A 1,153,433-nucleotide genomic window follows, 5' to 3' on the forward strand; every position below is an offset into this window, starting at 1 on the left:
AATTGGTCATGGCATCAGAGGATCAGATTGCAACTGATGTCATACTTGACCCCTGTTGGTGAGAGTGATCATTAATCCTGACTTGGAGGATGAATAAGCATGCAAAGGTATTGAAACATAATTATAAGGCAGGTGACTATCATACAATTGAAAACCAGCTTGCAGCAGTACAATGGATGAAAGAATGTGAAGGAAGTGGAGGGGTCATGAGTGTATGGGGATACTTAAGAAAAAGTTATTGACAACAATAGCAGATTATATACCTCTAGTGAAGAAGAGAAAGAGGAATTGCAGAAAAGAAAAAAAAATTATGGAAGACGTAAGAGAGAATTGGAGGACATTTGCATGAGAAATATAGAGCTCACACTAGGAAAGTGACTAGTATTGTAAGAAGAGAAAAATTAGAACATGAAAGGAAACTGGAATTGCAAAGAATTTTTTTTGCTATGTGGCGAGTAGGAGGAAAAATGATAGGGGAAGGATTACCTTGCTGGATGGAGATGGAAATTGGGTAACCAAAGCAGATGACATAGTTGAGGGTATTTAATGATCACTTTATTAGTATGTTCCATACTGGTACAGTAGGCTGGCTGCACTATTCCTAGTAGGATGAGTGATGAACCCCCCCCCCCACCCCCCCCCCCCCCCACCCCCCCCCCCCCCCACCCCCCCCCCCCCCCACCCCCCCCCCCCCCCACCCCCCCCCCCCCCCACCCCCCCCCCCCCCCACCCCCCCCCCCCCCCACCCCCCCCCCCCCCCACCCCCCCCCCCCCCCACCCCCCCCCCCCCCCACCCCCCCCCCCCCCCACCCCCCCCCCCCCCCACCCCCCCCCCCCCCCACCCCCCCCCCCCCCCACCCCCCCCCCCCCCCACCCCCCCCCCCCCCCACCCCCCCCCCCCCCCACCCCCCCCCCCCCCCACCCCCCCCCCCCCCCACCCCCCCCCCCCCCCACCCCCCCCCCCCCCCACCCCCCCCCCCCCCCACCCCCCCCCCCCCCCACCCCCCCCCCCCCCCACCCCCCCCCCCCCCCACCCCCCCCCCCCCCCACCCCCCCCCCCCCCCACCCCCCCCCCCCCCCACCCCCCCCCCCCCCCACCCCCCCCCCCCCCCACCCCCCCCAGATCACAATCCTAAGATGAAATACAGAGGTCCGAGCAGGCCAACGGACTGCAGCAAGACGAAAAAAAAACTCCTCTAGATTCTCAAGACCGCTTTTATATGATTCAGAAGCTACTTGTTTTTAGGGTCGGAGACCCCCAAATCTTCTGTAAATAACTGATGTTACTGTTGTCTTGACCTTCAGATTTGGCGGCAACAATATCTACAATTTCTAGGTGACTTGAAAGTTGTTTACTTTCAAGTCGCCAACATAATTTTGTCTAATCCCCTTAACTTAAGGCAGAATTACCTTTAACATTCTGTTACATCAAATCAACATAATGCACAATTTTAACCTTTACAATATTATTTGTCAACAATTTCTATATCATTCTTTTTGTTAGTTAGCTTTACAAGTTTACACTTCTTCTTTAAAATACAATAATTTACAATTTTGTTCTTTTCACATGATTTATGACCTCTGTAAAAATCAATGTTGGAGTAAAATTTTATTCAAAATTAAGTGGTTATTGAATATCAACTTAATATAGTTTATATAGTTTTCTGTATTCGGCATGAAACTCTTAGATTAGATTTCCTATCTTTGAGTTTCTTATTCGGCTAAGAAATAATGTGGTATTCAATATCCACTTAATTTTGAATAAAATTTTACTTTGCCGAAGTGAAGCCTGTTGGCTCTTATTTCAGTAATTGTATTTGTGCACCTTTTGGCAACTCGTACAGTAAAGAAATAAGTTCTGACTATTGAAACCTTAGTATTACATCTGGGTAGTGACCATCTCTCATAATGTAGAACAATAATACATCTCCTAGGAGCTGTGTTTTACATTATGGGAAAATACTAAGGAACAGTGATCGTAACTTACTCCACCTTTACTACGAGTTGCCCTTGCATTGTACTACCAGGTATTGGCATACGCTTGGACTCGCCAAACTTTATATAGTTTTCTATATTCGACATGAAACTCTTAGATTAGATTTCCTATCTTTGAGTTTCTTATTCGGCTAAGAAATAATGTGGTATTCAATATTCACTTAATTTTGAATAAAATATATCGTCATATTTTTAAAATACATTTTCTTCATATATTCTGCAGTATTATGGCATATATTTTATAAACTGTGTTTACTAATTCTCAGCTATTTGTTTCCTTTTTTTAAAAAAACTGGGAATCACAGTTTTATTATTCTTATTATCTGAGACCTCCAGGGGTCAAGGACTCATCGAGGGAGGCTATAAATCTCCCAAACCAGCAATACCTTCCCTTAAATTTATTCACACTGGATGCCCTCCCTTCCCCTAAGGAGTAAGAGCCTGCTCTCTGGGAGAAAAACCTAGCTCTTACCCCTTTCTTGACTGCAAATAAATTTAACTTCTATGGATGCCCCCATGTTCTCTCCCCACCTTCCATATAACGAAAATTTCATCAGTTGATATCTTATAACTATGGTGGCCAAATTGCAGCTCGCGAGCCACATGTGGCTCTTTTTAAGTTTTATTGTGACTCAACTAACAAATAAAAATATTTATAACTTTTCTTAATTTTCTATTGTTTTTAATTTAATTTTTCAATTAACTACATTGCTGTTCGGCAATGTAGTTATATTTATATTACCTTGTCAGAAAATTTAAAAAGATATAAAAGAATCAACTGACATTACAGACCAACCACAATTAGCAATTTTTATTCGTTTCGTTCTTGAGGATGGAGTGATGCGAGAAGAATTATTAGATTTAATAGCATTGAAAGATAGTACTCGTGGCATTGATATTAAGGAAGCTTTTGATGTTTACCTTAAAAATCTTCCAAAAAGTAAATTTGTGGCTCTTAACAATTTCTGGTAGGTAACTATGGCTCTTGCTGCAATAACTCTGGCCACCCCTGTCTTATAACACTCATTATTGTTCCGGTCACTATGTTTTACCAGTGTTATATATTTTGTTTAGTAATGCTAGAGATCTTTTATTAAATTTATTTCTTGCATATATTATCAGTTCTATGAGAATTTTATCTGGTAATTTATCATTTCTGTTAATGCTTCATTTAATCCTTGTAATATGTTATTTGGGAGAGTATTATCAGTTTTATTTCAAGTGATAATCCTGATTATTTCTTGCCTATATTGAATATTGAATGATATATTTAATCCCTCTATATGTTAAATGAATAAATTATAGGAATTTCAATTTGCCTCATTTATTGCATTATGTATCTGATTATGTACCCACCTACAGGCATGAAGTGAAACAATTATAAAAACTCAGCCTGTCAAATTTGTGGTAATCTATTTAACAGAAAAACAAACATGTTTTCAATACCCAAATTGAAAAAGGAACAAGAAATGTACCAGTAGATATAGCAGATCTGATCCGCATTCAAAATGCAGCATTACTATTAAATTGGAAATTACCACCAAAAAATCTACAAAAAAACAGAATTCACAGCTTTTAATAAACTCAAATCAGACAAAAACATAGTCATAATAAAAGCAGACAAAGGCAATGCAACAGTGATTTTAAACTCAGAAGATTATAACAACAAAATGAAAACCTTCTTGAAGATTCCAATACCTACACAGCATTAGACAGAGACCCCACTTGGCAAACTTGCAACAAAACCAATGAACTTATCAAGAATATACCAAATTGGTCTGAGGAACTCAAAAGAAATCTATAATCCAAACAACACCCACTAGTGCCTAGAATATATGGAGTCCCTAAAATTCATAAAAAAGATATATCACTAAGACCGATAGTGGACGGAAGGACTCTCCTACCTCAAATCTGGCAAAACACCATTGTTCATTAAGAACAGCACAGACTTCATAGAAAAAGTAAAAGATATATACATACATCCTTCAGACGTAGTAGCGAGTTTAGATGTAATCAGCCTTTTCACAAAGATTCCAAGAAATGAAACAGTAAACATCCTAGAAAATCTCTTCCCACCGGACATTGTACAGCTCTACAAACATTGCATAAAAAATCGTTATTCCTTTTCCATAACAAACTCCGGAAACAAAAAGGACTAGCAATCAGTTCACCCCTTTCACCAGCTCTAGCAAACCTCTACATGGAAAATTTTGAAAATAATGCTTTACAAAACTGGCACAAAAAACCAAAAATATGGCTCTGCTATGTGGACGATATCTTCATCATTTGGCCAAGGACAGCACTAGAACTCACTACATTTCAAGACTATCTTAATAACATACATCCTAACATAAAATTCACTCTGGAACTAGTAGAAAATAAAAAAACTTCCTTTCCTAGACATCCTTATAGAAATTAATAAAAGAAAAAACTAATTATCGTTCTCCATCTATAGAAAACCAACAAACACAGTAAGATTTCTGCACGCTACTTCACATCACCACCCCAAGCAAAAAAATAGGCCTAATAAAAACCTTAAGGGATAAAGCATACAACATCCCCAGTACAGAAGGAAAATGGAAAGAAGAAACACAATACTTAACACAGATCTCACAACTGAATGGTTTCAATACTAAGTTAATTAAGAAAATTTTCAATACAGCACCTACAAGAAACTTAAAATAAACAAGATTTCAAGAACGCAGTCACCCTTCCTTATATTAAGAATGTAACAGATAAATTAGCCAAACTTCTCTACAAATACAACATAAAAGTGACTTTCCTGCCACTTGAAAAAATATCAAAATCTCTTCATCCTCCAAAACCTCCACATCACCCAATGAAAAAACCAGGGGTTTATAATATTCACTGTTCGTGTGGCATCTGCTATGTGTGAGCCAGACGGGGAGATCAGGAGAAATCTGCATGCGCGAACATCAAAAGGACGTACAAAATAAGAAAGAACATAAATCGGGATTGGCATTTCACACAACCTCTACCGGTCATGATGTACTCTGGGATAGAACAAACATGTTCTATATAGATAATTGTTTCACAAGATAATTGAAAGAGGCAGCAAATATGATTAAAATTCCTACGTAATGCAACAAAAACCAAGGTTTGATTTTAAATCAAGTTTGGTCATCGTTTATTAAAAATTTACCGATTTCAGACCTCGGACAGAGTGAGAGTGAACCACCGAACTCGACAACAAATAGCATTGTCTCCAACTAACACGCATTAACGGTTGTATAGATCTGTTATTTGGTTTTTTAACAAACTGTTTAGATGTTCATAATACCAACAAATGAACTAATTTTCGTAATTTCTAGTAGTTTGTGCTTTAAACATTTAGTCTCTTTACCCCTGAAGATGTTAGTCTGACGACTAACGAAACTTGTCGAGTGTTATTTTTAGTACTTGTTTAGTTTTAAAAACAGTTTTCTTTATTAAACATGTGGTCACAAAACCGAATAATTATATTTAACAAACATGCTTTGTTCTGTTATTATTTTTATAGCACACTTAAAGATAATTCCACTGAATACATATCTATTGTATTTCAGAAGCTAAATGAAGTATTCCCCACTGCAGAAAAACTTAAAGCCATCTTACAAGAGCGATATACCACAGAATATGAATCATGGTTGGAAGAAAAGGTAATTGTTGATTATGCTGCTTCTGTATACTGATATGAAATTTAACCTTTAGTCCACCTATATTTGTTCGTATAGAATTATTAAATTTTTTAGCAGTTATTTGTTAAACAGATGGTTCTGCTGATATGACTAATTTCACTGATATCCATTGGTTGAATGCGAATTATTTAACTATAAATTTAAAATTGGTGCTTTTGTAATGTAGTCAGTAGTGATGACATGCTTAAAAAGAACTGTTTGAATTCATGTAGGATGCAAGAAGCATTTATAAATGGCTTTCACCTGAAGGTGAATTAACTGGTTTTATGTGGAGGTGCAGAATTTTCTTCTTGCAACTCAACACACACTGTAAATATATGGGAGAATACACTCATGCATTAACAGCTAGATTTATGGATTAATTGACATATTACTAAGATTAGGTTTGTGAGAAGCCAAGTTACTTGGTTATAAATGCCATTGGGCATAATATTTAAAGGAAGATTTCATGTTTCCTGAGCAGTTAGCAGTTTATTTTTTCCCGTAATTATTTTTTAGATGTCAGACAGTTTTCATTGCATCATATGGTCATTTTATATATAGCACACTAATTTTCATCTCAGTGTGCTATGTATGAAATTTGTTACTGTGGAAAGAAGTTCTGAAGTTTTAAGTTTACATTCCAGAGCAAAGTTCCCAACTCTTTCCCACAAGCAGTATTCATTTTTGTAGGTTTTGACATTTCATTGGTGGGATTTCTATAAAAATAAATATTTTGGAACTTTGTGTTATTATAGAGGACCATGCCATGCCTTAAATTATTTATTTATATTTTCCTGAAATGTCATCTTTTCCTTATGTTAGAATTGTAATCAAGTAACTTGACTTTATTTTCATGGTACATAGCATTCTAGTCATCATCCTCTTCAGATTTCTGATATGTACTCAAGGAATTCTATGATTGTACTATATGAAAGTTTACATTATTACTAACTTCCTCACAAACATTTTCCTACAAATTTAGTATATTATCTGTCAGAACTTCAGTATTGTCAGGTCTTATGTTTCAGTCATCTGAAGCACCTCTAACTGCATCAATCCATCTAGGACTTGGTCTTCCTCCGGGTTCTTTTCCTGCAGTTCTGGCATCAAAAAACTGTTTTGCTAATCTTTCCCGTTATGTTAAAGTGACATTATCAGCTGAGAATAGCTCTGCTCATCCATTCCTAATGCTAACATGCTTTCCTAAAATCTATTCGTTCCATATCATCTTGCTGTTGATTGTTGTCATTTGGTTTTTGCAGAGTTAAGTTTTGTAGATCTGAAAATGGCATATGGCAAATTACCAGTACTAAAGCTATTTAAAATGCTACAATTATATGTTATAAATCGGATGTTATATCAAGTCAGCAATTACAGTTGATATACAAAAAGTTATAAAGAAATACATGTCTTAGACTTAAATACTTACACAGCTAATATCTGTAGAAAAACATAAAATTTATTAAGAGCTCCTGTGTATTTCATCCAGTGTAACACGAACATCACCAGGTAGAGAAGAGAAGATCACTTAACTGCATTCAAATGTAAATCACATGATATGAGTCATGTAACATATACATGAGCCTCCATAGCTCAGTCGGTGTAGACAAAGCCCTTTGGTCAGAAAGACTTGGGTTCGATTCCCATCTATGATGTGATGAACCTTTATCTAGTCTCTTTCGACTAAAGGTGAGTTAGCCGGTCTCATACGGAGGTAGAGGATTTTTTCACCCGGAAACTCAGGTTTCTCATCCCTCAGAACTGGCATACCAGCCTCATGAATGCACACGGATGACAGTTGAATGCCTATGACAATGTGTGGAAGAGATGAGGTTCTCACCACATGTCATTATGCCCATAGTTAACCATGAGTCGCATCATGGTAGTCGACCTCCTAGATAGGAAACGACACATGAATGGGAACATATGCATTCTGGCTCATGTCTCAGTTATAGCTGAACTGACAGAAGAATATGCAGTTAGTGCATACTTCTGTCAATTCATACATTCAAAGGAACAGGTTGAATAGTTACTGTAACCAAAAAGTAAATAATGTTTACACACACACACACACACACACACACAATTTATTCTACACACAAAAGGCCGAGGAGCCTATAGCAAACAGTTGTGGTGTCAGGAATATGATAATCTGTTGATATTCTTCTTGAACTGTTGAAGATTGTAGTCCTTTGCAAATGCTTCATGAGGAGACTGTTCCACAGAATTGAGGTGGAGGGAATGAAAGATAACTGGGAGTAGCAGGTTCAGTGAGTATGCAGTTTAACTATAAAAGAATGTTGAACAGCTGTAGCACAAGTTCCTGTAGATCTGGCAGGAATATGAGGCACAATGGATACTAGTTCTGCTGAACAGTAGCCATGGAAATATCTGTAGAAGAGACACAATGCAAAAATTGATCTTCTATGGGGTAGTGGAGGAGAAGAGAGTCTGTAAGAGAAGTGTTATTTATCAACCGGACTGCCCTTTTCCAAACAGCATCAAGAATTTTTAGGGAGGTCTTAGGTGCACCACACCATACATGAAAGCAGTATTCCAATGTTTATTGGATTTTTGATTTGTACAGAGTGAGTAATTGTTCAGCAGAGAAGTACCATCTTGACTGTAAAAGGGGTTCCAAGTTTTATGCAAGCTTTTGATGCTATAGAAGTGATATGATTGTACCAGGAAACCTCACAAACCATTCCAGTTTCTTTCTAAATAGACATTCTGTTTCTTCCCCCTTTTTTATAGGTATTTTCATACACTGGTCATCATCCTTACAGATTTCACTTCCAAATTTGTACCAACCTCTCCTCTTATTTCATTCTATATTCCTCTGTTCTTTGGAACAGCCTTTCCCATAACATTTACCCCAATCTCCAGCTCTTTGAGAAACATATTAACAGATTCCATCTTTGTCCATGTACAGAGTTGACCCTTGAACAACTCGGGGATTAGGGGCATTGACCCCCCCCCACACACACACACGCGCGCGCAGTCGAAAATCCGCGTATAACTTTTGACTTCCCAAAAATTTAACTACTAATAGCATACTGTTGACTGGCATAAACAATTAACATATATTTTGTATATTATGTGTATTACATACTATATTCTTACAATAAAGTAAGTTTGAGAAAAGAAAATGTTATTAAGAAAATCATAATGAAGAGAAAATACATTTACAGTACTGTACTGTATTTATCCATACTGTAAGTTTACATCATATGTTTACAAGACGAATTGTCTGTCAGTTCCTTCATCAACATTGTCTTATATGATAAGATATGATATGATAATACGTATAACATTATAGATGTTATACGTATTACTAACACTAGACATCAAAAATGAAAAGATAATGTGAAAAAGAAATTCATATTTATTTACAGGTATAACAATTCATTTATTGATAATGAAGAAGCAGCAATATAATTGCTTTATGATAGCTTAGTGTAATTGATACAATTGCTTCATGGTAGCCTAGCCTATGTACTAATCAATGAATTGTTATAAAATTTTTAATGCATACAGAATTACAGTCATATTCCTAATGGGAAAACATTGTAACATTTAAAAAAAAAAAAAAAAACCACTTACATGTGATGATAGGCTAATATGCAGTTTATCCAATAATGAGAGAGAGGTATACTATACAGTATTGTACAGTACTCTTTGAAAGCAAAGTTATAAAACAATAAGAAAGCATTAATTTTCTATTAAATGTCACTCATCTTATGTCTATGTAAGGATAGGCTATCCTTACATAGGCATACGACGGCATAGATCTTATGACACTTCCATACAAGTCTTGCACACAATGTTCTACACGATGAATACTTAGGCAATGATGACACAAAAACATCTCATAGAGTTCATGTCATACAGTTATTAGATTTTCACACGAAGACACTTGCACACCTGCACAACAAATCAGTTTATTAACTGTACAGCTTGATTATTTACTATTCATTAAGTGGATCATCATAAGGGTCTTCTTTACGTTGTCGTCTTTACGTTGAATAGGAAGAGGAGAGGTTGGTCTTGCTGTCTCAGGGGTGCAGAGGCAAAAGGAGGTGGAAAAGGAGGCATGCACACTTGGTGTAACTTTATGGGAATACATCATCTTTTTTTTTTTTTTTTTTTTTTGCTGTTTCATTTCTCTAAAAATGTTTGTATACTGTACCAATCCTTCTTCCACCGCTTGCTTTAGTTTCAATGCCCATGTCGTAAAAGAAATCAAAAGCAGTCTTGAATAATCAGTACCTTTCTGCCAAATTGTCTAATGTCAATTTTTTCTGGCACTGCTGCTTCTACATCGTCTTCTTCCTCATTGTCTGGCACTGATTTGGAAGCACTCATCTCCATGAAGTCGTTTTCTGTTAATTCCTCTGGTGTGGTGTCTGTTAACTCTTGAATTTCTCCAAGATTCATATCTTGAAACCCTACAACCCCATCTTTTTTGCCATATCCACAATCTCTTTCATTATTTCTTTGATTGGCTCTGTCATAAATCCTGTGAAGTCATGCACAACATCTGGACAGTTTTCTCCAGCAGGAACTTATTGTTTCAGTCTTGATGGCTTTTACAACTTTATCTATAACAACAATGGCATCTAACTCGTCTGCTGGCTCTTGGTCGACAGAAGCTGCTTTGCCTGTTATCTTGACATTTTTTAAGCCAAACTTTCTAAAATTATCAGCTCATGAAAGAAAAAGAAAGGAAATTCATGAAGCTGTCACTACAGCTATGCCAGCAAGCACAAAAAGTGTGAGGTTTTTGCACTTGCTGGCATAACTGCAGTGATAGCTTCATGAATTTCCTTTTCTTTTTTTTTTCTAATGGTCCTTATGCTGGATTCTTTTATCTTGAAATGGCTGGCAACCACAGCTGCAGACCTCAATCTATTGTACGTATCAACCAAATCAAACTTTTTTTGTTATGTCATGACTTTTATTTCCTTCTTGGGAGCACTTCCAGCATCACTAGTGGCACTTTGTATGAGTCCCATGGTGTTATTCAGAGTATATGATATTGCAATAAACATGATGAAAAATATGCAAGAACCACAAGAGATCACTTTTTACTGCAATACGCAATTTACTGGAGAGACGAACTGCTCATGCAGAGATGATAGCATCACACACCATTTTAAGCAGATACTTGCAACACTTGAGTTCACCACAATAGCATCGGGAGGTGGCTACGAAATTGTTACAGTAATACATTATGTAATACAATTAATTTTATGCAGTTATGATTTAATACTGCATCTTTAATGTTTTTTTACATTTCTATCAACTGTGAACGGTGCCATATACGGTCTGTAAGTGTTTGCGTAAGCTTAAGTTTTAATAAAATAACCTTTTATAATAAATTTATGTATACTTTATGATAGTAAATGATAAAATAGGCTAATATCTACATAATTTTATGCATTCATGACATACCTAACATTTTCTTAATTTTTTCTATATTTCTAGGCTATGGTGTTCATCAAGGAATTTTTTAAATTGTTGGAATAAAAAAAAAAAAAAATCAGCTAACGCCTTTTTATTCCCGTATATACGGGAGTAGGCGAGGCCATTTAGCCCTATCTAACTTTTGGAGACTGAGTGGGCAGTTCAATCTCCACTGGTACCCAATCAGAGACAGATGGCCCAAGGCTATCACTAATTAAGCGGTACGCAGTGAAGAGAGACGGCTCAAATGTGCCGCCATCTCGTGGTCTCTAACCCTAACACAATATATTTAATGTCTGAAATAATGTGGGTTCTACGGTCGATTTTCTTGAGTTTACAGGACGAAAAACCCGAGTTTCCGGGAGGAAAAACCTGCTTGCCCGTGCCAGAGATCGACTAACTCGGGAACCGGTCGAAAAAAGGCTTAGAAAAATTTCCTCTAGTCGCCGACTAGACTCGAAACCAAGACTTCCTTTGTGCGGCCTAGCGCGATGGTGTGTAAACGCCACATCCACTGAGCTACACAGGCTCATTAAAATTGTTGCAAATCTCCAAAAATTTTTTAAATATATTTATTATAAAAAAAAAATCAGTGTATAAGTGACTGGTGCAGTTCAAACCAGTGTTGTTCAAGGGTGAACTAGTGCTGTTTTTATAGATTTTTATTTTATTTTATTGGGCATCTGCTTTTTGCAGATGACCTCCAGCAGACCCTGGATAGGTTTGTAGCTGTTTGTGCAGACGCCAGAATGAAGATCAGTGTGGCCAAAACTGAAACATTTGTGGTCTCGAGACAACCATCCCAGTGCACTCTACATGTAAGTGGAGTCCCAATGAGGCAAGTGGAGAAGTTTAAATACCTTGGGTCCATATTCACGAATGATGGAAAGTGGGACGTAGAGCTAGATACTCGAATTGGCTCAGCAAGCTCAATATTGCGGGAGCTTGGCCATTCGGTAGTATTGAAGCAGGAGTTAAGCATTTCTAAGCCAGAAGGCAAAGCTGGCTGTCTTCAATACAGTCTATGTCCCCATCCTCACCCATGGTCATGAGAGTTGGGTAATGACCGAAAGAATGTGGACACGAATCTAAGTGGCTGAAATGAGGTTTCTTCAAGGGGTTGTGGGCTGACACGACCCCACAGAGTCAGAAGCTCTGCAATTCAGGAAACCCTCAATACTCAACCACTGCTTCTCCATGTTGAGAGGCATTCTGACCAGGTGCCCATACCAACATAACACAGGTGCTCCCTCAGCAGGCCCTCTTTGTCAAGCCAGAGGGTGGGAGACCATGTGGAAGGCCAAGGACTCGCTGGATAGATTATATCCAAAACCTTGAGTGGACACATTTGGGAATCCCACCAGAACACCTAAGCTTGGTGGCGGAGGATCGTGACCATTGGAAGTTCCTCTTGCAGCTGCTGCCCCCACAACCCAATTAGGAAAGGTGGGCCTTGAAGATGTATGTATGTTATTTTATATGTATATCAAGATCTATAGTCAGCCTGGTTTGTATCCTTAACCCTTGCTGAGTTGAGTTCACTTCTACCTCTGCAAATCTACAACTTGTAAATAAATTTGCAGGTAATGAGGCATGGAAGCAGATAACTGCCACCATTTTGCATTTCTAACCCTAACCCTAACTGATATTGTCTGATGTACAAGTTCTGCATTTGTTTTTTTCTGAGTTGCAGGGCTAAAATCCCAGGTTTCTGGTAGGCAAACCCTGCTTGTCTGAACCAAAGATTTACTAACGCAGGAACTGGGTGTAAAAAAAGATGTGACTAGAAAAAGTTCCTCTATTCAACATCTAAAATAAATGCGTGTGTTTTTGTTTTAAGGTGTTCATGCTGTGCATTTGTTTGCATGTGATTTGCTTTTTGTGGGAACTTGGTTTACTATATGTTGTTTCTTCTGCTTTGGGCGGAGAATTTTCAGTTTTCCATATATGTGGCATGTAAAATTAGTATTGTGAACTGTTTTAATAATATAGAAAATCTCAGATGCAGTTCGAATTTCAAGTTATTTATTTATATATATATATATATCAGTGGCGTCACATGCCCATTTCAGTTGGGTGTGCTGTCATGTGGGTTATGCAACCCACGCTACAAATTTCACGTCAATTTGACCGTATGCATGGGCATGTGTCCGCAGAAAATTTTCCAGAGGAGGGGGGGAGGGCAAAGCTTGGAGACAAATAATTACATCAATAAATTTTTATAATTATTGATTTAATTAAATAATTACATCAATAAACGTATTTTAGCATTTTTTGATGTAATTATTTGTTGATGTAAACTATAAATACATTATTTTCATTTTACATTGATTTTAATGATTTTTAATTCTTGGGAAAAAAGTATTCAGAATTAATACAGTTTTTAGCACAATTTGATATATAAAATAATTGACCAGCATATTTTATTAAAAATCAACTAATTAATTCATCCCAAAATCCTAAATTAAATTATTTCAGTTTAAAAGCAAAAAAATCATAAAACTAACAGGTAAAATAATATTAAATTACATACACTTAACTTTTAAAAATGTATTTTTCTGTTTAAATTTGTTTCACTATAAATTTACAATTCATACTTCACTCAGTGACTCACTAGACACAGAGGGAAAATGAACTGGTCTCTGTTCACAACAGTAATGAACATTTTTTTTTCACAAATCAGAAAAAGATGAACCAAAAACAGGAACACGTGTTCTATGGCTACCCCGCCGTGGGCCAAAACAGGCTTAAAATCCCATAATAAAATTTTAAGACAGACAAAGCATCCCAGGGTCGAGGGTGTACAATTACATATCTCAATCACTTTTACGATTATAATTTGTGGAATTTTTTACTCGATCCCAGGGAGAAGCGCCCCCCCCCCCCCCAATCTGCAGATGCCCATGACCGTGTGATTGCATTTTTATCGATGTATGAAAGTTTTGAGAGTGTATAATGCATCAGCGCTCATCTTAATTGGTCCGGTGCAATTAATTGCAGAATAACTTTGAATACTTCTGCTTAGAGTGGGAGAACAATCTGTTTGTTTTAGGATTTATTAGAAAACAACAATGAAGGAGAATACTATATTTGGTTGATATATTTGAAATACTCAAAGATGAAAATATGTGAACCATCATTTATAAGACGTGAGAATAGGAAATGAAAGGAAAGAATAAGCGAGTAGAAATACTTTCATTAATTGCAAACAAATTATTAATAATTATCATTTGTGATATGTGTGTTCTATAAGTTGCCGGATGGAGCAAATAGCACGATCCTATAAAGTCTAAACATGAATAAGTGAATTTATGATGGCATAATTTAAAAAAAAAGTATGAAGAGAGAGAGAGAGTATTGCAGGAATAAATATGGTTTGATGGAGCAGCAAATCATCTTGTAAAATTTGTTGCTTATGTTATGTATATTTTGCTCCGTTTTCCAAGAATTTTATTTTGTTTACTGAGACAGTATACATAACATCCGATCATTATCGGAATTATCCACACTTTCGGGAATCCCACATTCATTAGTTGTTGTTTTTTCTTTTATTTAGTATCCTAAATAAAACAAGTAAAATAATATTAAATTACATACACTTACCTTATCAATCTCACATATGCTGGTATTTTGTTGTAGATCAACAATGTCTTTTAATACACAGAATATTCATTTTTATTCAGGAATAGATATTTTTTTACTGTCTGTTGTTTCTGAAGACTAGAATAAAAAATGTCTCTATAGCGTTAAAAAACTTTGCAACCTCAACAGATGCTATACTGCACAAGCAAAAGAAAGAAAAAAAAATTAGCATTTTTCTCCTAACATCCACTTTCAAATTTTCAGTTCCAGAAAACATGTGTAACAGCTGTTTGTAATACAGCCATCAGATACAGAAAGCACTCAACTCATGACAAGTGACAACATTCAATTGGATTGGTTGACACAATAACCAATTACAGCCACTAGGTGCTGGGTGAGCTCAAAATGTTAGCTCATCCAGCCTCGCCTTCTCAGCAGTTTAAAAATACTAAAACGCTAAGAATTTGACCCGCTGCACCCTCTTCACATCTTTTCAAAGGGCTCAAAGGTGTATGCATTTTGAAATCACACCCGGGCTATTAACGCGAATGTGACGCAATGTTTACATGTCGAAAAGTGCCCTCTTCATGAAGCACTAATGCTTTATTATTATGTTCAATTTTAGGAATCGCACGAAGTCTGCAAACAATTGGGAAAAATCTTCAACGGGAATAAATGCAAAAATATAATATCGGTGATACTGATATTTCGTGGATGAGCACTGCACACCTAGCACACCCAGTATATTCACCCCTGATATATATATATATATATATATATGTTTTTACACACACACACGCGCGTGCGCGCGTATATATTCATCTTTATTTCCTTTACATAAATCATTTGATTTTTGCATCCAGTCACTGCTTTATAAACAGCAGTTACTATGCATTTTCTGCAAATGAAAATTTGAAAAAAAAAGGATGGAAGTTTTTTCATTTGGCTATGCTACCAATTACATGTTTGGTTTAATCCTTTATCCAAGTGCAAGCAAACAAAGTTATTGTGATATGACTTTTGCATTACTTCCACCTTAGTATCACCACCTCTGGGTCTAGCTCCCACTTACAAGACCTCAATAAAGGTCAAAACCGGTCTGGGTGGTGATCCTTTCCATAATGTATAGCATTATACATACCCATAAGGATATGTGCTTTGCATTATGGGATACTAAGACAAGCGATCAGAACTTATACCACCTTTACCACGAGTTGCCCCAGTCCTGAAAATATTTCAGGCGCAAACTTTGTTTTCTTTCACTTGGATAAAGGATTAAACCAAATATGTAATTGGTTGAAAAAAGAATGTTAAGATTGTGTTTAGTTAGATACTGTGTTTGGTGCCACAGTAAAACTTGTTTTGCCTGCATGTTTGCACTATTCCGTTTGTGAGAGGGGGGAGATGTTTTTCATTATGTATGATCAATTTCATTCCACTTGCCTCTAATTACACTAATTGTCACTAAATATAATACATAGTGTAAATGTCTCTGTACTGTATTTAATAATGGAATAAAATTCTTGTCCACTCTGCACCTTCACCTGGTGTGTCCTGTTAGTAATCATCCACAGGGTGCTGAACAGACGAGGATGGACTGGCAATTTGGGATATAGCTGACAAAACTGTACTCTCTGTTCACTTAAAACAGAAATCATATGATGAGATTTCATGCTGGCTGGGATGCAACTGGTTAAACAAGGCTTCTTCTGTTTTTGAAAGGAAACCAGCGTTAACAGTGAAAAGTCAGCTACTGGAACACAACATCTGAAGAATCGAAGAGTGGGACTGCTAACATAGGGAGCATCACATCAACACTTCCACCTCTTGGAGTGATTGATGTTCTTTGCTTTGTCTGTATCACACATTGATACAGATTGATACACATTGATTATTCTCTGAGTGTACTTTGCGATGGATGGATCCTATCGACCATTATTAAGCTATATAATTGCATCTAAAGAATTTCAGATGTCACTGATCCCCAGTCTGTACATGGAGGTAAATGAACCATCTTTACTGGTTTGACATCAACAGCTGTCCTTGTTTTATATATATATATATATATTTTTTTTTTTTTTTTTTTTTTTTAATGGAAAACCCATCCATGAGAGGTTGGTCAAGCTATAGTATGCTAATAACATGGATGGGCAATAAGGAACTTATTCACATTTGATTTGAAAAGCTGTGGGTTGTATTCCTTGGGAAAAACGTGGTGGAAGACTTCCAGAGGACTGTTCCAGAGAAGAGGAGAAATTTATTCCTTGGATTTGGAGTTGAACAGTGTTGATTAGTTGCTGCACACATTTGGGCAGATTTGCAAGAGGTTGTGGGGAATTATTGATGCCAATTTTGTCAGCAGCCATAGAAGTTTTATAGGTGATTCAGGCTGCAGAGACTGAATGTCTATGTGAAAGTGAGCGGAGTGTATTAGTAAGAGGGTCGTCAATCAATCTAAATGCTCTTTTCTGTAAAGAATCCAGTATTTTCAGTGAGCTTTTAGGGGCACCACCCCAAATATGAGAGCAGTGTTCAATGGTTTGACAGATTTGTATAGAGTTAGAAGCTGTTTTTAGTTAAAGTATTGCCTTGAGCAAAAGAGAGAGCCTAATTTTTGGATACAGAGGAGGCAATATTTGTGATATGTTTGTGTCAAGAGAGATTTGAGATTAGAGATATCCTGAGGAGGTGAATCTCATCTTGAATAGAGATTTGAGTATCGTATCGTAATGGGTGAGATTGGAAGAACAAGGGTTAGGTTAGGGTATATGCTACACAAATAAAATCCCTGCTGACTAAGTTTTGTGTGATCAGAATGTGGTGGCATTTATATACACCACCTTGTAGCTTTTGTTTCTGCAGGCTACCCAAACATTCCATCCCTCCTGTTGTCTACCAGTAGCTCTTTCAGGCATGTAGAAGGGAATACTCTGATTTTGTGTCTGTCTTCGCAGATGGTTCAAAATTAGGCAGCCTAGTGGGCCTCATGTACTCTCTTCCTTGAGAGCATAATATCTGCTCAGATCTGAATAGAATGTGATGACTTCACTGCTTAGCTGTATGTGATAAAGCTTACTTTATACTACAGCTGGGGGGGGCACTGAAAAGTTCTGTAAACACTTAGGACAAAACTGATATGTTTCTCAGAGGGTTGCAAAGATGCGGTAGCATCATAAGAAGTGTATAATACTTCATGGGGAATATGTAAAATAATGTAGTATAAGTTACATGGTTCTACCTCAATTCCTTCATGGTGATTATCACAACTTTTCCACACACCCTCGTACAAGGGTTGTATAACTGCAATGCTACCAAAGATGCATTACATGTACTCACACAAAGTTCTCTACAGGCAGTAAGATATCTAGAGCTACAGAAACATCCAGGGCTCTCTCAAATCCAGCATATACTTTCTGTTACAGAAGCCACACTTGGATGTGTGCTTCTGTTGGATTCCAAACCACATTAGAATTAACAGAAATGTGGCTGTAGTTTCTGCAACTAGGTTAGCTCATTTCTCAAGTATGCATCACCTGCCAGTCCTATACACATTACCAGTAGATCATCAGACACAAACTTTTATCCCAGTAGTAGTTATCATGAAATAGAGAGACCAATAATAAGCTCCATCAAATCAAACCTTAAAAAATTATGTACATATTAGTTTTATTAGTTTAACTTAGGGTGTATATGCCTTTAACACCTAGCTTTGTATGAATATATTTATGAATTTTTCTTCACTTTTATACTCCTTTTACATTTATTTCTGTATATCTTTTACATTTGTTTGCATATGCTAGTGTTTATACATGTTTTTGCTGCTTATTTATTACCTTGTGTACTGGCACAATATGACCATAGTGTCCTTGCAACATTAAACCCAAAACAAACAAAACCTGTTGGATTTCTATTTGGGATATGGATTAATCATTTCTTATCTATGTTCCAGCATAAATGTTCACAAATTCATATAAAGAGAAGATATAAGAAAAATCTCATTGACTCTGTTGTTGTTGATAGTGATATTTTCATGCTAGTTAAGGATACAAGACTATACAGATGATTTGAAATCAGAAGTGATCAGTTTTAAGTAGGATAAAAATGAATATCACATTGAAAAGGACAATAGGTAAGAAAGTGTTAAAAAAAAGAAAGTTGAACAGCTTTTACAGGTTAACTGTAGAGTCAACTATACAAGCATTATTCAAGAAAAAATGAAGCAGTTTGAATACAAGAAGAACAAAGCCTTGGAGCCTCAGAGAAAACTCTGAAGAAAACATTAATTGATTTAACTAGGAGGCATGTGATGAAGTTATCTACAAGGATAGAAAAATAAGAGCACCATGGTAGACAAGAATTTAAAGTGTTGGAAAAGAAGAAAGCATACTGAAAGTTCTTAGTAAATAAGTCTGCACATGTCCTGAAAGAATATATAGAAAAATGTGAGAGAGTTAACTATGTGTAAAAGTAGCAAAACAAAAGTCATGGGAAGACTTTGGTAAGAATTTAGAAGATAAATAATCAGGAAGATGGTAAAATGTTTTGGAGGGTATTGAAAAGCTTAGAAATGGAGAAAAGAGTACTTTCCTCATTTCTAAGTAATGGAGTAATTACTTTGACAGACTCTTAAATGAAACAATCAGCTCAACATATTGTCAATGAGGAATGCAAACAGAGTACATATCAGTAGAAAAAGCTGTCAAAAGTCTGCAATGTGGAAAGGCAGCTGGAGTAAATGGAGTCATTCAAAATGCTGAAATATGGAGGTGCAACATTTTTGCATTGGATACACCACATAATTCAGAAGGCTGAATTCCCGATGATGGAAGTAGAGCTCTTGCACTTTCCATTTATAAAAAGGAGAATAAAACGTATTTGTATGTGAGAATTACAGAGGAATTTTTCTGCTGAGTGTTCTTGCTAAGATTTATTATGCAAGCACACTTAAAAAGAGGCTAAGAAAAATTGTGGAACAGAAATTTGGAGAAGTTCAAGCTGGGGTCAGGCCAAAACAGAGGTTGTCAAGATCAGATTTTAAATTTATGATAAATAGTTGAGAAATTGTGACAATATAACAGTGATCTGATGTAAGTTTTGTAGATCTGGAAATCTGGAAAAAGCATATGACATGTCTAGTGAAAAGCTTTTCAAAACACTGCAGTTATATGGAAATGAAACATCATACAGACCAGTACATAGTCTATATTTAAGTTGTATAGAATTGAAAGAAATACAGGAAGATGGTTTGATGTAAAATCAAGTGTAAAAAAAAAAAGAAAAGAAAAAAGTCTATACAATCTCCACTCTTATTCATCATCTGTATGGAATTGCATTACGAAATATAGTGGCATTAAAACTGAAAATCGCAGGTACTAAACTTAGCTCTTTGCTTTTTGCAGATGATGATGCACTCCTAAAGAAATCCAGTGCAAGTCTCCAGGATTCTTTAACTAAGCTGAATAATAGCTGTAACAAATTACCAAAAAAAAAAAAAAAAATCGGCAATAAAAAGACCAAAACAATGAAAATAGGACACAGTAGAAAACTTCAACTGCTTCCTAAATAGAGAACCTATAGAACAAGTAAAATATTTCAGTTATTTTAACAGGCAGATAAATCTAGTGATGATCAAAAATTATTGATGTATATATGATTATGAGAAAAAAAGTGTACTCTAATCATTAGCGAATAAAAGAAAATTCTTAGAAAACAAAATATAAATAAAAAATGGAAGTGAATACACATAACCACTGAACAAATTGCACCGGATGATTTGCATTTGCTGCTTCATCAAACCATATGTATTCCTGCCACACCTAAATAAATTACCTGATCAAATTATTATTTCACTGAATAAGCCCTTTCCAAAGTACAAACAGTGTTTTTGGACCCACTGTTTGTTATTCATTATTTTTATTTTTGAAAAGTGAAAGCTATTCTTCGTTTTCAAACAAATTGCGTTCGCTCCCTTCATAAGTTTTTTAATTATGTCTGATCGTGTGTAATTTGCCCTACTTCAGATCAAATTCTACATAAAATTACATATGCTGGACACACAACATACGCTACAACTATAATTGCCAGTCATTCTGTTGTTTCACGTATTTACACGTTTTAGTATTTTTAAATATACCCGTGAACAGGGCTCCAGAATTCCACTCACACGCTCACCACAGGCAATTGATCAGAGACAAGTGGCGAGTGAACATTCAGCCTCTTTCTAAATGCATTCGAAATATATTATTTTCTTTGCATAATTTACATTTTTTTTTTTTCCATTTTAAAACATCATCTAATTCTCTGTCAAGTATTGATCATGTAGCTGTCAATGAATTTATTATGGCAATTTTATTTCCAGAGAGTTGGAAATGAAACTTCTGGATTTGAAATCCTTAATTTTAACACTACAGTGTTCCCTTTTAAAGAATTAAAAACACTTGTAATTTTAATTGCTAGTTTACTCTAAAAAGCCATATTTTAAGGTACGGAATTTAATTTTTCTTTCTATATGAAAGACCACAAAAAAAAAAAAACTAATTAAAAAACAACCTGCCATATCTTCTTTCCCCAACAGTTATCATTGTCATAGCACAATTGATAACTGTTAAACATTTTTCTTTCTATGTGAAAGACTTCGTAAATAGCTGCTTTGAGTTCCGGAAATCAACTAATTTCTCTCACAGCAGTATTGTAGTATTCTTTTCACTCCATGCATGCTCCACCGGATGTAACACTTCCGGTTTTCATTTCAGTTAAGAATTGAGAAAAATGAGCTGCCATTACTTGTTATAATTATGGTGCTTTACTTGAAAACAGTAAATCTTGCACATGAGAAAACACATAGGTTTTAATTGCAAAACAAGTAAGTTTTTCATATCCTGAATACATTTAAATTAAATTATAGTTTTCATTTCCAACAAATATATTTTAATGAAATCAAATCATTCATTTAGTTCAATATTAAATTTACATATATATACGGTATGCACAGCATATATGTACTAGACAATCTGTTATTTTAAAAAAATGTATTTTTATCACAGTATAATTTCATTAACAAAATAAACTGGTAAAACACAAAAATTAAAATTGGCACAATCCAATTATATACTATACATCTATCCATCTTATTCCTCCAATATCTTTTAAAAGTATGCAGTTCTAATATAGTAATTGTTCTGAGATTTTTTCATAGCTTACAACATGAATTAGCTTAGTGTAATTAATTGCTAGAAAATGTTTCATAGCAATTTTTTTAAATACTCTTATTTAATGAATACAATTATCTTGCAAAGACTAGTCAAAAACTGGATCATGTGACTGAGTGCATTGTGAAAAGTGAATCTGACTCCACATTGAGTGCTATGAATGTTCTTGTTTTCATGAATTTTATTATTTGTCTTTCGGATAATTTATAAGTTCAGTCTTCATCATAAACGATAAATAAAAGAAAACACAAACTAAATTGTGATGAGCTATGTTGTGGCTCTTAATTGCTTAAATTTTGACTGAATTTATATAAATTATCTGAAAGACAAATAATAAAATTAATGAAAACAAGAACATTGGTAGCACTCGATATGGAGTCAGATTCACTTTTCACAATGCACTCGGTCACATGATCTGGTCTTTGACTAGTCTCTGCAAGATAATTGTATTCATTAAATAACAATATTTAAAAAAATAAATAAAATAAATAAAAATAAAAATTATGAAAAATTTTCTAGCAATTAATTGTCATCATAACATTTATATAAAGTAGACCAATATCTTGGGCAAGTAAAATTTTGTGGCTAGTAGATTTAAGCTATATTTCTGGAGCCCTGCCAGTGAAATATAGAATTCTCCTCAATTATTGGTTGGTTTCTAATACATCCTGAAACATACATATTCTTCCTCTACTCCCCTCCTCTCCTTACCAAGCAGATTTGGTTATGATTGAAGATTGTTACAATATGTGATATGCAATACAAGAGAAAACATCTCATTGCTGGCCAAAAACCAGTCCCATGAACACACACACACAGATCTACAGTCATAAAATACATGCTTACTCCCTCATTAGGAGGGCTCAACCCATCCTAAAGGATGGGGGAGGAAAGGGCAAAACCCCATATGAAATAAATAAATTGCTGTTCAAGGATATCCAAGAAGTTCCTTTCTCTTGATGTGAATGTGTTAAAGACAATACCATGTGCAAAATGTTACAAACCTGTAGTTAGTACCATGGATTTGGTACTAATGGTTAAATGGCTTATGGTTAAATAATCCAGAAATGCTGCTGTCAAACAGCAGTACCTTTTTAGTTATGCAGTGTAGTTGTTACTGGAAAAAAAAAAAGTGCAGCATCTTCTAATCAAGCTTAATTTTCTAATAATAGAAAAGACAAGAACAAGAACAACAACTTGAAAGGCAGAGATTACTAGAGGAAGCAGCAAAAAAGCAAAAAGAAGAAGAGGAAAGAAGAAGGTTTGAACAAGAGAAGCAATGGAGACTTGCCCAAGAAAGAGAAAAGCAGAAACAGTTTGGTGGAGATAATAATTTGGAATCAGATATTTTCTTTCCCATACCTGGAGCTCATATTGGTTCCTTACCAGCTGTTCAACAAGGTGGAGTTTCAGAAAATTCATCTGATCAAGTTTCAGCACATAATTCTTCCCTTAAAAAAACATTTGGAGGTGCTCAGCAAGAGTGAGTACTGTGTTTCACTTTAAATTCGCTAGATTTTGTAGATAATATTAAGTAATATAAATGCAATAGATTTTTTTTGAAAATTTATTTTTTTATATCAGTTACAGTTGTTTATTTAATTATATAATGAATTTTGTGTTCAATACTATAGCTACACCTTTTCCCTGATTGTCATTGCCTGAATATAACATTTTGTATTTATTGCTCAGAAAAATCTCACCAGATTTTGTCTTTTTTTGTTTCAGTCACCCCTATTATGTCGATTGAACTTATCCAGTTCCTCAGCTAACTTCATTTCTTTGCCATTCAGGCTTCTTATATTGATAATACAAATGTTGAACTCTGGTGATGGGTTGGGGTGTTTTTGGATTTGTTCCAGTAACTGTGTTTTCGCTGTTCGCCTTGGTTCCCTTGCAAAAACAACGCCGACGTCCTAGCTGGCATGAAATTCTGTCATGTTGTACCATCATTTTATATTTTGGTGTAAGCCAGTAAGAATACAATTTGGTCGGCTAAATCCCGTATTGCCAGCCATTCTTGTTCATTCAGTATCCAGGTAGATACCTAATAGGGTGCACCACGAGAAGGTGAGGATTGGACATGAGGTGTGAAGCCCTGGTTGTTCTCCACATTCCTTTAAAGCGATGTGGAGGTCTCCTCTTTGTTATACAGCTTTCAGGAATTTGATGCTGATGATGATTTTGTTGAGCAACTCATTTGCAGTTTTATTGAAGAATGATTTTTATATTCAAACATAAATCATAATTGAACCCAAATACATAAATGTGATATTTGATTTTTGTGTTCCAAGACAAATTTTGATGGATAATAAAACTTTCTTCTTCATGCTTTTTTCATCTACTATTGGATATTGGCCTCCCCAATAAATTTCCAGTTAATTTTTGTCCTTAGCTAATGTCCATCATTTCATGTCAAAGTTTTGTAAATCATTTCTCCATGTTGTTCTTTGATGACCTTTCCTTTTCTTGGTATCTACACATTTCTTGGTATCTACACTTCAAAATCTTATTTTGAAGAAAATCTTATTTTCTTCAAAAAAGATTAAGGATTACAAATAAATATTTACATTTATATGAACTATACTTTCATATAAACTAACCCGATAAACTGGCCTCATCTTTAGTTGCTTCATTCATAAAATCATGCAAACCAAATCATTTCAATTTATTATTTTGAAATTCATCATCATGCCTATGGAGGATTTAGGCCTAAAGTGGCCTGTTCTGGCTTAGGACAACCTGGTTTTCTTTTTCATAATGGCTTGTAATTTAAGGCTTGTTTTGGTAATCTTTATGTTTTCATTCTTTCAAAGTGTTCCATCCATTTGCGTTTATAATTTTAAATTTTTTCTATTACTGATTCCTGGTTTAGTTCTTTCATGCCGGCCTGGTTGGCCGAGTGGTTAGCATATCCACTCTCTAGCGAAAAGGCTGCGGATTCGAATCCCTCTATGGGCATGGATGTCTGCGATTATCTGTGAAAATACTAGTGGTGGTGGTAGATGAGATTGGTGTAGATGATGAAAGTAGTTGCGGTTCGTTGTGGTGGGTGGAGTTGGAGAGTGCCCTCCCTCGATGAGTCTTTGGACTCCCTGGAGGTGTCACGTAATAATAATAATAATAATAATAAAATAGTTTCTTTATTTCTTTTCTGATCAAATAAAGTATACTTTGTAGTTTTTCTCATAAACCTCATTTTAGCTGTTATTAATCTTTGTTTGTTTGTCTTTTTGTTTTATTGTCCAGATTTCACTTCCATACTATAGGATTGGTAGGGCTGATGTATTGTATACTTTTAGTCTGGTGTTTTTGTACTAAGTTTGGTTTAAATATGGAGTTAATTACACCTGTTATTTTTAAATATTTTGCAATTTTTAGGTTTATATCTTTTTTCATTTTTATATGTAATCATACATCCTAGGTAGTTAAATGAATTCACCTGTTCTAAAATCTTGTTATCTATTACTATTTTAGTTCTTACTAGATCTTATCCTTTAAAGTCCATGATTTTTGATTTTTCTGTTGATATTATCATACCATAATCTTTGGCTATCTCATTTAAATTTAAAATACCTTTCTGTAAGTTATCTTCAGAATTTGTAATTATTATTTGGTCATCAGCAAAAAGGAGAATGTTTAAGTTCACTGTAGGAGAAAATTTAATACCTTGATGGAAATTTTTTTTCCATTTTATTATTATTTCATTTAGATAAATATTAAAGAGTTGGTGAAAGGGGACATCCTTGTCGGACTCCTTGGTTTATCTCTCTCGTATATGATAGCTCATGATTTAATCTTATTCGTATTTGATTATTTTCATATATACTTATGATATCTTTTAGAATATTATTTGGTATTTCTCTTTCTTTTAATATGCTAAATAAAATGCTTCTTTTAACTTTGTCAGATGCGTTTTCAAAGTCAATAAATGTAATTTGTACAATAAAGAGCCAAGAGGCTATTTTTTTCGGTGACATAAATTAAGTTAAGGGGATAATAAATCCCTGATTATTTTAAAGCCAAATAAGAAACTCAAATATTGAAATCTAAGAGTTTCATGCCGAAGAACGTTCGGCAAGTCCAAGCGTAAGTCAACATCTGGTAGTATAATACTAGGGCAACTCGGAGCAAAGGTGGAGCAAGCTTCGATCAGTGTCCTTAATATTTTCTCATAATGCAAAACGCAGCTCCTAGGAGATGTATTACTGTTTTACATTATGAGTGAAGGTACCCAGACCGGTTCGTATAGTAAAGTACATAAGTTCTGTTCACTTAAACCTTGGTATTATCCAGGTCTACCTACTCACTGATGAGACCTCAATAAAGGTTGGACCCGGTCTTTAAAATAATAAGGGATTTATTATCCCCTTAACTTAAATGTAATTTGTGTTTCTAAATTGTATGCTCTTCTTTTCTCTATTATTAATTTTAGGTAGAAGAACAGTTCTATACGTGATCGTCCTTTTCTAAATCCATTCTGTACTTCTGAAATAAAGTTTTCAGAATATTTTATTAGTTTGTTATTTAAAATTCTACTATTATTTTGTAACAGGAATTTAGTAAACTTATACTCTATAGTTTTTAGGGTCATCTCTACTAGATAGGGATCACAATTGCTTTTTTCCATTATATTGGAGAGTTGCTAGTTGAATAGATTTTATTTAAAAATAATAGGAGTCTTTCTTTGAACCTTGTTCCTGCATATTTATACAATTCTGAGTCTAACTTATCTTCTCCAGGTGATTTTCCATTTCTTGTTTCTTTCAGGGCTGATTTCTAATTCTCCTTTTATTTCCTTTTCATTAAATGTTTGCCAGTTATCTTTTTTAAAATATTTATCTGTCCACAATTCTGTATAGAAATTTAGAAATTCTTCTAATTTCAGTTCAGTGTTTAATTTTATGTTTTCTTTAATATCTGTACTTAAGTGTTTCAAAATCATATATACATTGGGTCTTATTTTATATAAGTCATGTTCTAAATTAGAAACAAATTTGTTCCATGATTCTTTGTTTTTTTCTGACTTCTCTTTTAGCTATGGCTCTTATTCTTTTATACTCTATTTCATCTTCTAATCTTTTACTGCTTATGATATTTTGGAACACACTTTTAGCATCCATACTGATATCATTGTCGCTAGGTGTCGCACGGATTAGATCGTCGGCTTGTCGAGAGCTCCTGAAAAGATCAGTATTATTTTGTGTTAACATTAGATATTTTACCAGAATTTTAAGTAGTATTGTTTGCTTTTTGTTTCTTGGTGTGTCTGTGCAATTTTTGCGTGTTTTCTGTTATTTTAACTATTATTTTTAAGAAAAGATAGCGTACACATGGCACCGATAAAGAAAAAAATGGCGGCCAGGTCGCCATGCTTGCTTAAGAGTTTTGATGTAAAAGAATTTATGCAATGTGCTGTCTGTGAGATGTATGCCTTGCGAAGAGCGGTAGGAGTCTGGTTAGAAAGTGATAGTGGAGTTAATATGTGTAGAAAGTGTAAAGAGAATGAGGACTTCAAGCGTGTTTCGTGTATCGAGACTGATATCGTTAACGGTAGTCAGAATGCAGAAAATGGCGGTGTACTAGAGAATTGCGTGGTAGTGCCAGATATGTGTGAGAGCGTCGCTGAAAGTGTAAATGAAGGTAGAAACACCGAAGGAATGGATGATTTGATCGATAATGAAAATGGTGAGATAAATGCGAGTAGCGAAATTGCCCGTTTAAATGGCGCGATACACAGAGCCAAACGACAACTGGAGCGTATGCAAAAATGTGTGTTGAACGTACCGACAAATAACCGGCGGAAGCCTGTGACGGCAAACAATAGAATGTACGTAAACGTCAATAAAATGAAGGAGCGAGTGCTGTATGGGGATTCGCTATTAAGAGGCGTAATAATTGAGAGTTTAACGAAGTCGTACCAGCCGGGTGCGAACATAAAGGACGTCAGCGAATCTATTCGACTGCAAAAACAGAGGGTGAAAGAGATGATAATAGTGGCAGGAACGAATGATTTGAAAGAGGACAAAATGGAAATGATAGAGGATGTGAGGGAGTTGTTTGAGGTAGCAAAAGAGAAGAGTGAGAGAGTTAGGATGGTGAGTATCTTACCGCGGTATGACAGCGAAGTGTTTAGAAGGAGGGCCATAATTGCCAATGACTTTATGCGTGGGTTATGCATGGAGAGTGGTGTGGAATTTGTGGATGTGTGGAATGAGTTCGATGGGCGAAAGGACTTATATAAGATGGATGGGTTACATTTGAATGGAGTTGGTGTACGGAGACTTGAAAGAGTGTTGATGAATGATGTGGAAGTGGATGTACAGACTCAGGGAAACTAGATTTATTAAGAGGGGGGGAGCAGATATGCAGACTTTAGGGGGGGGGGGGCAGTTAAGTGTATGAATGAGTATATTATGCCCGGGCGAGTACGACGGACAACAAATCAGAATGGGATAATTAGTATAAGGAATCAAAGTAGGGATGGGACAAATGGGCTTCTGCGATTCATGTACACTAATGCCAGGAGTATTAGGAACAAGAAGGAAGAGTTTTTGGCCATGGTTGGCACTTCCAGGCCACAGGTTGTCGGTATTAGTGAAACATGGCTGACAGAAGATGATAAAGCTAGTGGGATTGAATGCGATGGGTATAGCGTGTTCAGGAGTGACAGGGTGAATAAAAAGGGGGGAGGAGTGTTATTGATGATAGCTGATGAGCTTCAGCCAAGGAGTATAGAAGTTGAACTGCAGGATGGGGAAAAAAGCACATTTGAGGCTGTTTGGTGTGAGATACAATCTAGCAGAACAAAATATACAATTGGGTGCTGCTATAGACCGGGTGATGGAGCGGATGGTGGGAATAGTATGCATAAGCAAATAGAAGAAATGAATGGAAGGAGGGTAATTATTATGGGTGATTTCAATTATGGTAACATTGACTGGAAAGAGGAGAGGGCACATGGGAAGAAGGAATTGGATTTTATGCAATTATTAAGGGACAACTATCTACGGCAACATGTATTGGAAAATACCAGGGGGCAGAGAGTGCTGGACCTAGTAATTGCAACTGAGAATGTGGCTGTAACGAACATGACCATGTTGCCACCAATTGGTGAGAGTGACCATAAGGTCATGACTTGGGAGGTGGCTAAAGGAGTCGAATTTACAATTAAGACAGGGTATATGTGGAATTATCGGGCTGGTAAGTACGACAAGCTTAGGTGTGTGCTTGGCTCAATGCCATGGCATGTAAAACTGCAAGGGCTGGATGTTGATGGTGCATGGGAGGTGGTCAAGAACTGTTTGCAGGAGGCAATGGTTGACTGTATACCAAGAGTCCAAATAATAAATCAGGTAGGGGTTAAATGGATAAATAACACTATTAAGCTTGAGCTGCAAAAAAAGAAACAATTGTGGAGGGAATTTAAGGAGAAGGGTGACCATCAGGTGCATGAACAGTATAAAGCTCAGGCCAGGATGGTAACAAGGGTGGTAAGAAAAGCAAAAGCAGATTACGAAAGGAAATTGGCCATGCAGGCTAAAGAGAATCCCAAACAGTTTTTTCAATATGTTGCAAGTAAAAGGAAAAATGCTCATGGTAGAATGATCTTAAAAAATGCTGAGGGTAGGGAGGTAACTGAATCAGTCGATGTTGTGGAATTACTGAGCGAGCACTTTGCAAGAGTATATCATCCAGGTGGTGGCCTTGCGGAAATGGAGGAACCAACAGCTTATACTGGAATTGTGATGAATGAGGTAGAGGTAACTAGTCTATTACAGAACCTCAATGTCAATACATCTGTGGGATTGGATGGTATACCAGCTCGTGTCGTACGTGAAGCGGCAAAAGAATTGTCAGTGCCCTTGACCATTATGTTTAATTTGAGCCTCAGGACTGGGTCAGTCCCAAGGGGGTGGAAAGAGGGGAAAATAGTTCCACTGCACAAAGGTGGTTCCAAGGCTGCTGTTGAAAATTACCGGCCAATCAGCATAACAGGAATCATTATCAAGGTCTTAGAGAAAATAGTCAAGAGGAAAATACAAGATTGGATAGAAGAAAATGGGATACTGTATCGGGGACAGCATGGTTTTGTGAAGGGTAGGTCATGCCTCAGTAACTTGCTCACGTATTATAACACAGTGACGGCTGAACTGGATAAGGGTAATGGGTTTACAGTGATTCTGCTGGACCTTGCTAAGGCCTTTGACAGGATACCACATGGAATTCTAATCAGTAAATTGCAGCATATGGGAATGGACATAGGGTTGGTGAGATGGATAGGAGGGTGGTTGACGGAGAGATATCAGAGAGTGGTTTACTCAGGAGTAGAGTCCACAAGACGGCCTGTGACTAGTGGTGTACCACAAGGATCTGTTCTTGGACCACTGCTGTTTAATTTGTTCATAAATGATATAGGAAAGGATCTGAGAGGAACAGTTCATTTGTTTGCGGATGATGCAAAGTTGGGTAGGGCAATAGTGAATGCAGATGACGTCAAAATTTTGCAGGATGATTTGGATAGATTGGAGGTCTGGGCTAGGGAGAATGGATGTCAATTTAATGTGGCAAAATGTAAGGTTATGCATTTTGGGGTGAAAAGATGGGAGGCAGTTTACTGCATTGGTGGAACCGTGCTCCAGGAAATTGATGAGGCACGAGATTTAGGAGTGTTGGTGGATAAGGAATTGAAATTTAGGGGACACATTGCAAAAGTGGCCAAATCAGCTCATCAAATCACTTGGTTGCTGAAGAATACGTTGACAAGCAGAGACAAGCAGGTTATTGTTCCTCTGTATCGAGCCTTGATAAGACCTCATCTCGACTACTGTGCTCAGATTTGGTCACCTAGGTTTCTTCTTGATGGGGAGGAGGTGGAGAGGATCCAGAGGCGAGTGACCAAGATGATAGCAGGTCTGTGGAATGAACCGTATGAGAACAGGTTGAGGATTTGTGGGTTGCAAAAATTGGTTGATAGGCGGAGGAGGGGAGATATGATTGAGACATTCAAATTACTGAAGGGTTTCTATAAAATTAATTCAGAAGATATTTTTGAGAACAGGGCTGGTTGTGGGAGGACTAGGGGACATCCATGGAAACTGGGCAAAAGTGTGGTTAGTAAAGGTGTTAGAGCTGGGTTCTTTACTTTTAGAGTAGTGAATGAGTGGAATGCGCTCCCTGAGTCTGTGGTGGATGCTGTGACAGTGAATGAGTTTAAGGCGAGGTATGATAGATACTGTATGAATGTCGAATAGTTGTGATGAAAATGATTTGGGGCCTCCCTCGATGAGTCTAATGACTCCCTGGAGTTGCCCGTAATAATAGTAATAATAATAATAATAATCATATGCTTCTTTTTTCAATTTGATTATTTCTTTGATTGTATCATCCCATATCTTCAGTTTTTTTTTATTGAATTATATGGTCTTTCCTAAGCTTTCATTTGCTGCTGTATTTATTATCATTTTTATATTAAGTCTATTTCTTCACATTGTTTTATTTTTTCTAAATATTGGTTAATTCTTTGTTCATATAGCCATTGTACATTTAATAATCTAGTTTTATAGACAACCATTTGAAATTTTCTTTCTGTTGTTATTTGTAGCCATTTATGTGGTAATCTTGATTTTATTTTAACGAGGAAGTGGTCACTACTTATTTTGCATCCTCTGTGAACTCTAACATCTGAAGAGAACTTTCTAAAGAGATGTTTTTTCATTTAAGATTAAATAATCTAATATTGATTTACATCCTCTTGCTGCCCGACTATATTTATGTATGTCTTTATGTTTATGGAAAGAATTCATTATTTTAAGGTTATTATAAACTACAAAGTCTATCAATTTTTTACCATTCCTTTTCAGAGTATGTTCTCCATATATTCCTATATTATTAATTTTCGTGTTTCCAATTCTTGTATTTAAGTCTCTTGCTAATATTACATAATCATTTTTATTTATTTTATTATATGTGTTTTGTAATTGGTTATAACATTGAATATTATCCTGTTCTCTTCCTTCATCTGGGACATATAAATCAGTTATTGTTTAATAACCTCTATCTATTTTTATTCTAGCTTCGATTTTGAAATTGGACACCGATTTTACATCACTTTATTTGAAGCTGACTCCCAGTCAAGAAATTAATTTTGAAGGTTTTGTTTTAATTCTAGCTACTTCTTATTTTTCCTAATCCCTGTTACCTAAATAAGTCATTACAACATATTTCATTCCACAAGTTGAAAAATCAAAATATTTCAAATGGGTTTTGCATTTAAATAACTTTTATGCCTAAGTATGTTGCACTGATTCCAAAAATGATATCCATTTTATATAAGAGGAGTCTCACATGAGGATTTCTCACAAACCAGAAAAATATATAAGAGATATTATATGGGATCCCCTTTCGAGTCATCAGAATTCATGGAGAACCGGCCTACCGGTCTGGAACTTGGGGAGTTGGGCACCAGGAGGGTGGAACCCCCTTTCGAGTCATCAGAATTCAAGGAGAACCGGCCTACCATCCAGAACTCTGGGGGGGGGACCTTTCGAGTCATTAGAATTCAAGGAGAACCGGCCTACCAGTCTGGAGCTCTGGGGGCAGGGGGGGGCGAGTGGTGCCAGGGGAAGAGCCCCCTTTTGAAGACTTGACATTCGGGGGCTACCCTAGGTGCCAGGGGAGAAGAAACCCCCCTTTCGAGTCATCAGAATTCAAGGAGAACCAGCCTACCAGTCTGGAACTCGGTGGGGAGCGTCGTAGGCATCGGGGGTGGGGGTATCCCGCTAGTATTGCTATAAGATCGTAAAACATATGCATTAATTGATAGAGAGTGAGTGAGTGCAACAAGTCAACTAAACAAACAACTTAACTCTGTATTGAATAATGTATTTTCATTTCATCCAGATATGGCTCAAAAACTAAAAATTCATTGTGCAAGACCACTTTGGAATTTAAGGTTTACCTAAGTTACATAAACCAAAATATCTTCTTCGACCACTCATTTATTGCATAGGTAGCCCTACATACAAAATTTCAAAGTTTAAAATCTCCATTAACTGGCCATTATTTTTTCTTATATTAAAAATACAAATGACTTTATATCAAAAATTAAAATATTTATTAAAAATTGCTGTGTTATTCACTCTTAAAAACTGTGTAAAACTATATTTATACAGTTGAAAATAGTTAATTTAGATGGATTAATTACAAAAGTTTCGACTCGTATCATGGATCATTGCCTGGTGTAAACAGTTTTAATTCAAAAATTTAAACAACAATGAAGGTTTATGGAAAATGGAATCTCTCCTTGTATGCAGTTGAGAGACAGCCAGGTAAAAATCAATACTATTAGGATTAATTTGCCTGCTTATGATTATAAATAAAAATAATAATTAAGCAGTATAGTTCGTAATAATAATTTTCCAGATTTTTGGCATAGAGAGTCCATCATTAAGGTTGAGATTTGGGTGATGCTGAAGGACTTCGGAACTTTCTTTAAAGAAACACTCATATTTATGGGAACACGTGTTCCCATAAATATGGGTGTCTCTTTGTATGTAGTAATATGGCTTCATAGTACTACATATATTTAGTAATATGGCATCATTCCAAGGATCCTGTGGCTAGTATTAGTAATTGTATGTTCTACAAGACTTGATTTGTTCCATTTCTTGGAGGAAATGTAAACTTGGTGTTCATAAAGGCATATAGAAACGCATTGCCCTGTTTGTCCAAAGTACAATAACTGTCAGTTGCATGCAGCTGCAAAAATATATAAAGACATTTCCAAAGTACTTTGGCATAGCCCGAATCTCAACCTTAATGATGGACTCTCTATGCCAAAAATCTAGGAAATTATTAAGAACTACTGTTCATATTAATTATATAAGTTTTTTTTTTATAATTGCATGCATGCACACTTCAACAGCTCCTAATAGTATTGCTTTTTACCTGTCTTGCAACTGCATATAAGGATAGATTCCATTCTCCATATATCTTCATTGTTTAATTTTTTTATTTCAAGCTGTTTTACATTGACGATGATCCACACGTAAATCAAAATATTTGTAATTAATCCATCTTAATTAAATATTTTCAACTGTATCTACCTGTTACTTATTAAGAATCAAAAATTAAAGATTTGGGACTTCACAGATTTTCTAGTAAGCTTTGACATAGCTTTCCTTTTTCAGTTGACAAACTGAAATTTTTATGATGTAAGTTTCCATTGAATATTTCAGCTGGAATGCTAAAATATCCAGAATTCATTGACAAATCTGAGGTATTACAATGGGCTCTCCAATATCTCCCATCATTGCTAACTTCTTTGCTAAATTTAGAACAACTGGAAGAAAAAATTTCAGTGTTTAATCCAAAACCTTCAATATAGCTTTGACTGTTTGGAATAATTCACTCGAACAACTAGAAGTCTTCTCAAAAAATCATTAACCTTTATCAAGAATCAAATTTACAATGCAGTTGAATCAGATGGATTTAACTTATAATGAGCATTATAAGATTTCTTGAATGAAGGAGAATGAAGTTAATATCATCATTTGAAACAATGGCTGACATTTGAGATTAATGAGTGAAGGTTACTAACGTATAGTAGGAAAAGTATGGGTAAGAGCACAGAGCCTTAGAATACTTAGTATTGAAAGGAATCTAATGAGAGGGAAATGATCCACCATGACATCAAATGAATGATGAGAGAGGAAACTGACAATCCAATCACAAAAGACAGTAGGAAGAACACAAGATGAATGCCTTGTAATAAGGTTTCAGTGCCAGACTTGGTCATTTGCCTTGGGAATATCAAGCGTAATGAATCTCCAGACTTTTCTGTAGCTCTTGTCCAAAATTTTGTAATCTTAGCGAGGAGGACTGCTATATGTAGAATGGGAGTTATAGAATCCACTTTGATGATCACTAATTAACTGACAGGACTCTAGGTAGTGAAGAAGCCGACTAATGACTTCCATTCTTTTCAAGAGTATTAAGAAGTGAAGACAGTAGAATGATAATTTGATGGTTGAATTTAATCTCTTTTTAGGAACAGGCTTGATAATGGCTTGCTTCCATGCTGTTAGGTAGATGCCAGATGAGTATGTCAATTTGTATAGGTGATAGAGGATGGGTGTTAATTCTGGAGTGCAAGTTTATGGGTGGAGGAATATGATCTGGATCATTGTACTTAGTACTATGAAAATTGAAGATTTTTTTGACATCCTTGCAGCAAAAGATCAGAGGAAGCTTTGTCATCTGCATAAGAGATGGAGGAAAAAAAAACTGATGCTAAGAGGTTTGTCTTATCTTTAGGTGATATCAGAGAGAGAGAGAGCAGGGTGAGGGACAGAAAGAGTAGAAGTTATGCTTAATAGCCTTAGCAAGTGACCAGAAGACTCACTGCCATTTGAGTGAAGAGGCAGGCTTGACTAAATTATCAAAATCAGTTTGTATTTTTATATTTTTCTTATTGTTGTTTCAGGCTGTAGTGTAGACTAAGAGGTTATTCAAAATTAAGTGGATATTGAATACCACATTATTTCTTAGCTGAATAAGAAACTCAAAGATAGGAAATCTAATCTAAGAGTTTCATGCTGAATATAGAAAACTATAAAGTTCAGCAAGTCCAAGCATAATGAAGACTAGTGCAATGAAGACTGTTGGCTCTTATTTCATTAATAAACTAAGAGGTTTTTCATTTGACCCATTTGAATATATGAATTTTTATCTTGGACTGTTTTGATGCTCATAGCAGAACAGGAGTTGGGTGTTTTTAGAGGAGTGGTGAATGAAGGCTCCCATATCAGCATCAAACCAAAATAAGCATGAGATGATTTATTCAGCTACCATGGATCCTTGAAAAGAGAAAATAGTTTTCATTCAAATTAAGCTGGCTCTCATTCAAATAGAAGGATGTGGACACCTTCAAAATTAGGCAATGAGACTTGTTTATGTCCATGGTCCCATTGATGGTTGTGTTAGTGATTAGGGAAGATGCAGAGTTTTTTGAAGTCACTATCTTCCAGTGACTTAGTAAAAGGGGTGGGGGAGGGAGTTCATGCTGGAGACCTAAACAACATTAGTAAAGAAATCCTGGATAGAGGAGTTGTTTACTAATTGTTATTGGGATAGAATTTTAGGGATGTAGTATTTTGGAGGATAGAGTGAACTGGATGGTGAATTGGATATTACTGATCATAGTTGGTCAGCTGCCACTAAAAACAGCAGAAGTTCAGTAAGAAATCAGAGAGACAGAAGGCAGTGCATTTATAGTCAGTTGCTGCTAATGGCTAGGGAATGTAAAGAACAGTATACATATATAGATGTTTTAGAATAATTTGAACAAAAGGACAATGCTAATAATGATTAAGTATCTGATAGATTTCTTCTTGATGGATAATGATTATCAATGATGGGATAATTATATGAATGTGGGTAATCATTACTAAATACCATGTTTTAACATAAAAGCATACATGAATTCACTTGAAGAGATCAAACATAGAACAAGAAGCTTATGGATTATATTATTATTAATAATGTGGTCTGTGATCTGGCCTGCTTGCCAAGTTGTTAGCATATCGACTCCAACTAATGAGCAGCAGGTTCAAATCCCACCATGGACACGGAAGTGTGTGATTGTCTTTAGGGGAGTTGAATTTCATCAGTCATGAGACCACTGCCTCATTTATTGGATGCCTGAAGTTGTATGAAAAAGTTCCATATTTGGTCTCTAAGGTACAGTTTACGGATTAAATATATGGGCTCCTTCATGTATAAAGTAAATAAAATTACAACAAAAAATATATAAAACTAATAAAAATAGACAAAAATAATCCTTACCTCACCCATGGTTCTAATGTAGTATAGGTCTACAACCATTCGTGGGCAGGACTCATGAAAAGATACAACAGTGTACAGAGAATTTGAAATAGTAACTGTCCCTTATTGAATAGAAATAATGGATAGTCCATTAAAAAGAAAAATATGCAATTATGTGAACTGTAGGCTCAAATGTGAAAATATTATTGTGAAAAAAAATGAGTTTGATAACAAGAATCAAATCTTAGAGACTCATTTGCACATTATAGAAAAGAAAAGAAAGATAAAGGTAGCCAGAAAAGTATGTGGTCTTCAAATAGAAAAAAAAAAAAAATTAGAAAATCATGATAAATTGTAAAGATGATATTAAAAACTGAAGTGAAGCATATTATAGATGTCTTCAGCTGCACGAAGTTAATGAAGTAGTCACTAAAATTCTGAAATCATGTGAAAAGTTCTAGGTTAATAAGTTAGCATGTGCTCTTTGAAGGACACAAAAATATTATTATGAAAAAAATGAGTTTGATAACAAGAATCAAATCTCAGAGACTGATTTGCACATTATGAAAAAAAGAAAACAAAGTTTGCACATTATGAAAAAAGAAAAGAAAGATAAAAGCTGAAAGATAATTTCAAATTGGACAACGAGGCTGGGTTGTCCAATTTGTGGGAAGAATTCATTTTAAAAAATGGCATGTGCACTTGTTAACACTGTTTTGTTGTATCTTCATTCATTCATTCATTTGTTTACTTGCTTACTCTCTCTGTATATGCATATTACAGTACTGCTCTTGCTGATAAGCATTTAATGAGATTTGGAATCTAATAAAATTTTATACTTAAATTAGTTTTTTTTTCCATAGGATAATTTAAACTCGAGTTTGGGTGGTGTGATCCTTGGATAAGTTTCATGTTTGTTTATTATGATTTTCTTCATTATTTTTTTTGTAGAGATTTAGCATGTTATTTGAAATGGAATTTAAATAATAGAACGAAAATTATTAATAAAATTATTTTATTAATATTGTTTTTATTTTTTTAGTACGAGCATTCCCACCATTCCATTTGTTGACCGAAGTACTAAACCTCGTTCTGTACTGAGTCCAGGACCAGATACAGACCATGTTCATGGATTAAGGACAATATCTGTGCCAACTGGTTTAATGGGAAGCTTTCTAAGATTAGCTCAGCCAAATACTGACAAGAATATTGAAACCTGTGGAATTTTATCAGGGAAATTGGTTAGTATATACTGTGTATATATCTTATGGGCTAAGTGCTAATTGTACTTATCTAAAGTTTGAAAAAAGAGAGAGAGAGAGAGAAAGAAAAATGATTAAGTATGCATGAACTTTTATTTTATTTTGAGACTTTTATTTTATGTAATCATTAAAAAAAAATAAACCAATTATCTTAAATATTAATTAATTATTATTTTCTATCATTTCCTAGCGCGCGACAACTATGTATTTTAATAGGTCATCCACCGAATGTTTGTTACTTGTATTCCATTCCTATAACTCTTTGTAACACTGAAGATGTACTATTAATTTTAGTATGAAATATCTGTATCTTATTAATTAAAAGTTATTACTGTGGTCTTATGTGTTCCTTTAATAATTATTAAGTATAATTATACTATGCCACAGGTACCTCTAAAAATAAGAATCATCATCCTTCACGGGAAAGAATTTACTAAGCAAACAGGAAAACTTGGAAAACTATCTGTTTTACAAGGTAAACTTCCAGCACGGATTGCCTTCCTCAAAAAATGTCGTGACACGAAAGTTATTCCTACATTTGCTAGGTTTAAAGAAACAATTTGGTCTCCTGGAGCTCACTCTATTTACATTCGTGCAAGTTTCTCCTTAATTCGTAACCAACTTCATACTGCCAAAAAAGAATTAGCTTCTAATATTAAGTCTATTTCGGATCTCGAAGAAGAAATTTCAACTGTTCTTAATGATGAATTACTAGATATTGTTCTTCGTTTATCAAAACAATCTTTAACCCATTCTTACGAAAGAAATTTTCACAGACTTATGCAAAAATATAATTCTTTATATCACAAGTAAAAGAAAAACTTAACCTCTGACATCACTTCTACTAATAAATGGATTATTAACATTTCCGATCGCCCTTTATCTGATGCCGAAACCAGTGCTTTAGCAAAAGGCTTTGATTTTGCAGTTATTCCTACACACATTCCATATCTTGATTTTTTTTTTACATAATATAGAACGCAATCTGTCTGGACTTTCTAGTGACAATGCTAATAAACTTCATTTTGAAGTTGCGACTTCGTTATTTAAAAGCAAATTACCTCCATGCAATTTATCAAATGCTGAAATCAAAGGGCTAACTTCTTTAAGAAGAGATAATAACATATCTATTTCTAAGACCGCTAAAGGAAAAGCTATTGTAATCATGAATAAGATTGACTATGAGACAAAAGTATCCAGTCTTTTAGAAGATACCTCTACCTACAAAGAGATCACGCATAATCCTACAAATTCACAAATTAAACAATTAAATAAATTACTTGATGAGATTATCAGTTGGGACCCAAATTACATGGATAAATTACGCACCTACTTTGGAAGAACTCCCCGTCTGTATGGTCTCCCGAAAATCCATAAAGAAGGCTATCCAATACGACCTATCGTGAATTGCATTGATTCTCCTACCTATCGAATTGCAAAAGTCTTGTCACGTTCTTTAAGTGCTCTCACTGGACATTCAAGATCCTATATAAAAAATTCAACAGATTTCCTTGAAAAAAATCAAGAATATAAAAATTATTTAAATTAAGGGGATATTAAATCCCACATTGTTTTAAAACTGAATAAGAAACTCAAAGATTGGAATCGGAGAGTTTTATGCCGAACATAGTAAACTATAAAGTATCGGCGACCACTAGCATGAGCTAATGCAAGTGACCCTAGTACGTAGTACAATACCAGAGCACTCGCAGCAAAGTTGGTAAAGTTCTGATCGCTATTCTTAGGTATTTTCCATAATGTAAAAACACATTTCCTAGGAAATGTATGCTGTTATTACATTATGGTGGGAGGTCACTACCCAGACCGCCTTTTTTGAGGCTTCATCAATGAGTAGCCACCATAATGTAATAACAGCATACATTTCCTAGGAAATGTGTTTTTACATTATGGAAAATACCTAAGAATAGCGATCAGAACTTTACCGACTTTGCTGCGAGTTCTCCTGTATTGTACTACGTACTAGGGTCACTTGCATTAGCTCATGCTAGTGGTCGCCGATACTTTATAGTTTACTATGTTCGGCATAAAACTCTCCGATTCCAATCTTTGAGGTTCTTATTCGGTTTTAAAACAATGTGGGATTTAATATCCCCTTAATTTAAATAATGTTTATATCGCCGAAATGAAGCTTATTAGCTCTTTATATTTAAGAGTATAAAAATTAAAGAGTGAGTTGCTAGTCAGTTTCGACATTGTGTCTCTGTTTGCCGATATTCCATTAACCGACACAGTCAAATTATTATATGAAGATTACCCTCCAGATATCGCAAAGATTTTCGAATTTGTTATCCATTCAGGTTATTTTAGTTGGAAAAACAAGATCTACAAACAAGTTGAAGGTACTGCCATGGGTAGCCCTCTGTCTCCACCTTTGGCTAAGTATTTTTTGAAACAATTCGAAAAAGAAAATTCTGGTACCTTATCTACAAGCGTCTTTTGAAAGCCCACGTTTATTGGTAGATACATTCATAAAAAATCTGCTCACCACACATCTCAAAAATTTGGCATTCTTAAATCTCTAATTAATAGAGCACATAAAGTTTGCTCTTCTCCAGAAATCTTACAACAAGAACTTTCAATCATTAAAAAGTTAATGGAATCGAATAATTACCACCCTAATCAAATCCAACAGATAATCGAATCTTATGTTCCCATACCTAAGGTTTCTTCAACAGTCCGCAGAGTTCCAACTCCTCTACATTCCAGTCCCAGAACCTATAGGTAGAATTTTAAAAAAGTACCAATTGATTCCCACGTATATTATTCCTATCAACAAAATTTCTTCCTTATTGCCTTCTACAAAAGATAAACTGTCATCTCTATCTTTGGCTGGTGTTTACCAAATACCATGTGAATGCAATGTTTCTTATTTTGGACAAACTGGCCGTTCTGTGGAAAAAAGAATTAAAGAGCATCAATATTATATTGAATACAACAAACCTCAGAAGTCTGGTCTAGCACAACACAGTATTAACACTACCCATAATATCCAGTGGGATAAAGCTATTCTCCTCCATAGATGCAGGTTCAAATATGAACGCCTTTTTAAAGAAAGTTTTAAAGAAGCTATTTTACACCGACCGAATTTAAATCGAAATGATTGTCTCTCTCTCTCTCTCTCTCTCTCTCTCTCTCTCTCTCTCGAAGATCTGGGAGACTTTTATTTTATGTAATCATTTAAAAAAAAATGGGGGGGAAGCTAATTACCTTAAATATTAATTAATTATTATTTTCTATCATTTCCTAGCGTGCGACAACTATGTATTTTAATAGGTGATCCACCGAATGTTCATTACTTCCTACTTCTATTCCATTCCTAAAACTGTTTATAACACTGAAGATGCACTATTAGTTTTAGTATGAAATATCTGTACCTTATTTTACTGTGGTCTTACATGTTCCTTTAATAATAATTAAGTATACGTTTCTTATTTTTTAGTCCCAGAATAAATTCACTGTTACTCATTTGCTGGTACCAAAACAAACTGGCACCTCAGATTCCTGTACTACAGACAATGAAGAAGATATCTTTAACTACCAAGATAAACATGACCTTATCACGTTAGGATGGATTCATGTAAATATCAACTTTTGTTTTCTTTGCTATTTAAATTGTAAAAATCTTTATATTTTATCTTTACAAACGAGTATGGCAAACTAAGTCTGGTAACTCAGTTTAGCATGCTTATACCATTTGAAAAATCAAATTAATTACATCTGGAAATGCTTGTTCTAATAAAATTAGAACAGATTTGATATGATAGTTACAGAATTCAGATCAGAAATGATAGTTACTTCTCATCCGAGAACTCTGTAACTATCATAAAATTACAATATTGTTTATTTAAAAGTTTCTGAATCATAAATACTGCTAATAAATCCATGTAAATGTGAGCAATAGTAAAGTCATTTGATTGTTTTGGACAAATAAGCTAATTTGGACAAACTTGCATGCATTGCCATTCATTATTCATCATACAAGTGATTCCTGCATAGACTACTACACTCACTCTTAGTCACCTGCATGTGCAGTACAAATATATGGAGTGACTGAATTTTTAAACAAGTGATTTTCATGCTTTCTTCAGTATTTTTGCATCATCAGCAAGAAACTACTTCTATTAATCATAACGTAAGTTCTACTTATTATTATGAATTACAGTTATAGGAATTGATGTGAATGTAAAATATGGTTGGACATTAATAAGCTACAAATGAGGTTCTTTAAAAAAGACATTTTTGATGAGCAAAGAATTGTCAGTAATTTGCAAAACATGCTTGAATCTGTTACATAGGTATCAAAACATATCGATAAAGACAGCAGATCCCGTATCCTTAACTTCAGCCTATTTGTCGTAAAAAAAATTACAAAAATGTAATTTTTTTTAGCATTTTTGAACAAGACAGTAAGCATGAGACAGTTGGAATTTCTCATCTGAAGTGATAAATAAGTTAGTGCAATAAAGATGTGAAAATCAAAATACACCATAACGTGTCAGTTAAACAGAAGATAAATATGCTCGTATAGTACTGGTTATGTTTTGCTGTGAAAGTTATTTAGCCACAAGCTTCTTAATTTTGAAAGAGTTGCACAACTAAAAGATTCATTTGTCTGTGCATCAGCTAGTGTACTTAGAGTAGAGATCTTTAGACTTTACTGGCAAATTGCCCAGATGGTTTTGTAAAACTTGTTATTTACACACACACACACACACACACACACACAAAAAAAAAACAGATTTATGTCTTCTATCACATTAAATCATAAATCATTATTTTCTTAAATTATATAGAAAATATAGAAGAGCATGAACTGAAAATACAGTTGTACATAAATTATAATTAGCTCTCTTCCATTCTCTGGACCATTTCAAATAGCTTTATGGTTGATTTGGAGATTCATAGTCTGAATTTGAGTTATGCAATTATTTTTTCAGCAGTGTTATTGAATGCATCATCATCAAATTCCTGCCATGTACCCACAAGGGGTGTACAGGATATGATAGTACTACATGAAAAAATTATATCATTACTAACTTCCTATCTACAATTTTCCTCCAAATCAGTCTGTTACTTGTCAAGACTCCAACATTATCAGATCTTATATTTCTATCGTCTAAGGCACTTTGTACTTTATCAATCCACCTATATCTGGGTCTTCCTCTGGGTCGTTTTCCTGCCAACCTGGCAGAGAACACTTGTTTTGCTAATCTTTCCTCGCCCATTCTGTTTAGGTGACCATGCCACCTGAGATTAGCTCTGCTAACACATTCCTGGATGCTGACAATGTCAAGTTCTTTCCTAATATCCTCATTTTTAATATGATATTGCCATTGATGCCATCTGTTCATGCCTCTAATCTTTCTCAGGACTCTCATATTGAATGTTCCAGTCATAAATTGAATGAATGTTATTGAATGCTCCAGTCATAAATGTAGGTTCTAGAAAGAAAGAACTTTTCTTGAGTTTAGAAAGTTAATGCTTGACCTTTTCAGTAAACTGTTACATTAGCTTTTCATGAGTATGTATCAGAGCTGGATAACTGAAGGGGACCACCACTAGATAGTTTGAAAGGCATGTGGAAAACCAAACAGATTTTGACATGGTGATGGACAAAATGGTGATTTTGTCCATCACCATTAGTAAGTATCCACATGGATACTTAAAGAATGAGGATGGATAAGCTTTAGACAATTGATTTATAAAAACTTAGACAGGATATGAAAAATAAATGAATCAATGAATCAATTAATAAATAATAATAAATTTGCATAGCCAAACTAATGGTTTATGTGTAGCTGTGTTGAATGCTAGTTCATAAGGATCAACTTCATCCTCTTGAACGTCTTAGGGTGTAAAAGCTCCTTATGCTGCCTTCAGTTCAGCCTGCTTTGGACCATACTTGTAGATTAATATCCAATTAATAATTAATATCCTTGAAGAATACAAAAATTGCATCTATGTGAAGGAATATCCAGGGTATCGTCTGTCAGTCCATACCCTGGATATTCCTTCACACAGGATTAAATGGAACAAGACATTTTGCTACACAGAGGTTGCTATACATCTGAGAGACTTTTTTAGTATCAGCTATGAAGCACTTCCCCCAATCTCAACAAATGGCTGCATTAATTTGCCAAAGATCTGGGAGACAGTCATTCTGAGACCAAATTTAGCTTGACCTCTCCAAATTAACTTTATGGCTATATAGTTCCAGAGGGCACTTTGTTAAGGCATTAGTTATTTTCAGTTACAGTTCACTTGAATTGTTTCTACAACTATCCATTTGAATGTTGGGTGTGCTCACCATAGTCGTAATTATACTCTGACAATGCTGGCTAGAAAACCAGTAAAATATTAGTATTTAAATTAATTATAATACCAGATAAAAACTCACGTAATATATTTTATTAACGTAGAATTTTTGCTCAAGTATCATAGGCATCTTCAATACAAGAACACACATAAAAGCAATTGAATATTAACAGACAATTCTAAAAAATGCCGCCTAAATAGCTAATGTAAGATAACTAAAAAGGTCAGTAAATTTCTTAACTCAGTATTTCCTTATTGAAATAAAAAATATTAGTATGTTTAGTAAATTATATTTTTTCCCCTCTTGGTGTTGTTTATATCCTAAGTCTTTCTGTACATATAGGAAACAGTCTTGCTGCATAAAGATTATCTGTTAAATCCTAAGATATACTTATATGTTTAAAAAGAAAGCTGTTTACTGTGTTCATTATTCCAGCATTTACCTATGGAAGTGAGACATGGTTAATGGCTAAAAAACAGAAGAAGACAGGTTGCTTGTGGCCCAAAAACTCTTGTAGAGAAGAGTGTTCCATCTGACAAAACCCACAGAATTAAAAATGATAGGATTGGAGAGGTGACTGGAGTAGAGAATATTGAAGTATTGTTAAGCATGTAAATGGAGATGGAATGGCCATATTAGTCGATTTAGCAGATGAGCTGGACAAAATTAACTGCTGAGTGCATAGAGAGAAAAAAAGATTGTCAGATGATGAAAAAAAAGTTTTTCACCATCAAAGAAGAAATGGGTCACTACCTCTAGAGTAAGTGATCCATAATATTGCATTCTTAATATTCTGTTTTCAGTATTTTCAGTCCCCAGTAGTAGTTCTCTCCACTGTGAATGTTAATGTTGGATATTTTTATCACTCATAAATTTGCATAAAAACCTTTACTATAATTATTTTACATAATAAATGTAGCTTTTCAACTGCACAGCAATAGTGAAAAAAAAAAACTGTTGAATCATATTGTGTGTTAAAATTATTTTGTAAAGATGTAAATTATTCTGTCATCAGTTAAGGACAGTAATCATTCAATTGGTGTTATGTATTTCTTCTATAGACTCATCCTTCACAGACAGCTTTTATGTCAAGTGTAGACTTACATACCCATTGTTCATACCAGTTAATGTTACCTGAAGCAGTTGCAATTGTCTGTTCACCCAAATATGATGAGTAAGTGAATTCACTCTTTATCATAGCTATTTCATAATATTGTATGTATGAGTTTTTTTAATTGTTACTAGAGCACCTTAAATTCTTACAAATATATTTTTTACTCTTGTTGGAAGTTTTTTCCCCACTTGGTTAGACTATAATAAATTTAGTTTAATCCTTTATCCAAGTGTAAGCAAACAAAGTTTGTTTGCACCTGAAGTATCTTCAGGACTGAGGCAACTCATGGTAAAGGTGGACCAAGCTCTCTCATCACTACTTGTCTTAGTATCTCCCATAATGCAAAGTACGTCTCTTTGCGGACATGTATAACGCTATGCATTAAGGGAAAGCCAACTACCCAGACCGGTTTCGACCTTTATTGAGGTCTCGTCGGTGGGAGCCTTGCATTATGGGAGATACTAAGACAAGTAGTGATGAGAGCTTGGTCCACCTTTAGCATGAGTTGCCTCAGTCCTAAAGATACTTCAGGTGCAAACTTTGTTTGCTTACATTTGGATAAAGGATTAAACTAAATTTATTATATTTTTTACTCATTTTACCCATTAAAAACAACTACATAAATATCTTTGTAATATTTCTGTATTCCGGATTGCTTTCATTTCCACAAATGATGTATAGGGCTATTCAGAAGTACCCTTTATGTAGTAATGACTGGAGGAGTGCCAATTATATAATAATAATATGGACAGATTTGAATGAGGATGTTAATACTAAATTTAAGATGCTTTATGACTGATTTCCAGTTAACAACTCTTCCAAATTAGTTTAGTTGTTAGGTCTCTGCTTTGATCAGCTTTCATATTTCAGTCTGTAAATCACTCTTAACTGCATCAACCCTACCTATATTTTTGTCTTCTTCTGTTGGTCTTTTTTCTGCCATTTTATTTTCATACACTTGTTTTGCTAATCTTTTATTTCAGCTTGTTTTTTAAGCAATCACACCATCTTAGAATATTCTGTTTATATGTTCTTGAATATTAATAATATCAATTATTTTTACTGCTATTTTGCCTGTTTTTGTTTAGGAATTCCCCTTTTTTAATGTCATTGGCTTTTTTACTCGAAAATTCTTAGGGCACTGCAGATGTATTATGCTACATATATTAGAGACAAATATATGTAGCATAATAGAAGAAAATTCACACATGCCTTTTCTTGGATGTTGTTGCCTGTCTTCTTTCTGTGATGTGCATACCTCTGCTGTTATGGTGTTAAAAGGGAAGTGTGTGTGTGGGTGGGGGGTTTAGGCAATGCGGGAGAATTCATTTGAAAAAAAAAAACGTTTTTTTTTTTTTTATATAATATATACATATATTATTTTTAAGGGTGGGCAGAGCGCTTTTTTGTAGGGGGTAGGAAAGAGATGAAAGAGGGTGCTTAAAATATAAACTTTTTGGGGGGAGTTATGGGGAAAAGGGGGCCGGGGAGAGGGTTAACGGGGTGCAAGCCGTTTTGATGTGTGTTGTCGTCTGAACTCGTGGAGGAGGTGGATGCTATGTCATGTCAGCTTGGTGTTTCTGCCTTTGAAGTTGCTTGTGTTATCACCTATTGGTCGGAGTTGTGGCCTCATTTTTATGTTATGGAGCTTCCAACACGCGGAGATTATGTAGGGTTGGTGGACGTTGATTGATTTCTCATCACATTTTATGGCTATTGTTTCCGATATTCTAAGCATTGTTTCATTGTCTTGCTGTCTATTATGATGGCCTTGTCGATTTGTGGGGTTAGTTTCTATTCAAGTGCATGAACTGCTATTTCTGTTTTCCCTGTACTAGTACAGGTTTATGCTCTCTTCCTGTTTGGACTCTCAAATGGCCTGTCTTTTCAAATCGATGAACCACGCATTGCACTGCATTTGGTCTCATTAGGCTTTTTGCAATGTTTTTAGACATTTTAACTTGCAAAGTGCTGCTGTTGCTGCAGCATTTTCCCCATTCCTATAGAAACACTTTGCAAGCAAGGCACTTTCAGGCAAAGTGAGACCCATTGCATAAGTTAAATGAGTGTAGAGTCAGTCTCACTCCTTTGTTTATTCCACCTTATAGCTCACTCGTGTATGCAAAATTCAAATCTTTTCTTGCTCACAGTGCCATATTTCCTCTATCAGTCATTTTTGAACTTTTGATTGTCAAAATCTCTTCCCCATGATCTGGTTAGGATATACCCACCAAGTTTGTGAGTATTTTGTCTACTGGTTCTGTCTAAAGATTGTTCTGAATAGAGGTACTTTAATATGAAATGCCCTATATGTAATAAGAGAGCTAATGACACACACACACACACACTTGAGAGACTCTTGAAATGGTATCACGGCATAAAAAATTACATGGGAAGGGGTATTAGTAGAATATGGAAAATAGTCAGGCTGTTTGAACGAAGTGGTAGCAGACTGAATACCGAGAATCAGGAGGATAAATCAATCATCACGAATATGATTGATTTATCCTCCTGATTATGATAGTACTACATGAAAAAGTTACACCATTCTAACTTCCGATCAACAATTTTCCTCCAAATTAATCTGTTATCTGTCAAGATTTCAATGTTATCAGATCTTATATTTCTGTCTTTTAAGGCACTTTTTACTGTATCAATCCATCTACATCTTGGTTTTCCTCTTTCTTTTTTCTGCCAAAGAACACTTGTTTTGCTAATCTTTTCTCTCTCATTTTATTTTAATAACCATACTTGACCACCTGAGATTAGCTCTACATTCCTGAATGCTAACAATGGCAAGTTCTTTCCTAATATCAGTGCCATCTTAACAGTATTGTAGGCCCCTGGGCAAAGCAATGCAATGGGGCCCCTACTCACCCACCTACAGGAATAAAAATGTAAACGTTCAATAAAATTAATCCTATAGATTTATTGATACTTTTAACAAAATCAATGTTTAAACATAAAAAACATGCTGTAAAGCGAGGATTAATCAACACAAAATTTTGTGTTGATTAATCTGCAGAGAATTGATTTATAATTGGCTTAAAGTCAATGGTCTTCAGGATGTCATTTTCCATGCACATGAGTGAAAGCCAGTTCAAATGCTGCTGCCGTTGTGCTGTAAAGCTGAGTCTTTGGTCACTTAAGTTTCAATCTTGAAAATGGACGTTTCCCTGTACTGTTGGTCACCATCATGCACATGAACCCTCTGAGTGCAATTTCAACATTGGGAAACACAGATTGCAAGTTCTCCTAAACTATTTTTCTATATAACGCAGGGAGAGACTCACAATTTTCATCAAGAACCATGTAGTGTTGGAGATGCTTGCATTCATCTAGAAGGTCTCCATAATCAAAGTCTTTGTGATACACATTTGCCAGATGTTCACGCTTTTTGTTTAGTTCATCAGAACCAGTTGTTTTCAATTCACTGAAGAAGGAAAATAGATTTCCAATCCATAAATAAGCTTCTGCATGTTTTGTCAGGTCAGAGTTCAGAGAGTCCAGGGAGGAATGCTTCTATCTTGAACTTTTCACTTTTGTTTAGAAGTATCTCTTCTTCTGATTCATCACATCCAGTAAGGCATACACTTTGCTTTCATTCACATCGCTATAATCCTAATCTGAACATCTACTCCTGGCCTTCAGTTCATATTCACTAAATTTGTTTCTAATTTCCTGAAGATGCATTTTCAGTGACTCAAGAAGATTCATGGCAACAAGTATGTCCACATCTTTTGACTGCAGGACCGTACTTGTTTTGTTCACTTTTTCAAGAATGTCATTCCAAAGAATTGTCAGAAATAACGTTTCCACATTCTCCATTTTCTTGCTCAATCCTTTTGCCTCTCGCTTTGCGTTCAATTCCTAGTCAGTATTAGCTGATACAGAATCTAGTGTATGTTTAATTTTTTCAAAATATGATGACCATCTCATGTCAGACAGACACTTGACCACAACATGATCTTTTCCTGATGATGATGATGCCAGAACATTCCATCGATATATAGAAGCTGAAAAAAAGGAATACAGATGCTGATCAAAGTCAAAGAATTTTACAATCTGTAGGCAACACTCTTTCGCTTTTACTTCTACCAAGTTGAGGCTGTGTCCAGCACAGGGAACATAGACGGTGAACTCATTCAGTTGACGGATCCGTGCTTGCAATTCAGTATAGCATCCAGACATATTTGAGGCATTTCTGACTGACCACAGCAGTTTGATAGTGGAATTTTGTTCTCATTCAGGAAATTCACAACAGTGTCTGCTAGATTCTTTGCTCCATGAGACAAGATGGGGATGATCTTGATGAAATACTCCACAGGCTCACATCCTCGAATGTACTGGACAGTAAATGTCAGTTGATCAATGTGTGAGATGTCTGGAGTGGAATCCACGCTTATTGAATAATACTCTTTCATTTTTTCCAGAATTGCATAAAAAACATGTTGTCCTATTAATTGAATAAATTCCTCGCAAACGTTTCCCAATAGATATGATGGATTCCATCATTTCCATACAGTTTGAAATGCTCTTCCAAAAAAAGGTCAGATTCACTCAACAGCTCTAGAATACCTAAAAGTTTCCATTTTTTGTTGACCCAATAGTTTGATTCTCTCCACAAAATACTAAACCCCTGGAGGCAAGAAAGCAAATGACAGAAGCCACACGTGTCAACACTTTATGCCAGTACTCCTGCTCTGAGTGATGATGTTTGATTAATAAAGAATCAATACATCTCATTTCTTTATGCCAAATCAAAATGTCATCATGCACTTGCGATGCTCTTCTCCATTTTCATGTTCTACAATAAGATTGCTGTGTTTCCAGTCATTGAATCCTGATGTAGCAAAGCAGTACAAATGACCTTGGGATGGTGAATAGGGTAGCCATTTGCATTTAAACACTTTCTTTGATAAATGCCTTGTCCGAGTTATCTCTCCTCTGGCCCTGTCATGCACTTGGTGTGAGTGAGTTTGAAAGGTTGCAATCATGATTCTGACATGATGTCAGCCCACTATGAATCCAGTAATCCACTGTATTAGTATTCTTAATGTCCCATAGCCCAGGATCTGTGAATGTCCTCAGCAGCAGGAACAGGTAATGGTATGTCTGGAACTGGATGATTTGATGCAGAAGTTGATGTACGTGGCGATGCTGTATTTGGAGGAGCAGTACTAGTAGTTGACATTGCACCGGGATTGAACCAAGATGTTAACTTTGAAAGTTTGCTCATTTTCTCTATCTCTTCTGTGCTCCACTCATAAAAGTACACTTCATTTCTGCTCAAAGGGTTATCCACCTGGGAAATTTTTTTTTTTAATTTTATTTATAGTATGAAAAGTATTTAATTATTGACATTTTGTGCACCATCTCCAGTTCTCTTTCTTAGCTCAGTGTTCCAGCGAGAGGTCGAGTAATTTACACACTCTGCCAAGAGTGTGTAAATCACTCTCATGAACTCATTGATCTCTCATGAACAATATGGCAGCATGGGGCCCATGGGCAACTACCAGTGTGCCCATGCCTTAAGATGGCCCTGCCTAATATCCTAATTTTTAATGTGATACTGCCATTGATGCCATCTGTTCACTCCACTAATCTTTCTCAGAACTCTTATATCAGAGGTCTCCAGTCTTTGATCAAGTGTTTTTTTTTCTAACCCAGCTCTCAGATTCATAAGTTAAAATTGGTTTGAACACTGTCTTATATACAAATAATTTAGCATTTTGACTAATTTCTTTCTTATTTCATATAAATTTATTCAGCTGACTTCCTACCATACCAACTTTACTAATTCTGTTGTCTATTTCCATATTCAATTTGCCATCTTCACTAAAATTTATGTCTAAATAGCTGAAATGTTTTACTTGTTCTTTAGGTATATACCCTCATGAGGGTATATACCTAATATTGTATATTATATAATATTATATATAATATTGCATAATATTATACAATATTATATTATAATTACAATAGTACTACATGAATAAATTACACCATTACTAACTTCTGATCAATAGTTTTCCTCCAAATTAATCTGTTATCTGCTGGAGCTGAAAAAGAAAAAAAAAATGTGGAGGGAATTTAAGAGAAAGTGATCAGCAAACTCATGATCAGTATAAAGTACATGCTATAAGGTGAAGTATAGTAAGGAAGGTAAAATCAGCATACAAGAAGAAATTGTTGAGAGAGCTAAGTGTAATTAATCCCAAAGAATTTTTTTTTTCAGTATGTTGCAAGTAAATATAAAAATCACTGTTTACTGATGGTAGTGAGGTGACTGAAGCATACAAAGCAGTTGGATTACTGGCAATTGTTTTGAAAGTATATCTTCCAGGTGGAGATAAAGCACTAACTGATGTGACAAATAAAGCTGATGTGGAAACAGAAGTAGACGAAGTAGAGTTGAAGTATGTAGGATTGTAAAATCTCATGATATGTAACTATGTAACTTATCATGTTTGCATTTACATATTTTTTCCAAGGAGATTGCACTTAAAGAAATGTCAAATTTTGTCTGTAATAATCTTGTATTTGTAATAAATTAACCATGAGCCTTTGTTAAAATAATGTGGCACATGGTATCATTATGTAATGCTGTTAACTCATGTCTAATTAGTAAGTCTAATTCTAAGAATAGTGAAGAATTCTAAGAATTGCCATATATGGCAATTTCAAAAGATGCGCAAAGTATGACGTCATCATGGTCAGATGTCAATATGTGGCCATATATGGAAGTTTTGAGAGATGTGTGCATGCGTACAGTGGAGATCCGAGCCTGTATAAGTCAAGACGTTGAGCAGGACTGGGTTAAGGTTCTCAACTTTCTCTTACCTGGGTCCACTGCCACATGAGGTGCATTGTCGGTAATCGAAAGAGAAGCATTGTAGGTCTTAGAGTTTTCACCTTCTCTTATGTGAGGTCTGCTGTCAGCAATTGAAAGAGAAGCATCGTAGGCTTCTGAGTTTTCTACCTGGATCTGCCTCCATGTGAGGTCCGGTGTCAGGAATCGAAAGGAAAGAGCTGCACATTGCCACCATGTTAAGGGTCCTATGAGGCATGGAATAATCAATGACTCAGACAAAGAAGAAATTTGGTGAGAAATCAAGAAGCCAGCAGAAAGAGAGGAAGACAAGAAGGAGCACTCATGTGTAAACAAATGATTCATGTAAAAGGCAGTACTGAATGAGAGTTGTATGTACTTATGCATGTAATAATTCTGAACAAGAATGTACATAAAATGTGTCTGTTTATGGGTACAATAAGATAATGTATGTTGATGTTGAATTAAGTTTACTCAAGGTATGCTTTATTGTCGGTTTGTGAATATTTGACTATCAGGGATATTCTAGATTATGAAATAGCTTTAGAGGAAGAAATTAGAACTAAGTTTGAATTAGAAAGAATTGAAAATAACAAAGAATTGTAAGGCAATTGCGTGTGTGTACATATATATATGTGTTAACGTGAATCAAACTGTAAATATTCCTTTTTAATTTAATTAAATGGTTTGTGAACAATGCATTGGACTGATTCTGTCAATTTGCACAATCCTGAAAATTTCGAACCTGCATTAGATGAAGTTTAAGTGATCAGTAATTAAGCCACTACTAATTTAAGGTAAGGATTAATATGAGCAAGGAATACAAACATTTAACATATATATATATATATATATATATATATATATATGTTAACGTGAATCAAACTGTAAATATTCCTTTTAATTTAATTAAATGGTTTGTGAACAATACATTGGACTGATTCTGTCAATGTGCACAATCCTGAAAATTTCGAACCTGCATTAGATAAAGTTTAAGTGATCAGTAATTAAGCCACTACTAATTTAAGGTAAGGATTAATATGAGCAAGGAATACAAACAATATCTGTTTTATCTTTAGTTTAAAATCTTATAATCTCGCACTCAATACAGTCTAACTCGCACAGTCGTAATACAAATAAATTTGTTAGACTATAGAGCATGAGAAATAAGATCTAGTAGAAATAAATAAATGGCAGCAGTCGATCATTCATGAAGTTTTAAGTAAAAGACAACAAAGACAAAGAAGAGGTGAGAAGCACATAATAGAATTACAGAACATTTATAACAGGATATTACATAACTTTGATGTGAATACAGCTATGAGATCATATGGGATATCAGTTTGTATATTATATGTGAGGGGGTGTAGTGCCTTTGCTCAGATTGTTTGATTCTCAGTTCTGGTGGGGGACCCAAAGAAGTGGAAACAGGGAAAAATAGTCCATTGTATAAAGCATGCTTCAAGACAGGTAGAAAATGATCAACTGATCAGCATCTCAGAAATGAGTTAATAGGAATATGATAAAATATGGAGGTAGCATTATTTGTAAACAATATTTCACGCATCAGTAATCGACTTATTTTTTATAATAGCACTTGAGTTAGATAGGGGAATGGCTACACAATAATACTTCTGGACTTTGCAGAGGCATTTTACAAGATACAACATGGAACCCTGTTACATAAATTGGAACAAATAGGTTTGGGTATAAAGCTTGTGACCAGTGGATTTCCCCAGAGATCATTTCCAATATTATTCATGTACAAGTTAAATAGCAGTGGCTTGAATACAGAACACATGAATAATATTGGAAATGATCTTGAGGGGGGAATCTTTAGTTTTGCTGATGATTTAAAACTGAATAGTGCACTAGTTAATAAGGATAATGTAAACAATCTTGCAGGAACAGTGACAACACGAGCAATGGATAATGACTATCATTTTAATGTGGCAGAGTGTAAAGCTATGCATTTTAGGATATGTATTGTTAAATCACTTAAGGAATTGAACAACATAGATACGAATATAAATTAATATACACTTTAATAAATATTTCCGATATTTCGGCAACGTCACGTTGCCATCTTCAAAAGGAACTTACAAAAAAAGGCACGCGCACGTAGGCACTACAACACAGTAACTGAGATGAAGCTATTGTTCTCCTAAAAGTCCTGATGGTGCCCTCTAGTGGGCTAAGTAGGTGTTCTTGGCTGTTGGGCTGAAGGTCTGCTGATGTAAGCCTCTCAAATTTGGGGCAGTCGCATACAACCAAATTTGTTGAGGTTTGGAGAGTTTCTTAGGGCTGAAACTGATTCCATAAATAGTCTTTCAAATTTGTATTTGCTACAGTGTATTACTGTAGCTTTCTTCCACCGTATTCTGTGGCATGTATCCAGAGGATAGTCTGCAAGACCAGAATGGCTGTACTTGTGAAAACAGATGTAGTCCCTGTGTTCAGAAATTCTGATATTCGCTGTCCTGCCTGTTTGGCCAAAGTAAGACAGTTTACAGCTGCAAGGGACCTGGTATATACCAGGTAGGTCTAGGGGAAGAGGTTGGTCTTTAGTGGAGCAGACAAGGGATGCCAATTTTCTGTATGGCCTGTAACAGGAGGTCAGGTCATGTTTTTTTAAGATTTTGGTAATTTTTTCCAAGGTGCCTCTGGTGATGGATTTAGAGTAATCCTTGTGGATGGGAGGGGGCTGTGGTTTGTAGGTTTTAATATATTTTTTTTGGGGGGGGGGGTAGCCATTGGCTGAGAAAGTGTTGAGGATGCGATTTAGTTCAGTGTTTAGGACCATGTCGTTAGAACAGATTAGTTTAGCTCTGTTGTATAGTGTTTTCACCACTCTGTATTGTTGTGAGGGGGGGGGGGGGGAATTGTTGGTGAATGTATCTGCCTTCATGGGTGGGTTTTCTATAACCTGAGAAAACAAAGGTTCCATCAGGCTGGTGGGTGACTAGTGTGTCTAGGAAAGGGAGGCTGTTGTTTTCCTCTTTTTCCAGGGTGAACTTGATTCTGGGGTAAGAAGGAGAGAAGTGTTTCAGAGCCATGTGGCCAAATAGCGAACACATCATCAACGTAGCAAAGCCATATGGTTGGTTTTTGTGGGGCAGAGGCCAAGGCTTTTTCTTCAAAGGTCTCCATAAAGAAATTGGCCAAGGGTGGGGAGAGTGGTGAACCCATGGCTGTCCCCTCTATTTGTTTGTAGAATTTTCCCTGCCAAATGAAATAGCCTGAGTTCATTGTGAACTGAAATAGGGCTGAGATATCGGCAGAAAATTTAGCTTGGATTAGCTCTAAAGTTTTCTTGAGTGGGACATTTGTGAATAAGGAGGAGATGTCAAAGCTGACCATTATGTCGGTATGTTGGAGCGTAAGGTTTTCTATACTAGCTTTGAAGTGGGCTGAGTTTTTTATGTGTGATGGTGTGTTGCCAGTATAGTGTGTGAGCTCTTTGGCTAAATGCTTAGCTAATTTGTATGTGGGGGGGGGGTATCAATGCCATCCACTATGGCATTGATTCCCCGTAATGGCACATTTTCTTTATGTATTTTTGGGAGTCCGTAAATACGGGGGGGGGGGGGGGTATAGAGTTAAACGGCTTTAATCTGTTGGTAACTTCTACAGGCCAAGAAGTGACTTTCTTAAGGAGCCTGTGAAGTTTTCTAATTTGTGAGTTGGTGGGATTGTATTTGATAGGGAGGTAAGTAGCCCAATATAATAAAAGAGCATTAAGCTTACCTTTGTAGTACTTTTGGTTAAGTACTACAGTTGCATTTCTCTTATCCGCTTTGGTGATAACTAATTCTTTATTATTCCTCATTTCCTGCAGAGCTTTATATTCCTTGTTAGATACGTTGGGCTTTGGTGGTCTTGCTTTGGAAAGGACCAAGCTACATCCAGTCTTACACTGTTGGCGATTTGATGTGGAAGGTGGCAGATTCCATGTTTGATCTGGATCATAATATCCTCACTAGGTATTTTTCTGGGAGCAATGCCAAAGTTGTGGCCACATGAAAGCACGTTGCGTGCTTCAGGGTGACTGAAGAAAGGTTGATTACGGTGTTGGTAGGAAGTTTTGGATTGACGGTAGAGTTCTTTTTTAATTTTTCGAATTTTTTCATCTGTCGGCCTCATTTTATTTTATTTTTTCAAATTCTTTGTCTGCAGCGGTACACGAGACGTCATGTAAAATTGACCAAAGCTCGTGATTTAAAGTGCACAAAAGCTCTTCTTTGAAGGCACGAATAGCTTCGTTAATATCTGCTAAGAGAAACCGCATGGCAGTGATTTGTTCGCGTAGCTGGTGCAGTTATATATATATGAAGAGCTTTTTGTGAAACAAAATGGTGCTTGAATTTTACATAGTTCAGGATTACCTGATTATCCCAGCAGTGTTTTAGGAAAGTTAGACGATTTAATTGTCTAGACAACTTCATTTTACTGTATTGGTGAGCCTTCCTTGCGATAGCATCTCCGTGGACGATGTTAATTCTCATAGACAGGCTTATACGTTGGTTATGCATTGTTAAATCACTTAAGGAAATCGAACAACGTAGATACGAATATAAATTAAATTACACTTTAATAAATATTTTGACAACATCACGTTGCCATCTTCAAAGGAAATTACAAAAAAAGGCACATGCACATAGGTACTACAACACAGTAAATCCGTTTTCACAAGTACAGCCATTCTGGTCTTGCAAACCATGCTCTGGATACACGCCACAGAATACAGTGGAAGAAAGCTACAGTAATACACTGTAGCAAATACAAATTCAAAAGACTATTTATGGAATCAGCCTCAGCCCTAAGAAACTCTCCAAACCTCAACAAATTTGGTTGTATGCGACTGCCCCAAATTTGGGAGGCTTACATCAGCAGACCTTCAGCCCAATGGCCAAAAACACCTACTTAGCCCACTAGAGGGCACCATCAGGACTTTTAGGAGAACAATAGCTTCATCTCTTCATTCTCAATTACTGTGTTGTAGTGCCTACGTGCACGTGCCTTTTTTTATAAGTTCCTTTTGAAGATGGCAACGTGACGTTGCCGAAATATTGGAAATATTTATTAAAGTGTAATTTAATTTATATTCGTATCTATGTTGTTCAATTCCTTAAGCATGTTACGTATAATTCCTTATACGTTGCTTATGCACTTAACAGTGCATAAGCAACGTATAAGCCTGTCTATGAGAATTTTGGGATATGAAAAGATTGCCAGCTGTGTACTATATTGAGAGAACTGAAATGCAGGAAAGTAATGAGGCTAGATATTTGTGAGTGCTGCTTCTGGATTGTAAGTTAAAGTTCAGAGGTATATTGCAAAAATGAATAAATGATCCACTTTTGCAATATAAAATAGAGATAAGGAGACTTTGATCCAGCTCTATCTGGACAGTTTGCACAGATCGGTTACCTGGATTTCACAAGAATGTGGAAGTGGAGAGGATCCAGGGGTAGCTGACCAAGATAGTGGCTGGTCTATGGAATCCTCTTTATAAGGATAGTTTGAAGATTTTTTAAGTTACAGAAATTGGTTGATAGGTGAAGAGAGGGGGGGGGGGGAGTATGATAAGACATATAAGTTGCTTAAAGGATTCAAAATTAAGTGGATATTTGAATAATTTTACTTCGCCGAAGTGAAGCCTGTTGGCTCTTATTTCAGTAATTGCTTAAAGGATTTTATAAGATTGACATGGAAGAAATTTTTCAGTACATAACAAGTGTAGGGAAAACTAAGAAACTCTTCCTCGAAAATTGAGTATGAGTGTTTGTTAGCATGCTGCTTTGGAGAGTGTGAATGTGTGAAATGGGTTCCCAGTCAATTGAGAAATGCTTTATCATTGGATGAATCCAAAGTGGAGGTGTCTATTTATTAATAATTGCAATAAGCTATTGCAGAATAATTTTAAAAATGAAGAGATTGGAAAAGAACTTGGAATCATTAGCATTCAAGAATGTATGAGCAGAGCCTCTAAGTGGTAAGTTACTTAAACAGAATGAAAGAGGAAAGGTTGATAGCATGCTTGACTCCATGATGTCAAGAAGACTCACATCTAAATGGATTAACATAGTTAGTAGTTCTTATAAAACCAAAATGTGAGATCTGACAGTATTGACATCCTGACAAATAACAAATTAATTTGGAGAAAAATTGTTGATAGGAAGCTAGTAATAATGTAAACTTAATCATGTACAGTGACTTTTTAATTCACATGAGGGTTATGTTCCAGAACATCACGAGTAATATAAATAATTGACAAAAAATTAGATAATGTACTCTTACTCAGACTTGCTGTTTACTCAGACAGAGTATGTTTAATGCATATCATGTTCTCACTCATTCACTAGAACTACAACAATACTCACTAGCCATAACAGTAATAATAAGCATAGCAAAGAAAATAAAAAGATAATGCACTTCCAATAGATGACCAATTGACAATCTTCAAAAAAAAAAAAAAAAAAAAAAAACTTAAAGGAAATGGCAGTTTGACTCTCATGGCATTTTCTTTAAATATGATTGCTGCACATTATTTTAAATTTGCAGAATTTAAACACAAAAATTAAAGAGGTCACTGTACTGTCATAATATCCTGTGACATCCCCCCCCCCCCCATTGAAGATATACTTCCAATAGATGATCCAGAACACACACAGAACTAGATACAGAATAATAATTTGTCAAAGGATGCAAATTCTCAAACCAGTGCATTGAATGCAAGAAACTTAAAGTTGGATGTAAATTTTGCCTTTCAGCAATGTATTATGAACTAAAAAAATTCATATGCATTTCCATATAGCTGAGGCATTAATATGACTCAAGTAAAATATATTTCAGCTAAATTTTATCTCATATTTTATATAAGAATAATTGCTTTTAATTTTATTTTGAATACCATTTTAGAATCATCGAGATATATCAGTATACAATATATTACATAATACTGTGTTGATATTGCATATAATGGATTTATTTTATAGGACAGGTATGTTTACCTTGACACCTGATTTTGGTCTAGATTATATTGCTAACTGCCATCAAACTGGATTTCATCCACATATGAAAGAACCTCCACTATATGAGGTATGATATACTTAAATAAAGTTAATTAGATTTTATAAGCTTATTCTTGCACATAAAAAAAAATAACTTTCTCTTAAGTTATTAAGAGAAAGTTATTTATTATATATAATAAGTTAAATTACTGTTATTGTTTAATCTTTAAAGGTACCTGTGGCATAACTACACCTTCTGTCCAAAAAGAAACCGAACTTTTCGAAAATGGAAGAAACTAGTTGCGCCACCTGTTGTATCTTTTTGTTGTCGAAAGCAGCAACTTTCATTAGTGTTGTGTCAACTGTTTATGACATTTGTTTCATTAGAAGCCAAGTTATAGCCAAGAGTGACTGTGTGTTTTGACAAATGGTCGGAAAATGAGTTTCAAACAGAGAGCTGCGATTGACTTTTGTGTTAAACTTGGTAAAGGTTTTATCAAAACGCATCAAATGCTTCAAAAAACATAGTGATGAATGCTTATCCCATACTCAAGTTTACAATTGGTTTAAGCGATTTCAAAGTGGTCGTGAGACGCTTGAGGATGACAAAAAGACGGGCCATCCAAATACTGGACTGAGTGAAGTTAACATTCAAAAAGTGTGTGATTTCATCAAAGAAAATCTAAAATCGTCTGTGAGATTGATTGAAGATGAACTGGGGATTCCAAAATCAACTGTGCAACATTTTGACCGAGAGTTTGGGTTTTCATAAATTGAATTTGCGATTTGTTCTCCACAAGTTGACCGACAACCAAAAAATGTCTCGAATTGAACACTGCAAGGACCTCATTAAAACCGCTCATAAGGACTCAAACTTGCTTGAAATGATTGTTACTGGTGACAAAACATGGTGTTTTGAGTATAAGCCCGAAACAAAGTGCTGAGTAGAGACCACCAGAAGAGTGGCATCTAAAAAAAAGTCGCTTCGAAAAGTCAAAAGTAAAGACAACTGATTAGTTTGTACGATTCCAAAGGCATTATCCACAAAGAATTCATTCTGCCTGGCCAAACAGTTAATGGTTAGTTTTATCTCGAAGTTTTGAAGCATTTGATAGCGAGAATTCGTCGTGTATGGCATGAATATCACGATCCAGGCAGCTGGTCACTTTTGCATGATAATGCACCATCTCATCATTCGAACATTGTGATACAGTTTTTGAGCAAAATCCAAGTTTGTGTGTTGGATCACTCGACATATTCATTTGATGTAGCACCCTGTGACTTCTTTCTCTTTCCCCGACTTCATTTGCCAATGAAAGGAAAGCGATACGACACCATTGAAAACGTGCAATTGGCAGTAACCACGGCCCTCGAGTATCCCAAAAACTGATATAAAAAAAAAACTCATTTAATGAATTAATTGACCGTGCCAAATGCTGTATCGAAGCTGAGGGAGAGTATATTGATTGAAATAAATTATTTGAATAATTATAATTGGCCTGTGTTTTATTTTCTATGAAAAGTTTGGTTTCTTTTTGGACAGAGGGTGTATAAATGATAAATTACGTGATGATCACAGTAATTAACTTTAATGAAATTAACAGTACATCATCAGTGTAGACAAGCAATTCAAAGGAATGGAATACAAAGTACATAACAGTTGGTGGATTACCAATTAAAACTGTTGCCATGTGCTAGAAATTAATATTAATAAAATGACAATGTGAAGTGTAACTGAAGAACATAAAGAACCTCTACATTGTGGATATAAAACAAGGCAAGGATGGCATGATGCAGTCGATTCTCACTATAGCAACACCATCATAACAAACTGCTCACTATAACAAATGCTAAAAAAAAAAAAAAAAGTCCTGAGTCCTAACCACATTCCTCATAGTCACATATCATTCTAGTTGATGAAATTCACTGTAAATTCACTGTTCACTATATCAACTATTTTTGTTGTCCCTACCAGTTTGCTATAGTGAGAGTTGCAATGTCCTTCAGTTGGAAAGACTTCAGTTCAATTCCTGTTAATGGTGCAGGGAACTTTTAAAGGGCTTTTCAATTAAAGGTGAGTTGGCAAGTCTAGAAATTAAGAAAAATTGGTTGGAGAACATGCAATTAATAGATGTACTATGCTGTCAATTTTTTTTTTCTTTTAATAACAAAAGGTCCATAAGCCATAAACACAGAAATCATAAGAATAAATCAACCATTATTATTATTATGGGCGACTCCAGTGAGTCCTTAGACTCATCGAGGGAGGCCCTAAACATCATGTCCACACAACTATACGACATTCTCACAGTATCTATCATACCTTGCCTTGAATTTGCTCACCGTCATAGCATCCACAACAGACTCTGGCAGCTTATTCCACTCATTTACCACTCTAAAAGTAAAGAACCCAGCTCTAACACCCTTGCTAACCACACTCTTGCCCAGCTTCCATAGGTGACCCCTAGTTCTCCCACCACCAGTCCTGATCTCAAAAATATCCTCTGAATTAATCCTATAGAAACCCTTTAGCAATTTGAATGTCTCAATCATATCTCCCCTTTTCCACCTATTCACTAATTTCTGCAACCCACAAATCTTCAACCTGTTCTCATAAGGTTCATTCCATAGACCTGCTATCATCTTGGTCACTCACCTCTGGATCCTCTCCACCTCCTTCCCATCAAGAAGAAACCTAGGTGATCAAATCAGGACACAGTAGTCGAGATGAGGTCTTATCAAGGCTCGGTACAGTGGTACAATAACTTGCTTGTCTCTGCTCATCAAAAATTATAATTTTTGACGAGCAGATTTACTCGATTAAAAATATGAATCCTCTGCCGCTGCACAGAAATCATTATTTCCTGAATCGTACTCTTATAGTGTACATATTACTTACTGTAAGTCCACCACAGGATTTCTTTACTAGTTTCACATCAACATTTTCTCCATATTGTTTGAGCTGCTAAGGAATTTTATTGATGCAGTAGTTTATCAACATGGAAGCTTATGTTATAGCCATGATTATTGGCATTAATGAGAACTAGCTTTCACAACCAAATATATAATTAAAATAATTATAAAAATGAAGGAAAACTCATGTAAAAAACTTTATTAACATAAATTTTCACCCAAGTGTCATAGGCCTTATCAGTACAAGATTTAATTAATGGCAATTAAACAGAATCAGACAATTCTTAAAAAAGTGCCACCTAAGTAGCTAATGTAAGATAACTGAAAAAAGGTCAATATTCTAAAGTGTTCTCGATGGAATCGGTTTCTCTAATTAAGAGGACTAAAGATTTTTTTTAGCTTGTTAAACAACTCTTCAATGTGAAAATCTTCTCACCTGTGAAGAGGATATCTCCATGCCTGTTGTTGATGTACTGCCAGAGAAGTGCCTTTGATTTTATCTCCTTCTGCCTAAGTTGAGGTGTAGGAAGTGTCCAGTAGAATGATAATGGGCTCTCACCCCAGGTCATCATTTAGTACACATGACATCATTCTCTGTGCAAAATGTTCATCTCTTGCAACATCACTTTCTGCATTCTCACAGCATTACTGCAGAGGTGCCTTCACATCCCTCACAAACTGTTGCATCCTAATGCAGCATCGTCAATTTGTTCTTTGGTAGTCAGATATGTCTTCTGTATCATTATAATGGTCAATAGGCCAATATGCAAACATCCTACTGATCCTGGGTGTTGTTGAAAATAACAGGTGGCTGCATTCTAACTTTGTGAAGTGCTATTACAACTATATGGTTCTTGTAATCTTTCCACTGCATGTATAGCCAGACAACTCTCTCTCTCTACTGATAAACATGTGAATGTTAGCTGTGCACACAGCGCCACGAACAGAACCTGGCTCGTGCAATTCTGTGGGTGACTCGATGATGATGCAGAAGTTGTAAAGTATTTATGACAAGACTGTCTATATGGATGCTTTTGAGCAACATGCTCCAGATTCCTTTACTTTAAAACCCCAAGTGTGGCATATGTACGTTGACAATTTTGTTATCTGGTCCCATGGCTACCAGACATTAGTTGCTTTCCTTGGCTATCTAAGCAAACAACACAAATGCATACAATTGAAATTGAAAGTCAGAACACACTTTCTTGTCTAGATATACTTGTCACATATCTTCTTTCTGGAAGTGTTTCCTTCACTGTTTACCATAACCCTACACATACTGGCCAATATATACACCCAACACAAAAACTAGGTGTCATTAACACATAAAACAGGGCTTTAAAGATTTGCTCCAATGAGCAAGCACTTGAACATTAATTAAAATTATCAGCAATACCTTCCTAAGAAATGGCCACAGCAAAAATACTTCAACAAAATTTTGCAAAAAAATAAAAATAAACTAGATTATAATAAAACTGTAGCCATTCCATACATTAAAAGGATATCAGATAAAATAAATAGAAATACAGACTTAATGCCATCTTTAAACCACCTGTAAAATTAAAGAACTCATTCAACTCCTCCAAGGATCCACTTCCTCCACTGACCCACCCAGGAGTATACTCTATTCATTGCATCTGTAATTTGCCTTATATGGGTGAAACAGAATGCACAATCCCTATCCAAAAAAAAAAAAAAAAAAAAAAAGGAACATAAACAGCACATTTAATCCAATAACTATGATAAATATGACCTTTCTGATCATGCCATGAATACCATACGTAGAATTGACTGAATGTTCTTTACATCACACTAAAATGTGGTATGAGCACAAATTTAAAGAGGCCTGTGAAATTCTTATCAACCATCCTAGTCTTAACAATAATGGTGGTCTAAAAAATGCCAAGAAAGTGAATGGCACATATTCTGCCCACATAATCTTTTGTTCTAAGAGTTAATTATAATTAAAGCTGTAGTAATCTAGGATCTTAGCTTTAATATATCAAACACTTATGTTAAGTTATTGTTCAGGCCACTAATATTGCTGTATTAAAAGTACTAATATGAATTTGTTCTCTGACGATGTTATAAATATGATATAGTTTTGAGATACTGTTTGAAATATAACATAGCTTGTCTTTGTATGTGAAGATTAAAACATTGGGAAAATTAACACAGTTGGAGTCTCCATAATTTAACGAAATTATTGCTAATCACCATGATCATCATCAATTTCCTGATATGTACCTCAAGGGGTGTTCAGGTTACTGTGACAGCACTACATGATTAAGTTTACGTTATTAATCTCCTATCAACAATTTTCCTCCAAATCAATCTATTACTTGTGAGCACTCCAATATTGTCATATCTAACATTTCATGCTTCTAAGGCACTTCAGACTTAATCAATCCACCTAGACCTTGGTCTTCCTTTCCTGCCATCTTGGCATCAAACAACTATTTTGGCAACCTTTCCTCACCCCATTCTAATTAAGTGGCCATACCACCTTGGGTTAGCTCTGCTGACACATTCTTGAAAATGCTAATGACGTCAAGTTCTTCTGAAGATATTGAAGAAGAAGTTCCCTTATTCTTCGGTATCTTCATTTTTAATATTTGTGCCATTGATGTCATTGGTTTGCTCCCCTAATTTTTCTCAAAGCCCTCATATCTGTGGTCTCTAGTCTTTGATGCAGTGCTTTATTTCTAACCCAACTCTGAGATCCATAACTTAAAACTGGTTCGCCATGCTGATCACCTTGTAACATTTAAAGGAAAGGACTGTTGTTTAATTATTTCTCTGTTTAGTATTCATTCCATTAAATTTAATTATGAAAAACCCAATTAATGCTATGATAAGACAATGATGAGAATTGTTAATTGCAAATCTGGTGAGTTTGCAACAAATCAGTAGCTTAGTTCAGTTAGTACAAGACTGCTTTTTTAACTGCAAAGGGCTATGATTTTAAATGCTGCAGGAATGTCCATAAATGCCTACTCTGGATAAACTTGTATAGTTACTTGAATTAATATGGCTTGCTTTTTGAAGTGGTAGGCGTGAAGTAAACATGCACTCTCCATCCACTGCTGATAGATATAATTAAAACCCACAGAGTAAATGCCAAAGTATTTCAGATAGAAAATTCTGCGATAAAACTATTTATAGATATGTATACAAGGTATAATTTCAAAATTATTTTTATTTTTCAACATAATCTCCCTTAAGAGTAATACATTTATTCCAGCGATGCTCCCGTGCCATTATCCCGTCCCTGTAGTGGTTCTCAGTAAGATCTGCAAAATACCCCTCTATAGCTGCAATCATCTCTTGATTCAAAGAAAAATGCTAACCAGCAAGGAAGAGTTTTAGTTTTGGGAAGAGATAGAAGTTAGAGGGAGCCAAATCTGGAATATAGGATGAATGTTCCAACAGTTCATAGTGCAGATCCCTTTCCCATGCACCTACCCACCTTTGTGGGTAGGTGCATTGTCCTAATGAAAGATGATTTTTTTGTCTAGTCTGGTTAAAAAGATCGGAATAATATTCCCCGGTTATTGTTTTACCCTTTTCAAGATAATTAATAAACTTTAGCATCCCAAAACACTGATGCCATGACCTTTCCTGCTGATGGAACTGACTTTGTCTTCTTTGGCACTGATTCAATCGGATTCTGTCTACTGTTTGGATTCTGGTGTGCAATGGTGAATCCAAGTCTCATCCATAGTAATAAATCGACACACAAAATCAGTTTTATTCTTGTTAAAATGCTCCAAGCACTGTTCAGAGATTTTCATGTGAGTATTTTTGATCTGTTGTGAGCAAGCGTGGCACCCATCTTGTGCAAAGCTTTTTCATTTGCAATTCTTCATGCAAAATATATCCTACAAGTTCTTTTGAAATGCCTATAGTCTCAGCAATTTCACGCACTTTGACTCGCCGGTCATCCAATCGTGCACTTGATCAATGATTTCTGGTGGTGTTACACTTTTTGGACGTCCTTCATGTGGATCATCTTCAATGCTGGTACGGCCTTGTTTAAACTCGGCAGCCCATTTCTTAATTGTTGAAAACGAAGGAGAAGAGTGCCCATAAACGTTTATGAACTTCGAATGAATGTCTTTTGGTATTAAACCTTCTTTTACAAAGAATTTTATAACCGCATGATACTCAATTTTATCCATTTCAAGGGATACAGACAACACTTTTGCTTCAGACAGCTGTATAAAATAAACTACTTGGTAGAATGACTTGCAATTTCACATGGATGCTTACGACAGACATACCATGTCATGTCATATCCCCATGTGTCCTGAGGGCACAGAGGTCTGACATACGTCAGTTTACAGGTCGAAGTTAACCCTGTGAGAATGGCCATCTCTCAACAGAGTACCAGAAGCATCGAACGATTGATACCCTTCCAACTACTAACCGCTCTAAGACTTGCTTAACTTTTTCCTTGAGCCATTAGTGGCAGAGACTCTAGCAATCGAACAACCTTTGCTGGCTGACAGATGTACCAACTTAGGAAAAAATCTTACTGATAGTGTTGCCATTTGTGGTCGAGGCCGAGAACTTTCAGACCATCCTCGTATATATAATTGCCAAAATTAGCTTGTGCTGATGATCTGATTCTGTTGCCAAAGTCATATGAGAATCAACTATTTAGACTTATATGATGGTTTGAACTTATTGTGAGATTTAATAGAATCAATATAGCAGATATAAATAATTAAATACTAGATTTGGGAAACTTCAATTCTTAGTCCTCCCATCCAACAGTTAACGCTAGCCAACAGTACCCATAGAGGGTACACCTCATAGGACTTTAGGCTTTCAGTCTAAGTCTTCCATTTATTGTTTTGTTCATTTTTATATGTGTTTTTTGCAATGTTAATATCGTTTCCTTGATGATATCTCAGTGACTGAGATGAAATATAGGACTGATTAAACTAGTTTAATTATTTATATGTGTTATATTCATTCCATTAAACTTTACAATTAGGAATATAAAAATTAGAGTAAGAAAAAACTATCATTATAGTTAAAATAAAGAACATGAAATTAAGCATCATCATCAAATTCCTGCCATGTACCCCCAATGGGTGTACAGGATATGATAGTACTACATAAAAAAAATTACATCATTACTAACTTCCTATCTACAATTTTCCTCCAAATCAGTCTGTTACTTGTCAAGACTCCAACATTATCAGATCTTATATTTCTATTGTCTAAGGCACTTTGTACCGTATCAATCCACCTATATCTTGGTCTTCCTCTGGGTCGTTTTGCTGCCAACCTGGCAGAGAAAACTTGTTTTGCTAATCTTTCTTCGCCCATTCTGTTTAAGTGACCATACCACCTGAGATTAGCTCTGCTAATGCATTCCTGGATGTTGACAATGTCAAGTTCTTTCCTAATATCCTTGTTTTTAATATGATATTGCCATTGATGCCATCTGTTCACACCTATAATCTTTCTCAGAAGGTTCATATCTGCGGTCTCTAGTCTTTTGGTCAAGTGTTTTACTTCTGACCCAGCTCTCAGATCCATAAGTTAAAACTGGTTTGAACACTGTCTTGTATACAGCTAATTTAGTGTTCCGACTAATTTCTCTCTTATTCCATATGAATTTATTCAATTGACTTCCTACCATACCAGCTTTGCTGATTCTGTTGTCAATTTCTATATTTAATTTACCATCTTCAGTAAAAATCGTGCCTAAGTAGCTGAAATGTTTCACTTGTTCCACAGGTTCTCCATTCACAACACAGTTGACATTTTCAATGATTCTGCCTATTTTCATTGTCTTTGTATTTTTATTGCTGGCCTTCATACCATATCTATTACAACAGCTATTCAATTTAGTCAGAGAATCTTGCAGACTTGTAGCGGATTTATTTAGAAGTATAACATCATCCACATAAAGCAAAGAGCTGACATTAACATCTCCAATTTTGATATCATGTTTAATACCACTTTCCTTCATAATGTGATCCATATAGATAATGAATAACAGAGGGGATAATGTACATCCTTGTCTCATGCCAGATTTAACATTAAACCATCTTCTTGTATTTCCTTCAATTCTAACTGCTGACTTACAACTCAAATAAAGACTAAATATTGCTTGATATAATGCCCCATTGACACCATATAACTGTAGCTTATTGAATAGCTTCTCTCTTCGCACTTTGTCATATGCCTTTTCCAAATCGACAAAACGTAAATACAGATCTCTGTTATGTTCCCATGCTTTCTGGACTATTTGTCATAAATTGAAGATCTGATCCTGACAGCCTCTATTTGGCCTGAATGCAGCTTATTCTTCACCAAGCTTTTCTTCCACAATTCTTCTCAACCGTTTCTCAAGAATACTTGTATAGATCTTTTTATATATGGATATTATGAGAGCTCTACTCCAATCATCGAGAATTCGTCCCTCTGTCCAGGCTTTCTGAACTATGCAGTGCAGCCACTGTAAGACTCTCATACCACCATACTTCAGCATTTCTGGTCGAATATCATCTACTCCTGCTGCCTTTCCACATTTCAAGCCTTTGATGGCTTTTTCTGCTTCAAGTATGGATATGTATTCTTGACTGCATGCCTGGTCAGTGTTTTTTACCACTGTGCTGTCATCACTGCTTGTTTCATTTAGCAGTTTTTTGAAGTAATTACTCCATACTTCAAGGATATCTTTTTCTCCCGTTTTCATGTCACCTTTATCATCTCTAACTCCTTTTACAGCACTCTTTCCTCCATTCCTAAGCTTCTTCAACAACCTCCAGAATATTTTACCACCTTCTTGATATTTATTTTCTATATTCTTGCCAAAGTCCTCCCATGACTTTTGTTTAGCTAGTTTTGCACAGTGTTTAGCATTCTTGCATTTGTCTCTGTATTCTCTAAGAGCACAAGCTGACTTATTTGACAGGAACTTTTGATTTGCTTTCTTCTTTTCCTTCACTGCCTCTTTAACTTCCTTTGTCCACCAGGGAGTTCTGATTTTTTTATCCTTGCAGACAACCTCACCACATGCCTCTCTGGCAGAATCAATCAATGTTTTCTTCAGAGTTTTCCACTTAATCTCGAAGGTTTGATTCCTGTTCTCAAACTCTTTCATTTTTTCTTCAATAATCTTTGTGTATTTTAGTCTACAGTTCACATCTGAGAGCTGCTCAACTTTTATTCGCTTTAAAACTTTCTTACGTGTTATTCTTTTCAATATGAAATTCAATTTTATCCTGCTCAAGACTAAATAGTGATCACTTCCAATTTCAAATCCTCTGTACACTCTGGTGTCCTGCACCAGGGAGAAAACATCACTATCAACAATAACATAGTGAGTGAGACTTTTCTTATTCCTAGCCTCTTCTCTCCATGTGAATTTGTGCACATTTTTATGTTGGAACATGGTGTTAGTAATAACCAGTCCATGTCCTGAGCAGAAATCCAACAGATATTTGCCATTATTATTAGCTTTGCTCTTTTCTCCAAATTTTCCCAAAATATTTTTGTATGTCTGACAATCATTTCCTACTCTGCTATTTAGATCCCCAACAAGGACCAACTTTTCCTTTTTCATTGTGTCAGTTGCTTTTTCTAAAGCCTCAAAAAATTCCTCCACTTCTACCTTAGTAGAACCTTCTGTGGGACCATAAGCATAAATAAGTCTCATTGTCCAGTTCCCCATTCTCATATTTGCCCACATCACTCTACTTGAGACTGACTGCCATTCAAGAAGATTAGCCTCGTATTTTGTGTTGAATACTATGGCTACGCCTTCTTTTCCTTGATTGTCATTGCCTGAATATAACATTTTGTATTTATTGCTCAGAAAGATCTCACCAGTTTTTGTCTTTTTTGTTTCAGTCACCCCTGTTATGTCGATCTGTTACTTATCTAATTCCTCAGCTAGCTCCATTTCTTTGCCATTCAGGCTTCTTATGTTGATAGTACCAATCTTTAACTCTGGTGATGTTGAGTTGGGGTTTGTTTTCAGATTTGTTCCAGTAGCTGACTTTTCGCTGTTCACCCTGGTTCCCTGGCGAAAACAACGGGGGCTTTGTTTAACCGGGCGACGCCCCAGCCGTCATGAAATTTTGTCATGTCGTGCCATCATTTGTGATTTAAGCTTCAGGATAAAAATTTTAGAACAAATAGTAAATTGTAAATATTTAATATCAATTATAATAAAAAAAAAAAAAAAAAGGAAGCCTTTCAAAGGAAGAAGAAAGCATTTCATCAGAAAGAAGACCGTATAACTAAACTTTCTTAAGCAAAAATGAAATTAGTAAGAAAATGCAATGGCAGTTTATCAATGAATTTATATTCCCATTTCGATCATTCAAGTCCACAGCCAGAGGTTGGTTTGCAAATATGCTCAAATCCCACTGTTGACTTGTGAATGCCTTAAGGTGACAAATGAATTTCTTCACCTGATGTGAAACCACCATCCCATTATTAGAAGCTTTGAAGCTACTTGAAAAAAAATTTCTTGTTTGGTCTGTAGAGAAGGGTTTCCAGATTATCTGATCTTTAGTCTTCCCATGGTATGAATACTAAGTTTACAACCTTTCTTGGGTAGCACATTAAAAAGTTTAAGTTAAATCATTAATTCACTCAACACAGTTTAAATGGTTTGGATACAAATAATGAGAGATACCTAAAGAAAGCCTGACAAGCAGACAAGTAGAATAAACAACTCGTAGAAAGATATATGCAGATATGAGAAGCATGTTACTGAAACATGGGGGGAGGTGGGAATAGAACATTGTCAAATTGCTTGCTAGATTTCAGAAATTGCATCTCCATTGTGTTTCTTATTATATACTATCAGGTCAAAGATGATTGACTAAGTTAATTTACAAATAAGAATGGAATTTGAAAGATCTATATACAGTTTTTTGTATTTGCTGTCCTTGGATAGCTGAACTTTAATACTGCGCTTCTTGTGGTTCCAAATATGCCCTGATGGGATTTTTCATAAGATTTTTGGGAATTATTGTTTGTTTTTAATGTGAAGCCCACTCATGGAAAGTTGTAAATGTATGACTAGATAGCTAATGACTAAATATTATTATTATTATTATGGCGTCAGTAGACTCATCGCAGGAGACCCAAACTATCAAAACAATATCTATCATACCTCTTCTTGAATTCATTTACAGACAAAGAACTCACAAACCGAGTCAGACAATGCATTCCACTCATTCACCAAGCAAAAAATTCTAGTTCTCACACCCTTGTTAACCACACTTTTCCTTACTTTCCAGAGATCACCTCTTGTTCTTCCATCACTATCAAACAGCTGAAATATTTCCCCTGCATCAATCTTATAAAATTCTTTTAATAATTTAAATGTTTCTATCACATCCCTTCTTCTCTGCAATCCACAAGCACTCAATCTATCAATCTAGGGAGCATTTTTTACATCACTCACCAACTTAGTCACTCTCCTCTGAACCCTCTCCACAACCTCCTCATCTCCAAGGAATCCAGGTGACCAGACCTGAGCACAGTAATCCAAATGTGGAAGTATCAACATCTTATAAAGGGGAATAATAACTTCTTTATCTCTGGATGTTAGTGTGTTCTTCAATAACCAAGTAATTCTATGTGCAATCTTGGACACCTTAGCATTGTGCGCTCCGAACTTCATCTCCCCATCCACCAACACCCCCCCCCTCAGTCCCCAGTCTCATCAATCTCTTGGAGTACCGTTCCATCAATGTGGTACACAGCTGGTAATCTTTTAATCCCAAAATGCATAACTTTACACTTTTCCACATTAAACTGGCATCCATTACCTTTTGTCCATTTTGCCAGCTTATTTAAATCATCCTGCAAACTCTCAACATCAGCTTAATTTTTTTGTTGTGCTACCCAACTTTGCATCATCAGCAAACAACTGAATATCTCCCTTCAGCCATTTCCTATATCATTTGTGTACAAATTAAACAACAACGGCCCAAGCACAGAGCCCTGAGGCACACCACTGGTCACCTGCCTCAACCTGGACTCTGCTCCTCCATACACTACCTTCTGGTATCTCTCAATGAGCCATTCTCTTATCCTTATCACCAGTTTAGTATCCATCCCCATCTGCTCCAATTTGCACAACAGTATTCCATGGGGTATCCTGTCAAAAGCCTTTCGCAAAATCCAGAAGTATCACTGTGTAGCCTTGTCCAACACAGATGTCATTCTATTATAAAAAATTAATAAATTGCTAAGGCAAGATTGACCTTTAACAAAACCATGTTGGCCCCTATAGACTATCATATTCAAACTTAAGTTTGAACTCTTTGAGGCTTTGACAATTCATTTGCACATTCATGCAACACCCGAGCTGATATTCCATCTAAACCTACAGCAGTGTTTGCATTTAAATTCTGCAATATACTAAGTACCTCTGATTGATTAACTTCAATTCTCACATTAGTTATTGCTACAGGTATGGAGATATCCTCAATTGGGTGATAGACTTTTGAAATGTGATCACTCAGTAACTCTACTATTACATCTGAATTGGTCACCTCAATACCATCAGCACCCACTAAGATTATCTTTTCTAAGTCATTCTTCCTTTTACTTGTCACATAACAAAAGAACTCTTTCGGATTACCCTTGATCTCCTTGGCTAAGGTCTTCTCATAATCTGATTTAGCTTTTCTTACAATGCTGGTGACCTTCATAGCTTGAGCCTTGTACTGCTCATGGGTGTACTGATCGCCTTTCTCCTTGTAAATTCTACAAAGCCTAATGCTACTACTCATCCATCTAATGTCTACCTTGTTTGTCTTCCTGACCATGGGAATGCATTCTGATATTGCCTTCCTCAGATACCTGCTGATTATATTCCATGCACTGCCAACATCATTCCCCCTGCAATATGTTCTGCCATGGGATGGCTGTAAGCTTCACTCTGAAGCTTGTTATAATTACCTAACCTGTAGTTCCATATATACCCCTGTATACCTACCCCTTCTTAAGGAGAAATCCACAAATTTTGCAACCTCCCAAGTAAACACCACATGATCGCACTCACCAGTTAGTAACAAGGATACCTTACTTATGCATATGTCCTCTGAACCTATGACCAGATCCAACACTCTCACACCACGAGTCCCTTCAGTTATTTCTGTTTCAAGTAATTATCTCTTAGAAGGTGTATGAATTCCATTTCCTTTTTGCCATGCGATATTTCCTCCTCCTAGTTGATATCACCATAATTAAAATTCCCCATAATAATCACTAACCCTGCACTCATTGCAATAATTTGCTGATGCATGAATTCAATATCACCTGTATCCCCTGGCCTATAGCAGCGACCAGCTGTATATTTGGTTGTGTTGGTCACTATTTCACACCAGACCACTACAAATGAACTATCATTCGCATGTCTGTCCTCTTGATATACTACTTTCTTTGGCTATAACTTATCAGCTATCAACAACAGTACTCCTCCCTGAAAATACTGTACCCATCACATTCAATTTCAGTAAACCACATCTTCTGCTGACAGCCAAGTTTCACTAATGCCTACAACTTTTTGTGGAAATTGCACCGACTAATGCCAAAAATTCTTCCCCTCTTATTTTGAATGCTTCTTGCATTAGTATACAAAAATTGTAGATTGCCTTTAGTTCTTGTACCAGCTTTAGAACTGATATACAATACGTTCTACTAATTTCAGTAGTCCCATGCCGATTTTTATCCATTCTATTCTTCAAATTATTCTGCAAAAAAGATCAACAAATATACATTCACTGCATAAGTTTCTCCCTCTTACACTTAGCCCTTTTCAATTTTAGTTTCCCTGCCCAATTACTTCAACTTGTTCGGAAAACAGTAACTTCTTCAAACGCTTATGACCTTCCATGTTCAGATGCAACCTATCTCTTGCATACAGCTGCCTTTTGCCTTCAAACACACTCCAGACATCAACAAATTCCAGACCTCTTTTTTTGCACATTCTTGCAATCATATCATTCATTATCATTGTTCGTCTACTTAACTCATAATTGTCAAAACGAGGCAGCACACACACTATCCCCTCTTTGACACTTTTCTTCTTCATGATATCTAACAATGTTCTTAAATATTTTGCTACCCGATTAATACTACCACTCAGGTCATTTGTACCTACCATAACTATCATCTTTTCTGCATCATGCCCTCTTTTTATTGCTAAAGTCACTCTCTCTCTCTCTCTCACTTTTGTTGCACCAGACAAGCACTCCTCAGGCATACTGCTCTCCATACCCTTAATCATTGAATCACCATATATTATACCACTCATAACTTCATTCAAACCAAAACAAACGTCACTCAAGGCCTCATTTTCTACACTATTCAGCATTACTTTCCCAGTTTCATTACTTTCCCTCAATACTACTTTACCTACTCCCTCACTTTCACAACATCTCATTTCTTCTAGACCTCTTGTGCTTTCATTCTGATGACTCCAAATCACTTCCATACTATTCCTTACTTCATCATTCACAAAGTCTCTTTCTTACTTAAACCTAAAATAAAGTAATCTCCATAGTCCTAATTTCTCTATTCAGCACATTTAACTCAGTCTTAATATCCTGTTACAGGAGATGAGGGTCTCTTTTCATTTTCACGAACTCCTGCCAAGCTCTTCTGCTATGGTCCCGTCATTTGCTTCCATTCCTAATCGCTCTAATCTATCTAGACACTTTTCACATACATTAACATTTCATTCTTCTCGTTTATCCAAACGGATTACAGATCTTTCACATTTTTCGGTGCATACATATAGCAGTTTCCGCAATGCATCCACTGCGAAAAATCCAAGGCAGAGTTAGACTTTTGTACGGAAGTCCTCCGTGCTTGACATACGTTTCTTTATGGACACCATCTTTAGATGCCGACATAGTGAAACAAACAAGTAGTGAAAACACAATATAAACAACAAAGTTTCAACAATAACACCACTGAAGGACACTTGTATCCAACTGAAGCAGAGTTGCAGCACAATTTGAGACAAAAAGCCTCACTATAATTTAATTTAAAAACACTTTTTCTAGCATAGCTCAAAATGATCGCTACATTCACTTGTGACACTAGCGCCACCAATCCAAAGCACGCAGCCGGTAGGATAATATCTATTCATAAACCCTACTCTGCAGACCAAACATGGAACTTTTCCAGTTACTTCAGGTTCAGTAAGCAGAATGGTGCTCTCACACTGATTGATAAAATTCTTTCCTTCATGTTTACACAGTGATCAGAATACATCATGAAAAGTATGTAAACAACTACTGTGTTAGAGTAAAACTTTAGTTTAATATAAACCAAAATAAACAGTTGACGTTTTGACCTTCACATTAAGGTCATCATCTGGAGTATACACATATATACAAAGAAACAAGCTGCACTACAATCTACATGGTATGCTAAAGTTACTGATCAATAGTTAAAACTATTGGCCTGACCTCTGGTGGAAAAAAAAATATTACTGTCTATTAGGTTATAAAATTAAATTAAGCTGGAGAACAACATATTCACTCACTCACACACACATACACAAATTACTTATATAAGTATATATATAAATTACAACAAACTGTGGTATGGATAGTGGCTGATAAAAGCCAAAAATTTGCTGGAAAACTAAGTGGGCTGAATGTGTGCCATCCAAATTCTTAGGATTTTTATGCCTCCATTATTGTTAAGATTAAGGTGGTTAATTAAAATTTCACAGGCTTCTTTAAATTTGCGTTCATACCAGGTTTTTGTATGATGTAAAGAACAAGTACTTTTCCAATCAGTTTGGTGTAGGGTGTCAAGAGCATGATCTGAGAGGCCTGTTTCACCAAAATTAGGTGGTTTAAAAGTGGCATTAAGATTATAATGGTGTAGGATTCTATTAATTTTTTCTGATAACCCTTTAATGTATGGGATAGCTATGGTTTTACTGTAATCTATATTATTTTTAGATTAATAATAAGCTGAAATTTTACGAGGAACTTTTATCGATAGTATTTTTGCTATAGCCATTATTTATAAATGTATTGCTAATAATTTTTAATTCTTGTTTAAGAGCTTGTTCATTACAGCAAATTGTTATAGCTCTGTATTTGAGGATGTTAATGACTCCAATTTTTTTGTGAAGGGTGGTGATATGAGTTAGCATGTATATATTGGCTTGTATGCTTGCAGTAAACAGTGAAGGATAGACTACCTGAGGGAAGACTTGCATCCAGGAAAGGGAGCGAATACCGATTTTCAATTTCAGTAGTAAAATTGTATGTGCTCATGTTTTTTGTTCAGGTGGCTAAAGAATGTGTTTAACGTTTTTGGTGGCCATGTAGCCAAATAATGAAAACATTGTTAATGTATCCAAGCCAAACTGTAGGTTTCAGAGTAAAGGAATCAAGAGCATGTTGTTCAAAAGCTTCCATATAAAAGTTAGCAATTGGGGGGGGGGGGATAGTGGTGAGCCCATGGCCATACCTTCTTTTTGTAGGTCTTTGTATGTTTTAGCAGGATTCAAACCTGCACTGTTCATTTGGAGAATGGGCAACCTATCCAATCATCAGACAACTAAGAAAGTAGATTTTGTAAATGATTTTATGGTCCTTTGTGTCACCATTTATCAGAGACAAGAAGTGATATGAAAAATCATGTTTGGTCTCAAGAGCAGACTTTGGTTTATCTGTTGTGTTAATGTTTTGCTGGTTCCCAGCTTTTTATAGTTGGAAGTATAATTTAAAAAAAAAAAAAAAAAATACAAAACAAGCAAAAGAGTAAAACTGATAACCTCTGACAAGGAGTTTTTTTTTTTTTTTTTTTTAAATAAATGTTTGTAATTTAATCAAGGGGTAAACCATGAGCTGTGTTTATTGTCTAATAGTTGATAACTAATTGTATTTTTTCCTTTTGTTGTCTAAGATTTTATAGAAGTTTTTCTAAATTTTTTTTCTTTATTCTCTACACAGGAATGCAGTCATTTAATATTGGATGATGATGCAATGGTAACTGTTGTAGATCTCAGGAAGTGAAGAATATTTGTATGAGTTAAATAGCAAACAGTGCAGCTTATGAGTTCCCTGTGGCTGAGAGAGCACGTGCCTCTTATTATTTTGTGACGAAGTATTTGTAATAGAGAATTATGTATATATATATACTATAGAAAAATTAATATATGACATTTCTGATGAGAATATATATATATATATACACACACATACACATTTGCATATTTACTGTTTACACTCACTATTGCCAACTTGTTGTTTAAGTGAAATTCTAATTCTGCTTGTAAATCTAACATTATTGTTGTCATTGCATCTTTCCAGACTTTAAAAAAAGTATATATATTTATTTTTTACATGTTTTACATTGGCATACACTTAAAGCAGTAACAGCTTAACTGTGTAAATACATTAGAAATTTATTTGTACCAGATACCTAAATATATGTATGTATACTTTTGAAATTATTTTTTAGCAGACTGCTTGCCTAGCTATCTTCATCATATACTGGTTAATGAAGGCTTTTCTTTGCTTGTTTTTAATCCCTATGGAAGAAGGAGGGAGTGGGCAAATAACATAGCCTTTACGCTACTTATTCAATATATATATATAATGCATTTTAATTTTATTTCTTTTCTGTGATTTGATAATTTATTTAGAAGCTTGGGAATTTCTTGTTATTATAAATAACATGAGTAAGATGAAATAAAAACTATTTATGCAAAGATAAAATGCATTATTTTAATTATGGATGAGCTTTTATCCAAATAAAAGTCATTATTAAGGCATAATTAGTGAAAAGACTCTAAATGTCAGCTTTCTTTTACCTCATTAACTTTAACCTTATTCTACTGTAACTTCACTAAATTAACCTCAAGTTTACTTGATATTAAATTTAAGATTTTTTTTTAATGCATCTCACCACTCCCTAATGGCATATTGTCATATTTTGCCTTATTACATATATTCTTTGATAATGTCATTTATCTTGAACCAAATATCATCCTAAATTACCAGTCAATTATTATTTCTTTTTCAGTTAATTTTATAATAATAACCTGAATAACAGTTGCTGATTTAAATACTTGTTTTCCAGTATTATCAATTTTTTTTGTTTTTATACTGCTTTGTTATTTTTCATAAAATATTAACTACTTGAAATATCAAGTTTTAGATTGTGATTTTCTGATTTTCTTTTTTTACTAGCAGTTGCTATAAGAGCACTCATTCTCTGATTATTAGCATAATTAAAATACCAGCATATCACAGTTACTGAATACTGCATGTACTGCCTGCTCTAACAATCATTGTCGAGAATCATTTTTTATCGTATTTATTTCTTGCATTTGTTTTCCATAATTGTTCATATTTAACATGATTATTAAATGTGTTTTGACTGGTAGGATATAACTTATGACAAATTTTCTAGTAGAAGGGGAAAAAACAATATTTTATGACATGAAATCTGTATAATCAAGCCGATTTGAATAATTTAATGTCTTTCCAGTGAGGGATACATCATTGTTTTGTACCCCCACCTTCTATACTGTTTTGTAGTTAGTGGATATAAGTATTCTGTATTATATTTAGTATTAATTTTTAAGCTAAAAATCTGTGTAGTAGCTTTTAAAAGATTAATTTTGGGCTCACCTTGGTATTTAAAATTTCTATGTTTTTGGATATATTTTCAATGGAATAAGTGCAGTTATGTGTTAAAGTTCAGTATGCTGTAAGCCATGCTCATATTAGGGAATGTATTTAAACTCAGGTTCTAATGACAGTTTTGCAATGTGGTTTTTAAAATACACGAATATATAGACATATATTTTGTAGTCTTTTTGATCTGCCCACTTACTCTCATGTGAATACAAGAGAGAATGGGAACGTATAGATATTAGAGATGACTTTATTTCCTCTTTTGTACCATATTTAATAATGACAAAGATTTTGTTAAAATGTGGCCTTTTTAATTGTTGTTCAAGCAACAGTTTGATTGAAAAGACTTGAAAGTTAATATATAATATAAAGGATCTTTTACTATATGAAAAATACAGATAATATTGATGGTGTTTTTTTCCCATGCCATCAATAATTGTAAAGGCAAAATGTAATATAGGCTTAACTTGTGAAATTCTTGTTTCAGGATTGTTTATTGTATCATTTCAATTGCACTTTTCAACAAATCCTTTTAGTAAGGTGGCACTTTATTTTTTAAAGTTTAAAATGTTCTGCTTCTTATTTTTAATTTTTGTTGCTAATAATAAAATCAACTACATTATCTTGAGTTACCAGATTGAGAGAGAGAGTGGCAATAAAATATCTGTAGTGCAAAAAAGAGAGAAAGCTCAATTACTCGACTTGAAGAAAGAATTCAGTTAAGTTGATATTAGTGTTTTTCTCTGAAATAACATTTATAGTAAGGTCAGAAATACTTTTTGTGATATATTTCATCAGCATCCTACTTTCTTTTGAATATTTCTTATCACTTCTACTATATATTTAAATATTCACATTTTGTTTTACTTGGTAGTATATTTTTAATTCTTTAAGAGTCCATTAGAAGTTGTGTTTGCTTTTTTATGTTAAAGAAACTACTGAAAATGTTTTGGTTATGAGGAGGTTTGTTTTACATTATGTAAATGTGTGATGTGTTGCTGTATATATTGGTATGCACTTTGTTCTTTATAATTTATTAAGTGAGATATTTATCTACTTTAAATGTTCTGTATAAAAGTTATGTTAAATAGTTGTGTTCATACAAGCAAACAAGTCAGTAATAATAGCTTTACTGATCAGAAATATATTGTAATATGCATAGTAACTGGCCAGAGAGAGAGAGAGCATATTCCATGTACAGTTTTTTTTTTTTTTTTAACCTAAAATCCTTTTACTGATGTAAGTTGAATCTTTGACTGATTCACATTGACCAGTAGAAAATGTTATGCAGTTAAATGCATATTGGAATATGGCATATGTTTTATTTGTTAATATTATCAGTTCTATTGTAGTCATTCAGTTGGCTGGTTTCACAAGATCTCTGTATTAAATAAAAAAAAAGCTTTACTTCTCCATATGTAGTACTATTTTTTAATGATTAGATAGTAGATTGAATAGAATTTTCTGCTTTTATAAGAGCAGAAAATGATGTTTCTTGTCTGACTTTGCTCTAAATTGTCAAACATCAAACCTAAACTATGTTGATAAATTTTAGTGAAAATCCCAAATTTCATCAAAATTCATTTGTTTAAAGTAGCTGTTAAATGGATGGATTTTAATGAAATTGAAGTTCAGTGGATTAGACATTAAAATATCAAATTTTGTTAAAGTAAATGGCATAATAAATAATATATTTATGCCATCTTAAACCTCAAACCTCAGTTTGTATCTGATATACAGAAACACACCATAATCCGACTGTAGAATGTTCTATCTAAACCAACTTTATTATAAAGAAGTGGAACATGGGCCATAAAAAAGAATGAAAAACAGATTCAAATAGCAGAAATGAAAATTCTCAGAAAAAGCTGGATAGATACCAGAAAACAAATGAATAAATTTTACAATTCCTAAATATAAAGCCAATTAATGACATAAGTAAATATAAACAAAAATGGTTACAACATCTGAATCGAATGGACAATAGCAGTCTGCCAAAAATACTATACAAATATATTATAAATGGGAAAAGAAGAATTGGAAGACCAAGAAAGCAATGGTATGAGACTGGAACAAGCTTGGAATAAAATCCATGAAGAAGAAAATCAATGGATTATTTTACTATATATGTAATCATAGCTTGTGCAGCATTTTCCTATAGTGCTCCATGAAAGATCCCATTTTTTTATTTTATATAGAGTAAAATCTCATTTTATGAACTTAATTCGTTCTAGAAGGCTGTTCATATAACAAAGTTTGCAATGTGAAACTATTTTTACCATAGTAATTAATGTAAAATAAATTAATCTGTTCCACATGAAAAATTTTCACCTATTATCATAATTAAAATTTAGTTAAAACGAGTTCCATTTTCCCATGTAGCTATAAGTTCTTTCTTGAGTTCAATAGTCAACCAAAACTGACGTGAACGATCAACAGCTGTGGAGATAATGCCGGCTCATGTGAGCATCAGTGTGTTCATACAACGAACAACGTTCGCCAATCGGTACAATTATTTTTCAATGGAAAAGTTCGTAAAATGAATTGTTTGTAATCGGAGGCGTTCGTATAAGGAGGTTTTACTTATATATGGGGAGAGGTGTGCTAAAAATTCCATGAAGAAATGTTAAAATCAGATATGCATATCCTTCCAAATTATTTTTTATATACAGGCGGCTCTCAATATTTGATGAGTTTATCTATTTGACCGTTTTACATCATAACACCACATGTTGTTATGATGTACCCACCATAATTTAAAAGATCATTTTAACCTATTTAACCATGAGAAGTGATCAAATGTGCAGAAACAAAAATCTCTAGAATACAATACAATACATTAGGCGAATCAGTGTGTAATTGGAAACAAGCAGTAGGTTAGTCAATGAATTAATAAACTGGACAATCTAAAGTTGCATTAATTGGTATTTTTGACTTGTAGAAACAGTATTAATTCTTGCTATAGCAAACACGTAGGGACCACAAAATAGTTTGTCATAGTGGATGGTTTGCTGTAGTGAATTTCTTTTACAGTTGTGTACCACTATAACAATGAGAAGTCTAGACTTTTTCATTATATAATGGTATTTGCTATACCAAGAAGTGACTATAGATAAGGAACTTTTTTAATTTAATTTTAATGTGTCATTAAAGTTTATCAGCACTGGCAAAATTTTCTTTTAATAATTTCTCATAACTTAGAGGCTATTTATTGGATGTCAAAAATAGTTTTGGAAAGAGTTCCATGTTGCAGATTTCTTTCTAGAAAGCTTTCTGATCAGTACATAGCTCACTTATGCAAATGTACTATATGCCGACAGCCCTTTAGTGAGTTAGACTCACATAACATAAATAAAAAAATAAGAGGTAAATATTTCTTTTATGAGTCAGGTGTGTATCCTCTTATTATAGACATAACCATATGGGGAGGGGGGGGGGAGTTCACTAAACTGTAACTGTTTGATAATTAGCAACCCCTTCAAGGAATAAATCCCAGAAGGAAGGAAAGTAAATTGCAAAGAAATTTCTTTTTATCTTTATTTTTACCCATACATGAACAAACAAAAAAATTTGCATGTGAAAGATCTTCAGTATATAGAGGCTGTCAGCTTTACATTAAGTTGCTTTATTATCCTGCAAGATACCTTCCCATACTTCGTTCTTATTATCACCATGGATCTAGCTTCTACTCATGAGACATCAGTAAAGATCAAAACCTAGTTTGGATAGTTCTTTCCTATAATGCATAGATGTCTTATGCATTAATGGAAGAATATTACAGGAAGAATCACTATCCAAACTATGAGAAGAAAGATACTAGGAAAACTTTACTGCTTCTATATATATAAGTAATCTAATAATTATATTTCATGTGCAAGCTTTTGTTTGCTCATGCTTAAGTAAATTAAGAATGAAAACAATATAATTTCTTATAATTTATTAATAGATTGACCAAGTGGTTAGCATATCAAATACTGTTGCATAAATCAGAATTATGGGATTGGATTATGAAATATTGGCATGGATAAGAGGATGTCTGACTGACATATCAAAAAGTGGTATATGAGTAGGCTGCCCATACGTACCGTTTTTTTTTTTTTTTTTCATATTTCCCAGCCGTCCCGTCGTTTTAATAATGTCACTTTTGTCTTGTTTTTAATAAAAATTATAAATATACTTTAGTATTAGTCATTCATAACCTATAATCATATATCAATATCATGGATATCAGTAATTTATATAACCATGGAGTCGCATTGTTCCATACTAAATATCAAATCTGCAGTATTTATTCAGAGAAAATAAATATGTGTTGGCAACACTTTCGCCTCTGTTCTGCTGCTGTCGACTGTTTATCAATTGAGACTGAAAATTTTTTTTTTGCAGTGAAAGTATACAAATACTTTGTGACTTTGCAGGAAACAATTATGCAAAATTGTTAGGGCATGGAAATACAAGATTTTTGTCCTTGGGGCCATCAATTGACAGAATTTTAAGCATGTTTGATGGGTTTCGTTCTTATTTTCTTTCTCAAGAAAAATGCCCTGTTATGTTGCGAAAATTGTTTTTGAAATTGTAGTTGTCATTTGTGTTCCAAACATACATTTGCTTAATTGAAAAAGATATTTCAGCTGCAGAAGTAGCTATGAACATTGAAAATCTTGTAAACAATTTAAAGTCCAAAAAGAGTGAAGTGTTTGTAACTACTGATGTCAAAAATTAACTGAAAATGTTAGTAGATTCAGGAGAAATTAATGAGGCTGTTTTTTGAGGTTGTTGATAATTTCTATGAAACCAGCTTAGAATATGTCAACAAGTGGAAATGCAGTTTAGGAAACACTGAAGTTCAAGTGGGTGTTACTAAGGAAGACACCTTAGAACGAGGAACTCATCATATGCACAGAAACAGAATAAACTCGTGTATTCGATCAGTGGATCCTCATAAAATCTATAATTGTGAGGCAGTTGGATACATGGAATAAAGGAAACATTCCTGTATCTGATAGATGGGTACAGATTTTTTCTGAAATGAGCGAAAAACGCCCAGACTTTCAAGAATTATAATATTGTAGAGTTTATTCTTTGCCTTCCAGGACGTACAGCATCTGTTGAGAGAATATTTTCTGTTATGAACAGGGTCAAAGGAGATGTCTAGATTAAGTGTTGAAACAATGAGGGCTATGTTAGTTGTAAGACAAAATTGTGTTATGGAGTGCGAGAAGTTTTATGATAGGGCGTTGAAAGACCGAAATTTGCTGCGTAAGATCACTTCATCAGAGAAATATTCATAGTACAATCGTGGCGAAATATAGTCCCCCTTTATGTCTACCTAAATTTTTTGTATGGCTTCTGTCACTGTTTATGTAATAAAACTATTTTATCATCTTTTTCATGAATACAGAATATTACATAACCCTGTCCCGTTTTTGTCTCAAGGAAATATGGTCAGCCTATATATGAGGGATGTGCATCTACAAGATTTAAGGTAACCAGTGGTTTACCACAAGGATCAGTTCTTGTTCCATTGTTATTCAGTCTTTACATTAATGACATTGGGAAGAATTTAATAGATGTACAACTATTTGCTGATATGCAGTACTTGCAGAATGGTTTGAATAGGCTGAAATTGTGGTTATATGAAAATGGCTGTTAGTTCAATGTTAGTAAATGCAATCATTTACTTTGGTGAGATTAGATATCCAATGTTGGTGGGATTATGCTTGAAGAAACTGATCAGGCTAGAGATCTTGGAGTTTTAATAGATAGGAAGTTCAAGGGCCATATAGCAATGATTGCAAATACAACTCAGAATGAAAGGAATGCTAAAACAAACCTAACACATAAGCTATTTCAGATTTCTATAAAAGTCGTTATGGAGTAAGGAAGTTATTTTGCCTCTTTATTTATAAGACTTGTGTGCAGATCTGCTCTGCTGGTTTGTTTCTGTGGTGATTCTGATACAGTGGAAAGAATGCAGAGTGTGTGTGTGTGTCTAATATCAGAGTTGTAAAAGATTATGAAGACAGACTGAGAATTTGTATACCTTAGACACTGGTAAATAGGAGGAAGAGTGGTGGTACAATTGAGACACAAACTTTTGAAAGGGTCATACAGGATATCAATAGATGGAATTTTTAATTTTATGAAGGGTGGGGAAAGGACAAGAAGGCATCCGTGGAAGTTGAGAATGCCATCAACAAGAGGATGACAAGTAGATTTTTCTCTTATAGAGTGGTGTATGATTGGAATGGATTGCATTTGGATGTTATGTGTGTGTGTGTGCAAATAGTTTACATGAATTCAAGAACAGTTATGACAGCTGGTGCAGATAGTATGTGGCCTCCCCGGTGAGTCTCTGTTAATCATATCTACTTTCTTTCTGACCAACAAGCTATGGATTTGAATCCTTCCATGAGCATGGATGTTTGTGATTTTCTTTTAGGTAGGAGATAAATTTCATTACCTGTTGCAAAGCTGCTACCCTGCTCAATGGAAACACGGAGTGGCTTTAAAAAAAGTTGCTGATGATGACAATGCAAAGATAAGACAAATTAGAAATAGTTCATCAAAGACTAGGACCACAGAAACGAAAGACAGAAAAATTAAGGGTGTGAACGTGTAGCATCAGGGACATAACTATATTAAAAAGTATTATATATTAGTAACTTGTTAGCATTCGAGAATGTGTATATATATATATATATATAGAGAGAGAGAGAGAGAGAGAAAGGAGAGGAAAGATTAGAAAAATCGATTTTTGAAGACGGGAAAAAGACTTGGAGATCAAGTTATAGGCGGATATTGATTCATTTAGTAGTAGTAGAAGAAGACATCTCTAAAATCAGAGAACATTGGATACCTGACCAAAGAGAAAGGGGGAAAAGGTTAATTTTGAAGAAAATGGTTTATTCCTGAATGAGCTCAGCTTTCCACCGATTTCCAAAAGGAAGTTAAAGAAGCTACACCTATTCCTTTAGGATAAATAACAGGCGTCCCGAAGATTTTTATTTAAAATTCTTTAGCACTCACTATTTGCTGTACCTCATCCAAATTTCCATTGAAAATACACAAATAATTAAAACTCAAGGCTGTCGTTTTAAAATGGCTTCTCCCCACTCATATGGTTTATGCATAGTGTTCATTATGATCTGAAAAATTGCCATAGCGATAGCTGATTTGTGTTTTTCAGATCATTAAAGGTACTTTTTTTGAATTTCTAAAAACTAAAACAAAGACAGAGGAAAGAACACTTTATTTGTTAACTGTACAAATTAAAATAGTAACATCGGTTTATGAAACAAAATAACGCATTAAATCAAATCTTTTAGGAAAAAGAACGTTGCGTGTTGGGTATATATTTTAAAAGTTATTTCAGATTTCTATAAATGAGTCATTAGGGGATACAAGCGCCATTTACGCTCGAGAAACGTAGACGGACATAGCTAAGGATACTGTTCTAATCTTCTTTCCTGGAACGTAGCGCTGAAAAAAAAAAGCTTGTAATCACCAATTCCTGCAGGGCCTATATCGGCAGTATTGTGGTTTCAGTAAACCCTTTCCACTTTGATGCTTTCTCATTTGTGCATCGACGCACTTCACGATTATGCATTTCATTTTAGTAATACACTTTTATTATTAGCTTCTCTTCCCCTCGCCTCCCCCAATTTCCTTACATAGAGTGGGAAATAATGGACAATCGATATATTGACTGCATAATTTTCCCGTGTTAGGTAAGTTGTGTCCATAGATCTTAGTTTATTTCGTGCTTTGGAAAAAGCTTTACTGGAAATTAAAATTTAATTTAACTTACTACAATTATATAACGAAAATGTTTTTTTTTTTTTTTTTTCGTCATATGTGCTGGCATCTACCGGGAAAAAATGTTTACTTAACCAGCAAACGAACGTTCAGGCTGGTATGTATCTTTATAGCAATTATTAATAAAATTAATTTCACGAACATCTAAAAGTAAGAACATCTAGGGTTTTTTTTTTTTTTTTATATAAGGGGATGAGAATAGGTAGGTATTTAGAGATAAATACAAGTATAAAGGAAATTATACGTCTTTACTTACACATTCTGGTTTTTAGATATTGTAAAATAAGTTTGTAAAATATTTATTTATGTATTAATGCGTCTCCCACTCACAGAAGGTTGAAAAACCTATAGCGCATTATTATCGTGGGTGGACTAAGGATTTTTTTGGTAAATAGTTACAAGCACGGCTGTAGGAATCGCACAGTGCGGAAGTTGAAATAGGCTTCATGGAAAATGTGGAGAGGTAAATGCAGTAAGATAATGTGCAATTAGTTCCGTATTTTTATTTTTTTTACAATGGGATAAAGATAGGTACTAGGTAGGTATTTAGAGATAAATACAAGCATAAAGGAAATTACACATTCTGGTTTTTAACTGATCAAAAACAGCAAGAATTTTGCGATTTTACTGTCAATTTTGGAAAAAGCCGTGCTCGTAACTATAAGCCGATTTTTTAATATATAATTTCATCTTTTTTTTAATTCTTTATTTGTTTTTTTACATAGTCCCGGAATCTTGCTCGAGAGACCAAACATGAAACTCTTATTTTTCAAGCCCCTTCAGGCCTCCAGTAAGCAGGGCAGTGGGCTCATACTGGCGATGAAATTTAGCTTCCACCTAAAGGCAATCACAAACATAAGCAGCAGGTACGGATTGCGCAGCACGTGGTTGAAGAGACCAGTTAGCTGATCGCATATATGGGTAATAGTAGAATAACTTTTGACAACTGAAGATTTTCATTCCTCAAGCCAACCTAACAATCTCTCAATCTTCGGCCATCGAGGCGAACAGTAGACTTTTAAGACTGCTTCAGTGGCAATGCTAAGGGTAATCCAAGGAATCAGAGGCTTAGTTTGAAGGTTGAGAGAGATAGGAGATCCCAATCTAGTTAACATTGAGAACCTGGATTTACGGACTGAGATTCAAGTAAAAAAAAGTTGAAACTTGAATATGAAGGCGTTTTGCAATTGAATCCATATATGATACTGGGAGGCTGATGGGGGATACGCATCAGAATTAGCATATCTCCCTTTCATCTAACAACCAGTCCAACCAGGGGTAAGGTAATCCGGAAGCTATTGCAATAGAAATGGAACGTGGCCTTCTCCATAAGCTACTTCAAGTCATCAATAAGCAGGTGGAGATATTACACCAATTATTGACTTCATTATACTTTATTATATATTGGGAAGAAAATTTTCTGGAAATTATTATTATTATTATTATTATTCCTGATACCTCCAAGGAGTCCGAAGACACATCGCGGGAGGACATCTTCAACTCTCTCTACACCTTACCTCTACTACGAATCAACGCCATCTACCGCCCACCTCCAACACCACCACAACTAGTAATTTTTGTCTGTAAATTGCGTGTGTTCTGAAGGGCCGATTTGTATGTATGCGGGATGAAAAACCCGAGTTTCCGGGAGAAAAAACCCTGCTATCTCCGTATGAGATCGGCTAACTCACCATCGATTGAAATCGACCAGATAAAGATTCCTCCCGTCGCGACGAGAATCGAACTTAGGCCTATTCCAATCGAAGGGCGCAATGTACCGTCGTTCTTCCAATTGCGCTACGGAGGCGCTTATGTAACTATAAATTTTTTTTATACCTAATAATGTATATCGAGATGTAGTTCAAGCCCGTTTTGTATTCGGATGAAGGGAAACTTGGTATACAAATATACTTTAGTGATCTCGAAAGGAAAATTAGACAATCGGATTAGTTGCCAAAATTTTATAAGCCATTTCACAGCGCGTGCAGTCGCACATGATTTAAAAATAAATAAATAAACGAAACTAGTGCAGTAACGTTTTCTAAAAATAATATGCATATTTAAAAGTATTGTGATTTAGCCTTAATTACTCGTCTTCTCTTTAAAAAAAAAAAGTAAAAATAAAAGAAGTGAACCGTGAGCGTTGTTTGTGCTTTTATGTTGGGATGTCATTTCAACCGTACTTGATTGTTTAAAACATGCTTGCGAGGGCATCTAATCAAGTTACAGTTCATAAATTTAACAGCCGCACACTCTATTATTTATGGCGATGAAAATTTAATTGAAATGTCTTGATATTTTTGGTCGGTATGACATCTTGTTTGACGTATTATAATAAAATCATTTTATACTATTTTTTTTAAACAAAGCCATTAATTATGATGTAATTTGCATTTTTTTAAAAGTATAACTTCTGGATTGATTTCATTAGTTTTATCTCACTAGATGGCATCACAGCTTTTCCTAACAAATTCACTTATATACCTTCAGCTACTAAACGAGTTGCTGATACAATAGTTTTTAGTATGATAAAAACTTAAAGAACCAGTCACAAAAATTCATCGAATAATTGTCCATCATAATGCCTATCATACTGTACCCTAATGCGGTAATGTTAGAGTTTTTGAGGCCCTAGACTGAGTTAAAGCTCCTTACTTCAGTCATCTTCCCCTTCTTGAATGTGAACCAGAGTTAATATCTTTACTTAAATCTGGCCTTGGTTGGTATTCGCCATCTCCTCTGACAATACATTCCACTCTCCCTTCGCTCTCTGTGCAAAAAATCTGCTTCTCATTTCCTTATGCAACCTTCAAGGACTGTTTCTTGTTGTCAGACCACTTGTTCTTCTGTAAACAAGAAACGCATCTCGATCAGCCGTTCTGCATGGCCGAATGGTTAGCATAGCCGCTCTCCAAACAACAGGATGGGATGTGGATTCGTATTCCGCAGTGGGAATGAATGTTGGTGATTGTCTTTAGGTGAGAGATCACTGCCTAGGCCCCCACGCTGTTTGGAGGCCTAATGTAGCTGAAAAAAGTTCCACGTTTGGGTTCTAGCGCAGGGTTCCCAGACTATGTAAAAAATAAGTAAAAATGCAAACATTTATGCTGCGCACAACTTTTTGAATGGGTGTGGCCTAAAATAAATAAATACTTTTTTTTATTATGTAGCAAGGTCTCAAGATACCGACGCTATTACTTTCACTCCATCTATGTGACCCTGTTATACTTCTGCAGCCACTTTAATTATTATTATTATTATTATTATCATCATTATTATTACGTGACATCTCCAGAGAGCCTAAGAACTCATCGTGGGAGGGCATACTACTCTTCTTCGCTAAATACATCTCATCCGCTCCATTACTACTTAATTCTCTAACTACTACTACCATCACCAACAATATTATTTTTTGTCTATAAATTGCGTGCGTTCTGAAGGCCGATTTGTCTGTACGCAGGATGAAAAACCCGAGTTTCCGGGAGAAAAAACCCTGCTACCCCCGTATGCTAACTCACAAGCCTCTGAATTTTCTTTATATTTCTTCTACCTCCCGATTGCTTAATATGTGACTAAATTTACGCACATACACATGTAGCTAGATCGTTGCTTACAAGAAGTTTACCACCTTCTTAATTGCATCTTATTAGTACCCTTTTTCATTTTTCCGGCAATCTTTTGTTCGGAAGTGTTTTACTTTTTAAATTGCCCCCTGGATTCAGAGTTGTTGAACTCTTAACGTATAATAATAATAATAATAATGAACTCCAGTTATCTGAAACTTCGAGTTGGAGAGAGTTTTAATTTAGATCTAAATAGACTAAATACTAAATAGATGCGACTAAACTCAAATACGTTAAAGAGGATTTTTCTGATAGCTTTCTGCCGAAAGATTGGAGTAGGCATGCAGTGAACTGTTCTTGATATAGTTGGAGGTGATGTGCCGTGGTCATTTTTACAAGAATTGGAGAGGAACATTGTCAAGATGTCGACCTTATCTTCATGGGTGATGACGCTACTATGTAATATCTACATGTGTTATACAAGAATACAGCCATCTAGGTGTGAAAGGTGGCAGTATCCAATTAACTTTAGCTTGACGGAATCAAAAGGCTCGACGGCCTATTGAGATGGATGAAAGTTTCTGCATTTCACTCTTCCAAAGTCTGATTTTGAATTTTTTTAAAAAAAATTTACAGATGTTGCGGTCAGTAATGTAGACTGAGTTCGAAACTGGGGCCACTTTTTATCTTGCCACAGTTAATTTATACTCTCCAAGTAATTATGGATATCTTTTACATGATATTATCTTCTTTTGGAAATTATGAATCTTCAAATGACCCTAACTACTGCTCAATTCTAATTTCAGTTCCGTACTCATCGTATTCCAAAACTCTTGCCTGAACATGTCAGTGTCCTCTCTGCAGTTACACATATTCCTCTTTCTGAATGATCGAGTACATGCCGAACCATTCTTACATTACGTTCACTTACTTATCGACTGGACTTGGTCCGTTATTATATTCTTCCAGCAGCAATTGAAGCGTTATTTTTGAAAAGCGATAATTTTGGAAGGCATCAAGAAATACTTAAAAAAAAAATAAACCCTTTAATACTTCTCTTCCCCAGTAGCAGTAAGCAAAATGTTTTAATCCATAACTTTCAGAAATCAATGGGCAACGAGTGAAGACAAAGGGTCTGCAACGAGTCTCCACCCCTTGTCTTCACTAGTAGTTGAGTTCATAGCTGTCGATGCTTTAGATTTATGGGTAACGAGAGTACGGTAGATCATGTCGTGGTCATCTCGGTATCCATCTCATGTTCCTAATCCTATGATTATTATTGACACGGGGTGACATAATCGTGAAGATGTATCGATTTTTCTGAGTTTTCCCGGAGGGTAGAGAGAGAGTTGGGAGAACCTATTTGTTTGCATCCGAGGTCGACTAACTTGGCTGAAGGGGGAGTGGGGGAGGAGGAGCCTTGAAAAAGTTCTACTAGTTGACAACTAGAAACAAACTCGCAAAAGCCTCCTTCTAGGGGATTTCGGCCTTATGGAAATGAAAACATTTCGCACCTTCTCAAGAAAACTTACACAAATAAAAAAAGTGTAATTTCACAGAGGCATTACCCCTCACAGTTTCAAAAACAAATTTTATGGGATTATCAGATTCTTATCAGAAGACTACTCGTTTATTACGGATGTAAGCCATAACCTTCCATTATTACTTTATTTTATTATTTTCATAATGTCACATGTACATGTTATTTATTTTAACTTTTCACTAACGACATTCGTTTCGAAATTTGAATAACTCAGGATTTCGAAACAGCTGCCTGGCCAGTTAAACCTTCATCAAAGCACTAATAAAAGGGAAAAATTTACAGGCTCCTGGATGGAGTTCGTGTCTTTTAAGTAGTGTAATACAAGGTACCTCCAGTGCCAAGGGCTTTATTTTCATAAGCTCTCTAATCGAATTTGTAACTTTTTGAATTCAGTGATTTGAATTGAATTGATGATATCCATAATATTCCTTATTTCTTCGATTCATTTTAATTTTCTACGATATTATAATTTAAAAAATATGTTTCTCTTTTGTCATTTAACTGAAAATTGACAAACAATGGTATTTTAAAATTCACAATTTTATTTTGTTCTGATTTCTTGAAGGGAATAAAAATCCAGAGGAGACTGGTCTTCCTTTCTGCATCCTCCATAGCATAACCGAACCCAACTTTTTCTCCAGAAACTCGAGTTTTGCTAGAACACCGTGTTTTTACTTCCCATATTGCCATTAAACTAATGAAATCCATTTATTATTATTTTTTTTAAATTCCATGTGCCAATTCCTTCATCTTTTCATCAATGCATCGCTATTCAACTCCCTAAACCGTTCTCTCGCCTATTCAAAAACACACCCATTTACTCTCAAGATATGTACTGCATACTTCCTGATTCGGAACTTTGAGTGAGCAGAACTCCTCCACTATAATTAAACAAATTCAAACGTTTTTTTTTTTTAAATCTTCCCTGATATCGTGATGCGAATTATTATTATGTGACACCTCCATGGAGTCCAAGGACTCATCGCCCTGAGGGCGTTCTGTACTACACCACCTGCCTTTTATATAACTACTTAATCCAACATCTACACAGTATTATCAGAATATCATTTTCAATTAATTATGTTTCACAAGTGCGAAATATTTTTGGGTAAACTGAATCAGTGAATAAGTTATCACTAACCCGTTATGCACTAGCTAATCTCTCTCCTCCCAACAGCAACCGGTATTTCCAACCACAAAAAAGTATCCGATCCTACCTTGTTCTGAACGACTTCCTCCATATAATTTTAAGATATATAGCAGACACATTTTAAACTATGTCTTTTTCCAACTTTAAATTATATTAGTTAGTCTGCGGGGTCTAAAAAAATTCAAATTCAAATGCTAAAAATATCTGGTGGTATAATTCTCTCTCATGGTAAAACATCGAATTTTTCCACAACTACGTGTGTGCATACTTGCATATGGGTGTGCTAAACTATGTTATTTTTTCCCCTTCTTTTCGTGCATACGCAGGCGGGTCTCTGAGAAACACCCCCAATTAATAAGTCGCTTTTGTCAGCCTTAAAGAGACCGCATTTCTTTAATAAATCACAGATGCTGAAACCTCCTTGCTTGTAGAAAGTCTTGAAGGATATTTATGTCTCCGCTCGTCCATTTTCACACCCGTAGTCCGCCAAGCATCAACATGACAAGTAACTCGACACGCGGGACTAAGTGTTGAGAGGTTTGGCAGGGTCAGGTTAAAGTGGTATTTGTATGAAAGCATGCGGAAAGCTGTGACTGTGAAATTACTAACGACCTTCATGATGGCCGCTTCAAACGGTTTCAAGTGGGTACTTCAATGGTCGTCAGGTGTCTGCATGGGTGTTGCGTCCACCCTTCGTTTTAAAACAAACACTTTTCTTTTCGAAATTGAATAATTTCAAAAGTTCTCTTGAATTAAATTCAAATTTGAATTGTTCTTTTTGTTGTTGTGTATCTGTATTTTGCTTCGCTGGGAACAATACACGCGAATTCCCTGGTTAGAATAGAAAACGCCTTTATGAAAAGAAAAAATATATATATAAATAATTATCTAATTAGTCATGTACAGACGCTCCCAAAATTTTTTCTTGGGATGGGCTTAATGTGTGCGTGTCTGTGTTGAAATCCGAGAAAAAATGCGTGAGTTCAAAGCACTTGACAGACCACTGGAAAACTAGTATATTAAAGCAATCGATGGTTTTTTCTTCTTCCCTATTTTTTTAGGAATGGGTTGAGCCTGAATCTTAGTGGGACGCAAGATTTTTGTTTTTATGTTCAATTGAACGCTTGTATTCCAGCACCATATCAGAATATTCCTCTGGAGATCAAGTTTGCTTTGTCGTTCAACATTCTTGGGATTTGATCTTTTTCGAGATGAAATCCCAACCAAAGTACAACTAACTTTTCTGGGGAAAAAAAAAAATGAATTATCCGCTTTAAAGTTTACATATCCAATATTTTGTAATCAATATTTCTGTGGTAAATGATTTTCTACGCCGATGTGAGACTGCCACTTTGCTCCCTGTCTTTGATTTCGAGAAGTCCACATGCGCGATGCCTTATGTTGCTATTCAGTGTGTTTTGATGATATTTTCCCCCAATGATGTAGAAACCGAAAATTCTGCCCCTTCTTCTTCCTCTGAAGCTGCGTGGGTTTCCTGGAGAAACAGTAAATCGATGCTTCTATAGGACAGAAAGCTGGAGGAGTAGCTGCACTTCGTTCTGCTAATACTGTATCTTCGATATTTAATTAATGAACAAATTCGGAAAGAATTGCCAAACGTTTTGGTCGGATAGTCTTCAAAAGGATGGTGCGCTAGTCTTTTGGAACTGCGTGATGACAGCCAGGAGATCCTTGGATAGACTGACAACCAGTTTTCGCTTAGCTCATCTGGCGTTACCCAGGGTGCACCACGAGGAAGAGTCAGAATATTTTATTATGTTTTTTTGTATGGCATGAGTCAAGAACTGAACAAAACCACTTTTATTTATTGAAGGCCTAAATGTGGTTTGAATAAATAAAGTTTCATTGTATGTATTAAGATTTTGAAGAACACCATATAGTATTGTTCGTACCATAATTGTTTCTGTGATTCGATTCATCAATTCTTCTTCTCAGTGTGTGTGTGTGTGTGTGTGTGTGTGTGTGTGTGTGTGTGTGTGTGTGTGTGTGTGTGTGTGTGTGTGTGTGTGTGTGTGTGCGCGAGAGAGAGAGCACGCTAATTTTTGTGAACTCTTGCATAAGAAATGTGGCCTGCATTTGTTTTCATTTGTATGACTTTTGATAGTGTCGTCCCTAACTATAATACGAGTAGTGAAAATTTTCTTGGTTTGCAGGTGTCACTGTATTAATAATCGGATATTTTCACTCTCTATGAAATAAGATCACGTGTTTGTGATACACAATCTGGATTCAAAATCCGTTTTAGGAGGAAGACCATTATATATATTTTGACATTTTAAGTTTAAAAATAAAAACTACGTCAATATGAAGCGAACAAAATCTTTTATTTAAATCTTGAGGAACATGTATATGCTCACTTCTTTGGAATGATTTGCCTTATCTATTTAAAAAACATCGTTATTTGTCAAGCAAGATTAACACTATTGCATCACATTTAAGAGAAACTGCCATAGTAGTAATTTGATGTATTTTTTACTACGAAACGTTAAGTACTAAGAATCTTTGAAAGAGAAAGTTTAATTAAACTCTAAGTTCGCATTAAAATGAAGCAAGGCATCGATACGCGTTGTGACGTTGTGACGAGAGCAGTGGCTGCTCGTGGCTTGAAAACGTGGGGAGTGCTGCAACTTTCGAAATATCCAAACACGTATACACTGTAAGTACAGTGTAAGTACAGTGTATACGTGTTTGAATAAAATATCAAAATTATGGTAAAAATTTTAAAAAAATTAAACAAAAAAATATTGTTTATTATCGATAAAATTATACAGTTTGGTATAATACAAAATTACTTAAAAATAAAATCCATTCCTTTAATTGTAATTAAAGGAATGGATTTACAATTTTTAGACATTACAATTGTCCAAAAAATAAAAGTGCCGCATTACGCTAATAGCTCGCATCTCACTATGAGTGCATATGCTTGCGCGCGTAGCAATATGACACTGTGGTAAACACAGTGCTGCTAGCGCCCTCCTAAGTGCTACAAGATGGATTTTTATTATTTTTTATACAAAATAATAGAATTGTATAGGATTGTTGATGATAAAAATAAATATTACAAGCAAATATAAAGTAATTAATTTATATATTGATATATCGAGAAAAATTGGGGGTGCTGCAGTTCCGCAGTGCCTATGTCCGAGTCTCCCCCTGGACGAGAGGATTCTTTATATGGGCTTTTTCAACTAAAGCTGAGTTAGCTGCTCTCATACGGATATAGTAGAGTTTTCATCATGCATACGGGAAAATCAGCTAGAACGTCACATGCTATTTATAGAAAAAAAAAAAAAAACATACTATTAGTAGGCGGTAAGTAGATGGCGTTGTGTTGCAGATGCTCTATTAAGTAGTGTTGACAGTGGGTTGCGTGGAATGGATTAACCTTCGGAGGTGTCACGTAATAATAACACAAATAACAGATTTGCAACGTACTGTAAATGAGATTGCCTTAAAATATAAATACATAGTCAAGGTCAGAGAAGTAAAAAAAAAATGTTAGTGACCAGCTGAAAATTAAACTCTTAGCAATTAACAGCCAATAATAGATCTTCCTTATTGCACCTTTAGGAATGCCACTGTTTGATGGGTGGTTTTTGTGTTGTCTACTGACGTGCATGCTACTTTAGCACCACTTCCTGACATCTCACTTGTTATACTCGTACCATTATGTTGACACGTGATATTTTTCACCAAAAACATGTTGCAGGCACACAAGCCAGCAATACGTCTAGGAATGTCAAGCCAAGTTTGGCTTGATATTAACTGTGCAATTCTCTTGATTGCATAGCTAACTAATGCAAGTATTGTTAATAATTTCATAGACAGTGCTTTCATCCATGAGAAGGGTAAGCGTATTGCATGAGAATCCCATAAATAAATAAATGTTTAAGTGCTTTTTAAAAAAAATAAATTCTGTTGAATGAGTTGCTAAAATCGTCTAATTTGAGAACATTTGCTTTACGAGTTCAAATTTAGAACTGCAGTCAGAGAAGTCCGAAAAGATTATCGGTCAAACTCAGTACTTCAAGGAAACTATGGTAGACACCATATTATAGCTTAGCAAGTTTAACAAAAGCTTTAGAAATGTTCCACGTGAAATGGCATCAGTACAACCTGTGTCTGAATGCCTTGCCATTCTTGGACCAACTTTATGCAACGAATTCATGGTGTTTGGGACAATTGCCAAAACAACTAAGTCCGTTGAGAGCAATGCATTATATCTGTTAATTGTCGGTATTCTCATGGTCCATTGCCTTTTTTTTGCATGATGAGGCCACCTACTAGCCTCCAGTTGAAAAGCCCTTGCAAATGTTCATCACGTCCTAGATGACATTTGAACCAGAGGGCATCGTGAATACCGACGTCTTACTTGCCATAAAAATACCTTTTTCTTTATATGGCCTAAGAAAGGTTCTAAACTTATAGTGCATATATACCGTGGGTAGAGTAAGCGTTAGATTATCCAGATAATCCACTCTTTTACAGAACATGTAGAATTTTATGCTACTTTAGACCTTCAGTAAGCAGAATAGAATATGGATATCAGAATAAATGGGAAAAAATTGAATCAAGTAAAGACATGTAAATATCTAGGAAGTGTTATTAGCAGTGATGGAAGATTAAAAGTGACATAAAAACAAGAATAGCGATGGGAAGAGACGCGTTTAATAGAAAATGGAATTTATTCAGAAGTAAAATGAATAGAAACCTAAAGAAAAGACTAATAAAATGTTGTGTGGAGTGTTGCTCTCTATGCATCTAAAACTTGGACATTGACGAAAGAAGAAATTAAGATTTTGGAAAGCTTTGAGATGTGGATTTGGAGAAGAATGGAAAAAATGAAATGGACAGATAAAATAACTAATGAAGAGGTCTTTAAAAAAGTAGAAGAAGAAGTCTGTTAAGGAGGATAAAAAGAAGCAAGGGAAACTGGATCGGAAATATTCTACGAGGGAATGGAATCATCAGAGATGCCATCGAAGGAAATATAGACGGAAAAAGACCCAGAGGAAGAGTAAGGAAAACAATGCTAGATGACATGCTCAACGGAGACACAACCTTGAAAGAGAAGGCTCAGAACAGAAGAGAGCGGAAGGAAAGTTTCTGCTACTAAAAGAAGAACCTGCTCAATTGCAGAAGAAGAAGAAGCAGAATAGAGGTTTCACTCCTTCGCGAAATTCATCATTCACATAAAGATATTGACAAAGAGATTCTCAGGCCTGCAGTGGAATTTGAACACGGTCGGCCAACCAGACTTCCTTATCGTATAATCAAAATCCTGTGTGATCTGGGCTGAAGTATTAAAAATACTGCTTCTAGAGTATTTGCCGTGTAATGCTACTGGATATTATTTTATTTGGTTCTCCACGTTGAGACGAATTTATGTACAATGTATTGTAGCATGACACGTAGTAATCCAGATGTCTGATCGAGAGTAAACAATTTTTAAAAAATGCCTAAAAAGTAATGAAAAAAAAGTAACTGATGTTAGAATATTACGTATTTTTTATTTCTTTCGTTCTCCACTCTGGAAAAGGTTTGAAAACTACGCGGAGGCTGGCGAAAGGTGATGTTTCAGAAGCGAGACCAGGTTTTTTTGTCCCACAGTGAACCGTGGCCTTGTCAAAAGCGAACTAAGCGTCAAACCGGAGAAGAAAGAAGGCCTTAGAAGATGCGTAAAAGAAAATAAAGAAAGAATCACAAAGAATTTCGCGCAAGTTCCATCGATTGCGAGTATGCGCTGAATGGGATGATGGGAAAAACAGCATGCCCCAGTTAGTCTATTGTTATTGAACGAAGATAATAGTTCGTGCTTTGAAAGATTTATGTAACACACCTGAAGGATACAGATAACTTAGAAAATCTCGTGCGACGAAGTTCTTCCGTCCTACTGATGAAACCAAACTGTTCGTTTTGTGTTTGTGAATAGCTGGGAATTTTATGTTCCGTACACATGTTCCGATATCCTGTGTTAGTGGACTCAACGAGAAGATAAGGACCCATTGAATGAATAGAAAGAAAGTGGGAAATAGGTGAGTACTGAATTACTATGAATGCCACGTTGGAAGTCTATGAATACTAATGAAGCAATAACACTGACGAAAGCATAAAAAGGGGGACAAAGACAGAGGGAAGTGAAAGTATAATCAGTTGATTTTTTTTTCTGTTATAGTAATTAGTAAGTGGTGAACACTAACAAATAAGTATGGAAATTACGAAAATGTAGGTTTCGTGATAACATTCCTGTACGGTGATATCATTCATTATCACAATGATTGAACCTGGAGGTATTCTTTGGCTATGGACTGATTTAATAATGACTGCAAAACAGCCGAATATTTTCTCTTATATTTCTTAAAAACAAATAAACGTCTACATGTTTCATTAACTATTACTAATTGGCATCTTCAGGAGATTGAAATTCTTTTGTTTTTTGTCTGTTGTTGAAAATGATATCGTTGTACCCACAGGAATCATTTGGTATCGAAAGTGCCCATTTTTAGAATAACTTTCAATTGGTTACTAGCATAACGAAGGTCTACATGGGTGTATAAGAGACTTCCAAATAGGTCCTGGTTCCTGTTCAAATCCAACCAGAAGTGGTCCTCTACATACGTCATGCAAAGTGAATAGCCAATCCGATTCACAGTATTCTATAAATATATGATAAATAAAGCCAACCATCTTTCCTTCTGTATTACGTATTTCAAACCTTCTTTCGGTTTGACCAATGAATGTTCTTTTCTAAGGTTTTTAGTTATTTCTTATTGACATCGTAATCTTCTTCAACTATGTACTCACTTATTGCAACACATAATTCTGTTTCGCTTGGCTAATTTCGTCACTGGCTGCATGGCCATGTGGATGTGGCATTTTGCAATGCTAGTCCGACCGAACAAAGGCCGTTATGGGTTCGATTCTAGTTGCTGACTAAAGGAACGTTTTCGAAGCCTTTCTTAACCCTGTTCCCGAGTTAGTCGATCTGTGACACTGGCAAACACTCTCCCCCCCCCTCTCTTAGAAACGCGGTTTTTAATCTCGCATTTGAAAAATACTTTGCCACCTTACAGGATCTCGTTTATTCTGAGGACTCTTCCTCCATATGAGGATGTGATGAAAAGTTGTCATAATTACCATGAAGGAATTGAGTTAGAACCATATAACTTACACATTATTCTACATACTCCCTACGAAGTGTTATACGCTGCTGCATCATTTGCAATTCTTTGAGAAAAAAAAGTCTTTCCCTTGCTGCACAAACCAGTCCTCATCACCTCTGGTAAATTTTGTTCCTTTCAAGTGTTTCTTTAAATCTGGGAATAGGAAATAGTCCGATGGGGCCAGGTCTGACGAATAGGGTGGGTAAAGCAACATTGAAAGCTCAAGTTGTGAATTGTAACATATATAAATAAACTGCTGTTGTAACAGTTTCACCTTTTTTGCGGTACTCGGTAAGGATTACACCATCCATATCCCAAAAGACAATGGCTAGAACCTTCCCTACTGACTTTTGAGTTCAGAATTTCTTTGGCCATGGAAAACTTTTGTGTCTTCACTCCATTGATTGTTGCTTGGTTTCTGGGTCAGAGTGATGAAGCCATGTTCAATCCAAACATTTTCATCTGATTTCTCAAAATGACCCCAAATCCCTTTGGGATGACAGCACACGTTCTCTCTCTTTTGGTCGGCGTTGAAATATTCAAATTCTTGATACTTCTAAAACCAATGCGTCAATGAAAAGTATTTAAAGTACTTCTTTTGTACAAATTTGAAAATAAAAATTTATTAATATAGCAATTTTGCTTGTGTATATTTGAAGAGCAGGACAAGCATTACAAATGATCAACAATACTTACACTTGAAACAGGGAAGTATTTTTTTTTTAATATTTCGTATTTTTGAGTACAATTTTGAAGTATAATTCTTTCTTTCTTTCTTTTTTTTTTTTCAGTCTTGGAAGAGAAAGACGTATTTTTATGTTATTAATTATTTATCATTTATAAATCAAAAATAAATCATTTCAATCTAAATAAAACAGCAAAATTATTATTCAACTTAAAATTGATAGATTGTAAAAAATGAGGCTTATCTAAGAAAAAACTATTTAATAAAGAATAAAAGGCGATTGGGTGGTATGTGAAAAATACCTTAACGATGTATTGATTTCAAAGCCGTAAGTTTCTTCCTAGTTCCAAACCATTTTTTCTGTGTTTATTTGTATATTTTATTTATTAGTGAGTCTATCTTTAGCTCTTTACGTATTTCTGGTTTTTATTTTAATTTAATTAAATTTATTTATTTTTGTCCCAGGGTGTATTAATTCTTAACGTAGGAATTGCATTTCTTCAGTTCTTTCCGATTCTTCTAGGTCTTTTTCGTGCTGTAGTTTTTATAGTTCATATTTCACTTCAATGTAGTACCGAAGGTCTTTCCAGAACCTTACAAACTGTTATTCTTGCGTACTTCTGAACTTGGTTAGAAAATATTATTATTTTTGTTATCAGCTGCAGGGGGGGGCTCGTGCATAGCCACTGCGGAACTGCAGCACCCCCAATTTTTTTTCGATATATAAATATATTTATTAATATATTTATATTTGCTTGTAATATTTAATTTTATCATCAACAATCCTATGCAATTCTCTTATTTTGTATAAAAAATAATAAAAATCCATCTTGTAGCACTTAGGAGGGCGCTAGCAGCACTGTGTTTACCACCGAGTCATATTGCTACGCACGCAAGCATATGTACGTCATAGTGAGATGCGAGCTATTAGCGTAACGCGGCACTGTCCGTCACGCAGTTCCACTGTTGTTTATATGCAGTTTGCGCCAGTAGTAGAGTGTTCGTGGTGCTTATCGTGTTTACTCCGTCTCTTTAAATATTTGAACATTACAATTAAAGGATTTAATTGTAATGTCCAAAAATTGTAAATCCATCCCTTTAATTACAATCAAAGGAATGGATTTTATTTCTAAGTAATTTTGAATTATACTAAACCGTATAATTTTATCGATAATAAACAATATTTTTTCATGTTTATTTTTTTTTTAATTTTTACCATAATTTTGATATTTAGTGAATATAGTGAAAGTACGAGTAGAGTACTATTTGCACTGTGAAAAGTATGGTTATCAGAAAGTAAATACTTTAAAGAATGATTGTTTTTATTGAATAAATGAAAGATCGAACTTCTCCGTATACCTTAACTCGAAAATTTTTTTCCTTTAGCCACATATCGGTAGACAACTGATGCCATCATCTACTGCCACCATCGGCACTGCGTTCAACACAGACCGCTGACGTTTTTCACTAAGTTTTCCTCAGTTCCCGCATAAATAGCAATGGCCAGTGTAGGAGTCGATGCCCACTTACAACAAACGCACGGGAAACAACAGGTTGCTGCACGTATAGGATTTTGTGGACCGCAAAAATCATTGTCGTGTGTTTATCGATTGCTGTTCTTTAGCTCTTCACACAACAAGAGTTTGTAGTTAAGCCCTTGGTGAAGGTAAGTCATCGTACCCTCCGGTTACATTTGGAATGTTTTTTTTTTCTTTCTTTCCTTCTCAAATAGAATGTTGCTCACTAGCAGGTTAACATTTGTCATGATGGGTGAAAACATAATTTGATTACTAACTCAGTAATTCCAGTGAAGATTGGGTGGATAAGTATAATCTACATTCCAAATTTATGCAATGATTGAATTTTATAAAAATAATATATTTGTGCTTCCAACTGAATTTTCTTAAAAAATGAATTTATATGAACTTTAATTTGGGTGGAACTCAAAAGCGTTTTGGTTAGAGAAAAAAGAAAGCCCTGCAGTTGTAACATCAAATAAATTAAATGTTAATTTTAAAACGACAGATTCTACACGGAACTGCAGTAGATGGTTAAGTGATTGATTTTCATTTCCAGTATCCAGAATAAAATTATGTTTGGTCTCCCGATCAGGATTTACCACTAATCGAATGGTAGCTTTATTCCCTCACGGAAGTCAATTTTCAATCCTTCCTTCAACCTTTGCCTAAAAAGGCTTCTACTCGCAGCGGTGCTTGTAAAATTTCATTGGATAAGTGTCTCTTCTTCCCTGTTTCCAATAAAATTTCCAAAATAAAACACCATTCACTATTTCAAATGAACTACTCCTTTTACCAAATCAGTTTATAACTTAATAGAATCATAACAAGAATAGTAGCTCTGTTGGGCTATGAAAACATCGCGATGTTTGCGCTGCGGTTTTGTAAAGACCTGGTTTAAAATCCTGTCATACAAGGATCTTCATAACGACTTTTCAAATAAAGGTAAGCCGTCGTCATCTGGAAAGATCGGAGGGAGTTTCAACTTCATACACGCAGACATGCACTTAACAGACACTACCATCATAACCTCAGTTTCAGCCATAATTCCAAACAGTCCAATATGTTCCAAAAAGGACAGATTAGATTGTAAGTGTTCGAACTCCCTTTGCATATCCGCTCTCCAACCAACAGGCTGCTGGTTCGAATCCCGCTGTGGACGTGGATTTTAGTGATTGTCTTTAGGTGGGAGATGAATCCCACTCACGGTGCCAATGTGCTACAGGCTGACTACACCTTTTGCGGGTGACAGCCACATAAAATTTTAATAATATGTGTATTGAACCTAGTATCTAATGAAAACGGTAGTTGGGCCACAATGGATTAAACTGTATTTGCTTCTTTATATCCCCCCTTAAGGGAGTAATACAAGCCCGCAAATTCCTTTACATTACCTGAAATTAATTTTGAGAAATAATTTAGAGGAAGATGCTACGAGTTTACAGTGCATGTTCAATCTCCATTGCCCACGATAATCTGTGACTTGATGAAATAATTGGAACAATTTTTCGTCTAATGAGGAAGGGGATCACTTCTCACCAAAAAATTCATCGATTCGTTCATTCCAATAGATTTTATGCTTTCAATAGAAAGCATTAAGCTAGTATAACAATATCATTTTTAATCACCTTGCATAATTTAGTTACTAACACTTGATCTATTTCTTCCAAATTGAAATGCTACATATTTTAGTAACCACTCCAAATACCAGATTTTATTGGAATCCATGACAAAGGCTCGGGTATTATATCTTGTTTTATATAACAACTGATGGAAAGAAAGTGATTCTAATAAGCTTAACTTGTTATCATTATTATTATTATGAGAGACCTCCAGGGAGGTCAGAGACTCGTCGAGGGAGGCCCCATACTACACGCACCAGCTATCATACTTATTCTTGAATTCATTCACACTGCTTGCACTCACAACTTCCAATGGCAACCCATTACAATCACGCATCACCTATGAGAAAAAATTGTAGCCCTCACACCCTTCTTGACAGCCCTCATTCTCAGCAGTCTATAAATTGAAAAATTCCATCAAATGAAATCCTCTATGACCCTTTCAGAAGTTTTTTTAAGTCTCAAACATATCACACCTTTTTCTCCCGTTTGCTAGTGTCTGCAGTCTACAAATTCTCAATCTGTCTTCATAATCAGTATTCCACACTCCCGATATCATTTTTGACACTCTCCTTTGTACTCTCTCCAATATATCAGAATCACAACGGAAACCAGACCTGCGCGCAATAGTCCAAGTGAGGTCTTATCAAGGCCTTGTAAAGAGGCAAAATGACATCCTTATCTTTACATGTGAACGTTTGTTTCAGCATTGCAATTATCTTTTGAGTTGTATTTGCAATCTTTGCCACATGGCCCCTGAACTTCAACTTCTTATCTACCAACACTCCAAGATCCCTAGCCTCATCAGTTTCTTCTAGCCAAATCCCACTAATATAATACGACACTGGATATGTAATCACACCAGAGTGAATGACTTTACATTTACTGACATTGAACTGACACCCATTTTCCCATGCCCACAATTCCAGTTTATTCGAATCATTCTGCAAGGACTGCATATCAGCAGCATTCCTGATTACCCTACCTATCTTTGCATCATCAGCAAATAACTGTATGTCGCTTGTCAAATCCTTCCCAATATCATTAATGTATAGATTGATAGATTGGATAACAGTAGACCAAGCACTGATCCTTGTGGCACACTACTAGTTACTTTAAATCTTGCAGATTCACATCCCCCGTTTACCACTTATCGATATCTAGCAGTCAGCCATCCTCTTATCCATGCTTATATTGTATACCCCAAACCCATTTTCTCCAATTTATGCAGCAGTCTGTCATGTTGTATTCTGTCAAAAGCCTTAGCAAAATCCAAAAGTATCATGGTGTATCCATTTCCCCTTTTTTAGTTCAATGGTAATATTGTTATAGAATGTGAGCAAGTTGCTAAAATATGACCTCCCCTTAGTAAACCCATGTTGTTCATTGCAAAGTAGAGATTCACTGTCAAACCATTTCTGAATGCGAGCCCTAACCAATTTTTCCAAAATCTTCACCATCACTCCTGAGATACTAATTGGTCGATAGTTGGATACATTGGTCTTTGCACCATCCTTGTGCAATGGAATTACCATACATCCCTTCCATTCCTGCGAAATCTTCCCTGTTCTGAGACTCAAATTAAACATCCTGGTCAAAGGAATGATCAATTCAGCTGATCACTCTTTTAGCACACGTACTGATATCCCATTAGTCCCTGTTGCTGAATTCTTATTAAATGTGTGCAACAGCTCTAATACCTCATCCTCATACACCTGAGTTTCTTTATTCGGTGAAGAGTAGCACTGAGCTCAATGTTGCGTACACTAGGTTGATAGCTTTTAACAAAATGGGCACTCATTAACTGAACAACCGCTTCTGCATCAGTAACCCTCAAGCCATCTGCATTTAGAAGAGTTACTCTTTCATATTCATTCTTTCTTTTACTTGCGGCATATCGATAAAATTTTTGTGGGTTGTCTTTAGCACGCAGAGCCAGTTTCTTTTCATAATCAGACTTTGCTTTCCGTACAACAGTTGTGACTGTTCCAGCCTGCTGCTTATAACTTTCATAACAGACGTCATCCTTATGCACACGGTACTCCTTCCACATCGTGCTTTTCTTACGAATCTCTTCCTTAATAAGATTATACATTCATTTGACTCCACTCTATTTATTCTTCGTACTCTCGGGACACATTCTGATATCGCATCATTTAAGTATTGCTTAAATGTTTATTATAAACAAACCATCAATATTTTTAGAAGATCATTAGCTTGTTTAATGTTGCCTTCATAAGATAGTAGGCAATTAAATATTTTTTGGGACCAAATAGCTATAGTGTTTATGGACCCTTTATTTTCGTACTTTTGGGATTACATAATTCATGCCCACTTTTCTGAGAAAATAAGCATCTTGTCATATGTCAAAGTGGTCAAGATACTTAAGAGGAAGTATTTCTGTCTCATATATGGAGTTCATCACCTGAGGCACTCATTCCACCAGCCTCGTTGGCCTATTGATTAACATATCGACTTTCAAAACACAGGCTGTGGATTCGAGTCCTACCGTGAGCATGGATGATGTGCTTATCTTTATATGGAGTGAATTTCATCGCCTAGTGTGAGACCATTTCCCCGCTTATTGGGAGCCCGACATGGCTTTGAAAAAAGTTCCATATTAGGCCGCTAGAGCAGGGTTTCTGGATTATGCAAAAAAAAAATCAATAAAAATACAAAGATATATTAAAATAATAAAAAAAAATAGAAAAAATCCTTTTCTATTTTTTTTTATTATTTTACCAGCTACGTAAATTTTACCACCTTGTATACTTGGGTACTATGTGATGTCCACTTTTAATCCTAAATATCTTATAGCATTCACGTTTTCGCTAATTTTACAATTTGAATTATGTAGGAATATGTGCTTGAAAACTTGCTTTACCAATAAGAATAGATTTCTCAGGTGAAAAATATCTATCTATATATTTTTTAGCATTATTATTACAGTGGAACCAGTTTGTCATTATTTTCAGATATGCATTGACCATACTTCTCATTTCCCTTACAGAATGCACAGTGAAGATCAACACAGTATCATTTGCGAATGTGTTTATTTTGCTTTGCGAGTTTATGCAATGGTAGTAGCGGTTCTGTGTAGTGGGTGGATTCATGTGGAACGAAGAGGTGGAGAAAGAGTCCCGATGAGCCCTTGGACTCCTTGGAGGTGTCACGTAATAATAATAATTTTCACGCACAAGAGGCTGTTAACCTATAGTACAGAGGTATCAGGAAGTAGATACTGCGGAAACTCATCTCTAGCGACCAGACATGAAATTTTTTACAAGCCACTTCAGGCATCCAGTAAACAGAAGTAGTCATCTTGTGACGTAAATTGCCTCATTCAAATTTACAATCTGTTGGTTACTGAGCGAATACATTAGCCACTTGACTAACCAATCCGGCAGTATATTTTAATTGATAATTGTAGGTTATAGAAATCATCGACGTAGGTCACAAACCAAACTGGTTCAAAGCACAGAACTCGGAGAAAACTCAGTAATTGAGCTGAAGTAAATTGCTATAACTTTTGCTTATTTTTACTGTTTGCCATCTAGATGCTAAGTAGCTTTTGAACCAATCAAAAAAAAATCACCTCTAATTCCCGCAGTTTCCAGGTTTATGTGTCTGGGAATCAATTGCAATATTCAGCAGTGCATGTTCCTTACGTCGTTTTTATCTGAATTCAAATCGATTCAATCTTTTTTTATGTTTTACTAATTTCTCTAATATTTTAGAGAAAACCGGGAGAAGGGGAAATGGTTCCATAATTTTTAAGATCTTTTTCATCCTTTTTTATGAACTGGTATCATCGCAGCTTTCTTTAATTCTGTTGGAGAAGTGCCAGTCATAAGCGATAAGATAAAAATAGAAACTAAAGGATCTAATAAATATATTTGACGCTCTCGCACGGTGATGACAGTTATGTCATCGTTGGTTCGGAGTCGGAGAATTTTTATGCCTCATTATAATATTTTTGATTTCATTCTCGCAAGTAAGGAAAAAGTATTTGGAGCTCTCGTTTCTTTGAGAAGTGCAATTCACTAATTGGTAAGAAGCCCTATTGACAAGTTTTTATTGACTGCTACGAAGTATTCATTCAATTTATCTGGTAGAGTTTTTTTGCCATTTAAATCCACATGATTGCTGGTATCATATCGGAAGTCTGGCACTTTTACCCACTCTTAGTTATTGTAATTTCATTTTTGGGGTTACTTCGGCACTTAAAAAAACTTCTTTATCATAATTTATCATAATTGTCTGTTTTTTTTTCCTTATTTCAGTTTATAAATTACTCGATTCGTAGAATATTTGAAGCTGTTCATGTGGTATTCATTGTGAGGATTTTTTGTGTTTTTTTATACATCTTATCTCTCCGTTTTGTGTTGTTTACACTTCTTGTATTGGCTTCATCAGCTCTGTTGCGATAAGTACATTTTAAATTACAATTTATAGTACAATTTAAATAAAAGTAAATAAAATACTTTTATTTTGTTTACTTTTTTCTGATATGCCTTTAAATAATCTTTCACGCAAAATTTGCATCGTTCATTATTGTTATTTTTATCACGTGACACCTCCAAGAAGTCCAACGACTCATCGCGAAGGTAAAATAAATTGATACTCCAAGTACCAAATACAGGCAGTATATTTTAATTGATAATTGTAGGTTATAGGTATCATCGACGTAGGTCACAAACCAAACTGGTTCAAAGCACAGAACTCTGAGGAAACTCAGTATTTGACTGAAGTAAATTGCTATAACTTTGCTTATTTTTACTGTTTAAAGTGTTAAGTACTTGGAGTATCCTTCCATCTTGGAGAAAGATTTATTTTCAAATCTTTCTTAAATATCAAGATTATTTTCAGTGTATTGAGATACATGCGCTTGTTCGATACCCAATTATATTTATATTATTGTGGCGAACTTACTTTAATGTTTTTTTTCCCTCTTGTTATTCTGATTGGCCTGTCCTGGAATTTATTTTATTTTACTTTATTATTATTTATTTTTTGGGAACCAGCTTTTTCTCAAATTGTGAAGATGGGATAAGGATAGGGAAGAATATTTGTTCACAGTATTTCATGTAATGCATCCTATGCTTAATAGATGGCGCTGCTGCAATGTTCGTTCAACTTTTGTTTCCCTGTATCTCGCTCCAGCTGTTGCACTATTTTGTGGTAGCAGGACGTCCGCGTGGGGCGCCCTCACAGTAGCAGAGGGAGCTTTACGGTTGAGTGCAGCGAGCGTACTTCACTTTGGTTTTCCGCTATGGGTCGGGAAGATGGGTGTTCGCGGAGAGGTGCCGCGGGCCGGCGCGTGCAACGGGGCCTTTGCTCATGACTTGGAATAGCCACGGAATAGTCGTGTCTTTGTCTAACTAGAAGCTTTGTCGCTTTTCTTTCTATTTTTTTTTTTTTTATCTCGGAGTATTTTTCCCTTCGTGCAATGGATGACACGCGGCTCAAGATTATCGAGGAGTCCTCGCTAGGGACAAAGCGAAATTCGAGGTTCGGGGAAACTCCGCATGCCGAAAAAAACTCGCTGTCGAAAAGCACTTCTTGTGTAAGCGGTTCGAACATCGTCCTGTGGCTGTTGTGTGGTGTGTCTTTAGTGCTGGTGGCGGTGTGCGGACTACGAATCTTCCACCTGGAGGACCGCTTGCTCCATTTAGAGAACAGATGTCAGCAGATGGAACACAGGATACCCGAGACGTTTCTAGAAGACTGGGAAAGCCGATTAGAGGCCATGGTGAACGAGGTGAGTTCTTTTCACGTGTTATCCCAACTCGTTGGGGATTAGTAAGAGGCGAGCTAGTTTCGGGGCCAGAATTTAGATACTGATCATCCTCTTCCTTAAGTTTGAAGTCAAGATGATAAGTCGGAAGGCTTTGGTCTTGTAATTAGGGTAAAGATCATGAAGCATTTAAAATAATTGGCTGAACTTTGTTATGTTTTCAAAAACCACATGAAATAGTTAACAATAAATTACGAAAAAGTCAAACCAGTCTTAAAATCGGCTTTATTTGGTCCATGCTACAAGACAGTCGCAGTCGAGTATGACTTTAGATTAGTTTGTAATCACATCCTTATGAGCTGCAGTAAAGTAAAGAGAAAGAAGATCAATATTGTAAGATTTTGCTAATGTACTAATTTTGCATTAATGAACTATAAATCGCTCGCCGCGTGTGCTTAAAACTTTCATTAGTGTAAACATGATCTACGAGAGTTTCGAAATATTTGGCAAGAACAAAAATATGTACGCGATATATATATATATATATATATATAATAATTTGATTTTATCTCCTGTTACTAGCTGTAATCATCAATACAGCTTACTAGCGCAATATTATGTCAAGAATAATGAATTATTATTAATGAATTATATTATTAAAGACTGAAGACGAATTGCAGAAAGCAATCTATAACTTAAATAATATTATACAACAATATGGCCTGGAAATATCGACGGAGAAAACTAAAGTCGTGGCTTTTCATGGAGATAACCCTGTCAGAAGTAAAATAGTATAATTGAGCAAGTGAATAATTTCAAATACCTAGGCTATAAACTAACTTACTTAAATGAAATAGATATTGATTTTAAGATGACAAACTTTATAAAAATCACTGGAATAATTAACAGAACCTTTAAACCTAACTCCGTCCAGAAACACACGAGACTCAGATTCTACAGAACAATAGCGAAACCCAATGGAAGTGAGATCTGGACCTTCGGAGATATACAGAGAATTTAGGCAGCAGAAATGAAATTCCTTAGAAAAATAGAAAAAAATTAACCCTATTAGATAAAAAAAAATACTGAAATAATTAAAAATCTTAAAATTAATTCAATAACAGACTCAATGATTAAATATACGAAAAACTGGCTAGACCATCTAACAAGAATGCAGAGAGAAAGATTAGCAAAAAAGATCTTAACATATAATCGTAGAGGAACAAGAAATAGGGGTCGACCAAGAAAAAGATGGACCGAGTCCGGAACAGGCCACTTGGCCTAGAACCTGGATAATAATAACAAGAAGATAATGAATTATTTTTGATAGATCCAGTTGTAAAACTGGATCTATCATTGATGCCCTCCCCAAGGCAACCAATGATTCAGTTTGTCACATTTCCATTTGGCAGAATAAGCACATAAAAACCTACAAGTTAATATCGTATTACAGTTCCCACAACACCAGTATGTCCAAGATATAACATGGTTTTTTTCTTTTAATCTCTGAACTCTTTTACGGTTATAAGTCTCCGATGATTCTTTTTTTTTTTTTAATTAATTAACTATTTTGTTTTCAACAAACTTTTGTAATGAAAACTTTTCCTGTGTGGATTTAATTCTGATAATCTTTAGTTTCTGGCTTGTAGGAAATATAAACTCTCCCACGCGTGTAATTTTAGTGTATTTGCGCCTACTAAGATATCTCTTCGGAAGTCGATAGAAAAAGAGACTCTCTCTTTAGCATTCTTATCTCCAGGGGCCCTTTTCTGTTCTCAAGGTATTGTTCTTAATCCTTTATGTCCTAAGATGGCGAAGATCATCTCCTTGAGGTGTGCTTGTGTTTCTCCTGCCACATTGCAGATAAACGTCGAACGCTGCCAAGTTCCACCCCCACACGTCATAAAGCAAACCACCCCTAGCTATAAAAGTTGAAGATTTGCTGTCAGAGAGTACATTAAAAACAGCATTAAAATTCTCATGCCTGCGTTATCTCGACTCTCCTACACGCGTTCTTAATATGTGCTCTTACATAGACGTTTTCGCACTAGTGGCGACCTCTGGAACATTAATTTGTGTAAAGTGACGTGTCAGCTCATAAATGCAAATTGTACACTGTAAGTCGAACGAAGGATATCGCCCCCCCCCACCCCTTCTCTCCCCTCCGAGACTTCTGAAAGAAGTGAGTGACACTCCGATAACATACGCCTTGAAACACCCTCTTAAATGATTCAATAAAAATGCTTTGGTGGGAGAATTAAATGCAGTGAAGTGTAAATTTATTTCTCTTTAAAGAATCAAAGAAACCTGCACACCCAGTTGGATCGTATTTCAAAATTTAACGCCCTCACCACTTTACTACTGACCTCTTTAATTAAGGTATTAATAAAACATTTCGTAAAATTAATCTCAAAGCTATTTTTAGTTTATTTCACTTACTGGTTATTAATTCATCGATTGCTGAGCACCGTGACATCTGGCGGCGAAAAAAAAATCACAATTTTATGCAAGAGAGAATTGGTAAAAATTATCCGAAATGTTGGAAATATTGCAAGTAATTTGCATAATAGACTTGTGATTCATAACGACATCATAACTTTTAAACTATTGGCTTTCTTTCATATTTTCTCGCATATTGATTTGTGACCAAACTCTAACGTTCTGCTATAGAAATCTCGGCTTAGAATCTCTTACGAAACCAACATAGCACATGAATACGAAATTAATTGAAAAGATGCTTGATGATATCTTGATGAATATTAACGATTTTATAATGATCTTATAATTCATAGAAAGAGAGAGAGAAGGTTTCTGAACACGATAACATTTAATTTCATAAAGAGAAAAATAAAAGGTCATAAAAAGCTAATTTTCTCTTAATTGCCTTTTATAAGCTCATTGCTACTGAAAAGCAACTTAGTAATAGAGCCATAACGTGTCGAAATTTGAATGGTTTCAAGTTTTATTTTAAAGATAAGAAGGTTGATGACTCTCTGTACGCGAGAAGAAATAATTATGACATATAATTGGCAGAATTAAGGTTTCACTAACATCCCAAAGATTTAATTTTAATTTAACAAAAGGATGATTGATAGATATTTGTTTGTATGCATTTGAAGAAATGTCCGATAATCTGCCTTTTGTATTTTCTTAAATGAACAGATGGCATATTATAAGGCGAATTTTCAATTAATGATATTAACCTCCTGTACGTTGTCATCGGTGATTAAGCCTAACTTTACGCTTCACAAAGTTTAACGTCGTCTGCTAATTATATGACAGAAGTTTTGATTGGTGGAACAGACGGTATGATTAAAATGCTAATTTCTAATTCCAAATGACTTCCAGAACAAATTATTATTCAACTCTGTTTTTTTATTTATTTATTATTATTATTATTATTATTACTACTATTATAAATAATTTATCTTAAGCTTATCAAAGTTCAAAAACAGATTCTTAAGCTTTATATTTATATGTATACAGGAAAGCGCCTTCAAATGACACAACTCTTAGTATATTGAATGCGAAAATTATTTTCATGCACAATTAGAGGAGTTTAATTGTTCAGGTCACGCCACTAATTGGGCCACCTTTCATCTGATAGCACTTAAAGGACGCCTGTGCGCTTCAGGATATTTGCATCGAACGCGTGATAATAATAATGGTCTCTGTGTGTGTGTGGGGGGGGGGGGGGTTGGAGCGTTATCTTTTGTTAGTCGGTCTTGCAAAGAGAACGGGAAAAAAAACGAATAAATAAATCTCTTAGTTATGCAACCGTTGTTACTGTTTTTCTTATTATTTATTTACAGCGTCCGTTCTCTAATTAAAAATAGCAAAACAAACGATTTGAAGCCTTCCTTTCATTACCTTATCTACATATGGCCTTTATCATGTAAATATTTGCCATTCCTTTCCTCCCGAAAAACCAGTCCAGAGGACCATTTGACACCCCTCAAGTACATCTGCTCAGCATTGAATAGCACCCCTTTTTCCGAAATCGGTCACCGAGGTCATTATATCGGTGACATGTCCAACGAGATCCCTTGGGTGGGTCGTAGACACGATATTAGTTAGTGGCGACACCTCACATTAAAGAGAACCGCTCGCAATAAAGAACGCTCTGTGGACTGTTTTAGCCCATGCGCCGTGTCGTACGCGGACACAGCCCTGAGCGGGAAGTGGGTCAAGTAAAAATGACGGGTACACAGCGTTGTCAACATGCGAGAAACATCGGGTACTGCTGACAACCCCAGCGAAACTTGAACAATAGGTGAGTCAACAATCAAGATGGGGGGGCGGATTTTCCTTCTCCCCTCCTATTATGAACTCTATGGTAATTACGTACTGTGTTAATTCATACTGTGGATCGGGTATTTCATCATAATTAAATATGAATGGAATCCCGAATGGTCAGCATGTTAACCTAGTTCGCTTCTACTCAAATATCTATTTTGTACTCCTTGAATTCATACCGAGGCAACAAAGAACTGTTCGTTACATTAAGCTAGCTTTACAGTCCGCTGTGCTTACTCCCTATTCAAATCATTGAGCGCCGAAATATCAGCATATATCTTCTTGGCTCCACTAAAAGATCTGTGACATCTTTAGAGACTTTTTCTTTCATATAAAGAATTAAATACGCTACTCCTGGTTGTCCGAGCAGTTAGCATATCCGCTTTTCAACCTACAGACTGATTTTTATCGTCCGGTGTGAAACCACCGACCTGCTTATCAAAATACCAGAAAGATATAAAATTAATAAAAATCGAATAAAATCTTTTAGCTCATCCAAAGTACTAATGTACTGCAGGTTTGCAGTCTTTCGTGATGCAGGAGTTACATTTAAAAAAAAAATAATAATAATAATAAACAAAAGAAAACGACGCTAGACCGAAGAGTTCGGCTATGACTGCCACTGGTTCCTCTTTTGTTTGCTTTAATTGTCTGCCAAACTTCAAGATTAGTAGGCAGATTTTCTTTTTTAAATTGTAATTATTATTATTATTTGTTTTGTTTTAATAAAAGCTTCAAATGACATCTGTAACACATTGATTTTTCTGCAAGCGCATTCTGGGCTTTGTTGAAGGAGAATGGTCCGCCAGACTTCATCTACTCTATTGGATGAAGATAGACGGGGGTACGGATATCGGGTTTTTTAGGGGGAAGGAGGGTGGAAGCGTTTGTGTTACTGAAAAATCAGGGTTTTTTCCCTTCTGAATTTTTAATGGGAGATTTCTGGATATACATTTGGAATGACTATGTAATGTTTAATTTTAGGCTCGGATTTGGATTGTTGTGGTCCCTAAGCTGTAACTTTAATGAGGCCCCTTCTGCTGGGAAAATTTCTGGTTATCTGTGTCTAGGCGGAGCCCCTTGTAATGCAAGACCCTAAGCTATAGCTTGACTAGCTTCTGCATAAATCCAGCCCTGTTTAATTCTAATTTCAGCCCATTTAATTTTGCATATAATATGCAGTAGAAGACCAAGGATCTTTGTAGTTCTAAGTTTACCAAGAAAAAGAAAGCTCAGGGGCAAGTTTTGGTAGGAGGTGGGAGACCTAGGTGCTAGTGTGGAGTGTAGGTCTCAGAATTTATATCAATAAATTAAAATATAAAAAAAAAAACAGTATTTTTATTGCAGTTTATTGTAGAATCTTTTTACTGACAACATTTTTAATGAATGTATTAAACAAGCTATTGAAAAACGGGTTATTAGAAAGTTATTCCTTAGAATTTTTATGTGATAATGTCTGTGACTATAGATGTTTAAAAAAACTTATTGATTAAGTTCTTGCGAACCTATTAAGGTGTTATTTATTTTTATTTTTATTTTTTTTCAAGTGCCAAGGCTCCTATTGCTCGTCGCATGCGCCTGCGCAATAGATAATCCTGACAAGACTTGGTGCGTTGACTGAATGTGAATCACTTTATATTCTGTACCTAACTATCTCGACGCCTTTTTCTTTTAAAACTAAACTTTTAAAAATGGGCGTATTTTCTATAAATTTTTATAAAGTGTCTCACTTTTTTTTAAAAAAAAAACTGATTATTTATAATTGACGTTTTCAATTAATTTTTATATATCGGCACTTTTTAATTAATTTTTTTGTAAATAGGCATTTTTTTAAAATCACAGTTTTGTAAATTAGAGCTTTTTTTTTTAATTGCCACCTAGAGCGAATGCCTTAACGTGACATCTCAAGTGCAAGCGATAGCTGTGCCTTATTTGTTGGTAGTTCTTCATACTATGGACAAACTAGTAGATGAATAAAAATCGGAATGAAAAAGTCTACAAAAGTGTTACATCCGCTTTTTCCCCCCACGAAAATAGTATCCTACAATGCCATGTGAACAAACGACAGAATAATATTAAAATAAATATAGGTATTGGAATAAATATGTATGCAAATATAAATTAAAAGAATGAAAATTTTTAAGGAACCCATTAACTTTGTAAAGTAAGGTTACGAAGCAAGCGTATTATATCTGTAAACTTTATTAATATGACATGAAAGGCCACTTAAGACCGTCAAAATTTGAGTTCTCTCTCTCTCTCTCTCTTTCATTTGCCATTACTGTAGCGAGATGAAAAAATCTTGCTATCTCTTCAATAAACAGGCTTACCCATCTCTAGATAAAAACAAACCTTTACAAAAGTCTTCTTCTACTACAATAGGATTTTAAGTCAGATCTTGCTAGCTAAAGGCATCATCGCTACCGACTGCGCCACGGAGGCACTTTGAGTTCGAGAATTTCCTTGCGTAATCCACAAATTATATTTATAACAAACTTTAAAAAAAAAAATGGCGTACATAAAATTGGTTTCATTGTGTGGCTGTTAAAACATTTGAAATATTTCCCTTAGTGAAAAAAGAAGCGATTGTTTGGGGGATGTTTTATTAATCCCCCCCCCCTGCCTTAGACATTTTTTCTTTTTATTGTACACCTGTGCATGCCGTGATCTTGTCCCTTCTTTACTTATTTTTTGTTCTTAGATGTATCGTGGTAGTTTTTTTGTTGAACCACATATCTCAGAATGTCGGCCACTTTGACCGTGGTGGAGTTGATTTGTTAATTATAGTTCCATTAACAGGCTTGGAGAGAAAAACTCGAGTGCCAACGACCTCCTCGATCTGGGAAAGAATTTTAAACTCTCTCTCTTTCTTTATGTAGAGTACCGGTGTGGGGAGGAGAAGGGTGGCATGTCATTAGAACTAGGGTTGCAATCGATCACTAATAACATATGCATTGTTTACCAAGGCAGAGCGAAGTGCTAAAACCAGCCACCAACCATTTGCATATCTGCATACACAAACAGAATAGGCGTCCGTGACGTATGGGAAACTAAAGTGTATTTTGTTATTCAAAATAGGAATAACTAAGATGCAAAGAATTTGCAGTTTGTTTCCGTCAGAAGTTGTGTTTTTTTGTAAACTTTTTTTTTTTCAAAAAAAAAAAAAAAATACGGACTTGTTTACTGAAGTTTCGTTTTTCGCCACACTTAGTACGATTAAAGCGCAAGTTACCGATAACTTGGCATCAGCCAGCCATATTTTATTGACAAATTTCACATTATTTTCTTCCATTGTAGAAGTCTGACTTTGTTCTTTGTTCCAAGGGAATATGAAGCACAGAAAGCTGTCGAAATTGAGAGACAGAGGAAATAAGCAAAACAGGAGAAACCAAATAGGATCCAAAGCATTTGGTTATGCGGGAGTGTGACCCTGCATAAGAAGCGGTAAATAGTTGCCACTCAGATGAATGTCGAAAACCCCTTTTGGAAACGAGATGAAGGAGATTAGAAGCACGATGCTCGTTGCATAGCGCTCGATTGAATGTTTTCAAAAGGTCAAAGGTAACCATTGGGTTCTTCATCTCCCTCAGCTGGGGGATAATCGGAATGTCATAGTTGTGTCTGTCAATAATTGTAAGTGCCTAAAGGTTAGGAACGAATTCTCTCTCTCTTTCCATCTACGAAGAATTAAAACTCATCCCTCCCCCAAAGAGGGGTGGCAGATTTTTGCTGACGAAGCACGGATTATTATCACGCGATTTGTATTAGGAATGATATCAGGGTCTATAAACAGGAAACTATAATTAAGTATGAGAGGATGCAAGCATGCATGTCATGAACGTGAAATGTGGTCAATACATCAAGTAACAGCTGATTGCTACTCCCAAGGCTTCTGAAGACATCAAATGTGTTTTGTTGATTAAACCATTGCACATGGTTTTTAATATCTGACAGGTTGCGTATGTAGACAGACCAGTCTTGTTTATGCCAGTTTTCAATCCAAAACTATCAGTAAAAACTTTTGTCAAGATGACATTACATTTTAGCTTAGATTATTTGGATTTATAAGACCACAGCCTGTTATAGAAGGCCGGTTTGTCTTTTTTTATTTTTATTTTATTTATTTATTTTTGCAGAAGTTGACATCCACTTTTCCTCAGGGGATGGAGGAGTGGGTCTCTCTCGGTTTTTGACGATCACGTTAGAAAATTCCACTGTCTCTTCTATTTCGAGTGGTATAGACGTAAATAACGGTGAATCATTAGCAGGGGCGGCTCGTGCATAGGCACTAGGGAACCACAGCACTCCCAATGTTTCTCGATATATCAATATATTTATTAATTTATTTATATTTGCTTGTAATGTTTAATTTTATCATCAACAATCCTATACAATTCTCTTATTTTGTATAAAAAATAATAAAAATCCATCTTGTAGCACTTAGGAGGGCGCTAGCAGCACTGTGTTTACCACAGTGTCATACTACTAAGCACGCAAGCATATGCACATCATAGTGAGATACGAGCTATTAGCGTAATGCGGCACTGTCCGTCGCGCAGTTCCACTGTTGTTTATATGCAGTTTGCGCCAGTAGTAGAATGTTCGTAGTGCTTATCGTGTTTACTCCGTCTCTTTAAATATTTGGACATTACAATTAAAGACATAACATTTGTTATAGTTTTTATTTTAGAACATTATTGGGGTTATGATAATGGATTTTATTTTTAAGTAATTTTGAATTATACTAAACTGTATAATTTTATCGATAATAAACAATATTTTTTCATGTTTATTTTTTTTTAAATTTTTACCATAATTTTGATATTTTATCCAAACACGTATACACTGTACTTAGAGTGTGTATGTATATTTCGAAATTTGCAGCATCCCCACGATTTCAAGCCACGAGCCGCCACTGATCATTAGTAAACTTCGGTCAGTGAACGAATAATTGTGTTACTTATTTCCAGTTGCCATACTTCGACCTTGTTTCGAAGTGTCCTACCAGAGGAGTATGCGCCATATTTGAGTTTCTTATTTTTTTTTAGAAAAAATGTGGCTCGCTGTTTGATTTTTTTTTTTTTTCATAACATTCTCAAATAGAGGAGTGTTGATGTCTAAAGTCTCCTATAAAGATACATAGGTGTTAGTTCTTAGTCCCAACACATGAAATACTTGCCTCAGAGCCCTTCAAGGAAAATTGATCTTGAAAAAAAGAATGTATCAGCGAATGAACAACAGTATACCTAGGGAAGATGGTGGTAAGGCTTCGACATAATTTTAAAGTATGCATGAACAGTATGCACGCTATGTGTGTGTGTGTGCCATTCATGTTGCCCTAACGTTAGGATACTGTAAGCGAAGAATTAAAAATTAAAAATAAAATAAGTCAGCTGGTCGCATTACGAAGGGAATAAGGTCGTTTTTATTTAATTTCGCAAATATTTGTCCAACTAAGGATGTCTTTCAAGTATAATTGTGTATGAAGTAATAATCTGCTTTTAATTGAGATATTTCACCATAAAATAGGTATTGTAATGAAATGAAAAAAAAAAAAAATATATATATATATATATACGTGGGCTGTTCAATAATAAGACTAATTTTACTGTGGCGAAACCACTCATCACAATATTAATTTCTGTGGAATAAAGAAATTTGCTGTCTGTATTAACAAAAAGGTTAATAAATGACGTATACGGGCTGATGTGCCAGAGTGTCACGTGACTAAACGCAAGTGCTCATCGGCGCGCCTACGAGGTGCGACCAGTCTTCGAAATGGAAGCGTCCTTGGAACAGCGTTATGCAATTAAATTTTGTGTGCGTTTGCAAAAATCGGCATCGGACACTTTTAACATGATACGCAAAGCTTTCCACGATGAAGCAATGTCGAGGGCAAGTGTTTTTCGCTGGCATAAAACTTTTAAGGAAGGAAGGCAAAATGTGGAAGATCTTGAACGTGAGGGAAGACCTTCAACGTCCATCACAGAGACAATGATCAACACAGCAGCGATTATCATCAAGCACGTCAAAAGGAAGCGTCCATTGCTGAAGAATGGCTTCTTATTGCACCACGATAATGCAAGGCCACGTATTGCTGGTTGTGTAGCGGACGTTTTGCAGAAGAACAACACAGATATCCTACCACACCCTCCATACAGTCCTGATCTCGCACCGTGCGATTTCTGGCTGTTTCCTCAGCTCAAGAAACCACAGAGAGGCCGCCATTTCGAAAGCAACAAAGCATGTGTAAAAGATGCGGAGGCGGTTTTGAAAGAACTCTCAAAAAACGGACTCTCACATGTGTTTAAGAAGTGGACGCAACGTTGGGACAAATGCATTGCGTCTCACGGTAGTTACTTCGAAAAAGACCATGTAAATGATGACGATTAAAAGTAATCTTTTCTGTATAAATATAGTCTTATTACTTATTGAACAGCCTACGTATATATAATAATAACTTTATTTTTACGCGTAAAAATTTCTGATGTGATTGAAATAGTAGAAAATATTCGGGATGTTGTAATGAATAATCCCTTGGACGTTGAGGGAAAGCAGAAATTTTCAGCCCAAATTCGCTATACCATTTGATAACGCTTCAGGAATTCGTGATATTTCCCCCAACAGTTTCAAAATGGTGTTTTTACAAACATTCATATAACTGTACTGTTTATAACTTTATACGGTTCGTGGTTTATTTTCTGAATTTTGCAACCTGGTTTCCACTTTCCGGTTTTCAACGCAGATAGACGATCTCGAAACATTTATAGGTTACTGTTTTGTCACTTCCGGAATGACATCGGTGATATTTGCTCGATCGAGGAAGGTTTGGTGAGTGCTGTAAATGTGCCCCCTACCGTTCAGTTATATCGAGATACCAGTAGTGATGGAAGCACCTTCCTACTGCTCTCCTAACACTTATAATGCTGGTATCTTCTGTCTTGTGGAATTTGTTAACACCTTTTCTATTTTGATTTTCATTTTCAACCAAAAGATGAGTCACATGATTTTTCCTCGATCATATGTGAGTAAAAAAAGGTACGAAATACACTGATTCATATTATAACTATCTAGTATACTGAGTATATTACGATGTAATAAAAATATAGTATTTCGAAGCTATGCTTATTCATACGAATTGCATTTTTGTAATTATTTGGAAGTCTTTGAAATTATTTTAATTTTTTTTTTTTTAAACACAGATGAGCAACGCTCAGCTCATGTCTGGATTTTAAATACCTTCCTTTGCATATTAATTTATTATTAGTTTTATACATGAATAATTTCTTAACACAATTCTTAATTTTTTGAAGCACTGTCATTAGAAAATCCATTCTCTGCTTCCACTTTTTATTACGTTAATTCTTATTGGAAAAATTGCTTCGCTATCTGCCAGAGTTTTTATGATTTTCATGCACGCAATTTTGATGGATAGTCGGATAGCTAATAATCAATATATGAACATTAGGTGTGTTGCTTTGTTCCCTGGAGGGCTGACATCATATAAACAATTCTTAAAAGCACAAAATGGAATATTGCATCGAATACTCCACTCATTTGGTAAGCATTAGAATATTCTTAGAAAAATATGAATTGTGATAAATCGCATGTGTCGAAATCGAGGAATTGATATACTTAATAGTAGTGTGGGAATCTGTTTTTTAAGTTTGACAGATCTCTGTATATTTGATACGGCGCTACAAAATTGTGTATATCATCAAAGTCATCGGTGATTGTTTTATTATTTTTTTTTTTTCTGTACCGACTCCTAGTTTCACAAATATTTCAAAACACATCGTGTGCATTAACCTTTTTGTATGGTATTTAGTAAACAAAATTTTCTTTACTTATTTCACTAAGTAAAAAACAATATTAAATAATTTAACCCAATGTTTCGTCTACAGTAACCGAGGAATATTCAAGGTTAACGATAACCGACATAAACAAAGCATAGTTGAATAAGAGCAAGAAATTTCAAGCAAGTATTCAAATATTCTATTTCCTTGGATGCAGTCAAAATTTTTTTATTATTTCATTTTACTACGGCATTCTCCCAAATTGGCATTTTTTTTACGTTCATTTTTATCTGAATTACGAATGTTCTCTAGCGCATAAACTGATTCCCAGAATAACCTTTCATTTTTGAAGGGGAGGCGTTTTAGGGTAAGTAATTGTTTTGTTCCATTTTACTGCGTGAAGGGTATTGGACACATCTGCAAGTCCACTTTTATCGTATGGCTTCCCGTATTGACTCTCATAAGAGCGACGTCTATCTGTTGTCTGTAACAGGAGCGTACAGGATAAGGGAGCTGACATTGCCAATGTCAGAACCCTTATTATGACAGCCTGGTATATTTACAACTAAAAGAACACCAAAATTAGAGACTTATGAATCAATACGGTGAAAGTGGACTTGCTGAATATGTGATTGATACTTTCATGCAGTGAGATGAACAAAAATCTCACCTTTTGAAGCACAGAAGACTTTGCTTCTGAAAATGTGATTATGCTTTGCATAACACTTAATTCAAATTACTTGGAATTAAAAAATATCTGCCAGATATTTAGAAAACCGTCATCCACAGTCAAAATTAAAAAAAAAAAAAAAAAGAAAAGAAAAGAAAGTAACGGACACCTTTGACTGCACCCAGAGGATGTGGTCTGCATATTTGATGAGTTGCATATTTTTTTTTAATTCGATTATGCTTTTGTTGTGATAAGCATTGAAAATTGCTTATATGGTATCGTATTCAGTTGTTTACACCTTCACAGTCCTGACTTGGCCTCCTGGTGAGTTTTGCTTGTTTCAACACTTGAGTGAATAGTTTGCATGATTTACTTGAATCTAATAATTCTAATTCGAGACGAATTGCTCGAGGACCAACTTCACTCTTTGACAGGTTGTAAGTCATAAAGCCCAGGTAGATTTAAGTGCACTAAGTTACCTGGGTTTCTACTTCCTTTTCCATGAGTTGTTCCTACCTACTGAAAAATTCTCATATCGGAGGCCAATAAATGAAGTGATAAAATTCCTGAACGAGATCCTTAAAGGTGAATATGCAATTCCTCTGCTAGCAAATTATCTTCCGACATTCCAAACAAGGCGAAGTTAAGTCCTTTGCACCCATGAGAAAGGCCACAGCCACTCACTCACTCCGATATGTTTGTGTATTCATCAACTACCTGTCAAGTCTAATTAGCTCCCCATCACACTTAGCCCCTCCCACTTGTACCTTAACCCGATGGAGGTTTGCCAGCACGACCTCAGACAGCATTTCGTTACAGGTTATTCGCTCTCTACCGTTACATCTTCTTTCACTCTGCTCGTTCGATTAGGAATTTCCTGCAAGGTCGCGTCTCTGTGTGTGTATGTGGGCTTAACCTTTCGAAATATCATTTCCACATCCAACCTGCATACGAGTCTTTTAGTAATCGACGCGAGACCAAGTTCCTTGATTAAGTTTAAGAGGTTTCATTTTCCTATTAAATTAAAAGTTATGAAAGGGAAAAAAAATAAATGGGTTCAGTTGCATGGAATTACGGATTAATTTTAGAAAAGTAATTATTCTGTTTTCTTTTAATCTCCTAAATCACCATCGAATTAATTGAAGTCGCAACTTATGAAGTTCAAATGATCAACTTCCTAAGGGACGATAGCGTCCGTGTGCCACACGTTAGCGTGATTTTCCTTCTTTCCGAGCGAGCTTATACTTCGGTTAACTTGGTGTATATTTGGATTGAGGACAAAGCTTGCTAACGAATGACAAACACGGGGATTGAATGTTTAGATCTTCCGAGAAGCTCAAGTTTCTTTGTTTTCTTTCTCAACTCTCCACGTATGATTAACGTTGCTATGGTTACGAGCTATTGTCTTCGAAAAAAAAAAAACAGCTGACCGCGATCTTCCACCTTTAGAAGATTTCAAGCACCCTCGAGGCTTCGTAGGTTTCTCGAAGCTAAAAAAGAAAACTTATTGTGAAAGAGTAGAAACACGAGACTCTTTAAAACCCTCTTGAGACCTCCTCAGAAATTAGAGTCTCGGGGAAATGCCAACCAGGTAAAGTTTCAACCTTCATTAACATGCTCAGCAGTCACCAGAGGAAACGGAAATCTGCGGTTAATTCCGTAAATACAAGGTTAGTCTGCTGAAAGCAATTTTCCCACTACGAGATCGGGCTGATAGATAGCACGCTTTTGAAGTGAAAATACAACTCCCACGCGGTATAAACGCAATCAAAAGTTCTCACTACTCGCATAAGAGAATTTGATACACTGCCTGCCATAAGTGTTGGACATCGCGGGTTCTACTTTTAGTTTGACTTGTAATAACGATGGTGGGGGGGGGGGTTAACACCCTTTTCACACAGTGACAGCTGTTAGTGAGAAGGAACCATTCAGCTTTGATCGTTGTAATTGCAGAGGAAAATTGGACGCTTGGGAAATCTGATTTCTGTCTTGCATTTTGTCATGTTGTTAATATACACAAGGTGTGGCTGAAAAATAATTACTTTGAGAAACTATTCGTTTTTTCCAAATATGTTTTCTTTGTTTCATTTCGGCAAAATTTCTAGAATTCATTCGGTGCCAAGAGATGTCTTTTTTTTTTTTTTAATGTTTGCCGAAGCTTTCTGCATGGATTTCTAATAAACTCCTCCCCTTTCATTGACGCTTTCTAACTCCGACATTAATTATGAGATCCTTTAATTATTTTTTCCTACTTCACTTACCCGAGTAGGAAATGTGTGAATTTTCAGACTCAGAGATAGCGATTTACATTTTTGTATTCATATATAAATAGATGATGGATTTTCACTTGGCCTATAGATGAGATTTTTTTGATGATACATGATGGCTGCGTATTCCTTATCTAAATAAAGAGCGGATAAAATTTTTCTATTTTGAATTAGCCAGATTTCTTACTTGTTTATTATTTGTAGGTTCGATTCTCTTCACTGGCGAGAGGAACTGTTTTTCCTAGGGTTTTTTTTTTTTTTTCAATTGGTTCCCGAGTTCGTCGACCTTTGACACAGCAAATAGGATTTTTCGCTTTCAGAAATTCTAGTTTTTAACTGCAACTCCAGAAAATGGACTACAACTCGCACTATTTCAGATGATAATATACACCTGTTCGAGTTTAGTATCGCGAGTTGGCAAAAGTTGTCTCCGTACTTTGTTCCCTAATTGAATTGAGGGAGGAGTATTCTGATCGTGGAGGAATAAGGCGCGAACTTCAATGAGATCAGACGTGTTATTTTTAGATTGAGCTTGATTAGATTTTATACAAGGTTTTTCGGGCAACTCACATTGCACTGGCTCTAACACAGTCTGAAACCTACTGTCTCCCCCTCTGCATGAAAAATGCACGAGGTCTGATGGCCGCGTAGGCCCCCACCCGCAACGAGGACCAGTGGTGGATGAATGGTACTTTAGGTTGGTTTCCGCACTTTGACGGAGTGAGTTCTTGACACTCCTTTACCCTGTTTTTAGGGCATTTAAACTATAATATATTGTTTTGCTGGTAGACACCTGTGTGTGTCTACGGGATTTGCCAATGGACCCTCAAAAGTCTACAGGATTATCTATAATTTGCTCGGGACACCGGAGTAATCTTTATTGTTTCTCTATCTGTGTCTTTACACATTTTTCACTAATTACTAGTGGCCATATTTGAGGAGGTATACAAGGAGTTCCTCAAACTGGGAAAGCTACTGAGTGACAACTGGCTGGGAAAAGTTAAGCTTTTTGATATATCCCCCCCCCTCCCTTAGCAGTCATAGATGACATAAGTAACGAATTCATTACACAGACGCAATCAGACTTTGTACACTCCCCAAATCTAGAAGATGCTATATTCCAAGACAGCATCTGTCAGACCTTGGAAACACATGCAGAATTCCAGACGGTCAAAAAGAAGAGAAAAATCTCTACCACCACAGAAGAACTCAAAACAACAGAGATGGAATCAGTCAATGTACCTAAAGATAAAGGTACCACCACTCATCTTAAGGGATAAAGAAAAATGGATTCCTGTCTCATCAGTCCTCAGGGAACAAAACATCACATTCCCATAGGCCAAAAACTCCAATGAAGGAGTTAAAATTCAACCTGCACATTCACAGACTATAGACAAATGACTAGATTTATGAACAATACAAATCTCTCATACCACACATTCGCTTTACCCAGCGAAAAGAACCTGAAGGTGGTTCTTCGTGGGGTTGCCGAAGGTATGAAGATGTGATCACCGACCTCTCTAGATAGGGCTTGTCCCCAGTTAAAGTGAGCAGGATGCTCAGGTCAGATAAAAGACCAATGCTTTTGGTGGTGGTGGAAATCAGCAATACACTAAAGCAAATCTCTGAACTGATTGTATGCGGACTCAAAATATCAACTGAGCCGCTCAGGAAGAAAGCATCAGCAGGACAATGTCATAGGTGTCAAAGATTCGGGCACACCCGAAAATTATGTAAAGCAGCCTACAAGTGCTTGAAAGGACATCAGACCAACACCTGCACCAAGCCACGATGTACGCCTGCCTGCTGTGCTAACTGCAGTGGACCTCACCCTACCAGCTACAAGGGGATGCCTTTTCAATCCAAAAAATCGAGGGTCAGCAAGAGTCAATCTTGCTCCTCTTCGCAACGACACCATAAGCAACCAAGTAGGTCGCCTCCCCAGTCCGAAACACCTCACCTTCAACCACACAGGAAGGAACACGATCCAAAACCACGACCAAAACATATGCCGAGACTGCACGAACTGAGATTCCTACATCTCTCGAGCAAGCAAGCTCCAACCTAACATCAGTTTTAACTGCTTCGCTTGCCACCATGCTGCAGGAATTCAGCAAAACAAGCCCTTCACCATCTTCGAGAAAGAGATTCCTGCAAGGCACTCAAACCATTACAACAGCCATCTGTCATGAGCAAAAAATTCAAACCAAAGTCATTCATGATAGTAGCATGGAACGCAAATGGATTGATAAACAAGGTCCTGGAACTTCAAGAATTTGCGACTCGTCTCAGTGCTGATATCATCTTGATTGGTGAAACACACCTAAGACCAGCTAATAACCCAAAAATCCGTGGCTGCGCTATGTACAGAAATGACAGACTTGGCACAAGAGGTGGAGGCACAGCCATATATATCAAGAGTTACCTAAATCATAATACAATACTCAACCCCAAACCGTAAACCCGGAGGTGACTGGCGTGGAGGTGCATACCAGCAACGGTGGCAGTCTCACGATCTATGCTACTTATAATCCTCCGAGCATTCCTCTGCTGACAACAGATCTGGACTTTATACTTGGATCAAATGACTCCATAATAATAGCAGGAGATCTCAATTCAAAACACAGTTTGGTACAGCTGTTCAATTAACACCAAAGGCCACACACTATTCAACTATGCAATACTCAACTCTGCTATTGTGGCTGGACCTACCGAGCCCACCCACTTCAGCCCATCAGGCAGCTCGGATGTGCTAGATATCGTTATTTTTAAAAATATGACCCTGTTGTGTTAAGTCCCATAGTGCTTAATCTGGGTTCATGAGATCAATTCTCTACCCTGCACACATTCATACCATGGAACAATTTAGCCACGGTTCTTCCGAATTATGGTCTGGTGCCCGACATCAGTAAAAAGAAAGACATGGACTCAGCAGTAAATAACTTAACCATCCAAATTCAGAAAGCAATAGAATCAGTCAGACAAACCACTGTCTTCCACCCAAGCAACCATATCCCAGAGGAAATCATGGACTTAATTAAAGCAAAAAACAGAGCCAGAAAGAGATTGCATAATACAAGAGCCCCCCCCCCCAAGACAACTGAACAACAGTACTGAACAACCTAAACAGACAAGTTCGTGAAGCTCTTCAAAAACACAAAAACCATCAATGGGAAGCCAAATTGGCTAACATCAATGCTGAAGATCACTCCATCTGGAAATTCTTAAGAGCTATCTGCACCAAAAGCAACTCATACCCTCTATACAAACCAAGAAAGGGACAGCTCACAAAGATGAGGAGAAAGCTGAAACATAATAGATAACCTTGAATCACAGTGCAATCCATCTTATGCAGATCTAAATAGTAACCTTGTATACAAGATTCACCGTCATGTTAGGACAACTTTTCGACAGCATATTTCTATTGATATTTCAGATATATCATATTGATATTTCAGAACATATCACTGTCACTACTCCGGCAGAAATAATAAATATCTTAACTCATCTGAACAGTAAAAAGTCTCCAGGACCGGATGGCATAACCAACCGAATAATAAAACTGCTTCCAAGAAAGGGTATAGTCCATCTCGTCAACATTACCAATGCCATTTTTAGATACCAGCATTTTCTCACTGCTTGGAAGACAGCCACCATCATGCCATTGAAGAAGCTGGGGGAAAACTCTCAACTCCTCGAAAGCTACAGACCTATCAGCTTGTTGTCCAGCCTCGGAAAGGTGACAGAGAAAGTGGTCCTCACAAGGCTTCAAGCAGAAACAGATAACTTAGGAATTTTTCCCAACGAGCAGTTTGGCTTCGCAAGGGCCATAGCACAGTTCAACAAATACCGGCTAGTGGAGATCATCACAAAAGAATATAAATAGAAACTCCATACAGCTGCCATCTTCATCGATGCTGAGAAGGCATTCGACAAAGTATGGCATCAAGGCCTTGACAAACTCATAAAATTTAACTCGCTAATCAAGTTAACAAAAATAATCCACTCATACATGAAAGACAGATATATGCAGGTCAGGGTCGACGAAACGATTTCGTCCAGATGCAGGGTCTTGCCAGGCATACCTCAGGGCTCTCTTCTGGCTCCTCTCCTATTCTCACTCTACGTAGCAGACATCCCTCTGAACTCGAGAACAACATTCACTGCAATATATGCAGATGATACTGCATTAATTGCAGTATCACCTACCATTAATGCAGTTCTGAGCCCAATCATGAGGAACTTAAGTGTAGAGGACATAGGAGAGGATAGCTTAATTATGAGTGAGGAGGATTTGAGGAAATAAATAACCTTGATATTGGCAACTAGAAGACTTCAAAGCAGTATACACATGTAAAAATATTTATGTAGCTCCAAAAAGTCTAAATATTTTTACATAAATTTTACTAAGGTCAAGCCCAGTAAGAATTGTAACTTATACATTGATGTTTATTTAAATGTAAATAATCCCAATGGGAATTGTATATGCTCTCTGCCAAATAAGGGAATATTCTAGAAGGTGTAGTATTAAGGTAATACCTTGTCACTAGTAAACAGTATATTTTTAGCTCTTTGTAAAGACGTCAAATTTTGTGTTCTACATGGAAACGCTCAAGGTCAGTGCTAGGTGGACCGACAAAAGCTTCAAACGAATGTCCGCTGCCAGAACGAATAGGATTTAGGGAGTGTTAGAGAAAAACAAAGGAAGGGTCAGTCTGGGAAAAGGATCAAGGGATTTCACCGAAATGTTCAGGGGTCACACATCTCCATGCAAGGATTCGCAAGTGACCGAATAAAAGGTGTTGGCGAAAAGATGGCAACATCGGTTCCAGGAGTTCCTCATCAGTGATCCAGAGGTCGTTGGTCAGTCATCAAGAAATTGTCGGCAGTTATCCGTCAGATGTACGTCATCAGGATCGCAACTTCAGGAGAAATCATGCCAGTGATCTAAAAGAAAGACGACGAGGAGCCGATCCGCCAGGCAAAGTAGATATTTGATGACGAATCTTCACCGGGAGCTGTTAACCAGAGGGAAGAAATTGCTCCGTTAGTCCAACACCTATGCAAGCATTCCGCAAGCCGATAATCTTCGTCCAAAGTGCGGCGCGTACAACATCGAAGCGTCAGTAAATCTATCACTGGCGTAAAGAGGGAGAGAAAAATCTGACACGGAAGAAAAGGGAACAGAAGTCCAGTTCGAAGCCAAGTGCACAGTGGGTAGCAGCTATAAAGTGAGTTGACCCGTTTGTTCAATTTTCTTGAGCTTTTAAGAGAACTTATTAGTGGACTGTAAAGTAGAGGCTGATCTAAATAGGCATATTTAACAGTTGAAGATTATAAAGTAATTAATTATCAGGAATTTGTAGTTGAGATAAGTCATAGTGTAACTGTTTGTTGAAACTTACCTATAGAATATTCCCAGCATAGAAAGGAAGGAGCAATTGTGTGTAAAAGATATTTGTGTGTGTTCGATGAATAAAAGTTAACAAATAAGTAATAAGTACCATTGCTCAGTATAAATGATTTATGTTATATTAAGAAAATTAGTTAAATATGTAATATGATTTGTGTGAGTAAAATGCAGGAACTTAACTAATTTATTTATGCAGATTTGAATTGATGTTTTTTTCTACTACTGCAAATGCAGTGTAAATTTGTCTTATGTGAATTAAATTTTGTTGTTTAAATATTAAATAAGTGTCACCTGATTCTTAATTATTTGATGCACTGTTCTGAAAAAAAAAAATTAGAGCCTATTAGCGGGAACCCAGGAGAAAGGATAGATAGTAGACCACGACTGCAGATACTAATTAAATTAGGGATATTCTGAAGGTAAATGGAAAACTACTGGACGCATGTTACACTTCTTGTTAGTAGAAAACGAACATCAGTGGCGCAGCTTTTAATCAAATAAATTTTCTGGTGTTCGAAGGCAGTTTAGCGTAAGGAGATATTAATAATATACCAAAGCGTGATAAGGAAGAATTAGAAGTACATAACAAAAGTTGCATTAAACACATACAGAGATAGGATAAGTATATAAGAAAAATAAATAAAACTATATAAAAAAAATAAATAGACCCCCCCGTTTACAATTGCAGCAGCCGGTAGAATAATAAATAAATAGAATAAGAACTCCCCCCCCCCATTTACACACATACTAGAAAAATGGCTAGCAGACTGAAGGATCCAAGTAAACCTCCCCGAAAAGTGCTCAGCCATACTGTTTACTAGAAAGAAAATCCATAGCATGGAGGACATTCATCTTTTGGGAACTAAGATTCTATGGTAGACTGAAGTCAAATATTTCGGAGTGATACTTGATAAAAAAGACTCCAATTCAGCAATCATATAAGACACATTTCCTCAAAGACATCCAAAGTAATTGCACAGCTCTACCCTGTGATCAACAGAAAAAGCAAACTGGACACACAAACGAAGTTAATAATTTAGAAGATGGTAATAATACCGGTCATCACTTACGCACCGCCCACATGGAGCCACACCGCGAATACAAACATTCAAAATTACAGAGATTACAGAACAAGTGTCTGAGGATGATTTTAGAAGCCCCTTGGTTTATTAGAAACTCACAGATCCATAGAGAAGTCAACATTCCTTACATCTCCTCCCTTCTCCTAGATTTGGCTGAGAAGTTCTTCACCAAGACAAGCAACCACCCAAACCCATTGATCAAGGAAGCTTCGGAATATGATGAAGCGGAAAGCTACAAATATAAAAGGCCCAAGTCAATCGTACGTCTAGCTGAACACAGCTAATTTCACTGCCCTCACTGGGCGAGCTCATAAACACTCCATTCAAAGGTCTTTCTTTACAGACAAAGGGGAATATGAAAAGCATTTTTGCTTCACCCAACTTACCAAAACGTTATTCGCTAATTCATTTGAAATCATCGATAGTCATGGGCCCAGATATTACTGATGGAGATTGGTTGCCTACCAGTCTTCCAAAAGTTGATTAGGACTGAAGGATCTCTGTTTGCGCTTTCGAAGAAAATGTATAAAATTATTTTTTATTTTATTCAGTATTTTCAGCAGTCATGTGGATTGTTGTTTAATCTATCCACCATTCTCTTATAGACTTTCTCAAAGTTAATGTTTTTTTGTTTTTTTTGTCTTTCTATGAATAAATCTTCTAATGCACCAAAGGACTGTAAACTCTTTAGTCTTAAATTTTGGAAATCGCTAAGCAGCCGGACTCCACCATTTGCCATTGCTCGAAGTTCAGTGTATTTCTACAGCGTGCTAGACGAAAGGGCGACAAGAATATGGCGGGTACCTTCCTCCATCTCGTATTCCTAACCGAAACTGCCATTACTTTATGAATATCGCGTGTGTTATTTGGTCTGTTTCTATATGAATAAAAAAAAGCGAGAACAAGTTCCTTGAATAGAGAACTGGAATTTAATGTCTGGTTTTTCCTGCCAACGCGTCCTAGCACTTACCACAAGGATACACTTTATCTCTGGATTTAAGATGAATGTTAGACGATGCGTCCACGTCACCATCACGTCAGGAAATTACATTATCACGAACGAAATACTCCAGCCATCCAAGCTCAGTGCTAGATGCTTACCAGTGCTCCTAAACGTACTTCGTCCAACTAACGTCACAATTTCGTTTTCATTTTTCCCCAGTTCATGAGAAGTACGATGCTAGAGCAAATCATTCATTTATTATGCGATTATATCTTATGCGAGTCGAAACATGTAAGCCACCTAACGAGATCATCCTCACAAGACTTTATAGTCAAGCCTCATGCACTTCTTAAACACACGAATGCCTTCATCTCCCGTAACGTCGGTGGAACGATGTCGTCATCCAATAAAGTAGAGCCTCTGGTTAGTGATCCACTGTCATTCACAGAGCTACACCGGTCTACTACACTTTGAACTCTGTTAAATGACCCTTTCCGACATTTTCCTTAGGCAGTAGCATGACTAACTGAGAGACTTGGAAGTGCACCTGTTTACACACTTCATTTTCACCAACGATAACCTTAAGCTATACAGGTGTATCCCTATGATACGAAGACAGACCATCTTATTAAGACAGAGAGACGGGGATTGGTATCATAGGGATACCAATCCCCCTTCTATCCCCAAGACTACAATACCCGCCATTGTTGTTCAACCAAACTAACACGGGTTTGGCCGTAATCATTTATCTACTGCTGGTAAATAACCTTCCACCATTTCCATTATAGTCGTGCTAAAAAGTAGCAAATTACCCAGCATGACGTTGATTGGGATTTGTTGTTTTAAAGCTTTGTTACTCTCTTACAACCCCTACCTGGAGGTTGTATCGTCACGTATCGTTGTAGGCCTATTTCTCTTTCGTTGCTGTGCAACATTAAAACTAATATCTGTTTTGTCTCCTGCAGGCGCCGCTGAAAACGTACGTGATCAATTAAAATCTCTTGTGAATAAAAAGACAAGCAGACGTGTCGGCAATTTTAAGGAAGTGCAAAGCATTTACTGTATTCATTTCTAATGTGGGTTGGGCCACGAGTCGCACACACACTTGTAATGCAAATTACACCGTAATGAGGCGTTGAAGTTGATTTAAGTCTTTTCTCACCTCGTAAGGAGAACGAAAATGTCACTGGGAATACCCGTCAGCAAACACACCAAACGAACGAAGCCAGCAAAGCTGTAATTAGGGTTTCGACCAAATACGTCTCCTGTATCGTATCGTGTGGTTCGAGGCTAAACTATCACGATCACGAATTACCTCCCAGAAGGCTACGAAGATCACGTGATCAAGGTCTGTCTGCCGTTTCGACCACCCTTTCGTGTGACCTTCCGCAGCAGGTGTGCCTCCTCGGATGCATCTCGGGGCAGGCATGACTCGCAAAGTTCAAATTTAAATTACAAATATTTTTCTTCGTGCTTAATTTTCAGTGCTGCCACCTAGACGCATGTTTATTAATTATCAGATTTTTCACTCTCTTCCCATGAGGCACCAGCAAGTTGAATTAATCGAGCGAAAATGGCCTAACGCCAGTACGAACCCAGGCAGCGGTTGAAACAGACCATTCTTTTGTTCTCAAAACTGCATTACATTCCAATCCCAGGTGGCACTTTGATGGAAAACTGCGCTCTCAAAATCATATAAATATCTCTATTGGGATTAATAAACTGTCACGTTTCACCACGCCCTCTATCGATCACAAAAGTTCTTTTGACGTCTGGCTTTTTTTTTTTTTTTTTTCTGCAAGAAATCGAATCCGGAAGTTGCTCCATTTTTGGGTCTATTTTTCATTGGATTCTTTTGTCAAAAAAAAAAGAAAAAAAGGAGAGAATGTAACGATTGAACGTACTGTTCGTCTTGCAAGCAGGAAGGAAGCAGATGATGTAATAATAGTGTGGTTGGCCAAGAGCGGCTAACAATAAGCTTCATCCAGGACCTTAGACGGATTGTCACCATTAGCGACTGGTCGAGTGCCGACATCAACTAACTCAATAATAAAGAGAGCATACAGACTATCACTTAAAGGCATTTACTGGAAGGGGGTGACTCCCTTGCACTTTTCTTCCTGTCTCCATTATCGCGAGGCACTTCATCTCTCTGTCTATCACATCAGCGAGTTCTGGGAGGGTCTGAGAACGAAGGCGGTTTATGGAAGTGTCCGGCGTAGATCGAACGATGGCGCTACGTAGCTGCGAATGATCGACACTAGATAAACACAGTAAACGACACTGGGATCGAGAATGAAATAAAGGCCACGCACTTCTTATCTGCCATCCCGAGGCTATCTTGAATTTCTCTTTCACTTTTTTTCAAAAACTATTGGAGTTTTCTTTCATAGACGAGTAATTACAGATCAAGGGGAAAATGTAACACCTTCCTCCCCCTCATTCGGAAAGTTTTGAAGATCATCTAGATAAGAACTTGTCTGTTTCTCAACTACTTCTTTAGTTCCTATCGCAAGGGTTAATTTCCAACTTATACACTGCGTTACCAAAATATCCGAAAGTTGAGAAGGTAAAATCCATAATTTATCTCATTCTCATGAAAATAATGTATTTATTTATATATTTATTTTAATGTCACTGCTCGTAAAATGGCAAAAGATATATTGAGATAATTAAAAAAAAAAAAAACGGAATCGGATGAATATGACTTCCCTAAAATTTGGAAGAATTTATCTGAAATTTTGTATATCAAATTCGTACCGATTTAATGCCACGTCTGCTGTTTAGTTCTAAACTGTATTGTTGCTACACACCACACAAATATTTATATACAAAATTTTTTGACCTGCTAATGGTAGATTGACTGTACAATATACCTGTCACAAGCAGCCTATTTATTTTACGGTAAGAGGATTTATATTTTATAAAGAAAAATGAATATTTATATGAAACGCCTTACTTAGCTCATTCTGACTATCATTATTTCCGTTACTTAACAGTCTTAAAAAGTATAAACACACTTTTTATTTATTTTCTTTTTACAGCGAGTACTTATTTGGTCACTTGTAGCCTGTAATCATTGACTGGGGAGCGATTTTTACGGTTGGAAGGAGACACATGAATCACAGACTCATTTGAATCCTACTGAGAATCTTTGAATGTAACTTTTATTACAGGTGGAAAGTTCACTTCTCTCATGACTGAAGTTTATAGAATGTAGCCATCATTTACTCATTTTCCAATCGTATCTGATAAGATCCACGAGGAAATGCCATTCAATTAGATACACTCCGAAGCTGTGGGAAGACAGCTTGCAGTATTATGCATTCCTATTCAGGTTATTTACCAGAGAGAGAAGGCCTGATTAAAAAACAACAGGTGCTTAATAAACCCAAGGATTTATTTTAACTTAAATCATTCATGTATGTATATTAAATCAATGCTTTGAACTCTAAAGACCCGAAGAGCAGTTACAATCCGCACATTAATATCGACTATGATTCCAGCAGACGGTAAATTGTGTTCTTTAATGGTATGAATTCCAAGTGCTAGAACTCTGGACTCTACTAAGTTAAAAAAAAAATCTAGCTAGTCTACTAGAAGGGGGAAAAAACAGGAGGGACATGGGTAATACTGTAATAATTCTAAATATAACCCTCTCAACGTGTTTCATGCATTTCACATACCCAAAGAGATTGTTAATGTTCCCTGACTGTGAACTGGATCTTAACACCATTAAAACGTGTCTTACTTAACAAGCTGCAACTACTTGAAATAGTGCTGAAGCCAAGCCTTTTAAATTCTCTTTACACAGCGTAATCAATTCCAAAGACATCACACAGACGTTCTACAAATGAAGTTATCGTGGTAGTATTTAGTTGTGCCTTGTTTTTATATTTATATTCTCAATTGTATACGAAAGATGTTTACAAATGTGTTTTTCTAATAAAAGTTTAACGGTAATATTAGCGTGTAATTGCTATTTACAATAAATAAAAATGAGGTAATTTATTACAGCGACTGGACCGACACCTGAAGGGTAGAAGGAGTAAGAGAGATATCGCGGCAGCTGAATGTATCTGTCCTCCAGGTAAGATTTTTTGCAACTAGCTTTGTGAAGCTTTTATTGGTCTGTATTTTATTTTTATTGTCGATCAACAATGGCTACGTTGTACACCTCACTCCTTAGCAGGACCAGATCCTTTCCTTTACCCCATCTTCATCCCTACGATAGTTTTTATCATATTGAACTGGTTTTATTGCCCTCTGGGGACACAATAGAGAACTTGATGAACAAGCAAACCCAACGCTATTTGTTCAGTAATTTTGCTAACAGCAGAGCTGGGGAAACTGGGGGGGGGGGAACTGTGTTCAAAGAGTTTCACCCCTCCCCTCCGATCCCTCGAGCATGCCCCACATTTGTGGGAGTGTATCGGTACGAAGGTGTGGTCGCACTTGTGCCGAAAGTTAACACAACATCAATCAAAGGGGAGGGGTTAGCGTACTTGCTTGGCCGGAATACGAAGGGGGAGGATGTCGGTTATTTCCTGGAGTGCGACAGACAGAAAACAGCGACGCATTCACACAAGACGAAAAATCGAGAAGTAAAATATTTCGTTTACGATTAAACAGAAAAGAATAAATAATAAAATGGAAGTTCGCATCTGTTTGAACATTTCGTTTGTCTCTTGTGCATTGAAAAAACGATCTTCGGGGTAGCGCGACTTCACTAAAAGCTTCGAAACAAAATTTCAGCTCTCTCTGTTGGAGTTGCGCAGTCTCTTTAAGGTCGTCAAGTGTTTTCGGCACTTAGGGGAAGCTATCAAACCCCTTGGACGTTTGCACACTTCGGTTATCGGCTTGGTTGAGCTTGTGTGGTCATTAGCTGTTGCTTGATATTCGCCGAGGCTTTTCAAGGAAGCGATCAGAAATATCAAGAAGAAATTGAGCTCAGAAACGCGCATTACCAACATGTTCTTATTATTTAATAAGACTATTTCCTTGGGAAATCCCGGCGAAAGGCGGGATCATTGTAAAACTCTCACGTCTCGAGAGGAACATTTCACCGCGCTTCTAAAATACGGGAGCTTAAAAATCGAAGAGTAAAGGACACCGAACGCTGGGGTGGATCTCAAGGGGGGGAAGAAAGATAAGAGGTGGGAGGGAACCCCTAAAAGCTTACCTTGTTAGTCTCTTTTTTTTTTTATGCTGTTGTTTATACTGTAGAGGCGAGCCTACAAAATCGTTAATGTTGGGGCCGATCCATTTATCTGCGAATACTTCCCCCCTCAGACAAATGCGATTTCTGTTTGAAATATTGATTTGGGACTGGCCCACCCCTCCACTCACGTCAATGTTTGTGGATTCGTATCGGAAGAGACTGCAGGGCGCTTAAAACCCAAAGAAGGAGAAGAATATTTGATTAGGGGGATGTTCGGAAGAAAAAGAAATTCGGCATTCTTCCTCCGTTTCGAAACCTGTGTTTAAACAAGCGGCGTGTAAGCCTAAACCTCTAGTCCCAAGTTAACAGACTAATTAAGCCGAGTGAACAGCGAGCTCTAACAATCGCATCGGAAGTTGGAAATTAATTTTAAGCCTCTTCTAAAATGGCAGCTTTCATTTCTCTATGCCAAAGTTTTCTCACATAGTAAACTCCCATTTTAATTTGCAGTGCGAATTTCTTTTGTTGGTTTTCTAAGACAGTTTATATTAATGCGAACTGTTAATTTTGTTGTGGGTAATGTCAACATCGTAACCTCTAAAAGCATCTTTTTTATATTTTTATTTATTTATTTTTTTCGCTAGTCATCTACGGACCCGAGTGTGGTTCTGTATTATATCTGTGAACACTGTCTCATTAATTATGCACCTCTTTGAAATCAGTATTAAAAGTGACTGCGAAAACAGTAGAAAGATCAATAAATCACTGTTCGTGGGATATAAGAACAACCACTCGCTACCAAACACGACACCAGGGGACGTTTTGTATTTTTAAGCTGCTTGCAAATATTATTAAATTACCGCTGTACAATCAAATTCATCGTCTGGTATCGGACATTTCGTTTCTTCTTGTCGTCAATTAAACTACACTGCTACTAACCATATTTACTTCTTGGTTTCAATTAAATATTTAGATGTTAGCATTTCACAAAGTTTGTTTTTAAACTTCCAAGCAGTTGTCGCTGGAAACTGGTACTTATATCAAAGAAGTTTCTACTGAGAAAAGTTGCTTTTTTTTTTTAGGTTCTGCTTTATACCTTTAATTCCCTATGGTACAAAGAGGTATATTTTTAAAGTTTTTTTTTTTATATATAAATATCTGAACTTTTTATGTTTGAAATTTATACATATATTTGTAGTATTAATAATTTTAGATTACTTTAGTAAAAGCTGAGAATGTTTTGATACGCATTTAAATGAAATAAATAGCGACAAAAATACTGTTATTTCAATAATATAACGTTTCAGCCAGCAATGCTGTACCTCCTTGATGTATACCCGCACCATAAGACTCCGCGAGGACCTCGAAACTTTCTTGCAATGTTGCTAACCTTGGCGAATTCTTTTAGAGGCAAGAAGGAAAATTTTCCGAAGTTTCTCCCCTTTTTTTTTTTTTTTTTTTTTTTTTTTTTGTTGTTGTTGTTGTTGGAGACACCTTTTCAGTTAAATTAAAGTGCTGTGTAGAACAGAGTTTGAAGAATTTATTTTAGCAGTGATTTGAGAATTCCAGTTCATAAATGCAATTACTTCTGGCATATTCACGAATAAAAATAAATTGTTTTAAAAATCAGTTTATTAATCAGCTTAAATAATTTACGAAGCTTCTTCTACAAAGAACATTCAAAACAATAAAACAAGGATAGAGCAGTCTAGACTAAACGAAGAGCTACTTAAAAACTATTCATTTATAAGGAATTTTAAGAGATCATGCTCTTATTTTTTTGAAAAAATATTGCATTTAATGAGTGCATTAAAATACATATTGCATTTAAAAATTAGCAAAAAAAAAAAAGTATCGAATTTTCAAGAATCAAATAAATATCTTTGCCAACAACATACTAATGAAAGATTTTTTTTTTTAATTATTATTATTATTACGAGAAGTGTGTCTCTGAAAGCATTCCACGTGGCAATTGTCTTTACAAAATTAAAATAAATTCTAATATAAAAATAATGGCATAAGAGCTATAGAAATATTTAAAAATAGCCATGGACTGCCCTTTCCTGTTTACAATAAAACAATGTTATAATAATTTTATAATAAATTATAAAATTAGTATTAATAAATATTCGATTATTAAATAATTTAATTTTTCATTTAAAAGTTAATAATTTTAAAAACCTTACATTTACTGACGTCTCAATTTCGTTTAATTTTATTTTAATACACAGTCGAAAATCTTACTTGGAGTTAATTTCAAATATTTGTATGTTTTAAATTCCCTTCTCCCGTCTTAAATGCGGTTATGAAATTATTCTTCATTTTGATTAACACGCAGCTAGTTTTTATTCCAAGCGAACTGTCATAGTGCTTAACTAAATATATAATACTTCTCGATTTATTTATCGACAAAAGGTGTCGCTGTTATACTGCAAGTCACTATAAATTCGTGGAGTTCGTCTGCCAGTTTGATATGTTTAGAATTCATAAATGTATAGTAATCTATAATCATTGTGATATTTTACTTTAATACCAATTTATAGAAATTATTATTTATAATTTCTATTGATGCTATTTATAACATACAATATATTATAATATAAAATTCTAATATGGATTAGATGAAAGGAAAAATTGTTTAAGTTCAAATTTTGTTACAGAAAATGTAGAAAATAATGTCAACTTATTATATTTCAGTATATATTTTCATTATGTAAGATGCCACTTATAAAATTATTTTAAATGACTTTTTATGCAGTCAAGGGGTCTCCAGTTCCACTGTAACGAACCTACTGGAATTGGCTTTAGAAGCTGATTATAATTTTCAAATCTGTCGAGTTGATCCGTGAGTGTCCGTGTTCTAGACCAAGAGTTTTTTTTTTTTCCCTCAATTGTGGAAGCTGAAAACAGCTTAAAGGCTTGTTTCTGTAACCATCTTTGTTGTAATATCGAAATAACATAAAAAAGGACGCAGAAAAAGGAACAAATGGATAAATATGACAAAAAAAAATACAATGAAAAAAAAAAAACGAGTTAAGTGAGTCACTGAGTTTGCGCGCAATGTGAGTACTGTTCATGATTTTTGTGTATTTTCCAGCTTCATGGACCGCTGATTTCGATGAGCAACAAAAGCGCTACTGAAGAAAATGAAGAAAGAGCCGTGTTTGCTGATCATACGAGGACAGTTGCATGCACTTGGTTGATACGAAGAAGGATGAAGGCTCTGCTTATATCAATGACAGGTCTCGGAACAGGAACGAGCAGATGGGATGGTGTATTCGCGCGTGCTCCATGTGTGCCTTTACACGTACATAGAGTGTGTGTCTTCCTCCGCCTCCCGGATTCATTTCTGACCCGCACAAAGGGGCAGTAATCTTCATTCACTGGGAGCTCTGACACGGAAGTAAGAGAACCTATTTGGGTGTGCACACGGCGAACGCGCGATCCACGAAAGAAGCACCAGAATAGATTTACCCGAGCCTCACTCCGGGTTTAGAGAGTAATACGAAGCTGCTACAATAAAAAAGAACGTGGCGGCGCTCGAGGTGAAAGAGTGTTGCACCCCGTGAGACGAAAGGTCCTCGGTGGACATTTGCTAAAAGCTTTTCTTCTTTATGAGAGAAATATTTTCACGCAAACTCCAAATGAGTGGCAGCAAAATCCCGAGCATTTTCGCCACGTCTGTTTCGCTTGCCACCAAAGAGAACGTAAACAGGTGTGAATTTTGTGTGTGCAAACTGCGCTTGTTTATGGACAAAGTATTTATTTGGTATCGGAGCATAAGAGACCCCACGCGAAAGGTAAAGCCTTGGATCAGGTCCCTACTGCTTCGAAACGAAGGTACGCCCAGGATTGCACAGTCTTGAATTTTTCATCGCCTCCGAACCGAACTTTTTATGCTTTAAAAAAAAAAAAAAAAGTGTATTACTCTGACAGAACCGATAAAAATTGGGACGTATGGAGTTTATCCTGGTTTGAAGATAAATGTAGTTTCGGGTCCCAAACTACCGGGAATGTGATGTTATGCCATAAGAGTAGTTTGGGATGTCTACGACAAAAGAGTACGTGAAAGCAATAAATATATAACGCACCTGGCTTTGTTTGGGGGGGGGGGGAAGCATTTTTCGATATACCATGCAAATAGCAGAATACGCTTCACGGTCTAGAATGTAGGGTAGAGGAAGGAACCTAATACCAGAGAAGAATTAGAGACTGGAAAGAAAGAAAATAATAATCACTAGCATTGTATTTAAGCAACTGCAATTAATTTTTGAAAATTCCAGTGAAAGAACGTATAAAGATTAGCGATAGAAAGACATCAATGAAGAATAAGAAACAAGTTTAGCGAGTAGTAAATTGAATGAATACAATGTGATTGTATGGCGATGTTTGTTGTTTTTTTCTTGTGTTACGAAAGTGACTCAAGTATACACTTGAGTCACTTTCTTAACACAACATGTCTTTTCTATACATACCATAGAGTATGTATAGAAAAGATATGTATCAGAAACTGAATATCTCGGAGGAAAATAGCACACTCAACCTGACACCATTTCCAATTACGAAATCAATAAATTCAATGCCAAAACACTGAGTTTATTGATCGCTAATTAGGCGGCAGGCGTTGAGGAAGTATAGTAGCCAACTGCTAAGAGATTTTCTCATTGAGTATTTGAATAGTCCTGTGATGGAAACAATAACACTATCCCAATTCAAAGACTTCTTCCCTTTTGTTAGCATATATCCCTTTTAAGGATTTTCAATATCTGAAGGCTAATTATTAGCTCTCAAGTGTTATTAGAATCAGGGGCGGCTCGTGCATAGGCACTGCGGAACTGCAGCACCCCAATTTTTCTCGATATATATAAATATATTTATTAATTTATATTTGCTTGTAATATTTAATTTTATCATCAACAATCCCATGCAATTCTCTTATTTTATATAAAAAAAATAATAAATATCCAACTTGTGGCACTGTGTTTATCACAGTGCTACGCGCGCAAGCATATGCGAGTTATTATCGTAATGCGACACTGCCCGTCGCGCAGTTCCACTGTTGTTTATATGCAGTTTGCGCCAGTAGTAGAGTATTCGTAGTGCTTACCGTGTTTACTCCGTCTCTTTAAATATTTGGACATCACAATTAAAGGATTTAATTGTAATGTCCAAAAATTGTAAATCCATTCCTCTAATTACAATTAAAGGAATGGATTTTATTTTTAAGTAATTTTGAATTATACTAATAAACTGTATAATTTTATCGATAATAAACAATATTTTTTCCATGTTGAATTTTTTTTTATCAATTTTTACCATAATTTTGATATTTTATCCAAACACATGTACACTGTACTTACAGCGTGTATATTTATATTTCGAAACTTGTAGCACCCCACGATTTCAAGCCACGAGCCGCCACTGATTAAAATAGAAGAGCATGCAACACATGTTTATGACATGTTGTGAAGATGCGTAGGATTTTTTGCTATCCCGATTGTATGAACTATTCATTTTGTATGGAACGCTCCCAATGGCATAGTTCTGGATCATACTGGTGGACCTGTCATTACAAAACTAGCTTCCAGCATCAACCAATGCGTTATGTATGAATTATTGGAAAGTTTTAATTTTATTTACCCCCTTCCCCCATTTTTCTGTTTTTATTTCTCAATACCTATTTGGTTAAAAAGCATTTCGATTTAACACTGCAGATTGTTGTGTATCACCAAGTAGAATGTCCTACGTTGTCACAGTCACTTGTTTTTTCTTCCACGTGCTTTTTGTAAAAAAAAAAAAACCTGTTTCTATAAGTTTTTTCCCTTTAGATGTTTTAATGTCTGTTTTATGCATGTTCTTTTGCTGATTTTTTGCTTGAAAAAAGTTGAAAAGTTCTTTACCACATCTCTTATAGATTATGAAAATTCACTTCGATCTTATGTTAAGCATGCGCAGTACTTTTCTCCAACCTAAGCTCCTAAAAAAAAAAAAAAAAGTATTGATTGCCTTGGTGATCATTTTTTTTTTTTTTTTTAACCATTTAGCAAGCCTTCTTTACAGGTTTAAAAATACTTCTTGATTTGATGGTAGAATCAAGTGAATTTCCTTGCCTTTGTCATTAAGCATTAAAAACCGTCAGTACTAGCACGGAACCAAATCATCTCAGAGATTCTCCTCAAAGAACTTCAGACACACGTAGTTTTGAAAGCGAATAGAACTATTTTGCCATCCTGGACGGCCGAGTGGATACCGTATCTTATAGTCCGTTCTCAACAAAGAAGATACGGTATCCACTTCACATGGAAGATAGTGAAGTCGTAGATGAGTTTTATTCATCGGTGTGAAACCACTCCATTATTTGGAGGCCTAAGTGACTTGTTAAAAATGAATCCCGCATTTGATTTCTAGAGCATTCATCCATTGGTCTACTCCCAGTACTAATATACTATAGAGCAGGGTTTCTCAAACTTTTTCTACGACTGAACACGCCACAAATCCTGAAATTTTCACGGAACACCTTGGTTATTTTGTAATGTATTAATTAATAATTAATTGGTAATTTAGCTGATTTTTTTATTATTAATTAATAATTGATAATTAAACCATCATTAAATTGTGCTGATTTTCATTGTCATATCCTATTCTAATCACCAAATATATTTATAATATAAAGTACTTACGAGTGAATGCAGACTTTTTCACCTGTCTGCTGGTAGTTTTCCCCTCCTTTTGTACATCCTGGAGATCTTTGTAGGCTTGAGGTGAATGACTCACTATCTGTTCCGTCACAAACACCTTCAATAAGAGATTTCTTAATACCAAAATTAGACAAAGTGCCTTGTCTCTTATTCATATTACAATTTAAATCTGTAGTCCTATTACTTTTTTAAAACAATCACGGCACTCCGGTTTCAGAACAAGCACTTACACGCTGCAGTACGAACTTGCGAAGAAAGTATTCAGTATTAATAGATTTGAGAACCGGATACAGACTACCTGGATCTTCAATTTCAGTGAAAAAAAATTTCTTTATACTTTCTTGCTGATTGGTTCACTGACATTTGCAACACAGATGTTATTTCGTTCAGTTTTGAGAATACGCCGCCCATTATTTTAATCGACTTGCAGGTAATTTTTATGAGTGGTCATAAACAGCGGTATTCTCTTTCCCGATTGTTGAAAGATTTTCGGTGTGCGAAAATTAACGATAATTCATGAATATTTCCATGTTTAAAAATATGCCGCTTAGTCACTGATATTTGCTACACAGATGTCATTTCATTCAGTTTTGAGAACAGAGGATATGCCACCATTGTTATAATTCGCTTGCAGGCAATTTTTATGGGTACACGACAACTGGGCGACGGAATCAAAGATCAAATATGCAATTCTATTCTGTTGATCTATTACCAGGTAAATTTAAATAATTTTTTTTGAGAAATGTGTTAAAAGAACGGTATATACATAAAATTTGAAAAATCTCACTTATAATTAAGTTTATTTTTATTGTGTAGAATTACGAATTGTATTGAAGTTATATTGAAATTTCCCATACAAAAGAAAAAAAAAAAAGAGTCAGCTAGTTAATAAATATTTATATTATATATTTTCGTTTATATCATATCAAAATTTGTAGGATCGTTTAAGAAAGAGATGGTTAAAGAGAGTAGTCTGAAAATGATTTAAAAATGAAAAGGTATAATTGCACAGTATTAAAATAAAGAAAAAATATAGCTTTGTTTTAATTCATTTATTAATATTATTTTGTAATTAACAAACATATTTACAAATGTTATATATATATATATATATATATATATATATATATACACATATACATATATACACACACACACACACACAATAAAACAAAAAAGTATATGAAATTCAAGACAAGTTTTTTGAATTTATTAATTCCTATTATAGTTATATGCAATACCACGTAAATATTCTATTATATTTTCCCTATCGCAATTAATAACTTTTTTCAAAATTCTTTGGTCAGCTTCATCGTAACGTCTACGTTTGTGCTCATGTTGAAAACCTGCTACTGCTCTTTCATAATCAACATCATATGTTTTTTAAATTTTTTGTAGTCCATTTATAAAAATCCATAAATTTGGATGACTTGCGCTGCTGCTAAAGCTCAATTGCAGTTTTCGATGACAGGCTTCCGCAAAATTATGTCCTATCGCTTCCATTTATTGTTCTTTGGTACACAGACCAAACGTTTGAGGGAAAAATCGGTGGAGCCCTGGTTCTGTTATTCCTTAGACGACCTATGTATGTGTTCGTAAACCATTCTAAAATTGGTTCAAATTCATTGGATAAATGATTCTCAAGTTCAGAAATAGCGTAAATAATATCTTGTTCTGGAACGAAAGCAAGCGAAGTGATCATGTTTGAATTGAAAGCGAATTGCGCATCAGAATTATATCTGGTTCAAAGACTGCATGAAGCTAAATGTTTAAGATTTTGTAAGAGATGAAAAAAGCAACCATTTATGTTAGCTTGTGGAAATACTATACGTAACGCTTGATGAATGGCAATTTCAAAATCAACATTTATATTTTCGGGATCTAGTAATGGCCACATTTCGTGTATCATACACAAAATTATTTTATATGTTTCAAGAGTCTTATTAGGTAATAAACAATATAAAACTGGGAAAACAGGACCTCCATCCTTTCTAGCCAAAATAACAAAAAGTTGAGCAAAAAAGAGGGGGAGAAAGTAAAAATGTGCCATCCATAAATAATCCATTCATGTTTTGGCTCCACACTGCATGGCTTTCACGACCAACAATTAATATTCTCATGGTATCGACCTGTTCTTATCCAGAATCAGCCAATCAAAAACGTTCAAACTGTGATGGACTGAATTCATAATTTAAGTATTCTTCAGGAATAATTGTTTTTCCTTATAATCAGGATTAATTGAGGCTTTTAATTTTTTTAATTTTCTTCTTTGAATATTTCTGCACAGACTGCTAGGATTTGGAAGCATTCCTTCCACCGCACAAGAAACATTTTGTAGAACTTGAGTTCTGATTTGTGATGGGTTGCTCATTGTCGTATCCGCTAATTTTTTGGCTGTTGTACTAACTTCTTGCGTTATTACTCTGGCCACATTTCGAACTACTACATGTGTGTTCCTGTTTTTCAGAAATTAGTGATCCATCACCGACACTTGTCCAGACCTTTGCATCCTTTGTTTTTATTTTCACATCGCCAAAATTGAATTGAACCTTTCTTATCAATCTTGTCTTTAACATAAAGATACCCATTCCAAGCATATTTTTCCTTGTCTCTTTGACTTAATATTCTTGAATTATCCATTTTTGAAGAATAGAAATATAAACATAAAAAAAAAAAGTTTTCGCTATTGATATAATTAAGAATTTTTTCGGTACTATTTGAAAAATAGTGCTGAAAAAATTCTTAATTATATCAATAGTGAAATATTTCTATACAATTATACTTAGCAATTTGTTTCATTTGAGAGATAATCAAGAGTTTGAAATTTATTTAAATTACTTTAAATGTCACGTATACAATTTAGTATACGATTAAGATTATAAATTTTGCATACATACCTTTTTATTTACTGAAACTTGTTCTTTGCACGTGGTAACTGTAACGTTGACACAAATATCGGAAACGATGTAATAAACAAACTAGTCTTACTGTTTGATAGAAGTCAAAATATCTTGCGAATGCGTATTAAACTAAATATCCGCACACAAAACGCCCAAATGATAAATTGCCAAACAAGACACCTTACGCAGTGAAGTCAGAAATACTTCTTCAGACAATAAAAATAAACGTAATTATAAGCGAGATTTTTCAAATTTTATGTTCATACCGTAATTCTATGGGAAATTTCAATATTCTACACAATAAAAATAAACTTAATTATAAGCAAGATTTTTTTTTTGTTTGTTTTTGTTTATACCGTTCTTTTAACTCATTTTTATCTGGTAATAGATCAACAGAATACAATTGCATATGTCAGCTTTTATTCCTAGCCCAATTGTCCGTGTTCCATTTTTATGACCATTCATAAACAGCGGTATTCCCTTTCCCAAATGTTGAAAGGTTTCGATGTGTGACAATTAACGATACACAGAAGTTATTAGGCGTTCTGGGTCTGAGCTTTTCGACATATTCACTAATATTATTCTCCTCAGAATATTTCCACTATAAAATATTTATTCGTGAAAAAGGCTTAGAAAACTAAAATGACAAATTCCAGAACTTCTCGCGGAACACAGTTTGAGAAACCCTGCAATAGTTTCCAGGCTTTTTAAGGGTGGGATTATCAGTAAAAAATGACACGTATCCCCGAGTTCTTTAATTGCCTTAGGAGAATAAAATATCAAAGAACTCCTCATTGTCTATTCGACAACTTCGAGCATCACCGGAGACTGTTCCATTTCGCAGATCTTCACCTTTTTTGCAGAAGAAAGTGCCAGAGGTGGACCGCAACATCTAGTTTCTTTCCGCCTTCTCTAACTAACCCACCCCTTGTCTAGCGTTTGCTGACGGTGCCTCCGTGGTCGTGTCGGGTTCACGTGGAACAAAACCTACAATTGACCTCTGTGTATGCCTAACGGCATTAGATCTCGGTGCAGGTTCTTATACAGGGTCAGATACACGTCCTTGAAAGAAACTCGCCCACCAAGTACTGGGGGGGAAAGGGGGGGGATAGATTTAAAGCTTTGTCCGTCACTGTTTATTTAAGAGCCCTCTAGCGGTGTAGCTGGACGTTGATGCTTCTAGAATGCTTGATGTTAATTCATACGGCAGACGTTTGTCTCGCTCTGCCACGAAAAATATAAAATAACTAAATAAACTACCACGTGATCAGTCCCTTCATTGCTAGAAAGTCAAGAGTTTCACAGTTAAAAATCTAATTAAATTTCGATTTAATATCAAATTCGAATTGAAAATCCCGTTTTTCTCGTCGGCTATTATTTTTGACGAGAAGCTGCGAGAATATACAATTACCTACCTACAAAGAGAAACGTTTTCGTAGTTTCCCCTCCCATTTTGGTGACGATGACCTATCCATGCGTTCCATAACCACTTCCGCAGTTTCCTTCCACACGGGAAGTCGTTTAGTGGCGTTCATTTTAGGAGGGAAGTTCGTAGCGTGATAGACTGTGCGATAACAGCGACATCTACACTCTGTTCGTCCACAGGGTACCAATCCATATTCACATCGCCTACTGCAATGTACGTGAAGTTAATCTTGCCCTTTCAACAAAAACCTTTTTATTGTTTCGTTTTACTTCATCTATTTCAGATTTTATTTTCTCAGTTAGATAAAGAATAGAGGTCATTAATTCTGTCTTTTTTTTTTTTTTCAATGTTCAGTATAAGATTGAAAAGCAGCCATCTTTAAAGCATTTAAACGAGTTCTTTGCATGTTTATATTGATGATATTATTCTTTTTCACACTTATCCGATGCGTATTCAGTGTTCCGATGAAAGGCTTAAATACAACGTTAAGTTAATCACATGACAGCAGAGAGACAGATTGCACCAAAAGTAGCTCCATGACCAAGCCATTTGCTTCACTTACTTCTAGAGCAATTTTCCCATTAACTCTGATTGGCTCCTGTGGGAAATGTATTTGACCGTATTTTAGCGTCTTCCTGTGAGCTCACACTCCAATGGAACCTCGCATGCTCCCGTCAACTGGTAGCATGATCACGTGTGTATGTGCAGAGTAAACATGAGGATGGGGTAACAAACCAGCTGTTTCAGAAGCGGTCCTTAGGGGATTTCGTTATTCAAATAGGAACTCCGTACTGTGAATATTCCAAGAATGGTTGACTTAGTTGGGGGAGAGCAGCCCCACTTCTCCTCTACATGAATCCATAAAGAAGGATCGTTCGTAGTCCGATAAGAAACCCTTTTTATGTAGTCCACTGGCGATTTCCCGCCTCATGTGCGAACAAGGTGGCGGGAGGGTCGCTGTCTGTGTGTGAGTGTACGTCTGTTTGTTGAACGTTCAACTGACAGGTAATTTTCACATGACACGTTTCATGGGGTGTGTTGCATTGTCGTTAACTTGTCACTTTTTTTGAACACGTTCGTTATCACCGTTAGCGGAGGTACCTGCGTTTCGGGACGCGTCATAAAAAAAAAAAAAAAAGGAGGTCACGAGATGTAGGAGTTGGTGCAGAATTTTGATTCGATATTATGTAGTGCCAGAGAATTTCAGTCGCTCATTATATCACCCCTCGGAGACACCGTTGTCCATTTGGTGTGTGTGCTCTTGACAAAAGGTCGTAGCAAAGGTTATGATTACGTGCACCGAAGGTTGAAAGGAATTTGATTACCTTTCGGTCCACATTTGAGAAAAAGATTTTTTTTTTTTAGAAAAGTTTTTCTCGCTTTTGCTGTAAAAGATTTCGTTGACGATTGAAATCCGAGACCGAAGAGGTTGCAGCAGCACGGAGAGGCATAAGTCGAGATGGAAGAAGTTCTGTGCGAAATGCGCTAATCGGTCCATTGACACAATGCCAGCTGAAAGGGGGATTGGGGGGGGGGAGGTGAGGATTGCTGCCGGCGACGCGAGCAGAGTGCTACCTGTGACGACCAAATAACACGGTAGTTTGCCTTTAAGCCGAGAACGTGTTCGACAGCAACCCATTGTGTCGCAGTTAAGAGTGACATGAATGACGGCCGTGTTCGGAGGTGACGGGGGAGGTTAAATATAGAGCTTCGTTGCAGAAAATGGATGTGCCGCTCTCCCTGATCTGTGAGCGAGACGCTGTTCCAGGATGTGTACGTAAATATAGGCAAGGATGAAGGGGAAACGGGATGGTGGAGAAAGCTCAGAATGGAACGGCACACGCGATAATGAAAAGACGGCTGAGTGGCGCTCCAGAAACACCAACATTTCAACAGCAAATCCCTCAGATTAGCCACAAAGCAACGACGGGACATTAATCGGTACAATTCTCTTTTTTCTCGAGCACACACACAGCAGCGCACTGCCAGAAAGTCGGGGCGACGGTGGGGTCCTTACGAAAAACTTCACCGTGCAACATTTGGCACTGATTGCATGTGACAGTCGACTGCGGACGTTCCGAACATGATGACAGTGATTTCGACATCGCACCACTTCCTTCTCACATATAAAAAAAGAGAGAAAACGGTAAAAAAAAAAAAAAACCTTCCTGATCAGCAGGTTTCGAATTCACATGGGTATTAACTGAATCCAGTAGCATCTCAGCTAATAAATTAAACTTAACTGGGTCTAGTAATGGAATGGTTAACGGTGGTTAGTAATAAATTACATCACTTGAAGATCTTTATGCGCCTCTCTCAGTAAAACACGTTTTAACCGTTCCAACAAACTGGACTTTTATAATGTGGTTTTCTTGCTCTATTTTAGTATCCGCTGGTTTCGAGTTAAGCATAAATGCAGAGGCAAAATAATAAGAAGATCTCGTAACAAAGTTAGTAATTCCTTATTGGCTGCTAACGGTTTTAATTGTATGTGGTTAGACGTGAACAGAGAATGCCAAAATTGTCTTGCTCTCACGTCCATTTATGTAACCCTTTGTTTTCGATTCAGTTATTTTGCCCCTCAGCTGGTTTAGGGTTCGTCAACAAAGCTTGTGTTGCTTTGAGAGAAGTTCCTAACAGTATAACAGCTAGTTTAGTTGTTCCCCCCCCCCCCGAGGACATACGCTCTGATTTGCATGTTTGCCGGTTTTCGTGTAATTTCGCGTAAACTAGCAAATCGAATGCGGGCCCAGAAACATAAATAAAATTAAGAAAATAAAAGAGTTGAAATAAAGATAACTACGAAATGTTTATACTTATTTATTATTATTTTTTTAGTTTTTATTGCATGTTTTTGATAAATCTTCACTGGATCTCAAGCTGCCTTTGCGAATTCTTCGACTGACACTTGGGAAAAAAATTCTGAACTCGACAGATGCTATTTTTGGAAACGTTTTATGCACATATAAAAGGGGAAAAAAAATCTTAATTTACAGTGGGCAGAAAGCAATTTACGACATGTTTTGTAATTTCAAGCAGTACTTTAAACTCTTCCATTCGTTTTTTCTTTTTTTTTTTTTTGTGAGGGTTCTGCAGACAAATCGGTTCATTATGCTTTTAATTGGGTTTCGCTGTTATGTTTTCTTTAATCAACACTCGTCTATTACCAGTCCTGAAAAACGAAACGATCCTCATTAGACGAACAGATATGCAAAGTGTAAATAGCGTTTCTTTGGCGAATTGTGGATGCAAAGTCGTTTAAGTTATATTTAAAAGCGGTAATGAGTTTTCAGTTTAAAAAAAAAACAGCTTATAATAATAACGATAGAAATGTACCCTGTGGGAATATTCCAACGCAAAACACCAGTTTCGAAATTAAATGAATTTTTTTTTTTTTTTTTAAGTTTAAATATTTCGAGCACGGGTTTGCTTACAGCAAAGTATGATGAGTAGAAATCAGTTGTTGCCATGGTGATAAGTCAAATTTGGCCAGAATGTCTAACGCATATCACTTCTTTATTCAATGTGTAATTAGAAAGGTTTGTGTGGCCCCTGCTCAGACAAAAATGCACTTGGGATTAGCTTTTAACTCGTTGGTAAATATATCAAACGATTATAGAAATATTCTTAATATCTGTTGAAAGTGTTTTACCTTGGGCGTGAAATACGTTAAACATACCAAGAAATTTTATACTTGGTTTTAATCCTTTTCCCAAGTAAGCAAAACAAAGTTTTGCGTGAAATATATTCACGTCTGAGCTACTTGTATATAGAGGCTAATGACTTCATATCGTTTTAACCTTAGTATGTATCCCAAAATGCAAAGCAACCCCCCCCCCTTTTCAGGCGTGTATAATGCAATGAATTATACACGCCTGAAATAGGAAGATTCACTACCCAGACCGGTTTCGACCTTCATTGAGGTTTCTTCAGTGGGAACCAGACCCGGGAGAGATACCAAGGTGGAAATAATACAGAATGTGAGTTATATATGACTTCTGCATTGTTTCAACCTTGGTATCTCTCCCGGGTCTGGCTCCCACTGAAGAGACCTCAATAAAGGTCGAAACCGGTCTGGGTAGTGAACTCTTCCAATTATGCATTGCATTATATACGCCTGAAAGGGGAGGGTGTGCTTTGCATTATGAGATAATACTAAGGTTAAAGGATGTGTAGTCATTAGCCTTTATATGCAAGTAGCTCAGACGTGAATATATTTCACGCGCAAAACTTTGTTTTGCTTACTTGAAGAAAGGATTAAAAGCAAGTATAAAATTGCTTGGTATGTTTAACATATTCTTAATCTATAAGTCCGGGTAAGTGACGTAAGATTTGAAGAATGAAGGCGTTATAATTTGCTGGGGATTTTCTTGCATCCAATTTGTGCTCCAAATCTCTGCATTTCTGTCATTTTGGTGAAAGAGTATCTGTCGAATGCTAAAGTACAGGAGCTACACAACGAAGCAGGTCGCGAATAGCTCAATGTACAATACTTTGTATTAATATCATTCCTCATTGTTAGTTAATGGTCTTCCGCATTCTTCCCATAAAACGAGACTCAATCAATGAAGCAAATCGATAGATAGCATATATGCAGCGCACCTTATGATACAGGTATTCATGTCACCAGGACTGATGGCAACAAGTTATTACGTTTCAAACCCGCTACTATCCGGTTTATTTTGTGTGTGTATGTGCCCGCGCACTCACATGGAGTGTAATATGAACTCTGAGACAATCTTAAAGGCAGCTTTTTGTTGCTTGGAAAAGTGAGGTGAGGTAGAAGGACTTTTTACCTTTTTTTCAAATCACAATTATGCCTTCAAGGTCTTCTTCTTTTTTTTTTTTTCTCTCAAACACGCCGCCACATGGTATTGTGTGACAAAAGGCACTGCACCGGTCTTTCTCTTCTACTCTCTTTTTTTTTTTTTTTTTTTTTTTTTGTTGACCAGGATTTCCACTAAAAAAGTAATTTCCTTGCGCGCGCGTATCTTCCAAGCTCCTTTCTCCTCACTGTTGAACCTCTGGAATTGGATTGGAACTTTGGGTTACCTAATGTAACATGGTTTAACTAGTTTTTGTCTAAAAACGTGAGATTTTACTGTGTGATATTTCTATCAATAGTCAATTAATTTTACTTTTAAAACAAATGTAAAATAAAATTTGATTTTCCAGATCATCAGCATCGTTTTTAAATTAGAATTTTTCGATAAAATTTAGCCTTTTAATCCATCATGATCCAATTCAACGCGACAGTTTTGAAAGAGATAGCGTCATGCAACCATTTGCAAGCAGCTTTCTAAAAGAAGTAAAAATAAATAAATAAATATAAAAAAATTACATTTTTTTATATTTATTGAGAAAAATTGAGAAAAAAAAAACACGAAAGAAGTAAATCAGTAATCCACACTCTAGCTAAACATGGTTACGGACAAATGCAGCCTTACTACACACACACCAGGAATGTTGCTGTGTGTGTGTGTGTGTGTACATGTGGTGGCGGGGGAGGATAAACCCTCATTGTTCGCGTACTCTTTAAGTTTCTTGCACTTCTTGTTAAAAGCTTATAGAAAAATTCCATTCGATTTTTAGATAATGTAATGTTTATAATCCTAACTGGCATCAGAGTTTTCCCTGATAAACAAATAAGCCAATGAAGTATGTTGACATATTCATACCTGTCAACTGTGTGTATGTTTTCCTGCTTCTGTGGAGGATAAACTGTATGCATTTTCCATATGGGGAACGCTTCTATTCTTTAGACCAGGCTTAGTTTTGCTTGTTAAAAGCATAAATTAAATACAGAAATCCTCGTAACGTCTTTTTATTCCCTAAAATGGGATATGTGGAGCTCTTTCAGTCCTAACTTTTGGATATATGTCGTTAAAAACAGCTTGTGGCAAGAGCCACACGCTGCCGCCATCTTGTGATCCTAAACCCTGACGCTTGCATTTTTGTCTAAAATAGCATAAGTTCTATTGTAGAGTTTTCTGAGATGAGGGGGTTTAAAACCCGAGTTTCCGAAAGGAAAAACAACCTACTTCCGTCAAATATTTTTAGAATCTTTCATTGAAGGAATTACGTTCACTTGGTTGGATTTGAACACGGGCATTTACAACCAACTTTTTCACGAAGACAATGAAGACAACTTTTTTCACAAAATGAGTGAGTATTGAGGCACAAACTAGAGCTAAGTATGTTATTTTTGCCTTACATTTACAGACTGTTTATCTGGTTTGCGAGACGAAAACTATTCTTTCTGATAGATAAACAACCTCCTACCTTACTTTGGGATCAGCTAAACTAAACTTTAGTTTGTAAGCTCATAAAATGCTCCTCTCATCTTGCCAACTAAAAAGTACATTTGCCATCATTCTTCCAACTATGCCACAAAATGTCTCACGTTCATAATTGAAATAAATGCATGCGATGCATTGGGGTTTGTTTTGAATAATAAATGAACAGGGGCATCTTCCCTAATAACAGAGTATTTGAATGTTTATATTGTAATGGTGGCTTTTCACCTCTAACATCAACAAGGGCTCGTGTTTCCAACAATCGGTGGAATGTCTTCGTTTCAAAAGGGCAACTTCGGTTGTTGCAACCATCGTATTGCATCACACACACACACACAAACGATCATTAAATTGTAATTACTATCAGCGAGCTTTCTGTTCTGCTACGATGTCATGTTTTATGGAAAGACACGCTGTTATCAATCATTCACTCATACCGGAAGCATAATTAAGGAATAATTAGCCAGCCAAAGAAGAAACACAGCTACTGTAAGAACGGCACATGCGAAACTGCTGAAATAGTAATGATCTCTGCAATATTCACTACTTCGATGTGTTCACCGCGGGATAGCTATTCAGAAGAGACAGATCAACTACCCGTACGGTACATCTTCCACAAGGTTATAATGGAGTTCGCTGAATGCAATCTTTTTTTTTTTTCCCTTTTTCATTTTAGTCGTAACAAGGCTATGGTGACAGGTCTTTCATATTTTAAAGTTGTTTTTTTTTATATATAACGTTATAGCTATCAAATTATATTTTATGTATGAAATTGAGTAATAAATAACGCAAAACAATCATGTTTTTATTTATTACAAGTCCTTATCTAATTATTTATGACTTATTTAACTTTTCTGTGGTAATAATTAATGTTATTCTTTTAATTGATGGTGCATGGCTGTTTGATTGACTACGCTTTTGATAGGCATAAACAGTTTCGATTTTGGCGATTTATCTGAGATGATTAAACAAAAATCTAGCATGAAATATTCTTAAGGAGTAGCATTCATTTGATCATTTAAATCTTTGGACTCAAATGGCTGGAGAAAAGTTAAAAAAAGATTTGATTCCTACAATCCCAAAAAGCTTCAATTTTATTCGCATAGTGCACCAAGCTGAGAATCTGTGAGTAAGTGGAATAAAAAGTAGTCTGATGTTACCAAATTTCTACTATATGGATGTAAAGTTGTTGAGTCGTGCCAGCATTGTACAACCATGTCATTTACTTGCGCTAATCCGAAACTTCCTTGATGATGAAGTTAGCAACTGATGCCAATAACTGTGGCTTGTCATATGTGTTTTCTGACCATCATTCGCGTCCTTTCAACTGCTTGGAATGGACAAGTGTAACATTTATCTCTTCTTCTGAAACTTGAGACAATGTCGATTTGGATTTGCCATTATTATGTTTAGGACTTACGCTCAAAGCTCAAACTTTATTTGCAATATCCATTAATAAACACACAGCCTGATTGTTATAGTTAGCATATTTTGTTGAGTAATTTTCGTTACACTTCTGGTTTGAGCACAATATTCCGTGCTCATGGTCAAATCGACCCCATAGGTTTCCTTCCTTCCAGTGCTGTACACTCCCCTGATTGGATGTTCACTGTTTTCAGGACGTCCAGCTGTAGAACCTTCAACCAGTTTGCATTAACTTGCTGTAACGATTCCGAACGTTTCCTTCTCGATGTGATGCCTACTAATCGGATGTACGGTGGACGCACGAGAAAATTTGAACTCCGGTGTCGTCTGCTCACTCACCTAACCAAACCTTAAAAAAAAAAGTTAGATATCGTGCAGCAATCTCTTCTCAGCCAGTTACTGTCGCCTGCCCGCCCGCCTGCAGAGATGACCTTTAGGCCGACCTTGAAAATTTCTGGTCGTTCATTTTCAGTTGCAACTACAGTAGATAGTTCTAGTGGGCATATCGGGGAGGTGCACAGCTATTCTATCCGACCACGAAGGACACACGCACACACACACACAGCATCAATAATCGCAGGGGCTTTTAGATTTCGATCTTTCATCATCACTCAAAGTTGCTTTAAAAACATTTCGCCATCCCAGTGTGGTTTATACTGATCATTCCATAGATTTCTCTTTGTGATTATGTGAGTTTTCTCTCAATGTGTACTGACAGAGACCAGTTAATTGTATACAGAAAATAACTGCATGGCAAATGCATTTTCTCCGGCTTGTATCCACCCAATTTTTTTTTTTTTTTTCCAGCGAACGCCATTGCCACTATATACGGAAAGCAGCGATTTGTATCGTGCAAAATTCTTCAGTTTTTATGAAGATTGAAAGTTTCACTTCATACGCTTCTCGCAGTTTTACAATAAAGGAGGTTGTATTGAACCATGCATTCCTTCCTTGGTGCATTCGTGTCATTTCGAAACCCTCCTTTTGTTTTTCTTTTTTGTTCTTTTTTTTTTTTCCTCCTTTTTTTTATGCAAGTTCCAAATTTCGAAACTTTCTGCGCCATTTTACTGTGTTTCCTTTCTTTAGTTATTTTCACTCTGTTGTATCCCGCAAGTCGTTTCTAGGAACATGCATTTCGGTCTCATGCAGGAAATGCATCGTACTCTGTCATGAGCTAAACATAAACACGTTGGTGGATGAAAAAAAAAAAAAAAAAAAAAAAAAAACGGTCCTTTTCGATCAATGTCAAGCGGCAGCTGGAAGAAGTTCTTGTCGGGAGAAAAGCAATCGTGATTCTTTTCGACCTTTTTGTATGCCCTACTTCGAGATCGACCCTTAACGTTGAAATAGAACCTTTAATGACACTACTATTAATGATAGATCGCCAGATTATAATGTATCAGTCTTGTATGCATTGTGCCCATAACGAGATTATTTTTCTCCTTCGGCTGAAATGCTTCTGTTTGGTTTCGTGTGAGTGATATTTGATACACGCGTGTTCCAGATTGTGTATGAAAAGAAAATTCAGCCCTCAGGATTTTGTGATCATCACTAGCTGATTTGCATGTTTGTTAACTCCAAGTTTGAAACTACGTAAACCTGTCAGAGATCAGCTTATTCAACCTCAACTGAGAGAGATCTAAACTTCTACTCGAATCATTCATGGGATTAACATTTGACGACATGTCAGAAGTTTCCTGATTAAGCTCAATCAGTGTGTGCAATATCCCAATGTAATCAAGGCGAAATTCGTGTTCTTAAAGATAATAAATGTTATTATTATTATTATGTATCCTCTTCCAGGACGTCGAAGAACTCATCGAGAGAGCCAGTTCAGTCGCTCATACTTAAATACCTATCATAGCTCTCTTTGAACACATTTACCAAAGATGCATTAACAATATCTAACGATAGCCCATTACACACACACACACACACACGCCATGAAAAGAATCTGACCTTCCACTTGCTTCCTAGCCACACCCTTAGTCAGTTCCCAGGTATGACTCCTAGTTCTGCCTGCACCACCCATGGGCTGCAGTATCTCACTTACATTTATCATGTGAGTACCCTTTACTGACTTGTATGTTAATACAGTATCTCCTCTCATCTGTATATCTCCTCCTACTTTGAAGAGTACATTCCTTCAATCTGTCCTCATATGCGTAGTTCGTTCCATAAACTAGTTATCATCGTAGTCACCCATCTCTAGGTCTTTTCAAGCTTGGAAATTTTAGCCTCAGTTTCTAGGAATCGAGACTCGCCGTTCATCATCGCCACAATTTAGTGCCTTTCTTCGATGTGCTAGAAAAGATGATTTTCATACAAAATATGAAACTTTCTGCGTTTGTGCTTCACGTTGTCCTGACAACAGGGTTAATTACTATCCTTTCCTCCCCTCTATCTCTTGTATATTACACGTTTAAGGGAATTCAGGTATCCGTTGTCTGTTTTTTTTTTTTTTTTTAATTCGGAAACAGAAATCTAAAATATTCTCCATACGACGGAGATAGATGCGTTAACTTGCGCGTGGGTTGTAGCAATGCTTCTTGACTTGCTAAAGTCTATTAGCAGTAGCACTGAAGGGGGAAAGTAGGAGAGGAAGATGGGGGAACAGGAGGAGTTCTGTGAACGGGGTTTCACGGTCATGTGAATTGTCACATACCATGCTGCCTTGACTGAGTAGCAGACCACCCCCTCGGCTCCCGTTTTGTACGCATTCCTCAAGATATTTTGTTGGAGGGAAATCTAATCCCGGTGTCTATTTATGTATTCTACAGACTTTTCTTTTATTATTTTTTTTACGAAATTCATAACTGTCACGTGTCCCAAGCACACGCTTGTAAGAGCAATCCCACCAATTTCCTGCTACTGTAATGAATGAAACCGGTCCTAGCTGTCCGTCGGCCGACGTATTTATTTAGTTTCATGATGGTAATCTATCTAATCGATTTATCCTGACATTGTTTTTGACATACTCCATGCAGTCGCACGTAAAGCTGAGGGTATGGAATGAGTCCCAGTCATGGGACTCTGAACCTGACAAAACGCGGAAGAAACCGATCGCTAGGAAGGATCAATAGCGTGTATTCATCTTACCTAGCACGCAATAAACTGCTGGAATCTCCGCGGAGATATTAGGAATAATATAAAGTTGAGTAGCTAAGGAGAAACTGATGATGAAAATCTTTGATGTTTTTCTGAGAGGTAAAATTTGTGCGGTGGTCATGCAGATTGTTCTTGGGGAACAGAAGACTAAATTGTGATGAAAGAAAAAGAGGCGGAAGTGCGGACTACATTCGGTAAAATAGAGTATCTAGAAGGGCCATTACTGACTAGATGCCTGCGATGTTGAAATACTAAACGCTACCCCAGATGTGCTCGCTAACGAGAGAAACAAGAAAAAATTGCCTTTTCTGACTTGTTTTCACCATAAGTAAGGCAGAAGTTCATTCTTTCCCATTATGAGGAAGCGATCAGAAATGGGACTCCGTCAATGTGACCAGGTGAATAAATAACCCATCAGGAAAGGCCGTTTTTTGCATTATTATCATCATTCTTGTTGAAAAGAATTGCGTGGAACTTAAACTGAATCTGAGAACGACATGAACAGGAGATAACAAGTGTAATGGGAATTCTCTGAGTTGAGTTCCATTTTAATTTGTTCGTGATAGGTTACAAAGCATTTTAACAGTCAAATTTTCCTTCTTCTGGATTACAAAATAATATTTTATTATTATTTATTTATTATTATTTTAATAATATGTTATTATTATTTTGACCGGCTTTAATCGATTTCTTCTTTTATATAGAAAAGGTTAAATATCAAACCGCTAGTTATTATTGATGAGCGTGTTAATGTTTGCTAACAGTCAATTATTAAGTATTCAGTGGTGACGTACGTCATAAAAATATATATTTAAATAACGAGAGGTCGCTAGTGAAGTCGTTACCTTGACAACACATACCAGAGCACTGTTAAGGAAGCGCGCTTCAACATTTTTTTTTTTCTTTTTAACTCCTGAATTAATACGTTGCGGTTATCACAGTATTGACTCTGTGAACAACGAAGACTTGGGAATGATTTGAATATAAGTTTATTTTGTGTGGCAAGAGGTTGGAAGTATCTTGAGGAAGGCGTTAATATGACACAACTTTATTGTGTAGACTGCCGTCGTCTGGGTAAACAGACATACAATGTTTTCGTGCCGAACTTCCTGACGCCTAGAGGCATTTAAATAATAAACTGGCAACACAGAGATGGGAAAAAGAACGAAAAAAAAAAAAAAAAAACTAGCAGAAATTAAACGTACTGCAATTCTGTTGACGCATGACCTGTCAGCACATCATCCCTACGGATATCAGTTAAGAGAGTAGTACAACTTAATTTCTTTTCAGGACTCTTAGGCGAATTAATTATTAATAATATATCGGTATGTATAAAAAATACTTTCATTATATTTTCATTTGTTACTTAAATATATTTAGCAGCATTTAATAGAATATACCGCACGCGCCCCTAAAGGGGAAAAAAAAAAGTTTTATTCGCGGTTTTGATTCCTCGGAATCTTTTACAGTGTCTAATGTTTGCGGTGCTGTAAAGTTGTTTGTCACGTGACCTGGGACACCTTCGAATGATATGTTAAAAATGGCTGCCAAAAGTAGAGAGTGAATGTATGGAAATTTCACCGTGAAAGTGCGCATGCGCACTCAACTCAGTTTGTGCTGCGACTGGAGAACTGTGAAATAGGAACACGCAAATTTGGTAATTACGTCATGGGGGGTTTAATTATTTTAAGAATAGAAGTAATAATAATTGCGATTGCATATTTTAGTATAAAATTTTGGCAATCATATGTGTAACCTAAGAGCAACAGCTCATCCAGGTTACGATATGCGTCAAGTTACAAAACGTTATGTAATACATTATCATTATATATATTTTAGGCCCTTATGTCTACTAAGGAAAGCATCTTGTTTCATATATACCTATTCTTTGTCGTTTTTTATGAATAATAGTACCCTATAGACGTATAAATATCTAAGGGATAGTATGTTTAGTATGGTGTATTTATTACACGTTGCAGTATCCTTATATTTGTTTCTAGTTAAGATTTTAATTACTTTATGCTGAGTCGAGACTAAAGGTTTCAGCGTAGTGCGATAGATTCCTCCACAACTTAATATACCATATTGTAGTGTGCTTTGAATCCAGACAGAATATAATATTTTTAGCATATTTAAATTTAAGAATCTGTTTAGGTAGTAAATCCGTACTTTATTTACATCGGTAATATGCGGTTTCCAGTTTAAATCACTATTAATTTTTAATCCCAAGTAAGTTATTACACTGACTTTTTCCCCACAATTGCAATTTGAATTTATCCTGCAATTCGAATCATGCAAAATTAATTGTGCAGTGAAGTTCATTTTGCCAGTTGTATTTCGCAAGTTAAAATTTACGTATTTAGTTTTTGAGACATTCAGACTGAGTTTGTTTGACTGGAACGAATTTGTTACTTTTAAAAGATCAGTATTCACGATGGTTTGCATTTGTTTGGCTGTGTCTGTAGAGAAAATGAGTACTGTATCATCTGCAAAAGTATTTATTTTACTGTTTAGTTTAAGACTGCAGTTGATATAAATATTAAATGAAAGTGGTCATAAGTTTGGGATAGTTGTGGATGCGTGAAATATTTTGAGCACATATTCATGCCCAATTTTATTATAGAACAAATAAAGGCCTTTCAAATGAGAATTGCTTAACTACTAGAACCTCTCTTTTCTCTAAAATAGTTCATTAAAATGGACTGTTCGCTGTTTTTCTTACGAAATCTTAAGCCTTTCTCTCTCCCTCACATTCCTGCTGGATCTCCAGCTGTTTGCCGGTGGCCGTGAGCGATGCTACTCATTATGGACAAACCTGTGCAAGTTTGACAGCCTCATCGCCTATTCCGGAGCTTGCCACTGGGATCAATTAGAGGAACGAGAGACTATCATTAGGGACGATCGGTGCACTGACAACCAGCTGGAGGTGGGTTAGAAGTTGGGTCTTTGTGAAGGAATTTCCGAGGACGTTGTGCTGTTGAATACAATAGATGAGCATATAATGACTTCTACTTCGGATGCCCAGAGATTCCTGTCGCTGATACACAGGAACTAAATGCTTTCATCGTTTAACCTTTTTAGTTGACGGATTCGGCGGCCGAGAAGATAATGGGGCGGGGTAAATGCCTTTGGGTGCCTTACTTGGGCCGGATATATACAAAATAAGTTTTTATTATTATTCAGCGGGTGCGTCATTCGCAGCAAGCCACTTAGAACTGGTAAGGAATTATGTAGAAGCTTTCGTGTGTGCGCAGAAAGCGTGAAATAAGGTCACGAACCATCCCCCTACTTCTGCTCACCTTCTGGGCGATTTGTTACCTTTTTTTTTAAGTTCGTCTGTGATGTAAATGAAGGCAGCACTCAATACGCGTTGCCCTTCTCCGTGCATCTGAAAGGATTTTGCTTAAAAAAAAAAAAAAAGTCAACATACTCGTATATATGAACATCATCCTACACTGAAGTAGTCCACTAATCGTAGAGTTCGTGAACATAGAAAAGTAAACAGATAAGCGTGTTGCCGACAATAGTTTATAACATGTGCAGTCTTATCCAATACTTCGATTCTCCGTCACCGATCTTGATATTGCATGTTCCGCTCAGTGCATTCTTCTCTTCCTCCCCCCGTCTCCCCTCCCCCCCATAGACGATGTTGTTATCTCGAGAGTTTGGAAGTGGGGAGGGGAAAACGCGGAGATTTTCTGGGAGGGAAGAAAGACATTCTTCCGCCACAGCAGACTCGATCGTTGTGACCAGGGTCGTCATCAATCATTGACGCTGGCTACTAGTGCCCGGACAAAAGGCGGTATTCTTCTACAGCACCCTTTCGTAACTACCCCGCTCTCTGTCGTCCTGCGATGACTTCAGCGGTTGAAGCAGACGTAATGAACTCCTTGGTCTCCCCAGACCAGAAGGGATTGTTGAACGGGGGGTTAGAGGGGGGAGAGAAGACGGGAGAACACGATAACTCTGTAAGGAATGTCGATGAAAATAAGATGGACGACTCTTCCTGCATGAGAAGTGCGGACAGGTGGGGAATGCCCACAAGTAAACACGCTCACGGTTTTTACCAAAGTCTTAATCTTCATAATTATACCCGATGCACCTCCATATCATCAGTACCGATTAATCTACAAGGACTGCTGGCGCCCTCTGTTGTAACCGTTGATTTTTATCTAAATTATTCATCAAAGTATACGCAGCTCATAACAGTAGTTACCACCAGCGCCCTCACTCTGTCACTTGCCGATTACGTTCGCGGTTGGTTTAACTACAGGATTAAATTCGTGTTTTTCGTTATAAAGTGTTTGCCGTCTTCGGAAACTGACGATCTTAAAGGGACGTAGCTACATGATAGGCATTGATATTCGGTACACCCACTGTCATCAGAACAGCAACGAGTGAGCGATGGTTTTAGCGAGCGAACAAAAGAGCACGCGCTTTCGAGATCATTTGTCTAATCGCTCGGCAGATGTGCCAGCACACTGCACTTCCCCCCCCCCTACGTTAGTAAGGGAGGGAGGGAAATTAAACATCGGTGAGGTGTACGAGTTCCGTAGCCTTTAAAGGAGCTGAAAAGATAACACAGGTGTAAAAACTGACAGGGGGGGGGGGGAGAATCTCTGTGGGACACCAGGCACACGACCCACAGAACATTGGGCGTAGGAGGGCTCCGTTACTAACCGGATATTATCTCCATAGGCAACAATAACCTTTCGTTGTCGGCTCTTTATATGGGCGACAAGATGTCGTGAAGCGAGGGTCTTGATGAATCCCACCTAAAATATTTTGCAACCTTGAACTCATGAGGTTCGGAGTGAATTTGGAAACACCGATGCTTCCATTAATCCCATGGAAGGTATCCCTGATTGTCCGTGTCGTCTCTTTATAGCCTTATTTGCAATTAGAGGGTGTTGCAAAACATTTGTTTATTGTTTGTGGTATTATCAGTCAAACATATAAGTTAATAAAAGGCACTCTGTTACGTCTAGCAGTTGCTTATATTTCTAGGCCATTGTTTGTTGCTGACTATTGTCTTTGTATTTTAGTCGTAGGAAAAACCGTAGTTTTCCAGAGGAAGCATCTCTCTGTCAGGGGGGGGGGGATGTGGATGTTGAATATCCTGTTTTGTTCCCCAAACCACCGTGAGACGTGCTTCCTATCAACTGCGCCGAAAAAGAGTATTAAGGGTAGACTTCCGTCCTTTGCACAATATAAAAGATTTAATGAATTGCCCACTAAACTCTTCTAATGGACTCGATGATCGAAGCCTTCCATCTGTTTCTCGAGCATGTATTTAATCCCACAGTCAAGGGTACGCTGTTTGCAGCCAGTTCTTTGTAATGAGATACTTAAACGTTCTTTGAATGATGACCTGATTAAACTAACGACTGTTGGCTACGATTGATGACCGAAATCCTCGTAATAACCAGAAACCTTTTCGTTGAAGGATTTTATCGACCTGAATCCCAATTTCGTACACTGCTAAAATAGTATACGCATGCCAAGCGAACCTCGAGAAGGATGGGTACGCTAAGAAAACGGCCACCTATAGAACATCGTTAAGAGAAAAGGGGCTGGCCAGTAAATCATTAGCCTATGGCTGCAACGAAGCTAATCGCTGGCTTGCTAATGGGTTGCCACTGTCTCTTAGCAGTTATGCAAATGCAGTCCTTTCAAACAGACACGCCACGAGTTGCTCTCTCTCTCCATCACATTCTGGAAATTGCTGGTTGATTATAGGCATTACTATTTCATTTATAATACCCCACTCGAGAGCTAGTGGCGATTCCTGGTTATTTTGCTAATTATATAATTGGATAACCCACTCAAAAGTACATTTGCTGCATATCCGGCCAGCTAATTGATGGTTTCGCTATGGAAATTGTACTTCTCGATATTAGCCATCAGTTAATAGTTGCGATACTGACACCATAGCTAATGACAATCCTTGTCAGTCCACTTATTATGGCATATTTTAGTCACATGTTTCATTGATGTGTGCTCTTGCTTAGGTTGCATTACTGATGTGTTTCATTAATCACACTAAAGATTTTATTCGCGGAAACTATTGGGGATTATTTGAAAAAAAAATGCCCGGAAGCTATCAGGTGATCATAACTAGGAACATTCCCAGGACGCTCGTGTGTGTGTGTGTAATCAGAGAGATTTATTGAGATAGGTATGTTGATCCCAGCATATTTTTGAAGCGACGCATTCGGAGGAAATGTTTACTAGTGTGGTCTTTACGTATAAAGCCAGTGTTACTTGATTATCCTGGGATTACTGTAAGCAGTGTTCTTATGATTTGATTTGTATGGTTTGAACCAACAGCTGATTTTAGGTGGTGAAGTGTGAAGCTTCAATGGAACGTGAGAGATTTGAAGTGGACCTCCAGAGCAGCGAAGGTAGGAAGAGGGAAGGTTAATATAAATTTCATTTCTCCCTTCTCACGATGTTTATATTGAGGAAGCTTTCATTTAAGTTTATATTTTGTGTAGTTAGGTTAGTTTACTACAAATTAAAATACAAATTATGTCTGTTAATTACAAAATAATATTAATAAATGAATTAAAAACTGTATTTTTTCTTTATTTAATATTGTGCAATTATACCTTTTTCATTTTTAAATCATTTTCGGACCACTCTTTTTAACCATCTCTTTCTTAAGTGATCCTACAAATTTTGATATACGATATAAACGAAAATATATAATTAATTATATGAAGAGCCAAAGGCTTCAATTCGGCGACATAAATTTATTTAAGTTTAGGGATATTACATCCCCTATTGTTTCATAGCCGAATAAGAAACTCAGAGTTTCATGCCGAATATAGAAACTATATAAAGTTCGGCGAGTCCAAGCGTAAGCAAATACCTGGATTGTGTTACAACTGACCCTTTAGGGAGTGCAACATTGAGGCAACTCGTGGTAAGGGTGGAGCAAGCTCCGATCACTATTTGGGTTTCACATTATGGGGAAATATCAAGAATAGTGATCGGAACTTGCTCCACCCTTACCATGAGTTGCTTCAGTGTTGCACTCCCTAAAGAGTCAGTTGTAACACTATCCAGGTATTTGCTTACGCTTGGACTCGCCGAACTTTATATAAACTTAATTATAAGCGAGATTTTTCGAATTTTATGTATATACCGTTCTTTTAACTCATTTCTCAAAAAAAAAAAAAATATATATATATATATATATATATATTATTTAAATTTACCCGGTAATAGATCAACAGAATAGAATTGCATATTTGATCTTTTATTTCGTCGCCCAGTTGTCGCGTACCCTTGTAATTTTCCTTACGTTCACCATCTTTATCATTAGCACTTACGCGTTTCATTTATTTCAATTAGTACAGCCGTATATCGCATGAATCTTATTAATAGAGGTCTAAATGTACACGATTATATAACAAGTATGTACAATGAATTGTGAATTAGTATAAATTAATGAAGTTTAATATATTTTAGTGTAAATTAATATCTTACTAATACAGCGACCGCGCTATTTGTATGTTTTTGGGTATCAGTGCTTAATTAAATTGATAATACTGTAATACATCTAATATACAGTGAATTTTATGAATTAACAGTAGCCTGTAAGTCTTCAAGTGGTATTGTGGCTGACGGTGCCAAAAAAGTCTACAATGACATTTGCACAAACTAAAGATGACACAACTCTATGAAAGCAACCAAAGGAGTGTGTGGATTTAAAGCGAAAGCATATTAATTAAAAAAATTTGGATAACATAATTAAATATACCAAAAATTTGTAAGTGTAATTTATAGATTTTCTGCTAACTCCTCCCCTGATTTATAGTATGTATTTGAGTGGGGAAACCATGTCCTCGATTTATGCGAGAGTCTCAGGAATGCTTGTCGCTTAACAGAGGAGTCGCTTTACTAGGATCTCAAAAACTGTTGTACAGTAATTATGGGCTCAGGTGTCCCATAATTCCGAACCTGGTTTTGAATCTAATAAACGGGTTAGAAACAATAAAGCATCATTATACCCTGATTTCCCGTATCAATGGCACATGTTGCACAAATGTCTTCAGTTCCTTCTATGGCAAGGCCTGCGTATTTGATCAACTCCTCCCCAAACGTGGAACAGAACACTAGACTATGTATTATTTGACTATCTTCTAAATGATAATTTAAATTCGAACTTCATCTACTAAGGAGTGGGTTTGGAATATGAAAGCGAGGGTGCTCAAATACGTAAGCTTTACCATAAAATGAATGTAACAACAAACATCACCTCTCTGAATTGTTCAACCAGTATCGACGACCTTTTTGTTTGAAAGACGCATTCGAGTCTCGTCTGGGACTTGAGGAACCTTTAAAAATACTTATTCACTCATGGCCATTTATCTGGTCAGATGCAGGGTTTCAGCCTTTGGCTCGATATACAGGAAAACCTTGCTTAACGCGAATTCAATCTGCGCGATTGAATGAAATGATACTATTACCCGCTTTAAGCGAGTGATTAATCAGTTAACGCTTTTTTTTTTTTTTTTTTTTTTTTTTTTTTTTTTTTTTTACGCTACGCGAAATTTTTTTGTCTCCAATGTGCAGCGAGCGGAAAAGCTGGAAGTCATTAAAAGATATGAAAGTGGCGCTGGTAATACAATTATTATGTTGGACTATTAAATAAGAGCAAAGAATACAAAGTATTCTTTGCTCTTATTTAATAAAGAACAAGGAAAAGTTGCTACTGCTTCTTTAAGCAGCCGATCACCAGAAATAGAAGCCACTTAAATGACCGAGTTATTCAAAAAACCGAGTTTTTAAATGACTTTATTAGTTATAATTGAGGATTATAACTAATAAAGAATACCTCTTAGTACAGGAAATATTCAAGCTCTCTATATTTTTACCTTATTGAAAGAGACAAAATTTCAAGAGGAATGTGAAAGCTGTACTGCGAGTTTAGGATGGTTTGACCGTTTTAAAAATCGAAATGGACGAAATGCGTAACGTAAGAATAAGTGGGAAATCTGCTAGTCCTGATAAAGATTCTGCAGCCATGTTCCTGAAGGATTGCAAAGGATAATGCAGGAGGGTGATTATGACCATCGGCAAATATTCAGCGTATGCCAACAAAAACTTTCCTAACTGAAACATCTCAACCAGGATTCAAAGTATCTAAAGATCGTCTTACGCTTTTATTACGAGTAGGAGGCAAAGCAGAAGGCGACTTTAAACTCAGGGCCTAATGTCAGTTTATCGTGCGCAAAATCCAAGATCTAACATTATTGAAGAAATCAGCACAATTTGGGAAAGAACTTGGATTTAATGAACTGGATAATGAAGATGTGAGAAACGTGCTCGATTCCCATTCAGAACAGTTAAGGGAGAATGATCTCCTTCAAATAGAAGAACAGCGTGATATCAAGAAGTACGAACAACAAGAGAATGTTACGACTAAGAAGCTAACTGCAAAAGAACTTGAGGTAGTTTTCAATCACATTGAGCATGCTAATGCAATTTTGTTTGATGCTGATCCTAATATAGAACGAAGCTTCGAAGTCCACCGAAATCTTGATAAAGCGATCGCCAGCTATCGCAAATTGCATGACAAGATGAAAAAGTCGAGCACGATTCAAACATCTTTACTCAATTTTTTTTTGTAAAAAGTATCTCAATCAAATGTTTAGACTAAATAAAAATTGACGCAATTGATTTTTTATTAACTTTGATGATTTTTATCCTCTAATATAGCTTATACAGTAATTTTTTTCCAAATTTACGCTAACCGATGGATGAATTATAATTCTTCCTATTGTTTATTGTATTCGCTTAGCGCGCAATAATTGATGAATTAATTATTCGTGTTAAGCGAGGTTTTCTTGTAAACAATCAGCCATCTCCTCTCAAGTGCGCTCCTGTATCTTTTGTACTGAGGCTTCCTACCCTCCCTACTCTAGTGTGCAGCGTCTGTCACTTTGGTTTTAAGCCTTGTTCCATGCAGCAGGTGTTTCTTAGATTTCTAAGTCTCGTCAACAGTCTCGCAAATCGAAAGAAGCATCCTCACTGTGATATTGCTCTTCCTACACTTTTGATAATACTTAGCGCTGTTTGAACCAAACCAGATGGTAATTCTTTAGCAGCATCTCGAGCAACAAGGTCTCCTCCTCATCTTCTGCGCTGCAAGAGAGAAAGAGAGCGCGCTTGTGTTTCCCTTTATGCCGGGAGTAGTTCTCTCCACAAGGATGCATCCGTGTTGATAGCACTTATTCTACGGCCGTTTCATAAACCATCACCTAGCGAAGTGTTTCTCAGCACCAGATGGCGCGGATCAGGAAAGATTTAACTGTTGAATCTCGCCATAAATCTTATTCGAATTCGCCGCTACTATTTTTAGGGTGATTTATCTGCCTGCCAAATAAATGCGAGATTTCCCCCCAAACAACGCTTCGCATGTCCCCATAAAATTCATGAAAATGCACCCGTTATCTCCGATGTTAGAAACGGTAGTTTGGTATTCTCAATCTTGTAAAAGAACCGAGTTAAATTCCCGGTTAAAGTGATCTTCGTAGACTTATATGTGGCGTCATACCAGACACGAGTTGTCGGTTATCATAGCACTTTAGAAACGCGCACAATCATGTTTTTGTACAACAATGTGCGCATGCTGCTTCCTAGTAAAGTATCACTCGCCTCTGATGATAAAGCAGCGATGTTAGAGACGGCAGTGTCAAGTTTTAGAGGACGGGTATCAGGCGCCATCGCTTTGCAGTTTAATAAAGTGAAAATCTCCACGTGTACATGAAAACAGAGCTTGGAATAGTAACCCGTTCTCTTAGTCGTCTGTTTCGTTCTTTTAATCTCTACATCAGTTTTTTTTTTTTTTTTTTTAACCTTTGCTAATCTTTCATACTTCTTGCACAAAACTAGGGGATTCGTATTTGTAATCAATGGGATGTCTGTTCTCAGGTCAATTAAACTGTGTTCCAACTATTTGGAATGCTACACATTCACAAGAAAAGCTACTTGGTATCATCCCACACCGAGCAGCTCTTTTTGGGGAGTTTAATCATTTTTAAAAAGGGCTATTTTAAGAAAGGAAAACCCTTAAAGATAATTTGACGTAGAGACCATCATAAGTTTATTAGAAAATAGGCTGAGGGACTGGGGAGTGACAGAGAGGCGTTTAGTGATGTGTAATACGACGGAAAGAGAGTGGTCTCATTGCTGTTACGATCGGCTTCTAGCACACTAGCAATATGTGCTAGTGTGGAAATGGCGTATACATCCGTAGCACTAGAACACCCTCGAAACTTCAAAGAGCTCGCAGTATTCAGACAATAATATATAGCGTTATGGGTAGCAACCACCAGATTATGGTACTTGTCTGCTCTACTCTCTCTCCCCTGATACCTGTAATCATTTACAGTCTTAGGCCAGGTATTAGCGACAGGGAAAGTTGTGATTGGCTGTTATAAATTTATTTTATTTATCTGTCTGAATATTTTTTATGTTGTTATAATGATCAATATACAAAATAGTGTTCTTATAAATAATTTGTATAAAATGCTTTCGTTAACTTTCCTTTTCAAGAACATATGTGTGTCAAAATGAACACAACTGTAAATTAAACTGATTGAAAAATGCCTGTTTTATATATATATATATATATATATATATATATATATATATATATATATATATATATATATATTTGTGTATTATGAAAAATTTAACATAACATAATGGCATCACTTTCACCCTGTAGTCTGAAGAGTCATCGCGGGAGGAGGTTGAGCACTGAAAGATTACAATAACTATCATATCTTGCCAGGAACGCATTCAATGTTGGAGCACTCACCACCCACTCTGGCAATGCATTCCGCTCATTAACCACCAGTTAAGCCAAAAAAAAAAAAAATAAAAAATCTCCTTTTTACTTCCTTAGTTACATGATCTTTGCACAGTTTTAAGGGATGGCCTGTCGTTTTCGCGTCATCCATTATCCTATGCAAGAATTTCCTCGTATTCTGTTTGGTAAGCTCTTCTGATATAATATCATTTCGTAAATTGAGTTTTTTTTTTTTTTTTGGAAGCTGTTAAAAAACGAAATATAATTAACATACAAACCCAACTATCCGTTACATTTTAATTAAAAACTTGGAAATTATATGAAAAAATTAAAATGAAAACGTTTTCTTTGACAACCTGTTCTAAAAAAAAAGCAAACCCTATCTATGGCGAACACTGCCCAAACTTTCATTCACTTGCATTTTCTACCATATGAGGAAAAAAAAAATCGTTTTTTTCTGAATAAAGTTCTTCGGTTATTTTCGTAGTTGCTTGAGGATCAGAGGTGGTCCGCACATATTTGCATGGTAAAAGTCACAGAACTTTCTCACTCTTCTGATGGTGTCGCCGGTATGTACCACCCAATAACGAGTTCTACAGTTGACCATGACGTGCGTCAATTTATATTCTATTGAGTACACGTGACCATAAAGTAGGCTCAAAATTTGGCGGCGGTGAAAATTGAGTGACAGTTTGTGGGTTTGTTGCTTTATTCCCTTTATTACTCGTTGCTTACGGGCGGCTTAAAATTGCATTTGTCTCAACATGGGGGGGGGGGTTAGGAGGCTGTAGGTGCAATTGTTGTTATTGGTATTTAGGATTACTATTAAAATTTGTCATTTAATAGTAATTTCAGAGCATTAACGAGAACATGTCAACAGTTATACACACTTAAATTCCAACTCAACGTTGTATTTTCATGATTTATTCATAACTAAGAATTGACTTTTATATTCTTATAACCGGATATGAAACTTTTGTAAGTTTATTCTTTTGTGTTCAATCTTAGAAAATATTCATTTCAAATTTCAATCTGGTACTTTAATAAGACACGAATTCTATTTTAACAGAAAATAAATTACCCGTGAAGTGTAAACGAATTCTTGGCATCTTAGTGTTATTGAGAACTGACTTGTAGACCTTAAAAGGTTGTTGATGCTACACAGGAGAATGCGATCCATTCTCATTTGTTGTGTGACACTTGAACCATGTATCGCATACGTAATCAGACTTAGTAAAAGTTGGAACAGTCCAGTTGATTTTCTGATGGTAGACAGTGGTTGGATTTCAAAGTAGATGTGCTGTGGACACTGTCAGTGCTAGGTTATTTTGCGCCCTAGGCAAAGTTTGCAAGTGCACCCCTTATTTCATAAACTAAAATGTTTCTAATTGACATTAAACAAAATAAAATTGTCTTTCAGGTTAAATTAATAGATGAATTTAATTTAATTTTGATATTTCGTAAAGTATGAATAAAGCATAGCTTGAAGGTTTGCGCCCCTTCATGGCTTACGCCCTAGGCGGTTGCTTAGTTTGCCTAAATGGTAGCGCCGGCCCTGGTTATGGACATTTATTGTGTCGAACTGCTTCCTTAACCAGGTCACCTTGTGCGGAGATCTCTCACATGTTACTGTGCATGCGTAGTATGTTTTAGAAGAAACGATGCACTTGTCCTATAATTTATTATTTGAGATAAAGAACTAACTTTGATGTCTCAAGTGCTTTCTACCCCCCCCCCCCATTCGTTTTTGTGGTTTTACTCGCCTACCACGTCTTCCCAAAAAAGGACTTCATAAACAGACTGCTAATTGAAGGAGCAAAAGGAGCTATTAGTAACGACCAAAGAGCTGTCAGACTCGGGAGCAAATGCCCTCTAGATAGCACCGAAACGTCACAGACTTATTAAGCAATAATAAATTAATTTCTGGAGCGTTAATTGCAGCACGCCATCGGTCCTATCGATGCGGCTACTGACAAGGAAGTTCGATGTGGTGTAAATGGCGTTCATTAGTGTCAAGGTTGATCACGTGCTTCCACTGCTTGGATTTTTAGGGATGAAAATTAATCCCGTCCTCAAGCTTATAAGCCGCCCTGGATACGACCTGCAGGTCATTAAATACGGTTAAATATTTTCGGAAGGTTAGTCGCAAAGCCCACGAGATATGGGAGGGGATGATTTACACATTTTTCAATCCCTTGAAATATTTTTTTATGTTTTAAAAAACTTTTTATCGCTGTTGTAATCACAATACCTCTGCGTTAGTTCACCTTGTAACGAAAACACCCAACTATCGGGTTCTTTATTTCCTAGTGGTTTTCTTTACGAAATTCCATTAACGAAGACTGGGTCCACAAATTTAATTTGGGGAATAAAAATTCGAACGCTGATTTTTTTTTTTTTTTTTTTTTTTTTTTTTTTTTTGCAACGCAAATTATTTTTCGTTTAAGGTGATGAGTTGGAACTTCATTTATGGACTAAAGAGAAAGATTCACCGAGTAACAGAGGGTATTACAAATATGTAATGCTGTGTTTGGCCCAGGTGCAATCATGAATGACTCCAGTTTTGCTTCGAAATCTCCTTAGCAACGAAGCGCGAACTTGAGTGCTGACAGACAAAACACTGAAGAATTCATGGATGCTCTGTCGTATGTCAGCACTCAGCACGTTGGTTTTGTTTTCCGACATGGAAAGCCACCCTATCCTGTTATCATCGTTAAGTCTCTCTCATTTGAAACGCTTAAGCCACGTGGAAGCACAGATCCCCATTTTGGTCATCACTTCTTTTTGTACTGTTTTCAGCTACGTCATAGCCTTTCTCCTAAGCAAATAATTTCACTCAAGAACATGCGAGGGCTGTTATAGACCGCCGAGGTTTACTTTTTTGTTCTTTCCTTTTTTTTTTCCTGTTTCTCTATCCATTCTGCCTTAATTTGGGACAATCTTTCTTCGATATCGTTCCAACTGTGTAAAAATTGTTTTATAATTTACACTGAATAAATTCTTCCGAATCTTCGACTCATTCAAGGAATGTTCAATTAGCAAAGCCACCACGGTTCGAGTTCCGTCTGCAACTGAAGCATTTTTTTTTCATGCAATTCAAACTTAAGTTAACTGGATGTATTTTTTCCCCTTGCCAAAGAGGCATTTGTGGTTAACAATAGAAGCAGACTGACATTTAATTAACAAGTTTCTTCAATTATTAAACTTAATTTTGTATATTACTGTTCGTGCGCCTCCTGGCGGAGTGTTTCATCATCAGCTGTTTAAGAAAGATACTCGGAAGAAGATAGTTGTTCGGCGATAATTTTAAATAACCAACATCATAGTTCAGATTTATTTGAACTATTTACCTACTAAATTTCAGTTTTCTTTTGTTCCTCAAAGGGTCTGTAAGTTTTTAATTTTATTGTCAAATGCTGAGATTTTTCTTTAAGTATCTTGCATGCTTTCATTCATGAGCAGAAATATGGATTTGTTTGCTGCCCTGTTTAAGCTTGCTCAAATGATCAAACATGTTGATGATGAAGATGACATTATCATGTCAGAGAATTTCAACCCTTTCAATCCACAGAAAGTAGGCTTTGTAGACTGGAACAAAATGAACGGAATACAGACCTCATTATCCACTTGATCATGCACAAATATTTAAAATACGAAAGGAGAAACTCTTAAAAAAAATCAGAATGTAAATAGTGATAGAGGCATCATATAGAACATCGTAGACATTCACTGCAAAGAAGTTTGCAGGGTGTCTAACGTATTTTACTTCCAGTCGCGAATTCATCGAGTGAAGTTTGCTAATTGAGCACCCGGCCGATGGCATATAATCACACTCCCCGAAGCCCATCCAATAGTGAGCTACAAGATAATGAGGTCATGTATTCATTCCTGCATCTCGCGTATTCATTTCTCTTGTTAAGACCCTCACAACGATCTTAGGAAGGAGGGAGATGTTGATTAAGTGCGTGTTCATCAGAGAAGATAATGACTTGTGTGTGAGGCTCTTTCTCACTTCGATAAAATGTTTCGCGTGACGTTATCAGCACATCTCGTCCAACACCTACGATACGAGTAGCCCCCCCCCCCCTTGCCCTCTAGTCACAGTTTGAAAGAGACCCACGAATAGCGAGAATTAAGAGGGGAGAGAAACCAAGAGGACTGGGAAATGGGGAAGCTGTTGATATATAACAGATCACCTTGATCGAGGGATGACGCCATGAAAGATGAGATATTTTTAATCTGCTGCTGATCCGGAGGTTCGGGACAGGGTAATTACACGTGGTAAATTTAAATCGCCTGTCACCGAGCAGATGGAACTGATAAAAAACAGAAATATGGCAAGGATGAGCAGGGACGATGTTTTGCTTTCTTTACGATGTGCTCTATCCTTGGGGAGTCTTCAATATTTAGAAAGAGGCATTTCACGGACGACCTTACATGAACGAAGAGGCATCCTGTTCTTTTGTTAATGCAGTGCAAATTAAGTTGTGGTCGGTGATCTATTTTGAGAAATGTTAGCCTTCATTCTTCCTTCATATCCAAGGGGAAAAAAATACGAAAGAACTGATCTTAGAAAATACTTTACGTTATTCCACCTCGTCGCCCCTTATATTATGCAAATTGAATCCATTAAAGTTCCCTTCCGATTACATCTCACAATGAATCTACCACCAGGATTGATGACGAAGTTTTCAGGTAAAAAAAAGAACGGTTTATTCATTTCAGGTATTCCTGCTAAGTGTGTGAACATCTTAAGACCCTCTGATATTTACACTAGCATGCACAATCGCATCGTTTCTAATGAGCTTGGTAAGTAACGCCCAAGAACGCACTTTATCACGTGATTTTTCTCCTCACTGTCCAGGATAAATGAAAACATTATGAGTGAAAAGCGGAGATGTTTTGTTTCTACCTTGTTTAGCGCGGTTGGATCCTCACTATTCTGATAACGTCGTAGATAAAGAGATTCATCCCTTGTGTTCCATGGCACAGAAGAGTAATTCTTTAGTGCTGGGAATGAAGTATATTTAAACTGCATTACGTTTTATCATAGTACAGAATCAACTTTACATATAATGATAAAACAGTCAACGAAAAATTTGCACTTTTAAATATGCTTTCAGAAACTTTCATTATTTATCTGAAAAATGCGTATTTTTAAAATATTTTTAAAATTTTTTAGTTTTAGTGAACTAGATAGTTTTTTCTTTCTGTTCAATTTAAATAAAAATTCATTAAAATGCGAAACGACTGTATTTAATAAACAAAGTTCCCGTATGTTTGTCTGCTACTTATCAGTTTCACTGAACCAGAGCGTATGCTAAAAACTTGTTTTTCAAAGCAATTTATGTGAAAATCAATTATATGACGTCATACGTTAATAATCGTTTGAACTATTTGTTTCCATGGAAATTTAGCCATGTTCTCAGAAGCTATGACGTACCTAGAAATTAAAGTGTAATTGTCGTCACGAAAGTTATAAATACTCTTTAACTGAGGGGGAAAATAAAAAAAGAAAAAAAATAGCGTTGCTGAATAATATTAGGAATGCGGAAATCTCTTCTTTGAGCTTTTTGTTTCTTAAAATTGAGTTATTGCGACTTTTGATAATTTTAAGTCATCATAAGAAACAATTCGGCTTCAAGATGTCAGGAAAATTGGTGATTTATTTTAAGCGCATTATTTGTTATCTCTTTCTCTCTCTGTATTACTACGCAATTTTGTTATTAAGGCTACTGTTATCTGACATCGGTAATATCATAGGGGGGGGGGGATATTCCATTACCTCGGTGACTCCCGCTTGTTAGCTCCGAGTTCCTAAATTGCCGTCTGCGATTTTCTATCCTAACTACTCAAAAATGGGTTTATCTTGACATTCAGTTTTCTTGAAGGTGAATGAATGCGAGTGGTGTGCGCTTTGTGTGAGGTCTCATCTGTTGCCGGAGGCTAAAAGGTGTGGTGGAAGGAACTTCAGAGGAAAAAAAAAAAAAAAAAGGCAATAAATATGAAAGTTTCATTTAGTCGAATAATGAGGGAATTTATCTGGATTTTCGAAGCCCATTAGAGGCTTCGAAATGCATGTAGCAACAACAGCTATCATTTTACATTTCAATTGGAAATTAATCGAATGTTTTTCTTTTTATTCGTATTGCTAAACAAAAAATAAACAGATAAATACAAATGCAATCTAGAGATATTGAAGGCAAATATTTTTTTTTCTTTCTTCTTTCCCAGCTCAAGTTTTACGCTAATAGTGATCGTTTGTCATTTAGTAGAAATAAAATAAAATAAAAAAACTACTATTAATGCATTCAGTATTTATCTAAAATACGAGTGTATGAGATAATAACAATACGGATACCTATACATATAAATCCCTTAGTAATGATGAGCAGAGTCTGAGAGCGTTCCCATAAGGAAGATAAACGTAAGCTGCCGAATCTCTTGAGATTTAATGCCTCGCAACTTTTTTCTTTTCTTTTTCTTTCTTTCTTTTTTTGTGTGAAGTCATTTCAGAAATATGCTCTTGTAGAGTACTTTTTGGTTTTATTCCTGAGAACCTCCGTCTTGTTCCGAAGTGGTGGCGTGTTCTGCAAGGCCAGACTGCTCAGGTTATGATATTTGATGTAATTTTTATGCTCTTCACTGCGAACAACGCTTATATATAAGTAATCTGGGGATAACTATAAAGTCTCAGGGAATTAGGGAGAAGCTTGTCTTTGATGAAAGCAAATAAGAAATTTTGCTGACAGGACGAAATGCTACTTGAATGCTACTCCAGAAAAATTCGCAGATCCGTTCAGATCGACCTTTGACATAGGGAATAAAAGTACGATTAATTTCTTCTTGAAAAGAATAAGAGGTGTCCTTTAACTACTGATGGTTTTGTTGATAAAGAACTCATTGAAATTATTAACTAAGAACGGAGATTTCGTGGGATGTAATCGATAATGTGATCGGGCTTCGGCAGCACAAGATGCGCGGCGATAAATCAAGGTTTTTAATAGTCAAGTTTTAGACAAGGATGATTGTGAAGCTGTGCATAGATGTAGTCCTCTATAATATATATATATATATATATATATATATTTTTTTTTTTTTCTTAATAGATAGAAAATTGAAGTTCTCCATCAGATTAGCCAAGAATCAAAGATCGGTAATCGAAGTTTTTCCTTGATTGGAAATGGTCCACATAGCGAAGATATCATCAACATTCATCTGCGATATTCTTCTAAAACCTCATAAAAATACGATAATTTGGAAGAATATCGTTCATTGTGCGCATGCGCTGTGCTTTACTGTGGCCTTATAATAGCAGGAATATAATCACATTAAAGTTACTGAACTATGTTTTCAATATTATTCAAGTAACGTTTATCCTGTCCGCAAAATTTTCTTTTTAATTTCTTTAGCCAAAAGAAAGCCTTCTCACTTTGGACTTTCCAGTTGATCTACCAGATTCGTTACTCATTTAGTTTATCTTCAATGCCGAAGATTCACCGCGAAGAACATAAAAATTACACCAAGCATTATGAACCTGAACAGTCTGGCCTTGCTGACCAATGCTCTGAACACGATCAAACCAGACAGTCCCGTACACTTTGTACAGGTTTACAAAGAATGTTGCGAGACATTAAGTCGCCATAATCTGAATAGATTCGAGGACTTACGTTTATCACACCTATCCTAGCCCCTACATGTCTACTAAAGCAGTTAATTATCTAAGAGATGTCGCTTATGATGGCTTCGGTGGCTAATGCTGGCATCAGATCAGTTAATGAGGATGTAAACAAATTTATTATGAATGAAAAAGTTAAAAATAAACTATTAAGCGTCACACCAATATAACTTCTCGTATTACGCTAGAGTTAAGGAATGGTGAGCAGTTCGCTCCCCTTCCAAAATCACGCCGCTATTTCGATGTCATTTTACGGAGGTGCTTACACAGCGTTCAAATGCTATGTAATAGAATAGTCCGCTTCTTATTGTAACGACTTTAATGACGTGACAGATCGAACTGTGTCCGCTGTACAAAATTAAAGTTTAATAAGATTTTAATAAAGATTCCCAATACTAAACTTTATCGAAAAGCTGTCAATATATCAAGATACACCAAGGACGATTTAACATTTGTCATTCGGTTGGGTTGAATTCTTCCTCGTTTCTAGGCTGAATTTTAACCTAACTTGTCACTGAAGGTAAATTAGGTAGTATCATAAGGAGGTGACAGGAATTTCATCTCCCGAAAACTTGGGCAAAACAGACAAACTGGGCATTTCGTACCTTTTAGTTGATTCGGTCGATTCCACACCAAGCCGAATGGATTCAGGTTGCTAGATTCGGCATGTTTATAACATTCGAGGTATTATTCATTGATCTACAATGATCATAAAAGAGAAGTTAATTTTCCGACGTGTAATAATAACTCACCTCACAATACGGATTGATTACCCTATTATCGTAATGTATTCTCCTTTTTGTGACAGCCGCACAAGTGTCGAAGGATCTCGTATCTGTGGGCGTACTATGTACTGTTATATGAAATTTATTCATTAATCTTAGATGTATTAATGTTTGAGTATTATATGAAAGGAATTACAAACTTATTCTCATATATGTGTCACAAGAGAGCGTATGATTATTTTGCACTAAAACATTCGGTGAGTTAATTATCTTCCGCTGTGGCTAACTTTTCTGTTTCACTGTAGACTGCTTTTCATTAAGCCTTCTTGTTTATAACAAAGTGTCCTGTATTTTTGGAGCGCAGTGTAGTAGCAGTTCGAACTGAAATTAGTGGAATCAACGAACCCATTTAAAGACTTTATTTAGAGTCATTCAATCGATAAAGAAAAAGTCGTGAACTTAGTTTTCTATTTTTTTAAAAAAAATCTCTCCTTGCTTCTTTGTATGGAAAAAAATTCAGAAAATTTTCAAAAAGGTTTTCGACTTAATGGAAAGAGAAAAAAAATAAATTGTAAATTTAGCCGAGCTGATGACATAAAAATAGCTTCCGCTCTGAAGCTACGTCATTAGGATAAGTCAGAGCTAATGAAATCTTCGAGAAACGTTTTTGGGCTAAGACTAAAGTACCATCATTATGATAGGTTGGTGAAGAAAACGGTGACGCTCAGCTGTGGCTTGCAACTAAGAAATGTGTTCATACAACTTACGATTGGAGAATAATGGACACAAACCTGAAGTCTCCAAACAGCTAAGAAAGTTTGGCCTACATCACAATTATTGAAAAAAAAAAAAAAAAAAAGTGCCTTAGGTAAGGGAGATCGAAGTTGGCACAAAAGTATTCAAATAAACAAAAGTATTCAAATAAACATCCGTTTATTTGAATCCAATCCTTTGTTGATCGAAAAATATGTAGAATATTCCCATGAGGACAAAATTGGTTGCATTCTACAGTTTAATGGAGTTCCTTCTTTTGTTGCCAATGTGTGTGTGCGTGCGCGCGCATGCACTTCTATATGTTTTTTTGTCCGATTTATGATTTTTCTCCTTTTTTTTCGGACTCTGACTTGCTGTTTGCTTCTTCCCGCAAGACGACCCTATCGTAACACAAACTTCAAAACTCGAGCCTCTTCAGGTGCTAGTTAAAATCGTAAAACATCCTTCTAAAGTATGGGCACATGATGTTGCTATGGCAACGAACGAGAAGTTTATTTTCGTCAGAGGATAAAAGGAGTTGTTTAGTTGGAGAAGAAACATTTTTATCCTGTAGTTGAAAGACTTTCAGAGAATTGGGTTTCGCAATAGAGTTGGTAGAGATTGTAAATGGAAAAGGAAGGTCAGTTTCCTTTCTTTATACTTGCTTATTTATTTATTTTTCGTTTCCCAAATGATTCCCTGACTCTGTTTGTGTGGTGCACTTCGGACATAACCCCGCTGTCCCATTGGACCTTTTACTTTCAGGTTTTCCATCGCTTCGTTAATTGCTTATTCTGCAATACTTCATCAATTACCAAGATGACCGATTAATCATTCCTGGTAGCACGTCACAAGGTAAACTACAAAACGATTAATCCAAGAGGAGACAAAAGGGCTAATGTGGGTCCACCGTCTGCGAAGAATATTCGCATACTCCTACCAAGTACCTTCAGAAACGTCTAACAAATCAAGACCCGAGTTACTAAAATGTTCGATGACGTCATTACAGGTAGCAAAGTCTGTCTGGGTGGTTGCCTCTGAAAGAAAAGATGGGACGGCGACTGTACGATGAGCTCGTCTTCAAGTCCCGGCATGACCCTGAGAGGTCAGATCGTGGAACATTTATCTAGGACAGTCCGGGGGTGAAGAGGAAAACACTCCTCGCTTAAAAATAGAATATGGAAGAGAGGCTCTTTTTTTCAAGCGTAGCGTTTGGTTCTCCGGTGATTCTGTAGTTGGTGTACGAGAGTTAAACACGGTTTGCTCCTTTCGATGGCTTCAGTGATCCACGTGGCTGTAAAGCGGGGTCACATGGGCTACGAATACACTTAATTACCTTCTGTAGCTGCAAGGAGACGGAACCTAACGAGATAAGAAAGTCGGCCTTTCGAAGGATGGCGGGAAGTTTTTCGCTAATTATCCTGTTAATGACACCCCGAAGGGAAAAGAGATTCCTTTCAAGTCTCTTCTGGCAGATAAATTTGATGAAAACTCTGAAGGAAGAGGAAGTTCAAAAGATCAGGGAGAGGAAAATAAACAAATTCATTCATCGGAGTTATTCTTGATAATCTGCTGATGCTCGTTCAAAGGTTCTTGAAAAGATGCTTGACCGTAATCCCATGAAGTGTTTGCACGACTAAGCGGAAATTATGATGTCAGATGGTAGGAAAACAAAAACTACAAAATGCTTGATGTTTGTCCGTATTTAAACATCCACTCGAGCGAAAAGCGGCCATCAGCTTACACCGGTGAACGTTCAAAGCCACATGGAAATTCGTCACGATGATCTCGGCAGGGTGTGGCCCCAAACTGCTGGAAAACAAGGCGTATCCTGTGAGAAAAATCCTTCCTCCCCACAGGCAACTATTACAATTGCTAATGGCCATTCTGGGAAACAAGAAATGGAAGAAGAGAACACACAATGGCAACTTTATGACTTTCATTACAACGGCAACCGTCTACTTATTATCTGGTCGAACTCCTTTCCACACTCATTATTGCTACCTGAGTAGTCTGTGATTAAGCAGTGATTTAAAGTAGCTGCGAAAAGCTGAGGATAAAGGAACATTAAGAAAGATATAGTGGATAGGGGGAAAAAAGGATAATAACAACACCCGAGCGGTCTGTGGTTAATTAATGTTATGATACGCGAGATAAAAGAGTAAGGAAAGTTATTTTAAAATAATTATTTCTTCAACGCTTGAAAAACACAAATTTCCCATCTTTGGAAAATTGGATAGAAAGAACATTGAGGTGTCTTACTCTTCTCGCTTTCCTATTCTATAGGTTTAGTCGTCCCCAAAAAATAAAGGTTATTTTATATACGGAGTCAAGTTATTTTGATACGCGCGTGCGATGATGGAATGTCTCGATTATGCTAAGGTGAATGCTGCTTGTCCGTCATCCCTTCTCAACGAAGGATGCCTTTTCATCGGAAGGGACCCACGGTACGTTTTATGTACCGTGGGTGAGCTGTGGTACAGACCTTATCCACTTTGCCAAGTAGTCAAGAGAGATTGTTCTGTTAAAAAAACAATAAAAAACATTACATTAAATGAATATTAATATGAAAATACAGAAAACTTTTATTTTATTGGTTTGCTAACGTATTTTCGTTTGAATGATTTGCGTTCTTGATTTTTTTTTTTTTTTTTTTTTTCGCATTGAGCCTATGCCTCGTTTTATTTCTACACAGGGCACTTAGCATTAAGAAAAATATAAAATAAACAGAATGAAGAATAAGTTTTTAATTAAAATATCTCTTCTTTCTGTAATGGGAATGTTAACATAATACCGTATTATAAATACCATCAACCGACGATGTATGCAGAGTACTGAGAAGATCTTTCCTTAAAAGATTTTTTTTTCTTGTTTGTGTGTTTAGTTTTTTTTTTTTTTTTTTTTTTTTTTTTTGGAAGTCTAAACTTGCCTGAAGGATTGCATTGCGATCAGCGGTTCTGTTTAATAAACAGCTCGCTATTAAGTGATTTTTAGGATTATTTTAAAACACACATACAAAGTAAATAAACGTAAAAAAAAAAAACAAGGAACGAATGTAAAACAAACAGCGCGAATCTAGACCATGTTTTTCCGTATTTGCATTAACTTAATTCCAGATATGTTTTCCTATACCTATTAGGGTTTCTTCCAGTTATTTTCTTCCATAAAATATCAAAAAGAAAATGAATCGCGAGCGAACTTATTGGCTCAAGGAGATAAATTTAGCTCTGAAAAACACTCGAGTCAATTGGTGACAATTGTACACTGATGATAATAATAAAATCATCAGAGGGCGAGATTCTAATGTCTTCTAAATAAACGAAATATCAAGTTATTTCAGAAACTAAAAAAAAAAAAAACGATATCTATGAAAAGACAGATGCACAAAGAAATTCTAAATAGGATATGACGCAATGTTCCCAAATGTACCAGACATAACTGAAATGATCTCAAAATTTCTACTCATACTAATTCATTTAATCGAGTTTGAAATATCAAGGTGACTCTAATTTTTCTCCAAGGAAGTGTGGTTAATATTGAACTCACGAGACGTTTGACAGTTGATTGCGATATGTGTAACTGTCTTATTTCTTCTGTACAGGTGAGAAGTAGGTGAGGTGCGAAATGCCATCTAGCGGTGTTGTTTGGTTGGTTTTTTTCGTGTGTTGCCTAACTCTAAGGTCAAAACTCGTGATAGGTTCACGGACAGATATCAGCTACAGGAGATGACAGCTTACTGCAATTATTAAGTATACTTTTAGCGCAAGGAGCGTGTAAGACCGAGGCAGAGGCACGGCCCTCACAGTAATTTGCGTGTTTTAGCTGCATGCAGCTCCCTATTATCTAAAAGAAGGATCCTGTTCTGTACTTGCCTTAAATAGATAGAAAAATAACGACCTTTGCTCCTAAAAGCAAGGTTTCTTGGCGCTGCGAAGTATTCTAAAGTTTAGAATAACACAGAGAAGTATTAACTTGATTATTGTAAGTTTTATCTTTATTCTCGTAGATTTCCGACATCACGTGTTTCCATGCTATTATTGTGCCTGAACTAAAGTGTAGATCAATTCTGTTCTCGTTGACATGAAACTAATCCACATGGGCTGAGCATTTTGTAACTGGAAGTCACGTTTCTATCCCCCCCCCCTGTTCTCTCAAGCTAATGAAATCCGTTGTCTGTCAATCTGAAGTTTCCTTCTCTCTCGCCGACTTTTAAAACCTCTACCACCGGTCTCATTACTAAGTAAAAATATTCCTATTGATGTTGACGTCCTTTTTTTTTTTTTTTTTTGTTCTCCAATTTGAATAGATTTCTACAACAAGACTTTCACTGAAAGAATTTTTTTAAAAAAAGAAGCAAACTACGTGTCTCTAATAAGGCTAAAAGCTCATGGCAGTCTTTTTACTTGTTGACAGCAACATTCACAACTTACAGAAATGACGACGAAGTCAGTTTTTGATCTTCCTTTTGTCTCCATGGGCATCCGTTCAAAATTAGAAGTGCAACTGGAGTTTTGATTCATTTCGAAGAAATACTTACAGTTAAATTTTAATAGACCTTAATTCAAATATTTGTTTCTGTACTAATTATATCCCTTCGTGTATGAAATATGGAGGTTTATCCAATAAAATTTAGTTCTTATTTTTTTTTTTTGCTTACTTCGTTTAATTACCATATGTAGTTGGTTTCCTGACTGAGACTTTCCCCTCGTCCCTATGGGAAATTCCATTCCCCCCTCCTCCTACTCGAAAGGCAAAGATAAGAATCGATAGGCACGATACAGTTACGCTTTAGCATTGGCTATGAGAGATGCTCTAGAGGTCGCTTTACTACTAGTTTGAAAAATCATTCCCTTTGCATCAAAATATATAAATAAAAAATCTCTAGAATTAGAGAATCATTAGGGATGATCACACATTACGCTTAATGTATTAAATAATAATAACAACATAATAATTATTATTATTACGTGACACCTCCAGGGAGTCCAAAGACTCATCGAGGGAGGGCATCTACTCTACAGCTCTCTGTCTTCACCAACTACAAATATAACAACAACAACACTGTACATTGAATTACGATCAATGTTAAATGCATCTTGACTACAACTTAACAGTCAAGCACTTCTTTATGATCAAATGCAACACTACTTTTTATGTCCCATCTTCGGACACTAGTTTACCATTATAAAAAATGAAAGGTAATATCCAAATCACTAATACTAGATAATCACATTTCGATACATCACTTTCCAGATTCTTGAAGCATGCTTTGGAAGAATTCTCAAGAGACACAGAGAGATGAATGTGGTTATTGGAGCCCAACGATGTATTGTAATCAACATAGCAGAACCGTTATACAACCAACTCAATTCAATTATCTCAAATCAGATTAAATATCAAAAACCTGACCCAGCCATCATAAATATTCTTAGTAACGACCCCAAAGTGTCATTTACATCGAAAACTTCCCAGTCTGCGTACCCAAGAGACCAATAAAGGACATTGCAGGACCGAACCACCAATTAAAACATCAATACGCTAGAGACTCGTGATGTCTGTCTCTTCCGAGGCAAGCTATGGAACCGAATCAATCATAGACGTAATTGTAGATTTTCGACTTCAGATGCGAACTGAATTATTGATCTCCTTTATAATGGCCTCTACTATAGTAAGTTTCATGGCCCGTCCTAATATTAGACTTTCCTCAGCTTAACGAAGGTCCCCTCGGTGTTGAGGAGAAATAATCACATGGTAGTCTTCGGATATGCCATGTGATTAGCCTTAATTAACAGAAGAGAATAGACAAATTCAAACTTCCTAATGAATGGGCAACGTCTTAAGATTTCGTTACCGGTCATCTTTTATCAGGTAATCGAGGTCCTGTTTGGATAGCTAACCTTTTGTAGTGCCTAATATTTATATGGATTTGTTGGCTCATGATTTTCAAATGATTTTTTGTAATAATTTAATTTATCGATAATAAATGGTTTTGCCTGAGTACTTTTTTTAAAAATATTTTGTTCATATATTTAACATACGAGGGTGGTCTGAATAGTTCTCGGCCTCGACCATAGATGGCAACACTATCGGCAAGATTTTTTTTTCTAAGTTGGTACATCTGTCATAAGCATTTACAGGGTGTTCGGGATAAATTTGACAGTTTCGTAAGGAAAAAGAAAATCTTCTTTGTATCTATTAAATTTAATGAATTGACAAAAAAACATTACAGGCAGAGTTAATTACAATACTATCAACAAGATTTACTCAAAATAACCACCATTAGCATCGATCACAGCTTCAATTCTGCTTCGGAACCTCGAACAAGCTGATGCTACAGTCTCCCTGGGAAGGGCCGCAAAAACTGTTTTAATTTTATCCATTAACTGGGCTTTTGTATTACTGGAAGTGCGATTGGTGTCTTTTTCAACTGCGCCCCATACAAAATAATCCATGGGGTTAAGGTCTGGGGAGTTTGGAGGCCAAACATTTGGACTGGTGAAGTCGTAGAAATTTTCAGACAACCATTTTTGACTTTTCCCAGAGGTGTGGCAAGGGGCCGAATCCTGCTGCCATACATACGGCCTACCATTGGCTACCCTTGTTATCCAGGGCTTGACTACAGTTAGCAACTCCACGAACAAAGCCCGAATTCCAATGCCAGGGTTCTTCAACACCTGTTCCTGCAGATTTGCGAGGAATTCTGCTGTACGAACGCAACCAGATCATCTGCTAGGGATCTTTCTTCTTGCTACATCCTCGTAGTCACCATTGCAAGTCTCTAGTTCATGCCTGATTGTTTTTACTGTATTCAGGGAGCATTGGGCAGCAGTCGTAATATCCTTATTTTGATGGCGGGCACGAATCATCATGATACAAGTTATTCTCTTCCATGATTCAGGTGGGTTCCAGCTATCCATCCTTTCTGACATCTTGTATATGAATGAAGAAGGGTCCAAACTTTTAAATGAAGAGAAGTGTGTGTTAATACATGTAACTTACGGAAAAATATAATTAATTATAAATATGTCAAATTTATCCCGAACACCCTGTATGTGAAATTGCAAACCATTCTATCAAGTAGTTTTTCTATACAGCTGCCTGAAGCAAAAGCGTTTTGTATCCCTTGAAATGGATAAAATTGAGTATCGTGCGGTATAAAATTCTTCGTAAAAGAAGGTTTAACGCCAAAAGAAATTCATTTGAAGTTCATAAACGTTTATGGGCACTCTTTTCCTTCGTTTTCGATAATTAAGAAATGGGCTGCCAAGTTTAAACGTAGCCGTAACTTCCTTGATGATGATCTAAAAAGTGTAACAACACCAGAAATCATTGATCAAGTGCACGATATGGTATTGGATGACCTTCGAGTCAAAGTGTGTGAAATTGCTGAGACTATGGGCATTTCAAAAGAACGTATAGGACATATTTTGTATGAAGATTTGCATATGAAAAGGCTTTGCGCAAGATGAGTGCCATGCTTGCTCACAGCAGATCAAAAACGCACTCACATGAAAATCTCTGAACAGCGTTTGGAGCGTTTTAACAAGAAGAAAACTGATTTTGTGCGTCGATGTATTACTATGGATGACACTTGGATTCACCATTACACACCAGAATCCAAACAGCAGTCAAAACAATGGACAGAAGCAGGTTGTTCAGCGCCAAAGAAGACAAAGTCAGTTCCATCAGCAGGAAAGGTCATGGCATCAGCGTTTTGAGATGATAAAGTCATTTTGTTTATTAATTATCTTGGAAAGGGTAAAACAATAGCCGGGGAATATTATTCCGATCTTTTAACCAGACTAGACGAAATAATTCGTGAGAAAAGACCCGGTTTGCAGAAGAAAAAAATCATCCTTCATCAATACAATGCACCTGCTCACAAAGGTGTTTTGACAATGGGAAATTAAGGGATCTGCACTATGAATTGGTGGAACATCCACCCTATTCCCTAGATTTGGCTCCCTCTGACTTCTATCTCTTCGCAAAAATAAAACTCTTCCTCTCTGGTCAGTGTTTTTCTTCGAATCAAGAGGTGATTGCAGCTGTAGAGGGCATTTTGCAGATCTTACTCAAAACCACTACAGGGACGGAATAATGGCGCTGGAGCATCGCTGGAATAAATGTATTAGTCTTAAGGGAGATTATGTTGAAAAATAAAAATAATTTTGAAATTATAAATTCGTTTTTTCATTGTTAGGGCGAGAACTTTTCAGACCACCCTCGTAAGTGTCGTATTCCACACTGTTTTAAAAGCGTGCAGTGTGTTCACTGAAAGCCGTTGTTAACCTTCACGAAAAAGTTGTTCTGTTATAGCTGAAACTTAATCGCAGTAATTTGCGCATAATTAGGTAAATTTCACGCGCAGCTGATATCACTGTAATGTCATCCGACATTACAAAAGAGGTTTCCGTATTTGCTTCTTTGATGTTCAGATGTTGCGAACGCAATATTATCTTACATCGAAACCCATCTACCAAAATGAGTACCATTCTGTGGCGCTCGCTTGTACAATACAAAAATAACATTTATAAATAAATATTCATTTATTTCTAAGCGAGCAATGAGTAGAAACAAAAAAAAAGCATAAGGAAGCACCGAGGTTTTATCTTCCTACATCATTTTGTATGCAAGATCTCATTTCGTGTTCTCGTGATAATTTTTAAAGTCTGGATTCGGTTGCTGCATTTGATTATAGCCTACACACGTTTGTAAATGTTCATCCCTCTTTTATGAGTTTTGCTTTTGTGTTTCCGAGCGAAAATTTTCTTTCTGAGATTATAGTTCCTTCTCTGATGTAAATTACCTTTTAATTCTTTCTGCTGTGTTGTTCATTTGTGGTAGATGACACCGTTGTTTCGAGAACCATGCAAAACCTATTTAAGATGATTAAGAAAAAGGAATTTGAACCATTAATTCCTTAAGATGAGGGCAGTGGAATGAGGATGGTGGTATAGAATTCTCTCGTGTGCTGTGTCGGAAAATTAAATCGAAATTTGATCTCTTGCTTATTCTAACACATTATATTCTTCGTTATTAATGTCGCCAATTCAAAGAAATGAAAAATGTCGTTGGGAGGGTGAAAATGCGAAGGATTGAGCACGCGCAATGGATTAACCTGTCGTTTTATTAACTTTCCCCTTACGAAAATCCCTCGCACAAATATCGTATGTAAATGTGAATTTTTCTCATCTCTTTTTTGCCATGTATTTCAATACGTAACCGAAAAATTAGGAATAATTCTTTGTTATTTCTAGACATTTCTTGCCGGGTATTGTATGTGCATGGGACTGCAGGAGCTGCTTTAGATGCATGATGAGAAATAGGCTTTCATCTTGCTTGCATAGCCCTGAGATAGTTTCTACATCACTGACGATATAGCTGACTTCCCTCTGGGCAAGACAGATGCCTTATGGTGGATAAGAGCATTGCTATTCATATCGACTCGCTTTGTCATCGCAAAGCACAGAGGAAGTCTGACATCTATATATACACTGCGTTGCAAAAGTTTTAATCACACAATAAAAAAAGAAAAAAAATCGGTTTTATAAATTGTACAGTAATGCGATTTTTGTTATAGATTACTAGTGGCACCCTCTACATTTGAAAAAAAAAAGTATTACGGTTTATTTAGAGCTTATTAAGATCCATTCTCCTTAGTATTTTCTATCTTTGCGTTTTTTTTTTTTTTTTTTGCAAGATTGTTTGCTAGCCAGTGGAGCAAATAAATATATTAATTGCATGAACAATAAGAAAAAAAGTTGTAAAAATTATAGACTACTTTTGTCGGTGTATCTTTTTTTCTCTCTCTTTGTTCCCCAAGGGGGAGGTTGTACATCTCGAAGGAGAAGCGCGCCTTCTCCTCGAAACGTAGATCAAAATGACAGTAATATCATACCTAGAGATGATCTTCTATGTAATGACTTTTTAATAACTTGTTCGATACAAAACAGCTTTGCAAACGAACTCGTCTTTCCCCCCCGCGTCTTCCCCCATTTCCTTTTGTCTTATGATATCAAAGAGATTCTGAATTGAGGCTCCCTCTGGATTTAAACGCGGACACTAAAGCGAGAATCTGTTAGCTGTGACGTCAGTAAAAAAAAAAATGGAGTTGATTGTTAAAGCAGTCTTGACGCATAACGTTCGCAGGTCATTATTACCCCGCTGGCTGTCAATATGTCCATGCTGCATTATCAGAGGTAAGCAGACACATTTATCCCTAAATCTTGGGTCATTTGTTGTAACAGCTGCAACCCAAACGAAGTCATTCGACTCCTTTACCAACTGCTGCCATGATTGCGCAGATATGTTTCAACATTTCCTTGTGTATGTACTTAAGCAACTTTTAATGACCTCACTGGTTCGCACAACATATATGGTCATTAGCACAGCGCGCAGACTCGTTTAACAAACACGTGCGAGTCTACTCATTGTTACTTTTACTGAGCAGCGAACCTGTAACCATAGAAACCAATGAGATGGGCAGGTAATTTTTCACTTTAGTTGTGTAGGCTCATGTACGAGTTCGTTTTTTTTTTTTTTTTTTCTCCCGCAAACGACGTTGCCGAAAAGTTGTTTTTTTTTCTTTTTCTTTCATTTTTTTGTAACTTTCTAAGAAGTATGTTCTTTTAGAGTTTATTTTTCTTTAACACTTAAAATATTAATTTTTGGTGCACGGAAAACATAAATACTTCTAGTAGCAAGTGCTGCCACCTACTGGTAACTTTGAAAATAGAGTATAATTTGTGAGGTACGATAATAGGGACACGGACAGTCGTCATTTTAATCTGTTAAACTGACCACTGTCCTTTAAACGTATACAAACAGCGACGCCGACACAAGAGAACCTTACTTAGCATTTCATAAAGTTTATCAGACATCGTACAGCATTCAACATTCTTATGTTTACAAGAATCGAGCCAGAGGAAAAGATTTTCTTTAAATATTTTTCGTAAATTGTCCAGAACGAAAAGGTGAGGTAGAAGCAGCCACAAGACATCTTAAGTTGCCTGGAGCGGGTGTGCGTAAATACGAATTATTTGTTTGGACAGCTCAACTATTCTGCAAGGAGCTTATCTGCTAGCACACTTTTCTTGCTTACATGGGGGAGTAAGCAAATATCTCTTCTGTTTATTTTCTTCCTTTGCTAGTTGGTCCAGAGAGTAAGACATTAAAATGAGTGCATGAAAGGACTGGGTATTACTGTATGAAGCTGGAGGTGCGTGCTAATTCGACACATTTGTAAATACGTGCTATCTTGAGAATACAAGGTTGTGTTGCTGTACAGAGAGGATAGTTAATGGAGGTGAGCTATCTGCAGAGAGAGAGAGAGTAAAAAAAAAAAAAACCCGAATAAATAGAATGTGTTCGTGTGTAGGTGCGTGCAGACAAAAATGGATAAACAGAATGTGAGGGAGAAATACATAAAGCTGACAATGATAGCGATAAGACAAGTCATAAATAAACAGAAAATATTTTCTCTAATCAGAGAGATAAATGAAGCAGATGGAAGGAGAGAAGAGAATTATAACTTAAGTAGTTGTGGGCCTAGTTGGCCAAGTGGTTAATGTATCCGCTGTCCATCCAGGAGGCTGCGAGTTCAATTCTGCCGTGGGCTGGAGTGTTTGTCTTTAGGACGGAAGTGAATTTTATAGCTCTGATTATTGGAGGCGTGAAGTGACTTGAAAAGGTCCACGTTTGTGTCTACAAGCGTGTCCGGATTATGTAATAACCTAGAAAAAATATTTAAAAAAAAATAGAAAAAAAAATCCTTAGTTCACCCGCGGCAAATATGTACCTGTAGGTTCACAAGAAATCTTTCTTATGTGGGGGCCACATAAAAAAAATAGATATGAATTGATAGAGAGAAAGCATATTATAGGAGAGAGAGAGAGAGATCATAACTTTAAGTCAACTGTTTTAGTTCTTCGCCCAGAAGCCATTGACCTTGAATGTAGACGATTGAATCCCCATCTGTGGCAGACCTTCTGATTCAAAGAGATGATTTGAAATTAAAATAATTATTCAATAATTATATTAATTAAATTTGCAGTAAAATATTTAAGCGGAAACTGGAGTTCAAAATAATAATTTGGAGCGTAATTTCGAAACGTTTGGTGAAAATTAAAAAAAAAAAGAACTCGCGTATTCCCAGGAAAGAGTCGACTACAGCGTTTACCACAGAGGCTTGCTGTTTATACTTCTAGAATCGGACGTGTTATTAAACGCACGCAATATACCAGTTGATAAATATCCAGAACCGACTTGATTGCCAGTAACCCGGTATGCGACAATTTTATTAACGTTGTTCGAGTGTTGTGTCACTGGAAGATTGTCGACTCGTTTTGCCGCTAATGATTTGATTCTAGCGAAATACAATCTGAGCTGGCGATGTTAACCGGAAACTGAATTACAAGCTGGAAACGAACTGTTTCATTGGCCTCTGCTCTGTCCACTGGCTACCTAACAGTTCAATTGTGCCATTGCGGAAACCTAAAATTCAATCGCTGCTGGACTCTCCAACGACAATGGAAATTCCGGCGCTGCAGTCGGAAGCATTTAGCGAAAACGTTTCAAACACCGGAATACAACTTCGGAACTGCTGCAGTGTTTATCGCATTGCAACAATCAGAGCGGGTGTTGCGGAACTATTGAACTTGACCTATTCCAGAAGTAAAGGGACCCTCGACACCGGTTAATAGAACTTGGTGGAAACAAAATTCTCCCCGGAAGTGAGACGACGTCGACAGCGAAGCGTTTACGTACTCGGTATTTCTGTAACGAAAACATCATCGTTGTCCTCGCCCCCAAGGGAAGTTTTCCGGTGTTCTTTCTTGCTCCTATTGAATCGCGTGCATTTTTTAAATGACAGACAGAGCCATCTGTGGAGAACATGCAATAGGACACTCGAAAACACAATTGAAACTCCCGTAACATTTCAGATTTCTACACGAAAACGAGAATATAAATAATTATCTGCATTTCCCAGTAGGGGGCAGCACTGAATACGCAAACGGAATTCCGTCTCTTTAGCTAAAACTTTCTTTCCTTCCTTAATTCCACGAATCCTTAAATTTTTAGATAAGAAACGTCTTTAATTAGATTAGTTGTACGGGGGATTTTTTTTGCCCCAAAGGACAGTCACCTTCTTGTAGCAGATCGAATTAGCTGATTCAGTTGTGTGTAATTAAATCAAGGCTATGGTGGGCCATATTAAGCCACTTAGCTTAATTATAATTTTCTTGTCAGCGATATTTCCCTCCAACTCTCGGGTCCCCGTCCGTGCCTGTTTTTTGGACTACTGACTGATAATGTCGCTATTCGGAAAACGTGCAAGCCTTAATTGGAGGCTCATAGCATGTCACTGCTTGTTTACTGACATATTTCTTTATTGTTCGCGTTCACTCGAAGAAGTCTATTGGATGCAGCTGCATTCAGTTTCCCCGTTTTTCTTGTTCATCGGCGATTTGCTCGCTCGGGAAGACACGAGTAGATTGCCCACTTTTTTCTGGTACGCAGAACGCACTGATGGAGCAATTGTGGTGGGCGAAGTTAGCGAGAAAATTAAGGAAGAGGTCTGGAAGACTGTAGATAATACGGCCCGCTAATTTCCTCACTTGCCGGTTTAGAAACCTGAGCAGATCGATGGAGTGTGTTCCTAACTGCTAGTGTAAGTGATGGTGTGTTGTCCACTCGTTCTTCCTTGTGCTAATATATCCGAAGCAGCTGTAACCACGTTGCCTTACAAGAGAGAGTGTTGTATTGCATTGCGCCGACTTGTTTCTTTTTCTTAAGAACGCCATTTACTTTCTTTGATGACTTCTTTGTGCCAACAACAAATATAATATCGAGGCAGTTAAGATCGTCAGGTGTCTGTGTATTATGTATCAGTTGTATGCGCTCTCAGGCTGCTTTGTTTGGTAGGAAGAACAGCCAGAGGTTGCCGAGAATAAACATCCTTACCGCCCATCCCTAAGTCTGGCTATCGTCTTGCTGGAAAAACACATAGAAATAGTCCTTTGGAAAATGGTGTGACTGCTCTTTTCTTACTTTCTTATCCCACAAATAGTATATTTAAACAAAGTAGAATAAATATTTATTATTTCTAACACCAAAAAGCGACTGGCAAAATCTCACACCGAAAGGACACGTTTTAAACGCTGACGCCGGCGAACCAGTAGCAGAGACAGCATAATTAAACCTAATTTGTCATTTTCCATGTCGAATCCATGCTCTTGACTGGATTCGAATCGCAGCCTTTTAATTAGAGGGTGGCCAACCAGTTTGGCATTATACAAGGTGTCCCAAAATTCACGCAAGATTTAAATTTAGCGCCATTTGTGCGGTAAAGTGTTGCCAACGAGAAAAAAAAGACAGCGTGACAGCTGACAGTTCAGGGTTATTAAAAATGACCACACGCAGCGAAAAGAGTTCGTGGAATGGATTATGGAACAACAACAACAAGTGGATGCTTATTTATCGAACAAAACCATCTTCAGCGATGAGGCTCATTTTCATCTTGATGGCTTCGTTAATCGACAAAATTGTCGCATTTGGGGTTCAGAAAATCCACGAGTGATTGTTGAGAAACAAATGCATCCGCAACGTGTCACTGTTTGGTGCGAATTTTGGACTGGAGGCATCATCGGTCCATTCTTCTTCGAAAATGCGGCTGGTAAGGCAATAACAGTTAATGGTGCTCGCTATCGCGACATGATAATCCAGTTTTTTGTGCCTAAATTGCAAGATATGGATGTGGACGACATGTGGTTTCAACAAGACGGTGCCACATGCCATACAGCCCGAGAAACAATTCAATTACTGCATGAGTCATTTCCTGGTCGTGTAATTTCCCGTTTTGGTGATCAGAATTGGCCGCCCAGATCATGTGACTTAACGCCGTTGGACTTTTTTCTTGGGGGTTTAAGTCTAAGGTTTATGCCAACAAGCCCACGACCACCCACGCCTTGAAGGAGGAAATTGAGCGCCGTATCAACGAAATTCAGCCACATTTATGCAAAACGGTCATGGAAAATTTCGACAAAAGAGTGCGTATGTGCCAGCAAAGCCGTGGAGGCCATTTACCCGATATGCTATTCCACGCATAACCCCATACTGTATACTTTATGAATCAATAAGAAATTACAATTTTTAATTAAAAACCTGTGTTTTCTATCAAAATTACTTCTTGCGTGAATTTTGGGACACCCTGTATTTGGATATTCGCATCAGATGAAATGAGTTCAGCAATAGGGAAGATTTTTCTCTATTCTGAAGGACTTTCCCGTCTCCTGACAGAAGCAGGCAGTTCCCCCAATAGCTACCCGAGCAGTAGCTTCTTTTATGTGCCATAATTTCCCCGAGTGGAAAAATCTGCGTTTGCATTAAATGAAAGTTTTTCATTCCATGCAAAACTTTCTCTCGCTGTTGCTTGATTATAAAATAAGGACCTTTAATTTTATTCTGCATATAACGTCTCAGCATATGCAGTACTTGACAACTTTGCATGTGCATCATTCTTGTGTTCCAAGTCTCGTTTAGACAAAAAAAAAAAAAAAAAAAAAAAAAAAACATTTGTTTTTGTTCCATAAACGCTAAAATTTCTTTTTGTTTACATTTGATCCGACTACACGCTCGTGGTTATAATATCCCATTTTATGCTTTTAATATTATATTTGTTTCCGACATTAGTAGTTTGTATTGTGTTCGAATATAAAACTTGGTGTTAAACTCGTGAATTCACCAAAAGGGGGGGGGGAAGAGAGACATGTACTCCAATTATACATGGTTTTAGAAAAGGCGTCCTTTCGACAGCCAGGAAAACGATATCACAATAGGACTGCCTGTTGTAATATCGTTTCAGTACAGTGAAGGGGTATAAAGTAGAGGAGTTGAAGCATGTTGACAAACAAACTGTTCGTTATTATTATTATCATCATTAAGTAGTTTGTGTGTTAGTTATCAAGACTCAGAGCAGGAATTCGAGCATTCTCCCACAGTTTCAGACCAAAAACTAGCTAGAGGGAAGCAGAAGAAAGGTAGAAAGATGGAACATGTTTACTCTACTTCTACTCTCCATCCTCTACTAAAAAAAAAAAAAAAAAAAAAAAAAAAAACGAAGTTCTAAACTCAAGGGACAGTTTTAATCAATGGAAAATGTTATTACAGCCAAAGACGGAATTAATAAAATCCTGTTTTCTTAATATATATAATTTTTATTTTTTTTATCAAAAATTGTTATCCATTCTTTCTACTAAGAACCTGTGTCGATATGTCTATTTTTCATCGTTTCATACATTCTGGGATTTTTCTCTTTGAGAAAACCTCATTCTATGTGACAGTGGCGCACCCAGAGGGGGGGGGGACAGGGGCCCTGCTTCCCAAAGTAAAAGGAAGAAATACTAGAAATTCAAAAAAATCTTTTCCTAATTAAAATTCATTTTTTCTTCATTTATGTTATGTGGTGTCTTCTATTTCTATTCTACTTATGAATTAGCGATCATTGCAGATGCTCAATCATAGGTCGTATGCAATGCGTAGTGTGTATTCTCAAATCGTCTACTCAACTCGCCCCCCCCCCCCCAAGATTAAATTCTGAGTGCGCTATTGCTGTGTGAAACTACTTCTATTCTATATCCCCGTCTGGACGAGTTACGTGCTATTTATGATATGCCTTTGGTATGATTCACGACAAGAAAGATAAACCAAGGAGTCCGACAGGGATGTCCCCTTTCAGCAACTCTTTTTAATATTTACCTAAATGGAATAAAAATTTCCATCAAACTTTCTCCTACTGTGAACTTAAACCCTCTCCTTTTTGCCGACGACCAAATAATAATTACAAATTCTGAAGATAACTTACAGAAAGCTATTTTAAATCTAAATGAGATATCCAAAGATTATGGTATGATAATATCAACGGAAAAATCAAAAACGATGGCCTTTAAAGGACAAGATCCAGCAAGAACTAAAATAGTAATAGATAACAAGATCTTAGAACAGGTGAATTCATTTAACTACCTAGGATGTACGATAACATATGAAAAAGAAAAAGATATAAACGTAAAAATCGCAAAATATTTAAAAATAACAGGAGTAATTAACTCTATATTTAAACCAAACCTAGTTCAAAAACAAACCAGGCTAAAAGTATACAATACATTAGCCCTACCAGTCTTGTTGTATGGAAGCGAAATTTGGACAATAAATCAAAAAGACAAACAAAGATTAACAACAGCAGAAATGAAGTTTATGAGAAAAACTGCAAAGTATACCCTATTTGATCACAAAAGAAATGAAGAAATTATGAAAGAATTAAACCAAGAACTAGTAATAGAAAATATTAAAAAATATAAACATAAATGGATGGAACACGTTCAAAGAATGAAAACAGAAAGATTACCAAAACAAGCCTTAAAGTACAAGCCATTAGGAAAAAGAAAACCAGGACATCCTCTTAAAAGATTCAACGATGACTTTTAAGGCAGGAACAGGCCGTGCTGGACCTAAATCCTTGATATGCATGATGATGATGATTCATATATTCAGTCTTTTGATAGCTGTGAACAAAAGTGCATTAATTAGAAGTGGGTCGCGTGCTGTCGTGTGGCTTATGCAACCCGCGCTACAAAATTCACTTTGACCATATGATTGCATTTTTATCGATGTATGAAGGTTTTAAGAGTGCATATCGCATCAGTGCTTATCTCAATTGGTCCAATAATGCAATTAATTGTAGGATAACTTTGAGTACTTTAATTTATCAATTAATATAATTTTAAATATGGAAAGCATAAAGGTCAAATGAACAACAGCTATGCTTCATGCTCGCCGTTTATGCGAGAGACACAAAGGGTTTACGTTTCATGGTGAGTTTAGATTATCATTGGCAAATACTAGAGTGAGACACGGATGGTTTGAATGTTGATACGATTTTTAAATACAACCATATAATACGTAGAGAAATCGGAAAAACTAATCACTTGCGAAATTATCGTTTTTCCGGAATGAATCAAAGAAAGGCTGAAACAATTTGTTTTACTTTTGAGCCCTTTGACAACCTCATTCGACTATAATCATACAATCCGCGAGAGCTCTGATAAAAAAAAGCATTCCATAGATTGTCAACACTGTTTCCCATTGTAAATATGGGCAAAAGAGTTATAAATTATTTACAGAAAATTATATATTAAAAACTTGTCTACGAGTATATCGGTATCCTGAACACGCAATTCACACTTGATGCGTGCGAAACAGATGAAACTCAGAAAACCCAAACAGCAACTCATGACAACGTTCCATTGGATTGGTTGACACAATAGCCAATCACAGGCACTGATTTCTAGGCGCTATTGTCTCAGCGCACACCCTGCCTCGATTCCTGGGTGGTTTCAAACCACTGGAACGCTAAGAATTTGACCCGCCGTACCTTCTGTACGTCTGTTCAAAGGGCTCCAAAGTGTTCGTATTTGTGACCGCACACCCGGGCTATTAACGCGAACCTGATGTAGTGTTTACGTGTCGAAAAGTGTCCTCTTCATGAAGCATTAGCATATTGTGTTTACTTTTAGGAATCACGCGAAGCCAGGAAACCATTAGGGGAGTCTTTAACAGGAATAAATGCAAAAATATTAGATCGGTGACATTGCTATTCCGAGGGTGTGCACCTCACACCTAGCACACCCTGAATATACGCCCCTAGTATTTAGGCGATTTGACTAACGATGGGATAAAAAAAATTTTTTTTTTTTTAGGAAAATTTCGTAATAATGTATAAGCACCTATTGGGATGTGTATTTTTGATTAAGTTTTCTATTTGGGATAATTTCTGAATTGTGTTATACCATTTCGGGTTATAGCTCAATAATTAATTCATTATGTTTTGTAACTCATACACCGGGATATTAAGAAGCAGGATAATGATGGCTGCCATTCTCCTTACTTATGTAATAAGTACGAGAATGGCAGGAGACCAAAGTCAAGCGTAGAAATATATTACGAATTTCGCATCATTCCTCGCTTGTGTTTTTTTTTTATTAATTTTTCATGAATTAGTCTTTTTTTATGTCTTGCCCAGAAACATGCACCACTTCACAGTCCAAGATGACAGCGCAGCGAGCCCCACAGTTCATTTTGAGTTTTTCTTTTGTTCTGTTGTCATTTCGCATGCAATGTGCCCCTCTTTGAGCTCTCCCTGGTGAATTACGTCTGTTTACATTTCTGAGAAGTTTACAACGGTTACTAAAGTAAACCTAAATTTTTGTTACAAAATAATTACAATCTCGCGAACACGAAGTTTCATTTTTTGATTTTATTTTGATATCTTTCTACGCTGTTTGTGTGTCATGTTCCCTTTCACATATCTGCTTATGATGTGGATGGCAAGTCCGAGTTTAAATTAACGCTGTGTTCTGACGCACCTAATCTTGATGTGTTTTCCTATGTACCAACAGTAGATAGCGTCATCATTTCGAGCCATCACTCTGCACCAGCCAATTAAGATAGGAGAACACATCGGAATGGAACCCAGCACCTCCTTGCTCTATCTGAACCTCCTAACACCCTCCTCCCTCCCTCCTGACTTATGGCCCAAGTGACTATCATGATCCTATTCTAGGATATTTCAAGGCCTCTCTGAGTCGTTTTCATACGAATTCTTTTAAAATTCCTTTTACCAGCTGGTCGAAATTTGCACGATCGTAGATAAGCCGGCAGGTCAGGTCAGCTCCTATCACATCATTAGCAAATGGTTGAAGCCACTGTCGAACATAAAAGGAGACATTCCGCCTGCTTATCCAAAGCATCCTATAGCTTCAATCCACTTCTCCAATCTCCCCTCACATGAATTGTGAAAAGAGAACCAAAAAAGGAGAAACCATAACTTAGTTAATCGAGTGTTTTTTTTTTTTTTAATATAAATTGCCGATTTTTTTTTTTTTTTATTTAAAAACTAAGAAATGAAGTAGCGTGCCATTTCTCTTCTCCGAAAATGTTAATTGGCACGCTATGGTCCGTGCTTCGTTCTTGTTTCCAAAATTAATACAACGCTCTCTCCAACCCAATTCTGTTTCGCTGATTGCCTTTTTTTTGATTAAAAGCTCCAGTCCATAATCGGAGCTCTTAGTCTTTTTTTCAGGTAAACATTTGTCCTCGTTATCAAATCCGTCCGTCTGTTGGGCTATTTTCGTGATTTAACACGCGAAGATATTGTAACGGCAAAAAAAAAAAAAAAAAAAAAAAAAGAATCGTGTTTCATTGTCTGGTGATTTTATTATGTAACCTACTTACGCGCTATCGCTCCGTAATGTCTGTGAAAACGAGCGTTTAAACAATGGAAAAATGAATAAATAAAAAAAGAAAGAAAAATCTCGCTGAACAGCAATTGTGTCACGGCAATGATACTTGTCACAAGTCGCATAGATATTTATTTTTACTAGGAATCCAGTTTCTGCTTTGCTCGTAGAAAATTTAATATTATAACCGGGGGATGCTATACACCATTGAAACAAAGAAGGAATAGAAATAAATGATCACGCGCAACTTTTTAATATTAACAACAAAGACCAATTCTCCACTCAGCGAAACATTTTATCCGCGTGCTATTTTCAGTTGAAAATGTCACAAACACCGAAAATTGTTCAACCAAATCACTATTTAAATTTTTTTTAAAAAATATGTATTCAACGCACCACATGTTTTTGCCGTTTCACAGTTAATGGTAATGATTTCTAAGTTTTAATTTAAATTTATATGAATCTATATAATTCTAAGTATAAATTTATTCGTAATTATAATAAGTCATTTGACTTCTTAAAATTTTAAACAATCATTTTCTTTTTTAATTAATTATAAATATCACTCCAACACCATTTCAACGTCTTCATGCTACCACCTGGATATAAAATCCAGTCGTAATTCCTTACACAGTGCGAGCGAGCTAAATAGTTTACGTAAGCTTATATTGGCAAGCACAGTGAGAAAGAGAAATAGACACCAGCGCTGCTTCTGCTCATGTAGGAATCTAAATTGACACGAGATGTTGTTATGTGTCTCGTAGTTCATATTTCCCAAATCTTGGGAATGACGTCATTATACATGATTTAATTTCTTAAATTATAAGTGCAATGAACAGAGCAAAGCATCATATGTCAGTCAGTCAGTCCTTTTCCTAATGGATGTTTATTACGCAGGATTTTGAACTCATGAAGTTTGCTCGGATATTGATTCTTAATAAGAGGATCAATAAAACTGTGCTCTGAATATGGACTGATGGAGAAGGAGGATGCTGCAAATTGGGGTATTGTCTTACTGGAAAATTTCCGCTTGTCGTTTGGCGATTAATGTACACTGACTTGCCAATTTATTAAGGTTGTAAACTAATATGTGAGCCGTCTTTAGCGTAATAAGACGTAGCAGAGGATCCACAGCAATCCCACCCTTTGTTTTCTTCTGAGTTTGTTTTCTGAAATGGATCCAATTCATAAAGCCCGTTAAAGAAGCCTAATTATGGGAAAGTAGTATCATCTGTAATGTTTCCCACTTCACAGTGTTCCTTTGTTCACGTTTTATTTATAGGGGTACTCATCATGAGTCAGAATATTGTGAATTCTGAAATATTACGATTTTCGTTCTCCCCGTTTTTTTATAGGACATGTCATACAACGTATTATTGATTGGAAATGCATTAACGAATACAGTTAGCTGAATATATTTATTTTCATTTTTAGGAACTTTCACTGCTTGAGCTGCTGTCAGAAGAGAAAATCATTTAATCATCGAAAATAAATAAATTATTCAACGTCTTTTATTTTCCAAATAGAGTAAGCGGACCTCCTTTAGCCCTAACTAACTTTTTTGAAGACAAATGGCAACCAATTTCCATTCTTCAGACTTTCACTGATAGTGAGCACAAACTATCAATGAATCAACGCGTTTCGGGGAAGAGAGAGAGAGAGAGAGGGATGCTGTCATCTCGTGCTCCTAAAGCATACCATTCGTATTACTGTCTGTAATGGAGTGGACAACAGAACAAGACTGACAACCAACGTGGACACTCACCGAAGCTTTTTTTTCTTTCTATTTAAGTTCTCATTTCTGCTGACTTCGAAATAAACTCTATTCGCGGTAACTAATGATTGGGCAGGTCATATTTTGCCTTTGCAGTTTAGTCTCTGTTGGATCCGTTAAGGTCACTTTAAAAAAATATTGTGGTTTAACTGCGATGGAAAAATATTTTTTCATCGTTATTATTAAAACTGCAGAAAGAGCGGGGGGGGGGGGCATTTTGGATGTACGGTATGAGAATTCTTTATCACAAATCTCAGTTATTTTGAAGCTCATTCCCTATCTCACTCTTCTTCCTTTTTGTTAACATGTGAAACTGAATAACTTATCCCGACTAAGATTGACCTAGTTGGCTGAGTGGGTTTGAATCCTACTGTGGGCATGGACGTTTGTGGAGGCTTTAGGTGGGAGATGGGTTGCATTTCCTAGCTTCAGCCCACGACCTTGCTTATTGCAGGCTTGAAGTGACTCCAAAATGTCCCATATTTGGTCTCTAAAGCAGGATAAGCTCAAGTCCACCACCTTGCTTATTGGAGGGTTGCAGTGGCTCCAAAAAGTTCCATGTTGGCTTTCAGAGCTTAATTCCCAAATCATCTAAACCCTAGCCCACCCATGGCATTTACATAAAAAATACTTGATTGATTCTTCATTTTTAAAAATGGAGGATGTTTCGACTGATGCTTTATCATTAAACTGGTAAAACCAACTCGACACTGTTGGCCCACCCATTACGTTATTATCGGATGTTAATCCGATAATAACGTAATGGGTGGGCTAAAAGTAATGACTCATCGGAAAAAGAAATCAATGCTCACCAGGTGAACGTGGGGGCCCATGCGACGTGTCCACCACGCCCAATCCATCGAGCCTCAAAGGGCCTGTCCAAATACTGACGCACAGAAATGCCAAAATGGACTGGAGCCCGTCGTGTCGGAATCACATCTGCCGACGCACAGTCATTGGAACATTGTTCAGTAAATCCGGCAGAACTTCTTCCAGGAATGTCCGATACTTCTGGGAGTCCAGTCGGGGTGGTAATAGGTATGGGCCGACTAAACAGTCAGCGACGATACCTGCCCATACATTAATGGCGAAGCGTTGTTGTGCAGCATGTGATCGAACAGCGTGTGGGTTCTCATGGGCCCACACATGAGCATTGTGGCGATTGAAAACCCTTCGCGGGTAAATGAAGCTTCGTCCCTGAACAAAACACAAGTTGGAAAATCCAGGTCTACGGCACTTTTCTGCAGAAACCACTGCCCGAATTCCACACTTCGAGGATAATCTTCGGTCATCAGTAACTGGACCTGTTGCAGATGAAATGGATGCAAGGACTCAGAGTGCAAAACGCAATACACTGAATCGAGATACTCCTATAGCAGAGGCAATGGTACGTGTGCTTGTCTCTGGATTATTGTCCATGGCATGCAACACCTCCTCTTCCTGGCGGGATTTCGCGTCGATCGTGGCCGCCCGCTATCATGCCTACGATCCATGAATGGTCCATAGTCGCACAAATTCTGATGCAAATGCGCAAACATTTGGTGATGCGGTACACGTCTGTTTGGGTACCTTTCGCGATACATTCGTACAGCGGCTCGTCCATTACCGACAGCCAACCCGTAAACGAGGTGCATGTCTGCTATCTTAGCGTTCGTAAAACGACGCATGTTCTTCTTACGACGTCAAAAGCTTGAATGAGGAAGCCCCCAATTGCTCACCTGGAGGGCTGGCGAACAGCGTCACCTATTACTTTCGGGTATCGTTTAAAACCACCCTGTATATATATATATATATATATATATATATATATATATATATATATAACAAGTACAAAAGACAGTTTGGCTACTGTCTTTTGTACTTGTTCTGTTAATGCAATTTTAAGTCTGTGTAATTCTTTATATATTTCTTTGATTGGGATACCTGAAGATGTTGATCAATTCAACGAAACTAGTAAAGTATCTTTTCAAATAAACCATGTCATCTCTTTATCTCTCGGTATCAGTCATTTAAACCTTTTAATATACATACCAAGCTAAAAAACTTTCTACATCTTTCTCTCATCCAGAGTTTTATTAAGAAGGTCAAGCACCTTTTATTTACTTGTATATGACTTCTGCATTACTTCAACCTTGGTATCTGTCCTGAGTCTGGCTCCCACCGAAGATAAAGGTCGAAACCGGTCTGGGTAGTGGCCCTTCCCATTATGTATTGCATTATACACGCCTGAAAGGGGATGTGCTTTGCATTATGGGATACATACTAAGGCAAGTGATATGAAGTTATTAGCCCCTATGTGCAAGAGCTCAGACGTGAATATATTTCGCGCGCAAAACTTTGCTTTGCTTACTTAGGATTAAAACCAAGTATATGAAATTTCTTGGTATCTTTAACATATATATATATTCATATATATATAGAATATGCATTTAATAATTCTAATTCTCGATCTTCAATCAAGTTATGTTTCTGGCTTGGCTAGCTGTGTGGGTAGTTCTTTCGCTCTTCATCCGAGGTCGTGCGTTCGAATCTCACTGTGGGCTTTTCGATATTTTTAATCTTCTAGTGTGAGTCGTGCGTATTGGAGGATTTAAGTGGCTCGAAAAAGTTCTGTGTTTGGTCTCTAAATTAGATTCTAGATTATGAAACTCTTGGTCCACCCACAGTTCTAATGTTTGATAGATTTACATCGTTTTGTGGTAGGATTCGCGTTAAAAAAAAAAAAAATTCTTGAGTCCACCTATAGTGGACACCATTTCGTCTTTCTTCACAAGTAATTCGCATTTAACACTCCTGCGAATGTTTTCGAAGTTAGTTTTATGTTTGTATTAGCGGACATCAAAAGAGTATTCTTGATGCATTCGCTGGTTCGTTTGGGTACTTATTGCAAATCAAAAAAAAAAAAAAAGTTAAACTCTTTTAAACTTCGGAGACAACAAAATTAATTAATACGTTCTGTTTTATCACGTGATCCAAGTAGTGCCTCGAAGCCTTCTCCTTCCGCTACTAATTTCACCTGAAGCACATCGAATAACATCCCACCAAGTTTTTACGTTTTATTCGAAGCCAGTTTTTATCTTGTGTTCTTTTGGCTCTTATTTTCCACTCCTGTGCCGCGCACAAAAAAAAAAAAAAAAAAAAAAAAAGCAAAACCCATCATTTTTTTTCCCGGTCCAAACTCAGCAAATCATTTAGCTTTTCTCTGATTAAGATACTTTTTCTTTATTGATTTTGCTCGTGCTATGTCAACTCCTATTTTCTTGGAAGTGCCCTTTTTTGTGTGTTTACCAAGTGTATCACTTTCAAGTTCTCCACTTTACAGGGTGAAAAAAAAAACGTCCCGATTTTCGTGCAGATCCTTTCTCATTACCTCTATGACTGCTGCTTTCAAGACATTTCTGTCGGCGACGTTTATCTAAGCAACGTTTTCATTAAAATAACTGACGAAGTCCTGAAATGAAAGGTGATTTGTTTATTACGTTGTCACTTCTTATTCCCATTTTACGGTAAATTCTCCAATAGACGTTGATTATTTTAACACCTTACTTGCTAATCGTTCAATATATTCCTTCTCAAGTGTTTCGCATACTTCGTAATGAGGAGAATAGCAATAGGAAATGGATAATTTTCTGTATTCCGGGCTCTTCAATTTTCGTATAAAAGTACAGCGAAGTAACAACCTTATAAAAATGTAAATCCATCAAAGATGGCGCTTTTGAAAGAATATAAAAATTTTCATTACCGTTAAAGCTCATCGGCGTGTAAAGAATAGGTAACGCTTCTAATTGTACAACGAAAGCCTAAGGGTTTAGCCACTGTTCACTTAATACCGTAACAAAGTCTCTCAAAATTAGCGACGTTAGCTCACAATTAGGTTGAAAGAAAAATGCAACGAGTTATAAAAACGCTGCTTTGGATAGGATAAAAACGGCCAAAAATATATTAATGTTTAATAGATTTTATCTCCCTAAAGACTTTTTTCCTGTGCTCAACCAACACTACCATTTTCTCTTCTCATTATTACGTTTTTTGAAAGTAATTTCCTTTTGTAAGCCTTCTTTAAGGCCATCATCGTCCCGAAGCACGAAGTTGAGGTTCATGTTACCTTGAATTAGCGATGGGAACGACACACAAGACAGATGAAAGAATGAAAAGAAGAAACACGCTGAATTTTGTGGTTCCTCGTGGGCTTTCATTTATAAAAATCATCTAAATCCTCGGAAGCAATTTTTCTTACCCGTCATAAATAACTCATCACCGTAAACTAATGGACGCAGGAAACAGGACACTATTAACTTAATCTGGTGTCGGGTTGTGTGTTGCAAGATTTATTAAGGATGTCCTTGTGCACTTCGAACTTGTCTCCTCGCTAAAGACCTCCTTGTACGGATAAATGGACTCCTAAAAGAACTCTGCTTTATCTCAAAGCAGTGAGAAATGAGAAACATTCATTCAGCTTTTGTTACCGGCTTTAAAAAATGAAAAAAATATTTTAATATCCGAATAATTAAAATGTCATCCTTTAAAGAATTCATAGTTTTAAATGTTCCGTTTTTTTTTTTTTAAAGAAAGACAATTAATTATGCAACTTGGAATCGTTATATAAAAAACAAGACTTTAAAACGATTTCCGAGGTTGGAAATTATAAGTCAATGATTTAAATTTAAGTTAAAATAAAATTAAAGTTATATAATAATAAAATTTAATTATTTTATTTATTTATTTAATAAAATACAATTTAAATTTATGCAATTTCTACTGCATTAATTTAAATTTGCTGCAAAATTTGTTAGTGGTAGCTGTAAATTTGTATGCGGGTCAGAGAGACAGACAAGAACAGGCATTCTTTTTCTATAGGCTGTATGCAGCATCTGCTGTGTGTATAAACACGGCTTTGTACCCAATAAGAAAGAAATCCGAATCCGGACTTCGTATTGTTTATTAATTGAATTTTTTTTTTTTTTTTAATGTTTTTGTTTCTAGAGGGAAGTATGGGATGAAGTTTGTCTTGACATACTTAGTTGACAAATCTGGTGGTGACATCGGGTCGAAGCACCTCTGGCAGTTTACTAATAGTGCCATAGCTGGAAGACCACCCCGTGTTTTGCGTCACCAGAAAAATGCCTCGGATCTGGTGAATGGTATTCGGCTCGCCGAATGATAAATAGATCGGTGACAACCGGGATCCATCGGCACAAGCAGGAAGCTCGCGACGTTTGTTATTTGGTGGAATACAGCAATGTGGGTAATCTTGGCAGTGGGAGGTTACATAGGAGATGGAGTTTCCTATCGCCATCTATCTCTCGGACTGGCGACAAGCTTCAAATATGTGCGAATGGGAATGCTGAATATCAGTTCGCGATTTGAAACTACTGAGCGCTTATATAAATCTTCCTCCCGCCATCCATAGCGACTCGGAAAGAGGAGAATGCCGGGAAGGCATCCAATCACCCGTGGAAATTAGAGAAGCTCTAATTGGTGTTGTGAAGTAGGTTAATAGAGGTGTAGACGGATAGCGGCAATGATGCGATACAGCTGGCCTGCTATCTCCAATGTCAACGTCCAACACAGATATTTGGGGACGTGTTTCTACGCCTCCCCATTTGTCCCCGTCTTTGTAAACCGCACTGTTAATTGGCGACATCAAAGCTAATATGGCGTAGCCTCAAATCTCGCAGCAAAATTCGCAGTTACCCTCGATGCTTGTTGACAGGGCGAATAAAAAGCGAACAGCGACACACAGTTATTTACGGCGTTTCATTTTCTGTTTCCCCTCCCACAAAGACTGCAAGGAAAAGTTCTCCCCCCCCCCCCCTTCTAATCCCCGCTGTCTGTAAGGAGTCCCAAGCGCGAAGGTAGTGTGTTCGTGTAAAAGGTTGCAGTAATTTCTATATTAATTGCATATCTCCCGGGCGGATTCGGTGTCGTTATTGACACAGAGCGGTACGGGGAAGATAATTAGCGCGTGCCTCCAGTGTTCGGGGCAGTACGAACGGTCATCAATAACCCAAAATTGCACGGTTTGTCGTCTTCCTCAAACTACGCGGGAGTGGGGATTTTTAATGGGTGTGGTCCGTTTGGGCCCCCTGGAGGTTCCGATGGGGAAGGAGAAAGTAACAAGACTTTGAGGGGAAGTCTGCTTGGATTTTGTAGATTTGGTCTTCGGCGCTCGAGGAGGTAAGAAAATAAACTCACTTCATCTGGGATATATATATATATCCACTTCATTAAGAACAAGAATATGCACAGCTTCGGCGAACTGATCACTGATCTATGGAGATCTTATAACAGAAGACTACACATTAATGTTTGTAAATCTAGTAAGGGATGAGATTCCTAAATCAGTTTTAAAATTACTTTACCATAAGAAAAATATAACATTACTTCAAACTCCACAAATATATGACCTCTATAAAAAAACATTTCCCATTTTCGAGTAGTGCTTTATTTTTCTGCCAACAGTCGAATTTCCATAAAATCGGATCTAGTTTTGGTTGCGCAATTTCCAAATGTGGTTAGCAAGCTTAAAAATAAATTTCGCTAATAGTCAAATCGTAACGCATAGATATGAGAGAGAAATGGTTTTAATCAGAACACACGCCAGACTTGGGAGTAATAACCCTGGCTTTTAGAACGAAAAACGTAGTAAGTTGAAATTCAGTGGAAACCAGTTCCACATCTAACGTAGTAAAATTAGGATGTGTTCGATTGAAATGCTAATATGATGGATGATGTTTACTGAGACGAGCTGTCTGATCTTTTAAAGATATCTCTCGGAGGTGCGACCACATCATACGACAACTCCTGACGTGGCCAAGTCGATTTATGCGAATCTCCCCCGCTTTTATTGGTATGGAGTATGTACGTTTGAACACGAGTGTTTGGAGATCAGTGAAGTCAAATGCATTGCATACGGATACAGGAACCGAAAGCATTTTCTGAAGAGATGCTCAGAATAAACTGAGGTTTGTGCATCTACGTAGCGCAGTTGAGACATTTGTCCTACAGTTGGATTTAAATCCTGATTTTAATCTGGCCTAACACGTGATTCTCAATGCTGTTCCTCACCTGTCTTGCTTCCCAGATCTCGCACTCTGCAACTTGCGTTTATTTCATAAACGTAGACATTATTAGAAGGGGGATAGCATAAAACAACAGACAAATGCACGTGTCTTAGAGGTAGTTTAAAAAAAGTAGAATTGGGTATTCTTGATCGCATATCAGATGTATATGTCTGCGTATTGAAAATTCTTGGAGTTATAAGGGTAAAGGTATTGTGCAATGAAATAGCTGCATCCAGTTCAGTTGAAAGTTTTTTTTTTTTGTCCCAGTTTATTTTTAATCCCAAAAGTTCTGCAAAGGATTTAGTCTACTGAAGCGATCAATTGCTGGAGCTGATTAGCATAGACCTCAGACGCGTAATCGCAACTTTTAGATTATGTATTCAGGTTAAGTGGAGAAACACGAGATCCTTCATCAACAAGTTGAAGTCATTTTTGTCCGGTAAGAAGTGTTTTATGCTCTACTCCACTCAGTCTGAATACGTGATATAAATATAAAACACTGAAGTGATTTTTCTCCCTAAAAAAAGAGTTTTGCATAATAGCCTTAGATGCTACGATAAGGTTACATATACACAGGGTGGTTCAAAATTCCACGTACAAACTTTGAGGGGAAGTAGAGTAAATCAAAAATCAACCCTATTCAAATAGGAAAGCATGACCGGAAACGCCACCGGAAGGTACTAACAGGGACACAAAAATACAGAAATAACACAAGGCAGTAAGTAGTGTAAAAAACTTTATTAGGCGTAACTGAACAGTTCAATAGTAGATGGATACATAATAGGATAAACGAGGTGCATGTCTGCCATCTCAGCGTTCGTAAAACGACGCATGTTCTTCGTACGACATCGAAAGCTTGAATGAAAGCCCCAGTTGCTCACCTGGAGCGCTGGCGACAGCGCCACCTATCACTTTCGGGTGGAGTTTCCGGTCATGCTCTCCTATGTGAATAGGGTTGATTTTGATGTTCTCTACGTCCCCTCAAAGTTTGTACGTGGAATTTCGAACCACCCTGTGTGTGTGTGTGTGTGTGTGTGTGTGTGTGTGTGTGTGTGTGTGTGTGTGTGTGTATATATATTTTTTTTTTTGTTGCTGAAAAGTTGTAATGTAGTTACAGAATATATGGTTATCTGTCCTCTAACTCGGAGAACTACCTTTCTTTCATATTATCGATTTTTTATTTCATTGTACGGAAATATTACTTTTAGCTGGTCCTTTATTAATCTTTAGTAGTCCTTTGAGTACATACCTTCTTGTTTGATTGCTTCAGCCACGATGTATTTCTCTGTCTTTCCTTTTTTGTATATGGCAAATATGAAGATAGCTTTAGATTGCAATTTTGGTTACGGGAATGTTACATTATTTTTTGAAAATATTTATTTATTTATTAATAAATAAATATATAAAACATCGCATAAATATTTATTTATGCGATGTTTTAATCTTGTTTTGTGGTTTTCCCGACACTTTCTCGTTTTCAGGCAGTCTAACCTTAATAATGTAATTCAGTAACATATGAAAAAAATGTTTCTTTCTTAAGTCTTATTTCGTTTTGTGTTATCGTATTGGATATTCTTTATCTCTGTGGTCTAGCTCAATGTTACCTCCCAGATTCGTTGAGGAGGACCATGAACAGAAAATAAACAGTACTATCTGTCTTCTGATTATTTTGCCAAGTTATTTATCCAATTTCATAAGTTCCTTTGACTTGTCATGGGAAAATGTGTACATTTGGATGAAGTAAGGAATCTTGTCTTATTTCGTTAACATTTGAAATCTAAGTAGATCCGTTTGTGTTTGGTGAATGTAACCCTCTTTCGCACTGACAACTTCCTGGCTGTTATATTTCGTATGGCTTTATTTGAATCTGAAGGGTCATATTATATTTCAGTCAAAGAGGACTTCGCAACTTCAGAAAGCTCTTGCTATAACTACCTTACGTCAAAGTAAGTACCCTGTCAGATTGACAGCGGCTCATGCAGACTATCGAGACAGTCGTCTTGGCGTATAGTAGCAAACGTTGTCGGATAGTTTAAAGCACGCAGACTGCAGATGAAAAGCGCTGCAACGTATAAGGTGCCTGCTATTAGTCATACATAAACAGGCGTGCAAAAGCAACGTGGAAGTGGCTAACTATCTCACATTTAATATGCAAATTCCAATCTATAAACTGTCGCACAACTGAAAAACCTTGATTTAACTTGAAGAATGTCGTATGTGATGAATCTGGAACAGGCAGAGGATAGCAGAATCTTGAAATAGAGTATCTCATTTGTCAAATGACATGGTCTATTAAGGATACCACAGTACTTAAAAGGGAGGGAAAAACCTGATATAGCGACTTTTCCAGCCTTAGAGATTCCATAATGTCATTGTTATTATTATCACACGTGCACCAAGGTGTTCACCAAGGTCATATTGCATTTTTTTTTTTTTTTCCGGATAACAGAATGGCGCTGTCATGGTAACGAGTGAAACCACACTGGAAAAGTTATTCGAGGTATTAATGCAGGTTTAGCCACAGACAATTTTATAAAATAAATAAAGAAGTTGCATACGACTGTGAGTAGCTTTACAGTGGATTAAACTTTCCTGGATTTTACAAAAATTCTGTTGGAAAACAGAGGCACACGCTTTTGGCCAATTTACAAGATTGCTTATAATTCAACGAAGTTTGGGTGCATGAAAAGTAATCCCACAACAAATTCTGGCAGATTATTAACGCCAAGTTAATTATTTTCGAAAATTAACGCATTTCTACGTAGCTTTTCCCTGCTCATTCTTCTGTGGAAATTCGCTCAGGAAGTAACATCTGTTATCTGATAGATGACCTTTACGGTCACGGAATCTTTTATGGATTATCCTCTCTCTGTCTGTCTGTTTGTAATCTTCTCAAGTGGTCGCCAATTTCGAAATCATCTTCAAATTGATTAAATTTCCGAATATTGCAATAACTAAAGTCAGTAGACTGTTTACAGTCTTCGATCATTGCTTGAAGAATTACACGAAAAATAAACCGAACAAATTCTTAAAAACTAAGTTGAGGTTTGGAAGTAATTTCGCTTTTCAGAACGATTTTTATTTCCTGTCTTCATAATCTTAAATATTGTTAAGAACGCACAGATTGTGTCCTGCTCCTTTATGTTTCCGAATAAATGCCTACAGTGCATATTTGAATTATCTTTTACTATCTTCGTTCGTGTAAGAATTCGTTTCAAGTGCTGTTTGCATTGGATCTTATCTCACTTTATTTATGCAATAATAAACTGAAGATTTTACCCAGGAATCGGATCGTTATTTCAATCTTTTTAAACATTCGACAAACAAATTGATAATTATAATAATTTTTTTGCGTTTATCTCTAACGTTGTTCTGATTGTATACAGAAAAAACAAAACACGAATACCGATTTTTCCGTTTGACTTACTTTTCATAGGAATACTTCACTATTTTGGATAAAATACCTCCACTAAAAGACAGATATTTAATAAATGAAAACGGAAAGCGTTTTTTTTTTTTGTATATTTTGATTTGGTCTGGTAGTTTTTGTCTTTGGGGAAATCATCTTGAAAAGTTTACCAAAGCGCTCTCACACTGAACATATCCTAAAGAGAAATATCCCATAAGTGATATCAAGAATCACAGTTGAAGAATTCAGTCTTCGGATGTGCAGAAACGTCTGGAAGGCAAGGGCTTTCAGCTACACGAATCAAAGTCTCGTTTAGAACTATACAACGAGAAGTTTATGTGTAGTCTGTGTACGTTTTGTTTACTATTGAGTTATCTTAGCAAGTACGTACTTTGTGTGTGTGTGTGCAGTAGACATGAGAATTGGGCACACAAGTCTCCAATTTTCTTTACGGCTCTTTTTCCATTGCAAGTTTACATCCGTTTTGCTTGTTCGCTGTATAATTAGATAGCATTTTACGTTCTTGTTGGGCTATACAAAATTAATAACGTCGCCTTACACGTTTTTTTGCGAAGTGCAGATAACAGCGTTTATATATAAGTTATTCACGGCACCCTCGTTGTAATCGAATGTCTGGCTGTACTTGCCATAAAACGTCAGTTCAGTGTTCAGTGAATTGGTCTAAAAACAGAGGTAGACAACCTGTTTTATTGCAGAGTGATTATCTTGGAGCTCGAGGGACTAACTTCTCATTTTATGGGCACTTTTCAAGTAAGTATTGAAAATTGCGAAACATTATTTGGGTCGTCTGTGCATATTAACTGATTCTAGTTGATTGATTTTTTAAATTAAAATTTGGTAATTCGGATACTTAGCAATATCTCTTGTGTTATTTTTAGGGGAAACTATACGAGATTATATCTTACAAATGTAATTAAAAATGGCTATGGTTGCAGTGATTGTGGATGGCATTACTCAGTGTGAGACTCACTTTTGTTTTTAATTCGTTCTCAAAATATCTGTTAGCTGAGTCATGTCTAGCCATCCGCATACAACTCAAGAACAAACGACTCTATTTGTAGAATTAATATTTGAAAGTGAGTGAAACTTGTTTACCAGTTAATTTTTGTAAACTGCCATTCACTGATCTGGGTGGTAGTCTGTATTCTAATTTATTCAAAATTCTCTAGTGATATGAGAACTATCATGAAACCACAACAGACAGACATGACGAGGTAGATAAGTGGATTATCTTGAAAGGCTAACATTTTTAGAATTCCTTTTTGATCCCCCCCCCCCCCAGTTTGTACAATGAAAATATTCCCCACTCAGTCATTTCACTTCCAACAACATATCGATTTATTACTAAAATTTTACACAAGCTGTCATACAGGCATCTGCTTTTGAAGTTATGCAGTATCTTAAATGAATCCAATTACTCCACTTCAATATAATTCTCTGTTAGTTTAGATTTTGCGTACACAATTTTGAAGTTTTCTCGACGTTGATATCGTTTTAAAAGAAATTTTTTCTCACTTCTCGTAATTCTTCTTAATTCAAGATGTCTTACATTTTTCTTGACAAATATCATTATTGGGAATTTCTATATCCATATTTTTTAAATGAGCTGAGACGATTTAGACATCATAGCTAAAAAAAAAAAAAGGATTTCGACAAAAAAAAAAAAGATTCCTTATGGGGGGGGGGGGTCAGAGTCACTGAACCAGTTGTCAAATTGTAAATTCACTTCGCTAAAATTTCCAGAGAATTTTAGTTAGAATGGAGCATTATTAAGTTTTTTTTTTTTTTAAAAAAAAACTAGTTGAGTGGTTGCTCTTTTCAAGTAATTTTTTGTCTGAAGCTTTTGATGTAATAACTGAATAAATTTGCAGACGAAGTTTATTTTGGCTGCAGTTTTAAATTTTCTTCTTTAATCACATGAGTCAAGTCATCTAAAAACGTCATTTTTTTTTTTTTTTTTAGAAATAACAACGATATCTTGTTTTGCGTGAGAAAGAACATGTGGATATTTTTTCCCTCACGATTCCTAAAAAAAAAGCCTTTATAAAACTTCGGAAGTTGATTTTTATATTGGAATCCTTTCCTTCAAAAATATAATAAAGATATAAAAGAATGATTGAATTTGATTACCAATACGATCCTGGAGAATCACTAGAAAAAACGTTTACGATTCCTCAAGTGCGTGTCAGTAGCACTCTTGTATAAAATATTGGGGCGTTTATTATCGTAGTAATTGAATTGTAGGCTTGAAAAAGTCCGATAATCTAGAAACTGAACTTGTATGAATGCTGATCAGCAGCCGTAGGTTGGAGGCTGCTTCAACAGAACAGGAAATGCTTAGAAAAAAATCACAAAAAGAACGTCTATAGGAAAGAGATTGAAGTGAGTCCGAGAGAGGTTTTCAGTTCCGTCATAGCTTTTCTTTCCGACTATGTCAAACATTTTTATAGCAGTTTTTTGTGTATCCCCCCATCAAACGTGAGAACAGTATTCTAAGGTTCCATGGGGTTTGGATTCATACCGTAATAGCAGTTATATAGCTGCGAATCTCGAAGAAGAGGATGATATCGAGTTTTTTGGATGTTGAGGAAGCTAAGGATGTAACGTGTTTATGTCAATAGAGGAAATAGAGGAAAGTGTATCGCCAGGGCCGTCGCCAGATTAGATCGCTTCCTGAGGCAAACAATTAAATATCGTCCCTGATGGATTATAAGACAAAAATATAAGAAAATCTCCAATTGCTATTTTGTTTTTATTACAAAAGAAACATTAATGCAAAACAATTACACAATAATATTAATTAAATGTTTGCTCTACGGGGATATCGCACAATAAAACTGTTTATAAGCTCTTCTAAATTTAAATTATAAGCTATGTTTGCTTCTATCGATATAGCTGCTACACAAACCAATCTTTCTTGGGTCATTGCTGTTCGCAAATAAATTTTAATCCGTTTAAGCTTGGAAAAACTTCTTTCCGCACTTGCTACGCTAAAAGGAATTGTTAGCGTAGAGACTGCGCCTACCGCAATATGGCTGAACGAGCGCCCTCATTAAGACGGGCCGTGAAGCAGGCTGCCTCTAGGCTACACCCTGTCGACGGTACTGTGTATCGCTGTCCGATCTGATGTCTGGATAATTTAGCATATGCTTTAAGAGCATGGTTAGGAGATCAGTGTTTATTTGTGGGAATACTGAATGACGTCAATAAGCACGCCGTTACGAAAAGCGCTTTAATTATTGCATTATATCATTTTCCATGCTTGTTTTTCTATTATTTATGGGCTCCATCATCCTCATCATACAAGTATTTGCATTGTATTCGACGCTAAACCCAGTTATCTCTTAGCAAGTATTTTGTAGCATTGTATGCCACAAAGTGACTTCTTGCATCATAAATTGCACAGAAGCCAAGAAGTATTTTGTGGCAAAAAATGCCACAAAATACTTAGCTGTTCTTTACGGAGTATACCATTTTCTACGGAAATCGAATATGCATTGGACATCTCAAAGGAAAAGAGAAACACGCATCACTATATCTCATAGCGAAATATTAAGTTTTCTTCAGAGCCTCGACCATTTTCCATAGGTTGAAAATGATTTTGACCCACAATAATGAGGCCATCTCCAAGTTTGGTTGTTCGAATTACAAGATGAACCTCGGAAAATTTTAAACTGTTATGAAGAAGACATGGTGGAGAAATTTTCTTTTTCCACACACAGAATGTTTATCACCAATTATCCGGCTTTTTGACATCCTTTCGTCGATATTAGTAATAGTTAATCGGTTATATTTTACAGACAAAGATGTAAGAAATAAACCCCCATGATATCCATTTATAGTTATTATACGCTTCTAAAGCATCACTTCCATAAAATAATTTTGTTGGACTCACTTTTCGTAGGACTACTTTTCGTAGCTCAGTCGGTATTGATTGGTTGGAAAGATCTGAGTTCAAATTTCGACTGAGACGCGGAGAATCTTCAGGCTTTTCAAGCGAAGGTAAGTGAGCCGGTCTCATATGAAGGTAGAAGAATTTTTCATCCCTAAGAAGAGGCTAACTGACCAGAACACACACACACGAGACAATTCAGATAGCATTAACTGCTCTATCGCAAGTAAGTTTATAAGAAGCCAAGTTCCTTCGCCTGACAGGTTATCGAGCCTAACACGAAAAGAGAAAATGGAATGGAAAGAAAGTGCATTTTTCGTGTTCTATTTTATCTTCCTATATATATAATTACGATATATATAGTCCTGTTCGATTAGTAGTTTGGCTTCTTAAAAAAATAAAATAATTAGGGCAGTTAATTCAACCCTCTCATTTGCTCTGTCTCAATGCGTGTATTCTGTGGTTGGTGATGGTCTGTTTTTTCTAGAGTAAAATTCCAAGTTTCTCAGACAGGTCAGGGGAGAAGGAGGGTTGCCGTCTCCTTCTGAGACGTACAATTCATCTTCATGTGACAGTCCATGTAAACGTTCCTTGCATGTTAAACTAAATTCCAACCGAGTTTTTTAACCAAAGAGCATCCGTAAAGCAGTCATAGCAACGATTGCTTTATGGAACCACTGTCTGTGCAAATCAAGCATAAATATTTGAATAATAAATAACGAGCGTCACTTTTCATCAATCGTCAATTGGATTTGTTGCAGAAACGACATCCATCTTTCTAGCCAAGTCTCTTCATTGTTCTGTGCCATTGCCCACAACATTTGGACTTTCCCCCTCGGGACATTTTTCACTCTATTGTCTTGCACATACGTCTTCTCCGCCTCGAATACGTGTTATTGATGAAGTCAGGGATGGCACGAGATTAATTAATAGTCAAAAAGCCATTTTGCAGGAGAGTAATTATATATACATTGAGAAAAACCAAATTCATTAACCAATATATAATTAGGCTATGAGAAATCCCTGCTGTAGTATTACATCAGAACTGGTTGGAGTTTATAGTTGAGTATTTAGATTATGTCTGACAAGTGCGTGTATTCACCAGACTTTTTTTCTTTCTTTCTTTCCCATCGTAGACGAGAAAGACTCGTAGTTTCGCATGGAAAGGATTTAGATCTTTGCGTCTGAAGCCCTCGTGACATCACTACGCCACATTTCTTCGGATTTCTGGCGACTTGTTTAACAAGATATTATCTATCATTCTGGTTACCCTCCCTGTGTTTCTCTCTTCCTCTCTTGAGAGAGCAACCAATTTGCAAGCCAGTGTAACTAACTTGGTTAATACGTGATGAGAAACTACGATCATGTTGGGTTACGTTTTTATAAACAGTTTCAAAATTCTCAAAAATAAATAAATAAAATAAAAATAGAAAGTAAACATCATCCGAGCTTGGCTATGTCTCACTCGAAGACTGGGAGAATTCTTTATTTATATTTATTTTATTTATATTATATATATATATATATATATATATATATATATATATATATAATGGACACAGATGCTTAACATAACATTTTCGTGTATTTGTTTACAAATTAATAACTGAAATTACTTTGATTGTTTATGCGCATGATAGAAATATTAGTACATATAATGAAGAATATCTCACATTGAAAATAAATTTAAAGTTTATCTGCAAATACTTATTCCCAATCGAAATACGCACAAGCAAGCCTGCTTTAGAATTGCGCTTAAAAAAAAAAGAAAAAAACTTGAGCAAAAAAAAAAAAAAAAAAGTGCTAAACGTGTAGAGAGCAAACAAACCAGTCGACAGGCATACAAGGGTTAAAATATCGCCCAGTCGTTAGGTAAAGGATAGATGTATGCACTTCTGCTTCAGGTAAAAATAGTTTGATGTGCGTGTTTCTCTCACTTAGACCGTCTGCACGTCGCGTGACAGACGGGAAACAAAAATATCTACGTTCTGGGTGGTCGGTGGACGGGGGGGAGGGAGGAGAAGGCATAAAATGGAGGGAAACGTTGACAAGTCCAACCAAGCTGTTACGGGGGGTTTGATATTCGGAGGAAAAATGCCAATACACATGTTGGGAGTATTTAGTGTGTTTCGAACCGTAACAGGTGTTACGAAACCGTCGTGCGCAGTTACAATTGAAGGAATGCGTTGTTTATGCCATTTAGACATTTCTAGATTTTTTTTTCTATTTTTACAAAGAGAAACCGCTAATTATATTTCGGCCATCGCTAGGATTTTATTTTTATTTTTATTTTTTTATACTGATTTTTAGATTTGCGTTCCTAAAATGATGTTCTCTGGGCAGACAGTTTTAAAACCTTGTTTGAAACACACACACACACACACGCGAAATTTTAAGCTAGGTTAAGTAGACCTTTTTTTTTTTTTTCGTTACTAAAGTACTTGTTTATTTGGTTCTAATAATTTACGGCAGCTTCTTGAAACATTAATGCAAAAACAACTTTCAAGAAAAAGAACAAAAACTTCGTCTGGCTGTCATGGCGAGAAAGAACATTACGGACTGACTCAGTAACTTGCTTGGCGAGGAGAAAGATTTTCCTAGATAGTAAGAGAAATATGCTTTTGCTTTCTATCCAAATGGAATTAGGTTTCACCAGTGGTGGGTTTAGCATGCACGCAGTCTAAACACCACACAATGCATTGCTCCGAGATCAAAAGCCGAGTTCATAACATGAAAATTTAGTATATTACTATCTTTTTTTTACTGTATGTCTCTCTTCCACGAGCAGCAAGAAGAAATAAATAAATATGTCTCATTATTATTTATTTATTATTTTTACTCATTTTGCTAAGCGCAGGGGAGCCCCCTTCCCTTAAGCACCCACTATTTCCTCTTGAATGGGAGATTTACCTTTTAGTTTTGGAGTATATTTCGTTACTTAGAGAATAAATTTTTTATATATACATGTGCTGTTAATGTCATTACCTTTTAAAAAAGAATTTTAAATCGAAGCCATCTTCTAATTAATTCCTATTATCTAGTTTAATACGAAATGCATTCTTATGTATTAGAGTCATTGTGATTTATTTAATAATAGTAATAATAATAAATTATCACGATCATAAATGGTGAAAAATACTAGTCTATAAAACAAGTATAAATTTTTAAAAAACCATTTGTATGCAAATATTTTAAAGAAATTTTATTTTCCATTACGTGCATTTAATCTGTTTTTAATCCTTAGCTACTATTTCTTTATACTAGTGTTTCTTAAACTTCTGTGAGAATTTTTTTTTCGTAGACTCCCCCCCCCCCATGAAAAATTTCATAAAAATTATTGGAAAGGAATTAGAACAATAAATTGTTATCTGCAAAACATTTAAACCAAGGAAACATATGATGCAAAATATTACGAATAATAAATTAATATAACTGTTCTGTTGTCAATTTAACAAAAAAAAAATAAATAAATAAAAATAGTATCTTCCGCCTTTATGATATTGCAACCAAACAATGATCGTGATAATTTATTATTATTATTAAATAATAATAGGAGCTCAACTTCGTAAAAGAAAATGTTCGAATTTTATTTAGTTTTTTATCATTTTTTTACTACACACACACACACGTTTAGCAATATTGATAAACATTATTTCCTGTTGAACAAGCATAGAAAATATGTGGTGATCTTTTATCTAGTGATCTTTCCACCTCGTAGTGAATCAACCGAATAGCACTTAATTCAGAATCTTACTTTTGTATGTAGCATTCCTACAACAAGGTTTAATTTATAGGGCACACTTTCAAGCTTTCTTGTTTGGGTCTCGAAATATTTGCTTATCCAGTACTAAATAAACCATCTTGTATGTTGACCGATCCTGCTTCTCTTTTATTTGTCATGTCCTCAAGCCAGCAGTGGCTGTTAAAAAGATTCGGGAAGTATGCCATACACGAAAGAAGTACCTGAAAGGGAAGAAGGGAGGTGTTGTTCAAATATGTACACAAAAGGGCCACAGTTTCAATCTTAAATAATGTTCGCTTAGCAAATAAAACCAAGACGGATATTGGCTTCATGAATCTCCACACCAGGATCATCCAGTGTGGGAGACATGCGACTTGATAGTGACAATGAAAAAAAAAAAAACACGTTTAAATTTATTACAACCCCCCACCCCTTCTGAATAGTTTTTTTTTTTTTATATATAGTTTTGTTAAGCTGGGAATTTGCTTTGCCAGGCACGTTTTGGTTATGGCAATTTTTCTAGAACAATACCCAAAGAAAGAATAACGTTATCCCTGTTTTGTAACTCCAAAAGGATAGTTATTTCATATAAAATATTATAAATATCGAGTATGAATTTCAAAATGAAATTTCGTGTGGATATTCTCGGTTGCAACTTACCTGCATCCTCCACTGAGCACATTTATGCTACAACGCGTTGGATATCTTCAGCAGATACCACAATATGCACGGACATATGCTTGCTTGGGGATAATGAACACCCTTCCATTCATCTGTGAACATATAGAAATGATTAATGACAGCATGTATTATCAGTGCATGGCAGACACACGATAAGATATTCAGCAACCAAACCTCAATTGCTCTTTTACGCTACGTGTGATTCCTAACAACGTTTTAGAATGCTTATGCTAATCCTTCAAAACCCTTTTGATTCATTGGAACACCAAATGTCTTGAATTTCACGTAAAGGAAATCGGGAATTATTCTTTACTGAAAATAAAATAAAAAATAAAAAAATCTAACGAATGTTATCGAGCAGCCGAAATCTTCCATTACTGTTTTCTTTATGGGCTATATATCTCGATTTTATCTATAGCTTCAGAAACGGTTCAGTAAAGAATTATGAGATTGTGGTGGACTGAAGAATTGTGTGTGTATATATATATATATATTTTTTTTTTTTTTTATTCTTTTTCTTTTTCCTTTTTTTTTTTTTATAGCTAACTGAAAAAAAAAATGTTACAAATTATCTTGGTAAATTAATATTAAATTTTATAATGATAATAAAGTATGACAGAATGATTACGAAATGGAAATAAATACATGAATGAATAAATAAATAAATATATTTGTTAATGCTTAAAATAGTATACCTTGCTAAAGTAAAATTCCGTTTAGCTGTGCTTCTGACGTTTTCATAACAGCTTACGTCTGCTCACTTATGAAGTAGCTCGTGCAGAAGATAAAAAAAAAAAAAACAATGTATATTTTGCATTAGATGGAATTATTTTAATGGAAGATTTATATTGAAAACTATGTTTGTAAATTAATATTAATATTATAAATATTAATTAATATTTTAAAAAATTAATATTAATTACCGAAATGCAATAGTGCTGACGTCATAATCATACTGTTAGTTGGAAAATGGTTCTCGTTATGCAACATATAAATTTATTTTTACATGAAATAGGATTCATATAAAGGAACATTTATTTACTGTCTGCACCATTTGGCTATTAACGATCTATATTTTTTTTATGTTTGTTTACTTCTTATTATAAATATGTCACAGTAAGTACGCATTTATTTGAAAAGAAATTTTGTAATGAAGAACTCATAGAATTAACAAATTCCTGGAAGAAATTCATTATTTCGTCCATAGTCGTGAAATAAATAACTTAAAATTTATGATTCCAGAAGAATTAGACCGGGGGGGGGGTTATGATTATCTAAATAGAAAAACTTTTTCCGATTTTTCTTTGCATTCCAAATGTAATAATATCACTACACATCATTGCGTTTCTTGTAGGAAAAAAAAAAAAGTAGTTAATTAGTAGTTAATCCCTTATTAGATCGAGATTAAGTTTTCTATGGATTTTTTATTGTTTCCTCTTACTTTGTGTTTTTTGGTAGCTTATGAAATGTAAGTATTACACACGAACTAAATTTTTTCCGCTGCATCGAAACAAACGATAGTAGACAGTAAAAAAAAATCTATAAAGGATTATAAATTTCTTCTTAGATTATATTCTGATCTTTTGCCATTTATTTATTTATTTATTTTTTTAGACACAGACAGTAATTTATTATTATTACTAAGACCGAAGACTTTACTGTATGTTATTAAAATAATATTTTAACATTTAACCCCCCCCATTACTTTTAAACGATTTATTTCAGTCACACGAAGTTTGCGGATTGCATCTATCACAACAGTTTTGATATGGAATTCTCGTTACTGATTTCAAGCAATTAATTTTGCGGTAGATCTGCTATATTATTTTGTCACTTGCAGGCTTATCGAGGTGTGGTGGCAGTACGCTATCTGATCACACAAAAAACATTGGCAAAGATAAAGGTACTGCGGGGAGGAAAAAAAAAAAACAGGAGAGATTTCCTTTTCACTGTAGCCAACTTGATAAGACAAATCTAGCGAATTGGGAGTGTTTGATGTTGTCAAAGGAAGTTGTGTTTACTTCCGGTTCTCGAAGCAGCCAGAACGATTTCTTAGATAAGAGTGCCTTAAAATTGAAATATTATCAAATGGGGTGATCTGGCATGTCGCTAAAGTGATTGTATATTGCTTCCACCCTTAGGTCGCGAGCGTCTTACACATCGCGGTAGGATGCCGATCAGAAACAATAAATTGAATAACTCATCAATAAAAATACATTAGCACTTCCGACGTCTTGGAAATAAAAACGAAAGCGTTATTTATTTTAGAAATGAATAATTTTTATCCGTTGAAATCCTTTACCGACGGCACGTGGGTTAGCTGTGAGACAATGTAGTTAACCGCTTGGAGATGCCATCGCAGATTCCCCCCGCCTACCTTTCTCACACCTTGTAGTTGAGAAAGGACTTCAATTCCAAGTACACACTGGAGACAAACGTCTTGGGAAGATGAACACCTGGTCCTTGTGAAAAATAGCATGGCAGACCGCACTGATTAAATCTAGTCGGTCGTGAGGCCGCTCTTTCTTCGCCTGTCTGGTACATCTCATCGGGTGATTTATATAGCAAAGGTGTGTGTGTCACATGCGGAGTATACTGTGACACGAGAGGTGTTGATGGTTGCTATGGTGTTGTAAGGCAACTGGCTTAATGAACAGCGACGAGTGATATTAAAAAAAAAAAAAAAGAAGTCTAATATACGATGGAAATGAGTTGGTTACACGAGATTTTGACCCCCCCCCTCTTCCAGCTTAATTTCTCAAACAGTTTTCTTTACCGCACTAACTTATGACGTCTCATCACAGTGAATTCAGGAACCCATAGAGTTAAAATGGCCACAAATACAAACAACTGTAAAAGAAATTTCATTTCTGTCGTATGTATTCTTCAGTGAATCTGTTTTGCTTCCTACTTATAGAAGACTTCTGCACGCGTAGAAAACAAAGTTAATAAAGAAAGCGTAAAGGATTAGTAAGGGGGACAATCATTATAGAGTTATGTAGGATTCTGATTATTTTAAATTATGAAACGTATGTCTAGATATAATTTAAAATCATCGGAATCCTAAATAAACATTAAAATATTAGCATGGTTATCACCATGCTAATATTTTAATGTTTCTTTATTAGTTTTGTTTTTTACGCCTGAAGAAGTTTTATAAGTAAGACGAAACATCGTGTCTTGGAATAAACTAATTATTTCTCTGCAATTCCTATTTACTGCTTTATAAACTGTCATAGATTTATCCTCGTACCGGAAAAGTGTGACATTCAAATCTGTGTATTGCGAATATTGTAGGGATCTAAGTAATTGAGAAATCCCTCTTTTCTTAAGTAATCAACGTAATTTATTGCACGCCACATGCCTGCATCTTAAGTGCTCAGGAGAAAGTGAAACTAAACAGCTGACCCTTGACTGGCTTTATGCAATACGTAAAAAGATTTAGAAGACTTCATACAATGCAAGTGGACATTTTAATTGAAAGTTATATTTAACGTTTCTCTGTGTAATGAACAAAGTACGCGACCAAATGTACAGTTGTTCCCAAATCTTTTCAAATGCACTCCAACAGTATGCTTATCTCATAATCTGACATTTAAAAAAAAAAAAAAAACTTTTCTATTAATAGAAAGAAACGGATTCTAGAAATAGAATATCAGCAGACTCTTGACAGGTTTATAAACACATTTGAAACGCGAATTCTGATGGAACTTAGAATTCGATGTAACGAAGTGACTGAGAAATATTTAAGTGCCGCACATAAGCACTTAAACATTTGTCAAGGTGCAAATTTATCTGTTTTAAGAGCTTCCGTAGCTCAGTCGGTTTCGACGAAGCCCTTTACTAACAAAAACTTGGGTTCGATTCCCGTCTATGATGTGAGGAACGTTTATCTGGTCTCTTTCAACTAAAGGTGAGTTAGTTGGTAGGGGTTTTTCCACCGGGAAGCTCGGGTTTTCGTCCCTCACAACAGGCAAACCAGCCCACGAACACACACATCTACAGACATAGAATGCAATACTTTGGAATAGAAGGAACAACTTAAATTCAGTCCAGTCATCAGAGGAAACATTTTAGCTCATTAAAAGCTGTGATTTATTCCTAAGCAATAAATGAGGCGTCAATTTGCACGTTCGTGTGTTTCACAATGATGATAGTATGAATGACAGACTCGTATTTGATAAAATATCAATTTGATTTGAATTCCACTTCTCACTGTATTGTAAAAACTATACAGACTTGCAGCAAAGTGTTTATTATCACAAAACTCACGATTTGGACCACGATTGCAGATGATATTTCTGCTAAACATCCTTCCACAAATATTAGATGTATTTCTCCCTCCACCAGTACTGTAGTTATTTCCTGTAGAGACGTCGGAATTATTATTATCGCGCTGAAAACTTCTCTATCGTAGCATGTAGATCAGACCGCTATCTTGACCATTCTAACTTTTGCGCTCTCATTTTTTCCCACCATCGAATATTTTGAGAAAACAAAAGGTATCATTATCATGTTGAATACTCAACTGTGTAAGTTGTGTAGCAAAGTCAGGCGACCACAGCCTAGGTAACACCGAACTATCCAGAATAGCAATATGATTTGGTGTTCATTTTTAGGGAACCGAACCCATGAAGAGCATCCCTACAACATAATGCCATAAAACTATGCTTAAACAGATGTGAACGTTCTCCTGGCAGTCGCTATGCGCTGATTTGAAGAGTACATCTTCATTTGTCACTATGTAATCGAAAGTTTTCGAAACAATCTGCTGTCCGGTTACGACGAGCTCTGCACCACACATCCAATCCAGGCGTTGCTTGGCGTGTATGCAGTAGCCCCTTTTTGTGAACTTATTTTGAGCTGTGGAGTTTTAGAAGTAGTGTTTGGTACAAACCTAAACATTCTAAGATTAAGAAATAATAATAATAATAATCGTGGTTAAGAGAATCTACTGATGTTTAGTCCTTGTCAATATTCTTCTTTTTTAATTTCTCATCAGTCATGTGGTCTGTCCGATCCTTCCTTTTCCTCACACCATTTCTAACTTTTAATGACGCAAGCTGCAGTTGATTTTGGATGGTCACATTGTGTTGCCGTCCTACTCACTGATCGATGACTGACAATGCAGCCGATGATAACCTCATTGGAAGTTAATTATAAACCTTGTCCCATTTACCCTACCACTACAGCCATTCGGTGTAATTCTTTCTCTTTATACTTGCTGTATCAAATGGTTTGCATTGTAAACAGCATTTATGAGAAAAGTGAGACTGTCTTCGCATAATTTTTGCAACCTAGTTTATACGAGCAATATTGTCACAGCTTGTAACTGTAATCGTAATTATTGAAGTATGTATGGCGCATGATTGCTTGCTTGATAGAAATACCTGTATTTCTCTATTAGGGCTTTGCTTAAATTGTCTTCCTCGTAGTACTCTAGAACGCACAGCGTTAGGTTACACTGAATGACTTCGCAAAATGAAGCAACCTACACTCTCCTCCATCAAGGCAGCATTGGTAAATCAGTTGTCCTACATTTCTAATAGTGAAATTCGACGCAAATTCTTACTCTTTCTCAATCTCTATTCTCTCACTCAGTGCCATGTCCCAATTCTGCTATCGACCATCGATGTTTTCGCCGATTAAAAGTCAACCCACGAGCGAATGACATTCTTATCATCTACCATCGTTGATTGACTTCGTTCCCACCTGATTCTTAACTACTTAACCTCGTGCAAAGACCTTGGATTCGCCCAAATATCTGGAACAGCGCAAATGCATTGCATTCAAACTCCAGGTTCATTAAAACTAAAAGTAACTCGGTACTTCTTCGCCATTAATCAGCCGCTTGTGCGAATGCTTCACGTTCGTGCATACAAATATTCGAAATCAGTGTTCATATACAGCCTCCTTTGCCGGCTAACCAGTTTACCGACATCGGGATCGAACTCATATTTCTCAACTCTTTTATCACCTACGTCTATGTATTGCATCGATTTTTCACAGTTCGTAAGGCTTACTTTATTATCATTCTGCACGCAACCATTTCGTATCGAGTCTATAAATCATCTGTACGTATACCTCCGTTAATAGAGGTCTCACTTGTCTGCGGAAACTGCTTGCAAAGGAATGCAATCATAAACAGTGCGCATTAACGGTTATGCTCATACACCACTGATATATCGTCATTTCAGGCAAATAACGCTTTGTATGGTAGAAATAAATATCCAGTACCTGATTTAGATAGATGCATTCGAATGCTGTAAAAATAGAGAACTAATTTGGTATCTGAAAATATAGTATGTAGGCTTAGCTAAGCCTAACTTCCCACAGAACGGTGTAAATAATATTACCGGTGAAGGGTGGAATGCAGCTATCAACGAGAATTCAAGTGGGATTTTTATCAGCATAATAAGCTACCTTTAGTGAAAAGATGATGATTAGAGAGAATGTTACGATGTCTATCATTGTCACTCCAGTTAGGGAGTTACTTTAGGTGTCCGTAGTTGCGATAAAAGCCCACATAAATGTCAAGGTCTATGGTCTGGATGGACATTAGCAGACATTAAAATTACTTCAAACGTACAGTGTTATCTTTACGACGTCGTAAAAAAAAAAGTCGATCCTGAGCTACATCGACAGTCAAATGACTCTGAATATCTGAGAAGGCGAAGAAAAAAAGAAAAAGAAAAAGTAGGTAACTTCCGCATTTGTGAGCCAAGCACGTTGCTTGCGGGTTTGAGACCCTCCTTTTCAATGTACCGAAAAAAAAACATCGGAAGACGTTTTGAAATTTATGTACACTTTACAGTTGTCTGCAAATGATTTGTTTGGCTACAAGCGTTCACTCCGAAGTCGCAAAATTCATTCTTGCATCGTAGCAAAAGGAACTGAGCCCCCTCTTCCCGACTACAGCAACACAGGATCGACGTTTCTGCAAGTAAGGCACATTGCACTCCTTATCGGTGTACCAATAACAGTAGACATGAATTAACAATGTGCAAATGCTACGCTACTGGGTTTATTTTATCCATGGAGGACTTTCTCCTTGTTTTGTAGATAATAAACGAACCAAGTTAATCCGATCAGGCAAGAGAGAGAGAGAGACTGTCTTAAGGTATAATCCTCGAAGCCCATCAACTGACTTTTTTGAAGTGTGGCATGTAGGTATTCTTTGCTTTCTTAATCTCTTAAATAAGATCGGACATATAAATAGAAAGCTAAATAGATAAACATAGTTAGATTTCTTTTTTTTCCCCTGTCAGTCTGTTCTGTTGCTTCAACATCCCTCCATTGCATAGACAGATAGATCAACGAAGAGAGAAAGAAAGAAGAATAAGTTTTGTGGGTATTTTAATCATTAAATACAAGTAAATGCTTAACTAAACATCTAGCGATACAAAGCTAGCCGCAAAGGCTTATGACGCTAGAAGAAAAGAATAAGGAAGTAAAGAAGAGAACGAAGAGATGTGTTACTTTAAAAGACTAACGCGCCAACACGAAGGCCAGTTTCAAAAGAATAGAAAAAGCGATTCCATTTTTATTGATAAGGCTGCAACGAGATTCGTGTGTGGAGATAAGCAAAGCCTTCTCTCTGTGTGTGTAGCTTGCAGAAAGCATCACGCACTAAGCCTTCCTTGAGGACATTTCTTACTTGCCTTCATCCCTTGGAAGCGAGTGCAGCTAAAAGAAAAGAGAGGGCCCTGTTAAACGGATCTGCTAACTAGATTGTGAAAGAACTTAGCCGAGCGTGTTCTGCGAAAACTAGTGGAAGAGATAGGTGAAGGAAATCTAGAATCAATAACTTCGATACCAAAGAATCTTGCAGGGGTTCCTTGTTCTTTTTCTTGCTGACCTTCAGTCTCTTTTTATCATTTCCGTTGTTGTTCCTTTCGTTCTTTTATGAAAAGTGCCAAACTGATTGATTCCTTCACGAAGATTATGGTGCGTATTTAAAAGTGGAGATGAGATGGATATGAATTGCTTTAAGAATTCACGTATTCTGTAGAAGCGCTTTGTACAATACAATCTCATCGGACAGTGTTCACAGAAAAGTCAAATATCGATCGATTCAAGTCTTCCTACAGGTATTTAAAATCTGGATGAACAGAGAATGATAGTACTATTCAGTGTGTTAAAGACGTTTACGTTGTCAATGTGATTTCCAAATGTCAACGATAGAAACGTTAATTTTATTTTCATTATCCAAGAAAAATGAATTGCATTTTTCAGGTCGCTCTCCCTCTGTTATATGTGCAGATATTTCAGCATTTTTAACAAATTAAATTTATGACATCACACGTTGGTTTATTTTTCTGTTAATCTTACCTACGAAACGTTGTATCAAAACCAGTCATTGTGGACGAACTAAGGATGAAATAATCTGGGATCCGCACTATACATATCAAACAGAGAACTATTTTCTAGGTTACTTCAGATCTCTAATAAGCTGTGTGATGGTCTCACGATAGGCGACGAACTTCTCACTCTTTCATGCTGTTCAGGATTTTCAAACCATTATGCACTCACAGACATTCACCAACGTCCATACCCACAGTGAAATTCGAACTCCATGTTAAGCTGAGACACTATTCAGTCTGTGACGCAAATGTATGATAAAAGCATAAATAGCATGACTTTTCTTCCAGGAGTCACTAAACGAATATGCTGGATTTAATGCCAGGCAAAGAACGCATTTCTATTGCTTTTTTTTTTCTCAACTGTTTTTGGCATTTCGTTTCGCTTCATTTAAAGAATTCATTCATTTGAAAAGAGAGATTTGAATGTTGTTATTTGTATCAGTAACATCAAAAAAGGTTTTCTTTCTTTTCGCAGTTGTATTGGTTTTTACTCCCAAAATGAATAAACTTGCGCACTCAGTAGTTGATTCGTTCTGTGCATAGTTTATTATAAATGAACTGTGATAACTTCAGATGGCGTTGCAATATTATTTATTTATTTATTTTGGAAGATTCATTCTTTATGAGTCATTTTTCGTTAGTTGTACAGATCACATGGGAATAAAGTTGAATTTCTGAACTATTCATTTCTAGAATGGGAACGCACGACACACACACTCTCTTTCTAAATCAAATTTCCTGTGGGATATGCCTAAATAAAATCTCCAATTACATACTTTGCAGCGAAATATGATCTACGTTGTTTGCAACGTCTGTGTGGTATTTATTCGTGAATGTCATTTGTAATTTGTTAGACGACAAAATTATCGCAGATCGCTATTTTCTAAAATTTAACCACTTCCAGTGGCGCACCCAGAGGGGGGGGAAGGGGTCGGGCACCCCCAAAAGAAAAGGAAAAAACACTAGAAAAATTTCCAAAAATCTTTTCCTAATTAAAATTCATTTTTTTTATTTATGTTGTGTGCTACTTATGAATTAGCGATCACTGCAGATGCTCAGTTATAGGTCGTATGCGATGTGTAGTGTGTATTCGCAAAACGTCTCCTCAACTCGCCCCCCCCCCCCCCCCCAAAGGTTAAATCCTGAGCGCTCGGCCCCCTCCAAGATTAAATCCTGAGTGCGCCACTGACCACTTCTGATTAATAAAAATCATCAGAGAACTAAATATTATCAGTCCTAAAATAATAAACATCGCTTTTGCTATTCTAAACTTTCACGCAGTGGGAATTTGTCAAAACATCATGATTTGAGAAACTTGCTGCTGGAAAGCAAGCCTAAGCAAATTACGTAAATGTAATTAGTCTTTACTGTTATAGATTTCGAAATACGTAAAGCATTAACTTTTGTGTGTTCTATAATATTCTTATTATTGTCTTAAAAATCTGTTAATTTATTAATGCTTGTAGAGAGGGGGCGCTCCGAAAATGCTGGTGATTATATGGATGCGTCCATTATTGCTTTGAAATTTAAGATACATCGGTAGTGCATTCAATGCTTGGAAAATTATTAGCTCTGGAGAAGTGTAGGATAGAAATATTGCTTGGGGTATTTCCTTTTGGAACTTTAAGGTGATATTGGTTTCCATTTCATACAACGTTCATCTACTCTCAAATTGCAAGCAATTCGTTGTAATGCAAACATCTTTCCTTCAGTCGACATTTTGATTATCGATGTTTTGACCCGCACCCAATCACTTTCCTTCTTTCCAAGTTTAGCTTCGGCATAACTACTTTCTCCCCCGTGCCAATCGATGCTATTACCCCTCCCCCCCCCCTCCTTCCAAAGTCCCTAGGCGATTCATCAGCTGATGTGATATGCATGGGATGTTGACATCTTCAAATCACTTCGTGTCATCTTTATTTTATTGACGAAATCAACCCACCCCCTTTCTCCCATGTGTTTCGTATTCACGACATGAATTCATACCAAAAAAAAAAAAAGGAAAGAAATTCCGCCCTCTCTGTTAGCAAGGAAAACATACAAATGCTACCCCAAGAACAGAAATGGAAATCGATTATTAGCCAGCCGGGGGTTGTGTGAGGATTATGTTCGTATTGGGGAAATTACGTTATGGAAAATAAAATAAATTCGTTTTGCCTCAAGTTAGGAATTCGAGTATATACTTTCAAGAAATATGCACGTATGCAGATAAACGTAACTTCCAATTTATTACCACCGTACAGGTTTATTTGCTTCTCGATTCTTTTCACTTCAAAATTTACAAAGTCTTCCTTCATTATAAATATTAGATCGCGAACACGAATCTTTTCCATTAGCAATCGCTGATTTATCAATATTCTAACGAAACTGGAGAGATCACTTAATAAATAAATGTCCACACACACACACACGTGTTACTAAGCTGAACTGAAGTTGTGTAGATGCACAAATGTGTCCTCCGAAATAAACAGTGACTGCACGTAGTATCTTTGTCTAAACGAGTGAAAACCGGTTTGAACTTGGCTAGAATAGCACTAAATGTTTGCTATGAACTTCTACCTTTCAACTTCTTAATACAAAACAATCGACCACTAAGCACGCGGTCTTGGGCAACCCGAAGAAACTAATACTTCCTTATCTTCTCCGACTGGTAACCACTTGGTTTCGTCTCCCTGATCGTCATGCTCGTGCCGTTACGTGACCCTAGCAGATCCGTACGCCTTCCTCATCTCGAATTATGACCATTGACCCCTTTAATAAAAGCCAGTGCCCTGGAGCATTTTTTTCCTTGCCCTTGCCTGGGAGAGTTTAGAAAAGCCATTACGTCGAAGGGTACGCATCGTTCGTGGTCGTTACTGTATTCGTCGCTGTCGTAAAACTAGCTTAGACATCAAGTAAGCTGCTGGCAAGGCTGTGTTTGAACTTTCCCCTTTCCCTACTCATCGGGCTGCAAAAGAAAGAATAGCAGCTCGTCAAAAAAAAAAAAAAAAAAAAAGTTAAAACTAAAATTATACTCGACAATCTGCTATTTAAGGATTGTAGTGTCTACAAAAACTTCTATTTAGTGAGCAAAATAATACATTGAATTCTTATATTACCTGTAAAATAATGTTTGAATTGTTTTGTTTCAATTTTCTAACCAAATAACTGAATTAGGGACTGTGGCGGGTAACTCACACAAAATGATTCTTGTCCGAATCTTGGATTAGAGCTATTAAAGATGATTAGTACTTAACTTTTATATAAAGCGTATAGTTTCTAATGTTATATTTTCTCAAAATCATCGCCATCATGCCTATCAAGGATTTAGGCCTTAGAAGCCATCGTTGAATCGTTTAAGAGGACGTCCTGGTTTCCTTTTTCCTAATGGCTTGTACTTTAAGGCTTGTTTTGGTAATCTTTCTGTTTTCATTCTTTGAACGTATTCCATCCATTTATGTTTATATTTTTTAATTTTTTCAATTACTGGTTCTTGGTTTAATTCTTTCATAATATCTTCGTTTCTTTTGTGATCAAATAGGGTATACTTTGCAGTTTTTCTCATAAACTTCGTTTCTGCTGTTATTAATTTTTGTTTGTCTTTTTGTTTTATTGTCCAGATTTCGCTTCCATACATTAAGACTGGTAGGGCTAATGTATCGTATACTTTTATTCTGGTTTGTTTTTGAACTAGGTTTGGTTTAAATATAGAGTTAATTACACCTGCTATTTTTAAACATTTGCAATTTTTACATTTATGTTTTTCATTTTCATATGTGATCATACATCCTAGGTAGTTAAATGAATTCACCTGTTCTAAGATCTTGTTATCTATTACTATTTTAGTTCTTGATGGATCTTGTCCTTTAATGGCCATAGGTTTTGATTTTTCTGTTGATATTAAAAATTAACAGCCTATTTTTCTACCCGCTGCAGGGTGAAGGCCTCTCCCATTGCGGGAGTTTTGGGTTTAGTACTCCCATGGTGATCCAGGCCATACTGGGAGAGTACAATCACAAACATCCATACCTACGAGGGATTCGAACCCGCAGCCTCTTGGCTGAAGAGCGGATGCGCTAACCACTGGGCCAACCAGGCCGGTGTTGGTCATTCCATAATCTTTGGCTATCTCATTTAAATTTAAAATACCTTTCTGTAAGTTAATTTCAAAATTTGTAATTATTATTTCGTCATCTGCAAAAAAGGAGATCAAAATCCTTTTTAATAAAAAATAAATAATTTGTTTTATTAAAAAAAAGAGAGATATTTCAACGCTACTTAAGTTTATTATATTTGTATTTAATTGTTATTAAATTAACGGACTCCATGAGATACTCATGGAGCCCAAGAATAGAAGTATCATATGAGATGGGAAGATTTCAATTTAATATTTTCACATTTTCTCACGTTTAAACTTTTAAAATATATTTTAAAAAAAAACAGACACGATTACCACGTATTTTTCTCAAATTAACTTCGCGTATACTATTATTCTTTCTGTATTAATAATCAGATCTGTATATATTATATTGTATTATAAATAAATAATAATAATAATACTGTTTCCTTACATGCGTTGTTATCCATTTTACGTTATTGCCCTTATTCACATGAATTAATGTTTATAGTATTAATGTCATTTTTTAAATTTTGAGTTGATATTTTCTGAAAAATTTCCTCGAAAATGAATTATTATTATAAAAAAATAAAATAGAAATAAATCAGCTAACGCCTTTTATTCCCTTATAGGGAGTAGGCGAGGTCTTTATACCCTATCTGGCTTTTGGAGACTGAGTGGGCAGTTCAATCTCCAGAGTCTAATTATTATTATGATTTGAGAAATATTCTAAATTTCGAAAGGTAACATTAAAATCAGGATGCTGTTATGCTATTGTAAAAAAAAAAAAAAAAACTTAGGTGGCGCTAACTGCGCATCCTATATTGAATTCTTCGCAGGAAGTCTGCAGTCATCTTTGGTAAACAAATCCAAGAGCGGAAAGAGTACCACGGATCACGTGATGCTGTCCATGTGGTCTTTTCAGATAAAAGATTTCAATTACCATAAAAGTGGGAAATATAAACTTTAATGAGTTGGGTGATTGGAGAAAGCGTTGTCGTTTTGCACGCACGCATTAACGGCAAACATTATTTTCACAACGATACATTTCCCAGGCGCCCATTTAAAAAATTGAGAAAAGCAGTACATTACAGAGAATAGAGATTGTTTTAGGTGTCGCTTCAGTCCTAAAACGAAATAAACATTTAAAACTGCAGCCTAAAAAACGACTAATCAGTGTTGCTCACGTGGATATTATTTTTATTTTGGTAAAAGACTGCAGCGTTTTAATGCATATAGTAGGAAGCTTTATCTGACCTTGGCTTTCAGGAGGGTTTTGAAATCCCCATTTATTTTTAATGTCCATCATAAAAATGATTGATTGCATTTTTTCGCTTTAGCACACTGTAAAGCTACATTGTCTTGTACTTGGTTGGAAACATAATATTAAAATGTACCGTTCCACTTTACCTTACCAATAACAACCAATATTAGTTTATATTATAAATCAATATAACATGTGTTAGGAACGGACTGCAATATTTTAAAACCTCATTAATTTTTAAATAGTGATCATTTTTATTAGTATACTCTTTAAACTTCCGATATCCAGTTGATTTTTCTCTTCGGTAATTTCATTTAACACAAATAGGATGGCTCATTTATGATAGTAGGATTCCCTTACAGCAGAAATTAAATATCTCAGAAAAACAGCTGGATATACCAAGTGGGACCATAAAACAAATGAAGAAATTTTACAATCCCTGAATATAAAACCAGTTAATTACTACATAAGACAGTATAAACAAAAATGGATAGAACATTTAAATCGAATGGACAACAGCAGACTACCAAAAATATTATACAGATACAAAATAAGTGGGAAAAGAAGAATCGGAAGACCAAGAAAGAGATGGCATGAGACTGGAACAGGCCACATGGCCTAAATTCCATGTTAGGAAAAGAAGAAGATGATTATTATTATTATTAGCATATTCTAATCATGCTTATGAATAATAATCAATTTTATATAATAATAATATATAATAAAACCACATCTAATTTACAGACAGATGATCCTTTTTTGACTTTAATGTGCATACGAGGGAAAAATTCTCCACTCCAAAGAGCTCAGAGAAAATTGGAGAAAGAATAGAAGTATCATATGAGATGGGAAGATTTCAATTTAATATTTTCACATTTTCTCTTGTTTAAACTCTTAAAATATATTTAAAAAAAAAACAGACACGATTACCACATGTTTTTCTCAAATTAACTTCGCGCATACTATTATTCTTTCGGTATTAATTATCATATCCGTAAATAGTGAACTTTGAACCGTGGTGTCATTTTCTACGGGGATGAAATAATAGAAGTCGAAGCGCTAAAACTAGACGTCAAATGACAATATAGCTAGACGGTAATTTCATGTCGCTAATCATAGGTGGAAGGTGAAAAAAATACGTTCACTTGAAGACAATCACCGTAATTGGGTTGTACTCAGAAAGTGATCAAGGAACTAATTACACTGATGGGTGATATTTAGCACACCGAAGAGGGGAAAAAATATGCATTTAGGGATGCAGTTTCAACAAGCTAAGTCTGCGAATCTCATGTGTAATACTTTAATTTATATAAAGAAAAAATACTTTGAAACTTAGATGATAGATAGGTTAAGACAACAGGCTGGATGTGCAAGGATATCTGCACTGACCGCATGTTAAAGTCAACTTGAAGATGTGGGATGATGGATTTGGTCCTGAATTCCTTGGTATGAACATCCACCAGCTTCGTTGGCTAAGTGGATGGTAGCCTCTGATGGACTCTAGATTTGAATCGTGATTGTGGCTTAGATGTTTGTGGGCAGGGGCGAATTCTCCATGCTTGCTATGCTTGCTGCGTAAGCTCATTAATTATGAAAGAATTAATATTTATTTGTTAATTTATAAGCATTCCATTTAGGCTTTTATTTTTGTAGACAGAAGAGGTCTTAAGCTTGCGCGGCAATAATTGAGCTTGCGTTGTGTATCGAAGGCCGATGCTTGCTCGTATAGTCAAAGCTACCTTGGCTTGCTCGGTTGTATTAGCTTCCACGTCCTCGCTGCAGCACTGTGATTTCATGCGCGCGCATAGCAATTTCCGCTCCCTTCACGTCGTCTTAAACACAGGCCATATGCAGTCAAAGTAGCACTAGCCAGTGAGCTTCAGTCAGCCTTTACAAGTGTGCGTGTTGCTTGGGAAAATTAAGTTACAACCAACTTTTTATGACGATGTTATTGACCAGTTCATAAAGAAGATTAAATGTACATAAATTTCTAAATATATAGTTTTAAATGGTCAGTAATTCATTATTCCGCTAATCAGACTTCAGTCACACCTCTTACTTCCTGAATGATAACAAGAGCGAGCATGAATTTCAAGACCAGCATTCGTCCCTGTTTCTGGGTCTTCAGGTGGTGGTTAACTCTTATTTTCATATAGCATCTGCAACCACGAGAAAGTGTTAGTGGCGGGTGTTGCACCAGGGACTATCATAAAAAAAAAAGAAGTAGGGCTTGATTATTACACACGGCAATGAAAGAATGATTACGATATGAATGCAAATCTGTTTATATAAATAAGAAAGATATTATAAGTGATAAGTCACATTACATTAGTTAAAATCGAACCCGAGTTCATGTTGCACATTTTTCTTGTTCATGTGAATTTTACGCTTCTTCACTTTAATATTGAGAAAGAACTGCTACCAGTGTGTTTATGCGTGTGCGCGCACGATCTTGTGAAAAGTGACTTCATTTTTTAAGGACTTGAGTTTCGGATGATTTCTTGGGAAATGCAGAGTTCGTAAAACCGCACCAACAGCAGTTCGCTGAAGTTTGCTTTCATCTGCCGTTAGATTTTTTCCCCCATCTGAAGTCTTTCCAAAACAGCTGCTTTCAGTCAAGCTTTAATTTTATTATTTTTCTTCGAGAACCTGGTGTTTGACAGTTCAGTTGCCGCGACACTTTAAATGGATTTGTGAGATGCCTCGAGAACAGGTCGCCAAATCCGTTTTGTCCTAAGCAGACCAACAAAAAATGAAAAAAATCAGAGTTTAATATTTTGACATTTTAAGCACGTTACCTTATGTATGAATGAAAGATTTTCAAAAGTCATTCGAATAGTATTTTTTACTACAATAGTAAGAATAACTTGTCTATATTGCTATAAGATATCAATGATTGCACCCATGAGGCTATTGCATTGTATGTACTCTCCGCTTCTCATTGATCCATCGTTGATTGTATGGTGTGTGTGTGTTTTCCTATATATACAACACAAAGCACTATTGGCTGATGGTTGCGTGATAAATAATAAATATACGAGGACTACTCTTTTATATATATATACACGAACCACTGGGTAATTCAAAATATGGTGATTTTTATGGTACTTTCTCCCATATTACTCTTATAAATTGACAACTTATAGGGAGCAAATTAGTTAGGAAAATGGGCGTTCGATTACTGTGTCCACAAATGACAGGGTGGTTCTCGTGCGGATTTTCAACAGTGAACTACCATTTATCCTCTCAACCGGCGAAACGATTTCAGTGAATATTTCATCCATTTGAAGCTGAACTAGCCAAGCTTTTTATGCCAGTCCCGTACCTGATTATTCCGGACTGAATGATTAGCGTATCCGCTCTCTGACCTGTGGAAAATCCCTAGCGAGCATAGACGTATTATGATTGTATTTTCGTGGTAGATGATTTTCCTCGTTCGGTGTGAGACTACTATCCTGCTTATTGGAGTCTTGAAGGGGCTTGAAAAAGTTTCATGTAATACAAAAAATATATAAAAACTAATAAAATAGGAAAAAAAAAAAACCCTTAGCCCATCCACAGTACTAACTTACTATAATCTGATAACCTTTAGGTGAAAGTCATAAAAAACGGATTGAATAAGTTCTTTCCACCTAAGGTCTTTCCTCTCAAAGGGTTTTATGCACTGCAATCTGTTGGCTTTTTTATTTGAATTACAGATAAATGATAAATTTAGTTTACAATACAATTATAAATCACGTGTAATTATGTGGGAATAATTAAAATAGGTTGGAAGTTTTTTTCACTTGGTTAGACTATAATAAATTTAGTTTAATCCTCAGTCCTGAAGATACTTCAGGCGCAAACTTTGTTTGCTTACACTTGGATAAAGGATTTAATTAAATTTATTATAATAAAAATAGGTTTTGAAATGTAATATTTATTTGATCGTACTGATGCTGAGTTAAATGTATTATACATGGGTAATGAGTTTATTCTTATATGAATTTTGAAGTGTTGGATAACTGCGCAAATAAATATTCAGTTTTCTTTTGAAACTGTGTTACTTATACATGTGTGATAGTATGCTTTTTACGATGCAGTCCATAGTACTAATTAATATTACCAATATATCTTGAAAGAACGAAGCTTAACAAACCATTCTTTGAAAGCGATGATTATATTGACATCGCAGTGTTTTTGGAGCAGCTCGTGGTTTCAAAAAAAAAAAAAAATATATATATATATATATATATATTTTTTTTTTTTTTTTTTAATGACCAAATAACATACATGACAGTGCTCTCAGGCATGTCACAACTTTCATTTCTAACTTTGGTTTATTATTTATTATTTACACGGGGAGGTAACATATTGCTGCAAAAATGCGCGGGCATGAAAGGGGAAAAAACATTATCAATTAATGTGAAAAGAAACAAACAAACAAAAAAAACTATAAGCGATGGACGAATAGATTTTCAAACAAGATAAAGATCCACGGATTGCTTCAACTTTAAAGCCACTGTTTTTAGTGACTCAGCATTTACCATCAGGAAAAAAAAAAATCTGAGATCATCTCTTGATGAAGAACTCAACAGGCTAGCTTCCAACTAATTTTACGGAAAAACATGAAAAAAAATCCATGAATCAGAGTGTCAGTATGCGACCTTAATTTTGTGTTTCGAATTTCAGATGTTAACTACAAAGGAATGTAATCACAGGAACGCAGTTGAGCTCATGCGGCGGAAAGAAAGTCATGCTCTCTGACATGTCGCACCACGCTTTTCTGTCGAGATAAGAAAGCAAAAATTTGGAAGAAATCATCCACACCACCTCAAGATATTAAAATAACTCTGGTAATAAAAATAACGTCAGTTTCTCTCTACATATAGCATCTAGCTGAATTCATGGCTCACCCCTTTAAAAAAAAAAAAGGAAGGATAGAAAAGCATCTCTTAGGACAAAGAAAGGCGTCGACAGTCCGCTCCAGCGTACTGAGCACTGCGAACAAGTAATTCTTCTTGCACAGATAAGATAAGATTTCATCGAGTGATACAAGTGATACAAAGTATTTCATTCAACAGGAGAAAACACGCGCCGCTTTGAAACAGATGGCCAATCGGGCAGAACAAGTCCTGGCACCGAATCACTTCTCTCTCTCTCTCTCTTTCTCTCAAGAGATCAACACGGAGTAAGATCTGTTGTGTCAGCAGATAACGCGGCAGTCATCTGTCTTGATTTCACTACTGATTCAAGCACTCAAAGTGGTGACAAATGGATATTGGGCTTCAATCAGTGCAGCGCACAGAAAAACAATACACTTCCTATTCCTCTGTGTCCATTCACCATTTGTCAAAAAAGAAAAAAAAAACGCACACACACTTGGCTGCAATAAACGCAAAGTACTTTACCGGAGTCATTAAGCCATACGTGGGATCATTAGTCCGAAATAACAGTCGTACAAACGTCATGAAAGCCATAGAAATTACTCATTAAAAATTCCAACCTATCAATGAGATGGTTCTTCTGGGCAATGTGGTAGACTCCGACTGCTTGACTAATTAGAATTTCGTGCACTTACAGACGTCACCATTTAATTGTTTATTCATAGAGGGAGTGCAATTAGTAATCTTCTTGTTCTCCGCACTTACAAGTTAATGCAACATCCTAATTTCTCGCAATCAATAGCCCAATTGCTCCCTGATGTTGCAGTGCATTTCGCCAAGTCTCAGAGCAACTGTTTTAACTCGGAATACAACAGCTCAGGGATATTTAATTAAGTTCCCTTTGTCAAAACCATCATCCTGGGGATGATTTTCATTTAGATCTTTATCTTATTTCTGTTCACCGCATGCCTTGTTTATTTGTCCCATTGATGTCATTCCATCGGAGATCTTAATCACAGCCATCAATTTACAATCGTGGCATCTGTTTGCAGAATTGTACGAATCCTACTATTGTTTCGACATATTCGGGCGATCGTTATTTTGATATTTTTATATTTTAATCCGTCTATTCACTTGTGGATGAATTTACAATGGATAATTAACGATGTTATGAGATTGGCATCACTGCCTTCGTACAATGGTTTGGTGTTATCTGGTGGATTGGAAAGATAATATCCTTTACCTTTGTTAGTCTTTTTTGTGATGCCATGAATGATAGAAAAGAAGGAAGAAACGTATGAATGAAGAGGAAACTAAAGTTAGACCTTGTAAGAAACAGCGATTGGTCATCGTTCTTGCTTAATATATTTAGAAAAGGGTTAGAGTAGTAGACACCTGTTTAGCCGAAGAGTAACCTTGGACATATCTGGAGACCAGCAACAGTGGAAAGTAATCATTTGGATGATAGAGAGTACAGAATTAATGAGAGAGAGAGAGACAGCGGAAGCTATTAACCTAGGTGTCTTTGCTGAGCCAAGGATTTTTAAAGCGATCTTGAGAGCAGGACATTTCTGCAAATGTAGCGTATTTGGTGCCATCAGGATTGCTCAAGAGAAATAATGCTTTTCCCAAAGGGTACTGTTTTTTTCTTGATTTTTTTTTTGTTTGTACTGCAACACTAATGCATATGACCCATTTATATTAAGAAAGAATAGCGAAGAATCAACATCAAACAAAGAAGAAAAACATGGATCTCTGTACGAATTGCATTTCTACAAATGTGTTATCGAAGGAAAGCTAATATTTGGTGAAGGCATTTTTATTCATTAGCACTTTGTCTCTGCATGCATCACACGATAACTTTCTTTCGTTCCTCCATTTTATTTGCTTATTTTTTTAACTCCAAGTATGCAGTCTAGCTGGATAAGAATCCTTTGCCTTATACCAAGAGTCTAATGACAGAAGTTTCGATGACTTATTATTCAAGGATTACAGGATTACCCTCTTCTTGGGTTGCTCAGTATCTATCCCTTCTGATGATCACTAAGCTGTATAACTTCTAACGATCATCAAAGGGATAGATTTCCCCAAGGATTGTTGTGTTATTCCAGGTAAGTGATGTTCCAACTCTGGCTTTCATAACCTCTTCGAATTGTTTGCTGGTAGTAATTTCTTTGTTTAAAGTGCAATTGCTTTAGACAGTGTTTAAGTGCTGCCATCTTTTATCGGAAAATGATATTAACAATAACTTCCTGTATCGTGAAGGTCACTAACTTTTCATACTTGTTAATTGGAATTAAATATATTAAAGCTCTGTTCTATCCGTCCCTCCATGATGTATAAGCAAGTTAATAACAATGAGAATATCTGAATTTCAGTATAAAGCAAATGGTTTACTATAGCCGTCTGTTTCATGTCACGTGATGTGCTTCTTCTTGTCTCCCCACCCCGTCTGCCATTATGAACTTCTTTGTGTTTTTCCAAACACGTCTGTCTAGCCGGCTGATTATCACTGCCTTGATCATTCCATGTCTCAGCCATATTTTTAGCAGCAGGACTTTTACAGATAAATTCCTAGTAGCTCACAATTCTGCAAATGCTGCTCCTCCCAGTTTCTTAAACCGGTGTTGTTTGTTGTCTGGCGTTCCACAACGATGACATTCTTTGTTTCTTTATTTAACCGCTCTGTCAATTTGCTCATTGTTCTTTCCTCGTCTTCAACAACCATTCCGAATATGCGTTGAGTTTGACTGAGACAACTTTCGAAGTCGCTTCCGCTGTATCCCATTGGATAAACATTTCTAATTTGGAGGACCATAGGTGGCGCTACTATCGACATCGTACCAACCGATCGATATTGTTCGTTCCACCCCATTTCGTCCGTTGTGATGAAAATCTTAATTGTAACGATATTACCAAAACAAGCGATGGATATTCGACCCTGATTAAATTTAATTTTTAATATCTGTTGTCGTCCTCTCAACCCCCTTCGCCCTTAACGGGATAATACATCCTATCGGAAAAATGTATCGGTATCACCCAACAGTCACTGCAATTTAGGGATGTACGAAGATGAAGCTTAACGAGATAAGCAAGACTTTTGATATAAACAATGGCTATCGGGGGATCTTTATTGGCTTAGGAAGTAGGGGAGAAAGAACGAAAAAAAAAAGATTCCAAGCGCTGGCAAATTTGGGGCTGCATCCATCTATTTGAGGTAATTATGGAGACATCGATTGTGAGTGAATTTTTATGATGTTGGGTCCTATCTCATTGCGGCTACCTACAAAGCCAAATCGATCTGTAATCTGTCGTGTGTAATACAACGTTCTCCCTCAGAGATTAGCCAGGAACTTGCATCTCGTCCCGCTTTTGTTTTATGGTACGTTTTTTTACCCGCTCTCTCGTAATGTAGTAAGTTGGAGAGTCTTCCGTATTTTGTGTTGCAAGCAAATATAGTGGTGAAATTTTTCTACTCTGATGACTAAATTTCGTTCAACAAGTGACCAAATTGCCAAAATGAAACCTGTGTTGAAACGCATATTATTATTATTATTACATGGTATCTCCAAGAAGTCCAAGGACTCATATAATTTAAACATGAGTATAATTTGATATAATTTGAATTTTTTTTTAATAAAAACGCATAAATGGCTAATTAGATTGTTGCCATAGGTTATCTTTACAAAAATTATGGAAGCAAATTCGGTTTTGGTTTAAAAGGGTACATTATGATATAGAAGACCAACGTTTCTTTATAAAGGTTTGGCATAAAATCCCTTTATTGTAAAATTACAGCCATATTTGTGTATTACCTTCTATTCTCTACACTCTGACTCGGGTTCGTATATTTTTACACGTTTTTATTTTTAAGGCTGAATACCATAAAAGTAGACGATAAAGTCTTCTTTTACGACTTATTCCATCGATTTGCTTTCCACCACTGGGAAATGTTCTCTTTGTCAATTCCCCAATTGAATTATCACGTGGTGTTCAACCTGGAGTTCAAAGTGGTCGTATCATATGCGATCGCCCGTGCATCTTCCTTAGTGTACTGTTCATGATACGTCAACTGGAAGTGTCTAAAATTGATTCCAAATTCTTTTCATGCAGTTATAGAATGAACTAAGTTTGCGACGTGTTCAGTACATCCTGTGATTGAAACTTTCCTCAAAGAATAATTAAGTTATTGATCAGAATTAAACATTTCTGGCTCGCTACATTTCAGACATATTATCTTTGTCTTTTTATCGTTGATTTTCATGCCAAGTCTGTTACAGCAGTTATTTAATTAGCTAGAAAATCCAGCAGAGGTTGTACTGGATTTATTCAAGCGTATAACATCATTGCATAAAGTAAAGAGCTGACATCAACATCTCCAATTCTGATATCAGGTTTAATACCACTTTCTTTCATAATGTGATCCATACAGTTGATAAATGATGGTGGAAATAATGTATACCCTTGTCTTACACCTGATTTAACATCAAACCATCTTGTACCCTCCTTCACTAACACTGCTGAATTACAACTTAAACATAGACTATATATTGCTAAATATAATGTTCCATATTTATCCCATATAACTAAAAATTTGAAAATCTGTTCCCTGGGCAGCTGCTCATATGCCTTTTCCAGATCTACAAAATTTAAGTACAGATCCTTGTTTTATTAATTTTATTTCCTTTTTTTTTATTATTATAGATGTGAACTATAAGAGTTCCACTCCAGATTATCAGGAATTCGATCTTCTGAACTATGCAGAAAAATTTTATACCTCCATACTTGGGCATTTCTAGTCGAATATCATCTACTCCAGCTGCCTTTCCACATTTCAGATTTTGGGTGGCTTTGTCTACTTCAAGTACTGATTTATATTCCTGATTGCATTCCCGTTGAGTGTTTTCTGTCACTGTGCTGCCACCACTTGTTTCACTTAGAAATCTTTCACAGCAATGATTCCACATAGAATATCTTTATTATCTTCTGTTTTCAGTCATCTTTTCATGTCTGATTATTTTCACCGCGCTCTTTGGGAACTTTTCCATGATTACCTTCTTAAATATTAGATATTTATTTGAAAACAAAACAAACGAGAATACATTCTTTAAAAAAAAGCGTGCAATTTCAGTACAAGCACTGTGTTGACACATTTTTCTGTAAAAATTGCTACTAATATAACACAATAAAAATTAGTTTTTTAAAGAAAAGACATGATCAATGCAGAAATTAATCACTATTAAATAACAAATAAGCTGATCTATTATATAAGCAGTGTAACTTAAATACAAAAAAAAAAAAAAAAAAAAAAAAGGCTGTGCCATAATGCATAAAGACACGAAATTCCACACATTATGTGCACATACAGTTATCATTTCGCACAATTCTATTTTTACTGAAGGAACGGCACCATAGTAACCGTTGCCAAGCAATATAAAATGTAAATATATTTAAGTCAATGAGAACAGTTGCTGTTGCTGTGTTAGATACTATTTAAAAAAAAAACAAAAAAACTATTTCAAACCGATATCCGTTTATGTGTGTGTGTGTGTGTGTGTGTGTGTGTGTTCATTTATCAGTTTTTTTTTTTTTTTTCTCTTGTCAAATATCAGTTCTAATCATGCAGTTCATGTTTTCGCATTCCTATCTTTAGAATGCACTGTCTTGCTTTAGTTACTGGGATGACAAAGGTAATTAGCACGAATTAACAACTGCTGCAAAAGTCTACAGGTGTTGTGGGTCGTTAAGATGCAAGCAGACTTTTTTTCTTAAAAGTCTGAGTGAACGTCTCCCCCTTCTTTCGCAATAAAAAAAAAAAAAAAAAACATTTTACATCTTTACCTCGTAAAGTTTTATAACACTTATAATCCCGTTGGAATCTCAGTTGTATGAACCTCTTGCTTCAGTACAGCCGACAAAGGGCTGGTAGGCTATTTTAGTAAGACCTCGCATTGGCCGCAACTGTTTACGGTGGCGACAGCCGTTTCTTTTGCTTAACTACACGCCCCTAGTATTTTATTTTATTTTCATTTTTTTATTTCTTTTCGTGTTCAGGGGCACAAGAATTTCTCACCTAATTCGTTATAAAGATCTACTTAATATTGAGCCTTTTTGTAATTTTAGCTATGTTACATTCATTCCATAAACAAAACAGCGGAAAGAACATGGAAACAATTGGCAGACGACACGAGTATCCATGTTGCAGAATCGAGCGCCCTCATTTCATAGTTTGTTGTTGCTATGGAAACACTTATGTCGCTCTCCTTGTATTGTCCGTTAACACGTTTATAGCAGAGCTTTCGTTAGTTCTTTTCCACTTGTGAATGCTTGATTTTTTTAAAAAAATTATTATTATTCTACTTGTGTGTGTCTTTCATTACCTTTTAATAAAAGTAACAAAAGCTGCAGTACGTGATGGTAATTGATACTAGTGTGTGCAATATTCAAGGTATGTCATGTTTTCGTTGAAATTTATTCACGTTTCGTCTACCGGAATGACAAACTAGATTACTTTACTGGTGTTCAAACTTGGACAAGTTTGTTGCTGCTAATAAAGATTTCATCGTGTCAGTTACATTAATATGTTATACGGGGGGGAAGGGGAATGTCTTTGGAGGGGGGGAATAGAGTTTTATTTTGCTTCTATACAATTATCTTTTGCTAATGTAATTCTTTCTCATTCTGATTTCGGTCAGAACAAGAGAGTAAAAAGTGTGTTGCTTTGTCCTTAGTTTTAATCTTCCTACGCAGTTGCTCCTATATAATCAATCGCCAGCAACTATTAGTAAACACTGCACGAACATTTCTCCCCCCGAGCTGTTGCCATATTTCTCGTTGCCAACTTTGAAACAAAGCGACATCTACGTTCCAAAAAAAAAAAAAAAAAAGAAAAGAAAAGAAAAGAAAAAGAAAAGTTCATCCCCTTTCTTGTTTTCTGTCGAAACCGTGGGGGTGTCAGATTGCCTCTCCCAAGTTTCCAGACTCATAATGATGCTGTTGACGTGCATTGATGGAGGAACAGTAACAGTCGTAAGCTTTGTTTGTGGTATTTTACGAAGTGTCATCTGCTTCCAACAGTTTATCGCATTCCTGAAGATCTCGTCGTTACACTGATATGTTATTTTATGATCACCTTCCGAAAGCATGTTCCTCCCATTAAAAAAAATAAAATAAAATAAAGAAAACATTGGGCGTGGTGGAACTAAAACCTGTTTGAAACACACACTTGTGTTTTGTTGATTTACTTTTTACAGTTCTGCTACGACATCCATACCCTTTATATTTCTAATACCCAAGTTCCTTTTACTCTGTAGAAGCGATTATTTTCATTATTATTTTTTCCTATATATATATATATATATACACTTTTTAAATATATATATATTTAAATTGTATTTTGTGCAACAGATAACACTTTTCCATTTTAAAGTGTCACTATGTAAAACTTTGGCCATCATCTGCTATAAATATAAATATCTTCATTCCCCCCCCCCTGAATAATACGATATTTAGTTAGGCGCCATCTATTGACGTAATAAATAAATATAAATTAACATTCTACTCATATGGATACAAACTTCATATAAGAAATTATATAAGCAATGAATGATGATTGCTAGCAGATGAGACATGTTCAGACTCCCTCGCGGTATAAACATATGTTTAGTTTCCTGCATCAGTGCCGTTTGTATTAGGCATTTTTATATTTAACACATTTATTTAATAAATATATTTGTCCGTTATTAAATACAACACTAAGTGTTTGTGAAATGATTTTACTGTAATTTTAAATTATTTCTAATTTAAATACTATCATTCATTGCGATATTTTTTAGAAAAAATATTTGAGTTATTTCTAGATATTTGTATATACGCAGATTCTAAATGTGTAATGAAAATACAGCAAAACGGTTTATTTAGTGCTGCAGATAACACTCCCCCCCCCCCCATTTTAAAGTGTCACTATATAATTAAACTTTAACCACTATCTGCTACAGCTATTATTATTATTATTATTTAAACTAGAAATGCTTGTGACGTTCTAGTAGAAAGAACATATGAAATAATTTTCGATTTAATAGGAATATCTATGAGAACATTTATTATTAATATTACTAGCAAACACCTCCTATACTAAAGTAACTCCTTATATAAATTTCAAACGCAATATATATATATGTATCTGGTCGGAATATATCGATGATGAAGTTTTGAAAATGAAAATGTGAGATAGTTACGGAATCTAAGACTCTAAACAGAACATCGCAATAATACACTTTTACCGAAAACGAACAAAGCCTTTATACTGCAGACTCGCGCAGGTATTTCATTCTTCTTCTTCTGCAGCTTCTCCCACTTAAGAGGGGTCATAAATACCTCACGCAGGTATTTCATTAAATTTTATAATATTTATAATATATTTTTTGCATAGTTTTTAAATGGATAAGGAATTAAACAGGAGCGGCTAGTGCACTACGGAACTGCAGCACCCCCAATTTTTCTCGATATATAAATATATTTATTAATTTATTTATATTTGCTTGTAATATTTATTTTTATAATGAACAATCCTATACAATTTTCTTATTTTGTATAAAAAATAATAAAAATCTTGTAGCACTAAAGAGGGCGAAGGACGCTAGCAGCACTATGTTTACTAGTGTCATATTGCTACGCGCGCAAGTACATGCACATCATAGTGAGATGCGAGCTATTATCGTAATGCGACACTGTCCGTTGCGCAGTTCCACTGTTGTTTATATGCAGTTTGCGGCAGTAGTAGAGTGTTCGTAGTGCTTATCGTGTTTACTCCGTCTCTTTAAATATTTGGACATTACAATTAAAATATTTAATTGTAATGTCGAAAAATTGTAAATCCATTCCTCTAATTACAATTAAAGGAATGGATTTTATTTTAAAGTAATTTTGAATTATACTAAACCGTATAATTTTATCGATAATAAACAATATTTTTTTCATGAAACAAAACAAGAAGAATACATTTTATTTAAAAATAATTTTGAATTATACCAAACTGTATAATTTTATCGATAATAAGCCATATTTTTTAATGTTTAATTTTTTTTTTAAATTTTTACCATAATTTTGATCCAAACACGTATACACTGTACTTACAGTGTGTAAGTATATTTCGAAAGTTGCAACACCCACCACGATTTGAAGCGACGAGCCGCCACTGGAATTAAAAATGGAATATTATATCGAAAGCAGTTTTAAATTCTTCATCTATTCTGCATGAAAACTGTATTTCGAATTATATTCAAAAGTTACACTTTAAGTTCAGTTTCGGGATTATTATTAATTTATTCAGGGAAGTTAATCATAATCATACAGTGACTAAATCGTCAGTTTTTTTTTTCCTTATGTGTTTTTTAGGAAAAAAAAAAGTTCTGAATATTTTCTAGTAAGCTCACTAACTTCTTAGCTGAGACCCTTCGAGAAACGTTAAAATTTGGCTTTAATATATCAGTTACAAACAACTTGCATCACTAGTTGTTTGTAACTGATGCAGTGGTTTTGCAGATGAAATAAATGGCGACCGCAGTCTATCTATTGTATAATGTTGCTTTCACGCAGTTCAAATTTTATTTCCCAATAAATTAGAAAAAAAAAAAAAAATCTAACAAATAGAAGCTGCATAAAAAGCAAGTGAATTTTCTTGCAAGTTTTGAATCATTCGTATGAACTTTTATTGGTATATGAGAGATGTTGGTTGACATTAAGCAATCCAGTAAGCCACAGACAATTCAGCTTGTTTTTCTTTTTTCAGAGTTGCTTCGTTTATTTAGGAAAAATTCATAATGTGGACTGACTCATTTGCCGTACAGACCGAAGTTTAGGTTTTTAACGTGCCAATATGTTATTTTCTATCAGAAATGCTTTTCTTCCGTGTCGGGTACTAATTAAACAGTTTTGGTGTTTGCTAAACGCCCGTAACTAGTCTAAACGAAGGGAAATGTGCTCATTTTTCAAGAAACTTTCATTTCCGTTTTGCCATGTTTATATTATGCTAATAAAAATTGTGCACCAAATTGAAGTTAGTGAGAGTGGCAGTAAAAAAAAAAAAAAAGAGCCTGAAGTCGTTACTATTAAATTGTTATTATTATTTTATTTTTTTACGATATTTTTATTTCGAAACATGAAATTATTTCACGCTTTATCAGTAAATGACTCGACAGTTTAGGGAGAAACTTTCAATAAGAAATTCGGATTTGGTGAATATTATTTAGGGCATTTATCAGCATTTCAGAGCATGCAGTTAATTAATTAAAAATATTTATTACTTAAAAACACTTACTCAGGAATAAATATATACTTTAGTTATAGTATCTGAAATGCATGGATCCTCGTTATGCTATTGTATATCCCTATATAAAGTAGTGAAAACTGGTATGGAGTAAAGCGCCCTCTCGTATCATATTATTATATGTGACGTTCTCTGAAGGCGTCACGTATAAAAATCATCATCAAATTCCGTGTACCCTCAAGGGTATACGGCAGGAATTTGATGATAGGAATCGTAGATAGGAAGTTAGTAATGGTCTAAATTTTTCATGTAGTACTATCGTATCCTGTCTACGATTTTCCTCCAAATCAGTCAGTTAATTGTCAAGACTCCAACACTATCAGATCTTATATTTCTATCGTCTAAGGCACTTTTTACTGTATCAATCCACCTATATCTTGGTCTTCCTCTGGGTCGTTTTCCTGCCAACTTGGCAGAGAACACTTGTTTTGCTAATCTTTCCTCGCCCATTCTGTTCAAGTGACCATACCACCTGAGATTAGCTCTGCTAACGCATTCCTGGATGTTGACAATGTCAAGTTCTTTCCTAATATCCTCATTTTTAATATGATATTGCCATTGATGCCATCTGTTCACACCACTAATCTTTCTCAGGACTCTCATATCTGCAGTCTCTAGTCTTTGGTCAAGTGTTTTACTTCTGACCCAGCTCTCAGATCCATAAGTTAAAACCGGTTTGAACACTGTCTTGTATACAGCTAATTTAGTGTTCCGACTAATTTCTCTCTTATTCCATATGAATTTATTCATTGACTTCCTACCATACCAGCTTTGTTGATTCTGTTGTCTATTTCCGTATTTAATTTACCATCTTCACTAAAAATCATGCCTAAGTAGCTGAAATGTTTTACTTGTTCCACAGGTTCTCCATTCACAATGCAGTTGATATTTTCATTTGCTTCTGCCTATTTTCATTGTCTTTGTCTTTTTATTGCTGACCTTTATACCATATCTATTACAACAGCTATTCAATTTAGTCAGAGAATCTTGCAGACTTGTAGCGGATTTATTTAGAAGTATAACATCATCCGCATAAAGCAAAGAGCTGACATTAACATCTCCAATTTTGATATCATGTTTAATACCACTTTCCTTCATAATGTGATCCATATAGATAATGAATAACAGAGGGGATAATGTACATCCTTGTCTCACCCCAGATTTAACATTAAACCATCTTCCTGTTCTTCCTTCAATTCTAACTGCTGACTTGCAACTCAAATAAAGACTAAGTATTGCTTGATATAATGCCCCATTGACACCATATAACTGCAGCGTATTGAATAGCTTCTCTCTTGGCACTTTGTCATATGCCTTTTCCAAATCGACATAACTTAAATACAGATCTCTGTTATATTCCCATGCTTTCTCGACTATTTGTCGTAAAGTGAAGATCTGATCCCGACAGCCTCTATTTGGCCTAAATCCAGCTTGTTCTTCACCAAGCTTTTCTTCCACAGTTCTCCTCAGCCGTTTCTCAAGTATACTTGCATAGATCTTGCCAGGAACACTCAGTAGGGAAATACCTCTGTAATTCTCACATTCAGTTTTATTTCCTTTTTTATATATGGGTACTATGAGAGCTCTATTCCAATCATCGGGAATTCGTCCCTCTGTCCAGGCTTTCTGAACTATGCAGTGCAGCCACTGTAAGACTCTTATACCACCATACTTCAGCATTTCTGGTCGAATATCATCTACTCCTGCTGCCTTTTCACATTTCAAGCCTTTGATGGCTTTTTCTACTTCGAGTATGGATATGTATTCCTGACTGCATGCCTAGTCAGTGTTTTTTACCACTATGCTGTCATCACTACTTGTTTCATTTAGCAGTTTTTCAAAGTAATTACTCCATACTTCAAGGAGGATATCTTTTTTCTCCCGTTTTCATGTCACCTTTATCATCTCTAACTCCTTTTACAGCACTTTTTCCTCCATTCCTAAGCTTCTTCAACAACCTCCAAAATATCTTACCACCTTCTTGATATTTATTTTCTATATTCTTGACTATCCTCAAAAGTCCTCCCATGACTTTTGTTTAGCTAGTTTTACACAGTGTTTAGCATTCTTGCATTTGTCACTGTATTCTCTAAGAGCACAAGCTGATTTATTTGACAGGAACTTTTGATATGCTTTCTTCTTTTCCTTCACCGTCTCTTTAACTTCCTGTGTCCACCATGGAGTTCTGATTTTTTTATCCTTGCAGACAACCTCACCACATGCCTCTCTGGCAGAATCAATCAATGTTTTCTTCAGAGTTTGCCACTGAATCTCCAAGGTTTGATTCCTGTTCTCAAACTCTTTCTTTTTTTTTTCAATAATCTTTGTGTATTTTAGTCTACAGTTCACATCTGAGAGCTGCTCAACTTTTATTCGCTTTAAAACTTTCTTACATGTTATTCTTTTCGATATGAAATTCAATTTTATCCTGCTCAAGACTAAATAGTGATCACTTCCAATTTCAAATCCTCTGTACACTCTGGTGTCCTGCACCAGGGAGAAAACATCACTATCAACAATAACATAGTCAATGAGACTTTTCTTATTCCTTGCCTCTTCTCTCCATGTGAATTTGTGCACATTTTTATGTTGGAACATGGTGTTAGTAATAACCAGTCCATGTCCTGAGCAGAAATCCAACAAGTATTTGCCATTATGATTAGCTTTGCTCTTTTCTCCAAATTTTCCCAAAATATTTTTGTATGTCTCACAATCATTTCCTACTCTGCTATTTAGATTCCCAACAAGGACCAACTTTTCCTTTTTCATTGTGTCAGTTGCTTTTTCTAAAGCCTCAAAAAATTCCTCCACTTCTACCTTAATAGAACCTTCTGTGGGACCATAGGCACAAATAAGTCTCATTGTTTAGTTCCCCATTCTCATATTTGCCCACATTACTCTACTTGAGACTGACTGCCATTCAAGAAGATTAGCCTCGTATTTTGTGTTGAATACTTTGTATTTATTGCTCAGAAAGATCTCACCAGTTTTTGTCTTTTTTGTTTCAGTATTCATTAGCGTATCCAACACGAGATGAAAATATTACGCTTCTAGTTGACTGGCCCGTATTAATCGAGCGTTTGTGAATTTTCTTTCCCCCCTCACGAAATCCAACTAAAATGATCTCAAATAGGACAGTTTTTTTTTTTTTTTTTACATCATTTCTACACATTAGAGGTTGCAGAATCTATGGCACATTAGGACAGTGAATCGGCATGCTAGAAGCTTTAATTCCGCTAACATTAATTAGGATAATGAATGTTCCGTGGCAACGAGATCCCTTAAATCACTGCGTTAACTGGAATCATGGAACACTGCAGGCAAGACGGCTTCGATGCTAAATGTGTTCTGATCCGTATGCTGATATTCTTCTCTACATTCCCGTAATGCAACAGATCATCGCATTCAATTTGAGATCCATTTAGATACTTCTCACCTTTATTTCGTTTTCTCACGCAGCTCCTCTTTTACCGAGCCAGGCAAGCATGTGGGGGGAATCACAGGGGAGAAGTTAAAGACACCCCGACTCACTTTGCCCCGGAGAACTTCCACGCAATATTTCTTCTACTATTAGTGACCATTGTCGGTGCCATTTCCTTATTCTATTCAGGGCGGCTCGGACTAAACTCCCACCGGACTGAAATATTCGATAATCGTTACCCTCTAATCACAACGGCGCGGGGTTTGGATTGAGCAGACTGACGCTTTCGTGTCGATGATGCAAAATATCATTCGATTTTCGGTTTCGTTGTCATAGCAACCGGACATTCATCCGTCATCTGGGTTCGAGACTATGGAAAGAAGATTAAGGCACAAAAAAGAGAAGAAGTACTCCAATGACCTCTGCTGGATTCCCAGTTTGTCGCCAAATCTTATTAAGTAGATAAAAGTTTGCCTCTTAATTCCTTGCACGGATTTCTATACAGAATAGCGTTGCCAATGATTGATACTTTGCCCACGCACAGGAAAGGGCAGGGCCAAGGAGGGTCCCGAGGAAATAGAATGAAACAATTAATCGGGTTCTTATTAGCGGGCCGAAATCATTACTAACGATTGCCTTATCGGCGAATTAGTGCAAAAATATTGCCTTGTTAAGGAGTGCGGCTCAACTGGGAGCTCTCTCGAGACAAAGATGAGATTCTGATAATGGTGTCATGCTGGAGTGTTATTAATGAGCACGTGAGGAGGTTGTTTTGTTGTTGTAAAGCTACGTGGAATTATAAGTATCTTACTCGCGTCATTGCTTGCACTCTCGAGCGAACTGTTTCGTAAACACTGCCGAAGAAATGGGTTATAAAATAACGACTATCGTACAAGACAGGGCATAACCCTACAGCAGCAGTTTTTTTTTTTTTTTTTGAAAACTCCCTCTTGGTGAGTGACCCTTAAAACACGTGCACTGTCGGAATGCGTTTGTCTGAGCATGCGTGTTTACTAAATTATAAACGTGATGGTGTTTGTAAAGATCTCGTTCTACGCTATCATCCTGCATTGCTCTCTCTCTCTGAGATTCAGTTTGGATAGCGATGGGATTGTGATAGCTATTCGGACTTTCAATAATAAACCGCTGTGGATTGATCTACGTTTGAATTTCCGCTCTGCCACCTTTGCGATTAAGAGATAGTGAATAAATGACACAGATATGCTGAACAGAACTCGTATGTCGTTCTATTGATTTAATAGCCAGTTTTGTAATTGTATTCTGTAATTCGCTACAGATATTCCGACTTAGTCCTTAAATTATTTAACGTTTTTTTTTTGTTTTTTTTATGCTGGAGGAGGGACCCCCCCCCCCCCAAAGTTAATTAATCTATTGTAGGTTGAACAACCTCTCGTAGATAAGGCTACATAAAAAAAATATATACACCGCCTTGTTCACAGATGGAGAAAGGGCATTGGTGGATACACTGGGGGGAGGGAATAGTAACAGTAGTCCCTCTCGTTAAATACTAGTTTTGAATAATAATATAGATTAAAATTTTGGTAAAAAATCTTAGCAGGATAGCTGGCAAATACTTATAAATTCTCTCTCTCAAAACTAAAGTATGCATCCGCAACGAAAATAAAGGGGTAAACTTAATTCTGAAAAACAATTTTTGAGCGAATTCTGTAGTCCATTCAAGATATGTATGTCATGACGTCACTCGTTCAGACTTTTAGGGAATGAAATTTTAATTAAAAAAATAATAAATACTATAATTTCTTCACCCGTAACTTACTTTTGGAAATAGGTAGTCGGTTTTTATCTCACTTGAGTTCAGGGTTACTGATATTTTAAAAGTTGAGTATAAAGTAATATATTAAATAAATTATAATAAGACAAACATTTTAATTTACATTATAATTAAATATTTATAATACAAATTATTCTTAATGGTTCAAATTATTCTTTGTTGTCCAACTGACTTTTTTGTTTTTCTCCGACTTCTGATAGTGTGAAGGATTGAAGGATTATATCTCTCTTTCCCTCTGAATTTATTGTTGGTCGTACTGCAGTTTGCAAGCAGGCCTGATTGGCCGAGTGGTTAGCGTATCCACTCTTCATCCAAAAGGTTGCAGGTCCGAATCTCGTCTAAAGCATGGGTGTTTGTGATCGTCTTTCACATTAATTCATGAAAGTATATATACGCTCTCCCAAGATGGAATGGGTCTCCATGGGAGAAGTGGACCCAACCCTCCCAAAAATGGATGAGGCTTTCACCCAGCAGTGGGGAGAAACTACAGGCTGAACAGCATCATCTTGCTACAGTTTGCAAATAGTTTTATTTCCAATTCTTTGGCGAGTTATCTTTTCTTTCTGTTTTCACGGTATGCGAAGCGAATAACACTTAGTACCAAGAAGATAATAAGTCGCTCATGTTGAAAAGCTTTTATTTAAGGTTTTTGCCTCTTTCTGTTTGCTGCTTTAAACACCATCATGCATTCATCTTTTTAAGCTTTAATAACTTCCAAACTTTCCTTTATGAAGCCAATTTGGACAAAAGTGTTCGGTCTGAATTTAATAGAATTTTTGGAGAAGCTTTTTCTAACTTTAATTCTGAAATTACTTTCGAAATTTGCTCTTTGGGAAAAGATTTCAACTTGCATCCGTTGATGTTGCCTTTCTTGCTTTTTTTAATAAACAAGCTAAGTGAATTCGAATTGTTAATATCGCAAATGGGAAGGATGTCCTTGATTTTTATGCCTATCAGATATACTTCATTTCGAAAGGAAATTTCTTTTCAAGGACATTTTTGATGATTGGCTCAATTTAGAAATAATTTCGATTTTCACCTCTTTTAAGAGCTTTGATTTAGTGCCTCGCCTTTCATCTGTTTTTTAGCTCTGACTTTGAACCATTCGCAAATTGAAAGAGGAGGTTTCTTCCAAGAAATCTCGACATTTATTTCAGTTATGAATCTTGGAGAATTTGGACCCATTTACAAGCGCCAGGGACGGTCAACATGGCGACATAGTTAGGGATCCGTTCTAAGTATGGAATTTCGGTTAAAGTGCTTTACTTTTTTGCTAAGGATCTGACATCATCATCAGGAGATGTTCCTTTGACCACTCACAAATCTAAAGAACATGCATCTCAAATAAGCGAGTTCATATTTATTTTACCTATCCTATCCCTCTCGTCCGTCCTAGGACGGGTTGAGTCGCTTCCTAATGAGGGGTTACTGGCGTATTAATGCAACCGGTTCGCCACTACTCTGCTGCATCCCCTAAGGGCAATATTCATTACGGGATGAAAAATCTCAGATAAACCGGAGAGAAAAACCCTGCTGCCCACGCCCAAGACCGGCTAACTTGGCTATGGCTGAGGAAGATCCTTCAGCTCCTCACGTCGTCGACGGCAATCGAACCTAGGACACTCCTTTCCCAGGCATATGATTGCGAAGCGCATAGCCACTCGGCTAACCGCGCGGACTTATTTTACCTACCGAAATGAAATTACAATTACATCCACTTCTTTCAGTCCGTGGTGATATTTCCCAAGTAAAATCGATGCTTTGAGTTCATTGGTATTATGGTCAAAGAAAGGAAATCTACGAAGCCGGTGTTTATTAATTGTTTAATGGGTTTGTCCATTTTGCTGAATTAAAAAAAATCCCTTTTCTTATGAGACCGACTAGCTGATTGACCGACTGATTTAACTGAAAAGCCCTGATAAAAGTTCTTCGTACAGGATCCGAACCCGGGTCTTTATCTATACCGACTGAGCTACGAAAGCTCTTATCATTTAATAATTTATCGACCTTTTAATGTCTACTGTAACGTTCTTTAAATATTCTTCAACATTGTTCATTCTTTCTCTTGTGGCTCTTCCAAATGCCATTGTGATAACGAGCACAGTTTTAATGACAGCTCAAAGAGACAAACGGCTTACAAACAAATCGCTCCGAACGTGCACTTTGAAAAGCCTTTACAAACTCCCCAGATAATCAATAATCCGTTAATAATGAATGATTAGCATTCTCAGGTGTTGTCGGCAACAAATCTATTCTGTAAAACACCCATTCTCACCATCTGTTGGGAAACAGAAGATACAATCGTCTTACGTTAATTGGATGAGTTAAATTTAAATTTAATATTTTTAGAATGTGATTCGGAAGCGATCTGTTTGGTAATTGCTTGGGTTTTCCGAATACAACAAAGCAAAAAAAAAAAAAAAAAAATGAAAGACGCTTTTTGTATAATTAACGGCTCCATAAGTAGGATTACGTTGGCTGCATTGTTTGTGGAAATGTGCGCTGACACACTGGCGAAGACTTTCTTCGATGCCCAAGGGCTGTCGCACAATCGGCTTACTTAGATTACGAAATACAAGAACGTGATGGAACGAGAGAGTCCACTACATGGCTTTACCGTAGTCAAGATAATAATATTTGTTTGGGGAAACAAAAAAGAAGAAGAATGGTTGGTGTTAGTCGTATGGGTAGATTGTTTCCTTTTTTTTTATTCTTCGTTTTCTTTCTTTCTTTTTTTCTTGTCTTTTTTTATGACATTCCGAACGCTGTTTGTCATTGAGTGCTAATGCATTGCTGAAATCGGCTGCGAAAAGAGATTAGAGCTGGTTCCTTAGTCACATAGCTACTCAAACTTTATTTATAAAAAAAAATATAATAAAAAAAACCCCGAAAGTTTTTGTGTTTGACGTGGAATTCTTAGTAAATATGAGATACAAATTCATATGGACCAAGCTACAGAAAAAAAAAGAATTTGGCATATACTTCGAAACCGGTTTTGGGAATGTAATGGTTTAGTTGCTTGCACCACCTTTGCCACGAGTTATCTTCCTACGTGCGTACTACAGTAAAATTGAAAGACGATCAAAGCAAAGACTGTATTTTGCATTTTTAATAGAGTCGTTGAGCTACACGGGCGCCTGTGTAGCTAAGTGGAGATGGTATGCGCCTACCACGGCGTTAAATCGCCCGAAGATAGAACCTCGTAAGTTCGATTCTAGTCGCCAACTAGAGGAACTTTTACTAATCCTTTTTTCGACCGATTCCCGAGTTAATCGAAATCTGGCACGGGAAAGCGTGTTTTTCGTCCAGTAAACTCAAGAAAATCGATCGTAGAGCCCACACTATTTTCCGACAGCAAACATAGTGTGTTAGGATTAGGGACCATGAGATGGCGGCACTTGTCAGTCGCCTCTCTTCACCGAACGCCATGATATTAGTGATAGTCTTGGGCTAGCTATCTCTGATTGGCTACTGATGGAGATTGAACTGCCCTTCAGTCTCCAGAAAGTTAGGTAGCGTTAAAACCCTCGCCTACTCCCTATATGGGAATAAAAAGGCGTCAGCTGATTTTTTCCCCCTTCATAGTTTCGTTAACTTAGATAGCCGTTATGTATCTGTTTGTAACCAATCAGTAATTAGATAGAAGTCCTTTGATCAGTTGCCTGATCCAAGATTCTTCCGACGGAAAATGAGCCACAAAATGGTATTCGCCTCTTATACATAAAACAGCCCAAGCGGATTTTTATTTTGTCATTTTAAAGAATTTTTTGTATTGCATGTATCTGAAAGCCCCATCCCAATTGAGGGTCAAGCTTGGCCTTTTATTGTACCGTCATAGAAAGTTTTCTTACAAAAACAGAATAATTGTGTTAACGACTTCAGGAACTCCTAGTAAATCTGTTACATATTATTATTATTAATTCCTAATATATACTACAATCAAAGACAAATTACCGTTTCTTTATCTTAGCATTTTATTATTATTATTACTTGACACCTCAAAGGAGTCCAAGGATACATCGTGGGAGGACACTCTACTCTACATTACACACATCTCAGTGTTTTCTCCACTACTAACAGCGCCATCTACCGCACACCACCACCAACAGTATTTTTGGTCTGTAAAGTTCGTGTGTTCTCATGGCCGATTTGTCTGTACACGGACTGAAAATCCCAAGTTTCCGGGGGAAAAAATCTTGTTACCTTCGTCTGAGATCGGTTAACTCACCTTCAATTGAAAAAAGTCCATGCGAAGATTCCTCTCGTCACGACGAGAATCGAGCTCAGGTTTTTTTTTGCAACCAAAGGGCGTAACGTTCCGCTGTTCTTCCAATTGCGCTACTGAGGCGCTTATGTTATTGTATTTTTTTCATTGTGGTGGGTGTTCCTCCGTTACTTATCTGTTGCTAAAGCTGTTACTCTACTTTATTTCGATGGATGCCGGTTCGAATTCGGAGCGGGGGAGATGGAACTTGTCTTAGGTGGTTCAAACTCTCATGCGCTACATATATGCATGAGCTGTTCTCTTTTAAAATCTATTTTTATGTATACTCACGCAAATGTGGGTTTCTTGAAAAGTCTTTTTTGCGAGTGATACAAATTAGTCCCCTTTGAAATACCTTCTAAGTCTCCCGTCACTTGGGAAATTTATTTTCCCAAGTGACGGGAGAGGATCAAGAGAACATGAAGATGCTATGAACATGTAACGTGATTAGGCCAGGTACAAATAATCAACAAATGGCACAAGTGTGTGTGTGTGTGTGTGTGTGTGTGTGTCGAAGTGTGTGGCCTCATACACTGTCTAAACCTGACTAGTGCTCATGATGAGAAATCTTTTATATAAAATATTTAACAGTCATGGCAGATTGTGAAAGCGTTGAAGTATTTCGACATTTCCCCACGGTTCGTCGTGTTGATTTTATTGTTAGACTCGAAATGCTGTTCATTCTTAACATCATTTTCAAGCTTTCCCAGATGTCCAACATACTTCGACCCACTTGAAAACAGTTGCACGAACTGAACATCCTCACGTGCACATTTTGAAAATATCGAATTGTGCGTTTGAACACAATATGCCGAAAACAATAAAAATGCGCGGAAATGAGTGAAGACAATAATAATAATAGTAATAATATTGAAAGATGCAGTAACATTTTGTAATTGTATCACTTAAGCGACCACGACCTTCCAAGTATGCTTGGGTTTCGTAACCATAACTACGGGATAAGGTGGTTAGTCCTATCCCTGTAATATTCTTTGTCTGTAAATTGCGTATATTCATAAGGCTGGTTACAGGAAGAAAACCCGGAGTTTCCAGGAGAAAAAAACCTCCACCTCCGTATGAAACCGACTAACTCATCTTCAGTTGAAAAGCCCTGATAAAAGTTTCTTGTGTCCTAAACAGAATTCGAACCCGGATCTTTCCAACCAAGCGCTATCTCTACACAAACTGAGCTACGGAAGCCCTCCTTTACTCTCTCTCACATTTACTATAGACAGTTTATTGTCATTTGTAAAATTTCTTTATCGTTTTGTTACTGACATGTCCTGGTTAAAATTCAAATTGAGACAATTATTATTATTATTGAGAGAGACCTCCAGGGAGTCAGGGACTCATCGAGGGAGGCCGCATACTACACACACCAGCTATCATACTTATTCTTGAATTCATACACGCTGTTTGCACTCATAACTTCTAATGGCAATCCATTCCAATCACGCACTCTATGAGAGAAAAATCTAGCCCTCACCACCTTCTTAGCGGCCTTCATGCTCAGCTTCCAAGAATGTCCTATCACCACCCTCCATAATTTGAAAAAGTCCATCAATTGAAAATCATATGACCCTTTCAGAAGTTTGTAAGTCTCAATCATTTCACCCCTCTTTCTCCTGTTTGCTAGTATCTGCAGTCTACAAATTCTCAATCTGTGAGACGATGCTTGAACAAGGGTCCCAAAATGCCAAATTTCAACAAACTCAGTCTAGCCACAGCGAAGTTTTTATATGTATAGACTCGAATAAGTGCTTGATGCATTTTGCAACTTCCATCTACGAAGCATTCTTATCTTTTACTGTAAGAGGAAACAAAACTCGGAACCCTCTGTTCAAAACACAATCCTACCACCCACATTCAGTCATGAACAACAAACAAAAATGAAATCTTGAATAATCACGTGACGTACGTAATTTATTGGTACGGGGCAGTATAAATACACGAGGATCCTCTTTAAATATTGGTTAAGTAAAAGAAAACCGAGTGTGCATGTGGGGGTACCAGTTATTCTTAGCAGGAATATGTTTTGAATAATCTACCTCGTTGCTTGTCGTGTGTGATTCATTTTAGTACTCCGACTAAAAACACTACTCTTAGTGTCGGTTGAATTATAGTTACGCTGTAAAATCATAGTTTATGCAGTCTACTCCAGTTGAATGGCCTCGCTAAGAATAGTTGGAGAGAGAGCGTTCCTATAGCGATCGTACTATCTTGTAAGCAATATCCGCTATTCACCAGGTTCAAACAAAGGCTTCAAAGAGCGCATGTAAATGGTTTCCCGTGCTCACATTGTCCTCGCTGACAACATTCTTGCAGGCACAGATGAACCCCGACGTCGTAGCTTGTTCGACGCTAAATTAACACCTCTTTCAAGTAGGTACTAGAAGATTCATTTGCAAAAGCTGTCGGTCGAAAGAAAACCCACATTGTCGTACATTAGCTGATCAAACAGCAACTGATCGGAACATTGATTACCATCCATTAATCTCTCTAGAATGTTCGCTGGGCTTTTGATGCTTTTAGAAAAGTTTTCCGTTCCTAGATGGCGCTCCGGAACATTAATCCCATATTTCAAGTGTTTGAATGCCAAACCTTACACGTTTAGGTTGCCACTAAGACACTCTATCTTTTGTAGAGGAGAATACCGACTCGTATGACGTAACAAATCAGTCAGGCCGCTCTTTAGCGAGTGTAGCCAGAGGGACAGCTTTATCGTGGACATATTGCAACAGCCGTCGAGGCGACCGGAGATCCGTACGCAGATAAGTTTGACCGAACGAGGAAACTGAAAGCCCGAGGTATGTGGAATGCGTCTGTAAACACGCACAGACTTCTGAGGAGGTGTTGTTGGCTTCAAAGCAAACATTGCCGACACCGCTCGCTAGTCAGTTGCTCGCATGGAAGCTTAACAAAAGTGGTTCATTTTGGTGGTACGAAGGTGCCATCATTGAGCAGTTAAATACAAGATACATCGCAAGGCATTATATTACCCTTCACATCTTTCATAACTATAATACTTCGATGGATAAAGAAACATTTAAAAAATCTTGCCAAGCTTAAAAAAAGCGTGTAATATTTTTGAAACGAAATGAAAGAAACAATCTTAACTCCTCAACGGTCCGACTAAATAAATTGTGTTGGTGCTGCCATCTAGTAGTTACAAATAAAATGAATTGGTTATTAACAAAGTCAATCTTTACCTTTCATTAAGTTTCATTTTATATATTGCGTTTTTTTATTTGGGCGCAAAAAAAAAAAAGTAAAATCACATAGCAGTTAAATTAGATTTACGAAGTATTTACAACCTTCGGTACGAGGAGGTGCCGAATTTAAAACTATGAGGGGAATATCGCATGTCCTTTAATTACTTTGACTATTTCGTTTTAATCTGACAGACTGCCATCAAGCACACAACAACATATGCTCGAATCCATTCTAGAATACTAACTTTTATAAGGTCATTTTTTTTAAATTGAAGGTAAGTTAGCCAGTCTCATACGGAGATGGCAGAGTTTTCCATCCAGGAAACTAGTTTTCATCTCGCAAAGCAGACTAACCGACCGCAGAACATACACTCTTTAACATTCATCATACGCTGGCCTCATAGCCTTTGTTTTGACCATAATTCTGAACAACACAACTTATAAGGACTTTTCATCTGGCGGTTGATTGATTGATCTGTGATCGGCAGATGTGTTTGGATGACAGATTATTTTCACCTTCCGGTGTGAGACCACACACTACTAATTTGGTGTTTCGAGCAGCATTTATATCTTTAACTTTTTTACGCTACTGTAGGTCGCCTGGCTTTCGTGGATAGGATTGACATAACACACACACACACACACACACACACACACACACACACACACACACACACACACACACACACACACACACACTTATATCCGCAAAGTCACTCTAATAGCAGTGATTTGAAACTCCTTCTGAATTGAACTTTTTATTCAGACGAAGTTTCTTTCTTTTTTTTTTTTTTTTTCTTCAAGTGAACCCGACAAGAACTTTGGTTGTTATTCAGGTCAACAACGTAGATAAGTGCAAAAAAAAAAAAAAAAAAAAAAAAAAAAAAAAGGAAAATCTGATCCTTATACGCCACTACTGAATTCTTTTATCATTACGTTTATAAAAATAAATAATTCAGATCAGATTATTATTTTTTATTTATTTATATATTAAGTAACTAAGAAGGCTAATTTTATCTTAAATGTTTCGAAGCCCTAAGTAGATTTTTTTTTTTGTTTTCAACCGGAGTTCCAAATAAGAAAGGGCAATGAACCTTTAGTACCTTGACTGCCCAGTTAAGTGTTATTTTAACTGAAGGCTTCGAGTACTTTTGAAATACTTTAAAGTCTTCCGAAAATTTATTGTTTGGACTACTTCGATATTCCATTAGAATTGAATAGCATAAATCTTCATCTGCATCGGGTACAATAGCCTATGCAAGAGAACTTTGAAATCCATTTGGAGTGAAATATGAGTAGGAGAGCTACTTACACGAAAGACTCATGAATGATGGATTCAAGAATACCGGCAGTCACCTTTTGGTGTCCGAATCTACTTTAAATTTCTTTTTTCTTTTTTTCTTTTATTTTGCGAAACCATAACTCCACACTGACCCATACCAAACGAATACATTAAAAATATTTTAACATTGCGATTCCAATGCTTTGCATTGTCAGTGTACTTTTACGAATTGCCATAAAACTGTCTTCGAACAGTGATGTGTCAACTTAAAGATGTCAAGAAGATTACCGACATTAGAGTGCTCATTTTCGACTTAATCGACTATGGAAGACGGAGCCTAAACTCCATCTCCGAGCGATTTTATTGTTATGCGGCTAAGCAGTTCTCTTATTAATCTTCGGATGGGTACTTCGTTTAGGTGTTCAACCGCGGGAAGGATCAATGAAGATTTAATGAGGAATAAACGAGACTTAGGGAAATTCGCCACCTGTCGACGCCGGCTGTGACGTGCGAAAGAGGCATTCTTGACAGGGAACTAATCAAGCAAATGAATTGTGGTTAGCATCCCAATTCGCCACTTAGCGTTTAGAAGAGCGCTTCTTTTTTAATAAATCCAAAACGTCTCGAGCGTGAAGAATTTTAAGAACAAGATACGAAAATTATTTGGCGTGTTTGAGATTTTTATTGGAGTACTTCACACAGCGGAAACTGTCTTTGGATAATAGATGAGCGAACGAGTTTACCGATAAACATATTGGAAGCGAAGGACGCATTTTTATTAGCTGTTTTGAAATACCCAAACTTTGATGTTAAAGGTGTGACTACCTCGCTTTACTAGAGAATTCGTATCTTTGAAGATAGGTCGAACTTTTCCCAGCCACACATGCATCCATTGCCATATCTCTTATTGTGGTCGCTTAGATACGAACTTGACAACCATCAGTAGCTTGCAATGCTCGCAACTTCCTTTTGAATGGTGAATGTCTAGCACGTGCCATTTTCTCACAAGCTGTCACATCAGTAAACTGACAGCACACTTTTTTTTTTAACCTCTGTTTCCCCCCTCAACTGCTCCAAGTGCGATATAGTGTCCCGTCAAAGTGGCTGTTATGGGTCGATTGCCACGGACCTTACTTGAGGGGAGAAAGCTCACAATGACACCGAAGTTTGGGACTTGAAGTGAGCCATTCTATTATTATGGGAAAATAACTATATAAAAGATAGAGGGGAGAGGCGCACTCTACTTCGAACTGCATTAACAATATGTCTCCCTGCAAATCTGGTCACTAGCGCCATCTAGAAGTGCTAATTTGAATTTTTTTAAAATTACAATTTTTTTTCCCCCAAATAAAAATAAAGGATTGTAGAGATTAAATCATATATATATATATATATATATATATATATATATATTTTTTTTTTTTTTAAATTTTAGTAAGTGATAGCTGTAGTAATGTAGCATTTTTTTATTTATTCTGTGGAAAATGGAATATCCCCCCCCCCTCTCTTGCATACATATAATTTACAATTGTTTGAGATTGTCTACGGGTCAGATGGGGTCACTTTATAGTGAGCTTTAGCCTTAATGAAAAAAAAAATATATAGAGATTATTAAAATATAAATTGATTTTCATAAAATATAGTTCGTGGAGAGCTTTACTAAAATTTATAAAATTTTAGAAAAATAAAATTTTAGTAAAAACATTTTAGTAAAATTTATAAAATTTTAGTAAATAAGTAAATATATAATATTTATTTATATATAATTATAATTAATAAATATAAATAAATATAGATGTAATGCAAAGCATATATAATATAATAAACATAATCTATTTTATTTTTAATTATTTTATAAATTATAATTTATTTATAACATATAAAATAACCCAGGTTTTTTGCGACCAAAGGGCTTCGCCTATACCGACCAAGCTATGGAGACTCCTTGCGTTTATGGCAAATACAAACTATAAAATAAGTTAACGTTTTATGCAACAAAAGTAGAATAAATTGGATTAGTTATTTATTTGATTGAATCTAATCCAGTAGTGTTAGCTGAGCATTTGGTCAAATTGAGAGAAAAGAGATTAGCTGAATTGGCAATAGAATAATTGCCAATGGATATTTAAATAACCCAGAATAAACCCGTGATCTTAGTGGGATTCCCATTTTGGCACCAAAAATGTAAGTCCAGAAAATAAAATAAAATAAAATAAAAGATATAGCAAACACAATTTCATCTTTCTGGTTTGCGCACCATTAGTTTACACACATATTCAGTAATTTTTGTTTTGGTGTGCTACTGACATCTGGTGGACAACGGCGAAACTTATTTTGACAACTTGTCCATTTAATATAGGTAAAGAACGACTTTGCATTATGTCTACTCCACAATATTTACACTCTATACAGAATTGCATGGTTAAACACCCATTTGTTACTATTCACAAACATAAGTTCCTCCGTCATTTGTCCTCCTGTCCGCCAGTATGATGAAAAACAAAAGCGGTCTGTCCCTCCCGATACCTTTTAGCAAACGCCAAAAAGTTTCCTACCGTGATGTAGGGTGGAATGATGGAGGGGGGGGAGAAGAAAGTCCTTACATCGAACTGCCATTAGCTGCGAACGTAGAGCAGAGAGCGGTCTTTCTTGTGTCTCGCTTTACGGTGAGCTGTCAGAAACAGACGGGGCGAAGAATGCCGGAGTATTTGGCATCTGCCAGCCACCACAGATGCGTGACTTATGGTTATAATTCATTGCAGCTAGCGTGATTTTCCCTAGCCGGTCTCTAAACTTCGCTTTTTTTTTTTTTATATGATTACTTATTGACAATTTCTGTGATATCAACATGAAGTAAGAAAAGCAATTAGTGTCCCGGATGCTTGTCAACGTTGCACGCTTCAAAAAGAATTTTCGTCTTAAAAAAATTCAGATTCCTCCAAACGTATTCGTCAATAATTTTAATTCTAAAATAATCATATAGGGATTAAATACTTCTGATGAATTTTGCATGATTTCTTTTACCGAAGTGTCACGCTTTTATATCACCTTAAAGCATCCCCACCAATAATTTTTTTTTTTTCAGTACTAAGTATAATTTTTCATAGCAGCGATTATTTTAAAATTGAAGTTACAGAAATAAATAATCAAATACAAATAAGATTAAATCACGAGCTATCATATACGAGAGAGATAATCTAAGGGGTCCGACAGGGATGTCCCCTCTCAGCAACTCTTTTTAATGTTTACTTAAATGAAATAATAATAAAATGGAATAAAAATTTACATCAAGGAATTAAACCTTCTCCTACAGTGAACTTAAACACTCTCCGTTTTGCCGATGACCAAATAATAATTACAAATTCTGAAGATGACTTACAGAAAGCTATTTTAGATCTAAATGAGATATCCAAAGATTACGGTATGATAACATCAATAGAAAAATCAAAACCTATGGCCATTAAGGACAAGATCCAGCAAGAACTAAAATAGTAATAGATAACAAGATCTTAGAACAGGTGAATTCATTTAACTACCTAGGATCTATGATCACATATGAAAATGAAAAACATATAAATGTAAAAATTGCAAATGTTTAAAAATAACAGGTGTAATTAACTTTATATTTAAACCAAACCTAGTTCAAAAACAAACCAGACTAAAAGTACACAATACATTAGCCCTACCAGTCTTAATCTATGGAAGCGAAATCTGGACAATAAAACAAAAAGACAAACAAAAATTAACAACAGCAGAAATGAAGTTTATGAGAAAAACTGCAAAATATACCCTATTTGATCACAAAAGAAACGAAGAAATTATGAAAGAATTAAACCAAGAACCAGTAATAGAAAAAATTTAAAAATATAAACATAAATGGATGGAACACGTTCAAAACAAGCCTTAAAGTACAAGCCATTAGGAAAAAGAAAACCAGGACGTCCCCATAAAAGATTCAACGATGACTTATAAGGCCGGAACAGGCCATGATAGGTCTAAATCCTTGATAGGCATGATGATGATGAGGAATAAATAGCTTTCGACATCTATAAATGTTATTTACAGTATTTTAATTTAAAAAAAGTTTATTTCGAATCTGTTTAATTTATATGAGTAATTTATTAAATTATTTACTAATTAAGTAAATTAATAACATAAAAATAAAGAAATCTATTGTTTTTTCATTTTCAAAGTAAATAGGTGGCGCCCTTTTAGAAATTGTTAAGCTGACGTCGGAGTACGCTATCGTCTGTGTGCTGGATGACAGCAAGCGGACGTCATCTCGTATTCGTAACTCTACCTAAATATTATATGTAAATATCACGGGTATGTATCCTAGGATCGATTATGAGTTGAGACAATAAATATTTCTTGGAAGTCTTTATCGGGAGTCTGGATAAAGGCCTAGAAAAATTTCTTCTACTGTCAGTTGCTCCAATCTTATCGAATCGCACATATAAGTCATTCTTTGCTCATTTAGCGCTACACGTCTCTACGAGATTAGACTAGCATCGTACAGTTAATTTTAAGTGATTATTTTAATTTATTTAGCGTAAAATATTATTATTATCATCAGATCTCCATGTAGTCTAGTGACTTATTGTTGAAAGTCCCACTATACTATTTCAGCTCTTCTGAAATGTCTTCGGGAAGACGATTTTTAGAGGTATTTTGGTTTTGTTGGGATAAAATTGACTTTATTATTATTATTATTATTACTACTATTACGACACTCCCCAGCCGACAACTACTTAATCTTCCATATCTGCTGTCCATAAAAAAGTATTTCAGCCTGTTAATTCATGCGTTATTTGCCTGACGTTCCTGTATATTTATTTATATCTTTATGCTCTATTGAGATATATTTTAAGTGCATTTTTACAGCTGTTTTTCTGTAGAATCCTTATATATATATATATATATATATATATACAGGGTGTTCGGGATAAATTTGACAGTTTCGTAAGGAAAAAGAAAATCTTCTTTGTATCTATTAAATTTAATGAATTGACAAAAAAACATTACAGGCAGAGTTAATTACAATACTATCAACAAGATTTACTCAAAATAACCACCATTAGCATCGATCACAGCTTCAATTCTGCTTCGGAACCTCGAACAAGCTGATGCTACAGTCTCCCTGGGAAGGGCCGCAAAAACTGTTTTAATTTTATCCATTAACTGGGCTTTTGTATTACTGGAAGTGCGATTGGTGTCTTTTTCAACTGCGCCCCATACAAAATAATCCATGGGGTTAAGGTCTGGGGAGTTTGGAGGCCAAACATTTGGACTGGTGAAGTCGTAGAAATTTTCAGACAACCATTTTTGACTTTTCCCAGAGGTGTGGCAAGGGGCCGAATCCTGCTGCCATACATACGGCCTACCATTGGCTACCCTTGTTATCCAGGGCTTGACTACAGTTAGCAACTCCACGAACAAAGCCCGAATTCCAATGCCAGGGTTCTTCAACACCTGTTCCTGCAGATTTGCGAGGAATTCTGCTGTACGAACGCAATCAGATCGTCTGCTAGGGATCTTTCTTCTTGCTACATCCTCGTAGTCACCATTGCAAGTCTCTAGTTCATGCCTGATTGTTTTTACTGTATTCAGGGAGCATTGGGCAGCAGTCGTAATATCCTTATTTTGATGGCGGGCACGAATCATCATGATACAAGTTATTCTCTTCCATGATTCAGGTGGGTTCCAGCTATCCATCCTTTCTGACATCTTGTATATGAATGAAGAAGGGTCCAAACTTTTAAATGAAGAGAAGTGTGTGTTAATACATGTAACTTACGGAAAAATATAATTAATTATAAATATGTCAAATTTATCCCGAACACCCTGTATATATATATATTTATGTGTGTGTGTGTGTGTGTGTGTGTGTGTGTACTAGCTTTATTGATTAAAATATTCTCTGTTCGACAGAAAAACCGAGTTGTAACTTTATACAAAATCACGTGACACATTAATCGATATGCATTTTTTTTTCTTCTTCAAAGTTTGCATTTCAGCCATTTGCTGGTGATTATCATTCAAAACAGAACATGGGGAATTTATAATTATATAATTACGGTAACTGTTTTATAATAATGAATGCTTTCAAAGAAAACGATAATTAGCACTAGTTAAAACGGCCAAGTTTTCAAGTTCGGAAAATTATAACTTTAAATAAACTCATTAATTACTCTAATTGGAAATATTTTGTATTAACTATCAGAAATTATATATACATAAACTACCATAATGAAATGGGGACATATTTGCGTCAAAAAATATTAAAATTGCCAAGAAAGAAATATGGAATCAGCAGTAAGGAAAATAACGCATTACTGGAATAATTCGCAAGTTTAAATATTTCTTAAAACGAACCATAATTGTGATGAAATCAAAACTCTACAGTCGACGAAGCTTCCGCTTTTAATTAGAATGTAGATTTACATATTGATAGCACTTTTGTGTGCACTGAGGTTGTTACTTTTTTTCCATTTTAAATCAGACTGATTCACACAAAGAGATAGCTACAGTAACAAGAGAGAAACGAATTATTTCAATGATGTTACTCTAAATGGCTATTTAGCGGGTTTCGTGCTAATGGCTCACCTTAGTTTCTCCTGCTATTGAAAGACGCGTGCTGCACTTAACTCTTAGTTAATGGATACCGTTCAAGAAAAGTGTAGACACATTTCCCTTTGTATCGTTTCAGTTTCACACGAGTGTGAACGTCCAATCAATCATTTAGGTAATGGAGCGTTGGGTTTCTAAAGACCCATTCTTTAATGGGCACAACACTCCGGGGAAATTTCATTTTGTGTTCCCGTAGTGTGGAAGTCCCCTAGGTGGGCATCATTTGATAACGCAGCACTTGGGATTTATCCTGCGTAATGATAACTTGTGTACGTACTTCACCTCTAGTGTTATCTGATGCTACATCCCATTAACCACCCCACATATGAAGGTTACAGTCTCCGGATTGCTGGAACTTGGTGAAGTAGCCCGGACTTGGTGGAGTTTGGGGAACAGATACAGCGGAGCACGTGTAATTTGGGGAGAAAATGGAATCGAGGGGACAATAGAATAAGGGAGAAAAAAAAATAGAGTATAAAGACGGGGCTGCTGACAAATGAGAAGCCAGATCAGCAATGAAACACTGTACTTAATTACATGCCATTTCAGAGTAATGCATAAAGGGAAGAGATGGAGGAGGAGGAGGAGGGATGAACAGCTGCACAAAAATATGTCATCATAGCCATACATCATTTCTTCAAGCTGTTAAATCCTATTAATGTCGTTCTAATTAATCTTATTAATTTTTGTTATAATTTTAAGAGCTTTTGTGTTGTTCCTCTTAAATATGCAAATTTCTGAAGCCACAATTCTGCCATCTAGTGACCACGAACAGAACTAACGGAATCTTTGAGATTCGCTCTTTCATCCTTAGCGCTGTTTGTTAATAGCGATAATAGATTTTTCCTTTCGCTGCGAAGGTGATTAATAGTGCAAAGATTAATTGACTTCGAATCATGCTGACATTCCGGACGGAGATAAATTATCAGCAATATCCTGGTTTTAGCGTTTGGTGGAATAACAATCCAGTAGAAAATAGTGGGCTGTTGATGGGAAGACTGATGACAAAGCTGGCTGTGGTTTTGTCATAAATGGATGCTTAAGAATTTCATCTCTCATTATATTTTCTATTTTCTCTCATAATGCATGCCAGTTAAGGTAGATTTATGACAGATGGGCAAAACAGTATATTATAAACATTCATTTTATATTATGAATAGAGGTCGACCAGGTTCGAAAAAGTTAAGCAGTATATGGCCAAATTTCCTGTATTGTTCAGAGAATTTCAGATGAATACTAGAGTAGCAAGTAAAAATGGCAATTTTAAAAACAATTTCCGAGTGATAAATTATCTCGGTGGACTTCAGATAGCCTTATCGTATTGCTGTGTACATCATGGTCTTTTTTTATTTTTAATGAAAGGCAAAAAATATCGAATTAATTGATACGACATGAACAAAAGAAAACCACAGCCTATAAAATAATAGTTAAGTTTTTCAATTCCTTTCCTCTTTTCCCATTCTTTTCAACCATTACTCTAGTAGCTAGCTCCATCCACCAATGCACTAAGCTACATCAAACGTAGATTAGCTTCTCCGAGTTCAAATACTTGAACAACAGGATAGAACTGTGCGCGTCACTGACTTCTTTTTTCTTTCCTTTCATGCGAGATTCTTCGAAAGACGAACACACACACACACACACTAATTAGTGTTTTGGTATCAGATTTCGTATTGTTCGTTTTCTTCAGTGTTAGTTTGTCATCGATCTCAAACTCTCTTCTTCGACAAGCTGTAATTGGAGTGTCTACACTTCGCTGTGTGGCCAGGAAAACAGTTGGGATGGTAGTTTTATTTCCTTCTTCTTCTTCTTTTTTTTTTTTTTAAACTTTAACATGATATCGATACGCGATTAACTTCATTTATCACAACAGCGAAACTAATTCTAGATTTTATATAAGTATTGAATAACATCGAAATCCAGCCCATGTGTCCTAATGACTATTGCACTGAAGACTGTTTGAGAAGTTACAATTTTTCTTGGAGGGTCGCACTTTGTTTCTTTCTTTTTTCCCCAGGAAGAATTGTTGTTCAAGTATTTCTAAAAATATTCGTTATTAATGGATTTATTTTTAAATTAAACTGCCCACTCAGTCTCCAAAAGTTAGATAGGGCTAAAACAGCCTCGCCTACTCGCTATAATGGAATAAAAGGATTTAGCTTTCTATTTTTTTTAAAAATAAAACAACTGCATTATGAGAAATAATTATTATAAAACTTTTTTAAAGAAAAACTACAAAATAAAGGCATCTTTAGGTTTCATTTTTCCGTTTTTTATTTATGAAATATTTGATTTCGGTTTAGTCTCTTATATCTTGATTCTCGTGACATATTCTTTGTGAAGCTTTTGTTTAATTCATTAGTAATATAATAATTAAACACGAGAGATAAGACGCAAATTTAAAAATTAAGAAATTAAAGAATGTGCCACTTACCTTCATCATCATCATTAGTGTTCTGTCTCTTGACAGGTCCAATGGTGTACCTCAGCAGATTCTCTTCCTCCAATTTCCTCTGTCTCTTGCTTCCTCCTTCATTTCCTGATATCTTCTTGTTCCCATTATATAATCAAGCATCGTTAGTCGTCTTCTTCCTCTTGGTCACTTTCCTTCAATTTTCCCTTCTATCATTCTTTTCAGTAGGCTGTCTCCTCTTAATACATGTCCTATCCAGTTATGCTTTCTTCTTCTTATGGTCTTCAGTAAATTCCCTTCTTCTTCAACTCTTTGTAATACTTCTTCATTGGTGATTTTTTCAGTCCACTTTATTTTCTCCATTCTTCTCCATAACCACATTTCAAATGCCTCCAACATTTTAGCTTCTTTCTTTCTAATTGTCCATGTTTCTGACCCATATAAGGTCATACTCCAAATATAGCACTTAATAAGCCTTTTCTTTAGATTTTTATTCATTTTATTAATAAACAAATTTTTTTGCTATAAAAGGCTTATTTTCCTTTGTTAATTCTTTCTTTTATTTCCATGTCACATTTTCCATTTTCTTGTATTATACTACTAAGGTATTTGTATTGTCTCACTTGCTCTACACTTTCTCTGTTCATCATCACCTTGATACTTCCTGATTTCCTGGAGACTCTCATCACTTTTGTTTTCTTTGAGTTAATTTTCATACCATATCTCTTGCATATATTTTCAAATTTTTGCATTAGGTGCTGTAGTTCATCTTCGGTATTAGCTAATATTGCTTGATCATCTGCAAATCTAATATTTTGTATTGTTCTTCCTCCAATAGTGATTCCTCATTCCTCTTCATAAAATGCTTCTTTTATCATTTCTTCTGCAAATATATTGAAGAGCGTCGGTGACAGGCAGCATCCCTGTCTTACACCTCTGCCAATCACACATTTTTTTAGTTTTTCCTACTTTTGTCTTTATTATGGCCGTCTGGTTCACATATAATTCAGCTATTAACTTTCGGTCTCTCCAATCTAAACCTATTTTGCGTAATATTTCCATCAGATTTTTCTATTTCACCATGTCAAATGCTTTTTCAAGGTCGATGAAACAAATATAAACGTCTTTATTTACTTCTATATTCCTTTCGCATATGGTCCTCATCCAATTGCATCTCTGGTTCCTCTGTCTTTTCTAAATCCAAATTGATCATTCCCCAGAAAATACTCCACTCTATTATACAATCTTTGATTTAATATTCTTAGCAGTACTTTGGAGGCATGTGAGAGTATGCTTATAGTTCTGTAGTCACTGCACTTAGCAGGATTGCTTTTCTTCTCAATTGGTATAAGAATACTCTCTGTGAAATCTTTAGGCCATACTCCTGTTTTGTAAATGAGGTTGCAGAGTTTCCATGTTTCTGTTATACCTTTGTTCTCCAGTTGTTTTAGGATTTCACTAGGTATTCCATTCACTCCTTCCATCTTTCCACTTTTTAATTCCTTAATTGCTGTTTCTACTTCTCTCTTTAGTATTTCAGGACCTCTTTCTTCTGTTGAGATTTCATTTTGCTCTTCCAATTCAATTTTTGTTGGTCTTTCATTTTTTGCATAAAGTTCTTCGATGTATTCCTCCCATCTTTCACCATGTATTTTAATATCATTAATCAGTTTTCCTTTCTTATCTTCTAATGGCAGATTTCTTATTTTTTTAATATTTGTAATTTCTTTTGCTTTTTCAAACATTTTATCATATCGCCCCCTTTTTTTCCCATTTCTTCAATTTCTTTACATTCTATTTTTAACCATTCCTCTCTTGCTTTATCAGTTTCTCTTCTCAGTTCATTATTTATACTTTGTATTTTCTTCTTCCCTCTTCAGTGTTTACATTTTTTCCATCTTCTTCTTTCTTCCATTTTTCTTATCATTTCATTTGTAATCCATGGCTTTTTAATTCTTTTCCCTTCCACAAAACTTATCTCTTCAGCAGCTGTTTCATATATCAAGTTTTTCAGTTGATTCCATTTTGCATTAACATCCATAGTTTCTTCAGATATATTCTCTTTGTTCCTTATTTTATTTTCTAGTTCTTCTCTGAATTTCCTACCTGCATCTCCTTGGAGTTTTTCTAGGTTCCACCTTTTCTTGCTTTTACCTTTGTTTATTTTCTTATATCGTATTCTTAATTCCATAACAAGCAAATTATGGTCTGAGTCAATATCAGCTCCTCTCCTGAAATTACAAATTGAAAGAAGAAAAACCTGGAATGCCTTTTTTACCACCAGTTACTGTTCGAAACAAACCCGTAATTTCTTCGTTATATAATTTAATCCTTAGTTATTACAATTTCGATTTCTTTTCCCCTCTGTCTATTCTGCTCAAACAAATGTCATATTACAGGAATGGAAATTGCAGGAATAAATGAGATGATTCATTAAAATAAGTAATGCCCACCTGCAAATATTTAAATGCTTTTTAAGGTAAACAAATATCCTTTAATTTCTTAATTTAAATTTTATATTCCTAATGAGTTAAACACAGCTCAAATTATTTAAGCACATCGCTGTTAGTATGCGATCGCACCATAATAGTTAAGGATTTAGTTTTCAACACACTGGCTTTCGTATTGTCATTCTATAAGAACTTACTGAAGAGCTGAGCTGACTGATTTCTAAAAAAAGTGAGATATCCCTAGTGTTTAATCAGTGGAAAAATAACCCACTGTTATTTAACCCGCTGAGCACTGAGATTTCCGTCGTCTGAGAAGGCTTGTACGGACAAACAGAACTTTCTGTGTGCAGCAGTTGACTGAAGCATTTAATGAAAGCTATTCCGACCCATATCTCACGGAACTATGAATTGAAGGGAACTGAAGAGGAACGGAAAATCTTTTCATCTTCAATATCATCGGTTAACTGATTTGTAGATCGGCACCAGACCCATCGAAAATTATAAATACAACTGATAAGCCATTAGTCTATAGCATACGTTATCCTATCAGTTCCTTTAAGTGGTAGTCGAATTTTTGTCTCCTTTTGTGAAACCATCATCCTGCTTACTGAAGTCCTGAAGTGGTTCGTAAAAGTACTATGTTTGATCTCTACAGGATAGTTTCTGGATTATCTAGCCTTTATTTCATCCACTGAACTAAATGTGCAACTGGCTTACAACCTTTTGGAAGTGGGATTCATGTTGGAAAAACAATAATATAATACTGTACTTAATTTATCACTCTCCTCTCCAAATCAGTGCCTTTCAGTAATGAGTCCATGTGTGCTGCTTTTAACACAGGGTTCTAAATGAAGTTATACCAGAACTTTGTATCTCGAGATGCAAGGCTTTGGTGTAACAAATTTTGTAATATGATAAAATACCCCTGGAAGTTTTCTAAAATCGCATTATTACGCCCTGATCAATTTCCATATCCTGCAATTTAAATTTAATTTGAGAATTATCTCCTACATATAGAGCCTTACACTTTGATATACAAAATTTTACCAACCCGCTATTCATTATTTCAGTCTGTTGAACTCCTTTTCTATAATTTCACTTCCTTCTCAGTCTTGGATTCATCTGCAGACTTGGATGAGAAACCTGCAACACCACAACCGATCTCATTAACGAAAAGAAGAAGAAACAGTACTGGTTCGAAAACAAATCTTTGATGACACCATCATTCTCATTTCAGAAAATGACCATTTCTTAGATCTTAGATCTTATTTCTTAGAGTCCTTTACCTAATTAGATATACACATAAATGTACACCTTTTCTCGTACTCCGCAAGCGTTACATTTTTAGGTTTGCAGGATATTGTACTGAATTCTTTAATATCTAAATATATGATATAAAAACATACCCTGCGTCTAACTCCTAGTTCACAACGTTAACGGAGTAGATTCGACAGGTAAAGCAACAGCGTCTGGGCGACACGTGTAAAAGGTGTTTGTCCTCTTAATCGGATTTCCGGGATGTATTTTTTTTCTTTCTCCCGAGTTAATGGCATTTACCTGTTGCTTCATGTTTCATGCCTTTGTCTCCCTCGAGTTAATTCCTTTTCGACTCAATACTAGTGTCAAAAACATTTGTAGGTGTCTTGTGCTTTTGGACTTGACAAGTATTGACTGTCAAGTCCAAAAGCAATTTTCTTATCCGGAGTAAGCTGAATTTAATTCTGACAAGATTTTCCTTTCCATTCACAAAATATTTGTATTTTGCAAAATTATTTCATTTCGTATATATAGAATTAAAAGTAGTCTCCATCATAGTTGTAATTCTAGAGTGGGAGGTAAGAATTCGACATGTGCTTCTTAGAGGTAGAGTGAGAAATGAAAGCGGAAATGGGTACTTAGAAGGGATCTAGTTCGTTAGTCACACGGATTATTCCTCTGGTTGTTGGTTTTTCCCCCAGTGTCAATCTAAAGTTTATTTCGCAATAGTTATGTGATAGGAGATTAAGATCAGTCACCCAGAGATAGTCCAGTGCTCTTACTTTTGTCATGTTCCTTTTACATTACGTTTCAAGGAAATAAAAAAAAAAACTAAAAGACTTTTATGAAGTTATACACGTCTTTTTTTTTTTTTTTTCAAGCTTTTAAAAAAAGGAACGTATGTATAAAAAAATGCAAGAAACAGGAGTTTGTAATTTTGCAATTTTTCGTTTATGGACAATGCATTTACTGTCCAAATAAAATATCAGTATTTCGAAGAATAAACTAGAACAGAAAGTAACATAATGATTTAATTGTAGAAACAAGCACAGCATGTTTTTATGAGAAGAACGGCCCACAAAGAAACGCTAAGCATTTGTCAAGTTCTCACATGAGCTTGCACAGTTAACTTTCCAGTGGGATTACCACAAAAATGAAGAAATTTCAAACACGAAGTATGTGTGTGCTTCAAAATTTTTTTAAGATGGTTCCTAACACATGAGAACTTATCGTCTTAATTTGGTGTTTCAGTTAAATTAATACCATAATATTAGTGTGTGAGGCTATTCTTAAAGTAGGAATATGCATTTTGTCACTAGCATATGTGATTTTTTTTTTTTTTTCCTACCGAAATTTCTGTGACGATTTTCAGTTAAATATACAGTAGTTGTTATTTCAGATTTCGCATTTAATCACGATCGGTGTTTATATGGAGATTCCATTATTAGAGGTGTGGTGAATGAGAAGATGCACAAGGTTTGTTTTCCTGGTGGTAGAATGGAGAGAGTGATTGAAGCGTTGGACATGAGGAGTAAGAGAGCACAAGAGTTGGTGGTTGTAGTAGGAACAAATGATTTGGATGGGAACAAGGAAAATGCCAGATTGGATATAAGGAGATTATTAAGGATAGTAAAAGATAACAGTGTGGTAGGAAAGGTAGTCAGTGTGTTGCCAAGGTATGATAGTGATGAATTGAGGAGGCGGGCAAAGATTATGAATGATATGTTAGCGCAGTTATGTGAGGAGAATGGAGTGCATTTTGTGAATGTGTGGGAGGAATTTGAGGGACGGATGGAATTGTATAAAGAAGATGGGCTGCATTTAAATGGTTTTGGTGTGAGTCTGCTGGAGAGATTGTTACTGGCAGGAGAAGTAATGACTGTAATGAATATATCTGAGGTGGTGGGAAGTGATATGAAAGAGCAAAAAAGTAAGGTAGGGAGAGGTAGTTGTTCAGTTGCAAATGGGGAAGTGAGTATTATGAATGAAGTAAATGAGAGAGTGGAGGTACAATACGAACAGGGAAACGGGGGGAGTCAGGGTGGACGGGGAGAAACTTTATGAAACATGCGGGTGTTGAATTTAGAAGTGAATGTGTAAGCGGACAAACACAAATTGAGATGGCCTGGGATGGGTGGAAAGAGTTTAGGTGTGAAGAAAGTTGTAGAATTGGTGGTAATATAGAGGAAGTGACAGGAGAAGGTATTGAAGAGTTACATCGCAGGAGTGATGTTCTTAGGACTTGTAGAAGCAGTAATGATTTATTATGTTTATTCACTAATGCTAGAAGTATTCGAAATAAGGGGAACGAAATTGTTGCTTTGCTCGAGTCTGTTCGCTCCAAAATTGTTGGTATAAGTGAGACATGGTTAGATGACGATGACATCCTGACAGGAATAGAGATGAACGGATATGATATTTTTCGTGAAGATAGACAGGGAAGAAAGGGAGGAGGAGTACTGTTAATGGTAGCAGATGAGTTGTGCCCATCTAAGGTGGAATTGCAAGGTGCAAATTGTGGTCACGGTTTTGAGGCCGTATGGTGTGAGGTAGAAGTTAACAGGAGGAAATATTTAGTTGGGTGTTGCTATAGACCTGGTAATATGGAAGGTAATGAGGAGGAAATGTATAGGCAAATTGGCCTAGCTAGCAAGAAACGAGTTATCATTATGGGCGACTTTAATTATGGTGATATAGATTGGAAGCAAGAGACTGCATCTGGGGGTAAAGAAAATGAATTTTTGGAGTTTTTGAAAGATAATTACCTTAGGCAGTACGTAACGGAGGGTACACGAGGATCAAGAGTATTGGATTTGATCATCTCATCAGATGATGTTATTATAAATGAGGTGTCAAATCTTCCACCAGTTGGTGAGAGTGACCACGAGGTGATCACGTGCAGGGTGACCAGTCATTCGAGGGCGTCTGTTAGAAAGGGATATATGTGGAATTATAAGACTGGTAATTACGAAAAGCTCAGGAAACAGTTTGCGATAATAAATTGGAAAGAAGAACTGGATGGAAAGGATATCAATGCTGCTTGGGCCATACTCAAGAACTATTTGGTGGAGGCAATATCAGAGTGTATTCCGAGGGTCAAGAGGGTAAACAGAGTGGGTGTAAAATGGATGAATCAAGAGATAAGGTATGCAATATGGAAGAAGAAGATATTATGGAAGAAACACAAAATGAGTATATATAACAACCAGTTGCATGAGAAGTACAAAGAGCAGGCGAGGAAGGTGACTAGCTTGGTAAGGGTAGCAAAAATGCAGTATGAGCAGCAGTTAGGTAAAGCGGCCAAAAAAAATCCTAAGGAGTTTTTTCGATATGTCGCCAGTAGAAGAAAGAATGATTATGGTAGAATGGGATTGATTGGTGAAAACGGAGGAATGATAACCGCTGCGGAGAATATAGTTGAGATATTTAATGAGCAATTTCTAAAGGTATTTCACTCTTGCGAATGTGACATCATGCAGAACTTGAAAGTTGTGGGAGAAGAGGAGGAGGAAGAACTGTTAGTAAGTGAACAGGAGGTATATGAGGAATTGAATAGACTTGATGTAAATAAGGCTGTGGGACTTGATGCTATTTCACCACGTGTCTTGAGGGAATGTGCCAGAGAGTTAACAACAGCTTTTGTATATCTTTTCAACATGAGTCTCTCACTGGGTCAAGTTCCAAAAGAGTGGAAAGAAGGTAAAATTGTTCCAATTCATAAGGGAGGTGATAAGAGTAAGGCTTTGAATTATAGACCAGTCTGTGTGTCTGGAGTTGTGGTCAAGGTATTAGAGAAGTTAGTTAGGAATAAAGTTCAGAATTGGGTTGACAACAAAAAAATACTCTTTGGTGGCCAGCATGGATTTACTAAAGGAAAATCATGCTTTAGCAACCTGCTTACTTTTTATAATAAAGTGACAAATGCGTTGGATAAGGGTATTGCATATACAGTAGTATATTTAGATTTTGCAAAGGCGTTTGATAAATTGCCACATGACAAGCTGGTAATTAAATTGGAACGGATGGGGCTGAACAGTAGATTGGTTCACTGGATTGGAGATTGGTTGTCTGATAGGTATCAGCGAGTTGTCTATGGAGGAGCGATATCGCAGAAGAGGAAAGTTACTAGTGGTGTACCTCAAGGGTCTGTTTTGGGTCCATTGCTGTTTAATTTGTATGTAAATGATATCTGGAGAGGTCTGAATGGCGATGTGCAGTTGTTTGCAGATGATGCAAAGTTGGGCAGAGCTATCAGGAGTAGTGTGGATGCTGTAGCTTTGCAAGAGGACTTGAATACACTGTCTGAATGGGTAAATAAGTGGGGATGTCAATTCAATGTCTCAAAGTGTAAGGTTTTGAAATTTGGGAAGCAGAGATGGGATGTAAAGTACACAATCGGTGCGAATATCTTGGAAGAGGTAGAGGAAATGAGAGATCTGGGAGTGATTGTAGACAAGGACCTAAAATTTCGGGGACATGTTGCTAAAATAGTGAAGACAACACAGCGGATAATGGGAATGATGCGGAGGACATTGACTTCTAGAAGTAAGGATGTTATGGTTCCTTTGTATAAGGCTTTGATCAGGCCACATATGGATTACTGTGCACAGATCTGGTCACCTGGTTTTCAAAAAGATGAAATTGCGTTAGAAAAAGTTCAGAGGCGATTGACTAAGGTGGTTTCTGGTCTCTGGAATGTAGAGTATGAAGACAGATTGACAAAATGCAATTTGCAGAAATTGGTGGATAGAAGGAAGAGGGGGGGATATGATTGAGACATATAAGCTGTTGAGTGGTTATTACCAGATTAACGTCGGGGAGGTTTTGCACAGAATGGGTGAGGATAGCAGGAGAACAAGAGGTCATTCCTGGAAGCTGTATAAGGAGGGTGTGAGCAAGGGAGTGAGGAGCAGGTTTTTTGCATGTAGAGTGGTGAGTGATTGGAATGCTTTGCCCGAGAGTGTGGTGTGTGCAGAGACAGTGAATATATTTAAGGCACAGTATGATAAACTGTGTATAACAGTGGACCTCCCACGATGAGTCTTTGACTCCATGGAGGTTTTTGTAATAATAATAATAATAATAATAATATATGCACACAGCTTCCTTCAAAAAAAAAAAAAAGTATTCGAGTTTATTCTTTTTTTATTTCATCTTTTTTTTTTTTTCGATTAAATAAATATTATTTTGTTTAGAAAGTACATTATCGTTTGGTTTTAACTGTCAAAAACAGCGTAAGTTATTTGTCTGTTCTCTTTTCGTCTGCGAAATATGTTCGTTTGCCTTGAGGCTCAAATAAAGCAAAGGGTAGACAGCTTGCCTCCTTGTATCAACAGCAATTTAAAATACTACCCAAAACTGACAACGAAATTTCAACGAAGAATGCAAAAACAGTGATAGAAGCACAAATTGCAAAACTGAAATTCCAAGTAAGCTCGCTAGAACACTTTAAAGGGGATAATTATCTATTTAAGCAGAACTGATTCTATTGGAATATTAATATTAACTGAAAAGTTTTATATCATTGCTTTGACGATGATTATTTGACTCCAGAAGTGAAATTTGTAACAATAGTAATAATAAGTAATAATAATACTAAGGCCTTGTTAAGTTTAACATACGATGATTACTTGTTTGCAATTACACGTTGAATTAAGAACAGATTATGAACATGATTTGCTAAAATCATTTCTTGTGAAGCTATTCTTCTTCCTATTAGGCCTATCGTTTCAAACACGAAAATGTCAATTTTCCCTTATTATTATTATTATTATTATTATTATTATTATTATTATTATTATTATTATTTTATGTGATAATGGTTGTATTTTAACTGCTTTAAAAATCGATTGAATGTTGCTCTTGGCAATAAATATTATTTGATATAAGATTTAAATGGAATCAAGTGACTATTGCAACCAAGAATGATAGCTCTTCAGTGCTCTGTTGTAGTTTGAGTGGCGTTTTTTTTTTTTTTTTCATCTACGTAGACCTATATCTATAATTAAAAATTCAAATCGTCTTCCCTCATTTCCTCCTGAACAACTGACTCCCAATATCATGGTGCCCTATGATTTTACCAAATTTAATAAAAGTTACTAAAGATTTATTTGTTAAACTTTTCAATATGACATAGATGTGATAAACGCCATAAGATTAGTTGGATCAAGTTAAATGGATATCGTATGTATATGAATGCTTTCCCTTTAAGTACGAAACGAAAACTTTTAAAAACACGTGCAGGAATAACACGTACAGTATACATAGAGAGCTTGCGCAATGATTCAGCATCAAATAGATGATAAACGAAGTGAGAGAGAGAGAACTTAGAAAGGCATATCCTCCAAAAAAGAAAAAAAAGATTCCCGTGTGAAGTACGAAGCGATGAAAGACAGACTTTAGCTATTGAAGAAATGCACGTTTTTGTAGTGCATGAGTTAAGTGTTGATGCGATGACTACACACCCACGTGAGATCTCTGTAGGCGGTATGATTAACGATGTACTAATTTTGTCGTATCATGTCGTCACCTCGAGCGGCATTCCAGCTTTGGTCTCATAACATCCGTTAAATTCTAAACATCTTTGAACAAGGATGATTCTCGCTTTCTCATTTTTGTGGTTTTGCATTTCCTGTCAATTTTTTATTATTATTATTTATTTTTTAATCTAGCTGTCTCTCCCCCCCCCTTTTTTTACCCCTTTATTTTCATCCACGCCGGTTAGGTTAATTTGAATTGCTAGAAATATCATTTGCTTGAAAGAGCCAGTTTAGTTCGTATTTCAAAACATAAACATGGTAACCATGACAACATTTCTGCTTAGAAGGGAAACATTTGAGATAACATGACGTTCTACTTTCTTTCGGTAGTATTAAGTCAATACTGTAATCACTTAATTACACAATCTGCGTTCTTGATGTGATGAAAAGCTTCAATCTGCTATATCAGCAAAGTCAACTAATTCTCGACTGCAGTTGAATGTCAGGCTTGATCAGAGACTTACTGAAAAGAACCGCAACGGGTGTCATGTAAAATATAAATAATAATTCCGACTTGTTTATTTGTAAAATAGCCATGTTATGCGGTGTTGGCTAGTTTAAAAAAAGTAATATGAATAGTAGAAATAATGCATTTTAAATATTAATATGCTGTTTTTTTTTTCGTTTTTTTTATGACTCATAAATGTGCAAACATTATACTTTGACTGGAAAGGAAAGCATGCAGTATAATAGAAAAGCAATGTACTGACTGAAAAAATGAATATAGTTGTAAAACGAAACACGTTTACAAGAGACTGCAGACGATTGAATTTGAAAGTATATATAGATCGACGACATTTAAAGTCTGTGCGGAATAAATAGTTTGTCTTCAGTATAATTCTCGCTTCATAAGTTAATTTATTGAAGTCCAGAAAGTTAACGAGCTAATTTATTTCAGGAGGAACTTCAAAGAATAATTGACAGACTCATTAATATCACTAACACATATGTATGTAGATGCCTAATCTTTTCTGTTTCTTAAGTCGATTCAAAATTTGTTGACGAATGCAAATTGCATTTTTTATTCTTCCTTCACCAATTTTATTAACTCTTATTAAAATTTATTTAATCTTTTGTATTTGTATTTAAAGTGTGTTGTATTGCAAGGAGAAATTGTAATTAGACCAAAAAAAAAAATCCTAAAATCATTTGCTATCCGATTTGTGTGTGTGTGTGTGTGTGTGTTGGACGTCCATCCAGAGTCCGACACTGGATGGACTTTTTTTCGTTTGTTGAAAATTTATCGCCTCTATAGAGGCGATAAATTTTCAACAAACGAAAAAAAGCTAAAATATTAAAGTACATAGGCCTTTGTCATTAATAGTAATAATAAAGCTTTCTCGAGTAGTGCCATAACCTGTTGAGCGAATAAAGGGTCATTTTATTTGTAATTATTAATGGTCCATTTTCAACTGCTTCGTTTTATCAATATACTTCACAAGTGTTTGCATTTCTGATGGGCTTTTATTATTATTATTTTATTTTAAAGAAGATGATATTAGATTGTTAACTAAGACAGTCTCTCTCTCTATAATTCGTATAACTTTTTTGATAGTAGGAAGCTTTCAACTCAGATAATTTCTTTAGTTTTTGTAGAAATTCAAAACGTTTTGAATGTGAGTCTGACATTTGAATTTTTTCAATTGTTGGATTATTTAAAGTCCGACAATTGAAAAATTGAAAAATTGAAAAAATTGAAAAAAACCCACCATTAATGGGCAGCTGGCTATCAGACATTATTTCACCGCCAGCTAGACAGGCAATATTTTATTGTCTGTCAAGCTATCATTCTCTCCCGTATCCCTTCAGTCCACCGTGCACCCACTTGTCTGTGTAATCTATTTATCCTCCGTCCATCCTTCAGTTTGTTGGTCCATCAAGTCATTTGTCCGTTACTCCCTCCTCTCTGTGTCAGTTTCCATACCCCCCTCCCACTTCCTTCCGGATATCCATCCATCCTCTCTCTCTCTCTCTCTCTCTCTCTCTCTCTCTCTCTCTCTGTGTGTGTGTGTGTGCGTGCGCGCAAGTTGAGTTTGCTACTTATTCGTCATTTGAATGCAGTTTCCTGAAATAGCCAGCAAAGGTTGTCGATTGATAGAGCCTCTGCTACTAATGCAAAAAGTTAAGCAAGCTTGAGCGCGGTTAGTAGTTGGAAGAGGTCAAATCGTTCGATGCTGTTGGCACACTCTCCCTCGATGAGTCTTGGACTCCCTGGAGGTGTCTAATAATAATATATATTGATCCTTTCATTGTTCTGATGCAATCGATACTAAATGGGCATCAGGATCCTGTATGTTAATATTTTAATATTACCCTTCAATCTCTCTAGCTGTTGCTGTGAAAATACAATGAGAAATATGAAACAGAAATGCTTTGTTATTTGATAGTAAGTAATAATTATTTACTTCGCATGTTCGATTTCATTTATTTATTTATTCATATAGTAGAAGTGAAGAGTTTGAACGCAATAATGAAAGGTTAGAACTGGTGTTTACAATTTTTTCACTTCATCCACTGTTTTCGTTTACATCCACTGTCCTGTAAGACACTTTTTTTTTTTTTTTTTTTTGGACAAGATAAAATTTCTTTTTTTTAGTGAACTCTATAAAAATGTCTCTTAGTAAGGGAATACCGTGAGTAGACATATAAATACAAAATTAATGACGGAAAATCTCACGTAAAAAGATATTTTAATAGTATAATTTTCGCCCGTGTGTCATAGGCATCTTCAGTACATTTTAAGCTCAAATTAAACAATAACTGACCATTTCAAAAAGCGCTACCTAAATAGCTAGTGTAAGATAACTAAAAAGGTCAATAAAATTTCCTAACAAAAAAACAACAAAAAAAACCTATATATACAATAAAAAGTTAGGAAAGATTAGCTGATTTGTAAAGTACTATCTCCCATAAAGGGGATAGACGTAAACCATCGGATCTGTTTAAGTTAGGAGAGTGGAGTAAAGTTTCATGTTTCTTTATAAAGCCGTTCTATGAGGAACCGACTTTTGTGAAGGACTCTTGTCTTTTTTCCAATGAATTCTATGTCTGGTTAAGATGGCATGTTCTGCAAGTCCAGCCTGTTCAGGTTTAAGGTACTGAATATAAGACTGTTGTTCTTCTAGTCGAATAGAGGCAGATCTTCCTGTTTGTCCGAAATAAGATAATCCACAATAGCAAAGAGCAAGGAATCTAGTAGACACCTGGATAATTAAGATGTGGAAGCTTGTCCTTAGGAGAAGTGAGAAAGGTGAACATTTTTCTGACCGGTCGGAAGGCAATAAAAATATTCAGTGGTTTTAAAACTTTTGCTATACGTTCACTATAGCAAACTATAGTTGAGATTTTCCGTCATTAATTTTGTATCTATAAAAATGTACCGTTAAGGATCACTACGCTTTTTGATACTACTGCCATGACCCATTCGGAAGAACAACATACGTCATCATCAATATTATATTGATAATGATAATAATAATAACCCCGGAAACTCTGGTGTTTCATTCCGTAAATTATGCAGACTGATCAGAAGTGCATGTGCAATTAACAGCTATAAGGCGCTGATATCAGTCTTAGATGCTTCGACCGTATTTACAAACAACAACACTGTTTTTTTCTTATTATTTTTAGTTGTACATAGCTGCTAAACATAACTTCGGTGTTCTTTAGGTTTATGTGTTATATACTGTATATATATATATTATTTCTAAATGTTGTTATCCTAAATGAATGCTCCGTTTATAGCAATCGTGATGGATTGAGATACAAAGAATTTTAATTGGTTTTTCTGTATCGCAATAAATTCTGTGAATAAAAAATCGTTTGAGATATTTCCAGCGTTAGATAGTTTCGACTATCGAGATTTGTTGTCTGCGTTTAAGATGAATAAATCCACGGAAATGCAATCGCCCGGAGTGACGTTTTTCTTTTCCCCCAGTGCGTATTTCTCGTAGGTAATCTGAAAATATTAGATATCGAACGAAGCATTTCATGATCATATCGCTCGCAATTTATTGTCGTCTCCTTTTATCTCCGAGTTGGCGCGTGTGTTTAAGAATTGCATCCCAATGACAAGCCGTCAGGCTTTCTGCTAACCCATCACCTTACGATGACCCGAATGGTGGCTGTTAAAAACGACACGAAACAAGTTTTTTTTTTCCTGTCACGGACAGAGACAGGAACTGTCTCGAGCCCATCTTTTAGGAGTAGTTTGTTTCTGACAGTATCGTTTCTCGTCGACGTGTGCACCGTGTCCCGTAACTGTAGCAGTTGAATGGTCGATTATCAGAAGACGAGATCGTGTGACGGGTAAATCTATAGCTCAATTTAAGAAGTTTTACTTTCTGACATTAGTCTGTTCGCTTCGGCATAAAATACCAAGGGGTGTTCAACAAGTAACGGGTCTTTGAACAACGGACGATAAAAATAAATGCATCGATCACAAACGAGAGTTAGTACTTCAAAAAGGAGTGGTCCATTTAATACTTAGCGAGAACTCTGTTGGACATCACTTATGTTCAACATGGTAGAGATTCTTACAAAGCAGGCCACACGAGATTTTAGCCAGTTTTGCAGCTGAAAAAGGATATTAAACAGAAGGTAGAGACACGCCTTGATCATTTCCAACTCATTTCGAATTCTGTTCTCATTTTATATTTCTTTCTTTTACTTTTTTTTTTTTTAATTTTTTTTTTTTACTTCTGTGATTGAATTTATGGGATCACTATTTTTTTATTGCTTTGGAAATCGGATGAATGGATTCTTAATGCATCTAATGTTTTATAGGTCCACCAGGTAAAAGAGGCAAGAGAGGACGAAAAGGAGAACCAGGAGACGCTGGGCCACCGGTAATTTGAGTTGTTTTCTTTTTGTTACTTCAAAATAGTTAAAATAATTCAAATCTTTATGAGTGTTCCTTGTGTGAAATTATTATTATTATCACCATTATGATTCTGTGATATTTATCTTGTGGTTAAATTTATGAAACCATATAGAATTCGAGTTTAAAACTGAATTTAGAAGTGAGCTGTATAAGCGTATTTCATTGAAATAAAGAATCGCTACTTGCGAATTTGGCATATGTAATTAGAGTTGCCAGCAGGCTGCCCGGTAAAAAAAAAATCGGGAGATTATTATTATACTTATTTCGTATTTCTCGATATTATTATTTTTTGAAGTAAATATGTAATCATGTGTGTTGTAAATATGTAATCATAATTTTAATAATAAAGAAAAGGATTGAATTTAAAAAAAGATGTAATCAGTTACAGCATGTATCATATGTAATCAAATGTATGTATGCAATGTATGTATCACATGTAATTTAAATATGCAATCATAATTTTAATTAAAAAAATTATTATGTGACACCTCCAGGAAGTCCAAAGACTCATTGTGGGAGGGCACTGTACTCTACTTTGCTAAATATATCTCACCATCTCCACTACTACTTAATTCTCTTACTACAACACTACTACCATCAATATCATCTGCTACCCATCATCACCAACAACAGTATTTTTTGTCTGGAAGAAAAAACTCTGCAACCGTCATATGAGATTGGCTAACTCACCTTCAATTGAAGATTAAAAGATAGCGAAGATTAAATCTAATCCTGAAGAAACTGCTCTACATGTTATAAAAAAATTCTTTATTAATTGGTGGTGGGTGATAAATGGCATTGGTGTAATTTGTGGAGTCAGTGAATTGTGTACAGTAGAGTGGAATGCCTTCTCTCGATGAATTCTTGGAAGGGCAACATAATAGTAATAAAATAAGTTATCCAATACGATCATGTTACATCATGAAGTTCAATACAAAATCCAAAACCTTACATTGACATGTTGATGCTAGCCCTCTCAGCCATTAGGTTTTTTATTTATTTTTTATTTTTATGTAAATACTGAAGGAAACTATGACAGAAGTAACCATTATTGTTAATTTAATAACACTGCTTGTTTCATCCTTGTATGAGAGGAGGAGTAAATGGGCAGTGCAAATATTATTATTATTATTATATTTATCACACCTCGTCTTAAATTGGTTCAATGTTTGTGCACTTACTATCTCACTTGGCAATTAATTCCACTTGCCAACTACTCTCTATGCAAAAAAAGTCATGCCACATTCTCTTATGCACCACACCTTTATATAACTTCCAAGAATGACCTCTTGTCTCTATCCCTTTCCCTCCTTCAGCTCAGTGCAAAAATACCCTGAGTATCTATTTGTTAAGCAATTTATATATCTCAATCATATAAATTGAGACATATTGACTCTCTTCCACCTATTGACTAGCGTCTGTAATTTACATTCTCTCAACCCATCTTCATAATCAGTATTCCACAATCCTGATATTGCTTTTGTTATTTGTCTCTGAACTTTTTCCACTTGCTTCTCACCTAGGAACACAGGTGACCAAATCGATGTTCAGTAGTCCAGATGTGCTCTAATCGAAGCCTTGTACAGCAGAATGACCACATCCTTATCTCTATTTGTCGATGTTCTTCTTAGCTTACAGGCATTTATTTGTGCTATTTTTATTATTTTTGCAATATGTCCCTTGAACTTCAATTGTTTATCCACCAATATCCTGAGATCACACACTCCCTCCACCTCCTGTAATACAATGTCTGCAATATAGAGAAGATTTTGACACTATAAAGAAATGGATACCAATATAAAGGAGAAAAGATAGAGAAGCACTGCTGCAAGCATTACAGATATACTAATTATCATTAAGGATTACATTTATTCTAAACCGCAGTGTTCATATTGTTGTTGCTCTTGTTGTGCTCGAGTACTTACTCTTACTCAGTAGTTTGATCATAGACTAGTGATGGTCTGAGAGATTACAGCTAAGGTTTGTATTAATTAATATGGCAAGGATTTAGCACAGTTTCTTAAAGATTGTAACATCTTTCTTTTCCTTAAGTCTCATGATAACATTGGTATTCAAGATCTCTGAGGCATTCCGTCTGACTTTGTATCTTATAGACTGTCATCATTCAGGTTTGCACTGAATTTCCCATAAATTATGTTCATGGCATGTTCTTCTATACATTGTTGTTCTATGCATTTAAGTTTTTTGTTTGCCCATAATACCAGACATTGCAATCACAGAGCACTAGAGTCGCCAGAGAATGTGGTGGGGAATTTGAGCTGTGCTGAAAAAAGTGTTTTTTTTAATCGGTGAATAGTGTGACTTCTGTTGAGATTTGTGCTAGTTGTTTTTCTGTATAGTTGTTTTTGGAGTTAGTTGCTGTCGCTATATTGTGTATTTTGGTTACTGAGAAGACAGGATCGGAATTTGATGCATAACGGTGGAAGAGAAGATGAAGTTAACATAAGTTTTCATTATTTAGTTTTATTTTATTTATATTTAGTATACTTAAATGTTTTGTTTGTATTTTGTTTGTACTTTCACTTATATAGTTATACCTATAGTTATACTCCCTTATACTTATTTAACGTTTAGTTGTAATAGTTCCTCGACACTCTTTTGAATAATGGCGGCAGCGGCAGCTAATGCAAATGGTGAATCACCAAGTCCACCGCCATTTAATGACTCCATTTTGCGTGATATAATATGGGATTTTGTAGCATGCAGGACTTGTGGAATGTATGCATCTCAGCGGTTGTATATGTGTGACAGGTGAGAGAGAGAAGGGGAAATACGTATATGCGCAAAATGCAGGCAATGGGGGGAAGTTGGTAAGTTAGAGATGACTATAACTGACCTCGTTGAGTCAGAGGCGGGAGATTCTCCACATAGAGAGATGAGTGGTAATATGGAGGGCGAGAATAGCGAGAGAAATATGAATAAAATAATGACAGTGGGGAGTATCGAAAGGTTGAATGATTGTGAAGTTTTCGGAGATGGTCTCAACTGGGAGGATGAATTCCAAATAAGAGTGGCTGACTTGCAGAGAGAAATAGATAAGTTGAAAGAGCAGGTGGAATGTTCTAGGGAATGAGACGAGAAGTGTGAAAGATGAGATTAGGCAAATGGAAGAGATGAATGCAAGGTGAATCAGAGTAGGAGTGAGAGAGAGTTATGGGAATGGTAGAAGAGGAGAGAATAGGAACAGTAGAAGAAGAGAGGGAATGAGAGAGAGATATGGGAATGATAGAAGAAGAGACACTAGGAACAGTGGAAGAGAGGGAATGAGAGAGAGTTATGTGAATGATAGAAGAGGAGAGAATGGAAACAGTAGGAGAGAGTGAATGAGAAGAATGTGAGAGAGCACTGGAACCAGGAATAGAGTGATGTCAGGAAGGCAGGTAATGGGAACACAGAGAGAAAGTGTTAGAGGAGAGAGTGAGGGATGCATGGGAGCAGCAATCGAGGAACAGGGTAGTAAGAGGTGTAATGTATGGGGACTCAATGATCTGTTGTGTACAAGATAGGATGTGTGAGGAGTGTTTGCCTTGAGGAACGATAGAAAGTGTGGCTATGACAATTAAGAGGGATAGATGAGATGATTATAATGGTAGGAACAAATGACTTGAGAGGTAATGAAAATTGGGCAGCAAGAGATATGAGATTCTTGCTTGAAGTTGTACGAAAGAAGGTGCAGAGAGGAAATATAGTGTGCGTGTTGCCTAGGTATGATAATGACAAGCTGAGAAGAAGAGCAGTAATATTGAATAACATAATAGCTAGATAACATAATAACATAATAATGTGTCAGAAGAGAGGATTGGAATATGTCGATGCTTGGAGGGCATTTGAGGACAGAGTGGAATTGTATGCGAGAGACCACTTGCATTTGATTGAGGAAGGACATAGGCATCTGGAGAGGTCGCTGTTCTGAACGAGTCGGTGTGTCAGTGTAGGGTAAAATAGAATGCCCAAGGTGGATGGTAGCAGGGGTGGCCTCTTGTGGGAATGGGTACTTGGGAGAAGGGGGATGACATCAGGTAATGCTGAGTCCAGTGGAGTCTAGAGGAGATAATGCTGGGTATAGAAACAGTGGCATTTTTATGCTTTATACTAATGCCAAGAGTATCCGGAATAAAGGAGAGTAATTAGTGGTGCTGATAGCATCAGCTTGGCCAAAAATTATTGAGATCACTGAGAAGTGGTTGACAGAAGAGGATATAATAACAGGAATAGAAGTAGCAGGATACAGCATTTTTCAGCAGGATAGGAAGGGAAAGTGTGGTGGTGGTGGTGGAGTACTACTTATGATAAGTGATGACTTATGTCTTCTAAGAGGGAGGCTTCGGAAGGCAGTGACACTAATGATTTTGAAAGCATATGGTGTGAGGTAGAGGTGGGCAAGAAAGGATATTTAGTGGGGGTGTTGCTACAAACCAAGCAACACAGAAGGTGGGGACCAGTAGATCTTTAGACAGTTGAGCTTGGCAAGTGCAAGAAGAATGATTGTTATGAGAGATTTTAACTACAGCAGTATAAATTGGGGAGAGGAAGATGCATGTAGCAATAAGGGAATGGAATTTCTAGAATTCTTGAGGGACAAATGTCTTAGGCCACATCTAATAGAGGGAAAAAGAGGTTCAAGAGTTTTGGATTTGGTCATAGCATCAGAAGAGTTGATAATAACTGAGATGACATCTCTCACACCAGTTGGAGAGAGTGACCATATGGTTTTGACTTCGAAGATGAATAGACATGCAGCAATATCAAAGAGATTGGAGCGTATGTGGAATTATAAGGCAGGTGATTATAATAGTTTTAGACATCAACTTGGGGAAGTTTCATGGAGGGAGGAATTGGAAGGCCGGGATATCATTAGTACTTGGGAAATTGTGAAGGAATATTTGTTAGCAGCAATAGTAAGCTGTATTCTACGAGTGAAGAAGAGGACACAATTTCGTATAAAGTTGATAACAAACAATATTAAACAGGAACTGCATGTGAAAAAGAGGCTATGGAAGAGATATAAGGAGACAGGTGAAGAGCAGATGCATGATGAATATAAGACAGGCCAGGAGAGTGACTAGTATGGTAAGGAAGGCAAAACTGGAATATGATTGGCCCTAAGATCCAAAGAAAATAATATTGAATTTTTTAGCTATGTGGCCAGTAGGAGGATAAATGATTGTGGAAGAATGACATTGTGGGATAAAAATGGGAATAGACTGATGCAGAGGACATATTGGAATTGATCAATGAACACTTTAATGGTGTATTTCATCCCGGAGGATTAAATTTTAATACTATACTAGAGGGATAGGGCAGGTTTGAGGTTCAGGAGGAGAGTGTGTTACAAATACTGAGTACTCTGGATGTCAGTAAAGCTGTGAGACTGGATGGTATTTCACTACGAGTTTTCAGAGAATGTGCTAAAGATCTGACAGCTCCTTTGACCTGGCTTTTTAATGAAAGTCTGGCTATGGGAAAGGTGCCCATTGAACGGAAGGAAAGTAAGTCTACTACTGCCCATTGCATAAGGGCAGTAGCAGAATGGAAGTGTCTAATTATAGGTCAGTTTGTGTATGGTCAGTAGTTGTTAAGATCTTGGAGAAATTAGTGAGGGACTGTATACAACATTAGGCAGATGAGAGTAATGTTAACTGTGAGAGTCAACATGGATTTGTGAAGGGGCACTCTTGTTTTAGTAATATGCTAGACTTTTATAATAGAGTTACAAGAGCAGTAGACGAGGGAAAGGCATATACTGCCATTTTCTTGGATTTAGCGAAGGCATTTGATAGGGTGCCACATGATAAGCTGATATTTAAGTTGCAGCACATGGGTTTGGATGTCAGTTTGGTCAATTGGATTCAGGATTGGCTGTCCGATAGGTATCAGAGAGTTGTGTATGGTGGGGCAATTTCAAGGAAGCAGATGGTTACAAGGGGCTTCCATAGTGCTCAGCATTCGGACATATATTATTTAACCTTTATATTAATGACATTGTCAGTGGATTGCAGGGGGATATTCAGTTGTTTGCAAATGATGCGAAGCTGGGAAGGGTTATTAGTAATAGTGCAGATGTGGTAGCCCTGCAAGAGGAGTTGAATAAGCCAGACAGATGGGCAAATGAATGGAGGTGTTGGTTTAATGCAGCAAAATGTCTTAAGGATTGGGACACATCAATGGGATGCTGCATACTCTATTGGAAGAGCTATACTGGAAGAAGTAGGGTAGACAAGAGATCTGGGGTTGATGATTGATAGAAACCTGAAATTCAGGGGACATATTGCAAAGGTGGTGAGATAAAAGAGTTATCATTTCCATTGTATAAGAGCCTGATCAGACCACACTTAGACTATTGTTCTCAGATTTTTTCCCCATGATTTGAAGGGGATAAATTAACTGTGGAAAGGGTACAAAAGTGGATAACAAAGATGGTTTCAGGACTGTACAATGTTAGTTATGAGGATCGGCTGAGGGAATGTGGACTGCATAGTTTGGTGGATAGAAGAAGGAGAGGTGATATGATTGAGACTTTTAAGCTATTGAGAAGTGGTTACAGGGTTGACACTGGGGAGTTCTTTCGCTTGGTTGAACAGCGGGAAGGAGAGATGACAAGGGGCCATCTCTGGAAGTTACGAAAGGAAACTGTGAGCAAGAGGGTGAGGAGTGGTTTCTTTGCATGGAGGGTGGTTGAACCTTGGAATTCATTGCCTGATAGAGTGGTGAGAGCAAGAATGGTCAATGAGTTTGACCAATGAGACAATGAGACAAAGTCTATCATACGAGTCAAGGACTGGTATGATAGACTTTGTGTTTCCTAGGGGGGACCTCCCATGATGAGTTTTGACTCCACAGAGGCCTAAATAATAATAAAAATAAAATAATAATAATACAGTATCTGGATGTGTGTATTTTTTTTCACCAACATTTTTTTTTTTTTTTTGTAGTGGAGGGAGCGAGCAGGATTCAGCATCATACGTATAGTTCTACTAGCAGTGTAAAATGTAGTTCTGATTTTCGAATTCTTTTGTTTAGTTATATCAGAGCTGATTTGTTCTGATAGTTCTTTAACACATTCTTCTGGAATGTGTTATTGGATTTATTTTGGTTTTAATTCAATATGATTGATATGGTCAGATCTGCATATCCTCTTGAAAATGTTATCATTCTTAAGTAAAGTAGTCATAATTTAACTCTGTTTTCATCTTCATTATTGTAATTTTCATTTTGTTCATTATGTTTCTGGATGCATATCTTTCTGATGAAGTTTCCTTGTTTGTGGAAATGTATTAGATCTGAGATTTGAGCATATTCTCTTCCCCGGCGAAGTGACATGTGGCAAAACCACTCTGATTCACATAAATGTATGTAAAGGACTGTATTTCTTGTTGAATAATTTGAAACATTTTTTTCTTGTTTCTTTATAATTAAAACAGTAACTTTTCTGGGTCACTTTTGACAACATAACCTTTTATTATAGGACATAGTTTTAACAGCCCTTCAGAACATAAAGCACACCATATCTGCTTGACTTTAGGTTAGAGTGGGGGGGGGGGGACAAAATCTGTGTATTTTTTGTTCAAACATATACTGAATACAGTTTCTTAATTAACTCATTCTCAGGGACATAAATCATCCAAATTTACAATGCTACTCTGTTTAAAAAAAAATACCTAATTATTAATTTTAAGAATGTAAATTGTATTCTTATTTTCCAGGGACCTGCAGGACCTCCAGGAAAACCTGGATTTCCGGTAAATATGTTCTTTGGAATAAGAAAATCTAATTTTATAATCTACAAGAATACATTTGAGTTAATTATTTTTTGATATATGTAAATTACCAACCTTATTTTGCACAAATAATTATTTTTAATTATGTAATTAATTAATAAAATTGTTTTCTTTTGATGGGAACCATCATAGGTAACTTCTATGACATTAGGCCTTTTGAAAAAAGAACATCGTTAGAACATTACTGTATGGTAATAATGTACTATCTTCTTCTACTTCTTTTTCTTCAACCTTCTGGGTCTGTCCACTGCTGGACGAAGGTCTCCCTCATGATTTTCCAGATCACTCGTTTTCTGCCTCCTCCATCCATCTCACTCCTGCAATTTTTTCCAGTTCATCCCTCCACCTTCTTCTCGGTCTTCCTCTTTGTCATGCTCCATCCATTGGTCTCCACTCTGTTGTTTTTCTCCATCTCCTGTCACTGCATCTGGCAATATGGCCAGCCCATCTCCACTTAGCCTGTTTAATGTATTTTACAATATCCATGACACCTGTTTGAGATCTTATCCAGGTATTTGTCTTCCTATCTCTTAATGTTATTTTTAGCATACTTCTTTCTATGCGATGTTGTGTTGTTCTCAGCTTTTTGTTTAGGACTTCTGTTAAAGTCCATGTTTCTCTTCCATATGTTAGGACAGGAAGTATACACTGGTCGAAAGCTTTCCTTTTTAGACTCATAGGGATGTCACTTCTGAACATGTCTCTCATTTTCTCATAAGCCATCCAAGGTGAATTCTTCGTTCAATCTCTTTTCTTTGGCACGCCTCAAAGGATAACAATTGGCCCAAATATACATATGAAGTAACTTGTTCTATTTCATGATTTTCAACTTCGATAGTTCTATGGTTTATTCAGCTTCATTTAGCTGATTTAGCCTTTCTTCCAGATCTTCAAGATTATCTGCTATCAGGACAATATCATCTGCAAATTTCAGATGATGCAGCCTTTCTCCATTTATGTTTATTCCTTTTGTTTCCCAAGCAAGGCTTCTAAAGACTTCTTCTAGTGCAGCTGTAAATAATTTGGGAGATATGGTGTCGCCTTGCCGGATGCCTTTTTGTATTGGGAACTTTTCACTATTTTTATATAATTTAATTACAGAAGTTGCATTATTATAAATATGTTTTAGTGTTTCAATATATGGTTTCTCAGTTCCTTGGGTTTCAAGAGCTTTTAGTGTTGCAGATGTTTTAACTGACTCAATTGCTGTTTCATAGTCTATATAGGCCAGACATATTCAGTTGATTTTTCAATGAACTGTCTTAATGTATGAATATGGTCCAAAGTATTATAATTCTTCCTAAATCCAGCTTGTTAATTAATTAATTAACAAGCTGGATTTAGGATATTCTAACAGATTAATTAACATATGTTAATTAATCTGTTAGAACATTGGTGTGTGTTAATTATGTGCTATGGTGTATGAAATTACCATATGCTATTTATTCATAACTACTTCATAACTTCATAAATTAAATATGTCAAAAAAATTATATTCTTTGTTTAATTCCTTATCCAAGCAAACAAACTCTGCACGTGAAGTACCTTCATAACTAGGCTACTTGTACGCGGGTGGTCTGAAAAGTTCTCGGCCAACTTAGAAAAAAAACTTGTCGATAGTGTTGCCATGTATGGTAACACTATCGGCAAGTTTTTTTTCTAAGTTCGTACATCTGTCATAAGCATCCATGTGAAATTGCAAGTCATTCTATCAAATAGTTTGTTTTTATACAGCTGTCTGAAGCAAAGGTATTGTCTGTATCCCTTGAAATGGATAAAATTGAGTATCGTGCGGTTATAAAATTCTTCTTAAAAGAAGGTTTAACACCAGAAGAAATTCATTTGAAGATCATAAAAGTTTATAGGCACTCTTCTCCTTCATTTCACAGCCTTGAAGATGATCCACGTGAACACCAGAAATCATTGATGAAGTGCATGATATAGATGACCGGCGAGTCAAAGTGCATGAAATTGCTGAGACTATTGACATTTCAAAAGAATGTGTAGTATATATTTTGCATGGAGAATTGCAAATGAAAGAGCTTTGCACAAGATGGGGTGCCTCCAGAGGCGTAGCTAGGGAGGGGCGGTCTGCCCCAGGAGGCACTTTGAACCTTTTTGAATTTTTGCAGTTAATTCTAAAATACAGTCTCGAGAACTCATTTCCAAATATTGTAATACTACTGTGAATTTTCATCTCAATTGCTGTAAGCGTTTCTAGTTGTGAGAGGAGTTTTTCTAAATAAAATAGATTAAGAACTACGTACATTATTATGAAATAGACTTCGCCAATGTTATCGACGATTTTGCTAACAGAAAAGCAAGAAAAATAACATTTTAGAATGTTGAAATTAATGTTTTACTTCAAAAATAAACATAGTGTTTTAATTTATTTCCCTATATGCCATTAGGAAAAAGAAAACCAGGACGTCCTCTTAAACGATTCAACGATGACTTATAAGGCCAGAACAGGCCATGCTAGGCCTAAATCCTTGATACATATTATGATGATGATGATACGTCATTTTGACTTTTTGTATGTATTGAGAGGGGCAGCAAACTCAGGGACTGCCCTGGGCGGCACAAGCTCTAGCTACACCACTGGGTGCCGCACTTCCTCACAGCAGATCAAAAACGCACTCACATGAAAATTTCTGAACAGTGCTTGGAACGTTTTAACAAGAATAGAACTGATTTTGTGTGTCAATTTATTACTATAGATGAGACAGACTTGAATTCACCATTACATACCAGAATCCAAACAGTAGTCAAAATAGTGGACAGAATCTGGTTGTTCAGGGCCAAAGAAGACAAAGTCGGTTCCATCAGCAGGAAAGGTCATGGCGTCGGTGTTTTGGGATGTTAAAGGCATTTTGTTTATTAATTATCTTGAAAAGGGTAAAACAACAACTGAGGAATATTATTGCGATAGACTAGATGAACAAATTCGTGAGAAAAGACCTGGTTTGCAGAAGAAACAAATCATCTTTCATCAGGACAATGCACCTGCCCACAAAGGTGTTTTGGCAATGGGAAAATTAAGAGATCTGCACTATGAAATGTTGGAACATCCACCTTATTCCCCAGATTTGGCTCCCTCTGACTTCTATCCCTTCCCAAAACTAAAACTCTTCCTCGTTGGTCCATGTTTTTCTTCAAATCAAGATGTGATTGCAGCTGTATTTTGCAGATCTTACTGAGAATCCAGGGATGGGATAATGGCACTGGAGCATTGTTGGAATAAATGTATTAGTCTTAAGGGAGATTATGTTAAAAAATAAAAATAATTTTGAAATTATAAATTCATTTTTTCATTGTTAGGCCGAGAACTTTTCAGACCTTCCACTTATATAGAGGCTAATTACTTCACATGAATTACTTTATTATCTCATAATGCAAAGCACCCCTCCTCCCCTTACAGACATATATAATGCTTTGCATTATGGGAAGTCACCAGCCTCTATATACAAGTAGTCTCCTGTCTTGAAGAAACTTTATATATAAACTTTGTTTGCTTACATTTGGATAAAGGATTAAACCAAGGATATAATTTCTTGGCATCTTTGATTTATACTTTAACCAAGTGAAAAAACTCTCAACATCTGTCTCTGCATCTAGAGTATTTTAATAATAATATGATACATCTTTCCACCACTTGTATATGGGAAATATAAAACTCCTGCATTACTTCAAACTTGGTATCTCTTCTGGGTCTAGCTTCTATTGATGATGCTTGATAACATACATCTTTGTGCTTGCTTTCGTCTTGGGGAGTAAAGTGGTTCTGCTTGGTGGTGGTAGTGGGGGAGGCTGTCATTGAGTGGAGTCATCCAGGTTGGGAGGTGATAAGCTTGGTGGTGATCCCTTGCAATCGCTCAGTGAGAGCAGTTCTGCTTCATGGTAAGGTGAACCTGTCACTAAGTGGAACTGCGCAACTCTGAGTAATGAGTTAAATGATGCTTTGGGTGATCTGAGGGATTGCCCGAATTTTTGGAGAAAGCCTGCATCTGAACAGTAATAATGTTTTTCTTTGTGTTTGCTTGCTTCCTGGGGAGTAGAGAGGCTCTGTTCAGTGGCAGTTTCTGCCTGTCCTGGAGTGATTCAGGTTGTTAGATCATACTTTGGGGTATTAATGTTACTTAATTCTTAATGTATCTTATAACTACATTCTCTGTGGTCAGGGATTGTAGGTTTTCCCTGGGTAACAAACCCTAACAAATTTATATTTATACTGCGCCAGTTAGATGTATTATACCTTAGATATGTTCAGGGACTCTCAAAAATGTTGCAGTCATGGCCCCTTCTCTTTCTTATTTGGTTATATCTTTCTTTCCCCCCTTAATCACGGTTCGTAGTTTAGTGAGTGGCAAATGTCGGGCTCAAACACAGATTTAATACCAGGATTTCAAATGAGAAAACATAAAGTTTTATTTTACACTAATAAAATTACATTAGGTGATCTGAGGGATTGTCCGAGTTTTTGGAGAAAGTTATTAAAGCCTGCAATTGAACAGTAATAATGTTTTTCTTTGTGTTTGCTTACTTCCTGGGGAGTAGAGAGGCTCTGCTCAGTGGCAGGTTTCTGCCTATCCTGGAGTGATTCAGGTCATAAGTGATGAGTTTGGTAGTGATCCTTCAGGGTCACTTAGTGAGATTTGGAGTGATCTTGTAGATCCCTTAGAGGTTTTGGAGAGGTATCCCCCCCCCACACACACTTTAACATACCTCAATAAAGATTGAAACCAGTCTGTGTAGTGGCCCTTCCCATAATACATAGCATTATGGGAATGGCCATAAGATGGTGTGCTATATGGGATGCTAAAGCTATTGATGTGAAGTCATTAGTCTCTATATACAAGTTGCTCAGTCGCGAAGATATTTCATGGGCAAGCTTTGTTTGCTTACACTTAAATAAAGGATTAAACCAAGATTATAATTTCTCAGTATCTTTGATTTATAGTTTAACCAAGTGAAAAACCTTTCATCATAGCTTCATATGCAAGTGAATAAGCCATTCTCATATGGAGGTGGCTGGATTTTTGCTACCAGAAAATCAGATTCTTCATTTTGGAGAACAACACATGCAATTAATGGATATCGTATACTGGCCACTAGCCTTACAGCTGTAGTTTCCTCAGCCATAATTCCGAATAACGAAAATTCCAACAATTTTCTGCCTAGCCATGCATAGGCAAAAAATTGAAGAGTTAAAAAAAAAAGTTGAGAACACTGGATTTCAGAAAAACTTTTGATGAAAAAGCAGTAAGCTTCTTCCCTTTCCTTTTGGTGATCTTTCGTAAATACATGAGTGGAGCGTGGTCATTAACACACCTAATTGCTTTTTTTTTAACATTCTGAGTCAAGGATTTATGCATTTTACGGGCACCATCCCAATTATGAGAACACGATTGAATAATTAGTTGTTAAGATCTTGGAGAAAGTAGTGAGGGGCCGTATACAGCATTGGGCAGATGAGGGTAATGTTATCTGTGAGAGTCAACATGGATTTATGAAGGGGTGCTCTTGTTTTAGCAATATGCTAGCCTTTTATAATAAAGTTACAAGAACATTAGATGAGGGAAAGGCACATACTGCAATTTTCTTAGACTTAGCAAAGGCATTTGACAGGGCGCCACATGATAAGCTGATATTTAAGTTGCAGCACATGGGTCTAGATGTCAGATTGGTCAACTGGGTTCAGGATTGGCTGTCTGATAGGTATCAGAGAGTTGTGTATAGTGGAGCAGTTTCAAGGAGGCAGAGGGTTACAAGTGTGGTCCCACAGGGCTCAGTACTAGGACCTATATTATTTAATCTTTATATCAATGACATTGCCAGTGGATTGCAAGGGGATATTCAGTTGTTTGCGGATGATGCGAAGCTGGGAAGGATTATTAGTAATAGTGCAGATGTGGTAGCCCTGCAAGAGGATTTGAATAAGCTAGATAGATGGGCAAATGAAAGGGATGCCAGTTTAATGCAGCAAAATGTAAGGTCTTGAGGTTTGGGAAACATTTTCTATGGGAGGAGTTATATTGGACTAAGTAGGGGAGACAAAAGATCTGGGGTTGATGATTGATAGAAACCTGAAATTTAGGGGACATATTGCAAAGGTGGTGAAGGTAACACAGAGGATTGCTGCAATTATGAGAAGGACACTGAGTTGCAGAGATAAAAGGGTTATCATTCCGTTGTATAAGTCTCTGATCAGACCATACTTAGACTATTGTTCTTAGATCTGGTCCCCAGGATTTGAAGGGGATAAATTAGCTGTGGAAAGGATACAAAGACGGATGACAAAGATGGTTTCAGGACTGTACAAGGATAGTTATGAGGATCGGCTGAGGGAATGTGGACTGCATAGTTTGGTGGATAGAAGAAGGAGAGGTGATATGATTGAGACTTTTAAACTGTCGAGAGGTGGTTACAGGGCTGACACTGGGGAGTTCTTTTGCTTGGGTTGAACAGTGGGAAGGAGTGATGACAAGAGGCTATCCCTGGAAGTTACAAAAGGAAACTGTGAGCAAGAGGGTGAGGAGTGGTTTCTTTGCATGGAGGGTGGTTGAACCGTGGAATGCATTGCCTGATGGAGTGGTGAGAGTGAGAACGGTCAATGAGTTTAAGGAGTGGTATGATAGACTTTGTGTTTCTTAGGGAGGACCTCCCCTCGATGAATCTTGACAGACCTCCGACAATGAGTCTTTTGACTCCATGGAGGCCTGAATAATAATAATAATAATAATAATAATTAGACAGATTTGTATTTATACAGAGTTAATAGTTGTTCATTGGTAAAGTAGCACTTTCTTGGATGCTATGGATGCAGTACCTGTTTATGTTTATACCAATAAAAATTTGGGGGTTAGAGTTATCCAGAGAATAGAAATTTCATTTTGTTTGCAGATTCATGTGTTAAAGATGTTCTTCTTTTAAATGTGTTAAAGTTAGACTGGAAGAAAATAGTTCATTGTTGAGAGAAAATTGATTGCTTGCAAATTCAGAATTCACTTTTGCAATTACTATAACAAGGTTGTCAGAACTCCACAGAAGAATAATTTGTAGATAACATTTAGGTTACAGAAGTATGTATTATAGTGGTTTTGGTGAATTGTGTTGTGCAAAGTTTGTCTAATGAGAAAGGGATGTGTGTGTTGTCCAGTTGACTACAAATCTGAATTGTAGTTCAGGTTTGCAGTCAACTGGATTACATCATTGATATATATTATATACATATACACACACACACACACACACACACACACACTGAAGGAACAGTAGGTTAATGAACAAAGCCTCATGAGACTCCAGCATTAGTTGGTAATTTTTTAAAGGGCATGATGCAGAAAAGATTATAGTCATGGTGGGTACAAATGACCTGAGTGGTAGTATTAATCGGGTAGCAAAAAATTTAAGAATATTGTTAGATATCGTGAAGAAGAAAAGTGTCAAAGGGAGGATAGTGTGTGTGCTGCCTCGTTTTGACAATTATGAGTTAAGTAGACAAGCGATGATAATGAATGATATGATTGCAAGAATGTGCAAAAAAAGAGGTCTGTAATTTGTTGATGTCTGGAGTGTGTTTGAAGGCAAAAAACAGCTGTATGCAAGAGATGGGTTGCATCTGAACATGGAAGGTCATAAGCATTTGAGGAAGTTACTGTTTTCTGAACAAGTTGAAGTAATTGGACAGGAAACTAAAATTGAAAAGGTTGAGTGTAAGAGGGAGAAACTTGTGCAGTGAATGTATATTTGTTGATCTTTTTTCGCAGAATAATTTGAAGAATAGAGTGGATAACAATCGGCATGGGACTACTGAAATTAGTAGAATGTATATTAGTTCTAAAGCTGGTACAAGAACTAAAAGGAATCTGCAATTTTTGTATACTAATGCAAGAAGCATTCGAAATAAGAGGGAAGAATTTTTGGCATTAGTTGGTTCAATTTCCACCAAAAGTTGTAGGCATTAGTGAAACTTGGTTGTCAGCAGAAGATGTGGTTACTGGAATTGAATGTGATGAGTACAGTATTTTCAGGAAGGATAGAGAACATATAATGGGGGGAGGAGTACTGTTGATGATAGCTGATGAGTTGCAGCCAAAGAAAGTAGTATATCAAGAGGATAGACATGTGAATGATAATTCATTTGAGGATGTCTGGTGTGAAATAGTGGTCAATGCAACCAAATATAAGTTGGTTGCTGCTATAGGCCGGGGTTGATATCGAATTAATGCATCAGCAAATTAGTGCAATGAGTGCAGGGTTAGTGATTATTATGGGAGATTTTAATTATGGTGATATCACTAGGAGGAGGAAATATCATGTGGCAAAAAGGAAATGGAATTCATACACCTAAGAGATAATTACTTGAAACAGCACATAACTGAAGGGATTTGTGGTGTGAGAGTGTTGGATTTGGTCATAGGTTCAGAGGACACATACATAAGTAAGGTGTCCTTGTTACCTTGAATTGGTGAGAGCGATCGTGCGGTATTGACTTGGGAGGGTGCAAAATTTGTGGATTTCTCTCTTAAGAAGGGGTATATACGGAACTACAGGTTAGGTAATTATAATAAACTTCGGAGTGAGCTTACAGCCATCCCATGGCAGAACATATTGCAGGGGAAAGATGTTAGCAGTGCATGGGATATAGTCAGCAGGTACCTGAGGAAGACAATATCAGAACATATTCCCATGGTTAGGAAGACAAACAAGGTAGACATTAGATGGATGAGTAGTAGTATCAGGCTTGATCTGCAAAAAAAAATATTATGAAGAATTTACAAGGAGAAAGGTGATCAAGTACACTCATGAGCAGTACAAGGCTCAAGCTAGGAAGATTACCAGCATAGTAAGGAAAGCTAAATCTGATTATGAGAAGACCTTAGCAAGGAGATCAAGGGTAATCCGAAAGAGTTCTTTCGCTATATGACAAGTAAAAGGAAGAATGACTTTGGAAGGATAATCATAGTGGGTGCTGATGGTATTGAGATGATCAATTCAGATGTAATAGTAGAGTTACTGAGTGATCACTTTTCAAAAGTCTATCACCCAAGTGAGGATATCTCTATAGCAATAACTAATGTGAGAATTGAAGTTAATAAATCAGAGGTACTTAGTATATTGCAGAATTTAAATGCAAACACTGCTGTAGTTTAGATGGAATATCAGCTCGGGTGTTGCGTGAATGTGCAAAGGAATTGTCATACTCTTACTTGGTTATTTAACTTAAGTTTGAACTCTGGTATGGTCCCTAGTTAGTGGAAGGAAGGCAGAGTGGTTCCTTTGCATAAAGGTGGCTCTAAGACTGAAATAGTTAATTACAGACCAATCACCATCTCGGGAGTGGTGGTAAAAGTATTGGAAAAGTTGGTTAAGGCCAGAATTCAAGAATGGGTGGATCAGAATATGATACTCTATAGGGGCCAACATGATTTTGTTAAAGGTCTATCCTGCCTTAGCAATTTATTAACTTTTTATAATAGAATGACATCTGAGTTGGACAAGGGAAATGGCTACACAGTGATACTTCTGGATTTTGCTAAGGCTTTTGACAGGATACCCCATGGAATAATACTGTTGTGCAAATTAGAGCTGATGGGGATGGATACTAAACTGGTGATATGGATAAGAGAATGGCTCAGGGAGAGATACCAGAAAGTGGTGTATGGGCAGAGTCTAGGATGAGGCAAGTGACCAGTGGTGTGCCTCAGGGCTCTGTGCTTGGGCCATTATTGCTTAATTTGTACATAAATGATATAGGAAATGGCTTGAAGGGAGATATTCAGTTGTTTGCTGATGATGCAAAGTTGGGTAGCGCAATCAAAAATCAAGCTGATGTTAAGAGTTTGCAGGATGATTTAAATAAGCTGGCAAAATGGGCAAAAGGTAATGGATGTCTGTTCAATGTGGAAAAGTGTAAAGTTATGCATTTTGGGATTAAAAGATTACCAGCTATGTACCATGCTGATGGAACAGTACTCAAAGAGATTGATGAGGCTAGGGACTTTAGGGTGTTGGTGAATAGGGAGATGAAGTTCAGCGGGTACATTGCTAAGGTGTCCAAGATTGCACATAGGATTATTGGTTAATGAAGAACACACTAACATGCAGGGGCATAATAGCTGGAGGTGGGGGCAGAGAGGGTGGTCTGCCCTGGGAGGCACTTTGAACCTTTTTGAACTTTTTACTTAATTCTAAAATACAGTCTTGAGAACTCAGTTCCAAATATTGTAGTACTACTGCAAATTTTCCTCACAATTGCTGTAAGTGTTGTTATTTGTGAGAGGAGTTTTTCTAAATTAAAATTGATTTAAAATTACCTACATTACTATGAAATAGACTTCGCCAATTTCATTGACGATTTTGCTAACAGAAAAAAAAACATTTTAAAATGTTGGAATTAAAGTTTTACTTAAAAAATAAACATAGTATTTTAACTTATTTCCGTATATGTCGTTTTGACTTTTTGTATATTTTTGATGTGTATATTTTTGAGAGGGTGGCAAACTCAGGGACCGCCCCAGGCAGCAAACGCTCTAGCTACACCACCGCTAACATGCAGAGATAAAGAGGTTATTATTCCTCTTTGTAAGGTGTTGATACTTCCACATTTGGATTACTGTGCTCAAGTCTGGTCACCTGGATTCCTTGGAGATGAGGAGGTTGTGGAGAGGGTTCAGAGGAGAGTGATTCTTGTGGATTGGTTGGTTGATAGGCAGAGAAGAGGGGATATGATAGAAACATTTAAATTACTAAAAGGTTTTTATAAGATTGCAGAGGAAATATTTCAGCTGTGATAGTGATGGAAGAACAAGAGCTCATCCCTGGAAATTAAGGAAAAGTGTGGTTAACAAGGGTGTGAGAACTAGATTTTTTGCTTGGAGGGTGGTGAATGAGTGGAATGCATTGCCTGGCTCAGTTGTGAATTCTTCATCTGTAAATGAATTCAAGAAGAGGTATGATAGATATTGTTTTGATAGTTTGGGTCTCCCGTGATGAATCTACTGACTCCATGGAGATACCCATAATAATAATTTTGATGAAGAACTATCTGCCATTACACAGTGTGCAACCAGGCAGAAAGCTTGCAACCCAATTACAGAATTGAAATTAATTGAGAGGTTTTCAGGTAGAATTTGGTTATTAATGGATATCTCCATCACTTTAATTAAAGAATTGTAGAAGAGCAATAGGGAAGAAATTGGATAGTATAGATTTGTAGAACTTCTCAGGAATATCTGGAATATGAACAAATTTCTAACCTGCAGAGTGTCTTTATAGAGGAATCATGTGGATTGTGAACATTTACCCTTCAAACAGAATGACCTTGAGTATGAAACCTGAATGAATGTATTGAATTTAAGTGCTTTTCCTTCCTGCTCAGACTTTCATCCTGAAAATCACACAAACCCGCTAGATGTATACATGCATTTAACAGACATAATATACTGGCCTCATAGCATTAGTCATCATGTGTCCTAGGAGAAAGTGAAATAGGAGAGGGTGATAAAAAGATGGCATGAAACTGTAGTCAACTGTAGAATAAAAATCTTCAGAACTAACCAGATACCACTGGTCCTGAACACAAAAATGTCATTGAGATTAGATGTGATATTCAGTTTGGTCAAGATTATTATGATCTCTTTGCTGGTGAATAGTCGAAGGAGGCATTGAATGTTGTGCATTGGTTTGGAATGGTGATGATAGGAAGAACATTTACTGAGACCGACCATCTGTGTTATATATCATGAAAATTATGGAAACAAGTACTGCATTAGACTAAAACTTTAGTTTAATATAAACCAAAATAAACACTTGACGTTTCGACCTTCACATTAAGGTCTGGAGTATATACATATATACAAAGAAACAAGCTGCACTATAATCTACGTGGTATGCTTAAGTTTTTTTTTTCACCAGAGGTCAGGCCAGTAGTTTTAATGGTTGATCATTAAAACTATCGATCAGTAACTTTGATCAGTGATCAGTAACTTTAGCATACCATGTAGATTGTAGTGCAGCTTGTTTCTTTGTTTATATGTGTATACTCCAGATGACGACCTTAATGTGAATGTCAAAACATCAATTAAACTAAAGTTTTGCTCTAATGCAGTAGTTGTTTCCATAATTTTCATGATGTATTCTGATCATCATGTAAGCGTGAAGGAAAGGAGCATCTGTATTATAATTTGAGAGGTAAGAAGTTAGGAGATGAATTTTTTCTGGGAAACAATGCAATCAAGCCATCCAAGTGAAAACCAGATAGAAGCAAAGTTGAACAAAAGTTGGAACCATGGCAAGGCACCAGAAAGCACCATGGCAAGGCACATGACTGCCGTATTTATTTATTTATTTGTTTTTATGTGACTCTCAGCCATGAAAGGTTGTAAACGTAGAGTACATTAGTATTGTGGGTGAGCCAAGAATTTTTTTTTTATATATTTTATTAATTTATCTATATATATTTTTCTGTTTTTATTCATGTTTTTTTTTTTTTTTAATCTGGTCTAGAACCCTGCTGTAGAGACCATATATTTCAAGTCACTTCAGGCCTCCAATTAGAAGGTCAGTGGTCTGAACTGGGTAATGAAATTCCTCTGCCACCTGAAGATGATCACATGCATCCATGCTCAAGGTTGAATTCAAACCCACAGCTTGTGTTGGTTGGAGAGCAGATATGTTAACTATTTGCAAGATTCCTGCCTTTAGCTCTTTTAAAATTAGTTTTCAATTTGTATTGGTGATATAAATGTATCACTTAAATTATTCTTATAGATAGAGAAGGATTATGGAGATTTTGATGAAACAGAATTGTGATATGTTTGTTTCTTCACTTGTATAGTCTGAGATGAACATTTAAACTGGTAAGGGGACTGAATTTTTCCCTTTTCCATACACATATAAGAATCATTTCAATGATTAATTTATTGCAAATGTTAACATAATCTGAAAACAATAATCCAACGAAGAGAATGAATCAGAGATGCTATATAGAATATCCTACTTCACATTGTTGTAATGCCAGTAAAGAAGTGAATGCGAGCAGTATTCCATAATGCAAAGCACACATCCTTTGAGATGTGATAATTCTATACATCATGGAAGGGCTACAACTCAGGTTGATTGACCTTAATTGAGGTCTTATCAATGGGGGCTAGATCCAAGAAAAATACCAAAGTGCAGTTAATACAGAAATCACGTTTCCCATATACAAGTAGTAAAAAAAGTTAAAAAGTTGAGGGCCTCTTCTGATCTAGCACTGAGTCTTAAGCAACCCTGCATGCATTTGAAAGTCTCAGAATTTGAAAACACACACACACACACACACACCACGATCCTGGATGACTTATCTTTCTTTCATGATCCTTCATTTCAGTGAATAGTTCTTTTTATTTTTGATCTCCACTGCAGTACATCATATAAATAATGCATTTATAATTTAAATATAAAATACACATAATAAATATTTGTCATTAGTTTAGTGTAGTGAAATAATGTCTTTTGATTTTCTTATACTTTTTTCCCAGGGTGCTATTGGCATTGATGGACCAAAGGGTGATCCAGTAAGTAGTTTTCTCTAGAAAAAAATCTCTTAAGATGCAATCTGATGAATTATCTTCAAGAATAATCAAATTGTCAAAATTTATCATTTTTCCTAATTGCTGTTTTAAACAAAGATATTATAATCAAAAAAAAGATTTTATGCTAGTATTCTAGTGTTTAACTTGGTGCATTAATATGCCAATATATGATCATTAAGGATGTGGACATTATATATATAAAAAAAGCATATAGTGTATTCAGAATGTCAAGTATAAACGGAGTTATTGGTTGATTGTGTAAACCGTAATGAACCTAAACCACTATGCATAAAAAGAAAATAAGAAAGTCTGGAGATGAGATATCGGCACTCTGGAAAGTTGATTATTAGGATAAGTTGAAAGAATGTAAATTGCCAAATTTGTTGCTAGGAAGAGAGAATTGGTATGATAGGGTGTTTAAGTTGGTGAAGGGTATTCACACAGTTGATAGATAGGGAAAGAATTAATCTCTGTCTGGAAATTATGTAACATCGTGATGAACAAGAAATGTTGATTACATTTTTTACATGGAAAATGGTGGAATGCATTACTGGAGGGAATTATGTAGAGAGTTTGAATGAGCAATTCTTTGGATGTTCCTCCTGAAGAAAACAAATATCATTCAGAAGAAACCAAATAGCAGTCAAATAAATCAGAAAATCTCTCTCTCTCTCTCACTTTTTTTTTTTTCTTGCAGAAAAACAAAAATCCTTGTTAGGATCTTGGTTCTCGAAATTGGTCAGGATTGGATTTGACATATTGAGGGTGCTGACAAGTCTATCCCTTATCAGAACTTCAGTATTGTCAAATCTTATATTTCTCTCTTCAAGGAACTTCAGACTGCATCAATCCACCTAGCTCTTGTTTTCCTCTGCATTTTCCTGCCATCTTGCTATCAAATGATGATGGCGATGATGGAATGCTTCACAAATCCTGAAATTTCCACGGAACACCTTGGTTATTTTGTAATGTATTAATCAATAATTAATTGTTAATTTAGCTGATTTTTTATTATTAATTAGTAATTGATTATTAATTAATTAAACATAAATTAAACATAAACATCATTAAATTAATTTGTGCTGATTTTCATTGACATATACCATTCTGATCACCAAAAATTCATAATATTATTATAAGTACTTACGAGTGACTGCAGACTTTTTCTCTTGTGTGCTGGTAGTTTTCCCCTCCTTTTGTACATCCTGGAGATCGCTTTGTAGGCTGATGGTGGATGACTCACTATCTGTTACATCACAAACACCTTCAATAAGAGATTTCTTAATACCAAAATTAAACAAGTTCTCTTGTCTATTATTCATATTAAAATTTAAATCTGCAGGCCTATTACTTTTAAAAAATCATGGCACTACGGTTTCGAAACTTTCACCCTACAATACGAACTTGCGAAGAAAGTATTCAGTATTACTAGATTTGAGAACCGGATACAGACTACCTTGATATTCAATTTTAGTGGAAAAATTTTTGTTAAACTTCCTTGCTGATTGGTCACTAACATTTGCAACACAGATGTTATTATTTATTTCAGTTTTGAGAACAGAGGATGCACCGCTCGTTGTAATCGGCTTGCAGGTAATTTTTAATGTCGGTCATAAACAGTGGTATTGTCTTTCCCGATTGTTGAAAGATTTCGATGTGTGAAAAGCAATGATAATTCATGAATATTTTCATGTTTAAAAATATGCTGCTTGGTCACTAACATTTGCTACACAGATGTCATTTCCTTCAGTTTTGAAAACAGAGGATATGCCGCCCATTGTTATAATCCACTTGCAGACAATTTTTATGACTGGTCATAAACAGCGGTACTCCTTTTCTCAAATGTTGAAAGGTTTTGATGTGTGAAAATTAACGATACACAGATGTTATTATGCGTTCTGGATCTGAGCTTTTCGACATATTCATGAATATTATTCTCCTCAGAATATTTCCACTATAAAATATTTATTCATGAAAAATGCTTAGAAAACTAAAATGACAAATTCCAGGAAAACTTCTCATGGAATACTTATTCACCTTCCTTCACTTAACAAATAGCAAGTTTGTTTTGTTATTTTTTGTTTTTTTTTGTTAAGTGACCATACCACTTTTTATTATCTTTGCTCATGCATTCTTGAATGCTAACAATGTTAAGTTTCTTCCTAATGACTTTGTTTTTTATTAGTGATTCTTCCGTTGATGTCATCTGTTTTCATTTTTCTATTTTTCAGAACTTGTACATCTGTTGTTTCCAGTCTTTGATCAAATGCTTTATTTCTAACCAAACACTCAGATCATCAGTAAGTTAAAATCGGTTTGACCACTGTCTTTTATGCTGTTAGTTTAGTGTTTCTAATTTCTCTCTTTTGCTATACACATTTATTCAGCTGGTTTCCCATCATACCACCTTTGCTTATTTTGTTATTCATTTCCATATTTAATTTGGCAGTCTGCACTAAAAATCATGCTTAAATAATACAAATATTTCACTTGTTTTATAGGTTCTCCATTGAGAATGCAGTTGAAGTTTTCTGTGTTCCTGCCTGTTTTCATAGTTTTGGACTTTTAATGCTGATTTTCATGTCACATTTGTTACAGCAGTCATTTAATTTAGTTAGCATATTCTACAAGCATGTACTGCATTTATTTAAAGAGTATAACATTTTATGCATAAAGAGCTAAGATTAACACCTCAAATTTTGATATCACACTTATTGCTTGCTATTTTCTTTCATACTGTGATCCATGTAAATGATGAATAACAGCAGAGGTAGTGGGAACTCCTTTCTCACACCTGATTTAACATGAAACCATCTTCTTGTACCTCTTTCAATTATAACAGGTCACTTACAACTTAAAAATAGAGTATGTATTGTTCTTTTTTTAAGGTTCAATTTATGCCAAATATTAGTAGTGTTCTGGATGGATTTGCCATGTCATAAGTTTTTACCAAATTTGCAAAATTTAATTACAGATCCTTGTTATATTCTCAGGATTTCTGAACTATTTGTTGTAAAATGAAAATCTGATGCTGATAATCTCTGTTTGACCTGACCTCAGCTTGTTCTTCAAGTTTCTCTTCCACCAGTTTTCTCAGCCTCTTTTTATTATTATTATTATTATTATTATTATTACGGGTATCTCCATGGAGTCAGTAGACTCATCGCGGGAGACCCAAACTAGCAAAACAATATCTGTCATATCTCTTCTTGAATTCATTTACAGATGAAGAGCTCACAACAAAGTCAGGCAATGAATTCCACTCATTCACCACCCTCCAGGCAAAAAACCTTGTTCTGACACCTTTGTTAACCACTCTCTTCTTTAATTTCCAGAGATGACCTCTTGTTCTTGATTCACTATCACACAGCTGAAACATTTCCCCTGCATCAATCCTATAAAAACCTTTTAGTAATTTGAATGTTTCTATCATATCCCCTCTTCTTCGCCTATCAGCCAATCTCTGCAATCCACAAGCTCTCAATCTATCAATGTAGGGAGCATTTTTTATATCACTCACCAACTTGGTCACTCTTCTCTGAACCCTCTCCACAGTCTCCTCATCTCCAAGGAATCCAGGTGACCAGACCTGAGCACAGTAATCCAAATGTGGAAGTATCAATGCTTTATAAAGGGGAATAATAACCTCTTTATCTCTGGATGTCAGTGTGTTCCTCAACAACCAAGTAATCCTATGTGCAATCTTGGACACCTTAGCAATGTGTCCTCTGAACTTCATCTCCTTATCTACCAATACCCCTAAGTCCCTAGCCTCATCAATCTCTTGGAGTACCTTTCCATCTATGTAGTACACAGCTGGTAATCTTTTAATCCCAAAATGCAAGACTTTACACTTTTCCACATTGAACCGACATCCATTTTCTTTTGCCCATTTTACCAGCTTATTTAAATCCTCCTGCAAACTTTCAACATCAGCTTGATTTTTTATTGCACTACACAACTTTGCATCATCAGCAAACAACTGAATATCTCGCTTTAAGCCGTTTCCTATATCATTTATATACAAATTAAACAACATTGGCCCAAGTACAGAGCCCTGAGGCACACCACTGGTCACCTGCCTCATTCTGGACTCGGCTCCTCCATACACCACCTTATGGTATCTCTCCCTGAGCCATTCTCCTATCCATATCACCAATTTAATATCCATTCCCATCTGCTCCAATTTGCGTAACAGTGTTCTATGGGGTATCCTGTCAAAAGCCTTAGCAAAATCCAGAAGTACCACTGTGTAGCCAGTTCCTTTGTCCAACTCTGATGTTATTCTATTATGGATAGTTAATAGATTGCTAAGGCAGGATCTACCTTTAACAAAACCATGTTGGCCTCTATAGAGTATCATATCCTGATCCACCCATTCTTGAATTTTGTCTTTAACCAACTTTTCCAATACTTTTACCACTACTGAGATGGTGATTGGTCTGTAATTCAATACTGCAGTTTTAGAGCCACCCTTATGCAAAGGAACCACTTTGCCTAACTTCCACTCCCTAGGGACCATACCAGAGTTCAAACTTAAATTAAATATCCAGGTAAGAGGGGTTGACAATTCATTTGCACATTCACGCAACACCCGAGCTGATATTCCATCTAAGCCTACCGCAGTGTTTGCATTTAAGTTTCGCAATATATTTAATACCTCTGATTCTTTAGCTTCAATTCTCACATTAGGTATTGCTATAGGTATAGAGATATTTTCACTTGGGTGATAGACTTTTGAGAAGTGATCACTCAGTAACTCGACTATTACATCTGATTTTGTCACCTCAATACCATCAGCACCCACTAAGGTTATCCTTCCGAAGTCATTCTTCCTCTTACTTGCCACATAGCGGAAGAACTCTTTGGGATTACCCTTGATCTCTTTGGCTAAGGTCTTCTCATAATCTGATTTAGCTTTTCTTACTATGCTGGTAACCTTCCTAGCTTGAGCCTTGTACTGCTCATGGGTGTCCTGATCGCCCTTCTCCTTGTAAATTCTCCATAACATTTTCTTTTTTTGTAGTTCAAGCTTGATACTACTGCTCATCCATCTAATGCCTGCCTTGTTTGACCTCCTGACCATGGGGACACAATCTGATATTGCTTTCCTCAGATACCCACTGATTTTATCCCAAGCACTGCTAACATCTTTCCCTTGCAATATGTTCTGCCATGGGATGGCTGCAAGCTCACTCCGAAGCTTGTTATAATTGCCTAACCTGTAGTTTCGTACATACCCCTTCTTAATAGAAAAATCCACAGATTTTGCAACCTCCCAAGTCAATACCACATGATCGCTTTCACCAACTGGAGGTAACGAGGTCACCTTACTTATGCATATAACCTCTGAACCAATAACCAGGTCCAACACTCTCACACCACGTGTCCCTTCAGTTACGTGCTGTTTCAAGTAATTATCTCGTAGCAGATGTATGAACTCCATTTCCTTTTTGCTACGTGATATTTCCTCCTTCCAATTGATATCACCATAATTAAAATCCCCCATAATAATCACTAAGCCTTCACTCATTGCACTAAGTTGCTGATGCATGAATTCAATATCTCCCCCTGTACTCCCTGGCCTATAGCAGCATCCAACTGTATATTTGGTTGCGTTGGTCACTATTTCGCACCAGACTGCCTCAAAATATTTGTAAATCTTCAATAATAATAGTATTTTCAAGTTGCACGGGAGATATCACGAAGTATAGGCATAAAATTATTTTTAATTTATTATTCATATTATAAAATGTATTATTTAAATAATTAAAACTATGGGACATGTGCCATGTAAGTATGGTCAACCTTTTATGGGCCACCAAAAATGCATGTTTGGGCCGCATTTGGCCCACCAACCCCTGCTCTGAGCTATTTTACCAACTTTTGCAGTATATGCTTATGTGTTACCTGGAATACATAGTAGAGAAATCCCTCTCTTATTTTCATATTCTATTTGCAGGAGCTTCTGAGAAAGACATTATGAAAGAGATATACCCTCAACAGCATGAGAAATATAAGGTGCAGGCTAGGAAGATGATGAGTGTAATAAGGAAAAAGAAATTGACATATGAAAAGAGATTGGCTGAAGCAGTAATTAAGCTGGTAGTTGCTAGCAGTAGGGATGGATATGTAAGGCTGACTTTAGTTGCTGAAGATATAGTGGAAATGTTCTTTTGATAGCATATTTCATATAGGGGGAGGGGAGTTAAGAGTGGAAAGAGGACAGAAGATTGACAGTTCAAGAATGGGAAGTATTTAGAATATTAAATAACCTTGATGCTAATAAGACTGTGGGTTTGGATTGGATATCACCATATATACTACAGGAATGTGCAAAAGAGCTGGCAATGCCCTTGGTTGCTTAACAGAAGTCTGGCAACAGGAACAATCAGAAGAGGGAAAAATAGTTCTAGTGCATGATGGAGCATCTTTTTTAGGAACATTCATGCTCTGCAGTATCATACTATGGGCCAGTATATATATATATATATATATATATATATATATATATATATCAGATGTAGTGCTGAAGGTGTTAGAGAGGCTGGTTAGAGACAGAATACAAACCTGGATTGAAGAGAATGGAAATCTTTTGAGAGAGAGAGAGAGAGCAGCGTTGTTTTGTTATAGCATGCATTAGTGACTTAATTACATTTTATAGTAGGATGATGAGTGTATTGGACAGAGGAGATGCCTATACCATGATTTATCTAGATTTTAATAAAGCATTTGATCGAGTACTTCATGATAAACTCCTATTAAAATTGAGCAGGATGGGAATGGATAGTCATTTGTTAGCTTGATTACAGGGATGGTTGACTGATAGTAGCCAACAAGTTGTATATGAAGGTGCAGTTCTCAAAAAAGTAAGGTGACAAGTGGGGTACCATAGGGTTCTATTTTGGAACCACTGTTGTTTAATTTATGTATCAATGATATAGTTCACAGTGTGTAAGGAGATATTCAATTGTTTGCAGATGATGCTAAATTAGGAAGAGCAATGTCACAAAGTTCTAATGTTATTGTTATGGGATGATTTGAATAGGCTGGTGTTTCAGGCTGAAAAATAAGGATGTCATTTCAATGTTTCTAAATGTAAAGTTATGCAGTTGGCCAGAGTGAAGGAGCTTTGCTTCAGGAAGTGGAAGAGGTATGGGATCTGGGGATCTTGGTGGATAGGGAGCTGAAATTCAGCAGCCATATTGTAAATGTTGTAAGGGTTACCTAAAAATTTACTGCTAGGCATCATTTGAATTTCTCTGGACAGATCTGATCACCTAGCTATAGATGACTAGTGTGATAAGGAAACATTGGAGAATGCAGAGGCAAATAGCTAAGACTGTATTAGGACTCTGGAAAAAAAAATAAATTGAATAATAACTTAAATCCATTTCTTGAGATTATGTATATATAATGTACATTTTGTTTTCAGATAAATTAAACTTCCTCAACAAAACATAAATTGATACTCATAAGTACATTGTAATCACATTTTTTTTTATTCATTTGATTTATATTACCATTTCAAAATGTTCTTTTAATAATGATTGCTAATTAGTTTACATAATAGATGATGATGCATTTATTATTATTATTCAGGCCTCCATGGAGTCAAAAGACTCATCGTAGGAGGTTCTTTCTAAGAAACACAAGTCTGTCAAGACTCATCGAGGGAGGTCCATCCTAGGAAACACAAAGTCTGTCAAGACTCATCGAGGGAAGTCCCTCCTAGGAAACACAAAGTCTATCATACCACTCCTTAAATGCATTGACCGTTTTCGCTCTCACCACTCCATCAGGCAATGCATTCCATGGTTCAACCACCCTCCACGCAAAGAAACCACTCCTCACCCTCTTGCTCACAGTTTCCTTTCGTAACTTCCAGGGATGGCCTCCTGTCATCACTCCTTCCTGCTGTTCAACCAAGCGAAAGAACTCCTCAGTGTCAACCCTGTAACCACCTCTCGACAGTTTAAAAGTCTCAATCATATCACCTCTTCTTCTTCTATCCACCAAACTATGCGGTCCACATTCCCTCAGCCGATCCTCATAACTAACATTGTACAGTCCTGATACCATCTTTGTTATCCGCCTTTGTACCCTTTCCACAGTTAATTTATCCCCTTCAATATTGTTCTTAGATCTGGGGACCAGATCTAAGAACAATAGTCTTATACAATGTTCTTAGACCAGATCTAAGAACATTGTATAAGATCAGAGACTGTCTTATACAATGGAATGATAACCATTTTATCTCTGCAGGTCAGTGTCCTTCTCATTATAGCAGCAATCCTCTGTGTTACCTTCACTACCTTTGTAATATGTCCCCTAAATTTCAGGTTTCTATCAATCATCAAACCCAGATCTCTTGTCTCTCCTACTTCCTCTAATTTAACTCCTCCCATAGAGTATGCAGCATCATATCGATGTGTCCCAAACCTCAAGACCTTACATTTTGCTGCATTAAACTGATACCCCCATTTTGCCCATCTATCTCGCTCATTCAAATCCTCTTGCAGAGCTACCACATCTGCACTATTACTGATAATCCTTCCCAGCTTCCATCATCCGCAAACAACCGAATATCCCCTTGCAATCCATGGACAATGTCATTGATATAAAGGGTAAACAATATAGGTCCCAGTACTGACCCCTGTGGAACCCCACTTGTAATTTTTTGCCTCTTTGATATTGCTCCACCATACACAACTCTCTGATACCTATCGGACAGCCAATCCTGAATCCAGTTGACCAATGTGACCAATTTTTTTAGGAACATTCACACTTAATACTGGGATAGCATCTCCTATAGATTTCAGAAGCATAGCATTTCATTTTTGTATATTCCCAATGATGACACGAGAATTTTGCAGGAATACTACATATGAAGATAAACTCTCTCTCTTAACTGTGGGTAGCAAAATGAGTGGATCAGTGCAACTGATTGCTTGGTCAACATATCCTAATAAATAGGACTTCTAATCAGACAATTGAACAAGTTCTGGAACAGAAAAGCCTTATTTTCCTAGAGCTACTTTTTGTATGAAGAACTTTAGCTAATGTATATCCTGCTGGAAGTTGCCATCACATGACAGTAAGTAACGGAGTTATCTGGGTTCACCAGGAATCAATAGTGATACACATTGGCTGTTGTTCAAAAAAAATTTTTTTTTGTGTTTCACAGAAAAGAAAACTGATAATTCTTGTTACATATTGCTACTTTGTGGAAGGATTGTGGAAGTTTTATATATAATCATACGAAGATAAATAAAATAGTCAACAGGAAAAGATGTGAATACTATCCATTATATGATTGTATTCAGAATTCAATCAGTCTAGTCTTTACACATAGGATTCTGTGGAAAAAAAACAAAAAGCTATGCTCTATCACAGTAAATTCAGAAAAGAAAGACTGTTTTTGGAATCTGCAGCTGTCCTCAGAAGTCAATCGAATTTAAATAAATATGGATGCAAGAAACTTCCCAAAATTTGAGAAAAATTAATTCTCAGGAATCCCAATTTACAACCAAGGCTTCTACAAATGCCCATATAGGGCACATCACCCAGTAGGACTTTAGTGTTATATTCACATGTTTTACTTAGTACTGTATTGTCTTTTTGTGTATGTGTCACAAGTGTTAGTTTGTACTCCTTGAAGATGTCTCAGCGACTGAGATGAAATACTGGAAGAATTAAAATAATTTTTAATCCTTTCTCAGTACTGTTAATACTTCATTAAACCTCCAACATGATGTCCTCCCAGCATTTAAACCTTAATACACTAATAGTGACATATTCCTGTCACTGTTGTTGTAGTTTTCTGTTTGTTGATAACAGAAACCATAATGCTGTTCAAACAACCAAGGATATGATGTATAGAGCCACCTTTGCATAAAGGTGGCTCCAAAACAGAGGTAGCAAACTACAGACCAATTAATATATTGGGATGGTTGTTCAAGTATTGGAAAAGTTGGTGAAAAGTAAAATACAACAGTGGGTGGATACTCTATAGTGAGAAGCATGGCTTTGTAAAGGGTAGGTCCTGTCTCAGTAACTTATTCACATTTTATAATAAAGTGACAGCACAATTGGATAAAGGTAATGGTTATACCATGATACTGCTTGACTTTGCCAAGGCATTTGACAGAATACCACATAGAAAACTATTACAAAAAATGGAGAGGATGGGATGGATATGAGGCTAGTAGCATGGATAGGGGGATGTCTGACAGACAGACACTAGAGAGTAGTATATGGTGGAATGAAGTCTAAGAGAATGAGGTGACTAGTGGTACCTCAGGGTTTGGTACTAGGGCACTACTCTTTAATTTTATATCAATGACATAGTGAAAGATTTAAGAGGGGATATTCTGTTGTTTGCTGATAATGCAAAACTGAGGAGAGCAATAGTTGATAAAGGTAATGTATCCTGCAGGATGATTTAAATAAATTGGCATTGTGGGCAAGGAATAATGATTGTCAATTTAATGTTGCAAAATGTAAGGTTATGCACTTTGGGTTGAAAAGGTTGCATATGGGGTATCATATTGATAGTATTGGTTTGCAGGAAATTGACGAGGCTAGGGACTTTAAAATAATGGTGGACAAAGAGTTAAAGTTCAGAGGGTATATTGCAAAAGTTCGTAAAATAGCTCAATGAATTACTTGGATGTTGGAAAGCACACTAACAGGTAAAGATAAGGAAGTTATTATCCCTCTTTATAAGGCTATGTTTCGCCACATCTTGACTACCTCACAGATTTGGTTACTTGGGTTTCTTGGAGACCAGGAGGTGGTTGAAAAGATTCAGAGACAAGTGACCAAGATAGTGAAACACAGACAGGTCTGTGGAATACTCGTTACGAGGATAGGTTGAAGGTTTGTGGGTTATAAAGTTTAGTTGATAAGCAGAAAATAAGGGACATGATAGAAATTTTTAAGATATTAAAGGGTTTTATAAAATTGATGCAAGTGAAATTTTTCAATATATGACAACTAGTCAAATAGTGAGAGAACTAGGGGCCATCTGTGGAAGTTGTGTAAGAGTGCGGTTAGTAGGGGTGTGCGGATCAGATTTTTTGCATGGAGAGTTGTGAGTGAGTGGAATGGATTGCTAGAATTGGTTGTGAGTTCCCTGACAATGAATGGATTCAAGGAGAGGTATGATAGGATTTGTGTGTATGATGGTTGATTTGGGTCTCTTGCAATGAGTCTTCAGAACCTGTGGAGATGCTGTAACTAATAATAATAGTGCTGCATGATATGTTGCTGAATGGAGTTTTGCTGAGATATAATTTTGTAATTTGAATTTCTAGAAGAAAATTGTATTTTCTTCAACTGCAAACTTTGCCTCCCCTTTCCTTTAATTTTGGCCATCTATTGCTTTCTGATGACATGTAATTTTTCAAGGATTGTTTCTTTGCTTTTTTCTTGTAAACAATGTTTTTTGTTTGTGGAAAATTAATAAATTGACACCAAGTCCTGCACAAATGGAATGGTAGAGAAAACTTCCACATTTTTTTTCTTTCTTGAAACTGTAGTGTTTCCTTAACTATATTTATAATATATTTTCAAAAATTCAGATACTCGTGTCCATTTTTTAAAAAAAATTTATTTTATTTTATTTTTGCAATATCAATGCAACACATGAGAATTACCAACACCTGTAACATGATGGTGGATGCAAGTGATTACAGAGAGAAAGGAATTTATGTTTCTTGAAGAGTTGGGATTATATTCATTGGGAAAAATGGTATGGGGACAACCATTTCAAAGGACACAGGTATATGGAAAGAAACACTATTATACAATCTGTTGCTTTTATTGATAAAATAACATCGTAGCAAGACTATGTAATTTTTCTAACACTTCATGTAGTAGAGTTACTGATTGGTCCAGTTAAATGGGATTGTGTCCCAAACAAAACAAATTCTTGTTATATTCTCATTTTGTTTTTGTTCTTCCAAACCTTCTTCTAGTGTTTAATTTGTGTATTTTTTTAATGTGATTCCTACTCACAAAAGGTTATAAGCCTATGTACATTACTATGAGTGGGATAAGGACTTTTTGTTTATTTTTTTATTCATTTTATAATTTTTTTCCTATTTTTATTTACATACACTTTATTACATTAAACTGTTAGAGCCATTTTATGTAAAGTGGTGAGGGAATTGTCAGTGCCCTTGACCATATTGTTTAATCTAAGTCTCAGCTCAGGGTTAGTCCCGAGGGGGATGGAAAGAGAAGAAAATAGTTCCATTGCATAAAGGAGGCTCCAAGACAGATGTTGCAAATTACCAACTGATCAGCATATCAGGAGTTGTTGTCCAAGTATTGGAGAAGTTGGTCAAGAGCAAAATACAGGAATGGATAGATAGAAATGGGATACTGTATGGGGAGGCAGCATGGTTTTGTGAAAGGTAGGTCATGCCTCAGTAACTTTCTCATGTTTTATAATGCAGTGGCAGCTGAGTTGGATAAAGGTAATGGAGTTTACACTGATACTGCTGGACTTTGCAAAGGCTTTTGACAGGATACCACGTGGAATTCTAATCAGTCAACTGCAGCACATGGGGATGGATACAGAGTTGGTGAGATGGATAGGAGGGTGGTTGATGGAGATATATCAGAGAGTAGTTCATTCAGGAGTAGAGTCCAAAAGAAGGCCTGTGACTAATAGAGTGCCACAGGGATCTGTTTTTTGGACTGTTAGTGTTTAATTTGTTCATTAATTAAATAGGAAAGGATATGAGAGGAACTGTTCAGTTATTTGCCAATGATTCAAAATTGGGTAGAGCAATAGTTAATACAAATGATGTCAAAATTTGCAGGATGATTTGAATAGATTGGCAGACTGGGTAAAGGAGAATGGATGTCAGTTTAATGTGGCAAAGTGTAAGGTTATGCATTTTGGGGTGAAAAGATTACCGGCTGTATACCACATTGGTGGAACTGTACTCCAGGATATTGATGAAACCAGAGACTTGGGAGCGTTAGTGGATAGGGAGTTAAAGTTTAGGGGACACATAGCAAAAGTGGCTAAAACAGTTCATCAGATGATCACTTGGTTACAGAAGAATACTTTGACGAGTAGAGACAAGCAGGTTATTGTTCCCCTATATCGAGCCTTGATAAGAACCCATCTTGACTACTGTGCACAGATCTGGGCACCAGGGTTTCTTGGTGATGAGGAGGGGGTGGAGTGGATCCAGAGGTTAATGACTAAGGTGGTAGCAGGTCTATAGAATGATGAACTTTATGAGAAAAGGTTGAAGATTTCTGCATTACAGAAATTGGTTGATAGGTGGAAAAGGTGATATGATTGAGAGATACAAATTACTGAGGGGTTTTTACAAGATTAATTCAGAGGAAACTTTTCAGAACAGGTGTGTCAGTGAGAGAACTAGGGGCCATCTATGAAAACTGAGTAAGAGTGTAGTTAGCAAGGGTTTTTTGCTTGGAGAGCGGTGAATGAGTGGAATAAGTTGCCAGAGTCTGTAGTGGGTGCCATGTCTATGAATGAGTTCAAAGCAAAGCATGATAGATACTGCACAAATGTTGGATAGTTCTTGACATAGTTTAGGGCTTCCCTCGATGAGTCTAAGGACTCCTTGGAGTTTCCCGTAATAATAATTCTCCTTTCCCCATAATCCCAGTCTATTGAAATCATCTTGCATAGTCTGTTGCTCTGCCCATTTTCGTATCATCAGCAAACGGCTCAATATTTTCGTTTAGATCATTTCTTATATCATTAATGTACAAATTAAACAGTAGTGACCTGAGTTGAAAGCCATGTTGCACACTGCTACTCACATGCTTTCTCCTGGACTCTACCCTTTCATAAACTTCTCTCTGATATCCATTAGCTACCTGCTTATCCACATCGCCAGCTTCACATTCATATTCATTTGCCTCAGTCTGTGTAATGGAGTTGTATTACAACATAGAGCCCTGTCAAATGCCTTTGCAAAATCCAGCAGTGTCATGTGTAGCCATTCCCTTTATCCAACTCAATTGTCAATTTATTATAAAAAGTGAGTAAATTACTGATACATGACCTACCCTCAACAGAATCTTGCTGCTTCCTATACTACATTATGTTCATAACCACCCATTCCCGAGTTTTCCTCTTAACAGTATGAGTTTTTACTTTATTTTCATACACTATTTCTCAACATAATCTCCTTTTTTTTAAATACATTTTCTCTGCTGCATAACAAGCTGCTATCTCTAAAAACTCTTCAAGTTGTTTTTTTTGGAATAATTTTCTCATCTGTTTTGACCTATTCATCGCTTTCAAAATGGATACTCTTGATATTATCTTAAATATAAGAAATAGCCCAAAGTCTGATGTTGCAAGTCCAGGCTGTTCCTCAACTTCAAATACAATCTCTTCGATTGCTGTTGAAGTAAATGAAGTTGTGGAACATCCTCACTATAGCCTAGACCTGGCTTCAATGGACTTCCAGTTATTTCCTAAATCAAAGACAAATATTATTTTGAAAATGGTGAACATATTGAAGAGATGAGAAAATGGTTCTGAAAACAACCTGAAAGGTTTTGCTATGACAACTTTGAAAAACTTGTTATGTGGTGGAGAAAATATGTTGAAAGGAAGGAAGATTATGTTCAGAAAGTGTATGAAAATAAAGTAGCAGCTTTGAAAACTTGTGCTTTTGTTTTTGTTCATTTTACTGGCATATGTCTTTTTGAGTACAGTGCTATGACAATGGAGGCATTACTTTTGCAATATCACTCTTAAGATAATAAAATGAAGTTTTTACAGATGTTCTATGAGGAAAGTATAAAGTAGTAAAACAGGTATAAATTGTATGTGCTTGTATTTTTATGTTTCTAATTTTTTTTCATTTCTTATTTGTGGCTCTTTTCTAATGTTGCATTTGCTATATCTAATCCATGGATGTGATATGATATATATATATATATATATATGATAACATTATGTAATCTAATATATTATGTTAATAGAAAGCTAAATTGAAATAAACTGATGTGGTTATACTATTATAAATCCCATAAAATTTATTGACTTTTGCACAATAACTTTCCTTATTGTTTTAAACATTATTTCATTTTTATTGAATTTATGATGTGTCTAATATTTTTGCTTTTTCTTTTAGGGTGATAAGGGTGACAAAGGAGTTAAGGTATAGTTCTGTGTTTGTATTCATGCACGTAATATATCCTTAAATGCATTATTTTTTTCTTTTGGTCTAATAAACTAAGTCAGTTTTAATAATTTGTTTACTATCTTGTTTTTCATTTCTAGGGAGAAACAAATGTTGACTTATTTACCACTACAAAGGTAAGTAGCAAAAGTAAACATTAACAGAAATACAAAGTTTAATGTTACCTCTGTGATAATATATCGTGAAGAAGGCAGATACCGTTTAAAATGCTCTGTCATACCAGATTATGATAAACAATTAACAAGATACATATTTTACTCCATATATAAAACATGTCAAACCCTTCACTGTTATTTAATTTATTATTCTCATCATATTAAAAAATACTTTTAATTAATCACTTTCTCTGTACATTAATAACAGTTTTACTGACCTTGATTACCTAAATTGATTACAAGTTGTGATATATTCTTAGAAACATATCATAAGAAGCTTAGATTTAATTTTTTGTACTTGAAATAGTATAAATCTGTAATTGTATAATTCAGGATTTTTCAATACTGTAAAATCTTTTTTCGGGCATTATTAAGTGCATTAACCCACTTATCTTGGTGTGGGTCTTTTTCCTATCCTCCTGGCATCAAATAATCAAGAGAATTAGAGGTAGTTGTGAGGAGAAATTATCTAAGTGGACATAAGGAGCCTGTGAGGGCAAATATCAGGAGGTTATCGAGAAGAGTGAAAGAAAACAATGTAGTACCTTTCCGAGGTATGACAATTAGTTGAGACAGAGAGCCAAAATCATGAATAGTATGCTAGCAGACGTGTGAGAAGAAGGGAGTACAGTTTGGTATGGCATGTATTTGATGGAAGAATGGAATAATACAGTCATGATGGGTTGCATCTGAATAGCTTTGGAGTGAGTGCACAGGAAAAAGTGTTGCTAGATGGAAGTACAGTGTGTGTGATGCATGCAAGAGATCAGAAGCAAGAGATGAAGTGAAAAATCAGGAGAGTGGTATTGAAGAGACAGAAGTGCTTGGCAGTGGTAGTGTGAGAGATGAAGAGAGAGAGAACAGGAATGCAGGAGGAATAGGGAAATGTGGGGGGGGGGATGGGTGAACAGGGAGACATGGTATATAGAGAGAGTGGGGTTGAAAGTGGCAGTGAATGTGTATATGAAGATGGAGTATATTTTGATATGCATGATGAAGTTGAGATTGAGCAGATATATGTGGTAAATAGTGATAAAGGTGATTGGGAAAGGGCAGGTGTGGTAGGGAAATCACAGCCAACAAATGGTTTGGATAAGACTGGTTATAGATCTAAAAATGAACTACTGTTTTTTTTTTACAAATGACAAAAGTATCAGAAATAAGGTGAATTGGTTTCACTGATTGAGTTTATTTGCCCCAAAATCATTGGAAAAAGTGAAACATGGTTAAATGAAGATGATATCCTAATGGGAATAGAAATGGAAGGATACAGTATTTTTTGCAAGGATAGAAAGGACAAGAAGGGAGGAGGAATAATGTCCACATAAGGTAGACATGAAAGAGGGAAATAGTGGCAATGGTTATGAGGCAGTATGGTGTAATGTGGAGTTCGACAGGAAGACATATTTAGTTGGATGTTGCTGTAGGCCAAGGAATGTGGAGAGTGGTGATGAAGAAATGTAAAAACAACTTGGATTAGTGAACCAAGGAAAAGTAATTATTATGGGTGATTTTAATTATGGCAGTATAAATTGGAATGAAGAGATAGCATTTGGGAATAAGGATAATGAATTTCTTAAGTTCTTGAGAGAAAACTATCTCAGGTAGCATGTACAGGAGGGTACACTAGGATCGACAGTTTTAGATCTGATCATTTCATTAGAGAATGTACTAGTGAGTGGAGTTTCACACTTTCCTCCATTTTGTGAGAGTTATCACGAAGTGATTACCTGGGTTGTGGCTTGCCTTATGCAGACTTCTGTGAGGAAAGGATATATGTGGAATTTTAAGGCTCGTGATTATGACAAACTTAGGAAACAACTTGGAGCTATAGCATGGAATGAGGAATTCAGCAGTAAGGAAATAAATGCTGCTTTAGAACTGACAAAGAAATACATAACAGCATCAATGTGTAAATGTATTCTGAAGGCTAAAAGGCTGAATAAGGTATGTGTAAAATGGATGGATGAGGGGGCTTAAGCATGAAATCTGGAAGAATAAGGTATTTTGGAGACAGTACAAGATGACTAATGGTAATAATCAGTTATATGACAAGTATAAAGAACAAGCTAGGAGAGTGACTCAGTTAGTAAGGAAAACAAAAGTGCATTATGAGCAGAAATCGGCAGATCAGGTGAAGAAAAACCCTTGACAGTTTTTTAGATTATGTGCAAGTAGAAGGAAGAATGGTCATGGTAAGATGCCGTTAATGGATGAAAATGGTAGAATGGTAACTGTTGCAGAAAACATTGTTGAGGTATTCAGTGATCAATTTATAACGGTGTTTCACTCCAATCAGGGTGGAATCATGAGGAACTTAAGTGTAGAGGACATATGAGAGGATGACTTAATTGTGAGTGAGCAGGAGATATTTGAGGAAATAAATAATCTATCTTGATGTCAATAAGGCAATAGCATTTGATGACATGTCACCATGTGTCTTAAGGGAATGTTCCAGGGAATTGGCAGTTACATTGGCCTGCCCGTTTAATAAGAGTCTTACAACAGCACAGGTTCCAAGGGAGTGGAAGGAGTGTAAAATTGTTTCACTGCATAAAGGTGGTGATAAGGCTGTAGCTTCAAATTATAGGCCAATCTGTATATCTGGAGTTGTGGTGAGGGTACTGGAGAGATTGGTGAGAAGTAGGATACAGAAATGGGTTGATAACAGCTGTATTCTCTGCGGTTATCAGCATGGGTTTGTTAAAGGGACAGCATGTTTTACTAACTTATTTATGTACTATAACAAGATGACAAATAACTTGGACAGGGAAAATGCATATACATTGGTTTACTTTGATTTTGCAAAAGCTTTTGATAGACTGCCACACAACAAGCTGCTAATCAAATCAAATAAAAATTAATTAATTAATGAAATCAAATAAAAATTGATTTACTCCCCAATGTTAGGTTTCTTTCTAATTTGTTCATTTTTAATATGACCCCATTGATACCATCTTACTATCTGTTTACTTCATTTTTCTCAGAATTATCATATCTGTGGTCTTGACTCAACTATTTCTTTCTACTCCTCAGATTTGTAATTTAATAATAGGTATCTCCATAGAGTCGGAAGATTCACGAATGGGAGATTTGTTATTTACACGATACATATCATACCTCTCCTTAAAATCATTCACTGACGAAACACCACAACTATCTCTGCAACCCATTCCACCTACTCACTATCCTCCAAGCAAAAAATCTAGTCCTATACCCTTGCTAACCACACTTTTACACAATTTTCGTGGAAGACTTCTTATTCTCTCTCTTCCTGCCATTTACCAAAAAAAAGATTTTTCAATGTTGGAAAAACAGAGATACTGTTGATTGAAGAAGCAGAAATTTGAGTTCTTATTAGAAAAAGTAGGTGTGATTTTGGAAATGGAAATAAGACCACATATATTTTTAAAGCAAACCTGGAAAATTTTGGAAGCTCCACCCACTCCACTCTAGTGAACCTGAAGTGGTTCACTTCAGGTTCACTAGATATTCACTAGAGGAGCAGTAACTTCTCTATCTCTGCTTGTTAGTGTGTTCTTCATCAATTGTGCAATTTGATGTGCTGTTTTTTACTATCGCAATATGACCTCTAAACTTCAACTCCCTGTCTACAATCAGCCCCAAGTTCCTGGCCTCATCAGTTTCCTGCATTTCATTTCCATTAATATAGTACATGGCTTGTGATCTCTTCTTCCCAAAGTGCATTTGGTAAATGGCTACCTTTAAACAGGTAGCCATTTACCATACTGCTGGTCTATTTTAGTCTTCTTGCAGATTCTCTGCATCACCTTTATTTACCATCGCTCTCCTCATTAGTTTGATCAGCAAATAACTGACTATTTCCTGTGATATAATTTTATTATTATTATTATTATTATTATTACCCCAAGACCTCATGGAATCAAAGGAGGTCCTTTTATCACACACACACACAGCTCATCATACCGTGCCTTGAACACATTCAAACTCCTTGCAGACACCACACTCTCAGGCAAGGCATTCCAATCATTCACAACTATGCACGAAAAAAAACCTATCCCTCACTCCTCTACTCACACCCTCTTATACAGTTTCCAGGGATGACCTCTGGTTCTCCCCCGATCTCCCACTATTTTCTGTAGAACTTCTCCAGCATTGATCTTATAACAACCCCTTACCAACTTGTAGGTCTCTATCATATCTCCCCTCTTCCTCCTGTCTTATATTTGTCTGTCTTATCTTTCCTATATTAGTGTGATGTACAAAATCATTTCCTATATGATGTACAAAAAACAACAGAGCACCAAGTACAGTCCTATGGCACGCCATGGGTCATGCCTTTTCATGGACTCAACTCCTCTATAAATCACTCTTTGATCTCTGTCCATCAGCCACCCTCAAATCCAAATCACCAGATTCATATCTATTCCTATTTGCTCCAATTTCTGCAACAGCATTCTATGTAGAATCCTGTCAAATGCCTTTGCAAAGTCTAGCAATATCATTGAGTAGCCATTTCCCTTATCCAACTCCATTGTCGTTTTATTATAAAAAGAAAGTAAATTACTAAGGCAAGACCTACCCTTCACTAAACCATGTTGTCCCTTATAGAGTATCATATTACTATCCACCCAATCCTGAATTCTGTCTTTCACCAATATCTCCATTACCTTAACCAACACTCTTGATATGCCGATTGGCCTATAATTTTCTACTAACATCTTTTAGCCTCCTTTACCCAGTGGGACTATTTTGTACTCTGTCCACTCCACTGGCACCTTCCTGGTACTGAGGCTTAAATTAAACAGCTTGGTCAGTGGAGCTGATAATTCCCTTACAGGTTTTTGTAATACATAGGCTGATATGCCATCTAATCCCTTGGCTGTGTTTGCATTGAGGTTCTGCAATATTTTAAGCACTTCCATTTCTTCAACCTCTATTTTCCCATCAATCAATCTCACATCCAGCATTGCAACATCATCACTTAGATGGTACATCCTTGCAGAATACTCACTCAGTAACTCAGCTATTTGGTTTGCTTTTGTTATCTCTCCACCATCAGCACTTTTTAAAGTCATTCCTCCTCTTACTTGCCACATAGCAAAAAAACTGTTTAGGATTTCTTTTGGCCTCATCAGCTAGCTATTTCTTATAATTAGCTTTGGCCTTTCTTACCATACAGGTCGCCCTTCTTGACTGTGCTTTATACTGCTCAAGGGCATGCTGATTGCCTTTTTCTTTTTAATCCCTCCACAACTTCTTTGTATGCAACACCTGCTTGATGAAGCTATTCATCCATCTATTCTGATACTGCTTTCTTCAGACACTCCTTAACCACCTTCCATGCACCACAAACATCTCTCCCACTCCAAATTCTTATGCAATGACACTGCTAAAAGCTGACTTCTCAGCTTGTCATAATCACCTGTATATATAGGTGATTTTTATAAGGGATGTATGTGTAATTCCACATATATCCTTTCCTAACAGAAAATTTTGCATGTCTAGCAACCTTCCAGGTCATGGCTATATGATCACTTCCCCCAAGCAGAAGCAGTGTAGCTAGATTGGTTACTCTTTAGTTCTCTGATGCTGTGATCAGATCTAATACTCTCAAACCTTTTGTCCATTATGTGCTGCTTTGGATAACCGTCTCTCAGCAACTGTATAAATTCCATTTCCTCATCATCATCATCATCATCATCAAATTCCTGCCATGTACCCTCAAGGGGTGTACAGGATATGACAGTACTACATGAAAAAATTACATCATTACTAACTTCCTATCTACAATTTTCCTCCAAATCAGTCTGTTACTTGTCAAGACTCCAACATTATCAGATCTTATATTTCTATCGTCTAAGGCACTTTGTACCGTATCAATCCACCTATATCTTGGTCTTCCTCTGGGTCGTTTTCCTGCCAACCTGGCAGAGAACACTTGTTTTGCTAATCTTTCCTCTCCCATTCTATTTAAGTGACCATACCATCTGAGATTAGCTCTGCTAACGCATTCCTGGATGCTGACAATGTCAAGTTCTTTCCTAATATCCTCATTTTTAATATGATATTGCCATTGATGCCATCTGTTCACGCCTCTAATCTTTCTCAGGACTCTCATATCTGCGGTCTCTAGTCTTTGGTCAAGTGTTTTACTTCTGACCCAGCTCTCAGATCCATAAGTTAAAATTAGTTTGAACACAGTTTTGTATACAGCTAATTTAGTGTTCCGACTAATTTCTTTCTTATTCCATATGAATTTATTCAATTGACTTCCCACGATACCAGCTTTGCTGATTCTGTTGTCTATTTCTATATTTAGTTTACCATCTTCAGTAAAAATTGTGCCCAAGTAGCTAAAATGTTTTACTTGTTCCACAGGTTCTCCATTCACAACACAGTTGACATTTTCAATGATTCTGCCTATTTTCATTGTCTTTGTCTTTTTATTGCTAACCTTCATACCATATCTATTACAACAGCTATTCAATTTAGTCAGAGAATCTTGCAGACTTGTAGCGGATTTATTTACAAGTATAACATCATCCGCATAAAGCAAAGAGCTGACATTAACATCTCCAATTTTGATATCAGGTTTAATACCACATTCCTTCATAATGTGATCCATATAGATAATGAATAACAGAGGGGATAATGTACATCCTTGTCTCACACCAGATTTAACATTAAACCATCTTCCTGTACTTCCTTCAATTCTAACTGCTGACTCACAACTCAAATACAGACTAAGTATTGCTTGATATAATGCCCCATTGACACCATATAACTGCAGCGTATTGAATAGCTTCTCTCTTGGCACCTTGTCATATGCCTTTTCCAAATCAACAAAACTTAAATACAGATCTTTGTTATATTCCCATGCTTTCTCGACTATTTGTCGTAAAGTGAAGATCTGATCCTGACAGCCTCTATTTGGCCTGAATCCAGCTTGTTCTTCACCAAGCTTTTCTTCCACAATTCTTCTCAACCGTTTCTCAAGTATACTTGCATAGATCTTGCCAGGAACACTCAGTAGGGAAATACCTCTGTAATTCTCACATTCAGTTTTATTTCCCTTTTTATATATGGGTACTATGAGAGCTCTACTCCAATCATCAGGAATTCGTCCCTCTGTCCAGGCTTTCTGAACTATGCAGTGCAGCCACTGTAAGACTCTTATACCACCATACTTCAGCATTTCTGGTCGAATATCATCTACTCCTGCTGCCTTTCCACATTTCAAGCCTTTGATGGCTTTTTCTACTTCAAGTATGGATATGTATTCCTGACTGCATGCCTGGTCAGTGTTTTTTATCACTGTGCTGTCATCACTGCTTGTTTCATTTAGCAGTTTTTCAAAGTAATTACTCCATACTTCAAGGATATCTTTTTCTCCTGTTTTCATTTCACCTTTATCATCTCTAATTCCTTTTACAGCACTCTTTCCTCCATTCCTAAGCTTCTTCAACAACCTCCAGAATATTTTGCCACCTTCTTGATATTTATTTTCTATATTCTTGCCAAAGTCCTCCCATGACTTTTGTTTAGCTAGTTTTACACACTGTTTAGCTTTCTTACATTTGTCTCTGTATTCTGTAAGAGTAAAATCTGACTTATTTGCCAGGAACTTTTGATATGCTTTCTTCTTTTCCTTCACTGCCTCTTTAACTTCCTGTGTCCACCAGGGAGTTCTGATTTTTTATCTTTGCACACAACCTCACCACATGCCTCTCTGGCAGAATCAATCAATGTTTCCTTCAGAGTTTGCCACTGAATCTCCAAGGTTTGATTCCTGTTCTCAAACTCTTTCATTTTCTTTTCAATAATATTTCTGTATTTTAGTCTACAGTTTACATCTGAGAGCTGCTCAACTTTTATTCGCTTTAAAACTTTCTTACATGTTATTCTTTTCAATATGAAATTGAATTTTATCCTGCTCAAGACTAAATAGTGATCACTTCCAATTTCAAATCCTCTGTACACTCTGGTGTCCTGCACCAGGGAGAAAACATCACTATCAACAATAACATAGTCAATGAGACTTTTCTTATTCCTAGCCTCTTCTCTCCATGTGAATTTGTGCACATTTTTATGTTGGAACATGGTGTTAGTAATAACCAGTCCATGTCCTGAGCAGAAATCCAACAGATATTTGCCATTATTATTAGCTTTGCTCTTTTCTCCAAATTTTCCCAAAATATTTTTGTATGTCTCACAATCATTTCCTACTCTACTATTTAGATCCCCAACAAGGACCAACTTTTCCTTTTTCATTGTGTCAGTTGCTTTTTCTAAAGCCTCAAAAAATTCCTCCACTTCTACCTTAGAGCCTTCTGTGGGACCATAGGCACAAATAAGTCTCATTGTCCAGTTCCCCATTCGGATATTTGCCCACATTACTCTACTTGAGACTGACTGCCATTCAAGAAGATTAGCCTCGTATTTTGTGTTGAATACTATGGCTACTCCTTCTTTTCCTTGATTGTTATTGCCTGAATATAACATTTTGTATTTATTGCTCAGAAAGATCTCACCAGTTTTGGTCTTTTTTGTTTCAGTCACCCCTATTATGTCGATCTGGTACTTATCTAATTCCTCAGCTAACTCCATTTCTTTGCCATTCAGGCTTCTTACGTTGATAGTACCGATCTTTAACTCTGGTGATGTTGAGTTGGGGTTTGTTTTCAGATTTGTTCCAGTAGCTGACTTTTCGCTGTTCGCCCTGGTTCCCTGGCAAAAACAACGGGGGCCTTGTTTAACCGGGCGACGCCCCAGCCGGCATGAAATTTTGTCATGTTGTACCATCATTTTTTATTTTGGTTTAACCAATAAGAATACAATTTGGTCGGCTAAATCCCAAATTGCCAGCCCATCCTCGTTCGTTCAGTATCAAAGTAGATACCCAACAGGGTGCACCACGAGAAGGTGAGGATTGGACATTAGGTCAGAAGCCCTGGTCGGTTCTCCGCATTCCTTTAAAGGCTATGTGGAGGTCTCCTCTCAGTTATACAGCTTTGACCCTTAAGCACCCCATTCCTCCTAAATATATTAATTTAAACATTTTTGTTTTATACTGGTAGTTTGGTGCTTTAGCTAATTTCTTTCTTATTCCATAAGAATGTATTCAATTGACTCCCAACCTCACCATCTTGCTTATTCTGTTGTCAATTTTCATGTTTAATTTGCTATCTTCATTAAAATTGTGCATATTTATGCATAATTTTTCAGCTATTAAGCTAATATATTTTTGTTTTCTATGGCTACTCCTTTCCTAACAGAAAAAACCTATTCCATAGGGTTTTTATAATCTTTTTATTTCTGAAATTTTCATGCCAGATTTATTACAGCAGTTATTCAATTTAGGAAGCATCCTGTACTGGATTTATTCAGGAGTATTGGTTTAGGGAAAACAGATTTATTTACTGCATTTATTTATTTATTTATTTAAAGTCCTCTGCTGGATTTATTTGGGAATATTATCTGCATAAAGTAAAGAACTCTGTTGTGTTATAAATAAAAGCTAAGCTTTGTGGTTTAAGAAGCTATCCCTTTTTTTATTACCAACCAGTAATCATTAAGTTAATGTGTTCTTTATTAATTTAAAATTTAAATTTGAAAGCATAAGAAATAGACATATCTGAATAATATGAAAATCAGATTGATGAAATTGTTAAAAAAAACGAGCCCAAAATTATTGTGAAAATCAAATATGTATGTAATGATGTGCCAAAAGGTAGATTTAAAACATAAGACAAATTTTGGAAGGCAATGGATTTGAAGATTATAAAATTTAAAATTATGAGGTAAACACAAAAAAACAAAAAATAGTAAAGAAAACCAACCAGCATAATGATGGTGACGGTGTGTTGCCTGTTTTGCAAACCACATTGCAAGCTGATAACTAGTTTTCTTATCTTTTATTTGATGACAATCCACCAAAACAGCTAGCATGCCATCATAATGCTGGTTGGTTTTCTTTACTATTTATTTATTATTTTTTTATTAAACACAGGAATAATTTAAAATTTTATAATCTTTAAATGCATTGGCTTTCAAAATTTGTTTTATTTTTTTTATATGATATTTATCTTTTTATATATTGTTACTTATTTATTTGATTTTCACTTTCTATGTTGTTTTCTTATATATTTTTTGGCTCATTTTTAAGAATTTCATCTAAATATCACCATCAACCTGATTTGCATATTATCTAGGTATATCAGATTTATAATTTTTGGAAATTTAATTTTAAGATACCAGTAGCATGTTAGAGCAACCTCCGTAGCTCAGTCAATATAGACAAAGCCCATTGGTCGGAAAGACCCGAGTTCGATTCCCGTCCAAGATATGAGTAACTTTTATCTGGTCTCTTTCAATGAAAGGTGAGTTAGCCAGTCTCATACAGAAGTAGGGGGTTTTTTCACCTGAAAACTTGGTTTTTTTTTGTCCCCCAGAACAGGCAAACTGGTCCTGTACACATATGGATTACAGTCATGAATATGTAACATTTTCCATATCCCTATCCCAAGCCCAGATAAAATGGGGGGGGGGGGGGAGCAGTGGTGAACTACCCTGTAAAAAATCTCACCAGGAACACTTTGTGGGCAATGCCTACAAAGTCACCTAGGGCCTGAAATAACTGAAAGGGAAAAAACACCACCAGCATGTTAGAGAGTGAAAAGAACATGAAGTATGTGTTTATGGATTTGACCTTGTGCAGTGTAGCAGAGGGAGATGTTTTGTCTGATGGGGATGATTGTGCAAGTGAATGTTGGGGAAAGCAGGATGTGTGGAGATGGAAGCATGAAGACTGCTGCAATTGAGGAGGACATTGATCATGAAAGATAAAAGAGTGATGGCTCTGTTGTATAAACCTTTGATCAGACCACATCTGGGTTTCTGTGCTATTATCTGGTGACTGGAATTTCAAGAGAATGAAATAACCTTGGAGAGGATGCAGAGATGGATAACATAAATAATATCAGAACTGTACGATATCAGTTAGAAGGATAGACTGAGGATATGTGAACTACAGAGTTTGGTAGATAGGAAGAGAGGATATAATTTAGACATTTAAGCTGTTGAAAGGTTATTATCAAATTGACACTAGGGATATTTTTCATATGATAGAATGAGGGGAAGGAGCAAACACAAGGGGGGGGGTGCATCCCAGAAAGTTGCAAAAGGAAGTAGTGAGTATAGGTTTATTATGTGGAGAGTGGTAGAAACATGGAATGCATTGCCCGAGGAAGTGATACAGTGCAAACAGTGGATAAGTTCAAGGAGTGGCATGATAGACTTTGTGTTATTTAGTGTTGACATCTCATGATGAGTCTTATGATTCCATGGTGGTTAGGAAAATAATAAGAAGAATTGATAAATAACACATTAATTTAATGCTTCCTGTTTGGTAAAAACAGGAGCTACCTGTGTTTTTTATTATTATTATTATTATTATTATTATTACGGGCAACTCCAGGGAGTCATTAGACTCATCGAGGGAGGCCCCAAATCATTTTCATCACAACTATTCGACATTCATACAGTATCTATCATACCTCGCCTTAAACTCATTCACTGTCACAGCATCCACCACAGACTCAGGGAGCGCATTCCACTCATTCACTACTCTAAAAGTAAAGAACCCAGCTCTAACACCTTTACTAACCACACTTTTGCCCAGTTTCCATGGATGTCCCCTAGTCCTCCCACAACCAGCCCTGTTCTCAAAAATATCTTCTGAATTAATTTTATAGAAACCCTTCAGTAATTTGAATGTCTCAATCATATCTCCCCTCCTTCGCCTATCCACCAATTTTTGCAACCCACAAATCCTCAACCTGTTCTCATACGGTTCATTCCACAGACCTGCTATCATCTTGGTCACTCGCCTCTGGATCCTCTCCACCTCCTCCCCATCAAGAAGAAACCTAGGTGACCAAATCTGAGCACAGTAGTCGAGATGAGGTCTTATCAAGGCTCGATACAGAGGAACAATAACCTGCTTGTCTCTGCTTGTCAACGTATTCTTCAGCAACCAAGTGATTTGATGAGCTGATTTGGCCACTTTTGCAATGTGTCCCCTAAATTTCAATTCCTTATCCACCAACACTCCTAAATCTCGTGCCTCATCAATTTCCTGGAGCACGGTTCCACCAATGCAGTAAACTGCCTCCCATCTTTTCACCCCAAAATGCATAACCTTACATTTTGCCACATTAAATTGACATCCATTCTCCCTAGCCCACACCTCCAATCTATCCAAATCATCCTGCAAAATTTTGACGTCATCTGCATTCACTATTGCCCTACCCAACTTCGCATCATCCGCAAACAAATGAACTGTTCCTCTCAGATCCTTTCCTATATCATTTATGAACAAATTAAACAGCAGTGGTCCAAGAACAGATCCTTGTGGTACACCACTAGTCACAGGCCGTCTAGTGGACTCTACTCCTGAGTAAACCACTCTCTGATATCTCTCCGTCAACCACCCTCCTATCCATCTCACCAACCCTATGTCCATTCCCATATGCTGCAATTTACTGATTAGAATTCCATGTGGTATCCTGTCAAAGGCCTTAGCAAGGTCCAGCAGAATCACTGTAAACCCATTACCCTTATCCAGTTCAGCCGTCACTGTGTTATAATACGTGAGCAAGTTACTGAGGCATGACCTACCCTTCACAAAACCATGCTGTCCCCGATACAGTATCCCATTTTCTTCTATCCAATCTTGTATTTTCCTCTTGACTATTTTCTCTAAGACCTTGATAATGATTCCTGTTATGCTGATTGGCCGGTAATTTTCAACAGCAGCCTTGGAACCACCTTTGTGCAGTGGAACTATTTTCCCCTCTTTCCACCCCCTTGGGACTGACCCAGTCCTGAGGCTCAAATTAAACATAATGGTCAAGGGCACTGACAATTCTTTGGCCGCTTCACGTACGACACGAGCTGGTATACCATCCAATCCCACAGATGTATTGACATTGAGGTTCTGTAATAGACTAGTTACCTCTACCTCATTCATCACAATTCCAGTATAAGCTGTTGGTTCCTCCATTTCCGCAAAGCCACCACCTGGATGATATACTCTTGCAAAGTGCTCGCTCAGTAATTCCACAACATCGACTGATTCAGTTACCTCCCTACCCTCAGCATTTTTTAAGATCATTCTACCATGAGCATTTTTCCTTTTACTTGCAACATATTGAAAAAACTGTTTGGGATTCTCTTTAGCCTGCATGGCCAATTTCCTTTCGTAATCTGCTTTTGCTTTTCTTACCACCCTTGTTACCATCCTGGCCTGAGCTTTATACTGTTCATGCACCTGATGGTCACCCTTCTCCTTAAATTCCTCATTTATTTTTATAATCTTACAAATTGAGATCCCATACAACTCATGTTTCAGAATATTTCCAAGGCAGTTGAATATTTCTGATTTTGATATCAGATTTAATGCCATTTTCCTTCAAAATGTGATCCATAAAGATGATGAATAACATCGGCATGACTATGCACCCTTGTCTTGTCAGCATGCACTCTTGCCTGAATCTTTCCCAACTACTTCCACATTCCCAAGAAACCCAGGTTACTAAATCTGTGAGCAGTAGACCAGATGTGACTGATCAAAGTGCTGTGAAGCTTCATATCCATTCCTGTTTGCTTCAGCATCCTGTCAGATGTCTCTGTAAAGTGCAGTAGTGTCATAGTATAGCTATTTCCTTTAACCAACTCTGCAATTTCTATATTATAAAAGGTGAGTAAATTAACAAGGCAAGACCTATCCTTCATAAAGCCCTACTCTGCCCCTTCCTTACCACCCATAGATCATTATATACCTGTCCACTGATTCCTGAATTCTACTCTTACTAGCACCACTACCACCCCTGAGATAATGATTGATCTATAATTTGCTACCACACACTATATATTTTGATGCTTTGTTGTTGATATGAATAGAAAGTTTGAATTGCCTTGCTTCTCATGCCAAGAAATTTTGTTGAGCTGTTTTTTGCCTTCTTTATAACATGAAACTATTTTAATCTCTTTCCACATCCTTGGAACCTTAGCTGAACTTCAAGTAAATAGCGTTGTCAGAGACACTGCTAATTCCAAACTTTTAAGTTTGTCATTCTCTGAAATGCGAAAGGAGGCACATCCGATCTATATATATGCTGTTGACAATATTATAAAAATAGGTTCATATAAATGTTAGATTCTCATTATCTTTTTTTTGCTTTTTTTTCATCCATCAGATGTTATCAGGCTCTTTTTAGAACATGAACATTTAGAAAATGAACAGAAAATCTTTAAGACGTGATCATACTTTTTTCTAAAATTTATGAAATGTTTTTATTCCTTCCATTCCTTTATTGAATTCTTTTGTAAAATTTTATACTAAGAAGGTTAATTTGTTTATCCTTTTGTACTGTAGCTGTACAATATTTCTGAATTTAGCATATGCTTATTATAGAAATCATAGGAGGAACTGACACTTATAGTGGTTGAGATTAATGCTGTGTTATTGATGTGAGTAGAAAGTTGGAATTGTATTGGCTCTCATGCCAAGAAATTTTGTGTGAGTTTTTTTTTAAGAATGAGCTATTTTTTTTAAATAGAATTATTTGAAACTATACTGGCCAAATATAATCTGACATAACTGTGGGATTGGTGAATTTTTACACTGTGGTGGTAGTGTGTGGGTGGTCCACTCCAGCATACACAGCTTTTATCATATTTCTCTTTAAATTCTTTTATCAATAATGTACTCATTGCACCTTCGATAGAGTATTATTCTGTTCTTTCTCATCCCTCATTCCTTTGATGATCGTGCTCTAGATTAAAGGTGCCAAAAAATTATATTCTTGGTTTCATCCTTTATCCAAGTGTAAGCAAACAAAGTTTGTATGTGAAGTCACTTCACTACCGAGCTACTTATATATAGAGGCTAATGACTTCATGTCAATTGCCTTAGTACCCTCGATAGAGTATTATTCTGTTCTTTCACTGCATCCCTCATTCCTTTGCTGATCGTGCTCTAGATTAAAGATGCCAAAAAATTATATTCTTGGTTTCATCCTTTATCCAAGTGTAAGCAAACGAAGTTTGTACGTGAAGTCACTTCACTACTGAGCTACTTATGTATAGAGGCTAATGACTTCATGTCAATTGCCTTAGTACCATAATGCAACACACACATATCCTTGTAGACATGTATAATGCTATGTAGGGAGAGTCACTACCCAAACTGGTTTTGACCTTTATTATTATTCCTGACACCTTCAAGGAGTCCGAAGACTCATTGCGGGAGGACACCTACAGCTGTCTCAACCACTACACCGAACCTCTACTACGAATCATCTCCATCAACGCCATCTACCGTCACCACAACTAGTATATTTTGTCTGTAAATTGCGTGTGTTCTGACTGGCCGATATGTCTGTATGCAGGATGAAAAACCCGAGTTTCTGGGAGAAAAAACCCTGTTACCTCCATATGAGATCGGCTAACTCACCTTTGATTGAAATCGTGCAGATAAAGATTCCTCCCGTCGCGATGAGAATTGAACTTAGGCCTATTCCAATCGAAGGGCGCAATGTACTGTCGTTCTTCCAATTGCGCTACGGAGGCACTTAACTATTAACTATTTCTTAACTATTGAGGTCTCATCAGTGGGAGCCAGACACATAAGTGATACCAAGGTTGAAGTGATGTAGAAGTCATATTTCTATATATAAGTAGTCAAAAGGTGTCACACCTTATTACTAAAAGACTCTGGAATGAGAAATAGATGTTGAAAGTTTTTTCACATGGTTATACGTGAAAATTAAAATAAATTAAATCTATAAATTATATTTATATTTATAAATTATAAATATAATTAATAAATAATAAAAATAATAAATAATATAACATCTATAAATTAAAGATGCCAAGAAATTATATTTTTGGTTTCATCCTTTATCCAAGCATAAGCAAAACAAAGTTTGCAAATGAAGTAAATTCATGATTGGATTACTTGTATATAGAAGCTAATGATTTGACATCAATTGCCTTAGTATCTCATAATGCAAAGCACATATCCTTACAGACAAGTATAATGCAGTGCATTATGGAAAAAGTTAATGGAGATACTAAGGCAATTGATATGAAGTCAATAGCCTCTATATACAAGTATCCCAGTCATGAAGTTACTTAACTTGCAAACATTGTTTTGTTTACACTTGGATAATGGATGAAACCAAGAATATAATTTCTTGTCATCTTTAATTTATAGTATAACCAAGTGAAAAAAACTTTCAGTACTTTTCTTATTTCTTGTATCTTCTCTCCAAGTGAACTTATGCACATCTTTATGTTGGAACATGGTGTTGGCAATGACTAGTCCATATCCTGAGCAGAAATCCATCAGATACTTACCATTATTATTAGCCTTCTCTTTTCTCCAAATTTTCCTAAAACATTTCTATATGACTGGTGTGATTAATTTTCTACTCTGCTGTTTAGATCTCCAACAAGTACCACTTTTCCTAAATGCTTAATTTTCTTAAATTCCATCCAGTAAGAGTGGAGTTGTTACAATACATAATTTTGAACGCATTTTTGTGAAGATTATATAGCAATTTCAGATATCAAAATTTGATAAAATCAGTTCATCCAAATGTTAGAATAACTCATGATGAAGGACGGAATGAAACATATCTATTAAATACTTATGCGTTTTGTGACCAACTGCACCTAAATAAGCAGAAGTTTAAAAAAAATCAAGAAAAAACATGGTGTCTAGAGTGTTACAATGAAAGGTTCCAAGCAAAGTTGTAAATTAAAAAGTTACAATCAGCATAATTGTAATTAGGTGCTTTAATTTTTAATTGGGTGCTTTAATTCTTACACCCACCTTATTTAACCTTCTCACCCTCGGAATACATTTAGACATTGCATCTACTAGATAGTTTTTGAAAATCCCCCAAGCTGCATTGATTTCTTTTCCGGCTAACTCCTCATTCCATGCTACACCTGCAAGCTGTCTCCTGAGCTCTTCATAATCACCCCCCCCCCCTTGTAGTTCCACATATATCCTTTTCTCACAGAGATCCTTGCACTGCTGGCAACCACCCATGTAATCACCTGGGTGGTTGCCAGCAATGCAATGTGTAAATAAAGCTGTGGGACTTCATAATATGTCACCATGTATTCTGAAGGAATGTGCCAGAGAGTTGACACCTGCCTTGACATATTTTTTTAATACGGGTCTTGCACTTGGTCAAGTTCCTAAAGAGTGTAAGGAGGGCAAGATTGTGACACTTCATAAAGGAGGTGATCGAACTCAAGCATCAAACTATAGGCCTATCTCTGTGTCAGATGTTGTGGTTAAGTTGTTGGAGAAGCTTGTGAGAACTAGGATCCAGAGTTGGGTTGACAACAATGGTATAATCTTTGATGGACAGCATGGATTTGCTAAAGGGAGGTCATGTTTTAGTAATCTACTTACTTATTACAATAAAGTGACTGCTTCCTTGGACAGAGGAAAAGGATACACAGTAATATACTTGGATTTTGCAAAAGCTTTTGATAGAGTACCTCATGATAATTGACAGTCAAACTAGAGCAGATGGGGTTGGATATTAGATTAGTGCATTGGATTGGAGACTGGCTATCTGATAGGTATCAACAAGTTGTGTATGGGGGTGCGATATCCAGGAAAAGGAAAGTCGCTAATGGAGTGCCTCATTGGTCTGTTTTAGGGCCATTACTGTTTAACTTGTATATTAATGATATTGGTGAAGATTTGGATGGAGATATTCAGTTGTTTGCAGATGATGCAAAGTTGGGACGAACCATAAAGAGTAGTGAAGATGTTGTGGCTTTGCAAGAAGACTTGAATAAATTGAGTGCTTGGGCAAGCAAATTGGGATGAGAGTTCAATGTTGCAAAATGTAAGGTTTTAAAATTTGGAAAACAAAGATGGGATGCAGAATTTATGCTTGGTGAGAATATATTGTTGGAGGTAGAGGAAATAAGAAATCTGGGGGTGATAGTGGATAAGATCTAAAATTTAGGGGACACATCGCCAAAATTGTGAAGACAACACAAAGACTTCTGGGAATGATGCGAAGGACACTGACGTGTAGAAGTAGGGAGATTCTTGTTCCATTGTATAAGGCTTTGATTAGGCCACATATGGACTATTGTGCTCAGATTTGGTCACCGGGTTTTCAGAAGGATGAAGAGATGTTTGAAAGGGTCAAAAGGCGACTGACTAAGGTAGTTTCTGACCTCTGGAATGTTGAGTATGAGGAAAGATTGAGAAGATGTAATTTGCAGAGTCTGGTGGAGAGAAGGAAGAGGGGAGATATGATAGAGACCTACAAGTTGGTAAGGGGTTGTTATAAGATCAATGGTGGAGAAGTTCTACAGAGAATAGTGGGAGATCAGTGAAGAACCAGAGGTCATCCCTGGAAACTGTATAAAGAGGGTGTGAGTAGGGGAGTGAGAGGCAGGTTTTTTTCGTGCAGAGTTGTGAATGATTGGAATGCCTTGCCTGAGATTGTGGTGTCTGCAAGGAATTTGAGTCTGTTTAAGACATGGTATGATGAGATGTGTGTGTGATAAAAGGACCTCCCAGATGAGTCTTTGACTCCATGAGGTCTTGGGTAATAATAATAATAATAATAATAATAATAATTGGTTGCATAAGATGCTGATGGAAATGATGTTTTAGCTACTGTGATGTGGAGTATGACAAATTCATTCAGTATGTAGCAAACAGATCCTCTAACTGGTGGATCTATTAGTAGGTTGGTTATACCATCCATCCAACAAGAATAAAATCCATTGAATGGTGGAAATTATCTAGGAGTTTAAATGTATTAAGCCCTCAGACTGGCAGAAACTATCTAGGAGTAAACTAACAAAGATAAGGGTTGAAATTTGGCACACCAATCAGAGCAAGGTTGAGTGATACTAAGCACTGAGTACTGAGTGATACTAGGCACAGTCAAGTAGTAGATGAGTTTCACTGCCAAGCATGATACTACCACTTTTCTTACAGTAAGCTTGAAGTGGCTAAAAAACCACATTTGGTCTCTAGATTATAGATTTACATTTTCATCATCATTTCATCACCATCAGCACACAATATAAGTAATGTTTTTAAGGTTACATCGGACATTATCTACAGATCCAACAACATTTTTGCTTTTCAAGGGTATAGTAGCTTTGAAGAATAATTATTCTTCTGATTGACCACAAGACAGGATACCAGACCAGCCTAATAGTAACACTTTAGGAGGCTTCCAGATCAGCTAGCAAATAATCTGGCTGCTGTTATTTTGCCAGGTGTGCCTGGACAGAGTCTATAGAAGGCTAAGCAAAGAATCCATTATCACATATTCCATGTCCCTCACAATTTCAGCACAATTTATATAACAACAAAGACAAATAGATTCCATGGAGGTGGGTGGAGCTTCCAAAATTTTCCAGATTTGCTTTAAAAATATACCTATGTAGTCTTATTTCCATTTCCAAAATCACACCTACTTTTTCTAATAAGAACTCAAATTTCTGCCTATTCGATCAACAGTATCTCTGTTTTTCCAATTAGATTCTTTGACTCTTTTCATCTCAAAGGTGATAGATGTACATATGTATGCTCTGATATATATGTACAATTTTTAGTGACCATGACAAATAACAGTAATAGTAAATCTGGTATGGTAGGAAGTCAGCTGAATAAATTTATATGAAATAAGAGAGAAATTAGTCAAAACACTAAACTAGCTGTATACAAGACAGTGTTCAAACCAGTTGTAACTTATGGATCTGAGAGCTGGGTTAAAAATAAAACACTTCATGAAAGACTGGAGACTACAAAAGTTCTGAGAAAGATTAGTAGAGTGAACAGTTGGCATCAATAGCAGTATCATATTAAAAATGAGGATATTAGGAAAGAACTTGCCATCCTGAACTTGTCATTCAGGAATGTGTTAGCAGAGCTAATAACAAATAGTATGGTCACTTAAAAAAGGATGGGAGAGGAAAGATAAGTAAAAACAAGTGTTCTTTCCCAGGTTGGCAGGAAAAACCCAGAGGAAGACCAAGATGCAAGTGAACTGATACAGTAAAAAGTGCCTTAGAAGACAGGAATATAAGATCTGATAATGTTGAAGTGTTGACAGATAACAGATTAATTTGGAGGGAAATTGTTGATCAGAAGTTAGTAATGGTGTAACTTTTTCATGTAGTACTATCATAACCTTCCCCCCCCCAAGGATGCATACCAGGAATTTGATAATGACAGAAGAAAGAATAGAGATTGTACTTATGTACAATCTCTATTCAATTCCAAACATCCTGACAAGCCTCCAACTGATTGTAGAACTCTTGGTAAATTATTTGTTTGTTTCATATTTCCGATTCCTGAATTGGATGAAATCCCATTGGTAGAATGAGCAGTGATGTTATTTCAGCAAGATGGGGCTCTGTCACATTTTTCAGTTAACATCTGGAAGTTTTTGTAAGCCATTTCCAGGGAAATGGATTGGATTGGATGACATAGGCCTATTGAATGGCAACTACCAGATGATCACATTAGAATTTATGAACATCAGAGAAAATATTACTATATACTTAGGAATGTTAAAAGGCCACGTGTCAAATGAATAAGGAATCACTTAGAAGAAAATGGCAACTAATTCGAACATTTAACTTAATTTATATAATAAATTGTCTATGGGACCTGACTTTTAGTACACCATGTATATAATATAACGTATATCATCATTAAATTCCTAAAGAGGTAAACAGAATAATATATGTAATGTTAGTACTATCACTAACTTCCAATCAACAATTTGCTACTGCCAGGATCCCAGTATTGTCATATTTTATATTCTGATCTTCTAAGACACTTCTAACTCTGTCAATCCACTTAGATCTTGGTCTTCCTTTAGGTCTTTTTCTTGCCATCATGGCAACAAATGCATGGTTTCCTGATGTTTCCTTTCCATTCTGTTTAAGTGACTATACTACCCGAGATTTGATCTGATCGCACTGAATGAAATTCCTTCCTAAATCTATATTTTGAATATGATTGTGTTACTAATGCCATCTGTTCACTCCTATTTTTTTTTCTCTCAGAACTCTCTTATCTATGGTCTCTAATTATTTTTCATATTGTGACAAATATTTCTCTTATCCCAAATAAATTTATTCAATTGACTCCCTCCCATTCAGCTTTGATTATTCTGTTGTTTTTCATATTTAATTTGCAACTTCATTAAAAGTATGCCTGAATAGCTGAACTGTTTTACATATTCCATAGGTTCTCCAATCAGAAAGCAGCTCAAGTTTTCTATGTTCCTGCCTATTTTCATAGTATCGGTTTTTTATTGCTGATTTTCATGCTTTAAGTTTGTTACAGCAGTTATTCAATTAGGCAATCCTACAGATTTGTACCAGATTTCTTTAAGAATATAACATCATCTTCACTTAACATCTCCAATTTTGATATCAAGTTAGGTGTTCTACTTTTCTTTATAATGTGATCTATAAAGATAGCAAATAAGAGTGGAGATAGTGAGCATCCATTTGTCCTACCTGATTTCACATCAGACCAATTTCCAGTACATGATTCAATTCTAAGTGCTGATTATCTGCTGACCCAGAGGAAGACCAAGTGGAATAGCTAATTGAATAAATTTATATGATAAAAGAGAAAAATTAGCTAAAGCACTAATCTAGCAATATGCAAGATAGTGTTCAAACCAATTTTTATTTATAGACCTGAGATTTGGGTAAGCAACAAAGCAGTTGATCAAAGACTTAGAGACAACAGGTATGGACATTTTGAGAAAAACTGAATAAATGATACCAATTGCAGAATCATATTAAATATGATGATGTGACAGATATGGGAAAGGAACTTGGCATTATTAGTATTCAAGAATACTAACAATGTCAAAATCCTTTTTTGTGAGTAAAGCTAATCTAAGGTGTTTCTAAATCACTTAGGGAATTGAAACAACGTAGATCCGAATATAAATTAAATTATACTTTAATAAATATTTCCTATATTTCGGCAATGTCACATTGCCATTTTCAAAAGGAACTTACAAAAAGGAACTTTTCTGAGAATGAAGATATGAAGCTATCGTTCTCCTAGAAGTCCTGATGGTGCCCTCTGGCGGGATAAGTAGGCGTTCTTGGCCGTTGGGCTGAAGGTCTGCTGATGTATGCTTCCCAAATTTGGGGCAGTTGCATACAACCAAATTTATTGAGGTTTGGAGAGTTTCTTAGGGCAGAGGCTGATTCCATAAATAGTCTTTCGAATTTGTATTTGCTCCGGTGTATTACTGTAGCTTTCTTCCACCGTATTCCGTGGCGGGTATCCAGAGCATGGTCTGCAAGACCAGAATGGCTGTACTTGTAAAACCTGATGTAGTCCTTGTGTTTAGAAATTCTGATATTCGCTGTCCTGCCTGTTTGGCCAAAGTATGACAGTTTACAACTGCAAGGGACCTGGTATACACCAGGTAGGTCTAGAGGAAGTGGTTGGTCTTTGGTGGAGCGGATAAGGGATGCCAATTTTCTGTAAGGCCTGTAACAGGAGGTGAGGTCATGTTTTTTTAGAATTTTGGTAATTTTTTCCGAGGTGCCTCGGATGTTGGGAATGGTGATGGATTTAGAGTAATCTTTTTTGTGGAGGGGGGGAGGGAGGCTGTGGTTTGTAGGTTTTAATATTTTATGGATTTTTTTGGGGGGTAGCCATTGGCTGAGAAAGTGTTGAGGATGTGATTTAGTTCAGTGTTAAGGGCCATGTCGTTAGAACAGATTAGTTTAGCCCTGTTGTATAGTGTTTTCACCACTCCATATTGTTGTGAGGGGGGGGGGGATTGTTGGTGAATGTATCTGCCTGTATGGGTGGGTTTTCTATAAACCGAGAAAACCAAGGTTCCATCAGGATGGCGGGTGACTAGTGTGTCTAGGAAAGGGAGGCAGTTGTTTTCCTCTTTTTCCAGGGTGAACTTGATTCTGGCGTGTTGGTTGTTTAAGTGTGTAAGGAAGGAGAGGAGTGTTTCAGAGCCATGTGGCCAAATAGCGAACACATCATCAACGTAGCGAAGCCATATGGTTGGTTTTTGTGGGGCAGAGGCTAAGGCTTTTTCCTCAAAGGTCTCCATAAAGAAATTGGCCAAGGGTGGGGAGAGTGGTGAACCCATGGCTGTCCCCTCTATTTGTTTGTAGAATTTAGGGGACCGCCATGGGTTCACCACTCTCCCCACCCTTGGACAATTTCTTTATGGAGACCTTTGAGGAAAAAGCCTTAGCCTCTGCCCCACAAAAACCAACCATATGGCTTCGCTACGTTGATGATGTGTTCGCTATTTGGCCACATGGCTCTGAAACACTCCTCTCCTTCCTTACACACTTAAACAACCAACACGCCAGAATCAAGTTCACCCTGGAAAAAGAGGAAAACAACTGCCTCCCTTTCCTAGACACACTAGTCACCCGCCATCCTGATGGAACCTTGGTTTTCTCAGTTTATAGAAAACCCACCCATACAGGCAGATACATTCACCAACAATCCCCCCCCCCTCACAACAATATGGAGTGGTGAAAACACTATACAACAGGGCTAAACTAATCTGTTCTAACGACATGGCCCTTAACACTGAACTAAATCACATCCTCAACACTTTCTCAGCCAATGGCTACCCCCCCCAAAAAAATCCATAAAATATTAAAACCTACAAACCACAGCCTCCCTCCCCCCCTCCACAAAAAAGATTACTCTAAATCCATCACCATTCCCAACATCCGAGGCACCTCGGAAAAAATTACCAAAATTCTAAAAAAACATGACCTCACCTCCTGTTACAGGCCTTACAGAAAATTGGCATCCCTTATCCGCTCCACCAAAGACCAACCACTTCCTCTAGACCTACCTGGTGTATACCAGGTCCCTTGCAGTTGTAAACTGTCATACTTTGGCCAAACAGGCAGGACAGCGAATATCAGAATTTCTGAACACAAGGACTACATCAGGTTTTACAAGTACAGCCATTCTGGTCTTGCAGACCATGCTCTGGATACCCGCCACGGAATACGGTGGAAGAAAGCTACAGTAATACACCGGAGCAAATACAAATTCGAAAGACTATTTATGGAATCAGCCTCTACCCTAAGAAACTCTCCAAACCTCAATAAATTTGGTTGTATGCGACTGCCCCAAATTTGGGAGGCATACATCAGCAGACCTTCAGCCCAACGGCCAAGAACGCCTACTTATCCCGCCAGAGGGCACCATCAGGACTTCTAGGAGAACGATAGCTTCATATCTTCATTCTCAGTTACTGTATTGTTAGTGCCTGTGTGCACCTGCCTTTTTGTAAGTTCCTTTTGAAAATGGCAATGTGACATTGCCGAAATATCGGAAATATTTATTAAAGTATAATTTAATTTATATTCGGATCTACGTTGTTTCAATTCCCTAAGTGATTTAGAAATGCATAACCAACGTATAAGCCTGTCTACGATAATCTAAGGTGGTATGGTCACTTGAACAGAATGGAAGAAGGAAAGGTTAGCAAAAGAAGTATTTGATGCCAAGGTGGCAGGAAAAGACTCAGTAGAAGATGAAGATCTGGATGAGAACAAGAATGGTCAATGAGTTCAAGGGGTGGTATGATAGTAGACTTTGTTTCTTAGGAAGGACCTCCCACCTTAGATTAGCTTTACTCACAAAAAAGGATTTTGACATTGTTAGCATTCTTGAATACTAACAATATCAAGCTCCTTTCCCATATCTGTCACATCATCATATCCAAACTGTCATTGACAGTATTTGTTTCTATATTAAAAAAACTTTCAACTTTCTAGTATTTGTTTCTGCTGCATATCTTAAATGTTTCAATAAATATCTGCTATTAGAATACTGGCTTATTCTTTTGTGGGAACCCTGTGCGTGTGTGTATGTGTAGTACTGTCACCATCTAGAGTCATGAGCATCATCATTGCTACTGTCTTATGTTCTGTGCTTGCTAGCATTTCCTTATTCACCTACTTCATTTATATACATTTATATAAATTGATCATATTATCAATGATCTATGAAGGGAAGAGGGTATATCCTGAAGAATGCCAACTCTGATATAACATCTCTTCAGTGAAATTTCAATTAGATTTATATGCAAAGGAGAATGTCATTCAGCATTGCCACAAGTAAGGTTTCTCATTTTAATTTGAACAGAATGCATACCATGTTACTGGTAGACTTGAATTTTTTATATATATATATATATATATATATATATATATATATATATATATATATATATATATTGTTTTCGAGGACACTGAAGCAGCAAGGAAGGAATCTATATGTGTTTATGGACAGAGAGTTTAATTTCACCGAACATACTACAAGAGGTGGTAAGAGACACGAAGATTGCAGATCACGTTTTTTTTTTTGTAATAAAACCTCATGATCTGACCATATCTAGGCACCCAGTTTAGCAGTCTGGGCTTGGGGAGAGATGTGAAAATAATGGAGAATGTGCAAAGCCACAAACTATGGAATTTTGACTAAAGAGACAGATTAAGAGAATATACGAGTAGGTTACGGAGTTTATCATTAAGCAGAAAAGGGAGATATAGAAGCATATTAGGGGACAAAAGGATATTGTGAGATAAGATACGGGAGAGGATTTCCAATGCATTTAAGAGCAGAGAAAACAAGTTGAACAGCAGCATGATCATCTGTTGAAAGATTATTCTCTTGGTTATACTATAGATTAAAGATGCCAAGAAATTATATTCTTGGTTTCATCCTTTATCCAAGTGTAAGCAAATAAAGTTTGCATGAAGTCACTTCATGACTGGGATACTTATATATAGAGGCTAATGGCGTCACATCAATTGTCTTAGTATCCCATAATGCAATACACATATCCTTGCAGACATGTATAATGCTATGCATTATGGGAAAAGACCGGTTTCGACATTTATTGAGGTCTCGTCAGTGGGAGCCAGACCCAGAAATGATACCAAGATTGAAGTAATGCAGAGGTCATATTTCCATATATAAGTAGCCAAAAGGCATCACATTTATTATTAAAATACTCTGGATTAAAGATAGATTGTGAAAGTTTTTTCACTTGGTTATACTATAGATTAAAAATGCCAAGAAATTATATTCTTGCTTTCATCCTTTATCTAAGTATAAGCAAACACAGTTTGTGTGTGAGGTCGCTATACGACTCGCTACTTATATATATTAGAGACTAATGACTTCACATCGATTGCCTTAGGCCTTAGTATCCAATAATATGAAGTAATTAGCCTCTATATATAAGTAACTCAGTCTTGAAGTGACTTCACATGCAAACTTTGTTTGCTTTTACTTGGTTAAAGGATCAAACCAAGAATATAATTTCTTGCATTTTATTTGGCAAGAAGAACACAAGTCTTATATTCAATACCTTGAGCCTGAACAATCTGAACTTGTAAATAATGCTATCAACACTAGACATAGAGTTCATTGGAACAAGACAAGAGTCCTTCACAAAAGTCAGTATCTCATGGAACGGCTTTATAAAGAAACATGTGAAACTTTACTTCATTCTTCTAACTTAAACAGATCCGATGATCTATGTCTATCCCCTTTGTGGGAGATAGTACTTTTTAAATCAGTTAATTTTTGCTAACTTTATTTTTATTTAATTGTATATATATATATATATATGTTTATTAATTTAATTTAAATGACTTAACACCGAGATAATAAATAATAAGGTTTAATGAGGACACTACTAGTTTTGTTGGTAATCCAACTTCTTCACGTGTCAAAGTACAAAGAAATATACAAAATAATCCGACAGAAACATTACATAATAACACAACAACAGATCTACTAAAAAAAAGTTTAAAGTACAGTTTAAATTGGAGTCCACGCTACAGCTGGAACTGTAGCATGGAATCCAGTTTAAACTGTACCACAGTTTTTAGTGGATCTGTTGTTGTTATTATGTAATGTTTCTGTCAGATTATTTTGTATATTTCTTTGTACTTTGACACGTGAAGAAGTTGGATTACCAACGAAACTAGTAGTGTCCTCATTAAACCTTATTATTTATTATCTTGGTGTTAAGTCATTTAAATTAAATTAATAAACATGTCGTTAAACCGAGTAAATCTGCATATGAATATATATACGGGGGGGGGGGTCCTCGACCTACGTCGTTCTCGACATGCATCGTTTCGACTTTACGGCAGTAATCCCATAAATAATTTTAAAATTAAATTTCGACTTGAAGCAGCGCGACGTAAAATTCAAACGTTGCGGGCGAACTTGTTTGTGAGCGTGGCAGAAGAATACACCTTTACACGGCATTTGTTTGGGAGAGGTGGTGTCCCTTTGGTCCAAGCATACACTCTTTGGGTACCGTGTGTTTTGTTTACATCTGCTCTCTCACTTTTGTGACTTTTTTTACCCTTCAATATGGCTCCCAAATGTAAGGCAGACTCTTCTGATGGCAGTGTGTCGAAGAAAAGGAAAACCATTACATTAGAAGTGAAATTAGACATTATTAAAAGGGCAAAAAAGGGAGAAATGGCAACGAACATCGGCTGTGCATTGAACTATATACTATATTGAACCTATGTATACGTATGACTTTAGGGTGTTTTAGGTTAGGCAAGTAACTTAGGCTAGTAACTTAGGTTATGCAAGTAACTTGCATCGAAAATCAAAAGTCGGTCCGTAGGAACGGATCTCTGATGTAACTTGAGGACCTCCCCCCTGTGTGTATGTGTGTGTGTGTGTGCGTGTGTATGTATGTATATATATATATTATTATTGAAATTAGGATTTACTCGGGATGTATACATTTATAAAAATAAATTTAACTGACTAGAACCCGAGAAAGTATAACAAAAACCTTTAATACATCACGACTAGTTTCATCGGTGCTCCGACTTCTTCAGGTGAGAAATAAAAAACATAAGATATAAAAATAACAAGGTAAAAAACATGGACTTTCCAGCTTAATAGAAAGCAGAATAATAACAGTCATATTTGAATAGGTGACCGCGTGCTACCGTTGGCATGAGTTGAATGTGTGCGACAGCTAATTTTAGAGCGCCAGTACTGGATCACTGCGCTGTGGGAATCAGGCAAATTGTAGCTTAGATTGTTGTTCAAATGTGAAGCATCCAGAACTATTTCTTTTGATTCGATAATTCTTCTTTCGAATTCATCCTTGCATATATATAAATTAGTAGTGCGTTCCCAGTCAACTTGATGTGGCTGTTCTTCAAGGTTAGAGTTTGCCGAGAAGAGGACATGACTGGAAAGGCCGCTCGCTCGTGTTCTACTGTAAGAGATGTCGCGTCTATGTTCCTCAAGACGAAGTGAAACAGATTTATCTGTCTGGCCAAAATAAGGTTGACCACAGCCACACAAAACTTTATAAACACCAGGAAAATGCAGTTGGTTGTGTTTTGGTTTTGGTCGACTCAGAAAAGAACAAAGTTTTGGCAGAGTAGTATAGTCGATCTTTATGTTAGGCCGCCAACATATTGTAAACTGGACTCAAACTTTTAACATCCATGTGTGCTATGATGAACTCGAAAGAAAGATTGTCGAATCCAAGGAAATTTCTCTGGATTCCTCTCATATCAACAACAGCTTGAGTTACAATCTCTCTGATGCACACGTTGCTTCTGTTCAGTACTGGCGCACTTGCAATAGCGCGTAGTATACGTTTGTTTGGAACTCATACTCGCATTTGTTTTTCAAACATGCTACTGTCTTTTTATACTTGTTCTGTTATTACAATTTTAAGTCTCTGTAATTTTTTTATATATTTCTTTGATTGTGATACCTGAGGATGTTGATCTATTCAACGAAACTAGTAAACTAGTAGTATCTTTTTAAATATATTTGTCATCTTTTTATCTCTCGGTAACAGTCATTAAAACTTTTTCATAATATTCCGAGTAAAAATGAATTCGCATATATATATATATATATATATATATATGCGTTCAGGAACATTGACTTGGTTGTTTTGATACATTTTTATAAAGAGATTTAATGACTAAAACCAAGAATAATTGTAAGGCTTTAATGATATAAAACACTACTAGTTTCGGCTTTTGACAGCCTTCTTCAGGTGTCTTCTAAAAATAGGAAACAGCAATAAAAACACTGAAGTTTAAAACTGAGAAGCACAGGAAAATTGCAGTACATAATTGAGATGAAAAAACGTTGTATTTACATTTAAGTTGTTCTCTCAAACGTGACATTGTTTGTTGAGTGCATGCTTGCAGACTCTCGTGAATGGCAGTACTGAACAACAGCAGAGTGGCTATCAAGGATGTTGTAGCTCAAATTGTTATTTAAATGTTCACGATTAAGGGTGATTTCTCTGGACTCCACAATTTTTCTTTCAAACTCATCATGGCAACGAAAGATGTTTTTGGATCTATCCCAGCAGACTTGAATGACCCTGGTGTTCATCATCAGGATTGTTCGAGAAAAGAACATGACTAGACAAGGCACTGGAATGTGTTCTTTTGTAAGAGATGTCGCTCTTGTGTTCCTCCATACGTAATTCAATAGATTTATTTGTTTGACCAAAATAAGGGATATTACAATCACACCATATCTTATATATGTCAGGATATTTCAGATTATGATGATGAGGCTTTGGATGGCTTATTAGCGATTGTTTTTTTGGAAGTGTAGTGAATAAGGTCCTGATGTTGTACTTCTTAAGAACTTTAGCTATATATATATATATATATATTTTTTTAAATTAGTTAGGAAATTTAATGACCTGTTTTAGTTACATTATATTAGCTATTTAGGTGGTTTCTTTTGGAATCGGCTGTTATTGTTTGATTAGCTTTTTACATGTGCTGTGAAGATGCCTATGATACATAGGCAAAAATTATACTAATATAATAAAATTTTATGTGAGTTTATTCCAATGTTATAATTTATCGAAACAAATATTGAAAATTGAAGCAAATGTTGAAACAAATATAACTTATTGAAACAACTATTTAAAGATTTAACAGGGTTGGAGAGTAGGAGTTCTTATTCTATGCCCCCCCCCCCTCCTTGGGTCATTTTGCAATATCCAAAGTGATGCAGAAGGGAGAATCTTGACAATAGACTGGAAATACTGTGGATGTATAATAAGGTTTCTAAATGTTTATGTTCCACCCAGTGGAACAGTTAGACAAAAATTCTTCCAGGAATTGCTGCTCTATTTATATGGTGCCCACTACATCATAGCAGCTGGAGACTGGAATTGTATTGAAAAACCCCACGTTAGACAAAATAGGAGGAACACTAGGAGTGGAAAGTGGGATATGCACAGCTAAAAACATGTCTCGACAATGCTCAACTAGTAGACATATGGAGGATTTGCAATCCTAATCTCCAGGCTTACACGCATGAATCAAGGTATTGGTACCTGTTTTGAACGAATTTATATCTCTTCTTCCATTATAAATAGAATAATTCAGATAAAACATCTTGACATCAACATGTCAGATCATAATACAGTTCTCATTAAATTTTGCTGCATAGAACAAGTTGAGATCAGTTCTGGACCATGGAGACTTCCACTAAATTTTCTGTTGATTTTTTCAACCAAATTCTAAACCCTCTGTTCAAACTGGAATAATGTTACCTGAAATTGGAATATGTGGTTAAAATTCAAACGAGCAGTAAAACAGAATATGATTGAAAGGGGAAAGGAACAGGCTTTCCTCAAAAGAAAAAAGTTGAAAGACCTGTATAAAGAGAGAACTGGTTCGTTGCACAAACCAATACAATGGTATAGAATGCAGCAACATCATTAGAAACATTAACATAGAGATAGAAGTGGAAAGGCAGAAACAAGTAGAAGAAAGAAATTTTAAAATAAGAATACAGCAGCACTTAGTGGATAGCCCTTCAGCTGTGTCTTCAATAGACAATTCACTAAATTCTGTGAAGAAAGGACTATCACTCAAATCTGAATAATGGTGAAGACATGTCTGCTACTCAAGACATCCTTGACTCCTTTCAAAAACACTACAAAAATCTGTTTGAAGAGAATAGTACTGTGGGAAATTATAACTCTTGGAACATTAATAGCTTTCCTGTTCATATCCAAGATGAGCTTGACAGACCCATTACAGCATCTCAAGTTACCACAGCCTATAAAGAATGCCAGACAAGAAAATTTCCAGATGGTTAGTTGCAATTTGGAGTTTATCTTCGAATTTGAAATTAGTACTTGATCATCTGCTAAAGTATTGTATTTAGCTGTTTATTATTTTTTAGTTTAATTCCATCTTTAACAGTTGTTTACCATTCTTTTAGGATTCTGTTTATATAAAATGTTGAATAGGATTGGGGATAAGCCACAACCTTGTCTTACTCCTTTATTTATAGTTACAGCTTCTGATAATGTTCCATCTGCAAATTTTTGTTTCTCTGTATAGACTTTTTATTGCTTTAATTAATTTAGGAGGTATTTTATCGTCTTGTAATATTTTCCAGAGTAGATTTCTGTTCAAGTTATCATATGCCTTTTTGTAGTCAATAAATAGAAGAAAAGTGGGCAGGTTAAATTATTTTCTTTTTTCTATGATCTGTTGCATTGTGAAAGAGGCATCTGTGCATCCTCTCCCTCTTCTAAAGCCACACTGTTCTTCTTCTAAATAATTTTCTGTATATTTAATTAGTCTGTTCTTTAAGATGTTTGAATATAGTTTAGATGCTATTATTAAGAGAGTAATGCCTCTGTAATTTCCGCATTTGCGCTTGGGACCTTTTTTTGTGAATATTTATTACTATTCCAGTTTCCCATTCTTTTTGGATCTTTTGATATTTCCAGATATTATTGAAGAGTTTAAGTAGGTTTTCTTTTAAGCTATTGTCTGCATATTTAAAGAGCTCAACACATATTCTATCCAGGCCTGGGCTTTTTCTTGAGTTTTTTAATTCTTTTTCTAATTCTTCCATTACTATTTCTTCTGTACTGTCCTGTATATTGATATCTTCAGTTTTGTAATTGTTTTGTATTTCTTGTTTTTCATTCCACAATATTTTATAGTGTTCTATCCAATCCTCTTTGGAAATTAGATTATTTTGAATTGGTCATTTTCTGCTGTTTGTAGTTGCCTGAAAATTTTAAAACCTGTTCTTTTGTGGTCCAGTGATATCCTGCTCTAATGATTTAACATATTTACTCCAATCTTCTCTGAATATACTTCTGGAAAGCTTTCTGACTTCAGCCCGTAATTTCTTATATTGTATATAGTCAGCAGTGTTTTTACTTTGCAGATAGATTTTAAAAGCCTGTTTTATCCTTTCGATTAATTCATTTAAGTCATCATTCCAAGTTCTGAGCCATTTTTTGTTTTTCCTTGATTTGTATCCTAAACTTTCTTCTGCTGCTTTTAGTATGGTTTCTTTTATATTTTTCCACTCAGTTACAATATTGTTTGTGGTTGGTTTTATTTTATCTCTTATTCTGCTTTTATATAAATTTCTAATACTCTTCTGTTCTAGGAGGTGAATTTTAAACTGTTTATTAGATGTTGATTCATTGTCTTTTTTTTCTTTTGAAGTATGTGGTTCTTTTTATGAATTCAAATCTGCTTTTAACTAACATGTGATCACTATCAATTTCTCTCCCTCTATAAACCCTTGTATCCATGATATTATTATTTAGTTTGGTGTTAATAATAATGTAATCTATTATTGATTTTGTTCCTCTTGCTTCCCATGTATACTTATATATATTTTTATGCCTGAAGAAAGTCTTGCTGATTTTTAGATTGTTAAATATGCAAAAGTCTCTCAATAAAATTCCATTGTTATTGATTACTGATTCTCACTTCGATCCAATGCATCCTGTTATTGGGTTACTTCCCACTCTAGCTTTGAAATCTCCCATCAAGATTGTTGCTTCATTTTTATTCATCATCATCATCATCATCATCAAACTCCTGCCATGCACCCTCAAGGGGTGTACAGGATATGACAGTACTACATGAAAAAATTACATCATTACTAACTTCCTATTTACAATCATCCTCCAAATCAGTCTGTTACTTGTCAAGACTCCAACATTATCAGATCTTATATTTCTATCGTCTAAGGCACTTTGTACCTTATCAATCCACCTGTATCTTGGTCTTCCTCTGGGTCGTTTTCCTGCCAACCTGGCAGAGAACACTTGTTTTGCCAATCTTTCCTCTCCCATTCTATTTAAGTGACCATACCACCTGAGATTAGCTCTGCTAACGCATCCCTGGATGTTGACAATGTCAAGTTCTTTCCTAATATCCTCGTTTTTAATATGATATTGCCATAGATGCCATCTGTTCACGCCTATAATCTTTCTCAGGACTCTCATATCTGTAGTCTGTAGTCTTTTGGTCAAGTGTTTTACTTCTGACCCAGCTCTCAGATCCATAAGTTAAAACTGGTTTGAACACTTTCTTTTATACAGCTAATTTAGTGTTCCGACTAATTTCTCTCTTATTCCATATGAATTTATTCAATTGACTTCCTACCATACCAGCTTTGCTGATTCTGTTGTCTATTTCTATATTTAATTTAACAACTTCAGTAAAAATCGTGCCTAAGTAGCTGAAATGTTTTACTTGTTCCACAGGTTCTCCATTCACAACACAGTTGACATTTTCAATAATTCTGCCTATGTGAACTGTAGACTAAAATACACAAAGATTATTGAAAAGAAAATGAAAGGCGTTGAGAACAGGAATCAAACCTTGGAGATTCAGTGGCAAACTCTGAAGAAAACATTGATTGATTCTGCCAGAGAGGCATGTGGTGAGGTTGTGTGCAAGGATAAAAAAATCAGAACTCCCTGGTGGACACAGGAAGTTAAAGAGGCAGTGAAGGAAAAGAAGAAAGCATATCAAAAGTTCCTGGCAAATAAGTCAGCTTTTACTCTTACAGAATACAGAGACATATGTAAGAAAACTAAACAGTGTGTAAAACTAGCTAAACAAAAGTCATGGGAGGACTTTGGCAAGAATATAGAAAATAAATATCAAGAAGGTGGCAAAATATTCTGGAGGTTGTTGAAGAAGCTTAGGAATGGAGGAAAGAGTGCTGTAAAAGGAGTTAGAGATGATAAAGGCGACATGAAAACAGGAGAAAAAGATATCCTTGAAGTATGTAGTAATTACTTTGAAAAACTGCTAAATGAAACAAGCAGTGATGACAGCACAGTGATAAAAAACACTGACCAGGCATGCAGTCAGGAATACATATCCATACTTGAAGTAGAAAAAGCCATCAAAGGCTTGAAATGTGGAAATGCAGCAGGAGTAGATGATATTCGACCAGAAATGCTGAAGTATGGTGGTATAAAAGTCTTACAGTGGCTGCACTGCATAGTTCAGAAAGCCTGGACAGAGGGACGAATTCCCGATGATTGGAGTAGAGCTCTCATAGTACCCATATATAAAAAGGGAAATAAAACTGAATGTGAGAATTACAGAGGTATTTCCCTACTGAGTGTTCCTGGCAAGATCTATGCAAGTATACTTGAGAAACGGTTGAGAAGAATTGTGGAAGAAAAGCATGGTGAAGAACAAGCTGGATTCAGGCCAAATAGAGGCTGTCAGGATCAGATCTTCACTTTACGATTAAAGTGAAGATTAAAGTCGAGAAAGCATGGGAATACAACAAACATCTGTATTTAAGTTTTGTTGATTTGGAAAAGGCATATGACAAGGTGCCAAGAGAGAAGCTATTCAATACGCTGCAGTTATATGGTGTCGATGGGGCATTATATCAAGCAATACTTAGTCTTTATTTGAGTTGTAAGTCAGCAGTTAGAATTGAAAGAAGTACAGGAAGATGGTTTAATGTTAAATCTGGTGTGAGACAAGGATGTACATTATCCCCTCTGTCATTAATTATCTATATGGATCACATTATGAAGGAATGTGGTATTAAACCTGATATCAAAATTGGAGATGTTAATGTCAGCTCTTTGCTTTATGCGGATGATGTTATACTTCTAAATAAATCCGCTACAAGTCTGCAAGATTCTCTGACTAAATTGAATAGCTGTTGTAATAGATATGGTATGAAGGTCAGCAATAAAAAGACAATCATCATCATCATCATCATCATGATGATTGTGATGAGAGCTGCTCAACTTTTATTTGCTTTAAAACTTTCTTACATGTTATTCTTTTCAATATGAAATTCAATTTTATCCTGCTCAAGACTAAATAGTGATCACTTCCAATTTCAAATCCTCTGTACACTCTGATATCCTGCACCAGGGAGAAAACATCACTATCAACAATAACTTGGTCAATGAGACTTTTCTTATTCCTAGCCGCTTCTCTCCATGTGAATTTGTGCACATTTTTATGTTGGAACATGGTGTTAGTAATAACCAGTCCATGTCCTGAGCAGAAATCCAACAGATATTTGCCATTATTATTAGCTTTGCTCTTTTCTCCAAATTTTCCCAAAATATTTTTGTATGTCTCACAATCATTTCCTACTCTGCTATTTAGATCCCCAACAAGGACCAACTTTTCCTTTTTCATTGTGTCAGTTGCTTTTTCTAAAGCCTCAAAAAATTCCTCCACTTCTACCTTAGGTAGAGCCTTCTGTGGGACCATAGGCACAAATAAGTCTCATTGTCCAGTTCCCCATTTTCATATTTGCCCACATTACTCTACTTGAGACTGACTCCCATTCAAGAAGATTAGTCTCGTATTTTGTGTTGAATACTATGGCTACTCCTTCTTTTCCTTGATTGTCATTGCCTGAATATAACATTTTGTATTTATTGCTCAGAAAGATCTCACCAGTTTTGGTCTTTTTTGTTTCAGTCACCCCTATTATGTCGATCTGGTACTTATCTAATTCCTCAACTAGCCACATTTCTTTGCCATTCAGGCTTCTTACGTTGATAGTACCGATCTTTAACTGTGGTGATGTTGAGTTGGGGTTTGTTTTCAGATTTGTTCCAGTAGCTGACTTTTCGCTGTTCGATCTGGTTCCCTGGCAAAAACAACAGGGGCCCTGTTTAACCGGGCGACGCCCCAGCTGGCATGAAATTTTGTCATGTTGTACCATCATTTTTTATTTTGGTTTAACCAATAAGAATACAATTTGGTCGGCTAAATCCCAAATTGCCAGTCCATCCTCGTTCATTCAGTATCAAAGTAGATACCCAACAGGGTGCACCACGAGAAGGTGAGGATTGGACATTAGGTCAGAAGCCCTGGTCGGTTCTCCGCATTCCTTTAAAGGCTATGTGGAGGTCTCCTCTCAGTTATACAGCTTTGACCCTTAAGCATCCCCTTCATTTTTATTTGTTTCATCAATACATTCCTGAAGTTTTCCGTAAAATTCTTCTGTCTCTTCCTCTTTTCCATCTACTGGTGCATAAATTCTGAAAATATTGAATGTTTGATTCATAATTTTCATTCTAACTTTGATTATTCTGTCTGATACCCAAATATAATCTAAAATTTTGTTTTTCCATTTTTTATTAATCCAAATTGCAACCCCAGATGAAGCCCATTTGTCTTCTGAAACTCTCCAGAAAAGATCATGACATAATCTTCCAGAATTTGAAATCCCTTCTTTTTCTTTTTTGTCTCAGTTATTGCTGCTATATCAATGCTTCTATTTTTTAGTTCTCTGTTTAGCTCATCAACATTGTGTGCGATTACATGGACATTCCAAGTAGCTATTTTTAATTTTTCAAATAGAAGTCCCTGTCCATTAGCCCGGTCAATTTGATTAAATCCATCCTATTTTTCTTCTTCAGAGCTTTGCGAGTAATTTGAAATTTTCCCCGGATAGGCTACCAACCTTTCGCAAGACAAGTTTGGTGGTGGGGGCTGCCACCTTAAGACCTCCGAACTTGCCTTTTGGGAGGGAAAGCAGACTCCCACTGCGTGAGATGGAAAAAAAAAAATAGTTTAATAGGAAAGATTCATCCCTAGCCTTTGACTACTCTAATAGCATTGGGTGGGGGGGGGAGAAAGGGGAACAACAAGGGAAAAAAAAGGAAATAAGAGTAGGGACCAGTCTACAGATGTATATTACATGAAGTAAGGCACAGTCCGGCGTCAGGTATCTTGGGTTTACCACTCCTGTATTCACTAAAGTGAGCCCTTGAGGGCTCCCATTCTAGTTATACTGTTTATTTCTTTTCTCTCATCATGAGGCATACCAAGTGAATTTGTAGCAAGCCATGTCATCCTCATTCCAAAACCTAATAGCAGCTGGAGACCTGTTTCTCTATCTAATACCGACTACAAGATATTTTTCCGCATTATTAATAACAGGCTCCAAGTAGGAACGAGATATATAATTAAAAGCTTATAGGTGTATGGAGTTCCAGGATGAGCAGTAGAAATTAATCTGTTTCTGCTGTTTGATCTATTCCGCATAGTTAATATGAAAAAGCAGCTAATGGCAACGCTACCAATAGACCTTACTCAAGTATGTGATAATGTCTGGCATACCTTTCTGTTCCACATCCTCCAGCAAATTGGTGTGGGTAAAAAGCTGCTATCAATTATTAAAGGAGCCTATGCAAATTCAACTACCCATCTCCTAGTTGATGAGTTACTATCAGACTCAGTCAAAATTCAAAAAGGAGTCAAGCAAGGTCCAACCCTTAGTCCATTGCTCTTTGCATTGGTTCTTGAACCTTTCTTATAGGAAGTCGACAATACCCCTTCTGTGTGAGGAATAACAGTTCCTTAAAATAAGGTATTAGCATATGCTGATGATGTGGTACTTTGAAAGATAATGATTCGATATACATCTTTTTTGGTATTTTGAAAAAATTCAGCAAAATCAGTGGATTAATTGCTAATGCAGACAAGTCAAAATTAAAAGTTTTTGGAAAGTGGAACTAACCCCCCTAAGAGTAAACCCTTCAGTATACTTGGAATTCCCTTCTCCACCTACCCAATATTACCAGTTCAAGAACTTATATACAAGCTAGAAGACTGGAAAATTGGGCCACTTTCCTTTTCTTCTAAATCATAGGCTCAAAACTATAATCTTCCCTGCTCAGTCATGCATAATAAATATTACAGATATCACAGAAGCTGAAGAAAAGCAATTATATAGTAAGCCTTTGTAATTTTTTTTGGTCCAGCTGATACCAAGGAGTTATAAAGAAATTTCTTCAAATATCAAAGTAGCATGGAGGATTTGGGCTTCCACTCTTAATATTCTGCTTTTTAAGCAATACAGCTTTAAAAATCCATAAAATGTTGCAGCCCTTCTCTGGTACTACCTGGGTTTTCATCTTCCCCTGTTTGGAGTAAATGATTATAAAGGTCCAAAGAGATTTTCTGAATACTACAACATCCTTTGTTTAACTCTAAGATTGCTACAACATTCTGGCATTGACATTCTTTCTATTAAAAAAAGTAAAATTTGGTATAAAGAAAGCTTTAATCTCGTTTTGCCCCAAACTTCCGCAGTTAGGTACTGACAATGCTTTGTTTCATAACTTATTGAAGTTCCAAGGATACCCTAACAGGAGGGATCTTGCTTGGAGAATTGCATATGGCCATCTTGCAGTCAATACGATCAAATGGAGGTACTTTAACATTGGAGATCCATCTGTTACCGATTGGAAACAATAGAACATGCATTCTACAGCTGCCCTCTTGCCCTGCATATTTGGAACAGATTATGTAATGTGTTGGGCATTCCATTACTTACAACAGAACAGGTTCTTTTTTTTTTGGAGTATCCACCCCTGTCAATAATGGGAAGAGAATTTGATTTTATAATTAATGAATTAAAATTCCATTTATGGAAGGTTACAACGAAACATGGATTTGAAAACCAGCAATATGACATACAAATGCTTTATAATATTATATTGTGGAAATTTTATTATTCAGTCAGACGATTTATGCATTTAGAAAGAAGCATTCTAGGAGATATAAAATTTTTGCATATGTGGTGTAGACTAACCACATTATTCACCAGGGGGAGATAAAATTCTATCTATTTTTTACTATGAGAGGCTTTTTAAATGGTTCCATTCTCTTAGTTCAATGTTATCTTATGGTCATTTGCAGGGATGACTGGAGAGCAATCCCAGGCAGAGAAGGCTAACCACCTGGGTATCAGTCATCTTTGTGCTTCAGTTTTAATTGGTCTTTTGGTTGTTCATCTGCATAAGATTGGTGATAAAGGAAAACTGATAGCTTATCTTTGGCTGTATGATGATATAAAAGAGCTGAGGCTTTTCTCTATCTCTCTGTCTTTTCTTTCTCCTAACACTATCAGGCTCTCTTGCACTCCTGTACTAACTACTCTAGGCCTATGATAAACACCCCTTTACTTTTTCACCTTAATAAAGGTCAAAACCAGTGTGGGTAGTGGCCCTTCCCATAATGCATAGCATTATACTTGTCTGTAAGGATATATGCTTTGCATTATGAGATACTAAGGTAATTCATTGAATGTCTTTTACCAGAGTGCATAAAATACTATGAAATTCAGAGGTGGTGGTGTGATGGTATGGTCCTCTTTTTCCTGGTTTGTCCTCAGACCTCTGTGGCATCACGAACATTGCTTCCTACTTTGTTACATTTCTGTGGAACTGGCCATTGTCTCTTTCAGCAAGACAATGCAGTGTGTCATGAAGTTGTTGCTGAAACTGTGTGGTTTGTGGAAATGAATGTCACCACACTTGACTGGCCTCTACAGAGTCATGATCTCAACCCTGTTGAATATCTGTGGGATGAACTGGAATGTTGGGTCAGGTCAAAGGACTTCTGCACCACAACAGTCCTGGACCTCATTACATGCCTACAGGAAGAATGGTCTAAAATTCCCATTTATCACTATCGTATGCTTGTAGAAAGTATGCTCCATAGGATTGTTGCAGTCATCGTGGTGAAAGGAGGTCCTACATCTTGTTAGGTGGGTGCCATGGTTGTTTGTTCCTCCCACTATGGTGTTCGTTGACATTCTTTCCTAGCAATGTACATTGGGATAGCAAACATTGAGGAATGTGTATCATTAACTATCCTCTGAAATATTGTATGCACAGCATATATTGGGAGACAAGATTACAAATGATATATTTTTTTGATCAAAACTGCATGTTTCGCAAATTTTAATGTCATTTCTCTACACTTCAACTTCATAGCAGAATGAGTCAGCTTTGGGACTTCGTAAAATCACATATCTTGTCTATTGCATAATAACAAATGAACAACAAGACTAAAATGTACTTCACAGAATCTCTTGAAATACACAATACCAGTTAATAGAAAGCAAATGCTAAATTACTTAGGTGCAAAACCAGGTATGGCACTTGGAGGTTATATCTGCCTGTTCCTGCTTTTTATGGTAATGCACATATGAATGAAGCTATTTCATTGAACAGTGACAGTGGTACGTGCAGGTGTTATGTAATGTAATATTCCATCTGCATGCCTTTGTAGAGTCTACTGCAACTCATTGTAATTCAGCACTGTTGACTTCTGCTGAATGAAAGACATTTTCATAAGCAGACTATTGAATGGGACCATATGAGTGTCATTTTATTCAGTGCCTGCAATTGCTAAAATCACATACTTTTGCCTGAAGGCAAGTTTTAGCATTGTTGAGTATAATTAAAAGGTTTTTAATTGTTTTCTAATATGTTATTATCACTTTCCTAAAAAAATTAAAAACTAGTTTGACTGAAACCAGTAGACAAATAAATTTGAATATACACAATGAAGATTGCAACATATTTTAGGTATTATTGATTGCACAATAATGAAGAATTTTGAATGACATTTGTTTTTCTTTTAACAAAGTATTTCATGTAATTTATTTAGAAATGATTGTATTTATTGGAGCAAAATATCCTGTGATTTGATAATTATTTATATAAATTACTCTGGAAATTAAACAAAGATTGTTTCAATGTGTAATTTTTTAGATATGCAGAAAGTTAAATTAGCTGTCTCCATAATGTAAAGTACATCAATCCTTGAAACATTTGAATTTGAAATTTTTCTTTTTGCTTGAAATTTGATGATTTATTTTGTTTTGGCCAATGATTCTCAAAAAGGATTGTTTTTTACCTTGTGTTTGGAGACAACATGTTTGATTTCTGTCTTTTTTCTTCTGTGTATATTTTGTATATGTGTTTAATCCTTTGTTAACGTCCGCCACCCTTTCAGGGAGTAAAACGATCGGTCACAACTCTACGTGGGGGAACCCTAGGATTTGCTGAAGTCATCACCATGAAGGTCAGTTGGGCACATTTTGGAATCCACTCTCCCTGTTGTGACTTGTCCTCACCTGGCCACTGTGGTGTCTGCCAGGATCTACTAACCCTCCCGTCTAGTGTGTGTGTATATATAGAGATGGCTATAGAGCCTTTAGTTCTGTGGCTGGGTGCTGCCTTTTTCTCTCTCTCCCTTGTCCCAGTAGGGGAGGTGTGTTTGTCTGACTCAAGTTAGTGTTTCTGCGTGAGGTACTAACACCTAATTTTCTGTTTCAGGATTTTGCTTCTCTATTTTTTCCCTCAGCCTAACCATATGCTGCACTGTTCCTTTAGTTCCAGATTCGGTTCACTAATAGCTACTTGGTTATTATTATTATAATTGGATTTATTGTGCACAATTTTGCTTTGTTAAAACATTGTGTTTTAGTCAGTTATCTTTGTTTTTGTGCACTTTAATAGCTTGTTTATATTTAAACATGAATGTATGTGTACATGTGCACATTTGTAAGCATTGTTTATGTATGCAAGTAACTGTGGGTTAGTTGCTTATGTGTGTTTGTAAGTAGGCGTGCCTTTTTCCATCCCTCTAAAATTAGCTAATAAATAAGTTTTTGGTAACATGATGATGATACTTTATATGGGCAGCAAATTGTGTTAGAATTTAACCTTGCTTAAAATGCTAAAATCTGTAAATATTTTGTTAATGTCATATGCTAGTTACAGTTCTTCTATAATGTAGTTTGGAGGAATGGTGCAACAAGCAATCTTTGGTTAGAATAGCACTGAGTTTGATTCTCATCAACATGAGGAAAATTTCCCTAGAATTAAAAAAAAAAGGTGAAAATATACAGTCAATTCAGACAAGAATATTGGAGGTGTGCAATGAGCATGCTACACATGCTCTGAATATAAGGTAGGAGTAGTCTAAGGAATATGATTGGATAGGAGTAGTCTTAAGAATAGGGCTGTTTGGAAGATCCAAGGAATAAGGTTAATTAGGAGGAGTAGCCTAAGGAATAGGGGACCTGGATCTCTCCTAGGAGTTGCTTATCTATTACTGAAATAGTTAGTGGTGAGACTATCAGAAACTTTATCTAGGAGCAAAGGGAAGAAAATTGGGAAATTACAGAATGTAAATTGAAGTCTACAATAAGAAGGTACTCACCTTTGGGGATTGATTCGACTATGCTTTATGACTATTATTCCCCCCCCCCCCCCCTCACACACAATAACGAACAAATCAATCATGTATCTATTGAAGGAAAAACATCTTTATCTCTTAATGGGTTATATGTCTTTCTCAAACAATAGCTTGTATTTCTGATTACCAACATAAAAATATATGAAGGATTTAGTAGAATACCAGATTTTCTTCATTAAATGGAAAGAGACTTGGTAATGATCATTGTTCCTCTCCTAGAAGTGACGAAATAATTGTAATAGATTTACATTGAATATTTTATTTGAAATGGGTAGAATTTATTAAGTTTCACATAAATGTTATGAATAGACTTCTTGTAGTCAGGCATTTATCAGTATCACAGAGCAGTTTATCTCTTTGACATATATAGCATATGCAACCTTAACGGTCAGAAGGGAACAGTAATAATTATTATCCTAAGCTAAGACCCCATGTAGTCACAGACTCATTTGGGGGATCCCTTTTGTCACACACACACACACACACACACACACACACACACACACACACACACACACACACACACACACACACACACACCTCATCACGTTGCTTAAACACATTCAAATTCTTTGCAGACAACATGCTCTCAGGCAATCATTCACAACTCTCCATGCAAAACACCTGCTTCTCACTCCTTTGCTCGCACCATCCTTATACAGCTTCTAGAAATTACCTTTTATTATCCCTTAATCTCCCACTATTTTATGAAAAAACTGCTTCAATGTTAATTCTATAATACCCCCTTACTAACTTATACATCTTTATAATATCATTCCCTCTTCCTCCTATCCAGTAGACTCTGCAAATTGTATTGTCTCAACTTACCTTTCTTCATATTCACCATTCCATAGATCAGAAACTATTTTGGTCAATTGCCTCTGAACATCTCTTCATCCTTTTGAAAACCAGGTCACCAAATCTGTGCACAATAGTCCATATGTAGCCTAATCAGAACCTTATACAATGGAACCAGAATTTCTTTACTTCTGCAAGTCAGTGTCCTCCACATCATTCTCAGAATTCATTGTGTTGTCTTCACAATTTTGGCAATATCCTCTAAATTTCAGATCCTTATCCCCCCCCAAGATCTCTCATTTCCATCACCTCCAACAATATATCCCCACCAAGAGCAAATTCTACATCCCATCTTTGTTTTTCAAATTTTAAAACCTTGCATTTCACAGCATTGAACTGGCATCTCCACTTCCATGGCCATTCACTCAGTCTATTCAAGTCTTCTTGTAAAACCACAATATTTGCTCTCCTCCTCATAGTTTGTCCCAACTTTGCATCATCTGCAAACAACCGTATATTCCCATTCAAATCTTCTCCAATATCATTAACATACAGGTTAAAAGCAATGGCCCTAAAACAGACCCCCTGAGGCACACTACTAGTGACTTTTCTCTTTTGGATATTGCTTCCCCATACACAACTTGTTGATACCTATTAGACATCCAGTTTCCAATCTAATGCTGTCTAATATCCAACCCCATGCACTCTTGTTTGACTACATGCAGTAATCTATCAAAAGCCTTTGCAAAGTTTAAGTATACTACTGTGTATCTATTTCCCACATCCAATGCTGCTGCTGTCATCTTATTGTAATAAGTAGATTACTAAAATATGACCTCTCTTTAGCAAATCTGTGCTATCCATCAAAGATAATACCATTGTTGCCAACCCAATTCTGGATCCTGATTCTCACCAGTTTTTCCAACACTTTAAACCACAACACCTGACACACAGATTGGCCTATAATTTGATGCTTGAATTCTGTCACCTCCTTTATGAGGCAGTACAATCTTGCTTTCCTTCCACTCCTTTGGAACTTGACTTAATATTAAACTCATATTAAACAAATATGTTAAGGCAGATAGATGTTAAGTCCCTGGCACATTCCTTCAAAATACGTGGTGATATATCATTAAGTCCCGCAGCCTTATTAACATCAAGTTTGCTCGATTCCACATATACTTCTTGCTAACTCACAGTCATTCTCTCCTCCTCCTCATCCATTGCTCTCAAACTCTCCATGATGTCACATTTACAAGGATGAAAGACCTTTATGAACTACTCATTAAATATCTTAACTATATCCTTGGTGCAGGAATCTTTTTTGTTTTGATTTGGTTTGAAAGAGATGTATTAGCACACTAAAAAAATCACTGGTCATCAAATTTATGAATGTTTATCATATTCCAGAATTTGATTTATTATTGGAGAAATTTTTAAAAGTTCATCAGAAAATCAAAGCCCAGCATGTTCAGTATATCTTTCACAAAATAGACAGATGGTGACTATCTGTTGCATCAAGTACAGCTATGCTATTAGTCATGCTATGCAATCTCTTACTTTTTTTTAAAAATATAACTTTAAGGTAGTTGAGAAAGCACGAAATATAACAAGATCTAGAAAAGATATGTGGGAAAGTGCCCAGAGAAACATGACTAAAAAACATGTCCCATACCATTATATGGGACAGAGCAATACATAGTCCATATTTAATTTATAAACTGATGATTAGAATTGAAGATGGGAGAGTACAGTAAAAATCAAGTATGAGACAAGAGTGCACACTATCTCTGCTTGGAAGAAAATTAGCATTAAAACCTGATATCCGAATTGAAGATATTCAAGTCAGAAATCAGAGGTATTTAATATATTGCAAAATTTAAATGCAAACACTGCTGTAGGTTTAGATGGAATATCAGCTCAGGTGTTGCATGAATGTGCAAAGGAATTGTCAATGCCTCTTACTTGGTTATTTAACTTAAGTTTGAACTTTGGTATGGTCCCTAGGGAGTGGAAGGAAGGCAAAGTAGTTCCTTTGCATAAAGGTGGCTCTAAAACTGTGGTAGTTAATTACTGACCAATCACCATCTCGGGAGTGGTGGTAAAAGTATCGGAAAGTTGGTTAAAGAGAAAATTCAAGAATGGGTGGATCAGGATATGATACTCTATAGGGGTCAACATGGTTTTGTTAAAGGTAGATCCTGCCTTAGCAATTTATTAACTTTTTATAATAGAATGACACCTGAGTTGGGCAAAGGAAATGGCTACACAGTGGTACTTCTGGATTTTGTTAAGGCTTTTGACAGGATACCCCATGGAACACTGTTATGCAAATTGGAGCAGATGGGAATGGACACCAAACTGGTGATATGGATAGGAGAATGGCTCAGGGAGAGATACCAGAAGGTGGTGTACGGAGGAGCAGAGTTCAGGATGAAGCAGGTGACCAGTGGTGTGCCTCAGGGCTCTGTGCTTGGGCCATTATTGTTTAATTTGTACATAAATGATATAGGAAATGGCTTGAGGGGGAGATATTCAGTTGTTTGCTGATGATGCAAAGTTGGGTAGCACAATAAAAAAAATCAAGCTGATGTTGAGAGTTTGCAGAATGATTTAAATAAGCTGGCAAAATGGGCAAAGGGTAATGGATGTCAGTTCAACGTGGAAAAGTGTAAGTTATGCATTTTGGGATTAAAAGATTACCGGCTGTGTGCTACATTGATGGAATGGTGCTCCAGGAGATTGATGAGGCTAGGGACTTAGGGGTGTTGGTGGATAGGGAGATGAATTTCAGGGGACACATTGCTAAGGTGTCCAAGATTACATATAGGATTACGTGGTTATTAAGGAACACACTAACATCCAGAGATAAAGAGGTTATTATTCCCCTTTATAAAGCGTTGATACTTCCACATTTGGATTACTGTGCTCAGGTCTGGTCACCTGGATTCCTTGGAGATGAGGAGGTTGTGGAGAGGGTTCAGAGGAGAGTGACTAGGTTGGTGAGCGATGTAAAAAATGCTCCCTACATTGATAGATTGAGAGCTTGTGGATTGCAGAGGTTGGTTGATAGGCAGAGAAGAGGGGATATGATAGAGACATTTAAATTACTAAAAGGTTTTTATAAGATTGATGCAGGGTAAATGTTTCAGCTGTGTGATAGTGATGGAAGAACAAGAAGTCATGCCTGGAAATTAAAGAAAAGTGTGGTTAACAAGGGTGTGAGAACAAGGTTTTTCTCTTGGAGGGTGGTGAATGAGTGGAATTCATTGCCAGACTCAGTTGTGAGTTCTTCGTTTGTAAATGAATTCAAGAAGAGATATGATAGATATTATTTTGCTAGTTTGGGTCTCCTCTGATGAGTCTACTGACTCCATTGAGATACCTGTAATAATAATAATAAAGTCAGATGATGTTAGAATCCTGAATCCAGTACAAGACTTCAGAATTCTTTAATTAAACCGAATAACTACTGTAACAAATTTTTGCATGAAAATCAGCAGTAAAACTGGCAGATTGTTAAACTAGGTGATATGGAAAATATGACCTGTATTCTCAATGAAATAGGTTTTCCATTTACTAAAAATTGTGCCATGAAAGTATGGCTAATGAATGTGACATGTTGAAGTTAAGTCTGCAAGATTATTAATTTTGTGTGTTATTATTCTTTTAACTTTGGGTAATTATAATTGGGCTCATTCATGTTGCTGTTTTTTTTTTTTAATTCAAAGAGGTTTTCCAGCACAGAATTGGAGTTCTGATGTTGTTATTTTGTTAATATATTATATGTATTAACAAATGAACTTCTATAAATATAATAAGAGGATGTAACTATAAGTAAACTGAGATAAAATGTTTAATTTTGAGAGTAAACAGGAGACTACTGCAGAATTCAATTGAACATGAAGGGGTAAACTGAGATAAAATGTTTAATTTTGAGAGTAAACAGGAGACTACTGCAGAATTCAATTGAACATGAAGGGGTACCCTGAGATTCACATACCTCTTAATATGAATTTTGTGATACAGATATTAGTTTAACTATAGGAGTGATTGGATGATAGGTAGTGAATGCTACACAATATGTTTCACTTGCTGTCCATTATTTTATTATTATTATTATTATTATTATTTTTATTCAGGCCTCCATGGAGTCAAAAGACTCTTCATGAGAGGTCCTTCTTAGGAAACACAAAGTCTATCATACCACTCCTTGAACTCATTGACCGTTCTTGCTCTAACCACTTTCTCAGGCAATGCATTACATGGTTCAACCACCCTCCATGCAAAGAAACCACTCCTCACCCTCTTGCTCATAGCTTCCTTTCGTAACTTCTAGGGATGGCCCCTTGTCTTCGCTCCTTCCTGCTGTTACACCAAGTGAAAGAACTTCCCAATGTCTACCCTGTAACTGCTTCTCAACAGTTTAAAACAGTTTTTTTCACCCACTATCATTAAAGTAGGTGGACTCAGACTGTGGCTGTGGGGTTGGTTTTCCTTCATTGATCTCGTGTTCCCCTCACAAAAATAAAACTGACCCTGAACACTTTTTGTAATAGTTATGTATATATTGAGATTTGATGGTGTCGAAGTTGGAGAATTAAGTAGTGGTGGAGAGGATGAGATGTATTTAGCGAAGTAGAGTAGTGTTCCCCTCCCACGATGAGTCCTTGAACTTCCTGGAGGTGTCGTATAATAATAATAATAATAATAAAGAAATGGAGCTAGCTGAGGAATTAGATAACTACCAGATTGACATAATAGGGGTGACTGAAACAAAAAAGACCAAAACTGGTGAGATCTTTCTGAGCAATAAATACAAAATGTTATATTCAGGCAATGACAATCAAGGAAAAGAAGGAGTAGCCATAGTATTCAACACAAAATACGAGGCTAATCTTCTTGAATGGCAGTCAGTCTCAAGTAGAGTAATGTGGACAAATATGAGAATGGGGAACCGGACAATGAGACTTATTTGTGCCTATGGTCCCACAGAAGGTTCTACTAAGGTAGAAGTGGAGAAATTTTTTGAGGCTTTAGAGAAAGCAACTGACACAATGAAAAAGGAAAAGTTGGTCCTTGTTGGGGATCTAAATAGCAGAGTAGGAAATGATTGTGAGACATACAAAAATATTTTGGGAAAATTTGGAGAAAAGAGCAAAGCTAATAATAATGGCAAATATCTGTTGGATTTCTGCTCAGGACATGGACTGGTTATTACTAACACCATGTTCCAACATAAAAATATGCACAAATTCACATGGAGAGAAGAGGCAAGGAATAAGAAAAGTCTCATTGACTATGTTATTGTTGATAGTGATGTTTTCTCCCTGGTGCAGGACACCAGAGTGTACAGAGGATTTGAAATTGGAAGTGATCACTATTTAGTCTTGAGCAGGATAAAATTGAATTTCATATTGAAAAGAATAACATGTAAGAAAGTTTTAAAGCTAATAAAAGTTGAGCAGCTCTCAGATATGAACTGTAGATTAAAATACACAAATATTATTCAAGAAAAAATGAAAGAGTTTGAGAACAGGAATCAAACCTTGGAGATTCAGTGGCAAACTCTGAAGAAAACATTGATTGATTCTGCCAGAGAGGCATGTGGTGAGGTTGTGTGAATGGATAAAAAAATCAGAACTCCCTGGTGGACACAGGAAGTTAAAGAGGCAGTGAAGGAAAAGAAGAAAGCATACCAAAAATTCCTGTCAAATAAGTCAGCTTGTGCGCTTAGAGAATATACAGACAAATGCAAGAATGCTAAACAGTGTGTAAAACTAGCTAAACAAAAGTAATGGGAGGACTTTGGCAAGAATATTATTATTATTATTATTATTATTACGGGCAACTCCAGGGAGTCATTAGACTCATCGAGGGAGGCCCCAAATCATTTTCATCACAACTATTCGACATTCATACAGTATCTATCATACCTCGCCTTAAACTCATTCACTGTCACAGCATCCATCACAGACTCAGGGAGCGCATTCCACTCATTCACTACTCTAAAAGTAAAGAACCCAGCTCTAACACCTTTACTAACCACACTTTTGCCCAGTTTCCATGGATGTCCCCTAGTCCTCCCACAACCAGCCCTGTTCTCAAAAATATCTTCTGAATTAATTTTATAGAAACCCTTCAGTAATTTGAATGTCTCAATCATATCTCCCCTCCTCCGCCTATCAACCAATTTTTGCAACCCACAAATCCTCAACCTGTTCTCATACGGTTCATTCCACAGACCTGCTATCATCTTGGTCACTCGCCTCTGGATCCTCTCCACCTCCTCCCCATCAAGAAGAAACCTAGGTGACCAAATCTGAGCACAGTAGTCGAGATGAGGTCTTATCAAGGCTCGATACAGAGGAACAATAACCTGCTTGTCTCTGCTTGTCAACGTATTCTTCAGTAACCAAGTGATTTGATGAGCTGATTTGGCCACTTTTGCAATGTGTCCCCTAAATTTCAATTCCTTATCCACCAACACTCCTAAATCTCGTGCCTCATCAATTTCCTGGAGCACGGTTCCACCAATGCAGTAAACTGCCTCATATCTTTTCACCCCAAAATGCATAACCTTACATTTTGCCACATTAAATTGACATCCATTCTCCCTAGCCCAGACCTCCAATCTATCCAAATCATCCTGCAAAATTTTGACGTCATCTGCATTCACTATTGCCCTACCCAACTTCGCATCATCCGCAAACAAATGAACTGTTCCTCTCAGATCCTTTCCTATATCATTTATGAACAAATTAAACAGCAGTGGTCCAAGAACAGATCCTTGTGGTAACTAGTCACAGGCCGTCCATTCCCATATGCTGCAATTTACTGATTAGAATTCCATGTGGTATCCTGTCAAAGGCCTTAGCAAGGTCCAGCAGAATCACTGTAAACCCATTACCCTTATCCAGTTCAGCCGTCACTATGTTATAATACGTGAGCAAGTTACTGAGGCATGACCTACCCTTCACAAAACCATGCTGTCCCCGATACAGTATCCCATTTTCTTCTATCCAATCTTGTATTTTCCTCTTGACTATTTTCTCTAAGACCTTGATAATGATTCCTGTTATGCTGATTGGCCGGTAATTTTCAACAGCAGCCTTGGAACCACCTTTGTGCAGTGGAACTATTTTCCCCTCTTTCCACCCCCTTGGGACTGACCCAGTCCTGAGGCTCAAATTAAACATAATGGTCAAGGGCACTGACAATTCTTTGGCCGCTTCATGTACGACACGAGCTGGTATACCATCCAATCCCATAGACGTATTGACATTGAGGTTCTGTAATAGACTAGTTACCTCTACCTCATTCATCACAATTCCAGTATAAGCTGTTGGTTCCTCCATTTCCGCAAAGCCACCACCTGGATGATATACTCTTGCAAAGTGCTCGCTCAGTAATTCCACAACATCGACTGATTCAGTTACCTCCCTACCCTCAGCATTTTTTAAGATCATTCTACCATGAGCATTTTTCCTTTTACTTGCAACATATTGAAAAAACTGTTTGGGATTCTCTTTAGCCTGCATGGCCAATTTCCTTTCGTAATCTGCTTTTGCTTTTCTTACCACCCTTGTTACCATCCTGGCCTGAGCTTTATACTGTTCATGCACCTGATGGTCACCCTTCTCCTTAAATTCCCTCCACAATTGTTTCTTTTTTTGCATCTCAAGCTTAATAGTGTTATTCATCCATTTAACCCCTACCTGATTTATTATTCGGACTCTTGGTATACAGTCAACCATTGCCTCCTGCAAACAGTTCTTAACCACCTCCCATGCACCATCAACATCCAGCCCTTGCAGTTTTACATGCCATGGCATTGAGCCAAGCACACACCTAAGCTTGTCATACTTACCAGCCCGGTAATTCCACATATACCCTGTCTTAATTGTAAATTCGACTTCTTTAGCCACCTCCCAAGTCATGACCTTATGGTCACTCTCACCAATTGGTGGCAACATGGTCATGTTCGTTACAGCTACATTCTCAGTTGCAATTACTAGGTCCAGCATTCTCTGCCCCCTGGTATTTTCCAATACATGTTGCCGTAGATAGTTGTCCCTTAATAACTGCATAAAATCCAATTCCTTCCTCCCATGTGCCCTCTCCTCTTTCCAGTCACTGTTACCATAATTGAAATCACCCATAATAATTACCCTCCTTCCATTCATTTCTTCTATTTGCTTATGCATACTATTCCCACCATCCACTCCATCACCCGGTCTATAGCAGCACCCAATTGTATATTTTGTTCTGCTAGATTGTATCTCACACCAAACAGCCTCAAATGTGCTTTTTTCCCCATCCTGCAGTTCAACTTCTATACTCCTTGGCTGAAGCTCATCAGCTATCATCAATAACACTCCTCCCCCCTTTTTATTCACCCTGTCACTCCTGAACACGCTATACCCATCGCATTCAATCCCACTAGCTTTATCATCTTCTGTCAGCCATGTTTCACTAATACCGACAACCTGTGGCCTGGAAGTGCCAACCATGGCCAAAAACTCTTCCTTCTTGTTCCTAATACTCCTGGCATTAGTGTACATGAATCGCAGAAGCCCATTTGTCCCATCCCTACTTTGATTCCTTATACTAATTATCCCATTCTGATTTGTTGTCCGTCGTACTCGCCCGGGCATAATATACTCATTCATACACTTAACTGCCCCCCCTAAAGTCTGCATATCTACTCCCCCCCCTCTTAATAATTCTAGTTTCCCTGAGTCTGTACATCCACTTCCACATCATTCATCAACACTCTTTCAAGTCTCCGTACACCAATTCCATTCAAATGTAACCCATCCATCTTATATAAGTCCTTTCGCCCATCGAACTCATTCCACACATCCACAAATTCCACACCACTCTCCATGCATAACCCACGCATAAAGTCATTGGCAATTATGGCCCTCCTTCTAAACACTTCGCTGTCATACCGCGGTAAGATACTCACCATCCTAACTCTCTCACTCTTCTCTTTTGCTACCTCAAACAACTCCCTCACATCCTCTATCATTTCCATTTTGTCCTCTTTCAAATCATTCGTTCCTGCCACTATTATCATCTCTTTCACCCTCTGTTTTTGCAGTCGAATAGATTCGCTGACGTCCTTTATGTTCGCACCCGGCTGGTACGACTTCGTTAAACTCTCAATTATTACGCCTCTTAATAGCGAATCCCCATACAGCACTCGCTCCTTCATTTTATTGACGTTTACGTACATTCTATTATTTGCCGTCACAGACTTCCGCCGGTTATTTGTCGGTACGTTCAACACACATTTTTGCATACGCTCCAGTTGTCATTTGGCTCTGTGTATCGCGCCATTTAAACGGGCAATTTCGCTACTCGCATTTATCTCACCATTTTCATTATCGATCAAATCATCCATTCCTTCGGTGTTTCTACCTTCATTTACACTTTCAGCGACGCTCTCACACATATCTGGCACTACCACGCAATTCTCTAGTACACCGCCATTTTCTACATTCTGACTACCGTTAACGATATCAGTCTCGATACACGAAACACGCTTGAAGTCCTCATTCTCTTTACACTTTCTACACATATTAACTCCACTATCACTTTCTAACCAGACTCCTACCGCTCTTCGCAAGGCATACATCTTACAGACAGCACATTGCATAAATTCTTTTACATCAAAACTCTTAAGCAAGCATGGCGACCTGGCCGCCATTTTTTTCTTTATCGGTGCCATGTGTACGCTATCTTTTCTTAAAAATAATAATTAAAATAACTGAAAACACGCAAAATTGCACAGACACACCAAGAAACAAAAAGCAAACAATACTACTTAAAATTCTGGTAAAATATCTAATGTTAACACAAAATAATACTGATCTTTTCAGGAGCTCTTGACAAGCCGACGATCTAATCTGTGCGACACCAAGCGACCCGTTATGCGAGACCAATATAGAAAATAAATATCAAGAAGGTGGCAAAATGTTCTGGAGGTTGTTGAAGAAGCTTAAGAATGGAGGAAAGAGTGCAATAAAAGGAATTAGAGAAGATAAAGGTGACATGAAAACAGGAGAAAAAGATATCCTTGAAGTATGGAGTAATTACTTTGAAAAACTGCTAAATGAAACAAGCAGTGATGATAGCACAGTGGTAAAAAACACTGACCTGGCATGCAGTCAGGAAAAGACTGCATGCCAGGTCAGTGTTTTTTGAAGTAGAAAAGACTGCATGCCAGGTCTTTTCTACTTCAAGTACATATCCATACTTGAAGTAGAAAAAGCCATCAAAGGCTTGAAATGTGGAAAGGCAGCAGGAGTAGATGATATTCGACCAGAAATGCTGAAGTATGGTGGTATAAGAGTCTTACAGTGGCTGCACTGCATAGTTCAGAAAGCCTGGACAGAGGGACGAATTCCCGATGATTGGAGTAGAGCTCTCATAGTACCCATATATAAAAAGGGAAATAAAACTGAATGTGAGAATTACAGAGGTGTTTCCCTACGGAGTGTTCCTGGCAAGATCTATGCAAGTATACTTGAGAAACGGTTGAGAAGAATTGTGGAAGAAAAGCTTGGTGAAGAACAAGCTGGATTCAGGCCAAATAGAGGCTGTCAGGATCAGATCTTCACTTTATGACAAATAGTCGAGAAAGCATGGGAATATAACAAAGATCTGTATTTAAGTTTTGTCGATCTGGAAAAGGCATATGACAAGGTGCCAAGAGAGAAGCTAAACAATACGCTGCAGTTATATGGTGTCAGTGGGGCATTATATCAAGCAATACTTAGTCTTTATTTGAGTTGTAAGTCAGCAGTTAGAATTGAAGGAAGTACAGGAAGATGGTTTAATGTTAAATCTGGTGTGAGACAAGGATGTACATTATCCCCTCTGTTATTCATTATCTATATGGATCACATTATGAAGGAAAGTGGTATTAAACATGATATCAAAATTGGAGATGTTAATGTCAGCTCTTTGCTTTATGCGGATGATGTTATACTTCTAAATAAATCCGCTACAAGTCTGCAAGATTCTCTGACTAAATTGAATAGCTGTTGTAATAGATATGGTATGAAGGTCAGCAATAAAAAGACAAAGACAATGAAAATAGGCAGAATCATTGAAAATGTCAACTGTGTTGTGAATGGAGAACCTGTGGAACAAGTAAAACATTTCAGCTATTTAGGCACGATTTTTACCGAAGATGGTAAATTAAATATAAAAATAGACAACAGAATAAGCAAAGCTGGTATGGTGGGAAGTCAATTGAATAAATTCATATGGAATAAGAGAGAAATTAGTCAGAACACTAAATTAGCTGTATACAAGACAGTGTTCAAACCAGTTTTAACTTATGGATCTGAGAGTTGGGTCAGAAGTAAAACACTTGACCAAAGACTAGAGACCACAGATATGAGAGTCCTGAGAAAGATTTATAGGCGTAAACAGATGGCATCAATGGCAGTATCATATTAAAATCGAGGATATTAGGAAAGAACTTGACATTGTCAGCATCCTGGAATGCGTTAGCAGAGCTAATCTCAGGTGGTATGGTCACTTAAACAGAATGGGCGAAGAAAGATTTGCAAAACAAGTGTTCTCTGCCAGGTTGGCAGCAAAACGACCCAGAGGAAGACCAAGATATAGGTGGATTGATACGGTACAAAGTTCTTTAGATGATAGAAATATAATATCTGATAATGTTGGAGTGTTGACAAGTAACAGACTGATTTGGAGGAAAATTGTAGATAGGAAATTAATAATGATGTAATTTTTTCATGTAGTACTATCATATCCTTTACACCCCTTGAGGGTACATGGCAGGAATTTGATGATGATGATGATGATAATAATATAATATGAATTTTGGTATTTGTAAAGTTCATGTCATTACCACACTAGACGGACTTATGTTTCCTACTGAAAGACTAGTAATCATAATTATAACAACATGACACACCTGAAAACAAAGTTTACTTATGTATTTTCCAGCAGATAATTTCTTTTATTGCTGAATTGTCTAATCTTGTAAATATTATCATATATATTTATATACATTAGTTCACATAATATGCAGCCTCCTAACAACTGATCTTCCAGACTACTGATTTCTCGATTTGGGTTAATTACTTATAGATTTTAGGTATAGTGCTATGGTTGCACCAGGAATACAATCAACATTGCTACTGTCTGTTTTTGTGCTATTAAAACAAATTAAATACATCTAATAGATAGAATCTACTGTTTTTTTTTCTACAAAAGGTGCAGTAAAATCCACTGTAGAACTTACTGCAGTTTGAATTCTGCATAAAGCATAGATAGATACTGGTAAAAGCCTCTTTAGCTCTCTACACTTAAAAAGATAAGGACCTATATCTTTTTAGATAAAAGACACACACACACACACACACACAGATTTATTTGGATAAGTCTCTGTATTACTCAGAATTAATTAATTTTGCCAATAAGATCAACTTCCAGTCATTGTAATGTAACATAAATTACTGATATTGTGTGAATTATATAGTCTTAATATATGTATATATAAAAATATAAACATGAATATGGATGTAAAGGTTGGAATGCATACATATAAATGTAAATATGAATATTGATAAAAAAATATAAATATAAATGTTAATCAGTACTTAGAAGCTACATGTTCTAAGTAAATTTATATTTATATTTATTTCCTACATGCCCCAATGCATACAATGCACGTATCTTCAAGACTGGGGAAACTCATGCTAAAGGTTGTATAAGTTCTCATCACTTTCTTTACTATCTCCCATAATGCAAAGCACATCTCCTTGCGGACATGTATACTACTATGCATTAAGGGAAGGGCCACTACCCAGACTGGTTTGGACCTTTATTGAGGTCTCATCAGTGGGAGCCAGACCCATTGGTGTTGATACCAAGGTGGAAGTAATGGAGAAGTCATATTTACCTATATGAGTTGCCAAAAGATGTCTCACCTTATTATTAAATTACTCTGGATTTAGAGAAAGATGTTGGAAGTTTTTTCACTTTGTTAGACTATAAATTATATATTTAGTTTAATCCTTTAATTTATAGTCTAACCAAGTGAAAATAATTCCAACATCTTTTTTCTAATCCAGAGTAATTTAATAAATAAGGTAAGACACATTTTGGCAAATCGTATAGGTAAATATGACTTCTCTATTACTTCCATCTTGGTATCAACATCATTAGGTCTGGCTCCCACTGATGAGACCTCAATAAAGGTTGAAACCAGTCTGGGTAGTGGCCTTTCCCTTAATGCATAGCATTATACATGTCTGCAAGGAGCTGTGCTTTGCATTATGGGAGATACTAAGGCAAGTGATGAGAACTTATACCATCTTTACCACGAGTTGCCCCAGTCCTGAAGATACTTCAGGTGCAAAACTTTGTTTGCTTACACTTGGATAAAGGATTATGCATTAAATATATAATGCATACAATAGGATTACTACTAGGAGGTAATATATACATTGAGGGGGAAAAAACACTTTAGTGTGATTAATTTGTAATTTTTTTTTTTTTTGAGAGATAGAGAGTCTTCTAGTTTTTTTGTTTTTTTTTAATGGCAAATTGTATGACCTAATTATAGCAGAGAAACTGTAAGGGTATGCTGTCTATTGTGGCAAACCAAAACATATTGCATGCTGCTCTAATCATGTACTACAAATCTTTTTTCCTAAGATTATTTAATGTTGTTTCTAATTAAAAATAGTAGGAAGTCATCAGACAGATGTGGAAGGCAGTTTATTTGAAGCAATGTGGTGTGAATAGAGTAGGACAAAATATGCAGTTGCTTGCTTCTGTTAGCATGATGAATGCACATGCAGTAATTATTATGAGAGACAAATTAAAAGGCAGAAAGATTACACGTAAGAAGAAAATGGAATTTATTCATCTACTAAGAGATAATTTCTTGAATTAGCATGCAATGGAGTGGACTTAGTTTGAGAGTATTATCCATAACCAAGGTTTCCAGCCATATTTCCTACAACTGGGTAAAGTGTCCATGCAGTCTTCACTTGAGAGATTGCCAGGCATGTGGAATTTTCATTTAAGAAAGGCTATATGTGGAACTGTAGGACAGGTAATTATGACAAACTTAGGAGGCAGCTTGAAGCAGTACTATACCATTACAATTTGCAAAGGAAGGATGGAAGGATGGACACTTTCAAAGTGGTCACCCAGTAACTCAACTATTTTGTCTGCTTCTATCACCTCACTACATTTATTACTTAAAGTTATTCTTCCTTTTACTTGCCACACAGTGAATGAACTGTTTAGGATTTCTTTTGACCTTCAGCTAATTGCTTCTCATAATATGGCTTCGCCTTCCTTTCTTACTATGCTGGACACCTTTCTTGCCTGTGAATTGTATTGCTTATGAATTTGTTGATCCCCTTTCTCCTATATACCCTTCAAAACATTCACTTTTTCTGCCACTTCTGCATAATGATACTACTCATCTATCTAGCTCCTGCATGATTTATCATTTTGACATTGGGAATACATCTTATTGCTTTCTTCAGGGTGTGTGTGTGTGTCTAAGGAATAATTACCCGAGACAGCATGGGATGGAATGTACTAGGAGTTTGAAAGTGCTAGATCTAATAATTGCATCAGAGAATTTGTCTATAACCAATATGACAACATTGCTACTAATTGGTGAGAGTGATCATATGGTTTTGACCTGGGAGGTATGCTAAATGTATGGAATTTTGAGTAAGAGAGGGAGTATATGTGGAATTACAAGGCTGATAAGTATGATAAGCTTAGGAGATTGCTTGGATCAATACCATGGCATGTGAAATTGCAAGGGCTGGATGTTGATAGTGCATGGGAAGTGATAAAGGAGTGAAGTAATAGCAGGACTGCATACCTAGAGTCAGGAGAATAAATCATGTGGGAGTAAAATGGATGAATACTATCATTAAGCTGGAGTTACAAAAATTTGTGGAGAGAATTCAAGGTGAAAAGTAACCAGCAGGCATATGAGCAATACAAAGCACAGAAGGGTAACTAGTGTGGTAAGAATGGAAATTAGCAGTATAGGCCAAAGATAATCCCTAAAAGTTCTTTTGGTATGTTGCTATTAAAGGAAAAAAGTTTATGGCAGAAGGATTTTAATGAATGCCAATGGTAGGGAATGCTGATAGTGAATACAGATGATGTTAAAATTTTGCAGGATGATTTGAATAGACTGTCAGACTGGGCAAAGGAGAATTGATGTCAGTTTGAATGTGGCAAAGTGTAAAGTTATGCATTTTAAGGTGAAAGATTGCCAGTTGGTGCCATATTGATGAAACTGTACTCCAGGAAATTGATGAAGCCAGGGATTTGTGGGGGGGGGGGTTGTTAGTGGATAGGAAGTTAAAGTTTAGAGGGCATATTGCAAAAATAACTAGAGCAGCTCATTGGATTACTTGGTTACTGAAGAATACCTGACTAGCAGAGACAAGCAGGTTATTATACCACTTTATAGAGCCTTGATAAGACCCCATCTTGACTACTACTACATGCAGATCTAGTGGGTTTCTTGGGAATGAGCAGGTAGAGAGGATCCAGAGGCAAGTGACCAACATAGTATCAGGTCTGTGTAATGAACCTTAGGATAAGTTGAAGATTTGTGGTTTACAGAAATTGGTTGACAGGTGAAAAAGGGGTGATATGATTAAGATATTCAAATTACTGAAAGGTTTCTACAAGATTAATACAAAGGAAAGTTTTCAGAACAGGTCTGGTGGTGGGAGAACTAGGACCATCCTTTGAAACTGAGCAAGAATGCAGTTAGCACTCTTGGTGTTCAGGAAAATATTTTTTGCTTGGAGAGTGGTGAATATATATATAGTGGTGAATAGATACTACGAGAATGCCAGATAGTGCTTGACATGAAAGTTTAGAACCTCCCTCAATGAGTCCTAAGAGCTCCATGGAGTAGCCAATAATAATAATAATAATAATATGTATATTTTAATGATAGTAGTATAAAATTAATCTATCCATAACATTTGTGGATTATACTATGATATAGTTGTTGCCCCTAGTATACGAGGCAACAACTCGTATGTAGTAGTATGTGCTTTGTATTGCTGCTGATCATGGGCTAGACAAATATCCTGCATTTTGATTTCTTTGGTACTCTGCCTTTTTGTTAATTACATCACTTTTTTTTCTTTTTTTTTTATTCTCTTAGTTCTGGTGAGGTCCCAAGAGAGTGGAAGGATGGCAAAATAGTTTTAGTGCATAAAGAATGCTCCATCAATACAGGTGATGAATTATAGACCAATAAGTGTCTTTGAAGTGGTAAATAAAGGTACTAGAGAAGTCAGTCAGAAAAAATTCAGGAATGGGTGGATGAGAATATGATATTCTGCAGAAGACAACATAGCTTTGGAAAGTGCAGGTTATGCCTCTCAGTACTAATTTTTTTTTATAAATGAGTGACAATTGAGTTGGATAACGGGAATGGCTATACAATTATACTGCTGGATTTTGCAATGTCATTTGTTAGGATACTACATAGGAAATTGAAAAAAATGGAGGTGAATACGAAGCTGGTGATATGAATACAAGGGTGATTGACAGACAGATACCAAAATATGGATGGGCAGAATCCAGGAGAGAGCAGGCAACTACCATATGCTGCACAGATCTGTCCTTGGACTACTGTATTTAATTTGTACGTCAGTGATCACCAGATATTATTTGAAGAGAATCATTTCTGATGATGCAAAATTGAGTAGTGCAGTAGTTAATCATGGCAATGTATAAAACTGGTAGAATGATTTAAATAAGTCGACAGTATGGACAAAAGATAATGAATACCACTTAATGTTAAAAAAATGTAAAGTTAAGCATTTTGGGATGAAAAGATTATTGGTTTTATACTACTATGATAGAATGCGATAGAACTGTGCCCAAGAAATTGATGATGCTGGATATTTTTTGGGTTTTGGTATATACGGAGTTGAACTTTAGAGGGCATATTGCAAAAGTGGACAAGGTAGCTTATAGGATTACTTGATTATTGAAGAACTTATTAACCAGCAGAGATGAGGAAACTATCATTCTCCTTTATAAATCTTTGATATATCACATCTGGATTATTGTGCAGATATGGTCATCTGCATTTCTTGATGATGAGGAACTAGTGAAGAGGATTCAGAGACAAGTGACCAAGATGGTGAGTGGTCTCTGGAATGCTCCTTCCAAGGATAGATTGAAGATTTCTGGGTTGATATATTTTAAGATGCTAAGAGTTTTTATAGGATTGATACAGAGGAAATAGAGAAAGTTTCTCAGAACTTGGCTGGAGGAGACAGAACAAGGGATCATTCCTGGAAATTGAGTGAGACTGTGGTTAGGAAGGGCCTCAGGACTAGATTTTTTTCTTGGAGAGTGGTGAATTTGTAAGTATTTTGATGGTGAATGCATTCAAGTAGAGATATAGGTATTGTGTCAGTAGCGGGAGCGGCTTGTGCATAGGCGCTGCAGAACTGCAGCATCCCCAATTTTTCTCAATATATAAATATATTTATTAATTTATTTATATTTGCTTGTAATATTTAATTTTATCATCAACAATCCTATACAATTCTCTTATTTTATATAAAAAATAATAAAAATCCACCTTGTAGCACTTAGGAGGGTGAAGGACTCTAACAGCACTGTCTTTACCACAGTGTCATATTGCTATGTGCGCAAGCATATGCACATCATAGTGAGATGCGAGCTATTAGCGTAATGCGGCATTGTCTGTCGCACAGTTTCACTGTTGTTTATATGCAGTTTGCACCAGTATGTAGAGTGTTCGTAGTGCTTATCATGTTTACTCCATCTCTTTAAATATTTGGGCATTACAATTAAAGGATTTAATTGTAATGTCCAAAATTATAAATCCATTCCTTTAATTACAATTAAAGGAATGGATTTTATTTTTAAGTAATTTTGAATTATACCAAACTGTATAATTTTATCGATAATAAACAATATTTTTTCATGTTTATTTTTTTTTTTAAATTTTTACCATCATTTTGATATTACACTGTACTTACAGTGTGTATGTATATTTTGAAAGTTGCAGCACCCCCACAATTTCAAGCCACGAGCCCCCACTGGTCAGTAGTCTAGATCCCCACAATGAATCTTTCGACATCATTGAAATTCCCGTGCAATAATAATAATAAGAAGAAAAGAACTTAGATTTTTCTGAAACTAAAATTTCACATTGCTCCTAATGTCAGATAATACAAAAATAATAGAGCTTAATAGGTAATAGAGCTACTCATATCTCTGACCAGAGGCAAAGTTAAAAGACTAATATAAAATTTTAGATTAATACTGAAAAGTAATTTTGAAAGACATACCTGGTTGTATAATTTTGGAAGGCAAGGATGACAAAATATTTGGAGGCAAGCTTGTTTGAGCCAAAAACATGCAGTAAGAGAATGGTGGTGATGATGATGCATCCAAAGAAAATGATGAATCAAATAGACTATAAATTTTGAAAACTGAAACATATTTTAAAACCAAAAATAGGAACAAAAACTAGTTACATATATGCAAAACCAGAAGCATGATGGTAGTGCTGATTTAATGAGAATCATCATCACATGATAAGTACTGCAAAACTAAAACTGACTATTAGCCAATTTTGTGCTGTTTATGATCTGATAACATTCACTGCCAGTATTACCATTATGCTACTTTATATATTTCACTAGTTTTTGCTCCTTTTTAGTCTTTAATTCTTGGTTTTAAAATTTTTTTAGTTTTCAAAATTTCCTTTTCAAAATTTATAATCCATTTAATTTATCATTTTACTTGTTCATTGGTTTCTTATTTATGCATCAATATCATTCTCTTACTACATATTCTCAGCTCAGTCAAGTTTGGCTCCAAATATTTTGTTATCCTTACCTTCTAAAATTATACAAAAACAGATATATCTTTTAAAATTACTCTTCAGTATTCATTAAAATTTTATGTTAGTCTTTTAACTTAGCCTCTGGTGAGAGATATAAGGTAGCTCCATTATCTGCTAAGCTTTGCTATTTTTGTATTAATAATGATAATGATAATATTTTACTGGCATATCTTGTATAAACTGTTTGTGTGTGTATATATATATATGTATATGTATATATATATATGTGTTTGGGCTTGGCATGACACAGATTGTCTCCTTCAGTACTCTCCCATGTGCAAATTGTTTTGTACTTCTGGTTTTTCCATCTATCAGGCACATGATGAATCATTACATATGCTTTCTAGAGAAACCAAAATTTATGTTAGAAGAGGGAAAAGACTTTGTTTTCTATGTATATTTCACTGATAAAGAGAAATTCTATAATTATATTTTTACATTTCTAAACGTTTAGGTATACCACAAAGACAGTTCATAAATATTAGAATTTTACATGAAAATTCTAGGAAAAAAATTTGAAATTGGCATGACATACATATTTCCAAATATCTAAAAATGTGCCCTGTCTGAAGCAGAAGGGGCATATTACAAAGTGAAGCAAGCTACAGCTAGATGGACAACGCATACAAAACAGCCTGGCATGTGTGTGTTATACATGTGTTAACATGATCTGGCTTTAGTGACATAAACATATTTCCCATGTCTGGCAAAGTTTATATTCAACTATATATATATATATATATATATATATATCTAATTTTGCATTTTGCTGCCTACATAAAGATATCTCATATGATTTGGTTTAGCAGTTTTAATCTTTGTGTGAATGTTTATGTTATTTTATAGATGTAAATGGGTGTGTGTGCCTATATATCCTTGTGTATTTGTCTCTATACATGTGTGTCAATAAATGTTACTTGTTTTCTGTGTTTCATGTATCAGTGGCTGTTGCTATCAATGTTCTTGTGTAACCCTTTAACATACTAACTAATTCATTGTTTGTTAGCTTATCAACTTGACCTTGGTTATAATGCTTTCCCAGTAACCTGCATTTAGCTTGCCTTTGTTACAGGGCCTTGCCAGTTTGGGTATAACTGTCTCACCAGGTGACTTGCTACTTCTCAAAGTAAGTTTTATTGCTACACAAGTATCTCTTTATGTTCTTACTATTGCATATCAATTAAAAGAAATATCATTTGCCTTATTGGATTCACTGAAAGATTTTTTTTTGGGGGGGGGAGGATTTTTTTAGATATCAAAGTAATTTAAAGATTAGGAGTTGGTAAATGCTCAAATCTAGATTGTTCACTTTCATTAGTGAAAATAATGGAGGCTCTGGAAACATATTTTTATTTTTTAGCAGTGTGAGAAAATTTTAGATGTCTTTAGAATTGCTTTTAATGTGAATAATAAAAATTAAGATTTAGTCCTGTGCTTTTACCAAAAAAAAAATTCTATGTTGCCCAGATGAAATGAACTTAATCACTTTGGTGAAAAATAATTCCACTGTAGCTAACTTATATGCTTAACTATATGTATTTATTTGTTTTCAACTGTGATTTTACAGATAACATATTTAAATAGTATAATAATGAATGAATAGTGAAGTTTTAAATAGCTCTGATTAAGCACTATTTAAAATGGATTAGTTTTAAATAGATATAGGTGTGTGTGAGATTATAATTTTTATATCGTATCCCAGAAGATGTCTCTGTGACAAAGATGAAATATTGGAAGCATTAAACTGTGTTAAATTATTTCATTGTTCCATTTTCATTCCATTAAACCCAATTATCCATATACTGTCATCAGCAAAACTGCATTGGGTTTAATGTCAATGAGAGAAGTTTGTTTATGTATATGAGGAAGAGGGTGGGTAAAATAACAGAGCCCTAAGGAACACCTGCATTACTAGGAAAATCTGATATGAGAACATGCTCCACCATTACACATACCACTTGAGAAGAAACTGGTTATCCAGTTACAAAGAGTGGAAGGCAGACCAAAGATGACAATTTGCTGAGAAAGTCCTCTGTGCCAGACCTTATGAAATGCCTTGGAAATATAAAGTCCAATAGAACAGGGTTTTGCAAACCTTTCCATGGCACATATGTAGAGGTAAGTGATGTATAGTGAGAAGATCTACTTTGTATTTTGAATAGTAGAATCCATACTGGTAGTAACTAATTATCTGGTAATTCTTCGGGTAATGAAGAAGCTGTTGATGATCTTCTCCATTACTTAGAAAGCACACAGAGAAAATAGGTTAATAGTTTGGTGACAGACCTTTCTTTCTTGTCTTTTTTTTTTTTTTTTTTTTTGAATGGGCTCAATATGATCTTGCATCCATGTTGTGAATGGATACCAGCTGAATATAACAGGATGTAGAAATGATAAAGGACAGGTGTTAGTTTTCAGGATGCACATCTTAAGTACAATTATGGCAATACCATAATTCAGGACAAGAATCGTTTTTGGTATGTAGAGTGATGAAGATTCTTTTGATGTCTTTCCAGCAGATGCTATAGGAGGCATGTGGTGTGTTGTTCTTAAGTTGGAGGTGATTTTCATGATTAGTGCAAGAGTTGAAAGAGGAATGATGCTACAAATTCAGCTTTGTATTTGGTGCTGTTAAAATATTGTTATTTGCTAGAAAGATGTTCAAAGCCTTTGCAAAGGGACCAGAAGGCATAACTGCCATTTGTACAAGTGGTGAGTTTTCTGTATTTAGCTCTTCATTCCATTCCACTAACAAATTTGACTTCTAGAGTCAAATTTGTTAGTGGTTGTTTTGTAATTGTTATGGACTTCAGTGGTAGGTATTCCATTAGAGATAAAATTTGTACAAAATCATGGACTGATCTATAGAGAGGAAAGCTGACTTCAACAGCATACCTGAAAGGAACTAGTTAGGAGATGTAATCAGAAAGCTCATAAGCAGTTCATAGTGCAGGCATGAAAAGTGACTAACATGATCAGGAAGAAAGAATTAGAGTATGAGAGAAAATTAACTGAGCAAGAAAAGAAAATCATAAAGCTCTTTTAATATGTGATGATTAAAAGAAAGAATGGTTATGAAAAAATGCAAGAAAATTGGTAGTGTTTCTAAACAGACTATTTAATTGTAGTCGCAGCACTAAGAGAGTGGAGAGAATTAAAGGTAGTTTCTTTATATATATATATATACAGTCATCCCTCGACTTACGGGGTTCCGTTCCATCCGATAGGACGTAAGTCGGTTTGGACATAAGTCGATACATTAAATCAACAGAGTTATAGGGGTTAGGGACATAACAGATAAGTATATGTCATTTTAATTTTTAAACCTTATTATAAAACTGTACTGTGCGTTCCTGCCACTATAAAACAGGAGAATAATCACCCAAATCTTTCTCCACAATCACATCATCATTCCTTCCTTCCCTATGTGAAGGACCAGGCTGTGGCTCTTCTGGTGTAATCTTTTTTTTTTTTTTGTTGAAAATGTCCAATGTGCTTTGTTTATTATCTTCTTCTTTTCATCATAAATTTGTTTATAGCAAGCAAATGCATTATGTACTTTCCTTTCTACTAAAATAAGTAGTGTTCAACATTGGTCCATGTTTTCAACCATTTTGAGAACATCGCTAACTGCAGAGAACATTTCTACAAGATCCTTCACTGTGAATTGTTTAGTTACCTCTTCTTGTTTCTGTTTTCCCTCTTCCTTTTCTCTTTCTTCCTCTTCTGCAACATGTTGTTCCTCCAGTTCATCCAATTGTTCGACCAATTGGGCAAACATCCAATTGTTCGACCAATTCTTCATGGGTCAACTCTATAGGGGCACTTTCTATGAGTTGAACTATGTCGTCATCATTCACTTTGAGATTCAGATTGTTTGCTAGGCCCACTATTTCTTCATTCAATTTATTCAAGGTCTTAATTTTTTTCAAAACTTCCAAAATCTTGCACAAACCTTTTTAATGTCTTTTTCCATATGCTACTCATACATTGAGAGGTCACTTCATCCCAAGCCACATCAATATTTTTAATAGCATGATAAATATGGAATACTTTCCAGAATTGCATGAGAATCTGATCGTTTCCTTCATTAACAGAAATGGCTTGTGAAAAAGTTCTCTGTAGATAATAAACCTTAAACATTACAAGAATTCTCTGATCCATCTGTTGGATCAGTGAAGTAGTGTTTGGAGGGAGAAACATGACCTTGAACTTGGTGAAGATCACCGACATAAGATGGATGACCTAGAGCATTAACTAGAATTAATAAAATATTAAATTCTATATTTTTTTCCCACAATAGCTTTTCATTTCACTCGCATAACAGTTGATTAAGGCATCAGCAAACAATTTTTGAGTCATCCACGATTTCTTATATCTCTGCTAATGAACTGGAAGAGTATGCTTCCTAATGTTTTTGAATGCTCGTGGATTCTCACTGTGCCATATCACAAATGGTTGCAGTTTATACAGACACATTACCCACTAACAGAATCATAACACGGTCTTCAAGAGCTTTGTAACCAGGCATAGATTTTAGCTTTTTGTGGATGAATATCTGCTTGGGCATTGTTTTTTTCAAAACAAGGAGGTCTCATCCATATTAAATATTTGCTGTGGCAAATAATTTTCTTCCGTAAAAATTTTACCCAATTTCTCCACAAACTCCTTGGCAGCCTTCATATTGGAACTTGCATATTTACCATACATTTTCACATTATATAGTGCAAAACGCTGCTTGAATCTCATAAACCAACCGGAAAAAGCGTTGAATTCGTAGTCGTAATCGGGTCCTTCTTTCTCCTTCAACATGTTGAAGAGACTTAGTGGTTATGGTCATAGTGCTAACAGGTATGTGCTTTTGGTTCAGGTCCTCTATGCATGATGGAAGTAGCTTTTCCAATCACTGATAGGACCTTGTCATTGATTCGTCACTTATCATTGAACTTGCAACTTTGTTTCAAGATCAACTGCTCATCTCTTTTTCTGTGATTCTTTACTAGGTTTTTTAATTGGGCATGTAGGGCCATGCTGCACAAAATATCATGAAATATTTAACAATAAATACACAATTAACCTGTTTTTCAAACACAAAATCAACAGAGGAACTGTTGAAGCCAAGTGCCGACTGCCAAAGGAGATTGCTGCTGAATGCTCTGTTGCCACTGCATTGTTGCTAAATAATAGAAACCTTTATGCTTTACACTCGCTTGCATCTTGTTCAAAAGTATAGCCAAAAATGTTATTTATTCCTTATATATATATATATAAGGAATAAGATTCCTTATATATATGTGGTTTTCAGATTCTAAATTATAGAATGTTGGTATCTCAGGATAGTGGAAATATTGGTTAACACCTCAGTTAACCTCCATGATTAAATGTGATTTTATCACTTATTTTTAGGGAATGCCCTAAGAAACTGACAGAGCCATTAACCTTGATGTGTAATGATTCTTGCAACTGATCATATCTGGAGGAAGAGGGGAAAAGGATAAAATAGTGCCATGGTGCTGAAATGAAGAAATGAAACTAGGGATCACTTTGCATCTATTCAGAAGTAGCTAGCATTTTGCAGAAGTGGTTGACTGTCCAATAGATTGCTGTAGTGGTGAGAAAGACATTGACCAGTAGAGATAGGGATTTTTATTGTTATTTATCTTAATAAACATGTGGTCCAATTACCGGAATCTTTCTTATGAACTGCTAACCCACAGAAACCTATTCTTAGGAAAGAGATAGAGATTTTAGGATATGGTAGTTTCATTGTACAGAGCCTTGTTCATATCACATCTGAACTACTGTGCATAGATCCGATAATTCTAGTTTCAAGGGAATGAGGAAACTTTAGAAAGGATGCAAAAATGACTAACAAAGATAATATCAAGATTTTGGAATGCTGGCTCTGAAAATAGATTGAAAAAGTGTAATCTTAATCTACTCGACAGATGGTAGGTGTTGCACTGATATGATTGTCGGCTTGTCGAGAGCTCCTGAAAAGATTAGTAATATTTTATTTTTTCATTGGCAATTTTACTAGAATTTTAAGTAGTATTGTTTGCTTTTTGTTTCTTGGTGTGTCTGTGCGATTTTTGTGTGTTTTCTGTGTTATTTTAATTATTATTTTTAAGATAAGATAGTGTACATATGGCACCGATAAAAAAAAAAAAAAAAAAAAAAAAAAAAAATGGCAGTCAGGTCGCCATGTTTGTTTAAGAGTTTTGATATAAAAGAGTTTCTGCAATGTGCTGTCTGTGAGATATATGCTTTGCGAAGAGCGCTGGGAGTCTTGTTAGATGGTGATAGTGGAGTTAATATGCGCAGAAAGTGTAAGGAGAATGAGGACCTCAAGCGTGTTTCGGCTGGCGAGAGTGATATCGTTCATGATAGTCAGAATATAGAAATTAGCGATGTGATAAGGAATTGCGAGGTAGTACCAGATAGGGGTGAGAGTGTCGTTGAAAGTGTAAATGAAGGTAGAAATATAGAACGAATGGATGATAATGAAATTGATAATGAAAATGGTGAGATAGATGCAAGTAGTGAAATCGCTCGGTTGAGCAGAGCAATACACAGAGCAAAGCGACAACTGGAGCGTATGGAAAAATGTGTGCTGAACCTACCGACTAATAAACAGCAAAAGTCTGTTACGAAAAATAATAGAATGTTCGTAAATGTAAATAAAATGAAGGAGCAAGTGCTGTATGGAGATTTGCTATTAAGAGGTGTGATAGTTGAGAGTTTGACGAAATCGTACCAGCCGGGTGCGAACATAAAGGACGTCAGCGAATCTATTCGAGTGCAAAAACAGAAGGTGAAAGAGATAATAATCGTAGCAGGAACAAATGATTTTGAAAGAGGACAAAATGGAAATGATAGAGGATGTGAGGGAATTACTTGAGGTAGCAAAAGAGAAGAGTGAGTGAGTTAGGATGGTGAGTATTTTGCTGCGGTATGACAGTGAAGTGTTTAGGAGGGCCATAATTGCCAATGACTTTATGCGTGGGTTATGCATGGAGAGTGGTGTGGAATTTGTGGATGTGTAGAGTGAGTTCGATGATCGAAAAGATTTATATAAGATGGATGGGTTACATTTGAATGGATTTAGTGTACAGAGGCTTGAAAAAGTGTTGATGAATGAAGTTGAGTGTATGAATGAGTATAATATGCCCGAGCGAGTACGAAGGACAACAGATCAGAATGGGATAGTTAGTATAAGGCATCAAAATAGGGATGGGACTAATGGGCTTCTGCAATTCATGTACGCTAATGCAAGGAGTATTAGGAACAAGAAGGAAGAGTTTTTGGCCTTGGTTGGCACTTCCAGGCCACACGTTGTTGGTATTAGTGAAACATGGCTGACAGAAGATGATAAAGCTAGTGGGATTGAATGTGACGGGTATAGCGTGTTCAGGAGTGACAGGGAGAAAAAAAAGGGGGGGGGGGAGGAGTGTTATTGATGATAGCTAATGAGTTGCAGCCAAGGAGTATAGAAGTTGAACTGCAGGATAGAGAAAAGAGCACATTTGAGGCTATTTGGTGTGAGATAGAGTCTAGCAGAACAAAATATACAATTGGGTGCTGCTATAGACCAGGTGATGGAATAGATGGTGGGGATAGTATGCATAGGCAAATAGAAGTAATGAGCTGAAGGAGGGTAATTATTATGGGTGATTTCAATTATGGTAACATTGACTGGAAAGAGGAGAGGGCACATGGGAGGAAGGAAGTGGATTTTATGCGGTTATTAAGGGACAACTATCTGCGACAGCATGTAGTGGAAAATACTCGGGGGCAGAGAGTGCTTGACCTAGTAATTGCATCTGAGAATGTGGCTCTAACGAACATGACCATGTTGCCACCAATTGGTGAGAGTGATCATAAGGTCATGACTTGGGAGGTGGCTAAAGGAGCGGAATTTACAATTAAGACAGGGTTCATGTGGAATTACCGTGCTGGTAACTACGACAAGCTTAGGAGTGTGCTTAGCTCAGTGCCATGGCATGTAAAACTCAAGGACTGGATGTTGATAGTGCATGGGATGTGGTTAAGAAGTGTTTGCAGGAGGCAATGGTTGACTGTATACCAAAAGTACGAATAATAAATCAAGTAGGGGTTAAATGGATGAATAACACTATTAAGCTTGAGCTGCAAAAAAAGAAACAATTGTGGAGGGAATTTAAGGAGGAAGGTGACCAGCAGGTGCAGGAACAGTATAAAGCTCAGGCCAGGATGGTAATAAGGGTGGTAAGAAAAGCAAAAGCAGGCTATGAAAGAAAATTGGCCATGCAGGCTAAAGAGAATCTCAAACAGTTTTTTCAATATGTTACAAGTAAAAGAAAAAATGTTCATGGCAGAATGATTTTAAAAAATGCTGAGGGTATTGAGGTAACCGAATCAGTCGATATAGTGGAATTACTGAGCGAGCACTTTGCAAGAGTATATCATCCAGGTGGTGACATTGCAGGAATGGAAGAACCAACAGCTTATACTGGAATTGAGATGAATGAAGTAGAGCTAAATAGTCTATTACAGAACCTCAATGTCAATACATCTGTGGGATTGGATGGTATACCAGCTCATGTTGTATGTGAAGTGGCTAAGGAATTGTCAGTGCCCTTGCCCATTTTGTTTAATCTGAGCCTCGGATCTGGGTTAGTCCCAAGGGAGTGGAAAGAGGGGAAAATAATTCCGCTGCATAAAGGTGGTTCCAAGGCTGCTGTTGAAAATTACCGGCCATTCAGCATAACAGGAATCATTATCAAGGTCTTGGAGAAAATAGTCAAGAGGAAAATACAAGATTGGATAGATGAAAATGGGATATTGTATCGGGGACAGCATGGTTTTGTGAAGGGTAGGTCATGCCTCAGTAACTTGTTCACATATTATAACACAGTGACGGCTGAACTGGATAAGGGTAATGGGTTTATAGTGATTCTACTGGACCTTGCCAAGGCCTTTGGCAGGATACCACATGGAATTCTAATCAGTAAATTGCAGCATATGGGGATGGATATAGGGTTGGTGAGATGGATAGGAGGGTGGTTGACGGAGAGATATCAGAGAGTGGTTTATTCTGGAGTAGAGTCCACAAGACGGCCTGTGACTAGTGGTGTGCCACAAGGATCTGTTCTTGGACCACTGCTGTTTAATTTGTTCATTAATGATATAGGAAGGGATCTGAGAGGAACAGTTCATTTGTTTGCAGATGATGCAAAGTTGGTTAGGGCAATAGTGAATGCAGATGATGTCAAAATTTGGAGGATGATTTGGATAGATTGGAGGTCTGGCCTAAGGAGAATGGCTGTCAATTTAATGTGGCAAAATGTAAGGTTATACATTTTGGGGTGAAAAGATTAGCAGCAGTTTACTACATTGGTGGAACTGTACTCCAGGTAATTGATGAGGCACGAGATTTAGGAGTGTTGGTGGATAAGGAGTTGAAGTTTAGGGGGTACATTGCAAAAGTGGCCAAATCAGTTCATCAAATCACTTGGTTGCTGAAGAATACGTTGACAAGCAGGTTATTATTCCTCTGTATCGAGCCTTGATAAGACCCCATCTCGACTACTGTGTCCAGATTTGGTCACCAAGAAATTGGTTGATAGGCGGAGGAGGGGAGATATGATTGAGACATTTAAATGACTGAAGGGTTTCTATAAAATTAATTCAGAAGATATTTTTGAGAACAGGGCTGGTTGTGGGAGGACTAGGGGACATCCATGGAAACTGGGCAAAAGTGTGGTTAGTAAGGGTGTTTGAGCTGGGTTCTTTACTTTTAGAGTGGTGAATGAGCAGAATGGGCTGCCAGAGTGTGTTGTGGATGCTGTGACAGTGAATGAGTTTAAGGCGAGGTATGATAGATACTGTATGAATGTCGAATAGTTGTGATCAACATGATTTGGGGCCTTCCTTGATGAGTCTAAGGGCTCCCTGGAGTTGCCTGTAATAATAATAATCTATAAAAAAATGCAAATAGATAATGAGAGATTTTCCAAAGAGTGTAGGCATTTTCCAAATAGTCAGCTCTGGGTGTGCAAAGAAAAGATGAAGAAGGCTTTTTTTTGCATGGCACCTCGTACATGAAATACATTACCTGAGAGGATGAGGAGTGTGCAGACAGCAAATGATTTGAAAGTGTGTCATGATCAACTTTATAGGGCTTAGAGCAGATATTCTGCAATGAATCTCTTGGCACCATGGAGGTCCATTGATGATAATAATCATGATAATAGTAAATAATCATGCCATTATCCAACCTAGCAGTATAGTATACTAAATACCCTGACACATGCAGTTGAGACTGCTTGATCCAGTGGCAAAACTCTTACCACTAAACTCCATTAACTACACCACACTTTTTCTAGCTGGTGGCTACAACTCCTGTAAAAATAGATAAAATATTGCATGCATCACAATTTCCTTACATGGTATTCAAGATTATATCAAAATTATTTTAGATCCTCTGTATCTGGGATATATCTGAATATTTTATGCTAGACAGCCGAATTACTACATAATAAGTATAATCTTCGTACCTCTTTTATACCACATATGAAGTTATTCTTATCCATATTCCCAAGATTCAATCCTAGTTAATCTCGATGTAGCCCTCTAAAAGGATGCCAGTTAGGACATTGCAATTGGATCGTTGTTTACACCTATTGTTTGTAATGCTCATATGCATTGTTGGAAAATCTTAATAAGTTTTGCCACAATGATGAAATATGGGAAGGTAATTCTATCAGTTTAATTAATTCTATACATCTGCTTTATTCCTTTAAGATCAGAGATTAATGGTAATTCTAGTCCAGCTTTTATGGATATTGTGCATGTGTATCAGCTTCATATGTTTGTACTATGTTAATTATTTTAGGGTATTTCATTGTAATTTTTATGATTTTCTTCCTAGTGTCATAGGTTTTCAAGTCTTAGTTCCTTTTTAGATTAAGACATGATTTGACTATTTCATTTAACTCCTTGGAAAGTTAACTGTTTAACTTTATGAGTAATATGGTCTGGTGACTGTTTGCCAATTATGGTATAAGGTGATTTGGTTATTCTTGCTCCTGGAATTGCTAAGTAGAAACTTTCAAATATTTCAGTGTGCTGTTTGTATACTACTGATAGCGACCTTAGGAACTGGCTATGAGAAGCTATAAGGTATATGAAATGTTATCAAAAATTTCTCACACTGGAAATAAGAGATGCATATGACTTGCTAGATGTTATTGTGTTGTTTTGTTATGAGTTTGTTTGAGTATCATCATTATAGCTTGCAGGATCTGTGCAATATATAGAAAAGAGGCAAATATTAGGAGAATTGGAAGTGAAAGAATCAGAGGTGTATCAGATGTTGGTTGGGTTGGATGTTAATAAGGCTGTGGGAATGGATGACATATCACCATGTATTCTTAAGGAATGTGCACCACAGTTGGCTATGCCCTTGACCTGGTTATTTAATGAAAGTTTTGCAGTGGGTAGGGTTCCTAAGGAGTGGAAAGAAGGCAAAATAGTACCACTCCACAAGTATGGTTCTAAGACAGAAGTCTCCAACTATAGGTGAGTCTGTATAACTGCAGTTGTGGTCAAGATGTTAGAGAGATTAGTAACATGTTGGATACAGGATTGGGTTTAAAGGGTAGGTCCTCCTGTTTTAGTAATTTACTTGCATTTTATGCTAAGGTAACAAGTGTTTTAGATAAGGGAGAATCATATACAGTGATATTCTTGGACTTTGCAAAAGCGTTTCATAGATTACCACATGATACATTGGCATACAAGCTGCAGAAGATGGGAATAGATAGTATATTAGTTAGATGGATCAGAGATTGGTTCTCTGAACGATACCAACAGGTTGTATATGATGGAGCAGTGTCTCAAAATGGATATTGTGGGCCCAAGAACATGGGCTCAAAATATGCCCAGGAACAGAATCCTGGCAATCATTAGCATGCCCCAGGGTTCTGTTCTTGGACCCCACTGCTGTTTAACTTGTTTGTAAACGATATATCATGTGAACTGACTGGGGATCTTCAGTTGTTTGCTGATGATGCAAACTTGGGAAGAATTATAAGTAGCACTATTGATGTCAATTCCCTTCAGGAAGATTTGAATATACTTTTTACTTGGACAAAGGAAGCGGGTTGTAGTTTTAATATCAATAAGTGCAAGGTGTTGCATTTTGGAGTGCAGAAATATAAGGCTGTGTACTATATCGATGGTGCCGTACTGCAGGAAGTAGATGAGATTAGAGATTTGGGATTGATGATTGACAGTAGGCTGAAGTTTAGAGAGCATATTGCTATTGTTGCGAAGGCTGCACATCGTAGTGCTGCTATGATAAGACGTACTCTAACATATATGGATAAGGAAGTGGTTGTGCTACTGTGTAAGGCACTGGTCAGACTACACTTGGACTATTGTGCTCAGATCTGGTCACCTAGTTTTCAATGTGATGTGGAGACATTGGAGAGGGTCCAGAGATGAGTATTAAGACAGTGTTGGGACTTTGGAGTGCTGGCTATGGAGAGAGGTTGAAGAAATATGGATTGCAGAGTTTGGTGGATAGGAGGAAAAGAGGTGATATGATAAGATACATTTATATTAGTGAGAGGAGTTTATCAGATTAATTCAGAGAGGGAAGGGATTATAAAAAAAAAGTAGATGGTGAGAGAGGAAGAGGTGAGAGGTGATCCCTGGAAGTTATGTAAAAGTGTGGTGAAGAGGAGTAGATTTTTTACATGGAGAACTGTCAGCGAATGGAACACATTACCAGAACGTGTTGTTAATGTAAGGAGGGTTAAGGATTTTAAGATTCTATATGATAAATATGTTGTCAGTTGAATGAATTTCCCATGATGAGTCTACTCACTTCATGGAGGGTGTAATAATAATAATAAGAATTAATTGCTTTATTTATTTTATATGTAATATTCCAAACGGATGTAAAAACAAAGAGGCTTGAATCAATTTGCCTTTTAAGCTTGGTAAAGCTGTTTGCCTTATGATGTCAGAAATCTTTGGAATGTGAAATTTGCTGACAAAGTGACAGATAGAACTGGCTGCTCTACCACACCATGATTTACAGCAATTTTCTGTCAGGAACATGATTTTAGTCTTGCGCAATCTTTACTCGTAGATATGGCTTCCTGTAATTTATTTTTATCCACCAAGCTGAAATTTCAACTTCCGAGCAGAAAATTGAGTATTTGTTTTCAGATATCCAAATTTAATAATAAATAATATGAAATAAGTGATCTTGGAGTGATGGTGGGTAAAGACCTGAAATTTAGAGGACATATTGCTAAAATTGTGAAGACAACACAATGAATTCTGGGAATGATGCAGAGGACACTGATGTAGAATTAAGGAAGCTACGTATAATGCTCTGAATTGGCCACATACGGACTACTGTGAACAGATTTGGTCACTTGGTTTTCAAAAGGATGAAGAGATGTTGGAAAGAGTTCACAAGCTATTAACTAAGGTAGTTTCTGATCTCTGAAATGTTGAATATTAAGAAAGGTTGTGAAGATGCAATTTACAGAGTATAGTGGATAGGAGGAAGAAGTGTAATATGATAGAAATGTACAAGTTAGTAAGGAGTTGTTATAAAATTAACTTTGAATAGGTTTTACATAAAATGGTGTGAGATTGGGGGAGAACAAGAGCTCATCCCTGAAAGCTGTATAAGGAGGGGGGGTGAGCAAGAGAGAATGAGAAGCAGCTTTATTGAATAAAGGAACTAATCTAAGAAGTTCCTTTATTGAAAAGGAACTTCTTAGATTAGTCTGTGACTCCATGGGGTCTTGGGATAATAATAATAATTCTGTACATCCTTCACAATTCTAGCACTTTGAATCCTTAAAATATGTTGTTCTTCCTGCTAAGAAACTTTCCTAGAAAATGTGATACCAGAAGAATGCAGTAACTTCTTTATTACACAGAAATGGAGAGGTCAAGGATGAATGTAATGCAAAAACATGGAAAAAGTGTAGGATTTCCAGGAATTCAAATTTCTTTCTTTCTTTCTTTTTCTTTTTTTTAAAGCACATCTATATAAATACATTCTGTTACAACAAGTGTACTTTCTCTCTGTAATTCCACATGAGTGAGTTCATTGACAAATTTCCCTACTTGTTTTTATAAGTGCTTTTATGATAGAAATCTTGATCATTTCAAAATAGAGAGGATGATCGGTTAACAAACATAATCTGTTCAAAGACGATGTTCACTATCCAAATTGTTCGTTAACTGTTCATGGATTTACCATAGATTTTTATGGGAATTTGATTAATTCATTCTGGAGACCCAAAAAAATAAATAAAAAATTATATAATTTCTTACTACATTTATTTATAATAACAATAATACATACAGACACAGTCTTGCATTTTCATCAGTCATGTTTTTTTTCCCATTTGTGGGGTGTTAAAAAAATCTGTCCAATGTCAATTGCTTTTCTCTCTTCTTCAGGATTTTTCGGAAGTGATTAATAGCATTGTCGTTGTAGAGATCCCCAAGCCTATTGACCTCAACCTGGTTTGGGTGCCATTCTAAGACCGTTGTTCTGACATCCTCCTGCTTCTTTAAAAGATCTTTAATAGCAGATGTCGGCATTGGTCCTCTTTTGTCTTCCTCTTTTTCAGAAGAAAACACATCTCGTTGAGTTTCTTAGTGTTCTTCATTCAAGAGTTCTTGGAGTTCTTCTGTCGTCAGATCATTTTCATGTTCCATTATGAGCTCTTCAATATCATCTTCATTCACCTCCAATTCCAGATATCTCTAGCAGTTGTCACAATTTAATCCATAATTTCAGGGACATCATCTCCGTCTCCCTGAATGCAGGATGGATACAGCTTTCGCCAAGCAGAATTCAACTGTCGTTGAGTGACCTCTGACCACGCCTTTTGAATGAACCGGATAGCTTCAAGAATATCAAATTATTCAAAACGTTTTTAACATCATTGTTGAGGAGAACTGGCATGCTTCAAAACACTGACGAAACTGCACGCAAGTATACAATTTCTTGAAACCCGCAATACCTCCTGATCGATTGACTGAATCAACGAAGTGGTATTTGGAGGCAGACACTGAACTGTCAGCCAGGGAAAGTCTTCCAGCAAGTTATCTTCAAGGTCTTTTGGGTGTCCTGGTGCATTGTCCAATAGCAACAGTGCTTTCAATGGCAATTCATTAGTCTGAAGGTAACCCTTGATGCTTGGGCACAAACTTTAAACAGCCATTCTTTGAAAAGAACCTGTGCGACCCCCATGCCCTTTCATTCGATCTCTACATCACTGGCAGTCTTTCTTTAATTATGGAATTTTTGTTGAATGCTCTAGGGTTCTCAGAATGATAGACAAAAAGCAGTTTAAACTTTATATCACCACTAGTGTTAGCTCCCAAAAGTAACGTCGACTGGTCTTTTATGGGTTTATGCCCAGGAATATTTTTCTCATCTTTCGTCATGCAGGTACGGTTCGGCATGCGCTTCCAAAATAGACCAGTTTCATCACAATTGAAAATTTGTTGTGGACAATATCCTTCTTTTTTAATGAATTCTTGAAATTTGAGACAAAACTTCTAAGCTTCTTCTTTATCTGCACTAGCAGACTCACCGTGCATTACCACATGTTTAATGCCAGATCTCCTAAACTTTGCAAACCATCCAGTGGTAGCCTTGAATTCTCTCTCCTCATGTGACGAATGTGGAGTTTGTTTCTTCAGTTCTTCAAAAAAAATTTCTCTAGACTTCTCTTGAATGATAGTCATACTAATTATATCTCTTTTCATTTCCCTTTCTTTTATCCAAACTAAAAGCAATCTCTCCACTTTTTCATGGATGGCACATCTTTGTTTCTCAGATGTGATTTTCATTACTTCTTTAGCTGCTTGAGTCTTCTTGATTATAACTTTCTTGGCTAAGATTGTGTCTACTGTAGACATGTTCAAGCCATACTGCCTAGCAACATCAGACATCTTCTGCCCACTCTCTACCTTGGCTATTATCTCTTGCTTGGTTTCTGTGGTGAGCACAGTTCTTGACACTCCACTCTTTTTAGGCCCCATAATATTATCAGTTTTTTTTTAAATAAAAAGTTCAGAAAAGCACTTAAAAAATTCAGAGAACAGAAATCAACTAGCACACAAAAAGGTTATGTATACAACTGTCAAATTCTCGTTCCAGAAACCATTCATAGATGGCAATAAAATGCAGTTCTACAAATCTTACACACAGCGTCGCTTCTTCTTGTGTTTGCTCTGTGAGGTGTTCGTTATCACAACATGTGTTTGTTGTCTGAACATAAAAATCTTTCGCGAAAGTGTTCTTTGTCCGATTTGTTCGCAGTCCTAACTATTCATTAACCGATCACCCACTGTACTAAAATTAAAAAATTAAACTTATTAGAGATAGTTGCTGGACAATTATGTCTTTTATTTTTTTCTTTATATATATATATATATATGTATGTATGTCTGTATTTATATTTGGCGTGATTACCATTTCTTTTAAGAATGTAGAAGAGAACTGATTTGACTATGCATATTTAATGTAAAAGGGCTTGCTATGTATTTTGATCTCAGTGGCATTTAATCTAGTTTCTGCTAAACTATTTGGATAATTCAGATAATATACTTTGCATATCTTTGATTTGATTTTTCTTATTTGTATTAATTTTTATTTCATTTCCATTTTATTTTGTAATACTTTTTTTTATTTCAGTGTTTATAATATTTTTATTTCAATTTTATTAATTTGTATTGCTTTTAATTTGTATTTTTGTATACAGTTTCACTGTAACTATTTTATGATGTTAGGACTGTATTTTGAAATTACTGATCTCTTTTAGTTCTTTATTTTGTATTATGTTCTGAAGGACAAAAAGTAAATATAATACATTTACGAACAGGAGCTTAGTTCTTAGGATTTTGCTTCAGGAGCCTAGCTTTTTTTTTTTGTTTTGTTTTAAGAGAAAGAACTCTTTTCCCTTGACTAAGTCTTATACTTCAATAAGTTTAGTTTAATCCTTTATCCAAGTATAAGCAAACAACATTTGAGCCTGAAATATCTTTAGGACTGGGGAAGCTCATGGTAAAGGTGGACTAAGCTCTCATCACTTGTTTTAGAGTATCTCCCATAATGCAAAGCACATCTCCTTGCTTACTTACATTAAGGGAAAGGCCACTACCCAGACCGGTTTCGACCTTTATTGCGGTCTCGTCAGTAAGAGCCAGACCCAGAGGTGATGATACTGAGGTGGAAGTAATGGAGAAGTCATATTTACCTATATGAGATGCCAAAAGATGTCTCACCTTATTATTAAATTACTCTGGATTTAGAGAAAGATGTTGGAAGGTTTTTTCCCCCACTTGGTTAGACTATAATAAATTTACTTTTAATCCTTTCTAGGTCTGGCCCCCCACTGACGAGACCTTAATAAAGGTCGAAACCTGTCTGGGTAGTGGCCCTTCCCTTAATGCATAGCATTATACATGTCCGCAAGGGGATGTGCTTTGCATTATGGAGATACTACGACAAGTGATGAGAGCTTACTCCACCTTTACCACGAGTTGCCTCAGTCCTGAAGATACTTCAGCTGCAAACTTTGTTTGCTTATACTTGGATAAAGGATTAAACTAAATTTATTATAGTCTAACCAAGTGGGGGGGGGGACTTCCAAAACGTAAATCTTATACTTATTGAGTTTATTTTTTTAAGGGTGAAGCAGGAGATTCTGGTCCACCTGGACCACCAGGACCTCCTGGTCCAACTGGATTACCTGGATTTGATGGTCGAGTCGGGCTTCCAGGAGAACCGGTATGTTTGTTTTCTATTTTTTTAAAATAAATAAATAAATGTGTGTGTGTGTGTGTGTGTGTGTGTTAAAAATACATGCATACATAAAGTTTCTACCAAGGAATACCAGTATTTTAATTGCACATACTTAAAAGTATGTAAAATTAAGCATTAACAAATATTGTGAATGATATCTTAAGGCTTTTAATTTTTTAATTTTATTTTGAGTGAACAAGCTCATTTTGAGCTACCTTTTTGACTTGGCACGCTCAACTGTTGCCATCTATAGGTTAGCATTTTTTTGTATGTATAACATGCATCCCAACCTTGCCTATTAAATTTAATGACCTTGCATTTTGTGATATTAAACTGATAGCTCCACTCACTTGCTCACTCACATTTCTGGTTGAATATCATCTATTCCGCTTGTTTCCACATTTCAGGTTTTTGATAGCTTTTTTTTTTTCCTACCAGTAATACTGATATATACTCTTGATTTCATTCCACAGCTGTTTTGGCATGGCTTGTTTCATTTAACAGTCTTTCAGAGTAATTGCCAGCCTGGTTGGCCGAGTGGTTAGCATATCTGCTCTCCAGCCAAAAGGCTGTGGGTTCGAATCATACCGTGGGCATGGATGTTTGTGATTGTCTGTGAAAATGGTGGTGATCGGCGGTAGATGGTGCTGGTGTAGATGATGAAGTTAGTTGCGGTTAGTAGAGTGGTGGAGATGGAGAGCTGTAGAGTAGGTGTCCTCCCTCGATGAGTCTTTGAACTCCCTGGAGGTGTTATGTAATAATAATAATAATAATAATAATAATAATTACTCCAGGCATCTAGAATATCTTTATCTTCAGTTTTCATGTCACTTTTATTATTTCAGATTCCTTTTGCAGTACTTTTTCCTCTAGTTCTAAGCTTTTTTTCTAAATAGCCTCAGATTTTGCCATTTTCTGAGTTGGTTTAGATCAGGGGTGTCAAACTAGCGGCCCATGGGTCGCATGCAGTTTGCAAAGCAATTTCTTGCAGCCTGCAATGCCTCGAGGAAAGATTTTAAAAAAGATGGTTGCTTTTTATAATAAAACAGAAATACCATATTTACTCGAATATAACTCACCCTCATGTATGACTCGCACCCCTGGTTTTACTTTATGAAAAAAGAAATGAAAAAGTTTCACATATACATTGTACATGGAAAAAAAGTTTAAACACTTTAATGTCGGGGTGATAACTTGCACCCCCCCCGTAAACAACATGTCCTCCCCATCTGCCACTATACTGCAGATGCAAGTAAAACAAGTACTTTTATTGTCACAGAATAAAGTACAGAGACATTCGCTTTGCTGTCTGTGCAATATATTTCTCAACAAATAGCGCAATTAGAGACAACCTGGATAAAAATGATACTAACTAATGAATTGCATGTCCCCTCCCACATTAGCCATGCTGTTTGGACTCAAGCAAAACCATATGTTGCACTGGCAAACACAGTATCTAAAAATCTAATTAAAAACTATTGTTTTTAGTTAGATGTGTGAGACCGCCTGCCAGCTCAAACGCAAAGCAGCAATAAAATTGTAAACATGTTAAAACTAAGACATATATAGTGAATGTTGTTATGACAGTTTCAGGTATTATGGAATTCGGTTGAAGAGAATTAGCATTTCAACTCAGAAATTGTTGGCTTGCCCTTCTCTTTTGGTCTCACAATCTTTTGTTAATACTGCACCAATCATATGCATGTCTTCATAGCTGCTCTATCTCTACTGGCCTACCATTGCTGTCTATTTCAAACTCTGCTTTTACTTCTCATTAGTCATTCGTGGTTGTTCATTATGTATCTCAAGTCTTGTAAATAACTTGTAATTTTTACTTGCAATAATGGGAAAGAAGATGACATTATATTTGGGTAGATGACTTTGACAGTGCACACAAGGAAACCGCTCTCGAGGCCAGAAGTAGCGATAGCGAATAGGAGATTCTTAGTAAGTCATCCCCATTTTCAGTTTTTTCCTGAAAACTTTAGTTTCCAAAAATCCCTGCATATATCTTGCACCATGATTTTTTAGCTTTAATTTTAGAAAAAAAGTGCAAGTTATATTCAAGTAAATACGGTATCGACTTCTCCCTTCAACTTTTTCATATTTTCTACATTTCAAACTGTAGGAAATTTCTTTCACACTTCCCAAATTTTTACTCTTGCACTTTCTCTCTTTACATTCTAATTGTATCACATTTATTGTTGATCTTGCATCAGCGAAAAACTAATTTTGTCATGCACTCAAGAACACCTCAAATCATAGAATTGCTATACAATATTGTGTCTTTGCTTTCCCTCTTCCATGTTCTCCTTTCTTTTCCTCTCAACTCTTTTTTGTTTCTCTTTTTTTTGCTGTATAGTCACCAGATATTTCTTTAGTTATTCAAATTCATACTTTGCCCTGCAAAAGATTCTGTATGATTGTACTGTTATTCTCATCATTGTGACCTCCATTATCCTCATCCATTACTCTTTCATGTTATACCTTTTTTCTCCTGACTCATACTCTTATCTTTTGTATTTTGTTCTCCTTCATTTACTATTGCAATTGCATTCCTTTCCATGTTTGTTCTAACCCTCATATTTTTGTACTTTTTCTAACAAACATTCACTACGTTGCTGTTTCACATTTGACATGACTTACACTTCCTGCATTTTTTTTTGAAACACTTGCACCACTTATCATCACTCTTGCTTTCTATCCACAAAACCTGTCCTCTTTGATAATACATTGAATACATTGCATGTGTGCATGCACGCACGCACACACACAATCTCAGGTTTCTTATATTAAATTCTCTGAACAGTTAATATAATAATTAAGCTTCAAAAATAACTTGAATGCTGCACACTTACAACTATCCTAAAACTAAATCTAATATAAATTACAGTATTGCTAATTATAAAACAAAATATATATTTCCATTTTCCTTTCTTTACATGCAACTCCATTCCTATAATATTTTTCCTTGTATTCCCTTGATATATGGGGAGGAGACGGAAAAAAAAATTATCACTTGTAAAATTTATCTTAACAGCAAAAGCTAAGGGCATGAAATCTAGTATATAGGTTTTATTTTTATTTTTATTATTATATTTTCTTTACCTCCATGGAGTCATAAGAAGGTGATCGAACTCAAGCATCAAACTATAGGCCTATCTGTGTATCAGGTGTTGTAGTTAAGTTGTTGGAGAAGCTTGTGAGAACTAGGATCCAGAGTTGGGTTGACAACAATGGTATTTTCTTTGATGGACAGCATGGATTTGCTAAAGGGAGGTCATGTTTTAATAATCTACTTACTTATTACAATAAAGTGACTGCTTCCTTGGACAGAGAAGAAGGATACACAGTAATATACTTGGATTTCGCAAAGGCTTTTGATAGAGTACCTCATTATAAGTTGACAGTCAAACTAGAGCAGATAGGGGTTGGATATTAGATTAGTGCATTGGATTGGAGACTTGCTATCTGATAGATATCAACAAGTTGTGTATGGGGGTGTGATATCCAGGAAGAGGAAAGTCACTAGTGGAGTACCTCAGGGGTCTGTTTTAGGGCCATTGCTGTTTAACTTGTATATTAATGATATTGACAAAGATTTGGATGGAGATATCCAGTTGTTTACAGATGATGCAAAGTTGGGATGAACCATAAAGTGTGGTGAAGATGTTGTGGCCTTATAAGAAGACTTGAATAAATTGAGTGATTGGGCACTTAAATGGGGATGTGAGTTCAATGTTGCAAAATGTAAGGTTTTAAAATTTGGAAAACAAAGATGGGATGCAGAATTTATGCTTGGTGAGAATATATTGTTGGAGGTAGAGGAAATAAGAGATCTGGGAGTGATAGTGGATAAGATCTAAAATTTAGGGGACACATTGCCAAAATTGTGAAGACAACACAAAGGCTTCTGGGAATGATGCGGAGGACACTGATGTGTAGAAGTAGGGAGATTCTTGTTCCATTGTATAAGGCTTTGATTAGGCCACCCATGGACTTCTGAAAACCCAGTGCCCAGATTTGGTCACTGGGTTTTCAGAAGGATGAAGAGATGTTGGAAAGGGTCCAAAGGCGACTGACTAAGGTAGTTTCTAACCTCTGGAATGTCGAGTATGAGGAAAGATTGAGAAGATGCAATTTGCAGAGTCTGGTGGACAGGAGGAAGTGGGGAGATATGATAGAGACCTACAAGTTGGTAAGGGGTTGTTATAGGATCAATGATGGAGAAGTTCTACAGAGAATTGTGGGAGATCAGGGGAGAACCAACAGTCATCCCTGGAAACTATATAAAGAGGGTGTGAGTAGGGGAGTGAGGGGCAGGATTTTTTTTCATGCAGAGTTGTGAATGATTGGAATGCCTTGTCTGAGAGTGTGGTGTCTGCAAGGAGTTTGAGTGTGTTTAAAACATGGTATGATGAGATGTGTGTGTGTGATAAAAGGACCTCCCAGATGAATCTTTGACTCCATGAGGTCTTGGGATAATAATAATAATAATGATAATAAGACTCATTGTGGACTGTTAACACTAGCCAATACAAAGTCTGTCATTCATCCATCATTTGTACTTTAACACCACCCTCTCAGTCAATGTATTCCATGCTCCTACCACTCTCCATGCAAAAACTCACTTACCCTTTTATTCACTACTCTCTTTTGTAACTTCCAGGAATGGCCTATTGCCCTTTTTCTTTTCCCTTATTTTACCATGTGAAAAATCTCCTCCATGTTAATATGATAATAACCCTTCAACAGCTTAACTGTTTCAATCATATCCCCCTTGTCTTCTATTTTGTCTTTCATTCACCAATCTATTCAGTATCTGCATGCCTTTAGTCTATCCTCTTAATCACTATTGTACAGTCCTGATGTCATTTTTGTGATCTGTCTTGGCACCCTTACCAAGGTTATTTCATCCCCTTCAAATCCTGGTGACCAGATCTGAGCATAGAAATTCAGATGCAGTCTGATCAAAGCATTATACAATGGGACCACCAAACTATCCCTCATGGTCAGTGTTTTCAATATTGTACCAGTTCTCTCACCCCAAGATCCCTTGCTTCATCCACTTTTTCCAGTTTAACTTCACCAAATGAGTATGAAGCATCTCATCTGTGGATCCCAAATTTTAAAATTGTAAATTTAGTTGCATTAAACTGATATCCCCATTCATTTTCTCACCATTCCAGTTTTTTCAAACCCTCATTCATTTGTCCAACTTTACAGTTTATTCAAATCGTCTTGAAGAACCAGAACATTAGCACTATTATTAATAACCAAACAAAGCATCACATCATCTGTAAACAACTGAGCACCTCCTTGTAGTCCTCTGACAATATTCATTGACATAAAGATTGAACAGTAATGGACACTATCTCTTTATTCTAGTCCACATTTCATTATTAAAATAATCCACTGGCAATCATCCATCTCCTCTTATTCCTTAAAACAATTTGCCTGTGCATTTCTTTGTCATCACCTTTCACATTTCCAGAATTACAACAACATTCTACTAGTATCCTATATACTTTTATACCCTCTAAACTATTTCATTCCTGTACCTGTAGTTGCGCTTGGACAAATGAACTTACTGTAAATATGAAACAAATTATTCTCTTTCTTTTTTATACTCTTGGCATTATAAAAAAGCATTATAACCAATTTTCTGAGTTTTGGCCTTTGTACAATTTTTGTAAGTATGAATTAATAGAAATATGTTTAGCTTTTTATTGCACAAATATAAATAACATCACTAAGGACTCGTAGAACAGACCATCCAGATAACAACTTCACTGGTTATTCATTATTGTCTGTCTACTTATTAAGCTCCAGTGCTGAATGCAAACATGAATGATACTGACACACTGATCCTCCTGATGATTAAATATGGACATTGCCAAGGACTTTTCATATTTTTGAAATACAAAGAAATCTGAGATAGGACTGTAATATGTACTTCATCATTATCATCATTATCATCATCATCAAATTCCTGCCATGTACCCTCAAGGGGTGTACAGGATATGACAGTACTACATGAAAAAATTACATCATTACTAACTTCCTATCTACAATTTTCCTCTAAATCAGTCTGTTACTTGTCAAGACTCCAACATTATCAGATCTTATATTTCTATCGTCTAAGGCACTTTGTACAGTATCAATCCACCTATATCTTGGTCTTCCTCTGGGTCATTTTCCTGCCAACTTGGCAGAGAACACTTGTTTTGCTAATCTTTCCTCTCCCATTCTATTTAAGTGACCATACCACCTGAGATTAGCTCTGCTAACGCATTCCTGGATGCTGACAATGTCAAGTTCTTTCCTAATATCCTCGTTTTTAATATGATATTGCCATTGATGCCATCTGTTCATGCCACTAATCTTTCTCAGGACTCTCATATCTGCGGTCTCTAGTCTTTGGTCAAGTGTTTTACTTCTGACCCAGCTCTCAGATCCATAAGTTAAAACTGGTTTGAACACTGTCTTGTATACAGCTAATTTAGTGTTCTGACTAATTTCTCTCTTATTCCATATGAATTTATTCAATTGACTTCCCACCATACCAGCTTTGCTGATTCTGTTGTCTATTTCTATATTTAATTTACCATCTTCAGTAAAAATCGTGCCTAAGTAGCTGAAATGTTGTACTTGTTCCACAGGTTCTCCATTCACAACACAGTTGACATTTTCAGTGATTCTGCCTATTTTCATTGTCTTTGTCTTTTTATTGCTGACCTTCATACCATATCTATTACAACAGCTATTCAATTTAGTCAGAGAATCTTGCAGACTTGTAGCGGATTTATTTAGAAGTATAACATCATCCGCATAAAGCAAAGAGCTGACATTAACATTTCCAATTTTGATATCAGGTTTAATACCACATTCCTTCATAATGTGATCCATATAGATAATGAATAACAGAGGGGATAATGTACATCCTTGTCTCACACCAGATTTAACATTAAACCATCTTCCTGTACTTCCTTCAATTCTAACTGCTGACTTACAACTCAAATAAAGACTAAGTATCGCTTGATATAATGCCCCATCGACACCATATAACTGCAGCGTATTGAATAGCTTCTCTCTTGGCACCTTGTCATATGCCTTTTCCAAATCGACAAAACTTAAATACAGATCTTTGTTATATTCCCATGCTTTCTCGACTATTTGTCGTAAAGTGAAGATCTGATCCTGACAGCCTCTATTTGGCCTGAATCCAGCTTGTTCTTCACCAAGCTTTTCTTCCACAATTCTTCTCAACCGTTTCTCAAGTATACTTGCATAGATCTTGCCAGGAACACTCAGTAGGGAAATACCTCTGTAATTCTCACATTCAGTTTTATTTCCCTTTTTATATATGGGTGCTATGAGAGCTCTACTCCAATCATCGGGAATTCGTCCCTCTGTCCAGGCTTTCTGAACTATGCAGTGCAGCCACTGTAAGACTTTTATACTACCATACTTCAGCATTTCTGGTCGAATATCATCTACTCCTGCTGCCTTTCCACATTTCAAGCCTTTGATGGCTTTTTCTACTTCAAGTATGGATATGTATTCCTGACTGCATGCCAGGTGTGTTTTTTACCACTATGCTGTCATCACTGCTTGTTTCATTTAGCAGTTTTTCAAAGTAATTACTCCATACTTCAAGGATATCTTTTTCTCCTGTTTTCATGTCACCTTTATCATCTCTAACGCCTTTTACAGCACTCTTTCCTCCATTCCTAAGCATCTTCAACAACCTCCAGAACATTTTGCCACCTTCTTGATATTTATTTTCTATATTCTTGCCAAAGTCCTCCCATGACTTTTGTTTAGCCAGTTTTACACAGTGTTTAGCTTTCTTACATTTGTGTCTGTATTCTCTAAGAGCACAAGCTGACTTGTTTGCCAGGAACTTTTGATATGCTTTCTTCTTTTCCTTCACTGCCTCTTTAACTTCCTGTGTCCACCAGGGAGTTCTGATTTTTTTATCCTTGCACACAACCTCACCACATGCCTCTCTGGCAGAATCAATCAATGTTTTCTTCAGAGTTTGCCACTGAATCTCCAAGGTTTGATTCCTGTTCTCATACGGAGGTAGCAGGGTTTTTTCTCCCGGAAACTCGGGTTTTTCATCCTGCATACATACAAATCGGCCCTTCAGAACACACGCAATTTACAGACAAAAAAAATTACTAGTTGTGGTGGTGTTGGAGGTGGGTGGTAGATGGCGTTGATTCGTAGTAGAGGTAAGGTGTAGAGACAGTTGAAGATGTCCTCCCGCTATGAGTCTTCGGACTCCTTGGAGGTATCAGGAATAATAATAATAATAATAATAATTTTCTTTTCAATAATCTTTCTGTATTTTAGTCTACAGTTCACATCTGAGAGCTGCTCAACTTTTATTCGCTTTAAAACTTTCTTACGTGTTATTCTTTTCAATATGAAATTCAATTTTATCCTGCTCAAGACTAAATAGTGATCACTTCCAATTTCAAATCTCCTGTACACTGTGGTGTCTTGCACCAGGGAGAAAACATCACTATCAACAATAACATAGTCAATGAGACTTTTCTTATTCCTAGCCTCTTCTCTCCATGTGAATTTGTGCACATTTTTATGTTGGAACATGGTGTTAGTAATAACCAGTCCATGTCCTGAGCAGAAATCCAACAGATATTTGCCATTATTATTAGCTTTGCTCTTTTCTCCAAATTTTCCCAAAATATTTTTGTATGTCTCACAATCATTTCCTACTCTGCTATTTAGATCCCCAACAAGGACCAACTTTTCATTTTTCATTGTGTCAGTTGCTTTTTCTAAAGCCTCAAAAAATTCCTCCACTTCTACCTTAGTAGAACCTTCTGTGGGACCATAGGCACAAATAAGTCTCATTGTCCAGTTCCCCGTTCTCATATTTGCCCACATTACTCTACTTGAGACTGACTGCCATTCAAGAAGATTAGCCTCGTATTTTGTGTTGAATACTATGGCTACTCCTTCTTTTCTTTGATTGTCATTGCCTGAATATAACATTTTGTATTTATTGCTCAGAAAGATCTCACCAGTTTTGGTCTTTTTTGTTTCAGTCACCCCTATTATGTCGATCTGGTACTTATCTAATTCCTCAGCTAGCTCCATTTCTTTGCCATTCAGGCTTCTTACGTTGATAGTACCGATCTTTAACTCTGGTGATGTTGAGTTGGGGTTTGTTTTCAGATTTGTTCCAGTTGCTAACTTTTCGCTGTTCGCCCTGGTTCCCTGGCGAAAACAACGGGGGCCTTGTTTAACCGGGCGACGCCCCAGCTGGCATGAAATTTTGTTATGTTGTACCATCATTTTTTTATTTTGGTTTAACCAATAAGAATACAATTTGGTCGGTTAAATCCCAAATTGCCAGTCCATCCTCGTTCGTTCATTATCCAAGTAGATACCCAACAGGGTGCACCACGAGAAGGTCATGATTGGACATTAGGTCAGAAGCCCTGGTTCAGGGCTTCTGAAGTCAGAAGCTCAGAATGCGGTTCTCCGCATTCCTTTAAAGGCTATGTGGAGGTCTCCTCTCAGTTATACAGCTTTGACCCTTAAGCACCCCGTAATATGTACTTTATTATTTAAAATTATGAATAAGAACTTGGGCTTATTGACAGGTCATGAAAGACATCCCTAGGCCAATCCTAGGATGGCATGCCACCTGCAGTTCAGCAGTTAGATGATGCTGATTTAGATATGATTTAAAACAAAGTAATTTAAAATTACATTTTTAGGAACTATTTAGTAGATTTTCAATTTCTTTGAAAGTGGAAAGTTTCAAATGTGTCAAATTGGAGCATAGTTTGTGTGCCAATGATTAAAATAATGGTGCCTGGTCAGATGTGGCCCAACAGTTTTATTTTAGCCTATGAGAATATATTAAGAGATTAGTTTACAAAAAAAACATCTATATTGTGCGGTCACACTAAAGGTTATGAATTGCATGTTTACACATCTTCTACAGCTGAAATGTGTATTACTTCTGTTTTGATTTCTGATTACTATATCAACATATGTTTGCAAACAAGCTTTTTCCTCCCATGAATTTAACTCATCTAACAGTAAAAGTAGGATTTTCATGATTTTCTTTGCTTTTTTTTTTATTATTAATAACAAGAGTTTATTATTAATAAACTGACAAAACTAAGTAGTGATACCTTTGTAACCTCAGTATTAAAAAAAAATGTGAATATTCATTTCTAAACAACTCATTGATAGTAAGTATTCTTTGTATTACAATAGTTGTAAGTATAGTTACTGTAGTTAATTCTAACATTTTTAATAAAATTTTTAATGAAGCCCAAAAAAAATTTTTTTTTTATATATGTGAGCATTTTATTTCCATTTTTTTTCTTCAGATGGCATAGTCCATCCTTACCAGATCTTGGATATGGATGATCCTGCCTATAATAATTTATTATTATTGTTATTATTATTATGTGATCCCTCCAGGGAGTCCAAAGACTCATCGAGGGAGGGCACCTACTCTACAGCTCTCTGTCTCAACCACTAAATTCATCAATTACAATGAACCACAACTACCATCATTTACTCCAACGCCATCTACCACCCACCACCACTAGTTTTGAAATCATAACCTTTAAAGTTGCATTTTGTATTTCTTCTCTATCTTAAATAAGCAGATATTTTATATTCATATTATGTATATTTCTGTTAAACATCTTAAGACATATATAATTTTTATTTTTATTTTTTATTTTTTTTCTATATCTTAATCGATGAAGGGTCCTCCAGGAGAAACCGGACCCCCAGGACCTGCTGGACCAGTGGTAAGTAAGGATTTCATTTCACAGAGTTGAAATTGTTAAGGGCACAAAAATTATTTTGAATATCATCATCAACAGCATTACTCTCAACAGATATACTGCACATTATGCTTCATCATAATTAATATTTTTGATGAGTACTATCCTATCAACAACTTCCTTCCAAATTGGATTATTACTCTGTTAACGAAGATTTAGCCAGGATCAAAGCAGGATGATTCTGTCTTTTAGAATGGCAAATTAAAAAACTAAAATTTTTCCCTTCTGCAGCACATTAAGATTATTTGTTACAATTATGCCAAAACATATGTTTTCCTAAGTATTGTTCATTATTCGCTTTAAAAAAAGTATCTTATATAATGAATATAAACAGCCAAAATTGAAGCACTTGCAACAATAATTCATTAGCATTTTGAATGAACTTAATGCATATAATGTCTTGTAAAAATTGATTTTTGGTAGACCGAAGTATAAAGTGATCAATCAGGTTCCATTTGATATGTATGTCCAGAAAGGAAATTCCTCTTGACAATTCCTGATTCCTTTTCTAGTGTAAATTAATTTGTAGGTGTAAACTGTTGATTTTTTAAAGCAATGAATGGTGTCTGGCTCTGTGTGTGCTTCCAAATTGCAAGAACATCTAATTTCTATAAAATAATCAACAATTCAAATCCACAAATTAAATTTTGCTTTGCTTTCTTACTTTTTTTTTCTCTGTTCTTTCAGAGTACATGATAACTTACTTATCATATGCCTTACTTAGATATGCCTTCTTCTTTTCTACAACTGCTTCTTAACTTCTTGAGCCCATCATGGAGTTTTGATTCTTCTATCCATTTAACAACTTCACCACATGTCTCTCTGGCTGAAGTAATTAACATTTTCTTTGAAGTCTGCCACTGATTCACTGAGTCTCCAAAGATTGGTTCTTTTTTTCAAACTTTTTTTTTTTTTTAAATAATGTTTGTATATTTTAGTTTATAGTAAGTGGTTTTCCAATCCCCTGTACTCTCTCTTGTGTCCTGAATCTGTGAAATATTGCTGTCAACATAGCAATGACTTTTCTTATTTCTTTTGTCTCCATAAGAATTTGGGCATATCTTTATGTTGGAAGGTGGTGTCAGTAATTACTAGTATGTGTCCTCAACAGAAATCCAGTAGGTACTTACCATTATTATTATTTGTTCTTTTCTCCAACTTAATATTTCTCTCAACACAAAATATTTCTATATTTCTCTTTTCTGGTATTCATTTCCTACTTTGTTGATCTTCAACAAAGACCTACTTTTCCTTTATGTCAGCTACCCTCTTTGATGACTCAAAAAACTCCTCTAGTGAAACTTTCTGTGGTACCATTAGGCACAAATAAATCTCATTGTCTGTCATGTTGATGTTTGCCCACATTGATATTGCTTATCATTCAAGATTATCCTCATGTTCAGTGTTTAATACTGTAGTTATAGCTACTGTCTGGCCACAGATGATAGATCCCTCAACACTTCTGTGCTTGGCAGAAGAAGGCAAATCCATTCCGATAATAGGGTAATGGATGGGTTCTCGCAACTGTGGGCAGACTATACTCCTTCCTTTCTTGATGTTTATTATTGTCTGAATATAAATGCATCTTATTTGTTATTCAGAAGAATGTCACCTGTTTTTGTCTTCTTTATTTCATTAACATCAGTTATGCCAATGTGATACTTCTTTTCCATAAGATATCTCTTATGATGGTGCCTGTCTTGAATAGATAGGCTGATGATGACTTAGATATCGATGTGCTATATTTATAACCTCATATACTGTTCTGCATGATTTCTCAAATTTTTCTAAATTCTGTTGAAAACAAACAAAATTAAAAAAGCATTGTTAATTTTTTTCCCTTTTCCATTATTTTAGGGACCTATGGGAAAAGATGGTCTCCCAGGACCAAAGGTAAAATAGTTTCTTAATCAATTCTAAAGTATTATATATGTATTGTTTATTGTTGATTTGATTTAAGAATTTTTTAGAATATTCTTTTTTTATATGCAATTCTATGTGTCATCTGATGATTACTTCCTTATAAATTTTTCTCTTTTATTTTCCTTTTCAGTCATTGCTTATGTGCCTCTGGTGTTATCATTTTTTAAAACAATAAGTTTTTTTCTATTCCTTCACAATTTGTTGCCTTTGTCCTTTCAGTTATTATTATATAATATTTCTATTATTTTCTATTTCTGTTATTAAATGACACCTCCAGGGAGTCCAAGGACTCGTTGAGGGAGGGCACTGCTCTGCAACTCTCTCCATCTCCACCGCTCAGTCCGCCCATTACAACAAACTGCAATGAACCATCATCATCTACACCACCACTAGTATTTTCAATGATGCCCACAGTGTGATTTGAACCTCTGCAGCCTTTTGGCTAGAGAGCAGATACACTGACCACTTGGCCAACCAGGCCAGCTCTCTCTCTCCATATAATGGAGAGAGAGAGAGAGAGAGAGAGAGTGAAATCCTTTGTCCTTTCTGCTCATTTACCTATTGCATTATACTTCTTAAATTCATTCACAGGTAATCACTTAACACATTCACTTCCTGTTCCATTTGCTAAGAGAATAATTGATGAAAATTGCTGATGTTCTTTGCTCACCCCATTTTTATTGTTTCTAGGAATAACACCTGTTCGTGCTGTTAGCCGAGTGGTTACGCGCTCTGCAACCATATGCCTGGGAAAAGAGTGTCCTGCTTTCGGTTCTCATTGCTAATGTGAGGAGCTAAGGATCTTTCTCAGACATAGCCAAGTTAGTTGGTCTTGGGCGTGGACTGCAGGGTTTTTCTCCCCAGTTTATCTGGAGTTTTTCCTCCTGCAAAACAGGCAAAGTGTTTTTAAGAACACAAAGCTTCACAGACAATTACACATGGTTGAGCTTGGGGGTAACGACCCCACCTCGTAGTAAGTTATGAAACCCAAAAATGGGAGGCCAAGGCTCTACATGGGGGCTGTAGTGCCGAAGAAGAAGAAGGAATAACACCTTGTTTCCCTCCCCCTTCTTTCCATTTTATTACAACCTATAAAAAACTGAAAGATTTTAGTCAATATCCATTTCATAAAATCCTTTTACCACATTCCCTTAATGTGTCCAATCCTTGAGACTAGATTTGCACAGAGGCATTGTAACATTGCCTTTAGTGTTCTAAAGGATGCCAAAGCTTTCTTATCCTAACACTGATTCAACTTACTTTATTCTTCCTTATCTTACACTGCATATGAATAAGGAATACCTTGGCAATGTGGCTCTTGTATTTTCATTCTCTTCAACTGTCACTCTGCTGGCCTGGTTGGCCAAATGTTTAGTGTATCCACTCTCTAATGAACAGGTTGCAGGTTCAAATCTTGCCATGGGCATGGATATTCATGATTGTCTTCAGGTGGGAGATAAATTTCATTACCCTATCTTGCTGCCTAAAGTGGCTTGAAAAAGTTCCATATTTTGGTGTCTCTAGAGTAGGGTTTTGGGAGCAGGTAAAAAAAATGAATGAAAATATAGAAAATTTACAAGAAGTTAATAAAAATAGAAAAAGAAATCCTTAGCTCACCCATAGTACTAATGCACAACCTTTCTTGGGTGGGAGTTACATAAAAAAAAAAAATAAAAAACCTCCAAGATTTTTAGATAAATTAATTATTTCTTGGGCAAAATCCCATCAGTGCAGTATGTTCTCAGGATTTCATTAACACCCAAATCTAATACTACATTTAAGAACATTGAACAGGCATCAATTATCATTTGTTCATGGTAACAGTCTAGCTAACAGACTATCACCCCTGCCTAACTAAACATCATCAGCAAGCAATTGAATATCTCCTTTCCGGCATATCCCAATATCTAATAAACATATCAAGCAGTAATGGTTGCAGGTCAGAACTCTGTGGTACTCTGCTGAATCTCTTTGACCATATACTAAACAATAGACTATATCAGGGGTCGCCAAACTTCTTTGACCATCGACCCTTCAAGAGTTTCTTGACTTTTTATTGACTCCCTCTATTTTACTATTACGTAATTATAATAGGACAAGCAAAAAAGATGCTTATGTGAGTTTTTAGATTGTTTATTTTATAGTTACAGTGTTTATTGTATGTATAATATAGTATATATTATTATATTACTATTACTACTATTATTACTATCACTAGTAATATCACTGGTATTGCTAGTGATATTAATATACTGGTATTAATAAACTACTGGTATTAATATCACTGGTATTACTACCAGCCCTGCTCAACTCTTCAACATAGAGAAGTTTAGTTCGTGAATGAATAAAACGATTGAATTATAATATGTATGTTGATGAATTTTAGAACATTAACGCTCACTTGTATGTCGATGCACAAAAATGAGACTGGGATCGAATACGTGTACGTATAAGTAAATATGCAAACGCGCACATGTTGCAATCTCGCTCCCACTGCGCTGGAACTACAGACATCCGTTTATTGGTAAATACTTCATTTTGGCCTACTTGATTGCCCTCCGTAACTATTTTCATGACCTTGCTCCATCTTACAGGTCCTAGTCACGTCACTGTTCCCACGATTCACTCTTAATTGCATTGTCATTCAGGATGGAGGTAATCCAAGTTAATTGAATTAAATATTACCCGTACAATGATGTCTTATATTTTTCTATCGACCCCTGAGCCCGAATCGACCCCTAACAATGTTATATCGACCACTGGCGACCACTGGATTATATAATAATTCCATCATACAGTTTTTGGTGACTGTTGATAAGTCACCACTTATCCATGCCAATGGTTTATTTTCCATCCCAATCTGCTTCACTTTCTACTGTAACCTTTCAGACTATATTATGTTGAATATCTTAATAATCCAGTAATATCATGATTACTAACTACTAGACTCATGACAACAAGTCATCTGATTGTTTTTATTGCCAAAATGATTCAAAATAATAATAATAATAATAATCTCTCTCTCTCTCTCTCACTGGTTGGGAGTTAATGTAATATAAGTATTTAAGATCTTTATTAAAATTTATCAAGCCATTTTAATTTGGGTTTTGTTTAGAAGGACCAGTTTAATGCAAAATTTTGGAAAAACAGAATTATGTTCACAAGGCAGTTGTGATAATGAATGATGTCAATACACAAGACTGGAGTTATGAAACACAATTTATGATTGGTTACGATCATTTCCTTATTCTCTTAATAATTGTGTAACGATACTTCTTTTATAGGGAGAGAAGGGAGACAGAGGCTTTATGGGTGCTCCTGGACTTCCTGGCAATAAAGGATATACTGGTTTAAATGGAGAACCTGGACTGCAAGGACTGCCTGTGAGACTGTGGTTATATTAATTTTTTTAAATATTTTTTATAGCTTGCCTAGAAGGTTCTTGCTGGAGATTCTCACTAACCTGCTGTCTCTTTCTTTTCTCCTCAGCATAGTGCTGTCTAATACTGCAGTTGGCATTGTCTATAAGTTTTTATGGAATGAAAGAAACAAAATGTTTGTATACAGGTCAAAAAAACAAAAAAACTAACTATTTTACAAGGTTTGCTTTTTTTGTATTGTGAGTGTGGTTTGTGTGGTAACAACTAAACACTTTTATTATTTATTTTTAACAGGAAGAAGCTACTAACAGCCCTTAAGTTTTATTTCTAGGAGTGGCAAATTCTTTTGTCAGATTATCTGGAATTCTCTAATCTACTAATTTATATGTTAATGAAAACTTAGTATTTTTGTATATAAAAAGAAAAAAAAGGCTTGCATACAAATTGAACTAAATATAGAGAGCAAACAGATGACATAATAATAAAAATTAGTAATGGAATGACATTTACATAAGGAAAACTTATTTATTGCTAATTGCAGGAGGATAGCTACATCTACAACTGTTAGAATTCAAATAATAATTATTAATTCATAAAACACAGAAATGAGCGTTACATAGGATGATCTCCCAAAATTATTAAGGTGTAAGATAGTCTTGTTGAGGCTCAGTCTGTGGATATAGCCTTCACAACTTTTTTTGTATAATCCTTCAAGCAAAAAATAACTTCTGTGTAAGACTTTAGTTTTATGCCAGTAAATTCAATCCATAGTGGATAAGGCATGGCTGGTTAAACCAAAGTTATCTGACTTGTGAATTCTGGAACATTATTGTAAGTAATAACACACCTTAATCTTGTGTTTCATTAATTAATAATTATTTATTCTTTGAATTGTAATAGTTGTAAGTGGAGCTTTCCTCCTGCAAATGATAGCATATATTGTTACTCATGTTTGTATTTTTGCATTTTACGTGTTCTTCTAATTTGTTTATTTCTTTACTTTTGATGTGGTGCATTATGATCTTTGTTGTCCTTGCACCAATAAATCATAAATCCACCAATGAACAAACCAACCAATGTTTTCATCTGTATGCATTGATGAGGCTAGGAAACCTAACCAAAAATTCTGCAAGAAATAAATAATAATTTTTCCTTACATAAGTGTCATTCCTTTACTAATTTTTGTTATTAGGCTTATATAAAGTGAAAACATGCTATTTGTTATAAAGAAGTAAGATCTTATGATTTATTTATGTAAAGCATTATATAAAATAGTGGTTGATTATTATTTTTCTACCCACATTTAAGATACTAGATGGAGATGGCATTATTTTTCCTTACAAATAGGCAAACCCCATTCTGAGAACACATGCAAACAACTGACACTTTCTTGATCTTTTTGATCCATTGTTATTCAATCTGTACAGGGTCATTCGAAGTGAGACCATTGGGGGTGGGGGAACTGAAGTTGCGTGATTTTTGATTTTGATGAAGCAAGTACAGGAAAACCTCGCTTAACTCAATTAATTAATCCATCAATTAATGTGCATTAAGCGAATATACTAAACAATAGGAATCATTATAATTCATCCATCAGTTAGCATAAATTTGGAGAAAAAAAATTTACAGTATAAACTATATTAGAGGATAAAATCATCACAGTTAATAAAAATCAATTGCTTAAATTTTTATTTAATGTCTACACATTTGATTGAGCTACTTTTTTACAAAAAAAATTAAGTAAAGATGTTTGAATCGTACTTGACTTTTTCATCGTGTCATGCAATTTGCGATAGCTTTATCGAGAATTCGGCAGACTTCGAAGCTTCGCTCCATATCAAGATCAGCATTAAACAAAATTTCATTAGCATACTCAATATGATTGAAAACTACCTCAAGTTCTTTTGCAGTTAGCTTCATAGTCGTAACATTCTCTTCTTGTTTGCACTCTTTATCATCTTCTTCATATGCACGCCGTTCTTATAGCTGAAGGAGATCATTCTCGCTTAACTGTTCTGAATGGGAATTGAGCAAGTTTCTCACATCTTCATTATTCAGTTCATTAAATCCATGTTCTTTTCCAATTGTGCTGATTTCTTCAATAATGTTAGACCTTGGATTTTGCACACGATAAACATAGGCTTGAGTTTACAGTTGCCTTCTGCATTGCCTCCTAATAAAAGCATAAGATGATCTGTAAATACTTTGTATCCTGGTTGAGATACTTCAGTTTTAGGTAGGAAAGTTTTTGTTGGCATACACTTCCAGAAGAGGCCAATTTTGTCGACATTGAATATTTGATGATCATCATAATCATCCTCCTGAATTATGCTTTGCAATTCTTCAGGAAACTTGGCTTCAGATTCCCCTGTTATTCTTACGTTATGCAGTTCAGCTCAATTTTTAAAACAGTCAAACCTTCCTAAACTCAGTACAGCTTTCACATTCCTCTTGAAATTTGATATCTTTCAATGAGGTAAAAATATTGAGAGCTGTTTGCCTGAATATTCCCTGTACTAAGAATATTCTTTTTTTGTTATAATCCTCAATCCAGAGTGATAGAAGATGCTCCATCTCAATCATTAAATGGCTTCTATTTTGGTTGATCTGCATGCTTAAAGAAGCAGTAGCAACTTTTCCTTGTTCTTTGTATTCTTTGCTCTTATTTAATATATTCCGAACTGTAGACTCGCTGTATCCCAGGTCTTGCACAATCATTGTATTACTGGTGCCACTTTCATGTCTCTAATGACTTCCAAATTTTCCGCTTGATGCAGATTGACGACAAAACATTTTGCGTAACATAAAATTTCGCATAATATAAAAAAATCACATTAACTGATTAATCACTAGCTTACAGTGGGAAATAGTATAATTTCACTCGATTGTGCTAACTGATTAAAGCGCATATCGAATTCGTGCAAGGTTTCCCTGTATTTTGTCACTCTATTCTTTATATGGAAGAATTTTTTAAATTATTTTTTTTAGATTTTTTTTTCTTGCATCCTTTTAATTATGGTGGCCATTTTTATTTTGCATCATCATCATCAATCATTTTCTGTCCAATGCTGGACAAAGCCCCCCCCCCCCCCCCAAAAATCCTCCATTCATTCCTATTTTGAGCCTTTCTATGCCACTGAATTCCTGCCATCTTTTTAATCTCATCCAACCATCTCTTTGGCTTCTTGTAGCTCTATCTCTTGTTCCTATTCATATTCTGCATATCCAAGTTTTTTCAAGATGGCAGCTCTTCTTTGTATTTTGAGTGCTCATTTTCTCCCATTTGCCCCAGGTTGAATCCACAACTCTGACTTTTTGTGTTTCATTTATATGTGTAGGGAAATAAGTATGTCCAAAATCACCTTAATTGAGGCATGTTTTCTATGATAAAAAATTGTTTATTTGCAAAAAAATTACAAACGATTGACTTTGAAACTCAAAAAAAGCCATGTGAGGAACCAAATAAATATTTGAAATTTTTGAGAGATACTCTTCATAGGTGACTATAAAGTAAAATTGGTCCCATTCTGTTATTTTTATACTTTCAGCTTAGACAATCTTTTTGAAAATGAAAAACCGGCAATTTTTTTTGTTGCATCTTTCAGTGTATTTAGTATATACACTTATGAGAACAATTTTTTTTAGGAATATAGGTGTACAATGCAACAATAGTACAGATACGGTGCTTTTGAGGTGATACAATACAGTAGGTGCAAAAGAGTTGCGTTAAGGATAATGCCAGAATTGTGGAATATAGATTATGAGGATAGATTGAGAATGTATGGACTATAGACACTGGCAGAAAGAGGGGTGATATGAAAACTTTTGAAAGGATCATATAATATACTGGTAGATGGAATATTTTCATTTTATGGGAGATGAGGAGAGAGTATCTTTGGAAGTTAAGAATGAATGTAGTCAAGAAAGGAGTGAAAGCTAGATTTTTTTCTCTCTTAGAACAGTGTGCGATAAATGATGTACCTTTTGGGGTCATGCATGCAGCATGAACAAGTTCAAGAAAAGGTGTGAGTGATGTGTAGCCTTCTGTGATGAGTCCCTGACCCCTTGGAGATCTCTAATAATAATAATATACTCTTTCTTAATCAATCTTAATTAAACTTCTATCATGATTTGTTACCTTCTGAGTCATTATCATCTTGACCAAGCATAACAGTCACTTCATCTATAGAAAGATTCTCAGATGCTATTACTAGATTTAATATTCTTGCAACTTCTCTCATATGGTGTTAAAGGCAGTTCTCCACAGTAACTATAGATTCTTTACCCTTGTAAAGAATGGCTATATATATGTGTGTGTGTGTGTGTGTGTGTGTGTGTGTGAAAAGTTTTTTACGTTGGGTATAATATATGTTAAAGATATCAAGTAATTTTATAACCCTGGTTTTAATCCTTTTTCCCAATTAAGCAAACAGACAAATAAGTCAAGTTTGCGCCTGAACATGGTTCAAGACTTATGGTGGTGGTGCAACACCAAGGCAACTCGTGGTAAAGATAGATTAAGTTCTGATCACTTTCCTTAGTATTTCCCATTAATGTAAAACACATCTCCTAGGAGATGTATGATGTTATACATTATGGGTGGGGGTCACTACCCAGACCAGTTTCAACCTTTCTTGAGGTCTCATCAGTGAGTAGGCAGAACTTACTCATTGATGAGACCTCAATGAGTAGGCAGATCCTGAAATGCCAAGGTTTAAGTAATACAGAGCTTATCAATTTTACCTATGCAAGTTGCCACAAAGTGCTTTGTTCTTATTAAGAATCTCCGGATGAGAGAAAGATGTGAAAAGTTTTTTACCTCGGGTATAACGTATGTTAAAGATACCAAGTAATTTTATAACCTTGTTTTAATCCTTTTTCCCAAGTAAGTAAAAACCTTTTCACATCTTTCTCTCATCCGGAGATTCTTAATAAGGTCAAAGTACCTTGTGGCAACTTGCATAGGTAAAATTGATAAGCTCTATATTACTTAAGCCTTGGCATTTCAGGGTCTGATTACTCACTGATGAGACCTCAATAAAGGTTGAAACCTGTCTGGGTAGTGACCCTCACCGATAATGTATAACATCATAATAAATTTAGTTTAATCCTTTATCCAAGTGTGAGCAAACAAAGTTTGCTCCTGAAAGTATCTTCAGGACTGGGGTAAGGTGATACAACACCAGGGCAACTCGTTGCAAAGGTGGAGCAAGCTACCAACACTCCTGTCTCAGTATCTCCTATAATGCAAAACACATCTCCTTGCGGATATGTCTAATGTTATGCATTAAGGGAAAGGCCACTACCCAGACTAGTTTCGACCTTTATTGAGGTCTCTTCAGTGGGAGCCAGGCCCAAGCTGAGATACCAGGCAGAAGCATTCGCAGGTCATCTCCACCTATCGGAGTTGCCAAATGGTGTGCCACCCATTTTTAATAAATTACTCTGGATTTAGAGAAAGATGTTGAAAGTTTATTGAAGAGACCTCAATAAAGGTCGAAACTAGTCTGGGTAGTGGCCCTTCCCTCAATGCATAACATTAGACATATCCGCAAGGAGATGTGTTTTGCATTATAGGAGATACTGAGACAGGAGTGTTGGTAGCTTGCTCCACCTTTGCAACGAGTTGCCCTGGTGTTGTATCACCTTACCCCAGTCCTGAAGATACTTTCAGGCGCAAACTTTGTTTGCTCACAGTTGGATGAAGGATTAAACTAAATTTATTATACTCTAACCAAGTGAAAAATAAACTTTCAATGTATATCACCTGGTGTTGTATCACCTTACCCCAGTCCTGAAGATACTTTCAGGCGCAAACTTTGTTTGCTCACAGTTGGATAAAGGATTAAACTAAATTTATTATACTCTAACCAAGTGAAAAATAAACTTTCAATGTATAACATCATACATCTCCTAGGAGATGTGTTTTACATTTATGGGAAATACTAAGGAAAGTGATCAGAACTTAATCCATCTTTACCACGAGTTGCCTTGGTGTTGCACCACCACCATAAGTCTTTCTTGACTTATGGTGGTGGTACAAGTAAGTAAAACTGACAAGTAAGTCTTTCTTGACTTACTTGTCTGTTTGCTTACTTGGGAAAAAGGATTAAAACCAAGGTTATAAAATTACTTGGTATCTTTAACACACACACACACACACACACACACACACACACACATATATATACATTGTGAAAAGAGTTGAATGACTCAAACTTGACTTACTTGTCTGTTTGTTTACTTGGGAAAAAGGATTAAAACCAAGGTTATAAAATTACTTGGTATCTTTAACACACACACACACACACACACATATACATATACATTGTGAAAAGAGTTGAATGATGCAAACTTGACTTACTTGTCTGTTTGCTTACTTGGGAAAAAGTTTTGAAACCAAGGTTATAAAATTACTTGGTATCTTTAAAATATACATATATATATATATTGTGAAAAGAGTTGAATGACTTAAACTGAGTGTTAGGTAAAAGGGGGTTTAATAGTAAAACACGACTAGTTTCGCCATATTACAGCCTTCATCGGGTGACATTATAAAAGAAAAAACACTGAAGGTTAAAAAAACTATGAACAACATCGAGAGTCTCTATACATAATTAGTATGAAAACGTTGTAGTTGTATTTAAAGCTGTTCTTTTGTTGCATTGTTAGGAGAGTGCGTGCTTGCAGCATCACGTGAACGCCAGTACATGTTTACAGCTGAATGACTATCTGGGAGGTTGTAGCTCAAGTTATTATTTACATGTTCAGGGGTGAGGATGATTTCCCTAGATTCTATGATTTTTTCTTCAATTCACTTCAATACTGCATGCATCTTTGCTCAATTCCATCACTTAACTTGCAGCATCAACCTCACTGACATTCACATGTATGTTTACTTGCCTTTCATTGTTTAACTCTCTGCTATCATACTGCATACTCTCCCCACACTTTGAACACAATCACATTAGTTTCACTCTGCTTATAGAGTGAAATATTCATATGTCATACTTGCGGAAGGGTAAAGGTATCAGAGATTAGCTCCTTTACCTTAGACAGATAATAGAAAAATATAAAGAATATTTGACTTTTGACTTTGAAAGCTTTTGATTGTGTTTAGCATTGGAAACTGTGGAAAGTAATGAAAAGAATGGGTTTTCCTCAACACACTATCAGGTTGATAGCTAACTTGTACAGGGAACAAGAAGCCATGGTAAGAACAGGTGTTGAATTAACTGATTGCTTTCAGGTTGGAAAGCGAGTTAGGCACGGATGTTTACTTTCTCCTCACTTGTTTAGTATTTATGCCGAGGACATCATGCATGTCGCATTGGATGAACTCAAGACAGGAATTAGAGTAGGTGATAGATTGATTAGTAGAAATATGTACACGTTTACACAAGAATAATGTTTAATTTGCCATTAATTTTTTTTTTTTTTGTAAATTTCCTATGTTAGTCTAATGTTATTTAAGATTATTATATGAATTTCTGAATTAATATCTTTAATTATGACTTTAAAAATGTTTACTCTTCTAATACTTAGCGATATAACATCATGCGGCTCGTTCTATGTGTGAATGATCAATTGTTCGTATTCCACCTTGTTTTTTAAAACTATTCCTATGTAGCCACTGAAGATGGTCTGTAATATTCAGACCGAAATATTTGGCAAATTAAACATTATTCTTGTGTAAACATGTATATATTTCTAATCATTATGTCAGAAGTATCGTTAAAAAATCAGATTGATTAGTATCTGAGGTATGCTGATGATAGTGTACTCCTTTGTAATGACAAGGAAGAACTAGGATAAATTCTTGACAAAATTAATGAGATCAGTAAAAACAGAGGACTTCAGCTCAATCCTAGCAAGACAAAGATTATGGTTTTCAAAGGAAATAGGGAAACTCCTGAGGAACAACTGTACCTTAATGGAGAAAGAATTGAGGAAGAATTCAGCAAGTTCGAGTACCTGGAATCCATTATTAATGTGAAGAATTGCTGTTCAGAAGATGTCAGAAGAAGGTTAGGAGTGGCTAAAACAACAGTCAGAAATGTGTCTAAAATCTGGAAGGATGGATCTATCTACATAGGAATAAATGAGAAGTTGAACAGTTAGTTTTGGCTCATCAGATTAAACATTTTATGATTCCTATTTTTTGACAAGGATGATGAACAGATTCTTTGAGAATATAACGACCTGTGAAAGTTGGTTTGAACAACCTGTGAAAGTTCGAAAGTTGAGGATTTTGAATGCAGCTGTTTTTCCAACAGCGACTTATGGATGTGAGACTTTGAACCTAAATAAGTCTCTGATAGGAGAAGGATAGCTTCTTTTTAGATGTGGTGTTACAGAAGGCTGTTGAGGATATCATATATTGAAAGGCAGACACACAGATGGGTGCTAGAAAGGATCAGCAGAACTTTAAGGCTCCTTAAGGATATTGATAGAAGAAAGCTGAAGTACTTTGGACACATTGAAAGGAGGGAAGGTGGGCTTCTCAAAACATTAATAGATGGTAAAGTTTCTGTGAAAAGAGGAAGGGGTAGACCATCAATGAGATGGATAGATAGTGTGTCTGGAGTGTCTGATCTTCAGAGAGGTGAAGCCTCCAGAAAAGCATACAATAGGACCACATGGTGAGGACTGGTGTGGCACATCACCAAGCACATACAGCATCTGTTGATGTCCAATGAACAGATGGATGAATGTGCTTGTGCTCAGATATATACTCTTCAGCAATGTGTCTGGATGATGACATATAGAGCATTAGTATTGTTATTAATGTGATGAAATAAATAATAAATCAGTAATTTTTAATGTGGTGCTCATGTTCATAAAATGCACAAACTATAAAATTACTGATAATAAATTAAATTCAATAATATGACTAAGTATATCATACTTGACAAGAAATTATAGTCTTGTTTTAATTCTATACTGAAGCATACACATGAAGTATCTTCATGACTAGTCTACTTATATATAGAGGCTGTGCAGTAACAATCAAATGTATAAGTAAATTAGCAAGCAAATACAAAAAGGGTGATCATTATCAGTGGTTTTAATTATGGCAACATAGAGGGCATATTGCAAGTGTTGCAAAGACTGCACATCATAGTACTGTTATGATAAGAAGTACACTACATGTAGGGATAAAGAGGTGGTTGTGCTACTGTATAAAGCACTTGTTAGACCACATGTGGACTATTGTGCTCATATTTGTTGATCATCTGGTTTTCATTGCGACATGGAAACATTAGGGAGGGTTCAGAGTTGAGTGAATAAGGCAATATCAAGCTCTGGAATGTTGGCTATGGAAAGAGATTGAAGGAACATGGATTGCATACTTTGGTGGATATTAGGAAAAGAGGTGATATGATAACATTTTTTGATATTTGACATTTTTATGACAACATTATTTGCTGGCCTGGTTGGCCAAGTGGCTAGCATTCCCGCTCTCCAAACAACAGTCTGCGAGTTCGAATTCCGCTGTGGGCAGGAATGTTTGGGATTATCTTTAGGTGGGAGATGAATGTGTCACTGCCTAGTGTGAGACCCCCCCGCCATTATTGGAGGCCTAAAGTGACTTGAAAAAAAAAGTTCCATCTATGGTCTCTAGAGCAGGGTTTCCAGACTATGTAAAAGATAAATGAAAAATATAAAAAAATATATAGAATTGATACAAATAGAAAAAAAAAATCCCTATCCCACCCATGGAAATGTAGGTTTACAAATAATCTTTCATCAGTGGAAGCAACATAAAAAAAATTAGGTTAGTGAAGAGATTTTATCAGTTAATCCAGAGGGGATTACAAAAAGAGTAGAAGGCAGGAGGGGAAAGAATCAGAGACCATCCCTGGAAGTTATGTAAAAGTGTGATCAAAAGGGCTGTGAAGAGTAGATCTGTTATATGGGGAATTTTTGGTAAATGGAACATATTACCGGAATTTGTTGTTAATGCAGGTGGTGTTTAAGGGTTTTAAGATTCAGTATGATAAATATGTTAGTTGAATGAACCACTCACTACAAGTCTGCTGACTCCAAAGAGGATATAATAATGCCGGCCTGGTTGGCCGAGTGGTTAGCGTATCCGCTCTACAGCCAAAAGGTTGCGGGTTCAAATCCCGCTGTGGGCATAGATGTTTGTGATTTCTGTGAAAATACTAGTGGTGGTGGTGGGTGGTAGATCGCATTGGTGTAGATGATTATTATTATTATTATTTCGGGCAACTCCAAGGAATCGACAGACTCATCGAGGGAGGCCCTAACATCATATCAAGAACAACTATTCGACATTCACACAGTATCTATCATACCTCGCCTTGAACTCATTCACGGTCATAGCACCCACAACAGACTCTGGCAGCTTATTCCACTCATTCACCACTCTCTAAGTAAAAAACCTAGCTCTAACACCCCTGCTAACCACATTCTTGCCCAGCTTCCATGTATGGCCCCTAGTCCTCCCACTACCAGTCCTATTCTCAAAAATATCTTCTGGATTAAACTTATAGAAACCCTTCAGTAATTTGAATGTCTCAATCATATCACCCCTTTTCCGCCTATCAACCAATTTTTGCAACCCACAAATCTTCAACCTGTTCTCATAAGGTTCATTCCACAGACCTGCTATCATCTTGGTCACTCGTCTCTGGATCCTGTCCACCTCCTCCCCATCAAGAAGAAACCCTGGCGTCCATATCTGGGCACAGTAGTCTATATGGGGTCTTATCAAGGCTCGATATAGAGGAACAATAACTTGTTCGTCTCTGCTTGTTAAAGTATTTTTCAGCAACCAAGTGATTTGATGAGCTGATTTAGCCACTTTTGCAATGTGCCCCCTAAACTTCAACTCCCTATCCACCAACACTCCCAAATCCCTGGCCTCATCAATCTCCTGGAGTACGGTTCCACCAATGCGATATATTGCTGGTAATCTTTTCACTCCAAAATGCATAACCTTACACTTTGCCACATTAAATTGACATCCATTTTCCCTAGCCCAGTCCTCCAAACTATCCAAATCATCCTGCAAAATTTTGACATCCTGTGCACTCACAATTGCTCTACCCAACTCTGCATCATCAGCAATTAGTGAACACTTCCTCTCAGATCCTTTCCCATACCATTAATGAACAAATTGAAAAGTAGTGGTCCAAGAACAGAATCCTGCGGCACACCACTAGTCACAAGCTGTCTTTTGGACTCTACTCCAGAATAAACCACTCTCTGATATCTCTCCGTCAACCACCCTCCTATCCATCTCACTAACCCTATATCCATCCCCATATGCTGCAATTTACTGATTAGAATTCCATGTGGTATCCTGCCAAAGGCCTTAGCAAGGTCCAGTAGAATTACTGTAAACCCATTACCCTTATCCAGTTCAGTCGTCACTGTGTTATAAAACATGAGCAAGTTACTGAGGCATGACCTACCCTTCACAAAACCATGTTGTCCCCCATACAGTATCCCATTTTCATCTATCCAATCCTGTATTCTTCTCTTGACTAATTCCTCCAAGACTTTGACAACAATTCCTGATATTCTAATCAGTCGGTAATTTACAACAGCAGTCTTGGAACCTCCTTTATGCAGTGGAACTATTTTCCCTGCTTTCCACCCCTCGGGACTAACCCAGACCCGAGACTGAAATTAAACAAATTGGTCAAGGGTACTGACAATTCTTTAGCCGCTTCACGTACGACACGAGCTGGTATACCATCCAATCCCACAGATGTATTGAGATTGAGGTTTTGCAATAGACTACTCACCTCCACTTCATTCATCACAATTCCCGTATAATCTATTGGTTCATTCATTTCCGCAATGTCACCACCTGGAAGATATATTCTTGCAAAGTGCTCGCTCAGTAATTCAACTATATCAACTGATTCGGTTACCTCCCTACCATTGACATTCTTTAAAATCATTCTGCCATATACATTTTTTCTTTTACTTGCAACATATTGAAAAAACTGTTTAGGATTCTTTAGCCTTCATGGCCAATGTTCTTTTGTAATCCTTTTTTTCTTTTCTTACCACATGTGTTACCCTTCTGACTTGCGTTTTATACTGTTCACGTGCCTGCCGGTCACCTTTCTCCTTAAATTCCCTCCATAGTTGTTTCTTTTTTTGCAGTTCAAGCTTAATGGTGTTATTCATCCATTTAACCCCTACTTGATTTATTATTCACTCTACATATACAGTCAGCCATTTCTTCATGCAAACACTTCTTTACTGCCTCCCATGCACTATCAATGTCTAGCACTTGCAGTTGTACATGCCATGGCACTGAACCAATCAATCTCCTAAGCTTGTCATACTTACCAGCCCGATAATTCCACATGTATCCTGTCTTAATTGTAAATTCCACACCTTTAGCCACCTCCCAAGTCAAGACCCTATGATCACTCTCACCAATTGGTGGCAACGTGGTCATATTCGTTACAGCCAAATTCTCAGATGCAATTACCAGGTCAAGCACTCTCTGACCCCTAGTATTTTCCATTACATGCTGTCGCAGTTAGTTATCCATTAATAACCGCATAAAATCCAATTCCTTCCTCCCATGTATCCTCTCCTCCTTCCAATCAATGTTACCATAGTTGAAATCTCCCATAATAATTACCCTCTTTCCACTCATTTCTTCTATTTGCTTATGCATACTATCTCCACCATCTATTCCATCACCTGGTCTATAGCAGCACCCAACTGTATATTTTGTTCTGCTAGTCTCAATCTCACACCAAATAGCTTCAAATGTGCTCTTTTCTCTATCCTGCAGTTCTACTTCTATTCTTCTTGGCTGTAGCTCATCAGCTATCATCAGTAACACTCCTTCCCCCTTTTTTTCTTCCTGTCACTCCTGAACACACCATACCCCTCACATTCAATCCCACTAGCTTTATCATCTTCTGTCAGCCATGTTTCACTAATACCAACAACCTGTGGCCTGGAAGTGCCAATCATGGCCAAAAACTCTTCCTTCTTGTTCCTAATACTCCTGGCATTAGCATACATGAATTGCAGAAGCCCATTAGTCCCATCCCTATTTTGATGCCTTATACTAACTATCCCATTCTGATCTGTTGTCCTTCGTACTCGCTCAAGCATATTATACTCATTCATACACTCAGCTGTCTCCCTAAAATATGCATATCTACTCCCCCCCCTTAATAACTCTAGTTTTCCTGATTCTGCACATTCACTTCCACTACATTCGACAACACCTTTTCAAGTCTCCATACACCAAATCCATTCAAATGTAAACCATCCATTTTATATAAATCCTTTCGCCCATCGAACTCATTGCACACATCCACAAATTCCACACCACTCATCAAACATAATTCACTCATAAAGTCATTAGCAATTATGGCCCTCCTTCTATACTCTTCACTGTCATACCGCGTCAACAGACTCGCCATCCTAACTCTCTCACTTTTCTCTTTTGCTACCTCAAGCAATTCCTTCACATCCTCACTCATAGCCTTTTTGTTTCCTTTCAAATCATTTGTACCTGCCACCGCTATCAATTCTTTCACCCACTACTTTTGCATTCTAATTGACTCGCTTACATTCTTAACGTTCGCACCGGGTTGGTGTGATTTTGTTAAACTCCCAACTAACACACCTCTTATTAAGGAATCTCCATACAACACATGCTCTTTCATTTTGTTTACACTCACTATCATACCCTTATTTTTTCTATCATACTTTTGCCGATTATTAGTCGGTACGCTTGGTAAACATTTTTGCCAATGCTCCAGCTGCTGATTTGCCCTATGTATCGCTCCACGTAATAAAGTGATCTCACTCATTGTGTCAGTGTCATCATATTTATTCTCTGATGATTCATTCAATCATTCTGTATGTTTACCTTCATTTTCACTTTCAATGCCACTCTCACAGCTATCAGGTACTACCTCGCAAATATCACCATTCATACCTCGAATATCACTGTTATCTAGATTCTCGCTTTCATCAACGATATCACTCACACTACCTGAAGCATTCTTTAAATCCTCACATTCTTTACACTTTTTGCACACATTCACTCCACTATCGTTGTTTAACTAAACTCCAACCGCTCTCCTCAATACATACATTTCTCAAACGGTACACTGAATCAAATCCTTTAAGTTAAGATTTTTAGACAAATATGGCGACCTGGACGCCATCTTTGTATTCCTCTTTATGGGAGCCATGTGCAGTGATAACCGTATCTATCAATTTACTATTAAAATACTCAAAAAACACACAAAAATCACCCAGACTCGCTAAAATACTAAAAGTAAACAATACTATGTAAATTCATCAATTTTTAATCAAAATATCACTTATCTGCTTAGGAGCTATCCACAAACACGACATATCACATAGCCCTCTAGTCCAAATGATGATTGTAGTTGCGGTTCGTTGTAGTTGGTGAATTGAGTGGTGTAGACAGAGTTGTAGAGTAGGTGACCTTTCTCGATGAGTCATATCCAATGACTCATCGAGGAAGTGTCATGTAATAATAATAATAATAGTAAAGAAAATGAATAATGAATTTCTCAAGTTTTTGAGGTACAAATGCCTTAGGCAGTATGCATCAGAGGCAGTGGTGTAGCTAGAGCTTTTGCCACCCCTCTCAACACACACCAGAAATACTACAAAAAAGTCAAAACCACATATAGGGAAATAAATTAAAACACTATGTTTATTTTTGAAGTAAAACTTTAACATTCTAAAATGTTAGTTTTCTTGCTATTCTGCTAGCAAAATCGTCGATGACAATGGCGAAGTCTACTTCATAGTAACCTAGGTAATTCTTAATCTATTTTATTTAGAAGCCTCGTCTCACAACTAGCAACACTTACAGCATTTGTGAGGAAAATTCACAATAGTATTACAATATTTGGAAATGAGTTCTCGAGACTGTATTTTAGAATTAACTGCAAAAGTTCAAATGGTTCAAAGTGCCCCCTGGGACAGACCCCCCCCCCCCTTAGCTACGCCACTGATCAGAGGGCATGTGAGGATCTAGGTGCATGGATTTCACTCTTTGTTGGGTGGAAATGGTAACCACTTCATAGAATAGTTGAGATATCAATGAGCAGTACATAAAGGTATTTCATTCTTTCACAAATGTGACATTATGCAGAGCTTGAGTGCAGAGGATTATTTTATTTATTTAGCATATGGCTCACACATGAAAAGTTACATTACATTAATCCTTAATATATATGGACATAGTAATAGACATATGTATAATAATAAGACATAATAGAGTCATAAAAGAGACACTCAAGGATAGGCTACAACTGAATGTCTAGGTTGATTATCCAATCGACTGCACTTGGTGTAGCATGGATGAAGTCTGACAGGCTTCCACTGTATGCACCTTAGACACATTCTGCTGTAATATGATTAATTGTCTGGCAGGGTGATCCACAGTCGCACTTGGGTGAGGCAATCATACCCCATTTGTAAAGGTGGTCTGCACATCTGTCATGGTTGGGGCAGATTCGGTTAAGGGCAGACCAAGTTTTCTGAGTTAGGTCAAAACCTGAAGGTATCTGTGTTGGGTCCACTAATTCATGGAAGAATTAGTTGAAGTGTTACACCAGGACTCTTTCCAATTTCTCCTTCATGTTGATATTTGTCTCTGCAAGATTTTTTGCTGTTAAAATTGGAGGTTGCCTTGACTTTGGCCTGTTTATTTCTAGGAGTGGGATGTATTCGTGCAGAGGAAAATCTCTTAGACAACACAATGTTTTTCACACCATTCCTTGAACTCATCACTGTTTATTTACTTCTGCTTGCAACTTATATTAACTTTAATTTATTTTTGTCTCTTTAAAACTTTCTGAAGGGAGGTTTTGATTATTTATTTTCAAATTTAATGATAAAATAAGATGTTTTCTATCTTTACCATGAGATTTTAATGTACTATTGTGAGAAAGATGAGATATTTGTTTATTTGACAAAAATCAAACGAATATTATTATTACTACCCCAAGACCTCATGGAGTGAAAGATTCATCTGGAAGGTCCTTTTATCACACATACAGCTCATCATACCCTGTCTTAAACACACTCAAACTCCCTGCAGATACCACACCCTCAGGCAAGGCATTCCAATCATTTACAACAGTGCATGAAAAAACCTTCTTCTCACTCACCTACTCACATCCTCTTTATACAGTTTCCAAGGATGACTTCTGGTTCTCTCTCCCCCCCCGATGATCTCTCACTATTTTCTGTAGAACTTCTCCAGCATTGATCCTATAACAACCCCTTACTAACTTGTAGGTCTCTATCATGTCCCCCCCCCTCCTTCTGTCCACCAGACTCTGCAAATTACATCTTCTCAATCTTTCCTCATACTCGACATTCCAGAGGTTAGAAACTACCTTAATCAGTCGCCTTTGGACCCTTTCCAACATCTCTTCATCCTTCTGAAAACCAGTGACCAAATCTGGGCACAATAGTCCATGTGTAACCTAATCAAAGCCTTATACAACAGAACAAGAATCTCCCTACTTCTACACATCAGTGTCCTGCACATCATTTCCAGAAGCCTTTGTGTTGTCTTCACAATTTTGGCTATGTGTCCCCTAAATTTCAGATCCTTATCCACTATCATCCCCAGATCTCTTATTTCCTCCATCTCCAACAATATATCCTCACCAAACATAAATTCTGCATCCCATCTTTGTTTTCCAAATTTTAAAACCTTACATTTTGCAACATTGAACTCACATCCCCATTCCCATGCCCAGTCACTCAATTTGTTCAAGTCTTCTTGTAAGGCCACAACATCTTCTCTTCTCTTTGTGGTTCCTCACAACTTTGCATCATCTGCAAACAACTGAATATATCTATCCAAATCTTCACCAATATCATTAATATACAGGTTAAACAGTAATGGCCCTAAAAAAGACCCCTGAGGCACTACACTAATGACACCTTCCCTTTTCCTGGATATCGCCCCCCCACACACACACACAACTTGTTGATACCTGTCAGATAGCAAGTCTCCAATCCAATGCACTAATCTAATATCCAACTCTGTCTGCTCTAGTTTGACTGTCAACTTATCATGAGGTAATCTATCAAAAGCCTTTGCAAAATCCAAGTATATTACTGTGTATCCTTCTCCTCTGTCCAAGGAAGCAGTCACTTTATTGTAATAAGTAAGTAGATTATTAAAACATGACCTCCCTTTAGCAAATCCATGCTGTCCATCAAAGAAAATACCATTGTTGTCAACCCAATTCTTGATCCTAGTTCTCACAAGCTTGTCTAACAACTTAACTACAACACCTGACACACAGATAGGCCTATAGTTTGTTGCTTGAGTTCTATCACCTCCTTTATGAACTGAGACAATCTTGCCCTCCTCTCACTCCTTAGGAACTTGACTGAGTGCAAGACTCGTATTAAAAAAATATGTCAAGGCCGCCGTCAACTCCCTGGCACATTCCTCCAGAATACGTGACGATATATTATCAAGTCCAACAGCATTATTAACATCTAGTTTGCTCAACTCCCCATACACCTCTTGCTCACTTACAGTCAGTCTCTCCTCCCCATCAACTTCTCTCAATCTCTCTCTCTCTCCATGAAGTCACATTCACAAGATTGAAAGACCTTTATGAACTGCTCATTAAGTATCTCCACCACACATTCTGCAACAGCTGCCTTTATACCATTTTCTCCAATCAATGTCATCCTTCCATAATTATTCTTTCTTTTGCTGGCTACATATCGAAAGAACTCCTTAGCATTCGTTTTGGCTTCATTAGCTAACTGCTGTTCATACCTCACTTTCGCTACCCTCACCAACCAAGTCATCCTCCTTGCCTGGTCTTTGTAAACTTCGTGGAATTGGTTATTTCCACTTTTCTTATGCTGCTTCCATAATGCCCTTTTTCTCTGTATTGCATGCTTAATCTCTTTATTCATCCATCTTACACCTACCTTATTTAACCTTCTCACCCTTGGAATACATTTAGACATTGCATCTACTAGATAGTTTTTGAAAATCTCCCAAGCTGCACTGATTTCTTTTCTAGCTAACTCCTCATTCCATGCTACACCTGCAAGCTGTTTCCTGAGCTCTTCATAATCAACCCCCCCCCCTTGTAGTTCCACATATACCCTTTTCTCACAGAGGTCCTCACACTGCTGGCAACCACCGTAATCAATCACTTCATGGTCACTCTCACCAATTGGTGGATGATTTGACACCTCATTTATAATTACATCCTCTGATGAGATGACCAAATCCAATACCCTCAGTCCTTGCTTGCCCTCTGTTACATACTGTCTGAGGTAGTTATCCCTCAAAAACTCAAGAAACTCATTTTCTTTACTTGCAGTTGCTATCTCATCATTCTAATCTATATTGCCATAATTAAAATCGTCCATAATGATCACCCAAATATAATACAACACTCACTCCCTTTTGCTGGGAATTGACATTCTTATTTTGTTTTAGGGTGATAAAGGAGACAAAGGTGATAGAGGACTTACAACAACTCTTGATGGTAATGCTTTCCCTACAGGATTTATTGAAGGACCTCCTGGACCACCTGGGCCACCTGGACCTGCAGGACCTCCTGGCAGGAAGGTAAGGTTTTGGAAATTCATTCATTTATTTATTTATTTATTTTTTGTTGAAGTTCTGTATTTAATATAGAACAAAATCAAATTCATTATTTAAGCATATCTATATATCTGTTTTGATTTATGACTATCTAATAGAATTAATTATATATTTCACAGATAATTTCCTTTCTTTTCCTGTACCATACTCTAATAATGATTTGAACTAGTTTCATGTTTTAGGCCATATACCTTTTCTACAGATACATAATAAAGCTATAGAAATACCTTTAATCCACTCAGTATGTTTTTGAGAGCATTTTGTATGCAACAGCCAATTTGTATATGCTTTTTGTAAAGAAACGAGTATCTCAAAAGAAACCTGAAACTTACTATCTTAGTTTGGAACCGAAAGAATTTTCAGTATAGGAGAGCCTGTATATACAAAAATAAGTTGATTAACTTTTCCACTTTTCTAGACATATACTTCATTGCTTGTGATAATATATCAGGTATGATGGACTATTCTTTTCTTTCATCATCATAATCAAAGCTCAACAATGTGCTCACACAAGCTGAGTAGATTTTGCCATCTGTAGAGTAGGGAAAACTGGACAACACAGAATATTTTTTATTTAAGAAAAAAAAATTCTATATAAAATCTTTTTAACTTAAAAAAAAAAAGCTTTTTTTTTAAGAAAGAATGACAAACAATGCTGCCATAACATCCTCTTTGTTGGATATGGCATATTACTGTCACATTGTGCAGCATTCTTGTCTACCATAATTAAAGATAATTATGCTGTCTCACTTTTTGGTAAAAAAAATGGGGGGGAGGACTGGGTGAATACATTTTTTGCATGGTGTATATTTTTGCATAATTTGTTGAGCCCTGATCATGACGACTATTCTATGTATCATGTCTCATAATAATGTGTCCATGTTGGACAGATTACTGTGACACATAACTTGAAAAAACTTGTAAATCACATGATATGAGTCAAGAATCATTTTGATTGTATTATAATTACTTAACTTTTGTATAATGAATAATTTCTCCTTTGAAGCATAGTTTTGCTAGAATCAGAATTTGCATTAATTTGTTTAAAATTTTTGAAAAAAACTGCTTTAATAATAATAAAAAAATCTTGCTAAGTTTTATTCGCTGTTCATGCATTTAACCAAACCTGATGTCTTCAGTACAGAAAAGTACATTTATGCCAAACTGGACATAAATTTCAGACTGTCAAAATACTTGCAAGATGTTTTGACAACAACCAACAACCTTCATCACTGTTAAAAAACTTGTAAGATTGGCCAAAAACCATACAAGAGAAACATCTTGTATCAAAAGAAATCAGCAGACTGGGATTAAAAAAACAACAACATAACTTGCATGTAGTCATAACATGCCTGTAGCAATATGAATATACTGCTAGCTTTGATGGTGCATTAGATGAAGTATATCTGCTGACATCTCTTGCTTGATATTACAAACAATTTAACACTTCCTAAACTTACAGATTTTTTTTTTAATGGGAAGAATAAGATTAACACAAAAAATATCATTTCATCCTTCTCTTCTGTATAAAAAAGGTGGAGGCTACTAAGAACAACATCTTTTCAGTTCAGTCTGTTAGCAAGTTATTTAAATTTCTGAAGGAGTTTGGTTGGTTTAGCTATTACTATCCATTTCCCTCGTGGTCTTGCTGGAGGTATCTTTTCTATTCTTTTGTTTTTGAGTATTTGTGGAATCCTTTCAGTAGGACATTCCTTCCACAAGTTCACACCCCTGTTTTTCTTTGATTCTTGCTATTATTGGAATTTGGTAGTTTTTTTTTTTTTTTTTTTGGATTTTCTCATTGAATTTCATCCCAGTCCATACTTTGCACCATAAAACTCTGTGAGAAGTAGCATTGAGCTATAATACAGGGTGGTCATAAATTAACTTTCCCTCTTTGGAGGTGTATCTGTAGCTAAAACTAATACATGCAATGAGACCACATTTTATATTGAAACTTTTGAAGGCATGGGGAGATGAATTCCTCCAAAAATGATTTAGTACCAAAAGTCGTCAATAGGGGAAATTTTGGTGCTGGCAGAGCGAAAACAGTCAAATATTTGCAGTAAATATTTGACTTGCATGTCTTGAAAGAGAACATAAAATGGGCTGTTATGAACATTCAATCCGACTCCTTATGCTCAGCTGTAGAGCATGTCGCACACCGGATGCAATTTGTTGTACACAAGAAAGGTCAGCACATTGACAATCGTGTATGTGGTCCAGGGGACCCTGATTCTGATGAATAAAACATTATTTCCAGTGAGTTCAATCACTACATTCATTTCTGTGTTTCTCACAAGTTGTTGTTTTAGTTTAATTATTATTGTTCTTATTATCATTGTAATGCACCACATATCCAGCTGGAATGAGTGACGCGGCTGTCGCTTACACCGTCGAAATGTTATTATTCCATTTTATCTGCCTTTAATGTAATTATCCGCTTGTATTTAGCTCTGCCAGCACCAAAATTTCCACTATCCGCGACTTTTGGTACTGAATCTTTTTTTTTCGCGGAATTCATCTCCCCATGCCTTCAAAAGTCTCAATATAAAATTTGGTCTCATTCCATTTATTGGTTTTAGCTACAGATGCCTCCAAAGAGAGAAAGTTATTTTATGGCCACCCTGTACTTTGATTTTAAGTTCTTCAGAGAGATGCATATTTTTCCAAATATTTTTGTTTGTCATAGTAAAATTGAACTTTTAATTTATTTTCTTTCAAATGCTGTTTACCCATGGAATATCCATTCTTGCTTCCTATGACTAGCTATGCATTTCCATTATTAAAATGAAATACATAGGTCAGTCCTATTGCAGTAAAGATTTACTATGGAACTAGAGGGAGAAAGAGAGAGAGAGAGAGAGAGAGAGAGAAAAAAAAAATTAGCTACCATTTCTAGATAATGGTAACAAAAACTGGGAATGTAGAGAAAGCTGATCTCTTCAGACAGCTGTAACTGAATGGATGTAATAAAAGAAAAAACACACAAACTACTTTTGGTTTTATTAATAATAGAAGTTTTGTTAATATACAAGCATGTTTCTATTAAGATCTTTTAAGAATATCACTTAAATATAGCATTCAGATTGGTTCAGAAACTGCAGTCTATCCAAGGAACTCTAGCCCTGTGATACCTGGTGTATATAAAAAAAGGATATTCATGCAGAAAAATGTGTAGAATCTTTGTGCCTGTATTGGACAGACCTAGACAGTCTTAGAAATCCAATATTCTTCTTCTTTTTATTTATATAGGTACTGCATGGAGTCAAAAGATTCATTGTGGGAGAGCCACACTACAGTAGTCTTATACACAGGTTCACTTTCTGTGGTTTTAGTTACCCGTGGTCAACCCCAGTCCGAAAATATTAAATGGAAAATTCCAGAAATAATTCATAAGTTTTAAATTGTGTGGCGTTCTGAGTAGCATGATGAAATCTCACACTGTCTCACTCCATCCCACCCAGGATGTGAATCATTCTTTTGTCCAGCATATCCACAACACTGTACTGTATATGCTATCTGCCTACTAGTCACTTATTAGCCATCCTGGTTATCAGATCAATTGCCATGGTATCGCAGGGCTTCTGTTCAAGTAACTCTAATTTTACTTAATAATGGCCCTAAAGTGCAAAGGTAGTGATGCTGGTAATTCAGATGTGCCAAAAAGAAGTTGTAAAGTGCTTCCTTTAAGGGGAAAAGGTGAAAGTGTTTGATTTCATAAGGAAAGAAAAAAAAATCATATCCTGAGGTTGCTAAAATTCCATTCACATTTACGTAACATTTATTACAGTATATTGTTATAATTGTTCTATTTTATTATTAGTTATTGTTATGAATCTCTTACTGTACCTAATTTATAAATTAAACTTTATCATAGGTATGTATGTATAGGAAAAAAACATAGTATATATAGGGTTCGATATTATTGGGAGTTCCAGGTATCTACTGGGGGTCTTGTAACATATCCTCGTGGAAAGGGGGGGGCTACTGTATCTATTAACACAATACCTATCATACATCTTAAACTTATTCACTGTTGGGGCACTCACAACTACCTCTGAAAATTTATCCCACTCATTCACCACTCTCTAAGTAAAGAACCTAGTCTGCACAACCTTACTAACCACACTCATAGACAAGATACCCCTTGTTTTCCTCTTACTCCCCATGTATTGAAAAATTTCTTTTGTGTCAATCTTATAGAATCCTTTAGTAACTTATAAGTTTCCATCATATTCCCTAAACTCTGCAACCTGCACACTTTCAATTTATCCTCATAGGAACATTCCACAAACCTGCTGTGAACTTAGTCACTCATCACTGAATCCTCTCCACGACCTCTCGGCCCATTAGAAATGCAGGTAACCAAATCTGTGCACAATAATCAACACATGGTCGAATCATAGTCTTATAAAGAGGGATAATAACCTCCTTATCTTTACTTGTCAGTGTGTTCTTCAACATCCAAGTAATTTCCTGACTATTTTGCTAGCTCTTGCAATATGTCTCGTGGAAAGGCTTAGACGTTGGTTATGCATTTTTTACTAAATAATTTAAGGAAATTACAACGGCAACTAGGATATACATTAAAATAAATTTTAATATACTTCAATATTTCGACAACGTCACGTTGCATTTTCAAGAAACTTAAGAACAGGACATGTGCATGCAGGCACAACAAACAGTAAGTGAGGAAGAAGGGAGAAATAGGCGAGATTTCTTTAGGAGAAATAATAGCTTCCTGCTTCTTCCTCACTTACTGTTTGTTGTGCCTGCGTGCACGTGTCTTGTTCTTAAGTTTCTTGAAAATGGCAACATGACGTTGCCGAAATATTGAAGTATATTAAAATTTATTTTAATGTATATCCTAGTTGATGTTGTAATTTTCTTGCAATATGTATGCTGAATTTCAAATCTCTACCCACCATCAACCTCAGATCTCTAGCTTTATCAATTTCCTGTAATCTTGTACCATCAATATGATACGAAGTATATAATTCTTTCATCCCAAAGTGCATTAGCTTACATTTTACAACATTAAATTGACAACCATTGTCCTTTGTCCCCACTGTCAATTTATTTAACTCATCCTGCAAGATATCTCAATCACCTTTATCCACTATTGACCTCTCCAGTTTTGCATCATCAGCAAACAACTGAATATCCCCCCCCCTCTCAAATCTTTCACTATGATGAAATATTTTTATCATTAATGTATAAATTAAAGAGTAGTGATCCTAGCACAGAGTCCTGTAGTACTCCGTCACCCTCGTTCACTTTGATTCCACTCCACTGTACACCATCCTCTGATGTCTGTCTATCAGCAACCCCCCCCCCTCTCTATCCATGCTACCAACCTCATATCCATTCCCATTTGCTCCAAATTATGTAATAATTTTCCATGTCAATTTTTCTGGAATGTTAATTTAATTTTCTGTCAAATGCCTTTGCAAAGTCCAGTAGTATCATAGTATAGCCATTTTCTTTATCCAATTCCTCTGTCACCTTATTATAAAATGTTAATAAATTACTGAGGCAGGAAAAAGCTTTTATAAAGCCATGCTGTTCCTATAGAGTATCGTATTCCTATCCATCTGTTTTACTTTTAACCAACTTTTCCAATACTTTAACCACCATTCCAGAGATACTGACTGGTTCTGTAATTTGCTACTTCTGTTTTGGAGCCATCTTTATGTAATGGAACTGTTTTATCCTCTTTCCACTCCTCGGAACTTGCCAGATTCTGCAAATGTACATTGTAGACCAAACAAGTCTGATTGGGTAACGATTCCCCCCCCCCCCTTTTTTTTTTAAGGGAAAATTTATTTATTTAATCCTTACTTGAGTTCCTTTTTCTTGAATAAAGGAAAGCATTACTAATCATCAATATAGTTTTAAGTAATTAATTGACATTTTATTTATTTCTCCAAACTGATGATGATAATGTGCTGTTGATAATAAGGAGAATCGTTTTTCATCTAAGACTGTTAAACCTAACTAGCTTGAAAAAGATCTGGAAAATTACTCTCATAGGTGAGCAAAGGAATGGAGAGCATATTTGTTTTGCTTGAAGAGTGTTGGGTGAATAGAATATTTAGTTGTAAAACAGGGGTGGGTTTTTGGAACACTGTATGATATGCTCTGTGATAGAATGCGTCTTAATTAGAAGAAACACACGTATAAACCACAGTGAAAATTATTTAATTGTAAATATTTTTTTTTTTTTTTTTTTTTTGTACTACTTGAGCACGTTATGCACGTTTTCATGAGATTCTATTGTAATCATGCGCCCTAACTGTATGTTATTCCTAATTTTGTTTAAATACTGTACTGATGATGTCCTAAGATACTTAGGATGAAATATTTACAATTAAATAATTTTCACTGTGGTTTATACGTGTGTTTCTTCTAATTATGAACGCACCACAGGTTTCTTTATTTAAAAAAAAATAGAATGTGTCTTGCAACTAGTTTGTGCAATTTTCTAATAATGATAAGAAGAAAAGAAGAAAATTATAGCTAGAATGTGAATCTAGATTTTCTTTCCTGACCAGGTGTCAATGATGAAACTACCACACAGGTGTGTAGTTGAATTCTTGATAAAACTTTAAAATGGTATATATATCCTGAAAGAAGCATAGCAGATATTATGTAGTATGACATAATTAGTATTTCATCCCTACTTTCTTTCCTATCATCAGCTTTCTTCCAAATTAATCTATTATTTCTTAGGTCTCTGATTTGATCAGCTTTTATATTTTGAACTTCTAAAGCACTCTTATCATCTTATCCCAACAGTGAAATGTGCAGAAGAATCTTCAGAGGAGCAGACCTCTATAAACAACCCGGGCTCAGCTGGCTCTGGCTGTCAGTATCCGGTTAGGGCCCCTACCTAGGGTTACAGGGAAAAATAAAGGATTCAATCCTCTGGCAAAGGGAAGCAGCTTTGTCAGTACTGACACAAGGTTGAAGTCTCATGATGACGGTAAAGCTTCTGATTAGAAAATTGCAGATGGCAATACAGTTTATTGTGTATGTCTGTAATACTGCAGAGCAGAAAGCAAATGGAGAAACTACTGCTCTATTCTCTCTCTATACTAACCACCATGCCGAGCAAATCTACACAAATGGTCCCAAGTTACCGGCGTCCCTTAAATGGGACAGGGGTGCAAAGAATCCCCTGGCTCAACATGGTGTGCTCAGTAAAACTAGGAACTTGGAATGTCAGAACCTTGTATGAAGCAGGTAAGCTAAGAAATGCTATCCAAGAAATGAAAAGACTTGAAATTGGAATTTTAGGAATGAGTGAAGTTAGGTGGCCAGGATCAGGCAAAACTCAAGTCAATGACATGACAATGTATCACTCTGGAAGTTGTGAAAACAACCATCAAAACGGAGTTGGAATAATAATAAACAAAGAGATCAATAAGTCACTGTTGAGCTTCATCCCTTACTCAGATAGGATGATGTTATTAAAACTGAAAGGACAACTACTAGATGTTAATCTTATACAAGTCTATGCCCCTACTGCTGACAAGAGTGATACCGAGATTGAAGAATTTTATGATCAATTAAAAGAACTAATGAAAAATACAAAAAAGCATGATATTAACATAGTCATGGGTGATTTCAATGCTAAAGTTGGGAAAGGTAGAAGTGGAGATGTAGTTGGCGAACATGGACTGGGCACAAGAAATGAGAGAGGTGACTGTCTTTTTCAATGACTGCCAGGAAGAGGAGCTAATAATCACAAACGCATGGTTTAAGCTACCACCTCGAAGATTGTATACTTGGCGATCACCACAGGATAATAATGGGAATATAGTCAGAAACCAAATTGATTACTTACTAATTAATCAACGATTTTGAAGTTCTATAAAGAGTACAAAAACCTATCCTAGTGCAGATATTGCTTCTGATCATAACCTACTGGTGGCAGAGTTACAACTTAGACTGAAAGCTATGCTTAAGAAACATCAACAAAAAAGGTTTGATTTGGAAAAATTAAAAAACACAGAGATAAGAAGCAAATTGAGTCAAGATCTGAATCAAGAGCTAGCACTTATCAAGAATGATGACATCATGAGGGTTGATGAATCGTGGGACAAATTGAAATCTGTCTTCATAGAGAAATGTACCAATACCTTATGTCCTAATAGAGCAGTAAAAAAGAAAGATTGGATGACTGATGAAATTCTTTCTCTCGTGGATCAACGCAGATCATATAAAAATCATAATCCAACAAAATATACAGAGGTTCAGAAAATTATTAAATACAAGATCAAAAAAGCAAAAGAAATCTGGATGAATGAAAAATGTAACGAAATAGAAATTCTACAGGAAAAACATGACAATTTTAATCTACACATAAAGATGAAAGAGACCTCAGGTATATATAAGAAAAAACAATTCTGTATCCTTCGAAACAAAAAGGGAGAAATTATATCCAAAAAGGATGACAAAATACAAGAATGGGTGAAATATATAGAAGAACTCTTTACTGATGACAGACAGAACCCATAAAATACTTATGAACATATGGAAGTTCCATGCATTCTAAAATCAGAGGTAGAATGTGCATTGAACTCAGCTAAAAATGGTAAAGCCCTAGGACCAGATAGAATACCGGCAGAAATAGTAAGGTTATTAGAAGGTGACAACATTAACATATTAGTAAAGCTATTTAATAAGATCTACGATACAGGCATAGTCCCTCAGGACTGGTTACAGTCGACCTTCATCATGCTACCTAAAAAAGTAAATGCGAAAACTTGTAATGACTATAGAATGATCAGCCTAATGAGTCACGTTCTCAAAATGTTTCTGAAAATAATTCAAAAAAGAATATACAGAAAATGTGAAGACACCATCAGTGATACCCAATTCGGCTTTAGAAAAGGCTTGGGAACAAGAGAGGCCCTTTTCTGTTCTCAGATCTTATTTCAAAAATGTATTGACCAAAACAAGGTAATATTCATTTGCTTCATCAACTTCGAGAAAGCATTTGACAAAGTCCAACATGCTAAAATGATTGTACTATTAAAGAGAATTGGATTAGATGGTAAAGACATCAGGATCATTGAAAACTTATATTGGAACCAAAAGGCATCTGTTCAAGTTGATGACATTATTACAGACTCCATTAGCATCAAACGAGGAGTAGGGCAAGGATGTGTGCTGTCACCTCTTCTTTTTAACATCTACTCAGAAGCCATATTTCAAAAAGTCTTGGAAGGAAGAAAGGAAGGGATTAGTGTAAATGGTGAAATCATCAGTAACATCTGATATGCCGATGATACAGCTCTTCTGGCTGACAATATTCAGGATCTTCAAAATCTTTTGGAGCTAATAAATGCAGAGAGTGAAAAAATGGGATTAAAAATAAATATCACCAAAACTAAATTCATGGTCATAAGTAAGAAACCAATTCTTAAATACTTAATTTAAAGCACTTTCTTTAAATAGGAAACAAATAGAAAGAGTGACAAAGTTTAAATATCTCAGATGCTGGTTAAATGAAGATTGCAATCCAGAAATGGAAATAAAAGTTAGAATTGAAATGGCAAGAAAAAATTTTCTCTTGATGAGATCAACACTGTGTAACCGCAGTTTAAACTAAGAGCTTAGAGTACGCATGGTTAAATGCTATGTATGGTCTGTACTGCTGTACGGTGCAGAAACTTGGACCTTGAAGACAACATCAATAAAAAGACTTGCCTTTGAGATGTGGTTATAAGACGAATGTTAAAAATCCCATGGACAGCAAAAACGTCCAATCGGGAAGTACCGAAACAAATGGGGAAATCATGTGAACTTTTAGATACCATAAAAAGAAGGAAAACTGCATATCTTGGTCACCTACTTCGTAATGAAAAATATAAGATACTTCAATTGATTATAAAAGGGAAGATAAATGGAAGAAGAGGACAAGGAAGACGAAGAAAATCTTGGCTGGCAGATATCAGACAGTGGACTGGTATGAACTCTGAGAGACTGCTCAGAATAGCTGAGAATCGCTCAAAATTTGCCAAGGTGGTCGCCGACCTCCGATAGGAGATGGCACTCAAAGAAAAAGAAGAAGAAAGCACTCCTAACTTTATCAATCACCTTTATCTTGGTTATCCTCTAGGTGCTATTTTTGCTTCAAACACTTCTGTTAATCTTTCAGATACCACTTCTGTTAATCTTTCAGATACCACTTCTGTTAATCTTTCAGATACCATTCTGATCTTAATTAGAATGACCACATCATTTTGGATTAGTTTTGCTTACACACTCATGAATATTAATAATGTGAAGTTTTTCCCTAATGTCTTTATTTTTAATATAGTTCTACCATTGATTATATCTGCTCACGCTCCTAACTTTCCTCAGAATCTCAGTTTTTAATCAACTGTTTTTTTTATAATCCAATCATGTGAATAAAATTATTAAAATTATTAAAATTATTACTATTATTCAGGTTCCTTATGTAGTCATAAGAATCATCGTGAAAGGCCATCTTTCATGATGAGTCAACCTAAAGTTTTTTCACACCACTACTTAAACTCATTCACTGTCTGCACCCTTGGCATCCTCTCAGACAATGAATTTTTAACCATTCTCTATGCAGAAAAAGTACTTCTTATCCTTTTATTCACCACCTACTTTCATAACTTCCAGGGATGGTCCATTACATGTCATAGGTTTATTGGTTTGGTATAGTGTTGGATGCAGAATATAATCTCGAAAGTGACAAAATTGAATAGGCTAGTTGATACGAGGTGTAATGGTAGTTGGGAATAAAAGGCGGAAGATTTTAGCATTGGTTAGTGTAGCTGCACCAAATGAGTTTGTACGACAGCAGAAGTAATTTTAAAAACACCTGCTGTTTTTAAAAAAAACATAGAAAGAATACATTAGCCACAGTAAATAACTTTAATAAAATAAAATGATTAAAGTGCTAATGAGCAGATGATGTAGTTACATAAATAAAATTTCAGTGTGTGGTATTTTCAGAGATGATAGAGAGAGAGAGAGAGAGAGAATAAGGGAAGAGTACTGCTGATGGTACCAGATAAATTGCAATGATAAGAGAGTAGGAGATCAGGAGGGCATAGATATGAATGGTAATTCATTTGAGGCAGTCTTATCAAATAAAGGCCAGCAGGATAAAATATACAGTTGGTGGATGTGCCATGGAGTACAATAACCAATGTGAAGACATGCATCAGTAAATTAGCACAGCGAGTACAGGTCAAGTAATTAGTATGGAACCTTCAACTACAGGGACATACAGTAGATTGAAAGGAGGAAAGACACACAGTGGGAAGGAAATGGAATTTATTTATCTATTTAGAGATAATTACTTAAAAAAGCATGTGATAGAGGGGACTCAGGGTGCTGTTCTAGTTATGGGATCAGAAGATCTGTCTGTAGCCAAGGTAGCCACATAGCCTAAAATTGGAGAGAGTGATCATGTAATCTTGACCTAAGAGATTGCTAAAAGTAAATTTTTATTTAAGAATGGGTAAATGTGGAACTACAGGGCAGGTGATTATGACAAGCTTAGGAGGAAACTTAAAGCACTATCATGGCATAAGAATCTGCATGGGGAAATGGTCAAGGAGTATCTGAAGAAAGCAATATATCAGACTGTATAGCCAAGATCAGAAGGATTAATCCAGTAGGAGTTAAATGGAGGGTATATTAGGAGAAGACAAAATCAGATTATGTGAACAATTTGGCCAAGCACACCGACTGGTTCATTGAGTTATTTTCTAAGTGAAAGTAAAGGGGAAAATGACTATGGAAGGACAACATTAATGAGTGCTGATGGTAGTAAGATGACAGAAGTAGACAAAAGAGTTGAGTTACTGAGTAACCACTTTGCAAAGATCTATTACCCAATTGAGGATATTTCTGTGACAGGAGCTGATATGAGAATGGAGGTTGATGATTTGGAAGTATGTAGGATGTATTGCAGAATCTCAATATAAATATTTTTACATTTGGAACACACTCTCCTCCTGCACCTCTAAACCTCGAACCTGTCCTATCCCTCTAGTATTAAAATTTACTCCTCCAGGATGAAATACTCCAATAAAGTGTTCATTGAACAATTCCACTACGTCCTCTGCATCAGTCACTCAATTCCCATTTTTATCCCACAATGTCATTCTTCCACAATCATTTCTCCTTCTATGGCCACATAGCTAAAAAATTCCCTAGAATTTTCTTTGGATCTTAGGGCCAATCTCTTCTCATATTCCAGTTTTACCTTTTACCATACTAGTCACTCTCCTGGCCTGTGTCTTATATTCTTCATGCATCTGCTCTTCACCTGTCTCCTTATGTCTCTTCCATAACCTCTTTTCACGTGCAGTTCCTGTTTAATATTGTTTGTCATCCACTTTACACCAAATTGTGTGTTCTTCTTCACTGTGGAATACAGCTTACTATTGCTGCTAACAAATATTCCTTCACAATTTCCCAAGCACTAATGATATCTTGGCCTTCCAATTCCTCCCTCCATGAAACTTTCCCAAGTTGATATCTAAGACTATTATAATCACCTGCCTTAAAATTCCACATACGTTCCTGTCTCTTTGATACTCCTGCATGTCTATTCATCTTCAAAGTCAAAACCACATGGTCACTCTCTCTCCAATTGGTGGGAGAGATGTCATTATTATTATTACTATTATTATTACTGGAATCTATTCACTCCATGGAGTCATTAGATTCATCGTGGGAGACCCAAGTCATCTCAGTTATTATCAACTCTTCTGATGCTATAACCAAATCCAAGACTCTTGAACCTCTTGTTCCCTCTATTACATGTTGCCTAAGACATTTGTTCCTCAAGAATTCTAGAAATTCCATTCCCTTATTACTACATGCATTTTCCCCTTCTCAACTTATACTGCTGTAGTTAAAATCTCCCATAGCAATCATTCTTCTTGCACTTGCCAAGCTCAACTGTCTAAACATCTCTTGGTCCCCACCCTCTGTGCTCCTTATTTTGTAACAACACCCCACTGACCTTCCCTCCCTTTCATAATCCCATCTGGATTAATCTGATAAAATCCCATCACTAACTTAATCATCTCTATCATATCACCTTTTTTTCTCCTATCCACGGAACCCTGCAATCCACATTTCTTCAACCTCTCTCCATAGCGAGCATTCCAGAGTCCTAATATTGTCTTAGTCATTTTTCTCTGGACTCTCTCCACATCACATTTGGTCACCTGGTTTTCACCATACATCATATACAGCGCCACAGCCACCTCCTTATCTCTTCATGTTAGAGTACTTCGTATCATGCTTTACTTATAAAGCATCGTGTGGATGTATGCTTTATATAGAAAGGAAATGATCTACCATCTCCTTAAAGGTTCCTACTACTTTCTTCTAAATAATTAATTATAATTAATTAATCTGGGTTATGTTAAAGTTATTACTGCAATATTATTATTATTATTATTATTATTCAGGCCTCCATGGAGTCAAAAGACTCATCGTGGGAGGTTCTTTCTAAGAAACACAAAGTCTATCAAGAATCATCGAGAGGAGTTCCCCCCCCCCAAAAAAAAAACACAGAGTCTATCATACCACTCCTTAAACTCATTGACCATTCTCGCTCTCACCACTCACTCAGGCAATGCTTTCCATGGTTCAACCACCCTCCATGCAAAGAAACTACTCCTCACTCTCTTGCTCACAGTTTCCTTTCGTAACTTCCAGGGATGGCCTCTTGTCATCACTCCTTCCTACTGTTCAACCAAGCGAAAGAACTCCCCAGTGTCAACCCTGCAACCACTTCTCAACAGTTTAAAAGTCTCAATCATATCACCTCTCCTTCTTCTAGCTACCAAACTCTGCAGTCCACATTCCCTCAGCTGATCCTCACTAATATTAACTAACATTATACAGTCCTGAAACCATCTTTGTTATCTGCTGCTGTACCCTTTACACAGTTAATTTATCCCCTTCAAATCCTGGGTACCGAATTTGAGAACAATAGTCCAAGTGTGGTCTGATCAGGGTCTTATACAACGGAATGATAACTGTTTTATCTCTGCAGGTCATTGTCCTTCATTATTGCAGCAATCCTCTGTGTTACCTTCACCACCTTTGCGATATGTCCCCTAAATTTCAGGTTTCTATCAATCATCAACCCCAGATCTCCTGTCTTCCCTACTTCCTCCATTATAACTCCTCCCATAGAGTATGCAGTGTTTCATCGATGTTTCCCAAACCTCAAGACCTTACATTTTGCTGCATTAAACCGACACTCCCCTTCATTTGCCCATCTATCTAGCTTATTCAAATCCTCTTGCAGGACTGCTGCACCTGCATTATTACTAATAATCCTTCCCAGCTTTGCATCATCTGCAAACAACTGAATATCCCCTTGCAATCAACTGACAATGTCATTGATATAAAGGTCAAACAATATAGGTCCCAGTACTGAGCCCTGTGGGACCCCACTTGTAACCCTCTGCTTCCTTGAAACTGCCCCACCATACACAACTCTCTGATACCTATCGGACAGCCAATCCTGAATCCAGTTGACCAATCTGACATCCAGACCCATGTGCTGCAACTTAAATATCAGCTTATCATGTGGCACCCTGTCAAATGCCTTTGCTAAGTCTAAGAAAATGGCAGTATATGCCTTTCCCTCATCTAATGCTCTTGTAACTTTATCATAAAAGGCTAGCATATTGCTAAAACAAGAGTGTCCCTTCACAAATCCATGTTGACTCTCACAGATAACATTACCCTCATCTGAGCAATGCTGTATACGGTCCTTCACTACTTTCTCCAAGATCTTACTAACTACTGATGACACACAAACTGGTCTATAATTTGACACTTCCAGTCTGCTACCGCTCTTATGCAATGGCACTATCTTACCTTCCTTCTATTCCATGGGCACCTATCCAGCAGCCAGACTTTCATTGAAAAGCCAGGTCAAAGGCACTGTCAATTCCCTAGCACATTCTCTCAAAACTCGTGGTGAAATACCATCCAGTCCCAAAGCTTTAGTGGCATCCAGAGTACTCAGTATTTGAAACACACTCTCCTCCTGTACCTCTAAATCTTCAACCTGCCCTATCCCTCTAGCATTAAAACTGACTCCTTCAGGATGAAATACTCCAATAAAGTGTTCATTGAACAATTCTACTATGTCCTCTGCATCAGTCACTCTATTCCCATTTTTATCCCACAATATCATTCTTCCACAGTCATTTCTCCTCCTACTGGCCACATATCTAAAAAATTCCCTAGGATTTTCTTTGGATCTTAGGGATAATCTCCTCTCATATTCCAGTTTCGTCTTCCTTACCATACTAGTCACTCTTCTGGTCTGTGTCTTATACTCTTCATGCATCTTCTCTTCTCCTGTCTTCTTATATCTCTTCCACAGCCACTTTTTCGCATGCAGTTACTGTTTAATATTGTTTGTCATCCACTTTACTCCAAATTGTGTCCTCTTGTTCACTCGTAGTATACAACTTACCATTGCTGCTAACAAACATTCTTTCATAATTTCCCACACATTAATGATATCCCGGCCTTCCAATTCCTCCTTCCATGAAACTTCCCCAAGTTGACGTCTTAGACTATTATAATCACCTGCCTTATAATTCCACATAAGTTCCTGTCTCTTTGATACCCCTGCATGTCTATTCATTTTCCAAGTCAAAACTATATGGTCACTCTCTCCAACTGGTGTGAGAGATGTCATCTCAGTTATTATCAACTCTTCTGATGCTATAACCAAATCCAAAACTCTTGAACCTCTTGTTCCCTCTATTACATGTTGGCTAAGACATTTGTTCCTCAAGAATTCTAGAAATTCCATTCCCTTATTGCTACATGCATCTTCCTCTCCCCAGTTTATACTACTGTAGTTAAAATCTACCATAACAATCATTCTTCTTGCACTTGCCAAACTCAACTGTCTAAACATTTCCTTGTCCCCACCCTCTGTACTCCTGGGTCTGTAGCAACACCCCACTAAATATCCTGTCTTGCTCACCTCTACCTCACACCATATGCTATTATTATTATTATTGAAATGAATGCTGTTTTTCTGCATATGTGTTGTTTGAAGTTTACCAGATTAAATAGCTCTTACAAAATAACATCTTATAACCTTGCTGATAAATATTGACTTAAAATTACTAACAAACACTACATTTAAAAGTTAAAAGCACACTAATTTGTAAGATTTGTGTGGGGAATTCATAATATAGAGTTGTTTCTGAGCATGCATTACATGTTATAAATATAATAGTGGTAGTCTATAATTTGGTTATGATGAGTGCTGATTATGTATAACAATGAAAGAAAAGATTAAAGTGTTATTATTTGTTTAAAAATTGAACAGATATACATATATTGCATTGTTTTTGTGTCCCTTAAACCAGATATCTTTTTATTATCATTCTATTAACTTTACAGCAATAGCTAATATGTTATGTATGGGGAAATGAATGCTGTTTTTCTGCATATGTGTTGTTTGAAGTTTACCAGATTAACTAGCTCTTACAAAATAACATCGTACAATCTTGCTGATAAATATTGACTTAAAATTACTAACAAACACTACATTTAAAAGTTAAAAGCACACTAATTTGTATGATTTGTGTGGGGAATTCATAATATAGAGTTGTTTCTGAGCATGCATTACATGTGATCAACTCGAGAATTATTCTTAGTTGACTTCATGACAAAATCTTAAATAATCGAAATTCTTAAGTAAAAAGTTTTTCCTTCATGCTTTACTTAATTTTCTTATGTTTTTGCTATTTCTGATATTAGTTTCCATATTCTGATATTAGTTTTAAATTCTGATATTAGTTTTCTTATACAAAGAAACTAGAAAATTGTCTACTGGATATGAATGAGATCGAAGAATAACTGTTTTTCCCTATGCGTCATTATTATACATTATGCTGTATCTTCTAATGAAGCAGCACATCAATCATCTTCTCAAAATGTAAAATCTTACACTTAGCAACATTGAGCTGAAGTCCTCAAATTCACAGCATTTCTCTCTCTCTCACTCTCTTAATAACTTTGCATCTATAACAAACAACTAAATTCTCAATATTCAGATATTCCAAAACATAAGTTTCATGTTGCTCCCAGTATAAGGGGATATCAATTTAATGCAACTAAACATAAAGTCTCGAAATTTGGGATCTAATGATGAGAGATTGCATTCTCTTTTGGTAGATCTATAGCAGAAGAAGTGGCAGAGGCCAGGGATGATGGTCAATGGAAATTTTTAAGTTTAGGGAACATATTACAAAGGTAGTGAAGGTAACTCAGATGATTGCTGCAATATTAAGAAGGACTTGACCAGTAGAAATCCGAATGGTGATTCCATTGTATATAGCCCTGATCAGGCCGCATCTGGATTATTGTATCAAGATCTGGTCACTGGGCTTTTAAGAGGATAAATTAACTTCAGAACAAAATTAATATCAGGAGTTATGAAGATAGACTGAGGGCATGTATACTACAGAAGTTTGCAGATAGAAGACCAAGGGGTAACATGATTGAAACATTTAAACTGTTGAGCAGTATTTACAGAATTGAAACTGGGGAGATTTTTCATATAGTGGAATAAGGGGAAGGAACAAGGACAAGAGGTTATCTGTGGAAGTTAAGAAAGGAGGTAGTGAGTAGTAGGATGAGAAGAGGTTCTCCACACTAAGCTACCCAGTACTCCACTCATAAGCACTCCTTCGATTCCTCCTTCCTGACTCTTCTTCATTGCTCTTACTTGCTCAGATTCATTCTCTGCATTCATTGTGCTCCTTTTCAGCAGCAGCCTCTTCAGATGACTCATGCCAGTACCACTCAAATGCAGTTCATCTTATACAGTTCCATTCGTCTCTCAAACAAATCCCACTCATCCCCTTTCTCTTCACACATTTTTGCTGACATAAAATTCATGATCTTTGCTCTTCATCTCAACTCATCACTGTCATATCTAGGCATCACACTGACTACCTTTCCTATTATACTACTATATTATTATTCTCAACAATATCCTGAAATCCAGTGAAATCATCTAGCTGAGTCATTAATTCATTTCTGCTACCACTACTAACTGTTTTGCTCACTTACTTCTCATATCTAATACTTCAACCACTCTGCTTATTCTACCTCCAGGAAAACAAACCTTTTCATCCTCTCACTCATAGACACCTGTAATAATCAAATCTCCAGACAACATGACTTGTGAGGCATTCATTACTTCTTTCATAGGGCCATCATTTATTCCAATTTTCTTCATTCTTCACTACAATTCTCTTCATTTTGCTGTGTTTGCACTTCATCTCTTACCTCATCTTCATCAACTCTGCTTTCAAATCTTGCATTTTTTTATTTGCTATCATTCACTCTTGCTATCCTATTATGAGTCACCCATGGTTTTATGTCTTCAGCCCTGCTCACTATCTGACTGTTAATTATAATCCATTTTTCACCATGATTCTTGAAAGATTTCTAATGATCAGTTGCACTCTTTTCTTTACTACCTATGTGAAAAAGACAAAAAACAGAAACACACTATGTGTAACATAGCAGTCAGAATGACCTATGTTTTGGTTTTACTTAGCAGTATGAAAAAACAAATTCACTATATTTGTCTTAGGAGGATTTGCTTTGTTAGTCCAAAATTCAATTATTGGTACTGCTGTTTCATTGGATTCTTCTCATACACATAGTCACTCATTTCATTGTTTGTGATCGAAGTGAGAACTTGAAGCATGTTACTGACAAGTTAATATTAGAAGTGAAGCAGACTCCTTCTCTATGTACAATTATAGAATAGTAACAATGATACCAGCTCTAAGGATATTAAACAAACACACACAAAAAAAAATCCACAAAGTTTAAATAGAGAGCTTAACCTATGGTAAGATGTTACATGTCTTATTACAATTTCAAAAATAATTTGTGGTTATTGTGATTGGAAACCATGTGATTTTAAGTCGTAAGTCTTTGAAAATAGAAATATATGAAATAAATAAATACTGAAAGCAGTTACTCAAAATCACATTTATTTCTCCAATTATAAATTTAAATCAGAAATCCTCCTTTTCCTTAGAAATTTTATTTCTATATAATTTCTTGTGCATAGGGTTTTTCATACTTTAATTCTTTAATTATTAACTATATCATTGAAAATCAGAAAGTGGAAGGTGGATCTTTTTGAAAATGCTTGTATACATTCTCAAAACAACTCTATAATTTCTCAGTATGTGAGGAAATTAATACAAATCAAAGGACAGTGAAATTACTAATCACTAACTTTTCCTAACTTGGTTAGGGTGATGTTGGAATACCAGGTCCTCCTGGTGAGCATGGAGAGAAAGGCGATAAGGGCGAGAGAGGACGAAGAGGCAAGAGGGTACGAAGAACAATCTGTTATTAAAGAATTTTTTTTTGTTCTTATTTCTTGCAGTAGGTTATCATTTTTAGGTTTATGCTTATTGTATTTAACTTTGGGTTGTGGCGTTTCTTTTAATGAAATGGATGAGTATTATTATATCTACCAATATATATGAGAATAAAAAGATGTTTAAAGATTTATTTGTTAGGAATGATGTTTGAGTGTGCTGTATGAATGATTACCTTTTTTTTTTGCTGTCACTTCATGCATGCTCTGATCTCATTTCCATCTCCTGCTTTTTTTTTTCTTTGCTTCTTTTCTGTATTATGTTGTATGGTTTTAAAATCTTAATTTGCTTTATACAATATTTTGCTTTATTTGGGTATGTTTAAAATGTTAGTTTCAGTACTACATGTAATGGGAATATATAATTGTATTAATCAATGTAACTGTGTTAATATAACTTCATTTTTTATATAAATGGCATGATTTTTAAGATTTCAACTTAATGTTATATAACTTCTCATTAATAAATATTTTAGTATAAACGGGCTCCCATCATTATATTAGATTTATATAGTATAGTATTTTAATTATTGAACTCTAATCTGAAATTATATTTTGATTTCAGCATAACTTGTTTATTATATCAATTTTAGCATGATAGTAGTTTATTTAAAACAACAAATATTATGGATATCAGAGCTGGAAAATAAATTATCTTCTGAATCACTTAAAATACTTTAAAACTGAGCAGATTTGGATGTAGTAGTACTTAGCTGGATTACTTCCTCCTAAAAATTCCAGGTGCTTCTGCTCATTCAAGATGTGAGGGAACATAGACTAGGGGACATATTTTGGTATATTTATCTGAATCATTTCCAGTTTGACTTTTAAAGTGATGTATTCTAAAAGCACTAGCACTTTGCTTATAACTAAAGTTATTCCCAGTTGAAGTGCATTACTTAAAGACATCTAAGAATTTATTGGTATTTAGGTAACTCAGATTTATTCACATAAAGAATTATGTGAACAAATCTCCCAAAGCTATTAAGCAGGTTGTCATTTTACCTAACAATTATAAACTTTACTGTGATCAAATTATCACTTATCAAATGTCTAACTGACCAGTTATCTGGCATATTTAGGTAGGTTATCTTCTAAGTTACTGTTTAATTCAGATTTGCTTAGTAATTTAATTAGGTATGAATTGATGTATATGTATATATATATATATATATATATATATGACATAAGCCTTATTAATTGCCTTTAAATTCTGTGAACACTAACAGCACTGTAAAATGTATTCTTATATATCTACTTGAAGAAGATTTCATAAGTCCAAAGTTTATAAATTTTAGGAAGTTTATTTTAGGCAGACTAATTTTTAATTTTACGAAGACTAGTCATTCTTATTCTGAAATGTTATTTTACATAGGCTTTCACTCTTATATGTGGAAAGTTGTCTCTCAGTAATTAATAAACTGGAAGACTATGAATATGTATTAATAATTTTGTATATTTTTTTATTTATCTGAACTTCAATTTATCTGAACCTCAATTTATCTGATACTGCTAATGCTGGTCATCTATGCACACACCTCTGTGGAGCTTTTTTAACATTAACTAACAAATCTTGCTTTCTTAAACACTGACACCTTACAGTATTCATCTACTGCCTTCTTAACTTCCAAATGTTCTGCCTGTTGTTAGCATGTTGGACAAGATATCAAGAGAAAGGTAAGTATGTATCTCTTTAATTTTTCCTTTGCTCTTTGTTTAGTTATTGGACTAAAATTAATTACTTGAATGTAAATTAGGACAACTTTGAATGAATTAGTTATTAGATTGTTATATAAATACAAATATCAACATATAGGGACACACAGATTCTTCCATATTCAACTTTTGATTGTGATATGAATAACTGTCAAGCATTGGGAAACAAATAAGGGCTATATAATGTTGGTTCTAGTTATGAAGGTGGAAATTCATATCTGGATTTTTTTTTTTTCTTACTTAGATGAAAAGTTGTCCTAATTTAGATGAAGAAAAAAAAAAAGAATAGTATGAGATATTTAAAATAAAAAAATTCTGTGTCATCGTTTTTTCACCCTTTGAAGAGGACCCATGTCAGAAGTGAACAAGTTTGACTCTTTACGACTATATTTATTATTACAATTGTCATTAAACACACACACACGCACGCACGCACGCACGCACACACACACACACACACACACACACACACACACACACACACACACACACACACACACACACACACACACAGAGTATGATGATCTGATAGTGCTGAAAATGTTGTTTTGCTTTTTCATTTTATATTAGCAGGCATACGAGCGAGTGAGAGTAAGGTTTTTTTAAAATCCTGTTAAAATTACATTTAAGGATTTACAACAGAACAGCTGGTGATCTTTTCTTTTGTGGTATATATATATATATATATATATGTATATAATATTGTGTTGATTCCATACATGAGAAATAGATGAACCCTTAGTAAATCAGTTACATGCATGAAGTACACTGGTGTCCAAAACCTAAGGATGAACAGTATTTCTGAATGTTACAACCAAAAATTCAGATGAATCAGCTTGTGACAATTTATGTAACTGACAATTTTGAGTAGAAAGCAGGTACACATTCAAATTTTTGAATCACATGCAAAGGGTAATGCGATAGCACTCAGTAGGACAAAAGGCTGCACTAAGTGAACTGTGGTTGGAGTTCTTTTCATGAAGGAATAAAATTGCAAACTTGGATGTTTTGTAATGTCTCAAAGACATCATTTAGATGATTTCACGAAGAAGAAGAATGCGAAAGCTTGAAGAAGGCTGCAGAATTACTGATATTACCAGAGAGTTTGAAATATAACATAGTGTTGTATCCAGGCTGTGGGAAGCATTTCAAACCAATGGAATGTGTTAGAGACATTTGCTAAGAGATAGCTCCCGCTCCACCACAGAGTGTGAAGTCATATTTTTGGTTATAACAGCAAAATGTAATCGATGTACCATGGCAGGTCAGCTTGTACAGTGGCTCCATTCAAGCACATGTACATAGATATCTTGACAAACTGTGGCAGGACATCTGTGACAAGTAGGCATATAAGGCCATAGGCCTGTAGTCTGTGTCCATTTATCCACAGCTTATCATAGAGCATATTTTCAGTGGTGTTTTATCCATAAAAATTGGACACAACTCCAATGGTTTAATGTACTCTTTACAGATGAGAGTCATTTTTAGTTTTTCCTCTGATTCTAGACAACACTCGATCTAGTGTGAAAGTGGTACTGCTTGCCATTGCAAGAACGTTCTTGAAAGGGATAGATACGACAGTACTGGGATCATGGTTTGGGGAGGCATTATACTTAATGGACTCACCGAGCTACAAATACTGAAAAAAGGGACTATGATTGGTGAACAATATTGCAGTGAAGTTCTTGAACATCATGTTTGATTAATAATGAATGTTTATTTTCTTGATCATCTAACTAGAGTAATTATTTGGACAATGGATCAAGCGTTAACTAATAAATATTTATTAAACCTACTAGTTTCACCAAACTTTAGCTGTTGTCATCTTCAGGGTACAAGCACTTAGTTAAAAAAGATTACACAAATATAAATAACTGTAAAATTCTAATGATTATAGTTGCAAACTGAAATAGCATTGAACGTGAGTGATACACGTATCGCGTGTACATGATTAACTAGTTGTTGCTAAGGAACGTTCTGTAGGTTGGTTGCCTTGAAGTTCATTTCCTGTGCATTAAATGATCTAATTAGGGTTTTCCATATCTCTGGGAGTATTAAACCTTGGGAGTATTAAACCTTCCTGTTAAGGTTATCAACAGAGCGAGCGACTGTAGCTGCTTCTTTAAACATTCGGGAGTGGTAGTCTTCTTCTATGTAAGGGGAACAGCTTTTATCCCACTCAATGACATGGTTAGTTATAGAAAAATGAGATGACAGGCCTGATATGTCTTGCCTGTTGTTTTTGACGTAACCAATGTGCTCCTTCTGTCTAATTTCAAGGCTTCTTGATGTCTGCCCGATGTAACTTGAACCACATGAGCATGGAATATTGTAAACTCCAGCATATTTATAGAAAGGATGGTTATCTTTTGGAGTTGTTTTTTTGGATGGTTATCTTAGTAGTTTACGAATTGTTTCTATAGGTTTGAATGTCACTCTTATTTTGTGTGGTTTGAGGAGATTAGTGAGCTTGTTGGAGATGCTACTCACATACGGAATTGCGATAGTTTTGATATATTGAGTATCTTCTCGCTCTCTTTGTGGTGGTTCAGAGAAAAGGATTTTGTTGACGAGTCTTCATGGGTAGCCGTTCAAGTAAAGATTATTAGATATCAAGAGTTTATTTTTCGTTTGGTTAGACTATAATAAGTTTAGTTTAATCCTTTATCCAAGTGTGAGCAAACAAAGTTTGCGCCTGAAAGTATCTTCAGGACTGGGGTAAGGTGGTGCAACACCAGGCAACTCATTGCAAAGGTGGAGAAAGCTCTCATTACTCCTATCTCAGTATCTCCCATAATGCAAAGCACATCTCCTTGCAGATATGTGTAATGCTATGCATTAAGGCAAGGGCCACTACCCATACCTGTTTCGACCTTTATTGAGGTCTCGTCAGTGGGAGCCTGGCCCAGTAGTGGAGATACAAAGGCAGAAGCAATGAGAAGTCATCCTAACCTATAGGATAGCATTACACATATCTGCAAGGAGATGTGCTTTGCATTATGGGAGATACTGAGATAGGAGTGATGAGAACTTTCTCCACCTTTGCAACGAGTTGCCTGGTGTTGCACTACCTTACCCCAGTCCTGAAGATACTTTCAGGTGCAAACTTTGTTTGCTCACACTTGGATAAAGGATTAAACTAAACTTATTATTATTAGATATCAATGTTAACTCGTCTTGAAGGTCCTTATTATCTGTTGTGGTGCGGACAGCTCTTTTCTTTAACATGTGTTTAATCATGTACATGCGACACGTGTATCACTCACGTTCAATGCTATTCCAGTTTGCAACTATAATCGTATGAATTTTACAGTTATTCATATTTGTGTAATGTTTTTTAACCTAAGTGCTTGTACCCTGAAGATGACAACAGCTAAAGTTTGGTGAAACTAGTAGGTTTAATAAATATTTATTAGTTAACACTTGATCCATTGTCCAAATAATTAATCATGTTTGATTGTTCCATGGTGCTGTAAGTGAAGAATTAATTATGGAGGACATCATCACACACTGCATCATACATGAGCAGTGGAGATACTTTTGGAGACTGAGGATATTAATTGAATCGAGTGGCCAGCATGCTCCCCAGATCTCAACTCCATAGAACATTTTTAGAATGCAAAATAGGGAGATGCATAGCTGCTCAAAATTCCTCTCCAGGAAACAAATAAGGCCTTATCCTTGCTCTGAAGGGGAAGTGGGCCAGTTTGCCTCAGGAACTCCTGAATCACTTGGTGCTAAGCATGGTACGATGTTGTGAGAGCTGCATTGCACTTGGTGGGTAGATATATTTCATACTGAAATGTCTCTCTGCATAGTTTTTTCGGTAAGCGCTGTATGTTAATTTCTTAACTATATCCTTAGTAAATTTGTAACTTTTGCCAAAAATGTACTGCAATTTATGAAATTTGTATGAAATTTATAACATTTTTTGTGTAGTATAATTTATTAGTATGCTGGCAATAAATTTGTCCACAGTCATGAAATTTTTTTCACATACAGGTAAAAATGTAGTTCATTCTTAGCGTTTGGACTCCAGTATATATTTGTATTATATTTAAATTTATATTTTAACTAACATTATAATGCTTATGAACACATTAAGACAGTTGATATATAATAACTCTTTTTAATTATGCTGATGTTAATGTGCTCATATCAGCATAGAGGTTACTAATGATCAGGATTGAGGACTTTATTTTATAACAAAAGAAATCAGATCTCTGGTTTTATATTTTATTACTCAATGCATTCATAATTTTAAATGAAATAATAGGCTTGAAAGAAGAACACTTCATTTGGAATTTCCTATTTTGAAATCAACTAAACTGAATATTTCAACTAAGAAATTTTATCCTGTTGGCTACTTTACATTTAATGAATTTTTTGCTCTGTTCCTCATACTCTAAGTTTAAATTTTGGGCAGTGGGGGAGGGAATCTGCATATTATAATCTGTAGACTGATGTGCTCGCTTTTTTTTTTTTTTTTGAATAAACAAGCTGTAATACCATAAAATAAATAAGTAAACAAGTGATGGGTTTAGACCTGCCTCATATGAAAAAAGATGTGGCCTGTAAATTTATATTTAATTGATAGTTATTTCAGTTACAGAGACATCTTCAGGAATATGATATTAAAATCTTAATTTTAAATACAATTGTGTTCCTGACGATGTCTCTGTGGCAGAAATGAAATATTGAAACAATTAAATCTGTTGTTTTATTATTTCTCTTTGTGCTGTAGTTATTTCATTAAATTTATTGAGTGTAAACCAGCTTTTTTTTCTTTTTCTTTTCTTTCTTTTAACCCTTTTTATAGCCACTTCTGGCTATAGGTATCTCTCAATTATCTCCATCTGTTTCTATCCTGAGCTTGTTGATGCCAAAGAGTTCCAATTGTATTTCTTATATCATCTGACCATCTTCTTTCAATGCTTCCAGCTGATTTTTTACCTTCATATGGCCGCTAGTCCAGTAAAACTTTTGTTCATCTATTGTTCTTGAGTCTTGCTATGTGTCCTGCTCATTTTTTCTTTCAAAGTATGTTTTCTCCAATATCAAAAAATTCTGTTTTAGCTTTTATTTCAGCACCTAAGCTTAAATACAAATCTACAAATCATATTCATCATGCTGTCACAATGAAGCCATTGAAATATTCTATTCCATAGAACTATTTGCTGGTTGGCTGAGTGGTTAGTGTATCCGCTCTCCAGCCAAAAGGCTGCGGGTTCGAATCCTGCCGTGGGCATGGATGTTTGTGATTGTCTGTGAAAGCACTAGTGGTGGTAGTCGGCAGTAGATGGCGTTGGTGTTAGATGATGAAGGTTGGTGGAGTAGTGAGACATAGAGTTGATGCCCTCCCTAGATGAGTCTTTGGACTCCCTGGAGGTGTGATATAATTGTTATTATTTTTAGTTCATAAACTTAGTTTGTTAGTCGTTTGCACAGTTTCTTTATGCAAGTTCAGTGATATTGATTTTTTTTTTTTTTGTTGTTGTTCATTTTACCTTGTGCAGTGTACCTGATGAATTGTTAGTGTAATTTGCTCTCTCTCTCTCTCTGTCTCTCTCTCTCTCTCAGTTGAGATAATATTTCCATTTTTGGTCTATCTTATACCTTCTTGAATTTTACTAATAATTGTTTTACTTAACATTTTAATCAGAGAAGAAATAAATACATATAATTTTTATACTCACTTATTTAGGGAATATAACTGAATTAAAGTACAGATTTGTTTATGTACATTTAATGTGAATTAGTGATGTAGAGTACTATAAAATATAGTAATATAGAATTAGTGGAATGTGTGCATTATTAATTTAATTTTGTTAATTTTTTTGGTTTTACTGCTAAAAATTATATAACTGTGGGATTTGATATAGATTTACAATGAATGAATTACAAGAAAAGCTGTCTAAAAGGCTAATATGTGTGTTGCCAAAAAACACTGCTGTGGTTTTTTTTTAACCAACTGAGATAAATGGCAGATCTAAATACTTGGCATTAAATGTAATGTAATATAGTTTATTTTATAAATCTTTATAAATATAATTTATTTTGAAGCAGTGATAAAATTACCTGAAGCTGTGATTAAAAAACACCAGCCTGGTTGGCCAGGTGGTTAGCATATCTGCTCTCCAGCCAAAAGACTGTGGGTTTGAATCCCGCTGTGGGTATGGATGTTTGTGATTGTCTGTGAAAATATTAGTGGTAGTGGGCAGTAGATGGCATTGCTGTAGATGATGTGGTTTGCTGTAGTTGTTGGAGAGAGATAGAGTAGGTGCCATCCCTCAATGAGTCTTTGGACTCCTTGGAGATGTCACGTAATAATAATAATAATAACTACTTCTACTTAATTTTGACTCCTAAAGACATAATTTTTAGTCTTTAGCAGTATATATCTCTCTCTCTCTGTATGTATATATATTTATAGATATATACAGGCAAATCGACCATGAAAACACATGTTATTTACAGACAAAAGTACTGTTGTTTGTGGTGATGGGCAGTAGATGGCATTGATGGTAGTAGTATTATTGTGTAGTTGAAGAATTAGGTAGTGGAGAGATGGTGAGATGTGTGGAGTGGAGTGGAATGCCTTTCTGCCATGAGTCCTTGGAAGTGTCATGTAATAATAATAATAATAATATATCAAATTAATGGTAAGGCTATAGAAAATATAAGAAAATAGTATGGAATGTCATTCAAGATTAAAAAAACCTATAATTTTATTATAAAGTAGAAAGGTTATGAATCTGTAATTAATCATCTAATACTTATATTTAAAAAGGCAAAGCAGTTAATCCAGTTCATGCTTTAGATATATTATCTACATAGTTTGCTAATGTAATGTGCAGAAAATTTCAATATCACTTCATGATATTCACATGTATTATCATAATAGCAGTCCAGAGGATTTCTGCAATACTGCAAAGGATATTGCAGTATTTCTGGTCTAGGTGGCTGAGTGGTCAGCGTATCTGCTCTCCAGCCGAAAGGCTGCAGGTTCGAATCCTGCCTTGGGCATGGATGTTTATGATTGTCTGTGAATCTACTGCTCATTATCACCACTAGTATTTTCACAGACAATCATAAACATCCCTGCCCAAGTCAGGATTCGAACCTGCAGCCTTTTAGCTGGAGAGCAGATATGCTGACCACTCGGCCACCTAGACCAGAAATACTGCAATATCCTTTGCAGTATTGCAGAAATCCTCTGGACTGCTATTACGATAATACATATGAATATCATGCAGTGATTTTGAAATTTTCTGCACATTACATTAGCAAACTATGTAGATAATATATCTAAAGCATGCAATCATTATCTACACTAACGCCAGTGTTAGTGTAGATAATGATTGCAGTTGCGGTTTGTTGTAGTTGGTGAATTGTGAGTGGTGGAGACCGACAGCTGTGGAGTAGGTGCCCTCCCATGATGAGTCTTTGGACTCCCTGGAGGTGTCATGTAATAATAAATAATAATAATATTGGCTAGCAGATAATAAAAAGGGTGACAGTTCCATTGTATAAAGCTTTTACCAGACCACAGCTAGATTATTATGGTTAAATCTGGTTACCAGGATTTAACCATAATATAATTTGAAGAGGATGACCTTTGATTTGAAGATGCTATCTGGTAACCTTTGAGAGGATACTAGATAGCAGAATTGATATCAGGACTGAACAATATTTGTTTTGAGGATAGACCAAGGGCATGTGATCTGCAGTTTAGCAGATATAAGGCAAATTATATGATTAAGACATTCAAGCTGTTGAGAAGTATTTATTGAATTGACAACAGTAAGGAAATTTTCCATAAACAATGGAAAAGGACAAGGACAGAAGCCATCCTTGGAAGCTGTGAAATAAGTAGTGATAAGAGGGTAAGAAGTATCTTTTCTACATGGAGAGTGGGTCTTGAAATGCATTGCCTGAGAGAGAGTGGTTGAGAGTGCAGATGATGAATGAATTTAAGGAGTTGTACAATAGATTTTATGTTCCTGTAATGAGTCTTGTGATTCAATGGAGCCCCTGAGTAATAATAATAATAATACTCATTGAGAGTTCTTTAGACATACTGAGGTTTGGATGAGAATAATTTCATTTCACTTTTAATTTTAGTTTCAAGAATTTAAAATTGAAAACAGGTTTTAACCCCTATAGAGCTCATGAATCTGTTATCCATCCAGAACCACAGTAATTATGTGACAATCTGTCAAAGGCCTGTGCAAATTGGGAATGCAAATCCATCCTGATGATTCTATTCCTCAGTAATTGTTTCAACAGATACACAAACCAATATGTAATGTGAAGTCCTGTTTAGTACCGCTTTTCTCCTGCAGCATTATTTTTTACAGTTTTTAAATCATGTTCTAAAGCGACTAGAGAAATGGCTGGTAAATGACATGGTAGAGATGAGAAAGAAAGGAGAGTGGGAAAGAATATGAGAGGAAGCGTATGGAACCTCTGCTCCAAGAGCATGTTTTCTTGGAGCAGAGGTTAAAGATATTAACAGTGCTAAAATGAAATAGTGCTGGAGTGAAAGAGTTGATAATTTTCACAGGTACAAATGATATGAGAGGGGAAAAGTATGGAAAGATGAGGATATGAAAGAGTTACTTGAAAGAAGACAGAAAGAAAAGTGAGAGAGAGAGAGAGTAAATATTCTAAGTCTGTTGCTACATTATGATAGAACTAAATTATTGGAAAGAATGTCATGATTGCAAATGAGCCATTGTATAAGTTATTATTATTATTATTACACCCTCCATGGAGTAGTCGGCAGACTCATCGTGGGAGGTTCATTCAACTGACAGTGTGCAAAAAAAAAAAAAAAAAAAATCATTTGTAGATGTATGGAATGAATTTTATTATTATTATTATTATTCAGGCCTCCATAGAATCAAAAGCCTCATCATGGGAGGTCCTTCCTAGGAAACACTGTCTATCATATCACTTCTTGAACTCATTGACTGTTCTTGCTTGCACCTGCATCATCTGCATACAACTGAATATCCCCCCCCCCCCCCTGCAATCCATTGACACTGCTATTGATATAAAATGTCATTGATATGAATTTGATGGATAAAAAGATGAAGTGTGACTTGCACAAGAGATATACAGTTATATTGGTGCATAATCTTGCTATCATATATTTTTCTAGACTGTGCATAGATGGCATCTGAGTAATGATGTATGTGGAACATTTACCATTACATTGTGACATGGAGAATGATGTTCTCTGCATAGTTGACATGTCTCAGAGTCTTCTTTTACTGCCTGTTCCCCACTCTTTAACTTTAAACACCAGTGTGATAAGAACATCAAATAATTAGCGTGTCACTGCAGCCAGAAAAAAACAAAAACAAAACTTTGCTTTACCTAAGAACATCTGTTTTATGTCTCCTTCACCACCATTTGACTAGACCTCAAATTGTAGCTAAATCAACCACAGTTTACTGTCCAGATTACACTTGTATATTTGTACTATCTGACATCTTGAGCCAAATCTTGAATTGCTTCTTTTTTTTACTATTTCTGGCTTAAGATTTCCTTCCTTCCTTTCTTCCTTCTCATTCATGTGCAGGCTTTATCTCTTACATAATTCTGAAAATCTCTCAGATCTCTTTGGCTTCTTATCCTTGAAGCTTGAATTGCAGTTCAACTATCCAAACAGTGAAATAATCTGCCTTGATGATTTCACTGTCCACAACTCCAAATGGCCTTTTCTCCAATTCCACTTATCAAGACGGAAGAGATACCATTCAAAATTCATAATCAGTTTGATCCATTATCTTCTTTGTTATTGGTTCTATTTATGTTACATTTTGGCCATTAGATATATATTTCTACATTCACATATTTGTTCTTCATCCCTCAACATATTCTCACTATACATTTTTGGCTCAATCAAGTTCAGCACCAAATGCTCATTATCCATGAAAAATGTTTTTTTCGACCACTATATATTATACACACTATATTTCAAACACTATATAGAGACCACAAGATCTCTCATCACATCAGAGTTCAACTTCGCAGCCAATTATAGGATGCACCTGCTTAAGAATGACTTGACCAAGTGCTAACATCCACGCTCTATGCATTTGTGTAATGGTTTCTATGAATTTAATATTTTTTCATCTTTCAGTTATGTATTTATTCCTAACTTAAGCTCATTTTTGTTTTTAAGTTGTTATGTGTAGATTTATCTGGCCCAGAAGAAGCCACCAGTTAACATGGCGAAACTAGTAGACTAATAGGTTGTATCAAAAATCTCCAACCTATTAAACCCAATTTTTTTATCATCTTATCATCCATATCATCTAAAAATACTCACATAAGTATGTCATTTTAATTCTCATCTAATATAATTTATAAAAAAAATTATATTATTCAAAACTAAATCTAGACCTAGGTTGGAAAATAGGAACAGCTTTGTTACCAAATAAGTTTGGCTATCCCAGTTCATTATTTTCTATTAGGAGCTACATGAAATAATTTCAAAAACTCTCAAAATTTGCTGTAACACTGTTCTAAATTAAAGCATGCATCTACCAAAATAACAGACAGCCTCTTTGCTCACTTAACATTCTTGATCATTTCTTAACCATTTTTCCCTTCCAAATTTATTATAGACTTCTGTTTGCTCTCTCTCTCTCACCCCCTCTCTTTAAAAACTAAGACCATTATCTTGTGAAGAATGCCCTACAGAATGCCCTTTGCTCAGCCACTCGCAACCTTATATTCGCAACCTATAGTCCTTTGGAACTATAATAGTAACAAGTGGTATGACCTCCAGGGTTTTTACTCCTCTTCTACTTAGTTAAATTACTATTTCCACTCTTCTAGTCCAAAAATTCTGAATTAGTTATGGAAATTATTAACGTAGGGATTAAAGGCCATCATTTCACTGAAATGAAGGCCTTTTATCTCTTCATTTCAACAACTATACAAACCATGGTTTAAAAACAAGTGTTCCAACACAGTCTAAGAGGGGAAAAAAATCAGTATATTGCAAATGGGAAACAAAACCTACATTCTTAGCATAAAATGAAGCCCACAACAATTGTAAAACAATCAACTGCAAATCTTAATATGACTTGCACAAAACTAAATGCAGAGAACTCTCTCCTTTTGCAGAAATGGCATTGATTCACAAAGGCTGTTAAGTGCAACTTCTGTTTACTACATGAGTATCCAACTCTCCTCTCCTCTCTCTCTCTCTCTCTCTCTCTCTCTCTCTCATTAGATGGCAATGCCTAATGACAAAGCTTAAGTTCCTGATATCATTCTTTTTTTCCAAGTCCTGCACTGATAACCCAAGGCAAAAACACCACCAACAATACCTGAAACAATGTACCACTCACACATACATACACAGTTCCTGTGGTCTTTTTTCAGAAATATATGACATTATTCATAACTTATTTTAACAATATTAACAACACCAAACAAACTGTTTTATAAAAAAGGATGTTTATTAAATGTCTTATCTTTTACTCTGAATTTCAAATCAGCATCTTCAGAGCACAAAGCAGCATGTTATAGTTTACATGCAACAATGAGTAAGTGAAACAATTCAAATTGTAATGGACAAAAGATCTAAAGTCCTTATTTGTGTCCCTCTAATCTTGTAAAAAAAGAAGTATTGCAGCTATGTTGGAGTTGATCTAAAGATAACAGTCTCCATATTGTTGGAAAATTAATGCAACCATACTTGTTTAGGTTAGGAGAATTTTTCATGGGCAATGGCTGCCTCAAAAAATAATCTTTATGATCTGTAACAACTTCTAAGTAGCATATATCGGTTTTCTTCCATCTAATCCTGTGTGAAGAGGTGTCCAAAGCATGGTCTGCCAGTCTTGACTTGCCATAATAATGGTAGCGAATGTATTTTTTATGTTCTCCAAGGCAGATGTTAACAGATCTTCCTGTCTGCCCATAGTAGGCCAAGTCACAAGGAACTTCATACACTCCAGGATATGCTATTGGATGAAGTTTATCCTTAGGAGAGTGGATCAGAGTTGCCAAGTTGGAGCCTGTGTGGCTCAATAGAAGTGGCGTTTGCGCTCTACGGTGCTTGACCGCACGAAGAAAGGATTTGGTGGTTCAAATCTAGTTGCCGACTAGAGGAAATTTTTGGTAAATGTGGCAGTTGTGTTTAGCTAGTCTAGAAAACGTGTTTTTAAAGTTAAATATAGTGTGACTTTTTGTCTCAAATTGTGCTGCAGTTGTGCATCGGTTAGATACAAGTGTCCTTCAGTGGTGTTATTGTTTGGAACTGTGTTGTATATATTGTGTTTTAACTGCCGTTTGTTTCACTATTTCAATGTGTAAAGATGGCGTCCAACAAGAAATGTACGTCAGCGGCGCACAGGACTTCTACTTCTACACGAAAGGCTGGCTCAGCATTAGATTTTTCGCAATGGATGCGTAGCGGAAACTGCTACATGTATGCGCCGAAAAATGTGAAGGATCTGTGGTTGGTCGGGCTAAATGAGAAGAACGAAAATGTCAACGTAGGTGAGAAGTGTCGGATAGGCTGGAGCATTTAGGAATGGAAGCTGACATTGGGACCGTAGCGGAAAAACTTCGGCGGGAGTTTATGAAAATGAAAAATGACCTTCATCTTCTTCATGAAGAAGTGGAAGTGCTCGGTAAGGAGATACTGGAAGTTAAAGCTGAATTTAATGTGTTAAACAGAGAAATTAGGATTATAGAGATTACTTTAGCTGAAGTAACTAGAACAGGATTACATATGGGTGAGTCTTTGGTGAATGATGCAGTAATAAATAGTATGGGAGTGATTGGGAGTCAACAAAATAAAACCACAAGTGGCCTAGAAGAAACGAGCTGTAGTGAGAGTGGGGGGGGGGGTAAGTAATAGAGCGTTGAGTAATGAAGCTGGGAGAGACATGCTGAATAGCGTAGAGAATGAGTCCATGAGTGTGGACTTGAATGAAGTCAAGAGTTGTAAGATATATGGTGATTCTATGATTAAGGGTATGCAGAGTGGTATGCATGAGGAGTGCTTGGCTGATGGGACAATAGAAAGAGTGGCATTAGCAATAAAGAGAGGGCATGAAGCAGACAAGATGATAGTTATGGTGGGTATGAATGACCTGAGAGGTAGTATAAATCAGGTAGGAAGAGATTTAAGAACATTATTAGATATTGTGAAGAGGAAAAGTGTCAATGGGAGGATAGTGTGTGTGCTGCCTTGTTTTGACAATTACGAGTTAAGTAGACGAGCAATGATAATGAATGATATGATTGCAAGAATGTGCAAAAAAAGAGGTCTGGAATTTGTTGATGTTTGGAGTGTGTTTGAAGGAAAAAGGCAGTTATATGCTAGAGATGGACTGCATCTTAACATGGAAGGACATAAGCGATTGAAGAAGTTATTGTTTTCTGAACAAGTTGAAGTTATTGGGCAGGGAAACTAATATTCAAAAGATTGAGTGTAAGAGAGAGAAACTTGAGCACTGATTGTATATTTATTGATCCTTATATGCAGAATAAATTGCAGAAGAGAGGGGATAAAAATCGGCATAGGACTACGGAAGTTAGTGACTTATATATCAGTTCTAAAGCCGGTACAAGATCTAGAGGGAATCTGCAATTTTTGTATACCAATGCTAGAAGCATTCGAAATAAGAGAGAAGAATTTTTGGCATTAGTCAGTGAAATCTCACCAAAAGTTGTAGGCATTAGTGAAACTTGGCTGTCAGCAGAAGATGTGGTCACTGGAATTGAATGCGATGGGTACAGTATTTTCAGGGAGGATAGAGAAGATAGAACAGGAGGAGGAGTACTGTTGATGATAGCTGATGTGTTGCAGCCAAAGAAAGTAGTATATCAAGATGTTAGACATGTGAATGAGAGTTCATTTGAGGCGGTCTGGTGCAAAATAGTGACCAATGCAACCAAATATACAGTTGGATACTGCTATAGACCAGGGAGTATAGGGGGGGGGGATATTGAATTCATGCATCAGCAAATTAGTGCAGTGAGTTAAGGCTTAGTGATTATTATGGGGGATTTTAATTATGGTGATATCAATTGGAAGGAGGAAATATCACGTAGCAAAAAGGAAATGGAGTTCATACATCTTCTACGAGATAAGAGGGGAGTGATGTGGAAGAGCAGGAGCGTAAGACAGGAGAGATTGAAGGAGTGGAAATGAATGTGGAAGTGAGTGGTATGAGTATAGAAAATGAGAGAATGGGTGTGCAAGAGGAGCAGGGAAACGGGGAGGCTCAGGGTGGACAGGGATACACAGCGTGAGAAAGGTGGATGCTCCAAGAGGAGGTGAGAGCATGTGTAGGCAGGAAAGTAATGGGATGATCAGGGATCAAAAGGAAACAGATGGAATTGCAAAGGGTTCTAAAATGAAGAAGCAGAAAGGGAAATGGCCCCAGTCCAGCATGGAGAGATCACATCGAGTGAGTGGTATCAGTGGAACTAGCTGTAGATCCAGAAATGAGTTGTTGTGTTTGTATACCAATGCTAGAAGTATAAGAAACAAGGCGGATGAAATGGTTGCACTAATTGCGTCTGTGCACCCAGAGATTGTCGGAATAAGTGAGACATGGTTAGATGAGGATGACATCTTACCATGTCTCATGGAGGGGGAGTGCTATTGATGATAGAGAAAGAATTATGTCCATACAAGGTAGAGATGCAAGAGGGAAATGGGGCCAGTGGTTTTGAGGCAGTATGGTGTGAGATAGAGGTGAATAGAATCAAATACTTGGTGGGATGTTGTTATAGACCTGGTAATGTGGATGGTGGTGATAGTGAAATGTATAGTCAAATAAGCCAAGCAAATAAGAAAAGGGTGATCATTATGGGTGATTTTAATTATGGCAATATAGACTGGAATGAAGAGATAGCAACTGGAAGTAAAGAAAATGAGTTTCTTGAGTTTTTGAGGGATAACTACCTCAGACAGTATGTAACAGAGGTCACAAGAGGATTAAGGGTCTTGGATTTGGTCATCTCATCGGAGGATGTAATTATCAATGAGGTATCAAATCATCCACCAATTGGTGAAAGTGACCATGAGGTGATTACTTGGGTGGTTGCCAGCAGTGCAAGGATCCCTGTGAAAAAAGGGTATAAGTGGAACTACAAGGGGGGTGATTATGAAGAGCTCAGGAGACAGCTTGCAGGTGTAGCATGGAATGAGGAGTTAGCTGGAAAAGAGATCAATGCAGCTTGGGGGATTTTCAAAAAATATTTAGTGGATGCAATGTCTAAATGTATACCACGGGTGAGAAGGTTAAATAAGGTAGGTGTGAGATGGATGAATAAAGAGATTAAGCATGCAATACAGAGAAAAAGGTCATTGTGGAGGCAGCATAAGAGAAGTGGAAGTAACCAATTTCATGAGGTCTACAAAGACCAGGCAAGGAGGGTGACTTGGTTGGTGAGAGTAGCTAAAGAGAGGTATGAACAGCAGTCAGCTAATGAAGCTAAAAAGAATCCTAGGGAGTTATTTCGATATGTAGCCAGCAAAAGAAAGAATGATTATGGAAGGATGACATTGATTGGAGGAAATGGTATAAAGACAGCTGTTGCAGAATGTGTGGTGGAGATACTTAATGAGCAGTTCATAAAGATTTTTCAATCTTGTGAATGTGACTTCATGGAGAGATTAAGAGCAGTTGATGATGGGGAGGAGAGACTGACTGTAAGTGAGCAAGAGGTGTTTGGGGAGTTGAGTAAACTAGATGTAAATAAGGCTGTGGGACTTGATAATATATCACTGCGTATTCTGAAGGAATGTGCCAGAGAGTTGACACCTGCCTTGACATATTTTTTTAATACGAGTCTTGCACTTGGTCAAGTCCCTAAAGAGTGTAAGGAGGGCAAGATTGTGCCACTTCATAAAGGAGGTGATCGAACTCAAGCATCAAACTATAGGCCTATCTGTGAGTCAGGTGTTGTGGTTAAGTTGTTGGAGAAGCTTGTGAGAACTAGGATCCAGAGTTGGGTTGACATCAATGGTATAATCTTTGATGGACAGCATGGATTTGCTAAAGGGAGGTCGTGTTTTAGTAATCTACTTACTTATTACAATAAAGTGACTGCTTCCTTGGACAGAGGAGAAGGATACACAGTAATATACTTGGATTTCGCAAAAGCTTTTGATAGAGTACCTCATGATAAGTTGACAGTCAAACTAGAGCAGATGGGGTTGGATATTAGATTAATGCATTGGATTGGAGACTGGCTATCTGATAGGTATTAACAAGTTGTGTATGGGGGTGCGATATCCAGGAAAAGTAAAGTCGCTAATGGAGTGCCTCATTGGTCTGTTTTAGGGCCATTACTGTTTAACTTGTATATTAATGATATTGGCGAAGATTTGTATGGAGATATTCAGTTGTTTGCAGATGATGCAAAGTTGGGACGAACCATAAAGAGTAGTGAAGATGTTGTGGCCTTGCAAGAAGACTTGAATAAATTGAGTGATTGGGCACTTAAATGGGGATGTGAGTTCAATGTTGCAAAATGTAAGGTTTTAAAATTTGGAAAACAAAGATGGGATGCAGAATTTATGCTTGGTGAGAATATATTGTTGGAAGTAGAGGAAATAAGAGATCTGGGAGTGATAGTGGATAAGTATCTAAAATTTAGGGGACACATCGCCAAAATTGTGAAGACAACACAAAGACTTCTGGGAATGATGAGGAGGACACTGACGTGTAGAAGTAGGGAGATTCTTGTTCCATTGTATAAGGCTTTGATTAGGCCACACATGGACTATTGTGCCCAGATTTGGTCACCTGGTTTTCAGAAGGATGAAGAGATGTTGGAAAGGGTCCAAAGGCGACTGACTAAGGTAGTTTCTGACCTCTGGAATGTCGAGTATGAGGAAAGATTGAAAAGATGTAATTTGCAGAGTCTAGTGGAGAGAAGGAAGAGGGGAGATATGATAGAGACCTACAAGTTGGTAAGGGGTTGTTATAGGATCAATGGTGGAGAAGTTCTACAGAGAATAGTGGGAGATCAGGGGAGAACCAGAGGTCATCCCTGGAAACTGTATAAAGAGGGTGTGAGTAGGGGAGTGAGAGGCAGGTTTTTTTCGTGCAGAGTTGTGAATGATTGGAATGCCTTGCCTGAGAGTGTGGTGTCTGCAAGGAGTTTGAATGTGTTTGACCTCCTAGATGAGTCTTTGACTCCATGAGGTCTTGTTTAATAATAATAATAATAATAATAATAATAATAATAATAATAATAATTACTTGAAACAGCACATAACTGAAGGGACACGTGGTGTGAGAGTGTTGGACCTGGTTATTGGTTCAGAGATTATATGCATAAGTAAGGTGTCCTCGTTACCTCCAATTGGTGAAAGTGATCATGTGGTATTGACTTGGGAGGTTGCAAAATCTGTGGATTTTTCTGTTAAGAAGGGTATATATATGGAACTACAGGTTAGGCAATTATAACAAGCTTCGGAGTGAGCTTGCAGCCATCCCATGGCAGAACATATTAGATGTTAGCAGTGCTTGGGATAAGATCAGCGGGTATCTGAGGAAAGCAATATCAGATTGTGTCGCCATGGTCAGGAGGTCAAACAAGGCAGGCATTAGATGGATGAGCAGTAGTATCAAGCTTGATCTGCAAAAAAAGAAAATGTTATGGAGAATTTACAAGGATAAAGGTGATCAGGACACCCATGAGCAGTACAAGGCTGAAGCTAGGAAGGTTTCCAGCCTAGTAAGAAAAGCTAAATCAGATTATGAGAAGACCTTAGCCAAAGAGATCAAGGGTAATCCCAAAGAGTTCTTCAGCTATGTGGCAAGTAAGAGGAAGAATGACTTCGGAAGGATAACTTTAGTGGGTGGTGATGTATTGAGGTGACAAAATCAGATGTAATAGTCGAGTTACTGAGTGATCACTTTTCAAAAGTCTATCACCCAAGTGAGGATATCTCTATACCTGTAGCAATACCTAATGTGAGAATTGAAGCTAAAGAATCAGAGGTATTAAATATATTGCAAAATTTAAATGCAAACACTGCTGTAGGCTTAGATGGAATATCAGCTCGGGTGTTGCATGAATGTGCAAATGAATTGTCAACCCCTCTTACTTGAATATTTAATTTAAGTTTGAACTCTGGTGGTCCCTAGGGAGTGGAAGTTAGGCAAAGTGGTTCCTTTGCATAAGAGTGGCTCTAAAACTGCGGCATTTAATTACAGACCAATCACCATCTCAGGAGTAGTGGTAAAAGTATTGGAAAAGTTGGTTAAAGACAAAATTCAAGAATGGGTGGATCAGGATATGATACTCTATAGAGGCCAACATGGTTTTGTTAAAGGTAGATCCTGCCTTAGCAATCTATTAACTGTTCATAATAGAATAACATCTGAGTTGGACAAAGGAACTGGCTACACAGTGGTACTTCTGGATTTTGCTAAGGCTTTTGACAGGATAACCATAGAACACTGTTGCGCAAATTGGAGCAGATGGGAATGGATATTAAATTATGTATATTATTTCTGGGAAAACTCCCATGTTACTCCTCTTAATAAACTGTTATAATTACGACTATTTTGCCTGCTTCAGTTTAGGAGTGCCCCTGTTTAAATGTCATTGGCTATTTACTCACGGATTCTTAGGGCATTGTAGATGTAAATTTACCAAAAAGTATATGTAGCATAAGGAAGAGAAATTTACACATACCTTTTTCTGCGTGTTGTGGCTTTTCTTCTTTATGCGATGTCCGAAAACTACTGAGTGTGTGGAGGGGGGGTAGGCAATTTGGGAGAATTAAATTAGAAAAAACTCGTTTTTTTTTTTTTTTTTTCCCAGTAATATATATATAAACATATATATTATATTACTATATTATATAGGGTGGGGGAAAGGTGAAAGGGTTGATTTTTTATATAGGGAGTGGGAAGGGGAAAGGTGGTTGACGGGGTGTGGTCCGTTTCGACTATTCTCGGTCGTTATCTGAACACATTGGGAAAGTGGATGCTATGTCAGGTCGGGTAGGTGCTTCTGTTTTAGAAGTGTTAGTGTTATTGCCTATTGGTCGGGGTTGTGACCTCAATTTTATGTTGTGAAGCTTCCAAACCTCGGAGATTATGTAGGGCCTGTGTACGTTGATAGAGTTCGCGTCACATTTTATGGCTATTGTTTCCGATATTCTGTATCGGAACCAAGCTGTAGACAAACAAGACAATGAAACAATGCTAAGAATATCAGAAACAATAGCCATAAAATGTGACGATGATGATTATTTATGTAGATCCTGTGTGTGTGTGTGTGTATGTTTTGGCTTTCTGTAAATGGAAAAAGATAGTGATCCATTTGAAAGGTGGATGACTAATGTGTCAAGAAAAGGCAAATTATTAGATTCTTTTTCTACTGCAAAGTGAATTTTGGGATGTTGGCTGTTTAGATAGGTGACAGAAGCATTCAAAGTATTTTGTCCATGGGAGCCAAATGGCAAACACATCATCAACAAAGCAGAATCACACTAGGGTCTTGTACAGCAGTGAACAAATTAATCCGAACAAGCTGAATTTTCATCAAGTTTTTGTTTCAGTTAACAATAATTTTTGATTTTGGTTTCAGTTTTACTATTTTCGGTTTTGGTTTTACTTCACTATTTTGGTTGAGTGCTGTGTGTTTTAACTGTCTCAATGATTTATTAATAGTGTTGTGCAATTTTAATAATGTAAACAAGCTGACTTATAGTGTTTTATTCATTTTGTATAGCTATAAAATGGATACATCTAAAAGAAAGCATTCAAAAATATGTACTCTTTCTCAGCACACATCCATGACTCAAAGACAAATTGTCAATGAATGTGGTGTTGGTTTGGGTACTGTTAATGCAATTTAAAGAGGTTTAGGGAGACAGGTACTTTTTTTCCTGATGGAAAAGAAAAATGTGGGTGAAAAAGGATAACTACACTTATCAAAATCGTTTACTAGTTAGGAAAAGCAAAAGGAATCTAAGATTATCTGTTGTAGACTTAAATAGAGACTTGGCAGCTAGTGGGATTAATGTTTCAAACATGACTGTCCGTCGAAGATTGTTGGAAGCAGGAGGACTGCCCACAGACCAAAAGAAACAGCTGTTGATGAAGGCTATGAAGGAAAAGAGGCTCCATTGGACAAAAGTGTACAAAGATTGGACTGTTGAGAAGTGGAAAAAGGTCATATTCTCAGATGAGAGCCATTTCTTTGTCCAAGGAAAGTGAGTACCCTATTTGCAAATCAGCAGCTGGGAAGACTTCTTCTGCCCACCTTCAGTGAGCTCCTAAACATCCAGCTAAAAAAAGTTCTGTGGTTGTTTTACACATGATGGTTTAGGATCACTTGTGCCTGTTTACTGGAGGATGAAATGACTAATACATAAAAATATTGGAGAAAAGAGTGTTCCCACAGAAAGACAAAAACTCATCTTCCATAAGGATCTCACTCCATTCCACACTTCAAAAAAAGTGAAAGAGTTCCTCAAAAATCACAACATCCAATTGCTTCAGTGGCTAGGTAACTTTCCTGACATTAACCCAATAAACAATTTGTGGGCCATAGTGAAAAAGAAAAAAGAGACTTCGAAAATCGAATTGTTATACAAAGGATAACTTAATATAATCCATTATAAAAGTATGGTTTTGTGATGCAGAAATAACAAAAATGTGGTTATACCAATGAATGTTAAAAATCCCATGGACAGCAAAAATGTTCATTCAAGAAGTACTGGAACACATGGGGAAATCAAATGAACTTTTAGATACCATAAAAAGAAGAAAAACTGCATATTTTGGTCGCCTACTTCGTAATGAAAAATATAAAATACTTCAATTGATTATAAAAGGGAAGATAAATGGAAGAAGAGGACAAAGAAGATGAAGAAAATCTTGGCTGGCAGACATCAGGCAGTAAACTGGCATGAGTTCTAGGGACTGTTCAGAGTGGCTGAGGATCTCTCAAAATTTGCCAAGGTGGTTGCTGACCACCAATAGGAGATGGCACTCGAAGAAGAAGAGTTCTACATTGTTAGAGTCAGTCTCTAAGCAAATTAATGAACTTATTAGGAATAAAGGAGCAGATATAAATTATTAGATAAAGTTAGAGTTTAATTTTTGTACTTATTTTCTTTAAAATTTGTGTCCGGATTAATTTGTTCACTGTTATATATAGCTGAATTGTATGTAGGTATTAGTTATGACAAAATCTTGATAGAGTAAGGGTGATATAGAGAGGTTCTGTTTTTAAGCACCATTTTTAAACTGAGAGCGGAAGGGGGGGGGGGGCTGCTGTTAGAACCAGAACAGATTCTGCCACTCCAGATCCAGTTTGATCTCCATATCTGCATCACCCACCTCGAGACACATACCATGGAAAGGTTTGGAAAACTTTGTGCTATTACAATTGACATTTCCTAGCCCTTCATAGCCTCTTGCATAGAGGCTGGTCACTGAAGGCCTGTTGACCTCAGACCACAAGATGGGATGTAGACCATCTTGTGATCTACCTCCTAACCTCTATAATTAGGTAGTCAGCATTGTCATGGATATTTTGATACGTTGGAAAAAGAGCCTTAAGGCGCTCCTGCATTGGTAGCAGTATTGAAGAGAAAAAGCCTGCAGTGAACAACAAATCGATAGTTTTGCTGATGATGGTAGGAGCAAACAACTTCCCTTGTGTGTGTGTGTGTGTGTGTGTTTTGTACAGAGAATACCGGTTTGCAGTTTATATTGCAAAATGTAGCAGGGTTAGGAGGTAGCAGGGTTTTTTTGTTTTTTCTCCCAGAAACTCAGGTTTTTCATCTCACATACAGACTAATCGGCCCTTCAGAACACATGCAATTTACAGACAAAAAAATACTAGTTGTGGTGGTGGTGGAGGTGGGCGGTAGATGGAGATGATTCTTAGTAGAAGTTCGGTGTAGTGGTTGAGACAGTTGTAGGTGTCCTCCCGCGATTAGTCTTCGGACTCCTTGGAAGTGTCAGGAATAATAATAATAATAATGTAAAGTTACATATGTGATGGTGAACAGAGAGAGTTGAAGTTGATGGGATATATTTCAAATATGCACAAAGTAATACAGAGAATTATTTTGATTTAACAAATACACTAATAGGGATAAGAAGGTTATTAACTGTTTTTAAGGTTTTGATATGGTGCACTGCTTTTTTTTTGTCAAATGATAGGTGCTGGTACACATTCTTTTCTAGCAAGAAAAGGTGAAAATTAAAATGACATATGTCACATGTCACTGTTAATAACAGTGTTGGTATGCCATACCGTTGCTCACTGTCTCCCCCCCCCCTCCCCAAAGCATTATGGGAGATACTGAGACAAGGAGTGATGAGAGCTTGATCCACCTTTGCTATGAGTTGCCAAGGGATGTACCACCTTACCTCAGTCCTGAAGATATTTTCAGGCACAAACTTTGTTTGCTTATACTTGGATAAAAGGATTAAACTAAATTTATTATAGTCTAACCAAGTGCAAAATAAACTTCCAAGATGTTTCCTCTCAGAAAGTTGAAATTTACCTCTTAGAAAATAACAATCTGGCTGGGGGAAAAGTAGCTCATAGGCTTAGTTATCTATGTACTTATTTTATTTATTTATATTTTTTTATGATGATGATTCCACTAATAATAGGTCATAATAGGCAATGCCAGCAAAGGTTGATCGATTGGTAAAGCCTCTGCTACTAATGGCTTGCAAAACGTTAAGCAAGTTTGAGCACGGTTTGTAGTTGGAAGTGGATCAATAATTCTGTTGGCACACTCTCTCTCGATGAGTCTTTGGACTTCCTGGAGGTGTCATATAATAATAATAATAAATATGTAGTAAATTAGTACCATGTTTCAAACCCTGCTCTAGATATAAAATATGGTCCTTTTCAAGCCACTTCAGACCTGTAATAAACAGAGTAATGGTCTCACACAACAGATGATGCAAATCACCTGCTTAATATACCTACATATTTATTTAATTTATATCCAAGTGCAAAAACTTTCCAATTGCCATTATTTCTTTATTTCTATAGATATAGCTTCATATGTAAGTAGGGTGGATTTCAGTCCTGTTATTGAATCCTCGCTTAACTTGCATATGCTGCTTCAGCTTGTATGATTGGCAAATTTTGAAACTTCAGAATAATTACCAGTGGAAACTAATAGTATTGATAATAAAAACATTTTATCATTCTTTTGTAGGCTATAGTTGCTGCTGCCAATATAAATATTATTACCTTTGCCAGGTAATTTATAATTATATTATTGCCTTAATGGGTTTTATAATAAATAGCCTAATTGCTTTATGAATTTTCAAGGTTATTCTATTCGTCGGTGTAATATAATACTGAAAAAAAAAGTAGGATATTTTGAGAAAACTGTTTCAACTGATGCAGTTTAATAGAATATTTTACTTTTTGAACTTCTTATGTTACTGGATAATTTTTAATTTTTGACATTTTGCAAAGTTTTAGAAGAAACAGTATTGTTATAACTGTTATTATGACCTGGAATTCACTGATTTATTGTAGAGCTTACTTCAGTATATATGTACAAATATATATATATACATCAAGCCTTGCTTGAAAAGAATTTAAATCAGCATCCCCTCCAGTAATACATTTCATTTTCTTATTATTTTGTGAAGTCAGGAAAGTATATCATTTTCTCTTCCTATGATTCTTTACCAACTTCTATGAATATCATATTGCCATTTTGCATAACAAACAATGCAGCATGCCCTTTGAATGTATCTCATATATTTTGAAATCTTTCTTTCTGACCTACAAATAAGCTGTTACAAATACATTTTCATACTAGATTTGTGCCATACCAGATATTAGATTTGTGCCTCATCTTTGTAACACGCTCTGCATCTCGTCATTCCAAAGTGATTAATACAATCTGTAATTTTGAACTTGTTGATTATTAAACATTCTACTACTACTACTACCACTATTATAACTGTCCCCTCCCCCCATTCTAGATATGTAGTTTTTGCAATATTTATGAATTAAGATTAATCTCAGTTACATTTTGCATTGTTTGTTTTGTATTCATATGTATGCATATGCACGTTGATGCAGGTGCGTATCTATCTGAATTAATGTTTAGTCTTTTCAGACAGTTTTTACTGGCCAAGCAATGGCAACAGAACACTATCATGCCTGGTACATCTCATGTTTTGAGCTGTTGGTTAGGTTTGATGCAGTTAGATATTGGAATAACTAGAATTTGTCAATACATTTTTCATTTATATTGGACAGTTTAAAGTGTATTCACTGAATGGATTGATTTTGTTTAAATTAGTGTGAGAGATGAGATCCTCATTGAAATTTATTCAAACATGATTTTGAGACAATGTATCAGTCAGTCAGACAATTCATCCTCTTTACTTAGCAACTTAAAATAGTTTTTTACTCACTTTTATTGTATATGGAAAATAACACTACCTGTTTGGGCACATTTGTATTAGAACTTAACGATTAACTATAAACTATCAAATGAAGTAGCATATCCAGCAGTTTAATTATTCTCCTATAATTTTAAAGGATAGGAATGAGATTTCTAATTCAGTGTATAGTATATCATATAGTATATATAGTATATGATATTATATATACTATATATATATATACTATATATAGATTCACCAGGCATATTTACTAGTTTAATAACTATTAAGCTCTTATAAGAATCCAAGTAATGTTCCTTTTATTCCCCTTTGCCCACAGGGGAACCGCGGACGCCAGGGTAAAGCAGCATCACCTAGTATACCTGGAGAACCTGGCAGAAAAGGTGACAGAGGGTACCCTGGTGATAAAGGGGAGAAGGGTGAAAAGGGACATATAGGTGCGCGTGGTTTACAGGTGAGCGGCGATTTTACCTTTATTCTTAAATTTACATCTGGACCATAAAGGTATATTGCGAATGATGAATGATAGTGTACTGCATCCACTTTCAGGTTTTTTTGATTTACTCCTGAAAAAAATACGTTGGCCATGATTGATCACTTTCTCATTAGCCCATGCACTAGGTAACTCTGTTGTCACTTTTTTTTTATATGATTTGTTTGCTAATGGTATACACTTTTAAATTTTCTCACAGAGAAATTTCATAATTTTTTTGTACACTGAAAAACAATAATGCTTGGATATAATGAGATATAAATAGAACACAAAAATTGATATTATATATATATGAGGAAGTGTTTTTTGTTTTTACTACACATTTTCCACATTTTCTCATCTTCATTATTACCACACTCTTGTGTATTGCCATTTGTCATATAGTGGAATTTTGTTTCGAAAACTAATAAGTTACATAACTTTGTGCTAATATGGTTTTGAATTTTTCATTAGTTTTAAGTATTTTTGATTTGAAATGGTTGTGGATACTAAATTATCAATGAATCAACTTTTCTGCCAATTTTAAATTTATTAGTTGGTTCTTTCTAGTTGAAATCTAGATGATTGTTTTCCCCACTTAAATGAACAAAGAATAACATATTTTGTTGATATTGCACCACTTGAATTATGAATAATTCTTTTGAGTGCAAAATCCTTTGTAATATTAAGGAACTGATTATGGAAAACATCTGACCTAGGGAAATTTATGAGATGATATCTACAGGAAGTAATAGATAGTCAGCATGACCAATAATAATCTTTATATTGCTTCCTAAATGAGCCATCCTTTATAAATTGAGTGGATCCACTCTCTGAATAGTTTTAGGAACAGTTTGAAAGATTTAAGTTCAGCTAATAGAATTATAACAGTTAAGACAACAATATCATTGGTATAAACAATATGTATCATATTGTTTTTACCGAAATCTGAATTTTACATTCAGATTTCATTAAAAGACACTGATGGGGTGGATGGATAGCAATTGTTTGTTTGAAACATATGCAATATTGTCTATGAAAATAACGGTGTGTGTGTGGGGGGGGGAGGAATAATGTCTAGGGTTGCTACTGTTCATATTCGATAATATTTTATGCAGACTGACAAGGAATATTCACTTGTTTGCTGATGATGATGCCCGAGTGGAATTGTCATTATAATGTGTTACTTAGGGAAAAAATTTGCATATTAAAGTGGAGATGTGTTATTCTATGTCATGCTGGCAGAATCTGGGAATGAGATTTGGAATCTGGTGGTGTTGGTTATCAGAGACCTGAAATTCAAGTGCAACACTACAAGAGATTATTATTATTATTGTATGGGCACCTCTATATCCACACTATCCACACAATCTATCATACCTCTCCTTGAACCCATTAACAGACAGAGACCACTCACAACTTACTCTGGCAACCCATTCTACTCATTCACAACTTTCCAAGTAAAAAATCTAGTCCTCACACCCCCTACTAACCACACCTTTATTCAACTTCCAGGGATGACCCCTTGTTCTGACCCCTATAGCCAAGTGCTGAAACATTTCCCCTGCATCAATTCTATAAAACCCTTTAAGTAACTTAAATGTTTCTATCATATCACCTCTTTTTCTCTTATCAACTAACTTTTGCTATCCACACACTCTCAATCTATCTTCATGGGGAACATTCCACAGACCACTCACCATCCTGGCCACTCACTTCTGAATCTTATCTCCAATGAATCTGAATCTGAATCTCCAATGCGAACTTATCCTCAAGAAAACCAGGAGATCACAGTAATCCAGATGTGGTGTATCAAGGCCTTATAAAGAGGAATAGCAACTTCCTTATCCCTACTTATGGGCTAACTTAGCAACTTTAGCAATATGTCCTCTAAACTTTAACTCTATCGCAGATGTGAAGATCACCCATTGTATTTCTGCTATGATAGGAACATTAACAACGCCATTTAAGAACTCTAATATAAGCAATATCATAAGGGACATGTGACATGCAGTACTTGCGGCATGTATGCGTCTCGGGAATTGGATATGTGGCTTGTGAAAGAGAGCGGAGAGCGTATGGGCGCAAAATGCAGGCAGTGGGAGGAAATAAGTGCATTAGAAATATCAATATCCAACCTTGTTGCTCCAGGAACTGGGAATGAATGTAGAAAGACAAGTAGTGTGATAGGAGAGAATGAAAAAATATATATATATGAATGAGAAAATAATAGTTGATAGTGTGGAAGGCATGAGTGTCTGTGAAAGTTTAGGAGATGGTTTTGTTTGGGAGAGTGAATTTAGATTAAGAGTGACTGACCTGCAGAGGGAGATAGATGAGCTGAAAGAGGAGGTGGAATGTCTTGTGAATGAGAGCAGAAGTATGAAAGATAAGATTAGGAGAATGGAAGAGATAAATGCAAGCCGAATCAGAGTAGGGGAGAGAGAGAATTTTGGAAGTGTTAGAAGAGGAGAGAAAGGAAACAGTAGAAGAGAGGGAATGAGTGAGAGGTATGGGGGTGCTAGAAGAGGAGAGAATGGAAACAGTAGGAGAGAGAGGTATGTATGGGAATGCTAGAAGAGAGAATAGCAGTAGAGGAGAGGGAATGAGAGAGACCTATGGTAATGAAAGAAGAGGAGAGAATGGAAACAATAGGAGAGAGGGAATGGTAAGAGGTATAATGTATGGCGACTCAATGATCCATGGTGTTCAAGATAGGATGCGCGAGGAGTGTTTGCCAGGAGGAACAATAGAAAGGGTGGCTATGGCAATTAAGAGAGGTGAAAGGGTGGATGAGATGATTGTGATGGTAGGAACAAATGACTTGAGTAGTAATGTAAGTCGGGCAGCGAGAGATATGAGATTTTTGCTTGAGGCTGTACAGAAGAAGACAGAGAGAGGAAAAATAGTGTGCGTGTTGCCTAGGTATGATAATGACGAGCTGAGCAGAAGAGCAGCAATATTGAATGACATAATAGCTAGAATGTGTGACAAGAGAGGACTGGTATATGTGGATGCTTGGAGTGCATTTGAGGAAAGAGAGGAATTGTATGCGAGAGACCGTTTACATTTGAATGAGGAAGGATGTAGGCATCTGGAGAGATTGCTGTTCTGAACGAGTCAGTGTGTCCCAGGGAAGATGATAGCAGGGGCGGCCTCTTGTGGGAATGGATACTTGGGAGAAGGGAGACGACATCAGGTAACACTGAGCCCAGTGGAGAATAGAGGGGATAATGCTGGGTATAGAAACAATGGCATTTATATGCTTTATACTAATGCCAGGAGTATCCGGAATAAGGGAGAGGAATTGGTGGCGCAGATAGCATCAGCCTGGCCAAACATTATTGGGATCACTGAGATGTGGTTGACAGAAGAGGATATAATAACAGGAATAGAAGTTGCTGGGTACAGCATTTTTTGGCAGGATAGGAGGGGAAAGCGTGGTGGTGGTGGTGGTGGGGTACTGTTTATGATAAGTGACGACTTATGTCCTCTAAGAGTGGAGGCTTTGGAAGGCAGTGAGACAAATGATTTTGAGAGCACATGGTGTGAGGTAGAGGTAGGCAAGACAGGATATTTAGTGGGGTGTTACTACAGACCCAGGAGCACAGAGGATGGAGACCAGGAGATGTTTAGATAGTTAAGTTTGGCAAGTGCAAGAAGAATGATTGTTATGGGAGATTTTAACTACAGTAGTATAAATTGGAGAGAGAAAGATGCATGTAGCAATAAGGGAATGGAATTTCTAGAATTCTTGAGGGACAAATGTCTTAGGCAACATGTAACAGAGGGAACAAGAGGTTCAAGAGTTTTGGATTTGGTTATTGCATCAGAAGAGTTGATAATAACTGAGATGACATCTCTCACACCAGTTGGAGAGAGTGACCATGTGGTTTTGACTTAGAAAATGAATAGACATGCAGGAGTATCAAAGAGACAGGAACTTATGTGGAATTATAAGGCAGGTGATTATAATAGTCTAAGATGTCAACTTGGGGAAGTTTCATGGAAGGAGGAATTGGAAGGCCAGGATATCATTAATGTGTGGGAAATTATGAAAGAATATTTGTTAGCAGCAATGGTAAGTTGTATACCATGAGTGAGGAAGAGGACACAATTTGGAGTAAAGTGGATGACAAACAATATTAAACAGGAATTGCATGTGAAAAAGAGGCTATGGAAGAGATATAAGGAGACAGGAGAAGAGAAGATGCATGAAGAGTATAAGACACAGACCAGAAGAGTGACTAGTATGGTAAGGAAGACGAAACTGGAATATGAGAGGAGATTATCCCTAAGATCCAAAGAAAATCCTAGGGAATTTTTTAGATATGTGGCCAGTAGGAGGAGAAATGACTGTGGAAGAATGATATTGTGGGATAAAAATGGGAATAGAGTGACTGATGCAGAGGACATAGTAGAATTGTTCAATGAACACTTTATTGGAGTATTTCATCCTGAAGGAGTCAGTTTTAATGCTAGAGGGATAGGGCAGGTTGAAGATTTAGAGGTACAGAAGGAGAGTGTGTTTCAAATACTGAGTACTCTGGATGCCACTAAAGCTTTGGGACTGGATGGTATTTCACCACGAGTTTTGAGAGAATGTGCTAGGGAACTGACAGTGCCTTTAACCTGGCTTTACGATGAAAGTCTGGCTGCGGGAAAGGTGCCCAGGGAATGGAAGGAAGGTAAGATAGTGCCATTGCATAAGGGTGGTAACAAACTGGAAGTGTCTAATTATAGGCCAGTTTGTGTGTCATCAGTAGTTGTTAAGATCTTGGAGAAAGTAGTGAGGGACCGTATACAGCATTGGGCAGATGAGGGTAATGTTATCTGTGAGAGTCAACATGGATTTGTGAAGGGGCATTCTTGTTTTAGCAGTATGATATCCTCTTATAATGAAGTTACAAGAACATTATACGAGGGAAAGGCATATACTGCAATTTTCTTAGACTTAGCGAAGACATTTGAAAGGGTGCCACATAATAAGCTGATATTTAAGTTGCAGCACATGGGTCTGGATGACAGATTGGTCAACTGGATTCAGGATTGGCTGTCTGATAGGTATCAGAGAGTTGTGTATGGTGGAGTAGTTTCAAGGAGGCAAGGGTTACAAGTGGGGTTCCACAGGGCTCAGTACTAGGACCTATATTGTTTAACCTTTATATCAATGACATTGCTAAAAGATTGCAAGGGGATATTCAGTTGTTTGTGGATGATGCGAAGCTGGGAAGGATTATTAGTAATAGTGCAGATGTGATTATTAGTAATAATGCAGATGTGGTAGCCCTGCAAGAGGATTTGAATAAGGTAGATAGATGGGTAAATGAATGAGGATGTCAGTATAATGCAGCAAAATGTAAGGTCTTGAGGTTTGGGAAACATCGATGGGATGCTGCTTACTCTGTGGGAGGAGTTATGCTCGAGGAAGTAGGGGAGATAAGAGATCTGGGGTTAATGATTGATAGAAACCTGAAATTTATGGGACATATTGCAAAGGTGGTGAAGGTAACACAGAGGATTGCTGCAATTATGAGAAGGACACTGACCTGCAGAAATAAAAGGGTTATCATTCCGTTGTATAAGTCTCTGATCAGACCACAGTTAGATTATTGTTCTCAGATTTTGGTCCCCAGGATTTGAAGGGGATAAATTAACTGTTGGAAGGGTACAGAGACGGATGACAAAGATGGTTTCAGGACTGTACAATTTTGGTTATGAGGATCAGCTGAGGGAATGTGGACTGCAGAGTTTGATGGATAGAAGAAGGAGAGGTGATATGATTGAGACTTTTAAACTGTTGAGAGGTGGTTGCAGGGTTGACACTGGGGGAGTTCTTTTGCTTGGTTGAACAGCAGGAAATTAGTGATGACAAGAGGCCATCCCTGGAAGTTACGAAAGGAAACTGTTTGCAAGATGGTGAGGAGTGGTTTCTTTGCATGGAGGGTGGTTGAACCGTGCAATGCATTGCCTGATGGAGTGGTGAGAGCGAGAACGGTCAATGAGTTTAAGGAGTGGTATGATAGACTTTGTGTTTCTTAGGGGGAACCTCCCCTCGATGAGTCTTGACAGACTTTATGTTCTCAGGAAGGAACTCCCATGATGAGTCTTTTGACTCCATGGAGACCTGAATAATAATAATAATAATAAAAAGTCAAGATAAAGTAGTTTGCCACTAATTGCAACTTTGATCAGGTTTCCATTGTGATGATGGAATGTTGGATAAAATTCTGAGATGAATAACTAAGGAAGTATCAAGATGTTGAGGAAGCTCTGCAATTTAAACTTCCTCAAGGTAGTATTAGCATTACTTCCAAGTCTCCATAGAGTCTGAAACTCATAATGGAAGGCTGAACACTCACATAACAATAACTATCACACCTTGCTTTGAAGGTATTTAGCACTGGGGCACTCATCATCTTCCTCAGCAACACATTCTACTCAATTACTACCTGCTATGCAAAACATCTCCTTTTAATTTCCTTATTTGCATGAAATTTGTACAGTTTCCAGGATGACTCACCAGTTTATACAGCTCAATCATATCACTTCGCCTCCTCCCACTCTGCAGACCGTATTTCCTTAATCTGCCCTTATACTCAACATTCCAGAGTCCTGAGACTCTTAGTTATTTGCCTCTGCACTCTCTCCAATATTTTCCTATTACCAATACAGGGTGTTCGGGATAAATTTGACAGTTTCGTAAGGAAAAAGAAAATCTTCTTTGTATCTATTAAATTTAATGAATTGACAAAAAAACATTACAGGCAGAGTTAATTACAATACTATCAACAAGATTTACTCAAAATAACCACCATTAGCATCGATCACAGCTTCAATTCTGCTTCGGAACCTCGAACAAGCTGATGCTACAGTCTCCCTGGGAAGGGCCGCAAAAACTGTTTTAATTTTATCCATTAACTGGGCTTTTGTATTACTGGAAGTGCGATTGGTGTCTTTTTCAACTGCGCCCCATACAAAATAAACCATGGGGTTAAGGTCTGGGGAATTTGGAGGCCAAACATTTGGACTGGTGAAGTCGTAGAAATTTTCAGACAACCATTTTTGACTTTTCCCAGAGGTGTGGCAAGGGGCCGAATCCTGCTGCCATACATACGGCCTACCATTGGCTACCCTTGTTATCCAGGGCTTGACTACAGTTAGCAACTCCACGAACAAAGCCCGAATTCCAATGCCAGGGTTCTTCAACACCTGTTCCTGCAGATTTGCAAGGAATTCTGCTGTACGAACGCAATCAGATCGTCTGCTAGGGATCTTTCTTCTTGCTACATCCTCGTAGTCACCATTGCAAGTCTCTAGTTCATGCCTGATTGTTTTTACTGTATTCAGGGAGCATTGGGCAGCAGTCGTAATATCCTTATTTTGATGGCGGGCACGAATCATCATGATACAAGTTATTCTCTTCCATGATTCAGGTGGGTTCCAGCTATCCATCCTTTCTGACATCTTGTATATGAATGAAGAAGGGTCCAAACTTTTAAATGAAGAGAAGTGTGTGTTAATACATGTAACTTACGGAAAAATATAATTAATTATAAATATGTCAAATTTATCCCGAACACCCTGTATAGCCAGGTTTTTTTAAAAAAAATTTTTTTTTATTATATGTTGGGCCCATATACAAGAGGTTGGCTGGTCAACCTATAGTATGTTAGTACCGTATATGGGTGGTGGGTTGGGAAAGGAGAAACTTGTTTACATTTGACTTAAATGCCTGTATGTTGTATTCCTTGGGAAATATGTCAGGGGAAGACTATTCCACAGTACTGCAGTAGTAGGGATGAATGAGGAGGAAAAGAAACTTGTTCTGTGGGTGGCAGCTGTATGTATTCCAATGGGCTTAGTACAGAGCGGAGGAATTATTGATGCTGTTTCAGATGAACATTTCCCATGGAAATATTTATAGAATATACAGATTGCAGAGACCAAGCATCTATGTGAAAGTGAGGGGAGCGAGTTGGTGAGAGATGGGTCATTTATTAATCTAATTGCTCTCCTCTGTATTGAGTCAAGCATTTTAAGGGAGCTTTTAGGGGCCCCCACTCCAGATATGAGAGCAGTATTCGATAGCTGGGTAGATTTGTGACTTGTATAATGTTAACAGCTGTTTAGAGGTGAAGTAGTGTCTTGAGCAAAAGAGAAAATCCAGTTTTTGGAAGATGAGGATGCAATGGTTGTGATGTGTTTATGCCAGGAGAGGCTTGATGTCAGGGTAATCCCGAGAGAGAAATTTCATCTTGTCTGGGAATTTGAGTGTTATCGAAAACAATGCTGGGGGAAAATGGTTCTTTTTTGTGAGAAATAAGACAGAACTGGGTTTTACTAGCATTGAAGTTGACGAGGTTATCTGAGCCCCATTGTGGGATGGCTTGGAAATCAAATTGCTATTACCAATATAGCCAGGTTTTTATTTATTTATTTTTTTATTTATTATGTTGGGCCCATATACTAGAGGTTGGCTAGTCAACCTATAGTACATTAGTACCGTATATGGGTGGTGGGTTGGGAAAGGAGAAACTTATTTACATTTGACATAAATGCCTGTATGTTGTATTCCTTGGGAAATATGGCACAGGTAATCAAATCTGTGCATAGAAATCAAAATGAGGCCTAATTGTGTCTCATAATTGTGAATTATCACCTCTATATCCATACTTGTGAGGGTTCTATGCATTATGTCAAAAATTTTCTGAGTAACTCTTACGAGTTTTGGTAATGTGTCCCCTGATGTTCAATTCCCTATCCAACAACATTCCCATCTAGCCTCTTCCACCTCCTGAAGCAAAATTCCTCCATTATGATACACCTCGTTCCATTTTTTTCTGGTCAAAGTGCATAACTTTACACACCTAGCAACATTGAAGTGGTATTCCTATTCTTTAGCCCAAAGCACCAACCTATTCAAAATCTCTTGCAACATCACATCACATCATACTTCCTAACATTGCTTTTTCTAATTTAGCATCATCAGCAAACATATGAATATCTCTTATCACATCATGAATTATGTCATTGATATATAAATTAAACAATAGTGGTCTCAGAACAGAATCCTTTGATATCCCACTTGTGATGACCTTCCTTTTTGGGCTACTGCACCACCATAATAGACAGTGTGTTGCCTCCTATCAGTTAACCATTCCTATAACTAAGCTACCAACTGACTGTTCCCCCCCCCCCACCACTCAGTCTTATCCTGCTCAATTTCAACAGTGGTTTATCATGTGGTACTACTCTATCAAATTCCAGATAAATCTGTATAAGCATCTCTTCTGTCCAATACACTAGTCACCCTATTATAAAATGTAACCAAGTTATTAAAGCAAGACTTCCAACAAACCCATGTTACTGTTTCAAAAGATTTCTATTCTCATCAATTCAGGTTTGTTTTCTGTCTTCTAATAAACCTCTCTAACATTTTCACCACTGCACTTGTTATAACTGGCCTATAGTTGGACACCACTGATGGAGTCTCTCTTATGCAGGGGCACTATTTTTCCTGCTTTTTACTCTTCTTGTAATATTCTTGCTGCCAGACTTCTGCTAAACATCCAAGTCAAGTACATTGCCAGCTCTTTCACACTTACATATATTATGGGAATGTGTGAAAGAGCTGGGCAGTGTACTTGACTTGGATGTTCAGCAGAAGTCTGGCTACAGAATTGGATATTCCATCCAATTCTGTAGCCTTATTAACATCAAGGTCACCTAGGTTTCTTAGGGACCAGAAGGTGGTAGAAAAGATTCAGAGACAAGTGAACTAAGCTGGTGACAGGTCTGTGGAATTCTCTCTATGATAGTTTAAAGGTTTGTGGGCTACATAGTTTAGTTGATAGGCAGGCAAGAGGACATCATAGAAACTTTTTAAGATATTAAAGTGGATTTATAAAATTGATGCACAAATATTTTTTCAATTTGTGACAAGTAGTCTGAGAATTCAGGGCATAAATTAAAGATGCCAAGAAATTATACTCTTGGTTTCATCCTTTATCCAAGTATAAGCAAACAAAGTTTGTGCATGAAGTTACTTCATGCACAAACTTTGTTTGCTTACATTTGGATAAAGGATGAAACCAAGAATATAATGTCTTGGCATCTTTATAATATCACAAAGTGGAAAAACTTTCAACATCTATCTCTCTCTCTAATCCAGAGTATTTTAATAATAAGATGTTTCACCTTTACTTCATTACTTCAACCTTCACCTGGGTCTGGCTCCCACTGATTAGACCTCAATAAAGGTCGAAACCAATCTGAGTAGTTTTCCCTTCCCATAATGCATAGCATTATACATGTCTCTAAGGATATGTACTTTGCATTATGGGGTACTAAAGCAATTGATGTGAAGCATTAGCCTCTATATACGAGTTGCCCTGTCATGAAGTTTTTTTATTATTACGTGACACCTCCAGGGAGTCCAAGGACTCATTGTGGGAGGGCACACTACTCTACTTTGCTAAATATCTCTCATCCTCTCCACTACTACTTAATTCTTCAACTATGACACTACTATCATCAACGGTATCTATAACCCATCACCAATAACAGTATTTTTTGTGTCTGTAAATTGCATGTGTTCTGAAGACCGATTTGTCTGTACGCAGGATGAAAAATCCGAGTTTCCGGGATAAAAAACCCTGCTACCACCGTATGAGATCAGCTAACTCACCTTCAATTGAAAAAGCCCATTTAAGGGTTCCCCTCATCACTTCATGCACAAACTTTGTTTGCTTACACTTGGATAAAGGATGAAACCAAAAATATAATTTCTTGACATCTTTAATTTATAATATAACTAAGTGGAAAAACTTTCAAAGGGCCATCTGTGGAAGTTGAGTAAGAGTATGGTTAGTAGGGATGTGCAGACCAAATATTTTGTATGGGGAGTGGTGAATAAGTGGAATGGATTGACAGGATTAGTTTTGGGTTCTCTGACAGTGAATGAGTTTAAAAAGAGGCATGATAGGCTTTGTGTGAATGATAGTTAGTTTGGGTTTCCCATGATGAGTCTCCAGAATCCATGGAGATACCATATAATAATAATAATAATAATAAAAAAGATTACTAATATTCTAAATACTTCCCATTCTCGAACTGTCAGTCTTTTATCCTCTTTCCTATTATTATTCAACACTATTGTTGAATTTAGTTATTATGGAATTGACCATATATAGTTAGAAAAATATACTATTTTATTCATCCTTAAGTTTAATAGCTGTGACAGCCATGATCAGTAAATCAAGTATTATCTTGGTGTGTAATTGTTCTATAAAGGTGGCTGTTGCAGTCATGAAACATGAGCAGAAATTATCCCAACACAATAATTAATAATTATATATTTATTTATATATATGTATATCTGTGTGTGTGTGTGTGTGTATTATTACATATTGCATCTGGATTTTCCTGGATTAATTTTCTCCATTATACTACTCTTCGATGTCTGTCCATCAGCTGCCCTCATCACTAGCTTCATATCCATTCCCATCCAGATAGAAATTTCGCAATTTGGTGAAACTAACTGTGAACACCAAAAGCTAGAATTTCAGGAATAATTATGTTTTATTGCTTATTTTACTGCAATTGCATTTTTGCTGCTATAGTCGTAATCATACTGCAGTATCATCAGGACCACATTCTCCATATTCATTATACCTGCAATATCTATACTGTAATTCTTATAATTCTTATTATGGCTTAAGTCATGTAGATAGCAAAGGTTTCCAATTTAATTTTCAATATATGATTTATTGCAGTATGTTTTGAATATATCAGAGCATTCATCTTCAGATGAGAATTAATTTTATTGGGCATCTCCATGAGTCAGACTCATTGCAGAAAGACCAGCACTAACCATTCTTTATACAGTACCTCATATTTCTCCTTGAACTCATTCATTGATAGAGCACTCATAACTGCATCTGGCTACTTATTCCCCTATTTGCCATCCTCCAAGAAAAAAATCTAGTCCCGACCCCCCCCCCCTAAGTTTTAATCTCTTACATTCTCTGTAATATTGATATTTTCTCTCTCTCTCTCTCAATTCTATGGATAATTTTGCTTGTTTTAAGTACATTGTGTTTCACATGAGCAGGTGATAATAGCATCATCTATATGCTTCTGTGCTTTTCTATATGAATTGAACTTCATGTTTGATAAGCAAAGCAGTGTTCTTTTTGGACTGTTATCACCAATAACTAAGTTGTTATTGGTCATAAATTTTTGATTTTTGCTTGCCATCTTAATTTTCAAATATTCTGTATCAGGAAATCTATGCTGTCTTGCATCTGAATATTGTGAGTATATCAGATGCCTAAAATTAAATTTAATATCTTTATTTTTTACACTGTTTAAACAATAATAAAATTCTCCAGAAAAAATAAAAATCGTGTGTATACACACGTATTTAGACATACACGTATGTCTAAGTACATATTAGCCTAATACAAAAAGACCACAGAAATGAGGAACAGTAATGCTCATTAGCAGTAAAAGAAGCAATAAAACATGTTTATACCTAGAAAAGCATTGATTCTATAACATGGATCATGAAGTCAGAAGAAACATTATTTCTTTGATTAACAAAAATGTTTTTATGGGTCCTGTACAGTTATAAATTACTTTATGATATTGTAAGTTAGTAACTGATTAGCCTGGTTGACTGAGTAGTTAGCATATCCACTCTCGGACCAACAGGCTGTGGGTTGAAATGCCACAAATGGCATGGATGTTCATGATTGTCTTTAGATGGGAGATAAATTTCACTGCCTCGTGTGGGATAGAAGACACTCAGAAGAATCGAAATACACTGAATAAATTATTTAAAAGTTGCAGTAACTGTTATCTCTGAATGGACAGTTCCTGTGCTAGATAATATTGTGAATTAGAATATTTTGAATTAGAATATCAGTGAGAATTTTTATGAGATTTATATTCATTTGAAAAGAATTTCCTAAATGAAGAGGAGAAAGTGAAGAGAAAAATGAATACAGGAAGGAGGCTCTGTGGAGAATAACTTATCTTCACTCTATAATAGTTTGGCCTGGGGATAAATGGAAGTAAAGGAACTTGTTCACACATTCCTTGTGGTTTAGGTTCCAAATCAAAATAGGATTTGAGTGCTCTTATCTTCTATCTATCTATCTATCTCATAATCAATGCACATTACAGTAAATGTAACTACACTTCCATTTTCCCCAGGTTTGACATTACAGAATGAATGAATAGAAGGTGTTCTCTTCTTCAACCAATCCTCTCTCCCTTTTATTCTACTTTTCCTTCTGTTCATTCTTCTTCCCCCTTTTTTTGATCTTCTTTCCAGAAATCCTTTCTAAATTTATATAAATCTCATCATTCTTTCCAGTATCCCAGTTTTGTCAGCTAGTATTATTAATCACCCAATCCAAGTCAAGACACCTTTATAGCTTTCTGTCCTCTTTGTTAATGCTTTATTATAGTACAAACTTATTGCTGTGAACAGATATTCTAACTTCTGGTATGCTAAATGGAAGTTTATTGAAAATGCAAGAATTTAAACTGCTTAAAATTCACCATAGATTTGTAATATGTTCACAAGATCTATTAAGGGGAGGGGGAGGTCTCGAAAGTTTTGATAAACACCTAGAACAAAAATGATATTAAAGCAACTGATGAGTCTCAGACTCTATGGTGGTCAGATGTTAATAATAATAGTAATAATAATATAACCACAAGAAAGAACATATGAAGATATAAGAATATAAGAACACAACTTATCTTCATAACTCTGCTACTAGTTTGTTCATTCTTCTGTTTATATCAGTTGCTTTAATATCATTTTTGTTCTAGGTGTTTATCAGAACTTTCCAGACCCCCACCCATCCCTTGTACATGTTTAAAGTATTCAAATTTACAGAAGGTACATTTTTTCATTTAAAAAAAAATCTATATCTATATATACATATGTTGTCGTTTTCTTTTACATAGGGTGACAATGGCCCTCCAGGTCTGCCTGGGATTTCTGGTGGTGATGGTAAAGCTGGCCCTCAAGGTCCTCCAGGACTTCCAGTATGTATAAATTTCCATTTAGTATATTTTAAAGTGCTAGACCTAACTTTGTCAGGTTTGCTACTTGAGGCATTTGTTGTGTTTGCTGCCATATAAAATATTATTATGAGTAGTGTCATCTGACCTCCATGGAGTTAGAGACTCATCGTGGGAAGTACACACTATTGCACATAATGCTCATCCAACCATGCCATAAACTGATTCACTATATCTACATTCACAACACACTCAGGCAATGTTCTAGTCACCAACCACTCTCATTGCAAAGAACCTTTTCCTCACTTCTCTGCTCACACCCTCCTTATACAGTTTCCAGCAATGGCCTCTTGTTCCCATTCTATGAAAAATCTCTTCCATGTCAACCTGATAACAACCCTTGACTAGCTGGTATGTCTCTATCATATCCCCTCCCCCATCCTCTTCACGAGGCTTTGCAACTTATATTCTCTCAATCTGCCCTCGTACTCCACATTCCAAACACCACTGACACCTTTGTCAATCTTTTTTGAACCCTTTCCAACATATCCTCGTCACCATGAAACCGATTGATCTATGTGAGGCCTGATCAAGGCTTTATACAATAAAATCATAACCTCTCTATTTCTGCATGTCAGGGTCCTCCACATCATTGCCATCATCCAATGTGATGTCTTCACAACTTGTGTAATGTCTCCCCTGAATTGTAGGTCCTTGTCCACCATCCCTCCTAGATCTCTCATCTCCTCTACTTCCTTTAAAGTTTCCCCACCACGTGTATACTTTGCACCTGATCATTGCTTACCAAATCTCAAAAGCTTATACTTTTCAACACTGAACTGATAGTTCTGCTTACCTGCCCATTCATGCAATCTTTTCAGGTCCTCTTGTAAGGCTATAACATCCACTTTACTCTGCATTACTCTCCCCAATTTTGCATCATCTGCAAACAGTTGCATATCACTAGTTCAACCTACCCCAATATCATTAAAAACAAACTGAACAACAGTGGTCCCAAAACTGACCTCTGTGGCAGACCACTAATGACCTTCCTCTTTTGGAAAATTGCACATTTTGAAAAACCAGGTTTTAGTTAAGGAATGGAAGGTCAGAGTACGGTGGGGAATGTATGTTTCCATGCCAGTGAGGATTACTTTGGTTATAAGTTCGGTGCATGTTGGTAGGTCGGAAGTAATAGTCCAACCATGGGAATGAGGCATAGAAGTTGCAGAGGCTGTCCCACTTGCCACTGTTATAATGTCAAACTATTCTTGTATGGGAGTGGCTGTGTAAGCGTTGTTGCATGGGGGAGGAGATGAGCACTAGGTTGTGGTCAGAATTGCCTAGGGGCCCTCTACATTCACTGTGTATTTGGAAGGGTCATTGGTCAGGAAGAGATCTATGGTATTTGGAGAGTGGTTCGGGTTATCAGGTATTGTGGTTGGCATGTGAACAAGTTGTGTAAGGTAGTGATGGCAAATATTTCAGTATCTCTGCCTACAAGATCTGCAGCTCAAGGAGGAAAGCTAGTTGGTGTCGTGGACATTAAAATCTCCTAGGAGGATGATTTTGCTGTTGGGAAAGTGGGACTGGAGAAAATCAATTTTTAAGGAGAGGAAATTAAAGAGCTCAGAGTGGTTCGTTTCATTAAGGAAGCTATAGAGACAGCATATGAATTTGATTGAGTTGGGAAGGGATTTCTTTCATCCAAAGAAGGTCAAAGTTGGGCGATTCTAGGTAGGGTGCTCTCTGGCAAGGTATGTCGAAGTGGATGTATAGATGCCATCCTTGGGTCAAAAGGGGTTAAAGGGTGTGGTTGTGAGATTTGAGTTTTTGCCAGAAAGAGTAGGTGGGTTTGATTTACTGAAGGTGGTAGTGGACACTATTGTTGTTGCTTTAGGCCAGGGAGTTCCATGGGAATCTGGAAGACATGCATCTCAAAATTAGTACAATGAGTACAGGTCAAGCGATTATGATGGGGGGGGGGGACTTCAACTATGGAGATATAGACTGGAAGGAAGAAAGATCACATGGCAGGACGGAAATAGAATTTATACACCTGCTAAGAGATAATTACTTAAGGCAGCATGTGATGGAGGGGACTAGGGGTGGGAGAGTATGGGACCTGGTCATAGGAGCAGACGAGCTATCCATAACCAAACTGACCTCATTTCCTTCAATCGGTGAAAGTGACCATGAAGTCTTGACTTAGGAGATTGTAAAACATGAGAAATATTTTATCAAGAAGGGGTATATATAGAACTACAAGGCAGGTGATTATGATAAGCTTTGGAAGAAGCTTAAATCTGTGCCATGGCATAGAACACTGCAGGGTAAAGATGTTAGTGGTGCATGGGAGAGAGTTAAGGTCATCTAGAGGAAGCAGTGTTAAATTGTATACCTAAAGTAAGGAGGGTTAATCAGGTAGGAGTTAGATGGATGAGTAATATCATTAAACACGAGCTGCAGAAGAAGAAAAAGCTGTGGAGGATATATATAAAGAGAAAGGTGACCAGCATACTCATGAACAGGACAAGGCTCAGGCAAGGAAGGTGACCAGCATTGCACGGAAGGCAAAATCAGATTATAAGAAGAATCTGGCTGAGCAAGCCAAAGGAAATCCCAAAGAATTTCTTTGTTTGTGGCAAGTTAGAGTAAAAATGGCTATGGAAGATTAACCTTAGTAAGTAATGATGGTCATGAGGTGACAGAAGCTGATAAAATAGTCGAGTTACTGAGTGACCACTTTTCAAGGGTATATCATCCTAGTAAGGTTACTGCTTTAACATATGTGATAGATACTAATGTGGGAAGAGAGATGGATGAATTGGAGGTTCTTAGGATATTGTAGAATCTCAGTGTAAGATTTTTGCAAGAATGTGCAAGGAAACTGATAATGCTTCTGACTAGGCTCTTTAAGTTTCAGCTCTGGCAGAGTTCCAAGGAAGTGGAAAGAGGGCAAAATGATTCCTTTGCATAAGGGAGGTTGTAACACTGCTGTAGAAAATTATAGATCAATCATTATCTCAGATGTCGTGGTAAAAGTCCTGCAAAAATTGGTCAAAAAGAGAATTTTTTTGGCTTTGTGAAGTGTTGGACACGGTATGATGAGATGTGTGTGTAATAAAAGGACCTCTCAGATGAGTCTTTGACTCCATGAGGTCTTGGGGTAATAATAATAATAGAGTACCAGCAGAGATGGATAAAGGAAATGGCTGTATGGTGATTCTTTTCCAGATTTTGTGAAGACATTTGACAGAATACCACATGGAACTGTGTTGGGCAAATCAGACCAAATGGTGATGGATATGACACTAGTTAAGTGGATAAGACAGCAGCTGATGGACAGATATTAAAAAGTGTGAAATGAAGTGGCAGAATCGATGGGGAAAAACAGGTGACTAGTGGTGTGCCACAAGGTTCAGTGCTGGGAACATTGCTGTTTAATTTGTACATAAATAATATGAGAGATAACTTGAAGGGAAATATTCAGTTGTTGTTGTTTGCTGATAATGCAAAATTAGATAGAGTAATAGTGAATCAAGACCTTGTGGATAGCTTGCAGGACAATTTAAATAGGCTCTCAGTATTGGCAAAAGATAATGGGTATCAGTATAATGTGGAGAAATGTAAAGTTATGCATTTTGGAATAAACAGATTACAAGCTGTGTATCACATTGATGGCACTGTACTCCATGAAATAGAGGAAGCTAGAGATTTAGGGGTGGTAGTAGACAGAGAGTTAAAGTTTAGAGGACATATTTCTAAGGTTGCTAAAGTAGCAAATAAGATTACTTGGCTATTGAAGAACAGGCTAACAATTAGAGATAAGGGAGTTGTTATTCTTCTTTATAAGACTTTGATGCATTCACATCTGGATTACTGTGCTCAAGTCAGGTCTCCTGGGTTTCTTGGGGATGTGGAAGCGGTGGAGAAGATTCAGAGGCGATTGACCAAGATGGTGAGTGGTCTGTGGAATTCTCCCTATGAAGATAGATTGAAGGTTTGTGGATTGCAGAAGTTGGTTGGTTGGAGAAATAGGCGGGGGGGGGGATATAATAGAAACATTCAAGTTGCTTAAAGGTTTTTATAAGATTCATGCAGCAGAAATATTTCAGAACTTGGCTGGAGAGGTTAGAACAATGGGTCATCTCTAGAAACTGAATAAAGGTGTGGTTAGTAGGGTGTGAGGACTAGATTTTTTGCTTAAAGAATTGTGAATGAGTGAAATGAGTTGCCAGAGTCAGTTGTGAGTGCTTTGTCCATTAATAGGTTCAAGGAGAGGTATGGTAGATTGTTTGGTTAGTTTGAGTCTCGTGCAGTGAGTCTTCGGACTCCATGGAGGTGGCCATACTATAATAATAATAATAAATAGTAAGTGAAATACAGAAAACAGTAATAGGAAATGATTTATATTTAGTTTCAAGCAGGATAAAGTTAAATATCATGTTGAAAAGAAAAGTATGCAAAGAAGTTTTATAAAGAATCAAAGTCGAGCAGCTTCTAAAGGTGAACTCTAGACTTAATTACACAAGTTTTATTTAAAAAAAATTAATGAGTTTGAAAACAAGAAACAATCCTTAATTATTCAGTGGATGCCTCTGATGAAAATATTGATTCATCCAGAGAGGCATTTGAGGTTGTCTGCAAGAACAGAAAAAGCAGAACTCCACGGTGGACTCGGGAAGTCAAAGCAATCATGGAAAAGAAGAAAGTATATAGAAAGTTCCTGGCAAGTAAGAACATAGAAGATAAATATCAGGAGGGTGCCAAATCACATATTTTTATTGTTAAGAGAGACCTCCAGGGAGTGAGGGACTCATTGAGAGAGAGAGAGACCACATATCACCTGCACTAACTGTCATTCCTTTTCTTGAATCTATTCACACAACCCACACTCACAACTTCCCAAAGTAATCCATTCCAATCATGCACACTATTCTACAAGAGAAAAGGAATGACAGTTAGTGCAGGTGATATGTGGTGTCTCTCTCAATGAGTCTAGCTCTAACCCCACCTCCCATGTTTCACTACTCTCCCCCCCCCCCCATAAAGTGAAAAATTCCATTTAATACTGTATGACCCTTTCAGAAGTTTGTAAGTCTCAATCATATTATTCCCCCTTTTTCCTGTTTGCTAGGATCTGCAGTCCCACAAATGCTCAACTGGTTTCATAATTTGTACTTTACAATCCCGTATCATCTTTAATACGCTACCTTGCTCTCTCTCTCTCTCTTTTCTTACCCCCCCTTTCCTCCACTGTATCTGTCATCACAGAAACCAGGAGACAAGACCTATTTACAATAGTCCAAATGAGGTCTTATCAAGGCCTTATGAAGAAGCAAAATGACTCATTTATCCTACATGTTAAGGTTTATTTCAGAATTGCCATTATTCTCTGAGTTGTATTTGCAATCTTTGTCATGGCCCTTGAACTTCAACTTCCCATCTGCTAAAACTTCAAGATCCTTAGCATGATCATTTTCCTCTAGCATAATCCAAACAATAAATATAATATGACATTAGATATCTCATTACACCAAAGTGCATATATAAGCTTGCATTTACTAACATTGAACTGACACATTTTTTTACATGCTCACAATTTGAGCCTATTCAAATCATTCTGCAAGTACGAGGGTGGTCTGAAAAGTTATCGGCCTTGACCATAGATGGCAACACTATCTGCAAGATTTTTTTTCAAAGTTGGTACATCTCTCATAAGCATCCATGTGAAATTGCAAGGTGTTCTATCAAGTAGTCTGAAGCAAAAGTGTTGTCTGTATTCCTTGAAATGGATAAAATTGATTATTGTGTGGTTATAAAATTCTTTGTAAAAGAATGTTTAACACCAAAAGAAATTCATTCGAAGTTCATAAAAGTTTATGTTCACTCTTCTCCTTCATTTTTTGACAATTAATAAATGAGCTTCCGAGTTTAAATGTGGCCGTACTAGCCTTGAAGATAATCCATGTGAAGGACGTCCAAAAAGTGTGACAACACCAGAAATCATTGATCAAGTGCACAATATGTTATTGGATGACCGGTGAGTCAAAGTGCATGAAGTTGCTGAGACTATAGGCATATCAAAAGAACGTGCAGGATATATTTTGCATTAAGAATTGCATATGAAAAAGCTTTGCGCAGGATGGGTGCGCTCTTGCTCTCAGCAGATCAAAAACGCACCCGCATGAAAATCTCTGAACTGTGCTTGGAGCATTTTAACAAGAATAAAACTGATTTATTGCATCGATTTATTATTATGGATGAAACTTGGATTCATCATTACACATCAGAATCCAAACAGCAGTCAAAACAGTGGACAGAAGCTGGTTGTTCAGTACAAAAGAAGACGGAGTCAGTTCCATCAGCAGGAAAGGTCATGGAATCGGTTTTGGGATGCAAAAGGCATTTTGTTTATTAATTATCTTGAAAAGAGTAAAACAATAATCGGGGAATATTATTCCGATCTTTTAAGCAGACTAGATGAAAAATTTGTGAGAAAAGACCCTGTTTGCAGAAGAAAAAAATCATCTTTCATCAGGACAATGCACCTGCCCACAAAGGTGTTTTGGCAATGGGAAAATTAAGAGAGCTGTGCTATGAATTGTTGGAACATCCACCCTATTCCCCAGATTTGGCTCCCTCTGACTTCTATCTCTTACCAAAACTGAAACTCTTCCTTGCTGGTCAGCGTGTTTCTTCAAATCAAGAGTGATTGTAGCCATAGAAGGGTATTTTGCAGATCTTACTGAGAACCACTACAGGTGACGTTATAATGGTGCTGGAGCATCGCTGGAATAAATGTATTAGTCTTAATGGAAATTATATTGAAAAATAAAAATAATTTTGAAATTATAAATTCGTTTTTTCATTGTCAGGCCGAGAACTTTTTGGACCACTCTCGTATTACATATCAGCTGAATTCCTGATTACTCTGCCTATGATACAGTTGAAATACAGCTGTATCTCAATGAGCTGTATCCCAAATCCTTCCCAATGTCATTAATATAAAGATTAAATTACAATGGGTCAACAACTAATCCCTGTAGTATGCCATTGGTCACTTTACATCTTGCAGACTCCCATCCCCCACGTATGGCTTTTTGATATCTGTCAGTCAGCCAAACTCTTATTATTATTATTAAAAGAGACCTTCAGAGAGTCAGGGACTCATCAAGGGAAGTCACATACTATACGCACTAGCTATCATACTTATTCTTGAATTCATTGACACTGGGTGCACTCACAACATCCAATGGCAATCCATTTTAATCACACACTATCAGTTCCATTGACAGGGTGTAGCATAGAGGCAGCCAGTCTCATGGCACAGCTTAATAAGGGCCCTCGGTCAGTCATATTGTGGCAGGTGCAGTCGCTACGCTAACAATTCCTGTTAGTGTAGCAAGTGTGGAAAGAAGTTTTTCCAAGCTTAAACTGATTAAAAATTATTTGTGAACAGCAATGACCCAAGAAAGATTGGTTGGTCTAGCAACTATATCGAAAGAGGTGGACATGGCATATAATTTAAATTTAGAAGAGCTTATAAATAGTTTTATTCTGCGATATCCCTGTAGGGCACACTTATAAATAATATTATTATGCAATCGTTTTGCATTAATGTTTCTCTTGTAATAAAAAAAAAATAGCAATTGGAGATTTTCTTATATTTTTTTCTTATAATCCATCAGGTGCGATATTTAATTGTTTGCCTCAGGGTTCAATCTAATCTGGAGACGGCCCCGCACACTACCCTATGAGAGTAAAACCTAGCCCTCACCTACTTCTTACTCTTCTCACCCACAGCATTCATTTTTAACTTCTAAGGATGCCCTCTTGTCCTTCCCCCACCATCCATAAATTGAAAAATGTCATCAATCGAAATCCTGTATGACCCTTTTAGAAGTTTGTAAGTCTCAATCACATCACTCCTCTTTGTCCTGTTTGCTAGTGGTTGCAGTCTACAAATTCTCAACTTGTTTTCATAATCAGTATTCCACAATCCAGATATCATTTGTAACACTCTCCTTTGCACTCTCTCCACTATATCAGATGACTCACATGACTCAGCCATCTTACTATTCATTATCTTTGCTCTCTTTCTCAAAATAAGGAATAAGAGTGATATGGGGAAAGTGGTTTGTGTGTTGCCCAGATACAATAACAGTGAGTTATTCTATCTGGACAAACCGCTTTCCCCATATCACTCTTATTCCTTATTTTCTGCAGCAACTTCCTCAAGTCTCCTGGAAACTTGGGTTTTTCATCCTGCATACAGACAAATCAGCCTTCAGAACACACACAATTTACAGACAGAAAATACTGTTGTTGGTGATGATTGGCGATAGATGGCATTGATGCTATTAGTGTCATAGTTGGAGAATTAAGTAGTAGTGGAGAGGATGAGATGTCATGTGCCCTCCCACAATGAGTCCTTGGACTCCCTGGAGGTGTCACGTAATAATAATAATAATAATATTAATGTCTCTATCGAGGTGCTTAAGGGTCAAAGCTGTATAACTGAGAGGAGACCTCCACATAGCCTTTAAAGAAATGTGGAGAACTGACCAGGGCTTCTGACCTAATTTCCAATCCTCACCTTCTCGTGGTGCACCCTGTTGGGTATCTACTTGGATACTGAATGAACGAGGATGGGCTGGCAATTTGGGATTTAGCCGACCAAATTGTATTCTTATTGGTTAAACCAAAATAAAAAATGATGGTACAACATGACAAAATTTCATGCCAGCTGGGGCGTCGCCCAGTTAAACAAGGGCCCCCGTTGTTTTTGCCAGGGAACCAGGGCAAACAGCGAAAAGTCAGCTACTGAAACAAATCTGAAAACAAACCCCAACTCAACATCACCAGAGTTAAAGATCGGTACTATCAACGTAAGAAGTCTGAATGGCAAACAAATGGAGCTAGCTGAGGAATTAGATAAGTACCAGATCGACATAATAGGGGTGACTGAAACAAAAAAGACCAAAACTGGTGAGATCTTTCTGAGCAATAAATACAAAATGTTATATTCAGGCAATGACAATCAAGGAAAAGAAGGAGTAGCCATAGTACAACACAAAATACGAGGCTAATCTTCTTGAATGGCAGTCAGTCTCAAGTAGAGTAATGTGGGCAAATATGAGAATGGGGAACTGGACAATGAGACTTATTTGTGCCTATGATCCCACAGAAGGTTCTACTAAGGTAGAAGTGGAGGAATTTTTTGAGCTTTAGAAAAAGCAACTGACACAATGAAAAAGGAAAAGTTGGTCCTTGTTGGGGATCTAAATAGCAGAGTAGGAAATGATTGTGAGACATACAAAAATATTTTGGGAAAATTTGGAGAAAAGAGTAAAGCTAATAATAATGGCAAATATCTGTTGGATTTCTGCTCAGGACATGGACTGGTTATTACTAACACCATGTTCCAACATAAAAATGTGCAAAAATTCACATGGAGAGAAAAGGCAAGGAATAAGAAAAGTCTCATTGACTATGTTATTGTTGATTGTGATGTTTTCTCCCTGGTGCAGGACACCAGAGTGTATAGAGGATTTGAAATTGGAAGTGATCACTATTTAGTCTTGAGCAGCATAAAATTGAATTTCATATTGAAAAGAATAGCATGTAAAAAAGTTATAAAGCGAATGAAAGTTGAGCAGCTCTCAGATGTGAACTGTAGACTAAAATATACAAAGATTATTGAAGAAAAAATGAAAAAGTTTGAGAACAGGAATCAAATCTTGGAGATTCAGTGGCAAACTCTGAAGAAAACATTGACTGATTCTGCCAGAGAGGCATGTGGTGAGGTTGTCTGCAAGGATAAAAAAATCAGAACTCCCTGGTGGACACAGGAAGTTAAAGAGACAGTGAAGGAAAAGAAGAAAGCACATCAAAAGTTCCTGTCAAATAAGTCAGCTTGTGCTCTTAGAGAATATAGAGACAAATGCAAGAATGCTAAACACTGTGTAAAACTAGCTAAACAAAAGTCATGGGAGGACTTTGGCAAGAATGTAGAAAATAAATATCAAGAAGGTGGCAAAATATTCTGGAGGTTGTTGAAGAAGCTTAGGAATGGAGGAAAGAGTGCTGTAAAAGGAGTTAGAGATGATAAAGGTGACATGAAAACTGGAGAAAAAGATATCCTTGAAGTATGGAGTAATTACTTTGAAAAACTGCTAAATGAAACAAGCAGTGATGACAGCACAGTGGTAAAAAACACTGACCAGTCATGCAGTCAGGAATGCATATCCATACTTGAAGTAGAAAAAGCCATCAAAGGCTTGAAATGTGGAAAGGCAGCAGGAGTAGATGATATTCGACCAGAAATGCTGAAGTATGGTGGTATAAGAGTCTCACAGTGGCTGCACTGCATAGTTCAGAAAGCCTGGACAGAGGGACGAATTCCCGATGATTGGAGTAGAGCTCTCATAGTACCCATATATAAAAAGGGAAATAAAACTTTATGTGAGAATTGCAGAGGTATTTCCCTACTGAGTGTTCCTGGCAAGATCTATGCAAGTGTACTTGAGAAACGGTTGAGAAGAATTGTGGAAGAAAAGCTTGGTGAAGAACAAGCTGGATTCAGGCCAAACAGAGGCTGTCAGGATCAGATCTTCATTTTACGACAATAGTCAAGAAATCATGGGAATATAACAAAGATCTGCATTTAAATTTTGTCGATTTGAAAAACCATATGACAAGGTGCCAAGAGAGAAGCTATTCAATACGCTACAGTTATATGGTGTCAATGCAGCATTATTTCAAGCAATACTTAGTCTTTATTTGAGTTGTAAGTCAGCAGTTAGAATTGAAGGAAGTACAGGAAGAGGGTCTAATGTTAAATCTGGTGTGAGACAAGGATGTACATTATACCCTCTGTTATTTATTATCTATATGGATCATATTATGAAGGAAAGTGGTATTAAACATAATATCATAATTGGAGATGTTAATGTCAGCTCTTTGCTTTATGCGGATGATGTTATACTTCTAAATAAATCCGCTGCATTGAATAGCTGTTGTAATAGATATGGTATGAAGGTCAGCAATAAAAAGACAAAGACATTGAAAATAGGCAGAATCATTGAAAATGTCAACTGTGTTGTGAATGGAGAACCTATGGAACAAGTGAAACATTTCAGCTACTTAGGCACGATTTTTAGTGAAGATGGTAAATTAAATATAGAAATAGACAACAGAATTAGCAAAGCTGGTATAGTAGGAAGTCAACTGAATAAATTCATATGGAATAAGAGAGAAATTACTCGGAACACTAAATTAGCTGTATACAAGACAGTGTTCAAACCAGTTTTAACTTATGGATCTGAGAGCTGGGTCAGAAGTAAAACACTTGACCAAAGACTAGAAACCGCAGATATGAGAGTTCTGAGAAAGATTATAGGTGTGAATAGATGGCATCAATGGCAGTATCATATTAAAAATGAGGATATTAGGAAAGAACTTGACATTGTCAGCATCCAGGAATGCGTTAGCAGAGCTAATCTCAGGTGGTATGGTCACTTAAATAGAATGGGAGAGGAAAGATTAGCAAAACAAGTGTTCTCTGCCAAGTTGGCAGGAAAACGACCCAGAGGAATACCAAGATATAGGTGGATTGATACTGTACAAAGTGCCTTAGACAATAGAAATATAAAATCTGATAATGTTGGAGTCTTGACAAGTAACAGACTGATTTGGAGGAAAATTGTAGATAGGAAGTTAGTAATGATATAATTTTTTCATGTAGTACTATCATATCCTGTACACCCCTTGTGGGTACATGGCAGGAATTTGATGATGATGATGATAATGTCTCTATCCACATTCTTTTTTCACTTTACATGGAAGAAAGGAATGATCATCAGAGTTGGTGGTAGCTGCAGGTACAATGTCTTGGATGGTGAAAAAAAGAATGTGGATAGATAGATAGCAATCATTTTGATAAGACATTTTGATTGATAAGACATGCAAAGCAACCATTATGTAAGACATGTTTTCCAGGTGGAAAACATGTCTTATGTACTCTTTTATTCACCACACCTCTGACTGAGTCCCCATATAACACTACATGGTTATCCTGTATCAGCTGTAATATTGTACAATCCCACCTCTCGCACATGCTTGGTAACATCTTCAATAACATTCTCCTCTTGCTCTAATTCCTCAAAGTTGTGCATAAATGCTGGAAGAAGTTTTCGCCATGCTCCTTTTAAACTCTTTGCTGACACGTCGTTCCAAGCTGCCTCGATGTTGTTAATGCCCTTTAAAATATCGAATGACCGCCAATAGTCTTGAATACTTTTTCCTGAAGTGTCTAAGACTTTTACCATTTCCATAAATGTTATACTGAGGTAATAGGCTTTGAAGATTGATATAATCCCCTGATCCATTGGTTGCGAAAGCGATGTTGTGTTTTGGGGCATGTAAACAACCTTGACATCCAATGGTGTTCTTACTTCAGCAAGTTTTGAGGATGTCAAGGGGCATTATCCAAGAGAAGCAATGGCTCGAGTGGCAAATCATTTTCTTTACAGAAGCGAAGCACGGTAGGACAAAAATAATTTGTGTACCAATCTATAAAAACGTCTTGTGTAACCCAAGCTTTCTTGTTCCATTTCCAATAGACTGGCAGCATGGCTTTTAGACTCTTGAAGGCATAGTGTCTGTGAATGGTACACCAACATTGGTTTAAGCTTCAAAGTTCTGGAGACGTTTGCACCCAACAAAACCATAAGTCTATCTTTTGCAGCTTTAAAACCTGAAGCGGAACGTTCTTCACAGAAAATGAAGGTGCGTGATGGCAATATTTTCCAGTAGAGCCCAGTCTCATCAACATTAAAAATGAGATCAGGCAGATAACTTCTTTGTTCTACACAGTCTTGAAATTCTTTAGGAAAAGCAGTCGCTGCCGCAACATCTGCACTTGCCGCCTCACCACTTAATTTGACACTGTGGCACTTACTTCAAGACTTAAATCTCATGAACCAACCTTTGCTTCCTAAAAAGTTTCTTCGCCTCCATCTGTCTTTTTAAGATCCTCAGAAATTGTTTTTGCTTTCTCAGTTATAACAGCCTGCATCAGAGAAATGTTTTTCTGATTCAAGTCATGCACCCATTATGATAATAATTTTTCCTTTTCATGGAGTTTGCCTCTGCTATAATGTACATGTTTTGCATTTAGTGCTGCCGTATATTGTGGCACAGACTGTTTTATTCTATCTGCATTTTTTCATAATTGTAGTAACAGTTGATGGAGGTAAGTTCATACTTCTACAGACATTAGCACGTGTCTGCCCATCTTCCATTCTTTGAATCACCTCCATCTTCTTTTCAAGTGTGATTGATTTCCGCGCCTTCTTAACACCAAGTTCTGCTAATTTTTCTGCACTTCTATTATCAGACGTGGTATGTAATTATGTACTTTATCAATTTAAATACGTATGTACATAAAAAAAATTAAATAGAACAATTAAGTAGAGTCAACATTAAAACTAGGTTTGATACATATACATCATAGTAGCTCGGTAAACACTCAAACACTAGAGTGCCTGCTAGTGTCGTTTCTCAGTCAACCACGCTACAGTAAGAAAGCACTCACAGGCAACCACCATTATTGTGAATCGGCGTAAATTGAACTGGCTTAAACCGAGGGCTGCCTGTATAGAGTATTTACCAATATATAATTCAGATTAAGTACATGTATATAAACATATATAAATTATAATAAGAATGCTGCATTTTTTGCAGTTTCACTAATGTATTTATAATGCTATATTTACAATAGATAAAAAAGATTTTTTTTAATGTAATAATGAAATATTTTTTTAGAGTAATGGATTATGTTGATTTCTAAAATGTTTACACAATTACAATAATCATCTTTAGTGACATTCCAACTTGTAATTTTTACAAAATTCAGCACTTAGTTCTGCATATGTGATTTTTTTTTCTACATTGCATTTGAATTAAAATTTTGATAATAATACTTTTTTGCATCTATATTTACAACACGTGTTCTTCTAATATTAACAATGAAGATTGCATGGAATTTTTGAATAATGGATAATAATAATATTTTCAGATAATGTCTCAGATAAATTACATACATATATTCAATACAGAATACGAGGAAAATATCTTATTTAAATTGCATGAATAATGATATTAACAATGTGTTTTACATCTTTTTTCACATTCATATTTACAATGATTCCTTTAAATTTACAGTGATTCATTTTTTTTTTATTATTATTAAGTCAATTATAATATTTACTTGTTTCTTTGGGTGGCTTCTTCCTCGCAGCTGTGCAGAGCTTATCTGAATAATGTTATCAGTATCTTCATTATTGTTATACACTTTACTGACTGTTTTGTTACATAATCTGCAGTCTTTGATTATGAGGATTACGTGTAGATGAATGAGGTGAATTAATCCCACCTACTTCGAAGCTTGGGTTAGCTTTTATGAAGAGAGTGGGATTAGCCTTCACTATTTACGTTGTTGTTACTGTTTATGGATGGGATGTAGGCATTGGATGCTGGTGATTTGTGATGTGTATATTAATTTTGTTGGTATATTTTCCAGAGTTCGTGTTTTAATGTTCTGTAGTTATCTATGTGTTTTAAATTCCTTGGTAAGTTGTTGAGTAGCGTGGGTATTTGATGCGATCTCACAAAAGAACCGTATGAGTTGTTGAAGGGTGTAGAGATGTAGAGAGTTGTTGTATGTCTTGTTATACAATATGTGTCTCTGTTGTTTCGATAGGCGATGTTGAAGTAATTCCTTATTAATGTTATGTAGTGTTTCAGATTTTTTATGCTCAGGATTCTGTGTATGACCATGTGCTGGTCGGATATTGGTTGTTGTGTGTAAGGTGTCCAAATCACTGTTGACACAATTTTCCTATGTAATATTTCTAATTTTGTTAGGTGGCTGTTTGATGTGTTTGCATAGATTGTTATACCGTATCTGAATAGGGATTCACAGATACTGTGATATAGGAGTTTTTTTATGTTAGATGGAATAATATGTTTTACTTGGAAGAGTTTTACTGTGATGATCCAGAGTTTGGTATGTAGGTATTCTATATGTTTTGTCCATTTAAGGTGGCAATCTATGTAGAGACCAAGGTATTTTGCATGTGTTACAGGTGTGATTTCGGAACATTGGCAGTTTTTTTTGTTGTTAATGCAGCGGTATGTGTGACAGTGTATCGATAGTGGTGCAGAGCACATGATTCTTGGGTTATGTATTATCAACATCTGTGTTTTGGTGCCATTGATTATAATTGCGTTTTGGTAGAAGTATGTTGTGATTTCATTTAAGTCTTGTTGTGTTTTGGAGAGAGAGCCGTGTTGATGTCTGTGTGGATTGCTAGTAGTGCAGTGTCATCTGCATACTGAAATATTTGACTTCTTATGGCCATGTTATGAATATTGTTAATGTGTATGTTGAATAGAGTGGGTGATAATATGGCACCTTGAGAGACACTGTGTTTTATTTGTATACCCTGGCTGTGACATACCTATTTTTGGTACTTGTGTTCTGTTTGAGAGGTAGTTCCTGAACCATGTATGCAGTGTTCCTCTTATACCTATTGAGTATAGTTTGGTGAGTAGTATGTCATGTTCAAGTGTATCAAATGCTTTGGTTAAGTCAAGCAGTATAAGGATGGCATACTTGTGTTTATCGGGAGCTTTATTTATTGCATGGCAATGTCTTCTAATAATGTGACGGTGCTTTTTGTTTTCTGAAAGCCGTATTGGTTTTGTGAAATGATGTTGTACTTCTGTAAATAGTTCTGTAGTCTGGTGTGTGTTATTTTTTCTAGAATTTTTTGAAATGACTGGTAGGGTAGCTATTGGTCATAGTTCTGAGTATCGTTTCTTTTACTGTGTTTGTAAATTGGCGTAATTATTGCAGTTTTTAGTTGTTGTGGAATAGTGCCAGTGTCGAATATTATGTTCATGAGTCTCAAAAGTATTGGATTTATTTATTCAAAGTGTGTTACAAGGTCTGTGAGTCTTATTTTGTCTATTCCTGGAGTGGTCTTTGGTTTTAGTTGTAAGCGTGCTTCTTTCAGTTCCTGTTTTGTTATGGGTGGAAAATACATTTGTTTTTTGACTTTGTGTCGGTAGTTTTTTGCTGATTGTTGGTAGATTTTTTTTTTTTTTTTTTTGAATTGTGTGATATTGTTTGTGAATGCATGGTTGAATGAGTCTGCTAGTTCCTCTTGGTTTGTGTCCTGACTGAAACTTTTTGCAATAAAATCCTGTGCTGAAGTTTTCTTTTTTCGAATTACTAATTCGTTGAGTGTAGCCCATGTTTGCTTCATGTTGTCGCTATATTTCATGAATTTTTGGAAGTAGTAGTGTCTTTTTGTTCTACGAATATTTGTTGTTAGTTGTTTTTGTATAAAGTTTGTAAATGTGTTACTAGGTGACTTTTTTAGTTTTTTCCATAGATTTTCTTTTACAGTAATGCTATTTAGTATGTTGGCATTTATCCATGGATTATTGTCTGTTTGTTGTCTCGTTTGTGTAGGCTTTGTTGCTTTTTTGTATATTTCTGTGAACTTTATAGTTGGAAATTCTCATATAATGTTACAGGTTAAGGAGATAATAAATCCCTCATTATTTTAAAGCTGGATACGAAACTTGGAGATCGAAATCTATCTATCGAAATCTAAGGGTTTCATGCCGAAGAACTATTGGCATTAGTTCTTCGGCATGAAACTCTTAGATTTCGATAGATTTCGATCTCTGAGTTTCGTATCTGGTTTTAAATAATGAGGGATTTATTATCCCCTTAACTTAATTTACGCTGCCGGAAAAATAGCCTCTTGGCTCTTTATCATAATAATGTTACAGGATCATTTATTTTAAGTAGGCAATTTCAGTTTGTATTTTTTACGTGGTTATTGACAATGCTCTTTAATATGGTTGACTTTTGTGGTGGTGGGAGGGAGAGGTAACGTAATAAAACGAAGTTGAGACACAGTAGTAATTGACAATTTTGATGTTAATTACTGATGATGTATATGTATGGATGGGAGCCCGTATGTTGATATGATCAATGCATAGATGGCACATAATAACACACCTCCCAGTTATCTAGCTTTGACTCTGTAACAACTCTGAGATAAAACATCACCAAAAAATTTAATTTAATTATAGAATGGAATGCAAACACTTGCATTGACAAAGTCAACATGAACAATAATAATAATAATAATAATAATAATTATTATTATTATTATTACATATTAATAATAGTAATTATTAATACATCATTTGTTTATCATTTCTTTTAACATTTATGCATAATGTTGGATTCATTAATTAAGTTATACCATATAATCTAAAATTTTCTAAATTCCCATTCCATTCTAAGGGACATCCTGGACCTAAAGGTGATAAAGGATCATCTGGAGAAATGGGACCACCTGGATTAATGGGACTACCTGGACTTCCAGGGCCACCGGTAGGTAGCGTTATATTATTATTATCTTTATTATCATTATCCTAAGACCTCCACGGAGTCAAAGACTCATCTAGGAGGTGCCTTAAACACATTCAAATTCTCTGCAGACACCATATTCTCAAGCAATGCATTCCAGTCATTCACAACTCTCCATGCAAAAAAACCTGCTTCTCACTTCCTGCTCACACCCTCCTTATACAGTTTCCAGGGATGATCTTTTGTTCTTCCCCAACTCTCACCATTTTATGAAAAACCTCTTGAATGTTAATCCTATAACTATTTCTCACTTGTACATTTCTCTCTCCTGTCCACATATGGCCTAATCAAAGTCTTATACAATATTATTTAACACTTAAGGGGAAATGTGTAAATCAGAGTTTCATGTTTTAAGCTAAGTAAAGACCAGAAAATGTAATTTGCTTTAAGTATTGATGCTGACTTTTTGATGGCAAGTTTTTGGCTTTCTATGATTAAATTTGTTTCAGTTGTGTTTTATTTTGAAATGTAACTTGTTTATTTATTGATGTTGACTTTGTCGATGCAAGTGTTTGCATTCCATTCTATAATTAAATTAAATTTTTTGGTGATGTTTTATCTCAGAGTTGCTACAGAGTCAAAGCTTGATAACTGGGAGGTGTTGTTGTTATTATGTGCCATCTGGTGGTCTACAACTCTTAGTGATCATGTGAACGAAGATGTTCCATCCATACTCGAACTCTTGTCCTTTCTTTCAGCAATTGTGAGTTCAAGTTGGTAAGTTCTTGCATGTTATCCATCCAAATCTTTTGTGGTCTTCCACTTCTTTGCATTCCCTCAATCTCCTCCAACATAACTGCCTTTTCCAATGATTCATCTGCTCACAAATTATGTCTAAAGCATCGACCTTTGTTTAGAGATTATCGCCTCCAAGGAGCAACTTCTGCATAGCCTTTTAAAGAATAAGGAGAGCTACTGGGGTTTCTGACCTATGGAGTGTTCTGTTTAGTAGGTGTCCTGAATACTGAATGCATGAGGATGGATGGGTTGGCAAATTTGGGACTTAGCTGACCAAACTGTATTATTTATTGGCTTCAACTAAAATAAAATATTACAACATAATGAAATTTCATCCTTGCTCATTTAAACAAAGCCTCCACTGGTTTTGTGAGGAAAACAGGTGAATATCGAAAAGTCAACTACTGAAACAATTTTATACTCATCATCAGCATGGAGGTATAAAAGTTTTGTGGTGGTTATACTACATGGTTCAGAGGGCCTGGTTAAAAAAGTTGAATTCCTGATGATTGGAATAGAGCACCCATAGTTCCCTTCTATAAAAAGGGGAATAAATCTTAATGTGAGAATTACAAAGGAATGTCTCTACTAAATATTTCAGGTAAGATTTATATAAGCATACTTGAGAACAAGCTGAGAAAAATTGCGGAAGAGAAACTTGGAGGAGAACAAGTTGGGTTCGAGCCAAAGAGAGGTTGTCAAAATTAGATTTTCACTTTATGACAAATAGTGGAAAAATTATGGAAATATAATAAGGTTCTTGAGGATTTGTACTTAAGTTTTGTAGATCTGGAAAAAAAAAAACATACAAGAATATGTCCAGAGAAACACAAACTTTTCAAAACACTACAGAGCAATACATGGTCTGTGTTTAAGTTGTGAGTCAGCTGTTAGAATTGAAGGAAATACAGGAAGATGGTTTGATGTTGAAGTCAGGTATAAGACAAAGGTACACACTAATTTCACTCATTCATTCTCTATATGGATCATATTATGAAAGGAATTGGAATTAAACTTGATATTAGAATCAGATATATTAAACTTAGCTCTTTGCTTTATGCAGACAATGTTGTATTCCTAAACACATCCAGTACCCAGTGCTAGTCTCCAGGATTCCCTCAATAAACTGAATAACAGCTGTAACCAATTTGGCATGAAAATCTGCAGTAAAAAGAACAAACCAGCAGTATACAGACTGATCAATGAGTGTTCAGTTATCACTTTGAAATTGAGTTAGAAATAAAGCATTTTATTGAAGATTAGAGACCATCAGATATGATAGTTCTGAGAAAAATTTAGGACCTCAACAGATGACATCAATGGGAAAATCATATTAAAAATAAAGATATTAGAAAGGAACTTGACATTGTTGGCATTCAAAATGTGTATGGTTACTTAAGCAGAATGGAAGAGGAAAGGTTAGCAAAACAGGTGTTTGATGCCACGATGGCTGGTAAAAGACACAGATGAAGACCAAGGTTTAGATGGATTGATTCAGTCAGAAGTGCATTAGAAGACCAAAATGTGAGATGTGATAATATTGGAGTGGTGAACATTAATAGACATTGGAGAAAAATTGTTTATAGAAAATTAATAATAATGTAAATTTAATCATGTAGTACTGTCACAGTAGCGTATATACACCTGTTGAGAGTATCTATCGGGAAATTTATTATAATAATAATAATGCTATTCAGGTAATACTGATCAGAGAATGGATGGAGCAGCTATAGTGTTCAACACAAAACATGAAGACAAGCCTATGAATTTTAAAGAAGTTACAAGTAGAGTGATATGAGTACATTTTAAAATTGAAAATTCGACAGTGAATGATTTGTACCTCAACAAGGTTCTGCTAAGGAAGAAATGGAAGAATTTTTCAAGTCATTAGAGAAGGGAGCTGATATGTAGAAAATTAAAAATTGGTAGTTAACACCATCTTCCAACAACAACAAGCAAATTCACATGGAGAGAAAATACAAGAAATAATAAAAATCTCATTGACTATGTTATAGTTGATAGTGATATTTTCATAGTGTTTCAGGATACAAGAATATACAGAGGATTTGAAATTGAAAATGAACACCATTTGGTTTAGAACAGGATAAAAATGATTATGTCCAGTTTTCCAGTGAATTGAAAACAAAAATTCTTCTTATTATTATTATTATATAGTATCTCCATAGTCTGGAGACTCATCATGGAAGACTCAATCTAACTATTATACACACAAAAGCCTATCATACCTCTCCTTAAAATCATTTATTGTCAGGGAACTCAACTAATTCTGACAATTCATTCTTCTCATTGACCACTCTCCATGCAACAAATCTAGTGCACACAGACTTACTAACTACACTCTTACACAACTTCCATAGATGATCCCCTAGTTCTCTGACTGTTACTGTTTGTTATATATTGAAAAATTACTTTTACATCAATTTTATAAAACTCCTTTAATATCTTATGGTTTCTATCATGTTCCCCTCTTTACTTATCAACTAAATTTGTAACCCCCCCCCCCCCCACACACACACCTTCAACCTATCTTCATAGGGAGCATTCCACAGACGATTCGCCACCTTAGTTACTCGTATCGGAATCTTTACCACCTCCTGATTCCTAAGAAACCAATGTGACTAAATTTGTTCACAGGTCAAGATACAGCCTAATCATAGCCTTATAAAGAAGGATAATAACTTTATACATATTTTACAACATTCAAGTAATCATAGAGCTATTTTACCAAATTTTGCAGTATGCCCTCTGAACTTCAACGCTCTGTCCACCATTATTGGCACGTCCCTGGTGTCATCAATTTCCAGCAGTCCAGTAAAATCAATATGATACTCCGTATGTAACCATTTCAGCTCAAAATGTATAAGCTTACATTTTGCAACATTACATTACAATCATCATTATTATTACCCAAGACCCAATGGAGTCAAAGACTCATCTGGGAGGTCCTTTTATCACACACACATCTCATCATACCGTGTCTTAAACACACTCAAATTCCTTGCAGACACCAGAATCTCAGGCAAGGCATTCCAATCATTCACAACTCTGCACGAAAAAAACCTGCCTCTCACTCCCCTACTCACACACTCTTTATACAGTTTCCAGGGATGACTGCTGGTTCTCTCCTGATCTCCCACTATTTTTTGTAGAACCTCTCCAACATTGATCTTATAACAACCCCTTGCTAACTTGTAGGTCTCTATCATATCTCCCTTCTTTCTCCTGTCCACCAGACTCTGCAAATTATGTCTTCTCAATCTTTCCTCATACTCGTCATTCCAGAGGTTAGAAATTACTTTGGTCAGTCGCCTCTGAACCCTTTCCAACATCTCTTCGTCCTTCTGAAAACCAGGTGACCAAATATGGGCACAATAGTCCATGTGTGGCCTAATTACAATGGAACCTCCCTACTTCTACAAGTCAGTGTCCTCCACATCATTTCCTGAAGCCTTTGTGTTGTCTTCACAATTTTCACTATGTTCCCCCTAAATTTCAGGTCCTTATCCACTATCATCCCCAGATCTCTTATTTCTTCCACCTCCGACAATATATCCTCACCAAGCATAAATTCTGCATCCCAGCTTTGTTTTCCAAATTTTAAAACCTTACATTTTGCAACATTGAACTCACATCCCATTTCCATGCCCAATCACTTAATTTATTCAAGTTTTCTTGTAAGGCCACCACATCTTCTCTACTCCTCATGGTTCGTCACAACTTTGCATCATCTGCAAACAACTGAATATATCTATCCAAATCTTCACCAATATCATTAATATACAAGTTATACAGTAATGGCCCTAAAACAGACCCCAGGCACTCCACTAGTGACTTTCCTTTTCCTGGATATTGCTCCTCCATACATAACTTGTTCATACCTGTAAGATAGCCAGTCTCCAATCCAATGCACTAATCTAATATCCAACCCCATCCACTCTGGTTTGACTATCAATTTATCATGCGGTAATCTATCAAAAGCCTTTGTGAAATCTAAATATATTACTATGTATCCTTCTCCTCTGTCCAAGGAAGCAGCCACCTTATTGTAATAAGTAAGTAGCCCTCCCTTTAGCAAATCAATGCTAAAGGGAGGTCATCAAAGATAATACCGTTGTTGTCAACCCAAGTTTAACTTGTATATTAATAAGTAAGTAGATTACTAAAACATGCCCTCCCTTTAACAAATCAATGCTAAAGGGAGGTCATCAAAGATAATACCATTGTTGTCAACCCAATTCTGGATCCTAGTTCTCACAAGCTTCTCCAACAACTTAATCACAACACCTGACACACAGATAGGCCTATAGTTTCATGCTTGAATTCGATCACCTCCTTTATGAAGTGGCACAATCTTGTCCTCCTTCCACTCTTTAGGAATTTGACCAAGTGCAAGACTCGGTATTAAAAAAATATATCAAGGCTGGCATCAGCTCCCTGGCACATTCCTTCAGAATATGTGGTGATATATTATCAATTCCCACAGCCTTATTAACATCTAGTTTGCTCAACTCTCCATACACCTCTTGCTCACTTACAGTCAGTCTCTCCTTCCCATCATCAACTGCTCTCAATCTCTCTCTCCATGAAGTCACATTCACAAGATTGAAAGACCTTTATGAACTGCTCATTAAATATCTCCACCATACCTTCCACAACAGCTGTCTTTATACCATTTTCTCCAATCAATGTCATCCTTCCATAATCATTCTTTTTTTTGCTGGCTATATATTGAAAGAACTCCTTAGGATTTTTTTTGGCTTCATTAGCTAACTACTATTCATACCTCACTTTAGCTACCCTCACCAACCAAGTCACCTGCCTTACCTGGTCTTTGTAATCGTCATGGAATTGGTTATTTCCACTTCTCTTATGCTGTCTCCATAATGCCCTTTTTCTCTGTATCACATGCTTAATCTCTTTATTCTTCCATTTCACACCTACCTTATTTAACCTTCTCACCCTTGGAATACTTTTAGACATTGCATCTACTAGATGGTTTTTGAAAATCCCCCAAGCTGCATTGATCTCTTTTCCGGCTAACTTCTTATTCCATGCTATACCTGCGAGCTGTCTTCTGAGCTCTTCATAATCATCCCCCCCCCCCCCCCATCTTGTAGTTCCACATATACCCTTTTCTCACAGAGGTCCTCATACTGCTGGCAACCACACAATACCAATTTATTCAAATCATCATGCAGGATCTCTATCTACATCACCTTTATTAACTATTGCTTTTCCCAATTTTACATCATCAACAAACAACTGAATATTCCCCCTTAAATCTTTCCCTTTATATCATTGATGTACACATTAAAGAGTAGCAGACTTAGTACAGAACTCTGAGGTACTACAATAGTCATTCTCATTCTCCTAGATTCCACTCCACCATATACTGCTCTCTGGTGTCTGTCTTTCACCATCCCCTCTTCCCCCATCCATCATGCTACTAGCTTCATATCCATTCCCATTTGCTACACATATTACAATTTTTGTAATGGTTTTCCATGTGGTATTCTGTCAGATGCCTTTGCAAAGTATATCAGTAACATGTTGTAGTCATTTTCTTTAACCAATTCTGCTGTCAATTTATTATAAAATGTGAATAAATTACTAGACAGTACCTACTCTTTGCAAAGCGGAGCTTCCCACTATAGAGTATCATATCCCTATTTACCTAATTTTGGATTTTACCTTTAACTATCATCATCATCATCAAATTTCTGCCATACAGGATATGATAGTACTACATGAAAAATTTACATCATTACTAACTTCCTATCTACAATTTTTCCAAATCAGTCTGTTACTTGTCAAGACTCTAACATTATGAGATCTTATATTTCTATCGTCTAAGGTACTTTGTACCATATCAATCCACCTATATATTGGTCTTCCTTTGGGTCGTTTTGCTGCCAACCTGACAGAGAACACTTGGTTTGCTAATCTTTCCTCCCCCATTCTGTTTAAGTGACCATACAGCCTGAGATTAGCTCTGCTAACGCATTCCTGGATGCTGACAATGTCAAGTTCTTTCCTAATATTCTTTTTTTAATATGGTATTGCCATTGATGCCATCCGTTCACGCCTCTAATCTTTCTCAGGACTCTCATAGCCGTGGTCTCTAGTCTTTGGTCAAGTGTGTTATTCTGACCCAGCTCTCAGATCCATAAGTTAAAACTGGTTTGAACACTGTCTTGTACACAGCTAATTTAGTGTTCCGACTAATTTCTCTCTTATTCCATATGAATTTATTCAATTGACTTCGTATCATACTAGCATTGTTGATTTTGTTATCTATTTCCATATTTAATTTACCATCTTCACTAAAAATCGTGCCTAAGTAGCTGAAATGTGTTACTCTACAGGTTCCACAGGTTCTCCGTTCACAACGCAGTTGACATTTTCAACGATTCTGCCTATTTTCATTGTCTTTGTATTACTGACCTTCATACCATATCTATTACAACAGTTATTAAATTTAGTCAGGGAATCTTGAAGACTTGTAGCAGATTTATTTAGAAAGTATAACATCATCCGCATAAAGCAAAGAGCTGACATTAACATCTTCAATTTTGATATCATGTTTAATACCACTTTCCTTCATAATGTGATCCATATAGATAATGAATAACAGAGGGGATAATGTACATCCTTGTCTCACACCAGATTTAACATTAAACCATCTTCCTGTACTTCCTTCAATTCTAACTGCTGACTTACAACTCAAATAAAGACTCAAATAAAGACTTGCTTGAAATAATGCCGCATTGACACCATATAACTGTAGCGTATTGAATAGCTTCTCTCTTGGCACCTTGTCATATGCCTTTTCCAAATTGACAAAACTTAAATACAGATCTTTGTTATATTCCCATGATTTCTCGACTATTTGTAAAGTGAAGATCTGATCCTGACAGCCTCTAGTTGGCCTGAATCCAGCTTGTTCTTCACCAAGCTTTTCTTCCACAATTCTTCTCAACCGTTTCTCAAGTACACTTGCATAGATCTTTCCAGGAACACTCAGTAGGGAAATACCTCTGTAATTCTCACTTCTCACATTCAGTTTTATTTCCCTTTTTATATATGGGTACTATGAGAGCTCTATTCCAATCATCGGAAATTCGTCCCTCTGTCCATGCTTTCTGACTATGCAGTGCAGCCACTGTGAGACTCTTATACCACCATACTTCAGCATTTCTGGTCGAATATCATCTACTCCTGCTGCCTTTCCACATTTCAAGCCTTTGATGGCTTTTTCTACTTCAAGTATGGATATGTATTCCTGACTGCATGCCTGGTCAGTGTTTTTACCACTGTGCTGTCATCACTGCTTGTTTCATTTAGCAGTTTTTCAAAGTAATTACTCCATACTTCAAGGATATCTTTTTCTCCTGTTTTCATATCACCTTTATCATCTCTAACTCCTTTTACAGCACTCTTTCCTCCATTCCTAAGTTTCTTCAACAACCTCCAGAATATTTTGCCACCTTCTTGATATTTATTTTCTACATTCTTGCCAAAGTCCTCCCATGACTTTTGTTTAGCTAGTTTTACACAGTGTTTAGCATTCTTGCATTTGTCTCTATATTGTCTAAGAGCACAAGCTGACTTATTTGACAGGAACTTTTGATGTGCTTTCTTCTTTTCCTTCACTGTCTCTTTAACTTCCTGTGTCCACCAGGGAGTTCTGATTTTTTTATCCTTGCAGACAACCTCACCACATGCCTCTCTGGCAGAATCAGTCAATGTTTTCTTCAGAGTTTGCCACTGAATCTCCAAGGTTTGATTCCTGTTCTCAAACTCTTTTATTTTTTCTTCAATAATCTTTGTGTATTTTTGTCTACAGTTCACATCTGAGAGCTGCTCAACTTTTATTCGCTTTCAAACTTTCTTACATGTTATTCTTTTCAATATGAAATTCAATTTTATCCTGCTCAAGACTAAATAGTGATCACTTCCAATTTCAAATCCTCTGTACACTCTGGTGTCTTGCACCAGGGAGAAAACATCACTATCAACAATAACACAGTCAATGAGACTTTTCTTATTCCTAGCCTCTTCTCTCCATGTGAATTTGTGCACATTTTTATGTTGGAACATGGTGTTAGTAATAACCAGTCAATGTCCTGAGCAGAAATCCAACAGATATTTGCCATTATTATTAGCTTTACTCTTTTCTCCAAATTTTCCCAAAATATTTTTGTATGTCTCACAATCATTTCCTACTCTGCTATTTAGATCTCCAACAAGGATCAACTTTTCCTTTTTTATTGTGTCAGTTGCTTTTTCTAAAGCCTCAAAAAATTCCTCCACTTCTATCTTAGTAGAACCTTCTGTGGGACCATAGGCACAAATAAGTCTCATTGTCCAGTTCCCCATTCTCATATTTGCCCACATTACTCTACTTGAGACTGATTGCCATTCAAGAAGATTAGCCTCGTATTTTGTGTTGTACTATGGCTACTCCTTCTTTTCCTTGATTGTCATTGCCTGAATATAACATTTTGTATTTATTGCTCAGAAAGATCTCACCAGTTTTGGTCTCTCCCCTATTATGTCGATCTGGTACTTATCTAATTCCTCAGCTAGCTCTATTTCTTTGCCATTTAGGCTTCTTACATTGATACTTCTTACATTGATATATCCATAACCAAGGTAGATATTCTTCCCCCAATTGGGAGAGTAACCATGCAGTCTTGTTCTGGAAAGTTGCTAAACATGTGGAATTCTCTGTCAAAAAAAAAGGTTTATGTTGAACTATAAAGCTGGTAATTATAACAGCTGTAGGAACATCTTGGAGCAGTGCCATAGTTTAAGAAAAAGGAAAGAATATCAGTAGTTCATGGGAAGTGGTCAGAGATTGTTTGAGAGAAGCAGTATCAGACTGCATACCCAAAGTCGGAGGATAAACCAAGGGAGTGATTAAATGGATGAGTAGAGATGTAAAGCAAGAGCTGAAAAAAAAAAGAAAGAAAGAAACAATATGGGGAGAATATAAAGAAAAAGATGATCGCATATTCATGAGCAGTACAAAGTGCAAGCAAGAAGGGCCAAATCAGATTATGAAAGAAAATTATCTAAGAAGGCCAAAGTAAATCTAAAGGTGTAGGTGCAGGTGGAGATTTTGCAGTTGCTGATGTGACAGAGATACATGTCAGAACTGAAGGTTACATGCTCTGTCTCATATTAATATCTGGATTAATGGCAATTGGTAAGGCTAGGGAGTTGTGGATAATAATAATAATAATTATTATTATTATAATCAGACTTCCATGGAGTTAAGAGACTCATTGTGGGAGGTCTCACTCTCTCGCACGCACAGCTCATCATACTTTGACTTAAATGCATTCGCTGTCTCTGTGCTCACTACACTTTCAGGCAATTCATTTCAATCACCCACCACTCTCCATGCAAAAATCTAACACCCTCCTTTTAAAGCTTCTAATCATGGCCTCTTCTTCTCTTCCTGTCTCCTGACATTCTGTGAAAAATCTCATGCACATTAATCTGGTAATTGCCTTTTACCAACTTATATGTCTTGTTCATGTCCCCCCCCCCCGTTCTATCCACTAGGCTCTGCAATATACCTTCTCTCAATCTGTCCTCATACTCCACATTCCAGATACCAGAAACTAACTTATTCAGTCATCTCTGAACCTTCTCCAACAACTCTTCATCCTTTTGAAAACCAGGTGACCAAATCTGTGCACAGTAACCCGTATGTGCCCTTATCAAAGCCTTATACAATTATTATTATTATTATTATTACGGGTGACTCCAGGGAGTCCTTAGACTCATCGAGGGAGGCCCTAAACATCACGTCCACACAACTATATGACATTTACAGGATCTATCATACCTTGCCTTGAATTTACTCACCGTCATAGCACCCAGAACAGACTCGGGCAGCTTATTCCATTCATTTACCACTCTAAAAGTAAAGAACCCAGCTCTAACACCCCTGCTAACCACACTCTTGCCCAGCTTCCATAGGTATCCCCTAGTTCTCCCACCACCAGTCCTGATCTCAAAAATATCCTCTGAATTAATCCTATAGAAACCCTTTAGCAATTTGAATGTCTCAATCATATCTCCCCTTTTCTGCCTATCAACTAATTTCTGCAACCCACAAATCTTCAACCTGTTCTCATATGGTTCATTCCATAGACCTGCTGTCATTGTAGTCACTCGCCTCTGGATCCTCTCCACCTCCTCCCCATCAAGAAGGAACCTAGGTGACCAAATCTGGGCACAGTAGTTGAGATGAGATCTTATCAAGGCTCGGTACAGAGGAACAATAACTTGCTTGTCTCTGCTTTTCAAGGTATTTTTCAACAACCAAGTGAGTTGATGAGCTGATATAGCTACTTTTGCATTGTGGCCCCTAAACTTCATCTCTCTATCCACCAATACTCCCAAGTCCCTGGCCTCATCAATCTCCTGGAGTACAGTTCCACCAATGTGGTATACTGCTGCTAATTTTTTCACCCCAAAATGCATAACCTTACATTTTGGCACATTAAATTGACATCCATTCTTGTTAGCCCAGAACTCCAATCTATCCAAGTCGTCCTGCAAGATTTTGACATCTTCTGCATTCACTATCGCCCTACCAAACTTTGCATCATCAGCGAACAAATGAACTGTTCCTCTTAGATTCTTCCCTATATCGTTAATGAACAAATTAAACAGCAGTGGTCCAAGAACAGAACCCTGCGGCACACCACTAGTCACAGGCCGTCTTTTGTTTGGACTCTACTCCTGAATAAACTACTCTTTGATATCTCTCCATCAACTACCCACCTATCTATCTCACCAACTCTATATTCATTCCCATGTGTTGTAGTTTACGGATTAGAATTCCATGTGGTATCTTGCCAAACACCTTTGCCAGGTCCAGCAGTATCACTGTAAACCCATTACTCTTATCCAGTTCAGCCGTCACCTTGTTATAAAACTTGAGCACGTTACTGAGGTATGATCTACCCTTCACAAAGCCATGCTGTCCCCCGTACAGTATCTCATTTTCATCAATCCATTCCTGTATTTTTCCCTTGACTACTTTCTCCAAGACCTTGACAACGACTCCTGATATGCTGATCGGTCGGTAATTTGCAACCATAGTCTTGGACCCTCCTTTATGCAGTGGAACTATTTTCCCCTTTTTCCACACCTTCGGGACTAAACCAGACCCGAGACTCAGATTAAACAACATGGTCAAGGGCACTGATAATTCTTTAGCCGCTTCACGCAAGACCCATGCCGGTATACTATCCAATCCCACAGATGTATTCACATTAAGGTTCTGTAATAGACTACTCACCTCCACTTCATTCATCACAATTCCCTTATAAACTAATGGTTCCTTCATTTTTTCAATGTCACCACCTGGATGATATACTTTTGCAAAGTGCTTGCTCAGTAACTCCACTATATCGACTGATTCAGTGACCTCCTTACCATCGTCATTCCTTAAAATCAATTTGCCGTGTACAGTTTTTTCTTGCTTGCAGCATATTGAAAAAACTGTTTGGGATTCTCTTTAGCTTGTATAGCTAGTTTTCTTTCATAATTCGCTTTTGCTTTTTTTACCACACTCATTACCCTTCTGGCCTGCACTTTATACCGTTCGTGTGTCTGCAGGTCACCTCTTTCTTTAAATTCCCTCCACAGTTGTTTCTTTTTTTGCAGCTCAAGCTTAATGGTGTTATTTATCCATTTAACCCCTACTTGTTTTACTATTTGGACCAATATACAATGGAATAATGACATCATTCTACGTGTCAATGTTCTTCACATCATTCTCATAATCTGTTGTGTTGCCCCTCACAATAGTGGACAGAGAGTTGAAGTTCATAGTGCATATTGCAAAGGATTGTAAAATAGTTCAAGGAATTACTTGGATGTTGATTTGGCTGCAACTTGATTACTGTGCACAGATTTGGTCACCTGTAGTTCTTGAGTAAAAAGGTAGTAGAGAGAATTCAGAGATGAGTGAGTAAGCTAGTGACAGGATTGTGGGATGCTCCCTGTGAGGATAGATTGAAGGTGTGTGGATTACAAAGTTTAACTGATAGGTCAAAAAGAGGGGACATAATAGAAACTTAATAAGGTATTAAAGGGGTTTTATAAAATTGATGTAAACAAATATTTCAATATATAACAAATAGAGAAGTAGGAGTCATCTTTGGAAGTTGTGTATGAGTGCTCAGACTAGATTTTTTGCTCTGGAGGGTGGTGAATTAGTGAAATGGAGATTGCCAGAATTAGTTGTGACAAACCATTCCAATGGCTGGATAATAAACTGATATGATCCATTGGTATTATTGGTATTTATTATTAATTGGGAATGAATAATAAATTGGTAGTTTGAATATAAGATTGGTGACAAATATGGATAAGTGAGTTATATGTAAGAAGCAATTAGTTGAAATTGGGTGACAGGTAGGCTACAACAATATATGTACTTGGATCAATGTACTCCTGAAGAGAGATATTAAGTTTGTGAATGATGCAGATTTGAGTACTTTCACTGTAGAGAAGTCTGATGTGATTTCCTCTTCAGGAGTATTCAAATTAGTAGATGAGTGGGGATGTACGTTCTATGTTTCCAAATGTAAGGTTTTTCATGTTGGCCAGAGGGAATGGAATGCAGGCTACTGTTTCGATGCAGTTCAAGAGGTGAAGGAGATGAGATATATGGACATGAAGATGAAGAAGAAATTGAAGCTTATGTTGTTAGTGTTTTGAGGACTGCACAGAAGCCTGAAGAAAACTGGATGGATTTAGTTACAGAGGATATGGTGAGGTTGTCTGTAAGGAGACAGAAAAATTAGAATTCCATGGTGGACTCACAAAGTTAAAGAGGCAGTCAAGGGAAAGAAGAAAACATATAAGAAGTAAATCAGCTTGTGCTCTTAGGGAATACAGAGAAAAATGTAAGAAAGGAAACCACTGTGTAAAAACTAGGTAAACAAAAGTCATGGAGAAGACTTTGGTGAGAACATAGAAAATAAATATAGGAAGGTGACAAAATATTCTTGAGGCTATAGAAAAAGCTTAGAAATGGAGACAAAACTACTGTAAAAGGAATCAGAGATGATAAAGGTGACACGAAAACTGAAGATAAAGATATTCTAGATGCCTAGAGTAATTACTTTGAAAGACTGCTAAATGAAACAAGCAGTGTCAGCCAGATGGTAGAAACTCCCAGCAGGAATGCAGTCAAGAATACATATCCATATTTGAAGTGGAAAAAGTCATGAAAAACCTGAAACATGAAGAAACAGCTGGAGTTGATGAAATTTGGCCCGAAATGCTCAAATATGGAAGTATAAAAGTTTTACAAACTGACTATATTGCATAATTCAAAAGGCCTGGTCAGAGAGTTGAATTCCAGAGATGCAGAACAAAGCTCTCATAGTACCCATTTATAAAGAAGGTAAATAAAACTGATTGTGAGAATTACAGAGGAATTTCCCTACTGAGTGTTCCTGATAAGATGTGTGCAAGTATACTTGAGAAATGGCTAAGAAAAATTGTGGAAGGGAAGTTTGGTGAAGAACAAGTTGGATTTGAAATTTTCACTTTAAGACAAATAGTTGAGAAATTTTGGAATACAAGGATTTGTATTTAAGTTTTGTTCATCATGAAAAGGCATATGATAAGGTGCCAAGAGGAAAGCTCTTCAAAATGCTACAGCTATGTGGTGCAAATGAGACATTATATCAAGCAATACATAGTCTCTATTTAAGCTGTAAGTCAGCAGTTAAAATTAAGGAGGTACAGGAAGTAGTATGAAGTAAAATCAGGTGTGCAAAAGGGTACACAAATATAAGTTTATAAATTAAGAATTATAAACACGTTAACACAAGAATATTTTAACTTTTGCCAAATATTTCAGTCTGAAACTAACAGACTATCCTCAGTGGCTTGATAGGAACAGTTTTTACAAGGTGGAATACAAACAATTGACCCTTCAAAAGTAGAATGAGCTGTGTGATGTTACATTGCTAAGCATTAAAGATAGGTAAATTTCATCGAAGTGATGAATAAATTATAGGTATTAATTCACAATTTCATATAACAATCTTAATTTATAAATTCAATTAAAGATAACATTAGACTAATGTAAGAATTAAAGGTCTCAATTAAAAAATAATAATTTTTTTAGTGTGTTATCCGGATTAAACTTGCCCATATTTTTGACAAGGATATACAGTCATTTCAATTCAAGTTAGGGCATTGAAGTAAGGCCTCAGCACTCTCTTTGAATAGGTGTTCAAATTTATAGCGCTATCTGTGTAGAAGGCGAGTCTTGGACCAGAAAATGTTGTGGCTTGTCTCTATCCCATGCTGCGCCAATCCAGACTCATCGGATTTGTTGTGAAGAATGTATGATTGATGTTCTTGTATTCTTTTTTTTTTCTATAGAGCATCCGGTTTGTCCAAAATACGACAGATTGCAGTTGCAAGGAACTAGATATACACCAGGCAGAGACATAGTTGAGCATTTATCTTTAGAAGAGGGGGGGAAATAGATAGATATTTTGTTAATAGGGATATAAGTGGCTGTTAAATCATATTTCTTCAGAATTCTTGAAATTGGTTCTGAAATTCCGGAAATATATGGATTCTAACTCAACATACTGGTTCTTTGTTGTTCTGGATTGGATTGTAGGAATCAAAAAGATGTTGTGTAGTTTTTTCGGAGAAGCCATTTAATTTCATGTGTTATTTGATAGTTCAAAGTTCTTTCTGTAATTCATGGGGAGTTGAGCAATTAGTCCTAGCTCTTCGAACTAGAACTAATTCTAGTTCGAATTAGACATTTTATGATTCCTGTTTTTTGATAAGGATGATGGGCAGATTGTTTGAGAATGTAACGTCCAGTAAAAGTGGGTTTTCTGTAAACTGTTGTCAGAATACCTGAAGATGAGCAGATGAGGAGGATGTCTAAAAAGGATAACGTGTTGTCTTTTTCAATCTCCATGGTAAACTTAATATGAGGATGTAAGGAATTGATTTTGGCTAAAAAGGAAGGTAAGGAATCTCTGTTGTGAGGCCACACTGAAAAGATGTCGTCTATATCTAACGCAAAAGGATGGTTTAAGGAATCTTTTTAGGGACTATAGCAAAATCATGTCCTTTTCAGAGGATAAGTGTTTCACTACTCGTTAAAGGGTGACCGGACACATCGACAACCCAATTATCTGGAACATGGAAAGGCTTGATTTGTCTAGAAACAAGGACATCGAATTTGCAGTTTAGATGTCGATTCTGTTTTCTATATATGAACAGTGTATAGAGCATTTAGCCACATTAAGGACTATGTTGGAAAGTTGTGAGTCTTAGTTTGCAGTGATAAAGGTACTGAGATCAGCAACTTGACAAATGTTGATAGCAAGATCATGTTTAGCTGCTCTGAGTTGATTATGGATTAAAGCTAAGCTGGTGTTCCTGTAGATTTTTTGAACTCCCAGAGATTTGATGGTTTCTTTTATCTTAGCGAAGTTAGGAATAATCTGATTATCATGGCATTTTTTCAGAAAAATGATCCTTGCTCATAACTTACTTTGTATTACAGATAGTCTACCTATTTTATCATTTTTTTTGGTAAAGTTTTCCCCATGTCGGAATAGAATTCTATTCTTGACAGACACTTGTGACATTAAATTAAGAATTATGAACACATTAACACAAGAATATTCTAATGTTTGCCAAATATTTCAGTCTGAAACTAACAGACTATCCTCAGTGGCTTGATAGGAACAGTTTTGTGGAATACAAACAATTGATCATTCAAAAGTAGAATGAGCCATGTGATGTTACATTGCTAAGCATTTAAGAGAGGTAAATTTCATCGAAGTGATGAATAAATTATTGGTATTAATTCACAATTTCATATAACAATCTTAATTTATAAATTCAATTAAAGATAACATTAGACTAATGTAAGAATTAAAGGTGTTAATTAAAAAAAATTTTTTTTTTAATGTGTTATCCGGATTAAACTTTCCCATATATTTGACAAGGATATACAGTCATTTCGATTCAAGTTAGGGCATTGAACTAAGGCCTCAGCACTCTCTTTGAATAGGCATTCGAATTTATAGCAACATTTATGTAGAAGGCGAGTCTTGGACCAGAGAATGTTGTGGCTTGTCCCTATCCCATGCTGCGCCAATCCAGACTCATCGGATTCATTGTGAAGAATGTATGGTTATGTTCTTGTATTCTTTTTTCTATAGAGCATCCTCCAAAATACGACAGATTGCAGTTATAAGGAACTTGATATACACCAGGCAGAGACATAGTTGAATGTTTATCTTTAGAAGAGGGGGAAATAGGTGGAGATATTTTGTTAATAGGGATATAAATGGCTATTAAATCATATTTCTTCAAAATTCTTGAATTGGTTCTGAAATCCCGGAAATATATGGAATTGGAACACGATGTATTGATTTTTTTGTTGTTCTGGATTGGATTGTAGGAATCGAACAGATGTTGTGTAGTTTTTTCAGAGAAGCCATTTAATTTCATGTGATGTTTGATAGCTGAAACTTCTTTCTATAATTCATGGGGAGTTGAGCAATTAGTCCTGCTCGTTGAATTGTAGCCAAATATTTAGTGAAATTATTGAAATCACATATAGGCAAATCACACTCTTTTTTGAAAAACTCTTCAGATTTCTTAAATAAATTAAAAAATATCTCATCACAACCTACTGATCTTATGGTGAGCTTCGATGTAGAATCTCTATATACTAATGTACTTCTCCAAGAGACTTTACAATCACTTGCTGACATCTTCCCACAAGATATCATAAAATTATGCGAATTTGTGATGTACTCTGGTTGTTTTTTGTGTTAAAACAAATTCTACATCCAAGTGGAAGGAACGGCCATGGGAAGTCCACTTTCACCTGCTTTAGCCAACTTTTATTTGGAACATCTAGAAGATGTCCTGTTTTCATCTATATTTCCTCAACCATCCTTTCGGGTTAGATATATAGACATCTTTTCATTGTGGCCTCACAACAGAGATTCCTTAACATCCTTTTTAGCCAAAATCAATTCCTTACATCCTCGTATTAAGTTTACCATGGAGATTGAAAAAGACAACAAGTTATCCTTTTTAGACATCCTCCTCATCCGCTCACCTTCAGGTATTCTGACAACAACAGTTTACAGAAACCCACTTTTATTGGACATTACATTCTCAAACAATCTGCCTATCATCCTTATCAAAAAACAGGAATCATGAAATGTTTAATTTGATATGCTAGAACCAATTGCTCAACTCCCCATGAATTACAGAAAGAACTTTCAACTATCAAACATCACATGAAGTTAAATGGCTTCTCTGAAAAAACTACACACCATCTGTTCGATTCCTACGATCCAATCCAGAACAACAAAGAATCAATACATTGAGTTCCAATTCCATATATTCTCAGGATTTCAGGACCAATTTCAAATATTCTGAAGAAATATGATTTAACATTCACTTATATCCCTCTAAACAAAATATCCACCTATTTCCCCTCTTCTAAAGATAAACGTTCAACTATGTGCTAGAACCAATTTGCCTGGTGTATACAAGTTTCTTGTAATGCAGTCTGTCGTATTTTGGACAAACCGGACGTTCTATAGAAAAAAGAATACAAGAACATCGGTCATACATTCTTCATAACAAATCTGATAAGTCTAGATTGGTGCAGCATGGGATAGAGACAAGCCACAACATTCTCTGGTCCAAGACTCGCCTTCTACACAGATGTTGCTATAAATTCGAATGCCTATTCAAAGAGAGTGCTGAGGCCTTACTTCAATGCTCTAATTTGAATCGAAATGACTGTATATCCATGTATCAAAGTATGGGAAAGTTTAATCCAGATAACACGCTAAAAAAAAATTTTTTTTTTTTTTAAATGAAACCTTTAATTCTTACATTTGTCTAATGTTATCTTTTATCTTTAATTGAATTTATAAATTAAGATTGTTATATGAAATTGTGAATTAATACCTATGATTTATTCATCACTCTGATGAAATTTACCTCTCTTTAATGCTTAGCAATGTAACATCATGTGACTCGTTCTATTTTTGAATGATCAATTGTTTGTATTCTACCTTGTAAAAACTGTTCTTATCAAGCCACTGAGGATAGTCTGTTAGTTTCAGACTGAAATATTTGGCAAACATTAAAATATTCTTGTGTTAACTTGTTTATAATTCTTAATTCCTTATCTATATGGATCACATCATGAAGGAAAGTAGTATTACATCTGATATTAAAATTAGTGATGTTGATTTTAGCTCTTTACTTTTTGCAGATGATGTTATACTTCTGAATAAATCCACATAACTTTGCAAGAGTCCCTGACAAAATTGAATAACTGTTGTAATAAATTTAATATGAAAATCAGCAATAAAAAGACGATGAAAATAGGAAGAAACATTGAAAACATCAAAGGTATCCTGAATGATGAACCTATAGAACAAGTAAAACATTTCAGCTAGTTAGGCATGATTTTTGGTGAAGACGGTAAATTCAATATAGAAATAGACAACAGAATTAGTAAAGCTGGTATGGTAGGAAGTCAGCTGAATAAATTTATATGGAATAAGCAAGAAATTAGTTAAGGCACTAAATTAGTTGTATACAAGACAGTGTTCATGCCAATTTTAACTTATGGATCCAAGATCTGGGTTAGAAATAAAACACTTAATCAAAGAATAGAGAACTCTGAAATGAGAGTTCTGAGAAAGATTAGTGGAGTGAATAGATGGCATCAATAACAGTATCAATCAAAAATGAGGATAGGAAAGAACTCACCATCTTAACATTCAGGAATGTGTTAGTTAGGAAAATTATTGATTGATAGTTAGTAATGTGTAACATTTTCATGCAGTACTATCATAATTATCATGTACACCTCGAGGGTGCATATCAGGAATTTCATGATGATGATGAATTTTGGTTTTTAATTTTTAATTATGTATAAATTATTTTTATTTTTAATTTTTAAACTATTTGAAAATCAATTATGATTTTTTTTTTTTTTAAATTATGCAGTGTTTCAAAGGATTCAAAAGACAGAACAACAGACATGAAAAAAGGGAAAAGTTGATTCTTGTTGATCAAAACAGCAGAGTAGAAAATGAATGCCAGACATTTAGAAATAATGTGGAAGAATTTAGGATTATTATTATTATTATTCTGGCATTTTACAGGCACCTCCATTAAATCCGAAGACTCATCGAGGAAGACCCAGTCTATTCCCAAAATTTATCATACCTCTCCTTGAACCCATTAACAGATGAACCACGCAAGCAATGAGTGGAATGGGTTGACTCAGGCAACCCATTCCACTTATTCACCACTCTCCAAGCAAAAAATGTAGTCCTCACACCCATATTGACCACACCTTTATTCAACTTCCATGGATACCTCCCATCTAAACATTTCCCCTGCATTTATCCTATAAAATTCTTAAGTAACTTAAATGTTTCTATCATATCCCCTCTTTTTCTCCTATCAACCAATTGCTGCAATCCACACACCTTCATCCATTCTCACGGAACATTCCACAGGCCACTTGTCACTTGCCTCTGAATCCTCCCCACTGCTTCCTCTTCTTCAAGAAACCCAGCAGACCAGACTTGAGCACAGTAATCCAGATGTGGGCATATAAAGACCTTATAAAGAGGAATTACAACTTTCTTATCTCTTCTTGTTAATGTGTTCTTCACTAGCTAAGTAATGTTTCCTTTCAGGTTATTTTCTATATCATTTATGTACAAATTACACAGCAATGGTCTCAGCGTTGAACCTTGTGGCACACCACTAATCTCCTGTTTTCACCTCGATTCTGCTCCTTCATACTACTTTTTGATATCTATCCAGCAGATCCACTTAACCAGTGTGATATCTATCCCCATTTGTTCTAATTTGCATAACAGAGTTCAGTGTGGCATTCTATCAATTGCCACAGCAAAATCATCGTGTAGCCATTTCCTTTATCCAACTCAGCTGTTGCTCTATTATAAAAAGTTAGTAAATTACTAAGGCATGACTGACTCTTCACAAAACCACATTGGTCCTCATACAGTATCACATTTTTGTCTACCCATTCTTGAATTCTCTTTTTTACCAATTTTTCTATTACTTTTACCACCATGCCTGAGATACTGATTTGTCTATAATTTGCTACTGTAGTCTTAGAACTTTCCTTATGCAAAGGAATAATTTTGCTCTCTTTCCATTCCCTTGGAACTCTACCAGAGCTGAGACTTAAATTAAACAGCTTAGTCAAAGGCATTGCCAGTTCCCTTGCACATTCTTGCAAAACCCTAGCTGATATCCCATCTAATCCTGCAGCTGTATTTACATTGATATTCTGCAATATCCTAAGAACCCCCAATTCATCCACCTCCATTCCCATATTAGTGCCTGTCACATATGTTAAAGCAATAACCTTACTAGGATGATATATCCTTGCAAAGTAGTTACTCAGTAACTGACTATTTTATCTGCTTCTGTCTCCTCATGACCATCATCACTTGTTAAGATTAATCTTCCCTAGTCATTCTTCCTCTTACTTGCCACATAGCGAAAGAACTCTTTGGGATTTCCTTTGGCCTGCTCATCTAAATTCTTTTGATAATCTGATTTTGCCTTCCTTGTCATGCTTCTTCCTTGTTACTGTTCATGAGTTTGCTGGTCACCTTTTCCTTTATATACTCTCCACAGCATTTTCTTCTTCTGCAGCTCATGCTTAATGATAGTACTCATCTATCTAACTCCTACCTGATTAACCCTCCTTATCCTAGGTATACAATTTGATACTGCTTCCTCTAGATGACCCTCAACTATATCCCATGCATTGCTAACATCCTTACCCTGCAGTGTTTTATGCTGTGGTACAGATTTAAGCTTTTTCCTAAGCATGTCATAATCACCTGCCTTGTAGTTCCATAAATACCCCTTCTTGATAGAATATTCTTCATGTTTTACAATCTCCTAAGTCAAGATCGCATGGTAACTTTCACCAATTGGAGGTAATGTTGTTACCTTGGTTATGGATAGCTCTTCTGATCCTATGACAAGGTACAATACTCTCCCACTCCTAGTCCCCTCCATCACATGCTGCCTTAAGTAATTATTTCTCAGTAGGTATAAATTCTATTTCCTTTCTGCCATTGATCTTTCTTCCTTGCAGTCTATATCTCCATAGTTGAAGTCCCCCCATAATAATCACTCGATGTACTCTGTACTAATTTGGCGATGCATGTCTTCCAGATCATATATGGATCTCCCTGGCCTATAGCAGCATATTTTGTCTTATTGGTCTTAATCTCACATCAGATTGCTTCAAATGAACAACCACCCTCCCACCTGTCTCCTATTCTTCTTGGTTGCAATTCATCTACTATCATCAGCACTACTTCTTTCCCCATCCTATCTTCCCTGAAAATACTAAACCCTTCACATTCAATCCCTGTAACTACATCATCATCATCAGTTAGCTAAGTTCCACTGATGCCTATAACTTTTGGCGAAGTTGCACTCACCAATGCCAAAGTATCCCCCCCCTCTTGTTCCTGATACTTCTGGCATTAGTATATAGAAATGGCAACATCCCTTTATTCCCTCACCCACCTTTACTTTCTGAATTGACTACCCTATTCAATATTTTTGCTTGAGAGACTAGATTCCTCACTTGGGCATTCTCACACTCACTCACCTTATGGGTGCTTTCACACAAACTCACTTGCTTCCACCTTAATTGCTGTCAAATTCAGTTTCCCTGAATTTGCATGTCAGCATGCTTTGTGAACAAAGCTCTCTGCAGTCACCTAGCACCAAAACCATTCAGATGCAGTCCATTTGTCTGCATTGTACAAATCCTACTTTCCATCAAACAGCGACCACAGATCCACAAATTCTACATCATTCTTTTTGCACAATCTATGTATATACTCATTGGCTATCAACGCTCTCCTCCTCCTCCTCAGTTTACCTCCATCATAGATTGGTAGTAGACCTACCATCTTCACCTTCTCCCTCTTCAGTTTTGTCTCTTATAACAATCCTTTACAACCTCCCTCATAGAATACTTCTCACCTCTCAAATCATTGGTCCCAACCAAGACAATAATTTCCTTCGACTTACCTTTTTGCATCAGGATGGCATGGCTAATATCGTGCATTTTTGCTCCTGGGAAACACGATTTTGTCATACTTTCCTTAAGTACGCCCCCTGATTATTAAGTCTCCATACATACATAATTTTCTCCTTACCTTGTTTTCTTGTTTGTTCAGTTGGTCTTTATTATTCTTTCGGATCACTTGCTTCTTTCTTTTTTCAGTCCTGCTTAGCTCTTGCCACTTCTGCAGTTTTTCAATTTTGTACTTTGTCCTATGAAGGATAACATTTAAGCGCACTATTTCTTTATTGATATTCATTTTGTTTTTCTCTATTTCCATGGCCACGTGTTCGACATTATTAACATCATTTTCCATCTCATCATCGGTATTTTTGCATTCTCGTCACCTAACAGACACTCACTTTTAAAATACTTAATGCATGCTCTCTATCCAGTTTTAATTTTCTTCTACTTGTTCTTTAATTTCCTTGATGCATACATTTTGCATACACTGCTCTGAATAATATCCCGCAAATTCAAATCGCTGGACAACGTGGTCTTTGCCACCTTTGTTCGTCATGCTGTTGCCATGATGACAATATCGCAACAAATATTACAATAAAAATGTTATACATATACTAATACTCTAAAACATAAAAATTTACACTAATACACTATAATACTCAAATTTTCTGATGAATAAACCCAACAAAACAGATAAAAATTGCTAATTTCATACGAGCGCCAAATTACACGACCACTTGCATTTTGAAACCGAAAAGCCAAAGGACAAAACATAATAATGGCAATTGCCTACTAGATTTCAGACTGAGATGTGAACTAGTCATTACTAACATCAAAGCAATGACAAAAAAGTTTATAACATATTTTATTGCTAATAAAATATCCAGAACAAATAGTCTCTGTAGCTCACTTGGAAGGGCAATGGCATATCGTGCCCTTCAAATGGAAATGACCTAAATCTTATCAAATGAGAGCAATGTTTATCCTGGTTTTTTAAATTGAAGGTGAGTTAGCCAACCTCATATGGAGATAGCAGGGTTTTTTTCTCTTGGAAATTCGGGTTTTCATCCCACATACAGACAAACTGGCTAAGACAACAACATAATTTACAGACAAAAAATACTATTGGTGGTTGTTACTGGTAGATGTAATTATTTTTGTGTGCAAATAGTAGTAATGTCATTGCATAGTTGGAAGATTAAGTAGGGAAGACAGTGAGTTTTGGGTAGTGAAGTAGTATGCCCTCCCACGATGATTCCTTGAATTCCTTGGAGGTATCACATAGTACACTGGTGTTCAAAAGCTAAGGACGAACTATATTTTTACCTGTATATGAAAACATTTTAATAATTATAGCTATATGTGGACATAAATTTCTGGCATACTAATAACTTATGTTACAGAAGAAATGTGTTATAAATTCCATACAAATTAAATTGCAATTCTTTTTGGCAAAAGGTAGAAATTTCCTAATAAGAAAATTAAGAAATGAATGTACAGTGCTTATAGAAAACTATGTAGAGAGACATTTCAGTATGGAATATGTCCACCCCGAACTGCGATGCAGTTCTCACAATGTCTTACCATGCTTAGCACCAAATGATTTAGGAGTTCTTGAGGTAAACTGGCCCACTTCTCCTTCTTTTTCTTCTTCAGAGCAAGGATAAGGTCTTGTTTGTTTTCTGAAAGAGAATTATGAGCAACAATGCTTCTACCTATTTCATCTCAAACATGTTCTATGGGGTTGAGATCTGGGAAAAGTGCTGGTCACTCGATTCAATTAATATCTTATTAATTGAATCCCTTGGTCTCCAGAAGTATCTCCACTACTCGTGTATGATTTGGTGTGGCATTGTCATCCATAAAAATTAATTCTTCACCTACAGCTCCATGGAACAAATGAACATTACAGTATTAAGTTGTTACAACATTCGGCCTGGTTGGCTGAGTGGATAGCGTATCCACTCTCCAGCCAAAAGGCTGCAGGTTCGAATCCCTTCATGGGCATGGATGTTTGTGATTGTCTGTGAAAATACCAGTGGTAGTTCAGTGGTAGATGGTGTTGGTGTAGTTGCAGTCAGTTGGTGAATAAATGGTGGAGACGGAGTTGTAGAGCAGATGCCCTCCCTTGATGAGTCCTTTGACTCCTTGGAGGTGTCAAATAATAATAATAATATTGTTCACCAGTTATAGTCCCTTTTTCCAGCACTTGTAGCTCAGTGTGTTCATTAAGCATAATGCCTCCCCACACTATGACCCTAGCACTGTCATATATCCCTTTCAAGAACATTCTTGTGATGGTAAACAGTACCACTTTCATGCCAGATCAAGTGTTGTCTAGAATCAGAGGAAAGGCTAAAACGATGCTCATCTGTAAAGCGTACATTACCCATTGTGTCTTGTCAAAGTTTTATGAATACAACACCACTGAAAACATGATCTATGATGATCTGTGGATAAAGGGATGCAGCCTTTGGGCATATAATGCTATTTGTTATATACATCTTGCCCCAGTCTGCTGAGATATTTGCATAGCTTGCTTGAATGGAGCTGACTTGCAAGCTGACCTGCCATGGTGCATTGATTACGTTTTGCTGTTATAACCAAAATTCAGTCTTCATGCTCTGCGATAGAGCAAGGACAACCTCTTAGCAAACATCTGGAACACATTCCATTGGTTTGAAATGCTGCTCAGAGCATGGATACAATGCTATGTGAGATTCCAAACTCTCTGGCAATATCAGTAATTCTGTGGCCTTCTTGAAACTGTCCAATAATTCTCAAAGATATCAAGATGATGTCTTTGCGACATTACAAGACATCCAAGTTTGCAACTTTATTCCTTCAAACAGAGTTTGCCTTTTATCCTGTTTAGTGCTCTCACATGACCCCTTTGTGCATGATTTAAAATTTGATTGTATACCTACTTTCTACTTGAAATTGTTAGTTATACAAATTGCCACAAGCTGATTCATCTGAATTTGTAGTTGTAAATTGTAATCTTCAGAAATAGTGTTCGTTCGTAGGTTTTGAACACCAGTGTATTAGTAATGACATATCAATACTTGGGATTAGAAAAATTCATTAAAATTGGAAATGTGAAAAGGCAGCTGGAGTAAATCATATTCATCCTGAAATGCTGAAATATGGATATATAAAAGTTTCCCTGCAGTCATATAACATTTGGATCCTCTGATAAAGTATTTTGTCAGAGGGTCTAGTCTCAGATAATTAGAGTGAAGCTGTCCTCATACTAAGTTAATAAAATAAATAAATAAATAAACAGTGTGAGATTTAAAGAGGAATTTCCTTACTCTTAATGTTCTAGGAAATTTACGAAGGTGTTTGAGAGAAACTTGCAATAAAATAGTTGAAGAGGAAATAAGAGAACCAGTGAATTTAGGCCAAATAGAGCTACTATTGATGTCTGCATTATCATCATCATTCAATTCCTGATCTTTATCCTTTGAGGGTTGGGTTTACAGGATATTATGATAGTACTAGATGAAATGTTTACATCATTACTATCATCTTAGCAACAATTTTCCTACAAATTAATGTTATATCTGTTAGGATTCTAATACTGCCAGGTCTTACATTTCATTCTTCTAAGTCCCACCATAAACCATATCAAACCACCTCAACCTTGGTCATATTCCTCCCATCCTAGTTTCAGTTTTGTTCATTTTCATCTCCTGTTTTGTTCAAGTAGCAATTAACAGTACTCTCAAAAATTAATCTACTCACATATTCTTAAATGCCAAAAATGTGAAATTCTTTCTTACTGTCTTGCTTTTTAATATGATTTTGTTCCATTTTCTCTCTTTTCTACTTTATCTCAGAACTGTCACGCTTGTCATCTTTAGCCTTTGATCAGCTGTTTTATTTCTAACTCAGCTTTTAACACATAAATTAATATTGGTTTGAAATAAATCATAATGTAATTCTTTAATAGCCTTATTTCAACAAAGCCATATATCACTTCATCTCACAAATTAAAATCAAAAGAAAGTAAGAAAGTAGTTTGCTGTTTTTATTTATTTGGTTAAAAAAATCTCTGTAAGATTAGTTATTTACCAATTACCCTTTTACAAGGGTGGTCTGAAAAGTTCTCTACCTTGACCATAGATGGCAGCACTATCAGGAAGATTTTTTTTTCAAAATGGTACATCTGTCATAAGCATCCATGTGAAATTGCAAGTTATTCTATCAAGTAGTTTGTTTTATACAGCTGTCTGAAGCAAAAGTGTTGTCTGTATCCCTTGAAAAGATAAAATTGAGTATTGTGCAGTTATAAAATTCTTTGTAAAAGGTTTAACGGCAAGAAATTCATTCGAAGTTCATAAAAGTTTATGGGCGCTTTTTTCCTTCATTTTTGACAATTAAGAAATGGGCTACCGAGTTTAAACATGGCCATACGGCCATGTTTAAACTCGGTAAACTTCAGCCTTGAAGATGATCCACGTGAAGGACGTCCAAAAAGTGTAACAACACCAGAAATCGTTGATCAAGTGCACGATATGGTATTGGATGACCGGCGAGTCAAAGTACATGAAATTGCTGAGACTGTAGGCATTTCAAAAGAACATGCGAGATATATTTTGCATGAAGAATTGCAAATGAAAAAGCTTTGCGCAAGATGTGTGCCGCACAGCAGATCAAAAATGCACTCATATGATGAAAATCTGTGAACAGTGCTTGGAGCATTTTAACAAGAATAGAACTGATTTTTTGCATCGATTTATTACTATGGATGAGACTTGGATTCACCATTACACACCAGAATCCAAACAGCAGTCAAAACAGTGGACAGAAGCCGGTTGTTCAGTGCCAAAGAAGACAAAGTCGGTTCCATCAGCAGGAAAGGTCATGGCATCGGTGTTTTGGGATGCTAATAAACATTTTGTATATTCATTATCTTGAAAAGGGTAAAACAATAACCAGGGAATATTATTCCGATCTTTTAACCACACTAGGTGAAAAAATTCTGGAGAAAAGTCCCAGTTTGCAGGAGAAAAAAATCATCTTTCATCAAGACAATGCACCTGCCCACAAAGGTATTTTGGTAATGGGAAAATTAAGGGATCTGCATTATAAATTGTTGGAACATCCACCCTATTCCCCAGATTTGGTTCTCTCTCTGACTTCTATCTCCTCCCAAAACTAAAACTCTTTGTTTTCGAAGAAAAACGCTGAGTTTTTCTTTGAATCAAGAGGTGATTGCAGCTGTAGAGGGGTATTTTGCAGATTTTACTGAGAACCACTACAGGGATGGGATAATAGTGTTGGAACATCGCTGAAATAAATGTATTAGTCTTAAGGGAGATTATGTTGAAAAATAAAAATAATTTAGAAATTATAAATTCGTTTTTTTCATCGTTAGGCCGAGAACTTTTCAGACCGCCCTTGTACCATTATTTGTTCATCATATCACCGAACACATTGGAGCAGTATATTGCATAAATTTAAAAATGATAGTTTCATCTTATTTAGTTATATATTCAAAATGTACTTGATTAAATCCTGTGCAACTGAGAACTGATTAAGGATTTTTGTCCCTAATGAATGGTAATTGTGTAAATTCTCATAATATTTGATTCAAACAAAATTCTCAATTTGGTGTACTGTTAGAAAAAAAATCTTGCTACTCAGTTAACTTTTGTTTTCCACATAGGGTAGAATGGGAAGCAAAGGAGAAAGGGGAGAGAAAGGTGATGTGGTGTGTATTTTTTTTATTTCAGTTACAAAATACATTTTCATTTAATTTATTTTCATAATGTAATTTTTATCTACAGATGATTGAATAATTTTTTTAGAACATCTCTTATTCATTAATTATTCACAATTATATATGTCATAGTAGCTGATCAGAAATATCCAAAGAAGATTATTTTTATAGTAGGAAAGTAAAGCATACAAGTTACAGTATTTGTTATTTTCAGCAACCTGTAATCCTCCTGACTGTATGCCGCTTCAATAGTTATCTATTGGTCAGTGCATCTCTCTCTCTCTGCGAGTGGTGTGTAGTTATTGTGCTGCTTCCAGTTCTATCTTCATGAAAACTTGAAATCTGTGACATCTTGAAACTTGTTTGTCAGGTTAAAGAGTTCCATACACACCATGCTGGGATGCTTTTTCAACTTCATGAAGCAGTGCTGGGACCCAAATATGGTGATCAAAATGGGTGGGGAAGGAGCCACAGGGACATGGTTGCCAATGGGTGTGATTAAGAATTTATCAGTGCTGTATACCATCGGTATACAGCATTGATAAATTCATTACATCGATGCAGAATCCAAGTACCAGAAGACCATTTGCAAAATTTGTTTCTGATAAACTGTATCTTGAAGGAATTGGAGATTGGTTTTGCATATGGTCCAATTCATGATCTGGACCAGGGAAAGAAATTTTGCAGAGACCCTTCACATCAAATAAGGTAATCAAATTGACTTGGTTTGATGCACACTGATTGCTATTGCACCTTCAATATATCAATTTCAGAATGCAATAGAGGTAAAAATATACTTGCATGTTAGATCATTTCATTCTTGCCTGAGTCAAACTATCACTTTCCTTTTGTAGTGAGTAGCTGGAGATGTTGCCACACGCCCTTATAGTTGCCATTTCAGTACCATTTGGTAGTCTTCCTACAAAAAATTCTGTCCTTTGATATTTTCAGTCAATCTTTTAATTTAATATTTTAATTTGGTTACTTCAGATATGATGATAAAACTTTATTGTTCAATTACTTCTTTCTTTCTTTAAGATATTCTACAAAAGCTGTATAAAGACTAAGTTTTTTCTTGTTCCTTTTTTTTTTTTTTCCAAAATCATTAGTCTATGAATTTATACCAAATGTTGTGGCTGTCTTTCATAACAACAAGCATAAGGATTAGTGATAGCATTTTATAAAATGCCTTTTGTAAAGTATAAAGTTCAGTCAAATAAAGGTTGAAACACTTAATACCACAACAAATTCCTAATATGCAGTTGGAAAACTTTATTATGCAGTTATACATTTTAATTTCTAAAATTGTGTATTATGCAGTACACAGATATGAGCATAAATGTGAGAGTGCCTTTTTTTCCTTTATCCTTTCTCATCAAAGAGTTCTGAAGCATGTTTTGTTTGGCTAGTAGAAGCAAGAAAAGCCAAATATTTTTTATTTGGAATTTTTTAGCTATGTGGCCAGTAGGAGGAGAAATGACTGTGGAAGAATGACATTGTGGGATAAAAATGGGAATAGGGTGACTGATGCAGAAGACATAGTGGGATAAAAATGGGAATAGAGTGACTGATGCAGAAGACATAGTGGAATTGTTCAATGAACACTTTTTTGGAGTATTTCATCTTGGAGGAGTCAATTTGAATACTAGAGGGATAGAGCAGGTTCGAGGTTTAGAGGTGCAGGAGGAGAGTGTGTTCCACATACTGAGTACTCTGGATGTTAGTAAAGCTGTGGTACTGGATGGTATTTCACCACGAGTTTTAAGAGAATGTGCTAAGGAACTGACAGTGCCCTTGACCTGGCTTTTCAATGAAAGTCTGGCTGCAGGAAAGGTGCCCATGAATGGAAGGAAGGTAAGATAGTGCCATTGCATAAGGGCAGTAGCAGACTGGAAGTGTCTAATTATAGGCCAGTTTGTGTGTCATCAGTAGTTAGTAAGATCTTGGAGAAAGTAGTGAGGGACCGTATACAGCATTGTGCAGATGAGGGTAATGTTATCTGTGGGAGTCAACATGGATTTGTGAAGGGGCGCTCTTGTTTTAACAATATGCTAGCCTTTTATGATAAAGTTACAAGAGCATTAGATGAGGGAAAGGCATATACTGCCATTTTCCTAGACTCAGCAAAGGCATTTGACAGGGTGCCACATGATAAGCTGATATTCAAGTTGCAGCACATGGGTCTGGATGACAGATTGGTCAACTGGATTCAGGATTGGCTGTCTGATAGGTATCAGAGATTTGTGTGTGGTGGAGCAATATCAAAGAGGCAGAAGGTTATAAGTGGAGTTCCACAGGTCTCAGTACTGGGACCTATATTGTTTAACCTTTATATCAATGACATTGTCCATGAATTTCAAGAGGATATTCAGTTGTTTGCGGATGATGCGAAGCTGTGAAGGGTTATTAGTAATAGTTCAGATGTGGTAGCCCTGCAAGAGGATTTGAATAAGCTAGATAGATGGGCAAATAAATGGGTGTGCCTGTTTAATGCAGCAAAATGTAAGGTCTTGAGGTTTGGGACACATCGATGGGACGCTACATACTCTATGAGAGGAGCTAAACTGGAGATAGTAGGAGAGAATTGATGATTGATAGAAACCTGAAATTTAGGTTACATATTGCAAAGGTAGTGAAGGTAACACAGAGGATTGCTACAATAATGAGAAGGACACTGACCTGCAGAGATGAAATGGTTATCATTCCGTTGTATAAGAGTCTGATCAGACCACACATTCTTGTCCTTATTTAGGTTGCTAAACATTTGGAATTTTCAATGTTTTTCCACTTGGTTATATTATAAATTAAAGATGCCAAGAAATTATATTCTTGGTTTAATTCTTTATCCAAGTGTAAGCAAACAAAGTTGTGCGTGTGAAGTAACTTAATGACTGGGCAACTCCTATATATAGAGGCTTCACATCACTTGCCTTATTGCAAAGTCTCTATTATTATATTATATCTATTATACAAGTTGCCCAGTTGTGAAGTTACTTCACATGCAAACTTTGGTTTGTTACACTTGGATAAAGGATTAAACCAAGAATATAATTTCTTGTCATCTTTCATTTATTTGAAATTTTCAGTTACTAAGTTTAAGTTAATACATGTGGATTATAGAGCCAGTATTTATGACAAACTTAGGAGGTGACTTGAAGCAGTACCATGTCATGAGGAACTGCAAGGGAATTTAGCAAGGATGTTAGCAGTAGAAAGAAATGGTCAAGGAATGTTTAAGGAAAGTTTAAAGGAAACCATGTGAAAGTTAAATGGATAAGTAATATCATTAAGCAGAATCTACAAGAACAAAAAATTGATGCAGAGGAAATATAAAGAGAAAAATGATTAGTAGGCTCATGAGCAGTACAACACACAGGAAAGAAGGGTTTCTAGATTTTTTTTTTCTTCTTCTTCTCAGGTGAATCAATCCAATGATTGATTGGTGGTGGTAGCGTTACTTCATGATATCCTATTCCGTGTTCTCCTTTTTATTTCTTTATAACTTTTAGCTTTAGTTTTTATTGTTGTTTCTATTCTTCGTCTGCCTGTTGGCTTCTTCCCTTCTGCAGTCCCATCCAATATTTCTGTAAGCAGTCCTTCAGGTGGCATCCAGTTAGGCTTTTTCTTTTCTTTTATTGATATGGTTCATTAGTACATATACATCATGAAAATGATGGAAACAACTACCACATTAGAGTAAAACTTTAGTTTATAATAAAAACCAAAATAAACACTCAATGTTTCGACCTCCACATTAAGGTCATCATCTGGAGTATACACATATATATACAAAGAAACAAGCTGCACTATCTACATGGTATGCTAAAGTTACTGATCAACTGTTAAAACTATTGGCCTGACCTCTGGTGGGAAAAAACCTTACTACATCAAAGCTAGAGTCCTGTTATTATTATTATCTATTAGGTTACAAAATTAAAGTAAGCTAGAGAGCAATATGTTCACACAAAAAAATTACTTATATAAATATACATATAAATTATAGCAAACCAGTAGGGACAGTGGCCAATAAAAGCTGAAAAATTGCTTCGAGTCCTAAAGTTAGAGTTTGCTGGAAAACTAAGTGGGCCAAAGCAAAGTGAAAGTGTGGATGAGATGATTGTGATGGCGGGCACGAATGGCTTGAGAGGCAGTGTAAATTGGGTGGAAAGAGATTCGAGATTCATGCTTGAGGTTGTACAAAAGAAAATGCAGAGAGAGATAAGATTGTGTGTGTTATCCTGGTATGATAATGACGAGCTGAGCAGAAGAGCAGTAATAATGAATAGCATAGAAGACAGGATTGGAATATATGGATGCTTCGAGGATATTTGAGAACATAAAGGAGCTGTATGCAAGAGACCACTTGCATTTGAATGAAGAAGGATATAGCATCTGGAGAGATTGCTGTTTTCTGAATGAGTTGGTGTGTCAATGCAGGGAAACTAGAATTCCCAAGGTGGATGGTAGCAGGGGTGGCCTCTTGTGGGAATGGGTGTTTGGGGGAAGGGGAACGACATCAGGTAACACTGAGTGCAGTGGATTCTGGAGGAGATAACGATAAGTATAAAAGCAGTGACATTTTTATGCTTTATACTAATGCCAGGAGTATCTGGAATAAAGGAGATGAATTGGTGGCATTGATATCATCAGCCTGACCAAAGATTATTGGGATCTCTGAGACATAGTTGACAGAAGATGATATAATAACAGGTTACAGCATTTTTTGGCAGGATAGGAAGGAAAAACACAGTGGTGGAGTACTGCTTATGATAAGATGACTTATGTCCTCTAAGAGTGGGGGCTTTGGAAAGCAGTGACATTAATGGTTTTGAAAGCATATGGTGTGAGGTAGAGGTGGGCAAGACAGAATATTTAGCGGGATATTGCCAATGGAAATTTTAACAAAGGGCTCACATCGTTGAGCAAAAAAAAAAAAAAAACTTATTTCACACCAAACCTTTTATTAATACAGCTTGTTCACAAATTCCAATCAAAAAGGACAATCAACCTCTAAAGTCTATCATTTTTCAACAAATATTTCATGATCTAAACATGAAATATTTGCACACAATCAACTGTGTTAATTTATCTTACATATTTTATTATTTCATATTTAATATGTAATAATATTTAATATTATTACATATTTAAATATTTTTTGATTATCAAAATATAATAAGAATGAAATCTTTTTACCATACAATTGGCTACCAGAAGGGAGAAGGGTAAAGATAGCGCATGTGCTTATTTTATTTTCAAACTTGGGTGCATTCGTTATAGAGTTGAAACAATAATTTCAAATAATCTATACACTGCCGAATAGACTAATTTTTGTTAGGTTATCGTATGAGTTTGTCACTTAAAATGTTTCAAAAAAAAATAATTTTTTTTTGAAAAAATAAAAAAGTAAACAAAAAGAATAAGGGACTCGAAAATTTGAGAAAAATTTAACAAAGGGCTCGCGCAAGCCTCTTATAGCTCACCACTGGATGTTGTTACAAGCCAAGGAGCACAGAGGGTTGGGAGCAGGAGATGTTTAGGCAGTTGAGCTTGGTAAGTGCAAGAAGAATGATTGTTGTATAAGTTGGGAAGAGGAAAATGCATGTAGTAATAAGGGAATGGAATTTCTGGAATTCTTGAAGGACAGATGTCTTAGGCAACATGGAATAGATGGAACAAAGAGGTTCAAGAGTTTTGTATTTGGTCATAGCATCAGAAGAGCTGATAATAACTGAGATGACATCTCTCCTCCTGTTGGAGGGAGTGACCATCTGGTAGTTTTGACTTAGAAGATGAATAGACATGCAGGAGTATCAAAGAGATGAGAACATATGTGGAATTATAAGGCAGGTGATTATAATAGTCTTAGATATCAACTTGGGGCAGTTCCATGGAGAGCAGAATTTGAAGGTCGGATATCATTAGTGCTTGGGAAATTGTGAAGGAATATTTGTTGACAGCAATAGTAAGCTGTATTCCAAGAGTGAAGAAGAGGACACAGTTTTGGGTAAAGTGGATAACAAACGATATTAAACAGGAACTGCAGGTGAAAAAGAGGTTATGGAAGAGATATAAGGAAATGGATGGAGATCAAATGAATGAAGAATATGACTCGGGTCAGGGGAGTGACTAATATGGTGAGGAAGGCAAAACTGGAATATGAGAAGAGATTGGCACTGAGATCCAAAATAAATCCTAGGGAATTTTTTAGCTATATGGCCAGTAGGAGGAAAAATGATTGTGGAAGAATGGCATTGTGGGATAAAAATGGGAATAGAGTGAGTGATGCAGAAGACATAGTGGAGTTGTGCATATTGGAGTATTTCATCCTGGAGAAGTATGTTTAAGTACTAGAGGAATAGGGCAAGTTCGAGGTTTAGAGGTACAAGAGGAGAGTGTGTTCCAAATACTGAGTACCCTGGATGTCAGTAAAGCTGTGGGACTGGATGGTATTTCACCGCGAGTTTTGAGAGAATGTGCTAAAGAACTGACCGCTCCATTGACCTGGATTTTCAATGAAAGTCTAGCTGCGGGAAAGGTACCCAAGGAAGGAAGGGAAGGAAGGTAAGATAGTGCCATTGCATAAGGGCAGTAGCAGACTGGATGTGTTTAACTGTAGGCCAGTTTGTGTTTCATCAGTAGTTGTAAAGATATTGGAGATATTAGTGAAGGACCACATACAGTGTTGGGCAGATGAGGGTAATGTGATGAGATTCAACATATATTTGTTATTTGTTGATAAAAAACTGAAATTCGGGGAACATACTGCAAAGATGGTGAAAGTAACCCAGAGGATTGCTTTCATAATATGATTGCCTTTTATAATAAAGTGACAAGAACAGTTGAGGAAGGAAAGGCATATACTGTCATTTTTTGGATTTTGCAAAGGCATTTGACAGGGTGCCACATGATAAGCTGATATTTAAGTTGCAGCACATGGGTTAGATGTCGGGTTAGTCAACTGGATTCAGGATTGGCTGTCTGATAGGTATCAGAGAGTTGTGGATGGTGGGGGGTAGTATCAAAGAGGCAGAAGGTTACAAGTGGGGTCCCACAGGGCTCAGTACTGGAACATGTATTGTTTAACCTTTATATCAATGACATTGTCAATGGATTGCAGGGGGATATTTAGTTGTTTGCAGATGATGTGAAGCTGGGAAGGGTTGTTAGCAATAGTGGAGATGTGGCACTCCTGCAAGAGGATTTGAATAAACTAGACAGATGGGCGAATGAATGGGATTGTCTTTATAATGCAGCAAAATGTAAGGGCTTGAGGTTTGGACACATCGATGGGATGCTGCATACTCTATTGGAGGAGCTACACTGGAGGAAGTAGGGAGGGGGGGACAAGAGATCTGGGGTTGATGATTGATAGAAATCTGAAATTCAGGGGGCATATTGCAATGGTTGTGAAGGTAACACAAAATATTGCTGCAATACTGAGAAGGATGCTCTTTCAAGAATAAAAGAGTTATCGTTCCATTGTATAAGACCCTGATCAGACCACACTTAGACTATTGTTCTCAAATTCGGTCCCCAGGATTTGAAGGGGATAAATTAACTGTGGAAAGGGTACAGCAGCAGATAACAAAGATGGTTTCAGGACTGTATAATGTTAGTTAATGTTAGTGAGGATCGGCTGAGGGAATGTGGACTGCAGAGTTTGGTAGCTAGAAGAAGGAGAGGTGATATGATTGAGACTTTTAAACTGTTGAGAGGTAGTTACATGTTGACACTGGGGAAATTCAGGGAACATATTGCAAAGGTGGTGAGGATAACCCAGAGGATTGTTGCAATACTGAGAAGGACAATGACCAGCAGAGATAAAAGAGTTGTGATTCCATTGTATAAAGCACTAATTAGACACATCTGGACAACTGTGCTAATATTTGGTTCTCAAAGATTTAAAGGTGATAAATTAACATTGGAAAGAGCGCAGAGACAGATAAAGATATCTGGACTGTACAATGTTAGCTATGAGGACAGACTGAGGGAATATGGATTGCAAAGTTTGGTAGATAGAAGAAGGAGAGGTGATATGATCGAGACATTTAAACTGCTGAGAGGTAGTTACAGGGTTGACACTGGGGAGTTCTTTCACTTGGTGGAACAGTGGGAGGGAGCGATGACATGGGACCATCCCTGGAAGTTGCGAGCAAGAGGGTGAGGAGTGGTTTTTTTGCATGGAGGGTAGTTGAACTGGAATGCATTGCCTGACAGAGTGGTGAGGACAACGGTCAGTGAGTTCAAGGAGTGGTGTGATAGACTTTGTGTTTCCTAGGAAGAACCTCCCATGATGATTTTTTTGATTCCATGGAGGCTTGAATAATAATAATAAAACTTTTGTTAAAAATATTGTCATAGTAGGTGATATTAAACTTATTGTTTGATGATTTTCATACTTGTCTGCGTTATTTATTTTAGGAATGGGAATGACAGAGCATTGCGTAATGTCTTGTGTAATGTCTTTGGGAGTGATTATAGTTTCATGTATATCCCTTATATAATAGGTATGGCTTAGTTATATTTCCTGAATATTTTATTAATTATGAGAAAATATTATCAACACCTGGTGCCTTATTAGAAGACAGTTCATGTAGCACCCATTCAAATTCATCTTGTAATATGGTTGGGACCATTTCTTCTGCATCAAGCCTTGTTTCATCTTCTATGGCTTGCCTTGTCGAGATCTTTACTTTTATAGAGTTCTTCTAAGTATTTCTTTCATCTTTCAGAAAGTTCTTCTTTATCTATAAGAATGCTCCCATGTTTATTTTTGATCATCAGGCTGCTTGTTTTGTTTTGCTGGCTCATTCCTTTTATAATGTTATATGCTTTATTGATTCTTCCAATCTTGGTTAAATCTTCTCTTTCTTTGCACTTTCTGTATACCATTGTTGTTTTGCTTCTTGCATATTTTGCAGAGTTCTAAAACATTCTAAATCTAACAGATTTAGAATGTCTGTTAGATTCTAAATCTGTTAGATTTGGAATATCTTAGAACTCCTATGCAGTCACTGGCTGCCTTGATGATGTGTCCTTGAAATGGGTCCACTTTCCATCTGTTTTTTTATTTATGCTCTCCCCAGTTTATTGCTTTCATCTTTCATTAGTTTTCTGTTTACAGATTCCATGGTTTACGTCTATTTTCAGGTTCTCTATATTCCATTTGGGCCTTTACCTTGATTTTGGCAGCATTTTGAATTGCATTTCAATAAAATCAAATTGTGGTTCCTGTCTGCTCAGTTCTAGGGTAACTTTTACCTAATTTTACTAATTTTTAAATATATATCTTGTCATAATATAATCTATTTGATACTTACCTATATCCCCTGGCATTTTCTACCTATAACTTCTTCTTTTTTTTTTTTTGGTACTTCAAACCAGGCATTAGTAATTATCAGATTAAATTGATGGCAAAATTCTAGAAGCCTGTCACCTCTCTCATTTTGGTATCCATATTTTGAAGTCCATATCTTCTCATCTCTCTACCATCTTTTGCTTCTTCAAGGATTGTTTGAATCACCCATGATGAGATTGTCTTCACTTTTGGTGAATTTTATCAAATACTCAATTTCTGCATATACTCTTTCAACTTTTTCATTTGTGGTCACTGGTAGGTATGTACACTTGTATTATTATTATTATTATATTTGTTAAAGTTTTACTATTATCAGTCTGCTGCAATATTTTTCTGAGTTGACTACTCTTTTCCATATTGTGACTCCATTTTTTGCTGTCATATCACATGAATAAATGATTCTGTAGTCACCACTTCAAAAGTTTCCAGTTTCACTCCATCTCCATCTCACTAATTCCAACTATGACTATTTTTAATCTATCCATTTCTCTTTAGATTTTCTAACTTTTCAATTTGTAGAAGGGTTTTCATATTCCAGTCCCAATGAGTGTACAAGGATTTTGTTAGCATTTTATTATCTCTTAGAACTTCCTTCCATACCTTACTAGGGAAAAATAGAACAAGGTGGTATCCCGATGCCTTTCTTGTTCAGCAATAACCTTCTAAAGAGGTTCTGTATGCTAGCTGTTTCTCATTCTTCATGATCGTCTGCCTACCATGATATAATTCACTCCATGATTTCGCATGTTGGTGACAAATTTTTTCATTGGCTTATTCTTTTCTCCCCTTCAACATGAATTGACTCTTCTTGGCATTGTGCAAGCCAGGGTTCTCACATCTATGGTCAGACTATCTCTATATCCCAAAGTGTAACACCTTCCATTTATTAATATTAAAACTGCAACTCCACTCATTTACCCAAGCTAAAAATTTATTCAAATCTTCCTGTGAGAATTAAGATTGTCACTACTCCTGATAATTCTACCTAACTTTGCATCATCAGCAAACATTTAAAGATCCCCAGTCAAGCAATCCACATGAAATATCATTAAACAAACAAGTTAAACAGTAGGGGCCCAAGAACAGAACCTTGAGGCACACCACTAGTCGCCTTCTTTTTCTGAGACCTGGCTCCATCATACACAACTTACTGGCATCATTCAGAGAGCCAATCTTTGGTCCATCTAACCAATACCCTGATCAGATTACTACCTATTTCTATCCTCTGTAGCTTGTACACCATCTGTGAAATGCTTTTGGAAAGTCCAAGAATATCACTGTATATGATTCTCCCTTATCCAACACATTCATCACCTTATCATAAAACATAAGCAGATTGCTAAAAAAAAGACCTGCTCTTCAAAAACCCATGCTGACCATCATAGAGAATCTTATGTCGATCAACCCAATCCTGTGTTCTTTTTGTAACCAATTTTTCCGATACTTTGATCACAACTGCAGATGTACAGACTAGTCTGTAATTGGACTCTTCTGTCAAACACATGTTTGTGGAGAGGTATTATTTTGCATTCTTTCCCTTCCATAGAAACCTTCCCCACTGCAAGACTTTCATTAAATAACCAGGACAAGGGCATCACTAACTCTTTTGCACATTCTTTAAAAATATCTGGTGATATGTCATCCACATTATTATTATAAATCAATTCATTGAACTTGCAATTACATTTATATTGGTGCTGAATATTTCAGTTTACATAATGGATAGTTTTCATTCTTATTTCTGTCCATTTCACTCATCAAAAAATCAAACATAATATAGGAAAACTATGGTCATTGTTCCTTTCATAAAATAATCAGATTTTTCTTTTTTTATATCATTTACAGAAGGAAATTCAAAATTCCATGATATGACATTTATCATATGTTTTCAAAGTCTTTGATACCTCACAAGGTTTGGAAATGTAGAATTTGCATAGAGCTTCACAATCCTTATTTTAATTTATCCAAATATAAAATGGAATAAAATAAAAATAAGCCTTGCTGATCTTTTATGATTAATGAGCTGAAAAAAAAAAACTTTTCTTTCTTGGGGTTAATCTTCTTAATAGAAGTAACATATGTGAAATCATCAAAAATTCTTAGAAAAAAATTATTATTATTATTATTATTATTACGGGCACTCCAAGGAGTCCTTAGACTCGTCAAGGGAGGCCCTAAACATGACGTCCAGAACAACTATTCAGCATCCACACAGTATCTATCAAACTTTGCCTTGAACTCATTCACAGTCATGGCACCCACAACAGACATTGGCAGCTTTTTCCACTCATTCACCACTCTCCAAGCAAAAAACCTAGTTCTAACACCCTTGCTAACCACACTGTTGTCCAGTTTCCATGGATGGCTCCTAGTTCTCCCACCACCGGACCTGTTCTGAAAAATTTCCTCTCAATTAATCTTGTAAAAATCCTTCAGTAATTTGAATATCTCAATCATATCACCCCTTTTCCACCTATCAGCCAATTTCTGCAACCCACAGATCTTCAACCTGTTCTCATAAGGTTCATTCCATAGACCAGTTATCATCTTGCTCACTCGCCTCTAGATCCTCTTTACCTCCTCCCCATCAAGAAGAAACCCTGGCACCCAGATCTGGGCAAATGAATGATTTTTTTTTATGCAGGTTGAAATATAATTATCTACATCTTTAGAAGTAATTATCATCATCTTAACACACTCCAACTCAACATCACCAGAGTTCAAGATCGATACTATCAGCATAAGAAGTTTGAAAGGCAAAGAAATGGAGCTAGCTGTGGAATTGGATAAGTACCAAATCGACAAAATAGGGATAACTGAAACAGAAAAGACAAAAATTGGTGAGATCTTTCTAAGCAATAAAAACAAAATGTTATATTCAGACAATGACAATCAAATAAAAGAAGGAGTAGTCATAGTATTCAACACTAGATACAAGGCTAATCTTCTTGAATGGTAGGCAATTTCAAGTAGTAATGTGGGTAAATATCAGAATGGGGAACTAGACAATGAGACTTATTTGTGCCTGTAGACCCACAGAAGGTTCTACTAAGGGAGAAGAGAAGTGAAGGAATTTTCTGAAGCTTTAGAGAAAGCAACTGACACACAAAAATGAAAAGTTGGTCCATGTTGGATATCTAATTAGCAGAGTAGGAAATGATTGCCAGACATACAAAAATATTTTGGGAAAATTTGGAGAAAAGAGCAAAAAACTAATAATAATGGCAAATACCTGTTGGATTTCTGCTCAGGACATTGACTGGTTATTACTAACACCATGTTCCAACATAAAAATGTGCACAAATTCACATTTTTATGAGAGAAGAGGCAAGGAATAAGATAAGTCTCATTGACTATGTTATTGTTGATAGTGATGTTTTCTCCCTGGTGCAGGACACTAGAGTGTACAAAGGATTTGAAATTGGACGTGATTACCATTTAGTCTTGAGCCGGGTAAAATTGAATTTTATATTGAAAAGAGGAACGTGTAAGAAAGTATTATAGCAAACAACAGTTGAGCAGCTTTCTGATGTGAACTGTAGACTAAAATACACAAACATTATTGAAGAAAAAATGAAAGTTTGAGAACAGGAACCAACCTTGGAGATTCAATGGCAAGCCCTAAAGAAAACATTGATTGATTCAGCCAGAGAAGTATGTGGTGAGGTTATCTGCAAGAATAGAAAAATCAAAACTCCATGGTGGACACAGAAAGTTAAAGAGGCAGTGAAGGAAAAGAAGAAAGCTAGCTAAACAAAAGTAATGGGAAGACTTTGGTAAGAACATAAGAGAATAAATATCAAGAAGGTGGCAAGATATTCTGGAGGTTGTTGAAGAAGCTCAGGAATGGAGGAAAGAGTGTTGTAAAAGGAATTAGAGATGATAAAGGTAACATGAAAACAGGAGAAAACGATATCCTTGAAGTATGTAGTAATTACTTTGAAAAATTGCTAATGAAACAATCAGTGACAACGCAGTGGTAAAAAAAAAACACTGACCAGGCATGCAATCAGGAATATATATCCATACTTGAAGTAGAAAAAGCCATTAAAAGCCTGAAATGTGGAAAGGCAGTGGAGTAGATGATATTCGACCAGAAATGCTCAAGTATGGAGGTATAAAAGTCTTACAGTGGCTGCACTGTGTAGTTCAGAAGGCCTGGACAGAGAGACGAATTCCAGATGATTGGAGTAGAGCTCTCATAGTACCCATATATAACAAGGAAAATAAAACTGAATGTGAGAATTACAAAAGTATTTTCCTGTTCCATAAGATTTATGCAAGTATTCTTGAGAAAAATAAACGGTTGAGAAGGATTGTGGAAGAGAAGCCTGGCGAAGAACAAGCTTGATTCAGGCCAAATAGAGGCTGTCAAGATCAGATTTTCACTTTATGACAAATACTTGAGAGATTGTGGGAATATAACAAAGATCTGTATTTAAGTTTTGTAGATCTGGAAAAGGCATATGACAAGGTGCCAAGAGAGAGACGCTATTCAAAACACAAGACAGTCGAAACGTCGAGTGTCTATTTTGGTTTATATTAAACTAAAGTTTTACTCTATGGTAGTTGTTTCCATAATTTGCATAATAATAATAATTATTATTATTATTACATGACAGCTCCAAGGAGTCCAAAGACTCATCAAGGGAGGGCACCAACTCCACAACTCTCTGTCTCCACCACTCAATCCACCAACTATACAAACGGCATCTACCCACTGACCACCACTAGTATTTTCACAGACAATCACAAACATTGATGCCCACAGCAGAATTCCAACCCGCAGCCTTTTGGCTGGAGAATGGATACGCTAACCACTCAGCCAACCAAGCTGGGTACTCTGATCATCATGTAAGCATGAAGGAAAAGAGTCATGTGATTGTAGCCAGTATAAATTGGAGCAATATGATGCTCCAAAATCATTGCAACCGTGTCCAGGTGAAATGGCTGTGATGAGGGAACTAACAGAATTTGAAAGAGGTATTGTGATAGGATGCCATGTTGCAGGCCTATCTGTTTGGCAAGTTGTTGACATATTAGGCCATCTGAGGTCAACAATCAATGGTATCATACTGAGATGGAAACACAGGGAGTCAACTGAAAATGCTACCTGCAGTAGATGACCCACCACACTCACGGAAGATGACTGTAGGGTGCTACAAAGGACAATATGCAAAAACCGCCATTTGTTGGCCAGCACACATTGAATGTGGAGTTTTTGGCATTGACTGGAACATAAATCCGCATATAAATATTCAGAACCAATGCTCACAACATGGGTTTCCATAGTAGTTTCCACTGTATGCAAGCACCACAGTGTACTTGAACTAACATGCAGCATCTTCTTCAGTGCGCTTCTTCAGAGTGTACTGTGGGACGTGGAAACTTGGAAAGCTGTGATTTGGAGCAACGAATCATGCTACACCTTCTACCAAGCAGATGGATGGGTATGACGGATGCTGGTGAATGTCTCCTACTAGAGTGTGTAACCCCAACTATGACATTAGGGGTGGTGATGTGATGATATGGTCCTGTGTTTCCTGGCTTGTCCTCGGACCTCTGTTTGTGGTGCCACAAACATTGAACTCCAAGATGTAGGTATCTAAACATTCTGGACAATGCAATATGTCCTACTTTATGGCATTTCTATAGACGTGACCATTGTCTCTTTTAGCAAGACATTGCACCTTGTCATAAGGCTGTTGCTGTAATTGGATAGTTTGTGGATATCAGCATCATCACGCTTGACTGGTCTGCACAGAGTCCTGATCCCAACCCTATTGAACATCTGTGGGATGAACTGGAGTGTCGAGTGAGGTCAAGGGATGTCTGCCTCACAACAGTCCAGGATCCTCATTACATGCCTACTGGAAGAATGATCCATAATTTCCCATTGATTGCTATCATACATTTGTGGAAAGTATTCCCCATTGGATTGCTGCAGTCATCACAGCAAAAGGAGGTCCAACATACTTATTAAGGTGGGCACCATAGCTGTTTATTCCTCACACACTATGGTGTCCATTGACTTCTTTCCAAGCAGTTTACTTCTGAATACCAATCCTATATTGATGTCAATAAACACCATAAGTCTAGCCTTGCAGAACATGGAACTAATAACACTAGTAATTAATAATCCTTTGGGATAATGCTAAGCATCTGATAAATATAAATATATTTTTAAAAGAAAGTGCTGAAGTTCTTCGTCATTGTCCAAATTTCATTCTCAGTGATGGACTTTTTATGTCTGTGATCCTATATATGGGCTTTCAAGTCCATATATAGGATCCTATGAGTAAATAAATATGAAATTTTGTATGAATATGAATATGAAATAAATATGAAATATAAATATGAAAGTTTATGCTTGGTGAGAATATATTGTCGGAAGTAGCAGAAATAAGAGATCTGGGGGTGATAGTGGATAAGGATCTAAAATTTAGGGGAGACACAGCCAAAATTGTGAAGACAACAGAAAGACTTCTGGGAATGATGCGGAGGACACTGACGTGTAGAAGTAGGGAGATTCTTGTTCCATTGTATAAGGCTTTGATTAGGCCACACATGGACTATTGTGCCCAGATTTGGTCACCTGGTTTTCAGAAGGATGAAGAGATGTTGGAAAGGGTCCAAAGGCGACTGACTAAGGTAGTTTCTGGTCTCTGGAATGTCGAGTATGAGGAAAGATTGAAAAGATGTAATTTGCAGAGTCTAGTGGAGAGAAGGAAGAGGGGAGATATGATAGAGACCTGCAAGTTGGTAAGGGGTTGTTATAGGATCAATGGTGGAGAAGTTCTACAGAGAATAGTGGGAGATCAGGGGAGAACTAGAGGTCATCCCTGGAAACTGTATAAAGAGGGTGTGAGTAGGGGAGTGAGAGGCAGGTTTTTTTCGTGCAGAGTTGTGAATGATTGGAATGCCTTGCCTGAGAGTGTGGTGTCTGCAAGGAGTTTGAGTGTTTAAGACACAGTATGATGAGATGTGTGTGTGATAAAAAGACCTCCCAGATGAGTCTTTGACTCCATGAGGTCTTGGGTAATAATAATAATAATAATAATATTTAACCTGATGCTCTCATAACTACACATGAAATGATACCACTTTGTGTGTGCTTACTTTGTTGTTTTTGTATTTTCTATTATTCATCCATTAACACTGATGATGGTTTATGATATATAAACTGAAATATTTGTATCTAATGTATTCTTTCAATTACACTTTACTTAGAAGAGAGTATGACCTTAGAATCACAGATTCTAAGGCATACTCTCTTTGCAAATAAGCTATAGTTAATCAATGTTATAAAGTTATAAAAATAAAATTCGGGCAGTAATAAACTCATTATGCTGCAATGTTGAACTGAAAATGTGATAGTCTGATCATTACATTCACATTAATTTTGAAAAATTAGAAAATCTTCAGAGGAAAAGATATGGTAGGTATACAGTTATCGGTCTAAGAAATTGGCATTAGCACATTCATGTCAGAGTAATCAGAAATCAGAAAAGAGGGGGGGGGGACTCGCATCATGATGAGTTTTTCAGTTGTAACGAAATCTGTGTATGGGTGTGTGGGAATGATGTGTTTGTTTTAGGATATATTAGAAAACCATAATTGAAGAGAATACTGTATTTGGGTAATATATTTGCATTACTAAAAAGTAGAAATATATGAACCAACATTAATGAGCCATGTGAGAATGGCAGTTATAAGGGTGAGAGAACTGGTGTGAATAGAAATAGTTGTGATATATGTGCATCCAATCCAATATAACTTACTGTGGTAGAATGAATTACGTGTGATCTTGTAAATTCTAGACATGCATGTTTGCTTTTATGATGGACATAATTTAAAAAAAAAAAAACTTATCAAGAGAGGGAAAGAGATGATGATCATCATCATCAAATTCCTGATATATACTCTCAAGCAGTGTACAGGATATGATAGTACTACATGAAAAATTACATCGTTACTATCTTCCTATTTTCCTCCAAATCAGTCTGTTACCTGTCAAGACTACAACATTATCAGATCTGATATTTCTGTCTTCTAAGGCATTTTTTACTGTATCAATCCACCTACATCTTGGTCTTCCTCTGGGTCTTTTTCCTGTCAACCTGGCAGGGAACACTTGTTTCGCTAATCTTTCGTCTCCCATTCTGTTTAAGTGACCATACTGCCTGAGATTAGCGCTGCTTACGCATTCCTGGATTCTGACAATGTCAAGTGTTTTCCTAATATCCTCATTTTTAATATGATATTGCCATTGATGCCATCTGTTCACACCCCTAATCTTTCTCAGGACTCTCATATCCGTGGTCAAGTGTTTCACTTCTAACCCAGCTCTCAGATCCATATGTTAAAATTGGTTTGAACACTGTCTTGTATACCACTAATTTAGTATTTTGGCTAATTTCTCTCTTATTCCATATAAATTTATTCAGTTCACTTCCTACCATACCAGCTTTGTGGATTCTGTTCTCTATTTCTATATTAAATTTACCATCTTCACTAAAAATCGTGACTAAGCAGCTGAAGTGTTTTACTTGTCCTATAGGTTCTCCATTCACAATGCAGTTGATATTTTCAATTTTTCTGCCTATTTTCATTATCTTTGTCTTTTTAATGCTGACCTTCATACCATATCTATTACAACAGTTATTCACTTTAGTCAGGGAATCTTGCAGACTTGTAGCAGATTTATTTAGAAGTATAACATCATCCACATAAAGCAAAGAGCTGACATTAACATCTCCAATTTTGATATCAGGTTTAATACCACTTTCCTTCATAATGTGATCCATATAGATAATGAATAATAGAGAGGATGATGTCTCACACCAGATTTAACATTAAACCACCTTCCTGTACTTCCTTCAACTCTAACTGCCGACCAACTCAAATAAAGACTAAGTATTGCTTGTATAATGCCCCATTGACACCATATAACTGTGGCATTTTGAATAGCTTCTCTCTTGGAACCTTGTCATATGCCTTTTACAAATCTACAAAACTTAAGTACAGCTCTTTGCTATATTCCCATGATTTCTCAAGTATTTGTCGTAAAGTGAAAATCTGATCCTGACAACCTCTATTTGGCCTGAATCAAGCTTGTTCTTCACCAAGCTTCTCTTCCACAATCCTTCTCAACCGTTTCTCAAGTATACTTGCATAAATCTTACCAGAAACACTCAGCACTGAAATACTTCTGTAATTCTCACATTCAGTTTTATTTCCCTTTTTATATATGGGTACTATGAGAGCTTACTCCAATTATCTGCAATTCCTCCCCATGTCCAAGCCTTCTGAACTATGCAGTGCAACCACTGTAAGACTTTTATACCTCCATACGTGAGCATTTCTGGTCGAATATCATCTCTCTCTTGCTGCCTTTCCACATTTCAGGCTTTTGATGGCTTTTTCTACTTCAAGTATGGATATGTATTCCTGGCTACATGCGTGGTCAGTGTTTTTTTTACCACTGTGCTGTCATCACTGCTTGTTTCATTTAGCAATTTTTCGAAGTGATTACTCCATACTTCAAGGATATCTTTTTCTCCTGTTTTCATGTTACCTTTATCATCTCTAATTCCTTTTACAGCATTCTTTCCTCCTTTTCTGAGCTTCTTCAACAACCTCCAGAATATCTTGCCACCTTCTTGATATTTATATTCTATGTTCCAAAGTCCTCTCATGACTTTTGTTTCTCTAGTTTTACACAGTGTTTAGTTTTCTTACATTTGTCTCTGTATTCTCTAAGAGCACAAGCTGACTTATTTACCAGGAAATTTTGATATGCTTTCTTCTTTTCTTTCCCTGCCTCATGTCCACCATGGAGTTCTGATTTTTCTGTCCTTACAGACAACCTCACCACATGCAACTCTGAAGAAAACACTGATTGATTTGGCTGAATCAATCAGTGTTTTCTTCAGGGCTTGCCACTCAATCTCCAAGGTTTGGTTCTGTTCTCAAACTCTTTCATTTTTTCTTCAATCATGTATTTTAGTCTACAGTTCAAATCCGAGAGCTGCTTAACTTTTATTCGCTTTAAAACTTTCTTACATGTTCTTCTTTTCAATATGAAAGTCATTTTTATCCTGCTCAAGATCATTTCCAATTTCAAATCCTCTGTACACTCTGGTATCCTTCACCAGTAGGAAAACATCACTATCAACAATAACTTTTCTTATTCCTTGTCTCTTCTTTCCATGTGAATTTGTGCACACTTTTATGTTGGAACATGGTGTTAGTAATAACCAGTCCATGTCCTGAGCAGAAATCCAACAGGTATTGCCATTATTATTAGCTTTGCTCTTTTCTCCAAATTTTCCCAATATATTTTTGTAAGTCTGACAATCATTTCCTATTCTGCTATTTAGATCCCTAACAAAGACCAACTTTTCCTTTTTCATTGTGTCAGTTGCTTTCTCTAAAGCCTCAAAAAATTCCTCCACTTCTATCTTAGTAGAACCTTCTGTTGGACCATAGGCAGAAATAAGTCTCATTATCCCGTTCCCCATTCTCATATTTGCCCACATCACTCTACTTGAGACTGCCTGCCATTCAAGAAGATTAGCCTCGTATTTTGTGTTGAATACTATGGCTAGTCCTTCTTTTCCTTGATTGTTATTGCCTGAATATAACATTTTGTATTTTCCAGTTCCCCATTCTCATATTTGCCCACATCACTCTACTTGAGACTGCCTGTCATTCAAGAAGATTAGCCTCGTATTTAGTGTTGAATACTATGGCTACATCTTCTTTTTCTTGATTGTTATTGCCTGAATATAACATTTTGTATTTTCCAGTTCCCCATTCTCATATTTGCCCACATCACTCTACTTGAGACGGCATGCCATTCAAGAAGATTAGCCTCGTATTTAGTGTTGAGTACTATGGCTACTCCTTCTTTTCCTTGATTGTTATTGCCTGAATATAACATTTTGTATTTATTGTTCAGAAAGATCTCACCAGTTTTTGCCTTTTTTGTTTCAGTCACTCCTATTATGTTGATGTGGCACTTATCCAATTCCTCAGCTAGCTCCATTTCTTTTGCTATTCAGGCTTCTTATGTTGATAGTACCGATCTTGAACTCTGGTGAGGTTGAGTTGGGGTGGGTTTTAGTATTTGTTCCAGTAGCTGACTTTTCACTGTTTGCCCTGGTTCCCTGGCGAAAACAACGGGGGCCTTAAACGGGCGATGCCCCAGCCAGCATGAAATTCTGTCATGTTGTACCATCATTTTTTATTTTGGTTTAACCAATAAGAATACAATTTGGTCGGCTAAATCCCAAATTGTCAGTCCATCCTTATTCATTCAGTATCCAGCTAGATACCTAACAGGGTGCACCACGAGAAGGTGGGATTGGACATTAGGTCAGAAGCTTGATCTCGGTCCTCCTCATTCCTTTAAAGGCTATGTGGAGGTCTCCTCTCAGTTATATAGCTTTGACCATTAAATACCCCGAGGGAAAGAGATTTGTTTGGAAAATATAAATAACTAACCAATAATAAACAGACGCTGTGTACATTTAGTAACTCATTGAATAACTGAGGAATCAACATCTTTCATGAGGGAGGTAACAGGACTCAAGCATCAGATCAAGTCAATGTGTGTGTCACATGCTGTGGTTAAAGTGTTGGAGAGGATAGTGAGAACCAGGATCCAGAATTTTGTTGATGAAGTGGTATTCTTTTTGATGAACAGCTCATCAAAAAGAATTGACCTTCCTTTAGCAAATCTGTGATTTGCTAAAGGAAGGTCATGTTTTAGTAATCTGCTTACTTAATTATAATAAGGTGACAGTTGCATTGGACAAGGGAGATGGATACACAGTAGTATACTCAGATTTTGCAAATGCTTTTGATAGATTACCACATGATATGTTGATAGTCAAACTGAAGTGGATGGGGTTGGATATAAAACTAGTGCATCAGTTTGGAGATTAGCTATCTGATAGATGTCAGCAAAGGTTGTGTATGAAAGAGAAATATCCTAGAAGAGGAAAGTCACCATGGTGTGCTTCACGTGTCTGTTTTAGGGCCAATGCTGTTTATCCTGTATATTAATGATATTGGGGAAGATATGAACGGGGATATTCAGTTTGTTATAGATAATGCAAAGTTGGCAAGAACTATGAAGAGTAGAGCAGATGTTGTGGTCTTACAAGACTTGAATAGACTGAGTGAATTGGCACAGGAGTAGGGATAGCAGTTCAATGTTTCGAAATATAAGGTATTAAAATTTGGAAAACAAAGATGGGATATAGAATTTATACTTAGTGGAGATATGCTGTTGGTGCTGGAGAAAATAAGGTGCATCATTCACAGAATTAATTGCGTTATCCTCACAATTTTCACAATATATCCTCTAAATTTCAGATCCTTATCCACCATCATCCCAATGAATTCTGGGAATGATGCAGAAGACACTGACGTAGAAGTAAGGAGATTCTGGTTCCATTGTATAAGGCTCTATTAGGCCACATATAGACTACTGTGTGCACAGATTTAGTCATCTGTTTTACAAAAGGATGAAATAGATATTGGAAAGGGTCCAGAGGCAATCGACTAAGGTAGTTTCTGGTCTCTGAAATGTTGAGTATGAAGAAAGCTTGAGAAGATGCAGTTTACAGAGTCTAGTAGATAGGAGGAAAGGAGTGATATGATAGAGATGTACAAATTAGTAAGGGGTTGTTATAGGATTAACAGAAGAGATTTTTCATAAAATGGTGGGAGATGGGAAAGAACAAGAAGTCATTCCTGAAAACTGTATAAGGAGGGTGTGATCATGGGAGTGAGAAGCAGGTTTTTTGGATGGAGAGTTGTGAATTATTGGAATGTGGTGTATGCAGAGAATTTAAATGTATTTAAGGCATCGTATGATGAACCGTGTGTATAAACAGAGGGACCTTCCATGATGAGCCTTTGGAATAATAATATATACAGGGAAGAGCTAATCTAATTAATGAACTAATAGTGAATATTTTGCGAGTATATTAACCACTGCCTGATTGATTTCTTTTAATTCTAAGAATAAACACTTATAAATACCTTTACCTAATCGCAATTTATCTTTATAAGTTTTCCTATAAGTATTTTTATATATCCATTGTATTAGTGCCATAGACATTTAAAATGAATTTTCTATTTGTAATTGACTAGCTTAAAACATTTATGAAATTCAATTAATTTTCACAACTCACTACTGCTAAATTTTTTTAATGAGATTTCTGATGTATTCCACATATGTATTTTAAGATTTTTTTCCCCCAAATAGTTTCCACTCAGATACCGAAAGCAGGTGAGCTGCTGTATTTCATTTCCATTCTTATTTAATATCAAATTTTATAAAATTTATTTAATGATCTATAGAATTATTTTGATGCAGACAATTTAATTTCCTATATAAGCCTCTTACAGTTTAGCTAAAGTGATTAAAGATTTTGTATGTTCTCATTAACAATGAGATAATGTGATGTCCTGCTTGTACATATAGCTGAACAGAGTTTCAGATTATATAAACAAAGACATAAATAAAAACCTTTGTTCACACAGTACTAATGTACTGTAAGTTTACAATCATCATTATAACAATCTCTGTATAGATCAGCTTGAGTGTGGTATCCTCTACAACATATTATTATTATTACTATTATTCGTGACACCTGCGAGGAGTCCGAAGACTCATCGCAAGAGGACACCTACTATTATACACCTACTGAACCTCTACTACTAATCATCTCCATCTACCGTCATCCTCCACCACCACAACTAGTATTTTTTTTTTTGTCTGTAAATTGCATGTGTTTTGAAGGGCTGATTTGTCTGTATGAGGGATGAAAAACCTGAGTAAATGTCTGATGAAAAATTCCAGGAGAAAAAACCCTCTACCTCCGTATGAGATCGGCTAACTCACCTTCAATTGAAAACCGTCCACATAAAGATTCCTCCCGTCGCAACGAGAATTGAACTTAGGCCTATTCCAATCGAAGGTCGTAATGTACCGTCATTCTTCCAGTTGTGCTACGTAGGTGCTTAATATGTTGTGAATATGTTGTAGAGGGATACCACTACAACATATGTAAACCTTTCAAATCAAACTGAAAGCTTTATTAGATACACATATTCACAAAAATAATAATTTTTGTTATTGCAAATATTTCGACCAGAAACTAATCGTTCATCAGTGTATCAGCATAGTCACAAGGTGAAACTAGAACAAAGAATGTTAATCCTATTTAGCTTTGTCTGTTAATGGGTTCAAGAAGAGGTATGATAGATTGTATCTATGAGTCTTCAGATTCCATGGAGGTGCACGTATAATAATAATAATAATTGATTTACAGTACTTGACTTCATTTCTTTATTTATGAAATCCCTTCAAGGTTGTTCTTTGAAATTTTAGAATGCTATAGCTATCAACTGCATGAACTTTATTATTATTATTATTATTCGTGACACCTCCAAGGAGTCCGAAGACTCATCGCGGGAGGACATCTACTATAGATGTCCTCCTGCGATGAGTCTTCGCAGGAGGACTGTAGTTGTTGTTCCTCCCGCGTAGAGGAGGACTGTTCGGTGTAGTTGTGGAGACAACTGTCTCCACAACTACACCGAACCTCTGCTACCAATCGGCTCCATCAACAGCATCTACTGCCCACTACCACCACCACAACTAGTATTTTTTATCTGTAAATTGCGTGTGTTCTGAAGGGGCGATTTGTCTGTATGCGGGATGAAAAATCTGAGCTTCCGGGAGAAAAAATCCTGCTACCTCCGTATGAGATCGGCTAACTCACCTTCGATTGAAAAAATCCATATAAAGATTCCTCCCAACATGACGAGACTCGAACTTAGGCTTTTTCCAATTGAAGAGCATGATGTACCGTCGTTCTTCCAATTGCGTTATCATGCAGTTCATCAAGAAGATCATACACCTAGTCAAATCAAAATTCCACAAGCATTGCAGTTGTAGTAATATATGAAGGTGCTTTAAGAAATTACTAGATTTCCTAATGATTCTTGTGTTAATCTTTTCTTAATGCTGAATGCTAATTAGATTCATCCTTTGGAAATGCTATTACTGATTTCAGACTTAAGTGTTTAATTCAGTATAAATAACTCTATCTTAAATTAAAGATGTCAAGAAATTATATTCTTGACATCTTTAATTTAAGATGTCAAGAATATAATTTTATTCTTGACATCTTAAATAAACTGTATAAAGAGGGTGTGAGACTACTCACACCCTCTTTATGCAGTTTCCAGGGATGACCTCTGGTTCTCCCCTGATCTCCCACTATTCTCTGTAGAACTTCTCTACCATTGATCCTATAACAACCCCTTACCAAAAGAGTTCATATCACTTGCCTCGGTATTCCATAATGCAAAGCACATATTCTTAGACATGTAGAATAGTATGCATTATGAAAAGGGTTGCTACTCAGAGCAGTTTCAACCTTTCTTGAGTTGAAATAGTAAAGGGGTGCTCATCATAGGCCTAGAGTAGTCTTAAGGTTTCATAATTGGGAGCCAGACTAAGAAGTGATACCAAGTCCTTATCCTTATAAGGACTGGCTTAAAGGGGCGAAGCAAGAATGCTTTTCATCTTCCCCGTTATCTGTAGAGGACAGTGTAGGGATAAGGTGTTATTGAGCTATTAAAGCTCTGATCATGGCAGGAGGGTAACAGCAATGGCCGAGCCTCAGTTAGAACTTCATTAGCACAGCATTGCCATCCATTACCCTCCAAGGGTATTGGATGATCACAAAACCAGTGATACCAAGGTTGAAGTAAAGCAGAAGTCATATTTCCATATACAAGTAGCTAAAAGGTGTCCGATCTTATTACTAAAATACTCTGGACTAGAGATAGATGTTGAAAGTTTTTCGACTTGCTTATACTATAAATTAAAGATGCCAAGAAATTATGTTCTTGGTTTAATTCTTTATCAAGCGTAAGCAAACAAAGTTTGTACATGAAGTAACTTTAAAACTTGACAACTCGTATATAGAGGCTAATGACTTCACATCATTTACCACAACTCCAGATATATATTGGCCTATAATCTGTAGCCACAGCCTTATCACCACCACCTTTATGCCGTGGAACACTTTTACCTTCTTTCCGCTCCCTTGAAAGCTGTGGCAGTAGTGTTGTAGGACTATAATTAAATAGGCATGCCAGTGTTACTGCCAATTCCCAGGAACATTCCCTTAAGACACATGGTGATATGTCATCAAATCCTATCACCTTATTGACATCATGGTTATTTATTTCCTCAAATATCTCCTGCTCACTCACAATTAAGTCATCCTCTCCTGTCCTCTACACTCGAGTTCCTCATGATTCCATGAGGATGAAACACCTTTATAAATTGATCACTGAATACCTCAATAGTGTCTTCTGCAGCAGTTACCATTCTATAATTTTCATTCATTAACATTATCTTACCATAATCATTCTTCCTTCTACTTGCTACTATCTAAAAAACTCTCTAGGATTTTTCTTTGCCTGATTTACCAATTTCTACTCATACTGCACTTTTGTTATCCTTACTAAGTGAGTTACTCTCCTGGCTTGTTCATTATACTCTTCATGTAACTGATTATTACCATTATTCATCTTGTACTGCCTCCAAAGTGCCTTTTCCTTCAGATTTCATGCTTAAGCCCCTCATTCATCCATTTTATTATAACAACATCAATGTGTGAATGTATTCTGAAGGCAAAAAGGCTGACCTTATTCAGCCTTTTTGCCTTCGGAATACATTCACACATTGATGTTGTTATGTATTTCTTTGTCAGTTCCCATGCAGCATTTATTTCCTTACTGCTCAACTCCTCATTCCATGCTATAGCTTCAAGGTGTCTTCTAAGCATGTCATAATCACCAGCCTTGTACTTCCACATATATCCTTTCATCACAGAAGTTTGAATATGGCTTGCCACAACCTAGCTGATCACTACATGATCACTCTCGCCAACTGGAAGAAAGAGTGAAACCCCACTCACAATAAAATCCTTTGATGAAATGATCAGATCTAAAACTCTCGATCTTTGCATGCCCTCATTTATGTGCTTCCTGAGATAGCTATCTCTCAAGAACCCTAGAAATTAATTTCCCAAATTCTGTCTCTTCATTCCAATCTATACTGCCATAATAATTACCTTTCCTTTGTTCACTAATCCAAGTTGTTTACACATTTCTTCATCACCACCCTCCACATCCCTGGCCTATAGCAACATCCAACTGAATATGTCTTCCTGTCAGCCTCCATCTAACACCACATTGCCTGATAGCCATTGTCACTATTTTTCTCTTTCATGTCTATCTTATTAAGTATATAACCAGATATTTCAATGTGAAACTTACAGATCATCCTCAGTTAACTTTCAGAAAAAAAAAAAAAGTAGAATAACAAATTCAAAATTCAAAAGAAATATGAGTTACATGCTAGAGTGGTATATTACACTAGATATAACATTGATACATATGTATGATTAAAAAATAAAAGAAAAAAAAAAACATTACTGTTTGATATCAGATTTTTCTAAATTTTAGGTATGGAAACCTAGTTACTCCTGTTATAGTTAGGATGATGTAGTAGCACATTGGCACACACACACACACACATATATATATATATATATATATATTTATGAATAATACATGATATGATGGATATTCTTTGGGATGAAGAAATTCTGCTGCTCCATTTCTAGTTTAAGATCATTTGGGTTGGAGCAGATGACATGCATTCTATTAAGAAAAATTTTGTTGATGCTTGTTTTTTGAAATAGATGGTGTTCCAAGTCTTGTTGTATATATCAGCCTGTGATATATACAAGATTAGATTTACAATATACTGAAGTTGCTAGTATATCAAACAGAGGGCAGGTTAGGAGGATTTCAGGAATGCTAATTTTATATCCTTCACTCTATACTAATGCTTCACCTGGCTGAAACCTTTCAGTTGTTGTCACATGTACTTCCTCCAGGCATAGTGAAACTATTTAATTTTGTCAACCATTCAGGGTGCCACTTTATTTGTAAAAACAAAATTTAAAATAGGACAAAAGTATCACCTCACCATGGGTGAGTCCTCTGTCCCTTTACATAGCAAATTACTAGCTGAAGCATCTAGAAGACTTTATGTATTTGTATGACACTCACTGTGGAGAAAGAAAAGGATGGAATGAAAGTGTATCATAAACCTCAAAAAGTATCATCTGAACTCTTCTTAACAGAGCATACATTGTCTGTTTCAACCTTTATGATCTTAAAATAGAACCTGATACTATCCAAATTATGCAGTGGAATGACTTTATCTCAAAAATGATACAGTGTATTATAAATGCATGCAAGTCTGTCTGTTTTTAGGAACTCCGGTTTTGTACATAGTCCTTCATGCCTTATATTGTTGGAATCTCTTAACCAATTTCAAGTATCCTAAAAATAAATGCCAACTTTTTTTCTTATCAATAAACTTTCTGCCATGTCTTTCATGAAGGATAAACATTCTCCTCTTTCCCTCCCAGGTGTTTATAGGTTTCTTATAATTATATTCTCTCATACTTTGGACAAGCAGGATTTGGTTGAGAAGAGACTGCAAGAACATCACTCTTACATTGTCTATAAAAAAATATTAAAGGTATGGCCTACTGGAGCATGGAGTCGACATGCACTACAGTATCCATGCCATTTCAAATTTGAGCTTCTAAAGCACTACTACTACTACTACATCACCCAAACTAACAAGAATGACAGTGTTTTCTTCCTTATAATTTGGGAAAGTCTGATATGTATTAATTGTAAACAATCACTGTTTTAATCATATATATATGTATCACTATCAATATTATATTATTATTATTATTATTATTATTATTATTATTATTATTATACGGGCACCTCCATGGAGTCTGAAGACTCATTGCTGGAGATTCAATTTCCCTTGTTCTGGTCCCTTTAGCCAAATGCTGAAACATATCCCCTGCACATATCCTATAAAACCTTTTAAGCAACTTAAATATTTCTATCATATCCCCTCTTTTTCTCCTATCAACCAACTTTTGCAATCCACACACCTTCAATCTATCCTCACAGGACACATTCCACAGGCCACTCATCATCTTGGTCACTCTCCTGTGATTCCTCTCCACCGCTTACACATCCCAAGAATCCCATGGGACCAGACTTGAGCACAGTAGTCCAGATGTGAGCATATTAAGGCCTTGTAAAGAGGAATTACAACTTCCTTATCCCTACTTGTATCTACTATGCTATACCACTCTAGCACTGAGCTGTTCTTTTGAAATCCATTGTTGTTATTCTATCTATTTGAATTGTCAGTTCATTCAGGAGGATCTGTAAGTATCTGATAAAAAATTTTGATATATACTTAGCAATAAACTTTCTCTATAACGATTATAGTTGCAAACTGAAATGGTATTTCAGTTTGCAACTATAATCGTTAGAATTTTACAGTTTTCATATTTGTGTAATGTTTTTTAACCTAAGTGAGTGTCACCAAACTTTAGCTGTTGGCATCTTCAGGGTACAAGCATTTAGGTTAAAAAACATTACACAAATATGAAAACTGTAAAATTCTAACGATTATAGTTGCAAACTGAAATACCATTGAACGTGAGTGATACACGTATCGCGTGTACATGATTAACTAGTTTGCTAAGGAATGTTCTGTAGGTCGCCTTGAAGTTCATTTCCTGTGTGTTAAGATATCTAATTAGGGTTTTCCATATCTCTGGGAGTATTAAATCTTGGTTCCTGTTAAGGTTATCAACAGAGTGAGCGACTGTAGCTGCTTCTTTAAACATTCGGGAGTGGTAGTCTTCTTCTGTGTAAGGGGAACAGCTTTTATCCCACTCAATGACATGGTTAGTTATAGAAAAATGAGATGACAGGCCTGATATGTCTTGTCTGTTGTTTTTGACGTAACCAATGTGCTCCTTCTGTCTAATTTCAAGGCTTCTTGATGTCTGCTCGATGTAACTTGAACCACATAAGCATGGAATATTGTAAACTCCAGCATATTTATAGAAAGGATGGCTGTCTTTTGGAAATCTCAGTAGTTTACGAATTGTTTCTATAGGTTTGAATGTCACTCTTATTTTATGTGGTTTGAGGAGATTAGCGAGCTTGTTGGAGATGCCACTCACATACGGAATTGCGATAGTTTTGATATATTGAGTATCCTCTTGCTCTCTTTGTGGTTCAGAGAAAAGGAGTTTGTTGATGAGTCTTCATGGGTAGCCGTTCAAGTAAAGATTATTAGATCTCAATGTTAACTCATCTTGAAGGTCCTTATTATCTGTTGTGATGCGGACAGCTCTTTTCTTTAACATGTGTACTACGTAGATAGCGACCTGTATTCGTAGTTTTCCTGTAAACTGATAGGTTTATAATGGTCATTAATTTACTTCTTAATTAAAATATCTAAGAAAGGTAGTTGTTTTGTTATACTAGGGTGGTCTGAAAAGTTCTCGGCCTAACAATGAAAAAATGAATTTATAATTCCAAAATTATTTTAATTTTCAACATAATCTCCCTTAAGACTAATACATTTATTATCCCATCTCTGTAGTGGTTCTCAGTAAGATCTGCAAATTAACTCTCTACAGCTGCAATCACCTGTTCATTCAAAGAAAAATGCCGACCAGCGAGGAAGAGTTTTAGTTTTGGGAAGAGATAGAAGTCAGAGAGAGCCAAATCTGGGGAATAGGGTGGATGTTCCAAAAATCCATAGTACAGATCCCATAATTTTCCCATTGCCAAAACACCTTTGTGGGCAGCTGCATTGTCCTGATGAAAGATGATTTTTTTTTTTTTTCTACAAACCGGGTCTTTTCTCACGAAATTTTTCATCTAGTCTGGTTAAAAGATCAGAACAATATTCCCCGGTTATTGTTTTACCCTTTCAAGATAATAAAAAAATTTCCCTTCTTTGGCACTGAACGACCGGCTTCTGTCCACTGTTTTGACTGCTGTTTTGATTCTGGTATGTAATGGTGAATCCAAGTCTCATCCATAGTAAAAAATTGAGACACAAAATCAGTTTTATTCTTGTTAAAACACTCCAAGCACTGTTCAGAGATTTTCATGCAAGTGCATTTTTGATCTGCTGTGAGCAAGCATGGCACCTTTCTTGCGCAAAGCTTTTTCATTTGCAATTCTTATGTAAAATATATGTAAAATATAATGTAATGTAAAAATATATCCTACACATTCTTTTAAAATGCCTATAGTCTCACAATTTCACAGACTTTGACTCGCTGGTCATCCAATACCATATCATGCACTTGATCAGATTTCTGGTATTGTTACACTTTTTGGATGTCCTTCACGTGGATCATCTTCAAGACTGGAACAGCCATGTTTAAATTTGGCATCCCATTTGTTAATTGTCGAAAACAAAGCAGAAGAGTGCCCATAAGCTTTTATGAACTTTGAATGAATTTCTTTTGCCATTAAACCTTCTTTTACAAAGAATTTTATAACCATACAATACTCAATTTTATTCATTTTCAAGGGATACAGACAACACTTTTGGTTCAGACAGCTGTATGAAACAAACTACTTGATAGAATGACTTGCAATTTCACATGGATTCTTATGGCAGATGTACCAACTTTGAAAAAAAAAATCTTGCCAGTAGTGTTATCATCTATGGTCGAGGCCGAGAACTTTTCAGACCATCCTCGTAGATCCAGGAATGAGCTGTTATGTTTATTTACAAATGCTAGAAATATCAGAAACAAGAGAAATTAATTGGTTGCATTGATTGAGTTCGTTCATCCAAAAATTGTTTGCATAAGTGAAACATGGTTGGATGAGGATGACATCCTGACAGGAATAGAGATGGAAGTGTATGGTGTATTTTGTGAAGATAGAAAGAGTTAAAAAGGAGGTGGAGTGCTATGGATGATAGAAAAAGAGTTATGTCCATGCAAGGGAGAAATAGTGGTTGTGGTTTTGAGGCAGTATGGTGTAAGATAGAGGTGAATATAATGAAATACTTTGTTGGATGTTGCTATAAACCCTAGTAGTGTATAGGATAGTGATCTAGGGTGATGATTGATAGAAAACTGCAATTCAGGGAGCATATTGCAAAATTGATGAAGGTAACCCAGAGGATTGCTGCAATACTGAGAAGGACGCTGACCTGCAGAGATAAAAGAGTTATCATTCCGTTGTATAAGACCCTGATCAGACCACATTGATCAGGTCAGGACTGTACAATATCAGTTCTGAGGATCGACTGAGAGAATGTGGACTGCAGAGTTTGGTGGATAGAAGAAGTTGAGGTGATATGATCGAGACTTTTAAACTGTTGAGAAGCAGTTACAGGGTAGACATTGGGGAGTTCTTTCACTTGGTGGAACAGCAGGAAGGAGCGATGAGAAGGGGCCATCCCTGAAAGTTACAAAAGGAAACTGTGAGCAAGAGGGTGAGGAGTGGTTTCTTTGCATGGAGGGTGGTTGAACTCTAGAATGCATTGCTTGAGAGAGTGGTTAGAGCAAGAACTGTCAATGAGTTCAAGGAATGGTATGATAAACTTTGTGTTTCCCACGAACGACCTCCCACAATGAGTCTTTTGACTCTATGGAGGCCTGGATAATAATAATAATAATGATTACATTGGGTCAAGTTCCAGTGAAGTGGAAGGAAGGCAAGATTCTACCTCTTGATAAAGGAGGTGATAGAATTCAAGCATCAAATTATAGGCAAAACTGTGTGTCAGGTGTTGTTTTAAATTTTTTAGACTGGCGAGAATAAGGATTCAAAATTGGGTTGACAGCAGTGGTATTATCTTTGATAGACCACACCGATTTGCTAAAGGAAGGTGATGTTTTAGTAATCTACTTACTTACTTATTACAATAAAGTGACAGCAGCATTTGATGTGGGCGATGGATACACAGTAGAATACTTAAGACTTTGCAAAGGCTTTTGATAGCTTACTATGTAATAAGTTGATAGGCAGACTTGAGTGTAAATTAAAGATACCAAGAAATTATATACTTGGTTTAATCCTTTATCAACTTCCTGATAAGCGGTGCATGTGAATAAGTTTCGTTAAACTTGTGCTCCCGAATTTTATCGTAATTGCAAGTTTTTTTTTTTGTGCAAAATAACCAGTAAACAGAATATAGAGGGTACTAAGGAGTCAGCTCCTTCTACACAACTTGTAAGTACCCATAGTCCTTCATATCAGTTATTTTTCAATTAAAAAAACAGATGTGAAAGTCCCCGATATGGGAGAGGAAGATGCATGTAGCAATAAGGGAATGGAATTTCTAGAATTCTTGAGGGACAAATGTCTTAGGCATAGAGGAAACAAGAGGTTCAAGAGTTTTGGATTCGGTTATAGCATCAGAAGAATTGATAATAACTGAGATGACATCTTTCCCACCAGTTGGAGAGAGTGACCATATGGTTTTGACTTGGAAAATGAATAGACATGCAGGAGTATCAAAAAGAAGGGAACGTATGTGGAATTATAAGGCAGGTGATTATAATAGTCTAAGACGTCAACTTGGGGAAGTTTCATGGAGGGAGGAATTGGAAGGCCAGGATATCATTAGTGCATGGGAAATTATGAAAGAATATTTGTTAACAGCAATGGTAAGTTGTATACCACTTACCATTGCATATACCACATACCTCTTGTTCACTCAATGGTAATTGAGTGAACAAGAGGACACAATTTGGAGTAAAGTGGATGACAAACAATATTAAACAGGAATTGCATGTGAAAAAGAGGCTATGGAAGAGATATAAGGAAACAGGTGAAGAGCAGATGCATTAAGAGTATAAGACACAGGCCAGAAGATAGTATGGTAAGGAAGACGAAACTGGAATATGAGAGGAGATTGGCCCTAAGATCCAAAGAAAATCCTAGGGAATTTTTTAGATATCTGGCCAGTAGGAGGAGAAATGACTGTGGAAGAATGATATTGTGGGATAAAAATGGGAATAGAGTGACTGATGCAGAGGACATAGTGGATTCGTTCAGTGAACACTTTATTGGAGTATTTCATCCTGGAGGAGTCAGTTTTAATGCTAAGAGGGATTGGGCAGGTTCGAGGTTTTGAGGTACAGGAGAAGAGTGTGTTTCAAATACTGAGTAATCTGGATGTCAGTAAAGCTGTGGGACCGGATGGTATTTCACCACGAGTTTTGAAAGAATGTGCTAGGGAACTGACAGTGCCTTTGACCTGGCTTTTCAATGAAAGCCTGGCTGTGGGAAAGGTGCCCATGGAATGGAAGGAAGGTAAGATAGTGGCATTGCATAAGGGCGGTAGCAGATTGGAAGTGTCTAATTATAGACCAGTTTGTGTGTCATCAGTAGTTAGTAAGATCTTGGAGAAAGTAGTGAGGGACTGTATACAGCATTGGGCAGATGAGGGTAATGTCATCTGTGAGAGTCAACATGGATTTGTGAAGGGGAGCTCTTGTTTTAGCAATATGCTAGTCTTTTATGATAAAGTTACAAAAACATTAGATGTGGGAAAGGCATATACTGCCATTTTCTTAGACTTAGCGAAGGCATTTGACAGGGTGCCACATGATAAGCTGATATTTAAGTTGCAGCACATGGGTCTGGATGTCAGATTGGTCAGCTGGATTCAGGATTGACTGTCTGATAGGTATCAGAGAGTTGTGTATGGTGGAGCAATATCAAAGAGGCAGAAGGTTATAAGTGGGGTTCCACTGGGCTCAGTACTGGGACCTATATTGTTTAACCTTTATATCAATGACATTGTCTGTGGATTGCAAGGGGATATTCAGTTGTTTGCGGATGATGTGAAGCTGCATAGGGTTATTAGTAATAGTGCAGATGTGGTAGCCCTGCAAGAGGATTTGAATAAGCTAGATAGATGGGCAAATAAATGGGTGTGCCTGTTTAATGCAGCAAATGTAAGGTCTCGAGGTTTGGGAAACATCGATGGGACACTGCATACTCTATGGGAGGAGTTATACTGGAGGAAGTAGGGGAGACAAGAGATCTGGGGTTGATGGTTGATAGGAACCTGAAATTTAGGGAACATATTGCAAAGGTGGTGAAGGTAACACAGTTGCCCCCAATTGCATGTACATGCTTGACCTGACTTAACATTTGACCAAATGGAACAAAGACGCCAACTCCAAAGTCATCTAGAAGAAAAACACCAAAATGGAGACAACAGCTGGATCATAGACTACAAACAAACCAAACTAGTGCAAAAACCAAGTGATGCCACTAGTAGCCACCAAGGAAACCAGTATGCTGGCCCTGCATAGGAAACGTGCAAGACTCTTGCAGTCAAAGCCATGCCCCATAGATCCTTGCATATCCACTACACCAATATCCATGGTCTCAACTCCAACCTTAAGAGCATTCACTATCATCTACAGTCCACCAAACCTGACCTACTCTTCTTAACTGAAACTCAAATTTCAATTTCCCCTGGCACCATTCATCTCAATTATCCAAACTCTTCACTATTTAACTCCTTTCGACCCAAGGGTGGCGTGTGCACAATATATCTGCTCTGACACACCCTGCCAGAGAGCACCTAACCTAGAATTGCCCAACTTTGACCTTCTTTGGCTAAAAGTATCCCTCCCCCACTCAGTAAAATTCATCTGCTGTCTCTATCGCTCTCCAAATACCACCAACCACTCCGAGCTCTTTAATTTCCTCTCCTCAAATTTTCCTCCAGTCCCATTATCCTAATAGAGAAATTATCCTCCTAGGTGATTTTAATGTCCATAACACCAACTGACTTTCCTCTTCCAGTTGTACAGGTCCTGCAGGCAGAGAAGCCGAAATATTTGCAAAAATTGTTAAAAATTATAAACTGTGCTATGGAAACCTATGCTATGATAAATTCTGTTTAATCCTTTATCCCAGTGAGAGCAAACAAAGTTTGCACCTGAAAATTTCTTCAGGACTGAATATAGTGTTGTACTATCTTACATGGGTAAGTAGTACAACACTATATTCAGTCCTAAAGATATTTTCAGGCACAAACTTTGTTTGCTCTCACTGGAATAAAGGATTAAACTAAATTTATCATAGTCTAACCTAGTGAAAAATAAACTTTCGGAAACCTATGCTGTTCAAAACCCCACTATACAAGGTTGATGTATATACTGCTAATGTTCAGCATATACGGAAGCAGGATAGCTCTTAAACTGTTATGTATTTCTTGAATATTTATTCAAGTAAAATACACCTTAATGAATAATTTATAAGTCTATTTTATTGATATATATATATATATATATATATATCAATTTTGTTTCGTACAAGGATGTGACAGTTAATGAAGATGAAATCATGGCTAGCTTCGACATAATTTCCTTGTTCACTAATATCCCAACAGATGAAGTCATAACATTACTCAAAGACAAGTTATCCAAAAAAATGTTAGCCTTACTTACCCATTGCATCAAGTCCGGTTACTTTAGATTCCAAGATACTATATACAAGCAAAATAATGGTCTGGTGATGGGTAATCCTTTAACCCCTTTTCTTGCAAATATTTACTTGGAGGATTTTGAAGCCAAGGCTATCTCTTCCTTTGCTTTAACACCTAAAGTTTGGAAACGTTTTTTGTGGATGACATTTTCCTCATTTGGACCATGGACATGATTCCCTAATGGATTTCCTGGAACACCTCAGTCGTCGACATCCAAGTATAAAGTTCACAGCAGAGCTTGAAACTGATAGTTCCCTGCCTTTTCTAGATGTAAAACTGACCCACTCTTCTGGAAAACTTAAAATTTCAATCTATAGAAAGCCTACACATACCAACAGATATCTTCATAGTCAGTCCCATCACTCCCCTCCCTGAAAACTTGGAATAATTTCTACCTTGGGACATAGAGCTTGCTCTCTTCTTGATGACCCAAATGAACTTCAAAAAGAAATCAACTATCTCAAAACTACTTTCGTACTTAATGGATATTCTAAAAGAATTATTGAAAAATTCCTTCTTAATCCTCCTAGTCATCACACAGAAAAAATAAATACATTTAAAGGCAATATATCTATTCCTTACATAAGTTCAGTTTTATCAAAATTAGCCAAGGTTCAAAGAAAATACAATATCAGAACTTTGTTCACTCCACTTCCAAAAATCCGCTCCTTAATAAGCCACCCAAAACCTTGTCATCATCATCTTAAATATCCTAGTGTGTACAAAATATGGTGTGATTGTGATATTCCTTATTTTGGCCAGATGGACAAATCTATTGAATTACGTATGGAGGAACACATGAGGGACATTGCTTACAGGAGACAGCGAGCCAGTGCCTTATCAAGCCATATCCTTTTCTCGGCTGATCCTAATGATGAAACCCCAAGTCATACAGTCTGCTGGGACAGATCTACTAACATCTTTCATTGCCATGATGAATTGGAGAGAAAAATCGTAGAATCTAGGGAAATCATGCTCAACCCTGAACATCTAAATAATAACTTGAGCTACAACCTCCCAGATAGTCATTCAGCTGTAATCATGTACTGGCGTTCACGTGATGCTGCAAGCACGTACTCTCCCAACAATGCAACAAACGAAAGAACAGCTTTAAATACAACTACAACGTTTTCATGCTAATTATGTATAGAGACTCTCTATGTTATTCATAGTTTTTTTAACCTTCAGTGTTTAGTATTTTTTCTTTTCTTTTATAATGTCACCTGATGAAGGCTGTTATAAGCCAAAACTAGTCGTGTTTTACTATTAAACTCCCTTTTTTTACCTAACTCTCGGTTTAAGTCATTCAACTCTATTTTACAATATGTATTTCAACCTGAGTCAATGAATCGTCATACATACATATATATATATATATATATATATATATATATATATATATATATATATATATATATATATATATATATATATATATATATATATATCACTGTGAAATACTTATAATATAAAAGTAGACATGAATCAAATTTAATGATTTAGAGCAATGTATGTGAATGATGTTATTACCATTGTTTATATTACAGTAGAGCCATTCCAAAACTGAAAATAAATTACATTATTATTACTATTATTATCATTAATTATTTTATTATTATCATCCTAAGACCCCATGGAGTCGCAGAATTATCTAGTGGGTCCCTTTTGCCATACAGACCGCTCATCACACCATGCCTTAAACACGTTTGAATTATCTGCAGACACCATGCTTTCAGGCAATGCATTCCAATCATTCACAACTCTCCATGCAAAAATCCTGTTTCTCATTTCCTTATTCACACTCTCCTTATACAGCTTCTGGAGTTGACCTTTTGTTCTTCCCCAATCTCCCACCATTTTATGAAAAACCTCTTCAATGTTAATCCTATAACAATCACTTACCAATTTGTATGTCTCTATCATCTCATATCATCCCTCTTCCTGCTATCCACTAGACTCTGCAAACTGCATCATCACAACCTTTCTTCATATTCAACATTCCAGAGATCAGAAACTATATCTGATTAGGCCACAATAGTCCATATGTGGCCTAATCAGAGTCTTATATAGGGAAACCAGAATCTCCTTACTTCTGCAATTCCTCTGCATCATTGCCAGAATTCATTTGTTGTCCTCACAATTTTGGTAATATGTCCTCTAAATTTTAGATTCTTATCCACCATCACCAAGATGTCTTATTTCCTACACTTCCAACAATATATTCCCACCAAGAGTAAATTCTACATCCTATCTTTGTTTTCTAAATTTTAAAACCTTACATTTTGCAACATTGAACTGATATCCCTCTTCCCATGCCTATTCACTCAGTCTGTTCAAGTCTTCTTGTAAGGCCACAACATCTGCTCAACTGTAATTCCCATTCAGATATTTCCCAATATCACTAACATATAGGTTAAACAGCAATGGCTTTAAAACAGACCCCCTGAGGCACACTACTATTGACTTTCCTCTTCTGGGATATTGCTCCCCCATACACAACTTGTTGATACTTATCAGATAGGCCAATCTCCAATCCAATTCTTTTTCTTCTTCTTCTTCTTCAGCTGTTCCCATTTCTATATGGGAGTTGCTGTTTCTGAGTCTTCTCCACTGGTTTTTATTGTAGACTGCATCTTTGTCCAAGTCTTTCTCCTTCAGATCTTCCTCTACATTATCTTTCGACATCTTTGAGTCTTTTTCTTCCTCCTTGAATTACCATCACCATGATACTTTGTCCATCATATTTTTCATTCTTTTTCTGCCTCATTATATGTCCATACCATCTTAATCATGCTTCTTGTATTTTGTTTGTAATTGCAGTCACCTTTACAGTACCTCTGATGTGTTCATTCCTCACCTGGTCATTCCTTGCTACTACACAGCTATCAAAGCATCTTCATTTCTGTAGTACTAATCTTGCTTTCATTGGACTTCATAGTCAGTGTCTCCAATCCATATAACATTGTAGGGCTCACTACTGTTCTGTATATTTTTCCTTTCAATTTCACTTGAACTTTTCTATCACACAAAATTCCTGACATTTCTTTCGACTTCTTCCATCCTGCCTGAATTCTGTTATTGACTTCCCTTTCTACTTCACCTTTAGTATCCACAACTGAACCCAGATATTTGAATTTATCTACTTTCTTGATGACCACTCCATTCAGCACAAAATTTTCTTCAGTGTCAACATTTTGACCACACACCTTTGGAGATATTTTTCATTGCTTTACTCTGATCTTTAACCAACCTGTAAACCTTCTTCTGCCCTTCAGTCGTTTCTAATTCATCATACAAATTTTTATATGCCTTTGCTTTTGCTTGTGTCACTGCTTTTCTTGCTTTTCTTCATTTTTTCTCTATAAGTTCGCAATCTTCATTCCTCTGAGAGGCATCCCAAACTTTCCTTGCTGCTTTCTTCCTTTGTATTGCTGCTTGTACATTTTCTTCCCTCCACCAGCTTTCCTTGTTTTCTTTTATCTTGCCTGATGTTTCTCCCAGTATCTACTTGCCACATTTCCTGATTGTGCCTGCACTGTGTTGCGACCATTGCTGGACATCAATGAAATCTTTTTTATCTCCTTAAGTACATCTCTTTAAATCTGTTCTTCACTACTTCCTCCTTTAGTTTAAATCACTTTATCCTGCACTCATTGTGCTCTTGTTATTTTCACTCTTTTGAGATGCAAGTCCATGCAAAGTAGTCAATGTTGTGGAGTGATGTGGTCTCTAAGAATTATCTCACAGTTCCTCACTTCCTTGAAATGTGTTCTTCTTCACATCAGATAGTCAATTTGAGTTCTTCTGTTCTTCTGTTACTCCTCCACTCTTGTATGCGATCAGATGTTCTGCTCCCTTGATGAAGACAGTATTCACTAGAGCCATTTCAAATGTAACTGCAAAATCTATTATTCTTAACTCTTCCTGATTCGCTTTACGTATCCAATGAGCTCCATATATTCTCTCACACTGTTCATTTTTCTTTCTACATGTCCATTCAGATCACCCCCAATAATCACATGTTCCTCCTCCTTCAATCCTTGCATCACTCCATCCATTTGTGTCCAGAATGCATCCTTTTCTTCACTTGTATATCCAACCTGTGGGGCACACACACTAATCAAATTAACTATATAAGCTTCATAGTTTAATTTCAGACACATAATTCCATCATTTCTATGAATTACTTCCATAACACAGTCTTTCATTTCTTTACACAATATAATTCCCATTCCATTTCTTCCCATCTCTGATGCTCTACTTTAGAATAGCTTGTAACTATCTCCCAGTTCTTTTGCTCTGTTACCTCACCACCTAGTTTGTTGCACACACACACACACACACACACACACACACACACACACACACACACACACACACACACACACACACACACACACACACACACACAACAACACAACCACTCTAGTCTGATGTTGGAAACTTTCCCACTTGGTTATACTATAAATTAAAGATACCAAGAAATTATATACTTATTTAATCTGTTATCCAAGTGTAAGCAAACAAGTTTGCACCTGAACTATTTTTAGGACAGGCAACTCGTATATAGAAGCTTATGACTTTACATCACTTGCTTTAGTATCCCATAATGCAAAGCACATATCCTTATGGGTATGTATAATGCTATGCATTACAGGAAGGGTCACTACTAAGACCAGTTTTGACCTTTATTGAGGTCTCATCAGTGGGAGCCATACCCAGAGGTGATACCAAGATTAAAGTAATGCAGATGTCATATTTTCATATATTTAATTCATCGTTATCATTTAATAATAAGGTATGACACCTTTTGGCAACTTGTATATGAAAATATGACTTCTGCATTACTTTAATCTTGGTATCACCTCTGGGTCTGGCTCCCACTGATGAGACCTCAATAAAGGTCGAAACCGGTCTGGGTAATGACTCTTCCCATAATGCATAGAATTATGTGTTTTGCATTATGGGATACTAAGACAGGTGATGTGAACTCATAAGCTTCTATATACAAGTTAAAATAGTTCAGGTGCAAACTTGTTTGCTTACACTTTTTTTTTTTTTTTTTTTTTTTAATGTTGGGCCAATATGTGAGAGGTTGGCTGGTCAACCTATAGTACTTTAGTACCATATATGGGTAGTGGGATGGGAAAGGAGGAACTTGTTAACATTCAATTTGAAAGCCTGTATATTGTATTCCTTGGGAAATACCTCAGGGGGAGGACTGTTCCAGAGTACAGCAGTAGCAGGGATGAAGGAGGAGCAAAAGAAACTTATGTGGGTTTCAAGGTGTACTGTGAAGGGATGTTGGGAGGTGGCTGTACATGTTCCAGTGAGTTTAGTACAGAGTGGGGAATTATTGATGTTGTTTCAGATGAGCAGTTTCCATGAAAATATTTGTAGAATATACAAATTGCAGAGACTAAACATCTATGTGAAAGTGGGGGGGGGGGGGATGAGTCAGTAAGAGATGGATCATTTATCAGTCTAATTGCTCTCCTCTGTATTGAGTCAAGCATTTTGAGGGAGATTTTAGAGACCCCACCCCAAGAGCAGTATTCAATAGCCAGGTGGATTTGTGATTTGTATAAGGTTAACAGCTGTTTTGAAGTGAAGTAACGTCTTGAGCGAAAGAGAAATCCTAGTTTTTTGGAAGCTGAGGATGCAACGGTTGTGATGTGTTTATGCCAGGAGAGGTCTGATATCATGGTAATTCTGAGAAGAGAGATTACGTCTTGTCTGGAGATTTGAGTGTTATCAAAAATAATACTGGGGGAAAATGGTTATTTTTTGTGAGAAATAAGACAGAACTGGGTTTTACTGGCATTAAAGTTGATGAGGTTATCTGAGCCCCATCGGGGGATGTTTTTGGAGATCTGCATTAAGGGAAGTTGTGGCTGATGTTCTGTGGGTTGAAGTGAGTTGTGTAGGGAAAGGTTTATCAAATGAAAGGGAGGAGTGCAATGTGCTGTCATCTGCAAAACTGTGTATTGGGTTGGAAGTCAACTGAAGTAGGTCATTGATGTATGGGTCAGTGAGAGAATTGAACCTCCCCAGCATTAGTTGGATAGTGGGAGGATAGGGAGCCATCTACCATTACACATAGTGTTCATCCAGACAGGAAGCTGGCAATCCATCTGTAGACGTCCTGAGACAGTCCAAATGATGGAAGTTTGCTTAGTAAGCCTTTGTGCCAGACCCGGTCAAAGGCTTTAGAGATATCGAGTGCAACTACTTGGGATTTGCCAAATTTTTTCATGGTATATGTCCAGAGATGGGTGATATATGAGAGCAGGTCACCTGTTGATCGGAATTAGCAGAATCCATACTGATGATGAAAATTTCTTGGATTTGAAACTTTGGATTTTGACAGCATGCATAAATGCATTGACTCACATTCAAATGACCTAGTTGATGAAAATAGTGGAGATGGATCAACAACTTTTATATAAAGAGGATAAATGCATGCTTTACTGAAGCACCTACAAAAGAATTCTCATTAAATAATTTTTTCTTCTTGTTTTACTTTTGTTAGAAGAATAGATGATGCTTCTGATTTTCTTATAAACATTGATCCTAACATTGAATAAAGTATTAAAATTCTTCATGCAGAGAAAAAGGATTAGAAAATATGTACATTGTACAAAGTGTGTACATTGTTTAAATACAATTTTTCCAAATAAAACCCATGTTCAATTCTTTAATCCCTTTTTTCTGTGCATTAATTAGTATTTGTGGTGAGTTTGTACCGAACAAATGATGCATAATGATTTTTTTTTTTTCACCAGTATTAATTATCTGTTTGGAATGCCATAACACACTATAATAAGGTTTTTAACAGTGCAATTTTGCAGGGCACAGATCTTTTTCGGCACCTCTTAACCATGCTATGCAAGATCTGTATGTATATATATCATACTTTTGGCATGCATCAGCAGTTTCATCAAAAATAACATTTGCTTTTTATCCAAACTAATATTTAATAGGTGATTAAATGGGTATTTAGATCTTAAAATTGAGATTTCAAAAGTATTGTCAGTTTATTATAGACACACTTAGAATGCAAATGCATTCTAAGTTAGTGTCAAGACTTCAGTGGAAAAATTAGTTAGAATATTCATTTGTAGCCAGTTTTCTCCCTTCCCTTCCCTTCTCTCTCTCTCTCTCTCTCTCTCTCTCTCTCTCTCTCTCTCTCTATCTATATATATATATATATATATATATATATATATATAGAGAGAGAGAGAGAGAGAGAGATTTTCCCACCATTAACAACTTGATGTGGACGTTATTTCCCATGATTTGCGTTTTTTTCTCGGGTGGCAACACTGAATTTCCAATCGATTTCCTCTCATTCAGAACGATTTCTGCGTGACACCATTTGGGAACAGAAATGTCACAATATTGTGTATAATCAAGTGTGTGGAGAAAGTGATAGTGCAGGGGAAACTGCAAACCAGTGGAAACATGAACTAAAGACTATTATTCAGGACTATGAACTGAAAAATATTTTCAATGTTGATGAAACTGGGCTCTTTTATATAAAATTCTGCCAAGTAAAACATTGTGTTTTAAAGGAGAGAAGTGTCATGGTGGAAAACTCAGCAAGCAGAGGGTAACTGTTTTGCTCATGGTCAATGCTGATGGATCAGAAAAATTACCTCCATTGGTAATTGGTAAATTAAAAAAGCCAAGGTATTTTAAGAACGTGAAAAATCTGCCTATTAAGTATGATGCCAACAGCACAGCATGGATGACTAGCAGCATCTTCACATCCACCATGCATGCTCTGGATGCTAAAATGGGGGCAAATCACCACAAAATACTACTACTGCTAGACAAGTGTCCTGCACACCCTGAAGATCTGCAGCTCAGAAACATTAGAATAGTGTTCTTTCCCCCTAATTGTACAAGTGAGCTTCAGCAATTAGATCTGGGAATCACCCATGCATTTAAATGGAAATATAGAAAAATGGTTGTTGAAAAAGCTGTATTTATGCATGATAATGATATGGACCTGAAACAAATGACCATATCAATCTTTGATACATTATGTGTGGCCAAAGCATGGTTGCATGTTACTCCTGAAACCACATCCAACTGTTTCTGAAAGGCAGGAGTTACATTTGTGGAAGAGGAGGAACAACTATAGGAGGAAGAAGAAGATATGTCAGAGTCCAACAACTGGTATGTGATGGATGAGTCTTCCTCATTTAAAGACTATGTTGATGTTGATGTGATCACATCAGTGGTACCAAGTGTAGAAGACGTCCTTTCCAACCACCTTGGTGAGGAAGAAGTAGTTGAAGAAGACTGTGATCAAGAACCTACCGTCCCTATTAGTAAAGAAGCAATGGAAGCTATCTTTGAGGCGGTATATTGCAAGTGCATCAGGAGACGATGGGGCATTTAATGCCTTATATACTGTGGAGAGGCAGGTGGAACTTATAAGAGTGCAGAAAAAGCAAAAACAATCAACAATTAAATATTTTTTAAATAGATAAATGTAAGTAATTGTAAATTCATTTATTTTCAGTTATTAAATTTTGTAATCTAGTATGTAGAGCAGTAAGTCATCTTTTAGCCTTTTTTTAATGTTTTTTACATTTCCTGCTATTGACATTTTCCTGCTATTTACACTTTTTTCCATCAGTCCCCTTGAAAGTGTAAAAAAGGGGTTTTACTGTATATATATTTCTTGAGTTATTATTTTTATTATTATTGACACCAGACTTCCATGCATGGAGTCACTGGAGCAAACACTTACACACAAAGCCTATCAAACTGCTTTCAACTCATTGAATGTATCTACATTTACCACAATGTCATTTTTACCCCTTCTCTCATTCTCTGAAAAATTTCTTCCACATTATTATTTAGGTATCTCCATGGAGTACAGAGACTCATTGCAGGAGACCTAAATCAACCATCATACACACACAAATCCTATCTTACTTTTTCTTGAATCCATTCACTGTCAGGGAACTCATAACCAATTCTGACAATCGATTCTATTCACTCACCACTCTCTGCCTAAAACATCTGGTCCACACACCCCTACCAACCACACTGTTACACAACTTCCACAGATGGCCCCTAGTTCTGTATTTGTCATATATTGGAAAATTTCACTTGCATCAATTTTATAAAATCCCTTTAATATCTTAAAAGTTTCTATCATGTCCCCTCTTATCTGCCTATCAACTAAACTTTATAAACCACAAACCTTCAACCTATTCTCATAAGGAGTATTTCACAGACCTGTCACCATCTTGGTCGCTCATCTCAGTGACCTGTCTACTACATCCTGGTCCTCAAGAAATCCAGGTGACCAAATCTGTGTGCAGTAGTCAAGATGTAGCCAAATCACAGACTTATAAAAAGCGATAATAACTTTCTTATCTTTACTTGTTAACATGTTTTTCAACATCCAAGTAATTTGTTGAGCTATTTTACCAACTTGTCCACCATTATCCCCAAGTCCCTAGCCTCATCAATTTCCTGCAAACCAGTACCACAATATGATACACCATATGCAACCTTTTCAACCCGAAGTGCATAGCCTTACATTTTGCAACATTAAATTGACAATCGTTATCCTTTGCCCACAATGCCAATTTATTTAAATCTATATCACCTTTATAAATTATTGCTCTCCCTAATTTCGCATCATCAGCAAACAACTGAATATTCCCTCTTAAATCTTTCCCTATGTCATTTATATACAAATTAGAGTAGTGGCCCTAGTACCAAATCCTGAGGTACTCCACTAGTCATCACATTCTCCTACACTCCACTCCATCATATACTTGTGTAAATCTTTGGTCAGACCACATCTGGATTTCTGTGCTCAGATCTGGTCACCGAGATTTGAAGGGGATGAGGAGAGGGTACAGAGGCGGATAACAAAAATGATATCAGGACTGTACAACATTGATCATGAGGGTAGACTGAGAATGAGGGAAAGGAAAACAAGGCCATCCCTGGAAGTTGCAAAAGGTCACCTTTTGCAACTTCCTGAAAATGATAGACTTTGTGTTCACTAATGTTGACCTCCCACAATGAGTCTTGTTACTCCATGGGTGTCAGGGAAATAATAATAATAATAATGGTTCTCTTTTACATTAATGTCAAAGAGATCTTTTATGAAGCGGATGGTGAACAAACAAGTTACCATTCCTAGAAGTTATATAAGTAGGATATAAGTACATGAGTAGTAGAATTTGAATTTTGCTTCAAAATTTCTCAGTGAGTAGAATACATTGGTTAGAAATGAAGTATAAGTCACAGTTTGACAATAATTGTGTTTGAGAGCTGAGGACCTTGCCTCCATGGAATCAAATTATTAATTTTCACTCTATGGAGGTGTTGTAATGATAATAATACTAATGTGGTTCAGGTAATCATTAAACTTTCCCCCAAATGAAAAAAATGGGCTACCTCTATCACTGAAATAGGTATGATAAAGAGAGTGAAGAGTTATCAAAATTGAGTTCTTTTCTTACTTATTCAAAGTTTCCTTTTAGTTTCTGATTAGATGTTCTGATTCATACTTATTCTGAAATAAGTATGAAATTTCTTTGTAACTGTGAACCAAAATGGGGTTCAAAAAAACTGAGCGCTTATTCATTAGATTGATTAAAGCTTTCTAAAACAGTGAATCATGGCTAATTGTTCTTTATGAAAACTACTGACAAATGCATACCAAAATATGACACAGAAATATATTCTTAAATAAATTAAATAAATCTAATCTTTAAAGGTACCTGTGGCATAACTATAAATAACAAATTACACGATAACCATAACCACAGTAATTAACTTTAATGAAATGAAAGTACTGATATTTCGTACTGAAAATAACAGTACATAATCAGTGCATAGAAACAAGCATAATGGGAATACAAGGTACATACAATATTCGGTTTTACCAATAAGCTACTGGATGAAGTTGTTAGTTGGGATCAAAATAATTTGGATAAATTATGCATTCATTTTGGAAGAACTCCTCGTTTATATGGGCTCTCAAAAATTCATTAAGTATGTTATCCAGTAAGACCCAACACCCATCATGAATTGTATTGACTCTCCCACCTATAGAATTGCTAAATTTCTTTCACATTTATTAACTACCCATGTTGGACGATCCTGATCATTCATCAAGAATTCCACACATTTTCTTGAAAAAAGCAAGGACATTCAAATACAAAAGTCAGATTTATTAGTCAGCTTTGACGTTGTTTCCCTCTTTACCAACATTCCGTTATATGACACTGTTAATTTACTATATGATGATTACCCTCCTGATATTGCGAGAATTTTTGAATTTGTTATAGAATCAGGATATTTCAGCTGGAAAAACAAGATCTATAGGTTGAAGGCACTGCCATGGGTAGCCGTCCGTCTCCACCTTTGGCAAACTATTTTTTGAACCATCTGGAAGATAACTTGTTTTCATCCGCAGCCCTCTCGTTTGTTTTGATATGTCGTTAATGTTTTTGCTGTTTGGCCTCATTCTGAAAATGAACTTATCACTTTCCTACAACATATCAATAGTCTTCATCCGTGCATTCAATTCACCATGGAAAAAGAAAAGGCTGGTAGTTTACCATTATTGGACATCCTTCTTACTTGCACAGCCTCTGGTAATTTGTCAATCAGTATTTATTGAAAACCTATCTTTACTGGCAGATACAGTCACCAAAAGTCTGCTCATCACACCTCTTAAAAAAATTGGTGTTATCAAGTTTTTAATTAATAAAGTACATAATGTATGCTCCTCTCCCTCGAGCTTACAACAAGAACTTCTCACTATCAAAATTTTAATGGAATTTAATGGTTACAACCCTCATCAATTCCAGCAGATAATTGACTCCTATGTTCCACCAACTAAGGATTCTTCAACAGACCTCAGGGTTCCAATCCCTTATATTTCTGGTATCTCTGAACCTATTGGTAGAATTTTGAAGAAGTATGACATTATTCCCACAACAAAATTTTCTATCAACAAAATTTCTCATCTGTTACCACCTACAAAAGATAAACTGTCACCTATCATTAGCTGATGTTTACCAGATAGATACCTTGTGAATGTAATTTAATATACTTTGGGCAGACAAGCTGTTCTGTGGAAAAAAGAATTAATGAACATCAATATTATATTGAATATATGAAACCCTCAAAAGTCTGGTGTGGCACAACATAGTATTGAAACTAAACACAGTATCAAGTGGAATGAAGCTCGTCTTCTCCATAGAAGCAGTTTTAAATACAACGCTTTTCAAAGAAAGTTCTGAATCACTTTTACGTTATCTCTCTCCTAAAAGTTTGTGAGATTCTCATTTTATATAAACATCAAAAATACTTTTAATATTATTTATTAATATATTAATTTCTAGCATGCTGCAACCATTTTTAATTGATAAACTGATTGTTATATGTACCTTGTATTATTTACTTGTTTCTACACATTGATGATGTACTCTGAGTTTCAGTATGAAATATCTATACTTTCATTCCTAATCCTAATCCTGATGGCCTTTTCTCTTTGAGAAGATTTCACCTGATTACTAGGGAGATGTGACACAAGGTGGGTTCCTGTTGCCTTCCTTGCCGTATGCATTTATGACTGTAGCCATGTGTGTTCATGGGACCAGTTTGCCTGTTTTGAGGGATGAAAAACTCGAGAAAAACCCTCCATCTCTGTATGAGACCAGTTAACTCACCTTTAGTCTAAAGAGACCAGATAAAGGTTCCTCATATCATCGACGGGAATCGAACCCAGGTCTTTCTGACCAGTGCTTTGTGTATGCTGACTGAGCTACGGAGGCTCACTTTTATTTTATTAAAGTTAATTACTGTGGTTATCGTGTAATTTGTTGTTTAAATAAATTAAAGTTGCAAAGAAATTTTAGTCTTGTTTAATCCTTTATCCAAGCATAAGCAAACAAAGTTACATATTAATTGCTTAGTATTTCCACAATGCAAAGCACACATCCTTTCAATTGTGTGAATAAGGGTCCTTAACTCAGTCTGGTTTCGACTTTTATTGTATTCTCATTAGTGAGATCCAGACTCAGAGGAGGCACCAATGTTGAAGTAATGAAGAAGTCACATATTTCCCATTGACAAGTAGGTATATTTCCTATAAACAAGAATATAATTTCGTGGCAACTTTAATTTAACTTATAATCAAGTGAAAAAGCTTTCTAGATTCTTAAATAATGTTTTTTCTAATCATGGATCTGTTACACATCCATTAGATTTTTGCATTAAAAGATTTTTTTTTTTCATATTGTAATTTATTATAACAGTTTTTTTTTTTATTTATGCTTACTATTTATACATATTTTTTGCATTTTTGTTTTTTTAGGGTGACAGTAATTTTGATGGAATAAATGATGCAGTAAGTAGTGTTAAAATGTTTTGTTTATGGTATTGAAAGGAAGTCATTTATTTTAATTGTATACCTTTTAGGCACATTCTTCTTATATAAATAAAAATAAATATTTAATAGTGTCATTATAGTTAATAATAGGTGGACTACGAGATTGTGGTAGATATAAAATTCAACCTAACATTGTGTTAGATTACATTACACTACTTTATCAATAAATGAAAAAGGGATTTTCATTTATTGATAAATTAATTATGCTATGTTCTTCAACTTACTAGTTTTATCCAAGAACACTGCATAATAATGCATTATATTATTTAATTTCCTAAAGCTTCTCTTTAAATGGATGTTCTCTTATTCTGCTCAAAGAGAAAGAAAATGTTTGGCTAATCATTAATTTTTAAATGGAATGATGCTGCATTAGATGTTGCCATTTTTCCAACAGAATGAGAGAGAGAGATGGAAACATGGGAGGGCAACAGTTTTGCCAAACAACATTGGCAAGGAACTGGATGGCTCGATAGCCATTGAACAAGAGGCAAGTTTAATGCATTTGGCCTTCACAAACTTAGCTTTAGATTTGTTAATGATTTATTTTCAAATTGTTACAGACTGTAGTGTAAGCTAAGTGAGAGGTTGTGATCTTTAGCTTCAGCCATTGAGTAATTCTGAATTTTAAGCTTGAACTGCTTTGGCACATTTGTTGGAAAACCATGGATTAGATAAGTGCTGGGAATTTTTGAGTGGAATGGAGAAGAAAGGCACTCTTCTCAGCAAGAATAATTTCAATTATTAGATCAGAGTATGAAAGCAATAATCAGGTCATTAAAAAGAGATATAATATCCTGAAGATCTTTCCAATTGGCATCATTGTGGTGTCATTGGATATGAGGCTGAAGGAAGATGATCTGTAGTAAAAGAAGCATTATTATTATTATTATTATTATTATTATTACGGGCAGCTCCAAGGAGTCCTTAGACTCATCGACAGAGGCCCAACATCATGTCAAGAACAACTATTCAACATTCACACAGTATCTATCATACATAGCTCCAAGGAGTCCTTAGACTCATCGAGGGAGGTCCAACATCATGTCAAGAACAACTATTCAACATTCACACAGTATCTATCATAGCAGCAATGGTAAGTTGTATACCACGAGTGAACAAGAGGACACAATTTGGAGTAAAGTGGATGACAAACAATATTAAACAGGAATTGCATGTGAAAAAGAGGCTGTGGAAGAGATATAAGGAGACAGGTGAAGAGAAGATGCATGAAGAGTATAAGACACAGGCCAGAAGAGTGACTAGTATGGTAAGGAAGACGAAACTAGAATATGAGAGGAGATTAGCCCTAAGATCCAAAGAAAATCCTAGGGAATTTTTTTTGATATGTGGCCAGTAGGAGGAGAAATGACTGTGGAAGAATGATATTGTGGGATAAAAATGGGAATAGAGTGACTGATGCAGAGGACATAATAGAATTGTTCAATGAACACTTTATTAGATTATTTCATCCTGGAGGAGTCAGTTTTAATGCTAGAGGGATAGGGCAGGTTCGAGGTTTAGAGGTACAGAAGGGAGTGTGTTTCAAATACTGAGTACTCTGGATGTCAGTAAAGCTGTAGGACTGGAAGGTAGTTCACCACGAGTTTTGAGAGAATGTGCTAGGGAACTCACAGTGCCTTTGACCTGGCTTTTCAATGAAAGTCTGACTGCAGGAAAAGTGCCCATGGAATGGAAGGAAGGTAAGATAGTGGCATTGCATAAGGATGGTAGCAGACTGGAAGAGTTTAATTATAGGCCAGTTTGCATGTCATCAGTAGTTGTTAAGATCTTGGAGAAAGTAGTGAGGAACCGTATACAGCATTGGGCAGATGAGGGTGGTGTTATCCAGGAGAGTCAACATGGATTTGTGAATGGGGGCGCTCTTGTTTTAGTAATATGCTAGCCTTTTATAATAAAGTTACAAGAGCAGTAGATGAGGGAAAGGCATATACTGCCATTTTCCTAGACTCAGCAAAGGCATTTGATGGGGTGCCACATGATAAGCTGATATTCAAGTTGCAGCACATGGGTCTGGATGTCAGGTTGATCAACTGGATTCAGGATTGGCTGTCTGATAGTTATCAGAGAGTTGTGTATGGTGGGGCAGGTTCAAGGAAGCAGAGGGTTACAAGTGGGGTCCCACAGGGCTCAGTACTGGGACCTATATTGTTTGACCTTTATATCAATGATATTGTCCATGGATTGCAAGGGGATATTCAGTTGTTTGCAGATGATGTGAAGCTGCGAAGGGTTATTAGTAATAGTGCAGATGTGGTAGTCCTGCAAGAGGATTTGAATAAGCTAGATAGATGGGCAAATGAATGGGGGTGTCAATTTAATGCAGCAAATTGTAAGGTCTTGAGGTTTAGGACACATCGATGGGACGCTGCATACTCTATGGGAGGAGTTAAACTGGAGGAAGTAGGGGAGACAAGAGATCTGGAGTTGATGATTGATAGAAACCTGAAATTCAGGGGACATATTGCAAAGGTGGTGAACGCAACACCGAGGATTGCTGCAATAATGAGAAGGACACTGACCTGCAGAGATAAAATGGTTATCATTCCATTCTATAAGACTCTGATCAGACCACACTTAGACTATTGTTCTCAGATCTGGTCCTCAAGATTTCAAGGGGATAAATTAACTATGGAAAGGGTGCAATGTCAGGACTGTACAATGATAGTTATGTGGATCGGCTGAGGGAGTGCGGACTGCAGAGTTTGGTGGATAGAAGAAGGAGGAGAGGTGATGTGATTGAGACTTTTAAATTGTTGAGAGGTGGTTACAGGGTTGACGCTGGAGAGTTCTTTTGCTTTTTGAACATTGCTTGAGTTGTAAGTCAGCAGATAGAATTGAACGAAGTACAGGAAGATGGTTTAATGTTAAATCTGGTGTGAGACAAGTATGTACGTTATCCCCTCTGTTATTCATTATCTATATGGATCACATTATGAAGGAAAGTGGTATTAAACATGATATCAGAATTGGTGATGTTAATGTCAGCTCTTTGCTTTATGCGGACAATGTTATACTTCTAAATAAATCCGTTACAAGTTGGCAAGATAACCTGACTAAATTAAATAACTGTTGTAATAAATTTGGTATGAAGGGCAGCATTAAAAAGACAAAGACAATGAAAATAAGTAGAATTCGTTGAAAATGTCAACTGTGTTGTGAACGCGGAACCGGTGTGAACAAGTAAAACATTTCAGCTACTTAGGCACATTTTTAGTGAAGATGGTAAATTAAATATAAATCGACTTCTTACAATATCAACAAAGCTGGTATTGTAAGAAGTCGATTGAATAAATTCATGGAATAAGAGAGAAATTAGTTGGAATACTAAATTAGCTATACAAGACAGTGTTCAAACCAGTTTTAACTTATGGATCTGAGAGCTGGGTCAGAAGTAAAACATTTGACCAAAGACTAGAGACCACAGATATGAGAGGCCTGAGAAAGATTAGAGGCATGAACAGATGCCATCAATGGCAATATCATAAATTTAGTTTAATCCTTTATCCAAGTGTGTGCAAACAAAGTTTGCACCTGAAAGTATCTTCAGGACTGGGGTAAAAGGTGGAGCAAGGTACCAACATTCCTATCTCAGTATCTCCCATAATGCAAAACACATCTCCTTGCGGATATGTATAATGTTATGCATTAAGGAGAGGGCCACTACCCAGACTAGTTTCGACCTTTATTGAGGTCTCTTCAGTGGGAGCAGGCCCAAGTGGAGATACCAGGCAGAAGCATTAGTGAGGTCATCTCCTCCTATAGGAGCTGCCAAACGGTGTGCCACCTTTTTATTAAATTACTCTGGATTTAGAGAAAGATGTTGAAAGCTTTTTTTTCACTTGGTCAGACTATAATGAATTTAGTTTAATCCTTTATCCAAGTGTGTGCAAACAAAGTTTGCGGCTGAAAGTATCTTCAGGACTGGGGTAAAGTGGCCTGGCTCCCACTGAAGAGACCTCACTAACGGTCGAATCTAGTCTGGGTAGTAGCCCTTCCCTTAATGCATAACATTGTATATATCCGCAAGGAGATGTGTTTTGCATTATTGGAGATATTGAGATAGGAGTGTTGGTATCTTGCTCCACCTTTGCAAGGAGTTGCCCGGTGCTGTACCACTTTACCCCAGTCCTGAAGATACTTTCAGACGCAAACTTTGTTTGCACACACACACTTGGATAAAGGATTAAATTAAATTTATTATATTCTGACCATGTGAAAAATAAACTTTCAATGGCAATATCATAGTAAAAACGAGGATATTAGGAAAGAACTTGACATTGTCAGCATCCAGGAATGCGTTAGCAGAGCTAATCTCAGGTAGTATGGTCACTTAAACAGAATGGGCTTGGAAAGATTAGCAAAACAAGTGTTCTCTGGCAGATTAGCAGGAAAACGACCCAGAGGAAGACCAAGATATAGGTGGATTGATACTGTACAAAGTGCCTTAGACAATAGAAATATAAGATCTGATAATGTTGGAGTCTTGACAAGTAACAGACTGATTTGGAGGAAAATTGTAGATAGGAAGTTAGTAATGATGTAAATTTTTCATGTAGTGCTATCATATCCTGTACATCCCTTGAGGGTACCAGGAATTTGATGATGATGATGGTGTATAAACAATTATTTGCAGTTATATGATATAATTTATATTTCTGTACCTCTTTTTAACAAGTTGACTGCCACCAATTTATAACAGAATGCTTCCCCCCACCCAGATACTTTTTTTTTTTTTGAGAAAATTGCAGATTTGGTGTTCTAAAATTATTTTGTCTCTAGAGCTAATAAAATAAATTTTACTCATGCTTAAAAGCATTAAACAATATTTTTCTTCATATCAATGATTTTGATGTTAAATTTTTTGAGGATAAATTCAGAAATAAATTCTTACAAATAAACCTGCTTTCATTGAAAAATTGAGTAAAAGTCAAGATTCAAATTGGCAAAAATATGTAATATTTATTTGCAAGAAATAACACTGCAATTTAGACAATATCCTGGTTGACCAGGACTACTTCATTGTTCATATATAGTGTTCATGCATTCTCCCTCCTTAGCACAAAGTTAACATCTCTTTCTCATAATTTGTTTTTACCTGGTGTGGCTTCACATTTTACAAGACTGTGCAGTTGTGGTGCTTGATTTCATCCAGGATATTCTTCATTCATAGGAGGTAAAAGTTGTTTTATTATGTTAATTTTATAATCAAATAATGTCATAGCACCTCCAGAATATTTATTGAATAAATAATATCTGTTCAAGAAAATCATTTTGACAGAATGAATGAAAAGTTTTTGGGCCAGTGAATTTTTTTCTTTCTGACAGATAATAAAATGATATTTGGTCTTTTCATTCATTTCCTGATATAAACTTGTTATAATTCACATCTGTCAGCAGTTTACACTGCCAGTTGTGAATAGCAGAAATAGAATAGTCTGTTCTATTTCTACAATTCTATTTTCAAATTTTTACATCTTTCCACTTACCTTATCTTTCCACTTGCCTATCATCATTCTGTAAGCTTATCTGGAAACTGTTTCTCCTTTTTTAAGTTTTTATTCTTAATTTTTTTGAAGTATTCTTTCTGTCTATTCTTAATGTTCCAGTTACAGCAAGTTTCTTTTTCCAAGAATATTTTTATTATTATTGTTACCCAAGACCCCATGGAGTCAAAGACTCATCTAGGAGGTCCTTTTATCAAACTCACAGCTCATCATACTGTGCTTTAAACACACTCAAATTCTCTGCAGACACCAGACTCTCAGGCAAGGCATTCCAATCATTCACAACTCTGCATGAAAAAAACCTGCCTCTCACTCCCCTACTCACACCCTCCTTATACAACTTCCAGGGATGACACCTGGTCAGTGGCACACCCAGAAGGGGGGGGGGGGACAGGGACCCCCCCTCTGGGTGCACCACTGACCAGAGAAGAAAAAGGAAAAAATCACTAGAAAATTTTCCAGTGATTTTTTCTAGTGATTTTTCTAGTGATTTCCTTTTTCTGAAGAAAAAGGAAAAAATCACTAGAAAATTTTCCAAAAATCTTTCCTTAAATAAAATTAATTTTTTAAAAAATTTATGTTGCGTCTTGTCTTCTATTTCCACAGTATTGTACTTATGAATTAGCGATCATTGCAGATGTTCAGTCATAGGTCGTATGCGGTGCCTAGTGTGTATTCTCAAATCGTCTACTCAACTCAGGCCCCCTCTAAGATTAAATCCTGAGTGCGTTACTGCCTCTGGTTCTCCCCTGATCACCCACTATTTTCTGTAGAACCTCTCCAGCATTGATCCTATAACAATCCCTTAATAACTTGTAGGTTTCTGTCATATCTATCCTCCTGTCCACCAGAATCTGCAAGTTGCATCTTCTCAATCTTTCCTCATACTCGACATTCCAGAGGTTAGAAACTACCTTAATCAGTCATAGTGGCACCAGCAAATAATTAACGTTAAATTTGTGCTCCTGCATTTTATCGTAACTGCAAGTGTTTTTTGTACAAAATAAACAATAAATGGAAAAGTAACAGAAGGTGCTAAACAGGTGACTACTACAGTACATCTTGTAAGTACCCATAGTCCATTAAATCTGCTATATTTTACAACTAAAAAACAGCCACGTGAAAGCGCTATGCCTACCGTCTAAAATAAAGATGGCGGTAACAAAAGCCAACAATGGAAGACTACCTCGAGTCCCATCAGCGTAGCGTCGCCGATCACCAACAAACCGAATGACATTACGAAATGCTGCAGCTGTGAAACCGAAGTCAAAGAAGGGAAAAAAGGTACATTGTGCGATTTCTGCTGCAACTGGATACATATTTCTTGCACGAAAATAAATAAATCGGTGCACAAGCTTTTCACCGATCTAAACCAGCCCTACTTTTGTACGATGTGCCTCCCTTCCATAAAACAGATACTAAACCTAGGAAAAAGAGTCGCAGACCTTGAGCAGCAGCTTAATATCGTGATCGATACCTTCTCCTCCAAAATCAGAAAGTTGGAAACTAAATTTAAGACGCTCAACGATCAGCGCCCGACCACAAGTGTGTATGTGCCTGCTAACGAACTTTGTGAACTAATGACATCATTGGTACACGAGTTGCTCAAGGCCAAAAATAGGAAACTCAATGCTGTTATCCTGAACTTTCCGACAGAAAATGGTAAATCCCTAAAAGAAGACATTGGCAAACTTGCAGGAGAATGCAATTTCGATCCCAGAAAACATCGTCAAATGACATCGTATCGGACCCATAAACAAAAGAAAGGACGGAACGAACTATCCATGTCTCGTGAAAGTGACCTGCAACTCACCAGTAAACACAACCAAATTTATAACAGCAATAAACAAGAAGCTAAAGGACACTTGCCCCCAGGTGCCCATATGTGCTCGACCTGATTTAATCTTTACCCAGAGAGAACAAAGATGCCAACTCTGAAAACAACTAGAAAAAAAACACCAAAATGGAGACAACAGTTGGGTAATAGACTACAAACAAACAATCCAAACTAGTACAAAAACCTAGTGATGCCAGTAACCACCAAGAACACCAGTCTGCAGGCACTGCATAGGAAATGTGCAGGACCCTTAAGGTCAACTCTATGCCTCACAGAACCTTGCATATCCACTTCACCAACATCCATGGCCTCAACTCTAACCTTAACAGCATCCACTACCACCTGCAGTCCACCAAACCCCACCTACTCTTTTTAACCGAAACCCAAATCTCCCTTTCCCCTAGCACTATTCATCTCAACCTTCCTAACTATACACTATTTAACTCCTTTCGACCCAAGGGTAGCGTCTGTGCATTTATATTTGCTCTGACATACCCTGCCAGAGAACAACTAGTTTGGAATCGCCTGACTTCGACCTTCTTTGGCTGAAGATATCCCTCCCCCACTCAGTCAAATTCATCTGCTGTCTCTATCGCTCTTTTAATACCACTAATCACTCAGAGCTCTTTCATTTCCTTTCCTTAAAAGTTGATTTTCTCCAGTCCCACTCCCCAAATAGTGAAATCATCCTCCTGGGTGATTTCAATGTCCATAACACCAATTGGCTTTCCTCTTCCAGTCATACAGATCCTGCAGACAGAGATGCTGAAACATTTGCAGTCACTAATGACCTCACACAAATTGTTCAAAAACCGACCAGAATACCAGATAACCCAAACCACTTTCCCCAAATACCCAAGATCTCTTCCTTACTAATGACCTCTCCAAATATGCAGTGAATGTAGCAAGCCCCCTTGCTACATTGTTGTCAGAATTTGGGGAATTCTGACAACAGTGCTCATCTCCTCCCCATACAACAATGCCTACACAATCACTCTCACACAAGAGTAGTTTGGCATTATAATAGTGCCAAATGGGACAGTCTCCGAGACTACTATGCTTCATTCCCATGTTTCCGGACTATTGTTTCCGGTCTTCCAGTCCAGAGATATGCACCGAACGCATCACCAAAGTGATCCTCGCTGGCATGAAAGCATATATTCCCCACACTACTCAGACCTGCCATCCCCTAACTAAACCCTGGTTCTCCAACAAAATGTGCCAAGGCTGTGCAAATGAAAAATCAGGCATACCACAACTGGCTGAAATCAAGAACCCCATCCTCATTCAGTGCCTACACTGAAGACCGAAACAAATGCAAGAAAACTATCAATACTTCCAAAACAGATTTTGAATGGGCACAAAGCAGGAAGCTTGCAGCCTGTCCAAATGGCAGCCATGCCTTTTGGTCCTTTGCCAAGGCAATTGACCGTAACTTTTACCCAACACTATTCCCACCTCTATCATACCCAGATGGCTCATTTGCAACATCACCCATAGAAAAAGCTACCCTCCTGGCATCACACTTTGCTTCCAATGCACACATAACTGTCAATGGCAAATGCCCTCCAGTTATTCCAACTGCCCAACATACAATGTCCCCTATATCCTTTTGCCAAAAAGACATCACAAACCTGCTGTCCAAATTAGACACAAAAAAAATCTCCTGGCCCAGACGAAATTCCTCCAATTATCCTGAAGGTCCATGCATCTGAACTGACTCCTATCCTATGTCACCTGTACACACACTCTTACTCCACTGGATATCCCAAAACTTGGAAACGGGCCTATATTCAACTCATTCCTAAAAAGGGTGACAAATCACTGCCATCTAGCTACTGCCCTATCTCACTCACTTCACCGTTACTTTAGATAGGAAATGGAGAAAATCATCAACTCTCAACTCCTAATCTACCTTGAAGGTACCCGGCTATTAAGCGACCACCAGTATGGATTCTGCCAAAGCCATTCTACAGGAGATCTACTCTCGTACATCATCCATCTCTGGACAAACGCTATGAAGAAATTCGGCGAATCCCAAGTAGTTGCACTTGATATCTCCAAAGCCTTTGACCGAGTCTGGCACAAAGGCTTACTAGGCAAACTCCCATCATTTGGACTGCCTCAGGACTTCTGCAGATGGATTGCCAGAGCTTCCTGTCTGGACACACCCTTTGTGTGATGGTAGATGGCTCCCTATCCTCTCACCATTCAACTAATGCCTGGATCCCTCAAGGCTCAGTTCTCTCACCGACCTTCTTCCTTCTATATATCAATGACCTACTTCAGTTGACCTCTAACCCAATATACAGTTTTGCAGATGATAGCACACTACATTCCTCTCTTTCATTTGACAAACCCTACCCTACACAACTCACTTCAACCCACAGAACATCAACCACCACTGCCCTTAATTCCGACCTCCAAGCCATTCTCCGACGGGGCTCAGACAACCTTGTCAACTTTAACGCTAGTAAAACCCAGTTCTGTCTTATTTCTCACAAAAAAGAACCATTTTCCCCCAGCATTGTTTTTGATAACACTCAAATTCACAGACAAGACGAAATTTCTCTTCTCGGAATTACCTTGACATCAAGCCTCTCCTGGCATAAACACATCACAACCATTGCATCCTCAGCTTCCAAAAAACTAGGTTTTCTCTTTTGCTCAAGACGCTGCTTCACCTCTAAACAGCTGTTAACACTATATGTCACAAATCCGCCTAGTTCTCGAATACTGCTCTCACATCTGGAGTGGGGCTCCAAAAAGCTCCCTCAATATGCTTGACTCAATACAGAGGAGAGCAGTTAGACTAATAAATGACCCATCCCTCACCAACTCGCTCCCCCCACTTTCACATAGACGCTTGGTCTCTGCAATCTGTATATTCTATAAATACTTTCACGGGAAAGGTTCATCTGAAACAGCATCAATAATTCTCCCACCCTGTACTAAGCCCCATTGGAACATGTACAGCTACCACCCAACATCCTTTTACAGTATACCTCAAAACCCACAGAACAAGTTTCTTCCCCTCCTCATTCATCCCTGCTACTGCAGTACTGTGGAAGAGTCTTCCCCCTGACGTATTTCCAAGGAATACAATATACAAGCATTCAAATCAAATGTAAACAAGTTTCTCCTTTCACAACCCATCACCTATATACGGTAATAACGTACTATAGGTTGACCAGCCAACCTCCTGTATATGGGCCCAACATAAAAAAAAAGAAAAAAAGTCTCCTCTGGACTCTCTCCAACATCTCTTCATCCTTCTGAAAACCAGGTGACCAAATCTGGGCACAGTAGTTCATATGTGGCCTAATCAAAGCCTTGTACAATGGAATAAGAATCTCCCTACTTCTACAAGTCAGTGTCCTCCACATCAAAACTATTATAATAGCTGTCCATATAAAACCACCTTTTGCAAATGTTCTCTGCCTCCAAAATCATCCAACATGCCAGTATAATCTGCAAATTTTTCGATTAGTCCTTTGGGAGTCATCAACATATAAAGTTTAATTCCATATTTATTATTATTATTATTATTATTATTATTATTATTCAGGCCTCCAAGGAGTCAAAAGACTCATCGAGGGAGGTCCTTCCTAAGACATAAAGTCTGTCAAGACTCATCGAGGGGAGGTCCCCCCCTGAGAAACACAAAGTCTATCATACCACTCTTTAAACTCACTGACCGTTCTCGCTCCCACCACTCCATCAGGCAATGCATTCCACGGCTCAACCACCCTCCACACAAAGAAACCACTCCTTACCCTCTTGCTCACAGTTTCCTTTCGTAACTTCCAGGGATGGCCTCTTGTCATCACTCCTTCCCGCTGATCAACCAAGCAAAAGAACTCCCCAATGTCAACCCTGTAACCACCTCTCAACAGTTTAAAAGTCTCAATCATATCACCTCTCCTTCTTCTATCCACCAAACTCTGCAGTCCACATTCTCTCAGCCGATCCTCATAACTATCCTTGTACAGTCCTGAAACCATCTTTGTCATCTGTCTTTGTATCCTTTCCACAGTTAATTTATCCCCTTCAAATCCTGGGGACCAAATCTGAGAACAATAGTCCAAGTGTGGTCTGATCAGAGACTTATACAATGATAACCCTCTTATCTCTGCAGGTCAGTGTCCTTCTCATAATAGCAGCAATCCTCTGTGTTACCTTCACCACCTTTGCAATATGTCACCTAAACTTCATGTTTCTATCAATCATCAACCCCAGATCTCTTGTCTCCCCTACTTCCTCCAGTATAACTCCTCCCATAGAGTATGCAGCATCCCATCGATGTTTCCCAAACCTCAAGACCTTACATTTTGCTGCATTAAACTGACACTCCCATTCATTTACCCATCTGTCTAGCTTATTTAAATCCTCTTGCAGGGCTACCACATCTACACTATTACTAATAATCCTTCCCAGCTTCGCATCATCCGCAAACAACTGAATATCCCCCTGCAATCCACTGGTTATGTCATTGATATAAGGTTAAACAATATAGGTCCTAGTACTGAGCCCTGTGGGACCCCACTTGTAACCCTCTGCCTCCTGGAAACTGCTCCACCATACACAACTCTCTGATACCTATCAGACAGCCAATCCTGAATCCAGTTGACCAATCTGTCATCCAGACCCATGTGCTGCAACTTAAATATGAGCTTATCATGTGGCACCCTGTCAAATGCCTTTGCCAAGTCTAAGAAAATTGCAGTATATGCCTTTCCCTCATCTAATGTTCTTGTAACTTTATTATAAAGGACTAGCATATTGCTAAAACAAGAGCGTCCTTTCACAAATCCATGTTGATTCTCACAGATAACATTACCCTCATCTGCCCAATGCTGTACACGGTCCCTCACTACTTTCTCCAAGATCTTAACAACTACTGATGACACACAGACTGGCCTATAATTAGACACTTCCAATCTGTTACCACCCTTATGCAATGGCACTATCTTACCTTCCTTCCATTCCCTGGGCACCTTTGCCAAAGCCAGACTTTCATTGTAAAGCCACGTTAAAGGTACTGTCAATTCCTTAGCACATTCTCTCAAAACTTGTGGCAAAATACCATCCAGTCCCACAGCTTTACTGACATCCAGAGTACTCAGTATCTGAAACACACTCTCCTCCTGTACCTCCAGACCTCGTACCAGTCCTATCCCTCTAGCATTAAAACTGACTCCTCTAGGATGAAATACTCCAATAAAGTGTTCATTGAACAATTCCACTATGTCCTCTGCATCAGTCACTCTATTCCCATTTTTATCCCACAATATCATTCTTCCACAGTCATTTCTCCTCCTACTGGCCACATATCTAAAAAATTCCCTAGGATTTTCTTTGGATCTTAGGGATAATCTCCTCCCATATTCCAGTTTCGCTTTCCTTACCACACTAGTCACTCTTCTGGCCTGTGTCTTATATTCCTCATGCATCTCTTCACCTGTCTCCTTATATCTCTTCCATAGCCTCTTTTTCGCATGCAATTCCTGTTTAATATTGTTTGTCATCCATTTTATTCCAAATTGCGTCCTCTTCTTCACTCGTGGTATACAACTTACCATTGCTGATAACAAATATTCTTTCACAATTTCCCTCGCACTGGTGATATCCCGGCCTTCCAATTCCTCCATCCATGAAACCTCCCGAAGTTGACGTCTAAGACTATTATAATCACCTGCCTTATAATTCCAGATAAGTTCCCGTCTCTTTGATACTCCTGCATGTCTATTCATTTTCCAAGTCAACACCATATGGTCACTCTCTCCAACTGGTGGGAGAGACGTCAACTCAGTTATTATCAACTCTTCTGATGCTATAACCAAATCCAAAATTTTTGAACCTCTTGTTCGCTCTGTTACATGTTGCCTAAGACATTTGTCCCTCAAGAATTCTAGAAATTCCATTCCCCTATTGCTACATGCATCTTCCTCTCTCCAATTTATACTACTGAAGTTAAAATCTCCCATAACAATCATTCTTCTTGCACTTGCCAAACTTAGCTGTCTAAACATCTCCTGGTCCCCATCCTCTGTGCTCCTGGGTCTGTAGCAACACCCCACTAAATATCCTGTCTTGCCTACCTCTACCTCACACCATACGCTCTCAAAATCATTTGTCTCACTTCCTTCCAAATTCTCCACTCTTAGAGGACATAGGTCATCACTTATCATAAGCAGCACCCCACCACCACGCTTTCCCCTCCTATCCTGACGAAAAATGCTATACCCAGCGACTTCTATTCCTGTTGTTATATCCCCTTCTGTCACCCATGTCTCAGTGATCGCAATAATATTTGGCCAGGCTGATGCTATCTGCACCACCAATTCCTCTCCCTTATTCCAGATACTCCTGGCATTAGTATACAGCATATAAATGCCATTGTTTCTATACCCAGCATTATCCCTTCTAGACTCCACTGGGCTCAGTGTTACCTGACATTGTCTCCCTTCTCCCAAGTATCCATTCCCACAAGAGGCTACCCCTGCTATCATCCTCCCTGGGACACACTGACTCGTTCAGAACAGCAATCTCTCCAAATGCCTACGTCCTTCCTCATTCAAATGTAAACGGTCTCTCGCATACAACTCCTCTCTTTCCTCAAACGCACTCCAAGCATCCACATATACCAGTCCTCTCTTGTCACACATTCTCGCTATTATGCCATTCAATATCACCGCTCTTCTGCTCAGCTCATCATTATCATACCTAGGCAACACACACACTATTTTTCCTCTCTCTGTCTTCCGTACAGTCTCAAGCAAAAATCTCATATCTCTCACTGCCCGACTTACATTACCACTCAAGTCATTCGTTCCTACCATCACAATCATCTCATCCACCCTTTCACCTCTCTTAATTGCCATAGCCACCCTTTCTATTGTTCCTCCTGGCAAACACTCCTCACGCATCCTATCTTGAACACCACGGATCATTGTGTCGCCATACTTTATACCTCTTACCATTCCCTCGCTCCTATTGTTTTTCTATCTGACTGTTTTTCTATCCATTGTCCTCAGAATCTGAGACCAAGTTTAAATCACTATCAGAGTTCTCTAATATCTTCAATAATTTGTCAATAGTATAGTAGTTTTTCCTATACTTATATATTTATTTGCAATATTGATTGGAATGAAGAGATAGCATCAGGGAATAAGGAAAATCAATTTCTTGGGGAACAGTCCCAGGTAGTATCTAACAGAGAGCACAGGAGGGTTAAAAGTCTTAGATCTAGTTATATCATCAGAAGATGTGATTGTGAATGGAGTGTCTAATCTTCCCCTGGTTGATGAGAGTGACCATGAAGTGATCACCTGGGTTGCAGCCATGAAAACTTCTATAAAAAAGGGATATATGTGGAACTATAAGGCTGGTGATTATGGAAAGCTAACAGGCAAGTGAGAGCTGTTGAGTGGGAAGAATTTAGACACTGCATGGGTATTGATCAAGAGCTATTTAATAGCAGCAATGTCTCAATATATTCCAAAGGTTTGAAAAGGCTAAAGAGGGTAGGAATAAAATGGATGAAGAAGTGTGAAATCTAGAAATAGACGACACCGTGGAGGCAACACAAGATGAATGTTGGTTTGTACCCTTTGCACAGTTAATTTATCCCCTTCAAATCCTGGGAACCAAATCTGAGAACAATAGTCTAAGTGTGGTCTGATCAGGGCCTTATACAACGGAATGATAACTCTTTTATCTCTGCAGGTCAGCGTCCTTGTCATTATTGCAGCAATCCTCTGTGTTACCTTCAAAACCTTTGCAATATGTTCCCTGAGTTTCAGATTTCTATCAGTCATCAACCCCAGATCTCTTGTCTCCCCTACTTCCTCCAGTATAGCTCCTCCAATTGAGTATGCAGCATCCCATCGATGCGTCCAAAACCTCAAGCCCTTACATTTTGCTACATTAAACAGGCACCCCCATTCATTTTCCCAGCTGTCTAGCTTATTCAAATCCTCTTGCAGGACTACCACATCTGCACTATTACTAATAACCTTCCCAGATTCTCATCATCCGCAAACAACTGAATATCCCCCTGCAATCCACTGACAATGTCATTGATATAAAGCTTGAACAATATAGGTCATAGGACCCCACTTGTAACTCTCTGCCTCCTTGAAACTGCCCCACCATACACAATTCTCTGATACCTATCAGACAGCCAATCCTGAATCCAGTTTACCAACCTGACATCCAAACCTATGTGCTGCAACTTAAATATCAGCTTATCATGTGACAGCCTGTCAAACTCCTTCACTAAATCCAAGAAACTGGCAGTATATGCCTTTCCCTCATCTACTGCTCTTGTAACTTTATTATAAAAGGCTAGTATATTACTAAAACAAGAGCGCCCCTTCACAAATCCATATTGATTCTCACAGATAATATTACCCTCATCTGCCCAATGTTGTATACTGTCCCTAACTAATTTCTCCGAGATCTTAACAACTACCGATGACACACAAACTGGTCTATAATTAGACACTTCCATTCTGCTACTGCCATCCTTCCATTCTCTGGGCACCTTTCCTGTAGCCAGACTGTCATTGAATAGCCAGGTGTTAGATCTTGAATAAGGACCTTTTCGTCAAAAGGATCATTCATTCAAGATTTAACAAGAATACAATAATAATCAAGAAATACTTGTACTGTTAGTAAAGAAACAAATTGTTAATAGAGAATATAATTGAATTAACTTCAACTGAAGTACAAAAAAAAAGGAGGAATTTGTCTGTCTAGATAGAAATATTGTTGTTTGAAAACACTAGTAAGAAAAAATACTTTATGCAAAATGTATGTCAATGCAAACAAAGGTCCAAAGGTTGTGTATGTGAGTTACCCATGATAAGCGTAATGCCCGAAGTGAAGGCATTTGTGAAAAGCAAATTGAACTTGCGTTCCCCGAAAAGAGCGCTCTTGAAGAGAAGAGTTGTGACTAAACAACTTAAGGACCAATAGGAAGGCCCCATGAGAAAACTTCTGCAACGAAAAAGAGGGTGCAACAAAGGATAATAAAATGCGGGTTCACACGGGTTTCAACCCCCATTTTTTCTGTTTCTGTTTTTTTTCGGACCCACGATTCTGACCAGCGGAAGGGAATTCTATGACTTCGGATGGCAAGTTTTTCCCCGTTGCTGACTGGCGAGTATCGGGCGAGCTGTATGCAAGATGACGGCATCCACCAACTCGGGCCATCGGTAGAAGTGCTATGGAATGAGACAACGAAACGTTCCTCCAGGGAGATGGGCAGTCTGACAATAGTGACCAGTGAGATGAGCATTTGCCCAGCAGAGTGCAGAAAATGGTTGTATGAGACGAGCGAAGTGACCTCCACGTGGACGCAACCCACTGAAGCAGTAAAGTATCTAACAGTAAAGGACAGACAAAAGGGACATGGTAACCTCATGCAGCAGTAGTAATGTACAGAATTCTCTTATTTTATTAACAATTAGCATTATAGGAAAAGGGTGAATCAATTTCTAGTTGGAAGAAAATGGACAATTGCCTAGATAACTTTTTGAATGACTTATATGCATTGTAACTTGTTAGCTCCATTGGACTGGTAATCGGAGGACTTAAGTTCTTCTGTGAGACCTAATTAATGTGGTGGGGTCTGTGTTAGCTTTTGAAGTTAAAATTGTAAACTTGTATTTTCCCATGCTAAGTGTTTTAATTGACCAGAGGATATGAGTTATATGTTCATTAACTAGAATGTTCATTAATGATTGTCAGTTGATTTAGTATAGGTATTGTGATAAGCTTTTGATATGTTTAAACCTAATTGTAAACTCATTAGATCTTTAATAAATATGTTTTAGTATGTAAGCCTGAGTTTTGCTTGAGCATGAGACTAATTTACCACTCATAAAAGTTTGAACCTATGCATAAGGGGAAGGTATAGAATAATTAGAAAGGATAGGGCCATGACTGCAACTGAGATCTCTACAGATGCTATATATATTTAACAAATTTAGGTAGCTGTTAGAACTCTGGGAAAGTTTCTCTGATCAAGAATTCTTCTGTCCTAGGATTCTGACTGGCACAGCTGGAACAAACAAATTTGTCAGAATTCGAAAAGGAGATTGCCCTAGAGAGATAATAGACTGGAGATCTCATTCTTAGATGGCACAAGAGGGGATAATAGTAACATAGATTTAAAGAAAAAGCACGACATAACACAGGTCAACGGAGCTGTCAGTTCTTTAGCACATTCTCTCAAAACTCGTGGTGAAATACCATCTGGTCCCACAGCTTTACTGACATCCAAAGTACTCAGTATTTGTAACATGCTCTCCTCCTGCACCTCTAAACCTCAAACCTGCCCTATCCCTCTAGTATTAAAATTTACTCCTCCAGGATGAAATACACCAATAAAGTGTTCATTGAACAATTCCACTATGTCCTCTGCATCAGTCACTCTATTCCCATTTTTATCCCACAATGCCATTCTTCCACAATCACTTCTCCTCCTACTGGCCACATAGCTAAAAAGTTCCCTAGGATATTCTTTGGATCTTAGAACCAATCTCTTCTCATATTCCAGTTTCGCCTTCCTTACCATACTAGTCATTCTCCTAGCCTGTGTCTTATATTCTTCATGCATTTGCTCTTCACCTGTTTCCTTATATCTCTTCCATAGCCTCTTTTTCACATGCAGTTCCTGTTTAATATTGTTTGTCATGCACTTTACACCAAATTGTGTCCTCTTCTTCACTTTTGGAATACAGCTTACTATTGCTGTTAACAAATATTCCTTCACAATTTCCCAAGCACTAATGATATAACGGCCTTCCAATTCCTCCCTCCATGAAACTTCCCCAAGTTGATGTCTAAGAATATTATAATAGGAGCCTGTGTAGCTCAGTGGATGTGGCGTTTGCAAACCATGGCACTTGACTGCATGAAAGAAGACTCTTGGTTTCGAATCTAGTAGGCGACTAGAAGAAATTTTTCTTCTGGGAATGATGAGGAGGACACTGACGTGTAGAAGTAGGGAGATTCTTGTTCCATTGTATAAGGCTTTGATTAGGCCACACATGGACTATTGTGCCCAGATTTGGTCACCTGGTTTTCAGAAGGATGAAGAGATGTTGGAAAGGGTCCAAAGGCGACTGACTAAGGTAGTTTCTGACCTCTGGAATGTCGAGTATGAGGAAAGATTGAAAAGATGTAATTTGCAGAGTCTAGTGGAGAGAAGGAAGAGGGGAGATATGATAGAGACCTATAAGTTGGTAAGGGGTTGTTATAGGATCAATGGTGGAGAAGTTCTACAGAGAATAGTGGGAGATCAGGGGAGAACCAGAGGTCATCCCTGGAAACTGTATAAAGAGTGTGTGAGTAGGGGAGTGAGAGGCAGGTTTTTTTCATGCAGAGTTGTGAATGATTGGAATGCCTTGCCTGAGAGTGTGGTGTCTGCAAGGAGTTTGAATGTGTTTAAGACCCGGTATGATGAGATGTGTGTGAGATAAAAGGACCTCCTAGATGAGGTCCTTTTATTTGACTCCATGAGGTCTTGTTTAATAATAATAATAATAATAATAATCACGTGCCTTATAATTCCACATATATTCCGGTCTCGTTGATACTCCTGCATGTCTATTTAACTTCCAAGTCAAAACCACATGGTCACTCTCTCCAACTGGTGGGAGAGATGTCATCTCAGTTAATTTCAACTCTTCTGATGCTATCACCAAATCCAAAAATCTTGAACCTCTTGTTTCCTCTATTACATGTTGCCTAAGACATTTGTCCCTGAAGAATTCTAGAAATTCCATTCCCCTATTGCTACATGCATCTGCCCCTCCCCAATTTATACTACTGTAGTTAAAATCTCCCATAATAATCATTCTTCTTGCACTTGCTAAGCTCAACTGTCTAAACATCTCCTGGTCCCCACCCTCTGTGCTCCTTGGTTTGTAGTAACACCCCACTAAATATCCCATCTTGCTCATCTCTACCTCACACCATATGCTTTTAAAATCATTAGTGTCACTGCCTTCCAAATCCTCCACTCTTAGAGGACATAAGTCATCACTTATCGTAAGCAGTACTCCATCATCATGCTTTCTCTTCCTGTCCTGCCGAAAAATGCTGTACCCTGCTACTTCTATTTCTGTTATTATAACCTCTTCTATGACTCTTCTGGCTGACAAAAAATAAGAAAATCAACTACTACCAAACTGCCTATAGAACCTGTCATTCGACAACAGATCAATTATTCCATTTCTGCCAAACAATAATAGACTCATTTCAGGAAAAACCAACAAAAAAGACAACTGCCATATTCCTTGATATGACTGCTGCTTTTGAACGTGTTTGGATCAAAAAATTAATACAAACAGTACATGATATTGGAATTAGAGGAAACGCTTTAATCTGGATTGCTGATTTCATCAGAGGAAGAAAGATCAAAGTCAGAATCAATGCAGCAATATCAAAAGAGCAGAGAAACTGGGCTGGTGTTCCCCAGGACTCAGTACTCAGTCCCTTACTATTCCTTCTATATGTCATAACATTCATCCCTACCTTACAAAAGACACAAAAGTAACTTGCTATGCAGATGATATAGCCATCTGGCACACTAGTGCTAAAATCAAAGAATCAGAGAAGATTCTAAACAATTCCATGAGAGGATTAGAAAAATGGTCAGATGAACTTAAACTCAAAATCAACCCAGACAAAACAAAACTAAGCACCTTTAGTACAGATAGGAAAAGTAGACATTCCTACAATCCCAAAGTCAAGATCAACAACAAGCTAATTGAAAAAGTCACAAATCCAAAATACCTTGGTATTACGCTTCATCAGGAATTACATTTTGCACAACACATCTTTAACACTTCCAACAGAACTCTAATACTGAAAAGGCTTTGTGGAACAAATTGGGGTGCAAAGCCAAAAATCCTCAAAACTACTTACACTACACTAATAATGCCAATAATGGAATATGCAGCGCCTATCTGGTCACCTTCAGCTTCATCAGTAAAGAAAAAATTAGACAAAATACAAGCAAAATTATCCAAGATTATCATTGGTGCAGTCTCATCCACTAACAACATCAGAGCCCAACAGGAATGTGGGCTTGATTTGCTGGAGGACACGAAAATTTGCCACCATAAAATTCATAAATAATATCAGAAGCTACCAAAGCGATCATATCTCCCTAAAAACTTATGAACATTGGAATCAAAAATGCAGACTTCACAGATCATCAACTTTGCAATATGATGACACTATCAGGAAAGAAATAGGTCTTGATCAGCTAAATGCCCACATAAACAAAGAACCTCTATTTTCCAGTCTTTTACCTTCAAATACCTCCATAAATCTAAACCTTATCAACTCTGTACAAAAAAAAGAACCAAAAGAAATGCTCAAAGAAAAAAGCCTAAATACTATCAACCTGCTTTCATCCTCCAAACAGGTTATTTGTTATAACAATGGATCGTCAGACACCAATATGATTAATGGAGGCACTGGTGTTCTCATTCTACTCCCAAAAGGTGAAAAACTTTCAATAAAAGTTGGATCTGGGAGAATCGCTTCCAATTTTACCAGCGAACTCCACGCAATAAATAAAGCACTTGAAGCCTACTTAAAACTATCATCATCTCAACAATCTGAAGGAATTATAATTTACAGTGACTCATGATCAGCTATGGAGGCAATCAAAAATGGCAATACCAAGCTCACACAAGACATCCATAAACTCTTAAATCAACTAAAGTGTTTAGGAAAAAGTTGCATTTTACAATGGATTCCTGTTTGTGTAGGCATTGATTACAATGAAGCAGCTGATAAATTAGCAAAAGAGGCCAGAGAAACTCAACCAAGAAACTCGCATGATAACTCTTGCTGATGCCAATGCGCCTAGCAAAAGCTAAACTAATTCCACTGAAATCAGTGATACAACATCAAATTCCCGAAATCAGTGTTGACAGAAAGACCTCCACCACGATAACAAGACTACGAACAGGACATTATAGAGGAATGAAGATCAATACAGATGATACGAGAACATATAGAAACTGCAACAACTGCCCCAATACTAAACTGACATCCACTTACATCTTTACCTGTCCAGCAATTACAGCAGCTTTGCAAGAAATAGATCCTAATCCTGAACAACAGCTCTATACAAACAAAATCATCGACATAGCCAAAGCAGTACAAGGAACACACGGAAACATCTAAGACTCTTCAAAAGACAAGACAACAACATAACCTCTTCTGTCAACCACGTCTCAGCAATCCCAATAATCTTTGGCTAGGCTAATGCTATCAGCGCAACCAATTCCTTTCCTTTATTCCGGATACTCCTGGCATTAGTATAGAGCATAAAAATGCCACTGTTTCTATACCCAGCATTATCCCCCTCTAGACTTCACTGGACTCAGAGTTACCTGATGTCGTCCCCCTTCTCCCAAGTACCCATTCCCACAAGAGGCCATCCCTGCTACCATCCACCTTGGGCATTCTAGTTTTCCTGCATTGACTCGTTCAAAATAGAAATCTCTCCAGATGCCTATGCCCTTCCTCATTCAAATACAAATGGTCTCTTGCAACAATTTCTCTCTGTCCTCAAACGCCCTCCAAGCATCCACATATTCCAATCCTCTTTCTTCTGACGCATTCTAGCTATTATGTTGTTCAATATTACTGCTCTTCTGCTCAGCTCGTCACTATCATACCTAGGCCACATGCACACTATCTTTCCTCTCTGCGTCTTCTTTCATACTATCTCAAGCAAGAATCTCATATCTCTCGCTGCCCAATTTACATTACCTCTCAAGCCATTTGTTCCTACCATCACAATCATCTCATCCACCCTTTCACCCCTCTTAATTTCCATAGCCACACTTTCTATCGTTCCTCCAGGCAAACACTCCTCATGCATCCTATCTTGCACACCACGGATCATTGAGTCACCACACATTACACTTCTTATCACTGTGTTCCTCGATTGCTCCCATGCATCTCTCACGCTCTCTCCTCTAACACTTTCTCTCTGTGTTCCCCTACTTACCTGCCTTCCTGACATCCCTGGTTCCAGTGCTCCCTCGCATTCATCTCATTCCCTCTGTTACTGTTTCCATTCTCTCCTCTTCTATCATTTCCATGACTCTCTCTCATTCCCTCTCTTCCACTGTTCCTATTCTCTCCTCTTCTATCATTCCCATACCTCTCTCTGTTATCCTATTATCCTATTTTCAATTATCCTATTCTCTCCTCTTCTATCGTTCACATAACGCTCTCTCATTTCCTCTTTTCTGCTGTTCCGATTCTCTCCTCTTCTATCATTGCCATACCTCTCTCTCATTCCCTCTCTTCTGCTGTTTCTATACTCTCCTCTTCTATCATTCCCAAACCTCTCTCTCTCTCTCTCATTCCCTCTCTCCTACTGCTTCTATATTCTCCTCTTCTATCTTCCCAAACCTCTCTCTCTCTCTCATTCCCTCTCTCCTACTGCTTCTATTCTCTCCTCTTCTATCATTTCCAAAATTTTCTCTCACTCCTACTCTGATTCACTTTGCATACATCTCTTCCATTCTTCTAATCTCATCTTTCAACCATCTTGTACAAGACATTCCACCTCCTCTTTCAGCTCATCTATCCCTCTCTGCAAGTTAGTCGCTCTTACTTGCCATTTACCTAATCAAAACCATCTCCGTAAACTTCACAGTCATTCAAGCCTTCCACTCCCGACTCTTATTTTCTCATTCATACTTCGCTTGTCATTCTCTCCTACCACACTACTCGTCTCCCGCTCATCATTCTCTCCTATCACACTACACGTCTCCCGCTTGTCATTCTCTCCTATCACACTGCCCGTCTCCTGACATTCATTTCCCATCCCTGAAGCAACTAGGTCGGTTATCGAAATATGTAATTCATTGATTTCCTCCCACTGCCTGCATTTTACGCACACATGCACTCCCCCTTCTCTCATCCCCCACATATCCAACTTCCGGGAAGCATATATGACACAAACACTTCATGCCACAAAGTCCTTTATTATGTTACGTAGCTTCTCTCTTCTTGTGACCATCCTCACTCATTAAGGTTAATCTTCCATATTCATTCTTCCTCTTACTTGCCACATAATGAGAGAACTCTTTGGGATTTCCTTTAGCCTGCTCAGCTAAATTATTCTCATAATCTGGTTTTGCCTTCCTTGTCATGCTGGTCACTTTTCTTGCCTGAGCCTTGTACTGTTCATGAGTTTGCTGGTCATATTTCTCTTTATGTACCCTCCACAGTATTTTCTTCTTCTGCAGCTTGAGCATGATAATATTACTCATCCATCTAACTCCTACCCAATTAACCCTCCTTACCCTAAGTATACAATTTAATATTGCTTCCTCTAGATGACCCTTAACTATATCCCATGCACTACTGACATCCTTACCTTGCAGTGTTTTATGCCATGGCACAGATTTAAGCTTCTTCCTAAGCTTGTCATAATCACCTGCCTTGTAGTTCCACATATACCCCTTCTTGATAGAATATTCATGATGTACAATCTTCCAAGTCAACACCGCATGGTCACTTTCACCAATCGAAGGCAATGGTATTTACCTTGGTTATTATTATTATTATTATTACGGGCAGCTCCAAGGAGTCCTTAGACTCATCGAGGGAGGCCCAACATCATGTCAAGAACAACTATTCGCCATTCACACAGTATCTATAATACTTCACCTTGAACTCATTTACAGTCATGGTACCCACAACAGACTCTGGCAGCTTATTCCACTCATTTACCACTCTCCAAGTAATAAACCTAGCTCTAACATGCTTGCTAACCACACTCTTACTAAGCTTCCATGGATGGCCCCTAGTCCTCCCACTACCAGTCCTATTCTCAAAAATATCTTCTGAATTAATCTTATAGAAACCCTTCAGTAATTTGAATGTCTCAATCATATCACCCCTTTTCTGCCTATCAACCAATTTCTGCAGCCCACAAATCTTCAACCTGTTCTCATAAGGTTCATTCCATAGTCCTGCTATTATCTTGATCACTCGTCTCTGGATCCTCTCCACCTCCTTCCCATCGAGAAGAAACCCTGGTGCCCATATCTGGGCACAGTAGTCTAGATGGGGTCTTATCAAGGCTCGATACATAGGAACAATAACCTGTTTGTCTCTGCTCGTTAAAGTGTTTTTCAGCAACCAAGTGATTTGATGAGCTGATTTTGTCACTTTTGCGATGTGTCCCCTAAACTTCAACTCCTTATCCACCAACACTCCCAAATCCCTAGTTTCGTCAATCTCCTGGAGTATAGTTCCACCAATGTGATATACTGCTGTTAATCTTTTCACCCCAAAATGCAAAACCTTACATTTTTCCACATTAAATTGACATCCATTCTCTTTAGCCCAGTCATCCAAACTATCCAAATCATCCTGCAAAATTTTGACATCCTGAGCATTCAATATTGCTCTACCCAACTTTGCATCATTTACAAACAGATGCACAGTTCCTCTCAGATCCTTTCCTATATCATTAATGAACAAACTAAATAGTAGTGGTCCAAGAACAGAACTCTGCAGCACACCACTAGTCACTGGCCGTCTTTTGGACTCTACTCCTGAATAAACCACTCTCTGATATCTCTCCATCAACCACCCTCCTATCAATCTCACCAACCCTATATCCATTCTCATATGCTGCAGTTTACTGATTAGAATTCCATGTGGTATCCTATCAAAGGCTTTAGCAAAGTCCAGTAGAATCACTGTAAACCTGTTACCCTTATCCAGTTCAGCTGTCACTGTGTTATAGAACGTGAGCAAGTTACTGAGGCATGATCTACCCTTCACAAAACCATGCTGTCCCCCATACAGTATCCCATTTTCATCTATCCAATCTTATTTTCCTTATATTGACTATTTTCTCCAAGACCTTGACAACAATTCCTGATATGCTGATCAGCCGGTAATTTTCAACAGCAGTCTTGGAACCTCCTTTATGCAGTGGAACTTCCCCTCTTTCCATCCCCTTGGGACTAACCCAGACCTGAGACTCAAATTAAACAAAATGGTCAAAGGCACTGACAATTCTTTAGCTGCTTCTCGTACGACATGAGCTGGTATACCATCCAATTCCGCAGATGAATTGACATTGAGGTTTGGTTATGGTAAATACTTCTGAACCTATGACCAGGTACAATACTCTCCCACCCATAGTCCCCTTCATAACATGCTGCCTTAAGTAATTATCTCTCGGCAGATGTATAAATTTTATTTCCTTTCTGCCATGTGATTTTTCTTCCTTCCTGTCTATATCTCCATAGTTGAAGTCCCCCATAATAATCACTCAACCTATACTCATTGTACTAATTTGGTTGATGCATATCTTCCAGTTCATCTGTAGATCTCCCTTGTCTATAGCAACAACCAACTGTATATTTTATCTTACTGGCCTTAATCTCACACTAGACTGCTTCAAATGAACAGCAGCCCTCCCGCCTATCTCCTATTCTTTTTGGCTGCAATTCATCTGCTGTCATCAGCAGGACACGTAAAAATTTAGTAAATATTATGCTTGCCAAGAAATTATATTCTTGGTTTATTCTTTATCCAGGTGTAAGCAAACAAAGTCTGCATGTGAAGTATACACAACTTGTTGTATATAAAGGCTGATGACCACATTAATTGCTTTGCATAAAGGATAAACCAGAAATGTAATTTCTTGGCAAGTTTAATTTAGTTTGCGACCAAGTGAAAAATTTTCTATATCTATATCTAATAAAGAGAATTTTAATAATGAGGTGATACATCTTTTTTCTACTTGTATTTGGGGAATATATGAGTTCTGCATTAATTTAACCTTGGTATGTGGACGAATAGACTCAATACTGTGAATGGTGGTTGGTGATACTTGTTGCTATAGAGTAGTTAATAGTTAAGATGAGATGATATATAGAGGTAAACGTTCTATGCTGTATATAATGGCTGGGACTTCCAAATGATATATTTAGAGGCAAGCTTTCTTCCTTTTGTCTATTTTTGTGATTACACATTGCCTAGCTGGTAGACTCTTGCGTGAGTCTGAGGGATTTGTCAATAGACCACCCTCCTAGATCGTCAGGAATAAGACATCGGAATCATCCCTCATTGTACACAAGGATGGAGAATGTAAAAGATATCAAGGATGCCATTCAACAGTTAAACAAAGATATGTCACTTGACATTCTCAAATTCATCCTAAAGAAATTTGAAACAGATTATCCTGGTTGCTTGAATCTCTTCACTCAAGTAAATGACACTGAAGATGATGATTTGGACATCGAAGAGGACATTACACCTGTTCCACCTACAAAGACTCTCCGACAGTTTGATTGTTCACAGGAGGAACAATCTAATAAAAGACGCAGAACATCGGAAGGTGAAATGACTCACCTTCCGATGTTCTGCGTCTTTTATTAGATGATGTAACAACTCACCAAAATCAGATCACCCAAGATAGAAAAGAAAAGGTCCCTCTAGTTATCCTTCGAGATAAAGATAAATGGCCCTCAGTCTCAAGATCCCTAGGAGAACAAAATATCAATTTCTCCTGGGCAAGAAATACTGAAGAGGGTGTAAAGATTCACCCTACCACTTTCACAGATTATTGCATGATGACGAAAATGCTGGACAACTCTAAATTGCCCTTCCACACCTTTGCGCTAGCAAGCAAGAAGAACTTAAAAGTAGTTCTAAGAGGAGTGGCTGATTGCATCACAACTGATGAGATCACAGCTGGCCTCATCAATTAATGATTGACCCCAATCAAAGTCACTAGAATGTTGAGGTCAGATAAAACACCAATGCCACTGGTGTTTGTCGAAATCTCCAACACACAAAAAAGAATCTATGAAGTTACCAACATTTGTAAGCTTAAAATTACAACCGAACCTCTAAGGAAGAAGGCATCGGCAGGGCAGTGCCACAGATGCCAGAGGTTCGGGCATGTCCAAAAACTGTGCAGAGCTGCCTACAGATGCCTAAAATGCAGTGAGGGTCACCAAACTAGCACCAAGCCCAGATCCACACCTGCCTGCTGTGCCAATTGTAGAGGACCACATCCCTCTAATTACAAGGGATGCCTTTTGCATCCAAAAAACCGTGGATCAACGAGAACTAACCACGCTCCTCCAAGCAATGACACAAACAACAAAACAGGTCGCCCTCCAGATCATAATACCTCACATTCGGCAACACAGGAAGGCACTCGACCTTCATCCATGTCCAATTCATATGCGGAAGCGGTAAGAACCCAGACTCCTTCATCGCAAGAACGAACAAGCTCTAATTTCACATCAGCTTTAACCTCGTCACTTGCAACAATGCTGCATGAATTCAGCAAAGCAAGCACCTCACCATCTTCCAGAAAGAGATTCTATCTAGAAACCCAATCCATAATAACAGCTCTCTGTAATGTTTAAAAAATTTAAACCCAATTCACTCATGATAACAACGTGGAATGCCAATGGCTTAACAAATAAAATTCTCGAGATGCAAGAATTCGCAAAAAGATACAATCCAGACATAATATTGATCAGTGAATCCCACCTCAGACCATCAAACAACTCAAAACTAAGAGGTTATATTTTTTATAGGACAGACAGACTTAACTCTAGTGGAAGCAGCACAGCTATTTTTATTAAAAATTATTTAAGCCACAACTTGCTGACCAACCCCCCAAACTCTAAACCTTGAGGCGACAGGTGTGGAGGTGCACACTAATAATGCAGGCAAACTCAAAATCTACGCAGCGTACAATCCTCCCAGCATTCCACTATTGACAGCAGACTTAGACTCCATCCTCGGCTCCACGAATTCCATTATTATAGCAGGAGACCTAAACTCCAAACATACGGCCTGGTTCAGTTTGTCAATCAACTCCAAAGGCCATACCATATTCAACTACACGTTACTCAACTCATCAATAGTAGCTGGACCCACTGAGCCCACCCACTACAGCCCATCAGGAAGTTCTGATGTATTAGACATAGTTATCCTCAGAAACATCAAATATCAATATCAGCTGGAGACATCAGAAGAGCTTAACTCAGATCATAATCCCATCCTGCTTAGGTTAGGACTTCAAGATCACTCTCTCCCCCATCATTCTTTCTTACCACGGGACAAGCTCTCTAAGGTTCTCCCAGTCCACATCGGTCCACCCCCTGTCATTCGTAAAAAGGAAGAAATAGACCAAGCTGTAAGCAATTTAACTAGGCAAATCAACACAGCAATAGCATCAGTCACTCAAACCACTGTCTTCCATGTTCCCAACTGGATCCCAGAAGAGATAATGGACCTGATTAAGGCCAAAAATAAAGCCAGAAAGCGATATCACAACACCAGAGCCCCGCAGGACAAAACAACCTGAACAGACAGGTTCGAGAAGCTCTCCAGATGCACAGGAATTCTAAATGGGAATCCAAACTCAGGGAAATCAACCCAGAAGATAACTCCATGTGGAAATTTGTAAAACCTCTTCGTACCAAAAGACAACCACTTCCCCCTTTGAAGACCAATCTTGGAATTGCACACTCAGATGAAGAAAAAGTAGAAGCTCTAATTGACAATCTGGAAAATCATTGCAGCCCATCTTACGTAAACTTAAATATCAATCTTATTTACAAAGTTCATTGTAAAGTTAGAAATGCACTAAGACAGCCTAAGGATGATTCAGAAACCATCACCCAACATCTCCAACAGAAATAATAAATATTATTTCCCATCTGAAGAATAAAAAGGCCCCCGGCCCTGACAGCATTACCAATAGAATAATAAAGCTACTCTCAGGGAAAGCCATAATTCATCTAGTTAATATTACCAGTTCCATTTTAAGATTCCAGTACTTTCCCACAGATTGGAAAATCACAGACATTATACCTCTTAAAAAGCCTGGTAATAACCCACATCTTCCCCAAAGCTACAGGCCCATCAGTCTTCTTTCCTGTCTTGGCAAATTAATAGAAAAGGTCATCCTATCAAGACTACAATCAGCAGTGGACAAACAGAAAATAATCCCAAATGAGCAATTTGGGTTTCGCAAAGTTCACAACACGGTACAACAAATTCATCGACTAACAGAACATATTACTCATGGTTTTAACGGGCACCTTCACACTGCTGCTGTATTTTTGGATGTTGATAAGGGCATCAAGGCCTTATCTTCAAACTAATTGAAAACAATATCCCAATTATTTTGAAAGTTTATTTTTCACTTGGTTAGACTATAATAAATTTAGTTTAATCCTTTATCCAAGTGTGAGTAAACGATGTTTGTGCCTGAAAGTATCTTCAGGACTGGGGTAAGGTGGTACAACACCGGGCAACTTGTTGCAAAGGTGGAGCAAGCGTACATCACTCCTATCTCAGTATCTCCCATAATGCAAAACACATCTCCTTGCGGATATGTATGATGTTATGCATTAAGGGGAGGGCCACTACCAGACTAGTTTCAACCTTTGTTGAGGTCTCTTCAGTGGGAGCCAGGCTTGAGTGGAGATACCAGGCAGAAGCATTAGCAAGGTCATCTCTACCTATAGGAGTTACCAAATGGTGTGCCACCTTTTTATTAAATTACTCTGGATTTAGAGAAAGATGTTGAAAGTTTATTTTTCACTTGGTTAGACTATAATAAATTTAGTTTAATCCTTTATCCAAGTGTGAGCAAATGAAGGTTGAGCCTGAAAGTATCTTCAGGACTGGAGTAAGGTGGTACAACACCGGGCAACTCGTTGCAAAGGTGGAGCAAGCTCACAACACTCCTATCTCAGTATCTCCCATAATGCAAAACACATCTCCTTGCGGATATATATAATGTACATGTATAACTCCTATAGGTAGAGATGACCTTGCTAATGCTTCTGCCTGGTATCTCCACTTGGGCCTGGCTCAGACTGAAGAGACCTTAATAAAGGTTGAAACTAGTCTGGGTAGTGGCCCTCCCCTTAATGCATAACATTATACATATCCGCAAGGAGATGTGTTTTGTATTATGGGAGATACCGAGATAGGAGTGTTGTGAGCTTGCTCCACCTTTGCAACGAGTTGCCCGGTGTTGTACCACCTTACTCCAGTCCTGAAGATACTTTCAGGCTCAACCTTCATTTGCTCACACTTGGATAAAGGATTAAACTAAATTTATTATATTAATATCCCAATTGAACTAATGAAACTCATATATTCATATATTGATGAAAGATACATGCAAGTAAAACTCAATGGAATTGTGTCATCAAGGTGCAAAATTCTGGCGGGAGTACCTCAGGGTTCTCTTCTGGCCCCAATACTTTTCACAATTTACATGGCAGATATTCTTCTCAATTCAAGAACAGCTACTACGGCCCTTTATGCTGACGACACCGCTATTCTAGCTAGATCGCTCAGCCCTTGCCTAGCAATCACTAGTCTCCAAGGAAGTATCAATGAGCTAGCAAACTGGTTCACTAACTGGAGGATTCAAGTGAACCCCCTCAAAAGCTCAGCCATGTTGTTTTCAAGAAGAAAGATCTGCATTAAAGAAGACATCCTGCTCTCTGGTCATAAGATCCCATGGCAATCAGAGACCAAATATCTTGGGGTATTAATGGATAAGAAACTCCTTTTTAACAAGCACATCAATCTCATTGGCTCCAAATCTTCCAAAGTAATAGCACAGCTCTGCCCATTGATCAACCGCAAGAACAAATTGAACCTACATAATAAATTGCTTCTTTACCGGATGGTAATACATCCAGTCATTACCTATGCCTCACCAGCATGGAGTCACACTTCAAGTTCAAACATTTTGAAATTGCAGAGAATCCAAAGCAAATGCCTTAGGATGATCCTGATTCACATTCACAGATTCACCGAGAAACCGGCATTCCATACATTTCCTCCTTTCTTCGTAATCTTGCAGAAAAATTCTTCATGAAGTCAGGTTCACATTCAAACCCACTAATCGTACAAGCTGTCAATTACAATGAGATTGATTTACTACAAACACAAAAGACCGAAGGCTATTCTTCTCTCAACTGATCATAGCTAACTAACACAACTGTCCTCAGAGGGCGAGCTTAACTGCTCACAAACCTCCCATTCCCAACCAGCTCTCATTACAGATAAAGGGGGATATGAAAAGCACTAGTGCTTCACCCATCCTGTCAGTAATGTTAATGGTAACCTTGGTATGTGTCAAAAGATAACTGACACTGAGTTTAATTGTTTGTGATAATGTTAAGTAGTTAAACCAACTAATTTTGCCATATATGCCAGTAGCGTCTTCTGAGTTAGGAAGAACAAAAAAATACAAGAAGGGGTATACATGAACCATTACATAACTTAAACCAAACATGTAGGAAGCATTATACAAAAGTAAAAAAAACAGAAACGTGGAGCATGAAAGCTGGCACAGGTCAGTCATTGTTAAGTAGGTATGCGTGATAGTTGACAGAAATGTTAGTCTGATGTGTGGAAAGATCTAATAAGTGACTTCCAAATATCACATAAAATCATTCCCTGGTTTCTGTTGAGTGTACCTTGTAAGTGGATAACCATCGTAGACTCTTTGATGTTGCAGCCATCGAAGTTGTCCTCTATGTAAACTGGGACTCTGTAGCAAATGTCAGGAATTTGTTGTGGAACATGGAGCTCTTGTCCCATTCAGTATTGTAGTGAGTGTGGAGAAGTGAAAATCTAGACCCGACCTGTCTTCTCTGTTGTTATTAACATCTCCAATATGCTCTTTTTGTCTAATTTCCAAACTTCTAGATGTTTGTCCTATGTCAGCAAGACCACAAGAGCATGGAATATTGTAAACTCCAGGATGTTTGTTGAAAGGGTTGTGGTCCTTAGGTGAACATAATAGACCTTGTATAGTCACAATTGCCTTGAATGCCACTCTTATGTCATAAGATTTCAGGAGATTGGTGATTTTGAAAAAACCTAACAATATAAGGGATGTCAGGAAATTGTTGTGGAGCAGGAGAAAAGAATAGTATACTTTGTACCATTTTCTTAGAATATCCATTGCTCACCAACAGTTGGAGAGGAGAATGTAATTCTTCTCTTAGTTTTTTCTCCTGTAACGGAGATTGCCCTTTTTTTTTCAGTGTATGTATAATATCTAATTTTTGTGATATGTGGTGAAATGAAGAGAAATATTGATAACGACCTGTATGAGTGGGCATGTGGTACATGCTAAAAGAGAGAGAGAGAGAGAGGCCTTCTTCTGCTTTTTTCAAAATTAAAATATCTAGGAAAAGTAATTTTCCTTCATTTTCAAGTTCTAAAGTGAATTTAATTTTATGATGGAAGGAGTTAATAGATGAAAGAAAATCATGTAACTCAGCCGGACTGTGTTTCCAGATTATAAATATGTCAGCTACGTAATTTGTAGAGAGCAGGAAATCTTTTTCAAAGTTTTCCATAAATAAGTCAGCACATGGAGGAGATAGAGGGTTTCTCATTGCAAGGCCAGATAGTTGTTTGTAGATTTTACCATTCCATCGGAAATAATTGGAGTTGAGACAATGTCTAAATAGTTGAGAGATGTCAGGAGGGGACAGATCATCTACAGGTGTCATAACTTCATCTACAAGAGTATTTGTAAACAAAATACAATATCTAGACTAGCTAGAATGTCCATTGGTAAGATAGAAATTTTTCCTAGTTTGTCTACAAAATGTTGCAAGTTTTTGATGAAGGAGTCCATATGTCTGATGTGGTCCTTTCAAAGATTAGCCAGATGTTTTGACAACAAAAGATTTGAAAGATTTTAACAATCTTTCAACGTAATTACCAAGTCAGTTTTTATATGGCATTGAAAACTCAAAACTAAATGAATCTCTGATTACTTTTACAAAACTCTTTCTCCATTTCTAAACTTTTTCAATATTTTGCCACCTTCCTGATATTTATACTGTATGTTGTTATATTCCTGCGATGAGTCTACTGACTCCATGGAGGTACCGGTAATAATAATAATAATAATAATAATTTATATTGTATAGTCTTCCTATGACTTTTGCTTATCTACTTTTATCCACTGCACTTACATTTTTCTCTATATTCTCTCAGCATATGCCAACTTATTTTTTAATTATTTTTTTATCTTGGGCTTATACATAAGAGGTTGGTTAGTCAACCTGTAGTACGTTAATACCATGTGACTTTCCAATTTCTGCACGTGCTTTCTTCCTTTTCTATTATGACTGTCTCTTTAACTTCCTGATTCCACCATGGAGTTTTAATTTCTCTATCCTGTCACTATCGCTGGCTGAGGTTTGAAAGATCTGATTTTAAAGTTCATCTAAGTTTGAAGAATATAAGGATTTTCACATATAGTAAAGGTGAGTTTCCAATTTCATATGGAGGTAATGAAGTTTTTCTCTTGGAAACTTCAGTTGATCCTCTTGAAAAAATAAAAAGGCAAAGCCGGAGCACACAATTAACTGATAAAAAATTATGTTTGCAGTGTAAATTAGCTATTATAGAGTGGACCTGTGTAAAAAAAAAAGCTTACATTTTGACAGCTGTTCATTTTGATTTTATCTTGATTTTTTGCATTTTAATTGATACCATGAAGAAAATAAACAAGAAAAGAAGATATTTATTTAGTTATTAGGTGTTTTTTTATTATTATATTTAATTATATTTAATTTAATTTTATATTATATTAATTATATTTAATTATCAGTTTGTTTGTGCATCTTCAGAGCACAAACAAACCATTTGCTATATGCAAATGGAACAATTAGTTAATAGTGGGAATGGTTTAAAATTGTAACAGATAACACAAAGAATTAAACTCCTAATCTATTGTTGGATAATGAGAAATTTTATAAGTATTATTTCTTCCTTAAAATGAGTATTGCTTAAATTTTTGGCAGACTAATATTGTATATGATATGATTTGATAAAGTCTTATCCTCCTTCAAGACATATTTAGATTATTCATATTTAAAGTGTGTCCTGGTTATTTGACATGGAAAGGAAAAATATATGAGGTCTCACCTTTCTCCCCTTTAGTCAGCACTAGAGAACAAAGAACTCAACATGGCCACTTTCAAAACAGTGGTTTGGCTGCACTAAATGATGTGTTTGCTGGTTAGATGGTCCAGACACACTTTACACATTTTTAGTGCACTATCTAAAAATGCTTCACAATAGAGAAAGAATCCAATAACTTTCTTTCCTTTCCAGTCACATTCATCACAAACTTTTTCAATGGTTCGTTATCTTTTCTATTTATAAAAAGCCAACACATACTGGAAGATATTTACACAAACAATCACACCATCATCCTGCCTAGCCTAACAGCATCGTCATTGTCAGTAGTGCTAACAAGTATTTAAGTGCTCATAACCTTTCAAGTATTATTGGATTTCGCAACCATAATTCCAATATAAGGTGCTTACCAGCCTATTGACTGAGTGGTTAGCATATCTGCTCTCCAGCCAAGAGACTGCAGGTTCGAATCCCACCTAGGGCATGGATGTTTGTGATTGTCTTTCACTTTCATGCATTTATCCAGTCATATATATATATATATATATATATATATATATATATATATATATATACACTCTCTCAAGATGGAGTGGATCACCATGGGTGAAGTAGATCCATCAGAAGTTTAAAAAAAAAAAAAAAAAGACCCTACACTGAGTGGACATAATGCTGGAAGAAGAAGAAGAATTCCAATATAAAGTGCTTAGCCCTATGCTTATAAGTATTCTTTGTAAGTAAATTGCTTGTGTTCTCCTGACTAATTTACCTGATTGCAGGATGAAAATCCCAAGTTTCTAGAAGAAAAAACCCTACCATCTCCACATGAGATTCACTAACTCACCTTCTGTCGAAATGCTTTAATAAAAGTTCTCTGATGGGATTTAAACCTAGTCTTTTCAACCAAAGGGCTTCATCTATACTGACTGAGCTACAGAGGCTAACAATATGGTATCCTAAAATTGCTAAAATATGGAACTAGGACTATCTGTTCCAATGATACTGATCTTATCACAGAACTTGCTTACTTTAAATATACACTTTAAATATGAATAATCTGAATCACACAAAATTTATAGCCAAATAAATAGAACTTCTAAAAATAGATAAAATACTAAATGCACTTCTATCCCCCTCCCATAATACATGAAGCCATAGTGAAACTATTACTATCCCATATATTCAGAACATTTCATATCCAGAGTGCTTAATAAATATAAGCTCCACACCTCATTCAAACCATATATTCAATTAGCAACCCTTATCTGTTCACCTAAGGGCAAACTCTCCTTTATCACATCCAGGAGCATATGAAAAACATAAGAAATATATTTACTACCACCACATCATGGCAAGTCAGGACTAGACAACCATGCATTGGACATTCCTTCTTATAGGATTGGATGGTAAAAAAACTAGAGTACTAGATAGAAGTTGGAGAGACTGTTTTTGAAGTCAGCTGTGGCTATGAAAAAGTCCCCAAACCTCAACAAGTGTGGCTGTATCACTTTGTCAAAAATCTGAGACACAGTCATTTTAAGATTTAATAAATACTTGTAAAACTTCTCTTTATGCAACAATAGATTGGCCAAAATTAGGACTTTAGTTCTTTGTATTGTCATTACAATTTTAAACTGTTCACACTATTAACTAATAGTTGCTGTTTGCATACTCTGACATACTTGTGATTTCTATTGCATTGTCATAATACCTTTTTCTCATTGACACCAAACAGATCTAAACCCAGAAATGGGATAACAGATAGCTGTCTTCTCTGCTTATTGTGAATTGGTGTATCATATTTGGAATCTAAATATAAAAACAACAAAAAAAAGTATCAATTATAAATTATAAATATACAGCTCCTATTGATCATCGCATTGACACGTGTAATTTTTTGTAATGTAATAATTACTTACTATTATTGCACTATTAAATTACTATTAAATTTGATATTTTTATGAAACCTTTTAATAATTCAAGAACATGTGGTCATTTTTTTTTCTATATTTATGCACATTTTATTATCAGCTTTTCTTTTCTTTTCTCTCCCCATGGTTTTGAATGATACGACTCCCAATCACTCCTTTTTTGTTTCTAATCTTGTTCTCTGTGCTTAAAAGGAATGGACATGAGTAACTTGTACTATAATTTTAAAATTCTTGTTTAGATTCTGTTATGATGCTTCTCTGAATAAACAGCTCTCCAGCAAAAATACCCTCCCAGCATTGTGCCAGACTAATTTACAAACTTATCAGTACAGTGATGGAAAACAGAAATAGCTTAGAAGAATCATTTGTTAATAGCATTATACCCTGTACTACACTCATTAACCAAAATTTAGAAAACTTTTTTCATTCTTTTATATGCAGGTTTTTCTCCTTTTTAAATAATTATCTGTATAGTTTGAACACATCTGTTTCCTTCAAATATATTTACTTAAGTGAAAAATTCTAATGATATCATCTGGGTATTAATGTTTTCTTTTGTTACAGTTTAGAGGCCCTCCAGGACCACCAGGATTATTGGTAGGTAACATTTTTGTCCTTCTTTATGAAGTGCAAATTTTACTATTAGAATTCCTAGATGAGTCTTTGATTCCATGGGGTCTTAGGGTAATGATAATAATGTAAAACTTTCTTTCATCTCTTATTCCACTGGTATATATCCTGCAGTATGGAAATTTGCTCATATTCAACCTATCTCTAAAAAAGGGAGACAAATTAATACCTTCAAACTACCATCCAATTTCATTTACTCCAGTTCTTTCCAAACTAATGGAAAGAGCTATCAACATTCAACTACTATGCTATCTTGAAGACTCTCATCTAATAAGTGACTACCAGTATGTATGGGTTCCATCACTGTCAGTCAGCAGGTGATCTAGTTACTTATGTCACCCACATCTAGACAAATACCATGGAAGAGTTTGGCGAGTCCCAAGTGATATCTCCAAGGCCTTTGACAGGGTCTGACACAAAAGCCTGTTAAGTTCGAGGATGATCTGAAATGTTCTTGGCCTAACAATGAAAAAATGAATTTATAATTTGAAAATTATTTTTATTTTTCAACATAATCTCCCTGAAGACTAATACATTTATTCCAGCGATGCTCAGCGCCATTATCCTGTCCCTGTAGTGGTTCTCAGTAAGATCTGCAAAATACCCCTCTACTGCTGCAATCACCTCTTGATTCAAAGAAAAATGCTGACCAGTAAAGAAGAGTTTTAGTTTTGGGAAGAGATAGAAGTCAGAGTGAGCCAAATCTGGGGAATAAGATGGATGTTCCAACAATTCATAGTGCAGATCCCTTAATTTCCCACTGCCAAAACACCTTTGTGGGCAGGTGCATTGTCCTGATGAAAGATGATTTTTTCTGCAAACCGGGTCTTTTCTCACAAATTTTTTCATCCAGTCTGGTTAAAAGATCAGAATAACATTTCCTGGTTATTGTTTTACCATTTTCAAGATAATTAATATACAAAATGCCTTTATCATCCCAAAACACCGATGCCATGACCTTTCCAGCTGATGGAACCGACTTTGTCTTCTTTGGCATGAACAACCTACTTCTGTCTACTGTTTTGACTGCTGTTTGGATTCTGGTATGCAATGGTGAATCCAAGTCTCATCCATAGTAATAAATTAACGCACAAAATCAGTTTTATTCTTGTTAAAATGCTTGGAGCATTTTAACAAGAATAAAACTGTTCAGAGATTTTCATGCGAGTGCGTTTTTGATTTGCTGTGAGCAAGTGTGGCACCCCATCTTGCGCAAAGCTTTTTCATTTACAATTCTTCATGCAAAATGTATCAAACACTTTCTTTTGAAATGCCTATAGTCTCAGCAATTTCATGCACTTTGACTCACTGGCCATCCAATACCATCCATGCACTTGATCAGTGATTTCTGGTGTTACACTTTTTGAACGTCCTTTTCGTGTTAAAACATTTCTTAGTTTATTCAGGACACAACAATACTCAATTTTTTCCATTTCAAGGGATACAGACAACACTTTTGCTTCAGACAGCTGTATAAAACAAACTACTTGATAGAATGACTTGCAATTTCACATGGATGCTTATGATAGATGTACCAACTTAGAAAAAAAAAATCTTGCCGATAGTGTTGCCATCTATTGTCGAGGCCGAGAACTTTTCAGACCACCCTCATAAACTTCCATCATTTGGTCCACCCTTTGACTGACTTTTGCAGTTCGACTGACAACTTTCTGACTGGATGCTCATTTTGGGTGATGGTGGATGGTTGTCTTCTAAGTATACAACTAATGCAAGCAAAACATGACTCTGTCTAATATCACACAAAAAAAAAAAACCCTTCTCTTCCAGCCTTGCTTTTGATAACACCCAAATCCCCATGCATGATGAGATTTATCTTCTTGGGATAACACTATCTTCAGATCTCTCTTGACACAAACTTATTACAAATATTGCCTCTGCCTCCAAAAAGTTAGGTTTTATTTTTTGCTCAAAGCATTACTTTAACTCAGAACAACTCCTAACTTTATGCAAATCATGAATCCATCCAGTTATTGAATATTGCTCCCATATTTGGGGGTGATGCCCCAAGAGCTCCCTAAAGATGCTTGACTCAGTACAGAAATGGACATTTGGACTGATCAATGATCCCGCACTCACTGAAACATTTCACTCACCTTCACACTCTGTTTCTGCTGCTTGCATCTTCTACAAATACTTTTACAGCTACTGTTCATCAGAATTAGCACAATAATACCCCAACTCTGAGTCAAATCAGTTCAAATACATGTAGTAACTAACCAACACTCCCTCACAGTGCATCTCCAAACTCATAGAACAAATTCCTCTTCCTCCTCTTCATTCCTTCCACTGCTACCATATAACAGTCTGCCATCTTATGTGTTTTCCAAGGAATACAATCTACAACTTTTCAAGATAAATGTGAATAATTTCCCAAAGGTTGGTCGATTGGTAGAGCCTCTGCTACTAATGGCTCAGTTAAGTAAGTTTGAGCGCAGTTAGTAATTGGAAGGGGACTAATCGTTCGATGCTGTTGGCACACTCTCCCTCGATGAGTCTTTGGACTCCCTGGAGGTGTCAAATAATAATAATAATAATAATAAATCTACAGTATTAGTCTACTATAGGCTGACCAACCTATCATGTATAGGTTCCCCATAAAAAAAATTTTTTTTTTTAAATCTGAAATTTAATGTTTAAAATTTGGATATACAAAAGAATTTTAAATTACTGAATGACTAATTTTCATATTTTTATCATCACTATCATATGGCATTTACCTGTGTACCAACAAAAAAAGTGTACCAACCAGATATGGTATATTTTTTATGATTTAGCACAATATGCATGTGTGTGTGTGTGTGTGTGTGTGTGTGATGACCAGTTTCTAGTCAGCTTTCTTGAACACTGGTGTATTATTTATCAGGTCTCTGAATTCATCAACTCTTATTTTTCTGATCTTTTAAAGCATTCCTAATATCTACTTACCAACACATCTATATCTTGACCTTTCTGTGGGTATTTTATCTGCCATTTTTGCTTCAAATAGTTGTTTTCTTTTCATCTCCAGTTCTGTTTAAGTAACCATATATTGTAGGTTGACTCAGCTTAGACATTCTTGAATATTAATGATGTTAAGTTTTTTCTGATGTTGTTAATGCAATGCTGCTATTGATTTTGCATTCCGAATTTCTTAAAGGCATTTGATAGGGTACCACATGAAAAGTTGATATTGGATTAGAAATTGTCTGTCAAATAGATATCAGAGAGTTCTACATGGGGGGGGTATCACTGGTAATATCAAGAAAAAGGAAGATTATAAGTGGAGTTCCACAGGAATCACTACTGGGACCTTTAATAATACTGTCAGTAATACTGTCACTGGGTTGCAGGGAGATATTCAGTTGTTTGCAGATGATATGAAACTTGGGAAGGTTATTAATAAATATTGCCAATGATCAAGCCCTTCAAAAGGATTTGAATAAGCTGAACAAATGAATAGGAATGTTAGTTTAATGCAGTTAAATGTAAAGTCTTGAAATTTTGGATCTAATGATAGGAGGCTGCATACTGTATTGGTAAATCGATACTAGAGGAAATAAAGAAGACAAGGAATCATGGGGTGATAGTTAATAAAAATTTTAAGTTTAGTTTAAGTTTAGGGGACATATTACAAAGGTGGTGAGAGGTAACTTAGAGAATTGCTGCAATACTAAGAACAACTTTGTCCAGCTGAGATAAAAGAATGGTGATTCCATTGAATCAAGTCTTGATCAGGCCATATCTGGATTATAGTGTTCAGATCTGGTCACTAAGATATGAAGAGGATAAAATAATCTTGGAATGAAATGAATGAAAAAGTGAATTCAACAAAATATATAGTTGATTGCTGCTGTAGAATGTAGAGGAAGGAGCAAAAGGAGATAAATGAGATGTGTCAGCAAATTAAATTCAGTGAACACAGTGCAAGTAATCATTATAGAGAACTTAGACTATGGAGAACATTGGATTAGAAGGAGGAAAGGAAATGGAATTTATTCAGCTACTGAGAGATAATTATCTAAAACAGTATTTAATGAAAGGCACCCAGAGAGTATTAGATTTGGTGATGGCAGAGAATCTGTCCACAGGCAGGTACTGTAATCATAATGTGATTGCATAACAACCTCTCGTGTATGGGCTCAACATAAAAAAAAAAATGCAACATAATTGCTTTGCCTTTGCTTTGCCTTCACATAACTCTTCTTAATGAAATTCACATGCCATGCATGTGAATTTCATTAAGAAGCGTTATGTGTGTAACTACAAAGCTAGTGATATGACAAACTCAGGAAGCAGCAGTTTCTTATGCAATGGCATAAGAAACTTCTGAGAAGGATGTCATTGATGTATAGAAAATAGTCAAATGGCATGTCAGAAAAGGGGCATTAGATTGCATACCAAGGAGGGGAAACCAGGTGGAAGTTAAATGGATGAGTATCATCATCATCATTATTATTATTATACGGGCACCTCCATGGAGTCCGAAGACTCATCAGGAGACCCAATCTATCCACAAATCTCTCATACCTCTCCTTGAATCCATTAACAGACAAAGCACTCACAACTGACTGTGGCAACCCATTCCACTCATTCAACACTCTCCAAGCAAAAAAAATCTAGTCCTCACACCCACTACTGACCACACCTTTATTCAACTTCCAGGAATGACCCCTTGTTCTGGTCACTCTAGCCAAGTGCTGAAACATTTCACTTGCATCTATCCTATAAAATCCATTAAACAACTTAAATGTTTCTATCATATCCCCTCTTTATCTCAAAAAATCTCCTCTTTGCTCCCAGAAAATACGATTTTGTTATACTTTCGTTAAGTACTCCCCTGATTATTGAGTCTCATACATAATTTTCTCCTTAACTTGTTTTTCTTGTTTGTTCAGTCGATCTTTATTATTCTGTTGGATCTCTTGCTTCTTTCTTTTTTCAGCCCTGATTAACTCTTGCCCCTTCTGCAGTTTTTTTAATTTCACGCATTAAACATAACCTGCAAAAAAGAAAATGTTGTGCATGGTATACAAGGAGATTGGTGATCAGCATGCATATACACAGTACAGAATTCAGGCAAGAAGGGTGATTAGTATGTTGTGAAAGGCAAAATCAGATTATGAGAGGAAATTACCAGATCAGCTAAACAGTTCTTTTGCTATGTGGTGAGTAAAAAGGAAGAATAACGATGGAGGAGTAATTTTAATCAATGCTAATGGTAGAGAGGTTACAGGAGTAGAAGAAATGGTTGAATTACTGACTGAACATTTTGCAAGTGTATATATCATTCAAATGGAGATAATGCAGTGATTGATTGAACAAGTAGTACAATATGAGAATAAAAGTAGATGTTTAGGATATTAAGAAATCTTATTTTCAAAACAGCTATGGGATTGGATGAGATAACAGCCCTGTGTTTTGTGGGAAAGTAGAAAAATGACGATGCCTCTAACTAGTCTATTTTTTTTTGTCTCATTACTAGAAGAATTAGTTCCATAAGAGAATAGAAAGAGGGCAAGATAGTTCCATTACATAAATGAGGCTCAAGGACAGAGGTAGCAAATTATACATTATTATTATTATTATTATTATTCAGGCCTCCATGGAGTCAAAAGACTCATCATTGGGTACTTCTTAGGAAACACAAAGTCCATCATACCACTCCTTGAACTCATTGACTGTTCTTGCTCTATCCACTCTCTCAAACAATGCATTCCATGGTTCAATCACCTTACACACAAAGAAACCACTCCTCACCCTCTTGCTCACAGCTTCCTTTCGAAACTTCCAGGGATGGACCCTTGTCATCACTCCTTCCCACCATTCCACCAAGCGAAGAACTCCCAATGTCTACCCTGTAACTGCCTCTCAACAGTTTAAAAGTTTCAATCATATCACCTCTCCTTCTTCTATCTACCAAACTCTGTAGAACATTTCCTCAGTCAATCCTCATAAATAACTGACATTGTACAGCCCTGAAACCATCTTTGTTATCCACCTCTGTACCCTTTCCACAGTTAATTTATCCCCTTCAAATCCTGGGGACCAAATCTCAGAACAATAGTCTTTAAGTGTGATCTGATCATGGTCTTATATAATGGAACGATAACTCTTTTATCTCTGCAGGTCAGCGTTCTTGTCATTATTGCAGCAATCCTCTGTTGTTACCTTCACAACCTTTGCAATATGTCCCCTGAATTTTAGGTTTCTATCAATCATCAACCCCCAGATCTCTTGTCTCCCCTACTTCCTCCAGTATAGCTCCTCCAATTGAGTATGCAGCATCCCATCAATGTGTCCCAAACCTCAAGACCTTACATTTTGCTCCATTAAACCGACACCCCATCCATCCGTCTAGTTTATTCAAATCCTCTTGCAGGGCTGCCACATCTGCACTATTACTGATAACCCTTCCCATCTTCACATCATCCACAAAAACAACTGAATATCCCCTTGCAATTCAATGAATCTATTTGACTAACCCAATATTTGACTAACCCATGTGCTGCAACTTAAATATCAGCTTATCATGTGACACCCTGTCAAATGCCTTTCCAAAATCCAAAAAAATGGCAGTATATGCCTTTCCTTCATCAACTGCTCTTGTCACTTTGTTATAAAAGGCAATCATATTACTAAAGCAAGAGTGCCCCCTTAACAAATCCATGTTGACTCTCACAGGTAAAATTACCCTCATCTGCCCAATGCTGTATGTGGTCCCTCACTAATTTCTCCAAGAGCTTTACAACTACTGATGAAACACAAACTGGCCTACAGTTAGACACATCCAGTCTGCTACCTCCCTTTTGCAATGACACTATCTTACCTTTCTTCCATTCCTTGGGTACTTTTCCCGCAGCCAGTCTTTTATTGAAGAGCCAGGTCAACGGAGCTGTCAGTTCTTTAGCACATGCCCTCAAAACCCATGGTGAAATACCATCCAGTCCCACAGCTTTACTGATATCCAGAGTACTGAGTATTTGGAACACACTCTCCTCTTGCCTGTAAATCCTGAACCTGCCCTATCCCTCTAGTATTAAAACCTTCCCCAGGATGAAATACTCTAATAAAGTGCTCATTGAATAACTGCACTATGTTCTCTGCATCAGTCACTCTATTCCCATTTTTATTCCACAATGTCATTCTTCCACAATCATTTCTCCTCCTACTGGCCACATAGCTAAAAAATTCCCCAGGATTTTCTTTGGATCTTAATGCCAATCTCTTCTCATATTCCAGTTTTGCCTTCCTCACCATATTAGTCACTCCCCTGGCCCGAGTCTTATATTCTTCATTCATCTGATCTCCATCCATTTCCTTATATCTCTTCCATAATCTCTTTTTCACTTGCAGTTCCTGTTTAATATCGTTTGTTATCCACTTTACCACAAACTGTCTCCTCTTTTTTTTCACTCTTGGAATACAGCTTACTATTGCCGTCAACAAACATTCCTTCACAATTTCCCAAGCACCAATGATGTCCGACCTTCCAATTCTGCTCTCCATGGAACTGCCCCAAGTTGATATCTAAGACTATTATAATCACCTGCCTTATAATTCCACATAAGTTCCTGTCTCTTTGATACTGCTGCATGTCTATTCATCTTCCAAATCAAAACCACATGGTCATTCTCTCCAACTGGTGGGAGAGATGTCATCTCACCTATTATCAGCTCTTCTGATGCTATGATCAAATCCAAAACTCTTGAACCTCTTGGTCTCTCTCTATTACATGTTGCCTAAGACATCTGTCTCTCAAGAATCCTCATAGACCAGTTTATCTCAGGAGAGCTGGTAAAAAAAAAAATTGTTGGGAAGGCTGTCATTAATGCATAGGAACTGGTCAAGTGGTATGTTAGGAAAGCAGCATTAGATTGCCTACCAAAGGTCAGGAGGGAGAAATTAAGTGGAAGCTAACTGAATGAGTATCATCATTAAACATAACTTGCAAAAAAGAAAATGTTATGGATGGTATATAAGGAGAAAGATGATCAGCATGTATATACACAGTACAAAACACAGTTGAGGAGGGTGGCTAGCTCTGAAAGGTGGAGAGAAGATGCATGAAGAATATAAGATACAGGCCATGAGACTGGCTAGTGTGATAAGGAAGGCAAAACAGGAATATGAAAAGAGATTGGCCCTGAGATTCAAAGAAAATCCTAAGATGTTCTTTCATTATGTGGCCAGTAGAAGAATTAATGATTGTGAAAGAATGATATTGTTGGTTAAAAATGGGAGAAGAATGGCTGGTGCAAAGGACATAGTGAAGTTGTTCAATGAACATATTATTGGAGTATTTCATCCTGGAGAAGTAGGTTTCAGAATTAGAGGGATGGTCAGATTCGAGGTTTAGAGGTGCAAGAAGAGAGTGTGTTTCAAATACTTAGTAATCTGAATTGTCAATAACGCAATGGGACCGGATGGGATTTTGCCATGGTTTTTGAGAGAATGTGCTAAAGAACTGACAACTCTATTGACCTGGCTTTTTAATGCGTGTCTGGCCATGGAAAAGGTGCCCAAGGAGTGGAAGGCGGTTAAGATAGTGCCATTGCATAAGGATCTAAGTAGAATCTAAGTGTCAAACTATAGACACGTTTGTATTTCATCAGTAGTAATTAAGATTTTGAAGAAATTAGTGAGGGATCATTTACAGTATTGGGCAGATGGGGTAATGTTATCTTTGAGAATGAGCACATGGACTTGTTAAGGGGGTGCTCTGGTAATCTGATTGCTTTTTATAATAAAGTAACAAGAGCAGCTGATAACGGAAAGGCATAATCTGCCTTTTTTGATTTCACAAAGGCATTTGACAGGGTGCCACATGATAAGTTGATATTTACATTACAACACATGGGTTTAGACAAGGCATGGGCAACCTTTCCTAGTTCGGGGGCCAAATTATCATTCTGTATCCGAGTCAAGGGCCGGACCAAATTATTAAATAAAATAAATTAATATTAAATGAATTAAAACAAGTTGCTACTTCATATTTCATTTATTTATAATATAATGCTTTGGTATATAGCGCTACATAAATTTTATAATATAATGGACAACATAATTTAATGTGAAGATTGGCCTTGTACTTCAACTACGAAAATATGGTTGAAAGAGGATGACATCCTGACAGGAATAGAGATGGAAGGGTATGATGTGTTTCGTGAGGATAGAAGGGACAAAAAGGGATGGGCAGTTCTATTGATGATAGAGAAAGAGTTATGTCCATACAAAGTAGAGATGCAAGACAGGAATAGTGCCAGTGGTTTTGAGGCAGCATGGTTGAGATAGAGGTGAATGGAATCAAATACTTGGTGGGATGTTGTTATAGACCAGGTAATGTGGATGGTGGTGATAATGAAATGTACAATCAAATTAGCCAAGTAAATAAGAAAAGGGTGATCATTATGGGTGATTTTAATTATGGCAATATAGACTGGAATGATGAGATAGCAACTGGAAGTAAAGAAAATGAGTTTCTTGAGTTTTTGAGGGATAACTACCTCAGGCAGTATGTAACAGAGAGCACATGAGAATTAAGGGTCTTGGATTTGGTCATCTCATCAGAGGATGTAATTATAAATGAGGTGTCAAATCATCCACCAATTGGTGAGAGTTACCATGAGGTGATTACCTGGGTGGTTGGCAGCAGTGCGAGGACCCCTGTGAGAAAAGAGTATATGTGGAACTACAAGGGGGGGTGATTATCAAGAGCTCAGGAGACAGTTTGTCCGTGTAGCGTGGAATGAGGAGTTAGCAGAAAAAGAGATGAATGCAGCTTGGGGGATTTTCAAAAACTATCTAGTAGATGCATTGTCTAAATGTATTCCAAGGGTGAGATGGTTAAATGAGGTAGGTGTGAGATGGATGAATAAAGAGATTAAGCATGCGATACAGAGAAAAAGGGCATTGTGGAGGCAGCATAAGAGAAGTGGAAATAACCAATTTCATGAGGTCTACAAAGACCAGGCAAGGAGGGTGACTTGGTTAGTGAGAGTAGCTAAAGAGAGGTATGAACAGCAGTTAGCTAATGAAGCCAAAAAGAATCCTAGGGAGTTCTTTCGATATGTAGCCAGCAAAAGAAAGAATGATTATGGAAAGATGAAATTGATTGGAGAAAATGGTATAATGGCAGCTGTTGCAGAATGTGTGGTGGAGATACTTAATGAACAGTTCATAAAGATCTTTCAATCTTGTGAATGTGACTTCATGGAGAGATTGAGAGCAGTTGATGATGATGGGGAGGAGAGACTGACTGTAAGTGAGCAAGAGGTGTTTGGGGAGTTGAGTAAACTAGATGTAAATAAAGCTGTGGAACTTGATAATATATCACCGAGTATTCTGAAGGAATGTGCCAGGGAGTTGACACCTGCCTTGACATATTTTTTTATTACGAGCCTTGCACTTGATCAAGTTCCTAAGGAGTGGAAGGAGGGCAAGATTGTGCCACTACATAAAGGAGGTGATCAAACTCAAGCATCAAACTATACACCTATCTGTGTGTCAGGTGTTGTGGTTAAGTTGTTGGGGAAGCTTGTGAGAACTAGGATCCAGAGTTGGGTTGACAACAATGGTATTGTCTTGGATGGACAGCATGAATTTGCTAAAGGGAGGTCATGTTTTAGTAATCTACTTACTTATTACTATAAAGTGACTGCTTCCTTGGACAGAGGAGAAGGATACACAGTAATATACTTGAATTTCGCAAAGGCTTTTGGTAGAGTACCTCATAATAAGTTGACAGTCAAACTAGAGCAGATGGGGTTGGTTATTAGATTAGTGCATTGGATTGGAGACTGGCTATCTGATAGGTATCAACAAGTTGTGTATGGGGGTGCAATATCCAGGAAAAGGAAAGTCACTAGTGGAGTGCCTGAGGGGTCTGTTTTAGGACCATTACTGTTTAACTTGTATATTAATGATATTGGCGAAGATTTGTATGGAGATATTCAGTTGTTTGCAGATGATGCAAAGTTGGGACGAACCATAAAGAGTAGTGAAGATGTTGTGGTTTTACAAGAAGACTTGAATAAATTGAGTGATTGGGCACGGAAATGGGGATGTGATTTCAATGTTGCAAAATGTAAAGTTTTAAAATTTGGAAAACAAAGATGGGATGCAGAATTTATGCTTGGTGAGAATATATTGTTGGAGGTAGAGGAAATAAGAGATCTGGGGGTGATAGTGGATAAGGATCTGAAATTTAGGCACACATCACCAAAATTGTGAAGACAACACAAAGGCTTCTGGGAATGATGCGGAGGACACTAACGTGTAGAAGTAGGGAGATTCTTGTTCCGTTGTATAAATCTTTGATTAGGCAACACATGGACTAGTGTGCCCAGATTTGGTCACCGGATTTTCAGAGGGATGAAGAGATGTTGGAAAGGGTCCAAAGGTGACTAAGGTAGTTTCTGACCTCTGGAATGTCGAGTATGAGGAAAGATTGAGAAGATGTAATTTGCAGAGTCTGGTGGACAGGAGGAAGATGGGAGATATGATAGAGACCTACAAGTTGGTAAGGGGGGTTGTTATAGGATCAATGGTGGAGAAGTTATACAGAGAATAGTGGCAGATCAGGGGAGAATCAGAGGTCATCCCTGGTAACTGTATAAAGAGGATGTGAGTAGGAGAGTGAGAGGCAGGTTTTTTTTGTGCAGAGTTGTGAATGATTGGAATGCCTTGCCTGAGAGTGTGGTGTCTGCAAGGAGTTTGAGTGTGTTTAAGACACGGTATGGTGAGATGTGTGTGTTTGTGTGTGTGTGTGTGTGTGTGTGTGTGTGTGTGTGTGTGTGTGTGTGTGTGTGTGTGTGTGATAGAAGTACCTCCCAGATGAGTCTTTGACTCCATGAGGTCTTGGGGTAATAATAATAATAATAATAATATTGACGTTAATATTACTTAAGGATAATCGCATAGAATTTTCTAGGTTTTCGTCCGTTATTCTTGTCCGAATTTTTGATTTATTGTATTTCATCCTCGAAAGAAACTGTTCACCAATATATGTGCTGCCGAAAAGACAAATGATTTTTCTTGAATAGGCACGTAAATTTGTATATTTTTCTTCCACCAAATAAAATTTATAAGAATCCATGAAAGCAATGTTGTTAAATTGTGATTTTAGCACTAAATCCGCCTGAAGCTCAATAAGTTCCATCTGTAAGTTTTCTGGCACATTATTTACATCAGCATCCATCAGATGAGCAAGTATAGCGAATGTGGAGTCTTTGTTTTTGAAGTCGGCAAACCTTGTATCAAATTGCTCTATTAGTGCCTTCAGTTATCTCCATAACAATTATAAGGGATATTTTTATGAGTTGCTAGAGTAGGAAAATGATAACAATTTTTAGCTCTTATCTGACTTTCCAACAATCTTAATTTATTACAAAAAGCTTTGACATGTGCATGCAGTTCATGAACCAGTTGTCCTTGTTTTTGCAATTTAAGATTCAGTTCGTTTAGATATCCGGTGACATCTACAAGGAATGCTAAATCACACACCCACTCATCATCTTTTACTTGGTTAATTGTGTTTCCTTTTATGTCCATAAAATCTGCAATATTTTGTCTCAGATCATAAAATCGTTTTAACATATTACCTTTACTCAACCACCTCACTTCACAATAATAAGACACATCTTCATAATTCAAAAATAGGTCTGCCAAATACTCCTTAAATTGGCGGTGATTAAGTGTATGTGACTTAATAAAGTTAATACTGGCTACTACAACTTCCATAACATTTGTGAATTTAATCGATTTTGCACACAGATTTTGTTGGTGGATAACACAGTGAAAATTTGTTAAATTTTCCGGATGGATCTGTAATTCTATTGCTCTTTCATGAACTATTCCAATAAATCCCTTCTGTGCACCAACTATTGCAGGGATCAGTGCATATGCCAGATAATGAACTTCATTTAATCCCAAATCTCTCGAAGACTGTGTTGACTGTTTCGAATATATCTTCACCGATAGTTGTTCCTTTTAATGGCCGAAGCGCCAATAATTCTTCTGTGATGTTGAAATCCGCATCAACTCCTCGAATAAATATTACTAGTTGTGCTGTATCGGAAGCATCGGTGCTGTCATCCAAAGCAATTGAAAATGCTTCCAATCTAGCAATCTTCTCTTTTAAACTTTTTTTGATATCATCAGCCATAATTTCTATCCGTCGGACAACAGTACATCTCGACAAACGAATATTCTTGAAGTCTTTTTTCTTTTCAGGATATAATATATGTGCAACATCCAGTAGACATTCTTTGATAAATTCTCCTTTACCAAATGACTTAGAATGGTTAGCGATTTTTTCGCTTACCACAAAGCTGGCTTTGACAATGCTGTGGTGCCACGTTCTTTGCTTGTTGAACATTTGCTGCTGGGTATTCAAGTTCTTCTTCAACTTCTGTATTTCATCTTTTCGTAGTTGTCCATCAATTTTTGGGTGATCCGCATGTCTCGAAGTAAAGGTCTCTTCAAGTTGTATTCTTTGTTGACGGATACAGATTCATTGCACAGCAAACATACAGTCAAACCTTTATTCAGAATAAAATAATCCTCCGTCCAGTTGTCTTGAAATTGACGATTTTCTGCATTTACTTTTTTTTTTTTTTTTGCAATAACCCCTGAATTTGTCCCAAATTTATAAGCGATATTCAGAACTGTCAAACAAAACTGTCTTCTACACTGTAGGCACTGAACAGAACACAACATCAATGTAGGCACTGAACAGAACACAACATCAATGCAGGCACTGAACAGAACATAACATCAATGCAGGCACCGTACAAAGCATAACACCAACGCAAGTACTGAACTGACATGTTGTAACACGTTCACACACGCCGCTAGTCAAAGTGAGAAAGAGACCTTGGTTGGAGAAAACATAGTGTGTGTTGTGCAAGTCATATGACGTCAGCTTAATGTGAGTTAGTAGAACACACCATGTTTTCTCCCACCATGAATCAGACAAACTTTGCTGAAATAGGGCCGGATCAAAAGAAGTAGAGGTCTGGGAGTTGCCCATTTTTGGTTTAGAGGCTAGGTTAGTGAATTGGATTCAGGATTAGCTGTCTGATAGATATCAAAGAGTTGTGTATGCAGGAGCAGTATCAAGGAAGCAGAAGGTTATTACAAGCATGGTCCCACAAGGCTTAGTACTGGGACCTGTATTGTTTAACCTTTAATCAATGACATTGTGAATGATTTGCCAGGGAATTCTTAGTTGTTTGCAGATGATGTGAAGGTAGGAAGCGTTATTAGGAATAGTGCAGATATGGTGTAGCCCTTCAAGAGGATTTGCATAAGCTGGCCAGGTGGGTAGATGAATGGGTGAATCAGTTTTTAGTTAATCTAAATGTAAAATCTTGAATTTTGAGATACATTGATGAGGCTGCATACTCTGTTGGAGGAATTATACTGAAGGAAATGGGAGAGGCAAGGGATCTTGAGGTAATGATTGACAGAAATCTAAAATTCAGGGAACATGTTGCAAAGGTGATGAAGGTAACCCTGAAGATTGCTGCAATACTGAGGACACTGACGAGCAAAGATAAACGTTGTCATTCCATTGTATAATGCCCTGATCAGACCACACCTGGTTTGTTGTGCTCAAATTTGGTCCCCAGGGATAAATTAACCTTGGAAAGCATACAGAGTGGATAACAAAGATGATATTAAGACTGTACAATGTTAGTTAAGAGAATAGATTGAGTGAATGTGGAGTGCAAAGTTTGGTAGATATCAGAAGAAGAGGTGGTATGATTGAGACATTTAAACTGCTGAGAGGTAGTTACAGGGTTGACACTGGGAAGTTCTTTCATTTGTTTTAATGGAGCAAGGACAAGGGGCCATTTCTGGAAATTGCAAAAGGAAATCATGAGGTGGAGGGTGAGGAGTGGTTTCTTTGCATGGAAGGTGGTTGAACTGTGAACTGCATTGCCTGATAGGATGGTGAGAGCAAAAATAGTGAATGAGTTCAAGGAGTAGTATGAGAGACTTTGTGTTTTCTAGGTCAGGGTCTCCCATGATGAGTTTTGTGGCTCCATAGAGGTCCTGTATCATAATAATAATAATATCTTGTGTTTAAGTTTATATATTCATTATTGCTCATATTATTATATTTAAAAAGAAGAGCACAAAATAATTCATATAATGACAAAATTAAATTATTATTTCCAGTGTTTTGCCAAAATCAAATTGGCATCTTTAAGGAACAATATGCAAATAAGATATGTGAATGCATACACTGCATAAGTAAGTGAGACTGAATTACTAAAGTCTCACTTCCACATGTATTGTCTGCATTCATTATCTGCATATTGTTCTCTGAACATGCCAGTTTTCTTTCAGCAACACACACAAATTGATAATTAAATTATTTTATTATCATCTACTTGTTATCCCCTTTCTAAAGAATATTATGATTATATGGACACCTCCATGGAGTCTGAAACATTCATTGCAGGAGACCCAATCTCTCCAATGCAATCCATTATACCTCTCCTTGAACCCATTAACAGAAAAAGCACTCACAACTGTCTGTGGCAATCCATTACACTCATTCACCAGTCTCCAAGCAAAAATCTAGTCCTCATACCCCTATTGACCACACCTTTATTCAACTTCCAGGGATGACCACTTGTTTTGCTCACTCTAGCCAAGTGCTGAAACATTTCCCCTGCATCAGTCCTATAAAACCCTTTAAGCAACTTAAATGTTTCTATCATATTCCCCGTTTATCCTATCAACTGACTTCTGCAATCCAGACACCTTTAATCTATCCTCTTAGGGAACATATCACTCACCATCTTGGTCACTTGTCTCTGAATCCTCTCCACTGCTTTCTCATCACCAAGAAACCCAGAGGACCAGACTATTGACCACAGTAATCCAGATGCCACCAAGGCTTTATAAAGAGGAATTGCAACTTCCTTATTTTTACTTGTTAATGTGTTCTTCATACCTTAGTAATATGTCCTCTAAACTTTAACTCGCTCTTCTGTCACCACGTGTAAATCTCTAGCTTCATCTGTTTCCTGGAGTACAGTACCATCAATATGATACACAGCTTGTAATCTATTTTCCCAAAATGCATAACTTTACATTTCTCGACATTATACTGATACCTATTATCTTTGGCCAATACTGACAGCCTATTTAAATTGTCCTGCAAAACTCTCCACATCACCTTGATTGACTATTATCAGTGGCTTTAACAGGCACTTAAGTGCCCATAGCCTTCCAAGTATCCTTCGACTTCCCAACCATAGTATGAGGATAAGGCGGTTACTCCTATGCCTCCAAGTATTCTTTCTGTAATTGTGTGTGTTCTACTGGCCAGTTTGTCTGTTTTGAGGGATGAAAAACCTGTTTCCAGGAGAATAAACCCTCTACCTCCGTATGAGACTGGCTAACTCACCTTTACTCGAAAGAGACCAGATAAAGGTTCCTCACATCACTGACGGAAATTGAACCCAGATCTTTCTGACCAAAGAGCTTCATCTATACTGACTGAGCTATGCAGGCTCAGTCAGTATTGACTATTACTCTACCTAATTTTGCATCATCAGCAAAGAACTGAATCTTTTCTTTCAGGTTATTTATAATATCATTTATGTACAAATTAAACAGCAATGGTCCCAACTCTGAACCTTGTAACACACCACTAGTCACTTGTTTTCACCTCGATTCTGCCCCTCCATATACCACTTTTTGCTTTCTGTCCAGCATCCCCCCTCTTGTCCACTTAACCAATGTCATATCCATCCCCATTTGTTCTAATTTGTAACAGAGTTCCATGGGATATTCTATCAAATGCATTTGCAAAATCCAGCAAAATCATCGTGTAGCCATTTCCTTTATCCAACTCAGCTGTTACTGTATTATAAAAAGTTAGTAAATTACTAAGCTTGACAACCCTTCACAAACCCATGTTGACCCTCATACAGTATCATATTTTATCTACCCATGCTTGAATTCTCTTTTTTACCAATTTTTCTAGTACTTTTATTACCACACTTGAGATACTGATTGGTCTATAATTTGCTACTGCGGTCTTAGAACCTCCCTTATGCAAAAGAATTATTTTGCCCTCATTTCCACTCCCTTGTAACTCTACCAGAATTGAGACTTAAATTAAAGAGCCTAGTCAAAAGTGTTGCCAGTTCCCTTGCACATTCTCTACAATATATATACATGAAACACAAGGTAGAAGTATTATTTATTAGATATACTGCCATATATTTCAGTCTAAAATTAACAGAATAAAATATATGGCATTATATATAATAAATAATCCTTTTACCATGTGTTTTCTTGTATATATATTGTATAGAACTATAGCACAAGTTTCTCTAAAAACAAGAATTGCACATTCTCGCAAAACCCTGGCTGATATCCCATCTAATCCCACAGCTGTATTTACATTGAGATTCTGCAATATCCTACGAACCTCCAATTCATCCAGCTCCGTTCCCACATTAGTGTCTGTCACATAGGTTAAATCAGTAACCTCACTAGGATGATATACCCTTGCAAAGTGGTCACTCAGTAATTCAACTATTTTATCCGCTTCCGTCTCCTCATAACCATCATCACTCATTAAGGTTAATCTTCCATAGTCATTCTTCCTCTTACTTTCCACATAATAAAATAATTCTTTGGGATTTCCTTTGGCCTACTTTGCTAGATTCTTCTCATAATCTGTACTGTACTGTACTGTTCATAAGTTTGCTGGTTACCTTTCTCTTATATACCCTCCACAGCATTTTCTTATTCTGCAGCTCATGCTTAATGATATTACTCATCCATCTACTGTAGGTTGAGTAAAAAATAAGCAGTTTCTGTAATTAATATATTAACTGGTTTAGCACATGTGCTAAGAGCTAGATTGTTTAAACAGTCAATACTATATTTGGCATATGTAAAAAGAAACAAGAACATACTTTGCCAGGAACAATGTTTCTAGCCTTGTTGGCCAAATAGCATATTATTATTATTATTATTATTATTATTATTACCCAAGACCCCATGGATTCAAAAACTCATCTAGGAGGTCCTTTTATAAGACCTTATTATAATGATAGAAGACCCTATATCATGAAAGCAGAAAAGTCGGTCTAAAAATAAACAGAGAAAAAACTAAAATCGTGTTTAATCATTTTGTAACACCAAAAAACATAATAATAGAAAACAATTTCATGGTAAGAGTCTCTTCATATACATACTTAAGTCATGTCATTGATCTAAACTGTGGACTCCAAAAGGAAATAATTAGGAGAGTTCAACTTGCCTGGAGTGCATTCAGAAAATTGAAAAGCATTTTTCAAAATAATGATGTCCCACTCTGTTTAAAATGGAAGACATTTAACCAGTGTATACTTCTAGCCTTCACATATGGTTGTGAAACTTGGTCTCTAACAAAAGCACTGGCAAATAAACTAGCAACAACTCAAAGAAAAATGGAGAGGTTGATGCTAGGCATCACATTAAAAGATAAGAAGTGAAACACCTGGATAAGAAGCCAGACTCATATCACTGACATCATTCTTCACCATAAGCAACTAAAATGGAAATGGGCCGGACATCTATCCAGAAGAAAAGGTGAGCGATGGACCACCATACTAATGAACTGGATTCCAAAAGAAGGGAAACGAGGCCAAGGACATCCTAAAAGAAGGTGGAGTGATGAATCATCAAATTTTGTTGAGGAAAATTGGTCAACCATTGCCAAGAACAGAGAAAGGTGGAAAGAACTGGAGGAGGCTTTCATCCAGCAGTGGACAGAAAATGGCTGAAAAGAAGAAGATTGTAGGTGAGATTTACATTTTTTTTTTTTTTTAAAAAAAAACAGTGATATTTTGGTAAAATCATATCTTGTTTTGCTCTTGATGATGTAATTGTGTAGAGCCACATTGCATACTGTGTGCCATGCATGCTGAGGAGCCTAACTGCAAAATCAATAACTTAACAAAGCTCTTCCCTTCTTTATATATTGATTTATATTTCTGTCTATCCAATTCTGAATTCTAATCTTACTGAGCTTCTTCTCCAAAACATTGTCCATTACTCCAGAAATGGATAATCATAGCATTTCTGTTTTGGCACTACTCATGAATTGCATAGTCTTACTTTTCATTGCATATTCATGTACTGCTTTATTGTTATCACAGTACTCCATTCCCATTAAACAAATAGATGAGAAAAAGTGCTGTTATTGCTCCATACATTTATTCCCTTAAGATGTGGCATGTTTTATCTAATTTTATGTCTTATTAAAAGGTTTTCTACATCCCAGACAGGATTTGAACCAAATGAGTTGTGGAAGCTCTTATAAATTTTTATTTTTATTTTTGAACCATTTATTTTTCATGTAATTCAGGTGTATTCTGAGTAGTAAATTTTACTTTTACCTTCTTTTGATTCCTTACATCAATTATTTCAAAAGTTAAGTCAATTATTATTATGTTTTCTCTCTCTCTCTCTCACACACACACACAGTGATTGGCCTCACTGCATCTGATATTGCATTTTTCCTCTTTCTCAATAAGTATAATTCTTCTGCATTTTCAAGGATTAAAGCAACTATTTTGTAATTTATCTTTTCTTGAAACATGTTATGTGCACTGCAATTTAATTTCATCATCATCAATACTGATATATACTCTCAACAGGTGTTCAGGCTATTATGACAGCACTACCTGATTGAGTTTACATTATTAATAATCTCCTATCAACAATTTTCCTCTGAATTAATCCATTACTTGTCAGCACTCCAATATTGGCATATCTAACATTTTGTTTTTCTAAGTCCCTTCTGACTGAATCAATCCATCTAGACCTTCCTCTGGGTCTCTCTCTCGGTATCTTGGCATCAGTACCACCTTAGATTAGCTCTGCTCATACATTCTTGGATTCTAACAATGTCAAGTTCCTTTCTAATATCTTCATTTTAATATGATTCTGCCATTGATGCCATCTGTTCACTCCCCTATTTTTTCTCAAAACTCTCATATCTGAGGGCTAGTCTTTGATTAAGTGCTTTATTTCTAACCTGACTCTCAGATCCATAACTTAAAATTGGCTATATTATTATTATTATCTGAGACCTCCAAGATTTCAAGGACTCATTGAGGGAGGCCATCCTCACCAGCTGTCATACTTTCTCTTAAATTCATACTCACTAGATGTGCTCACCATTTCAATAGGCAAACTGTAAAAAAAATCTGGCTCTTACCTTTCTTAACCATGCAGAAACTTCACTTTTGTGGATGCCTCATATTCTCTCCCCATCTTTCATATAACAAAAAAATTTCATCAGATGATATTCCATAGCACCCATTCATGAGTTTATATACCTCTGTCATATTACCCCCCTCTCTCTCTCTCCTGTGTTCTAGGATCTGCAGTATACATATTTTCAATCCCTCTCTCTCCTCATAATCTACATTCCATAATACCAATATAATCTTTGTAACTCTTCTTTGCATCCTTTTCTACAGTTTCTTTATCCTCTCCTCCCCCCCAATCATAGGAGAGCAAATCTTTGCACATCCAGGTGCTGTCTTATCAAGGCCTTCAAAAGAGGCAAAATAACATCATTATCTCTGGTGTGGTCATTGGGATATTGGAAAGGCTGGTAGGAATGCAGAAGTAGATAGACAGCACTAGGATTCTCTAGCAAGAACAGCATAGTTTTGTTAAAGGTAGGTTTAACAATCTTTAGCAATCTGCACATATTCTATAATTCACAATACTTCTAAATTTTGCCAAAGCATTTGACAGGTTCCACACTGGAGGTTATTATACAAACTCAAAGAAATGGGAATGCAAAATGCATTTGTGTTATAGATTGGAGAGTCACTGACTGACAGGTATCAGAATGTGATGTTTGGTGATACATCTCAAGGTTCATTTCAACATTGCAATTATCCTCTGAGTTGTATTTGCAATTTTTTATATGTGACTTTTGAACTTCAAATTCTTGTCCACCATAATGCTAAAATCCCTATCCTCATCAGTTTCTTGTGGCATAATGCTGCTAATATAATATGCTGCTGTTGGAAATCTCACTACACCAAAGGGCATTAAAGAAAAAAGAAAATAAGACAAGCCTTATAAACCCGAGCTATAGAAGCTCATCCAGAGCAAAATTTTACAAGCACATGCCCAAAGTAGGATTCAAACCTATGACTTGCTAGTTGGAGAGCAGGTGTGCTATCCACTCAGCCATCCAGGCTGACTTTACACTTCTTTACATTGAACTGATAGCCATTATCATTGTGTCCACTGTTCCAACATATTCAAATCATTCTCTAAGTGCTGGATATAGTAACCTCCCTGATTTCCTAGCTTTGCATCATCAGCAAAAAATCGAACATCTGTCAGATCCTTCCCAATATCATTAATGTATATATATTGAACAACAGTTGTCCAAGGATTGATCTCTGGGTACATTACTGCTCACCTTAAATCTGACAGAACATAACTCCTATATGCACTTTCTAATACTACCAGTCCTTTCTAATTCTAATACGTACCAGTCCTATCCCTCTAATGCTAGAGGGATAGGACTGGTACGAGGTCTGGAGGTACAGGAGGAGAGTGTGTTTCAGATACTGAGTACTCTGGATGTCAGTAAAGCTGTGGGATTGGATGGTATTTCGCCACGAATTTTGAGAGAATGTGCTAGGGAATTGACAGTACCTTTAACGTGGCTTTTCAATGAAAGTCTGGCTTTGGCAAAGGTGCCCAGGGAATGGAAGGAAGGTAAGATAGTGCCATTGCATAAGGGTGGTAACAGACTGGAAGTGTCTAATTATAGGCCAGTCTGTGTGTCATCAGTAGTTGTTAAGATCTTGTAGAAAGTAGTGAGGGACCGTGTACAACATTGGGCAGATGAGGGTAATGTTATCTGTGAAAATCAACATGGATTTGTGAAAGGACGCTCTTGTTTTAGCAATATGCTAGCCTTTTATAATAAAGTTACAAGAACATTAGATGAGGGAAAGGCATATACTGCAATTTTCTTAGACTTGGCGAAGGCATTTGACAGGGTGCCACATGATAAACTGATATTTAAGTTGCAGCACATGGGTCTGGATGTCAGATTGGTCAACTGGATTCAGGATTGGCTGTCTGATAGGTATCAGAGAGTTGTGTATGGTGGAGCAGTTTCCAAGAGGCAGAGGGTTACAAGTGGGGTCCCACAGGGCTCAGTACTAGGACCTATATTATTTAACCTTTATATCAATGACATAGTCAGTGGATTGCAGGGGGATATTCAGTTGTTTGCAGATGATGCGAAGCTGGGAAGGATTATTAGTAATAGTGCAGATGTGGTAGCCCTGCAAGAGGATTTAAATAAGCTAGATAGATGGGCAAATGAATGGGGGTGTCAGTTTAATGCAGCAAAATGTAAGGTCTTGAGGTTTGGGAAACATCGATGGGATGCTGCATACTCTATGGGAGGAGTTATACTGGAGGAAGTAGGGGAGACAAGAGATCTGGGGTTGATGATTGATAGAAACCTGAAGTTTAGGGGACATATTGCAAAGGTGGTGAAGGTAACACAGAGGATTGCTGCTATTATGAGGACACTGACCTTCAGAGATAAGAGGGTTATCATTCCGTTGTATAAGTCTCTGATCAGACCACACTTGGACTATTGTTCTCAGATTTGGTCCCCAGGATTTGAAGGGGATAAATTAACTGTGGAAAGGATACAAAGACGGATGACAAAGATGGTTTCAGGACTGTACAAGGATAGTTATGAGGATCGGCTGAGAGAATGTGGACTGCAGAGTTTGGTGGATAGAAGAAGGAGAGGTGATATGATTGAGACTTTTAAACTGTTGAGAGGTGGTTACAGGGTTGACACTGGGGAGTTCTTTCGCTTGGTTGATCAGCGGGAAGGAGTGATGACAAGAGGCCATCCCTGGAAGTTACGAAAGGAAACTGTGAGCAAGAGGGTAAGGAGTGGTTTCTTTGTGTGGAGGGTGGTTGAGCCGTGGAATGCATTGCCTGATGGAGTGGTGGGAGCGAGAACGGTCAGTGAGTTTAAAGAGTGGTATGATAGACTTTGTGTTTCTCAGGGGGGGACCTCCCCTCAGTGAGTCTTGACAGACTTTATGTCTTAGGAAGGACCTCCCTCGATGAGTCTTTTGACTCCTTGGAGGCCTGAATAATAATAATAATAATAATAATAATAATACCTGTTCATTAGCCACCTACTTATCCAAGTAATGTATATTCTAATCCCATATTCTCCAGTTTATATAACAGCCTTACATGTGGTATGCTATCAGATGATTTAACTAAGTCCGATAGTATATCATAGTGTTTCCATTCCTTTTATCCAACTCAGCTGCTACTGAGTTGAATAAATGATCCAACTCAGTTGGATATGTTGGATATGAGTTGCTACTCCTGCTAACATCAAATTGACAGCCATTATAATTTGTCTACTGTTCTAGCTCATTCAAATCATTCTGTTAAGTACTGGCTATCACTTTCACTCTAGGGATACATGCATATACTGCTTTATTTAAGCATTTTTTTGAAAGACTCTCATGCATTGCTGCTATCTTTCCAGGGCATTAACTGTGATACAATGAGACCAAAATTAGCATTCTCCTAATTTGGCATAATTTCCATATAGTAAACTAACCTCCCAGGAACGTGCAGCATGATCACTGTCACCAACTGGTGGTAAAATAGTGATATTCTTAACCAAGACCCCTCCTGACTATGATCCAATCTAACACTCTTTGACCTTGAGTTCCTTCTTTCTCTTGCTGCTTGAAGAAGTTATCTTTCAACAATTCAATAAATACTCCTTCATTCTTATCACATTTCTTTTCTACCCAATCAGTATTTGGATGATTTAAGTTACCCACAATGATTACTAGTTTAGTACCATTGGAGTAATTTGACTGCATTTCATCATCTCCAGCAGCTGAACCACCAGGTCTGTAACAATGCTCACCATTTATTTCATCTTGTTAGCTCCATTCCATACCAGACAGCCCACACTCACTGCTACATGGGATTATTATCATTTCATCAGTTTTTACCCTAACTGGACTCAAATGATCTACATTATTAGTTATATTCTTCCCACCACCATCTCTTATCTGTTCTGTCCTTAAAATGCTATACCCTTTACACTTGATCCCAGTTATAACATCAGACTCTTATAGCCAGGTTTTTCATTAATGGCAACAATCTTAGGCCATAACATATTCACCAAAGCAATGAACTCAACCATTTTGTTCCTGATGATCCTGGTATTTGTGTATAGATATAATAAATTACTATCTGGCTTTTTCTTATACTTAAATCTATAGTCTGCTTGGCCCAGTTGGACAACTTTCTCTTTTCCCTCCCTTGATGCTACTCTCAAAAGGTTACAACCAAAGCATACATTTCCATCCCTTGCATGCTTTCTCATCCTCCAGTATATCTCCACCATAGTTGAAATTACCCACAACCATCCTTCTGGTATTCTGAAAGTTAATCTTCCATAGTTCATAGTGCATGCCCTTTAGATGATTCTGAAGGGGCACCTATGTATTTTGTTCCATAAACCTTCACTTCATGCCAAACAATCTGACAGCTATTGGAGTTGAAATGGGAGGAGGAGAGCCTGACTATGAGTGAACAAGAGATATATGGGGAATTGAGCACACCTGATGTTAATAACGCTGTGGGACTTAGTTGGAAAATAAGTCACATTTCTTCACCATGTGTTCTGAGGAAATGTGCTAGGCAGTTCATCTAATCAGTCTTGGTCAAGTTCCGAAGGAATGGAAAGAAGGCAAGATTTTACCACTTCATAATGGAGGTGACAGAACTCAAGCTTCAAATTAGAGGCCAATATCTAGTTTAAGTATTTTGGTTAAGGTGTTGGAGAGATTCGTGTGAGAATCAGGATCCAGAATTGGATTGAGAACAGTTGCATTATCTTTGATGGATAGCACGAATTTGCTAAACGAAGGTCATGTTTCAGTAATCTGCTTACTATTACAAATAAGGTAACAGCTACATTGGACAGTGGAGATGGATACATAGTAGTATACTTGGATTTTAGAAAGGTTTTTGATAGATTGCCACCATGAGTTGATAGTTAAACTAGAATGAATATGGTTGGATATTAGATTAGCATTGGATTTGGAGGATTGCTGTCTGATAAGTATCAGCAAGTTGTGTATGGGGGGGGGGGGGGGCGGAGATAATATCCCAGAAGAGGAAAGTTACTAGTGGTGTGCCTCAAGGGTCTGTTTTAGGGCCATTGCTATTTAAGCTATATGTTAATGATATCTGGGAAGGTTTGAATGGGGATTTCAGTTGTTTGCAGATTATATAAAGTTGAGAAGTAAACCAAATGTGGCTTTACAAAAACACTTGAATAGACTGAGTGAATGAAAACAGGAGTGAGTTACCAGTTCAGTGTTGCAAAGTGTAAGGTTTTAAAATTGAAAGCAAAGATGGATATAGAGTATACACTTGGTGGAGATGTATTGGAGGAGGTGGAGGAAAATAGATCTGTGTGGATAGGGATCTAAAATTTAGAAGACACATGTTTAACATTTTGAGAACAACACAATGAATTCTGGCAATGGTGTCAGAGGACACTGACTTCTAGAAGTAAGCAGATTCTGGTTCCATTGTAAAAGGCCTTGATCAGGTCACATATGGACTACTGTGCACAGATTTGGTCACCTGGTTTTCAAAAAGATGTATTGGAAAAGGTCCATAGGCATTTTAATAATATGGTTTCTGGAATGTTGAGTATGTCGAGTAAGTACGAAAGCTTGAGAAGATGCAATTTAAAGAGCCTAGTGGATAGGAGGAGTAAGGAGCAATATGATAGAGATGTATAAGTTGGTAAGGAGTTCTTATCAGAATAATGTTGAAGATGTTTTTTTATAGAAGGAAGGGTGGGAGATGAGGAGAGAACAAGAGGTCATCACCAGAAGCTGGGTAAGGATGGTGTCAGCAAAGGATTAATGAACAGTTTTTTTTTGCATGGAGAGTGGTGAATGATTGGAATGTATTACCTGAGAGTGTGATGTCTTCAGAGAATGTTAATATATTTATGGCACAGTACAATGAACAGTGTTTGGCATGGGCCTCCCACAATGAGTCTGACTCAGTTAGGGTCTGGAGATAATAATAATCATTAACCAACCTCTAATAATGTAATCTCCATACATTGCTATTCTTGAGTCATTTGATAGCTCTTGTTCTCTTCTTTCCTTCATTCTATTCTTTAAATACTTTCATTCCTTTCCATCAAACATCTGATATAACTTCGTGTATTCCTTGTTTCACATTTCATTCTGAACAACTCATTTTTAAATCTTGCATTCTGACAGTTGCACTCTCTGTCAATCTTCGAGTCTCACTCCGTCTTGTTTTGCCATTCTTTTCTTCCATTTTGTCATTCCTACTTTCTTTTGCTTCCATATGTATGGCATATGTTTGCGGGAAGAACGAAATTATACAGGCATGATGGGTTGCATTTAAATGGCTTTGGAGTGAATGTGCTGGAGAAAGTGTTGCTGGATGAAAGTATAGTGTGTGGAAGTACAGTGTGTGATGCGTGCCAGAGATCAGAAGGAAGAGATGAAGAGAAAAATCAGGAGAGTGGTACTCAAGAGACAGCAGTGCTAGAGGTGAGAGAGGAAGAGAGAATGGGAATACAAGAGGAACAGGGAAGCAGGGGGAGCTCGGGTGGACAGGAAGACATGGCATAGAGAGAGTGAGTGTTGGGGGTGGCGGTGAATGTGTGTGTGTGTGTGAAGATGGAGTGTATTGCGGTGTGGATGGAGAGGTGGAGACTGGGGAGGTATATGTGATAAGTGGTGATAAAGGTGATTTGGCAGATGTGGTGGGGAGATCACAAACAACATATGGCTTGGATAGGACTGGCTATAGACCTAAAAATGAACTGTTGTGTTTATTTACAAATGCCAGAAGTATCAGAAATAAAGGAGATGAAATTGTTTCAGTGATTGAATTTATTCTCCCCCAAATCATTGGAATAAGTGAAACATGGTTGAATGAAGATGATATCGTAACAGGAATAGAAATGGAAGGGTGCAGTATTTTTTGTGCAGATAGAAAGGGCAGGAAGGGAGGGGGAGTGCTGCTGATGATAGCAGGGGAATTAAGTCTACATAGGGTAGACATGAAAGGAGAAAATAGTGGCAATAGTTATGAGGCAGTGTGGTAATGTGGAGGTTGAGAGGAAGACATATTTAGTTGGATGTTGCTATAGGCCTGGGAATGTGGAAGGTGGTGATGAAGAAATGTATAAACAACTTGGAACAAAGGAAGGGTAATTATTATGGGTGATTTTAATTATGGTAGTATAGACTGGAATGAAGAGATAGCATTTGGGAATAAGGAAAGTGAATTTCTTGAGTTCTTGAGAGATAACTATCTCAGGCACCATGTAAAAAAAGGCACGCGAGGATCAAGAGTTCTAGATCTCATCATTTCATCAGAGGATGTAATGGTTAGAGGGGTTTCACATTTTCCTCCATTTGGTGAAAGTGATCATGAAGTAATCACCTGTGTTGTGGCTAGTCATATGCAGGCTTTTGTGAGGAAAGGATATATGTGGAATTATAAGGCTGGTGATTATGACAAGCTTAGGAGACAACTTGGAGCTATAACATGGAACGAAGAGTTGAGCGGTAAGGAAATAAATGCTGCATGGGAACTTACAAAGAAATACATAACAGCATCAATGTACGAATGTATCTCAAAGGCCGAAAGGCTGAATAAGGTTGGTGTAAAATGGATCAATGTGGAGCTTAAGCATGAAATCTGGAAAAAGAAAGTCCTTTGGAGTAAGTACAAGATGAATAACAGTAATCAATCACATGAAGAATATAAAGAACAAGCCAGGAGAGTGACTCAGTTAGTAAGGAAAACAAAAGTTGAGTATGAGCAGAAATCGGCAAATCAGTCTAAGAAAAACCCTAGAAAGTTTTTTAGATATGTGATCATGGAAAAATGAAGTTAAGGGATGAAAGTGGTAGAATGGTAACTGCTGCAGAAGACATTGTTGAGTTATTCAGTGATCAATTTATAAGTGTGTTTCATCCTGATCAGGGTGGAATCATAACTTAAGTGTAGAGGACATAGGAGAGGATAGCTTCATTGTGAGTGAGCAGGAGGTATTTCAGGAAATAAATAACCTTGATGTTAATAAGGCGATAGGATTTGATGAAATATCACCTTGCATCTTAAGGGAATGTTCCAGGGAACTGGCAGTAGCATTGGCATGCCTGTTTAACAAGAGTTTTGCAACAGTACAGGTTCCAAGAGAGTGGAAGGAGAGTAAAATTGTTTCACTGCATAAAGGCAGTAGCTTCAAATTATAGGTCGATCTGTATATCTGGAGTTGTGGTGAAGGTCCTGGAGAGATTGGTGAGAAGTAGGATACAGAAATGGGTTGATAACAGCGGTATTCTCTGTGGTTATCAGCATGGGTTTGTTAATGGGAAATCATGTTTCACTAACTTACGTATATACTATAACAAGATGACAAATACCTTGGACAGAGGAGATGCATATACAGTGGTGTACTTGGATTTTGCAAAGGCTTTTGATAGGCTGCCACATGACAAGCCGTTAATTAAATTGAAGGAGATGGGATTGGATAACAGACTTCTGTGTTGGATCAGTGACTGGCTGTCAGATAGGTATCAGAAAGTTGTATATGGGGGTGCAGTATCTTGAAAGAGAAAGGTCACCAGTGGTGTTCCACAGGGGTCAGTTTTGGGGCCATTGTTGTTCAATTTGTATGTTAATGATATTGAGTTTGGTTTAACTAGCGATATCCAGCAGTTTGCAGATGATGCAAAACTGGGGAGAGCAATGTACAGTCAGGCTGATGTTAATGCCTTACAAGAGGATTTGAAGAGATTGCATGAATGGGCAGGTAAGTGGAACTATCGGTTCAATGTTGCCAAGTGTAAGGTTTTGAGATTTGGTAAGCAACGATGGGATGCCAAGTATACACTTGGTGGGGAAACTTTAACAGAAGTAGAGGAGATGAGAGATCTAGGAGTGATGGTGGACAAGGACCTGAAATTCAGGTGTCACATTGCACAAGTTGTGAAGACATCACATCGAATAATGGCAATGATGCGGAGAACCCTGACATGCAGAAATAGAGAGGTTATGATTCCATTGTATAAGGCCTTGATCAGGCCTCATATGGATTATTGTGCAACAGATTTGGTTGCCAGATTTTCATGGTGACGAGGATATGTTGGAAAGGGTACAGAGAAGATTCACAAAGGTGGTCAGTGGTCTTTGGAATGTGGAGTATGAGAACAGATTGAGGGAATGTAAGTTGCAGAGCCTCGTGAATAGGAGGAAGGGGGGATTTGATTGAGACATATAAACTGGTCAGGGGTTGTTATCAGGTAGACATGGAAGAGATTTTTCATAGAAGTGGAGAAGGAAGTAGAACAAGAGGCCATTGCTGGAGGCTGTATAAAGAGGGTGTGAGCAAAGGAGTGAGAAGCAGGTTCTTTGCATGGAGAGTGGTTGGTGAGTGGAATGCATTGCCTGAGTATGTTGTGGATGTGGACACATTGAATCAGTTTAAGACGCGGTTGGATGAGCATTGTATGCAATAGTGAGTACCTCCCACGATGAGTCTCTGACTCCATGGAGGTCGGTTGTTGATAATAATAATAATATCACTAACTTTTGTTTCTTCATTTGTATGTTCTTCCACTCGCACAGTCTCACTTGCTTTCATTCCATTATTCATACAGTCTTTTGCACTATATTTATGCTAGCATTCATTCTTTCTGTCTGTTTTGTTGATACTCATAGTCCAACAAAAGAATGCACTTTCTACAAATTTACCTTCTCTCATCTTCTGTTCAGTCTCTTCACAAATACCTCTCTCACATTTTGGCATGCATACATGTTGCACTCACAACATCAAACCATTCTTGATAAACCAAAGTCATTAATAACATTTGATCTTCACTCTGCATGGCATGCAGGTATTGTTCATATACCACCATTTTGTTTTGTTCAATGCAAGTTGCAAAATTCAGTAAAAAAAAAGTCAGTAACAACCCCTCAAAGCCCAACAATCACACAGTTACACTAAGCTATCAAAAATAGCTTATTATAATTGTGTGGCTGACAGACAACAGAGAGTAGTATATGATGGAGTGGAATCTAGGAGAATGGTGATGATTAGTGGAGTACCTCAGAGTTTGGTGCTAGGACTACTATTTAATTTGCATATCAATGACATAGGGAAAGATTTAAGAGGGGATATTCAGTTGTTTGCTGATGATGCAAAACCTGGGAGAGCAATAGTTAATAAAGGTGATGTAGAGATCCTGTAAGATGATTTAAATAAACTGGCATTATGGATAAAGGATAATAATTGCCAATTTAATGTTGCCAAATGTAAGGTTATGCACTTCGGGTTGAAAAGGTTGCATATAGTGTATATCATGTATATTGATGGTATTGAATTGCTGGAAATTGATAAGCCTAGGGACTTGGGGATAAATGATGGGCAAAGAATTGAAGTTCAGAGGGCACATTGCAGAAGTTGGTAAAATAGCTCAAAGGATTACTTGGAAATTGAAAAACACTAACAAGTAAGGATAAGGAAGTTATTAACCCTCTTTATAATGCTATGATTTGGCCACACTATTTCGCACAGATTTGATCACCTGGGTTTCTTGGGGAACCAGGATTTAGTTGACAGGTTTCTGAGAAGAGTGTCCAAGATGGTGACATGTGGAATACTTCCTACAAGGATAGGTTGAAGGTTTGTGGGTTACAAAGTTTAGTTGATAGCAGATAAGAGAAAACATGATAGAAATGTTTAAGATATTAAAGGGGTTTTATAAAATTGATGCAAGTGAAATATTTCAATATATGACAAATAGTCAAAGAACTAGGTGGCCTTCCATGAAAGTTGTGTAAGCGTATGGTTAGGAGGGGTGTGCAGACCAAATTTTTTGCTTGAAGAGTGGTGAGAATGGAATGGATTGCCAGAATCGGTTGTGAGTTCCCTGACAGTGAATGGATTCAAGGAGAGGTATGAGAGGATTTGTGTGTATAATGGTTAAATTGTTTAATCCTGTTTAGTTTAAATGTAATATATTTTTTTATTTAGATAATGGTTAAATTGAGATGATGGTGGTACTGTAGTTTATCTGTACCAATGCCAGAAGTATTCAAAATAAGGGTGAGGAGTTTTTGGCATTGGTTAGTTCAACATTGCCAAAAGTTATAGGCATTAGTGAGACTTGGTTGAAGATGACACAGTCATAGGGGGAGAGAGAGAGAGAGAATGCAAGAAATATAGTATTTTTAAAGAGGTCAAAGGGAAAGAATGGAAGAAGGAGGGATTTTGCTAAAGATAACAGAAAAATGGAAGCCAGAAAAAAAGTAGTACATCAAGAGGACAGGTATAGAGAGGGGAGTTTATTTCAGACTATATAGTGTGAGATAGATCCCAACAGGATGAAATATATCAGTTAACACCTTTTTATTTGCTCATAGGAAGTAGACGATTCCCTTTTAGCACTATCTATATTTTGGAGACTCAGGGGAGGGGGAAGTTTAGTCTCCACAGGTATCCAGTCAGAGGTAGCTGCTCCAAGACCATCGCTAATTATAAGAGGATCCAATGAAGAGATGGCTGACAAGTATTGCCATGTCTTGGTCCCTAACCATAACACAATATGTCATTGTCTGAAATAGTCTGGGTTCTACAGTCGATTTTCTTGAGTTTATGGGGTGAAAAACCCAAGTTGCCAGGAGGAAAAAACCTGCTTGCCTGTACCAAAAATTGACTAACTCAGGAACTGATCAAAGAAAGGCATAGATAAAGTTCCTGTGTGAAATATATATAGCAGTTGGCTGCTGTAATAGACCATGAAATATAAGGCAGAATGTGGGTGGCATGTACTGCCAATTTTGCACATTAAGTGTAGGTTGAGAAATTATTATGGGGGTGAATCGACTATCCAGACACAGACAGGAAGGAGGAATGGTCACAGAGATAGAGAGAAGAAAATGGAAATTCTATAATGGAATTCTTAAAAGTTAATTGCCTCAGACAATATGTAATGGAGGGGGACTCGAGGTTCAAGAGTGCTGGATCTGGTCAAAACATCAGAAAGCTTAGCAATAACCAATGTAGTCACACTTTCTCCACTTGAAAAAATGAGCATGTGCTCTTGACCTGGGAGATTGCCAGACATTCAACATTTTCTGTTCAGAAGGGGTATATGTGGAATTACAAAGCAGGTGATTATGATAAACTGGGGAGTCAATGCCCAGGGTGAATTTGGATGGGAGAGATGTTAGCAGTACTTGGAAGATGATCAAAGGGTATTTGAAGAAAGAAGTGTCAGACTGTATACCTATAGTCAGGATGATAAAATGGTTAAGAGTTCAATGCATGAACAGCATTAATAAGCAAAAGTTGTAGAAAAGAAAAAGTTGCTGAAGGAATGGTGATCAGCAAGACTGTGAGCATTAGGCACAGGCAAGAAGGGTGGCCTATGTGCAAGGAAGGCCAAAGCAAATTATGAGAGGAAGTCAGCTGATGAGGTCAAAAGAAATTCTTTCGTTATGTAGCAGTGAAGAATGACTATGGATGGATGACTTTAATGAGTGCTAATGGTATGGAGATAACACATTACCAATAATAAGGAGATCATTATTTCCTTTTATGATGCTTTAATAAGACTATATCTAGAATACTATGCTCAGATCTGGTCACCTGGATTCTGTAGGGATGAAGAGGATCCAGATTCAAGTCACCAAGATATGTCTATGGAATATTTTCCATAGACATATCATGTCTATGGAAAATATCTATGTCTATGGAATATTTTTATGAGAATAAGAAGCATTTCATAGACCTGCCACAATAGAATGAACATAGATTGATCACCAATGGAAATTGTATGAGAGTGTAGTTAGCAAGGATGTTGGGACTAGATTTTTTGTTTGGAGGATAGTGAAAGGGTAAAATGGGTTGCCATAGATAGTTTTATTATTATTATTATTATTCGTGACACCTCCAAGGAGTCCAAAGACTCATTGCGGGAGGACACCCACTATACAACTGGCTCCACCACTACACCGAACCTCTACTACCAGTCATCTCCATCAACACCATCTACCGCCCACCACCACAAGTATTTTTTTGTCTGTAAATTGTGTGTGTGTTCTGAAGGGCCGATTTGTCTGTATGCAGGATAAAAAACCCGAGTTTATGGGAGAAAAAACCCTGCTACCTCCATATGAGATCGGCTAACTCACCTTCGATTGAAAAAGTCCACATAAAGATTCCTCCCGTCATGACAAGAATCGAACTTACGCCTATTCCAATCAAAGGGTGCAATGTACCATCTTTCTTCCAATTGCGCTACGGAGGCACTGTAGTGTTAAGTTCTTCATTGGTGAATGAATTCAAGGAGAGTATAGTATGGCATTGTGTGACTAATAATTAGAGTGGGTTTCCCATGATGAGTCTTTGACTCCATGGAAATGTCTAAGAAATAATATCAATACTAATAATAATGTTTTTATAAGTTTATCTTCACTCAAACAACAACATGCAACATCCATCTTAACAAGCATGGTGTCAAAATGTATTCTAAGTAAAAGCAGTCATGCTGTGATAACTTTCAGACTGTAAATACTATGTTACTATAAATGAATAAATGTTATAACTGAGTGTTTGGCATTATCACTTTATTCTGCTTTATTTCTCACCATTTATTCGGTTTTTCAAAATATTTGGATTCAAGGTTATTCTTGAAATTATTATTTCGAATTGGAGGTTATGCTGAATATTTGGTTGCGGGATTATTTGGTTTCTCTTAGCTTTAAAACTTGCTTTGCAGAACATAACTCTGCTAATTTCCTGACTAATCTCTGCCGCAGGTGGAGATTAATCAAGTCTACTGACAAATGGGTTGATGGACGAATGCCGATGATGACCATCTTTAAATTAGGATATAGGACTGCACCTGCTAACGGAGGTGATTGATGGCCAAGTATACTTTTTTTACTGCTTTTGAAATATGTCAAAGATAAAATTAAAAAGATTCATAAAGCTATCAGACTATATTTAAAACATATATAAAATTTTATATTATACTGTATTTTATAATTTAAAATAATATATTAATAAAACAAAATGTAATACAATCAGGAAATCAACAAAAATACCAAGTTTTTAAACCAGTTTTAAAGTACCAGTATACTAAAACTTTCCGTGACTATAGAAAAATATGGTCAAAATTTTTTAAATTGCTAGGTCTAAAATATGTATTTGTTATGTATTTTCCTATGTTACTTTCTTTGAAAGAATTGCCCATTGCGTAGCTCAGCCCATTTGTCTCCTCTTTTCCAACTTTGCCATGCAGTTCCCATATCCTTTTCATATTCATTACTAATTTGACTTGAATTAATGGTCTTAAATAATATATATTTATTTATTTTTTTAATAAAATACTAACAATAAAACAAGAAAATGTTTTTATGAAGTTGCCAACTCAGAAACTAAACCACCTGGAAAAAGATTGTATGGAATGTATATTGTTGCCAGCTTTTTGTTGACTGAGTGAATAGACTTCCTGTGAGCTGTGGGTTTGAATCTCACCATGGACATGGATGTTTTTGTAAATGTCTTTAGGTGGTAGATGATTTTCATTACTCAGTAAGATATCATTACCCTGCTTTATTGCAGCCCTGAAGTTTAACAAACACTTCCACATTTGGTGTCTTTTTAGACACAGAGTTTCCATATTATATTACTCTTGGTCCACCAGTATTAACATATGCTGCAGGTTAACAACCTTTCATAGGTGGGATTCACATAAATAAATAAATAAATAAATAAATATATATATATATATATATATGGTGTAGGGGAATAATGAATAATTGCATGACATCCAACTTTTCTGGACAAACAGTAAATCAAACTTCAACAGAATATTCAAGATAACTAGATAACACCAAGCTAAAAGAAATCTTCGATTGCTATACATCCAAAAGGATAATGAATGAATATGTAGAATGATTCATTGATAAAAGACTGCAGTCAACAAACCACTTTTGAATATATATTGGAATTGCTGTATTTAAACCTTTAGTGTGTCCACACATATATATGTGAGGACCCGATGAGTTTTTGGACTCCTTGGAGGTGTCATGTAATAATAATAATAATAATAATATATTTATGGTTTTCATATGGAACTAATGAGAGTACATGCATATACAGTATTTATGGATTTTGTTGGTGGATTCAGGGGAGAGTATGCATGTATATTTACTGACTTCTGCTTTCATTAAAGTGCATGGTTTAGTTAACAAATTGCCACTTGAAACTCAACAAATAGGCATGTTTCAAGTTTTTCATTATATTTGCATGTGACTAGACTTTTCAAGGATTTAGATAATATGGCAACTTTGAAAATTATTATGTCATGTTGTTACCATTTTTTTAATAGCCATTGTGAATTAAGTGGTAAAAGAAGAAAGAAAATATGAAGGATTGTGGAAAAAGTGACAAAATTAAATATTATGAAAAAATTGAGAAGATATGGAAAATTCAAGTATCATGACTTCAAATGCACAATAATTTTAACAGAATTTTAAATAACATTGAATTATAAAGTTGATGTATGGGGATTGAAATTTTTAAAAGTATTCCCAATGAAGAAATTGTTACTGATATTATTACATAAAAAAATGAGATCAGTATTTTTACCATTGTAGATAATATTTATCCACAACCAAACCTGCAAAATGGTGTGAGTCAATTGGAGAGATTGCTGCTGAAGGGAGAGCAATGGATGCAGAGAATGAATCTGAGCAAGTGAGTAGTGATGTGAAAGGGTGGAAGAGTAATGAAAGAGAGATTGAAGTGGTAGTTATGAATGAAGAAGTGGGTAGCATGTGTATAGAGAATGAGAGAACACGTGTACAAGACAAACAGGGAAATGGGGAGACTCAGGGTAGACAGGGGAACATAGCGTGAAAGTTGATGCACAAAGAGGATCTGAATGTGTCTGTAGACAAAAAGGGAAGGGGTGACCTGGGATGTACGGAAAACAGTTTGATTTCAAGATGGATCTGAGATGAGTAAAGAGAAAAATAAATGGATCAAAGAAAGTATGGAGAAGTCACATCTAATAAGTGGTATCAGTGAAACTTGTTACAGATCCAGGAATGAGCTGTTATGTTTGTATAACATAAATATATATTTGTATACGAATATTTCTATAGAATATGCAAACTTATATTTGTATACGAATGCTAGAAGTATCAGAAACAAAGGAAATGAAATGGTTGCATTGATAAAGTTTGTTCACCCAAAAATTGTTGGAATGTGTGAGACATAGTTGGACGAGGATTACATCCTAACAGGAATAGAGATGGAAGGTATGATGTATTTCTTTAAGATAGCAAGTGTAAAAATGGAGATGGAGTGCTATTGATGATAGAAAAAGAGTTATGTCCATACAAGGGGGAAATAGTAGTAATGGTTTTGAGGCAGGGGGAAATAGTAGTAATGGTTTTGAGGCAGTATGTGTGAGATAGAGGTGAAGAGAATGAAACACATCATTGGATGTTTCTCTAGACTTGGGAATGTGGAGGGTAGTGACTCAAATTGTAGCAAATTAGCCAAGCAAATGGGAAAACAGTGATCATTATGAGTAATTTTAATTATGACAATATAGATGAATGACGAGATAGCAACTGAAAGTATAGGAAATGAGTTTCTTCAGTTTTTGAGGGACATCTACCTCAGGCAGTATGTAAAAGAGGACACACCAGGATTGAGGATCTTATACTTGGTGATCTCATCAGAGGATGTTATTATAAATGAGGTGTCAAATCGCTCTCTAGAGTTGGTGGGAGTGACCATGAAGTAATTACCTGTTGGTTGCCAGCCATGTGAGGACTTCTGTGAGGAAAGGGTATATGTGGAACTACAAGGCTTGCGATTTTGATAAGCTCAGGAGACTGCTTGCAGTTGTAGCATGAAATCAGGTGCTGGGTGGAAAGGTGGTCTGTGCTACTTGGGTGATATTCAAGAACTATCTAGTAGAAGCAATGTCTAAATGTATTCCAAACGCAAGAAGGTTAAATGTGGTAGGTGTGAAATGGATCATTATATCAAGCAATACTTAGTCTTTATATGAGTTGTAAGTCAGCAGTTAGAATTGAAGGAAGTACAGGAAGATGGTTTAATATTAAATCTGGTGTCAGACAGGGATGTACATTATCCCCTCTCTTATTCATTATCTATATGAATCACATTATGAAGGAAAGTGGTATTAAACCTGATATCAAAATTGGAGATGTTAACGTTAGCTCTTTGCTTTATGCGGACGATGTTATACTTCTCAATAAATCTGCTACAAGCCTGTAAGATTCCCTGACAAATTGAATAACTGTTGTAATAGATATGGTATGAAGGTCAGCAATAACAAGACAAAGACAGTGAAAATAGGCAGAATCATTGAAAATGTCAACTGCATTGTGAATGGAGAACCTATAGAACAAGTAAAACATTTGAGCTACTTAGGCACGATTTTTAGTGAAGATGGTAAATTAAATATGGAATAAGAGAGAAATTAGTCAGAACACTAAATTATCTATATACAAGACAGTGTTCAAACCAGTTTTAACTTATGGATCTGAGAGCTGGGTCAGAAGTAAAACACTTGACCAAAGACTAGAGACCGCAGATATAAGAGTCTTGAGAAAGATTAGGGGTGTGAACAGATGGCATCAATGGCAATATTAAAAATATTAAAAATGAGGATATTAGGAAAGAACTTGACATTGTCAGCATCCAGGAATGCGTTAGCAGAGCTAATCTCAGGTGGTATGGTCATTTAAACAGAATGGGCAAGAAAAGAAGTGTTCTTGGCAGGGTTGGCAGGGGAAGACCAAGATATAGGTTTATTGATACGATACAAAGTGCCTTAGACGATAGAAATATAAGATCTGATAATGTTGGAGTCTTGACAAGTAACAGACTGATTTGGAGGAAAATTGTAGATAGGAAGTTAGTAATGATGTAAATTTTTCATGTAGTACTATCATATCCTTTACATCCCCTTGAGGGTACATGGCAGGAATTTGATGATGATGATGTGAAATGGATGAATGAAGAAATTAAGCATGCAATACAGAGAAAAAAGGAATTATGGAAACAACATAAGAGGAGTGGTAATAGTCAATTTCATGAGGAATACAAAGAACAGCGTTAGATCTTGAATGAGGACTCTTTCAACAAAAGAATCATTCATTCAAGATTTAACAAGAAACACAATTCTGAGCTAGAAATACTTGTACTATTAGTTAAGAAAGCAAAATATAAAAGAAAACCTGTTAGAAGTACCTTAGAAAGAAGTAAAGTAGCTAACTAGCTGCCTATGATGACATAACGCCCGAAGTGAAAGCGTTCGTGGAAGGCGAGCTGATCTCGTGTTCGGTGAAAAGAGCGCTCTTCAAGGAGCAGAAGTGTGATGGAACCACATAGGGCGAATAGGAGAGCGCAATGAGAGATCCTCCGATACGGAAAGAGGGCACTACAAAGAAGAATAAAAAGCAAATTCACGTTGTTTTTGATCCCCTTTTTTCTGTTCCTGTTTCTTGTGTGGACAAGCAGAGTGCTGACCGATCGACAGTGCCAGAAGTAATCTCCTTCCCGGTTGCTAGCTGAAGGAGTCGGGTATGCTATACGTGAGGTGCCGTAAACATCGACTAGGACCATTGGTAAGAGTTTACCGATGTGAGACAGCGGAAAATCCCCCTCTGAAGGATGGCCGAGATGATGACAGCGATCCGGTAGACGAGCATTTGTACGGCAAAGTGCAAGGAATGACCATATGTGTTGATCAGCGTAACCTCGATGTGGAAGCGACTCGATAAAGCAGAAAGACATATGACTACAAAGGACGGACGAAAGAAGCACAATATCCTCTCAGGACAGGACACTGGTAATGTACAGAAATTTCCTTATTCATGTAACAATTAGCATTGGAGCAAAGAGAGAAGAACAGATTTCTAATTGAAAGGAAAGAGAACTTTTAAGTGACTTTTGTGCTCATTAACGTGTTAATCATATTGGACTAGTAGTCTGAAAACCTGAGAGTATGCAACACTCAGTTGAATGTGAATTGATCTTTGTTAGCGAGCTTTACTTAGAATTTTGAACTAGTGTTTTATGATGAATGTGTACTTATTTAACTTAGAGATGTAAATAGAGTATTTGACAATTAGAATGTTCCTTATTGCTTAGCTAGTGAATTACAATTTGATTTTGACATACCTTTGATGTGTGGAAGTTTATTTGTATGAAATTTGATATTTAATAAACATATTTTTCTATGGAAGCCTGAGTTTGTCTGAGCATGAGCCTGATTTTACCACTCGCTAAAGTTCGAACCTGTGAATAAGGGGAAATTAAAGAACGTTTAGAAAGTTTTAGGCCAAGACTGCAATGTTGAAATTTCTATAGGCACTTAATACTTTAACAAGATTAGGTAATACTTGAACTCTGGGAAGGTTTCTTTGTACAAGAATTCTTCTGCACCAGGACTCTGGCTGGCGCAGCTATATCAAACAAATTTTGTCAGAGTTTGAAAGGAGAAGTGACCCCAGAGAGATAGGTTAGAGATTTCAAGCTTGGTAGGTACGACAGGGATTAGGATAGAGAAATAAACGAAAAGTAATGATGTAACAACAGGCAAGGAGGATGACTCGGTTGGTACAGGTAGAAAAAGTTCAGCATCAGCAGCAGTTAGCTAATGAAGCCAATAAAATCCTAGGGAGCTCTTTCAGTATGTAGCCAGCAAAAATAAGAATGATTATGGTAGAATGGCACTCATTGGAGAAAATGGTATAAGGACAACTGCTGTGTAGGTTGAGATATTTAATGACCAGTTCATAAAGGTCTTTCATCCTTTTGAATATGACATCATGGAGAGTTTGAGAGCAGTGGATGAAGAGGAGCAGAGACTAACTGTGAGTGAGGAAGAGGTATATGGGTAATTAATCAAATTTGATATTAATAATTGAATGTAAGTAATTTAGTCAATCTGGCCTTGCAGACCATGTTTTTAATACAACCCACAGGATCTGCTGGAGAAAAACCACATGCAAAATATATCCTACATGTTCTTTTGAAATGCCTATAGTCTCAGCAATTTCACGCAATTTGATTCGCCGGTCATCCAATACCATATTGTGCACCTGATCAACGATTTCTGGTGTTCTTACACTTTTTGGATGTCCTTCACATGAATCATCTTCAAGGCTGGTACGACCAAGTTTAAACTCAGCAGTCTATTTCTTAATTGTCGAAAATGAAGGAGAAGAATGCCCATAAACTTTTATGAACTTCTAATGAATTTCTTTTGGCATTAAACCTTCTTTTTACAAAGAATTTTATAATTGCACTATACTCAATTGTATCCATTTGAAGGGATACAGACAAACTTTTGCTTCAGACAGCTATATAAAACAAACTACTTGATAGAATGACTTGCAATTTCACATGGATGCTTATGACAGATGTACCAACTTAGAAAATAAAAATCTTGCTGATAGTGTTGCCATCTATGGTCAAGGCTGAGAACTTTTCAGACCACCCTCGTATAAAGCTCTGATTAGGTCACATATGGACTACCGTGCACATATTTGGTAACCTAGTCTTCAAATGGATGAAGAGATGTTGTAGAGGGGTCCAGAGGTGATTGACCAAAATAGTTTCTGATCTATAGAATGTTGAATATAAAGAAAGGTTGAGATGATGCAGTTGGCAAAGTCTAGTTCATAGGAGGAAGAGGGGTGATATTATAGACATGTAGAAGTTAGTAAGAAGTTGTAATAAGATTAATGTTGAAGTGGTTTTTCATAAAATGGTGAGAGATGGAGGGGGGGAGAACAAGAGGCATTCCTGGGCACTCTATAAGGAGGGTGTGAGCAATGGAATGAGAAGCAGGGTTTTTTCATGCAGAGTTTTGAATGATTGGAATGCATTGGCTGAGAGCATGGTGTTTGCAGAGAATTTGAATGTGTTTAAGGTATGGTATGATGATCTGTGTGTGTGCATTATAAAAAGGGACTTACTAGATGGAGTCTGTGACTCTGTGGGGTTTTAGGATAATATAAAGTTTATAAAGAAAAGCTAGAAAGGTGACATGATAATAATAATGCTGAAGTGTAGTATGTCTAGAAATTTGCCAATCAATGGGGGGGGGAATCACTGAGTTCTTTCATTGTGTGTATAGTAGATTATGAGGTGATTTATATGATCTGATGAAAATTATAGGTTTATCATTTTCAGATGCATGGGTTTACTTATGATTTAAAGCTTCAGTCTTATCATCCTTTGAAACAAGGTGCAATATTACCATCTTTCAACTTCTTTGGGGCTTATCCTGTTAAAATACAGAGCGATTATCATGTTATCTGTCTAGATTTTCTATATAATTTTCTTATTGTTAATAAGACAATACGATTCAGTGGCATCACTCCATGTTTTAAGTGGGTAAGCCCAAAAGAATTGAAGGAGGATAAAATTATACTGTTTTCAAAGAAGTTGATAATATTGAGGATTTGAATTATAAGTCAAGCTATGAATCTGGAGTTGATGTTAAGGCATTGGAAAAATTAATAAGAGCTGGTATTGAGTATTTGGATTGATAACATTGGGATTCTCTGTGATTGTCACATGAGTATGTTTAATGGACGTCATGTTTTATTAATTTACTTACATATTACAAGAGGATGCTAATGCATCAAGCAAGGGAGCTGCTTGTACAGTAGTATATTTATACTTTGTTAATGCCAGTCATAGGTTGTCACATGAAAAACTGCAATAAAATTAGGATGTATGAAGTTATATAATAGATTGGTGAGATAGATAGGATATTGGCTGTCTGACAGGTTTAGCTACTTTTAAGGACTGCTTTGCTTTCTTTCATTTTTCTCTTTATTCTCAGAGCTCATTCTTACTTATAAGAACTTTTGGCATGCTTTTTCTTTTTTTCTATGACTTCTCCTTTATCTTCTTGAAACCATGGAATTCTGATTTTTCTATACTTACAGTTAACCTCCTACATGTTTTTCTTTCCAAATCAATGTTTTCTTCACTGTCTACTGAATCTCCAAGGTTTGATTATTATTATTATTACGGGTATCTCCATGGAGTCAGTAGACTCATCATGGGAGACCCAAACTAGCAAAACAATATCTGTCATATCTCTTCTTGAATTCATTTAGAGATGAAGAGCTCACAACTAAGTCAGGCAACGAATTCCACTCATTCACCACCCTCCAGGCAAAAAACCTTGTTCTGACACCCTTGTTAACCACACTCTTCTTTAATTTCCAGGGATGACCTCTTGTTCTTCCATCACTGTCACATAGCTGAAATATTTCCCCTGCATCAATCCTATAAAAACCTTTCAGTAATTTAAATGTTTCGATCATATCCCATCTTCTCTGCCTATCAACCAACCTCTGCAATCTACAAGCTCTCAATCTATCAATGTAGGGAGCATTTTTTACATCACTCACCAACTTGGTCACTCTTCTCTGAACCCTCTCCACTGTCTCCTCATCTCCAAGGAATCCAGGTGATCAGACCTGAGCACAGTAATCCAAATGTGGAAGTATCAACGCTTTATAAAGGGGAATAATAACCTCTTTATCTCTGGATGTCAGTGTGTTCCTCCACAACCAAGTAATCTTATGTGCAATCTTGGACACCTTAGCAATGTGTCCTCTGAACTTCATCTCCCTATCTACCAACACCCCTAAGTCCCTAGCCTCATCAATCTCTTGGAGTACTGTTCCATCAATGTAGTACACAGCTGGTAATCTTTTAATCCCAAAATGCATGACTTTACATTTTTCCACATTGAACTGACATCCATTATATTTTGCCCATTCCACCAGCTTATTTAAATCATCCTGCAAACTTTCAACATCGGCTTGATTTTTTATTGCGCTACCCAACTTTGCATCAACAGCAAACAACTGAATATCTCCCTTTTAAGCCATTTCTTATATCATTTATATACAAATTAAACAACAATGGCCCAAGCACAGAGCCCTGAGGCACACCACTGGTCACCTGCCTCATCCTGGACTCGGCTCCTCCATACACCACATTCTGGTATCTCTCCCTGAGCCATTCTCCTATCCATATCACCAATTTAATATCCATTCCATCTGCTTCAATTTGCGTAACAGTGTTCCATGAGGTATCCTGTCAAAAGCCTTAGCAAAATCCAGGATTACCACCGTGTAGCCAGTTTCTTTGTCCAACTCAGATGTCATTCAATTATGAAAAGTTAATAGATTGCTAAGGCAGGATCTACCTTTAACAAAACCATGTTGGCCTCTATAGAGTATCATATCCTGATCCACCCATTCTTGAATTTTGTCTTTAACCAACTTTTCCAATACTTTTACTACTACTCCTGAGATGGTGATTGGTCTGTAATTAACTACCGCAGTTTTACAGTCACCCTTTTGCAAAGGAACCACTTTGCCTAACTTCTACTCCCTAGGGACCATACCAGAGTTCAAACTTAAAATAAATATCCAAGTAAGAGGGGTTGACAGTTCATTTGCACATTCATGCAACGCCCGAGCTGATATTCTATCTAAGCCTACAGCAGTGTTTGCATTTAAATTTTGCAATATATTAAATACCTCTGATTTCTTAGCTTCAATTCTCACATTAGTTATTGCTATAGGTACAGAGATATCCTCACTTGGGTGATAGACTTTTGAAAAGTGATCACTCAGTAACTCGACTATTACATCCGATTTTGTCACCTCAATACCATCACCACCCACTAAAGTTATCCTTCCGAAGTCATTCTTCCTCTTACTTGCCCCATAGCGGAAGAACTCTTTGGGATTACCCTTGATCTCTTTGGCTAAGGTCTTCTCATAATCTGATTTAGCTTTTCTTACTATGCTGGTAACCTTCCTAGCTTGAGCCTTGTACTGCTCATGTGTGTACTGATCGTCTTTCTCCTTGTAAATTCTCCATAACATTTTCTTTTTTTGCAGATCAAGCTTGATACTACTGCTCATCCATCTAACGCCTGCCTTGTTTGACTTCCTGACCATGGGGACACAATCTGATATTGCTTTCCTAAGATACCTGCTGATTTTATCCCATGCACTGCTAACATCTTTCCCCTGCAATATGTTCTGCCATGGGATGGCTGCAAGCTCACTCCGAAGCTTGTTATAATTGCCTAACCTGTAGTTCCGTATATACCCCTTCTTAACAGAAAAATCCACAGATTTTGCAACTTCCCAAATCAATACCACATGATCGCTTTCACCAATTGGAGGTAACGAGGACACCTTACTTATGCATATAACCTCTGAACCAATAACAAGGTCCAACTCTCACACCATGTGTCCCTTCAGTTATGTGCTGTTTCAAGTAATTATCTCGTAGAAGATGTGTGAACTCCATTTCCTTTTTGCTACGTGATATTTCCTCCTTCCAATTGATATCACCATAATTAAAATCCCCATAATATCACTAACCCTGCACTCATTGCACTAATTTGCTGATGCATGAATTCAGTATCTCCCCCCTGTACTCCCTGGCCTATAGCAGCATCCAACTGTATATTTGGTTGCATTGGTCACTATTTCGCACCAGACCACCTCAAATGAACTCTCATTCACATGTCTAACATCTTGATATACTACTTTCTTTGGCTGCAACACATCAGCTATCATCAACAGTACTCCTCCTCCTGTTCTATCTTCTCTATCCTCCCTGAAAATACTGTACCCATCACATTCAATTCCAGTGACCACATCTTTTACTGACAGCCAAGTTTCACTAATGCCTACAACTTTTGGTGAGATTACACTGACTAATGCCAAAAATTCTTCTCTCTTATTTTGAATGCTTCTTGCATTGGTATACAAAAATTGCAGATTCCCTCTAGATCTTGTACCGGCTTTAAAACTGACATATAAGTCACTAATTTCAGTAGTCCTATGCCGATTTTTATCCCCTCTCTTCTGCAATTTATTCTGCGAATAAGGATCAATAAATATACAATCAGTGCTAAAGTTTCTCTCTCTTACACTCAACCCTTTCATTAGTTTCCCTGCCCAATTACTTCGACTTTTTCAGAAAACAGTAACTTCTTCAATCACTTATGTCCTTCCATGTTCAGATGCAGTCCATCTCTAGCATACAACTGTCTTTTTCCTTCAAACACACTCCAAACATGAACATATTCCAGACCTCTTTTTTTGCACATTCTTGCAATCATATCATTCATTATCATTGCTCATCTACTTAACTCGTAATTGTCAAAATGAGGCGGCACACACACTATCCTCCCATTGACACTTTTCCTCTTCACAATATCTAACAATTATCTTAAATCTTTTCCTGCCCTATTTATACCACCACTCAGGTCATTTGTACCCACCATAACTATCATCTTGTCTGCTTCATGCCCTCTCTTTATTGCTAAAGCCACTCTTTCTGTTGTCCCGCCAGCCAAGCACTCCTCATGCATACCACTCTCCATACCCTTAATCATAGAATCACCATATATCTTACCACTCTTAACTTCATTCAAGTCTACACAAGTTCGTCACTCATGGACTCATTTTCTATGCTATTCAGCATGACTCTCCCAGTTTCATTACTCAACGCTCTATTACTTACCCCCCCCCACACACTCTCACGACATCTCGTTTCTTCTAGGCCACTTGTGGTTTTATTTTGTTGACTCCCAATCACTCCCATACTATTTATTACTGCATCATTCACCAAAGACTCACCCATACATAATCCTGTTCTAGTTACTTCAGCTAAAGTAATCTCTATAGTCCTAATTTCTTTGTTTAACACATTAAACTCAGTTTTAACTTCCAATATCTCCTTATCAAGCACTTCCAATTCCTCATGCAGAAGATGAAGGTCATTTTTCATTTTCGTGAGCTCCCGCCGAAGTTCTTCCGCTACAGTCCCAATGTCAGCTTCCATTCCTAAACGCTCCAGCCTATCCCGACACTTCTCACATATGTCGACATTTTCGTTCTTCTCATTTAGCGAGACCGACCACAGATCCTTCACATTCTTCGGCGCATACATATATCAGTTTCTGCAACGCATCCATTGCGAAAAATCTAACGCTGAGCCAGCCTTTCGTGTAGAAGTAGAAGTTCTGTGTGCCGCTGACATACGTTTCTTGTTGGACCCCATCTTTACACATTGAAGTAGTGAAACAAACGGCAGCGAAAACGCAATATATACAACACAGTTCGAAACAATAACACCACTGAAGGACACTTGTATCTAACCGATGCACAACTGCAGCACAATTTGAGACAAAAAGCCACATTATATTTAAATTTAAAAACACATTTTCTAGACTAACTAAACACGACCGCCACATTCACCAAGGACACTAGCGCCACCCAATCATCAATCTCTTGGAGTACTGTTCCATCAATGTAGTACACAGCTGGTAATCTTTTAATCCCAAAATGCATGACTTTACACTTTTCTGATTTTTTTTTTTCAAGTTCCTTCATTGAACTATAGAATCAAGTGGCTAATAACACACTTGATTCTATAGTTCACCTCTGAAAGATACTCAACTGGGATGTTTTTAAAATTTTCTTATATAATTTTATTTTTCTTATATATTTTTGTTTTCAATATGATGCTCATTTTTATCCTTCTCAAAAGTAAATAGTGATCACTTCTTATTTCAAATTCTCTGTGCACTCTTGTGTCTCAAACTAACATGACAATATCCACTATCAACAATAACAAATCAATGACACTTATTTCTTGTGCGTTCTTTCCATGTGAATTTTGCTAATGTTGGAACGTGGTGTTGGTGATGACTGGTTCATGTTGAAGAAAACAAGACATCTATCAGGTGTCTTGTCCCAACACATTGCTATATGGATGATATTCATTTCCTATTCTGTTGTTTAGATCTCCAGCAAGGACCAATTTTTCCTTTTTCTTTGTGCTATCTTCCTTCTATGATGCCTAAAAAAATTCTTCCACTTCTTCCTTAGAACCCTTAACCCTTCTATAGGAACAAATAAGTCTCATTGTTTATTTCACCATTTAATGTTGCCTACATCACTCTACTGAAATTGCCTACTATTGAAGTAGATTATCTTCATGCAGATTATCTTCACGCCGGCCTGGTTGGCCGAGTGGTCAGCGTATCCACTCTCCAGCCAAAAGGCTGCGGGTTCGAATCCTGCCGTGGGCATGGATCTTTGTGATTGTCTGTGAAAGCACTACTGGTGGTAGTCGGCGGTAGATGGCATTGATGTTAGATGATGACGGTTGGTGGAGTAGTGAGACAAAGAGTTGTAGAGTTGATGCTCTCCCTCGATGAGTCTTTGGACTCCCTGGAGGTGTGATGTAATAATAATAATAATAATGTTTAAAGTTGAATACTATAGTTACTGCTTCCTTTCTTCATCATTGCCTAAATGTAGCATCTTGTAATTGTTATTTAGAAGGGTCTCACCTATTTTTATCTGCTTTGATAAATAAGGCCCATACTGTTTCCTTTAGTAACTCCAGTAATGTCGATATGTTATTTCTTTAATTCTTCTACCAGCACCATTTCTTATGTTGATTGTACTTTCCTTGAATTCTGCTGATTTTGAGCTTGAATTTGTTTCAGTAGCTGAGTTTTCACTGTTTGCCTGGTTTACTAAAGGAAACAGTATGGGCCTTATTTAGTTGGATTATGTCCCAGCCTGTGTCAACACCTCATCTTGTTGTGAATTGTAACATTTCGAAATTTGAAAAGCATAGATGATTGAGTTAGAGTATACCATCCCTGCCTTCTGCCATCTTTTTGTGGTGGTAATATCTTAAAGGACTTGGAAAAAATAAAGGATCTGAGGATAATGATGGATAATGACCTGAAATTTAATGACCTCATTGCTAGAAGTCCTAAACATCACAACCATAACTTTTACAAATATAAACAGAAGCGCAGTCTTGCAATCTTCATAGACAAATATTAACAGTAAAATAGACTGTATCGAGGAGCTCAGTGACTTTCAACATGGCACTATCATAGGATGCCACCTTTGTAACAACTCAGTTCAGTAAATTTCTACCCAACTGCAGCTTCCTTGATCAAGTGTAAGTGATGATATTGTGAAGTTTAAATCACTAAGAGCAACAACAGCGCAATTGCAACTTGGTAGGCCACAAAAAATCACAGTACTTGAGTATGTGGCATGAAAAAATTACCTACCCTTGGTTGAAACACTTGCTACTGAGTTCTGAAATGCTTCTGCATGCAATGCCAGCACAACAAATGTTTGTTGGGAGCTGAAGAACAGACCTGACATCAGAAAAGATAATGTCAAGTATTGAGCAGCAGAAACACATTGCCTGGGATGAATTGCACTTCGCCATCTGAAGTCTGAAGGACAAGTCTAGGTTTGACAAATGCCAGGAGAACACTACCTGCTCAAATGTGTTGTTCCAACAGTGAAGTTTGATGGAGGATGCATTGTGATCTGCGACTGTTTTTCATGGTTCATGCTGGACTCCCTAGTTCCAATGAAAGGGAATTAATAATTCTGTGCTTTCAACTTTATGGTAACAGTTCAGTGAAGGCTCTTTCCTGTATCAACACAACAATGCCTCCATCCACAAAGTGAGTCTGTGTAGAAATAGTTGGATGAGATAGATGTTGAAGAATTTAACTGGCCTGCATCCGATCCCTAATCAAAACCCCACTTGATATCTGTGGAATAAATTGGAACATCAGTTGCAAGCTAGGCCAAATAACCCAACATCAGTAACCAACTTTGCTAATGCTCTTCTGGAAGAATGAAAAGAATTACCACAGCAATGTACCAAAATTTAGTGGAAAGCCTTCCCAGAAGATTGAAGGCTGTTATGGCAGCAGAGGGTGGATGAATTCCATATTAAGGCCTTTCATATTAGAGTGAGAGGTGGGATGAGCAGGCATCCAGATAATTTTTATCAGATAGTGTAGCTACATATAGGTTGCTTGTGCACAGATTTGATCACCAAGTTTTCAAGTAGATAAGGATATATAAAATTCACCTATCACAGAATCCAGCCTGGTTAGCTTAGTGGATGAAATACCCCTGTCTAGCCAATAGTCTGTGGGTTCAGATCTCACATACGACATGGATTTTTCTAAAATATCTGCTCTAGGTGAGCTTATATGGCTCCTTGAGGTTACAAGGCTTGTCTATCCAAAAAAAAAAAAAAAAAAGTGACCAAAGCAGTGCAGGGTCTCTGAAATTTGGGTATGAGGACTGATTGAGGGAATACCATTTGCTGAGCCTAGCATATAGGAAGAGGAGGAGGAGGAGAATTGGCATGATTGAGACATATAAATTACTAAAGAGTTGTTACCAGATTAATGTAGAAGAGATTTTTATAAAATGAAGAGGCTACCCATAGAAACTGTACAAGGCAGATGTGAATAAAGAAGTAAGGAGCAAGGAACATATAATAAGTAGCAAGAAACTCATAATAAGTCTCTCTTTGATTCCATGGAGGTGTGATGATAAAGATGATGATATTTATTTTTCCAGGAAACTCATTTTTGTGAACAAAGTGAAGATAACATCTGTGAAAGCTCAATGTTACCATGTTGAGCAAAAATTATTATTATTATTATTATGGAAATGGAAAAGCTTGGAATTAAATCTTTGCCAATCTTCCTTAAAATCTCCCAACTTACTTTAGATATGCCTGATGATGTTTTGACCTCTGGCCATATGGGATAAACAGTAGCTCATTCCATACATTCATGTACAATTGGAAATTTATTTACTTTTTTTCTTTTTCATCTGTTGTTTCTAGATTTATAACCTGTTAAACATATTTACTTCTAACAGAACTTAGAAATATGATAAATGCACATTTTATTCATTATGCTAATCTTGGATGTTCGTTTCTGGTGAAAATACATGTGATACATATCTTTCATATATGTATCACATGTTGGACAAAATGTCATATGTATATTAATTTAATATATGTGAGCACACGTGAATTTCATATTTAGCAATTGTTTTTACAATTGATGGTTAGAGTTCAATATAAATCAGTGTCATCTTTAGCAAGCATTATGTTACCGTGGTAGCTAATGATCAGGAAGTGTTTAAAAACACTCTCAGAAAATTAGTTTAAATTCATTAGAATTAAAATCAAATGAATGTACTGTACTATACTCTATTGGGAGTAATGGAAGTATCTGTTGAATGTAGATTGTCTAATGAGTGAGAATTGTATATGTAACATTACACTGGTATCACTTCTAAATCTTGTAAACATTTATTTTTGAATATAGATTCTGCACAGGAGAAGTTCTTTAATACATGAGGTGCTACAAAACTCTCTGCTAGAGTAGTTATGAATAGTACAAAAAAAATATATCATCTTGAAATTTCTTCAGTCATTTTCTTAGATTTATTCTGTTGAAGATATATTAAAATGTTGCTGTCATCTTAAGTTTCAAAAAATTTAAAAAGCTTATACTTGAAGAAACACAGGAGATTTTTTTACATTCTCTTTATATAAATTCAACACTTTTACAGTTAACTATATATACAAAACACTATTGTTGTGAATTATAGCATAAATACACAATAACAGTGTTTGTTGTTACCAAATTACCAAGTCTCAATCAAAGTCCTGTAACAAGAATGCCAAACTAAAGAAAATTCGCTATACAACTTTTCCTTTGGTATTTGATATGGAGGGTACAAGACTGTGGAAGTGACAGAGAGTGAAATTGCTGACATGCAGGATTTGAAGAATGAGTTGTTCGGAATGAGAAATGAAACAAGGAATAATGTTTGGAAATGAGGAATAATACCATCTAATAATGGTATTAGATGTTTAGTGAGAAGGAATTGAAAGAGTGCAAAAGGATAGAAAGAATAGATAGGGAAAAAAGAGGTGACACTACTCAAGAATAGTGATGTATGGAGATTCCAGTATTAGAGGTGTGGTTAATGAGAGAATCCACAAGGTCTGCTTTCAAGGAGGGAAAAAATGAGATAGATAGTTCCAGCAAGGCAGTTAGTGGTGATTGTAGGAACAAATTATTTGGTTGGACATAAGGAAAATGTAAGGACAGATATCAGGAGGTTGTTAAGGAGAATGAAATATAACAGTTTGGCAAGAAAGGATGTCATTGTGTTGCCAAAGTATGAGAGTGATGAATTGAGATTGAGAACAAGAATCATGAATTGTGTGCTGGCAGAGCTGTGTGAAGAAAAGGGAGTGCAGTTTGTAAATCTGTGGCATTTATTTGAGGGAAAAATGGATTTGTACAAACATGATGGGTTGCATTTGAATGAGTTTGGCATGAGTCAACTGGAGAGACTATTGCTAGAAGAAAATGCAATGAGTGATGTGAGCAAGAGATCAGATGAAGTAAGAGGTGAAGTGAAAGATCATGAAAGTTAATAGATGAGATTGAAGTGCATGTTAATGGGAAACTGTAGTAGTCTCTCCTATCCAAAGACATAAGGACAGTAGATGTTGTAGTAGTTAATGCATGTATGTTGATGATCAGCATAAACATGAGGTGTCCATAGTTCTGAGGAGATATATGAGTCAAGTGGGGATAAAAACAATTGGGAATGGGTACAGGTGGGGAAATCACATCCAACAGGTGGCATGGATAGGGCTGGTTATAAACTTAAAATGAACTGTTACATTTATTATTATTATTATTTGTCACCTCCACGGAGTCCAAAGACTCATTGAGGGAGGGCATCTACTCTACAACTCTGTCTCCACCACTCACAATCCACCAACTGACTGCAACTACACCAACATCATCTATCACCAACCACCACCACCACTAGTATTTCCACGGACAATCACAAACATCCATGTCCACGGCGGGATTTGAACCTGCAGCTTTTGGCTGGGGAGTGAATACGCTAACCATTCGGCCAATGCAAGAATCATCATCAGGAATAAGATGAAATGGTTTCACTGATTGATGATATTGCCCCAAAAAAATGTTGGAATAAGTGACACATGGTTGAATGAGGATGATATCCTGACAGGAATAGAAGGTACAGTGTTATTTGTGAGGATAGAAGAAACAAGAAGGGAGATAGGGGGGAGTATTGCTGATGATGCCCACATAAGTTGGGCATAATTCCCAAGCAAGAGAGAAATAGTGACAGTGGTTTTGACACAGTATGGCATTAGGTAGAGATTGATAGGAAGAGATATGTAGTTGGATGTTGCTAGGCCAGGGAATTCAGATTGTGGTGATGAAGAGTGTGTGTGTCTGTGTGTGTGTATATATATATATATATATATATATATATATAAGCAACTTGGCTAGTGAACAAGAGGAGGGTGGTCATTATGGGTGATTTTAATTATGGTGGTATAGATTGGAATGAAGAGATAGCATTTGGGAATAGAGAACAAGATGAATTTCTCAAGTTCTTGAGAGAGTTGACTATCTCAGGTAGTGTGCAAAGGAGGGTACATGAGGATTGAGAGAGTTTTAGATCTGATCATTTCATCAGGGATGTAGTAGTGAGTGGGGTTTTGAACTTCTCTCCAGTTGGTGAGAGTGATCATGATGTGATCACCTGGGTTGTAGCTACCGATATGAAGACTTCTGTGAGGGAAGGATATATGTGGAAGTACAAGGCTGATCATTATGACAAGCCTAGGAGAGCCCTTGAGGCTATAGCAAGGAATGAAGAGTTATGTGGGAAGGAGATATTAAATGCTGCTTGTGACTGACAAAGAGATATTTAACAACATCAATCTGTAAATGTATTCCAAAACAACATTAATCTGTAAATGTATTTCACACCTGAATAAGATAGGTGTGAAATGGATGAATGAAGGGAAGCATGAAATCTGGAAGACGCTGTGGAAGCAGCGCAAGATAAATAATTGTAATACTCAGTTGCATGAAGAGTATAAAGAGCAAGCCAGGAAAGTGACAGTTGGTAAGGGCAGAAATTAGCAAATATGCAGCATGTAGAAAGAAGAATGATTATGACAAGATGATATTAATGGATGAAAATGGTAGATTGGTAACTGCTGCAGAGGATATATTTGAGGTATTTAATGAGCAATTCATCAGGATGCTTCATTCTCATCAGGGTGAAATCCTGTACACTTGTGTACAGGAAAAGGGAGATGGTGGCCTGCTAGTGAATAAGCTAAAGGTATACGAGGAGTTAAGTAAGCTTGATGTCAATAAAGCAATAGGGCTTGATGGTATATCATCACATGTCTTAAGGAAATGTTCCAGGTTGTTATCAACCTAGGCTTACTGTTTAATAAGAGTCTTGTAATAGCATAAGTCCAAAGGAATGGAAGGAAGAAAAATTTTTTCCAGTTCACAAAGCTGGTGATAAGATTAAAGCTACAAATGATATTTGGCAAAGTTCAGAGGTCACGTTGCACAATTTGTGGAGTCATCACTTCAGATTATGGCAATGATGTGAAGAACCTTAATGTGCAGAAATAAGGAGATTATACTTCCCTCGTATAAGGTGTTGATCAGGCCTCATATGAATTATTGGGCACACATTTGGTCACCTGGTTTTTATAGTGATGATGATATATTAAACAGGTCCAGAGAAGATTAACAAAGTTCGTAACTGGTCTTTGAAATGTTTGGTATAAGGAGCACATTCTTTTCATAGAGAGTGGTTAGGAGTGGAGTGCATTGACTGATAGTGTAGTGAATGTGGACATATTGAATGAGTTTAAAGCACAATTTGATTAGCTTTGTGTGTAATAGTATGTGCTTCCCATGATGGATCTTTTGACTCCATGGAGGTCTGATGTTAATAATAATCTTTGAATTTGTTTTTGGGAGGGTTGACTGCATATGACTGCTCACTTTCACTGAGGATAGTTATAAAACTTTAGCAGACTTTCTTACTAAAAGTGAAATGTGCAATCAATCCAGTAATATTGATTTCATTGTGGTATAGTTATGGATGCTAACAAATGTCTTTAAGACTCTCTCTCTTAAATCCATAGTCAATATCCTGTATTTTTTTTGTTTGTTTGTTTGTTACTTCTTAGTTCTCTCTGTTTATCTTCTCCATTTATTCTAATTTTTTCCCTTTTTCCTTTTTTTTTCTTAAATCCAAGAAATCAGTTAGTCACCTTTTTTATCTTCTAATTTCTATAGTGATCTTGTTCACCTCATTCTCTCAATCTATCTCAGTCCACTTTGGATAGGAGAGACATATGCAAAGTGTACATTGTATTCTTATTCAAATGCCATTTAACCCACTTTAATCATGTTGTCTCTTAATCCATTAATGCTTGCAAATTGTGGTTAATGAATTATATTTTCAGGGTGCTCCTGGGCCACAAGGACCTCCAGGAATTAAAGGAGACAGAGGGATGGATGGACAAAAAGGAGAGCATGTGAGTAATATCTAAGTTTCTATTTAGACTTGAGCAAAATTTGAATGTGACTTGTCACATTCTAAAGAGTCAAGTATTAACAAGGATGCATGCATTTTTTCATGCTAAAAGTATAACAGAAACAGAAAAAAGAAACTGTCAATCAGTATCATGTTAACTTCTTAAAATTATAAAATATTTTCTTCCACAAATTATTTTGTCTTGTGAGATAAATGCTTGTATAACAAGTGCTACAACTTCCATATGTTCTAGTTGCCACTCTACTTGGCTGAATAGATTTTTCCACTCTTATGTTGCAAGTTTTTTGTTTTTTTTTTTTGCTGGAAATGATAACAAACTGGACTTGATACGAAATTATATTTTGAAGTCATCAAGAGGATGGCTCACATAAAAAGAAAGGTGATTCCTGTTGGAGATTTAAACAGCAGAGTATGAAATGAATACTACATACAGAAATTATTATTATTATTATTCAGGACTCCATGGAGTCAAAAGACTCATCGTGGGAGGTCCTCCCTAAGAAACACAAAGTCTACCAAGACTCATCGAGGGGAGGTCCCCCCCCCCAAGAAACACAAAGTCTATCATACCACTCCTTGAACTCATTGACCGTTCTCGCTCTCACCACTCCATCAGGCAATGCATTCCATGGTTCAACCACCCTCCATGCAAAGAAACCACTCCTCACCCTCTTGCTCACAGTTTCCTTTCGTAACTTCCAGGGATGACCTCTTGTCATCACTCCTTCCTGCTGTTCAACCAAGCGAAAGAACTCCCCAGTGTCAACCTTGTTACCACCTCTCAACAGTTTAAAAGTCTCAATCATATCACCTTCTTCTCCTTCTTCTATCCACCAAACTCTGCAGTCCACATTCCCTCAGCCGATCCTCATAACTATCATTGTACAGTCCTGAAACCATCTTTGTCATCTGCCTTTGTACCCTTTCCACAGTTAATTTATCCCCTTCAAATCCTGGGGACCAAATCTGAGAACAATAGTCCAAGTGTGGTCTGATCAGGGTCTTATACAACGGAATGATAACTGTTTTATCTCTGCAGGTCAGTGTCCTTCTCATTATTGCAGCAATCCTCTGTGTTACCTTCACCACCTTTGCAATATATCCCCTAAATTTCAGGTTTCTATCAATCATCAACCCCAGATCTCTTGTCTCCCCTACTTCCTCCAGTATAACTCCTCCCATAGAGTATGCAGTATCCCATCGATGTTTCCCAAACCTCAAGACCTTACATTTTGCTGCATTAAACTGATATCCCCATTCATTAGCCCATCTATCTAGCTTATTCAAATCCTCTTGCAGGGCTACCACATCTGTACTATTACTAATAATCCTTCCCAGCTTTGCATCATCTGCAAAACTGAATATCCCCTTGCAATCCACTGACAATGTCATTGATATAAAGGTTAAACAATATAGGTCCCAGTACTGAGCCCTGTGGGAACCCACTTGTAACCCTCTGCTTCCTTGAAACTGCACCACAATACACAACTCTCTGATACCTATTGGACAGCTAATCTTGAATCCAGTTGACCAATCTGGCATCCAGACCCATGTGCTGCAACTTGAATATCAGCTTATCATGTGACACCCTGTCAAATGCCTTTGCTAAGTCTAAGAAAATGGCAGTATATGCCTTTCTCTCATCTAATGCTCTTGTAACTTTATCATAACAGGCTAGCATATTGTTAAAACAATAGCGCCCCTTCACAAATCCATGTTGACTCTCACAGATAACATTACCCTCATCTGCCCAATGCTGTATATGGTCCTTCACTACTTTCTCCAAGATCTTACTAACTACTGATGACACACAAACCGGTCTAAATTAGACACTTCCAGTCTGCTACCGCCCTTATGCAATGGCGCTATCTTACCTTCCTTCCATTCCATGGGCACTTTTCCAGCAGCCAGACTTTCATTGAAAAGCTAGGTCAAAGCACATTCTCTCAAAACTCGTGGTGAAATACCATCCAGTCCCACAGCTTTACTGGCATCCAGAGTACTGGATGCGAAATGTGTTGAGAAAAATTGGTGAAAAGAGTAAATCTAATCATAATGGTAATATCTGCTGGATTTCTTTTCAGGATATTGCCAGTCATTACTAATACTGTGTTTGAACATAAAAAGATGTGCACAAATTCACATGGAGTGAATTTGTGCACTCACTCACAAGAAATAAAAAAAGACATTATGTTATAACATTATGTTATGTTATAACTAGTATGAAGATATTAATTCAAATATCTTCATACTAGTTCAAGAGGGGATTTGCTTCCTTGTTCTATGGTTTCATGATTAAGTGTTATCTGTATATCTTCTGAGTGTCTTCCACGTTTTGTTATCTCTCTTTTACTCGAATTTATAATCATATAATAATGGGGATTCATTGTATTCAGAATTTTAACGGTATTCAGAGTGAGCTAATTCACACACAGTGTGATTATGGGGGAAAGGAGTGTTGCAGTTTATGTATACTAATGCCCAAAGTATTCGGAATAAGTATGATGAATTTTTGTCATTACTTAGTTCTACTTGGCCAAAAATTATAGAAATTAGTGAGACTTGGTTTACTAAGAATGATTTGGTCATAGACAGCGCCAGGCCAAGCAAATTTGTGAGTGTGGGCAAGATTTTTTTTTTCCGCCCTTCGGTCGAAATTGTATATGTATATATAAAAATTATATATATATAATGAATAAATAAATAATACTAATAAATAATTTAAAATATTTTTGTTTATTATATAATGAGTACATAATTTTAACACAATTCATAAATACTACATAAATCACTTTAAATATGACAAAACAAATATGAAAAAATCTAAATCAAGAATTAACAGTTTTAATTATTTTAAAAAAAGAAACCTTTCTAGCCTTAATTTTGGCAAAAGACTTGACTACTTCTTCTAGATCTAATGTCTCAGCTAAGGCACTTTCAATAGATAAACTGGCTAAGCCATCTAATCTCTCTTGGGACATTGTGGACCTCAAATAATTTTTAATAAGTCTTAATTTAGAAAAACTGCTCTGCACTTGCAACTGTAGTTGGGATTGTTAAAAGAATTCGTAGTGATGTGTACACATTAGGAAAAAGACTTATGCAGTTATTTGCACAAATATAATTTAATACTTCTTTGGGAGAATAATTATTTGATATCCTCCACGACAATATCTTTAATTCATCTAATAAATCTATTGCTGAAATATCTTTTTGATCACCATCAGACAGAACAGTTTCTAAGTCGAAACAAGCTTTTTTTATGTATCATTATCAAATTTTAAGTTAGCAATATTTCATATTTATTTAGCTGTTCAAATCTCTCAGTAATTGATGTTATTGCTGAATCAAGAATTACATTTAAAAAATTAATTTGAAACTGTCGCTGTTGAGTTCGTGTGCTGTCGTTAGTTGGGAAATCAGCATTTAACCCAATATTTAGAGCAAAGTTATGCTTAACTTTCAAAAAATTATTTTCGCTTCTGTATGACGTCAAGAATTTTTTCGTGACATCTAATGATTTCAAGGCTTCCATTCTGTATGACGTCAAGAATTTTTTCGTGACATCTAATGATTTCAAGGCTTCCATAATATTGCAAGAGATATTTTGCAATTGTTTGCTAGATGCATTGACTTCAGTTAAAATGTCATACCAAACAAATGTGCCAAATATAAAACTTGAAAGAATTAATTTTTTTTGCTAACGAACTAGCTTCCAATTTTGTTTTAATGCCTTGTTGCCCAATTAAGCTGTCATCTTCTGTGATGAAAATTAAAGCTTCATGTATTTCTTTTACTTGATTTCATATTGTTTTACAGCTTCAACGTGACTTTCCCATCTCATCGTACATAAAAGTTTTAAAGTAAAATTTTGGATGTGGTTTAGAAGAACTTCCCATCATGACTTGATGAAGAAAAGAAATTATTGATTGACTGAATAATGTCAAAAAATAAAACTGTATCTACATTGCAGCTTGCTGCATTGCTCAATACCAAGTTCAAGGAATGCGTACAACACGGAACAAAAAATACTCTAGGATTTTTGTTCCTTAAAAGTGCTTGTACCCCTGCATTCTTCCCTTCATATTTGACCCGTTGTCATATCCCTGACCACAGATATTTTGAATATTTAAGTTTTTTTCTTCTAATAATTTTAAAATTACTTCAGTCATACCACTTCCTGTTGTATTATTAATTTTAATAAAACTAGAAATCTTTCCTCTATTTGTATAATATCTTGGGTTTCATTTTTTTCTTTTATAGAAACATATCTTACAATTAAGGACATTTGCTACTGCCGTGAAATATCAGTGGTGCAATCAACAATTATTGAAAAATACTTAGCATTCATTATTTTAGATACAAATTTTTTTTTAATTTCATTACTCAATATATTAATGATTTCGTTTTGTATATATATTCTTAAATAATGAACATCAATTTCATTGTTTTTTATGCTTTCTACATGTTTTTTAATATGCAGTCAAATTCGGCGAATAATTCAATCAGTTTCAAAAATTTTCCATTATTATTTGTATATAGAGTATCTGAACTTCCTCTGAACGCAATGTTTTCTTTTGCAAGAAATTTAATAACCGATATTATGCATTTTAAAACATGCATCCAGTTCCCTTGTTCTTTTTTGAGTAATTTAGCTGATGGTGATCAATTGTAGTTTCATTTTTTAAACACTTTTCCAAATCAATCCATTTTTCAAAATTATTAAAATGTTCTTCAGATTTTTCGCGGTGCTGAAGAAGTTGGGACATATGTTTCCAATCGTTATTTCCTTCCGAAATTAAGTTCATAGTTCGAATATTAGAAAATAATTTGTAGCAGAAACAAAATACTACATTTTTTGAACTTGAGTAAATTAACCAAGATCTTTTAATGGTTTCTCCGTTACTCAAAATCCTATTATAATGCGATACATGAAAACTTCTATTATTATGTTCATCGCGAGGAAAAAAAAGTCTCTTGATTCAGCAGGAGGACCTCATTTTACTAATTTATCAATTATTGAATTGGACAAGTTTGGCCATAAAGCTGGATCGTCAAAAAGCTCATAATTTATTGTTGAGGTATTTGTATTTGAAGTCGAAGCTATTGGATGTTTCTCAAGAGCCTGATTATTATCTAAACACAAATTCTAATTTTCAGACTCATTGTCAGGGGGGGATTCCACAGGAACATTGCTTTCACTGACTCTTGTTTCTGATAATTTTAAAAATTTCCGCAATTGATTTTCTTGCCGAGCTCGAATAACTTCTCGTTCTGCTCGTCTTTTTCTGTATTGATCACGAGAAAGGGTTTTCGTCTTGTTTCTCTGGTCTGCCATTTTTGTCTGTTTCTGAAATCATAAAAAACTTTATTTATTTTTCATAAAGTATGGGCCCAAAACAAAGTAAAAAATTTAGAATTGAATCATCATTTGCCAAGTCTAGCCCCTTTACAAAATAATTTTTATCCGATTTTACTGCATTAAGAAAACAAATAAATCAGCAAAATAAAATTAAAAATTACCTTGTTTAATATTAACGTATTGTTGGATTTCTGCTCAGGACATGGACTGGTTATTACTAACACCATGTTCCAGCATAAAAATGTGCACAAATTCACATGGAGAGAAGAGGCAAGGAATAAGAAAAGTCTCATTGACTGTGTTATTGTTGATAGTGATGTTTTCTCCCTGGTGCAAGACACCAGAGTGTACAGAGGATTTGAAATTGGAAGTGATCACTATTTAGTCCTGAGCAGGATAAAATTGAATTTCATATTGAAAAGAATAACATGTAAGAAAGTTTTAAAGCGAATAAAAGTTGAGCAGCTCTCAGATGTGAATTGTAGACTAAAATACACAAAGATTATTGAAGAAAAAATGAAAGAGTTTGAGAACAGGAACCAAACCTTGGAGATTCAGTGGCAAGCCTTGAAGAAAGCCCTGATTGATTCAGCTAGAGAGGCATGTGGTGAAGTTGTCTGCAAGGATAGAAAAATTAGAACTCCATGGTGGACACAGGAAGTTAAAGAGGCAGTGAAGGAGAAGAAGAAAGCCTATCAAAAGTTCCTGGGAAATAAGTCAGCTTGTGCTCTTAGAGAATACAGAGCCAAATGCAAGAATGCTAAACACTGTGTAAAACTAGCTAAACAAAAGTCATGGGAGGACTTTGGCAAGAATATAGAAAATAAATATCAAGAAGGTGGCAAAATATTCTGGAGGTTGTTGAAGAAGCTTAGGAATGGAGGAAAGAGTGCTGTAAAAGGAGTTAGAGATGATAAAGGTGACATGAAAATGGTAGAAAAAGATATCCTTGAAGTATGGAGTAATTACTTTGAAAAACTGCTAAATGAAACAAGCAGTGATGACAGCACAGTGGTAAAAAAACACTGACCAGGCATGCAGCCAGGAATACATATCCATACTTGAAGTAGAAAAAGCCATCAGAGGCTTGAAATGTGGAAAGGCAGCAGGAGTAGATGATATTCGACCAGAAATGCTGAAGTATGGTGGTATAAAAGTCTTACAGTGGCTGCACTGCATAGTTCAGAAAGCCTGCTCAGAGGGACGAATTCCTGATGATTGGAGTAGAGCTCTCATAGTACCCATATATAAAAAGGGAAATAAAACTGAATGTGAGAATTACAGAGGTATTTCCCTACTGAGTGTTCCTGGTAAGATCTATGCAAGTATACTTGAGAAACGGTTGAGAAGAATTGTGGAAGAAAAGCTTGGTGAAGAACAAGCTGGATTCAGGCCAAATAGAGGCTGTCAGGATCAGATCTTCACTTTACGACAAATAGTTGAGAAATCATGGGAATATAACAAAGATCTGTATTTAAGTTTTGTCGATCTGGTAAAGGCATATGACAAGGTGCCAAGAGAGAAGCTATTCAATACGTTACAGTTATATGGTATCAATGGGGCATTATATCAAGCAATACTTAGTTTTTATTTGAGTTGTAAGTCAGCAGTTAGAATTGAAGGAAGTACAGGAAGATGGTTTAATGTTAAATCTGGTGTGAGACAAGGATGTACATTATCCCCTCTGTTATTCATTATCTATATGGATCACATTATGAAGGAAAGTGGTATTAAATATGATATCAAATTTGGAGATGTTAATTCAGCTCTTCGCTTTATGCAGATTATGTTATACTTCTAAATAAATCTGCTACAAGTCTGCAAGATTCCCTGACTAAATTGAATAACTGTTGTAGTAGATATGGTATGAAGGTCAGCAATAAAAAGACAAAGACAATGAAAATAGGCAGAATCATTGAAAATGTCAACGATTCTGCCTATTTGTGTTGTGAATGGAGAGCCTGTGGAACAAGTAAAACATTTCAGCTACTTAGGCACGATTTTTAGTGAAGATGGTAAATTAATTTACCTGTACTAAATTAGCTGTATCCAAGACAGTGTTCAAACCTGTTTTAACTTATGGATCTGAGAGCTGGGTCAGAAGTAAAATACTTGACCAAAGACTAGAGACCGCAGATATGAGAGTCATGAGAAAGATTATAGGCCTGAACAGATGGCATCAATGGCAATATCATATTAAAAACGAGGATATTAGGAAAGAACTTGCCACTGTCAGCATCCAGGAATGTGTTAGCAGAGCTAATCTCAGGTGGTATGGTCACTTATACAGAATGGGAGAGGAAAGATTAGCAAAATAAGTGTTCTCTGCCAGGTTGGCAGGAAAACGACCCAGAGGAAGACCAAGATATAGGTGGATTGATACGGTACGAAGTGCTTTAGACAATAGAAATATAAAATCTGATAATGTTGGAGTTTTGACAAGTAACAGACTGATTTGGAGGAAAATTGTGGATAGGAAGTTAGTAATGATGTTTTTTTTTTTTTTTTTTCATGTAGTACTATCATATCCTGTACACTCTTTGAGGGTACATCGCAGGAATTTGATGATGATGATGATGAATATTAACGTAAAACTCAATATAGTAGTCAACGAGCACAAATTCAAATATATGCAAGAGTTCGTAAAATAACAAGTTAAACACAACACGGCTATAGCTACAAAGAAAATGAAATGAATAATTTATTTAAAAAATCATTACTAAGTAAATCACATATTTAACTACAAACTTACCTTCATAAATACGAGGTAACAAAATTCATTCAGCAAGCTAATAATATAATACACATTAATACAGGGAGAGCGAACTGGCATATAAGAAAACTTTGCGGATATGTGAAAGATTTATAATAATTATTATTATTATTATAAAAACCTTCATGGAGTCGAAGACTCATTGTGGGAGGTTTACTATTATACATATAGCTTATCATACCAGGCCTTAAATATATTTACTGTCTCTGTGCTGACCACACTCTCGAGCAATGCATTCCAATCACTCACCACTCTCCATGCAAAAAACCTGCTCCTGACTCCCTTTGTATGAGCAAGGTGAGCACACCTTGCACACACAAATTCCAAATCTCCTTATATCGCTTGTTGCTTTCTTTACTTGCTCTTTCTTTTCTCTTTTCGTTTTGAGAAAAGTAGCTCCCGATAATTTTTTCTCTCAAATTACTGATCTAAATGACAATAAATATCCTATTGATAAATTATTCTATTTCTATTATTTATTAATTTTGAGTTAATTTATTATTTTAAGAGTTTTAAAACAATTAAATCTTATTTTAAAAACTCGATTTAAAACAGTTGCCATGTACAGATTTTTACTATAAATAATTAATTTATGCAATAATTTGAAAATGTGATAATTAAAGGTTAACTATAATTACTGAGGGCAATGTAAGATGTAAAGTATGCTGCCATGAGCGATTTTGGCATTTTAGCAAAATGCGCCTCTCATTAATATGTTTATAATTTATAAACTATTATCTTCTAAAATTTTATTTGTCTATCAAAAATCAAAAATCAGTACACAATTAAAAACAAAGTCAAAAATTGTCCAAAGTCACTTAAACACAGAATACACAATACACTCAATATGTTTCACATTCAAAATTGAAATTATTATTATTATTATTATTCATTTCTCCATGGAGTCAAAAGACTCATCGTGGGAGGTCCTTCGTAAGAAACACAAAGTCTATCAAGACTCATTGAGGGGAGGTTTCCCCCCCCCCCCCCCCCAAGAAACACAGTCTATCATACTACTCCTTAAATTCATTGACCACTTTCAACATTCCATCAGGCAATGCATTCCATGGTTCAACCACCCTCCATGCATAGAAACCACTCCGCACCCTCTTGCTCACAGTTTTCTTTCCTAACTTCCAGGGATGGCCTCTTTCTTGTCATCACTCCTTCCCGCTGTTCAACCAAGTGAAAGAACTCCCCATTGTCAACCCTGTAACAACCTGTCAACAGTTTATGATGCTGAAAAAAATGTAAGTGCATATTATGCTGTTTTGTCTATCCAAATTTGAAGCAATTTAAGAAAACGAACAGCGTAATATACACCTATGTTTCAGACTAAATATTTTGATAGATCAGTGTTTCTGAAACTTCAGATATCCATGTACCCATTCTTTAATTTTCATTATTACCAAGTACCTTATCAAAATAATAATAATAAATAAAAATATATTTCATTGTAAATGTCTGTTTTATTTGAATTTAGATATACATTTAAACAAAAAAAAGATTTATTTTTAATAGAAGAAAATTTATAAAGATACTATACATTTTTACTTAATATAAATAATTTATCGTCAATGAGAGGAGTGAAATTGCTTATTTCTATATCTGCTATATTGCTCTCTTTTGTGCGTTTTATAAAAATTATTTAACGAATGATCCATACTCAAGAATTTGAAAGCTAAAAAAATTACCATATTTACTCTAATATAACTCGCACTTTTTTCCCAAAATTAAAGCTAAAAAATCGTGGTGCGAGATATATGCGGGGATTTTCGTAAACTAAAGTTTTCAGGAAAAAAAAATGAAAATGGGTATGATTTACCAAGATGCTTCTATTCTCCATCACTTCTTCTGTCCTCAAGAGCAGTTCCTTGTGTGCAACGTCAAAATTATCTACCTAAATAGAGACATCTTCTTTCCCATTATGTCAAGCAAAAATTACCAGTAATTTAAGACTTGAGATACGTAATGAACAATCCTTGCCAAATTACTAATGAGAAGTGAAAGATGTGCACGATTGTGCCAATAGTGAAAAAGCAGCTATTAAGAAGTGCATATGATTAGTGCAGTATTACAAAAAGCAACAATTGAATGAAAATGCTAATTCTCTTAAACCGATTTCCATAATATCTGAAATATATTCACTATATATTTCTTAGCTTTAACACGTTCATGTTGGGGTAGTGTCAAGCAAAACCTTATGTTGCATCTGCAACGTGTGGTTTTGCTTGGGTCTATATAGCAGTTTCTTTTGGAGGGGAGATGTAATTCATTAGTTAGTGTTTATATTCCCAGTTGTCTGTAATTGTGCTATTTGTTGAGAAATATATTACACAGTCTGCAGATATCTGTGAACCTTATTCAGTGACATAATAAAAGTAATTGTTTTTCGTGTTTCTGCAATATAGTTGCTGTTGTGGAGGGCATATTGTTTAATGCAGAGAGCAAGGAGAATTCATGCATAATATAATTTAATATATACATATATATATATATATATATATATATATATATATATATATATATAAAAACTATATAAACTTTTATAGTCTATATATATATAGACTATAAAAGTTTATGAGATTCACATCGTATGATACTTTATGGGTTGTTTCCTTCAGTATCTAATAAGTGGGTTCTAAAATGTTTAGTTTTAGTATGTATGACTATAATTTTTTATTAATAAAATATAATAAGCACATATTTAACTGTCAATGAGAAATGGCACCTTTTTTTTATTTAGTAAACTAAATGCTGTATTTTTGTAAAATATTGTTGCTGTAATACGGTTGAACGAGTGCCCTTATTAATACTCAGGAGCTGGCAGCGGTAATTTTGCAGCATATGACGCAGTATATCTGAGAGATACATTCATTACTAGCATGTGCTAAAATGCAAAAAACATAAAGAAAAAACACTGCAAATATAATACATGATGGTACAAGTTAAGTGAATATTGAATCCAACATTATTTCGTGCTGAATATATAGAAACTAAAAGTTTCGGTGGATGCAAGCATAAGTAGTGCCTTATGGGCAACTCGTAGTAAAGGTTGAGCAAGACCCAGACCACTTTCCTTAGTATTTTCCATAAATGTAAAACACATCTTCTAGAGCAGTGCTTCCCAAAATTATGGATGTAGAGGTCCCCCCTTTGGAAAAATTAAAATATTTCACAGACCCCCCCCCCCCAGCGAAAAAAAATCGTAATACAGACATATATTATTATAATATTTATTGTATTTATATTCAATTCAGTTTATATTCAAGATTTTGCGTTTGTAAGCTTTTTTTGTGCTTCTTATCAATACCTTTGAAATGAAACTTGTATGAATAAGCATATATTTACTAATATTCATTAAGCGCCGAAAATACGCAGGAAGCAAAATTTGTGAACGAACACCAATGTGTGATTTTTTTCATTAAAATATAAAAAAGAACTACTTAGTCTTAAAACATTTAAAATTCGTTTTCATTCTTTCACGGATCCCTCAACAAAACTTGCTGTATTTTGTAACCACGGTCGCCTTGGAGACTGCAGCCCACAGTTTGGGAAACGCTGTTCTAGAGGACATGTATGATAAATAAGCCTTTGGCTCTCTATTTCAGTAATACATGATGGTATATTTATTTTCAGTTACAATTTAGAAATTATTGAAACAAAAGAAATATAAAGAATAAAAATTTTTGTTACAAAATAACGCAAACATTGATAATGAAAGAAAATAAAACTAAACAAATGCATTTAACATTAATTAATCAGAATCTTCAATAGTTGGATTTAAAAAACTGTCATAACAGTCATCACAAACAATATTGCTATGCTGAAAGCATAATACTTTTTACAATGCTTGCAAAAATATTTTGATAAGCGACTCGTTTTAGATGCATAGCACATAAAACATCTTTTTGTTTTTCTGTTTGTTGAGTGACCGTATCTATGTCGTCATTAGAATTTCCTTCAAATTGTGTCTGAAATTGATGAAGTTTCAGATGTAAAGGCCTATTCACACCTGTAGAGATTTCTGAACACCTTTTTATTTGTTCTGACACAAAATCCATTACGAGATTCTAATAAGGGGTGCTTAAGGGTCAAAGCTGTATAACTGAGAGGAGACCTCCACATAGCCTTTAAAGGAATGCGGAGAACCGACCAGGGCTTCTGACCTAATGTCCAATCCTCACCTTCTCGTGGTGCACCCTGTTGGGTATCTACTTTGATACTGAACGAACGAGGATGGGCTGGCAATTTGGGATTTAGCCGACCAAATTGTATTCTTATTGGTTAAACCAAAATAAAAAATGATGGTACAACATGACAAAATTTCATGCCGGCTGGGGCGTCGCCCGGTTAAACAAGGCCCCCGTTGTTTTTGCCAGGGAACCAGGGCGAACAACGAAAAGTCAGCTACTGGAACAAATCTGAAAACAAACCCCAACTCAACATCACCAGAGTTAATGATCGGTACTATCAACGTAAGAAGCCTGAATGGCAAAGAAATGGAGCTAGCTGAGGAATTAGATAAGTACCAGATCGACATAATAGGGGTGACTGAAACAAAAAAGACCAAAACTGGTGAGATCTTTCTAAGCAATAAATACAAAATGTTATATTCAGGCAATGACAATCAAGGAAAAGAAGGAGTAGCCATAGTATTCAACACAAAATACGAGGCTAATCTTCTTGAATGGCAGTCAGTCTCAAGTAGAGTAATGTGGGCAAATATGAGAATGGGGAACTGGACAATGAGACTTATTTGTGCCTATGGTCCCACAGAAGGTTCTACTAAGGTAGAAGTGGAGGAATTTTTTGACGCTCTAGAAAAAGCAACTGACACAATGAAAAAGGAAAAGTTGGTCCTTGTTGGGGATCTAAATAGCAGAGTAGGAAATTATTGCAAGACATACAAAAATATTTTGGGAAAATTTGGAGAAAAGAGCAAAGCTAATAATAATGGCAAATATCTGTTGGATTTCTGCTCAGGACATGGACTGGTTATTACTAACACCATGTTCCAACATAAAAATGTGCACAAATTCACATGGAGAGAAGAGGCTAGGAATAAGAAAAGTCTCATTGACTATGTTATTGTTGATAGTGATATCTTCTCCCTGGTGCAGGACACCAGAGTGTACACAGGATTTGAAATTGGAAGTGATCACTATTTAGTCTTGAGCAGGATAAAATTAAATTTCATATTGAAAAGAATAACATGTAAGAAAGTTTTAAAGCAAATAAAAGTTGAGCAGCTCTCAGATGTGAACTGTAGACTAAAATACAGAAAGATTATTGAAAAGAAAATGAAAGAGTTTGAGAACAGGAATCAAATCTTGGAGATTCAGTGGCAAACTCTGAAGAAAACATTGATTGATTCTGCCAGAGAGGCATATGGTGAGGTTGTGTGCAAGGATAAAAAAATCAGAACTCCCTGGTGGACACAGGAAGTTAAAGAGGCAGTGAAGGAAAAGAAGAAAGCATATCAAAAAGTTCCTGGCAAATAAGTCAGCTTTTACTCTTACAGAATACAGAGGCAAATGTAAGAAAGCTAAACAGTGTGTAAAACTAGCTAAACAAAAGTCATGGGAGGACTTTGGCAAGAATATAGAAAATAAATATCAAGAAGGTGGCAAAATATTCTGGAGGTTGTTGAAGAAGCTTAGGAATGGAGGAAAGAGTGCTGTAAAAGGAGTTAGAGATGATAAAGGTGGCATGAAAACAGGAGAAAAAGATATCCTTGAAGTATGGAGTAATTACTTTGAAAAACTGCTAAATCAAACAAGCAGTGATGACAGCACAGTGATAAAAAACACTGACCAGGCATGCAGTCAGGAATACATATCCATACTTGAAGTAGAAAAAGCCATCAAAGGCTTGAAATGTGGAAAGGCAGCAGGAGTAGATGATATTCGACCAGAAATGCTGAAGTATGGTGGTATAAAAGTCTTACAGTGGCTGCACTGCATAGTTCAGAAAGCCTGGACAGAGGGACGAATTCCCGATGATTGGAGTAGAGCTCTCATAGTACCCATATATAAAAAGGGAAATAAAACTGAATGTGAGAATTACAGAGGTATTTCCCTACTGAGTGTTCCTGGCAAGATCTATGCCAGTATACTTGAGAAACGGTTGAGAAGAATTGTGGAAGAAAAGCTTGGTGAAGAACAAGCTGGATTCAGGCCAAATAGAGGCTGTCAGGATCAGATCTTCACTTTACGACAAATAGTCGAGAAAGCATGGGAATATAACAAAGATCTGTATTTAAGTTTTGTCGATTTGGAAAAGGCATATGACAAGGTGCCAAGAGAGAAGCTATTCAATACGCTGCAGTTATATGGTGTCAATGGGATATTATATCAAGCAATACTTAGTCTTTATTTGAGTTGTAAGTCAGCAGTTAGAATTGAAGGAAGTACAGGAAGATGGTTTAATGTTAAATCTGGTGTGAGACAAGGATGTACATTATCCCCTCTGTTATTCATTATCTATATGGATCACATTATGAAGGAAAGTGGTATTAAACCTGATATCAAAATTGGAGATGTTAATGTCAGCTCTTTGCTTTATGCGGATGATGTTATACTTCTAAATAAATCCGCTACAAGTCTGCAAGATTCTCTGACTAAATTGAATAGCTGTTGTAATAGATATGGTATGAAGGTCAGCAATAAAAAGACAAAGACAATGAAAATAGGCAGAATCATTGAAAATGTCAACTGTGTTGTGAATGGAGAACCTGTGGAACAAGTAAAACATTTCAGCTACTTAGGCACAATTTTTACTGAAGATGGTAAATTAAATATAGAAATAGACAACAGAATCAGCAAAGCTGGTATGGTGGGAAGTCAATTGAATAAATTCATATGGAATAAGAGAGAAATTAGTCGGAACACTAAATTAGCTGTATACAAGACAGTGTTCAAACCAGTTTTAACTTATGGATCTGAGAGCTGGGTCAGAAGTAAAACACTTGACCAAAGACTAGAGACCGCAGATATGAGAGTCCTGAGAAAGATTAGAGGCGTGAACAGATGGCATCAATGGCAATATCATATTAAAAATGAGGATATTAGGAAAGAACTTGACATTGTCAGCATCCAGGAATGCATTAGCAGAGCTAATCTCAGGTGGTATGGTCACCTAAACAGAATGGGCGAGGAAAGATTAGCAAAACAAATGTTCTCTGCCAGGTTGGCAGCAAAACGACACAGAGGAAGACCAAGATATAGGTGGATTGATACGGTACAAAGTGCCTTAGACGATAGAAATATAAAATCTGATAATGTTGGAGTCTTGACAAGTAACAGACTGATTTGGAGGAAAATTGTAGATAGAAAGTTAGTAATGATGTAATTTTTTCATGTAGTACTGTCGTATCCTGTACACCCCTTGAGGGTACATAGCAGGAATTTGATGATGATGATGATTTCTAATAAATATTCTGCACCGTATTTTCACATTGTTGTTCAGCATATGAATAATCTGACCATTTATATTTATGACCTATACTGATATCAGAGCTTGCGGTATCTCTCAGATACAATTTACTATCAAATATAACAAACCTTTAAAAAAAAACGTGTTCAACCAAACTGATAGCAAAAAAAAAAAAAAAGTTCAGAATATCACTCGTAACATATGCACGCACAGCTAGTCATGACCTTCAACCTACACAATAAAATATCTATGTCAATTAGCAAGTATCCGTCAGATCTGCCAGGACCTCCGCTGGGTCAAATATCACAAATCTTTGCATAACACATGTTAAACCAAACTGACAGCAACAAAAGTTCAAAATAGCACTCGTAATATACTCACGCGCAGCTACTCATGACCTTCAACCTATACAATAGATAGGTTAAAGAATATTCATGTGAACAATTAGCATGTATCTGTCAGATCAGATGCGAGCGCCCGAGTGTTCAGCAGAGCCATGAGGCAGGGTGCCTCTATACTACACCCTGTCGACAGTACTGATCCCAGGGATTGTCAAAATAAAAATAATTATTTGATAATCCCTGGGACCTGGACCGTCGACAGGGTGAATAAAATATAATAATTATTTTCATAAATATGTATATATAAATTTAATATTTTTTTAAAATTTTTTCTGCCTCCAGTATAATTGTAACATAAACTCTAAGTGTTCCACCCTTTTACTTTTCCGCCTGCGGCATTCTCCCATTCTGCCCCTGCCTCGCGCAGGGCCTGGTCATAGAGATTGTTAAAGCCAAAAATGGTAGAAGTGCCATTGAACTACCCGCTACAAGGTATGTAGCATATAGTTCATTTGAGGCTGTTTGGTGTGAAATAGAAATCAACAGGATGAAATATGTAATTGGTTGCTGCTATAATCCAGGGGTTATAAGTGAGAATTTAGATGGTATGCATTGGCAAATTAGTAAGATGAGTGGAGGACGTGTAATTATTATGGGGAATTTTAACTATGGGGACATAGATTGGGAAAAGGAATGGTCTCAAGGAACAAAGGAATTGGAATTTATACAATTGTTAAGAGATAACTACCTGAGACAGCATGTAAGGGAAGGGACAAGAGATTTGAAAGTGTTAGATCTGGTCATAGCATGGGAGAATATATCAGTAATTTAGATACGTCTCCACTTGGGGAAAGTAATCATGTGATCTTGACATGGGAGATTGTATTATGTGCTGAATATTCTGTTAAGAAGGGTTATATGTGGAATTACAAGACTGGTGATTATGACAAGCTGAGAAGTCAGCTTTCAGAAGTGCTGTGGCATGAGAATTTAAAGGGGAGAGATGTTGATGGTGCATGTGAGATCATCAAGGAGTATTTAATGAAAGCTGTATCTGACTATATTCCCAGAGTCAGGAGGAGGAATCAGGTAGGAGTAAGATGGATGAATAATATTATTAAGCGAGAGTTGAAGATAAAGAAAAGCTGTGGTGGAAGTATAAAGAAAAAGGTGATGAGCATTCTCATGAGCAGTACAAGGTACAAGCAAGAAGGGTAACCTGTATGGTAAAGAAGGCCAAAGCTAATTATGAGAGGAAGCTAGCTGATGAGTCCAAAAAAAAAAAATCCTAAGGAGTTCTTTCACTATGTGGCAAGTAAAAGGAAGAATAACTTTGGAAGGATGACTTAAAAAAGTGTTGATGGTAAGAAAATTACAGAAGCTAATGAAATAGTTGAGTTGCTTAGTGATCATTTTGCAAAAGTGTACCATCTTGGTTGTGATATTGCAGTGCTGAATGTGTCATTGACTGGTGAGAGTTTAGTGATAGAAGAATTTGAGGTGCTTAGTATATTACAGAACCTTAATGCTAACACTGCCATTGGATTAGATGGCATATCAGCCCATGTTTTAAGGGAATGTGCAAGAGAATTAGCACCTCCTCTAACTTGGCTGTTTAATTTAAGCCTCAGTTCTGGTAAAGTTCCAATTGAGTGGAAAGAGGGGAAAATTATTCCACTGCATAAGGGTGCTCAAGAACTGAGGTAGTAAATTATAGACCAATCAGTATATCAGGAGTAGTGGTTAAGGTTTTGGAGAAATTGATAAAAATTAGAATTCAGGACTGGGTGGACAGCAATATGATACTTTGAAAGGGGCAGCATGGTTTTGTGAAGGGTTGATCTTGCCTTAGTTATTTGCTCACTTTCTATAATGAAGTAACAGTGGAGTTGGATAAAGGAAATCCTTATTCAGTGATCCTGCTGGACTTTGCAAAGGCATTTGACAAGATTCTGCATGGGACTCTGTTGCATAAATTGGAGCAAATGGATATGAATCTGAGGTTAGTGATTTAGATTAGAGGGTGGCTAGTGGATAGATATCAAAGAGTGGTTTATGGTGGAGCAGAGTCCAGTAGGAGGAAGGTGACTAGTGATGTGCCTTAGGGTTCAGTGCTTGGTCCTCTATTATTTAATTTGTACATTTGATATTGGGAATACTTTGAAAGGAAATATCCACTTGTTTGTTGATGATGCAAAACTGGGAAGAGCGATAGTCAATTCAGATGATGAGGGTATCTTACAGGATGACTTAAATAGACTGATGGTTTGGGCTAAACTAAATGGCTTCCAGTTTAACGTGGCCAAGTGTAAGGTGATGCACTTCGGAAGGATGAGATCACATGCTGTTTACTATATTAATGGAACTGAACTGCAAGAAGTTGATGAGACTTGGGGGGGGGGGTATTGTGGACAGAGAACTTAAGTTTCGAGTTCATATTGCAAGGGTTGCCAAAACTTCACATCAAATTACATGGTTATTGAAGAACACAGTGACAAACAGGGATAAGGAACTGATTGTCCCACTTTATAAAGCATTAATAAGACCTCATTTGGACTGTTATGTGCAGATCTGGTTACTTGGATTTCTTGGTGATGAGGAAATGGTGGAGAGGATTCAGAGGCAGGTTATGAAAATTGTTGCAGGCCTGTGGGATGTCTCCTACGAGGATAGATTGAAGGGCTTCAAAAACTAGTTGATAGACATAGGAGAGGAGATATGATAGAGGTATAAATTATTAAAAGGATTTTATAGGATGGACACTGATAACTTTTTTAAGACCAGTGCAGGAAGGGAGAGAACGAGTGGTCATCCCTGGAGATTGTGTACGAGTGTGGTTAACAACGGTGTTAGGACTAGATTTTTTGCTTGGAAGATTATAAATGGGTGGAATGCATTGCCAGCGATGGTTGTGAATTCTTCATCTGTGACTGAGTTTAAGGAGAAGTATGACAATGTTGGGTCTCCCATGATGAGTCTTTTGACTCCACTTATAATAATAATAATATAATTTCTGCAGGTTTCTTGTAATTTTGCAAGCTGGTATTAGAGATTGATTTCTCTATTATAATTACTGCATATATAATTAAAAGAAACACACGTATTAACCACAGTGAAAATTGTTTAATGTAAATATTTCATCCTAAGTATCTTAGGACATCATCAGTACAGTAGTTTAAACAATAGTAGGAATAACATACAGTTAGGGCGCATGATTACAATAGAATCTCATTAAACGTGCGTAATGTGTTACAGAAAAACTAATAATAATTATTTTACACAAAAAATTAGTTTTTTTTTAAATTTTTTAAATTTTTTTATTTTACTTCTGTAACATGTTATGCACGTTTAATGAGATTCTATCGTAATCATGCGCCCTAACTGTATGTTATTCCAATATTGTTTAAACTACTGTACTGATGATGTCCTAAGATACTTATGATGAAATATTTACATTAAACAATTTTCACTGTGGTTAATACGTGTGTTTCTTTTAATTATGATCTCACCACAAGTTTCGTTATTTAAAAAAATTAAAAAATTAAAAAAAAATACTGCATATATGATATGTATGATCGGTCTCCCAGTGACTTTTACTCCTTTTGTTGAAGACATTGCTTCTTTAATGAGTTCTTGGATGAAAATGTGAAAAAGGCATGGAGAGGGTGAGCATCATTGCATAACTCTTCATTCGATTTCAAATTTTTTAGTTGTGATATTTTTATATTGAACTACTGCACTTGTATTCTGATAGTAGTTTGAAACAAATCTTCGTATTTCAAAATCTGTGTTTTTTTGCTATTTGAATAAGCTTTTCTCTATTGACAGAATCAATTTTCTCTCCTTGTCCCATGCAATTTTGGCCTGACTATGAAAAGTAAAGATATGGTAAATTGTTGCCCTGTTTTTTCTAAAGCCAACTATTAGCTGTTTGTAAATGTTATTTAGATGATTTGTATTATTTTTACAAAGAATTTGTAAGAGTAGCAAAGAAGAGATTGGTCTATAATTGTTACATTTTTGTTTGAACATCACCTTTTTTTACATATAGGTAAGATGCTTATTTTCTAATAATTTAGGATAGTACCAGTGAAAAGAATATTATTGAAAAGTTTGATTAGTTGTTTAATTAGATCAGTCTACCACTGTTATAGAGCTCTGTAGACCATCGGTTTAATACACATATGTGTATTAAACCGATGGTCTTATAATCAAAATAAGTTTTTGTGTTTATTACAGTATATAAAGACCAAATATGAATAGTATAAATAGACTTCTGTACATTTGTCTGCATTATCACTCAGCTAATTTATTTTAGCAATTTGGCACATCCTGTCTAGCTAGTTTTGTAGGCTTATGTAATATATTCTATTTTGGTCATTATATACTTTAGTCAGTTGTTCTTTAGCCTGTTGTTTTTTGCTCCTATAATCTCATTATCTCAGGTGTTATCCAGTGATTATTTGGTTTTATTGTTTTTTCTAAATATCTGTCAGCTGAGCTAGTTATAATATTTTTCAGAAAGTTCCATTCATTTTCAACATTAACTTCTTCCTTGTTTCGTCTTTCCTTTGTCAACTGATCTCATTTCGATAAGCTGTTTTAACAGTATCGAAGTGGAATTTTTCCAGATTTGGTTTCAATTGCTTTACTTTGTTTCTTTTTTTGTGAAATTTTAATCAGATCTTGACAGATAAAAGTTCATGATCTGTATCTGGTTCAGCACTATGAAGGTTTGACATTTGAAACAGAAAATTTTACAATTTTGCAAATTAGGAAGTAATCTATGCAGTCTTTAGTATTTGAGTCTGGTGAGGTCCAGTTGTATTTGTGGGCGGCAGGTCTATGCTAAAATATGATGTTTGCAACTCATGGTGTAAGAGATCATTTTCTCTACAGAAATCAAGCAGCTACTCTCCTCTCTCATTTTTTGTGTCTATTCTAAATTTACCCATTACATCATGCATGTCTTCTGTTGGCCAACTTTAGCATTAAAATAGCCCATAATTATTAGCAGATTTTTTTTTTTTTTTGTATGTTCTCTAAATTTCCTCTTGTAGTTGTTGATAGAAATAAATATGATCTTCTGGATGCGAAGAATCAGGTGCTCTTCCTTCTATATATCAATAACCTTCTTCAGCTAGATACTTATGATTTGCATAAGAGGGTGGTAGATAGACTGATATTAAAGAATGGTGTATGTAGTGGTGGATTTACCTGTGATGGCACTTGATGATGCTTGATAAAGGAAATAGCTTCTGAGTGATATTGCTGAACTTTGACCTTGAAGACATTTGACAATGTTCCACATGATACTTTGTTGCACAAATTGGAGCAAATGGGGGATGGATATGAAGCTGAAGATTTGCATAAGAGGGTGGCTGATGGAGTAATATCAAAGAATGAAGTGTACAGTGGAGGATTTAGCTATGGTTGCACCTGTATGCAAGGGGGGGCCCCCCCGAATGTAAGGAGCCCTAAAGACTTATGACTTGCAAAAAAATGAAAAAATAAAACATCAAAAACAATTAGAAGAAATTTTAAAATTGAATGTTTAAAGAAATTTATTATTGCCATTAATAGTTTACAATTCAATCAATATAGTTCAAAATTTCTTATTGAAATTTTAAACCATAAAATACTATAGATTTTTATTTAATCTTATATTAATTCATCTGATGAATACACAAAGATTTTATTGCCCTTTTGGAAGTGTGTAAAAATACTGCCAAGAGGATGGATGGTAGTGAGCAAACATTGCGACTTCATGGACAAAATTCTTGCCTATAGACTTGAACATTGTCTGTGCATGTGTTCTGTATACATGCTCAGTGTTCATGCACAAGTGTTTATAATACTATTATTATTGCACACACACACACACACGCGCGCGCGCGCACACACACACACACGCACGCGCGCGCGCACACACACACACACACACACACACACACACACACACACACACACACACACACACACACAGAGAGAGAGAGAGAGTTCATCATATCATGCCTCTACCTCCTCACTCACCTAATTCTTGGGTAATGCATTCCAATCATTCATCACTCTCCATGCAAAAAACCAGCTTCTCCCCCCCCCCCCTTATTCACATCTTCCTTATACAGCTTCTACAAATGATCTCTTGTTTTCTTCCCCCCTCCCCCCATCTTCCCAGATTCTTTCTAAGACCTCTACCACATTAATATGATAATAATCCCTTAGCAACTTATATGTCTCAATCATATCCTCTGCCTCTTCCTCCTATCCACCCAGTCTCTGCAAATTGCATTTCTCAAATCTGTCTTCATACTTAATATTCCAGAGACCAGAAACCACCTTAGTTAATCATCTCCAGACCATTTCCAATATCTATTCACCCTTTTGAAAACTAGGTGACAAGATATGTGTACAGTAATCCATAAGTGGCTTTATCAAAGCCTTATACAACAGAAGCATAACATTCTTGCTTCTACACGTTAGTATTCTACACATCGTTGCCACCTTACTTAATTAATTCATCATACTGTCTTCAGAATTTTAGGTCCTTGTCTACAATCATTCCTAAATTTCTTATCTTCTCATCTCCTCTAAGATATTTCTGCCAATTTTATACTCTGCATCCCATCTTTGCTTCCTAAATTTCAAAACCTTCCACTTTGCCACATTGAATTGGTAACCTCACTCCCTTTCCCATCAGCCAGTGCATTCAAGTCTCTTGAAAAGCGACAGCATCTGATCTAATCCTCATAATTCTCCTCAACTTTGCATCATCATCAAGTTAAACAGCATTGATCCCAAACAAACCCTTGGGGAACATCACTAGTTACTCCCATATTCTCAGTAACACTCCTCTATAGACAGCATACAACCCATCAGTTAGCCAATCTTCATTCTGTTGCACTAATCTACTATCTAACCAATCCGTTCCAGTTTAATCACCAGCTTGTCATGTGGCAATCTGTCAAAGGCCTTTGCAAAATCTAAATATACCACTGTGTATGTGTCACCTTTATCACAGAGGCATAGCTAGGGAGGGGCGGAGGGGGTGGTCCGCCCCTGGCGGCACTTGAACCTTTTTGAACTTTTACACTTAATTCTAAAATACAGTCTCAAGAACTCATGTCCCTTGAGATAATCATGTCCAAGACCCTTGATTCACATGTACCCTTTGTTACATAGTGCAGTATGAAAAAAGTGTTTTCTGTGCACTGTTTGAACAACCTAACTATGTTTGGCAGAAAAAGCAAAGAAGATCTGCTCTCTCTCATCTCTAGGGGGCATTATTGAACAGACTAATAACATCTAAACTAGCTAAAAGATCTGAAGGTTTTATATTTAAATCCTTTACCCTTTCAATAAAACGCAAGCTATTCTTTACCCATGATTCTATCTTTCCTATGTGTAGAGCTACCAGTCTTGACAGATACTTTACAAAGTTTGAAGTCGGTGGAATCTCTCCCATTGACATTAGGACATAATGGAACATCATGTTTGTGGATTTTTGGTGGTCCATAAATTCTTTGAACTAAATGCTGTTTCAGTGTTAAATCTGTTTTCAATTTATCTGGCGAATTCAGTAACTGTTTAAATTAAGTCATTAGTTATGCCACATAGGATCCCAGTCCAAGGCTGCACAGGTATCAATCTCTCAACCTCTCAACAGTTTAAAAGTCTCAATCATATTACCTCTCCTTCTTCTATCCACCAAACTCTGCAGTCCACATTCCCTCAGCCGATCCTCATAACTAACATTGTACAGTCCTGAAACTGTCTTTGTTACCCACCTCTGTACCCTTTCCACAGTTAATTTATCCCCTTCAAATCCTGGGGACCAAATCTGAGAACAATAGTCTAAGTGTGGTCTGATCAGAGTCTTATACAACGGAATGATAACTGTTTTATCTCTGCAGGTCAGCATCCTTGTCATTATTGCAGCAATCCTTTGTGTTACCTTCACAACCTTTGCAATATGTCCCTTGAATTTCAGGTTTTTATCAATCATACCCCAGATCTCTTGTCTCCCCTACTTCTTCCAGTATATCTCCTCCAATAGAGTATGCAGCATCCCATCGATGTGTCCCAAACCTCAAGATCTTACATTTTGCTGCATTAAACCATCTTCTAGTAGGATGTTCATTTTTCTTTTGTATTTCTTTTTCCTTTATCTGCTTTGACTACCGTGATGTTTTTGTTGTGTCATAATTCTTGAGAGCCATTAATTCTGATTTGGGAATATTTCTGAGTAACATAACAGAAGTTTGAATGTGGATAAGGTATATAGAATCTCTTAGATGATGCAATCCCTTATTGACATACACTATAATGTCCACTCTTCGGATTCTCTGGAGATAAGGCGAAATTAAAACGTCTCACTAAAAGGTTCTTTTCCATACATGATACAACTTTAGAAGACAGATTAATTACGACTTTTGAGGCCTAGATGTCTTTAACATGTTTCCTGCTAAAGCCAGTTGAATTTGTTGTTTAGATTATATTTCTTTCTATTGAAAACAGATAAAGCTTTATTAGATGTAAGTCTCTACAGTGTCCCACAATTCTACCAGTATCAATTTCATGATAACAATTTCTTCTGACAAGCTTTTTACCGTGGTGCTCCGTCTCACGGAGCACCCCGACTGCAATGCAGTTGAAACGTTGAGAAGCGAACGTGGTGACACCGTGTTCATTGCATTCGATGATTCCCAGATGAGTCTTTGACTCCATGAGGTCTTGGGGTAATAATAATAATAATAATGATCAATTTTGAAAGCTCCAATCTAGTGGCTTAGATCTTTTATACAAAAAATTCAACTGTCTTCATTGGAAAAAAGAAAAGCTGAGAGGCATTCAGACCGCTTAAAAGTTGTAATTAATCTGTCTTCTAAAGTTTTTTCTCATATAGAAACGAACCTTTTATCAAGAGATTTTAATTTTGCCTTATCTTCAGAGAATATCTGAAAAGTGGACATTATAACACACGTTGAGAAGGGATAATGCCATCTTCCAAGAGATTCTCCAGTAACATAAACTTATCCACATTCAAACTGTGGCTATGGCTACTTATTGGTTGGCAGCGGACTACACCCCCTGTCCAAAAAGAAACCGAATTTTTCGAAAATAGAAGAAACTAGTGGCGCCACCTGTTGTATCTCTTTTGTTGTCGAAAGCGGCAACTTTCATTAGTGTTGTGTCAACTGTTTATGACATTTTTTTCCTTAGAAGCTGGGTTATAGTGCCAAGAGTGACAGATGAGATGTGTTTTGATGAATTGGCAGAAAATGAGTTTCAAACAGAGAGCTACGATTGACTTTTGTGTTAAACTTGGTAAAAGTTTTACCGAAACGCATCAAATGCTTCAAAAAACATATGGTGATGAATGCTTATCCCTTACTCGAGTTTATCAGTGGTTTAAGCGATTTCAAAGTAGTCGTGAGATGCTTGAGGATGATGAAAAAAGCTGGGCCATCTCCAAAAACTGGACTGAGTGAAGTTAACATCCAAAAAGTGCATGATTTCATCAAAGAAAACCTGAAATCGTCCGTGAGATTGATTGAAGATGAATTGGGGATTCCAAAATTTAACTGTGCACAGCATTTTGACCGAGAGTTTGAGCCTTAGTAAACTGAATTCGCGATTTGTTCCCCACAAATTGACCGACAACCAAAAAATGTATTGAATTGAACACTGCAAGGACGTCATTAAAACCGCTCGTAAGGACTCAAACTTCCTTGAAACGATCGTTACTGGTGATGAAATCTGGTATGAGCTCGAAACAAAGCGCAGAGTGCTGAATGGAGACCACCAGAAGAGAGGCATCTGAAAAAAAGTAGCTTGGAGAAGTCAAAGGTAAAGACAATGCTGATTTGCTTCTACAATTCCCATTATCCACAAAGAATTCATTTCGTCTGCCCAAACAGTCAATGGTGAGTTTTATCTCAAAGTTTTGAAGCGATTGATAGCAAGAATTCTTCACATATGCCATGAATATCATGAAGCAGGCAGCTGGTCACTTTTGCATGATAATGCACCATCTCATCATTCGAACATTGTGAGACAGTTTTTGAGCAAAAACCAAGTTTTTTGTTGGCTCACATGCCGTATTCACCTGATTTAGCACCCTGTGACTTCTTTCTCTTCCCCTGACTTCATTTGCCGATGAAAGGAAAGCAATACAACACTATTGAACTTGTTCAAGCGGCAGTAACCACGATCCTCAACAATATCCCAAAAACCAATATAAAAAAACTCATTTAACAAATTAATTGACCATGCCAAACACTGTATCGAAGCTGAGGGAGAGTATATTGAGAAATAAATTATATGAATAATTATAATTGGCCCGTGTTTTATTTTCTATCAAAAGTTTGGTTTCTTTTTGGACAGAGGGTGTATAAAGGTTAGAGGGTGCACTGCAAATGTGGCAAATAGGGTGGTCTGAAAAGTTCTTGGCCTCAACCATAGATGGCAACACTATCAACAAGATTTTTTTTCTAAGTTGGTACAGCTGTCATAAGCATCCATGTGAAATTGCAAGTCATTCTATCAAGTAGTTTGTTTTATAGTGTTGTCAGAAGCAAAAGTGTTGTCTGTATCCATTGAAATGGATAAAATTGAGTATTGTGTGGTTATTAAATTCTTTGTAAGAAGGTTTAACGCCAAAAGAAATTCATCCGAAGTTCATAAAAGTTTATGGGCATTCTTCTCCTTCATTTTCGACAATTATGAAATGGGCTGCAGAGTTTAAACGTAGCTGTACCAGCCTTGAAGATGATCCATGTGAAGGACATCCAAAAAGTGTAACAACACCAGAAATCACTGATCAAGTGTACGATATGGTATTGGATGAACGGCGAGTCAAAGTGTGTGAAATTGCTGAGACTATAGGCATTTCAAAAGAATTATTATTATTATTATTATTGTTCCGGGAAACTCCAAGGAGTCGACAGACTCATCGAGGGAGGCTGTTCAATAGTTCAATAGTTGTTCCAGAACAGATGTCTGGAACAACTATTGAACATTCACAGAGTATCTATCATTTCTTGCCTTGAACTCATTCACGGTCGTAGCACCCACAACAGACTCTGGAAGCTTATTCCACTCATTCACCACTCTCCTAGTAAAAAACCTAGCTCTAACACCCTTGTCAACCACGCTCTTGCCCAGCTTCCATGCATGGCCCCTAGTCCTCCCACCACCAGTCATATTTTCAAAAATATCTTCTGGATCAATCTTATAAAAACCCTTCAGTAATTTGAATGTCTCAATCATACACCCCTCCTTCGCCTATCGTCCAATTTCTGCAACCCACAAATCTTCAACCTATTCTCATAAGGTTCATTCCACAGACCTGCTATCATCTTGGTCACTCGTCTCTGGACCCTCTCCACTTCCTCCCCATCACGAAGAAACCCTGGTGCCCATAACTGGGCACAGAAGTCCAGATGGGGTCTTATCAAGGCTCGATACAGAGGAACAACAACTTGTTTGTCTCTGCATGTTAAAGTATTTCTCAGAAGCCAAGTGATTTGGTGAGCTGTTTTAGTCACTTTTGCAATGTGCCCCCTAAACTTCAACTCCCTATCCACCAGCACTCCCAAATCCCTGGCCTCATCAATCTCCTGGAGTACGGTTCCACCAATGCGATATACTGCTGCTATTCTTTTCACCCCAAAGTGCATAACCTTACACTTTGTCACATTAAACTGACATCCATTTTTCCTAGCCCAGTCCTCCAAACTATCCAAATCATCATGTAAAATTTTGACATCCTGTGCACTCACAATTGCTCTACCCAACTTTGCATCATCAGCAAACAAGTGAACGCTTCCTCTCAAATCCTTTCCAATATCATTGATGAACAAATTGAAAAGCAGTGGTCCAAGAACACAGCCGTGCGGCACTCCACTAGCCACAAGATGTCTTTTTGACTCCACTCCTGAATAAACCACTCTCTGGTATCTCTCCTTCAACCACCCTCCTATCCACCTCACCAAACCTATATCCATCCCCATCTACTCCAGTTTACTGATTAGGGTTCCATGTGGTATCCTATCAAAGGCCTTGGCAAGGTCCAGTAGTATCACTGTAAACCCACTACCCCTCTCCAGTTCAGTTGTCACTGTGTTATAAAACGTGAGCAAGTTACTGAGGCATGATCTACCCTTCACAAAACCATTGTCCCCCATACAATATCCCATTTTCATCTATCCAATCCTGTATTCTTTTCTTGACTAATTACTCTAAGACCTTGACAATGATTCCTGATATGCCAATCGGTCGGTAATTTACAACAGCAGTCTTTGAACCACCTTTATGCAGTGGAACTATTTTCCCCTCCTTCCACCCGCTCGGGACTAACCCAGACCCGAGACTCAAGTTAAACAAAATGGTCAAGGGTACTGACAATTCTTTAGCTGCTTCTCGTACTATATGAGCTGGTATACCATCCAATCCCACAGATGTATTGACATTGAGGTTATGCAATAGACTACTCACCTCCTCTTCATTCACCACAATTCCCGTATAATCTACTGGTTTATTCGTTTCTGCAATGTCACCACCTGGATGATATATTCTTGCAAAGTGCTCACTCAGTAATTCAACTACTTCAACTGATTCAGTTACCTCCCTACCATCGGCATTCTTTAAAATCATTCTGCCATGTACATTTTTCCTTTTACTTGAGTCTCGGGTTTGAGTCTTTGCTTTTTTTGCAGCTCAAGCTTAATGGTGTTATTCATCCATTTAACCCCTACTTGATTTATTATTCGGACTCTAGGTATACAGTCAGCCATTGCTTCATGCAAGCACTTCTTAACTACCTCCCATGCACTATCAACTTCTAGTCCTTGCAGTTGTACATGCCATGGCACTGAGCCAATCAAACTCCTAAGCTTGTCATACTTTCCAGCCCGATAATTCCACATGTACCCTGTCTTAATTGAAAATTCTACACCTTTAGCCACCTCCCAAGTCAAGACCCTATGATCACTCTCACCGATTGGTGGCAATGTGGTCATATTTGTTACAGCCAAATCCTCAGATGTAATTACTAGGTCAAGCACTCTCTGACCCCTAGTATTTTCCATTACATGCTGTCGCAGATAGTTATCCCTTAATAACCGCATAAAATCCAATTCCTTCCTCCCGTGTGTCCTCTCCTCACTCCAATCAATGCGACCATAGTTGAAATCTCCCATAATAATCACCCTCCTTCCACTCATTTCTTCTATTTGCTTGTGCATACTGTCACCACCATCTTTTCCATCATCTGGTCTATAGCAGCACCCAATTGTATATTTAGTTCTACTAGCCACAATCTCACTCCAAATGGCCTCAAATGTGCTCTTTTCTCTATCCTGCAATTCAACTTCTATTCTCCTTGGCTGTAGCTCATTAGCTATCATCAACAATACTCCTCCCCCCATTTTATTCTCTCTGTCATTCCTGAACACACTATACCCATCACATTCATTCCCACTAGCTATATCATCTACAGTCAGCCATGTTTCACTAATACCAATAACCTGTGGCCTGGAAGTGCCAACCATGGCCAAAAACTCTTCCTTCTTGTTCCTAATACTCCTAGTATTAGTGTACATGAATTTAAGACCCCCATTAGCCCCAACCCTACCTTGATGCCTTATATTAACCATCCCACTCTGGTTTGTTGTCTTTATTTGCTCTAGCATATTATGTTGAAAATTTATTTATCACTAGGTTAGACTATAATAGATTTAGTTTAATCCTTTATCCCAGTGAGAGCAAACAAAGTTTGCGCCTGAAAATATCTTCAGGACTAAATATATAGTGTTGTACTATCTTATCCAGTAAGTAGTGCAACACCAAGGCAACTCGTGGCAAAGGTGGAGCAAGCTACCAGGCACTTCTAACCCAGTATCTCCCATAATGCAAAACACATTTCCTATGTGGATATGTATACTGTTAATAATAATAATTTGTGAGTTCAACGTATCTCATCATTGGCCTGTGGAGTAAGATAGGCTGAGATTCAGCAGATAGTAGGAGAGGGAATAAAGATAGAGTGCATAGTGGTAGAGTAGATGAATGAGGCCTCAGCTGACCTGTTTTAGCTGTTGACCCCCCAGGGGTGCTTCTAAAACGGTCGTTGATTTTTCACTTTTAAAAAGGAAAAATCCTGAAAAGGAAAAAAAAGGAGAGACTAGGCAAACTTAACAAGTGTAAATAAATCTAAAGACTATGTGGAAGACAATTCTATAGAGGAATGAGTTTGCCGAGCAAACCCAGAACAGTATAACCAGGAAAAGAAGGGAGATGACCTGGCCCGGAAGACCCCGCCCTGAAAAGGGCTTGGGACCACCTCGATGTTGGCCTTCGCAGTCCGGGTTTGTTCAGGTCAACCCCAACCTGGGGACAGAAAAACTTTCAACTGTGAAAGGACTAGACCTACCTGTGGGTTAAACGCTGATCAGGAAGGAAGATCGGGATAGCGTCAACACCTACAACTTGAAGGTGTTATAGGTGCAGACACAGCCGGATTCCCCCCTGTATGATCTGGCAGATGGTTGGTGGATCACACCATCTCCTCAGGAACCGCTCTTCTCCCTGTAAGTACCTTTCCTGCTCCAGGAAGCGGCGGAGGTAGGCTGAGAGACAGTTCTTAACACGGAGATAGATGCGATCCCCCTCGTTAAGAAGGTGTTTTTTCCTGGTTTTCCAAATGTGGTGCTTAATCACATTTATTAGGAAAATCAGGTGTTTCTTGTTTTTGGTTACTGGGGGAGGAAACTGTAGAAATACTATTTCGGGGAATGTGAGCGCTGGGATCGCAAGCACCTCAGCCAGTCTGTGCCAAACACGCTGTGCTGGCGGGCAGTGAAAGAAGAGGTGCCCTACGGTTTCTATCGCACCGCAGACGTCGCAGAAGGGGTTGCATGGTCGCGGGTTGTAAACTGATTTTACGAGTTTCACCGGGAGTCTGCCGTAGGCGATTCTCCAGGCTAAGTCCCGGTGAAATGGTTGCCCCCAGCTGTTTTTTATGTTGGTGAACAGCACCTCTTCGTTTGTGCCCAGATCGGGTTTTTCCCAGTCAAAGCTGTCAAAAATTTTCCAGTACAGCTTGTTTGGGCTGAGCTGAAGCACTCGAACTCCATCCGTTGCCAATTTTTTAAAAAGTTTACATATTGTGTAGTACCACTCAGGCACCGTCTCTGCACATGGTCCGGCGTGGCCAGTAATCCCGAAGTAGGGTAGGAAAAATCCTAAGAAGTATTTCATCAGATTGCCGGAAGGGTGATTTGATGCCAGTGCTTTCCGTATGGTCTGAGCAGCGTTGGTTAGGTGGTAGTATTTGAGGATTGGCAGGGCGAATCCCCCTTGTGTGGGGGGAAGATGGAGAAATGCCCTGCGCACCTCGTGTTTCCTGTTGTTCCAGAAAAAATTAGTGATATGTTTGTGAATGGCGTTGTCTTGTGTGTCTGTTATGTTTGTGAGGTTAATGGTGTGCAGTAACATTGGTTTTAGGACTGTTTTGATAACTGTTGCTCTACCTTCGAATGATAGGTAGTTGGGACTGAAGGGTTTTAGTTTTTCGCAACACATGTCTATTAAGTGTTGTGTTTGCAACACTGGGGTCTCTAGGAAGGGAATTCCTAGTATTGTTAATGGGCCGGTTGTGGGTTTCAGACCATACGGAAAACTGGCAGGGTCGAATTTCCCATAAATTTTGATTCTTGTTTTTTCTGGGTTGGTGTGAAGACCACTGAGCACGCTGAACTCTCGCAGTATGCCGAAGAAGATGTAAATCGATTCGGAATCCCTAAGGGTTCCGACAGTGTCATCGGCATATGCGACAGTTTTGCTCTGTTTGGAGCCTAAGGGTAGCGGTATTCCTCTTACTGCGCGCGTCTCATCAATTTTTTTTAGAAGAGGCTCTAGTACTAAAGAGAAAAGAAGGGGGCTAAGGGGGCAGCCTTGCCGAACCCCTCTGCGTATGGGAATGGGTTCTGAAAGAAACCCATTAATCGCAATGTGCGTTGTTGTTTTACTATACATGCTTTTGATTGCTTCCCTTACGCAGGCCACCACTCCGACTTTCTCTAGGATATAGTGCAGGAAGTTGTGCTTTGCACTATCGAACGCTTTATCTAAGTCTACTGATACGAGTGCAAGTGGGAGTTCCTTATTCGTCACAAAGCGAAGAAGGTCTCTTATCAGGAAGAGGTTGAGCGCCATCGATCTTCCCGGAACTCCGTATACTTGAGTGCTGGTTAGCACATTCCCAATGCCCAACTTCAGACGGTTACAAATTACTCTTGCGAATAATTTGTAGTCTGTGTTGGTCAAGGAAATGGGCCTCCAGCTACCCATGCTATTTAGGTCTCTCCCTTTCTTGGGGATGAAAATTGTGTACCCGCTAACGAAGTCAGCAGGCACGTCACCAGTGAATAGGAAGCTGTTGAACTTCTATGGGAATGGGAAATGGGTTTTGCATTATGGGAGATACTGGGTTAGAAGTGCCTGGTAGCTTGCTCCACCTTTGCCACGAGTTGCCTTGGTGTTGCACTACTTACTGGATAAGATAGTACAACACTATATATTTAGTCCTGAAGATATTTTCAGGCGCAAACTTTGTTTGCTCTCACTGGGATAAAGGATTAAACTAAATCTATTATAGTCTAACCTAGTGATAAATAAATTTTCAACATCTTTCTCTAAATCCAGAGTAATTTTTAAAAAAGGTGATAAACCTTTTGGCAACTCCCATAGGCACAGATGACTTGCTACTGCTTCTGCCTGGTATCTCCAGCTCTGGGCCTGGCTCCCACTGAAGAGACCTCAATAAAGGTCGAAACTAGTCTGGGTAGATGGCCAATCCCTTTAATGCATAACAGTATACATATCCACATAGGAAATGTGTTTTGCATTATGGGAGATACTGGGTTAGAAGTGCCTGGTAGCTTGCTCCACCTTTGCCACGAGTTGCCTTGGTGTTGCACTACTTACTGGATAAGATAGTACAACACTATATATTTAGTCCTGAAGATATTTTCAGGCGCAAACTTTGTTTGCTCTCACTGGGATAAAGGATTAAACTAAATCTATTCTAGCATATATTCTAGCATATTATATTCATTCTTACATTCAATTGCCTTCCTAAGGACTGTATATCTACTCCCCCCCCTTAACAAATCTAGTTTCCCTGAAATTGCACATCCACTACATTCAGCAACACTTTCTCAAGTTTTCTTACACCGTAACCATTCAAATGCAAGCCATCCATCTTATATAGATCCTTTCGCCCATCAAACTCACTCCACACGTCCACAAATTCCACACCACTCGTCATACATAACCCACGCATAAAGTCATTCGCAATTATGGCCTTCCTTTTAAACATTTCACTGTCATACCGTGGCAAAAGACTAATCATTCTAACTCTCTCACTCTTTTCTTTTGCTACCTCAAACAATTCATTCAGGTCTTCTATCATTTCCATTTTATCTCCTTTCAAATCATTCGTACCTGCCACAACAATCATTTCTTTCACCTTTTCCTTTTGTTCTCTAATAGACTCAGTTACATCCTTTATGGTCGCACCAGGTTGGTACGATTTTGTCAAATCCTCTACTAACACACCTCGTACTAACGAGTCTCCATACAGCACTCTATCCTTCATTTTGTTCATGTTCACATTCATACGCCTATTTTTCCTGCCATACCTTTTATTATTGGTTAGTTCATTCAGTCGACTTTTGTTCATGCACTCTAGCTGCTGTTTTGCCCTTTCTATCGCACCATTCAACAACGCGATCTCACTCAGTGCATCTATCTCATCTTTTTTATTCTCTGAGAAACCATTAATACTATCATTCACACTTTCTACATTCACACTCTCATAATTCTCATGTACAACCACAATTCTCATGTTTTGCATGAAGTATTGCAAATAAAAATGCTTTTGTGCAAGGTGGCACAAAACTTTCTCACAGCAGATCAAAAACACACTCACATGAAAACTTCTGAACAGTGCTTGGAGCATTTTAACAAGAATAAAACTGATTTTGTTCATCAATTTATTACTATGGATGAGACTTGGATTCACCATTACACATCAGAATCCAAACAGCAGTCAAAACAGTGGACAGAAGCTGGTTATTCAGCTCCAAAGAAGACAATATTGGTTCTATCAGATTCTGCAAAGTCCAAAGGGATTGCAATGGTAATAAATAATAATAATTTGATAGGGCTGCATTAATTTTAATTATTCTAATTGTGAGCAGTTTCTAATTTAAGTTTATATATTTAGCACTAGTCTCTTTTTTTTTTAATTTTTTTACTTTTCAGACATTGAAATGTTTTATACATGTAATCAAAGAATATCACTTTTTTTTTAAGGGTGAAAAGGGGGAAAAAGGTGAGCAAGGACCTATAGGACTTCCAGTAAGTACTATTATGCTTCAGCTGATTTAATATGTTTTAACTGGAAATGTTTCACAGTTGACAGAGGAAAACAAGATATTCTTTCCTTCATGGTTACACAGTGATCAGAATTCATCATAAAATTTATAGAAACAACTACTGTGTTAGATAAAACTTCAGTTTAATATAAACTAAAATAAAAACTCAACATTTCGACCTTCACATTAAGGGCATCATCTGGAGTATATACACGTATATACATAGAAACAAGCTGCACTACAATCTGCATACAAACTACATTTTTTCCCACCAAAGGCTTGACCTTTGGTGGGAAAAAAAACTTACTACATCAATGCTATAGTCCTGTTATTATCTATATCAATGATGGCGAACCTATGACACGAGAGTCAGCACTGACACACTTGAGGGTTTTGGGTGACACACCTTGGTTGTTGAAAAATATTGGTATTCTGATGACAGAACTGTGATAAAGCATGAAAGTTCGCTCTCAGTTAAGGCGAAGATAGGTTTCGGTTCATTGAAAGAATTATATTTTGTAGTTAGCTTATTTCTATTTTATTTTGCAACTGGCCTATAAACAACAAGCGTTTTAAGTGTACGTTTTCTTTCTTAATCATTATAATTTCTGCATAGTCATATGATATTATAAAAACTTATGAAAATTATTATCGATGTTATACGATACAAACTTATAAATACATGCTTTATATATTATAAACTTAAAGTTTTCATTGACTTCTGTGTGAAATTTGTTCATGCATGCATTCCAAGTCTCTCGACTGAGTAATACAAGTTGTGAACATATTTAAAACCACTTTAACAGAAAATATAATTCGCAGCATTAAATATTGAATTTATCTGAGTAAATAATGAAAACATTTTTATAGTTGCAATAAATTCAATAAATTTTGTTAAATAATGCAAATAGTAACAACTTACGATGACGTCGCACTAAATACTACTAAATAGCTGCTATTTAGTAGCATGATAGAGCAGCACTTCCCAAATGGGACGCAGCCCCCTTGGGGGGGGGGGGACGTAGGTTTTGTTGAGGGGGGGGGTGAAATAATGAAAACAAATTTAAAATGTTTTAAGACTAAGTAGATTTTTTTTATTTTAAAAGAAACATATTTAACTTTTATTATTTATTATTTCTTTTTTGTTTTTTTTTTATATTTTAATGGAAAAATTCACACATTGGAGTTGGTTCACAAACTTTGCTTCCTGCGTATTTCGGCACTTAATGAATATTAGTAAATATTGCTTATTCATATGTTTCATTTCAAAGCAGTGGTTAATTGTATTTACTTCGAATGCTCTCTAGGGAAGCTCCAAATCTTCCTGTCCCTTTCATCACACGTTCGTAATCAGGGACTGTTGATATTGACTTTATATACATATCAAAACTCGTTTTATATTATCACTATCATCCGAGCTAGTTTTCTGTTACCAATAAAAGTTTCGCATATACTTCACACATGAAAGAAAGGCTTAAACAAGTTCATGTGGGGAGATAGTAACTCGCTTGCAGTGGTAAACAACACACCCTCCCTAGCAGCCACTATATTGCAGAGGCAATAAAAACAAGTACTTTTATTATGCCAGTGAATAAGGTATGAGCAGTCTGTGTAATATATTTCTCAACAAATAGTGCAATTAAAGACAACTGGGATAAAAACTCACTAATTAATGAATCACATGTCCCCTCATACAGAAACTATGCTATATAGACTGAAACAAAACCATATGTTGCATGGGCAAACACAGTATCTAACTAAAAACTATTGTTATTAATTAGATGTGTGTGAGTTCGATTTGCCAAGGCAGCAATAAAATTCAACCGAACGTGTTAAAATTGTAAACGTGTTAAAATTCGTAAAAGTGTTAAAACTAAGTAATATATATATAATGAATGTTATGGCAGTTTGACATATGGAATTCGGTTAAAGAGAGTTAGCATTTCAACTCAATTGTCAGCTATGCTTTTATCTTTTGGTTGTGCGATCTTTTGTTAATACCGCACCAATCATATGCATTTCTTAATAACCTGTCATTGCGTTTCTGTTTCGCGTTAGGCTTAATTACCGTAAAGGGAGAAAAGGCACAAAAGAGAAAAATGTTCCTGGTCCGGGGATTCCCCTTATTCAGGTAATATTCACTAATTTCATGTTGTTAGTCTGTGGTGTGCCAGTATCGGTAAGTGGTGCTATTATTTGATCTATTCTATGTTAAAAAATTTAACCCTGAGATGGATAAGTGGCTGATAAAAAAAAATCAAAAAAAAATCCCACGAACAATCAGAAGCAGAAACAGACTCAAAAAAAAGGACAGTATTTCATATTTTACCAGAACAGCCTGCATTGTCTTCATAACCAAACGGTAAGAGGTATGTTTTGTATTGAATATAAATCCAATAAATATTATAATATATATCTCTATTACGATTTTTTTTCGAGGGGGGCCGTGAAATATTTTAATTTTTGCAAAGGTGGCCCTGAGATCCAGAAGTTTGGGAAGCACTGTGATAGAGTAAAACGTAACAAGGTTGCTAGGAACATACCGGTAATAAATCTGACAACCCTGCTGAAAGAAGTAGTGATAGTCTTGCATGGTCTGCCACTTAAGTAATTTGAATTGCTGGTGTATAATTCATTTCCAGTAATTGTTAGTTCTTATTAATTATTACTGCTTAATTACCGCTGTATATAATTGTGCTCTTTTTTAATTTGTGAACCCTTTTACAATTGCAGCTAGCACTAATAAAAAACTAAAATTATCACAGAAAGGAAGTAGAAGAAATTTCCAAGATGCCTGGACTGAAGAATATGGTGTTATTGATAGAGACAATAAAGTTCTCTGTAAATTGTGTGGTGAGCTATCTGTGAGTAGAACTTGGAATGTAAGAAGACATCTTGAAACTAAACACAAATGGCTCCTAAAAAAAAACTTTTGAAGAATGCAAAGAATACATATCGCAACATCTAAAACTGGCAGAATCACAATCAGGAACTTTAATTAAATATGTTTCAGGACCTTCAAATTTAGTAGCCTCAAGTTACAGTATTTCACATACTATTGTTGAACATGGGAAACCACTCCACTTAGTGATGGTGATTATATTAAAGAAGCTTTCATAAAGTGTGCATCATTTTTATTTGAGGACTTTCATAATAAGGAAGCTATTGTAAAGCGCATGAAAGAGTTACCATTAAGTAGGAATACTATTAAAGACAGAGTTATATCAGTGAATGCTAGTATAGAAAATCAAATACAACAAGACTTGAACTCTTGCCATTGTTTTTCCATTTGGCTCGACAAAACTACAGACATTATGTCATCAGCTCGATTGGCTGATTGGCTATTATTGCAAGGTATGTTCATGGTGATTCTATGCACGAGGAATTGATAAAGTTAGAAAATTTACCTCAAAACACGACAGGTAAAGACATATGCGACTGCGTTGTTAAAGTGTTCCATGAGAAACAGATAGATTTATCGAAAATATTTTCGATTACAACTGATGGTGCACCTAATATGGTTGGCCATAATGTCGGTTTTATCAAACAATTTACAGAATATGTGGCCATCTCCTGGTTTGTTTCCATTGTATACATCAGGAGACACTGTGTGCGAAATCAGTCTTAAAGGATTTGGATGATGTGATGAGAATTGTGACAAAGATAACTAATTTTATTGCTGCCAGGGCTTTAAACAAACAAGAATTTAATTCTCTTTTAAGCGAAGTTGAATCAGTGTACAATGGTCTATTAATGTACAATAATATTCAATGGTTGAGTCGTGGCCAAGTACTTGAACGGTTTGTTGAATGTTTAAATGAAATTAAATTATATTTAAATACGAAGGGCATGGAGCATGAATTTTCTCAGTTGAATGATTCTGCTCGGCTCAGTAAGCTGATGTTTTTCACAGATTTTTCATTGCACCTGAATGAACTTAATATACAATTGCAAGGTTTTGGAAAATCTGTCGATGCTATGTTTGGCACGATCAAGAGCTTTGAGAATAAACTCAAAATATTTCAACGTGATTTAGAAAGTAACAATTTTAAGTATTTCCCAAGAGTGAAAATTTTTTTTAACAAAACCAGCCCTAAAAATCGTGAACAACATATCAACCAATCTATCGAAGTTCTAAAGTCAGTAACTGAGCAGTATTCTTCTAGATTTGAGCAATTTCGAATGTTGGAACAAACAATCCAATTCATAAAGTCCTGATGAAACAGAATTCGTGGATCTTAAATTAGATAGCTCTGAGTGGTTGGATTTAAAAGATCTAGAAATGCAACTAGCCGACTTCCAGTGCAATCCTATCTGGAAAAGAAAGTTTATTGCTCTTAGAAATGAATTAGAAGAACTTGAATAGGAACGTCTGCATGATACCGAATGTAAAAATTCACAATGTGAAATTCTAAGCATGTGGAATAAATAGCCTTCCCGAAAACTTTCATGCTCTTAAAATCTTTGCTAAAGCTCTTCTAATAATTTTCTCTTCTACATACTCTTGTGAAACTCTATTTTCTGCCTTAAATAATATCAAATCAAAAGGGAGAAATAGATTGAGCAATAATTTGAGTGCTGCCTGTGTAGCATTAAAATGTACGCACTATAGCCCTTCTATAAAGCAACTTTCTACCAAAACTCAGCAACAGAAAAGTCATTAAATGTAATGTAAGTTTGTAATTTCAGTTTATTAAATTAATTGTATAATATGAATTCATAGATTTTATATCAATGTCCTATTAAATAAATAGCCTAATATGATATGTATAAGTCACCATCTATGATTATGTAGTTAAATTTATAATGCATGTATGCAAGTGGCACATCAACAACGTCAATATTTAAAAAAAAAGATGTTTGACACACCTGGGTAAAAAGGTTCGCCATCACTGATCTATATGGTTACAAAAATAAATTAAACTAGAGAGCAACATGTTAACACAAAGTTACTCATAAAAGTATACATATAAATTAAAACAAAACAGTATGGATGGTGACCAATAAAAGCTGAAATAATTGCTTAGAGTCCTAAGTCAGGGTTTGCTGGAAAACTTGAAGAACTAAGTGGGATGAACGAGTGCCATCCAAATTCTTTCTATTCTTATGCCACCATTATTGTTAAGATTAGGATGGTTAATCAAACTTTTGTTTATATTATTTTTATTATATTTTTTGGTTTATATTAAACTGAAGTTTTACTCTAACATGGTAATTGTTTCCATAATTTTTATGATGAAAATGGATATTCATGGAAGAATTGTTTTATAATGCACAGAGGGAAACAAATAGATATTTATGGAGGTGCAAATTATGGTAGTGAATCCATTTACATGACAACTGTTTTGAATTTTGTTTATAACAAAAAAAGTTTATTTTTTGTTATAAACAAAAAATAAATACATCATGAAGGTTATTTTCTTGATCATAAATTAGTAAATAATAATATTTGGTTAACCGATCAAGTGTTGATCAATTTTATTATTAACTGAACCAACTAGTTTCGCCACACTTATCTGTTGGCATCTTCAGGGCACTTACATATAGGTTTAAACACTCTCATAATTATGCGTAACTGCAAAACTGACAAGAATAAAAACTGACTAGAATAATTACAAATAAAATAGTATCGAACGTGAGTGAAACACGCATTGCGTGTACAAGATCAGCTAGCTGTTGCTGAGGAACTTTCTGTAGTTTGTATTAAAGTTCATTTCTTCGTTTTTAAGGTTCTGATTAGGGTTTTCCATATCTCTGGGAGTATTAGGCCTTGATTTCTGTTAAGGTTCACAGTAGAACGGGCGACTGTGGCTGCTTCTTTGAAAATTCTTGAATGGTAATCTTCCTCTAAGTAAGGGGAACAGCTTTTGTCCCACTCGATGACATGGTTAGTTGTGGAGAAATGAGACGATAGGCCAGAAATGTCCTGTCTGTTGTTTTTTTGACATAGCCAATGTGCTCCTTTTGCCTGATTTCGAGGCTTCTCGAAGTCTGTCCGATGTAATTAGAGCCACATGAGCATGGAATATTATAAACTCCAGCATATTTATAGAAAGGATGGTTGTCTTTTGGAGATCTTAGTAGTTTACGAATAGATTCTATAGGTTTAAATGTTACTCTTATTTTGTGTTGTTTGAGGAGATTGGCGAGCTTGTTGGACAGGTCGCTACCTACATTTTAACTCCTCTCACCACATATCACATAAACTCAGCATTATACACATGTTAAAGAAAAGAGCTATTTGCATCACAACGGACAACAAGACCCTTCAAGATGAGTTAAAATTTATTTCCAACAATCTGTACTTGAACGGCTATCCAAGAAGACTAGTCAATAAAATCCTTTTCTCTGAACCACCACAAAGAGAACAAGAAGAGATTCAATATATAAAAACGATTGCAATTCCATTTGTAAGTGGCATCTCCAACAAGCTCGCCAATCTCCTCAAACAACACAAAATAAGAGTAACATTTAAACCTATAGAATCTATTCGTAAACTACTAAGATCTCCAAAAGACAACCATCCTTTCTATAAATATGCTGGAGTTTATAATATTCCATGCTCATGTGGCTCTAATTACATCGGACAGACTTCGAGAAGCCTCGAAATCAGGCAAAAGGAGCACATTGGCTATGTCAAAAAAACAACAGACAGGACATTTCTGGCCTATCGTCTCATTTCTCCACAACTAACCATGTCATCGAGTGGGACAAAAGCTGTTCCCCTTACTTAGAGGAAGATTACCATTCAAGAATTTTCAAAGAAGCAGCCACAGTCGCCCGTTCTACTGTGAACCTTAACAGAAATCAAGGCCTAATACTCCCAGAGATATGGAAAACCCTAATCAGAACCTTAAAAACGGAAGAAATGAACTTTAATACAAACTACAGAAAGTTCCTCAGCAACAGCTAGCTGATCTTGTACACGCGATACGTGTTTCACTCACATTCGATACTATTTTATTTGTAATTATTCTAGTCAGTTTTTATTCTTGTCAGTTTTGCAGTTACGCATAATTATGAGAGTGTTTAAACCTATATGTAAGTGCCCTGAAGATGCCAACAGATAAGTGTGGCGAAACTAGTTGGTTCAGTTAATAATAAAATTGATCAACACTTGATCGGTTAACCAAATATTATTATTTACTAAAAAATAAATACTTTTTTATTGTTTATTTATGCTCAGAACACAGATGTATAAAATTATAATTGTTTGAATTTAATCAAATATGAATCTAACAGTTGAAGTAATGAAACAAAGAGAATTAAACATACAAACTTATTTCATAGAATAAAAGCCAAAAGGCTATTTTTCTGGCAACCTTAATAATAATAAAGGGGATACAAATCCTTTGATGTTTATCTGCCAGTAAGCGAAACTCTAAGAACTAGGACTAAGATCTATGAGTTTCATACCGAAAAACTATCGGCAAATCCAAGTGTAAGTAACCACTTGGTAGTACAACACCAAGGTAACTCGTATCAAAGGTGGAGCAAGCTCCCTCACTACCCTTGATATTTTCTCATAATGTAAAAACACAGCCCCTAGGGATGTAATACTGTAATTACATTATGAGGAGAGGTCACTACCCAGACCGGTTTCAACCTTTTTTGAGGTCTCATCAGTGAGCAGGTAGAGGGAGCTTGCTCCACCTTTGATACGAGTTGCCTTGGTGTTGTACTACCAAGTGGTTACTTACACTTGGATTTGCCGATAGTTTTTCGGTATGAAACTCATAGATTTTAGTCCTAGTTCTTAGAGTTTTGCTTACTGGCAGATAACATCAAAGGATTTGTATCCCCTTTGTTATTATTAAGGTTGCCAGAAAAATAGCCTTTTGGCTTTTATTCTATGTTATAATATACAGGCACACCTTTAAGGCATTCGTATAGTGAAGGTATGTAAGTTCTTTTCACTTAAACCTTGTTATCTTCCAGGTCTACCTACTCACTGATGAGACCTCAAAAAAGGTTGAAACTGATCTGGGGAGTGACCTCTCTCCTCATAATGTAATTACAGTATTACATCCCCTAGGGGCTGTGTTTTTACATTATGAGAAAATATCAAGGATAGTGATGGAACTTGCTCCACCTTTGATATGAGTTGCCTTGGTGTTGTACTACCAAGTGGTTACTTACACTTGGATTTGCCGATAGTTTTTCAGTATGAAACTCATAGATCTTACCTAGTTCTTAGAGTTTCACTTACTGGCAGATAAACATCAAAGGATTTGTATCCCCTTTATTATTAATACAAACTTATTGTTTTAATACTGACCATATTGTAATGCATACAAACATCTTACATTCTTTGCCTACCAGTTTCGCTAGCAAACTGTCTAGCTTTTGGCGTTGACAGAAAAGCATAAAAAAACTAGTAAATGCAAATTGAAATGAACATAAAAAACGTTGTAAACAATCTAGTTGCTAATTTTACACATTCGCGTGACTGAGAGGACTTATTGTTCTTATTCATTATCATGCATGCGTGTTTGTTGTAAATGCGTAATGTGATTACTGGCTAGCTGTAGTTCAGATGGATTTAGAGAGAGGATCAGGTTTTTCCACGAACTGTTCAGAATAGTACCCTGATTTCTGTTGAGGTTTCCGCCAGTTATTAACACTATTGTGGATTCCTTGAATAAACGATGTCTGTAGTCGTCATCCAAATATGGCATGGAGCTGTTTTGCCACTCTATCGTGTGGTTAGACGTACAGAAATGATGTGCTAAGCCGGAAGAAATACTTCTGTTGTGGTTTACATCACCAACATGTTCTTTTTGTCTAATCTCTAAACTCCGTGAAGTTTGTCCGATGTAGGCAAGACCACTGGAGCAAGGAATGTAATATACTCCTGGATATTTGTAGAATGGCACCTTATCTTTTGGGGATCCTAAAACCTGTCTGATGCTGCTGGTTTGTTTGAAGATCACTCCGATGTTGTAGGCTCTTAGTATTCTGGCTATTTGATAAGAAATTGACCTGATGAAAGGGATCACTACAGTAGAAATGTGCTGGGAGCTTGATTCTTCTTGTCTGGGGTTGTCACCGTATAGATATTTTTTGATGATGTTCGAAACAAAGAGAAATTGAAACTTATATTTATTTATTGAATTGAAAATAATGTCCCCCCCTAAGAGAAACTAACTGTAGTTCATTTTAAGTTGTTATTATCACTATTATACAAAGTATTCCTTTATTATCATTATTAGCAAAGTATTACTTTTCTTCCTGTTATCTGGTTACATATACATAACTAAATAAGTATAGATATGATCAGAGGAGATCATAAAGAAAGATTTTTACACCTTACAGCATGCTATTGTTAAGAGAAGGGAGAGAGAGAGATATGCCTTTGATTCTTATATCAAATTGCTGTAAATATATTTCTGTAAGAATACAGCTATATTATTTTCATTTATGTCTCTAAGTGTACCCAAGGTAAAGCTGCTCTGACAAAGCAGTTTTTTTGTTATTTATTAAATAATAACAATAAATCATATTACTATTATTAATAGAACTCTGTGAATTCAGTAGATTCATTGTAGGAGGCCTCACCCATTCAACTTGTAACACATCTGTCATAATGTACACTATCTACCAATAATTGTCTGGAGACTTTAGCAATTTACAATTGATATCAGCAGGCGAACCCTAATATCTGGTATGTCCACCTTTGGCTTTGATCAACCTCCTGCAAACCTTGAGGGAGGCTTTCCACTAATGTGCAGCAGACATTAGGTGGAATTTGTCTCCATTCTTCCAAATCAGCCTTGGGTTCAACGACAGATCGAGGATGTGCTGCTCTGGACCTCAGTTGCCACTCCAATTTGTCCCACAGGTGTTCAGTGGGGTTGAAGTCAGGACTCTGCACAGGCCAGGGCAGTCATTTAACACCCATCTTTTCATACCATTCCATAACAGCTGCAGCTTTGTGACATGGGGCATTGTCATCTTGATAGTAACACAGGTTCGTTCCATAAAAATTCCAAAGTGTAGGCAGCACCTTATTATCCAGAATATCAAGGTATTTAACCGCCTTCATGGAACCACGGACAGCAACCAGTGGTCCCACTCCAAACCAGCTGAATGCGTCCCATACCATTACTCCTCCACCACCAATACTGTGGGTACAACACACTGTGGTAACAAGCATTTACCAGACTGCTCCACACCCACACCCTGCCATCAGACTGGAAACAGGTGAACCTTGATTCATCGCTTCAGAGTGTCATTTTCCACTGGCCAATTGTCCAGTTTATCCATTCTTTGCATCAGGCAAGATGAGCCGCCTTGTTCATTGTTTTGATGTTCGGCTTGTGTGCCACTGCTCTTTCATGGAAACCAAGTAAATGGAATTCTTTTTGTACAGTATTAGTGCTTACCATGGTGTTACGTGCTCTGGAACTCATCACAGATGGTCTGTGCAGATTTTAGCCAGTTTTTGCATGCCACCCATTTTAACACTCTCCTGTCCCTGTCAGTCATTTTCAGCAGCTGCCCAGGGCATTTTCCTGCACTAGTGATACCAGAATGTCTCTATTTGTTAATCACATGAACCGTTGATTTTGGATGCTCCAATTGAGCAGCAATGACAGTAATGCCACCAATGTGATAGCCCAAAATGACACCTGTCTCGAAGTCGCTGAGTTCACGTCGTGTTGTCATACCACTTGTATTCAACTGCTATGATGAAATACTGCTTCCTACTATCTGTACACTGTTTTTATGTTATTGACAATCTGGAATGTTACATAACTTCAAATAACAGGGGTGTCTGGACAATTATTGGTAGATAGTGTATATTAATATCATTATTCCTCTTCATATTCACTACACATTCTAGCAATGCATTCCACTCACTCACCACTCTACATATAAAAGACCTACTAACTTCTTTTTGACATCCTTTATACAACTTTATGGGATGGCCTCTTATTCTTATTCTTCTTTTTCTTATATATATGTATATATATATATATATCTGTCTATCTGTCTATCTATTATTTTTGCTCCCTGAATCCATTCATATTAATCTCGTAAAACTCCACTGCCACACTGTTATATCACCTCTTTGCCTGTACGGTAAGCTCTACAATGCACATTTCCACAACTTTCCTCATAGCCAACGTTTCAGTCCTTATATTACCTTAGTTACTAATTATATATTTGGCTTAATCCTTTATCCAAGTGTGAGCAAACAAAGTTTGTGCGTGAAATATTTTCAGGACTGGGGCAACTTGTGGCAAAGGTGGGATAAGTTCTCATCACTTGCCTTAGCATCTCCCATAATACAAAGCACATATCCTTATGGGTATGTATAATGCTATGCGTTATGGAAAGGGTCACTACCCAGACCGGTTTCCACCTTTATTGAGGTATCATCAGTGGGAGCTAGACCCAGAGGTGGTGATACTAAAATGGAAGTGATTGAGAAGTCATATTTCCATATGCTAGTTACCAAAAGGTCTCACACCTTATTATTAAAATTCTCTGGATTAGAGATAGTTGATGGAAGTGTTTTTCACTTGGCTGTGTTACCAAGTATATATTTGGCTTAATCCTTTATCCAAGTGTAAGCAAACAAAGTTTGTGCCTGAAATATTTTCAGGACTGGGGAAACTCGTGGCAAAAGTGGGATAAGTTCTCATCACTTGCCTTGCATTATACATACCCATAAGGATCCCACCTTTACCAGTCCTGCAAATATATAATTGGTAACACAGGAAAGTGAAAAATGCTTCCATTACCTTAGTTACTTCTCTACCTAATCCAGTTTCCTCATCCCATTAGAAACCATTTGACTAAATTTGCACATGATAGTCCAGATATTCTGATCACGTCTTTATACAGTAGTAGAGCAATTTCCTAGTCTCAATGTAGCCTGATAAATGCTTGTACAATTATATCCTTATCTTTGCTTGTCATTATCACAGCAATATACTAAGTGATCTTCAAAACTGCTGTAATATACCGAAGAATTTCATGTTTCTATTATCTATTGTCCTGAAATCCCAAATCTTTCACCTACTGGAGTGTAGTTCCACAAATACATTATTTGTGGAACTACATTCTATAGCCTTTCACTTAATGATCAGCACAGTGCTGAACTCATTCTTCGTACTGAAGCTTTCCATGCCATAAACAAAATTACAACAACAAACACTACTGAAAAACATTTCTATCCAGGATGAAAAAACTGAAGCAATAATCCAAAAAAATTATACTGATTTAATATAATTGTAGCATTTTGAAACACTTTTCAGTTGGCATCTTGTCACGTTCCTTTTCTGTATCTACAAAACTAAATATAGATTATTTTTTTATTACTATGATTTTTCAACTTCTGATCCTGACAACCCTCTTTTTGGCTTGAACCCAGCTCTTTCCCAAGTTTCTCTTAACCTTTTCTCAAGTATGCTTGCATAAATCTTACATGCAAGATCAGTGAAGAAATTCTCAATAATTCTCATATTCAGTTTTTTTCCCCTTATAGATGAGAACCATGAGAGCTCTGCTGTCACCCAGAATTAAAACTTTTGACCAAACCTGAATAATTCAGTGTAGCCATTGAAAAATTTTTATACTTCCATATTTGAATATTACTGATTGAATATCATTTACTCAAGCTGTTTTTTCCACATTGCATGTATGTTTTATGTCTTTTTCTACTTTAAGGATCAATAGGTAAAACTGACTGCATTCCTTTTGAATTTTTTCCACCACATTTCAGTCACTGTTTATCTCATTTAATAATTTTTGAAAGTAATTACTCTGGACATCAAAATATCTTTATCATCAATTTTTATATCACATTTTTAATGTATGATTCCTTTTACAGTATGCTTTCCTCCATTTCTAAGCTTTTTTTCAATGAGCCTCCAGAACATTTTGCCACCATCTTGATATTTATTTTCTGCATTCTTAAGTCTTCCCATGAGTTTCGTTTAGTAATTTTTACACACAGCATAACTCTCTAACATTTTTCTCTCTATCTGATGATTTAATTCTAGGAGCTTTCGATGCGGTAACAGGGACAAATGACTTGAATAGTAAACACATCAGATTGGATATCAGGAGGTTGTTGAGATGGATAAAAGATAACAGTGTGATAAGAAAGGTAGTCAGTGTGTTGCCTAGGTATGGCAGTGATAAAATGAGGCAGAGAGTGAAGATTGTGAATGATATCTTAGCGGAAATGTGTGAAGAGAAAGGAGTGCAGTTTGTTAATGTGTGTAATGAGTTTGAAGGACGAATTGAACTCTATAAGAATAATGGACTGCACTTGAGTGAATTTGGTGTGAGTCACTTGGAGATACTGCTGCTGGAAGGTAGAGAAATGAGTGCAGAGAATGAATCTGATCAAATAAGAAGTGATGTGAAAGAGAGGGAGAATATGACTGAAGTGGTTATGAATGAATATGTCACGGAAATACCGTGAGACATGAATTCAAAATTATAATAACGGAATGACTCATAAATTATTATTTAATAGTAAAATTTTCGCCTGTGTATTGCAGGCATCTTCAGTAGATTTATAAAGCTAATTGAACAATAACTGACAATTCCAAAGGGAATTCTCAGTTATTGTTCAATTAACCTAAGTAAGATAACTAAAAAGATCAATAAATTTCTTAACTAAAAAAAAAATATATATATATATATATATATATATATATATATATATACTGCCCCACCTGATGCCTACTGCGCTCCCCCGAGTTCCGGACTGGTAGGCCAGTTCTTGAATTCTGAAGACTTGAAAGGGGATTCTGCCCACCTGGTGCTTATGGCACCCAACCCTCTGAGTTCTGGACTGGTAGGCCAGTTCTCCTTGAATTCTGATGACTCGAATTTTGAAAACTCAAAAGGGAGGGTTCCACTCCCCTGGCACCTATGGTGCCCAACCACCTGAGTTCCGAACTGGTAGGCCAGTTCTCCTTGAATTCTGATGACTCGAATTTTGAAGACTCGACACTCAGGGTAACCCCTTAGTTTCAAAACGTTTCATATAACTTGATTATAGAGTAGATATATACAATAAAAAGTTAGGAAAGATTAGCTGATTTATAAAGTACTATCTCCCATAAAGGGGATAGACATAAACCATTGGAAAAATGTGAAACTTTACTTCACTCTCCTAACTTAAACAGATCTGATGGTTTACATCTATCCCCTTTATGGGAGATAGTACTTTATAAATCAGCTAATCATTCCTAACTTTTTATTGTATATTATATATATATATATATATATATATATATATATATATATTTTTTTTTTTAAATTTTTTTTTTAGTTAGGAAATTTATTGACCTTTTTCGTTATCTTACATTAGCTACGTAGGTGGCGCCCTTTGGAAATTGTCAGTTATTGTTCAATTAGCTTTATAAATATACTGAAGATGCCTGCGATATACAGGCAAAAAGTTTACTATTAAATAATAATTTACGTGAGTTATTTGGTTATGGATGAAGAAGTGAGTAGCATGAGTATAGAGAATGAGAGAACAAGCATGCAAGACAAACAGGGAAACAGGGAGGCTCAGGGGACAGGGGAACACAGAGTGAGAAAGATTGCTCCAAGAGGATGTGAATGCGTGTGTAGACAAAAAGGGAAGGGGATGACTTGGGCTCAAAGGGAAAACAGTTGGATTTGAAGAAGGTTCTAAGAGGAATAAGGATAAAAAGAAATGGCTTGAGTTAAGCATGGAGAAGTCACATCAAATAAATGATATCAGTGAAACTTGCTATAGATTTAGGAAAGAGCTGCTATTTGTATAGTAAATTGCCTCTGGATGTTTTCCAATATCTCCTCCATTCTTTTGAAAACTAGAAAACCAAATCTGTGCACATTAATCCATATATGGACTAATCAAAGCTTATACAATGGAATCATAACATCCTTACTTTTATATGTCAGTATTCTCTGCATGACTGTCATATTCTGTCTCTTGTCCTCACAATTTTAGCAATGTGTTTCCAAAATATTAGATCCTTATCCACTATTCCTTGGATCTTTCATCTCTAAAATGTCCCTGCTAACTATATACTATGCAGCCCATATATGGACTAATCAAAGCTTATACAATAGAATCATAACATCCTTACTTTTATATGTCAGTATTCTTTGCATGATGTCATATTCTGTCTCTTGTCCTCACAATTTCAGCAATGTGTTTCCAAAATATTAGATCCTTATCCACTATTCCTTGGATCTTTCATTCTCCTCTAAAATGTCCCCACTAACTGTATACTATGCATAACTGGTAATTAGTTTACGGAATTAACAACACAAATGAAGTATATTAATTAAAGGTAACTTTAATGAATCACTTCTATATTTCGGCAACGTCACATTGCCATCTTTAGGAACATAAAGATATGGTATGTGCACTCAGGAACTAACACAAAGCAAATGAGGAAGAAAGCAAAAAACTAATATTGTTCCTAAAGTCCTAATGGTGCCCTCTCGCAGGTTAATTTGGTAGTCTTGGCAGTTGGGCTGAAGTTCTCATAATGAAAGTCTCCCAAATTTGGGGCAGTTTCATGCACCCAAATTTGTTGAGGTTAGGAATGTTTTTTAGAGCTGCTGAAGATTCTTTGAATAATCTTTCGTATTTAAACTTGCTGCGATGAATTATTTTTGTTTTCTTCCAATGAATTTTATGGTGGGTATCTAAGGCATGGTCTGCCAGCCCAGAGCGGCTGTATTGGTGAAACCAGATGTAGTCTTGGTGTTCTGAAATCCTGATATTTGTTGTTCTGCCTGTTTGGCCAAAGTAGGACAATTTGCAGCTGCAAGGGACCTGGTATACACCAGGTAGGTCTAGGGGAAGTGGTTGGTCTTTGGTAGAGCAGATAAGGGATGCCAACTTTTTATATGGTCTGTAACAGGAAGTAAGGTCATATTTTTTGAGGATATTGGTTATTTTCTCAGAGGTGCCCTGGATGTAGGGGATGGTGATAGACTTGGTGTAATCTTTATTGTGGAGGGGGGGAGGGGGGTTGTGGTGTACAGGTTTTAGTATTTTTTGGATTTTTTTGGGGTTATAGCCATTGGCTAAGAAAGTGTTGAGGATGTGGTTTAGTTCATTAGTCAGGGCCTTGTCATCTGAGCAGATTAATTTTGCCCTGTTATATAGTGTTTTTATCACCCCATATTGTTGTGAGGGGGGGGGGGATTGCTGGTGAATGTATCGGCCAGTATGGGTGGGTTTTCTGTAAACAGAGAAAACCAAAGATCCATTAAGCTGGCAGGTGATTAAAGTGTCTAGGAAGGGGAGGGTGTTGTTTTCCTCTTTTTCTAAGGTGAACTGGACTCTGGGGTGTTGGTTGTTTAAGTGTGTTAGGAAGGAGTGGAGTGTGTCTGAGCCATGTGGCCAAATAGCAAACATATCATCCACATAACGAAGCCAAATAGTGGGTTTTTGTGGGGCGGAGTTTAAGGCTTTCTCTTCAAATGTCTCCATAAAGAAATTGGCCAAGGGTGGGGAAAGTGGTGAACCCATGGCTGTCCCCTCTATCTGTTTGTAGAACTTTCCTTGCCAAACGAAATAGCCTGAGTTCATTGTGAACTGAAATAGGACTGAGATATCGGGTGGAAACTTGGCTTGGATGAGCTCAAGGGTTTCTTCGAGTGGGATAAGCCAAGTTTCCACCTGATATCTCAGCCCTATTTCAGTTCACAATGAACTCAGGCTATTTCGTTTGGCAAGGAAAGTTCTACAAACAGATAGAAGGGACAGCCATGGGTTCACCACTTTCCCCACCCTTGGCCAATTTCTTTATGGAGACATTTGAAGAGAAAGCCTTAAACTCCGCCCCACAAAAAACACTATTTGGCTTCATTATGTGGATGATGTGTTTGCTATTTGGCCACATGGCTCAGACACACTCCACTCCTTCCTAACACACTTAAACAACCAACACCCCAGAGTCCAGTTCACCTTAGAAAAAGAGGAAAACAATACCCTCCCCTTCCTAGACACTTTAATCACCCGCCAGCTTAATGGATCTTTGGTTTTCTCTGTTTACAGAAAACCCACCCATACTGGCCGATACATTCACCAGCAATCCCCCCCCCCAAAAAAAAACAATATGGAGTGATAAAAACACTATATAACAGGGCAAAATTAATCTGCTCAGATGACAAGGCCCTGACTAATGAACTAAACCACATCCTCAACACTTTCTTAGCCAATGGCTATAACCCCAAAAAAATCCAAAAAATACTAAAACCTGTAAACCACAACCCCCTCCCCCCCCCCTCCACAATAAAGATTACACCAAGTCTATCACCATCCCCTACATCCAGGGCACCTCTGAGAAAATAACCAATATCCTCAAAAAATATGACCTTACTTCCTGTTACAGACCATATAAAAAGTTGGCATCCCTTATCCGCTCTACCAAAGACCAACCACTTCCCCTAGACCTACCTGGTGTATACCAGGTCCCTTGCAGCTGCAAATTGTCCTACTTTGGCCAAACAGACAAAACAACAAATATCAGGATTTCAGAACACCAAGACTACATCCGGTTTCACCAATACAGCCGCTCTGGGCTGGCAGACCATGCCTTAGATACCCACCATAAAATTCGTTGGAAGAAAACAAAATAATTCATCGCAGCAAGTTTAAATACGAAAGATTATTCAAAGAATCTTCAGCAGCTCTAAAAAACATTCCTAACCTCAACAAATTTGGGTGCATGAAACTGCCCCAAATTTGGGAGACTTTCATTATGAGAACTTCAGCCCAACTGCCAAGACTACCAAATTACCCCGCAAGAGGGCACCATTAGGACTTTAGGAACAATATTAGTTTTTTGCTTTCTTCCTCATTTGCTTTGTGTTAGTTCCTGAGTGCACATACCATATCTTTATGTTCCTGAAGATGGCAATGTGACGTTGCCGAAATATAGAAGTGATTCATTAAAGTTACCTTTAATTAATATACTTCATTTGTGTTGTTAATTCCGTAAACTAATTACCAGTTATGTCTAACCAACGTATAAGCCTTGCTACTGTATAGTATGCAGCCCATCTTTGCTTCCCAACTTTCAAAACCTTATACTTTGAACCAGTAAACCCATTCACTTCCCCTTCTTTCATTCCACTTAAGTTCTCTTGCAAAGAGAACTTAAGTTCTCTTGCAAAGCTATATATGCTTTATTACTCATATTTTTTCTCAATTTTGCATCATCTGCAAGCAGCTGTATATCACCATTCAAGCATTTCCCAATATCATCAATATATAAGTTAAATATCAGTGACCCACAAAACATACCCTTAGTGCACACTACTGGTGACTTTCTTTCTGGAATATCATTTCCCTATACACAACTTGCTAATAGTCATCAGACAGCCAATCTCCAATCCAGCACACTAATCTACTATCTAACCCCATCCGTTTTGTTTTAATTACCAGCTTGTCATGTGGCAATCTGTTAAAGTCCTTTGCAAAATCTAAATATACTGCAGCGTATTCATCTCCCTTATCCAATACATTTGTCATCTTGTTATAATAAGTAAATAAACTGCTAAAACACAATCTCACTTTAGCAGATCCATGCTGACCATCAAAGAGGATTTTGCTGTAATTCTGAATCTTGGTTCTCATTAACTTCCCTAACACTTGAACCACAATTCCAGACATACAGATTTTCCTATAATTAGAGGCTTTAATCTTATCACTTCCTTTATGAAGCAAAACAATTTTGTCTTCTTTCTTCTCCTTTGGAATTTTGTTGCATGTTTTTGTGCACGCTATGACTCTGAACTCTGTTAACTGATGTGAAAATAATACTAAAGTTAAGTCTCATCTCTTGCTCTCTTAATATAGTTTGACTTCCCTATTTTCTGGAAACATAGAAAATGCACATAATAGTGAAAAAATACAGATGTTAAATGAAATTAATGCAATAACATAAGGTAAATTTTTAGTCTTCACATAATGAACTATCCATCTTCATTTTAAAAATTACACCATATCAGAATTTCTTGGGTTCAGTTTTTCTTTTATATGTTATTCATATTTATGTGTTATTCTTATAGAGAAAGCATTACTTAAATAATAATTCTTCAATACAGCACAATTTCATACATTTCAGGGGCCTGTGGGTGTCCGAGGTGTACCAGGAAGGCCAGGTGCTGATGGTAAATCTGGTATAATGGTAAATCATCTGAATATGTAGCTGACATAACCAGATTATTACAAAATAACTTTAATTCTAGTGATATTAGTTCATATTGGAAATTTTAAATATTAAATCTCATAGAAAATTAAGTAATGTAAACTTTGAACTTTTCTTATTTATGAAATATCTATTTTCAGAAACATACATACTAAAAATATGGAATCATATTGTGTAATGTCAGTCATGCAATAAATAATCCAATCAGAGGCAAGTGGCTATCTTAGTTATGGATAGCTCTTCTGATCCTATGACTGTGTCCAATACGCTCACATCCCGAGTCCCCTCCATCACATGCTGCCTCAAGTAATTATCTCTCAGTAGATGTATAAATTTCATGTCCTTCCTGCCACGTGATCTTTCTTCCTTCCAATGTATATCTCCATAGTAGAAGTACCCCATATAATCACTTGACCTGCACTCATTGTACTAATTTGCTGATGCATTTCTTCCAGATAATCCCTAGAACCTTTTGACCTATAGCAGCAACAAACCATATTATTTTGTCTTATTAGCCTTGATTTCACACTAGACTGCTTCAAATGAACAGCCACCCTCCCACCTATGTCCTATTCTTTTTGGCTGTAATTCATCTGCTATCCTAAGCAGCACCCCTTCCTTGAAAACACTAAACCCTTCATATTCTTTCCCTATAAAGATCATGTGCTGAGTTCTCACTAATGCCTATAACTTTAAGCAAGGTTGCACTAACCAGTGCCAAAAACTCCTCCCTCTTGTTCCTGATACTTCTGGCATTAGTATATAGAAACTGAAGCATCCCTTTAGGCCCCAACCACTTTTGCTTCCTGAAATGACTACTATAGTCAATATTTGTGGAGAGAATGGATTCTGAACTTGGTCGATCTCATACTCACTTGCCCCATCATGAATAGCTTTACACACACGTTCACCTGCATCACTCTAATTGCTTAAGTTTTCCTAAATTTGTGTTCAGTATGCCCAGTGAACAAAGTTCAGTATTCCTGCAAACATTCGGATGGGTTTATGAGTATATGGTACAATGAGAGCTTCTCATTAACAGAACCACATGTGTGCTAATTAGCATTCATCTTCTGATATGAAGCCTCAGATGAATTCAAAAATATAATAACGGAATAACTCAAGTAAATTATTATTTAATATAATTTTCGCCTGTGTATCGCAGGCATCTTCAGTACATTTATAAAGCTAATTGAACAATAACTGACAATTGCAAAGGGCACCACCTAAGTAGCTAATGTAAGATAACGAAAAAGGTCAATAAATTTCCTAACTAAAAAAATAAATAAATAAATATACAATAAAAAGTTAGGAAAGATTAGCTGATTTATAAAGTACTTTTTAGCGGATTTATAAAGCTGATTTATAGATAGTTTATGTCTATCTCCCATAAAGGGGATAGACATAAACCATCGAATCTGTTTAAATTAGGAAAGTGAAGTAGAACTTCACATGTTTCTTTATAAAGACGTTCACAAAAGTCGGTTCCATGATGAACCGACTTTTGTGAAGGAATCTTATCTTGTTCCAATGAACTCTATGTCTAGTGATGATGGCATGTTCTGCAAGTCCAGACTGTTCAGGTTCAATGTATTGAATATAAGACTGGTGTTCTTCTAGCTGAATAGAGGCAGATCTTCCTGTTTGTCCGAAATAAGATAATTCACAAGAGCAAGGAATCTAGTAGACACCTGAATAACTAAGATGTGGGAGCTTGTCCTTTTGAGAAGTGAGAAAGGTGGAGATTTTTCTAACTTAAACAAATCCGATGGTTTACGTCTATATCCTTTATGGGAGATAGTACTTTATAAATCAGCTAATCTTTCCTAACTTTTTATTGTGTATATATATATATTTTTTTTTAGTTAGGAAATTTATTGACTTTTTTTAGTTATCTTACATCAGCTATTTAGGCGGCACCCTCTGGATTTGTCAGTTATTGTTCAATTAGCTTTATAAATGTACTGAAGATTCCTGCGATACACAGGTGAAAATTATATTAAATAATAATTTATGTGAGTTATTATTATTTTATTATTATTATTTGACACTTCCAGGGAGTCCATAGACTCATCAAGGGAATGCACCTGCCATTATTATATTTTTGAATTCATATGTCTGTTCATGGTATTTCCTTATTAAAAACAAATGAAGCCTCAGATGTCAGTCTGGAATGTGTGGTGGGTAATCTAAGACAGTGAAACCAAGGCAGTGAATCTCTGCAGCCATTCATATGCTTCTGAGAGGCTATTCATTGTCATGTCAGAGGAAATTCTGCCATGAGGACTCTTCAAATCCATGCCTTCAGTTTTTATTTCAGTGTAGTACTCAGAATTTAATGCCAGTGCCAGGAAGCATGAATTCTGAATACAGTAAACTATTCACATCCCAGAAATAACTTTTAGGAATGTGAGTGATGTATGATCCCAATAATAACTTTCATTTTGCTAATGAATGTCAATCAATAGAATGTTTTCTGTAGTCAGAACTTCATGTTTCATCTCCATACCAGCATCATCTCACATTTGCCATTTTCCTTAACAGTTATTTTCAGAGATAACAAGTTTAAGAAGTTCATCATATCCTTTTAGTGGTATTAACTCATAATATCTAAGAACAAATTAAGCTATCATCAGATATGGTCATATTGGCCCTTTACGGGTAACTTTTGTCCAACTGCAAAAATAAGATTATTTATGTGAATTGCAAGGAAAGAGTATATGGGAAATTAATGGCTGATGAGAAGGATTATAAGAAGCACAGGAGACAGCTTGCAGCTGTAGCATGGAATGAGGAGTTGAGTAGAAAGGGGATCGATGCTGCTTGAATGATATTCAAGAACTATCTGGTAGAAGCAATGTCTAAATGTATGTTGAAGGTAGGCGTGAATGAAGAGATTAAGCATGCAATAGAGAAAAAGGCATTATGGAGGCAACAATCAATAATACCTGGTAATAATCAATGATAATCAATTCCATATGGAATGCAAAGAACAGGCAGTGGAGGGTGACTCAGTTGGTAAGAGTTGCAAAAGTTCTCTCCTTCTTAACACACTTAAACAACCAACACCCCAGAATCAAATTCACTCTGAAAAAAGAGGAAAACAACAGCCTCCCTTTCCTAGACACACTAGTCACCTGCCAGCCTAATGGATCCTTGGTTTTCTCAGTTTACAGAAAACCCACCCATACAGGCAGATACATTCACCAACAATCCCCCCCCCCCTCACAACAATATGGAGTAGTGAAAACACTATACAACAGGGCTAAACTAATCTGTTCAAACAACTTGGCCCTAAACACTGAACTAAATCGCATCCTCAACACTTTCTCAGCCAATGGCTACCCCCCCAAAAAATCCAAAAAATATTAGAACCTACAAACCACAGATCCCCCCCCACACACAACAAGGATTACTCTAAATCCATCACCATTCCCTACATCCGAGGCACCTCGGAAAAGATTACCAAAATCTTAAAAAAGCATGACCTGACCTCCTGTTACAAACCTTACAGAAAATTGGCATCCCTTATCCGCTCCACTAAAGACCAACCACTTCCCCTAGACCTACCTGGTGTTTACCAGGTCCCTTGCAGTTGTAAACTGTCTTACTTTGGCCAAACAGGCAGGACAGCGAATATCAGAATTTCGGAACACAAGGACTACATCCGTTTTCACAAATACAGTCATTCTGGGCTTGCGGACCATGCTCTGGAGACACGCCACAGAATACGGTGGAAGAAAGCTACAGTGATACACCGTAGCAAATACAAATTTGAAAGACTCTTTATGGAATCAGCCTCAGCCCTAAGAAATTCTCCAAACCTCAACAAATTTGGTCGTATGCGACTGCCCCAAATTTGGGAGGCCTACATCTGCAGACCTTCAGCCCAACGGCCAAGAACACCTACTTAGCCCGCTAGAGGGCACCATCAGGACTGTTAGGAGAACAATAGCTTCATCTCTTCATTCCCAGTTTCTGTGTTGTAGTGCCTACGTGCACATAACTTTTTTGTAAGTTCCTTTAGAAAATGGCAACGTGACGTTGCCGAAATATCGGAAAATATTTAATAAAGTTTAATTTAATTTATATCCTTAACTACGTTGTTCTATTCCTTAAGTGTTTTAATTAAGATAAAAGAGTTATCATTCCGTTGTATAAGACCCTGATCAGACCACACTTAGACTATTGTTCTCAGATTTGGTCCCCAGGATTTGAAGGGGATAAATTGACTTTGGAAAGGGTACAGAGGCGGATAACTAAGATGGTTTCAGGACTGTACAATATGAGTTATGAGGGTTGACTGAGGGAGTGTGGACTGCAGAGTTTGGTGGATAGAAGGAGAGGTGATATGATCGAGACTTTTAAACTGTTGAGAGGCAGTTACAGGGTAGACATTGGAGAGTTCTTTCACTTGGTGGAACGGCGTGAAGGAGCGATGACAAGGGGCCATCCCTGGAAGTTATGAAAGGAAGCTGTGCGCAAGAGGGTGAGGTTTCTTTGCATGGAGGGTGGTTGAACCTTGGAATGCATTGCTTGAGAGAGTGGTTGGAGCGGGAACGGTCAGTGAATTCAAGAAGTGGTATGATAAGCTTTGTGTTTCCTAAAAACGATCTCCTACGATGAGTCTTTTTGACTCCATGGAGGCCTGGATGATAATAATAATAATAATAATAATAGCGTGGATTTACTAAAGGGAGATCATGCTTTAGTAATATACTTACTTAATTTTTACAATAAGGTCACGGCTTCATTGGACAAAGGAGAGGGATACACAGTAGTATACTTAGATATTGCAAAGGATTTTGATAGATTACCACATGATAAGTTGATAGTTAAACTAGAGTGGATGGGGTTGGATATTAGATTAGTGCATTGAATCAGAGATTGGCTATCTGATAGGTATCAACAAGCTGTGTATGGGGGAGCAATATCCAAGAAGAGGAAAATAACTAGTGTCACAGAATTTAATTGGAAGATGATTTCTTTGCTCAGTTCAAAATCAGTATGCTGCATAATATACAAATCCAATTTCACACCTGAAGTAGTGTGAAAAAGGCTACTCCGAGTTATCTCATCTAGGTTCCTTGATTATATTATCCTATTCCCACTCACAGTGCTGATGCACTTGTGTGCTGCCATTTGTGAATATGATTCACATTAAGAAAGAAAAAATAGTTGAATCACAAAGTGATCACTTTGGAAAGATGTATTATTCAGATGGAGAAAATGAGTGACTAATGTGAATCGACCCAATATAAGAATAGAGGTAGATGAACTAGAGATCCATATAATGTTAAAAACTCTCTTATCACAACATACCTTACCCTCTTTCCACGAAAGATTTCATTTAAAGATTTCAAGCCAGAGATTGCATATTATAGACTGGTCAGTATCCCAGGAGTGGTGCTTTAGGTATTAGAAAAGTTGTTTATGATAAAAATTCAGAATAGGTGGGCAGGAATGGAATACACTATGGGATGGAAGATGCACAGCTTTGTGAAGGATAGATACTTAGTAATTTACTCACTTTCTAGAAAGTGACATGTTTTATATAAAGGAAATGCCCTCTTCATGATATTTTGCAAAGGCATTTGACAGGATATTGGATAGAAATCTATTACTTGTATTGGAGCAAACAGGAATAGATATGAAACTGATATGTATAAGAGTATGACTGATGGGCAGACATCAAACAGTAGCTACAGTAAAGCAGGGACCAGTAGCATGTCACATGTCTCTCTACTTGGACCCTGTTTACTTTGTTATTATTCCTGGTATCATTAACATCGGTGATATCCAAAATGATTTGAGGGGAAATCCATGTTGGGTGATGGCAAACAAACTGAGTATTTGCATCATCAGCAAATCAGTATCATTGTACAAGAAGGAATGACTTGAATGGTATAGAAGGCAGTATCAGATGGTGAACATATGATCTCAAATGTTGAGATCCTGCGGAATGATTAAAATAGACCGAAAGTGTGGACAATGGTTGTCAGTTTAGTGTAGCATTTTAATTTTACAAATCTTGTAGTGCTCAAGTATTAGAATCCTCAAGATCCACCACAGCTAGTGGCTTGAACTCCAATCTTTTAGCTATATCTCAATGGAGCAAGTACACCCTTGTAGACTTCAGTGCCACCAAAGCTCAGTCCTGTCTCATCTCTTGCAAGAAGCAGTGCTCTTGCAAGAGATGAGACATGACTAGTGGCTTGAACTCCAATCTTTTAGCTAGATCTCAATGGAGCAAGTACACCCTTGTAGACTTCAGTGCCACCAAAGCTCAGTCCTGTCTCATCTCTTGCAAGAAGCAGCTCACCATCCCTCTTACCTTGAATAATACCCAGATATTCACACACAATACCTCCAACCTTTTCTGGTATAAACACATTTCAACTATAGCTTCTGCAGCTGTCAAAAAACTTGGTATATTTCACACAAAACACTACTTCACACCTTCACAGTTGCTAACTCTATACAAATTCAAAATCCAGCCAGCCATGGAATATTGCTCCCATATTTGGGTGGTGTACTGAAATCATTTCTAAAATTGCTTGTTCTCTACAGAAGAGGGAAACAAAGTTAATTAATGATCTCTCCCTCTCTCTCTCACACACAAACATTCCTCAACTCAAGCATCAAATTATAGGCCTATCTGTGTGTCAGGCATTGTGGTTAAGTTGTTGGAGAAGCTTGTGAGAACTAGGATCCAGAGTTAGGTTGACTACAATGGTATTATCTTTGATGGACAGCATGGATTTGCTAAAGGGAGATCATGTTTTAGTAATCGATTTACTTATTATAATAAAGTGACTGCTTCCTTGGACAGAGGAGAAGGATACACAGTAATATACTTGGATTTCGCAAAGGCTTTTGATAAAGTACCTCATGATAAGTTCACAGTCAAACTAGAGCAGATGGGGTTGGATATTAGATTAGTGCATTGGATTGGAGACTGACTATCTGATAGGTATTAACAAGTTGTGTATGGGAGAGCGATATCCAGGAAAAGGAAAGTCACTAGTGGAGTGCCTCAGGGGGTCTGTTTTAGGTCCATTGCTGTTTAACTTGTATGTTAATGATGTTGGTGAAGATTTGGATGGAGATATTCAGTTGTTTGCAGATGATGCAAAGTTGGGATGAGCCATGAAGAGTACTGAAGATGTAGTGGCCTTACAAGAAGACTTGAATAAATTGAGTGATTGGGCACGGAAATGGGGATGTGATTTCAATGTTGCAAAATGTAAGGTTTTAAAATTTGGAAAACAAAGATAGGATGCAGAATTTATGCTTGGTGAGGATATATTGTTTGAGGTGGAGGAAATAAGAGATCTGGGGGTGATAGTGGATAAGGATATAAAATTTAGGGGACACATAGCCAAAATTATGAAGACAACACAAAGGCTTCTGGGAATGATGCAGAGGATACTGACATGTAGAAGTAGGGAGATTCTTGTTCCGTTGTATAAGGCTTTGATTAGGCCACACATGGACTATTGTGCCCAGATTTGGTCACCCGGTTTTCAGAAGGATGAAGAGATGATGGAGAGGGTCCAAAGGCGACTGACTAAGGTAATTTCTGACCTCTGGAATGTTGAGTATGAGGAAAGATTGAGAAGATATAATTTGCAGAGTATGGTGGACAGGAGGAAGAGAGGAGATATGATAGAGACCTACAAGTTGGTAAGGGGTTGTTATAGGATCAGTGTTGGAGTAGTTCTACAGAAAATAGTGGGAGATCAGGGGGAGAACCATAGGTCATCCCTGGAAACTGTATAAAGAGGGTGTGAGTAGGGGAGTGAGAGGCAGGTTTTTTTCATGGAGAGTTGTAAATGATTGGAATGCCTTGCCTGAGAGTGTGTCTGCAAGGATGTTTGAGACACGGTATGATGAGCTATGTGTGTGATAAAAGGCCCTCCCAGATGAGTCTTTGACTCCATGAGGTCTTGGGGGTAATAATAACTCTCTTCCAAAATCATTAGAACAAGAGCCACTATTAACCAATGCCCTTTTAGAGTGCATCTTGAAACTAACCAAACCAACTTCACTGTCTCCTGTTTCATTCTCTACTTCTGTTCTTTGGAACATTCTCCCTACTCTGCTTTCCTCAAAGAATATAACCTTCAGCTTGTTATTATTATTATTATTATTATTATTATGGGTATCTCCATGGAGTCAGTAGACTCATCGCAGGAGACCCAAAACATCAAAACAATATCTGTGATATCTCTTCTTGAATTCATTTACAGATGAAGAACTCACAACTGAATAACTCACAACTTTTTAAACAAAATGTGAACAGATTCCTCCTTTCTTCTTATCCTCTTGCCCACACATGGCACTAATCTGCTATAGATCTTGTAACCTTTTGTGTATGGGTCAGATATAAAAAAAAAAAGCATCATGTAAAGTATGCACTTTGGGATAAAATGTTATTGCTACTGATGGATTAGGACTGCAAGAAAGGATTTGGGGATGACGGTGGACAGGGAGTTGAAGTACACAAGACATTGCAAAATAGCATAAGGGATCACTTAGTTGATAGTGATCCTTCAACCAAAGAAGGATAACTTTCTTACCTGAGTTGTTGGCACCTGAGTTTCTTGGGATGACGAAGCAATGGAGAGGATCCAGAGACAAGTGATCAAGATGGTCACAGGTTTGTGGAATGCTTCCTGTGAGAGTAGACTGAAGGATTGGGGGGGTTTACAAAATTTGTGTGATAGGTGGAAAAAGAGGGGATATGATAAATATAAATAAATAAATAAATATATATATGTACTATATGTGTGTTTGTGTGTGATAGAACCATTTAATGTAAACTTGTGAAAGGAGTTTTATGACATATGCATAAGAAATTTTTGGATAAATGACAAGAGAAGGAGAACATAGGGTGACTTCTGGAAGTTGTGTAAAATTATGTTTAGCAAAGGCATTAGGACTCAATTTTTCTTGAAGAGTGTCAAATGAATGGAATGGGTTGCCAGAGACAGTCATGAATGCTTTGTCAGTGACAGGCAGGACATGAATAATGGTTTTATCTGAAGATATAATGCTAACCATTATATCTTCAGACTCCATAGAGATGCTCATGTATTGTTATTACTAATAATAATAAAGGCATTTTTTTATGAGGATCCTCCTCATGCAAGGTAAAGCTATTGCACATCAGTGGCGAATTCTCCCTGCTTGCTATGCTTGCTGCACAAGCTCATTAATTGAGAAAGAAGTAATATTTATTTGTTAATAAATGCATGCATTTATAAGCATTCCATTTAGGCTTTTATTTTTGTAGACAGAAGACGTTTTAAGCTTGCGTAGCAATAATTGAGCTTTGCGTTGTGTACCGAAGGCTGACGCTAGTCAAGCTACCTTGGCTTGCTCAGTTGTGGGAGCATCCAGATCCTCGCTTCAGCACTGTGATTTCATGTGTGCGCATAGTCATTTCCGCTCCTTCCACGTCATCTCACCCTGTTGCTTAAACACAGGCCATATGCAGTCAAAGTAGCTCTAGCCAGTGAGCTTCAGCCAGCCTTTACAAGTGTGCATGTTGCTTGGGAAAATTAAGTTACAACAACCAACTTTTTATGATGATGTTATTGACCAGCTCATAAAGAAGAACTGCAGGGTAGAATTTGTATTCAAGTAGCTAAATTGAAAAAGATAAAATATCATTTGTAAAATAAATGTTGTATTTGTATGATTAAATGTACATAAATTTCTAAATACAGGTAACCCTCGTATAACACGGTACTTATACAATGCGGTTTCGATATAATGCGATCTAAGATTGTAGTAACCCTTGTTGAATACTGTACTTATACAACACGGTTCCGATAAAAACCTGGTCTACAAATTGTAGTAATCCTTTATCTTTTCATATGTTTTTCACCATGCGACTTAAAAATCAAATTTTATCTTCGTTAAATTTGTGTCTGCTTGTATCCCGCATGTAATTATAAGTAGCAAATTTATATTAGGGGAAATACCCTTTAGCACGCATGTACCTCAATTGTTTACTGTATAAAATGTTTATTGTTGAAAATTGTCCTTGTTTCTGCCAGGAAAGTGCATTAAAAATCAAAGTGTGTTCATCTCAAGCTGAGCACTTTATTTTCTGGTGAGTTACATACAATATGTAATGCTTGCTTTTTTTTCTGTAAAAAATTATTTTTATAGTAATGGCCACAAACTGCAACGAAAGGGAAAAACCAACATTGAAAACAAAATTAATTTCTCTCGAAGAAAAATATTCAAAATTTTGGATCACTTGAAAAATGGAGAAAAACCAGGAATTTTTGCAGGGACTTAATTTAAATGAATCAACAATTCGAACAATCAAACAAAATGAACATAAAATCCGAGAAAGTGTTTATTGCTGGGTCAACAATAAGTGCAAAGCATGTTGCTCGTGTACATGATATTCTAATGGAAAAATGGAGAAATCTGTAATGAATTCGATAGAAGATTTCACCTCAAAAGAAAATTCCTATGGATGGAAATTTTATTAAACAAAAAACTCTTACAGACCAGGTGTTCAATACGGATGAATCCAGGTTATATTGGAAAAAGTGCAAAAACGCACCTATATTTCGAAAAATGAAAGATCAGCTCCTAGATTCAAAATTTCCAAAGATAGAATTCCTCTACTGTTTTGTAGTAATGCATCAGGTGATTACATGACAAAACCAGTGTTTATTAACCAATCCTCAAATCCTCGTGCTATGAAAGATTAAAATATGCACTATTTTATTTTGCCTGAAACATTTATGCATGATGTGTAATGAAGTTTAAGTACAATTTGTAATTTTTATACTTTTATACTATGTATTTGTTTCATAGTTTATGTTTTCTTAACTTACATGAATTACCTGAATTAAATAAAAATATATTTTTGTTGGATATGTCATTGTTGTTTATATAATTTAAAAAAAAAAAAAAACATTTTTTTTTTACATAACCCTACTTTTTCTATGTGATCTGAGACTCGCATAACGCAATTTATATAACACGGCATTTCTGTGGAACCTAACATCCGCATTATACGAGGGTTACCTGTACATAGTTTTAAATGGTCAGTAATTCATTATTCCGCTAATTAGACTTCAATCGCATCTCTCATTCCCTGAATGATAACAAGAGCAAGCGTGAATTTCAAGACCAGCATTCGCCCCTGTTGCATATGTAGGGCACTTTGGGCAGACTAAGTGTTAGATAATCTGAAAATGTCATTGTAGAAAGCAAACATGGAACCTTTCAACCATTTAGGTCTGCAATACATAGAGTGATAGTATCTCACATAGCTTTAGGTAGTAAATGAATTTCATCATCTACATGGCTTGAAAAATGTACTTGTCTGTTCATTCATGACAAGTGAGAATTTTTAGTTCTGAATAGAAAAAAAAAATTAAATCAGTTTAGTGGCCAGTTTTATTTATGCAGTGCCAATTCTGGTTTCATGTTTTACGTCATAAATGGAATTTTGTATGTTACCTTACTCATTGCATCTAGTGGAGAATGCTGGTATTATAATTGCCTGTTTTGTTCATTATCACTGATTTTATCATAATGGAATATGCAGGGCCGTTGCCAGATTAGATCGCATCTGAGGCAAACAATTAAATATTGCCGCTGATGGATTATAAGACAAAAATATAAGAAAATCTCCAATTTCTATTTTGTTTTTATTACAAGAGAAACATTAATGTAAAACGATTACATAATAATATTAAATAAATGATGTTTGCTCTACGGGGATATCGCACAATAAAAACGGTTTAAATACTCTTCTAAATTTAAATTATATGCTATGTCTGCCTTTTTCGATATAGTTGCTAGACCAACCAATCTTTCTTGGGTCATTGCTGTTCACAAATAATTTTTAATCTTTTTAAACTTGGAAAAACTTCTTTCCACACTTGCTACACTGACAGGAATTGTTAGCATAGCGCCTGCGCCTGCTGCCATATGGCTGAACGAGCGCCCTTATTAAGCCGTGCCATGAGGCAGACTGCCTCTATGCTACACCCTGTCAATGGTACTGGGAATACGACAATGAGGGAACAGGATTTGCATAGATCTATTTTACCTATAGAGAGTGCTCAGTCATACTGCAAAGTAATCAATTAATTGTCACATGGCAACCTAAAATGGATATGCAGCAGACAATGGTAATTAGCCATTTTCTTACTCATTGATGGAATATGCAAAATTTGACTGTAACAATGTATGTTAAAACTTAGAAAATTGACAAAGTAGTGGTTACTTTCCAAAAAATATTTCTTTATATTGATTCTAATCTAAATGCTTTTCGATTGTTTTCTGCGTTGTTGCCATGTCATATGACATCGCTGGCCCATCCATCTGATAATGTTTCAGAGCCACTCAGAATTCAGAAACTTTTTTTTTAAATAGAGTTTTTATGATACTGACTGTTTCCAATGTTTGTATATAATGGCAGAGAAAAATGGTTTAATTTTTTTTTCCATGAAAGTGATTTACAAGATATAAGTCTTAGAAGCAAAATCATAGTGAAAAATAATATCATTAAATAAAAATGAATAATAATAATAATAAATGGTTATGTATCACTTATAAAATGCATTTATTTTTTTCTTCACAGACTGGTAAACACACAAATAAGTAGTTAACATATCTGCAAAGTAATCAATTAATTGCTCTTCAATGCTGGTAGTTATACATAGTTAAAACTAACTATTATAGTTCAGTTTTGATTGACAAATACAGGATCATTTTCAATCCATTCCTATATTAGTAAGTCTTTGTTATAGGCAAGCAGGATTTTTTTTTTCTTTGGGGAAAACTTAGGTTTCCACTCCACATCTCAGCAAAATGTTTGACTTGTGAGTTGGAAACTATATATTAGGTGAGTGTGGTAGGATACATTTATGACTAACATCTGGCTATTGATATATCTGCCTGACTGAAGAGTCAGCACAAACCTTTTCAAGCCCTGATCATCTACCACCTAACAACATTCCCAAACATTCATTGCAGTGGGATTCAAACCCCATGATCTACTCACACAACTAGACTGGTTGATTGCTTAACTTAAAATAATTATGCACCTTTGTAAACAATATGAAACAATTTTTCAAATCTTTTTTAGTATTATTTATCAGTGCATTTCAAGTGGTTTTTTTTTGGATAATTTAAATATTTTAAATATCTAGTTGTAGAACTGAATTTGTCTTTGCTGCCATGCAGTAACTTCACAATACTAGACTGGTTCAGTTTAGTATTGTGAAGGCAAATTCAGTTCTAAAACTGGATCCAAATCATAGTCACATGTTTATGCCTTGTAAGCTTATGCTAATGCTGTGGTTAGTTTTAACTATGTATAACTACCAGCATTGAAGGGAAGATACGTTAATTACTTATTATTTGTTTTCTTTCGGAAAATTTGGGTTTCCACTCCACATCGCAGAAAAATGTTCGAGTTGTGGGTTGGAAACTATATCAAATACTAATACTATAAAGATTAGGAATACAAGATGATGAAGGTTGTCTGGTATATTCTCATCACCTATAAGTGTACAAATTTGTCAGCCATGAGCTAAACTATGTCTAAGGGTAGAGACTGGCTTTCTGGGAATTTCTAAAAGTTAAGGCTTAAAGAATTCTGCTACCCTTTGGGAAATGAAAAAGCTGTTGGCAGATTTATTTTAATTTATATATAAAAAAAAAATGAAGTTTTCTAATAAAAGGAGAATCTCCCTTAACTTTCTGTTAGCCTGTTTATTTGATAGTCATGAGCTGACCATGGATATCCAAAAATTAGGGATTAAAGAATTCTGCTTACTATCTTTGTGGCATGAAAAATGTGTTGGAGAAGTGATTTATTTTATTTTATATGAAATAAAAGTTAATTGGCTTATAGCTCTAGAGGAATCCTGCAATGTGATAATTGTTCTGCTTTGATTTCATAGGATTTATTGATTGACTGATTTTATTTTTTATATGAAAGAAAATTTACTGACAAAAGGAAGATCTTTCCTTAACTTTCATATTTCCCAATTTAGGGACACAAAACACACATGTTGAAACGATTATTTTACTTATTATTAATAAAATTTATTATTAATGTTATCATTTATAGAAACAATAAACAGATGAAAATTAATTAAATCACAAGAGATAAAGAAAATAACTAAATACTATGAGGAAAAGAGTTTTAATGATTTGAATTGTAGCCAATTAGTTGAAATAGGCAAAAATGCAGTGAATAATGGAATGCATCTTAAGCCTCTCCATTTTCTTAATGGAAAACTAATAGAGCTATTTTTCATTGTGAAAGATTGGAAAATCTGGAAAATTTAGAGATGATGTTCATGTTCTCTTTTATATATCTACATTGAAAATTCAAGTTTCTTCCTATGAAGATGGTGGAGGGAACATTGTATTAATTTTTTATTTCATGAAAAGAGTTAACCAGATTTCACAGAACTTTGATTGCAAAGGATTGCAGTAATGGATATAGAAGAGTGTTGGGGGGGGGGGGGAGCAGTAGAAGATTATATGTAATCATGTATTTAATTGGAAATTAATCTGAAAACAGGTACATTTGGCTGCATACAGAGATGGGTATTATTATGAATAGCATGAAAGCAGTAAGAGTAGTATGGAAAGAAATTGGGTGGAAAGAGTGGCACGCTACAACATTGGATCATGATCATTATTTCCTAGAATACCAAAACTGTATAGAGCATACATATATTGGGAGCAGAAAGGCACAGTGAAAGATTAAAACTTTGGACTGTGCAGAAGACAAAACTGGAAGGTTAGCAATAAACTTGTTTTTGTATTCAAGTATTCCTTTATTTTCTGTTTTCTGATATAGAATATAATATTACAAAATGTGAGATTAAATACCATTTTGAGATCAATGACAATGAAGTGTAAAGCAACACAAGACAATCAAAAACCAAAAAAAAAAAAAAAAAACAGAGAGAGAGAGAGAAAGGGATAAAAATAAGGTAAAATTTGATTAATTAAATTAGGTGATACATAAATTTAATATGTGAGAATAAATAAAAATCCAACTAAAATAATAATTTTACTTAAAAGGTAAAAAAATAATAAAAAAATAAATATTAAAACATCAGAAATGCATATATATTGGGTTGTCAAATATATATTGTTGCGCTACTACCGTGCAATGCTATTGCGCAGTTGAAAGGCAACATTTCACATAATTTTTCAGTGAATTTTCGTTCAGCCTACTTCAGTTGTGTGTGTGTAACATATTTTTAGAAATGGAAGAAAATAACTTACATTACCAGCATATTTTGCTTTTTTATTTCAAAAAAGGCAAACGAGCTGTGGAGGCCCATAAAAAAATATGCAGCGTATATGGGGATGGTGCCTTAACAGAACGTGTGTGCCAAAAGTGCTTTGTCAAATTCCGTTCTGGAGATTTTGACGTCAGTGACGCGCCGGTTGCCCAACTAAGGTTGATTTGAGTGTTGTGAAGGATATTGTCGACAAAAATCCTTCACAAACAGTGCAGGAGATTGCTGCAGTACTGAACATATCCCGTACAGGCATTGAAAACCATTTGCACAAGCTGGGATATGTTTCAAAAACTCAATGTTTGGGTGCCGCATGAATTGACTGAGGCCAACATGACTGCTCACATGTCCATCTGTGATTCGCTGCGACGTCGCCAAGAAAAAACCCATTTTTGAAGTGGATGATTACAGGAGATCAAAAATGAGTCGTGTTCGATAAGGTGTTACATAAAAGATCATGGGGCACGAGCAAACCACCGCAAACAACCTTGAAAGCAGGATTGCACCCAAAGAAGATCATGCTCTCTGTGTGGGGATTATAAAGGTGTTGTCCACTACGAGGTGTTACCGTCAGGCAGAACAATTGATTCAAGAATGGAGTTGTTTTTCACCACAACAATGCCAGACCCCACACATCATTAACAACTCGAAATCAATTGTTATGTCTTGGCTAGGATGTTTTGCCGCATTCTCTGTATTCACTGGACCTGGCACCTTCCGATTACCACTTATTCTGATCATTGCAGAATTCTCTGAATGGAAAAACCTTCGCTAATGAGGAGGCTGTCAAAGACACCTGGATCAGTTTTTTGCCAGTAAACCTCAGTTTTATTAATGTGGCATAATGAAGTTGGTGGACAGATGGCAAGAGGTCATTGATAAAGAGGGTCAATATATAACTGACCAGTATGTATTATATATATTAAATAAAATGTGTTTCATTCCACTCTGAAAAACCGAATGAACTTATTTGCCAACCCAATATATATTTAACGGAAGCAAAATAAAATTATTATTAGATGAAAAATTTTTTTTGTCTTTACAATTTTTTTCTTAAATTTAGCTTCTCATTTTATCTTCATTCTTCATGGATTAGTTTAATCACTGATTATTTAGTTAGGAATATTTATTTCATTTAATTAATAATTTTTATATTGTCTCATTATTGACATCCGTTATTCAAAACAACTGTGTAAGCTCAAGCAGTTATTAACTTTTCTAGAAGAGGTCGTATATATACACACATTTTTGCCTTATTCAGGCATGAAAAGAGAACATTTCTTTTAGTATTAATATTTGTAGCATTTTTTTCAGGTCTCCACGGAGTGAGGATACATCATTGAACATCTTTACTCTTGCAGACTAGTTAGCACCTATCAAACAATGCTTTAAACATGTGCTTGCCAGATCATGACACTAAATATAAATAAAGAATTGTGACTGAATGTAAATAAAAGCATATAAATGGAAACTATATTAAAATTTATAGTTACCAATATTTGTGTACTTGATTTTCATGTATTTAGGCTTAGGTGTTGGCTAAAGATGTTCAGGTATCATAAAGTAAAATCAGCACAATGAAAGAAGGCAATTGATGTGAAGTCGTCATCCTCTGTGTACAAGTACCTTACTCGTTAAGATACTTCACAAGCAAACGTTGTTTGCTTACACTTAGATAAAGGGTTAAACAAGAATAACAAGAATATAATTTCTTTGCAAGTTGAATTTAATTTGTGACCAAGTGAAAAAATTTCTACCTCTATCGCAGATCCTGAGTATTTTAATAATAAGGTGATACATATTCTTACTACTTGTACATGGGAAATATATGACTTCTGCATTAATTCAACCTTCGTATCTTTCTAGGTCCAGCTCCCACTCATGAAACCTCAATAAAGATCAGAATTAGTCTGAGTAGTGTCCAAACCATAATGCTCAGCATTACACACATCCAAAAGGAAGTGTGCCTTGCATTATGGAATACTAAGGCAATTGATGAGAAGTCATCTGCCTCTATAACAAGTATCCTAGTTTTGAAGATACTTCATTTGTAAACTTTGTTTACCCACACTTGGATAAAGGATTAAACAAGAATATAATTTCTTGGCAAGTTTAATTTAATTGAAATAAACATAAGTTTAATGGTTCCTGTATTTTTCCCTGTCACAGAAACATCACTAAAAAAATTGGAAGATATTAGGATATAAGCTAACCATCCTAAGAGGATTTCCATCTATGCACACTGGTAGGCAGCCTTAGCTGTTGAGCAGGTCTAAGAATTACTGTTCCTCAAATCTAAGCAAGTGTCACACAACCATATTTATTAATTAAGATTTTATTGGTTTTTAAATCTGCTGCTGATTCAAGAAAAAAAAAGTTTTTCCATTTGATTCTCTGACAGGTGTATAAGTAGTGGTCAGCTAGACCTGACTGACCATAATTATGGCAGCATATATATACTTTTATCTGTGTTCTTCAGATGCTGACATAATAGGAAAGGATGCAAGAACAGAGCACCTGGTATACACCCTAGAAACAAGAGGCTGTTGACCTTTAGGAGAGTGGATAAGGGCAACTAGCTTCCAGTAGGGATGGAAAGAAGTAAAGAGATTATTTCTTTAATGCTAAAATAGCTGAAAATTAGTTTTAGCTGCTTTTTCTGTAATTTGTATGTTGACAAGGATGTGAGATGCAGGTGAGAAAAGTAAGCTCTTACTTTTATCAGCATTTCCTAGCCACTGGATAGGAAAGTGTGATGAATAAAGGAGAATTCAATTGTGAGAGAAGTCAGGTTAAAACAGAGGCTTGTGACTCTGTTATCTAAGGTTTTTATGATATTGTTGTGAGTGGGGGGGGGCTAATAGGAAAGTTTGTGAATGTATCTACTTGTGTAAGTAAATTTCCTATATACAGAATATGCTTGGAAAGACAAGTGATTAAAGCATCTAGAAAAGATACTCTTGTTATTTTCTTTTATTTTTTATTTTTATGGTGAACTGGATTTTGGAGTGCCAACTGTTGAAGTAGAGAAAGAACAAGTCTACTATATTTGAGCTATGTGGCCAAATGGAAACAAATCATCAGTGCATCTTTACCAGAGAGGTTTGAAAACTGCAGTATCAAGATAACGTTTTTTGAAATGCTCCATATAGGAACTGGCTGAGGATGAGGGGGGGAGGAGGCTCAGTCTGGGATATACGATGTTCTTCCAAGTGAGAGTAACCAGCATGGATACAAAATTGAAAAAGTAAGCAATATTTGGGGGTGGGGATCTCAGAAAGGAAGGTATTGGTGAATAAAAAAGTGATGCCAAAATTATCCATAATATCAGTACTGCTGAAACTGAATTCTGGATAAATCCTATAATGTGAAGGGTTTAGTCGGTGCCGTCTCCGGATTAAATCACGCCCTGAGGCAAACAATTAAATATCGCCTCTGATGGATTATAAGACAAAAATATAAGAAAATCTCCAATTGCTATTTTGTTCTTACAAGAGAAACATTTTCTTTTGGATTTTGCTAAGGCTTTTGACAGAATACAGCATGTAGACTGGTGTATAAATTTGAGAAAATGGGTTTGGGTTAAACAATATTAGCATGGAGAAAGAGGATGGCTAACTGACAGATATCAAAAAATGGTATACAGGGGCTCTGATTCTGCAAGGTTTAAGGGTAGTGATGGGGTAGTGACGACTCAAACTGTAGGGCTGGCTGCCACTACAGTGAGACATTGTCTGATATAGCCCAGTGTTGCTTCCGCACCCATGGGGTCTGCGTGCAGAGGCATGATGCTGTGGTCTCCATTCTGAACAACTGCTTTAAGAACAAAGGCTGGGAAACCGCAGTGGAACCGCATTATAGGACCTCTGCAGGTTTGTGTAAGCCAGACTTGGTGATTAAAAGAGATGGTGATGTTTGGGTAGTCGATGCCCAGGTGGTGGGAACAGGGTACCCACTAGCCTATAGCCATAATAATAAGGTAAACTATTATAAGAATAACCAAGATCTAGTTAGTAAGATACGGGAAGAGCATGGTGCAACTCCGAGGTTTACCAGCGCCACTATCTCTTTACATGGCGTATAGAGTTCAGATAGTTATAAAGACTTAAAACAGCTTGGGCTTATGCAGAAGAATATAAAAGTTCTTTCCTTGAGGGCCCTACAGTTCACACTGGTAGCATGGCGTTGCCACCAGAGAATAACTACAATGATAACTAGAACAGGCATGCATAGGGTAAAACACTTGTAAAGGCTTAGGCCTATATCAAGTTGGGACGTGATGTAGGGGTAGTACTGCCCATAACCAGTACAAAGATTAATAAAAAAATAAATAAATAAATAAAAATAACAAGTGATGTACCACAAGGATCAGTGCTTGGTCCACTATTATTCAATCTGTACATTAATGATATTGGGAAGGATTTGACAAGTGACATACAGCTATTTGCTGATGATGTAAAGATAGGTAGGGTAATCAGGAATGCTGCTGATATGCAGTATTTGCAGAATGATTTGAATAGGCTGGAATTTGTGGGCATGGGGAAATGGGCGTCAGTTCAATGTCAGTAAATGTAAAGGCATGCATTTCGGCGTGATTAGATATCCAATGTCGTATTATATTGGTGAGATTAGGCTAGAAGAAACTGATGAGACTAGGGATCTTGGAGTGTTAATAGATAGTAAGTTGAAGTTTAGGGGCCATGTGGCAACGGTTGCAAATACAACTCAAAAGATAATTGCAATGCTGAAACAAACGTTCACATGTAAAGATAAGGACTAAGGATAAGGATAATTTTGCCTCTTTACAAGGCCTTGATAAGACCTCACTTGGACTATTGTGTGCAGGTCTGGTCTCCTGATTTCTGTTGCGATTCTGATATACTGGAGAGAGTACAAAGGAGAGTGTTAAAAATATCAGGATTGCGGTGTACTGATTATGAAGACAAATTGAGAATTTGTAAAACTGCAGACACTAGCAAACAGGAGAAAGAGGGGTGATATGATTGAGACTTACAAACTTCTGAAAAGGTTATACAGGATTTCAATTGATGGAATTTTTCAACTTATAGAGGGTGGGGAAAGAATGAGAGGGCATCCTTGGAAGCTGAGAATGAAGGCTGCCAAGACGGGTGTGAGGGGTAGATTTTTCTCTCAGAGGGTGGTGTGTGATTGGAATGGCCTGCCTTTGAATGTTGTGAGTGCAAGCAGTGTGAATGAATTCAAGAATAGGTGTGATAGCTGGTGTATGTGTGTGTAGGTATATGGCCTTCCTCGATGAGTCATTGACTCCCTGGAGGTCTCTCTTAATAATAATAATAATAAAACTGTTTATAAGCTCTTCTAAATTTAAGTTATAAACTATGTCCACCTATATTGATATAGTTGCTACACCAACCAATCTTTCTTGGGTCATTGCTGTTCTTTTAATCAGTTTAAGCTTAGAAAAACTTCTTTCTGCACTTGCTACGCTAATGGGAATTGTTAGTGTAGCGACGGCACCTACCGCAATATGGCTGAATGAGCGCCTTTATTAACCCATTTCCTGCCAGATTTTTTTTTTAAATTATGTTCTTGAATGAAGTAATCTTTTTTGTACGTAAACAAACATGGGATATCTAATTTTATAATATAGAAAGTAAAAAATATGATTTCTATTGATTTTAAAAAAAATCCTCACTTGGGGATCACGGTACATGATGTAAATAATTATATCATTATTTTGCCATTGAACAACAACACAGTCTACGTGTAACCCGACATCACACTTTGCACATTGTTTCCTAACATTTTTCTTACAGACTGCACATTTTCTTTGTTTTCCATCTAATGTTCTCTCTAAATAATGCCCTGCAGGATTTTTTCTCACGTCTTCTGGTACACGCTTCTGTGAATTCACACTGTAGGATGGCCTTCCACTATTTTTGGGATCAGATTGAGAGTGTACAATTCCTATATTTATGTCTTCTTCTTCTGACCAATACATCTGCTCTTGGGATAGAGAGTGATATCCAGTTAAAAATAATATTCCCAAGAATTTCTTGAAGCAGTCTACTGAGAATGTAAATTGGTGACGATTATTTTGAGCTGCATAAGATATACTGTTGTACAATACGATCCACTGGATTATCTGTAAAGAACATTTCAAAAGTTTTTCTACTGGGGTTTTATCTTTTACTCTTCCTATCATGTTTATTTTACATTGCTTGCATTCTTCTTCACCATCAGTAGAAATATTGAATGATGCTCTTTCTCGACTCCAATCCGATATGGGTTTTTCCTTTTTAGGTTTCTTATTTCTTGGAACTACACTCTCTTCAATACATCTTGCGCCATGAATTTCTATTGAACCTGGAATGTCATTTGGAACTGTATCTTCAAGAATATTGTCATCTATATCTTCCAAATCTGAAACATCATCCACTCTATCCGGTAGTAGTTCCACTATATCAATAGTATCATCAAGATCTTCATCATCTGTCAAATCAAGTTCATTGTCCCAATATTCTTCAAGTTCTCTTAGTGTTAAAAACTTTTTTCTACTCATGATTATGCTGAAAAATAAATTGAATAGCTATAAAAATATTCTTAAGAGTAATAATTGTCATAGAAGTAATAAAAAATCACAATCTCGATATTCATAAGATAATATTTGATATAAGTCGAAATGGTAAATCATTTTACATTCCACTAGCCGTGGGCCCCAAATGGGGATCATCATATTTTTCAGCTTATCAAGTAATGAAATTTGAAACTTGCTCAGTTTTCATAGTATGTTATTCAGAACACATATGCACATAACCTCCATAATGGAAAATGATTTATTTTGACATAAAATATGAGATTTTCAATTATTGAATAGGCATATGTGAAAAAAGCGGCAAAACTTTGAATCAATATCATTTATTATACATATTTTTTAATCAAACGAAAAACTTTCACTACATACATTGAGAGCAGACTTTGATGTACACACATAACCTTAAAAATACCCAAAAAGTTTAAAATTAGTGGTGCCAACATAAAAAATATTGCTGATCCCCCAAATGGGGATCATGGAAGTTAATGGGTTAAGCTGTTGCATGAGGCAGGCTGCCTCTATGCCACACCCTGTCGACAGTACTGGGTTTAGTAATTTCTGGCAGGATAGAAAAAAAAAAAAGAATGGGGAAAGGGGTATTGTTGATAAACTGTAGCCAAAGAGAATAGGAGTTCATGGTGGTCAGTGAAAATAATGCATTTGAGGCCATCTTGTGTGAGATAGAAGCCAACAGCACAAGATACACAGTTGGTTGCTACTGTAGACCAGTGGATGTGAAGGGTGATGCAAATAGTATATATCAGTAAATGAGCTCAATGGGTGGAGAGTGAGTAATTATTATGGGGGGACTTCAACTATGGGAATGTATATTGGAAGGAGGAAAGAACATGTGAGAGGAAGAAAATAGAATTTATGCATTTACTACTAAGGAATAATTACCTGATGCAGCATGCAATGGAATGTAACAGGGTTTGAGAGCTAGATCTAGTAACTGCATCAGAGAATTTGTCTGTAACCAAGATGACCATATTGTCACCAATTAAAGAGAGTGATTGTGTTGTGTAGACCTGAAGGTGGCTAAATGTTTGGAATTTTCAGTTAAGAGTGGGTATATATGAAATTATAGGAATGATAAGTATGAAAAACTCAGGAGATTGTTAGGAGCAATGCCATTTCATGAGAAACTGGAAGGATTGGATGTTGATAGTGCATGGGAGGTGGAGTGTTTGAGGGAAGTAATAGCAAATTGCATGCCTAGAGTCAGAGGATAAATCAAGTAGAAGTTAAATGGACAACTACTATCATTAAGCAGGAGAGAAAAAAAAAAAGGAGAGAAAAATTTGCAAGAGAATTCAAAAGAAAGGTGACCAGCAGGCGCACGAGCAGCACAGAGCATAGGCGTAAAGGCTGACTAGTGCTTGTGCTTAAAGGCACAATCAGAGTGTGAGAGGAAATTAACAGTGCTATGGAATTGGAGTTCCTTTGACTGCATTGTGTAATTTAAGTCTTAAGTCTGGGTTGTCCTATGGGGGATGGAAAGAGGGAGAAATAATTTGATTGCATAAAGGAGGCTCCAAGATTGAGGTTAGTGTTCTCTTCTAAGCTGTTGGAAGTTTTTTTTTTTCCCCCACTTGGTTAGACTATAATAAATTTAGTTTAAACCTTTATCCAAGTGTAAGCAAACAAAGTTTGCACCTGAAGTATCTTCAGGACTGAGGCAACTCGTGGTAAAGGTGGACCAAGATCTCATCAGTACTTGTCTTAGTATCTCCCATAATGCAAAGCACATCTCCTTGCAGACATGTATAATGCTATGCATTAAGGGAAGAGCCACTACCCAGACCAGTTTCGACCTTTATTGAGGTCTCATCAGCGGGAGCCAGACCCACAGGTGGTGATACTAAGGTGGAAGCAATGGAGAAGTCATATTTACCTATACAAGTTGCCAAAAGGTGTCTCATCTTATTATTAAATTACTCTGGATTTAGAGAAAGTTGTTGGAATTTTTTTTTCTACTTGGTTAGACTATAATAAATTTAGTTTAATCCTTTATCCAAGTGTAAGCAACTCATGGTAAAGGTGGACCACCTCTGGGTTTGGCTCCCACTGATGAGAGCTTGGTCCACCTTTACCACGAGTTGCCTCAGTCCTGAAGATACTTCAGGCACAAACTTTGTTTGCTCTCACTTGGATAAAGGATTAAACTAAATTTATAATAGTCTAACCAAGTGGAAAAAAACTTCCAACATCTTTCTCTAAATCCAGAGTAATTTAATAATAAGGTGAGACACCTTTTGGCAACTTGTATAGGTAAATATGACTTCTCCATTGCTTCCACCTTAGTATCACCATTTCTGGGTCTGGCTCCCACTGACGAAACCTCAATAAAGGTCAAAACCGGTGGAAGCTTGGGTGATGAATGGCAATGCTATAGCCCATGAAGTTTTAACTGAGGCTCGGCTGTTGCTGTCACCCAGGTCTTGAAGTTAACTGAGGCACGGCTGTTGCTGTTACCCCTCAGAGATGACATATGAGCAAATGAGCGGCTCTTCTTGGTGGTGGGGTGAGCATGTTACTGAGAGGAACAACACTGAGTTTTTGGAGTTTGACCTTTACTTGAACATTCAATAAAGGTCGAAATCGGTCTGGGTAGTGGCCCTTCCCTTAATGCATAGCATTATACATGTCTGCAAGGAGATGTACTTTGCATTATGGGAGATACTAAGACAAGTAGTGACGAGAACTTGGTCCACCTTTACCACGAGTTGCCTCAGTCCTGAAGATACTTCAGGCGCAAACTTTGTTTGCTTACACTTGGATAAAGGATTAAACTATCTCCTCTAAGCTATGCACACCTGTCAAAAAAATGGGAGTGCACGCGCTATAACTGTGTACACATAATTTTTGCTTTCAGAATTTCTATCTTACAGTCAATAATTTTTGAACATACTATAAAAACAAATTATGTAATAAATCATACATCACTTATTTCATTTAATAATTTTGCCATTGTCTCCATTGCAATATTACCCTAACCCATTCCAACTTTATTATTATTACATGACACCTCCAGGGAGTCCAAAGACTCATTGAGGGAGGGCACCTATTCTCCAACTCTCTGTCTCTACCAACTACAACAAACCACAACTACCATCATCATCTACGCCAATGCCATCTGCTGCCAAACACCATCACTAGTATTTTCACAGACAATCACAAACATCCATGCCCAGGGTGGGATTTGAACCTGCAGTCTTTTGGCTGGAGAGCCAATATGCTAACCGCTCATCCAACAGGTTGGCTTAATTTAATATGCTCTAATTAGTTACATTTAGCTTGTGCTGTGTGGAGAACTGATGCTAATCTCAAACAAGTTGCAGAGGCATATTTGTTTAGAGTGTCTAGTGTCTAGACAGTATAGCAGTGGTGGCTGGTGAAATTTTAAATGTGGGTGCTGCCTATACAAAATTTTAAAAAAAATTATTTTTTTTTTCCTAATTAGTAACCAATTTATTAATAAATAAATCTGTAGATTTATTTATTAATAAATTGGTTACTGATTAGGAAAAAATATTATTTTTATTTTTATTTTGTATAGGCAGCACCCCCACTTAAAATTTCACCGGCCGCCACTGCAGTATAGTCACTTGAACTTGTGCAAACAGTGATGAATTTTTATAGCTATGCAGATTTGCATTAATTAATTTAGTGCTCACAATTTTACAGGTTATAGCTAGATGAAAAAAAAGATAACATTAATATGAAAAATATTACATTAATGCATACATTGAGCCTGAGATTAAACTTACACAAAATTTTTTTCATATGCACATGAGCTGACAAAAATTAGAAGGAATATTGACTGAGGTAGCAAATTATTGACTGATCAGCATCTCAGAAATGGTGGTGAATGTATCAGATAAGTTGGTTAAGAGAAAATTCCATGATCGGGATATATGTGGAGGAGTAACATAGTTTTGTGAAGGGCAGCTCATGCTTCAATAATGTATTTACATTTTATAATATAGTGATAGCTGAGTTGAATAAAGGTAATGGTTATATAGTGATACGGACTTTGCAAAGGCTTTTGACAGGTTACCACATGGAATTCCAATACATAAATTGCAGTGAATGGAGATGGACAAGCTTGTGATGTGGATAAGAGGGTGGTTGATGGAGAGATATTAGAGAGTAGTTTATTCAGGAGTAGAGCCCAGTAGCAGGCCTCTGACTGGTGATGAGTTGCAGAGCTCATTACTAGGGCCACTATTATTTAATTTGTACATTAATGATCTGAGAGGAAATATTCAGTTATTTGCCATTGATTCAAAATTGGGTAGAGTAGTAATCATTAAAGATTATGTTAAAATTTTGCAGGATGATTTAAATGGACTGGTAGTATGGACAAAGGAGAAGAATATCAGTTTTAATATAACAAAGTGTAAGGTTATGCATTTCAGGGTGAAAAGATTACCAATTATGTGTACCATATTGATGGAACTGTACCCCAAGAAATTGATGAAGTCACAGATTTGAGGATGTTTGTGGATAGGGATTGTTGAAGTTTAGAGGACATATTGCAAAAGTGGCTAAAACAACTCATTGGATTACTTGGTTTGAAGTATGGTCTTATGCAGAATGCACCTTATGATTAAAGATTTATGGGTTACAGAAATTGGTTGATAGGCAGAAAATGTAGTGATATGATTAAAACATACAAATCGCTAAAAGAGTTTTACAGAATTACTACAGAGGAAATTTTAATTTTCACAACAGGTCTGGAGGTAGAAGAACTAGGGCCATCCTTAGAATTTGAGCAAGAGTGTGAAGACTAGAGTTTTTACTTGGAGAGTGGTGGATGACAGAAAAAGTTGCTAGTCTGTTGTGGGTGCCATGTCTGAATGAATCCAAAGCAAAGTATAATAGATATTGTTTGTGTGTGTGAATATCGGATAGTATTTGGCATAAAGTTTAGAGCCTTCCCTCGATGAGTCTGTGCACTCCATGGAGTTGCCATGTAATAATAATAACAATGATGATGATTATGATATAAGATGGAGTATGGCCAGATGGGAAGAGGGATTAAGGAATTAGCTAGTTATTTGGCTAGTTTAAAAGCGGGAGACTGAGTAGCATACCATGGGATAGACAGAGAAATTGACTTCATGAAACTTGGATAAACTGTATATTGAGGGGAGGGGGTAACATTTTAAGAAATCTTTTTTGATGTTTTCTCTTGGGAATTAGTTGGAGGGGAATGATATCTAAACGTTTTCAGAAGAAAACATTAAAAAGACTTCTTAAAAGATTATAATAATAAAGTTACACTAAACACAGTTAATTAACTTAACTACATATTAGAAATTCTTTTATTTAATACAATGGTTTTATAGACATGCGACTTCCAATATCAATCCTCTTCAATTCCCTGCACACTGGAAGTGCTGTTTGTTTGTATAAAACTTCTCAGACGACTGATCTCATCCTGACAGACTGTCTTAGGACCATAGTTGTGCCGCTTAGACAAGCAATGTAGGTTTTTTCCCACTGATTAAACATCTGGGATATCTCATGTTTTGAGAAACCAGTCAGCTCTGATGTTTTTGAAATTGTTGTTCCAGCCGGATGGGCACCAACAGTAAGCCCTTTATGGAACTCAAAAAAATCCTTTGTTTTTCCATTTGTGATCAACGTTGTTGACGATTACTGACCAGCAGCATTCGTAAATAGTTGCTTAGAGCACATGGTGACACACATAACCAAGCATTATGCATATACGCTTCATAAGTGACGTTTATGTACATCTGCATAAAAGTTTCCAATTCAGTGTCTGATATGTGTAAGACTGATTAAATTGCAGATATTTTCAGTTCATGTATCATGAACCATTATCAATGTATTACATTTGGAAATTAAATAACAATGCGGGTGTATGCAGAATGGAATATCTCCTTATATGCAGTTGTGAGACAACCAAGCAAAAACATACTATTAAGATCAAATGAAGTGAGTGTGATTTTTTTTTAAAAATTAATAATAATAACATAATGTTAAATTATAGTTCTTAATAATAATTTCTCAGAGTTTTGGCATGGAAAGTCCATTATTAAGGTTGAGATTAATGTGATATAGAAAGATGCTGTAACTTTCTTCAAAGAGATGCTCGTATTTATGGGAACATATGTGTAGTAATTTGGTGACATTCCAAAGGATCTTGTGGCCTGGTATTAGTTGTGGCTAGACCCAGTTTGTTGCATTTTTGTGGTGGTAATGCAGGATTGATGATCAGAAATCTGTATAGAAATAGAAACAGATCAGCCTGTTTGTCTGAAGTAGAATAACTGGCAGTTGCATGGGACTGAATATATCTTTGTTTAATATTTAATTCCCAACCGTAATACACTGATGATGATGGTTCATGATATGTGAATGGAAATATCTGTAGTTTAATCAGTCTTAATTAAATTAATCAGTTGTGTTTACATGTAACATTATTAATGTAATAACAGTACTGCTTAAAAGATGTTATTTCTTGGCCCCCTGAATTAAATAAAAAATAATAATAAAAAAAACCCTCAAATCTTTTAGTCCCCTCTCCTCCTCTCTCTCTCTCTCCCTCCCTAGATATACAGATTAGTTCCATGGTAGATACTACTTCCTTGCTGACTATAAATTATCCATACTTCATCCTATATAAAAAATCCCATCCACTTCAAATCTTTAATTCAGAATTTAATTTGAACCAGTATTGTTATCATTTTGATGCATATTTTCGCCAATCTCTCCTTTTCTACCTTAACTTTACTTAACCCCCCCCCCCCAAGACATTACTAGTCTCTTCAATCCATGCTGGTTACTTCACTTCAAAGGACATCATATACAAACTTATAGAGGATACAGTGATGCCCCCCCCCCCCCAAGCAAGCCATTTTTCTGTATAGAGCATTTCGAAAACATGCCCTTGATACTGCATTTTTCAAATCTCCTATCTGGTTAAGATACAGTATATTTGATGCTATAAAGCATAGTCTTTTCCATTTGATTTTCTGTAAGGTGTCCAAGGAATGGTCAGCTAGATCTGACTGAATATAACTGTGACAGCAGATGTATTTCTTATCTTCATCACGTTTATGTTGGAAAATCTTTCAGTTTGCCCATAATAGGACAGGTTGTGCAAAAACAAGGCACCTTGTACACACTTGAAATGGAAAGGATAGGTAATTGACCTTTAGGAGAGTGGATAAGGGCAGCTAGCTTAAAATAAGGATGGAAAGCAGCAAAAAGATTATTCCTCCTCCACCACAACAGTCAGTACCCCAGTTCACTATAGAAAAAGAAAATAACAATAGTCTGTATTTTCTAGATCTCTGTTTACAGAAAACTTACTCACACAAGTAGATGCATTCACAAACTTTCCCATAATTTCCCTTCACAACAATATACCATCATAAAAATCCTATAAATTCAAAATGCCAAGAAATTATATTCTTGGTGTAACCCTTTATCCAAGTGTAAACAAACAAACTTCATGCACAAACTTTGTTTGCTTACACTTGAATAAAGGATTAAACCAGGAATATAATCTCTTGGCATTTTTAATTTATATTATAACCAAGTGAAAAAAACTTTCAAAAAGCCCTAGTTAATAGAGCCACATCACCAACCTCTGTTTCAACTAGACTTCTCTCACAGGTGACTTCTCCTTTATTCATCATACCTTTCTATCTAATGACTGCAATGTCAATAAAATGAACAGATTTCACTTTTCCCTCCCTGCATCATACATCCTATCCAATATATCAAATTACAATAATAAGTTTAGTTTAATCCTTTATCCAAGTGTGAGCAAATAAAGTTTGCACATGAAAGTATCTTCAAGACTGGGGTAAGGTAGTACAACACCAGGCAACTTGTTGCAAAGATGGAGCAAGCTTACATCACTCCTATCTCAGTATCTCCTATAATGCAAAACACATCTCCTTGCAGATATGTATAATTATGCATTAAGGGAAGGGCCACTACCCAGATTAGTTTCGACCTTTATTGAGGTCTCTTCAGTGGGAGCCAGATGTGGAGATACCAGGCAGAAGCAATAGCAAGGTCATCTCTACCTATAGGAGTTGCCAAAAGGTGCGCCACCTTTTTTATTAAATTACTCTGGATTTAGAGAAAGATGTTGAAAGTTTATTTTTCACTTGGTTAGACTATAATAAGTTTAGTTTAATTTTTTATCCAAGTGTGAGCAAACAAAGTTTGCGCCTGAAAGTATCTTCAGGACTGGGGTAAGGTAGTACAACACCACGCAACTCGTTGCAAAGTGGAGCAAGCTTACATCTCTCTTATCTCAGTATCTTCCATAATGCAAAACACATCTCCTTGCGGATATGTATAATGTAGAGATGACCTTGCTATTGCTTCTGCCTGGTATCTCCACATCTGGGCCTGGCTCCCACTGAAGAGACCTCAATAAAGGTAGAAATTAGTCTGGGTAGTGGCCCTTCTCTTAATGGATAACATTATACATATCCGCAAGGAGATGCGTTTTGCATTATGGGAGATACTGAGATGATAGTGATGTAAGCTTGCTCCACCTTTGCAACGAGTTGCCTGGTGTTGTACTACCTTACCCCAGTCCTGAAGATACTTTCAGGCGCAAACTTTGTTTGCTCACACTTGTATAAAGGATTAAACTAAACTTATTATAGTCTAACCAAGTGAAAAATAAACTTCCTATATAAAATTACAGTTATGTTGGAAAGGGTATAAGAAAAAAAAATAGCTTCTCTGAAGAAGTAATCTCTTTACTGCTTTCCATCCCTATTTGAAGCTAGCCGTTTTTATCCATTTTCCTAAAGGTTAACTATCTCCCTCTCTTTATTCAAGGCACCTTGTATTCCAAGTGTATAAGATACCCTGTTCTTTCACAAGTTGTCTTATTATAATCGAACTGGAAAATTTGCCAACATCCATCATGATGAAGACAAGAAATATATCTGTTGTCACAGTTATGGTCAGTCAGAGATAGCTGGCCAGTCCTTGGACACCTTTCAGAGAATCAAATGAAAAAAGATTATGCTTCATAGCATCAAATACACACATGATGCACTTTCTGGAATCTGCAGCTGTGGAATCTTTCTGGAATCTCAAATATTAGGAAATTTCCTAATATTTGAGAAACAGTATTTTGTAGGACTTTTCTTACAGCCTAATATCTACCACTTATTTTTTGTGTTAATTTCTTGCATCATTGTAATTTTCATATTGTATCTCTGATTATGTTTCTGTGACAAGTATGAAATAATGGAACCATTAAGCCTGTGTTTGATTCTTTCTTTGTGTCTTTTTCACTCCATTAAACCTCAACATGTGTGTACTTAATTTATATTTGGAAAATATATGTTCTAATAAGCAGTGATAATCGTTGTTGAATTGTGTGCAATAATATACCTTTCTTATGCAGATTACGCTGTTCTTACTAACATTTCCTGGCTGGAGATTAACCTACTAACCTGGTTCTGGATATGGCAGTTGACAGCCTTGGTGTTCCTTCAGATAGCATTAATCCTTCAAGAAAATTTTATTAGTAACTGGTGATGGGAGCCTGTTGCAATAATATGTCTTCTTAATGATTGTACTGTTTTAACCTAGTTTTTATCATGAAAACCTAATCACGCTACAAGTGTTTTATAAAAGTGTATACCTAATTAATTTGATTTAAATATTGAACAAGATAACTTGAAATTACAAAGGTATATTTCCTTTCAGATGTACTGTTATTGCTAACATTTTCTGATCAGAGGTGAGACGTTAAAACAATTCATACAGTACTAATATTGGATAGGGACAAGTAGGATCTACTATTCACATCAAACTTAACTTTAATAGAGGATCTCATTTGAAAGTATTAAGATGCATAATAATAGAAAGAGTCAGTCATCTTTCAGATTTAACACCAGACTCTACTGGTCCCATGTCAAACCTGAAATGTATTGAATAAACAAGTAAAGTTCTTAGCCATCTTTTATTGACTTCAAAAGAAGTTAACTTTAAATGAAATCCCTTGTTCAGTTCCATTTCAATATATATTAACAAAATATGTATATAACACAAAATTGTGCTGCAGAAGCTTTATGTGTCAGTGGTGTATAGGATTTTCCACTTGCTTGAGAGGGAGAGAAAAAAAAAGTTGTAAGTCAAGAAAATCCACACTTTTGGAGTAGCTGCAATGCTGCAATAAGCATGATGATGGAACGGAACATTTGAAGAAAAGGAACTAAGTGGCCAAGGGTGAACAAAAGAAAATATACCTCATTATAATAAATCACTGCATATAATATTTACTCCTGATCGTGTTCCTTCTGGATGCATTCTACAACTGGTCTAAATCTCTTGTTATCTCATTTAATAATTTTTCATATCAGTTACTTCAACATCCAGAATATCATTTTCTTCAGTTTTATATCATCTTTGAGTCCTTGACTGTATCTTTCAGCTGTTTCTAAGTTTTCTTGGTAACCTCCAAAACATTTTGTCACCTTCATTTTTTTTATGTACAATATTCTTTCCAAAATTATCCCTTGACTTTTGTTTAGCTACTTTTACATATCTTGGCTTCCTCACATTTTTCTCTCTATAAAAATATATGCTGACTTTTTATGCAAGCCAGAACCTTTTTATGTGGGTTCTTCTTGTCATAGACTCCTTCTTTAACTCCCCATTTTTAGCATGGACTTTTAATTTCCCTGCTTCTGCAAACAACTTCATCACTTGCTTCCCTTGCTGCTATGATAAAAATCGAATAGGATTGTTGTTATAGGTGATCCATTTAGCTGATCAGATATCAGTTAAATGGATGATCAGCAAACTTAGAAGCAGTGTGCATCAGATGTTTGAGTTTAAGATGTATCCTTAGAAAAGTAACAAGAATAAGTAAGATAAGGAAAAAAAAGCATAATACAAAAGGATATCAGCCAAAGGGAAATTGAGGCAATTCTTCTACTATCATATGGTGATAGTGGAAGAATTATGTGGAAGAAATATAGATGGTGATACTAGCAAAGTGATCGTTATAGAGATTGTAATGAACTTATTAGATGAACAGTTTGCCATTATATTTTGCACTGGTGTGAATGATGCTATGCAATGCCCAGAAGGAAGCAAATACATTTCTAAATAGAAATTAACAAACCAGAGGAATATAAGGCATTAAATAGGCTAATTGTTAATAAGGCTATGGGAAGTTGGATGATATATCAATAAATATTTTTAGGGCATGTGCAAAAGAGTTGACTATGCCTTTAATATAGTTGTTTAATGAAGAGCTTGCAGTAGAGAGGTTCCAAAAAAGAGTGAAGTCAATAAAAAATAGTGCTACTGCACAAAGTTGCTAATACAACTGATTCCTATTATAAGCCAGTCTATAATTTGCAAAAGCGTTTGATAGATTATTATTATTATTATTATTCAGGCCTCCAAGGAGTCAAAAGACTCATCGAGGGAGGTCCTTCCTAAGACATAAAGTCTGTCAAGACTCACTGAGGGGAGGTCCCCCCCTGAGAAACACAAAGTCTATCATACCACTCTTTAAACTCACTGACCGTTCTCGCTCCCACCACTCCATCAGGCAATGCATTCCACGGCTCAACCACCCTCCACACAAAGAAACCACTCCTTACCCTCTTGCTCACAGTTTCCTTTCGTAACTTCCAGGGATGGCCTCTTGTCATCACTCCTTCCCGCTGATCAACCAAGCGAAAGAACTCCCCAGTGTCAACCCTGTAACCACCTCTCAACAGTTTAAAAGTCTCAATCATATCACCTCTCCTTCTTCTATCCATCAAACTCTGCAGTCCACATTCTCTCAGCCGATCCTCATAACTATCCTTGTACAGTCCTGAAACCATCTTTGTCATCCGTCTTTGTATCCTTTCTACAGTTAATTTATCCCCTTCAAATCCTGGGGACCAAATCTGAGAACAATAGTCCAAGTGTGGTCTGATCAGAGACTTATACAATGGAATGATAACCCTCTTATCTCTGCAGGTCAGTGCCCTTCTCATAATAGCAGCAATCCTCTGTGTTACCTTCACCACCTTTGCAATATGTCCCCTAAACTTCAGGTTTCTATCAATCATCAACCCCAGATCTCTTGTCTCCCCTACTTCCTCCAGTATAACTCCTCCCATAGAGTATGCAGCATCCCATCGATGTTTCCCAAACCTCAAGACCTTACATTTTGCTGCATTAAACTGACACCCCCATTCATTTTCCCATCTATCTAGCTTATTTAAATCCTCTTGCAGGGCTACCACATCTGCACTATTACTAATAATCCTTCCCAGCTTCGCATCATCTGCAAACAACTGAATATCCCCCTGCAATCCACTGGCTATGTCATTGATATAAAGGTTAAACAATATAGGTCCTAGTACTGAGCCCTGTGGGACCCCACTTGTAACCCTCTGCCTCCTGGAAACTGCTCCACCATACACAACTCTCTGATACCTATCAGACAGCCAATCCTGAATCCAGTTGACCAATCTGACATCCAGACCCATGTGCTGCAACTTAAATATCAGCTTATCATGTGGCACCCTGTCAAATGCCTTTGCCAAGTCTAAGAAAATTGCAGTATATGCCTTTCCCTCATCTAATGTTCTTGTAACTTTATTATAAAAGACTAGCATATTGCTAAAACAAGAGCGTCCTTTCACAAATCCATGTTGATTCTCACAGATAACATTACCCTCATCTGCCCAATGCTGTACACGGTCCCTCACTACTTTCTCCAAGATCTTAACAACTACTGATGACACACAGACTGGCCTATAATTAGACACTTCCAATCTGTTACCACCCTTATGCAATGGCTATCTTATCTATCTTATCACTATCTTACCTTCCTTCCATTCCCTGGGCACCTTTGCCAAAGCCAGACTTTCATTGTAAAGCCACGTTAAAGGTACTGTCAATTCCTTAGCACATTCTCTCAAAACTTGTGGCAAAATACCATCCAGTCCCACAGCTTTACTGACATCCAGAGTACTCAGTATCTGAAACACACTCTCCTCCTGTACCTCCAGACCTCGTACCAGTCCTATCCCTCTAGCATTAAAACTGACTCCTCTAGGATGAAATACTCCAATAAAGTGTTCATTGAATAATTCCACTATGTCCTCTGCATCAGTCACTCTATTCCCATTTTTATCCCACAATATCATTCTTCCACAGTCATTTCTCCTCCTACTGGCCACATAGCTAAAAAATTTCCTAGGATTTTCTTTGGATCTTAGGGCCAATCTCCTCTCATATTCCAGTTTCGCTTTCCTTACCACACTAGTCACTCTTCTGGCCTGTGTCTTATATTCTTCATGCATCTCTTCACCTATCTCCTTATATCTCTTCCATAGCCTCTTTTTCACATGCAATTCCTGTTTAATATTGTTTGTCATCCACTTTACTCCAAATTGCGTCCTCTTCTTCACTCGTGGTATACAACTTACCATTGCTGATAACAAATATTCTTTCACAATTTCCCACGCACTGGTGATATCCCGGCCTTCCAATTCCTCCCTCCATGAAACTTCCCGAAGTTGACGTCTAAGACTATTATAATCACCTGCCTTATAATTCCACATAAGTTCCCGTCTCTTTGATACTCCTGCATGTCTATTCATTTTCCAAGTCAACACCATATGGTCACTCTCTCCAACTGGTGGGAGAGACGTCAACTCAGTTATTATCAACTCTTCTGATGCTATAACCAAATCCAAAATTTTTGAACCTCTTGTTCCCCCTGTTACATGTTGCCTAAGACATTTGTCCCTCAAGAATTCTAGAAATTCCATTCCCCTATTGCTACATGCATCTTCCTCTCTCCAATTTATACTACTGAAATTAAAATCTCCCATAACAATCATTCTTCTTGCACTTGCCAAACTTAGCTGTCTAAACATCTCCTGGTCCCCATCCTCTGTGCTCCTGGGTCTGTAGCAACACCCCACTAAATATCCTGTCTTGCCTACCTCTACCTCACACCATACGCTCTCAAAATCATTTGTCTCACTTCCTTCCAAATTCTCCACTCTTAGAGGACATAGGTCATCACTTATCATAAGCAGTACCCCACCACCACGCTTTCCCCTCCTATCCTGACGAAAAATGCTATACCCAGCGACTTCTATTCCTGTTGTTATATCCCCTTCTGTCAACCACGTCTCAGTGATCGCAATAATTTTTGGCCAGGCTGATGCTATCTGCGCCACCAATTCCTCTCCCTTATTCCGGATACTCCTGGCATTAGTATACAGCATATAAATGCCATTGTTTCTATACCCAGCATTATCCCCTCTATTCTCCACTGGGCTCAGTGTTACCTGACATTGTCTCCCTTCTCCCAAGTATCGATTCCCACAAGAGGCCACCCCTGCTATCATCCTCCCTGGGACACACTGACTCGTTCAGAACAGCAATCTCTTCAGATGCCTACGTCCTTCCTCATTCAAATGTAAACGGTCTCTCGCATACAACTCCTCTCTTTCCTCAAACGCACTCCAAGCATCCACATATACCAGTCCTCTCTTGTCACACATTCTCACTATTATGTTATTCAATATCACCGCTCTTCTGCTCAGCTCATCATTATCATACCTAGGCAACACGCACACTATTTTTCCTCTCTCTGTCTTCTTCCGTACAGTCTCAAGCAAAAATCTCATATCTCTCGCTGCCCGACTTACATTACCACTCAAGTCATTCGTTCCTACCATCACAATCATCTCATCCACCCTTTCACCTCTCTTAATTGCCATAGCCACCCTTTCTATTGTTCCTCCTGGCAAACACTCCTCACGCATCCTATCTTGAACACCACGGATCATTGAGTCGCCATACATTATACCTCTTACCATTTCCTCGCTCCTATTGTTTTCATTCTCTCCTCTTCTTTCATTCCCATACCTCTCTCTTCTACTGTTTCCATTCTCTCCTCTTCTAGCACTCCCATACATCTCTCTCATTCCCTCTCTCCTACTGTTTCCATTTTCTCCACTTCTAGCACTTCCATATCCCTCTCTCATTCTGTCTCTCCTACTACTGTTTCCATCCGCTCGTCTACTAGCATTCCCATACCTCTCTCTCATTCCATCTCTCCTACCGTTTCCATTCTCTCCTCTTCTAGCAGTTCCATATCTCTCTCTCATTCCGTCTCTCCTACTGTTTCCATCCTCTCGTCTGCTAGCAGTCCCATACCTCTCTCTCATTCCCTCTCTTCTACTGTTTCCATTCTCTCCTCTTCTAGCACCCCCATACCTCTCACTCATACTCCCTAAATTCTCTCTCTCTCCTACTCTGATTCGCCTTGCATTTATCTCTTCCATTCTCCTAATCTTATCTTTCATACTTCTGCTCTCATTCACAAGACATTCCACCTCCTCTTTCAACTCATCTATCTCCCTCTGCAGGTCAGTCACTCTTAATCTAAATTCACTCTCCCAAACAAAACCATCTCCTAAACTTCCACAGTTACTCACACCTTCCACACTATCAACTATTATTTTCTCATTCTCTCCTATCATACTACTTGTCTTCCTACATTCATTCCCCGTTCCTGGAGCAACAAAGTCGGATATCGATATATCTAATGTACTTATTTCCTCCAACTGCCTGCATTTTGTGCACATACGCTCTCCACTCTCTTTAACAAGCCACATATGTAATTCCCGAGACGCATACATGCCGCAAGTACTGCATGCCACAAAGTCCCTTATGATATTGCTAATAATTGAGTTCTTAAATGGCGGAGGACTTGGCGTTACGCCACTTGCGACTGCTGCTGAATCCACCATCATTCCTTACTGCTGAGTAGCGTAATCTTTAATAATTATTCAATTAATAAATAAGAGGAAAAAAAAGTACAAACATCAGAACATTTAAGTACTAAATATAATTAAATAAAATGAAATATAACTAAATACAGTAACTTAGCTTCGTTTTGTCTTCCACCGTTACGCGTTCGATTCCGACGGTACCAAAATATATTATATCGCGACAGCAACTAACTTCCAAAAAACAACCACTGAAGTACACTCGTATTCAGAGAAACAATTTAGCACTCAAAAACGTAGAAAAACGGGGGAAAAAGCGGACTATTCACCGATTAAAAATCACTTTCTTCTGCACAGCTCAAATTCACCGCCACGTGCTACCATGATAAGTTGGTCTACAAGTTGCAGAGGATGGGAATATATAGTATATTGGTTACATGGATCACAGATTATCTCTCTGAACAATACTAGCAGGTTGTGTATGATGGAGCAGTGCTCAAAACATGAGGATAACCAGTGGCATGCCTCTGCTGTTCAACCTGTTTGTAAATGAATATATCTTGTGGACTGAGTGGGAATCTTCAGTTGTTTGCTGATGATGATGCAAAGTTGGGAAGAATTATAAGTAGCACTGCTGATGTTAATTCCTTTCAGGAAGATTTGAATAGACTATTTGAACTATTTGAAGAAGTGGGGTTGTAGTTTTAATATCAATAAGTCCAATGTGTTGTATTTTGGAGTGTAGAAATATAAGGCTGTGTACTATTGCAGTACGGCACCACTGGTATAGTGCACAGCCTTATATTTCTACACAGTGGATGAGATTAGAGATTTGGAAGTGATGGTTGATAGTAGACTGAAGTTTAGAGGGCATATTGCCAGTATTACAAAGACTACACATTCAGCAACCAAGGAATGGTTGTGCCACTGTATAAAGAGCACTGGTCAGACCACTTGGACTATTGTGCTCAAATCTAGTCACCTGGTTTTCAATATGATGTGGAGATGGTTGAAAAAATGTATATTGCAGAGTGTGATGGATAGGAGGAAAAGAGGTGATATGATAGAGACATTTAAGTTAGTGAGAGGATTTTATTGGATTAATCCAGATGAGATTATAAAAAGAGTAGAAGACAAGAGGGGAAAAAATCAGAGGTCATCCCTGGAAGTTAAGAGTGTGGTGAAGAGGGATGTGAGGAGTAGATTTGTTTTATGGAGAATTGTCAGTGAATGGAATGCATTACCAAAATGTGTTCTTTATACAAAGAGTGTTAAGGATTTTAAGAGTCAGTATAATAAATATGTTGTCAGTTGAATGAACCTTGCACGATGAGTCTGCCAACTCCATGGAGGGCGCAGTAATAATAATAATTGCAGTTGTAGATGACTTATGCCTGGTTCGCAAGTTAGTATATCAATTGAGGGAGATAATAATGGTTAACATCAGGTAGATAGGAAATTACTTGTCTGAAAGATACCAATGTTTTGGCTAGTGGAAAGAGGAGGCCAACATCTCAACAAAAGAAAGGTAACCAATATGCACCATGGTTAATGATCTCGTGGATCATTAATGTTGAACTTCTTTGTTAATATAATGATTCTTCATGGATTGAGTGTTATTCAATTGTATGCTGAAACAACTGAAGGAATGATGCTGATATCAAGTCTTTTCAGAAAGATTTAGCCTATCTCTAAGTAGCCCATAAAATCAAAGAGCACATTGCAAGAATTGCAGAGACTGCACTGTGCATTGCATTATTATTATTATTATTATTACAGGGAATTCTAAGGAGTCCTTAGACTCATCAAGGGAGGCTCTAACATCATGTCAAGAACAACTATTCAACATTCACACAGTATCTATATTTGCCTTGAACTCATTTACAGTCATGGCACCCATAACAAACTCTGGCAGCTTATTCCACTCATTCACCACTCTCCAAGTAAAAAAACCTAGCTCTAACACCCTTGCTAACCACACTCTTGCCCAGCTTCCACGGATGGCCCCTAGTCCTCCACCACCAGTCCTATTCTCAAAAATATCTTCTGAATTAATCTTATAGAAACCTTTCAGTAATTTGAATGTCTCAATCATATCGCCTCTTTCCCGCCTATCAACCAATTTCTGCAACCCACAAATCTTCAACCTATTCTCATAAGGTTCGTTCCATAGACCTGTCATCTTGGTCACTCGTCACTGGATTCTCTCCACCTCCTCCCCATCAAGAAGAAACCCTGGCACCCAAATCTGGGCACAGCAGTCTAGATGGGGTCCTATCAAGGCTCAATACAGAGGAACAATAACCTGTTTGTCTCTGCTCGTCAAAGTATTTTTCAGCAACCAAGTGATTTGATGAGCTGATTTAGCCACTTTTGCGATGTGCCCCTAAACTTCAACTCGCTATCCACCAAGACTCCCAAATCCCTTGCCTCGTCAATCTCCTGGAGTACAGTTCCACCAATGTGGTATACTACTGCTAATCTTTTCACCCCAAAATGCATAACCTTACATTTTGTTACATTAAACTGACATCCATTCTCTTTAGCCCAGAACTCCAATCTATCCAAGTCTTCCTGCAAGATTTTGACATCTTCTGCATTCACTATTGACCTACCTAACTTTGCATCATCATCAGCGAACAAATGAACTGTTCCTCTTAGATCCTTCCCTATATCGTTAATGAACAAATTAAACAGCAGTGGTTCAATAACAGAACCTTCGGCACACCACTAGTCACAGGCCGCCTTTAGGACTCTTCTCCTTAATAAACCACTCTCTGATATCTCTCCATCAGCCACCCTCCTATCCATCTCACCAACCCTATATCCATCCCCATATGCTGCAGTTTACTGATTAGAATTCCATGTGGTATCCTGTCAAAGGCCTTAGCAAGGTCCAGTAGAATCACTGTAAAGCCGTTACCTTTATCCAGTTCATCCATCACCGTGTTATAAAATGTGAGAAAGTTACTGAGGCATGATCTACCCTTCACAAAACCATGCTGTCCCCCATACAGTATCCCATTTTCATCTATCCATTCCTGTATTTTCCTCTTGACTATTTTCTCCAAGACCTTGACAACAATTCTTGATATGCTGATCAGCCGGTAATTTACAACAGCAGTCTTGGAATTTTTTTTATGCAATGGAACTATTTTCCCTTCTTTCCGTTCCCTCGGGACTAATTATCATAATGAGAACAAGCAGAGATAAAGAGGTGGCTATATTAGTGTACAAAACCTTGATTAGCCTATGCATGGATTCGTGTGTGTAAATTTGGTCAGCAAATTTCTATTGTGATACAGAAACCTTGGAGAGGATCCAGAGATGAATAACTCAAGCAATATATGTACTTGGGAACATTGCTTATGTAGAGAGGTTAGTGGAAAATAAATTGCAAAGTTGTTTAATACATAGATAGGTAGAAAAGAGACAATATGGTCTCTACCATATAGTCTCTTTTAAATTGGAGAGAGGAGCTTACCAGATTAATAAGGAAGGAATTATACATGCAGTGTCAGACAAAGGCCTTCACTGAAAGCTGTATGTGAGTATGGGAATAAGGGGGGTGGGAAGTAAGTTTTAGATCGACAGGAGACTGGAATACATTGCCTGAAATTATCCTTATTAAATTCTCATGAGGACATTAAAAAAAAAAAAATTAAGATACAACTTTACCAGGATAATTTCTGGTGGAATTGCAGACTGTTTAGGCTAAACAAGTGTTTGAAATGCAACCAAGATTTCTATAAATGGAACTTCCAATCAGAAAAGTGACTTTTTCTTCTGAGAAGAGAAAAACTAATTGCTGATAATTATAGTCAGTATCATTAACAGATCTCAATGTGTTTCTCATCATGGAAGATCCTCCCTAACTATCATACCTTACATAGAACTTCTGCATTTTTGCACTAATCACAACTACAGTAATTCATTCTACATTCAACCCTCTCTAAATAAAAATCTACTTACGCAAACAAAACATTCTCTCTCAATCACATTTATACAACTTCTTCATTTGGACTTTAGCCAAATGAAGTGATTTTTCCTTTCCCTATGAATGAGCTATTAATTTGGCAAAATTCATTCATTCCTATGTTCACTGGAGATCCACAGATGCTGTATGGTCACTCCGATGCTCTGTGATGTGCCACACCAGGCCTTGCCATGTAGTCCTGTTGTATGCTTTTCTGGAGGCTTAAACTCTCTGAAGATCAGTCACTCCACACACACACACACACACACACACACCATCCATCCATCCATCCATCCATCTCATTGACCTCAGGAACTTTACCTTCTATTACTGTTCTGAGAAGGCCTCCTTCCATCCTTTCAATGTGTTCAAAATTTTTATCTTTCTTTTGTCAATATACTTAAGGAGCCTTAAAGTTTTACTGATCTTTTCTAACACCCATTCATTTGCATTTGTATGCCTTTCAGTATATGATATCCTCAACAGCCTTCTGTAACATCACATCTTAAAAGCAGGCTGACTTCTGTAGGTTCCAAGTCTCACATCCATAAGTCACTGTTGGAAAAACAACTGCATCCAAAATCCTCAACTTTGTTCCCATGGGAATTAGATCCATCCTTCCAGATTTTAGGATTTTAGACAAGTCTCTGACTGTTGTTTTAGCCATTCCTAATCTTCTGAACAGCAATTATTCACATTAATAATGGATCCCAGGTACTCAAACTTGCTGACTTCCTCAATTCTTCTCCATCAAGGTACTCTTGTTTTTCAAGAGCTTTCCTGTTTGTATTTCCTTTTAGTTAATTAATTCAAGGTATGCATAATTCACGTCTTAGGAACAAGTCAGCATGGGAACTGATAGTGTTTTGAAGACAGTGAAGCAGAAGAGTGTGAGAGGAATAGTTGTCTGTTGGCAAGGTACAATAGCAGAGAACTGAAGAGAAGGGTAATAATTATAAATGGCATGATTGTTAGGATGTGTAAAAAGAGATGCCTTGATTATGTGGATGTATGAGAAAAAAAATTTGAATATAGGAGATAGTTTGCATTTGAGAGACAGCAGCAGAGTGAACTTGGGTAGATTGCTGTTGAGAGAAGAATGTATGTGTGCGTGCGGCCGTGCGTGTGTGTGTGTTCAGGTACACTTAAACAGCGGGCTATGAGTGTAAGTTACCAGTATAGATAGCTTATGTGATGAATGTGGTCACATAAACTTCAAGGATGGCCTCATTGGAAGCAGTTAAGTAAATGTTTTCTGGAATGATAGTGTAAGGAATTTTGGAAAGCAAGAGAGGACCAGATGTGTCACTATGTCATTGACAGAGAATGATGTACTAATGGAAATAGAATATAAATATAACAGACATAGATCTTTGAGAAGAGAGAAAGGATAAACAAGTGTATGTGATATTACTAATGAGCTTAGAAGAGGTATCCCCTCCAGATGGAATTTCAAGGAAGTATTGATAATGACTTTGAAGCCATTTAGTGTGAGGCTGAGGTGAGCAGGAATTTTAGGTATGTAATGGTGTGTTGCTGTAGCCCAGGAAATGCAAAGGCATAAGATTCAGCAATGTTCAGGCAAATGAGACTGGTGAGTGACATGCAGGTGATAATAATGGTGTATTTTAACTAAAAGTAGAATAGGACACTTGTGAACAAAAAATTTTTCTTGAGCTGCTTAGTTAATTACTTTATGCAATACATGCAGGCAAGAATAGGACATGAGTGTTGAATTTAATAATAACATCTCATATGGTGATAATGTTCGTGTGGTTAGCCTAGTGGCTATGCGCTTTGTGACCATATGCCTGGGGAAGGAGTGTCCTAGGTTCATTTCTCGTCGACGATGTGAGGAGCTTAAAGATCTTTCTCAGTCATAGCCAAGTTAGCCGGTCTTGGGCATGGACAGCAGGATTTTTTTCCACCAGTTTATCTGGAGTTTTTCATCCCATAAGCAAGCAAACCGGCCCCTTGAACACACAGGCTACAGTCATAGGATATAGTATGGCAAGGAAGGCAACAGGAAACCTCCTTACTCATAATCATTTCCCTAGCTGGTGGCATATATAGCTACCCCCAAACAGCTGTAAAGCTAAATACTATCAATCAATCAATGGTGATAATAGATGAAGTCACTATGCTACCAGTTCTAGTAGCAAGGCTTATACGTTGGTCATACATAACTGGTAATTAGTTTACGGAATTAACAACGCATATAAAGTATATTAATTAAAGGTAACTTTAATGAATAACTTCTATATTTCGGCAACGTCACGTTGCCATCTTCAGGAACATAAAGATATGGTATGTGCACGCAGGCACTAACAGAAGCAAATGAGGAAGAAAGCAAGAAACTAATATTGTTCCTAAAGTCCTAATGGTGCCCCCTGGCGGGCTAATTTGGTTGTCTTGGCAGTTGGGCTGAAGTTCTTGTAATGTAAGTCTCCCAAATTTGGGGTAGTTTCATGCACCCAAATTTGTTGAGGTTAGGAACGTTTTTTAGAGCTGCTGAAGATTCCTTGAATAATCTTTCGTATTTAAACTTGTTCCTAAAGTCCAAGTTTAAATATGTTTAAATAAACTTGTTCCTAAACTTGGACTTTAGGAACAAGTTTAAATACGAAAGATTATTCAAGGAATCTTCAGCAGCTCTAAAAAACGTTCCTAACCTCAACAAATTTGGGTGCATGAAACTACCCCAAATTTGGGAGACTTACATTACAAGAACTTCAGCCCAACTGCCAAGACAACCAAATTAGCCCACCAGGGGGCACCATTAGGACTTTAGGAACAATATTAGTTTCTTGCTTTCTTCCTCATTTGCTTTTGTTAGTGCCTGCGTGCACATACCATATCTTTATGTTCCTGAAGATGGCAACGTGACGTTGCCGAAATATAGAAGTTATTCATTAAAGTTACCTTTAATTAATATACTTTATATGCGTTGTTAATTCCGTAAACTAATTACCAGTTATGCTACCAGTTGGTGAGAGTTATCTTGTGATTTTGACATGGGAAATAGCTAGGCAGGTACAATCTTCACAGAACAAAGATATGTAGAATTAACAGATTATAAACAGCAGTTAAAATTGAAGGATGCATTGGAAGATGATTTGATGTAAAATCAGATGTAAGATAAGGGTGCACACTATTCCCCACAATCCTATTCATCATCTATATAGATTACATTATGATCACATTGTAACATTAAAACTGATAGCAAAACAAGTATGTTAAATTCATCTCTTTACTTTATGCAGTAATCTACTTATCATTATCATTGGTATTTTCTTCAAAATTGCCTTTGCCATGCTTTCAATATGTTCCTTGTTCCTGCCAGTCATAGATTACCTAACTCTCATATTGCATCTGCTACTAGAGCACAAACTTGCCAAGAGAATACACCACATTCTAAAGCATAAAACTTTTCACCAATAATCATCAAGATTCAGTTGTTTGCATTATTAACAAATAATTGAGAATAGAACATTGCAGTACTTTTTTTTCTTTCTTTTATGAGATACTACTCTGTCATGAACAACTTCTAATCTATTTGTCATAATCAGGACAAGGACTAATCATTACTAATAACATGTCTGATAAAGATGTGCACAACATCAGAGGGAGAGAAGAGAGGACATGAGAAATAAGAAGAGTCTTATTGGCTGTGCTATTGCTGATAATATTTTATGCTGATTCACAATGCATGGTGATTTTGAGCAGGATTAAAATGAATATCATATTAAAAACAGGAATATGTAAGAAAGTTTTAAAGAGAATCAAAGTTGAGTAACTCTCAGAGATGAACTGTAAATTATTATTATTATCCTAAGACCTATGGAGTCAAAGGCTCGTCTAGGTCCTTTTGTCATACACACAGCTCACACCTTATACACTCTCAAATTCTCTGCAGACACTACACTCTCAGGCAAGGCATTCCATCATTCACAACTCACCATGCAAAAAAACCTGCTTCTCACTCCTTTCTTTACACCCTCCTTATACTGGAGGACAGGGGAGAACAAGACGTCAAGGATGACGTCTTGTTCTCCCCTGATCTCCCACCATTTAATGAAAAATCTCTTCACTATTTTCCTATAACAACCCCTTACCAGTTGGTGAGAGTTATCTTGTGATTTGAGATGATCATCTCTCTCTCTCTCTCTCTCTCTCTATCATATCACCCCATCTTCCTCCTATTTGCTAGACTGCAAATTTCATTGTTTCAACCTTTGTTCATATTCAACATTCCAGAGATCAGAAACTATTTTGGTCAATCTTCTCTGGAGCTTCTCCAACATCTCTTCATCCTTTTGAAACCCAGGTGACCAAATCTGTGCACTGTAGCCCATATAATGACCTAATTAAGGCCTTATACAATGGAACAAGAATCTCCTTACTTCTACAAGTCAGTATCCTCTGCATGATTGCCAGAATTCATTGGGTTGTCCTCACAATTTTGGCAATGTGTCCTCTAAATTTTATATCCTTTCCACCATCACTCTAAGATCTCTTATTTCCTCCACCTCCAACAAAGCATGATTTCTTCCCATCTTTGTTTCCCAAATTTTAAAGCCTTACATTTTGCAACATTGAAATGGCATCCCCATTCTCGTGCCCATTCGCTCAATCTATTCAAGTCTTCCTGTAAGGCCAGAACATCTTCTCTACTCCTCACAGTTCAATTTTGCATCATCTGCAAACAAACGAATATACCCATCCAAATTGTCACTAATATCATTAACATACAGGTTAAACAGCAATGGCCATAAAATAAAACAGACCCCTGAGGCACACCACTAGTGACTTTCCTCTTCTGGGATATGGCTCCCCCATACACAACTTGCTGTTGTGTATGGGAGAGCAACAGATAGCCAATATCCAATCTAATGCACTAGTCTAATATCCAATTCCATACCCTCTGGATTGACTATCAACTTATCATGCGGTAATCTATGAGATGCCTTTGCAAAATCTAAATATATTACTGTATATCCATCTCCTTTGTCCAATGAAGCTGTCACCCTATTGTAATAAGTACGTAGATTACTAAAACAAGTCCTCCCTTTTGAAAATTGGTGTTGTCCATCAAAGATAATACCATTGTTGTCAACCCATTTCTGGATCCTGATTCTCACCAGCCTCTAAAAAACTTTAACCACAACACCTGACACACAGATTTGCCTATAATTTGATGCTTGAATTCTATCATCTCCTTTATAAAGTGGTAGAATCTTGCCTTCCTTCCACTCCTTTGGAACTTGACCCAATGTTAGATTCATATTAAACAACTGGCACATTTCTTCAAAATACATGGTGATATATTATCTCACAGTCTTATTGACATCGAGTTTGCTCAATTCCCCATATACCTCTTACTCACTTACAGTCATTCTCTCCTCCTCATCAATTTAAGACAAAATGGCAAACTCTGGAAGGAAAAAAAAAAAAAAAAAAAAAAGATTGATTCAGCCAGAGAGGCATGTGGTGAGGTTCTTTGCAAGGATAGAAAATTCCAAACTTCATAGTGGATTCAAGAAGTTAAAGATGCAGTCATTAAAAAGAAGAAATGATATCAAATGTTTCTGGTAAGTGTGTCAGTAGGTATACCCTGAATACAGTAGGAGAAAAAAATTGGTAAAAGTTATAGAAGATAAGTATCACAAAAATAGAAAAATGCTTGGGAGACTATTGAAAAGCTTAGATATTGAGCAAAGAGCATTGTAAAAGGAATACTCCATATCTAGGCCTTTCAGCGATTAAAGTTTACTAAATGAGATAAGCAGTGACAGAGCAATATTCAAGAGGAATGCAGTCAGCAGTACATATCACTACTTGAAGTAAAAAAAAAAAAAAAGCCATTAGGAACCTAAAATGTAGAAAGCAGCTGGAGTAGATTATTATTATTATTATTCTGGCCTCCATGGAGTCAAAAGACTCATCGTGGGAGGTCCTAAGAAACACAAAGTCTATCAAGACTCATCGAGGGGAGGCCCCCCCCCCCTAAGAAACACAAAGTCTATCATACCACTCCATCAGGCAATGCATTCCATGGTTCAACCACCCTCCATGCAAAGAAACCACTCCTCACCCTCTTGCTCACAGTTTCCTTTCGTAACTTCCAGGGATGGCCTCTTGTCATCACTCCTTCCCGCTGTTCAACCAAATGAAAGAACTCCCCAGTGTCAACCCTGTAACCTCCCCTGAAATGGTGGTTACAGAGTTGATATGGAAGTAGAAAGTTTTACAGAAATTGTACTGCATAATTGAAGTTACAGTGGGGTAGTTCCCTAAAAAAAAAAAAAAAAAATAAAATAAATAAATAAAAAAAAAACTGAATGTGAGAATTACAGAGGAATTTCACTACTGAGCATTTCAGGTAAGATTTATGCAGGAATACTTGGGAGAGGTTAAGAAAAATTGTGGAAAAGAAACTTGGGGAAGACAAGCTGGATACAGACCAAATAGGGTTGTCAAGATCAGATTTTGTTTAAGACAAATGGTCAAAAAAATAACCATGTCATATATGTCAAAGATGCAGAAGGACAGCCACTGCAAAAACCAGCAGACACCCTTCAATGATGGCATGATTATTTTAATGCAGTATGTAACAAAGAGTACCTACCTCCACCAGTTCCCACTGCTGACCCTGTTCTTGGGGAAATACCACATATCACACCCACAGAGGTTGCATATGCCATCCGTGGTATGAATAACCACAAGGTGACCAGGTGTGATGATATCCCCCATAGAAGCCTGGTAAAAATTAAGACAATGAGCGGTGGAGTGTTTGACAGGTTTGTTCAATAAATGCAGCAAGGAAAACGAGATTCCATCTGACTGGCAGACTAGCACTACATACCCATTTGGAAAGGCAAAAGTGATATCACTGTTTGCACTAACTGCCACCCCATTCGTCTCCTCTGCCACACCATGAAAATTTTTGAATGCATAATCAATGCTTGTTTAAGAGACATTATTACTATATCACTAAATCAGTGTGGCTTTGTAAAAGGTTGTGGAACAACAGATGCAATTCATGCCATCTCTACTAATGGAAAGACACAGAGAAAAAAAGTAAGATGGCCTTCCTGGACCTGGAGAAGGCATTCGATTGGGTCCCATACAAACTGATTTGGTATGCTCTATGCACCTATGCTTCCCTGAAGCCTATATATGTTGGGTGCAGTTCCTCTACACTAACACCACTAGCTCCATATGCTGTGCTGCTGGTGTCACCAAGCCATTTAACGTTCAGGTAGGCATCCACCAAGGATCTGCCCTATCGGCACTTCTGTTTATCCTGTTCATGGACACAATGATAGTAGACCTGCAGTAACCTCACTCGTGGACCCTACTGTATGCCAACGATGTCCTGTTGGCCCACTTAAATTACTGGTCAACCAGTGGAAAACACGACTTAACCTTACAAAAACTGAATATTTAAAATGTGGCACTCAAGCAGATGGCACAATTCTGGTCAGTGGTACTGAACTTACTAAGACATTAACTTTCAGTACCTTGGATCCCGTGTGACATCCGATAGTAGTACCCTCTTAGATCTTAGATGCCAGAACATGCATTAATGCTGCCTGGCTGAAATGGCAGCAGGTCACTGGAGTCCTTTGTGATAAAAAAATAACCCAGTCTCTCAAATCCAAGATCTACTGCAATGTCAACCAACCAGTTGCACTTTATGGAGCAGAGTCTGGCATGTAACAAAACAGCATGAACAGGCACTACATGTCATGGAGATGCAGATGCTTCGATGGACACTGAGATACACATAACTAGACCATATTACAAATGATGACATCTGGAAAACTTTTGGTGTTGTTGCCCCAAACCCAGAGAAGATGAGGGAAGCATGGCTATGATGGTATGGGCATGTGGCCAGTGCCGACAAGAAATCTGTTACAGGCAGGCAGGCCCTTACACTTAGCCCAGATAGCCAACAACCTAAAGGATACCTGAAAAAGCGATAGATGGACACCCTTAGGAATTTTAGGAGTACCATTATACCTATGGAATGACTGGACATTTTGAAGTAATTTTTCCTATGATTTCCTTAGGCCAGTTAAAATGATCCTTATTAGGGGTGCTTAAGGTTCAAAGCTGTATAACTGAGAGGAGACCTCCACATAGCCTTTAAAGGAATGTGGAGAACTGACCAGGGCTTCTGACCTAATGTCCAATCCTCACCTTCTTGTGGTGCACCCTGTTGGGTATCTACCTGGATACTGAACGAACGAGGATGGGCTGGCAATTTGGGATTTAGCTGACCAAATTGTATTCTTGTTGGCTTAAACCAATATAGAAAATGATGGTACAACATGACAAAATTTTATGCCAGCTGGGGCATTGCCCGGTTAAATGAGGCCCCTGTTGTTTTTGCCAGGGAATCAGGGCGAACAGCGAAAAGTCAGCTACTGGAACAAATCTGAAAGCACACCAACTCAACATCACCACAGTTAAAGATCGGTACTATCAACATAAGAAGCCTGAATGGCAAAGAAATGGAGTTAGCTGAGGAATTAGATAGTACCGATCTTTAACTGTGGTGATGTTGAAGGTTCAAAGTGACTGAAACAAAAAAGACAAAAACTGGTGAGATCTTTCTAAGCAATAAATAAAAAATATTATATTCAGGCAATGACAATCAAGGAAAAGAAGGGGTAGCCATAGTATTCAACACTAAATACGAGGCTAATCTTCTTGAATGGCAGACAGTCTCAAGTAGAGTGATGTGGGCAAATATTAGAATGGGGAACTGGACAACGAGACTTATTTGTTCCTATGGTCCCACAGAAGGCTCTACTAAGGTAGAAGTGGAAGAATTTTTTGAGGCTCTAGAGAAAGCTACTGACACAATGAAAAAGGAATAGTTGGTCCTTGTTGGGGATCTAAATAGCAGAGTAGGAAGTGATTGTCAGACACACAAAAATGTTTTGGGAAAATTTGGAGAAAAGAGCAAAGCTAATAATAATGGCAAATACTTGTTGGATTTCTGCTCAGGACATGGGCTGGTTATTACTAACACCATGTTCCAACATAAAAATGTGCACAAATTCACATGGAGAGAAGAGGCAAGGAATAAGAAAAGTCAATGAGACTTTTCTTATTCCTTGCCTCTTCTTATTCTTATTTATCTTATTCCTATGTTATTGTTGATAGTGATGTTTTCTCCCTGGTGTAGGACACCAGAGTGTACAGAGGATTTGAAATTGGAAGCGATCACTATTTAGTCTTGAACAGGATAAAATTGAATTTCATATTAAAAAGAATGACATGTAAGAAAGTTTTAAAGCGAATAAAAGTTGAGCAGCTCTCAGATGTGAACTGTAGACTAAAATACACAAAGATCATTGAAGAAAAAATGAAAGAGTTTGAGAACAAGAACGAAACCTTGGAGATTCAGTGGCAAACCTTGAAGAAAACCCTGATTGATTCAGCTAGAGAGGCATGTGGTGAGGTTGTCTGCACAGATAGAAAAATCAGAACTCCATAGTGTACACAAGAAGTTAAAGAGGCAGTGAAGGAAAAGAAGAAAGCATATCAAAAGTTCCTGGCAAATAAATCAGCTTGTGCTCTTAGAGAATACAGAGACAAATGTAACAAAGCTAAACGGTGTGTAAAACTAGCTAAAAAAAGTCGTGGGAGGACTTTGGCAAGAACATAGAAAATAAATATCAATAAGGTGGTAAGATACTCTGGATGTGGTTGAAGAAGCTTAGAAATAGAGGAAAGAGTGCTGTAAAAGGACTTAGAGATGATAAAGGTAACATAAAAACGGGAGAAAAAGATATCCTTGAAGTATGGAGTAATTACTTCGAAAAATTGCTAAACGAAACAAGCAATGAAAGCCCAGTGGGAAAAAACACTCAACAGTCCTACAGTCAGGAATACATATCCATACTTGAAGTAGAAAAAGTCATGAAAGTCCTGAAATGTGGAAAGGCAGCAGGAGTAGATGATATTCGACCAGGGCCAGATTTAGACTTGCTGAGGCCCTAAGCTATACAAAACCCAGAGGCCCCCTACTGTTTTAAATTACATCAGCTGGTCTCAGAAAAATTTAAAATCACATGGTATGTGATTTTAAATTTTTCTTAAATAATAAAATAAACGAATACTTTAAAATAATAAAGTATGCGTTTACAAAATCACAGAAATAATTATAGAATTAAAGGGTTTTAAAAACGACAAATAAGGCTCAAAAAAAAAAAAAAAGACAAAATATCTCAATCACTTTTACAATGCACCAAAATTATTTTAATGTTATATTTTGTATATTTAAAATTATTTAGAAATTATCAGCGTGATATGTCTTACTTCGTTTGAGTGATTTTTCTACGAATATTTTTTTATCAATTTTTATATTTTTTTGTTTTTTTATTTGAGGCCCCAGCACATTGCGAGGCCGTAATCTGTAGCCTTTTTAGCTTATACGTAAATCCGGCCCTGTATTCGACCAGAAATGCTGAAGCATGGTGGTATAAAAGTCTTACAGTGGCTGCACTGCATAGTTCAGACGGCCTGGACAGAGGAATGAATTCCTGATGATTGGTGTGGAGCTCTAATAGTACCCATATATAAAAAGGGAAATAAAACTGAATGTGAGAATTACAGAGGTATTTACCTACTGAGTGTTCCAGGCAAGATTTATGCCAGTATACTTGAGAAACGATTGAGAAAAATTGTGGAAGAAAAGCTTGGTGAAGAACAAGCTGGATTCAGGCCAAATAGAGGCTGTCAGGATCAGATCTTCACTGTACAACAAATAGTTGAGAAAGCATGGGAATATAACAAAGATCTGTATTTAAGTTTTGTAGATCTGGAAAAGGCATACGACAAGGTGCCAAGAGAGAAGCTATTCAATACACTACAGTTATATGATGTCAATGGTGCATTATATCAAGCAATACTTAGTCTTTATTTGAGTTGCAAGTCAGCAGTTAGAATTGAAGGAAGAACAGGAAGATGGTTTAATGTTAAATCTGGTGTGAGACAAGGATGTACATTATCCCCTCTGTTATTCATTATTTATATGGATCATATTATGAAGGAAAGTGGTATTAAACCTGATATCAAAATTGGAAATGCTAATGTCAGCTCTTTGCTTTATGTGGACGATGTTATACTTCTAAATAAATCCGCTACAAGTCTGCAAGATTCGCTGACCAAATTAAATAACTGTTGTAATAGATATGGTATGAAGGTCAGCAATAAAAAGACAATGAAAATAGGTAGAATCGTTGAAAATGTCAACTGTGTTTTGAATGGGGAACCTGTGGAACAAGTAAAACATTTCAGCTACTTAGGCACGATTTTTAGTGAAGATGGTAAATTAAATATAGAAATAGACAACAGAATCAGCAAAGCTGGTATGGTGGGAAGTCAATTGAATAAATTCATATGGAATAAGAGAGAAATTAGTCGGAACACTAAATTAGCTGTATACAAGACAGTGTTCAAACCAGTTTTAACTTATGGATCTGAGAGCTGGGTCAGAAGTAAAACACTTGACCAAAGACTAGAGACCGCAGATATGAGAGTCCTGAGAAAGATTAGAGGCGTGAACAGATGGCATCAATGGCAATATCATATTAAAAACGAGGATATTAGGAAAACAACTTGACATTGTCAGCATCGAGGAATGTGTTAGCAGAGCTAATCTCAGGTGGTATGGTCACTTGAACAGAACGGGCAAAGAAAGATTAGCAAAAGAAGTATTCTCTGCCAGGTTGGCAGGAAAATGACCCAGAGGAACACCAAGATATAGGTGGACTGATACGGTACAAAGTGCCTTAGATGAAATATAAGATCTGATAAGGGTGGAGTCTTGAGAAGTAACAGACTGATTTGGAGGAAAATTGTAGATAGGAAGTTATTAATAATGTAAATTTTTCATCTAGTACTATCATATCCTGTACGCCCCTTGAGGGTACGTGTCAGGAATTTGATGATGATGATGATAAATCATTTGTTTTATTATGAGAACTCCATGTGTGGGGTCATTCTCCAGTTGTCTATAAGTATTAGTATCATTAAGAAGATCATTCATCTTATTCTGTATATGTTCAGTTCAAAATTAAGAACATTTTCTTTATCAGCTTTTAAAACTAAGATGTAATTTTTATTATTCATCAGGGCCTTCAATTCCACTGTGGAGATATTTTTTAGCAGAGGGGGTGGATTGATTAAAACAATTGCTGTTCTAATATATAGTTGAGTGAACAAATTTTTCTTGATGTTTACTATTCATGGTTTATACTGGATATGCCATAATGAATAACTCACACCATGGTGGAAACCTCAATTCAATTATGCATACTCATGATCTTTCATTCACAATTTTCAAAATTATGTATTAAGCAAAAAAAAAAAAATTCTAAACAGGCTTAAGTTCCTTAAAATGTGCAGAAATAATGAAGTTATTCCCAATTTTCTAAAGATAAAAATTCATTTTAGAACCAAGAGGTACAATCTGATTTACGAAAAAAAAGCATCAGCACTACTTGCATGAAACAATTTCTAGCATGAGGCTAGTACTGTAGGAAATAGGCATCAGTCTATGTTATTCCATGTGAATGATAATCATATTGTGAATGATAATCATATGAGCTTTTGTCTGTTGTATATTTCTGTCTTCTAGAGCACTTCTGAATTCATCAGCCCACTGATCTTGGTCTTCCTCTGGGACTTTTTCCTGCCATTTAGCATCAAACACCTGTTTTGCTAACCTTTCCTATCCCATTCTGTTCCTCTCAAGTCAGCTTTGCTAACATTGTCCTAATATCTTCATTTTTAATATTATTCTGCCATTTATGCTGTCTATTCACTCTTTTAATTCTCAGAGCTTTCTTATCTGTGGTCTCTAGTCTTTAATCAACTGCATTATTTTCTAACCTGACTTTCATTCACATTTATTTATTATTATTATTATTTATTATTATTATTACGGGTATCTCCATGGAGTCAGTAGACTCATCGCGGGAGACCCAAACTAGCAAAACAATATCTGTCATATCTCTTCTTGAATTCATTTACAGACGAAGAGCTCACAACTAAGTCAGGCAATGAATTCCACTCATTCACCACCCTCCAGGCAAAAAACCTTGTTCTGACATAAGTTTAATTTGGTTTGAACTCTATCTTGTAGACTGTTATAATAGCCTTTTTAAGGATGTTACAATGTGTAATTATGTATTAGAAAAATTTTGATTAATGCTTCTGTTTCAGCAAAGTCAGTTGCCATAATCATGAAACTATATACAGAATCATGTCTCCTAGTCAGCAAGAATGGGTGTTGACTGTTGGGCTGATGTTATTAGGATGAGTGCTTTCCAAATTTGAGGCAGTTTCATACATCCAAATATGTTGCAGTTTGGATAGTTTCTTAAGGCTGAGGCAGATTCCAGGATATGGGATTTTAATCATTTTTGATTTTGGTGTGGATTATAGTCATTGGCTAAGAGGGCTTTTGTGAATGTGGTGATGAAGTATTTAGATTTGCTATGGTGAGACCTTTTTTCCAGTGTATTCCATTTGGGATATCCAAAGTGTGCTCAGCAAATCCTGAGTTGCCATAATGGCCTTTGGGAGAACAGATAAGGGAAGTCAATTTTTTACAATGGTCTCTGTAACCACTTACATGTGTTTTAGGATTTTTTTCTAGTTTTTCAAACATTCCCTGGATATGATGGATGGTGATAGATTAATATTTTCTTTTTATTTTGGTGTGGATTGTTACCATTGACTAAGAATGTTTTTGTGAATGTGGTGAAGTTCATTGGGGGAGGACATAATTATTGGAACAAATCAATTTTGCTCTCTTATATTATATGTGTATATAATAGAGCAACCTTATGATCTCATACAACAGTATGAGATCTAAAGGTTTTTATGATCTCATACTATATAGGAGGGAGGATCGTGTGATTGTTGGTGAATTTATCCTGTTTGTGTGGGTGGGTTTTCTGTTAATCGATAATGCCAGGATTCACCACGTTGTTGTTGTCTAATCAAGGGAAGAAGTTAAAAAGAAGTTAAGAGCATCTGAGCTGTGTGGCCAAATTGAGAGATTGTCCACATATTGGGTCTATGTGGGACAGAGTTTAAGGCTTTCCTCCTTTTCAAAGGTCTCCATGAAATAGTTGGGGGGGAGAGAAAGCAGACAGAAAGGAGAGAACACGAGAGTTCATGGCTATCTTCTCTTTTATTTTTTATAGAATTTTCCTTACCAAATGATATAGTCTTTCATGGTTAACTGAAAAAATTCAGCTTGGATAAGTGTCATTAAGTGGATAGAAAGGAGACATTGAATTTAATCAATTTGTAGTATGTGTTGGAAAGTGAGTTTTTTTTATACTGGGCTTAAAGTGGGCAGAGTTGTTTATGTATGAAGAGGTGTTGCCAGTATACTGGGACTAGGTGTTAGTACTTTGACTAAATGTTAGATTGATTTGTATGTCAGTGAATCAAGGTACCTCTAGGTCTGGCTCCCACTGATGAGACATCAATAAAGGTCAAAACCGGTCTCGGTTGTGACCCTTCCCATAATGCATAGCATTATACATGTTTGTAAGGATATATGCTTTGCATTATGGGATACTAGGGCAAGGGATGTGAAGTCATTAGCTTCTATATACGAGTTGCCCAGTCCTGAAAATACTTCAGCGCAAACTTTATTTGCTTACACTTGGATAAAAGATTAAACCAAAAATATAATTTAAGGTACCTTGCAGTTGTCAGGGCATTCAACATCAGAATCATCAAGTACACGGATTATGTCTGGTTCCTTCACTATGACCAATCAGGGCTTGCTGACCACACTTTGAATCCCTGCCACAGCCTAGAAAGAAGGCCACTTTACTTCACCATAGTAAATATAAATATGAGAGACTATTCTCGAAGTCTTATCAGAGGATACCAATAGGTGGAATTTTTCATTTCATGGGGGATGGAGAGAGAGAGAGAGAGAGAGGACATCCATGGAGGTTGAGAATGAATACAGTGGAGTGAGAGCTAGATTTTTCTCTCATGGGGCGGTGCATGATTGGAATGGATTGCTTGAAGTTTGTGTGATTGAATTCAAGAAAAAAGGTATGATAGCTAGTGTGCGTGTTCTTCCTTGATGATTCCCTGAAGGTCTCTCCAGAGACTTGTTATTAAATATTTTATTATTATTAAAAGATTAATAACATATTTGGAAATAATAATAATAATCATAATATCATCATCTTTGGTCAACAGCATTTAACTTAGGCCAATATTTTTGGACAAACTGACAGTCCATGTCAAAATTCACTACTTTTATTTCTTTTAGTTTGGCATGAATTCAACATTCTTAGCTACAGAATCTCTGTCTAATTTGCTAAATTAAATAATGTAAACAATGTTTTTTATTTTGTTTAAGAAACATGTGGTTAAGTTGCTTTCTATTAAGGTCTGAGAGATTGTTAAGAGTGATATCTGCACTGTAATCAAAATATTATGATTCTGATATTTGTGAATAAATATAGTGACCTGTTTTGAGACTGATAAATAAGCAGAATCCACAATAACTTCTTTTGTTTCTTTTTTTCCCACATCCATAATCATTTTCATTCTGTCATTGATAATCTTTAGGCTTGCATTCGCTCCTGTCTCTTACCACTCACTGTAATCTCTACTCTTTGTTTCACTTTTTTAATACTAGGCACCTCTGCAACACAGTTGGAAGAATAACTATGCCTTATAGTTGTCGAAAAAACCTGAGTGTGAATCCTGTTTAGAATGTGAGGAATCTTTTGTAAAGGTAGTGAATTCACTACCCTTACAAATTCACTGTGAATTCACTACCATAATGTATAAACTCATTTTCAATTAAGAAAATAAGATCATAACATTATGGTAGTGAATTCATGCTAGGATTTTCCCTCCTGAAAAACTACTGCAAAACAAGCAAAAGTGGGCTAAGGATATATACACACAATTAACAGACACTCACTTCATAGCTTTAGCTTTTTTATTATTATTATTATTATTATTATTACGGGTATCTCCATGGAGTCAGTAGACTCATCGCGGGAGACCCAAACTAGCAAAACAATATCTGTCATATCTCTTCTTGAATTCATTTACAGACGAAGAGCTCACAACTAAGTCAGGCAATGAATTCCACTCATTCACCACCCTCCAGGCAAAAAACCTTGTTCTGACACCTTTGTTAACCACACTCTTCTTTAATTTCCACAGATGACCTCTTGTTCTTCCATCACTATCACACAGCTGAAACATTTCCCCTGCATCAATCCTATAAAAACCTTTTAGTAATTTGAATGTTTCTATCATATCCCCTCTTCTTCGCCTATCAACCAATCTCTGCAATCCACAAGCTCTCAATCTATCAATGTAGGGAGCATTTTTTATATCACTCACCAACTTGGTCACTCTTCTCTGAACCCTCTCCACAGCCTCCTCATCTCCCAGGAATTCAGGTGACCAGACCTGAGCACAGTAATCCAAATGTGGAAGTATCAATGCTTTATAAAGGGGAATAATAACCTCTTTATCTCTGGATGTCAGTGTGTTCTTCAACAACCAAGTAATCCTATGTGCAATCTTGGACACCTTAGCAATGTGTCCTCTGAACTTCATCTCCCTATCTACCAATAGCCCTAAGTCCCTAGCCTCATCAATCTCTTGGAGTACCTTTCCATCGATGTAGTACACAGCTGGTAATCTTTTAATCCCAAAATGCATGACTTTACACTTTTCCACATTGAACTGACATCCATTTTCTTTTGCCCATTTTACCAGCTTATTTAAATCCTCCTGCAAACTTTCAACATCAGCTTGATTTTTTATTGCACTACACAACTTTGCATCATCAGCAAACAACTGAATATCTCCCTTTAAGCCATTTCCTATATCATTTATATACAAATTAAACAACATTGGCTCAAGCACAGAGCCCTGAGGCACACCACTGGTCACCTGCTTCATTCTGGACTCGGCTCCTCCATACACCACCTTATGGTATCTCTCCCTGAGCCATTCTCCTATCCATATCACCAATTTAATATCCATTCCCATCTGCTCCAATTTGCGTAACAGTGTTCTATGGGGTATCCTGTCAAAAGCCTTAGCAAAATCCAGAAGCACCACTGTGTAGCCAGTTCCTTTGTCCAACTCGGATGTTATCCTATTATGAATAGTTAATAGATTGCTAAGGCAGGATCTACCTTTAACAAAACCATGTTGGCCTCTATAGAGTATCGTATCCTGATCCACCCATTTTTGAATCTTTAGTGTAATTACACAAATGATTACTTTGGCATGATGGCAGTGCATTGGGCTGCTCAGCAGCTTTATCACAACTTACTTTTCCATAGTAATTATAATGACTGGACATTTATGTTATTATACTGCAAAATTTCAAGTGTGATATCTGCACTGTAACAGCCTGTTATGGACCTTATTAGCCAAAAGACATATTGGTCTTTTGACTCCATAGGTTTGTAATAATAATAATACTCTAATGATGATAATACATTAGAATCCCATTGGAAATAGAATATTTTATTTCTGATTTCCTAATTCTGTTTGTATTTATCATATTTAGATTAAGATTAATTATCCTTTAGTATTAAGCAGTGAATGTTTATTAAGTGAACAATAATTTGGTCATTGTATATATTTTTATAGTCATTGTGTTTTTCAAGTCATCGTCTTATTTTAACTATATGTTATACTGCTATGGATGTGAAGAAGGGTTTGTAAAAGTGTAATTTGATATTTACAATGCAGTGTACTTTGTGTATGTATTCTTTATATAAAATAATCTAGAGTATCATTTCAATTTAGGGTCCTCCTGGATTGGATGGAATGAAGGTGAGCATGCATTACATAAACAATGTATAAAGAATGTGTTGTGTTTGTTTATTACAAACAATGTTGTAAACTTATCACATAATGTAGTTACTCAGATTATGCAAATCTAAAGAAAAAAAAGAAAATTTGTTATTAGTTTTTATATTTTGATTACTGAAAGAAATTATTGCTTAGCAAGAAATTAATTTTTTGTGTTAGTAGATATATAGTATGTATATATTCCATACAAGAAACGTGTCTTACTTTATAATAAGTATTGAGGATATTGACTAAGACACAATTATTATTATGTGACACCTCTAAGGACTTGCTATGGAGAACACTTCACACAACACAATACAACCCACCATTCACACTACTTAATCCTCTGCCTATACACCATTCCATCTGCAACTCACTAATAGTGAATTTATGTAGTCCCAAAGATGCATATGTCAGCAGTATGAATATCTTACACATGCATATACATAGTGATTTTGTTATGTAATGATATATTAATAAGAAGATATAGCACAAATGAATAAAGCAATTAAAATTTTTTTTTTGAAGAAAAAACACAAAAAATGCAAATACCTTACACTAACTACATTTCAAGTGCCTATTTGTGATACTTGTGATTGTGATATTTCATATTTCTTTGCTACTTCATTTTGTGACAACTTATTAGCCAAGCCCTTGGAAACAGCACATGTTCTAAGAGTTCATGTCCTTCTGTTTTTTTTGTTTTTGTGATAGCACTAAGTAAAATAAAATTTTTAAAATATGTTTTACCTTAGGCACTCAGTGTTCTCAATTCAAAGTGCAACTAACTGTATGGTAGGAAGGGTAGTTTGTGTGCTGCCCAGGTATGACAGTGATGACATGTGGGACGAGTTTGAGAGACAAATGGAGTGTAAGAGTGATGGACTGAATCTGAATGGTTTTGGAGTGAGTCATTTTGGAAGGTTGCTGCTGCAGCGAAGTGTAACGAGTGATGCAAACAAGATATTAGTGGAAGTCAAAAATGATGTTAATGAGCAGGAGAGCGGACTAGGTGAGACTGATGTGGTTGTGAATGGAAAAGAGAATGTGACAACAGGAAAGCAAGTTGGACAAGAAAATGGATGAGCCAGGGAGGTGAGCTACATATGGGCATTCATGAATGATGAATGCCCACATGGGGATGGTCAAGGAATGAAATGTCCAGGGATACATTAGGGGGGGGAGGGATTGTTCAGTCTGAGTGGCTGTGTGGGGCAAAAGAAGAGCAGACAGGAACAGGTAAGGAGAAATCATAGACAGGGGACAGCATAAGTATGACTAGCTATAGACCAAGAAAATAATTTTGGGATTTATTTTCTTGGTCTATAGACCAATAATAATCAGAATTATTATTTTAATAATTGTCAAAATAATAGTTGTAATAAGTGAAACATGGTTGGATGAAAATGACATCTTGATGGGAATAGAAATGGAGGAATATGATGTTTTTGTGAAGATAAGAAAGACAAGAAGGGAGGGGGAAGTGCTGCTGATGATAGTAGAGGAATTATGTCCATGTAAGGTTGAGATACAAGGAGAAAAAAGTAGCAGTATTTTTGAAGCAGTAAGGGAATGTAGAAGATGGAGACAGAGAAATGTATAGGCAACTTGGCTTAGTGAGCAAGCAAAGGGTGGTCATTATGGGTGATTTCAACTATGGCAATATTGATTGGAATGAAGAGATAGCATCAGGGAATAAGGAGAACAAATATGAATTTCTTGAGTTCTTAAGGGACAACAATCTTAGGCAGTACATAACTGAGGGCACATGAGGGTTAGTAGTCTGAGATCTGGTTATATCATCATAGGATGTGATTGTGAATGGGATGTCTAATCTTCCCCTGGTTGGAGAGAGTGACCAAGAAGTGATCACATGGGTTGCAGCTAGACACATGAAAACTTCTATAAAGAAGGGATATATGTGGAACTACCAGGCTGGGGATTATGGAAAGCTTAGGAGACACCTGGGAGCTATAGCATGGAAAAAGGAGGTGAGTGGGAAGATATAGACACTGTGTGGATATTGATCAAGAACTATTTAAAAGCAGCAATGTCTGAGTGTATTCCAAAGGTGAAAAGGCTAAACAAGGTAGGAGTAAAATGGATGAATGAGAGAATAAGCATGAAATCTGAAAGAAGAAGGCAATCTGGGGTCTGCATAAGATGAATGTTGGTAATGATCAGTTGCATGAGGAGTACGAGGCTAGGAAGGTGACTTGATTGGAAAGGGCAGCAAAAATGGAGTATGAGAAGAAATTAGCGAATCAAACTAAGAAAAATTCTAGTAAGTTCTTTTGATATGTGTCAAGTAGAAAGAAAAATGACTATGGTTACCAATAGCAGATTGGTAAGCAGTGCAGAGGATATAGTTGAAGTATTCAATGATTGTTTATCAGTGTATTTCATCCTCATGAAGGAAACATCAGGAGAAGCTGGAGTGTTGAGGATATGGTGGAGAAGGGACTGGTAGTGAATGAGCAGGAAGTATATGAAGAAATAAGTAAACTTGATGTTAATAAGGCAATAGGGTTCCACGGTACAGTATATCACCATGTATCTTGAGGGAGTGCCCTATGGAATCAATGGCACCTTTGAGCCAACTATTTAGCTTGAGTCTTGCAACAGGGCGAGTCCCAAAGAAATAGAAGGTGGGAAAAATTATTCCACACAAAGGGGAGAAATAAGACTAAGCTACAAATTATAGGCCAATCTGTGTGTTCTGGATTGTTGTGGTATTAGAGAAGTTGGCAAGGTCTAGGATTCAGAAGAGGATTGATAATAGCAGTGGTCTTTATGATGGTCAGCATGGGTTTGTTAGTGGGGAGGTCATGTTTCAGCAATCTGCTAACATATTACAGCATGGTGACAAACTCACTCAATAAAGAAGATGCACATACATGGTTTACTTGGATTTTTCAAAGGCTTTTGATAGACTGCCACATGACAAGATGGTAGCCAGACCTGAAACAGATGGAATTAGTTGACAGACTAATTCCATCTGTTAACAGACTAGTAAGTTGTATAGCTGTCAGACATAGGTTGTATATGGAGGAATGGTATCCCAAAAAGAGGAATGTCACTAGTGGAGTGCTACAGGGATCTTTTTTTTTGCAACCATTATTGTTTAACTTGTATGTTATAACATTGGGACTGGCTTAACTGGAGATGTGCAGCTGTTTGCCAATGATTCAAAGTTGGGAAGAGCTATGAAAAATAGAGCAGACATCGTGGCCTTGCAGGAAAAGCTGAATAGATTTTGTGAGTGGGCAAATGATTGACGCTACCAGTTTAATGATAGCTTTAACCAAATTTCATAACCTTGCACTTTGCAAGATTATGAAATTTGAGTACAATTAATGGAGAAATTTTGAAGGAGGTGGAGGAGATGAGAGATCTGGGAGTGATTGTGGACAGAGACTTGAATTTTAGGGATCACATTGCTGAAATATAAGAATATCCCAATGGCTTGTTTTATTTTTATGTTGCTCCCACCAATGAAGGGTTATGTGTGAATATTTAGTACATTTTGTACCTTGGGCAGGTATTTTTAGTATCCTATAATGCTACGCACATATCCTTATGGACACGTATAATGCTATGCAATATGGGAAGGACCACTACCCAGACTGCTTTCAACTTTTATTGAGGTCTCGTCAGTGGGAACCAGACCCGGAAGTGATACCAAAGTTGAAGTAATGCAGGGCAATACTAACGAAATTAATGTGAAGTCATTAACCTCTATATACAAGATACAAGTAGTATAGTTGTACTTTCTACAAATATAATTGAATTATGTAAACTTTATGAACTGAATATAGGTTTATTACATACAAACAATATTCATACAATGAAAGAGATCATGTAATAATATAATATTTGAACTGTTTATGTAATTCAAATATAATTATTGGGTTTATTGTCTATTTCCCTGTATGAATATTATTTATATGCAATGTAGAAATGTATTTATAAGAGCTGATATTTTCCAAATATAAATAAATGTTTTATGTTGTATTAGTAATAATAAAAAAGAAAAATCATGATGAAAAGTATTTTATCCTAACCCAGTATTATTTCAAAATAGGCTCATTTACTAATATTCTTAACAACAAACTCATGAAGAGACACTGTCTTAAATTAGTTTTTATTGGAAATTTTAAACCTTTTTTTTGTATGTCACTTCTACCTATATTCTATCTACAGAAGGGTTACAACTCTTTGTAGGTATTGCATTATTTCAGTGGATTGGCTATGAATTAAATTATTGGCTAATTGAATAGTAGTATGCCCACTCTCTAACGAACAGACTGTGGATTCCAATTATTCAAATCTACTATGAGCATAGATGTTTGGGAATATCTTTAGATGGAGAGGAATTTCTTCCTGTCTTTCTTTCTTAATCCTCCCATCTTCTACCTATTACAGTGTCAAGGTATGTATTCTTATAACCGCAACCGTACTCGAGGATAAGGTGGTTAGCCCTCTGTCTCCTGGTGTGTCCTATGTCTGTAGATGCATGTGTTTGCGGAGCTGGTTTGCCTGTTCTGGAGGATGAAAAAACTGAGTTTCCAGGTGAAAAACCCCCTTACCTCCATATGAGACTGGCTAATTCACCTTTAATTAAAGAGACCAGATAAAGGTTCTTCATGTCACTGATGGGAATTGAACCCAGGTCTTTCTGAGCAATCAGAAAGACCTTCCCATTGTGTCCTATGGGAAGCAATCCCACAGGACACAATTTCCACAAGCAATGATAGTGATCAGTGGGAAGTTTGGACCATTCTTCCTGTAAGCATGTAATGAAGTCCTGGACTGTTGTGGGGCAGATGTCCCTTGACCTCACCCAACCTCCAGTTCATCCCATGGTTGTTCAATAGGATTGGCTTCTGTGGAGGCCAGTCAAGTGTAGTGACATGCACGACCATAAACCATGCAGTTACAGCAGCACCCTTATGACACAGTGCACTGTCCTGATGAAAGAGACAATGGTCACTTCCATAGAAATGCCATAAAGTAGGAAGCATTGCATTGTCCAGAATGTTCAGATACTTCTCAGAGTTCAGTGTTCGTGACACTACAAACAAACAGAAGTTCAAGGCCAAACCACGAAAAACAGGATCACATTGCCACCTCCAAATTTCATAGTTGGGGTTACACACTTTGGTAAGAGACATTTACTGGGCATCTACCACACCCACTTCATCCATCTTCTTGCTTACCACTAGATAGGACTTTACAGACACTTACATGTTTCATTAAGTATTGTGTTGTCTTTATGTGTTTGTGTTACAATTATTATTTGTGCTCCCTGAAGATGTCTCAGTGACTGAGATGAAATACTGAAAGTATTAAAATTAGTTTTTAATCCTTTCCTAGTGTTGTCAAAACTCCATTAAACCTCCAACATGATGCACTGTATACTCTTATAGGTCCTGTAATCTTTTACATGTGTGGGTCATCATCAAAAAAAAAAAAAAAAGTCACTGGATGTGACAGTTAATTTTTAATTGAATGAAGAGCATTTAATGTTTTAGTAATTTAGTTAAGTAATTTAGCTATAGGAATTTTTTTTTTTTCATATATCATCAGAAATATTTCCCCTCTTGGGAAATTCTGTGTTTTTTAAAATTTTTTATTTTAATGGAAGTACATCTGTGCTGTCCGAAACTAAACTGTGATTCACATGTTACAAATAAATATTAACTGGAATATTTGCATGCTTCAGGGTGAAAGAGGTGAAACAGGAAAAAAAGGAGAAAAAGGGGAACCAGGACTTCCAGTAAGTGAAACTTTGTCCTATTAATGTTATAATGTAATAATGTCAACTGCAGTTTTCTTACTACAAAGAAAATATTTTTATATCTTGAAATAAATACTTCCTATATGTTGCTCTTTAATGGAATAATTACAGCAGACATCTGCCATAGTTGTGATGGATGTCCCCTCTGCCACAACTATGGTCAGTCAGGTCTAGCAGCTGACCATGCCTTGGATACTTTGTACAGAATTGGATGGAAGAAAACCATTATGCTCCATTGCAACAAACACAAACTTGAATAACTCTTTGATCAGTCAGGTCTAGCAGCTGGCCATGCCTTGGATACTTTGTATAGAATCAGATGGAAAAACCATTATGTTCCATCGCAACAAACACAAACTTGAAAGACTCTTTTTAGAATCAGCAGCAGACTTAAAAAAATCCAGTCTAATCTTAATAAATATGGTGCATTAAAGTTCGCAAGATTTGGGAAACTTTAATTCTTAGGCCTCCTGCCCAACATCTTAGACTAACCAATAGCACCCATAGAGGGTGCCCCCTCATAGGACTTTAGTCTTAATTTATTCTAATCTCATTTCTTCCACTTATTGTTTGTTGGGAATATCTTTAGGTGGAGAGGAATTTCTTTCTTTTTAATTCTCCCATCTTCTACCGATTACAGTGTCAAGGTATGTATTCTTATAACTGCAACCCACAGGTAGGGTTACAAGACTACATACTATAGATAGGGTTTTAAGATAGTCTGTTTAGATCTCAAAGTCCATACCTTATGTAACATGAAAATTTACAGATCTACATGTATGTTATTCTGAAGCACCCTTCATTATTTACAGTGGTAATTTAAGAGAATAGTGCTGATTTTAAATGAACTTTCTGAAACTAGAAGCAAATGAAGTCAAATGTTTTTGCATGTGTTATTAAAATTTTAACATTCCTGATGATGACTCTGTGACTGAGATGAAATACTGAAATGATTAAACCTGTTTGTAATAGATTTCACGGTTTGATATGAACACAGATGATTAAGAAAATAACAATTTATTAACTTAAAAGCTAATATTTTGCTGGTATTATATCCAGCATCTTCAGAGCACACAACACAAAGTTTGTTACAAATGCAAAACAACCACAATCCAGTGTAACAATGGGGCTAGTAAAAGTAATTGCAGCATGCAACACAAGACTAAAGTCCTAATATGGTGCATTTATAATTATTTAAGTTAATAAATAGTTATTTTCTTAATCATCTGTGTTCATATCAAACTGTGAAATCTATTACAAAAATGTCTGATGAACACATAAGCCTATCCACGTGATTAAACCTGTTGTTTAATTATTTCTCTTTATGCTGTAATTATTCCATTAAAGTGCAACATGAATGTAAACCAGTATTAAATACCTGTTTAATATATCCTATACTTTAAAGTGTTTGAGGTTATATAAGAAAGTTATAATAATAATAACAGTCTGACTAGTAATGCATAGAAAGATTCTTTCCTTTCTTTTCTGACTTCATCAAGCATTAGTCAACAAAAAATACACTGCATACAATAAAACCTCAGTGTAATATATAGGGTTTTAAGATAGTCTGTTTAGATCTCAAAGTCCATACCATATGTATATATGAAAATTTACAGGCCTACATGTATGTTATTCTGAAGCACCCTTCATTATTTACAGCAGTAATTTAAGAGGAAGTGCTGATTTTAGATGAACTTTCTGAAACTAGAAGCAAATTGAAGTCAAATGGATCTAGATTTGATACTCTGCTTGAATAAAATTTACTGTAGCGAGAGGAACAAGTTTAAAAAAAATAATAAATGCTATATATTAGGATATTCGAGGATAAAGGATAGCAGCAATTCCATCTCTTTCTCTCTTATAGGCTTCAAATATTTTTAATATGATTGAATCTGTCATATCTGTCATTAGATCATGACACAATAAATAAAATTTATCACTGGATCATATCTGTCTCTGACCTTCAAAAGTTTTTTTTTTCTTTCCTCTATCAGACCATGCCTTGGATACCTAACACAGAATCTGATGGAAGAAAACCATTATGCTCCAAACTTAGCTGTTGTTCAAGCTAGCTAACTGGATAACAGTGTGATAATCTTTAGCATCAGAATCTTTAAAATCATCTAACAAAATATGTTTCTTCCCAGAAGTCGAAAAATTAGTTTCTTCCCAGAAGTCGAAAAATTAGTTTCTTCCTAGCAGTTGAAAATTTTGTCTAAGCAGTTGAAAAAAAAAAAGTCTGTATTAACCTCTAACCATGCAGTTGTGCCAAATCAAAAATAACAAATTTAATGTAGTCCTTGATAATACAGACTGTTTTCTATCTTCGCTTCTCACTCACTTCGGCGAATTAAATTATTCTGCTAAGAAATAATGTGGTATTCAATATCCACTTAATTTTAAATAATTTTACTTCACCAAAGTGAAGCCTGTTGGCTCTTATTTTCAGTAATTGTATTTGTGCACCTTTTAGCAACTCATATAGTAAAGAAATAAGCTTTGACTATTGAAACCTTAATATTACATCTAGGTCTACCTACTAGTTTCGTCTAAACCAAGACTTCATCAGGTGTGATATAAACATATAAATACCAGTAACCAATCTATAGGAATTGTTTTTTTTAAATATAGAATAATGTATCTAACACTGAAAAGAATAAATGCTAGAGTTTTAAATAGAAGAATGAACTCTGACTATATTATTATGTACATGCACACATATAAGGTCTCGAGAGAGCCAATATTGAATGGTGGAGCTGTGATATAGTCAGAGTTCATTCTTCTATTTAAACTCTACCATTTATTCTTTTCAGTGTTAGATACGCTACTCCTCGGTTCTAGTCATTAAAAATTTTTTAAATATGATATCAAACCGGGTAAATCTTCAATTAAACACACACACATATATATATAACTAAAATCTTGTACAAATTTATCCCAATGTAACCACCGCCCTAAGGATATATTCTTAATGATTCCTGTTAGCATTGCAAGTGTGGAAAGACGTTTTTCCAAGCTTAAACTGATTAAAAATTATTCGCTAACCACAATGACCCAAGAAGGATTGGTTGGTCTAGCAACTATATCGATAGAGGCAGACATAGCTTATAATTTAAATTTAGAAGAGCTTATAAACAGTTTTATTGTGTGATATCCTCGTGGAGCAAACATTTAATTAATATTATTAATTAATTGTTTTGCATTGTTTCTCTTGTAATAAAAACAAAATAGCAATTGGAGATTTTCTTATATTTTTGTCTTATAATCCATCAGGGAAGATATTTAATTGTTTGCCTCAGGGAGCAATCAAATCTGGCAGCAGCCCTGTTGATACTAATTCCCTTCAGGAAGATTTTGGAGATTGAATAGGCCTCGCCTACTCCCTGTAAGGGAATAAAAGGCATTAGTCTGTGTTGCTCAGATAGGAGCCTGTAGCTCAGTGGATGTGGTGTTGCACACCACACGCGCTTGACCGAAGCACACTTCGTGCGCTCCGGTCAAGCACGCTTGGTGTGCAAAACGCCACATTCACTGATGTGTGCAAAAACCTCATCAGTTTTTGCACACTGATGAGGTTTTTGCAACATCAGTTTTTGCACTCGTTAGTGTGCAAAAACTGATGTGTGCAAAATGCAGCATCCATTGGTGTGCAAAGCTTGCGTGGTGTGCAAAAACCCGCTTGCCCATGTCAGAGATCGACCAACTCGGGAACCAGTCAAAAAAAGGCTTAGAAAAATTTCTTCTAGTCGCCGACTAGAAGAAATTTTTCTAAGCCTTTTTTTGACTGGTTCCCAAGTTAGTTGATTTCTGGCAGTGGCAGATTAAGGATAGTTGGGGCCCCTAGGCAAATTATATTTGGGATCCCCCCCAAAAAAATAATAATGAAAAAATAACAGTTAGGTGGCAAATAAATGAAATTTTGTACTTCTGAATTTTTTGAACTTCTGGATTTTTCTGCCTGTTAAAGGGTTAAAGGATGATAAATAATAAAACTTTTTATTTTTTTTATCAGTTTTTTTAACAATTTTACAAAGTTTTTTTTTTTACTTGCACTACACACAAATATTGAAAACACGAAAAGTCACACAAAAAAGTTATTTTTGAAACAAACACCTCACTCTTACACGATTCAATAACAAATGAAGTTAAGGAGCAACCAGGCGAAACTTATTATCTTGGCAATGCAATTAGTTTTTGTGACCTCGAAGCTGTCAACAGCACCGTGTGCCGACATTGGTAATGCGGTTTAATTTAAAGTGTAGATAGAATGCACTGTTCAAAATATGAAGTCAACTAGCGCGGACATTGGTATTGCGGCATTATTTAAAGCGTAGATAGTGCGCACTGTTCAAAATACGTATTCAATCGTAATAATTGTTTTGAAAAAATTTTTGCTTAAAATAATCAAGATTTTTATGATGTTTACTGAAAACATTAATCTATTTTAAAACACTATAGGGAAATGTCTTGGCTTGGGGCCCCCAGGCACGTGCCTCATTGCCTTAATGGGTAATCTGCCACTGATGACAAGGGGCCATCCCTGTAAGTTACGAAAGGAAACTGTGAGAAAGAGGGTGAGGAGTGGTTTCTTTGCATGGAGGGTAGTTGAACCATGGAATACATTGCCTGATAGAGTAGTGAGAGCGAGAACAGTCAATGAGTTTGAGGAGTGGTATGATAGACTTTGTGTTTCCTAGGAGGGACCTCTCTCGATGAGTCTTGATAGACTTTGTGTTTTTTAGGAAGGACCTCCCATGATGAGTCTTTTAAAAGAGGTATACCGTGAGTAGACATATCAATACAAAATTAATAACAGAAAACACTCACATACAAAATTATTTAATAGTATAATTTTCACCTGTGTGTCACAGGCATCTTCAGTACATTAAGCTCAAATTAAACAATAACCGACAATTCCAAAAAGCGCCGTCTAAGTAGCTGGTGTAAGATAACTAAAAAGGTCAATAACTTTCCTAAAAAAAATAAATAAATAAATAAAAAAAATAATAATAATAATAAAAAAAAATCAATACAATAAAAAGTTAGGAAAGATTAGCTGAATTAGCAGTCTTTTGACTGAATAATAATAATAATAATAATTTTTGCCTGAGTATCACAGGCATCTTCAGTCCATGTAAAAAAGTTAATTGAACAATAACTGACAAATCCAAAAGGCACCACCGAAGTAGCTAATGTAAGATAACTAAAAAAAAGTCATTAAATTTCCTAACTTATTTAAAAAAAATAGATAAATAAATAATTAAATATATATATATATACACAATTAAAAAAGTTAGGAAAGATTAGCTGATTTAAAAAGTACTATCTCCCATGAAGGGGATAGATGTAGTTCATCGGATCAGTTTAAGTTAGGAGAGTGAAGTAAAGTTTTGCATGTTTCTTTATAAAGCCGTTCCATGAGGAACTGACTTTTGTGGAGGACTCGTGTTATTATGTCTAGTGTTGATGGCATGTTCTGCAAGTCCAGACTGTTCAGGCTCAAGGTATTGAATATAAGACTTGTGTTCTTCTAGCCGAATAAAAGCAGATCTTTCTGTTTGTCCAAAATAAGATAACCCACAAGAGCAAGGAATTTGGTAGACACCTGGATAACTGAGATGTGGAAGCTTGTCCTTTGGAGAAGTGAGAAAGGTGGAGATTTTTCTGATGGATTAAAAGGCAACAAAAATGTTTACTTTTTTAAAACTTTTGCTATGTGTTCACTATTGCCTTGTACATAAGGGATAGGGATACACGTTATTTCTTTTGTATTTGAAGAGGAAAATATATTAAAACTGCTGAAAGCTCTTTTGATGAAAGAATTCTTATATCCATTAGATAAAAAAGTGGAAATAATATATTGCAATTCTTTCTGTAATAGTTCATCTGAAGAACAAAAGGAGTGGGTTCGATGAACCAGTGTTTTAATAGTTCCCACATTTTGATTGGGATGGTGATGAGATTCAGCATGGATATAATGGCCTGTATGAGTTTTCTTCCTATAAACTGAGAAATGTAGGTTACCATCTGGTTGGCGAAGAATTAAAAGATCTAAAAAGGCTAACTGCTTATTTACTTCTACTTCTAGGGTGAACTGGATCCTTGGACTAAAAACTGTCATAATTCATCAGAAGAGCCATTCAAGATAGCAAAAATGTAATCTATATATCTGAACCAATGAGTAGGTCTAGGTGAAATTTAAAAAAATATGTTGTTCAAAGTGCTCCATAAAGAAGTTGGCAATAGCAGGAGAAATAGGATTGCCCAAATCCTTTTATTTGTTGATATAACTTGTTTTTAAAGGAAAAATAACCAAAATGTATTACAAATCAAATATTTTAACAATGTCTAAAGCAAGCATGGGCAACCTTTCCTAGTTCGGGGGCCAAATTATCATTCTGTCTACGAGTCAAGGGCTGGACCAAATTATTAAATAAAATAAATTACTATTAAATGAATTAAAACAAGTTGCTACTTCATATTTCATTTATTTATAATATAATGCTTTGGTATAAAGCTCTACATAAATTTTATAATATAATGAACGACATAACAATTTAATGTGAAGATTGGCCTTGTACTTCAACTAAGAGACTATCGATATCGACGTTAATATTACTTAAGGATAATCGCATAGAATTTTTGAGGTTTTCGTCCGTTGGAAAATTGGCGGTGATTAAGTGCACATGACATAATAAAGTTAATACTGGCTACTACAACTTCCAAAACATTTGTGAATGTAATCGATTTTGCACACAGATTTTGTTGGTGAATAATGCAGTAAAAATTTGTTAAATTTTCTGGATGGATTTGTAGTTCAATTGCTCTTTCATGAACTACTCCAATAAATCTCTTCTGTGCACCAACCATTGCAGGGGCTCCATCAGTGCATATACCAGATAGTGAACTCCATTTAAGTCCAAATCTCTCGAAGACTGTGTTGACTGTTTTTTTCAAATATATCTTCACCAGTAGTCGTTCCTTTTAACGGCCAATAATTCTTCTGTGATGTTGAAATCCGCATCTACTCCTCGAATAAATATTGCTAGTTGTGCTGTATCAGAGGCATCGGGGCTGTCATCCAAAGTAATTGAAAATGCTTCCAATCTAGCAATCTTCTCTTTTAAACTTTTTTTGATATCATCAGCCATAATTTCTATCCATCGCACAATAGTACGTCTCGACAAACGAATATTCTCGAAGTCTTTTTTTCTTTTCAGGACATATTATACTTGCAATATCCAGCAGACATTCTTTGATAAATTCTCCTTCACCAAATGAATGCTTAGCGATTTTTTTTGCTTACCATGAAGCTGGCTTTGACAATGCTGTGGTACTGTGTTCTTTGCTTGTTGAACATTTGCTGCTGGGTATCCAAGTTCTTCTTCAACTTCTGTATTTCATCTTTTCATAGTTGTCCATCAATTTTTGGGTGATCCGCATGTCTCGAAGTAAAGTGTCTCTTCAAGTTGTATTCTTGATGGATACGGATTCTTTGCACAACAAACATACAGGCAAATCTTTATTCAGAATAAAATAATAATCCTCCGTCCAGTTGTCTTGAAATTGACGATTCTCTGCCATCTACTTTTCTTTTTTTTGCAATAACCCCTGACATTGTCCTAAATTTATAAGCAATATATTCAGAACTGTCAAACAAAACTGTCTTCTACACTGCAGGCACTGAACAGAACACAACATCAATGCAGGCACTGAACAAAGCACAACACCAATGCAAGTTCCGAACTGACACATTGTAACACGTTCACACATGCTGCTAGTCAAAGCGAGAAAGAGACCTTGGTTGGAGAAAACATAGTGTGTTTTGCGCAAGTCATATGACGCCAGCTTAACGTGGGTTAGTAGAACACACCATGTTTTCTCCCACCATGAATCAGACAAACTTCGCTGAAATAGATTAGGGCCGGATTCAACCTGCAGGCCGGGGGTTGCCCATATGTGGTCTAAAGGAAATTCTTGTTGTAGTAATTCAATGCTGTCAATAACGGAACATTAGTAAATAATGAAACAAGATCTAAACTAATCATAATATCCGAAGTGTCCAAATGAAGATCCAAAATTTTATTTTTGAAATCCAAAGTATTTTTTATATAAGTAGCAGTTCTTCTAGTTGAAGAAGTGAGTAAATTTGATAAAAATTTTGAAATTTTATAAGTGGGACAACCTATACAGTCTACAACTGGTCTCAACAGAATACCTGGTTTATGAACTTTTAGAAGACCATACAATCTAGGTGGATGACCAAAGAAGGTTTTAAGTTTTTTCTTTTGATCTTCATCCCATGTAGATACATTATCTAGAAGAGAATTAAGTCTTTTTAACTGACTACCGGTAGGATCTGATGTGAGGGGCCTGTAAGTTGAATAGTCGCAGAATAATAGACATTTTTCTCTCATATTCTCACATGTTTCTCTTCTATCTTGAATAACTACAGCCTTCCCTTTGTCAACTTTTGTAATAATTAAATTATTGTTATTCTTCAGTGATTTCAGCACTTTAAATTCAGAGTAAGATAGATTAGGACGAGGAGGCTTGGCATTAAAAATAATTTTTGCACATTCAAAACGAGTCCTATTAGTTGTTTTTTGGGATAAGGATCGAATACCTCTGTCTATGCTGTGAAAAAAATCCATCAGGGTACCTTATTCAGAGTATAATGGCGAAATGATGTCCTTTTGGTAAAACAAAATGTTCACTGTCTGTTAGTGGACGGCCAGAAACGTTGATAACTGCTTTATCTGTATCACGGACATTAGTAATGGAAGTTTATTTTCCAATAAAGGTTGAAATGAAAAAAAAAGGTTGAAAAGGTTCCAATATTTTCCAAAATATTTCAATAAAGGTTAAAACTGGTCTGGGTAGTGGCCCTTCCCTTAATGCATAGCAGTATACATGTCCGTAAGGAGATGTGCTTTGCATTATAGGAGTTGCCTGGTGTTGCACTACCTTACCACAGTCCTGAAGATATTTTCAGGCGCAAACTTTGTTTGCTTACACTTGGATAAAGGATTAAACTAAATTTATTACATTAGTAATGGAACTAGAGAGGCTCACCAGCGAATCAAACTTATACTTTAACTTATCACAAGAAGCATTAAAAACCTTTAGGTATGAAGTCGATGATATGTGCAAAATAGTGATAAAAGTTTCAGCCACTAATACAGATTCAAAAGCGTTCTTGATATCAACAATTTCTCTATTTAAGAGGACAAGAGATTTTTTTGTTTCGTGTAGCTGATAATTTAAAGGTGACCTACTGGCCTTTAAATAAATCCAATGAGACACCTAAAAACTTCTTTTAATTTACAGCAGGTAGGAATAACCTGAACTATATTACAGCATTTTAGGAATATTATTCTGTTAATGTATTTAGCCTTCTTTACTAATATTTTACTGTATCTACCTTAAGGAAAGGAAATAAGTAAGGAAATACTGCGAGTAGACATATGAATTAAAATTATAATAACAGAATTAACTCACGTACAATATTATTTATTAGTAGAATTTTCGCCTGAGTATCACAGGCATCTTCAGTACATGTAAAAATGCTAATTAAACAATAACTGACAATTCCAAAAGTTACCACTTAAGTAGTTAATGTAAGATAACTAAAAAGGTCATTAAATTTCCTAACTTATTTAAAAAATAAAAAAATAGATAAATAATTATATATATATATATATATATATATATATAATACATATATATATAATACATATACAATTAAAAAAGTTAGGAGAGATTAGCTGATTTAAAAAGTACTATCTCCCACAAAGGAGATAGAAGTAGACCATCAGATCCGTTTAAGTTAGGAGAGTGAAGTAAAGTTTCGCATGTTTCTTTATAAAGCCATTCCATGAGGAACTGATTTTTGTGAAGGCCTCTTGTCTTGTTCCAATGAACTCTATGTCTAGTGTTAATGGCATGCTCTGCAAGTCCAGACTGTTCAGGTTCAAGGTATTGAATATAAGACTTGTGTTCTTCTAGCCGCTGTTTGTCCAAAATAAGATAACCTGCAAGAGCAAGGAATCTGGTAGACACCTGGATAACTGAGATGTGGAAGCTTGTCCTTTGGAGAAGTGAGAAAGGTAGAGATTTTTCTGATGGGTCCAAAGGCAACAAAAGTATTTGGTGGTTTTAAAACGTTTGCTATATTAGAAATTGCCAATAGTAGGAGAAATAGGATGGCCCATTGCCGTTCCTTTAATTTGTTGATATAACTTGTTTTTAAAGGAAAAATAACCAGAATGTATTACAAAATCAAATATTTTTAACAATATCTGAAGAAAATTCTTGTTGTAGTAATTCAATGCTATCAGATAAAGGAACATTAGTAAATAATGAAACAACATCTAAACTAATCATAATATTCATCAGATTCTCTGATGCTATCACCACCTACACTTGATCCAACTGCTATTATCATGTTCTCATCAAAACCTTTCTTTAAATCTCCTATAGAATATATTTTCAAATATATAGGCTGGATTGAAGCTGTTGCATTAGGAAACAAAGCACAAAATTTTTCTATTTCATCTATAAAAAGTGTTTAAGTTAGAACAAAATTAACCATTATTAAGAATTAATATGACCTCGACATGTCAGCGACAACCTTTGATATTTGATATTGACACCTCTGGATTAGAATAGTGATGAAACTAGCCTCCAGTAATATTCTGAGTAAGTAAGCTATTTGTATCATGAATGTTCCACTGTTACCTTCATTTTTTTTAATAACTATCCCGCTCAGATTTGAGACTTGAGAAACTACATTAAACATTCAAGTTCTCAACCTCGCTCACATCGAAGGTACCTCTGCACACACACACACACACACACACACACACACACACACACACACACACACACACACACACACACACACACACACACACACACACACACCTCTACTTGCATCCTCTCCTAACATCTCTAATTTCCCTGCTTAGGTACTTCAAATCTTTCATGGAATAAAACTTTCTCTATATACTAACTCTAAATGCAAAGTACAGTTCTTCATGATATATAAGTCCTTCAATCCATTAAATTAACTTCTTCTCAGCTTCCTCCTATCATATCACAATAAATGGAATCTTTACTCTCTTGCCCCCCCCCCCTTTTATTCTGTACTTTTTTAAAATCATCTGATACTCTCAGAATATCTAACTCTTTCATTTCCCCTCTTTGCATTTTAATGCATCACTAGCATCTTTATTCTTTGAATGGAAAACATGCACGGTGATATTTAGTGGAGAAAACACACATCTAAATATTATTATTATTATTATTATACAGGTATCTCCATGGAGTCAAAGGACTCATCATGGGTGACCCACACTAACCATTATTCACATGATACCTATCATACCTCTCCTTAAACTTATTCACCATTGGGACACTCACAATTACCTCTGGCAATCCATTCCACTCATTCATGACTCACCAAGTAAAGAACCTAGTCTGCATGCCCCTACTAACCAGACTCTTGTGCAACTTCCAGGGGGTGATCCCTTGTTCTTCCTCTTACTCCTCTTGTATTGAAAAATGTCTTTTGTATCAATTTTATAGAATCCCTTTAGTAACTTATAACTTTCTATCATGTTCCCTCTCCTCTGCCTCTTAACTAAACTCTGCAACCCATACACTTTCTAATTTATTCTCATAGGGAGCATTCCACAGACCTGTTGCCTGCTTGATAACTTGTTTCTGAATCCTCTCCACCACCTTTCTGATTTCCAAGAAACCTTGGTGACTAAATCTGTGCACAGCAGTCAAGATGTGGCATGACAGGTGCTGACCATTGCATTAAAATGTTATCATATGTAGGTAACTGAAAATTATATAATACAATTAATTAATAACTAAATTTATTCAGGTAATAAATTATCAAGCCAGTATTTTGCCTTGGCCATCAAGGCATCTTCATGGACACAAAGAAATACAAGTGAGCACATGCATTGAGACACACTAGTAGGAAAGCAAATAGATACGGTGGTCCTAACTCAATAGCTTCTATGATTGTGGTGATAGAATCTTGCTGAATGTCTCAAAATTACAGTTCTCCAGATTTGAGACAAAGTGAAGTAGCCCTATTTGTTCAGATTTGGCAAATGTTGTAATGCTGCAGTGAATTCTAGAAATAATTTCTCTGATATATATTTGCTCCTATATATGGAGGTTTTGTTCTACTGGATCCAGTGATTTGTATCCAATGGTATGGCATAGTCTGCTACTTCAGTGTAGGTAATGGATTTCATATCCCTTACCTACACCTTAGTATCACCTTAGCTTCCACTTTAGTATCACTACCTCTGGGTCTGGCTCCCACTGATGAGACCTCAATAAAGGTCGAAACCGGTCTGGGTAGTGGCCCTTCCCTTAATGCATAGCATTATACATGTCCACAAGGAGATGTGCTTTGCATTATGGGAGATGCTAAGACAAGTAGTGAGGAGAGCTTGGTCCACCTTTACCACAAGTTGCCTCAGTCCTGAAGATACTTCAGGCGCAAACTTTGTTTGCTTACACTCGGATAAAGGATTAAACTAAATTTATTATAGTCCAACCAAGTGGGAAAAAACTTCCAACATAATGGATGTAGTTCCTGTGTTCTTCTAGATCGATATTGCAGTTCTTCCTGCTTGTCCAAAATACAAAAATTTGCAAGAGGGAGGGGATCCTGTAGATCCCAGCAAAGTCGAAATGATGGATAGGGTATTTGGTGAGCAGATAAGAGTATCTATAAGATATATACCAAGCTAGGATGATACCATTCTGTATGAAGAAATGGATGTGTTAGATAGATGGAAAGAGTATTTTATTTATTATAGTATTTTGAGAAATTAATGAATGAAATAAATAGGGATACACAAAAGGATGGAGGATATCTGGTAATGGGGCCAATTCTTAACATAATAAGAATGGAAGTAGAGGAAGCACTGAGAAAGATGGAAAATGGAAAGGTAGTTGGACCTGATAACATCCCCATATTAAGTATGGAAATGTCTAGGTGAATTGGGCATGACTCTATTAATGGATGCCTTTAACAGAATCATTGAAACTGAGAAAATGCCAGAGGAATGGAGAGGGAATATACTGGTTCCAATATATAAGAACAAAGGTGATATCCAGTCTTGTAGCAACTACAGAGGAATTAAACTTATGAGTCACACTATGAAGATATGGAAAAGAGTAATTGCGAAAAAATTGTATTGCAAGACTTGATGTCAATTAGCAAAAAAGCAATTTGGGTTTATTCTCAGTTGGGGAACAATTGATGCCATCTTTGCTCTAAGACAGCTCATAGAAAGGTTTCAGGAAAGTGACACAGAACTTTTTCTGGTCTTCATTGATTTGGAAAAGGCCTTTCATAGAATCCCAAGAAAAGAGCTATGGAGGAGCATGTGGAATAAAATGATTCCAGAAAAGTATGTACAAGACATGCATGATGGGATGTGGAGCAGGAATCATTAATGCATTCCCTGTAAAAGTTCAGGTTCATCAAAGCTTTGAGCCCTTTCTTATTTGTCATGCTCTTGGATGTGTTGACAGAGATGGTAAGATTTGAATTACCTTGAAAAATGATGTTTGCTGATGATGTAGTGACTTGCACAAAGTAAGAGCAGAAATAAGAAGAAAGACTTTAACAGTGGAGGAAAGCTTTGGAAGACCGGGGTTTGAGTATCAGTAGAAATAAGACAAAGTGTTGTAATAAAGAGAAAATGTTATGTTAAACTTCCAGCAGGAAGTATAACATTGCAGGGTAAAAATGCCATAAGTGTCTAAGTTCACATACCTAGGATCATGTGTCCAGAGTGATGTATATTTGTCATGCTCTTGGATGTGTTGACAGAGATGGTAAGAACTGAATCATCCTGGACAATTATGTTTGCTGATGATGTTGTGATTTGAACAAAGCTGAGCAGGAAGCAGAAGAAAGACTAGAACAATGGAGGAAAGCTTTGGAAGACAATGGATCAGTAGAAATAAAACAGAGTACATGTGTTTGTAGTGAAGCAGCAGGAAGTAACATTGCAGGTTACAGGCATGCCACAAGTGTCTAGGTTCACATACCTAGGATCATGTGTCTGGAGTGATGGATACCTGGACTCAGAACTCAGTAGGAGGATCCAGTCAGGGTGGATAAACTGGAAAAAGGTTTCAGGTATCTTGTGTAATACAGAAGTGTCTAGTAAGTTAAAAGGAAAGATTTATAAAATGGTAGTAAGACCTGCACTGATGGTTAGCAGTGAGACCTAGCAGATGACCAAGAGATGGGAGAAGAAAATGGATGTAGCTAAAATGAGAATGCTGAGACTTGCAAGTGGTATAACATGGTTGGACAAAATCAAAAACTAACTGATCAGGGGAACAATGAAGGTAGCATTAGTATCTGGGAAAATTAAAGAATCAAGGCTGAGGTGGTTTGGTCATGTTATGCAGTGAGACAAAAGCTATGTTGAGAAGGAGAGTGCTGGAAATGAATCCATGAAGCAAAGAAGTCTCCAAGACATTGGACTAGAGGAGAAGAAAATGGCCTTGAACAGAGTGGAGGAGTTTGATCTTCTGCAGTGATCCTACTTCAGTGGGAATGAAGCTGAAGAAGAAGATAAGGGTATCTAACGTTCATATGGCTTGAAGAAAGTGTGTATATCATACCTTTTTAGAACATGTGAGATTTTTTCTGATGTTCCCCGAATGTAGGGAATGGCAATAAATTAATTTTGTGTTCTGAAATTTTGCAGAGAATTAGGTTTGGGAGAGGAGAACTCGCCCACAGCTGGGAAAACGTTTGGGTTAAAAATTGTCTGAGATGTGGTTGAGTTCTATGGAGAGACCAGAGTTGTCAGAGAAAATGATTCTCAATTGATATTTGCTAAAGTTTCAATGACATGATATTACTGAGGGATTGTGACATGATAGATGATGGATGTATCTTTCAGGGTGGGTAGAATTTCTATAGACTGAAAAGGATAAGGATCCATTGGGCAGTCAGGTGACCAGAGTGCCAAGGAAGGATAGGCAGTTATTTTTTTGCTTTTCAGTAATGAAACAGATCCATGAATGTTGGCTATTGAGATGCACCAAGAATATTTCCAACATGTCCAGGCATGTTGGAAATATTCCCAACATGGGTTTGAAAAAAGTCGAGTTTAGAGCTGTTTTCAAAGTGTTCCATGAAAAAATACACAAGGGGAGAATGAAGAGAGCAAGGGGGAACCCATATTAGCTGTGCCTTCAATCTGCTTTGTAGGCTTTTTCCTGCATGTAAAATAGCCAGAGTTCATAGTAAAAACTATAGCAAAACTGACCATAATATTAGATTTGACAAGCAAGATTTCAAGTGCACAGTTTTTCGTGTGGGAGGGAGTGTGATCTGTAACAGTTATGGCTGAGACTGAGAGCCTTGGCCATAACTTTGTCATAGTTAGTTCCAAGATTACCCAATCTACAAATAATGGTAGGAATAAAACAGGCATCTACAGTTTTTCCTCCCACTTTGCCAAAAAATATCCAGCTAGATGTGGCCAGCATTTTAAAATCTGTTAAGCCTCCAAAAAGGAATCTAACTGATGTAGAACTTAAAATGTCACACTTAAAAAGTTGCCAAAACCACAATCTCATAATACTAAAGCAGATAAGGGTAATGCTATGATAATATTTTATTGCTCTATATGTAATCAAAAAATGGGGATCCTACTCAGAGATCAGTCTACTCACCACTTAAGTGATGCTGATCCTACACAAAAACCAAAAAAGCACTTCAAAAATTATTAGACAAATTACATCTTGGCTTCCTGAACTATCAAAACACTTAAACCTTATAATGCTAGACAACCCAGAATTTATGAATTACCAAAAATACACAAAGAGAACACGCCCTTGAGACCTATAGTGGCCGGTATTGGTTATCCTACTTATAAAGTGGCCAAATACTTATTCCAAGAACTCTCTCATTGCAGGTCATGATATATCAAGTTTTGATATATCCTCACTGTTCACTAATGTACCCCTAAAAGAAACCTCAGACATCATTCAGAATCTCTTTTCCTGTAGCAGCAGCCTTATTCAGTTTTATCAAGAACTCTGGCTATTTTACATTGCAGGAAAAAGCCTGCAAGCCAATTGAAAGCACAGCTAATATGAGCTCCCACTTTCTGCCTCTCTCTCTCTCTTTACCCCACCTTACCAGTCTTTTCACGGAACACTTTGAAAACACAACTCTAAACTCTACCTTTCTCAAACCCACAATATGGCTACACTGTATGGATGATGTTCTTTGTTTGACTACATAGCTGAAATATGTTGGAAATGTTCTTAGCACACCTCAGCAGCCAATCCCAAAGAATTTCTTTCACCATTAAAAAGGAAAACAATAACTGCCCTTCCTTGACACTGTGGTCATCTGACTGCCCAATGGAGCATTTTCCTTTTCAAGTCTATAAAAAACCTACCCATATTGGAAAATTCATCCATCATCTATCACGTTACAACTCCTCCCAGTAACGTAGTGTCATCAAAACCTTAGTAGATCGAGTTAGAACCATTTGTTCTGACATCACTAGTCTCTCCATAGAACTCAACCACATCTGAGACATATTTTAACCACTGACTCTCTCCTTCATAAAAACAACAAATCTTTCCCCATCATAACCCTAACTCCCTACAAAATCTAGAATACAAAATATCCATTTCCATTCTCAAATCAGGGGCATCTCAAAAAAAATCTCATGTGTTCAAAAAAGAAATGATATACAGACCTTCAAGCCATACTCAAAATTTGCTGTATGTGTACATGTTAGATTACGTTAGATCCCAGGATGGTCAAGATTTGCTCCATCATCTTGACCATCCTGGGTTCTACAGATCCTCTGTACCTGCAAACCTTCATATTTTGGGCAAACAGAAAGAACGGCTAATATCTATATAGAGAAACTCAGAAACTACATCCATTTCATGCACTACCGCCACTGTGGAGCAGTAGACCATGCCATTCCATGGATATGAATCACCAGATCCAATGTAACAAAACCTTCCTTTTATATAGGAGCAAATATAAATCACAGAGATTATTTCTTGAATCTGGCATTGCATTGCAACATTCACCAAATTGAAACATTTTGCTGGCTCACTTTGCGTAAAATCTGGCAGACCATCAATCTTGAGACGTTCAGCAATATTCCATCACTTTACCAATAGAGGGTGCCAGTTAGAAGTAGAATTCTGCCTTTCATACTCAGTCTGTAGTTACCTTCCTACTACTGTGCATGCCATGTTTAGTTGTATTTCTTTGTGCCCATAAAGATGCCTTGGTTACTAAGACAAAATATTTGCCTAATCATTTATTTGGTAAATAAATTTGGTTAGTAATTTTTATCTTCAGATGTGTTTTTTCCACTAAACACCAACATGAGTGATAATCAATGTCCAAGCATCCATAACAGATTATGGAAAACACGATTTTGTCATATTCTCATCAAGCACATCTTTAATCATATAATTGCCATATAGTATTGTCTCCTTATTCTTTTCCCACTCTTCTTTTTCTTCTCACATCTGTTTACTTTCTTTCTCTTCCATGTAATTTTACTTGCAAAAGACATTTCTCCAATTGTTGGAGCTCACAATTCATGCTGTAAAAGATTCTGTGTAAGTGTACTGTTTCTAGCATTATGGCCACTTCAGCATTCTCCTTATCCCTCCACCTCTTTTGTATTATTTTTCTTCTGACTTGCTCATCATTTCAATTTTGATCTTTACTCACTTGAGTAACTACATTCTCTGCCATTCTTTGACACAGCCAATGTAACTACATTCTTTGACACAGCCAATACTTCTGGCACTTTCTTTTTTTGGGCACACTTTTGAACAATGGAAATCACTTGCTCCAATTACAAACCTCTCACATCTTCACTAATGACTACATTGTATGCATAACACACACACACACACACACACACACACACACACACACACACACACACACACACACACACACACACACACACACACACACACACACACACACACACAGAGTGCATACAACCAAATAGAAAGAAGAAAGTTAGTAATTTTTTTAATGGACTGTAGACTCTGTAGTTGCTGGGAAATACTGATAAGAACAGTGTGTTCAGTAGTGCAGAGATGCCAGAATTTTAACGAGGAATACTCCAAAGACTTGCCTCCACTGGGCTATTTTCTTTGGACTTCTTTATCTGATTTGTTTCTTTATAAGCATAATATAAAGTAAAAAAAAAAAGAAATGGATAAATCTAATCTTTAAAGGTACCTGTGGCATGACTATAAACAAATTATATGATAACCACAGTAATTAACTTTAATGAAATGAAAGTACAGATATTTCGCACTGAAAATAATAGTACATCATCAGTGTGTAGAAATGAGCAAATCAAAGGAACGGGAATACAAGATACATACAGCAGTCAGTGGTTTACCAATTAAAAACTGTTGCGTGTGCTAGAAATTAATATTATTATTATTATTATTATTATTATTATTAATATTTAATAATATTAATAAATAATATTATTAAAATATTATTAAAACTATTTTTGATGGTTACATAAGATAAGAATCTATCTCCCAAATGTTTGGGAGAGAGAGAGACAATTGTTCCGATTCAGATTTGGCGATGTAAAAGGGCTTCACAACTTTCTTTGAAATTTGGATAAAGATGAAAACTTTGGATCAAGTTTCTTATGAAAATTCCACCCATAAAAAGGGTGAGATTGTCATAATTGTTATATACAGTATCACAACACCTGTTAATCTAGAGATATTAATGGGTCAAACAAAATTAAAGTTCCCATGATGCATTGCAACAGTATTATAGTATATATATAATGCAGAGGATGACTAGAACAACAGACTGGCAAGAAGAGACAAAGTGGAATAACCTCACCTCTGCTGGTCTATAGTCATCTGAATCTCTTAAAGAGATGAAGAAAAAATACAAGAGGCTATTGGGAAGCAAAGGAATCCTAACTGTATTTCTGGTAAGAGGTATAATATTATGAATGTTGAAAGTTAAATCCATGAAACTAGTTTTATTCAGATTATTGTTATGCTCGATAATTAATCAAAACTACACTATACACTGAAAAAAGAGCAAAAAAAAAAAGGCTTTGACTTGTAATAAAAATAATTAAAAGAAAGGATAATGTCTTATCCTTCAATACCACACAGAAACATTTTGGCTTTTTTCTTAATTGCTTGTGATTGACACTTCAATCAAGCTTTCACTTACAGAAACTGCATCTTTTATATATGAACTAGCATGGTATATTTAGAGTTGCATTCAGGTAGTTTCTACCTATCTCTGATGCAGACCAACAGTTCAAGAGCAGTCAGACCAGTGAAATCAAAATCAAAAGATAATAAAAGGCAAACATATGGGCAGAGTATCTTACACACACACACTAGCCTCTGTAGCTCAGTCAGTATAGACAAAGCCTTTTGGTCGGAAAGACCTGGGTTTAATTCTCATCAGTTATATGAAGAACTTTTTTCTGGTCTCTTTCGACAAAAAGTGAGTTAGCCGGTCTATATATGGAGGTAGGGTTTATTTTTTCACCTGGAAACTCGAGTTTTTTTGTCCCCTAGAACAGGCCAACTGGCCCCATGAACACACACATGTACAGACATAGGACACACTGGGAGGCATAAGACCAACCACCCTATCCTTGGGTTACGATTGCAGTTACAAGAATACTTACCTTGACACTGTAAAGGTAGAAAAGAGGAGGATTAAGTAAAGTAATATATATAAATATCAACCCCACACACAAGCTCTCAAGGCCTGTAACATAATTGTACCAAGCGACAGGCATGAAGAATGAGATGATTAGAGAAAAGAAAATAATCCATTAATATGGCTGGTTGGCCAAGTGGTTAGCTTACCAGCTCTCCAGCCAAAAGGCTGCATGTTCGAATCCCGCCATGAGCATAGATTTGAATAGTGAAAGTGGTCAGTAGATGGCATTAGTGTAGATGATGATGATGGTATTCTTGTAGATAAACTTATACATTGGTAATACATAACTGTCAGATTTTAGGGAAAGACAACTTATACTGGAATATTAATTAAAAACTTTAATTAATATTTCCTATATTTCGGTAATGTTACATTACCATCTTCAGGGATCACAAAATAATGATATGTGCATGCAGGCACTAACACTAAGCAAATATGGCTGAAGAACACAACTGAAGTCAGTCCTATAGTCCTAAGGGTGCCCCCTAGTGGGCTAAATTAGGTTGTCTTGGCTGTTGGGCTGATGTTCTTAGACTGTCCCATATTTGGGACAGTCTCATGCATCCAAATTTGTTGAGGTTTGGGGAGTTTTTTTAGAGTTGAGACTTATTCCAGGAATAATTTCTCATACTTGCGAACTTGTGATCAATTCTAGGGAGGGCGCTAGCGGGCCAAGCGGTACGGATGCGATTTGAAGAGCTCCTGATTCAGATAAGTTTTACTAGGAATAATTAAGTATATATGCATAAATGTTAAGTAAGAGTGGCTGTAAACGTTGTACGCTACCGATATTATTAGTGTGGGGTTTTTTCTTGCCTAAACTAAATACGAAATCGTTATTATTAGACCTAGTAACCTGCAGAAAAAAAAAAAAAAATGGCGGCGGCATTGTCATTCCATGATTTTAATTTAGATTTCAGTCGTTTCGTTAAGTGTGAGGTCTGTTATATGTATTCCTTCGATTACATAAATGATTTGTGGATGTTTAGTGCGGATGGAAGAAGGGTGAGTGCGAAGTGTGACCTGAACGAGGAATTGATGAATGCGAATATGAAATTTATGACAGAAAGTTCTAGTACCGATTGTGTCGTGAGTGCACGTTTGAAAGAGGATGGTGAGAAAGAGAGGCGAAAAAATGTTAAAAAATCAGGAAAAAAGAAAAAGAGCGATTTGACAACCATAACGGATGTTAAAAGGGACAAAAGTGAGGCGGAAAGAAACGAAGTTGAGAGAACGAATGAAAGTAGAAATGGCATGATGCAGAAATCGCAAGTAAAAAAAATCGAAAGAATGAATGATAGCGAAAAAAGAATGAATGATGGCGAAAGTTGGACGCATGTTGGAACGAAAGTAGTGAACCAAAGAAAGATGAATGACAGTAAAAGTGAGAAGAATGATAGCGAAAGTTGGACGCGTGTTAGTTCGAAAGTACGGAAACAACGAAAGATAAATGAGAGTGAAAGTGAGAAGAATGATAGTGAAAGTTGGACGTATGTTGGACCGAAAGTACAGAAACAAAGAAGGATGAATGAGAGGGAAAGTGAGAAGAGGTGGTCGAGAGTTAGAAAGTTAGAAAGATTTAATGATAGAGAGAATGTGTCGTGAGGTTCAGAAGGTGAATTGGATTGGATGAAGCAAGAAATGAAATGGATGCGGAATGAAATTAAGAGAATTCAGGTCAAAACTATTAAAATAAATCATGGTGGCATGAAAGAGTTAATGAAAGATGAGCGAGTGGCGTTGTATGGCGACTCCATTATTAAAGGTGTGCTAGAGGATAAAATGCACAAGGTATGTTTTCCAGGCGGTAAAATGAGTAGAGTGATTGAGGCATTAAATATGAGGCGGGAACGAGCAAAAGAGTTATTTGTATTAATTGGTACAAATGATTTGAGAGAGAACAAAGAGCATGTCAAAATGAATGTCAGAAGACTGCTTGGAAAGATAAAAGAGAATAGTGTGACAGGAAGGGTAGTCAGCGTGTTGCCTAGGTATGATTGTGGTGAAATGAGGTGGAGAGCAAGGATTATGAATGATATTCTGGCTGAAATGTGTGAGGAGATGGGAGTACAGTTTGTTAATGTGTGGAATGAGTTTGAGGGACGAAGTGAGCTGTATGGGAGCGATGGACTGCATTTGAGTGGTTATGGTGTGAGTCGCTTGGAGAGACTGCTGCTGGAAAGTAGAGAAGTGAATACAGAGAATGAATCAGATCGAGAGGGGAGTGATGTGGAAGAGCAGGAGAGTAAGACAGGAGAGATTGAAGAAGTGGAAATGAATGGGGAAATGAGTGGTATGAGTATAGAAAATGAGAGAATGGGTGTGCAAGAGGAGCAGGGAAACGGGGAGGCTCAGGGTGGACAGGGATACACAGCGTGAGAAAGGTGGATGCTCCAAGAGGAGGTGAGAACATGTGTAGGCAGGAAAGTAATGGGATGATCAGGGATCAAAAGGAAACAGATGGAATTGCAAAGGGTTCTAAAATGAAGAAGCAGAAAGGGAAACGGCCCCAGTCCAGCATGGAGAGATCACATCGAGTGAGTGGTATCAGTGGAACTAGCTGTAGATCCAGAAATGAGCTGTTGTGTTTGTATACCAATGCTAGAAGTATAAGAAACAAGGCGGATGAAATGGTTGCACTAATTGCATCTGTGCACCCAGAGATTGTCGGAATAAGTGAGACATGGTTAGATGAGGACGACATCCCGACAGGAATAGAGATGGAAAGGTATGATGTGTTTCGGGAGGATAGAAGGGGTAAAAAGGGAGGGGGAGTGCTGTTGATGATAGAGAAAGAGTTATGTCCATACAAGGTAGAGATGCAAGAGGGAAATGGGGCCCGTGGTTTTGAGGCAGTATGGTGTGAGATAGAGGTGAATAGAATCAAATACTTGGTGGGATGTTGTTATAGACCTGGTAATGTGGATGGTGGTGATAGTGAAATGTATAGTCAAATAAGCCAAGCAAATAAGAAAAGGGTGATCATTATGGGTGATTTTAATTATGGCAATATAGACTGGAATGATGAGATAGCAACTGGAAGTAAAGAAAATGAGTTTTTTTGAGTTTTTGAGGGATAACTGCCTCAGACGGTATGTAACAGAGGGCTCACGAGGATTAAGGGTCTTAGATTTGGTCATCTCATGTAATTGTAAATGAGGTGTCAAATCATCCACCAGTTGGTGAAAGTGACCATGAGGTGATTACCTGGGTGGTTGCCAGCAGTGCAAGGGTATATGTGGAACTACAAGGGGGGTGATTATGAAGAGCTCAGGAGACAGCGTGCAGGTATAGCATGGAATGAGGAGTTAGCTGGAAAAGAGATCAATGCAGCTTGGGGTGTGAGATGGATGAATAAAGATATTCAGCATGCAATACAGAGGAAAAGGGCATTGTGGAGGCAGCATAAGAGAAGTGGAAGTAACCAATTTCATGAGGTCTACAAAGACCAGGCAAGGCGGGTGACTTGGTTGGTGAGAGTAGCTAAAGAGAGGTATGAACAGCAGTTAGCTAATGAAGCTAAAAAGAATCCTAGGGAGTTCTTTCGATATGTAGCCAGCAAAAGAAAGAATGATTACGGAAGGATGACATTGATTGGAGGAAATGGTATAAAGACAGCTGTTGCAGAATATGTGGTGGAGATACTTAATGAGCAGTTCATAAAAATCTTTCAATCTTGTGAATGTGACTTCATGGAGAGATTAAGGGCAGTTGATGATGGGGAGGAGAGACTGACTGTAAGTGAGCAAGAGGTGTTTGGGGAGTTGAGTAAACTAGATGTAAATAAGGCTGTGGGACTTGATAATATATCACCGCGTATTCTGAAGGAATGTGCCAGAGAGTTGACACCTGCCGTGACATATTTTTTTAATACGAGTCTTGCACTTGGTCAAGTCCCTAAAGAGTGGAAGGAGGGCAAGATTGTGCCACTTCATAAAGGAGGTGATCGAACTCAAGCATCAAACTATAGGCCTATCTGTGTGTCAGGTGTTGTGGTTAAGTTGTTGGAGAAGCTTGTGTGAACTAGGATCCAGAGTTGGGTTGACAACAATGGTATAATCTTTGATGGACAGCATGGATTTGCTAAAGGAGGTGTCAATGAGGTCATGTTTTAGTAATCTACTTATTTATTACAATAAAGTGACTGCTTCCTTGGACAGAGGAGAAGGATACAGTAATATACTTGGATTTTGCAAAAGCTTTTGATAGAGTATCTCATGATAAGTTGACAGTCAAACTAGAGCAGATGGGGTTGGATATTAGATTAGTGCATTGCATTGGAGACTGGCTATCTGATAGGTATCAACAAGTTGTGTATGGGGGTGCAATATCCAGGAAAAGGAAAGTCACTAGTGGAGTGCCTCAGGGATCTGTTTTAGGGCCATTACTATTTAACTTGTATATTAATGATATTGGCGAAGATTTGGATGGAGATGTTCAGTTGTTTGCAGATGATGCAAAGTTGGGACGAACCATAAAGAGTAGTGAAGATGTTGTGGCCTTGCAAGAAGACTTGAATAAATTGAGTGATTGGGCAAGCAAATGGGGATGTGAGTTCAATGTTGCAAAATGTAAGGTTTTAAAATTTGGAAAACAAAGATGGGATGCAGAATTTATGCTTGGTGAGAATATATTGTTGGAAGTAGAGGAAATAAGAGATCTGGGGGTGATAGTGGATAAGAATCTAAAATTTAGGGGACACATTGCCAAAATTGTGAAAACAACACAAAGACTTCTGGGAATGATGCGGAGGACACTGACGTGTAGAAGTAGGGAGATTCTTGTTCCATTGTATAAGGCTTTGATTAGGCCACACATGGACTATTGTGTCCAGATTTGGTCACCTGGTGTTCAGAAGGATGAAGAGATGTTGGAAAGGGTCCAAAGGCGACTGATTAAGGTAGTTTCTGACCTCTGGAATTTCGAGTATGAGGAATGATTGAAAAGATGTAATTTACAGAGTCTAGTGGAGAGAAGGAAGAGGGGAGATATGATAGAGACCTACAAGTTGATAAGGGGTTGTTATAGGATCAATGGTGGAGAAGTTCTACAGAGAATAGTGGGAGATCAGGGGGAGAACCAGAGGTCATCCCTGGAAACTGTATAAAGAGGGTGTGAGTAGGGGAGTGAGAGGCAGATTTTTTTCGTGGAGAGTTGTGAGTGATTGGAATGCCTTGCCTGAGTGTGTGGTGTCTGCAAGGAGTTTGAATGTGTTTAAGACATGGTATGATGAGATGTGTGTGAGATAAAAGGACCTCCTACATGAGTCTTTGACTCCATGAGGTCTTGTTTAATAATAATAATAATAATAATATTTATACTTGCTGCGGTGTAGTAAAGTGGCTTTCTTCTAGCATGTTTTGTGGCAGGTGTCCAAAGCATGGTCATGGTCAGCAAGTTCTGTGTGGCTGTATTGGTGGAACCAGATATAGTCCTTATGTTCAGATATCCTGATATTATCTGTCCTGCCTGTTTGGCCTTAGTAGGACAGTTTGCAACTACAAGGCTGGTATACTCCAGGTAGGTCTAGGGAAAGTGGCTGGTCTTTGGTGGAGAGGCTAATTTTTTATATGGTTTGTAACAAGTTGTCAGGTCATATTTTTTTAGGATTTTTGTTAGCTTTTCAGAAGTACCCCGGTTATAAGGAATGGTGACAGATTTAGAGTAATTTCTGTTATGAAGGGGGAGTGTGGTTAATTGGTTTTAATATTTTTTTGGGGGTCAGCCTGTGTAGCTCACTGGATGTGGCGTTTGCATACCACGGCGCTTGGCCGCATGAAGGAAGACTTGGTTTCGAGTCTAGTCGTGACTAGAGGAAATTTTTCTAAGCCTTTTTTCGACCGGTTCCCGAGTTAGTCGATCTCTGGCACGGGCAAGCAGGTTTTTCCTCCCGGAAACTCGTGTTTTTCGTCCTGTAAACTCAAGAAAATCGACCGTAGAACCCACATTATTTCAGACATTAAATATATTGTGTTAGGGTTAGTGACCACGAGATGGCGGCACATTTGAACCATCTCTCTTCACTGCATACCGCTTAATTAGTGATAGCCTTGGGCCATCTATCTCTGATTGGTGCCAGTGGAGATTGAACTGCCCACTCAGTCTCCAAATGTTAGATAGGGCTAAATGGCCTCGCCTACTCCTGTATACGGGAATAAAAAGGCGTCAGCTGATTTTTTTTTTTTTTTTTAATTTTTTTGGGGTTGTAGCTATTGGCTATGAAGGTGTTAAGAATATGGTTAAGTTCAGTAGTTAGGGCATTATTATCTGAACAGTTATAATACCATTTGTTGGGAGGGGGGTTAATTAAAGTTTTTAATTAATATTCTAGTATATGTTGTCTTTCCCTAAAATATGACACTGATGATGGTAGTTGCAGATTCTGTAATTGGTGGATTGAGTGGTGGAGACAGAGAGCTGTGGAGTGGGTGCCCTTCCTTGACGATTCTTTGGACTCCTTGGAGGTGTCACGTAATAATAATAATAATATGCTTCTTGAAGAGTTGGAGGTTGTATGTGGAAGACTTTCAAAGGACAAAAAAGTATAAGGAATAAAGGAAGAGAATGAGAAATATGTTCAGTGAATATAGAGCTGATCAGTATGGGAATGTTGACCAGCAGCTGCTCTTGTTCACACATGATTAGAGGGAAGTGGAGGAATGCTAGTGGTAGCCAGTTTAAATGAGCAGCATCCATGGAAACACCTATAGAAATGATAATGCAGAAAGAGGGGGGGGGTAGGTCATCTATTAAGCAAATAACTCTCTTTCAGACAAGTCAAGCCTTCTGAGCAAGGTTTTGGTATACAGTCAACCCTCCTATAACGCGATTAATTCGTACCGTGTTATATGGAAATCGTGTTATAAGAAACTCAGATTTAACGTGCAAACCAGGTTAATTCGTGCCGCGTTATATGGAAACTGCGCTATAAGAAACTCAGAATTAGTACGAATCAGATTGATTCGTACCGTGTTATATGGGAACCACCCTTTAAACGATTTAAAATTTGGATTTTGTCCTCAAGAGATATAAACTTTCTTTTTAACTGTTTTCTTGTTTCTTTTGTGTCTGACATTATACAAACCTGGGGTTAACAATTATTTTATTATTATTATATTACAACAAATAAAAAATATTACCTACAGTATTGTGTAATGTTGTCCAATTACGATAACACAAATTAAGCGAGCAAAAGGCACTTTATTGAACACTAATCGTGATATGTATGTCTGCACGGATTTACAGACAGTTTCCTACTAAGTTGCACTTAAAATTGATGACAAAGTGGGTGGTTGCAACAGCGAAAGTTCGGCAGCGCTATTGGATAAAAAAATTCACGCAAATATGCAACAGCCAATCATGCGGTCTATTTTAAGCATTAAAACAGAGCACTGTGAACAATCTCGCATCGTTACTTCGCTTATAAGGGAATTCCCTGATAACTGAAATTGGAAAATGGTGATGTACCTTCATCAAAAAGAAGGGAATTCCCCGTTAATTTCAACTGTAAAAATTTAACACACAGATAAATTCATGCTATAGAGAATCTTCTTAAACCAATTAAGTTGATGGAATGTTGTTGAACGGAAACCGCGTTATAGGAGGGCTGTCGCAATTTTGGCTCCGCGTTATATGGAAACCGTGTTATAAGAGTACCGCATTATAGGAGGGTTGACTGTACCATCCCTGATGTGAGAATAGTATTCTAAGGTTGGGTAGATTTGGGATTTATAAAATGTTAAGAGTAATATGTCTTTTAAGTAGTGTATTACCAAGACATATCATGAAAAAATAAATGTTCTATTTTCATGCTCTTGTTCGCTTTTTTCAAAACTTTCAAAAGGCAGATATTGTTTGCTATTTGGCTCTGAAATAACAGTGGATTTATTTAGTTTTTCTTTTGATAACTTGTAAAAACTGTGCTATTATGAGCTCAAAATTAAATTAATTATAGTTTTGAGTTCATGATAATTTTATACAGTAATCATTCCCTGACTGGTGATCTATTGTTCTTGATTGTTAGTATTGTTCTAAAATGTAAATTAATGTTACTAATAACTAACTATACTATGATGTCTTTTTTTGAGTGCAACATGTTTAACCCTTTCTATCTTCTGTTCTAACAGGGCACTGATGGCATACCTGGGCTTCCGGTAACTATCCAGACTGCAGTCATCTGGTGATATTGTGGCATTGTGTCATATTAATGAAACATAAGAGTTGACATCTCTCTATCTCTCTCTGTCTCTCACACTCTCTCTTTCTTTGCTTGCTTTGCTCCTGATTTCTTTTTATTTATTTACTTTTTTTTTACAATTGCATGATTGCTAACAGCTTTTGATATGCGTGTGTGTGCACATATATTATGGATGTATATTTTATTTTGCTTTATTGCTTTTCATTTTGTATGGCTGCTGCGCTGGTGAAGTTGGGTGATGTGGTAGCAAGCTGTGGTGTGATGATTTGAGTATTTATCAACAGTTGGTTGTTAAGGACTGTTAATAATGATTGTAGAAACTAATTCCTAGTTAGATTTGATATGTAGTAGTAATTATCTAATTTCTTATAGCTTGAAGCACATTTCAGTCAGTAACATTTATAATTTCAGGGACCAAAGGGAGAGAAAGGAGATATTGGACCATTAGTAAGTCAGGTTTAAAAATTTATGAACTTTTTATTGATTTAGTTTTCTGTTTTTTAATTTTGTACTGAGCTAACTACCCAGATATTTTAGGATATTAACCATTATTTTTATATGGGCATTCAATTCCATTCATTACTGGCATCCAATTCCATTCATTACTGGCATCAATAGGGAAATTATGAGAACCATGTTGCTGATGTTACAGAGATGCATATCAACAGTGACATAGATGAACAGGAGGTGTTCAGCACATTCACATTAAAAAAATATGAATGCGAACACAGCAGTGGGACACGATGGCATATCAGCCTGTCTACTACATCAATGTGCAAGAGATTTGGTATTGCCACTGATGAAGTTGTTCAATCTAGGTTTCAGCTCTGCAGGTTTCTAAGTGAGTGGAAAGTGGATAAGATAGTATCATTGCATAAAGGTATTTACAAAACAGAGGTAGCAAACTACAGACCAATTAATATATCAGGAGTGGTCATTAAAGTATTGGAAGAGTTAATGAAAAGTAAAATACAACAGTGGGGAGATAGGGATGTGATACTCTATAGCGGGCAGCATGGCTTTGTAAAAGGTAGGTCCTGTCTTATTAACTTATTCACATTTTATAGTAAAGTGACAGCAGAATTGGATAAAGGTAATGACTATGCCATGATTCTTCTCGACTTTGCCAAGTCATTTGAGAGAATAATGGAAAACTATTACTAAAACTGGGAATGGATATGAGGCTGGTAGCATGGATAGGGGACTGGTTGATGGACAGACACCAGAGAGTAGTATATAGTGGATTGGAGTCTAGATGAATGATGGTGACTAGTGGATTACCTCAAGGTTCTGTACTAGTGCCACTACTCTTTAATTTGTATATCAATGACATAGGGAAAAATTTAACAGGGGGTATTCAGTTGTTTGTTGATGATGCAAAACTGGGGAAAGCAATAGTTGATAAAGGTAATGGAGAAAGTAGTGAAGGACTGTATACAGCATTGGGCAGATGAGGGTAATGTTATCTGTGAGAGTCAACATGGATTTGTGAAGGGGCACTCTTGTTTTAGCAATATGCTAGTCTTTTATGATAAAGTTACAAGAGCATTAGATGAGGGAAAGGCATTTTCTTAGACTGAGCGAAGGCATTTGACAGGGTGCCACATGATAAGCTGATATTTAAGTTGCAGCACATGGGTCTGGATGCCAGATTGGTCAACTGGATTCAGGATTGGCTGTCCGATAGGTATCAGAGAGTTGTGTATGGTGGGGCAGTTTCAAGGAAGCAGAGGGTTACAAGTGGGGTCCCACAGGGATCAGTACTGGGACCTATATTGTTTAACCTTTATATCAATGACATTGTCATGGATTGCAAGGGGATATTCAGTTGTTTGCGGATGATGCGAAGCTGGAAGGATTATTAGTAATAGTGCAGATGCGGCAGTCCTGCAAGAGGATTTGAATAAGCTAGATAGATGGGAAAATGAATAGGGGTGCCTGTTTAATGCAGCAAAATGTAAGGTCTTGAGGTTTGGGAAACATCGATGGGACACTGCATACTCTATGGGAGAAGTTATACTGGAGGAAGTATGGGAGACAAGAGATCTGGGGTTGATGATTGATAGATACCTGGAATTCAAGGGACATATTGCAAAGGTGGTGAAGGTAACACAGAGGATTGCTGCAATAATGAGAAGGACGCTGACCTGCAGAGATAAAACAGTTATCATTCCATTGTATAAGACTCTGATCAGACCACACTTGGACTATTGTTCTCAGATTTGGTCCCCAGGATTTGAAGGGGATAAATAACTGTGGAAAAGGTACAAAGGTGGATAACAAAGATGGTTTCAGGACTGTACAATTTTGGTTATGAGGATCGGTTGAGGGAATGTGGACTGCAGAGTTTGGTGGATAGAAGAAGGAGAGGTGGTTACAGGGTTGACACTGGGGAGTTCTTTCGCTTGGTTGAACAGTGTGAAGGAGTGATGACAAGAGGCCATCCCTGAAAGTTACGACAGGAAACTGTGAGCAAGAGGGCGAGGAGTGGTTTCTTTGCATGAAGGGTGGTTGAACCATGGAATGCATTGCCTTATGGAGTGGTGAGAGTGAGAATGATCAATGAGTTTAAGGAGTGGTATGATAGACTTTGTGTTTCTTAGGGGGGACCTCCCCTCGATGAGTCTTGATAGACTTTGTGTTTCTTAGGAAGGACATCCCACAATGAGTCTTTTGACTCCATGGAGGCCTGAATAATAATAATAAGGTAGATATCCTGCAGGATGATTTAAATAAATTGGCATTGTGGGCAAAGGATAATGATTATCAATTGAATGTTGCAAAATGTAAGGTTGTGGCACTTCAGGTTGAAAAGGTTGCATATGATGTATCATCAGGGGTGAATATTCAGGGTGTGCTAGGTGTGTGGTGCTCATCCACCAAATAGCACTACCACCGATATTATATTTTTGCATTTATTCCTGTTAAAGACTCTTCCGATTGTTTCCAGACTTCGCGTGATTCCCAAAAGTAAACATAGTATACTAATGCTTCATGAAGAGGACGCTTTATGATGCATAAACATTGCATCACATTCGCATTAATACTCCAGGTGTTTGTTCAAAATACATACACCTTTGAGCCCTTTGAAAAAATGTATAGATGGTGTGGCAGGCCAAATTCTTAGCATTCAGTAGTTTTAACTGCTCAGAAGGCGAGGCAGGATGAGCTCTGAAACAACAGCACCTAGAGGCTCTGATTGGTTATTGTGTCAACCAATCCAATTGAATGTTGTCATTTGTCATGAGTTGCTGTTTTTGTTTTCTGAGTTTCATCTGTTTTGCATGTGAACAGATGAAACTCAGATGTGAAGTGTGAACTGACATGGCAAGCAAGTTTTTATGTATAATATAGACAAGTTTTTAATATATAATTTTCGAAAAATTTATAACTTTTTTGCTCATATTTACAATGGGAAATAGTATTGTAGTCAAAGAAGGTAAGCCTCGTCTTCCTCTTCCAAATTTTATACCTTTGAGTAATTCAATTATACCAACCAAATATAGCATTTTCCTTCATTATTGTTTTCTAATATACATCATCATCATCATCATCATCAAATTCCTGCCATGTACCATCAAGGGGTGTACACAGTGGTGTGTCGGTAAATTTTTAACAACCGGCTCGCTTTATGAAAAATTTGATTCTTCACAAAGTTCTATTGTATCTTCAGATGTCTTTGTTTCTGCTTCTTCAAATTTTGTCCTTTTAATGTTTAAGAAGTTTCATTCTATTTCATTTTTTCAACTAACAGCTATCCGCTTTTTCGACCGTAAAACTCTAACCCTGATTAAAATTAGTTTAATTATTAAAAAAAAAAAAAAAACGAAATAAAAACATATTAAAGATAATTTTCCTATATTACCTACAACTTACCTATTATCAAATGAAATCCTGAACAAAAAAAATTTAACACTAATATTACCACTCGTAGTTGATCAAATGACCAGAGACTGTAGCTGTCGCAACGAATTTTTGTATTTATCGATAGTGCAACAATGTTGCATTTCCAAGAACTTAATGTTGCAAGTTCTTGGAAATTCGCCGAAAAAGAAGGCATTATTGTTTATTCAAATACCCAGTTCGGGAGTTTTGATAACGTGTTTGTGTTTTAATGAATACAGACATTGTTTAGTAAACAAAATCGTTTCCAAATTCCCGTTCATAAATTGAGTTTGTGTTTTGTGAATTCTCCTTTGTGCATTTAATTTTGATAATAATAATAATATATGTAAGTGTTTATTATACAATTTCAAAATATTTACGAGAAAAAGTAATGCCTTCAACAATCTCCCGGTTACAACAGCAACCGGGAGATTGTTGCTGGGCACCGGCGACAAGCTTCCTCAGCTATCCAGGCTTAGGTGAAAGTAAAGGGGGAACTCATCATTGACCTACGAAAAAGGTGGGGTCAGAGTGCCCCTGTAGAAAAGAGAAAGAAGGGAAGGGAAGTGACAGTGAGGTTGAGGTGGGGAAATAAGGGGGGATGGGAAAGGGGAAAAGGAGAGGAGAAGGAATAGGATGGGAAGGGCAGGTGTGTGTGTGGGGGGGGGGGAAGTAGGAAAAGGAAGTGTAGGCCTCAGCTCATATTTCACATCTTTCTAGCTCCACGCTATCAGATGATAACTTTTCACCCTCGCCCTCGAGCGCCCCTGGCTCACAAGATCGAAAAGACCACGGAGGCAGCCGGTGCCCAGGTGACCCGCCCTTTCAGGGCAGCCCGCCTCGAGTAGGCCTGCGCTGCCTGGGTTTTTCCTCCAAACTACCCCCATGGGAGACCAGGGAACGAAACAGACCTCAGGGGGGATGCAGAGACCAAGGAAATGACTAGAAGTGGAGCTGTTGCTGCAGATGGAGATCTTAAAGCAGCAGCAGGCAGAACTTGTTGGTGTTGTGTCTGATATTGCACAGGATTGGAGGTGAACACCACTTGATCTTAAATGTGGTGTCACCCAGAGCCTCCCTTTCGAGATGTAAAAACCTCCTTAAGGAACCGTAGAACATGTAGAGAACAATCCGAAAGAGATCCAACAGATTGGGAGGATTAGTAGGATTAGAAAATCTCTTTCTTACCTTCCAGATGTGGTATTTGAGCTCATTAATAATAAATACCACTAACTTCTGCTTGTTGTTGGCTGAGGGAGCGAACTGCAGGAAGATGACTTGCTCCTGCAGTAGGAGGGGGATGCAGAGCTCAACGCTTAGCCTCCTCCAGATGTAGATGGAAATGGGACACCTGTAGAAGGCATGCATCACGGTGTCCAGGCTTCCGCAGAAGTCACAAAAGGGATTCCGGGTGGTGTGGAACCACCAGATGTTGGTGTTGACTGGAAGGTGTCCGTATGCAATCCTCCATGCCAGGTCCTTTCTCGACGGGTAGCCTCGATGTTTGGAGAGGTGGCTGAAGAGGATCTCGTTGTTGTTGATCCCCAGATCCGGAACATCGGTACGAAGGATGTTGAAGAAATGGTCGTACCATGTATAACTGTTCCAGATCGCGGCGATGTTCACACCCAATGAGCAGAGTTGTTGCATTAGCTGGCACAGTCTGTTGTAGTCTTCTGGAACAATGTCTGCCTTGGGACCCTGGTGGACTGGGATCCCAAAAAGGGGAAGCTTGTGACTCAAGAAATACCGCACAGGATAGCTATGGGGATGTGTAGTCTGCAGTACCCTGTTTAGATGGAAAGCGGTATTGCTTATCTGATGTTAAAGGAGGGGAGGCCGAAGCCCCCCAGCTTCTCCAGAAGTTGAAGGATCTTAATGCCAACTTCCTGGCGTAGACTGCCCCAGAAGAACTTCAGGGGCTTCCTGTAAAGCCGGATTTCCTGATCCTCGCTGATGTTGGTAATGTTCAGGACGTGCTGAAGCGCAGAGCATATGATGGTCTTGATGACAGAAGCCCCAGAGGAGAATGACAGCTGTCTATTTTTCCAGTCCGTCCTTGAGTTTCTCGATGGTGTTGTTGTCGAGATGTTCTATGTTGAGCACGGGCTGTTCTTCAAACGGAACCCCCAAGATGGTGAGGGGGTTGACAGTAGGGATGAGACCTGCAGGGATGTTGTGTAGGTCCCAAACTCTGTGCAACTTGATCTTAGTTTTGTCAGGGTTGGCTGTTAGCCCCCGACACTTTAAACTTCTCTAGGATGTTGAAGAAGTTTAGTACGGAGTCATTGTCCCAAAGAGTGCCCACCACATCATCTGCGTAGGCGATTACCTTGGAATCATCCATGGTGAGAGGAAGTGGAATTCCTCTAACTGCATGAGAGTTGTTGACAGCCCACAGAATGGTTCAAGGGCTAGAGCAAAGAGCAGCAGACTGAGGGGACACCCTTGTTTGACCCCCTTTCTGGATGGTAATGGGGTCAGATAGGTGTCCATTGATGAGGAGGCGAGTGGAGCTGTTGTTATAGCCTCCTCCTCATCATCAGAGGAGGCTGTTGTTATAGCCTCCTCTGATGATGTTGAGGAGTCCACTGCTGACCCCGACCTTCTCCAGGATGTTGAAGAGAAAGGAATGCCAGACGCTGTCAAACGCTCGGTTGAGATCAATAGTCAACAATGCCATAGAGTAATTCTTGATGTTAACCAGACGTAGCACTTCTCTGATGAGGATGAGATTGAACTCCATCGATCGACCAGGAACACCATACACTTGTGTACTTTTGATGATGTACCTCATCCCGATCTTCAGTCTGTTGTTGAGAACACATGCAAGGATCTTGTAATCCGTGTTCGACAGACTGATGGAGCGCCAGTTTTTGATGATGGAAGGGTCCCCTGTTGGTCTTCGGGATGAAGATGGTATGGCATTCCAGAAATTCCCATGGCATGTTTCCGGTGGTAAGGAAGGTGTTAAAGATTGCCACGAGAATGGGGAGGATGCGGTCCCAGGCCTCTCGGTAGAGTTCTGTGCCTAATTCGTCTGGCCCAGGCGCCTTCTTTGTACGGCATCGCATGAAGGCTGATGTTATTTCGGCCGCTGTAAAAGGTGCATCCAACCCTGCTTGGATGTGTGCAGGGAAGGAGTCAATGTTCCAACAGGAGTAATCCTTGGGGGTGGGGGCACTGTTGTCTTGGTAGAGTTGACTGTAGTACCCCGAGAAGGTGTCCATGATGTTAGGTGTTGTGGTGTGATTACGCCTGCCTTCACTGATGGTAGTAATGGTTCGCTCCTGCCGGAAGTTGACGTATCGTCTGTTATAGAAAGCGGCCGATTGCCTGTCTTCTGAGCGGAGGTGGAGACGGATCTTAATGTTCTTTTCTTCCACCTGCTTTTGTTTCTCCAATTCAATGTCGAGATTAATGTCACGGATGGCGTTGTGACATGGACAGCCTTGGCATTGGCTGGCCACGAACCAGCTCCTCTCCTTATAAAGGTCCCGGAGCCGAGCTCTTCTGAGGAAGGCACGTTCCTGGCCCCATTTTTTCATGTTTTCTTGGATGTTATTCTTCAGTCGTGCCCAGGCGTCCCAGTCCCAGCCAGCAGTGCACCAGGTGGAGCACAGTTGGATAAGCTTGGCCGAGAACAGGGATGGGAAGTCTGATGGTAACTTCCAGGGGCCCGGACCAACATCTACAGCTTCTAAAGGATGATACCTGAGCACGACTAATTTGTGGTCCGAGATGGAATAGTTGACTGGAACGTGCCTTATTGTCTTGGCTCTGGAGACAAGGGATGGTGACAAATAGAGGCAATCGGTTCGTGTGCTGATGCCTCGGCCTGTCCAAGTATAATCCCGACAGTAGGGGTTGTGAGCCCTCCAGATGTCTGTCAATTGGAGGTTCCTAAGATAGATTTCCAATTCCCTGTAGCCAGCCGTACATGTGTTTGGAATACTCCCTACTTTGTCATAGGCCAGGTCTGCCACACAGTTGAAGGCCCCCATCAGGATGACACGATGGGCACCATATAGGTAGTTATGTAACAACTGGAAGAATGCATGCCTAGATGGTTGGTCTGCCGGGGCGTAGATGTTAATGTACCTTGTGGTACGGCCCCGGTACTTCCAGTCGATGGCAAGGACTCTCCCTTCTGTATCCCTCTGGATGTTATGGAAGGCTCCAAGGAGGGGGGGGGGGGCTAGCATAAGTACCCCGACCCCAGCACTGTGACTTGTGCCGAAGCTCCAATATGATTGTACAGGGTACTTATTGGCTCAGTTCCTGCATGTCCCAGTAGTGGAAGAAATGGGTCTCCTGCAGGAACAAGAGCTGGATGTTGTGGGCTAGCATGATTTTCCACACCTCCTACTGTTTAGATGGTGAACGCAGCCCTTTGATGTTGAGGGAGGCAACACAGAAAGGCGTGGCGACATTACGATGTTTTTAGGTAATTTAAACCCGGCCTAAGTCTTTATATACGTAGTTTTCGTACATATCTTGTGAGGTCTTCAATCTGTAGGGGAGAGGTAGAATATCCCGCATCCTGCAGACCGGCTTCCAGCCTTGTACGTGAGCTCGAGAGAACCTCGAACTCGTGCTGGGTATTGATGATCTTGAAGCTGGTAATTCTGTCGTCTTTGATTTTATAGTCGTACAAGCTAAACTGGAAGTCAGTCAGATTCTGGAGTTGATGCTTTTTTTGTGGGAAGAGGAGGTTTCCACCTCCATCTCGGACTCTGATGTTGTAGAGTCCTGACCTCCCTTGGGGCGACTTTGCTGATGTTTTTTTCTCCTGTTTTGGAGAAGCCGCCTCGTTTCTTTTTTTAGGGAGGTCCTTGGGGGGGGAAGAAGTTGTTCCTCCTCTTTGGTGTTCAATTCCTCTGCAGGAGGGATGCTGGCTACTGCAGGGGAGATCTGCATAGCATCCCCAGAAGACGCTTCCTCTGATGTTGATGAAAGTGGGATAGCTGATGTTGTGCTATCCATAGCTTCTTCTGCGCTCCCCTCGGCTGTGTGATGTTCTTGTCCCTGTTCCGATGATGGTGGTGGAATGATGGAACTGTCGGGGGGGGGGCTGCTTCCTCAGAGGATGTTGTTGCTGGAGGGAAAACAGTCTCTTCTGCTGGTGTTGTTGCAATTGGACACTTTATTTTACCCAGCAATGTTTGTGCAAATGTCTTCTCCCCAATGGTAGTGGGTAAAACCGGAAATCCACCAGCGTCTTTTACAGGTTGCGGAGATAGTGCCTCAGTGGGTGTCCCCGCCCTCTCTGCAAATGTGCGCAGAGAGCAAGATGTTACAGTATGCTTGGTGCTTGCGCACTTACGGCAGGGGTGTGGGCACTGATGAGATATGTGCCCGACGCAGTTGAAGCACTTGGCTCGGGGGGGGGGGACAGTCACTCCCCCAGATGTTCAGTTGAGCCACATCGCAGACACTGTCTTTGTACTCCGGGATATTGTACCAGGACATGCGACGTACCGATGTGGACAAGGTTTGGTACACGCTGCCGCATGTCCATGGTGAATGTGACTTCCCTGGAGAACCAGGCGTGGTCTTCCTTGGAGACACTCTTCTTGATGTTGCTCACGTTCCCCCACTTATTAAATGTTTGTATGAGCACGTCGTCTCCAGCTTCGATGTATTCCATGGGGAAGCGGCTGATTTTAATTTGGCACACTTGGGACCTGACCATTGTGGGGATCACCTGCTTCCCCTGGACTTGAAAACCCTCTAACAGTTTGTCCCTTGTCATCACGTTCTTTACGACGAACAGAAATCTATCCCCTCCATAGGAGGTGAAGGAGAAGATTCAGTGCTCCTACGGTCTCCTTTAAAACTTTAGTTAATACTCTGGGGTCTTCCAATCCTGGAATCTCCACTCCTAAGGTCGGGTCCTGGGGGGGGACGAGGATCACTCAACTCATTCTTGGTCTCTGCATCTGTAAAAGAAAAAAAAGAATTATAGTCCATAGACTCTAATAGTAATCCCATAGTGCTAAAAAGCGCTACCAGCAAGTTAAAAGTTAGTAAATAACTAACAAAGTTAGTAAATGTTAGGCAATAACACACACAAAAAAAAGTTAAATACAAGTAAAAAACCCTGAAATCTGGAAAAAAAAATTCGGGGTCCAGACTGGCACGGGAACACAGGAATAGAAAACAAGAGAGCGTTTGCGTCTGGTGCCACGCTTTATATCTCCCTTGCGAGCGTCCTCTCTCGTTGACTACATCATATACTTAGCTACGGCCGATTGGTCACCTTAACTCTGAACTGTTTTAACATGGTTCTAAAACATAGATCTTTAAGCACATTTAATAACAACAATTTTGGTCCTGAAACACAGTTTTCCTTTGCTTATTTTACAAGGACAATATTAGTTCTAAGCACAGATTTCCTTAGCTTATTTCATATTAATGATTTCAGTTGAGTTGATATAACTTTGAGTGAATATATATACAGTACTCCCTTAGCCCTGTTCTTGAAGGCATAAGCATGTCCTTATCCTTAGGTTTTCATTGTCTCTGTGTTGGGTTGGAAACAAATTGGCTTATGGATAACGAGTCAGTCCTTTTTCCGACACTACACTGTATTTTTATTTGTTGTTATTTTTAAAACTGATTTAGGGCAGTTTTAATTTTATCTGTAGGAAAATATGCTGTGCCCCCCCTCGGGGGTCGCACCCCACAGTTTGAGAACCATTGGTCTAAGGCACTTTGTACTGTATCAATCCACCTATATCTTGGTCTTCCTCTGGGTCTTTTTCCTGCCAACCTGGCAGAGAACACTTGTTTTGCTAATCTTTCCTCGTCCACTCTGTTTAAGTGACCATACCACCTGAGATTAGATCTGCTAACGCACTCCTGGATGCTGACAATGTCAAGTTCTTTCCTAATATCCTTGTTTTTAATATGATATTGCCATTGATGCCATCTGTTCATGCCTCTAATCTTTCTCAGGAATCTCATATCTGCAGTCTCTAGTCTTTGGTGAAGTGTTTTACTTCTGACCCAGCTCTCAGATCTATAAGTTAAAACTGGTGTGAACACTGTCTTGTACACAGCTAATTTAGTGTTCTGACTAATTTCTCTCTTATTCCATATGAATTTATTCAATTGACTTCCCACCATACCAGCTTTATTGATTCTGTTGTATATTTTCATATGTAATTTACCATCTTCACTAAAAATCGTACCTAAGCAGCTGAAATGTTTTACTTGTTCCGCAGGTTCTCCGTTCCCAAAGCAGTTGACATTTTCAATGATTCTGCCTATTTTCATTGTTTTTGTCTTTTTATTGCTGACCTTCATACCATATCTATTACAACAGTTATTCAATTTAGTCAGGGAATCTTGCAGACTTGCAGCAGATTTATTTAGAAGTATAACATCGTCTGCATAAAGCAAAGAGCTGACATTAGCATCTCCAATTTTGATATCATGTTTAATACCACTTTCCTTCATAATGTGATCCATATACATAATGAATAGCAGAGGGGATAATGTACATCCTTGTCTCACACTTGATTTAACATTAAACCATCTTCCTGTACTTCCTTCAATTCTAACTGCTGACTTACAACTCAAATAAAGACTAAGTATTGCTCGATATAACACCCCATTGACACCATATAACTAACGTATTAAATAGCTTCTCTTTTGGCACCTTATCATATGCCTTTTCCAGATCGACAAAACTTAAATACAGATTTTTTATATTCCCATGATTTCTCAACTAACTGTCGTAAAGAGAACTGATTGCTTTTGCCAGGTAACCGGGCATACAGTCAGCTACTGGAACAAATCTGAAAACACACCCCAACTCAACATCACCAGAGTTAAAGATCGGTACTATCAACATAAGAAGCTTGAATGGCAAATCCTGACAGCCTCTATTTGGCTTGAATTCAGCTTATTCTTCATCAAGCTTTTCTTCCAGAATTCTTCTCAACCGTTTCTCAAGTATACTTGCATAAATCTTACCAGGAATACTCATTAAGGAAATCCCTCTATAATTTTCACATTCAGTTCTATTTCCTTTTTATATATGGATACTATGGGAACTCTACTCCGATCATCGGGAATTCGTCCCTCTGGCCAGGCCTTCTGAACTATGCAGTGCAGCCACTATAAGACTTTTATATCACCATACTTCAGCATTTCTGGTCGAATATCATCTACTCCTCCTGCCTTTCCACATTTCAAGCCTTTGATGGCATTTTCTACTTCAAGTATGGATATGTATTCCTGATAAAAGTGGTAAAAAACAATGTTCATTGTTTTTTACCACTGTACTCTCACTGCTTGTTTCATTTGGCAACTTTTTGAAGTAATTACTCCATACTTCAAGAATATCTTTTTTCTCCCATTTTCATGTCACTTTTATCATCTCTAACTCCTTTTACAGCACTCTTTCCTCCATTCCGAAGCTTCAACAACCTCCAGAATATTTTGCCACCTTCTTGATATTTATTTTCTATGTTCTTGACAAAGTTCTCCCATGACTTTTGTTTAGCTAGTTTTACACAGTGTTTGGCTTTTTTACATTTGTGTCTGTATTCTCTAAGAGCACAAGCTGATTTATTTGCCAGGAACTTTTCATATGCTTTCTTCTTTTCCTTCACTGTCTCTTTAACTTCTTGTGTCCACTATGGAGTTCTGATTTTTCCATCCTTGCAGACAACCGCACCACATCTCTCTGGCTGAATGAATCATGGTTTTCTTCAAGACTTGCCACTGAATCTCTAAGGTTTGGTTCCTGTTCTCAAACTCTTTCATTTGTTCTTCAATAATCTTTGTGTATTTTAGTCTACAGTTCACATCTGAGAGCTGCTCAACTTTTATTCGCTTTAAAACTTTCTTACATGTTATTCTTTTCAATATGAAATTCAATTTTATCCTGCTCAAGACTAAATAGTGATCACTTCCAATTTGAAGAAAACATCACTATCAACAATAACATAGTCACTGAGACTTTTCTTATCCCTTGCCTCTTCTCTCCATGTGAATTTGTGCCCATTTTTATGCTGGATCATGGTGTTAGTAATAAGTAATAGCAATCCATGTTCTGAGCAGAAATCGAACAGGTATTTGCCATTATTATTAGCTTTGTTTTTTTCTCCAAATTTTCCCAAAATATTTTTGTTTGTCTGACAATCATTTCCTAGTCTGCTATTTAGATCCCCAACAAGGACCAAGTTTTCATTTTTCTTTGTCAGTTGCTTTCTCTAAAGCCTCAAAAAATTCCTCAACGTCTACCTTAGTAGAACCTTCTGTGGGACCATAAGCACAAATAAGTGTTATTGTTCAGTTCCCCATTCTGATATTTGCCCACATCACTCTACTGGAGACTGCCTGCCATTGAAGAAGATTAGCCTTGTATTTAGTTTTGAATACTATGGCTGCCCCTTCTTTTCCTTGATTGTCATTGCCTGAATATAACATTTTGTATTTATTGCTCAGAAAGATCTCACCAGTTTTTGTCTTTTTTGTTTCAGTCACCTCTATTGTGTCGATCTGATACTTATCTAATTCCTCAACTAGCTCCATTTCTTTGCCATTCAGGCATCTTATGTTGATGGTACCGATCTTTAACTCTGGTGATGTTGAGTTGGGGTGTGTTTTCAGATTTGTTCCAGTAGCTGACTGTTCGCTGTTCTCCCTGGTTCCCTGGCAAAAACAACAGGGGCCTTGTTTAACCGGGCAACGCCCCAGCCACCATGAAATTTTGTCATGTTGTACCATTATTTTGTATTTTGGTTTAAACCAAAGAATACAATTTGGTCGACTAAATCCCAAATTGCCAGCCCATCCTCGTTCGTTCAGTATCCAGGTAGATACTGTATATATTCAGTATCCTTCTTTTCCTTGATTTTCATTGCCTGAATATAACGTTTTGTATATATTGCTCAGAAAGATCTCACCCGTTTTTGTCTTTTTTGTTTCAGTCACCGCTATCACAACAAGGTGAGGATTGGACATTAGGTCATAAGCTCTGGTCGGTTTGCCGCATTCCTTTAAGGTTATGTGGAAATCTCCTCTGAATTATACAGTTTTGACCCTTAAGCGCCCCTTTCTAATGTACAGTATCTTAAAACAAACACATTGTTACCCACTCTGTGCAGATTTGGTTTAAATTAATTGATAAATTAAAGTATTCAAAGTTATCCTACAATTAATTTCCTTAGACCAGTTACGATGAGCACTGATGTGCTCATCATCATTTCATACATCAATAAAAATGCAATCATGTGGTCAAACTGATGTTAATTTTTTAGGGTGGGTTGCATAAACCACGACAGCACACCCAACCGAAACAGACACGCGAATGCCACTGTGTATCATATTAATGGTATTGGTTTGCAGGAAATTGATGAGACTAGAGAGTTGGGGATAATGGTGGACAAAGATTTAAAGTTGAGAGGGCATATTGCAGAAGTCAGCAAAATAGCTCAACGAATTATTTGGATGTTGAAAGACACGCTTGACGAAAACACGTTGTTTTCGCCAGGGAACCAGGGCAAACAGTGAAAAGTCAGTTACTGGAACAAATCTGAAAACAAACCCCAACTTAACATCACCAGAGTTAAAGATCGGTACTATCAACGTAAGAAGCCTGAATGGCAAAGAAATGGAGCTAGCTGAGGAATTAGATAAGTACCAGATTGACATAATAGGGGTAACTGAAACAAAAAACACCAAAACTGGTGAGATCTTTGTGAGCAATAAATACAAAATGTTATATTCAGACAATGACAATCAAGGAAAACAAGGAGTAGCCATAGTATTCAACACAAAATACGAGGCTAATCTTCTTGAATGGCAGGCAGTCTCAAGTAGAGTGATGTGGGCAAATATGAGAATGGGGAACTGGACAGTGAGACTTATTTGTCACATAGAAGGTTCTACTAAGATAGAAGTGGAGGAATTTCTTGATACTTTAGAAAAAGCAACTGACACAATGCAAAAGGAAAAGTTGGTCCTTGTTGGGGATCTGAACAGCAGAGTAGGAAATGATTGTCAGACATACAAAAATATTTGGGAAAATTTGGAGAAAAGAGTAAAGCTAATAATAATGGCAAATACCTGTTGAATTTCTGCTCAGGACATGGACTGGTTATTACTAACACCATGTTCCAACATAAAAATGTGCACAAATTCACATGGAGAAGAGGCAAGGAATAAGAAAAGTCTTATTGACTATGTTCTTATTGATAGTGATGTTTTCTCCCTGGTGCAGAACACCAGCGTGTACAGAGAATTTGAAATTGGAAGTGATCACTATTTAGTCTTGAGCAGGATGAAATTGAATTTCATATTGAAAACAATAACATGTAAGAAACTTTTAAAGCGAATAAAAGTTGAGCAGCTCTTAGATGTGAACTGTAGACTAACATATATAAAGATTGTTGAAGAAAAAATGAAAGAGTTTGAGAACAGGAACCAAACCTTGGAGATTCAGTGGCAAGCCTTGAAGAAAGCCCTGATTGATTCAGCCAGAGAGGCATGTGGGGAGGTTGTCTGCAAGGATAGAGAAATCAGGACTCCATGGTGGACACAGGAAGTTAAAGAGGCAGTGAAGGAAAAAAGAAATCACATCAAAAGTTCCTGGCAAATAAGTCAGCTTTTGCTCTTAGAGAATACAGAGACAAATGTAAGAAAGCGAAACTAGCTAAAGTCATGGGAGGACTTTGGCAAGAACATAGAAAATAAATATCTGGAAGGTGGTAAGATATTCTGGAAGTTGTTGAAGAAGCTTAGAAATGGAGGAAAGATTGCTGTAAAAGGAGTTAGAGATGATAAAGGTGACATGAAAACAGGAGAAAAAGAGATCCTTGAAGTATGGAGTAATTACTTCGAAAAATTGCTAAATGAAACAAGCAGTGATAGTACAGTGGTAAAAAACAGTCGACAGGCATACAGTCAGGAATACATATCCATACTTGAAGTAGAAAAAGCCATCAAAGGCTTCAAATGTGGAAAGGCAGGAGGAGTAGATGATATTCGACCAGAAATGCTGAAGTATGGTGGTATAAAAGTCTTACAGTGGCTGCACTGCATAGTTCAGAAAGCCTGGCCAGAGGGACGAATTCATGATGATTGGAGTAGAGCTCTCATAGTACCCATATATAAAAAGGGAAATAAAACTGAATGTGAGAATTACAGAGGTGTTTCCCTACTGAATGTTCCTGGCAAGATCTATGCAAGTATACTTGAGAAACAGTTGAGAAGAATTGTTGAAGAAAAGCTTGGTGAAGAACAAGCTGGATTTAGGCCAAATAGAGGCTGGCAGGATCAGATCTTCACTTTACGACAAATTGTCGAGAAAGCATGGGAATATAACAAAGATCTATATTTAAGTTTTGTCAATCTGGAAAAGGCATATAACAAGGTGCCAAGAGAGAAGCTATTCAATACGCTACAGTTATATGGTGTCAATGGGGCATTATATCAAGCAATACTTAGTCTGTATTTGAGTTGTGAGTTGGCAGTTAGAATTGAAGGATGTACAGGAAGATGGTTTCATGTTAAATCTGGAATGAGACAAGGATGTACATTATCCCCCTCTGTTATTCATTATCTATATGGATCACATTATGAAGGAAAGTGGTATTAAACATGATATCAGAATTGGAGATGTTAATGTCATCTCTTTGCTTTATGCGGACGATGTTATACTTCTGAATAAATCCGCTACAAGTTTGCAAGCGTCACTGACTAAATTGAATAACTGTTGTAATAGATATGGTATGAAGGTCAGCATTAAAAAGACAAAGACAATGAAAATAGGTAGAATTGTTGAAAATGTCAGCTGTGTTGTGAATGGGGAACCTGTAAAACATTTCTGCTGCTTAGGTATGATTTTTAGAGAAGATGGTAAATTAAATATGGAAATATACAACAGAATCAACAAAGCTGGTATGGTGGGAAGTCAAATGAATAAATTCCTATGGAATAAGAGAGAAATTAGTCAGAACACTAAATTAGCTGTATACAAGACAGTGTTCACACCAGTTTTAACGACATATTTTTTTAATACGAGTCTTGCACTTGGTCAAATCCCTAAAGAGTGGAAGGAGGGCAAGATTGTGCCACTTCATAAAGGAGGTGATCGAACTCAAGCATCAAACTATAGGCCTATCTGTGTGTCAGGTGTTGTGGTTAAGTTGTTGGAGAAGCTTGTGAGAACTGGGATCCAGAGTTGGGTTGACAACAATGGTATAATCTTTGATGGACAGCATGGATTTGCTAAAGGGAGGTCGTGTTTTAGTAATCTACTTACTTATTACAATAAAGTGACTGCTTCCTTGGACAGAGGAAAAGGATACACAGTAATATATTTGGATTTTGCAAAAGCTTTTGATAGAGTACCTCATGATAAGTTGACAGTCAAACTAGAGCAGATGGGGTTGGATATTAGATTAGTGCATTGGATTGGAGACTGGCTATCTGATAGGTATCAACAAGTTGTGTATGGGGGTGCAATATCCAGGAAAAGGAAAGTCACTAGTGGAGTGCCTCAGGGATCTGTTTTAGGGCCATTACTATTTAACTTGTATATTAATGATATTGGCAAAGATTTGGATGGAGATATGCAGTTGTTTGCAGATGATGCAAAGTTGGGACGAACCATAAAGAGTAGTGAAGATGTTGTGGTCTTGCAAGAAGACTTGAATAAATTGAGTGATTGGGCAAGCAAATGGGGATGTGAGTTCAATGTTGCAAAATGTAAGGTTTTAAAATTTGGAAAACAAAGATGGGATGCAGAATTTATGCTTGGTAAGAATATATTGTTGGAAGTAGAGGAAATAAGAGATCTGGGAGTGATAGTGGATAAGGATCTAAAATTTAGGGGACACATCGCCAAAATTGTGAAGACAACACAAAGACTTCTGGGAATGATGAGGAGGACACTGACGTGTAGAAGTAGGGAGATTCTTGTTCCATTGTATAAGGCTTTGATTAGGCCACACATGGACTATTGTGCCCAGATTTGGTCACCTGGTTTTCAGAAGGATGAAGAGATGTTGGAAAGGGTCCAAAGGCGACTGACTAAGGTAGTTTCTGACCTCTGGAATGTCGAGTATGAGGAAAGATTGAAAAGATGTAATTTGCAGAGTCTAGTGGAGAGAAGGAAGAGGGGAGATATGATAGAGACCTACAAGTTGGTAAGGGGTTGTTATAGGATCAATGGTGGAGAAGTTCTACAGAGAATAGTGGGAGATCAGGGGAGAACCAGAGGTCATGCCTGGAAACTGTATAAAGAGGGTGTGAGTAGGGGAGTGAGAGGCAGGTTTTTTTCATGCAGAGTTGTGAATGATTGGAATGCCTTGCCTGAGAGTGTGGTGTCTGCAAGGAGTTTGAATGTGTTTAAGACCCGGTATGATGAGATGTGTGTGAGATAAAAGGACCTCCTAGATGAGTCTTTGACTCCATGAGGTCTTGTTTAATAATAATAATAATAATAATAATAATCTGAGAGCTGGGTCAGAAGTAAAACACTTGACCAAAGACTAGAGACCGCAGATATGAGAGTCCTGAGAAAGATTAGAGGCGTGAACAGATGGCATCAATGACAATATCATATTAAAAACAAGGATATTAAGAACTTGACATTGTTGGCATCCAGGAGTGCGTTAGCAGATCTAATCTCAGGTGGTGTGGTCACTTAAACAGAATGGCCAAGGAAAGATTAGCAAAACAAGTGTTCTCTACCAGGTTGGCAGGAAAACGACCCAGAGGAAGACCAAGATATAGGTGGATTGATACGGTACAATGTGCCTTAGACGATAGAAATATGAGATCTGATAATATTGGAGTCTTAACAAGTAACAGACTGATTTGGAGGAAAATTGAAATTGTAGATAGGAAGTTAGTAATGATGTAAATTTTTCATGTTGTACTATCATATCCTGTACACCCCTTGAGGGTACATGGCAGGAATTTGATGAATGAAAAACATGCGAACAGGTAAAGATATGGAAATTATTATTCCTCTTTATAAGGTTATGATTCGGCCATATCTTGACTACCGCAGATTTGGTCACCTGGGTTTCTTGGGTAACAGGATGGTCGAAAGAATTCAGACACAAGTGACCAAGATGGTGACAGGTCTTTGGAATACTCCTTATGAGGATAGGTTGAAAGTTTGTGGGTTACAAAGTTTAGTTGTTAGGTGGAAAAGAGAGGACATGATAGAAAGTTATAAGATATTAAAGGGGTTTTATAAAATTGATGCAAACGAAATTTTTTAATATATGGTAAATAGTCAGACAACTAGTGGTCATCGATGGAAATTGTGTAAGCGTGTGGTTAATTAGGGTGTGTAGACTAGATCTTTTGCATGGAGAGTGGTAAATGAGTGGAATGGATTGGCAAAATTCCTTATGAGTACTCAGACAGTGAATGAGTTTAAGGAGGAGGTATGATAGGTTTTGTGTGTATAAACTCATTTCAATTTTGAACTGGTGAACAGAAGTTTATCATCTACTAATTAGAAATTAAATTATATCCATAGGAAGATGTAGATTCCATGTATAGGCAGATTAGCACCATAGTGTACAGGCCAAACAATTATTATGGGAGACTTCAACTACAGTGACTATGTCTATGTCTTTCCTCCTTCTGGTCATAGACTGGAGGGAGGGAAGGAGGCATGGAAGAATGGAAGTGGAATTTATAGAGTTGCTAATAGATAATTACCTGAAATAACACATTATGGGAGGGGGCAGGAATTTGAAAGTGCTGCATCTGGTAATAGCATCTAAAGATATATCCATAACCAAGTTCGACACCCTGTCTCCAATTAGGGAAAGTGATCGTGCAGTCTTGTTGTGGAAAGTTTCTAAACATATGCAATTCTCTTTCAAGAAAGGGTTTACATTGAACTATAAAGCTAAGCTGGTAGTTATGACAGACTTAGGAGGCATCTTGGAGCAGTACCATGGCTTGAAAAGCTACAAAGAAAGAATACAAGTAGTGCAGGGAAGTGGTCAGAGATTGTTTGAGAAGCAGCAACCTACTCATGATTAGTACAAAGTGCAAGCACGAAATGGATGACCAGTATGGTAAGAAAGGCCAAATCAAATTATGAGAGAAAACTTGCTAAGCAGACCAAAGTACATCCAAAAGAGTTTTTCATTATAACAAGTAAGAGGAATAATAAGTATGCCAAGGGGCCCATTTTAATTCATGGTGCTCAGAGAATTTGAGTGTGTTTAAAGTATGGTGTGATGAGCTGTGTGTATGATAAAAGAACCTCCTAGATGAGACTTTGACTCCATGGGGTCTTGGGTAGTAGTAATAATAATAATAATAATAATAATAATATAATTATAAGAATTCATCTGGATGACTGCACATAGATTTGATTGCCTATGTTCCTTGGGATAAGAAAGTAGTGGAAAGGATTCAGAAGTGCGTGACCATGATTGTGCAAGTCTATGGAATGCTCCTTATGAAGATGTATTGACGGAATGTGGATTAAAAAGGCTATTTTAAACTAAAGTTGAATGAAAATGCAATGAATCTGAAAGGGTTTTTCTAGGACTGTCACAGAAGAATTTTTTACAGAAAAATGTTTGTGGCAAAAGGGAGAAAACAACAGGTTACTACTCATTGTGTAAGAGTGTGGTTAGCAAGGTGTGTGAATTAGATTTTTTTGCCTGGAAATTGGGGTTCCAGAGAGGTAGTTGTGAGTTCTTTCTTTCTCTCTCTCTCTCAGTAAATGAGTTTAAGGAGCAGTGTAACTTCAGTGAGAGCATCTGATACAACTGTTAGATGTCAAACTAGCATTCTTTGAATTATTATGATTTCTAATGTTTTTTTTTTTTTTGACTCATATGATTTGACTTTCTAATAAGACATTAAAATAATATCTTCAGGGGACAAGAGGAAAACGAGGCAAGCGTGGTGAGAAAGGGGAAAAAGGAGATCAAGTGAGTTCCTATTTCAACCTGAATTTATATTTTTTTTTTTGCATTTTATTTCCATTTATTTTTAAAGCAGATACTAGCAGATTTATATTACTCTTGTATTATTAAAATCATTTTAGCTGTTGTACATCCTTAGAGTATTGGAGACTAAGGTTGTGTGAGTCTGCAACATAAAATTCAGTATTAAAAATATGAAAATGTAAGATATTAACTTATAAAGTAATCCATAACTATTTTATTTATTTATTCATTTTTATGTGGCTCCCACCTATGAAAGGTTTATTTCTAAATGTAGGTGCCAGAGCCCCCCCCCCCAGTATATATATATATATATATATATATACTGGGGGGGGGGGAGCTCTGGCACCTACGGCGCCCAACTCCCCGAATTCCGGGCTGGTAAGCTGGATCTACGTGACATAAAACGTTTCAAATTTCGGCTTATCTTTTTATATATATATATATATATATATATATATATATGTTATGGGGCAAGTGACTAATAGATCATTATTTGTAATGCCCGGCCATTATAAATAATGACTAAAACGGCCGTGCAGCCTGATAAATATTGATTAATTTATTAAATTGACCAGAGACATTATGAATAAAGCTACATTTCCTTTGGGAAATTATTCCTAGATGAGTCTTTGACTCCATGAGGTCTTGCTTAATAATAATAATTTGATTTTAAAAAATAAAGTACGCTTTTTTCATTAAGAATTTGACCAGACATTATGAATAAAGCTACATTCCCTTTGGACAATTTGATTTTCAAAAAACTCCTAACCTAACCTAAATTATGATCATCTCCCTTGTAATATTTTTATATTTCATACTTAATTCTTTTCCCATGCAGTTTCTGCCACCATAGCCAATAGCGATATGGGCATCGTGCAATATCTGATATATTTCTTCAGTGTGAACATAATTTTTAATCAAATTGCCATATGCATATTACAATACCCATATATGATGTTTATATGTTATGGGCCAAGTCACTTTGGTTTTTGACTCTTTCACTTTTTCTATCATTGTCAAATATGCTGATTTTGTAAAAATTTGAGTGACCTAGGCAAAGCTCCCTTCACATCTCCCGACAAAAAGAAATCCAAAGAATCTCTCCTCCCTTCAACCCCTACCCCTTCTAATACTGCCAAAAAGATATCATTATTATCACTTTGCCTGACCAGATGATAGCAGTATTCATATTGACTTGCCAATGTGATAAATTATGATAAACAACATGAAATTTATTATAGCACCCAATTTTGTTTGGCATTATTCATAATGGCCGGGCATTATAAATAATGTCCATTAATCATTTAGTCCATAACATATATATACACTCATGAGCAGTTGAATTAGAGATACCTGCCTAGTAGCGGGTAGCACCCCCTTTTGCCTTGATGACAATGGTGATGTGACATGGTATGGACTCCACAAGGCACCGGAAGCGTTGGGGAGCCAAACTGATCCATGACAGCTGCACAGCCTCCCACAATGCATGGAGATTGGTTGGAGCAGAGTCCAGGGTGCGTATATCTCTCTCGACAGCATCCCAGATGTGTTCAATAGGATTGAGGTCAGGGGACCTTGGGGGCCAGCCAAGCATCCTCATGTCCGCGGAGTGTTCATCCACCTACTCGGCCAAAATTCGGGAGCTGTGGGCAGTGCATGTCTTGCTGTAGGTACAGGTCTCCTGCAGGGTGATGTAGGTGCAGAAATGGATGCACATGATCTAACAGCAGGTCCCTGTATCATTTGCCGGTGAGGGACGATGGTAGATGAACCAGGAGACTCATTTCATCCCACGTAAACAGTCCCCATACGAGGATACCACCACCACCGGCCTGAACTGTACCTTGCTGGCATGAGAGATCCATCGCTTCATGAGCTTGGTGATGCACTCATACCATACCATCGGCCTGTACCAATGTGTACCTCGACTCATCAGTCCAGGCGACCTTTTTCTACGCATCAAAGGTCCAATGGCAGTGTTACTGCGCCCATGTTAATCGTGCCTTGTGATGTGCTGTGAGCAGAGGTATCCTAGTTGGGTGATGGGTTCTGTACCCCATAGTGAGGAAATGGTTCTGGATGGTGTGGCTACTCACATGTCGTTGTTGTCCAGCATTGAATTGGCGAGTGATCTGCGCCGCTGTTACCATCCGAGCTAGCCAATGGTGTCCCATGTTATCGACACGTTGTACACCACGGCAGTTTTCCCTGGTATGGTTGTACCCGATTCCATGTACTCGTGGTACACTCTTGACACAGTGGCCCGTGAAAAGCCCAGTGCCTGCACGACTTCGGAGATGGAGTGCCCCATACGTCTGGCTCTGACTATCTGGCCTTGATCGAATTCACTGAGATCTCGAGTCTTCCCCATTCTCTGCTCGACTATTACTCAGACAGTCAGTACAAGGTCTGACGACATCCCCATCACGCGCCACTATTCCATTCGCTGGGACGACCACAGCACCATTTCGCCAACACGGCAGGTATCTCTAATTCAACTGCTCATGAGTGTATGTGTGTGTGTGTGTATTGTTTTGGATTTTTTTAAATTATTTTTTATACAGGCAGGAAACCTTGCTCTAGAGACCAAACACGGAACTTTTACAAGCTATTTTGGGCCTCTGATAAGTGGGATGATGAAATTCATCTCACACCTAAAGACAATCATCATCCATGCTCATGTTGGGATTCGAACCTGCAGTGTTGGTTGAGAAGCAGATACACTAACCACTCAGCCAACCAATCCAGCATTTAAATAATTATACCATTTAATCACAACTAAAAAGTCTTTTGTAAATTTTCTGTGGATCATGACTGCTGATCGTAATATGTAAACTGTGAGAGAATTGACAGAAGTACTCTTCAAAGAGTATAGTATAAATAACTTTTGTACTTTACTAAATTAAAATATAGCTGTTTGATGTGAAATTCAAATTACAGAATAACAGATTTAGTGAATGCCATTATAGACTTGATGGTGTAGAGCAAGCTGATCATAAAATGTTTTAACAGATTAGCTTGTCAGGTAACCAACTCTTCATCACTGTTATGGCAGATTTTTTGATTATAGAAGGGAAAAAAAAACTGCAGCAACCATATTTTTTGCAACATTTTTCCATAGATAAAAGAAATTTGTTAAGTTAATGAGGGTTAATTACCTTAATGATCATACACATACATTCAGAGTTCAGATTAGACGACAGCACTGGAAGATGTGACTGTAAATGAAATGTGCATTCTTCCCCCAGTCATGAGGATAATCATGTCATCCCAGGGTGGTTGGTAACTTAGCATGTAAGTGTTAGACAGTTAGAAATATGTTTGAAATCTATAGAATGAGAAACTGCAACAGATTCAGGGAAGCAACTTGAAAAAAATGACATATAATGTGGAAAAAGCTGTATGAGTTAGCTGCATCCTGGAGTCAGGAAAAATAGAGCAAAAGTAACAGTGAGAAATAATATAAAGGAATAATTTTAAAAAAATGTTATAGATTTATAGTCACATCTTCCTGGGTTTGCTTCATGTCCAGAAGCAAACCCAGGTCTTTCCAACCGAAGGACATCATTGAAACTGAGCGAGCTATGGAAGTTGACGTTAGATGTTTGAAATAATCAATAAATTTGATTAACAAAGTGATCAGAATGGATGAGATCATTATGTCTTTTAAAGTGCTGTATGAAGGCATTACCGATAACTTCAGTTGGTTTCAATAGAGAGTAGTAATTATTATTATTATTAAGAGAAACCTGAAGGGAATCAGGAACTCATCTAGAGAGACCACATGCTACACACACCAGCTATCATACTTATTCTTGAATTCCTTCATGCTGCTTGCACTCACAACATCCAATGGCAATCTATTCCAATCACACACCACCCTATGAAAGAAAAATCTAGTTCTCATCCCCCTTCTTGTGGCTTTCATTCTCAGCTTTCAAGGATGCCCTCTTGTCCTTTCCTCACTCTCCATAAATTGAAGAATTCCATCAATTGAAATCCTCTATGACCTTTTCAGAAGTTTGTGAGTCCCAGTCATATCATCCCTCTTTCTCCTGTTTGCTAGTGTCTGCAGTCCACAAATTCTCAATCTGCCTTCATAATCAGTACTCCACAATCCTGATATCATTTTTAATACTCTCCTTTGCACCTCTCTTCAATATGTCAGAATCACAACGGAAACCAAGAGACCAGACACTAGTCCAAATGAGGTCTTATCAAGGCCTTGTAAAGAGGCAAAATGACATCCTTATCTTTACATGTGAATGTTTGTTTCAGCATTGCAATTATCTTGTGACCTGTATTTGCAATCTTTGCTGCATGGCCCCTGAACTTCAACTTCTTATCTACTAACACTCCAAGATTCCTAGCCTCATCAGTTTCTTTTAGCATAATCCCACCAATACAATACAACATTGGATATCTAATCACACCAAAGTTAATGATTTTACATTTACTGACATCAATTTTTCCCATGCCCACAATTCCAGCCTATTCAAATCATTCTGCAAGTATACTGCATATCAGCAGTGTTCCTAATTACCATACCTATCTTTGCATCATCAGCAAATAGTAGTATGTTGCTTGTCAAATCCTTCCCAATATCATTAATGTACAGATTGAATAACAGTCGACTAAGCACTGATCCTTGTGGTACACCACTGGTTACCTTAAATCTTGCAGACTCACATCTGCCGTAGACCACTTTTCGATATCTGTTAGTCATCCTCTTATCCATGCTAATATTCTATAACCCAAACCCATATTCTCAAATTTATGCAACAGTCTGCCATGCTGCATTCTGTCAGAAGCCTTAGCAAAATTCAAAAGTATCATGGTGTATCCATTCCCATTGTCTAGTTCACTGGTAACATTGTTATAGAATGTGAGAAAGTTGCTAAAACATGACCTTCCCTTAGTAAACTCATGTTGCTTATTGCAAAGTAGATATTCACTGTCGACCCATTTCTGAATGCGAGCCCAAACCAATTTTTCCAAAGTCTTCACCACCACTTCTGAGATACTAATCGGTTGATAGTTGAATACATTGGTCTTTGCACCACAATTGTGCAGTGGAATTACCATTGCATTCTTTCCATTCCTGCGGAATCTTCCCTGTTCTTAGACTCATATTAAACAGCAGCCTAGTCAAAGGAATAGCCAGTTCAGCTGAAAACTCTTTTAGCACACGTGCTGATATACATCATCATCATCATCAAATTCCTGCCATGTACCCTCAAGGGGTGTACAGGATATGACAGTACTACATGAAAAAATTACATCATTACTAACTTCCTATCTACAATTTTCCTCCAAATCAGTCTGTTACTTGTCAAGACTCCAACATTATCAGATCTTATATTTCTATCGTCTAAGGCACTTTGTACTGTATCAATCCACCTATATCTTGGTCTTCCTCTGGGTCGTTTTCCTGCCAACCTGGCAGAGAACACTTGTTTTGCTAATCTTTCCTCTCCCATTCTATTTAAGTGACCATACCATCTGAGATTAGCTCTGCTAACGCATTCCTGGATGCTGACAATGTCAAGTTCTTTCCTAATATCCTCATTTTTAATATGATATTGCCATTGATGCCATCTGTTCACGCCTCTAATCTTTCTCAGGACTCTCATATCTGCGGTCTCTAGTCTTTGGTCAAGTGTTTTACTTCTGACCCAGCTCTCAGATCCATAAGTTAAAATTGGTTTGAACACAGTCTTGTATACAGCTAATTTAGTGTTCCGACTAATTTCTTTCTTATTCCATATGAATTTATTCAATTGACTTCCCACCATACCAGCTTTGCTGATTCTGTTGTCTATTTCTATATTTAGTTTACCATCTTCAGTAAAAATTGTGCCTAAGTAGCTGAAATGTTTTACTTGTTCCACAGGTTCTCCATTCACAGCACAGTTGACATTTTCAATGATTCTGCCTATTTTCATTGTCTTTGTCTTTTTATTGCTGACCTTCATACCATATCTATTACAACAGCTATTCAATTTAGTCAGAGAATCTTGCAGACTTGTAGCGGATTTATTTAGAAGTATAACATCATCCGCATAAAGCAAAGAGCTGACATTAACATCTCCAATTTTGATATCAGGTTTAATACCACATTCCTTCATAATGTGATCCATATAGATAATGAATAACAGAGGGGATAATGTACATCCTTGTCTCACACCAGATTTAACATTAAACCATCTTCCTGTACTTCCTTCAATTCTAACTGCTGACTCACAACGCAAATAAAGACTAAGTATTGCTTGATATAATGACCCATTGACACCATATAACTGCAGCGTATTGAATAGCTTCTCTCTTGGCACCTTGTCATATGCCTTTTCCAAATCGATAAAACTTAAATACAGATCTTTGTTATATTATATGCTTTCTCAACTATTTGTCGTAAAGTGAAGATCTGATCCTGACAGCCTCTATTTGGCCTGAATCCAGCTTATTCTTCACCAAGCTTTTCTTCCACAATTCTTCTCAACTGTTTCTCAAGTATACTTGCATAGATCTTGCCAGGAACACTCAGTAGGGAAATACCTCTGTAATTCTCACATTCAGTTTTATTTCCCTTTTTATATATGGGTACTATGAGAGCTCTACTCCAATCATCGGAATTCGTCCCTCTGTCCAGGCTTTCTGAACTATGCAGTGCAGCCACTGTAAGACTCTTATACCTCCATACTTCAGCATTTCTGGTCGAATATCATCTACTCCTGCTGCCTTTCCACATTTCAAGCCTTTGATGGCTTTTTCTACTTCAAGTATGGATATGTATTCCTGACTGCATGCCTGGTCAGTGTTTTTTATCACTGTGCTGTCATCACTGCTTGTTTCATTTAGCAGTTTTTCAAAGTAATTACTCCATACTTCAAGGATATCTTTTTCTCCTGTTTTCATTTCACCTTTATCATCTCTAATTCCTTTTACAGCACTCTTTCCTCCATTCCTAAGCTTCTTCAACAACCTCCAGAATATTTTGCCACCTTCTTGATATTTATTTTCTATATTCTTGCCAAAGTCCTCCCATGACTTTTGTTTAGCTAGTTTTACACACTGTTTAGCTTTCTTACATTTGTCTCTGTATTCTGTAAGAGTAAAAGCTGACTTATTTGCCAGGAACTTTTGATATGCTTTCTTCTTTTCCTTCACTGCCTCCTTAACTTCCTGTGTCCACCAGGGAGTTCTGATTTTTTTATCCTTGCACACAACCTCACCACATGCCTCTCTGGCAGAATCAATCAATGTTTCCTTCAGAGTTTGCCACTGAATCTCCAAGGTTTGATTCCTGTTCTCAAACTCTTTCATTTTCTTTTCAATAATATTTCTGTATTTTAGTCTACAGTTCACATCTGAGAGCTGCTCAACTTTTATTCGCTTTAAAACTTTCTTACATGTTATTCTTTTCAATATGAAATTCAATTTTATCCTGCTCAAGACTAAATAGTGATCACTTCCAATTTCAAATCCTCTGTACACTCTGGTGTCCTGCACCAGGGAGAAAACATCACTATCAACAATAACATAGTCAATGAGACTTTTCTTATTCCTAGCCTCTTCTCTCCATGTGAATTTGTGCACATTTTTATGTTGGAACATGGTGTTAGTAATAGCCAGTCCATGTCCTGAGCAGAAATCCAACAGATATTTGCCATTATTATTAGCTTTGCTCTTTTCTCCAAATTTTCCCAAAATATTTTTGTATGTCTCACAATCATTTCCTACTCTACTATTTAGATCCCCAACAAGGACCAACTTTTCCTTTTTCATTGTGTCAGTTGCTTTTTCTAAAGCCTCAAAAAATTCCTCCACTTCTACCTTAGTAGAACCTTCTGTGGGACCATAGGCACAAATAAGTCTCATTGTCCAGTTCCCCATTCTCATATTTGCCCACATTACTCTACTTGAGACTGACTGCCATTCAAGAAGATTAGCCTCGTATTTTGTGTTGAATACTATGGCTACTCCTTCTTTTCCTTGATTGTCATTGCCTGAATATAACATTTTGTATTTATTGCTCAGAAAGATCTCACCAGTTTTGGTCTTTTTTGTTTCAGTCACCCCTATTATGTCGATCTGGTACTTATCTAATTCCTCAGCTAGCTCCATTTCTTTGCCATTCAGGCTTCTTACGTTGATAGTACCGATCTTTAACTCTGGTGATGTTGAGTTGGGGTTTGTTTTCAGATTTGTTCCAGTAGCTGACTTTTCGCTGTTCGCCCTGGTTCCCTGGCGAAAACAACGGGGGCCTTGTTTAACCGGGCGACGCCCCAGCCGGCATGAAATTTTGTCATGTTGTACCATCATTTTTTATTTTGGTTTAACCAATAAGAATACAATTTGGTCGGCTAAATCCCAAATTGCCAGCCCATCCTCGTTCGTTCAGTATCCAAGTAGATACCCAACAGGGTGCACCACGAGAAGGTGAGGATTGGACATTAGGTCAGAAGCCCTGGTCGGTTCTCCGCATTCCTTTAAAGGCTATGTGGAGGTCTCCTCTCAGTTATACAGCTTTGACCCTTAAGCACCCCCTGCTGATATACATCAGTCCCTATTGCTGAATTCTTATTCAGTTCATACAACAGCTCTAATGTCCTCATACACCTGAGTTTCTTCATCCAGTGAAAAGGTAGCAGTGAGCTCAATGTCACATACACCAGGTTGATAAGTTTTAACAAAATGGGCACTCATTAGTTGAACGTCTTCTGCATCTGTAACCTTCACGCCATCTGCATTTAGAAGAGTTATTCTTTCATATTCATTGTGGGCATGAGAAAATGGGTGTCAGTTCAATGTCAGTAAATGTTAAAGTCAATAACCTCAGCATTATTAGATATTCAATGTCGTATTATATTGGTGGGATTAGGCTTGAAGAAACTGATGAGGCTTGGGATCTTGGAGCGTTAATAGATAGGAAGTTGAAGTTTAGAGGCCATGTGGCAAAGATCGCAAATACAACTCAAAAGATAATGGCAATGCTGAAACAAACATTCACATGTAAAGATATGGATGTTATTTTGCCTCTTTACAAGGCCTTGATAAGACCTCACTTGGACTATTGTGCACAGGTCTAGTCTCCTAGTTTCCGTTGTGATTCTGATATATTGGAGAGAGTACAAGGAGAGTGTTAAAAATGATATCAGGATTGTGGAATACTGATTATGAAGACAGATTGAGAATTTGTAGACTGCAGACACTAGCAAACAGGAGAAAGAGGGGTGATATGATTGGGACTTGCAAACTTCTGAAAGGGTCACACAGGATTTCAATTTATGGAGGGTGGGGAAAGGAGAAGAAGGCATCCTTGGAAGCTGAGAATGAAGGCCGCCAAGAAGTGTGTGAGGGCTAGATTTTTCTCTCAGAGGGTGGTACATGATTGGAATGGATTGCCATTGGATGTTGCGAGTGCAAGCGGTGTGAATGAAGTCAAGAATAATTATAATAGCTGGTGTGTGTAGTATGCAGCCTTCCTCGATGAGTCTCTGACTCCCTGGAGGTCTCTCTTAATAATAATAATAATATTCATTATTTCTTTTACTTCAGCATATCGATAGAATTCTTGTGGGTTGTCTTTAGCACGCAGAGCCAGTTTCTTTTCATATTTAGACTTTGCTTTCCATACAACTGTTATGATTATTCTAGCCTGCTTGCTTATAATTTTAATAATGGGCTGTCCTCTCTATCCTTCCACATCATCCTTTTCTTACGAATCTCTTGCTTAATAAGATTACACATCCATTTGACTCCTACTCTATTTATTCTTCGAACTCTCAGGATGCTTTCTGATATCGCATCATTTAAGTATTGTTTAAATGCTTCCCATGCACTGTCGATATTCTTTTCATCCAGAAACCGATCCCATTCCACTGAACTCAGTATACTCCTCAGTTGGTCATAATTTCTTGCTTTCTAGTTCAGCATGTAACCTTTCCTGAATGGAACATTCCTAAACTTAATCACTTCCCAAGTGAGTACCACATGATCACTCTCTCACCAACGGGAGGCAGAATAGTTATTATGTCTTTAACTGAAATACCCTCTGACACTATAATTAAATCTAACACTCTTTGACCTCAAGTTCTTTCTGTCACATGCTACTTGAGGAAGTTGTCCTGCAACAGTTTGATAAATGAATTTTCGTTCTTCTCATAAGATTTTATTGCTACCCACTCAATATTTGGATAATTAAAGACTCCCATTATGATCACTCTTTTCATGCTTGTCTTTTCTATTTGGTGATGCATTTCTTCATCACTAACAACTGATCCATCAGGTCATTAATAACACCCAACTATGTAATTGATCTTGTTAGATTCCATCTCACACCAGATGGCTTCAAACTCACTGCCACATGAAATACTGTTAGTAGTACTACAATCACAGGTCTCAACTCTAACTGGATTCGATTCATCCAACATCATTAGCAGCATGCTCCCTCCTCTGCTGTCCTCTATCCTTTCTAAAAATACTGTACTCTTTAAACTCTATATATGTCTGCTTCTGATAGCCATTTCTCACTAATGCCAATAATCTAAGATCACATATTGAATAATGTAAAAAAACTCTACCCCTTTGTTTCTGATACTCCTGGCATTTGTGTACAGACATAATAATCTACCTGCATGTTCTTTTGTATACTCTTGTCTGCATGACACAGTTAGACAACTTGCAGATCTCTATTCTTCTCTAGTGCCTTATACATGTAGACATCTTTACACATGTTTGATGAGTCATAAATGGACGAACACAAAGTTGAAATCGTTCTCTCCTCGTGAACATTTCCATGACAAAGCCCATTCCCATTATTAACACAGTTACATAACACTGTTGCTCTTACACTCACATTCTCACCATTCCTCCCTTTATAATTTAGTTTCTCTGATTCTCTGTGTTAGATCTCATACCAGTTATTAGTTTTTCTAGACTCCTGATACCAAACGCATTCAGGTGTAGGCCGTCCCTCTTATACAAATCCAATCTTCCTTGAAACTCACTCCATGAATCCAAAAACTCGCATCCATTCCTTCTACACAGCCTATTCATCAAATCGTTTTCCATCATAGCCCTTCTTCTTAATTCATTATTATGATATATCGAGGTAAATACTGATGATTTTCACTTTCTCACTCTTCGCTTTCGCCTCTTGCAATAACCGTTTCATGTCCTTTCTCATACTGAACTTATCGCTAGTTAAGTTGTTAGTACCTACTACAATTACAGTCTCGTTTACTTTTTGTTTCTGTTTTTGAATTGCTTATTATTATTATTACGGGCAACTCCAGGGAGTCATTAGACTCATCCAGGGAGGTTCCAAATCATATTCATCACAACTATTCGACATTCATACAGTATCTATCATACCTCGCCTTAAACTCATTCACTGTCACAGCATCCACCACAGACTCTGGGAGCACATTCCACTCATTCACCACTCTAAAAGTAAAGAACCGAGCTCTAACACCTTTACTAACCACACTTTTGTCCAGTTTCCATGGATGTCCCCTAGTCCTCCCACAACCAGCCCTGTTCTCAAAAATATCTTCTGAATTAATTTTATAGAAACCCTTCAGTAATTTGAATGTCTCAATCATATCTCCCCTCCTCTGCCTATCAACCAATTTTTGCAACCCACAAATCCTCAACCTGTTCTCATAAGGTTCATTCCACAGACCTGCTATCATCTTTGTCACTCGCCTCTGGATCCTCTCCACCTCCTCCCCATCAAGAAGAAACCTAGCTGACCAAATCTGGGCACACTAGTCGAAATGGGGTCTTATCAAGGCTCAAAACAGAGGAACAATAACCTGCTTGTCTCTGCTTGTCAACGTATTCTTCAGCAACCAAGTGATTTGATGAGCTGATTTGGCCACTTTTGCAATGTGCCCCCTAAACTTCAACTCCTTATCCACCAACACTCCTAAATCTCGTGCCTCATCACGAGTGGAACTGTACCTAGAGTACAGTTCCACCAATGTAGTAATCTGCTGCTAATCTTTTCACCACAAAATGTATAATCTTACTTAATTTATTTAAGTTAAGGGATATTACATCCCATATAGTTTCTTAGCCGAATAAGAAACTCAAAGAGTTTCATGCCGAATATACTAGAAACTATATATAAAGTTCGGCAATTCCAAGCGTAAGCAAATACCTGGATACTGCAGCACTGATCCCAAAGGGTAGTGCAAGCTGGGGCAACTCGTGGTAGAAGTGGAGCAAGCTCCGATCACTATTCTTGATATTTGCCCATAATATGAACTTAGCTCCTAGGAACTGTATTTTTGTTCACATTATGAGAGAAGGTCACTACCCAGACCAGTTTCGACCTTTATTGAGGTCTCATCAGTGAGTAGCCAGACCTAGTTAATATCAAGTTTGTAGCGAACAGAATTTGTACCCTTTCTACGAGTATTGCCGTGAGGTGCTCTAATAAATTATTAGATATGTGAAGAGCCAAAGGTTTCAATTCGGCAACATATAATTTGTTTAAGTTAATAGCACCTCACGGCAATACTCGTAGAAGGGGTACAAGTTCTGTTCGCTACAAACTTGATATTAACTAGGTCTGGCTACTCACTGATGAGACCTCAATAAAGGTCGAAACCGGTCTGGGTAGTGACCTTCTCTCATAATGTGAACAAAAATACAGTTCCTAGGAGCTAAGTTCACATTATGGGCAAATATCAAGAATAGTGATCGGAGCTTGCTCCACTTCTACCACGAGTTGCCCCAGCTTGCACTACCCTTTGGGATCAGTGCTGCAGTATCGAGGTATTTGCTTACGCTTGGAATCGCCGAACTTTATATATAGTTTCTACTATATTCGGCATGAAACTCTTTGAGTTTCTTATTCGGCTAAGAAACTATATGGGATGTAATATCCCTTAACTTAAACAAGTTATATGTCGCCGAATTGACGCCTTTGGCTCTTCACATATCTAATAATTTATTAGAGCACCTCACGGCAATACACGTAGAAGGGGTACAAGTTCTGTTCGCTACAAACTTGATATTAACTATTTTGGCCATGGTTGGCACTTCCAGACCACAGGTTATAGGTATTAGTGAAACATGGCTGACTGTAGATGATATAACTAGTGGGATTGAATGTGATGGGTATAGTGTGTTCAGGAATGACAGAGAGAATAAAATGGGAGGAGGAGTATTGTTGATGATAGCTGATGAGCTCCAGCCAAGGAGAATAGAAGTTGAATTGCAGGATAGAGAAAAGAGCACATTTGAGGCCATTTGGTGTGAGATTGTGGATAGCAGAACTAAATATACAATTGGGTGCTGCTATAGACCAGGTGATGGAAAAGATGGTGGTGACAGTATGCACAAGCAAATAGAAGAAATGGGTGGAAGGAGGGTGATTATTATGGGAGATTTAAACTATGGTCGCATTGATTGGAGTGAGGAGAGGACACACGGGAGGAAGGAACTGGATTTTATGCGGTTATTAAGGGATAACTATCTGCGACAGCATGTAATGGAAAATACTAGGGGTCAGAGAGTGCTTGACCTAGTAATTACATCTGAGGATTTGGCTGTAACAAATATGACCACATTGCCACCAATCGGTGAGAGTGATCATAGGGTCTTAACTTGGGAGGTGGCTAAAGGTGTAGAATTTTCAATTAAGACAGGGTACATGTGGAATTATCGGGCTGGAAAGTATGACATGCTTAGGAGTTTGATTGGTTCAGTGCCATGGCATGTACAACTGCAAGGACTAGAAGTTGATAGTGCATGGGAGGTAGTTAAGAAGTGCTTGCATGAAGCAATGGCTGACTGTATACCTAGAGTCCGAATAATAAATCAAGTAGGGGTTAAATGGATGAATAACACCATTAAGCTTGAGTTGCAAAAAAAGAAACAACTATGGAGGGAATTTAAGGAGAAGGGTGACCGGCAGGCACATGAACAGTATAAAGCGCAGGCCAGAAGGGTGACGAGTGTGGTAAGAAAAGCAAAAAAGGATTATGAAAGAAAATTGGCCATGCAGGCTAAAGAGAATCCTAAACAGTTTTTTAGATATGTAGCAAGTAAAAGGAAAAATGTACATGGCAGATAGATTTTAAAGAATGCTGATGGTAGGGAGGTAACTGAATCAGTTGAGATAGTTGAGTTACTGAGTGAGCACTTTGCAAAAGTATATCATCCAGGTGGTGACATTGCAGAAACGAATAAACCAGTAGATTATACGGGAATTGTGGTTAATGAAGTGGAGGTGAGTAGTCTATTGCATAACCTCAATGTCAATACATCTGTGGGATTGGATGTTATACCAGTTCGTGTTGTACGAGAAGCAGCTAATGAATTGTCAGTACCCTTGACCATTTTGTTTAATTTGAGTCTCGGGTCTGGGTTAGTCCCGAGCGGGTGGAAAGAGGGGAAAATAGTTCCACTGCATAAAGGTGGTTCCAAGACTGCTGTTGTAAATTACCGACCGATTAGCATATCAGGAATCATTGTCAAGGTCTTAGAGAAATTAGTCAAGAAAAGAATACAGGATTGGATAGATGAAAATGGGATATTGTATGGGGGACAACATGGTTTTGTGAAGGGTAGATCATGCCTCAGTAACTTGCTCACGTTTTATAACACAGTGACGGCTGAACTGGATAGGGGTAATGGGTTTACAGTGATACTACTGGACCTTGCCAAGGCCTTTGATAGGATACCACATGGAACCCTAATCAGTAAACTGGAGCAGATGGGTATAGATATAGGGTTGGTGAGATGGATAAGAGGGTGGTTGAAGGAGAGATATCAAAGAGTGGTTTATTCAGGAGTGGAGTCTAAAAGACGTCTTGTGACTAGTGGAGTGCCACAGGGCTCTGTTCTTGGACCACTGCTTTTCAATTTGTTCATCAATGATATTGGAAAGAATCTGAGAGGAAGTGTTCACTTGTTTGCTGATGATGCAAAGTTGGGTAGAGCAATTGTGAGTGCACAAGATGTCAAAATTTTACAGGATGATTTGGATAGTTTGGAGGACTGGGCTAGGAAAAATGGATGTGAATTTAATGTGGCAAAGTGTAAGGTTATGCACTTTGGGGGTGAAAAGAATAGCAGCAGTATATCGCATTGGTGGAATGATACTCCAGGAGATTGATGAGGCCAGGGATTTGGGAGTGTTGGTGGATAGGGAGTTGAAGTTTAGGGGGCACATTGCAAAAGTAACTAAAACAGCTCACCAAATCACTTGGCTTCTGAAAAATACTTTAACATGCAGAGACGAACAAGTTGTTGTTCCTCTGTATCGAGCCTTGATAAGACCCCATCTGGACTTCTGTGCCCAGCTATGGGCACCAGGGTTTCTTCGTGATGGGGAGGAGGTGGAGAGAGTTCAGAGACGAGTGACCAAGATGATAGCAGGTCTGTGGAGTGAACCTTATGAGAATAGGTTGAGGATTTGTGGGTTGCAGAAATTGGACGATAGGCGAAGGAGGGGTGATATGATTGAGACATTCAAATTACTGAAGGGTTTTTATAAGATTGATCCAGAAGATATTTTTGAAAATATGACTGGTGGTGGGAGGACTGCGGGCCATGCATGGAAGCTGGGCAAGAGCGTGGTTGACAAGGGTGTTAGAGCTAGGTTCCTTACTTGGAGAGTGGTAAATGAGTGGAATAAGCTTCCAGGGTCTGTTGTGGGTGCTACGACTGTGAATGAGTTCAAGGCAAGGTATGATAGATACTGTGTGAATGTTGAATAGTTGTTCTTGACATGATGTTAGGGCCTCCCTCGATGAGCCTGTCGACTCCTTGGAGTTTCCCGGAACAATAATAATAATAATAATAATAATAATAATAACTAGGTCTGGCTACTCACTGATGAGACCTCAATAAAGGTCGAAACCGGTCTGGGTAGTGACCTTCTCTCATAATGTGAACAAAAACACAGTTCCTAGGAGCTAAGTTCACATTATGGGCAAATATCAAGAATAGCGATCGGAGCTTGCTCCACTTCTACCACGAGTTGCCCCAGCTTGCACTACCCTTTGGGATCAGTGCTGCAGTATCGAGGTATTTGCTTACGCTTGGAATCGCCGAACTTTATATATAGTTTCTACTATATTCGGCATGAAACTCTTTGAGTTTCTTATTCGGCTAAGAAACTATATGGGATGTAATATCCCTTAACTTAAACAAGTTATATGTCGCCGAATTGAAGCCTTTGGCTCTTCACATATCTGGATACTGCATTAAATTGACATCCATTCACCTTAGCCCAGACCTCCAATCTATCCAAATCATCTTGCAAAATTTTGACGTCATCTGCATTCACTATTGCACTACCCAACTTTGCATCATCTGCAAACAAATGAACTGTTCCTCTCAGATCCTTTCCTATATCATTAATGAACAAATTAAACAGCAGTGGTCCAAGAACAGATCCTTGTGGCACACCACTAGTCACAGGCCATCTTGTGGACTCTACTCCTGAATAAACCACTCTCTGATATCTCTCCGTCAACCACCCTCCTATCCATCTCACCAACCCTATATCCATTCCCATATGCTGCAATTTACTGATTAGAATTCCATGTGGTATCCTGTCAAAGGCCTTAGCAAGGTCCAGTAGAATCACTGCAAATCCATTACCCTTACCCAGTTCAGCCGTCACTGTGTTATAATACGCGAGCAAGTTACTGAGGCATGACCTACCCTTCACAAAACCATGATGTCCCCGATACAGTATCCCATTTTCTTCTATCCAATCTTGTATTTTCCTCTTTACTATTTTCTCCAAGACCTTGATAATGATTCCTGTTATGCTGATTGGCCGGTAATTTTCAACAGCAGCCGCTTGACATACGACATGAACTGTTATACCATCCAATCCCACAGATGTATTGACATTGAGGTTCTGTAATAGACTAGTTACCTCTACTTCATTCATCACAATTCCAGTATAAGCTGTTGGTTCTTCCATTCCTGCAATGTCACCACCTGGATGATATACTCTGGCAAAGTGCTCGCTCAGTAATTCCACTATATCGACTGATTCGGTTACCTCATCAACATTTTTTAAGATCATTCTACCATGAACATTTTTCCTTTGACTTGCAACATATTGAAAAAACTGTTTGGGATTCTCTTTAGCCTACATGGCCAATTTTCTTTCGTAATCCGCTTTTGCTTTTCTTACCACCCTTGTTACCATCCTGGCCTGAGCTTTATACTGTTCCTGCGCCTGCTGGTCACCTTTCTCCTTAAATTCCCTCCACAATTGTTTCTTTTTTTGCAGCTCAAGCTTAATAGTGTTATTCATCCATTTAACCCCTACTTGATTTATTATTCGGACTCTTGGTATACAGTCAACCATTGCCTCCTGCAAACACTTCTTAACCACCTCCCATGCACTATCAACATCCAGCCCTTGCAGTTTTACATGCCATGGCACTGAGCCAGGCACATTCCTAAGCTTGTCATATTTACCAGCCCAGTAATTCCACATGTACCCTGTCTTAATTGTAAATTCCACTCCTTTAGCCACCTCCCAAGTCATGACCTTATGGTCACTCTCACCAATTGGTGGCAATATGGTCATGTTCGTTACAGCCACATTCTCAGTTGCAATTACTAGGTCAAGCACTCTCTGCCCCCTGTTATTTTCCACTACATGCTGTCGCAGATAGTTGTCCCTTAATAACCGCAAAAAATCCAATTCCTTCTTCCCGTGTGCCCTCTCCTCTTTCCAGTCAATGTTACCATAATTGAAATCACCCATAATAGTTATCCTCCTTCCACTCATTTCTTCTATTTGCCTATGCATACTATCCCCACCATCTATTCCATCACCTGGTCTATAGCAGCACCCAATTGTATATTTTCTTCTGCTAGATTCTATCTCACACCAAACGCCCTCAAATGTGCTCTTTTCTCTATACTGCAGTTCAACTTCTATACTCCTTGGCTGCAACTCATCAGCTATCATCAATAACACTCCTCCCCCCTTTTTATTCTCTCTGTCACTCCTGAACACGCTATACCTGTCGCATTCAATCCCACTAGCTTTATCATCTTCTGTCAGCCATGTTTCACTAATACCAACAACTTGTGGCCTGGAAGTGCCAACCAAGGCCAAAAACTCTTCCTTCTTGTTCCTAATACTCCTGGCATTAGTGTACATGAATTGCAGAAGCTCATTAGTCCCATCCCTACTTTGATGCCTTATACTAACTATCCCATTCTGATTTGTTGTCCTTCATACTCGCTTGGGCATATTATGCTCATTCATACACTGAACTGCCTCCCTAAAGTCTGCATATCTACCCCCCCCCTTAATAAATTAGTTTCACTGAGTCTGTGCATCCACTTTCACATCATTCATCAACACTTTTTCAAGCCTCCGTACACCAACTCCATTCAAATGTAACCCATCCATCTTATATAAATCCTTTCGCCCATCGAACTCATTCCACACATCCACAAATTCCACTCCACTCTCCATGCATAACCCACGCATAAAGTCATTGGCAATTATGGCCCTCCTTCTAAACACTTCACTGTCATGCCGCAGTAAAATACTCACCATCCTAACTCTCTCACTCTTCTCTTTTGCTACCTCAAGTAATTCCTTCACATTCTCTATCATTTCCATTTTGTCTTCTTTCAAATCATTTGTTCCTGCCACAATTATCATCTCTTTCACCTTCTGTTTTTGCACTCGAATAGATTCGCTGACGTCCTTTATGTTCGCACCTGGCTGGTACGATTTCGTCAAACTCTCAACTATCACACCTCTTAATAGCGAATCCCCATACAGCACTCGCTCCTTCATTTTATTGATGTTTACGAACATTCTATTATTTTTCGTAGTAGACTTTCGCCGTTTATTAGTCGGTACGTTCAACACACATTTTTCCATACGCTCCAGTTGCCTTTTTGCTCTGTGTATCACTCCACTCAATCTTGCGATTTCACTACTTGCATTTATCTCACCATTTTCATTATCAATCAAATCATCCATTTATTCTCTATTTCTATACCTTCATTTACACTTTCAACGACGCTCTCACACCTATCTGTCACTACCACTCAATTCTCTATCACACCGCCATTTTTTACATTCTGACTATCGTTAACGATATCACTCTCGCCACCCAAAAAACGCTTGAGATATTCATTCTCCTTACACTTTCTGCACATATTAACTCCGCTATCACCCGCTAACCAGACTCCTACCGCTCTTCGCAAAGCATACATCTCACAGACAGCACATTGCATAAATTCGTTTACATCAAAACTCTTAAACCAACATGGCGACCTGGCTGCCATTTTTTTCTTTATCGGTGCCATATGTACACTATGTTATCTTAAAAATAATACTTAAAATAACAGAAAACACACAAAAATTGCACAGACACACCAAGAAACAAAAAGCAAACAATACTACTTAAAATTCTAGTAAAATTGCCAATGTTAACACAAAATACTACTAATCTTTTCAGGAGCTCTCGACAAGCTGATGATCAAATCAGTCAAATATATCCAAAAACACCATTATATATTATTATTTTCAATCTAGGAAAACTCGAAGTTATAACTCGCTCATTTATTATGTTTTTTTGTAGAGTCATACCAAATAACATATATTTTTTTTTACAAACAACATCACTTACCTGATTTTGTTTGTGATGGTGTTTGTAAAAAAACATTACTTACCTGATTTCCGTGCTTTGTTGTTTCTTATTTGCTTAATTTTCTTTTCTCCCTATGCTAATTTAAACACCTCTCGACTTTCTGTAATTCCCACTTCATCTCTCTGACGATTTTAATTTTACTATTTTCGAGATTAATTCATCTTCTTTATCCTCTTCCACGTCTCCAATAACCTCATCAGCGGGCACTAGCCTTCTTGTTTTTGCCTGCAGTGCTCTTCTTAACATTACATTTCTTGTGCATTTTTGGTGCAATTTTAAACTTATAGTTATTATTGAAATATCTTAAGAAAAATATGTTCTTCTTCTTCTTCAACCTTTTGGTTCTGTCCACTGCTGGACGAAGGTCTCCCCCATGATTTTCCAGATCACTCGGTTTTCTGCCTCTCCCATCCATCTCACTCCTGCAGTTTGTTCCAGTTCATCCCTCCACCTTCTTCTCGGTCTTCCTCTTTGTCATGCTCCATCCATTGGTCTCCACTCTGTTGTTTTTCTAGTCCATCTCCCGTCACTGCATCTGGCAATATGGCCAGCCCATCTCCACTTAGCTTGTTTAATGTATTTTACAATATCCATAACACCTATTTGAGATCTTATCCAGGTATTTGTCTTCCTATCTCTTAATGTTATTTTTAGCATACTTCTTTCCATGCGATGTTGTGTTGTTCTCAGCTTTTTGTTTAGGGCTTCTGTTAAAGTCCATGTTTCTCCTCCAAATGTTAGGACAGGAAGAATGCTCTGGTCGAAAACTTTCCATTTTAGACTCATAGAGATGTCACTTCTGAATATGTCTCTCATTTTCCCATAAGCCATCCATCCAAGGTGAATTCTTAGTTCAATCTCTTCTCTTTGGCATTCCTCAAAGGATAACAATTGGCCCAAATATACATATGAAGTAACTTGTTCTATTTCATGGTTTTCAACTTTGACAGTTCTATGGTTAATATATTTATTCATCATTATTTTTGTTTTTTCTCTATTTATTTTTAATCCAATTACTCTGGAGACTTCATTTAGCTGATTTAGCCTTTCTTAGATCTTCAAGATTATCTGCTATTAGGACAATATCATCTGCAAATTTCAGATGATGCAGCATCTGAAATCGAGGCTTCTAAAGACTTCCTCTAGTGCAGCTGTAAATAATTTGGGAGATATGGTATCACCTTACCGGATGCCTTTTTGTATTGGGAACTTTTCACTGTTTTTATATAATTTAATTACAGAAGTTGCATTATTGTAAATATGTTTTAGTGTTTCAATATATGGTTTCTCAGTTCCCTGGGTTTCAAGTGCTTTTAGTGTTGCAGATGTTTTAACTGAATCAATTGCTGTTTCATAGTCTATATAGGCCAGACATAAGGGTTTATTGTATTCAATTGATTTTTCAATGAGCTGTCTTAATGTGTGAATATGGAACAAAGTATTGTAATTCTTTCTAAACCCAGCTTGTTCACAAGATTGCATTCCCTCTAGTTTAGATTTCATTCTATTATTTATAATTTTTGTGAAAACTTTATATATGGCGGGGAGTAGACTTATAGGTCTGTAGTTTTTAATTTCTTCCTTATTGCCCTTTTTAAAAATTAATATTAAAAGTGAATTGTTCCAATTTTTTGGAATTTTTCTCTGTTTTAGGCATTTATTAAAGAGTTTAGTCAGCTGTTTGATGACAGGGCTTCCTCCCAGTTTTAAGAAGTCTACCATAACTCCATCTTCTCCTGGGGCCTTTCCATTCTCCATTTCCCACAGTGCCATTTCCACTTCACCTTGTAAGATCTCAGGGGCATCATGTTCTTCCTTACTCGAGTTATCCATAGATGATTCTTGGATGTCCCGGTCTTTGTCTTCATAGAGTTCAGTATAAAATTCCTGAATTCTTTTGATTATTGCATCTTTATTTTTTATAAGTTCACCATTTTTTCCTCTTACAGCAGCTATTTCCTTTGTTCCAACTGATAATGTTCATCTTAGGACCTTCATATTACTATTGTTTCTTTAATTTTCCTAGTATTATATGATCTAAGTTCATGTTTCATCCTTTGATGTATAGTTTTACAAATTTCCGCATTTTCTATTTTATTGGTGTCATTCAAATCTCTTTTCTTCATCAGATCTAAGGTTTCCTCTCTTAGTTTTTCCTCTGTTTGGTGCCTTTTTACACCTCCTATTTCTAGTGCACAATTCAAGATAGATTTTGTTAATATTTCATTAGCATCATCGATGGTAGTAGCTGTGTTTAACTTTTTTAGTTCATTTTTGAGTGATTCTCCATAACAGCTTTTATTGTGGTAGAGGTTCTGTAGATTCACTAAATTGGACTTTTTTCTTATGGGCTTATTCCGTTCCCATTTTTTGTTGATCCATACTTTTGCCCTTACTAGTCTGTGGTCACTTCCGGTATTAAATCTATTAAGCACTTCAGTATTATTTATTATATATCTTCTGTTGGAGAGGATGAAGTCTATTTCATTGTAAGTTTGTCCATTTGGGCTTCTCCAAGTCCATTTTTGGTTGATTTTCTTCTTGAAAAAGCTGTTCATAATAAAGAGGTTATTTTCTTCTCCAAATTCAATAAGTCTTTCTCCTCTTTCATTCTTCTGTCCAAATCTAAATTTACGGATGGAGTTCAGATGGTCATCTCTGCTTCCAATCTTGGCATTAAAGTCACCCATTATAAAATATGTTATAAAATACTAAATACACTAATGTGCTATAAAAACTAATTTTATAAGGGAAAAACACAATAAAACAGACAAAAATCCAATTATACAAGAGCACTAAATTCACCGACTAACCACAATGTATCCTTAAACCAATGATATTATACCAAAAAAAAATTAAAGCATCAAATTATCATTATTATTAATATTATATGGACATTTCCAGGAAGTCAAAAGATTCTTCTTTGTGGGAGGTCCCACGCTAACCATCATTTACATGATATCTGTCACATCTCTGCTTAAATGTTTTCATTAATAAAACACTCAATTGACTCTGCCAACCCAACCATATCACTCGTTTGCAAATCTTCTAAGCAAAAAAAATAGCCCTTTAATCTTGCTAACCACACACACTATGCAAACATACTCAAATATTACCTCTTGTTCTCTTCATCTTTGTTATTAATGAAAAAATTTCCCTTGTATGAGTTGGTCTATGAAACCCCTTGAATAATTTATATGATTTGATCATATATATATATATATATATATAGAGTGTTGCAAGTCCAGCTGACCCTGCACATAGTGCAAGACCAAGGCAATTCATGGTAAAAGTAGAATAAGCTCAGATCACTAATCTTAATATTTACCCTTAATGCACATCTCCTGGAGGAGATGTATGATACTTTGTATTAAAGGCAAGGGGCCACTACCCAGACCGGTTTCGACCTTTATTGAGGTCTCATCAGTGGGAGCCAGGCTAGAAATACCAAGATTTTAGTAATACTGATGACACCCAACTATCATCCCACATTGTCTGTTAGTTCTGCTTGAACATGGCATCTTGACATCAAGTACTTTCTACACACACACACACACACACACACACACACACACACACACACACAGAGAGTAATTTACTGTTGATCTGACATTCAAAACAATGGCCCTTCAATTATGAGAACAACAAATTGCCTTCCCAGAGTAGTTCAATAAACAGTAGTTTGCAGTATGTGTGTGTGTGTGTGTGTGTGTGTGTGTGTGTGTGTGTGTGTGTGTGTGTGTGTGTGTATGCCACCAAACAAACCATCAATGCCACCAAACACACAGTCTTGCCATTCTTTCTTACAAAAGGTACTGCAACCTTCCCACCCTTCAGCTTCTAATGTTTGGTGTGGTTCATTCAAACATCCCTAAAAATTCTTGATTGATGCTATCCAGAAGGAGAGTAATATGATTGACAGATGACCCACTTTCACTGACTCACTTCTGACACTATCTCATATAGACATTGTTTCAGCTCTGTGTCTTTCCTACAAATACTCTCACAGTCCTTGCTCCACTGAACTGGAAACATTCATTCTGCTGCTTTCTGTTGGGTCTGTTAAAAGCAGCAGGTATCCAACATTCATTCTTAGTCTAACTGCACACACACCAGTCCTACTTCTCGTCCTCATTTATTCTATCTGCCACTGTCATCTGAAACAGCCTTCCTCATGTTGCATTTTCCAGCAACTATTACTTCTAACTCTTCAAGAAATATGTCAGTAGATTTTTTCTTGTCTCTCAACCCTCACCTGCACTTCATACACACATACTGATGTGCTGTTAGTTCTTTTACCTCGTGCGCGTGTGTGTCCAAGTGATATATACATATGTATATATATATATATATATATATATATATATATATATATATATATATATGTACACACTATGTTGACAAAAGTATTTGGACACCTTACATGCCATGCAAATTTTGGATCCTACCACATACAAATATTCAGGGAGTGTCTGCATAAGTCTGGTAATAAAACATGGGATATGCTGCATGTTTTGCACTGTACTTGATGTCAAGATGCCACGTTCAAGCAGAACTAACAGACAATGTGGGATGATAGTTGGGTGTCATCAGTGGTCTTTGTGTTCGTGACATTGCTACCTGTCACAGTATACCAAAATCCACCTTTGCTTATGTCATTCATAGAATGGAAAGTTGATGGTGCTACCACAGCAAGAAAATACTCTGAGAGACCACTGACATTCGCTGGCTGAGATCGACGAGCTATTGTCAAAATGTTCGAGCATCCTGCACATCATCAGCTGCAGACCTTGCAGTCAACCTGGAAAATGCTGCAGGAACATCTGTCAGCATTAGAACTGTCTGCCTAGAGTTGCATGCCATGGAGAGCTGCTGCAAACAACCCCCCCCCCTCAAATCCAAACAATGTTTGGACTGGCTGGCTCAGAGTCCAGACCTCAATCCCATCAAACATCTTTGGGATGAATTAGAACACCTCATACTATTACCAGGAGAATGGTTCCAGCAGGGCTACATCATTTCAACTGTCAAGTTTGATGGTGGCTCAGTAATAGTATGGGGGATGTTTCAGTTGGATTGGGTTGGTCCATGTGGATGTGCCCAAACAACTTCATGCTTCTGACACTGTGGAAGTACTTTGGCAAAGAGACTTGCATTTTTCAGCATGAAAATGCTCCATGCTGCCATACTGTATTGCATGCCTGAGACTGACTTCCACAGAACATTGAAGTGTTGAACTGGCCAGCTCAGAGTCTTGACCTCAACCCCATCAAACATCTATGAGATGAATTAGAATGCTGAATTCATTTCCAGACCACAGCGACCATCATCAGCAACCAAGGTAGCTTTGCGAGGAATGGAAGACTATTCCTGTTACAACATATCAGAATTTGGCTGAAAACATACCCCGAAGGATAGCTCCTGTGATTCAGGCCAAAGGTGGTCCCACTTGGTACTAGCAATGCAATTAAAATGCATTTTTTTTTACCACAGCTAGGTGTCCAGATGCTTTTGTCAACATACTGTGTATATGTTGACATAGTGTGTATATAATGTGTGTGTGTACACACACACACACACACATACATATCAAATTACAGGCCAGTTTTGTATTTATGGAGGTGGTTAAAAATCTGAGAGTAGCTGGTTAGGAGAAGAATGAGATACATGTGGAATGTCAGTCTCTGTGTAGAATTGCATCACATGAATTTGTGAACCAAGAATCTTGTTTTAGTAATTTAATCAGACCTTTTATAAGCCACACCCACACCCACTGGAAAAAACAATAATCCATGACAATTCCAAATATAAATTTCCATAATTATTATAATATTATGACAATTATAACAATAGCTAAGTTATAATTGTCATAATATTATAATAATTATAAGCATACAATCACATGTATACCACAGTAAAAATTAAATTTATTATGCAGATATTTCATCTTGTGTATCATAAGACATCATCAGTGCAAAAAGCAAAAAGGAATTTGAATAAAGAAACAGTAGAGTACATGCATTAAATTGGAATCCCTTTATGTATACAGTCACTTGTTCATGGGTTTAAAAATTATAATAATTATGTTATATTATATTATATATTAAAATAACTATTATTATTATTATTATTCAGGCCTCCATGGAGTCAAAAGACTCATCATGGGAGGTCCTTCCTAAAAACATAAAGTCTGTCAAGACTCATCAAGGGGGAGGTCCCCCCCTAAGAAACACAGTCTATCATACCACTCCTTAAACTCATTGACCGTTCTCGCTCTCACCACTCCATCAGGCAATTATTCCACGGTTCAACCACCCTCCATGCAAAGAAACCACTCCGCACCCTCTTGCTCACAGTTTCCTTTCGTAACTTCCAGGGATGGCCTCTTGTCATCACTCCTTCCCGCTGTTCAACCAAGCGAAAGAACTCCCCAGTGTCAACCCTGTAACCACCTCTCAACAGTTTAAAAGTCTCAATAATATCACTTCTCCTTCTTCTATCCACCAAACTCTGCAGTCCACATTCCCTCAGCCGATCCTCATAACCAAAATTGTACAGTCCTGAAACCATCTTTGTCATCCGTCTTTGAACCCTTTCCACAGTTCATTTATCCCCTTCAAATCCTGGGGACCAAATCTGAGAACAATAGTCTAAGTGTGGTCTGATCAGAGACTTATACAACAGAATGATAACCCTTTTATCTCTGCAGGTGAGTGTCCTTCTCATAATTGCAGCAATCCTCTGTGTTACCTTCACCACCTTTGCAATATGTTCCCTAAATTTCAGGTTTCTATCAATCATCAATCCCAGATCTCTTGTCTCCCCTACTTCCTCCAGTATAACTCCTCCAATAGAGTATGCAGCATCCCATCGATATTTCCCAAACCTCAAGACCTTACATTTTGCTGCATTAAATTGACACCCCCCATTCATTTGCCCATCTATCTAGCTTATTCAAATCCTCTTGCAGGGCTACCACATCTGCACTATTACTAATAATCCTTCCCAGCTTCGCATCATCCGCAAACAACTGAATATCTCCTTGCAATGTCATTGATATAAAGGTTAAACAATATAGGTCCTAGTACTGAGCCCTGTGAAACCCCACTTGTAACCCTCTGCCTCCTTGAAACTGCTCCACCTTACACAACTCTCTGATACCTATCAGACAGCCAATATTGAATCCAGTTCACCAATCTGACATCCAGACCCATGTGCTGCAACTTAAATATCAGCTTATCATGTGGCACCCTGTCAAATGCCTTCGCTAAGTCTAAGAAAATTGCAGTATATGCCTTTCCCTCATCTAATGTTCTTGTAACTTTATCATAAAAGGCTAGCATATTGTTAAAACAAGAGCGCCCTTTCACAAATCCATGTTGACTCTCACAGATAACATTACCCTCATCTGCCCAATGCTGTATACGGTCCCTCACTACTTTCTCCAAGATCTTAACAACTACTGATGACACACAAACTGGGCTATAATTAGACACTTCCAGTCTGTTACCACCCTTATGCAATGGCACTATCTTACCTTCCTTCCATTCCCTGGGCACCTTTGCCAAAGCCAGACTTTCATTGAAAAGCCAGGTTAAAGGCACTGTCAGTTCCCTGGCACATTCTCTCAAAACTCGTGGTGAAATACCATCCAGTCCCAAAGCTTTACTGACATCCAGAGTACTCAGTATCTGAAACACACTCTCCTCCTGTACCTCTAAACCTCGAACCTGCCCTATCCCTCTATCATTAAAACTGACTGCTCTAGGATGAAATACTCCAGTAAAGTATTCATTGAACAATTCCACTATGTCCTCTGCATCAGTCACTCTATTCCCATTTTTATCCCACAATATCATTCTTCCACAGTCATTTCTCCTCTTACTGGTCACATAGCTAAAAAATTCCCTAGGATTTTCTTTGGATCTTAGGGCCAATCTCCTCTCATATTCCAGTTTCGCTTTCCTTACTACACTAGTCGTTCTTCTGGCCTGTGTCTGATATTCTTCATGCATCTTCTCTTCACTTGTCTCCTTATATCTCTTCCATAGCCTCTTTTTCGCATGCAATTCCTGTTTTAATATTGTTTGTCATCCACTTTACTCCAAATTGTGTCCTCTTCCTCACTCGTAGTATACAACTTACCATTGCTGCTAACAAATCTCAAGCAGCATGTGAAAGAAGCAACTTGCAGATAAAAATTGTTAAATTTGATCATAGCATCAGAAGGTGTCTCAGTTAAGGATGTGACTATTTGCTATCAGCCACTTCCCAAGTCAGTATGGCAAGATCACTGTCACCAGTGATCTTGCCATACTGACTTGGGAAGTGGCCAACTATATGGATGTTCCAATAAGGACAGGTTATATGCTGAACTATGAATCTTGAAATCACAACAAATTCAGGAGAATAGAATACTATATTTATTTCCATGTCAGTTTCTGAATGAGAAGGATAGCAGCAGTGCATGGAAAAAAAGCTTTTAAAAGATGCTTAAATTATGAGGTATCCGAATGTGTCCCTAGAGTTTGAAGAACAAATAGAATTGGAGTAAAATCTCATTAAATAAGAGATCCATAATGAGGAGATGATGTGGAAGGAATATTGTGAAAATAAGTGTGACAGGAGTTATACAAGGCTCAGGCCAAAAACGTGTTAAGCTTATCATATGGAAAATTAACTTGGAGTACCAAAAAATTGGCAGCACAGTTTTATCATTATGTTGCAAGCAAAAGGAAAGTCACTAACGGTGTGCCTCAAGGGCCGTTTAGGGCCATTGCTGTTTAACCTGTATGTTAATAATACTGGAGAAGATTTGGATAGGGATATTCAGTTGCTTGCAGGTGATGCAAAGTTGGGACGAACTATGAGGGGTAGAGCAGATGTTCTAGCCTTACAACAAGACTTGAATAGATTAAGTGAATGTGCACAGAAGTGGGGATGCCAGTTCAGTGTTGCAAATTGTAGGGTTTTAAAATTTGGGAAACAAAGATGGGATGTAGAGTTTATGCTTGGTGGAGATATATTGTTGGAGGTGGAGGAAATAAGAGATCTTGGGGTGATAGTGGATAAAGATCTGAAATTTAGGTGACACATTGCCAAAATTGTGAGAACAACACAACAAATTCTGGGAATGATGTGAAGGACACTGACTTGTAAAAGTAAGGAGATCCTTGTTCCATTGTATAAGGTCTTGATTAGGCCACATATGGACTACTGTGCACAGATTTGGTCACTTGGTTTTCAAAAGAACAAAGAGATGTTGGAAGGGGTCCAGAGGCAACTTACTAAGGCAGTTTCTGATCTCTGGAATGTTGAATATGAGGAGAGATTGAGAAGATGAAATTTAAAGAGTCTAGTTGATAGGAGGAAGAGGGGGTGATATGATAGAGACTACAAGTTAGTAAGGGGTTGTTTTAGGATCAGTGTTGGAGAGGTTTTGCAGAAAATGGTGGGAGATCAGGGGAGAACCAAAGGTTATCCTTGGAAGCTGTATAAGGAGGATATGAACAAGGGAGTGGGAAGCCAGTTTTTTTGCATGCAGAGTTGTGAATGATTGGAATGTCTTCTCTGAGAGTGTGGGGTCTGCAGAGAATTTGAGTATGTTTAAGCAAGGTATGATGAGCTGTGTGTATGAGAAAGAGACCTCCTGGGTGAGTCTTTTACTCCATGGGATCTTAGGGAAATAATAATAATAATAGATAATGTGATTGCCAAGATGAAATTGAATGATGAATGCATTGATCAGAATGAGAAATAAGGTGAAGAATATGCACAGTGAGATTAAAGATTGATAAGTAGGAATGAAAGAGTGCAAAAGGATAGAATGAAGGAAAACAGAGAAAAACAAAGTGACAAATGACATGAGAGTGGTGATGTATGGAGATTCCACTGTTAGAAGTGTGGTAAAAAGAGTCCAGAAAGTCTGCTTTTCAGGAGGGAGGATTAGCAAGATAATTGATGCTTTGGATATGAGAAGTAAACAGCAAGAAAGTTAGTGGTGGTTGTGAGAACAGATGATTTGGTCAGACATAAGTAGAATGTAACAATGCATATCAGGAGGTTTATTGAGGAAGTGAATGATAATAGTGTGGTAGGAAAGGTTGTCAGTGTATTGCCAAAGTATGATAGTGATGAGTTGAGACGGAGATATAACACAATAAAGAACATACGAGGATATAAGAACATAAGTTACCTTTATAACTCTGCTACTAGTATGTTCTTTCTTGTGGTTATATCAGTTGCTTTAATATTATTTTGTTCTAGGTGTTTATCAGAACTTTCAGAACCTCCTTGTATTCTGATTTTGCAAAGGCTTTTGATAGCTGATCACCTATCCCACTAGTGAGTTGGATAGGTGACTGGCTGTCAGACAGGTACCACCAAGTTGTTTATGAAAGTGCAGTATCCTGGAAGTAGTGTGCCAAGTCTGTTTTGGAGCCATTGTTGTTTGACTTGTAAATAATAATATTGGGACAGGTTTAACTGCAGATATGTAATTGTTTGAAGATGATGCAAATTTGTGTAGAACAAAGAATGTTGTGAAGCATATATATATATATATATACACTAGGGGGGCTCTGCTCCCCTAGCACCTATTTTCTGTAATTTTTCCTATATCAAATGTCGGATTCTGCATTATTTTGCTTGCAACATTTACGAAACTTAAGATTTCATACCAAACATGAACAGATCAAATAAATTTAAATGAGTAAATCTTTGAAATTAAGTTGTCTGCCTGAACTCGAGAATCAATATCTTTAGTTTCATCTTCTGTAATATCAAAAAGAGCCTGGTAAATTTCCTTGATATTATTTTTAAGTGGCTTTATTGCTTCTACTCTACTTTCCCACCTAGTAGCAGAAAGTGGTTTCAAATTTAAAACACGAATATGTTTTTTTTTAATATAGCCCAACACTTCACAGATATTGTAATTATATAATTCCTGTATTACCCCGTTTCACAGGATATCTTAGCTGCATCATTAACTCCAAATTTAATGAATGAGCAGCACACAGAATAAAAAAACTCCAAATTTAATGAATGAGCAGCACACAGAATAAAAAAAGCCCTTGAATTTATTTCAAGGATTTTTTCTGCAGTCCATTATGTTTGCCTTGCATATTGAAAATTGAAAATCCAAAAAATTTTCATGAATTTCTACTATATTTGTATCTTTATTTTGATTAACAAATCTAATAACAATAGATAATTGTTCTGTGTGGCTTATATCTGGAGCAGTGTCAAGAATTAATGAATAATATTTCGCCTCTTTACCCATTTCTAAAATCTTTTGTTTTATAGCTTCAGAAATGATACGGATGATTTCATTTTGTATTTATCATCTAAATAATGGGCAATGTTTCTTTTTTGTGATGTTTGGATGCGATGCAAGTGTTCTGCCATTATCAAATCAAATTTAACAACAGCTTCTACTGGCTTTAAAAAATTGCCATTATCATTTTTAAAACGTTTTTGTGAAGAACCTCTAAAAGCTATACACTGTCTTGATAAATATTGTTCACTGTATTTTGAACAGTTTTTAATGTGCACGGAACTTGTCTCGTGTATTTTTAGTATATGACCCAAATGTTGGCAATCATTACAACTGTATTCGTAAGTTGGGAATTTTGACTACCAAATATTTTGCAATAATAACAGAAAACAGAATTTCGCGATTCTGAATAAACTAAATAACTTCGTAAAAGAATTTCTCCATTTGCTAAAGTTCGATAATAGTATGAATCGGAAAACTTGCGGCGAGATTCATCTTTGGGAAATTTTTTTAACTACTTGACACGGGCAATGCTCAACTAAACAATCTCTAACTTTGGTAGTTAATATGTTTTGGCCAAGTTCCTGGATCATTAACATTAAAATTTAAAGTAAAATTTGAAGTTTCGGGTTTCGCTCAATCGGAATCCAATATTTCTTCTGTTGCAATTTCTGTAGACAGTCCAGTCAGGCCAGTTTCATTTTCCCATGTAACATTTGTTTCTTCATAGTTATCTTGTGCCCTCTCTTTTTCTGTAGTAGAGCTACACGGAGTACTTGCTTCGTCAGAACTTTCTGTTCTTCGTTTTTTTATGTGATCCTGAAGTTAAAACTTTATTCAGTGATCCAGCCAATTTATGTTCCAGTTGTGCTCGTTGCAATTGTCTTTTCCTGTTTTGTGCATTAGATAACTTCTTTGGCTTTTTTCCCGACATCTAGAGGTTAACACACTTGGTTAGACTTTAAAATAAGAAGAGCATTAAAAGTTGTCCACCAAAATAAATAATAATTTCTGAAATTTTCTCTTAAACTTATTTTTTAACCCCTTAACCGACTGTTATTTTTAAGGTGAATGGGCCAAGACTGACTTTTTTTTTTTTTTATTACAGAACTTGATTTTTCAGATGTTTTGAATAATAAATATGCTTACATTTTAGGTTTTTGAAAATTAACATGTAGATATATTAGTCAGTGATTGATTTCTCAGTGATATTTATTTAATACTTTTTACATTCTCGTAATTATTTAATAATTAAGAAATTTCTAGAATATTAAAATTATTTATTTTTAAGAAATTAGTAAAAGGATCCCAATATCTTCCAACCAGAACAAGAAGAAATATATAAATAAATCACTTATTGAAAATTATTTATTTTCTACCCGAAAATATAACATAAAAATCTATTGTTTTCAAAATAAGATAATTAACTAAAATGAAACAATTTAACTGATTTTCAAACTTTGCAAAAATATAATAGACGTACTTACCTTATGTGAATTATAAACCAAAATCATAAAAAATTTACTAAACACCAAAAAATATATTTTATAAATCAAAAGGCAACTGCACAATAACACTGTAACACACAAAATGAAATGATGCAAAAGACATCAGAAAAGTATCAAGAAAGGGCCAATTGCATAAGCGTAAGCAATTGTATGTGTAAGCAAACCTAGATCATCCAAAGAGTTTTATAGCTCATAAATAACCTATGTTTATTAGTTTAATTCTAGCTGCATCAGCCTGACGCACCGATAGTCTACCCTGCATATATACGGGATTTTTAGCTATAGTCCCTGGGCTGATTAATATGTTTATCATTTATAAACTATTACCTTTAAAATTTTATTTGTCTATCAAAAATCCAGAAATAAGTACATAATTAAAATCAAAGTCAAAAATTGTCCAAAGACACTTAAGCAAAGTCACATTCAAAATTGAAAATGACGCTGAAAAAAATGTAAGAAGTGCATATTTGGATAGACGCTATTTCGTCTATCCAAATTCGAAGCGGAATTTAAGAAAATGAACATCGTAATATACACCTGTGTTTCAGACTAAATATTTTTGGATAGAGCAGTGCTTCTGAAACTTCAGATATCCGTGTACCCCTTCTTTAATTTTCATTATTACCAAGTACCTTTTCAAAATAATAATAATAAATAAATAAAAATATATTTCATTGTAAATGTCTGTTTTATTTGAATTTAGATGTACATTTAAACAAAAAAAATATGATTTATTTTTAATAGAACAAAATTTATAAAGATACTATACATTTTTACTTAATATAAATAATTTATCATCAATGAGAGAAGTGAAATTGCTTATTTCTATATCTGCTATATTGCTCTCTTTTGTGTGTTTTATAAATCCAGTCTTTAACCAATGACCATACTTAACAATTTGAAAGCTAAAAAAATTACCATATTTAATCGACCATAACTTGCACTTTTTTCCCAAAATTAAAACTAAAAAATCGTGGTGCGAGATATATATACGGGGATTTTCGGAAACTAAAGTTTTCAGAAAAAAAAACTGAAAATGGGTATGACTTACCAAGAAGCTTCTATTCTCCATCACTTCTTCTGTCCTCGAGAGTGGTTTCCTTGTGTGCAATCAAAATTATCTACCCAAATAGAGTCCCCATTATATCAAGCAAAAATTACCAGTAATTTAAGACTTGAGATACGTAATGAACAATCCTTGCAAATTACTAATGAGAAGTGAAAGATGTGTGCGATTGTAGGCCAGTAGAGAAAAAGCAACTATTAAGAAGTTCATATGATTGGTGGGTATTAACAAAAGATCGCACGACCCGAACAAAACAAGCTGACAATTGAATTGAAATGCTAATTCTCTTAAATCGATTTCCATAATATCTAAATGCATTCCCTATATATTATTATTATTATTTCGGGCAACTCCAAGGAATTCACAGACTCATCGAGGGAGGCCCTAACATCATGTCAAGAACAACTATTTGACATTCACACAGTATCTATCATACCTCGCCTTGAACTCATTCACAGTCATAGCACCCACAACAGACTCTGGCAGCTTATTCCACTCCTTCACCACTCTCCAGTAAAATACCTAGCTCTAACACCCTTGCTAACCACATTCTTGCTCAGCTTCCATGTATGGCCCCTAGTCCTCCCACCACCAGTCCTATTCTCAAAAATATCTTCTGAATTAATCTTATAGAAACCCTTTAATTTGAATGTCTCAATTATATCACCCCTTTTCTGCCTATCAACCAATTTTTGCAACCCACAAATCTTCAACCTGTTCTCATAAGGTTCATTCCACAGACCTGCTATCATCTTGGTCACTCGCCTCTGGATCCTCTCCACCTCCTCCCCATCAACAAGAAACCTAGGTGACCAAATCTGGGCACAGTAGTCGAGATGAGGTCTTATCAAGGCTCGGTACAGAGGTACAATAACTTGCTTGTCTCTGCTCGTCAAAGTATTTTTCAACAACCAAGTGAGTTGATGAGCTGATTTAGCCACTTTTGCAATGTGCCCCCTAAACTTCAACTCCCTATCCACCAACACTCCCAAGTCCCTGGCCTCATCAATCTCCTGGAGCATGGTTCACAGGCTGCTAATCTTTTCACCCCAAAATGCATAACCTTACACTTTGCCATATTATTGACATCAATTTTCCTTAGCCCAGTCCTCCAAACTATCCAAATCATCTTGCAAAATTTTGACATCCTGTGCACTAACTATTGCTCTACCCAACTTTACATCATCAGCAAACAAGTGAACACTTCCTCTCAGATCCTTTCCTATATCATTAATGAACAAATTAAACAGTAATGGTCCAAGAACAGAACCCTGTGCACACCACTAGTCACAGGCCGTCTTTTGGATTCTTCTCCTGAATAAACCACTCTCTGATATCTCTCCATCAACCACCCTCCTATCTATCTCACCAACCCTATATCCATCCCCCATATGCTGCAGTTTACTGATTAGAATTCCGTGTGGTATCCTATCAAAGGCCTTAGCAAGGTCCAGTAGCATCACTGTAAACCCATTACCCTTATCCAGTTCAGCTGTCACTGTGTTATAAAACCTGAGCAAGTTACTGAGGCATGATGTACCCTTCACAAAACCATACTGTCCCCCATACAGTATCTCATTTTCATCAATCCATTCCTGTATTTTTCCCTTGACTACTTTCTCCAAGACCTTGACAACGACTCCTGATATGCTAATCGGTCAGTAATTTACAACAGCAGTCTTGGAACCTCCTTTATGCAGTGGAACTATTTTCTCCTCTTTCTATCCCCTTGGGACTAACCCAGACCCGAGACTCAAATTAAACAAAATGGTCAAGGGCACTGACAATTCTTTAGCCATTTCACGTACGACACGAGCTGGTATACCATCCAATCCCATAGATGTATTGACATTGAGGTTTTGTAATAGACTACTTACCTTCACTTCATTCACCACAATTCCCGTATAATCTATTGGTTCATTCATTCCTGCAATGTCACCACCTGGATGATACATTCTTGCAAATTGCTCGCTCAGTAATTCAACTATATCAACTGATTCGGTTACCTCCCTACCATCGGCATTCTTTAAAATCATTCTGCCATATACATTTTTTCTGTTACTTGCAACATATCGAAAAAACTGTTTGGGATTCTCTTTAGCCTGCATTCATAATCCGTTTTTGCTTTTCTTACCACACTCATTACCCTTTTGGCCTGCGCTTTATACCGTTCATGTGCCTGCCGGTCACCATTCTCCTTAAATTCCCTCCATAGTTGTTTCTTTTTTTTTGCAGCTCAAGCGTAATGGTGTTATTCATCCATTTACCCCTACTTGATTTATTATTCGGACTCTAGGTATACAGTCAGCCATTGCTTCATGCAAACACTTCCTAACCCCTCCCATGCACTCTCAACATCTAGCCATAATATATGATGCACCTGCAACATGTGGTTTGTTTGAGTGTATATAGCACTTTCTGTTGGAGGGAAGATGTGATTTATTAGTTAGTGTTTATATTCCCAGTTGTCTGTAATTACTCTATTTGTTGAGAAATATATTACACAGTCTGCAAATGTCTGTGAACCTTATTCAGTGACATGATAAAACTAATTGGTTTTCATGTTTCTGCAGTATAGTTGCTGTTGTGGAGGGCATATTGTTTATTGCAGGCAAGCAACTTTATGGGTTGTTTCCTTAAGTATCTAATAAGTGGGTTCTAAAATGTTTAGTTTTAGTATATATGACTATGATTTTTTTTATTAATAAAATATAATAAGCACATATTTAACTTTCAATGGGAAATGGCGCCTTTTTTATTTGGTAAACTGAACGCTGTATTTTTGTAATCTTGTTGCCGTAATACGGCTGAACGAGTGCCCTTATTAAGCAGCGCCGTGAAGCATGCTGCCTCTATGCTACATCCTGTCAACAGTACTGGGCAAAGCACAACGTAAGAATGAATTCACGGTCTGTTTTAAACTAAAATTTCCACAAAAAATATAATAAACAATCGAGAATATTTATACAATTTTCGCTGAGTTGACGCTTACTCTGTGAAATAAAATCTGCCGTAATATTGATAACGTTTCACTTCAAACAAATTATAATAAAACTGGTGATGTATTAAGTTAAAAATGTTGTTAGATTATTACGAATTCATAATAATTTGACTGATTTAAATTTTCATTTTTATTGCATTAAATATAATTTGTAATTGTGTAATTTATATAGTATGATATAATTCAAGAATAAGAAAATTTATATATTTTTTTATTATTTCTCGTGGTGAAATGGCACCCCTATTTTCAAGTGCCCTTGTGCGGCACACAATCTACACAACCGCACGGCGTGGGCCTGCCAACATCTTGCTCTAATCCAAAGTAATTTAATAATAAAGTGTGACACCTTTTGGCAACTGCCATATGGAAATATGACTTCTGCATTGCTGCAACCTTGATATCACCTCTGGGTCTGGCTCCCACTGAAGAGACCTCAATAATGGTCGAAACTGGTTGAACACCTGAGTGGCAGACAGCATTGCTGTAGCCAGTGAAGTTTACTGAGGCATGGCTGTTGTTGTTCCCCTCAGATGAAATATAAGCGGCTCTGCTCAGTGGTAGGGTGAGCCTGCCACAGGGTAGAGCCAACGCTGAGTTCTTCTCGGTGACAGGGTGAGCCTGTTACTGCAGGGAACAACGCTGAGTTTTTGATCCTGAGGATCGCTCATTATTCGGTGATCTGTGGGATCTCACAAATTTTTGGAGAGGTAACCACACACTTATTACAGGGAAACCGGTCTGGGTAGTAACCCTTCCCATAATGCAGGAGTTCCCAACCTTTTTTGGTTTCCGTACCCCCTTGTCTTTTAGTAAATTATCCGGTACCCCCTATTCATTATAATAAGAAATAAATTCTTAAGTTTACCATACAGATTCAAAGAATATAAGAAATAAACAGTAATTAAGTTTTCATAAAAGCTTTATTCGGTAAATAAATCAATTACATTATCATAAAATTGTAAAATCTTTATTAAACTGCAGTAAAATCGACTAGTGAGACCCTTGATTCTGTTTCTTATCCACCAACAGTTTTATTCTTGGTACAGTTTTTGAAATAGATACCTGCATATCATGTTCCGGTTCCAGTTTGTTTCTTGTTTTGGACTAGATTGAAAACAGAACTGAGAATCGTGATTCACATAGATAAGTTGTTATAAATGGAATTATAGCCATGTAAGCATGTTTGGTGATAATGGGATATGCTTCTCCAAGTGTACACGACAAATTTTGTAACTTCATTGATTGGAATTCAATTCGGAGTTTCTTGTTATTGCAGAGATCAATTAGCTCGTTTTTCAATGGGTCGTTGTCACTGATTTTTTTTCTGATATTAAACTGATTTTTTCTAAATCAATATGAAAAGGATTACGTATCCAGACTTCATTCATTTAGTCAGGAGGAATTATTCTTGCAAGTGCCTCTTTTAAAGTTTTTTAAATGCAATATAATGCTATCACGAACTTCCTGTTTTAGTTCATATGCCAGATCTGAAGTGATTTCATCAAAAGATTTGAAATTGGCAAAGTTACCTAACTCCACCTTTCTTCCCCAGAGAGTCAATTTTTCTTGAAATGATTGTATCTTTTCTTCAGCCTCCACGAGAATGACATCTGTATCTTGCAGTGAAATGTTCACAGAATTAAGAATTCCAAATACATCAGAAAGATAAGCCAGAGAAATCTCAAAGTTTGGATATTTGCAATATGAAGCAAAAGCAGATTCTTTTTCGACTAAAAAAATTTCAATTAAATTTCTAAGTTCAAAAACCCTTCCTAAAACATTTCCTCTGGATAACTATCATATTTCTGTATGAAGCAGCAGTATGATATGATCTGCTCCAACCTCTTCACACAAAGATTTAAACACCCGATGATTCAATGCTTTTGCTTTGATAAAATTCACAACTTGAACAACAACATCCCAAACGGCTTTCAAATTATGTGGAAGTGTTTTAGATGCTAAAGCATACCGGTGAAGGATGCAGTGGCTTGTAAAAATATTTGGGTTGATTTCTTTAACTAAAGCGGTGAAACCTGATTTTTCCCCCAACATAGTGGGAGAACCGTCAGTACAAATAGATTCTACTAATTCCCATGAAAGGCCATTTGAATCAGTAAATCATTCACCAAATTCATAATGTTCCACTGCCTTTGTTGTTTCTTTCAAGGGTTTACAAAAAAGAAATTCCTCTTTTATTTCATTCTGATGTATATATCTAGTAAAAACAAGAGGCTGTGCGCAGTTAGAGACATCAGTTGATTTATCCAACTGTAAACTAATTCTTACCAGACTTTTCTTGATTTCCTCCACTACCTGTACACCCATGTCTTCTGACATTTCTCAAATCCGATCACAAATTGTATTTGATAATGGTATTTGTGCAATTTTCTCTTTTGCTTCTTTACCACACATCAACTCAACCATGTCCATAGAACACGGCTTCACTAATGTCTCAGCAATTGTATGTGGTTTCTTTTCTTTTGCGACCCTCAATGTGGTGAGATAACTGGTCTCCAGTGCTGGCTTCTTCGGGGTAATAAATCCATGGTCATGAAGTGTGATATTCTTACCAAATCGTGCTCGTTTTATTTTAAATGAGGACTCTGACTCGTTAGAATGTTCAGGATGAACATTCTAACGAGGAACTTCCAATGGTCATGATCCTCTGCCACCAAGCTCAGGTGTTCTGATGGGATTCCCAAACATGTCCGCCCAAGGTTTTGGATATAATCTATCCAGCGAGTCCTTGGCCTTTCACCCTCTGGCTTGGCAGAGGGCCTGCTGAAGGAGCCTCTCTTGTGGCATTCTGACCAGGTGCCCCGTACCAACGTAACTGTGATCTCTCAACACGGAGAAGCAGTGGTTGAGTATTGAGAGTTTCCCGAATTGCGGAGCTTCTGACTCTGTCGAGTCTTGTCAGCCCCGCAACCCCTCGAAGGAACCTCATTTCAGCCGCTTGGATTTGTGTCTGCATTCTTTCAGTCATTACCCAACTCTCATGACCATATGTGAGGATGGGGACATAGACTGTATTGAAGACAGCAAGCTTTGCCTTCTGGCTTAACTCCCGCTTCAATACTACCGAACGGCCAAGCTCCTGCAATATTGAGCTTGCTAAGCCAATTTGAGTATCTAGCTCTACGTTCCATTTTCCATCATTCGTGAATATGGACCCAAGGTATTTAAACTTCTCCACCTGTCTCACTGGGACTCCACTTACATGTAGAGTGCACTGGGATGGTTGTCTCGAGACCACAAATGTTTCAGTTTTGGCCACACTGATCTTCATTCCAGCATCTGCACAAATAGCTACAAACCTATCCAGGGTCTGCTGGAGGTCATCTGTGGAAGAGCTAAGCAGAACTAGGTCATCTTCAAAAAGCAGACGTCCAATGCTACATCTTCCAATTCTGACACACTCACTGCCTCGGCTATGCTTATCAATCCAGTCCATAAATATTATGAAAAACAACGGAGACTGTGAAAGGTTCAGACTTTGTGCTGTTTACCCTGACACAAAACTCTGGGCATTCATACAGGGACTTGATGGCAGCTAATAGTTTGCCATCCACTCCATACTCCTGTACTACTTGCCAAAGCTTATCCCGAGGAACCCGGTCATATGCCTTCTCCAAGTCCCCAAAACGTGTAGACATTCTTGGCATATTCCCAAGATTTCTCAAAGACTTGCCTTAAAGTGAAGATTTGGTCAGTTGTGCTTCTACCAGGACGAAAGCCACATTGTTCTTCCTGGAACTTTGACTCAACTATGCTCCTGCACTGTCTTTCCAAGCACTTAGCATACACTTTCCCAGGTAGGTTGAGCAGAGAGAGATGCCACGATAGTTACTGCAATCCTTCTGGTCTCCCGTCTTGAAGACTGGTATCTAGGATAGTCTAGCCAGTAGTGCTTGGCTTCCTCGACCAGTTCCAACTCCTTCCCTGTCAGTGAAGGAGTTGGAACTGGTCGAGTTCCAACTCAACGGGTAGCAGGCCTTTGCTGGAGTTTCCTCTAGCAGAGTGCTGAGGAGTGGTGTCTAAGGGAGACTGTAACATATTTTTCAAACGGGTCCCTCTGCCTAAAACCTGAACATGTCCTTTGGTAACCCGCGCGACAGACGATGCAGTATGAACATTTTTTGATGGCCTGATCATGTTACAGTGTTTGATAATATTCTATTAGCACAAGATGAAATGACACAGCAAAATAAGAAAGATTCCCCTTGAATACTCTAATAGCATTCGGGGAAAGGAGCAAGAAGAGAAGAAAGAAAGAAGCAAGGGAGGAAGAGGAGGGACCAGTCTACAGATAATATAACAGATGTATATTACATGAATTAAGGCATGGTCCAGCATCAGGTACCTCGGGTTTGCCACGCCCGTACTCACTAAAGTGAGCCCCTGAGGCATCTAACCTTTCATTTTAAAAATAAGCTAAAAAATAAATAATATTTTAATGAATTTAAATCTTGATCTATCCTTTCATTTTTAGAATAGGCTAAAAATAAACTATAAGCTACTTACGATTAGATTAAAATTTAGTCAGCAAAAGTGAAGTCGGCAAAAGTAATTTAGCTAACCTATGTTTATCACTAAAACGTGTGTATTGTGAGAAGTCGAAATGAAACAGTTGGAGCGTGTACCATACAGTACGTCACGTGCATGCGCAGGAGGTGCAGATGCCGCAGAAGCGATCCTCAAGGGAGCGCCGATCTGGCAATTTCACTAGCTATCTTGAATCTTAACCGAGCATTTTGAGTTATTGGACTCTGCAGTGAGAAAGAAGTCTATACAACCTCACTGTGTCTGAAAGGAGACCTGAAATGTTGCTGGTGTGGCTGACAGACAGTACCAACATGGAATAGCCTGGAAATGTTATTATTATTACGGGCAACTCCAGGGAGTCCTTAGACACATCGAGGGAGGCCCCAAATCATATTCATTGCAACTATTCGATATTCATACGGTATTTATCATACCCCGCCTTAAACTCATTCACTGTCACAGCATCCACCACAGAATCTGGCAGGCCATTCCACTCATTCACCACTCTAAAAGTAAAAAACCCAGCTCTAACACCCTTACTAACCACACTTTTACCCAGTTTCCATGGATGTCCCCTAGTCCTCCCACAACCAGCTCTATTCTCAAAAATATCTTCTGAATTAATTTTATAGAAACCCTTCAGTAATTTGAATGTCTCAATCATATCTCCCCCTCCTCCGCCTATCAACCAATTTTTGCAACCCACAAATCCACAACCTGTTCTCATAAGGTTCATTCCACAGACTTGCTATCATCTTGGTCACTCGCCTTTGGACCCGCTCAACGTCCTCCCCATCAAGAAGAAACCTAGGTGACCAAATCTGGGCACAGTAGTCGAGATGAGGTCTTATCAAGGCTTGATACAGAGGAACAATAACCTGCTTGTCTCTGCTTGTCAATGTATTCTTCAGCAACCAAGTGATTTGATGAGCTGATTTGGCCACTTTTGCAATGTGCCCCCTAAACTTTAACTCCTTATCCCCAACACTCCTAAATCTTGTTCCTCATCGATTTCCTGGAGTACAGTTCCACCAATGTAGTAAACTGCTGCTAATCTTTTCACCCCAAAATGCATAACCTTACATTTTGCCACATTAAATTGACATCCATTCTCCTTAGCCCAGACCTCCAATCTATCCAAATCATCTTGCAAAATTTTGACATCATATGCATTCACTATTGCCCTACCCAACTTTGCATCATCCGCAAACAAATGAACTATTCCTCTCAGATCCTTTCCTATATCATTAATGAACAAATTAAACAGCAGTGGTCCAAGACCAGATCCTTGTGGCACAATACTTGAATAAACCACTCTCTGATATCTCTCTGTCAACCACCCTCCTATCCATCTCAACCAACCCTATATCCATCCCCATATGCTGTAATTTACTGATTAGAATTCCATGTGGTATCCTGTCAAAGGCTTTAGCAAGGTCCAGTAGAATCACTGTAAACTCATTACCCTTATCCAGTTCAGCCGTCACTGTGTTATAATACGTGAGCAAGTTATTGAGGCATGACCTACCTTTCACAAAACCATGCTGTCCCCAATACAGTATCCCATTTTCATCTATCCAATCTTGTATTTTCCTCTTGACTATTTTCTCCAAAACCTTGATAATGATTCCTGTTATGCTGATTGGCCGGTAATTTTCAACAGCAGCCTTGGAACCACCTTTATGCAGTGGAACTATTTTCCCTCTTTCCACCCCCTTGGGACTGACACTGACCCGAGGCTCAAATTAAACAAAATGGTCAAGGGCACTGACAATCCTTTAGCCGCTTCACATACGACATGAACTGTTATACCATCCAATCCCACACATGTATTGACATTGAGGTTCTGTAATAGACTAGTTACCTCTACTTCATTCATCACAATTCCAGTATAAGCTGTTGGTTCTTCCATTCCTGCAATGTCACCACCTGGATGATATACTCTGGCAAAGTGCTCGCTCAGTAATTCCACTATATCGACTGATTCGGTTACCTCAATACCCTCAGCATTTTTTAAGATCATTCTACCATGAACATTTTTCCTTTGACTTGCAACATATTGAAAAAACTGTTTGGGATTCTCTTTAGCCTACATGGCCAATTTTCTTTCGTAATCCGCTTTTGCTTTTCTTACCACCCTTGTTACCATCCTGGCCTGAGCTTTATACTGTTCCTGCGCCTGCTGGTCACCTTTCTCCTTAAATTCCCTCCGCAATTGTTTCTTTTTTTGCAGCTCAAGCTTAATAGTGTTATTCATCCATTTAACCCCTACTTGATTTATTATTCGGACTCTTGGTATACAGTCAACCATTGCCTCCTGCAAACACTTCTTAACCACCTCCCATGCACTATCAACATCCAGCCCTTGCAGTTTTACATGCCATGGCACTGAGCCAAGCACATTCCTAAGCTTGTCATATTTACCAGCCCAGTAATTCCACATGTACCCTGTCTTAATTGTAAATTCCACTCCTTTAGCCACCTCCCAAGTCATGACCTTATGGTCACTCTCACCAGTTGGTGGCAACATGGTCATGTTCATTACAGCCACATTCTCAGTTGCAATTACTAGGTCAAGCACTCTCTGCCCCCTGTTATTTTCCACTACATGCTGTCGCAGATAGTTGTCCCTTAATAACCGCATAAAATCCAATTCCTTCTTCCCATGTGCCCTCTCCTCTTTCCAGTCAATGTTACCATAATTGAAATCACCCATAATAGTTATCCTCCTTCCACTCATTTCTTCTATTTGCCTATGCATACTATCCCCACCATCTATTCCATCACCTGGTCTATAGCAGCACCCAATTGTATATTTTGTTCTGCTAGATTCTATCTCACACCAAACAGCCTCAAATGTGCTCTTTTCTCTATACTGCAGTTCAACTTCTATACTCCTTGGCTGCAACTCATCAGCTATCATCAATAACACTCCTCCCCCCTTTTTATTCTCCCTGTCACTCCTGAACACGCTATACCCGTCGCATTCAATCCCACTAGCTTTATCATCTTCTGTCAGCCATGTTTCACTAATACCAACAACTTGTGGCCTGGAAGTGCCAACCAAGGCCAAAAACTCTTCCTTCTTGTTCCTAATACTCCTGGCATTAGTGTACATGAATTGCAGAAGCTCATTAGTCCCATCCCTACTTTGATGCCTTATACTAACTATCCCATTCTGATTTGTTGTCCTTCATACTCGCTTGGGCATATTATGCTCATTCATACACTGAACTGCCTCCCTAAAGTCTGCATATCTACCCCCCCCCTTAATAAATTAGTTTCACTGAGTCTGTGCATCCACTTTCACATCATTCATCAACACTTTTTCAAGCCTCCGTACACCAACTCCATTCAAATGTAACCCATCCATCTTATATAAATCCTTTCGCCCATCGAACTCATTCCACACATCCACAAATTCCACTCCACTCTCCATGCATAACCCACGCATAAAGTCATTGGCAATTATGGCCCTCCTTCTAAACACTTCACTGTCATGCCACAGTAAAATACTCACCATCCTAACTCTCTCACTCTTCTCTTTTGCTATCTCAAGTAATTCCTTCACATTCTCTATCATTTCCATTTTGTCTTCTTTCAAATCATTTGTTCCTGCCACAATTATCATCTCTTTCGCCCTCTGTTTTTGCACTCGAATAGATTCGCTGACGTCCTTTATGTTCGCACCTGGCTGGTACGATTTCGTCAAACTCTCAACTATCACACCTCTTAATAGCAAATCCCCATACAGCACTCGCTCCTTCATTTTATTGATGTTTACGAACATTCTATTATTTTTTGTAATAGACTTTCGCCGTTTATTAGTCGGTACGTTCAACACACATTTTTCCATACGCTCCAGTTGCCTTTTTGCTCTGTGTATCACTCCACTCAATCTTGCGATTTCACTACTTGCATTTATCTCACCATTTTCATTATCAATCAAATCATCCATTTATTCTGTATTTCTACCTTCATTTACACTTTCAATGACGCTCTCACACCTATCTGGCACTACCTCGCAATTCTTTATCACACCGCCATTTTTTTTCATTCTGACTATCGTTAAATGATATCACTCTCGCCACCCGAAACACGCTTGAGATCTTCTTTCTCCTTACACTTTCTGCACATATTAACTCCACTATCACCAACTAACCAGACTCCCACCGCTCTTCGCAAAGCATACATCTCACAGACAGCACATTGCATAAACTCTTTTACATCAATACTCTTAAATAAACATGGCGACCTGGCTGCCATTTTTTTTTATCGGTGCCATATGTGTGCTATCTTATCTTAAAAATAATAATTAAAATAACACAGAAAACACACAAAAATCGTACAGACACACCAAGAAACAAAAAGCAAACAATACTACTTAAAATTCTAGTAAAATTGCCAATGATAACATAAAATACTACTAATCTTTTCAGGAGCTCTCGACAAGCCGACGATCATATCCAATGTTGATACAACATTGGATATGATCATCGACAACATTGGACATGGAATATACAACAACAACATATGTTGTTGTATATTCCATATGTATATTCCAAAAATGGTTATGTTGATAACATAATCATTTTTGGAATATATTAATAGCATAATATACTTATTTACCTGCTATTCATCGTACCCCCAGGGGGTACGGGCACCCCAGGTTGGCAACCCCTGCCATAATGCCCAGCATTATACATGTTTGCAAGGACATGTGCTTTCCATTATGGAATACTAAGGAAAGTGATGAGAACTCAGTCCACCTTTGCCATGAGTTGCCCCAGTCCTGAAGATACTTCAGGTGCAAACTTTGTTTGCTTACACTTGGATAAAGTATTAAACTAAATGTATAATTTATAGTCTAACCAAGTGAAAAAAACTTCCAACATATTTCTCTAATCTAGAATAATTTAATAATAAGGTGTGACACCTTTTGTCAACTGCTATATGAAAATATGAGTTCTGCATTGCTTCAACCTTGGTATCACCTCTGGGTCTGGCTCCCACTGAAGAGACCTCAATACAGGTCGAAACAGGTCTGGGTAGTGACCTTTCCCATAATGCCTAGCATTATACATTGCCCCATAGCTTCTCTGTAAGGAGATGTGCTTTGCATTATGTTATACCAAGGAAAGTGATGAGAACTCAGTCCATGAGTTGCCCCAGTCCTGAAGATAAGGTTTTCTTCATAAAGTTTCTTCAGGTGCAAAGTGTTTGCACCTGAAGATACTTTAGGTGTAAACACTTTGTTTGCTTTCACTTGGATAAAGGGATTAAACTAAATGTATAATTTACAGAAGTAGATGGAATGAAAGAGAAGGCAGTGAAGTTGGTTCGGTGAGTTTCAAGATGGATAAAAGGGTGTTGATTAGCAGTGGCTCTTTTTAATGATTTTGGGGGAGAGAGAGGCACAAGGCAAAAACTGAACATCTCTAAGAGGGGAATTGAAGTGGGTGTGTGAGAGAGGGGTATCATTAATTAGCTGGATTGCCCTCTTCTGGACAGAATTGAGCAATCTTAGAGAGGATTTTGGTGTACCACCCAAATATGGGAGCAATATTCCATGGTTGGGCAGATTTGTGCTTTGTATAGAGTCTGCAGCCATGAAGGTGTGAAGTAGTGTCTTGTGCAAAAAAGTACACCAAGTTTTTGGCAGCTGCAGAAGCTATAGTTGAAATGTGGTTGTGCCAGGAAAGATCTGAGATGCAGGTCAGTCTAAGAAGAGAAATCTGATTGTGCTTAGATATCACAGTATTACTGAAGATTGGGGGGGGGGGAGGCATGTGAACCCTTTCTTGGGAGAGATCAGACAGGAATGTGTTTGGGGGCATTGAAGTTTACAAGGGTTTTCTTGCCCCACTGAGATGTAGCTAGGAGATCTGAGTTCATGTTGCTGGAGATCTTAAGGATTCTAATATTTGAGCACTATAAGGTTTGTCGAATGAAAAGGAGGAATGGGGGTGTACTGCCATCAGCAAAGCTATGGATAGGATTGGAAGTCTGAGAGAGAAGGTCATTTATATACAAAAGAGAGTGGGTGAAAGAACAGAACCTTGGAGCACTCCTGTATTGATGGGGAAATCTGAGGATAGTAAACTGTCCAGAATGAACTTAGTGAGCGATTAGCGAGAAAGTTGGCAATCCAGTTGCAGAGTGAGGAAGGCAGACCATAGGATGGTAGTTTGTTAAGTTGGCCCTTGTACCAAACCCGATCAAATGCCTTTGAAATGTCGAGGGCAACCATGTGAATTTCTCCATGGCTCGAGTCGTTCATAGGTGGGTGGTGAAAGCAAGAAGCTCAGCTATAGATTGCCAGTGCAGAATCCATACTGCTAGTCACTGATTAGTTGGTGTGACTCTAGGTGGTTCAAGAGTTGGTTGTTGATGACCTTCTCCATAGCTTTAGAGAGAGAGAACAGAAGTGAGAGCAATTGGATGGTAGTTCATTGGTTGACTTTTATTACTTTTCTTTGGGACCTGTTTCCACGTTGTAGGGGTACATGCCAGTTGAATAGGATAGGTTGAAGAGACGATACAGGATAGGTGTTACTTCTGGGACATAATTTTTTAGCACAATAGATGGGATGCCATCAGGACCAGATGCCTTGTTTGTGTCTAAGTTATTTAGGATTCTTTTTGTTGGAAGACTATATGCGACATGAGGGGAGCAATTCGTGGTAGAGTGGAGGGAACTTTGCCCTGGTCTTCAATGTAGGAATTAGAAGAGAAAAGTAATGCCAGTAGGTTGGCCTTATCTTTAGGTGAGATAACTACAATATTATCCAGATGTGAGAGTGGTGGAAACCTTGTGGGCAGAACTTGCACCTAATGACATTGGCAAGGGACCAGAAGGAGCAACTGCCATTTGGGCAAGAGACGAGTTTGAGACATTTGGCTCTTTCAAAGTCTGACTGGGACTTGGTGTTGATTCTTTTACAACTATTGTGAGTTGCAGAGTGGCAGCTGGAGTTTTGGTCTTGAGCCATTTATGGTAAGCAGATGTTTTGTTTCTTTTACAGCATTGGCACACTTTTTTGAGAACTAAGGCTTGGATGGTTGCTGAGAGTTTGGAGTAGAATGAGAGATGAAAGCCTTGATTCCTGTGAGGATGATTTTTGTTATTTGGTCTGAGCAAGTGTTTGGATCAGAAGAGCTGAAGCAGTAGTCACACCATGGGAAGAAGGAATAGAAGTCATGGAGGTCCTTCCAATTGGAACCCTTGTAGCGTAAAGGACACTATGCACTGGTGGATGAAAGTAGTTCTGTGGCAAAAGAGACTTGTATGGGGTTGTGGTCCAAGTTACCAAGAGGAGAACCAACAACCACAGTATACCTGGAAGGGGAGCTTGTTAGGAAGAGGTCAAGTGTGTCAGCAATTTGAAGGGGGGGTTGTCAGGTATCTGGTCAGAAGATTGATGATCTGAGATCTAAACATGAGAATGAGTGTGTATCGGGTGCTGTATTATCCTCATCTAGATGATACATTCTGAGAAAATAATCACCTCATTAATTCAACTGCTTCTTTTGCCGCTATCATCCACCACCTGCATTAAGGTTATCCTTCCATAATCATTTCCCATTTTATTTTTCACAAAAAGACCTCCTCAAATTCTCTTCATCATCCATTTACACTTATGCATTGACCAGCACCATACCATGCAGGCTTTCAAAATAAAATTTGTTGGAATAGGATGGTTAACCTTTATTCCCTAATCTGCTATGTCTTTTAACTTCACATATTCTCTGACCAGTTTGCCTGTTTTGTGGGATGAATAACCTGAGTTTCTGAGAGGGGAAAAACCCTGTTGCCTTAATATGAGAGTAGTGAACTTGCCTTCAGATGGAAAAAGAAACTGCTTTGCATCCTAAATAGTATTCTTATCCAGGTCTTTCCTACCAAAAGTCATTGTCAACACAGACTGAAAGAATCTGTGATTCATTCTCTTAATTGAGTTTAATCAATATATATTATTATTATATCCAGACCACCATAGAGTCAAGACTTATTATGGACCTTCTTATGAAATACAGTACTCTAATCATTGAACCAAATCCTCACCCTATTCACTATTTCTACACCCCTTCACACTCTCAGAGAATGCAACCCACTCATCTGCCAAATGACTCTCAAAGCAATTAAACATGCTCCTCACTTTCTTGCTTATATCTTCCGACAACCTTGAAGGATTACCTCTTGTTCTATCACTTATATATCTGAGTCATATCATTTCTCTTCTTATCTACCAGGCTCTACAGATAGCATTCTTTCAATCTACCTTCATATCCAATATTCCCAATACCAGATTTAACCTGCACCTTTTCCAAAATATCTCCCCAAAGACCAGGTAACCAGATCTATGTATAGTCCATGTGCAGCAAAATCATATACAGTGGAATTATATCCACTTTACTTCTATATGTCAGTGTGCCCCTTCATGATTACAAGATAAGCATTACATGTGTTATCCTCAGTTCTAGCAGTGTGTTGCTTAAATTTTGACCACCAGCCTTGTGTACCATGATCCCTTATCTCCTACTCCTCTTCCTTCAATACATCTCCACTAGTTGTATACACATCATTTGCATAATTGCCTTCCAAATTTCAGAACTTACACTTTACAAGTACTGAATTGGTAGCTCCAATTATGATGTGCCCACAAGCCTGTCTACTCAAATTCTCCTGGACAGCAATAGCATCTATTTCACTCCTCAGTGCTGCAAATATTATTATTATTATATCATGACATCTCCAAGGAGTCCAAAAGCTCATCGAGCAAGGGCACCTACTCAACAACTCCCTGTCTCCACCACTTAATCCACCAACTACATTGAACCACCATCAACATCTACAGCAATGTCATCTATTGCCTACCACCACCACGAGCATTTTTTTGTCTGTAAATTGTGTGTTCTGAAGGCCGATTTGTCTGTATGTGGGATGAAAAAACCTAAATTTCTGGAAGAAGAAACCCTGCTACCTCTGTATGAGATTGGCTAAGTCACCTTTAATTGAAAATTTTCCATATGAAGATCCTCTCATCACAATAAGAATTGAAATTAGTCCTTTTCCAATCGAAGGGCATGATGTACCATCATTCTTCCAATTGCACCACAGAGATGCTTACATCTCCATTTAAACCTCTCCAATATCATTAACATATACGAAACAATAATAGTCCTAAAATAAGTCCTTGTGACACATCACTAGTGAATTTTCTCTTCTGGGATACTGCTACTCTGAACAACTTTTTGATACCTATCAGACGGTTAATCTCCTATCCAACTCCCCTAATCTGGTATCCAACCCATCCCAGTTTTAACATTAAGTCTTCATGTTATAATTTTTCAAAGGCCTTTGCAAAACCTCTGTACATTTTATCACCCTGGAGTTAATTATAAGCAAATTGTTTAAACACATTTCCTTTAAAAACCATTATAAGCCCTGCTACTACCCAGTTGTGATCTTGCCTTTATCAGCCTCTTCAACAGCTTAACTCCACTCCAGATAGCATGCAAGTCTCAGTATCCATTGAGCTGTTTTTAAATAAGAGAGTGTTAGCTATTGTGGAAATGCTGCCTTAATAGCCAATAGGTAAACAAGCTTTGCCTAGTTTCTGACAGGCTTATGTTTCAAATCTTCATGTAGCTGAAATCTTTGCAATTTACACTCTTTTCAGCTAAGCTGAGTTCGGAAAATTTACTAGGAGTGAGCTGTATTTCTGATTTATCTATCCCTTGGCCAGCTATGATATCATATGATATTGTTATTACATTTGGACTCCTTGTAGGAGGTTAGGTTACTTTACACTACACATTCCCATGCAATCCATTCCAACCCATAGATGTATTAGAATACAAATCATTAAAAAAAAAACAGTATTTGTATTTGTTATGTGTGTTCTCTGACCAATCTGTGTGTTTGTGAACCTGCTATGTTAATTCATATTTATGAATTTAGGGACACAAAACACACCTGTTGAAAAGATTATTTTATTGATTAATAATAAAATAATAACTTGATGTTTCGACCCCTGTATTGAGGTCATCATCAGAAGGATACATGTGTATAAGAACCAAGCTGCATGCTATTGCACTCTATACAGGTAAATTACATCTACGTGGTTAACTAATCTTTTTTCTTAGCCTGCCCTCTAGTGATAAAAAAAATAATAATAATTACCAATAAAAACTACAATAAACTCTGCTAAAGTCCTCATGTACTAGGATTCTGGAATTATACAGTTCATATTGTTATATTACAATTATCTTCTGGATTTGTACAGGTTGCTATTAAATGTTCAGGAGAAAAAAAAAAAAAAAAAAAAAAAAAAAAACCACTTCACCAAGACTTCTTGTATTGAGATTTTTCCTTGTGGTTGCTATGAAGGTTGCAGATGGGTCCTCCACATTCTTGGAATGGTTAGACCATCATTTTTATTCAGATTCGGATCATGTTTGAGCATTTCACAAGCTTCCTTGAATTTCCGCTCGAACCAGGTTTTGGTGCAGTGTAGGGAGTTGGTGCCTTTCCAATCAATTCTGTGGTATGTTTGGAATGCGTGGTCTGAAAGACCAGTTTTTCCAAAATGGAGGAATTTTATGTGTCGTTTGTGTTCATCCTTCCTGATTGGGATGGTTCGCCCTGTTTCCCCTATGTATGATATGTTACAAGTGCATTGTATTTTGTAAATCCCTAGGTGGGCTAGGTGTGGCAGAGGATCCTTGGAAGAACTGAGTAAGTGTCTTAATTTTGTCAGGGGTTTAAAGGTGGTTTTGATGCTGTATTTGTGTAGTGCTCTGTCTATTTTTTCAGAAATGCCTCTAACATATGGTATAGCAATAGCATTCTTGAAATCTTTTTTGTTATTAGTGGTATCTTTGTGGAGAATCTTGTGAATGGTTTTTATACTGTATCCATTTTTTATAAAGGTATGTTTGATGGTCTCATATTCATGGTTAAGAGCTTGTTCATTTGAACAAATAGTTTGAGCTCTGTGTTTAAGGGTGCTTATGACCCCTATTTTTTGTGTTGGGTGGTGATAAGAAGTTTTGTTTATGTACCGGCCTGTGTGTGTGTAGGTTTGCGGTAAACTGAGAAGGAGAGACAGCCTGAAGGAAGACATGTGACGAGTGTGTCTAGGAACGGAAGAGTTGTTTTTTTTTTCTATTTCCATGGTGAATTGGATGCATTTGTGTTGTTTGTTTAGGTGGCTAAGGAATGCATTTAGTGCTTCATGGCCATGGGGCCAAATGGCAAAAATATCATCAACGTATCTGAGCCAAATTTTGGATTTTAGGCACGCCAACTCTAGAGCTCGTTGCTCAAAGTCTTCCATATAAAAGTTTGCTGTTGGGCAGGAAAGTGGCAAGCCCATGGCTGTACCCTCTTTTTGAAGGTAAAAATTGTTTTGCCACACGAAATATCTAAAGCGGAGTACGTGGGCAAAGAGGACCGTGGTGTCGTGTGGAAACATGTTCTGTAAGAGCAAGATAGTATCACTGATTGGGACATTGGTGAAAAGGGAAGTTATGTCAAAGCTGACTAATAGATCTTGGTTGTTGAGTGTAATGTTTTTAATTTTGTTTATGAAATGTTGTGTATTTTTTATGTAGGAAGGGGAATGACCAACCAATTCCTTGAGTGTGGCTGCTAATTTTTTGGCTAAGTGGTAATTCGGGCTGTCGATTCCTTCCACAAATGGATGTAATGGTATGTCTGTTTTGTGTACTTTTGGCAGGCCATAAATTCTGGGCCCACGGGCATTCTTATCTTATCTTCTTATCACCACCCAACACAAAAACTAGGGGTTATGAGCACCCTTAAACACAGAGCTCAAACTATTTGTTCAAATGAACAAGCTCTTAACCATGAATATGAGACCATCAAACATACCTTTATAAAAAATGGATACAGTATAAAAACGATTCACAAGATCCTCCAAAAAGATACCACTAATAACAAAAAAGATTTCAAGAATGCTATTGCTATACCATATGGTAGAGGCATTTCCGAAAAAATAGACAGAACACTACACAAATACAACATCAAAACCACCTTTAAATCCCTGACAAAATTAAGACACCTGCTCAGTTCTTCCAAGGATCCTCTGCCACACCTAGCCCACCCAGGGGTTTATTATTATTATTATTATTATTATTATTATTCAGGCCTCCATGGAGTCAAAAGACTCATCGTGGGAGGTCCTTCCTAAAAACACAGTCCATCATACCACTCCTTAAACTCATTGACCGTTCTCGCTCTCACCACTTCATCAGGCAATCATTCCACGGTTCAACCACCCTCCATGCAAAGAAACCACTCCACACCCTCTTGCTCACAGTTTCCTTTCATAACTTCCAGGGATGGCCTCTTGTCATCACTCCTTCCCGCTGTTCAACCAAGCGAAAGAACTCCCCAGTGTCAACCCTGTAACCACCTCTCAACAGTTTAAAAGTCTCAATAATATCACTTCTCCTTCTATCCACTAAACTCTGCAGTCCACATTCTCTCAGCCGATCCTCATAACTATCCTTGTACAGTCCTGAAACCATCTTTGTCATCCGTCTTTGTACCCTTTCCACAGTTCATTTATCCCCTTCAAATCCTGGAGACCAAATCTGAGAACAATAGTCTAAGTGTGGTCTGATCAGAGACTTATACAACAGAATGATAACCCTTTTATCTCTGCAGGTCAGTGTCCTTCTCATAATTGCAGCAATCCTCTGTGTTACCTTCACCACCTTTGCAATATGTTCCCTAAATTTCAGGTTTCTATCAATCATCAATCCCAGATCTCTTGTCTCCCCTACTTCCTCCAGTATAACTCCTCCCATAGAGTATGCAGCATCCCATCGATGTTTCCCAAACCTCAAGACCTTACATTTTGCTGCATTAAATTGACACCCCCCATTCATTTGCCCATCTATCTAGCTTATTCAAATCCTCTTGCAGGGCTACCACATCTGCACTATTACTAATAATCCTTCCCAGCTTTGCATCATCCGCAAACAACTGAATATCCCCTTGCAATCCACTGGCAATGTCATTGCACAGGTAACATACTATACATAGGGGAAACGGGGCGAACCATCCCAATCAGGAAGGATGAACACAAACGACACATAAAATACCTCCATTTTGGAAAAACCGCCCTTTCTGACCACGCACTCCAAACATATAACAGAATTGATTGGAAAGGTACCGACTCCCTACACCGCACCAAAACCTGGTTCGAGCGGAAATTCAAGGAAGCTTGTGAAATGCTCAAACATGATCCGAATCTGAATAAAAATGATGGTGTAACCATTCCAAGAATGTGGAGGACCCATCTGCAACCTTCATAGCAATCACAAGGAAAAATCTGAATACAAGAAGTCTTGGTGAAGTGTTTTTTTTTTTTCCTCCTGAACATTCAATAGCAACCTGTACAAATCCAGAAGATAATTGTAATATAACAACATGAACTATATAATTCCAGAAGAATCCTAGTACGTGTGGTAATTATTTTTTTTTTATCACTAGAGGGCAGGCTAGGAAAAAAGATTAGTTAATCACGTAGATGTAATTTACCCGTATAGAGTGCAACAGCATGTAGCTTGGTTCTTATACACGTGTATCCTTCTGATGATGACCTCAATACAGCGGTCAAAACGTCAAGTTATTATTTTATTATTAATCCGTAAAATAATCTTTTCAACAGGTGTGTTTTGTGTCCCTAAATTCATAAATATGAATGCTGATCACCGTCTAACCTTAAAAGAAAGAGACTGCTATGTTAATATTTACTGCACATCTTCAAACTTGTGTTGGTGGGATTACCATAAAAAATAAATAAAACTATTATTCCAAAAATGGTACTGTTTGCAAATTACTCTTCTTTTTTATGATTAGTAATATTACTTATATTAATTTCATTTATTTGGATTATGTATCAAATTATTCACTTTTGCTAATGTTATGTTATGTCATTGATAAGATGAAATATTGTGTAATTTCCCAGAATACCAGATAATCCCAGCCACCTCAGCTTTGTATTTTATGGCACTATAAGTGCCAAATGGGATGATGATTCCCCCCCCCCCCCCAGGATTTCTACACCTATTTTTCCATGGCAAGATTACTATTCTTGCTCTCCTGTTCCAAGCATCTTATCTGAACTAATAACCAAAATAACCTTACTGGAATAAGGATTCTCATTCCCCACTCCACCGCAAACTCCCAACCTTATTCCAAACCGAAGTTCTCTAAAAAATCATGGCTCTCATTTCATGATAAAAATACAGCATACGAGGGTGGTCTGAAAAGTTCTCGGCCTCGTCCATAGATGGCAACACTAGCACCAAGATTTTTTTTTCTAAGTTTCTAAAACATTATTTCCTGTGAGTTCAATCAGTACATTAATTTCTGTGTCTCTCGCAAGTTGTTGTTTTAGTTTAATTATTATTATTATTATCATTGTAACGTGCCACATATCCAGCTGGAATGAGTGATGCGGCTGCTTACACCATCGAAATATTATTATTCCATTTTATCTGCCTTCAGTGTAATTATCTGCTTGTTTTCGGCTCTGCCAGCACTAAAATTTCCTCTGTCGGCGAATTTTGGTACTAAATCTTTTTTTTTGCGAAAATCATTTCCCCATACTTTCAAAAGTCTCAATATAAAATTTGGTTTCATTCATTTCATTTTATTGGTTTCATTTTATTGGCTTTAGCTACAGATTCCACCAAAGAGGGAAAGTTATTTTATGGTCACCCTGTAGAAGAGAGACAAGTATTAGGAGAATTGCAAGTGAAAGAAACAGAGGTGTATGAGATATGAATAAGGCTGTGAGAATGGATGAGATATTATTATTATTATTATCACCCCAAGACCTCATGGAGTCAAAGACTCATCTGGGAGGTCCTTTTATCACACACACATCTCATCATGTTGTGTCTTAAACACACTCAAACTCCTTGCAGACACCACACTCTCAGGCAAGGCATTCCAATCATTCACAACTCTGCACGAAAAAAACCTGCCTCTCACTTCCCTACTCACACCCTCTTTATATAGTTTCCAGGGATGACCTCTAGTTCTCACCTGATCTCCCACTATTCTCTGTAGAACTTCTCCACCATCCTATAACAACCCCTTACCAACTTGTAGGTCTCTATCGTATCTCCCCTCTTCCTCCTGTCCACCAGACTCTGCAAATTACATCTTCGCAATCTTTCCTCATACTCGACATTCCAGAGGTCAGAAACTACTTTAGTCAGTCCCCTTTGGACCTTTTCCAACATCTCTTCATCCTTCTGAAAACCCAGTGACCAAATCTGGGCACAATAGTCCATGTGTGGCCTAATCAAAGCCTTATACAAAGGAACAAGAATCTCCCTACTTCTACACGTCAGTGTCCTCCACATCATTCCCAGAAGCCTTTGTGTTGTCTTCTCAATTTTGGCGATGTGTCCCCTAAATTTTAGATCCTTATCTACTATCACCCCCAGATCTCTTATTTCCTCTACCTCTAACAATATATTCTTGCCAAGCATAAATTCTGCATCCCATCTTTGTTTTCCAAATTTTAAAACCTCACATTTTGCAACATTGAACTCACATCCCCATTTCCGTGCCCAATCACTCAATTTATTCAAGTCTTCTTGTAAGGCCACAACATCTTCACTACTCTTTATGGTTCATCCCAACTTTGCATCATCTGCAAACAACTGAATATCTCCATCCAAATCTTCGCCAATATCATTAATATACAAGTTAAACAGTAATGGTCCTAAAACAGACCCATGAGGCACTCCACTAGCGACTTTCCTTTTCCTGGATATCGCACCCCCATACACAACTTGTTGATACCTATCAGATATCAGATAGCCAGTCTCCAATCCAATGCACTAATCTAATATCCAACCCCATCTGCTCTAGTTTGACTGTCAACTTATCATGAGGTACTCTATCAAAAGCCTTTGCGAAATCCAAGTATATTACTGTGTATCCTTCTCCTCTGTCCAAGGAAGCAGTCACTTTATTGTAATAAGTAAATAGATTACTAAAACATGACCTCCCTTTAGCAAATCCATGCTGTTCATCAAAGATAATACCATTGTTGTCAATCCAACTGTGGATCCTAGTTCTCACAAGCTACTCCAACAACTTAACCACAACACCTGACACACAGATAGGCCTATAGTTTGATGCTTGAGTTCGATCACCTCCCTTATGAAGTGGCACAATCTTGCCCTCCTTCCACTCCTTAGGAACTTGATCAAGTGCAAGGCTCATATTAAAAAAATATGTCAAGGCAGGTGTCAACTCCCTGGCACATTCCTTCAGAATATGCGGTGATATATTATCAAGTCCCACAGCCTTATTTACATCTAGTTTACTCAACTCCCCAAACACCTCTTGCTCACTTACAGTCAGTCTCTCCTCCCCATCATCAACTGCTCTCAATCTCTCAATGAAGTCACATTCACAAGATTGAAAGATCTTTATGAACTGCTCATTAAGTATCTCCAACACACATTCTGCAACAGCTGTCATTATACCATTTTCTCCAATCAGTGTCATCCTTCCATAATCATTCTTTCTTTTGCTGGCTACATATCAAAAGAACTCCCTAGAATTCTTTTTGGCTTCATTAGCTAACTGCTGCTCATACCTCTCTTTAGCTACTCTCACCAACCAAGTCACCCGCCTTGCCTGGTCTTTGTAGTCCTCATGGAATTAGTTATTTCCACTTCTCTCATGCTGCCTCCATAATGCCCATTTTCTCTATATCACATGCTTAATCTCTTTATTTATCCATTTCACACCTACCTTATTTAACCTTCTCAGCCTGGGAATACATTTAAGCATTGCATCTACTAGATAGTTTTTGAAAATCCCCCAAGCTACATTGATCTCTTTTCCAGCTAACTCCTCATTCCACGCTACACCTGCAAGCTGTCTCCTGAACTCTTCATAATCACCCCCCTTATACTCTTTTCTCACAGGGATCCTCGCACTGCTGGCAACCATGCAGGTAATGACCTCATGATAACGCTCACCAATTGGTGGATGATTTGACACCTCATTTATAATTACATCCTCTGATGAGGTGACCAAATCCAAGACCATTAATCCTCGTGTGCCCTCTGTTACATACTGTCTGAGGTAGTTATCCCTCAAAAACTAAAGAAACTCATTTTCTTTACTTCCAGTTGCTATCTCATCATTCCAGTCTATATTGTGATAATTAAAATCACCCATAATGATCACCCTTTTCTTATTTGCTTGGCTAATACATTTCACTATCACCGCCATTCACATTACCTGATCTATAACAAACAACATCCCACCAAGTATTTTTGATTCCATTCACCTCTATCTCACACCCTACTGCCTCAAAACCACTGGCACTATTTCCGTCTTGCATCTCTACTTTGTATGGACATAACTCTTTCTCTATCATCAATAGCATTCCCCCTCCCTTTTTTCCCCTTCTATCCTCACGAAACACATCATGCCCTTCCATCTGTATTCCTGTCAGGATGTCATCCTCTTCCAACCATGTCTCACTTATTCCGACAATCTTTGGGTGAACAGATGCAATTAGTGCAACCATTTCATCTGCCTTGTTTCTTATACAAGGCAGATGTTTCTTATATATATCACCACATATGCTAAGGAATGTTCACCAGAGTTGGTTATGCCCTTGGCCTGGTTATTAAATGAAAGTCTTGCATTGGAATAAGGTTCCTAAGGAGTGGAAAGAGACCAAAATAGTACCACTCCACAAGCATGGTTCTAAGACTCCAACTAAGTCTTCAACTATAGGACAGTCTGTATAACTGTGCAACCATTAATGTGCAATGTATAAATGTGCAATCTCTCAAACACCTTGACCACACTGTGGTTGTGGTCAGGGTGTTTGAGAGATTGGCAAGGAATAGTATTCATGATTGGGTTGATGGATATAGCATTCTTTATGATGGTCAGCATGAATTTGTAAAGGGCAGGTAATTTAGTAATTTACTTGCATTTTATGCTAAGGTAACAAGTGTGTTAGATAAGGGAGAATCATATACAGTGATATTCTTGGACTTTGCAAAAGCATTTGATAGAGTACCACATGATAAGTTGGTACAATACAGAGGATGATAATAGGTAGTATATTGGTTAGATGGATCGGAGATTGTCTTTCTCTCTCTGAACGATACCAGCAGGTTGTGTATGATGGAGCAGTGTCCCAAAAAAGGAGGGTGACCAGTGCGTGCCCCAGGGTTCTGTTCTTGGGCCTCTACTGTTTAACTTGTTTGTAAACAGTATATCATGTAGACTGACTGGGGATCTTCGGTTGTTTGTTGATGATGCAAAGTTTGGTAGACTTATAAGTAGCACTGTTGATGTTAATTCCCTTCAGGAAGATTTGAACTGACTTTTTACTTGGACAAAGGAATGGGGTTGCAGTTTTAATATCAGTAAGTGCAAGGTGCATTTTGGAGTGCAAAAATATAAGGTACTATATCGATGGTACTGTACTGCAGGAAGCGGATGAGATTAAAGATTTGGGAGTGATGGTTGACAGTAGACTGAAGTTTAGAGGGTATAGTGCTAGTGTTGCAAAGACTGCACATCGTAGTGCTCCTATAATAAGAAGTATTCTAATATGTAGGAATAAGGAAGTAGTTGTGTCACTGTATACGGCACAGGTCAGCAGTGCCGTCCCATGGATAAGAGGTGCCTTTGTTCAAAGTTATATTTCATCGCCCCCATAAAATAGAATTTACAAATTAAAATGAAATTAATTTAAAGGAATTTTTATTTATTCAGTATATAAATACAAGAAATACATATGTGTACACAAAAATAGAGCATCTCAAAAAAAATTGTTTTTTCAATATCACAAAAAAATCACAACACAGTTCAAACTTGTTTTGATGCACCACTCATGAAACAGTATGTCAAAGCAAAGTGGCTGATTGGTTGTTTACTGTTCATTTTTTATCACCTTACTGTTTATTTTAAGTTGTGCAATCTATGTAGTAAAGTTTTACTTCATAAATAGGAGCATTGTATAAAAATTTATAATGAAAAAAATATAAAAAATTTTCAAGACGATAAATGTCTTGAAATGGCACTCCTCCTGATCAGGCACCTTCATGTGGGACACAACTTGCACACCTGCACAGGGCGGCCCTGCTGGTCAGACCACATTTGGACTATTGTGCTCAGATCTGGTTACCTGGTTTTCAATGTGATGTGGAGACACTGGAGAGAGTCCAGAGACAAGTGACTAAGACAATGTTGGGACTTTGGAGTGGAGAAAGGTTGAAAAAATGTGGATTGCATAAGAGGAAAAAAGGTGATATGATTTATGATAGAGACATTTAAGTTAGTGAGAAGATTTTATCAGATTAATCTAGAGGGGGATTATAAAAAGAGTAGAAGGTGAGAGGAGAAAAACCAGAGGTCATTCCTGGAAGTTATGTAAAAGTGTGGTGAAGAGGGATGTGAGGAGTAGATTTTTTACATGGAGAATTGTCAGTCAATGGAATGCATTACCAGAATCTGTTGTTATTGCAAGGAGTGTTAAGGAATTTAAGATTCTGTATGATAAATATGTTGTCAATTGAATGAACCCCCGTCAAGGGTGTAATAATAATGATAATAATTACTCTCACCTCAATACTCTCAAAAGTGATTGAGAAGGTTATCAACAACCAACTTCTTTACTTCCCTAGAGATCCCAAAAGTAAGCGAGAGTGAACTATTCTACTTCACTCTTATTTACTTTTGATAATGATTCGATATCCTTTAGAAATCAGTTTCCTCCTCTAGGCTAAATTTCACATCCAGCTTATCCTAGGATAAACATATTATGAATACATAAGTTTCTGTGCTTTAGCAGTTCTGTAGAAAATTTTCTGGTATTGAGACAACATGTTTTTAGACATATAACAAGTTTAAGAAAATGAACAAATATAACCCTATATGTTTCATAAGTCCTTCAAAAAAAAATTTTTTTTTTCGCATTTGACGTCCGTAGACTCTGTATGGTCACTGCCATACCTCACATGGTTTTGGCAATGATGTCTTCTGCTAGAATAAGTGGTAGTGTCGCAGATTCCCTTTCCACACAAAGTTTGTAGGACAATCACAAACATCCATGCCCATGGCCTCTTGGCTGGAGAGAGCGGACACAGCTAACTACTCGGCCACCCAGGCCGGCATTGAGGTCCTCGGACTTACATTATCAGAGGTAATTACAATTTATTAATTGTAATTACAATATATTAATTACAATCGCAGATGTTATCAGAACTTCACGATTGGTACATACAAACCAGTAACCAGAATAAATGTTAAATTAATTACTCTACAGGGTGTTCGGGATAAATTTGACAGTTTCGTAAGGAAAAAGAAAATCTTCTTTGTATCTATTAAATTTAATGAATTGACAAAAAAACATTACAGGCAGAGTTAATTACAATACTATCAACAAGATTTACTCAAAATAACCACCATTAGCATCGATCACAGCTTCAATTCTGCTTCGGAACCTCGAACAAGCTGATGCTACAGTCTCCCTGGGAAGGGCCGCAAAAACTGTTTTAATTTTATCCATTAACTGGGCTTTTGTATTACTGGAAGTGCGATTGGTGTCTTTTTCAACTGCGCCCCATACAAAATAATCCATGGGGTTAAGGTCTGGGGAGTTTGGAGGCCAAACATTTGGACTGGTGAAGTCGTAGAAATTTTCAGACAACCATTTTTGACTTTTCCCAGAGGTGTGGCAAGGGGCCGAATCCTGCTGCCATACATACGGCCTACCATTGGCTACCCTTGTTATCCAGGGCTTGACTACAGTTAGCAACTCCACGAACAAAGCCCGAATTCCAATGCCAGGGTTCTTCAACACCTGTTCCTGCAGATTTGCGAGGAATTCTGCTGTACGAACGCAATCAGATCGTCTGCTAGGGATCTTTCTTCTTGCTACATCCTCGTAGTCACCATTGCAAGTCTCTAGTTCATGCCTGATTGTTTTTACTGTATTCAGGGAGCATTGGGCAGCAGTCGTAATATCCTTATTTTGATGGTGGGCACGAATCATCATGATACAAGTTATTCTCTTCCATGATTCAGGTGGGTTCCAGCTATCCATCCTTTCTGACATCTTGTATATGAATGAAGAAGGGTCCAAACTTTTAAATGAAGAGAAGTGTGTGTTAATACATGTAACTTACGGAAAAATATAATTAATTATAAATATGTCAAATTTATCCCGAACACCCTGTATATATGTTGGAACAATGCTAGTTGTTGCTATTGCATTCTGTAGCTTGGCATGTGTTGTTTCCTAGGTCCATAGTAGTTCAATTTTTAATGAAAGGAGACCAAACATGGTGTAGGATTAAGCTTTGATTTTTGTTATATTGTGTGGGGATCTCCTTGAATTTCTTGTAAAACTATGATGATCAATGTATGGCATTTTTGGTTCTTACCAAACTATTTAATGTCCTGTGTTTGTTGTAAGGGATGCCAAACCTGATTTATGCTGTCTTCTTTTTTTCAATGTCTTTTACATGTTCAGGCATGAAAATCTCCCCAGACCTTCCCATCTGGCATACATAGCAAATGTCACAAGATCAACAAATCTCATAAACATGTGGTTTTTTCATGGGATGATCATGTGGGGATTTCGGTGATGTATGAACCTGGAGATTATATACAATGACAAAAAAGACACTTTAATGTTGTCATCATGGAGTAATATTGCCACTTGGTCTGTAACATTCTTGATGTAAGGTAGTGTGATTACATTCTTAAAATCTTGTTTAACTAAATGAGCTGTCAGAGGTGTATAAAGAATTTTGTCAGTCGTGTTGAATTTGTATTCATTGCATGACTTTCACTGAACAACTATAACTGTAGTGCTGGTAGTTTCTTGGTATATTTCTTTAAAACATGTGGCAAAATCTCACCTAGTCTGACTGCCTTGTTGAGAGTCAGAGCACTTGGTATTTTAAACAGTGTGTTAAGGCTTAAATACTGGGAGTACATCATATTGTAGATTTCATGGAGTATAAATGGTACTGGGAAAGGATTGGGTGTTACAAGTGTCAGTTTGTAAGATGATGTCTTAGTCATGAAGATGTCTCCATGACCAAGATGAAATGTTGAAAGAATTAAAATAGTTTTTAAACCTTTCCCAGTGTCATTTATACTCCATTAAATTTCCAACATGACAATATTTTAAACATATTCATTTCATTCATTCATTCTGTTCCTCAATCTTTCCCATCCCTATAGAAGTAATACTTGTTTCTCTTCAAAACAAAACTCTGCTAAAGTAATCATCATCAAATTCCTGGCATGTACCCTCAAGGGGTGTACATGATAGCACTACACGAAAAATTTACATCATTACTAACTTCCTATCTACAATTTTCCTCCAAATCAGTCTGTTACTTGTCAAGACTCCAACATTATCAGATCTTATATTTCTATCATCTAAGGCACTTTGTACCATATCAATCCACCTATATCTTGGTCTTTGTCTGGGTCGTTTTCCTGCCAACCTCTCAGAGAACACTTGTTTTGCTAATCTTTCCTCGCCCATTCTGTTTAAGTGACCATACCACCTGAGTATGGTCACTTAAACAGAAGTCACTTAAATTAGCTCTGCTAACGCATTCCTGGATGCTGGCAATGTCAAGTTCTTTCCTAATATCCTCGTTTTTAATATGATATTGCCATTGATGCCATCTGTTCATGCCTCTGATCTTTTTCAGGACGCTCATATCTGCGGTCTCTAGTCTTTGGTCAAGTAATCATGATGGCTTTATTGGGTTATTTCCATTAGCCTAATCATCCACTTCATCCAGAAAAATCATTCTGCAGTCATTTCTCCATCTATTGAATGCATAGCAAAAGAATTTCTTTGTGATTTCATCTAGGACCTTTTACTAGCTTGAACTAGTAAAAGGACTAGCTTCAACAAGTTCTAGCTTGAACTTCATGTCCCACATGCAACATCTCACTCTCCAGCTCTCTTTATACCTTTCTTATATCCTCTTCTCCACTCTGCATTCCTGTCTGATTTCCTTAGACATTTGTTTTACTTTTGGCTCCAAACATGTTTATCCTTCTCATTCTGGATTATACAATTTTCCACTGCTGTAAAGTTATTCTTAACTATCCCCCACAATATTGCTGATCTCTCTCTCCTCCTCCTCCTCCCCTTTAAGTTATTTCATGGTACTGCTCCAAGCTCTGCCCCATGAATTTCAATCCTGTCATTTGCCTTGTAATTCCACAAGACAGGTGATTGTGCTAAATAATCACTTTCCTTTCTTCTTCTTCTTCTTGAGATCACTGTATACCTGCACATTTCCCAAGTCAAAATCATGTGATCACTCTTACCAATTGAAGGATAAAAATGATATCTCGGTCAGTGATATCCCCAACACTGCAACCCAAGTCCATAACTATTGAACTTCATAGTTCTATCATATGCTGACTGACATAATTATCCCTCAAGAATTCCAGCAGTTCATTATTTCTGCAACCTGAAAATGTTGGATGGTGTACAGCTTGAGACTATTTTCCAAAAGTATATACAGCTGACTCTCACTATAGCAAAAAGAACTAAAACAAACTTGTTTGCTGTAACCAAATATTCATAGATACAATGTTATTATTACTATTATTATTAACAGACTTCCATGGAGCCAAGAGACTCATTGTGAGAGGTCCCACTCTGACAGGTACAGCTCATCACACCTAAACTTAAATACAGTCACTGTCCCTGCACTAACCACACTCTCAAGCATTGTATTTCAAATACCTACCACTCTCCATGCAAAAAAATCTACTCGTCATTCCCTGGCTCACACCCACCTTATACAGCTTCCAAGGATGGCCTCTCGTTCTTCCCCTGTTGTGCTAAATAAAATTCAATATAACAAACTATCCTCTACGGGGGTGGTCTGAAAAGTTCTCAGCCTAACAATGAAAAAACGAATTTAAAATTTCAAAATTATTTTTCTTTTTCAACATAATCTCCCTTAAGGCCAATACATTTATTCTAGCAATGCTCCAGCGCCATTATCCCGTCCCTGTAGTGGTTCTCAGTAAGCTTCTGCAAAATACCCCTCTACAGCTGCAATCACCTCTTGATTCAAAGAAAAACATTGACTAACCTGCCCGAAAAGGTGTTTTGGCAATGGAAAAATTGAGGAAGCCAAATCTGGGGAATAGGATGGATGTTCCAACAATTCATAGTGCAGATCCCTTAATTTTTCCATTGCCAAAACACCTTTGTGGGCAGGCACATTGTCCTGATGAAAGATGATTTTTTTTCTTCTGCAAAACAGGTCTTTTCTCACGAATTTTTTTGCCTAGTCTGGTTAAGAGATCAGAATAATATTCCCCGGTTATTGTTTTACCCTTTTCAAGATAATTAATAAACAAAATGCCTTTAGCATCCCAAAACACTGATACCATGACCTTTCCTGCTGATGGAACCGACTTTGTCTTCTTTGGTGCTGAACAACTGGCTTCTGTCCACTGTTTTGACTGCTGTTTGGATTCTGGTGTGTAATGGTGAATCCAAGTCTCATCCATAGTAATAAATCAATGCACAAAAGCAGTTTTATTCTTGTTAAAACACTCCAAGCACTGCTCAGAGATTTTAATGCAAGTGCGTTTTTGATCTGCTGTGAGCAAGCATGGCACCCATCTTGCGCAAAGGTTTTTCATTTGCAATTCTTCATACAAAATATATCCTACGCCGAGTCAAAGCACATGAAATTGCTGAGACTATGTCTATAGTCTCAGCAATTTCATGCACTTTGACTCGGCGGTCATCCAATATCATATCATGCACTTGATCAATGATTTCTGGTGGTGTTACACTTTTTGGATGTCCTTCATGTGGATCATCTTTAAGACTGGTATGGCCATGCTTAAACTTGGCCGCCCATTTCTTAATTGTTGTAAATGAAGGAGAAGAGTACCTAAACTTTTATGAACGTCGAATGAATTTCTTTTGGCATTAAACCTTCTTTTACAAAGAATTTTATAACAGCACGATACTCAATTTTATCCATTTCAAGGGATACAGACAGCTGTATAAAACAAACTACTCGATAGAATGACTTGCAATTTCACATGGATGCTTATGACAGATGTACCAACTTAGAAAAAAAAATTTTGCCAATAGCATTGCCGTCTATGGTCGAGGCCGAGAACTTTTCAGACCACCCTCGTATAATAAGCTATTTCTGTGGTCCATACAAGTTTGTTATAGGAGTCAACTGTGTGTAGTATACACAGATACAGAAGCTGATAACATTACAACTGGTTAACTAAACTGAAACCAATGTTAAGATAAGCTTGTCTCCTCCTAGTTGGGGAGAAACATAATAAACTAGAGAAGAAAAAATTTTGAGCTGAATATTAGATTCTAAAAAAAAAAAAAAAACTTTATGAATTCATACCTGATTAATTTTTAACCCTTTAACTTCGATGGTCGAGTTAACTTGAGCGCAGAAAAAAATGGTGACTTGCTACGATCGAGTTAACTCGATCGATGAAAAATCGATTTAACTCAATTTTTCATGCAGCATAGGGGTGTCCACTTAATCAAGTGGACACCCCTTGATTATGCAAATTTTATAAAACACTATTATTGCCATTTCTGTGAATGAACAAGTGTATATCAAGAGTGTATGATGCTGTCTGGACTTCTTACTTCATAAGAATTTTAACTGATTTTATTTATAAATTTTTTGCAAAATTAATTCAGCACATGGGACAATGCCAGTAGAATATAAAATCAGCAGTTAAAAGGTTAAACCTAGAGTTCTGATTTTGTCAATTTTGACTGTCACTTTGAAGCAACAAAGGAGGAAAAACTTAAGGTGGTAAATTGAGAATCTGTTAGAGAAGGATGCTTCAGTAAACCTAAATAAAACTCTGCCAATATATAAGTTTAGTTGTTCACTAAGTGATGTATAAGTTAAAAATAACAGTTCCTATCCCCCACTTCTCCATCCTGCATGGGCAAAATATGGCTTTTTTTAACTTTTCCCAACCCCATTTTCCCTATTGTCCTCCTTCCAAAATACTGTATATCTTTCGACAGTTATTGAAAATGAAAAATGAAATGAGGAATATGCAGAGTGATATTAGATGTTTATTGGAAACTAATGAAGGTGTGCAAGAGAATAGAATGAAAGAAAAAAGAGTTGACAAGTGATTCCAGGATAGCAGTATATGGAGATTCCATAGTTAGAGGATTAGTTAATGAGAGAGTCCAAAAGGTCTGCTATCCAGGAGGAAGAATGAGTAGGACAATTTAGGTATTGCACATGAGGAAGAAATGAGCAAGAGAATTAGTGGTGATTGTGGGGACAAATGATCTAAGTGGACATAAGGAGCATGCGAGGATGAATATTAGGAGGTTATTGAGAAGAGTGAAAGATAACAGTGTAGTTGGATAGGTTGTCAGTGTGTTACCGAGGTATGGCAATGATGAGTTGTGATGGAGAGCCGAAATCCTGAATGGTATGCTAGTGGAGCCTTGTGAGGAGAAGGGAGGCATGTTTGAAGGAAGAATGAAATTGTACAGGTGTATTGGGTTGCATTTGAATGGCTTTGGAGTGAGTGCACTGGAGAAAGTGTTGCTAGATGGATGTATAGTGTGTGGAAGTACAGCACGTGATGTGTACAAGAGATGAAGTGAAAAATCAGGAGAATGGTATTGAAGAGACAGAAGTGCTTGGCAGTAGAAACAGTAGTAGTATGAGAGATGAAGAGAGAATGGGAATGCAAGAGAAACAGGGAAATGGGGGGGGGAGATCCTGAGTGGACAGGGAGACATGGCATAGGGAGAGTGGATGTTGAAAGTGGCAGTGAATGTGTGTATGAAGATGGAGTATATTGTGATGTGGGTGGAAAAGTTGAGACTGAGCAGATATATGTGGTAAGTGATGATAAAGGTGATTGGGCAAATCACAACCAACAAGTGGCTTGGATAGGACTGGTCACTGACCTAAAAATGAATTATTGTATTTGTTTACAAATGCCAGAAGTATCAGAAATAAGGGAGATGAAATGGTTTCACTGATTGAGTTTATTCGTTCCAAAATCATTGATATAAGTGAAACATGGTTGAATGAACATGATATTCTAATAGAAGAAAGGGAATAGAAATGGAAGGATACAGTACTTTTTGCAAGGATAGAAAGGACAAGAAGGGAGTTGGAGTGCTGCTGATGACAGTAGGGGAATTATGTCCACATAAGGTAGACATGAAAGAGCCTCTGTAGCTCAGTCAATATAGACGAAGCTCTTTGGTCGAAAAGACCTGAGCTTGATTCCCATCCAAGAAGTGAGGAACCTTTATCTAGTCTCTTTTGACTAAAGGTGAGTTAGCCAATCTCATATGGAGGTAGGGACTTTCTTCACCTGGAAACTCGGGTTTTTCGTTCCCCAGAACAGGCAAACCACCCCATGAACACACGCATCTACAAACATAGGACACACCAGGAGGCATAGGACCAACCACCTTATTCTCAAGACAGTTGCAGTTGTGAAGTCCACAGCTAAGAAACTCAATGGTTCATGAAAAGCTTCAGACAAGACAAGAGGAAAATAGTGGCAATGGTTATGAGGAAGTGTGGTGTAACATGGAGGTTGACAGGAAGACATATTTATTAGTTGCATGTTGCTATAGGCCTGGGAATGTGGAGGGTGGTGATGAAGAAATGTATAAACAACTTGGAATAGTGAACAAAGGAAGGGTAATTATTATGGGTGATTTTAATTATGGTGGTATAGAATATATACAAATATATATACAAATGAAGAGATAGCATTTGGGAATAAAGAGAATGAATTTCTCGAGTTCTTGGGTGATAACTAGCTCAGGCAGCATATAAAGGAGGGCACGTGAGGATCAAGAGTTTTACATCTGATCATTTCATCAGAGGTTGTAATTGTCAGTTGGGAGTCACACTTTCCTCCAGTTGGTGAGAATGATCATTAAGTGATCACCTGGGTTGTGGCTAGCCAATATGCAGACTTTTGTGAGAAAAGGATATATGTGGAATTATAAGGCTGGTAATTATGACAAGCATAGGAGACAGCTTGGAGCTATAGCATGGAACGAGGAGTTGAGCAGTAAGGAAATAAATGCTGCTTAGGACCTGACAAAGAAATACATAACAGCATCAGTGTATTCCAAAAGGCTGAATAAGGTAGGTATAAAATAGATGAATGAGGAGCTTAAGTATGAAATCTGGAAAAGAATTTACTTTGGAGAATGTACAAGATGAATAATGGTAATAATCAGTTACATGAAGATTATAAAGAACAAACCAGAAAAGTGACTCAGCTAGTAACGAAAACAAAAGTAGAGTATGAGCAGAAATTGCTAAATCAGGCAAAGCAAAACCCTAGAGTTTTTTTTAGATATGTGGAAAGTAGAAGGAATAATGATCACAGTGGATGATATTAATGGATGAAAATGGCAGAATGGTAACTGCTGCAGAAGACATTGTTGAGATATTTGGTGATCAATTTATAAGGGTGTTTCATCGTAATCACGGTGGAATCATGAGGAACCTAAGTGTAGAGGATATAGGAGGGGATAGCTTAATTGTGAATGAGCAGGCGGTATTTGAGAAAATAAATAACCTTGAATGTCAATAAGGCGATAGGATTTGATGAAATATCTGCATCTTAAGGGAATGCTCCAGGGAACTGGCAGCAGCATTGGCCTGCCTGTTTAATAATAGTCTTACAACAGCACAGGTTCCAAGGGAGTGGAAAGAGGGTAAAATTGTTCCACTGCATAAAGGTGTAGCTTGATAAGGCTGTAGCTTCAAATTATAGACCAATCTGTATATCTGGTGGAGTTGTGGTGAACATACTGGAGAGATTGGTTAAAAGTAGGACACAAAAATGAGTTGACAACAGCAGTATTCTCTGTGATTATCAGCATGGGTCTGTTAAAGGAGATCATGTTTTACTAACTTATGTACTATAACAAGGTGACAAATACCTTGGACAGGGGAGATGCATATACAGTGGTGTGCTTGGACTTTGTAAGGACTTTTGACAGACTGCCACACGATAAGCTGTTAAATAAATTGAAATAGATGGGATTGGATAACTGACTTCTGAGTTGGATCAGTGACTGGCTGTCAGGTACGTATCGGAAAGATGTATATGGGGGTACAGTATCCCGAAAGAGGAAGGTCACTAGTGATGTACCGCAGGAGTCAGTTTTGGGACTATTGTTGTTTAATTTGTATGCTAATGATATTGGAATGGGTGTAACTAGTGATGTGTGGCTGTTTGCAGATGGCGAAATTGGTGGATGAAAATGACAAAGAGGCGATACGATTTGAGATCATGTTTTACTAACTTATGTAAGTGGAACTGTCAGTTCAATGTTTCAAAGTGTAAGGTTTTGAGATTTGGTAAGCAACAATGGGATACAAAGTATACATTTGGTGGGGAAACTTTAAAGGAAGTATAGGAGATGGGAGATCTAGTATTGGACAAGGTCAAAAAATTCCAGGGCCACGTTGCACAGGTTGTGAAGACATCACATTGGATAATGGGAATGATGCAGAACCCTGACATGCAGAAGTAAAGAGTTATGATGCCACGTATGAGACCTTGATCAGGCCTCATATGGATTATTATGCATAGATTTGATTGCCAGTTTTTCATGGTGATGAGGAGATATTGGGAAGGGTACAGAGAAGATTCACAAAGGTGGTCTTTGGAATGTGGAGTACAAGAACAGATGAGAAAATGTAAGTTGCAAAGCCTCTTGAATAAAAGGAGGGGGGGGGATATGATTGAGACATATAAGCTAGTCAGAGGTTGTTATAAGTTTGACATGGGAGAGATTTTTCATAGAATGGGGTGGGGTGGGGGGTACAACAAGAGGACATCGCTGGAAACTGTATGAGGGTATGAGCAGAGGAGTGAGGAGAAGGTTTGTTGCATGGAGAGTGGTTGTTTAGTGCAGTGCTTCCCAAACTGTGGGCTGTGTCCCCCTTGGGGGCCATAAGTTTGTTGAGGGGGGCCGTGAAATAATGAAAACAAATTTAAAATGTTTTAAGACTAAGTAGATTTTTTTTAATCTTAAAAGAAATGTATTTAATTTTTATTATTTATTATTTCTTTTTTGTTCTTTTTTATATTTTAATGGAAAAAATCACACATTGGTGTTGGTTAACAAATTTTGCTTCTTGTGTATTTCGGCGATTAATGAATATTTTAATAAATATATGCTTATTCGTATAAGTTTCGTTTCAAAGGTATTGATAAGAAACACAAAAAAGATTACAAACCAAAATGCTGAATATAAATTGTATTGAATATAAATACAATAAATATTATAATAATATATGTCTGTATTGCGATTTTTTTCCCGGCAGGGGGCGGGGCATGAAATATTTTAATTTTTGCAAAGAGGACCTTGTGTATCCATAAGTTTGGGAAGCACTGGTTTAGTGGAATGCATTGCCTGAGTGTGTTGTGAATGTAGATACATTGAATCAGTTTAAGACATGGTTGGATAAGCATTGTATGAGTGTGTACTGATCATGATGAGTCTGACTCCATGGAGGTCAGATATAAATAATTATAATAATATATAGTCAATGTTCTTATTAGTGCTACACCATGTTACCTTTCATCCCAGCAGTTTTAGTTTCCTGATTCAATAGATTCATTTGCTCAGAGAATAGCAATCTCTTCAAATGCCTGCTGAAATATACCATTCTCTTCTCTCATTAAAAGCATTCATGACATTCAGATATTCCAACCTCTCTTCCTAAATATTTATATGCTTCATAAATATGCTGCACCCTGTTACCTTTCATTCTAGCAGTTTTAGTTTCTTGATTCAATAGATTCATTTGCTCAGAGAATAGCAATCTCTTCAGATGCCTGCTGAAATATAACTCATTTCCTGCATACAATTCTCTTCTCTTCTCTCATTAAAAGCATTCGTGACATTCAGATATTCAAATCTCTCTTCCTAAATATTTCTGCTTCCATGTCATTCATTATCATCTGTTATATCTTTATTTCTCATTTTGATTTATGAACATAAAGTGAAGAGGTTGTTTTCTTTCATATCATTATATTGTTATTTTAAATCCCCACTTTAGCTGTTTCTCCTGGCTGAATGTTTAATTAACTAGATTAAACTAGGGGAGGAAATGTCATGATCAAAGTCAAAATTTTAATCAATATCTTAAATATGCTTTTATCTCTTATCTAGTTTTCTGCTTAGAGGACAATAGAAACCTGAGCCAGAAAAGCCAATCATTTTTTCCCTGCTTTTGCAGTATTTTTTTTTTTTAATTATAAATTATTTTTTATTGGAATATGGGTTTATAATTTTTATTCCAATATGAAATTTATATAATGATGACTGATGTAATAATATAAATCTAAGAAGCAGGTTTATATTTTTATATCAGTCATACATACAAGATCTAGATTATCTAGATCTTTGAGTAATAAGTCCTTTCTCTCTCAAAGTTCAATTTAAATTAAACTGGCCTTTACTAAAATCAGGACAAAATATGCTAAAATTATATTCATTTTGACGTATTTCAACAATGCTTATAAAGTTTAAAAAGAAAAAACAAATAATCATTTTCTGATTTCAAGCATATATATATTTGGATTTTCTAAAGGAAAACCAAAAATATCTATACCTAACAAAATTGCTGCCCTTAGAGAACAAATCATAAATCATACAACACTTTCTGCACAAAAAATACTGTCGAATGATGCTCCCTTTCCTCCTTTGTGTAGGGCGTCCCTGGTTTAGATGCACCTTGCCCTCTTGGTCCCGATGGTTTACCATTACCTGGCTGTGGATGGAGACCTCCTAGTGTGGTAAGAGAAACCCTTCATTCTAACTTTCTTTTTTTTTCTTTCTTTCTTTCTTCTTTAGAATGGGCACAGAGGTGTTCAATGCATGATTCAGATGACTTTCATCTTTCTTATACATTTTCTTAGTAAAACTGTCCAGCTTGCTCACGTTTTCTTTGACTGCATTATTTCAGCTACTGTTTATTGTTTTCTTGATTCATATTATGATGAGTATTCATTACCATCACATCAAAATTCTGCTGAATGGCAGGCAATATCCTTTTAATATCTCTGAAATTATTGAAGCATGTTTTATAGCAACTATGATTATGATATTATTGTGAATAATAATATCATCACATGTTTAACTATTAAAGTATTTTAGATAATTTTGTGATCAGTGATAATTAGAGTATTAATTGTACTTGGTTTGATATCACTCATTTATCCCTTAGAAATTTGATCACACTGAATTTCAGTAAGTAGTTGCTTCATTCATATATTTGTTCATTTCATTTTGATTTTAGTATGTTACTTCAAATTATATGAAAGCAAAATATTCTGAAAACTCTCACCTAAAGAAATCAATGGCAAAGAGATAAATTTCTCAAACTCAACAAAGAAAACTTAAGAATCTTGAAATATAAGTTTCTGTGATACCATTCAAATTTTATATAGTCTATTTGAATACAGACTGTATAAAATTAGATATAAAATCATTATTGCATAATTATTAAATAAAATCTTATTAGAATGAAGGCATCAGAATATCTAAAATAAGGTTGACAAAGGATTGGTATCTAACAGGATAGAGGAGGAAAGCTTTATCCTACTGATAAGTTAAAGTGCCATTTACAACCACAAAGCCAGAGTTATCTTAATTAGTTCCTTAAATAATATGACTGATTTTAAAATAGTTCATAAAATAAAATCCTCACAAACTAAAAAATACCTAACTTTAATAATATTAATAACAGTATGCAGTGAAAAACATTATATCTGAAAAATTATGATAAAGTATTTTCACACTATTTCTGCAGTTGATTTTTACACTTATTTTATAAATAATCATAAACCAGACTGCTAATAATTTCTCTTAATTTTCTTATTAATGCAAGATAAACAGTTTTAAATTTATAAACATCATCATCATGGTGATTTTATTTTAAGTCACCGTGGTAATGTGTTTATTATCAAAGCTAATGATGGCTAGCTTTCCTTGATGATTGGATATTAACAGAAAAAATGTTTTAATTATTTTGTCATCTTTAATTGTTATTCATTTTATTAGGTTACCTACTTAACGTACATTTACAATTTTGTTTCTTCTTAATGATCAGGGTCCACTGCCTCCTGTGCCTCACCCAACCAAGCCAGACCCCTAACCTCCACTGTCAGTAGAACAGCTAATCACTGCCACTCACCGCAAGAACAGTGAGTATATATCTTTTTTTTTTTTTTTTGTGTTTATGAATGAATAAGTGGGTAGCATGAGTGTAGACAATGAGACAACAAGTGTGCAAGACAAACAGGAAAACAAGGAGGCTCAGGGTGGACAGGGAACACAGCGTGAGGAAGGTTGATGCTCCAAGAGGATGTGAATGTGTGTATAGACAAAAAGGGAAGGAGATGACCTAGGATGAAGGGAAAGCAGTTGGATTTGAAGAAAGTTCTAAGATGAATAAGGAGAAAAAGAAATGGCATGAGTTAAGTATGGAGAAGTCATATCTAATAAGCGGTATCAGCGAAATTTGCTATAGATCCAGGAATGAGCTGTTATGTTTGTATACGAATGCTAGAAGTATGAGAAACAAGGGAAATGAAATTGTTACATTGATTGAGTCCATGAGTCCTTAGAGGTGTTATGTAATAATAAGAAGATAAGATCTGACAATATTGGAGTCCTGACAGATAACTGATTAATTTGGAGGAAAAGTGCCAATAGCCTGTACATTAGATTAAAGATACTAAGAAATTATATACTTGGTTTAATCCTTTATTCAAGTGTATGCAAACAAAGTTTGTGCCTAAATAATCAGGACAGGGCAACTCATATATAGAAGCTAATGACTTCACATCACTTGCCTTAGTACCCCATAATGCAAAGCACATATCCTTACGGGTATGTATAATGCTATGCATTATGGGAAGGGTCACTACCCAGACCAGTTTCGACCTTTATTGAGGTGAAAAAGTAAAGGGTTGCTCATCATAGGCCTAGAGTAGTTAGTATAGGGGTGCAAGAGAGCTTGATAGTATTAGGGGAAAGAAACACAGATGGATAGCATGAGAGATAGAGAAAAGGCCTCATCTCTTTTATATCATCATATAGCCAAAGACTATTAGTTTTCCTTTTTCACCAATCTCATGTAGATGAACAACCAAAAGAATTGAAAAGAATTTAATTGAAACCAATTGAAATTAAAGCACAAAGATGACTAATACCCAGGTGGTTAGCCCCATCTGGGTAAACTGCCTTAAGTTGGCCTTCTCTGCCTGGGATTGCTCTCCAGTCATTCCTGCAATTGACTATAAGACCATATTGAATTAACAGGATGGAACTATTTAAAAAACCTCTTATAGCAAGAATAGACAGAATTTTATCTCCCCATGGTGAATATTGCATAATGTGGGTGGTCTACACCATCTAGTGATAAATTTGATATCTTCTAGAATGCTTCTTTCTAAATACAAAAATTGTCTGACTGAACAATGCAATTTCCACAGTACAATATTATAAAGCATTTGGATGTCATATTGCTGGTTTTCAAATCCATGTTTCTTTCTAATCTTCCATAAATAGTATTTTAATTCATTAATTATAAAAATCAAAATTCTCTTCCCATTGCTAATAGATGGTGGGTATTGTAAAAAAAATAACCTGTTATGTTGTAAATAATGGAATGCCCAACACATTACATAATCTGTTCCAAATATGCAGGGCAACTGTAGAATACATGTTTTACTGTTACCATTCAGACAGACACACGTCACAGATTGGATCTCCGATCTGTGACATCTGGGGTACTAAGGCAAGTGATGTGAAGTCATTAGCTTGCCCTGTCCTGATTATATTTCAGTTGCAAACTTTGTTTGCTAACACTTGGATAAAACATTAAACCAAGTATATAATTTCTTGGTATCTTTAATTTATAGTATAACCAAGTAGAAAAGCTTCCAACAGTCTGTACATTTATTGAAGATACATATCAGGTATTCAAATATTTTGAGTGCATCCACTTGGTACAGCCAAAGGTTGGCAGTTATTCTGTTGATTTAAATGAAACATGATAGCTTCACATCTGTTTGGCAATTTTTTAAACATTTAAATTTATTTAAATTAGGAGCATTAGCTGATTTTCAGAATAATCTTTCTCTTTTGAAGCAGTCTTTTGAGGATTATTGCAGGCAGAATATTGGATTTGAAGATATTAATTCTTTTACCTGCTGTGTTGTGATAAACCATAAAAAGTATTTCATTAACAGTAATTCTTTTCATTAAGTGGAGGTACTTTAAGGTATTATTATTATTATCCCAAGACCTCATGGAGTCAAAGACTCATCTGGGAGGTTCTTTTATCACACACACACAGCTCATCATACCGTGCCTTGAACACATTCAAACTCCTTGCAGACACCACAATCTCAGGCAAGGCATTCCAATCATTTACAACTCTGCACGAAAAAAACCTGCCTCTCATTCCCCTACTCACACCTTCTTTATACAGTTTCCAGGGATGACCATCCCTGATCTCCCACTGTTTTCTGTAGAACTTCTCCAGCATTGATCCTATAGCAACCCCTTACCAACACGTAGGTCTCTCTATCATATCTCCCCTCTTCCTCCTGTCCACCACACTCTGCAAATTGCATCTTCTCAATCTTTCCTCATACTTGTCATTCCAGAGGTCAGAAACTACCTTAGTCAGTTGCCTTTGAACCCTTTCCAACATCTCTTCATCCTTCTGAAAACCAGGTGACCAAATCTGGGCACAATAATCCATATGTGGCCTAATCAAAGCCTTATACAAAGGAACAAGAATCTCCCTACTTCTACACGTCAGTATCCTCCACATCATTCCCAGAAGCCTTTGTGTTGTCTTCACAATTTTAGCTATGTGTCCCCTAAATTTCAGATCCTTATCTACTATCACCCCCAGATCTCTTATTTCCTCCACCTCCAACAATATATCCTCACCAAGCATAAATTCTACATCCCATCTTTGTTTTCCAAATTTTAAAACCTTATATTTTGCAACATTGAACTCACATCCCCATTTCCATGCCCAATCACTCAATTTATTCGTCTTCTTTCAAGGCCACAACATCTTCACTACTCTTCATGGTTCATCCCAACTATTCATCATCTGCAAACAACTGAATATCTCCATCCAAATCTTCACCCTATATAATTAATAAACAAATTAAACAGTAATGGCCCTAAAACAGACCCCTGAGGCACTCTACTAGTGACTTTCTTTTTCCTGGATATCGCTCCCCCATACACAACTTGTTGATACCTATCAGATAGCCAGTCTGCAATTCAATGCACTAATCTAATATCCAACCCCATCTGCTCTAGTTTGACTATCAATTTATCATGAGGTACTCTATCAAAAACCTTTGCAAAATCTAAGTATATCACTTTAGTCACATTCACAAGAATGAAAGACCTTTATGAACTGCTCATTAAGTATCTCCACCACACATTCTGCAACAGCTGTCTTTATACCATTTTATCCTATCAGTGTCATCCTTCCATAATCATTCTTTCTTTTGCTGGCTACATATCGAAAGAACTCCTTAGCATTCGTTTTGGCTTCATTAGCTAACTGCTGTTCATACCTCACTTTCGCTACCCTCACCAACCAAATCACCCTCCTTGTCTGGTCTTTGTAGACTTCATGGAATTGGTTATTTCCACTTCTCTTATGCTGCCTCCACAATGCCCTCTTTCTCTGTATCGCATACTTAATCTCTTTATTCATCCATCTCACACCTACCTTATTTAACCTTCTCACCCTTGGAATACATTTAGACATTGCATCTATCTTTTCCAGCTAACTCCTCATTCCATGTTACACCCTACACCCGCAAACTGTTTCCTGAGCTCTTCATAATCATCCCCCCCCCCCTTGTAGTTCCACAGATACCCTTTTCTCACAGGGGCCCTCGCACTGCTGGCAACCACCCAGGTAGTCACCTCATGGTCACTCTCACCAATTGGTGGATGATTTGACACCTCATTTATAATTACATCCTCTGATGAGATGACCAAATCCACAACCCTTAATCCTCGCGTGTCCTCTGTTACATACTGTCTGAGGTAGTGATCCCTCAATAACTCAAGAAACTCATTTTCTTTACTTACAGTTGCTATCTCATCATTCCAGTCTATATTGCCATAATTAAAATCACCCATAATGATCACCCTTTTCTTATTTGCATGGTGCAAACTTTGTTTATTTCGATAAAGGATTAAACCAAGTATATAATGTCTTGGTATCTTTAATTTATAGTATAACTAAGTAGAAAAACTTCCAACAGTCTGTACATTCCTTGAAGATACATATCAGGTATTCAAATATTTTGAGTGCATCCACTTGGTGCAGCCAAAGGTTGGTTAGTTACTCTGTTGATTTAAATGAAAGATGATAGTCACATCTATTTGACAATTTTTTAAACATTTAAATTTATTTAAATTAGGAGCATTCTGTAGAGCATAAGCTGATTTTCAGAATAATCTTTCTCTTTTGAAGCAGTCTTTTGAGGGTTATTGCAGGCAGAATATTGGATTTGAAGATATTAAGTCCTTTAACTGCTGTGTTGTGATAAGCCATAAAAAGTATTTCATTAACAGTAATTCTTTTCATTGACAGGATTGATTACTGAGGTTTGAAACTCAAAAAGTTCTGGGCTATGAAACTACCAAAAGACTCATTATAGGGTCTCTGTTATAATCTTACTCATTCATTCACTGTTTCTGCATTTAGTAGATACATTTTTATCTAATTTCTACAGTATTTTTTTTTTATTGCAGGAGTGTGAAGATCAAGCAAAAATGCCCATCTTTATCTAAAAGAAAAGTGAGGTATACTTCATGAATGGAGTAGTATCTGCTTCTATGAACTGTGGGGATGGAGGTTGACTGGTGCTGCCATCTTGCGTCATGTTGGTGGATTGCATGTGAATTTTTGTTTAAAACTTTTTTGCACTGAACTGTTTTATGGTAGCCAACCATTTGACTTTCTGGTGGCCAAAAAATGTGGAGAGAATTTTAAAATTGTGCATTCCTAAAAGGTGAACTAAAATAGCACAACAATCAAGTGTGAATATCCACAGATTTTGTACAATACTTCAAACCATTTGTGTGTGTCTCTGTGATGTTTGTGATTTGTGTCTGTATACTGATAAGAGTGTTGGCATGGTATTTATAAGGAGGTAGATGTTATATTGATTTCTTACTCAACACTGAACCATCATTTCATCTGTGCTCAGTTTAGAAAAAATAACTTAAACATTTCATTCATCCCAACCATTTGCTTTATGGAGGAAATAAAAAACTTTTTTTAAGAAAATCAAAGCCCTGTGGACATTGGGTATATGTATATCGGAATGCCTTCAGTTCTGAGATATACATATGTGGGATTGTTGTTTCTTCAGAAATCATGGAAGTTTGATTTAATGAATGTACAAAAAGACAATACAATAATAAAGCTCTGTATTATATTATTTGATAGCTTATATGTATTACTTATATGTAGTTTATTACAGAAATATATCCATAGTTTAAATAATTTTCATTCACAAAAAGCCAATTTAAGCTGGGGATTTTGAACTATGATCAAAGGAGAGATAAACTTCAAGAGCACAATATACGGTGTAGCAGCCAGTAATACTGTTGCAACCCCTTCCATCTCTGTTATTCTCTCCTGTTCATTTTCCCCGTATACGGGAATAAAAAGGCGTTAGCTGATTTTTTTTATAACATGTTTAATATGAATTAACCTCAAGGATGCTGTTTATACAAATAAATGTATAAACATTAAACAAAAAATGTAGGAAAACTTTAAGAGATGTATGGGATCAACTGAATGTAATGCTGTAATAGAGGAAACAGAAATATAAGAAATGGAGTGGCTGTTATTGAAGAGGAGAGTAATTAAAAATAGTTATACTCAAAAAGGGGAGGCACACAGTTATTGATCATAATCTCCAACGGTAAATCTAATAATAAAAACTAGGTAGATCACTAATTTGAAACTTACTAATAAAGGAAAGCTGGAAATATTTTATATAAAGGTTAAAGGGTAATGAGCATACAGGTTAAAGGATGTAATGAACAGATTACCTTGCAAGGTACAAAAAAAAAGGCATGCAGTCATCTGCTGCTGGCACAATCTGATATTACCAACAAGGTACCAGACATCAGTTTGAATAGTGTGATGAGCTCATTAACACTTTCATTGCCAAGCTGAAAATTGGAATTTCGTGTGGTGGCCAAATTTTTTTTTCTTTTTCAATTTAGTAAGCGACGTCCACGCGATAACGCGTGATCGGCCGTTTGGTGAGAACTCGCATCGCATGATCGCGCGATATCGTTCATTGCCAAGCTGAAAATTGGAATTTGGTGATGGCCAAATTTTTTTTCTTTTTTTTATTTTGTTAGCGACGTCCACGCGATAACACGTGATCGGCCGTCAGGCGAGGACTCGCATAACGCGATATCGCGTGATTGGCAATGAACGTGTTAAGAAAACAAAAGAGCCTGGTTTGGATATCTATCAAGCTATATTCAAGTTATCTATCAGAGAAATAACAAGTCTATTAAGTTAAGTTTAGAAAGTATACCGAACTGTTGCAGGGATGGAATTAATTTTTTGAAAGATGGGAACACCAACGACAGTGGATTACATTTCAGTAGAAAAGACTCAGGAGCAAATGTCAATGGTAAGTAATTGACAAGTAATCAACAAAATACTTGAGAAGAAATTATATTTTGTTTAATTCTTTACCCAAGTGTAAGCAAACAAAATTTGTGAATTACTTGTATCTTCCCATGTAGGCTACTTGTACATAGCAGCTGTTGACCTCACATCAATTTCCTTGGCATCTCATAACTTTCCCCCCCTCATCAGACCCCAATAAAGGTCATAAGTGGTCTGAATAGTGACCTTCTCTTAATACACAGCAATATACACATAAAAGATGTATGCTTTGCATTATGGGATACTAAGGCAATGGATGGGAAGTCAACACAGCTTCTATATACAAGTAATCTAGTCATGAAGGTACTTCATGTGAAAACTTTGTTTGCTTACACTTAGTTAAAGGATTAAACAAGAATATAATTTCTTGTCAAATATAATTTAATTTATATTGGTAAGTAATAAATGCCTCTCTTTCATTGAAGTGTTAAATATCACTGTTAGTAAAATGGAAAACCAGGCATTTGGGAAGAGGGGGGATAAAAGAAGCCAGCCTGGTTGGCTGAGTGGTTAACGTGTCTGCTCTCCAGCCAAGAGGCTGTGGTTCGAATCCCACCATGGTCATGGATGTTTGTGATTGTCCTACAAACTCTGTGTGGAAAGGGAATCTGCAACCCTACCACTTCTAGCAAAAGACTTCACTCCCAAAACCCAGTGAGGTACAGGAGTGACCATATGTGGCCTCTCCGGACGTCAAATGTGTGTGTGGGGGGGGGGGGGGGAGAATAAAAGAATGAATGCCATTGATTCGTTATTAACATGGTACTTGGTAGAGGATACCAAGTAATGAAGTTCATCTTTCAGGATTAACTACCAGCTATACTGGTTTGTTTAATGACTGAAATCATTCAACATCACATTTAAATGCTACAGATTTGGGCTAATGATCCAAAGCAAAATTCTGCATCAGATATAACAGATGATGTAATGGAGACATGGTCTCATCTTGATATTCAGTATTCTGAATTTGAATATTGTTCTTATTTAGTTTACAGGTAGGATAAAAAGCAAGGATGAGTTATGGTATCAATTAGTATAAATTTAAAGTCCATACAGAAATTTCTACTTAGTGATAATGCTGATGCCACTGTTAAATTTGTGTGATGTGATATTAAACTTAATGATATAATGGGCGGTTTATTATAGAACAAAACACAGTTTAGATTACAATGAAGAACTTTTCAAACAATTCAAATAAAAGTCTCATAGCGAGAGACTTCAATCACCCTGATATTGATTGGATATTGAGGATGGATGGATCTCTTAGTGCACTTTTTTCTAAATCTGTTAGATAACTATTAGATCACTGAGGAACCATCTGATGTAGCAAACCTTCAACAGCAGAATGCACAGGTAGAGATCACAGTATTCCTCTTTGTAGTGTTGTAATGAAGCTGCAAAAGACAAAAGGAAAAGCTAAGGGATGAATTTAATTTTTCAAGGAATATTATGAGGTCCTAAGAAAACATTCAAGGCGAGTTAAATGAATAAAGCTGTTATAGGGTCAGTCCAATTTCAAACTAGACAACTACAAGGAAACCATCACATATAAAGAGCCAACCTAATGACCTTTTTCTTATCATTCTGTGGCACATCATGTTGTTCGATTGAATGCTGAACAAATAATGATGGGACTGTATTGGCTGAAACTAATATATATTTTAATGGTACAGCATAATCAGATATCATGATGACTGTGGTGCTACCTGGCTATACCTGCTGTTTTTTTTTGTCAGAGAATCTGGGCAGACAAGAAAAGTCAGCTACTGGAAAAACCTGCAACAGACCTGAAGATAGGCCATCAGTATAAGAAGCCTGAGTGGAAAAGAATTGATGATGGCAGAACAAGTGCAGAAATATTGCGTCAACATAACTGATGGTGTTACTTCACTAAGACCAAATCATGAGAAGTACTTCTAAATAATAATCAGTCATCTTTCTGATTCAGGCACCACTAAGAAGCTGTGATAGTATTCAGAGCTAAACATAAAGCTGAACTTCTTGAATGGAAGCCATCGAGTTGAGTGATGTGGATAAATTTCAAACTGGGAAATTTGATAACACTTATTTGTGCCTGTGATTCCAGAGAAGGCTCTAAGAGGGAAGAAGCAGAGAAATTTTTTGAATCATAAGAGAAGGCAATTGTATAATGAAACAGGAAAGTTGGTTCTTTTTGAAGATATAAATAGAAGAGAAGGAAATGAATCTCAGCCACATAAAAAATTTGGAGAAAAGGTAAAGATCAGTAATAATGACAATACTAACTAGATTTCTGCTCAGGACATAGACTAATCATTATTAACATGACTAGTCCAACATAAAACTGGTGCATAAATTCGTTTGGAGAAAGAGTGTGCGTGCATGCACACATACACAAATGCACACAGCGAGAAAAATCAGATCAATTATTATTAAGGATTTTCTGACATGTAGCTCCTAATATTACATAATGAGCTGAAAATAGCAAGGTAATGGAGCTGTCTCTAGATTCCAACCTATAGGCTAATAATTAAGTTTTACTAATTACAAATTTATATTAGAAAGAGTATTAATTTGATATACCTAGGTGTTTGTTTCTGAAAGTAGAGATGATATGTTATTTATTTAGAGTGGAACTAATTTCAGTAATTTATTGAAATAAGGATGAATTTGCTCCAAGAATTCGCTTATGAATAATGTAACTTTCTGACATTATTATTATTACGTGACATCTCCAGGGAGGGCACCTATTCTACAACTCTCTGTCTCCACCACTCAATCCACTAACTACAACGAACCACAACTACCATCATCATCATCTATGCTAACGCCATCTACTGCCCACCACCACTAGTATTTTTACAGACAATCACAAACATCCAAAACCTGACATGGATTGCTGTGGTCTTTGAATGGAGAGTTTTTGCCCTCTTCAGGTTTCTACTTGGTCTCTGATGAGAACCAGTAGTTCAAAACTGCTATCAGGACAATGAAATTAAAAAGCACTAATAAAAGGCAAATATATGATTTCCTCTACAGACTCCATGTCTTTTAAGCAGTATAGAAATTGCCAATCCAAGGCAATTCCTATGCCGAAGGTTATATTTTCACAAACGCTCTGGTTTGGTGATAAGGCGTATTATACATTGGTTATTCATAACTGTATTTTTTTAAGTAATTACAATGTGGACTAATATTAATTACAGAAATTTAATTAAAATGTCTAATATTTCAGCAAAATTAAATTGCTATCATCAGGGAACTCTCTGGTAAATTTCAAAAAGTTTCTATCTTATCTGGCTATAACATCAGTGGATTAATAATATCCTTATTTTCTATAATTTATTATGCTAGATGAAGCCTCTTAGGCTCCTTATTTCAATAATAAATTTTTAATTAGTAAAACTTAATTTTTAACTTACTTCCAACCCCCTTTTTGGTATACAGAAGTAGCATTGCTACCATAAAAGGCATGCTATTTTAAGCTGAGAATTACATTATTGTTCATAGTGATGTCTCTAGATTAATCCACAACACAAGATACAGGGAAAGGAGGGGGGGGTTGAAATAGGAGATGATCACCAGCTAGTGTCAAGTAGGATAAAAATGAATAGCAATTGAAAAGAAAATTATGTAGTTGGAAACAAAGTCAAACAACTTTCAGATTACACAGAAGTGCTCACTTGTTTCAAGCACAAGTACTATTTGTTATCAACAGGTGCCAGATGTTGTTAGTTTATTTTTCATTTGGTCAGACTATAATAAATTTAGTTTAATCCTTTATTCAAGTGTATGCAAACAAAGTTTGCACCTGAAAGTATATTCAGGACTGGGGTAAGGTGGTACAACACCGGGCAACTCCTTGCAAAGGTGGAGCAAGCTACCAACCATCCTATCTCAGTATCTCCCATAATGCAAAACACATCTCCTTGCGAATATGTATAATGGCTCCCACTGAAGAGACCTCAATAAAAGTCGAAACTAGTCTGGGTAGTGGCCCTTTCCTTAATGCGTAGCATTATACGTATCCACAAGGAGATGTGTTTTGCATTATGGGAGATACTGAGATAGGATTGTTGGTAGCTTGCTCCACCTTTGCAAGGAGTTACCTGGTGTTGTACCACCTTATCCCAGTCCTGAAGATACTTTCAGGCGCAAACTTTGTTTGCACACACTTGGATAAAGGATTAAACTAAATTTATAACAGGTGCCAGAACTATCTAAAGAATGTGATTGTGCTTGAGATATCATGTAAGTAAAGTAAGCAGTGCTTGAAAATTATTTAAAATTTCTTTCAAATATTTCTATGATACTTTAATTAAGTACTTCAATTTTATAAGTGTTTAAAGTATTATTTGGTGAGATAAATGCGAGTAGCGAAATTGCCCGTTTAAATGGCGCGATACACAGAGCCAAACGACAACTGGAGCGTATGCAAAAATGTGTGTTGAACGTACCGACAAATAACCGGCGGAAGTCTGTGACGGCAAACAATAGAATGTACGTAAACGTCAATAAAATGAAGGAGCGAGTGCTGTATGGGGATTCGCTATTAAGAGGCGTAATAATTGAGAGTTTAACGAAGTCGTACCAGCCGGGTGCGAACATAAAGGACGTCAGCGAATCTATTCGACTGCAAAAACAGAGGGTGAAAGAGATGATAATAGTGGCAGGAACGAATGATTTGAAAGAGGACAAAATGGAAATGATAGAGGATGTGAGGGAGTTGTTTGAGGTAGCAAAAGAGAAGAGTGAGAGAGTTAGGATGGTGAGTATCTTACCGCGGTATGACAGCGAAGTGTTTAGAAGGAGGGCCATAATTGCCAATGACTTTATGCGTGGGTTATGCATGGAGAGTGGTGTGGAATTTGTGGATGTGTGGAATGAGTTCGATGGGCGAAAGGACTTATATAAGATGGATGGGTTACATTTGAATGGAGTTGGTGTACGGAGACTTGAAAGAGTGTTGATGAATGATGTGGAAGTGGATGTACAGACTCAGGGAAACTAGATTTATTAAGAGGGGGGGGGAGTAGATATGCAGACTTTAGGGGGGGGCAGTTAAGTGTATGAATGAGTATATTATGCCCGGGCGAGTACGACGGACAACAAATCAGAATGGGATAATTAGTATAAGGAATCAAAGTAGGGATGGGACAAATGGGCTTCTGCGATTCATGTACACTAATGCCAGGAGTATTAGGAACAAGAAGGAAGAGTTTTTGGCCATGGTTGGCACTTCCAGGCCACAGGTTGTCGGTATTAGTGAAACATGGCTGACACAAGATGATAAAGCTAGTGGGATTGAATGTGATGGGTATAGCGTGTTCAGGAGTGACAGGGTGAATAAAAAGGGGGGAGGAGTGTTATTGATGATAGCTGATGAGCTTCAGCCAAGGAGTATAGAAGTTGAACTGCAGGATGGGGAAAAAAGCACATTTGAGGCTGTTTGGTGTGAGATACAATCTAGCAGAACAAAATATACAATTGGGTGCTGCTATAGACCGGGTGATGGAGTGGATGGTGGGAATAGTATGCATAAGCAAATAGAAGAAATGAATGGAAAGAGGGTAATTATTATGGGTGATTTCAATTATGGTAATATTGACTGGAAAGAGGAGAGGGCACATGGGAGGAAGGAATTGGATTTTATGCAGTTATTAAGGGACAACTATCTACGGCAACATGTATTGGAAAATACCAGGGGGCAGAGAGTGCTGGACCTAGTAATTGCAACTGAGAATGTGGCTGTAACGAACATGACCTTGTTGCCACCAATTGGTGAGAGTGACCATAAGGTCATGACTTGGGAGGTGGCTAAAGGAGTCGAATTTACAATTAAGACAGGGTATATGTGGAATTATCGGGCTGGTAAGTATGACAAGCTTAGGTGTGTGCTTGGCTCAATGCCATGGCATGTAAAACTGCAAGGGCTGGATGTTGATGGTGCATGGGAGGTGGTCAAGAACTGTTTGCAGGAGGCAATGGTTGACTGTATACCAAGAGTCCGAATAATAAATCAGGTAGGAGTTAAATGGATAAATAACACTATTAAGCTTGAGCTGCAAAAAAAGAAACAATTGTGGAGGGAATTTAAGGAGAAGGGTGACCATCAGGTGCATGAACAGTATAAAGCTCAGGCCAGGATGGTAACAAGGGTGGTAAGAAAAGCAAAAGCAGATTACGAAAGGAAATTGGCCATGCAGGCTAAAGAGAATCCCAAACAGTTTTTTCAATATGTTGCAAGTAAAAGGAAAAATGCTCATGGTAGAATGATCTTAAAAAATGCTGAGGGTAGGGAGGTAACTGAATCAGTCGATGTTGTGGAATTACTGAGCGAGCACTTTGCAAGAGTATATCATCCAGGTGGTGGCTTTGCGGAAATGGAGGAACCAACAGCTTATACTGGAATTGTGATGAATGAGGTAGAGGTAACTAGTCTGTTACAGAACCTCAATGTCAATACATCTGTGGGATTGGATGGTATACCAGCTCGTGTCGTACGTGAAGCGGCAAAAGAATTGTCAGTGCCCTTGACCATTATGTTTAATTTGAGCCTCAGGACTGGGTCAGTCCCAAGGGGGTGGAAAGAGGGGAAAATAGTTCCACTGCACAAAGGTGGTTCCAAGGCTGCTGTTGAAAATTACCGGCCAATCAGCATAACAGGAATCATTATCAAGGTCTTAGAGAAAATAGTCAAGAGGAAAATACAAGATTGGATAGAAGAAAATGGGATACTGTATCGGGGACAGCATGGTTTTGTGAAGGGTAGGTCATGCCTCAGTAACTTGCTCACGTATTATAATACAGTGACGGCTGAACTGGATAAGGGTAATGGGTTTACAGTGATTCTGCTGGACCTTGCTAAGGCCTTTGACAGGATACCACATGGAATTCTAATCAGTAAATTGCAGCATATGGGAATGGACATAGGGTTGGTGAGATGGATAGGAGGGTGGTTGATGGAGAGATATCAGATAGTGGTTTACTCAGGAGTAGAGTCCACAAGACGGCCTGTGACTAGTGGTGTACCACAAGGATCTGTTCTTGGACCACTGCTGTTTAATTTGTTCATAAATGATATAGGAAAGGATCTGAGAGGAACAGTTCATTTGTTTGCGGATGATGCAAAGTTGGGTAGGGCAATAGTGAATGCAGATGACGTCAAAATTTTGCAGGATGATTTGGATAGATTGGAGGTCTGGGCTAGGGAGAATGGATGTCAATTTAGTGTGGCAAAATGTAAGGTTATGCATTTTGGGGTGAAAAGATGGGAGGCAGTTTACTGCATTGGTGGAACCGTGCTCCAGGAAATTGATGAGGCACGAGATTTAGGAGTGTTGGTGGATAAGGAATTGAAATTTAGGGGACACATTGCAAAAGTGGCCAAATCAGCTCATCAAATCACTTGGTTGCTGAAGAATACGTTGACAAGCAGAGACAAGCAGGTTATTGTTCCTCTGTATCGAGCCTTGATAAGACCTCATCTCGACTACTGTGCTCAGATTTGGTCACCTAGGTTTCTTCTTGATGGGGAGGAGGTGGAGAGGATCCAGAGGCGAGTGACCAAGATGATAGCAGGTCTGTGGAATGAACCGTATGAGAACAGGTTGAGGATTTGTGGGTTGCAAAAATTGGTTGATAGGCGGAGGAGGGGAGATATGATTGAGACATTCAAATTACTGAAGGGTTTCTATAAAATTAATTCAGAAGATATTTTTGAGAACAGGGCTGGTTGTGGGAGGACTAGGGGACATCCATGGAAACTGGGCAAAAGTGTGGTTAGTAAAGGTGTTAGAGCTGGGTTCTTTACTTTTAGAGTAGTGAATGAGTGGAATGCGCTCCCTGAGTCTGTGGTGGATGCTGTGACAGTGAATGAGTTTAAGGCGAGGTATGATAGATACTGTATGAATGTCGAATAGTTGTGATGAAAATGATTTGGGGCCTCCCTCGATGAGTCTAATGACTCCCTGGAGTTGCCCGTAATAATAATAATAAATAATAATAATAATATCATTAGGCCCACTTGGTCTTTAAAAATACCTAAACATTTTTTAATTTTTTTGATATCTTATTTATTTAGAGTATTTAATGTTATGCTTGTATACAAATGTCATCAATATCAGTTTGTGGTCTTAACTCAGTCAGCTATTCCACAAATTAGTTAATGAGATGTGACTAAATGAGGATGATCTGCTGACAGGGATAGAACAATGGATATAGCATTTTCCAAAAGGATAGCTGAGGGAGGGGAGCATTACTGAATATCATAGAATAGTTTTGTCCCCATCATTTCGTGGAGAGGGGAGAGGAAAGGAGCAATAGGGTAGCATGAGTATACAGAATGAGAGAATAAGTGTGAAGACAAACAGGGAGGCTCAGGGTGGACAGGGGAACACGGAGTGAGAAAGGTTGATGCTCCAAGAGGATGCGAATGTGTGTGTAAACAAAACGGGAAAGGGGACCTGGGATCAAGGGAAAACAGTTGGATTTGAAGAAGGTTCTAAGATGAATAAGGAGAAAAAGAAATGGCTGGAGTTAAGTATGGAGAAGTTATATCTAATAAGTGGTATTATTAGATATTATTCGATATTATTATCAGTGAAATTTGCTATAGATCCAGGAATGAGTTGTTATGTTTGTATCAGAATGCTAGAAGTATCAAAAACAAGCAAAAAAATGAAATGGTTGAATTGATTGAGTTTGCTCACCCAAAATTTTTTGGATTAAGGGAGAACATAGTTGGATGAGGATGACATCTTGACAGGAATAAAGATGGAAGAGTATGGTGTATTTTGTGAAGATAGAAAAGGTAAAAAGAGAGGAGAATGCTATTGATGATAGAGAAAGAGTTATGTCCATACAAAGTAGAGATGCAAGAAGAAAATAGTGCCAGTGTTTTGAGGAAATATAGTGTAATAGAGGTGAAAGAATGAAATACTTCGTTGGATGTTGTTATAGACCTGGTAATGGTAGTGACTATGAAATGTATAATCAAATTAGCAAAGCAAATCAGAAAAGGGTGATGATTATGGATGATTTTAATTAAGGCAATATAGACGGGGATGATGAGATAGCAACTGGCAGTAAAGAAAATGAGTTTCTTGACTTTTTGAAGGACAACTACCTCAAGCTGTATGTAACAGAGGGCACACGAGGATTGAGGGTCTTGGATTTGATCATCTAATCAGAGGATATAATTATAAAGGAGGTGCCAAGTCACACTTCAGTTGGTAAGAGTGACCATGAAGCAATTACGTGGGTGGTTGCCAGCAGTGTGAGGAAAGGGTATATGTGGAACTACAAGGGGGTGATTACGAAGAGCTCACTAGACAGCTTGCAGGTGTAGCATGGAATGATGGCCGAAAAGGAGATCAATGTAACTTAGGGGAATATTCAAGAACTATCTAGTAGAAGCAATGTCTAAATGTATTCCAAGGGTCAGAAGGTTAAATAATGTAGATGTGAAATGGATGAATGAGGAGATTAAGCATGCAATACAGAAGAAAAAGGCATTAAGGAGGCAACATCAGAGGAGTGATAATAATCATTCCATGAGGAGTACAAAGACCAGACAAGCAGGGTGACTTAGTTGGTAAGGGTAGCAAAAGCGAAGTATGAGCAGCAGTTAGCTAATGAAGCCAAAAAGAATCTTAAGGAGTTCTTTTCATATGTAGCCAGCAAAAAAAGGAACGATTATGGAAGGATGACATTGATTGGAAAAATGGTATAAGAACAGCTTCTGCAGAAGATACAGTGGAGATATTTAATGAGCAGTTCATAAAGGTCTTTCATCCTTGTGAATATTACATCATGAAGAGATTGAGAGCAGTGGATGAGGAGGAGCAGAGACTGACTGTGAGTGAGGAAGAGGTATATTGGGAATTAAGCAAACTTGATATTGATAAGGCTGTGGGACTTGATGATATATTACAGCCTATTTTCAATGAATGTGCCAAGGAGTTGATATCTGCCTTGACATATTTGTTTAATACAAGTCTTATACTGGGTCAAGTTCCAAAGGAGTGGAAAGAAGGCAAGATTGTTCCACTTCATAAGGGAGATGACAGAACTCAAGTACCAAATTATAGGCCTATCTGTGTGTCAAGTGTTGTGGTTAGTGTTGGGAAGGTTGGTGAGAACCAAGATCCAGAATTGGGTTGACAACAATAGCATTATCTTTGAGAGTCTGATGGACAGCATGGATTGCTAAAGGGAGGTCATGTTTTAATAGCCTACTTACTTATTACAATAAGGTGACGGCTTCATTGGACAGAGGACAGGAATACACAGTAGTATACTTGGATTTTGCAAAGACTTTTGATAGATTACCACATGATGAGTTGATAGTCAAACTAGAGTGGATGGGGTTGGATATGAGATTAGTGCATTCGATCAGAGATATCTGATAAGTGTCAGAAAGTTGTGTAAGGGGGGAGTAATATCCTGGAAGAGGAAAGTCACTAGTGGTGTGCCTCATGGGTCTGTTTTAGGCAGCTGTTGCTGTTTAACCTGTATGTTAATTAATGATATTAGGGAAGTTTTGGATGGGGATATTCAGTTGTTTGCAAATGACACAAAGTTGGGATAAACTATGAAGAGAAGAGCAGATGTTGTGCCCTTACAAGAAGACTTCAATAGATTGAGTGAATGGGTATAGCAGTCAGGATACCAGTTCAAATGTAAGGTTTAAAATTTTGGAAATAAAGATGGGATGTAGAATTTATGCATGGTGGGGATATATTGTTAGAGGTGGAGGAAATAGATCTTGGAGTGATGGTGGATAAGGGATCTAAAATTTAGATCCTTAACCACTTATTTTGACATATTGCCAAAATTGTGAGGACAATACAACGAATTCTAGCAATGATGCAAAAGACATTGATCTATATAAATAAGGAGATTCTGGTTCCGCTGTATAAGGTCTTGATTAGGCCACATATGTACTATTGTGCACAGATTTGGTCACCTGGTTTTCAAAAGGTGAAGAGATGTTCGAAAGGTTCCAGAGACGACTTACTAAGGTATTTTCTGATTTCTGGAATATCAAATATGAGGAAAGGTTGAGAACATGCAATTTACAGTCTAGTGCATTTGCACATCCATGGGGGGGGGGGGTAAGGGGCCCTGGCCCTCCAAAAGAAAAAGGAAAAAAAAATACTAGAAAATTTTCCAAATATCTCTTCAAAATTCATTTTTTTATTTATGTTGTGTCGTGTCTTCTATTTCTATACTGCTTATGAATTAGCTATCATTGCAGATGATCACTAATCTGCAATGATCGCATAGGTCGTATGTGATCATTGCAGATGTCGCATAGGTTGTATGCGACACGCTACTCATCACATAGGTCGTATGCGATGAATAGCGTGTATTCTCAAATCATCTACTCAACTCCCCCCCCGAGATGAAATCTTAAGTGAGCTACTGGGGGTTGTTATAGGATCAATGTTGGAGAGGTTTTTCATAAAATGATGGGAGATTGGGGGGAAAAAGAGGTCATCCCTGGAAGCTGTATAAGGAGGGTATAAACAAGGGAGTGAGAAGCAGGGTTTTTGCATGCAGATTTGTGAATGATTGGACTGCCTGGCCTGAAAGGGTGGTGTTTGCAGAGAATTCGAATGTGTTTAAGCAAAGTATGATGAGCTGTATGTAGCAGTCTTTTACTGCATGAGGTCTCAGGGAAATAATAATAATAGGTGTAAGACAGTGTGATGTGAAGACAAAGTAAACAGGAATTATTAGGTACTGTATTTAGGGTGTTTCTATAAGTAAGGGATATTTATAGATATTTATCTGGTAAAATATGTGCATTTGGAAGCCATAACAAATAAAATTAACCCATCATTCCCCTACTTTGGTATGACGCCCCTTACTGAGCAGCGACGACCGCAGAGGCTAATACATAACGAGATGATGAGATGAAACTGTGTTAAATGTGAAATAAAAGGCAACGGAGAAAAAAAAAAAATCTTTCGCTTGTGTATATACTATGTTGTTATTGGCGAAAATATTATGATCCTTTTAAGTAGCCTTAAAGTAATAAATGAAATTTAAGTTTTTACGAACAACCAAAAATTCAAGTATTTTAAAACCGTATAAGCAGCAAATAATTGATATTTGTTAGACATCACAAAAGCTCTTTCGATGAGGTGGCGGGGGGTGCTAAAGGGAAAAAAAAAAGCCCTCTAAACTAAAATTTGTTTACTAGGCAGGGGAAAAACGGTTTGTTATACCACAACTATTTTTAACATTCTTGTACATCGAAACTCTTGAATTTTCAGACAACAACAAAAATAAATAAAAAATAAGAGAGAGATCGGGCCATTACACTTTACCTTATTTCGTAACCATGGGAAGGTTTCCAGCTCGGTTGCTGGAACGATTTTGTTTTTCCATTCATGCATGTGGGGAAAGACATAATTGGCTGAGTGTGGAGAAAGGCATCCAACCATTTAGTCGCCATCGCAGGAACTGAATCTAAATTTAGTATCACGAATGCGAGATTATTTAAAATTGTTTTTTCTATTTTTAAAATATACAAATTAGCTTAAAATTTATATACTGAAGTACTGCGAGCGGATTCGCTAAAGGTCAAAGCTAGATAACCGGGAAGAGACTTCCACATAACCTTTTAAGGAAGGTGGAGAACCGAATGGGTTTCCGATCGATTCTTCATATAAAAATATAAATAAAATAAATCCGCCAACGTCTTTTATTCCTACTAAGGAGTACACAAGACAAGGCGGTTTTAACTCTTTCAAACTTTAAGAGACTGAGGGGAGAGGTTCAATCGCCACCAGTAGCTAAATAAGAGATAGCTGGACTAAGACTATAAATATAAATATAAACGGCATCCTTTGGTCACGTGTATTTAATAAATACCGGTATCCGTTGAAGTACAGTACTCGGATTTTTTGAGAAAAAGATGGCGGTTGCCAAGTGCTTATATATATGATCCGTGATTCTGACATTTGATATAAAATGTGATTCAAGGAAATTAACAAGTATATTTATTGGCAGTGAATAGTCCTACTGGTATAGTCAATCGTTTTGGTTCTCAAACAGGTTCAAATAATCAACTTAGTAGGTAAGTCAACCTTTTTTTCAAAACAAGGGCGATACGCTAGGCCTACTGCCATCAGCATCGCCATCGTTTCATCGCGTCAGTTACTGCATTAGAAACTGTCTATTATTACAATACTGTGGAAAAGGAAAGTCATGTCCTGTTCCACAGAACAAAACATGAGTCCAACCATAGATGCACCGTATGAGGAACTTAATTTCAAACAGCTCCTGGCAATTTTCAAGCATATAGGAAATCTGCTTCCCACGAAATGGCCAGGTAAGGTAGTAGTTCACGAAATACAAGAAGTTGATACAGACGACGCTCAACTTTTAGACCTACTTCAAGACAGCGCTACCGAAAAGCAACAACGGCTGAAGATCATTCCCTTACTGACCACACTGATTATCAGGAGGTTCGCGCACGCAAAAAGCGCAAAACTGCGACCTCCGAACCACCAAATATGGATGTAATGGAAGAAGATGGCTCTGTCCCAGACTCTCCTACCTCCTCAAGGGAAAAGATCCCCCCGATTATTCTGCGTGAAAAGAACAAATGGATGTCACTAAGGAATACAATGAACAAATGCCACTAGTGTTGATTGAGATCAGTCAAACCTACAAACACATATATGACTTGACGACCATCTGTGGATTGAAAATCTCGGTAGAACCGTTAAGGAAGAGAGCTTCAACTGGGCAGTGCCATAGATGTTAAAAGTTTGGGCATGCCCAGAAAATGTGTAGGGCCGAATTTAAATGCTTGAAGTGTGGGGTCAGTCATCCAACGAACACATGCTCTAAACCAAAATCTACCCTGGCCAAATGTGCCAACTGTGGCGGTCCTCACACTGCCAACTACAGAGGATGTTTGCATAATCCACGTAATAGAAAATCTGAAGAAGGAACATTCTCTTCTGTTAGCTCACCTACATCAGCGACTACTTCACAGCCTCCTAAAGTTCAGAATAAAGACTCAGAAGCCCATCTGCTGAAAACTGAGGTCCCCCAAAAAACAACTCAAAAACAGCAGTCTAGGACATATGCGGATGTAACCCGCCCTAAACAGACATCCCTAGAACAGTCAGCTTCACACCCAAATTTGACAGCTATCATTACCGCTTCCTTGGCAAATATGCTATTAGATTTTAGCAGATTTAATCCTTCACAAAGTTCTACTAATAGATTTCTAAAAGACACCCAAGTCATCATTTCAGAGCTCACTAATGAACAGTAAAAAATTAAAACCAGACTCCCTAGAGATAATAGCCTGGAATGCAAACGGCTTGAGAAATAAGATCCTAGAACTTCAAAATTTTGTCCAGAGACATCAGCCAGATGTCCTCTTACTAAATGAAACACACCTAAGACCTGCAGACAATCTCAAAATTTATGGATATCAATCGTACAGAACTGACAGATCAACCCACAGAGGTGGAGGCACAGCAATTTTCATCAAGAATTTTATCTCTCATCACTCCACAAACATCCCTCCTACCTCCAATCTTGAGGTCGCCGGCATTGAGATTCTCACGAGTTCTGTCGGCAAATTAAAAATTTTTGCAGCATATCATCCCCCACAAAAATCATTATTATTTTCCGATTTGAACGCCTTATTTGGTACTGGAGAGCCTACCATTGCGGCAGGTGATTTAAATGCCAAGCATTCTACCTGGAATAGCCATTCCACCAACAAAAATGGACAGATACTACAGAACTATGCTGGTGTCAACAACCTTCATGTAATAGATCCTGCTGATCCCACTCATCACAACACTTATGGTATGGCTGATGTATTGAACATAGCCATACTGCAGCACATCAGACTCCAATACAATTTAATGACAATCAATGATCTATAATCAGATCATAACCCAATACGGTTAAAATTAGGAAATCTTGAAAGATTATCCCCACTCCCTCACTCATTTATTCCTTGGGAAAGGCTCTCCAAGGTGCTTCTAAAATATATTGGTCCTGTTCCCATCATTAAATCAAAAGAGGAAATTGAAACAGCTGTCAAAAATCTTACAGAACAGATTACAGCAGCCTGTGCAGCAGTTACTACCCCAGAAAAAGATACCACAACACCAGGGCGTCACAAGACAAGCGGATCTTAAACAGGTGCAATTCTGCAGTGAGAGATGCCCTCACAGCTCATAGAACTCAATTCTGGAAGAAAAACTGACCTCCATCTCCACTGACAATCACTCTGTATGGAATCTTATCCGAAAGATTAAAAACAGAAATAAACCTCTTCCCCCTTTTCAAACAGATTCAGGTCTCATCCACACTGATGCTGATAAAGCTGAGGCAATAGCAAATCATCTTGAAAAACAATGCAAACCCATACGACCACCTGGATATTAGTCATATCTACAAGATCCACCGTAACGTCAGATATTCGCTCAATTCAGCTCTCACACATTCCACTTAAATTGCACCTGCTGAAATATATGCTATTATTCAGAAATTCAAGGATGAAAAGGATCCTGGACTCGATGGCATCTCCAACAAAGTTATAAAACTTCTACCACGTAAAGCTATTGTTCATTTAGCAAATATAATCAACTCCATCCTTCACTACAAATATTTGCCTTCCTACTGGAAATTGGCGTATATAATACCAATTCATAAACCTGGAAAAGATCCCACTTTGCCTCAAAATTACAGACCAATCAGTCTCATCTCTACTAGGCTTCAAGATTCAGTACTCCGATTAAATATCCTGCCTGAGGAGCAGTTTGGCTTCCGACAGTTGCATAGCACCACACAACAAATACACAGATTGGTGGAGCATATCATAACAGGTTTTAACTGGCGTCAGTGCACTGGGGCTGTTTTCCTTGACATAGCCAGTGCATTTGACAAGGTTTGGCATTATGGTTTGCTATATAAACTAATATCATCCGGTGTACCAATCGGAATCATTCAACTCATCAAGGCATACCTCTATGATAGGCGCATGCAAGTGAGATTAAGTGGAGCAGTCTCTACACAGAAACACATCTTGGCTGGAGTTCCACAAGGGTCCTTACTAGCACCAATCCTATTCTCCTTATACTTGCATGATATACCACACAACCCATTATCTTCAATTAAAGCTCTTTACGCTGATGATACAGCGATATTGGCCAGATCATTAAAGCCTCACCTAGCCATCAAGAAACTGCAAGAAAACCTACTGCAAATTGAACAGTATTTTGCCAAACGGCGACTCCTGGCGAATCCTCTGAAGAGTGTAGCCGTCCTATTCTCTAGAAGATCAGTGTTCCCTAAAGAAGATATCCTCTATTTAACACAAAAATTCAGTGGAAAACAGAGATCAAATATCTTGGTGTAGTACTGGACAGAAAACTGACTTTCAACTCCCATATCAAGACTCTTTGTGCAAATCAAAAACCATAGCTCAGCTCTACCCATTAATTAACAGAAACAGCAAGCTGAGCACCAGAATCAAACTTCTCATATACAAACTGATGGTTCGTCCAATACTCACCTACGCCTCACCGGCCTGGAGCCATACTTCAAACTCGAATATTATCAAATTACAACGCATTCAGAACAAGTGTCTTAGAATTATCCTGGGCGCCACATGGTTCATCCGAACTGTCCAATTCCACCGGGACACGGAGATCCCCTATATTTATACTTTCATGCAGACTATAGCAACCAAATTCTTCTCAAAAGCAACTGTGCACCCTAACAGACTGATCCAACTGGCTGCTGATTATAATGCAATGGACTATTCTAAGCACAAAAGACCTAAAGCCATCCTCAACCCCAACACTGAGGATTAATCTCCTAGCCCACTCAGGTCGAGCAATTAGCTCATAAACTCTCTCAACTCACAGTCTCTATTAAGATAGCCGGGAATATGAAAAGCTTTTGCTTCACCCGTTAAGCCAGTAATGCTAATAGTTAATATCCTGTGAGAGGCAGACAAGTGTCGCTATCTCGTGGTCCCTACAATATGCTTTTGCCTGAAATACGTGGTCGAAGGTCAAAAAAGGTCGATTTTCTTAAATTTCTCGGACGAAAAATTCCATTTTTCGTCCGAGGGAGAGCAGAGAGCCTTGCCCTTACCAGAGATCTAGTAACTTGAAAACCGCTCGAAGAAATGGTTAGAAAAAAAAAAAATGTAGTCACCCAATAGATCCAAACTGAGAATGGCTTTATTCAGGCAGCATAGCGCCAAGGATGCAAACGTCACTTCCACAGGTCTACACAGCCCACAGTTCCCTACACTTCTCTCTAATTCCCCGTTTTGATGTTTTCATCACTCTGCCTGATAATATTGCCTGCCATTCAAGAATTACTATCTTGACTTAGGGATAGGCTGACCATACATACCGTTTTGAACGGGACAGTACCGTTTTTTTTTTTTTTTTTAATTTTCATATTTCCAGTCCGTTCCGTCGATTTAATAAAAAGGTCAATTTTGTGCCCTTTTTAACACGTTCATTGCCAAGCTGAAAATTAGAATTTCGTGTGGTGGCCAAATTTTTTATATTTTTTTATTTAGTTTTTATTGTGCTCAAAATAAGTTAAATATATTATTTATATGCTTTTATTATTATGTACATAGGATTTATGTACTCTAAATATCTATTACGCGATATCGCGTGATATGTAATTCGGTCAAATAAGTTATATATTTTACAAATAAAAAACATTTAAATATAATAATTATAACTTTAATTATCAGTCTTTTATAATAACATAGAATTTTTAAAAATAACGTACAAATAGAAAAAAATAATTATCAAAAATCAACATTTATAGGGAACTTACTAAAAAAAAAACCAAAACAATACTCAAAATAAATAAAAACCAAACTTCAAGCACGTTTGAAGTTTGGTTTTTTTATTTCAATGAATCAACGAAAAATCAACGAATAACTAAACAAAATCGTCGCGTCGTCGCCTTGTCCGAACGCCGCCACTGTGCGCACTGGCTAACATAAACAATAGACAATGGCTGGCGGTCATCCCCACTCCACGAAAGTCGATCCCTTCTCTAGTGGCCAATATAAATATTACGCGCCGTTTCACTGTGGCCACTATACTATTCCGCTTAGAAACTTAATTGCGATGTCTACGCGATATCGCGTGATTGGCAATGGACGTGTTAATAAAACCTATAAATATACTTTAATATTGGTCGATCATAAATTATACATAACCTATAATCGTATATCAATATCACGGATACCAATAATTTGTATAACCATGGAGTCGCATTGTTCGATACTAAATATCGATATCTGCAGTGATTTATTCAGAGAAAATAATAAATACATTTTGGCAACACTTGCGTCTCAGACGCAGCATATGTTCTGCTGTAGCGTTAGTTTTTGTTTTGTCTGAATGCTAACCGGTGGCTTTGTTATTCAATGCACAGGTAGTTTAAATGTCGTAATTTTTAAAGTTTTAAGTTTTATTTTTTAAAGCTTTAAGTCTATCCTTACAATGTCAAAGAGGCGAAACTGCAGTTTTAATGACGATCTCCAGAAAGAATTGAAATATATTAAAATGGACAAGATGTGTAGTGATGGAACAAAAGTGGTATGCCAACATTGCAATGTCCATTTTTCCGTTGGCCATGGAGGTAGAAGCGACATCTACATGTCCAGAACATACGGATGCTGAAAAGACTCTGGCTTTAGTTAAAAACATCAGCTCGTTTATGGTGAGACTTGATGGTGATAAAATTGCAGCAGTGAAGCTCTTGTTGCTTATTGCTGTCAGTCACGGCCAAAGTTTTCGCGCAAATGACTGCTTGTCGACATTGATCAATAAAAGTTATGAACCAAAATTTTCTTCAGCACGTACCAAATCAGAAGCAATAATTACCAACGTTTCATCACCATACATATTGGGCAAAGTAAAACGTTTTTTAATCGTCTTACTTTTTCATGAATACAGAATATTACTTAACTCCCGTCCCGTTTTGGCCATCCCAATGTCCCGTTTTTGTCTCAAGGAAATATGGTCAGAAAAAAAAAAGTTGGTAAACGATTGGAGACTACAGCATGAGAGTAAAAATTATATAATATATACTATATATATATATATATATATATATATATATACAGTATATATATATATATATATAGGGAAAAACTGGGGAATTGAAGTAGCTATTTTAGTTTTAAATTTCTGGAAGTCTTTGAGTATGATATTTAAAAAGTTTGGTGCATGTTTCAGTAATGAAATTCGAGTTGCAGGCGCTATAAACGTGTCAGGTTTCTTGGTGATTTAATTATTAATCCTATAATGATTACAAGCATTTTAGTCCTCAAAAAGAGGACTAAAAACCTTTTAGCCCAAAATAAATTTTAGAAGATCGGTAAGCATTCTTAGTCATCATCAGTTGATGAAACCATGGTGACAGACCGTTTCCAGACTTTGGCAAACAAGTTTAACAACCTTTGTGTGCCTAAACCCCAAAGATGTTGTGAAATAGTATAAATCCGATGGTTGATATTTTTCTGAAATGGAGGGCTAAAATTCTGAGTTTCCAGGAGAGGGGAGACAACCTCATTTTCTTGCCTGCATCAAATAACTCAGGAATCATAGAAAGAAGTTGGTGACTAGAATCGAATAATATGATGGCCTTTCGTCTGTCCATTTAGGGTGTTGGTTGTTTCTGCACACTGCAAGTATTCATACATTGGCACAATGCAAATCAACTTACTAAAATGAACTTTATAAGTTTTGATCTTGACTAATAGTATCTCATTTAGTATTGACAACACTCTTTGGATGGAAAGACCTAGATTCAAATCCGTCTAGGATACGAGGAACTTTTAGAAGGGTTTTAACAGCTGAAAGTGAATTGGTGAGTCTCACATGAAGTGACACATTTTTTTTTTCCTTATGTGAACTTGAATTTTTCATCCTGCAACAACAATCTCCAATAATTGTAAATTTGATCTTTGGATCAAGCATGTTGTTTCTATGCTTCAAATCCATACTGTGACAACCTGTCGTGATTTGTAAATTCTTTAATTAGGCATTGTGCTGCTTTAGGTGCTTTGATACATCTATTCACCAAGTGTTACAATCAGTTACATATGATCAATAGATATATTTCAGTGAGGACGTCATCAACCCCTTCAGGTAGGATGTTACAACTGATTCTTCAACAGTGATATAGTATTAAATAAAAAAGGCAGGAGCACCTATGAGGTGCTCCTGCCTTTTTTATTCACCTTCATTTTCTATTCACCTTCAGACTCTTCTAATTCTTCTCACCCTTCGTATAAATGACTAACACCTTTTTACCCCAAAGGGAGTAGGAGAAGCTGTCTTATCCCTAACTTCTGGAGCTGAGGGAGTCACTCTCCACACTTAGCCAATCAGAGATAGCTAGTCCAAACTATCAATGATAATAAACAGTGAACAGAACCCAGCAGATACCTGTTGCCATCTAGTGGTCCCTAACACAACATATTATTGTCTGAAATAGCGTTTGTTCTATGGTCGCTTGAGTTTACAAGATGTAAAATTCGCTTGCCCATACCAGAGATCGACTATCTCGGAAACCCGTTAACCGATGAAAGGCTTAGAAAATCTTCCTTCATCAACAACAAGAATCGAAATCAAAACGGTCTTTCTTCAAGCAGTCTGGCATTATGGATCAGAATGCCATTCCCACAAGAATATTCAGGTCTATCCTTCATTAGCAACTTGTAAATTGTTTCTAAATGTATGCACAAATACATAATTATTATTGTTATTATTAAGAGTCTCAAATACATAAATTACATAATACATAAATTATTATTATTATCAGAGACTCATCGAGGGAAGCCACATACTAAACACACCAATTATCATACTCAATCTTGAAATCATTCACACTGCTTGCACTCACAACATCCAAAGGCAGTCCATTCCAATCACTCACCACCCTCTGAGAGAAAAATGTAGCCGTCACACCCTTCTTGGCCGCTCTCATTCTCAGCTTCTAAGGATGCCCTCTTGTCTTTTCCCCACCCCCCATAAACTGAAAATTTCCATTAGTTGAAACCGTGTATGATCCTTTCAGAAGATTTTAAGTCTCATTCATATCACCCCTCTTTCTCCTGTTTGCTAGTGTCTGTAGTCCACAAATTCTCAATCTGCCTTCATAATCAGTATTCCACAATCCTGATATCATTTTTAACACTCTCCTTTTCACTCTTTCCAATATATCAGAATCACAACGGAAACCAGACCTGCACACAATAGACCAAATGAGGTCTTATCAAGGCCTTGTGAAGAGGCAAAATAACATCCTTATCTTTGCATGTGAACGTTCGTTTCAGCATTGCAATTATCTTTTGAGTTGTATTTGCAATCTTTCCCACATGGCCCTTAAACTTCAACTTCCTGTCTATTAACACTTCGAGATCCCTAGCCTCATTAGTTACTTCTAGCCTAATCCCACCAATATAATACGACATTGGATATCTCATCATGCCGAAGTAAATAACTTTACATTTACTGACATTGAACTGACACCCATTTCCCCATGTCCATAAATTCCAGCCTATTCAAATAATTCTGCATGTACTGCATATCAGCAGCATTTCTGATAACCCTACCTATCTTTAAATCATCAGCAAATAGCTGTATGTCGCTTGTCAAATCCTTCCCAATATCATTTGGTCCACTGCTATTCAATCCCAATAACATATTGAATAGCAGTGGACCAAGCACTGATCCTTGTGGTACACCACTTGTTACCTTAAATTTTGCAGACTCAGATCCCCGTATACCTCTTTTTGATATCTGTCAGTCAGCCATCCTCTTATCCATGCTAAAATTCTATCAAAAGCCTTAGCAAAACCCAAAAGTATCATGGTGTATCCATTCCCCATGTCTAGTTCAATGGTGACATTGGTATAGAATGTGAGCAAGTTTCTAAAACATGACCTTCCCTTAGTTAAACGCATATTGTTCATTGCAAAGTAGAGATTCACTGTCAACAAATTTCTGAAGACGAGCCCTGACCAATTTTCCCCAAAATCTTCACCACTACTCCTAAGATACTAATTGGCCGATAGTTGGATACATCGATCTTTGCACCATCCTTGTGCAATGGAATTACCATACATTCTTTCCATTCCTGCGGGTTCTTCCCTATTCAGAGAGTCATATTAAACAGCCTGCTCTAAGGAATGGCCAGTTCACCTGAACCATCTTTTAGCACACCTGCTTATATCCCGTCCCTCTTGCCAAATTATTATTCAGTTTGTGCAACAGCTCTTATACCTCGTCCTCATACACCTGAATTTCTTCATCCAGTGAAGAGGTAGTAGAGAGTTCAATGTCGTATACACCAGGTTGATAGCTTTTAACAAAATGGGCACTCATTAGTTGAACAACCTCTTCTGCATTTGTTAACCCTCACGCCATCTCGATTTAGAAGAGTTATTTTTTCATATTCATTCTTTGTTTCTTTTACTTCCTCCAGTTGTCAGTGACCATGCATATTAGCACCCAGAGCCAGTTTCTTTTCATACACAGATTTTGCTTTCCGTATAACAGTTATGACTATTCTAGCCTGCTGCTTATAATTTTCATAATGCACACGCCATTCCTTCCACATCGTAATTTTCTTACGAATCTCTTGCTGAATACGATTATACATCCATTCGACTCCTACTCTATTTATTCTTTGAACTCTTGGGACACATTCTGATATCACATTATTCAAATATTGCGTAAATGCTTCCCATCCACTGTCGATATTCTTCCCATCCAGCAACCGATCTTATTCCACTGAACTCAGTATACTCCTCAGTTGGTCATAATTTCCAGCCTTGTAGTTCAGCATGTAACCTTTTTTTAATAGAACATTCACAAACTTAGTCACTTCCCAAGTGAGTACCGCATGATCACTGTCACCAACTGGAGACAAAATAGTTATGTCTTTAACTGAAATGCCCTCTGACACTATAATCAAGTCAAATACTCTTTGACTTCGAGTTCCTTCTGTCACATGCGGCTTGAGAAAGTTGTCCCTCAGTAGCTCAATAAATTCATTTTCACTTCCCATGAGATTCTACTGCTACCCAATCAATATTTGGATAATTAGTCTCCCATTGTGATTACTCTTTTTGCGCTTACCTTTTCTATTTGGTGATGCATTTCTTCATCACTAGCAACCGATCCACCAGGTCTGTAACAACACCCCACTATGTAATTTGTCTTGTTAGATTCCACCTCACACCAGATGGCTTCAAACTCACTGCCACGTGAAATATTGTTAGTAGTATTATTACATTCATAGGTCTCAACTCTAACTGGATTTAAGTCATCCGATATCATTAGCAATACACCCCCTCCTCTCCATTCTTCCTAAAAATGCTGTACCCTTGACACTCGATACCAGTTAGTAGGTCTGATTCTGATAGCCAGGTCTCACTGATGCGTACAATCTGAAGTCGCAACATATTGATTAAGGCTAAAAATTCTATCCCTTTGTTTCTGATCTGATACTCCTAGCATTCGTGTGCAGACATAATAATCTACCTGCATGTTCTTTGGTATTGTCTTGTCTGCATGACACAGTTAGAAAACTTGCAGATCTCTATTCTTCTCTAATGCCTTACACATGTATACATCTTTGCACACATTTGATGGGTCCGAACCGGACGAACACCAACCCGAAATCGTTCTCGCCTTGTCACAAACCGGAAATCGTTCTTGCTTTCTTGTTTCTTATTTTCCTGTTTCATTTTCTTTTTCTCCCAAAGTCATTTAAACGTCTTTCAACGATTTGGAATTCCCGCGTCGTCTCTCTGACGATCTGCTTTAACTTCGCTATTTTTAGTTAATTGCTTTTTATTAACCTCCTCCATGTGTACAATAACTTCGTTGGCAGGGCTAACCTTTTTGTTCTCGCCTGCAGTGCATATTTTAGCATTTCTTTTCTTGCCCTTTTTTGACGCCATTTTAAACGTATACTAAATATTAAAATGTCTTAATAATAAAAATATACGATAAAATACTAAATGCACTATAAAACACTAAAATCTACACTAGTATACTTTAAAAAAAGTATACTACGTAATATATAAAAGTATACTATAAAAAAAAGTAAAAAACTAGTATACTACGAAACACTAATTTTCTAAGAGAAAACACAATAAAAAGGGACAAAAATCACTAACTTTACAGGAGCACTAAATTTCATACAGTTAACACTTTTTGAAATTGAGTAACATAGAAAGAAGTACGATATATTTTACTATACTTGTACTTCTTATAAGTCCCATTTACCTTTCAAAAATCGATCCTTCAGTTGTAACTACGAGTACATACTGGGCCAACGTATATTCTGTTGTCAATCTGGAGATAGGAAGGGTTGACAAAAAAAACCTTTATATCAACATGGGTCTGATTCTGGACATCTAGAGAGATACAATCATTCCTATTTTGGGCTGATAGTTGATGCAATGCTTCCCGACTCTATGCGTATCGCAGTGGAGTTATATAGCTCAGTTGTATTCGATTTTATGTCATTGGGTTGACTGGGTAAACTATGTGCTTTTACTGAAAAGATATCAACTAGGTTTTGAAACTTGGAGTACACTGACATCCATTCCATTTATAGTTTTAGTAACAGTTTTTGATGTGTGGCAGATGAATCGTTTGGTTTTATATTCTCACTATACTTGACGTTAATCATCATTTCACAATAATGTACTTTGGACATTCTGCTGTAGTTCAGGAAAACGTACTCGACAAGTATCTGCTAGACTAAGAGCTTCTAAAATGACTGTTGTAAGAATGCTGCTTAGAAAAAGGAGTTTACATTGGCACCCTGAAAAACGTGCCTTCTCTTGACTGCATTGTTCAACGATCATTTCAGTGGGTAATTTCTTTTATATTATTCATTCATTTTATTTTGCTAAATGAGCTGACATGACTGAACAATGCAGTCAAGAGAAGCTAATCCATGTTTCCAAATTTGTAAAACTGCAAGCCCTGTAAAAGTGGAGGGAGTGAAGCAACTGCAAAGGGTCAAACTGAATGAATAGCTGAAAATAAACATACCTTAATAGATTAAACGTGATGGGTCGCAAAAGCTATCACGTTTAATCTATTAAGGTATGTTTATTTTCAGCTATTCATTCAGTTTGACCCTTTGCATTTGATCATCCTTTTCCATGCAGCATATACACTACTACGTTCAAAATAGGAATCTCATGATTATATTTTAAATGTCCTTCTTTGATGAACAAAGTGTAAACTGTGAGTATTGAACAGGACAGATAGCACGTTTCTGGTGTAGTCGGTTGCTCTACTTTTTGTGTCTATTGATTTCGTGCCTATTGATTCTGAAACAACTTTCCGTTGATTTAAACATAAATGGCATAATATCTGTGACAAATTTATATTCAGTGGCGGCTCGTGGCTTGAAATCGTGGGGGTACTGCAACTTTCGAAATATACGTACACGCTGTAAGTACAGTGTATACGTGTTTGGATAAAACATCAGAATTATGTAAAAATTTTTTAAAAAATTAAATATGAAAAAATATTGTTTATTATCGATAAAATTATACGGTTTAATATAATTCAAAGTTACTTAAAAATAAAATCCATTATCATAACCCCAATAATGTTCTAAAATAAAAACTATAACAAATGTTCTTTAATTGTAATGTCCAAATATTTAAACAGACGGAGTAAACACGATAAGCACTACGAACACTCTACTACTGGCTCAAACTGCATATACAAACAACAGTGGAACTGTGCAACGGACAGTGCCGCATTACGCTAATAGTTCGCATCTCACTATGACGTGCATATGCTTGCACGCGTAGCAATATGACACTGTGGTAAACACAGCGCTGCTAGCGCCCTCCTAAGTGCTACAAGATGGATTTTTATTATTTTTTATACAAAATAAAAGAATTGTATAGGATCGTTGATGATAAAATTAAATATTACAAGCAAATATGAATAAATTATTAAATATATTTATGTATCGAGAAAAAATGGGGGTGCTGCAGTTCCGCAGTGCCTATGCACGAGCCGCCCGTTTACATTATTTAAAGTACTCTTTCAACTGGTCATACTTTTTTTAAAAAAATATCAGACGATAATATGCTGTATTATTTTATATTATAATATAAATTCTATACAGTTTTCCCCAACTAATTTTCTCGAAAAGCTTCAGAATCATTTCTGGGCATTTGAACTCTTATTCTGCATTCCAATATTTTTTCCACCTCTCAATAAATAAATAAAACAAATAAAAATATTAGATCGCCTGCAGAACCCTAAATCAACCCACGTTTAGCACCTTGTAACAAATTATGGGCATCATTGACGTCAGTAATGGACTTAGAGTGAGGATATAAATTTTTCCTCGAATAGCCTCGGAGTGTATTTGAAACCAGCGTTCTATCCCAGAGGCACAGAAAGAATAATTAGAAATGTCACACGGTGGCCACATACTAGTGATTGCATTAAAGGCGATATGATGCAATATAATTTATGTTTACATCTATTACATGCGTTTCTAGCAGTAGGAAGTATACATTTTGACATCGGCATTTGTGTCAGGTTATAAATTTCTCTCTGTTCACAAATACCAAACGTGAAAAGGTAAAAATTGAATAGCTGATATCCTCAAGCACTTTCACAATACGGACATTGATAAACGGTATTGTGAGAATTTCAATCACTAAAATTAAATAAGAATTCAGGGAATTTATTATTTAATTTTAACTTTGATCCTATCTAGAGGGCGCAAAATATGCATTCATTTTCATTACTTTGACAGACGATTAGCATTTCTCTGCTAAACAGTTCTTTAAGCAGCAGATAAATGCTAATCGTCTGCCAAGCGCTCATTTGTACAGAAACGTGTTAATCTTCAGCTAAACACTTCTTTAAGCAATGGAAAATTTCTTGTCCGATGCAGTTGACTAAAAAAAAAAAAAAAATTACAGTTGTCTCATTTTTCTTTATTTAAATTTATCCATTTAAATGGTTTATTTAAATTTATTTAAATAATCATGACACTATTATTTTCGAATTACTTCCGGTACAGACATTTTTGTGCATCGTACGCTAGAGGAATTGAACCAATTGGGAAGTATTATTTATTTATGTGTATATTTTTATTTATTTAATTAATTTTGTTTTATTTTAAATTGAATAAATAAGCTTTGGAAAAAGTTAATGAATACAAAAAGTTAAAAGTTAATGGATTTAATATTTTGATTGATAAACGAAGTTTAAGAATCACTTTGGTAAGACAACTACGGTAGTTAAGTCTTGGCAGATTTTAGGTTTAATTAAAAGAAGCTTTACTTGCCCACACACGCCACTAATGGGCTTTAGATTGTGTAACATCTCGTGTGGGGGAGAGAGGGGGGGTGCCCAGGGATTAATTAAAAAGAAACAAAAACTGCAGAAAGATGGAAGGTTAATATCCTCGTGTATTCGGGCCGATATTGAATTACGGCACACAACTTTACTTACCAAGGTTAAAGGAATCGAAGGAATTCAGGGGAAATTTATTGTGTGTGTGTGTGTGTGGGCGCGCGCATCGTCATAGTTTTCGAGAATCGATGGAGTAGTTTCATTGGTTGAATTTCTTTAACATGACACGGAAAAGAGATTGAACTAAAGTTAGTTCATGGAATATACAGAACAGGAGCGGCTCGTGCAGGCACTACGGAACTGCAGCACCCCCAAATTTTCTCGATATATAAATATATTTATTAATTTATTTATATTTGCTTGTAATGTTTAATTTTATCATCAATAAGCAATGGAAAATTTCTGATACAATTAATCCTATACAATTCTCTTATTTTGTATTAAAAATAATAAAAATCCAACTTGTAGCACTTAGGAGGGCGCTAGCAGCACTGCGTTTACCACAGTGTCATATTGCTACGCGCGCAAGCATATATGCACGTTATAGTGAGATGTGAGCTATTAGCGTAATGCGGCACTGTCCGTCGCGCAGTTCCACTGTTGTTTATATGCAGTTTGAGCCAGTAGTAAGAGTGTTCGTAGTGCTTCTCGTGTTTACTCCGTCTCTTTAAATATTTCGACATTACAATTAAAGACATAACATTTGTTATAGTTTTTATTTCAGAACATTATTGGGGTTATGATAATGGATTTTATTTTTAAGTAATTTTTAATTATACTAAACTGTATAATTTTATCGATAATAAACAATATTTTCTCATGTTTAATTTTTTTTTTAATTTTTACTATAATTTTGATATTTTATCCAAACACGTATACACTACTTACAGTGTGTATTTCGAAAGTTGCAGCACCTTACCTCCACGATTTCAAGCCACGAGTCGCTACTGATACAGAATTAGACAGTTGAGTTTTTTGTATTAAGCTAAAACAGGCTTCCCCTACTAGGTAGATTGCGTAGCTCTACATATCCACACGTAAGCGCACCACATACTGATAAAATGTGTCAACAGAATAAAGTTTTCAAAAGTTACTTCCTGAAAATGGCTTCACTACTTCACCTCCTTAACATGTGCAATAATACAATAATAATTAAAAGTATATGGAATGGCCATCACAGATTTGTAAAAACTACGAAATTCTGATAGTTTTAACAAAGAATTATATACTTTTTTATGGCATAAAGAATTAAAATTAACCGATGGATAATTTCTTATTATTATTATTATATGGGCACCTCCATGGAGTCCTAAGACTCATCGCAGGAGACCCAAACTATCCCCACAATATCTATGATACCTCTTTTTTCACTCATTTACAGACGAACCACTCACAACTGACTCTGGCAACTCATTCACAACTCTCCAAGCAAAAAATCTACTCCTCACGCCACTACAGACCACACCTTTATTCGACTTCCAGGGATGACCCCCCCCCCTTGTTCTGGTTCCTCTAGCCAAATGTTGAAACATTTCCCCTGCATCTATCCTATAAAATCTTTTAAGTAACTTAAATGTTTCTATCATACCCCTCTTTTCTCCTATCAACGAACTTCTGCCATTCACACCCCTTCAATCCTCTTAGGGAACATTCCACAGGCCACTCACCATCTTGGTCACTCGCCACAGAATCCTCTCCACCCCTTCCTCATCCGCAAGAAACCCAGAGGAACATACTCGAACACAGTAATCCAGATGTTGGTGTATCAAGGCCTTATAAAGGGAAATAACCGCTTCCTTATCTCGTACTTGTACTCTTGAATAACCAAACAATCCTATGAGCTACTTCAACTCTCTAATAGTTAATCACCTTGATTAACTATTGCTCTACCTAATTTCGCATCATCAGCAAACAACTGAATATTTCCCTTCGGGTTATTTCCTATATCATTTATGTACAAATTAAACAGCAATGGCCCCAACACTGAACCTTGTGGCACACCACTAGTCACCTGTTTTCGCCTCGATTCTGCCCCGTATTACTACTTTTTGATATCTGTCCAGCAACCACCCTCTTATCCACGTACCCAGTGTCATATCCATCCCAATCTGTTGTAACTTAAATGATGGTCATACTTTGACCCTCGTTTAAGATGGATTATTTTGTCCTCTTTCCACCCCTTGGAACTCTACCAGAGCGGAGACTTAAATTAAAGAGACTAGTTAATGGCATTGTCAGTTCTCCACACTCTCCATTAACCTCACTAGGATGATATACCCTTGCAAAGTGGTCACTCAGTAACTCAACTATTTTATCCACTTCCATCTCCTCGTGACCATCACTCATTAAGGTTAATCTAATAAGGGTAATCTGATTTTGCCTCCCTTGCCATGAGGGTCACCTTTCTTGCCTGAGCCTTGTACCGTTCATGAATTTGCTGGTCACAACAGTTCGTGCTTAATCATACTATGATTAAATCATAGTATGATTAAATAGCAGGAGTTAAATCATCGATTTAACTCCTGCCCGATTTGCCCTCGTGACCTTGGATAGACAGTATGCTTTTGTTTCCTTCAGATACCCTTTGGCTGACCCCCATGCACTGTAACATCCTGAACATGGATGCAGATCTTTATGCCATGGTACTGCTTTAAGCTTCCCCCTGAGTCAGTGGCGGCCGGTGAAAATTTTAAGTGGGGGTACTGCAAAAAAAAAAAAAAAAAAAAAAAACCTTTATTTTCCTAATCAGTAGCGAATTTATTAATAAATAAATTTACATATTAAAAATTGCTTTATTAAAAATATTTCATCCTCACCACGAACAAACACCAATAATAAATATTTCGTATCAATAGCAATGGCAAGTGCAAACGAATATCGGCGTTAGATCGCAGTGCATTTATTTCGTAATCTAAAGCGTTAATCGAACAATTCCAATTATTAATTATTCAATCAATGTCAAAACATAAGCTGTAACTTTTAACATGTTGTACTGCATTTATATAATGTTGTAAGCATTGTTATTATTTATAAACAAACAGAATTTAATTTTTTCCTTGGGGGTGCTGCAGTGTCGCAGTGCTTATGTACGGGCCCCCCACTACCCTGAGTGTATCATAATCACAAAGTCAAGACTGCAGGGTCACTTTCCCTAATCAGGGGCAATGTGGGCAACTTAGTTACGGACAGCTTTTCTGATCCCATGATCAGGTCCAATACTCTCACATCCCTAGTCCCCCCCCCCCCTTCATCACATGCTGCCTCAAGTAATTATCTCTTAGTAGGTGGATAAACTCTATTGTCTTCCTGCCATGTGTTCTTCCTTCCTTCCTTCTATATCTCTATAATCGAAGTCCCCCATAATAATCACTCGACTTGCACCCATTGTACATAATTATATGTAATATAATAATATTCAGCGTTTGTATTTACCGATGTAAAATAATTAATAAGTAATTAAATAAATAAAAATGGCTATGTCCATCTCTATTCTGTTTCTGGGAAAGGCATCACCACATATAATTTTTAAACACTTTACAGCAAACATTTGCTTTTGTTCCTATCAGAATAGCAGACATTATCAGTATTCCATCAGTAAACTTGAATCGTGGAATTGTAATGACTTTATTTTTGCATATATAATTCCATTGAAATGCGAGGATGCGCCGTGATAGCAAATGCAACATCATCATCGAAATACAGGTTGATCCAAATTAAAGTATCCCTGAAGGTAGTTTTCGGTATTGAGACCATATTGTAGTATAAAGAGTTTATTGAAAATGAAAAATTAACAAATTAAAAGACTTTCTGCGTCACGTAGAACTGAGAAAAAGTTCCAAACTTAACCACCAGGCGGGTTGTAAGCATGAAATGCATGAAATTTGCATATCACTCAACTCATCAGGTGCCAGAAAGGTTTAAGAAGATGAACACGGAATTTTTCCCTTCAATTTGGTTGTTAATACCGACCACAGTGACGGCACTAACCTTGCCCCAATGTGCTTTGCTCGTGAAGCTGTTCTACCTAAATAACTCCAATGCTGTTGCTGCACTCCGCGAATTTCGTCGCCTGTACAAAGATCAACGAGGTCCACTATCTCCATGTGCTCTGCGATGAGTAATTAGTCGTTTCGAAGAAACGGGATCCTTTGGAGTTAGACTTGGTCGCAAGCCAATCAGTTCACAACAAGTGAATGAAGTTGTGGAGCAGGCCATGAATAACAGTGTTGATTCCTGCAGTGCTGTATCAAGAAACATGGATGTGCCTTACACAACTGTCTGGATAATTCTACAGAAATTCTGACATTCGTTGCTCAAGTGGAGTTGGAGGTTGCATGGTAGTGAATGATTTTGTGGAGAGATGGGGCTTACTTTCTGCTGAACGGAGCTGTGAATACCCCCAACTGCCCAGTATGGGCTACACAAAACCAGCATGCAATCAACAATTTCTTTGTATTCACCAAAAGTTACCTCTGGTGTTGGATTACAGCTTGGTACATCATTGGACCATTCTTCTTTCAGGACATTCGCCAGTCGTGTCCTGTGACATGCTCAGTTACTGCCGACGGGTGTTTCGATATGATAAACAATTTTGTTGTGCTGCAGCTCCTGTGCATGGATTCAGTCATTTTCATGTAAGACGGGACACGGGTACACGTCGATTGATCAGTACAGGAGGTTCTTCGAGAATACGTCAAGGAAGCCAAAGTGATCAGCCGTGCATTTCCCACTACACGGCCACCTCATTCACGTGATTGATCCGCTGGGACTTCTGGACCTGGGGATTTCTCAAAGACAGGGTTTATCGGGATCATCCTGAAACTTGCTAGTGATAAAAGACAGTATAACGCAACACGGAAGCAAAGCACATTGAACAGTGCAGCCCATGAATGCATGGTGTACATTCGGGACATCATTCAGCGCCCTTGGTGATGAATTTTGGAACTGCTCTTTATATCGCTTTCCCATGACGCAGAATGCATTCCTGAAACGTTTCGCAGCATTTGGATCACTGGGTGGCGCTCCACAAGGCTTCCAAGTCGGCCTGGTTGGCCCAGTGCTTAGCGTTCCCGATCTACAACCAACAGGCTGCGGGTACGAAGCCCATGGATGAATTTCATCGCTCGGCCAGTTTGAGACCACCGCCCCGCTTACTGGAGGCCTGAAGTGGCTTGAAAAGTTTCATGTTTGGTCTCTAGAGCAGGATTTCTGGACCAGGTTAAAAAAATAATTAAAAATACCAAGAATATAAAAATTGAGTAAAAAATAGAAATGTCCTTAACTTACCCGCGGTACAAACTGTACTATAGGTTTACAAAATAACCTTTTCGGTGGGAGCAACATTAAAATAAAATAATAATAAAAAAACACGATACCTTAATTTTGATCACAGGGTGATCAAAATTAAGGTATAATTTAGCTTAGATAACGTTTCATAAAACATTGTCTCGTGTTTGATTTGTTAAACCATCGTCGCAGAATACTCAGGACTGTCCAATTTGTCAACCTCGTGATTCTCAGAAGATATTTATTACCAAAGAAAAAAATATTTATTACTTAAAATTAATACAGCCATAAGCTGCAAAATTCTTATGGCTGTATTAATTTTAAAAAATAAGTTGTTTTATGTATTTAATGCCAGTTTCAAAAGAGAAACTGAAGTGGAAATAAAGATTGCAATTGCGTAAGTTGAGTGATGAAAGTCGTCTGCCTTCAAGTAGCAGACGACACCAAGTAGCAATCGTCTGATATTACTGAGTAGCAGGGTCTAAAAAGATCTCCATAAACTGCCAGATTTTTCTTTGCCTTGTCATAAAACAGTGATGTAATTCTGATTCATTCCACATCTGTCGGTTGAGTCGTCATACCGATGTGACGACACATCTTTGGCCTTACGTCTCTGGTATGCTGTCAGTAGCATGTTCCTTGATGCACTGCTTAATAAATTTCTTGGTCTGTCCCATGGATCTTGTGGATTTACATCACAGGAGATAAACTCTTGGATATTAAAAAGGCTGTCTCTTTAGGTTTAATAAAAGTAACAATTGGATTATAATAAAAGGTTTATTATTATTATTATTATTATTATTATTATTATTATTATTATTATTATTATTATTATTATTATTATTATTATTATTATTATTATTATTATTATTATTATTTTTGCCTGATAAGGAGTCTGAAAATGTGCTTTATAGGAAGGTATTTTTATGAGAAATTAATAAGGTATGATCTCGCTGCCAGTGTTGAGATAATGCCTAATTTTTGAGGCCTACCTTTGATCCACGCTTTATTTATTTATTTATTTATTTCTCCAACGCAACGAAACTCATTAATCTCAACGTCGAACTGTGTTTATGTTAACAATCGGATTTTGTCCATCATTTTTGTTTATATAAGGGAACACTCAATGCTCGTAATCTTTTTCACAAATGAAACATTATACCTCATTCACTGCAGCAGCATCGGGCCTATTATTTATAAAACTAATGGAGAGGAATCCCGTTTCAAGGTTTTTTCCTGCCTTGGCATTCTCATCAAATCCTGTACAAATAATACAAACTGATCTGAAGGGATATGTGACGGGAATAAATTTTATTTTATATACTCTGTAAAATGAATATAAATTATAAGTATAAATATTGTAATAAATACAATGTTACATTGTCTGTTAAAATTTCAAATAGTTGAATAAATGTTTATTATTTATGAAAATTATCAGAGCACCTTTAAAAAAATAAATAAATAAAAATAGATACATGAATATATCATACCGAGAAAGCATCTCAGAAACTAGGTGTTTCATCCTACATACAGGAAAATCGGCCAGAGAACATAGCTAACGCTGTGTTCTCTGGCTGATTTTCCTGTATGCAGCTAACAGCCGATTTGCCGTTAGCTGTGTTCTCTGGCCGACCAGAATTTAGCGTTACACATGTACGCAATAAGCGTGCAAGTGTAACGCTAAATTTTGTGGTTCCAAAAATTGAATTGTAAAATCAAAAAAAAAAAAAAAAAAAAAAATCCGAACAACTTTATATTTATTGACCAAATTTGGATTTATAAAATTAAGAAAAGAATAAAGGTGTCCTGAACACAATCCCTAATAAACACTAATCAGGTTTCAGGCCAGAATAATAATTTAGATAAAACCAACATAATTTATTTGCTATTTAATTTTTTTTTTTCACTTTCTTCGTTTTCTGTTTTTTTTTTTTTTTTTAATCTGATTTTATTTCAGATAAAAGCTGATAATAAAACAAACAAACAAACTCGCCGAGTTCTGCAACTGCAAAACAAACCCTATTTGTTTTCTGGTAGATTAAACGCAAGTCAAAACGTATTTAATCTGCTAAAAGCCGTCACGGTTATCGCCGAAATCTCCTAATCAAATAATAGTTCAACATTCTCTGAAGTTGCTGCACGTATTCTGTTTTTATTAATTTCCCTTGCAGCAAACGATAAATACAACTGAATACTCCCTCCCTCCATCTATCTCCCCCCCCCAACATTGGAATGAGGTCGCCTTTTCTATTATTGCTTTTAATTTTCCTCCACTTCACTTATTAACAATCTGACCCAAATCCTACATTTCTTTAATAATTTTATTTTATTTTTTTTCTCCATTTTTTGTTCTTTATTTTATTCGGAAAGCAAAATATATATTAAATTGCTAATGGTTCGTCCATCATTAAGTACACGACCGCAAAGTTATCAACACTTTTATATCTCCTCAAAATCTTCGCTTTTGTCCAAAGAGAATTTAGTGATTTTTTCATATTCAGCCTTGCTGGATATTTCAGGTTATGTGCATTATCATTGACGTCATTAACAATAATTACAATGACTCAAAGCATAGGTCGCCCTCTGGGTGCATTAAATGAAATAATGTTAAGCTCTACTTATTTAATATTATAGATGGAGTTCGTCTGTTGTTATCGAGGCGTGTTATGTACTTTAAACAAAGTTATACTTTGTAAATGTCTTTTAATCATTAGATACTTTGCAAGGGCAAATTTAGACGATATAAAACTTGAACACGTGAAGTCCAGTTGGCATTATTTACACATATAATTATTTATCATTTATTTTACATTTATTTAAGCTTAATGATTTGTTAATTTTTTTTTTTAAATCCGAAAGTAAAAAAAAAGTAACACTGTTAATAAAACGACCATTTTAAAGCCATATATTCATTTTTATGAATAAAAATCGTCTGCTACTTAGCAATATCAGACGATTATTAAATAAGTAGAGCTTAACATTCTTTTATTTAATGCGCCCAGAGGGCGACCTATGCTTTGAGTCATTGTAATTATTGTTAATGACGTCGAGAATAATGCACATAACCTGAAATATCCAGCAAGGCTGAATATGAATAAAATCACTAAATTCTTTTTGGACAAAAGCGAAGATTTTGAGGAGATATAAAAGTGTTGATAACTTTGCGGTCGTGTATTTAATGATGGGCAAAGAAAAATCTGGCAGTTTACGGAGATCTTTTTAGACCCTGTACTTCTGAATGTACACCCTACACGTTAATCTCTCTCCCCAAACACACAAACAGAAGAATGGTAACATGCATGGCCACAGCTAATTTGAATTATCGGAATCCTACATTATTATTATTATTATTATTATTATTATTATTATTATTATTATTATTATTATTATTATTATTATTATTATTATTATTCACATAATTGATACACAGTCAAAACAAATACATCATTCAAACAACAATTTGACTGGTGATTCAGAACAATTCAGATTCTACCCAAAAATCTAAGAACAGTCCATCAGGTAGCGTCGTAAAATATGGACTGTTCCAAGTAATGTTGTTTTTTGTAGGTCATATGGGGTCGCATCGTTGATGTTTAATTGCTGTAAATAGTTGGACAGCTTCTTTGAAGTTGCACCAAGTGCACCGATAACTATTGGGATGAATTTGCTGTGTTTAAGCCATAACCTGCCAATTTCGATTGCCAAATCTCGATATTTAGTAATTTTTTCCAGTTCTTTGTTGTTGATGTTGTTATCACTGGGTACTACGATATCAATAATCCAAACCTGTCGATGTCCGATAATTGTGATGTCAGGTCTATTGTGTTCCAAATGCCGATCAGTTTGTATTCTGAAGTCCCAGAGAATTTTTGCTGTTTCCTTTTCCAATACTGTCTCTATTTTATGCTGCCACCAGTTATCAGAAGTAGGAAAGCCATATTTTTTGCATACATGTTAAAGAATTATTTTGGCCACTTGATCATGGCGGTATTTATATTCAGTTTGTGCTATTTTGCTGCAGGCACTGATTAGATGTTCTACAGTCTTATCTTTCTGATCTCATAATCTGCATTTGCTGTTATTATTGATGTTCAAAATTTTTGCCTTCATAGCATAGTTTGTAATGCCTGTTCTTGAGCTGCTAGAATAAATCCTTCTGTTTCTTTCTTAATGTATCCGTATTGTAGCCATTGCCACGTCTTGTTAACGTCAATTTTGTCCTCAGTATCACGAAGAAATTGGCCATCAAAGGGTTTATTTTTCCAACGCACATATCGGTTATTTTGTTGTTCCTTTTTGTAATCGCATTTGTTTTCTTTTGCTTTCAGAAGACCCTCTTGTGTAATTGCTTGAAGCATCGGCTCAGAGCTACTGTCGATGTAACTTCTTAAACCAATTTCTTCTTCTTCCACAGTCTGTCTCACTTGCAGCAGACCCCCCATCCACCTATTCTCCTCGGTAGGTACAACCGATCAACATCACTTCGTGGACGTAATGTATGATGCATAGTCATTAGTTTTCTAGTTTTGCGGTCCAGTTTGTCCAGGTCTTCTTTTGTCCAATCTATTATGCCAGCTGTGTATCGAATAACTGGTATAGCTTAAGAATTCATTGCACTAATTGAGTTTAATCCATTTAGTTTTGTTTTCAGAATACTTCTAACTCTTTAGATGTATTATGATGTTGCCTGTTGTTTAATTTTCGAGTGGAGAATACCATTGGCTTCTAATATTCCTAGGTATATGTAGTGTTCGTCAGCTTGATCAAAATTAAAATTGTTAGTGTCGTTAATTTTTCCTCGTTTAATAGATAAAATTGCGCATTTATCTAAACCAAATTCCATTTTTATGTCCTGACTGAAAATACGAACTGTGTTCAATAAAGAATCTATTTGCTGGGCCGATTTTCCATATAGCTTCAAGTCATCCATATACAATAGATGGGAAACTTTAATATTACATTTAGGAATTTCATATCCAAGTTATGTTTTCTTCAGAATTATAGACAAAGGTATCAAAGAAATGTTGAAGAGCAATGGTGACAATGTATCACCATGGAAAATTCCACGTTTAATGCTGATATCTCCGAATTGTTCATTATTCACTATTAAAGTTGTTTTTCATGATTTCATAGCAGCAGCCAGAAACGAACGTATGGTTTTGCTAATTTCAATTATTTGTAGTGATTTTAGGATGCAGGAGTGTGGGAGGAATACTTTCTTGTATATTATCCATGCCATGTTTAAGTTAGTTTTTCGCCTTTTTAATTTTTGAGGATCATTTGATTAATAAGAATCTGGTCTTTTGTTCCTCTAGATTTTTGGAGATTGCCTTTTTGTTCAATTGGATAAATCTGATAAGTAGAGGAACATGGAATTTGCTATGATTGCAGTGAACAGCTTAAGCATAGTTGATAGGTATGTTATTGGACGATAGTTACTTGGGTCCAGCCCCTTATCCTTATTACTCATGAAGAGAAACGTACGCCTAAACATCATCCAGTCTTTCACTAAGCTTGAAGGCAACAAATAATTAAATTGTTCTGCCATTCGATCATGTAGGCTGGTTAGATGTTTTAACCAAAATTCATGTGGTTCGTCTTTGCCAGGTGCGCTCCAGTTTTTTAATTTTGTAGCTTGAGAACTGACCATTTCATTAGTGAAAATGACATTTTGCATTTGTTTTTGTTTCATTTCTGATTCTATTTCCTTAATCCATGAGATATATTTGTTGTGTTCAATAGGATTATCCTAAATTGACTTCCAAAATGATTGTTTACATTTGTATTTCTCTGGAGAGACAGAAAGAACTGATGTTGGTTCTGTCGAAATTGCATATTTTGTACATATTAGTTTATTCTTGCTTCACTTCTTTTAATTTTTTGTGCAGTCGCTGTAATTCTTTGTTTTAGCTCTTCAGTAACTTCAGCAATTGTGTTGTTGGCCAAATTATATGTGTTAATCAGTTAGTTTTTAATTTTATTATTTTTCAGCCGTCCTTTAAAACTCTTTAAGTTGCTCAGATTAGCTCGAAGTTTGTTGACCTTTCGTTCTAACCGGATTTTCCATGGTGCAGACTGCTTCATCCTCGGCTTTTGCTCTTGCAGTTTGCAACCAAGCTTCACTGAAATGATATAGGTTGTGCTGTATAGGAGCTGATTTGTTTCCTTTATAGTGTTGGTTGCGATGGTTTTAATCACAGCATTTGCGTCTAAGAGGAGCTGTTTTAGCTTAGATTTTTGTAATGCTTTTAATGTTGGTACGGTCATTTATGGAGTTCATATGTTCCAGTATCCCTGACTTCATTTAACACTGCCCTTCTGTCAAAACATTCTGAGGTATGTCGTCAGCTTGATGCTTATTGAATTGAATTCCAAACTTTGGTATAGCTACTTCCTGATGATTTTCTGTTACTGGAGTTGTTGGTTTTTTACGTAACTCTTGCAGCTCAAGTTCAGTAAATATTTTGTTACGGAAAATGAAATTCTTTTGTCCATAAGTCTTTTTTCTGTTATTGCAGATTCTGGGAATTTTTGTTTCCAAATTAAATGCATACGCTTTCTGAAACCTCGTTTTTCCGGTGTTGATCTGTAAAAACATTTCATAACTTCTCTGTTTTCTTCTACAGTCCATTTTTTTTGCGTTTGGTTTCTTCCAGTCGCTTTTCAACTTCCTGCCCTGATTGCCCAGCAAGGAGAACTGGGTCCTGTAGCCCACTTGTCGCCTGATGACCGGGATCTCCAGCATCTGACGCAGTCCTTGATGACCCAGGAGTCGACTGATCCGATATGGATCTCTTCTTCCTTTTCACCATTAAGATGGGGGTGGAACACTGTTAGTCTGGTTCCTCAGTTGAGACCTGCCTGACAAGGATGGCCCTGATGGTAGCTATGCTACATCCAGAATAGCTCGCGACATCACTGAAGCACGCAAGCCCCACCGCCACGACAAGGCCGTGTTCCTTCTTGGGGTTATTATTATTATTATTATCATTAAGAGATACCCTCCAGGGATTCATCGAGGGAGGCCACATACTACACACACACCAGCTATCATACTTATTCTTGAATTCATTCACACTGCTTGCACTCACAGCATCCAAAGCAATCCATTCCAATCACGCACCACCCTCGGAGAGAAAAATCGAGCTCTCATCGCCTTCATTCTCAGCTTCCAAGGGTGCCCTCTCCTCCTTTGCCCACCCTCCACAAACTGAAAAATTCTGGCAATTGAAATCCTGTATGATCCTTTCAGAAGTTTGTAAGTCTCAATCATATCACCCCCTCTTTCTCCTGTTTGCTAGTGTCTGCAGTCTACAAATTATGAGTTCATTTTGTTTCTCTCATCCCTATATATAATATAGTGACAATAAATTTGTTATTTCTGTTGATTATAGTTAAAGACAGTGGCGCACCCGGAGGGGGGGGGGCATGTGCCCCTGGCACCCCTCTAAGAAAAAGGAAAAAAACACTAGAAAAGTTTCCAAAAATATTTTCCTAATTAGAATTAATTTTTTGTAAAATTTATGTTGTGTCGTGTCTAATATTTCTCTACTACTTATGAATTAGCGACGATTGCAGATGCTCAGTCATAGGTCGTATGCGATGCGTAGTGTGTATTCTCAAATCGTCTACTCAACTCCCCCCCCCACCCCCAAGATTAAATATTTTAAATCCTGAGTGCGCTACTGGTTAAAGACGATATAATAATTCACAGAAAAAAGAAACAGAAAAAAATAATAGCATTATTATTATTATTATTATTATTATTATTATTATTATTATTATTATTATTATTATTATTACTACAAAAAGAAAACTAATGTATTAAGTTAAGCAAGAAAAACAGACAAAATTATCAACCCGTAAAATACTGCATAAAGAAAGCAGACGATAATTCTATCGTCTGCTTCATTGACAGCGTATAATACAAAAGTTACTTTATTTATTTTTTTTTCACCAACAACAAAATAGCATTTGACTTCAATGGTTAGATTTCAAACTACAAGTTTGGATTGAGTTTTTGAGTTTCTACGAATTCATGTTCGTAGAAACGTAGGTTTCTACGAATATGAATCATTTTTTCCTGTCTGTAACAAAGGCTGTCGAGCAACTGCTAAAGATGTAGTTGAAGTTCTTGTTTTTTATTTATTTTATTGATTTTTTTTTTCCCTGACCTCACATGTAACGTTTGCTCGTAAGATCTTCACTGACTCCTGAGGATCCAACACGTGGTGGTATTCCCTCGGAAACAATTCGAAATGGCCCGCTAATCAGTTTTGGAAATATGAATATTTCCACCATCCACGTGTACTAAAATTATTAAAACCCATCAAGCCTACCTCGTCCTATATCCCAAATATATTTTTGAGAGCCAGAGGCAAATACGACGTCTCGGGGTTGACCCAGTAAATCAGCCTAGCACCATTCCACACGTACAGTTAGATCACGTGACCATATAATTGTATCCAGTTGTACCATGAACGTGAGATAAGGTCGTTGAACTTCCAAGAAACGAGTGTTCGAGTTTGCGTCGCCAGATGGCGCACTTGGTCTTTCTACATAACAGTGGATAGAATTCAGGAGAAAAACCAAGCACGATTAAAATACCCGGAGGTTAATTATTGACGGGAAGGAAGGGGTGGGATGGGGAGGGGTGAAATTTATGACTTCAATTAAAATCCAGCTACATGACCGTTTGTTGTACGAACAGAAGACTTTGAGGAATATACAGAAACTGTAATTTTCTTTTCTTTTTTTCGTTCGTTCCATTGACAGACATAACCTATTTTTACCATTTCTGTAGAACACCTGTTAAAGGTGTATTCACACGGCACAAGTATTTAGGGTAAGTTCATTAGCTGAGGTTTCTGAACAGAGATGTCTACAAGAAACACCCCCTTGAACAAAAACGTATGTCTGTCGCTTTTAAGTAATCAAGCTTATCAGTTGAATCGCTAAGTTACTTCATTACCACACCAAATAATCATTTAGCATTTAGCCTTTCCACAAATGAGACATTTTATCTACGATATCGCATGAAAAAGAGATCGCCGACTGTGTGTCACACTCATTATAGCATTACCAACCAGTCAGCTAATGAATTTCTTTGTAGATCAGCTTGTATGGTTAAAGGAGGACCGTATCTGTTTTTGCACGAAAAATTACGTTATCAAATTAATTTGTGTTATAAATTAATTAATCTTGTTAGCATTTTTTTCAAATGTAGTTTCACGTACATTGCAAATGCAATTGAGTCGTCTGCCGTATGACTATCGACACCTGTTGGCAAAAAAGTCTGAAGTATATAAACGTCAAATAGATTACTGTATTAACAATTCGAATTTTTGATTATTTGCATTCATAGCTACCGATATTAAAAATAATACAAATTTAAAAAATTATTAGTTAAAAATTTGGGAAATCGGTTGGCAGCTGAATTAAGAATCCCAGCTTCTTTTATTGGGAAAAAATCAGAATGTCTGATGATCTAGTTTCGTATGGTATATGCCGTCCCTAGGTAAGCAATATTTTGGCTCCACTATCGAGGATACATGTAAAAAAATCTAAAAAAATGAATTATAAATTTTATATAAGAATAAAAGACATAATTTTTAATAATTAAACAACGATATACTCATTACATTTTTTTATTATGGACGATGGATAAACAAATAAATGAAATCCTACCCAAATATAATTTTATCATTTTATTAAACCAATTTAAATATTTATAAGAAATAAAATGTTAAAAGAAAGCAAATCCAATGATTAATTTTTGAGAGTTTCGGTTTTTGCCGCCCTCCAAATTTGCCGCCCTTAGGCACTACTTCAGTTTCTTAGGGTTACGATAACCCTGAGGATTATGGACGTATAAAAGGGGGGGGGGGGGTAAATCAGTATTGAAGCAAATAATGGAATTAATAATTCTTCTAACACCTCTTCTTTTTCATAATTTGGGTGTGAGGGGGGGAGAGTCGCGTCTCCAAAATAAGCATAATAAAATTGATTTTATTTAAATGCTGAGCAAGAATTCTTATTCAAGAATATTTATTCATTGTCACTTGCATAATTCAGAATTTGTCTGCCTAATTTTTCACTAAAAATCGTTTAGCAAAAAAAAACCTGTTTTTTTTTCAAATCATATTTTATACTATGATTTGAGTCAAATGTATAAAATATAATGAAAGGTTGACTCACCAAATTTCAGCAGAGATGGTACATAAAAAAAATCAGCTAAGGCCTTTTTATTCCCATATAGGGAGTAGGTGAGGCCGTTTTAGCCCTATCTAACTTTTGGAGACTGAGTGGGCAGTTCAGTCTCCAGTGGTACCCAATCAGAGATAGCTGGCCCAAGGCTATCACTAATTAAGCGGCACGCAGAGAAGAGAGACGGCTCTACAGGTGCCGCCACATCGTGTTCCCTAACCCTAACACTCGTATTTAAAGTCTGAAATAATGTGGGTTCTACGGTCGATTTTTTTGAGTTTACAGGACGAAACACCCAAATTTCCTGGAGAAAAAACCCGCTTGCCCGTGCTAGAGATCGACTAACTCGGGAACGGGTCGAAAAAAGACTTAGAAAAATTTCTTCTAGTCGCCGACTAGATTCGAAACCAAGTCTTCCTTCGTGCGGTTAAGCGCCGTGGTATGCAAACGCGACATCCATTGCGCTACACAGGCTCCGAGATAGTAAATACTACATTTTATTAAAATTCGTCCACCTAGAGCGAGTTATTATCATATAGAATAATTTCATCATTGAAGTGATCTAATTTAAAGTAATATAATTAAAAATATTTAAAATAAGAATAACTTAAATTTAAAATTTTACATAATATTTAAATTTAAAAAAATTTAAATAATATAATTTTAAAGTGTAATACAAATAGCACTAACTAGCTGTAATATGTTGCTTGTACTTCTGTTATCTTACACCCCACTTTTCCTCGCACTCTTCACAATAAATAAATAAATAGATAAGAAAGAAAGAATCTTGAAGGATATCTGCAAAAGTGGGTTTACTGAAAGTGTGTTGCGTGTATTGTATGCTGAGAAGATTATTATGGGAGCGTCTCAATATGCTTCGTATGGCAAAGAGTACAAGTCTTTCAGGTACATAATCGCATGACTGCTAACACGTCTTTTGGAAGCCTCAAGATTAATGACGTAAAGGTCATCTTGTGTTCGGCAATAGGTCACAGTTAAATTATCTTCCCAACAGTTGCGTTCATATAGAAAACTGGGTAATCTGAAGGCAAATTTTTCTTTCATAAAAGAGAACAAGCCATGCAACATTAACATTTTTATTAAAGTCCTGAATGATTAAAACCTTCTCATATAGGAAGAGTTTAAATGCATTTTCTTTTGCTTTTTTTTAATACTTATCAACTTTCGAAGTAGACATAAAAATCATTACGAAATAAAATCTATTTTGTTTACCTCATACACCAATCGAAATTCAAACTATTGGCCTCTTTGTCTAAAATTTAATTCTCCTAATAGATGATTTTTTTTTTTTTTTTTACATGCGAGTAGATTTCAGGTCCCATTTCTCCCAGTGTTATTTTTATCAGCACCAAAATTTCCAGACAATTTGAGATTTCGCTTCTTGGAATTACCCTGACATCAAGCCTCTCCTGGCATGAACACATCACAACCGTTGCATCCTCAGCTTCCAAAAAACTAGGATTTCTCTTTCGCTCAAGACATTACTTTACCCCTGATCAGCTGTTAACCTTATACAAATCACAAATCCGTATAACCATCGAATACTGCTCCCACATATGGGGTGGGGTCCTAAAAAGCTCCCTCAAAATGCATCCTGCTCTACAGCCACACTTGGTGTGGCTGTAGAGCAGGATTTGAGGATCTTCTGACCTTTGGCCCTCGCACGGTATTAAAGTGTCGATTGGCTTACAAACTTTCGTGGGTGGGGGTTTCTTAAAAATGAAAAATAAAACGACATATTTGGTACGATTATCAGTACAGAATCTTATGATTTACTTATTTGTAGATTTGAGAAGATTGTGATAATGACTAACTTTTTAAACGATCATCCCAAATCACTGTATGATTCAAATTGGATCGGTCTATCATTGATGGGGGTTGCATGATGTTTAAAAGTTCTTTGAAGATTGACTTATACGACTATATATTGTTAACCGCAAACCGGTCCCGTGAACACACACACACACACACACACACACACACACACACACACACACACACACACACACACACACACACACACACACACACACACACACACACACACACACACACACACACACACACACACACACACACACACCTACAGTAATAAAACATACTACGGCAAGGAAGGCAATCGGAAATCACCTTGCTCATAATCATCTTCCTAGTATAGCTAACCCCCACCAGCCGTAAAACTGAGTGAATAGGAAGATAGGGCATTTCTCTACCGAGAGATGCACATCTGAATTGAATCAATATAAATGAATTCTACTTTTTTCTTATATTTTACTGTCAACAGAACTCAACAACGAAATAGCCTGAATCGAATTTGGAGAAATGGGTTAGAAATCTTTATCAAGAGAAGTCACGACCCTCCTTATTCACCTGATTTAACACCTCTCGAGTTTTTTGCATTCCCTGAAGTTATGGAACAACCTCGTGGACTTTGGTATTTGACAAACGAAGGGTAATAAAGTTGTTCAGGGTTCTGCGATTTATGGTGTTAATTGTTCTGAATGAAAGAGCTCATTTCCAGTTCATTTACACACCTGTCGAATACGGGATTACGGATTATCCCTAAGGCATTCTTCAGAATGCCTTGGGAGTCAACTAATACATATACAAAGAAAAAGAATTAAATACATCGATAGTGGTCATGTATATAGCTGCGAAAACGACATAATTATTGCAGCCCTTGCGATTCATAAGACATCGCAGCGGGAAGTGTTTATCTAAAAGACGTGCAGCTCTTCCTGATTCCTTCAACTGGAACCCACAGGTGCTGGTGCCAAGTAGGTCACCAGTATCCTCTTCCTCTTTCAAGGTCTTCGAGCGCGTATGGACTGCTCTCTCTCTCTCTCTCTCTGTTCTCTGTTTCTTCCCAGAGATGGGCACACACACACACACACACACACACACACACACACACACACACACACACACACACACACACACACACACACACACACACACACACACACACACACACACACACCAAACTGCAGCCGAAATAGAATTTGCCATTTCTCGAGCGCGGCAGAAAGTGTTCCGTCTCCGATTTCTTACCGCACGTGCTCCGCAAGTTCACACATTGGCGGCAAGGGTTAACTTTCACTCGTCGCCATAGATATATTTCAATCGACGGTCCACAAGTGAGACAGAAATTTGGCTTTTTAACCCGAAAGATGATATCGGATGTTTTTGCACGTCGACTACAGCGCCATCTGACGAGTTGATTGAGATTGTCATTTAACAGTTGAGAATAATTGCCAGGTTAATGACCTCAGTCTCTCTCTATGATTCGACTTCTATCAGGACGTTTTTCTTAACTATGTTTAACTCCAAGGATTGTCTGGCATATGTGAAATCCTCAGGTTTCTGGACCAGCTATTTTGAAACTACCTTCGGCAAATTTTGACCAATCACAATCACAAATTCCATTGAAATGTTCACCCATGCCCTTGTGAAGGTCATCGAAATTTCGCCAAGCATCGGGACCAGGGCCAACATCTTTCAGACAGCGTCTTCCGACAGAGTCGTCTCATTACACCCCTAAATATAGTCCCGACATCTCTTGATGTAAGTTGTCTAACTAGCTGAAATAGCGTAAACCGATAACCCTTTTGGTTTCTATGACGAAAAAAGATTACAAACGTTTCTATACCAGTTTAAAAAGAGAATGAGAGGCGTTTCTTACACCACGTGGCGAAATCGGAACATTATTAGCGACTTAAAATATGCCAAGTGCAATTGATTCTAAGTTTCAGCTTAGCGTAATACTAATACTAGAGGAATACAACGCAGCGCCCTCTGACACTTTTTTTAAACAAGGATTCTTTAATAACTTTCCTGGTATTTTATAATATTTTATTATCAGCAAGATTTCTTTGTCATTGTTAATTATCATCTAATGATATATTTAAATGAATGATGCACCTGTTCATCGTGCAGATTAAAAACATAATTGCATAGATCATTTTATAAAAATAGAAACGACTAACGAGTAATTTATCAGCATGATAAATTTTTCCAACAATTCAAAATTTACTGTCACTGCCACACACGCAATGATGGCGCTGTGAGCAAATTAAAAAAAAATAGCGGTGTAACGCAGGACAAGTATGATTTTGCAGAAGTAAGAATTTGAAAATTATTATTAGAAAGTTATTCCCTTTAAATTGGAATAGAACTAGAGTTATATGTTACGTATTTTTATAAAATATTAAAGGAATATATATTATAAAGCATGTCTTTTAAACTGACGAACATTATCGATGTAAAATTATTTCCGTATGCAATATTGTGAATATAGAATGGCAGCCTTCTTCCTATGTTATTTATAGACGTTTGACATCTGTTTCGACGCTGAAAATACTGTGTCAGCTCATATTTACAAATTACTTTTTTACACTTAGGTCGCGGAATAAAATAATTATCCACTCAAATAAATAAAACAGATGTTTACACCAAATTTTTATCTGGTAGTCAACTGTATTAGCATTTCATTATATTTACAATTATTTTGAGGAATATTTCTCATGATTTTAGGGAACAATCTTTAGCTTAGTCATATTAATAATCATTGATAACTATGATAATAATTATCAATATAATAATTACTAATTATTATACATAATTATTATGTGAAAATAAATAAATATACCAAAAATAGAAAATTAATAAAAAAAATAATAAATAAAATAGAAAATTAATAATAAAAAAAATAGAAAAAATTCCTTAGCCCACCCACAATATACTGATATACTATAGGTTTTTTAAAACTATCGTTGGTGGTTGTCACATAATTTATAATTTAAAGAAAAAATGTTTATAGATACTTGTAATACCAACTTTTGCAGGTTCACACTAAACGAAAAAAGTGGAATTTACAGATAGCGGGCGATCAACATTAAATTAAAGTGTTCAGGTGAAACATATAAGATTTAGTGAGGCAAAATCGAATGTATTATCAATTATTTAATTTATTTTACTGTACTATCTATCATCCATCATTACTCCACTTTCCTCAAACGCCATAGAAATGAGAACAATATATGCAAGATATGCGTTATTATAAGATAATAGTGGCATTTACTATCAAAGTTGTTTTTAGACAGGATTTTTCCCATCGAAACGGAAAATAGTGTTGAAAAATTTGGGAATAGGAGATCATTACTAAAATTTAATACCGAAAATTTAATTTTCGATCTGATCAATCTAACATTCTGCACGAAACAAAGCGTACATAAAGACAAATGTAGAAGCATCCACTAAAAATGCTTCTAATGTATTTTCTTTAGCAACAGAAAAGTCAACCGTTACTATGGAAACAGCGCAACTCATTTAAATAGCGGCCATTGGTGAGTTTTTCGTCTGCTTTCATGACGTGTATTTGCTGTGGAATTTATATCATGTTCAAATGCGAAGACCTCTATTTGTGTGTTCAGTTATTACGAAGGAAATTTATGCAACAGCGCTATTGAATGAGGTTATAGTTTTGCGAAAGTCCTCGATATAAAATAATCCTTTTGAAAATTCAATCTCTTCCATTCATAAATTACATGTTCTTGCTAAATAATTGCTGACATAGATTCGAAAATTACGAGCCGATTCCAAAAGAGGAAAATTGAAAAAAGAGGGCGCTTTTCCGTCAGTGTTCAACTGAATGAAATGTGTAAATTGCACAATATTGCTTAATTCCACATTTATGGATACTATTTTGTTTGCAAAATTATTGGAATATCTGACTGACATAAACAAACTAGAAAGGCAACAGTTAGGCAGATAAGTTATTCCAATTCCGGTCAAAGAGTGCACGAAGTCATTGACACTCGTTCACAATGTTTTCTGGGATGCTCTTGAATTCTTGCCAAAACACGTCCGCCACGCGCTTTTCGGGACTGCAGATTGTACGGAAAATATTTCAACCATTGGAGCGAATAGGGGAAAAAATTAAATAAATAAAATAAAATAAATCGTCTACCCCAGAAAAAAAAAATCCCCCCCCCTGTCATTTACTCGAGGGTTCTTTTATCGTTCACACGTAAAATGCCCTCGTGTAGATCGGTTATAGACTCGGCAACACATACGCTATCTGAAGTGAGGGAACAAACATATACTGCACATGTTGTTCCCCCTCATCTGAGCCGATGTCGATAAGTGAGATGCTTTCAAAGTAAACATTATCATCGCATCGTTTACGAGTTTCGATGTTAAATATGTCCGGCGAAGTCTTATCAGTGTTACTTATGGGCCACTTGTTCCAGCCGACTAGTATAGAATTCTTATCAGTCGAATGAAGAGTAGGGGAGGGGGTAGAGTCATTATATGATGCACCTAGTAACAGGCAGTTTGATCCATCGGAAATTACACATAAATCACGTGGCTGCCTTGGAAACGGACGCTGCGTTATTTGGTTAATGTTGATGTTCGTGAAATCTGTCGTTCGTTTGGTAAAAGGGGAAATTGCGTGTATAATGTCCCTAATAATAGTTTCCTCTTTTTTTTTTTTTTTCCCTGCACGTTTTCTGCATGTTGCGTCTCTATAACACTCTCAGTTGAGTGACGATAGATAGCCGCTTCTATTCGTATCCTGGGGAACAACCTTGACGAAGTAGAAGCAGGAAAATAATCCCCCGCTGAGAAAAGAACAGGGCATTCGATAGCAAGCATCACTACGACTTATTCGCAGATGTTTATCTTGTCTCACTTCCGTCTTCTAGATAGCTATTTGCTTCTAATTACATACATTATTCCTGTCTTGTTTTTGGCAATATGGGATCGATAAATATCACGGCCTTCCTTTTACAACTTTACAAGAGAATTCCTGTCTAATTAACAGAGAGTTTGCTCATAGTCATGAGAACTAAACCAGGACATTTTACAACATACGACTGAAGTAAAATGTAATTCCTAGTTTTAAAATGAAATTAAATAAAGAACTAAGCATTTTTATGTAGTCATTGATTTTCATCGTCTGGTGTGACATCTTGCTTAATGGAGGCCTGAAGTGACATGAAATAGCGTTCGGTTTTCCACAATAGGGTTACTGCATCATCTAGGCCTTTATTAATGTACTGTAGTGTGCTGTTTACATTATTTCGTGGATTTTATTATAATAATAAAAAAATCAATTCTTTGTTCCTTCATAGCTTCTTTTCAGAATGTGGAAAAAAGAAATTTACATTAGTCTGGAGAAAGTGTCGCTAGTGGCTGTCTGTCTGTTCAAAATTTGCAGACAAAGTTATACGTAATGTGTAGGAACATTGACATGGTGACGTTTCCATTTCTATTTCACAGCTGTTTCTGATTTTGATAGTTAATAGAGCTAAACTGGGATATTACACACCCACCAGTGGTCTTTTTTTTTTTTTTTTTGCTATTTCTCTTTCAATTGCTCAACTTCTGCCACTGATTCCGCATTTCGACTGCGAAGACGATGGTCACTTACGACGGATATTTTTTCACAAAATCACTCACAAACTCTCTTGATTGGTAGACATAATGTAGGAGGATAGAGATCGATACCAAATAATTACTTTCCAAATAATTACTAAACTCTGTTTTAAAAGACAGTGAAAAGACAATCTTTTTAATTTTAATATTAAAAAATAATAAACATTATAAATTAGGATATTAAGTCCTTTCTTAAACAAACTAAAGTATAAATCTTTTATTGAGGTTCATCGCGTCATTACCAAAATTTATTTACAATATTTTTTTAATTAATTTTATTTTATTTTTTTTTTTTATTTTTTTTATTTTTTTTTTACAGAAATATAACAAAATCACGAATTACAAAAGACAGCGACTATTAATGTGTTATCTGTTCTTTGATGCTTTCAGATGATGTCGTTTGGCTTTATTTAGTATTCGACAGAGATTAGAAAGAGCGGATACTCCAAGGATCCGGGTGGCAACGTCTAAAATGTGCTAAAGCATGTTATGCGAATGCAATGAATGATCTGATAACACGAATCACATAAAGGCCACGTGTCAGATGTAAGGACTACATGTGATAAAGACACGGGAGTCACGTGATAAGAACCGTTCTTTATCGCATAATTCATATCGGATCGGACAGCGTTAATATGATGTAAACAGACTGGGGGAGTGTTTTATCACGATTCATACTCGACAATAGTATAAGAAAACCATTTTAAGACATATTCTTGATAATCATAAAATACTTTCGGAGAACAATAATAAATTATAATAAATTTAGTTTAATCCTTTATCCAAGTGTAAGCAAACAAAGTTTGCGCCTGAAGTATCTTCAGGACTGAGGCAACTCGTGGTAAAGGTGGACCAAGTTCTCATCACTTCTTGTCTCAGTATCTTCCATAATGCAAAGCACATCTCCTTGCGGACATGTATAATGTATGCATTAAAGGAAGGGCCATATCTAGACCAGTTTCGACCCTTATTGAGGTCTCATCAGTGGGAGCCAGACCCCGAGATGGTGATACTAAGGCAGAAGCATCGGAGAAGTCATATTTACCTATACGAGTTGCCAAAAGGTGTCTCACCTGATTATTATGTTACTCTGGATTTAGAGAAAGATGTGGGAAGTTTTTTTCCACTTGGTTAGACTATAACAAACAAAAAGATGTTGGAAAAAACTTCCAACATCTTTCTCTAAATCCAGAGTAATTTAATAATCAGGTAAGACACCTTTTTAGCAACTTGTATAGGTAAATATGACTTCTCCATTGCTTCCACCTTAGTATCACCACTTCTAGGTCTGGCTCCCACTGATGAGACCTCAATAAAGGTCGAAACCGGTCTGGTAGTGGCCCTTCCCTTAATGCATAGCATTATACATGTCTGCAAAAAGATGTTCTTTGCATTATGGGAGATACTGGGATAGGAGTGATGTTAGCTTGCTCCACCTTTGCTACGAGTTGCCTCAGTCCTGAAGATACTTCAGGCGCAAACTTTGTTTGCTTACACTTGGATAAAGGATTAAACTAAATTTATTATAGTCTAACCAAGGGGGAAAAAACTTCCAATAATAAATTATATTGAGATTCTTATAATTTATTTGTATACAAAATAATAGATACAAATTTTGGATAATAAATAATATTTATGATAATAAATAAAAATATAGCACTGGTATTATTGTTATTAATGAAAATAACGAAAGATTTTCATTTCTTAAATGAGTTTTGATACATTCGATATGGTTTATCAGTACTAAAATTTATTTCAACTTATTCTTCAATTATGGTCTATTTTTAATTGGCAGTTTACTATATATAGTTGTCATTGTTGTTTTCTATATCTTTCCTATTAGCAACCATGAGTTGAGTCATTACTATAGCAACGCGTCTTGCACTTTTAATGATTCTGATTAGCAATTCTTTTATGGCATATCGTATACCTTTGGGATTTATGTAATCACATTCCACGCTATTCAAAGTAGGATAATTGTGGCTGGTTTGGTTGTTTATCATAATACAAACTACGCTTCATGTCTATCTATCAAGTACGTGTGTGTGTTCTATGGTCGGTTTGTCTGTTTTACGCGAAGTAAAAACCTTAGCACCTTTAATATGCATAGATGTTCTATGTACATTAGCTGTGGACTCGGAAATGTTTAATTGCTCGCAATAGCACGCACGTTCCCTATATGACATCCAACAGTGCCATCTGGTGAAAACACTTGTAATATCGGGTCTATTTTATTTTATTTTTTTCCGGAAGAAATATTATGTCGGAACTTTAAAATACATTGATTACGACCTAGCGAGTAGTAATGTCTCATGCTAATAATATTCTTTGTGTGCATCATCTAACCTCGATGTGACCCAAAGATATACTCTTCCCCCCCCCCCCTTCTCTCCGCGGCTTCAGATAAGAACAATGGAAAGTTCCAGAAGTCTAGTTTAGTGATAGCAACTATCAAATGGGGCCACTCACCCCCGATATCAAATCGGATTCTGAAGTTAATGACAGAATAAAGTGCATCGAATCGTAACAGTTGGATAGTGATAATTTTTATCCACACTACAATTCGTAAAAAAAAAAGAGTTGGAGATAAAAAAGACCATTTAGGGCAAACCTTTGGAATAGTGATTTATTTAAGTCAACAAAACAAGAAACCTGTTCATCGAAGCATTTTTAAATATTGTTGTTCTCGAAAATTAATCTTTAAACTGGTCATACAACTCTATCGTTACTTATCAATTAAAAAAAAAACAGTCTATATAATTGTCAGATAGGTCTAAAGGTGGTTCGACTCTGTCTGACTGTTAGATCCAAATAACCTTACTCATGTTAGACAAGGACTGATAAGCTATCTCAAGAAGTGTTGGAAACACTAAAACAAACAAACCTGTTACAATCTCCGGGGCTGAGAATAACAGATGCATCTACCCATGAAGACATTGGATACACGTAAAAACACGTGTATACGTATCGATTTGCTAACAACAACTGCGTAGTTGTGTAGGATCAACTAAAATATTAAGAGAAACTAAAAGGCTCCAAGATTATTTCTAAATTGGGATGTCCATTCATATATTACAAATATATCTTCACACTTATTATAGATAATTATTCAAAACTGCCTGTGTGTGTGTGTGTGTGTGTGTGTGTGTGTGTGTGTGTGTGTGTGTGTGTGTGTGTGTGTGTGTGTGTGTGTGTGTGTGTGTGTGACAGAGAGAGAGAGAGAGAATTTAATTAATCAAACTAGAATTAGTAGTTTCATCAACAATAACGAGATTAGGTTGTTGTCATGGCAACACAGGATCATCTATCCTCTCAGAGATGAAGAACTGAGTTCTCAGTTCTTCATCTCTGAGTCCTTAAGAGGACACGTGATCTTATGAGAACTCTGATTGATGAAGACCAGCTATTATTTAATTTCTCTGTAACACTCCTAACTTGGCCTGCTTTTTTTTTTTATTATATTTTACTTGAGTGCGAGATGGAATCAGAAAAATCTTTAAATAAACGTTGATAGCAATGGGGATGGATCTCAATATTCCCTGATAAATCATGTGGGAAGACACGAGTGGAGGAGGCAGCTTCGAAAAGGGAACATTCATTGATTACATATAGGTCAGAAATAGTGACGGACCCTAAAGGAAGGCAAGAAATGCACCACGTGACACTTATATGGGCCTCGCACTTTGTTGGTCCAGGATTTAACAACAGACGACGAACAGTTTACGATACTTATTATGTTATGAAATAAATGTGCTGTTATTCTTCTTAGGACACTGCCTTTTACTTCGGGGTCCAGTAAGGACCCCTCCCCCCCCCCACACACACTTGGGGATCTACAGGGGAAGACAACAAGCGCTTGTCACGCCACTCATGAAATCGGAACCAAATAATATTGCGAATTTCCAATTAAATAACAAAAACAAATATTTACTTGATTTTTATTGAAGTAAATTATATAAATAAATCAAGAAACACTAAAGAAATTCAATATATTTCAATTTCATCCCATCTGTCAACTTTGGCTACTCTACCGAAATTAAAGTTTGGATCTGTCAAACTAACTCAGCACTGATTACCTGTGTAATCAGTGCTGGTCCACCACTGATTACCATCAGTTAACTTGCGCGTAACAAAATAAAATCAACTTTGCTCTTTAATTTTAACTTAAAAATCGCAAAAAAAAAAAAGTGTAACCGAAATACTTGAACAGTCCAAAAAAAAAAAAAAAACATAATGCGTTAAAGCAGACTTTCTTTCTCAGTGAAGCAGTTTTTTCAAGAGAATTTTCAGATTTTTAAAGAGATTCATCTCAGGAATTGATTCTAAACAATCGAAGATGAATACTCAGGGAAACGCTAATGAAACTCATCTTTCTTCTTGAATACATGTCAGTATCATCACAATAGAAAACATCAAAACTCGCCAAGATCGAAATCCGGTTGAAATGACGATGTGCATTGACTTTTTATTAATTATTTGTTTTTAGAGTGCGATGTTGCAAACTAATGGTCAAAGTTTTAATCAGCATTTTAACCCTTACATTCGAAAATAGTACTAAACAAATGAGATATACTACATCCTAACAATGTACCCGCTCACTTGGCCTTTATAATCTGAAAGCTTTTGAGAAAACTCAACATTTCACCACTTCCCTGATTACCATATCCTTCGGATTACGATTGTGTGTGTGTCATTCTAAATTCATATTAGGTCACAGAGAGAAGGAGAGAGGTTAGGTGAATTTTGTTAGACTAAATCGAGTCTTAGGTGTATTCTGATCACATATTTTAAAAAAGATATATGAGACAGACAGCGACCATTCTTAAACATCCAATGTGCTTACCATTAGTAATAAAAAGTGTTTACAGAATTAATCCGCTCATTTCAACATCCGAAAATGGTGTTTAGGTCGTTCTTATTGGTCCTCAACGATCGTTGCAGTCGTATGCATACGTTAACGAGAAAATAAAAAACCTCTTAAGACAGGCTCCATCAACTCTCCCTTCTCAGCACCAATCCTTCAATACGTTTGGCCCCTTCTTATTCACAGGAGGTGTGAAAAAAAAGCATGAGCTACGAGAGTTTAGCAGCGTCTCTCCACCTAGAGCTGTCACCATATATTCTTCCCTTAGATCGTTAACCTGACCTTTTGGGTCTCCCCTCGAGGTTTTTGGCCGATTTATTGACAACGGCACGGTGACCTTCATCTTCTAGAGAAATTTTAGAGGGAAGGAGAGAGAGAGAGAGAGAGAGAGAGAGATGGGGAAAAGAAGGGGAAATGGAAATAAGAGGGTGTGTGACGGTGGAAAAAGCTTCAAATTCAAATTCCCGCATAATTCAGTTGGATCGGTAATGGTGGATTTTACGGATTTAAACCTAGATATTTTTAGTCCGATTTATATCACGTGATCGTACAGGAGATTTTTTTTTTTTTTCGGAAAGATTAACGACAAAGTATACATCGAAGCCATTTCGTTAGGCTGTTGTCTACTGTGAAACGAAGAATCGCAGTGTTTATAAATGCAGCATTAGTGTCATCTCTCAGCAATGCAGCACATTACTTGTGTAATTTTGAGCTTTTAGGATTCCCCCCCCCCCCCAATAAGCTGCTCTCGCAACGCGTTAATCTAGCAAGTAAGAATTACCTAAAATATTATTTTGATCGCAGTTTTGAATCATTCAGTAGGTAATCGTACGTTTTCTTTCTTATATTGTACGAATTAAAAAAAACAAAAAAACTTCAAACAAAAATCTATGAGTCAGATGCAGAACTATTCTACATTTTTCTATTCAGCCTCGCATTAGAGTATAAAACATTTATTAGTGTTTTTCAACTAAAGATGAGTTAGTTGGTTTAACACGGAGATTAAGAGGTTTTCTTTATTCCTTGCAAACCATACAAACCAAGCAGCGAATATGCTGCTTGTAGGGCCACCTTTGGCAAAGTTAACCACTCGTCTAGGCGTTGACCCCAATAGACCAAGAAAGTTGTCCTGAGGTATTTTGAACCAACGACACAGAATGATGTCCAGGAGGTCACCGACTGAGTGAGGGATTAGGGTCGACCGGCGGATGCCGCGTTCAACATGATCCCACAAATATTCGATGGGGTTTCAAATCAGGCGAATTAGGCCATAGGAACACACGGAATGTTTGGAATGCTCTTCTACACCCAAAATTGCCCAAGAATCCACATCCAACGAGGCCACATTGTTGCCATGCAGGGCAATATCTGGTCGGAACAATCTCCATGTAGGAATTAGCGATAAAGGTGTGTTCAATGAGATGAGAAAACTCAGTGATGTCCATGAGAACAACCCCCATACCAGGATACCTTTACCATTTACGGTTGACCGTAAAAGAGTTATAAAGAATAAAGCAAAGTTCTGTCCTTAGGTTGGAAAGAATCTGGGTTCGAATTCTGTCTAGAACGGAAAAGCTTTACAGTCAATTTTCAAGCGAAGGTAGATTCGGTGGTTTTATACAGAAGTGGTAGGATTATCCCCCTCCCGCCCCTAACTAGACGGCAGGCAAGAGGGTTTCTCAGGTATCAAGTGTTGTTCCAATATTTATTCCAACGTCATGTAGATACATCGTCCTCCAGTGAGCCCAAAATTTTGAAAAAAAAAACCGAATAAAGTTATTTTGATATCCTGGATTTATCTTTAAAAACTGAAATATGGTATTAAAGTCAATAGCAGTTATTATTATAAATAAAATAATAATGTATTACGTATTGTTTAAATATAATTTATTATCGTAATTCTTATAATGTTATTGCATTTTATAATAATATATCCACAAAAGGTGCCTGCATGTCCTGATAGCAACGTCTTTGGTACCTTTGACCTTTATTAAGTTCGGTGATTACCTCTTCTTCGTTTAGTCGTTCACCGTAACAACTTCCCCTCCTCCAAAGTAAGTTTAATATGTAATTTATGGGCGAATCCTAAAGTGATAATTTTCACTTTAGGGATATGTCCTTAAGGGAGGAGTGGACAGATATCTAATGGAAAAGTCAACTGAACTGGTGTCCCCTTTGCGATAACAACTAATTGCACCGATTAACAAATTAAGTTGTAACTGGTATTAATGTAGGTCGTTCGAAAATATCTCGAGGTGCTGAATCCAAATATGCATTCCAAAAAGTGAACTCCATCATGTAAGTTTTTTTTTTTTTTTACACGTATGCTTCTCAGTTGCTTTTGGAATATTTTATTACGAATTAGTCAGTCATAAAAATATTGAAATTTTAAATTGTTCTTTTGTGGCTATCTTCATGACATATAGGAAATTATGAATGAATAGAAGCCTGTTTGACCACGCCTCCATTTATTTGCATCCAACACGGGACATTTCAGAAATCGTGCACCCGCATGTGTGGCAACGAGATGATGTAATATTTTTTTGCCTTTACGTCAGTTATAAGGCAGATTTTTAGCATACTTGTAATAATCTTTTGGAAGGGGAGAGTTACCTGGCCACTGAAGCAATTGGTTGTTGTGATTTTTGAGGAACTCTTTCACTTTATTTTCGAAGTGTGGCATGGAGCAAGTTCTGTTGGAATAAGAGTTCTTTGTCTTTCTGGATTTGCGAGACCACTTTTTTCTCCAATATTTTTATGTATTGGTCACTTTTCATCATACTGTAAACAGGTATAAGTGATCCTGGACTGTCGTGTATAAAACAACCCCAGAACATGGTGGTGGGCGGTAGATGGCGTTGGTGTAGATGATGATAGTAGTTGTAGTTGGTGAAGACAGAGTTGTGGAGTAGGTGCCCTCCCTCGATGAGTCTTTGAACTCCCTGGAGGTGTGACAAATAATAATATTTTTTTTAACATTTTATAATTTCTCAGATAAATTACATACACTATATGAAGACAATTATGCATAACAAATACTTTCTCGTACTTAAAGTTTTTTTAAAAAATAATAATAATAACAATAACTATTTACAACGTATATTATTATAATATTCATAATGATGATTATTACAGATGTTTCTTTGCAATTTTACACTCTATATATACAATATCAATGGATATAATCACTCTATATTGCATAATTTTGTTACAGTTATTACATACATTACTTACATTTGTTTACATATGATACTTACATTAAATACTTTGGTTTACATGTGATACGTACATTACATGCACATAGGATACATCTTGGATGAAAACTAATTTCTCTGCTTTCATCCTCGAAGCTCATATGTAAGCTTATCTGAGGATGACACCAGATAAACTTGGTTATTATTTATTGGTTTTGTTTTTCGCAGTGTTGGGAAGCTACGAAATCTATGATTGAGAAATTTGCGCACGCACACGCACGCACGCACGCACGCACGCACGCACGCACGCGCGCGCGCGCGCACGCACACACACACACACACACACACACACACACACACACACACACACACACACACACACACACACACACACACACACACACACACACACACACACACACACACACACACACACACGCACGCACGCACGCACGCACGCACACACACACACACACGATTTGGAATGTATTGATGCGTCGCTGAACTGGAAACCTGAACGAATATATTGTGTTTCTTTAAGTATGTATGGTATTTTGGGTGTGGGTTTCTTGTTCATAGTATGTCCTTAGAGCTCTTTTCAGGCTATTGTAGTTTGTAAGGTTTCTGTATTCAAAAGGGAATTTGTTTATATGTCTGGGATGTAGAAGTTTCGCGTGGCCTTTCGGTAGTGATTATTTTATTTATATGTGATATAATCAGTTCTCTGAGATCTTGTTATACGGGATGTATTTCTGACTGTCCTGTAGTTGGCATCGAAATAATGTTTTAGCAAGGCTGCATAGTGACATTAATGTTTTGCTGTCAGTATTTTGTGTTCTGACATTGCAATATATATAAGGTTGTTATTTTCTCTTTGTTCCCAAAATGTCAGTTTTATCATTTTGTACTGTAGCGACATTAATCTATTTATTTTGTAGGGTGCACAGAAATCATGCGTTGTTAAAGCGTATCTAAGTATATTTTGGCATACTTTGTATATTAGTGTTTTTAGGCGTATGGGAATTATGTCTTTTAACCTGTAGAGTTTGTCACTTATTGTTCGGAGTTTGTTGTGTAGATGGTTTATATGGCTATTCCAGTTCATATCTGCATCGAAGTAAATTCCAAGGTATCGTATTGTTTCAACCTGAGTGATTGTAGTGGTTTTGCTGTTCTGTGTGTTTTTTATGTTGGAAAGTGGATGTTGGATGGTTATATATTTGTTATCAACTATTCGAGTCAGTGGATTTCTGAATATCATTAATTTTGTCTTTTCTGAGTTTAGGTGTATGGAGTTTTTCGTGAGCAGTGTATGATCAGATTTATGTCATGTTGCATATTTGTTTGGGCTATGCTTGCGTTATTATTGCTGTATCGTCTGCGTATTGGAATATCTTACCTTTGAGTGGTAGCTGATTAATATCGTGCGTGTAAATGTTGAATAGAGTTGGGGAGAGTACAGCTCCCTATGGTACTCCACAAGTTACTGGTAGCTCTCTGCTTCGGTTTCACCCGATACGTGTGATATGCTTTCTATTTTGAAGGTAGTTTGTAAACCACCTGCGAAGAGGCCCGTCTATTCCAACATGCCTCAGCTTTTCTAACAAGGTTTGATGTATAAGTGTATCGAATGCTTTAGTTAGATCAATAAAGACTACCATGGCAATTTAGTTTTTGTCTAAGGCGATATTAATTACGGCTGTAAAGTCTTTCAAGAGAGATGTTGTTCCCTTATTTTTCTGAAAACCATATTGTGTTTTGGGGATAATATGAAAGATCTCAGTGTATGCCGTGAGTTTCTTCAGTATGATCCGCTCCATAATTTGATTGATAATTGGTAATGTTGCTATGGGTCTGTAATTGCTGATTAAATTTCTTTTTCCATGTTTGTATATGCGTGTGATTATGGCGGTCTTTAGCATACTTGGTATCTGTCCTGTTTTAAATATTTTATTTATTAATTTTAGTAGGATAGGACTTAAACTAGTTACATGTTGCTTTATATCTTTAGGTCTGATACCATCAATTCCTGGGCCTTTTTGGTTTGATTTGATGTATTGCAGAGAGAAGTTCAGCTTCTTTTATGGTTGGGAATGATAATGTCTGTTTTGATTGTGGTCCAAGTGAAGGGTCTCGTTTTGTGATTGGGGGAATATTTCTGTGCAGTTCTTGGATGGAGTCTGCAAAGTATTGGTTAAAGTCATTTGCTAGTTGTTGGATAGGTTTTGCGTCTTTCATGAAGCTGTGTTTTATGGTTTCGGAGGCGGTGGTGTTGGGAACAAAATCTAGCATCTCATTGATTAGATGCCAGGTTTGTTTCATGTTGTTTTGTGCAGAAGTTATTTTGTCTCTATAGTAGCTTCTTTTTGCATTTCTGATTTGTGTTGTAAGGCGATTCCTTTTTGCTTTTCGAACATTAGTAACTAGTAAACGATCTTGAGTACGTGTAGTTTTCCTTTTTCGTCCACAATTTCCTTTTCTGTCAGGACAAAAGGTACTTGTCTTCCTAAACCTATTTAAAATGGCATTAACAGTACCCAAACCAACACCACACTCCTTGGCAATTCGTCTTTGAGTCATGGATGTGTGCTGAGAAAGAGTACATATTTTTGGACGCATTCTTGGAGATGGATCCATTTTATAGCTACACAAAATGAATAAAACACTCATAATGTCAACTTGTTTACACTTTTAATAAACATCGTAGAGATAGTTAAAACACGCAGCGATCAACCAAAATAGTGAACTAAAACCAAAACCGAAAATAGTAAACCGAAACTTAAAACCTGACGAAATTTCGGCTTGTTTGAATTAATTTGTTAACTACTGTAAATGATAATAATAATAATAATAATAATAAATCAGCTTTTTAACTACAGCATTTGTAAAATAATAATAATATAGAAAATGTTCTAGATGGCGCTAATTTAAATATTGGGGGGGGGGGGGCGAATCATCGCCTCTACAGGTGATGATAGTCGCTTTTAAGAGCATCTGACTATGTGATAAGTTCCTTGTTCTAAAATATTAGCGAATTAGGTGGTGGGGAGTAAAACTAAAGAAGAGTTTGTCAGTGCAAACAAAGTCCATTCATGGCAAGTTACTTGTTTTTGTTCCTGTTTGGAACAAAAACAAGTGTGAAAAGACATAAAAATTACATATCTTATGGGTACTGACCTCGAAGTCGCTCGCAAAAAATGTGTGCACTGGCTTCTAATATAAACAGTAATGACAAATATCGATTGAATTCAAAAGTTTTTAGAAAACTGATCTGCTGTAGAATCCCGCAATACGGAACACAAGAAACCAAGTAGGTTCGCTGGAAAGTTTAAAATTCATTTAATATTTAAAATACCAATGATAAATAATTAACTGGATTTTAAAAATTTTACTGGAAAAAGACATTAAAAAAGTGTTGTGTTACTGGTTGTTTTTAAACACAATTTCCAGCAGGTTTTCTCAAACACTGCGAAATAATAAAATGAAAGCTGTGCACTTTTTAAAATTAAACTTATTGAATAATTTGAGATGCAATTTGCTATAATAAAGCTTACACAACAAGTATATAAATAATAATAAAAGTAGTTCTTGCCTGTTTTGTTTGTTCATTTCCGGTAGTGAACTGTTACCATGGTGATATAAGCTAACTGTTACCATGGCAACACACCAACGTCTCGCGTTGATGGTTTCATTTATTTGCATTGTTTTGCAGCTAAGGCGTAAGACAAGAGAGTTTTATCTACCAATCGCGTGTGTTTGTGAGCCGGTTTGCCAGTTATGAGCGAAACGGGCAATGGATGGAAAGGAAAGGTGCTAAGTACAAAATTAAGAAGTACTAAACATGAACTTGAGAATGATGTAAAAGCCTGAGTGATTAACACTGCATATTAATGTACTTTGATCGGAAAGAACCTTCGTTGTAATACCAAACAACAACTGCATGATAATGAGAAGTCTGGAAATTTTAACGAGGTCGGAGAAGTTTTGAGTCATTGTTTGCAACTGCGTGAATGAACAATAAGGGAGTCGTTTGTCGCAAATTAAATCAAGTTTGATCATTTATCATATACGTATTTTCAAATGTTCATTCCGTTTTACTCTTTGCGTTTGTTCATCCTGCATCACTGAATTTGTGTTTGTAGGAATTAATATACTTGCTTTTCCACTCAAATATCAACTTCAGAGTATTGTGTCAGTGCAGTTTCTCCATACGTCAAACAAAAAAGCATAAATGTGAAATCTAAACCGTTCCGAATATATTTTATGTGAACAAAATGTAACAGAAAGAAAATAATGCTAAAATCTTCAGGTAATCCTAAAGCTTTCACTAAAAATAAATAAATAAGTAAAAATAAAATAAAATAAAATTGTAGACACGTTAACAAAATGACCAAACGCATTTTTATATGCACAAAAGGTTGCAAAGCTATAGTACATTCGTACCATGATTTTTTTTAATTTTTATTCATTTTTATGTTTTATTTATTTTTACATAATCCTGAAAACCTGTTCTACAATTGTTATTATTTTATTCAGCTGAAGTGCCTAACCACGAGGCTAGATTTCTCGTGTCTGCCCATTGTGAGCCTTCGTGATGGATGAAATCCCATCACAAATCCATCGTAACTACGACCAGCTAACTCATCTTCAGGTGAAAAGCCCATTATAAAGATTCTTTGTCCTATCCAAGACGGAATTCGAGCCTACGTTTTTTCCAACCAGAGCGCATTGCTGACCTTTATAAACTTAGTTGCTCCGGTCGTAATTCCTTCTAACTCAACCCCCTGTAGTAAAGGCCTACTATGGTAACCCATGAGAATTAAAGATGATTGCCACCTCTCTGTTTTGTATGAAAATATAATTTCGTTTAATTGGATGGTGATAGAAGATAGTGATGTTGAAATCCGGGTTACAATTTTTCTTTCTTTTTCCCCCGAGGTGGTAAGAGGGAGATTTGAAGGAAGTTGTGACCTTCGGAGGACAAATGACAAGTCATATTAGATTTTATATATAAAAAAAAAAACATTAATATTATTTTAATCGGTTAAATTGAGCCCCTCCTTGCTTAGAATATCAGGGCAATTATAACATACATTCTTAGGCTGGATTCTGTTTCCCAACTGAGTTCGTTTTCGATGGATGTGATAACTAGAAGGGTACGAATCCCTTTTTTTACCCTCATCCCTAAAAGGATTGTACAACGTATTTTTTTACCCCTTTTCGTCTCCCCCATCTTCCCATCCCACATGGTTGATCATTTAGCTGAGTTTTATTGCCAGTCCTAGCGGGGTGCTTGAGGGCGTGTTTATATTTGAAAGGAGAAGGTACGATAGATAAGTGGTTTCAGATAAAGCGAATACCTCCTGTCGCGGCGAAGCACTGTTGCTATGTGACAACGGCGTCACTTTTTTTTTTTTTCTCTTCTTCATTCTTTCAGCCTTGACACAAATGGCTGACGCAGAACAAAACCGCTTGACAACAGAAACAAAGCCATGCAGGATATCACGGGAATATGGAGAGAAAGGATGGGTGTTGCAAGATTAAAGGAAGCACATCAGCAGGTTTGATGAAGGAACCACTTCCTCGCTGTGTTGTAGGCAGGACATCATTAAGTCATAAGTGCGCCCATCTCCGACAAATAACACAAAATTGCGTTTACTTTTGCTGCGCTATGGAGCGGAGCCGATAGTGAATGAAAAAAAAAAAAAAAAAAAAATCCAAATTGGATCGAATGGGTGGGTTGTTTTGTTGCTTCTAAAAACGCGATGGTTAAGAATATGCAGTTGATGGTTGGTTAATGATTTAAGATGAAAGTTTCAAATGAATTCCTGGTATCCCTAAAAATTCTAATGGAAAAGTGGATCTATTCGATTAATTTGTGTAGTTAAGGGATTATTGTTGACTTTGTCTTGGGGGGGGGGTCATGAGAAGGGACTACAGGGAAATATTTGTTTAAAAAAAAAAAAGCGTGCGAACAACGTACGAAATGCAATTCGATTCCTACATAGAACATGACAAGCTACAACATACAGGTTTTTCAGAATCAACACTAGAGGGCACCATGAACGTTTTCACCCAGGAGCGCCTAATTCAAAAGGCGTTACCGTTTGAAGAACTAGTTATACTGTCAATATCTGCTCACTAAATCAAAATAAAATGAATAAATCCTATTTTTATTTCCCAAAGAATGATGGTAGAAATCTTTAAGCCCCAACTACTTTTCACAAATCGAGATGTGCTCCAAAAACTGTTAATATAGACAAATGATTTCATTGATGACGCATCCAGCTTACTGGAGGCTTGAAGTGGCTTGAAAATTTTTCATCTTTTGGCTCTAGAGCACGGTTTCCGAACTATGAAAAAAAATAATACAAGAAGTATAAAATTCATTTTAAAAAATGGAACAAAATCCCTAACCCACTCACAGTACTAATGTACTATAGCTTATATCCTTTCGCGAGTGGAATCACATAAAAAACGTGATTCGTGTATTCCAATAGATGGCGCTGTTCCTTCTTCTGGAGAGAATTTCGTTTTTGTATTATGGAAAGAAAAAGAGTTGATTTACGAAAACTTTATGCATAACAGTAAGATGACATCTTACTATTGTGATTATCTTACTGTTATTTAAAAATAGTGATTTTTTTTTTTTTCGGATGTTAAAAATTTATGGCTAACCTTATAGGTCATTATTGTACCTATTCAAAAGTTTCCATGGTTGAGTGGTTTGCTGCACAGTCGTAGCTTGAACCCTCTAGATTTCGATCTGTTCTCGAAATCGAAGAATCACCGCGTGGGAAATGCTTCAATCTCACTCACGAGGTTTCTGGTGAAGTGAACTTCGACCTATCAAACGTCAAAAAAAAAAAAAAAGAAGTTTATTGACAGGAATAAGACCTATAAATGGATTTTGTTACATAAATGTTTGGTTTTTAGAAACCAATACAAAGTGCAGAACTTCGGAAATAATTCTGGTATGTACAATAGCGAACAAATTAATCCGAACACTCCCATTTTAAAGAAAAATTTTAATTTCGAGAAAACAAGTACAAAAATTAAACTCCAACTTTGGGTGTGAGAAGTCTTCTCAGTCGCTGATTTGAGGCTGAAAATATAGGCTACTCGCACTCCTTGGACAAAGAAATAGCTCTCATCTGAGAATATGACCCTCTTCCACTTCTCAACAATCCAATCTTTGTACACGTTTGCCAACTGGAACCTCTTTTTCTGTATACCCTTCGTCAACAGTTGCGGGCAGTCCTCCCTGCTTCCAACAATCTTCGACGGACTGCCATGTCAGAAACATTAATCCCACTAGCTGCGAAGTCTCTATTTAAGCCTACAGCAGACGATCTAGCATTCATTTTGCTCTCCTTAACTAGTAAACGATCTTGAGTAAGTGTAGTTTTCCTTTTTCGTCCACCTTTTCCTTTTCCGTCGGAAGAAAAAGGTACTTGTCTCCACAAACCTATTTAAAATCGCATTAACAGTACCCCAAACTAACACCATAACACACCACACTCATTGGCAATTTGTCTTTGAGTTATGAGTGTGTGCTGAGAAAGAGTACATGTTTTTGAACGCTTTCTTGGAGATGTATTCATTTTATAGGTACACTAAATGAATAAAACACTAAGAATGTCAACTTATTTACGAAATAAAAACGCACAACACTATTAATAAACATCGTAGAACCAGTTAAAACATAGCACTCAACCAAAATAATGAACTAAAAACAAAAACAAAAATTTGATGAAAATTCGGCTTGTTCAGATTAATTTGACTATATAAGTTGTGTTCGTTAATTTGAGATAGGCGGTATCCTGCATCTAGACATCATATCCGGTTTAGCGTAGAAGCAACAGACTGTCTACTAATGATGGTCACTAGCAGAATTAATGCTGCAAATAATTTTAAGTGGGCGTGGTTTATACCTAAAATAAGTGTTTATTATTTTTTATCTTATTCAGTGCATTATTATCTCAAGGTCATGATTATTCTCTTCATTATAGGAATAGTTTGTTTCTATGCAAATGACGTAGCAATTATTTGTATTCAAAGTTAGAAGTAAATCAGGTCGTCAAGACAACTAGGTGGCAGACGACACTTGCAGGTCTATTTCAAACAGGCATTTGTATGTAAGTTTAATAGCTCCATCTATCAACTGGACAAAGACAGCTTTAAACAAAGCAAAAATTTTGCATAATAACAAAGAATTGAAGCACGTTCCCAAAGCATGGTAAGCAATAAAGCTACAAGCCAGTAATTTATTGAGGCTAACAAGAAACTGTTCGTTGAATAGCACATCAAATTCCGAGATGATTTAACTCCCTTTGTTGTAAAAGAGATGACAGAGTCCAAAGGGTGCTGTCTATTAGGAAGACTTCAGAGATACTGTTCCACTGCTGGAGGCATCCTAGCGTCTGCAGGGAGTGTTGGATTGCACGCGTCTCGTCTTGTCTAGCCTCGCCTTGTCTCTTCATTTTGTCTGCCACGGTTCTCGAGTTTAAAAGACAAAGACAAGAAGAAAAAAAAAAACAAGTGGGAAAAAAAAAAAAGGAATAGACTTGAAAATATCTTAAGACGGACTGTCATTCTAAGAAATATTGAGCAGAACTTAATGTTTATTGGATACCAGCTGGTAACTTGTGACGTTCTTCACGAAATCATTTAAGCCTGTCTGTAGCGCGCAGCTATTTATATGTGGTGACAACGTTGGCGAATATTCTCAGAGTTTCCCGCTAAAAAGAAAGACGCCACCTCATATCCCTTTCACTATTTTTTTTTTTTTTAAGCCAACATTTTGTTTAGTTTGTGCAACTAAGAATGAAAACAGAACATGTTTACTCAAGGACCTCCACGTAGTCGGGACTGTGGCGTAATCTCCCATGCCATCACAAATGCTTAAACATGACTTTGATTTGGATAAAAGCGTTTGTTGACTAAAAAATGCAAAAATATCTGGAAAATAATAGCATTTTCTTCCATTGACAAAACAAAAGAAGGAAATATATCCCTACGAAAGCGAACGATTTTTATTTTATTTAATTTATTTTTTTAATATGAATCGGAAGTTTGTTGCCCTACAGTAGTACGTTAGTTTCCGTAAGTGGGCAAAAGTAGTCACGTAATTCGGTAACCTTTATGCTAGACAGCAGAATGTCCCGATTATCTAACCGGATACACTATCCATTCTGCCCACCGGGCCAACAACCATTTCACTTCCCCCCTCCCCCACTTATACTCTCCAATGTATGTTTTCCCTGAAGAACGCATAAGAAAAATGATCACATACTTGTCTACTGTGGTTTCAACCTTTTATCATTATAGTAATGCATATTTTGTAGAAGACTGTCACGAGAAAAAAATAATAATATAGAAAATATGGTAAAAAAGCGCAGACTTACACACACACACACACACACACACACACACACACACACACACACACACACACACACAGTATCTGATCTATATATTTTTGAATCTTCATGCGAATTACAGTTTCTCACGCTTTCTTCCTCCTTTGAGATTAGTTTCTCTTCAAAACTAAAATCTAGATGCCAATACTTTCAGTGATACTAAAGTATCACTGAAAGTATTGGATACTTTAGTATCAAAGTAAAAAAAAAAAGTGGTCGAACTTATGTCGGTGATTACGAAGGTTGTTAGTTAAAAAAAAAAACCTTGAAATAAGTTTATATGAATGAGCCGGCGCATTGTAATGGACGAAATGTCCACTCGTCCACTTTTGTAGCAGTTTTGCAAATCTTCCACATGTTGGTTATTGAATGGACTTATATTTCACTCTTCAGCCAATGGTTCTTCGTTTCTAATATTAAAAGGACTTCCAGGATCAAGATCGTTGGTTAAGTAGGGCTAAGCACAGTAAAATCGAAAAAAAAAAAATTTTTTTTTCTAAACAGGCATAGTCTCAAACAAACTTCTAAATGGAGATTATATGAGGATATTTTCGATGCTTTTATAGGATGACATTTGTCTTTATAATCTTTATAAATTCAATACAAAGATGTATAGCCTTATATAAGCCAGCAGGAACTGTCACTGCATCATTAAAAGCAGTATCCTTTCAATTTAGTAAAAAGATAAATACAACTGCTCATCCCGTGATGGAGAAGAGGAAATAACCAAAAAAAAAAGCAGAACTACTTCTTCCAAAGATGAAACAGTCTATCTTGGCACTCTTTAATCTTTGTGAAATATATTTTGTATACATTGTAAACGTGTGTGTGTCGAGCAAGACGAATGCAACGTTGCTATGGAAATATGTTCCCATGATAACGATTAAACGTTGCTGGTTCTGTGGGATGATGTTGTTCGCGAATGTCAGCATTTAAAGCCGTATCGTTTCAATTTAGCAAAAAGATAAATACAACTGCTCATCTCATGATCGAGAAGAGGAAATAACCAAAAAAAAGCAGAATTACCCCTTTCAAAGAAAGCATGTTTTGACACTTCCTAAACGAGAACGAAGCAAAAATAAACAAATAATACATTCTCCCTGAATGAAAACATCTTTCAACTACCATGCATCAACCCATTCATATATTCGACCTGATATACATTCTAACTCCTCTCAGTGGGAGAAACCCACAAAGCAAAACTTGTAGATGCTCAGTGAGCAGAAGTCTTGCAAATATTGCCAGAAGGATTGCATCGGAAATGATCCACGGATTTTTATTGATATGGTCATGGATAGAGAGGTGCCTTCTCTGAATAACTCTGCATTTCCTAGAGTGTTACCGATGAGGATACTAACGTACTTCTCTGGAATGGCCAACTAGGAGCTCTGATGTAAACCAGATGGAACACTTAATAGAAAAAAAAGTGGACTGACACGTGATGAATCGTCCCTGGAGACCAACATCATTGGCAGAACTGAAGACAGTCTTGCGTCAAGAATGGAGACTCGGTTCCCATAAATCTTGCCTGAAGTAAGTGGGAAGTTTAGCATGAATAGATTAAATGCTGGGATACTTACCAAAGGTGAGACTATACTTTATTAGAAAAAAAAGCTACTATTTATTTCTTGGGTGCTTCCATGTCTTAATCGAAATGCATATCGTTTCAAAATTACGCCAAAATTTAAGTTTTCTATACGGCCACAAGGAATGCTAAAATATAAGTTCAAACTTGGTTGAATCCAGATTATAACCTTTTGGATGGATCCAAAACTTCCACAAGTTTGGCATTGGAGTGGAAAAGAGAGAGAGATCAATCCTTCATTTAAAATGTTACGAAACTATAAGTCTCTTCTTCCCACCTACAAAACGACTACGCAAGCACGTGCTAGCACTTTGACTCCATGAACTTCATTCGATACGAAATGTCTTAGCCAGTTTACAGATAAGTAATTGTATTCATCTCGTAGGTGAAGTCACTGCCACTCTCTCTCTCTCTCTCGCTGTGCAAATCACCAACAAGCAAATTAACCAACGTAGTAAATTCTTGACGAATTTCGATCGTATCTTACCTTATCACGAAGGAAAATTGCAAAGCCTTTTGCTCGTGCAATGGCCTCATCTGGGATTGGCTATTTTGCTATTCTTAACATAGTTCGGTTTCATTTTGGACATTCGGTTTCTTTTTCTACTTTTTTTTTTTTTATCCCGATGCTCGTAAGAGAAATTTCTTTGAACGACGTTCGAATTTTATTAAAACTAAATTTCCATTCTCGAGGCATAAAAATATAAAATAAAGAATATACATCCAACAAAGCTAGATAATAAAAAATTATTTCATTCATCGCGTAAAGAGAACCCCATACGAAATTTATTTATCTCATATGGGTGTTCCCCTTTTCCTCTACCTTCCCTTAGGACGGGTTGAGCCCTCCTAATGAGGGTTAAGTATGTATTTTATAACTGTAGATCCGTGTGTGTTCACGGGGCAGATTTGCTTTTTCTGAGGGATGGAAAACTCGCGTTTCCGGGTGAAAAAACCCTCTACCCCCGCATGAGACTGGCTAACTCACCTTTAGTCGAAAGAGACCAGATAAAGGTTCCTCACATCACTGACGGAAATTGAACCCAGGTCTTTCCGACCAAAGCGTTTTGTCTATAATAATAATAATAATGATCTTAATAAGCCTACACCCTGTCTAAAAAGAAACCGAACTTTTCGAAAATAGAAGAAACTAGTAGCGCCACCTGTTGTATCTTTTTGTTGTCGAAAGCGGCAACCTTTATTAGTGCTTGTCAACTGTTTATGACATTTGTTTCTAATGAAACAAATGTCATAAACGAGTTATAGTACTAAGAGTGACAGTGTGTTTTGAGGAACGGTCGGTCGTCACGATATTCATGCCGTATGCGACGAATTCTCACTATCAATCGCTTCAAAACTGGATCGTTTGGCCAGGCGGAACGAATTCTTTGTGGATAATAATCGTAGAAACAAATCAGCATTGTCTTTACTTTTGACTTCTCCAAGCGACTTTTTTTTCGGATGCCCCTCTTCTGGTGGTCTCCATTTAGCACTGTGGCGCTTTGTTTCGGGCTCATACTCAAAACACCACGTTTCGTCACCAGTAACGATCGTTTCAAGGACGTTTGAGTCCTTACGAGCGGTTGTAATGAGGTCCTTGCTGTGTTCAATTCGATACAATTTTTGGTCGTCGGTCAACTTGTGGGGAACAAATCGCGAATTCAATTCACGAAGGCCCAAACTCTCGGCCAAAATGTTGTGCACAGTTGACTTTGGAATCCCAATTCATCTTCAATCAAACTCACGGACGATTTCGGGTTTTCTTTGATGAAATCACGCACTTTTTGGATGTTAACTTCGCTCAGTCCCGTTTTTGGATTGCCCGGCTTTTCGTCGTCCTCAAGCGTCTCACGACCAATTTGAAATCGTTTAAACCACTCGTAAACTTGAGTACGAGATAAGCATTCATCACCGTATGCTTTTTGAAGCATTTGATGCGCTTCGGTAAAACTTTTACCAAATTTAACACAAATTGAATCGCAGCTCTCTGTTTGAAACTCATTTTCCGACCGTTCGCCAAAACACACTGTCACCCTTGGCACCTATAACTCGGCTTCTAATGAAACAAATGTCATAAACAGTTGGCACAACTCTAATGAAGGTTGCCGCTTTCGACAACAAAATGATACAACAGGTGGCGCCACTAGTTTCTTCTATTTTCGAAAAGTTCGGTTTCGTTTTGGTCAGAGAGTGTATAATCTACCCAGAATGTCTTTTGTAATCACAGTTTTTAGGATAAGGTTGTTAGTCTTATGAATAAATATATATTTTATGTGTGTAAACTAATTTTCCTAGCCAGTTTGTCTGGGTGCAGGAAGAGATGTAACCCTTCTACTCCTTACAAGAGCGGCTAACTCGCCTTCCATCGTAAAATTCTGATAAATGTTCTTTTTACTTCCATTATTTATTTATTTAGTTAAGCAGGGCTAAAATATTGCCTCTTTTGGTTTTGAAGGTGTATTGACAATTTCGTATTGAGTCACTTGGTATACTCAAGAACCCACTGGTTCTTAAATAAAAACAAACATAGGGCGATTCTATAAAATAGGTATGTATTGCGTCATCATTGAGTTGAAAATTGACAGTACAATATATCGATTCGATCTCTTATTTGTGTACAGTTTCTACTATCTTATCTTGCTCTGTATTCAACGCTGCTTGTAGCCTTGGAACTACATCCCAAAGATAGAATAGGAAAAATATTTCCCGCTGCTCAATATAAAATACACAACTAACAAAAACAGTAGTTGTTGAACCACAAAATATTTAAATGGGATCTCATCCTTTCTGAGACATTCAAAACTAAGACCTCTGCTTCTTTGTGTATGATCCTATGCACCAGTTTATCGAGTTTTCAACTAAATTCTAAATCCAATTATTTCCTTGATTAGCGTGTGATTAATGATGTGTATTCGGTTCTGTTTTATGTTCAACCCAAGACCGTTGCTATGACTACGATGCATTCAATAGGCAACTGTAAATGTGGATTAGTAATTGTGTGATTACTATCGATTCTTTCAAGGTAAATGAAGGATTGCGTGTGTGGAGGAGCGATGCGAAGAATATATTTGCATTTAGAGATAGCGCTTAATACGTTTACCTTCACTTGTACTAGTGGATTGCTTAATCAGCGCCAGTTTAACGAACAACAACAATAAAGAATATCTGTATAATCATGTATCAGTTGATCAGGCTGTAAGCTAGAGCTATGGTCACTTAAAAAAAAGTAATATTCAAGAAGTGAAAAAAAAATTCTTTATAGAATATGAAAGGAAGTAATATAATAAATTCAAATTCTTCAAAATGTTCGGAATTCTTCAGAAGTTTAATTATTACTTAGAGTCTGATGAAACACCTTTTATTTATCAATATAACTTTTAATATTATTCTACGGAAAGTGATTGAAATCAAAATGGACTGAGTGGAAAAATGGCGGCTCGCGTGTTAGTGTTTTGTGTCGTGTGTTATTGATGGTGAATTGTGTATTTGACTGATAAGTTTTCAGAGATTTATGCTTATATTCATTAGTAATATCAGTTATTTGCTTGCCGCAATAAACAGGCATTTTACATTTTATTTCCCATACAAGGTAAGTCAACTGACTTCGCAAAGGCGATACGCTAGGCCTACTGCCATTAGTGTCGTTGTTGTATTTTAACATCTTGTTGCTAGTTGACGCGCCTATGCTTGATATTGCTGGTAGTCCTTTGCGGCTGCGGGATATTTTACAAAAACTTCTGCTGGCAGGTCTTTAGACCTGCGGGATATTTTATTAACGCACATACGCAACTAAATCGATATGAGCGTGCCTGACCTGGACGTATTTGCTGATCTGCTCGAAAGAGAGCCAGCTCTTGAACTCATTGATAAACTACAAAAGAAGTTCAAGTTGACATGGCCTACTAGCATGATTGACCCCGACACTATTATTGAGTCACTCGATAAAAAGCTAGCACTCAGTTTTATTAAAAAGCTCCTCAAAAAGTTTGAACGGGATTGGCCCGGCTACTTAAATTTGTATTCCTCACCTGAAGTTGAAGTTGAGGAAAATGAAGACTCCCCACAAGTGGAGGAAAAACTCAATCTAGTTGTCTCTACCTCTAATCCTTCTGATCAAGAAGAAACTCACGCACGTAAGAAGAGAAAAATTCTTGCTGCTGAATCAACAAATGTTGTTGGTATGGAAGAGGATGTTCCCATTTCAGATCCCTCTGTTTCCCACAATGAAAAGGTGCCACCGATTATCCTAAGGGAAAAGCAGAGATGGACAACACTCAGAACCATCATGGCAAATTCACAAATTCATTACACGTCTGCTAAAAATGCAGACGAGGGAATACGAATTCAGCCCACCACGGTGGCTGACTATAGAAACCTTACAAAGGAACTGGATACTAGAGGAACCCAATATCACACATTTTCACTTGCCTCTGAAAAAAATCTGAAAGTAGTCTTACGAGGAGTCTCTGAGGATATTGACACAGATGAAATAGTTACTGACCTTAACCTACAGGAACTACCCCCCATAAAGGTCACTAGAATGTTTAGATCAAATAAGACACCTATGCCTTTAGTCTTAGTAGAAATTCATAACATCTACAAAGACATTTATAATTTAAAATCAATCTGTGGACTCAAAATCACCACAGAACCATTGAGAAAGAAATCATCTTCTGGGCAGTGCCACCGGTGCCAAAAATTTGGCCATGCCCAGAAGCTATGCAAAGCTCAGTTCAGATGCGTAAAATGTGGCGAGAATCACCCCACAAACACCTGCGCCAAGCCAAAAACCACCCCGGCTAAGTGCGCTAATTGTGGGGGTCCCCACCCTGCTAATTATAGAGGGTGTATGCATCATCCCAAAAACAGATGGAATGATCCCAGTCATCAATCTACCTCGTCATCTAATGCGAGAGTTCCTGAAGCTCAGGCTACTCAGTTCTCCAAGAGTGAGAACATGACAACTGGTGCTCGCCCATCATTAACTGAGCCCCTTAAGAAAACGAATCTTCAACATCAAGTAAGAACATATGCTGATGTGGCCCGCTCCAAACAGATAGTACAAACCCAGAACCGGAATACTCCACACTCAAATCTATCAGCTGTTATCACCTCTTCTCTTGCAAACATGCTCCAGGATTTCAGCAACTCAAATCCATCCTTAAGTGTCACAAAAAGATTCCTACAGCAAACCCAATCCATATTATCTGCACTCTCTGATGCATAGGAAAAAAATCGTCCCAAACTCTCTTAGGATTATCGGTTGGAATGCCAACGGTATAAAAAACAAACTATTAGAAATCCAGGAATTTAATAATAGATACAACCCAGATATACTGCTAATTAATGAAACTCACCTGAGGCCTGCTGACACCCTGAAAATCAGAGGGTATCAGATTTACAGAAACGACAGGCTTGGGTATAGAGGTGGAGGTACAGCCACTCTTATCAAAAGCTATATCAATCATCACTCAATAACCAACCCTACTACCACCAACCTCGAAATCACAGGAATCAATGTTCTCACAAACTCAATTGGGAACCTCAAAATTTTTTCTGCTTACAACCCTCCATTAAAGACATTATTGACCTCAGATCTGGATGCCATCCTTGGAGTAAAAGGACCGATCATCATCGCTGGAGACCTCAATGCAAAGCATCCTGCTTGGAACAGTAAATCCACTAACAAAAATGGTCGTATCCTTTCTAGCTACACAGGATTAAACCATGCTGTTGTGGCTGGACCTACCGAACCAACTCATCTCAGTACATCTGGCACTGCTGACATCTTGGATATAGCCATCCTGCAAGACATTAAACTACAGTACAGCCTTACATCACTAAACGAGCTGTCGTCGGATCACAACCCAATTCTACTGCAATTGGGAGAACAAGAATGCCTGTCTCCTCCTCATTCAGGCATATCGTGGGAGAGATTGTCTAAAGCACTTCGGGATCAAATAGGACCCGTCCCACACATATGCACACCAGAAGATGTGGATTCTGCAGTGACTAGCCTCACCCAACAGATTAAGTCCGCTATAATGGTTGCAACCTTCCAGAAACCTGTTCCCAAGCCTGATCGTTTGCCTGAGGACATTATGGACCTGATCAGAGAGAAGAACAGAGCTAGGAAGAGATTTCGTAACACTCGCGCTCCTCAGGATAAGACAGTGCTTAATAGATTGAATGGAGCAGTAAGAGATGCACTTAAAACGCATAGAAACGAAGTTTGGGATAAAAAGTTAGCCTCTATCTCACCTATTGATCACTCTATCTGGGGCCTACTGAGAAACATCAAAAACAAAAACAGATCCCTCCCCCCTATAATCTCAAACCAGGGCCTAATCCACACAGATGCAGATAAGGCAGAAGCCATACTTAAAAATCTTGAGGATCAGTGCAAACCATCTTATAACAACATTGATTTCAATCATCTGTATAAAATCCACAGACAGGTTAGACATGCACTAAACCTCCCGGATACCAGTGCTGATCATATTGCACCCGCATCACCTGTTGAATTATATGATATTATTAAAAAACTTAAGAACAATAAAGCTCCTGGACCAGACAGCATCTCAAACAGGGTGATCAAGCTGCTGCCTCGAAAAGCTATAGTGCATCTGACCAGTATAATAAATGCAATCTTAAGACTTCACTATTTTCCTTCCACCTGGAAACTGGCTGATGTGATTCCTATACATAAGCCAGGCAAAGACCCACACTTACCGCAGAATTATCGTCCAATCAGTCTCATCTCCAACCTGGGTAAGATTGCAGAGAAGGTCATCCTCTCACGACTCCAAACCTCAATAAATGACCTAAACATCCTCCCTAAAGAACAGTTTGGTTTTCGGCAACACCATAGTACTACCCAGCAAATCCATAGAATTGTGGAATATATCATCACCAGCTACAACTGGCGCCAGTACACAGGAGCTGTTTTCCTAGACCTATCTAAAGCATTTGATAAAATCTGGCATTTTGGACTCCTGCACAAACTTATCTCAGCCGGCATCTCACTAAAAATGGTTCATCTAATCCGTTCATATCTTCAGAATAGAACAATGCAAGTTAAAATTAACGGTTCTATATCGTCCCAGCGCCATATCTTTGCTGGAGTGCCACAGGGATCTCTACTGGCTCCATTGCTGTTTTCTGTATACATGTCAGACATCCCTCACAATCCGATGACTTCCATTTTAGCGCTGTATGCGGACGATACGGCAATACTAACCAGATCCCTCAGACCCCACTTCGTTACTAGAAAGCTTCAAGAAAACATTCTAAAGCTGGAGGGTTGGTTCTCTAGGTGGAGATTGGAAGTCAACCCCCTGAAAAGCTCAGCGGTTCTTTTCTCAAAAAGGCCAATGTCTCCTGGAGGAGATGTGTTACTATTCAATACTAAAATTCCCTGGCAGACAGAAACAAATTACCTGGGTGTAATTCTCGACAAAAAGCTATCTTTCAACCAACATATCAAGTCTGCATGTGCAAAAGCATCTAAAGCCATAGCTCAGATTTACCCGCTAATTAATAGAAATAGCAAGCTCAGCAACAGAATCAAATTGCAACTTTACCAGATGACGATTCGTCCCATAATCACCTATGCCTCTCCAGCCTGGAGCCACACCTCTAACGCTAACATTATCAAGATTCAGCGTGTGCAGAACAAGTGCTTGAGAATGATTCTGAACGCCCCGTGGTATGTTAGAAACAGCCAGCTCCATAGAGACACAAATATTCCATATATTCTCTCTTATCTACAATCCTTAGCTTCCAAGTTTTTTCTAAAGACGTCCACACACCCCAATGATTTGATTCAACAAGCTGCAGCATATGAGCCAACGGACATATTCAAATATAGAAGACCAAAAACTATATTAGCCTCCTATAACGATGCATAATCTCCATGCCCATTCAGGGCGAGCAAACTGCTCGTAAATTTTACCCTCACTGTAACCACGACAGATAGCGGGGAATATGAAAAGCATCTTGCTTCACCCTTAAAGACATAAATGTCAATTGTCAATTGTCAATTGAAATCAAAATCTCAAAATCAAAAACGAATACGATAGGATTTGTTATCAAAAACGAATTTGTTATTTATTTATTTATTTATGTGTGTTTCATTACTAGTAAATTACTATTTAATATTTAATTTAATTAAATAGTAATTGAATTACTATTTAATATTTTATTATATTAATGTAATTTATAATAAATCAAATTTACTATATTAAAATATAATTTATAATAAATTAAATTTATTATATTAATATTAATATAATTCTATAATATTTTATTTTTTATTCCAGTAAGTACATTATATTTATTCTAGTAAGTACATTATATTGTATTATTTATGTATATAATTTTATATTTTCACACATTTGTATCCTTTTGGTGTGTGGGGGAGAAAATAGGATACCCTATCTTTATGTATATATATACACGTATATATTATGGGAATAAAAAACGGAATCCATGTTATTATATTGTAAAGAAATATCAAATAATCAGAATCGGACCCGATCTATTTTTGCTAACTTGGCATCTGATGTCTCTAAAAGGTGAGAATAACCTCGTCCTTCCCTGGATTTCTTACGTCCTTTGAACCTCCAGAGAAACCCTACCTTAACAAGGAAGTGGCCATCATTTCTCAGTAACCGAGCAGTTTGAATAGCTTCTATTGTCAACCGATATGGCTAATATTATTCAATGACGTATCTTTGTCTCTATGACAACAACCCTAGAAGGTCTGATAGGTTTCATTCTCACTTTTCTTCAAACATTTGTGTAATCTAATAGAAGGAAAGATCTTGTAGCTTGTACAAGCTATAAAGAATTAGTTGCATCTACCTTAATCATAGGCGTACGACCTTTTTTGTGATAAACTGTATGTGCTAGGCTTAGCATGCTCCAAGGCTAAATGTTTATCAGTAGAAATGCACGCTTTGTATGTACCTCACTTTCCTGGAGGTTTTTAAGATGGGGGTAAGGAAAAAGAGAAGAGGAAAGAACAAATGGCCTATTTTCTTTCTATTTCTCTCTTCTTTCTCTTTGCGTCTCTCTTCCAGACCAGTTCCCAAAACAAAACAGTGTACGAGCAGTGCAGTGTTCCATGGTCATAGGGTTCATTCGCACTGCAGGGAACTCATCGAGTCATGTGACACATCCACGTGTCGGTGTAAGGCTGTCGTTGATGGAGCTGCTAAAATGAACGAATAAACAAGTCAGCGACCCTTTTGGTGAAAGCTTAATACACGTGTTGGTTTTCATGTAAAGCGAGAAGTGGAAACCTCCTTCAACTCGAAACGACAGTCTAAAAATTCCAAACACAAAAAAGGGTACGACAGAATTAAGTCCCTACGATTGGAATTCAATAACATATAAAGAATTCACATTTGAGTTTTGATGTGTGAACTACCATTCGTATGTTTAATAAAATTTTAGCTTATACTTTAGGCTAAAACTTTAAATTCTGTGCTCTGTATTCTACTATCATGTGCTGACAATGCAAGATTCGAAATTCCTACGTCTTTTTACCTATTTATAGACAGCTGTTTTAAATTACTTGACAGTCTTACTCACGATACAACAGTACAAAAAACATTTGGACAGAACACGATATCTTTAACGCAAAAGTTACGAAATTAGAAAAGTAAAAATCACAGTTGCAGTGAATTTGTTACCTTATATACGTACCAGTAGTACATTGCGTATATTACATCAACAATGCGAATTATTGTCAAGAACTGGCAAAAAGCGATGTAAGACACCCGGATGTAAACCGCCATCTGGACTTTTGATTAAGTATTGCATTACAGTTATAATAATTAAATATTGTATTAAATTACAATAATAATTTGAACAAGAAATAATTTCGTTAATAACTTATTATTAATGATTTAACATAAAAATTGAGAAATAAAATAATTAAAAATAAACATTTTAACATGGCGATGTGTATTTACAGTAACTGTCGGTTTTTATTTTTGAAAGAAATTATTTTATTTATTTTTATATTTTCAGCAGACGACGGAAGGATTCATGGAGTTCCCTTTAAACAAATTTAGATGGCGGTGTACCTTATTTAATAGCATGCGAATTATTTCCAAACTCAAACTGGAAAATTCTTTTAGACGAGTATAGAGGAGAAAATTCTTTTCCTCGTCTGTACTTTTGACTACGGAGGCTCGACAAAATTGTTTTTTGTAATCACAGATCTTATTTTTCACTGATGATAAGTTCTGATGTAAGTACACTACAGTAAATAAAAGAAATAAAAAATTAATTAATTAAATATTCCATATATAATAAAAGGAATATTATATATAGAATATTATTACTTCAAATTAAATTATAATTGAAAAAAAAAATTAGCGACTATTATAAGTTTAGAAAGAACACCTTTTATTTTAATATATAGTTTTTATAGTGTTAATGGAAAGATGGGAAATATATATGTATATATATGTATATATGTATTGACACCAGAAGGATAGGATGATTCATTCAATATATAAATATATATTTATTATTTTACAAAATTAATATTTTACTGACTAGAACCCGAGAAGGTATAATACAAAAAAACTTTTTTGAATCACGACTTTAACCGGGACACCGATGAAACCTCATCGGTGTCCCGACTTCTTCAGGTGAGTAAGAAATAACACAAAACTTATAAAACTAACAAGGTAAAAAACATGGACTTTTCAGCTTAATAAAAAGAAGAAGAATAGCAACAGTCATATTTTAATTGGTGACCGCGTGCTATTGTTAGCGTGAGTTGAATGTGAGTGACAGCTGATTTTAGAGCGCCAGTACTGGATTACTGCGCTATGGGAATCAGGCAAACTGTAGCTCAGATTGTTGTTCATGTGTGAAGGGTCCAGAACTATTTCTTTGGATTCTACAATTCGTCTTTCGAATTTATCCTTGCATATATATAAATTGGTCGTGCGGTCCCAATCAATTTGGGGTTGACGTTCTTCTAGGTTAGAGTTGACGGAGAAAAACATGACTGGAAAGGGCGCTCGCTCGTGTTCTTCTGTAGGAGAAGTCACGTCTATGTTCCTCAAGATGTAGTGAAATAGATTTATCTGTCTGACCAAAATAAGGTGGACCACAGTCGCACGTAATTTTATAAACATCTGAAAAATGCAGTTGGTTGTGTTTTGGCCGACTCAGAAAAGAACGAAGTTTTGGCAGAGTGGTATAGTCGGTCTTTATGTTGAATTTCTTCATAATCCTAGCTAGTCTTATATATATATATCCGATGCCTCCTTCACTATCTTATTCCACCTTTCTTTGTCCAGTGCACAGTGTCGCAGTTTTTGTACACCCATTCCACACCAGTCTTTTATATCGTCTATCCATTCTCTGTATGGTCTATCTCTTCTGTTTAAACCATCCAAAATACCAAACATAAATGTCTTTATCTTCTGGTCCTCACTCATTCTACAGATGTGTCCAAATAATTGCAGCTTCCGTTTTATAATCTTTTGCATTAGATTCTGTTTTGGTTGTATCTTCTGATAGAGCTCTTCATTGGTGATTTTCTGTACCCATCCTATTCTTAGAATCTTCCTGTAACAAGTTCTTTCAAATCCCAAAATTCTTTTTCTTGATTACTTATTTATTACCCACGTTTCAGATCCATACAGTACACGCTGAAGATGTATGTTTCCAGTACTCTTAGTTTGTTTGCAGGCTGATCACACTACTTTTCCAGATGTTATCCATGGCCTTCAGATTTGTTCTTCCCTTTGAAATCCTGATTTTTATTTCCTTTTTACAGACCAAGTCATATGTTAGTTTACTTCCCAAATATGTGAATTGTTCTACATTTTCTATATCAGTTCCATCCACTTGTATCTTTTGTTTCCTGTTCTTCTCACCAAATACCATTGTCTTTGTTTTTTCCAAGTTCATAACAAGTCCAAATCTCTTCCCTTCCTCATTTAACAGTTTCAGTGTTTTTTGTAGTTCCCTTTCGTCTTCTTCGATAATAACAATGTCATCTGCAAATCTCAGATTGTTAATTCTCATTCCGTGTACAGATATTCCTTTGGCATCTTCCTTCAGTTTGTCCATTGCTCTTTCTAGATGTGCGATGAAAATGCTTGGTGATATTGGATCTCCCTGTCTAGTACCTCTGCTTGTTTTAAACCATTTCCCCAAATCATCACCTATTCTAACTGCTGCAACTGCATTCTGATAAACATCTTTTAATATAGCTATTAGTTTTTTATCAATTCCATAGGATTCCAGAACTGCTAATGTCACTTTCTGGTCAATACTGTCAAATGCTTTCTGAAAATCAACAAAGCAAGTATATATGTTTTTGTTTTTTCGCCTAGCTTTCTCTGCTATTAACCTCATTGTCAAAATCTGTTGAATTGTAGTTCTATCCTTCCTAAATCCTGCTTGCTCGTCTGCAAGGTATGCTTCCAATTGTGTTCTCAATCTTTTTGTCAATATGATCATCACCACTTTACCAAGGTGACTTATCAAGGCAATCGTTCTATAATTTTTACATTCTAGCTTATTTCCTTTCTTGTATAATGTTACTAATATTGATTTCACCCACTCCTCTGGCATTTTCCCTTCTTTCCATACCATATTACATAGTTGGTGCATTTCTGTAACCATACAGCTCGTGTAGTACGAGAAGCAGCTAAAGAATTGTCAGTACCCTTGACCATTTTGTTTAATTTGAGTCTCGGGTCTGGGTTAGTCCCGAGCGGGTGGCAGGAGGGGAAAATAGTTCCACTGCATAAAGGAGGTTCCAAGACTACTGTTGTATATTACCGACCGATTAGCATATCAGGAATCATTGTCAAGGTCTTAGAGAAATTAGTCAAGAAAAGAATACAGGATTGGATAGATGAAAATGGGATATTGTATGGGGGACAACATGGTTTTGTGAAGGGTAGATCATGCCTCAGTAACTTGCTCACGTTTTATAACACAGTGACGGCTGAACTGGATAGGGGAAATGGGTTTACAGTGATACTACTGGACCTTGCCAAGGCCTTTGACAGGATACCACATGGAACCCTAATCAGTAAACTGGAGCAGATGGGGATAGATAAAGGGTTGGTAAGATGGATAGGAGGGTGGTTGAAGGAGAGATACCAGAGAGTGATTTATTCAGGAGTGGAGCCCTGCGGCACTAGTGGAGTGCCGCAGGGCTCTGTTCTTGGACCATTGCTTTTCAATTTGTTCATCAATGATATTGGAAAGGATTTGAGAGGAAGTGTTCACTTGTTTGCTGATGATGCAAAGTTGGGTAGAGCAATTGTGAGTGCACAGGATGTCAAAATTTTACAGGATGATTTGGATAGTTTGGAGGACTGGGCTAGAAAAAATGGATGTCAGTTTAATGTGGCAAAGTGTAAGGTTATGCACTTTGGGGTGAAAAGAATAGCAGCAGTATATCGCATTGGTGGAACCGTACTCCAGGAGATTGATGAGGCCAGGGATTTGGGAGTGCTGGTGGATAGGGAGTTGAAGTTTAGGGGGCACATTGCAAAAGTGACTAAAACAGCTCACCAAATCACTTGGCTTATGAAAAATACTTTAACATGCAAGTTGTTGTTCCTCTTTATTGAGCCTTGATAAGACCCCATCTGGACTTCTGTGCCCAGTTATGGGCACCAGGGTTTCTTCGTGATGGGGAAGTGGAGATGGTCCAGAGACGAGTGACCAAGATGATAGCAGGTCTGTGGAATGAACCTTATGAGAATAGGTTGAGGATTTGTGGGTTGCAGAAATTGGACGATAGGCGAAGGAGGGGTGATATGATTGAGATATTCAAATTACTGAAGGGTTTTTATAAGATTGATCCAGAAGATATTTTTGAAAATATGACTGGTGGTGGGAGGACTAGGGGCCATGCATGGAAGCTGGGCAAGAGCGCGGTTGACAAGGGTGTTAGAGCCAAGTTTTTTACTTGGAGAGTGATGAATGAGTGGAATAAGCTTCCAGAGTCTGTTGTGGGTGCTACGACCGTGAATGCGTTCAAGGCAAGATATGATAGATACTGTGTGAATGTTGAATAGTTGTTCCAGACATGATGTTAGGGCCTCCCTCGATGAGTCTGTCGACTCCTTGGAGTTTCCCGGAACAATAATAATAATAATAATAATAATATATATATATTTTTTAAACATTTTATTATGTCTCAGTATAAATTACATACAATAATAATATTTACAATATTTAAAATAAGGTTTATACAGAATTTTTGAATTTAGAATATAATAATAATAATTTTTTTTTTTTTTTTATAAACGACTTATTTGTTTTTGTTTTTACAATGAAAATGATAAGGTTTACTATCACACAGAGTATCTGCACACACACACAATGAAAAACATATTATCTTTTCTGTACAGTACGAAAATTTGATATACAAAATGCAGTGTACATTTTATAAATATGAGTATACATTTTTTTTTTAAACTAGCTAAATATGGATTGGCATCAATGTGCACACAATTCACGATACAATGCAGTAATGCAGCATACACTCACAATTCAATAGTAATAATAATACTTTTTTTTTTTACATTTCATTATGTCTCAGTATGTACATACAATACATACAATAATAATATTTACAGTATTTACAATAAGGATTATATACATTTTTTTTTTTTTTTTTTTATGTCTCAGATGAATTGCATACATAGTTGCTGTAGTAATTATATGTATATAATATTTATAACGCATTACAAGTGTGTATAACAGATACTTGCAAGTTAGTAATTTTCTTCCTCGAAGCTTAGCAGAGCTTATCTGAGGAAGATAATAGATGACAGAGGGTGGTGGTTTTATGGTTGTGTTCCTATAGTGGTCACAAGCCAGGTGTTGATTTTACTGTTTGTTGGTACATGCTTAAGACTTCGACTGCTATTACAGTTTAACTTTTTTTTTTTTTTTTTTTTGTGAAAATAGGGTTGGATTTAGACATGGTGTGTTTGTTGCTTTGTGTTCTTGTAGTGATAGTTTTTGGAGAGGGGGGGGGGTTGTCATAGGTTTGTGTGTGTGTGTGTGTGGTGGGGGAGAGAGAAACAGGAATTGCTCTAATTTTCATTCTCGCTATAATATTTATATAGTGCCTGTTTCAGCTCTCTGTATGTTCCTAGGTTTCTGTTGTCGAACGGCAGTTTGTTTATCATGTCAGGTACGTAGAAGTTTCGGGTGGCTTTGCCGTGGTGATTGTTGTACTTATATGTTATGTAGTTTGTTGACTGTGGTCTTGTTATTTGATATGTTGTTCTGGTTACTCTATATGTTGGACTGTAGTAGTGTTTTAACATGACTGTGTAGTGGCGTAATTGTTTCACCTTAAATATTTTGTGTTTTGTCCGTGCTTCGTGCATAAGAGTGCATAATAATAATAATAATAATAATAATAATAATAATAATAATAATAATAATAATAATAATAATAATACTTTCACCGCCATATTTAATCATTTCTTCAGTAATATTATCGTTACCAGGACTCTTGTTGTGTTTTAACCGTCCTATTACTTTTCTACCTCTCCTCTTAAAATGTCCATATCATGCTCATTACCTGGTGGTGATATCTGCTTCAATTCTTCAGTGAGTTTCCCAACGCTATCTGAATCTAGTTTTTCTTCATATAACTCACTACAGTATCCTGTCCACCGCTGTACAATTTTTTCTTTATTCATCAATACTTTGCCTTTTTCATCTTTAATTGTGGTCTGTTTTGGTTGCCACTTTCCATTAATGGTTCTGATCATTTTGTATACTCCCTTGTTTTATGCTCTCCATAGTACTGTTCTATATTGTTGCATTGGGCTTCTAACCATTTCATCTTATCCATTCTGACTGCTTTTTTCACCTCATTACACTTTCTTCTATATTGCTCTTCTATTTGTTCTGATGTATCCCTTCTTATTTTCAACATTCTTTTCTCCTGTACTAACTTCAGTGAGTGTTTCTTGTTTAATCCATTTCTTCTTGATCTTGTCTTCTTCTGGTACTGTTTCTTCAACTGCATCTTCTATCGCCTTCATTACACTTTTCACTCGTAAATTCGAGTGAAATTACGAGTGAAATTTCACTCGTAATTTCACTCGTAATTTTTTTCTTTCTCTACACTTTTAAGTTTCTCTTCTAATACTGTTCTGTACCTTCTTCCTTTTTCTGCTTCACTTATTCGTGCTGTATCTCTTCTATGGTCCGAGTCTATATCCGCTCCTTGAAAAGTTGGACATTGCTGTACTGATGTTATCCATCTTTTTTTAATCATAATCATATTAATCATGTTTTTGGTTTCCCATCATTTGATCGCCACGTCCATTTTCTACACTCCTTTTGTTGGAATCTTGTGTTACAGATCATCATCTCGTGGTCCACAGCAAATTCTAACAATTTTTCAACTCGTTCGTTTCTTTCTCCGAAACCATATTTTCCCATGACTCTTTCCCAACCATCATTATCTATTCCAACTTTGGCATTCCAGTTTCCTTCAATAATTAGCACATCTTGCTTTGGTATTGTTTCTATTGTCTCTGTCAGATCATTGTAGAATAAGTCAATATCCTCATCTGTGCTGTCAGATGTGGGTGCATATATCTGAACTATTGATATGTTGAATGGCTTTGCCTGAAATCTTGCTACTATGATTCGTTCACTGACTGGTTTGTAGTCTAACAGTACCTCTCGAGCTCTTTTGTTATGAAGGAAGCCAACTCCTGCTTCGTGCTTGGTGTCATGTCCTGACCATATTACTTCGCATCCATTGATCTCTCCAAATGATGTCCATCTCATCTCTGCCAATCCTAGTATATCCCACCGATATCTCTTCATTTCCTCACGAAGTAGTTCTAATTTTCCTGATATTCACAGTGTCCGCACATTCCACGTTCCTACTGATAACAGTTCTGTTAGTTTCAGTTTCTGTTTCCTTTCGGTTTCCCACCTTTCGATCCATTTTTTTTTTCTGCAATCTGGGGTCTTTTCTTACGAATTTTTTCATTAGTGTTTCATTTTTTCATTTTTTCATTAACAAATCGGAATATTCCCCGGTTATTGTTTTACCCTTTTCAAGATAATTAATAAACAAAATGCCTTTAGCATCCCAAAACACCGATGCCATGACCTTTCCTGCTGATAGGACCGATTTTGTCTTTTTTGGCACTGAACAACCGGCTTCTGTCCAGTGTTTTTTCCTGCTTTTTGGATTCTGGAGTGTAATGGTGAATCCAAGTCTCATCCATAGTAATAAATCGACGCACAAAATCAGTTTTATTCTTGTTAAAACGCTCCAAGCGCTGTTTAGAGGTTTTCATGTGAATGCGTTTTTGATCTGCTGTGAGCAAGCATGGCACCCATCTTGCGCAAAGCTTTTTCATTTGCAAACCTTCATGCAAAATATATCCTACGCGTTCTTTTGAAATACCTATAAGCTTAGCAATTTCACACAGTTTGACTTGAAGGTCATCCAATACCATATCGTGCATTTGATCAATGATTTCTGTTGTTGTTACACTTTTTGGACATCCTTCAGGTGAATCATCTTCAAGGTTGTTTCGGCCACGTTTAAACTCGGCAGTCCATTTCTTAATTGTCGAAAACGAAGGAGAAGAGTGCCCGTAAACTTTTATGAACTTCGAATGAATTTCTTTTGGCATTAAACCTTCTTTTACAAAGAATTTTATAACAGCTCGATACGCAATTTTATCCATTTCAAGACAACACTTTTGCTTCAGACAGCTGTATAAAACAAACTACTCGATAGAATGACTTACAATTTCACACGGATGCTTATGAAATTGTACCGACTTAGGAAAAAAGAATCTTGCCGAAAGTGTTGACATCTATGGTCGAGGCCGAGAACTTTTCATACCACCCTCGTACAGTATTTGAACCTTTTTTTTTTTTTTTTGGATCAGTTTTGAAGAAAATTAAATTTACTGAAAGAGTTATTTGCTCTGATTCTAAGTTTATTCTTAGCTGGCTGTCAAAACAGTATTGAACTCTGAAAATTTTAAATCTCCCTTCAATTTATTTTCCTTTATTTATTTTGTATGAAAACTAGGCGCGAACTCATGACTTGTTTGTTTTATAGCACGAGATTCGTTTCAGCAGACGCCAACCAAGCACAAACATACAAATATTTGTCTGATAAATACGACAGGCATAATCCTGTCTGCACTAGCGCTTTACTTCTGTGTTTTCTCCGAATCAAAGTGTCACTGGCATTGAGTTATTTCAGCACGCATTAATTCCAGCTGCCATCCATCCATCTCATCCAGGCTTTAATCTATGGCACAACACACAAAACAAAATGCTTCGTTGCCATGACGATATTTCGTGCCTTTTTTTAATATTACATCCAACAGGAAACTGGTAGGTTATTGCACTGGAGAATTACTCTGGCTATTAATTATTCAAGGACATACGAAGTGTAGTAGCAATGTTTGAAAACGATAGACTTACATAAAATCTATACCTTCCTTTTTTATTATTGTTCTTTTGTTATACACTATTGCTTAATTATACATATATTAGTAACGTAGCTGTCATAATATGAAAACGAAAATACTTTAATGTTAACTACTACTGTTTTATTATTATTATTATTATTATTATTATTATTATTATTATTATTATTATTATTATTTCTTCTTCCTATATTGACGGGGATAAAGTAGTTAAATTTTTCATAAATATTCAACTTGCAGCCGATGGATTTATCTAAAACATTCTACAGCTTTTTTTTTTAAACGATGCAAATTTTCATACAACGGCAAAAAAAAAAAAAAACAGTTGCATTGATCTATTAGTCTCTCCAAGGAAATATACTTTGGTAGCCAGATGGCACCACTTGTTGCCAGCAACACAACTACAAACTTAGAATTATACGAGCTGAAAATATTAATTTAAACAATAAATAATAATTTAATTCATATTTCACCGATTCGTGATACACAAATGTGCTCGCAAGTGCTTTTGGATCGGTATATGAACAAATCATTCTCGCTATTTTACGTCAACAAATCAAACCGTTACGAAAATTAAAATTAAATTCCATTTTAGATTATATTATACATCATATTTACGATTCCGATCACTTCTAGCGAGAATATGTAAATATTTCACAAGAAAAATTTTGATATGCTTAAATTACTTCCACAAGATTAATTTCAGTTATTTAACAGATATTTTAATTGAACCGAAGAAAATTTAAGAAAACATAATTAGTATGGCTAAAGTGAACAGATATTAGCTATAAAAATTACTGACTCATGTTTAACTCAGAAGTTGCGAAACAACTAGGACAGTGGTGACGAACCTTTTTATGTGAGCGTGCCAAAAGTTTACATATTGAGTTGCTGACGTGCCGGCGCGTGCCAAAAATTTACAAATCAAGTTGCTGATGTACCGGGCAGTTTTTAGTAGGGGACAAATTAATAGAAAATGAATGAATGAATTAATAATATTATATAATAATAATTATTATTATTATTATCAACACCTGACCTCCATGGAGTCAGAGACTCATCGTGGGAGGTACTCGCTATTGCATACAATGCTCATCCAACCTCGTCTTAAACTTATTCAATGTGTCCACATTCACACACTCAGGCAATGCATTCCACTCACCAACCATCCTCCATGCAAAGAACCTGCTTTTCACTCTTGCTCACACCCTCCTTATACAGTTCCCAGCAATGGCCTCTTGTTCTACTTCCCTCTCCAATTCTATGAAAAATCTCTTCCACATCTACCTGATAACAACCCTTGACCAGTTTATGTGTCTCAATCATATCCTCCCCCCCCTCTTCCTTCTATTCACGAGCTCTGCAACTTACATTCCCTTAATCTGTCCTCGTACTCCACATTCTAAAGACACTGACTACCTTTGTGAATCTTCTCTGTACCCTTTTCAACATATCCTCGTTACCATGAAAACCCGGCAACCAAATCTGTGCACAATAATCCATATGAGGCCTGATCAAGGCCTTATACAATGGAATCATAACCTCTCTATTTCTGCATGTCAGGGTTCTCTGCATCATTGTCATTATTCGATGTGATGTCTTCACAACTTGTGCAATGTGGCCCCTGAATTTCAGGTCCTTGTCCACCATCACACCTAGATCTCTCATCTCCTCTACTTCTGTTAAAGTTTCCCCACCAAGTGTATACTTGGCATCCCATCGTTGCTTACCTTCCCATTCATGCAATCTATTCAAGTCCTGTTGTAAAGCATTAACATCAGCTTGACTGTGCATTGCTCTCCCCAGTTTTGCATCATCTGCAAACCGTTGGATATCACTAGTTAAACTCAACCCAATATCATTAACATACAAATTGAACAACAATGGGCCCAAAATAATATACCCCAAAAATAAGTGTTTCACTCAAAATAATATACCCACGAATTTATAATATTTTATAAATAATTATTTATAATTTTATAAATAGCATTTTATTCTATTTATAATATTATTCAGTGTAAAATTTATTATTGTATTATTAAATTGATTTAATGATGGTTTGAAAAAAAAAACGGTAGTGAGAAAAATATTTATGCATTGTAACTCACCATAGAAGTCAGCTGAGCAGGGGAAGCAGCAGAAGGATGTCAACTTGTCGGCGAAATGCTTACCGTATTTACTCGAATATAACTTGCCCTCGCTTGTAACTCGCACCCCTGATTTTACTTTACGAAATAAGACATTAAAAAGTTTTGCATATACCTTGCACACGAATGTTCACGTCGAGACGATAGTAACTCGCTCCAACCTGTAACAACACGCCCTCCCCAACAGCCATTATACTGCAGATGCAAGAAAAACAAGTGTAGTTTTATTGTATCCCTGAATAAGGTACAGAGGCTTTTGCAGTCTGTGGAATATATTTCTCAACAAATAGTGTGATTCATTAGTTAGTGCCGTTTTATTCCTGCTGTCTCTAATTGCCCTATTATTGTCCCCTCCCATAGAACTATGCTATAGAGACTCAAGAAAAACCATACGATGCACTGAAACAACAGTATCTAACTAAAAACTATTGACCAATTTTTCAATTATGAAATAAGTGTTTGTTTTATTGCATTTGAAATTCTCGAAGTCATTATGGCAGATCACAAAGGCTAACTTCAAATAAAATTCTACCACGAATTGAAACATGCCATATAATTACGGTGACCACACATTCTTTATTTAAGAGGATAGTTCTTTATTTTGTGAATTGAAATAGTAAATTGAATATTGATGCCAACATATTTAAAGATGCAATTCATAAATTTTACCAAACCTGCATTGATTATTTAAATAACTGGGGCAGCTGTTTCGTGGAAATGGAAGTATTTGAACGGGTCCTACTACGAGAAATCCCTCTGTGGGCGAAGATCGTGGAAAGCGTTTTGTTCATTTCCAGTCACTGAAACTTAAATATAAATTGTATTGTATAAAATTAATTGTTTTTATATTTAAATACAAAAAAATTAAAAAAAGTAAAAAAAAAATAATGAATTGCATACAGTTTTATGAATTTTTAAAACGCAAACCTGATTTATTAAAACAAGTTCATTCTTGTGAAAAGTATCAAAATTAAATTTTTTTAAATAATAATATGTTTGTTTAAAATGCTATGTGAAAATAAAAAGCTTTATTTTAAAATAAAGCTTTTTAGTTTTAGTGAAACAAATAAACCAACTTTTTATTTTATTATTTTTTTTTATGAAACAATTTCTGATTTGTCCTTTATTTTCCCCAAAACAATATGGTCACTGTACATGTAATGCGTGTGTGAGTTCGCCTGCCAGCTCAAACGCAAACAAGCAGGAATAAAATTCAACCAAGGGTTGAAACTTTATGTGAGTTGAGCCCGCCGGTAATGAGAAGTTCCATCGGAACGATAAACGACACCCCGTCGTGAATGTGCTAAAACTAAGAAATATATAGCGAATGCTGTTATGACAGTTTATGGAATTCGGTTGAAGAGAATTAGCATTTCAACTCAACACTTGTCGGTTGCCTATGTCTTTGGGTGGCATGATCTTTTGTTAACACCGCACCAATCATATGCACGTCTTCGTAGCAGCTCTCTCGTGTAAAACAAAATTTAACTTGCACGTATTGTAATAACTAAAAAAAAAAATTAAATTATTTATAAGCATTAAAAGAGTATCACCTGTAAATCGTTGGCGTGCCAGCAAAATTCTCGGACGTGCCACCTCTGGCACGCGTGCCATAGGTTCGCCATCTATGAACTGGGAGGTTTAAGCCTATTTCGGCGCTGATCTAAATTCGCACTCATAACTTACTTGTGTTTTCTTTAAAACAAACCACGGAGATAGCTCATTTACATCACTGGCATAGAATTATATCAAAATACGCACTCAATAGCTAGTGGATTAGCGATACCCAATAGCGTTTTGGACAATGAGCCTTCGGAACACCCTTAAAGCATCAATTCAGATTCCAGCAACAAACCACAGGAGTTCTACTTGCATAGATGGGATGGAGGTAGACATTTCTATGGGATTTGCTGTCGGGAACATAATATTCCACCACAAAGATGATCATTGAGATTGAATTCTGGCGACCCAGAGGGATGGTGGATTCAGTAAGGTAAAATCACGCATCAAGTATCCTATGACATGGTGCATTATCCTGTTGGAAGGCCTGTCTGGACATCGCTGCCGATTAAGAATAATACATCCGTTTAGTTTCCATGTGACAGCCACTTACGAGGGTAAGTTTTTATACAATATCGATAGTATTACAATAGTCATACTTAATCTTCCAGAAATTCTATTGCTGCTCAAAGAATACCCAAACTCTGACGCTGTCTCGAAGATCTATGTAATAATATTGTTATTTTATTATTAGGTGATACCTCCAAGGAGTCCAAATACTGATCGAGGGAGGTCACCTTCTCTACAACTCTCCATCTCCACCACTCAATCCACCAACTACAACGATCCATCATCATCTACACCAACGCCATCTACCGCCCATCACCACCACTAGTATTTTCACTGACAATCACAAACATCTATGCCCACGGCTGGATTCGAACCCGCAGCCTTTTGGCAGGAGAGCGGATACGTTAACCACTCGGCCAACTAAGGCAGCATAATATAATTGTAAGAGTATGATCTGGAACATTGAAAGATATGCGATAATTTTAGAACTAGAAAATGTCTTAGTCTTAAAAACAAATGTTCATTTATATATCAAACGTTGCACTATTATTATTTTTAGGATAAATAAATTAATCGGTAGACACTAAAAAAGTACTATACATGGTATTCCCGTCTCAAACAAACTAAAATTTTTAAAGTATAAAAATACACTTTGTCAAATTAAGTGCCGAACTGATCTGTCTGTACTTTTGACACTCTTGAAATAGCCCGGAAGTATGCATTTAACTCTATAGCCAGTGCGATGTTAAGTATTAAAGGCATTGTCTGTGTACAGGTAAGTGATCAAAGCCGTCCTTCTTACTATTGTGAAGAAACTCAAGGGCTAATTACTGAAGAACAACAACAACCAGTCCATGAGCAACTGCATGCAGATAACGCACAGCTGCAGTAGTGCCAACCTTAATTTAGAATGTAATTTTAGTAGACACTGTACCAGGCCATTGCTCTCAGGAGGATTAAACCGTCATTAGCTTAATATATTCATTTTCAGCAAGTGCCATTTTAGGCGTTTCTTCGAAAAGGGTTGTCGTGCAAGTAGTTCTGGGTGGAAACAAGGAACACTCAGTCAGTGTAGAAGGTCGTGGTTAGTTTAGCGAAGTACTAAAGCATTCCTTTTTTTCAAGTACAAAGATCTTTTTTTTTTTTTTTCACAAAGATGGGATAGGACTGCAGTAGAAAAGGATGGTTGCGATGGCCGAGACTGACAGCGAACCCTGAGATGTTGGCGCAGTCCCAATATATCTTCGTTTCTTTTGTGTCTTCATACAATGAAATCAAGCTGTTGGAGACTCACCTAAACGAGTTTGGAATCATATTTTCTGTCTTTTTTTCAGTCTTCCACATGCTGTTTTCGTAGTACGATAAGATCCGGGGGGGGGGGGGACACACGTCGACCTCTTTCCACCGACAGGAGGAAAGAGGTCAATGTGTACTCAGGCACTTGGCCAATTCTCCATTATCGTGAACTACAAGCGAGGGTGCTGCTGCTGCTGGCACTGCATCTACAACCTCCTTCTTCCAGTTATTTGGCTGATTAGAAGACTCCTTTAAGGTGGATGAACTTTGTTTCTCTTTAACGGGAAAGCAAAAAAAGACCCTTTATGTGAGGAAGTGATTTTAGTTTTACTTCTGTCCTCCATTCACAATAAAGCTCCGTCTACCTCCTGTCTACAAAGCAACTGGTGGTATACACAAGCAGGCCAGATACTTGGGAAATCGCCTATTTTTTTTCGTTGCCTCCTTCACAAGTATAGAAAAATCCGATTTTAGGTTGCTTCCAAAACTTTGCTTTTTATCCACATCTGTGAACAAATTTGCGCAATGCTTTGGTAGTCTGCATACCCGAGGGACGTTCTTTCGCACGTGGAACTTCAGCATTTTCGTTAATTACCTAAAGGGCGACATCTTTTCACGAAATGTCATTTTATTTGTATTTTGATGACATATTTAACGAACAAACTAGGAACAGAAGACGTTCGGCATTCATTTTGTTTACAAGGGTGACTTGCTATTCCTTTTTTTTTTTTTTAATATTTCAAGTTGAGGTACGAATATGTGTCGAACATTTTTTTTTTTACTGTCCAAAAGAAAATGTTTGACGTAAAAAAGATATTAAAATGTATAACCTTATTACTAAATAGTATTAGTCTTAATAAACCTGTTAAAGAAATCAAACACCAAAGTATAATCTTCAGATATTCAAATATTATTAGAATCTTTACATAACACAAAATATAAAAAGTAAATGAAAAAAGAAAGCCAAAAGGCTTCACTTCGGCGATGCATAATTACTCAAATGAAGTGGAGATTGACTCCAACATTATTTCAAAGCCGAATAGAGAAACTACAAGAGTTTCGTGCCGAATATAGAAACTATAAAAGTTTTGGCGAATCCAAGCGTAAGCAAAACGAGTTGCCCCCGTCATGAAAGTTTTGAACTTACGCTTGAATCCACGGAAACTTTTATAATTTCTATATTCGGCACGAAACTCTTGTAGTTTCTCTATTCGGCTTTGAAATAATGTTGGATTCAATATCCACTTCGTTTGAATAAAAAGTAACTTTTAAGCATTATATCCACCTGTCTGTGCTTGTAAACAGAAACCACAGGACTGATTTTGGTGAAATTTGCATGAAACCACTGAAATTCATTTAAAAATTTAACTTCAGTAGATCGTATCTGTCATCATGCTATCTTTCCATCGGTAACATCACTGTCTATAACTGCTTATGAGTTTGCACTAACTGAGTGATTATTTAATTAATCAGATTTTGTAGGCTTGGCGCTTGTGAAGAATGCAATTAGAGGCAGTTCGCCCCCTCCCCCTCTCTTTATATATATATATATATATATTTTTTTTTTTCCTTTCTTTTTTTTTTAAGAGAAAATGTTTGGTTTCATCCAATTTAATGTTTGTTATCTTAAACTTCAGCGAACGGTCTTCAGGGTGCGTAACCCAGGTGAACATGCGATGTGCTTATCTTTTACCCTGTGAGTAAAAGGTTGAAAATTTTAGATCGCGAATACCTCGCTTGGTGATTCTTTAACCACGCTACCAGCCAGGACGTATATATACGTCCACATTTCCATGGATGCGAAGTGCGTATTAAAATTGTAATACTATTGATATTACATCGAAATTTATGATGGATACGAATGCATTTGAGGATAGGTATTTGATCTTTGATGGCCGGTAAGTTGTTGCTAATCGGAAATTTGTGTCGGAGGTCAACGTTACCTCATTACGATCTTCCAATGAGTGTGAATAGATACAAAACAAAAAATGTCTGCTGTATAAAGGATGGAGTCATTTTACTTTCATCTATTGCTTTTTTGTTACTTCCTAAACTGAAATCGGATCAAGAACGAAATAAATTTAGTGATGAAAAAAGAAATTCAGGTTCACATTTCTCTTTCGGAGAATTTTTGAGGCTAAGAGGCAAGTGTCACCTCCGTGATATTGCATCTTGTGTACCATCAGTTTTTTTTTTTTTTTTAAAAACTTCTTCTCGAGGGTAAAGCTGTGTCATTTCTCAATAAAACGCAATAAGACCTATTTAATTAAAATTTGCAGAGTGAACAGGTGAAGTCAGCAGTTGCTACTTTTCTCCTAAGCCTCTTGTAAATACAATTCTAATTAAAGTTAAAATAACTTCAGAAAATGAATTTTTTTTAATGAATTTAATAAATAGCAGTGTTATGTACATCACTGTACGCAATACGTCATTTCATGTAGTTTTATAAGTAAGGGAAGTATGAAATTCGACTAATAAGGCATATGAGAACCGCGCTTGAAATTAATTCCACGGTTAGTTCTAGAAATAAATAATACTTCGTGAATATCTATGTTCTTCGGAGTTTCAGTCAATATATGGCATTTTTATTGGCTTTGAGAGGCTTTTTACTAAGTACTGTACGGTAATACCTGAATATACCCACAAACGTTTGCCTTATTTAGATATAAATCTCACGAAAGGTTCTTAAACTGTCGTATGTTTAGTACAATACAATACATGGGCTAAGGATTGGATAATCTGGGAATTCTGTTCTATAGATAAAACATAGCACTTTTTCAAACCATTTAAGGCACCCAGTAAGCAAAAAGTAGACGAATCCCATACGGTGATGAGAATCACCTGTTACCTAATAGAGGCATTAACAGGCATTTAAGCGTCCATAGCCTTCCAAGTACCCTTGGATTTACCCTTATGCCTCTAAGTATTCTTGTTTGTAAATTGCGTGTGTTCACGGGTCGGTTTGCCTATACTGGCAAACCGGCCAGTTTGAATTTGAAAGGAAGCAATTTGAAAATTTTTTTTTTTTTTGGGGGGGGGGGCAATTAGAAAATAATGTTGCATTCGTAACCTCATCACCGATATACTAAAAAAACTCACCATTGTCGTCGATAAATTGTCGATGTTGCAACTCTGACTTTCCGAGAAAAAAAGCTGACATCACAGCAGTCAACGTAAATACAGTATCAAGAAGAACTCTCAGCAAAGCAAAATGACGAGTCTATTAGAACTTTATTCAAGGTAAAAGGAACAATGGCATGGCTTTCTGGCGAGACAGAAACGAATACCGAAATTCAACTAGTTTTGCAAAAAAAAAAAAAAAAAAAAAAACTGTTGCCCTTCCCGTCATCATATTTAGTTGAATGTGGCTTTAGTGGTATAAATGACTTGCTACTATTATGCTAGGGGACGGGGGCATCAAAATCTTGGAGGCGTTGAGGTGGGGCATGAGCCAAAAAACGTTGGGAAACATTGCCCTACCTGCATGTGTCCGGCTAACTCACCTTCAGCCGAAAGAGACCAAATAAAGATTTCTCACGTCATGGACGGAAATCCAACCCAGAGGTTTCCGACCAAACGGCTTCGTCTATATCGACTGAGCTGCGGAGGCTGTAAGTTATATTTTACTAAGGTCAAATAATTTATTAATTAGTTTATTCATTCCATAAAACCGCTTTCTATGGTTTATTAACAATATCATTATAAAGTTCTTCCCAAGGACGGGTTCTTATTCGCAACAATTGGTTTATTTTAGATAATGATATCCATGCTGTCATGTTTTGAAATCATAAGATAAAGATATTCAAGTGTTGACTTTGTCGCTTGATATCGTTTTAGAGATACCCCTTATTTTTCTGGCCTCTCCTCAGTTATTGACGATAACTCTTTTCTACCAGTAACACACACAAGAAAAAGAAAAATCGGACGCTAAAGGAAATTCTTAGCGAAATTAGATTTCATTTGACCAGATGAGATTACAGGGTTAGAAATTAAGGTCGCCATATAATGAAATCTTAGCCAATTAACGGTCCGCTAGCTAAGGTTTGGTTTTATTGGCTAGATTAACGACGTAACCGAGTTCGAATCTCATTTAGCCCTTATAAAGATTCCTACATGACATCGAACTGACGCCTTTACAACCAAACGGCAAGTACCACGTCGTATTGGCAACTGCGCCGCATATCCCCTACCCCCATCGACCCGAGGCGCATGGGAAGGTGGACAAGAACAAGCCCATCGTGCATTCCATTCCCTTGAATACGCCTTTGATGCCGTTTTGATATTTTAAACTTGTTCTGATGATAACTTGCTATCAGGAAATATTTTCAGCGAAGGGTCAAAGTGTGCAACGGACGTTTAAGAGAAAGAATTTAATCTCCATTGCAATTGCGAAACGAGTAAGATACAGTCCGGTCAGCAACTATTAAAAATCATATACGAAACCGGAAAAATCCAGAACAGGGTGTCCGTAGTGGAAGGGAGACAAAAACACACTTTTGTCTGCGATAACCGTGAACTCGATTTGCGATCCCAGTGAATTTGCCGAGAATGATTACGGGTTTGAAAAATAACTTTAACGGATACTTTAATTAACTAAATGGAAAAAGAAAGAATGAAAAATGGTTAGGTTATATTTAGATCCCTCTGGCCCAGAAAAAACGGCTTTTCTAAGAGAGCAAGTGTTACTTCAGCATCCTGACTTAGCAAAGGTATTTCATTTATTTCAGTTAGTTACTAACTGAAAATTTGAGACCACACACACACACACAAATTTTATAGCGAGTACTGTCATACTACGATAGAAAAGGGTTTGTATTTCAATGAAACCGATCACTGTCGATTTTTTTATTTATTTTTTTTAAATAACGTCCTTTCTGTGAATTAAGGTCGCCATATAATGAAATCTTAGCCAATTAACGGTCCACTAGCTAAGGTTTGGTTTTATTAGCTAGATTAACGACGTAACCGAGTTCGAATCTCATTTAGCCCTTATAAAGATTCCTACATGACATCGAACTTATGCCTTTACAACCAAACGGCAAGTACCACGTCGTATTGGCAACTGCGCCGCATTATCCTAGTTTAACATATTTTTTAAAAATGTAAACTATCTATTTTATGCATATTTTTTTATAAAACACAAATATCATTACAACAATTACTGTTAAAATCGAAGGTTAAAAAAAGTTATAAAAAATAAATTTAAATGATCGAAATGCAGGAACAAAATTCTCATCTCTCCACGAAAATTTTTGGCAGTCCACCAATTAGTAATTATAAACAAAAATAATGATAATAATTTGCATTAAAGATATTTAATTATTTTAATTTAGAATAAATAAAAATAAATTTCCCGCATTTTTATTCCCTAGATGGCGCTCTTTTAGTTCTAACTACTTTTGGAAATCTGTATCACTGGACTCTCCATTTAGCCATCATCAATAGCTGAGCTCATTACTATCGATAATTTTCAAGCCATCAGGACAAGAGTACATCAGCAGCACAACTACCGCCATCTCGTGATCATAAACTGTAACAATTATATTGTTACCTGAACTAGTAGAGTTCTACAGTCAATTTTCAGAGATGCAGCTTAAAATCCTGAGTTTCCAGAAAGGGAAAAAATCCTATTTGACTTCGTTACCACAAAGTACTCAGGTATCTCAATTTAAGTGTAATTAATTATAAATTCAACTAAACTGTTAACTTCATTTTACATTTAATATATTAAGACTATTGAAAAAAATATGTCAAATTATAAACGGAGTTGTGTGGATCACGGCTACTCATTTATGAATAATAATTGGAATGTTATGTAATCAGTTGGACAAATATATACAAAATTGATATAATATATTAAAATACTGTTACCCATATTATTATTATTATTATTATTATTATTATTATTATTATTATTATTATTATTATTATTATTATTATTATTATTATCTGAGACCTCCAGGGAGTCAAGGACTTATCGAGAGGCCATAAATCACCCAAAGCAGCTGTCATGCTTTTTCTTAAAATCCTTCACACTAGATGTGCCCACTACCTCTAAGGGCAAACTATTCCACTCACTCACTGCTCTGTGAGAGAAACAACCTAGCTCTTACCCCTTTCTTGACTGCGAACAAATTTAACTTCCATAGATGCCCGGTGTTCTCTCTCCTCCTTCCATATAACGAAAAATTTCATCATTTGATATTCTAGAACACCCATTTAGAAGTTTATAGACCTCAATCATATCACCCGTCTTTCTCCTCCTGTTAACCAGAGTCTGCAATCCACACACTCGCAATGTCTTAATAATCTCAATCCCATAATCCGGATATAATCTTTGTAATTCTTCTTTGCACCCTTTCCACAGCTTCTCTATTCGCTTGGAACCCGGGAGACCAAATCTGCGCACAGTAATCCAGGTGTGATCTTATCAAAGCCTTATAAAGAGGCAAAATTACTTCCTTATCCTTACATGTCAAGGTTCGCTTCAACATACCAATTATCCTCCGAGTTGTATTTGCAACTTTTGCTTTGCGACCTTAGAACTTCAAATTCTTATCCACCAATACACCAAGATCCCTTGCCTCTTCAGTTTCTTGTAGCATAACCCCGCTAATATAACATACCGCTGGAACTCTAATCACGCCAAAGTGCATAACTTTACACTTACTAACATTAAACTGGCAGCCATTTTCGTTTGCCCACATTTCCAGTCTATTCAATTCATTTTGTAATTGCTGAATATCAGTAGCATCCCTGATTGCCCTGCCTATCTTCGTATCATCAGCAAAAATTGCACATCTGATGTTAGATCCTGTCTGATGTTATTTATGTATACAGAGTGTCCCAAAAGTCTCCACACATAGGAAAATGGGAAATTGTAACTAAATGTGCCTTTATTTACAAAATATTCATTACAAAATGTTCTCTACGTGTTGGCCACCTCTTTCTATACAAACACAAAGTCTTCTCTATTACTTTTTAATTTTTAAAAAATTTTTAATTTTTTAATTTTAATATATATTAAAAAATTTTAATTTTAATATATATATATATATATATATATATATATATATATATATAAGGCGCGTAGCTTATCGCCTAATAATCTCGCCTTGTTGTGTGACCGTGAGGCAGTGGACGGTCAAGCACAATGCCTACGATGTGCGGAACACGATGCGCCTGACCTTCATAGCACCCTGTCTTCATCCGTGCAACTTTCTTAGTAATGGGAGTCCGCCAACCTGCACACGTGTCTCTTTCTTCAACCGAAGGCTCAAACGAGCGCATTCATCCTTCCATGGGCACCTGTCTTATAATGCTGACAACATATCGTGAATATCAAGTACAGGTGTTTTTTTTATTTTGCCATAAAATTTTACGGACAATACACAAGTCATTAACAGACAGCCATCTTGTGCTCTTTGCCAGTCCACAGTCGGGTCCTAACTTGGCGTGATTTGCGTGGGACTAATAATGAAGCCTTTCAACTCAATTTGCAATGTAATACGCTAAAAGACCTCTGAAGGGACCACGCTCTGGTAACCATCATAGAAATGATGTTAGGTCTACAAAACCCAAATACGCGCTTTGTTATTTCGGTCCTAGTTTGAGACTTAAATAATGATGGCCTCTCTGTCATTCAAGCAATCACAAAGCTTTTTTTTTTTTTTTTTTTCAAAGTTGCGTTTCAACTCGTACATACCAGCTTTATAGGCAAACACGTGTCTGTTGCAAACCACGTAGGATTTCTATCTGTCATCCCCCGTTACTAGGCAAGGGTCACAAACATCTCCGCTAATGGAAATTGCCTTTATTATTTCCAAAAACACTCAAACCGTTCGTGTTTTAGCAATTCAGTAGCCACTTCATTTTTTCCCCCCACAATAACACTGAATTCTTAACAATAATCCACTTCAAGAAGGTTTATTATCTTCACGATATCTGGACGTAGTCCTAACTTGAACTCTTACCCATAAAGTTCATCCCTTATTTGCCTCTTCGAAGTTTTTTTTTTTTTTTTTTTTACTACATAGACACTTACACCGCCAGGAATGTTTCCTGTTGCCAATAATGACGCAACAAATATTGTGTGTGTGTGTGTGTGTGTGTGTGTGTGTGTCGAGAGCGTTTATATCGCAGCCAATAAGATGAGATTGCACTGCAAGAATGTCTCCTCGTGCGTCTATTAAAAGAATCCCCCTAAAGAGGGGGAGGAGTACAGAGAGAAACGTAAAAAAAAAATAATAAAAAAAAATAAAAAATAAATAAAGATACATTGAAAGAACTATTTTAAGTTGTCTACTTAGATTGGCTTAGCTAAATGTTAAGCTGTTTTCGTACACACACACACACACAGGTAAAACAGGATAAACATCCAGACGTCTTTAAAGTTGCGATGTATCCAAATTGGCAGCTGCCATCTACTTTGTTTTGAATTCGTTTGTAACCAAATACTGTTCAAAATAACATAATTACATCAGTTTACAACTGAATATAGACGGCCAAAAAAAAATCAATCTTTATCTTTTAATATTTCCCTTCCTAATGCCTTGTCCCACATATATGCGATTCTAAATAATGATTATTTATTCGAAAACTTCAAACCTAGGGTGCAGATTGTCAATTCGAGTCGCTTTCAGATGTATAGTGAAATGGACCTCTGACGATCCTTTATTAGCTTTCATATCGGGGCATCCTTTTGAAAGAGATTCTGATTTGACACCGAACTATGAACGTTTTGATATTCTTCCCATTTTCCAAGCACTTTTGCCACATGCTTTCTACTAATAGTTTTTGGCTTGTTGACAATCCCGGTCAACCTGCAATTAGTTCCTTCAGGAATAGCATCCTCCGATTCTGCAAGTAATGTTCAAGCCCCCGTTACGTATTATTTGGTACCGAGCCTAAACACCACGTGGCAAAATAACTTACTCCTCTTTCCGAACAAAGCAAACGGTGTGAGGGGGGATGCTACTGTTGAATGAGGATTCTGTTAAAACACGACAGTTAATAATAAAGAGCCTCCTTAGCTCAGTCAGTATAGACGAAGCCCTTTGGGTTTGATGGGTTCGATTCCCCTCAGTGAGGTGAGGAACCTTTATCTAGTCTAAAGGTGAGTTAGCCGGTCACATACTGGGGTAGGTTTTTTTTCCACCCGGAAACTCCGGTTTTTCGTCCCCCAGAACAGACAAACTGTCCTCGTGAATATACATGGATTATGGTGATGAGTACGTCCCAGCCCAGATAAAATTGGGGGGTTTGGGGAAAGCAAGTGAACTACCCAGTATAAAATATCACCAGGAATACTTTGTAAGCAATGCATACAAAGTCACCTACGATCGGAAACGATTGAAAGGTCAATAACAATGATCAATGAAACAGTATTTAGTCACATTACTCTCCCATACAGTCTCTTGGATGTTGGGATTATTGAACATGTCACGTGATAATCAATGGATTTTTCCCACCTTTATGACACGCTCAGTAAGATGCAAGACTCGCTCTACCTCGCTATGAATCTCATCCTAAACCTATGGATTTTTTCTGGCAACGCTATTAGTTGAAATCATTCGTTTTTTCATCTAAAACTACAGTTTTTTTCCCCTCCACAAATAGACAAACAAGCCAAAGAACACAGTGACTGTACCATGACATAACGTACACTTTTGTGTTGTAACTTTTCTTTCATTGAAACAACTATCCAACTTCCCTCTCTCTCTCTCTCTCTCTCTCTCTATCATACTTTGAGGCTTATAAGTGGAAGTGCATGTCAAATCAATACCTTAACAAAGTACTTCCTTATATAAAGAGGTTATTTCCTTGAGACAGTAGAAATCCAAGAAGCCGTATGTTAATTGGTGTCTGTATAAAGAGTGACAGGAAACTGCACTTGGGGATACTCGGAACATGATTTAAGGGAAAGAAAAAAAAAAAGCAACACAGTAATGCTTATCTTACTTCCCACCTAAGAAGTTTCCCTTAAGAACGTGTTTCCTGTAGGAACCCTCTAAAAAAAAAAAAAAAAAAAAAAACGTCTTGGTTGCATGCTCCTACGAGCTAAAGAGTAACCCAACACGTGTGACGTCACAGGTCGTTTATAGCAGCCCATTACCCCGATGTGCTATCAAGAGATTCTGTCCCACTGGCACTTGCATTCTGAAATATTGATTAATGAAACTGCGAATTCCTCGTGGAAAGCCAACGCGATTAATGCCCAGAGTTTTTCTTTCCTGTTGGCAGACATCAAAGCAACTAAATATAATTTCGAAACTCGATATGCATTATCGTAAGCTTTAGCTTGCTTAATGGCAACTTGTATTGAAGGTCAGCACAAGGTTTCTACGATGATTACGTTTTAATGTCAGCGAAGGATTGAAATTTGTCCTGAGACATTTTAGGCGAAGTTAAAACGCAAAACGTCACTCGAAGTGTAGCGTCGAGTTGTTTTCACGTGATTCTTTCTGTCTTAAAACAGCGTAAGGGTTACGAGGCCGATGTATTTATGTCTGTTAATGGCGTGTGTTCTTCTGACCAATTTTCCTGTTTTATGGAATGAAAAAATCTGAGTTTCCAGAAGGGGGGAACCCTACTACCTCCGTACGAGACTGACTAACTCACCCTTAGTTAAAGAGTTCTTACAGAAGTTCTTATATGCGATTTGAACTCAGGTGTTTTTCTAAACGCACGTTTGTTATACATACTGTGATAGGATACGGTGGTTGCTGAAAGGATAAAAGCAATTTAGAATAAAACTAGAACAGATCTTTTGGGTCCAGAGACTCAGGCATCTTCACCATCCAGCGAACCACCCAAACCAGCCGGAGAACACATGCAGTTAACAAAGTACATTGACCTCAAAAGCGTTAGTTGCTTCCAGCGTAATACCAATCAAAATCTAAGCGTTCTTAACTTTTTTGAAAAAGTCAGGAGAATCCGGAGGAAAAATTCTTTATAATTTTATTTTAATAAAATATGCTGGTAACTGAGAACCAGAGAAACGAATAACATCATCGACAAACGCGCCGATGTGTCTTGACCACATATACACACAGTTATCAATACTAATCGCAGTACACTCACTACCTTCGATGTATACACTAGCACTTCCTCTCGTACAGGAAATAAAAAATTCTGTTTATCTAATTCACTGTGCCGCAGAGAAGGGTGAAAGAAAGTTACCATTGAACTAAATATACATATGTGGCCGCCAGATGCTTGGCAGGCTGGCTGTTTGTTACCTATTGGCTTTGTATGGTATGGCAGAATGCGATGACAGTGGAGTTCTTCGCTCGACCTTGAAGAAGAGACTTGTTTTTGAAGCCAGTTGACGCCACTTCTGTAAACCACGTTTATATATGCCACAAGGTTGCGAACTAAAGGCTATTTGGCATTTTAGCTCACACAATTACCAACTCCACTCATTCTTAACGTGATTGAATTCATGTCAGAAGAAAATCCGCCGATAACAACAACCACCACTTTTTTTTTTTTCGATAATGCTAATAGGGTTAAAAAACAAGACAATTCAATTATTTTTATACAAGGAAAATACCAGTTTATGTATCTAGGAACTACAAAAGTTTTAACGAATTAAAAATACGTTCAAAAATAATAAAATATATACGCAAACTATGGAAAAAGATAAAGTCCAAAACACGATTTCTACATCAATGCCTGTTTCAATCTGTGCGTTCACCTGTCTTGGAAAAAAACGCAACTTGTTTTCTTCAATAGAAAAAATATCTTCCTTCTCTTCTCCGTTTAACTAGATTTTCTCTTTACACACTCCACACTATTTACATTAAAATAAACACAAATTCGTCGCACCGATTGAAATACATAGATTATTTGCGGTAAAAAAAAGGTGCAGATAACACATTTAGTTTTTTAAAGATTTGCAAGGACTTTTTTTAAATAATTCGCATCTACCGGAAACAGGAAATTGAAATAAAATGTCGTATATAATAGAACAATCAAAGTAACATATAAAACTAAGTGCAGAAATTAATAATATCGCTCCAGAAACGTAGCTACAAGCTAAATCCTCGTTGTTTTCTATAAACGAAAAAAAAAAGTTGAAATGTATATTTTATTATAACTCGTGCTGTTTCCATAGTTACTTAGGCTACGGCAGCAATCATAAACATATAGCTTTTAAATATAAAGATAAATTTCAAATGTCTGTTAACTGAATCTCACTCAGCCTGTATCAACCATGCCATTTTGTTTATCACTGTATGCAAATTATGGTATGCGTAGGGCAGATTACATTGGTATTATCTGTTGGCATGTATATATTATCCCTCAGCTCAGGATTGTTCGAGTTTAATGAAATTCGATATTCGGGATCTTTACTAAAATTTTTTGAGTCGCTTCAAATTTGGCGTAAATCGAACCATTCTTAGTGGCAATATTTGACAGAATGTTCTGGGGAAGAAATTACGTCATACTGAAAAAGGAGAGAAGGACTAATTAATTCACATTTTTTAAATTTATTCTCCTTGGAAGGATTCACTTTTTTTCCAATAAATTAGCCTGGCAACTATTTCAGGAAAAAAATATTCATTACTATTTATGTAAATTCAATTATTAAAATTTAAATGTAATTTAAATTTGCTTTTATAAAGTAAATGATTATTATTATTATTATTATTATTATTATTATTATTAATACAAAATTAATAATAATATTATTATGAATACAAAATTAATATTATAATTATTATTAGTATTAATTATTTTATTGGTAATGTATTATGTTATTAGAAAGTTATTGTGGACTCTATGCGTTATACCATATTAGAAAGAAAACGAATTCGAGACTGTTAAATTGAAAACTCACAAACTGGTACTTAATGTAAAAATTAAGTTATATTCTCAGCAAAAATATTACTGCGTTTAAATCTTGCGAATCTAATCCCGTTAATGCTACTTTGCGTAATTTACGTAAATTATAAAAATATGCCGTTATGAGTAAATCACCAGAGGTCGCTGTTATAGGTGTTATATCACAAAATGTGCAAGATGTTGTAGTAGCTCTATATTTAGAACTGCTGAATGAAATTTAGCGAAAATATCTTTACGCATCTAGTACGTAAAGAAAACTATTTTTATTTCAGTTACCTATTTCTGTTACCATAGTAACGAATATTAAGTTTCAATACGAAAACTAATACTCTTCAAATGGAATGTTTCAATTTTTAATCTAGAGAATAATTTATAACGAAAGAACTGAATTATTCCACTACATAGGAACTGATAATGATAACAACTTATCGTTGATAATGAAACTATGACGTAAAGCCGCGTTGCATGATGGAACTACAATAACATTTTATTTATGTGTATATCAGCAACTCTGCCGGTATTTCAATACGACATAAATGTAAAGTTTTTGTTGAGAATATATCTTGTAACCTTGACTGGCGAATAACAATAATTACTGCTTACCCGTAGTGCTTAGCGTGCTCTTTGATTCTGAAATATTATTTCCGTTTATGTTGTGCACGGTGATTTTAAAAGCATTGCTTTTATTACAAAGCTCAAGGTTTGCAATAGAACATAACGTTTATTACTAGGTGCATATATCCAAACATTATCTCTTTGAGTCACTTAAATCACATTCGATGTCAAGGTTAAATTTCAATAAATATGTAGTATCGAAAGGGTTTTTGAAAAGGTAATTTGTAATTGAGCCGTTTCATGACTTTTCAACACACACACACACACACACACACACACACACACACACACACACACACACACACACACACACACACACACACACACACACACACACACACACACACACACACACACACACACACACACACACACACACACACACACACACACAGGACGTATTCTTTTCATAGCTACATCCATCTTAAAGAGTTGATAGAAATTTTACTTAATAAAAAAGTCGTACAGCTTTAAATATTGAATATTATTTTAAATTATTAAAATAAAATAATTAAACGTAATATCTCTATTAGGAACACGAAGAATAATAGCACATTTTCATAAGAATACAATAAAGTAGTCTAAATAATCATGATTTTATCCTGCACAACTTGAATTCAAGCATAAAGAATACGATTACGTATTTTTTTACACAAAGAACTGGGCGTGGCTTAAGCAGAAGAGACAGCGCCATCTATGACGAAATTCCCTGCAATAAATATGAAATATTTGTATTAAATAAATAATTTAATATAAATAATTAATTAAATTTAAATGCGAGTTAATTATAGTGATTTCTATAAACATACTTTGATATTTAATACAAATATTTAAGATAATATGCTAATTATTATTCGATTTAAATCCGCTTAAATTTAATTTTCTCAATCAGGGAATGGACTATCCCCCCCTCTTTATATAAAAGGTAATAAAGATCTACATGGATAGATTGAGAGTTTGTGGGCTACAGAAGTTGGTTAATAGGCTGAGAAGAGCGGATAACATAGAAACATTTAAGTTAGTAACAGGTTTTTATAGGATTGATGCAGGGGAAATATTTCAGCAGTGGGATATTGTTGGCAGAACAAGAGGTCATCTCTGGAAATTAAACAACAGTGTGGTTAACAAAGGTGTGAAGACTATATTTTTCATTTGGAGAGTGATGAGTGATAGGAATGTGTTACCTGACTCAGTTGTGAGTACTTAGTCTGTCAATGAGTCCGAGAAGAGGTATGATAGATATTGTGTGGATAGTTTGGGTCTTCCGCGATGAGTCTACTGACTTCATGGAAATTGCAGTATAATAATAATAATATTTACGCGCATCTATAACACAACTGGAAGAACGAAGGGACAGTGTGCTTTCGACTGAAAAAGACCCGAGTTTGTTTCTCGTTGTGAGGAGATGAATCTTTTATCGGCTCTTTTCTTTTGAAAGTGAATTAAATTGATTTCTTACAGATGGTAGCAAGTTGTTTTTTTTTTCCCTGGAAATTTGCCAAAGAACAAAATCAGTTAACTGACACGCAATTTGGTATTTCGAATCCGACTTAACTGAGGCTTTTATTTTTATAGTTGCTGAAGAAGATTTGCATAGAGGAGTACTCTTTGTATGAAATTGGAAAATTTATCTCTCAGATGTCAAATTAAAAGAATGCACATTCTAAAAAAAAAATTAATTAAAAAAAAAATTAAAACGACAGATTTTTTTTTTTTTTTTTTAATTTCCTAAGAGTATGTCCGAAAATTCGCACGGTGTTCTTTATCTGTTATAAACACCGGTCAACGAAATCTGGAACAGGCCCGTTTAAGTGTCCCCACCCCCTCGCTCGCCGATATTTCACGAAGTCATTTTCCAATTGATACGCAAGTTCTTACGTAGGCATAAGATAACGCTTATGAATAAGTTATCAAGGACAGCAGGCAGTCATCGTGTGTCTCATGACCAGATTAACTTGATAGTGACTCGCTGTCCTTGAATGGAAGAAGCTATTGCCCTATCAGCAGACCCCCGGTAACTATGAAACAATTTTCAAGAGTAGAAGGGTAAATTTTGTTTGATCGAATACAGTTTGAGTCATGGAAGCTAATTTAGAATCACGTATTAGACCACAAAAGCCAATTTCATTTTACAAACAAGCTGGAACCTTATTAATTTTATTCGTATCAGAAGGACTATCGTGTTTGACCTTGTTTCGTGTGGTTTCACCTTGAACTTGTATGTCTAGTCTCTATCGGGATTGCATATTATTGAGTCATCTTTGAAGATCTCCAAACCACTCTCTATTGAATCACCAGGAATTGGCACTACGGTTGTTACTTTCTACAGATGTTTTCGTTCCTTATCTCAAGTGGACTGATTTTCTTAACCTTTCGTCTGGACATCACTAAGAAAAACAGAGCTGGAAAGCCCTTGGAAACGGTGACAAATGTATAACGGATTTTTTTCTAATTACACTTTCTTGAGGGAGAGGGGGTTTAACAACTAGCCATTCATAATAATATACATTTCAAGGCTCATTTAGGGATTTATAATAATAATAATAATAATCAGGGGCGGCTCGTGCATAGGCACTGCTGAACTGCAGCACCCCCAATTTTTCTTGATATATAAATATATTTATTAATTTATTTACGTATATTTGCTTGTAATATTTAATTTTGTCGTCAACAATCCTATAATTCTCTTATTTTGTATAAAACATAATAAAAATCCATCTTGTAGCACTTAGGAGGGTGAAGGATTCTAACAGCACTGTCTTTACCACAGTGTCATATTGCTATGTGCACAAGCATATGCACGTCATAGCGAGATGCGAGCTATTAGCGTAATGCGGCATTGTCTGTCGCACAGTTCCACTGTTGTTGGTATGCAGTTTGCGCCAGTAGTAGAGTGTTCGTAGTGCTTATCGTGTTTACTCCGTCTCTTTAAATATTTGGACATTACAATTAAAGGATTTAATTGTAATGTCCAAAAATTGTAAATCCACTCCTTTAATTACAATTAAAGAAATCGATTTTATTTTAAAGTAATTTTGTATTATACCAAACTGTATAATTTATCGATAATAAACAATATTGTTTTGTTTAATTTTTTTTTATTTAATTTTTACCATAATTTTGATATTTTATCCAAACACGTACTTACAGAATGTATGTATATTTCGAAAGTTGCAGCACCCCCACGATTTCAAGCCGCGAGCCTCCACTAATAATAATAATAATAATAATAATAATAATAATAATAATAATAATAATAATAATAATAAAAGTCCAAGTTATTTCACTTTTGGTTTGAACTGGATTATGTGCAGGAGTACGAGGGCACAATGTGTTTCGAAACAAATACAGTAATAACCTCATCAAGGATAAATATATTTAATCAAATTTGCTATTTCGAATCTTTAAGAAAACCTTTTAAGTTATCACAATTTTAGTTTATAGCGAAATTACGAAAATATTTCAAAAAAATGATATGTTAAAAATTACAATAAATAAACTATCTAAAGTAAATAGGTCATAAAACTGAAACTCAAAGACCCTTTCTTAGAGCTTTTAAATGGAAGGAATTAATTAGTCGGTCTCATAAGGTTGAAAGCTTTCCTCCCTTCTGAAAATTTGGGTGGTTCAACCCCTAGAAAACACATGCAATTTAATACAAAATATATATTTAGGCATATGATTAACTTCCTTATACAAAACTTATGGTTACGAAAGCCAACTTGGTAGGTCGTGGGCCTGTAAGAACTACAGGTTATTATTATTATTTATTAAGGTAATTCCAAGACTTATGAGACACAAAAAAAAAAAAAAAAAAAGCTTTGGCCCCTGAATAATAGCGTAGAAACAGTTGATGGTGTTCGGGTGGTCTTTCACTCAAAAATCAACACGATAAGGAAGTACCCATGAGCTGCATTTACCTCATTCAACTAAGAAAGACTTCAAGCAAATGCTTTGTTCTCAATTCTTGTGCTTTTAGAAATTGTTACAAAAAAACAAATAAATAAGTTTACGAATTTTTCTTTGTTACGATACGTTATGAATTTTGCTGTAAGATGGCTGAAGATGTTCTTCCAAACAACGGGTAAAATTCCTACAAAAACATGAAGTAATTAAATAAATGTACATCGATCAAACTTCATCAGGTGTGAAAGGTTTTGTGAGTAATATTCTTATATAATATAATAAATATTCTTATATTTATTTAACCAGGAAAATCGGCCCTTGACCACATATATCTACAGACAAAGAACTAGGATATGTTCACTTTTTTTTTGAAATAAATGTTTGTAATGTCTCACATAATTTGGAATTAACTTATACATTAGGAAAATAGCCATTTAAAAAAATGTATATAAACTTATGATTTTAATTTTCAGTTTAGAAATTAAAGATCGATTAAGATATTACAAAAAAAAATCAATGAGTTTAAGAAACCTGATTATGTAGAAAATTATAGAAGAATATTAGGCATGTTTTATGCAGTTCAATCATCTGTATTACAAGAATAAAGAAGCAAGAAAAGAAAAAAAACCTCACGAGTCTAGACAATGAATAGGGCAAAGTATTTGAAAGAACAGTCGATTAAATTAGTTCAGATAAAGAAAGATCGAAGCTAAAAACTGGTAGTCAGCAGTTTACTCATTATCATCAGTTAATTTGTCAATAACTTTTATCTAAATAATTATTTACTTTATTTTATTCTCTTCATGTATTTTGCTACGTAGATGGTTTGGTGTTATCAGCAATGGTTTAGTGATTACACAGTTCGAATGCGAACCAAATTAAATTCTCCAGGGTAAACAAATTCAAATCAAATTCGCATAGAAAACTAAGACTAGCATGTATACTTACTTTTCTTTGGTTTATATTTTAATACTCTCAAATAATAACTATAAAATTTATTGTAAACTGTAATATGAAAGATTATTCTTAAAAATATTTCCATATATTTTTTTAAATTTTGAAGTTTATTAGATTATATTAATAACCCATTAAGCTTTTTACATATTAAATAAATATTAAATCTCTGTCTAAAATGACAGATGGATAGACTTGAAAGATAGGTTAAATCAATCGACCGTGCGATGCGGTGATTGATTTTATATGAGATGCCCATATAGGGTAACGGATGGCAATGCTGAACCAATGAAGTTTAACTGAGGTTCGGCTGTTGCTGTTATCCTGGGTAAATGAGTTCGCTCTCTTAGGTTTTGCCCTAAGGGAGCACTTTGAGCCTCCGGGGAAAGTGTTCTCCGGCACGGCCCGCTGAGGGGTACTTGCCGGTGAATTATTTTCCTCGGAATATGAGCGGTTCTGCTCAGTGGTCGGGGAGCCCGTCACTGAGTGGAACCAACGCTGAGATTAGGACGGTCTTTCGCCCACTATGGAGTGGCCTAGAGATCGTCCGTATTTTTGAGATTTCACCTTTACTTACATAGTCGGTGATTGATTTTATATGAGATGCCCATATAGGGTAACGGATGGCAATGCTGAACCAATGAAGTTTAACTGAGGTTCGGCTGTTGCTGTTATCCTGGGTTAATGAGTTCGCTCTCTTAGGTTTTGCCCTAAGGGAGCACATTGAGTCTCCGGGGAAAGTGTTCTCCGGCACGGCCCGCTGAGGGGTACTTGCCGGTGAATTGTTTTCCTCGGAATATGAGCGGTTCTGCTCAGTGGTCGGGGAGCCCGTCGCTGAGTGGAACCAACGCTGAGATTAGGACGGTCTTTCGCCCACTATGGAGTGGCCTAGAGATCGTCCGTATTTTTGAGATTTCACCTTTACTTACATAGTCGGTGATTGATTCATTCAATCCAATACCCTTGGAGGGTAATGAATGGCAATGCTGTAGCCATTGAAGTTTTAACTGAGGCTCGGCTATTGCTGTTACCCTCCTGCCATGATCAGAGCTTTCATAGCTCAATAACACCTTATCCCTACACAGTCCTCTACAGATAACGGGGAAGATGAAAAGCATTCTTGCTTCGCCCCTTTAAGCCAGTCCTTATAAGGACAGATGGATATTCTCCCCGTGTGGTTGCCGGGATAAGAATAGGATCAATGTAGCTCATGCATGTCGTACGAGGCGACTAAAATGGGTACCCAGGGAGGGCAATGCTGTGGCAATAAAGGTCTAACTGAGGTTCGGCTATTGCTGTTACCCTCCTGCCATGATCAGAGCTTTATATTTATATATATATATAGCTCAATAACACTTTATCCTTACACTATCCTCTACAGACAACGGGGAATATGAAAAGCATTTTTGCTTCGCCCCTTTAAGCCAGTCCTTATAAGGACAGATGGATAACGAAGCCAAGACAGTGTTTCAGGGAATGAAGATGGCGGCACTTGAGTGTCCACTGTATTTTTACTTTTAGCGTTAGATGAGCCAATGAGTGTTGACTACTGTAATGCAAGTATGATGTGAAACTCTGGTTTTGTAGTGTAGCTGCTAGATTAACTAGCAGAGACACGATTATAGTTTTTAAATTATATACAAGAACAGCAAGTTAACATCACAGGTATGTGGACTATAATTGGGCGATTCGATAGTCCCAACTGCCGTTGGAATTGCCATTGTTGATTAATTACAAAAAGCAACTGAATCATAGGCTCACAGCCCCACGTTGTTGAGGGATTTTTTCGAAGCCCTTACATAACTCCAGGAGACTCCCGATTGGTATGGAAGAGATCAAGGAACAGATTAAGACTCTAAACAAGGAGGAGTCATTAGAAGTTTTAAAACTTATCATGGCAAAGTTTGAGGCTGACTGACCGGTTATTTAAACCTGTACGCCCAAATAAATGATCCAGAAGTAGAGGATGAAGAAACCCAAGGGGAATTCATAACTGTTCCGCCATATAAAAACCCCTGTCATAACAACTCACAAGAAGAGCACTCCAACAAACGGAGAAGAACAGCAGACGATCTTATGGATGATGACTCACTCACACAGGTCGCGCCGAAAATCTCGGAGAGGGTCCCTCCAGTTATTCTTCGGGACAAGAAGAAATGGATTTCTGTCATATCAGCTCTCAGGGAGCAAAACATCACATACTCCTGGGCAAAAAACTCAGATGAGGGAGGCAAAATCCAGCCAGCCACCGTCACTGACTACTGGCAGATAACAAGGCTACTGGACACCAAAAATCTTCCTTACCATACATTCGCTTTACCGAGTGAAAAGACCTTAAAGGTGGTAATACGTGGATTCACAGAAGGAATCACTCCAGAAGAAATCTCAGCTTATTTAAGCAACCAGAGCCTGACCTCAATCAAAGTAAGTAGGATGCTCAGGTCTGAAAAGGCCAATGCCTTTAGTACTCGTGGTGATTGATAACACCCAGAAGAAAATATATGAGCTGACTGCTGTCTGCAGTCTCAGAATTACTACGGAACCCCTAAGAAAGAGCGTCAGCAGGACAGTGCCACAGATGTCAGCGGTTTGGGCACACCCAAAAGCTATGCCGGGCCAACTTCAGGTGCTTAAAATGTGGTGAAGGCCACCAGGTCATCATATGCACCAAGCCAAGATATACGCCAGCTAAATGCGCAAACTGCAGAGGTCCTCGCCCCACCAACTATAAAGGATGCATAGCACACCCAAAGAACCACGGGTCTCCCAAAACTGCTCATCCATCACCCAGCAGTGACACCCTAGGCAACTGTGCAGATCGCCATCCAATTCAAATAGCCTCCACCTTGACAGCTCAGAAAGGAAATCAACCTGAAACCAGGACCAAAACATATTCCGAGGCTGCACGATCCAAGAATACTTCCTCCAACGAATTTACAAACTCCAACCTTACATCAGTTCTAACCGCCTCACTAGCTACCATGCTTCAGGAATTCAGCAAAACAAATCCTACACCATCCTCCACGAACAAATTCCTTTAAGGTACCCATTCCATTCTGACAGCACTCAATCATGAGCAATAGGAAATATAAACCTAACTTGCTTACCATAACTGCATGGAATGCAAATGAATTGAACAACAAAATCATTGAACTACAAGAGTTCACTCACAGATATACTCCTGATATAATTCTAGTTAATGAACACATCTCGACTAGCTAATAACCCTAAATTACAGAACTATGCAATGTAAAACAGACAGACTCACTGCCAGTGGAGGAGGCACAGCCATATCCATTAAAAACTAAATAAGCCACAATGTACTGACCAATCCACAAACCAAGAACCTAGAGATAACAGGCATCGAAGTCCATATAAACAATGCTGGCAGTATCAAAATCTATGCAGTATACAACCCACCTAGCATTCCATTACTGGTATCTGACTTGGACTCCATTCTCGGCTCCAAAGACTCCATCATCATCATGGCTGGAGATTTCAATGCCAAGCATACAGCTTGGTATAGCTTCACAATAAATGACAAAGGCCGCACCATAAACCATTACTCAACGCAAAATTCTATTGTTATAGCCGGACCCACAGAGTCCACTCATCACAGTCCAAATGGAAGATCAGACGTACTGGACATCGCAGTCCTTAGAAACATCAGATACCAATATCAACTGGAAACGCTAAACGAATTATCGTCTGATCACAACCCCATTCGGCTCAAGCTCAGTACACAAGAACAATTCTCTCCTCCACACTCCTTTATATCATCCTTTATATCAAAAACTCTCTCAGATCACATTGGCCCAACACTCATCATCCATAACAAAGAGGAGATAGATATAGCTGTCAACAACCTTACTTACCAAATTAAAAAAGCAATAGCTTCAGTCACAGAAACCACAGTTTTTCATTCCAGTGGTCGGATCCCTGAGAAAATTATGGACCTGATCAGACTGAAAAACAGAGCGATAAAGAGGTACCATAACACAAAAGCCCCACAAGATAAAACAACTTTTGAATAATTTAAATAGACAAGTCCGGGAAGCTCTACAAAAACATCAAAATCAAGATTGGGAAACCAAACTGAACAATCTGAACCCAGAGGATAACTCCATCTGGAAATTTGTGAGAACCCTCCGCACTAAAAGGCAACTCGTACCCCCAATTCAGACCAAGAAAGGAGCAGCTCACACTGACCAAGAAAAAGCAGAAGCTTTGGTTGACAACTTGGAAACTCAGTGTAACCCCTCTTAAGAGAATTTAAACATCAGTCTAATCTACAAGATTCACCATAGAGCCAGGCAGGTTATAACAGAACAAAAGGAAAAGGCAGAACTCATCACACCCACTTCTTCAGCCGAATTTATAAATATCATAACCCACTTGAATAACAACAAGGTCCAGGCTCAGACGGAATCACAAACAGAACAATCAAATTACTCCCCAGAAAAGCCATTGTGCACCTAGTCAATATTATCAATGTAATAATCAGATTCAAATATTTTCCCTTAGCATCGAAAACGGCTGACATTACACCAATCAAAAAGATTGGAAAAAACCCGCAACTCCTCGAAAGCTAACCTATTAGCCTACTGTCCAGCCTAGGTAAGGTTGCAGAAAAAGTCATCCTTACAAGGTTTCAATCAGCAACAGATAAACTTGGTATTATCCCTAATGAGCAGTTCGGATTCAGGAAAAACCATAGCACCACACATCAGATACATTGACTAGTCGAATTTATCATCACAGGTTTTAACTGGAACCTCCACACTGCTGCGGTCTTTGTAGATGCTGCGAAGGCTTTTGAGGTGTGGCACCAGGGTCTTCTCTACAAACTCATAAAAATTAATATGCCAACTAATCTAATAAAAATCATAGACAGTTACCTTAAAGACAGATTCATGCGAGTAAAAATAAATGAAACCGTATCAACCAGACGCAAGATCCTTGCAGGTGTGCTGCAGGGTTCCCTTCTGGCACCCCTGCAGTTTTCTATCTGCATAATTGATATTCCACAAAATCCAAGTTCAACAATCACAGCATTATATGCGGATGATACTGCTTTATTAGCAAGAACTCACAGTCCCAAACTAGCTATCAAAAGACTCCAAAACTGTATTCACACATTGGAGAAATGGCTGATGGACTGGAGAATCCAAACAAACCCACTGAAGAGTTCAGCCATCATTTTCACCAAAAAGAGGTTTCAGATCAAGGTAGACATTCACTTGCTAGGTGTCAAGATCCCATGGCAGAATGAAGTCAAATATCTCGGTGCCATGCTTGACAACAAACTCCAATTCACTAATCATATAAAACACATAAGCTCGAAGACATCCAAAGCAATCACCCAGCTATACTCCATTATCAACAGAAGAAGTAAACTGGATATCAGGAACAAGCTACTTATATACAAGATGGTAATACGCCCAGTCATCACTTACGCATCCCCTGCATCAAGCCACACCTCTAACACAAATATTCAAAAACTGCAGAGCATTCAGAACAAATGCCTGAGGATGATTCTGGATGCCCCATGGTTTATCAGAAACTCCCAGATTCACCGAGAAGTCAACACTCCCTACATCGCATCCCTCCTCCATGATCTAGCAGAAAAGTTCTTCATCAACACAATTAATTATCCAAGCCCACTGATCAAGCAAACTTCAAGCTACAAAGAAACAGAATTCTGCAAATACAAAAGACCCAAGTCAATTCTATGCTCAGCTGAACACAGCTAATCTCACTGCCCTTCCTGGGCGAGCTTAACGCTCAATAACTCTCCACTCAAAGAACTTCCCCTTAGACAAAGGGGAATATGAAAAGCATTTATACTTCACCCATCAAGTCAACAACGTTCTACGTTCTACGGCAGGTGGTTAAAAAAAAAGATGGCGGCTCGCGTGATAGTAGTGTTTCATGTATTATTGATGGTGAATTGCGAATTTGATTGATATGTTTTTTTAGCGATTTATGCTTTCGTGTCGAGTATTATATTCACATGTAATGATCAAGCTTTTTGATTACGAAAAGTTTTTGTAAGTTGCAGGTGAGTAAATACTTTGATTTAAATTTTTAGTTCCATCGGAAACCATCTTCTAAGCCTAAGCACAGGGCATACTAAACTATATATCGTACTGCTGGAAAACACCAGATTGTGTCTACGGGATTTGCTATGGCAAACCTCTGAACGAGATCATTTTCGAGGAGGGTTGTAATGAATTCCTCAGATTAGAAAAATCTGAGTGATAGTTGGCCGTCAAAAGTTAAGCTTTTTGACTTATTCCCATCCTCTGCAGTCACAGAAGATAACTCAGACGATACAAGTGAGGAGCTCATTACTCAGTTTCAGTCTCCCCCAGACTTTGAAGATGTACGTGTGCGCAAAACCACTGACACAGAACCTCCCATAGATTTTGGTATGGAAGAGGATATTCCCAGTTCCAATCTCTCGACCGCCACGAAAGAGAGGGTTCCACCGATAGTCCTCCGGGAAAACAAAATATGGACACAATTAAGGTCCACCATGATAAACACAGATACAGTATCTCTCAGCCAAGAACAAGGATGATGGTATAAAAATTCAGCCGGCTACTATGACTGATTACAGGAAACTGACCAAAGTGTTAGGCTCTAGCAATATTCAATACCACATCTTTTCTCTTAGTTCGGAGAAAAATCTGTAGGTAGTATTGCGGGGCGTCACGGAGGATAAAACTACAGATGAAATTGAGGCTGACCTCCACCTATTAAGATCAGCAGAATGACTAGAGCGGACAAATCCCCTATGCCTCTGGTCTTGGTGGAGATCCACAAAGCCTATAAGAACTTGTATGACTTAACATCAGTGTGTGGACTCCAGATCACCCCAGAGCCACTCCATAAAAGGGCATCTACTGGTCAATGTTATAGATGCTAGAAGTTTGGTCATGCTCAAAGACTCTGCAAGGCAGAGTGCAAATGCCTGAAATGTGCTAAGAACCACCCCACTAACACCGGCACCAAGCCAAAAACCACCTTGGCTAAATGTGCCAACTGTGGTGGCCCTCATCCAGCAAACTACAAGGGATATACTCAGCACCCAAAAAACAGAGGAATGAAGACAGCTAAACCGCCCTCTTCCTCTAGTAAAAGAACACCTGAGGCCCCTGCTCCACAGCCTGGAACTCGGCAGCAACAGTCGGTGACCTTCAAAGGCAGTGGAAGCCAAAGGCAAGCAAGAAGTTATGCCGATGTGACCCGTACTAACAAACCAATATCAGAACAAAATCAGCCAATAGCACCTACTACTCTGACAGCAGCCTCTTTAGCTAACATGCTACAAGATTTCAGCCTGTCTAACCCTTCCGCAACCACCACTAAGAGATTCCTACAGAAAACACAGGCCATCCTCACAGCAATCATAAATGAATAAAAAACAAACTCATTCCAGCCTCCTCTCAGATCACTGCATGGAATGCAAACGGTTTAAGGAAAAACTTTCTGGAGCTACAAGATTTCACTTACAGATACCAACCTGATATACTAATCAGTGAACCATACCTTAGCCCCTCTGACAGTCCCAAAATACGGGGTTATCTCGTGTACGGAAATGACAGATCCAAGTACAGAGGTGGTGGCACTGCCATCTTCATTAAAAATTGAATTAAGCACCATTCTGTGAACAACCCACCAACTACTAACCTTGAAATTATAGGCGTGGAAGTTTTCACCAGCTCTGCCGGCAGATTGAAAATCTATTCAGCTTACAATCCACCCTTAAAAACTTTGCTGCACCCTGATCTAAATGCCTTAGGAGTTAGAGTACCCATCATTATTGCTGGGGATTTAAACTCCAAGCACCCTACCTGGAATAGTAGAACCACCAACAAGAATGGCTACATCCTTTCCAACTACATATGACCAAACTATGCTGTCGTGGCTGGACCTACCGAACCAACTCATCTCAGTACGTTTGGCACTGCTGACATCCTGGATATAGTTATCCTGCAAGACATTAAACTTCAGTACAGCCTTAAATCACTAAACGAGCTGTCGTCGGATCACAACCCAATTCTACTACAACTGGGAACAAGAATACCTGTCTCCTCCCTCTCACTCATGCATATCGTGGGACAGATTGACTAAAGCACTTAGGGATCAAATTGGACCTGTCCCTCACATATGCACAGAAGAAGATGTGGAATCTGCAGTGACAAGCCCCAACAGATTAAGTCTGCTATAACGGTTGCAACCTTCCACAAACCTGTTCCCAAGCCTGGTCGTTTGTCCGAGGATATTATGGATCTGATCAGAGAGAAGAACAGAGCTAGGAAGATATTTCGTAACACTCACGCTCCTCAGGACAAAACAGTTCTTAATAGATTGAAAGGGGCAGTGAGAGATGCACTTAAAACTCATAGAAACCAAGTTTGGGATGAAAAGTTAGCCTCTATCTCACCTATTGATCTGGAGGTTACTGAGAAACATTAAAAATAAAAAGAGATCCCCCCAATAATCTCTAACCAGGGCCTAGTTCACACAGATGTAGATAAGGCAGAAACCATAGTAAAAAATCTAGAGGAGCAGTGAAAACCTTCATATAACAACTTAGATTTCAATCACTTATACAAAATCCACAGACAGGTCAGACACGTATTAAAACTCCCAGATACCAGTGCTGACCATATTGCACCCACATCACCTGTTGAATTATATGATATTGTTAAAAAAAACTTAAGAACAATAAAGCTCCTGGACCAGAAGGCATCTCAAATAGGGAGATCAAGCTGTTGCCTCGAAAAGCTGTAGCACCTGACGATTATAATAAATGCAATTTTAAGACTTCACTATTTTCCTTCCACCTGGAAACTGGCTGATGTAATCCCTATACATAAGCCAGGCAAGGACCCACACCTACCGCAAAATTATTGTCCAATCAGTCTCATCTCCAATCTGGGTAAGGTCGCGGAGAAGGTCATCCTCTCACGACTCCAAACCTCAGTAAATGACCTACACATCCTCCCTAAAGCACAGTTTGATTTTCGGCAACACCATAGTACTACCCAGCAATTCCACAGAATTGTGGAATACATCACCACCAGCTACAACTGGCGCCAGTGCACAGGAGCTGTTTTCCTAGACCTATCCAAAGCATTTGACAAAATTTGGCATTTCGGACTCCTACACAAACTTATCTCAGCCGGCATCTCACTAAAAATGATTCATCTAATCCATTCATATCTTCAGAATAGATCAATCCAAGTCAAAATTAACGGTTCTACCTCATCCCAGTGCCATATCTTTGCTGGAGTGTTGCAGGGATCCCTAATAGCTCCATTGCTCTTTTCTATTTACATGTCGGACATCCCGCACAATCCGATGTCTTCCATTTTGGCCCTGTATGCGGACGATACAGCAATACTAACCAGAAATGCCAAATTTTGACTTCCAATCTCCATTTGGAGAACCAACCCTCCAGAAAGCTTCAAGAAAACCTTCTAAAGCTGGAGGGTTGGTTCTCCAAATGGAGATTGGAAGTCAACCCCCCCCCCCCAAAAAAAGCTCAGCCATTCTTTTCTCGAAAAGGCCAATATCTCCTGCAGGAGATTTGCTACTATTCAATACTAAAATTTCCTGGCAGACAGAAGCAAAATACCTGGATATAATTCTCGACAAAAAGCTATTTTTCAACCAACACATCAAGTCTACGTACGCAAAGGCATCTAAAGCCATCGCTCAGATCTATCCGCTAATTAATAGAAATAGCAAGCTCAGCAACAGAATCAAATTGCAGCTATACCAGATGGCGATTCGTCCTATAATCACGTATGCCTCTCCAGCCTGGAGCCACACCTCTAATACTAACATTATCAAAATCGAACGAGTACAGGACAAGTGCTTGAGAATGATTCTGAACGCCCCATGGTATGTTAGAAACAATCAACTTCATATAGATACAAATATTCCCTATATTTTCTCTTTCCTACAATCCTTAGCATCTAAGTTTTTCCTAAAGACGTCCATACACCACAACGATTTGGTTCAGCAAGCTGCAGCATACGAGGCAACGGACATGTTCAAATATAGAAGACCAAAAGCTATATTAACCTCCTATAGCAATGCATAATCTCCATGCCCATTCAGTGCGAGCAAACTGCTCATAAATTTTACCCTCACTGTAACCGCAACAGATAGCGAGGAATATGAAAAGCATTTTGCTTCACCCCTAAAGACATAAATGTCAATTGTCAATTGACAGGTAGATAGGAAGTGGTTGATTAGGTAACAAAGTCCTTTTTAGGACTTCCAGGGTAACGGATGGCAATGCCGTAGCCAATGAAGTTGAGGCTCGGCTAATGCCATTACTCAGCCATGACTAGAGCTATTAGCTCAATAACACCCCATCCACGCAGAACGGATTTCTTCATTCAGATGAAGGGATAAAGAGTCAAGGACTCAGTCCATCTCCCAGTCTTTATTAGGACAGTGGATAGTATCTCTATTTACGAATAGTACCTTTATTCTGTACCTTTATGTCTTGGTTTTATTGACTATGAGAAAACCTTTGATTCACTTAAAACTTGTGCGATAGTTAAAGCATTACGAAACCAACAAGTGGAGGAGCCATACATCAGAACATCAAATCAGCATACAGCAATGCCACAGCAGCAATTCATTTCAATGGAAACATCTCTACTGTGGGAATACAAAGAGGTATAAGGTGACACAATATCTCCAAAATTATTCACAGCGTGCCTAGAAGAAATATTCAAACTTCTTGATTGGGAAGAGAAAGGTCTGAAGATAAATGGAAGATATTTAAGCCATTTACGTTTTGCAGATGTAGTTATCTTTACTTCAACTGCACATGAATTACAGACTCGTATTATCCATGAGCTCCAAATCGCTAGCAAAACAGTAGGCCTAAAGATAAACCTAAAGAAGACCCAAGTTATGTTCATTTTTGAATATTACATTCGATATTCAAAAATTTGAATTCAAAAAGAAATTCAAAAAATTAAGAACAACACAATTTAGTATGGAAAGAAGTATGTTTGGTATCACAAGATTGGATCACAAAAGGAATACATGGATAAGAACTCAAACCAAAGTCTCTGACATCATAGGAAGAGTGAAACATCTGAAGTGGCAATGGGCTGGGCATATTGCTCGAAGACAAGATCAACAATGGACAAGAGAAGTACTGGATTGGATTCCACGACAGGAAATACGATCACGACGCCGACCTAAATCACGGTGGATCGATGATATCATCAGATTTGCAGGAGTGACATGGAAAAGAAGAGCCATGGACAGAGAATTTTGGAGTCATCTTGGAAAGGGCTTCATCCAGCAGTGGATCGACAATGGCCGATGATGATGATGATGATGATGACCTTTATTCAGTGATTTTTAAGCTTCGAAGTTTATTTAGGAAAAGTTTTATTTCAGCTGTGAAAATTGAGAATTCCAAAGGCCTAATACTCAATCGTATATTTTAAAAATATACCTAAAGCTTGTTTACTAATAAAATAATGGCAGTGGTTGTTTTGCAATTGATTGTGCGAGGTAACATGGTTGCGTGCTTACAGGTAACACCAGCGTAGAGAAGAAAGGGAGGCACAGTCTAATACACAAGTCTCCAGTGAACCTCCCACAGGAGGTCCACTGTAATTACTTCAATAACATAATATTTCCAGAATAATAAAGTGAATGCCAACTTTGTTTTGGTGTGGAATACGAGAAAAAAATTATTTTTGCTGCAATCACTCGTTCTCTTTATCTCGGTAGCCAAACATAAAGTAATTTGTATATATTTCTGCACATACGCTAATAAAGAATTCATAAAATTTTTAAATGAATTCAGTGAGTTATAAAAACATAAATTCGTTGCACTTTTTTTAAGTGATATTAAGATCTACCGATAAGGATTATTGCTCGTATACATTCAGTACAGGGACTCATCAAGGGAGATTACATATTACCTGCACCAGCTGCCATACTTGTTCTTGAATTTATTCAGGCTACTTGCACACACACACCACCCTATGAGAGAAAAATCTAGCCCTCACGTTTTTGTGATACATTCCTCGATTGCGTGTGTATTTAGAAATGTATATTATATACAATATACAAGCAAAAAAAAGTCCAGCTTGAATAGCTATTCTTTCCACAAACTTCAATCTCGATATCTTTTTTTCCTCAGTGAAACTTCCATAATTAAGGCAATATTTTAATTATTCTGATAAAGCCTTAAATGCAGATAACTATTCTCAGCAGATGTTGTTTTGATTCATTTCCTTCAGATGGCGAGCTGCAACTCCTGGTTCATTTCACTCAGCCTTTCAACAATTCGCAAATGTTTATGTTACTATAGCAACAAACATTCTGGGAACGAGAGTATTTTTAACAAAACTAACTTGTGTGTGAATTCCTTCTACCTAGCTGGTTTATTACAAATCTCCTTTCAACGAAGCAACCGTAGGTTTACCAACGATTGTCTGTTTACCTACGAGGTAAACAGACAATCTCCCGGAGCTTCTAAATTTAAGGATGCACGCGGCAGGCATAGGCGAAAGACTGCCTTTTATGCTTAGATGGCTAACAGCTATCGAGTCGCTGTAATGACGACATTTGTACAAAGATTTGTGACTGAATCAGTATTACTAGACGTAGTTTAGAGACGGAGGGGAGGAAACGTCTTGTAGCACGCGACAGTGAACGCCAATTTGTTGCAAGACTACTCACATGGCTACTTGTCAAGCTAGGGGAGAGCTTTGTCGCGGTCAGTTGAATGCGGGTCCCAACGCCACAAACTTATTATTATTATTCTGGGGCTGTTTACTAACCTATCATTGCGTGATAGTTTCCGGTCATTTATATTTTTTTAAATGCTGATTGTTGCTAGCGCTCATCGAGGACATGGGAAAAACCAATTGTTACCATGTCAGCTCTATAATTAGACGTAATTTTTTTTTAGAGGGAAGGGATAACATAAATGTGCTCATATAAATATATCTTAATAGGGAGTACCACATAAGGAATGCTACGAAATACAGAGACAAATGTAAGAAAGCTAAACACTGTGTAAAACTCGCTAAACAAAAGTAATGGGGGGGGGGAGACTTTGGTAAGAACATAGAAAATAAATATCTGGAAGATGGCAAGGTATTCTGGAGGTTGTTGAAAAAGATCAGAAATGGAGGAAAGAGTGCTGTAAAAGGAATTAGAGATGATAAAGGTGACATGAAAACAGGAGAAAAAGATATCCTTGAAGTATGGAGTAATTACTTCGAAAAATTGCTAAATGAAACAAGCAGTGATGACAGCACAGTGGTAAAAAACACTGACCAGGCATGCAGTCAGGAATATATATATATATATACTTGAAGAAAAAGCCATTAAAGGCCTGAAATGTCGGAAGGCAGCTGGAGTAGATGATATTCGACCTGAAATGCTTAAATATGCATATATGGAGGTAAAAAGTCTCCTCTTAGTTCAGAAGGCCTGAACAGAGGGACGAATTTCCGATGATTGGAGTAGAGCTCTCATAGTACCCATCTATAAAAAGGGAAATAAAACTGAATGTGAGAATTACAGAGGTATTTCCCTACTGAATATTCCTGGTAAGATATATGCAAGTATACTTGAGAAACGGTTGAGAAGGATTGTGAAGGGAAGTTTGGTGAAGGACAAGCTGGATTCAGTCCGAATAGAGGCTATCAGGATCAGATTTTCACTTTAAGACAAATAGTTAAGAAATCATGAGAATAATACAAAGATCTGTATTTAAGTTTTGTCAATCTGGAAAAGGCATATGACAAGGTGCCAAGAGAGAAGCTATTCAATACGCTACAATTATATGGTGTCGATGGGGCATTATATCAAGCAATACTAAGTCTTTATTGGAGTTGTAAGTCAGCAGTTAGAATTGAAGGAAGTACAGGAAGATCGTTTAATGTTAAATCTGGTGTGAGACAAGGATGTACATTATCCCCTCTGTTATTCATTATCTATATGGATCACATTTTGAAGTAAAGTGGTATTAAACCTGATATCAAAATTGGAGATGTTAATCTCAGTTCTTTGCTTTATGTGGACGATGTTATACTTCTAAATAAATCCAGCACAAGTTTTCAAGATTCCTTTACTAAACTGAATAACTGTTGTGATAGATTTGGTATGGAAGTCAGCATTAAAAAGACGAAGACAATGGAAATAGGCAGAAACATTTGTCAATTATCAACTGCATTGTGAATGGAGAACCTATAGAACAAGTAAAATATTTCAGCTACTTAAGCACGATTTTTCGTGAAGATGGTAAATTAAATATGGAAATAGACAATAAAATCAGTAAAGCTGGTATGGTACGATCACGTGCGAGTGTCACCGTGCCCTCTTAAGTGTAGTGAAAAAAAAAAAGAGTTGGTGACCATTCTTATTACACAATTCTTAAACCGACTTAATCGTCGTAAACGTTTCATTTCCTATTTTAGGTTGGACATTATTCATGAGTCCGTTTTTTTCGACAGTGATATTTACCAAGACAGAGTTGTACTTTTCTTTTTAAGTTGAATGTCAAATCTATTTTTTTTGCTTGCAAATTATATATAAAAAAAAAAAAAAAAGATGAACGCCAAAAAGGCCTGAGATTCATTCCTTACCGATGATTCAAAGTCACAACCTTTGCGCTAAACAAACAAAGATGACTATGGTACGGTTTTTTTTTATGAACTGTTTCGAAATAGGTAACTTCTTCTTCAGGTAACATCAGTAAACTGATTTTTACTAAATTATCGTACGGTCATTTCTTATACTGCTCAAGGTCCTCTGAGAAATTTCATTCTGTTTCAGTGTTTTTTTTTTTTTTTGATTTTTATTTATATCCTTTCGCCAAATTAATACTATCTTATAAGATTTTAATTTTAAGCAGTTTCCAATACTTGTATGAAATATAATATAATCTACTACATGTTGTAAAATTTTAAACAAAATTATTTAAAAGTTAAAAATTGCGACGATAGTTAATAGTAATTTCAAATCCCCTTTAAATAATCAAACCAAAGTTTTACATTAGGCAGACTAGTTAATATTTGTTATCTTTCATTGTGATATCTATTATGATATTAGATATCAAATCTGTTAATAATCATTAGAGATTTATTGTATTATCTTGTAGATATTAATTCGAAAATGTAAATAACGAGAAAGCATATCAAAGTTCCTGGCAAATAAGTCAGCTTTTACTCTTACAGAATACAGAGACAAATGTAAGAAAGCTAAACGGTGTGTAAAACTAGCTAAACAAAAGTCATGGGAGGACTTTGGCAAGAATATAGAAAATAAATATCAAGAAGGTGGCAAAATATTCTAGAGGTTGTTGAAGAAGCTTAGGAATGAGGAAGGAGTGCTGTAAAAGGAATTAGAGATGATAAAGGTGACATGAAAACAGGAGAAAAAGATATCCTTGAAGTATGGAGTAATTACTTTGAAAAACTGCTAAATGAAACAAGCAGTGATGACAGCACAGTGATCAAAAACACTGACCAGGCATGCAGTCAGGAATACATATCCTTACTTGAAGTAGAAAAAGCCATCAAAGGCTTGAAATGTGGAAAGGCAGCAGGAGTAGATGATATTCGACCAGAAATGCTGAAGTATGGTGGTATAAGAGTCTTACAGTGGCTGCATTGCATAGTTCAGAAAGCATGGACAGAGGGACGAATTCCCGATGATTGGAGTAGAGCTCTCATAGTACCCATCTATAAAAAGGGAAATAAAACTGAATGTGAGAATTACAGAGGTATTTCCCTACTGAATATTCCTGGTAAGATATATGCAAGTATACTTGAGAAACGGTTGAGAAGGATTGTGGAAAGGAAGCTTGGTGAAGAACAAGCTGGATTCAGTCCGAATAGAGGCTGTCAGGATCAGATTTTCACTTTAAGACAAATAGTTAAAAAATCATGAGAATAATACAAAGATCTGTATTTAAGTTTTGTCGATTTGGAAAAGGCATATGAGAAGGTGCCAAGAGAGAAGCTATTCAATACGCTGCAGTTATATGATGTCAGTGGGGCATTATATCAAGCAATACATAGTCTTTATTTGAGTTGTAAGTCAGCAGTTAGAATTGAAGGAAGTACAGGAAGATGGTTTAATGTTAAATCTGGTGTGAGACAAGGATGTACATTATCCCCTCTGTTATTCATTATCTATATGGATCACATTATGAAGGAATGTGGTATTAAACCTGATATCAAAATTGGAGATGTTAATGTCAGCTCTTTGCTTTATGCGGATGATGTTATACTTCTAAATAAATCCGCTACAAGTCTGCAAGATTCTCTGACTAAATTGAATAACTGTTGTAATAGATATGGTACGAAGGTCAGCAATAAAAAGACAAAGACAATGAAAATAGGCAGAATCATTGAAAATGTCAACTGTGTTGTGAATGGAGAACCTGTGGAACAGTAAAACATTTCAGCTACTTAGGCACGATTTTTACTGAAGATGGTAAATTAAATATAGAAATAGACAGCAGAATCAGCAAAGCTGGTATGGTGGGAAGTCAATTGAATAAATTCATATGGAATAAGAGAGAAATTAGTCGGAACACTAAATTAGCTGTATACAAGAAAGTGTTCAAACCAGTTTTAACTTATGGATCTGAGAGCTGGGTCAGAAGTAAAACACTTGACCAAAGACTAGAGACCGCAGATATGAGAGTCCTGAGAAAGATTAGAGGCGTGAACAGATGGCATCAATGGCAATATCATATTAAAAACGAGGATATTAGGAAAGAATTTGACATTGTCAGCATCCAGGAATGCGTTAGCAGAGCTAATCTCAGGTGGTATGGTCACTTAAATAGAATGGGAGAGGAAAGATTAGCAAAACAAGTGAGTGTTCTCTGCCAGGTTGGCAGGAAAACGACCCAGAGGAAGACCAAGATATAGGTGGATTTATATGGTACAAAGTGCCGTAGATGATAGAAATATAAGATCTGATAATGTTGGAGTCTTGACAAGTAACAGACTGATTTGGAGGAAAATTGTAGATAGGAAGTTAGTAATGATGTAATTTTTTCATGTAGTACTGTCATATCCTGTACACCCCTTGAGGGTACATGGCAGGAATTTGATGATGATGATGATGTAAATAACGTGAGATAATATTAAATTCACATTAATGAGTTTTACTTTATATATTTATTCGTACTCACCTTAATCAGATATATTTAATTTATCTTCTAACACCTTTTAATATTCAATAAAATATTAACTTATAGTTTCTGTTATTTAATTAATATTCAAGTCATCATTGCCGGTGATCTAAACGCGAAACACCCGACACAGCTGACATTGCTATATTACAAAATATTAAGTTACAGTATAGCCTAGACTCTTTAAATGAGCTGACATCTGATCACAACCCAATCCTGCTCCAGCTGGGAAAGCAAGAACAACTGCTGCCTCCTCCCCACTCCTTTATCTCATGGAAAAAACTAACAGAAGTACTATCAGAACACATTGGAACCTATGTCTCACATCAGATCCATAAAAGAAATTGAAAATGCTGTCAAAAGCCTGACTCAGCAAATCAGCACAGCCATAAAGCTTGTCACCTCTACCAAAACCACTCTTAAGCCAAACTGACTACCAGAAGACATCATGGAGTTAATTAGGAACAAAAACAAAGCAAGAAAAAGGCACCACAACACCTGTGCACCACAGGACAAAAAGATCCTCAATAAACTTAACAATGAAGTAAGAGAAGCACTTAAAGCTCACAGGAACAAAACATGGGAAGCCAAACTAGCCTCTGTATCACCCGGCGAACACTCCATCTGGAACATATTAAGAAGTCTCAGAAACAAAAACAAATCTCTTCCCCTACTCAAGTCAGATATGGGACCAGTACACACGGACGCAGAAAAAGCTGAAGAAATAGCAAAGAACCTAGAAAAACAGTGTAGCCCTACATACTACAACTTGGACTTCAAGCATGTCTATAAAATCCACCTCCATGTCAGACATGCACTGAAAGTCACCGATACCTGCAATAACATACCTCCAAACGCCTCGCCAGCGGAAATATATGAAGTTCTAAAGAAGCTAAAGAATAAAAAAGCCCCTGGCCCAGATGGCATATCAAATAGAATAATTAAACTGCTGCCCCGAAGAGCTGTCGTATATCTCACCACCATAATCAACGCCATGTTCCGATTTAACCATTTCCCCAGCTATTGGAAAGTCGCAGATGTGGTCCCAGTGCATAAACCAGGTAAAGATCCACACCTGCCTGAAAGCTATCGACCCATCAGCCTAATTTCAAACTTAGGCAAAATTGCCGAAAAAATCATTCTCTCTAAACTCCAAGCCTTAGTAAATGAGTTAAATATCATTCCTAAGGAACAATTTGGCTTTAGACAACATCACAGTACTACTCAACAAATTCATAGGATAATTGAGTACATCACCACCGGTTACAATTGGCACCAGCACATTGGAGCAGTCTTCCTTGACATAGCGAAAGCTTTTGACAAGATATGGCACTTGGGATTACTACACAAACTCATTTCAGCAGGCATACCATCAAGTATCGTCCACCTAATTAAATCTTACCTCCAGGACAGACACATACAAGTCAAAATAAATGGTAAGGTTTCAAGTCAGCGACGGATCTCTGCGGTAGTTTCCCAAGGTTCCCTACTGGCACCGATCTTATTCTCGATATATATGGCAGACATCCCACACAACCCAATGTCATCCATCATAGCACTTTATGCGGATGACACAACAGTACTTTCCAGATCTCTACGACCACATCTTGTCACAAAAAAACTGCAAGAAAACCTGCTACAACTAGAACAATGGTTCTCCACATGGAGATTACAAGTGAATCCCCAAAAGAGTGTAGCGATACTTTTCACCAGAAGAATAGTAACTCCCATGGGGGACCTTTATCTATTCAACACCAAAATCCGCAGGCAAACAGAAACAAAAAATCTTGGAGTAATTCTGGACAAAAAGATTAACGTTCAACCCACACGTCAAAGCCTTATGCACGAAGGAATCTAAAACCATTGCACAACTTTACCCTCTAATAAATAGAAAAAGAAAACTAAATACCAGAATCAAAGTGCTCCTCTACCTGCTGACGATCCGCCCCATGATGACATATGCATCTCCAGCCTGGAGCCACACATCCAACACCAACATCATCAGGCTACAGAGAGTGCAAAATAGGTGTTTGCGCATGATATTGGATGCACCGTGGTTTGTAAGGAACGTACAACTGCATAGCGATACAAACATCCCTTACATTTACTCCTTCCTACAAACTACAGCGGAAAAATTCTTCTCAAAGATCTCTACACACCCCAACGATCTAGTTAAACAGGCAGCAAATTATGAAGAAACTGACCTCTTCAAATACAAGAGGCCAAAAGCCATCCTAAATACTTGCAACAATGACTAATATCCGTGTCCCCCAGGGCGAGCTCTCAGCTCAAATCTTTCCTTCAATTCATCCTCCCTATCAGACAACGGGGAATAAAAGCATCTTGCTTCACCTTTCTGGCCAATGATGTTATGTTATGTATATTATTGCGACCCTAGGAGGGTAATGGGTGGCAATGCTGTAGCCAGTGAAGTTCTAACTGAGGCTCGGCTATTGCTGTTACCCTCCTGCCATGATCAGAGCTTTAATAGCTCAATAACACCTTATCCCTACACTGTCCTCTACAGATAACGGGGAAGATGAAAAGCATTCTTGCTTCGCCCCTTTAAGCCAGTCCTTATAAAGACTATATAAGGATAATATTATTGCGGAGATATTAATCGACCCTGAGATGCGGTGATGATTAATACCCTTGGAGGGTAATGGATGGCAATGTTGTATCCAATGAAGTTCTAACTGAGACTTGGCTATTGCTGTTACCCTCCTGCCATGATCAGAGCTTTAATAGCTCAATAGCACCTTATCCCTATCCTCTACAGATAACGGGGAAGATGGAAAGCATTCTTGCTTCGCCCCTTTAAGCCAGTCCTTATAAGGACTATAATATTAAATTGAGTATAGATAGGAAATCGACCGTGAGATGCGGTGATTAATACCCTTGGAGGGTAATGTTGTTGCCAATGGAGTTCTAACTGAGGCTTGGTTATTGCTGTTACCCTCTTGCCATGATCAGAGCTTTCATAATATTAAATTAAATTATTAAATTAGGAATGGATATTAAATTAAATTAGGGGTGGATAAGAATCCAGGGTAACGGGTGGCAATGCTGTAGCCAATTAAGTTTTAACCGAGGCTCGGCTATTGCCGTTACCCAGCCATGACTAGAGCTTTTCGCTCAACAACACCCCATCCACAGATTTTCTTCATTCAGATGACGGGATAAAGAGTCAAGGACTCAGTCCATCTAAAAAAAAAAATAATAATAAATAATAAATAAATAAATAAAATAAATTAAAACAATGGAATAACAAACAAGATCCCAGAACTACAGGAATTTGCAAGAGACCCCAGCTGATATTATCCTCATCAACGATACACATCTGCGCCCCCAGCAACAAACCAAAAATCAACAACTATATCAACTACCGCACGGATAGATCCTACGCAAGAGGAGGAGACTCAGCCATCTTCATCAAAAGAGGAATAAAACAAGGAATTCGATTAGGCCCGAACAGCACACATTGAAACAACAGGAATCGAAGTCCACATGCAAAACACAAACAGTCTCAAGATATTTGCAGCCTCTCCCCCCCCCCCCCCCAAATAAAAAAAATTCCTAGAATCAGACCTGGAAGAACTACTGAACGCAGGTAGAGCAGTGATCATAGCCGGAGATCTTAATGCCAAACACCCAACTTGGAAGAGTAGAAATTCAAATATCAACGATAGAACACTCAACTCGTAGGCTACTAAAATAAATATGACAGTATTAGGACCCACAGTGACCACATACTATGGAACCACTGGCTGTCCAGATACTAGATATAGCAATACTAAAAGCATAGCATACGGCTATCAAATACAGGCCATCAACGACCTGAGTTCGGACCACAATCCCATCACATTGCAACTAGGCAAAATACAAGATTTAACTGAAAACAACGTACCATATATTAACTGGAAACAATTCCCCTCAGCCTTCCAGGAAAACGTAGGTTCAGTACTACACATAACATCCACTAAAGAAATAGAAAAGGCAGTGGCAACACTTGAAAAATACTAGCAGCAAAATCCTATCTAACAAACTCAACCACACGTGCACCGCCAGACACACTTCCAGAGGAAACCAAACAACTTATCCGAGAAAAGAACAGGCTACGAAGACAATACCATAGAACAATGGATTCCACAGATAAACAGGCAGATAATAAAGCAACGAACCAGTTGCGGTATGCAATAAAAGACCACCGAATCCAACTTTGGAACAACAAGATACATCACCTAAGCACAGAAGACCAGTTAATATGGAAATTATGAGGTCGCTTCGCTCAAAGCACAGTACATTCCCTCCAATCCAAGGTGAATGTGGAACAGCCTATAAAGATGAAGAAAAAGCAGAAGCATTTGCAGATAGCTTGAAAAGACAATGCAGCCCCAAATTATGCCCAAGTATACTTGAACTTCATAAGAAAAATCCACACCCAAGTGCGTAAAATAACTCAGAATACCAAACCGCAATCCAACAGCAAAGTCATATCGCCGGCAGAAATATATCAAATAATAAGAAACTAAATAACAAAAACGTACAGGGTCAGGAGGGAATCACGAACAAGGCGCTCAAGCTATTCCAATGTAAAGATATTATGCATCTAATAGCATCTAAATCACTATCAAAAACAGTGGAAACTTAAAGACATTCTTCCTAAGTCCAAAACCAAGAAAAAATACACAATTTCCACAGAACTATCGACCCATCAGCCTACCGTCATGCGGAGACAAGATAGCCGAACGCGCTATACTTGCACGGATTCAAGTGCCAGACCAGCAATTCGACTTTAGAAAAGAGCACTCTACAACTCAACAAATTTACAGAATCATTGAATACATTACCAAAGGACACGAATGGCTGAGGCATTCGACAGAATCTGGCATTATGGATTAATTTTCGAGCTACACCAAGTAGGAATCCCATTACCACTAGTTTTACTCATCAAGTCATATCTGAAGAACAGAAAATTTAAGATAAAAATAAATGGAATTAGATCCACTGAAAGAAAAATCTCTACTGCCTCCCCCTTACTCTTCTCCATATACATGGCCGATCTCCCCCAAGTTGTCCCCATCCATCACCGCTCTTTATGCCGATGACACGATCATCATAGCCAGATCGCTCGGACCACAACTGGTCATAAACAAACTGGAGATAGCAATCAACGAACTAGAGCATTGGTACGTAAATAGTGCATCTCAATCAACCCAGGAAAAAGCTCTGCAGTACTTTTCACCAGACGTAAAGCAGAACCGAACACAAGCATACAAATGTTCGGAAAAATCATCCCTTGGCACAAATAAGCTAAATATCTAGAAGTTCAGCTTGATAAAAGTCTAAACTTCAAGATACACACACAAGTAATGTCTCCACTAAAGCCAACCAGAACATAGCACAGCTATATCCATCCCCTGAATAGGAACAGCCTCTTAAACATAAACAACTGATACAGTACAAAATGCTCACAAAGAGAGGGTAAAATACCCACACTAAACCCCTCACCCACAAACAAGAACTCAAATAAAAGGATGAAGAGCCCAGGACTCAGTCATCACCCAAAGAAGTTCACAATATTAAAATGTGAACATATAGTTGCATTTTAATATTCGCTAAATTATTAACTTATATCTTTTTATATTTAATTAATATTCACTAAAATGTTAACTTATAGTTTATTGTATTTAATATTTTCTGAAATACTAACACTTCAGTAATTATAATATTCTCGAAAAATACGAAATAATGTTAACTAAAATATTTGCTTTATTCGTGTGTTGCACATTTTAACACTTTTTCAATATATTTTTTTCGTAGACTTCGAATAATGCATTTAATCATCATTAGTTTTTATTAAAACGTATACCCATCGTTGTTATTATTTATTTATTATTTATTTATTCATTAATATTTTTGAGGGAACCACCACAGATTTCCAAATGCTAAATTATTAAAGAGACACATCGAACACGGATAACACAGAACATGGGGGATTAAATATTATTATAAATTACTTATAAATGATCACTGTTTCAAAGATACTTACAAGTCATATGTCTAGTTTTGTTTTATTTTATTATTAATACATGACACCTCCATGGAATCCCAGGACTTTCGGTTCCGTATTTTAAAGTACGGATTTAGACAATGCAAAATTTTCTAAAATTAATAACAGTATTTTTTATCAAAATCGCTAATTCATATAAAGCAGTACAACCAATAATAAAGGACATGGGAAGTCTTTTCTTTACGAATTCACGAAAAATGAATATGAACGTTATACAGCCGCTTCTATTTACTGATAAAGATACGAGCTCTAACCGGCAAGATAGTTCCAAAATAGCGGCAAGTATGGGAGGGATCTGTGTAATAGAATAAGAGTATTTCCAATATATGTACTGTATGCAAGTTCATAAGATTTTTCTTATATTTCAATATGAACTTTTAAAAAGCAAGCAGGTCAATGATAATTTATAACTTATTTATGTTTATATATATAGATACATATATATATATATATACATACATACAATTTGAAGCAGAACAACCTCCTATTTCGCTATAAAGTCAAAAAAATCAAGAGCTCGAACGAATGGGACTGTAGGCGACCCTAGATCCAAAATGGCGGCAAGTAAGTGTACCTTCTATTTAGAGCCTTAGTTTCTTTCGTCTGCATTCTTAGTTTATTGCTCCCTCTCGCGTCAGGAACAGAACGCTCATAATTATGCATAATTATATCTTAATTATGCACGTAAATAATGATCCTATTTAATGGGATGAAAAAGACGTACATGGATTAAAAATATGACACTCAAGGGAGTACATAATTAGTATTCTTTCCGTGGGTAAAAATTGGAAAGGTTAAAATCATACTCTTTTATCCGCTGGGCTACAATATCCTAGTGTATAATCATGATGTTGATATATGTATATAGATAGATACTTGTTGTTGCGCCCAGTGTATTTCTACAACCAACAGATAACACTAATAATAAAACTCTAGCGTTGATGTATATTTTTTTTTTTTCACCAGAGGTCAGGCCAACAATTGTTGTAGCGGTTGGTCAGTATCTTTAACAAGCCAGTTTGATTGTAGTGTAGCTTGTTTTCTGTGTATAGTTGTGTGCTCCAGAAGATGACCTTGACATAAAGGGCGAAACGTCGAATGTAGATTTTAGTTATATTAAAGTAAAGTTTTTATTCAAACACGGTAGTTGTCTCCATAATTTTAAAAAATTATATTGCTGTTTAATTCTTTACCTAAGTGTAAGCTAACAAAGTTTGTGCATGAAGCTCCCACTGATGAGACTTCAATAAGAGTCGAAACCAATCTGGATAGTAGCCTTTACCCTAATGCATAGCATTATACATGTCCAAAAGGGAGTGTGTGTGTGTGTGTGTGTGTGTGTGCTTTGCATTATGGGTACAAAACTAAACCTCTGCTAATGCTCCTTTTCCACAACGTGATTGTTCACTAATTTCCAGATGTCGTCGAGGCTATGCCAAGACTCCCTATTTCATCCAATTTCTGTATTATCCATCTACCAACGGTTATATAAAGCCAGGTACTCTGTTCTGAAGCCCAGATAAGTTTTAATGGCACTTCAGGACTACGTTAAGCAGAACAGTAGACTCACACCAAACGATGAAAACCATCTCCTTTCTAAAGACATTCTCAGCCATCAATAACGGAGTGGGATTCCAATCTATATTGTGTTGATTTAGAGTAGAGAGGCTAGCGGAACCATTAAATTTATTAGAACACTAAAAATTATTTGTATTATAATATCATTTTTCAAATCTATTTTAAGCACAAATATTTAAAATTTGGTGACCTCTACTCAGGCAGTGATTCATTGTAATTGATTTAATATTATTTTTCAACTATACATTACACGTTCTTTCTTTGTTCTTGCAAATTATGGCGAGCAGTCTTCTTCTTCTCTTCCGTCTGAGACGGGTTGAGTCTTCTCTTGAGCAGGATCTTCCAGTCTTCTCTATTCCTTGCTGTTCGAAAAAGTTCCTTATATGTTCCTTATTAATTTCAGCCAGATAATTCTTGGTCTTCCAGGTCTTCTTTTTTTCCAGTTGGAAAAGTATTGATTAGGACGTTAGGAAGTCTGTCTGCATCCATGCGTACAGTGTGTCCAAACCATCTCAGTTGTTGTTTTCTAATTTTTTCTATTATTGTCTTTTTATACAATAGTTCTTGTCTGACTGTGATGTTTGTTTTCTTTTCTATCCAACTTGTTCTATTTATTTTTCTTAAGCATTTCATTTCAAATGCCAGCAGTTTTTTCTCCTCTCTTTTTTTTAACTGTCCACGCTTCTGTTCCATAGATGACTGTTGGTATAATTATTGCTTCATATAGTTTGATTTTGGCTTGTTTAGATATCTTGTTTGTTTTCCAGATTTTCTGTAATTTTCCCATGGTGGTCCATCCTATCGCTACTCTGTGTTTGATTGTTTTGAGCTCATCTATTGTTTCTGTTAGTTTTGATCCAATGTATATGAAGTTGTCTACTTGTTCTAATTGTTCTCCGTTTAGGGTGGCTGAGATGGTAGTTCTGTTCCTCCCTATTTTCATCACTTTTGTCTTTTGTATATTTATTGTCATGTCATATGTTTTACAGGTTTCATTTAGCTTGTTGATCAACTTTTGTAGTTCATTTGGGGTTCTTGCGAGAAGGACGAGATCATCTGCATATTTGATATTATTTATGTTTAAACCGTTGACATTGATTCCAGGCTCATTGTCTATTGCTTTCTTTACAACTTCTTCTGGATATATATTGAATAGGCATGGGGATAATGGGCATCCTTGCATTACTCCTTTTTGGATCTCTATGGATTCTGTTGTCAGTGTGTCCTTTTTAATTAGTGCATTTGTCTTAGAGTAATATTTTATCAGAAACTGTATTATATGTTCGTCTATTGTTTTTTCTAGTAGAATTTTGAGAAGGATTTCTCTGTTGATGTTATCGAAAGCTTGTTTAAAGTCCACAAAACAACAATATAGTTCTTTATGGTCTTCCCAGCTGAGTTCTGCTAGTTGGTGCAATGTGAAAATTTGGTCTATTGTTGAATAGTTTCCTCGGAAACCAGTTTGTTCTATGCCTATCATTTCTTCATAGCGAGCAGTATACAATGTAAATATTCTATATCACTTGCTACAGTTACAGCATAGCATATTTACATTAATCTTTGTGCAAGCAATAAGTTTGTATTTTGAGATGTTAGTCTGAATGAATACAATCAACAGGATCTAATCAACTCTTATGGCATTCAGTTAAGCTGAAGGCTAAATTTAGTTAAAATATCACAGCTCATGCGCACTGCGTTATTAAGTCAGAATTTTATTCTGCAGAGTAGTGTATTTCTCTGTTGCAGTTTTTTCCCCCATTACCATTTGCATATTGACTTAATATAGGTCTATAAAATATAAAATAGTGGCAATTTTATATAAAATAGTTGCAGAATTTGGAAAATTTAAAGATTCCGTTTAGTATCGCCATTATACTGTAATTTTTTTTTTTTTTTTTTATCAGAGTAGAAATGTTTTCAACATTTAAACTAAAATCCAAAGCTATTGAATTTCAGAATTATTGAAAAAATTAATGGAAATGTTATCTTAACTAAATATATTCTTAGTTCTTAAAAGAACTGGGCGATGGACTGAGTCCTTGACTCTTTATCCCGTCATCTGAATGAAGATTATCTGTGTGGATGGGGTGTTATTGAGCTAAAAAGCTCGTAGTCATGGCTGGGTAACGGCAATAGCCGAGCCTCAGTTAAAACTTCATTGGCTACAGCATTGCCATTTGTTACCCTGGAAGTCCTAAAAAGGACTTTTTCAGTCAGGAACCTTGTGTTTAAGTAAAGGGGTAAAATCTCAAAAAATCAGACGATCTCTAGGCCACTCATTCGTGGGCGAAAGACCGTCCAAATCTCTGCGTTGGTTCCACTCAGTTAAACTGACCACCGAGCAGAACCGCTCATTCCGAAGAAAATAATTCACCGACAAGAACCCCTCAGCGGGCCGTGCCGGAGAACACTTTCCCCGGAGATTCAAATTGCTCCCTTAAGGCAAAAACCCTAAGAGAGCGAACTCTCGAAACTCAGCAGGGTAACAGCAACAGCCGAACCTCAGTTAAACTTCATTGGTACAGCATTGCCATTCGTTATCCTGGAAGTCATAAAAAGGACTTTTTCAGTCAGAAACCATTCAGTTCCGTCCTTCCTTTAACTAACTAACTAAAAATATATATATCCAAGAAATTAACTTATCAAGTAATATATTTTAAAAATTAAATGGTGTTTTACTAACACTTAATTAAACAAAAAATTTACTTAAATTCTAAATTATACTGTAAATTTTTATCCATTGTTACTAGTTAAAATAATTTTTATAACAATTTAATTAAATAATAACTTTTTTAAATCGCGAAGTTAATAATAATGGGAGATGAAGATTCGAGCTATAAATCGTTGTATATTTTATAGTATATGGTTTTGATATGAAAAGAGGGGAGCATTAAATAAATAATTTTAAATTTATAAAATTAAATAAGTTAAATTGCAGAAAATATTCAAATCACCTATATAATTCTGTTGTAATATAAATTTAATTAAAATTATTAAAATATTTTATTTGTTACTATTTCAATATTCGTTATATTGTTATTATTACCGAAGACACCCATATTTTAAGAATAAATGAAAAATTAAAGTAAGGTAGAATACAAGAACCGAAATTCAGATTTTCAGATTCGCAATGATGTCGCGCTTTGTTAGCTGGGTGTGAATGAATGAAAATGAATAATTCTTTTGACTGAAAGACCTGTCGTTGCTTTGTACCGTCCGGATTAAAATTCATGGTATGACTCGACTTGTCAAGACACGAAGTTCCCTGAAGTCCCACCCTTTACATTACAAAACGGTTTCTCTAAGGCGAGCACCGCAGACCTTGATAACGATAAGGGAGGGTGAATGTCCCAAAAGTGCGATAATTATTCTTTTAAACTTTGCCCTCGGAGTGATGCGAATGGTTGCACACTGTCTTTCAGACAAGACACGTTTCTCGAACATACCAACCACGCCAGCTGATGGGTCCCATGACAGAGTACATAAAGTTAGTTTCAACCCTTTCAGTGACAGCTATGCGGCACTTGTCTGTCTGCTAATTGTCTGTTCCTACTAGTAAAATCGTGTGACCGAACTTCTCTCCCCTCTTTTATTCGTTTTTTTTGTCCCCCTTTATTCCCCCCCCCCCCCCATACATCAAAGATATGCTTGTATGCTTCGCACGACTGTGTGGGTAGGGATCTTAAACTTTCAACGCGATTCAAGCCAAGGTCACGTGATGCATGCTTTCGAACCTACCCCTCTGTCTTCATACTCCAACTTTCCAAGAAGTTTGTTCTGATACTCTCTCTCCTGCAATCATGCATGGAGGTTTACTTAGCACGCGAGTTCTGCTTTATCTCCTCCAATCATCACAGTCATAAAAAATTAACAAAAAAAAAAAACTTTAGCTCACCTTGAAAGAAAGGTTATACAGCATTGCACCATGATAACTCATTAGATCATATACGGCAATATACTGGTTTAGAGTTTATCATAATATTACCTTAAGAGGAAAAGCAGTGTGGCGTGTAATATCCCTCCTCTATAACTATTACACCTGTGAATGGCTAAAGACACTAAAGCCAGGAATTTCACATCTGTTGCTAAGCGTACAAATTCATCCCACAAACAATCATAGTCACTCCATAGACTACTACAATTCATTTAGTTTTAACCACAGTGCTAGTTTCCTCTTTTTTTTTTTAGATATTCGTCACGTGTTTTTGCTAATATTCAAGTAACTAAAATAATTCTTATTATAATAATAACTTCAGTATAAGCGTTTCATTCGAATTTTTGTCTTTAAAGCGAAGGGAGTAACTCATAAATAAACTCTTAGATCTGTTTAATATTTTATTGATACTTCATTTTATTTTTTAAATTATTTCTTTCAAATGGTTGATAGCTATTATAATTCGAAACATGCATTGTAGTGATGGAAACAACTATTATTCTTGTAGTGACGTCATCATTATCACAGTACTGAATCTAAAGCCATTTGGAATTGTTTTTATTAAAAACTGATTTAAAGTAATGTAGTATAATTATTTAAAATCTTTTTAAATCGCTCCAAGATGCAATATTAAATATTTTCACTAAAAATGAATGCTAAGGTAAAAACACCTTTTTTTAAAAATGAATCTTTAATTGTTTAGTTACTTTTTTAGTTATCTTTGCATCTAGGGTTAGAGAGGATATGAATCAATCGACCGTGAGATGCGGTGATTGATTCATTCAATCCAATACCCTTGGAGGGTAATGGATGGCAATGCTGTAGCCAATGAAGTTCTAACTGAGGCTCGGCTATTGCTGTTACCCACCTGCCATGATCAGAGCTTTAACTGCTCAATAACAGCTTATCCCTACACTGTCCTCTACAGATAACGGGGAAGATGAAAAGCATTCTTGTTTCGCCCCTTTAAGCCAGTCCTTATAAGGACTATAAGGACTTTGCATCTATCATACTATCAGACAACGGGGAATAAAAGCATCTTGCTTCACCCTTCTGGCCAATGATGTTATGTTATCTTTGCATGCGGAGAATCGACCGTGAGATGCGGTGATTAATACCCTTGGAGGGTAATGGATGGCAATGCTGTAGCCAATGAAGTCCTAACTAAGGCTCGGCTATTGCTGTTACCCTCCTGCCATGATCATAGCTTTAATAGCTCAATAACACTTTATCCCTATACTGTCCTCTACAGATAATGGGGAAGATAAAATGCATTCTTGCTTCGTCCCTTTAAGCCAGTCCTTATATAACGACAATATCTTTGCATGTATATATATATATATATATATATATATATATATATATATATATATATATAATATATATATATATATATATATATATATATATATAATATATATATATATATATAATTCTATATGTATAATTCTACATGGGATTGTGTTTAGTATGGTTATCCGATATGTTTCTCTGTTATTACGAATTCTGGAAGATTGGAGTTTTCGTGATGGCGGCTCGCGTGTTAGCGTTTCGTGTATTATTGATGGTGAATTGGGAATTTGATTGATATTTTTTAGCGATTTATGCTTATTCATTAGTAATAGTAATTAATTGCTTTCTACCATAAACAGACGCTTTATTTTTCCATAGTGGTTTATCCTTGAAAGTCAATTGAATTTACAAGGGCGATACTCCAGGCCTACTGCCGCTAGTATCGCCATTGTTTTATATCTTGTAATCATAAGCAATTGTCTTTTGCTATCGTGGCAAGAGCAAGGCATGTCCTGTACCGCAGAACAGACGTCGTATGGTGCCTCCAATCATGGAGGCACCATACGACGAACTAAATTTCAAAGAACTTCTGGATATCTTCAAGCATGTAGGCAATCTACTGCACACTAAATGGCCAGGTAAAGTCGTAATTCATCAAATAAAAGAGATTGATTCAGATGACCCTCAACTCTCTGAACTCTTCCCCAGCATCCATCAAGATAGCACCAGCGTAATAGAAACAACTGCTAATGACAATTCCATTGCAGATCAGAGCGATTATCAGGAGGTTCGCGCTCGCAAAAAACGCAAAACTGCAGCCTCTGAACCACCCAAAGCGGATCGAATCGAAGAAGACGGTCCTGACTCTGACTCTCATACCTCCTCAAGGGAAAAGATACCTCCGATTGTTCTGCGAGAAAAGAAAAAATGGATGTCCCTAAAGATTATGAGTCCAATTTAAAGATTTCATACAGTCAAGCAAAGAATGTCACAGAAGGTATTAAAATACAGCCCTGATCAGTGATGGATTATCGAAGGTTGACTGGTGAATTGGATGCCAAAGGTATACGTGTCACACCTTTTCACTAGGATCAGAAAGAAACCTCAAGGTAATAATCAGAGGTGTCTCGGAAGACGTATCCATAGAAGAAGTGGTTGTGGATCGACACCACCAAGACCTACCACCCGTTAATGTCAGTAGAATGACCAAAAAAGACAAGACTCCAATGCCACTGGTTCTAATTGAGATCAGTCAAGCTTACAAGCACATATATTATCTGATATCCATCTGTGGACTAAAAAGTACTATAGAACCACTAAGAAAAAGAGCTTCAACAGGGCAGTGCTACAGATTGCAAAGATTTGGCCATGCCCAGAAGATGTGGAGGGTTGAATTCAGATGTCTAAAATGTGGGGTCGCCCACCCAACAAATACATGCACTAAACCAAAATCTACCCTGGCTAAATATACCAATTGTGGCGGTCCTCACACTGCCAATTACAAAGGATGCGCTCACAATCCAAGAAATAGAAAATCAGAAGCAGAAACATTTTCTTTCTCACTCAGCCCACTTACGTCAGAGATTACTTCACAGTTTCCTGAAGTTCAATATAAAAGGTCAGACGCCCTTCAGACGAAGCCAGAGGTTCCCAAAAGAGTAACTCCGCAACAACAGTCTAGGACATATGCGGATGTAACTCGTCCTAAACAGTCATCCCATGAACAGACACCACACACAAATCTGACAGCTATCATTACCTCTTCTCTCGCAAATATGCTGTTGGATTTTAGCAGATCCAACCCTTCACAAAGTTCTACTAACAGATTTCTAAAGGACACACAAGCCATTATTTCAGCGCTCACTAATGAACAGTAACAAATTAAAACCAGAATCTCTAGAGATTATTGCATGGAACGCGAACGGTCTGAGGATTAAGATTTTTGAATTTCAAAATATCGTCCAAAGACATCAGCCAGATGTCCTTTTACTAAATGAGACGCACCTAAGACCTTCAGACAACCCCAAAATTTGTGGATACCAACTGTACAGAGCTGATAGACTATCCCGCAGACGGGGGGGGGACAGCCATTTTCATTAAAAATTTCATCTCTCATCACTCCATAAACATCCTTCCTACCACCAACCTCGAGGTCACCGGCATTGAGATTCTCACGAGTTCTGCCGGCAAATTAAAAATCTTCGCAGCATATCATCCTCACCAAAAATCATTACTGTTCTCGGATTTGAACGCCTTATTCGATACCGGAGAGCCTATCATTGTGGCAGGTGATTTAAATGCCAAGCATTCAACCTGGAATAGCCGTTCCACCAACAAAAATGGACAGATACAACAAAACTATGCTGGTTTCAACAACTTTCATGTAATAATTCCCACTGACCCCACCCATCACAACACTTATGGTCGGGCTGATGTGCTGGACATAGCCATATTGCAGCACATCAGACTCCAATACAATTTAATGACAATTAACGATCTATCATCAGACCATAATCCAATACGGTTAAAATTGGGAAACCTTAAAAAATTATCCCCCCTCACTCATTCATTCCTTAGGAAAGGCTCTCCAAGGTACTTCCAAAATATATTGGTCCTGTTCCCATCATTAAATCAAAAGAGGAAATTGAAACAGCCGTTAAAAATCTAACAGAAGAGATCACAGGCAGTTACTACCCCTGCAACTACCGACAAATCCGACAACTTGCCAGAAGATATTATGAATCTGATTAGAGAAAAAAATAAGGCAAGAAAAAGATACCACAACACCAGGGCGCCGCAAGACAAACGGATCTTGAACAGGTTCAACTCTGCAGTGAGAGATGCTCTCGCAGCCCATAGAACTCAACTCTGGGAAGAAAAACTGACCTCCATCTCTACTGATAACCACTCCATATGGAACCTCATCCGAAAGATTAAAAACAGAAATAAACCTCTTCTCCCCCCCCCACAACAGATTTAGGTCTCATCCACACTGATGCTGATAAAGCTGAAGCAATAGTAAATCATCTTGAAAAACAATGTAAACCTGCATACGATCACCTCGATTTAAACCATATCTACAAGATCCACCATAATGTCAGATATTCACTCAATTCTGCTCTCACATATTCCACTCCAATTACACCCACCTCACCCTGAAATATATGCTATTATTAAGAAGTTCAAGAAAAAAAAGGCTCCTGGACCCGATGGTATCTCCAACAAAGTTATAAAACTTCTACCACATAGAGCTATTGTCCATCTGACAAATATGATTAACTCCATCCTTCACTACAAACAAACATTTCCCTTTCTACTGGAAACTACCAGACATAATGCCGATCCATAAACCTGGAAAAGATCCCAGATTGCCTCAAAATTACAGACCAATCAGCCTCATCTCAAATCTCGGCAAAATTGCCGAGAAGGTAATTCTTAGCAGACTCCAAGATTCAGTACTCGTACTAAATATCCTGCCTGAGGAGCAGTTTGGCTTCTGACAATCGCATAGCACCATGCAACAAATACAATACACAGATTAGTGGAACACATCATCATGGGTTTTAACTGGCGTCAATGCACTGGAGCTGTTTTCCTTGACATAGCCAGTGCATTTGACAAGGTTTGGCATTATGGTTTGCTATACAAACTGATATCATCTGCAGAGCCATGAATATGGCTCTGCAGATGATATTTTTCGGATGATCTAAAGCCATCCGAAAAATCATTTGGATTTCTTGATGATATGAAATTAATAAGAAAAATGAGAGAAAATGAATTAAAATTTTGCTGCAAACAGCTGTATCAAAAATTAAATACAGATATTGATGAATCTGAATTTTACAATGAATTAATTATTTTTAGAAATATTGTTCCAGAAGATGCACCCATTCATATTTAAAAATTCATAATTGCAAATAATTTGTCGGATATTTATCCAAATATTACTACGATATTTAAAATATTATTGAACAGTCCAGTTACGGCCGTATCAGCAGAAAGGTCATTTTCCAAATTAAAATTAATAAAAACCTATTTGCGATCTTGTATGTCTCAAGAACGTTTGTCGTCCCTGCAATAATATCTATAGAGCGTGAAATTGCAAAAAATTTGAATTTTGATAGCGTTATAAATGATTTTATTGATAAGCGCATTAGGTTAAATAAAATTTAATATAATTAATATTTCTTTTAAATCTTATAAGTTTTTATACATATTTCATTTTTTATAGTAAAAATGGATTTTTTTAAAAATATTTTATATTAGTATTTATATTATTAAATAAATCATTGTTCTGGCGTATTTATATGAAAATGTGTACTTACATAATAAAATAATATATAATGTACATACAAACACATTTATTTTTTAACTAATTTTTTCCCTTTATTTAAATTGATGCTAAAGAGCATACTTGTTTATTTATGGGCCTAAATATTTTTCATATTTGATTTAATTAATTAATTAACAAGATATTCTTCCATTTAAAATGTCCATAAATGTTACTAACTTTCAGGGGCCCCGCTTTTCCATTTCGCACAGAGCCCCCAAAATGTAGAAACGGGCCTGATCATCTGGTGTACCAATCGGAGTCCATCTTATAAAGGCATACCTCTACGATAGGCGTATGCAAGTCAGGATGTGTGGGGTAGTCTCGACACAAAAACGCATCTTGGCTGGAGTTCCACAAGGATCCTTACTAGCACCAATCCTATTCTCCTTATACTTGTATGATATACCGCACAACCCATTATCTTCAATTAAAACTCTATACGATGATGTATTCTCAAATTACAACGTATCCAGAATAAATGTCTCAGAATGATCCTGGGCGCTCCATGGTTCATCCGAACTGTCCAGCTGCTTCGTGACACAGATATCCCTTATATTTACACTTTCATGCAGACTATGGCAATCAAATTCTTCTCAAAAGCATCTGTGCACCCTAACAAGCTGATCCAACTGGCTGTAGATTATGACGCAATGGATTATTTCAAACACAAAAGATCTAAAGCCATCCGAAACTTCAACACTGTGGACTAATCTCCTAGCCCACTCAGGGCGAGCAATTAGCTCATAAACTTTCTCCACTCACAGTTTCTCTCAAGATAGTGGGGAATATGAAAAGCTTTTGCTTCACCCCTTATGTCAGTAAAGTTGATAGTTGATAATTCTACATCGCTTAGCTAACTTGGAATAATTTCTCTACTCAAAATCTCAATTAAACCGAAATTTAGATGGTTTCTTTAGGTGGTTAAAATTTAGCACACATTCCAGAATTACGAATAGAAAAAAAAAAAGAAAAGAAAAGTGTAATAGGCGTTTACGTTTTGTGAAAGATAACTGCATTCAAAATAACAAGGGTATGCAACGTTTTCGAAAAAAAAAAAAATAATAAAATAAAAAATAAAATAAACAAATTTACAGAAACACGAAAAGACAATTTACGTTTCATTATTTAGTGCTTTATTTGCCTTAATAACTTTTGTAATACGTTTTATCCAGGCTGCATCCCCTCCCCCCCCGGTATTCTTGAAAACATAAAAATAAACTACTGTATGAGTGTATTTATATATTTTATTTTCTGTTCTATTGTGCCCTGGAGAATTTCAGACATTCAAAACAATTAATGTAATTTTAAATTCTTTATTTATTTATTTATTTTTTTGGCATGGAGCCAACTATTTGTTTGAAAACAGCATTCTTTTTTGCTCTGTTCTTTATTCATTCGTCTGCTTTCATTCCAGAATTATACAGTTGCTTCTAAAAGAACTCGCTACTCTGTTTTCTGAGGAATTATTTTCTTTCTTTCTTTTTTTTTTTTTTTTCCAAATGTGCAACTTTGATAAAAACAAAGAAATTAATTAAAAAAAAAATAGATGAAAAAAAAATTCTTAGCCCATTTACGGCCCGAATGTACTATTGGTTTCCAAAAAAATCTTTATATATATATATATATATATATATATTAGTTTCCTTGAATTTTTTTATAAGTTTAAAATTTTATTTTCCCCACACTGCAAGATTTAGGGATATGGTAGTTATGCTTCTGAGAATCCATTTATTCGTATTTTATTATTGTGTTTGATTACAGGTTCCACCGACTTAACACTGTTTCAAACTAGTTGGGTCTCCTCAGTTCTGATTTAAAAATGTAGAATATTTTCAGTAGGTCATCTTGAATGGACCTTTTAAAGGCGCTAATACAAGTGAATATATTAATTCTTCGAATATCACGCGCATTTTAAGCAACATAGCACAGAGCAAGATGGCGAAGATATATATAAACAAAAGTGAATGGGAGTTAGCGCTTGTTGTCTCCCTTACTCTTGATTTGCCCTTGCAAAGCGCATACGCGCGAGTCCGACAACAATTATTTGGCAAGCACTTGTACTTACTGCTACATAAATTTTAATAAAAACCACAGTGATCCGGTTATGACCTTGAATATTCATCACAGCTTCAGCAAAACGAAACGCAGCGTTCAATGATAATAATTAGGGGAGTAGTCGAGCTGGTGCGCACCAGGGGCCTCTCCCCAACACTTTATTAAGCAACCATGACGCGCTGCACTTTTGTTGTTTTTCTTTTTTTTACAAATAATGTGGATAACTCAATTCAATAATAAGCCAAGGAACGCATCAAAAAATGACAAAAAAAAAAAAAAAACTGAGCGGCGTGATGTATGAGGATTTTATGAAAAGAGAGAGAAGAGTGTAAAGATGGAAGAAAAAAGAAAATAGAGACGGATGGAGTAAGAAAAATCGAAAGAACTCCACCCACAGTTAACTTCTCTTCCCTCTTGTAGTCGATCTATAAAAGATAATCTATTTTATCATCCACTCCGTCGACTACACTCGGTGCCTTGTAAATGATGACACCAAACCTACAGAACTTGCTCTTTCCTGTCAGACTTGCCGGAAGGCTGCACCCACCCCTCTTTCTTCTCTCCCATTTATTCTATGAAGGTCACCGCAAGTTGAGAAACAACATAGACTTAACTCCAAGCAAAACCTTTGCCTAGGAGAAGATTCAGAAACTGTACAACAAAAACCACAAAACAGATCGGTTGCATAGCCTCGGTGTTGTCTGACCTTATTTATACATTTCTACGCCCAGTTCTTCACGCTAAATCCGTATCCCAATTTTAAATGGATGTGTTGGACGAATATTCGGCTATGAACAGATACTACACTTTGCTGTTAGTCAGAGACAGCTTTCTACACAAATATTGTCATAGGGCGGGGCGTATAGACAGGTGTACGTCACTCCCCAAATACGAAAAAAAAAAGAAGATTTTTTTACTTTTTTCTTGTACTATTCCCTAATTTCTCGAGTATTCGATGGTTAGTATAATATATCATTCATGAATATGATGGCAATTGCATTTTTTTTTCTTTGTTGGTATTTCTAAACAATTATAGACTGTGAATGTTTATGACGTAATTAGAGGCGTGGTTTTATGTGACGTAGGGATTCCAACATTAGGGAAACTGAGTTAAATAAACTAGTGAATTAGGCTTATGAATGATGATTTTTTTCATTTATAATAATTAAAATAACTTCAAAAATTAAAGAAACTCTACGCCTCTAAATTATGAATTATGCACTTAAATACTTGGAAACATCTGATTGAAGTTGATGTTAAAATCGTTATCTTCATATCAACGACACCAAATACATTCTAAACAATTTTTTTTTAAAAGAACAATTTTCGTCTTCACGATTGAAAATTATATTAATAGATAAAATTCATCAAGTGATTTCGTACTTTAGTTTTTCATAGTTTTTAATTTTAATTTCATGTAGTAATAATATGTAAAAGTTTTCTTAGTATAGTATATAGTATTTATTTATATTTGCTTTGTAGAAATTAAAAAAAAATCGATAAATAAACAGATATTCCTATAATTTCCTTGAAATAGCTGGGTTATTTGGTGTATTTATCCTACCATAATCATTCTTCCTTTTACTTACCACATAGAGAAAGAATTCTCTCTTATTTCCTGTCCTGTTCACCCAACTTCTCTTCATAGTCTGATTTCGCCTTCCTCACCAGGGTTGTCACATTTCTAGTCTATTCTTTGTACTGCTCATAATCATTTCACACGGTATACGTTCCACAGCATTTTCTTTAAGGTTTTATTTAGCTATTTCACTCCAATGCGATTAATCATTACTTAACTGGTTTTGTGTGCAATGAACACATGATGGCGTATGTACTAGTTAATGTTAGCGGGTTCCACCACGAATTTATAGCCCGGATCTGCCTGTCTGCGGTTTTTGATTAATGATGAGCAGACAGTGTAGGATGATAACTTGATTTTTTGTTTTACTGAAGGTGTCGTAGTATCTTTACCAAGTCTGGTGGTCATTCATCCAAAAACGTCACGTGTAAGGCTCTCTTCCTGCACATCTGCAATCATACCATTCATAATCGTCTCCTTACTGTCATGTCTGAGTAATATATTGACAACTCTGCCCTTAGCACTTTTACTCTTCAGTCTCTTCAACTCCATGCAGATGTACGTAAACGTCACTTACGCAGCTTGTATGCAAAATACTTGATGACTTGCGTCACCACGTGTTCTAGGCAACTATTTAAGAATGTTGCTGGTTAGTAACCGTCAAAAGTGTTGGTCACAATGGGGAAAACAAAGAATTTTTCGGAGTTTAAGAAAGGGCTGATTATTGGTGTCCGTCTGGTTGTAGCCACAATTTCGAAAACAACAGTTGAATGGTTTCTCAAAAAGAGAGATATGCTCGTTGTTTAATCAGTGGGAAAATAACCCTCATTGCTTGTCTCAGAAGCGTAATTGTGGTCCTAAGACTGTCAGGAACGCCGTCGTCTGAGAAGGCTTGTTTGTTTGAAAGCAATTGACCAAAGCATTTAATGAAGGCTGTTCCCGATCCATATCTCACCGAATTATGTGCAGGGAATCGAAGAGGATTCGTATTGATAGTCGCTAAAAGAGGTTCAACACGGTATTAAATAAACGCTTCTGATTCAGTGACATTCAGTAGGTGTACATTCCAAACTCTTCTGCGATCAGTCACTTTCAGCTTCTCATTTGTTGCCACCTTCTTCCAGCAGCAGTTTCTCGCCTAATTGACGCAACTCATTCTGGATCGCCATCGATTCTCTCCTCATCTCCAATAGTATCGAGTACAGATCTCGTAAGGGTCGAAGATATATCCCTCGTACACTTGGACTTAAAGTCAGCAATTTCTGATGTGAAGAATTTTCAGAATTTGCCTTTCAGCTGTTAACTTCTCTGAGTGATGGACTGAGTCCTTGATTCTTTATCTGTATTCTTGTTTACGTATGGGGGTTTAGTAGGAAGGGTGCTTTATCCGCTCCTTGTGAGCGTTTTGCGTTGTTTCAACTTTCTTTTGCATGAAGGATTTCGGTTTTTTTGAAGCGGTCTGAGGGTTTGTAGTCAGCTGCCAGTCGAATCAGCTGATGTGGGTGATTGTCTGACTGTGAAGAATTTTTCTGCAAATGCTTATCATGAAGGTCTGGCAATTTAGCTTCTCGATGTAACTGGAAGTTACATTAAGAAGCTAAATATGTTACTGATTTGTTCTGGATTGTTTGTAGTCGTTGAATGTTTATTTTAGTCGTGTGTCCCCAAGCTGGTGAGGCGTAGGTTAGCTGAGGTCTTATCTCTGATTATAGAGAATAATTTGGTTGTTTATGTTTAGGAGACTTCCTGTTCAGGAGTAAATATTGCTATGATATCGTCTGGTTGGCTTTAGCGGAGACACTATTTATGTATATCTTGAAGTTTAGACTTTTATCAAGCTAAACTTGTAGATATTTGGCTGATTTGTGCCAAGGGATGATTTTTTCCGAACATTTGTATAGTTGTGTGCGGTTCTGCGTTTCGTCTGGTAGTACTGCGAAGCTTTTTTTCTGTGTTGATTGAGATGTGCCATTTGCTGTCTTTGACGGTGAATGGCACATCTTGGAACACAAATGGAACCAATTCACGAGTTCGTTGATTACTGTCTGCAGTTTGTTTATGGCCAGTTGTGGTTGGAGCGATCTGGCTATGATGATCGTGTCATCTGCATAGAGGGCTGTTATGGATGGGAACAACTTGGGGAGATCTGTCATGTATATGGAGAAGAGTAAGAGAGAGAGAGAGAGTAGGGAACATTGGTGGACTCCAGCCGTGATTCTTCTTTCAGTGGAGCTAATTCCTAAATTTTGTGTTGTTCAGATATGACTTGATGAGTCAAACTAGTGGTAATGGGATTCTTACCTGGTGTAGATTGAAAATTAGTCCATAATGCCAGATTCTGTCGCATGCCCAGGAAGACTGCGCTAGAGTGTTGGTGCCATTCGTAACCTTGGGTAATGTATTCAATTATTCTGTAGATTTGTTGAGTTGTGGACTGCTCTTTTCTGAAGCTGAATTGTTCATCTGTTATGACGTATTTGTTTTCTGCTGCCTTTTGAATCCGTGCCAGTATTGCGCGTTCGGCTATTTTGCCTACGCATGATAGTATTGATTGGTCGATAGTGGAAACTGTGTATCTTTTCCTGGTTTTGGAATTAGGAAGACGTCTGTAAGTATCTTCCATTGGGTTTTGATTTAGCCCTAGTAGCATTGGTGATGGCCACTAGATGCGTAATGCCTTTGCGTGGGAACAGCTTGAGCGCTTTGTTCGTGATTCCTTTCGGACCACCGGGTCTTTTTTGGCATTGAGTTTTTTTTTTTTTTTTTTTTATAATCTGGTATATTTCTGTTGGCAATATGGGTTTGTTGTTGGATTGGGGTTTGTCGTTCTGAGTTATTTTGCGCACTTGGGTGTGGATTTTTCTTATGAAGTTTAAGTCTACTTGGGCATAACTGGGACTGCCTTGTTTTTTCAAGCTATCTGCAAATGCTTCTGCTTTTACTTCATCTTTATAGGCTATTCCGTATTCACCTTGGATTGGAGGGAGTGTACTGTGTTTTGAGCGAAACGACCTCATAACTTTCCAATTGACTGGCCCTTTGTGCTTAGGTGTTGTATTTTGTTGTTCCAGAGTTGGTTTCGATGGTCTTTTAGTACGTACCGAACCTGGTTCAGTGTTCTATTAACTGTCCGTTTATCTGCGGGATACATTGTTCTGTGATATTGTCTTCGTAGCCGGTTTTTTAATCTGAGAAATTGTTTTATGCCCTCTGGGAGTCTGTTTGGTGGGGCACGTGTGGTTGTGTTTGTTGCATAGGATATTGCTGCCAATATTTGTTTTTCAAAGGTTGCCACTGCAACCAGATCGTGAAATCATTTCAAGGGTTGGCATATCGAGAAAAATAGGTGAAACTATCTAAAATTTGCAGGACGCGGGACATATATGTATATATATGTGTATGGCGCAGAGGGTGACAGTGTAAGGATAAGGTGTTATTGAGCTATATACAGCTCTGATCATGGCAAGAGGGTAACAGCAATAACCGAGCCCCAGTTAGTACTTCATTGGCTACAACATTGCCATCCATTACCCTCCAAGGGTATTAATCACCGCATCTCACGGTCGATCAACTACCAGTCCCGCAGAGGGTGAATTTAATGTGTTAAAATTTGAAGCAATAGTATATTCAAATAAAAACGGTGCATTGAATAAATGCTATTTTTATAAATTAATTTTAAATTGATTAAATTACACTGGCCAACAAAAAAAATTTTTTTTTCCTGCTGATTATGATCTGACACTTGTTTTTTTACTAATTTGGGTGCGCTGATTTCAAATATCAAACCCATTTTTCTCTATCGCGTCAGGTGTTTCCTCAATGCATTTTCTTTTTGCTAATTTGTAAGTTTTTGATAGTTTTAAGGAGGCAGTACTATTTAGAGGATAAAAAAAAATCGATTTTTGTAATATTATTTTCTGAAAGTATGTACTTTTAAAAATCTGTTCCTAACTTTTTATCAAGACATTCGAAAAATTCCCGAAGATATAGCCTATTATTCAAAGCGGTGCGCAGATCAGAATCGGAGTGCTCCCCGCTCTCGCTTGTTAGTAAACGAATAAATGCGTAAGAACCTGCAACGGCACGTACTGGCGCTTTGAATGCGAGAGAGGCCGATAACCGACCTAATACATTTAGGTGATGAAAAGTAGGCTATGACAACTGCCTAAAACAAATGAATGCTATATGCGTCATAGTGGACAAAGAACGATCGAAATCAGTCAATCGTTAATCGATCGTGAAAGTATGATGAGCGCTTATAACGTTTCAATAAAGTCTCTGGTGTTTTTTTTTTTTTGTATTGTTAATTGCATGTTAGTCGGCAGTGAAGAAAATACATCATGTCTACTACTCGAAATTGTGTCAATAGTGTAGATTCCTTCTGCTACATTTGTGGCAGCTTTACTGTTCCTAGTCAAAGGACAAATATCACTGATTTCGTTAAGAAAGTGTACTTTGCATACTTTGACGTAAAAATTGCAGATCAGGACAAGTCATGGGCTCCAAATAAAGTGTGTAAGTCATGTGTAGAAAATTTACGACAGTGGAGCAAGGGAAAACGCCAAAATTAGCTTTTGGCATTCCAATGATTTGGCTTGAACCGAAAAATCACGTAGATGATTGCTATTTTTGTTTAGTTAGGCCTCTCTCGCATTCAAAGCACCAGGACGTGCCGTTGCAGGTTCTTACGCATTTATTCGTTTACTAACAAGCGAGAGCGGTGAGCGCTCCGATTCTGATCTGCGCACCGCTTTGAATAATAGGCTATATCTTCGGGAATTTTTCGAATTTCTTGATAAAAAGTTAGGAACAGATTTTTAAATGTACATACTTTCAGAAAATAATATTAAAAAATCGATTTTTTTGATCCTCTAAATAGTACTGCCTCCTTAAAACTATCAAAAACTTACAAATTAGCAAAAAGAAAATGCCATAGAGGAAAAACCTGACGTGATAGAGAAAAATGGGTTTGATATTTGAAATCAGCGCACCCAAATTAGCAAAAAACAAGTCTCATATAAAAGTCAGCAAAAATTAGCTAATATAATTAACTTTTCTTGAATTTATTATTGTTCCAACAAAAAGCTAGATGAAAGTTAGTAGTAGACAATTACGGGAAATGACAATGCGATAAGTATTTATTTTTGTCATCTGTCATGACGTTGCACATGCAATCGGCTAGCGTGAAATAGCTCTTCTAAGAACGATACAGAGAAAATGTAGTATTGATTCTAAAAATACAAAAAAAGGACAATTTTTGTTATTGTTCACTGAAACACCTGTCAAATGTTAACTGGTTTGATTTCTGGTGTCTTTACCAGCGACAATAGCAGAAATATCCTCGTTGTCTGGACCACAAATGAATTGAGTGAAATTTTATACTCTATTTTTGATCACGCAAATTTTCGCTTCATGCATCACAAAAGTCAGGCGATTTGTGAGCTTTGTGGCATAAGAGATCGCTGAAGAAGGGGAAGCATGGAATTTCACACTTATAATATCAACAAGAGTTAGTTATTTACTTTAAAAAAATGTATATCTTATGTTTTTTTTTTGTTTTTTTTTTTCATTATTCTCTAATTACTGTCGGGAAGATCGCTTTCTGCTGACCTTCACCCAATCTTTTCCTTGTCACTACAAGTACTGTGCGCATGTGCAAAAAAGGAACAGGAAGTTGGTTCTTGCAGAAGATATTTAATTAATCTCTCACCGATGTATGAGTGCGTAAGACGATTTCTCACTGTGTTTAGAAAGTATTTTAGTTTCTAGAATGACTTATCATAAGATGTCTGGTTTGAAGATAAGGTTAATACCTATTTATAGATTAAAATACGCCTTGTATGCCAATGTATGCAAATTAAATTTAGTTCAAACCTATTAACAACGTGACAAGCACGTTTTGTAGGATTTACAAAATTCGATAGCAGTAATAACAGACTTGTTGTATTTATTATAATTGTTAGTGTCAATATTTCGATACAGCACATGTTTAGTAAGAATTGAATGAATTATTTTTGCAAAATCCACCCAGCTCTGAATGTAATGTTTCTTTTCATTATCGTGGGTAAAAAATAATCTTTATGTACATCTGAGGAGGACTACAGCAATTCTACAGAAACAAAATCATCGCGGTTACCAGCAAAAGATTCGGAATTTAACAGCTGATAGGGGAAAGGGGGCCTGATTAACGTTGGATGTATATACTACACCCCTAAATATCATCAATGCTGATGGTGTTGATGCAGAACTTTGTGATGCAAAGAAAAAAAAGGAATATTTGGCAAATTTACGTTTTCATATACCATGATGGCGCTTTGCCATTTATATTCGATTTTACACTTTTTATATTATTATATTTATACATCCATATATTTATATTGCCATTTGTCTAGCCTTAGTCTACTCACGGAACCAATATTAGATTCACAAACAAACAAAATAATAATAACAGTAATTAATTAATAAATAAAATATACAAGACAACAAGAATCAAACTATCTACAATGGTAACCATTTCTACCTAGAAAATTTCAAAGAGTATTATTAAAAACAAAATAAAAGTAATATAAATAAAATCACTCACGCAAATATTCTCGAACTGTAGAAATACGCTAACACCGGAATCATTTGGTCATTTTATATTTTTTCGAGAGTGTATGAGATGTAAAAGGCTGTTGTTCCTCATGCACAAGTAGGTCTAACTGCTCATGAAGAACATGCGCAGTTTGGGTCCACAGCACACCTCTTTGCGAATGATTGCAAAACCGAACACCCTTCCCACACCGAATATGGGTTTGTTCATGAGAAGCTACATGCAGCCCATGAGAAAGATTCAGTCTCTGAGATGTAAGTCCACCACTCGCATCCAGACCAACCTTCTCGAATAATAAATCCGTAGGTTGCCAAAAGAAGTATCAAAAGACTAGTATTGTGTAAAACAGCCTGATGCATGCACTATATCATGTGAACAACACAATATATTTTCCACAGTCGCGGGAGAATCAAATATCAACTCTTTCTCTCTATTTGTAAAATACACAGTTACAATAATTTGAATTATCCATGAATTTCTTCCCAATAAAATCAAATACTATTAGTATATTTTTATTGGTATTTTGATATATTTTTTGTTGAGTACATATCCAGCGCACCAAGCGGCTGTTTCTATAACTATTCTAAGATCCCGGATCATAGTTATATGTTAGAAAAAGAGTTTCAGATCATTTTGAACTTTTTGTGAAATGTGCCTTGGATTTTGACTAACTGGCGCGCCATCTATGCTTGCGGCAACTAATAATATTTTTACGAGTTCAGAAACAGTAGATTTTCCTCAATTTTAGATATGAACATGTAACATACTTTGGGTGGGAATAAAAGTAGTGGCATATTTTTGTGAGTCATGTGTGATAAAGAAGAGAAATATGCTGATAAAATTTTTTTATTCACATTACATTGACGGCTTACCATAACATGCCATCACATGACTCATTCTGAAACAGATTATTTGTACAGTTAAAGGAGAATGGCTTTCAAACAACAACAGAAAATAGATAATAATTTCGTAAATATGTAAATAATATCGACACCTGGAAAAGTCTAATCGAAAAGTTTGTAGATTCTCAATATTTGTTTTCTCCGGTTTTAAATTTAAATTTTAGAAAATTCTTAACACGTGCTTTAATTTTTCATTTTAATCGCTATATTGAGTTCTAGTATTCTGAAATTTTTAGAACAAAAATTTTAAGTTTAAAATTGTTTTTTAAGAATTAAAAAATATTTTAATTCTTAAAATTAAAATATTTCCAAAAGGAGTAAATCCAATATTTTACTACCACACTTCGTGAGATTCTGGTGTTCCTAGAAATAGAATAAATAGAAAACATAAATAGAATTCGTTGAATGTTTACTGTGGAATTTAAATTAATTTGAAATACATAGAAAAATAAAGAAAAAAGTATAGTCAAGTATACAAAATTATTTAAAGTATTAAATGAGTACCGAAAATTATTTTAATTTTTTATATTTCTTTTAAAGTATTAAATAATATTAATATTATTAAATACATCATTAAAGGTATTAAATAATATAATTATATTTAGATAATAGGATGATATTCTCGTTTTAGAGTGTTTATCTCCGTTTTTGAGTGGAAAAATGGCGGCTCGCGTGTTAGTGTTTTGTGTCGTGTGTTATTGATGGTGAATTGTGTATTTGACTGATAAGTTTTCAGAGATTTATGCTTATATTCATTAGTAATATCAGTTATTTGCTTGCCGCAATAAACAGGCATTTTACATTTTATTTCCCATACAAGGTAAGTCAACTGACTTCGCAAAGGCGATACGCTAGGCCTATTGCCATTAGTGTCGTTGTTGTATTTTAACATCTTGTTGCTAGTTGACGCGCCTATGCTTGATATTGCTGGTAGTCCTTTGCGGCTGCGGGATATTTTACAAAAACTTCTGCTGGCAGGTCTTTAGACCTGCGGGATATTTTATTAACGCACATACGCAACTAAATCGATATGAGCGTGCCTGACCTGGACGTATTTGCTGATCTGCTCGAAAGAGAGCCAGCTCTTGAACTCATTGATAAACTACAAAAGAAGTTCAAGTTGACATGGCCTACTAGCATGATTGACCCCGACACTATTATTGAGTCACTCGATAAAAAGCTAGCACTCAGTTTTATTAAAAAGCTCCTCAAAAAGTTTGAACGGGATTGGCCCGGCTACTTAAATTTGTATTCCTCACCTGAAGTTGAAGTTGAGGAAAATGAAGACTCCCCACAAGTGGAGGAAAAACTCAATCTAGTTGTCTCTACCTCTAATCCTTCTGATCAAGAAGAAACTCACGCACGTAAGAAGAGAAAAATTCTTGCTGCTGAATCAACAAATGTTGTTGGTATGGAAGAGGATGTTCCCATTTCAGATCCCTCTGTTTCCCACAATGAAAAGGTGCCACCGATTATCCTAAGGGAAAAGCAGAGATGGACAACACTCAGAACCATCATGGCAAATTCACAAATTCATTACACGTCTGCTAAAAATGCAGACGAGGGAATACGAATTCAGCCCACCACGGTGGCTGACTATAGAAACCTTACAAAGGAACTGGATACTAGAGGAACCCAATATCACACATTTTCACTTGCCTCTGAAAAAAATCTGAAAGTAGTCTTACGAGGAGTCTCTGAGGATATTGACACAGATGAAATAGTTACTGACCTTAACCTACAGGAACTACCCCCCATAAAGGTCACTAGAATGTTTAGATCAAATAAGACACCTATGCCTTTAGTCTTAGTAGAAATTCATAACATCTACAAAGACATTTATAATTTAAAATCAATCTGTGGACTCAAAATCACCACAGAACCATTGAGAAAGAAATCATCTTCTGGGCAGTGCCACCGGTGCCAAAAATTTGGCCATGCCCAGAAGCTATGCAAAGCTCAGTTCAGATGCGTAAAATGTGGCGAGAATCACCCCACAAACACCTGCGCCAAGCCAAAAACCACCCCGGCTAAGTGCGCTAATTGTGGGGGTCCCCACCCTGCTAATTATAGAGGGTGTATGCATCACCCCAAAAACAGATGGAATGATCCCAGTCATCAATCTACCTCGTCATCTAATGCGAGAGTTCCTGAAGCTCAGGCTACTCAGTTCTCCAAGAGTGAGAACATGACAACTGGTGCTCGCCCATCATTAACTGAGCCCCTTAAGAAAACGAATCTTCAACATCAAGTAAGAACATATGCTGATGTGGCCCGCTCCAAACAGATAGTACAAACCCAGAACCGGAATACTCCACACTCAAATCTATCAGCTGTTATCACCTCTTCTCTTGCAAACATGCTCCAGGATTTCAGCAACTCAAATCCATCCTTAAGTGTCACAAAAAGATTCCTACAGCAAACCCAATCCATATTATCTGCACTCTCTGATGCATAGGAAAAAAATCGTCCCAAACTCTCTTAGGATTATCGGTTGGAATGCCAACGGTATAAAAAACAAACTATTAGAAATCCAGGAATTTAATAATAGATACAACCCAGATATACTGCTAATTAATGAAACTCACCTGAGGCCTGCTGACACCCTGAAAATCAGAGGGTATCAGATTTACAGAAACGACAGGCTTGGGTATAGAGGTGGAGGTACAGCCACTCTTATCAAAAGCTATATCAATCATCACTCAATAACCAACCCTACTACCACCAACCTCGAAATCACAGGAATCAATGTTCTCACAAACTCAATTGGGAACCTCAAAATTTTTTCTGCTTACAACCCTCCATTAAAGACATTATTGACCTCAGATCTGGATGCCATCCTTGGAGTAAAAGGACCGATCATCATCGCTGGAGACCTCAATGCAAAGCATCCTGCTTGGAACAGTAAATCCACTAACAAAAATGGTCGTATCCTTTCTAGCTACACAGGATTAAACCATGCTGTTGTGGCTGGACCTACCGAACCAACTCATCTCAGTACATCTGGCACTGCTGACATCTTGGATATAGCCATCCTGCAAGACATTAAACTACAGTACAGCCTTACATCACTAAACGAGCTGTCGTCGGATCACAACCCAATTCTACTGCAATTGGGAGAACAAGAATGCCTGTCTCCTCCTCATTCAGGCATATCGTGGGAGAGATTGTCTAAAGCACTTCGGGATCAAATAGGACCCGTCCCACACATATGCACACCAGAAGATGTGGATTCTGCAGTGACTAGCCTCACCCAACAGATTAAGTCCGCTATAATGGTTGCAACCTTCCAGAAACCTGTTCCCAAGCCTGATCGTTTGCCTGAGGACATTATGGACCTGATCAGAGAGAAGAACAGAGCTAGGAAGAGATTTCGTAACACTCGCGCTCCTCAGGATAAGACAGTGCTTAATAGATTGAATGGAGCAGTAAGAGATGCACTTAAAACGCATAGAAACGAAGTTTGGGATAAAAAGTTATCCTCTATCTCACCTATTGATCACTCTATCTGGGGCCTACTGAGAAACATCAAAAACAAAAACAGATCCCTCCCCCCTATAATCTCAAACCAGGGCCTAATCCACACAGATGCAGATAAGGCAGAAGCCATACTTAAAAATCTTGAGGATCAGTGCAAACCATCTTATAACAACATTGATTTCAATCATCTGTATAAAATCCACAGACAGGTTAGACATGCACTAAACCTCCCGGATACCAGTGCTGATCATATTGCACCCGCATCACCTGTTGAATTATATGATATTATTAAAAAACTTAAGAACAATAAAGCTCCTGGACCAGACAGCATCTCAAACAGGGTGATCAAGCTGCTGCCTCGAAAAGCTATAGTGCATCTGACCAGTATAATAAATGCAATCTTAAGACTTCACTATTTTCCTTCCACCTGGAAACTGGCTGATGTGATTCCTATACATAAGCCAGGCAAAGACCCACACTTACCGCAGAATTATCGTCCAATCAGTCTCATCTCCAACCTGGGTAAGATTGCAGAGAAGGTCATCCTCTCACGACTCCAAACCTCAATAAATGACCTAAACATCCTCCCTAAAGAACAGTTTGGTTTTCGGCAACACCATAGTACTACCCAGCAAATCCATAGAATTGTGGAATATATCATCACCAGCTACAACTGGCGCCAGTACACAGGAGCTGTTTTCCTAGACCTATCTAAAGCATTTGATAAAATCTGGCATTTTGGACTCCTGCACAAACTTATCTCAGCCGGCATCTCACTAAAAATGGTTCATCTAATCCGTTCATATCTTCAGAATAGATCAATGCAAGTTAAAATTAACGGTTCTATATCGTCCCAGCGCCATATCTTTGCTGGAGTGCCACAGGGATCTCTACTGGCTCCATTGCTGTTTTCTGTATACATGTCAGACATCCCTCACAATCCGATGACTTCCATTTTAGCGCTGTATGCGGACGATACGGCAATACTAACCAGATCCCTCAGACCCCACTTCGTTACTAGAAAGCTTCAAGAAAACATTCTAAAGCTGGAGGGTTGGTTCTCTAGGTGGAGATTGGAAGTCAACCCCCTGAAAAGCTCAGCGGTTCTTTTCTCAAAAAGGCCAATGTCTCCTGCAGGAGATGTGTTACTATTCAATACTAAAATTCCCTGGCAGACAGAAACAAATTACCTGGGTGTAATTCTCGACAAAAAGCTATCTTTCAACCAACATATCAAGTCTGCATGTGCAAAAGCATCTAAAGCCATAGCTCAGATTTACCCGCTAATTAATAGAAATAGCAAGCTCAGCAACAGAATCAAATTGCAACTTTACCAGATGACGATTCGTCCCATAATCACCTATGCCTCTCCAGCCTGGAGCCACACCTCTAACGCTAACATTATCAAGATTCAGCGTGTGCAGAACAAGTGCTTGAGAATGATTCTGAACGCCCCGTGGTATGTTAGAAACAGCCAGCTCCATAGAGACACAAATATTCCATATATTCTCTCTTATCTACAATCCTTAGCTTCCAAGTTTTTTCTAAAGACGTCCACACACCCCAATGATTTGATTCAACAAGCTGCAGCATATGAGCCAACGGACATATTCAAATATAGAAGACCAAAAACTATATTAGCCTCCTATAACGATGCATAATCTCCATGCCCATTCAGGGCGAGCAAACTGCTCGTAAATTTTACCCTCACTGTAACCACGACAGATAGCGGGGAATATGAAAAGCATCTTGCTTCACCCTTAAAGACATAAATGTCAATTGTCAATTGTCAATTCTCGTTTTAATCACTCTGTGGAGCAATTGGAACCTTCTAATTTTACAGATCAAATGGCGCTTTTAAGGAGCTAGAAAAAGTTGTAATGAGAAATTCTTTTAATTTAATAATTGTTTATTTCTTTAAACATTGTATGATCATTATTTTATTTTTCTTTGATTTATAGTTACAGGTTTTTATGCTATTTATACTTTTTGTTTAAATAATTAAATTTTGTTATATATTTGAATGTCCACTTATTTCGTTTTTGTTCCCTTCTCCCTCCATTTTTTGGGACTTTTTAGAGTGAAAAGTCAGGCGACCGTTTTAGAATCCCCTGGTGAGTCAACACTAATAATACACGTGAAGTGAGGCCTCTTTTTCTTCTCTTTTGCTATTTATCTTATTCTTTTTTTTTTCTCTCCAAGCCCCCGTTTGTGAATCTCTGCCGTACCTCATTTATACTCTAAAGACCAATGATGAGAGATATTGAATTCAATTTTTTAAACTATAATAAGACCGTTTATTATTTCTTTGATTGTTAGTAAAATAAAATAGTTATTGGGAGAAAAAGAAACGATACTTATAAAAAAAAAATACAAAATGCATAAAAGGAAAATCTATGAGAAAGTTGTCGGAGGGAATTTCTGAATGGAGGGGGGGCGCATTTATTAAATGAATTGCTCTCATATGAATAGATCAGTTAAAGAGAGGGTTTTGGTAGGCCATTCGGTATGCAGGTCTGCTTATATAAGATTTTTAAAATTTTCACATTTGACTTCCGTAGACCTCGTATGGTCACTGCCGTACCTCACATGGTTTTGGCATGTGAGGTACGCCATTTCTGCCGTACCTCACATTTCTACTAGAATAAGTGGTAGGGTCGCAGATTCCCTTTCCACACAAAGGTTTAGGGACAATCACAAACATCCATTCCCGCAGTGGGATTCGAACCCGCAGCCTCTTGGCTGAACAGCGGATACGCTATCCACTCGGCCAGCCAGGCCAGCATTATATAAGATCTAGAGATGATTAATGACTTGTTGATAGCTTTAGTGCGTAATATGCAGCTGAAAGCCACCATTTTTATAGGACAGAAATCTCATCAATACTTTTGGAAAGTCGGCTACAAATGTAGAGATATCGATGTGCTTATATCAAGAATAGATTGTTACAGCAACTTCCTCATGTTTAGTAAGCTAAATTGACGTCTTTTAAGCCAAGAGGTTAATCAGATATTACGAATTAGAATATCTTGCAGGTGGTGATAACAGCTGGTAGTTTAAACTTTCATGAGGATAGCATAAGAGTTAGACTTTCTCCTAAGATATTTAACCTTCTTAGAAGGCATTTCTTAGTGTGGTTCCTATCAGAATTATCTAAGGGATGTTACGTCAGATTGGGGGACTCAGCAGTATCCATCAAAGTGCCATGTTCCCCCCCCCCCCTCCCACCCCATCCTTGCGATGGAGAAATGCGTGCAATGGGGCAGAATTATTCCTCCTCAACATCTGACAAGTCCGACCTTGAGACGCTTCGATACCTATTTCACGTTTTCCGGGAATTCAGAGAAAGTCATAGCGGCACGTGTCTCTCGCCAACACTCACGATGTGACGGTGGCGTTCACGTCATCTACGCTACCTCATACGATCAGGGGGCGGGAGAGGATGTTTACGGGGCCTACGTGACTCTCTCCGCGTATCTCCGGAAACAGCCGATCTCACGCCGAACTGTTACTGGAGGAAGCGAAATCCTCGATATTTGGATCGTTCGTCTGCTGCAATTATTGTTGTTATTCCTCCGCCCCCGACTATTATGTTGCCGAGGTCGTGAAATTATTCACGTACACAGAAGTAACACTAGTAAACAAACGAAACATTCTAGTGTTGGTTTGTTTCAGGTTGCATCCAATTCGGGAGACGAAAGTTTCTTTGATATTTAAGATTTTCCGGTGTTAAGAACCTTCCGATGATTACCACAGGGAATACTTCATAAGCGTCATGCAATATGCGCGGTTCTTTCTCCGATGGAAGCTCTGTGTGCATTGTACTATTCTTAGGCAGCTATCTCTCGGAAGATCTGCCTCCTGGTTTATCAGCCTCCCACGATGTACCATTGGCCTTGAGTTCCCGATAGAAAATGCACACAGTACTGTATTTCTGTTTCCACTTCGAGTTGCTAATCTTTCCCCTTATTATCAGCCATCGATCGCTGCATATTATTTGCGGCATCGCTATTTTGTTTCACTGCTATCATTAGTTTAACTTTACATATCCCAGGCACGATCATAAAGACATTTATTGTCACGCATGTTTCTTTTAGATTCTCCTATAATTCATAATATTTATGATATCTCCGAAATCATTTTATGATTTTGGCTTATTATTACAATTTTCATTTGACATTTGACCAGTGGCGGCTCGTGGCTTGAAATCGTGGGGGATGCTGTAACTCTCGAAATATACATACACACTGTAAGTACAGTGTATACGTGTTTGGATAAAATATCGAATTTATGGTAAAAATTTAAAAAAAAAAATAACAAAAAAATATTGTATATTTTTGATAAAATTATACAGTTTGGTTTGGTATAATTCAAAATTACTTAAAAATAAAATCTATTCCTTTAATTTTTATTAACGGAATGGATTTACAATTTTTGAACATTACAATTAAATCCTTTAACTGTAATGTCCAAATATTTAAAGAGACGGAGTAAACACGATAAACACTACGAACACTCTACTATAATACTGGCGCGAACTGCATATAAACAACAGTGGAACTGCGCGACGGACAGTGCCGCATTACGCTAATAGCTCGCATCTCACTATGACGTGCATATGCTTGCGCGCGTAGCAATGTGACACTGTGGTAAACACAGTGCTGCTAGCTTCCTTCGCCCTCCTAAATGCTACAAGATGGATTTTATTATTTTTTTATACAAAATAAGAGAATTGTATAGGATTGTTGATGATAAAATTAAATATTACAAGCAAATATAAATAAATTAATAAATATCTTGATATATCGAGAAAAATTGGGGGTGCTAAAGTTCTGCAGTGCCTATGCACGAGCCGCTCCTGCATTTGACATTAATGGCTTTAGGGGTGAAGCAAAATGCTTTTCATATTCCCCACTGTCTGTTACGGCTACAGTGAGGGAAAAATTTTGAGAGCAGTTTGCTCGTCCTGAATGGGCATGGAGATTATGCATCGCTACAGAAAATTAAAATGGCTTTTGGTCTTTTATGTTTAAATATATTCGTTGCATTGTAGGCTACAGCTTGCTGAACTAGATCGTTGGGGTGTGTGGACGTTATTAGGAAAAACTTTGTTGCTAAAGATCGTAGGAAAGAGAACATATGTGGAATATTTGTATCTCGATGAAGTTGCTTGGTTCTCACGAACCATGGAGCGTTTAGAATCATTCGTAAGCACTTATTTTGTACATAAATATTCTGAGATAAGTTTGAGGATATTAGTGTTGGAGTTATGGCTCCAGGCTGGAGAAGCGTAAGTGACTATGGGACGAATCAGCAGTTGGTATAAAAGCAATTGGATTCTGATGTTTAGCTTGCTGTTCCTGTTGATTAGGGGGTACATCTGGGCGATGGCTTTAGATGCCTTTGCACATGTAGTCTTGATGTGCTGGTTAAAAGTCAATTTTTTTTGATGAGCACGACACCAAGGTATTTTGTTTCTGTCTGCCAAGGAATTTTAGTATTGAATAGTAAGACGTCTCCTGCAGGAGATATCGATCTTTTCCCGAAGAGAATGCCTGAGCTCTTTTGGGGATTTACTTGTAGTCTCTATTTGGAGAACCATTTCTCTAACTTTAGAAGGTTTTTTTTTTTTTTGAAGCTTTTTAGTAACAAGGTGTGGCCGAAGAGATCTGGCTAATAATGCTGTATCATCCGCATGTAGGCCTTGATGGATAACATTGGTTGTGCGGAGTGTCTGCCATGTATACAGAGAACAGCAATGGAGCCAGTACGGATCCCTGCAGTACTCCTGCCAAGATTTGCCGTTCGGATGAGGTAGTACTCTTGATCTTGAGTTGCATGCTTCTATTCTGTAGATATAATCGAATGTACCGTTTTCAGTGAGATATCAGCTGAGATAAGTTTATGTAGCAATCCGAAGTGCCATATTTTGTCAAATGCTTTGGATAAATCAAGAAAAACAGCTCCCGTGTATTGACGCCAGTTGTAGCTTGTAGTAATATATTCAACTATTCTGAGGATTTGTTGGGTAGTACTATGGTATTGCTGAAAACCAAATTGTTCTTTAGGAAGGATGTTTAGTTCATTTACTAAAGCTTGAAGTCGTTAGAAGATGATCTTCTCTGCAACCTTACCCAGGTTGGAGATGAGACTAATTGGGCGATAATTTTGAGGCAGGTGTGGGTTCTTGATTGGCTTATGTATAGGGATCACATCAGCCAGATTCCAAGGGGTAGTAAAATAGTGAAACCTCAGGATTGCCTTTATGATTATGGTCAGGAGCATTACAGGTTTTCGGGGAAGCAGCTTGATCACTTTATCTGTGATGCCATCTGGACCAGGAGCTTTTTGGTTCTTTAAATTTTTTATGATATCATATATTTCAGCAGGTCATGTAGATACAATATAGTCAGCATCGGTATCGGGGGGTTTTAATGAGTGTCTGACCTGCCTGTGAATTTTATACAAGTGATTGTAGTCTAAGTTTTCATATGAAGGTTTGCACTGCTCTTCTAAATGTTTTGATATGACTTCTGTCTTTTCTACGTCTGTGTGAAGAAGGCCCTGGTCAGAAAGTATAGGGGGGGGAAGGGATCTGCCTTTGTGTCTGATAATCCTCAGTAGTCCCCAGATAGAGTGATCAGCTTTAGGAGTGAAGCAAGATGCTTTACAATATTCATTTCACAAACAATTACTTATATATTTTAAGTAAAATTAATTTTTTTTGGTGTCAAAACAAAATTAGTTTTCAAAATATACAATTCAGAAAAAAAAATTGCAAATCTTTTAAAATATATTAATAGTGCTTATTCACAGTAGTTAATTTTAAATATAAAAATATTAATTTACGTGCCTAATATGCTATTTAAAAATAGATTCTGTAATGAAAGTTCATGACTAAGTTCATTGCTGTATGAATTCACCTGTTCGTCTGCTTTCCTTTCTAACCGGAAGTTAAAGCTTTTTTTTTTTTTGTTTAGAAATTCAATGTTACCGTACTGAGTTTTAATATAATGTTTCTTTACAATTTTATCATTAAAATTAGGATATCAGCTGATTTATTGTAATTCCAGGGAAGAGGAATTAATTTGAAATGTATAATTTCTTTTAATCTAAATTGCGAATTATTTTATAGAAAGGAAAAAATAATTACCATTATATAGGGGGATTTTATTATGATGACACTTTTATGGGATATACAGCATCAATAAACAATTATCAGTCTATGTTTTTTTTTTTATTATTATGACACATTTATGGAATATACTTCAACAAACAATAATTATCAGTTTATTATTATTATTATTATTATTATTACAGTTTTATACAATAAACTGCTGCTTCATCAGCAATTCTTTTTGTTGATGAAGCAGCACTTTCTACTGTATTCGAAGATGTTTTTTTCGCCCTATTCAGATCTTTATTCAGACCGAAATCACCGAACTAGCAAAAATTCACACTTGAAAAAAAAAAAAAAAAAATGTATTTTTATACAAAAACATAAGCTGGGAATTTAAACGTTTTATCTGTTTATGCTTTTAACAACACTCCTTCCTTATGACCTCTTTAATAGAATTTATCTCACTTAAATACAATCAAATTCGAATGATTTTTTTCCCCCGATGATTAGTTTCTTTAACACTAAGACAGTCCTTGGGTTTCCAAAAATGCGGATTTTAAAGACAAAGCAATAAGATTTTTTTTCATTTTTGTATGACTAAAAAATAAATAATAATAATAATAAAACAAAAATAATTCAACATTAAAAAAATTAATTCATTTAACAATTAATATAACTTTTCCAACTAAAAAAAGGATGAGAACAGCGAGGTGACTCCAATAGATCGCTAGTGGCCAGTAATAAAAAAATTCGATAAGAATGCTATAGAATAAGCTTAATATATTAATTTCTTCTATTTTTTTAAATCTGTTTTCTAACATTGGTGGGTACAGTTTCAATTTGTTATCCTGTGCCAGCTAAATAACTTCTTTTTTTTCTTCAATACGATACTATTTTTTTTTTGTTAATTTTTATAATGTCTTTGTATTTTTATTCATTATTTACCTTCTCGTGTCTCTTCTAAATATTACCCTTTAGACAGATATCGAACCCAATCTCTCCAGACAAAATGTGGATTACCGACTACTCTACAGATAGGCACCAATGTTGAGCCTCGAAATGAAATTAACATTTTATCTACAGCTTAGTATATTGCTTAGCTTGGTTCAGAATTCTAATTATGCTTACGTTACTTAATTTGTTAATAATTTGAAATTTAATATATATATATATATATATATATATATATATATATGAAAAAAAGGAAAACAAAACAAAACAATTATTTATGCGTATTGGCATTTATTTTAGAAAGTAATTGAATATCAAATGGAGAATTAAATACCAAAATTAAAATATTGATTTCTACATTTTCCGATGGTCTTTGATCATTGAAAATTTACCTCAAATTATGATTCTTAGTTCATTACAGGTGAGACAGCATTTGCACTCACCAACATTTGAAGAATTATTGTTAAGAACTGTGGTTGGTAGTGTCAGTTTGTCTGCTTCCTGGACGACTAGTAAAAGATCCGTTAGTTGGTATGGGAGTTGTACCAAGTTGGAATAAAGATATGAATCCATAAGGAAAACATCCGGGATTTTTAAATGAGCAATCATTATGTGGCAGATATATAAACAGTTTACATTAAAAGGGTTGGTGATTGTTTAGAGTTGTTCAAGTCCTCACCATGTATCAGTATAGAAGTAATCTGGAATAATTAGAGTGAATTAATCAAATTAGTGATGAAGAAAGTCATCAAATGAGGAAAGAAAGAAAGCCAAAGTTCAGAAAGATCTGTAGTTAGGTACATCAACGCGAATTTGACAGAATGAGGTAAAGAGATTTTAAGCCTAAGTAGGTCAAAAACGGGAGATTCTGGGTTAGATAGTGCCTCCCTTATGGGATATTGCAACGAAAACACGCCAATGCATAGAAGGGAATCAGAAATCGAGTAAGTGGGACAAGTGAGATGTGAGGTGGGTAAAGAAATCCAACCACCTCACATCCTAGTCCTAGTTCTAACATCGACAATGTCCATTTGGACATTGTTGAGCTTAGAACTAGGACCACGGATTTTGTCAAAATATAAAAGTAATTATTCATGTCTTCTATTATTTTTACTTGCTTTGTAAACTGGAAAAACTTTTCAAGGTTTAATAATCAACTGTAATTTCAAAAGTTTAAAAATGACTGCTGTGGATTTAAAAAAATGCGTTTATGTTTTGCTGGTGTAGATATGCATAGCTAATCTCCAACCAACAGGGACTGTAGATTTGATTCCCGCTATGGACATGAATGCTTGTGATTGTTTTCAATTAGGATATTAATTCATTTTATTTTATATTCAAAAAATGCAAAATGCTAGAAAGTAGAAAGTAAATGGTTGCACAGTACAATTCTAGATGAATTTCATTCCTGGGAATTTTTTGCTTATTCTAGTACTTCTTTTCTACTTAAAAAAAAAGGTTTATGAATTGTATTTAAAAAAACTCGTCAAAAATTAAAATTTTCTATTATCTTCTTCCTGAAACTAAAATTATATTTAATTTACAATTTTTTATCTTATTTATAACAAAAGAAAACATGTGAATGTACTTCAAATGACATCCTACATAGCAACAAGTTATAGACGAAAAAAAAAACAAAAAAAAAAGCTTATCTTTGAAAATTGTTTACACCTTTCTCTGGTCTGGTAGCAAGCACTTAAAGCGAGCTTTAGAATGTCTCCGCCAGGGGGAGTTTTCCTCCATTTTGGACAAATCACTTTTGACACACCCAAGGCCTGCCATAAACAGTTTTTGTTGCCAAAAATCTGCCACCTCTTATCAAGGTGATAAAATGAATGAGTAGAGTAGTGTTCGTTGGGCTAGAACAGAGCATCATGGGAGATGACACTATATCGGTAACCAGTCAACTTATTTTAATCCTATCCTTTTAATAATATATATATCCAAGAATTATTGTCTAGTGGTTCCGACATATTATATGATAATTTTGGAAAGTTTTGAAAATAAAATATTAATTTTTTTCTATAAAAAAAATCTTAAAAAAAAGTAACGATTTAGTAAAAATGAATTTTTATTAATAAAAATTAATAAAAATGAATATTTTTTGGTTTCTAATTCTTGAGAAAAGTGCCAGGTCCTCAGAGGTCTGCTATACGTTGTCTTGATATTGCGCTAAGTAAAAAACATGATCATTGTGTGTACCAAGGATAGTTCCCCCCCTCCCCATGGGCGTCCGCCGAAAATTTTCCGGGTGTGGCAAAGTTTAAAGACAAATAATTACATCATTAAATTTTTATTTAATTTTTTTCACAAGTAGATCCCAGGGGGTCAAGTGCCCCGTTTCCCCCCCTCTGAGAACGCCCATGTTTTTTTTCCCCTACTTCAATACTGACTAAAACCCTAGTCGAATACATTGTCAGAGGATTTTTCAAAAATAACAAATAATTTTTTTTTATATACTCTGCTATACGAGTTTGACAACTCGTACACCAGAGTATGTAGGTTCTTTTCGCTATACCCTTTGGTATCTATTTGGTCTAGCTACTCACTGATGAAGCCTCAAAAAAGGCTGAAACCGGTCTGGGTAGTGACCTCCCACCATAATGTAATAACAGCATACATTTCCTAGGAAACGTGTTTTTACATTATGGAAAATACCAAAGAATAGCGATCAGAACTTTACTCACCTTTGCAACGAGTTGCCCGGTATTGTACTACGTACTAGGACTACTTGCATTAGCTCACACTAGTATTCGCCGATACTTTTATAGTTTATTATACTATATTCGGCATGAAACCCTCTGATTCCAATCTTTGAGTTTCTTATTCGGTTTTAAAACAATGTGGGATTTAATATCCCCTTAATTTGAACAAATAAATGGTTGTGTGGGATTTGCCGCTCTCCAACCAACAGGATGTGGGTTCGAACTGGTTTATGATTGTCTTTAGAGAGAGAGAGAGAGAGAGAGAAATACAAACAATATATATAAAATATCTTTATCCCGCTCATGGTACTCATGCACTATTAGATTCGCCTTTAATGGGTGAGAATTACATTAAAAAAAATAGTGCAACACCAAGGCAACTCATGGCAAAGGTGTAGCAAGCTGCGTATTGTATTACTTGCAGATTCTTTGTTTCTAAGTGCAACTCATTTTTTTCCCCAAGCTAATTGAAGTGTGTGTGTGGGGGGGGGGGATACAGGTTACATAAAGCTGTTCCTGTAGAGGGGAAAAAAAAAAGAGTTCCCAGAGTAGAATTCACCCTATTTTCAGATTATTAGATGTAGAATTAAAAGGTGCAACTGGTTTTACATATAACATATAACACCTACAGCCATCAGCTGTGTTGGCGATAAAAGTCTTGGGTTGCTTCTTTGCATGCTGTAATAATTTCTCTTTGTGTCTCGTGATCTTAGTACCTTCTTCCCCCCCCCCCCCGCCCTCCAACCCGTCCTGCTGGCGGTTGTTATGTAAGGCAGATTGTGATGTGTGCAAACGGTCGAGATAAATGATCTCACAATAGCAGAGTCATAAAGTTTATTCTGGGAACACTAAATGCAGTGTGCCACTTCTCGCGTCTCTCCCAACCACGTGACACGCGCTTTTTACCCCCACAAGTTGTTTTTGCCTCACGGCGCTGTTCGCTTAGCAGCACGTGCGACCTTTTGTCGTCTGCTAGCGTTCTCAGTTGCTATGGTGCAAATAGCGATTCCATTGGACATCGCCGATACACCTCTGCTTGTGATTGGCTGTCCGGATGCCAATAGAATGGAGGCCTTTAAATCAGCTGTAATAGGAAGGTGGCCGATACAGTTGTCAGGCGGCTCAGCCGAAGAAATGGTCGCTATGATGATCGGTTGAAAAGACTTTGCATTTGGGACCAGTTTATTCTTGTTGTGCCATGTCGATAGGACTCGAAGTTCACTTTATAGTTGCTCATTAAGAATATAGCGCACACAGTTCGTTACTACTTACATTAGTTCAAAAGTAGGGAATATCGTCGTCGCCTCGCCATGCAACTACCCTTAAAACATTCTAGTACACCAGTGTGGGATCTCGATTCTCCAGACCAAATGTGGGAGAACAATAATCAAGGTAAGATTTTAAAATAAGTATATTTATTACTGTGTATTTTACAATCTTTCCCTTTCTTACCCCTTCCGTAGAAATACGGTGTTTCCTATAGGCTACACTGCTAGCGCTGATGTTTAACTCATCTGTAATTACATCGTTAATTTGACAAAGATAACTCGCTACTGTTCATTAGATTTTAGCATAATTAACTTGCACAATAATACTAAATTACAGGAAAGAATTATCTGTTGGCAGTAGTTAAAACTGTAAATGCAATTATATGCTTCATAGATCTAGTTATACCCCTGCAAGAGTACGGGTAGGTTTGACTCATATGCTCGGTCAGGTGATATTCATGTAGAAAGCAAACGAGGTAGTCTATCACCGTACAACTGATTTTCTGTCGCTGCATTTCTTCCACCTTTATGGCTGATCCTTCCTCTTAACAACAAACTATTATTACTAAAGTTTAGTTAGCACTTCTCAGTCAAATCTTCACACTTCGTAGCAAATTCAAAATGTGTTTTTTTGATAAATGGTTAATGAAAATCTTACCTTGTAAGTATTTCTATTTAACCTCATATATATATATATATATACAATATAATTATTTGTTGCACAATAGCCGTCATTATAAAATATTTATAGCGAGTTATTCTGAAATTAATATAGCTTAAAATAAAAGCCAACACGCGCTGAAGTTTTAACTTGACCTTAAGCGTAAGGAGAGATTGATCGTCTGCCTCTTATTTGCATTAAAAAAAATTGTTTGCTTAAATATTTTTCTCTACTTCTCGTAAAAAAAAAAATTAAAATTTTATTCGGCCGATGTTGTACTAAGTACACATCGGTTAAATAACAACTGCTGTAGTTGTTCATAACTTAATTTGTATTTTTTTTAGATATAGCTTGTTTTTATTTTATATTATATTTTATTTTATTTTCCGGAACTTACATAAGTTACCGATTTAAATGAATTCATTTGAAATTTGAAGCGAATAGACTAGAAAAAGAGGAAAATATATTTCCTATTCATTTTAGTAATTCACTGTAATTGTGCAAAATTATCATTATCACCGGAGGTTTTGTCATCACATGACTGACGCAAGTTCCGCTAGACTTTAGAAATTTTTATCGTTTGTTACATCAATCAGAAGGAAGTGATTTGTCGTTTGCCCGTAAGGCTACCAAATATAGAAATAAATTATGCGATATTTTCATTGAATTAAAACCTTTCACAAGATATAATTTTACTTGTAAACACAACAAATTAACACTATGCATATATACGAATTTAGAACACCAAATTTGTAATAATAACATTCGTGTTTTGTCATATTTATAACAGTTAATTTGATGAATATTTAGTTTCGTAATTATGCACAACAAACACTGCATAATCACGTAATTATGAAACTTTTAAATATTGGATTTTCACGAGTACTGTAATTATTTTATAAGTTAAAAATAACTAAGATTGAAATCACTTCAGTTCTTTTAATCTGAATAATAAAATGGTATTTGAGCTGCTACATGCAATAGATAGAAGGGTTCGGATTTTAACCATTCGCTGTCAGACTTCTTAAAGCTAGCATATGATTATCTGGGCTATGCGATAGCGAGAGATCCTAAACAGAGAAAACTAGGATCCCATCTTTCATTCACACCAAGGCGCCAGGAAATCTTTCAACCCCTACTGTAGTTGTTGACGCTAGTTTTCTTTCAGCAGCTAACTAACCTGGTGACGCAATCCAGCAATATCATTTCAAATAAGATGATGTGGAAGGGGGGGGGGGGACATAACAATTTTGGCTACAGAAACTCGTGCGAACTTCATGTTGGAGATATTGCATCATGTTTTTTTTTTTTTTTAATTTTAAATCATGTTCTGTTTTAACTTTTAACAATTATGGACATGTAAAAATGAATGCTTTAACTTCGAATCTGATTAATTTTGTTAATTTAATTTTTTTTTTAAAAAAAAAAAGACTCTTCTATACTGTTTATCAGGATGCTGAGAATGTGTGTGTGTGTGGGGGGGGGGGGGTTGGAAATAATCGTCTGCGTCATTTCTTTAAATTCTTTTGGTTAAATTGACCCATCAAAAATTACAGCCCGTATATTAAATTACCAGCGCTTTCAAGAGGCTTTTTTTTTTCCCTTAAAAGAATGAAGCCATAGTAACAGCGAGACGAAAGGTGGGGTGATGACGCTAGCAGAGATAGCATGACGGTAAGCAGCTGATAAGACGTGTATTGAAGTGTCAGAACAGCGGCTCTTGGCATACGCTGATACAAAGCATTCTCTGTAAAGTCTCCTGATCGGGATATTTATTGGACTGTTGTTTTCCTGGTATTTAGGTGGATGATTCACCTTCTCTCGGTCGTTCGACTGCGTGTGTTAACATCGCACTGACTCACGAAGACAAAATGACAAGGAATGGTTACTTGCTGGAATTAAATTTCAATGGCACGTACTAGATCACTTCTCTCCCCCCCCCCCGTCCGTTTTTTATTTTAAGGAGTGAGGGGCCAGCAGCGCTCTGGAAAACTTCTGGGTTTTTTCCACCCATTCACGTCCCCGTTACCCACCCCCATGTTCGATGTTACCCTCCTAGCGACCGGTCTCTATTACAAACTGGCTTCTTTCATGTGTACACTGCTTCACCTGTACGGGCTTTTGCGCACAACCCCCTCCGTTCCCTCCCCCCCCCCCTTTCCCGGCGTCATGCAGTGGTGAACAGACTAACTGCCCTCTCTCTGACTGGTTTAGCGAAATCGGGCTTGTTGCTAGGGCCCCGAATTGACGGACGCCAGTGCTTTGCAGTTCAAGGTCAGGGAAGTATGGATTCGCCATCTTGTTTCTGTTTCCCCCCCGCCTCTTGTCGCTTCCCCCCCGCATCCGACTTCCACTTCGGTGGGTTTATTGATTTTACGCGCAGCTTCTAAAATCACCTCGACTGGCCAGAGAAGCTGAGAAATCAATATTTACTCCTCCAATTGGATCGGACTGGAAAAGAAGCGATGCGGAAGATCTTGGGTCCGTGTCTCGGTAGCGCGTTCGCGACTACTCGACGGGGTTTCGCCGACAGTATGAACTTTATGTAAATCTTGTGGTGAAAGATGAGAAAGACACCCAACTCTACTCCATTTATTTTATCGGGAATAAAACTCGTTTTTAATGATTCTCTAAACATCTTTTTTTTTTATGTTTCTTTTCCAAACAAGTTTAATGTAGAAGTAAGTACTTCTGACATACGTAAACCTGTCGAATCACAGGCTTATGGCTGAAGTAAAATTGTTTTTTTTTTTAATAGTTCTCTTCTTTCACGTATGCATGAACTGTAGGTGTACTAATTGCTATCCCTAGCTAACGAACAATTAGACAATCTTTTCCTCCTAGAAGCAATGATGTATCCTTGCCCTTTTTAAATATTTATTTCCCCCCCCCCTCCCGTTGCTTTTGATTTGTTAAAACAAGTCTAACACTGTGTACAATTTTTTTTAACAGTTGTTGGGTTTGAATATAGTAACGCAACTTCCAGATCGCGATGTCCGCAATGCGGAGAAGTCTTATCCCTTTTTTTATTTTTAGGATCTCAAGTTTCCTCGGAGCGCTAATCGTGTTTCATGTGATTAATACGAATTTACGAATTCTTAAGATCGGAATCTGTATTGTCCCTCATTTTTTTTTTTTTTACTATCCGATCGATCATTTCGTGTCTGCTTTGGAGATTCATCAATGCACGGACTAACAAAAGCAATCAATTTGTAGTACACGTGTTTGTTGCCAGCAAAGTTGTTCGGTATCCACGTGTATTTCGCCACATTATTTCAATGTGAAACGATTGAACTGGCAAAGAAGCGCTATTAATACGATAGACTACGTAGTCGTGGGTTTTTTACTACTTCGCTGATCAAAATATATACTTAAAACAGCCAGCTGCGTTTCGTGTGAGGATCTAAAATTAAACCATGATAAAAGACCAATGCAATCCAATCGGAAATCTCCTTATTATGGTACCGAGATAGCTACGGGGCTTCTTCAGTTGGTTACGTTTCTAAATCATTCTTAGCTCACTCGACATATTTAGAACATAATTTTGTGAATAAAAATATATCTATTTCAGCAATGGTATATTTTCAGATTCTCAATGCTTCTCTGTATTTTGTATCATTTGTTTTTAGGTTCTACAGATTCCGAAGTGATGTTTGAGGAAGACCCTTTCGATGTGGCCCTGTGCCAGCCCCTGGTACAGAAGCTGGAAAACACGCTACGGGAAGCGAAGATGAAATATCTCCAGTGCGGCGAGGTCCTATTACCCCAAGATTTCACGTGGCGTATTGCCAGACACGTTAATAAGTTAGCCGAAAACGAACCCTGTGGCTTAAGGGGCTGCACAGTTTACATTAATCTGGAAGGCAAGAAAAAAGAAGTACAAAGAATAGGAAAAATCATCTGTGATCCTGGGACCGTGGCAACTTTCGAAGTTATTTTGACTCTACGTCAAGACAACACCAGCTGGATTAGCCTAAGACATTTGATTCCTAATAGACTTCTCCGGAGCATGGGACGTAGAACTACTATAGTCATAAGTAATAATTATAATATCAATAAGAAAAAGCTTTACCGATCGTCAAGTTTGACCACGTAATTTGAATTTTGGCCACGAGATGGCAGCACACTGTGCAAATGCAGTGTGGGAGGAAAAATCTGTGATAGCTATTGCAAACTGCGGCTCCTCGCAAGATCTCGGATACCGCAAAAGCGCATTAAGGTAGCCATACCCTGCTATTAATGAGGGTATGTTGTAATTGAAGTACTGTGATCTTGACGCCATATTTCCTGTGGCTCTAATATAATAGACTGGAGATGCCTTTTTGTGTGCTCTCCAGTTTGGCGGAGTACCCTGGTGCAAACAGTTCTATATCGTTCACAACAGTTGTTTTTTCTAGCGTTTTTCTTTTTAAATTTTTGTTCCATGTTTATCAAGTAAATATCCACGTGTCTCAGTTTAGCCAACTAGTCAAAACTACAGCACAGAATTGGTACGGTGTATGTTTAGCCAAAGTTATTACGTTTAATACAAGATATTAGAATGACCACCGCTTTAGAGATCTATATACATCAAGTGTTTTCTTTTTTTACAGTAAATGTGTTTGAATTTGGTACTTTTTTTGTATTTCTTGTCAATGTGTAGTCAAAATAAAATAATTATGTACATCTGAAATAGTGTTTGTGTGTTTTTTTGTTTTCACAGTAACACATGCTTAACCATATCTCGAGGTTTACCAGTGGTGTTCAACCTTTTTAACTACACGAGCTACTTTTCTATAATAAGTTATTCGGCGATCTACTCTCTTATATAGATCACGTTCCCCCAACCTGATATCTCATTACACACAAATAAACAAGTAAAAAAAAAAAAAAAAATACACAACTAAAAATTTTGTGTATTTAAAAATTTATTTATCACTCTTAATTATTTAATACAACAACAAAAAAACATATATATTGGAATGAAATATTTATTTCTCTATTTTGGAAAACCAAAGTTAGAAAAAACAACACATTGATTACAAACTCGCAAGTTACAGGAAATGCTGGTTGATTAAAAAAAAAAAAAAAAAAGTTAATGTGAAATTTGGCATTGTTTGGACCTCGCAATATTTTCATAGTCAAGTTGATATGAAGAAGTGGCCAATCGCAGACAATCATCCAAATGATCATTTGTAATTTGGTTTCTTGGTTGATGTTTTATGACGTCATATTTGAAAAAGCGGATTCTGACAAGTATGTCGATCCGAAACACGACAGAATTTTTCGCGCAATATCAGTTAATATTGGGAATTTTTCATGTGCATACTTCTTCCAAATGACTTCATTGTTTATTGATTTTAAATGTAAACTATTCTGAGTGTTTGTTATCCCAAGTTCTACTTCAGCTTGGTTTATATCAAACAGCCCACTAATTTTCTTTGAAATTTCTGTGATGTTCAAGTTTTCTTGAAATGGATTATTGATAAAAGATACAATCACTTCAGTTTTATTAAAATCTTGAATTTATTTCTTCCTCAACTAATTCTATTTCACGAATAAATTCTTTTAAATCATAGCGAAGCATTTCTTGATTTTGTTCAAAAAATTTTAATAATGGGAGATGTCTACATTCGCGGTCATATTTTTCTTTAATAAAAGTAAATATTGTTGGAAAGTTTTTATTTAACTTAACATGTCAATTCCTTAATTTCGTACAGAAATCTACTAAAATGATAAGTGTAACAACCATCTTTTATCACTCAATTGTGGATAAATATCTCCTTTTTCATCGAGAAAAATTTTTATATCGTTAATTAATACAAGAAATCTTTCTAGAAATTGACTTCTGCTGAGCCAGCAAACATTATTGTACAACAAGTTCCCTATCATCATCTGCCTGTAATTTAAATAACCGCCGTAGCAGGGCTTTTCCTCGAACAGAATTTTTAATTTTAAACGTAATATGTAAAACATCTTTTGTGTTTAATCTTTTACTACACAGTACTTGTTGGTGAATAATACAGTGGTACGTTAAGAAATCTGGATATTTGTCATCGTTTTTACATAACGAAATGAAGCCTGATTTATTACCTATCATTGCACGAGCACCATCAGTAGTAATAGACACAAGTTTAAAAAGCGGAAGTTTGTGTTTCACAAATTCATCAAATGCCGAAAAAAATGTCTTCTCCAGTAGTCCTTCCCAATAATGGTACAATTTTCAAAAGTTCTTCTTTACTTGAATAATCTTGAAATACCATGCGAATAAATACCATTAACTGAGCAATAGCAACACACTGGCGATTGTCTGACATTAACCTGGCCTGGAAACTTTTCTCCGGCAATTGGAACTCTTTCTTTCGGCAATTTGAAACCTTGCCTGCGGCGTAAAAGTAGTCTCTCTCTCTAGCGACGTCTCGAATCGAGAGGCTCCTTTCTGGAAGCGGGAAACTCTTCTCTCAAGCAACATGGATCCAGGCAGTCTCTCTGACGGCGACTCTGGATCAGGCGGCCTCCTCTCTCAGCAATTTCGGAACCTGGATCCTTTCTGCTTGCTTCAGTCCCTTTTTTATTAGGCCTCCTCTGAGACCTTGCATGAAGTTTGGCAACCCCCAAAGAATCGGTATGAGTCTTTCATCTTAAGTTTCAAGTTCGGCAAGCCTTTTGTTCTCCTCCGCTTTCTTTTGACTTTCTTTTGATTGTAAGTTGCCGGCCATCGGAAAGTTGTTTGAACTCTTTCTGACTGACTTCGGAGTTGTTTACACTTAGAGCCTGCAAGCCTTTCTCATGCTTCAATAACAATCTTTCTAATGTACAGCTTCGGCAACAAAAACGTTGCCTTTTTGTTTTTAACACTCTAACATATTCTTATAAAAGCAGTATATACAGTTAGCTTCAAAAGAGTTATTTACAAAAAGATTTAATACAAACTATACCGAGACAAAGTTTATTTTTTTTTACAATATTCACATGGGACTTAACCTAAGTAAAAAATCGATGTAATGTGCTTTGGAATATTTAATATTTAAGCTACACTTTGCTTATAATCGTATTCACTCGGCTCGCTGTTTGACTTCCACTGATCCAAATTCATTCATTTACTCGGACTTATAAGAAAATTACTGATTTGACAATTTTAACGAAAAATAAATAAACAATAGCAATACGCTTAAAGCGAATTAAAAATAATGCAAAATAATGATAAATAAAATATTATGTTTTCAGTTTTAATTAAATTTGTAAGTAAGGAGGAATACACAAGAGATCGACCAAACATCGCTCCCCAGTCGATCACGATCGACGGGTTGAACACATCTGGAATATACCATTAAAGATTATAAAGGGATCTTATTTTATATCACAAGATGGCGCCACAAGTATTTAGGTTTTAAAAATACGTGTTTGACTAGCTTAAAGGAGCTTACATATTGCAATGCTTGAATATTTGATCTTTAAATATCTTTGGAGTCCGCATTGGTATTTTGTGAATTTGCATGCAAGTAAAACACGCAAAAAAAAATTCCCACTATTTATTTCATAAAATGAAATAGTCGGAAGAAGTGTTTTTATAACTATATCGCTAAATAATTCGGCGAATTTTTTCTTCTACAGAATAAGCTGTAATTTCCCTATTTAAGTTAAAGTTAAGGGATATTGCATCCCATATTGTTTCTTAGCCGAATAAGAAACTGAGTTTCATGCCGGTTGGCTCTTCATCGTCGTCGTCTTCCGGTTGCATCCACTAGCAAGAGGGTTGCAGCAGATGAGCAGCTCTTCTCCATTTCTCTCTGTCTGTCGCTTCCATCATTCTTAAACCAGTCCATTCCACGATGTCATTAAACCACTCCTTAGTTTGTCTTCCACGTCTTCTCTTCCCCTCAACTTTCCCTTGTAATATAGTTCTTGTCAGGTGTCCCGAAGAACCTCTCAGAAGATGTCCTGCAAATCTGGTCTTTTTGTGTATAATATTCTTTAGCAGTGTTCTTTCCATCCCAACTCGTCTTAAAACTGCTGGATTTGATATTCTTTCTGTATAGCTAATCTTTTCCATCTTTCTATAACACCACATTTCCAATGGAAATGTGGTGTTATAGAAATTTCATATGGAAAATTCTTTCCATATCCCTCTTTCTTAGTGTCCATGACTCACTTCCATAAATTGCAATACTCAACTGTTGCTTTAACTATTCAAATGCTAACGCCTATTTTAGTGTTCTTGCTTATTAAAATTCTCTTCATTTTCATAAATTCCGATTGAGCTTTGCATATTCTATTTCTAATGTCAGACTCTGAAGTTCCTTTTTCTGAGATCCAGCTACCTGAATATTGAAATCTTTCCACTTCTTCTAAAATCTTTCCTCCACATCTTATCTTTACATTATCTCCTATTTTTCTACCCATTATCATTATCTTGGTCTTTTTTATGTTAATTCTTAGTCCATACTCTTTACAAGAGTTTTCAATTCTTTTTGAATAATTTGTTGTAACCCATTTTCACTTTCTGCCATCACTACTACATCATCCGCATATCTTAAGTTATTAATGATTCTTCCGTTTATTTTTATTCCTTCTTCTACATCCTCAAGTGCCTCTCTAAACATCTGTCCACTATAAAAGTTAAACAATAATGGTGATAACTTGCATCCTTGTCTTACTCCTCTCTCCACCGGGAATTCTCCTGTTTCCTCTCCATTTACACATACTGACGCTATTTGTGTCCAATATAATCTCTTTAAAATTTCCAAGTCATAAGAGTCAGTATCAGTATTTTCTAGAATGTCAAAAAGCCTTTCATGTTTCACTGTATCAAATTCCCCTTTTCAAAGTCTAGAAATCCCAAAAACGACTTTCCACCATGGTTTAGTGTTTTCTCCCCAATTATCCTTAGACAAGGTACAGCCTCTCTAGTTCCTCTGTTGATTCTGAATCCAAACTGTTCCTCATTCATTTGTTTTTCTATTTTACTCTCAATTCTCTCCAAAATTATTTGCACCAGAATTTTTGCTGTGTGAATTATAAGACTTATCGTTCTAAAATTGTTACAATCCAAAACTCCCGTATTTTTTGGAATGGGGATAAAAATTGATCTTCTAAACTCCTCTGGTAATTCTTATCCCTCATAAATTCCGTTAATAATTTGCCATAACACTTCCATACCTTTTTCACCCTTTTTTCTTTATAAGTTCTATCTGTATACCATCTATTTCAAGGGATTTTCCTTCTTTCATCTTTTGAATTGCTAGATTCAATTCCTCCCTCATGATGTACAGCCTCTGCCCACTACGTTCTTTCATTTGATTTTCTCCTCTCTCCCTGTCTTCATAAAGTTTACTTACATATTCTTCCCATCTCTGTAACATCTTCTCTTTTTCGATCAGAATTTCACCTCTTTCATTCTTTTTTGACTAAATGCAATTCTGTAGCAGTAAGTATGCTTTCCTTCAGAATCTTCCATATGGCTCTTCATATAATTTGTAATTTCCCTTTTTTGCCAACTTGAACTGCTGCTTAAAACCTAGATGGCGCAACAACTGTTGTCATTAACAGTATGAAGGAAGTCGTTGAACCTAGCGATTGTTGGTAATCAACGTGAAAAAAAATTTTTATATTTTACTTTTGACCTAATATTTATTTAAAATTTTTCGCCTGAATTCATTTGTGTGCAGTTACAAAACTTCCCCCCCCCACCCCCCCCCCCCCCCACCCCCCCCCCCCCCCACCCCCCCCCCCCCCCACCCCCCCCCCCCCCCACCCCCCCCCCCCCCCACCCCCCCCCCCCCCCACCCCCCCCCCCCCCCACCCCCCCCCCCCCCCACCCCCCCCCCCCCCCACCCCCCCCCCCCCCCACCCCCCCCCCCCCCCACCCCCCCCCCCCCCCACCCCCCCCCCCCCCCACCCCCCCCCCCCCCCACCCCCCCCCCCCCCCACCCCCCCCCCCCCCCACCCCCCCCCCCCCCCACCCCCCCCCCCCCCCACCCCCCCCCCCCCCCACCCCCCCCCCCCCCCACCCCCCCCCCCCCCCACCCCCCCCCCCCCCCACCCCCCCCCCCCCCCACCCCCCCCCCCCCCCACCCCCCCCCCCCCCCACCCCCCCCCCCCCCCACCCCCCCCCCCCCCCACCCCCCCCCCCCCCCACCCCCCCCCCCCCCCACCCCCCCCCCCCCCCACCCCCCCCCCCATATATATGCAGAGGACATCATGCGTGAAGCATTGGATGAGCTCAGGACAGGAATTAGGAGAGGTGGTAGAGTGATCAGTAATCTGAGGTATGCAGATGATACCGTACACCTCTGTAATGACAGGGAAGAACTAAGACTAACTATTGACAAAATGAATGAGATCAGTTAGAACAGAGGACTTCAGTTGAATCCTAGCAAGACAAACATGGCTCTCAAAGGAAACACAGATAGGGAAACTCCAGAGGAATGGGTATACCTTAGTGGAGAAAGAATTGAAGACGTCAGCAAGTTCAAGTTTCTGGAATCCATTATTAATGCGAACAGCGAATTATGGATGTGAGAATTGGAACCTAAAGAAGTCTGATAGGAAAAGAATAGCTGCTTTTGAGAAGTGCAAAAGGCTATTGAGGATATCATATACTGAAAGGCGTACAAATGAATTGAATGAATCAGAAAAGATTAGCAGAACTTTAAGACTCCTTAATGATATTGACAGAAGAAAGTTCAAATATTTTGGACACATAGAAAGGATGGAAGAAGGATTTCTTGGAAAAGTATTAGAAGGTTCCTGGATGAGATGGATGAATGGATGGATGGTGTGTGTGTGGAGGGACTAATCTTCAGAGATTTGAGGCCTCCAGAAAAGCATACAACAGGAGTATAGGGCGAGGCCTGGTGTGGCACATCACCAAGAATCGGAGTGAGCATACGGCATCTGTACATGTCCTGTGAACATATGATGATGACATATTTAATCTTTAATATGCCATTATATTTGTAATGATATGAAGTTTCGAATGTATGAAAATACTTACGAGGAGAACTGGAAATAAAAGGAATATTTCAAAAAACATGGAATAAATTTAGTAAAATATGTATAGTATTGCTGCTCCTGCTCATGGCTTGTCATCGATGTCACAGTATCCATTGAAAAGAACTGAACAAACATCACCAATAACTGCACTGCTAACATAAACATACAAAGAAATTGATTTTTGTTAAGAATTTGTGATTCTTTGTCGCTGATATTTCCAGGTTGGTAGAATTCACCATTTACGGTTGGAACTGTGGAACAGTTCATTTCCTGCTCAGAATATTTTGAAAATTCAATTCGTAAATGTACTTTGTGAAAGCTTAATTGTGTTGTCACTCGTTTTACTCATTAATAACTCGGAATGCAATATTATCACAATCTTCACATTTTTATGTTAAGTTAAAATTGTCATCAATTTTTGTTTCGTTTTTTTTTTCCCTTTTTAAATATTTTCTAAACCTTGTGTTTGGCATTTGTGATTTTGTTCTGTTGTCAATAATTTTATAAAATAGCGATGTTAATATGGATAGTCGGACTGTTACCAAGGAAACAAAATATGTAGAGAAGGAACTGACTTTCAAAACATACACGCACCCCTCTTTTCGAAATGTTTTACAAATTCTTTCACCGATAATTAAATAATAATAAAAAAATCAATTGAAATCTGTCAAGTGTGACAGCTTGGAACAGTAATATAATTAGTTGACACTAGATGGCAACACCAACAACTAAAAATAATCCACATATTCTAAACAGTGACGTTTGCATTTAATATAGAAAGAAAAATTTTCGTCAGGGGTAACGCTACGTTTTCTATAAAGCGGAAAATAATAAATATCAATTTATTTATGTTCGTAAAGTTAAATATATGCAAAATAAGGTGAAACAACCGATAACAGAATGAAGAACTATTGATTCTACGCTGATTATTTTAGGAATTCTAATCTTTATCACCACTCGTCGATTGCTCGTTTATTTGAATCTATAATATATTTTTTTTTTATTTCTGCCAAATTTTGATTCACGTGCTGTTGGTTCTTATGCATTTCGCATTGCTTTTGTTTTCTCTGTTGAAGTTTTCATAGAAAATCTGTAGCGGATTTCGTGTAGACCAGTCGTTTGGTTCCGGGTTCGAATTCTGTTTATGACCAGAAGAATCTTTAGGATCGAAAAACTCGTGCTTTTCTACCCCGAAAAGAGTTCCTGGGCTTGATCCAGGCTAACTCACCCTTTGAGCGAAATCGTCTCATTAAAGTCCCTTTTTTGGCGGGTCTTTCAAACGAAAGGGCCCATGAACACATCTACAGAAAGAAGGCAATAACTTTGAGAGGGAAGAGATTACAAACCCTTCCCCATTTCATCTCTGTACTGCATAATTCGGATCTAAGGTCGAGATCTGCAATAGTCAACCATCCCCGATGGAGATGACACGTGACAACACAGGATATTAAAACTGCTGCATATCAGCTGGGTTTAAGTTTGGAGACAATTTTCATTTGCTGCAAGTAGAGTATCATCTCAATATCACAAAGCTTTAATTAATTTTAATTTTTTTATTTCACTTAAATCTCTTTCTCATACCATCCGTAATGTTAAATAAATGCGGACATAAAGAATCGCCTTGTCTGAAATGATTCCTTACATAAATTTCTATGCAATTGAATTGTGATATTTCTTTACACTTTTGGTTTAGTTTAGTGTATATATCTTTAACCATTTCTATTATTTGAAGTGATAGTTCTTAATAGTAGCACTTTCAAAACATCCTGTAACTTATTCTATTAAAAGCCTTCGTAAGACAAATGAAACACAAATACTTCTTGGTCATACACTATAACTAATAGAACAGAACCCCACCCCCCAGCTCTTTATGAGGTAGGTCCATTGTGCCATGCAACGAGTCACGTATTCGTAGCCAGCATACATTGGAGGATGCTCGCAAGTCAGTGCAATTGTCTCCGGGTAAAAATGGCTGCTAGAACACAACTAACGAGTTTAAAAGAGGTAGCGTGATAGGATGCCACGTTGCAGGTTTATCGTTTCCGTCTCAGTATGGAATCACCATCAATGATTCCATACTGAGACGGAAACGCAGTGTCAACTGCACGTGCTACCCAGTGGACGGCTCACTACAATTCCAGAACGTGACCGTAGGCTGCGACAAAAGATATGCAAAAAAAAAAAACCGCCATTGGGCAGCCAACACGTTGGATGCAAAGTTCCGGGCATCAACTGGATGAGGATTCTGCACCAAAACATTAACAACTGAAGCTCACAACTTGGGCTCACAGTGCAGGGCCGTAATATGCAACCTAAACCAGCATGAAGCATCGTCTTCAGTGGTGTAAAGAGCGTGTACATTGCGGACATGCAAGATCAGAAAGCTTGTTATGGAGTATCGAATCACGCTACCCCTTTTGCCAAAGAGATAGATGGATGTGGGTGTTTTGGATGCCCTGTGGACGTCTCTTACCAGAGTGCGTAACCCCAACTACGAATTTCGGAGATGACGATCGTCTCTTTCAGCAAGACAATGCACCGTGTCACATGGGCTGCTGCTCCAACTGTGCTGTTTGTGCACATGATCATTGCGACACTTGTCAGGTCATCACAGAGCCCAATGCCACCCTTATTGAACATCTGTGGGACGAACTAAAGCGTCGTGTGAGGTCAAAGGGACTTCCTTATTACGTGCCTACAGATAGAATGGTCCAAAATTTCCATTGATCGCAATCCTCCTCTTGTGACAATTACTGTATTTCCCCGTAGGATTGTTGTAGACATCGCAACCACCAAAGGACGTCCGACATCTTAACATCAACGAATTCGCTGCTTGTTCCGCACGTATGGTGTCGGTTGACTTCTTTCCAAGCAGTCTATATAATAATAATTTTTTTTCTAACTTAAATAATTTAAAATTTATATAATTTGAAATAATTTCTATTCTAATTGAAGTAACTGATCCAGCAGTGGAGAGAAAGAAGATATTTCACGTTTTGAAAAAATAATATGATATAGTTCCCAATCGAGATGATACCCGAATGTTTGTAAAATTGTTATTTCCAAATATAAACATTATTATTAAGAACAAAGAAACAAAAAAAAAACAATATTGTTCTAACATTTGGACTGGTAATGAATTTACGAAATGATATTCAGATTAAGCAAAAATACTTAAATAGCGAACGATGATAAGTGACCTCTAGTGGAATAAAAAGGTTCCCAATAAATATATTATGATAAATATGCCTTGCAATAAAATAATGTTTTACAGTTACTAGTATTCAATGATGTAATATAACCAATATAATTCATTGACAAAAATATAACACTGCTTTAAAATCCTAATTCTAATATAAGCCATATGGTGATAATTATAAAAAATTAGAAAATAGTAGACACACCAAATTAAAATAACCATACTGATATTTTAACTTTGGCAATCCTCGTGTTGTGCCTAGATGATCATCTTTTTTAGGACTTCCGGGTAACAAATGGCAATGCTGTAGCCAATGAAGTTTTAACTGAGGCTTGGCTATTGCCGTTACCCAGCCATGACTAGAGCTTTTTAGCTCAACAACACTCCATCCACACAGATTTACTTCATTCAGATGACGGGATAAAGAGTCAAGGACTCAGTCCATCGCCCAGTTCTTTTAAGAAGTTTAAGAACTTGTGCCTAGATGAAGTAATGGCGATGTCCTCGGTCATTTTTGGAATTGTGGGGCGTTTATTATATTATGTGTCTGGAAGATCATGCAATTTTGGATTCAGTGTTCTTGCCAAAACAGTACAGAGTCCTGTAGCAGTGCCGGTAAGACTACAACTGCACGGTACGCGTTTTTTTTTTTAAAGTTACTTCATATTGATAATCATGGAAAATGAGACAATATTCGAGGAGGTATATAAATAATTTATAAGACTAGGTGAATTATTTAACAAGAATTGGCCGCGAAAAGTAAAACTTTACGACACGTTTCTCCCGGAAAGTGTCACAGACGTTGTCTCAGAAGATCAATTAGAATATGTGCCTTCTACTCCTTCAAACTTTGTAGAAGTGCGCGCACGCAAAAAGCGAAGGACAACAGATGAACAGCACAATGACAATAATGAAATGGAACAGGATTCTTACGGTTCGAACACCGCTATTTCTCCCAAAGAAAAGGTGCCTCCGATCATCCTTAGAGAAAAACAGAAATGGGCAGCTTTAATATCCACAATGTCCAATTTGCATATTGGCTTCATTAAGGCAAAAACATGGATGAAGGCATAAACATCCAGCCAGCAAGAGTAACAGATTATAGAAGGTTGATTGACCAAAGAACTGGACGACAGAGGCATACAGTATCATACCTTTGCGGTCAGCCCCGAAAAAAAACTTAAAAGTGGTCCTTGTGGTGTCTGTGAAGCCATCGACACAGTAGAAATAGCAGCTAACCTTAATTCTCGGGATCTGACTCCAGTGAAGGTCAGCAGAATGCACAAAGCAGACAAGATTCCCATTCCGTTAGTCCTAATTGAGATTCATAAAATATACAAGGATATCTACAACTTAAAAACAGTCTGTGGTCTCATCGTCACACCAGAACCAATCCGGAAAAGATCATCTTCTTGGCAGTGCCACAGGCGCCAGAAGTTTGGCCATGCCCAGAATCTATGCAGAGCGGAATATAGATGTTTGAAATGTGGAGACATCCACCCAACCAATACCTGCACAAAGCCGAGGACTACCTCTGCCAAATGTACCAACTGCAGTGGCCCTCATCCTGAGTACATCCTTTGTAGTTCGCAGGATAAGGTAGTCAATCAGCCCTCCTCCTACAATATAAGATCACCAGAGGCCCAGGCATCAAAACCGGAGACCTCCAAAAATAGAGACACCCGAAAGCAAACATGAAGTTATGCCGATGTGACCCGAACAAATAGACCAGTACCAGAACATAATCAACCAACAGCACCTAAAAACCTAACAGCTGTTATTACGGCCTCACTAGCAAACATGCTACAAACTTTCAGCCTATCAAACCCTACTGAAACCACCACTAAAAGATTTCTTCGTGAAACTCAGGTCATCTTCTCAGCTGTCATAAATGAATAGTAACAAACTCATTCCAGCATCTCTTCAGATAGTTGCTTGGAACGCAAATAGCCTCAAAAACAAAATTTTGGAACTCCGAGATTTCACATCTAGGTATCAACCAGATGTTTTATTAATCAGTGAAACTCATTTAAGACCCTCAGACAATCCTAAAATAAGGGGTTATCGCCTATATAGAAAGGATAGATTACTCTACAGAGGCGGCGGCACTGTCATCTTCATTAAAAACTACATTAAGCACTACTCTGTCAGCAATCCTTCAACCACTAACCTTGAGATCACAGGAGTGGAAGTAGTCACCAGCTCCTTTGGCAAACTGAAAATCAACTCAGCTTACAACCCTCTCCAAAAATCTCTAAGACACTCACCTCAAACTTCCTATCTTCAGCACTGACCATATTGCACCTACATCACCTGTTGAATTATATGATATTATTAAAAACCTTAAGAACAATTAAGCTCCTGGACCAGATGGCATCTCAAACAGGGTCATCAAGCTGCTGCCTCGAAAAGATGTAGTGCACCTGACTAGTATAATAAATGCAATTTTAAGATTTCACTATTTTCCTTCCACCTGGAAACTGGCTGACGTAATTCCTATACATAAGCCAGGCAAAGACCCACACCTACCGCAAAATTATCGTCCAATCAGTCTCATCTCAAATCTGGGTAAGGTTGCAGAGAAGGTCATCCTCTCACGACTCCAAATCTCAGTAAATGACCTAAACATCCTCCCTAAAGAACAGTTTGGTTTTAGGCAACACCATATTACTACCAAGCAAATCCACAGCATTGTGGAATACATCACCACCAGCTATAACTGGCGCCAGTGCACAGGAGCTGTTTTCCTAGACCTATCCAAAGCATTTGACAAAATCTGGCATTTTGGACTCCTGCACAAACTTATCTCAGCCGGTACCTCACCAAAAATGGTTCATTTAATCCATTCATATCTTCAGAATAGATCAATGCAAGTAAAAATCAACGGTTCTACATCGTCCAAGCGCCACATCTTTGCTGGAGTGCCACAGGGATCTCTACAGGCTACATTGCTGTTTTCCGTATACATCTCAGACATCCCGCACAATCCGATGACTTCCATTTTGGCCCTGTTTGCAGATGATACGGGAAATACTAACCAGATCTCTCAGACCCCATTTCATTACCAGAAATCTTCAAGAAAACTTTCTAAAGCTGAAGGGTTGGTTCCCCAAGTGGAGATTGGAAGTCAACCCCCAGAAAAGCTCAGCCGTTCTTTTCTCAAAAAGACCAATGTCTCCTGCAGGAGATGTGTTACTATTCAATACTAAAATTCCCTGGCAGGCAGAAACAAATTACCTGGGTGTGATTCTCGACAAAAAGCTATCTTTCAACCAACACATCAAGTCTACGTGCGCAAAGGCATCTAAAGCCATAGCTCAGATCTATCCGCTAATCAATAGAAATAGCAAGCTCAGCAACAGAATCAAATTGCAACTATACCAGATGACGATTCGTCCTATAATCACCTATGCTTCTCCGGCCTGGAGCCACACCTCTAATGCTAACATTATCAAAATACAGCGAGTGCAGAATACGTGCTTGAGAATGATTTTGAACGCCCCGTGGTATGTTAGAAACAATCAACTCCACAGAGACACAAATATTCCCTATATTTTCTCTTTTCTACAATCCTTAGCATCCAAGTTTTTCTACAGACGTCTACACATCCCAACGATTTGGTTCAGCAAGCTGCAGCCTACGAGGGGCAAATGACATATTCAAATATAGAAGACCAAAATCTATATTAGTCTCCTTTAGCGATGCATAATCTCCATGCCCATTCAGGGCGAGCAAACTGCTCATAAACGTTACCCTCACTGCAACCACAACAGATAGCAGAGAATATGAAAAGCGTCTTACTTCACCCCTAAAGATATAAATGTCAATTGTGCCACGATGGAGATTTCGTTTGTTCAAAGTGAGAAGTATGATTACGAATTAGCTGCTCGCGTTTTTTATTAGTGTGATATTGTTGGGACTTCCGAATGATATATTTAGAGGTAAGCTTTCTTCCTTTTGACTATTTTTGTGATTACACATTGCTTAGCTGGTAGACTCATGCGTGAGTCTAAGGTATTTGTCAATAGACCCTCCTAAGTCGACAGGAATGTTCCTTCATTGTACAAAAGGATATAGAATGTAACAGAAATTAAGGACACCATTGAACATTTGAACAAAGATATGTCACTTGACATTCTCAAATTCATTCTAAAGAAATTTGAAACGGATTATCCTGGTTGCTTGAATCTCTTCACTCAAGTAAATGACACCGAAGACAATGATTTGGACATCGAAGAGGACATTACACCTGTTCCACCAACAATGACTCCCCGACAGTTCGATTGTTCACAGGAGGAACAATCTAATAAAAGACGCAGAACATCGGAAGATGGAATGGAAGATGATAAAACAATTTAAGAAAATCAGGTCACCCAAGATAGAAAAGAAAAGGTCCCTCCAGTTATCCTTCGAGATAAAGATAAATGACCTCAGTCTCAAGATCACTAGGGGAACAAAATATCAATTTCTCCTTGGTAAGAAATACTGAAGAGGGTGTAAAGATTCATCCTACCACTGTCACAGATTATCGCATGATGATGAAAATGCTGGACAACTCTAAATTACTCTTCCATACCATTGCGCTAGCAAGCGAGCAGAACTTAAAAGTGGTTCTAAGAGAAGTGACTGAGGGCCTCACAACTGATGAGATCACAGCTGACCTCATCAGTCAAGGATTGTCCCCAATCAAAATCAGTAGGATGCCGAGGTCAGATAAAAGACCAATGCCACTGGTGTTGGTAGAAATCTCCAATACACAAAAAATAATCTATGAAGTTACTGAAATTTGTAAGCTTAAAATACAACCGAACCTCTAAGGAAGAAGGCATCGGCAGGGCAGTGCCACAGATGCCAGAGGTTCGCACACTCCCAAAAACTGTGCAAAGCTGCCTACAGATGCCTAAAATGCGGTGCGGGTAACCAACCTAACTCCTGCGCCAAGCCCAGATCTACACCTGCCTGCTGTGCCAATTGTAGAGGACCGCATCCCGCTAATTACAAAGGATGCCTTTTCCATCCAAAAAACCGTGGATAAACAAGAACGAACCACGCTCCCCCAAGCAATGACACAAACAACCAAACAGTTCGCCCTCCAGATCATAATACCTCACATTCGGCAGTGCAGAAAGGCACTAGACCTTCATCCATCTCCAAATCATATACGGAAGCGCTAAGAAGCCAGACTCCTTCATCGCAAGAGCAAACAAGCTCTAATCTCACATCAGCTTTAAACTCCTCACTTGCAACAATGCTGCATGAATTCAGCAAAGCAAGCACATCACCATCTTCCAGAAAGACATTCGATTTAGAAACCCAATCCATATTAACAGCTATTTATAATGTTTATAAAAAAATTAAACCGAATTCCCTCATGATAACAGCGTGGAATGCCAATGGCTTAACAAATAAAATTCTCGAGCTGCAAGAATTCGCAAAAGGATACAACCCAGACATAATCTTGATTACTGAATCCCACCTCAGACCATCAAACAACCCAAAACTAAGAGGTTATATTTTATATAGGACAGACAGATGTAACTCTAGTGGAGGCGGCACAGCTATTTTTATTTAAAATTATTTCAGCCACAACTCGTTGACCAGCCCGAAACTCTAAACGTTGAGGAGACAGGTGTGGAGGTGCACACTAATAACGCAGGCAAACTCAAAATCTACACTGCGTACAATCCTCTCAGCATTCCACTATTGACAGCAGACTTTGAATCCATCCTCGGCTACACGTATTCCATAATTATAGCAGCAGACCTAGACTCCAAACATACGGCCTGTTTCAGTTCGTCAATCAACTCCAAAGGCCGTAAATTATTCAACTACACGTCATTCAACTCATCAGTAGTAGCTGGACCAACTGAGCCCACCCACTACAGCCCATCAGGAAGTTCTGATGTATTAGACACAATTATCCTCAGAAACATCAAATATCAATACCAGCTGGAGACATTAGAAGAGCTTAACTCAGATCAGCTTTCTCCCCATCATTCTTTCTTACCATGGGACAAGCTCTCTAAGGTTCTCCCAGTCCACATCGGTCCACCCCCTGTCATTCGTAAAAAAGAAGAAATAGACCAAGCTGTAAGCAATTTAACTAGGCAAATCAACACAGCAATAGCATCAATCACTCAAACCACTGTGTTCCACCTCCAACTGTATCCTAGAAGAGATAATGGACCTGATTAGGGCCAAAAATAAAGCCAGAAAGCGATATCACAACACTAGGCCCCACAGGACAAAACAACCCGAACAGACAGGTTCGAGAAGCCCTCCAGATACACAGGAATTCCAAATGGGAATCCAAACTCAGGGAAATCAACCCAGAAGATAACTCCATGTGGAAATGTGTAAAATCTCTTCGTACCAAAAGACAACCCCTTCCCTCTTTGAAGACCAATCTTGGAATTGCACACTCAGATGAAGAAAAAGTAGAAGCCCTAATTGACAATCTGGAAAATCAATGCAGCCCATCTTACGTAAACTTAAATATCAATCTTATTTACAAAGTTCATCGTAAAATTAGAAATGCATTAAGACAGCCTAAGGATCATTCAGAAAACATCTGCAACAAAAATAATAAATATTATTTACCATCTGAAGAATAAAAACGCTACCAGCCCTGACGGCATTACCAATAGAATAATAAAGCTACTCCCACGGAAAACCATAATTCATCTAGTTAATATTACCAACTCCATTTTAAGATTCCAGTACTTTCCCACAGATTGGAAAATCGCGGACATTATACCTCTGAAAAAGCCTGGTAATAACCCACAACTTCCCCAAAGCTACAGGCCCATCAGTCTTCTTTCCTGTCTTGGCAAAGCAACAGAAAAGGTCATCCTATCAAGACTACAATCAGCAGTAGACCAACAGAAAATAATCCCAAATGAGCACTTTGGGTTTCGCAAAGCTCACAACACAGTACAACAAATTCACCGACTAACAGAACATATCACCCATGGGTTTTTTGGATGTTGCCAAGTCCTTTGATAAGGTCTGGCATCAAGGCCTTATCTTCAAACTAATTGAAAACAATATCCCAATTAAACTAGTGAAACTCATATACTCATATTAGTATAAGATACACGCAAGTAAAACTCAACCGAATTGTGTCATCAAGGCGCAAAAGTTTGGCGGGAGTACCTCAGGGTTCTCTTCTGGCCCAAATAAGTTTCACAACTTACATAGCAGATATTCCTCTCAATTCAAGAACAACTACTACGTCCCTTTATGCTGACGACACCGCTATTCTAGCAAGATCGCTCAGCCCTCGCCTGGCAATCACCAGACTCCAAGGAAGTATCAATGAGCTAGCAAACTGGTTCACCAACTGAAGAATTCAAGTGAACCCCCTCAAAAGCTCAGCCATGCTGTTTTCAAGAAGAAAGGTCTGCAATAAAGATGACATCCTGCTCTCTGGTCAAAAGATCCAATGGCAATCAGAGACCAAATATCTTGGGGAATTAGTGAATAAGAAACACCTTTTTAACAAGCACATCAATCTCATTGGCTTCAAATCTTCCAAACTAATAGCACAGCTCTACCCATTGATCAACCGCAAGAGCAAATTGAACCTACACAATAAATTGCTTCTTTACCGGATGGTAATACGTCCAGTCATTACCTACGTCTCACCAGCATGGAGTCACACTTCAAGATCAAACATTTCGAATTTGCAGAGAATCCAAAGCAAATGCCTTAGGATGATCCTGTATGCACCGTGGTTCATCAGAAATTCACCGAGAAACCGGCATTCCATACATATCCTCCCTTCTTCGTGATCTTGCAGAAAAATTCTTCGTGAAGTCATTCAAACCCACTAATCGTGCAAGCTATCAATTACAATGAGACTGATTACCGCAAAAACACAAAAGACCGAAGGCTATTCTTTTCTCAACTGATCATAGCTAACACAACTTCCCCCAGAGGGCGAGCTTAACTGCTCACAAAGAACTCTCATTACAGATAAAGGGGAATATGAAAAGCACATGTGCTTCACCCATCCTGTCAGTAATGTTAATGATGGTAATGGTTTTGCCGCGATTAGTGCAATGCTGGTTTCGATTGATGGGTAAATATTTAGCATGATAGGAAATTAACCGCTTGAAATTATGGAGAAAATTTATAGCGAATAAAAGAGGAAATTAGTGAGATTACTAAACTAAGTGTATGTCAAGGAGTTGGAACAATTTTAACTTATTTGATTTGAGTAAACAGATTTGAGTGTTATATCGAAAAAAAAACACCTCATCAAAGACTGGACATGAGAGATACGAGAGTGGTGAGAAAGATTAGGAATAGAATGGAAATAGAGTTGAATCATAAAAAAATGAAGATATTAGGAAGGACATTATTAGCATTTAGAAATATACGAGCAGGTTAATCTTAGAGAGTTTGGTTATTTAAAAAATAGAATGGAACAGAAAAATCTTGTAAACGAAGTGTCTGATGGCAAATGGCGGGAAAAAACTAAAGGAAGTTCCAGATCCAGATGGATTGAAATTAGAAGACCGAAATATCAGATGTGACAGTATTGGAGACGAAACAAATAACGCACAAAAGAACGTCTTCTGGATTGAATAAGTGATGAGGAAGACTTATTTGTACAAGACTCGTAGTATCCTGTTCCTCTTGGTGGGGGGGGGGTGCATATCTGAAAATGATGAAGAGGAGGATCGTCAGGAGATCTATTTCCTGACGCTTCAGCTTACTAACCAATAATTTTTGGACTGGAATCCCTCTTCCGAATTACCTCTTGCCCCACCCACCACGTAAAATTAAAATAAGTTTACAATATTTCGCTGTTAGGATTCCTCTTAAATATGAAAGCTGTTTTTGTTTTTTTTATTCGAAACTGATTACAACAAAGTAGCAAAGGAAATCAGTACATCAAGTACGCGTGTTTTTTGCACGTGCAAAATAGAGGTTTAGTAGTGGTTAAACTGCATTGCCCAACTTAATAAATAAAATATAAACTAATGATTTAAAGACATGAATATTTTGTATTTAATTTAATTCCAATATTTTCTTAAGAGTTTTAAAGAAATTGTAATTATTTGTTGAATTTTCAAGAATAACTTATATTTTTAAGAAAAGTATGAACACGAAGGATAAGAGATTACGCAGACCTTTTCAAAAATAACTAAAACTGGTATACGTATCACTTTCTAGGAGTGATTTTGCGATTTATCAATTCATTGATTGATTGGTTGATATCGAAATTGAAATCATTTTTATTTACCTGCACTGTTATGTTTTCAAACATACTGATTATAAGCTGATATTCACCACAAACCAAAAATTGGCAACACTTCAAAAACCCACTAAATCTCACACACAAAGAATTATTAGAACACCACAACGTAGTCTACAAATTTCTTTGCCAAAAAGACTGGATGTCACCTACTCAGGTTCTACCATCAGGTCTTTATAGGCAAGACTACAAGAACACACTTCCGTGACTGTAACATCCCTATTCCAGAACATTTAAAGACTAAAATAAGCAACAACAGAAAGAAAATAGAATACAAATTACAGTGAAAACAGGAATAGCAGCTCACGTCCTTGAACAGACACATACCCTGCAAATCGACAAGGCCATAATAATAGACAGACAAGACAACGAAACGTTGCTTAGAATATCGGAAACGACAGCCATAAAATGTGACGAGAACTCAATCAACGTCCACCGACCCTACATAATCTCCGAGTGCTGGAAGCTCCATAACATAAAAATGAGGTCACAACTCCGACCAATAGACGATAACACAAGCACTCCAAAGGCAGAAACACCAAGCCTACAGGACATAGCATCCCCCCCATGTGTTCCGAAGATGACGAACGGTCGAGACGGCTCGCACCCCGTTACCCCCCCTCCCCTGACGATGCACCCTTTCCCTTCCCCAAAAAAAACAGTTTATATTTTCAGTCCCTTTTTCCATATCTTCCACCTCCAAAAAAGAGCTCCACCCACCCTTAATAGTAATATTATATAAAAAAACTAGGTTTTTTTCAAATTAATTCTTCCACATTGCCTCAAACCCCCCCCCCAACTTTTGTCAAAAAAAACCCTTCGTTTAACAGCAGAAGTATCCACATCGTGGAAGGAAGACAGACAACACCATCCAAACAAGGTATCTCCGAAATTCCTTCCTCTATCATTCTGCATATATTTGTAATACTCTGTAATACACCAGCGATGCCCTAAGAAGTTTTGAGTAGAGAAAGCCAATGACACAAACAAGGGGGCACCCCTAAACGAAAGCAGGCGAATAGCCGTAAAAATAAAAAGGGTTATTTTCTGTTGTGTAATTTTTATACAAATGTTTCCTATATTTTGTTAAATTATGTTAATTATGAATGTTTATTGAATATTGTAAACCACGTTAGTATACCAGAATTTAAAGAGGAATTTTTCTATTCGAGAACTTGACAATTGATATTTTTGTGTAATGCGGACATGCACTTTGCCTTTCAGATGAACCCCTTTGCAGTTACCCAGGCCTCATGGAAAATGGATTCTTTGTATGGGAAAGGTAAGTTTTCCGTAAGTTGTAACACCGAAACAACTCAAATCGATGGGGAATTCCGATTGCAGGTTCGTCATCTCGAGAACACCGAACTATTGCCGCCCTCCTTTTAGTGTTTTAGGTGCTTACAGCAATTATTTGACTCCAAATTACACACGATGCACAAATAATGGTGAAAAGCTATGCTAATATCAGAAAGGTGTGCTTTCATAATACATCTTGCTTTGGTATATAAAAAGATAAAAAAACGATTTAAAAAACAAATTTAGTATACAACTTACTGTTATATTCTGCACGAAACTTTTTTTTTTCCTACAGAGACTAAATGTTATTTTGATTTACGTAAAGCAAAGTGTTCGCTTAATTATACCCCTTCTCTGCTATACCGGTAACGAAGAGATTCGCGGTAGATCTCCGAGATATCTGCGAAAATTACTCATTTGAGGTACAATTTTATTTTTGAAAACAAAAATCGGGCTGTTGCACACACACACACACACACACCCACACACAGGACTTGTTTTCGACATCACCCATTTCGAAAATCTGCGAAGTGCAACAGACGTCTTAAACAGACTTCACCTTGTGGTTACAACACTCATACCATAATCAAGTCATTCCAGAACACCTACAGGTACCATGAGAGGAATTAGAGCTTAGCAGTAAGTGGCGCCCTCTGACTACAAAAACGAATTACGTTATTTGAACATGAGGATCACTTGCAGTATTTAAGATTACTCCGTTCTTGCTGAACTTACTTCACTGGAGGTGAGTTTCGATTGTGGAGGGCCTAATTTCTAAATAATTGAATTAATCTTTTTTGTTTCACACTAATTAATTAGACAGGAAGCTATCTATAAACATGCGATGCGAAGCTTCCTCGCCTCACACAATTCATAGCATGTTTATGCCATTAACAAGTTCTTTGTAACAAGTTCAACACCCACCCATCCCCAAACAAACACATTTCGGAATGGAATGTCACATCTGAAAAGTCTAATGTCTCAGATTTCCGTGTATGACTTTTGTTATCAATTTATTTCTCTTTCAGGTTGCCGACTACGACTTCAGTCCTCACCCAAGAATTCAAGAATTCCTTCAACACATGAAGCTGCGTTTCCCTTTTTACAAGCGGTTGAATCGAGATCCTCTGGACAAACTGAAAGGCAGCAAACTCACGGGACCACTTAAGCCCCGATTTTCTCTTTTGTTGAACTCCAGCTGAGTCTGCATTTCTACATTAGCCATTTTTACCCTTTAAAACCATTAAATAAATTAGTGCTTGCTGTGTGTACTAATTGATCACTCGCAGTAGATCCTGCCGACATGAGTTCCCTCGTCTCTTCATTCTTTTCATAAATGCACGTTTTGTTTTTCAGGAGAAGTCATTCCACATAGTTGGGAAATCATTTGGATGCTAGCTTGGGGGAGAGGGGAAATCCCCCCCCCCACCCCCCCCCCCCCCCACCCCCCCCCCCCCCCACCCCCCCCCCCCCCCACCCCCCCCCCCCCCCACCCCCCCCCCCCCCCACCCCCCCCCCCCCCCACCCCCCCCCCCCCCCACCCCCCCCCCCCCCCACCCCCCCCCCCCCCCACCCCCCCCCCCCCCCACCCCCCCCCCCCCCCACCCCCCCCCCCCCCCACCCCCCCCCCCCCCCACCCCCCCCCCCCCCCACCCCCCCCCCCCCCCACCCCCCCCCCCCCCCACCCCCCCCCCCCCCCACCCCCCCCCCCCCCCACCCCCCCCCCCCCCCACCCCCCCCCCCCCCCACCCCCCCCCCCCCCCACCCCCCCCCCCCCCCACCCCCCCCCCCCCCCACCCCCCCCCCCCCCCACCCCCCCCCCCCCCCACCCCCCCCCCCCCCCACCCCCCCCCCCCCCCACCCCCCCCCCCCCCCACCCCCCCCCCCCCCCACCCCCCCCCCCCCCCACCCCCCCCCATTTGATTAGTTGCTTAAAACGTTGAGAGCTGGAGGAGCGAGATTGCCTTTTGTTGATCCCCGATTTTTTGGATTGGAAATGCATCCCTTGTAGTTGGCGGTGAGGTCCTCTGCGATTTGCGCAGCGTGCTGGAGTTGTGCGTGGTTTGGTGCAAGTGATGATCTGGTGTCCATCGCAGCACTTTAAGCACCTGAAGGATTCCTTACATACATTTTGGGCATGTCCAAACCTTTAGCATCTATGACACTGACCTACAGATGCTCTTTTCCTAATAGGCTCAGTTGAAAGTTTGAGACCGCATACTAAAGTCCGTTCATAGATCTGCTTTTGTTTGTTGTTTATTTCCACCGGCACCAAAAGCATTGGTCTTTTATCTGATCTGAGCGTTCTGCTCACTTTAACTGGAGACAGGCCCTGTCTGGAGAGATCAGTGGTCACATCGTCAGGAGTGATACCTTCAGCTATCCCACGTAGAACTACCTTCAGGTTTCTTTCGCTGGATAAAGTGAAAGTGTGATATGGGACATTAGCATTGTCCATAAATCTGGTCATTTTTCTGTAATCCTAGACAGTAGTCGGTTGTATTTTAACTCCCTCATTTGAGTTCTTGGCCCATGAGAATGAGATGTTTTGTTCTATGAGGCTTGACGAGACAGGGATCCATTATTCCTTATCCCTTAATATGACTGATGGTATCTTTTCTTTAGGACCATTGGGTGCTTCTATCCTTGTTGTTTTGGGTTCTTCCACATCGGTGGAGATTGTCCTCTTCCTTTTGACCAATTGGAACTCTGTATCTGTTTCCAAGTTATGATAACTGCTGTCTTGGGATCTAGCATCTTCCATACTTGGGAAGTGTACAAAATCTGATTGCGTCAGCGTATTGGGTCCTTCACTCATGTCATCCATATTGTCCTCTGTGACTGCTGTGGGTGGGAATGTGTCAAAGAGCTTGACTTTTCCTGGCTAATTATCACTCAGCTACATTCCTAGTCTGAGGAATTCTATGTATACTTCCTCGAATTTGGCCTCATTCAGAAGTTTTGCCATGCCAATAATTTGTGAATGTGCTAAGACACGGATGGAGAAAGAGTAGAGATTGCACAGGTGTTTCGAGCAGGTAAAGATAATAATGTGGACCTTTTGGGCTCCACTAACAAATACCGTAGACACACTAAGGTGTCTACCAGCAATAAGATGTCACGATATAAAACAATGGCGATACTAGCGGCAGTAGGCCTAGCGTATCGCCTTTGTAAATTCAATTGACTTTCAAGGATAAACCACTATGGAAAAATAAAGTGTCTGTTTATGGCAGCAAGCAATTAACTGCTATTACTAAAGAATAAGCATAAATCGCTAAAAACATATCAATGGCATTCACAATTCACCATCAATAATATACGACACGAAACACTAACACACGAGCCGCCATACTTGATTTTTGTTTTTTATTGTGACACAATTGAAAATTGACATTTATTCTTTAAGGGTGAAGCAAAATGCTTTTCATATTCCCCGCTATCTGTCGTGGTTACAGTGAAGGTAAAATTTACGAGCAGTTTGCTCGCCCTGAATGGGCATGGAGATTATGTATCGCTATAGGAGGCTAATATAGTTTTTGGTCTTTTATATTTGAATATGTCCGTTGGCTCGTATGCTGCAGCTTGCTGAACCAAATCGTTGGGATGTGTGGACGTCTTTAGAAAAAAATTTGGAAGCTAAGGATTGTAGATAAGAGAGAATATAGGGAATATTTGTGTCTCTGTGGAGTTGACTTTTTCTATCATAACACGGGGCGTTCAAAATCATTCTCAAGCACTTGTTCTGCACTCGCTGTATTTTGGTAATGTTAGTATTAGAGGTGTGGCTCCAGGCTGGAGAGGCATAGGTGATTATAGGACGAATCGTCATCCAGTACAATGGTTTTTAAAGTTATTATAACATTATGATTATTATTATTAGGTGTATCTGCAAATTTTATAATCTTTTATACACATTATTTTATGACTGGAATTGTAAAACATTATTAAACTTTAATCAATTAATCATAATTGATTTATTATATAGTTTGCTTATTGGCGATTGCAAAAACGTTAGTTTATTACAAAGCATATTTATCATAATGCATTTAGTGAAACTTTTTAGTCCACTAGAGGCCACTATCATCGTTCGCTATTTAAGTATTTTTCGTAGTTTCAATATCACTTATTCAATTCATCACAAGTCTAAATGTTAGAATAATGTTTTTTTGTTGTTGTTTGGTGTTAATAATAAAGTTTATATAATTGGAAACAATAAAATAATTTTGCAAACATTCAGATAGCATCGCCATTAGGAATCATAGCAAAAGCACTTCTGTAAATCGGTTTTATTTTTTTCAAAACGTTAAACAAATATCTTCTTTCACTCCACTGCTGAATCAGTTTCTTCAAATAGAATAAAAATTAATTCAAATTATATGCATTTGAAATTATTATTATTATTATTATTATTATTATTATTATTATTATTATTATTATTATTATTATTATACAGACTGCTTGGAAAGAAATAAACGGACACCATAGCATGAGGAACAAACAGCCAAGTCGCAGAACTTAAAATGTTGCACCTTCTTTCGCTTCGATCCCCACAGCAATCCTACGGGGCACAGTTTCCACAAGCGTACGATATCGACCAATGGGGATTTTGGACCATTCTTCCTGTAATCATGTAATGAGGACCTGGACCGATCTGGGGCATACGTTCCTTGATCTCACCCTACGCTTTAATTAGACTCACAATGTTCAATAAGATTGAAATCGGGCTTTGTGGAGGCCAGTCAAGTATGATGACGTTCATGTCCACAAACAACGCAGTTACATTAGCAACGCTTTATGACACGGTGCATTGTCTAGCTGAAAGAGACAGTCGCCCCCTCCGAATTTCACAGTTGAAGTCACGCACTCTGGTAAGAGATGTTCACTGGGCATCCACCAAACGTCCATCTATTCAATAGAGGGTTTAGCGTGATTCGCCATTCCACTGAAGATGATGGTTCATGTTCGTTACGGGTGCATATTAGGGCCAGATCATGTCAACCCATGTCGTGATCCTCGTTCTGAATGTTTTTTGTGCAGACTCGTGTTCTAATTGATGGCCAAAACTTGCTTGAAGGTTGCCAGACAAATGGCGATTCTGTTTTCCATATTATCCTTCATAGACCAAAGGTTACGTTCGACGAGTCTGGTGGGTCTTCGATTGTCAGTAGCACGTACGGTTCACACTCAATGCTTCCGTTAGTATGGTGCCACTGATGGTTGATCTGGGATTGTCGAAATGGTCAAAAACGTTCCGAATATATATGCCTGCAACGTGGCATCTTATCACAACACCTCTTTCAAACTCCGTCCGTTCCCTTCTTGCATATATTTCAACCGGACACAGTTGCATTGAATTGGTAGCATCACATTCCTACAATTTATGCTGGCTGCGAATACGTTACTCTTTGCATGGTATGGTGCACCTTAACCATAGCGGGTGGAAGGGGGATTTTTTTTGCCTTTTCTTCAAGAAGTGTACATATAATTTGAAAATATGGCTTCCCACATTAAAAAATGTGAAAAAAAAATCATGCTTTGATTAATGTTTCGCAGACCAAACGCTAAACGTCTGATAGGTTAAATAAAATGATTCAAAATCAGCACGCATTTGAACTTGCATCGGTATAATACATACGAGAAGAAATTAATGAATTCCTATAGTACTGAATTATATACGGAAGTTAAAGATGTACGTACTTATAAGACACAAGATCCAAAGCCATAAATGATCACTGTAATATCAAAAATCTTGATCTAAAGAAAGGGAGAAAAAAACACTAAATGCTCCTAAACTATCCCTTCATGTGGTGATTGTCATCTTAGAAATAAACAGAAAAATCAGGTTTACCTTCTTAAAGGCGGCTTTTATGTGCTCCAATCCCGTGTACTTTCACTTGCAATCTCAGATATTCAGCTAACATGCGAACAGCCCAGCAGACGGTAGCATCTGTTATCTCGTATATAAGGAGCATCTCGTTGCACTTACACATATAAGAAGAAAAAGGAAATAAATGTCATGAAGTGCTTCATTGAAACACGTATTCACGAGATCTTACATGCATGTGTTTGGATGCAATGTTTTATTTTATTATAAAAAATCTCTCATTTGATTTAAGATGCAAACACAAGAGTTAAGAAACATCTGAATTTGAATGAAGACAACCGCAGTCTTTGCTTTCAGATGGACGCATCGCGACCACATAGGTCGAGCTGCAACTAGGAAAAGATTCTCCATACATTCTATTAAGAAATAATTTGCCTTAATAAATAATTCTATCCACAACGGAGGTTAGACATAACCGCCTTGGACTGTTAATGAAAAGTTCGTCCTTCTTTCTTGACAGCAGAATTTTTTAAATTAGCGATGAATCCGAAGGGTTTCCAGTAAACAATGAACTTCATTCAACACACATTTCATACCGAAAACGAACAATTCGCAGTTCCAAAAATGCTTTGATGTTGCGTTGTCGATATCAACAATGCATTACAATGAGAACGATTTTTACTGAATTTTATGAACTGGTATTGTTGTATTTCAATAAGCTGTTAAGAACGGATTTGAATTAACCTCGCCCATATTATTCATTATAACTAAAAGGGAAAAAATGCATAAATTCGAATGGAATCAATTTACAGCCAGGCTGTTTCGATGTGATGTCATATTCCTTATGGGTCCCTCTTCAATTAATTGGAGGTAAAACTGGAATCGTAGAGATTATAACTTAGTTATTTGGTCCATTGAGTAACATTAATTGCAGCTGAGATAACCACATTGAAGATTTTTTATATCGTTTACTTTCTCCATGACTTCATAAAAATATTTTTTTCTTGGAGAGATAGCGTTTTTTTCTTCTGTTTCTTTAATACCTCATACAATATGAACACAGAATAAAAAATTGGAAAAATTACTACGACGTTAGTACTAGTACTTAAGTACCGCTTGCCGCGGGTAGATGGCTGAAGAAGCATGTCTATTTAATATTTACTTTTATAGGATTTTATGAAAAGTATCAAATGCACAGCGTTCTTTGTGAATCTGTAAAGCATCTTACAATTTTAAGTACCGCAGTATAGCTTAGTGGCCCGCGGGCTACATTGAAATTATTTTTTATTTAATCTCGTTTTAATATTAAGTAATTATTTTTTCAAAATAGCAGGCGGGCAACCGCAAAGAGCTCAGCGGACCAGAGGTGGCCCACGGGCCATGCGTTGAAGACCACTGTTCTAAAGAATGGCGTTTGCGTTGAATGTTAATTGAAATATTTTCGTCAGTTAACGCTACGTTTTCTATAAACCTAGAAATATTATACTTAAATGTATTATATTCCTAAAGTTAAGTATATGCAAGATAAGATGAAATAACCGATAATGGAATGAAGAATTGTAAATATTCGTATCTGATCGGAATAAATAAGCAAACAAAAACAGAACAAAAATCAAACAAACCGCCTCCTATTGGTCAGAATTATTCGTAATTAGGCAGTAAATCTCCTCACTTTTGTTTTTTTTTGTTAAACCTATTTTTTCCATGCTGATTAATTGTGGCATTCTGATCTTTTCTTACCACTCATGAATTACTCGTTTATTTCAATCTGCACAATTTTTTTTGCCAAATTTTGATTCACAAGCTGTTAGTTCTTATGCTTTTAGCATTGCTTTCGTTTTCTCTTTGAAGTTTCCATAGAGAATTTGTAACTGAGTTCGTGTACACGAGTCGCTTGGTTCCGGGTTCGAATCATGTCTATAAAGAGAGAAGCGTTTATCAGGGTTTTTTTTTCTCTGTCAAATGATACGTTTGCCGATCTCATACGATGATGCTTTTTTTCTCCTAGAAACGCGTGTTTTTCTTCCCTCAAGGGAGAAATCTCTCCTCCTGTGCGTGAGACCGGATAACTTACCCTTTATTCGAAAACGGCTGATAAAAGTCCTTTTCTTTATATAGACGGGTAATTCTAATCAAAGGGTCCGCTTACACACATATGTACAGAAATAGGGCAGTAACTGCGAGAGAGAAGAGGTTACACCCTCCGATTTCATATTTCTACTTCATATTACGGATCTGAGGTCGAGATCTGCAACAGTCAACCATACCTGATGGAGATGACACGTGACAAGAGAGGATATTGAAACTGCTGCATGTTGGTTCGAATTTAAGCAACTCGGTTTGGAGTTAGTATTCATTTTCTGCAAGTGCAAAGTTTAAATTCATTTTTAATTTTTTTATTTCACTTAAATCTCTTTCTCATATCATCCATAATGTTAAATAAAGCTGGATTTAAAGAGTCGCCTTGTCTGAAATTTTTCCGCCAAGAAAATGCCCCAGCGTTTCGACCTCAGCTAACCAACCTTGTGGGTGTGGTAACTGATGGTGCCTCTGTTATGGGGGGAAGAACGAAGCATTTTTCGCACTGCTAAGGAAAGATCCTGAACTAGAAAGAAAAAGATTTTTTCCATTACCTCTGTTTAATCCACCGGCAGAATTTGTGGCGAAAACTATTGGATTTGATAATTTCATGAAAGTTATTGTGACTGTCGTCAACATTATTAGGGCAAGAGGATTGAATCATCTTCAATTCCAAGAGTTTTTTGACCGAATCGGATCACGGTGATATGGTTTATTATAGTGATTTGCGTTGGTTGAGCAGAGAGAGGAAAGGTTCTTAAAAGAGTCTTTGACTTCAGGAGTGAAACTTTATTTTACTTTCCTAGATACCAAACACCACAACACAATACGATACCTGCACGGGATGAACGAATTGTCGTAACTGCAAAGACACTTGACTCGTTTGTTTTTCCTTATAGTACTGTTTACCTGACTCTTAACCCGGACCGTTCCTTTCAAAATGAAACTTTCATGCAGATGATTCATGGACATGTTTCAACATGCTGTTGGATATGATGTTGATGTGAGATTATCTTACTTTGAGATATTATAAGGCAAATCTTATCTCTGTGGCTCGAAGGGTATTCTATATTATTTGTTCTTATTATATTAAGTATTTTATCCTCAAAAAGTGTTTTTGATATTAGACCATGTGAATATTTCTATCACTCATATATCCGAAATTATTGGGATGGGGGTAAAAATAGCATTAGGTGGTGGAAGTGAAAATGTCTTCAAGCCTGTAACAGAGGTCTTCCCTGCAATGCTCCGCACCCCCCCCTAACCCCTTCATCTCCCCCCTATTCTCCCCGTTTCCTCCAGAAGATGTCTTCTCAGCCTAGTGGAGATGAGCGAGCTCACCATTTGCGGATATCTTTTAGTGATGTCACCTCCAACTGATACTGATAATTTTTTAGGAAAAAAATAATATTCCTAAAAAGTTCCCCTCTCCTCCAGACATCATCTGGAGGAGAGGGGGAGTATTGCAGGGAAGACCTCTGTCACCCTCTTGACTACCCTTTCACTTCCACCACCTAATGCTATTTTTTTACCTCCAAAGTTATCAGTATCAGTTGGAGGTGACATCACTAAATGATATCTGCAAAAGATGAGCTCGCTCGTCTCCACTAGGCTGAGAAGACATCTACTGGAGAAAAGGGGTGAGAATAGGGGGTGATGCGGTTAGGTGGAGGGGGCATTGAAGGGAAGACCTCTCTCACCAAACATTCCAAACTCTATAACAACAATCATTCAGGTCACGATTCATTATCTTATCTTGATCTGGTCAAAAGTGCCCCTCCAATCACAACATGATTCTTTATACACTAATATATCTTCCTTTCCATTCAAAACAATAACGTCACTTATTTACTCCTAACAAATGACGTCACTTATCTTCATCTGATAACAGCAAACATTCATCAAGATTCCTTTTCTTATCTTGATCTTGATAGAAGTGTCCCACCAATCACGACACGATTACTTATCTCTATATCTTCCTTTCCATTCAAAACAATAATGTCACTTATTTACAAAATTACGTCACCTATCTACTTCTCATAACAACACCCACCGACGTCACAATTCCTTATCTTATCGTGATCTTGATCTTGTTCAGAGTGTCCCACCAATCACGACACGATTCCTTATCCACTATATATCTCCACCAATCACGACACGATTCCTTATCCACTATACATCTCCCTTTTCCATTCACAACAATAACGCCACTTATTTATAACTAAGAAATGACGTCACATATCTTCATCTGATAACAACAAACATTCACGTCACGATTCCTTATCTTATCTTGATCTTGTTAGAAGTGTCCCACCAATTTCGACACGATTCCTTATCTCTAATATATCTTCCTTTCCATTCAAAACAATAACGTCACTTATTTACAACTAGCAAATTACGTCACCTCTCTACATCTCATAACAACACACACCCACTTTACGATTCCTTATCTTATCTTGATCTTGATCTTGTCTGAGTGTCCCACCAATCATAACACGAATCCTAATCTCTACCATCACCCATAATTCCATACGGGAACAAAACAAACAACGTGACCCCACACACACATATACCCCCAGGGAAATTCCAAACATTCAAATCTCATGACGTCACGCCCCCAATGACGTCTCTTCTTATCAACCAATCACGTCACGATTCTTTATCTTATCTTGATCTTGTTCAGAGCTGCTCCCATACTACTGATCTAATTTTAAGTAAACTTTTATAAGACTAAAAACCTCTTGCCCGAGCCAGAGATCGACTAGCTCGTAAACCAGTCGAAGGAGAGTCTAAAACTAATTCCTCAGTCTGCGATCTGAATTAAACGAAGGACTTTCTTCAGGAAGCCTAGAGATATGTATGGAGGGTTAAGGCCACTTCCACGGAGATACATAGGCTCACATATATCAACACTCATTTTTTCTGTTTTCGTGTTCCTTGTATTAAAATCAGAAGGAAACCTCTTATTATCATATAATATATCTGTTTTATCGTCATTCTTCCGAAATCGTGGATGTTGTCCCACTTCAGTAATCTTTTTTATAAGCCTTTACCCTTAAACAAGAGAATTAATAAAAACAAATCAAAACCGTCTGGCTATTCATAAACTCAAATACCAGAATGCGATTTGAGTTTATGATTTCTATTTATTAAATTCTCTCGTTTAAACTTTAAGTTATACTATTTACCCCTGAAGATGTAAATCCTACGATTTACGAAACTTGCCGGAAACTATTATTTCAGTATTTTGTATAACTGAATAAAAAAATGTGGTGTAATTGCCGAAATATGTCTTTTGGATCTATGACAAAGTTTATTTTATAAATTAGACACAGTAAGGGTCACTTCCCAATGTCAGCGTCACTGCCCCTGACATTGGGAAGCAGCATTGTCAGCACTGACACAAGGTTGAAGCCAAATGATGACGGAAAAGCTTGTGATCAGAGATTTACAGATGGCAATATGATTATATTGTGTACGTGTGTAATACTGCGGAGCAGAAAGCAAACGGAGAAACTACTGCTCTACCTTATCTTCAGAACAACCACCATGGCAAGCAAACCCTTACAATTGGCCCCAAGTTCCCGGCGTCCCTTAAATGGGACAGGGGTGCGAAGAATCTCCGGCTCAAAATGGTGTCCACTTTTAAAATTGCAACTTGGAATGTCAGAAGTCTGTATGAAGCTGGCAAATTAAGAAATGCCACAAGAGAAATAAAGAGACTGGGCATCCGGATTTTGGGAATTTGCGAGACAAGATGGCCAGGATCTGTAAAGTGTCAACAAGATAATACGACAATGTATTACTCTGGGAATGATGAGAACAAACATCGACATGGTGTAGCTGTAATAGTAGATGAAGAAATCAATAAATCAGTAATAAATTGGATTCCATTTTCTGAAAGGATAATGCTGTTACAACTTAAGGTAAACCCCGCTAACATAAATATCATCCAAGCTTATGCACCCACAGCTGACAAAAGTGAACAAGATGTTGAAGAGTTTTATGAACACCTAAAAGAGATTAAAAACCTAACAAAGAAACATGATATAAACATAGTGATGGGTGACTTCAATGCAAAAGTGGGAAGAGAGGATGATGGAGAAATTGTTGGCGAACCTGGCTTAGGCACCAGAAATGACAGAGGAGATCGCCTAGTCCAGTTCTGTCAGGAAGAAGATCTAACAATAGCAAATACCTGGTTTAAACTTCCACCCAGAAGACTGTACACTTGGAAATCGCCTCAAGATAACCAACATAACATTGTCAGAAATCAAATTGATTATATACTGATAAATAAAAGATTCCACAGTAGTATAAAGAGTGCAAAGACTTATCCTGGAGCAGATATCTCATCAGACCACAATCCCATAGTTGCAGAAGTACGTCTTAGATCAAAATCAGCTAAAAATCACAAAAGAAGAAAAAGAAAATTGATGTAGAAAAACTGAAAGACCCGAACATAAATAAAAGTTCCAAGACACAGCTTAACCTGCGATTACAACATATTAACATAGAAGAAAATAAAAGTGTGGAATCTCTTTGGAATAGCTTAAAGAATGCCATTGTAACAACAAGTATTGAAGAAGTAGGTTATGTGAATAATATAAAACAACAGGAATGGATGACAGATGAGATTCTCTCTTATTGATACAAGAAGTATGTACAAAAAGAAAGACCTAGCCAGGTATACTGAAACACATAACATCATCAAGAAAAAAATGAAAGAAGCCAAGGAAAATTGGATGACAAATTTATGTACTGAAATTGAACTGCTTCAGAAGAAACATGATAATTTCAATCTGTATACGAAAATCAACGAAATATCTGGAAAACTGAGGAAAAAGCAAATAGTGTCTCTAAGAGACGAAAATGGAAAAATAGTTCTAGAAAAAGAGAATAAAGCACAGATTTGGATAAAATATGTAACAGAACTTTTCAATGATACTAGACAGAAGCCTATAAATATAAAAGATAACATTCAAGGACCAGCAATCATGAAATGCGAAATAGAGAATGCTATATGAACAAGTAAAACAGGAAAAGCCAATGTACCCGATGGTGTGCAAACAGAATTTTTAAAATTAATAGAACCAGATAACATAAAACTTCTTGAGAAATTATTTAATAAAATATATGAAAGTGATGAATTTCCATCAGATTAGCTCTTATTACTGTCCCAAAGAAACCCAATGCGAATTCCGGTGGTAACTTCCGACTTATTAGTCTAATGAGCTAAACATTAAAAATATTTTTGAAGGTAATTCAGAATCGCATTTATAGAAAAAGTGAAGAAACTCTAAGTGAAACACAATTCGGCTTTCGGAATGGTTTTGGTACTAGAGTGGCCCTTTTCTGTACCCAAATATTGACACAAAAATGCATAGGAAAACAGAAATCTGTCTTTATGTGTTTCATAGATTTTGAAAAAGCATTCGACAAAGTCAGACACACTAACTTAATAGAAGTCCTTCAACAAATAAGGCTAGACGAACAAGACATAAGACTAATAACAAATCTGTATTGGAATCAGTCAGCTACCGTTCAATTAGACAACATTACCACCAGTGATATTAACATCAAAAGAGGAGTGAGACAAGGATGTGTGCTCTCACCACTCCTGTTCAACATATATGCAGAGGTAATCTTTAAAAAAGCATTGGAAGAATGTCCAGAGGGAATCACAATAAATGGAAAGATTGTTAACAACCTACGATATGCAGATGACACCGTGCTAATTGCAGATAATATTATGGATCTCCAAAAACTCATTGACAGAGTATACATAGAAAGCCAAAGAATGGGAATAAATATAAACATCAACAAGACAAAATACATGATCATCAGCAAACATCAAGCCTCATGAATGAAACTGACACTCAATGGGAAAAATATTGATCAAGTGTCAAGATATAAATATCTTTGTTGCTGGCTTAATGAACGGTGGGATCCAGAAATAGATATAAAGACAAGGATTGTAGTTGCACGGCAGTCCTTCATGAAAATGAGAACACTATTCTGCAATAAAGACCTAAACATGGAAGTCAGATGCCGAATGCTGAAATGTTACGTGTGGTCTATTCTGCTCTATGGAGTTGAAACATGGACATTGAAGGCGACAACCATCAAGAAAATCGAAGCCTTTGAGATGTGGCCATACAGAAGAATGCTAAAGATATCATGGACAGAAACAATTACCAATGAAGATGTCTTAAAATCCATATCCATTGGCAAAGCTAAACATCTTGTACAAATAATCAAGAAACGAAAAACATCATATCTTGGCCACATCATGAGAAACAGCAAATAGCAACTTCTACAAACTATTTTGGTAGAAGAAGAATTGATAGCAAAGGAACTAGAGGAAGAAAAAGAATATCATGGTTTGACAACATCAAGACGTGGAGAGGAAAGAGCAGTGCACAACTGCTCAGATTAGCACAAGACCGCAGTTTGTTCGCCAAGATGGTCTGACCTTCGATAGAAGATAGCACAATAAGAAGAAGAAGACACAGTAAGATATTAACAACAGTAACTGATAATAAAATAGAATAATTACAACAACATACTACAATAAAGGTTATCTGATTGTGTATGGAACACGTTTTTTTTATGATTTCTTTATTATTGTATAAAGTCGAGAATTTTAATCTTTTTCACTTAAAGGGAAGTACTTTACGGCTTCTCTTTCGCATATCCGCATTGCTAGCATCGCAGTTCTTGCGCTTTGGAGCCATTCTTAAGTAAAATAAGAGTTGCTTGAACACAAGTACAGCGATAAGGCGACACTCGATCTGATAGCCGAGAACGGGACGCAATTCCTGACATTCCTGATTTTCGAAAGGCTGCAAGTAAATGTAGCTTTCTCCACCTTTGCAACGAGTTGCCTTGGTGTTGGACTACCTCTGAGATCAGTGGAATTGTCTATTCTTAAAAGCTTAAAAGCCACATAGCTTCATTTCCGCTATGTAAAAATTAAACAGGCATTCAAGAGTTGCCTCAGCTACTTAAGTCAAGTAGGTAGTGCAAACTAAGGTAAACTCGGGAATGCCGAGGATTGTATTCTCGTAAGCTGTCAGGTCAACGTACGAAATATTCATAGTTTTTAAAAACTTTCGGCTTTGAAATATTTGCCGATGTAATTATAAACTGTTTATTTCTAGAATTTTCCATTTAATATTTTCGGAACGGAGTTGACTGCGGATTAGGGGAGACTATGATAAATAATTAAATAAAAAGGTAAAAAATTAAAAAATAAATCCAAAAATCCTTCGCTCACTCAGAGGAGTACTAATGTACTGTAGTCTTGGAGCTTTCTCGAACAAGTAAGTCATGTAAGAAGAAATGTCCTCCGAATTATTCTAAACTGAAAATATTCAAGGATCCTTTGCTTATTCTGAAGAGCCGGTAGAGGAATTTTGTTCAATGGAAACGAAAGTCTTCTTGTTTAGATCTGAAGGCATTTCTCTGATTGTTCTCAACTCCAAAGTTGCTTCCTGTTTTGTGTCATCTTTTTATACTCTCAATCCCAGTGACATTTAATCTGCAGCTGGGATATTAGCTGATGTCTAATGTGTTCACATTAGACGTGCTCAAACCATATCACAGGCAATTACACCAACGCCACTTACCGCTAAAATTTCGGATTTCATACATAAAGGGGGTGGGGGGAGGACTGAAAAGTTCTGATAAACAGCGAGGAGAAAAATGATATTAAAGCAACTGGATAAAACTACATTAAAAAACAAATCTGCAAACCCTTTAACCACCATGTTTCATGAAATTGTAATAATTTGTAATAATAATAATAATAATAATAATAGTTCGTTCAGGTGATTATAACTTTTCAGCACACCCTCGTATACACCTACACACAAATTATGAGGGAAATTTAAAGAAAAAGGTGTGGTCTAAGGTGTTGAACAGTTTGATAATCGTAACGATCTAAGAAATTGTTAAGATTCTTCTGGGATTCATTTATAACATCTTACATTGACAACTGCATACAAACCGTGATTTCAGTGTAATTTGTGGTCCCAAATCTTAGTCCTCTCTTACAACCTGAAGAGATGTGAAACTCCGGTCTTTCCAATCGAGACATTTCGTCTCAAGTGACTGAACTAAAAGGAACTTCGTGACAGGCATCAGTTCATCAAAGAGATGAACTGATGCCTGTCACGAAGAAATTAGAAACTAATTCAGTGAGCATTCGTAAGACGTAAGCCGAGAGTTCTCTGCCATTTTCTCGTATAGCAGGCCAGACGAAATGCACTCAACCGCTGCTATGGCGAAGAAGGGCAGCATACCTCCTAGAAGACTTCGAATCGACTCCTGGGTTTACGAAATACCTATTTCTTTACAAATAATTACTAATAATAACAAACTGATCAAATCGCATATAATAAAATTTATTAAAGAAAGAGTCATCCAGCCAGTGTACGAAGTAGATATGTTATGGTTCCTGAACCCACTGGTGAAATACATGAGGCTAGTTGTATAGCAGGTAACTAAGTAATTCAACTTTTCTTTCTTTTGACTTCATTCATCTAATCTCGGAGCGTTTTCAAAGGCTTCTCGGACATTTCTTCATAATAAGAAAGCCCTTCCTTTAGGATTTGGATCCACATCCGTAACTTGGAATAGGGAGTGAAGTCAAATTTAGGGAGTGAAAAAAAGTCAGAGAGAGAGAAAAAATAATATATATATATATAATTGGAGTCCGAACTTCAGTTTTAGCTACATTTGCCTTCCAACGCAGATTTTTAGTTTATGCATAAAATATCATTGCTTTATTTAAGAGAAATAAAATGGATCCCACTGGAAAAATGAAGTTTGAAGTCACTTCTAGTTAAATATTCCCTCAATTATTAGCGACACTGAAATAAAATAAGTAATCTTGATTTCGAACCGATTAATGTTTAAATAATTCTTTGAATTAAAGGCCAACTTTGTAGCCAACTTTATACGCGTGCATGTGATCTCGCGGGAACGCCAGCACTCAACTGCAGAGCTATGTGAATCTAGCAGATTGTAGCTAAGGTGAGTAGCTATTCATGTGAGTAGAATCAACGGTGATTTCTTTCGACTCCAGGATACGTCTTTCGAATTCATCGTACCATTTGTGAATATTTATCAATGATTGTTTCGCGCCAAAAAAGTATTGAGAAACTTCTTTTTCACTGTCGTATGCAAACTGATGAAGATTCTACTACCCCCAGAGCTCACATCTCCTTGCCCTACGTTAATTCCCTCTCCCCCAAACTGGCTAGAATTTTAAAAACGTTCGACATCAAAACGTGCTTTTCTACTCTTCCTAAACTCCGATCTATCCTTAATCAGCCAAAAGAAAGACACACCCATCTTCGTTTCCCAGGAGTGTACAGAATTATTTGTAGTTGTGGTATAAACCGTACTACGGACAAACTGAAAAATCAATTTTCCTCCGTGTTGAAGAGCACAAAAGAGACATCTCTTATAATAGAATCCGAGAACAGTGCCCTCGCCAGCCACGTCTTGTTCTCTGTAAACTCTGATGAAGGCCGCCAACACCAAATAGACTGGAATCAAACTCCTAATATTCATAAATGCTACAATGAACTTGAAAGACGTATCCTGGAGTCAAAAGAAATCACCCTCGATTCTACCCACGTGAATAACATCCTTAGCTCCAATTTGCCAGATTCACATAGCCCTTCTGTTCAGTGCTGGCGTTCTCGCGAGATCACACGCACGCGTATAAATCCAGCTGGAACTGAAGCGAGCGCGGACTCCAATTTAAACTTAACTGTATTTTTTATTTTTTTTTTTTTTGTTAGCTCTGTTGTTGTTAGTGTGTAATGTTTCTATGAGTCTTCCTTATATATATCTTTTTTTTTGTGCTATATTTTTTGTGTAACATAATTTATTAGGTATGCTGGCAATCCATTTATGTCCACATTTGGCTGTAGTTGAAAGATTGTTTTCATATACATATAAAAATATAGCTCGTCTTTAGCTTTTGGACACCAGTGTATAATCCACATATGCCTTCCAACGCAGATTTTTAGTTTATGCATAAAATATCATTGCTTTATTTAAGAGAAATAAAATGGATCCCACTGGAAAAATGAAGTTTGAAGTCACTTCTAGTTAAATATTCCCTCGATTATTAGCGACACTGAAATAAAATAAGTAATCTTGATTTCGAACCGATTAATGTTTAAATAATTCTTTGAATTAAAGGCCAACTTTGTAGCTTAACGTTCCACAAAGGGAGGTTAGAAGTAGCAAGTGAATATTTAGATGAATTACATAGAGATGAGTGTCCAGGTTTAATCAACTTCGAATCTAACCAAACTAAATTTTAGTAGAATCTCTTCTCTGCCTTATCACTGCTGTGTACGCCGCTAATTCCATTCGGAAATTATTTTAGTTTGTATTTTCATTTGTTCTTTTTATGATTTTTTTTATTTTTATTTTAATTTTAACATTAATTTATATCTCAGTGGATGTGGCCTTTGCACACCACAGCGCTTAACCGCACGATGGAAGATTTGGTTTCGATTCTAGTCGGTGACTAGAGGAAATTTTTCTAATCCTTTTTTCGACCGGTTCCCGAGTTAGTAGATCTCTGGCACGGGCAAGCGGGTTTTTCCCACCATAGACTCAAGAAAATCGACCGTAGAACCCACATTATTTCAGACATCAAAATATATTGTGTTAGGGACCACGAGATGGCGGCTCATGTTGAGCCGTCTCTCTTCACTGTGTACCGCTTAATTAGTGATAGCCTTGTGCCAGCTATCTCGGATTCGGTACCAGTGGAGATTGAACTGCCCACTTAGTCTTCAAAAGTTAGATAGGGCTAAATGGCCTCGCCTACGCGCCGTATACGGGAATAAAAAGGCTAGCCTGATTTTTTTTTTCTGATTAATTTTTCACACACTTGCAAGCAACACGCGAAAACGACTCTCTACTCAGGCATTTATTTCAAAATAAAAACTGGTTTCATTTCATTAGTAAAGTGGTCTCTTAGCAGAAGATTCATTTCCGATTTCGCAATCATTTTTATCTGGAAGAAATCGAAAAGGTGTCCCTGTTAATTGATAAAGCAAACAGCGATCATTCGTTATAAATAAAAATATACAATAATAATAATCATCATCATAATAATAAAACCAATTATAAACTTCCTTATCTCTCCTTCCGTCAACATTTCGATGTAGGAATAATTTTCTTTTTCAAACCTAGAATCCAAATGCTTTGCCGCCTCTGTGCATTTCGAATGACCTCTCCGGAAAAACAATAATCGCATTTATGATGCGAATGAAGAGACGAAGGAACGCATGTCCGCACGAACTACTGCGAGTGATCAATTAGCACATAGAGCAAGCCAACAAGTAATAAATTATTTAATGGCTTCAAAGGGTTAAACATGTTGTTATAAGTATGTGGCAAGAAAGACACAACCTGTCTAAGCGGTTAAAGGAAAATGTTCATAGCCAAAGTACGTAGTTAAAGTTCATTAATAAAGTACTCCATCAACCTTGCAGTTTCTAATTTTCGAGTTTGTAATCCTTGTAATTTTAATAAAGTCTATCGAATAATATTGTGTTTTTAATTTATTTAAAAATTTAATAAGATAGGGTTTAAATTTTATAACTATCATGAAATATATAATAATAT

The 1,153,433-nt window shown here is 36.8% G+C and overlaps 3 protein-coding genes across 12 annotated transcripts; all 3 read left to right on the forward strand.

The window, feature by feature from the left end:
- Positions 1-2,835: 2,835 nt before the first annotated feature.
- LOC150099237 (STAM-binding protein-like) lies at positions 2,836-80,310 on the forward strand. The gene is made up of 8 exons (XM_090404290.1): positions 2,836-2,963; positions 5,516-5,654; positions 23,104-23,414; positions 37,800-37,998; positions 41,480-41,617; positions 45,418-45,530; positions 59,301-59,403; positions 77,204-80,310. Exons 1-8 carry the CDS (start codon positions 2,836-2,838, stop codon positions 77,264-77,266), a joined length of 1,194 nt encoding a protein of 397 aa, XP_090260416.1. The 3' UTR covers positions 77,267-80,310.
- A 28,920-nt stretch (positions 80,311-109,230) lies between these two features.
- Positions 109,231-934,327, forward strand: LOC150099238 (uncharacterized). Of its 10 annotated transcripts, none has more exons than XM_090403353.1 (32): positions 109,231-109,738; positions 136,199-136,271; positions 288,034-288,095; positions 295,855-295,890; positions 309,456-309,491; positions 324,653-324,679; positions 324,802-324,837; positions 366,106-366,174; positions 388,173-388,226; positions 404,826-404,924; positions 415,709-415,753; positions 417,647-417,682; positions 420,997-421,095; positions 439,589-439,720; positions 459,102-459,182; positions 499,830-499,910; positions 517,285-517,374; positions 546,021-546,065; positions 568,718-568,741; positions 595,299-595,331; positions 632,255-632,287; positions 686,799-686,870; positions 721,185-721,229; positions 740,359-740,421; positions 799,948-799,974; positions 805,721-805,774; positions 833,717-833,743; positions 834,199-834,234; positions 854,556-854,609; positions 927,536-927,619; positions 928,936-929,029; positions 933,636-934,327. In XM_090403353.1, the coding sequence occupies exons 1-31, from the start codon at positions 109,427-109,429 to the stop codon at positions 928,978-928,980; spliced, it is 2,010 nt and encodes a 669-aa protein (XP_090259479.1). In that variant the 5' UTR covers positions 109,231-109,426; the 3' UTR covers positions 928,981-929,029; positions 933,636-934,327. The 10 variants fall into 10 exon arrangements, with proteins under 10 accessions (XP_090259479.1, XP_090259474.1, XP_090259481.1 ...); XM_090403348.1 differs by lacking the exon at positions 459,102-459,182 and adding an exon at positions 485,691-485,825; XM_090403355.1 differs by lacking the exons at positions 459,102-459,182; positions 927,536-927,619 and adding an exon at positions 485,691-485,825.
- A 173,952-nt stretch (positions 934,328-1,108,279) lies between these two features.
- Positions 1,108,280-1,113,798, forward strand: LOC150099239 (DNA damage-inducible transcript 4-like protein). The gene is made up of 2 exons (XM_090403943.1): positions 1,108,280-1,108,589; positions 1,112,756-1,113,798. Exons 1-2 carry the CDS (start codon positions 1,108,508-1,108,510, stop codon positions 1,113,220-1,113,222), a joined length of 549 nt encoding a protein of 182 aa, XP_090260069.1. The 5' UTR covers positions 1,108,280-1,108,507; the 3' UTR covers positions 1,113,223-1,113,798.
- Positions 1,113,799-1,153,433: the final 39,635 nt, after the last annotated feature.

Source organism: Typopeltis vanoorti, chromosome 14, assembly GCF_054136105.1.
Source record: "Typopeltis vanoorti isolate ZY-2024b chromosome 14, IOZ_Tvanoo_1.0, whole genome shotgun sequence".
Classification (NCBI taxonomy): Eukaryota; Metazoa; Arthropoda; class Arachnida; order Uropygi; family Thelyphonidae; genus Typopeltis; species Typopeltis vanoorti.

Coding starts and splice junctions, on each gene's coding strand:
- LOC150099237 (XM_090404290.1), top strand. CDS start 2,836: ATGCGAGAAGAATTATTAGATTTAATAGCATTGAAAGATAGTACTCGT. Junction 5,655..23,103: donor AATCATGGTTGGAAGAAAAG/GTAATTGTTGAT, acceptor TTCTAATAATAG/AAAAGACAAGAACAAGAACA. Junction 37,999..41,479: donor GAATTTTATCAGGGAAATTG/GTTAGTATATAC, acceptor CTTATTTTTTAG/TCCCAGAATAAATTCACTGT.
- LOC150099238 (XM_090403348.1), top strand. CDS start 109,427: ATGGATGACACGCGGCTCAAGATTATCGAGGAGTCCTCGCTAGGGACA. Junction 136,272..288,033: donor TGAATGTATCTGTCCTCCAG/GTAAGATTTTTT, acceptor AATGTTTTATAG/GTCCACCAGGTAAAAGAGGC. Junction 686,871..721,184: donor ATGGACAAAAAGGAGAGCAT/GTGAGTAATATC, acceptor TTTTTTTTTAAG/GGTGAAAAGGGGGAAAAAGG.
- LOC150099239 (XM_090403943.1), top strand. CDS start 1,108,508: ATGCAACTACCCTTAAAACATTCTAGTACACCAGTGTGGGATCTCGAT. Junction 1,108,590..1,112,755: donor GTGGGAGAACAATAATCAAG/GTAAGATTTTAA, acceptor ATTTGTTTTTAG/GTTCTACAGATTCCGAAGTG.